Source organism: Macrotis lagotis, chromosome 3 (genome assembly GCF_037893015.1).
Source record: "Macrotis lagotis isolate mMagLag1 chromosome 3, bilby.v1.9.chrom.fasta, whole genome shotgun sequence".
In the NCBI taxonomy this organism is placed as follows: Eukaryota; Metazoa; Chordata; class Mammalia; order Peramelemorphia; family Peramelidae; genus Macrotis; species Macrotis lagotis.
Window position 1 is genome coordinate 56,071,318 of NC_133660.1, and position 852,790 is coordinate 56,924,107.

Here is an 852,790-nt window from a genome sequence, read left to right on the forward strand (position 1 = left end):
TTTGAAATTTGGCTATGACTTGTCTGTAAATTTTTTTCCTGGGATCTCTTTCAGATGGTGAATGATAGATTTCTTTTCTTTTTCTTTTTTTATCCTTTTGTTGTAGAACTACAGGACAATTTTTCTTAGTAATTTCTTGTAATATTGTAACCAGATTCTTTTTCTTGATCATAACTCTCAGGTAATCTGGCAATTTTTATATTGTCTTTCTTTGAATTGTTCTCCAGAGCTATTATTTTTCTAATGAGATATTTCAGATTCTCTTCTATTTTTTCTAGTTTTATTATTTATTGGTTTCTTGAGTCATTTGATTCCACTTAACCATTTCTAGTACTTCAAAAAGATGATGTTCCTAGATGGTTTCCTCATAACTATTAATTATGGGTTAACTTTCATTGCAGCAGTTCATGTTCATTCCCTAGTTTTTCTCCATAGCTGTCCATAACCCATCCTATCTGCTGTATTTTAGCATACAGTCATACAACTGATATTTATTATAGAGAAACTGGGAAGCAAGGCAGAACTCTAACCAGTTTGTGAGAATTGATTGTCAAAATTTCTGTATGATATTTACACTTCAGAAATCAGCAAATGGTATCAATCAGGATTTTATTTATTATTTTATTTTTTAATGTTCCAGTCATTTTATAAATACCTGTAAAACACCCTATAAAATTGTCTCATTTGATCTTTGCATAACCCTTGGAGGCATAATCTTATGCCTATTTTCAGATGAGAAAAATGAAACAAATAATAGTATTGACAAGTCACACTACTAATAGGTATCTGAGACAGGATTTGAACTCAGATCATCCTGACTTTAGGCTAGGGGCTCTAACCATTGAGAAAATAGTGCTCCAGAAATAGTTTATGAAACATAGTTTATGTTTACTACCTCATAGATTGTGTTCTATCCATAGTTTGTATTTACTACATCAATTACAAGGATAGCTACTTGTTTATTCCTGTGATTATTCAACCCAAAATGTTCTTCCAGCATTTGTGCTTCCATAGGTGTGACCTGTTCCACACTCAGTCCTGGAGAAATACAATCAAAAACTCATCATGGATTGATGCCAATGTCTACTTCTGAGGTGGAAGATATTCAAGGAGAAAGAAGAAATCCTTTCTTTCCGTCAGTCTTGGGAGAAGTCCCACCTGTAGCAGAATAGGAGTACCTGGCCCTTGGGCTCCTGTGAGGGGTCCCTGTCCATACCCAGATCTGTAGGGAGGTTACACGTGGGAACAAATTGTGAGTGGATGGAAACTCTGGTTCAGTAGTTGAGGACAATAGTTATAAAAATCCATGTTTTCTTTATACATGTTTTGGGGAAAAGCTTTGCATATTCAGCAAGGATTTTGTTCTCTGACCTCCTTGTCTGTAAGGGGATCAGACTATCCCTTCCCCCCCCCAGACGATTACATGGTTCATTCTCAGCTCATGGACTCCTCTAGTTTCCTTACATTGGTCCTTTCTTTTCCCATAGTAATTGCTCATCACATGAGAATATGCCACAATCTCCTCCCTAGTGGCACAATATGGTGGGAAAAGCCCCTCTGGCCATCGAGAGAGCTTTACTAGGCAAAAGATATGGTCCTGTATGGCTCCTTCCAGCTCCATGGCTTCTCAGTTCCTGGAGGAGATGGTGATTGAGGTTGCTCCTGGCTCAGATGTTATGGCCTCCTCTGCTGGCGGGCCTCTTGCCAGGGGCCAGGCCATTCCAGAAATGACCCAGTCTGATTTGACTGCTCCCTACAATCCTTTCTCCAGTTCCCATCAGGGTCATCCCCACTCTCTTATGGGGCTGAAGGGCTGGTGGAAGCTGCCAGGAGCCTTCTACCTTAGCAGCTCTCTATCCTGCTCTGGGGATGGCCAGATGAAGTGATTTCTACTTTCCTTCTGAGCTGTTTACTTTCTTTCTAAACAAATCTAATTTCATTAATTTTTTGTTTGTTCAGGGCTTTATTGTTTATGTTTACTGCCTAGATTTTGTCCTAATAAATAAATAAAAACAATAGGAAAAATATTATTCTCCCCTTCCCCCAAGAACTGTTATTATTTTAAAAAATATTTTATTAGTTTTTAAATTATATACAATAGTAGTTTCTACCTATCATTTTTTATAAGGTTATGAATTTTACAGTTTTCCCCCCACCCTCCCTTCTCTCCCCCATCACCCCATAGAGGGCAGTCTATAATCTTTACATTGTTTCCATTCTATACATTGATAGAAATTGAATGTGTTGAGAGAGAAATCATATCCTTGAGGAGAAAATAAAATATTAGATATAGGAAAATTATGTTGTACATAAGACACTTTTGAAAAAAAAACTGAAGGAAATAGACTTTTGTTTTTGTTTAAACTCTACAATTCTTTCTCTGGATACAGATGGTATTCTCCATTAGAGGTGCTCTAAAATTGTCCCTTATTATTGCATTGGTGGAGTGGGCAAGTCCATTCAGGTTGATCATCAACCAAAGTGTACAATGTTCTGGTTCTGTTCATCTCGCTCAACATCAGTCCATGCAAGTCTTCTTCTCTGAAATCCCATCCCTCTTGGTTTTCTAATAGAATAATAGTGTTCCATAATGCACATATAACACAATTTATTCAGTCATTCCCCAATTGATGGATATTCACTTGATTTCCAATTCTTTGCCACCACAAACAGAACTGCTATGAATATTTTTGTACAAGTGATGTTTTTACCCTTTTTCATGATCTCTTCAGGGTATAGACCCAGGAGTGTTTTTTTTTAATTGCCCTTTAGGCATAATTCCAAATTGCTCTTCAGAAGGGTTGGATCAGTTCACAGCTCTATTAACAATGCACTAGAGTCTCAAATTTCTCACACCCCTTCCAACATTGAACATTTTCCTTTCTGGTCATATTGGCTACTCTAATAGGTTTGAGGTGGTACCTCATAGATACTGTAATGTGCATTTCTCTAATCAGTAATGATTTAGAGCAATTTTTCATATGACTATGGATAACTTTTATTTCCTCATCTATAAATGATCTTTGCATATCTTTTGAATATTTGTCAATTGGGGAATGGCTTTTTTTAAAATAAATTTCCAAGAACTATTATTATTTATCAGTACACTCCTGAAGGCAGATGACCTTAACACAATATAATGAAGAAATATAATGAATTTGGTAAGTGAATCTCAAGAAAAATTCCAGCAGAAAAAGATTCTTCAATATTTGCAAATAAACCCTAGAAAAAGAATTGGATGTATGGGACTCCGTAGGTACTGGAAGATGATGGAAGCATTGAAACAAACAAAGAATGAATTGAAAATTCTTAGAAGAAAAATAAATAGCTTAGAAAGAAAGTGGAAAATCTTGTCAAAGCAGTGGATATCCTGAAAGCAGAATTCAAAATTTAATAACAACACGAAAGCAAATAGAAATATCAAAGTCAGTAAATGACTCTGCCTTAGTTCTCCTCCATTTGGCTTTGCCCTTGTCCTTTGTAGCACATCTTTGAGTTTGCTTTTCCAATTTGGAACCACACCCATAGATTGGGTCCTCTGAGAGTGGATGGCTGCTTCTCTTTTCAGGATGAACTTTTCTAGTACTTTGGCCACTGACATTTATTGTATGCTCTCCCTTATCCATCAACCAGTTGACATCATTTAGCTTTTCTAAAAGGGATTTACTGAAAAGATATAGCAAGAACAGTTAATATAAAAACAATCTCTTTCAGCATTACTGAGGCACACTTTCCTTTTGTACAAGTTCCTGGGGAAAGTGGAGTCAATTTTAAAAGTACAATGATGAAGCATATGAGTTGAGAACTCATGTGACAAAAAGGTATCTTCCAGTTCCTAGACCGAAGTTTCCTTCAGACTTGGTTGTCTTCTGGGCCCTGAGGAACAGTGGCTTCCTAGTTTAAGACCAACTTTCTACATGTTACTCCCTGTTGTCTCTATGAAATGGCAATATAAATGACCATTCTTTTAAGCTGTTGAAAAACCAGGGTCACCTTCATATCCCAATGAGGTTTAGAGTAGTTCTGTGAAGACTGAGGAGGAGATAATTTTGGGTTTCTGTGATTTTATGTTTCTGTGATCTGAGCTAGCTACCAACATAACAACTTAATGGTGTGTATAAGTGTTAATTCTAGTCAACAGATGCCAGAAGAAATGGATATCATGTCAGTTGACAATTGATTCCTTTAAATGTTAGACGATCCAGATGCTTTTCAATTTATAATGTGAAATTTAAAATGCAACTTTTTCCCAATACTTGATATCTATGTGACTTTGAATAACTAAACATCTTTAAGTTTCATTTTAAATATCTATAAAATACTGATTATTTAATAGGACTTTTGTGGAGATAAAATTAAAAAATAGATGTGAAGATATGTTGTACACTGTAAAGTACTATACAAATATAATAAATATTGTCATAAATTTTTTGTAATATAGAATAAAATTATGCTTAAAGCTGGCCATTTCATGGCATAGTATTTTTTTCTTAGAAAGATATATCATGTTACCTCTTAGGCTCATTCTGAACTTGGATAAATTTCTATTGGTATGAATCATATTCCATTAAATAATCATTTATTTAGAGATTACTTGGAGGCAGGAAGACTGTACTCAGATACCTACTTACTGTGTGAACTTGGCTTATTGATCCATTTACTGTAATCTCACTTAATCTCTGGCTGCCTTAGTTTCCTCATATATAAAATAAGGATAATAACACCTACCTCTTAGGATTATTGTGAGGATAAAATATTATTATCGTCATTATTTGTTTTGTTCTTTTCCACACCAGTATAGCATGATGGCTATTCATTTATCAGCTCTCATTCTTCCTATGTGACCAGTATACCTCATATGCTCCTTGTATGATATCTTTCTTTCTTTTTTTCTGTTTTAAGAGAATATTTTAATTAGAAAACCAATAGTATTGATATATTTTGTTTGGATATCACTTTAACTTCTGAATATTCTTCCTCCTTCCCTATCTTTTAAAAAATTTTTTTAAATATTTATTCTCATTTTGTACAAATAATTTTTTTATACATTAATAAAATATTCTTGTTTAAGAGTAAACAAAATACCCCCTCCCCCCATAAATATAGACTCACTTGAGCAATAAAGTAAAGGGGAGAGAAAAAAAATAAAACTAAAAAAATAATAGTAATAATTGTAGGTATGGCCAGGTGGCGCAATGGACAGAGCACCAGCCCTGGAGCCATGAGCACCCAAGCCCACATCTGGCCCCATACACCCAGCAATCACCCAGCCATGTGACATGCAAGCCACCCAAACCCCACTGCCCTGCAAAAAAAAAAAGACGCAAAATAAAATAAAATAGTAATAATAGTAGGGGTGGCTGGGTGACAGACAGAGCATTGGCCCTTGAGCCAGGACCACCTGGGTCCAAATCTGGCCTCAGACACCCAACGATCACCCTGCTGTGTGGCCCCAGGCAGGCCACCCAGCCCCATTTGGCCTGCATCCCCCCAAAATAATAATCATAAAAAATGTGCTTGAGTCTTTGTTCCAACACCAACATCTCTGTTGCAGGTGGATCACATTCTTTATGATAAGTCCATGGCAAAAGTTACTTCCATATTTTTCCACCATTGCCATTGCTGATCGCAACTCCCTCCTTTCGTATTTCTCCACAACGATGTACTATATTTTCTCTCTCCTTTCACTCTGACTCTGCTGTAGGGTAGTTGAGTGGTGCAGCAGACAGATCCCCGGCTCTGGGAACAAGAAGCCCTGAGCCCCCATACCACCCCTTAGGCCCAGCATCCACCTGGCCCTATGGTTCCAGACAGGACTTCCAATCCCAGCCCCTTGCAAGAAGTAAAAAAGAAAATGTGTTATATCTGACCACTCTCCCTCCCCACCCCGGTCCATCCTCTCCTTCATCACTCACATCACCCCCCTTCCCCCTGTCCCCCCCTCCTTCTTACTCCAGATGCCTATACCCCATTGAGTATATATGCTGTTTCCTCTCCTAACCACCTCTGATGAGAGCGAAGATTCCCTCATTCCCCCCTTGCCTTCCCTCCATATCATTGCAATAGCTCATTGTAATAAAGAAAAATCTTATTATATGAAATATCTTGGCCTACTCCCCCCTCTCCTTTTTCTTTCTCTCATTACATTTCCCTTTTTTTCCTATTGACTCCATTTTTACACATATTTTATCTTCAAATTCAGCTTTCTCCTGTGCTTCAACTATAAAAGCTCCCTCTACCTGCTCTGTTAATTGAGAAGGTTCATATGAGTATTATCAGTGTCATTTTTCTATGCAGTAATATGTGCAGTTCATCATCATTAGGTCCCTCATATTTTCCCCTTCTCCTCCAGTCTCCATGCTTCACCTGAGTTCTGTATCTGAAGATCAAACCTTCTGTTCAGCTCTGGCCATTCCAACAGGAACATTTGAAATTCCCCTGGTTCATTGAAAGTCCATCTTTTTTCCCTGGAAGAGGACATTCAGCTTTGCTGGGTAGTTGATTCTTGGTTGCATTCTAAGCTGTTTTGCCTTCTGGTATATTATATTCCAAGCCCTATGAGCTTTCAATGTTGTTGCTGCTAAGTCCTGTGTGATCCTGACTGCAGCTCCACGATATTTGAACTGTGTCCTTTTGTCTGCTTGTAATATTTTCTCTTTGACTTGGGAATTCTGGAATTTGGCTAAAATATTCCTAGGGGTTGTTTTTTTTGGGATCTCTTTCTCAGGGGGATCAGTGGATTCTCTCCATTTCTATTTTGCCCTCTGCTTCCAGAATATCAGGGCAATTTTCCTGTAGTAATTCTTTGAAAATCATATCAAGGCTCTTTCCATGATCATGACTTTCAGGTATTCCAATAATTTTTAAATTATCTTTCCTAAATCTGTTTTTCATATCAGTTGTTTTTTCAATGAGATGTTTCACATTTTCTTCTAATTTTTCATTTTTTTTGGTTTTGAAGTATTGAGTCCTGGTTTCACATAAATTCATCAATCTCCCTGAGTTCTATTCTTTGTCTGAAGGATTTATTCTCCTCAGAGAGTTTTCTTATCTCTTTTTCCATCTGGCCAACTTTGCTTTTTAAAGCATTCTTCTCCTCAATAACTTTTTGAACTGTTTTATCCATTTGACCTAAGCTGGTTTTTAGCATGCTATTTTCTTCAGCATTTTTTTGGCTTTCCTCGACTAGGCTGCTGACTTCATTTTCATGTTTTTCCTGCATCTCTCTCCTTTCTTTTCCTAGTTTTTCTTCTAACTCCCTCATTTGATTTTCAAAATCTTTTTTGAGCTCTGTCATAGCCTAAGCCCAATTTCTGTTTTTCTTGGAGTCTTTAGATGCAGGAGCTTGTGCTTCCTCATCTTCAGACTGAGTATTTTGGTCCTTCTTGGGCTCATTTGCAAAATATTTCTCAATAGTCTTCTTTTTGTTTCTCTGCTTGCTCATTTTCCCAGCCTGGGCCTGGTTTGGGGTGCTCCCTGAGCTTTTGGGACACTCCCACAAGGGTCTCAGTGTGTGAGGCTCTTTCCTCCCTCCTGGTCTGTGAATGACCATATGCACCCCCTTCTGCCATGGGGCTGAGGTGGAGGGGGCCCCTACTGTTCTATGGGGGGTCCTAGACTGTGATCATGATCTGAATGTGGTCAGAACCCCAGAGTCCTGTTCCAGGGGTAGAGGAAAGAGCACGGCAGTCTCTCTCTCTTCACTCCCCTCCCTAAATTCAATGGGCTCATGAGTTGGGAACTCCTCCTGTTTCCAGGCTCTGCCTGCTTCTGTTTCCTGGAACTTGGCTGTGTTGGCCAGGCTGCTCTGCTTGCTATTTGCCCTGAGGGCTGGGTTTCACGTGCTTGCTCTGGCAGAGGTCCCCCTGCTGTTCCCCCATTTGTGCCCAGTGCTCCCCAGGGCGTAGCTCAGGAAACTCCCCCACTGCTGTGAGCTGCGGCTCCCAGCACTCTGGGGCTGCCTCTGGGAGGCTGAAGTTCTTTTGCTCTGGTGGGCCACCCCTCTGACCCCGGGGAGCAGAGCCTTTCTGCTCTTTTCCAGGTTACCTTGAGTAGGAGAAGTGCCTCATTGGGTCCCTTTGTGGGTTCTGTCTCTAGAAAATTTAGTTAGAGTCCTTAGCTTATAAGTTTTATGAGAGGGCACCTAAGACACTATCCGTTCTTGTCGCCATCTTGGCTTGTATGATATCTTTCATACAATTTTTTGGGTATATAAATTCTCATTGCTAATATGTTTCAGCTTAATTAAGCCCATTATATATCTTTAATTGCTTTTTGGGTCATCCACAGTTTTAATTCTTCATCAATTAATGTTTAGTAATATATATATAGTCATATAGTACCACCACAAGAAAATTGATATGAAGAAGATAGAATTTTACTTAGGAACTCTGATCAACATAATGATGATTCCAGAGATCTCATGATGAATGAAGCATGTTCTGTACTTCCTGTTAGAGAGATGATAGACCTAGAATACAGATTGAAACACTATTTTTGTGGATATGGCCAATGTAGGAATTTGTTTTGCTTTACTATACAAGTATATAAAATATAAAATTTAAAATTTAATTTAAAAAGAAAAGGATGAACTTTTGGATCAGGAAGTAGTTTAGGATCATTAAAGGTACTTCATAATAAAAATTTATTTTGTATGATCTTGTCAAATTCTTCCTTGAATTTCTTTTCATATTTATTTTCTGTAGCAGATGTTTGTGAATAGAGTACAATTAACTTCTTGGTAATTTGTTTGGTTGCTCTCAATCTGAGCCTTAGAATTCAAATTCTACAGTTTTATGGGCATCAGAATTGTGGATGACTTGAGGGCAATAGAGAGAGAGAGAGATACATCGTGGGTCATGCAGGGAGATTGCAGCATGTTAACAATAATGATTTACTTATGAGCATCCTATGTAACAAGCCAAGGCAAACCGGAGAGGTAATTTGAGAGATGAGCTGTTACTCATGCCATGTTAAAAAAACCTGGAAGAAGATCTCCATCACACAGGGTAGATCCCATAGGAAAGGTTTATAAGAGAACATGGAAACCAGGTGCAATCTGAACCCATGGAGGGAGTAGCAACCTTTAGGAGATTATTAATCCCATGAATTTTTTCAGGAAGCTACCTGGTACAATGGAGAGTGCCAGATGTAGAATCAGGATGACTTGAGTTTGAATTCTGCTTCAGTCATTTTCTAGCCCTATTATCTTGGGATAGTGACTTAACTTCTATGTGTCTCAATTTCCTCAACTCCAAAAGGGGAGATGTTAGTGCTTCCCTTTCACCCTTAGTGCGGAGGATCCAGTGAGAAAACAAAAGTAAAGTTTTTGCTTTAAAACACTATATAAATGGTAACTCTCAAGTAATACACCTTTCAGCCTTTTCTTTCCAACCCATATACCTTATGAATTTCTCTGTTTCATTCAGGGCACTGCCATCATTCCATTGACTCATGTTCACCCTGTTGGTTTCATTCTTGACTCATTCTTCCTCACCCCACATATCCAGTAAGTTGCCAGATATTATCATTTTTAAGTTCTACAACATCTCTTATGTGATTTTCCTTCTCTCTACTGATATAGCCACCACCCAAGTTCAGGAAGATGTCTACCCCAAATATGTGAAGACTTCCCCTGTTGGAAGGGGCAGAGTTTGTTCCAACCACCAAGAAAGTGACTGAAGTAGGTACTGTGGAGAAATTAGAGATTGGTCAGACATTTGAAAATGCCAAAGTCATCCTTTATCTTGCTGTTGGACTCTGGAAGAGAGAGTGAAGCTGACAACTTTGTGCATCTCTGCCCACTTAAATCTAATTACTTGAAAGTTAAGACATCATCTCATGATACCATTTGTCTTCTTCAAAATGAAAGACTCATAACTACACCTCTCGCCTGGGCTGTTGAAATTATCTCTTCATTGTTTTCATTGCCTCAGATCTTTCTATCAAAGTGATATTTCTAGAATTTAAGTCTGACCACTCTTTTCCTCAAATTCCAAGGACTCCCTATTACATGAGGATCAAATATAAACTCTGTACAACTCTTTACAATCTGGCTTTAATCTGCCTTTATAATATTATTATTTGGTTTTTGCAAGGCGATGGGGCTAAATGACTTGCCCAAGGTCACCCAGCTAGGTAATTATTAAGTGTCTGAGGCTGGTTTTGAACTCAGGTACTCCTGACTCTAGGACCAGTGCTCTATTCACTGCACCACTTAGCTGCCCCTATAATATTATTTATTATTCATTACTCCCTTTCTTACATTCTATGGTTCAGTCAAACTGGATTTCTTGCTATTCCTCACACACATAACCAACCATCTCTTTTCTTTGTACCTTTGTCCAGGTCTTAGAATACACTTCCACCTCTCCTTTTAAAATCTCTTATTTTCTTTAAAATTGTTCAAAGAACATCTCACGCATGAAGTCTTTCCTAACTCCCCAGCTATCTCTTTCCCTTCCATTGAAATTTACTGTTTCCTGGTTAGAATGTAAACTTCTTAAGGGCAAACTTTTTCATTTTTATATCTCAGGGCCTAGAAGAATGCTTGGTGTATAATAGGTCCCTAATTGATTGGTATCTCAGTTATTTTCATAGTTAAATTTTAGTATGGAAACCCATCCATAAGTTCAAATATATTCTTTTTGAATTATCTGAGATATTGCTATGAACAATTAAAAATAATTATATTACTATGCATGGATGAAAATAGGATGATAGATTTAAGACCATACACCAGAAGAATTGTGTACTATATTATTCTGGCAGTAAACAGCCTAGAATTTACTTTACAAGACCAAAATATTGAATGAAATTAATATATAATTCCATTATTTACTGTAGTGATTCTTCTTTTACTCTCTGTGGCAATAAATCTATGATGTTGTTAGAATTTGGCAGAAGTTTTCTTATTAAGATGTTTGCCATGAGCAACTCTCACTTTTTCACCAGATATTGAAAGTAGGTCAGTTCTAGTCTATTCTGTACATTTTGTCTTACCTTACTCCTTTGCAGATGGACCTCTCCCTTTCTGTCTTTTGTATTGCATGTGTTTTGCCCCTTCTTTCAGACTGCTTTTCCTCCTGTGTTTCTATTTGATGGTGCCATCAAATAGATATAGACCATTTATATAAATTTAAATATTGTTCAAATGAAAGATGCATTCATCCTACCAACCTTGATCGTTAATTGAACTAACCACCTTATTTCAAAGCACAAAACCTTGTCTCTGGGAAACAGTTCTAGGATGTGTCTGCTATTAAGGAATAGGGACCTGTGATTTCCTTGCAATTGGGAATTTCTAAGGAAGGAAACTTCCTTCACCAATGGACATTGGCAGCTTCTCTGCAGCTTAGAGTCTTAGAATGTGCCTTGAACACCTTAGAAGTTAAATGATTTGCCTAAGGTTTCACCACCAGTGTGTGTCAAAGGCAGGATTTGAACCCAAGTCTTACTGGCTTTGAACCCTGCTGTCTATTCACTACATCAAAGGGATGAAAAATTGGCCTGCTGGTGGCTTACAACATTAATGAGTGGGACCCAAATCAGATTAATGTGTAATTGGGAGATGAATCAATATTCAGCCTGCAGGATCCTTATGTGTGTTTTAGTGGTTCCATTTCAATTGGAGTTTGAGATCACTGCACTATATCATGCTGCCTCCTACTCTATATTATTTGATTTAATTTCATTTTTTTCAAATAAATTCTTGATTTAATAATAAGTAAGACTTAATGAGAAATAATAATGGAAAAAAGGGAAAGTGTGTAGAAACATTGTTCTGTAGTCAGAGCTAAAAATTTTCCATCCATGAAAGTCAGGGAACTCAAAGTTATTGTTTTCACTGGCACCATTATTCTGTCAAGTTTATTTTAATGTTTGTTATATCATCACAGTATTAAGAAAGTTATTGTACTGAGGCAGTCTAGAATACTATGTGAGTAATGTGGTTGAATTGAGGTTTAAGGTAAGAAATAAAGGAAGATTTGTCCTAACAGCCCATTCTGTCCAAGAGCTTTAAACTCAACTAAGGACTCACTGCCAGTGTGATTTTGGCCAAGAAAGAAGGAGATGGGGCGGCAGTGGGGAAGGGTTATGTTTAAATGAGAAGGAAAGGAAAGAAAGTTAAGAGAGAAGGGCAGGGGAGATGCTTTGAAGATTAAGGTTAGGAAAGAGCAAGTGAGAAGAGGAAAGAGAATGAAAACTGTCCAAAGTAAAAGTGTTCTGTTTTCCAAGTCATTGCTACCTTCAAACACCAGAAACTAATATAATAATTATTATTTTTTCTTTATAAGAAACATTTATTAATGTTTTTATTTTTATCCCATTGCTATAACTTCCCCAATAATCCTACCAGTACTTAAAAAATTTTTTTTTTGCAAGGAAAAAAGTTCACACAGCTAGGTAATTATTGTCTGAGGTTGCATTTGAACTCAGGGCTGGTGGTCTATCCACTGTGCCACCTAGATGTCCCCTACCACTACTTTAGAACATTCTACTGGGAAGGGAAAAAAGAGAGAGACAGTCAGACAGAGAGAGACAGAGAGAGAGAGAGAGAGAGAGAGAGAGAGAGAGAGAGAGAGAGAGACAGAGAGACAGAGAGACAGAGAGAGACAGAGACAGAGAAAGAGACACACACACACACAGACCAAGACAGAGAGAAACAGAGAGAGACACAGAGAGAGAGACAAAGGCAGAGACAGAGAGACACAGAGAGAGGATAAATGAGGGAGAGGCAAACTTTTAGTATTCTCTGACCAACTCATCCCTTGGAATTTGTATAGAAGAGAGAAGCTTGGTAGGGAGAAGTTGGCATAGGGAGAGGAAAGGAGGTTAAAAACAGCAAACTCACACAGTTTTACTCAGCAACTTTTTTATTTGATGAAGTAGACCCATGGGAGTCCTTGTGTCAGGAAGTATGATAACGACTAAGAATTAAAACAGGTTTATGACCATAAGGTAAATAAGAATTGAACAGAAACAGACAGAAGAAGAAATAGTTTAAAGAGCAAAAGGAAGTTTAGTTTTTGTACCTGAAGTTCAGAAAGGTTTGTCCATGGTCATGCTAAAATAAGTGTCTGAGGTAGGATTTGAACCTAGGCTTTCTGACTCCAGGACCTGGCCCACAATACCATTCTGCTAGGCACATTTTACAAAGAATATTCTATACTCTGGTCAATTTTGGTTCTAAGTTGGTACTTTTGTGTCAGATGTGTTTGTGTTTTGTGTTTTGAATATATACAAGTGCTGTATTTTGTGAAAGTTTTTTTCCCCTGCATTTTTTGATGTAGCCTCATGATATAACCATTACTAGGTCCATCATGGGTATTGGGAGTATTCCCTGTTCGTATCCCCAGGCTTGAAATTGAATGGGGTTCAGTCTTGGGGGAGCCTGCTTCTATTTAGGAGAATTAGCCTTCCTTTTCTCACATTCCTTGGCTCAAGGCTTTGGCTTTTTTGGGGAAAAAGTTGGTTAAAGTTTAGGTTATGGCCTACAACTAGAAGGAAAGAGCAAAAGAGATATGCAATTTGAATCAGGCGTGAGACAGGTAATTTCTTTGTGTATATAAAAGGAATGCTACATGCAGAATATATTTACAGAATTAAATGGGATTAAGTTACTAAATTTGTCCCTGCTGTTACATTTGCCACAAGTCTCATTCTTAACCTCATCAGAACAAAAGTCAGTTAAGCATATTGCTAATTAATTATTTTATATTTCACTTTGGCTATGCACATCCTTACAACTCTCTTGGGTTGGTTTCTTCTTATTGGTGGCTTGCCCTCTGCAAGATCTCATGAGTAAGTTCTTCAGCACCCTTAGACCTCCTCCATCTCCCCATCAGGCCTTTCTAGCACCTCTCTTCAGCTCTAACTTTCTGATAGTGTCCATATACTCTCTAACTTATGTGGTTACCTCAAACTCTGGACTTTTGATTATTCCCTAGATTCAAGAAAGAACAAACACAAAAGGGGTAATCAGGAGTCCTGATGCAAGCTTAACTTTCTGCACTAACTTCTACATAGCTAAAATTGCCATAATACTGGGGAAAAGGACACATTTTTTTATCCTACCTGAAGAGGAGAAAGCTGAACTTCTTTCATCTAATGTAGTTTCCTTCCCTCCCTTCCTCTTGTGGGATGATGCAGGGATCACTACATCATATTAAAATGCCAATGGGACACCCAGTCAGGAAAGGAAGCGGCCAAGCATCCTCTCTGACTGGAAGCACACAAGGAATGTTCTAGGGTGATCATTATCTTGTCTTCTGGTCATAGCTTTCTAGACATTTTCTTGATGTTGTTCTAGGCTCCTTTTTTTCAGCCTTGTTCCACATTCTACAGACTTTCATTCCTTATCTCTTTAATTTTGTCAAGTCAATAAACATTTATTTAGCACTTACTATTGCCAGGCTCTGTGTTATGTATTGAGAATACAAATTCAAACAGAGGGAAAGAAAGTTTCTATCTTCAAGGAGCTTACATTTGAATAAGGTAAGATAAAAGATAAAGGGAAGATGAAAGGGGGAAGGAAGGAGGGAGGAGAGAGCAGGAGAAATGAGAGTACTGACATTGAGGCAGAATAGAGAAGGACTGGAGCATTCTGAGTATGTTTGGATCGAAATGAAGGCATGGTTGGTCTGGGCATCCTCTTAAAATGGAACTTCTCAGTGGGATTGGTCAATCAGAGGGAGGGGCTTGTGGGGGCAGGGGGCATTTCCAATAGGTGGCTTTGTCTGCTGGTCAGAGCAGACCTGTCAGTTTGGTTATTTAGACTGACTCCCTAGTAGGATGGGGAAGCCCACCTTACTCTGCCCAAGAATAGCCATGGTCTAGCTTTGCCAGTGGCCTTATTGGGGTGATACTGTATCCCCAAAGCTATAACCCCACAGCTTTCCCTTCTCAGGAGCAAGTGAGAAGTAGTGATCCAGCTTTGCTGGTAGTTTGGCATCTTCAATAAATGCCAACAACTCTGAGTGGTCTTGCCCAACACAATACCTGGTTTTAGGTATCTGCCATTAAAATAAACATATCATGCATTGAGCATTACTCTGACAAGAGAAAATAGTCCTTGGCCTTAAGGAGCTTGCTTTTGGCTTTGTGCTGACTTATCTTTCCTCCTCATGTTCACCTCTTAGAGCCAGGAATTTCCTTTAAGACTTAACTAGAGTGCCAACTTCTGCAAGAGGTGTCCCCCTCATCTCATTATTTTGTATCTACTTTGAGTATAATCCTTCCCAGGGACATTGCTATGGAGATCTGGTGGAATAGAAAAGCTAGTGTACAGGTATTATCCAGAGTTGTCTTTGGTGGAGACCTCATAGTATGGTAGAACATGCAGATAAGTGAGAAGAGATATAATTAAAGAGTCCATGGTGCGTGGAGTTGCCAGAATCCAACTCACATCTGTCTTCCACCTTTTCCCCGGAGGGCTACCTGGGAAAAATACCAAACATTTTTACCTGTCCAAGCTTAACTTCTGTCAAGCTATTAAGAGGCACCCTGTTTTCTAGAAAGACCAATAAGCAAGCTGTGTCCTGAGTTGGGAAGAACAACAATTCTTTGCTCTCACCCTCTGGCAAAATTATATAATTATTGTATTGCTTTGACCAGATGTTCTCTGAGCTCAGACAAGCAGACAGTCAATAAGTCCTGCTATGAATCAAACTTGTCTCATTGTTGATGTTACCTCTCATTGTCACATCTACAGCTCAATATGTAGCCATTGGTATAAGTACTGTGATTTCTCCCCACTGCCTAGGGTCCCCCCACCAGGGCTGGGGCTCTGGCACATGTATCCTTGCTTGCATGCCATTTACTTCACTTTGAAATTAAGTTTTTGTTTGATTCCTGACCTTCCTGTCTTTGTATGACTCTGGCCATCCACAGGTTAGAGGTCATTCCAGCTGGCTCACACTTAGTCCGCGTGGGAGGAAGACATGTGTGTGTGTGTGTGTGTGTGTGTGTGTGTGTGTGTGTGTGTGTGTATAGGATAGATTCAAACAAATCCTAGCCCTTTGTTTTTCTGATCATTTTATTTACTGTACCTAGATAGCCTGGTTTTTGACCAATATGGCACCAGGGTAGGAATGAAAATCTTTAAGCTTTGTAAAATCTTTCAGACCTTCTGCCCTCCTGGCATAGCCTTCTAAAACTCAGGATCATCTATGCCATGATGAATTATGAGAGGAAGATTTTGTTTACTTTAATTTCCCTTATTTATGAAATTAGTATTATGGTATTTTGGAGCTGGAAGGGACCTCAAGGATCATCCAGTCTAAACCATTTTGCAGAGAAGCAATTAAAATTAAGCTGAATTTTTAAAAACTACTAAAGAAACAATAAAAGGATACTCATTTCACAAGGAGAAATAAACTAAAAACTGATGTGAATCTGTAGACTCAGTGTGTTTTGACCTCTACTGCTTATTTATGATTTCTTATAGCCCAGTTTGCTTTCCTGTTCCTTTGCCTTTCTAAATTTGTGCTGCTAGAATCCTGGGTGATAGGTGGTTTTTTAAAAAAAATCTAAAGTGTAAATAAATAAAAATATCATAAAGTAAGAGAGCACTAAAACATGCCTATTTATTTTTATGTTCATATGGAAAAATCCACTTTAGCCTCCTGGGTAAATATTCATTATCTTAATTGACTTCTGGCTAGTCAAGTCTTGAACAGGATAAAAAATAGTCTGTGGGCTGAAATATACTTGCTGAAAAGTAAATGACTTGAATGAAAGCAATATCTGAAATTCACTCTGAAACTAGAAAATCTAATACAGTAGAAATGTTTTAGTTATGCTGCTTTTTCCAGGAATTATCAATAAAGGAGGGGAAGTCAAGTATTACTTTGAGCAAAGGGGTTCAATAAACAATAAAGTGTAAGAACTGAGAAAGAAATCAGAGCAATATTATATGGCAGCACATATTGGAAAAAGGAAGACAAACTGGGGAGCCAGGAGAGAAATGGCAAGAAACAAAATCTGTCCATTAAAAATGTGTTTAAGAGGCTTATTCTCCCTAGGTGTGCATGCATATAAATGCCATTAGTGTTAATGGAAGTAAAATGCATGACTCAAAGGAAGAATAGGGTGAATTGTGTGTGTTTAAATGAAGTCTAGGAAAAGTCAATTAAGACCCACAAATGGTAGTTTAAGAGGCTGATGAAGTTATAGGTATCTGTAAGAGAGACCCTTAATTTTAATTAATGGAATTGTGAATTTCACTTTTGCTGAAGCAATAATCATAAAAATGGCATGAGGAAAATAAATTTTTAAGAGTTCACATTTGGCTGTCAGAAGCATGGGTTAAAGTTGTGGGGGGTATACTTGAACTTACATGGTAACATTGCATATACTCTCATTACTTCCCCATGAAAGCTTTACTTTATTAACTTTGCAAGTAAATAGACATATTGGCTTCTTGAAGTAGACACTCATCATTAGAAAGGTCATCCAGTTCAACCAGTGACTGAATAGGAATCTCCTGATAGCATCCTATTCAAAGGATCATTTAGCTTCTTCATGAAGACCTCCTTCATTGGGGGTGGGGTAGAGAAAGGATACCTCTTAAGATACCCTATTCCACTTTTGGACATTTATAATCTTTGCTGAGGTGGACCAGAAGAAGTTGAATCACTCACAGAAGAATACTTTAAATTCTGGAAGATGACTTTTACATCACTACTAAATTTACCATTAGACCAAGTGGAGATTAATATCCCTCCCCAACAATCTCCCCCTTCCTTCGAATTATTATTATGGGACATGTTCTACATTTTCCTGTGAGCAGTTCAGTCACTTCATCTGGATGAGATTCAATTTGTCCTTCCCTATAGAGACATATGTGAGATTCAGATTCAATGTCCTTCCTGAAATATGACAACCAGAACTGAACACAATATTCCAGATATGGGATGACAAGGGCTGAAGTTTTAGCAGGATTACCCCTTTTTCTGGATACTGCCTCAGTGCAACCCAAGGTCATATTATGTTTTAGCTGAAATATAGTATTATTTATTCTATATAGAATTTGCAATCCTTTAATCTTCCCTACTCCTAAATCTTTTTCAGATTGTCAAGCCATGATTCCCTCCCCGTTTGAGAATTAGATCTTTAAAAATCTACACCTATCTTTCCACTAAGCAGATGAAAATAATAGAGAAAGCATTTAATTAAATATCTATATTAACAAAAAATTCTGATGTATGGTTATTTACTATAAAGGAATGACTTAGACCCCAAATAAGAAACACATACCTAATTAGAACTACACATACCTAATTAGAACTACTCAAATAGGCAACTAGATGACTTAGTGGATAAAATGTTACAACTGGAGTCAGAAAGATCTGAGTTCAAATCCAGGCTCAGACACTAGCTATGTGAGTTTTGCCTGCCTCAGTTTCCTTGTCTGTAAAAATGGGGATAATTACAGCGCCTGTCTTCAAGGGTTGTTGTGAAGCATCAAATGAGAGAATATTTGTAAAGCATTTTATAAAACTATGCTAGCTGTTATTAATAATTAATTTTAATGACCAATATTATCAATAATTAGTTAATAGTAATTATCCATTGCCTGCTTGCCTCTTTGTTGTGTCTTCTGTCCATGTTCTCCTAAAACTCCACCCAACATCCTGAAGGCTTTTCTCACTTTTTGTCTGGTTTATCCATTTCTGTTACCACTCATTGATATCCTTTTTTTTTGATATTTGATTAGTTTCTTGATGATGTACTTCATTATTTCTTGTCTTTGGAGTTCCTTATTGGTTATCTCTTACAACTTGTTCATACCCACTATTTGTCTTTCCATTGCTTCTATATGGCATTCACCTTTAGTTGGATAACACATTGCAAGTCTTATATAGTAACACCAGGAATATGTGAGCATTGAAAAGATGGACCTTTACTTTCATGTGAATCTTGTGTTCAGTAAAAGAACTTTTCAATCTTGCCAAAAATAACTCAAGTCACTCCCCAACTCTTTTTTATACAGAGTTTCTATTTAGGTGCATGTTGAATCTATTAGGGAATACTAATCTGAGGCTGTCTTGTTTCAGCTAATACAGAGTTTCAAACACATTTGGACCTCCTTTAATAGAGAAGATAGGAAATTAAAATGTCTTCCCTTTATAGCAACATCTGTGAGATTCAGATCTCCATGTTTGACTCTGGTGTGGTTGAAAAAACTTCCATTTATTTTAGAAAGAAAACCTCAGGGTCTGATAGGACATAATTGCTTCTTTCGAGGAAAGGAGATAGACAATTTGTTTAGTGGAAAGAGTTTTATGTTTAGAATTGGAGGACTTCTATCTGAATCTTAATTTTGCTATTACTGCCTATTTGACCTTGGATATCCTATTTTGCTGGTCAGCCTCAGTTTTTCCCGAATGAGAGGGTTGGAGGAGGTGAACCATAGACTCTCCTACCTTTTATTAAGGCTAATAAAATCTGTGAGCTGACAGGAACAGATACTTTTGAAGATAGGACTCAATAGATGATTTACTGGATTGATTATTAATTTGACTTGTGAAAATGATTTTGTCTAGGGAGCCCGCACCTCTTCTTATAGGTTACATTAGCTGGAACCAGAAAACTCATCTATGTAGTCTCCTCATTTAGCACATGAAATAACTCATACATGTAGTTAGTGATAGCCAACATACCTTATATTGGTACACTGTTTATTTGGAAATCTGTTGAAAGGAATTGTGGGATGATGGGAAAAATAATCAATTTGGAGTCAGGAAAACCTGAGTTCATATCTTACTTCAATTATTTACTTGTAGTTGTGTGATGCTGAGCAACTCCTTGAGCCCCTGTTTTCTTAAATATAAGTTGAGTATTAAAATCATCTACTTCACAGGATTATCCTTATAACCTACTCTGGTAATGCATATACAGAACTTGTATGGCATAAGGACTTGTATAGATATGGTTATCATTATGTAAAAAAGAAGAGGATGTGCCAGTACGTATATTTTAGTCACAGATTTGCATAGACTTTTCCTATCATTCTGCTATTTCTGGGTTGGATTTGAATTCAGGTCTTCCTGACTCCAGGGCTGATACTTTATCTACTACACCACCAATCATCAACTAAAGCAGCCTTGAAGATTCCTTGCAACAGATATTTTTCTTAATTTGCACACACACACACACACACACACACACACATGCACTTGATGTCTGTTCTTTCTTTTGAAGAAGACCACAACATCAGGGAGATTATGCCAAGATATGCACATGATTGGATTTGAGTGAGGGGGTGTTGTGCTAAGGTCAGCAGCCTCATCTTCTCCTCCAGTTATCTGGGTTCAGTGGCCAGATATGAATCAGGATGACTGGAGATGGCCCTGGATGCAAGGCAGTCAGGATTAAGTACCCAAGGTCATAGAACTAGTAAGTGTCTGAGGTCACATTTGAATTCAGGTCTTTATGACTTCAGGGACAGAGCTCTATCCATTGCACCATCTAGTAGCTAGATGGCACAGTGGTTAGAGTCCTTCAAATTCAAACTCATACATTTACTAGCTATGAGACCCTAGTCAAGTCACTTAACCCTGATTACCTCCAAAAATAAAAAAAGAATTGAGAAGACTCATTTTCCTGAGTTCAAATTCAGCCTCAAACATTAACTAATTGTGTGATCCTGGGCAAGTCACTTAATCCTATTTTTCTCAGTTTCCTCTTCTGCAAAATGAGTTGGGGAAGGAAGTAGCAAATCAGTAAGTATCTTTGTGAAGAAAATTCCAAAAGGATCGTAAAGAGTTACATACTACTGAAATTAAACACCAACAAAATCACTGACAATGAAGTAATATTAATACTAAACATGCACACTTATTATTATGGGCAATGTATGTACTAGTCTACTTCTGCTAGTGTTGCTTTGCATGACTCCATTTATCTTTCCAACTTTCTTTTCTTCAAATTTATTGTTTCCCACAGAGTCATGATGGGGCAGCTAAGTGGCTCAGTGGATGGAGCATTGGGCCTCAACTCATCTTTATGAGTTCAAATCTGGTCTCAGATCCTTGCTAGCTGTATGACCTTGGGCAAGTCTCTCTCTCTCTTTTAAAGGTTGTTTTTTTTTTTACAAGGCAATGGGTTAAGTGGCTTGCCCAAGGTCACACAACTAGGTAGTTATTAAGTGTCTGAGGCTGGATTTGAACTCAGGTACTCCTGACTCCAGGGTCAGTGCTCTATCCACTGCGCCACCTAGCTGCCCCCCTTTTTTCTGATATTTTTAGGACATAATCCTAGAATCAGGGATCAGAATCTCTTATTCTCTTCTGACCTAATGTCTTACATATCCAACTGTCTTTTGGACATCTTGGATTGTAAGTCTCATCATAGACTCAACACGCCCCAAACAGAAACCATTATTTCTACCACTAGGCCTCCTGCTCCCTGAATCCTCCCCTTCTACCTTTCTGATTATTCTCAAGGGCATTGATATCCTCTTGTTTACCCCATCTTGCAACTCCCCACTCTCTCTCGTTTCAATATATCCAAAGTCAAGGATTGTTAATTTTGCCTTTGCATTATTTCTTAGAAATGCCCTTTTCTCCTCTCAGCCTCATGTCTGAAAAATAGTTTGCTGGTTGGTCGACTTGCTACAAGTCTCTTTTCCTTCCAGTCTATTCTCCATTTAGCCTCTGATGTGATTTTCCTAAAACACAGACTCAACCATTATGGCTCAATAAACTAGCCCTTTCCACCATTCTCATAACTTACTCCCTTCTATGGACTCTACAATTCAATGATACATCTGTCCTAGCTGTCTCCTATACAAGATGCTCATCTCCTTACTCAGCATTTTTACTGGCGGTTCATTGTGGCTGGAATATTCTTCTCTCTGCCTTGGCTACCTTGACTTCCTCCAAGTCTCATTTTAAATCCCACCTTCTGCAAGAATCCTTACTTGTCGTTCTTAATATTAAGGCCTACCCCCTGAGATTGCTTTCATGTTAAGTTGTATCTCCCTTGCTTGTACATGAGACATATGCTTGTTGTTTATCCTGTTAGCCTATAAGGATAAGGACCACTTTTACCTTCCTTTATAATCCCAGCATTTAGCACCTAGGAAATTCTTAATTATTGTTCGTTGACCTGACTTTTCCTCCTAACAACTAGCATTATGCATTCCACATAGGAGGTGATTAATCTGAAATATTAGCTGAATAGGTCAGTGAATATCATGATTGGGCAAACTGGGTCAGTCCCTGTGAAACCATAGTCAGGCAAGGGCAGGGAGGCATAATCTTCAGTCAAAAGATTGTCCAAGGAGTCTATAGGCCAGGATTTCTTAACTTGTGTTCTGTGAACTTTGTTTTTAAAATAATTTGCTATTTGTATTTCAATATAATTGGTCTTATTTATAGTTCTATATAATTGTAGTATTTATATGGTGAAGAGGATAGGGATCTGGATCTAAAGTTAAAGACACTCACTAGCTGTGTGTCACTGGTGAGTCATTTAGCCATTGTCTGCCTCAGTTTCCCCATCTGTAAAATGAGGATTATAATAAGTATATATATTGTTGTTGTGAGGATCTAAATGTTGTACTTTTCAAACCTATGCATACATGTTAGCTATATTTCTATTATTATTATTATATACATTTTTGTTTTATTTTTGCAAGGCAATAGTGACTTGCCCAAGGTCACACAGCTAGATAATTATTAAGTGTTTGAATTTGAACTCAGGTCCTCCTGACTCCAGGGGCAGCACTCTATCTACTGAGTCATCTAACTGCCTTATCACATATATTTAAAAGGATAATTCTGTGAAGGGTCCCATAAACTTTGTCAGTCTGCCAAAGGGATCTAAGACATACAAAAAAAGGTGGAGAAATCCTGCAGTAGGGATTTGTTTAGACAAATTCCTTGAATCATTTATCTCACTTTAGTTTCTCCCATGCATATATCACATTCTAACTTGAATTATAGTTATTTATATAAGTGTTTCATTCTCCCAGACACAGTATCTGGTGCATTGTAGGCATTTAATCAATGTATATTGACTTATCATCCCCAGTGACTTTCTAGACCTAAATACCTTCCCCTGTCTGCTGCTCTCCAATTATAGTGTAAGCTCTCTGAAGTCAGGGACTGTCTAGCTTTCATATTTATATCCTTAGCATTTGGCATTGTTAATGTTAGACACATAATAAGTGCTTAATAAAACTTTTTTTTGTTCTTTCAGTAATAGGGTAGGAATATGGTTGGAAGAGGGATGTGCTGATAAGTAATTAGCAACTGGGTTCTTAGGGGGGGAAAATGTACTTTTAAACTTTTAAGTTTAGCCTACATTTGACATTGAACATTTTCCCTATTATTTTCTTAAGTCTAGACAATCAACATCATCATAAATCAAGCCCTGATTTGTAGAGTGTGCCCATTTCCAAAGTGTGCATAAGTGTTTACACTCAAAATTGAACAATCAGCTCTCACAAGACTCAACAGTCTCCAATGCCATCCTGTGTTGAGACGACTACATTGATACCATTGATCCCATTGAGGGAAGAATGCATCAAAGGATGGAGATCAGGCAAAGAACCAGGGTGGTCTCAGGACCAGTCTCTGACTGGTAATGGGGACGGATTCTGAATTAGAATTCATACAAGCATAAACTAGAAGACCAAGTTGGTTGCTACTGAGTCCAAAGAGCTAAGAAAATAATAATCAATTATTAGGCTATTATTAACTTAAATAGCATTTATGTAGTTCCTATCATATGTGCTAGACACACTATGCAAAACTTTACAAATATTATCTCATTTGATCCTCACAACAATCCTTCCATTTAGGTTCTGTTATTATCCCCATTTTACAGTTGAGGAAAATGAGGCAGAGTTTAAATTATTTATCCAAATAATTACTTGTCCTATCCCCCCCCCCCGAAGAATATGGTTATCACAGGGTTAGAAAGTAAAACTGGATTTGAACTCAATTGAACTTTATTTTTTTTAATTTTTAAATTTAATTTTTTTTTTGCAAGGCAATAGGGTTAAGTGACTCGCTGAAGGTCACACAGCTAAGTAAGCATTAAGTGTCTGAGGTCGGATTTGAACTCAGGTCCTCCTGACTCCAGGGCCGGTGCTCTATCCACTGTGCCACCTAGCTGCTCCTCTATCATGGTTTCTTAATTCATTGATACCGGTCAGGTTTCAGATGGTTCTCTGTGGTCTTTCTTACTATTGGAAAAATGTCCCTTCTATAATTTAAAATGCCTTTAATGATGTTGTCACTAAAAATTTATGAATTTTACTGCTTGAATATTCACTCCTTGTTTATTAACTGGATTGAAAATTTTCTTACAATCTCCTCTATTTTTATTCCCATACAGTGTGTTGCATTAAGTAGGTGTTCAGTATTCTTGTTGAATAGCCACTGAATGAATGAATGAATGTTTAAATGAATATGAACATGGATGGAAAAAATGTATCATGTAACTTTCTTTCCATGTTAAGTATACTTATCCTTCCTCTGCACTTTGGAAAAAAAGTAGAAATTAGTAAGGAGGCTTGATTTTATAGGAAACTGAAGAGGGAGGCTAGAACTAAGAGCTTCCTTGATTTCTTTTCCAGTGAGAGTGACTGCATTTTTGGAAAAGGATATGAGTGAATTCTCTTTGGGGTTGATTTAATAAGAAACTGATCCTAGAGAGTCTCAGAGTTATGCACATTCACTGAGCTCGAAGGCTGAGCTATAGGGTATCAACAACATTATGGTATTAGAACTATACTTGGGACTGTGGACTAGCATATCCTTAGTATTCTAGTAATCTTGCCATCTTAAGCAATGATGAAAATTTTTTATTTTGAGTAATTTTAAGCAGCTCTTTATATACCAGAGTCTAATTTAAATGTGATTTTAAAAACAGAAATACTATCATAAAACTTAACTGGGGTCTCCATTAGGGAAAAGTCATAGGACTAATACTTGAGACAATTGCTTTAGACTTAGAAGTTGATATTTGAACATAAGGGATATGACAGTAATAGGGAGTCATTGGAATTTACCCAAAGTCCCCTAAAGCTTCAATTTTTCTCCATAGCTACTAGTGACTTACTGGCCAAAATGATCTTGATTCACTTTTGTACCTGCTGCAGCTAGAATGTCATTTCCATTCTATTTCTCAATTTAGGAGAAGGAGAAGTTGTAACATCTGAGGGGATAAGACAGAAAATAGAATTGATACATTGGGAAGAATATTTTGTTGTTTTTTTATTGGTGACAAATCTATGCTATGGCTAGTTTTTATAGAGTAGAATTTATGTAACAATGTAAAGGTTTGGGGAAAAACAAGTTTTTTTCTAGTTTTATTGATTTTTTTTAGTAGGTCAGTTGTCACCAATATTATACCTTTTCTTCCTTTGACATCTTTATTATGTGTGTATTATGAGTCGCCCCAAGAGGGGTCTCTTCTATAATTCTTTTCTCTTGTCTCACCTAATCTCCTCTCCTCTTTTCTTTCTCCTCCCTCCCTCATATCTTAATCCTCAGTGTTTGCAGGGGTTATGTTCATAGTAAATGGTATGAGGGGCAGCTAGGGGGTGCAGTGGATACAGCATCGGTCCTGGAGTCAGGAGTACCTGAGTTCAAATCTGACCTCAGACATTTAATAATCACCTAGCTGTGTGGCCTTGGGTAAGCCATTTAACCCCATTGCCTTGCCCAAAAACAAACCAACCCTAAAAAAAGAGAAAATGGTATGAAAGTAAAAATGGCAAATATTGATATATTTTACATTTACACACATATTCCCCATGACTACCAAAAATTTCTTTCACTAGAGATTGATGAATATACATTTTTCTTCATGCTCTTTTTTGATAACAAAGTATTAATTATGATAATATGTACTTTTCCTAACATAGCAACCATGAAATAACCCATAAAATGCAGTTCACAAAATAAAATTGGTAACATGCAAAACATTTTTCTCACTAGTAATTTCCTAGGATTCTGTGACCTTTTGTACTAACATTGTGATAAAGAAGAACAATTATTGATTTCAGGCCCTATTCACTTTTTATATCACATGAAATCTACAGTATCATAAATACTATATGGCAAATAAAGTTCTTAGAAGTAAACCATTTTTAAATCTGAACTTTACCTTCCATTGGGTCCAATGACAGTGTAAAGGCATTGTACTATATATTATATTGCTGTAAACTTCTTTGTCTTGGCAACTCTCTAAAAACTAAGGGAGAAGTCATTGCTGTTGGAATGTTGAGATCTTTATTTTCTCTCTCTTTCATCTCTTTAATTTCTTCCTTGTTTATATTTTATTGAGATTTAACTAGTTCTAAGAAAGTTGAGGTTCCTCACAAGTATATATATTTTTGTTTGTTGCAAGGCAATGAAGTTAAGTGACTTGCCCCAAGATCACACAGCTAGGTGATTATTAGGTATCTGAGGCCATATTTAAACTCAGGTCCTCCTGACTCCAGGGCTGGTACTCTAACCCCTGCTTCTAACCTACCTAACTATTCCTGGAATCAATCTTGAGATCTCAATATCACCTCCAATGCTGTCCTTCATGGCCAGTGGATGGCATTGGAGATTGTGAAAGATGCTAGCTTAAAATAATCTCAGTGACATTTATTTCACGTGTTGTTTGAGATATCTCCAGGATCTGAGAGTATGGGAGCAGAGATGAGTTGATGCTTAAAGCTGAGGCTGCCATCAATGATGGGATCTTGATGTCTCTAGCCAATTGGACAAGCTACCCTAGTAGGACATCAACCTCTTCACAAACTGTAGGCATAGCACTTCTCTCTTTTTTTCTCCTAATGCACAAAGTCACAAATGTGCAAGGTAGCTAACATGATAATGAAAATAAAATGACTAATAAAATCATGCAAATGTTTCAAGTCAAGAAAGTTAAATATGAGAATACTGAGGACTATATATATATATATAGTTACATAGTCCTACTTACATTTACAAAGTGCTTTCATGTTTGTTTTCCCATTTAATTTCTGTAGCACCACTGTGAAATTTCTTTTAGATTTCTTGATTTTGCATGAATACTTATCTACCAACTCTTTCTTGCTTTTTTTACAAGACTCATCCAAAACATCAGAGCCAAGATCAGATTCAGGGTCTATACTAATTATGTAACTGAGCTAATCTCTTAATTTGTTGGTAGACCCAGACTAAGGTCTGTAGAACAGGATTTTTTCCCCTGCTTTGGGAGAGGGAATTTCCTCATAGGAATTTCCCTAAACCAATAAAGTCACAGGTCTAGATCTCCCCTTCATTACCCATTCCTCCCCCTTCCTCAAAGGCTGTAGCCTATAGTCTACTTACCTTGGTCAAAATTGTCTTTTTATCATGGCAGGAAACTCTCTTCTTTCCTTAGGACACAACTCAAGTGCCATCTTTTCCATAAACGTTTTCCTGATTCCCCTAATTGCTAGTGCCTTCTCTCCCTGTCTCAGTTATTCCATACATCTTTAGTTTGTATCTGCTTGTTAAGAATGAAGCTCCTTGGAATCAGGGATTGCTTTGTTCTTTGTGTCTGTATTTATATGCATAGTACCTAAGCATTCTATTTGGCACATAGTAATTGCTTAATAAATATTGAATGATTGATTTGGATGAGCTGCACTTTAATTCTTCAGAGACTGTGGTATTTCTCACCTTGTATTCATATCAAATCTCCAGGTAGGAATTAGAAGATGACCTACCTCCCAGGGTTGTACTAAGAAATATAAATGAGAAAGAATTTATAAAAAAAACTCTTATGTTTTATATGTATGGCAAGTATACAGTAGGCACTATATAAATGTTTATCTCCTTCCTCTTTTGTTTCAGAGTGAAGCTTGAAGCTATTAAATAATGAATACTACAGACAATTCAAATGTAAGAACTTTTTCCATTTTTCCATTAATCAATCTGTTATGTAGTTCTCCAACACAATGTGTCTTGGTATCTATTGGCAGTTGCATTAATTTGATTTGTTTTCATCATTCTTACACTGGGTACCACACATTCCATTTCTGGCTCTACTAATAGTTTTTTCACATGGGTTTGTATGGAGGACTTTATTATTATTGACTAGAGATGTTTTTGACTAGGCAAATGAAAGTCAAAACCAGTGAAAACTCCTTTCAAGGAATCTTCAAAAGTCTAACCCACTTTCATCCAATATGTTGGGAAAGGAATGATTTTTAGCATCAAGCTATGTTTCCCCTCTCTTCTCAGAAAATTATTTCATTTGACAGTAATAGTTGCATGCTGAAGATATACATGATCAATGCTATGAGTGAAAACACCTGGACTCTGAATCCAAAGCTAAAATGATTTAAGTTCATATTATTAAAGACTATAGAGAGTAAAACTAGGAATCATTGGCCTCAAACACTGTCTTTGCATCAAAGATTTATTGAATCCATAAACAAGATGAAATGCATCCAAAGGAATGTGAAATGTAGGATGGTGAAATGACAGGAATCATTCTACAAAAAACTCTCTTCAAGTCCTTCAAATATTTAGAGACATCATGATGGAAAAGTGCATGGAGCACTGGACCTGGAATCAGGAAGAGTTGAGGTGAAATTCATCCTCAGATAAGTGATGTGACTCTGGACAAATCACTATTTGTCTCAGTTTTCTCAACTGTAAAAGGGGGATAATAAACTGCCTAAGGTTGTTGTGAAGAACAAATGATATAATATTTGTAAAGTGCTCAGCCTAGTTCCTGGTTCCATTTAAATGCTTATTCCCTTCCCTTTCCCCCACTTAAAAAATCAGAGCTTCCCTCTTCCAGGCCCAAATGAAAGTCAAGTCTTTCAATATTGTTATGGCATTATTTTTGGTTCCATATGGAAGAAGGGTTAGACTTATTCTGTTTGGTTCCAAATGGTGGAACCAGTAATGATGGGTAGAATTTGCAGAGAAATAGATATCAGTTCATTGTAAATGGAAAATTGCAAACAATGAAAACAATCCATGAATGGGAATACATTACCTCAATAGGTTGTGAGCTCCTGGACCCTGGAGGCCAAGTTGAAACTTGGTAGCCATTGATTGGTGATACTGTCTAAGGCAGTCCTATTCAGGTATTGTTGGAAAACTCAGGTCATGTTCTGTTCTGTTCTACTGAAGGCAAGCCAGCTGTGTCCATTTGCTTCTACAGACATGCAAGGTAGGCAGAAGCAAACAGGAAATTTTTGGGAATGGAGTCAGGATGTCTTTGTGAGATGCTCTTTTCTTAGGGAAGTCTTGTCAGGCAAGGCCCCTTAATCTGGTGAAAATAACTTTTGGAAGAAACCCATAGTGGTCATAGCAGAGGCTGCATTAGAAAAGAACCTTAAATAACTGCAGGTCTAGTACTGTTGATAAAAACAAAACCAAAAAGAACCACCCTGCAAACTCCCGGTAAACTTACCTTACTTCCCTCTCCCTGCAACAGCAAAAGTCTTTTGTTTTGTTTTTAATTGTTTTCAGCCCATTTATCAATTTGAATAAGACTGTAAAGGGGTAGTTCCTTGGATCACACTTAAGTACAAGTCCCAGGAAGGACTTCTTCATTTATCATGGGTCACTTTGGTGGTCTGATGAAGCCTATCTGTGAACCCCCTTCTCTGAAATCAGATTTCTAAATATATAAAACATAAGATTTCAAAGGAAACTCATTATATTGAAATAATGCATTGATATATACAATCTTGATACGGTTTTAAGTTTAAATTGCTTGTATGTGTGTATATAATGTTCTAAACTCATAATGCAGATGCTCTATATATGTATAGGTATGCATAATTACATGTATGTTTTAATTTTTAGAACATATTATTATATCTATTATAGATAATTATTCATAAAAGCACAAAAGCAACAAAAGTTAGAAGGGATTTGATCTTGGATCATAAACTGAAGACATGGTCAAGATAAGAGGCATGGTCTGAGATAAGAAGTGGTGAAAAAGAAAGTCCAGGTTCCATGCTGGTATCAGGAAACCGAAGAAGACTCCAGCTAGACAAAATAAGTAAGTTTAATTTTGTTGCACAGAGAGAATGCACATTCCATTTTCAAACCCAAATCCATGCAAATTCCCATCAACTGAACAAGTCCTTGAGCTACTATTGTCTTTTTTTAATTTAAAATTTTTGCTTTTATAATGAATCAGAAATACATTTTCTTTGCTGTTGAGTTACATTAACGAACAGAAATAATTTTTAAAAATTTTCATTGCATATTTCCATTGGAAACAATTACCATATTTTCCATATAATTTCAAATAGTGTGGATTTAAATAATTTGGTCAATTAATTAATAATTGGGACCTCATTGTAGAGTATTCTTATGGAGGAGACAAGTTAGTCAAAATCAATAAGCATTTATTAAGTTCTTACTAAATGCAAAGCACTATACTGATACTTGGAAGATACAAAGAAAGGTAAAAAATTGTCCCTGCTCTCAAGGAACTCTCAGTTGAATAAGGGAGACAACATGTGAACAACTATGTCCAAACAACAGAGAAATTTGAAATAATCAATAGAGGGAAAGCACTAGTATTAAGGGGGATCGGGAAAAGCTTCCTGAAACAGGTGAATTTTATCTGACTCTTGAAAGACAGGAGGTGCAAAAAAGGGAGAGGTGGCATTCCAGGTGTAGGATACAACCATTGAAAAGGTATAGAATTTCAAGATGGTGTGTTATGTGCAAGCAACAAGACGAGTGTCATTGGATCACAATGTAGGGAGGGCAGCAAGATAAAAGAAGAAGGTTGGAAGGGGACAGAATATGAAAAGTTTAAAAAATTTTTTTTTAACTTTTTTAACTTTAAAATTTTTCATTTTTTCCCAATTACATGCAAAGCTAGTTTTCAACATCCATCCTTTTGTAAAGTTTTGAGTTCCACATTTTTCTAACTTCCCTCCTCCTTCTCCACAACAGTAAAGAAACTGATAAAAGATTGATGATGATGATGATGCAACTTGCCCTTCATTCTTGAAGAACACCATCACCTCAGAAAAATGATTCCAGGACATACATGTGAGGGGATGCTGTGCACCCTTCTCTGGAGCCATCTGAGCCCAGTGGCCAGAAAGGGATCTGGATGACTTCAGATGGCTCAGGGTATGAGGCAATCAGAGTTAAGTGACTTGCCCAAGGTCACATAGCTAGTAAGAGTCAAGTGTCTAAGGTTGAATTTGAACTCAGATCCTCCTGACTTCAGGGCCAGTGCTCTATCTACTGTGCCACCTAGTTGTCCTGATATAGGTTATACATGTACAACCATGTTTAGCATATTTCCATATTAGTCATGTTGTGAAAGAAGATTTAGAACTAAAGGGGAAAAACACTTGAGATAGAAAAAAAATGTTTTAAAATAAGTTTTAAAAATGAACATAGTATATTTTGGTCTGCATTTAGATTCCACAGTTTTTCTCTGAATGTGATGACATTTTCGATCACAAGTCTTAGAATTGTCTTTAATCACTTATCTGTTGAGAGGAACTGGGTTCATCATAGTTAATCGTCACATGATGTTGCTGTTAATGTATACGATGTTTTCCTGGTTTTGTTCAGCATCAGTTCATGCAAAGTCTTTCAGGCCTTATATGGAGAGTTTGAATGGCAAACAGATTCTTCATTTGATCACTGAGTGGAATCCAGTGGATAGAGATCCACTGGAGTTTATTGAATAGGGCTGTGGCAGTCAATGCTTCCTTTTAGGAGGATCAGTCTCACAGCTGAAAGGAGGATGGACTTTTCATGTGTCTCTTGAACCTCCTGTTTGATGCTCAAATTTTCTGTTTAGCTCTGGTCTTTTCATCAGAAATTTTTGGAATTCTTCCATTTCATTAAATTTCCACCTTTTTCCCTGGAAGAGAAGGCTCAGCTTTGCAGGAAAGTAGATTCTTGGCTGCATTCCAAGCTCTCATGCTCTTCGAAATATCTCATTCCAGGCCCTTCGATCCCTTAAAGTTGATGCAGCCAGGTCCTGCTTGATCCTTACTGTGGCTCCTTGATATTTAAATTGTTTCTTTCTGGCTGCTTGCAGGATTTTCTCTTTTATTTGATAGTTCTGCAGTTTGGCCACAACATTCCTTGGTGTTTTCATTTTAGGATCTTTTTCTGGTGGGGATCAATGTATTCTTTCAATAACTACTTTGCCCTCTGATTCCATGATATCAGGGCAGTTTTCCATCACTAGATCCTGTAATATTAAGTCCAGGCTTTTTTTCTCTTCAATGTTTTTCAGGAAGTTCTATAATTTTCAGCTTGCCCCTTCTCGATCTATTCTCCAGGTCAGTGGTTTTGTTGATGAGGTATTTTACATTTGCTTCTATTTTTTCTATTTTTTGATTTTGTTTAACTGACTCTTGCTGTCTCATGGAGTCATTAGTTTCTGTAGACTCCATTCTTTTTTTGGGGGAGGAGTTTTCTTCGTTAAACTTTTGCAACTCCTTTTCTAATTGGTCAATTCTACTTTTGAAAGAGCTTTCCATTTGACCAATTGAGGTTTTGAGAGAATTAATTTCTTTTTGCATTTGCCCATTTGAAGATCTGAGAGATTTATTCTCATTTTGTATTTGTCCAATTGTACTTTCTAAGGTTTTGTTTTCTTGTTGCAAGGTATTAATTGTCTCCCCCAAATTTTCCAGTTGATTTTTAAACTCCCTCCTTATTTCTTCAAGGAGGTCTTTCTGTGCTGAAGACCAGATTATATTCTCCTCAGAGGTTCCAGGTCTCTCTGAGTTAGTGTCTTTCCCTTCCAAGAATTTTTCTATGTATCCACCTTTCTGCTGACCCTTCTTCATTTTGCTAAGACCTGAGTTTTGGAGGGGCTGGTTCACAGGGGCTTGGGATCGCTAAAGGCTTTACTCACTGAGTACAGTTTCTCTGGCTGGCCAGTAGGAGGTGCTGGTTGCTTTCTCTGGAGTGTCTGTGACATTGATTGAGGCCTTCTCCCTTTCCTTGAAGGGAGGAGTTGGAGGTATTGAATTCTTTTGCCTTCAATCAATGGTGGGCTTTATCCTGGCCTGAGGTCATTCCTCAGCTGGGCTGGTTCTTCTGCTCATACACTTGGGCCTGAGGCAGAAGTAGTTTGCATTTGTTTGTTAGGGGAGAAGTCTGAGTTGTAATGGGACTCAGACCAGAGGAGCCCAGGGATGGTGTCCACAGCTCCCCTGCTCCAGAATTCTCCCCCCAGCCCTGTCCGGGATCTCCAGGGGGACAGCTCCAACACCAGCGCCTCTGCTCCCCCGCAGACTCACGCCCCTGTGGTCCAGCCCCACCCCTGATCCAGCAGGTCCGGCTCTCAGGCCCTCAGACTCCCCGTTCCAATTCAGCTGCTAGTCTGGTTGATCGGGGCTGATCCTCCCTCTGGGCCCAGACTCACCCACCAGAATTCAGCCACAGCTCCTGCTGGAGACAAATCCCGAGGTAGATGTTCTTTCTCTTGGCTTTTCTTTCTGGGTTTTTTTGAGTCGGATTTCTTTTAAGAGGTGTGTTTCATGTGATAGATGGGGAAGAGATCGGGAGACTTTAGAACTGTGCCTGTCTTCTCTCTGCCATCTTGGCCGGAAGTCTACTATTGTCTTTAACTCTCTGGAATGGCACATCTGGAGTGCCCCCCCCACTCCATGCCACTCTTCCTTTTATTAATATCAATGGGAATTACAGGATTTACTCCTAATAGATCCAGAAGGTAGGGTCTTTAAGTTGAGAGAATGGGAAGACAACCACTGCCAATTTGTCTGGATGGCACTAGCATCTCTCTCCTGCACTCAATAGGAGAAGCTGGGCTTCCCTGCTGGTGTTTGTAAGCTGGCCCATTGGATTGCTGTCCTGGAAGGAGGGAGGATGAAAGCCAAGTGAGACTTCTTTGTGGTGGCTTTGTGGTATACTTGGAAACTTTTCCCTTTGTGTCTACATTTTTGTCTTCTTGTTTTATGTACTGAGGAATTCTCTGGGAAAAGATAGCACTGAACAATAGTACCCTGATGAATCTGTGAATAGATTACAACAGGATGATTCTAAGCTTTTTCATTCTTCTCTCAAGAATATTGAGGTCAGAAGTCATTTTCTCTCCCTTCATGTAGGTTGACTGTTTTCAAAGACAATAAGGGATATACCATTGGACATTTAGAGACAAAAGAACCTACTTGTTCATTTGTTTAACTAATTCTGGGGGTGGTGGTGATTATGGTGATAGAGGTGGTGTGGGTGATGGTAATATTGCTGATAATTATTCTTCTCTCTTCTTCTTCCTTCTTTTTGGTTTGGGTCCCAGGGGAATATGATCCCAAGGATTGTTCTCTACCTCTAATGCACTCGTTTTGTTGTTGTTGTTGTTGTTTTTACAAGGCAGTGGGGTTAAGTGACTTACTCAAGGCCACATATTTAGGCAATTAAGTGTCTGAGGTCCTATTTGAACTCAGGTCCTCCTGACTCCAGGGCCAGTGCTCTATCCATTGTGCCACCTAGCTTCCCTCTAATGCACTCTTTTTTTTTTTAAGGTTTTTTCAAGGCAAATGGGGTTAAGTGACTTGCCCAAGGCCACACAGCTAGGTAATTATTAAGTGTCTGAGACCAGACTTGAATCCAGGTACTGACTCCAGGGCCAGTGCTTTATCTACTGCGCCACCTAGCCACCCCTCTAATGCACTCATAACAGTTCAGTACATGGTTTATGAATTGCCTGCTTCGTTCTACAAATCCTCAGTAATTTAAATCTGCTTCCCTTTGAATTTCCTTTCCAGTCTCTTGATTGTACTCAAGTAAGTAAGACTGGCACACATTTGGATACTTTATCTGGCTTTTAATACAATGTCTCAGACACAACCAAAAAAACCTAGCTTTAAAGAGAGAACTGTTCTAAAAATCTGACTATCTCTCTCACAGAAAGAGGTGAGGAGACAGCAAAGATGGTGAGGTTACAAGAAACAGGTGAGCTGCTTTACCTTTCCTTCCTTCCATAGGAGGTACCGCTGAAGGAAGAGAGTAGATAAGGCATGTATGTATGTAGGGATTGGATTCTACTTAGAGAGGAGCTTAAAGAAAATCTCCAAACATCATCCATTCTTCCCTGTCACAAGAACCCAGACAGAATGTAGACTGTCCTCTTTGCATATTAATGTTGTAGCATCTGCTGATCCCCTGACCCTACTCCTCTTGTCCCTACAATGATCCCGACTCTGAGAACTTGTCTCTGCTATTCTTGCCTGGAAAGTGGTGGACTGCTTGTGGAGTTCAGTGCGCATTTGGTTCCCAGATACTCAATATTCTTTTTTTTTTTTTTTTTTTTTAGGTTTTTGCAAGGCAAATGGGGTTAAGTGGCTTGCCCAAGGCCACACAGCTAGGTAATTATTAAGTGTCTGAGACCGGATTTGAACCCAGGTACTCCTGGCTCCAAGGCTGATGCTTTATCCACTATGCCACCTAGCTGTCCCCTCAATATTCTTTAAAAATAGTAATTAATTAAAAAAAATTAACAAACAACTCTCTCTCTCTCTGTCTCTCTCTGTCTCTCTGTCTCTCTCTGTCTCTGTCTCTCTCTCTCTCCCGCCCCATCCTTCTCCCACTCTCTCCCACTCCTGTTACTAATTGAAAAGAAAAAGAAATCCTTGTAATATCTATATCTGTATATTATACGCATGCTCAAACAACAAATTCCCACATTGAATGTTTCTGAAATACATACTTCAATCTGTGTCTAGAGTGCATTGGTAGCTAGATAACACAGTGAATAGAGCTCTGGACTTGGAATCAGGAAGACCTGAGGTCAGACACTCATTGTCTGTGTAATCCTGGGCAAGTAAGTTTCCTCAACTGTAAAATAGAAATAATAATAGCACCTAGAGTTGTTTTGGGAAGCCCTTAGCACAATGCTTGGCCTAATACCTGTTTCCTTCCTTGTTCCCCTTGTTCACTTCTCTGTCAGAAGGTAGTAGCATGATTTATCATGTGGAATTGTAGCTAGTTTGGTTTTTGTTTTCTTAAATTACCTTTGATATTCTCACTGACTTGAAGGAGAGGGAATAATCTCAAAACTATTTGGATAAATGCCTGACCTTAGGCAATGTTTGCTTATTTCACCTTTTGGATCCTGATAGAATTGTAAATCTACTTTTCTGGAACCATGATGTTTTTCCTTCTTATCAAATGAGATAATATTTGTAGAGTGCTTAGCACATATTAGGTACTCAATAAATGCTTGTTTGCGCCTTCCGTTTTACCTTTGCCTATCTGCTGTCTACTGATAATCAATTTTGGAAACTGGTAGCAATCTGTTTTCATTCTTTTTTACTTTCTCTCTCTACCCAATTCACTCAGAAAAATATTCCCCTTTCCATCTTGATATTCTTCATATTTGAACTAAGTTCTATTCTTTTCATGAAAGAATTCTTCTGAACCAGTGGTACTGGTCACCCATAATGCTTCTCAGATGCAAAATAGATATTTGTGATGATAATATATTTTGGGATTATCGGGACTTTGAAGTCATCATCATTATCACTATCATGATTGTTTTTCTTATATGAGGCAAGATGGCAGAGTCTAAAAGACTGAAGTTCCAGTTCTGCCTATCAAACTGTGTGAGGGCCTTTATCCTCTCAGTGCCTCCAGATAACCCTCTAAAGCTTTCAGTTAAAGAGTTAAGTGCATTAGTAGAGAGGATTTCTTCTCTGAAAGTTTCTTTTGCCAATGAACACCTTAAGACCAATTAAAAAAATTTATTATGATGTAATAAAATGATGAAATGAACACTAATGTAATAACAAATAAAGTATCCTCCATTGAATAGAAAGAAATATTAAAAGAAAAATCTCTCATTGTAATATGTATTTTTGTTTTAAATTTTGCTTGATTATTTTTCAGTTTACATTTCTTTAGATTTTTCTGTTCAAATAGATTTTAAGCAGTGCAGTCAATGGGGATGGCCTATGTTAGGGAGAATACAGTACTAATTAGTCTAGTAGATCTAACAATGCATAATGTAATATGAAAAGCATTAAGGAATGGTATTAATTTGCTGATGAAAATTCTTGAACTTTGATCAAGGTAATGCCTTGAGCTTACATTGCTGCTACATAGACTGCATGGAAAAAGCAGATTGTCATTTGGGTAGATTCCATTTTTGTTACTTTCTGGTTGACTTTATGTAAAATTATGATGTGGTAGTCAAATTTATCTTTAAAGAGTCCCCTCACCTTTCGTTCGCATCTCAACTCCTCAGTACAGCAGTGCCTTCCTAATGATCTCTTAGCTTCATAGGATCCTCAATTACAATACTGCATCTGCATCTCTTCTTCTCAGAAAGACCCCTATGTTCCTTCCCTTTATTCTCATCAAAACTTACTTGCTCCATATCTCCATTCTCTCTCTTTTTAAGTCTAATGATTCAGACTTTTACCAATGTTCTAACCGGATGCAAGAAGGTTATATTGATTTTCTACTTTCAGGCAACATAGTTTCATTTTAATTGTTCTTTAATGCCTTAATCCATAGAAATTTCACACAATTGGAGGAATCAATTTGGGGGCACATGGATCGGAGAGTACTTCCTATCACATAAACTTTGTCTATGCCAATCTTTGGAAAGAGAGGAGAGGACCCTTCACCCAGGAAACTTAGATTTAGAAATGCCTCAAAGGATAGTAGCAATTATGTCAACTAGGAGTAGAATGAATTGCAACTCATTTTAGGAATATCTGTGGGAATAAGGAAAGGGATGCTCTAAAATATTTTAAAAACATTTTTACTTAAAGTTTTAAGTTTCAATTCTAACTCTTCCTCATACCCTTCCCTGCCCTGACCTCTCCTTTTCTTCCCCCCTTCTCCCTTGGAAGAGGGTCTGAGCCAGTAAGCAGATTTAGGTTATACATATACAATTATGTAAAACCTTTTCCTATTAATCATTTTATACACAGAAGACTCAAATAAAAGAAAAAAAATGGATGAAAGTGAGAAATAGCATGCTTCAGTTTGTATTCAATATCAGTTTTTTTTGGAGGGGGGGCTTTTTGCAAGGCAATGGGGTTAAATGACAAGCCCAAGATTACACAACTAGGTAATTATTAAGTGTCTGAGGCCGGATTTGAACTGACTCCAGGGTTAGGATATCAGTTCTTTCTCTGGAGGTAGATAGTGTACTTTATCATTAGTCCTTTGGTCAATGTATTGCTAAAAGTATCTAAGTCATTCACAGTTCTTCATCAAACGATATTACTGTACAGTGTTTTCTGGTTTTGTTCAATTTACCATGCATCAGTTCATATAAGTCTTTCCAGGTTTTCCTGAAATCATCCTGCCTGTCATTTCTTGTAGCACAATAAGATTTCATTACAATCCTATACCACAACTTGTTTAGTCATTCCCTAACTAATAGGTATCAAAGGGATGCTTTTTATAGTACCTACATTGACCATAGAAGGTGGCATTTACCTTTCACCTGGACTCTGACATGTTTGATTAGATTAATTTATTTAATTATTAATCAATTTAACTATATAATCATTTGTTTAACTGAATCAGCTAACCTGCTTAGGCAATGGGTGACCCTCTAGGGACATAACTATATTATATGAAGTAAAGAATTGAAGTAATTAACATTATTATGATCATTCAGAAACCACAAAATATTGAGAAAATTGTTGTTATTGTTTAGTTGTATCTGACTCTTTACCACCCCATTTGGAGTTTTCTTGCCAATGACACTGAAATTGTTTGCTATTTCCTTCTCTGGATCATAATTCAGATGAGAAAACTGAGGCAAATAAGGTCAAGTGTCTTGCCCAGGTTGGAAGTTTCTGAGTCTGATGAGCTCAAGTCTTCCTGATTTCAGGCTCAGCCATCTATCTACTGTACCATCTATCTGCCCCTGAGAAAATTTACTAAATCTTTAAAGCCTTTATTTAATTAGGCTTGCAAATAGCTATAATTTTGTAAATTATCCATTCACAAGATAATAGATATAGAGCTGGAAGGGACTTGAGAGGTCAAGTCCTTGTTGTTACAAATTAAGAAATTATAGACTACAAAGCTCAAAGTTGAATAGCTAATTAAATGGAAGATCTAGGATTTGAACCTAGGTCCAGCGATCCAAATTCAGCTTTCTTATCACTGTTCCATGAGACTTTCCTGTCTGAAGGGGATATTTCAGCCTACCTCTCAAAACCAATTCTCCTTCATCACTATTCTGCTCTTCACAGATATAATTTATGAGTCTACATTTTCTTCATCCAAATTGGATTCTGGAGATGCAATTGAGAGAGCTATTTCTTTGAAGTTGTTGTTCCCTTTCTACCAGTTCTATTCCCTTTAGAAAACTTTGTCTTTTTTAATAGATGCTACAGTTAGGATAGTTTTTCATCTAATGGTTATGAAATATTATCCCCAATATGGGACACAATTTTCAAAACTAAACTACTGTCATCATCAAGGTTCTTAAATAAGAGATATGTCTGTGTATGAAATGTCCCCACAATAATATTATATTTACCACAGTTTTGGTTTTAGGCCTTGGTTAATCTTGTTTTAAGAGCTAATTGCCTGCAGCAGTTAAATATTAATCATAATAATAGAAATAAAATTTTCTAAATAAAAGTTATTTCTCTAATTTTTATCTAAATGATACAGTTACTTTCTCTTCTAGTATCCATTGATCGTAGATTCCTATTTTTAGAAATCCAAGTCATTCTCTCACTTTTGGTTTTTGGTTGTTTCTCTCATATGATGCCCTAACTATGGGCCTTCCCCATCCCTGGAATTCTTTTTCCTCATTCACTGATCACCTTCTATGTGAAGTCTTTCCTTCTCCCCCCAAGGTCTAGTGCTTTCTCTCTCTCCCTTCTTAACTACCTATATTTGGTTCACTTATCTATTTATTCATTCATCTATTCATCCATCCATTCATTCTCTCATTCATTCATTCATTTATTTATTTTCCATTTCTTCTTTGTGTACTTATATATGCTCACATTGTCACCTCTGATAGAATGCAAGTCACTTGAGAATAAGGACTGTTTCATTCTTGACCTCTGAGCATCTAGTTCAGTGCTACCTTAATAAATGCTTTTTGATTGATTGAAAAAAATAATAAATGGGTAACTTTCTCATGAGTCCATCCCATCTTTCTACTCTATGGTCTTTTTTTCTTTCATTTTTTTCCTTTATACTCATAATATTTTCATGTTCCCCCTTTTTTAAATCACTGCTCCTTGTCCTGACCTTCTTCCTTCTAAGTATCCTTATCTTCCTTCCAGTATCCTTATTTTGATAGAAGTAAGATTTTTAAGACCTTGTCTCTTAGGGGTACATCTGGGAATTGGAGCAGGCAGACACTTGGGCAGAAACTGGGAGTAGCAGAAATAGCAATAGCGCTGGAGCCTGGGCCTCCTTTGGGACAATTGTATGGATAAGTGGGGGGGACTAACTCACCTAATGAGGGTGAACTGGGTGGAAAGAGCAGCTTTGCAGTTTGACTCTTTTATTATCTTTGAATTGCACTGATGGAGATGCATTGGGGTGATATAACTTATTTGGATTAGTTTAATGTGTCTGAGTATCCTAATTTTATGTGACATGGTAGAAAGCACATTTATTCACTCTTTTCCCAAGAGATATTTTAGTAAAGTAGAAATGAATGAATATTTGAGAAAAGGCAGTTTGGTGCTTAAGACATTGTTATTGTTGCAATTTTACTTATGGATTACAACTGCAATCTAAGCAGGATGAAGAACAGTTATCTGTAAGGAGTGGTGCTCAGAAAAGATAAGGTTAAAGTTATTGTTTGAAGGATGAAATGTTTGTTCTGGCATCGTCTCCCTATGAAACATGTATACATCTCACTTTTATTTATCTCAGTTTTCTCATCTGGAAAATAGTCAATAATAGCACCTACCTTTCAGAGTTTCGAAAATTAGATGAGAGGGGGCAGCTAGGTGGCGCAGTGAATAGAGCACCAGCCTTGGAGTCACGAATACCTGGGTTCAAATCCAACCTCAGACACTTAATAATTACCTAGCCGTGTGGCCTTGGGCAAACCACTTAACCCCATTGCCTTGAAAAATCTAAAAAAAAAAATTAGATGAGATAATATTGATATCATTCCTTATCATTGATTCAAGCTGCTAAGATCTTCATGGTTATATGGTTTGACCTCTTCTGGGGTCATGTGCTTCCCTAAAGAGGTCTTACAGATACGTAGGTTTCCCCTTACAAAGGGGATAAGCTCTTTGGAGCTCAATTCCTCTATGAGTCTTTCAACTCTAGTCAGAGACATATATTGTCTAGAATGTAGTAAATACTATATTATCTAGAATATAGTAAATACTACATAAATGCTAGCTATGATTAGATCATCCTCACCTTCATTGCTTCATTGTAGCCATAAGCACACAGAGAGAGCACCAGCTCTATATACTCAGTTGTGCCTGTCTCTCTTGGGACAGGCATTTTCACTAGTTCTTCCCCTTCTTCTTAAATATTCTAGTCTCCCCCCACCTCCCAGGGGAAGAACCAGTGGGAATGCTTCCCTCAGGATGTCTTGTCATACTTAGATCACATTCTATGTTATGCCTGAAATTGATGCCAAATCTGAGACTTATTTTTCTGGCATTGATGATGTCTCTTTTACCTGGCTCATTGATACCACATTAATCAGGTACAATAATACACTCTTGGTGGAACTGTGAACTAATCAGCTGTTCTGGAGAGCAGTTTGGAACTATATCTCCAAAGCTATAAAACTAGGAATACCTTCTGATCCAGCAATACCACAAATAGATATATTTGATCTCTAAAGAGATCAAAGACAAAGGAAAGGGATCCATATATACAAAGATATTTATACCAGCTCTTTTTTTTGTGTAGCATAGAATTAGAAAACAAGGGGGATGCCCTTCTTTTGGAATGACTGATTAAGTTATGGTATGTGAATGTGATAGAATGATATTGTGCTATAACAATTGATGAAGGGGATGATTTCAGAAAAACCTGGGAAGACTTGTATGAAGTCATGAAAAGTGAAGTGAACAGAGCCTAGAGGACAATTTAGACAATAACAATAGTTTGGAAGATTTAGTAACCCTAATCAATACAATGATCCACCACATTTTCAAAGGACTATTTCCAGGTACACAACTGAATGATTCTGAATGCAGATTGTAGAATATTTTTTTCCTCTTCATTTTCTTGCTTTTTTGGGGAGCAGAGGATCATGGCTAATGTGGTTTGGTTTGCATGACGTTACCTAGTTGTAATAGATTTTTTTGTCTTCTCAATTAGTGGGAGAGGGGTAGGTGAGAAAATTCATAATCAAAAATAAAATTGAATTAAAAAAAGAATGCAAGATTCCTGAATGCTCTTGAACAAAATCTTTTGAATGGGGGGAAGGAATGAGACAGGTTGAGTGTGGGGCAGAGAAAGATCACCTTGGGTAAGATTGCAAGTGGGGAGGAAGTAAACTCTAGATTACCTGGTTTCTGTGTTATTAAATAACCTCTTGCTCCTGAAGAGGAAGGGCAGGGACTAGTGCTAGAGGTGATAGCCATGAGAGAAAGAAGCATGCCCTTATGACAAGTCCATCACTGTTGAAAATGGGTCCAGGAGTAGAGGAGATCAACTGGGGTGCTACTGCTAGGTGGAGGGGCAATTCAGTGGTACAGTGGACAGAGTGCCAGGTCTGGCATCTGGAAGACTCACCTTTCTGAGTTCAAATCCAGCATCAGACATTTATGAGCTGTGTGACCATGGGGAAGTCACTTAATCCTGTTTACTTTGGTTTCCTTATTGGTAAAATGAGGTGGAGAAGGAAAAGGCAAACAATTCCAATATCTTTGCCAAGAAAACCATAGAGAGTTGACACAACTGGAAATGAATTGAACAAGCACCACAAGACCTTTGCTAGGTGTAACAAGAGATGTGCCTTGGGATAGAGCTCTTGGCATCCTCAAAATTTTGCTGTGTTAGAGCAAATCTCCAGTTCTTTTGCCCTAGTTATATCTCTGACTAGAGTTGAAAGACTCATAGAGGAATTGAGCTCCAAAGAGCTTACTTACCCCCCTTTGTAAGGGGAAACCTGCATATTTGTAAGGCTTCTTTAGGGAAGCATGTGACCCCCAGAAGAGTTCCAACCATAAAACCATGAAGATCTTAGCAGCTTGAATCAATGGCAGATCAGTGGAGAAATTGTCTTATAGAAAGGAGATCCTAAACCACACAGGGAAATTTTAGGATCATGTAGGAACCAAAGCCAAGATGCAGCAAGGGACAGGGCCAATGTGTGGAGGAGTAAACCTGGATACTTTATTGGTATTATGAGTTATGTAGACTGTATATCTGGGATCAGGGGGAATTCTCCTGTGTGAAGGGGGAATGGTCCATCACCGGACAATGCTCTAAGTGTGGAAGACTATGTAGATCCATGAAGGAGAGTGGTGTAGACTGAATAGAGAGGTACTTAATTCGGCTTAGTGTGCCTCTTCAAAGACTATGGTAATATTTTTGTGCTTTTCCTTCAGGTGGGGCCTCATTCTAGATATTCTCAATAGTGTGGGTATGAACTATTTGCTGATAAGAATTCTTGAATCTTGGGAGTTTCTTGGGGACTTTGGAGAGAGTATGATAATATTTCTGATTGTTTATAAGTTTCTGCATGAGTTGTCTCTGTTTTGTGTTTGTTGTAGAATTAAAAATCTATCCTCACATATGTTTAACATGATTGTACATGTACAACCTATATTTAATTACTTGCTGCCTTGGGGGGGGGGAGGGAAGGGAGGGAGAGAGAGAAAAAAATGGGAACTCAAACTCTTACAAAAATGAATGGTGAAAACTCTCTTTACATGTAATTGAGAAAAATACTATTAACGTAAAAAACCTGCCTTCTTATTTAATGGATCATTAGCCCCAGAGCTTGCATTAGAGCTAAAGTGCTTCTAAAAAGTCCTTATATAAGTAATATTCTGATATTCTCAGGGAAAACCTTAGTCAGGTAAGTTTAGAAAGAGACGTTTCTAAGATAATCTTAGTAGGAATATCTACTGGGGCACCCCACCTCTTGATATGTAGTTCAGTCTAGTTCTTTCACAAAAGGGAAGGAAAATGTCCTGGAAATTTGATTAGCAAATAAAACTAAGGTTTAAGCCTTAGTCATAGCTTCCTGGTGTCCTCAGGCTATGTTGATGTGGTTCCCTAGTTTCCTAATGACATAAAAATTGCTGTCTATATTGAGTTGGGGGCCCTTTAGATTTGGAAGACATACCAAGGTTGAGTGAATCATTACATTTTGCCCTTTTGACCAGGTGTCAGAGGCATATATATAGAGACAAAGAGGTCAATTAAGTCTATCTGATATAAATTTTGTATCCTTTCTATGTTATAGTTAAGTAAACTTTGTTTTGTTAACTATGGAATGACCAATGAGTTTCTCATTTCATTTCAGTATTGACCAGAGTACTACAACATTTGGCATAGCCAGTAGGTATTTTCCATCATAGTTTGTTGAAAGGGAAAGATGCTAATTTATAGGTGATCAGATGGGCAGATATGGCAACATGGCACCTCCCTGTGGCAAGGGCTCTTCTGATTGGATGTAAAAAGTCATCTCAGTGGAGTAGAGATGGTGCCCACTGACATGGAGCTATTAGTGAGAGCTAGAGGAGGTTAAAGAAAATAAAGTGTTTAAAGAAAACAACATGTCGACTACTATCTGGTTACTGTTAACTGTCCTGGGAAAGCTGAATTGCTAGCTGACCAGATGCTACAAGTTAATTGACCCAGCATATTCTGTGGGTAGGAACAGAGTTCTTGGTTTTTAAGCACTACACAAGGAAAGCAGAGGGGCAGCTGTTGTATCTGGTAAGACCATGAGTGAAAGGGCTGGTGCTGATGGGACAGGAAACAAAAGGCAGGAACTGACAGGCTGCAGGTGGGAAGTACAAGCTCTGATCCAGAGGTTTCACCAGAAAAAATAATAATAATAATAATAAATAATAATGATGGTGATGATGATGATAATGATGATGATGATGATGATAGCTAACATTTAGATAATACTTACTATGGGTCAGCCTCTCTGCTAAGTATTTATACTTATCTCATTTGATTCTCACAACAAGGAGGTAATACTGTTATTTCCATTTTACATATGAAGAAACTGAGGCAAACAGGGATTAAATAATTTATACAGTCACCTAGATAGAAAGTATCTGAGGCTGGATTTTAACTCTAGTCCTGGATATTTATCCTGTGTGCATCTAGATACCCTAGGGTTATAAGATATGAGATGGAAACTTGGGAACCAGAGGAAAAAAAAGTAAGGGGACTTATTTTTTTTTTACTACATTCCCCTCACTCCCCCCCCCCCCCAATAATGATTTCTTCCAGAGAAAGTAGAAGATAGATAGACTTTCACCTCTAAGGAACAGGGAAGGTTGCAATAAAAGCCTAAACAGGAAACTGATGATTTACTGAAACAATGACAACTGAGGGTCTGGTCCACTGGAATCAATGTGCAGCTGTAGAAGGGGTCTCAACTAGGAAGTTAATTTTCCAGGACCAATAAAATCAGTTAGAAACTCCAAATGGAGATCATCTTTTGTCCCATTTTAGGTCTCTAAGATGGGAAGTTGTGTCTATATGAACTCAGAAAGATGGAATCCTATTGAAATTAGTAACCTAATGTGCGAGGAATGGGGTGAAATTCCTAAAGGAAATGAGTTTGGTATTTTGGGTCTTTTGGGATCCTTCCCTTTGGCCAGTCTATCTTTAGTTGTGTGTTTTTCCCCATCACATAATTACATAGACATGGACATATTAATGGGTAAAATTTGAACTGGAAAGCAGGATAACAGCAGACGGGTTGAATGCAGCTGTCGGTGCAAGGAGAAGCTCTGGGGATGACAAATGAAGGCATGGGAAGGCAATGACTCCTCCTGGAGGGAGCTTAAGTGAAGTGTAGCATCTGAAACATGGAGTTAATAAGAAGGCAATCTCTAGCTTATGGAGATACTAGTAAAGCTACTATGTACCATGAAATCCAGCCTTGGGACAATTCAGAGCCACCTACTTTTTAAGGCACCTCCAGTGGGGATCCTATCTCTTCTAGATATAAAGGACTGCTAGAAACTGGCAGCCAGACTACTATCCTACTCCCAATGGGCACATTGGGCATTCCAGTTTCCATGGAGGATGAAGGGGTTGAGGGCAGTGTTATAAGGGTAGACCTCTATATCCCATGGAGGGAAGGGATATTATGAGGGAGTTTGTAACTTTATAAGTCACTTCTACCATGACTAATTGTGGTAAAAGGTCAAATGGAAATCCTTGCAATTTCCCAATCTATGGCGAACAATATAGGGGTTTCTGAGATGTGAAAGATATGTCTTCTTAAGGGATATAGATGAAGGAAGCTGGAGTATTTTGCTATCCCAGCCTCCTTTATACCCCTAGATGGCCTATGAGGAAGGAAGATGGTGGGATTACAGGAGGTTGAACATAATGTCATGCCCATTGCTGCAACTGTTTCTGCAGGTAGCTCAGGCCCAGGGTGACTGGTATGGGGGTATCAATCTCGTCAGCACTTTTTAATTTGTTCCTGAGATTGATACTGGTCAGAAGTTTGCTGTCACCTGGGAAGAATTCTATTATCTCTTCATTGTCTCTTCTGAGGTCTACCTAAACTCATGCTGATTTATTTTGGTAGACAGTGACCTAAAAGAGGCTTTCCTCCTTTGTGGAATTGTTCAATTACACCAATGACATAATACTAACCAAGTCAGACAAAGCCATAAAATCCTTGATCAGGTGTTACCCATATGAGGGGAAATCACCTAAGAAAATCCAGGGTCCAGGGGCCGCTAGGTGGCGCAGTGGATAAATCACCAGCCTTGGAGTCAGGAGTACTTGGGTTCAAATCTGGTCTCAACCTCATTTGCCTTTCAAAAACCTAAAAAAAAACAACCAGGGTCCAGTTGACTCAGTAAAGTATTGAATTTTTTGGATCCTTAAGAATACACATTCCCTACTTGAGTATGCTGATAGCCCCAATTTATTGAGTCACCTACAAGTCTATCTCTTTTGAATTGAGCCCAGGATAGGCTACAGCCCTGCAAGACTTGTTCATCTAGCAGTCTCTCCTGGGCCCTTTTGTTTCTTTAAGGTCCATGTTTTTGAAAGACTGAAGAAGTACAGTTTTTGGCAGACACCTATTGGGGGAGGGACTTCTGGAGTTGCAAGGGGAAGGGAATAAGCTTTTTTATACTTCCAGGCACGAGAAATAAAGCATTCTTTATAAATACTAACTCATTTGATCTTCACTACAAACCTGAAGGGTAGATGCTACTATTAGCCTCAATTTACAGTGGAAAACTCTGTGTCGAAGTCATATAGCTAGTAAAGGTTACAAGTAAGATTTGAACTCTAGTCTTCCTTATGCTAGATCCAATGCTTTATCCACTGAGCAACTTTAAAGCAGTCACTTTTGAAAGGCAGCTGTTTGCCTTTCCTTGACCATTGCCCTAGTTATTACTAAACAGATGATGCAGGGCCTACAATCTCCTGTAATCCAGAGTTTCCTATTATTAGTGGGGTGATGCAAGATGGTCCCTCCAACAAGATGGTTAGGACAGCAGAGGCATCTATTGCTAAATGGGAAGGGTACATTTAAGCTCCCACTCATCTAGGTCAGATGTTTATGCATGTCCTTCACAAACAGGATGTGTCTCTTTCAGAGAATGACATTTTCAATGTGGCCTTTGTATCCCAAGTGAACACTTGCCTATGACATCCTGACTCCTGACAAACACTGTTGGGACAAATTTATTGTTATAACTTGAACAGCAAGTATTCTAGTAATGGGGTTCCTCACAAATCCACACAGTGGGCTAAGTTGTGGACAACATGGCTGGATGTGAGATGATACTGTTGGTCAGGTAACATCTTCACCTCCTGCGATTCCTATTCTATGACCATGGGCTTGGCAAGAAGGCATTAAAAAGGCCTGTCCAAGAGGAGTAGAGGAGTAGGGATCTCATAGATCTGGCAGCTGCTTAAAGGCCCCACAGGTCACTAGACCCTGCTCTGCTGATTGGACATTTTTTTTAAAGAAAGATTTTATTTATTTTGAGTTTTACAATTCTTCCCCCCCCCCCCCCATTCTTACTTTGGATATTTCTTTAGGAAGATAGAGGGGACTGAACTCTTAATGAGTACTCTTCCTATGTTCTTTTAAGTAAGCCTCCTTTCATTAACTGTTGAATGACCAATTAGTTTCTCATGTCATTCCAAACTCCTGGTGGCAGGACTAGTCAATGATTTAACCTCAAGATTAAAACCAGAGGTGAGGTTCTGAAACAGGGGTGAGATAATATTGTTATCTTGTCATTTATTCTAACCCTTAGGGTTTGCTGATTCTAACATGCCACAAAGGAATCAAGATCTAAACATTATTAGCTTTTTTTAAAATCATGCAAACGGTTCCACCTTCCTTTCTGAAGAAGGTCTTGACATTGGGGAGGTGAGACCATGACATATGACATGTTCATGAATTGGATTTGAGTGAGTCACCAGCCTCACTTTCTTCTCCAGAATCATCTGGGTCCAGTGACCAGATATGGATCAGAATGACTGGAGTTAACCCTGGATTTGAGGCAATGGGGTTAAACGACTTGCCCGAGGTCACACAGCCAGTTAGTATCAAGGATCTGAGGTCAAATTTGAACTCAGGGACTCATGACTCCAGGGCTGGTCTTTCTATCCACTATACCACCTAGCTGCCCTAATTTACTTGTATTATGTCTTTCTAATTTGTTTTATAGCATATTTTCTGACTAATCTAAGTTAAAGTGGAATAAACAAAAACAGGAAAGATGATAGCTCATCTCAAAGAAAGACTTCTTTTTCCTTTAATACTTATCCCCACAGAAATAATCCACAGGTCTCAGAAAAACTTACTTCCCGTTATCCATTTCTTTTCCCCATTGTTTGAAAATTAGATAGGGATTGAGAATTGTTTCTGCTAAATTGCAGGGTGTTATTTCCTTAATAAAATTCAATAAATTGTCCCCAGACTCTGCTTTTTTTTCCCCTTCCCATGTAATTGTAATTTCTGGGGTCCTCTACTTCCCACTTTCCCTTCCTTCCTAATTTTTATTACATCCCTTTTGTATGGCCAGCTGAATCCATTTACAGATATGGATTTACTGAGGAGCTAAAGTGTTTTTGAGTGGTTGAATTCAGGAGGAAGAACAATGGGGTGGCCAAATCAAGGGAATTTTCTTATGGGGTTGAGTGGAGATGGGAAAAGAGGTGAGGAGGAAAAAGTAGAGAAATAGAAGATGGTTCTCCTTCTCTCCTTTTTGTTGGGAGGGAGAATGCTGCCTCCAGACAAGTCACCAGCTTTCAAGAATTCCTCCTCTAGAGCCTAACGTCCTCCAGATTGCACGCAGCTAAGGAGACGGAGAGATGTCTTTACCAATTCCTCCCTTCTAGGTTCTTTTTTCACTTGCACAAAGTAGTGAATCAGGAAAATACATCAACTCGATAGAGAGCAGCCGGGGATCAGGAGGAAGGCAAGCAGCGTCTCCCACAGAAAGGAGCTGAGAACACAAACTCCCAGGCTTTGCTTCTTTTGGCTGAGGGGTAAACTGACTCCCCGACTCCCAGAAATGTTGGCAGCGGCTCTCGGCATGACGGGGGAAGAAGAAGAGGGGAAAAGGGGGGGAAACGGGAGAAGGGAGAGAAAGAGGGAAAAAGAGAGGGAGAGGGGGAGGATGAAGGAGGGAGAGGAAGAACTAGAGGAAGGGGAGAAAACGGAGAGGAAGGGGAGAGAAACGTCAGGAAGATCTGGAAGTTGAAAGTGAGCCTGCAGAGAGCTGGACCAAGGCTTCGACACGGGCTTTTCCTTGAGGAGAGCATCACCTCGTTTCTTCGCTGTTGATACACAGGTTGTCCCTAGGCTGAGTCTTAGAAGCCAAAGCTCCCGACCTCTTCACCCAGCCCAGTTCCTCCCCTGTCCAGCCCCCGGGGCACCTTCCAAGAAAGTGGGAGAATGGGGAGGGGGGTCTCTTTGGGGCGGGGCTACGCTCTTCACTTCTTCTCCAGTCCGCGGGGCGGTTCGCTATGTTTGCATAGATTATGCTAATGACCCTCAGACCGCCTTCTTGCCATCCCCGGCTCCCGGGAGGTCTCTGACCCGGTGCAGCCGGCAAAGGTGAATAAATTATGCTAATGAAGCAGAGGTTCCGGCGCGGGGGCGTGTGTGGGGGATCCAGGATGGAGAGGCTTTGGGAAGGGGGGGCGTTCGGTGGCTCCAGCGCGCGCGCACACGCACACACACACTCACACACACACCCTCTGAAGGATATTTAAGGCTCACACTCGGGGAGCTGCAGCTACAGTCGGGGAGCAGCTCCTTCACGCGGACGCTCGGTGGTCCTTGGGGGGCCGTCACCCCTTCTTTCTCCATCCGCCCTCCCTCCTTTCGGCGACCCCATCTGCTCTGACTTCTTTCGGCATCGCTCCCCTCCTTCTCCACGTTTTTTCCTCTCCTTTTTCTGCCCGGAGCTGAATCATCGTAGGGAAACCCACAGCCCGGCGTGTGTGGGAGAGACCCCCACAGCCAATTCATAATAAGACCCGGGACCGAGCCCGGCAACAGGTCGGGCGGGCCCCCCACCCCGGCCCGGCGCGGCTCCTCGGGACCCCCCCGGCCGCTCCCGGGACCCCCCGGCCGCTCTCGGACCTGGGGCCCGGGGGACGTGCAGGGGCCGGAGGTCTGCGGGCGCCCCCGGGAGGAGGACGCGGCTGGGCTCGGTGACACGGGGGCCCCTCCAGTCCGCCCTGCCTGCGCCAGGTTCCGCGGGCAAAGTCCGCCCGAACTTTGGCGTGACCCGCCTCCCCTCTTTCTTTGGCTCCCCTCTTTCTCTTCTTTCCCGGTTGCTCGCGGAGGTCGGAGGCCGGAGCCGGCCGAGCCCCCTCCGTCATGCTGGGGAAGGGTCAGGCGGGGAAGGGAGGACGCGCCGGGGCCGAGGAGCCGGGCTGGGCGGCGGGACAGCGCCGCCCCCGGGCCTGGGCGCCCGGCTCGCTGCTGCCGGCCGGCCTCTCCCTGCTCTGTGCCACCGCCTGCCTCTACCTGGGGGTCCGGACCAACCACCTGCAGGCCAGGATCTCGGCCATCGAGGCGGCCAAAGCGGAGCCGGCCTATCCGCTGCTGCCGGCTTCCTGGGACCGACTGGAAGCAATGATGCAAGAAAGGATGGAGCGACTTCTGGCTCAGGTGTGCTGGAAGCCTGGGTGGGGCGGGGGGGGGGGGGGGGCGCCTGCGAGCCTGGGGCATGGCCCGGGTGCCTCCCTAGAGGTAGGAGCTAGTCCGGGAATCTTAGTGCGTGAGGGTCCGGTCTGCGGCCCCAGCTAATGCCAGCGTGGGAGGGAAGTCCGAAAGTGCCCGGGGTGGCTCTTGTCTTTGGAGGGAATCATCCGGACTGAAATGCGTTTCTCGTCTCCCACTGCATGGGACTTATTCCACTCAGGCATGATATCTGTGCATTCCAAGGCCAGTCGAATACAGGAGAGATCTAGGCGTTTAAGATGTCAAGATTTCCTTGAAAAAAGGGAATTTCCTTATGGTTAAATCACAAAATATGCCACATGTTTCTTCAAGAAAACAAACAAACAAACAAACAAACATGGGTGTTGTTTTTAAGGATCCTAGTGCTGGGGAGTTTTATGACTGCAGAAGCCTTTGAGTACATATTTAGGGGGAACAAAAGTTCCAGCTTCTGGCTCCTCTAGTTGAGGGTGGTTTCCCAACATTGTTGGAAGCTTTTCTGGGACTTGGAACTGTTCACTGCAATGGAGAGAGTCTTAGTCCCCATCGCTCTGCAGTTAAACACCTCAAGGTAGTTGACCTTCAGATGGAAAATGTTGCCTGTTTCTTCGTCGTGTGTTTTCAGAGAAGGGCAACATCTTGGTGCATATGCTTGAGGTGGGGGAAGGGGAGAGGACCCATGTTATACAAGTCCAGCAGCCCTGATAACATTTCAATTGTCATTTTCTTTTTTTAGGGCTGGGTTACTGTTACCTCTTGACAGAAGTCCAAGTACAGAAGTTAACTGTTAGTTATGCAGGCTATCAAATAGTGGCAAATCCCTCTTAAGCCCAAAGGGCTGCCAAATAATTCTATTCATAAAAGAACTGTTAAGCTATTGTTAATACCTCTTCTTTCCCTCCACAGAAATCCTATGAGCATTTGGCTAAAGTAAGAATCGCCAGAGAATCACCTCTAGAGTGTAACTGCCCAGCAGGTAAACGATTTAACAATCTTTTCTTCCCATTGGAAGAGAAAAAAAAAACCTCTCTTGTCTGTAAACTATGACTGTAATGTTAATGGTGATCAAGAAATCTGGAATCAGTAGTTTAACAAAATGAATGTCCCAATCAAGAGAATCAAAGCCCCAGGTATGCTATGTGGCATACCTATAGTCACTGTGAGAAAGCAGAGGAGATAAAAATAATCTTCAAGGTAAATATAGGCAATATTCCAATTGGTATGTACCCATGGTGAAAATAAGCATAGGTATTTTTTTTTAGATTCCTTATTTACCATTATTTCCTTCCCAATTTGTTAGAGTCTTACATTTTAGGCCACCTTCCCCCCAGTTTCCACCTACTTTTTGTTGGTGTTAGTGTTGTTCAAAATGTTTTCCTGCCTCTACTCTAAGGTACAATGAAGGACTAGAGGTCTTTATATTTTGTGACTTCCATTAAAAGTCACTGTTTCCAAATGTATGACTAAGAGAAGGTGTTTTAGAGACTGATATCATTCTCCTGTGATTTGCTGACTTTTGGTGTCTGTAACCCTTCTCTTCCCTACACTTCTGTAAGAAGGTAGATTTATCATGTAGAAAGGTAGAAGGAATAATGAAACAAAGGAATAGCAATCTTAAATGAAGTAATAATAGTGTTAATATGCAGTAGACTTCCTAGTCTGTGAAGATATTTTTTGGCTCTCTTAACTATTTCATACACATGAATGTGGCCCTTGGGAAAAATCCTAGTGGAGTCCTACTGATATAAACCATTCATAAGTCCCAGGGGACCTGTTCTTTCACCTTTAAAAAAGACATGCTAATGCATTCATTCATAAGTATTTCTTTCTTCATCAATCATGCAAAATTCAATCTTTCATGCTTTCTAGTCTCCTCGTTGAGACTGATTCCTTGTAGAGAGAGAAAAATCATTTCTTGGATTTTTTCATCTTCTGTGTTTCTCCCTTCTTGTTGACTACTTATTTTGACTTCTAAAAGCTAAAGCTTTTATCATACCTTTTCTGATGTTTAATTCCATTATATTCTAGGGAAAGTGAGGTAAGGCACAGACTTTAGAACTGAAAAATATCATAGGGATTCTAGTCCAGGCTTCTCATTTTTATAAATGAGGGAACTGAAGGGGAGGGAAATTGAGTGACTTGCCAAAGGGCATGCAGGTTGTAAGGAAAAGATGCAGGATCAAAACTAAGTTCAAATCCTTGATGATTTAACATTTTATGATTGGGTTTCTCAAATACTTCATTGACTAGGACAGGTGTGGATCTGTCTTTAAAAATGAAGTCTTTGATTTGGAAGATATGAACATACATATACACTCTATGAAAAGCAAAGAGTTAAGACTGGATCTTTGTCAGCTAATCTTAGTTATTTTATATTGGAGTATACTTCAGAAGTCAGATATTCAAGGAAGGCACTTCCTTAGCACAGGGAGTATTCACAACAAACTCATCAGCCTAGGGATGACTGAAATTCCCGGTGACAGTTGGTATAGGACTTTACTGATCATGCTACTTACAGTTCAGCTTCTTCTGTACTTAGGAGCCATGTGAAAAGTGTGGAACATTCCTGTAAGAATAAATAGTTATATTAATTACATTTTTTGTGCAGTGACAGCATTTTAAAATGAAGGATATAGTTGTACCAATTTCATCTTTGCTTTTACTAAAATTATCCATATTTCTCATGGCTTAATATTGATTGGATATTAAAGCCTGGACATAATTCTAAAGATAAAACCATGTGAAGAAAGATATTCAGTTTTGAGTTTACATTATGTCATCTTGGGGCAGCAAAGGGAACAATTATCTTCCTTAACATGTTAACTGAATAAATGGATTGCCATACTACTTTTGGTAAATGGTCATTTGTTTTCTAGGAACAGGACCTCTGCTTTGTGCTTGCCATTCATTGCCAATTTTCAAAGCCTTGTTTCCTTGCTACCACTAGAGCTCCACATTACATCAGTTTTTACCTGAACATACTGGAGAGACAAACATCTGGAACTTTACATTCCAATACACTGCATCAAACAGGCTTGAACTGTAAAATCAGAATGGGATTTATGGTTTCTCAGTTATTTTTCTGCATTTTTTCCCATTGTGAAGAAACTACAGGTATCTTCAATACAAAGACATTATTTTGAGATGTCTCCAGGAAAATTGGTTATTATTATTAATGTTAATGAGAAGTTGCCTGGACAAAACAATTAGAAAGAGGATATAGTGCTTATCAGATTGTTTGGCTCTAGCCCTCGTTATTATACAATATATAAATATATTTAATATTATATATGTATATTAACTGGGTTATTATATATTGGGCAGTATGATTTGAGTTCCTGACCTTAACCAAATAGTCAAAAAGACAAATCTATGACTGGACAGAAACAGTATTATTTTGTTTGTGTTCACTTGAAATTGTTTTTGAAAGGTTTCAGACTCAGCAGAATTTGTTCTAGAGGGGGCTGAGGCAAATCTGACAGGTCTGCCAGGCTTAATTTACAAACAAAACATAGCAGATCTACAAACATTTATAGAGCCTTCCCCAACTGAGGGGAAGTTATACTAGTTAGAATTTCCTTTTGAAAATATAGATAAAAGTTAGTTCCCTGTGAATGTCAAAATTGATCTCCTATAGGATTTTCCCCCTAATTAGCAGTTCCTTAAGCCCTTTAGGTCAAGAATGAAAGAAACTAGTTAACTAGACACATTTGGAGGTTGGTCATGAAACAACAGTGGTTCCCAAGAACTTTGAGAGGTGTAAATCTGTCCCTCTTTCCAGACACCAAATATGATTTATAAAGAGAAGTAGCTTAAGCATCTGACTTATTTTCTCATTGAGTTTCTTGAGCTCAGGAATAGTTAGTTACCCCCTCCCTCACCCGCCACCAAATGTTGCTTAAAAAAAAAACAAAACCCATACAAACTGAAGCTCTGTTCAGCAGAATGTTTGATTTAGCAGGAGCTGAGCCATGGAAAGGCAGTCAGCTTCCGTGGCTTGGCATCTGCAGAACTTAACCCTCTTAGAAGAGTGCAAATTGGCTTCTTGCTACAGCTGCAAGGATTCCTCTTCTGGACTTTTGCTCAACATTCTCCAATGTCCTGCATGAGGTATGCATTCACCAGGTGCACTGCCAGTAAGGCATTGCTGTGCCAGCTGATAAGGACCTCTGGCATCAGCAGGCTGGGAGCTAGCCAGCTGCTCAAGCACCGTTTGGAGCACAAGTCTTTCTGTGCCTTCCCTGAATATAGCTCCATCATTGGTGTTTTTCCTTGGGTAGAGAAGTTGGGCAGGAGAGGTAGTGTGGTGTAGTGGGTGGGCTGTCAGGAAACCTGGACTTTAGTCTTCATTCTACCAGGAACATTATTAGTCACTGCCACAATTAGCACCATATAATAAGAAATCATTAATAAAATTAAGGATCTGGGTTTGATGACTTTTTTTCCCTCTTCCATCTCAGTGAGTCCTTAGAGGATATTGATTGTTTCTTTTTTATTTTAAAGAAAAATAATTTATGTTTCTGTGGTAGAGTTAATTTAGTTCATCATTAAGAGTAACTTGATTTTTTTAATTTGAAATGAATAGTATAGCAATGATCAGATAATGAGTTACTTTAACCTATTTGTCTACCCCCCTTTTTGTTTTCCAGGGTGGGGTAAGGAAGGGCCAAGATGGACTTGGGAATTCATTGGTATAGGCAACATTTATTCTCTCACCCTTCATTTCAATTCCCTCTCCAAGGCAGCTGGGCAATTTTTCTGCAATTTATAAGCTGTAGGGGTATTGAGAAGTTAAATTATTTGTACAGTGTCATATAGCCAGCAGATGTCATGGATTAGACTTGAACTTAGGTCTTCTTGACTTGAACCCAGCTCTTGTACTCTTTTGGAGGCTAGCTTCCTATCCTCTAGAACTCTCAATTCCTTAATGTAAATAATTTTGGATTCTCCATTATATGTCCATATTCCAGTACTTTCCCCCCATCTCCCCGATAAGAGATACCAATTCAAGTCTCAAGCTTGATTAAATTTAATAAAACATTTATTAAAAGCATCTATTATGTGTACATCAACTCTACTGGGGCCTGATGATACAATACTACAAAATGATTGCATCTTCCCTCAGAAAATTTATATTCTCTAGGACACTGTGAAATTTCTTTCTTTCTTTCTTCCTTTCTTTCACCAAGCCCTGGCTTTCCCATCTGTTATGCCTGTTTCATAAAAACTTAGATGACAACAACAGAAATTGAGATTTTTGACTTAGAGAAGGGTTTTTGTTTTGGGAGAATAGAGTCAGGGATGACCTAATTATGATACCAATATTTATATATTGTTGTTGTTTGTCTTTCACTCTTTTTTTTGTTTGTTTTTGCAAGGCAAATGGGGTTAAGTGACTTGCCCAAGGTCACACAGGTAGGTAATTATTAAGTGTCTGAGACCAGATTTGAACCCAGGTACTCCTGACTTCAGGGCCGGTGCTTTATCCACTGTGCCACCTAGCTGCCCCTTGTCCTTCACTCTTGAAGAAGACCATGACATCAGAGAGGTGACAAGCACATGAATTAGATTTGAGTGAGGGGGAGCTGTGCTAAGTCACCAGCTTCACTTTCTCCTCTGGAGTCATCTGGCCAGATATGAATCAGAAGGACTGGAGAGGACCTGGGATTCGAGATAATCTGGGTTAAATGACTTGCCCAGGGTCACATGGTTAAGAAATGTTACGTGAACAAAGTCAAATTTGAACACAGGTCTTCCTGGACTGGTGCTCTTTCCACTGTGCCACCTAGCTGCCCAACAGATACATATTATGTTGAAGATGATCAAAGGAGAATGGATTTAGATTTGAAAGAAACCTCACAATCTCTTATTTCATAGATGGGGACACTGAAGCCAGGGATGGTGGGTACCTTGCTCAAGGACCTGTAGATAACCAACAAGCATTCAAACACCTATTTCCATATTTGCATGATTTATTCATTTGATAAGCATTTATTCTGTGCCAGATGATATACTAAACCTGAGGCTTCACAGAAAAGCAAAACCCAGCCCCTGCCCTCAGGAAACTTCCAATGGGGAGATAACATGCAAACAAATAGACACAAATAAGATCGAATTCAAAGTCAATGTTCCTCCTAAAGAGCTATTCTATGTCCCCATTGCAGGGTGGTTAGGACAGCACTGGAACTGGGTAGACTCATTTTTCTGAGTTCACATCTGGCATTAAACACTTGTGGTGTGACCTTGGGCAAGTCAATTAACCTCATGTGCCTCAGTTTCCTCATCTGTAAAATGAGTTGGAGAAGGAAATGACAAACCACTCCAGTATCTTTCCCAAAGAAACTCCCAAAGGACTCTTGAAGAGTTGGATGTGATTGAAAAAATGGCCAGGTGTCATGAAATGTCTCCCCTGAGTGGAGTGAATGGTATTTGCATTGATTATAAGCCCTCTCTCTCAGGAACTTGTAGAAGTTTGTTTCCTTGCTTTTCAAAAAAAAAAATTGTAACATAGATAACCATATGCTTGGAGGGTTTAGAGGAAGTCTGGTCAAAGGTAAGAGGATTCACCAGATAACTTTCAAGGAACTTCTAATTCTAGGAAAACTACTATACATAAAGTTAGAATAATTTTATGTGATTGAGGGAACACATCTGAGTGCTTTAGTCCTTTGTGACTAATACTCCAGTCCTTCATTTTAGCATCTAAAAAGACTTAATTTTGAATATGTATGACCTCTCCATCATGTGTGAAGAACTTTTCATTATCTTGCATTGAGTATGTTTTACTTTATCTTATAAAACTTGCACTTCCCATGAACATGGTTTTCTACTTATGCCATACATTTTTTTTAAAAAAACTAGTCACACAAAGAATGGAAAGATTGTGCCCAGTTAAGGGGATATTAATGTTGAGATTTTCAGCTGTGTAATAGCAATGAACAGCCAGAAACAGTTTGTTGAAAGCAAGCAAGGTAAAAATTCTGTAAATATTATTTAAATGACAATCCCAGGCATTCCATCCCTCTTGAAATCTGAATGCCCTAAGAACATTCCTGCTAAATTGTTTCAAACCTAACGAGTGTACCAGTTTTGGCCTAACATTTTCAGCCAGTCCAGTAGTGACAGCTGGCAAAATGCCCTGTCACCCAGGGGAACCGGGACAAATTGCTTTTGAGCAGTCTTTATTTTTCTTAGCTTCTTTTTCCTCTTTTCTGCTTCTTATTAGGAGGCTAGTCCTTGAAACTCTGTTTTCTCTTTGTTATCTTAGTAATTTTGTTATTCCATTAGGTAGGTCTTATTTAAGAGGGGGAAAAACAAAGCTGTTTGAGTTTGTTTTTCTTTCTAGCTCATTTGTAGAGTACCTAGATTTAAAAGGGTTGTTGAGTCATGGGTTGATGACTACATGATGACTGGAAAGCCAACTGTACTGAGATATCATGTTAACAGAATTTGCTCTCTAGATTTTCCAATTAATTTTTGGGATGAATGGAGGGAATCCCCAGCTTCTGCAGGATCTGGAAAAATGAATAACCAACTCTGTTGGAGATATTAGTGAGAAAAATCACCTATAAACAATTGTTTGACTATCTAGAGGAGTATTACCTCCCAAAGAGCAACCCCCAAGGAATAAATATAAAGATAACTTTAATTCCTATTTTCTTTAGTGGAAAAGATCCAAAAATCATTTCAAAGAGGTATTTTTATCTTAACCAACTACTTAAGAAACATGACTTTTGATGGTTGGGGGAATGGGGAAAATGGGAAAACCATAGATGAACTCACTCATTGCTGTGTGCTAGAGCCTAGCAGGTGACCACTGAACAGAGAAATATCACAGAATCTTTTGGGGTGACAAGATGAATTAAGTTCTGCACAGTTGTTTACTTTTTCCTAATATGCAATTTCCCCCCATTTGAATTTTTAAAAATATTATGGCAGAGTGAATTCTTAGAAGAGAATGGTTATTATCATCAGATTTGGTTCAAGAACACGATTTTCTTTAATTGACTTAATTGCCAAGGTTTCTATTGACTTTTTAAAAATATAAAAATATAAAAAAAGAATAGGACAAACAGAAATGTTAATCTCATAAGAATTAAAATAGAATGTTTTGATATTACCTCTGAAAAATGCACATACATATATAACACATATAAATTATGCATATATGCACTTACAATGTACACAATGTACATATACCATGTACATTACAAACATAATCATACACTTATTATATATGTATATGTATATATATATATATATATATATATATATTTAAAATCTGCCTTGTATGAAAGACTTATATCTCTCTATACTTGTACACATTAAAATCATTCAAAGGGCAGGGTTCATTGATGACTACCACCAGGTGGCAGACACCTTCCTTTTCACCAACTTTCTGTTTTGGTCTTTCAACTGGGACCATGAGGCAGAGAACTTTGTTTCTTTCAGAATAGCATAATTTTTTTTTTTCACCACTCTAGTCAAAAAATTCCATTGCCTTCTTAACCTCCAGGATCAAATATAAAATACTCTGAATTTTGTTTGGTTGTTTAAAAAAATCATTATTTATTTTTAGCATTGCTTTGAAATTTTTTCTGTTTTAAATTCTCATCATCTCTCTAGTCTCTCCCTCTATTGTGAAAGCAAGCAATATGATATCAATTAAACATGTAAAATCATGCACATTAGCTGCATCACAAAAAATACCCCCCCCAAAAAAGAAAAAAATATACTTCAATTTGTCCTCAGAGTCTATCAGTTCTTTTTCTGGAGCTGGGTGGCATTTTTCATCATGAGTCTCACAGAATTGTCTTGATTGTATTGATCAGAGTAGCCAGTTGACCATTGTTATTTGCTATTACTATACATAATGATCTCCTGGATCTTCTTACTTCTTTCTATGTCAGTTCATTTAGGTCTTCACACATTTTTCTGAAACCATTCTCTTCCTCATTTCTTATAAGATTCTATTAAAATTATTTATTATAACTTATTCAATTTAGCATCCCCTCAATTTCTAATCCTTTGCCTCTACAAAAAGAATCACTCTAGATATTTTGGTACACATAGGTCCCTTTCCTTTTTCTTTGATCTCTTTTAACAAGTTTGGACAAATATTGCTAGGTCAAAGGATATGCACGTTTTTAGTCCTTTGTCATGGTTCCAAATGGTTGGACTAGAGCATTGTTTTTTCATATCCACTCCACAATGGTATGAGATGATCACAACTAATACTCCTCTTGTTAGTTCCCTTCTAGCTTCTTTATCTTTTTCTGTTCATAGTCCTACCAAATTCTGTCTGAATGCTTTCCATGTAGAGTTAGAAATGAACTAGATAGAGAGGGATTAGGTGGTACATTTCTCCCACCTACTTGCCCATCTTTACATCCTATCTTCTTTTCAAGATTGACATAGGTTGCTTTTGAGATATTATAGTATTCTTCCTCTACTGATCTGCATTTGCTAGCAAAAGATTTCATGAACTTCTGAGACCCAAAGGATTGATCATCTAGTAGCTAATCCTCTGGTGATAAGGGTCACCACACTCAGAAATCTGTTTCTCATATAGCACCGTGATGCTAGGCTTATCCTCTTGGTACCTTCCAGGTTTGACTGAATCCTGTAGAGCTATGAGGCTCAAACAGAATAACTTTTAAGTAGTTTCAAGCTAATTTTGTTAAATTTTCCATTTATTTGGAATCATAGAATATTTTAGCTCAGAAGTGGGAAACCTGATAATTACCCATTATACTTTCTTCATCCTGTAGAGGAAAAAAGGGGACCCAGACTGGTGAAATAATCAGCCCAAGGTCACAAAGCTAAAAAATGACTGAGAATGAACTTAAGCTGAGATGCTGAGGGTTCTTTCTTCTTTGCAACTTTGCTTCATATTTAGAACATTGTTTTTTTTCAGTCTGTTAATTCATAGGGAGAAATTCTAGACTGCCATGAAATAACATATGGGTTCACTTTAACTGGATTTTTTTGCCTGCCTTTAGCATTTACTTTCTCCGTCCTTAGAGTAGTTCTCAATATGTAGACATGCAGACATATTTCTAGCAATCCTTTGCTTTCCATCATTATTTCTTATGAACTCTCCATTTTAACCTTAGAGGACATAAAAGTCAAAGTACATAAACTCTCAGTGTCTGGTACATTTTCTCTCCATCTGCCAACCATTCATCCAAGAGACATTTCTTAAATGCCTACTGTCTGCCAGGTACTACAATAAGCACTGGGAAGACAAAGAAAGGTGATAATAATTACTGCTTTCAAGCAAAATACATTCTAATACAGGAGATAATATGCAAATAACTAGGTAAGTATATATACATAAATATATGAAATATGATATATAAAATGAAAGGTGATCTCATAGAAGGTCATAGCAGTTGGAGTCACTAGGAAAGATATCATGAAGAAGTTGGGATTTGAGTAAAGTCTTGAAGGAAGCTGGGACACCTAATGGGAAAAAGTGGGGAGGGTGACCATTCAATTCATAAGGGACAGCCATTACAAAGAAAAGATTTAGGAGTTGAAGAGTCATTTTTGAGGAATGACAAACAGGATCAGATTACAGAGTATGTAGAAGACTACAGTGAGAATGTGGAAGATTACACTGGTAAGAAGGGATTATTGCCTTGCTAGAGATTATTGAATGATCAAAGAATTTTACTTTAGAAAGGTTTTTAAAATTACATTGCAAGCTTAATATGAGTCAGCTGATGTGGTGCACTCTCCCCCTCTTTCCCCAAAGCAAATGTGTCCTTAGGCTGCATTTCTAGGACTAGATATTCTAGATAGGTATTCTCTAAATTGGTTCCACCATGTCTCAGGTATTGTATTTTGGACAGGGTGACATTTTTAGGGTGGACATTGATAGAAAATATTTTGAGGGGGTGAAGGACCTTAAGATCATACTATGTGAAGACTGACCTTAAAATTCAGCTTAGAAAAGAGACATGATATCATCCTTGATGTGTGTAAAGTATGTTAAGGTCCAGGCTAGTACTTAATTCTTTAAGGCGAAAGTATGAGTTGTGGATGGAAGTTATTGATAAAGGCAGATTTAGACTTGATGTAACAATTAGAGCTGCCCAAAAGAGAACAGGCTACTTATGGAGGTAAAGAGAATCTGGGAAGGTTTTCAAGTCTTGATGTTCACTTGTGAGGGATAGTGAAGAATGGAATATTTATGTAGCTCTGATTTAGATTGGCTGACTTCTGAGGGCCCTTCCCACCTTGAGATTCAGTTATTTTTGTGAACCATGCTAGAGATGATTTTGTGGTTGTTTTAGTCATTTTCAGTTGTCTGCACTCCCTGTGACTCTGTTTGATGTATTTTTATTTTTGGCAAAATACTGGAGTGGGTTTTTTTTTTTTTACCACTCTAGTGGTAGCTCATTTTGCAGATGAAGAAACTGAGGCAAACAAGGTTAAGTGACTTTCTCAAGGTCACAGGGCTAGTAAGTGTCTGAGGCTGTATTTGAATTCATAAGAAGATGAAGCTTCCTGATTCCATGCTCAGTGCTCTGTCCACTAGTTAGTTTTCCCCTTTATTCCTTGGAGGTTCATCATATCACCTCATCCTCCTTCAAAGAGCTGTAATTTAAAAAATGGATCCCAACTAAGCTATTTTCAAATCAATACTGTTCTTTATTTTTATGACAATTTTCAGTTTCTATCTCAGCTTTCTCCTTCAGCTGTTCCCTTATTCTTTAATTCCACTTTCTACATGAGGAAGTTGATTGATATTGCTGCAGTATGACCAATTATGCAGCAATCTGTCGTCACTTTTGGGTGCTTGCTTCTCAGGGCTGATTTTTGTATGGTGGAATGGTGCCATTGGCTCAATCAATAGTAAACACTCTTTTTCTTTACAGTTTACCTGCTGAAACTGTTCTTTCCCTGAAAAGGTACAATCTCTTTGAAAAACTAGGCTGTTGAAAGGAAGTCCACGTTTTCTATTTGTGAAAAATGGTTGAAAGGAAATGCATTCTGAGAAGTGCAAGCAAGCATTGATTTTACATGTCTTTAAAGAGCAAAAAGAAAAATATTTATTTTTTCCTTTTTTCAGATTTTTGGCTAAGGTGAATGAAATACATACAAAGAGGCATGGAAACAATCTAAATACATATTAGAATCAGTCTATAACAAGATGCTTCTGAAGGAGATAGGAAAGAATACCTTTTGATTCCCCTCAGAGTGAACTTGTATTATTATTTGTCTGCTCTTTACTGTAATCACCACTGGTGGTTAGAAGTCCTTTGGCAAAGGTGATGACAGAGATATCTTGAATTTCTGGGTAGGCAACAGAATCATACAGACACCATGACTATGTGGGATATTAACTTGGGTGAAATGTTCATTTTTTCCTTTAGAATGCAGACTACATAGGGGCAGCTAGGTGGTGTAGTGGGTGGAGCACTGGCCCTGGAGTCAGGAGGACCTGAGTTCAAATCTGACCTCAGACACTTAATAATTTCCTAGCTGGGTGATCTTAGGCAAGCCACTTAACCCCATTGCCTTGCAAAAAAAAAGCCAAAAAATACAGACTACATGATACCTATGTACTCAAGAAGAAGGTTCTTTTTATTTTTTTTTATTTTACTAGAATGTATTTAATTCAATAGATTAAAATTTTCATGTTTGATTTCTAAAAATCTTATAGACACAGGAGAGTTCTCCCATTAATGTGAAGATCTATACTGAAATCTTGAAAATTATTACTCAGTCTTGAATGGATGCTTAGTACAGAGCCTAGCACTTTTACTTTATAAATACTTATTAATTATTGGCAAATTGGGGCAGCAAAGTGGTACACTGGGGAGAGTGCCAGGGCCTGGAGTCAGGAAGACTCATCTTCTGGAGTTCAAATTTAAGCTAGAATACTGATTGAGTCACGCATGATCTGGAGAAGGAAATAGCAAAGTACTCCATTATCTCTGCCCCAAAACCCCCAAATGGGGTCGTGAAGAGACAGACATGACTAAAACAAATGAATAACAAATTGACACAAAAAATTTAACAAATGAATAGATTTGGGCATAGAAAGATTATGTCTATGGGGAAACTAGTTTTTTCTAATTCTTTAACAATAATTAATAACACACATTTACATAGTGAAGTGGAATATTGGAATGAATGCCAAATTTGGAGTGAGAAGACCTTGGCTTACATCCTAGGGCTTCTGTTACTAATTACTTGTATGAACCTGAGCAAATTTTATTTTTCCTTGCTCCATTTGTCAGTGGAGAAGATTGGACTAGATGATTTTCAAAGTCCCTTCTAGCCTTAACTCCCATCTATGATGCAAGAAGCATTGAATTCACAACCACCTGAGTGATGGGGCAATGGAGCATTATTTTCCTCCATTTTACAGAGGAGAAAGTAAAAGTTCAACTAAGTTAAGTTGGAGGTTAAATGTTGGAATCAGGACAATGAATTTCTAAATCCTTTTTTTTTCTTTTTCTTTTTTCTTTCCTTTTTTGTTTTTTTGCAAGTCAGTGGGGTTAAATACTTCTCAGTCTCTGGTGCTTTTTGAGCTGCTTTTTTTTTTTGAGAGTACTTTCTGAATGTAGTGTTTGGTTCATATCTGGAATGAAGCTTATGGGGTGCAATTGAAGTCAAATTTTTAGAATAGCCTTAAAAAGTGTATTTATTTTCACTGTTGAAAATATCTAGAATTGAACCAAAATGTATGAACAAGATAATTAAAGAGCTTCCAATGCCCTGTACCTTTTGAATCTTAGCTATTATTTTAAGTGCCACTTCTTAAATATGTTAGTCACTGGCCATTTGTGGGTCAAAATGTCAATCTTACAGAATGAAGCCCTAAATGTTTTGGTCAAATATTCAATTAAGGAATCAGGGCAGTTGCCACAGGACAAAGGAAAGAAGAAAGGATAGAAAGAGAGAAGAGGCAGGGGTTTCCTATCCTCCCACTACAGATGTTCTGAATGACACTTCCTGCAAAATCATTGTTGGCTTTTGGATAACAATGAAATATGAACAAAGTAACTTAGAGAATAAGTGAAGATTCCATTATCAGCTTTTCCTTGTCTGTTGAAGAGTTGGTTTTGGACTAGAGAGTGGTTCTAGATCAGAGCTATCAAACAAATGGTCCATGGTTCACCTATGGCACAACACATTCTCGAGTGTGGCCTGAATCACAGTAAAATATAATTGGAAAATATTTAACAAAATAAAAAATATAAAAATCATAAATAATATTACATTTTAAAACTAAGTCAATATACAACGTGGAGAAATACTTATGTACAATTTAGTGACCCTTGTTTCTATTTTCTATTGATTTCACTGTTCTAGATGATTCAGTACTTTCTTCACATCCTGAGTTTGCTCATATGCTAAAAGTGTTAGTTCCATCACTGTTTATATAATCTATAAATATATTTGACCAAATCCCTATAATCTTAGAGGAAACTGCTCAATTCAAGGAGAGAGCAGCCCACATTCTTCTCTGCCTACTTAAAATAAATAGGCACTTAAGAGGCAAAATCATAATGACTAGAAACAGACACAAACACAGACACAGACACAGACACAGATACACACACACACACAGACAGTATTTGAAGTAGAAGCAATAAAGATTTCCTTATATTTAAAAAAAAGATACTTCACACAATGCATAAACATTTGTTTAATGTTTACAAATATAGTTAGTTAGCATTGTGATGCTCAAAAAGGCTGCTAGGTGGGATAGTGGTTAGAAGGCTGGACTCATTGAGTCAGGAAGATGTGAATTCGAATTCTGCCTCAGACACTTATTAGCTATGTGATGCTGGACAAGTTACTTAACCACTCTCAGATTTAGTTTCTTCAGCCTTAAAATGGTGATGCTAATAAGACTTGACAATATCTTCTTATGTAACAATTATATAACAATGCTGTTTCAAGGATCAAATGAGATAACATATGTAAAGCACTTGGCAAACCTTAAAGCATCATATAACTGCCAGTTATTTATTACAATAAGTTATAATATATATTACATATATTATAAAAGTCTTCTGAAGTTTTAAATTTTAATACCTTAAAATAGTTATATATTTTAATGGAGATTCATTTGCTATATAACGTATATAATTATATTATAAACATACCAAATAATTGTATATGTAATATACTTATATTTATAAATGGATTTATCTACTTTATAACAATATAGTTATATATTCTAAATATATTATGTATTAAATAGCTATATATAATATTTATATTAATAAATAGATTCATATACTATGTAACATAAAGTTATATATTATAAACATATTTATAGGTAAAGCAACTATATATTAGGTATATATATATTATATACATACATAAATATACATATATTTGTATCTTCCTGTCATAGGAATTAAGGAGGTCCTATGTATTTATATATCATGCATGGAAAAAGGTAAAAGATTTAGTTCAAGAGTAGAAAATCACATTTATTGTATCTATATTCTTTGCAGTTCTATACTGGTTGAAGATCTATAGAATGCTTTCTTTACAGTATTCCAATAAGTTAGGTTGTTGTCATGTAGTCATTTTTCAGTTATGTCTGACTATTTTTGACTCCATTTCAGGTTTTCTTGGCAAAGATACTGAAGTAGTTTGCCATTTTCTTCTCCAACTCATTTTACAGATGAGGAAACTGAGGCGAACAGGAATAAGTGATCTGCCCAGGGTCACACAGCCAGTAAATGTCTGTTGCTAGATTTGAATTCAAAACTTTCTGGCTATCCATTGGGCCACTTAGGTACCCTAAGTTAAAACACACAAGTTCAATTCTCTTTTTAGAGCTGAGGAACCTGAAGGTGAGGAAGTTTGGACTTATCCAAAGTCTCACAGCTATTGTCAGAATTACAGTTTAAACCCAGGTCTCCTTCTCACCAACCCTTTTTGTTTCTGTTATATAATACCACCTCTTCGGTGTATTTTATCTCCCCATAAAATTGCAAGGTTGTTTGTGATGAGATATAACAGAAAAGAGCGAAGAAAACTTTCAGAAATAGCTTTCTTAATCTTTCCAAAATATATAATAGAGAGATCCTCATCCTTCATTCTAGAAAGAACAGCTTTTAAAGGGGACAAAGGAGTTGAGAGACAGGAAAGGATTCTTTGTTTTTCTTGTTCTAGTACAGGCTTGATTTATTTGTACTTTCTCCATGCTGACCAGAGCTAAAGATTATCTATTATACATTTAGAAGATTTAGATGAATTTCTAGCTAGGTTGCACAGTGGGTAGAGTGCTGAGCCTAGAGTCAGGAAGAAGTGAGTGTAAATATGCTTCAGATACCAACTCCATGACCCTGGACAAGTCACTTCACCTTTGCCTGCCTCAGTTTCTCTATGTGTAAAATGAGAATAATAATAGCCCCTATTTCTCAGGGTTCTTGTGAGGATCAAATGAAATGTTTGTAAAGTGCTTTGCAAGTCTTAAAATGCTTTGTGAATATAAGCTGTTATTAGCCAACTTTAGCTATTTTGTACAAAGGCCATGTTTTTTGCACTCTTAGAGATCTTTGCAAATATATCATATTTGCAAAGATATAGTTGATTTTTTGGGGCTATTTAGTCCTTAGGCCCCTAAGTCATGTTGGTTGGTGCTATTTAGGGTTGTCATTTGATTTAGCAGCTAGTAAATTGATTGAACCTCAGGGGCATATAATAATTTACCGTCTTCCTGGACAGACCAAAGTAAAGCAATGTCAATGTTTTAAAATAAGACTTACTTTCCTTCCAAGAAAAGACTCATAGAAAGGTGAAAAAAAGCTTTGTATTAGCACCAGTATATGTTCTTCTTAAAAATGCAGTTATAGTGATTGATCTTTCTAATTCCTTTCCCCCCTTTTTTCATTTTCAAAACTCCTATGTAAAATTTTTGTCCAATTTGCATTAAAAAATTTTATTACAATGTAAGATTTCTTTTAGGCTTAGACTGATTTTTTTTAAAGACCTAGCCTGGGTGTTAATGCTAAATGGTATAGCTATATTATATGCCACTGGTATTACTGGCTCCAGAGTCAGTATGACCCCTGATATACTGGCTGTGTGACCCTGTGCAAGTCATTTAAACCTCTTAGTGATAAAAACAAGTCTTTAAGACTTGTTTCAATCAGTCAACTTAACATATAGTTTTAATTTTAATTTTTTTGTGGGACAATGGAGTTAAATGACTTGTTCAAAGTCACACAGTGTGTCTGAGTCCAGATTTGAATTCAGACCCTCTTGACTCCAGGGTGGGTGTTCTATCTACTGAACCACTTAGCTGCCCTCAACTGACATTTATCAAATCCCTTCTGCATGTGACAACTGTTGCCCTAAACACTGGGGATTCCAAGAAAGGCAAAAACTAGTCACTACTTTCAAAGAGCTCTCCATCTAAGGAAATAGTTGCAGAATAGGGGCTAAACTGCATTGGCAGAGAGAGTTTTCTTATCTGGAGTTCCCTATAATAAAATCAAAAGTCTGATAAGAAAAAAATTATATCTAATTTTTATCTCTGATTTTTTTGTTTTTGTTTTTGCAAGGCAATGGGGTTGTTACTTGCCCAAGGTCACACAGCTAGGTAATTATTAAGTGTCTGAGGTCAGATTTGAACTCAGGGCATCCTAACTCCAGGGCCACTGAGCCACCTAGCTTCCCTTATCCTTAATTTTTTAAAAAAAATTGTATTATAAAAATCACCAGTTCAAAGGAGAGGACACTCAAAGAAGGACCACTTTTACACCATCCTTAACAATGGTCAATTCAACTTGTGCTTGAAGTTATTTAGTGATGATGCACTTGAGACCTCTGAAGACAATCCTTTCTACTTTGGAGGATTAACCTTCCATAGACTCTAGGAATACCAGGCCCTTAGGATAGAGACAAACTGCTGTACAATTAGAATTCATCAAGTGTGTACTACTACAATCCTCATGGTAGGTAGACAGATGAAACAAAATGGTCTCTTCCTTCAACAAATTTATATGATTGGAGGAAGCAATGAGTAAACATACAAGTAAATGCTAAGGGTTTTGGGAGATGTCTGTTATTGTATATATTTCAGGAAATTATGACCCTGTGATGAGTCCAACCTTCTCTCTGAAAGGCTGCTATGAATGATCTTGGAAATGAACATTAAATGTGCTACAATGTTAAAATTCCTCATAGGAAGATGTAGCAAGGCATTAAGCTTAATTTTTAATTACATCGGCTTTGTGATTGTGCATGTGCTTTGTGATTGAAAAAAATGCAATTTTTCTTGAATAAATGAGTTTCAAACTCATGCTGAATATTTTCCTTCTGTATACACATCTACATGCAGCTAGAATTTGGGTATATACATTTATGCATATAACAGCATGTTTACACATATACATGAATGTATATACCCAAATAAATGTATATATGCCACAAAAAATTGAATCCATAAATGGAATTTGTTGTTCAAAGAACCCTAGGATAATAGAATTTCAGAGTTTGAAGGTGACACAGAAGTCTTCTAGTCCAAGTCCTATGTAAAAAGGGGTCATCTCTATACCATCTTTGACAATTAATTCAGTTTATGCTTGAAGTCATCTAGTGATGATGCACTTGGTACCTCTGAAGACAGTCCTTTCCAATTCTTGTATTGTTAGGGAATTTTCTGGAATTGAAATATTTCTCTGCACAATTTCTAGTTGTTTTATCACAGTGTCTAAGAAGACCTTGGTTTCATAAAATCTCAAAATAATCTTAAATTAAGGGGTAAAAAAAAAATCCTTTGGTTCATTGTGCTTCTTTGCTGGAGCCTTGGTGAAAATCTCTTGAAATCTTTTTTTAAGGGTTTTTTTTGCAAGGCAAATGGGGTTAAGTGGCTTGCCCAAGGCCACACAGCTAGGTAATTATTAAGTGTCTGAGACCAGATTTGAACCCAGGTACTCCTGACTCCAGGGCCAGTGCTTTATCCACTACGCCACCTAGCCGCCACCTAGCTGCCCTAGGGCAAATCTCTTAAATGAAACTTAGATACAGCTTCAGCCTGGAGGCCTTAAAAGATAATAATAGTACATAGGTAAAGCAATTTTAGAAAAGCTGTTTGATATACAAAATTTAGACCAATCAATCAAAAAAAGCATTCATTGAGAGCCTACTGTATGCAAGATACTACTGTGCTAAGCACTAGGGATACAAAAAGAGGCAAAAGACAGTCTCTACCTTTAAGGTGCTTACAGGCTAATGAAAAACAGTACAAGTATTTATTTCCTTACTACAAAAGAAATGCTTAAGACATGGAAAACTCACAATGGCACATTGACAAATACTTGATATATGAAACAGGATAAAAAAATGAACAGGAGAAGATGGACTATGCATACTGATTGGCCAGAAGCTATGGACCTTGAATGAGTTATTGGGCAGAGAGGATAAACTAGGATGAAAGTTTCCTGGGAGTCTTTAATTCATGGGAGAATATAATAGAAATGAAAAGTGTTTACAAGTCCTCTGACTTTCTCAATTGTCTTCTGTATTTATTTATGGGCTTCTGTGATTTTTGTGTGTGTTGGTTTAATTTTTCACAAAGCTGACATTTCATTATTTTTTTAAAGAAAATTGAGAAATATTTTAATGAACCCTGGTCACAAGAATCATAGCCCCTCTATTGGTTTTTTCCAAATATACTTTGTCTTTGGCAGCTATTTATAGTATATTATATCATATCATACAATATTATGTTATGTTATTTTATTCCATTCTGTTCTCTGCTCCCTGGAAATTGATGTTAAAGCATTTAATCTTTCCCCCCCTTCTACCCCATCATGCCAAAAAAAGTGATGGAGAATGAGACATGTTTTTGAAAATGGCTTGTTACAGAAATTTGTTTTGTTTCCTTATACATATTTGATAAAAAAAAGGTTCAGGTTTTCTTTATTCATTTTTTGGAGGGGATAGCGAAAGGGTAAATAAATAAATGCTCATTAATTGAAAGTAATTTTTTGAAAGGCTTCTAAGCTCTTTCTTCAGGCATACAGCCTTCTTGGTAGACTCTAAATATTACCATCATGCCCCCAAACAACAGCTACATCAAGGACTCCTTGTATGGAACTATCTTCATTTTATCACTTTTGCTTGATCACCAGTTACTAAAGCAAGGTGACACAGGTAACCTAACTGAGGTCCTACTAGCAAGGAGGAGGAAGGAAATCAGGAATAGCTGTCAGGACAATATTGTTATTGGGAAAATTGTCCTACTGGTAACTGGAGTTTCTCCAAAGATGAGGTCCTTCCATCTTTTATACTACATTTGGTAATAATAAGGCTGGACCACCAGGAGGTGTGATGGGGTTAATCTTTGATTAACTGATTCTAATTATTTGACCAACTGAGATTCTCATTGGGAAGCCATGTCTAAGCAAAGTAAATTTTATTTTCACAGTCTGATAATTGCCCTGTAAATTCAAGGCAGGGGAAAATATTTAGGGCTGGGGTGAGGAGGAGTGGGTGGGAATAGGGAAGGGAGAGGGGAAGATTGATATGATTATTACTTGCAAAAAAAGAAAATCAAAGGGCCTTATGAGATATCCTTGTTTGCTTATATGTAGTAAGTATTCTGGTGTCTGAGGTTATGATTCATTCTTGAAACTACTAAACACTTGGTTTCTCTTCATTAGATAAGATTATAGGGATAAAAGGAAAGTATCTGACTTTTTTTTCTGATCCTTTAGTGAAGGATTTTTGTTAGCAACTGTTTTCAATTTCATTAATTCTGTTGCCATGATCTCTGACTCCAATATTCTCTCCTATCTTGGTAGAATTAGTCTTGAAAAAAAGGAAGTAATAGGTACCCTAGGCAAAGCTATAAGACTCAGCCTTATAGTTCACCCAAGAAATTTTTTTAATTCATTCATTAAACTCTTATTTCCCTCCTTGGGTGTATTTCTCTTGTCTTCTGTAGTATGGTGGCAAGAGGAAGTCAGTCTTTATCAATGATTCTCAACCTCACCCAATACTTTGTTTTTCTTTTCTCTAATATACTTATTTAATATTATTTGATTAGAATATCTATTACCCCTTGTCCCAGTTTAGAGCATAGAGGGTCGGGGGATCTTTGACCTCAGTAAATGTTTACTCCGGTGACCAAGAAACTTGAGTAAGAACTTTCTAAACACCTTCACACCTTGGAAGGTCTGAAGTCTTTAGTACTAACCAACATGAATGGATGAAAGGAACTTTATATGACTGGTTTCTTCTTCATGTTATTTGGCAGTATGAGTCCTAGAATAGGTCAGTTAGGAGTCAGTGGTTTTGAGAAGATGCATATTGCAATTTTCTGGGAGACAGGAATAGTGCAGAGATGTTGACCAATGGATATGAGTAGGTATACAAAGGGCATCTCCTCTCCACCCACCTCTTACCAAAATTCCAGTTTAATCAAGGCAAATACTCCAAATGCACAAGATGGAAAACAATAGATGATGAGGTTATCTTGGCTTAATGTGATAGACTTGGAGTAGGGAAATCTTGGGTTTGAATCTTGTCTCTGACACTTACTGGTTGGAGGATCAAGGGCAAGCTCTTAACTGCCCTGGGCTCAGTTCCTTAATTTGTGAAATAAGAGAACAGGAGTTGATGGTTCCTTCTAACTCTAAATGTATGATTTTATAATCCTGTGATTTCTAGGCCAGTCATTCAATAAACACTTATTAAATACTTGCCATGCTAAAAATTGTACTAAACCTTGCAAAGAAAGGCAAAAGACAATTTCCTCCTTCAAGGAAATCACAGTCTAATGGGAGAGATGACATGCAAACAACTATATACAAACAAGCTATATTCAGGATAAATTGACTGATAATCAACAGAGTAGGCATTAGAGAATTGAAAGGGAGAAGGGGACTTGAAGGAAGTCAGGAGGCAGAGATGAGGAAAGAGGTATTTCCAGGCATGGCAGACAGCCAGTAAAAATACCCAGGACAGGATAGAGTGTGTATTGTTTGAGGAACATCAATGAAGAGGTCACTCGATCATAGAGTTCATAAGGAGTTTTTAAGGCTAAAGATTATCACATCGCAGCTAATAAGATTACTGCTTTAATATTTGGAGAAGCATTGAATACCCTCCATTTAACATGCATTTCTATTTAAACAACATTGTCTTCCTGCTTGGTTGGCTTCACCTACATTTCTTGATTGGATGCAGGTCAGGAAAATGACTACTTCTATAATGCCTTTGCTTTTCCTTTTCTTTTCTTTTTTGTACCCTCTCTTCCATTCTCCAATCTCTTTTATCTACTCTCCTCTCTATTTCCTTTCTTTCTTTTTTCAAGAGATACACCCATATATCTATATCTGTGCTTCTTCATTGTTCCTTTGGAGTAGAGAAAGATTGTGATTAAATTTAAAATTCTAAGAAAAGGAAATTAGATTATACTTAAGGAAAAATTTCAATTACAGGCAAATTAGCCAGGGGGAGTTGTAATCCTGCCTTGAAAACCTGTAGGAAACAACTACAATTTACTGATTTCTCTTAAGTGCTCTTTCGGTTTTATGATTGTTCTTGTTTTGAAAAAGTAAACAAGAATTAGCTTGTGAAACCAGAGCTTTCTGTTGTGTAAATTGCTGTATAATATTTGTATTTTGCCCAGAGCTATGTTCATTGTTGTTATTACATATAACCTTTCTTGGGTGTCAATAATTCACTAAACATAATGCAGATCAAAAAACTTACCTTCTGGTGGAGACACTCTAATTCTATAAGTAATTAAAAAAGGATTGAAAAGACTATAATTTTATGTTGGCACAAGCCCTGCTGCTGGGGGAGGCTAAAACTAGTAAATTGAGTTTGGGAGAGCTGAACTTCAGATTATGTAAATTGGGTATCCAATTTAAACCTGATGGAAACATGGTGAGCTGCTTATGGAGGAGGGTAGCGGCACCAGGCTACCTGAAAAGAGATGAATCAGATCAGGTCAGAAATAATATATCAAGTCTAAGTAGTAACTGTATTTTTATATATTCCCAGTGCCGAAATAGAATGCCATAGATTTCACGGTTTGTATATTATATTTGAAGCTGTATTTGTAGACTCTGAGATTCCATTTACCTTTTTTTCACCCATCACCATTGGAGAACTGTCTGATAGAAGACAAATTAAGTTTCTGATCCTGACTCCAGATCGCTAGGTCTGTCCTCTGTACCACCTACCTAACTGTCTTTGTATTTAATTGAAACTTATCAGATACCTTTGGATTTCCTCCATTTTATAAATGGGAGAAAAGGACTCCCAGCAACAGGAGCTGTGAGTTGCCCTATTTGTCACATATGTTCTCTAAATCAAAGCCCACTTTCCCCTAGATTCTATGTATATTTGTGGGAAAGGGTATCATTGATATCTGTGGGGTATGTTTTGTACCAATTGTTCTTGTACCACTTTATTATATACTCTTTTCTAAAGGCTACTAAGGATGATCAACTAAATTGATTCTCAATTGACAATCTTGTGAGAAAGCATAGTGGTTGGGGCTTGACCCAATGGCATTGGAAACATCTCCTGACTCCTCAGGGGCACCTTGACAAAACCCTAAGGGGAGATGTAGCCAAGTTCTGTGGACTTGTGAGAGTGGGAATTATGTTAAGGATCCTTAGAACTTACATGGGCTCTGTGACTATGAAGTTTTCCGAAGTTGGACTCAAAGCCATCCTCATTGGATTGCTGTTGATAATTATTCTCATTTATCTTGAGAGTAGATCCATTAGGCTCTAGGTAGGTATCATGAATGTATATGTTATGTGTTATGTATATGTCATTATTATAGTATGTCAGAAATCATGAAACCACAGTACTTTGATGTGTCAAACTTTGTTTTTTTGTTTCCCAGTAGTTCATGAATACTAATGGATTAAAGTTGGATCAAAGTTTTTGCATGAGGTTTGGAATAATTAATTGAAACCAAATGGTTCAAATGGAGAGCCTTAATGGATGCAACCTAGATTTCATTATAATTGTTGACTAGATAACTACATGTCCAGGACAAAGCAAACTTTTGTAGCTAGAGGGCATATTCATAGAATGAGAAATTAGTAATTGATATTTACGAATGAAAAGTGTTGAACTATTTTTAAGTCTGAAAAAAAGGGCAACAGAACTTTGTTCATAAGCCGTTCCAAAGCTTGCTGTTTTTTCTCTTTTTCCTTAGTTCAACTCAGTCATGTTTTGTTGGAAACATTTCCCTAATTTTCTTTTATTATAAGAAACTTTCTTCCCTTTCCCTCCTCCTTTCCTCATCCCCAGCATCTGGTTCTCTTTTTTTGTGCTATACAGGAAGCAAATTGAATCTTTTCAGTACCAAAGAACCTTCTAATTTGAATCTGATTCTTCAAGTTTTGTTCTGCAGGCTTCATATTAACACTGGTTCCTGTGGTTCTTGCCTATTAGGGGGTCTGGATTTGTATCCATTCACTCACCCCGCAACTTTCCACTATACTATTTGGACAAGATTAAGCATTGGCTTAGTAAAAATTTTATAGCTCTCATACAAAGAGACTATTTCATTGAGAGCTGAGCAAGTTTAAAAAATGCACTTGAAAGAGGAAGATAATTAGAATGAACGTGGATCAACAGTTTTCTCTCTTAAATTATTCTGCCACTGCCATCTTCCAGGGCCTTCACTAAGAGAATTTATAACTGCATTAACAGAAGTACCTTTTCCTATATCTTGGGAAAAGTCAGTATTCTTTTTTTTTTTTTGCAAGGCAAATGGGGTTAAGTGGCTTGCCCAAGGCCACACAGAGCTAGGTAATTAAGTGTCTGAGACTGGATTTGAACCCAGGTACTCCTGACTCCAGGGCCGATGCTGTATCCACTATGCCACCTAGCTGCCCCGTAAAGTCAGTATTCTTTAAAACAATTTTTCCTTTGTTTTGAATTTTTATTGTTTATCTTCTGCTTTTAGATTGTCTTCAATTCTCAATATATTCCTTCCCTTTCCTCCACCCAAAGAGTCATCCCTTATAACAAAGAATAATTAAGAAAAAAGAGAGGCAAAAGCAAAATTAATCAGCTCATGAATAGAGTCTGACAGTATGTTCAGTGTTTCAGTCCTACTGTCCCTATTTCTGGAAAGGATCAACATGCCTGGCAATTCTGCTAAGCACTGGAAATACAAACAGAAAGCAAAAACATTTCCTGCCTTTAAGAATCTTATAGTCTAATAGGGGAGACAACATATCCATCAAGTAGTTCATACCATTGTGATAAATACAAGATAGAAGGTAACCATAGAGAGGAAAATTCCAGCAAGGATGCAAGGTGAGAAGAGTTAGAGGTAGCAGAAAAATTCTTTGGCAAAGGATGATGCTCGAATTGAGTCTTAAAGGAAATCAGAAATTCTAAGAGTTAGAACTTAGGAGGGAAAGGATTCCAAGAATGAAGGGAGAGTCAGTGCAAAGTCATAGAGATAAGTTGGAAGGGAGGGAGGCATATTCTTATAGTTAATAACATTCAGTATCAATTTTTAAATTTTCATTGTCATAGTCATTATGTGTATTTTTTCATGATTGTTTATTAAAATATTTTTTTCAAGCTAGAATGCTTATTAGAATGACCAGCAAATGTTTCATTTTCTTATGAAGTACAACTCCACTACTTTTTGTCTGCTGATGCTTGCTTACCAGTTGGGCTCATCCTTTTCCTCTCTAATTTTCCTACTCCTCACCCCTAACCCCTATCTCCCTAAAACCCAAACCCTAGTGTTCTGGGAAAAATAGATTTTATGTATATATTTAAGTTTTAAAATGGAAAATTGTGATTGATTTTTCCTATTCTTTAAAAAAAATTCCTGTTCTTAAAAGTTTTCAAGTAGATTGATTAGTAATTAAAAGAATATTTTTGGAGGAAACCATTATCGTGTTCCAGAGGTCATAACAAATTGAATCCCAGGTGTATTAGAAAAGGTCAGTTTTCTGGTCATCTAAAAGCACTAACATTTATTTTATTTTATTTATTTTGACTTTTACAATTTTCCCCCCAATCCTACTTCCCTCCCCCCAACCCCTCACAGAAGGCAATTTGCCAGACTTTACATTGTTTCCATGGTATACATTGATCCAAATTGAATGTGATGAGAGAGAAATCATATCCTTAAGGAAGAAACATAAAGTATAAGAGATAGCAAGATCAGACAATAAGATATCAGGGTTTTTTTTCTTAATTAAATGTAATAGTCTTTGGTCTTTGTTCAAATTCCACAATTGTTTCTCTGGATACAGATGGTATTCTCCATTACAGAGAGTCCCAAGTTGTCCCTGATTGTTGCATCGAAGGAATGAGCAAGTCCATCAAGGTTGATCATCGCCCCCATGTTGCTGTTAGGGTGTACAGTGTTTTTCTGGTTCCCTTCATCTCACTCAGCATCAGTTCATGCAAATCCCTCCAGGCTTCCCTGAATTCCCATCCCTACTGGTTTCTAATAGAACAATAGTGTTCCATGACATACATATACCACAGTTTGCTAAGCAATTGCCCAATTGAAGGACAATTTACTTGATTTCCAATTCTTTGCCACCACAAACAGGGCTGCTATGAATATTTTTGTACAAGTGATGTTTTTACTCTTAAAAGCACTAACTTTTTATTAACTTGACTAGTAGAGGATCATTCCTTTTTTGCTAAATTTTAATTTCTTCTGATTGGATCAAATGACACAAAATGTCACAATATAGATTTCTCAGACAAAATTTTTTATATTTAAGCACTTGTTTATCTGGAATCTAAATAAGTGGAAAACTCAAATAACTAGATTTCCCCCTTGGCATTCTACCTTTCTTTTTTTGGGGGGGGGGTTTGCAAGGCAAATGGGGTTAAGTGGCTTGCCCAAGGCCACACAGCTAGGTAATTATTAAGTGCCTGAGACCAGATTTGAACCCAGGTACTCCTGACTCCAAGGCCGGTGCTTTATCCACTACACCACCTAGCAGCCCCTTATTCTACCTTTCTTTTAAGAAAAATAGCACATTAACAAGTTAATGGTTGATTTCAGAGAATAATTTACTTTTGTTCTTAATCTAATCAAACTTTTTTTTTAAAGACTGAGTGAACCCATATCTTCATTGTTGAAAGGGTTTCATCCTCCTGGGTCTCATCCCACTATTGATCAGCATGGAACTTTTTGCATTGTTTCCCCCCTTCTCTTAGGCAATCTGGTGGTCTCTCACTTTGCTCAGCCTAAAGATGCATAGCACACTGCAGTCCAGAATGACCAAGATCTAGAAGTTTGCCAATCTCAGCTTTCTTGGCAGCTGGGAGTACAGGCATGTACCCCAACTCCTGGCAGCTTTTTCCTTTTTTTAAAAATAAAAACACTTTCTAGGATATGGCATCTAGTTAAGACAGATATACCCCAATCTGTTACATTCTCTCCATATCCAGTGCCGAACAAAACAATGATAATTGTTCAGAATAGACACTAAGAGACTACAAAATCCTGAATTACCTTCCCCATAACTAAAGAATTGAATTACTTTTAGTATAGTACATTAGTGCATATCTTATTTCTAGTTCTTAGACAATTGCTCCATTGTAGAATGTTTACCAAGTTATATTGTTTAATCACACTATATTTAATCTTTTCTGTGTAACATAAATAAAGATTTTTCTCTTACTGACTGAGTAAACCAATATATTAATTTTTTTCATTGTATTGTTAGGTAACTAACAATATTTGTTAGTGCTAAATATTTGTTCTGGACTGAAGACCATGTCTGCTTTCTGAGGACCAGTCTAGCTTAGTATGGGGAAGGTCATTGCCAATAGACTGGCCACTTGATAAATTCCTTGATGATGGCTTCATGAAATAAAGGAAAATACAAAATGAACCCTTTATATATCTGTCAGTTATGGTGGCAGAGTGGTAGAAAAGAAGTATAGTAGAATACCAAGAAACGCATATCTATAAGCACTGACTTGGCTATTGGAATTCTAAGTTATAAGATCTTTTTCTACTGAGTGTGGAGGAGTTAATTTATGCGGGATCATGGATTTAGAGTTGGAAGACACCCTAGAGTTGTCTCATCTAATTCCCTCATTTTATTGATGAGGAAGTGAAGCTCAGAGAAATTAAGTGATTTGAATAGTATTTTAACCCAATTCTTTTCTTGAGGGCATTTAAGAATGAAACTTGAAAGAAGATAGCAAACTAATGATGTACATTGAAGATCTGTTAAGATTATTTTAATACACTTTTCTCAACCAATGGCAGTAGACTCACCATATTTAGATTCTAACATCACAGAACCCAGGGTGTTCCATGAAGAAGGGAAAAGTACACTAAGGAGTGGAGGAGGGAAACCTCAGAAGAATAGATAAACTGGTCAAAGTATATATGGAGAAAGTTTGTGCTGTGGAATTTTAAGAGACTGATTTTCCGGGTATGTGAAAAGAAGGAATCCCAAAGTTTTGGAAACAAATTGTGCTTTTTTAAAAAAAATTATTTTTATTAAAGATATTATTTGAGTTTTACAATTTTCCCCCAATCTCATTTCCCTCCCCCCTGAAAGCAATCTGTCAGTCTTTACTTTGTTTCCATGTTGTACAACAAATTGTGTTTTTGCTACTATGTTACTACTTCTTCCCCATAAAAGGACATTAAGAAAGTATCTATAGCTCAAAAGAATTAAGTTGATTATCAATCACATAGATGAAGAATAGCTCTTGTTCAGATGAAGGCAGTTGGATGAACAAGCCCATTAGTTCTCATCTTAAGTATAAAAAGATGAGTCGAGCAAGAGACAAATGAGACGGATCACACTTGGCAGATTATACAGTGCTTTCTTCTTCACAGCTCCCTGAAACATAAGGCTAATTTTAAAAATATCAGTATTTTAGTGATTTTTTTAATGATTGTGAATCATGGAATGCCAGAGTAGCTGAAGAATAGTTTGCTAAAGGGCAATGGAGACATGCATAGTGAGCATGAGTAGGTTTTTGATGTCCTATGGATTAAGAAAAATACAAAGAAGAAATGGCATGAAAAGGTATTTTCAGAGAAATATTTGATTGGAAAAGGACTTGGATCTATCATGAAGTAAGAAAGGACTAAAAGAGTGTGAACCTAAGTGCTCCCCTGGTATCTATATTGTGTCAGGTAAACTCTTTGAGAAAATTGAGAGCTTCTAGAGTTTGTTGAGTAGAGGGGGACATGGTCAGATTTGAAGTTTAGAAAAATCACATTATCAGACAGGAAAGATGCACTGGAGTGAAGGAAAAACTTAAGGCAGATATGCCAAATGGGGAATTATTATAATAGGCTGTGTGAGAAGTTATTCAGGTCTGAACTAGGGTGATGGCTGTCTAAATGGAGAGAATAGGGGCAGATAGAGATATTAGAAAGCAAATGACAAAATTTGGCAACTAATTGAATATATGTAGTGAGTGAAAGTCAGTAATTGAGAATTCCATTCAGGTTGTAAATTGGAATTATTGGAAGGATTGCCTTGATAGTAACAATAAAATTCTATTTCAGACATTTTGAATATGAGGTATCTATCTACAGAGTATCCAGTTCAAGAATGATGTAGGACTGGAAAGAAACTAGAGTTGGAAATAACAATCTAAGGATTTTAGAAGATAGTGAGATTGTGAGACAGGATAGAGGTTTAAGGGGAAATGGTTCAAGACGAGTCTTGAGGGATACCCATAGTTAGTGTGACATGGATGAAGATCTAATGAAAGAGACTGAGGAGATTTCAGAAAATTAGAATATTGTCATGAAATCCAAGGGAGGAAAGAGTATTCAGGGGGAAAAGGGGCTCAACAGTACCAAATGCTATGGAAAGGTCAAAGATGATGAGAATTAAGGCTATTAGATTTAGCAATTAAACTTTCACTAATAATTTTGGAGAATTTCCCAGGGAAATAACTTTTTTTACCTATAAACAATGGCCATAGTTTTGTTATTTATAGTTAGAGAGTTTTCTTGAGCACTGAGAGGATAAGGGACAGACTTGGGGTATGTTGTACACATCAGAGGGGAGAGACACAGTTCTTATTGATTCTGAGGCCAGCTGGTTATCTACTATTGCCCATATCCTCTCCCATATAAATGCTATTATTATTATTATTATTATTATCATTCCTGCTGCTGTTGTCTTAAACAAATAACTCCTGAACCTCTTTCAATATAAAAGGTCTTTTCAAGTACATGATTACAAAACTGAAGAAATTAATTGAAATTTTGCATTTCCTTTTATCACTCAGATTGCCTGTGTTATGTAGTTGCTTTTATTCTTACATATTTCACTAATTCCAGCCTGTGGTTGTAGCTTGAATCTTAAGAGTTAAAAGTTAAGAGTTAAAATTCTCTTTATAGGGTACCACAACTATTTCAGTGAGCCTTTCATTTCCACTTCAATTCCTCCCTCCCTATCTTAAAAGCTTCATTTGTAATAAATATGCTTTCAAATATGTGGATCTGCTTGCATTTTGGAGTTTTAAAAGTTCTAAATTGGATTAAATCTGCAGCCTAACGATAGTTCTCATCACTATTGGGCATGAGCCATGGGATCAATTTCCTGCTCCTTGGTTTAGAGAACACTTTGGTCACCATGGCAATAGACTCACTCTTTAGACCATACTTCCTGCTTAGATGACAGAGTTGAGTGGAAGGATGCTATGTCTATGGTTGCTGCTTTGGACAAAGTAAGGGACAACTTGTGAGCCCCCATGAGGTATTTATGATTTTCCCTAGGTAAGGTGAGGCTGTTTCTCATTATTTGAGCTATATTTTTTTCTATGATATGTCTACTTACCCCTTTGAAATGCTCTTAGAAAATGTGTTAGGCAGCAATAATATATACTGTACTAATGGAAAAAAGAAACAAATTGAAATGAATGCAGCAAATCTTTTCTTCTGTCTCAATAGGATCTCATTTTACCCCAAATCACTGTATCTTGAATTGTAATTACTTAAATTTGATACAACAAATACTGAGTATTTACTATATGTAAGCACTATATGTAATGCTAGGCTCTTTGGCATTAAATTATGAATTAAGGAATAGTCTTTGTCCTCAGGAAGCTTATAATTTAATAAGGGAAGGGCTAAAATTTATTTAATAATAGGATCCTAAAGTTGAAAGACATGCAGTATCAGTATGTATTGCAAATATGCAGCCTGGGGATGACCATTGTTTAACAGTTACTTTAAGGACTTAGCATTTGAAATGATCATCAGTGTTCTGTAGATTTCTCCCCCCACCAAAGCTAATGGATTGCTAGTTTGCAATTATATAGGTATAGGGTCTAGAACAAATGAATAGTTCTTTTGAACAATATTGGTTCAAATCATATTTGTAGGATGTATGGATCACATGTGTAGTATCATTTTTTTTTAAATTTTAGGAAATGGGGTTAAGTGACTTGCCCAAGTGTAGAGGGCCAGCCCCAGGGAGTGATATTCACATATACTTGGTGATCTTCTTCTTCAAAGGTATGCATGGATTATTGCTCATTGTTGGCTCACCAGTGAACCCTGATCTAGGATAATCTGTGGCTCCTGGGGTGGTTGTAAAAGGTTTCTTTGATAGAGAAGCATGCATTCTTCTAAGAACAAATATTGTAAATTTACCCAGGAACTTGTAAAACTGGGTCTCTTTTAACCTGTCATTCCTGAGATAAGTTTTTGCTATAAAAAGTCTGAGTTTCCAAAAATAAAATTGGTATATTTTCACTTCCCAACTTCTTCTGTTTGGTTGTGTTCTCTACCCGACCTGACTCTTATATATTCATGTCCAGATCCACACCAGAGCTATTGTGGGCGATACCCAAAGGTTACACAGCTAGGCAACTATTAAGTGTCTGAGACTGGATTTGAACTCAGGTCCTCCTGACTCCAGGGCTGGTGCTCTATTCACTGTGCCACCCAGCTGCCCCCTTGAAGAATCATTTTTTAAAGGGAATGTTGGCATAGCAATATCTACTTAGAAGAGAGAGACCAGGATTATGAAGGGTCAGTTAATCATGCTATTTGAAGGACAATAGAAGAATGGAAAGGAACTAGAAAAGATTTGATTTCAAATGTAAGAAATCCTTTAATATAGAAGTAGGATCAGAATTCCACATAGCTAAAAATGGAAGAGAACTCAGAGCAGTCACTTAAGAGGAACTCAGATTTTAATTCTATATACATGAGAAATTTCTCAAAATGGGAGTGAACTCAAATGGAAAAAAGACCATTTTATGAAATTATGAGTCTCTCACATCACTGTAGAAGTTTGAAAAGAGGCTAGGGAACTGTCTGCTAAGCTTGCATTTTGCCAAGAGGATGCCTTCAGTATGTTAAAAAGTTGGACTAACTCATCTCCATGATATCTTCCAACTTAGTTTATGATTTTACTGACCTACAGCAGGACTGCCTTCCAAGAAAAACCTTCCAGAAAGGAACACACCATCTCACATTGCCCCTAATTACACTTGGAATTGAATTGGATCTGTCATTTCTATTAATAACTCTTGGTTAGGGAGTAATTGGAGACATTATTATTCAAACTCTTTGGGAAATTTCATGTTGGCATTAAAGAGCACTTGTTTCCGAGTGAAGACAGATTCTCTCTCAAATTATCTGTTTTTTTCTTTAGGCGCCTAACCATGCTCTATCTCTGACTACATTTACTGTTCTTTAAACTGTGGAGCAGGACATTACAAAGACAGTTACTCACTTCTCAGTATTGCTTTGTGACTAGAGACACTAATCTTTTTGTTAGGTCATGATTGATCACCTCAGACTAAACCCTATGAAACCTCGAAGGAAAAGTGGCTTGAGAGGAACTGTTTTTTTCCTTTTCTTTTCTGTTTTTAGTGACAGACAACCATCTATTCAAAGCCTGCTTATTGGTGGAGTTCAAGGAAACTATAGTGAGCCATGAGGAAAGGTTCATGGGGGGTCCTTTTCCAGGAAAATGTACAGATAGTTTTCTCCACTTGAAATCATATAGAATACACAATAGACCCAGCCCTTAGCTTCTAACCACATGACTTTGCAAGGCTCCTTCATGATGGGAACATACACTTTTCATAGACACAGCAGGGGGACATTTACTCATTGGTACTGTTCTTTTCAGTTGCTCTGTTGGTAGTCTGAGAATGCCCTTTTGTAGAGTGAAAAAAGGGCTTTAAGTAAAACATCAGCTTTAATAAAGAGGACTATTGTGCTCTTATGTACCTTCTATGTAAAAACTAATTTAGCATTTGAAATACAATTACAGGAAGGAAAGCAAGCAGTAATTCTGAGATACTTTTATTTGTGGTTTGATTAAACATGGTTGATTGTTTTGACTATACTAACACATAATAAGAACTTTAATAAAGTTAGTTTTGTGCATATTATAAAGATAAACAATGTTAAGTTTGATAAACAAGGTATATATAATATAGCAAACAATGTATCACGCAGCGGGAAACTACTTAAATACTCATTTGGAGGAACTTGATGTATTTTAAGATTCAGATTTTTTCCATGCTTCAGTAAAAGGCAACTATGGTGAATAAAAGCACTGTATCTAAAATCAGAAAGACTGAATTCAAATCCAGCCTCAGATACTTACTAGCTGTTTGACCTTGGGCAAATCATTTAACATCTGCCTACCTCAGTTTTCTTGACTATAAAATGGGGATAATAATAACCCCTGTCTTCCAGAGTTGTGGCAAGGATCAAATGAGATTGAATTTTAAAAGTGCTTTGCAAACCTCAAAAACATCCTAGCTATTATTAGTAAAATTGGTAGTGATTTTTCACATTAATGTACAAAAAGCAGAACATTTCTCTTTAAATATAGGGATAAAGAAAATGGTATTCATATTTTCTTCAAATAATTTTGTAGAGAGCAATTTTCTTCATTTAAGATGATTGCAGTTTTCTTCACTGTTTTAGTATCTTTTCACAATCAGCAAAAATATAACTTCTGAAGTGATTAAAAAGTTTTAAAAGATCATTTTTAATATATTTATGGGTTGGATCAGAAAAATGAGTTATTGCTTAAGAGAATGGTTCTTGATGCAGCAGAATCTTTAGCAGTGAAAATTTGTCAAAAGAATCCATTTTCTATGTCATCTCTTCTGCTACCTTCAAAGTATATAATCTGAAAATTAGAGGTGGAACTTAAATTATTTGCAACAAATAAGTCTTTTTTTAATGTGAAATTCAAAGAACAAAAAACAGGCAAACTTTTGAGTTAGCTGGGTTTGAACATTATGGCATTTTAAGCAAAGGAAGAATGATTTTTATATTGTGAATAAAAAAGAAAGTATGTGAACAAATGGATATGAATAGATTCAGATTTTTATTGTATAGTGTTCTGAAATGAGCACATACCTACTGTTAGAGTTATCTTTGGAGTTCTCTTTTAAGTTTTCTCTATAATCCAGGGGAGAAAAGTTAAGAAACTTCACATCTGTGTCAAATGAGATGAAATAGTTACTTTGGATATTTTCCTCAGCACCTGGTTGTTTTTTTTAAAATTTACTTCAGCAGATAAGAAATAATAGTTCAAATGTTCATGGTCATTGAGTCAAAGAGCATTTATTAAGTGTTTATTGTGTGCCAGATGATATGTTAAGTGTTGGGCTACAAAGAAAGGTGAAAACCACTGTCTTTGTTCTCAAGGATCTCACATTTGAGTGGTGAGTGGGGAGACAATATATTAATAACTATATACATACAAGATAGATACAAAGTCAATGAGTAAGTGGAAAGTAGTCTCAGAGGGGAGATACTGGAAAGGACAGGAACTGATCTGAAAAAGGCTTTTGAAGAAAACTGGGGTCCTCAAAGGAAACCAGGGAAATTTGGAGTTGGAATTGAGAGGAAAGTATTCTAGGCACAGTAGCCAGTGGGACCATGTGGGTGATGGTTGATAGCTCATAAAGTTTCTGGGACCAGGGTGGGGGTTAGAATAAGTATAAGAAGTATAAGAAGGCTAAAAAGGTAGGAAGGACCCAGGCTATGAAGGGATTTTGAATGTTAACCAAGATATTATCAGTCTAGAGCTGGAAGGGAACTCAGTGACCATCTCCTCCAAACCTCTCATTATACAGGTGAGGAAATAGAAGTGCAGGAAAGTTGTTACTTGTTCAGGGTCATATAGGTAAATCAGTGTGTAGTGGGAATGGAATCTGGTTTTCTAAATCCAAAGTCAGTGCTTCCCCCTTCCCCCCTTCCCCCCCCCCTATAAGCAGCTGTAGAGAATAAGGTGTCCATTTATTTATTTTTTTCCTTTTGGAAATCTTTTGGCAAGTTTTCTATAAGCAATGGCACAGAAGTGTCCAGTCTCTCTAAGCAAAAGGAAATCTAATTTTTCAGCACATTTTAAAAAACCTGAAGTTTATTACTTCTCTGAACCTCGGGCTCTACTGTAGATAATCCTTGGCTCGATTGTTCTGGCATTGCATGTATTTTTAATGGTTATAATCCCCATTTCAGAATTTTAGGTTTTGGTCCTAAATTGAGCTATGCTGAAGCCTGAAGCTTTGTTTTTAACCTCCTTTCAGAAGTCAACATTTGGCATTGAAGACTTTTAGAGTCCTCACACTAAACTTGACTTTTCATGCACTTTTTTGTTGTTCAGTCATTTTTTCAGTCCTGCACAACTCTTTTTGACCTCATTTGGGGTTTTCTTGGCAGAAATACTGGAATAGTTTGCCATATCCTTCTCCAGTTCATTTTACAGATAAGGAAATTGAGGTAAATAGAATTTAGTGACTTGCTGAGAGTCATCGGCTACTTAGAGTCTATGGCTAGATTTGAACTCAGGAAGATGAGTCTTTCTTATTTCCAGTCTCAGCACTTGATAGGCTGCACCATTTCATGTGCTAAAAACATACAAAGCCAGCGGTTGGTCAGTCAACAAGTTTATATTAAGCAAAGACAAAAATAGTTCCCACATTTAAGGAACTTGTATAAAACAAATGAAACGTAATCTTAGAGGGGAAAGTGATAGAAGCAGCTAGGAATGGGGGAAGTCTCCTGCAGAAGATAAGATTTAAATTGAATCTTGAAGTAACAGAGGAGACAGAGATGAGGGAGAACATTGCAGGCATGGGGTCCTAGTCAATACAAAGTCATGGAGTCAGGAGATGGAAGGAGGTTTGGGAAGAACAGTAAACAGACCAGTGTAGCTTGATCTGAGGGAGTGAAGAGGTTGTAAAGTGTAGGAAGATTAGAAAGGTAGAAAAAGGGGCCACGTGGCAAAAAACTTTAAATGGCAATTACCTCGAAGTAATAGGGAGTTTCTGGATTTTATTCAGTTGTCATGGTCAAATCTGTGGGTTAGGAAAATAACATCATGCATTGAGTGGAGGATAAATTAGAGTTGGGGAAGAGACAGAAAATATTCTAAGCAATCCTTCACCTGAAATTTAAAGTCTTCCATGATTTTATCTCAAACAGAACTTTTTAGCTTTATTTTCCTTCACATCCTTTATTTTCTTCACACCCTTCTCTGAACATACTTTGAGGTTTTCTGTTTTTATGCCTTCACTTCTACCCTTCCCTTTATTTGAAATTCCTTTTCTCTTTTTATCCTCTTGCTTTCCAGACCAATTCCCACTCATAGCTCATAGGTAACATTATCAAGTGTTGAGGAATGTTAAGGAGTCCCCCAAATTTATCTTTTTGAGTAGCTATATTTTCCAGAAATAATGGACTCAGAGTATGCAGGAAGCCCTGAATGTGTTAAGAATGAAATCTCCCCTGAGCTAACACAATTTATTGTTTGCATCCCAAACTGGATACCCAATGTGGGTCTACACTGGACTGGGAAACTGCTTGTGCTGTTGGGACCCTGGTAGATAAGCAGATCATTCTATCTTCATAGTCCCCAAGGGAAAAGAATGCCTTCCCCTTGCTGCTCCCCTTTGGGAGAGGTTTTGTCTTTTTCCCACCTTTATTCCCCTTTAAGTGTAGATTTGTATTTTCTCTTCCTTCCTTTGTTCTACTATTATAAATGTGCAAACTTTTTGTATGGATTGTGAACCTTTGGACTCCACATGCATGAAATCTCTTGTAATAAACTTAGTTTTCAAATAAGTTTCATGAAGTTGTGATTCCCTGTTGACACAAGAATGCTTCATTTTCTCATATAAGTCTTCTCTTTCTCTTCTGATTTCCCTTCTGTTGTTCTGCCTTGTTTTTTTTAAATTTTTGTTTCTAATTTAATATTTATTTATTCTCATTTTGTACAAATAATTTTTTTATACATTAATAAAATATTCTTGTTTAAGAGTAAACAATATGCCCCTCCCCCCAAAATATAGACTTGTTTGAGTGATAAAGTAAAGGGTAGAGAAAAAATTAAAATTAAAATTAAAAAAATAATAGTAATAATTGCAGTTATGGCCAGGTGGCGCAGTGGACAGAGTACCAGCCCCGGAGCCAGGAGCACCCGAGCCCATATCCAGCCCCGTACACCCAACAAATCACCCAGCTGTGTGGCATGCAAGCAGCCCCAACCCCACTGCCCTGCAAAAACCAAAAAAAAAAAGAAATAAAAAAGACCCAAAATAAAATAAAATAGTAATAATAGTAGGGGCAGCTGGGTGGCAGACAGAGCACTGACCCTTGAGCCAGGAGCACCCAGGTCCAAATCTGGCCTCAGACACCCAACAATCACCTTGCTATGTGGCCCCAAGCAGGCCACCCAGCCCCATTTGCCCTGCACCCCCCCAATAATAATAATAATAATATTAATAATAATAATAAATGTGCTTCAGTCTGTGTTCCAACACCACCAACTCTGTCATGGGTGGATCATATTCTTTATGATAAGTCCATCACAAAAGTTACTTCCATATTTTTCTACCATTGCCATTGCTGATTGCAACTCCCTCCTTTCGTATTTCTCCACTACCATGTACTATATTTTCTCTTTCCTTTCACTTGGTCTCTGCTGTAGGGTAGTTGAGTGGCACAGCAGACAGATCCCTGGCCCTGGGGCCAAGAGGCCCTGAGCCCCCATACCACCCCTTAGGCCCAGCATCCACCTGGCCCTATGATCCCAGACAGGCCATCCAATCCCAGCCCCTTGCAAGAAGTAAAAAAGAAAATGTGTTATATCTGACCACTCTCCCCACATGGTCCACCCTCTCCTTCATTCACATCCCTACCCCTTCCCCCTGTCCTCCTCCCTCCTTCTTACTCTAGATGTCTATACCCCATTGAGTATATATGCTGTTTCTTCTCCTAGCCACCTCTGATGAGAGTGAAGATTCCCTTTTCCCCTTGCCTTTGCCCTTCCATATCATTGCAATAGCTCATTGTAATAAAGAAAAATCTTATTATATGAAACATCTAGGCCTATTCCCCCTCTCCTTTTTCTTTCTCCCATTACATTTCCCTTTTTTCTATTGACTCCATTTTTACACCATATTTTATCTTCAAATTCAGCTTTCTCCTGTACTTCATCTATAAAAGCTCCTTCTACCTGCTCTGTTAATTGAGAAGGTACATATGAGTATTATCAGTGTCATTTTTCTATACAGGAATACATGTTCATCATCATTAAGTCCCTCATATTTTCCCCTTTTCCTCCAATCTCTATGCTTCACCTGCATCCTGTATTTGAAGATCAAACCTTCTATTCAGCTCTGGCCATTCCAACAGGAACATCTGAAATTCCCCTGGTTCATTGAAAGTCCATCTTTTTCCCTGGAAGAGGACATTCAGCCTTGCTGGGTAGTTGATTCTTTTTTGTTTTTTTTTTTTTTAGTTTTTGCAAGGCAATGGGGTTAAGTGGCTTGCCCAAGGCCACACGGCTAGGTAATTAGTAAGTGTCTGAGACCGGATTTGAACCCAGGTACTCCTGACTCCAAGGCCGGTGTTCTATCCACTGCGCCACCTAGCCACCCCTGGGTAGTTGATTCTTGGCTGCATTCTAAGCTCTTTTGCCTTCTGGTATATTATATTCCAAGCCCTATGAGCTTCCAATGTAATTGCTGCTAAGTCCTGTGTGATCCTGACTGCAGCCCCATGATATTTAAATTGTGTCCTTCTGGATGCTTGTAATATTTTCTCTTTGACTTGGGAGTTCTGGAACTTGGCTATAATATTCCTGGGGGTTGGTTTTTTGGGATCTCTTTCTCAGGGGGCTCAGTGGATTCTCTCCATTTCTATTTTGTCCTCTGCTTCTAGGATATCAGGGCAATTTTCCTGTAGTAATTCTTTGAAAATGAGGTCAAGGCTCTTTTCCTGATCTTGACTTTCAGGTATTCCAATAATTTTTAAATTATCTTTCCTAAATTTGTTTTCCATATCAGTTGTTTTTTCAATGAGATGTTTCACAATTTCCTCTAATTTTTTCATTCTTTTGGTTTTTAAGTATTGAGTCCTGATTTCTTGTAAATTCATCAGTCTCCCTGAGTTCTATTCTTTGTCTGAAGGATTTGTTTTCCTCAGAAAGCTTTATTATCTCTTTTTCCATCTGGCCAATTCTTCTTTTTTAAAGCATTCTTCTACTCAATAACTTTTTGAACTGTTTTATCCATTTGACCTAAGCTGGTTTTTAGCATGCTATTTTCTTCAGCATTTTTTTGGATTTCCTTGACTAGGCTGCTGACTTCATTTTCATGTTTTTCCTGTATCTCTCTCCTTTCTTTTCCCAGTTTTCTTCTAACTCCCTCATATGATTTTCAAAGTCTTTTTTGAGCTCTCTCATAGCCTGAGCCCAATTTCTGTTTTTGCTAGGAGTCTTTAGATGCAGGAGATTGTGCTTCCTCATCTTCAGACTGAGTGTTTTGATCCTTCTTGGGCTCACAGGCAAAATATTTCTCGATGTTGTTCCTCTTGTTTCTCCACTTGCTCATTTTCCCAGCCTGAGCCTGTTTTTGGGGTGCTTCCTGAGCTTTTGGGACACTCCCACAAGGATTTCAGAGTGTGAGACTCTGTCCTCCCTCCTGGTCTGTGAATGGCCATAAGCATCCCCCCTCTTCCAGGGGGCTGAGGTGGGGGGGCCCTGCTGTTCTATGAGGGGGCCTAGTCTGCAATCAGGATCTGAATGTGGTCCTAACCCCAGCATCCTGTTCCAAGGGCAGAGCTCTGCAGTCTCTCTTCATTCCCCTCCCTAGGTTCAATGGGCTCATGCCCTTGGGGCTCCTGCTTACCTGCTCTACCCGCTTCTGTTTCCTGGATCTGGACTGCCTTGGCCACACTGCTCGCTGTGTGCCCTGAGGGCCGAGCTTCATGTGCTCGCTCTGGCAGAGGTCCCCCCCCCGTTCCCCCCCCCCAAGTTGTGCCCAGTGCTCTCTGGGGCATAGGTCAGGAAACTCCCCTGCTGCTGTGAGGTACAGCTCCCAGTGCCCTGGGAGGCTGAAGTTCTTTTGTTGTGGCGGGCCACCCCTCTGGTTGGCCGCCCCTCCAACCCTGGGGAGCAGAGCCTTTCTGCTCTTTTCCAGGTTACCTTGAGTAGGAGAACTGTCTCACTGGGTCCCTCTGTGGGTTCTGTCTCTTGAAAACTTAGTTAAGAGTCCTTAGTTTAAGTTTCATGAGAGAGCGCCTAAGAGATAATCCTCTCTTGTCCCCATCTTGGCTCCGCCCCCACCTCCTAAAATTTTTGTTTCTATTGAGCTCTCCATATCAGGGCCATGTCTTTTTACTTATATCTTTCATAGTACCTGTGACAATGATTTAAGAACAATAGATATTCAATAAGTATTTGTTTGATGAAGGAATGAAAAATTTTCTTAGATCTTCAGTGCTGATTAACTTAATAGAGCAAATTAAATATAATAGTGCTAATTTGCAATTATTCTAAATCTCAAAAATGCTATTTGTATCAATTACTCTAAGCTATATTTATGCTCTTCTTGAATTTTGGGCTAAATTAAATGTTCAATTATTAATTTCTAGTTCAAGAAAAAATATGAACATTTGGGCTTATTGCTTGCACAGTTAATTAAGTTTTTACTCAAAATAGAAATTCAGACTTTTTATCTGATCATGGAAATTTTTTTGCTTAGCAATTCATCATATTATTACTAGTATATATTTAACTCTCATTATATAGTAGTTGTTGTATTGAATAACATAAGTAATTACATGGTCCCATCTTCAAGGAGTGTATAGTCTTATGAGGAAAAATGGAATAGGCAAAAATGAAATACTTGGAGACTTAGTTCAGAATCTCCAGATTCTGGGATTTTCTTGGCATGGATGCTCTCTGTAGCAAAACATATTACCATGCATCTGAGTGTTAATAGATAGTGTGTTGCTGTGGCCAAACATATTTTCACTTTGAGATCAGCATTCTGATGATGAACCTTTAGACTAGTTCTAAAGTTACAGCTATTGTGATAGACTTGAGAAATTAAGTTAATTCCCATTCTACATTAAGGGTATTAGTGAAAGAAAAATATAAATACTTTTCTTTAAGAAGTTATGAAATCCTCTCTTGTGTTGATGCAAGGGAGTTGTTTTCAGAAAAAATTAAAGAATACTGTTTTATCTATGATATGTAATATGGATTCTGAACAAGAGGTTTATATGTAATATGAAAATTTGGGATGGGAAGAGAAATAAATAAGGTATTCTGGGCATGTATCTAATGGCATTGTGGGAGTCATGTTTGAAGAAAAAGCAGATGGGTTTTTCCAGAGAGAGAGAGGAAAGACAGCTTTCACAGTTTTGAAGATTAGTAATACAGTAGGACTATATTGGATCTAAAATCTCATTGATTTACATTCATGAAGATCATAAGCCAGCTTTTGATCCTGTGTGATACTTGTCCTTTGATCAAGAATTGTTGTCTAAGTTTAACACCTGCATGAAATTGTTTTCTGGAGAAGAATCTTTAAGGCTATGTTTTGCTCAATCAAGTTAAGTGCTTTTATCTTTTTTTTTTAAATCCACAAGCAATAAAAACAACAGGACTTGTATTAGGTCTGAAATAGGAAATCATTTGAGAAATTCTGTCTTGGTTCCATCAAGGATAACTTTGATTAGTGGATAGATCTTTTCCATTCTAAAATCTTTGAGTTGGCAATTATTGTTGTCCTAATCACTTAAAATTTTTTTTGGGGGGAGAGAAATATTATGTGTTATTTTTCTATTCTTTTGTTACTTTATAAGATGATTTTTCAAAACTCAGTAATTTTTAAGGTCTTTTCCAGTTTTAAATCTATTATCCTATTTAGCTTTTGCCTTTTTGTATTTCCAAAGTTTACTAGAATGTCTAGTACCTAGTAGGCTGTTAATAAGTATTTTTTAATTGCTTGATTGACTGGGAACTTTCAAGACTGTGTTCCATTTAGCACAGATTTCCCTGGTTTATATCTGATTTGATTTGATCAAACTAAACATTCTCCCTAACTTCATCTTTATGAATGTCATGAATCTCTCTGGCAGTCTAGTGAAATGTATGAATTCCTTCTCAGAATCATATTTCTATACAATTTAAGGCAATGCTAAATTTCAACAAAGATTAATGAAAATTCGGATGTATTTTTTTCCCATCCAAATTCATGAAACCCTTGAATTCTTTCCATAGACCCCATTGGAGGTCCATAGATAACAAGTTAAGAACCCCTCTTCTCTATGAAAAATCCTTTCTTCATAGAACACTGAGTACAGATGGGGTGTCAATATCTTAATATGGTTAAACAGATAGTTCTAGAAAAAGTAGCAAATTTATTCAGTTTTCTATCTCTCTTGTCATACTTGTTTCATCCATGAATGGTCTTGGGAAGATATGTCTTAATGAGGTCTTATAGTAGGTTTTATATGAACCTGTTTAAATACAAATGGGCAAATGAAAAAAGAAATAGTTAATAGGGAGTTTCTTTAGAAATATTTTTTTTTGTTAGAAGAGAAAGCACTGACTTAATTTCAAGTTATGACCCAGAGAAGCAAAAACAATTTGAAGAGAAAAACATTGATACATCATGAAAAATTTATGCTTTATAATTTTTAAAAAAATAAATTGAAAGTTGAATGACTTCTTTGAGATGGGAAATCATTTTTTGTTTGTTTTTTGCCTTTATATTCCCTGTGTTTAAGCACAGTGCCTGGCACTATAGCATAGTAAAGTTTGCAAGGTGATTTACAAATATCTCATTCTGCTTTCACAACAACCCTCAGAAGTGATGCTATTATTATCATCCCTATTTTACTGATGAAGAAACTGGGGCAAGCAAAGGTTAAGCAGTTTATCTAGGGTCACTCAAATAGTAAATGTCTGAGCCTGGATTTGAACTCCACAGGGTTTTGACTTCAGGTCCAGTGTTCTGTTCATTGTACCATACTGCTGATTGACTGTGTATATTTGTGGATTATAAGTTCCTTGAGGTCAAGACTTCTTCCTTTTTGTTCTTCTATCCTGAGTGTTTACCACAATGCTTTGACTATAGTAAATGCCGAATACGTGTTTGCTGAAATTAAAATGGTAGGAAAGCAAATTTAAAATGAAGGATATATGTGAATAATCATTCTTTATGCCATAGAACAATATTAAAAATACAGGCAACAACTACCTTGCCCTATTTCAGGTAATTCAGTTGCAGATTCTGCAATTAAAACTGACGCTTGTGATTGGTGCTCTTTTACAGGCTTTACTCATAGAAATGAAATAATTCAATCACTGCCTCTAAATATTTTGGAACTTCTGTTTCTAGGTACAGAAAAGTACACTACTCAAATTCAATTGTCAAAATGTTAAATTCGGGAGATGTTTATTTCATCCTACAACTTTCTCAAATTTCTATGGGTCAACTACTCTGAGATTCTTGACTTAGAAATCTCAGTATAGATCCAACATTTGAAGATTGAAAATTATATTTTTCCCTCTAATTATTAAAAATTATTTAGCATAAGTACAAAATTGCCTACTTTTCCTCTGTTTTAAAATTTTAGTTGAAAGAAGGGCATAAGTTTGAACAATATTTACATTTTTTCAAATTGAGAGCTTTATTGTGAGGACTCCCTGATAAGAAGCTGGATATATTTCTATTCCTCACAATATGCAGAACATTGCTGACAGTCAATAAATATTTAATATAATGAGTAACAGAGCCTGTAGAAATTCGCTCCTCAGAAGAGAAAATTCAAAATGGTAGATTGGATTTTCAGTCTTGTAAAAGTAAAGAGGAAGTCATGTAGTCTCCTGGGCATATAATACAACAGAGGGATAAAACTCCATAAATTAATTCATTTTAAAAAGGGAAAAAATATGCCTTTTAATTGACTGTATTTGAGGTTTATGAGGCCAGAGGCCCAAAGGAAATAATTTAATTTTCAGTAATGTACAGAAGAATTTAGTTCATTGTCATTTTTTGGCATTTTCTCTTTGAGTTTGCTTTAAAAGTTAACATTATTTTAAGATTTTGCTGGCTTCCTATTTAGCCCCATTGTTTACATTTTAGTATTTATTAGAAATCTGAATTCCATTTTTTTCAGTATTTCAATGATAAGAGGTGAAAAAAGAAAAACTGCATTATTTATTCAGTTTGCTACAAATGAATATGCTGGTTCTTTTCCCCCATGAATTTTAGAAACTTGAATAAATAAATTATATTTAGCTAGTATCTATAAAACACTTGAAGACTGCATAGTGTTCATCAACATTATCCCATTCCCCCCCCACCACCACCACCATAGCAACCTTAAGAGACAGGTGCTAATATTATCCCCATTTTCCCTAATGAGGAAACTGAGGCAGGCAGTGGGTTAGTGATTTTCATGGTGCTGTTCAACTGATAAGTTTCTGAAGTTGAATTCTTTTTCTTTCTTCCTCCCTCCTCCCTCCCTCCCTCCCTTCCTCCCTCCCTCCCTCCCTCCCTCCCTTCCTTCCTTCCTTCCTTCCTTCCTTCCTTCCTTCCTTCCTTTCTTCTTATTTTGTACAAATAATGTTTTTTATATATTACTCAAATATTCTTGTTTAAGAGTAAATATAATACCCCCCCAAATACAGACCTGCATGAGCAATAAAGCAAAGGAGAGAAAAAAATTAAAATTAAAATTAAAAAAAATGATAATAGTAGGTATGACCTGGTGACACAGTGGATGGAGTACCAGCCCTGGAGCCAGGAGCACCCGGGTCCAAATCCGGCCTCAGACACCCAACAATCACCCAGCTGTGTGGCCCCAGGCAAGCCACCCAGCCCCATTTGCCCTGCATCCCTAATAATAATAATAATAATAATAATAATAATAATAATAATAATAATGATAATAACATACTTCAGTCTGTGTTCCAACACCTCCAGCTCTGTCATGGGTGGATCACAGAAAACCTACTTCCATATTTTTCCACCATCGCCATTACTGATCATAACTTCCTCTATTTGTACTTCTCCACTACCATATACTATATTTTCTCTCTCCTTTCACTTTGTGCTGTAGGGTAACTGAGTGGCACAGCAGATAGATCCCCAGCCCTGGGGTCAAGATGTTCCAAGTCCACATGCCACCCCTTAGGCCCAGCATCCAGCTGGCCCCATGGCCCTGGACAGACCATCGAATCCCAGCCCCTTGCAAGAAGTAAAAAAGAAAATGTGTTATATCTAACCACTCTCCCTCCCCACCCTGGTCCATCCTCTCCTCCATCACTCACATCCCCCCTTCCCCCTGTCCCCCTTCTCTCCTTCTTACTCTAGATGTCTATAACCTATTGAATATATATGTTGTTTCTTCTCCTAGCCATCTCTGATGAGAGTGAAGATTCTCTCATTCCCCCTTGCCTTCCCCTTCCATATCATTGCAACAGCTCATTGTAACAAAGAAAAATTTTATTATATGAAATATCTTAGCCTATTCCATCTCTCCTTTTTCTTTCTTTCATTACATTTCCCTTTTAGCTATTGACTCCATTTTTACACTATATTATATCTTCAAACTCAACTGTCCCCTGTGCTTCATCTATAAAAGCTCCTTCTATCTACTCTATTAAATGAGAAGGTTCATATGAGTATTATTAGTATCATTTTTCTAAGCAGGAATACATGTAGTTCATCATCATTAAGTCCCTCATATTTTCCCCTTCTCCTCCACTTTCTATGCTTCACCTGAGTCCTGTATTTGAAGATCAAACCTTCTGTTCAGCTCTGGCCATTCCAACAGGAACATTTGAAATTCCCCTGGTTCATTGAAAGTCCATCTTTTTCCCTGGAAGAGGGCGTTCATTTTTGCTTGGTAGTTGATTCTTGGTTGCATTCTGAGCTCTTTTGCCTTCTGGAATATTATATTCCAAGCCCTATGATCTTTTAATGTAGTTACTGCCAAGTCCTTGTGATCCTGACTGCAGCCCCATGATATTTAAATTGTGTCCTTCTGGCTGCTTGTAATATTTTTTCTTTGACTTGGGAGTTCTGGAACTTGGCTATAATATTCCTGGGGGTTGTTTTCTTTTTGGGTTTCTTTCTTGGGGAGATCAGTGCTTTCTTGCCATTTCTATTTTGCCCTCTGCTTCTAGGATATCAGGGCAATTTTCCTATAGGAATTCTTTGAAAATGATGTCAAGGCTCTTTTTCTGATCATGACTTTCAGGTATTCCAATAATTCTTTTGATTATCTTTCCTAGATTATCTTTTCCATATCAGTTGTTTTTTCAATGAGATATTTCACATTTTCTTCTATTTTTCATACTTTTGGTTTTGAAATATTGTGTCCTGATTTCTGGTAAAATCAGCAGCCTCCCTTAGTTCCATTCTATATCTGAAGGATTTGTTTTCCTCAGAGAGCTTTCTTATCTCTTTTTTCATCTGGCAAGTTCTGCCTTTTAAAGAATTCTTTTCCTCAATAACTTTTTTTTAGGTTTTTGCATGGCATATGGGGTTAAGTGGCTTGCCCAAGGCCACACAGCTAGGTAATTATTAAGTGTCTGAGACCAGATTTGAACCCAGGTACTCCTGACTCCAGGGCTGGTGCTTTATCTACTGTGCCACCTAGCCACCCCCCTCAATAACTTTTTGAACTGTTTTGTCCATTTGACCTAAGCTGGTTTTTAACATGTTATTTTCTTCAGCAGTTTTTTTGGATCACCTTGAGTAAGCTGCTGACTTCATTTTCATGTATTTCCTGCATATCTCTTATTTCTTTTCCCAATTTTTCTTCTCTCTCCCTCACTTGATTTTCTAAGTCTTTTTTGAGCTCTGTCATAGCCTGAGCCCAATTTCTGTTTTTTCTTGGAGTCTTTAGATGCAGGAGCTTGTGCTTCCTCATCTTCAGATTGAGTGTTTTGATCCTTGGGATCATAGGCAAAGTATTTCTCAATGGTGTTCCTCTTTTTTCTCTGCTTACTCATTTATCCAGCCTGTGCCTGATTTGGGGGTACTTCCTGAGCTTATTGGGATCCCCCCCCCCCCAAGGATCTCCATGTGTGAGGCTCTGTCTTCCCTCCTGGTCTTGGAATGACCATAAGCGCACCCCTCTGCCATGGGGCTGAGGTGGGGGGGCTGCTGTTCTATGGGGGGGCCTAGACTGCAATCAGGATCTGAATGTTGTCAGAGCCCCAGAGTCCTGTTCCAGGGACAGAGGACAGAGCTTGGCAGTCTCTTTCCACTCCCCTCCCTAGGCTCAGCACTCATGCCCTGGGGGCTCCTGCGTACTGGCTCCTGCTTCCAGTTCCTGGATCTGGGCTGCTATGGAAATGCTGCTCACTGAGTGCCCTGAGGGCTGGGTTTCACGTGCTTGCTCTGGCAGAGGATCCCCCCCCCCCATCTGGGCCACCTCTCCAACCCTGTGGAGAAGTGGTTTCTGCTCTTTTCCAGTCCCTTGGGTTGGAGAACTGCCTCACTGGATCTCTCTTTGGATTCTGTCTCAAAAATTTAGTAAGAGTCCTTAGTTTATAAGTTTTGAGAGAGAGCACCTAAGAGAGGATCCTCTCCTGTCGCCATATTGACTCCGCCCCCTGAAGTTGAATTTGAACTGAGATCTTTCTGATTCTAGATCAGACTCTATTTGCTGTGTCACCAAGGTGCCTCTTCTGAATTAAATGAAAACGATTCTTGGCTCTTGTTTTATAATTCAGGGTGTTACTACTGTAGACAATTAACATTTAAACTAAATAGCTTAGTAGCTTTGCATGATTTTGAATTAAAGGATCATAGATTTATAGTAGGAAGAAATATTTGATGTTATTTAGTTCAAGATCTGTAGTCTGGTGATATGTTAGAAATGAAATTTGAACATTTCTATTATGTTTATACCTTTGCTTGGTTAGGCAATGCTATTTCTATAATTTAAATATAATAAATGATACTGTGTGTATGTGGATATTATAAACACAGAATTAAATATAATATATAGGTACAAACTGAATCTGAAGATAGGTTTTTATAATATTCTGTTTCAGACAGTTAGGCAACTGATATCAGTTTCCATTCATACACCTAAGATTATTTTTATGTTAAATGAAGGTGAAATTTTATATAAAATTGTGGTAGAGGCAATTTTTTTTGTCAGGATAATAGAATTAGTCAAGTTCTCAGGGTTGTATAGAACAAAAGAAAATCCACTGCTGCATTTTCAACTTAAATGAAATTTAGTTCTATTTTGTCATAAACAATTTTGATATTGTAATTTAGGATTTACTACCTTTTTATTGATAAATTAATCTTAAAAAGGATGATATGGTTTTTATTTCCATTCTGATCTCATAAAATTATAATTTGAATTTTATATTTTAAGAAGTTGGATTATTTTCTTCTAGAGGCATTATAATGAACATTTTTTTCACCATTGAAAACCCTTCTCGATTAACGAAGGCCATTATCTCCATTTCATAAGTATAAAAAAATCAAACTAAGTCTCAAAGACTAAGAACTCAGTAGTTTCTAGCAAATTCAACTTTAGATTCTGAGATATTTATTTGCTAAATTATTAGTGTTTTGTTTAGTTTTGAATCACTAAAACATTTCTGATAGTATTAAGGAGTGAAAAACTTTATCCAAACAAATTTAAGAATTTCAATCAGATTCATCTCAGACCTTTAAATTGCTCAGTTATGTGAATGAGAATCCTTGATCTATTTTGCCTGTAATGCTGAATTGAGGGGTCTAATGGGCTCCTTTAGGAAAATGAGACTGCTTGGCAATGAGTATCTTCAATATCTGCCCATCAAAAATCTTGTGGATTTTTCACCTGGTTTTAGAAGATTTAGCTTAGCTTTTTTTAATTTAATTTTTTTCTAATGTGTTTCAAGGTGACTCAAATTCAAGTGATAGAATTTTACTTCATTAATAAATCAGGCTCAACTGTTTGTTGGTATATAATGGCATGGACTTTCTGATAAGCTACAGAGGCCTGAAAATATACAGTTATGAAATTGTGTTTAGTGTTATACTTGTGTTTTTTTGTTGTTTAAAATAAAATAGCTAATTCAATTATAAGGGGAAAAATTTGTAGCCAGAAAAAATTTACTTCCTTTTTTTTAAGGTTTTTGCAAGGCAAATGGGGTTAAGTGGCTTGCCCAAGGCCACACAGCTAGGTAATTATTAAGTGTCTGAGACTGGATATGAACCCAGGTACTCCTGACTCCAGGGCTGGTGCTTTATCCACTGTGCTACCTAGCCACCCCTTACTTCCTTTTTTGAAGGAAATGTTTGAATCCTTTTTAGTAGTAGAGACTTTGAAATCAGAATGCCTGTGCTCTGTTGTGTGGAATTATACTTTGAATATTCTATCGGTCAGTCTTGGAGGGAAATATCCTCTGGGAAAGACCTTAATTTAGAGAGGTCATTGCCAATCATCTTCATTTTTGTCTTGCCATTGGACTTCATGACTGGAGGAGGGAGTGAGGTTCTGCCTCACTGAAATCAAGTTTACTCACAAGTCAAGACCTCACTCTCATGATGTCATTGGTCCTTTTTGAGAATGAGGATGAACAATAGCAACATCAACCAAAATTATTTTTGAACCTAGTTGTACATAGATTTTTTTTTGGTATTCTTTGTTTGGCTATTCAATTTAAACAGTAAAATACAAATTGAGAATATACTATGTGCAAATCAGATTAGAAAACATTTAAAAAGATTCAGAGATAAATAAAATAGTTTCTTTATTCTTTAGGAACTTGTAATTACTACCAGTAAGGAATTCAGAGTTTTAGAAACTGGTTTGTGACCAATAAACAGAGGGCCCAGATTTTAAGAGAGGGAAAAATCAAAGAAAGTAAGAGGTAAAGTCAGTGAGCAGAAAAAACAAGGTACCCAAGAGGAAAGATGATTCTGGAATGAACATTGGAAATTATCTCTGCTATATTATTAAACTTTATTATATTATTTTTAAGATTGTTGACATAGCATTTAACAAATTCATCAAAGATATTAAACTCCTACTGTGTACAGAACTGTTGACTTGTAAGGTAATATATCATTAATGAATCCAACTGAATATGTACAAACTTTATTTTCCTTTGTTAAGGATCTTCATATATCAGTTATTAGGGTCACTTGGGTGGTAGAATGGAAAGGGAAGAGGACATAAACTTAGGAAAGTCTTAGAATCCTGCCTCCAGTTCTTATCAGTGAGGTGGGGAAAATCATTAATTTTTAGTTGCCTTATCTGTAAAATGGGAGTAATAAAATCTTTAGCATTCATTTCACATGAAATAATATAGGTCAAATATGTTTGGAATAACTTAAAATATGCTAAATAAATGTTACCTTGATAACTCTGATGATGATCTCCCCATTCATGTGAATTATAACTCTAGGTGGCTTTATAAATGTCTCTCCAACCCCCCCCCCCCAACCCTATTAAAACTTGCCCTCAACATTACCTGGTGGTCAAATGCCTATGAGCATTTTCAAAATTAGTTAGATTGGTCCTTATGTAGCAATTCAATCTGTCCCCAAGCATGTACTTGAAGACTTCAGAGAGACAGCAAGATGTACTGGAAAGGGCATCACATTTCAACTCAGACACTTTCCAACTGTGTTAGAACTGAGATTGGAGGAGTCTCTTAACTTCTCAGTGTCCCAATTTCCTCTTTGCTTCTAGCATAAGACGATGTCTGAGTTGTGTGTTAAAGGAAGAGAAGGATTCTATGAGGTAGAGGTTAGGAGGGCGTAAATTCCAGGGATGGGAGATGGAGAAGGAGGAATTAGCATTTATATGGTAGCTACTATGTGCCAGTCACTTGAGATAATAAATGATCATTGCAACGACATGGAGTGATATGGATATGGAACAGAGAAAGTCAGTTTGCTTATGATCACTTCTTGAGTAGCCCACAGCAGAAGATGAATATGTGTTTCTTGAATTGAATCAGATGATGTATATTGGCACTAGAGCAGACAGCAAACAAAAAAAAAATCAATGTACTAAGGGGAAACATGAAGAATAGATAGGCAAATGTCTGGCAAAGGATGCCAATGGAGGAAGAACTATTTATTCAGTCAAATAAGCATTAACACCGGGAATGTAAAGAGGTTACCTTGTTGCTCTCAAGGGGCTTTCCATACAACAGAGGGGATATACTATGTCCATATGAAATGAGGTAGGATGATAGAACAAATGAGATAAATAGACTGATTGTGCTAGGAAAATGAGACAATGTGAAGATCACTGTCATCTAGAGGACTATGAGGGAGCTATGATAGGTACCCTATGGAGAATGGGGTACCAGTGATGGGCTTTGAAGGAAGAGAGGAATCAGTAGGCAGGTATGGGAAAAAAGGTTCCATGCATGATAGAGTCAAAAAAGGCAGGATAAACTTGGGAAATAGTGTAGTCTAGCTTAGCCAGAATGGAAGGTGAGTTGGCTCAATTAAGGCTAGAAAGGTAATTTGGAGCTAGGTGGCTGAGTACTAAGGGTTTGACATTTTATCCTTTGGGAATAGGAAGTAGCTTCTTTTTTTGAGTAGGGAAGTGACTTGATCATATCTGTGTATTATTTTGTATATAGGCTTATGTTTGGGGCTCAACTTTTCTTTTTTCATATTTTTAGATTTGTTGTCTCAAATAACTTGGACCATTAATAAACATACCATATATATCTAAATATTCCTGTTCAGCTTATGCCACTTTACTGTATTATGCCATTCTTACCTTTTATTCAAATTTTTTTATTCAAATTTTTATTTACTGTAGGGTCAACTAGATGTCACAATGGATTGAGGACTGGGTTTGGAGTCAGGAAGGTTCACTTTCCTGAGTTCAAATCCAGCCTCAGTCGTGATCCTGGGCAAGTCATTTAACCTTTTTTACTTCAGTTCCTCATATGTAAAATAATCTGGAAAAGGAAATGACAAACTAGTTCAGTATCTTTGCCAAGAAAACCTTAAATAAGGTCACAAAAATAGAATATGATCGAAATGACTGAATAGCAACAAAACTATATTCTGATTGTCTCAGTTCCCTATAGAAAGGTAGACTGATATGGTTAATGGGGAAATAAGATTCATAATCAAGCATGGACAGCTAGTTGGTATGGTTCAAGTCAGAAGTGGTTTTTTTTTTATATTTTCTTTTACTGATAGCAAAGACTATTCACTGCTGATGTGAGCATCTACCAAGACCTTTAACCTATGCTCTGAACACCTTGTGATGTTTCATTTCTTTAACTTTAATAGAGGTTAAGAGATGGGAGGTGGGTGACCATGCTTGGAATAGGCAGGAAGGGAGGGAGTTGAACTAATATAGCCTATATTTGGCCCTAAAACTTGGAGAGCTTTTAATTAAATACTGAGTAATCAGTGGGCCTCTTAGATATTACTAAATCATGGACTTCTCCATCTTAGTGACATGGTTAAAATTGGAAATGTCAAAACTGCTCCAGCATGAGCATGATTCATGGACTTGGTTTGATTTTCATTTCATTTTCTTTACCAAAAAAAGAAAAATGTTACAAATGGTCAGATTAACTTGAAATCATTGTGTATACCTATTATTCTTGCCCATCTGTTGCAAAACATTTACTTTTTGCAAAAAATGTGACATGAGTTGCTATTAAATATTAAAATTGATGGATTTTTTCAGACATCAAAATAAAATAAAGAGGCAGGACTACATAGCCCAAATAACAACTACAGTCACTCAGTAGCTTGAATGACTGTGGTTTAAGATGATGATCTGCGAACCTGGCCATGTTCAAAAGTTGTGATGTTCAAACTGATTGTCCTATAGGGAATGCTTTTTAAATCAGTAGGGCTGAAAAAGTGTTGTTAAATTTCTATGTTATACTATAAATTTGACCTTCAGTAGAGGAAGAAAAAGATTTCCAAAAATTTACACAAATGAGTATATTTTGCCTTTTGATAAAGAAAATAATATATGCTGATGCAATTTAGAAGAAAAAGTGATGATTTATAGACCCCTGGGACCTGTAAGGGACCTCAAGAAATTATTTGATTCATTCCTCTGCTTTCAGTAACAATAACTTATATTTATAGAGACTTTAAGATTTCAAAAACATTTTACATGAATTATCCCATTTGATAGTTCTATGCAGTGCAAATATGATTGCCATCTTGCAGATGGAGAAACTGAGGCACAGATGGATTAAATGGTTCAGTGTCAGACAGGTAACAAGCTAGGATAGAAAATGAGTTTATCCAAGTCCAGGTTTTCTATGACATGATACTGTCTCTCTAGAACTCAATTAGCTAAATAGCTTCCCAAATCTGTCTATAAAAATTTTACAGAGGAGACACTATGAGTTTCCTTGGCAATGCATTCTAATGTCTCTAGTAACTCCAATAACCAGGGAATTTTCCCTGGTGCTTAACCCTAAATTGAGCCTGCTGGCAACTTAAACTGATTTCATTCCTTTTCTCTGGCTAAAGGAAAGACCTTGGTAAGTTCCAATATTGTTATGTTATTTTTTCCAACTTTCTTTTGTCCAGTCTAAGCTATACCTGCTTCTTTAGACTTTATGTCCTTTAAAAATAAGGCATTTTTATTGCTGGCCTCTAGAAAACTATAAGATGTGAGGTCAAATCTGAATTTGTGGAGTATAACAAAAGCCAGGCCAATGTAGATTACAATGAAAGCAAGATAGCAGTACTCTTGTAAAAAAAATCACAGGTAATTTCCAGGCATGATAAAAAGTTTTAGGACATCCTAGTGTGGAACTTTAAAATTTTAACTTCTTCAGCCATCCTCTTTCAAATTTCCTTCCTCTACCTATCACTTGAATGTACCTAGTTGATTGTCCTAATAGAATGTGCTTCTTGATGGTAGGTCCTGTTTTTTTTATCTTTTCCTTGCAATTCCCTTTGCTGTGCTTAGCATCTTGCACATTGTAAGCACTTAATAAATATTTGTTTGAGTCACTGACCCTTGTGATGCTATAAAATCTATGACCATTCTTATGATAGAGCTATTGTGTTTAAGGGGCCCACAAGTCACACTGAGAGTTCAGTCAGTGAGACTATGTTAATATGTCTATCACTTTCAATATTAGATCCAGATTTTCTATCATTGTGGCTGAATCAGCTGTTTTAGAACTATCAGTACATCATCTCTTTAATTTAAGGAGAGCAACTTTGCATGGGGAAATCTACTCTCCTTATATATTAATTATGATATTCTTTGACTTGTACATTTATAGTTATTTTTGGAGGGGGAAAGATAAATTAAGTCATGAATTTAATAAATAAAGTGGGGGAATTATCAAGCATTAAATATACCATTTACCTGTCAAAGTTTTGTGGCTGTTGTTCAGTCCTTTCAGTTGTGTCAAATTCTTTGTGACACTATTTGGGGTTTTCTTGGAAAAAAATACTAGAGGATTTTTCAATTTCCTTCTCTAGCTCAATTTACAGATGAGAAAACTGAGGCAAACAGGGTGAAATGACATGCCTGGGGCCACACAGCTAGTAAGTGTCTGAGGCTGGATTTAAACTCTGGAAGAGGAGTCTTCCTAACTCTAGACCTGTACTCTATCCTCAATTTTCTTTTCCTGAGAAGAGGCTGTATTTAATGGGTGAGAAGGATGTAGGAAATGCAAAGTTAGAAGTCAGAATCATCCTGGTATAAAGGTTTATTCCTCTTTTAGTCCATATTTTTTTTACTCTAAAAAATTCGATAAAAATAGAGAGATTCTGTTTGATAAGATGGAAATGCATCAAATGATCAGGTTACACAGATATTTTTAGTCATTGATGATCAATTAATACACATTTAGTAAGTGCTTATGTGCTAGATTCAAGGAATACCAAAAAAGGTGAAAACAGTCTCTGCTTCCCAGGAGCTTGTATCCTAATGCTAGAGATGCCATTTTTAAAAGAAGGTCGATATAAGATATGCACCAGAGAATGAGTTTCAATCTTAGCTCTGAGTGCTGAAACACATTAAAATTTTTTTTTTTTTGCAAAGCAATGGGATTAAGTTATTTGCCTAAGGTTACACAGCTAAATAAGTATTAAGTGTCTGAGGCCAAGTTTGAACTCAGGTCCTCCTGACTCCAACACCAGTTCTATCCACTGCTCCCCCAGATGCCCTGAAACACATTTTTAATAGAACTAAATAGCTAGGAAAACCTGTCATCAGATTTTTTTGAAGGACAGAATTTAATTCATTCCAACAATTATATACATTTTTTCTTTTTTAAAATAAATTCATTGTTTTTTAGTATCTATTATGATCCCAGCTCTGTAGTCATTACCATGCATGATTCAAAAAAGTTAAAAAAAATCTTTGGTCTTGGAAAGCCTAAGGGAAATCATAAGAGGGTTTAGAATTATCATTAAATATCCAGACAACTAGTAGTTCTTGATGTTGGCTAATTCTGAGAAATGTAACTCCCCTAATTGACTTTATTTTTAGGGCCCTCTGAGTTTGTATTTGTCTAATCAGTCATAGTTGGACACACTGTACATTGACTCCAACATTGTAAAGTTATTTTGGTTCTATTCAAGTACAAAGGACAACAGTGAATGATTTTAAGACATTCCCCTGGGGCAGTTAGGTGACAGAGTGGATAGAGCACTGGTCCTGGAGTCAGGAGGACCTGAGTTCAAATTCAGCCTCAGATTAATTATGCTTTCTTAGCTGTGCAATGTTGGGCAAATCACTTAATTCCATTGCCTTGTAAAAATGAAAAAAATTAAAAGACACTCCCCTACCATTCTGCAAAGTATTTTCAAAATATTTCCATAATTTGAGATCATCTTTGAGAGCAGATTTTGGAAACCAATTCATTTTTATTATAGTGTAATTTCAGAACAGGATAGATACGGTATTTATTAAGTCCTAACTAGGTCACAGGCACAGTATTAAGTCTGGAAATATAAATGCAAAAATAAACCAAAGACAGTCCTTGCATTTAAGAAGACTATATTTTGGTGGTGGAACATATGCCAGAAAAGGAGTTATGAAGCAAAAATGGGACTTCGGGAAAGGGGAAGTACATACATGAAGGCAGGTGGAGTTGCAGTCTCAGGAAAGAACCATGAAGTTATACCAGAGGTATAACAAGAAATTTCTTCTCCCTCGGTAGATTTTTAAAATTTCCTCCAACTGCCCACCTGTTTTACTTCATGGTTGTCTTACGTTGCCCAAATTAAAAAATTAAGACACAAAGAAAGTGGCTTTCTCCTTGTCTCCAACATTAATTAAATGAAAATGATTGACTTTACCATAAAAAACATTGATTGGACCCATTCTGTGTAGGTGAAGAGCACATGGTTTAGGTATTGGGGGTTGGGGAGGTCAAGAAAATGGGAAGCATGTTTCCGAAGGAATACCTACAGGTGAAGATATTAAACTAAGAAAAAAGAATACTGGAAATAGCAGAATAATGATTTTCAAATATTTAAAGGAATGTCATATGGAAGATTTATCTTCCTTGCTCCTAGAGTAGAAGATATAGGGAGTGGAAGATATAGGGAGGAGGCAGATTTCAGTTCCAAAATGAGGAAGAACTTCATGGTTACCAGAGTTGTCCTCAGAATGGTTGCTTAGGAAGGCAGTGACTTTCTCATCTTCCAGAGGAGGTTAGAAGAACATTGTGTTTTGTTTTGAAATAGTTTTTATTTTTTCCAATTACATTGTAATTTTCAACATTCAACAATTACATCATGTTCAACATTCAACAGTTACATAGTTTTCAACATTCTTTTTTTTTAAAATTTTGAGTTCCAAATTTCTCTCTCTCTCTCTCTCTCTCTCTCTCTCTCTCTCTCTCTCTCTCTCTCTCTCTCTCTCTCTCTCTCCATATCCTTTCGCAAGATGGCAAGTAATCTGATATTGCCTATATAAGTGGAATCATGTTAAACATATTTCCACATTAGTCATGTTGTGAAAGAAACAGAACAAAACTCCCCCACAAAAAAGTGAAGATACTGCGCTTTGATCTGCAATTAGACTCTAAAGTTCTTTCTCTGGATGTGGATAGCATTTTCTATCACGGATATTTTGGAATTGTCTTGGATAATTATATTGCTGAGAATAGCTAAATCTATCATAGTTTGTAATTATACAATGTTACTGTTGCTATGTACATTGTTCTACTGGTTCTGTTAACTTCACTCATCATTAGCTTATGTAAGACTTTCCAGGTTTTAGAAGAACATTTATTGAGGATGATGAGATTCTCTTTTCAGGTAGAGATTAGGCAAGGTGAACTTTGGGGTCCTCCAACAATTCTAAGATTTTATAAGCCTATGATTCCTTCAGTACTGATGGGGCAAATAAATGGACATTTTGTTTTGTGTTTCCTTTCCAAATCTACTTTTTGTTTCTTTAAGGATTCTCTATAATCATCAAGATGGTTATAGATGAGTAGCATTAGACACAGAAAAATTCCTTTTCTCTACCCCACAAAGCTTGATTACATAGAGAAGTGTAAACAGAAGTGTATAAACTCTATGTGGGTAGATGGATTTTGGGTTTCCTATCTACAGTTGGAAGGTATTAGAAATGTTTTTGTTGGCATCCCCATTGCCTGGGAAATGATGGAGATAACACAAGTAAATGAAACTTAAACACAACCTTTGGGTCTGGCATCTTACATCAAAATAAAGATAAGAAAAAGAAAAAGGTTATTAGACAGAGGACTAGGATTATAGTCCTTAGGGGTGGCTAGTTGGCACAGTGGATAGAGCACCGGCCCTGGAGTCAGGAGTACTTGAGTTCAAATCTAGCCTCAGACACTTAATAATTACCTAGCTGTGTGGCCTTGGGCAAGCCACTTAACCCCATTGCCTTGCAAAAAAAAAAAAGAATTACAGTCCTCATCAGTAGACTCTTTTTTTTTGTCACCATACTCATGAAAATCTACTTTGGTTGCCTTAAAGACTGGCAAGAGCATATTTAGAACAAAACAGATGAAATGTATAGCATTTGACATTAGAAACAGTAACTGAATTGGTAAAAAAAAAGAATCTTGGAAAGATCATATTGCTTAAAATATGGAGGGAGAAATTTTATCTAAAAACCATGATTGGCTTTTCTCCACTTGAGAAAAATTTAGTTTCTGCTCTTTTTACCTACGTAAAGCTAAACAGTGATCTCACATTTAGAATAAAATATCTTAGGGTAAATCAACAAATGTATTGATCTACTGTGTGTAAGGTACCTTATAAAGTATTGTAGGGATGATAGATTTGCCTCTGAGAATGTACATGAGACCATGTTTTAAACAGTGAAGTACTCATACATACACTCACACATGAGAATAGTCAACTGCTAGCCTTCTTTATAGTGATTTATTTTCCTTCCCTGTACCTCCCTCCCTCATGACTGGACATGAACTCTCCCAGTCCCTTCCTCTTCCATACCTCCCTGGACCTTTAATTTGCTCCTACTCTTGGGTCCACTCCACTGTTTCTTGAGGTTGGGAGGTAGATCCCTCTAATTCCTCCACATTTCACCTTCATATTTCCTAGATGACCAGAGTCTGGTAAGATGAAGGGACCACTGAGGCATCTGTTTTGTACTATGTCCACTATCTACCCTGTTTGTTCTTTTCCCTAATACTAGCTATCTTCATTGCTTCAGTGCCCTTCATATTCCTGGGCATTGCCATCTGACCTGCTGAGAACTCTAAGTACCCTTGAACCTTGTTGTACATGCTTGGCTACTGGTCCTTTATATCTGTCATGGAGCTGAATGTCCCAACATGTGGGTATCTCCTTTACATAATATTTGAGCTCCTTGAGAGCCTGGATTGTCTCATTTTTCTATTTGTATTTCTAGAATTTAGCACAGTAATTCTCAAACGGTACCACCCTTGGTGCAGAGTTGTGTTAGGGACTGGCCAAATTGACCTCTTTCTCTCCATCATTCCCCCTGTGCCCCCCTTCCCCCAGCTTTCATTTATCTCTTGTTCTTTCTAATGTGAGTTCTTTGAAAGCAGGGACTGTCCTTCCTTCTGCCTCAGTTTTGCACAGTGCCTGTTACAAAGGACATAGTAAGTGCTTACTGGCTATTGGCTGATTGATCCATCCGGCCTCTTGGTTACCTATAGGTATAAAAGGATGGGTCTCTTTAGATTGGGGGGATGTTGAAGTCTCCCCTGCTGATGAGATTCATTTCCATAAGGAGGTGAGAAGGGTCATGTCTATGAGATCTAGGGCTACTGTGACCTTGTTGAATTTTCTTCTGCTATGGCTAAGCACAACTCCTTTTTGTTTTGTTTTGTTAGCCATTGAATGACCTCTAAGTATATCATTTCATTCCCATACCATCATCAAAACCGAGCTAACCAGAGTGCTGACTTGAATTAAGCAAAAGTGTTCAGCACATAGTGACTGCTTAATAGAGAGTGCTGGACCTGGACCTGAGTTCAAATCTGAACTCAGACACATACTAGCTGTGTGACCCTGGGCAAGTTCCTTAACCCTGTTTGCATAATTCCTTGTCTGCAAAATGGAGATCATAATAGCGCCCTCCTAACAAGGTTATTATAGGGTTCAAATGAGATTGTTACATAAATCTTTCATCCCCCTCTCCCCTCATTTCACTCAATATCTAATTGTCATTTTTCTTCAGCTTTTTCCTGTCCAATTCCTATTCCTATCTCAAGGTTCAAGTCAGATGTGACTTCCTTAAAAAGAAAAAAAAATCTGATTCTCCTAACTGGAAGAATGCAATATCTCTGAACTTATAGAAATTTATATGTATACATTTGGTGACATTATATGTGTATATTTTGAGACACCCCTGCATGGCAGGGGGTTGAGTGCTATGGAATAAATATTTATATAGCACCGATTATGTGACTGGTATTGTTCTAAACACATTGCCAACATTCTCTTATTCGATTCTCACAAGAACCTTGCAAGATAAATGCTGTTATTTTTCTATATATGTGTGTGTGTGTAAGTGTGCATGCATATAATTTTTAATACACCCTAGAGGATAGAGAACTAGCCTTCTGTACAGGAGAGTGCACGATAAAGAGTTTTTTTTTAAATTTATGCAGCAGTAAGATGAAGAGCATCATTTGCCAAACATGTAGAAGCACTATGACGTTACTTGATGAGAACTCTACATAGGTTGTGAAGGAGAAAGGGGAAGTGTTCAGTATGGCTTAGTATTGCATAGAGAAATGAATCAAGACTAGTGACTTTCCTTACTGGTTTATATGGAATAGTTAATTCATTTTATTGTACTTTGGTATCTCATCTGTGAAATGTAGATGATAATCAAAGGATTATCTAATGTTATAACTGAAAGAGGTCTTAGAGAATCTTTAGTTTAGCCATATTCTTTTAAAAATGAGGGAACAAAGGCCTGATGATTTTCCATAAAGGCCATAGTGTAAGTTAGTAGTAGAATAGGGACTGCAATTGAGCTCTCCTAACTAACCGACCCTTTTCCTGTAATACCAGGCCATTCCTGGAAGAATTAATACTTGATCTAGGACATGGCTTACTACTCTGAATGTACTTACAACAACACTACTACAGTGTACTTTGATAAAATTAAATAATAGGGAATCTGGACTGTAAATCCACATTTTTAAGATTTTATTTTATTTTTAAATTTAAAATATTTTTATTTAAGATTTAGTACTGGGAGATTAGCTATCACCATTGTTAACTGGAGATCATAGAAATTAATTCTGTTTTGATAGGTTTTCAGTGACATTGGCAGATATGTCAAAATCATGGAATCACTCAAAAACTAGGTATATTTTTTGAAGAAAAAATTAATTTATTGATTTATCCAGTCAAAATACAATTCTCTTCTTTGATAGATGCTGGATTGATTCAAAATGAAATTTAAGAATATTTATGGACAAATAAAGAAAACACTCTCTTAACCTCCCCATACCCCCCAAAAGACCTTTATATACCATGCTTGGATTGAGATTTTTTTCCTGTGACTTTATATGAAAAGAACTTGGACAGCTGTAATTCTAGGTTCATAAGACCACCTAATTAATATTTCCGTTATTTCTAATTTTGCCAGCCAAAGATTAACATAAGTTCAACTGAAATTCAGGTGAATTGATTCAAATTTTTCAGCATAAAAGGATATATAACCATGAGCTTAAGAGCAATGTTAATAGTGTTAATTGATACAATTTTATGGTCATTTTATTTTTCTAACTAAATTTATATTTCAAGTTGACCTTGGACTCAGAAAAATCTGGGCACAAATTTTGCCTCATATACATACCAGCCAAATGCTTTAGGTAACTCTCCTGCTAAGACTGGAAATTATACTGCATTGGTGATTCTACTGGAAATTCCCTGCCCTATGAAATTATAGGTTTGTCCCTCTTCTCCAAAGATTTCTATAGATTTAACAAGATTTGAGGGAGTAAAGTTAGTGTATATTGAATTAGGATAATGAGAGATTCCACACATACTTTTCAATGACTCAGCATTGATTTTGTGAGGATGTTACTAATGAAAAGGAAGAGAATTTTGAATGTGAAATGTCATAGCATAACAATTAGTGATAAAGATATTTTTTAGTTATTTTGAATTTCAAACAACATCAATTGTGATTCATTTTCATCCATCAGATATTCTATATTTCTAGCATCTTCTAAGTATAAGGCTCTATAAGGGATACTTTCACTCTGTGTTCTAGCCCAACTGGCCCATTTTGTGATCCTTGTACATACACATCTCCCATTTCTTCACTTAGGCTTTATACTTATACTTCCTTCAGAAGAATACTACCAATATTTTCAGGCCAGATGCTAGATGCTACATGTCTGGTTGATCCTTTGAGTTTTGCCTGCTGAGCTCTTTTACTTTATGATTTTTAGGTGGCTTAATATGTTCATAGAGAATAGTACAGTATTGCAAACGAATAATATAATAGTTGGTTGTAATGAGCACCTTGGGATAAATATATTTTGGTTATGACAGAAAACTTCAGATCTTTTAAAGTTGTCGAGTCATTTCAGGGATAACACTGTTGTTTTTAAAGTTCCTGTCTACTCCTCAAAGATAAACAGAACCCTGGATTTTTAGTAAAACTATGAGGGGACAAATAAATCCTTGGAGGAAGGAGTTTTTGTCAAATTTACAAAGCATTAAAACCTACCGGCTTCTCAACTTTGCACCAAATTGCAAACTGCTGTGGAGTCCAAGTTTGTTTTGGAAGATGGCCCTTCTTATTTCTGAGACTCAAGAAGGGTTTTCCACACTATTCTGAAACAGTATATTAAATTTCTCTTGTAACACTTTGGTACTGTGAGCATCTGTGTTTTTGCTAGTGTGAGTGTTCCCTCCACTAACTCAGATTTCAACCCCTCCCAAACTTAGGAGATGGTTTCATAAGTTGTTATGGCCAATAAAATTTGTTACTTGGTCGTCAACCTTCTGGTGATGAGCCTTTCCAAATTTAGCTCAACTGCTCTTGCAATGACAGACACAGAGCTGGTGCAGAGCCCAGACTCCAAGCCTTTCCAACATGGTAGAATCTGCCAAACCTTGTGCTTCCCTGGCATAAGACTTCAAGAGCCCAGAGTTTTTTCTGTGACATGACAAGACCTTGCATTAGGGCTGTTTTGGAGTTTTCTCTTCTAGTCATCTATGAATAAAGGATAGGGACACATCCTGGAGACAGAATTTCACTGAAATCAGGAACTCTATGATAGGCAAAGCCCCTCTACCAATGTAGATGGGAGTCTCCTCTCAATTTATAATTTTAGAGATTTCTGTAGAATCCTGAGAAATTCAGTGCCTTCCCCAGGGACACATTGCCACTCAAGAGGGTACTTGAACCCATGTCTTCCTTGCTCTAATATTGACTCCATCTATTACATCTCCCCTTAAATATAAATTCAAATTTTAAGGGGACATAGTTTTAACCAAATAGTTTTTAATTATGACCTCAGGTCTGGATAAAATCCCCACAATATATAATTCTCTGTCGGTGAGGGTTTTAGTTAAAAAAAATGGAGAAATTTTTTATTCTTGAAGAAATGATACATGTTTTATCTACATTTAAAATGCCTCAATATCTCACAGAAAGGCTGCCAATTCCTCTGATGGATAATTCCATTTTCATTCCTTATGGACAATAGTTATCACAAGTCTTACAGTTGTATTAGAACTTTTGGAAATGGTTTTTTGATTCTACCACTCAGAGTTAGTTTCCAACACCCAAACAAAGGAGGAATATCCTTGGCAACTGGAGAGCTTGGGATAAGGGATGGCTGTACCAGAGTGGTAACCAAACATTTAAGAAGGAATGAGCAGAGTGAGAACAAAAAAAAGTTAAATTACCTGGAAGTTTTTATTTTGGTATTACCTTTTACATCTCCCAATAAAATGGGAGAACAGCTTTACATCTACCTTTGTTTTGTCACTTATTCTTCTTGTGGGGTTTCTACTATGCTAAAATTTTCAAAGTAAAGTAATTATTGTAGAAAATTGTAGATAGTAGCCATATAGAAGTTGCAGAAAATAAACTGTGCGCTATAGTTTATTTTTTCATTTCTTTTATCTGTTGCCAATTGGTATAGTAGAATTTGATAATCTCAAATCTAAGTGGTGACAATCCATTATTTTAAAAAAATGCTTGAATTAGCAACGGCCCTGGAGTCAGGAGTACCTGAGTTAAAATCCAGCCTCAGACTCTTAATAATTACCCAGCTGTGTGGCCTTGGGCAAACCACTTAACCCCATTGCCTTGCAAAAACGAAAAACAAACAAACAAAAAAGACAAAAACAGAAAAATGCTTGAATTGTCAAATTGCTAATTCTTGAATTGCCAAAAAACATGGTTCCTTAAGATATTTAATTATAGCTGCTAAAGGAATTTATTTAACGTGACTTTTCAAATTATTGATCAAATTTTTACCTTCTTTTGAAACCATTTTTGCTTTTCTCAATTTATATCATTCTTTATAGAGATGGCCACTCTGGTCCACATTCAACTGATTTTTTATTCATATACTTTGGAATTACTCAGTAATTCAGACTGGTGGAATGCTAGTTTGAATTAGCAAAATGTCTTAATGAGAAACTCTTTTCATTTGCTCTAATTTATTGTGAATTGTTAAAAAAGAGGATAGAGAAATGGAAAGAAATGGAATGAAATACAACTTTTTTTCATCGAATTACAAACAAACCATTAAATCAACAACTGGTTTTTTAGGAAGACAATGGACAAGTCACTTACATTTTCCAAACTTGTTTCCTCATCTGGAAACTGAGGCTACTGGACTTGTTTTTCCTTCCATTTCTCATAGCCTGATTTTATGATCGGAAGTTCTTCTTCTTGGATCTGCTGTAATCTGGTATTAGCAATATCTACACATATAATTTGATTGTGCTCTTCTTCTAGAATGTAAAGAATGCCCCCCTCACAGTCTTGTTAATGCCAATTATATGACTAAATGCTTTCTTAATAGAACAAAAATAAACTTGTCCTAGTCAAGGTCAAATGAACAAATCAGTGAATTCTTTGTTGAGTTTTTATTGGTCTATAAATATACATGAGTATTTATGTTTGACTTATTTTTCTCTTAGATTTTAAACTCCTTGAAGTCAGGGACTATGTCTGTGCTTCACTAAGCACCTTAGTCATCACTGTATATGCATCCTCAGTATATATTTATTGAGCGTGTCTTGGCAATTGAATCAGTTATGCTGATTAGATTTTTTAAAATTAAATTTAAAGTTAATTATGACCATGTGTCTATTTGAATTGGCTAGGGTGGCCAAAGTGACCAGACTGACTGTCTCATAGTTCAATTATTCTGGTTGTCTAGACATGGTCATTGACCAACTGACTGAGATGAATGCAATCAGAAGAGTGGATGGGAACTTGCCACCCAATTTGGCTCAGGGGGTGGCAGTCACAGTGCTCAAACACTGATGAAGGCCATTTATCTGTTTCCTTTCCCTCCACCTCTTAAAGCACTCACAGCCCTGCTTGGACTCAGAAAAGTGGTGCAGCTGCCTTCTGAGTCTTTCTTCCCTCCTCCCCTCTCCCTCTTCTACCCTCCCCCCCCCAATCAGCTGTTCACTGGAGAACTGGATTGATGTATGTTTTCTGATGGACAGATGATCCATACAGGGAGTGGGGGAGGAGCTGCTGAGCAGCTGTGGGGTTATTGGAGCTCTGGTTGGGGCTTATATTGGCTTTATTCCATGGCCTGGATGGAGGTAGAGAAAGCTTATCTCCAAGTCAGATAGGAGGGGGGGAGAGATGCTGATAATATTTTCATGGAACAGCCCTGAAATGCTATATCCACAGAGACAAACAGGAGTATAGTAAATACTTTAGTACCTGATACAATGCAACTTTGGTTTATTTATTTGACTGCTAGTAATTTTGTAAGTAGGTTGAGGCTACCATACTGGATGCCTACAGCATTATTGTGTTAACTAAGAAGTGCTCTTCCTTCTGACACCCTTGTCCCATGTGAGGCATTTCACTCAAAATTAAGGACTTTTGGGGCTCATCTGTAAACAAAACAAACTTCTTCCACTGACTTGTACACAGGTGTGTCTGGAGGATGGAAATGAGGTGAGAAATGTTATTCCATGAAAGGGTAACAGGAATTAGTTTTGGACTGTTGGGGAGAAATGAGGAGTGAAAGGTTTCAATCTGGATATAGAGTAGAGAATTAATGGAAAAGACTGTGGAAGGAAAAGTCAGTAAAAGGAGAAGAATGTATAGAGGATAGAAAATAGGTTTACATAAATCCAAGGAATTACAGAACTTTAAGAATTAGGATTACATTATGAATTGAAAGAACATGAGCAAGGCAACTTCTCTGAATTGTCAGATGACTCATCTTTAAAATAGGGATAACAATATCACCTGCCTCAGAGTTGTTTTTGCTTTAGGCAGCCAGGTGGCTCAGTGGGTGAGAAGACTCGTCTTCCTGAGTTCCAAACTACTTACTAGCTATGTGACCCTAGACAAGTCACTTCATCTTGCTTGTCTCAATTTCCTCATCTGTAATATGAACTGGAGAAGGAAATGTCAAAGCACTGTTGGCCAGGAAAACTCCAAATGAGGTCATAAAAAGTCAGACATGACTTTTTTTACTCTCCACAGAAGCTATTTCAAGCCTCACACCTTTTCTTTCCTTATTCCCTCCCTCTCAGCAGATGACATTGCCTTTAACTTTACTGAGAAGGCCAATGCCATGAATTGAGTGTTCTCTCTTTAACTCAAAACCTCCAATTTCTCTTCCTTTTCTCCTCTCCTTCCTGGGGCCAGACCTCTACAAGTGCCCTTAGTTCAATCCCCTCCCATCTTCTTCAGTAGATTGCTCCCCCCCACTACCTGTCTCCTTATCTTGAACCTCTCCCTGTGTCCTCATTCCTTCCCTGCTATCTTCAAACACACCCAAATTTCTCCATCTTTTAAAAAATCTTCTCTAGACTCTAAGAGATTTTCAAGCTATTTTCTTTTCTCTGACATAATTTGGACATAATTTGATTATAAAGGCAGTTGAGTTGGGAAGACCTGAGTTCAAGTGTGACCTTAGACACCTACTACCTCTGTGACTCTGGGCAATTTCCTCAGCTATAATATAGCATCTATCATGTAAGGCTGGTGTGAGGATCAAATGAAAAAGATTCACATATTAGGTGCTTAATAAATTCCTGTTCCCTTCTGTTCATCTCCCCTTGTTGAGAACTGCAAGTTTACATTCCATCATTTTTTTTGGATTCCCCTTTTCTCCTTCTTTAAGTTCTGTTACTGCTTTGTTTTTCAAGCATGCTGCTTAGGACCTTAATTTTGAACTCCATATATAATAGTGTCTGTTGGTTTATATAAACCTTTAGGGAAACCATACTGCAAGCACTGCAGTTAGTGAAACAGCCAAGTAAAAAGTGATAACATTTCCAAAAATACAACATCTCAGAAAATTTTAAACAGGTGATCCAAAGCCTTTCATGTGCAGCATAGCAGAAAATGAAGAGACCATCATAATGATTTTCAAGGCTGCTGCCAGTGAATTAAAGCATAAGTGCCTCACATTGCAGATGCATCAAACCATTTTTTAAACTTTCACTTTGTAAAAGAAATGAAAATTGTTGCCAATGATTGGATTTTCAGGGAAGCAATGTGATGCTCTAGGAGCAGGAAAACTATTTAAATGGGGTGTAATACCTTATCAAAAGAAATAGCAAACATAACACCATTCTCTGAGGGACTCAGACTCAGACTTTTGAAATCTTGTTATATGTATGAAGAATTAGAAAAAATAGATAATTTAAGTACCAGAATGTATTGGCCCTTTATGTGAGTGTTCAACTGTCTTTGAGAGGGGGCCTTCTATTTTTTCTGAGACCTCAAAATGAGGATCTGACATATTCCTCTCTTTCTGCTAAGGGGAGCCCTCATGTAGGAAATGGGTCCTGGTTGCCTTCCCTCTACCTTCCTCCCTACCCTGCTTTCTTCTTGTCCCTGCATATTTTCTCACTCAGCTAGATTTATGGTAAAACATGTGGACTTGAAGAATTTGAGTATACAGAGCATCTATCAACACTCAATCAAAAAAGTATTTATTAAGTGCCTCTTGTCTACCAGGCCCTGTGCTGGGTACTGGGGCTATGAATTCAATAAATGAAACAAACCCCGACTTGGCAAGGAACTTACCTTCAGAAAGAACCTCACCACAACATCAAAGACATGGGGCAATCAACTGAATTTTAAAGACCTTAAGAGAGGATATTCCAAGCTATCCTACTTCAGTATCTTTATAACTCGTGCCAGGAAATTCTTTCTTATATCTAACCTAAGTGTTTCATATTGGTATTTAATCCCATTTTCTTTTGTTCTGTTCTCATTGGAGATGAAGAACAGCTGGTCACTGGAATAACTGATCAAATACTTAGAGAATGTTATTAAATCATCCATCAGTCTTCCCTCACTAGGGCAGGATAATCCCAGTTCCTTTAATCTTTCCCCATAGCTATTACTTTACAATTCTTTAATCATCTTTGTGACTCTTCTCCACTTTAGTAGAGTTATGTTTGTACACTACAAATTGGTTTAGGTTTCAAGATAATGTGGTTTTTTTGAATAAAGAATAACTATCTGGTCCACTTGAGGGGTTTTTTTTGGCAGACTCACAGATGTACCCATAGGCTCCTTTCAGCCAGGAAGACCAAACCAGTTTCTAAATTTTCTTTCCAAGTTCACAAATTGATTTTGTTAACTCATAGAAAAGGCATACATGCTCATAAGATGACTGAGATATGGAGTCTTCACTGTAAGGTGTTTCTCTCCCCATTTTCCCTCCATTCACAATATGAATATTATGTTATTCCATACAGTGAATGAGAATTTCCTAGAACTCTTCATTCTAGAAAGCAGACAATCATTTTGACAGTTGATGGTTAATCTAGAGAAAGGACAATTTTGAAATTTCAGGAATCTCTATCTGATGAAGCTTCTTCCTTTAAAAAAGATATACTTAAATTTTCTTTGTGACCATGAAATTTATAAGTAAATTGTTATTGAATAAAGAACATTCATGGACTTTAGAGGTATGTGCTGGGGAAACTAGGTGGTTTCAATGGATAGATTACTGGCCTGGAGTCAGGAAGACTTGTCTTCCTGAGTTCAAATATGACTCTAAACTCTTTCTACCTGTGTGACTCTGTTTTCCCCGGTTTTCTCATCTGTAAAATGAGCTGGAGAAGGAAATGGAAAACCACTCCAGTATCTTTGCCAAGAAAACCCTAAATGGCATCACTAAGAGTTGGTCACAATTGAAAAATACTGAACTATAACAAGAATTATATGTTAGGTATTCGTGTTGTTTTAACAAATCACTTTATCAGAATAGAAAAGCATTCATCTTTAGTCATATATTTTGGGGCAAAAGCAATGTATACTTTATTTGGTTCATCATTAATTTTAACTTTTGGAATGTCTTAAGAAATGGAGAATCTTTCAAACCTATTATATGACTTCAATTCTATTGGGACTGCTTTGTCAAAGTTTAAATTCAGTCTTATGAGCAGTCATATTGGCTAGTCTCCAAGATTGCAAAATGACCATCCTTTATTGGACTTCTACTTCCCAATCCCTCAACTCCTAGAAAACCTAACAAATTGTGTGTTGAGGGGTACATTTGTTACAGGGAGTGGAGTGGAGTATATATGGATTAAAGATTTTGCTTTAAATTTTTAAAAAAGGCTCTATAAAAAGACAGGGTTGGAAAAGATGGGCTGGAAAGCCTCTTCCAGTTCTTGGTCTATATTCCTATGAACTCTAGGAATGGCAGTCAGATACAACTATCTGCTATACACATGCAGTTCTTGAACTGTCCATATACAGGAAAACTGGTGCATTGGATTATGAGCCTATCAAAGAAAAGTGGTATTCTACTTTAGAAGAATTCAGGACACTGATGTCACAGTTATAGAATGTGCTGTCGAAGAGAGGAAAAGCAAGGCAGATATTAATATTCCAGACTTAGTGCTCTTTGTCCCTGTGCTGATCCCTTCACTGTAGACCAAGGACAATAGATGGGAAGAAAGAAAAGTCTGGATTTGAAATGGTGCCTTTCCATCAAACCTTCATTTTTACTTTGAGTGCCAGAGAAACATATTATAATTGCAATAAAAAAGACTTATGCACATGTCAGGGACTTGTACAGATGAATTAAGGTCATGAAGGTACTTGTCTGGAGTGAGATGAGGGTTACTAGGGTTCCCCCAACTCTACTTCAGCAAAAAATTTTGAATGCTTCCTGTGCTGTAAATTAGAAAATACTTGTTTTTAATTGAGGCCATCTGGAAACTCAAAAGGACTTGGGGACTGGAAGACCATAGAGGTTAAAACTGGTGTATGGGTATGGGGGGGTGAGTGGAATGGATTTGAGCCATGTGGTTCCTTGGCAAAATACTTTCTTGTTAGGTGTATATGTTTCATGGGCTTGGGTTAGTACATGATCTCTTTCCTCTGAAGTTCTCTTAAGTTACTGGACAGGTGATTTCACTTCAGAGAATTCAGAAGTCATGTAGATGACCAGACCACTTTCTTTGATCTATGGATGGCTTAAGCATTTTCAGCAATGACTCTTGTAAAACAATACTACATAAATAAAACAAAATTACAGCCATAAGAACCCTAGTCAGTTTGCATTTGCTTTATTTTCTTAGGGGTGAGGAAAAGAAAATGAAAGTGAAGATACTGATACCATAGAAAACACAAACAATATAGATCACATTTGGGGTAGCTTAGGGGCAATTAGGGGAGAAAGGAGTCTTGACAAAGCAAGAAAGGAAGGACTTCTAAATATCATAAAGATAATTCACTAGATTAGTGGAACTATCCCAGTCATCCCTGATTTCTTTATCAGACTAGTTTTACAAGATTGTGAAACATTGAAACTATTCCACTATCCACCCCCAGTCATCCCATCATCCCCCTCCCCACCTTCCAATTCAGTTCTTTTGATTCTATGGACTTGAACAATGAATGCACTAAATTTTCAATCCTATGCTATTTTGGTTCCTTTTTTTAATTCTCAAAAAAGTTAGCATGCATGATGAAAAAGGAAAAATTTTCCCCAGCAGTATGAAATAAGATTGTTTCAGAATGGAGGCATGGAAAAAAATTTCATCATATATATTTACACACACATATTACATACCTACCTACATATATATGTATATACATATATACATATATATACACACACACACACACACATATCTGTTCACACACATATATGTTTGTAAGCCCCTTGAAGTCAGGGATTATTTTGCTTTTGTCTTTGTATACCTAGCAATTAGTATAGTACCTGACTATTGTTTGTTGATAGATGGTAAGAATTTATTAGCTGTGTAGTATGCAAATGCTAATTTTATTATTGTTTTAATGTGTTAGTTAAATTGCAATATTCTTCCAATATTTTAACTGAATTCTCATTTGGTTTCTTTCATTTTCCTATTCTTGTTTGAGGGAGTTGGCTATTGTCTGGTTTGTGTTCTCTGCTTATGGAAGAAAAAATACATGGGAGGAGCAGTTTCCTGATGTTGCCAGTGAGATACTTCTATCTGTATTTATTCTGGACACAAAAAGAATATTAGATATTTGTCAGCCTTGGTTTCATACAAGCTAATTACTTAAGCATTTTTCTTATTTTATCCTCCACTTCATTTTTATGTACATTTTATGTACATAGTTGTTGGCATGGTTGATTGTACCATTATACTGTGACCCTTGAATGGCAGGTTTTTTTCTTTGTATTTCCAATACTAATCATAGTGACTAGCACATAGTAGTCTCTTAATAAATATTCCTTTATAAAGGTTGCCTAAGGTAAGTTCCAATCAATTAAATCTCTTCATGTATATTTTTAGCAATGGTGATCATAGATTGTACTCAGAAATGAGAACCTCTGTTTATCTTAATTCATAGATGATTTTTTTTTCTTCCTTTCTACTTCATTTATCTGATCATGGAAAGCATAGCCTACCAGGATTATTATCCCTTTTTAAAGAAACATGTCATATCACAAATGTTTTTATGTCCAACTATCTAGTTACCAATAGAAGAGACTGAAGTATTGTTACATGTATCCCAGGATAATGCTTAGCATTTTTAGAGAATCAGTGCATGTCGTAAATTCTGTCTTCCTCACCCGGCTGTTACAGATCATGCTCATTCAGGTTTGCGTTTGCCAAACTGATAGTATAGTTCATCTAGCAGTCTGTTAGACTGATTTCTTTATCAGACTAGTTTTACAAGATTGTGAAACAAAACTGTTTCACCATCCCCAAGGTAATCCATGAAACAGAGTTCCTGGAAATGTTGTCAGTTGTTCTTTTTCTTCTAGAATATTGGTCTCTTTCAGATCATTTAAAAGTATAAATGGAATATTGATAAATCCATGTGAGGATTAAATATATACAAGGAGAAGAATGTTCAGAAGCTATAGACCTCATTTCTTTTTCTTTTTTGGGAGTTTAGATGAGTGATTTTATTAGTAGCAGGAAATATCTGTAAGGAAACTTCCTCTTAGAAGATCCATGATTTTTTCTGCAAATTAGCCTTAGAAAGATGCCTAGAGGGGTAGTTAGGTAACACTGGAGTCAGGAGGACCTGAGTTCAAATTCAGATTCACACATTTAATAATTACCTAGCTGTGGGACCATGGGCAAGTCACTTAATCCCATTGCCTTGCAAAAACTGAAAACAAAATAAAACAAAACAACCCCCCCCCCCACCAAAAAACCCCAACAACAACAAATAAAGAAAGTTGCCTAGGGTATGAAGAGATAAATAACTGGACCAGATTACAAAGTCAGTATATATCAGAGCTGAGAAATTTGAATTCAGATTCTGTGTGAATCGATGTGACCCACTCATTATTAAGATGTATCTAACTCTCTTCTTCTACCAAAAGGGGTTTATAAAAATGACATTTGGAGAATGTTTTAAAAAACAAGAGTACCATTATAAATAAGGAGTTTTTTAGGACCAGTGGAACATTAAGAAGGCACCAATCAAGATCAGTTTTTAAAAAGTAAGGTATTGTTTAGATAAAGCCAAATGTTGAGATACCTTTGCTTGGTTTGGGGGTGAAATTTCTTCTTGTCTTTTTCAACATTAGCAGCATTAAGTGACCAGCACTGTTTTACTCTCTACCTTATACTGAATATGATTTATTCATTTCCGGCAGGGCTAAAAATGGCCATTTGCAGTTGTACTCGTGACTTTTATGGGAGCTTTTAAGATTGAACTGGAGAAGTTACAGGTGTATGGGGAATGCCTTTGGGTTTCATCCAGTTTAGAGTTAATGGTCTCTGCCAGTTTCTGTTGCCTTCAGTGCTTGGCGGATCAGAAACTACAGAAGAGCCCTTGTTAAGAGAAAACACTCCTTAGTAGAGGTCTGTTTTACTTTAGGCAACAAGGTACTCCTGAAGATTCAAATGTAAATCAAATATTTGTAAATCAAATTCTATTTAAAATGCAAAGGAAGAATTTTCCTTTTAAAGGAATATTATGATGTATCATTTTCTGGGTAAAGAGTCCATTTATAAATTGAATAATCATGCTTAATTCATCTTTTTTTCATAATCCAAGTTATTTGTTGAGAATGATTTTTTTTTACTGCATACCTGTATTAAAGTAGACAAAAAGTATTACACCCCAGCTTTTAGGCAATACATTAAAAATAGAACCATTCACTCACTGATTTAGTGAATATTTATCAAGTATCATTATGAGTAAGACAATGGCCTAGGTTCTTTTTTGGGGTAGGGAACAGAGAAGTGAAAGTCTTAATCCGTTCTCTGCATGGAATTTATAATCTAGGTGGGATGATAAGAGATGTGCATATAACTACAATATTAGTTATGAGAGGCAGAATGATCAATGGATAGAGAGGATACCTGGGGTTAGGAAGAACTGAGTTCAAGGACTGCCACCTATACATAGTACCTGAAATAATAGAATTATTGGTAATATTGGTAATATAAGATATATATATGTATATATATATATATATATATATATATATATATATATTGGTAATATAATATGAGGTCCATATAATGTGATTACCAATAATTCTATTATTTCAGGTACTGAAAAGGCAACTTCTATTGACAAATGTCTTCTGCATTGATAGAAGACATTTGTCAATAGAAGTTGCCTTTTCAGTTCAGTCATTTTTAATTGTGTCTGACCTTTGTGATCCCATTTGAGGTTTTCTTGGCAAAGATACTGAAGTGGTTTGCCATTTCCTTATTCATCTCATTTTACAGATGAGTAAACTGAGGCAAACAGAGGGTCACACAGCTAGTAAATGTCTGAGGTAAGATTTGAACTCAGGAAGATGAGTCTTCCTGACTCCAAGTTTGGCACTTAGCTATCCTGGGAGTTACTTTCCCCAGAGATGTAGCAGGTCTGTTCCCATTTTCATAAGACTGTATGTATGAAGTGCCAATAGAGAATAACTCTAATTTGAATACTTAGTGCTATTGATGAAGTCATATTCATTTTACCATATGTTAAGTAGTAAATAAATACTTTTTTAAGACTGAGGAAAAGCAAAGCTTTCTTTATGAGGAAAATAAAACAATGAGTTCAGTTTCGAGAATGTAGTTTTGAGATTGTGAAAACATGGAAAGAAATTTTATTTGAGAGTAACGTTAACATTGAATTCATTGCTTCAGTGGGTTATTGGCAGAACTCCCTTGCTGAAGGGATAGAGTAGGTACCCCTATCCCACTCACATGTTGATGCTTGAAATTCAGTGATTAGAACCTCTCTACTTTGATTAGGTGCTTTGTAACTTGCTAGAATGGAAACAACATTGGGAAAGGTAATACATCAGTCATTTAAAAAAATGAACCTGTGATTTCATTGGTGAAAGTAAGTACCAGTGAATATAATCTCTCTTACTGGTGAAGATTAGCTTTCCTTAGGGGAAGTGTTGGATTTCCCCACTCTGGAACCCTTGTTGAGTCTGTTAGGATAGGAAATCCTTTATTGGAAGGTTGAATTAGATGTATAATAGCATCTCTTTCAGTTCTAAAATTCATGACTCTTGGATTCAGTTTTTGAAACTGACTTTCTATTAATTTTTTGTCATGTTATCATTTTATAAATATCATCAGTCATTTATGACTAAACGTAAGTGAGTTCACCAGTTTTTGTCTTGAGAGTAGGTTTTGATAAGAAGGATAGAGGCATTATGAGACTATTAGATGTAACTACCTGTGGAAAGAGTGTTATAGTGGGAGCACTGCTGGAAAATGCTATTGACTCCATCATTAATCTTGGGACCAGTTTGACTTGTATGGAACATTTAAAAAATTTAAACCAGAGGAAGCTAAGTGGAACAATGGATAGTGGAGAGGCCATGGAGTCAAGAGGACCTGAGTTCATAATCTGGCCTCAGACACTTACTAGCTGTGTAATCTTGGACAAGTCACTTAACTGATTTCTTCCCCACCTCCCCTGCCAATAATCTGAACCTATCTTTACTTTGAACCATCCAGGTGAGATTCTTTTTGAATAAGAAATTCTTTTAGGGAGAAATCTTTCCATTGGTTAAAAAAACTCACAGAATATCAAAGTTCAAATCCCTTCTGAAATTTCTGAAATATGATCTAATTGATCATAGATAATTTGTATAAATGGAACTTTGAAGTCTTTCTGTGGTGAGGACTGTCCTGTTGGCTGAGGCAACTCTGCTCATTTAGACATCTGAGATTGCTAGAAAGATTTTCCTTAGGTGATACTTAAAACATTAATAAGTTGACCCATTCGCATTTGCATCTTAGTAGATGATTCTTAAAGGTAGAACTCCCTTCCAGACCCACTTAATTGGATGAGTCTGCAGTTTCATCAATGGAGGTCCTCCCGCAGCCAGTAGAGATAATATTCCCTCTATGACTTAGTAAACGGCCGTTAGGAGATTTTCTGTAGCCAAAAAATGGAAATGTACTACCCAGGAAATGAGCTTCTTACAACTAAGCCATACTAGCTCATAGACTATAGACATGTAGTTCACTGCCAGTATGTTCTCTTTGGAAAAGTAACATATTGGCTTAACTTTGCAATATAAAAATGATTGATTTCGGATCCTTAATGTGAATGCATTTGAAAAAGGAGGAGGCCCAGAGAGTAAAAAAAAAAGATCTCAAAACAGAGGCTGAAGACATTAAAGATTAACTTTACTTATATCCCAGTTTTGTGAAGGGATTTTGAATTCTTTTAGCTTTTGAATTTATATTTGCTGGTGAAAAGCAGGTCTATTAGCTCAAGTAGGAGAAATATTTGCATTTTTCTGAGTTTATTTCTTTTTTCAAGTTGAATCAATCTTATGCTATTTTGATTTCTTTTTTTTTTCCTTCTTGAAAAAGTTATCTTGCATGATGTGCTTCTTGGCACTGCGCTAAGCACAAAGGAGGACAAAAAGTATCCCTGCTTTAAAAATTCATATTCTAATGAAAAAATATGCAAAAACTATGTGATCTGGGGTGTTGGAGGAATGAAGAGGGACTAAGGATTTATGTAGCTCCTGGCATTGTGTTAAGCATGCCTCCATTTCATTCAATTCTTACCATTATTCTGGAATGTGGGAACTATCTCCATTTTATAGTTGAGGAAACTGAAGTTAAGTGACTTGCCTTGTCTAGTAGGTAAATTTTCTCTGAGGCAGAATTTGAACTCCAGTCTTTCTGACTTCAGGTCTAGCACTCTATCTTATGGTGCTATTGATAAATTAGAGATAACTCTATCCATATTGAGGAGAACCAGGAGAAGGTATTTGACAGAAGCCAGGGAAAACAGGAAGAGAAAAGGAAGAGAAGCATGAGAGAGGGACAGGAAAAAGATCTGGAACTGATAGATGTGTGAGCAACAAAAAGAAGTCTAGTATTGTTGGAGTTGAGTTTAAAAAAATATTTTTCCAAGCTATTTTTCATTTAAGAAAAAAAAGACAAATAGATGCAAACTCCTTGAGAGCAGAGACTGCATTGTTTTTGTATGCTTGTTGTCTGGCATAGTGCCTTGCTCATAGAAGTTGCTTAATAAATTCTTTTTGAATTGAAAAGTCATGGCCCTGCATTGCATTCACCCCCCTCCCCCCTTCCCCGAGTTTGAGAATCAGGGGATTCTAGGCAATCAGCTGACTAGTGGGAGCAGTGATGCTACTCTTAAGGGATTAGTAGGCATAGGAGAAGAATATACTAGATTAGGTCATGGAATTTATTAATAATCACAACTGGTGCTTTCCCCACTAAACCAAAATGTCTTTAGAAATGTTTGTGGTAGCACTGGTAATTGAGAAATTGTTGCTGAGATACACAGGTATTCAGTAGCTGTGAAGGGATGGCAGAATATTTAGTGAGTATTTAGTAGAATAGAATTTTTAAAAAATAAAGCAAATGCTTATATGGACAACGGAAGAGATACAAGGATATTCTCAAGGTCTCTCCGAAGAACTCTGGAATCTGTTGTGATACATGTGAGACACTAGCATAGGACTGCTCATCATGGGGTGTCCATATCAGGAAAGAGATGTACTCTGTGAACAAAGCAAAATTGTAGTAGCTCAAAAGAAATGTGAAGAACATAAATTTAGAGACATCTCCTCTCCAAATGTCATATGGACTATTTATGCCCAACCTGTGGTATGAACCTTCTTAGCTCTCATTGTTCTGATCCACAATTGGATACACTGTACCTTGACCATAACATACTGATGTCATTTTGGTTCTCTTTGAGAAGGAAGAACAACAACCAGCCAACCAGTAAAATATCAAATGCATTAAACCAATGTATTCTCTAGAAATATAAGAGCTAAGGGGTACTTATCATAAAAAGCCATGGTGCTTGGATGCTGAGCTGAGGTCAGGCAACAGTTCGGTCAGTCATCTCATACAATAGCCTCATGAAATGAATCAGTATCTTTATATCCATCACCCACCTTCTTTTATTTTACAGTGAACAGATTTAAAAGTATTTTACAAAGATCACACAGCCAGTATCCTGAGCTTAGTTTTCAATTCTCTTTCTATGGGTTTCATGATTGATCATTCAGATTCTTCTCAAATATATGCAATTGTATGCACATTACAAATATTTGCTGTTTAGTTTGTTCTCCAAGGAAATGGTAAAAATATACCTATACCTATAAATGCTCACATCTCCTGAAAGCTTTTGATTAGTTGTGTCATAATGAATAGAGTTGTAATTTTATATGGCAAGGATTGCAAAAAGATGGCAGGGGGTAGAAGAATGAGAATACAGATTATGAAAAACTTGCAAAAGAAGTTAGTGATAATATGTGACCTGATGGACATAGCACTGTTTCTGAGGACATAGAACTTGACTTTGAACCATGCTTCTGATGAGTAATGTCTATGGGATTTCAGCAAGATATTTAAACTGGTATCATTTCCTTCATCTGTAAAATGGAGGAGTTGGACCAAATGAGTTCTGATGTTCCCTCTAGTTCTAGATCAAAAATACTAGGACTTCTAAATGTTTAAATAATAGTAGAGATCCTATTGGGCAACTAAGTGGCATGGTGGATAGAATGCTAGTCTGATGTTAGGAAGACTCATTTTTCACAAGTTCAAATCTAGCCTCAGACACTTACCAGCTGTGTGACCATGGGCAAGTCATTTGACACTATTTGCCTCAAGTCTCCTCATCTGTAAAATGAACTGGAGAAGGAAATGACAAACTACTCTAGTGTCAATGCCAAGAAAACCCCAAATGGGGTCATGAACAAAAAATTATTCATTGTATTGTCAAGCCTTTATTAACCTTGTCAAATCTTTATTTACCTACTGCTGTATATCAGGAGCTATGGTAAATGTTGAGAATACAAATAAATGCTGTTTTACCCTTTTAAGGAAAAGCCAGTTATACAAATGTAACTTTACCAAAGAAAAAATACATAGACTTTCCTAGGAATCTCTATCAGGTAAAAACTATCCTTTAGAAAGGAAAAGGCAAAGGTGAAGTTTGTGGGGTCTCAAGGAATGGCTTAGTTAATGGTGTTTGCTGGAACTTCCTCTTTTTCTCTTTATTTAGCAATTAGCAATTTTTCATGGTACTTTGAAATTTTAGAAGAGGATCTTGATGGCTATCATCAAACATTCTTGAACTGTTTTTGGAACATTCTTTTCCTGGGGCGGAAGTGCCAGCTGTTCCTCTGTCTTAGTCTAGTTAACACTGTTTCTGTTGATGCTTTTAAGATGGTGTGTACAGTTAATGAGGATCTGAGGCATTGATCCAGTTGCAACTATTTTAAGTGTGCAAAATGAGATGATGATTTAGAATTCATGGCTCCTCATTCTTTGAATGTTCTTGATTGTAGAGTTTGTGGTTTGACTTTTCTCAGTCAGTCAATATACTTTTATTTAAATATTTACTATATGCTAGAAGGAACTCCTAGGGATGTTTGTAATCAAATAATTGAGCGTCTTTAAGAATGGCCAGCTAGGCGGGGCGGCTAGATGGCACAGTGGATAGAGCACCAGTCCTGGAGTCAGGAGTACCTGAGTTCAAATCCAGCCTCAGACACTTAATAATTACCTAGCTGTGTGGCCTTTGGCAAGCCACTTAACCCCATTACCTTGCAAAAACCTAAAAAAATAAAAAGAATGGCCAGCTAGCTTGGTAGCACAGTGGTAAGAAGGACTTGCAAGGTCTGAAATCAGGAAGACTCATCTTCCTGAGTTCAAATCCAGCCTCAGATACTTAGCTGTGTGACTGAAAGCACGTCACTTTAAGTCTGTTTGCCTAAGTTTCCTCATCTGTAAAATGAACTGGAAAAAGAAATGACAAACCACTCCAGTATATTTGCCAAGAAAACCCCAAATGGGATCACGAAGAGTTGGACAGATCTGAAAACAATTCAACAAGAACAGTAGGACAACAAAGGTGAAAAGAACCTAGCTCTACATAAGAAAAAGGAAAACAGAAAACCAATCTAATTTCCCTACATAGCACCTTAGATATTATTTACTTAAACTATTCTCATGGCTTGCCTGATTAAGGGTTTATCTGTGCATTTTGGGATAGCTGTCTAAACAATATAGACCAATAGTCTTTCTATCAAAGCATATATTCCAAAAATGTTTGTTATCTAGATAGCATCCATATTTCTTACCTTATCATTTGGTACACTGAAAAGAGCTTAAGATTTGGAGATAGAGAATCTTTTTTCTTTGCCACTTTGCCATAGAAATCTGTGTGATCTCTCAGGGTCTCAATTTCTTTACCTGAAATGTGTTGTACTAGGTATCCTCTTCATTCTTCTGCCTCTAAATTTGTGACCCTGTGAGCCTAGGCATTATAAGGAAAAAAGAAAATAAGCACTGATTAAGTGCCTACTATATAATTTGATCTTCCGAACAACCCTGAGAAGCACTGTTATTTTATCCAATTTATATTTGAGGCACCTGAGGCAGACAGATGTTAAATAACTTGCCCTGGATCATACAGCTGATAAATTTCTGAGGTCAGTTTTGAACTCAGGTCTTTCTGACTCTAGGCTAGTGCTCTATCCATGCTAACATTGCTTTGCTCCAGGATTCATAATTTGCTTTGACTTCATACATATCTTCCCTTATTTTCTTTTAATTAAATGTCACTGTTTAAGCCAGCTCTCATTTAATTTTTACTTTGCTATTACTTCACATCAGTAGTTCTGATCATGTTATGTTAGAGGCTAAATGGAAAAAAAATAACTGGTGTTGTTATTATGAGGAGAAACTAAATGACTTGGTAGAGCCTGGAGTTAGGAAGATCTGAGTTCAAATCTAGCCTTAGATACTATATGACCCTGAACAAGTCACTTAACTTCTATTTGTCTTAATCCACTGGAGAAGGAAATGACAAAGCACTCCAGTGTCTTTGCCAAAAACATCCTATGTGGTCCATGGGGTCTCAAAGAGCCACACACAACTGACTGACTAAACAAGAACACCATGTATCATAGCATAGGGGAGAAGACATGCCCCAACTCTCCTACTGTTGAGCTATGTGTCCTTTAGACAACTTGCTTCATCTCTCTGGAATTCAATTTTATAATCTGTGAAATTAATAGTTTATAGTGGACATGTTGTCTAAGGTCTCCGGTAGTCCTATCCTTCCTTGCTCCTAGTCTTCTTATACAGAACATGGGAAAGGTTATATTCATTCAAGTATTGGCATTTTCAGTTATTAAAGATATCTCTCTCTTAATTTTATTTGATTAAGGTCAGTTTTGCACAGGTGAACTGGGCAGCTAAAATTGTGTAATAGCCATCTACCACTATGCTTGGAGGACCTTGAAAGACTTAGGTAATCTAATAGTTTGACCTGATATTTTGTAATCGCTACATTTGACTCTTTGGTAGTAGAGGTGGCTAGGGTCTGGAGTCAGGAAGACTCCTCTTCCTGAATTCAAATCTGACTTCAGTACTTCTTAGCTGTGTGACTTTGAGCAAGTCACTTCACTCTATTTGACTCAGTTTTCTCATCTGTAAAATGAACTAGAGAAGGAAATAGTAAACCACTCCAGTATCTTTGCCAAGAAAACCCCACATGGAGTCACAAAGAATCAGCTCAACAGAAAAATGATTGAATACCCCTCTGCCAATGTAGATAAGTCAAAGGATAATTGAATAAAGGGACTATCAAATAAAAAGGACTATTGATTATTGAATAAAAAGGACTACTTTGCTCCTCCATTTTGAACAATTTATTTCATAACTTTACAGTAGTAATAATCTTATATTTCACTGTAAACCTTTGCCTTCTTCAATATATTATATCATTAACTAAACATATAACATTTATCTTGAAGGTAGTGAAAGCTAGTTATAGCACCATCAAAGTTCACTAATTTACAAAATGATACTGATCTCACTGATACACTCTAGCACTATTATTTTTGATTAATATTCATCAAGATCCTCCTCTGAAATCTAATATTCATCTGCCAAGTGAGTCATGCATTGTGTTTGTTTGTTTTTAACCCTGAGTTCTTGATAATCAATTCCTGAAAAGCCCAATTTCTGGGAGAGTTCTAGCAAAACTGGAAAGGTTTTGAGTACGAGTCTAGTGACAGAATATATTTGTTACCCAAGGACTTTTCCAACTAAATATAGAAAGACTCATTTTTATATGATTGGCCACTGGGGGATGACTTTTGAGGGTCATGTAAACCATGAAACTGACAAAAACACAAAATAGTTACCATTCACCTGAGGTTATATTTTGCCAGTGCTCAAGTTAGAAAAGAAGGCAGAGGGTGAAGTAAGTCTTGCAGTTCTTATGCCATCTTGGTACTGTCTATTTTTATCACTGCCCAGTTGACATATCATTGGAGAAATTAAGTATGATCATATTTAACTTCTCATTATAGGTTAAAATAGAAAATATAAAGGAATCTCAACTAACATGGAAAGATGGTTTACATCTTGACCTAGCATAAGTGAAGAATAGAACTGAGTTAGTTTCATCCTATATATTCATTCTGAGGTATCCTTGCTTATCTTTTCTTGCATCACCTTTTCTAGGGATAAGTAATTGGACCACTATTAAGACAATTATAGCTTATACACAACCATCCTGAGAAGCATGACAAGATCCTTTGTCATTCAGATCAAGTCAACCCAATATGATTGGCAGCAATTATGTATAAATGGACACAAGAGAAAATTGGTGATGAAGCCATAGATACACAACTCACATATACAGACACAAACATATATATATATATATATATATATATATATATATATACATACATACACACACAAATACATTTATATCTATCTTTCTATTATACATAATGTGTGGATTGAAATATAAAATTATTAAATATGATTTGGGATCAAGGAATAAAAGAATCCAATGTCTAGCCAACATTATGTAAGTAAAAAAATTAAATTTGTCATATTTTAATAGTATTGTGAATTATTACTAATATTTTAAAACTTACTTTGTAATCAGTATTGTGCAGTCAGCTTATTGGTTGCTTTTTAGAGTAAAATTCATAGTAAATGTAACTAACTACAGATAATTTTGTTCAGAAATCCATTCAGGGCTTAAGAGATGGTAAATAAGGAAACATTGATATAGCTTGTTTATGATGTTCATTGCTGTCATGGAAGATGCCCTATCTAAAATAAAAAAAAATTTCCATTAAGGTGATTTTTCCTTTTTTAATTTTTTTATTTTATATATGATATCATATAGATTGAATTGAATCCTGGAATACTACAAAACCTTTCCTGACACATTTATAGTAATATAAAAATTAGTAGTCTAACCATCTATATCAGGAAAATAAAATGAATGAAAAATGAATATTGCTTAGATTATTATATATAGTTGTATAGGAAGTTGATTAATAACACATATATTTTGCACAAGTACTACAGATGAATAAAGAATTAGGCTTGATATTGAAGATGAAGAATAAATCAGACTGATTTCAATTAGGAAAATTTACAAGTGTAAAATTCTAGGTGATCTCAAATTATTCAGTCCTATGAAAGCATGCTGATTTAACACACTTCTGTTGTGTTATGTGGCTATGGATCACAGAACATCAGAATTAAAATTTTTAAAAGTTCAAAGGGTAATGGAAGCTTATATGCTCCTACAGTTTGGTAAGTTCAATTTGCATGTGGGAAGTGTCATCAAGAACATTACTGAAGACATGTATGACAAAACAAGAGTTTTATAGTATGAGCAATCATGGATGTTTTGTGGGAGTCGTCTCATAAATAAAGTCACAGATATCACAGTGTATTGATTTTATTAGATAGTAAAAAGATAGAAAGCAAAAGGATGTAGTCTGGTCAAGTGGATAGAATTGGAAACCAAAAATATAGACCACAGTAGACCTCTGCAAGGCACTAAATGAACCAGAGGGAGAATTGTGACACATAGTAGATTTCTTTTGGTGGATTTATGAAACATATGGAAAATAATGTCACTGTGAGAATGAGAAGTGGTAATTTTCATTTGCATAGAGACCAACACCAGTGAAATCATGCATCTATTAAAACAAAGAATATCTTAAGAGTTAAATTTGTCACAGGGTAGTCTATAGCTCTGTTCATAGAATGGTTTTGATTTAGCAGACATTTGTTATGCAATTAAATGTAGTAGTAGTATGTCATGATTATATTCAGCCATTCTTTAGGTGTCATGATTAATTTTCATGTTTGGTTTTTGGTTTGAATCTTTACTTTTCAATTTCTTTTGGCAACAAAACCTATAACTGGATCATTTAAGCTCTAATTTCAGTGCTACTGTTATTTTTTTTAAAACAATATTGGCTGTTTGATTAGACTTCTTCCTCTTTTTTAATTGCTTCTATTAAGTTCTCATGGACTGAGGTACTCTGGGTTGGTTTTCTGACATTGGCATTCACACTTTCCTTTCTGAGAATTTAAACAGACCTTCTTTGGCTGTTAGTGTACTTAAAAACACTTTGTACCATTAGGTAAACTTTACAGCATCTTCTGGGCATGTAAATACCTGCACTATGAACTGTGCATGCTTCCTTGAATGCTTAATCAGAATTTGTTAACAAAATGTAACAACTGTTGATTGTCATCAATCAGTAGAGCAATAAATTATAGGAAGTGTTACAAATAAAACTATTTATGGTGCAATAAAGTATTTTATTGTAACATTACATCAGTCTGAAATGGGGCATTAGAGAAATGCAATCTGGGTGTCAAAGTTAAAAATAGGGAGGAGAAAAAAAAACAAATGATGGAAGAAAAAAAGCACTTCCCGGATGCAGAAGATAGGGTCACAAGCAAATGTATCAGATGAAACCAGGATGATCTTATAGCTCTCACTGCTTAGAAATCCTTTTCTCCTCTCCTCTCCTCTCCTCTCCTCTCCTCTCCTCTCCTCTCCTCTCCTCTCCTCTCCTCTCCTCTCCTCTCCTCTCCTCTCCTCTCCTCTCCTCTCCTCTCCTCTCCTCTCCTCTCCTCTCCTCTCCTCTCCTCTCCCCTCCCCTCTCCCTCCCCTTCCCTTCTTATTTTCCTTCCCTTTTCTTCCCTTCCCTTCCCTCCCTCCCTCCCTTCTTTCTTTCTTTCTTTCTTTTTCTTTCTTTCTTTCTTTCTTTCTTTCTTTCTTTCTTTCTTTCTTTCTTTCTTTCTTTCTTTCTTTCTTTCTTTCTTTCTTGAAGAAAGCCACAGTTTTAAAGCTGCTTCATGTTTTCACCAGATGTCTCCCCTGAGACTTCCCCTTACGTATTAAAATGTCTCTTTCACATTTTTGTTCATTCTCACTTCTAAACTCACTACTTCTTTAGCCCTACACTATAAATCACCAGCTAATTGTACCAAATGACATTTAGTTAGGCAACCACTCCAGCAAAGGAAAGGGATTAAAAAAAAGAATGATGTAATCAATATTAAAGAAAACTATTCATAAACTAATGGTAGGGGAGTTGAGGGAGAAAGAGACTCTAGTAACTTTGTCTCAAATCTCACTAAGAAAATGAACTATTCAGAAATCTTGAGCATGCACTCTAATGGACCTTCCTGAGTTTATTTGAATTTGTTTGGATTCTGCTCCCTCAAGGAGGATGGGACTCTCTAGTGAAAGGAAAATTTAGGCACCAATTTGAGATGTTTGTATGTGACAGAAAAACCTTAATAGGATCATTTCTCTTGATTCTAATTGGTTAGAGCTAGGGCACACTCTTGGAGATCAGGCTCAATTCCATTGAAAATTATTATTTAAGTAATTTAAATAACTCTGAAGGAAATTGTCCAAGACTTTTAATTAGCTATCTAAACTTCTACCATTTTCCTGTGAGTGTATTAATTTAAGAAAATAAATGGATTGAGAAAACTTCTTCTGGAACTCTTTTGAGCCATTAATAATCATTATGTTATTATTAGTAAAGCACAATATAGATACATATTTTACTGCAAACCTGCTAGATGATACTGATAGAGAACTGAATGTGGAGTTAGAAAGACCTGAGTTCAAATTTGACTTCAGATGCTAGTACTAGTCACTTAACCTCTCTGGATTCAGTTTCTTCATCTGTAAAATATGGATGATAATAATAACTCATCCCTCCCAGGGAAGTTTTGAGGATAAAATGAGTTTATAAAGTATTTTTCAACCTTAATATGCTATGCAAATGCTATTGTTGTTGTTATTAAAATATCATATTATAGCTGGGTAAAATGACAATATAGTTGAGTAAAACAATACATTTATGACCCCAGGTTAAAACCCCCTGACTTATATGATCTTTTCCAACTTCAAAACTATGATCCAATGATTACACAAGAAAATCATTCTTAATATTTTAAAATAACATTTTGTTCTTTTCTGAATGGTATTATTTAACTTGGTCATCTGTGTTATTCACTAGGCTTTTTTCTAAAGGATTTTTGGCTGTTTCTAAAATTCAGCTTTACCCTCATATTACAAGGACTTACCATTGCTGGGATATTAATAGAATGTGCCAGAAGCTTTGCAAGTTATTCCAAAAGAAGAAAAGATGTTTTGAATAAGAGTTTAATGTTCTTTCAGGAGTATATTTGATCCAAATTGGTGACTGTACTCCAAAGAAGGGAGTGAAAGGTAAACTTATAGACTGGTTTGGGATGGTTGAATGGTTTAGGAATATATTTTTAATGGAACACCATTTTTTTTTTCCTGTGGAAAAATCTCAGATTTTAGAGTCAGAGGGCTTCATTCAATTCTTGGGTTTGCTTCATGCCATCTGTGTGATCTAGGTAAGGCAAAATTCCTTGTCTGTCTTGGATTGGTCCTCCATAAAAATGAGTGGATTGGACACCATCTCTAAGATACCTCCAACCTCTCAGTGTATGATCCTGAGATTAACTTTTATATAAGTTATTATGTATTTGTTAAAATATGCATGTATATATAATGTTTACATGGTCATACCCCATTTTTAGTACCTTATCTAGTCCTTGGCTAATATTTTTTGAGAACATGGACAAATTGATTTGATCAATTTTAGTCAATATTTTCTGGGCACAATGTGGTGAAATAGTGATGGAAAAAACATACTAATAAACCACTTATAATATTTCAGAGCAGAGATCTTCAACCTTTTCTAGAGGGACACATGCTTAGGAACATATGACAACAGAATTTAGAACTAGAAGAGGATCATCTTAGAGATCATATAACATAATCTAATATAAACCTTTAATTTTACAGTTGAGTCCCGAAGAGGTCAAATGATTTTTTTTACCAGGTTGCAGATAATTAGTGGAGGACCTAAGATTTGAATTTTTTTTAACCTTTAAATCTAGAGGAATAATAATATAATTTTAGGAAATAGGGATGCCAATAGAAAGAGCAAGTTCAATTTTAGATATACTAACTTTGAGGTCCTAGTAGAACATTTGGATGGAGATCTCCATTGGGGAGATGGAATTGTATTTCTAGATTTTGGTATTATAGGTTGGATATATTATTTGAAAATTATTGACATATAAATAATCAATGAAATCTTGGGAATGGATGAGAGAATATAAAGGAGAAAGTGTATACAAGAAAGAGGGCAAAGAACAGGAACCTGGGAAATGCCAACATCTGGTTCATGAGAGGAGAAAGAGGAGCTGAAGGAGCAAAGCAGAGAAGGAACAGTTTTGCTGTCCTATGAGGCAAGGGTGAAATATCAGTAAGAAGGGGATAGTGTCAAATGCTTGATAGAGATCAAAAAAGATTAGGACTGAGAAAAAGTCATTGGATGAGGAATCATAAATAATCTTTGAAAGAGTGGTTTCACCACGAGGGACGAGATTTCAGGGAAGCCTGGAGGGATTTGCATGAGCTGATGCTGAGTGAGATGAGCAGAACCAGAAAAACACTGTATACCCTAACAGCAACATGGGGGTGATGTTCAACCTTGAAGGACTCACTCATTCCATCAGTGCAACAATTGGGAACAATTTTGGGCTGTCTGCAAAGGAGATGCCATCTGTATCCAGATAAAGAGCTGTGGAGTTTGAACAAAGTTCAAGGACTATTCCCTTTAATGTAGGAAAAAAAAACAGATAGCTTATGGTCTGATCTTGTTATCTCTTAGACTTTTTGTCTCTTCCTTAAGGATATGATTTCTCTTTCATCACACTCAATTTGGATCAATGTACAACATGGAAACAAAGTAAAGACGGACAGATTGCTTTCCGTGGGGCGGAGGGAAGTAAGATTGGGGGGAAAATTGTAAAACTCTATAAATAATATCTTTAATAAAAAAAAGAAAGAGTGGTTTCAGCTGAGTATTGGGGACAGGAAATTTTTAAAGAAATTTGCTCCTGACAGGGAGAAGACAAAAATGGCAAGGTAGCTTAAAAGAAAGGAAAAGATTTTTTGCTTGTATTTGAACTGGGGAGACCTGCATATATCTACAACAGGATAGGAAGAAAGTAGCAGTTAGGGATGATTTGAAGAAACATGAGGAAGAGCAGATTGACTGATACAGTAAAGTAGGAGGATCTGGCATGAGTAAAAAGGATCTAAGTATTAGTTTTAAAAGCAATAATGGTACCTCTTTTTGTGACAAGAATGAAGAAAGAAGATGGGTGAAGATGCACATTTTAGATGAGAAAGGGAGTCAAGAGAGGAATTGTTACAGGGCAAGAATAGCTAGGGAACTTAAGGGAAGAGGAAAAAATTTGGACTGTGAGAAACTGGAAAAGAGTCAAAAGGAAGTGAATAAAAAGAATTAAGGAGAAAGACAATTTATTTTAAAATTTTGGAATACATGTCTTTCATAAATTGATAAATGGAATATAAAAATATTCTAAAATAGTTTTAGCTTAGAAGGGATTGTAGGTATCATATAATCTATCCCCCTCATTCTGTATGTCTCTTACTCTATGTGACCCTAGCAGACTACAGTAAAACTACCAGATGGAAGTTTCACAGAGGATGTTTCAACTCAATATAAAGTCAATTCTACTTTTTTTGCATCCAGAAATGCAACTGAGGAAGTCAGTTCAGCAGCACTGGCAGCATATGAGTAAAATCTGGATGACCAATTATAACATATCTTCTACAAAGATATGATAGTGATTGTCTCAAAGTGCATATCTGGCTATGTTGTCATTTTACTCAAAACCTTCTAGTGGCATCTGATTATACACCTCTGTGATAAAAAGACAAACTCTTCTGGTTGACTCAAAATCCTTCACAATCTAGCTCCAGACTGCTTTTTCAGATATAAAAGGAATTATCCCTCTTTTGTGGTTCAAACTAACGTATTTGTATTTCTAGATACCTTTCCTGCCAACTCTATGCCTCTTCATAAATTGTCCCACATACCTAAATAATTAGGATACTTGCATAGTGTCTTATATTTCTCATATGGATATATAGACACACTTTTTGGATTGTTCCAAAGAAGGAAAAACTGCATAGCAATATTCTGACTCTGTCAGGATCCTGTGGATAACTCATCACTTTAGCTTCTGAACCCCCACTACTGTGCTTCCATTTACATGAACCCTCTAATCACAATGATGGCACTCTTAGATCCTAAACATTATCATTTTCTTAAAGCAAAAGAAATATTAATAACATCACAGGTATTCCTACATCAAAATACATACAGGAATACTAATTATTTTATAATCCACAAGTAAATCTATATCATACTCTCTCACAAAAGTACTTAGGATCTAGGGGGCAGCTAGGTGGCATAGTGGATAGAGCACCTGCCTTGGAGTCAGGAGTACCTGAGTTCAAATTTGACCTCAGACACTTAATAATTACCTAGCTGTGTGGCCTTGGGCAAGCCACTTAACCCCATTGCTTTGCAAAAACCTAAACAAAAAAACAAACAGAACAAAAAAGTACTTAGGATCTATAGGGGAAAATGTATACCCAGCTACAGAATCCTGGCAGTAAAACACACAAGCAATGAATACCCATGAACTTAGGGTAACTCATAATTTTGGACTTCAATTTTTGATATCAGTGATCCATTTGGGAGGGTCTCCACTACATGAAGCTGCTCCTAAATTTTTCATTGGCAAGTCTTCACTGCTATCCAGCTGTAGAAATTCTCTCCTCTTATCAGACTGAAACATTTACAAGTATTTCCAATTTCCAATCATTCTTTTTTTTATTTTTTATTTTTTTTACAAGGCAGTGGGGTTAAGTAACTTGCCCAAGGTCACACAGCTAGGTAATTATTATTTGAACTCAGGTCCTCCTGACTCCAGGGCCAGTGCTCTATCTACTGCACCACCTAGCCGCCCCTTCTTAAAAGGGCATTGAATAATGATTGCATTTTTAAATTTGGTTAGCAGTTCTTTTTAATTGAGAGATCTGGAAAGTTCAACAGGCTAGATCTCTGGTCTGAACAGCAAAGTCCAGATAGCTAATTATTCAATCACCAGCACACTATGTCATTCAACCAAATTGAAGCAGAGCATGTAATAAACAGCTCAATGTTACCTTCCAAGTAAGGCAAGCAAGTATATATCCTATTTTTTACTAATTTGAGATTCTGGGTCATCATTAGATCTCAGCAGTCACAATTTTTTCCTCCTGCTTTTCTCTCTTCAAACAGAGGAGGCAGCAAAGAGCAATTTCTAACTTTTGAGAAATTTTTTTTTTTTTTTGCTAATGCTTAGATCTCAGTGAAAGGCAATAGCTGCCAACTGTGGCTATCATTCAATAGGCTTCAGTCTCTATTCAGCAACAGTAACTAGTAGCTAAAACCTTGTCACCTTACTGCTCCTGCTGCTGGTTTCTTTAAAAAGCCCCTACAAAGCTGATTTTTATCCTCCTGAAGAATCTTCCTTTCCTATCTCAGACTCAGCCTCAGGCTAGACCTCTATTCCCAAAATGGCTTACACTAGAGCCTAATGGCACTCAGTAATTTACCCCACAGTCTTTGTTTAGTCAGTTTCCAAACAATTATATTTTTTCTTTTCTTTTTTTATTCCAGTTATAAAACAGTTCTTAAAGTAGACCCCCTTCTCATTACTGTCTTTGTAAACTATGCTACTTCATACATACATTTTATCAATTTATAATGAAAGTTTGTTCTTTTTTGGCCTTTTTAAGCATCAAACTGTTCACATACAAATGAGTTATCACCATATATGTTTTACAAGGTTCCTTTACAACAGAATTCTATTTTGAACCGCTCATATTCCATCTGAACACTGTCTTTTTATATTCATATTTCAGTGTTTTTATTACATCAAGTTTCCTTTCCTACTTCATGCAGCAATCATTCTGTTTATCTCTTTTAAAAGGTAGTAACTTAAAAGAACACTTACTTGCATTTTAGAATCTTTAGTTTCTCATGAAGCTTAGTTCAAGTGCCATATCCGACCTTTCCTTCCTGCCTCAGCTGTTTGGACCCCCCACTTTGTAATTACCTTGAATTTACTTTGTATACACTTATTGTAAATGTGTACTATTGCTTTCCCTGATAAAATATTAAGTTTTTTGAGAGTAGAAACTTTTTTTTTTCCTGAGGGGAAGTGAATCCTTAGGGCCTAGCTCAAGTACCGGTCATATACAGTAGGAGCTTAAAAAATGACTGATATTTGAGAAGGCATTCATGCTTCAGACATGGATTACCTTATAACTCAAAGTTCCTCCCAGCTTCATGATTCTCTGCTTTTAAAGATAAGGAAATTGAAGCCTAAAGTGCTTAACTAAGTTGCAGAAGACACAGTTGAGATCACAGAATAATGTCTAGGAGTGACTTCTCTCCATAGTTAAAATTGGAGTGTTGAGGCAAGTAATGGACCGACATAGGTCAGCAGGATGCCAATATCTCCATCAGCATCATCACATTAACTTTGATGAGCATGAAAGTATAACCCATTTAAAAACAGAAGTAGAATGGATTTAACCAGCTAGAGTGAAGAATTTCTTCAGTGCCACAGTGACATTAAACCCTTGTCTACATTAATGAGAAAATTCACACAATTGCTCTCCCATAGAAACAAGACTTCTTTCTAGCTGCCAGTATTTGTTCATATGTAATTCTTCCTGAAGGCAAGCAGTAACTTTCTAAAGATTCTTTCAAGTTATATGTCTGTTTAACTAAATAAGTTCACAAACAATTCTTATATTTAAAATCTCATGATTTACTACTACTCTTATCACCACCACCACTACTATTGCTAATATTTGATATATCTCTTTTAAACTATTAGACTAGAGATCAGCTTTATTACTTCAGAGTACTAGAAAGAGTAGTTTTTTTGGAATGTCTGTAGAATTGGAAAGTTTACTTAAAACAATTAAACTTTTCCATTGAGTAAAGCAGATTTACTTATTTTAAGTTCAGAGTTGACAGTCTCCACTGGGAATATGTCTGGTTTATAACTGTAAAGACCACATGACCTTTAAAAATCTCTTAGGTAACTGAGGAAGTTGGAGACCAAGAATACAAAATAAATATCCTAAATCCTACTGTAGAATTAATTTAAGATTCATGGTGATTATAGACTCATGATATTAAAAAACAAGATGTATTTTGAACTTTAAAAATTATTTTACTAGAATCTTACTATAATGCTTCATGCTAAGAAGATGTTCTTGAGTTTTTGAAGGCTATACCAGTGAAATGGAGCTCTGGTTGGCCCCCCCAAAACTGGAAAGACTACATGTGTAGAGCTGGCAATGCACTGTTTCTGACATCTGATAACCAGCTTGGCTAAATGAAAAAAAAAAGACTTATCTTCATAAGGCTGACCATCAAGTGATGAAACTTTTGTTTTCCTCATGAAGACTTTTTTACTAAGGCAAGGACAGGAGGTAAGGATATGGTCTCTTTCAATGAAAGAATTTCTTACTTGTATGAAATTACTTGTTAATCCAAATAGAATAAATATCAAATTTTTAAATGAGATATATCTTTATCCTCAGAGATTTTAAAAATCATATGTTGAACCTACAATTGAGTCCTCTTAGTAATTATTTCTTTGGGAATGTTAACTAGGGGCCCAGTTTGGATTTTAAGGGACCTGTAAATTTAGGGGGTGGGAAATCTGTGTTTTTACTGATCTCTAACTGAAATTTAGAATTTACTTCAATTTTAAAAGTTGGCAGCAAACATAATTCTGAGATGGGGTCCTTGGGCTTCACCTGATAGCCGAAGTTGGTCTATGACACACAAAAGGGAAATCTGGTCCATCTGCAAGTTTGCCTTTTATATAGGAGGGTCAAATTTATAGTAATATTGGATAAAGAGTCAAAGAGTAAGAACGATTTTGTGGCTTACATTAATAATATTATGAGCATAAAAAAGAGAACAAGAAAGGTATCTTTAAATAATTGGTTTGCTTTTTTTTTTTGTTTCATCTGATTCTCTTGGACCTTTGTGTTTATTTTATGTAGATTCTTCTTGATTCATTGTCTTTTTTCTCTTTTCCAGTAGCAACGGCATCCATGAAGTACCTATGGGGCTTATGATTTTGTGCCGTTGTACAAATTGAGTTAGGATACCTTTCCTATACTCTAAAAGTTTATGATTTATAACATTGTTGCAGCGCTAAATATAAAGGACACATGGGAAGCTGGATAGAATAAATACATATAAGTAAGGTATGAATATTTGGATAAATCCACTTACAAGTATATTTTGATGATGTTTAGTTTGGACATGACTCTGGTCCTCTGCTTGGGATGAAGTTATAGGGGTCTCTTGATTAGAGCAGCCCCCCCCCCTTGTTCTGTGGTCATTATCTTCACTCTTCTGAGGCAGAATCTCTCTATCACATAGACACTGATGCCACAGAGGCTGAACATGCGGTAGCCAACCCACAGATCTAATCCCACTACTGAGCTGGGGATGGAGCTTTGATCTGCCCCATTTATGAACTGGACTAATTGTCTTCTCCTCAGACAGTTTGGGGGCATGCTCCTGGTGATTCACCATATTGGTACTGGACATAGTGTTTTTACTGAGCAACTTAACTCAGAACTCTTGAACTTGAGACTCATCAGCTTTAGCATTAGGGATTACAGGGGTGTACCAGTGTCCCACTTTGTCCAAAACACCCCTAAAATAATGACTTGGTTTTTTAAAAATTTTACTGTATATGATTTCAGTTGTCCCTTTAGCTTCATTTCATGGTATGGAGATATAAAAAATATATTCTGACTAATATTGATCAAATTTTTACATAAATGTTTTATGAAAGGCCAATGTGGCAATGGGTACTAAAATATCACTGAAAATCCTTACAAATACCATGGTGACATTAATTTTATTATAAGTGTTATACTTAGGGGTAAAAGTTGGAGACTATGTTGCTATACACTATGCACTAAATCGATTTCACAACTGTAGCCACCTGTAGGTTCCCTAATAGAAATGTTATGATGTTTTAGTTCATTGTGAAATAAATGTGATTAAATGCATTTGAAAATATGCTACAAGCTGCCACGTTATGCAAGTAAGATTTAGACACAGAATGATTAATGTGGTTTATTTGGATAACAGGATATAAAGAATAAATCCAACAAATACTTCTTCATTATCTGCCATATGCAAAGCTCTGTGTTGGGGGCCATAGGGAATACAAGGAAATATAAGATAGTTTCTGCCCTTTCCAGATCACATACACAAAAACATATAGTCTACTTTCATTCTACTCATAAGACTTTCAGCAAAATTAGAAATACAGAGGCATCATAAAAACCTAACAGTGAAAATGGTGAAATAACATGTTCATGGGGGACAAAGAATGACTTTGTGTGCTATGTCTACAAAGAAAGTAAATTGTTTCCATGTGGAATTTGTATTTAGTTTTCAGGACTTAGATTTAAGCAAATTATTTCTAAGTCTTTCTATTTTTTATCCTATGAATATTGTCCTAAGAATCAGGTTAAATTTTAGCTGAACTCTTAAATGTTATTATGTATAAAGTTTTATTATGTACATATATGAAAAAATCCTATCCAGATTCAATTGTGTACCTGATGTAAAAATGTTATGGCTTTGTATGAAATATTGGTCAAATTAATTCAGTTTTCATTAAACAATGTCATTAAAATTCTGTGGTAAGTTTTTCCTACATTCCATAGGAAAAACAAAGTCATTGTGTGCTTGGTGAATTGCCTTTGTGGATAATCTTTTTTGTCTCATCTTAACTTCTTTTGTTTGTTCAAGTTCTGCTCTGTACAGTCATTTCTGAATGTCTCTGCAGTATGAGATAAAACAAAAATACCTCAAGTGAACTGGATGTCTGCTCAGTCTCAAGGAGTCTTAAGGTTAAGAAATAGAGGTCTACTGAAGAGCCAATCAGTTAATCTTTGAAATGAAATGTAATGAGCCAAATAAAGAAACCACAGTTCAGATAGGTGACATCATACTATAATGTTTCTCAGACAACACAAGATTTCTTATAGTGTGGTTTTGATGAATTCCCGCCCCCCCCAGAATACACAAAGATCCAATTGATTGAGAATTCAAAACAATTAGTGGTTATGACATGGGCCATGAACTCAATTGGGAGGTGGACTTGGGTCAGAAACAGAGCTGTATCTAGGAGCTAGGATATTTTAGCCACCTGGTTTCCAAATTTAAAAAAAAACACCATTATTTATTGAACATCCACAATATGTTAGGCACTTACATAGTAAATTTAATAGAACACAGAACACCACCAGATCTAACTCTTTTTAGGATCATGAAATATCTTGGGATATTTTGGGCAAAGATAAATTTTTTTCTTCTTAGTGGTCATTTTTTCCATTTTTCTGATCTCTAATATTCATTTTATTGAGTGGAATTTCAAAAGATTCATCACTGAATTTTCTGACTATAATTTACAGATTTTCAATATGGCAAGGAAGGTCTTAAGGCAAATGACTGTAGCTATGAGTTTGATTAGCTCCTAGACATTTTTACATGGGCTAGAATATATAGCCATAGAAGATGATTTATACTAAAGATGAGCAACTGTCAATAAAACCAATTAGAATTTCAGGAAGGAATGTTTGCACCTCTCTTTCTTTTTACGATTTTTTTTATTATTATTTGTGCTTGTATAATTCCCCTCTAATACTGTCTGGTGTCAACCTCAGATAGAAAGGGGCCACTAAGTCATAGATAAGGATATTAGGCTGCATATTGGATTTTTTTTGAAGATTAAGATTTATTTTTTCTATTTAATAGTATTTCATTTTTTCACTTAAATGTAAAGATAGTTTTCAACATTCACTTTTTTTTGGGGGGTTTGTAAGGCAAATGGGGTTAAGGAGCTTGCCCAAGGCTACACAGCTAGGTAATTATTAAGTGTCTGAGACCGGATTTGAACCCAGGTACTCCTGACTCCAAGGCTGGTGCTTTATCCACTATGCCACCTAGCCACCCCTGACATTCACTTTAATAAGATTTTGAGTTCCAAATGTTTCTCCCTCCCTCCATAAGACAGCAATCTGATATAGGTTATAAATGTTCAATCATATTAACCATATTCCCACATTAGTCATATTGTAAAAGAAGAATCAGAACAAAAGGGAAAAACTGCAAGAAAGAAAAAACAAAAAAAGGGAAAATAATATGCTTTTGATATGCATTCAGACTCCATAGTTTTTTCTCTGAATTAGCATTTTCCATGATGAGTCTTTTGGAATTGTCTTGAATTATTATATTGTTGACAAGAATTAAATCTATCATAGTTTCTCATCACCCAATGTTGCTGTTATTGTGCATAACATTTTCTGGGTTCTGCTTGCTTTACTCAACATCACTTCATGTAGGTTTTAATGAAATCCATTAGGCTGCATATTGACTTTGAAAACTGCAATATTAACATTTTCTATGTTCTATTGTGTTTTTTATCCATTTGGTTAAATATTTTCCAACAAACATTTTAAACTGTTTCTGGTTGTGGGCCTCAGTATGTCTACTACCTGTGCTCTGTGTGTCTGTGCCTCATACAAATTTCGATATTTTTGTTTTTTGGTGTGGAGCATAATGTATACCCAAGTACTTAAGGAATGGCTTGTGAACTGAAGTGAATTAAGGAGTTGAAATGGGTGGTGCTAGGAAGAATAAGTGACTGGAAATTTCAAAAATTTAAAAAAGTTTGATAAGAACTTCAGCTTATATTCTGGTAAAGGATAACACAGGATCAGGTTCTTTTGGGGTGGTGGTACAAAATGAAGACTAAGGATGAAAAATTCTAATCTATTCCATTAAAAAAACACAAAATTTTCTTTGGTCCAAGGGCAATCATCTGGCACTGGAGTGACTTTTTAAGCCTTATGGCACCTGCTTCATTAGAGAGAACACAGCTGAGCTAAATACACCTAAAGCCTCTATCTTTGCCAACTTTCAAATTAGCTCCTTAATTTAGGCTTTCATTGTTAGGAACTTGCACCTTTACTAGTGACAACTTACAAAAGACTTCAAAAAAAAAACCTGGGAAAGTAGGTAATGCTAGTATTATTATATCCAGAGGAAACTGAGGCCCCTAGAAGTATAATGACTTGCAATGACTCATGAAGAGGAGAAATGGGACTCTACCCAGCTCAAGTTCCTCTAAATCCAGACAGGATTTTTTTTGAATATCCTAGAGAAATTAGGACAATTTCCCTGATTTGACCTGTCTCTTGATTCTACTTAGTCCCAAATCGGAACTGAAGCCGTGTTTGTTGCCCCATTAGTGAATTGTAAGGCAAATTCAATGAAGCAGAAGGGACTTATCATGGGGTGTGGATGTGTTTTGACAAGGAGCCAATTTTTAATAGAATGTTATAAAGAACCATAGTTCTTGGATTTCAAGCTATAAAAGATCTTGGAGGACATCTAGTCCATCGCTATTATCAGTATCTTAATGATAAGGACATTGAGATCTGAGAAGTTAAAGTGAAATTCCTGAAGTCACAAAGATTGTAAAAATCATCTCTTTAGACCTAAACTCAGTATTGTTTGAGAATGGATTTTGTAGGGATCATGATGACTTGATCAGATCAAAGGCTTGAATGAAAGAAAATTGAACCACAGATCAAGAGATTTAGAGTTGATAGTGATCTTGAAAGTTGTCAGGTCCAGGCTGTGGCTAGGTGGCACAGTGGATAGAGCACCTGCCCTGGAGTCAGGAGTACCTGAGTTCAAATCCGGCCTCAGATATTTAATAATTACCTAGCTGTGTGGCCTTGGGCAAGCCACTTAACCTTATTGCCTTGCAAAAAAAAAAAAAAAAGAATTTCAACTTAAGTCTTCATTGATTCTTTTTTTTTTTTTTTAGGTTTTTGCAAGGCAAATGGGGTTAAGTGGCTTGCCCAAGGCCACACAGCTAGGTAATTATTAAGTATCTTCATTGATTCTTGGCCCAACATTCTATCTTTTGTGCTACCTAGGTTTAAGCTAACTTTGCTGGTCTACACTTGAGGCACTGTTTTTTATGATAGATATGAAAACTTTACAACATTTAGATGGGTTATGCTTTCTGTAGCAGCTCCAATGTTTTTTAGTTTTGTGAGGGAGGTGACAGAATAGGGATAATGAGGCATAATGTAGGTTTAAGACAATAACAGCTCAAAAACCCATTCATTTGGTAAGTATACACATATAGTTCTCCCAAGGTCAGGAGACTGGCTGTGATTTCTGGCACGAGAGCTGAGGGAATACAGGCTGTGTAATTTGAATAATAACATGGCAGTATGACAAATTACATCAAAATGCAAAATGGGTGGAGGCAGGATTGAGACAGAAGTCTGATTGTCTTGGCTTTGGATACAGTTGAGAGACTTTGTGGGACTTCTCTTGTTAAATTGGCATGAAGAGAACGTTTGACTCAAAACCTTCCTACCCCAAATTAGCTATTAAGCTGTAGAGTTACACCTTACACTCAAGAAACAGCAATAAATTATGTCCTTTAATTGATATAATTCTATTACATGGTTTGGATATATGATTGGTGATATCACACACTGCAAAAATAATAACCATATTAAAAAAGAACCTGATGTTGGAATAGCATCGTTGTTTGTTCCTCATGCTCCAAAATGACATCATGATGTTAGGGTCAATGTACAGTGTGTCCAGCTGTGGCTGATCAGACTTTAATGTGAGCTCTGAAGGCTCTTACACAGGTTGGGCACAAACAGTTCATATGAACATTTGGAATGGAGATATCTCTAAATTTGTGGATCTCATATTTCTTTTGAGCTACTGAAATTCTGTTTTGTTTATTGAGCATAGTGTCTTCTTTGATTTGGGCACTCCATGTTGCAAGTTCTTGTGCCAGTGTCTCCCTTGTTTCATAACTGAACATATTTAGAGTAGTACTAGCTGTTGCAGTGGCTTCAGTAAGAAGGGATTCCACAAGACATTTTTAAATTTAAAAACTATTATCAGTGGTTAAAATTTATTAATTATGTTGATAAGGAAAAAATTGAGGGAGTATTAATTCCCCAAATGAGAAATGTTTTATAATGATGTTGAAATTATAGAGTTGATTATGATAGGAATTAATGATAGCTAGAAGGAACAGAGAAAATACTGCATTAGAAAAAGGGGGTATATTTAATTGTATTTTCTAATTTTAAAAAAAGTACTGGATTAAAACTAAGAAAATTCAAAAGGATCACCATAGCATGTAATTTTTTTTCCTCTGCATTAGGTCCAACTACCTGAGTATTGGTAGAATGGCATATTTTTTTTACCTTGACTATATAGTGTGATTGTTCTTGCTTCCTTGCTCAACCAACACCATTGATGATCCTGTTGTCATAGGCCTTTTTCTCTTGGGGCCACCACCTGGGACCCCAACTACTACTTCTAGTCTAATTGCTTCTTGTTGGTTTGGGTATTGTCAGGTATATTATGGAGTCTTGAGCTCACTCAGACAGTCATAAAATTCATTTGTAATTAGGCCATTCAGAATTATGTAAGTTTTCTCATAGAAGCCCTATCCCATAGAAGTCTATTTGACCCCAAATGTACCTGAAGCATATTTCTAAACTAAAAATACTGAGAGAATTTAATCACCATGAATATTGTTTTATGGAGGTGATTTAGAATGCCAGAAGCATATCTTCTCAATTCAGGAAGAATGGGGACTTAACCATTTCTTTAATCTGCTAGACAGTGGGATTGGGAATTTCCTTTGATGTAAATCACTCCTGTGGTTTGGACTAGGGACTTGTATGAGAGTTAAGGAATTATGGAGCAGGGTATTTTGCCATTATAAACTTTGCTAGAGGAAGGTAGGTAGCTGGTACAGTGTTACCGAATCTTTCAAGTTCTGAATTTGGAGTCAGGAAGAACTAAGTTCAAATCCCAAATTTCACATTTCCTAGATATGTGACTCTAAGCAAGTCATTTAATCTTTTCTTAACTGCAGTTTCCCCCCTCTATAAAATATCAATAATAATAGCACCTAGCTTACTTTGTTATGAGGATCAAATGAATTAATGCAAAATACTATTAAAATAAACCCTTGGAACACTTCTTTTTTTCTTTTTTTTGCAAGGCAATGGGGTTAAATGACTTGCCCAAGTCACACATCTAAGCATTATCTGAGGTCATATTTGAACTCAGGTCCTCCTGACCCCAGGACCAGAGCTCTAACCACTGTACAACCTAGCTGCCCTGCCTGGAACACTTCTTGTTCCAGATGGCTCCTTGGTCACCTTTCTTTCATGGGTCCCATGGATTGGTTTGTCTGTTTCCCTTTCTCTTTCTTGCTTCTGACAAGGACTTCTCTCCTTCCTTGATCCTCATTGGAATAACCTGAAACCTCTCAAATTCTCATTTGTCCCTAGAGAAAAAAATATTTTCCTTTGGGAGGTGTTTCTAAGGCTTTTTTTTTTTTTTAGTTTTAGTAAGAATAAGGCATCAGATTAGGGCAAGAGTACATCTTCCTACATCTCCTTCCCCTTCTCATTTTTGCTTTGTGGGAAAGGACAGTCATTCACAGGTGGTAAATAGTATTTCTCAGTTCCCAAAGGATTTAAGTAAGATTAATCTTCATTTCATAGAAAAACCAGAATGACACTATTTTGTACTCTCTGGAGATGGGTATAGATAGTCTGGGAAGACAATCAGGGACACAGGGAAATGGGACAATGACTAAGCCTCTTGTCAATCAGAGTTAGGGCTAGGGCAGTTAGAGACAATAGGGAAGTTAAAGTCTTAAGAGAGGAATGACCCAAAATGTTCACCTTTACAAATGTTTCTGTAACAAACAGAAGCCCTCCTCCCTTCCCCTTTTGAGGAAGAAGCAGAGCTGTTGACCAGAAAGGGGGAAATCATAAGCAGAAGCAACATGGAGAGAAAGGAAGTTGCCATGGTCACCATGGTTCCTAGATACTCATTTCTTTCTTATACATTTCTCATGTATATGCTCCAACCTTTTTTTTTTTTTTTTTTTTTTTTACTGATTTAATAACAGTCAAGGGGAGTATTGGTACAGAAGGGAAGGGACCATGTATTTTCAGATGAAATGTAAAAGGAGATTATTATGGTGGTAATACACAGAGGGGCTGCTTCTGAGAACACAGTGGAAAGTTCATATTGTGGCAAAGCTTTGTAAAAATAAAGGAGGCTGCGGTACTGTACAGGATGAGGGGGAGGAATATAAATTAAATAAGATTTGCTAAAGTCTTCAAAAGTGAACCAAAGGAGGTGCTTAAAAGACAGTTTTTTTCTTTTCTAAAACAGTACTGGAAGGTCCTTAAAATGTTTTGGAACTAAAATGTATTGTTTTTGGCTGAACTTTTATGAATATAATAGGGTAATAGACCTGGAAATGTATTATTATATTGAGAAATAGTATCTTACATCTGTATAGCACTTTATACTTTTCAAAGGAATTTAAAATACATTACATCATTTGATACTTTAGCTAACCCTCCAAGGTAGTCAGGATATGTATTATCCCTATTTTACAACTGAGAGAACTGAGATAGGTTAAATGAAGTGTTTGAGGTCACTGAGACTAGAATACAAATCTCTTACCTTTTTGTTCACTGCTCTTTCTATGTCACTTTGATATCTTCGTCCAGAAGGTCTAAGTTAATACCTCATGATATCCCCCTCCCTCTCCCCAAAAGAGAGAATACACACATAGAGTTTCTTGTAGACATAGGAAAGGACAAGATGTTATACAGAGTCACTAGAATCAGTCTTGCATTCTTCATAAAGTTAAGAATGGAAGAACTCAACTGCCGTAAGTTGAGTGGCATGTCCTTTCTAGTAAAAATATGAAATATATGAAGAGTTGGGTATAATACTGTTACCAGAGTCTACTCCCTTCTGCAAAGCATTGGCAACCAGGGGCTTCTGAAGTCCTCTGTCATGTTATGTTGTATTAGAGTTTAAGGGATGATCAAATCTCATTTCCAGAAGAATGTTTCTTTGCAAAACTGAAGTTTGAAAGGAGAAAAAGTAATTGATTCCTTCTCTCTACCAGTCTGTCTCTGGGTGAATTCTGTTCTTTGGCATCTATCCCTTTTTCTAATCTATATTATTGATCCACCTTTTGGGGGGAGAAAAAAAGTGACAGCTTTGACTTTGTTCTTCTTTGACATCAGTTCTTTTCATCTTCACAAATAATCCTTTTGTCCTTTTCATGATTTTGAATTCCCCTGTGTAACATTTTAAAATGATCTTTTAATTGGGCCATTACAATTGACCTTATTGGTCTGGGAAGGATCTTAGTGCACATTCCTCTGGTTCTGGATAATTACATCCTAGCTTTTGACAAGTTGCTTCTGTGCACTTGCCCAAGTCATGAAGGCTTTCTTTTGTTGTCTGTTCTCTATGGAGAGTCCAGTCTTCTCCATTCTGCTGGTGTCTGTCTGATTTGTATCATGTCACAAACTCATGTTTTAGATTTTGTTTTTATATTAGTTTCTATATTTTCTAGTCTTTTGCATTTCTGAGATGTATTAACTTTGAGTTTGTTTTCTCTTGTTGAACCCCATTTTATTTCTAGCCTGCTATGATTTGTTCATAGTACATCAATTCATGAGTTTTTTAAATACATATATACTGGTTCCTTCATTCTTTTCATTACTGTAGTAATTATAGCCTCTCTAATTTAAACAAATATTACCATCCTCCTGGATATCTTCCTTGTAGGTTTTCCTGTTATTATCCTCTCCTCATTCTTTTTCTGCTTATCTGACTATCTTCCTCAGTCTTCTTTGGTTATTTGTCACCCAGATCACTCTTAAAGCTAAGACTCTGTCCTGGACCTTTTTCTTTTCTTTTTGATCTCTTTTTTACTCTTTCTCTCTCTCCCCTCTCTCCCTTTCTCTTCTCTCTCCTTCCTTCTTCCTTCCTTCTTCCTTCCTTCCTTCCTTCCTTCCTTCCTTCCTTCCTTCCTTCCTTCCTTCCTTCCTTCCTTCCTTCCTTCATTCCTTCTTTCTATCTTTTCATCTGTCTGTCTATCTCTAACCTTTCTCTTGAATTTCTACATCAACTGCATTTTAGACATCTCAAACTATGTTATATATATATATTATATATATATCAAAAGTTAACATGTCCAAAACCATAACTCATTATTTTCCCACCCAAATTCTCTCCCAAATCCAATTTCCCCCCCCTACTTTTGAGGGTACCACCATCTTTCCAATTACTCAGGCTCACAAGCTTGGTATAATCCTCACATCCTCACTCTCACTCAGTGTATCCACATGTCCACTTACTGGTGTCAAATCTTGTCATTTTTACCTTTACAGTGTCATGCAGACATGTTACCCTCTATACAGCCACACAAGCATCACCTGAGGCTGGTCCTCATCATCTCATGACTTTACTATGGTCTCCCTGATACAAATCTCTCCCCACTCCAACCCATTCATCTGAGAAGGTGATTCTTCCAAAGGATAAGCCTCAGCATGTTATTCTTCTACTTAAACTCCAGCATTATTGCCTCAAGGATCGACTATAAAATCCTCAGCTTGGTTTATAAAGCCCTTTACAACCTGGTCCCTTTCTACCTTTCTAATCTTATATTTTAATCTCTTCCATGTATTCTATGATCTAGCTACTCTCATTTCCTTGCAGTTCCTCACATATAAGGCCACAACTCCAGATTCTATACCTCTTCATTGGCTATTCCCCTTGCCTGTCTTGCTTTCCCTCCTTATGTCTGTCTTTTTACTTTCCTTGACTTCATTTAAGAATCAACACAAATCCTATCTCTTATAGGAGTCTACTGAAACTTAAACAGAGTTCATAAAAAAATTAGTGGTTGGGATTTAAAAAATAAGTTTAAGGAAATATAATTAATTTAAAACATATTAGAATCAAATATGCCTTTAAATTTCTTTTACAAGTGTCTTCTTTATAAAATATTTTGCTTTATTTGGAAATGGAAAATTTGGAAATTGGAAATAGAATGCTAGAAGAGACAAAGAATCCATTAAATTTATATTTTTCAAGCCTTGGAAAATTTACCCTGTTCCAGATTGATGTCTACCTACTCCCATGCAATTAAAAATGAATATACACATTGTCTTTTGGAATTCCATTTCTGATTTTGTGGTAATTGGTGATGCAATGGATAGAGCACAGACTTAGAAGACCTGAGTTCAAATCCAGTCTCAGAAACTTAGAAGTTGTGTGACCCTGGGTAAGTCACTTAACCCTCTTTGCTTTAATTTCCTCAACTGTAAAATAGGAACAAAAATATCATTTACTTCATGGTGTTGTTATGAGGATCAAATAAAATGATATTTCTAAAAATCACCTATCCTAGTACCTAGCATACAGTAGGTGCTGTATAAAAGTATAAATTCTCTTCCATTTTCCTTTTATCCTTATTGGTGTTGAAATTCTTTTCTGTTACTACCAAGGTCCCTTCCTTCTACTACTTTTATGACTGATCCCATAGGTTTTTATACAATTGAAATCCATAATTAAATGGTTCTTCTGACTTCTATTTGTTAATGGAAAACATTTTAAGCTGAATTATTGCACAATAGCTTTTTTACCCTCAAAATATATTTTAAAGGCCTGCTAAATTCATCTTTTAGTATCACCTATTTTTTAATTACCTGGGTGTATTTTTCCCTTCTGAATGAAAAACCTTATTACCTTGAATGGAAGTCATTCATGAATAAACAAGGGAAGGATTTAGGTTACAAATTTATTAGAAATACATTCTTGAGGAGATTCAATTAAACCTTTCTTTTCACAATAACTTAACTAAATAGTGTTATCCTCAGGTTTGAAAATTCTAAGTAAGTCATTTTAATTTCTTTCGAGTTTCCTTAAGGGAAAAATAGATTTTTTTTAATAGTTCAGATATACCACACTTCATATATATCCCTGCTTAAATGACAATTCTTATTGTGAAGTAAATGAGTTCATTAACTCCATAAGTATCTGAGATATTTATGTACAAATTTTCATTTAAATAATCATTGTAACAGTCAGTGTAACAAAAAAAAAAAAAACCAAACAAAATCCAAACAGATAAAAATAAAGTTCCAATAACAGAACTGGTGAATTTGTTTGATGCCTCTTTCTCTCTTCTGGTCTCTTCCCCCTACCCAAGTATTAATTTACTTGTCTTAGCTGTATCCATTTGTGTAGGATGCCTTCCCTACATGTCCCTCATTTAAGCCTCTGCAAGTTGACTTTTTGCCTGTCTCTTATCTATGAAGGTTTTAGAGATATCTCAAGTATACTCAGGCTAATGTGTTGTACCATAAAAGTCAAATGATGCTGGAGAATAATCAAGAACAGGGACTGGGCCTGTGATTTAATTGATTTAGGAATTCTCTGATGAGGAAATTTCTCTTAGGCCAGTACCTTCTTTGCCATTTCTACTCTTAGCATTCATTAATTGGTTAAGTAACTCAGGGTCCCATATGTATCAGAGGTGGAACTTGAACTCAAGTCTTCCTAACTCCGAGATCATCCATCATTCTTCCATGCCATCCCCCTTAGAAAAATTTGTGAAGTAAGGCAGCTTGATTTATGAAGTAAGGCAGTATTGGATTTAAGATTAGTCACTTAAAAGAAAATAAAAAGAGAGAAACATTTTTCCTTTTAATTCCAAGGCAAAAAACAAACTCTTCTAGGTAATCATGGTGTCACTTAAAGAGTAATCTGGAATATTTCCTCTGTTGGCAAATTGGAGAGGACTTGGAAAAGCTTTCGTAGCTCTCAGAGGAGAGAGACTCTTTCTTTTTTTCTTTTCTGCATGTGTTTACAAAGAGAAGGAATACTATCCTTGCAAGTTCCTGTTTTGCCTTTTTTTTTGCAAGTCCCAATATGCTCAAATTACTGTTTTACTGGTATCCTCCAGAATTCTGATTTTTATGAGGTATTGTCTTATCTATGACTCTCCACACAGAGTCATAAAATAAAGCTACATCTGTTTGAATTGCCTCAGTTGTTAGAATTTTAATATCACCTTTCCGGGCTTCCTTTTCTTCCTGTTATCTTACAGATCTAGCATCAATTTCTGCCTCTAACTCCAAATACTCTCATTTCATGAAATAATGCTCCTCTGGGCAAAATTCCCAACAGTTTTCAAGTGCCTCAGAGTGATCTTGCTGTATTTGAAGAGAGCACTGGTCTTAGAATCAGGGATTCAAGGTCTGCCTCTGATACAGAATGGCTGTGTGACTCTGGCCAAGTCACCTTAACTTTCTTGGTGCCCCAGGGAAAAGGTAACAACTTGCTTCCCCGCTCACCCCCCCCCCCAAATGTTTTCTTCACTTGGGAATCATAGGTCTAGTTCTTGTCCCCATTTTAAATTCACCTGGAACAGAGGAAAGTGCGCTTCCCTCCCGAGCTGAGGCCTGAAGAGAGGTAAATGTTGACAAATTCCTCTTAGCTTAGACTTAGGTGGGAGACTCAAAAACATTTTTTTTCAATAGAAATATTTCCTAAATATCTTTTGGAATCTGTCAGTCTGAATCCTTAAGATATTTCTTCCAACCCCTTTATAGTCTTAAACTAATTATTAGTTTCCATAATGAGCATAATTATAGCTGTTTGTATATATTTATGCTGAAAATTGTGTGTAAACCAAATTTGTGTAAATACAGCAATATTTCACATACTCTTGAAAAACTCACTTTTAAAAGTGCTTCAATTTATACTTTTATAATACAAAGATGCCATTTGAACATGAATAATCACTTCATTGTTTGTCTTTACCTTTTATATAGTGATTTTCCCCTTTTACTTATTTAAGGCAATAGAGTTGAGTGACTTGCCCAAGGTCACACAGCTAGGTAATTATTAAGTGTCTGAGGCTGAATTTGAACTCAGGTCCTCCTGACTCCAGGGTCAGTGCTGTATCCCCTGTGCCAACTACCTGCCCCTAGACTTCAAACATTTGCAGGATTGTCATATATAGGACTTCCATATTGGAGAAAAATTAGAATAGAATTAGTATATTTGTACTTAAATTTAACTCCACTTAGAAACAATTTCCTGATAATTGTAATGATCCAAAAGTAGAGAGTTGCCTTGGAAAGGGGTCATTTTCCCTCACTGGAAGGTAAGTTTTTAATCAAGACTTTTAATGAAGACATTCCTGTTCAGGTCTGGGTTGAACTAGGTGGCTTATGAGATCTCTCCCAATTTGAAATTCTGAGATTTTATAACAAAGTCATTCACAGTTGATCATCATACAATATTGTCATTGCTGTGTACAATGGTGTGGTGATTTGTAGAGTGGAGAATAGAAATCCATGGGAGTTAAGGAGAAAAATGAAGAATTGTTTGAAGGGAGCAGGGTTTTGGGTAGAGAAGACTGTGAATGAAGTACAAAATTTTTGTGGGGAGGAGGGAGGGTGACCCAGACAAATCCATAGATGACAGCAATAAGAATCCATACAAGAGACAGTAAACTTTAAAAGAGGAAAGGATTGTTATTGATTGAGGGTGGTAGACTGATGGTCAGGAAGAGGTTCTAGGGAGCAAGGATTACATTAAGTCCTCCTCTTGGACCTGGATGTCATAGGTGTAAGAGAAGAAGTTTATAGTCTTAGAGAGAGGTCTTCATGGAATGCAAAGAGATAGAAGAATTATAACTGAGAGAAAGAGAACTAGTATCATATATTGAGAACTAGGCAGTACTTGAGAGGTCATCTATTTTAAATTTCCTCTTTTTACAAATGAAGAAACTAAAATCTTGAGAAGAGAAATGACTTGCTTAAAGTCAAACAGCTAGTAAAGGACAGGGTTAGAACTCAGAGTCTCTATCCCTAATGTAATCCCTATTATACCACATAAGTGAAAGTTTCAGAGTATCTAGAAAGGAAAGGGTTAAAGGAAAAACCACGACTGAGTTTACTAGTGGATTGTGAGAGGGACCACTGTTGTAACCAGCATATACTACCTTTCCTGATAATCCCTCCAGCGAATCCTTGGTCTCTTTGAATTTGGGATATGAACTAAGAAGCATATAGAGGAAGAAGTCTCATGCCCTAGTTGGAAGGCTGTCAGGAAAGGGATGCCATAATTATAGGATTCTGGGTGGTGATAACAGGGGAAATGGGTGAGGGAACATGCTAGTCATAGCAGCTGGAAGATTGTGCCCTCCCTTCCATGGCATAACACTCCTTTATCTCTCTTTTCCCCTCACCTCCATGTTGGGGAAGAGCTTTGACCACTCCATGAAAGTTCTAGGTATAGGAAGACACCTAGGGGATTCATGTTATTTGTTGGAAAGCAACTGATCTGTCAAAATAAAATGGAGTGATTAAAAATATTTTAAAGGAAAAATAACCGAGTTATCTTCAAAATATATCTAAAAGAAGTGGTCATTCATTTTTCTCAGCTCCCTTCTGTTTACTCACAAAACCCACCTTTAGTGCACTCCAGAGTCAACTGTCCCAAATTTGCCCCACTTGAGTAACCTTAATTCTAAAGTAATAATTCTCTGTGCTTTGAAATCAAATATAATTTTGGTTGGCAAGGCTTTCAAATCTTAGATCAAGATATGGGATCTACAAATTCTGCATGTACTATTTCTTACTAAAGTTTGGAAACGATTTCACCAAGTTCCTCTGAATAGTCAAGCTTACTTTCTGGTTCATAGAGTATATTTTACCAAATTTTTGTATCTGGCCTATCATCATCATCATCATCATCATAGATACTAAACTGGGCGGGATTGTGGAGGAAACTAAGGTCTATAGAGATTAGGTGATTTGCCAAGATCACAAAGGTAAGCTTCATCTTTTCTTCACATGATTACAGAGTTGAGACAATAAGACCTGAGCACTTTTTCTTGGCTCAGTTGAATACCTTTATTCACTTCTCCATTTTTCTCTCTACATCCCCAAAGTGACCCTTCCAGAATCTCATCACCACTGACTTAGAAATTATTTCAAACTCTATTTATGCTATCAGAAAAGAGACGCAATTGCACTGAAATTATACAATAAATACTCTTGGATTTGAAAAAGAACTAGATTCTGAGAGCAATGTTGCTGTGTAGAAGGGCTAATGTAAATACTTTTGATTTGTTAAATCAATTTTCTAAATACCCGTGTATACAAATACTTTTGGTTTGTCAAATACTTTTGTATTTGTTATGTAAATACTTTTTGTTAATATGTTTGGTTAAATCAGTTTTCTAAATACCCATGAAGGTAAACTTCTAATACTTTGATACTTCCCTTTTTGTTTTTTTTTTTGGGGGGGGTTATTATTAAGTTAACCAACATGACAAATTCTCAGTCTATTGAATTATATTTTATTAGACTTAAGGGTCAACTGGACTTTAAAAATGTAATCTTATTTTTTTAATTGTTGATTTAATATGCTTAAAAAAGACTGGGCAAATAAGGAAAATTACTCAATACCTCTTTCTTAAACTTTTTCTTCTTCATTTTTCTCTGTTTTTATTGAGGGCATCCTAGTCTCAGTCACCCATGTTGGTGGTAACTTGGACTCCTCAATCCTTGTCTCTCTTCCTCCCTCATTATCAGTTACCATATCTTGTCAGTTTTACCTGAATATATTTTTGAACTATATATTATAGACTATTTTCCCCAGTCTGTTATTACCTTCTCTCCACTTAAATGGGTACCATACTAGTTGTGGCCTTTATCACTTCTTTCCTGGATGATTGCAGTAGCCTTCTAATGGATTTTCCTGCTTTCTGGCTTCTCCTTTCTTCAGTCTGTCCTCCACAAAACCACCATGTTAATTAATAAAGTATAGATCTGACCTGGTATCATCTTCATTCCCTCCATGTTGTTTCTAGAACACTAGGCCATGGGTCCAAACCAGATTAAAATAGAATTAGGAAATATTTAAGAAAACAAAAATATGAGAAAACATAATGTTAATATATAGCATAGCCTAAAGTGATCCTTATTATGATTCCTCTAGTTTAACACCTGTTTTTACATAAATACTAATTCTTTTGTCCAATACTCAAAACCTAACACAAAGGCAAATATCTATTTTTGCAGACTTATTTCACTTTATTCCTCCTCACTCTCCTGTTGCTCCAGCCAGAGAGGCCTACTTTAAAATTATGTGAACTTGGCATTCCATCTCTTGCCTCTGTTATTTTGTCTCTTAATCTTGGAATGTATACTTTACTCATCTCTGACTTTAAGGATCTTTAAATTCTTTCAAAACTTACCTCCTATATGAAACTTTGTCATATTTCCCCTCCTAGGGAACCATAAGTGATGGTTTCTCACCATCACTTATCTTACAATTATTTCTTTTTATAAATTATATTCTCCATCCCTCTCTGTCTCTGTCTCTGTCTCTCTCCCTCCCCCTCCCCTCCTTTGCTCACTGAATTGAATTGTGGAATTGAACTGATACAAAACTGTTTTTATCACTTCTCTATGGGACACTTCCCCATAATGCTGGGTGAGCTATGTGTTTTTCCAGCATTGTAGACACACACTGGGATTTATGTGCTTAGAATATTTTTGTCCTTTATGTCTAATTAAATTACTTAATTAAAATTTATTATGATTATTAATTATATATATTTAAATTTAATTTAATAGAATCAATTCTATTTATGTCTAATTCAGAAATCTTGTTGATTTAGGACATATATACCAAGATGTATGAGAGAGATTGACTAAATGGGATTACATATACATTTTACAGTCAACATATCCTAGAATAACTTTGAGAACCCATTTGATGTGAGCTCCACAGCCCAGATATGTATTATGAAAGTGGAGATAAACAGGTTATTTTTGGAAGATCTGTTCATTGACTCCTAGGCTATGGAATTAAAAAATTATACCCTTTCAGTCAAGGAAACCAATCTTGGTTTCGTGCTGAATAAATAAAAGTTTGTTGAGTTCCCTTTAAAAAATAACCCAGTTGTTAGCCTCATTTCCTGTAGACTATGTCTATCTGCCAGCTATTGTTCTAAGCTAAGATTAATGCATCCTAACCAAAGAATCTAAAAGGTTTTTTAGAATTGTAAACTCCCTCAGTGCATAGGCACACACTTTTCTGTGCTCAGTATGCATCGAGCAGGAGGGGAAACTCTCCAGACACAGACATTTGTAATGACTTATATAACCTTTGCTAGCAGAAATTTTGAAAGTTCTGTCCTGCACTGAAAACTGAACAAAACCAGAATAGAACAAGACAGACTCTTTTGAGCATTAGTCCAGTCATACTTTGATGTAAAGGGAATTTGGCCATCTATAAGTGAATTGCAAAGCTTCTCTGTGATATCTGTAGCACAGGTGATATCTGTTAGGGCTGGGAGTTAGTGTCATTGCTAAAGCACAGGACAAATGACCCTTGGGGTCCCCTCAGGTTTTGCCTCATATCATACAGATGCTCTTTCCTCCCATTTAATGTGACTCCAAGAAAGGAATTTTTTATGGATTAGAAAAAAACTTTTAGGATATGTTGTCAGGAAATAAAATGTATACATATAAATATTATAAAACTATTTTTCCCCTAAAGGTTTGGCAAACCAAGTCTTAGCCTCTCCACAGAACCTACAAATAAGTTCTTTACTTAGGATGCATTAAAATGTTTGAATAACATATTCATTCTAAATCTTGGGGAAAGTAGAGATACTGGACACCTCTGAAGAATAAAAAAAAATACAAAGTGATTAATAATTATGGTGAATTCTCTTCTATAAGTGTGCTATTGAAGCTTTTTCAGGATCCTCTAGTTTCCCCCTACATCAAATTGCCTTCAGTTTATTTTGCATTTACTTATATGGCTGCATGGTATAATAGTTAAAACCCCAAAGACCTGGGTTCAGATCTCATCCCTGTAACTTACTGGTAGAATGTCTCTAGGCAAATCACTTCACATCTCAATGCTCTAGAGAAAACTCCTAAGACTTTAAGATTTGATGATAATAGCTATATGGTGCCTACAAAAATGTTAGTTATTTCACTTGATCCTTACAGAAACCCTGGAAGATAGACTCTATTATTATCCCCATTTCCAGATGAAGAAACTGAAGCAGACAAAGTTGCCCAGGATCACGCAGCTTGTAGGTGTTTGAGGCTTGATTTGAACTCAGATGTTCCTAACTCCAGACCCAGTGCTCTATCCACTAAATCATCCAGTTGCCTCAGGGATAATTGATTCTCATTGACTAATTGACTTAGGGCTAGACAGCCATGGTGTATCAGAAACAGAACTTGAACCTATGTCTTCCAGACTCTGAAATCAGCTTTTTCTCTCCAATATGCCATGTTACCTCTACTCATATTGATTCATCCTTGAACTACCCCCAAAATGCATATCCAACATTGGCCATATAAGAAACTGCAATGTTATCTTTTTTATTCTTGATTGTAAATTATTCTTTTAGATATATTAGGAACAGAAGAGATCAAGAACACAATAATAGAATATAGTTTTCCTGTGAAATATATATATATATATATATATATATATATGTGTGTGTATATATGGAATATCTAACCATAAATGGTTCACATTTACAGGATAATGTTCATTTGGTCAAAAAATAGAAGAGAAAAATATTAAATCTATTCCTAGCACAAATTTCTAGTCAGTTTTATGGATTTTTAAATGGTCTGTTACCAAATGTCATTATAATTCACTTATGCTTCTAGGAAATAATACTGCTAAATAGTTCATCTGTATATTTTCATTTTATATCTCAATTTATCTCCCATAATTCAAAGAAGGGAATAAATTTTTACTTTTGGGGGTTTGAATTTACCTTAGAACAATTCATGTTAATAACCATTGCATATACCTATATATCTAATCTCTTTTCAAAGAAATGTATCTGCTAACACCTCTCATATTTTTCTAGCTTAATCTCCTATCAGCTGTTTAGTACAATAAAAATAAAGTCTTCACCATATATTGTCATGTGCTTAGCCTCATCTGCTTTGAGAACAGAAATAGAAACAGGCTTTGTTTAAACATTTGCGGATCAGCACACCAGCCATTGTCTCCTGATCTTGTAGGGTATACTAGAAAGTTTACTAATTCTAAAACTATTTTTCATTCCATATCTAGGTGAATTAGACAGATATTTAATTTATCAATAACATTTTTTTCATTGCACATGAAACTTCTCCATTTTAAGTTTCTAAGGAACCTTTCAGAGTATTGACAGCTAGATCAAAGCTTCTATATGTGTTGAAGATTCAATCTAATTGTCATAATTAGATACCTGTGTAAATTATGCAGATATCTAATCAATTGGTAAGCTAACAACTAGTGACTATAAATTCTGATCTAAATATGAAGAATTTCCTTGCTTTTTTAATCTTTTCCCTTTTGTAAAACAAATGTAATTTCTCCATGAAACAATAAAGAGGGAGAAGGTGTCCTCTTGTAGATTGGAGGAAAATATAGAAAACATATAAATGATTTCATTTTCCTCTGTGCCAAATCTCTCTAACTCTAGGAGGACCAGGATTAGTCAGTGGAATACCATTTCTTCAGTCAAATCATTGACACCTAAACTTGTAAACAGTTCTTGTCAGAGTAGGATTAAGGGTCTTATGGGTCCTAGGCACTTCTGTATAGAAGACAAAGGTGTTGTTATAGGTCTATCTGATATTGCAGCTATACAATTTTTTGAAAAGTTAATTTATGTTACAGTTTTTAATCACACAAAATTCTTCAGATGGTTGAAAAGATCTTTTCTTTAGCCTTTTACTTCCTCTAGACCTGTGCACTAAGCCTTTTTAAAAATACTGTTACCCTAATTCCTGTTCCCATTGCCAAGTGTGTATGGGGCAAGAGGAATGGACCATCTCAGAGCTGACATCATATGAGAACTGTCTCCTTAGATAGAATTTTCATAATATCTGACAGATCTGTTGGCAGGTCCAGGGTACCCAAATAAGGGTGTTCATGACCTTGGGGGCTTCCTGAAGACTGTGTAACAGACAGGTTGCTTAAGTGGCTGCTGAGTTTCTGGGAAGTAATCATTTATCTTGAACTGGCTTTAATCAGATTAAGCAAGACCTTTCAAAGGTTTTGCTAGGGATTGAGGAATGTCTTAGAAGTTGATGTCAATGGTGACATGTTGAAAAGGAGATCTGGATAGAGAAAGATTAAGACATCTAAAAATTATGCAAAAATTATAATTATGAAGATGACAGGAGATTCACAACTCCAATAGACAACTCTTTGCATATAATTTTCAAAAAAGTTTTTATTTATTTTTAAAAGTGTGAAACAGGAGGGCAAATTAGCTGTTTTTTACAGATCTACATTCAAGTTCTGCCTCTGATTCCTATTGGCTGTGTGTTCCTGGGCTGGTAATGTAAACTTTTAGTGCTCCCAGGCAACTTTAAATTGCAAAGATGGCACTAACTTGCATTGTTTTCTATGCCAATGAAATCATCAGTGTGACCCCATTCCATTTTATTTATTCATCTGATTTTTTGTTTGTTTATGAATCGTGTAGAACCATAGATTTAGATCTGGAAGAGACATTAGAGGCCATCTAGAGTCTATGACATAGCATGGTTATAGTGAATGAAGTCTTGGACTAGGGGTCAAGAAGGCTTGAGTTCAAACCCTACCTCACATACCTGTTAGCTCTATGAACTTGGTTATTACTTAACCTTCCTGGCCTCAATTTTTTCATTTGCAAAATGAAGGGATTGGACTTTATGATATCTAGGGGCTACCTAGCACTAACTCTATGATCCTATGATTTCATAATGTACCTAAACCAGCACTTCATTTTACAGATGAAAGAACTGAGGCCAAGAATAGAGAAATTACTTATCTAAGCTCATTAGTAAGTGTTGGAGATATGATACCAAAAATTCTTTAATGAAATCATGATGGACAAGAATCACATGGGATAGAAAGGAATGCGGTGGTTGCCATCAAGGGCAATAGAAGGCATATCTCCATCAGTGAACTGATGACTTCACCAAAGTAGAGGTATCATTATTCACATAAACTAGAGAATTTTTGAACCATTAGACAATAATTAGCCACCTTAATTTAAAGTGATAATAGTTTTCTTCTAGCTGCAGGAGTACCCCAGTTGGTGTGATTATTACTGACTTACCTGCATTCACTTAAGAGAAAAACCATAGATTTGAAAATTAACATTATGAGAAATTTAAGTAAAATGGAGAATAGTGTAGGTAGAAGTGAATTGTGAGGGATATAGGGGTGACTGATAGGATTGGCACAGTTAAGACTGTTCTCAAAATCCTGAGTGTCTCTGTTGCTGTTCACATTGATATTACCTTGTATTACTACAGTTATGCTCCAGGAACACTGCCAACATTTTCAAGGCCCTTCCCCCACCCCAGCTAATTGTTGATCTGATATGGGCTGCTTTGACCAGGCTGTATCACATATACACACAGTGAAGTACAGGAGCAGCTGGCATATTTGTTTCTGCCTTCTTTGTTTGACAACTTCCGAAATCAGCATGGGCACACTGAAACACTTGGCACATTCACCTGAAAGCAATTCAGTCTCTTGGTTAACCCAGTGTGAGAGTAAACAGGATGTTAATCAGGGTCACTTAGGTGTCAAATATCAGGTTAACGGAATTATAATTTATAGACTGAATTTATACAATCCCATCTTCTTGTTTACAGTTTTAAAACCCATTTCCAGATTCTTTACATAAATTAGGTACCTGAGATACTTCTCTGTACAGAGCAATGGAATTAAAAACAAACAGCCTATTTGGCTGAATCAGAGGCCAAGTTTGGTTGATTGGATTGGCCCACTGGGGTAGCAGATGTATCGGATGAGACAGTAGACATAAGGGAGTTGGAGGATTACTATTGGGCTTCTCTTTTCCCACTTATCGCTATCCAAGGCTTTTTCAAATCTGCTTTGCATTTGAAGATGATTAAAATGAATATTTTAATGTTAACCCATTAGCTGGAACCTGGATTTTAGGGAGTTTTAGCCTTTAGAATGTTTATTTCAGGTGGTATAAGAATTAAAGGTGAAAAATCTGGATCCTTTTAGAGCAGTGTGGATGAACAAAAAGAGCAACATCTGGACCAATACACTAACCCCAAATTAATGGAAAAGTGTTATCAGGTGGAGGGAAATGAATTTTTTTTGGAAAAGTACTCCCCCCCCCCCCAGTTGTAGGAGTTTGTTGTTGTTTAAGGTTTCTCTTGGGAGAGTGAGATAAAATGTTCAAAAAGTCACTGGAAAAGATTATCAAGATAATGATACCATTTTGGATTTCCAAGGATCCAGTTTTCCCTCCTGAGAATTCAAAGTGCTTTCCCCAAGATGTTAGTTAATTTATCTTCAAAACATCCCTATGTGGAATACCTTGGAAGCAGGTATAATTCCTCCCTTTTGTAAAGACCAGAGAAATCAGAGGGGTAGGAGAACAGATGCATTTATCTGTGATCCATAAGATGAGAACCACAAAGTAGCTGCCTCTTATATCTTTTCTTCTAAGTCCTTGAAAATACACTATGGACAATAGATCACACATTCTGATGAGTGAGAAAATGACCATTCCAACCTTCTGTTTCTGAAGACCTTTAGCAGTGTTCAAATACCTAGAATAAAATCTAAATTCATTAGATTGGCATTTAGAATGCTCCACAATCTGGATCTGACTTGTCTTTTGAGCCTTATATCCTTCAAATCATCTTATTCCTAAGCGAATTGGAGTATGAGCTGTGTTTTCTGTAACTGTCTTTTTTCTTCCTCCATGCATTCTTTCACACTGTCCCAAATGCCTTTTTCCTCTTGTTAACCCTTAAAATTCTTTCTTCTCTACCAAAGTTGACTTTGCCCATGAACAGGATCATTGCTTCAAGTATTCCTAGAACAAATCATCAGAAACTCTTCTTTGTCCCTATGACATTCTATCTTATTTTGTATTTATTTGTGAGCATATATTTACATATCTATCTATCTATCTATCTATCTATCTTCCTCCTGAGATTATAAGATCCTTGAGAACTGAGGTGACCTCCTTTTAAAAAAATTCTTTCTGTAAAAATAACACCCAAACTTTTCAATGTAATTTGTACTTAGTGTACTTGTTGTTTGAAATGGAAGGGAATATAAACTCTTTTAGGATCCTGGGTTCCTGGGTTCAGCTCTGAAAAGGAATCTGTGAGTTTTGGTCCAATCGACTCCTTTAACAGAGGATAGGCTGAGATTCAGTGATTTGGCTTCTTGAGAGTGATCTTTTGCCTTTTTTTTTTGTTATCCCTGGCACTTTAGCATAAGCCTGGCTCAAGTCATGAAGGAGAGAGAACAAGTGGCAGAGCCAGTATTTGAGCTTAGCTCATCTGATTCTGTATCTGGGATTCTTGCCACTGTAACATGCTAGTTTCTCATTGTAGAGAGGAGGGACCCTGTATCTGTTGAATTGGTTGACATCCGGTTGACTAAAAGCAGCCCTTTTCCTATTTGCCTCAGTTTCCTCATTTGTAAAATGAACCACGGAGAGAAAAGACTAACTATTCTAGTATCTCTGCCAAGAAATGCCCAAATGACCTCATAAAGAGTTAGATGAGACTGAATCGACTTCAAGACAGCAACAAAAGATCCTTTCAAGTTGGAAAGGCTTTCAACATGGAACCAGTGACAGATTGTATGCTTGCTGTCTAAGAACCAGCCTCAGTTTATCAGGGTTCCTCAATAGAAGGCAAAGAATTCTTTCAGTCAAAGCAGCTTTTGAATAGTGTACACTGCAGGATGAAGAAGCTTCCATTTGTGTCAATGGAGGACATGCCCATATGGATGAAACTCTAGTGACTTTGAGAACAAAAGTATTATATGAGGACCACTGCAAAAAAAGTTTTATTTTCATGTCACTAAATGTTGTCTAACTGTTTTAGAACCATAAATGATGGTAAAGACTTTCTGGAAAATTCAATTTGATGAACTACAGAATTAGAATTCATGCTCCTTAAGTCCAGTCAATATGAATTATATTGATTAGTATGTAGAATAATAACATGAATGAAAAAAATATTTATAAAAAAGCCAGCATGTCAGTTTTATTTTGTCATGCTCTTAAATCTTATTTAGATAACTTTTCTGTAAAGAAAACTTAAAAAAAGAGAATCTCTAAAAATATTCACTCTACACCCAAATATTCATTCTACACTGCTTTTTAACTTATAAATCAGATTTGTCAGTGAGAAATCAGTGGAGTTGGGTAGCCAAAACAGTTGGCTCACATTTTCAGAAGAGACTGGGAAAAATCACTGCTCATTAGGCTGACTTTTGGTTAGTTCATGTGTCTTCCTCTTATCTCTTGCTTTGTGGCTGTTCTAAGCAGCTTTCTGACGCAAAGATTCATAACAGCTTAGACCTTAGATACTATCACTACAGGTAATATCACAATTGAATAGAAAAATATCAAGTTATTTCTTTGGTAAAGCTTGTGAAATAAAAATAGATGTTCTATGTCTGCATCCAGACTCAGCTTTATGGGGACACCCCCCCCCCCCGCGCCAAAATCATTGGCTATGAAGTGATTGAGATGAAAAAAAAATGCTCTGGTATCAGCTGGAACAGATATTTCCATGCTCATAATGAACATATTTCCATGTTTATGATGCTAGTGTTGAAATCACAGCAGTTGGGGCTGTCACCATTTTTGTTCTAACAGGGTTAGCAGTATTCTCAGCATGACTTGGAGCAGATCAGAATTATCTAAACTAAAAATATAGAAACAACGGCAAACAACCATTAAGGTGTGACACTCCTATTCAAGACATTCAAGTCCTTACCTGCCAAGTCTCTATCAGTACCCTCAAATTTCCATGGTTCCTTATATTCTTCTAGAATCATAGAATGAGAGCTGGAAAGGACTTAAAAATCCATCTTCCTCATTTTCCTTTGTTACCCTGGGAAGGTCTCTAACCTTCAGTTTCCAAATCTATAAAATGAGATGATATTTGTAAAGTACTTTGCAAACCTTAAAGTTTTCCTTAATTGCTAGTTATTAATATTTAACAGATGAGGAAACTGAGGTCTAAAAAGGTTAAGGAACTTGTTAAAGATCATTCAGTTAATGTCAGAGGTGGAATTTTAACCCACTAGAAAACTGACTGAGGGCTTGTTCTCTCTTCAGTTTGGTGTATAATGTTGTCTCACAAAATACATACTCCTTAACCTAGTATTTTTGGTGTTAGCCTACCTTTCCTCTTACTCACTATAGTGCATTCTCTATTCCAGCTGTGCTTGTCCATGCATTGTAGAAAAAAGCTGAATGCTTTCCGTCTCCTCTCTCCCTTGTCTCTATGAATCTCACCCAGAATGTACTCTGCCTCCTGGAATTTGGAGCTTCTTTGAGCCCCTGTGCCAGTTTCCATGAGAAGTTTTATCTCCTCTCCCCAAAAGGCTTCTTAAAACAACCTGTGTTTGCTCATATGTGTATATTTTATTCATCCAAAAAGACTGTAAAATTGAGGAGCACTGAGGCTGCTTCATTTTTATCATTATATTTCTATTGCCTAACACAATATTTGGCATGCACAGTAAGTGATAAATGTTTATTGATTTGTGCTTGGGGGAAAAACCCAACAAAACAAAACCTAACAGCAACTCACTGTGTGATATGCTTTAGAAGGGAAGGGAGGGAAGTACTTTGGATTTTTGGATAAAGTATTTAAAGAAATAAATAGTGTATGAGTTCAAATATCAAACAACTGACAGAAGCTAGGAAGGAACCTGATCATCTTATAGACAATCTTAATGATTTCAACTAAATAATAATGATAATAACAATAATACCTATTGTTTGTTTAGCAGTGAGATAATAATTATCTCATTGGACTATCTCAGCAACCGGGGGGGGGGGTAATTGCTCCTGTTATCCTCATTTTACAGAGGAGAAAAGTGAGGCTGAAGGGTGCAGATTGTGTCTAAGACAGAATTTGAACTCAAGTCTTCCTGACACAAGGTCTATTATTTTTAATCCACCTCACCATGTAGGTACCCAATCCTATGTGGCCTCTATTTTCCACTCTCATTTTCCCTTGGGTTATATGAGGAAACATATTTTCATTCTTATTGTATACATATGAAGGGAAGTAAGGAAGAGGAATTAAGTATTTTTAACTAGCATTGTCCTATTTTCATTTCAACCTGACCTGATAAAGATGGCATTTTCCATGCCCTCTTTTTTCTTTTTTGTTAAGGCAATGGGATTAAGTGACAAAGTCACACAGGCAATTATTAAGTGTCTAAGGTCAGATTTGAACTCAGGTTCTCCTGACTCCAGAGCCAGTGCTCTATCCACTGTGCCACCTTGCTGTCCCTCTTTCCATGTCTTCTCTTTTTTCTTTCTTAAATTAATTTTATAAAGGTTTTATTTAGAATTTTACAGTTCCCCCCCCCCAATCTTGCTCCCCCCCCCCACAGAAGGCAATTTATTAGTCTTTACATCATTTCCATAGTATGTATTGATCTGAGTTGAATGTGATGAGAGAAATCATATCCTTAAGGAAGAAACATATAGTATGAGATATAGCAGTTACATAATAAGATAACTTTTTTTTAAAATTAAAGGTAATACTCTTTGGTCTTTATTCAAACTCCACAATTCTTTCTCTGGATACAGATGGTATTCTCCATCACAGATATCCCAAAATGGTGCCTGATTGTTGCCCTGTTGGTATGAGCAAGTCCATTAAGGTTGATCATCACTCCCATGTTGCTGTTAGGGTGTACAATGTTCTTTTGGTTCTGCTCATCTTGCTTTTCCATGTCCTTTTGAAAAAGTCTTCCAACCCTGGTTATCATAACTTACTCTAAATATCACAGTGCTGTGGAGGGGGGACAGTTTTAGGTCAGGCAAGACATTACACAATGAGCTAAAAATGTGCCGCATTTACAAGAGAATATTCTTAAACTGGGTTCATGTCCTTCCCACCTTGATTCTTCTCTGGAGGGTAATAGCTCTTTCCATTCTTCCCTTTGAGTTATGGTTTATTTTGGTTAGTGGAGCATATTTTAGTGAGGAGAAAGGCCTGGATGGAATGTTCTGGGAAATATTTCACAGTAACAAATACTCCTTAGGAGAATAGGAATCAGTAGTATTACATATCCTCTCCAGACATATAGACTTCCTTTCCACTTTGAGAGCTTGTTCAACAAGACAATATAAATGATGTTAAAAATGTGGATTACTTTTTTGCATGTTGTTTGGGTGATGATGGCTACGGAATGTGCTGAAATATTGTTGCTTGCCATTTCTGCTGTCCTTCTCACAAGTTAGCCTCATAACGGTTTTGGTTTACGTTTTTTTTTTCTTTTTGCCTGAATAAATGGCAAAAGGATGAGGAAAAATAATTTAAGCAAATCAAAATGGAAACATAGGCCAATTAGGAAGGGTATCCAAATAGGGCAGAGAGAGGGTCATTCTTAGGATAATGGTTTAGAGATGTGAAGAATGTTAGAGCTCTTCTCACACAACTCTTCATTTTACTGTAAAGGAAACAGATCTAAAGAGATAAAGTGATTTGACCAAAGTATAAATAAGAAGAAATAGTGTTGAAATTTGTACTCAGGTCCATGGACAAGTCCAACATTTATTTTTCCTCATGATACCACAGTTGTGTGAAACAGAAGAAATCTGGTAAAACTATAGAATCATTTATTATCAGAGTTGAAAGACTGCTTAGAAGTCATTCTCTATAAATTCTTACCTGAAATACAAATCCTTTCTACCAATTCTACTCTCCACACCCAGGGGGAAAAAGAGATAACCTATTGAAGTTACTTGGTATCATTCTTCTAGCCTCTCTATAATTCACTATTTGATTTTGTTCTCATTTTAGCTGAGAAATTGAGGCTGAGAGAGTTGGAGTGACTTATCCAGAGTAACAGAGCTAGGGAAGTGTCTAGAGTAGGTATCAGAAATAAGATCTGACTTCCTCACTATGTCAGCTCTTTGTTTTATTTTTATTTCCAGCCTAGATAACTTCTCTTGTTTTGATTCTGAATCTTTCTTTGGTTGCTTATATCTCCCTCTGTTTTTTTAAACTGTGATATATTTCTATTTCATTGTTTTTAAATTCAATTTTATATTATTTTCAGTTCAGAATTCTCAATTTCTATTTCTAACTCCCTCTCTCTAGCATGACTTTCTTTGTTGGGTAATGTGACCCATCTTATAGTACTAACATTACTGTTTGGATATCTTTTCACCACCTAAAATTAAGCAAAGTGAGGAAAGGACATTTCCTCTTTCTCCTGTCTCCCCCATCTTTCCCCCAATTTGTTCTGTTGGATTTCCCCTCCTTCTGGCAGCAGAAGTGATGGTTATCTAGTCAAACAATTTCAGCAGAAAGCTCCTTAGTCCTTTTTCTTACATCCATTCCCTCTGCCTCAACATCTTGTTCCTTTTTATCTATAGCAATGTATTCCTCACCATCCTGGAACAGACCTTCTGGGTCTTTAGTTAAGCTACAGTAAAGGATCCTGGCTCACCCCTTTGCTACTGTCTCCATCTCAGATTCCTGGCTTATCTTGGCTTATTGCCAAATTAATCTTCTTGACACTTTATTTTCAATCACTCCTCCAAGCCCTGCCTCTTTTCCTGTTTTCCCCAATGCATGCCTGAGAGCCCTTTCGGCTTTCCTTTACTCTCTTTTGACTCTCTTTATTTGAAAAGACAAAGTAGATCCTGAAAGCGAACCTTCACTAAATTGTAATGTTTAGGAAGAAGAGGCTGACCATTTCTATTTTCCCTTACAAGGTTCAAGCCCAAGCTTGGTATTCCTTTTCCCACTTCATGCTTTTACAGAGACTGCCTCACATGCTTGGAATGCACCTTCTCTTTTGAACTCTAGGTAGCTACTAGAGCTTGGAACTGGTATCAGAAAGAACTGAGTTTAAATTTGTCCTCAGATGCTTACTACCCACCCACATGACTCTGGGCAAGTCACTTAGCTTCTGTCTGCCTCATTTTTCTCAATTATAAAATAGAGGATAATAATAGCCCCTACCTCCCAGGGTTGTTGTGAGCAGTAACTGAAGTAGTATTGTATAATAAGCATTTAGAACATAGTAGGTGATTAATAAATATTTAATCCCTTCCCTATCCTAATCTCTCCCACTTTCTGTATCCTTCAGTAGACTTTTAAGGTGTGCCTCAAGTTTTCCCTATTAAATAAAGCCTTTTCTGATCCTCCCAATTGTATCTGCTCTTTCCTCTTTGTCTTTCCTAAAATTATCTTGAACTTAACCTGTCTGTGTCCATGAAGTAGTATATAAGTTGCTTGAATTCAGAAGTTATTTCATTTTTTGATTTTTAATCCCCAGGGCCAAGCCAGTACTCTGAATTCAGTAGGTTCTTAAAATATTTTTATTACATCAAGTTGAATTAAAAATGCTTCACTTAAAACTAGCAAGGTGACTTACTTGAGAAATGTTGATCACAGCACTAAGTTTTACCTTTTATTTTTTTTATATTGTTGTTGGAAAGCTTTTCTTTTCTCCATAGAATGAAGCATAACTGAAACATTCACCCTTTGAGTTCCTACTTCTTAATTCCTTTGGTGACTGAATGTCTCTTTCCTAAACAATCTGTACTATTAAAGTGTAAACTGAGGTTTAAGTATTGCACAAGAATCTCATTATTGGTGGAGTGAGTGATTAATTGATCAACATATCTGGGTGAGATCAGAACTGGGAGACGAGAATTGTTCCTTTGTCTTTCTATTTTGGAGTGTGTTCCCTGCTCTCTTTAGGAAAAGATCCCTGGATTTTGAGAGAAAGATTTTGGAGGGATGTAGACATATAGAATGACCAACCCTGTCATTGTGAAGCCTAACGGTGGCTCTCATCCAGTGATGAGAATCTTATGTAAAAAGCATAACTTGAACCCTGGGTTAAAAATATAGTGGGGAAGGGCACTTTGCTCCATAGCATCCTTGTTGAGGATCATTCTTCAGATTCAGAGAAGTTTTTGTAGAGGTCAGAATCTCTGAATTGACATTAATTAACTCTGGGCTTTGAACCTCTTTTTCCCCTAGCTATAAATAGTTCTAGCTTCTATAAATGTTCTAGCTTCATGAACTTGTGATAGTTTAAAGATGGATTGAGATTATTTGCTAGAATATGTGCTGTTGTAAAACCTGAGATTGTTGAACTGAAGTGGGTAAGGCATCTTTTTGATGGTAAATTCTCACTGACATGAAATACACTGACTCTTTAAGAACATTAATATGCAATTTAGCACAATACTTTACCCAGGATATTAGATTAATGGTCTTAATAATTTTTAGTTCTTCATCATTCATGAATATAGACATCATAAATAATGGACATGTTCAACATACAGGGATTTGACTTACAATGATCTGCTGTTACAGCACTTTTTTAATTCTACTGATATTGCTTATGTCACTTTTAGAAGGCCAGTTTGGAAGAGATACCCACCCCCAAATACAGTGAAGGTCAACATATTGAGTATATTTACAAAGAGGAGAAAAAAAAAGGAGGCAGCAAAGTCAAAACCCCAGAATCACTCATGGCTATGATGAATCTCTTTCAAAATCTCTGGACTAAAATATGTTATTAGAGTCTTTTTTTAAGAGTAGAGTTGAAATATGCAACTGTCAGTGGATTTGAAGAATTCAGGTAGGAAGTAGGGGATTAGACTTTATCATCTCTAAGATCCCATCTGATTTCCAAAATTCCTGAAAATTTTTTCTCCTTTCCCATAAATCCTAAATTTTATGATCCTCGTGACAGTGTTTTCACTTTCTTGTTTACTGTGGTTGAGAAATTAGAACTATGATGAACATTCTACATAGAATAAGTCATCCCTCTAGCATATTTAACCTGTTTCTTATGCTGTTGAAATGGACAACTAGGTGGAGCAGTGAATAGAATGCTAGGTTTGGAATCAGGAAGACTTTTCTTCCTTGGTTCAAATCTAGCCTCCGAAACTAGCTGTGTGACCCTGAGCATGTCACTTAACCCTCTTTACTTCAGTTTCCTCATCTGTAAAGTGAACTAGAAAAGGAAATGGCAAGCCACTATCCTTTGCCAAGAAAACACCAAATGGGGTCATGAAGAGCTAGACACGACTGAAAACTACCTGAACAATAGCTGTTTAATTGGTTTATATTATCTTTTGAACATTTTATACTCTATAGTGTATGATGACTATGTAACTTATAGTTGATTAAATATGGTGTTCATGGCCAATACTATAAAATATTGTTGTCAGTTTCTTGATTAGGAACTTAATCCTCACCTAAAATATTGTTTCTAAGAGCAAATTAGATTAATGTTAGATCATTTCAATTTATGCAAATTTTCCAGGAAAGTAACTAATCTCAGTGAGAAGACTATGAGTAAACATGGAGAATATTTATTTACAATACAACCATTTTTCAAAAGGGGCCAGTACAAATCATTAGTGTAATTATTTAATTTATAATCAAACAACAATCATTTATTAAACATCTACAGCAGGCATTCTGCTAGTTACTGGCAATACATGATGAAAATTAAACAGTCCGCTATACTGAAGGAGCTTTATTCTACAGAGGGGTTACAATACAAAAGAAATGCAAAGTGATTTCAGGGAATTACTAGCAACTGGATATACAAGAAAAATATAATGAAGGGATTGAGCTGAGCCCCTGAGAAAACTTGGAGTTTCTGAAGGTGGAGTTAAGGAAGGAGAGCATTCCAAGCATGAAAGACAATGCATTCAAGACTTGGAGGTGGAGAGAAGGAAATTGTGTAAAGGGGTCAGCCATTTAACTGGAACATAGATTGTGTAAGAAATCTAACATTTCACAATGTAAAAATTTTAAACCTTTGACACTCTTGAACTCAATGTTCCCATAGTAACATATGCTTAGGTACTGGTGAATATATGACATTAATGGGATTTATTGGTTCACATGAATTAGCAATAAGGACAGTTTCAGTTTAAAATTCATAGGACCCCTCCCACCATGGGGCAGCTAGGTGTTGTAGTGAATAGAACACCAGCCTTGGAGTCAGGAGGACCCGAGTTCAAATCTGGTCTCAGACACTCAAGACCTTGGGCAGTCATTTAACCTTGATTGCCTCATATCCAGGACCATCTGTAGCCATCCTGATTCATATATGATCACTGGACCCAGATGTCTCAGGAGGAAGAAATCCAATCAAATCAAATTCATGTGCTTGTCATGGTATCACTTCTGAGGTCATGATCTTCTTCAAGAAGGACAAACATCATTATAGGCCTCCTAGGAAACTCTTTTTACATTGTTTTTGGAAAGAACAAACCACTTTAAGCACCACTAATAGGGAAAAGGAAGGATTTTTAAAATTTTATAGACTAATTTAATTGTATATCTCTTCTCTTGACTCACCTTGATTAAATGTTACTAATCTTGCATGATGTTTTGACCTTTTTTGGAGTCTCACATTCCTCATCCTTGAAATGAGTTTCAGGACTAGATCATCTCTTAGGATTTAGCACCAAAATCCAGAGGAGTGTAGATTTTGAGCTAAAAGTCACATTAAAGGCCATCAAGTCCAACCTTATATTTTACAGATAAGGAAACTGAGGTCCCAAAGGTGAAATAACTTGCTCCTGGTAATACAGCTAATAAATACCTGAGACAGAATTTGAACAAAGTTCTTTTTGAATCTAGGAACTGTATACCACTTAGTTACCTTAGAATTCTTAATGGTTTAGATGCTTAACCTTCGATATATTTATAGTCTAAGTTGTGTTATGCTTTGTTGACAGAGTATTTAGTTCCACAGAGACTCAGTTCCTAAATAAAATTTGAAAATGTGGCATAAAAAGACTCCCTCCCTCCTCTCTCTTTTTCTTCTCCTTTTTTTCCTTCCTTCTTTCCTTTCTCCCTTCCTTCCTCATAACTTCTGTTTTGTTATCATGATTTCAGGTTTCTGAATGATCCTCAAATTTTGACAAATCTTCACAAGGGTGTGTGTATGTGTGTGTGTGTGTGTGTGTGTGTGTGTGTGTGTGTGTGTGTGTGTTTATAAAAACCCCATGGATGCATTCCAGACATTTGAAGCATTTGTTAAGGATTCAAAGAATAAACCATTCTAATTCTGGCCATGACAGAAGGAGTAATTTTATGTATTTTGGACCATTTTCCTATCACATCTTAAACAATGATTCATTTCTAACATCTTGCACTGTTAAAATGCATGGCCCCAAGGCAGGTAATGATACACATTTAGACTTTTGGCTATTGCTTTCTGATATTCATATCCTTAATGTTCCACATAGTCTTTCAAGTGATTCTTTAGAATTATATATTTTTTTCTAAGACATTTTTGTGTTATTTAATTGGGGAAATTAATCCTAGCTATCAGTGAATTTTATTGACAACAAAAGGGAGCCTCTCTTTACAGTAACGATAAAGTCATTTTAGTTTGTTTTAAAAAAGAATTTAAGTTTGACGTTAAAAAAATCTGCCAAAAAGATAAAATGGAACATACTGTGGTAATTGTCTTTCTCTTGATTAGGTGTTTAATACTAAAGCATATTTTGTGTCTATAGAATCTGGCTTGGTTAATAAAATAAACTTTACTGCTGTAGAGAAGAGAGAAGATAAGTTATTTTTGAAAAGTCTCTTTCTGACCATGGAAAAAGTCTGTTAAGAGCTATTTACTTTTCCAGGACCTTGGTCTTTTTACAAGAGTTAAGCATGGAGAAGGTGACTGTATTCATCTTATCACAATGGAATAAGATAGTATTGATGGTCTTCAAAAAAAAAGCAAACATTTGATAGCAAAGTATAGGAGGGAAATGGTTTTTTTTTTTATAAATCTGTATAATCCAAGAAAAATGAGAAATCTTTTTGTTATGAAGTAGAGGAACTTGTTTATAATGGATTCTTTCTAAGGAAAAATTTTATGTGACAGGTATTAAAATTGATGATACACTAGATCATATGTTTTATTATTGTAATTTTTTTCAGTAGAGACAAGAGGAATAAAACAGATGCATTTCTAGTTATAATTTCAGTCACAGAATGTCACACCCCCTAGAAAAAACTTTACTGCTCTTTTGGTCTAGCCCTTTCATTTTACAGAAGAGCAAACTAAGGCCCTGGGAGTAGCTAAGTGGCTCAGTGGGAAGAGTATTGGGCCTCAACTCAGAAAAATCTGAGTTCAAATGTGACCACAGACAGTTACTAGTTGTATGACCCTGGACACATCACTTTACCCTGATTGTCTCTTCAGTTTCCTTATCTGTAAAACAAACTGGAGAAGGAAATGGCAAATCACTCCAGAATTTTTTCCAAGACCCCAAATGGGGTCATGTCTAACTGAAAAACAACTAACCTACAACAAAACAAGGCCAAGGCCAAATTTGAACTCAGTAAGATGCCTGGCCTGGCACTCTATCCTCTGAACCATCTAACTACCTAAAACAAAAACAATCCTGTGAGGCAGAAATGGGAAGCCTATCATTTAGTGAGGTTGCCTTGTTCAGGGTCATGCATTTGGAAAGCATCTGAGGCAGGGATTCAAACCTAACTTTTCTTGTCTTCTAGTCCATTATTCTATCTCTTACATTAGATGGCTTCTCCTCTCTATTGATGGAGGAATTAATTACTCACATGACAGAAATGAGAGGTACATTGAAATATTTCCAGTGAATATTTTGCAAACTAGCAATAAGACAGAGTTGGAAGATACCTCATAGGTTACCTAGTTAAATCCATACATATTTTCAAGAAGTTTCTTTCAGCATCTAACACAATTGGTAATATAGCTTCCATTTGATAGTCTTCAGTGAGAAGAAACTCATCAGTTTCTACTTTTTTGTCAGCTCTAATTATTTTTTTCTTTTTTTTTATCAAGTCTAAATCTACCTCTATAATTTCTACTCATTGCTTGTGGAACCAAATAGAATGTTTAATGTTCTTATCTACATGGCAACCTTTCAAATGCTTTAAGAAATTTATTAAGTGATCCCCAAGAATTCCTTAACCTTACTATTTCTTTCTTATAGGCCTATAACTTTGGTTTCTAATCCTCCTTCGTCCTTTTCATCTTCCTCTTGTTATGTTTCAGGTTGTGGGTGGTGGTTTGACTAAGAGGGAGTATGTTTCTTAGGAGTATGTGCTACTTACAGTACTTTTGTTAATGCCGATTAAAGATTGCACTTTATGATTTTGACTTGCATACTCATATCGAGCTCAAAGTCCTTTTAGATGAATTGCCTCTTAGCCATACCTTATTTGTTGTATATTTTTGCCCTAGATGTTTTGATCTTGAATTTTGCCTTGGCTAAAAAAAATCATTACTCAGCTTAACTAGGCTGGTCCTCAGACAGCAGACATAGTTCAGTGAGTAAAATATACTTTCATTTCAATTCAGCAAAGTGTAGTAAGCAATCTAACTGTGCCACAAAGATGAAAATGAAATTTTCTCTGCTCTCATCATGATAGGATTTGTTTGCATCACTTTTGAGAAGCATGAGTCACTTTGATAGCATATTAGTAAATATTATTAGTAAATAGTTATGTGATTTATATTAGGAGGCATTAATTTTGGCTAGTAGACTGTAACTAGCACAGTAACAGAAATGGAAATATTATTCATCCTATGATCACTGGATTTTAACCTTGCAGTCATGTTAAATACTATCTTCCCTGAAGTTAAATTTGGTAACAATGAAAACATTTTATTAAATGGTATTCTGTTTTGAATATGAAATATTGATATTTCAAATGTGATTTTTATATAACATACACTATACTTTTATTACTAAATTTATCTTCATAAATATAATTCTTGAGTCAGACATTTATATAGAAGAAGAAAGGGAGAAATAATAATAGTACCTGGCATTTATATAGGACTTTAAGATTTACAAAGTGTTTTACATATATTTTCTCATTTTATTCTCACAACTCATGAGGTAAGTGCTGTTATTATTCCCTTTTAAATTAAAGATGAGGAAAATGAAGTGAATTGAGGTTAAGTGATTTGTGTGGAGTCACACAACTTGCAATTTCTGAGGCGCCATTTGAATGTAGGCTGACTGGAGTTGAAGTCCAGGTCTCTTACCCATCACACCTCATTATACTATACAAAAAGTGAACAGTTGACCATTTTGACTTCCTATGCTTAAAATAATTCGTCGAAGTAGTTTTATTCTGTTCACAAATTGAATGAAATGAACTTTATGTATATGAAGTTTCATATTTTTTAGTATCATGCTTGTTTGTTCCATTATTTTATGTGGAACCCAGTAGGGAATTTATTGAAGATAATTCATGATCTGAGTGTTTGGGATTGTATTTGAGAATTCACATAAAAACCTAGCTGGGGTACATATATTTTTGTACTTCTGTCCAATGTAATTTTTAATTTCCATGCATTCCAAATGATGGGAGATATCTCCTTTTCTTTAGATGGCAAGCTTTTTTTTTTTTAGGATTTTGGAAGGCAAATAGGGTTCATTGGCTTGCCCAAGGCCACACAGCTAGGTAATTATTAAGTGTCTGAGGCTGGATTTGAACTCAGGTACTCCTGACTCGAGGGCTGGTTCTCTATCCACTGTGCCACCTAGCCATCCCGATGGCAAGCTTTTGATGGGAAGTCCAGATTTTATGGACATCCTTAAATGCCACTTTGTATCTAGTTATGGAGGAAGGGAAGATAGAATGGTCAGATTTACTTTCCTCTACATTATGGCAATGGCTTGCCAGAAATCTTAGACTCCCAAAGTGGAGGTAACAATCTCTAATTTGGTTGACCCTAACACCACACATATAATAATATGCATATGTATATGATATATATATATATATATATATATATATATAATATATATATATATATGAACAATTATCAGTGGTTTGCTGCTGAGAGTGCTGGGTCAGGAAGGCATTTTCCTGAGTTCAAATCTGTCTTCAGGCACTTACTATCCATCCCCAAAAGTAAAAAATTTAAAAGTTAAATTAAAAAAAAAGATAAGCCAGGTAGGAATAGGATCCTATCTTTCCAAATTTACCTGTTAAGAAATATCACAGTTACTGCTCTACTAGGACTTAAATAGTCTCTAAACAATTCACTCCTGATAGCTAAGCAAACAAATGTGAGATTACTGTAACCAGAGAATACCAACATCTTTGTTGCCAATTAAAGATTATTGAGATTCCCTTTAAACAAATGTTAAGGGAAAAAACACTATACTAGCTGTGTGACCCTAAGTCATTCACTGAACCCGATTTGCCTAAGTTTCCTTATCTGTAAAATGAATTGGAGGAGGAGGAAGTGACAAACCACTCTAGTATCTTTACCAAAAAACCCCAAATGGGGTCATGAAGAGTCATATATGACACTTCATGTATATGTGAGCTTAATTAGAATAAGGAAATGTCAGTATTGGAAGGGGCATTAAAGTAATATATTCCCAGACCTTCATTCCACAGATAAAATTGCTGCTTTCCTGGCTCACCAATGTCACATAATGGAAGACCTGTGATTTACCTCCAGGGTTTCTCATTCCAAGTACAAGGAGTTATGTACTCATTTGATTCTATTGGAATTATTTCCTTTCCTTCCATTCTGTGGTCTTTTAAAGAGTAGACTTGGAGAAAGAATAGGGTCTCCCTAAATGTAGAATTTAAGGTAATGCCTAGAAGCCTCCAAGGTAGGAGCCAAGCACACTAATGCCACATTTACTTCCTTTGTAGAATACAGGAAAATGAAAAACACATGGAATGACTTGTTGAGTTGATTTTTGTTCTGTACTCTATTCTCATTATGGATTTGTTTTCAGAATCAAACAGTCAATGTGCTTCTTGGTGGATGCTCGTGCACTTGGAAACATCACAGCATGTGGGACCCAGTAAAACATGAATTTCATTTGTTTTCCTTGGCTTCTGTATGTCGTGATCTGTTCAAGATGACAGAGTCTGGGAAACAGTCAATTTTAACATGGCCTCAGGGCTGTCTTGAACTTTGCCTTGGTCAGGAAAGGAAGACTGATATGTTCCATTGTTCTCTGAGGCGTGATGGATAATGTGTTTGTTTTCAATTCAACAATGTTTTCTGGCATACCTAAGATTAGAACAGATAGCTCCTTTACTTTGTGTGAAAACTTGTTCTTGCATTTCTTGGTACCATGTTTGATATCTCTTGTTCTATGAGGTGGGCAGGAATATTAACAGCTAAGCTACTATGAGTGGAATATATTTAACAATTAGGGTTGTTATTCATTCTAATTCAAAACCTTGTGGTTTATTTTGAAAAGAAAACAAACTACTTGTTCTAATCCAGGACTTCTGGATAGGCTGATGGCATTCAATCATCCATCCAATGAATAGTTAACAAATATATACAATATGTGAGATACTATGCTTAGGAATGGTCAGATATAAAGCAAGGTAAGATACAGTTTCTATTCTGAAAGAACATAGAACTTGTAGAGAAGAAATATTGCCTATAATATTGTCAAGTCCCTGAGAAAAAGGACTTTTCTATTATGCTTTTGTGTCCCTAGTGCCTAGGACAATGCCTGGTATATGATATGGTATATGATAAGTGCTTAATAAATGCTTGTGGAATGAGGATGATAAGATGGCCATACTTCCCTTGTGGGAATTTCCTAGGAAGCATCAATCATTCTACCTCCTTTAACTTTTCTAATGTCTGCCACATTTCTACTTTCATCCTTACTATTTTTGCTATCTATATTTAACATGCTCTCTCTTCCTAAGATTTTGAGAAATAAAAAAATAGTTCTTTGAGGTGGAAAAAAAGATGACCTTTGTTGTAGGCAGCACACCTGCAGTCTCATGCTAATTCTCATGATCATATTACCTGCATGGTTGGTGCATCAGTTATATTGATAGAATTGTGTAGGTGCTGAGATGCACACTATCTCCACTAAAGAAATCTAATAAATGATTGTAAATAACCTTTAATTTCTATTTTATGATGCAAAGCATATTTCCAAGAAAAGAACTATCCAAACAAATTAAAAATAATTCTTTATGAAAAACAGTTACATTACATTGATTTGATTTTATTCCAAGTTAATTTTATTTTAAATGATTAAAAAAACAGTTAAGGGGAATTATTTCAGATGAAGGGAGAAGCTTTTAAATGAAGGCAATGGAATGACCTGGGTAAGGAGTAAGTCCTCCCATAGTCTCCCATAGCAGCTGCTCAGTTTTCTTTTTTCCAAGGCAGATTGATTCTTATGGGCTTCAAGTACTCAATCTCTTAAAGAAGGCAAAGGACTGAATAGAGTGAATTTGGAGTTCATGGCCTCAGCTGTTTGAATTTCTTATCCTGGTCAAATATCAAAAATTCTCTTCTCTCTTTTGCATTGTCTTTCAAGGTTTCCCACAAGAATTTGTCTCCTTCTCCTCCCCCTCCTCCCCCATCCCCAACCTGCTTTCCTGGCAAATGAATAATTTATTTCCACTGTGAATTTACTGTGATACCAATTGGGTCCTCAATGTCTATAACCAAAGTAAATAGAGCCAAGGAACAAGGTTTGTGGCTTACTTAAAACATCACTTTCTCTTAATGGTTCTAACAATTTCTCTACTGCTAAGGCAGCAACCTGGAATATATTAGCATCCTTGTAGGAGCATAAATTTAGGAACCTGCCTGCCATCTTGGATGAAGGGAAAAGTCACAATAGACCAAAAAGATGATGGGAAGTATTTTTCTGCCTGTGGCAGTATATTCAAAACCTGTTTCATTTAGGAATTATAGACACTCTCAAGATCTTATTTTGAGCCATCATTTGGGAGGAAAAGCAAACTAGAGCTAGATGCATGTCATACTCTATGGTTCTAAATTGCTGACATGTGGGTTCATATTTTATGCATATTTACTTGATTATCATCAACTGGTTTTACACTACAGTTCTACAGATTAATCAGTACAATAGAGAGATATAGCTTGAGGGGATAGAGATGGGATGACAAAGTTTAGGATTTTAGTGGTTTGCTATTTACTTTTCTTGTTTTCTCTCATTCCTTAAAATCACAGTAAGTTTTTTTTTAAATAAGAACTTTCTTACCAACACCTCTGTTTTATTTTTTTGGTTAACAAACACATTTATTGATATTTTCTAAGTCCAGAATTACCCAGGTCTATGTGGAGTGCCAATACCTCTTTAAAGGTAGTTTAATATCATCTTTGCAAACCTGGTATTTTTATTATTTCCAGAGATCCCACCAACATTATTAATGGACCTTCTTGCTATTCTTCACATAAGATGGTGCATTTCCTAATTCTGGACATTTTTCTCTAGCTATTCCAAATACCTGGAATTGTCCCCTTTATCTTTGTCTCCTGGTTTCCCTGGCTTCCTTCACATCTCTGCTAAAGTTTCACATATAATAAAAATTTCCAGTTCTCAAAACATTTCTCATAAACTTATTCAGGTAACATACATTGATGGATCATTTCCCAGAAACATTAATTAGCACATGTATTTTAGAAGAAAAAGTCAAAGTTTGTTTGTTAGATAGTGCTTCTCAATCCCCTCCTCTCCCTTGCTTAAATCTATGTCATTACTCTATGAAAGGAAGAGAAAGTAAAAAAGAGAAAAGAAAATATTAGGCACTTGGAGCTTTGACCATGAAGACATACTATTTTAGCAGAAGCACTAACTTTTCGTTTTCTAATGTTATTTATAGCAATCCTACAAAATCACAATGAGTTGAGAGTATGAAATTTACCAGACTATAAACTATATGGCTGTTCTTTGATATGTAGGTCTTGGAAAAATCACCTAAATGACCACAGGTCTAAAGACTAGAATATTCCAGGACCAGGTAGATAGGATTTAGGGTTTAAAAAAGGCAGCATGTCAGTATTTGGAGATTATTTTTCAGCATTATGATAGTAAACTAGAGAAGCATATCTCTATGATATGTCTCTACAATAGGAAAGGCAAGGGGTGAGGGATATATAATTTATAATTCTAATTGGATTCATGTACATATTGTTTTCCCCATATAGAATGGAAACTTTTTGAGATATCCTTCCTTCCTTCCTTCCTTCCTTCCTTCCTTCCTTCCTTCCTTCCTTCCTTCCTTCCTTCCTTCCTTCCTTCCTCTCTTAATATCCCCATTGCCTATAGTAGACATTCAAGGCACTTAATAAATGCTTAATGTAGATGAATTGAAGGCTTTACAAGGGGATGCACATACCCAAGCAGATCTTCCAGACTGGGAAAGGTTTTTGGAAACAGTGGTTGGCAAATAGTGATGATGATGATAATGATGTTTTTCCTTTGTTCTTGAAGAAGACCATGACATCAGGGGAGGCAATGCCATGACAAACACATGAACTGTATGTGAGGGAGGGGAATACTGTGCTAAGGTCACCATCTTCACTTTGTCTCTCACAGCCATCTGGGTCCACTAATCATATGTGAATCAGGGTTACTAGAGATGGTCCTGGATTTGAAGGAATGAGGGTTAAGTGACGTGCCCAAGGTCACACAGCTAGTAAGTGTCTGAGTTAGGATTCAAACTCCCATCCTCTTGTGCTCTGCACTACTTAACTGGTCTTGGAAAATGGTGGGTACTTGATAAATGCCTATTAATAACTGATATATTGAGTATAACCCAATGACATCTGTTGTTCATGGACCACCCTAAATAAATTCAAGATTCATCACCTGGAATGGTAGCCCTAGAGTGATAATATCTTTCAGCCATAGTTGGTGGATGGAATTCCTTCCCTCGATACTAGTAAAATTAGAGTTTTTGAAATATGTAAATGGTTAAACCACTCATAATCTTTAAAGCAACAACAGAAAATCATATTCTACTTGAGAGAGGCAGCATTCCATAGTATATAGTCTGGGAAACAGGAAGACCTGGGTTCATTTCTTAACTCTGATATCTATTTGCTTTGTGTCTTTGGGTAGGTCCCTTAATCTCTATGTCCTAGGCAGATATCCTAGACTCTAAGTTGCAGAAAAGGACTAGTCTTGTTAGGAGAGGTATTTTCTATAACCCTGAAATCACAGGTCTAGTCTCTATCTTTGTCTTTAAGTCCTAAATTTTGTTGTTTCCTAGATTTTCATAATAATGCCACCATTGTTCTTATCATAAGCTATAAGCTATTTTCCCAGGAGGAGTGGATGGTTTGCTATGGTCTATCCACAATTTCTTAACCAGTATTTTTTAATCAATGGCATGGATTTATAACAGATGATTAGAATTAGGAGGGGGGCACTTAGCACATTGCCTGAATGATATTAGATGTTTAATAAAGATCTGATGACTTGATTTATGAAAAACTTATTGAATATTGATATTCTTGTCCCAATATTCAATATGACCCCAATAAACAGCAAAGATAATTGAGCCAAACAGGGATAAAATTATGCCTTTAGACCACATTAACACTATCAGATAATTGAAATAGCATTGGAGGATTTATGTATAGAAAGGTACCAAAAGTATAGTGTTTTTTCCCTTAACATTTGTTTTAAAGGGAATCTCAATAATCTTTTTTTCCCTTTTTTTTGCAAGGCAAATGGGGTTAAGTGACTTGCCCAAGGCCACACAGCTAAGTACTTATTAAGTGTCTGAGACCGGATTTGAACCCAGGTACTCCTGACTCCAGGGCCGGCACTTTATCCACTGTGTCACCTAGCCACCCCAATATCAATAATCTTTAATTGGAAACTAAGATGTTGGTATTCCCTTGTTCACAGTAATCTCACATTTGTTTGCTTATCTATCAGGAGTGAATTGTTTAGAAACTATTTAAGTCCTAGTAGAGCAGGAACTGTGATTTCTTAACAGGTGAATTTGGAAAGATAGGATCCTATTCCTACATGGCTTATCTTTTTTTATAATTTAATTTTTAAATTTTTTACTTTTTGGGATGGATAGTATTCTTTATCATAAGCCCATCAGAGGCATTGATTCAACATTTTTTCCCCACAGTTGCTATAGCTAACTGTATTTCCCTCAATCCTATTCTCTCCCCCCATTTATTCTATTCTCTCTCTCTCTGACTACCTTTCCCACAAACTTCCCTCTCTTCTATCATCTATATCACTTTCCCCCATCCCCTTTCCCCCATCCCTTTCCTCTCCTATTTTCCTTTGGGTAAGATAGATTCTATGCCTAATGGAGTGTGTATGTTATTCCCTTTCTAAGTCACTTCCAGTAAGAATAAGGTTCACTCACCTTCCCCCCTTCTACTTAAACTGCAAAAACTTTTTTTAGTCTCTTTTATGTGAAATAACTTTCTACCTATCTCCTTTTCTACCCTTTCTCCCAGTATATTACTTTCTCTCCCAATAATTCTATCTTTTTAAAATATCTTATACCTTCAAATTAAGCTTCCTCCTGTGCCTTGTCTATATATGATCCTTCTAACTGCCCTAATAAATGAAAAAGTTCACATAAGTTATCAGTATCTTCTTCCCATGTAGGAATACATGCAGTTCAATATCATTAAATCACTCATAATTCATCCTTCCTGTCCACCCCTCTCTCTGCTTCACCTGAGTCTTATACTTGAAGATTAAACTTTCTATTCAACTCTGGTTGTTTCATCAGGAAAGTCCCCTATTTCATAGAATGTCTGTCTTTTCCCCTGAAAGGGAATGTTCAGTTTTGCTGGGGAGCTGATTCTTGGTTATAAATCAAGCTCTTTTGGCTGATGGAATATTATATTCCAAGCCCTTTGAGCCCTCAGTGTAGACTCTGCTAAATCCTGTGTAATCCTTACTGCAGCACCACAATATTTGAATTGTTTCTTTCTTGCTGCTTGTAAAATTTTCTCCTTGACTTGGGAGTTATGAAATTTGGCTATAATATTCCTGGAAGTTTTCATTTTGGAATCTCAGGAGGTGAGTAGTGGATTCTTTCAATTTCTATTTTTATCCTCTGCTTTTTGATATCAGGGCAATTTTCCTGGAGAATTTCTTGAAAAATGAAGTTGCCTAGGGGCAGCTAGGTGGTGTAGTGGATAGAGCATGGACCTAGAGTCAGGAGGACCTGAGTTCAAATTTAGCCTCAGACACTTCATAATTACCTAGCTGTGTGATCTTGGGCAAGTCACTTAACCTCATTGCCTTGCAAAGACCAAAGAAAGAAAACTGAAAGATTTTTTTTTTTGGTCATAACTTTCAGCTAATCCAATAATTTTAAAATTATCTCTCCTGGATCTATTTTCCAGGTCAGTTGTTTTTCCAATGAGATATTTTACATTTTCTTCTAGTTTTGATTCTTTTGATTTTGTTTTATTGTTTCTTGATTTCTCACAAAGTCATCAGCTTCCATTAGTTCCATTCTACATTTTAAGGAATTATTTTCTGCAGAGAGCTTTTGTATTTCATTTTCCATCTGACCAATGCTTTTTAAGACAGTCTTCTCCTCATTGGTCTTTTGGATTGCATTTTCTATTTGACCCAAATGTTTTTGAAGATGTTATTTTCTTCAGTATTTTTTTGTATTTCCTTCATGAAACTGCTGACTGGATTTTCATGATTTTCCTGCATCGCTCTCATTTCTCTTCCCAATTTTTCTTCTACCTTCCTTATTTAATTTTCAAACTCTTTTTTGAACTTGTCCATAGCCTAAGACCAATTCATATTTTTCTTGGAAGTCTTGGATTCAGAAACTTTGGCTTTGTTATGTTCTGAGTATTTATTTTGATTCTCTATAGGTCCTAAGTAATTCTATGTTTGGATTTTTCTTCTGTTGTTCACTCCTTTCCCCAGTCTATAACTTGATTTTACCTTTTTGTTATGGTTGGGTCCAGGGTGGAGGGCACCCTGTCCCAAGCTTTTGAGGGTTTTTGCAGCTGTTTTCAGGATACCCCCAGGAACCTCAATTTCTCCAAGGTCTTATTAGAGGTTCTGACTGCTCTCTTGTCTGTACTCTGGTCTGTGGATGATCATAAGCCCTCCCCTCTGCCCTGAGCTGGGAGGAGGATCCTGCTCTTCTGTGGTAGTATGGGGCCCCAGACTGGGCCTTGGATCTGAGAAAGGGGAAAGCCACAGAGTCTTGCCTCAGGGATAGAGGAAAGACATCAATAGCCTCCCTGTACCCTTTTACAGTCTGTGGACTGAGAGTTCTGGAAACAGCTGCCCAATGACTTCCCAGACCTGCTCCTGGGCCCCTGAGAATGGGTCTATGCTGAGGCCTGGCTCTTCTGGGCTCTGTGCTCACTCTGGTTTGGCAGAGTTTTCCCACTGACCTTCCAAGTTGTCCTTGGTAATCCCTGGACTGAAAACCACCACTGCTGCCACAGACCCAGGTGTTGCATGGTCTGTTCCTGGATGCAGGAGCTGGTTTGCTCTGGCAGTCTGGGTTACATTCTTTCTAACCCTGGTGCAACAGACCCTTCCCACAGATCTTCCAATTTGTATTGGACTGGATAATTGTTTCACTCAGTCTTTTTGTGGGTTCTGCTGCTCTAGAATTTGGTTAGTGACATTATTTAAAGGATTTGGAGTGGTTGGGGGAGACCTCAGGCAAGTCCTTGCCTTTACTCAGTCATCTTGGCTCCTAGCTAATCTTTTAGATGAGATAATTCAATGTCTTATTGGTATAGGGATTCTTTCCACCCATGCAGAACCCATGATACTCCTTGTTATTAAGTTTTCAAGTTTGATTTTGAAGTGTTTTCCAGAGTTCCAGAGTTCCAGAGTGACCTTCCAACCCCCAGAAAATTCAGAATCCCATGGCCAACCCAGTGAAGAGCCATTTCATAATTAGTTAGTCTGATTCTGAGGTCATAGATATAGTATTGCTGCTGAGTGTTCTTCAGATTAGTTAGAATGTGAACTTCTTCAGAGCTGGGACTATCTTTTTCAGCTTTTTTTGGTAGCCTTGATCCTTAGTTCATTTGCCCTGGCACATAGTAAGAATTTAATAAATGCTTGTTAACTGACAATTGATTGACTGATCTACCAGAGTATTTGTTTCATTGGCAGAACCTTTGAGAACTGAGGTTCATTTTTATTTCCATGTTACAATGAGGTCTTGGATTAGGGCTTGAGTGGAGATTTTAAGTAAGGTTAATAATGATTTATGTGATGAACTAGGAGTAGATCACAGGCAGCAAGTTAAATGAAATATACTTGAGGATGAATCCTGCTTCAAATACTACCTTTGTGATGGTGGAGAAATCACTTAACTTTCCCCACTTCAGTTTCCTCATCTCTATAATGGGAAGACTAATAGCACTAACCTCATAAGATGATTGTCAGAATGTAAGGTACTTTGCAAATCTTCAAGCACTATATAAATGCTAGTTATAATATTTTTGTAATAAAACTTTAAAGTTTATTTTTGTTACTGCCATGGTTTATTTTCTTCCATTCAATTTCAAAACAAAAACTCAAACCCCTGAAAAAAGAAAAAAGGAACAAATGAGCAGAAAGAGTGAGGGCTTGAATAGGAAGAGTTCCATGTTAGTTTATATAAAGTAATGGAATTTTAGAGCTTGAAGAGGCCAGGCCACGGTGACCTTAGAGGTAAGGGCAATGAGCCCCAAGGATTTTAAATGACTTTGACCCAACACAGGAAGAACTACTGGTAGAATGGGGATTGAACCCAGGTTTTCTCTATGGCATAAATTAGTACATCATCATTGCAAGGTTGGAAACGAGGTGGCTTGATGTCAAACAATACAGAATTCTTGGTAAAAGGAATATTTCACTTGTCCTTTATTTTTTAAAATAGAGGGACAAACAGAAAAGGAATTAAAATATCCATACGCATGTGTATAGATGTGTACATATGTCTGAATGTGAAAATTTGAAACTCTATCTCTTTAGATATAACCTTCCTTTTTTTAAGAAAGAGAGAGAAGAAATAGAGAGACAGAGAGAGATAGATAGAGACAAAGAATAAGAGACAGAGAGACAAAGAATCAAAGACAGAGAGAGAGATAGAAAGACAAGAGTCAGAGAGACAGATACAGAGAGAGACAGAGAGATAGACAGATAGACAGAAAAACAGAGACACACAGAGAGTGTATATGTATGTGGAGGGGGGTGTTGGGTTCTATAGAAATAACTCATTTATTCTGTAAAAGGAGGAACCAGGATCCCACAGACTGAATAAAACAAAAAGCTACATTTGTCATATCGCAAGTAAAGATACCATTAGCAAATAAATATGCCTGTAAATTTCCATATGTGTGAAAACAGTATTTTCAGCAGAGGGAAAGTTATCATGTGTCTGTTATGTGGGTAAACGAGGGATCTCTTGTTAACTAATGAAATTCTGGAGAACACCCTTCCTACAAAGATTTGGACAATCATTTAATCAATAAACATTTATGAAGCAACTACTATGTGTTAGACACTAGGCTTACCAAAAGAGGCAAGATACTTCTTGCCCTCGAGGAGTTTATAATGTAATGGGATAGACAACAGGAAAACAGATTATTTAAAGCAAAATATATACAGGATAAATAGGAAATAATTAACAGGAAAGCATTGGAAATAAGAGGGGTTGGACATTCAGGCTTATCCAGTATGAGTCAGAGAAGAAAGTTTTTTTTTTCCTCTGGAAAATGAACTCAGTGGTTGGCACATGGCAGAGAAAATAAAACTCTGGCCTGTTCAGGAAGCTTTGGAACTTGAAGTCTGTTCAGATGTTATCTTAAGTAGTAATGACCATGACTCTGGAACTAAATATATTTTATGGGAAATATCTATGTATTCCAGACACCAGGAACTGATGTGGTTGACAGGCTTTCTACCTTGGTGTTTAACACTTCATTATATTCTGGACAAAATCCTCTTGCTTGATGCCAGCACAAGCATTTCATTCCAAAAATCAGGAAATGATGAGAAGTGAAAACAAAAAGAGAATGTTTTATGGAAGATAGGAATTCAGCTTACCCTTTCCCAAAAGCAGATTCCCCTAGAGGCATCTTGGATCAGTAGATTTCTAGGACTTTCCATAGAAATTTGGCAACAAAGTAAATGCAAATATTAGTTAAATGCATAACTCAACATTTGCTGGTGAGCAGTATTCCTTGCAAGCTTACCAGGGCCATCTGCTTTGTCATGGAAGTCTATGACCAAGGAAAACCAGTGGATGCTCCTTCTCCAAGTCCGAGGTTCTGAAGTTTGGGGCAGTAATAACATTGCATGCTCCCAACTGCAGATTATAGCTCTTCTTTCTTTGTGTTTCCTTGGCTAACCGGAGAAAGAACCCTGGCAAAAATATGAATAGAGTACAGATTTTTTTAAAGCTCCTGTGAATTTTCAAGGAATGATTCTTCATAAGCACATTGTCTCTGAAATTTTCAACTTGGCCAACCAAAGCTACTCCTCTAGTTTTCCTGTTAAAGAAGCTCCATTAATTCAGTAGTGTAGATGCATATTTTGGCATAAGTAGAATGCCTCATTTGATAAATGTGCTTTAAAGTTGAACACAGATTTTTTAATGAAAAAAAGTAGCATGTAATATATGGCATTTTTTAGCCTTAGGAATGCTAATGTTTCTAAAGATGCTTGAATGAATCTAAGATGCATGTCACAGCCACTGATTTATCAAGGGTATGATAAAATGAACACGACAAAATGTGCAGACCAGTGTAGTTATACCTGGAGTCATAATTATGGCTTATATTTATACTTACATTACTTTTATGTTAATAAAGCATTTTCCAATCTGCTTGAAGGTTTGCAGAGTACCTTACATAATTATTACATAGATAGGTTTCAGGTCGATGATTACCATCCATGTTTTATGGATGAGGAAGCTGAAGATATAAAGGACAAGATACTTGCCTACAGCTAGGAAGCTCTAGTATCAGAGTTCTAATTTTCCAAATAGGGCTTGAAGTAGCAAGTAAGAAAACTCACATGATCAATCGGTCCAATCTCTCGATTTAATGATAAGAAAGCTGATACCCAGGGAAGTTTAGTGACTTTTCCAAAGTTACCTAGGTAGTAATCATTAGTAATTATCCTCTTACTCCTCAGGCAATGTTCTTTCCACTATATTATTCTGACTTTGTAGTTTAGCTCCAATACTTGCTGGTTTCTTCATCTGTAGAATGAACAGATTGTAACAATCTCTTTTTGTTGTTGTGGATCAATTGATCAAGTTGTGTCAAACTCTTCATGACTGTGGATCAACTGTCCATGGGGTTTTCTTGGCAAAGATACTGGAGTGGTTTGCCATTTCCTTCTCTTGTTCATTTTACAGATGAGGAAACTGAGACAAATAAGGTAAAATGACTTGCTCAGGAAGTGTCTGAGACAATCTGAACTCAGGAATACAAGTCTCTCTGATTCTTAGCCTTGTGCTCTACTCACTGTACCACTTAGTTGCTCTGAGATCCTGAGTTCAAATTCCAGTTGACTACTTCATGGCTGTGTAACCTTGGAACAAGTCACTATACTTCTATGGGTTTGAGTTCTAAAATCCAGCTGTAGGACTAAGTGATTTTTTTTTTGGCAAGGCAATGGGGTTAAGTGGCTTGCCCAAGGTCACACAGCTAAGTAATTATTAAGTGTCTAAAGCTGCATTTGAACTCAGGTCCTCTTCTAATCTACTGTGCCACCTGACTGTCCCCCCCCACCAGTGATCTTAAAGTTTCATTTCATTTTTAAATTCTTGATTTGATGACGTTATGTTCTCTTGCTAAGCCTAAAATAAACTTCTCATCTTTTTTCTTTCCTACCTTTGCCTATTTTCAGCAACTCAATAAACATTTATTAAGTGCCTACTAAGGTCTTGTACTATGTTTTGGAGTCACAAAAATCAATTTGATACATTTTCCCAAAGCTTTTGTTGATTGTAAAACAAATTAATTAAACTATCTTTAAATATCTCAATATCTTTTAATATTTTTAAACATCTCAATAAGATGTTTCTTTTTCATTTCATGTGGTTGATTTAGAAATCCATTAAAGAAGATTTTCTTCCATTGGACTTCAAGGAGTCATAATTTCATCAGTATGGGGTATTCCCTTTGTAGATCACAATTCCTCTGTGGGTTGGTAGATTGCCTCTAGAGTTGCTGTAGCCAAAAAAATCATTATTACTTGTGTCCAGTTGGCAAGAAACCTCTGCGAGCTTTGCTAGCCTGAAAACTTGAATGAAAGGCTCACAGGCTATTGTCCAGCCCATACTCAAAGCTTTTCTAGCTTCAAAGTAGCTTAAAAAAATCTGCCACTATAATTTATAGTCTAACTTGGTAGGAACTGCCAGATGGAACTTGTTCTTTGTGACAGTCTTTGAGAAATCCTGGGTCATTTCCACTATGGGAGGAAGTAGCAAAGAAGAATTTTTGCATAGGAAGAATATCTCGTCTTAGTCGAAAAATAAAAATGCTCTCAGTAAATGAGCATTCTTTGGTGCTACTTCCTCAAACTGAACAAAACACCATCTTTTGCACACACCTCCTTTTCCTCCTAATTTGTTATTGTTTGCAAACAGTATAAAGTGAGCATATGCTTTATATAAAGAACAAAAGCAAGTTTATTCTTTTTGTACTTTATGGAAGCAATAGGCTTCCAATTAAAGGAAATTTGGATACAAGCAGCAACCTTGATTTCCTAGCAAATTCACTGAAATGGATTCCCCTCAGGGTAAATCACTTTTTGTACTTGTCCATTTATTTGTTATGAAAAAATATATTTTAAATACTTTTAACCTGCTTCAGTTCTATTCCTTTCCTAAACACTTCTGCTCACACATCAGAAACAAACCAAAATAATCTTTTGCTGTATTATCCCCTTGAATTCCAGGGCTCTTCTTTAAAGAGTCATCCTTTTAGAATATGGCAGAAATTGGCAAAATGCCCTTTCTGATTTACAGAACTTATGTCCAGCCATATCCTATATTATTTGATGATAAAATTTTATAGAAATCGAGTCATTTTGAATGATTCCTTTGTTAACTTAGAAATTGCAGGAAGTAGTCATTTAGAACCATATAGAAAAGAATGAGATTTATTGCTCTAGGAGATACTCACTGATCAATTTGAGATCATTCAATCAGTAAATTTTTAATAAGCCCTTACTATGTTGTGCTCTGGAAATAGAGACAAAGTAAAATTAGTCTCTGCCCTTAAGGAGCTTATCTTATACAAAGATAGATAGGTATATAGGAGTTTAAATACAAGCAAAATGATCCTTGTCCTCAAGAACCTAGCATTCTAATTAAGGAAGACAATAAATACATTAAGGGGAGGCAAAAGGAGGAGTGTGACTGTGAAGAGGTAGAGACTTGGTTCTGGGGCAGATAAAATGGAAGGTTCCTTAGAAGAGTTCTTGGTGTTTCTTGGGGGCAGAACTCAAGGTTTCTGTGATAACAATTTGGATGCTCTGCATAGTTGGACCACAGGTGATGATGGTGGACCACATTTCATTTGTCTATTAAAAAATAGATACAGGGGCGGCTAGGTGGTGCAGTGGATAGAGCACCAGCCTAGGAGTCAGAAGTACCTGAGTTCAAATCCGAACTCAAACACTTAATAATCACCTAGCTGTGTCACCTTGAGCAAGCCACTAAACCCTTGCCTTGCAAAAAAACCTAAAAAAAATAGATACAAAACAAATCCAAGGTAATTTTTTTTGTGAGAAGACCCTCAAAACTGGCAGGATCAGGAAAGATTTCATGTAAACAGGAATGCTTTGTCTAGGCTTTGGAAAAAAAAACCTAATGTGTTTATAAGAACTGCTCATTTACTTTCTAGATGGTCCCACATTTTCCAAACTTGAATTTTCAATGATAATAAAGTTGTTAGTAGAGGATATCCTCAAAGCCTCGAACTAACATGTAGATCATAGTGCGACCATGCACATTCCTGCTCTGTTAGCATTAAAAACTTAGAACATTGACAACATTTATTTCCATGGAGGGCTGAGACCAAAACTGTTCCCACAAATCACCTCCTTCTTATTGTGGAGCTATTTGACAAGAGCTGCAGAACACAATCATTAAAATATGCAAATCTCTTCATAATAGACTGTGATTTTGCAGTCTTTCCACAGGCAAAGCCCCCATTGACTCAGACATGGGGCTCTATGTGATTAAGTTTTAATTGTTGATTGAATAACAAGAAGCACTTTCTAAGGCTCTAACAAAAAAAAAAAACCAAAACAAAAAAAGAGAAACCAGTAACCTTGAAAATCAAGTATCTCTTAATGTGAGCAGAAGCATAATTTTGAAAGAATTCATTACCTTATATCCTCCCAGAGCCTTTAAAATAAATCAAATGGGATATTAAAGAAAAAAAATGTGCATTCTCTATTTTTTTAGGTAAGTTTTGCCTCAGGTGATTTGTTGTAGTATGGTTTTTGAGGATCACAATTTGAAATAAAGGAGCTACATTATTCATTTCTCACTTGGGTGTGGGAAGAGAAGAAATTCATTATCTCTAAGTTCTGATAGTGAGCTCTGAAGTCTAGAGGATATGAAAACTAGAGCAAATGTTTAGGCTCATGAAAACATTTCAGTAGTCTCAGATGACTATGGAGGAACCAGGACGGGACCAGTGTGCATAGTTTAGCCTTACAGGCTTTGAAATCAGCAGCTTTAGGGGAGCTGCCCAAACAGTTGTTGTGCCAGGTGCAAAAGAGGGGGAGGTGGGGAGCAGTTTAGGCAGGTTGTCTGTGATGCCATAGAGGATGTGCTCAGAAGAATCCTGAGGATGTTAATTTAATATCAGGCAGCACAGGTGGTGACTGTCACCTTGGATGGTCATCTTGTCAATAATGGCAGACCTATTTGCTGCCTGCTCAAGAATAACAAGGAAGTGAGTTACATTCTTGTCCTAGGATGGCAAAGACTCAGGGACCTCTTTGTGTTTGAAAGAGGGAAGTGAATATGGAAGCGAAGTCTTGGAACAGAAATTAGTAGAGCCTCCTGCCTTGCTCTCTTCTTCACAAATTTGTGAAGTTTGGTTTAGATTGATAAAAGGAATGCATCTTAGACAAAGAATTCCAGTTATTCTATACTTTTGCTTGTAATGGTCTCCTGGATTTTTAGTCTATAGAACTAAACATACGCACCCAGAAAATGCCACCCATGCCACATTAGACTCTTGTTCTGATCCAGTTAAACCATGTTCAGTAGAATGTGCCTTAACATAAAGATGTTACTTCATTTCAAAGGGAGTTTTTAAGTTGTTTGACTTTGTGGTATATTATCTGACCAGTTGGAACATGTTTGAAGTTGATTTTATCACTGGGGGGGGCGGTCATATTAATTGTGTCAGAACAGAAGAGACAACTGAATAGGTGGGATGAAATAAATTTTCTGTGTTTGATAAATATGTCTGAGTGTCTGTTTCTTTGAAGCAGGCTGATAAGGGAGGATAGAACACCAACTTTGGCTCACATTGGCCATGTTACTCTGAGCAAGTCACTTCAACTCTGGCTGTCTATTTAAAATTAGAAATTAGAGAAAGTGCTGATCTTCCCTGATGGAAGTAAGGTCCTTATCAGGATTTTCCTACATTTATTTAATCACTGGTGTGGCCCAATGTGCTAGGTTTGCACGACAAGTTATTTTCGTCCAAGGGGGTAATTTACAACAATGTGGGACAACTTGAGCTCTCTCCATCTTTCTTTCAAAGATTAGCACATTTTCCCTCATCCCCATCCACTGTATTATTTATAGAGTTAATTTTGATAGCAAGCAATTTGCAATTACTAATGTTTGTTGTAGATGCAGCTACAGAAGCAGATTCTGCTGGTGCCATAATTAAACAATGAATCATATTATCTGGCAAATCAAGCTCTGAAGTTTTAAATTATTCAAAAATGTTTTTGTTGTGAGTTCTGGTACATGCTCATTAGCATGGGGCTGGTCAGCCAGGCTGAATCAATCATGCAAGGAAAATTCATGAACTGCCAGGCTTGTCACCTCCTGTTAACTCACAAGATAAACTTGGCCTGAAACTCATCTTTGCTGGAAAGCATGTGGACAGGACTGGTAGCAGATGGTACCCACTAAATTTTGGCCTATGGATTATTGCTGTGCACAGATGAGGAGCAGGCAGGAATGGGAGACTGAGGTAGAAAGGAGGAGACTTGGTTTAGTGTGAAAGTTTTTGTTGTTCACTGTGACCCCAGGTTTCAAAACAAAACAAAGCAAAAAATCCTAATCCTCTTCAGTGTTTTTGAGTATAGTTGTTACTGACAGTCACTGCATTTAATAACACTGGCAAAAGCACAAGTGAAGAGCCATATGTAGCAGAGGGATTAGAGAAAGTCCCATTAAACTCTCAAGTTGTGTTAGTACACTCTGATGACCTAGAGTCATAAGTTCCATATACATGTGTTAAATAAGGTTGTATCTAATTGGTCTTTTCCTTTTCCTCTCTTGATAATGCACTTCTACCACAGATATATGCAAATGTATAAACACATATGTGTAAAACACACACACATATATATACACACACACACACATACATGTTGTTCCTCCCATTCCACATCTTCATTTCCTTGCTTTTGTACCATATTTGTCTTGATAAAAAGTTTTGAAAGATATTTTATTTTTACAACTTCCTTTACACTTTTTTTTTAGTTTTTTTTTTGTTGGTTTTTTTTGCAAGGCAGACAGGGTTAAGTGGCTTGCCTAAGGCCACACAGCTAGGTAATTATTAAGTGTCAGAGACTGGATTTGAACCCAGGTCCTCCTGACTCCAGGGCTGGTGCTTTATCCACTATGCCACCTAGCCACCCCTCCTTTACACTTTAATTTTATGTTTTGAGACAGCAGTGGAATCTTTTCTAAGTGACAAGACATGCAGACAAAGGGTTAAGATGAATCACTGTATGTCCAGATGTTTGCCGGTAATTGGGGTCTAGAGATTGAGAATCTTCTATTCATTCATCTGTCTCTCTTCCTCCTTCAGCACCTGGGAGTGGGGTTGGGGATATTTTAGTATGGTTGAATCCTGAAGTTTAGCTCCCTAACTGTGATAAAGACATTAATTCTCTGACATAGGGTTGTGGTAGCTACTGTCTAGTCCTTCTTGCTTTGGAGTAAAAATGTGTTAAGACTCAAGCTGAAACTTGAAAGGAAAGGATATTCTAAATGTAAACACCCCCTTTCATTTCTTTTCTGCTTTCTTTCTCTTTCATAAGTCTAAGAAGTCCAAAGCAAAGTCTCTTGGCCTTAAGGAACAAGGATTTACTTTAGGAAGAGCTTTAGGAGTTGAAAACTGGTGTTCCTAACTAGATATTTTATAGTAAATGAAGGTGAAAATCTTAATATTAAATGACTATTCTTGAGAGAACTAGTGGGCCAGCTTCCAGGGACTCACAATTTTCCTCTTTTCTGTCCTATGAAGAAGCTTCCATATTTAAACACACACATGCATATAAACACATATGTCTAACTTTGTTTTTCTAAGAAAAGGGATGGAGATTTCCACATGAAAGTCATATGAATCTGTTAGAATTCAAATACCCTTGTTGTTAGGGAGTGTGCTGTGGGAAGCAGTATGGGAAATCATCTCTACTGGAGAAACCCAAGATTTTTAGGTAGAATTCTGTTTTAAATTGTTTTGGCATATTCAGTTTTGTTTAAATGAAGACTTAGAATCATGGACTTAGGAGGGAACCTTAGAACACAATCTGTCTAGTCCATTCATCTTACACACAAGGAAGGTGAAACTCAGAGAAGGTAAGGCATTTCTTCAAGGTCATGATTATTGACATACTTATTGACAGTGGCAGGATTAGCACCTAGTTCTCTTGTTACATTCAGCTCGCTCTCTCTCTCTCTCTCTCTCTCTCTCTCTCTCTCTCTCATGTTTTTCTATTCTAATACCACCTAGCTCTTGAAAAACATTTTTGTTCCCTGCCCCCCACTATCCCAGTCCCTTTACTATATCCTATGATTTTTCCAAGACATTGCCATAGATCTTCTCTCTTCTCTCTTTTAACACCTGGCTTTTTAAATCATGTTCCATGCTAGTTTGTAACTATCCCCTTCTCTAATCCTAAAGAAGATTCTTTCTCAGCCTTTGCTCCTCTTGCCCTTCAAATCACTAATAATATCTTTATGAAAATATATTCAGTATGACTTTTCAGTTATATTCTAATTCTTATACCCCTTATGATAAGTGACAAACTGCATCTTCATCATAGAGGGTGGTGAAGATATCGTTAATATAAAATATATAATTGAACTCAACCAGTTATAAACCAAAAAGCACTGTTACTATGAACCATCTGTCAGGACATGGACAGTCTATATAAATAGACTCTTTATGTAGAACCAGCCATTTCAATGGAATTATCAAACAAGATCCATATGTGACCTTGGACAAAGTAACAACTTCTCTGGAGCTCAATTTCCTCCTCTGTAAAATGAAAGACTTGGACTAGATGGCCTCCAATGACCTTTCCAGCTCTAAATCTATGAATCTTGGAACCTACATTTTGTAACTATGTCTATTTCATCCTCCACCAAGGTCTTCATTGTTAAATGGAGCTGATTTTTGCTTATTAGAGAAAGGGCCCTATGGCTCAATTGGTCACAGGCAAAGGAGAAGAAAGGGGCAAGACAGGGACACTAAAAGCTATACTAGTGGAGCAAATGCTCTACCATGTCCTACTTAACTGGAAAGTCTTTGCATATGGTCTTAGCAATGGGCATTTTCCATCATCTAAAGACCTCTAAACTCTTCCCCAGTCTTTCTGTATGGTGATTTCTTTTAGTTATAGCAACTTCTAAAGACGCATCTACTGAGGCAGAGAGAGAAATGACTATCTTTGTAGGTGGAAGGAGCACCCAGATGGATGAAATTAGGGAAAATTACTCTGAAGAAATGAGATTTTTAGGTGAAAGGGAAAAATATTATTTTTTTGTTAGGAGTTCAATTCAACTTCATATACCAGAAGAAAAAAAGTTGAATTTTGAAAAGAATGTAATAAAAAAAAGTATGTGTTTTAAATTATAATAACTGCAAGTGTGGTTTCTCATGATTTTCTTATAATGTTACAGAAACATTGTTGGTTTTTCATCAGATACTTGTTAGCTCAAATTTACTGTTTTAGTAAATTGACATTTGTGAAGAACTGTCCTAATAATAGTGACTACTTTCTGCGTGAAATCTCTCAGGTTTTTACCACCTATAAATATGACATTTTTGGGTTAGATGACTTCTGAGGCCCTTTTTATCTCAAAATCCAGAGAATTATGAAAAGGGCACTTTGAAAAAACAAGGATTTGTTTTTGGTGTATTCCACTTGATTTGGTGTAGTACTCTCAAGGATAGTCATTTAGTAGTTAGATGGAAACATTGTTTGTCTAGGACAGTAGTCCTGGAAGCTTCCTTTATATTATTTATTAAGGCAGTGGACCTGGGGTCAAGAAGACCTCAGTTCAAATACAGCCTCAAAACATTGTGTAACTCTGAGCAAGTCACTTATTCTTTGACTGCCTCATCTGTGTAGGTGGGCATATTAATAAGATACTCTGTAAAGTACTTACAAATTCTAAAACATTAGATAGGGGTTAGCTATTATTATTCTTATTCCCTCACTTGGAGAGTTAATTCCATCTTTGTTTTCTCTCTGATACTGCCAGTGGGCTTCCCAATTAATGTCATTTATCATAGTAATCTTCTAAGCTCCTTGTTGAACTATGAATAATAGTGCTTCAATCACTTCATGTAGACAACTGAAGAGTATTGAATAATGACAGCTTTTTATCAATTATAGCCGGTGGGCAGAGCTGAGTCAGGAGTAAACTCCATTTTCTAATTGTCTCTTTGAGCTATTTAATCCCCATAAAGTTAGAAAGTATAAAATTACTTGGTTATGAAAACACTGCACATTTGTGTAGAAGAAAGCTGTCTGGGAGTGATCATATTCTTGGAGTGGTGAGTAAATTGTTTTTAAATTTTTAATTATTGGAATTTCAAAAAAGAGTTGTGTTTATAGGTTTATGGCCATTGGAAACAGCTCCTAGGTGTTTCAAGAAGTTCTAGAAGAGGGAATAGGGAAAACTTAAATGTTATCTATTTTCTCAAGCATAGAAAATCAAAATATCAGAGAATCCTGAATCCCACCTACCATTTAGGAGAACCCACTATAACATTTGGAATTAGTTTGATGTCAGTCAACCTTCACTTCAAATGCCTGTGAGGTTATCCTGGTATACTCAGGCAAAGCAATCAAATAGGCAGGGGTGATCAATCTGGGGCAGGTATGATGTGCTGAGCTTGAAGTCAGGAAGACATCTTTCTGAATTCAAACCTGGTCTCAGATATTTACTAGCTGAGTGACGCTTAATCCTGTTTACCTCAGTTTCCTCATCTGTATATAAGGAAACAGCAAACTACTCCAGTATCTCTGTCAAGAAAATTGCAAATGGAGTCATGAAAAGTTGGACACCACTGAAAATCACTAAGCAACAACAACATCCCAACTGACTTATGATGGATACTCATTAATACTAGGAAGAAAAGCTAGCTATTAATTATATGTATCTTTGAAATTATTGTCCCCATAACTAATAGATCAAGATACAGTAACAGAGGAAATAATACTTTTCTCCCATCAGTTGACAAATGTTTAGCACGCATCTTCTATAGGACATGCACTAAACTAGGTGCTGGGTATACAATGCAAACACTAGAACAATTCCTTTTCACACGGTAGTTTATGCATTCTGTTGAGAGTGGAAACAAGTACATTTGGAAATATATACAGCCTAAAGATAAAATGAAAAAATTCAAATATATACAAAGTATTTGTACTCCAGGAAGTTTTAGAGGACAGTAACAAGCAGTTGGAGCTAGCAGGAAAGATTTCATGTAGGAGATGATGTTTAGAATTGAATCTTAAAGGAAGAGAGGGGCTATTCAAGTATGACAGAGGGGCAAGGCATTGTCATCTTCATCTAGGTAACTAGTAGTCTCTTTCTTAACTTTAGAATTAAATTTGAAATGTTATGTCATTTGCTGTTGCTTATCTCTGGCAAGATGAGTTGAGTACTAAAACAGTATCACAGAAGAATTAGCCAAACTAGTCAATGCTTGAAGCAATGAGTCTTGATAATTAGTGCATTTAAGGGAATTGGAATCGGAAACGCCTAGTGGGGCTAAAAGGGATATTATGGGGATGTCAAGGAAATGAGCAGAAAATATCCATTTCTAACACTGGAGCAGTCACCGACACTCCCAAAACTAGGGCGACATGCTGACCCACCCTGGTACTTGGTCCAATTGTTGAGCCAGCAGTATCTCATTTCAAATCATGCTTAATGGAATTGTCCTTGAATGAGGAAAGACCTGACTTTCAATTCAGTATTAGATGCTGAAAAACTATGTCTTGTGGGCAAATCACTTAACCTCTGTCTGTCTCAGTTTCCCCACTAGTAATTCATCTAACCTTTCCTCCCTCCTCCCTCCCTCCCTCCCTCCCTCCCTCCCTCCCTTCCTTCCTTCCTTCCTTCCTTCCTTCCTTCCTTCCTTCCTTCCTTCCTTCCTTCCTTCCTTCCTATCAAAGAGTCCTACTTGAAGAATAAGACACTTTGAAACAACTTGTTTAAATTCAGGTGGGAACTGAGTCATTCTTTCCCTTCCAAATGAAATGCCTTATGTTTACCTGGTAAAGGAATGACATTTGGGCAGTTACTCCAAGTAAGAATGAGTGCTCTTTTAGATATTGTAGATAGATATTCAAAACCCTGCAGGATATGTGAGTTACCTAATTCATATTTTACTTCCAAGTTCTCAAGTTTTCTTGAGAGCAAGAGAGTTGGTAAACTGCTTATCAAAAAGTGAACTGCAGGATAAAATGATGTGGATTTCAAATTTTGATAGCCATCATGGTTAATGTATAAGCTTCATGTTATCTGTCAGCTTGACCTTTACTACTAGGGGAGTAAATGCAATTTCACTCTTCCATAATGAATAAAACATCAGGAAAAATGTACATTGAATACTTGTTTAATTTCCTCTTCACCTGCATACTCCCTATGAGAAATTATGAAGTGTGGTCTCACTAAATCCTATAGAACACAGAATCAAGCCCTGGATTTTGCCCTCTGGTATTTCTGACTCCTTTGAACTAGAAACTCTGACCTTCCTAGCCAGAGACATGTATTTTCTTTGTTTCAATATTTATTTTATTGACTTGGGTAATGACTAGTGAGTGATTGTATTATTTATTCAATGAAGGTATTTGTTGTTGTTGTCTGTTCATTTTTCAGTTGTGTTGGACTCTTTGTAATCCAGTTTGGGGGTTTCTTGGTTTACTATTTCCTTTCCTAACTCATTTTCAGATAAGGAACTGAGGTAAAGCGGGTTAAAGTGACTTGTCCAGTATCACCAGGTAGTAGGTGTCTGAGGCCAGATTTAAACTTAAGGAGATGACTTAGGAAGTCTTCCTGACTGGTCTATCCACTGCGCCATCCAGATGGATCTAATTAAGTTATATTCAGTATATAAATATAAATTATAGGACATCAAGTTAAGAACAATTAGAAGACACCTAATGAATCTTAGATATTACCAGAAATGACTTGCTTTTGCAAATTGCCATAAACAGTGGGATCAAGCACATCCAGGTTGGTCATGCAACAAGAATGAGCTCTACTGTTACATCAATGTCCCTGAGATATTAAAAGAATCAGGGCAAAGCATTTGGTGCATTGGATGGATCCCAAATGGGCAAATTACAGGAAGTTATGAATGAGAATCCCAGCAACACAATGGTTGCTCTCTGCATCTAAACATAAATAGCATGACTTTCCTATAATAGCATTTGTAATTTTCATTTGTTACCTTTAATAGAAATTAAGCAGTACCTATCATTATGGCATTTTACAAAACACACACACAAAGAGACATAAGACAGTAGAAGAAAGAATGTGAGTAAAAGATTTTGAGTCATTGCTTTTATACCATTTTAAAATGGCCCAAAACCAAACTTCCTTTGAAGGAAAAAATGGATGCCAAGTTGTGGTTATAGTTTGATATAAAATTAATGTATTAGGTGAAAAATTTGTGACTCATCTTTTTTAAATGACATAGGCTGTGTATACAAGCCTCATTAATATCAGAAACTCTAGTAGTTTGGATGATTTCCTAGTTTTATAGGTGTATTAACCTAGAACTAAAAGGGTGGGTCATCCAGTTCAATATTCTCATTTTATACCCTGGAAACTGAGAACTGTTCAACTTAGTCAAAATAATCCAATTTATTATGTAAGAGCATTCATTTTTTTATCTGTAAAAGATTATCAAGCACCCACTAAAATACTATTCTATAAAGAGCCCCAACTTATCATTTGATTGGAAATGTGATATTTTTGTTGACTTCATTGTAAAAAGTTTCTGTTATAGTCATTTTCTTGGGGTCCTTGTGAATTTATAGGATTATAAATTCTAGAGGAAGGGATCTTGGAGCTCAATTACTATTTTACCTCAACATTGTGATATCATTGGCCCTCTTCAAAAATGAAGGACAAATGACAATAGTCCCAACTTCTTTTCACAGTCAGGAAATGGTGAAGGAAATTCCCTAACCTCATAGAGTGAATCATTAGCAGATCTAGGATTTGAACCCAGGTCTTCTGAATCCAAATCTAGTGCTTTTTCAATGGAGGAACAATTTTTGTTCCCAGATTAAACATTTTTTTTCAGTGAATTTTTCCACCTATTTTGCAATGACCGATTGTGAACCTTGAGTGGTGAAATTCCCTTCAATTTTATGTACTCATAATACATTATTATGTCCCTCTACCCCTTCTTAAAGGCTGAAGCTCAGAAACTATAAAACAAAGATGTCAGAAAAAGTTAAACATTGGAAATTTTCCCTAAACCTAAAAGCTTGGCTTAAGTGACAAGGTCAAAGGCAAGTCATGAAACTCATTCTAGAAGCATTAATTTCTTCAGGTTTAACAAAGGCATTTTAGTCATTTGGGAGACTTGTTTCAGACTACGACTGGTGTGGGTCGACTCAGAGATCAAGGAAACTGAGGTCCAGGGTCATTAAGTGACTTTCCAAAAGGTCATACAGATTGCAAGGAGGATTTTTATATGACTTTAGACTGGTTTTAATCAACCTTTTGGTGGACCTCAAAATAGTATATTCTACCAGTGAAGTTAAGAACTAGGAATCTGACTCTGGGGTTCCAGAAATTAAAAAAAATTGATAACTATATTTCAATATAACTCACTTTGTAATCCTCTGCATTTTATTTTATGCATTCATTTGTTTTTAAATTTTATTATTTTCTTTTTATATTGCAAACACAGAATATCCCCTTCCTCCATTCTCCACCCACTTATGCCTCCCCCTCGCTTTAGTAACATAGTGAAACTGTAAAGTAAAATTAATAATAGTGACCACAGCTGAAAGCATACGCAATACCCCATATTTGTAGTCCCTTACCTATATAATTTTAAAAAATTAACATAAATATATTTTTCTCCCTTCAGGCCCCATTCCATTAAAAAAAGAACAGAAAAAGAGATTTATTATAACAAAGATGCATATTCAAGTGAAATAAATACCTTCAATTATTATACAGCATGTATATGGATGTATGTATATACTCCAAACACACATACATACACATATATATTAAACATATACATGTCTCATTTTACATTCTATATTCTAAAATTCATCAGTTCTCTCATAGAGTAGTCATGCTTTAATTGGTTCTCAGAAATCATGGATGGTTATTGTATTGCTCAAAGAACTTTCCAATTTGTTTTTACAGTGTTCTTATTGTTCATGTTATATAAATTATTCATCTGGATCTGCTCATTTCATTCTTTATGAGTTTCTAAAAGTCTCCAAAATTGTTCATTGTTATACTATTAATGTCAGAGTATAAATTATTCTGCTGTTCCTACTTCACTTTGCATCAGTTCATACAAGTTTTTCTCTTTGAAAATTGTATTTTATAAATGTGATGGAATACTATCCTGCTATAAGAAGTGAGGTAGTTAAGTCGGGCATTGGATACGGTCCTGGGTCTGGAGTCTGGAAGACTTATATTCCTGCATTCAAATATGGTCTCAGAGGGGTGGCTAGGTGGTACAGTGTATAGAGCCCTGGAGTCAGGAGTACCTGAGTTCAAATCCGGCCTCAGACACTTAATAATGACCTAGCTGTGTGGCCTTGGGCAAGCCACTTAACCCCATTTGCCTTGCAAAAACCTAAAAAACCCCAAAACAAAACAAATATGGTCTCAGACACTTAATAGCTGGGCGACCCTGGGCAAGTCACTTAACCCTGTTTGCCTCAGTTTCCTTATCTGGAAGGAAGATGGCAAGAATGAAATGGAAAGCCAGTCCAATTTATTTATGAAGAAAAACTCCAAATGGGGTCATGACTGAAACAACTGAAAAACCACAATAACAAAAACGTCATAAGAAATGAGGAGATAGTTTGTGCATTTGAAAATATCAGTTTGTAAAGGAGTCTATAGGCTTTAGCAGACTGTGAAAGGGTTCCATCATAGAAATCTTGGGCTAGAGTTTTATATATATATATATATGTACATATATGTACATACATATATACATATATATATGTATAGTGCTTTTAGAGCTTCCTTTCTGTTTACAAGGATTTGAGCTCCTTAGGTATAGTTTAAATGTTGTTTCCATTGTTATTTATTTCTTAAATAACATGATAAATAATCACTTATATTTGTGCATTGTACACTTATCAATGTCTTTATACAGGTAAAATGGGTGAACTATGAAACCATCATTATCTAGCTATTTTTTCTTATTTTCAAGCAAAGGAAGGAATGTTAGCTTGGTAGGATGCCTTAATGCAAGTGACTTATGTTTGCCTTTGAAATATCTCATAAAGAAACTAGCAAAATAAAGTGCACTATTTGGTTGGTACTTTCTTTTCATCTCTGTTATGAATTTGATAGTATTTCTTTAGTACATGATGCCTGTAATGCTGTAGTCACTTTGCACTAAATCTTGAGACATGTTAAAAGCAGATTGGTTCAGAGGCTGTAATGGGGAACAAGGGAGTTAAGGATGGAGTTCAGGAAGATATCACTGAGTTTTCTTATGACTTTGAAAGGAAAGCTGGCCAAGGAAAATCTGTGGATCTATTCATTCCTCACCTTCACCTAAAGAAATCCCCCCCCCCCCGAAGAGTGTGGCCACCAGTTATAATGAAAATGGTGTCCATGAGATTAATTTATCATTCTCTTAGAGGGAGATTTTGAAGTAGCCACCTCAAACCTGACTAGGGTTGTATTTGTTCTGTTGCTACCTTCTTTGCTTCATCATATAAATGGCACAAGTGAAATCATTTACTGTCTCTGAAACTCTGTTTCCTTATCTGTCAAATGAAGTAGATAAGACCAGATGATCACTAAGGTTCTTTACAATTCTAAAGCTATAATGTTATGGGCTCCCATTCTCTCCAAACATATCATTTAACTGATATTATATCTGTAGGGGCTAGCAAATTATCTCTTTGAACTGAAAGGGCAAGTCATTACAATGAAGTCAACCAAAACTTTTCCTCTCACCGAACTGACTGAATTGTCAGCTTGTTTTGATTCTTACCCGGAAGATAAAAGCATGGTGGCTTGACTTGAAACCCTGTAGTTGAACCATGGATAGTAGAGTGGAAAATCTTTCAGTTTATGGTTACATTAGCATAATGCCCGTTTTTTTCTTGCTTATGAGAAGACATGTATGATGAGATTATTTTATTTTGGGGGGTTATGATACCCTTGCAGAATAATTGCCTAAAAGAATGGCATTGTGGTAGTACATAAGTCAGAAAGGATTTGGCTTCTCTCTTGGTTTGTTTCTTGACCTCACAATGGAGCAATATATTGCTTCAGATTTGCACACATGCTATTTTGAATAGGGCCCTTGAGGGGAAGAGATGAGTTTCTTAAAATGAATTTCATAAAATATGCTTCTGGGTTCATTTCAAGGACTATTTAAATCTCTATAAGATGTCACACAAACTCCCACTGGCTCATTCTTAGAGTAGATCTTCCTCATACATAGCAAAGATAGATATAGTCTTCTTTTAATTTTGATTTTTACTCCACAACATCACACTTGTCAAAACATCTAATAGTATTATTATTGGGTTTTGCCTGAACCTGGGATTTCATTGGCAGCTTCTAAGAGGAAGGATTCTCTTTTCACCATTGCAGGTCAGCACCCTCTCAGTCACTTGGTCTTAGAGATTCTGAGAGGGTTGTCCAGATAGTAAGGATGAGAAGCAGAATGGAAACCAAACTTTCTACTTACCATACCACAAATAAGTATTAAATTTTAAAGCATATGTTGGAAAGAATTCAACAAATGCATATGCCTTCTCCCCAAATTTATTTTGTGGATATATATATATATATATATATATATATATATTTATTTCAGTTGTGTCCAACTCTTTGTGACTACATTTGGGATTTTCTTGGCAAAGATCCTGGAAAGCTTTGTCATTTCCCTCTCTACTCATTTTAAAGAGGAGAAAACTGAGAGAAACAGGGGTTAAGAGAATTGCCCAGGATGACCTGACTCCCAAGAGCCTGAAGCAGGATTTGAACTTAAGATGAGTCTTTCTGACTCTAGGTCTTAGAGCTCTATCCTCTGGGCCACCTAGCTGTCCTTGGATAGACATGCATATACATATTAATATTTTTATTACATACTTTATATTTGTTATCTTATTTATTCTTCACAATAATCTTGTGTTAGATGATATTATTATCATCATCCTCCTTTTACAGACAAGGAAGCAGACTGAAATAGGTTAGATTTGTCCAGTGTTGTACAAATAGGAAAGGTGGGATTTGAACCCAAGTCTTCCAAATTCCAAGCTCAGCATTCTATCTATTGAGTCATCTTGCTGCCTGCTGGATATATGTACAAATTTCCCCTGGCTAATTCATAAACTACTTGAGATTTGTGACTGCTGTGCTTTTGTCTTTGTATTCCTAACACTAGCACATAGGAGGTGCTTAGCTGATGATTCTTGATTATTATTATTATTATTATTATTATTATTATTATTTGTATAATATGATATTTTTCATAATTAAAGTATACTGTGTTTCATGGGAACTTATTAAACATTAAATTACAATTTTGTTGATTCCATGTTTATAAGATAATTTCTCATTGCTAGGCAGCATGGCATAAATGTCTACAGAGCCAGTCTTAGAGTCAAGCCCTATTATTAGAGTTAAGTCTACATTAAAGCCCTATATCATGCCACCCCCCCACACACACACATAGAGGCACACACACATACACACAAATCCACATAGCTGCGGTATTATGGGTGAGCCACATAATTTTGCCATACCTCAGGCAACTCCCTAAAATTAGACACTTATCTGCATTAATGGAGGGAGTTCATACTGGGGAAATCAAAGCCAAACATGGGTTGCCTTCCTCTAATAGAATTTAAGCTTCCTGAGGACAGAGACTGTCTCTAGCCTCAGATGCGTACTTACTGTATGACCCTGGGTATGCAGCTTAACTTCTAATGAGACAACTTATGTAAAATACTTGGCAAACCTTAAAACACTATAATAAATTCTTCTATAATATGATATATTATATCACATGATATAATCATAGTCCTCTACTATAATTTCTATTGTGTAATAATGTCTATAATGTGCTATATTAAATCCTCCCCTACTATAATTTCTATGCCAGATCCTCCTCCCATAATTAAATGACCCTCCTCCAGTATTATTTCTGTAATAACCCTTCCTCCTATAGTGTGATATCCCTCTTTTTAATTTCTATAATAGATGCTCCTCCTGTAATATAATACTCTCCTCCAGTATAATTTCTATAATAGATCTCCTCTTATAATATTATATTCCTATACCATAATTTTTCCCTTCTTCCTTCTAACTTTTTCTCCTCCATTTCTACTTGTATTTACAACTCTTACCCTACTGCCTATCACATATTAAGTTCTTAATCAGTTGTCGCAGCCTTGACTCGCATTAAAACAACATCATCAAAATCTCCCTCCTCATAAAGGTCTTCTACCTGAAGTTTCTATTAATTATCTTATCCACCAAAGAGAATGTCCAAAAGCATAAGAGTAAATCAAGTCTATTTAAATTTTTTTGGTGTTGTGAACCCCCAGTGAAAGAAGCCTCAAGACCCCTCCCTTTTCTCTAATGTTTTTAAATGCATGCAACAAAATCTCTAAGATTACCAAAAAAATCAATTATTTTGAAAAACGGTTAGCAAAGTATTTTTGAAAGGTAAGTTCCTGGAGCCCAGGTGAAGAACTTTTGGACGAAGGGCATCAGCTCTGCTGTTTTCTCCTTACCAGAAGTAAGTTCTGCAGTTCTACTAAGTTTACACTTGGAAAACAAATAAGCAAACAAAAAAGAGCCATGAGCAATCACTTTCAAACTTGTTCCCAGCCCAGGGGCTGCCTTTCATGGTGTTCTTGCCAGAGAGGATCCAACAGAAAGCACAGTTTGACATCATGCACTAGGATGGCAGAGGGTTTTCATGGTGCCAGAAAGCTTTTTCAGAATAAACAGGCTCCACGGCCACTCTGACTTTGGATACAGATGAGTGCAGTGAAAAGCCTATCTAACAAATATTTTGATGTTCAGACCCTAGAAGACATTGGCACCTACTCCGACTGTGCATAATGAACCCAAATAAATGCTTAGAGTCAGTGAATCACCAGAAGGCAGCTTAATCGTTTTTATTTGGGAGCCAAAAACAACAGGGAAAATCAGAATGGGACTGAGCCAAATAGGTTGGAGGCCTTATTCTCTTGAATCTCCAGATAAAATGAAAGCTAGAAAATAGTGGTCATTTGGTAGATGCCAAAAAGGGAAAGAAGGAATGGACAGAACAACAATTAGAATGGCAGCAAGGAACAAATGAGTCACAGCTGTATTTTAAGTCAAAATTTTAAGTTTTCTCAGTTTAGATAGTGAGAGATAGTAGGGGTTGCCAAATGAAATATGTTTGTTGTCTGGGGTAAATAGAATCAATCTGGGATTACAGTCTGTACTTTGTAACATGAACATTTACATGGGGAAGCTAGATGACATAGAAGATAGAGAACTGGGCTTGGAATCCAGAAAACCTGAGTTCAAATTTGACCCCAGCCACTTCCTAGCTGTGTGATCCTGGGCAAGTCATTTAACCCTGTTTGTCTCAGTATTCTCATCTCTAAAATGAATGTGAAAAAGAACCACTCCAAGATTTCTGCCAAGAAAACACCAAATGAGGTTAGAAAGAATTGTACATGACTAAACAACAACATGCACACACATATCAATATTATATTCATGTTAATTCAAAGTAGGGTAATTTGAAGTATGTTAATATGATTTATATTGAAAGGAGTATGGAATAATGCCATTTTTTTGGAAATTTCTCAGTGATATAAAGAGGATGTAATTTAATGTGCTTTTAATTTCTATTCCTGGTGATTTTCTTATGTGAATGGATAATAATGTATTCAATAATTCATTTTAATTAAAAAAACATTTATTTGGACCAAATATTTAGAGCTGGAAGGGATATTGAAGGCCATCAAAAACCAATCCTCTGATTTTACAGGTGAGAAAACTGAGGCCTTTAGAACTTAATTGATACACACAAGGTCACATAGCTAGTTGGTGATATTTAGACCCAGATGAATGGAAAGATTGAGAAGAGAGTCTTGAACAAAAGACAAGAAATTTTGAAATCTTCTACATCCATAGATCATCAAATGATCAATCAAATAGGAGAAACAAAGACAAAATAGGATAGTCCTGTTCTTGTCCTCAAGACATTTATAGCCTATTGGGAAACATAATAGGTATACATTTTACTAGATAACAGCATTTCTTTTAAAATATTCTATAATTCACACTACTCCTAAGGATAGATTGGCTTTCTCTCAGTTTTCCTGGTTATTAGGCAGCCAGACAATTCAGGGGATAGCATTGGGCCTGGAGTAAAGAAGTTCAAGTCTGGTCTCAGTTACTAACTGGGTGACCCTGGGCAAGTCACTTAATTCTGAATGCTTCAGTTTTCACATTTGTAACATGAAACAGAGAAGGAAATATTAAGCCACTCTAGCATTTCTTGCCAAGAAAAATTCCAGATGGGGTCACAAAGATGCTTGAATGACCAAACAACAATATTGGCTTTTTTCCTGCTTAATGATCTTCATTGTCATGGAACATATACATATACATATATATCTGATATACAAACTGTATTCCTTTATGAAGATGCAGTTGAGTAGTGCACAGATGGTTCTTTCAGTATGATGATATATATTTTTTATTTGTAACCTATATCAAGCTTTTATAAGCTACTTGATCAAGGTCTTTGAGATACAGATAAATCAAGGGTACAGATGATCTTGACCTCATTAGTTATCTTGGTATGATCACTTCAGCTACAGAAACCTAGCCATATAAGATACCTTTATGTAATAATGTACATAGAATAAAATTTTGGCTATTCAGACTTACTTCAATAATTCAGATCTAGCTAGAAGAGAAGTTTTTTATTCAGGCATGTTTATTTCTTTGTGATCCCATTTGGTTTTCTTTGCACAAAGATACTGGAGTGGTTTGCCATTTCCTTCTCCAGCTCATTTTATAGATGAAAAAACTGAAACAGACAGGGTTGCCTAGGGTTATCAAGCTCCTCAGTTTTTGAGCTCAGATCTGAACCCACAAAGAGGAGTCCTCCTGACTTCAAGCCCAACACTGTCCACTGTGCCACCTACCTGCCTGGACAGGTTTGCTTAAACTTAGAGACATTTTCATCCTGGTTGAAAGTATTAGCTTAAATAAAGAATTAAGTAATTGAGCATGTTCTAACTGAGACCAGTGAGTACACAGAAGCCCAACAGGGCACAATGGTGGTGTTACTTGAAATAAAGACCTATTAAAACAGGGTCCCTAAGGACTAGTTCAAGGAATGAATGAAACAAGTAAACCCAGGTGTGAATGAATGAATGAAAGAATGAATGAATTGTGAAAATCCATTTTGAATTATAATGTGAACTGGAAATAGAACTTCTAAAAAATATTCTGTTACTTACAATTTTTACCAGTTTACATTGATCCTTCTCTTAGTTATCCTAAATTAGTTAGGTTTTACTGTATTGTATTTGGACCAAAGACCATTCTGACTAAAGTGTTGAAGCAATTTGCTTTCTTACAAGCATCAAATCCCAAATTTCACATTGGCCCTAAGCTGAAATGTCAGGAAATCCCCATGAATTATTTATTTTACTTTTATAATTAAAACTGACTCTTTGGAATACCCTAGTAGAAAAGTAGAACCAGAAATATACCAGATTTGATGACCAGACACAGTTGGCTTCAGTAGGAACCATATTTCTCATAATGAAGCTTGTAGGATAAATTTGGAACGGTTCATGAGCTGTGCCGCTTTCCAGGTGTTCTTGTTCCCAAAGTCAAGGTCTTCCAGTACCTTCCAAAGAAGAAATATTTTATTCAGCAGAAAACACCTTTAGCCATTTAGGCTGTTTGGATTTCAAAATGCTGCTTCACAGATTTCCCAGCATTATTTCCTACTAAGGGGAAAAGATTGATCAACTGCAATTAGTCTCATTTATTTTTCCTCTTCCTTTCTCTTCCATACTCCCCTGGCCCACTCTTCTCTGATCCCTTATCTCCATCCCTTCCCTAGCACATTTTCTTTTAGTTTTAGCTTTAATTTATAGAATGAAACTAGCATTTCCCGAACATAGATCATCCTGCTCAACTTCTTAGGGTAAAGAATACTGGGGAGATGGGAGATTCCCAGCAGGAGGAAAGACAAAGTTATCTATTTATTAGTAAGAGTCATGGGTTACTGAGCTCAAAACTCGATTTAGTTCCGGAGCTGACACGAATGTTTAACAAATCATGAAACTTGCCGAGTCTCAGTCAAATAAACTGACAACAGAAATACATCTAGAAAGGCTTGCTAATTTAATAGATAAGAACCCTTAAATTCTTTCCTCACAATATTTCTTTGATCTCTCCCTTCCTATTGCCAAAACTACTGTTATGTTCGGTCCCTTATCACCTCTGCTCTTGGACTCGTGCACAGATGCAACTTTGTATCAGCTCTTTCTTTATTCCAATAAGTATTATACACAGCTGTTAGAATAATCTTCAAACCATGTTTCCATCAAGCCCTACTCACAAACCTGGAGTGGCTCCCTAATGTAAAATCCAAACAGCCTGACCTTCAGAGCCCCTTGCCAGCTTCCCTTTTTTTCTTCTAAGCAACATCATTTTTTGGTATTCTTTGACACTGCTGCCCTGCTCCAGCCAAGTAAATCTGTTCACCACCTCCTGTTCATGATCTGCTGATTGATTCTCACTTCTGTCTTTGCAGATGGCATTCTTCCCACTTAGAAATGTTTCTTCTTTTCTTAGCTAATTTATATCCTTTTCCTCTTTCAAAATAGCCTCTTTGTCTAATTCCATCCCATAAGCCCTCCTCCTTTACCTTTTGTCTCTTGTACTCTCCTCTGATGACCTTGATGCAGTTTAAATTCATTTGTGGTTTGTTGGTAAATATTCTTTTTTACATAGTTTGAATACCAGCTAGATTGTAAGATGCTTGAGGCCAACAATTCTGATCTTTTTTTATGACTCAGAACTTCTTTGTCTTCACACATTCTCTGCCCCTTACACTCTAATCTCTAGAAATAAATTAATTTCTTTCTTGCCAAGGTTCGTCCTTCTACTTGTACCCTTCACCTCATTTCCTTTGAGCTCAGCCCATCAGTCATTCTTGCATTTTCATTCTCTCTCTCTCTCTCTCTCTCTCTCTCTCTCTCTCTCTCTCTCTCTCTCTCTCTCTCTCTCTCTCTCTCTCTCTCTCTCTCTCTCTCTCTCTCTCTCTCCCTCTCGCTCCCTATAGTCCTCTTCCCAGTTGTCTCCTTATGTGATCAGACTCTCTCATAATAAAAATAATAATACATATAGTAACATAGGGTTTTAGAAATTCTTTCATTATAAATTGATACGGTAAGTAGTGCAAGGACTATTCTCTCAGTTTTACTTAATTTTAAATCACTGAGAAGTGGACTAGCATCTGAAAGTGAGGTCTAAACTCAGCATCCCAACTCCTAACTTACTGTTTTTGCCTTTATTCTACCCTGATTTTCCCTCTACCTTAATCCTCCAAATCCAATCAATGGTCAAAATATTGTGATTCTATCTCACCAATACAATTATGTACATAGTTGTTTGCATGTTGTCTTCTTCATTAGACTGAACTTCTTTCTGTCTTTTGTCTTTCTTTATATTCCCAGCACTTAAGTTGTATTTGGAGCATGATAATAACTTAATATATGGTATTTGCCTGATAACAGGAATCCTTCCCTCCATGATCACTCCAGTGAATCTTTCTGTGGTCACCCTAACTGAATGTGCTCTCTCTCTCTCATTCCTCAGTTTTTCTTAGAGCACTTTGCTTCTGTATGTCTTTGCCATCATCACACTATATTTCGACTTACATTTAGTTCTTCATACCTTTCTTTCCTCACAAGTCCATAAGATTTTTTTTTAGTTTTTTGCAAGGCAATTGGGGTTAAGTGGCTTGCCTAAGGCCACACAGCTAGGTAATTAGTAAGTGTCTGAGGCCAGATTTGAGCTCAGGTACTCCTGACTCCAGGGCCAGTGCTCTATCCACTACATCACCTAGCTGCCCCTGGTGGGTTGTTTGTCTTTCATTTTTTTTCTCTTTTTAGATTTTTTTCAAGGCAATGGGGTTAAGTGGCTTGCCCAAGGCCACATGGCTAGGTAATTAAGTGTCTGAGGTAGGATTTGAACCCAGATACTCCTGACTCCAAGGCCAGTGCTCTATCCACTGCACCACCTAGTCGCCCCATAAGATTTTTAAAAGATGATATTCCCCTTTTCCTCTTGTTGACCTGGGAATTAGCACAGATCCTTGTGCTTGTTAAATATTTAATGAATGTTTGTTCAGTGGAATTGTTGAATGCAAAGAAAAATATGTCCTCATTATTTATCCTCTACACACTCTAGACTCTACTAAGTTAGACCATCTTGTCTCCTTAAATAAATAAATCTCATTAGATCCCTACAAGACCCTGGGAGGTAGGTGCTATTATTATCATCACTTTACAGTTGAGGAAGCTGAGGTGGACAGGGATAAAATGATTTACCCAGAGTCACACAGCTAGGAAGAGTTTTTTGAACTTGGGTATTCCTGACTCCAGTAATCTTCCTGACTTCTATCTACTGGGTCACTCTACTACCTTGTTGCCTATATATATAAGTTGCCAAATTATTTTAAGGAGGGAGTTTTCTTCACATTATTGAAATGACAGACCTATCCAAAAAACCAAACCAAACCAAACAAATCACCATAGTTTTGAAAGTTCAAATCACCACTATTCTAGTCAGGATTTGCATGAAATTGAATTCCATGTTGTTGGCTTGGCAAATGGTGCCTCCAAAAAAAAGATGGACCCAACGTTTCTTTCCATAATCAACTGAAAAATGCCAACAATATTTTACTAGTTCTAAGCACTAGGGTAACAAGGATAAAAATGAATCTGTTTTTCCCCTTAAAGGAAAGACATTTTTTTTCTGAAACCAAACAATATGCACATAGAAAAATCGAGTATAGGATATTTACAAATGCCTATATTTTCAAAATTTCTCATGGAGGAGGACATTAGTTAATTAGGAGAATCAAATTCATTTCCTATAGAAAGTGGCATGTGAGCTAAGCTTTGAAGCAAGCTAGGAATTCTTCAAATTGGAGATGAAGGAGGGAGTGCATCTCAGGAATGGGAGGTGGCCTATGCAAAGTCACAGAGATGAAAGACAGAATGTTTCCTATGGGGAATAGCTGATCCAGTCTTCTTGTTTTCCATGTCAAGAAATTAAGGTCCAATAGGGAGACCAGCAGATCCAGAGTTGTAACAAGTAAGGTTCCATGATTCTAAATATCTCCTATACTTTTCATTATACTCAAATGCTTCATATGACATTAAGCTTTCTATGAAGACTTTTTCCTTTGGATTATTAGTCTGAAGAATCATTACTCATACAGGCCATTTTTAGATTATCCCTTCATTTTCAGAGCTGGCTGATAGGTCATTATCTAGTGATTGGGGTCAATAAATGGGTCATCTATCTCTCCTTGCTGACAACTGACTCATTCAGTGTCATTTGGGTTAACAATAGGCCACTCTTCTAATAATTATTAAATTATTAGAAATGTGCTATGTTTGTACAGATGGACAAAGGTCAAACACAAGGGAAATTGCAGGTGGCAGTCCTCCTGTGAATGACTGAATCAGTAATAAAAGCCAAATCATTCCACCATTTTATTATAATGAATGCCTAAACTGTAATATAAGATTGATAAATTAAAGCACCATTTTTATCCTAATGCTAAATTATATACTGATTTGACTTCCACATTTTTGATAAAGGAAATGCTTTATATTAATCCTTGTAATAATATATATTATTTTTGCATAGTTATAACCAGAGATGGACATCCTTCTCCCTTTACCCCCTAAATTTTACAAATAGGAATTTTTCTTATTTGTAGCAGATTTTTGACTTATTTAGACAACCATTCACAGAAATTAAATAGAATAAATGTTCTTTTCTTCTTCTGTGATCTCAAAATATACACTATTTTTAGAGAACTGTCAGAGAAATGAAATTTCATCTCTTTTTTCCCTCCTAAGTTGATTCTGATTCCAACTTAGAAGGCAGCATAGATTTTAGCTCTGGTCAACCTCTATGGTCTTGTTGATCCAAATCTAAACCAAGAGTCTTGACACCTTTTGTGGTTCTTGAGTTTACATATCATGAGAGAAAATGGTATTATATCAAAGCTACCAACATTTTTCTGCCACTAGCAGATTAAAAACAAAGCACAACAGAATTTGATCTTGAATGTGGAAGCCAAACCAGTGTATAATTTAGCATTAAGATAAAAAATTCTACTTCTCTGGCCTATTTTATACTAATGATTCTATTAGCAAAGGAATTGCCTTGATGTGATTTTGCATAGATTTTTCTATTTGTTTCTCTGTAGATTTTACTTACTCATCTGCTCAATTTCTCTTCTTTAATCACCACAGCCAGCACAATAACATGCCTTCTGTTTTCAGGTGTTCCATCTGGCAGAGTTTGCTCCCTTCCAGAGTGTTCCCTGGTGATGACTTTATTCAAAACCATCTTATCTTCAATAACTCACTGTGGCACACACTTTGCCTTTGTCCAGTTCTGAGTGTGAAATATCCAGATATGTCTAATAAGGCATCGTCCAAAGAGTTTCCACTTTAGGCAGTGCTCTGCCTCATTCAATTAATAAGCATTTATTAATTACTTGTCCTAGTCCGGTGTACTGGATAGACTGTTGCATTTGGAATAATGAAAACTTGGGCTTGAATCCCACATGAGATACTACCTATATGATTCAAAAAAGTAATTTCACCTCTCCGGGTCTCAGTTTCCCCATAAAATGAAGAGGCTGAATCTGATGAATCTATAATCCAATCTAGAGACCATAGAGTCTTCTGAAATAGTTCCTGAACTGAAGGAGCTTATATTCTATTGGAGATATCAACATGTATGTATAGTAATTATGCTATTGTTGTTCATTTTTCAATCTTTCTAACCCCCATTTGGAGTTTTCTTGGCAATAATATTGGAGTTATTTGCCATTTCTGTTTCTAATTCATTTTACAGATGAGGAAACTGAGAAAAACAGGGTTAAGTTACTTGCCCAATGTTACCAAACTAGTAAGTGTCTGATGCTAGATTTTAACTCAGGAAGATGAGTCTTCCTGACTCTAGCTGGTGGAGTTTTATCCATTGCACCACCTGGTTGTCCCCATACATAAATATATGCATATTAAAAAAAAACCCAAGCTTTTTTGTTTGTTTATTTGTTTTGTTTTGGTGGGGAGAGCACTAACAATTGGGAGCATGAGAAAAGGCTTAGTGTAGAATGTAACACATGAGCAGAATTTTGAAGGAAAGAAGGGCTTCTAAGAGGTGGAGATGACTTTGGAATTGAGTTAGACTGGGGGAGCCACTAGAGTTTTTGATCAGACCTATACTAAATTGAGCTTCATATATACATAAAGTTCTAGTCTTGGCTCTTCCAGTTTCCTTTTTAATCTGCTTTATGATTGAGTAGAAGGAAAAATTAGAAGTTCTGCATCACATCATCCAAAATTCTGAATTTAGCCAAGGTAGAGAGGGTCTTAAAAACTTGGGCCACAGTGACAGACTTAGTAGAATCATGGTAGAAAGCTAATGGTATTCTGTCATCTTTATTACATGACCTTCATTAACATTCTTATCCCTTTAGGAAAATAATTAAAAATTAACTATTAATGAATGAGTCTTTTACTAGGTCTACTATGCTTTAACAAAGAAAAAACAGGGGTGGCTAGGTGGCTCAGTGGATAAAGCACCGGCCCTGGAGTCAGGAGTACCTGGGTTCAAATTGGGTCTCAAACACTTAATAATTACCTAGCTGTGTGGCCTTGGGCAAGTCACTTAACCTATCCCCATTTGCCTTGCAAAAACCTAAAACAACAACAACAACACCAAACAAACCCTGCCATCAGATTTACCACTGTTGTCCTTAAAAATATGGAGTTAGATTAAGCAATATGCTTTATCATCATTTTTTCATTGGGCCCTTGTCAATAAATACAGAATTTACATGGGCCCATTGAAGTTCTGTGGATAGTGCTGCAACTAATCTAGGCTGTTTTTATTTATATTTTATTTTATTTACTTTCTCTTGCTCTCTTATTCTCTTTTTTCCTCTTATTTCTCACTTTTTACTATTATGTAAATATTGCTTATCTAGTGAAGGAAGATAGTTTCTAGGACATTCTATTATTGGAAGTCAGGGCTATCATGGAAGTTTCCACACACTCTATGGTTGACACACACACACACACACACACACACACACACACACACACACAAACACACACAGATAAAGTGGAAAAGATATATGGATGTGTCCTTTACAGACAAAGGGCTATTATTGTGCTAGGGAAGGGTCTGTGATATAGAACAATGATGATGTTGTTTGATGATGCTAAATGATGATATTGACCTCATGGAATAGTTTAATTAAGTGTATTTTTCTTGGCTTATTATATGAGATATATGGAGAGGAATGATGGAGGTCAGAAATTTCTGGAAGCTTCTGCTCATTCATCATGGTAGGACTGTTTTTTCATTTGGTGAAGCTGGTTTTGGTCAATACATCTGCCAGTTTTTTGCTCTTAAACAAACAAATTGCAGTGAACTTTAGATGGAACTGGCATTTCTTTTTCTCTTTGTTTTTTTGTTTTGTTTCTTTCTCTCTTTCTATTTCTCTTTGTTCTCTCTTGTTTTCTTCTTCCTTCCTTCCTTCCTTCCTTCCTTCCTTCCTTCCTTCCTTCCTTCCTTCCTTCCTTCCTTCCTTCCTTCCTTCCCTTTTTCTCTCCCCCCCTCTCTCTTTCTTTCTTTAATCAGAATAATGTGATGAAATCTCCTTGATTGCATTTTTGGGGGGAACCATTTAAAAAACTATTGCATTTAAAAGAATTTAGCTGGACAATGCTTTGTCTGTTTTCCCCTGAGACATTAATTGCCTACAGAGGAATAGCTAGGAATTGAAGAACCTCACAGAGAAGTTTTACTGATTGAGACTGACTGAACTCTAAAACAATGGAATAGGTTTTTTTAAAAATTTTTATAAGTTTTTCCTTTTCAGTTGAACGTGCCCAGAATAAAAGGAAGCTCCTTGCCCTTTTAACAGTGTATTTGAACCAATGCATAAAATGAGAAAAAATATATTAGGGCAGCCAGTGAAAAAGTCACATCATTGAGGGCACAATGTGATAGTTTTCTTTTTTTTCCCCTCTTGCTCAACAGGTGGTTTGTTCAGATCTCTGTAATTTTATATAGAGGTATTCAGAAGCTTTAGGGACATAGGCAGTGGTATGCCAGCTATGTCCAAGGCTTTCATACTGTGTGTCCTTCGGTGTCAGGAGCGGCACGGCCCCCCTTAAACTACATGTCCTGCCACAGATTGTTGGCTAAGTGCTTGGTGCCCACTGATGATTCTTTGTACCTCTGGTTGCTCCTGTTTGGCAGAGAAAGACAACTCTGTTGCTACAGACTAAGGTTTTTTTTTCCTAGATCAAGGCTTCTTCATGTGGTCTTCATTCTTAAATATTTTGATTATTATATTTCATTATGATTAGTCTTCTGTATATTTTATGAATTTAAAAATATGTTTTGAGAAAGGAGTCCTTTGGCTTGACAAGACTGTCAAAAGGTTTGCTAACACCAAAAAAGATTAAGACCTCCTTTGGGCTAGAGTTTAGACTTAACCTATATTACCTAAAATCCTAGTAAAAATTCATACAGAATGAGTGTAATTATAGATAAAAAAAAAAACTAGATATGACTGGGGATCTCCTAAGGAGAAACACCCAAGAATATTTGAGCTTTCTCTGCAATTTGCAATTTTAAAGGTGGCCTAGGGGCATTCATTGATAATTTAAGTGACTGCCTCGAGTGTTGTTCAGTCATTTTCAATTGTGTCTGACTCTTTGTGCCCCCATTTGGAATTTCTTTTTCTTTTTTTTTTTTTTTTTTAGTATTTTTTTCTTTTTGCAAGGCAATGGGGCAAAGTGGCTTGCCCAAGGCCACACGGCTAGGTAATTATTAAGTGTCTGAGGTCGGATTTGAACCCAGGTACTCCTGACTCCAAGGCCAGTGCTCTATCCACTGCTCCACCTAGCTGCTATCTAGCCACCCCCTCCCCACCATTTGGAATTTCTTGCCAAGATACTGGAGTGGGTTGCCATTTTCTTCTCCAGCTCATTTTTACACATGAGGAAAGTGAAGCAAATAGGGTTAAGGGACTAGCTCAGGGTCACATAGCTAATAAGTGTTTGAGGCTAGATTTGAACTCAGGAAGATGAGTCTTCCTTACTCCACCTTGCTGCCCTCTGTGTGACCCTATGGGGAATAAAACTGAAGAAAAACTGAATTTCAGAGCTGGATGAGACTCAAGCAGACCATACCTCTCAAAGAATTCTTTTTATGACACACCTGAAAAATGATCATTCAATTTCTACTGGAAGACCATTTATGAGAAGGACTATCCACTATTCTAAGGCAGTTTACACCACCTTTTTTTTTATGGTTCTATTGTTAGGAAAATTTTCTTTATATCAAACCTAAATTAATTGCTTTGCTCCTATCCCTTGCTTCTATTTCTCTCCTCTCTATCTGAATTTTATCAGTTGAGTTGTTTCCTGGTTCTTGTCACCAATGGCACTAAATGATGGGGAAAATGCTACAAGACAAAATAGTAACACTTTTCTTTTTTGATCTGAATCCATGATTTCATTGGCATTGAAAATTTCTGTTATACACTGACAACTCTGCTATACCTTCTAGTCTTCATGGAAAGACCAGGAGCATCGATGGTAAGATGACTGGTCTGTGGTTACAAAACTAGTGTGTTATTAGTAAGATTTGCACCTAAGTTTTCCTTACTGTTATAGTGGGCTAGGTTTCTTTCCTCTGTGTGGAACCACAAATTACTTAGATGAAATTGCAGGATGAATTGTATAAATGATTCAGTATTGCTTTTTGCTCAGAGAACTATACTTGCAGGCAATTTGCTTTTTTTTAGTTTATTTCAATAAATAAAAAATCTATTTTCTCACCATCCTAACTTATTTTCCCTTCCCCTCACCTCTAGGACAAAAAAAGAGAAAAATAAGACCCTTATAATCAATATTTGTAGTCAAGCAAAATAAATGCATCCATCGGTCATGTCCAAAAATTATGTCTCTTTCTGTAGTCCCTGGACTCAAGATAATGTGTTTTATCATCAGTCCTCTGAAATTGTGGTTTATCATTTTGCAGAACACTTTCAAAGAACATCTAGTAAATCTGAGCTAACCTACAACAGTTATATTCCACAAGAAAATCCTTTTATACCTAGTGTCTTTGCCCATGAATATTTTTAAAATTGGGATAACTCTGATCTAATCAAAATTTGGTTCCCAATTTTTTTCTAATTTCTTTAGAGATTTAAAAAAAAAACCCTACCTATAACATTTACTTTCAGCCTCCTTTAGTATTTCTAAGGGTTGCTTTCTGCTCTCTTCACATTCATTCTTAGGTTGTTGTGGGGATGAAGTGAGATAGTATTTGAAAAGTGCTTAATATAGTGCCTAGTTCTATGTAAATGTTCAATAAATGTGTGTTACCTTCTCCTTTCTTCCTGTGTAAAAAGCATAATACATACTTATTGAATCAAGTTGATGATACTCTCTTGAATTATTTTTGTTTTGTTTTAGTTTTTTCAGTTCCAAATTCTCTCCCTTTCTCTTCCCCTCCAATCACTGAAAAGGCAATAAAAACAAAACCCAAGGCACATATGAATAGTCTGGAAGAAAAAAAACTGAAAGAAAAGAAAAAAGGTTTTCATCTGTCTAACTGGAATTTGCTAGCTTGTTTTATCATGAGTTTTTTGAAATTGTAGTAGGTCACTGTGTTGATCATGTTTAAAAAAGGGTTTCAAAGGGTTTGAAACTCTTTCATCATTGGTTCTCCTTACAATATTGCTGTTACTGTGTAGATTGTTCTGGTTCTGCTCCCTTCACTTTGTGTCCACATAGATCTTCTTAGGTTTTTCCGAAACCATTCTCTTCATCATTTCTTACAGCAGACTAGTATTAACATCACGATCATATAACATAGTTTGTTCAGTCATTTCCCAAATGATGGGAATCTTCTCATTTTCCAATTCTTTGCTACCACAAAAGTGCTGCTATAAATATTTTTGTAATATTTTGTACAAATATTTTGTACATATTTTTGATCACTTTGGAATATAGAGTATCATTATCACTTGGTCAAAGGGTATGAAGAGTTTATAGCTTTTTTGCTCATAGTTTCAAATTATTTTCCAGAAAGATTAGATTACCTTCTCTACATTTCTCTAATATACTGTTTAAGGCAGTTAGATTGATAGAGTGTGGGGCCCAAAGTCAGGAAATCTTTATTTTCTGGGTTCAAATTCAACCTCAGATCCTCAGATATGTATTAGCTCTTAATCTTGGGCAAATCATTTAACACGGTTTGTCTCATTTTCCTCATCTGTAACATGAGCTGGAAAAAGCAAGAACAAATCATTCTAATATCTCTGCCAAGAAAACTCCCAATGGGGGAAATCACAAAAACATGACTAAGAACAATACTATATTATTTACTTTTATTTTTAAGAGTGTATTGCAAAGAAGTAGCTACTATAATTAATTATATAGCCTATACAATTATAATTATTACAGTTGTACAGTTAACCATTCATATAATCCATTCATTCTTTTTTTAAGGCAATGGAGTTAAGTGACTTGCCCAAGGTCACACAGCTAGGTAATTATTGTGTCTGAGGCTGGATTTGAATTCAGGTCCTCCTGACTCTAGTGCTCTATTCACTGTGCCACCTAGCTGCCTCTCCATTCATTCTTTTATACTTTTTCATTTGTATTATACTTTATGGTTACAGACAGAAGTATACTAGAGCTAGGTCACATTACCAGCTGCAGAAAATCAGTTGTTATAGTTTTAGTATAAGCATTTTCACTTGAAAAATTGGCAAATGCTAAAATATGGACTTGACTTATTCTTTTGCTGATTGTCTAGACTTAAGAAAGTGGAGAAAATGTTAATCATCAAGGTGATGATTAAAAGTGAAACTTAAAAGGTGTTGTAGGTGTGTACATATTTCCCTCCAGGGAGATAGTTGTTAAATATTTACCAGCACAACCCTGGTTACAGAGCACTTTACATTCTAATTCATGTATACCTAGGTTTGACTCTTTATTTATTGCTCAGATATATATGGTTGTAGCTTCCTAGTAACAGTCAGAGGGAGCTAGATGGTACAGTGTTGGATCTGGAGTCAGGAAGACTAGAGTTTGAATTCTGCCTCAGATACTTAGTAGAGCTGTGAGACCCTTGGCAAGTCAATTAACTCCCATTTGCCTTAGTTTCATTGTCTGTAAAATGGGCATAATAATAACTCCTACATCTTAGGGTTGTTGCAAGAGATATTTATAAGGTACTTTTTCAAATCTTAAAATGTTATGCAAATGCAAGCTATAATTATTATTGACTAGACATAGTCAACCTCTATCTTCTTAAATTGCTTGAGGTTTCCAATTAGACCTGAAGTATTGGATTATTTTGTTTGGATAAGAAAAGATGAAAAGAAAATGCATTTGGAAACTCAGTATGAGTTGATTCTTAAATTGAGATAACTGATTTGATATCAACATAATGTTTATATCTAAGAGGAAGAACCAATGACCAGATTTAAAAGTGCTAATCAATAGGTTCTTGTACTTTGAACCATTAAAGATGCAACACTTGAACCATTTACTTTTGGTAGGCTAAGACATGTGAATTCAAATAGTCTGCTTGATTTTCCCAAAGTATTCTAGTACATAAGGAGGAAAAATCAGGAGGCTGCATGGAGTATTTTGGTTGTTCTCAACCTAGTCCTGGGAGACCAACTTCAAAAGCTAAGTCTTCAAGGCTCATTGCTTTTATCTGGATCAGACAAAGCCCTTTAGAAAGTTCCTTCAGCTTTTTCCTCCACTTGACACTGACGTGAGGTCAGACTGTGTCCCAAAGCACCCCGTCTAAATGGTTTCCTTTATGTATTTCTAATTGGGATTCTTTCTCAGAAGGGTCAATTTAGGACCCATGAGTTGTGTGCTTCCCCATTGACAATTGGCAGCATCAGCTCAATTCTTTCTCTGGAGACATGTAAGACAGCCACTTCAAGTTTGTTCCTACATTCTTTTGACAAATAGCACTAATTTGACAGTGCATCTAATAGATTTTTTTTTATACTGGCATGACTCCAAGAACCATGTTTTTACTCAATTACCTGACTCTTTTTTCTTTCTTTCGTCTTTGTCTTTTGTTGACCATGTTTGAGGTTGTTAAAGAGTGTTTGCTAATCTTCCTGCTTATCATATTTGATATTTAGGTATAAGGATGGTTTTACTCATCTTTGGAACCACCTCTTTAGTTATACTGACAGCAGGTTTAGTAGAGTGAAAATAACAGTGAATTGGGAGTCTGAAGACTGGCTCAAGTCTTGGCCTCATTTAACTTTACTCAGCTTTAGTTTCCTCATCTGTAAAACAGGTTTAGTAGCATGTGCAATCTATCTCATAGGACTGTTGTAAGGATTAAGTGGGATAATGAACAAAAAATTATAGATTTATGGTTGAATGGGTGCTCAAGAAGGGTGACTAGTTGGCATAGTGGATAGGTATTGGGCTTGGAATCAGGTGTGTGTTCTTGAGTTCAGATGTGACCTCAGATAATTACTGACTGTGCGATCCCAGGCAAGTTATTTAAACCTGTTTGCCTCAGTTTCCTCATCTATAAAATGAGCTGGAGGAGGAAATGACAAACCATTCCAGTGTCTTTGCCTAGAAAACCTCACATGAGGTCCTGATGAGTTGGAGTCCAAATGACCAATAATAGGAGTTTTAAAAGATTAATTGAAGTCCCTTAATTTTGCAAATGAGGAAACTGAGGTCCATGGAGGTTGAATGATTTGCCCAGGTTACTAGTTAGGGACCTCACAAGGTGAATTGGAACTGAGATCTTTTTGCTTCAGAGTTTTTAATCTTCAGAAAGTATGTATAATTTTATAAAATATATATGCATATATATATTTTGGCTATCATTATTATCTTTATCATTATTATTATTTCCTTATGACCACAGTTAATTCCATATATATATAATTGATGAATTGTCTATAATTTCTGATTGAACTATGGTCTACATTGAATTAAATCAAGCATGACTTTAGGCTGTGAGGACCATGCAGATAATCTGAGATAGCTGGATGGTTCAGTAGATAATGTTAGCCTAAGGAATTTGGAAGACCTGACTTCAAATTCTGTCTTAGTCACTTGCTATGTGACCCTGACCAAGTCACTTAATTTCTCTTTGCTTGAGCTTCCTAATCTAGACAATAGGGATATCATATTAGGATTACTATGAAGATCAGATGAGATCCCATATGAAAGAACTTTATAAATCTTGAAGAACTATATAAATGCTATTATTATTTATTCCCATCATTTGCTTTTGTGAGCATGAAATATTGAATAATATCCACCTATCCTCCTTGTATTGTGTTTTAATATAAGGTAAATATTGACAAATAATTATGGTATAAACAGTACCCATTGAACTCATTAAGCATTTGTTTAAAATTTCAGTTAGCTGAGTTAAGGATTAAAAATGAGAGGGCAAAGGAATTTCAGATTAATGTTGTATATTAAAAGTTGTCATACACTTAGAAACCAGATTGAATACCTTAAATAAAAGCTTTGATTTAGACATATCAGCCTGTCTGCATAGTTAAGATGAATGGTGCTGTGAATTATCTTCTAAACTGAAAGATTCTTCAGATGTATGCAGTTCTCAAACTTATTTCTGCAATATCCTGTTATTCTTCTTATTGTGCTACATTGTGTGTGTGTGTGTGTGTGTGTGTGTGTGTGTGTGTTTATGTTGCTCTTGAAACAGGAAGGTTTTCTAAAGATTTGAAATTGCCCCCAAACAGCTGAATTCAGTTATTAGAATTGAGGAATTTTATTCTGTCCCATTAGAACCCTGTTGTTTTACAGCCTGGGAAGTAATTTATGACTGTGAAAATGAGAGTGATGAATTGGAAGCTGAAGCATATTCTTTCCTAACTGCCTAAGGGGTAGTGGGGGAGGTCAGACATACTGTAAGCCCGTCTTTCTTTTTTGGGTTCCATCGCTTTCTGGTAGAAGAAGGGCAATGATTGTTTTCTAACAGTGGGAGAAATAGTGCCAAGTGACTCTTATCTTTAAGTAATGTAAAGTTTGATTAGCTTTATGCTCCCCTGGCCAGACTTTCTTAAAATGGGATTATTTAATATTTTGAATATACTTAACACCATAAATATCTTTCCCGCTTTGCCTTTCAATAACTTTGTTGGTATGAGAGCTTCCTTTGTGTCCAGAGAGATCCAGGCATATGGATCCTCTCCTTCCTCTTCTACATTTCCCCTCATTCACCATAATAAGAAGATGCCAAATTTAAATGCCAATGAGGATTGGCCTGATTGACAGTTTGAGAATGGGGAGATTAAGCTGAAATAAATGAAACATTTTCCCAAGTAATTTCATTTTAAATGGAATTTTGATTCTTTTGGGAGACATTACTTTTCATGTTCAACCACTGTTTTAAGTGCTCTCTTATTTAGTTATATTCTCTTAATCTTACCTATTGCCCCCTTAAACATATTCTTCAGCTCATTGTTTCTTTAACACATTCCTAGTATTTTCTAGGGCTGGAACTGATTTGGATATAGAGAACTGCCCCTGGTCTGCAAAGGATTCCCTGAAGCATATCTTTAAGAGGGTGTTGGAAGCACAATTTTCATTGAGAGTATGAACACTTAGCAAATTGGAAAATCCTACAAATGAGGTTATGAGTTATCGTTTTGTTGATTATTTAGACTTAAAGTGATGGAGTAAATGTTAATAATGCAGATTAAACATAAAATTCCATTTCCTCTCCATCTGTCCATCAGATGGAAGTAAAAACAAAGTGGTTGGACTAGGTGGTGTAAGAGAATAGACAGTTCAAGGTTACGATCAGAGATGAAGGAAGAAATGTTATTGGGACTTGTCTCAAGACTGTGACATTTTTATTTGTAAAGGTGTGCATGGAGGATTAGCACTGCTCATCTACCTTTCATGGTTACCTGTGATTCTACTCTCACATGTGGCTCCAAGAAGCTGTATCAATATGCATTGGCCACACCTTGGTAAATCTGGGCTAAACAAGGTTGAGGGGAATTGACAGACCTAAAACCATGGGTGAGTTAGGGGGATGTCTACCCCAAGCATGGGAAGAGTCCCCTTCCACTCCACTATGGAATGGGTGAATGAGAACAATTTGTTTCAATGGCTACAAAGGTAGCTGAAGCAGTCTCTGTGGAGCACTCGGAATATTCTAGTACTAAATCTATGAATTGCCAATTTTAAAACAATTAGAATAGAAATCTAGACTTGATCCTAAAACTTTAGTGAGTATAAATTTATCTTTCTTATTTCATATTCTAGAAACTTTTAAGATCATTAAGATCATTGCTAGGACATAATCAACATTAAGTTCAAACAATCTAGTGAAGTTGTATGGAAGGGCAGCTGAATTAAACAATAATAATGACAATAAATTATCTCACTTGACCTTCACAACAACATTGGGAGGCAGTTACTATTATTCTCTTCATTTTACAGATGAGGAAACTGAGACTGACAGAAGTTATATGACTAGTTCAGGGTCACACAGCCAGTATCTGAGGCAGAATTCAAATTCAAGTCTTCTTGACTCAAAGTCCCATATTTGATCTAAGATGCCATTTAGTTATCTAAAGGTCACAAGACCCAGTATTCAATATATTATCATAGATATATACACATGTACATACAACTCAATATATATTTAATATTATCATATATGGAAGAATAATTGTATGCTGCATCATTTTGTATTTGTGCAAAAGACCCCAGAATGGATATCTCTCTCTCTCTCTCTCTCTCTCTCTCTCTCTCTCTCTATATATATATATATATATATATATATATATATATATATATATATTATAGTTAACTTCTACTAAGGAGAGAAAGATCTCAATATAATAAAATATTTTGGAATGGGAAATGCTAAGTAGTATTAAAATCCATATTATTCTTAGAGACCTTAATCAAATCAGAAACTTTTGAATAATAATTTATTCTTCTATAAGTAATCTAGCTAATTTAGTTTTCCTACTGAAAAAATAATTTATAAAATCTATAGGATGTAAGAACTAGAAGTGAACCAGGGGATCATTTGATTTGTCCTCATTTTACAAATGAGGTAAGTGAAGCAGACAGAGAAATAAAGAGACTCCTTTGGTATAGCAGAAAGAGTTAGTATCTTTGATTTGGAGTTCAGTACCTGAATTTGAATTCCCATTTTGCCATTTACTACTCTGGTAACTTTGAGGAAGGCCCTTCAATTCAGTGTATTGCATTTTGTTCATTTTTTTTGCAAGGCAATAGGATTAAGTGACTTGTCCAAGGTCACACAACTAGGTCATTATTAAGTGTCTGAGGTGGGATTTGAACTCAGGTCCTCCTGACCCCAGGGTCAGTACTCTATCCACTGTGCCACCTAGCTGCCCCCATTTTGTTCATCTTTTAAAAAAAAGTTTGAACGATTGTTGATTTTTTTAAAGGTTTTTTTCTATAGGATTAATTAAGTTCATAAGTTGTTGATGATTCAAATCAATGATCCAAATGTAACTGCTCAAGGAATCCTGATCTCATGAACTCAGACCCAGTGAGAGATCTTTTTACTATCTAGTCATTTCCTTTCTTTGCCTTTGTTGAAATAATGAATTTTCAGTTTGGAGATTTATAAGGTTAGGGACTCATGTGAAGAAAAAAAGACTAAAAGATCATCTAGATTAGGACATTTTAACAATTTTGAGTATGTGTGTGTTTATGTGCCCATTCATTTCATAAATTCCTTTACTGTCTATTAAAGTCCAGGGGCCTTGGAAAAATTTTTATCAGTCATAGCTGAAGGAAATAGCAAATTTCAGTTAAGAATTTAGTGGAAATAAAGTTGTAAATTTTCCCTTGCAAGGTTCACGGAACCCTTGACATCTGCCCTTGAAACCCCTGATCTAGACCAGTTCTCTCATTTCATAGATGGGAAAACTGAGACCCAGGGATGTTAAATGACTTACAAGAGGGATTTATGATTTAGGTTTTCAGTATTTTTTCATAAGAAAACCCCATAGTAAACAAACCAGAAGAATGATTTCCCCTGTTTTTAATTGTTTATTCAGAGGGCAGAATCAATGAGATGATATTTGTATGTAAAAATTCAGTTACATATTTTCTTTATAAGCAGGCATAAATGTTATGTATTCAGGTTTTGCCAGTGAACTGAAAAGATTTTCCCCCCTTCTCCTTGATTAGCCTTCTCTGCAATTTCCTTACCTTATATAACTGTTGATTATTTTTTCCTAATCTCAGTTATTTGTGAAACATGCTGTTCAAATAAATTAGAAAACTGCAAGACCTTTTCACCACATCCATACATTTCTCTGCTCTTCCAGACAGAACTGGTTCTACATACTGTGTAACACCCCTGGGGTTGGTCCCATGTATAAGATCCCATTTTCATGACAGCTTAGAAATTATGACCCTAGCTCTTACTCATCTCAGAAGTACCCTTAGGAGGTATTACTTGATTAACTAGACAGGGAAGGACTGCCAGAGACTTCAGAAACTTAAGAAGTCTAATAGATTCTCTTTTTTGAGAATCACAGTGGGGGCAAGTTAACTATTGGAGGAAAGCACTGCAAGATAGAACCATAAGTGATGGCTAGGACAAACTCAGCATGCCATTGGTGACTTTATTTCCTATTCCACAAAATAATAGGAGTGAATTTGTTTGAAATATTTCAAATTACTGCATACATTAGAGGCTATATGTCATCATCGTTTCCATGTTTATATGGGACAATTTCCTGCAGACTATCAATTCAGACACATTTATTAAATCTAAAAACCCTGAGTGGCCTCCTGATCATCTACCATTCATCTACATTATCATCCATCTAATTGCTCAGAACAGCAAGCTGTTCTTTGCTTTATATTCTCTTTCACCTCTGCCTTTTTATTGACATCTAGACCCCAGAAGTCTAAAGAGTGAGCTGTAAATAAAATACAGTCATGGTTAGGGCCAGATTCTGGAGATGGCCTCAATTCAATATCCATGTAGATGTCTGATTTGCTGTAATCTGTAGACTCATTTATATTAAGCTGCTCCTACACCTTCATGACAGAACATATATTTTCCCAATGGCTTAAAGTCAGACATATGGATCCTGCCAACTTGAGGTTTCTTTTTATTTATATATTGCAAGCTCCCACAGGGCTAAGACTACATTTTCCTTATTTTATATAAAATCATCACCATTCATAGATGAATTCCATGTAGCAGTGGGCTCAAGAAATAATTGTTCATGGGGATTTATTGATAGTGTTTAGAGTTCTCTATATTTTAAGGTCCTAGTATCATTAGTTAGTGCAGAAGCTTTATACCACTTCCATCAACAAAAATAATTCATGCTTTTCTTTAGGGATTTTAAGGTTTATTGACCCAACTCACAGACACTTCGAGTGGGAAGGAGTCTTGCTGACAATCCAGGTATAATAAGATTTGTGACATCTCTGAGTGGTAGTCTTGGAGTATTTGCATGAAGTTATCTAGTGCAAGGGAACTGACTATTTTCCAAGGCAACCAATTCCATTTTTGGAATAGCTCCAATTTATTAGGAAGTTTTTTTAATTAACTGCATCATTACCCTGACATCAAGCCAAAATTTAATTCTATGATACTTCTACCCTTTAGTCTAATTGTTTTGCTATGTGACAGCCTTTGAAAGATTGCTTTTAGATTGCTATCATGTGTTCCCCTAACCCTCCCTTCTCCAGACTAAATATTCCTTATTACTTCAATTGAACCTCATACAACATTATGCCTTACTGATTACCTTTTCTGGAAGTGCATAAGTTTATCAAATACCTTCCTAAAAATATGGTACCTAGAACTGAATATAATATACCAGGATTGGAATAGTACATTTCCCTCATTGCATTATAGAATTTTAATGTAATTAGCACTAAGGGAAAATAAATATGTATTCTCTTATAGATCAATAGTTGGAAGTAACCTCCCTCATTTTTACAGTAGAGAAACTGAAGTCCTGCTAGAATAAATGATTTGCTCATGGTCATACAGGCAGTCTTCTACTTCAAAGCCAATGACTTTTCACTGTGCCAATCTTTACCAACCAAGATATAATCTTTTTTTTTAGTTTTTTTGCAAGGCAATTGGGGTTAAGTGGCTTGCCCAAGGCCACACAGCTAGGTAATTATTAAGTTTCTGAGGCCAGATTTGAACTCAGGTACCACTGACTCCAGGGCCAGTGCTCTATCCACTGCGTCACCGAGCTGCTCCCCACCCCCCCATCTCCTTTTTAGTAATGGGAAATCATTCTTCAGGGTTTCTGTCCTGTAATGCCTCTAGGTAAGAGTCATGATATTTTACAAAGACAGTTGTGTACACCAGCCATTATGATTTCACAACCACAGGTGTCTAATTTTGGTAAAGATCATAATAAGTGACTGGTCATGATTACATTTGTGCATCTGGAAAGTTCTCTGTAGATGCTAATGTTTTAGGAAAAATCTGCACGGGTAATAGGAGACTCCATTTAAGACCACAGTTTTTAACTGCCTTTTAGTTTAATTTATTCAAACTAGAATTTTTTCAGAATAGGGCTTCTGGAGTAAGACTAATGATGGTACATTTCCATTTCCTTATGCTTACTTGGGAAAATAGCAATTAGGATAGTCCATTCTTCCTACCCAGGTCTACCTCTCTACAACAACACCTTCTTTGTCTCTTCACACACACACACACACACACACACACACACACACACACACACACACACACACACACACACAAACAAAATCTGATACTCAGATCCTAGAATTAAAAACCACTCACTTCTCCCAATCAATAATTATTTCACTTTCCATATAGAGGATTGTACCCGTTGCATAGTTCTGAAGTGGTGACATTGAGAACTCTTTTCCCAGTGTAGGACTGCTAGCCCCCTAGTAGACCCTGGGAATATATATAAATGAATACATCCTGTTATGTGAATTGAATCATTTGCTGATAATATCTAATGGCTCAGATGGGAAATATGACCTTCAGGTCAGAGGAATAGGTTGAAAAAGAACAGTCTTGCATTGAGTTCATTATTCTTCTTTAGTAGTTTTTCTAGGTTAGTTTGTTAGTTAGTGAGTTCACAAGAGGACATTTGTATAGATTTGTATAGATTTTTAGGGTTTGGGGGGGGATAAAAATGAAATCTATTGCAAACTGCTTGAATTTTGGTCTTTATTTGACCCTCAGTGACCCCATCTGTAAAATAGGAATAATCAGTCTTGGTAAATGTTTTGAGTTATTTAAAAATAAGAGACAACACACCAGGGAAAGTTCCATTGTATCCAGGTCAACATCAGTCCTCTTCCTACCATATCAGGCCACTGGGTTCAGATGATTCTGGAAGAGATAGTGAGAATGGTGTTTTCACACAGCACCCCCCCCTCTTTAATCCAAATGACATTCATGTCATGACATTGCTTCCTTGATGCCATGGTTTTCTTTGAGGGAAAAAGAGGACAACAACAACAGCAAAATACATAGGATTACAAGAGAAACAAATTATTTTGAAATAAAAACACACACACACATATAAATATATATGTATATACAATTTTTTTTCCTCCTTCCAAATTCATGGACTCCTTGAAACCTTTCTATGGACTCCTTGGGGTCTGTGGACCACAAGTTGAAAATCCCATTATTTTTGGAGATAATTTACCACTCTGCATCAGGATTGTGAAATTTAAATGATATTTATTTAATAGATTTTTGCCTCCTTGGAGGTCTTCCAAGAAGTAGTTACTTATTTTTTATGTTATATCCTTTGGGCTATGGATCCAACCAGTTAACTATAACATTCCCTTTTCAAGTATTAAATTCTTTTATTCTATGAAAGAGAAGGTATGAGATAGTATATTACCAGGAGGAAGAGGAAGGAATAACTATTTGTATAGTGTCTATTTGGGGTAGAAATTGTGCTAAGTGCTTTTTTTTTTTTACAAATATTATCTCATTTAATCCTAACCTTCTGAGAGATCGTAGCAGTTGAGGAAACTGAGACCAAGTGTTTTATTCCAGGTTATACTGCTAAATTGTCTGAGGCTGAATTTGGACACATCTTTCTAACTCCAGCTGTAATCACTGTACCATCAACCATTGTATTAGTCTGGACATTATACCGCTAGCTGCCTCTTACTAATACTAATGCTATTTTAGATTGTTGGAGATGTAGAAGCCATAGATCATCATCATTCCCACAGTTTTGCCTAAGGCTGACCTTAACTAATTATTATTTTTCATAAATTTACCACTCTTCTTCAGAATTGTAAAATTTAAATGATGTCAAACAGCTAGATGGTGCAGAGAATGGAGTGTTGGATTCAAGAAAGCTCTGAGTTCAAATTCAGATTGTCTGATTCTAGACAAGACATTTTACTTCAGATACTTTGAATTCTTCATCTTTAAGATGGGAAGTATAGTAGTACCAAACTCCCAAGATTCTTGGGAATATCAAATAATATTTGTAAAGTACTTTGCAAACTTTAGAGCCCTTATGTTAATACTAGCTACTGTAGTATCATCACATCAGTATTTTATTATTATTATTATTATTATTATTATTATCCTCAGAATCAAGGAGGCATTCAATGAGATTCTAAGTGAGGGAATGGACCATATTTTGAATAGATATTTATACTTAAGGTTGCATATGATTGTATGTTCAGAGTAGCTTGATGCAGTACCAATGTCAGTTAACTTTATGAATACAACCCTTTAAAAAGGAGTCTAGTAAGAGTCCCTACAAGGGGGATCCATTGAATGAGGAAGAGGCAACTTAACTATCCTGACCTCTATTACTCTTCAAGTGGAAAAGTATTTTCTTTCATCTTTCCTTTTGGAGTTGACTATTCAGGGACACCGTTATCTGTGACTGAAAATCTCCTATTCCCCTCTCTATTCAAGGACCCTGCCAGGCAAAGTAAAAACTAAACAAGCTCAAAACCTTGATTACAAATGCCTCTTAAAAGTAAACATTTGAAAACCAGTTTCGCCTTAATTAATTTCCCCGGGCTAGAGCTTAGCCATATGCTTATCCCCAGTGGGTGTGAGTGCCCATGGTGAATGGGGAGAGAAAACTCTGTTTCAGGTGCTGGTGAAGCCCAGGAACATGGGCCAGGGTCCCCTTAGATCAAGAGAATGGGGGGTTGAGCTGACCAATCTTGTGGTAATCTGTAAATGTGTTTGTAATTAGAGAGCCTGCATAAAATTTCTGTTAATCATTTGGGATCTGAAGCAGGTTTTTGAAAAACAAGCTTGAAGCATGTGCCTCAGATTACAAGACTTGAATCTTTAGGAAAGAATTGCCAGCAGGTTTTAGCTAGAGCCCCTTCCATCACAAGCCCTGCCCCAGGCCTGCTTTCTGAGACTTAGATCTAGACCAAGACCCCTCTTTAGTCACTCACAGCATCGCTCATTTATGGCAAAGATTCTTAACCTTGGGGATGGCTTGGGGCTGTAGATGGACTGCAAGGGGGTCTGTTAATGTGGATGGAAAAAAATACATCTTTATTTTCTTTATATTAACTTCTAACTGAAACTTCACATTTCCTTCAGTTATTTATAAGCATTATTCGGAGAAGGAATCTAACATCTTCATCAAACTACCAACTGGATCCACAATACGCAAAAAATGTTTTATACATTTTTCCCCCTCATCCTTGTTTGAATCTCTCATCTCATTTCAAGAGAGAGAAGGCTTCTTTTAAGGTGGTTTCTCTTGCCAGGAATCATTGTTAAAGCATTTTCAAACTCAGTAGATAAACAAGTGCAGTTTTTTGGAGGATGGGGTTGGGGGTACAGGGAGGTACCATTAATGGAAGTAAAATGAAAGGAAATGAGAAAAGGAAACCCCAAGTTCTATTGGACTGTGGAAACCCATTTTTTTATACAGAAGGGAAATTGTTGCTTTGGGATATGGTCTGCATCACTGCTGCCTCTTGACAGGTTCACCATGGAAAGACACAAATTAAATCCTTTCGGTTGCTGTGTTGAAGCTAAAAGTGTTTGACTGCTTCAACCTCTGAATGGTGTTTAAGGAATAAAGGGAAAAGAGCAGGAAGTTCTAATTGGCAAATTACTCCTTGTTATTTAGTTTGGCTTCCAAGCTGGAAATTACAATAATGAGGAGCTTTGGGGAACTTGCCCCTGAGCCGAACCAGGAGGCTTTTTGTTCAATTACTATTTAATGTGAAGATATCCAAGAAACATATTGTAACATTTAAGCCATCACTTTCTATTAAACAAATATTGTAGTGTAATGATTTTTAAATCTCCCTCCCTGGATGCTTTTATGATTCTGAAATGTCTGAGTGAAGTGTAAATTGTGAAGAAGGCTAAAAGGATTTTCTTGTTACCTACTATTTATCAAGACATTATTTACTCAAAGACTGTTTCTCAAAATGTGATTATATGAAAATTCTCTAAATGTGCTGGCTATGGTTATTCTAATCCCAATCATGTGTATATATATATATATATATATATATATATATGTATATGTGTGTGTGTCTATGTATATGTATGTTTGTGTGTATATCCATGTATGTTTGTGAGTGTTTGTGAGTGTGTGTGTGCGTGTGTGTGCGTGTGAAGATTAAAAAAAAAGAAGACACTATGAGTAGACTTCCCATCAAGGTCTTTGTAAGAGTGACTGAAGAATGGTTAAGTTGCTTATTCAATAGAATGACTGGAGCTATTTATGTGATTGCATTAGTCTTATACTAGAGCCTCTGAGAGCATTGAAGCATCATCTCATGAGATAGCAGAGCCTGTGTCTTGGGGGCTATTATGTAACAGAGGATCCATCAATGTAGTTTAGAAGGGAACGTGCTTTAAACTCTAAATCTTGGTGCCACTATAATACTTGGACTTCTCAGAAGTCATAAAGCCAAGAAACCAAAAAATCAGTTTTAAAAATGAAGGATCTTGAGTTGTTGTTGCTCAACTTGTATATTCAAAACTTTCAAGCATTTATTTTATTCAAGATACTGTACACATTATATTAGACATGATTTACACTGACAATTTTTACCAGATTACTGCCATGGGAAGGGGGGAGGGAAGGGAGGGTAATAGAAAAATGTGGAATTCAAGATGCTGTATATAAAAGATTGTCATTTATCTTTATAAAATATTTTAAAAGCCTATTATTTTCCAAGATCTGTCCAGAAAGATTTAATATGGACCATCTTCCTTTTATAGTTCTATTAAAAAATTTTATAGTCAGAGATCTTTCTTTTCCTGTTTATTGGGACTTTCTATATTTACATAACAAAATATCAGTGTTTGGCCAAAGGACTATATGACATCATGATTGCTTGGAACAGATTGGGTAGCAAGGAAGGCTGTGAATTAATTACCACTTTCCCTTTTAAAAATTTAATGTCACACATAGGAACAGTTAATATAATATACTTGGAAATACTAAAGGTTCCTAAGGTACTATTCTTGCCTTGCTCTTAAACATTTATAAAATGGAGACTGTTTATGGGAATGATGGGTCATGTGCTTTCATCTATGTGTCCTTGAAGAGTCAAACTGGTAAATGAAATATTTTGCTGATGAGAGGTGAAAATTTAAGTTCCAGTCTAAATCTGTTTGGCATGTTTGACATGCCCAAAAGGCACAGAATTATAACTTTCTATCATAGTATGGCATTTATTTTCCAGGATCCATATTTGAAAATAACGATAAGCTATCAAGGTGTTTTAAAGTATTAAGTCTTTTTGTATATCACACCTGACACTGTGATTAGAATCATACATTTAGACCTAGAAAGGATCTTGTAGATCATTTGCTCATTTGCCTTTCATTTTGTAGATATGGAAACTAACATCCAACGAAATTCAGTCACAATACAATTTAAAAAATGGTCAGGATTAAATCCAGATCTACATCTACTATGCAATAGTGGACTGACTTAGAGGGGGAAAGTACCTTAGAGGAGAGATAACAAATTATATATATATATACATATATATATATATATATATGTATATATATATATATACATATACACACACACACACACACACACACACACACACACACACACACACACATATATATATATATATATATATGCTTTATAGTTAAGGGACTTGGGTACAAATCCTGCCCATTTGAACCTAACCTTCCTGAATCTCTATTTCCTCATCTGCAAAGTAAGGAGGTTGGGCATTTTCCATTATAACATGAGCAAGAATAGTCTTACTTTCTGATTTGTATCCCTAGTGCATGGCATGATGTTTATCATGTAGTAAAAGTTTAATAAGTACTTCATTCTTCTGTCTATTCATCTTTGTTTCTGTCTATCCATCTATCCATCCATCCATCCATCTGTCCATCCATCCATCTATCCATTCATTAATTCTGAGATATTTTCCAGCTTTCTTTGAGCCTTTGATAAGGCCACTAGAATAAAAATTTGTTAGTTTAAAAAGCTTATTTTTTTACTTCCACAAGGGAATATGTAACAGCATTCTGCCCATCAGAGAACTCTCTATTATGTGTAACTTGCTCTGAAAGGTTTTGACTGTCATACTCTAATTTTTATTTTTTTCCAAATTTATTCAATAGATAGGTCTTTGTTACCTAGGACTTGATTCTACCCCACTCTTTTTCCTTTCTATCTTATTTTCATGGCCTCACAAATTAGGCATATTTTAGACTGGAGTATAGACTGAAAGGTTGGTGGGTGATGGGACTGAAGGAAAGAAAGATTCACTTCAGTGAAGCTTCATTTGATTTGTGGGACCACCCTGTTTTGACTTTGTCTATTTGTACATATTGTGGCAGTAAAAGGAGGATTACACTAACAAGAGTCAAGGGGATTCAGAATGAAGGTGGAATTCCTGCTTTCAACCAAGTTAGAGTCATTGGAGTCTGTGCATAGATGCATTGACATAACAGGATTGATTCATAGTAACAGACTCAAACTTAATTATGAATTTCCTGGTTTCAAAACAGATTGGCATTTTATTGGGAGGAATTTACATAATGGTGAGTTAAAAACTAAAAAAAAAAAGAAATAGGCCCAGTACTTAGTACAAGATAGTCATGTATTAATAAAACGTACTGATTGAAAATTAAAAGAAACAATTCTATTATGTAATGTGAGGTAATATGACATAGCAGTAAGCAATACAATTAGGTAAAACTGAAATGTGTCTCAGAGAACATTATAGTGCTAATAGAATATCCAGTAGCAGAAGCATAACCATTTTGGAAAAGTCAGAAGACGATCCCAATGGACATTGAAGGTTTTGCTCTTTGTACTCAAAGAATACTTTTGGATTCTTTATCTTGAACCAGAACTATTTGATTACCATAATGATGATAAAATTCCCCTTATTTCCTTTCTGTGTTCTGTGAATTTTTGCTGTATTTCTATTCCTTGGACCAAAATTTTTCCACCTTAAGAAGGATCAAACTTCCTGATGGGCAAATACTTTTATGGTGAACCCCTAAAGAAAATACTTCACAAGTTATAAGTGGTGAAAACTTTTATTGTACAAACTAAAAATTAATAATAAAGCAAACCCTAGTATTGAAGATTTATCTACTGAAATTTCCATTTCTGTTATATCTTGGCAAAAAAGTCTCCCTTTTTTAATATATGACTATTGAAAAGGAAAACCCAACCTATTGAATTTGTTCTTCCTCCAACACTTACAGAAATTAAAAAATGGTTAGATTTTTTCCCAAACATGTAACATATTTTTACTTCCAATGACCCAGCTATTGGAAAAAGTAATTATACCTATTTTTAAAGTTTGAAAATAAGGAGTACATATGAAAACTGCTGATAGATTCTTAACTCTAGTGGTTATCCTATATCCCTTTCTAGAATGCTAAACTATTGGCATACAAAACAAAGGAGGCTTGGTTCACCATCCCCATCATTGCATAAAAGGAGCTCATTTTAATGAGTTCTAAATGAATGAATGAATGAATGAATGAATGAATGAATGAAATGAATATTTTACTAATCTAAATGAATATTTTACTGATAGGAAAACCAGGTGCCTCATCAAACTCTATAATTCAGTACATAGTTTCCGATTATTGTTTTCACTGATGTCAAACTCAAATAGAAATGGATCTCTGCAGGTTTCATATTGACTTAGAAAACAACAAATAAACATTATCCATGTTGTGTTGTATTTTTATTGATTTTGTTAAATATTTCTCAATTTCATTTTACTCTGAATGGTTAAACCTATGGACCTTAAACAATTCTTGACATTAGCATTTCTATGAATATCTGATGTAATGCATACAAATGGTGTCTCTAATACTTTAGCTCTCAATTTATTCATATCTTATTATTTGTGATTTTGTTCTTTAAAACTTTTAAATATACTACCAACCTAGGTCAATTGGACTGGTTTGTACAATTCTTTGTTGCTGTTAGAAATTAAGTTATGTTATCATTATTTTAGTTTAGTAAATAACCAGAGACTTCAGAAATAATTCAGGTTTTTTTCCCACCCTCATATGAAAAAGGGATGTTTCCTATTTTCTTTTTTTAAGAGTTAGAGAAAGAATAACTTTCAATATACTGAAATTGAAAAAAGTATATATGTTATTTTTAAAGAAAAGTAGAAACTTCATTGTGTTGAATTTTTAGGAATTTGCATATCAAAGGGTTAACGACTAAGTTAATAGCTATTGTTGTTTCCTCTTTGTTCTGAAAGAGGACCAATGAAATTGGATGGTGTCTTGCAAGTGAATTGTATTTGAGTGAGGAAGAGCTGTACAAAGTCATCAGCTTCACTCTCTCCTCCAGAGTCATCAGAGTCAAGTGGCAATATATAGGTCAGGATTACTGACTATGACCCTAGATATAATGGGAGACCCTGACCTAAATGATATCTTTCTTAGGTTTCAGATTGTCTGAGGAGGCAAAAGATGGTCTAAGATGGCCTTCACAAAAGAATCAATCTGGAAGAGAAAGACCCTCAGATTTTCTGAGCAGAACAAAAATAATTACAATTTATATTCAAGAGAAGAGGTGAACCTTAAGCAAAAATAAAAGTCCTGAAAGACAGGTTATTTTCTATAATATTTCAATGAATAGAAACTGATATTTATGGCTAATAACTATTAGAAGTTCATTGGAACTTTTGGTATTTTTATTGAGTTTGACTAATATTGTTAAGGAAATGCTCTTTATCCTCTAGGAGTCTCAGTTTTTCTCATTTGTTGTATGGAGATTAAAATTCTTATGAGTTGAAATTCTTATGTGAATGCACTTCATAAAACCTTAAAATTTTTATGCCAATGTATGCTGAGTAACTGACATGTTTTATCACTTTCTTTTTTCCTGTCCAAAATATATTGAGATTAAATTAATATATATTCTCATATTCAAAGTTATTACAACTCAGTATAATGCAACATATTCTCTGCCTTCATTGAGATCTCTCACCCTTTTGCCATCCAGTACTTCCACAGGTGATTTTCCCCTGCTCCACTTTTCCAACCTCAACCCAATAGTTGGTCATTTCAACTCTACCCTATTTTCTTCCCTTGAATTTCTTGTCCCTTTGTCCTCTCACTTGTTCATCGTTTTGCCAAACCTCAGTCATAGACTTCTATCATAATTTTCCTCTTCTTCTCCTGTTCATTCATCAGTCATTGAATACTGTTGGAATATGTCTTACATTATCTAGACTCAACTGGAATGTCAAGTTAGAAAGGAAGTCCTCTTTTTTCCATAATTAACTCCCCAGTGTAGCTATCCCAAACATGTTCTTCCATTTTCAAGCCTTCCATGTCTTTTGTTCACCAACCATTCCCAGCTGAAGAATTTGCCTCATAGTTTGATGAGAAAAGTGAAGCCATTTTATGTGAGCTTCCTCTTGTTCCATTGTTTTCATCTCATGCTTCCTTGACATCAACCATATTTCTCTGTCCCTTCAGTTTTTGCTAGTCTTTGTCAAAGTCAACTCTTTTACATATGAGTTAAATTCTCTCATCTCCTGTCTTGTCCAAGAGATCACATAATTAGTCATCTCTCTGTGTTTTTCTGACTTTGAATGTCTATCTGTCTCTGTTTCTCTCTTTCTATCTTGTACTCTCCCTATCTACTGGTCCCTTTTGATGCATTCAAACATGTCCAAGTCTTTCCCATTCTTAAAAACTCTTCACTAAACATTACCATTCTAGCATACCATCATCCTTTATCTCTCCTTTTTTCCCAGCCAAACTTCTTGAAAAGTTATCTATACTTGCTTCCTTCACTTGCTCTCTTCTTACTTCTCATTCCTTTGAAATTAACTTTTGATTTCATTATTTAATAGAAACTGATCTCTTCAAACATTTGAGATCTTTTAATGGATAAATCTGATGGTCGTTTTTGAAGTTTTGATCTTTCTTCCTTATTTCTTGTAGTTGACAGTGTTCTTAACTTTCTCCTTCTCTCTGGATTTTCACAACTTTGTTTTCCTTTGGTTCACTCTTTACCTGTCTGATCACATCTCACCCTTCTTTGCTGAATCATTATCTCTATTATTCTCCCTAAATAAGGATTTCACTAAGATTCTGCCTAGATACTTTTTTCTTATCTTTTTATTTTTTCTTTCTTGTTAACCTCATCAACTTCTGTGGTTTTATTTTCACAGATGATTCAGATCTATATATTGAGTGGTAATCTCTCCACTCAATTTCAATCTCACATTACCAATTGCCTGTTTTTCTATTTCAAACTGGATGCTCCAGAGACATTTCACCTTCAACATGTTCAAAACTGAACTCATTTTATTTTCCCCAAACTCTCCCTTCTTGCAAATTTTCCTCTTCTGCAGTTAGATAGCAACCATCTTTCCATAATCTCCCAAATTCATAAGATTGGAATTATCTTCACCTTGTTTTCTCTCCCCTCACATATCTAATTAAGTGTTAAAACTTGGCTTTTAAAAGTTTTTTTTAACTCTTACAGCATCACTCACTTCTTATACTTTCTCTCCTCACACAAGCTCAGGTTCTTATCATCTCTCACCTGGATTATTGAAAAAGTCTCCCAATTGGTTTTCCTGTCTGAAGTCTCTAACCCTTTAGTCCAGCCTGTAACTACTGCCAAAGTAATTTTCATGAAATGCAGAAATGACTTACTAGACCCTCACTTAATCAACACTAATGGCTTCCTGTTGTCTTTAGAGTAAAATATAAACTCTTCTGTATTGCTGTAAAAATCCTATCCAACCTGGCCATCACCTATCATTCCAGATCACTGAACACTCATCCCCCTACTGCACTCTGATCCAAACTGGTCTTCTCTTCGTTACACATTCCATTCCATCTTCCTTTGCCATGCATTTGGACTGGTCACTTCCCCTGCCTACAATGTGCTCCTTCCTTATTTGCACCTCAGAGTTCTTCCTTTCCTTTAGCATTGATTTCCAGCGCCATCTTTATAATGAAGCCTTTTCTCCAACCACTAATATGCTCTTCAAAACTACCTATTGTATTTTGAATTTATTCACCCTATATATATGCCCTTGTTTCTCCCATTAGAACATAAGTTTCTTATTAGTAAGAATCATTTCATTATTTGTACTTCTATCTCCAGTACCATGAAAAGGGACCTAATAAACACTTGTCAATTAATTGAGGGCTATATAATGACAGAAGAAAATGTGATGCCTCACATCTACTAAGAATTTAAATAATTAAAATTCCAAAATCATTTAGCTGATATGAAGAATTTTAGGTTCTTAAGAGGAATTATGAGTCTTAAAATTATTATAGGAATTACAAATTCTTGAAAGTATTTCTCCTTTGATTTGATCTGAAATAAATAATATTTATATTATAGTAAAAGTTTTTCCTTTGGTAATAAATAAATATATTTGTTTTCCTTAGGAAACCAAATATTAAGATAAGAAAAAGAACATCTCATACAGGAAAGATCTGCAGATGAATTCCTTTCAAGGAACCATGATTTTGCTGGTATTGGTATTTCCTGCCTCACAGTTACATAATTATTTATAATGCTCAAGTTCTGTGTTCTAAGATATGATTAGTTAGATATGAAGCTTAGTTAATTTTCATAGTTGAAGGGAAATTGAAATTTTCATCTTATAAGGGCCAGTTTCACTGCTTCATCCTTAAAAAATATTTTTCAAAATTTCTTTTGAACCTAGATGACTTATAAAATTATATGACTACAAGAGATTCTCTATTGTTTCCCCAACTCTAGAAAGAACTGTAGCTAAGTGATGCTAAAAACTTACTGTAGTTTTTTAAAAATAATAATCCTTTAAGGATCTGTGATTTTTGTCCTTGTGAATTCTTCCTTCCATTCTTTATAACTTGATAGTGTTTAAAATTTGTTGTGACCCAAAAACTGATCCCACCGTGACAATCTTGTTAAATATCTCTATCAATTTGGTTGGTCTTCACAGATGAGAGACTTACTGTCTATCTTTAGGCATAGATTTGAAATGTCTAACTTGATGGAAACTCCCAGAGCTCATATTCTCCAGGCATAGTCTTCAATGATTCATAGTCACTTCCATATGACAGTGTAGGGTTTTACTGGTATTTATTTGTTTACTTAAGGGGAGTAGTTACCACATCTTTGATTTAATGTGTTTCATTTTCTGATGAGTAAAATCTCTTTTCTAAGCTAGATCAGAAACAATTTTGCAATTTATAGATTTATAGTCTCAGAGAGTTGCTTGAAACATTGAAAGATTTTGATCTCTCTTTTAATCTCTCTCTCTCTCTCTTTCTCTTTCCCACTCCCATTTTCCATTTCCCCCTTCCCCTCTTTTTTATTCCTTCCTTCCAAGTTGTTCATTTATGTATGTAAGTGTAAAAAACTAATCACAGAATCTTATAATTAAAAGGAACTAAGAGGTCATTTATTTTCTACCCATCCCTGAAAAAGAAGTTGACTGCTTCTCAAGGCAATCCATTCCTTTTTGGGACAACTCTGTTAATAACCTTATTCTGCCTCTTTTTAGTTTCCCTCCACTGTTCCTTTGGAATTAAGTTAAAAAAGTCAAATTTCTCTTTTATATTACAGATCTTTAAATATTTGAAGGTGACTGCCATGTTCTATCTAGGTCTTCTTCCTTCTCAGTTAAGTTACAATATTTCTTTCAACTTTTGCTAAAATGGTATAATTTCAAGTTCCTTTAATATTGTTGTCACCAATTTCTCCAGCTAAGAAATTTCCTTCCAAAAATATGGTGTCCATTCCTGAACATAATGCTCCAGATGGTGATTAGATCAAAGTACATTAGAATGAACAACTTTTGTTCTGAATATTCTTCTCTTAAACCTAAGATTATTTTAGTTAAAGTTTTTATTTAATTTTGCTTGTTGGTATACTGTGATATACATATTTAGCTTTCAGTCCACTAAAATCCCCAGATCTTCTTTTGTTGTATAGCAATGTGCCCATCATTGTATATTTGTAAAGTTGATTTATTAAATCAAAACTTAGGGTTTTTTTTAATATATCTTTGTTAAATTTCCACCTTATTAGATTCAGGCCATGCTGTAGAGAGGATCCTTTTTCAGGTATGAGTTGGGCTAGATAAATACTGAGATTCCTTCCAACTCTATAAAATTTGAAAATTGAGACAGTTGAGGAGTGGTTAGAGAAGAAGGAATAGAATCATGATAATGCACTCATGGAAGCCAAAATAGTAGAAGGTATCCAGAAAAGGAGGCTATCATCAGTAGAATAAAATACTTCAGTGATTAAAGGGAGAAGGTGGATAAGGGTTTATGTTATGAAGGTCATTATTGATCTTAGAAAATTTCATTGGAATGGTCAGAACAGACATCAGATTTCAGTAAGTTGAGGAGTTAGTAGGTGCCAAGAAAAACATGGTCTTGTTTAGTTGTTTAGTCTTCATGACCCCATTTCTTGACCCAAGGGGTTTTCTTGGCAGAATGGTTGGCCATTTCTTCTCCAGCTCATTTTACATGAGGAAACTGAAGCAAACAGGATTAAATGATTTGACCAGGATCACACAGCTGGGAAATAGTTGCCCATGAGGAAACTATAGAACAGTGGAAAAAGATTCTGGATTTGGAGTTAATTATTGCTTTTGTGACCTTGGACAAGTCCCTGGACCTTGTTTTCCCAACTACAAAAGAGAGGGTGTTGGACAACATGACTTAAGAAATATTCTTCAACTCTAAATCTGTTATCATGTGAATATAGGCAGTAAATGTCAATCACCCTTTTTAGAAGTTTGACAATGGAGGGGCTGGGAGAGATGGGTCATTTTGTTTGTATATTTTTGTTTTTAGTATTACGGGGGAGCCTGAGAAACCTGAGAAAAGGGAGTCAAGAGGGAAACATTGTAAATGGACACTTATTTTGAGAGAGGTCTCTATAGAATTTGGTTTGGAAGTTTAGTGTTAATGTCACTGTCACCCAAACTGGAGGCAGGGAATTGAAAACCTCTTTATTTAAAAACTCACCAGGTCTATCACCATTTAGAATTATTGACTTTGTGGTTTATGATGAAGCCAATTAGTTACTTTTTCTTTCATTAAAAGATGAATCTAATTGAACAATAGGGGAATGTTGGACAATTTCTCTTTTTTTGGTCCTCTGACCTTGCAAATGCTGTCACTGAAGAGAGTGTTGATAACTATCTAGCAGTCAGATATGCTTGGATTTCAAACAATGTACTGCCAAAATAAATTGAGTTATAGATGACTTATTTGCATGTACTGAGTCCCTGGCATAGGTAGGAAAATGGCCTTGCTTCATTAATTCACCCTGCAATGTACTACTCTGTCCTTTGATGTGAATCATATTCTTTCTGTCCAGAGGATCAATTCAATTCTATCCCCTACTCCCTTGAAGCCTGACTCATATCCCATCCGGATGATGCCGATGCATCAGACAGCTACAGCATACAGCCACATCTTAAGAAGATATCACTCCCACTCTCCACTTCCTTGTCCCATGCATTACTCTTGTCATTCTTCCTTTTAGGAGATGGGAAACATGGAAAAAAGATGCTTAGTTGTAATTAGAAGAGTACAGCTATGAAAATATTTGTAAAATTGCTACTAAAGTCTTTTCTTCATTCTTTTATCATTTTTTATACTTTTAAAATCTATGAAAGCAAATTTGATCAGTTGATCAATGTGCTACCTTCATTGTATTCATGTGCATGTTCATTTCAACTGATAAAATCAAGAACGTGTGAAAAAATGTATGGAAAAAGAAAAATCAGCATCAATAAAACTATGAAGAGGGGACCTGAGGCTCAGAGAAATTAAATGACTTATCTACAGTCACACAATGATTAAGTATCAGATGCAGGATTTGAACCTATTTCTCTCCTTACTCCAAGTGCAATTCCCTTTTCTCTACACTCCTCTCCTTAAGAACTTTTATAGCCTCAGGATTTTATGGAAAGATAGTCAAGTTGGAATCAGGAACAAGATGAAAGGAAGACTATTCTTGGATGCAGAGTGATGACAAGAATGCTCATATTACCTAGTATATTTAGGTACATTGTGTGGCACACGTATTTATAATAGATTTGGTTTTACTCAGTGTATCTTCCATTTATTCTAATGAGCTGGCTCAATCAATTAATTTTTAAAATGCATCAAGTCAAAAATTAAATCCATGAATATGATTTGGGGATCAGAAAGTTCAGAACAACTAGAATGAGCCATTTAATCTTACTTAAGCATTATCTAGTTTAAAGGTAAATCTTTTGTCTTTTTGAATAGCCTTGTCATTGAAAAATGATTGAAAAGGGCTTCTACAGACCATGTAGAACATTAGGGAAGGAAGAGAATGAGGAAAGGAGTAAACTTTTACATCACATCTACCATGTACTCACAATAATGCAGAGAAGTACGTGTTATTTTGTACAGTTGAGAAAACTGTGGAAACAGGTTTAAGTGATTTGTGAGAAAATTTTGGGAACTGAGTGAGCTTCTGGACTCAATTCTGGAGTTACTCAATTAGGAATCTAGTTCAATTTTTGTCTAGTGAGAAAACTTTAATCAACTATGAAAATGGTGAGAAAGTTTTATTATGTTGCTTGAACCTAGTCATATGTGGCTGGGAAGCTGGACCACTTCTACCTGCTGTATTAAGACCCTTAAATAAGGACCTAGATTGTGCCGACCAGAAACCCAGTCAGATCTGAAGATTGATACAAGGAATTTTCTTATAGTTATACATCTCAAGCAACCCATATGTTTTATCTGAAAACTGGGCTTGTGCTAGTCAATCAGTTTCTTTTTTCCTTCTTCCTTTGATTGAATACAGACACTTGGGGGGGGAGTGGGACTGATTTCAGGGCATTGCACCTGTTCACTCTCCCCTCCTAATTTGGAAAACCCCTAATCTTTCCTCCAATTAGAAATCAAATGACCTCATTTTGTATCCTGGTTTATGTCCTGTTAATTGTTTTCAGTTAATGCATAAAATTCTGTCTCATTTTATTCAGGGTCCAATGGCAAGTTAAGGAGACCTGGGTCTAATTTGTCATGCAATTGGCATGCTTTGCTTAACACATCGATATTCTTAGAAACTTGAACTTTTGTGTCCCCAATTATTTCAGATTTTATTCATCATACCTGCCCGGAGTCACACAGCCAGTAAGCTTAAGTTGTTGGTTTTGAAGTCAGGTCTTCTTGACTTCAGGCCTGATGCTCTATCAGCTATACCACCAGCTGCCACTAGTTCTATAGTAGAGGACTGAATTGGCTACTGTGTGGGAGTGAATGAAATAAAGAAGATATGTTCCCTGCCTTCAAAGAGATTCTAATCTAGGATGACTTCTGCTCCATGCTATTTTTTAGTGTCACAGTGGAAACCTAGTCTTCTTAGTTCCTCTAAAAGAAATGGCTTTTTTCCCTTGGAGCTATCTCTGGTGAGCAGATTTATGAAAGGCATATAACAGACATTACAATTTATAACAGCTTTCACTATATCTGAAGATTCTTAATGAAGCTTTTTAATCTGAAGCCTTTTAATGTGAAAACAGCAGTTGCCAGGAAAAGATGGAGCTCTGCTCATTTGGCACCCTGTAATAGGTCTCTGGAGAGTGTAACATTTGTGTGCTCACATTTCTAGTGCCCTACTGGTTTCATTTTCTATATATCTATGCCTGGGAATGATTCTTTGAAGGTGTCATTTTTCATCCCCTGCCTCCTCAGTCTCCCTATTCCACTGCATCTTACAATCATAAAGTTAGGCTTTTCTTAAGCAGATTTTCATCATGACCCTTTCAGTTGAGTGACTCGTATACTCATTGTATACATAGCTCCACGGTTTGGTCTTCAGAGTGCCCATAATTTGATCCCAACCTACTCATTCAAACTTCTCATGCTACTCTAAGTCTCATTGGTTTTCTCAGTAACAAATCAATCAATTAATAAGCATTTATTAAGCACCTGTTATACAGTAGGCACTAATGTTGGATGAATATCCTAATACTCATATAAAATTACTTAACTATCATCATCATCTTACCATTACTGGAAATATCCTTCTATCTCTCATCTCTCCATGAAAAAAATAACTCACTATTATATAGTACTTCATAGCAGTATATTTTGTTATAGTAACCTGTGAGGGAAAGAGTAAATCTCTCTCTCTGTCTCTCTCTCTCTCTCTCTCTGTATCTGTCTCTGTCTGTGTCTGTCTCCCTGTCTGTCTCTCTCTCATCACTTCACTTCCATCTCTCCTTGTCTCTCTTTCTCTGTCTCTGTTTCTTCTTCTCTCTTGTTCTCATCAGACCTGTTATTTAATTACAGACAGCTATTTTATCTGCCATCTGACCATCATCCATATATCAGTTTATCTATCCAGCTCTCTCTGTCCATCTATCTATCTATCTATCTATCTATCCATCCTTCTCCTCCTCCTTCTTCTTCTTCTTCTTCTTCTTCTTCTTCTTTTCTTCTTCTTCTTCTTCTTCTTCTTCTTCTTCTTCTTCTTCTTCTCTCTCACACACACATCAGAACTGTTATTTCATTATTGTAGGCAGCTGGCTCCTAGTTAATTGTTCTTACTACCAGATCCTTCTCTATAGCTTACAACCATAGAGATGGTTTAACCTGTGAAATTAAGTGTTTTGCCTAGCATCACCTGGCCAGTATGTCAGAGGTGGGTCTTCTTGATTCCTAGGCCAACTCTCTACCACTCCACACTGCTTCTATTTCCATGTTGAAATTGAAGAAGTAGAGACTCAGAGAAAGGTAAAATAGTTAATAAATGGAAGAATGAGGAACAAAACCTTGTTTTTCTGATTCCCATTGGATCTCTCAAATGTCCCAGTTGGTGATTATTTCTCCACGTGTCCACAGGTGGGGCCTGTTTTAATTTCAGGAGATCAGGAATGGTATTTGATTCTATCTCTTTCTTCAATGTCTAGTCTGCTATGACATACAAGACAAGGGTTTAAGGAAAGCTTCTAGTCTTCTGAGACTAAAGAAGGATGCCTAATCCCCCATGCTGCCTTAGATCTCAACAAAGCTTTGATTCCCAGATTCTTTCATTTCAGCCTCAGAAGAGTGGCATAACAAGACCCTATAAGACGGGGTTAAGAGCTGGCAGATCATGCAAACTTGGATCCAATTCTCTATCACCTGTTAAGATAAAAATCTAGTAGACATGAAAATAGGGTGTGGACATATGGTATGAACACCCTCTGATCTGGGCAGCTGAAAGGATCTCAGTTGACTTCAGCCTTGGGAACAGGGCAGGTTGGGTTGGGTGATATATTAAAGCTTAAAGTCCACAGTATTTTATTTTGAGCCTGAGAAATCAAAGCCAATTTGATTCATTTGGCTCAGGGTCATCATTGATCTCACATGGAACTTTCTAACATTTGGGGTGAGGGTGTGTGTGTGTGTGTGTGTGTGTGATGTCTATGATGTTTTATTCTTTATTGATACTTTTGGGCACTGCTCCTATCCATTATTTTATATGCTATTTATTTGTGTTATATTATATGTACTAGAGAAGAGGTTTCCAACCTTTTAGGCCTTTTGTTCTACCACTGCATCACCCAACAAAAATCCCTCATAGGTCATATTCAGAATTTAATACCCAATCATGAATGCAATGCAACCTACATCACCAAAACCACAATAACAAATGCGATGGGGGGGGGGGCTCCCTTGAATGGGCTGGGAGGGTTTTTAAGGCCTGAGAGTCCCAGGTTGGACACACACCTGTTCTAGAGCTTTACACAAAGTAACTTAGACTAGTGGAAAGTGAAAAAGAAAGAAAGAAAAATGGATAGATAAGCAACAAATAAAAATGTAGTGTTACCTGATCAAATATATTTGTTTCTGCTTCTCACCATTAAAGACAGATACTTATTAAACAACTATGGGGCAACTAGGTGGTGCAGTAACTGGAGGGCTGGGCCTGGAGTCAGGAAGACTGGAGTTCAAATTTGGCTTTAGATACTATCTATGTGACCCATGGCAAGTTATTTAACTTTGCCTCAATTTTCTCATCTGAAAAATGACCTGGAGAAGGAAATGACAAAAAAACTCAATAACTGCTAAGAAAGACCCTAATGGGTGTTACAAAGAATAGGAAAATCCTGAAGAACAACTGAACAGTAACAAAAACAGCTATACCTAAACATAATTCTTTCACCATGCTACTTCCAGTAGAGAAAGTTGCTCAATGCTTGTCTCACTTATTAGTCTACCGGGGTCAGTATTTCAATTAATAGCAAAATATTTCACTTTTTTCCTTTTTCTGTTTTGAAGTGCTTCTTCTAAGGCTGAAATCAGTAGAATACTCCATATGGCCTTTAGGACTCAAAAGGTAAAGATAAAGTGGGTCATATTTTTAACTTTCCAAAGGGAAAACTGTATTTTATGTCTTTTATCAGGAAATGATTCTTTTCCCTTGTGTATTCTCTGCCAGTTCTAATTCTGTTGTTTGTTGATGGTTTTTAAATCTCATTGTTTATAAACAGTTTAATTTCAGAAATCCCCATTTTGTCAACTTGTTGGTATTGTGCTTATAGTATTTCTCACATCATTAATACCCACTCATTGACTCCTCCACCGTGCAGGTGCCTATGTGTATTTGTTTCCTTTTCCTGCTTGGCTATGTTGATAATTAGAGCCAAGATATGGTGGTGTGTACCCTAGACACAGTTCAAAAATCCCTCAAGTAAAGCACAAATTTAACTTTACCCCTTAAAAAAGATTGATCTTGGCATGTGCTCATTGATCGCTTTAAATCTCTCCTTTTAGATTTGTAAATTGATATAATGCAAAAAAATCTTATATGTTTTTTGGAACAAAAGAATATAAGTAATATTAAAATGTTTTTCATTGTGCTGCTTCCTAATCTCTTACCCTCAACAACTTGCTATATGACCAGTGTTATTTTGCCTACCCTAAGTCTTCATTTTGGTAGTTATCTGTATAGCTGTGGAACATTTTAACCTTTACCTTATATTTTATGCATTATTTTCATTTTATTGGGTAGTGTTATCAACTATTACTGGCAATTAAGATTAATACAACCTTGAATATTAAAAGGTTTATAATTCTTGTCAATATGGAAACTGTTTACTGATTCAGATTTATAACTCATCTATAACTTATCAGGAATCTTTATAATTAAGTATGGCCAAAAAGAATTCATTGCCCTGTGGTTAATTTTCTAGTTGACTAGCTTAGCCGTGACCATATGCTAGTCTATTACCATGTTATCCCATTATGACTACCAGAGCTTGAGTTCCATCACATAGACCTTTTAGAACTAGGACCATCTTTAGGTCATGCTGAGGCACCAGATTAGAACTTTCTAATTTTTTTCTATATCTATATTTATACTTCCATATCTATCTGTTATCTATCAGTCATCCATCTATCTATCCATCTACTGCTCATCTATCTAATCTTTCTATATTATGAAGCTTTTCTTTTTTTTCTTGGTGTCATGGATTTCAATGGTGTATCCCAAGAAGAAACTCCCTCTGCCAATGTGAATTGGCAATTGTTCCGTACTTTATAAACTCAGAGAATTGCTAATTATCATTCATGGTTCAGAAAATCTTCTTATTCCATGGAAAAATCTAGAACTTCTTAGGTTTGACAAAGACTGAAAAATGACAAAAGTTTGAGTTTAAACAGTGATTGTGGTAATTGGAAACCAAGCCCAAGTCTTAGCTTTCTACTTGAGTTGAAGTTCTTTAGGTAAATTATCATCATCATTAATAAAAAGGTATAAACATTCATAGGAATATGCCATTTATTAATTCAATTAGATGTATTTAATTCATACCCTTTAGAAATTTAAAAAAATTAAATAAATTATTTTCAAAATTACCAAGCATCAATGTTTCCTTTTTCATTCTCCCATTCAATGGAAAAAAGAAAAGAAGAACCATTGTATCATATTAGCATAGTGAAGCAAAATGAATTCCTACATTGGTTGTGCCCAAACATTTGTTTCTCATTCTATAGATTAGCTCATCAAATGATGGCCTAATCTCTGTGATGAGATGAGTAGCATTCTTTTTCATCAGTTCTCTGAAATAGTTCTTAATAAGTCTTTCACATTGTTTATTTTTACAATATTGTTGTTAAGAAATTGTCTTAATTATGCTCACTTCACTCTGAGTTAATTCATACAAATCTGCCCAGATTTCTCTGAAACATCAGTTTCTTCATCTCACAGCAAAATAAGAATGTAATAAGAATGTAATTATATGATATTCATATTCCATATGTTCATCCATTCTGTTCCCTAACTGATGGGTATCCCCTTAGTTTTCAGTTCTTTGCCACTACAAAAAGAGTGCCAAGTGCTAAAAATGTATCTCTGCCAATGCAGAAATCAGTTCATACACCTACAAAAGCAAGTCAATAGAATTGTTCTATATTGGAGTGTTATAAGTAATAGTAAGTACAAATGGCAATCATTTCTTTTTATCATTCTTCTTCCATACTTAGAGTTTTATAGTCTATCAAAAGAACTCATTATTTGAAAGAATATGGGAAAATGCATTGTATGATAATAAAAGATTATCTCCTTGAAAATATGATGCAGAAGGATACACAATGAAATTCTGCCTCAGAATTTTACAACTTCAGTGTTACCATCTTCATTGTTTCTTTCTTTTTCTTCATTCAATACTTGACTGAGTGTGAGGAAGTTAGAAAGGAAAATGAAAGGAGGCATTGTAGGACAAATGAAAACTCCTCCCTTATGCTATGTTTTTCATATGTAGAGAATTAGATGCAAGTAAATAGAATTCATTGAGGGATGTCTTTAAGTGATATGAGAATAACAGATCATAATTTTATAATGTAGTGAGAATGAGGGCTTCCAGGTGGACAGTCCATATGTTACACTGGTACCGAGGAAATGTTAGAAGATCTACATCAAGAATTCTTAACCTTTTTCTGTGTCATGAATCCCTCTGAGATTCTGGTGAAATCCATCAATCTCTTCTTAGAATATTTTTCAGTACATAAAACAAATTGCATAGAATTACCAAAGAAATCAACTATACTGAAATAATGATGAAAATACTTAAGAGAAACAAACAGTTTCATGGATCCTCAGGTCAGGAACCTAGAGGATGGCTTCCATTAGCACACAGGGTAAATATCCTATGGAAGAGTCATGTGAAGATATGGTCAAGAACTCCCTGGAAAGAGAAAGCATGGATGAGCCAGGAGAAGAATTTAGCAGCCTCTATCCACACTGATAGAATTACTAAGTCCTTGAATAATAAATCTATGGATTGTAAAGGCATAAAACAATTATGTGATGTCAGTTTTCATTTTTAGCATAAACTTTATGATTACAATCACCACTATGAACTTTATTCATTTTTATTGCATTAATAATGCATATATGTATATATTAATATTTACACACCATTTCTCAAAGGTTTTAGTGCAATTTTCTATTATCAAATGCTTGGAACTGAACTAGGTAATTGAATATTACTCATGGATATACATGCACATTTCTCATTTGAGATTTCTATTTACCAGACCATATTCTAGATTGAAAGATTAAAATATATATATTCATCCATATTTTAAACAAAATATTTTCACCCATCATTTTTAATAATATGGATTATGTTGTTGTTGAGTTGTTTAAATTATGTCTGACTCTCTGTGACCCCATTTGGAGTTTTTTTGACAAAGATACTGGAGTGGTTTGTCATTCCTTCTCCAGCTCATTTTATAGATGGGGAGTAGAGGCAAACAGGGTTGTGACTTTTTTTAGATTAGTGGGTGATGTAATAAGCAACCCATTAGAATTTTTTAGTTTTCAGAGTTATATTGAGGTGTGAAAATGAGTGTGTTTATTGGATAGAATGGTTGCCAGAGTGGAGGAGAGCACATCCCTCAGAGTCCAGAATACAGCCAGGCCCCAATTAGTGTGAAGAATGAATCCCATGATGCGGTTACATGAATTCATATTCTTGCCATTTGAAGTTATAATTATATAAAATATGGTAATCAGGTCTATCCCAATGAAAACATACAGTGTGAGTTATAATTATGTAAAATAGTCATTAGTTCTAGCCCAATGGAAATAGGCCATGTGAATATAAATAATGTGACCACTTTACATGATTCATTGTTCACATTGATTGGAACCTAGCTGTCCCTGGATTGCCTCTGGAACATCCTGACTGTAAGCTCTAGTCACTCTAGGGCTCTCGGAGCCTTAGGCAAGTGTCAAAGCTTTCAGTTACACAGCAGTTGCTAGGCTGCCCAGGTTGGGATTTCCTGAGCAGGGAGCTCCTTACCCTGATCAACTAAGACTAGACCAAAAAAAAAAAAAAAAAGATTGAGATGTGGGTTTCATCTGCCCCTCATTATATCTTGATTTCCTGAGAACTGAGGCATAAAAAATGCTATATGGATTGGATCCAGTAGGACTTTGATGATTCCATTTATTATGGGTTTTTTTTGAGAAGTTTAACTCCATAATGCTGATGAAACCATTAAAATGTGTATAAGAAAGTTCTGTCTTTGGGTTCTGAGATATCTCTGATCTTATCAGTGTGGATACTCTTCCTTTGCTGCAGATTCCATATCCTGCCTTTTTGTCCAAGTTCTGTCCAATACCCTCCAAGCTGGCCTCTGCTTCTTATCATATTTGAGAGTTCTCTGGGCTGTCATCACAACCCCCACCTTCATACCATATCTTCTTTGTCTCTGTTTCTCTTTTCTCCATCTTTCTGTCTCTGTCTCTTCCTTTCTCCCCTCCAACCTCCCTTCTCCCCGCCCCCCCCCCAGTCTCCTAGCTGTGATTTTACTGGATCAAAGGGTATGCACAGTTTTATAGCCCTTTGGATATAGTTTTAAATTGCTGAACAGAATGTTTGGATCATTTCACTATTATTCCAAATAGTGTAGTAGTATACCATTTTCCCCAAATCACCTCCAATATTTATGAATTCTTTTTTTAAATCATATTGGCTAATATGATAGGTGTAAAGTGGTACCTCAGAGTTATCTTAATTTGCATTTCTCTGATCAATAGTGATTGAGAGCATTTTTTGTATGATTATAGATAACTGATTTCTTTGATGAAAACTTCCTTTTTATATTCTTTGACCACTTGTCAATTGAGGAATGATTTGTAGTTTGATAAAATTGATTTATTTCTCTCTATGTTTTATCAGAGATTCTTTCTGCAAATTCCCTCCCTCCTATTTTCTGCTTTCCCTCAAATTTTGATTGTATTAGTTTTGTTTGTTCTAAAACCTTTTAATTTCATATAATCAAACAGTCTTCATAAGTTTTGAAATGTTCTCTATTCTGTTTTCTCCTAAATCATTCCCTTTCCATAGATCTTACAGGTAAATTATCTTATGCTCTCCTAATTTATTAATGGCATTACCCTTTAAATTATATACACATTTTGACATTATCTTATTATGCAGTCTGAGATATTGGTCTATACATAGTTTCCAGTTTTCCCAGCAATTTTTGTCAAATGAGTTTTTGTCTCAAAAGCTTGAATCTTTTGTGTTTATCAAATCCTAGGTTACTTTAGTAATTTATTACAATGTATTGTGTACCTAACCTATTTCACTGATCCACCACTCCCCTTCACAAATCCAAGTCATCTTAGGACAATGCCATGCTCAATATTTTTTCTCCATAGTCCCTTGTGACACTTGCATTTCTGATTCTTCAGCTTTCAGTGTTGTTTTTATCTGGGGATATTATATAATTCACTGTCTAAAAGATGAAATCACAAGGAAAATATTCTTATTAAAATGATAAACTTTCAGCAGGAAGATAAGGATCATTAATAGCATTTTATTATTATATTTTCCTGTTTTACAGATGTGAAAATAAATTTAAGTCATATGATCGCTTGGTTTATAGAAATTACTCATTACATATAGTTAAGATGTTTTATATTTTCTATTATCTCTTATAAGTTTATAAACAAGTTTTATATTTTATAATATTTTGTTGTTCAGTTGTTTTTGACTCTCTGACCCCATTTTGGATTTTCTTGCAAAGATGCTGGAGTGATTTGTCATTCTCTTCTCTAGCTCATTTTATAGATGAGGAAACTGAGGTAAAGAGAGTCAGGTGATTTGCTCAGGGTGACACAGCTGATGGAGCATGAAGGTAGTGCAGTGGATAGAGTTTTCAGACCTGGAGTCAGAAAGACATCTCTTCCTCAGTTCTAGTTTGACCTCGTATATTTACTAACTATGTGAACATGGGCAAATCACTTGATCCTATTTACCTTAGTTTCTTCATATGTAGAATGAGATGGAAAAGGAAATGGAAAAACCATTCCAAGATTTTTATCAAGAAAATTCCAAATGAAATCACAAAGAACATAATTGAATAACAATAATAAATATAGTAATATTTTACTATATTTTAAGGGCCTTAAAAATTTGAGTCATAATGATTTTATAAGTCCCTTTTCTATGCACAGGACAGAATTTCTTTTCCCTTTTGTTGTGCAATTTGGTTCTTAACTTTATATTCTTTAGCATGCTTTTAGGTCCTTTCTTTGTTGAACAGCATGCAGGTCTTTAAGTAAACAGTCATTAAATATTTAATTCTTCTGCCCAGAAAGACACTTAATTTGTTAAGGTTTAGCCTTCAAGGTGTTATCCTGAATATCATAAATTTCAATTGAACTTGTTAAACTAAATTAATATTTCAAAGTACTCTTTGAACATCTTCCATAGACACATAAGGACATTTTTAACTCAGTGACCTACTGGCAGTGGCAGAAATGATCTATACTCAGCTATTCTATGGGCTCTCTCTCTCCATGGCAACCTGAGTTTCATCTCCTAGTGAGACCCTTATTATCCATTTGTTGACCATCATTTTGCATCACTTTTTGGAAGAACAGGATAAAAATAACATACTTTTTGACTATATCCAAATCATTCCTATATTTGGATATACAAAGAATCTAGTGTCCCCGCCCCCCCCAATGCAACCCTTCTGGTTGAAAGCAGGTTAGGGCTGCCATTTGTTCTCTATACTTTATATCTAATACAAGCTTTCTTTTTAAAAAATTATAGTACATTCCCTTTAAATACATAACTGTTAAGTTCTTCCCTTGACCCTCAATAAAAGTCATCTTTTGTAACAAGTAAGAATAGGAAAATAAAATATATTTCTCTTTTGGCCCTATCACCTCTTTGCCTGGAGAGGAGATGCAAGCTTCACCATTAGTTGATTGATGATTGTTTTGATCAGAATTCTGAAATTATTTTGGTGATTTCACTTTCTATAATTGTGGTCATTGTGTAAATTGACACCATGTTTCTGCTTACTTTATTTAAAACTAATTCATACAAGCCTTTCTAAGTTTTTCTGAATTATTCCTATTCGTTATTTCTTATGGAACAATAATATTCCATTATCTTCATCTTGTACAAATTATGTAGATATTCCCCCAATAACCCTCAGATTCTCAACATTCTGGAGAAAATATAAGCTAGGGAAAATTTATATATAAGCTACTTTTCTTCCTGGTGAAAACCAGTTGATGATGATGATTAGAACTTTTAGATCCTCCAAAGTCTTTTACCTTTCTTAGTATCCCCAGACTTGGTACATTTCCTAACAAATAGTTGACTGATGATATCAAGAAGAAAAAAGTTGGAGTTTTTTGATTGTGGCGCACATTAAGATTTGCATTTAAGGGGGTGGCTAGGTGGTGCAGTGGATAGATCACCGGCCCTGGAGTCAGGAGTACCTGAGTTCAAATCCGGCCTCAGACACTTAATAATTACCTAGCTGTGTGGCCTTGGGAAAGCCACTTAACCCCCTATTGCCTTGCAAAATAACTTTAAAAAAAGATTTGCGTTTAGCTCAGCCATGGTCTTAATCTGTCAAAAATAATTTATTAAATCCACACCATGTTCCTGGTGCTAGACAAAGTAGACAAAAGACAAAATGATATTATTTCTGCCCTCTATAAGCTTATGTGGAAGATGACATGTGTATGTATATATATATATATATATATATATCTATATCTATCTATCTATCTATCTATCTATCTATCTATCTATCTATCTATCTGGTCAAATATTCAATTGACCAAATGTAGAAACTTTACTGAACAGCAAATAAAAATGAAACAAAATACTGATAGTCATGTATTATAGAAGTATTTCCTTTAGGATGAGTCTGTTGAAGAAGGCTATTTTAATTTCAGTTTCTGCAGAATCTTCCAGTATTATTGTAGAGTAGCAAAAAAATAAACAGCTTTTATCAGAGGACCTCTGTGGAGAATAGTTATTTTGAGTTGCAACTCTAAACTCAGGTCTCCATTATTTAGAGTTGCAACTCAAAATAACTTCTCCCCGGTCACCTGGTATAAAGCCACACATGAACTAGATTACCCCAGATACAGAAATAATTTTTTTAAATCACTGTAGTTATTAACCATTGAATAAAATAAAAAAATTATTTCCCCTAAGACAAAATTATCAGTTTTTCCCCCTTTGACCAGAGAAGATGAAAAAAATTTGACATTAATAAAAATAGCATTTTATTATGTTTTAAAGTTTGTAAATCACTTTTGAAATTAAATCTCACTTGATCTTCACAATAACCCTGGTGCTATTATTATTTCTATTTTATAGATGAGGAAACTGAAGTAGACATGGTTTAAGTGATTTTCCCAGGGTCACACAGCTAGGAAATGTCTGAATCAGGAATTAAGCTCAGAGAAATTTTCAGATAATGCAGATTCAAATTCAATTTTTTGTCTCCTGCTCTAGCATTCTATGCATTGCATCACTAAGTCGCTTTAGTTGAAAATGTTGCTAATAACTTCCAATAGGTTTAGACTTTGATAGAAAGAGGAGCCATTTGAGGAAAGTCTGTGGTCTTAGAAGGAGTTCTAAGCTTGGAACATTCAGTTTACTTTTCTAACAGAAGCTCCAAATGGATTTATCCATTAGAATAATTAGTATGTGCTAGTGGCCTAGAGGCTACAACTATAGGCCTAGAATCAGGCAGACTATCTTAGACACTTACTAGCTGTGTGACCCCTTGCAAGTCACTTTTCTCTGATTACTTCATTTTCCTTACCACAAACCCACTCTAGTATCTGTCAAAAAAAGTTCAAAAGTGGTCACAAAGAGCTGGATATGATTGAAAAACAACTGAACAACAATAATGATTTCACTGAGCAGAAAATTGTATGGTGTGTTATGTGTTTGTTTTCTGTGTGTGTGTGTGTGTGTGTATGTGGTGTATGTATGTGTAGATGGAGATACGCATCCATATATAAAAAATTTTTTTCTTGCTATTGTCCTGCTAATACGTAGTTTAATTTTGGTGAATATAATTTGTTTTTTTTTTTCCTAAGTAGAAACTTTGCCAAAACTTCTGGCTGCAGGTAATTTGCTTATGCCTTTAAATGCAATATATATCTGTTCTTCTTTTGGAAAGTCACTTGCCTTTGACTGGTCCTTGGTATAATCTTACTATCCAATATATCACTGTCTCAGAATGCTCCCTGTCCTGAATGCTCTTTCCAAAGTCACCGGAAGATCTCTTAATTGCCCAGTCCAATGGTATTTTCTCAGGGTTTTTTCTACTTGACCTCTACAGTCTTTGTTAGTATTGCTCATCTTCTTCTCCTGGATATTTTTTCTCACCAGATGTTTTGGTCTCTCCTGGTTCTTTTGCTATCTGTGGAATTCCTTGCTTTGCTATTTCTGAATTCATCATGAAGATCATGCTTGTATCCCACAATGCTATCCCCACAATGCTATCCTGGTCCCTCTTCTTTTCTCTTTGTGCCAGAGGTTCTTAACTTTTTTGGGGGTGTGATGACAGGCTTTGGGTAAAGCCAATGGATACTTCAGAGCAATTTTTGTAAATCCACAAAATAATATGTTGTTCAGTTGTTTTTCAGTTCTATTTTTTGTTCAGTTCTCTTAATGACCCTGTCTGGGGTTTTCTTGGTAAGCATACAGGAATGGTTTGCCATTTCCTTTTTCAGCTCATTGGAGCAAATGGGATTAAGTGACTTGTCCAGGGTCACACAGCTAAAATGTATCTGAGATCAGATTTGAATTCATGAAGAGTCTTCCTGATTCCACTATGCCACCAAGTTGCCTATAAAATAAAATGCATAAAAGGAAACCAATTATATTAAAGCATAATTATAAAAATATTTTAAAAAACAAGCTAATGTACCCCCGATTAAAAACCTTTATTGAAAGCCTGATTTTTTTTTTCACTTATAAGTAGTATGTTTCCCTGGAATAGGAAGAGGAGTTTCTGTTTTGAGACAGAAGAACCTTTGAGGTCTACCTTCTCTTATCTAGTCCAATCCTCCTCATTTTATGGTTGGAGAAAATGAGAACCAGAAAGGTGAAGAGCTTAAGGGAATATTCTTTCCTCTTAACCTGTGTCTCTTAGAATTCTCTGACTTTCCTTCATGACTCATTTGAAATGTCACCTCCTGGAGGAGGCTTTTCCTGGTCCTCTCGCTACCACACTGTTCTTCTGGACTTAGATTCCATAAATTTGGTGTTTCTTAAACATATCTATTTATTTACATGATTCCTTCCCATTAGAATGTAAGCTTTCATTGTAGATAAAGACTGTTTTTACCCTTCTTAGTCTATCTAATGTTCAGCATAAGGTCCAATACACAGTAAATGCTTATTAAATGCTTGCTGTTGGATTTCATGATCCATCCAAGGTCACACAGGGGAACAGTTCATTTTGTGTAAAATTAGCATTTTTATAAGTGGCAGCAGGCCTTATTTTAGTCATTAACTTGCTACTGATAATTGTTTTAAGCATTTGGGGTAGACTGTTTTCAACCTTAGCCTAATAGTGAGCCAGGCATTTAAGGTAATCTGGAATAGTATTTTTAAAAAATACTTACTGGCTAGCTAAGAATAATTGTAAATTATAATGATAATACTTAAAATCAAAACCCCAAATTTCTTTGGGGGGGTGGTCACTATAAAAACATACCTGTTAAATGTCAGCAGAGAGCCTTGTATTTCAAAAATCTCTAGTGTTATTAGAGAATAACAATGGTATTCATTGAAAATGTAGAACTGTAGTTCTGCACAATTTCCAGGATGGGGGATCTGGTTTGCACATTTGTGACAAATCTCTTCCCAGAGCTGCACAACAATTTGTTTCTGTCATCAGGGGGTTAAAGAAGTAGTTTTCTTCCTGTGCTGTTGAGAGTTTTTTTTTTTCCTTAAGAGGTCAAGAAAATACATCAGACAGAGAATACTCACAATTACTCTGGTACTGCTGAAGTAGAATTTTTTTTTTATATACCCCTCTGGTATGGAAGCCTTTTTTCTGTTCTCAGTGTAGAGAAGATTTAAGAGCTTATAGTGTTCTTATGTCCAGTCAAAGCTGTTTGTTTAGTTTTTTTGGGTGCTTCCCCATCAACCAGGTTTAAACTTTTCCCTTCTAGGGTGTTTGGTTCAGAGCTCAGATGAGTTTGGTGGTCTGGCCTAAGCCTTTGTGGACATTTGCCAACTTCACAAAACTGTGACAGAGTTCAGCAGACTTTCACATTCTTGGCAGTTTTCCAGATGCTAGAAAGCTTTGAGATAGAAATAGGAGGAATGCTGCAGATAGGGAAATCCTGTGATAGAGTAATTCACACTATCCTGTCCCTATTTTTTCCCCCTCTTACTCTCTAGTGCTACCAATGTGTCATTTTATATTGAACCTAAAATTCACTCTCCTTGGGTTTGCTCAAGTTGGTTTTCAAAAAGGATAAGTTTCCTACTAACTTTCCTGTTCCATGAGCTCATTGTGTATCAACATCACTTAGCAAAGCCTAGTGTAGGTTGAGGGGAAAATGTTCAGATTCTGTTTACTAATATGAAATTAGCATCTTTATAGGTGGGAGCAGTAAAGTGGTAGGATTGGATTTCATTGTTCATTCAGACATGTCGATTCTTTCAGGGAAAAAGCAGTAATAATGAACTTTTAAAGGGTTGCTGGGAAAGTAGTGATTTGCTGCTAAGTACATGTTTGTAGAAAGTTTGATTTAGTGTGAGGTTATTTCAGTGCTATCATGCACCAAAGGCATATAGAGGCTGAGAGATTGAATCTAGACTTCAGCCTTGTTATTTTGGTCTCTAGGTAGACCATTGAGAATTTTTGAAAAATCTAAATATGAGTGTTACATTTTCTTAGAAATTTCTGCTCAGCAGGCAAGAATGTGAAAGTCATGACATGTTAGGGAAAAAGTAACTCATTGGTTATGAAATCAGATCAATTGCAAATTCTTGATTTTTTTTATTGCATTTGGTCATTTCTATCATAATATAAAGTTCTAAGATCTGTCTACTGCATAGTAATTAGTATAGCAAATTGTACAGTTTTAAATGTAGTATAATAATGATGGTCAGCATGTAGATACCATCTTAAGGCTTGTAAAGTGCTTTACAAATTCATTTGAGTTTCAATAACCTTGAGAAATAAGTGCTATTATTTCCATTACACAGATGAGGAAATTGAAGCAGTCAGAGGTTAAATGATTTGCATAGCTTGTAAGTATCTGAGACTAGATTTGAATTCAGGGCTTATTGACTCCAGATCCAGAGCTGTATACATTGTATTATATAGCAAACTCAAAACTGTAAAGCAGTTACCATATTTTAATGTTATTTTAAAATAATTTCATATAAAATGAACTATGAAATTTTGCATACCCTTTGATCCAGAAATATGACTATTAGTGTTATATCCCAAGGAGATTTCAAAAAATGAGAAAAAACATTTTTATATAAAAGAATTTATAATAGTTCTTTTTTCATGGTGGCAAAGAATTATAGAATGAGGGGATGTCTATCCAGTGGAGAATGGCTGAATAAACTATCATATATGATTGTAATGGAGCACTTTATTATACTATAAAATGAAAAGCAATGGAGCACTTTATTATACTATAAGATGAAAAGCAGGATGATTTCTGAAAAACCTGGAAAATCGTACATGAACTGATACAAAGTAACTGATGAAGAACCAGAACACTGTACACAGTAACAGCAATATTGTACAACGATCAACTGTGAAAGATTTAGCTATTCTAAATAATACAATGGTCCAAGATAATTTCAAGGACTCATGATGAAAAATTTTATCCATTTCAAGAGATAGAACTGATGGAATCTACTTGCAAACTGAAGAATACTATTTTCCTCTTTATTTTTTGTGGGTTTTTGTCTATTTTCTTTCACAACATTACTGATATGAAAATATGTTTTGCATGATTGCACATGCATAATCTATATTTAATTGCTTTTCTTCTCAATGAGAGGGGAAGGGAAGAAGGGAGAGAACTTGGAAATGAAATTTTTTTTAGGTTTTTTTTTCTTTGGCAAGGCAAATGGGGTTAAGTGGCTTGCCCAAGGCCACACAGCTAGGTACTTATTAAGTGTCTGAGACCGGATTTGAACCCAGGTACTCCTGACTCCAGGGCAGGTGCTTTATCCCCTGTGCCACCTAGCCACCCAGGAACTGAAATTTTTAAAATATGAATGCTAAAATTATTCATAAAAAAATTTCATGAGAGAAAAAAATCAAGATGAATAGCTAATGATATTCTATAAAGACAGGAAAGAGAATTTTTAATGCATTGTATGGTGACCTATGCCAAATTGGTATTTAAAAAGGAAGCAGATAACCTGTAACTGCTGAGTGAAAAAGAAAGAGGGCTTTGCCTTACCTGATGGCAGAGAATTAAACAAGTAAACAAACAAAAAATAAATGAGTATTATGTAAGTCATTTGCTTTGGTTTACTTTCTATTCTCCAAATTCAAGTACAGTATGAGAAAATGGATTTGGGGGAGAAAGGTACGTCAACTGTACTTTTCAGGCCATTAAAAGGTTTAGAATGTCATTTACCTTTCATGCAACAGATTATACTCCTTCTACAGAATAGTAAGGGATCTTTAGATTCCTGTGGCAAAATCCTCCTCTTCCTCTTCCTCATTCTTATCATCTCCATCATTTATTGGCCAAGTCTCTAAGAAGTTGCTCCACATTTAACTGTATTACTTTTTGGATAACAGGCAGGTCTGCAATCCAAGTCTTTCCAACCAGAACTTGACCTTATTTTTAAGAACTCACAAACACTTCTATGTAATCTTTGTTTGATCAAATTTATTCACATTGTTCAAATTTTTGATTATTTAGAAGGAAAACAACAGTAGCCAATTTTATTTAAAGATGAATTTATTTAAAAAATAATAGTCATTCAGAGGCCTTTGGACATACATTAAACAAAATGTGTATAACAGGCAAAAATGGACTTGAGTTCTCAGAGGTCATGGAGACCAGTTTGTCTGGTGAGGAGACTAAGTCCAAGTTAAGTGATTTGCTTAAGAAGTGATTTAAGTTTGAGTATAGCACAAAAGAAAGATATTATTGTATTTTGCTTAATACCTACAGTGCTTTGTATCTGTTATTTTATTTGTACTTAATACATATGGCAAGTAGGATTATTTATTATTATGAATTAAAAGGCACACAACTGCTATGAGAATCATAAAGCTCTAGGATGATTTTTATTTTATTATTGTAAAACATTTTTATTTTCAAAATATTACACAATGACTTAACTTTATTTTTATAAAAATTCAAAAGAAGTATATTATTCTCATTCTTCAGAAGAAGAACCTGAGGCACAAATAGTGGAGTTTATTGTCCATGAACTCAGAGATTTCTTTGTAAAGCAACCAGAGATTTCTTTGTAAAGTAGCCAACTTAGAATCACAAAAGACCTAAGTTCAAATTTTGCTGCAGACACTTATTGTCTATGGGCCAGTTTGCTGAGAGTGAGGTGAAACCTCAGAGCTGTTTTAATTTATATTTGTCTTTATTATTAGTGATCTGGAGCAGTATTTCATATTATTGTTAATAGTTCATAAATCTTTTTTTAAGCATTGTTTGTTCATGTCCTTTGACCACATACCTCCTGTGGAATGACTTTGGTTTTAGATAATTTTATTTTTATATTGGCAATCGGACCTTTCTCAGAGATAGATCATACACATTTTCATTCTTGTTCTACTTTATATGATACTATGTTATATTTTGTTTCTGCTGTTCAGTTCTTTTCCAGTTTTATTCAGTTCCTTGTGATTCATTTAGATTTTGTTGGCAAAGATACTGATGTTCTCCAGTTCCTTTTACAGGTGAGGAAACTGAAGCAAATGGGATTAAATGACTTGCCCAGGGTGTCATACTGTTAATGTTTGAGATCAGATTTGAACTTGCCTCTTCTTGAATACAGGTCTAGGGCTCTATTCTTTTTGCCACCTTGATGCCAGATATATTATATACTGTAGTATATAATATCATGCATATTTTAAGATTTGCAAAGTGCTTTACAAATATAATCTTATTTGGACAACCTTGGGAAATAGTGAAGCTGGGAGAGGCTAGTTGATTTATCCAAGGACACACAGCTAGTAAATACCTGAGGCAACATTTAAACTCCAGGCTTCCTAACTCTAAGTGCAATCCTCTATCCACTGTTCTACTTAACTGCCTCTTAGGAGAAGTTTTGTTCAATCGGCATTTATTTTCTCTGCTTTGAAGTAAAATGCCATTGCTCCTTTTTAAAGGAGCCTGATTCAAATGAAACTTTTAATACAGATGTTGGGATATTGTGGAATTAATACAGTTTAGATTAGATAACCTCTCAAATTTTCTCCATCTTGGAGATTTGTAGTTCTATAACTTTAATAGATTTTATGTACTAGATGTGAAGGGCAGTTTTAATGTGAAGCTCAAAATAACCACCCTCTATTGAAATAAAATCACATAGTCAACAAATATTTATTAAATGCTTGTGCGACAAGCACTATGTTAAATGCTGACATTTATTACAATACAGGCAAAATAAGGCTCTGCCCTTAAGGAGTATACATTTTAATGGGTAAGACAACATGTAAGAATTAGGCAAATATATTTCTATCACTGTCTCTATGTATGTATGGAGACAGAGACAGAGAGAAAGAGAGAGAAACAGAGACAGATATAGACACAGTTAGATAGATAGACAGATAGCCACAGAAAAGGGACTCAGGGGTTTGGGGGTCTCAGTGACTGGGAGTATGATGGTGCTCTGGACAGTGATAGATCAGATCAGAAGAGGATAGGGTTTCTTGGTGGAAGGGAGATGAATTCATTTTTGGACACATTGATTTTCAGATACCTATGTGACATCCAGTTTGAAAAATCCAAGATGTAGTTTGGAGATATAGGACTACAGTTTAGGAGAGAAACTAGAATAGGAAATATAGATCTGGGAACTATCTACATAGAGATGATAATTGAACTCAAGGGGACTGATGAGATCAGATATTATTTGCATCTTCAAGATGAAAATAAGCAAAAGAGATTTTTTCCCCAGACTTAGAGAGAAATAAAACAAATAGAAATTGGAGAAAGTGGCCAGAAGATTTGGAAAATGCTGTCAGCTTTAGTCACAAAGTTGGAATAGAGTTTTCTTATAACCTGCTGAAGCTAACACGGTCTATTTTAATGAAGGTTTTCTTTCTGTTTGAAAGGAATAGCCTTTTCAGTGATGCACCAGGGAAGAAAAGAGGCAGAACTTTCATGTTAAGTGGTGAGGGCTTACACTGGACAGATCTCTATTCTGATGTATTCTGTTCTCTTTTATTAAGGCCACATGGGAGATACAGCTTCAAGTTAGCAACACGTCTTTTGGTTTCCTGTTGAATCTCTGGGGAGCTCAGAAAGACTGGAGGAAGGAAATGAGACAATTTATTAGTGATAGAACAGTAAAGCCCAAAGTAGAAGAACTACTCATTATCAAATAATATTTGTAAAGGACTTAGCATAGTAGGTGTATAAAGAATGTCATCTATCCCTAGAAGGAATAGCTGATATTTGGTTAATAGAAGAAAGCAGTAAAAAGTTACATATCAAAAGGAGAATGGACAAAAAAGGGTGTTATACACTTGGTGCCTTGGAGCTCTTTGTAATCCTGAACTATATATATATATATATATATATATATATATATATATATATATATATATATATAATATGTATTTATCATATATGGTATTTTATATTATTTTATTATATTAATTACACTTATCTATGCATATATAATATACAACTGAAGCTCTACATTTGATTATGTTTTATGCATCTATACACATCTATGAATAAAACTTCTGTTTTACCCACATACATATAAACATGTAAATACAACTGAATTTCAAGTTATTTGACTTGCCCAGTACATACATCCACACATAGTTGAAAAAATACATATATATACACACATACACATATGTAAAAGCACATAAATATAAATACACATATTTATAGGTAAGATTTTTGCACACACATACACTGTTTTGCAAATTTGCACACCATATAAATGTCAATTCTTCTGATCATTATTATAATTATAATAATTCTAGTAAGTGTCAGAATCAGAACTCAAACCCACTAACCTCTTTTCATCTGTTTTCTTATCTGAGGAATGGAGATACTTACCCTGATCCTATCACCAAGGTTGTGCTTAGAATTCCCTGAAATAATATGGATGATAATGCTTTAAACCTATTTTTTTTGTAGATTTTGTAGATCAAATGAAATGATAATTATAAAGTTCTCAGCATAGGTTCTTGATAAATGTTTATTTCCTTCCTTATGGATGTATGGTAGCACTCATTCATAATCCCTGTTATTGAGGAGACAAGGCTACTGAATTGTTTGAGTTTTGAGCTGCAGGAGGGCTTAGTATCTGTTCTAAATCTGGCACCAAGATGGCATGTACCATAGAGTGTATACAGGGTGGGGGCACAGGTTGCCTAAAGAGGGACAAATATACCCATGTGGGAAACAGGGCATGTCAAAGATATGCATGTCAAAGGGATAGGTCCCTTGTGTGGTTACATTTCCAGCTTGGATAAGATGGAGATACAATATTTTTTTTTTGGTTTTTCAAGGTAGTAGAGTTAAGTAACTAGCCCAAGGTCACACAGTGACATCATTAAGTGTCTGAGTTTGGATTTGAACTCAGTTCTTCCTGACTCCAGGGTCAATGCTTTATCCACTGTGCCACCTAGCTACCCCTGGAGATGCAATCTTAAAACAAAACAAAAACAAAGGAAAAAACACAAAAGAAAAATAGAATAAATATGATAAAGTACTAGACAAATGTAAAGCATATTATTATTATTATTGTTATTATTTTAAAAGTACCGTAATAGTTTGGAAGTTTTTTGTTTATGTGTATGAAAGTATGAATTGTTAACTTATGTTTAGAATTTGATGGTTGGCTATCAGAAATCAGTATAATGTTTGGTTTCTGCAATCTCGGACCAGTGTGGACATTTTTTTTACCTGAAGCAGGTCAAGAAAAAGATTCCCATTTCCTTCAACACATGTTCTAAATTAAAAAAAAACCCTTTTTGTTTTCATTTAAGATATGAACATTATGAAAACTTGACCCTATATATAAATATAATTTAAATGTGTCATTAAGGCTGAACTTGATCCTTTCCCATTCTAGATTTATTTTAAAAAGAAAGTTAAGCAAAACTAATGACACAAATTTATGGATAAATGAAGTTTTATATAAAAAAATTTATATAAATATAAATATACATAAAATTTTTATTATAAATTGCCAATGGTCTTTTCATCTTCTCAATGATGAATTGAATATTCACACACTTACATTAGAAGAAAAACAGTAACTAGCTTTTGCCCATTTTCAAGTATGTCTTGTTTTCACAAACCACTTGCATGTTTCAGTCATATTGGTGTTCTTTTCTTCAAAGGTTATCACTTTCTATTGGAAATCTCGTAGACTATGTCAAATTGACTTTAGAAAGTTAACATTTTTCTTGAGTGTGTTTTATATGAGCAGAGTCTAATGACTCTGTTATTGATATTGATTATATTCTATTTCTTTTTTTTTAGGTTTTTGCAAGGCAAATGGGGTTAAGTGGCTTGCCCAAGGCCACACAGCTAGGTAATTATTAAGTATCTGAGACCGGATTTGAACCCAGGTACTCCTGACCCTAAGGCCGATACTTTATGCACTACGCCACCTAGCCGCCCCTATATTCTATTTCTTAAATCATAATAGGATTCCTATCCCCTCTACTTCCCTTCACCAAGAGTCAACCCATATGACAGTATTTTTTAAGGGAGAAAAAAGAATTCAACACATTGAAAAAATGTTGAATGTGCCACACTTACAAACCTTCTATCTTCATGAAGGAATAGGTTAAGGATCTCTTCTTATATGTATTCGTTTGAATTCTGTTTGATCTTTATAATTTTGTTAGATTTATTTTTTATTTCTTAGTATCATTGTTCTTTCCATATACATTGCTGTAGTTACTGTGTATATTATTTTCTTGGCTTTGCTCTTTCCATGCTTCTTTGTATTCATGACATACTTCATTTATTACAGCACAGTTCATTACATTCATGTACCACAATTTTTAAAACCATTTTCTAGTTGATGGGCATCTGCTTTGTTACCAATTCTTAGCTATCACAGAAAATGCTGCTAAAAACATTTTGGAGTATAAGGTGATGAGGGTTTTTGTGTGTTTTATTTTGTTTTGTTGACTTCCTTGGCACATCAAGCCAGGGAATTTTTGCTAGATATGTATCACACCATTCCAGTTAGTTGTTATTGAACAAAATTTTCCTTGACTCTTTCTGGGTGAGAGAGCTTACAAAATTTAAATATATAATAAATCATGTAGTTAGACTCACAGAATTTTGATCTGGAAGGGATCTTAGTGATCATATGATCAATCACTTTTATTTTATAGATGAGGACTCTGAGACCCAAAGAGTTCTTCCCATCCTATCTTTTTGTTTTAAAGGTACAAGGGAACAAAAAACATTAAGAGATTATTTGATTTATATAAGGTAATCATATGGTTCAGATTGTTGTTCTATTGGGGTGAAATGTGATTCATGCTATATTTTGGTAAGCAAACATGGGATGACATAACTTTAGTCATTCCCATCTCCCTTCCCACATTATTTGTAGATTGTTGGAAGCTTCTGAGGTAATGAAAATAGTTGTCTTGTTTTAGTGTTGAAGAATAGTGATAAATATCCCTGTTGAACAAGACATATATTTGAACTGATATCCTTCCTTATATCTAGTATTCAGGGTTTCCAGGTTCTCTATGAACCTCTACACTGTTTTAAAATTTTATTTCTCAAGAAAGATGGCTAGGAATGAATAGAATAGTGACTTTATGGAATAGTAAAAAAAAAGATTAACTTGATGAGAGCAGAAAGTTCATGATGAGTGGGAAATTGGATCAGTAGGGTCAGATCAACTTAGCATAATAGAGTTACCTATCTAGAGCTGGATAGGCCACATTCTGGTCTAAGCCACACATTTCATAGATGAGAAAACCAAAGAAGTGAAGTCACACTCAAAGGCACATAGGAAGTGTAAGAGGTGGGATTTGAATCCATCTTCTGACTCCAGGGTCACAGTCTTTTTATTATATCAAAATGAAGAGTCTAAATGTCAGATTGAGAATTTGAGAGTTTTTATCATTTATTTTTTAAAAATTACTTTAAGAAAGTACTTTATATATATATATATATTAATCCATTTAATTTTCTCAACAGTCTTGTGTAGTAGATGCTATTATTATTTGCATTTAAAAGATGAAGAAACTGAGACTAAGAGTAGTTGAGTTACTTGTCAGATATAGCTGGTAAGAAATTTGAATGATTTGAAAAAGGAAAGACATTGGAACAAAATTTCTTCTCTCCCTCAGTTTCAGAAAGGCTGGAAGAGGGAAGTATTTTTGCCTAATGTGATATATTATATCTGTAATAATTTGTAATGAATTTGAGGGAGACTTGTTTTTGAAGGGGTAAGGGCTTATCATTAATAAATCAGAATTTCACATAGTTTTTTTTAAAAAAAAGAAATCAGCTTTTTTCTTCCTCCTTTGTTCATCTATATCCCCTCAGCTTCGTGTATTCTGAAAATGGAATGAAGGGGTGCATGTGTGCATGCTGCATGAGAGTCAACAGAGGATTTTGCTTGACTGTGTCACTTAATGTGAATTCTTCAAACCACTATATTCTGGTAATGGGGATTTTTATAGCATCAGAGTAATTTAGATAGACAACTCTACAGCTTCTGGAAACTGACCATGGGCAATAATTTGAAAGGGAATTGATCCATGATGTTAGAGATGGAAATTATAATATATTTAAGAGAAAAAAACAATACTTTATAATTTAAAATTTGTTCACAATGATTTGATGGGGAGAGTTTTAATGTATTTACATTATTTTTGGCTGGCCCTATCCTTGATAACAAGTTGTAGAGACCTTCCTTTTGTCTTTCTGCTCTCTTAAAACGGGGGAAAGTTTGAATATATGGCATTGTTTTGGCTCACCTTTTCAAAGGTCTTTTTTCCCACCTTTTCTGTTATATGTCATGAAACTATCTCAATGACTTTATTTAATTGATTTCCTTTTTCTTTTTACTTTTTTGGATGGAGAATCACTTTCGTGACACTTTACCACTAAAAGAAAAAAGAGATAAATTGAGGTTCATGAAGTTAAAAATAAACCCAGTTAATCAACTAGTGATTATAGATTAAATGACATTGTTTCAAAACTCACAACAAAGACCAATAGGAAAAGAAAAACTTCCATTTTGTAGATGGAATAGAGTTACACACATGTCAGGTGTTCAAGATAAGGAGAAAACATAAAGAAACAGTCATAGATCTGTCCAAAGAATTAAGATGTCTGACTTCCAAACTGGAGGTCTTTGAAGTTTTTTTTTTAAATAGGGAAAAATGACCACATTAGACTCAAATGATAAAAGGATCAGACAATAAGATTTGTATGCAGGCATGTTTTTGGCCTCAGCTTCTGCTTTCATGTCTCCCACCTCTCTTTTCTCTCCTTCCCCCATCTTTACATACACATGTGCTCTCTCTCTCTTTTTCTCTCTCTCTCTCTCTCTCTCTCTCTCTCACACACACACACACACACACACACACACACACACTTATGTGACCAACGAGATTTTCTGGTGGTGAATCTTTTCAAAGTAGCTAAGGTTGGTTTCTTGCTGACACCGTTTTCTAGACCTAGTCTTATGGAATCCAGCATCACTTCCATACCATAAAGGAATCTCAGGAGAAAAGCTCTAAAGGATGGACTGTTATTACTTACAAATGCACCTGTTCACATGTGAACCTTGGTAAAATTCTTTATGATTGACTTCCAGGAGTCAGGGGTTGGTGCAGTGAATCAAGAGCTGACTTCAAAGTTAGCAGAATCTGGGTTCAAATTCCACCTTTGATACATACTTACTCTTGACCTTGGATCAATCACTTAAACTCTCAGTTCTAAGACTGTAAGTCATAGAGAAAGGTCTGACCTCTACTATGGAAATCATAGCTCTGATAGTAAAAACTCAGCTAAAGGAAACAAAATATTTTAAAAGAATAGATAGGGTATCTTCCATGGAATCATTAAAAGTGTCAGTTTCTTTTTTTAAAGTGACAGTCTAGATAATGTTTTAATGAGTCTCTTATTTATGGAGTAAGATGCTCTGAACTCTTGGTTGTGGATTTCTCCTTGGGGATATAAGAAGGACATTGCAGCAGTAGCTCTAGCAGCTTAGTATATGTTGAATGCCCAAGAGAAGCATTGGGAATCTTAAACTTTGTGGAAGAGACAGCCAGATGTCAGCTTGAAGAGAGGCCTTTGTCTCTTTTCTGCACAGGGCAAGGGAACATTTCATGAAAAAGATAATAAACATATGGGATGAATTACCAGGCAAGGCAATTGGAGAAGAGCATAAATAAGTTCAAGAGATATCTAGATTTCTTTCTGGAGAAAGAGAATTGAATTTCTGGAGAAAGAGACTTTGAGAAAACAGGAGTAGACTTATAAAGCCAAATGATATTTTTTCTTGTTCTGAATATTTTAGTGTTTTAAAAAGCTGAATGTTTTAGGGGATCTTTCCACCCCAACATCAAAACTTCTTAATCCAAAACCTATCTGTCTTAGGTATGCCTCTTCAAATGACTCTTCCAAAGATACAAAAACTAAATTTTTCCCAAGGCCCCTGGCCATCTTCTGTTATAAATCAACAAATTTGTCTGTCTGAGCATACATTAGGAAGGGTTAAATCATCCTAATTAAAATCATCAGTTTGCTTGTAATTGAAAGTGCCCTGGTTTTGAACCTACAAGACCTGTGTTTCATCGATTGAGGGAATTTCTAAGCAAGTTATGATTCATAAAACAATGGATTTACTTTGCTGTAAGAGAGGATAAATATGGTGAAGACAGAAAAATATGGGGAGATTTATATAAATTTATGCAGAGTGAAGTAGAACTTAGAAAAGAATATGTAGAATGATTATGACAATACAAATGACAACAAATTAAAATAATCAAAAAATTAAAAAGATCAAGCATGACTCCCAAGAAGAGATATGGGGAGACACTTCAATCTCAGTCCTTTCTTGAGTTGGGATGCTCTGGGTATGGTACATTGTAGATGTTTTTAGACTTTTTCAATCTATTGATTGGTTTTGCTGATTGTTTCTGTCCTTTTTCCTTTTTTCCTTTAAAAATATTTATTTGAAATGACTCTTTGAGAAGAACAAATAAGAGAGGCTGGAAGAAAAATTCTTCATAAAACTTCCTCTCTTCCCTCCCCTCTCTTCCCTCACCTTCTCCCTCTCTTTCCCATTACTCCTCTGCTCCCAATACGCTTTTAACTCATTAAAGGAATTTCAGAAAAGAATGACAAGTGCTTTATAGTCCTTAGTTTACCTATTCAATTTTTCTCATCATATTTTCTCCATCCTTCAAGTAGATCGGGAAACATGCCTAAATGCTTTTCAGGTTGTCTGATCTTTATGGAGAATTTCTTCCAGAATTGATTAAAAGAAGGTATTTTGATCTTGATCTCCTCTCACAGTTTAAAAACATTTTGAAGTCAGAAAATTTGTTTGTCTCTGTATTGTACTGGCTTTATTGACTTTAGGGATGTTAATTGTTTTGGAAACATCTAGAGAAAATACAGATTAATGGAAGGAAGAAAGGAAGGAAATAATCATTTATCAAGAAGCTGTACTGAGCACTTTATAATTATCATTTCATTTGAAGATAGGTGTTAATATTATCCCCATTTTACAGTTGAGGAAATTGAGGCCAACAGAAGTCAAGTGACATGGCCAGAGTCATGCAAATATTTGAGGTTGTATTTGAGCTTAGATTTTCCTAACTTCAGACTTACCTACCACTTGCCTGCCTCTCAAATATAATTATGGAAGTTTTTGAACTTTCATAGTTATCACTATATGGACTTTGGGATAGTCTTTATCCTTGAAGTCTAATGAATCACTGCAGTGCAGCACACTTTGGAAGTGGTTACCTTTGTGGTTGCAATATATGTAGTATCCTCTCAACTGTTAAGACCAGGTGTCAATATTTGTTTCAGTTTATATTTTTTTTCTTGATTAAAACAGAAATACAAACCATAATATTGAGAGGAGGTTTGGGTATATGCATTATTTTATATTTCAAAAGCACTATGGGAAAACATTCTTAAAAGTCTTCTTGTGATCTGTCTGGATACTTTAATTCAATCTAAAATATCCCTTACCTTTTAGGGACTGAGCCCATAGAGAAACTGATCTGGGATATAGACTGTAAGTGATGCATAATCTTTCATTAATGATGACATAAGGACAGACTAATGGGGAGTAGGGGACCTTTTCTACTATTAAGAGATGATATTTAGTGTCTGTTATTTCATTGCTTATACACTCAGCAAAGTGTTTGCAGAACTTTTCCAGGTCCCTTGAGTAAAGTTCTTGACCGAAAGGAAGTGATATATGTTGGAAATGATCTGAAGCGGTCAAAATTCCTGGTGGGCAGATCAAATCAGGATAAGCCATGAGAACAAAATCAGAAAGTTGAAGGGTGACACTGTATTTGAATATAAGAATGCTAAGGGCAAGTGACACTGGAGTATGGATAGCAGTGGATATCAGAAGTGAAGAATTATAATTGTAAAGAGATACAATGAGTCCCAAAGCATGGGGCCATAAGGTTTTAAAGGGAAAAAATCATGCTTTAGGAGAACACAAAAACTACCCAAATGCAAAAGTATTTTTAATTTTAAACACAATGAAGTTCAAAATTTAAGTTAAAAGTAATCTTTGCATGTTTAGATATGAATGAGCCTGACAGTTTTTTAAATGACCTCCCCCCACATATATCAAGTTGCATTTTTTCATGGGTACTATCATAAGGAATTTTTGGAATTTCCTATTCACCCTTTATATATGATACCATAGCAGATGAAATAAAGGCAGAAACACAGCTTTCATGGAAGTAGGATGTAAAAATTTTGGTACAAATGTCTTATTACATTTTCCTGACATTGATCCTATTGTATTGTAAATATAAGTATAGTATTATTTAAAATATGCTTTCCTTCTGTCTAGACATTCAGACATTTGACTTGGACAATCTGGACAAATATTCACTTTCTTCAAATAACTCAGCATGGTCTTGATTTTAAATTAGAAGAAATGGTAATTTGAAATAGCCTTTTTTATTAAGGAAAGTTAGCAAAATAATTTTTCCTTCATAAAGGAAATGACCAAAAAAAGACTAAAAGAAAACTAAAAAGACTTTTCCTCATGGTTTAGCATTAATTTTCTTTTTTATCTGTTTGCTAATAAATATCCCAAAGAAAGGTTTCATAAGAGAAGAAGCAAGGAAAAAAGAAAAACTCTCTCTCTCTCTCTCTCTCTCTCTCTCTCTCTCTCTCTCTCTCTCTCTCTCTCTCTCTCTCCAATGCCTTGCAGAGAGTAGACACATAATAGGTGTTTATTGACTCAGACATCAATGCCAGTACAAGAATCCAGATGCAAAAAGTCATTTTGTATATTATTCTTCATCTTAGCAGGAGAGTCAGATTTCTTACAAGCCACTGACATGATCTAAACAAGTGATTCACTTTGGTTGTGGGAGGTATTGGAAATGATTGGGAGGGACTAGTGATAGGGTGCTGTGATCTGGGCTGTTGGACAGTCTCTCAGCCAAGACCCAAGAACTAGAGGCCTGAAAGGAAAAGAAATTTAATAGGGGCTAAGGAATATGTTTGCTGATAGCAACTGCAGCCTTGAGTTATGAGGCATTTCCCATCCTGCTTAGAGAGCATAGTCCATCAACAGTATTCTGTAATGTGTGATCTAACATATGATTAGATCAGTAGGGAATGCCTCTTCCATACGGGGAAAGCTGATTATTTCTCTTCGTGTTATGGAAGACTGAAGTGTTTGTTGGTTCATCAGTGTTTCAGTTCTGGCTTGTGGTTCTTATAATGGTTGGTTAAAGGTCACTTCTAAAGTAAAGAACAAGGTTGCCATTTTAATCCTATAGTATGTTTCTAAAATGGTAATTTTTCTCAAAAAACTTCCTCTTTTCAGTTCTCAAAGCTTTCATTCCATAGAATACAATAGTTATTGCCTAGAGTGAAAACCATTAGCTACACCAATGATAATTGTATTATTTTAGAGTAGAATCCTTGGGACAGGGAGATGACTCAATACATAGAATCCTGGCCCTTGAGTCAGGAGGAGCTGAGTTTCAAATCTAACCTCAGATACTTAGTAGCTGTATGACAAATTTGATTGCCTCCAAAAAGAAAGAAAAAGAACAGACGCCCTTATGGATCTAGGCTAAATAGGAAACCCAATGTATAAATATATCTTTTGTCTTCAGTCATTGTAGAGAGAAGCCCTTGGTAAAGATATGCATTTGAGCCAATATTGGAAACCAAATATACATTTAGCTGGAGCTGTGAATCCTGGTATTTCTATAGTATTTTCACCTTTCCTGGAGTATCATTTCCCAATTTGAGTACTATGATGTTGGACCATCGTAGACTGCTCCAGATCATTGTGAGCCCTTGTCTTACCTAGTGCAAACACTTGTCAGTATGACATCAAAATACTCACAAAGCCAGTGTCAGTCCCAGTAATTTAGCACCATGGGGTCTGCTTAAAGGAAAGCAGCACACTATAAATCCAGAAGCTTTTTCAGGATGTACATGATCTTGATGAAGGGCCATAAAAGCACAGACTGGAGCAAAAAGAAAACCTTCAAGCATGCACTAAAAATGCAATGAGGAGCACCTTAGGGAGGCAGAGGCTTCAGCATAGACCCCAGTCCAGCTGTCCCGTCTCAGAGGGGGCTGATGTCCCATCATTGCAAATGAATGGCATTTATAGCTTTAAGAGTGAAATTTGTTGTTTGCTGAAGAGAACATAATTGTGATTAACATGGATCACATGTCAACTACTGCTTTTATCATGGGGGCCAAAAGCGCCGTGTTTGGTAATTTTATAGATTGCTTGATCACTTGAGTAGGTTTTTGACTGGCTCTTTTATGGCTATTCAAGTTCTTAAAAATGAGTGTAAAATCTTCTAACAGACTAAATAAATAATAAGTGTCATATTTTCCCTTTGTAGTATATGCATATATATATACACACACACATATATGTATGTGTATATATTTATTTAACATTTATCATTCATGCACACATAAATAATATATTTATATACACATAGATGTATATACGCTAATGCAAACAGAATACTCCTGTAAAACTGGAAGAATTTGATTATCTGCAAAGATCTGGGGAAATCTCCAATTTAGCTACCCATACAGCATTTTGGCATAGCACTTTGCTTTGGCTAAGTATTGATGACAATGCTAATGTTAGAGAATAGCCTAATCTCAATAATCCAATATTTTAACCCATCCGTCTACTTGGCCACCCATAAAACACACACAATAGACTCTAGGGAACATCCTTCCTTCACTTAAGAGGTTTACTGGGGTGGCTAGAGGTGGCACAATGGATAAAGCACCATCCTTGGAGTCAGGAGTACCTGGGTTCAAATCCGATCTCAGACACTTAATAATTACCTAGTTATGTGGCCTTGGGCAAGCCACTTAACCCCATTGCCTAGCAAAAACCTAAAAAAAAAAAGAGGTTTACTGAATATTTTCCTTTTTTTTTGACATCATTCTTCATAGAATCTGGCTATAATTTCTACATAACCATTATTGTATCTTGCTTCAATTTTTAAACTCTTTCATTGAGAATGAGTCCATCTGTCCTATCAGTCAACACTCATAGTTCTTATTTGGGGGTAGGGGATCCTGATCCTATGGGTGCATAATAAAACATTTAGTATACCCATGAAGAGTCTCCTATTGACTCCTCAGCTTTAAGTTTACTTTCCCTGTTCTAGACTAGAGCCTCTAGAGAATATATAAATGCTTGTGTATACTGTAGGCCTTTTTGGACTTTGACAGGCAATTATGCAATCTTCTTTCCCATAAACAGTCCTTTATAAATATAGCTGGAAGCAAACATAGAGATCATTTTCATTTTGAGAAAACTGAAGCCCCAAGTCATAAAGCTTTGAAATAAGGTGTTTGGGGATCTAAACCCAGGTCCTCTGACTTCCAATTGAGGATTTTTTCCCTTCCACACTATGGTGCACTGATTTTATCAATATAACAATACCATAAAAGGGGTTTTCTTTGCCGAAATATCATCATTCGGGCTCTGATTAAGGACTGTTTGCTTTTCAAAATCTGAAAATAATTTGTTTGGCTTATAATACATGAATGTCCCCAAGCTAAAAGCAAGAAAATTCTAAGCTGCTCTTGCATTGTCTAAATAATCCCTAGGCTACAAGTCTCTGCTTCCAGGCATATTGACTGCACATGTTAGCTGTACTTGAACAGAGTTCACTAGGGAAAACAAGTCACACATAAGTATTCAGTCTTTGTCTATTGCCAGTACTCTTTAACATGTATCATCCTGTCTCCTAGGTAGTACCTCTTTCCTCAGTTACTCTTATCCCTAGAGCTTAGTGAGATGGGGGTCCTTTGTCTCAAAAGCATACCAGAACAATAACTTTCCCAGCATTCTTTTTGGGGGAAAAAACTCTATGAAATGATATGATTTATCTTCTATCAAGGTATCCTCAACTATTTATTCACCTATGTATCTATCCCTAATCTCTCCCTGTGTCTGTCTTTCTCTGCCTCTTCTCTGTCTGTGTCTTTATCTCTGTCTCAAGTTCTTGCTCTCTCAATCCCTCTCTCTTCTCCACATTTAGTATCCTTCTATAGATCACAGGCTTGTTCATCCATGTTGTTAATAGGATCTATAATAATTTCAGAACACAATTCATAAGAAAAGTATCTATAAAGCTGAAAATAATATTAAAGGAAATACATTTTAAATAATTAGGAATGGATAAATATCTAAATGTATAAATAGATAAATATCTAAAAATATAATTGATTAGAAAAAGTACAATTTGATAGGGTTGATATCCTTTTAGATATCCAAATATCCAAATATCTAAAAATCTAGCTAATGAAATAACCCTAGTTTGGATGGGGAGATGTGAATGTTTGAGATTTACATTGTCTATTGAGCTGATATTTTGATTCATGAAACAAAGAGTAGATATTAAGAAATTAATTAAAACTAATTACATTAAAAATTCTTATTAATTTGGATTTGAAAGCAGTGTGGAGTGAATATATAGCCAATTTGTTTTACCTATGTCTAATTATCAGAAAGCTCTGTTATACCTTCTGCTTTGTCTTTTTTTGAAATGGTGCCTTTGTAATTCATCAAATAACTTAAATGAAATCAAGGCTTATTTTGAATTTTTTTAAAAGATAGATTTGCAAACTATCAGCAAGCAGACTGTTCTTGTTAAAATGTACATTTTTCACTGATAAATCTCTAACATCTCCAAAGTTTTCAGACATATGGGATAGAGTATATTGCCAAAATGTAGTGTCTTAATGCTGTGTGATGTAAATGATTTGATGGAGCTGACAGTCAGCTACCAAAAATATGAACCTGATGTCAAACACTAGGTATGAATATGAATCAAGAGAAATCTCACTGAAAGTCATAAAGATAGGTAAAGGGAGTAGATTCCCATGTAACCAAAGAAAAAAATCCCATTTTTTCAGATAGGATATTGCTTGTGATAAACCAAATCATAATTCAAAGAAATAAGCTCCATCCACAGTGAACTGGAATGGGCTGAAGATTACGGTGATGGTATTTAAAAGCTATCTTCTGATAACATTGAAAACCAAGCAAAATTAATGGAAATGAAGGAAGCTAAATTCAAAGATTCTCTTTATGAAACTTCAAGCATTCTGGCATGATCTGAATGCAGACCTTGTTTGCTTACTTGGTCTCAGATAATACCACTTATCCATCATGAGCTTGTGGTTTGGATGGGGTTCTTTTTGTATTTGAATGGAGCTATCAATATTCTTAGAAATGAATTCTTAATGCTTGTTGTTTCAAGAGCAACCCCAGAGACAGCTGTTCTCAGGAAGAATCTTGGAAATTTCATTTGTGTAAAGGCTTTACAATTCCCTATGAGCTAAGCTCGTTGACTGGTGCGCTTAAATCACCTAGAAGTGAATATTATCATTAGGTCAAAAAAAAAAAATAAAACAGGGCAGTTGAAATATCTGCTTCTTTGGTTTTTGAGATTTGCTTTCCACTAAATCCTTAAAAGCTCCAAAGAATTTTGTAGGGACAAAGAAGCATATCAGGAATATTTCTTTTTTTTAAAAAAGCAAATCAAGGATAAAGGGGGAAAAAAGACTAAGATTGTATTTTTATCTGTTTTTAAAAACTTTTTGATAGTGTTTTCTGAAAGATAAAATACAGAGCATGCATTATGGCATAATGAAAATTGCCCTGAATTTCTGCTGGGACATTTCCTGCTGTGAAAGTCTGGGCAGGTGACTTATTATGTTAACCTTTCTAAGCCTCAATTTCCTCATCTGTAAAAATTCACTCCTTAGTATACAGAATTGTTGGGAAGAAAGCACTTTGTTCATCTAAATGGGAGTGAGAAAAGTGTCTTATTTTCAAAATAAAACTGAAATGTTACTACACAGGTCTCTTATTTGTTCTGGAAATTTTTTCTCTGTCCTTGGGCCAACATGAAACACTGTATTTTTCACTTTACTTTCTTAATCCTATGTATATTTTCATGTTGTAGGGTATTCTTAGTTGATCCTAGGATGACTCTTTACCTATATGGAGGTTTGGGGGTTAGGAGTTAAGAAGGGTCTAGGAGTTAGGAAGACCTGAGTTCAAATCTTCCCTCAGTCACTGAACAAGTCACTAAACTTCTTTCAGACTAAAGTTTTTTCACCTATAAAATGGATAAATCTCATCTACCTCTCAGGGTTGCTGGAATGATCAAAAGAGATAACATACAGAATGATTTGCAACCTTTGAAGTGTTCACTCTTATTATTGCTTGATTAGTCAATGCTAGTTTTAATGAGTACTTTTCCCTTTTGCTTATTTAACTCTAAATTCCCAGATAGGGATTTGGAAACACACCCTTGAGAGATAGTAGCAGTGTATTGTAGTGGAAAAAATTCCTGAATTGAAATCAAGAAGATATAATGTTAATCCCAGTTCTTACATTCACTGCATTTGGGCTTTAGGTAAGATGATCAGTCTCTCTGAGTCTCAGTTTACCCATCTCTAAAAATGACCCTCATCTTAGAGGGTTGTTGGTAATGGTTCTGTTATTGTTTAGTCATTTTTCAGTTGTGTCCAACACTTTCTGATCCCATTTGACATTTTCTTGGCAAAGATACTAGAGTGGATTTGTCATTTTCTTTTCCAGTTCTCTTTACAGATGAGGAAACTGAGGCAAGTAGGGTTAAATGACTTGTCTAGGGTCAGTAAGTGTCTTTGAATTTGAACTTGAATCTTCCTGATTCCAGGTCTGGTGTTCTATTCACTGTTGTTTTTTTACAAGATACAATTATTATTCTTGACAGGAGAAAGTTGAGTTTTGGATTAATTATAAAACACTATTGAGGTCTTATCCAAGTAGTTTTCCTTGAACTTCCATTCATCTGGAAGGTGATTGAGCCACTGGCATACTGCTTGGTCTGCTTAGGTGTAATATGTAAGTACAGAATGACTTACAGGGCATCCTTCCCAGGAAAAACTGTCAAAATGGAGTTCAATAGAGTTTCGATGGAAAATCCTCTCAAGGTAGTTGGCTTTATAATCTCTTTGCAAACAGTGTTGCTTATGCCTCCTACTTAGCTAACTATCGTGACTTCCTTACTAGAGAAAGGTAGAATGGAAGAGTGAGGTTTTGCTGTGAAAATAAAGATGGACTAAAACTTGATGGTAACAAATGAATTGGAATAGCATTGGGATGTTCCTCTTACCCCAACCCCTTTCATTGTGACTGGTTAATTTGTTTATGAGTATACATGGTTGACAATAAACCTCTAGGTTTAAGTAGAGAAGGAATCTTTGCTTGTTCCATTTTGGGATCCAGGATCAGATCCACACCCTTGGGATCTAGGGTTAAAATCCTGAATTGACCCTGGTACTTGGAGATCAATCATTTCTGATTTTTAAGGTTTTTTAAGACTTTGAGTGATTGCTGGGTTGACCCAAGGCATGATGGGGAAAGTCAGCAGAACTGTTAATACATTTTGATGAATGACTGAAATTACATTTAATAGTCACAATCAGTCAACCTATAAGCATTTATTAGCTACATACTATGCGTATGGGGAGTGCTGGGAGACAGATTCAAAAAAAACTTTGCCTATTCCCAAGAAGAGAACTTTTTATTTGGGCCAGACAGTGAGAAATGCACAAGCTGTCCCAAAGTCTCAGTGCAGTTTTAAGCAATTCAAACTCACTTATGCTTAGGCATTCTGGTAACTTTTTGCTCTTGGGGTTAGGTATTAGGGAAGGAGTTTTAGCAGTTGGGGATGTTGTGATTCATGTCCAAGGTGATGCTTGAAGGATTCAAGGAATTGTTCAAGAGTAAAGGAAGGTTTGTAGGATATGAGGGGCAGGGAGTGCTTTGTGGAACAGAGAGAAAACCAGTTTGATTGGACCATCAAGTTCATTGCATAGCAAGGTGATAATGAGGATGAAAGGATGGGGTGACAGCAGGTTATAAAGGCCTCAAAAAATTCAACAGAGGATTTGTATTTGATTCTAGAGTAGGGAGTCACTGGACTTTTTGAATAGGAGTTTTTGAATCTGCACTTGAGTTAAAAACATCACTTTAAGATACAGAGGATGAATTGAGATGGAAAGAAACAGGCACAGAAACTAGGTGCTGAGTGTCTGAAAAAAAGTTTGTTTCTGTGAAAGCAAAGAGAAAAAATTTAAAGGAAGAAATGTTGTGGAAGTGAAGATGGTGAGATCTGACAATTGATTATGTAAACTGGTGGAGAAGGAGGAGTTGAAAATAGTACTCAGAGTAGAAGAATAAGGATCTGGATTTTAAGTTGCCTTAAGAAAATCTGTTTTAGTAATGTTTAAGAACTTGCTAATCTTGGTACCCAAATCAATGACTTTCAGAATTCAAAAGCTTCATTAGGAAGTTTTAGAACTTTCCTTAGGTTTTTCATATTCTTACTCCCTCAACTTCCAAGTAATTTCTTCTCTCTCTCTCTCTCTTTCTCTCTCTCTCTCTCTCTCTCTCTCTCTCTCTCTCTCTCTCTCTCTCTCTCCCTTCCTTCCTTCCTTCCTTCCTTCCTTCCTTCTTTCCTTCCTTCCTTCCTTCCTTTTGGTTTTTTCTGAGGCAATGGGATTAAGTGACTTGCCCAAGGTCACACAGCTAGGTAATTATTAAGTGTCTGAGTTTGGATTTGAACTCAGGTTCTCCTTATTCCAGGGCTGGTGCTGTATCTACTATGCCACTTAGCTGTTCCCCAAGTAATTTCTTTTAAAGCTGTGTCTACCTATTATAGCTATGATAGAAGTACAGTGGTCATTCCAGGGCTCAACTCCTCTGCTGATCAGAATGAGATCATGGTCTGGATCAGCTTGCCTTTATTTAAGTAGTTTAGGGTCTCCCACCATAGTGGTGCCAAACACAGTATGGACATGTCAGCTTTAGTGCTTTTGGTGTTCAGAACTTCAGTGATCCCTCCAAGCCTCTCCCATTCCCTAGTATAGAAGTATTAGATTTACAGTCTTCAGGCCTCACAGTCCTTCAGAATACAACCCAACCAGACCAAAATGTAATTAGGAAATATTTAACAAACTAAATAAAAATATAATAAAATATAGATAATTACATTTTAAAGTGAAATCTGTAGCCACAGAGATTCTTATGAATAGTGGGCCCTATTCTATTTGAGAATGACACCACTGCCCTAGTAGCAGGATTACTGCTATGCCTCACCATGCCCTTAGCTTTCTAGTCATTTAAAAACATTGGAATAAACTAAGATTATATTCAATGAGCTATTGTGAGCTGTATTATAACTATCAAATAAGTTAATTATTAGTTGTCTGTGGAATTTCTCCTCAATCTAAACCCAGTGATTGGCATGTAGTAGGAATTTTGTTGTTCAGTTGTTTTTATCCTTGTCTAATTCTTTGTGACCCTATATAAGTTTTTCTTGCTAAAGATGCCAAATCAGCTTGCCATTCCTTCTCCACTTCATTTTACAGATGAGGAAACTGTGGCAAGCAAGGGTTAAGAGTCCTACAGTTAGTACATATCCTTGAGAACAGATTTGAACTGTCTTCTTGACCCCAGGGCTGGCACTCTATCCACTGCCACCTGGATACCCCTATAGAGACTTAATAAATATTTATTGAATAGAATATAATGAAATATTTGCTGATTCTGTCTCTCTCAATGTAATGTAACTGCTTGGGGGGGAGTGGGGGGATGGTGTTGGCTAACTTTTTATTCTCTGTGACTATCACAGTGCCAGCTGCATTTAATGAGTGCTTATTGATTTTGGAAATTAGAAACTGTAGTATAAAGGAAGCACTGGCATGATTAAGTGGTGATAGCAACCAATTAACACACATTTCTACGCAGTGTAAAGCACTAAGGATACAAAGACTCCAGCAGAATAGTCTCTGTCTTCAAAGAGCTTACATTTTGGTCTGTGGGAGAGGGAGGGAGCCATGTACAGGTATAAATAGAAATAGATAAATACAATGCAGTTTCAAGGTGGTTTTGAGGAGTAAGGACTCTAGTAGCTGAGGAAGGTCAGAAAAGTCTTCCTGAATAAGCTAAAGAAAGAATACTCTATAATCTACACTAAGCAAAGATATTGACCTAAGCATGGAAATTTGTTTTCCAATAGATCTTGATATGCTTAAGGCCTGAATTCTTTAAAAACTGAAGAAACTGCATCTCCTGATGCTTTGGTCACAACAAAACCACAGCAAAATGTTTTGTATACCTTTGCCAAGCCTACACTGGTTGTGTAGGGGAAAAAAAAAGGTGTCAGCATTCACTCTGAGGTTATTGCTACACAAAGCTATCTTTGCATGGTTACAGTTGTTGTTGTTTTCCCTTTATTAGTTGTAAACTGCTTACACAAGCCAGTTAACTTTCAGTCCAACTTCAGCCAACTTTTGCACATGTAAGTAAAAATGCCATGAGAGTAGACAGTTTGGTTGCCAAGGACTGTATTTTTCCCCTTAGCTAGCACTCACACACCCCTCATAAATAACTAAGAAGCAATAGCCCAAACTTCAATTTAATCTTTCCCTAAATATATGTTTGAGAATCAGAAATGACTGAGAGAGGAATATACTGTCCTTTCTCTCTTACAGCCCAAGACTGTGAATCACTAAGGATCAGCAGCTCTTAGATCAAGATGAAATGAGGTGCTGTTCCAAAGGAAGCAACTGTGAAAAATGCTCTAAGGAATCAGTTACATGTGATCAGTTCAAAAGAATTGGTCCAGCTCTAGTGATTATATAATTTCTGTTAGAATCTTTGGAAAAACCAATGCCAGTGAGAATCTAGCAGAACACTTGGTTTTCTTTAAGATTATATTTACTAATGTGTTTGTGTATAGTTATAAAAATAGAATCGACCTAGTTTGTTGGTGTTTGTGGTTTTGTTGTTTTTGCTTTTTTTGCCGGATATATAATTTCTATAATGGTATAGGTATAGGTATTATGTTTGTGGACAGAATAGTTTTTAAAGATAGAATCACTCTGGTTTGTTAGTGTTTGTGGGTTTTTTTTTTTTGCCAGATGTCTAGTTCTTGTATTAGTATCAGGTAGAAGTGTCAAATTCAAAATAGAAATGGTAGTCGCTAAACCATTAAGGAACCATGTAGACTGCATATCAATTTTGTTTTTTAAAATGATGTAATCTTTGTTTTGTTGTGTTTTTATTTTTTTGTGTTTTGTTAAATATTTTCTAAGTTGCATTTAATGTGGTTTGGGCTGCAAATGGCTGCAGGTTGTGTTTTTGACACCTCTAATATAGGAAACTACCAGGTGAAAAAATTCTTCAAATTCAAGTTGGTGTCTTCTCTTAAAATCTTAAGAGAATTGTCTGGGAATTTGAGAAGTTAAATAGATTATTCAGCATCAGAAGACTTGAACCCAGGCCTCCCACTCCAAGGTTGGTCCTTTATTCACAATCTCCTTGTTTCCTCTTATTGGACTACCATCAATGATGTAATAGAAGTCAAGTGGAACATGTGGCTTCTCTAAATAGTTTGATATCTGTGACAAACAATGATAGGGCCTGTTTTCCCCTAATGTCCAATCACATCTCTCATGTATTAAAAGGTTAATATGTGCCAGACATTGTACTAATAACTGGAGATGCAAAGAAGGACAAACAACAGTCTCTGCCCTTCAGGATCTCATAGACTAATGTAAAAATTTTATGTAAAACTTAAGGGTGAGAAAGATATTCAACTGTTGTGATAAATGGAAGTGAATCCTTTTTGAATTAGTCAAATTCTCTCAAGATGTAGTGTTCTTTATAAAATTTGTTAAGTATGAATTTTGCCCCAGCATACATACTTTTAAATTATATATACTGAGATGAACATAAGATTAATTTCTATTTTTTTATTGTAAAGATGATTGGCAGACCAATGTATACATTAGAATTCATACTGTATACAATGTATACAGTGTATCCATTTTGGTTTTGGTTACAAGTATTGTGGCAGCTAGTTATGAGGTCAGTAGGACCTGAGTTTAAATCTGTCCTCAGACATCCTTGCTGGGTGACCCTGGACAAGTCATTTTACCCTGTTTGCCTCAGTTTCCTTATCTGTCAGATGAGCTGGAGAAGGGAATGGCAAACTACTCCAGTATCTTTGCAAAGAAAACCCCAATAGAGACCCAAAAAGTTGAACAGGACTGAGAAGATTGGGTATAGGTGAATTTGAAGATTCTGAGGTTCCTTAAGATAGATCACCAAGATTATTTGAAATAAAGGAAGGAAAACTTAAGGTTTTCAGGATATCCCTAAAGAAAAGTCAATTCTTAGAAAGGTGTGTTTTTGGTGACCTTGGTTGTTTTTGTTTTTGTTTTTGTTTTTAGCTGTGATAAAGAGCTATAGTCTTGTAAGGTGTGATTTGTTCCCATGGTGCTTTTGTTCCATTCCCATTGTATATCAGTAGCAATGCTTTTGATGTTGTGGTCACATTTTCCTCTGAGTACTAAATGGAAATCATCTCCTGCTATGACATTAGACAGCTGTAAATATTTTTTGTGATCCCATGCTGGATTTCAACCAACAGCCTCGAGGTGAAAAGCTCCATATCAGTTACTGTTTCCTAGGCCCGTCATCTACTCCCCCAGACCAGCATGTCATTTTAAATAAGTTTTAAGAGCCTGTAGATCTTCCAGCATTAGGCTTGATTCTAATCTAAGGTATAGACCTCTGGCTCTCATGACTGTGTATCTTGGAAAACTCACTATCACACTTGGGCATTCTTGCAGAGCAGCAGCCAGACTTAAAGAAAATAAAAGGTGGTGATATGTGCTGGCCTATTTCAGATTAAGATGGATCCCCTGTGAATCAGGTGTCAAGGAAGTTAGTCTGGTATAGGGCTCTTTTCATCCAAAGAATTATTAATCTGTTAGACATGTGGACTACTACTTAACTACTAGTTAGGAGCAATGTGAAGTACTACTCCCTTGTAAATACATTAAGTTGACTTATGAGAAAAATTCTGAAGAGATTATGTGTTTTTAGACATAATATATTACTTTGGAAAGTACTATTGAATATGTGCTCAATTTGTTTAAATAAAGTTGATTACTTAATGTCCATTTACTCAATTTATTTAGATTTGAACAGAATATATTAAAGACATACTATTCCCTTAGGGTTTTATTCAGACTCATCTAAGGTTCACCTCTGATTTAATAGTTCAATAAACATTTCTTGGATATCTAATATTCATTCATATATACACCCATTTATTCAACAATTAATTTTTTAAAGTACTATTTACAAGATATTCTACTAGGCCTTAGGGCCTTAAAGATTGATACTTATGCAGATCCTCCTCTAAAGGAGTTTATAATGTAATATAACGTAATGCCATGGGAGAAGAAGAAGGAAAAATAGACAAATATTATGATGAAGTAAAATTCTATATCATAAAGGGAGAGATACAGAAAAAAATGTTATAAGAAATCTGAAAAGGAGCATTCTATGGAAGAATTGCCAGGGTAGGCTATCAGTTGATTTTGGGTTAGGTCAGCAAAGAAAAACTCAAAGATGATTCTAAACTTATGATCCTGAGATATTATGTCAATGCTATTTACAAAAAGAGAAAAGTTAGAAGAACTGAGAATTAAATTGATTTTTAGACAAACTGGACTTGAGGTGCTGCAGAACATTAGAGTGGAGGGATTTCTCAGGCAATTAGAAACAATGGTCTGGGATTGCTGGGAAGAGACTGAGAGTGAACAGACAGATTTGGGAACCATATGCATAGAGGTGATAATGGAAATTTTCAGAAATAAACTAGTTCACCAAAGGTAAAAAGGTAAAAAGAAAGAAGGGAAAATTGCTAAAGTTAGAACTTTGGAGGATACTACATTTGAGAACTGTGTGAGGACTAGAAGCCAGTAAAAGAGACAGAGAAGGAAAAATCAGAGGTAGAAGGAGATGAAAATTGACTTCATTTACGTGAAGGGAGAAATATGTATCACCCTGGAGAGGGTTAGGGTTACAGCCTTTCTTGGGTCTTATCTAGAGTCTTGTCCCTTATCCTATTGGAAGTAATCATTTTTTTCCTTTCCACATTCTTTAGTACTTTATAACTCTCTGATAGAAACAGTTAGATGGCGCAATGGATACTGTCAGCCCTGGAGTCAAGACCTGAGTTCAAATATGACCTCAGACATTTACTAGCTACATGAGCCCGAGAAAATCACTTAACCTTTTTGCCTTAGTTAAACAATAGCCTCTCTGATATTTTTATAATATTCTGAATTAGGGGCGGCTAGGTGGTGTAGTGGATAAAGCACCGGCCTTGGAGTCAGGAGTACCTGGGTTCAAATCCAGTCTCAGACACTTAATAATTACATAGCTGTGTGGCCTTGGGCAAGTCACTTAACCCTATTTGGCTTGCAAAAAACCCCTAAAATAATATTCTGAATTATTTCATATAATATTATATATTCGCGTATGTGATGAGATCTTCTTTTAGTCAAGGAGGTAGATTTTTGTCCTTGATCATCAAGGAAGCTTCCATAGAAGTATTATTCATGATGTGAAGTTGACTTAGTGTTTCAGGAAGGCAACAGAGCAAAAGGTCCTGCAGGTCTAGCAAGCTGGAAAAGCTTAGGACTAGCCTAATTCTATTTCCATCATCAGTGAAAGGAAGACCAAAATTTTTTCACCCAAACCAAAGAGCATGAAATGTATCTTTTAACTTTTCTAGGATACTACAAGACTATGGCAGAGGTAGGCTTGGAGATAGAGTTGAAAAAGGAAAAAAATCCCTCACCAGATGGCCTTCTCCATAGCTATGTTCCCCTGCTCTAACACCTATCTTCCTTCAAAATCTTGCTTTGGACCTTCCCAGCCTTTGCTAATCTCTCTTAATTTCCCCCTCTGTTGATTATTTCCTATTTATCCTGGGGTTAGCTTATTTGTACATTTTTTTGTTTGCTGATTGTTTCTTCTATTAGATTGTATACTCTTCAAGTGCAGGAACTGTGTTTAGCTTTTCTTTGTATTCCAGGTGCATTGAAATAATAGGTTCTTAATAAATGCTTATTGATTGATTGGTGGTTTTCCGTTTTAAGAAATTTTACTTGCAGTGTAAGTACCAAAAAAAAGCCATAGTTGTTTCCACACCTTTGAAGAATTTCAGATATTGTTCAAGTACAAGCCCATTTTTCCCTGACCCTAATTAAAGTTCTGAAACCAACACTAATAACACAATACCCATTTTCTTTAATGAGGAGGTCCTTCGATAGGAAAACACACACAGTTGGGTAACACCAAATAGATGAAGAAAAATACTCTCTACTGTAGGATATCTAACTTGGAAAATATTGAGGTATCAACTTTCAAGATAATAGTAAGAGGATTATAAATTATCTGAAAAATAATGAACTATATTATTAACCCCTTAAAAGGAACCAAATGAATACTTGATGCATGTCCATAATATAATGGACATTAGATGATTAACCTATTGAGTTTGTCCATTAAAACATACCTTAAATAGCAATTACCAATGAATATTGACCTGCCCCTCCAACTGAATAAGAGATAGCAAGTAGACTGAGAAATTTGTATGGTGTTTTAAGTGATCCCAAGTTTCCCCCCTTCTTTTGAACAACTATGTTTTTCTGGTGATATTGTGTGACTGTGAATCTTAAAATACCCCAATCCCTGATGAGTTAAAATTACAAGTGACCCAGAGTAGAGAGGCAGGTGTGAGTTGGCTTTAATATATTATCAATTATATATTTGGCACAAACTGTGCCATAAATGATATCATCTAAGAAATATATGATAGCAAAAGGAGGTTGAATACTTATGTACTATGGATCAGGGATAGCAGATGGGCAGCCTGAATGCCTACAAAAATTTAAAAGGCCACAAGAGAGGCCTCTAGTAGGCTCAGGGTAGATTATCTTGGAAGGATTTATGAGGGAGGATATGGGTAAGAATCTTTCAGAATGAATGGGTTGCCATCTGCACTGTTGGAGGGAATAACATTGACGAGAACATGAATCCTGTGAACTATTAAAAATTGAACTAAGGAAAATAAGAAACATCTCAGTAAAAAAATAAATTTCCTAATTCCTAGAACTTCCTTGGGAAGTAGGGAGCTCCCCATCACTGAAACTCTACATAGAAAATGAAGGACCCACTTGTCTAGGGTGCTATAGAGAGATGTTCCTGCTCAGGTATAGAAGCCAGATAGTATAACTGGGAAAAGTTGTGGATTTGAAGTCAGGAAGACCCAAGTTCAAATCTTGCCTCAGATACTAGCTGTGTGACATTGGGTAACCTATTTATCTTCTCACAGATTCAGTTTCTTCATCTTTAAAGTATGGATAGTAATTAGCACTTCCCTCCCATGGCAGTTGTGGGGATCAAATATGATTTGTTTTATTCATTTTATATGTATATATATATATATATATATATATATATGCACACACAAATTACAGTACATTGAAAACTTGCAAACAATATATAAACTAGCTTATAAAAATGATCTTTAGGGGTAACTTCCAATTCAGAGTTTCTATTAGCTTATGAACAATGGGAATTGCCTTTCCAAAAGTGTTTGGGGACCGGATTATTAAGAATCATAGATGCCCTTTTTAAACAGTTGGACTTCAACTACTAAACAGTGAGGATAACTTGATCAATCACTCATATTGACTTCTTTTTTTTAAACAGTGGGGCTAAGTGACTTGCCCAAGGTCACACAGCTAGGTCATTATTAAGCATCTGAGGCCAAATTTGAACTCAGGTTCTCCTGAGTGCTCTATTCCTTGTACCACCTAGCTGTCCCCATATTGACTTCTTAAATAACCTTTTATGTTATCCTTTATCTTTAAGAATTTCTTGTTAAATTTATCTCTTGGTATTCACAGGGAAGTCAAAAAGGATTGAGTTTGCAAGTATAGATTATTTTGCTATTCATTTAAAGCATAAGCTAGGCTTTAGGCAGACTGGCAGTAGGAGGAGATGGGTTTGGGAGTGTTTTGGGGAGGGTTTGGGGAGAACTTTTCTCTTTTCACTCCATTCATTATTCACCTTCATTCCTTTGCCTTCAATTTTAGGCATATTATGAGCATTGGCCTTGATTCACCTTGAGTGATACAGATTCTCTTGTCAAAATATCAATCAATCAATACTTGATGCAAAGATCAAATGATGATTTTTACTGAATGTTACATAATGTTGCCTTACTAACTCATTCATTGCTGCTGGCTAAGAAAATAAGTGTTTGAGTGGCATGTGAAAGGAACATATGTTTTTCCTGGTATTTTGACTGAGGTGTTAGTGTTTGAAACAGAAGCTACAAAACAAGTAGTTTCGTTGCTTTTTGATGGATAGGATATAGGAGTTAATTGCCTTTATAGGAATCCTAGGAAGTAGCAGACTTAGGTTTCAGTACAAGTAAATAGTATTTGGCTCTCTGGTGACCATCCCAAGTGCAAAAGGTGTGTATTTTACATTTCATTTAATGTAAACAGTTTCAGAGCTTTCCTAAGAACTTCTTGAATTTGAAATAAACATAATAAGTTGACTGATGATGGACATCTTCCTCTATGCTACATTAACATGAAAAGGCATTTATCAGAAAAAGTAATTATGTGAAGGTAGAAAGTGTGGAAGAAAAATAAAGCCAACTTGTTAAGGGATCAGTGGAAGAATAAACTCTCAGATTAAACATACTTGAATAAATTATCAAAGGTTTATCATACCAAAAAACTATGGGACAATGTTTCTACACTGAAAACTCAGGAGAATGAGTTTTATTTTTTACTTAGCTTAAAGAAAAAATTTTTAAAAATTAATTTTGAAGTTACAGTGCTTCTCTCACACATGCATGCATGCACATACATACACACAATACACACATGCACACACAAACTGCTCTAAGATGCTTGAGAATTCTCTAAGGACCTTAGAGATAATCTAGGATATGTGTACATATTTATCTATATCTATAATATAGATCTATACATAGATATACATACATACTAGATGTGTGTTACAATGTATATATGCAAATGTATAAAATTTATTTAAACACAAATTTCCTGTCATGTTTTCAATATTTATGACATGGAAGAGAGAGATGGGATGCTAAGTGGTCATTTATTTGACATCTGCTATGTACAGAGCACTGCATTGGGTACTAGGGATATAAGAATGAAAATGGCACAGTCCTTGTCTTCTAGAAGCATACCATCAGAATTTGATAGGTATAAATGTCTTTACCTTGGTTTTAAAAATTAGCTGCCTAAATTCAGGGTGAATGAATTGTGCCTAGGCAGCAATTTTAGTGGATTATAAATATAATATGAACTGTGGTGTTAAATGGCTACCAAAAAAAAAAAAGGCAAATGTTATCTTAAACTCCATGAATAAAAAGCCTGGTAGAAAAAGGAACATCACTGCCCTCTTATAATCATGTTATTTGGGGCACATTTTGGGAAAGACACTGAACAGACTCATATTACCACCTTAGTTCTGGCCTTTATCACCTCTTACTTTATAGTACTGCAATAACCTACCAGTTCACCTCCCTATTTCCATAGCCTCTTGCCTTCAACATATTCTTCTAGGAGCACATTCAGTCATTTCATTTCATCTGAGGTTAGTGGTATTTTAGTGTTATTTTGATTTATATTTTTCTAACCATTGTATATAGTTTTCCTCTCACTGTATTTCTTTGCTTTGTATCAGTTTAAGTTTTTTGGAATTCCTCATATTCAGTTATCATTATATTCCCATACCTCTCATCATATGTCATGATGCTGATTTTTTTCATTTTTAAAAAGAACTATTTTTTTCCAATTACTTGTATAGATAATTTTCAATATTCATTTTTTGATGAGATTTTTGAGTTTGACATTTTTTTCTTCTCTCCCTTCCTCCCCAATATGGCAAGTGATCTGATATAGGTTATTCATGTACATAATGGTACTGATTTCAGTGAATGATTTTATGTGTCCTGATTTTTTTCCATAGATGAGAAAATTATTTTGTAGATGTTAGTTCAAGTTTTGGAATGTAATATATATATATATGTATATATATACACACACATATATATATACCTATAAGAGGAAACTTTGTATATTAAATAGGTATTATATAATATATTTTCAAGGTGCTAAGTTATTCTTAAAAATGTAATGCTATAAGTATCATATATAGAATTAGAATAACATGATAAAAAGGGAACAGTGGATTAAATAACTCATAGATTGCCTCTTGGTTTCTTTGCTGTTATTTGATACATCCTTCAAACTGCTGGAGCTATAATAGAAATTCATATTTTCAAGGAATGTCAAATGGGCTACCCTTGGTAGTGGAGAGGGGGTTGTAGAAGGGTTTGAAACTCAGCATAAATACTTGGATGACTCTATTTGCAAAGGGATAGACAAAGGCAATGAACCTGTGATTTTTTTGTTATTGGAAAATGCAAAGTAAGGAAGCTCCCTCTACCAAAGCACATCAGCAACATTTTTTGCAGTTTATAGGATTCTTAACCTTTTTTGTGTGTGTCATGGATCCCTTTGAAAGTCTCGGGAAATCATGGAGTCATTCTCAGAATCATAATGTTTTTAAATACATTAAATAAACTAGATGTGATTACAAAGGAAACCAATTATATTGAATTAGGATTATCAAAATACTTAAATAAAAGGAGGTTCAGGGAGTCCAGGTTAAGAGCCCCTCTACTGGGCAGCTAGGCATGGAGTCAGGAAGACTTGAATTCAAATTCATCTTTTTCAGTTTGTTTCAGTTTCCCCATCTGTTTAATGGAGATAATAATAGTACCTACCTTCCAGGGTTGTTGTAAAGATCAAATGGGATAGGGGCAGCTAGGTGGTACACTGGTCTTGGATTCGGGAGAATCTGAGTTCAAATCCAGCCTCAGATATTTGAGACTTACCAGCTATGTAATCCTGGGCACGTCACTTAACGCTGATTGCCTTGCTAATAATTTAAAAAAAGATAAAATGAAATAATATTTGTAAATATTAGTACCTGGTATATATTGGGTTTTACATAAATATTAGCTATTGGTACTATTATTGTTGTAATTCTCTAAGACTTAGGGTTGTCCAGAGCAGTACAAGTTAAATGACTTGTCCAAAATCACACAGCCAGAATATGTTAGAGATAAGACTTGAACCCAGAGCCTCCTCCCTTCAAGGAAGATCCCCATCCATTGCACCATTTCACAAGGAAATTTCACAAGGGAAGAACAATTAAGGAAAATGAACTAGTCAGGTTGATGTCTGACAGGTAGGAATATTATAGTTTTGGCTTCCTTAGAGACTCTACAATATCCAAAGAGAATGGAAGATTCCTGAATCTAAAATAAACATTCTGCACATGGCAAGATGAACATGTTTTTATAGTATTTTTTCATAATTTAGAAACATTTTTTGAGGAGAGCTGCAGTTCTTGCTCTGGGTAACCTTAGAGAGGACAGTTGATCCCCTTTGTAGTCACTGAACCAGGATACCTATATGTAAATCCAAACTTGGAGTTTAGAATTCTTTCATTTCCTTGCATCAATTTAAGAAGTTTTGATAATCTTATGGGTCCATGATGCCATATTGACTCCACATATATCTCTTTTAGCTACTTTCCTCAAAGAAAATTTTTCACAGAAAGAGGGAATAATGCCACAGCATGGGTCTTAGCTGCACCATTCCCAAGGGCCTGGGATCTGGCCATGACTCTGACATTTCTTGAAAGTCGTTCCTCCTTCAGTTTCTCAGGACATTTTGTCCAAACACCGGGTGGTTGATAGGCAGGTTTGTATTTGGCCTTTGGCATTACTCAAACCCTGACTTTGTCAATGGTACAACTGCCGAGCAGGGATTCGGCAGAAACAGCAGGTGTCCCATTACTCACTGTCTAATGATCCTTTTCTTGTGTCCTCCTTGTCCCCCTGAACCACATAATGTGGCCTGCTGGGTCACAGGACTATCAGGAAATGTTTTAGGCTTCTGAAAGTGCTTTACACTTTCCTGGACAAAGTCCCAAGGGACTTTCAGCGAGCTCTTTCAAAAGGTATATGAAAGGAGCCTGTTTTGTTGAATAAGCAAGCAGTTTTTCCAGGCCATTATGATTAGGAAGATTCTTTGCTAGGTTGGGAACCCCAGGATTGAGCAGGTATGTATGGGTGATAACTATTTACCAATCATCAAATAATTCTAGCAGTCAAAGGCCCACCTAATTAAAATATAGATTTCAAATTTAAAGCTTTTAAGGGATATACAGGTATCGCTAAGAAATTAAAATCATAGACAGATCCATGGCTGCCAATTAGATTATGGTACATGTGCCTTTCTACATACTAGGTTCTTAATAAATGTTTAGTAATTGACTACTATTTGGACATTTTTAAAGGTTTAATCTAGTAACAACAAATGTCATTATTACAAAATTTTTGGTAGGACTAAATGATCTCCAAACCACATGGAATTAATGGACAGTGTCTTCAAAACCGTATCTAACAGGAAAATAATGTTATTTATTTATTGTGTTCTTTTAATATTCCTTTTTAAAAATAAATTCATTTTACAATAATAACAACAGCAACAACAACATCAATATTAATAATGGCTTCCATTTGTGTTCCTACCTTGTGAAGAAGAGAGCACAAGTTATTACTGCTTTTACTTTGAAGAAACAGAAGTTTTGAGAAATTAAAAGACTTGTCCTACTTTGGTCACAAAATTAATGGATATCTAAAATAGAATTCTAACCCAGGCTGAGTCTTAGGCTTTCCACTGCCCTCATTTATAAAATGAGGGGGACAGAACAAATGAACTTTTTCATATGTTCTCTTTTTTACCTATAGCAACAATGAATTATTTTAAGAATAAAATGGCAAATTTTTTTAAGTTTTGTGGACTTTGAGAACCAAATACATTACCATATGTTTTCATTTACTATGCCTACATTTCTCTTTTTGTATCTAAAAGGGAAGAGGGGGAAATCTTTGGACTTGAGACTTAACATCCTCTTGGCTAATATGTCCATTATGCATTATTCATAGTAAAAAGTCCAAATTTGTTCTGCTACAACTGTTCAGCATTTGATGTGCAACTCTGATAGATAATACACCATAGAACAGAATAAACCAAATTTATCCTTAAAAACATTAGTAGGGGACGGCTAGGTGGCACAGTGGATAGAGCACTGGCCCTGGAGTCAGGAGCACCTGAATTCAAATTCGGTCTCAGACACTTAATAATTACCTAGCTGTGTGGCTTTGGGCAAGCCACTTAACCCCTATTGCCTTGCAAAAAAAATCTAAAAAAAATTAGTAGCACTGGGAGCTGCTTTGGCAATGTATCATGTTCCTTTATATTTTGTATTTTTTCTTTCTTTAAAATGATGTAGCAGATTATGGAACTGGTAATAAGGTTTTGGGTTCACCCTGGTTGTTGCCTTGAAATGTACTTTAGACTGGAGTTCATAATCTTAAGGACAATGAACTTTTAAAAATATTTTGATAATTTTATTTCAATATAATTAATTTCCTTTGTAGCCTATGTATTTTATTTCATTTATTTAAATAATATTCTGAGAAGTGTATGGACTCTACAGGTATTCATCAAGGAAGCAAGAAAATAAGCAGTAAGTGCCTACAAACTGCATGGATCTTAAAAAATATTATTCCATTTGATTCCCACAGTAACCCTGGGAAGTAGCTACTATTATGACCCTCATTTTTAAGTTGTGAAAACTGAAGTTTAAGTGATTTACCCATGATCACGCAGCTAAGTGTGTGTTTCAGGAGAGATTTGAACTCAAGCCTTCCTGATTCCAACATTCTATTCACTCTCATCAAATTACTTTATTCTTCCCCTCACTCTCATTAAGAACCCTGCTTGAGAATATCTATATCCTCTTTATATACTTAAAAATAATTATTTGGTATCTATTTAAGGATTGAGGACTCTTATACTACCATTTTGCTAAGTTTTTATTTAAGATTTTTGCATCTATATTCATCAGGCAGATAGGTCTATAATTTTCTTTCTCTGTTTTAACTCTTCCTGGTTTAGGTATCAGCACCATATTGGTGTCACAGAAAGAGTTAGGCAGAGTTCCATCTTCCCCTACTTTTCCAAAGAGTTTATATAGAATTGGAACCAATTGTTCCTTAAATGTTTGGTAGAATTCACTTGTGAATCCATCAGGCCCTGGAGATTTTTCCCTTAGGGAGTTCAATGATAGCTTGTTGGATTTCTTTTTCTGAGATAGGGTTGTTTAGGTATTTAATCTTCTCTTCATTTAACCTGGGCAACTTATATTTTTGTAAATATTCATCCATTTCACTTAGATTGTCACATTTATTGGCATAGAGTTGGGCAAAATAATTCCAAATTATTACTTTAATTTCATCCTCATTGGTGGTGAGTTCACCTTTTTCAATTATAATACTAGCAATTTTGTTTTCTTCTTTCTTTTTTTTAATCAAATTGATCAGAGGTTTGTCAATTTTATTGGTTTTTTCATAAAACCAAAACTTGGTTTTATTTATTAATTCAATAGATTTTTTGCTTTTAATTTTCTTAATTTCTCCTTTAATTTTTAGAATTTCTAATTTGGTATTTAATTGGGGACTTTTAATTTGTTCTTTCTCTAGTTTTTTTTTAGTTCTATATTTAGTTCATTGATTTCCTCTTTCTCCAATTTATTCATGTAAGCATTTAAAGATATAATATACCCCTTGACAGCCACTTTGAATGAATCCCATAGGTTTTGGTATGTTGTTTCATTATTGTCATTATCTAGGATAAAATAATTAATTCTTTCTATAATTTGTTGTTTGATCCACTAATTCTTTAAAATGAGGTTATTTAGTTTCAAATTAGTTCTGGGTCTATATCTCCCTGGCTCAATATTGCATATGATTTTTATTGCATTATGATCTGAGAAAGCTATATTCATTATTTCTTCCTTTCTGCAGTTGATCATTAGGTTTTTATGCCCTAGTACAGGGTCAATTTTTGTATAGGTGCCATGTACTGCAGAGGAAAAGGTATATTCCTTTCTAGCCCCATTCAGTTTCCTCTATCAGTCTATCATATCTAGTTTTTCTAACAATCTATTTACCTCCTTAACTTCTTTCTTGTTTATTTTATGATTCAATTTATCTAAATATGAGAGCAAGAAGTTGAGGTTTCCCACTAGTAGAGTTTTGCTGTCTATGTCTTCCTGTAGTTCTTTCACCTTCTCCTTTAAGCATATGGATGCTATCCCATTGGGTGCATATATATTTAGTATTGAGACCACTTTATTGTCTATGGTACTTTTTAGGAAGATATAGTTTCCTTCCTTATCTCTTTTAATAATATCTATTTTTGCAACTACTTTGTCTGAGATAAGGATTGCTACCCCTGCTTTTTTCACTTCAGCTGAAGCAAAATATATTTTGCTCCAACCTTTTACCTTTATATGTATCTCTCTGCTTCAAATGAGTTTTTTGTAAGCAGCATATTGTAGGATTCTGGTTTTTAATTCATTCTGCTATTCACTTACATTTTAAGGGAGAGTTGATTCCATTCATATTCAAAGTTATAATTACTAACTCTTTATTGCCCTCCATGCTATCTTCCCTCTGTTTGTATTTTTCCCCTTTTTTTCTTTATCCATATCCCCCAATGTTTTGTTTTTGAATACCACCCCTCTTCAGCATATTTGCCCTCCTATATCCAACCCCTCTCCTTTCTTTCCCTTTCCCTTTTTTCCCCTTTTCCCTTCCCTTCCTTCTGTTAGTTCCCCTTTTTCTCCCCCTCCCCCTTTCCCTTTTTAATATTTGAAAGGTAAGATTTTTTTTAAGTTAACTGAGTATGTGTGTAAGTTAACTTTAAGCCAAGTCTGATGAGAGGAAATTCAGGTGTTTCTCATCTCCTCCCTTCTTACCCTCTATTACCCTAGGTCTTTTGTACCTCTTGATGTAATGAGATTTACCCCATTCAATCCTCTCCCTCCTCCCATCTCCTTCCTGTACCCCTTTGTAAGGAGGAGATATTTTTAAATTATTCTATCTGAGTCATAGAATATTCCATCATTTCTAGCTAAGTATATTCTATCTAATAGAGTTGCAATTCTTGATAGTTAGCTCTTATACTACCAAATCACAGAATAAGAAAAATGCTTTTGCCTAAAGTAAAGCACTATGTGAATTAGAACACTTTGTATAATGATCACAGCAGTGAGAATTGGTAGGTTTAGATGAGCTTGCTGTTATGGTCTATTCTTGAATGTTTCTGGGGGAAAATAGGTTGGAAATCACCTAGATAATGCTCTGCTATGAAATCTATTAGTTTATTCAAAGTGAGAGAGAGACTGGCAGTGCATTATGATTATACCAAGTTGGGCACTGTGCCTAACTGCAGATGGGCTTTGGATATTGGGGAATAAAAACCTGGTGTGCTATTCTGAGGGTGGCCTTGCTCATAGAATAATGCTCTGGCATTACATTCAAAAAATTCAATTAAATATATGAACTGTTTTAGGCTCCCCTGTAGTGTTAAAAGTTAGAGTCTATGATGTGAAAATATATAAGCCACCACCATCTGGGGTCCCCCAAATTATTACCTCTTGGGAGCTGTCAGTGAAAAAAAAGAATATATGTCTGTGGATATGTGTGTGTGTGTGTGTGTGTGTGTGTGTGTGTGAATGTAGATATATCTAAATCTATCCATATTTTTTCTCTGAGTTATGAAAGACTGATTTCTTAAGAAACAATTTCCAAATGATTTCATTGCTGTCTTTGGTGTTTAAACATTCATATTTGACAATTTTAATTCAATGTTGTTAATCAGAAAACAGAATGCTCAGGTTTCATTAAAAATCCAGATTTTACCAGAAGTTATTTTCCACTGTTATTTTCAGATTATCTCCTACTGCTGAAGAAAAGGATGGGAGGGAGGGAGGAACAGTCTCAGAGGGAGGAGGCTGAGCTAACAACTCTCCTAATAAAGATTTTCATGTCTTACTTTTCAGTGATACTCAGCATATTTTGGAAATCTCTTTGGCACTTGCAACTTGACATGCAGATAACTATGATCTATTTCATTTTATTATTGAAGCAATTGTGATGGTAGCATTTTGGTATGACTGAAAATAGCTAAAAAAATAAAAGAAAAGAACTAGTTTGCAGATGTTGAGTTAATGCAAGTTAATCATGAAAAAAACAGGAGCATTGCATGTGTTCTATAGGTTTTCCTTTAAGAAATACTATGCTCTTGGCTTCATCCAACATCTCTCCATTGCCCCCCCAAAAAGAGAAAGAAATAAGTTTTTGAATGACTTTTTATGAATAGTCATTTTAGAGACTAAAATATTTCAATTAACCAATGAGAAATACTAAGGATATCATGATTTGGCCAACAATAGGGAGTTTAGACTTAGGGGCCTATGGCCTTCTTAACACTTGGATTGACTTCTCAGCACGCCACCCAGGAGAGATGAATGTTCCTTTGTTTGGTAGTCCTATTAAATTTTCATGACAGCATCAGAATTTTTAAGACACTTGGGCATCCTTTTAAACGTTTCTTTCAAAAAGAGTTGTGTTAGCCAAGTTGTAGCAGGCCAGCCTATTTCATTCCACGGGAGAGTTACCCTTGTGCAATCCACAATAACTTAGGAGAATTAAATTTGTGTATATTATCCACTGTTTTCATTTCTGAAAACAAAATGCAGACCAATCCATTTAGTTTTAGAACAAAACTTTTCCATAAGATAGGATACAAAAATCAATTTAGTTAATGTCCTTATCTTTTATATCTTCTAAGATAGCTAGTATAGTAATACAAACATAAATGTATATATAAATTTTGGGGGCCAAGGGAGTCAGGGGAAATAAGATCCAAATTTTTAATTTTACTGGTATGGGAAGGTCCTAACAAATTGCTTTCTTTGATATAAATCCATAAGTCTTTTGTAACTTTTAACCTTAGGGTTGGTTGGGAACTGGAGAATAAGGGATTTGTCCAGTGCCACACTGCCAGTAGTATGTTAAAACATGAACCCAAATTTTCTTAACTCCCAAATCCTCTGTGGTCTACAAGAAGTTGTTTTCTCTCATACCCCTCTCTTTCTTCATCTTTCTCTGTAGGATGTGCAAAAAAAATTGACATGTAGACATTGTACTATGCCTTGGCCAAGGTTTCCTTAGACTCGTATTCAGTTTGGAATCCTCTAAGTATTATATAAAGTAGAGAGAAAAACTTGTACCCAGGATAAAAGTTAAAATGAATCAAGATCTATAAAATATCTCCTAAGGGGAAAGAAATTGAATTTAGATAGCAAAGAAAAAAGAAGGTAAAAAAGAAATCTCATGAATTTTTTTATTTTGGATAAATTATATATATGCAAATGTGACTAATTTGTTTAATGGTTATTGTAGGATTATGTACTTTAGGAATTATCTGAGAGTCATTTTGTACCAGTTTATTGAGAACTAAGGTGTAAAGATTCCAAAAATCACTAAGTGATAAGCTAAGCTACCTCTGCTATCATATTTACCATTTTAAGAGGTGTCTGTCTCTTTTTTATATTGTTGTAATTTTAATCATAAATTCAAAGTGCACATGGGTCCTAGAAGAAGTGTCATCCACTCGACTTAGTCCCAGATGGGTACTGTTATAATGTGCAAAGAACCTGGCATGAGCCCAGGAATAAAGGCATTAGAGTCATTCTCTAGGTCTTTTTGCCCTTTTCACAATTTCCTAATTTGCACCTTACATTGCGATCCCCATTTTGCAACACCCCAGGATGTCTCCAATTATTTTAAGAGGTCTGATGAAATTCTGAAAATAGAATCTATTTTAGTTTCAACTTATTAAAAATATGTATAAGATACTTTTTAGGTGGGGATTTGGCAATTAAGCATGTCTTGGGAAATCAAAACAAAAATTGGCATGATAACTCTGAAAGGTTAAATATTTCTACTCTAGAGAGAAAGGACTTGCATTTTGCAGCAACCAGAAAGGGTAGACTTTTTTCTCCCAGATTGAGAACTTGATTCTTTTTTTTTTAATCTCATTTATAGTGATGCTTTTTGTTTTTTTATTGCACTTACATTGATCATATCTAACAGTATGCACAATACTGTACATCTCCATTCTCCTACTTCTCCAATGAAAGAAGGGAGGTTCATTTTTCAACTATTCTCCAGAGCCAAACCTGACCCTTGGATACTAATGAAAATTCTTGATTATATTAAAAGTTGGTGAAAGAATGGCTTCTAGATTCTCTTTAGGATAATGATAAAGTTATTCACCTGTTAAGTTACCCAAATTAAAAAAAAAACTTTGAGATTTGCCACTTGAATCAGAGAAATTACCCATAACTATTGGCTTCAGTCCCTGCTGCTGTGCTCCCTACAAGATTATCAAATTAAAAGCAATTCAGGCAGCTCTACCTAAGTAGTTTTTAGATAGAAATATTTACTAAGGTGGTGCAGTAAGATAAGTTAATACCAAACATCTCCACTAAAGAATGTGATATAGGGTCATGAGAAATGCCATCACTATCTGGATAATGAGAATTCAATCTTTAGAGAGCATGAGTGCAAAGGGAATTCTGCAAGCTCTTTTTTATACTTTTGGGATATGCTCAAGGAGTTCCGCTTAAAATTGTTTTTTGTCCTTGGCTTTCAATGCAGAAGTTGATTCCAGTTACTGATGTTCAGGAGGCAACAGAGGGAGGGGGTGGAGATGTAGTGTTAGGATTTTGATGGGAAGTCTAACATTTTCCAGATCTTTTGACATTCCTCTGACCAAAAAGGGCTTGGGGGCAGGAGGCCAAAACTTGAAGCTGGGGTCTTTCTTTTCTCCAAAAGTAGTTCTTCAGGAGTTTTCTGGCTCTCCACTTGCTGGAAATCCCTAATTCCAGCCAACTCAGTTGTATTTTTTATTGGATCCAAAGGCCATGATGAAATTTCTTGGTCAATTGGAACAGATCTTAAATAATTGCTTTTCATCCAATGACTTTCGAAGATTTTTCATATTTAGCCTAAAGTCTATGACTGAGACTGACTGAGTTATGTTCTCACCTAATTAAGTATCAAGGTTAAAATGATATACTGCACACTTTACATTCTCATTATACACTCATTCAATATATAATGAAAATGCTACATTTAAGCAACTGGAATGGAGAAGACTGTATAGTAACAACTGATCAGTCTACAAAGGTATAGTTTAGTTCTTTTGCTAGCTACACATCTCAGTTGTAGTTTGCTTTAAAGTATAATACTGCTTTATATGATTTAGTTACCTATTGAAACAATTCTGCAACATCCACCACAAATGCTCTCTCTCTAAGCCTATAGACAGATTCTAATTGTCTTCCAATCTGTTTTGGATTGCCATGTAACCAGCAGGAATGAGAACGTGATTTCAAAAGCTCTATAATCAGCTATTGCTCTAGAGACCCAAATCTTGACATATGGGTCCTTATAAAGCAACTTGCTAAAACTGCTGGCCACCCTTGTTGGGCTAGAGGCTTTCTAATAAGCAGTATATAGGATGAACACATACAGAATCAAAGAAAAGCATGGCAGTTGAATATGCTCATATCTTCATTGACTCTACTGTCAAGTACTAAAGAAAGGGAATGAAAAAATAGTTGCCTGATAGAGAACAAAACCCAAACAGAGCCCTTCCTTCCCAAAGTAGTTTTTTTATCCCTTAGAGATTGCTTTCCACTCCATCCTATTCTTGCTCATCCTCTTTCTTGGGAGGCTTTGTAGTTAGTGATAGTGGCTCTATTAGATTGCAAGCAAGCTCCTTAACATCAGGAACTATTTCTTGCCTTTTCCTCTGTATGGCATATAGCTTTGTATCCCTAGCATTTGTACACCATAGGCACTTAATAAATGCTTGTTGACTTACTGACTTGACTCGAGAGATTTAAAACATATATATTTGCAATCTGTTTGTACTTGGGCCACTCACTGAGCCTCATTTTCTTCATCTGTAAAATGAAGAAGACCAAATGGAAGTCCCTTCCAGATAACAGTCTTTGAGTCTATGATACATTCTTTTTCTCTTTCTTAGGAAAGCTGGTTTGGGAATTTTGGTGTATGTTTTGCCTTCTTTAAGAGAGAATGAAATGTAGCATTCAGATCATTGTTAGATCTGGTTAGATCTGCTTTAAGTTTTTACTAATTATATTTACTAGCATAACTAATTACATTTACTAGCATAACCATGAACAAGTGCTCTAAATTCTTTGAAGCCATTTCTTTCCAGATGGGGAAAATAAAATCAGCAAACACTTTCTCATAGACTTTTAGTGGAACTTTAATGAATTAGTATATGAAATGATGACATTTGTAAAATACATTGTTTGCAAAGAACTTTACAAATATTACCTCATTTGATCTTTTTAAAATTTTTTAAAAATTTTTTAATTTAATATTTATTCTCATTTTGTACAAATAATGTTTTTATACATTAATAAAATATTCTTCTTTAAGAGTAAATGAAATGCCCCCTCCCCCCATAAATATAGACTCGCTTGAGCAATAAAGTAAAGGGGAGAGAAAAGAATTAAAATTTAAAAAAATAATAGTAATAATTTTAGGTAGGGCCAGGTGGCACAATGGACGGAGCACCAGCCCTGGAGACATAAGCACCCGAGCCCACATCTGGCCCCATACACCCAACAATCACCCAGCTGTGTGGCATGCAAGCCAACAGAACCCCACTGACCTGAAAAAACCAAAAAAAAAAAAAAGGAAAAAAAGACCCAAAATAAAATAAAATAGTAATAATAGTAGGGGTGGCTGGGTGGGGGACAGAGCATTGGCCTTTGAACCAGGAGCACCTGGGTCCAAATCCAGCCTCAGACACCCAACAATCACACTGCTATGTGGCCCCAGGCAGGCCATCCAGCCCCATTTGCCCTGCACCCCCCCCCAAAATAATAATAATAATAATAATAAATGTGCTTGAGTCTTTCTTCCAACACCAACAACTCTGTCATGGGTGGATCACATTCTTTATGATAAGTCCATCACAAAAGTTACTTCCATATTTTTCCACCGTTGCCATCGCTGATCAAAACTCCCTCCTTTCGTATTTCTCCACTACCATGTACTATATTTTCTCTCTCCTTTCACTCTGATTCTGCTGTAGGGTATCTGAGTGGTGCAGCAGACAGATCCCTGGCTCTGGGGCCAAGAGGCCCTGAGCCCCCATACCACCCCTTAGGCCCAGCATCCACCTGGCTCTATGGTCTTGGACAGGCCTTCCAATCCCAGCCCCTTGCAAGAAGTAAAAAAGAAAATGTGTTATATCTGACCACTCTCCCACCATGGTCCATCCTGTCCTCCATCACTCACATCCCCCCCTTCCACCTGGCCCCTCTCCTTCTTACTCCAGATAGCTATACCCCATTGAGTATATATGCTGTTTCCTCTCCTAACCACTTCTGTTGAGAGTGAAGATTCCCTCATTCCCCCCTGCCTCCCCCTTCCATATCATTGCAATAGCTTATTGTAATAAAGAAAAATCTTATTATATGTAATATCTTGGCCTATTTCCCCTCTCCATTTTCTTTCTCCCATTACATTTCCCTTTTTTCTATTGACTCCATGCTTACACCATATTTTATCTTCAAATTCAGCTTTCTCCTGTGCTTCAACTATAAAAGCTCCCTCTACCTGCTCTATTAACTGAGAAAGTTCATATGAATATTATCAGTGTCATTTTTCTATGCAGGAATATGTGCAGTTCATCATCATTAAGTGCCTCGTATTTTCCCCCTCTCCTCCAATCTCCATGCTTCACCTGAGTCCTGTGTCTGAAGATCGAACCTTCTGTTCAGCTCTGGCCATTCCAACAGGAACATTTGAAATTCTCCTGGTTCATTGAAAGTCCATCTTTTTCCCTGGAAGAGGACATTCAGCCTTGCTGGGTAGTTCATTCTTGGCTGCATTCTAAGCTCTTTTGCCTTCCTGTATATTGTATTCCAAGCCCTACGAGCTTCCAATGTAGCTGCTGCTAAATCCTGTATGATCCTGACTGCAGCTCCACGATATTTGAACTGTGTCCTTCTGGCTGCTTGTAATATTTTCTCTTTGACTTGGGAGTTCTGGAACTTGGCTATAATATTCCTAGGGGTTGGTTTTTTGGGATCTCTTTCTCTGGGGGATCAGTGGATTCTCTCCATTTCTATTTTGCCCTCTGCTTCTAGAATATCAGGGCAATTTTCCTGTAGTAATTCTTTGAAAATGATGTCAAGGCTCTTTTCCTGATCATGACTTTCAGGTATTCCAATAATTTTTAAATTATCTTTTCTAAGTCTTTTTTCCATATCAGTTGTTTTTTTCAATGAGATGTTTCACATTTTCTTCTAATTTTTCATTCTTTTAGTTTTGAAGTATTGAGTCCTGGTTTCACATAAATTCATCAATCTCCCTGAGTTCTCTTCTTTGTCTGAAGGATTTGTTCTCCTCAGAGAGTTTTCTTATCTCTTTTTCCATCTGGCCAATTTTGCTTTTTTAAAGCATTCTTCTCCTCAATAACTTTTTGAACTGTTTTATCCATTTGACCTAAGCTGGTTTTTAGCATGCTATTTTCTTCAGCATTTTTTTGGATTTCCTTGGCTAGGCTGCTGACTTCATTTTCATGTTTTTCCTGCATCTCTCTCCTTTCTTTTCTCAGTTTTTCTTCTAACTCCCTCATATGATTTTCAAAGTCTTTTTTGAGCTCTGTCATAGCCTGAGCCCAATTTCTGTTTTTTCTTGGAGTCTTTAGATGCAGGAGCTTGTGCTTCCTCATCTTCAGACTGCATATTTTGATCCTTCTTGGGCTCATATGCAAAATATTTCCCAATGGTGTTCCTCTTGTTTCTCTGCTTGCTCATTTTCCCAGCCTGAGCCTGGTTTTGGGGTGCTTCCTGAGCTTTTGGGACACTCCCACAAGGGTCTCTGTGTGTGAGGCTCTGTCCTCCCTCCTGGTCTGTGAATGACCATATGTGTCCCCTTCTGCCACGGGGCTGAGGTGGAGGGGGCCCCTGCTGTTCTATTGGGGGTGGCCTAGACTGTGATCAGGATTTGAATGTGGTCAGAGCCCCAGAGTCCTGTTCCAGGGGCAGAGGGCAGAGCTCTGCAGACTCTCTATTCACTCCCCTCCCTAGGTTCAATGGGCTCATGCCCTGGGGGCTCCTGTTTACCTGCTCTGCCTGCTTCTGTTTCCTGGGACTTGGTTGTGCTGGCCATGCTGCTCTCTGTGTGCCCTGAGGGCTGGGCTTCACGTGCTTGCTCTGGCAGAGGTCCCCCCTGCTGTTCTCCCAATTTGTGCTCGGTGCTCCCCAGGGCGGCCATAGCTCAGGACTCCCCCGCTGCTGTGAGCCACAGCTCCCAGCACCCTGGGGCTGCCTCTGGGAGGCTGAAGTTCTTTCACTCTGGTGGGCCATCCCTCTAGTGGGCTGCCCCTCCAACCCTGGGGAGCAGAGCCTTTCTGCTCTTTTCCAGGTTACCTTGAATAGGAGAACTGCCTCATTGGGTCCCTCTGTGGGTTCTGTCTCTCAAAAATTTAGTTAGAGTCCTTAGCTTATAAGTTTTATGAGAGAGCACCTAAGACATGATCCTCTTGGCTCCGCCCCCCTCATTTGATCTTGAAAGCAATCTTGGAATGTGGGTGCTATTATTCCCATTCTGCAGATAAAAACTCAGAAAAGTTATTATTTCCTCAAGACTACATAGCCAGTCAGTAATAAGATGTGTCAGAGTTGTGTGTGTGTGTGTGTGTGTGTGTGTGTGTGTGTTTGACAAATGACAATATATGAAGACTTGTTTATATTGTTATTTTAATTTAAAAAATAAATCTTATTGATCTCTTGTTATCCAAAAAAAAAAAAAAGACTACTGCACAGCTAGTGAATGTTTGAAGTGGAATTTGAAATCATGTCTTCCTGAGTTGCAGGCTCAGTGCTCGATCTACTGAACAGCCTACCAACCTCAAAAGTTGTTTAAAAACTCTTTCAATTCTTAAAAATGTCCTCTAGTATCATGCAAATTTCAAGGTTGATGCTGTGGTTGTTTTTTTAAATTAATTTTTTAATGATTCCAAATATATATTTTCCTAATTACATACAAAGGTGGTTGTCAGCATTTATCCTGACTTCCACATTTTTCTACCATCCTTCCTTCCACCCCTCTCCCTATGACAGTAAATAACCTAATATAGATTGTGCGCATATAATTGTGTTTAATTTATTTCCATATTAATCAAGTTTTGAAAGAAGAATTAGAATTAAAGGGGAAACAACCCAAGAAAGAAATAACAATATAAAAAATATTTTTAAAATGTACTTTGCTCTGCATTCAGAATTTATTATTTTTTTTCTGGCATTTTTCTTCACTGGTCTCAGGATTATACTTGATCCCTGAACTTCTGAGAGGAGCTGAGACCAACATAGTTGATCATCTCACAATGTTGCTATCAGTGTGTACAATGTTATCTTGGTTCTGTTCACTTCATTCGGCATCAGTTCATGCAAGTCTTTCCATGCTTTTCTGAAGTCAGGCCACTCATGGTTTCTTACAGAACAGTAGAGTTTTATAGCATTCATATACCATAGCTTGTTCAGCCATGCCCCAATCAGGCATACCCTCAATTGCCAATTCTTTGCCAATACAATAAGAATTATAAATATTTTTGTACATGTAGGTCTTTCTCCCTTTTTTATGATCTCTTTGGGATATTGACCTAGTAGTAGGTTTTGGTGTTTTTAAGGATTAAAAACAACTTTAATTATATACATATGGTCACAATTTTACCTTAAAAAACTCCTTGGGAAAATGTATGTAAGACCTCTTGTAAGTGTACATCATCTTCGTGTTACTGTTATAGTATCCAATGTCCAGAGAAAACAAGGGTATTTTACAGATTGGCTCTTAATTGGGAAGTTATTCAAAAATACAGGACTCTTCGGTATATAGAAAATAAAATCAGACTCATTTAGGAAGATGGAAAAAGCCTTGGCTTCCACGGTGAGTTGCTTTCTCAGTTCAGACCTTTCTGACTATGCACAATACTCTGACTTAATCCAAACCAATTTTCAAAATGCCTGTAGTAACAGAATCAACAGCTATGTTATAAAACAAAATGGCATTTCTCACAACAGATAAAAAGAAACCTGGTTCAGACTTCTGAAACCATATAAAGATATTTTTTTAAATCACTGTTGATTTGGAGAAATAAATTTATATTATACAACACTATATGTCAGGACAATAGAGCTGAGGATTTGAATATATACACTAAAATGCAATTTTCTCTCCCCCCAAGGGTAAAGCAAATTACATTTACATCATGAAGGTTTATGAATGTATATCTGTACAGCCAAGAAAAGCTTCACTACCAAATTAGCAAAGTTTGTAATAAACATTGAACCAAGATCTGCCATCAAACTATAAACATACACCTAAAAACTATATGCATACAATGCACATATTTATAGGAAGCAAAAAAGCTGTCTGAATATGTCCTCATGCTCCAGTGTCACCTTCACCCAGACCCTCCCGGTCACCCTGACTGGCTGAGCTCCCCCCCCGCAAAATGGCAGCAGCCTCTCCAACCCAGTAGTAGTTTTGCTGGATCAAAAGATAAACACAGTTTTATTGCCCTTTGGACATGATTCCATATTACTCTCCAGAATGGTTGACTCAGTTCACAATTCCACCAACAGTGCATTACTGTCCCTCTTTTCCTACATCCTCTCCAAAATCGATTATTTTCCACTTTTGTCATTTTAGCCATTCTGATAGGGATGAGGTGGTACCTCAGAGTTGTTTTAATTTGCAATTTTCTAATCAGTAATAATTTGGAGCATTTTCCCCCTATGATGATAGATAGTTTTAATTTTTTTCTTCTGAAAATTGCCTGTTCATTTGCCTGTCCTTTGACCATTTATCAATTAGAGAATGACTTGTATTCTTATAAATTTGACTCAGCTCTCTCTATATATTTTAGTAATGTGTTCTTTATCAGAAACAACAGTTGTAAAAATCATTTCCCATCTTTCTGTACTTCTTCTAATTTTAGTTGCAATGGTGATGATGTGGTTGTTAAGAATCATTGTATGTGTTCAAGTCTGTTTTAGCATCACCTGTTAGGAGGAACAGACAACAGCAATAGCAAACAAAAGAAAACAATAAAAGCCCTTTCTTGAGTATAATTCTTCTTGGAAAAAATCTGAGAAAAAAAGGAGATGAAAAGTTGATCAAAGTGTACTCAATTCCTTAGTGCTAGTGTAATTTAGTTAAGCCGTTCTTGAGGTCTTTGGAGTATCTGTGATCTAGCTCAGAAAAAAAATGTTTTCAAAGAACATCCAAAGTCCTCTTTTTCTCTATTTTTTAAAAAAGGGCATCATAGAATCATAGCTTTGGAGAGATAAAAGGAACCTTGAAATCTCCAGTTCCTTTCTTGTACAGATAAATGAGCAGAAATCCAAATTGCAACATATCTTAAAGAATCCTAACTGTAGCATGAGCCAGTAGCCAGATATTGTTTCATTGCGCTCAGGAGGGCAGGGCATATACCTGTAGAATAAATTAATAAAGCAGATATGACTGAAGATTTGAGCAAGGAACAGGTCAAGAAGAAGTCTTGATTAACTCACTGAAGGATGACATTTCCAGGTCAGCCAAATAGAAAAGACGAGAAAACAAACCCCTTCCTCTCCCCCAAACCTTGTTCTATCCTCTCTCCCTCACAGATTTCATCTAGCAGGTTATGGCTAAGGAGCTGAATGAACATCTATCAAAATATCCTTCATGTGATAACTTTTAGTCATTTGGGGGAAGAAAGGGAGGGAGAGGGGAGACTATTCTTGTCAGAGTTACAAATGACCTCCTTACCTTTGCAAATTTTGCTTTCTCCTCTATCTTTACCCTAAGGTACTTGATCTTAGCCCAGCTTTCAACACTGTTGATTATGATATAGCTAGAAAATGCTTGAGGGAGTTTGCTTTTCTGTCTGTTTCCGTTTTAAAATGAATTTCAGTTTTCTCTGTCTGACTGTCATCTGTTTGAATCAATGACTGACCATTGTTCGTGGTTTCACTGAATTGAGACAAGTGTCTTGTAGGTTTGTATCATGGGCTCATGACTACGGAAATAACTTTAGACTGCCTTTAGGTTTGGGCACCATAAAGTATACTGATGGTTGGTGGCTGTCTATCTTGAACTATTTAAACAAAGTGTTATGGATTTAATTATTAAGGGGGAAGAAAGGTGAGAATGGATCTTTTCCCTTAGGGTTATAGAAATCTAGATTTGGAAACTCGATGATGTTTATTTCATCCAATCACTCATATTTATTTCATCCAATCACTCCCTAGAAATTAAGATCTTTCTTGGGATTAAAATTGTTTAAGGGAGGAGAGTTTGTGAACTTTTCCTCTGCATTCTGACATATTTATTTTCAAAAGCTGTTGGCTCAATTTCTTCTGTCCTCAAATCCCAATTCCTAATATCCTATATTTAATCTTGGAAGGGTGGTGGTGGTGGTAGGGAGAAGGACTAATAACTGTCATGAATTGCTGACTGTGGTTGGACTCTTATCAAATAATTGTCATCCCAGGTAGTTTTAAAGATTATGCAAATTCTTGGCCCATTTAACTAACATAAAGCAATTAAGTCCATCAGAAGTCCATGATGAGTGCATACTATTCAATCAATCAGCACATATTTATTAAGTTTCTACTCTAAGCAAGGACTATGCTAGATGATGGAATTATAAACACAAAAAAGAAATTGTTCCTTCACTCAATGAATTTGCATTAGAAATGGGAAGAAACTTTAAATACAGAAAGAACACATGCAAAAGTACAAGAGAAAATTAATTTAAATTAATTTAAATATAGAACAGATGCAAAAAAAGTACAAAATTTTGGGTGAGAGAGCTCCATGAGTTGGGCTTCAGGTGGAAGATGACACTTTTTGAGTCTTAAACCAGGAATTCTAAGGAGTGAAAGTGAGAATGTACAAGAGGCTAAGCAGTCCAAAAGCATGACTATGGGAAATGAAAGTATGTATGAACACATGAGAGAAGGGGTGGGGAAGATATGTTGATGTCAGGTTGTTAGGAATTTTAAATGTCAACAGAGGAATTTATATTTGAGCCTAGAGGCAATAGAGAGCCAGAGGAATTTATTGAATCGGGAGTAAAAGATGGTCAGACTTGCTCTTTAGGAAAATCAGTTTGGCAGCTTTATGGAGGATGCAGTTGAATTGGGAAAGACTTGAATTGGGAGTGGGGACACAACTAAGAGGTTTTTACAGTAGTTCAGGGGAGAGGTGAAAAGGTTTGGAGAAGGGTGGTAACTGAGTGGAAAGAAGAGGAGATTTGTGAGAAGTGCTTTGTAAAAAGAAACATTCAACGGTATATTCCTTAAATTATAAATTAAGATCTCTACCCATAATTCTCCATTGTGTCGGGGTCATTAAGGTCTATCAACTTAAATTCGGAAAATAATGATTTACCATATAAATATTCACTTCCTACACAATTTTTTTGGGGGGGGTAATGTATCCACCACATAAAATAGTCAACCTGTCAGTGTACTCTTTAATGGACTTTAAGTCATCTTGAGGGTTTGACTTTTCCAAGCGAGTTTTGATTTTAATAACCTGACTAAATACAATTTTTTGATTCTTATCTGGACTTTTATAATGTATAAAATAACTTTGGAGTCTCCCTCCCTCATTCCTGCAGGCCACACCCTCCCCCCCTCCCCATTTGTAGAGGCAGCTACCACTCCAGAATACAAGTGTTCTGGCATACTTCTCTGTTTGAGTATTTATAAGCAAGTAATCCAATGGGAACAAAAAGGTTATGGTCAGAGACAGCATGGAATAGTGGCAATATGCTGCATATGGAGTTGGGTATAATTTTGGCAATGATGCAGCCTGGATTTGTGGCTCTCTGCAAATAATGCAGTCTCCTCAAACATCTGTTAATTCATTCGTAAAACACAGGATGCCTTCCTTCTTTGAGGGAAAGTATTTTATAAATCTTAAAGTGTATATAAACTTGAAATGTTTTTGTGGTTGCTATATCTGGAGTCTAAGAACCTAGATTGAAACCCTACTTTTAACCCTTATTGCCTGTTTGACTTTGAGCAAGTTACTTTGCCTTTCTAGGTCTTAGTTTCTTCATCAGACCACTGAAGAAGTTGAACTTAATCTATAATATCCCTTCTTGCTTGATATCTATAATCCTATTATTCTGAAATAACAAGTTAAAAATGACTGTAAATCACTCTATGCAATGTAAAATGACATTTCAGTGTACAATATAAAGATCTCAGTGGTGAGAGCCTATATTGATTTGAGATTGTCATTTAGGTCACTGGCAGTTTTCAGCAAAGGACTGTAATTTGCCCCGGATTTTTAGTTGATATTTGACTGCCATGTTTTTACCAGAGATTTAAGAGATGGTATTGTCATTTAGAGAATGTTATCAGTCATCAGCCTACTTATTTATGAACATTACTGAGATGTTTGCCCAGGTCTTTACTTTTTTTTAAATACTTTTTTGACTTTACCAAAGAGACAGATGAAAAGAAAGCTAAACTTCCTTTAGTGTCCTATTGCAGGGTGAATATTTTATGTAGGGAAGTGTGAGCATATGCCACCAAATTTTTGGCATCTCTCCACTTAACAAAGGCCCAAGACAAATTATTAAGGGGCTGATTCTCTTCTTTACTAGAAAGGAAGCAGTATTCTTCCAGATGTTTCCTGAAGTTTTGAATGAAAAATGGAAAAAATGCAGTTTTTTTCTTAACTTGAGCTAAAGATTGGATTTTCTTTATCTGTAAAGCTGGATTGGATGATTAAAGGATGACCACCTTAATAGCCTTGCCTGGTTAATGGTGCTCCCATCATTAATGGAAATTGTGCATGGAAATCCCCTTGGACCTTTAGGAAAAGTCAGTGCTAAAACTGAGTCACAACATTAGGAAGCCAATGGCCTGTAAATTAGGGACTTGTGCTGTTTGAGCACTACCCCATCTACTTTTTAGCTTTAGAGAGCACTTGAGATTTTACAGAAGGCCTAATCATTTTTAGGCATTCAGAGTACTTTGGCAATGCTAAGTTGGACTCTCCAGTTTCTATGATAGCGAAGGGAACCTTTAAGAGCAGTGGCCGATTCTTTCTTCAAGGCAAAGAAACTCAGGAGTGGAAGGAGGACTTGCTCCTTGCTAAATGTGTATAAAACTACAGCACTAATTTCTGATGCTGATCTTGCCTAGAATCTTGCTTTGGACTTGGTGATGTGCTTAACTTTTAGTTTCTGGATAATTAGGATAATTCTTTGCTATGTACTAAACAACTACTGTCAGTTGTAGGTGCCATGCTATAGAAACCATGTTGACAAATTAGACAGAATCCAGAGGAGAGCAATAAAAAGAAGAAAAGGCTTAAACACATGATCTATGAGGAGTTATTAAAGAACTGAGGGCTTCCAGCCTAGGGGGAAGGCACCTGAGGAAAGATATGATAGCCTTCTGAAAGTACATAAATGCTATAGCCATGAGAGAGACATTTATTTTTTAGTAGGTAGCTAGGAGAGATAAAATAATATCCCTAAAGGGATATTCTGTAGAAATTTATAGATATCCCCTTTTAAGAATTTCAAAGGAGAATATTGTATAATGAAGCTAATGGTTTATATTCTCCTCCCCTTCCTTTGCTCCCTTTTTCCTTGCATTCTTTTTTGAACTTGGGTTTTCCTCAATTGTGAATAGTATTTGTTGTTGTTTCTTCATTTTAAATAAATTCATAACAAAGTGGGAAGACAGAAGGAGATGAAAAAAAACCTTGTCCTTGAGATATATGAACTTAGATCATAGGATTATATATTTGGAATGAGAAAGGACTTTGTGGTCCTCTAGTCCAACCCCTTCATTTTACAGATGAGGAAACTGGGGCCCCAAGGGGTTAAGTGATTTGCTCAGTCAGTCAAGTAAGAAAGGCCAATTAAAACTAGCTTCCATAGCTATTGAGTTGCATTTGCATAATTCAAGAGTAATGTTTTAGTTGATCTCAGTTTCATAATGCTCCCAAAGATGAGAGAGAGAGAATTTGTAAGGTCAGAACTGACTTCTTGAGAAAATTGACTAAGATCAATAAGCTGTAATTGAGTTCAGAAGAAAATTATTATTTTCTCTGTATTACTCCTTCTCACTTTCACCTCAAAGATCACAGATCTATCTGTAGTCTTCCAGAGGAATGATGCCACCCATCTATCTGGTTTTAATCCTTTTCACATCCATTCTATTTAGCTCCAAAATACCTTTCTTATTACAACTGAAATAATAATTTTAATTTATAGATTATGTCATGTTATTACTTTGCTGAAACATCTTCAGTGATTCCCTATTGCTTCCCAAAAAAGCTCAAACTTCTATTCATGGCCGTCCATAAGACAACAGACAACTCATATTACTATCTTCCAGCCCTTTCAGTTAAGGCAATTTGCTCTCTCCTGAACACTTGTTGTTCTCCTCCAATCCATGACATTGCTTAAGGTGTTCATCACCCTCCAATGTGCTATCATTCAATTCTATCATTCAACTCTTTCTCAAGTTGAATTTTTAGCTATTCTTTAAAATCTAATTTGAGTACTCTCCTTCATGAAGTCTTCCCTTGAGCAGCACTGTTAATAAAAATTCTCTTCAGAAATCTATCTTTTCTATCTTTCTTGATGCACTTTTTTAAAGGCTTTTGCAAGGCTATGGGGTTAAGTAGCTTTCCCAAGGCCACACAGCTAGGTAATTATTAAGTGTCTGAGGCCGGATTTGAACTCAGGTACTCCAGGGCCGGTGTTCTATCGACTGTGCCACCTAGCCACCCCTTGGTGCACTTTCTTAATGAGTTTTATCTATGTTTATTTCTTTTCTCCTTATTACTAATTAACTGCTAAATTGTAAGAGAGCAATATTGGGATGGAAAGGAAGTTGAATTGGAGTCAGGATGATGTGGGTTCAAGTTAAGTCTTGGACATCTAATGACTACGTGTTCCTGACAAGTCTCTAAACCTCTCTGAGACTTGAGTCTTCATCTGTAAAAGAGAACTAACAACAGCACCTACTCAAAGAATTGCTGTGAGGCTCAAATGAGATAATGGGTAAAATCTCTTTGCAAACCTTAAGATGCTATGTAACTAGAAGCTACTATGATTTGTGAATTTAGGGACCAAGTCTCTATTTTTCCCAGTGAAGCTTAGCATGGGGATCTGCCTTTAGTAGACATAATTTTGGTTATGTTTATAATATATTTTGTCAATAACAAATGTTGAAAGAACAAATGAAACAGGTTGGACATGGACAGAAAGCACTTGAGCAGTAAAGTAGTTTAGTCACCCACCACACTAGATTGTAGTGTGCCTCAAGACAGACTCTTGTATCTGAGGACCCATGCATGCACTAAGTTTTGGACTCAATAACAAGAAGACTTGGACTGGAATCCTAGTTCAGACACTTACATTAATTCTATGACCCTTAATCACTTAATTAACTTTTTTTGGAACTCAGTTTCCCCATCTGTCTAAGGAGGGGACAGGACTTGGTAACCTCAGAAGTCCTTCCAGCTATCTCTCTACTCTATGATGCCAAGTTTTCTATGTGGGTCTCTATGGATTTAAATGACTCCTTTAGCACATCTGGGCAATGAATGGCTTGGCAGCTAAAAAGATGATTGCAACATTAGCCGTTAAGAAATAAGACAGATGACTAGAAAGGGAGGCATGGAATCATGAAGGTTGGAATATGTGCCATGTGGGTTGTTCTCAGCAGGTTTTTAAAAAGGAAGGAAAAAAACCATGCAGTTTGTGCAAGATGGATTCCTTTTATTCATTTTTCAGATTTCAGGCAGGGTAGAAAAGAGGAAACTACTAGGAGTGGATAGGAAAGGCTAAAAGTGATAAGAATTACAGGGAGAATAGGGCTCCATCTTGCTTGTGTCATAGTTTGGCAGTATGAGGAAGCCTATGACCCCACATTTTCATGAAGAATTTTTCATAAAGTTATTTTTAAATGTGTAAAATACACATAATTACGAAGGAAATAAATTATATTTTAATATAAATAAGTATAAAATATATATTAAAAAGTTTATGGACCGCAAGTTAAGAATCCCTGCTTTTTAGGAAGTAGGACTGCAATGTTGTAACATGTTGAGATATATTTGGGAACAGATTTTAATAATAATTACAAATAATTATCAATGTATTTGAACTATTTTTAAACAACCCAAAGACCCTTACATAGATAATTTCATTTTTCCTCAGAGATATTTTTCTTTGAGATAGATAGTAATGACCCCATCTAAAATGTCTTATTTTTCTCCATTTATATGTAAAAACAAATGACATTTTAAAAGTTTTGAGTTTTAAATTCTATCCATCCTTCCCATTTCCCTGAGATAATAAATAATCTGATAAAGGTTATACATGTGCAATCATAAAATATTTCCATATTGCTTATTTTGTGAAGAAAATTCAAAAGAAAGAAAGAAAAAAAAGTAACATCATATGCTTCAGTCTGTAATCAGAAGTTATTAGTACTTTCTCTTGAGGTGAATTGCATTTTCATCAATTCCTTCAGAATGGTGTTGGATCATTCTGTTGCTGAAAATAGCTAAGTTATTGTTTCCATATACAATGTTCTCTTGGTCCTGCTCATTTCACTTTGCATTAGTTCATGTAAGTCTTTCCACATTTTCCTCAGAGCATCCTGCCTATCATTCTTCATATTATGATAGTATTGTATTACACTCATATATCACATCTTGTGTAGTCATTCCCCAATTGAGGGGCATTCCCTCAATTTATAATTTCACTACTAAAAGCAGGTATAAATATTTTATAAGGGAAATTTTTTTAAAAGGAGACAGAAAAGTAAGCAAAGTATAGAAATATATCAACAAATATTATATGCAGTATTATTTACTCATGAAACTTCCATCTTTTTATAGTAGTGAGAGGATGGTACCTTCTCATATTTCTTCTCTTGACCTATATTTGTTCTTTATAATTTCAAAACAATGAGTTTCAATTATTTTGTGTTCATTATTCTTTCTATTTATATTGTTGTAGTCATGGTGTATCCTGTTTTTTCTGCCTCTCCTTGCCTCATTTTGCATCAGTTCATCATTTGTATCAGTCTTTCCATACTTCTCTGTGTTCATCATATTTGTTGTTTCTTACAACATTACATTAATGTACCACAATTTTTTTACCTATTCCCAATCAGAATTTACCATACTTCTAGCGCTTTATGACTACAAAATATGAGGTTTTTCCTTATATCAAACTAAAATCTTTCCTTCTGAAACTTAGGATCTTACTAATACTGATTTAGAGCTAGAAGGGACTTTAGAGATCATTAAATCTAATCCCTTCATTTAGCTGAGCTTTGAAAGCAGATAGGGATTCTATGAAGCTGAATTGGGAAGGGATTACGTTCCAAGGAATCAACCTATAAGAAAGCAGGGAGATAGGAGATGGGAGAGGGATGTTTTGGTATGAGAAAAAGCAGTCATTATTTCAGTGTCCTAACTTGATGGAGTGGGAAAGAGCACTGATCCCATAATCAAAAAAGCTGAATTTGAATCCTGACCTTGGCATTCTATGAAAATCAATAAATGTTTGTGGAATAAGTGGGTGAATGAGTAGATGCATATTATCTATGTGATCACAGGCAAATTACATGAGTTTCTGTGTCTCAATTTTCTAGTTGGTAAACTGATGATAATAACTCTCAAAGGAGGAAAAAGTACTATATAAATACGATTGCCCTTACTGCAACTTAAATTGAAAATGTCTCATTCCTATGTAAAAGAATTGCCTTAGAGTTGATATTTTAAAAAATTCTTTATAGCTTTTCACTTTTTTAATTTGTAAAAGATTATTAGATATTAGATTATTAGATATTTTCAAATATTTGGGGAAATATTCAAAATTATAGGTATGAATCAGATCTCTTGCAAAGACATTTATACATCTTAATGCCCTGACTTTCATTATTTATTTTTCCCTGCCTGTCTAAAATGATAAATCCCCTGAGTGTACACCATGACCTTAGACTAGATTTTCGCCTTTTAACTAGCATGGTTCTGTTGGCTTCTGTCCTCAGTAAAATTATAATACCACAAATGCTTCAGTGAGTTTGGGAAACCTGTATTATGTCATGAGGAGGACCTTGAATAAAAATCCCAGTAATTCCACCTGTGAGAAAGCAATAATAGAGGGAATTAGTTGCTGAAGTTCAACAGGAGGTTACACTTGGCTGTCAAAGTTACTACATTTGGACCTCTTCCAAGTTTCTGAAGGTACATACAGTGGGCTTTATAGGAACAACTGAAAGATCTATAGGCACCAATAAGTCTTTGAGATGTTGTGTAAAATGGGACTTTCATTCACATCATTTTGGGTATGTTTTTGTTAATTACTATTACATTTTGGTCCTGTTGGTCACTGACTGTTTTTTATTGATTTTCTGGTGAGGTCCTGGTTCTTTGAAGCTGCTATCTCATTTGGGATGCAGTGTCTTGATGTATTCTTTAAACATTTACATACAGTGTGTCTCAAAAGACTTAGTGTCTATTAAAGCTTAGAATTGAACAAAGACTTTTGAGACCCTTTATATTACATTATGAGACTCGCCCTCTTTCTCTCTTTTCTCTTTTTAACTTTGTTTCCTTCCTATTTTCCTCTTGTTCTTTACTGCTCATTCCCTCTTTTCCTCCCTCCTTCTCAAACACCATACAAATATTTTGGCCTCAGCTAGACTATAAGAGCCAATGGCAATCTCATGAGGGAGATATTATTTTCATGTGTGGCCTAATCCTAATACATAAACTGCTCTCTGGGAAGAAATTGGTCACTGAGACAGGGGGAAATTCATTTTGCTGTCAGCTACTTTTTCCTCTGCAAGACAGGACAGAGCAGTGTAGAAAGCATTGTAGGAGTTTGGAGTCTTGGGCCTTTGAGTAAATAGCTGTGTAATTTTGGCCATGAAAGTCTTAACTCCTCCCTGAAGACAATGGTCTAGATGCTTTCTGAGGGACCCTTCAGACCTGACATTCATGATTCCATGGATCATTGTGCTTTCTGGTTACCTGAAATAAGTGAATGATGTCTCCTTCTAGGAGGCCATCCTGGGCATTTAATCCATAATTTTTGTACTTGGACAATTCCTGAATGAAATTTGAAGAGAACTTCTTGTAATTTGTAATGAGTAATTTCAAACAGCAATTGTTCTATCATGAAATGGAAGCATGATATGACAGTTAAGTGACAGTGGATAAAATACTGAATCTGGAGTCAGAACTGAGTTCAAATCATTCCCTAGATATGTAATAGTTGAGAGATTCTGAGGAAGTCACTAAACTTTTCTTAGTATTATTTCTATGACAGTAAAATAAATTTCTATGAACAGAGAATGATCTTCAAGGTACTTCATAGTTCCATGTCTATGCTTTATGATTATTCATCATTATGATTATTCTTCCTTGGGCATTAAATCCACGGAAACTTTATGGAACCATTTGTGTCTAAAGGAAAGTTTTTATCAGTTACCCCAAATGATGAGTCATGCTTGGAGGGGATTTTTCCCCCTGTGGAGATAATGCTTCTCTCCCAAACTGATTTGTATAATGTTCATTATAATTAACTCTGAACAAAACTTTTTGTTTTCTGTGAATCATTTTTTTGTGTGCTGATATATCTAAATTTATTTGATTACTGGATATTTAAAATATTATTATTATTTCAATGAGAAATGAAATGCCGCAGCTGTCACTAACTCCTCTTCTCCATATGACATGTCTATTATGCTGGGGTGGGTCAGCCATCTGATGAACACTTTGAAGGGAATACATTCAGCCAGGGGAAGGGACCTGGTTTTAAATGGCTGGTTTTAAATGGGTTATAGAGAAGATTACTCCAGGACCAATGTGCCTGGCTAGTTATGTGCCATACTTAATCTTACCATATTGTATTTCATCATTGGTTGATGCAGTGAAATGAAAAACCTTTGCATGTAATGAATACTTGAATCCATCATCACAATCATGAAGGCCTTGTCAATCTTGGCTCCAGCTCTAGGTTTACAGATCAGAACTGCTATGAGATGAGGCACCTGGATGTTGATATCCAAGTAACCTTAAAAAAAACAGGAAAACTACCACCAGAAAAAGAGGCTATTGAATATATATCTGTCTTATGTTTCACGGTGTATAATTTTGACTGAATTAATATTCTGGCCTTTGCCAAAAATCACAGCAATAGAACCAATATGGAAAGAACATTTAATCAAGCACATGCATAACACCAATGGAGAACTAATTTTCTGAAATAGACTAATGGCTCATTAGAAGACACTTTCCTTGCTATTATCTGGGTTATTACTTTATTTCCTTTTTCACCTGCTGATCTTCTTCTGATTCAAAAATGTTGGAGAACTAAACAGACAAATACTGCAACAAACTGACAGTGCAGAATAAGGATAGGTATGTTGTTCAAACATGGTGGTGATTTTTCAGAATTCCTTTACATTTTGTTACAAAGCTGCGACAGAAGGGTCATGAATGGGTCTTATTTTTGTTGGGCATGGAAGAGAGTCACAAAGGAGCTTCCTTTTGATTCTACCTAAGCCTCATTGGAAGGTTTGAGATAGAAGCTCTTCCCCTTAACCAAGTACTAACTTTTACTGCATTTCTGAGCTATCACTTTCATTTGGCAAGTGGGAGGAGATGGAGCTAGGTGAGACTAGCATCTCTCATTTGCTGCCCTTCTCTGGTGTGCTTGAGTGTTCTGGTGAAAAACAGCCAGGCTCCTGTTAGCAAACCCTTTCTTCCTTAAAAAGGAAGCCTCCTTGTTCGAAATGTTGAAGGGATGTCAGTATCCTTGTTTATCATCCTTACACACACATATGTCTGAATGATGATAATATATGAATGAAGGATGTTCCATATAAAATAGTTATTGACTCTGAAGTCAAAGGATTTGGGTTTGGATTATACCTCTGATTTATCCCTGTGACCTTGAGCAGTTAGATTTCCTGTCTTTAATTTCCCCTTCAGTAAAATAAGAGACTTGGACTAGCTGAACTATGGGGCTAAGCCTAGCTCTATATCTCTAAATCTATGGTCATTCTTTGTCCATGGAGTGGCCCCAAATCTCCATGATGAAAAGAGGACTTTTTAGTCCAATGTTCTTCCTATCCTTAATTTGGAGGGATGGGCAACATCCCCATCCTCATTTTTTTTCTTACATCCCTCAATTTTATGACCTGATCATGATTAAATAAATATTTATTGAACATCTAACATATGCAAAATAATATGTTAGATATTATGGGGAATTAAAAAAATAGACATGGGCATTGACATCATCATGGTATTTAAAGTTAAGAGGAGAAATTAGATATATAACAAAGTATAATGTCAATATATAAAAAGAAACACCCAAGAGAAGTACTAAGACTTCATGGAGGAGAGAAGGGTGATTTTTATCCAGGTAGATAATAGGATCATATCTGTTATTTAATCAGCAAGAATTTTTAAGTTTTTGTTAGATATTGGGTAGAGTCTTAGGCTACTGGAATACAAAGACAATCCCTCCCAATAATTTCTGTCCTGAGAGATCTTACATGCTGTCATAGATCTGGAGCTAGAAAAGATCTTAGAGACTATTTAGTCTAAGACCCAGAAAGATACAGTAATCTTAGGAATCAGATAGTTTAATAGTAGTTTATGATAAAAAAAAGTTTTAATTAACAGTAGAGTTAAAAAGAGTGTCTCCCCCAAGAATGAGAAGGCATCTTCCACTGAAATGGGTGAATGAGAATTTTTTTGTTGCATTGGCCATGAAGACAGCTGAAGTAGGCATTGTGGAGGATTTAAAGCTTGATCAGACATGGAAGATGCCATGGTCTGATCCTGGGTCAATGTTAATTATTTTTTTTCTGCCATTGGACTTGGATGACACCGAGAAAGAGAATGAGACTAAAGTATGGGCAGCTCTGCCTCACTTAAATCCAATTCATGCATGAGTCAAGACATCACTGGTCCTCTTTGAAAAAGGACAAACAACAGCAACAATAATTAGTAAAAATACAAATTGATTTCTCTACTTCCAGGCAGAGAGTCCACTCACTATAATGTCTGTCAATACACATTCATTAAGTACCTAATATTTGCTAATCATTATGCTAGGTGATTGTCCTTGTCCTTAAGAAGTTCACAGTCTAATAGGGTACACAGATGGGAACAAACAAGTTACATACCATTTGAATGATGGTGCTGATGTTTGTCCTTCATTCTTGGGGAAGACCATGACATCAAGGAGGTGATGCCTTGAAAAGTAAGTATATTGATTTTGAGTGAGGAGGTTGTTGTATTAAGTACAAATTTCACTTTCTTTTCCAGTCTTTTGGATCCAGTGGCCAGATATGAATCAGGATAACTAGAGATGACTTTGGATGTGAGGCAATCAGGGTCAAGTGACTTGCCAAAAAAAACACACAGCTAGTAATTATCAAGTGTCTGAGGCTAGATTTGAACTCATGTCCTCCTGACTCAAGGATTGGTGCTCTTCCTACTACACAGGAAATAACCAGAATTAAAGAAGAATTAGGAAAGACTTTCTGTAAAAGTTGGGATTTGAAGAAAGCCATTAGGAGGTGAGGAGAGAAAACATTCTAGGCATGAAAGGCAGTCAACAAAATGCCCAGAACTGAGAAATGGAGGGTCTTGAAAACAGTCAAGTGGCAGTGTCATTGAGTCAGTGTATGTTTTGGGGAAGTGAGGTGTAAAAAGACTGGAAAAATAGGAGGAGGCTGATTATGAAGGGCTTTGAATGCCAAACAGAGAATTTTGTGTTTGATACTGGAGGAGATGAGAGCCATGAATAGGGGGGTAACAGGATCTGACCTAAGCTTTAGGAAAATCATTTTAGTGACTGAATGGAAAATGAATTGGAATGGAGAGAGACTTGAGACAGGCAGATCTACCAGCAGGCTCTTGCAGTAATTAAGGATTGAGGTAATGAGAGCTTGCTCCAGAGTAGTGGCAGCATCAGAGGAGAGGAAAGCACCTTTTTTTGGGGAGATGTTGCAAGGGGTGAAATCAAAAGACCTTGGCAACATCTTGGATATGAAGAATGAGAGATAGTGAAGAATCCATAGAGAGAAGGCAGCAGCAATAATGAATTTAACCTGGGTGTAGAGACTTATTGACTAAAAAATAAGTCCATGGTATCATTTACAGACTATCATGTATTTGACTGAAAAGATCTATAGAATTTTATCTGGAAAATGCACCTTGGATGGGGGGTGCGGGGGTTGAGGGGTATCTTTGAATGCCTAAATTATTACTTTTAACCTAAACTTTTGAACTTGAATCTCCAATCTATATTAATTCTTGAGATTAAAGAATTCTAAACTTTGTGGGAAACTGTATGACAAATGCTACCAATATTATAATAGTTTAAAATTATAAATTAACTTATTTTATTTTCTGTTCAAAATTCTCTTCTTCAACTCTACCCCTTTTCCTATCCATTGAAAAGGCAAGAAATTCAAAATTCCTTATAAGTATGAAGTTATACAAAACAGATCTTCTCAATTAGCCATGTTTTTAACTATGATGATGATGATGATGATGATGATGATGTAAAGGTTGAAAAATTCAAAACTGTGCAACTAGCCATTGGATTGTTGACGGAGAGACTTAAATTGATATAGGATTAGAAATGATCCCCACCACCTCTTTCTAAGACTGAAAAATATTACAATTATTTTATATTTCTAATTGTTTTATATCCCCACATCCAATCAGTCATTGCTTCAGCTTTGACTCTGAAACATAACTGACTAGAATTTTTATCTTTTTCCATTTCCACCAATGCCTTAATTTGACTATTTTTTCCATATCCACCAAAGCCTTATCTAGACTGAAAGAAGTCTCTTAAAAAGTCTCTCTCTACTTGTAGTTTCTCAATCTGCCAAGTTAATCTCTTTACAATCTACTTTCTTCAAGTCATTCTCTTGGATTTCAGTGTCTGAGTTCCAATAATAAACTGAATCCACATTCAGTAGTGTGGCACTGATGCCTTCAGAAGCATCATTTCAAGTCAACAAACTTTCATTAAGGACTAACAATATTCAAGGCACTGTGCTTGGTTTTGCAATATGAACAAAAAAGAATGAATGCCTGCCCTCAAGGTGTTCAAACCATATTCATGCAAGCCTCCTCTGTGAAGTCTTTCATACCATTTCAACATCTCTTTGAATTCCTGAAGCAATTAGGATCTGAGGCCCATATATTTTCTTGCCTATATCTCTCATTGTCTGTGTTTTTAATGTGTGTGCATTATCACCAGGACTGAAGATTGTGATCTTCTTAAGGGTAGGACTGTGCCCTTCTCTCTTTTGTTTGGTCTTGTACAGTGCCTAAAAATTTATATGGATTGGGGTTCATGATTGATATAGCTCTCTTTTAGAAATCTGGCAACCTAGGGGTACTTAACCTTTCTTGTGGTTATCGAGAGCATAAATACCTTGAATCAGACATCTTGGAGGTAATACTCTTCTTATTAAGAGTTAATTAATTAATTAATTAGTAGTTAAGGAGTCTTACCTGCTCATTTCACGTAGTGAGTGTCTCCTATGTAGTCATCTAGGCCAGTAGAGTAGACAGGACAGAATTGGATGCATTCACACTCAGACATGTGCATTATATTCATATGTGTGCCAACAACTAATAAAGCTCTAATTCCCTCACTTTGGGAGGAAAGGGAAATTGAGCAATCCCCTTTATAACAGGCATATTCTCTTCTAGAGCATGGTTATACCCTTTCAAGAAGACAATTTGACCTCACATGAAGTACCTGGGCCCATTTCAGGCACCTGCCCAGTTGTTCACACTCTGTAAGCTGTATGTGTGCCAGGAAGGCCTGCCAGGAGGCACATGTTATGGCAATGACCCAGGCTAATGGTGCATTGGAAATGGAGGTCATGTTACAGAAACATAAAGTGCTTGCTGGTTGTATGCTCCTATTATTTCATAGTGCTGCCTCCCATTCAAAGTGTGACAATTCCTACTGGCTTTGCAAAGTTTATTTTATCAACTTACATTCTCTAATGCCCCAAGGCTACTTATTTGTCCATTTTTTTAGAACTGCCATATTGCTTTTTTTAAGAAAAATGTTTCTTGTAAACAAGACAGAGTAAATGTCTACCTTGAAGATATTTACTCTGTATCCTGAAGTGGTGACCCTTGATTTCTCACTCTCAAATATGCTGATTTATGTTGGTCAGCTGCAGAGAGCCAAGACTCTCCTTTAACAGGTGGAGACTAGTGTTTTGCTATTTGCCCTTATATAAAGTGCTTACCGGCCTCTGACAAACATCCAAACCTTTCCTAGGTTCTGAGGTTTCCTTGAGGGTTAGAATAAAATTTTCCAGATGGAAGACCCTGTGAAAAATTGTGTATGGTGTATGTTTGTGTGTGTGTATATAAGCATTTCCTTATTATATGAGGTCATAAGAATATTAGCCTGCTGAATGAGGGTATTCTTCAGTTCATGTTAGAAACTAGGCTGTGTGTAATGGACACTAAAGTTTGTGGTGAACATGTCTGAAAGTGTGTTTCACATGCTTTCAAATTTCACTTCTATAGTTTCATTGGAACAGGTCTCCTTGTGGTGTGATGGATATAACAGCAGTAAAGTGCCAAAAATTATTATGTATTCTTATGGGGAAACATTTTATTCATATAAAACTAGTCATAATATTTCTATGTTCTGGGGAATTTGCCTGTCAAGATTAATTTGTGATTTAGCAATACGGAAACAATTGTGTATAGCCTTAAAAAGGCAGTAAAACTTAGTGCAATGGGATTCCTAGTGTTTTTTTTTTTAATGAACAAATGGGGAAAGTTTTACTGGTGAGGCAACAGGGCATTGAATGAAGCTCTGTAGATGGAGTTGGGAAGACCTGGATTTCGGTCCTGATTTCGGTCCTGCTACAGAATTTACTAGAACCTCCCTGAACCTCCATTTTTTCCTTCTGTAAAATTGGAGGCTTAACAATGCCAGTATTACTGGATTATTATGCAAATAAAGAAATATTATGCAAAGTACTTTGAAAACTTAGAAATGCTATTAATAACAGTTATCATCTTTATTATTATCTTCATCATCATTTGGTAGAGAGGTTATCTCACTTTTCCCTTTTGTGAATGAGCTTATTTTGTTCTCTAAGGGGGTCTATATTATCCTGTGGCAACATCTTTACATCAAACAACTCCAAATATATTCTTGCAGAGACTGTCTTCTACTCCTGGAATGTTCTTCCTAACCTCCACCTTACACCTTCATGATCCAATTTGGGGTTTTCTCAGCAAAGATGGAGTGATTTGCCATTGTCTTCTATAGCTCATTTTACAGATGAGGTAGCTGAGGCAGGTAGGGTTAAGTTACTAGATAATTTATTAAACACTTACCATGTGCTAGGTACTGTGGTAAGCAGTAGGGCCATAAATATAAACTTGCAAGCCCTCATGGAGTTTACAATCAAATGAGGGGAAGATAACATTTAAAGGGTAGTTTGAAGCAACTTTGAAGCAGTTTTAGCAACAGCTGGGAAAATGGCAGAGAAGTAATAAGGAGGCTTGTTTCCAGGCAAGGTGAGACAAAAACTCACTTACCAGAGAGCTTTGGTTGCCATGACAAAAGTCTGTGGAAGGATATGAGGATGATAGCTGGATTACAGGCAGAGTGGTCTGGACATGGTCAAGAGATCATGTAGAAATATTGAATTCCTTTTATAGAAACAACATCAATTAGAATAGAGTTCTGTTAGAAACCTCTGGCAAGAGGAATGGACTGAATATGTTTATAGTAAAAAGAGGCAGACTATTATTATGTAATACCAGCCATAAAAAAGAGACAGATAAAAAGCATCCTTAGAAAAGTTATTTTATCATAGATACAGGAGGAGAAACAAAAAAAGTAAAATCTGTTGAACTAGTCTTTGAACATTTCATTGAATTTTCCCATAATAATATTTCTGGGCTTTCTTTCTTTCTTTCTTTCTTTTTTGGTCTGGAAGAAAGAATAATGGTGACAGGCTAGGGAGAAGGGAAAGAACACAACTGCTAAAGAGATTGAGTCCAACTTAATTTGGATACTATTGGGCAGGAAACTCAGTAAATGGGGTAAATATTTTTAAAAAGCTTATTATATAGTGACAGTTAATTTCCTCTTCTTTGCCTTAACCTAAAACTTAACTTGAGTCAACAAAATTACTTAGAACATAAATTACTAAGTAGACATCTTATCACATTCATATATCACTGGAACTTCTCTATAATATACCATTTGCCGTAGATTGAAATTTACTCTAAGTGGATTGGTGTTAGATTGCTTCCAAGGGTTTCAGTTACAGAAATGTTTAAAAGACTTTATGAGGTAGTTTCATCTACAAGATGTTTGTGTGACATAGATGCAAAAGACAATTTTTGAACAGGTCTTTGGAATATGTATAAGTTCATTAAATTAATAAATTACGTGGCCCAGTGGATAGAGTGTCAGGCCTGGAGTTAGGCTCATTTTCTTAAGTTCAAATATGACTTCTGATATCTATTAGCTGTATGACTCTGGGTAAGTCACTTAATCCTGTTTGCCTCAGTTTCCTCATCTGTAAAATGATCTGGAGAAGGAAATGGCAAACCACTTCAGTGTCTTTGTCAAGAAAACTCTAAATGGGGGTAACAAAAAGTCAAACACAACTGAAATTTGTCCCAAATACAAATGCTATAGGAGTTTTGTTTGTTTTTGTTTTTGCAAGGCAATGGGGTTAAGTGACTTGCCCAAGGTCACACAGCTAAGTAATTATAAATTGTCTGAGGCCACCTTTGAACTTAGGTCCTCTTGACACAGGATCAGTGCTCTATCCACCATGCCACCTAGTTGCCTTATGCTATAGGAGTTTAATGAAGTATTTGATTGTCCTCGACTTCTAGGAGTTACACTTATAAGGATAAGAATGAGTATTAGTCCTGTGATTTCATTAGTATAAGGAACTTTTGTATCTCACATGAAAAAATACTTTTTTCTAATATAGGTCAGAACCTTCTGAAACTTAAGGCAATGGTATCAAATTCAGATAGAAATCTCAGCTATCCAACCTTCCATATGTATTTTTTTGTAGACCACATATTGGCTTAGAAAAACCATATATTAACATTATTTGTGTTTTATTGTATGTTTATTTATGTTATTAAGTATTCCCCAATTATATTAAATTTGCTTTAAGTCATGTATGTGACTCTTTGAATCTAGAGCACTGAAAATGAAAGGAATTTGTCCAGAATCACACAGTCAGTATGTATCAGAGGTGGGACTGGAGCTGGTCTTCCTGGCTCTGAGATTGATTGTCTAACCACCAAGACATAGGCACATGATTATAGAGCTGGAATAGAACCACGAGACCATCTGAACCAATTCTCTTACTTTGTAAATGAAGAAATTAGGCCAAGGAGATGAAGTGATTTACCCAAAGTCACATAGGTAGTAAATAAATGGCAGTCAGGTTTTGGATTCTAATTCCATGTATCAAATTTCAGTACCCTGATCACTATACCATGCTGCCTCAGTTTAGTTGGAGGAGATGAGATAGAAAGAGGAAATGTAAATAACTAAATGGAAAATGTAGAATATAATGACCAGATATAAGAAATAGAAAAATAACTGCAGTGGCATTCAGAGGAAGCAGAGATTGCTAGGGACAAATAAAATCAAACATGGCTTCATGGGAAAGTTAAGAAAATTAAGATTTTTTTAAGAAAGATAGGATTTTTAAAAAAAATCAAGCAGTCAAAAGATCTGCTTAAGTTTTTGGGGAGACAAAGAAAGAAACACACCCCTATTCCAATCAGAAAGACAAATATAAATAACCAGATACAAAATACAGAGTAGATGGAAGCTTTTCAGGTCTCTCAGTGTGGGAATTAGGAAAGGGACCAGGAAAGCCCTTCTAGAGAATGCCAGACCTGAGTTAAAGGAAGCCAGTGAACACAGGAGACAGAAGTGAGAATGGTATGAGGCCAGCCACTGCAATACATACATACAAACATTCATAATAAAAAGAATAAGAATTCAAATTTCTACAGATTTTTTCCTCTAATCTACCTTTCTGGTCTTCATATATATTATTCCCTTTCATGAATTCTTTGATTCAACAAAAATGGTCTTTTTGGCATTCCATCTGCCATCCCTATGCCTTCTTCCAGACTGTCACTCATGATGGCAATGAACTTCTTCACCTCTGCCTCATAGAATGAAAAGTGGAAAAGAACAATAATAACATGGCAAAAGGTCCTGGGGTTGGACTGAAGAGAGAAATGAACAAGTATGGTCTGGTAACAGAGAATACAAAAATGATAGTCTACATTGAGGAATAAAGAGAAATATTATTGAAGCTGGGATTCTGAAGAGTATGGGTTTTTATCTGTCTGTTAATGGGGAGCCATTGAAAGACTTGAGCGGAGTCAATAAAAAAATTGATTTTGGAAAATGAAACTGGCAGTAGTGTACATTAGATGTAAGAGAGCTGAGAAGCTGAGGCTATTAGGGGCCATTGTGATACTCCAAAAGTTTAGTAATAATGGCCTAAACTAGAATTTAGGTACTATTAGGAATTGCTTGAAGGAAGAACTGGATTGGGTGAATATTTTGTAGTTCTAGTTTTATAATGAGCAACAATATATTTCTTTCTCTCTTACCTACCCACCCCATTGAGAAAAATGGAAAAACAAAACCCTTATAACAAATAATCATTGACTAAAACAAATTCCCACATTGTCCATGTCCAAAAATCTTTGTCTCATTTTATATCTAATATTCGTTACTTCTCTGCCATGAGGTGGGTACAATGCTTTATTGTCTATCTCCTAGAACCATAGTTCTCACTCACTGTATTGATCAAAGGTCTGTTTTTAGCTCCTGGTTCTGCTCCCCCCACTCTGTATTAGTTTTCTGGAAGAGACATTACAAGAAAATAAAATAGATCAGATATTAATGATGGAAACCAACAAGGTAGGGGAATCAACTATAATGCATATATTTCTTTCAAATCTGAGTTGATTGTTAACAGAAATAGAAAAGTCAGGAGGTAGAACCGACTTTGGGAAGGAAATCGTGAGTTTTGCTATGTTCTCTGAACAAAGGAGGATTCTAACATGTAGAAATTATCATGTACAAATAAATGGACTAGTTGATGAAATTAGAGAAAATCATTTAGGGGCACTTAAAATGTGGATTATTTATTCAACCTCAGATAACAGTATGCTAAGGAACCTAGACTCATTTTGTCTTTCCAAATTCTCAAAGCCAAATTCCCAAGTCATAAGATTGTGGCCTTTTTAAAAGGGAGATGATATTTTAATTGATTTTAGCCCTTAGCATCATGTGTTTTTGTCAATTTGGGGGGGGGGCCCTGATTGGTCCATTTAGTAAGAAAGATGCTTATGTGGGCCAGTATTTAGAGGGTAATAATGCCCCTCATACAGGTTGTTACATGAATACACCTGTCACTTGTACTACTTGATTGTTAACCTACATTTATATTTACTATATGTCTAAAAATAAGAAAGGGCTTCAATATAGTTTTTTAAGTATTGAACGAAGTCACATATGGAAAAGGAATTACATTTGTTCTTTTGGGCCTCAGAGGGCAGAACCAGGAGCAATGGGAGGAAGTTTCAGTGAGACAAATTTTGGCTTGAGATGTGGGAACACTACCTAACAGAAACATTCAGAAGTACAATTGCTTATTTTGGGACATAATTGGTCCCACCTCATTGAAGCAGAGATTATATTTTTTTCTGTTTACATTCCCGTAAATAAGCATAGTGATTGACATATAGCAAGGACTTAAAAATGTTTTTTTTCATTCATTCAAATAAGAATTGAATGAATACTTATTGAAATGTGTGAAAGAATTTTGTTCAGTAAGAACTGAAACAGACAGCCTCTGAGATTCTCTTAGAGTCTGTGATTCTAAAATAAAATTGAAGCTTTCCTTTAAACTTCATAAACTAGATGACTAAATTCTTAAAGATCATGTCCTATAATTTCATAATTAAAAATATCACTGTAAACTTTTATTAAGACCATTTATAAATAGCTTTAAGCACCTATTCTCTTTGTGGTATGTTGTAGGAATATAAAGACACAAGAAAACAATTCCTACCTTCAAAGAGATTGTTTTCTACTGGGTGAAAATAGCACATATCTGCCTGGATAAAGCTCTGGACCTGGAGTGAAAAAGACCCAGTTTAAATCCATCCACAGATTCTTGATACCTTTGTGATCCTGGACATTTAACCCTGTTTAACTCAGTTTATTCATCTATAAAATGAACTAGAGAAAGAAATGGTAAACCACTCCAATATTTTTCTCAAGAAAACTCCAAATAAGGTCCTAAAGAGTAGGACACAGGGGCAGCTAGGTGGCGTAGTGGATAAAGCACCGGCCTTGGAGTCAAGAGTACCTGGGTTAAAATCTGGCCTCAGACACTTAATAATTACCTAGCTGTGTGGCCTTGGACAAGCCAATTAACCCCATTTGCCTTGCAAAAACCTAAAAAAAAAAGGGTAGGACACAACTGAACCAACTGAATAACAGCAAGATAATTTTAGATATGAATTATATACAAAGCAAAATAATTAAGAGAGATAGATAGAATTTTCTTACTTGCCTCATCTGCCCTATTACTCTTAACTTGACCCTCTGATTCTTATAACAAGTATGACCATTATAATATAAAACAAATTCAAACTAAAAATAACAAATTTTCTATCAACATAGTATCAAAAGTATAAGAAATACATAAATGCATGAACTTGTGATTGAATAAAGTACACAACCTTTTATGATCATTCCTTCAAGTTGTTGTCAGTTCTTCTAATTTGTTAGCTAAAAGTCTGAACAGATGATATGAGTGTCAGTAATAGTTTCCAGCAGGTGGGCTGGTGATACTACAGTGCCTCGTGATATGGGAAAGACATACATCCAAAGATCAAGATTTCTCACTATATCCAGACCAATTCCAGTCATCCTGTTCCTATGATATCAGGTCACTGAGTTTAGATGGTTCTGGAAGAGGTAGTGGGAATGTCTTTGCACAACACTCCTTCATTTCAATCAAAAATTATGTCCTTCAAGAATGAAGGACAGCAACAACAACAACAAGAAGGAAGGGATTATTTTATTTCATCTTTGTGTCTACAGTGCCCTATACCTAGTAAGAATATTAATAGCTGATTGTCAAGTGGCATCAAATGAAATTATTCATTAAATTTTGCAGACTTACATCGACTACTTAGTAATTTTCATTCTCTTCTTTCAAGATAATACATATTAAAAAGTAATAATTGTCAGTTTATTGGAAAAATATCTTAAATAATACATTAAGAACCTACCTAAAGAAAACTAGGCAGTTTAACTTTATTTCTTGATATGTGTGGATAATATTCACTTCAATCATATGTGAAAAGTGTGACAGACATTTGATTTTATAGTCATTGATGAAAAAGACTATAACTATTAAACTACTTCTCTCCTTTTTCCTTATCATGATTATTGCCCCATATCCCAGAAAATGAACAAATTATAGTATAATATAATTTGAGGAAGTAAATAAGTGTATTTTACTCCTAATTTCATCTATTTCTGTTGATTTGAAGAATCCTCTCTGTTTTAAAAAAAGATATAACCAAATGCTAATTCTCTATGGCATATCTTAATATCTTATGACAACCTTTTAAGATTGAGTTCAATTATTTTTCTTTTTTTTCTGAAAGTTTTGGAAGGAACTAGCTTTCTTTTGGTCTTTCTGTTTTTTAAACATTTTTATTTAAAGTTTTGAGTTCCAAATTCTGTCCTTCCCTGCTTACTTTTCCTGCCCTTTCTCTGAGATGGGCAGTCAGATGTAGGTTATACATATTAAATTATGTATAAAATTTCCACATTAGTCGTTTTGTGTAAGAAGACTTAAATAAAAGGAAAAAATCAACGAAAATGAAGCACAGCAAGCTTCAGTCTGTATTAGACAATAATCATTTCTCTTGAGGCAGTTATTATACTTAATCATTAGTTCTTTGAGATTGTCTTGGATCATTGTATTGCTGAGAATAGCTAAATCATTCACTGTTCTTCACTGAACAATATTGCTATTACTATATATATATATATATATATATATATATATATATATACATATATATATATGTATAGTGTTTTCCTGATTCTGTTCACTTCACTATACATCAATGTTCATGTAAGTCTTTCCAGGTTTTTCTAAAATTTTGCTGATTGTTATTTCTTATAGCAAAATAATATTCCTTTAAAATCATAGAACACAGCTTATTTAGCTGTTCCCCAGTGGCATCACTTAGATTTCCACTTTTGTTCAAACAGGTGCTTTCTCTCCTTTTTTTTTGAACATCTTTGGCATATAGACGTAGCAGTGTTGCTGCTGGTTCAAAGGGTTTTGCATACTTGGACATAGTTCCAAATTGATCCCCAGAGCACCACTAGTGCATTAGTGTCCCAATTTTCCTAACTCCCCTTCAAATCCAATATTTTCCTTTCTTTTCATATTAGCCAAACTGAAAGGTGCGTGGGGTTTTACTTCAGAGTTGTTTTAATTTGCATTTCTCTAATCAGTAGTGATTTAGAGCATTTTTATATGACTATAGATAGCTTTGATTTCTTCATCTGAAAACTGCTTGGAGCTTTGGGTTTATCATATACTAGAACAGGGCTATCCAAAATGCATCCTGTAGAGTGATTTTATGTGGTCTACTGGTGAGTTTACTAAATGTTTAAGGAAAGAAAACTGCCAGAGCTCTCACTAAAAATGGCAAACCAAGATATATTGCCCATTGTTTCAGTAAAAACTTTTAAAAGTAAGGTTGAGCGGCCCTGTACTAGAATATCATAGTCATACTTAAAAAGATGCTGTTCAGGCACTTTTTTTTAACCATGGTAAATTTTTGTACATCATTTACTATGCTATTGACTTTTTTCATGATTATTTTGCATTACTTTTTTTTCTTTTCCCAAATTTTCTATTACTTCTCCAATTTGCTTTTAAATTTTTTAAAGTTTTTCCAGGAATTTGTTTTGTGCTTGAGATCAAACTACATTGTTCTTTGAGGCTTTGCTTGAAGCCATTTTGACATTATGATTCTCTTCTAAGTTTAGGCCTTGATCCTCCTTGTCACCATAGTACCTTTCTAAAGTTAAATACGTGTTTTTGCTCATTTTTGCAACCTGTTTTATAACAGTGTTTTAATGTGAGAGTTGAACTCTGGTCCTGCACTGTCCTAAGCTTTTTGTGCAGGACTCAGGGTGTTGGTTTTGGCTTTAAGTGGACTTCAGAGCATAGCTATTTGTGAGGCCACCTTGTTGACCTCCCTTTGGTATGGGGTTCAGCTTCTGGCCTGTTCCAGGGGTGGGGTCTTTCTTCTAAATTGCTTTTGAAAGAGTAAGTTTGATGATTGATCCTAGAAGAGAAATCTTGTTGCTCACCCGCTCCAAGGGTGGGACCTTTATACTGGGTTGTTAATGGAAACAGGGTCTCTCTACTGCCTAACCCCAGGGCCAGGCTCTTGTTGTTGATTTGCCCTGGGGAAAGGCTTCATTATTGGTCAGCAATAAGGTCAAGGCCTTTCTGATGGCTTGTACTAAGTTGGGGTCAATGGGGTGGGACCTTTCTGCTCAGACTGCTCACTTGCTTAGGGGGGCAGGCAGTGGAGTACCCCAGGCTTGGAGCCTTGATACAGACCCCCTTGCTGTGAGTCAGGTTGTAGTGACTACTCCTCTTCAACCGTGTTTCCCCTCCTACCCCAGTGAGACAGACCTTTCCTGCCATGTTAGCTGCTTCTTTAATCCTAGATAAATTCTGAGGCAGTTTTCTAGTTGTTTGGAGGGGAATTTGGGAGGGTTTCAGAAGTTACTCCTTCACTCCCCCACCTTGGCATGAGAAATTTCCTTTTTATTTCTTTTCTTCATGATGCATTGATTTTCAGTAACCATTCCCATGACATACTCTATGATCTGACAAAGTAATCCATTTTCTTTACTGGCCACTTTCCCTCCTTTTCCCTACCTCCTGCCACTTCTCTGTTTGTGTCCTCTTTTCTATCCCTTTCACATACCCACATACACCAAAGCCATGATGATATATCACCTCCTGTATCATGGGGTAAAACATTCTAGTGCTATAATAATGAAACACTTTCTGTGTGGGAAAAGAATGATAGAAATAACAACTGTGCCACATCTGACCTCATTAAAGTCAATGAACTGCAACATTGGGTTATTTGTGGTCTTGGACAATTTCTGAAGCAAGTTCTACAATTTTAATACATAAATATAGAAAAATGGCAGCAAGGAGATTTTCTGGCTTGCTAGTCTCTTTTTTTCTGGGAATAAAACTTTATGTAAAACATAAAGCCAACAAAAATTATCCAGTACATTTAATTTTGAAAACTCTTATCATGAATTACAACTTTGTTCCCCACATATTCTCATGGGATGCTCAAATTGTCTAAGCCATAAAATTATTCCTTTTCTGGTCATAAGAAAATCTCATTTCCAAAGCTTCAGTTGACTTCTGAGGACATTTGAAAGGCTTTGTTTAATTCTCACACTTATACTCATAAAGTAGAATAGATATTTGAACTAACTGATGAGAAAACTGGGAGAGTAAAGTGGTGGAAGAAATCTAGTTCTTAACCCTTCTTCATATTTGCAAAACTTCCTTAGGGAGGGCTTTCATTGATTCCAAGGAAGTATTAAAGTCCATCATGTCTTTGAATCTAACTGAAGTGAATGCTATACCAAGTACTATGCCAGACATTATTACCAGAATGTGAAATGATATACTAGGCAAGATATTCCAAACCAGAAGAGTCTCTCATAGTGTCATAGAAGCTCTCTTCAAAAGAGAAAATTGTACCAGTGATAACAACATCCTTAGATTACATGTTCATAATAGTTGAAAAGTTTGTGATCTTGGCAAACCAAAGGGAAATCTTGGCCATTTTGTGGAAATAATCCACAAAATATCCAGTCAAAAATTGGTTAAAAAATCACTGCCTACATTTTTTTGAAGTTGTGGGAGGGTATTATTTAAAGAATACTAACAAAATTATAGAACAATAAAAAATAAAACTTTAATCTTTAACTAAGAAATGTGCTACTTGAAGACAGAATCACTTCCCAACACTGGCAGTAAGAATTCTATATTATAATGTGGATGTTGTTAATGGACGTGTATTAGATATCAATCTTGGAATTGTCACTGAGAAGATAATTGAATGTAGTTAATTTTTAATCTCTTTACCCCTTCATTAACTTCAATAGGCTATGAATTTTTTTCCTCCTTTCAGTACTTATCAAAAATTGTTTCTGTCAAGATAGAGTCTATTTTATGGGTATATTTTGATATTATATGCTACTTATGGTATTTCCAGAAATTTCCACATATATGAGATAGAAAATAGATTTACAAAAAGAGCAGTGTGCAGATAGGATTGACTTCTAAGGGTTTTGTAACTACCACTTTTTGATTTGGTGTTTTTGTGGTTGATCTTAAGATTGAATAAAAACACAAGTTATATATCTACAGTTCTTGATCCAGGGAAAGATGAAGCAAGATATAGTTCCTACTTTCAAATATCATACAATCTAGTAATGTATATAAAGCAAAACTGCAAATAACTTTAAATTATATTAAGATCAATGTTTTGGAGAAAGTTGAACTAGGGAGAATTAGAGAGAGAGTGGATCTCTCAATATATTAGGAAAGGACCTAAGACAAGCTTGGAAGGAAAAAATGTCTTTCAACAGGAAAAGGTAAGAGGTAGACAGTTTCAGGAATGGGAGACAGCATGAACAAGGTCGCAAATGCAGGAGAGGACCGGCCAAGATTGGAGAATTGGAAGGAGTCTGGTTTGGCTGGATCATATAATGCATGAGGCAGATAGTATGCAGTAAGACCTGAAAAGTTAATTGTAACCAGATTCAAGGTTTGTGTGGGTGCCAGGTATAGGAGTTTGTATTTCATCTAGTAAGCCATGGGGAGTCACTGAAAGGTTTTGAGCCGGGGAATAGTGTGGTGAGACTTGTATATTGGGAAGATGACTGTGAAATGATGATTGGAGAGAGACTGGAGACCAGGAGACCATCTGGGAGACTATTACAATAAAAAGAGATTTACTGAGTCTCTGAACTAAGATGGTATCAATGCAAATAGACAAGAGAAGTCATATGTGAAAGATATTGCTGAAGTAGAATGTATGGAATTTGACCACTTATCAAGGTAAGAGAGAAAGAAGACTCACAGAGGACTTTTGGGTTGAGAACCTGTATGACTGGGAAGATGGTGGAGGAATAGAGCCTAAAAGTATGAGAGAGCCTGTGAAGCTTAGTTTTACATGAGTTTTGTGGATTTGAGGTGCTGGCAACTTCAACAATAAAACCAACAGAAAAAAATGCATCAAACATTTGGAAATGCAAAACTTTAAGTTTTATTTAGAATTCATTTTATGAAACTGAGAAAAATACAAGAGAGATGTGACTTCAATTTTTCTGGCTATATTACTCATTTTTTAGATAAATATTATTAGACTAGTTTGTACTGATTGCAGTTCCAAAATTCAGCTGTTACAAGCTTGTTTGCTTCACCAACTTTAATTTGGTTTGATTAATCTTTTTAAAACTAACTTATTGTAGAGATTGAATTTTAAAACATTTTAAAATTCAAAAAAGATATTTAAAACAAATAACCTTAATTTAAATATGGTAACTAGTAACTACAACTACTAAATCCTTTGAGAACAAATTTCCTTCATACCAAAGACACAAGAGGCTTTCTGTTTACTTTTTATAAATAAATAAATAAATATATATATATGTATATATATATATTGTTTCTTTTTACTAATATCATACACCTTTATACCATCATGATTCCATTAAGGTGTGCATGTGTACCTGCAAAGGACAAAAAAATGTCTGTGAACATCTTCTAATTGGCCATGTTTAAGGGTTAGCAGGATGTCAAAGTTGTGAAATGGATAGAGTTTCACTTTGGTTTCCTTAGCCTTCTCCTTATCCAAATAGGAAAAGATCTATTATCACTCAAGCTGATTGTAATTGTAATCAGTCAACCTTAGAAAACTGTGAGGTTTAGGAAATAGCCCAGGACTGAAAGTAAAGAGACCTTGTGTATGCTAATTATGTTCCTACTGGGAATAGTGCCTCTAACTAGCTGAGAGTCTTTGGCAAAGGACTACCTTTCTGGGCTTTTGTTTCCTCTTGCAGTAAGATAAAGTTAAAGCCTTTGAACTGGATTCATCCATTCCTTTGACAAGACAGCTAAGATAAACATTTATCCAAAAGTAATTGGTTGGGTAAACAAAAATAGTCTTTGTCTTCAAGTACTTAACAGGAGTAGTGTCAAATACAAATACAAATATGAGACACTAAACCATATTAACAAACCCTGGGAGTGCATCCTGCATTAGAAATTCACATATTAACACTGTTTTATTGTCATAAATGTTGTAAAAAGTTTTCCCCATTACATGTTAAACTTGAGAGTAATGCTGACCCATTCTGTGGGTCATGTATTTGACATGTATTTAAAAAATAGGAGGGGAAATAAGACATAAAAGCATATTATTCTAAAATAAAACAGAGCAGAAAGTCAGCGTGACAGAGCTATTAATAGAAATTTGACCTTGGAATCAGAGAGACCTTGATTCAAGTCTCACCTCTGATGCAGATAAACTATGTGACTATGGATAGGTCATTTAAGTTCGCAGTGTCCCAAGCAACTCTCTGAGACTAAGCTGCAGAGCAGGTGTTTCCATCCATAAAGTCAGTTTTGGCCATGAAAAGAAAAGAAAACTGAATGATATATTAGAAGAAAAAGTCAGGGATAAGCAACTTGATTGGGGATTTGAGTATAGGAGAAAGGTCAGCGTGAAAGACAGGAGGGAAAGTGGGTTCGAGAGATTGCATAGAGCTTTGTATGCCAAGCTTAAGTAGGAAGGGAAAACCCAATTAGATTTTTGAGTAATGATTAATTAGTCAATTTTTTAGTTAATTTTTGAGATGTGATAAGAAATGTGCATTAGAAAGGTTCATTTGATAGTAGTGTAAAGGATAGATTAGAATTGAGAGACTAGAGAAAACTAGTCTGGACACTAGATGATAATAATAATAATTACTGCAGCTAACATTTATATAGTACTTTAAGGTTTGAAAAGCCCTTTACATAAGTTATCTCATTGATCCTCTCACTAGCCCTGGGAGATAGAATATTTCTATTTTATAGATAAGGAAATTGAGGCTAAAATTGATTAAATGACTTGCCCAGAGTCAAACAGCTAGTAGTAAGTGCCTGAGACAGGATTCAAAGTCAAGCACTCTGCCATTTAACCAAATGATCTCTAGCATCCCTAAAAATTCTAAAAGTCTATGATTCTATAGTGAATTAATTCTTTCCCTCCCTAGCCCTGCTAATTGGGATCTGTAACTTTTGTCAAAGTACAACACCACGGGTCGCTGATTCCTACCCCAGTTCCTTAGTGTGTCCTCTTGCTTAGAATTACTTTGTATTGTTATGTATATATTGATTTTTCCTAATTGTTATATACAATATATCCTCCAAGCTATAAGCTTCTTGAGGGCAGAAATTGTTTTCTTTGTTTCCCTAGCACCAAGACAGCACCTTACATGTAACATCATGTGCTTTCTAAATGGTTATTGAATTATGTGTATTTTTAGCTTTTTATTCCTAATTATAAGATGAAAGTATGTGAACTATTAAAGGAATTTCATGGGATTGCAACTTTATCACTAGAAAGGTACTCAGAGGGAATCAGATCCAATTCTCTCCTTCTACAGATAAAGAGACCAAGAGACATTAAGTATCTTTTTTCATTTCTTTTTTAAAATTTATTCATTTATTTTGAATTTTAAAATTTTTCCCAATCTCGCTTCCCACCCCCCACACCCCACAGAAGGCAGTCTGTTAGTCTTTACATTGTTTCCATGGTATATATTGATCTAATTTGAATGTGATGAGAGAGAAATCATATCCTTAAAGAAAAAAAAATAAAGTATAAGAGATAGCAAAATTGCATAATAACTTTTTTAAAAAGTAAAGGTAATAGTCTTTGGTTCTTCAAATTCCACAATTTTTTCTCTGGATATAAATGGTATTCTCCATCACAGATATCTCAAAATTGCACCTGATTGTTGCATTGATGGAATGAACAAGTCCATTAAGGTTGATCACCACCCCATGTTGCTGTTAGGGTGAACAATGTTCTGCTCATCTCACTCAGCATCAGTCCATGCAAATCCCTCCAGACTTCCCTGAATTCCCATCCCTCCTGGTTTCTAATAGAACAATAGAGTTCCATGACATACATATACCACAGTTTATTAAGCCATTCCCCAATTGAAGGACATTCACTTAATTTCCACTTCTTTGCCACCACAAACAAGGCTGCTATGAATATTTTGGGGCAAGTGATGTTTTTACCCTTTTTCATCATCTCTTCAGGGTACAGACCCAGTAGTGGTATTGCTGGATCAAAGGGTATGCACATTTTTGTTGCCCTTTGGATATAATTCCAAATTGCTCTTCAGAAAGGCTGGATGAGTTCACAGCTCCAACAACAATGCATTAGTGTCCCAGATTTCCCACACTCCTTCCAACATTGATCATTGTCCTTTCTAGTCATATTGACCAGTCTGAGAGGTGTGAGGTGGTACCTTAGAGATGCTTTAATGACATTAAGTACCTTCCCCAGGGCTACCACCCTTTGCTGAGTCAGTTTTCAAAATCAGGTCTTCTGCTCCAAAGTTCTACATTGTACTACACTTAGATTTTCCCTTCTGAGGGTGGGGCATCAGGCAAGAGGTTAATTAATATTCCTTAAATCATACAATGCTTAAGGTCAGCTAGACAAGATTTAAATGCATTTTCAATCTTCTGGTGTGACTGGACCACAGTTCTTTCTGATCCCTAATCTTGGTGGTCCCCAGTTCTACTGGGAAACATGAACCAGGGACAACTATTTGTAGGTAAGGAAGTGAAATGGGGAAAAGATTAAGTGTTCTATGACATATTTCATGCTTTTTTGTTAACATGCTAATATATTATATTTTCCTACCATAACCAGCAGTATTTGATGCCTTGGTTTACATCTTTGTGTCTTTATTTCTTCTACCCATAGAATTAATTTTCCTAATAGAGGAGTATGTTGCTGAAGCTTATCTATTCATTATCAGGAATTTTAAAGAATTTGGTGAAGTTCATAATGATAACACTGCACAGCAGGGCTTTTTTAAAATCAAGAATCATGGACAAGCTTTGAACATTTCAGTTTGAAGTATTTGCTTATAAGGGAGCAGTCATCTGTAATCAATTTCATTGCCACATATGCTTACCTTTCTTAAGGCCAAAATAAAAGAAGTATTGTATTCACTACATAGTAATATAAAATACCATGGAAATTCAGTTAAATTCTGCCCTCTACTTTTTAGAAGGTACCAAATAATTCTGAAAATATTGAATCCCCAGGTTAGCCAAATAGCTATATTTTCCTAGGTAGGTAGAGGTCAAGCTTGGATGGACAGACAAGTAATGGCATTTTCTTTCCCTTCCTGTGCAAAGATGCAGTCAGTATTTGTTAAGTTCCAAGTGCTATGATACAAAGTCAAAAATGAAACTTTTCCTGTCCTCAAATATCTTATATCCTATTGAAGGAGACAATATGGTCACAACATCCTTATGAGGCTGCTGCTATTAGTATCTCTATTTTACAGATGAGGAAACCAAAGCAGACAGATGTTAAATGACTTGTCCAGGATCAAACATCTAATAAGTGTCTGAAGCTAGATTTGTTTTCAGATCTTCCCACTTCAGATCCAGCAACCTATCTACTATGCCACCTAGCGTCTCAAAAGGATGACAGTTTGCAAAAAGTGTGACTGAAAGGACCTATAGAATATTTTAAAATCATATTTTTGTTGCCTTTTAAGAAACTCTTATAAAACACAGATTGCCTGACCAGGTCTTTTGAAGGGTTTGGGAGAATCTGACTGGTCCACTAGTATTTTTGTTTCTGATGATAATATTTCCAGATTGAACCCCTTAGTTCCATATTCATTTGAGTCTCCAGGGTCCTAAGGCCATGTACTACTTGTATCTTAAACGTTTTGGAGTTTGGAAATTGTGAGGCTTAGCAGCTCATTCTTTAAAACCAGGCAGTTCTTTATTTTTCTTGACCTTTTTTTCCCCAAGGGGGAACAAATATTATAAGGGTTAAATTCTCATTGTTGTGGTAATTATATTTTTCTCTTTGTCTGGATTATTACTCAAGGGAACTATTTACAGTGCTTAAGGAAATGGAAACTGATCTGATAAATTGAGAATGATGGCCAACAAGCCAAGAATGTCTCAAGTCTGATACAGACTAACTCAGTGACTTGTTTTAAACAGGTCATTTGCTAGAAAATATATTTTTCCCACATTCTCAATGAAAATGATAAAAATAATATTACTCTATTCTTCCTCTGAATTCCCATATCTTCTTATCCCTACCTTTCTTAATGTAATTTTATATTCTGTCTTGTTTTATACTACACACCAGAACTCCTCTCTAGACTGTAATTTCTATGTTAATAAGGAACATAACCTGATTTTGGTCATATCCATAGTATCTATAAACCACCTTCAGTGGAGGTTTTTGGCTTCTATACTCTATTGCACAACTGATGGTACCTGATTTGCCAACCCAGGGAAGACAATGAAGGAACATAACAATAAAAGAGTATTCTAAGAGAATACCATGTCAATTAGAAGTACCCAGAGGCAAAGGTAGGGATTCTATCAAGGGAGTAGAAAAACTAAGACATTTAGTGAAATTATGGGATATCAATTAGTTGAGGATATGATACCACAAGTGAAATAGAATGCTGTTAATCTTGACATTGATGTTATAAGTTAAGTAAGAAGAAGAAAAAATGGAATTTCAGGAATGATTGAACAAAGGATCTCTTCAGTGAAGCAAATGAAAATGTTGATGAAATTGATTTATTGTGCATCCAAACAAATATAATTTCATAGGTCATATAGGATTTCAGTGTTCATGATGAATATTTGCACAAATAGGATGGAGAGAAAAGCTCTAAATAAGTCAATAAGACCCTGCAAATGAAATGAACATATACTTTAATATTTAGGGCAAAGGGACATAGGAGAGAATAGTGAAAAATGTTAGAAAACATGGTTTGGAAGTAAGAACAGAGAAAAGTTGATATATTACCCTACCTGTATAACTAGGAATTTTTTTCAAGAAGCAAGTAGAGGCAGAGACATGATATATCAAATAACATCACTTTAAAAATGAAATAAATTGTTTTAATAGACAAGAAATGACTAACTATCAATGTGTCATTCATTTTCAAGTCACTGTTAATGCACAATCAAATTGTTAGAGCAAGGATCAAACTTAATAACAAAAGCATTTTATAGCACTTTAATGTTTGCAAAATATTCTTTTATTTGATCCTGACAAAAATCCTGGAAGATATTGTTAGTTGTTATTATTATCATCCCCATTTTATGATGAAGAAACTACAGTGGATAGAGCTTTTGATTTGTTTAGGGTCACCCAGGGTCTGAGGCTGTATTTGACCTCAGATCTTCCTGACTTGAAGTTTGATGGTCTGTTTTCCCTGTGCTACCTACCTCAAAATGAGTAAGTACATAAGGACAAAGTCACCATTTCCTATGGAAATTTAATCAATTATATATACTCATATAAAAATGCTCCAAATCATTGATTAGAGAAATGCAAATTAAAACAATTCTGAGGTATCACCTCACACCTATCATATTGGCCAAGATGAGAAAAAGGGAAAATAATCAATGTTGGAGAGATTATGGGAGGATTGGAGCATTTGTGGAGTTGATTGGGGCTAGTGGAGTTGTGAATGGATCCAACCATTCTGGAGAGCAATATGAAACTATGCCCAAAGGGCAATAAAACTGTCCATTCCCCTTTGCCCCAGGAATTCCAATTCTAGGTCTATATCCAGAAGAAATCATAAAAAATGGTAAAAGTCCCACATGTTCCAAAATATTCATAGCAATTCTTTTTTGTAGTAGCAAAGAATTGGAAATTGAGGGGATGCCCATCTATTGGGGAATGGCTAAACAGTTATGGTTTATGGTACATGAATACTATAGAATATTATTGTTCTATAAGAAAACATAAATGGTTGGACTCTAGAGAATCATGGAATGAGTTACAAGATCTGATGCTGAGTAAAGGGAGCAGAACCAAGAGAACAATATACACATTAAAAACAACATTGTGAGAGGATCATCCTTGATGGAAGCAGCTCCTCTCAGCAGTTCAGAGAGCTAGAACAACCATATTAGACTGACTATGGATAGTGCTGTCCCCATCCAGAGGAGGAAAAACAAAACCAAAAAAAACCCAACCCAAAAAACTTCAGAATCTAATGAAGACTTTATAAAAAAATCTCATATGTACTTCTTTCTCTTAATCCTAATTCCTCATACCAAAAATGACTAATTTGTAAAGATATTTATCAAAAAATAAGTATATGCAATGTTAACCTGACTGTTCACCAAGGAGGGGTGGAGTATGGGAAGGGAGGGTGGAAGGAAATTTTTGTTCCTTAGAAATATACATATGCATACTGGAAAAAAAGGAATTTATTCAATTTATTCAATTGCCACTATGAGACTTAGAAATTGCTCAAGACAGAAGACTCTTGATCTCCTTTCCAAGTGGAGGACAATAATTGCTTAGAATACAAGAAATTTACAAAATCTTAAAATGAAGGATGGATGAATATAACTAGTAATCATTTATTTTTTCAGTGAGAAGCCATGGAGAGAAACAAAAAGTTTATATACAGTTTGGTAAGAGACTCAACTAAGCCAGATAATTCTTAGGGCATTTGAAGATAAAACAGGAAGGACAATGGGAGATTAAAAATAGAAAATGATCTCTAAAAATAACTATCTTTAGCTCTTTTCTCCATCAATGATAGTCAAAACACTACATTTGGACTTATATCACACTCCCCAATATGCTTCATGAGGAAGTAGAAATATCTCTAAAGAAAACAAAGATGGGAAGAGCAGCTGGACAAGGCCAAGGCAACCAATGTTGAGAGAGCTGAGGACTCAAGTCTCAAGATGTCTGAAAAAAGAGGAAAATGCCAAACATTAGAGTAACAAAAATCAAAGATTTTGTTGCCAGAAAAGGATAATTGATGAAATATTAATGTGACACATTCATTAAATGTTTTTGCTACCATAATGGAAGATATCAACATATTGACCAATAGGGAGAAGGATTTCCCAAGGTGATAAGTTCCTATAAATGTGGATGTTTCTGAATAACATTTTGACAATTAAGACATGCCTTCACTATTTTAGAGCTCTGAAATAAGTTTTATAATCACTCCAAATTTTGTGTTTGAATTGTCTACGCAATAAATAACAAAGAAATTGAAGAATGCCTTTTATCCAGACTGTGACAAGGAAGCGATCTCACAGAACTGGTTCATCAGTGCATATATCTTATATAGACATTGTAGAAGATTCGTTGGAGAATGTAGTCAAGAGTCACATAGGATAAAATATGAACAAGGCACATCTGATTTGCTTATGGGATAGAGTATTCATAAAGATGAGCTCACAGTTCCATCAAAGTATCTTCTTGGTAAAGTAGTCTAGGCCTAGACAGCCCTCAAGTTGTTCATTTAACAAATGTTTATTGTTCTCATATAGTACACAAAATACAGTACTGAGTGAGACTACAAAGAAAGTTAAGATAGTTCCTGAAATAGGCATCATGGAGTGCTTAGAGCTTAGTCAGATACTGAAAACTCCAAGGTCATCCACGGTATTCCAGGACATTACCAATCATCTTCTGTTCTGCCAGTGTACTTCAATGACTAAGGAAGAGAGTATGAGACTGATGATTTTGCACAACTCTGCCTCATTTAAATCCAATCCACATGCAAGTCATCATCCATCAATCACTATTTTATCTCATTACCATACCTTGTCATTGATCTTCTTTGAAAATAATGAACAAGCATAATCATTATAACAACTGAGAGACTTCAATAGATACTGAAAATAAAATCATAGAATTAAAATGTAGAGAAAGTTAGAATTTGGAAGATCCAAGAAGTCATTCAGTCCTGCTCCTCACCAATTGAAGGGATATCTTCCATAGCATCTTTGTCTAATAATGGTTATGTATCATTTTATCTCTGCTTAAATAATTCAAATGACAGCAAATCCACTATTCTTGTTATTTTTATATTATATTATAATATAAATTTATATTTAATATTTATATAATATAAAATAATTTATATATTATACCTATTTTGTTATTGGATTTATATTCAATTATGATGTTAGAAATTTCTAGCTTGATGATGGAAAAAATAACTATAAATATATATATAAATTATAAAATAAAATTAAATATATATAAGAACTTCTTTTCATGAGGTATTTCACAATGGGAGACAGATAATTGGTTATTTTGAAAAGATGTGATCCTTCAAACCTGAAAATCTTAATAGATTTGTATTATCTGTGATGTATGCCAGTGACAGCCATCTATTTGTGATACCTAGGTTTTAAAATTTTTGATAAATATTTATGATTCCAGTGTAGTAAGCAGAGAAAAACTTTATAAAATGGAGACAAATTTATTAGTTCAAATAAATTGGAAATAAGTTTAAATTTATGGCAAATATGAATTCTTTGGCAGATCTGTGATTTCATCGATGTGGACACTCTCCTCCATTAATGCATATTGAAATTCAGTTCATTGTGTGAGACTCTTGTTCTTGTCTTCTCATAAAACAAGTTGTTTTATTCTTGAAAAGTGCCATGTAGTTCCTTCAAAGTATCATTTTATAGAAGTGGTCTAAGTAATCATTTGATAGTGGTCTTGATGAGCTTCTCTGAAGTTGTAGCAATCATAGTTGGTAATTAGCATCATTTTATGGAATGCAATATGATTGTGGAAAGAATACCAAACCCTGAGTTCAAATTTACCATTTACCATTTCAAAATTACCATTTACATTCTTAGACAGCACTCAAAATCTTTTTGGACCTCAGTTTCTTCAACTGGAAAATTAGAGTCTTAAAGTCAGTTACAGCTCTTGCTCCAGTTAACTTCTTTTCAAAGTCTCTTTAATTTTTGCAAATAAATGTGCCTCCCCTTCAATTTTATTTATATTTTTCATTTCATTTATTTCTTGAAAGTGCAAAGGAAGATTTGCCCATCCACTTCGGCCCAGGTTAAATTAATACTATTTTAGAAGGAGTGAGTTTTTATGATACTTAAGTATCAAGAAAAGAAGGAGGAGGTTAGAAAGACTGCTCAAAGAATCAAACATTTTCAACCAAGTCACCAAGGGGCACTGACTTTGTTAGGACTTTCATTGGAAAGTGAGATTTTTGCCTAAATGGTTACCTAGAAACAAATCTATCATTGAGACACTTTTGAAATAAAAAGTAATTGAGAGATGTTTTGTTTTTTTATTTCAGGACCTCCTGGGAAACGTGGTAAGAGGGGCAGAAGAGGAGAAGCTGGTAAGCTTGAGTTTTTGGATTTTGTCATGTATGAATTTGATTTCTGTGTGTAGTCATCAAGTTTCATTTAGGCATCCATGTCTTCCTATTATATTCTTTTGCTGTGTTGGTTTAGTAAGTGTTGTCTTATCTTGTGTACATCTAAATTTATTTAGTTTTTGAAATATTTTCTTCTAGGTTGTGTTTTGTGTAAGGCCCCCCCCACACACACACACATAGATTCATTTGTCTATGAATCTGAACCTAATTTCATTGTCATAGGGGAGTCCCATAAGAAAACTCCCTCTGCTAACTATTTTTCTACTTAGTCTTAGAGAGTTGCTGGGAAGCAACAGATTAAGTGATATTCTGAGAGCTAATACTTGAACCCAAGTTTTCTGACTCTGAAGTTGTATGTCTTTCTACTACCCTAGGGAGCCCCTTGAAAATATATATGTGTGTGTGTGTATATATATATATATATATATATATATATATATATATATATATATATATATATATACATATATGAAAATATACATAATACATTTGTATATTTATGAGTAGGGATGCAATACAGATAATCTGGTAAAATGGAGGAATATATTATATTCTAAATATCTATAAATATAGTGTAGTATATTTACATACATGCTTGCATAGTTTTATTTTTTAATATTTATTTTGGTTTTTTGTACATTTTGAATTCTGAATTGTGTCTCTTCCCTCCTTCTCAACCCTTCATTAGAGAAAACCATCATTTGATATGGATGCATCAAGATTTATTTCTATATATCAGTTATTTCTCTGGATGTGGATAGCATTTTCCATCATAAGTTCTTTATACTTGATTTGAATGTTCACAAAATTCAGAAAAGTTTAGTCATGCAAGTTACTCTTGGAACAATATTGCTATTACTGTATACAATGTTCTCTTGATTCCACATGTTTCACTTTGCACTATTTCATGCAAATATTTTGCATGTTTTTCTAAAACCAACCTGGTTGTCATTTCTTATAACACAATTGTAGGATATCACAATCACATACCTTTACTTATTCAGCCATTCTGTAATTGCATATAATTATGTAAAGGAGAAACCTATATAATTATTATAATCATGGTTTGACCAGATCATCAGCACATGATTTTTATTTCTTTGCTGTTATTTCCCTCAAGTTAAGTTCACTTTGTCCAGATCAAGTTCAATATATTATATTCTATTCTTGTGCAATAAGGTTGTGATATAACATGCCCTAGTGTGCAGTTCCGGGTCATGTCCCTAGGGAGTAGTCAGTAAATGTATGCCCTCTGAGTCAATTGTCTCAGAACAAGGAGCATACTTCTCTGAAGGAAACAATGCTGTTTTCCCCAATCTAAATCTTTCTTTTTGTTTTTTTTTTTCTTATTCTATATAGTGAATTTGAAAATATAATTGCCTTAGTCAAATTCTGAAAAGAAAAGGGAGGCCTAGGCTGCTTGCAATATGATTAGACTATTTAATTCACCAGGTTATTTTTGACATCATGTCAACTTTAAAGACTTGGAAGACCTGAATCTGGGATAATCTCGTTGTTTTTAACAGAAAAATAAAGTAGGCCCAGAAAGATCAGGGAATTATTAACCTAATGTCATGGTTTTTTAGTGCCAAAACTGGAAATAGAGCAGTAGTTTCCTGAATCTCAGTCTCAAACACATTCAGTCTCGTCAGTCAAAATGAAGCAAAGGATTAAATGAGTTTCATGAGAAGACTATTTAAAGCATTGTTTTGTCATCCCATTTTACTTAGGCTATTTTCAAAGGGATCAAATTATGTCTTATCAGCTTGTTCCCTTTTGTTTGAAAGATGAAGGGGAAAGCCATTCTAGAAAGGCAAGAAAACATCAGTTCTTTCACAGTAGGTTCCAGAATGCTTAAAAACATCAAATAGCTGAATATCAAGATGTTGGGAGCAATGATATCATCTAAGACAAAATTACAACTGGTTCTATTTGAGACCCGCTTTGTCCTTCCCCAAAACCCCAAACATTATGAGGCATAAAAGCTAATGAAATGTCATTGATTTGGGTATTATAGTTTTATCACTTAATAATAATTGAATAATTAGAGTTGTTTTGCAAGACTTTGGTAGTTTCCTCAAAAATTTTTTATTAATCCACTGAATCAAAATAATTGGAAATGCATACAAATATTACTTCATTCAGTGTGACCTTTGCATAGTATGTTTTTTATAAGTGAGTCCTGGGAGGGGAGAGGGAGTGAGAATGAGGTGATGAAAGGAATGTTTCATGGAGTCAAGTGACCATTAAATTTGTCCTTTTTGGCAAGGGAAGGTAAGATCTAGACTTGAGTATTTTGTCCTAATGCCAAAGTCAAATATTCAGAGTAAAAAAAAGTCCACAATTTTGTAGGCAAGATGAAATTGAATGCCTGAATATGTGTTTAATTGGAACTGAATGAAAATATTATATATATATATATATATATATATATATATATATATATATATATGATATTTCTGAAAATAGATTCTTATATTCAGTATTTTTTGGCATGGCATATGATTTCATGAGAATATATAACTGCTGAACAGAATTGCATATGTGTTTGAAGTCTTTATAGTGCTAATATCTTTACCATAAATAATAGCTGTAGTAGGTTGTTTAGGGGAACAACATCTTTATAAGTGATCTAAAATGTAGATTGCTGATTTGGCCAATATTTTGTAAATTTTGTGAAGTCAACATTGCTTCTCTATTCCTTTATTAAAAAGAATGGAAAACAAATACTTCTTTTTAATCAGATTCCCTTCCCTATCTGAATTCTCCTTAGTACATTGCAATTAATCCTTATTTCCATTATAAAATTCAAGTTCTTGAGATGTGCTATAATCTTGTTTTTGATATTTTACATGCTCATTTCTACATCTGTGTGAACTAATTCTTTCTTTTTTGTCTTCTTTTTCTTCACAGGTCCTCCTGTAAGTACATTTGATACATTTTTACTCTTCCACATTAATCTGGATTGTGACTGTCTAAACATTGTTAGAACATCACTGCGGTTCAACAGATCATATTTCAATTAGAGGAAAGGTGGTGCCATTTTTTTTTAAACAATGACTGCCTCTGGAACATCTGAGCAATTACTTAAATGCATATCATTGGAGAAAATCTTTAAGCACATTTTTTGTTGGAGTAACCTTATAGGTAGTATTTTGGAAGCAAATAATCTGTAAGTATTCTCACAGTTTTTCAGTGCCTTTTTTATTTTTGGAAAGTGTTACTTTTGGTTTGGACTCCATTGCCAATAACTCACAGCCCTGAAATTCCATGTTTTCTTTTCCACAAAAATCTCAAAGCTCATTTCATCTGTTTAAACTAGTATCTGAAATATTTGCATTTGCTGGTCTACCAAATGGAGATAACAATGTGATCTTGAAAATGATATCCCCTGTAGACGCTGTCCAATACTCACTCCTAAGGCAAAACTCCTTTTGAAGTGAGTTGGAGTTTTTCCTGTACAGAAACTACAGAACTGATCCCTCCGAGAGTTTTTCTTGCTTTTTTGTCTTATTTGAGTGGGCTAGATTTGTATAGTTTCCAGCCTGTTTTCCACTCACTGAAGTGGATTATCTTGTCACCTTTAAGTTGGATGTGCTTTTGACTAATATCTGGATATTTGCTGCCTGACCCACTGGGCACTGGATATTTACAGTAGCAACAAGAGTTGGCCTTGAGATACTTTCACGTCCCCAAAAGCTAGTTTGCTCTTGTGCTCACTGAGTACACATTGGCAACTCATCTAACAGGATGCCTTGGTCCAGAGAGAGATGGAGGCTTAGTGAATACTAGTTTTCTTTATTCAGAGGAAATGTTGGCTTCCCAAATATCTTTTGCAGTCTTCCTGGAAAATTCAGAGTTGGAACATAAATCATGAGAATGATTTTTGTTCTGTAACTGATTTTTAGCTTTCCTTTAATGGCAGGCAGATGGTATACTCTGGGTCTGTAAGTGTTTCCTCCTAGGCTTCAACTTTATACCCCTGCAGCTTATACTAGAAACAAACCACTATTGCCCAGAGAGAACTCTGGAGATTCTAGCTTGAACAGAAGGTACAAGGCTTCCTTTCGTGGCCTCCTTTTGTAGCCTAAGTGATCCTTAAATCCTAGTACATTTTCATGGTCACTTACAAGTTTCTAGTATTCAGGTTTGCTTCCCAACACTGCAGACAATTGCTAATCTTGTTTCCTTCAGAGTGACTATTACCCTTGATCCCATGCATAAAGATTTCCATTGTTCATTTTACATAACATTTCTTTATCCATCATAGCCCTTCTGTAACATGACTCAGAGTTATTGCCACATATTTAGACATACCATGGGATTAAATCACATCCCTTAAATCATAGCAAATATATAAAGTAAAGGCTGGATCTACCATGCTTAACATGCAATGTGAGTATCTATCTTAGTCTGACATCTGTGATTTCAAAGAGTTGGGTTGTATTTGCAAATCATATTATTAGCTGAAATCAATAGTTCTTTTATGGCTGGGAGAAAATTCATGCTGCTCATCTAGCAAGATTTAAAAGCAATATTGATTATTCTCTGTTAAAAGAGAGCCTTGCTACAAGGGGTTCAGGCAATAAAATACTACATAAGTGAAGCTATCTTATTCAAAAATAGTGCTTTGACTAGTTTCCTAATTACTTTGTAATTTCTAGTTATAAACTGCCTTGGATGAAGTGTTCAATAACTGAGTTCTAATCCATCACAAAAAAGATGGGAGAGGGAGATTCTGATAATATTTCTTCTTAAAAGTGATTTATTAAGAATGGCAGCTAGTCTCATATATATTATCTCATTCCCCTTCCCCAACTGAAGAAAATAAATGAATTGTATCATCATTATCACCACTATTTCCCAAGACCATCAAACCAACTTACTAAATGTCCATGTGTACTTGGGATCCACAATATAGGCAAGCCAGAGAGGAATAGGATCTTAGAGGCCATCTTTCATATCATAGATAAAGAAAATGAGGACCGGGAAAGTGAAGTGACTTGTCCAAGGTCACACAAGTAAGCTAGGACACAGTACATGACTAATATATACTGGAGATGAGAAGTGTCAGAGACAGCACTATCAGTGCTTGTCAGTGAATAAGTAAATTCTTATTGAGTTCTTTCCACCTTGTAGCAGATGACTTGGATGATTTTCATTCTTAGTAAAGATGCTACAAGTTTTTAACATTAAATGCCATGGGGGGCACCTAGGTGGCGCAGTGGATAGAGCACTGACCCTGAGTCAGGAGTACCTGGGTTCAAATCGGGCCTCAGACACTTAATAATTACCTAGCTGTGTGGCCTTGGGCAAGCCACTTAACTCCACTGCCTTGCAAAAACCTAAAAAAAACCCCAAAAAACAAAAAAAAAATTAAGTGCCACGAATACTTTTTTCCAGGTATGGTTTTTAGAAAGTTCATTTGAGGTATAACTGGCTTCCCCACATTTGTTCTATTCTTGCCTTTCTTTTTAAAAATAATCTAATGCTTTTGTCACAAAACACAAATTGTTTTTTTGCAAATTATAAGATTCTCTCTTCTGAATGGTGATTTTTACTCTCACAAATGTATCACATGGGAGGGAGCTTATGCTGATCAATTTAAGGTTTTTCAATGTTGCTATTGCTGAATTAACCTTTAGAGAAAGATCTCCTCCTTACATCAAGATCCCTTTTAAAGATTTCTTACAGCTTGTGCCAGTATATCCTAGTGTATTGAGAATGATTCCAAAGCATCATGTGAGATGTTCAGTACTCATTCACTTCTCATTTGGGCTGTTGGAGCATGAAGTGAATGCCAAAATCTCATTGGAAGTTTCCTAGGAGGAAAAAGCTTCAGAATGTTCTACCCTTTGTACATGCAAATCATAAGATCAGAGATTTAGAGCTGAGAAGGACCTTTGGGAATCATTTCTAAGCTAAGTTATTCCTTTAACAGGAGAGAGGGACAATTCTTTAACCAGACTGAAGGACAGAGAAGTTGACAACTTGCCCACAGAGCCAGGATTCAAAACTGAATTTTTTGACTCCTTGATATGCTGCTTCATGATGCCAACTCATAGTTTTCACTCAGTTGTTTTAGTCATGTCTGACACTTTGTGACTCCAATTGGGTTTTCTTGGGAAAGATATTACAGAGTTTGCTATTTCCTTCTCCAGCTCATTTTAAAGATAAGAAACTGAGGCAAACAGGGTTAAGTGATTTGTCTGGGGTCACCCAACTAGTAAGTATTTGAGATCATATTTGAATTCAGGAAGATGAACCTTCCTGACTCCAGGACCTGTAATCTATCCATTGTGCCTAAGTTCTAAGTAACTAATTATTACTTGTGAAGATTTCTAACTTGATTCTTCATTGCCTTTTGGAAAAAATACTCTCCAAAAGAGCTGGAAAAAAATTGACACCCTAATACATGATATTAACTCTTGACAGCTTCATATTTTTAGGACAAAAACAAATTTTGGGAATGACAAGACATAATGGATGCAAGTGCAGCTATCATTGTGTGGTATTTAACATTTTTTCCTTTATTCAATTTGAACATTTTTGCATATTGAGATAATTGTTTGTTCATTATAACTCCAAACAGAACTGGTATTGAATCCCACATTTTCATATACTCCTTAGGAAGTCATTCTACTTGCATTTGGGGACCTTTGTGTCTTATAATCCTATTTAATTTGCTTAGCTCAATGCATTTTAAGAAAAGTAAATTGCTATCACAGGGGTCTTAGCAGTTGACCACGAAAAGCAATTTTGTTATATTGTATGTAATTTAGAGTTAGGCAATTATCAGTTTCCCTTTTCTATCTTTCTTTCATACAAATGTAACATACAACAAAATATTATTCCAGAGGATTTGATGTAAGAATTTTGATTGTCTGAACCCCACAAGAATATTTACCAGAATGAGATCTGACAGACCATCATGTTGTCTGATTTCAGAGTTAGTTAAGATATACTTCCTGCTTTTGGAGATATGCAAGCACAATGAGTTTCAATGGAGATAAAAAATAATGGATCAAATTTTTTTCTAAATGCTATCACAACTTCAAAATGGAGCTAGTTTCTCAATAAGCATTGACCTTCTGTATTAATTCTGTAGAGTTAATATTCCCTTGCTCGCATATGTTTGAAAGGAAGTTCTCTACTCATTTTCACAAGTCAGAGGAATAAGCAAGTCCTGGGAGTTTAGCCAGAAAAGAGACAGGAGCCTTGTTGCCACTGATTTTTTGATGCCTATCAGTCTTCTAAGTTACATAGTCATAAGAGACTGACAGCAATAGGATGTTATTGTTGCCAGTGTTGAACATTCTGAGGTGTGAAATATGACTCTTTCGTACAGTCTGTTCTGCCCTATGTACCATCAACAATTGTCAACTAGTTTGAATTGTAGACTCCTGGTGACAGATGTAAGAAACAGACATGATCCAGCTATGGGCATAAAGGTTTTTTTGGTCTATGTGGCAGATGAATTAGGAAGGAAAATTCTCTTTTTCTTTCTCTCTCTCTCTCTCTCTCTCTCTCTCTCTCTCTCTCTCTCTCTCTCTCTCTCTCTCTCTCTCTCTCTCTCTCTCTCTCTCTCCATCTGCCAAGGCTTTAAGTTAAAGAGTTCTGATTACTGTATTTCTCTGAATCAAGAAAAGTTGATTTAAAATTCAGAAGCAGACACTTTCAAGTTTTAAAATTCACTGAATAAAGGTTATAAGCAACCAAGTGGCTCGGTAGCTGGAGCACTGGATTTGGAGTCAGAAAGAAATCTTCCTGAATTCACATTTGTCCTCAGACATACTAGCTGTATGACCCTGGACAAATCATTTAACCCTGCTTACCTCAGTTTCCTCACCTATAAAATGAGCTAGAAATGGCAAATCACTCTGATATCTTTGCAAAGAAACTTTCTTAAGTTAGACATGACAACAAAAGAAGGTTTTGTATTGTTTCTTTTTTCTTTATATTATTTATGATATCCTGCTTTGTCCTATTATCTGATTTTGCTAAGCCTTAAGATCAGAAAAAATTAGATGAGGAAATTGAGAGCCAGGGAGATCATGACATCATCACACAGGAAGTAACTAGCAAATGCAGAAATCAGATCCAAAATTTTTACCTTTAAAACTTTAGTCTCTATGTGATAGAAAATTGTGACCCTCTGAACCATAAACCCTATTAAACCTCATGAAGATTATAGTTATTTTCTGAAGAGTATAGTAGCAAGAGCTCTACAGAGGGAAGGAATATCAGAAGCCAAGTATTTCACTATACAGATAAAATTAATATCCAGAGAAGGAAGTGACTTAGTCAGGTAATAAATAAAGTAGCATTTGAATCCAGATCTTCTAATTATAAAACCAGCTCTTTTCCCATTGTACAGTCACACTCTTTAAAGCAAGGAAGTCTGACTTTAAAACCATGCTCTTAAGTTCTATGTAGAGAAAAGAACCCCCAAGTTCACAAGAAGAGAGAACAACTTTTAAACAATAACAATAATCACTGTTATTTATGTCATTTTTAAGTATTTTGCAAAATGTCTTATATCACCTCATTTAATTAATGCACCTGGTGGTTAGATATTATTATTACACCCATTTTTGGGAAACTGAGGCACAGAGCCCAGATTCATAGAGCGGTATCTAAGTCAGGATTCATACTCAGATCTTTGTGACTCTCAGTCCTGAGCTCTATCCATTGAGTCATCTAGGTCCTGAGTCCTTTCTCAAACAGACAATCTTTCTCCTGATATTTGAGTAGACATAGTGAGGATTTAGTAGTTTAATATTCATTTAATAAAAAAAAACCTTATTGTTGATATCTAATGTCAGATAATTATAGTATGGTAGTGATGATGAAAATTTTTTCTTTGTATATAGAGAGAATATTTTATGAAGTCTGGTTCATAACTTAAGAGCAATGATGTGACAAATGTTTAACATCTAATTCCCTGGTGTAAAAAAAGTAAAAGTAATACACTTTTAAGTTTAATCTGTATCATTAACATTTTCTTCCATTACTTTCTTAAGTCTAGAAATCAACAAAATGTTAAAAATCAAGTCCAATTTCTGTGCTATTCATGTTCTCATAATCATATCTCATGAGTTAGTTTGAGTTAACTAGTAAGTTTTGTTATACAAAGTGCCTTCCTTGTAAAAGACTACCCTTGGCAGAAGGGAAAGGAGATGAAGGAGGAGGAATTTCATTCTTAGTAGGTCTGAATATTCCTGCTTCTTCTGAGCACAGCTTTAGGCACAGTATTGCAGGCTTTTGAAAGACCATTGGATACACTACTCTTCTGTCATCTATATGATGATTTTATAAATTATCAGGTATATAATTATCTAGCACGCACACATACACATATAAGGTTTGGAAAGAACTTTATGAATATTATCTTATCTGATCTTCATAACAAATCTATTATTATCTCTATTTTACAGATGAAATTGAGACAAACAGAGGTGAGATGACTTGCCCAGAGTCGCACTTAGTAAATGAAGCAGAATTTGAACTTGGGCCTTCTAAACTCCAGAGTTAATGTTCTAATCACTGAAGACTTTGGACTTTCAAAAAGGCACCAAAGTTTCTAGATAAATCCAGTCGAGATGGCAAGAGAAAGAAAGAGACTGGGAGCAGGTTGGGGGGAGAAATAGGGGAGGAGATATTAAATTCATGAAATCTGTATGGGTCCTTGGTTAAAAGAGCATAACCACCAGGTGTCACAGAAGAGCTAGGACAGTCACTTTAGGATACTCCCACATTGGCACATTCTCTGGAAATAAAGATAACAAGGAGAGAGTGAACCTAGTGATAAATGACATCCCCATTATCTTTTTTGTATCTTCCATCATGATCATTTTGAAGTGATCCTAGCTGACCTGTCAGTGTAGGAAAGTGCTGGGCTTCGCCACCTGGTTGATAAAATGCAACATGCCTCTGCCACTGCTTAGGTAACATTTGGTCTTATTCTCAGATTAAAATGAAATTTAGAAGTCCAGGAATGAGAATCCTGCATTTTTCCCCATGGGTGGATGGAGACTCCACAGATTCAGATGATGCAACATTGGCATCTCAGGCAAAAAGTTTAAAAGTTAGGATTCTACCCTCCCATACCCTGCCCCACAACAATTCAATTTTCATATGACAGACTCCTGGATTCCATTTGGGAACACCAGTTTTTAAGTATGTGTGCAGCATGTTCCAACTCATTCAGAAACAGGAAATGCCAAGGATCTCTTGTAAGAGAGAGACAGGCATATATACCTACAGGGGCATTGCCAGAGAGATGGAGAGCCCTTTTCTCCATGTAACATTTTTATAACTGGGGAAGTCTTGTGAAATAAACATCAAGGGAAGTCTTGAAAGGGAAAAAAATAGCCCAAAGGGAAATTAAAAAAAAAAGCCACATGCAGACTGGGCAGGGGCTTGTAAGGGATGGGAGGTGGGGGGAAGGGGGCTATTGTTGCTAGGAAGCCAGCTGGCCTGAATTTTGCCCTCTGCCCATGTGGTCTCAGTGATGGCAGTGAAGTTTATGAGTTGAGTACTTTAGGTTACTTGTTTTATATATCAACTAGCAACATTCCTGAAATGTTGAATATAGAGTGATCACCCTGATTGTGTGGTGGATAGATAAGCTCTTATTAAACACCAGCTATGGGCCAGGTAGTAGTAGGAGGTATAAAGACAGGCAAAAGATAATCTCTTTTGCTCTCTGCTCTCAAATTGCTAAGTATAACTGGGTGGATGATAGCCAAAAAGCTCTGTAGAATCCTTGACTTACCACATGTAGTGCTGAAGGTTCAACCCTCTTCTTCTGGTGTCTTTTGTCCTAAGGTTACTTGTCATTTACTTTGTACAATTTGTATATGCCTATTTACTTGTAGTCTCCACCATTAGAATGTAAGCTCCATGGGGGCAAGAACTGTTCTTTACTTTTTCCCTTGTTATTCTCGGTGCTTAACACAGTACTTGAACATAGATAAGGCTTGTTGATTGATGTTCTAGAACTAGTTGTTTCAGACATTCAGTATTTAAAAATACTTCTCTAAACTGGAACCTTAAAACTTTTAGGAGATTGGCTTCATAGGGGAAACATGTATGTTGGGGAGGGAGGGAACAGGAAGGATAAACCAAAGTAAATTATCAAAGTTTTAGGTGATGATTAGTTGAAGAGAAGGTATTTATTTAGGTGTGTGGTGTAAGCAGTAAGTGAAACAAGAACATATTGAAAGAGAGTTGGCTTTCTTCTAGATGAGAGTTACAAGTGGCATGTGGGAACCACTTCCCTAAATAGAACCTTCTCAGTTTCAAAGCCCCTTTCCTGTTTCTTGTGTGAACACCTGTATATCTTTTCTAATATCCAATCTACCCTACAGATGAGGTGTCAAGCCACTCTTCCCCATCCTGCCAATTTGGGCAACATTCTTCGCTGTTCTCCTTTCCTCTACCTGCTTCCTAGATAGAACTGTTTGCCTAAAGGCCATCTGGAGATGTTACAAGAGGCTGTCTCCCACCAGATGTCTCTGCCTGGGGCTTTCTGAGCCTGGTGAGGCTGGTAGAGCATGGGCTTCAGATATTCTCTATACAGCATGCTGCCTGCCATCTGGAAAATGAAGTAAGCCACAGAGAGCCTCCCTGGCTTGGTTATCATAGGCAATGCTGTCTGGTTTGGGTTTTCATGATTCTGAAATGGAAAAATAGATGACTGCAATCCTGGCACAAGCTCTTTGCCTTGTACCAGAGAACTGGAGAAGAATCAAGATTGACCACATCCCTTTGGATTAGCAGGCTCCTATCTTTTCCAAGCATGTTGAGTTTCTCCTAATACATTTTAGAAAGATATACTATTTACTGAATCAGATATGGGAAAATATCACCCTTCTGCCTAGGTTTTGCTTCAGTTCTCTGTCAGTCAACAAGAATTTATTAAGCTAAGTGCCTCTATTAAGCACCAAGGCTATAAAGACATGTTTTCCAAGAACTCATACTTCAATTTATTTACTCATTCAGAGGTGGAGAATTTTTTGAATGTAAAACACTGAAAGACCAGAAGAGAAGTTGGGAGACTATCCCAGGCAGATAGGTGATTTGCAAACCAAAACAATATCAAAGTTTTTTTCCTTAGGTGTTAAATATGTTATTTATCTTTTTGTTTTAGTTTTTTTTGCAAGACAATGGGGTTAAGTGGCTTGTCCAAGGCCACACAGCTAAGTAATTATTAAGTGTCTGAGGCCGGACTTGAAATCAGGTACTCCTGACTCCAAGGCCAGTGCTCTATCCACTATGCCATCTAGCCAACCCCAAATATGTTATTTATCTTGAGAGAGCTATGATTAAATCATTATTAATATATCTGTTAGCAGAAAGATAGGACCTGGAACTGTGACTATTTGACATAGGAAACTCCCTCAACTAATAAAAGTTGACGTGAAATTTATAGTTCTAAAGAATTTTGGGGGGCAGAGAGTAGGGCACTGATAAATTCACACAGCCAGGATGTGTCAGAGTGGAGACTGATTTTGTACAAGCCAAAAATAGCAAATTTGGTTTGTTGACTAGAGGTTTTTGTTGTCTCTGTATAATCTATGTATGTGTGTGCATGTGTGTGTTTACGAGCATCATTTGGAAGCTCCACCTCCTTCCTTCAGGTTTGCCATTTATAAAATCACTACCATACTTGTCATTATTTAAAAGGAAAAATAGAGGACAAATGTTTTAATCAATATGAAAAGATTTCCTGTGAACTTGTTTTTGTAGGAAATTATCATAGCTTGAAGGTCTAAAAGGATGATTGAATTCTAGCTGACACTATATTATAAAGGGCTGATGGGCAGACATTAGATGCAGCTATTGTTCTTATTCAGTGGTTTCTACTTTGATAATTAATAAGAAAGAAGAGTAGAACTAGGGACTTGACCAGAATGACTGCTTACTCCTGTTTGGATCTATGAAGATAGGATTAGCTTCGAGTTTCAAGAGACGGGAGCAGCGAATCCATAAGACTTTCAGTTGCTTACATAGCAAAGTCTCTCATGGTATCTTGAGTCAGTCTGGGCAGGTGTGGCCCTTTCCCCAAGAGGTCTGAGGAAGTATGTGCCAGGCAGAAATAGACAACATTGACTAAAGGGTCCATAGGCAGTAGCCAAAGGAATCACTAATCTGTGTGTGCATTCTTATCTAACTTATTTCTGACTTAATGAGTACACAAGTTTGGTGCATTTGTAAAAGAGTTATTTTTTTAACCAACTACTTTTGATTCCTTCTGAATATAGAATGGATAAACACTCTTGTCTGTGGACCACTTAAAGTCACTGTTGCTTAATCAGAGCTAACTATCTCCTTATTGAACTTTATGGGTGCCATGGTTTGTCTGAGAATCACTATTAGAGCAAACCAAGAGACTATATTATAGCCTGGCATCTGCCCTTGATTTGTATCATTTGTCTGAATGCCAGTAAATTATAACTATGTAAGTTCTTTGTAAGCAGTTGCCTCTCCCTTTCTTGAATTCAACTAGACTTCCTTCAAATGTTCAAAAACATTAAGGATGTTTACTAAGAAATATTATGAATATGATATATTAATACTCCAAAGGAATATTCAAAAGATCATGAACTTAGGGAAAAAAATACTGTGGACATATCAAGAAAATCACTGTGAAAATCACTGACATTCTGAAGGAACTTGATGGAAAGATTTTTGTGACATTTCAAATATAACACAAGTGATTCAAAGATCATGTTATTCTCTCATGAGCAGTTAAAGCATTTAATATTCTTCAGCAATATAGTAATTACATAGAAAGGCTCCATTTCTTTGTTCTTCCAAAGTAGTTATATAAAATTCTTGTGATTATTGGACAACTCCTAGTTCAATTCTGATTCTGTATATTTTATAGTTGACCAGTACTTTATCCAAGGCCTTAGATTCTATTTGAATTAAGTTCTGTATTACAATGAAGGAAATCCATTCCCTTTCTCTAATTACTATATACTTTCATATTGGACAGAATATAAACACCTCAAATTGTTGAGTCCAAATTATTTCTACTTCTTCCAAAATGTCTTCAGTAACAAGCTTCTTCTATCATATTATTAACATCACTTCATATTTTATCTTTTTCCCTCCACCTGCCTTTATCTTTATCCTAAGAACTGTCAACTTAATTAACTTCACGTGAATGACCTAGGTTTTTATTTTTTTCTTTGCTTCTATATCATTGAGTTGCAAATAATTCGGAAGCTAAAAAAATAGTCTACAATTTTAGTCTTGGAAACAGTTTTAGGCCCTAGTTCCTTCTCTATCCTTTCTTCTTATTAGGAAATAAATAATAAATTGTGTCAGTGATGTTATTCTGTAAAGGTACAATCACTCACACAAGCATAGTGGAATCTTAAGCTCAGAATCACTGCTTTAAAGCACAATTTTTGCTTTGTATGTGATCATGTGATGAAAGTCTTTCTGGAAGCTTATGTTAGTTACATCTACACTACAGCACTCTCCTGAGGATAGAATTATACACATCCAGGAGACCTAAACTGCCCAAGTTCCATGGATTTTTATAGGATACATGAAAGACAGAATGCTTTAGTCCCTGCCTGGTGACATAGTTTTATGTTCATATATGTAATTTCATTCAACCATAGTGGACACAATATTCTGTCTCTTGATTTGAATTTGTGGGAATTATTACATCTTGTTTCCTTACAGAAAAAGCATTATTAACAACTATTTGGCACACAATTTCAGGTCTTTTCACTGGTGAAAGTGAGCATTGGAAGACTGAGTTAAAAGAGTTCTTGCAAAATAAAAATACAGCATCTCATGGGTTGATAGACCTTGCCTTACCATTGAAGTCCTTTTAGAAACTTCTAGGAGAGGTTATGCAAAATACAGAATCCCACTGGTTGACAAATGAGCTGATGTATAGACTTTAAGAGACCTACCTTCACCTTTTAGGAAGTCCTATAAAAGTCAATGAGCAGGTTGGGGTTTTTGGAATGATGAACAGTAGTCAAAACAACTACCTGGGTTGACAGAGCAGTAGAAGGGCAGGTCTGGCCAGATGCTCATAGTCATCTCCCCATGTTGAACAAAAATAGCTTTCAATGTATTTGAGTCACTTCTAACACACTGGGCTTCATCACTATAACAAGGAAAAATAAGAGTGGAGGTCCTCTAGTTAGCTTCCTATGATTAAGGAGATGAATTTATAATCTGTAGTTCACGGCTCTGAAGTCTACTATCAGAACTTATAATCATCATCTCTTTGGAATCATATCAAACTGATTAATATTGATTAGAATTAGATAAGGGTTTAATAAAATGAGTCCAATTAATCATCTATCACACATATCACTATTTTTGTTCCCCATTAAAAAAGGAATTATTCATTTTTATATATCTTGAGTTTGATATTACTATTGAAAGGAAAGAACTTAAAAATGCTAACAAGTTTATACTAATTTCAGACTATTTGGACATACATATTTATGGAAAAAATGACAAACTTTTGCATCTAATATAATTTGTAACAAACTCTATGGAAATTATGAGTATTGTTCTTGTCTAAACAAAACTTCAAGGTGAATTAGCCAGCATTTCCACTCATGATTATGAGATTTATAATGAAAAAAAATCAGTCAGTCCTTTCTTAATATCCATTAATTTTTCAGGAGCTAGAGCCTAGGGTCCATCCAATCATTCATTTAGCAAATATTTATTAAGTGTCTGCTATGGCCAAGACAACAAGGTAGTAGTACAATGTGTTTTCAGTAGTAGCATAATCGAAGCCACAGTGTAACTTAATCTACTGCTTTAAACTGTGGTAATCACTAACATGTAACCTACCATGGAAATAAAGACATTAAGGAATCCTCTTGAGCACTTGCTGTGATTTATTGTCTTTTATTCCATGGTCAATAAATTAGATTTCGCAGACACACTAATAGGCATTCCTTCTGGAGAGTTTTGATAACAGTCAAGGGGGTGGTTTATGAAAGGGAGTTTCTTTTAGAACTGAAAATAATGTTTTGTCAAGGACAAATGTATTTTCTCAATACTTTCTTCTTGTTGGTCAGTGAGTAGCACCAACACATGGCCCCATATTGAAATCTAGATGCAGAGTTGCTTAGATGAGGAAAAGAAGGTGTTATAAAAGAGGATCCCCCAAATTTCTATTTATGTCCTATTATTCAATCTAAGAAAAATGTGATGTAATAGAGAGCCATCCTCAAGTTCATAAAGACCTGGGTTTAAGTCCCATGGGGCAAGTCACTTAACTGCTCCCTAAGACTATCTATTGTAAAAGAATCGCTGCCCTGCATTGACAAAAGGAATTTCTTCATCTTGAAGTGCCCTATTATTTCCAGTCATCCTGTTCCATAAATGACTTTTGGACCCAGATGATGCCAGAGGAGGAAGTGAGTCTGGTGAATTTAACTCAAATCCAACTCACTTGCTTGTCATGGCATTACCTCCCTTATGTCATAGTTTTCTTCTAGAACAAAGGACAAAGATCAATCAATCAATCAATCAATCAATCCCAGTAAAGTCATGGTTCTTGTTACTTGTCTTGTCTCCTAATCAATATAAACTAGGTATCACAATGATGCAGCTTGTATTGACAATGTAGGATTTTTTGCTATTCACTTCACAGATTTCTGATTTTGTTGGGATGGTTATTCCTTCTAGCAATGTAATATATATATATATATATATATATATGAAATCCTTGTATGCCTTAGTTGATGATCTTAGAAAGTTTCTTTGCCCCTCAAATTTATCTTTGAATCACAAATTACTCAACCTGCTTGTTCTTAAAGCTGTAACCAAGGAATAACTAATTTTAGCTTAATCTATCAAGGGAATCCTTGTGATATGAATGAAAATGGATATACAAAATACCATCTTGCCTGAACACATAGGTAAATGTAGGCATAGGCTCCAAAAAGTACCAATTTGGATGTTTAATTTTAACCTTTAGTTTTTGCACTTCGGATTTCTTTCCATCCCTTGTACAAATGGCACCTTCATAGAAGATACACTTGTAGTTGATTTGGAACTTAAAGATCAAGGAGGTAGAAATTGCAATTGTTTTGAAAGGAATGGATCCCTCCCAGGGGGGATCCTATGGTCAAATAAAATTTTCCAAGTCTGATCCAGAAATCCTAGAAACACAGAATTTCCAGAAGTGTTAGGGACCTTAGGAAAGTATGTAATCCAATCCTGATATTTTAGAGGGAAGGAAATTGGGACTAGTAGCCAATGGAGAAAGATAAAACAACATGCTATTACAAAAAAAGTAAAATATACCAAAGAATTGAGTAAAGGCACAGCAAAACAGATTACTGATGGGTAGGGTGTGACTGAATAAATAGGTCCATTTCTATGGAGAGAGGGTGTCTTTCTTCAGAAAGTTTCTGGAAAAGGGGGTAAGGAAGAAAACTCAATTCATCAAAGTCATGATGCCACATCTGTTACAAAGATTTATCCGATGAACAAGAGCCAGTTAATTTTTAAGAAGTGACATTTTTCACAGTTTATTGTTTTCTCATCATTGTGGCACAAACCACATCCAAAATGTTTCCTGAGTGACACTGGCATTGATGAATTAGTCATGTGCTTTTTATTTCAGGATGCCAAGGGTTTGGATTTCTTTAAGAGAAGGGAGATGTTCCAAATAAAAGATACCTATCAAGATTTCAGATAACTATAACATTTGTACATTTAACTTTTATAAGTGATTGTCTGATTGGAAAAGAGGGTGATAGAATGAAGTCTATGCATCTTTCTGTAGTCTTCGAATAGATTTTTCTTCACTTTTTTTAACTCTTGGAGATGGGATTAAGACTTTTTTTTTCATTTTGCCACAGAACAAACAACCTGAATTCAAATAAGGGTTATTGTTCAGTATCTACTCTCTAGGCTAAAGGATAAGTATTTTGCAAAGTATCAGAGCCAGACAAATCCCAGCTACCTCATGAAACTTACTCTTAATACAGTCTATTTCTCTTGATTAAAAATAGCATTTCTGCACCAGTTTTTCCAAAGAGCGTTTATATCCCCTTAAAACAGGAAACACCAGTTGTATGGAAAGATAATTTTTAACATTTATTTTTGTAAAAATTTTGAGTTCCAAATTTTTCTCCCTTCTTTTTCCTCCCTCCTCCCTGCTAATAAAGTTGAAGCCTATTGAACAATGTGCTCATATTATATATTACTATTAGATTACATTATACCCAGATGAGTATCCTTCCACCGTCACCAAACTTGTCCAAGTCTTAACATGTAGGCTACTTATGTGCATCCTAGAAAGCATGAAGGGCAAATAATGCTAATAAATAATGTGATTCTATTAATTTCAGGCAGTTGATAGAAAGCACAAACTATTTTAAAAATGTTTATATTTTCATCTTATATATGTGTATTATTCCAACCATGGATCTGAAGTCAAAGGACTTATGATTAGTGAAAACTGATTAGGCAATATGGCGCAAGAGGTGGATTTGAAGTCAAGAAACCCTGGGTTCACGGGGCAGCTAGGCGGTGTAGTGGATAAAGCACCGGCCCTGGAGTCAGGAGTACCTGGGTTCAAATCTGGTCTCAGACACTTAATAATTACCTAGCTGTGTGGCCTTGGGTAAGCCACTTAACCCCCATTTGCCTTGCAAAAAACCTGAAAGAAAAAGAAACCCTGGGTTCAAATCTGGCCTTTTATATTCCCTTGCTTTATGACCATGTGCAAGTTATTTAATTCTCTGAGCATCAGTTTTCTCATCTGTAAAATCAAGGGATTGGACTCAATATCTTCTGAGGTTTCTCTTTTCCATATTTATAATCCAGTGAATTTCTTAAGGAAATCTATATTCCCTTGAATACATTTTGCATACCCATTAATAGCAGTGAAAATCTACCTTCTTTTTCATGATAGATCATGACCTCTGAATTCATTTGTGAATAAAGACAGTTCTACACAATTGCTAAGTTCAAAGTCATGCCTCAGACACATAAAAATTGTGTATGCTTGCCTATCCACATATGAATTAATCCGAAACTTCTGTCCAACTCTGCCTTTAAAACATTGAAGAGACTTCTAAGTTGTCAAAGACTTTTCCGAATTGTTCTTTCTGGAAATTCTTACTGTTTTTCATCCTTTTTTAGTGACAGATAACTTTTCTAATAGATTTCTTTCTTGCCAGTCAGTGTCTTTCCTCTTCTATCTCCTCCCCTCTCCCCTCTCTCCCTCCCTATTGTCTCCCCCCTTCCCCTCTCCTCATCACTTTGACTTTCTTCTTTAATTGGTCTTTAGGGAATGGGCAACCAACAGGACTTCAGGCATAACACATTGGGCTTCTTGCTTCAGAGAAATGCACTTTAATCCAAAGATGTTGTCACCTCAGCTCAGCATCCACTCCTTTCTCCAAAACAATTTTTTAAAGTCATTCATAAAGAACTGCAATATAACCTCAGAAATAGCAACAATTTAGATGTCTCTTTAAAAAACTGCTAAAATACATTCCCCATCTACCTAAATTCAGACTATTTTAATTTTTTGGTATGAAGAAATTGTATTCAGAAAACCTAGGGGGTATAACTTTACAACATCTAATTTAGATACAGTATCACAAACTGCATAATTATCCATTAAAATTAATGAAGATAGTTATTTTCAAAACCAAGAGATTTTGCTAAGGTAGAGAAAAACAGGAGAGTTTAGCCATTTCCCACCCTATCTTCCATATTCACTGCTATAATTAGAAGCTAAATTAAATCAAGTCAACCTGTTATCATTATACATCTCTCTGATGCCTCATTTGATACTCCTACTTAACAGGTTACTTGAAAAGTAATATTTTGTAATTATATCTTTCATGAAGTCTTGTAAAATTTTGACCTACCATAAGGCACCTTATTCCACTAAATGGAAAAGAAAGACATCCATTAATCTCATTGATATGGGTGTTTCCTCTAAAGATACAGAAAGATCCTAACCTATTCACAGCTGTCATGTCTGCTCATCCTGCTTAATTCTGTTTTCAGAGAAATTTTTCAGGGTGAGTCAATGAAATGGTCTAGGACCCTTACTTACATTCTTCTTATATTTCACTTGATACCACTGAACCATTAGGGCTGTCTTTTTGTTAATCCTTTCTAGGTGACTAGTCCACCATCTTTTTTTACTATTATACATTTTAATGACTTTTCCACTCCCTCAAGGACCCCATACTCCCCACAGAGCACAAATTCCTGTGTCAAATTTATCTATCCCAAGTCACTGAATTGCTAGAGGAACTTAATTATAAGATTTGGTTTTGCACCTAAGAGTCCTTACAACAGCTTTAGACACCTCTGTGAGGAGGGTAGGGCAAGTCAAGTCAGCAAACATTTATAAAGCATATATTGTGTGTCAAGAAAGTGTTGGGAATTCAATGAAAAGGAAAACAATCCCTGCCCTTCAGAATCTTACATTTGATCTAGGGAGATGACCTGCAAACAGCTATGTATCAACAAAATGTATATAAGATATATTGAAGATAATCTCAGAGAGAAGGCACCAGCACTGACTTCCAGTTGTTAAAAACTGAAATATATGAAGGATAAAAATCCAAAATTTCAACTAACCTGAACTTAAAGTAACCACTAAATTTCACTAAAACTCATAGTTTAAAAAAACCACAAAACCATCAAATAATATTGGCGTTTCCTTTCCCACCACATACCTTTTGCTGCTTTACTTCCCATTGGTGATGTTTTTAATTCTGGCATTTATATCAGGATTCTAAAGCTCCTATAATTTATTTTTTTGCTTTGTTTTTTTTTTTGCAAGGCAACAGGGTTAAGTGACTTGCCCAAGGTTACACAGCTAGGCAATTATTAAGTGTCTGAGGCTAGATTTGAACTCAAGTCCTCTTAACTCCAGGGCCAGTGCTCTATCCACTGCACCACCTAGTTACCCTTCCTATAATTTCTGTGCCTACTGCTGGAGCTTGCCAAACATATCTGAAGATGATTTTGAAACTCGCTATCCTGCAAAATAGCCCTGCAGTCATGTAGTCCAGAGATATTGGAAAAGAGAATGCCAGTATGGAAATCAATCAGTAGAATAAGAGCCCTGGAAAGAAGGGGAAACAACCACTCAATTTATGACTGGAATAGATGAATACAGTTGGAATTTTTCAATTATGTTTCAGCATCTCTGGCTTGGTCCTCTATTTGACTGTGTTGCTGTCCCCATTTTACAGAATGTAGTATATTCTTTACTTTGCTACCCATAATCTTTCCCCTTTATTTTCTCTCCCCTTATTCCTGAATTTCAGGTGTAGAGAGGTATTGGTGCTCTAATTTATTTTTTCTTCCTCTTCAATACTAAACTAAAAAAAAAATCTAAAAGCCACAATAAAGTACACATTACAGAAAACCAATCATTTTCTATGCTATTTCAATAGAGTAGATTATAAGGAAGGAGTGCATATTATAGGCAGGAAATTATATATTTCATACAATTACTATATAATTTCAGCAATTTAGGAGTTCCCAAGAGTATAAATGTCCTATAATATTACATAGTAATAATGGTTTGTTGGTGACTTTATGCAAGTAATTAATTTTAAAATGTGGGTAAATCAGGTGATTAAAACAATACTCTAAGTACTAACCTAAAAATATTTTAGCATATAATTGGTAAAAGGCGTATTAGTATAGAATCATAGTAATGGACCAGCAAATTTTGCTCAATGCATCTGAAATGTTCCCCTTTGAATGTAATAACAGTGGAATTCATTAGGTAACTTAGTTGTCTGAAAACTATGGAGGGAGCTAGGGAAGTAAATTAGGATTAAAAGCAAAATGGAAATTAGAAATATATAAATCCATTTTTTCAGCAAATATTCATTAATTATCAACAGTCTATATGGATTTGGACAAGGAGTTGAGATAGACACAAAGTAAAATGCAACCTGATCCTTGTCTTCAGAGAGCTTACAGTCTAAATATTAGAAATAAGACTTACATATAGTTATTTCTTAAAAAATGAAACAAACCCACAATAAAGATAGCAAATGTTTTGGGAGATCCAACAGAGGGGCCCAGAAATATCAGAAGTGGGAATTGTACCCAGATCTTCTTGGCTTCAGGCTTTCTATTTTTGACTGTGGTGGCAGGAAGAAATGAAGGAAATAAGCATTTATTAAGAAGTGAAACACCTTATTTTGTACCAGGTCCAATGCTAAGCACTTTATAAATATCTCATTTTCTCCTTAAAATAACCCTGGGAGATTATTTGTGTAAGATTTGAATCCAGTCTCCTAGCTGACTCCTAACTGACTCCAGCTAGGCACAGTAAAATTAAATGGCATAGTCATGTTTTCCCCCATGGTCTCTGTGTTTTAAAATTCAACATCCATATCTAATACTACTTCTCCAAAAAGCATTCCCTACCATCAAGGCAGCTAAATGGCACCATATACACAGAGCACTATGCTTTGCTGGAGCCAAGAAGATTTGAGTTCAGTCCAGCCTCAGATACTTACTATAGTTGTGTGAACCTGGACAAGTTACTCAACCTCTGTTTTGCCTCATTTTCATCAACTGGAAAATGGGGATACCAATACTTATCTCCCAGGGTTGCTGTGAGAGAAAATGAATAACTAAGGCAAAACTTGCACTCAGGTCTTCCTGAATCTAGCTCTAGCACTCTATCCTCTGTTCCATTCCTTGTCCTCAGTGAGTTTGGTGGATCTGGTCTGACTTCACTGTGTGTTTTTTACAAACCAGTGGACATTTATTAAGTGCCTACTATGTGCCAGTCAATGTGATAAGTTCAACAAATAAAAGAGAAAGACAATCCCTCCTCCTTCAAGGAGCTTTCAGTCTAATGGGTGAGTCAACACAGAAAAAGAGGCAAGCATCTGGGAATGGCAACCAGCAGATCCAATACAAAGTGAAGTAAGCTAAAATGTCATTTTCTTCTTTTTAAAAGGAATGAGTTTGGTCTTCTACCCTCCAACACTCCAATTAGAGGGGAGAGGAAACCTGGCAAGAGATATATAAATCAAGACTTAAATTAATGATGATAATTAAATTAGAAGTGATGAAGAGGCATCTTTTTGGAGTGGAAATTAGGCAGAACATCAGATATAGAGTGGAGGTAGACTCAGAGGTCTGTCTTAGCAATGAGCTAATAAAGAAAAGAATGAAAGTCACTGGGATAGCACTGATTTAATTGAAGATTTGACATCGTTCATCTTGACCATTAACCCATTGAAACATGGAAATGACCATATTGCTTCTACCCTTCCTCTCTACTGTCATCAGAATATCCAGTGACATCTTATGAATGGGTTGGGGATGTTAAAAAGTTTCCAAATGTGAAATCTGTTGTTGTACAGACTAACTTTGTCAATTCCTTCACACAAAAGGAATCGAGAGACTCCTACACATATCCAGCATTTTGTTCTTTAACTACTAGAAAGTTTGTCATTAAAGGGACCTTAGAAACCATCAAGCCCGATCTTTCAATTTTACATATTGTGAGAAATGAACTATATCTTATATTTAATAATCAAATACTGAATCCGAACCAATGTTTTCTCCCATGGGAAAATTGATGTCTTTATTGACTAAGATGTGAATGATCTAAGTCACATATTACATCACCTTCATTTTAATATAGCTCACTTCCCATTGTGTGAACCTATCAGAATTGATAAGTACACCTTAGAAAGACCCATTCTTTAAAGGGCATATAAACCTTTAAAGGGCATATAAACCTTTAAGGGTTTTTGGTCTTAGAGAGATGACCAAATGACCATTCTTTTGTTAATGGCCTCATTAATAAATGATTGAATTACCTAGAAATTATGTTTCTCAGAATTCTTTAATTGTCACAACATGAAGAAATTGAAACTGAGAGAAGTGAGCCAATAAATCTAAGGTCATGCAGAACTGGACCTATAATTTAGACTTTCTAATTCTCGAGCCCATGACCTTTACAGTACAATACACTATCAATATATAGAGAGCATTTGGAACAACTAAACCTATAGTTACATTGATATAGGAAATTTTTTTAACAATGAACATTTTCTGCAGCTTTAAGTCTTATACTGTGTAAGACTCAGAGAGATGTGTAGTTAGATTTAAGGTTAAGTGATTAAGAAGTTAAAGATATTTAGCTATGGCCAAAATGAGTTTGAAGGAGATCTTGAACCCTGGTCTATTTGCTCTACCTATATCATGCTGCCTCTCCTTCTTCAAGATTGAAAGATATTTATTTATAATATTTTATTTTTATAATCCTTTAGTTCTTCCTAAAGATGTTAAATGTACAAATACACACCATAACGAGTATGCAAGAATGTTCATAGGGTTTTAAAAATTATATTATATGTTAGACTTCCATGCAAGATTACATATTACATATTACATACTTATTACAGAAGCTAGATTATGATCACATATGTTTTTGTGATTAATGGCAATCCTATTGCTTGTGACTAGGTTTAATAGCTAAGAAGTGGCAAATTCATTCACCTTTTTAAAAGTTCATTAGTCTGGAGTTTGAGGTACAATTTGCAAATCCTCCCCAGTCAATATTATATTATATTTTTTCTTAATTTCTTATTTGATGTTATCAGCATAAAATGAATCTGACTTTTAAGGATGTCTGCCTTTTTTAAATGCCACCAGGAAGGAACACTGTCACTAAGAATTTTATTTTCATGACAAGGTTTTACCTTCAAGGACTTAACTATTTTTTGACAGTTTTATCTTTCTTCATCCAAGATGATGGAACACTTTTTTATTATTCCAGTACATAAGAAGACAATAAATGCTTGCTTGCTTCCTTGCTTGCTCCAAGACCAGTTATCCACTTTGCTTCTTCCCTGCTGATTAAATGATGAATAATCCAGTTCAGTAGATATGTATTAATTTCTCATGATGTATAATTCCAAAATTATGCTGGAGATACAATTAATAAAAAGAAAGACAGTCCCTGTGCTTGCTGAGCTTTATAATCTAAAGGGGAAGGCAACATACAAAAGGTAGCAGGAAAATAGGATGGGAGTGGGAGAGAGAAGGAACCCCAGATTATATTAAATGTGGGTGCATCTTGTTCTGTGAAGTTGAAACCAGGAAGGACAACAGATGCCAATGGAATGCTTAGAAGTATAGTTTCTGCCATCTTTGAAGGAAGGCATCAGGAAGAGTTTGGTACTCCACTTTCTGAGAACGGAGACTGAGAGGAGTAGAGTAGATAGAGATAAGGTAGACCTTTGATTAAAGGCTTGTTAGCAGCATGATAAGAGACCACAAAGGCTAAGTCTGTTACTAAGTATTTATTTAGCACTCCCAGGGTTCTGCACAAAATATTTAGTTGCTCAGGTGGAACTTCATAACCATAAGAGCATTTTAAAGCATTATTCTTTAAAATACATACATGGATACACACACAGACACAGGGACCCATTTTTAGGATTCTGTCTCCCTATAATGATAAAGGTTTCTGTTACTCTTGCATGAAGTGAGTTGAAGAGAAGGGATTTTTCAACTAAACTTTGCTAGATGTTTCATTTATTTAATTATTTATTTGGCGTTTTATATTTATGATGTGAAAATTAAATCAGCTCAAAATGATAGCTAATTTTATTCACAATGCTTAGAGAATTGGATCTAATTAAACAAATTGAGTCATCAACAAGATTTCATTATGCACCTACTGTGTGCCAGACACTCTGATGATCAATGAGGGTACAAAGAAAGGAAAAACAACCCTCCTCTCTCAGTCTGCTCACAGTTCAATGAGGGAGGCAAGCTATGGTCAAATAATATATATGGTATAAGTTGGAAGTAATCTCAGAGGAAAAGAACTAAAATTAAGAAGAATGATTGGGAAAAGCTTCCTGTAGAAGGTAGGATTTTTGGTTTTGAAGGAAGCCAGAGAGGTAAGAAACAGGAAAATAAAAGAGAGAAGTTTCCACGTATGGAAGGTAGCCAGTGAAAATGCCCATATGAACCCTATAGTTCAGTGAAACTCAAATGCTGGCCTTGGACTGGGCAAGTCACTGAAAACTCTGGAGTCCTCACTTTTTCATCTGTAAAATGGCTTTGATAATCTCATATCTTCCTTTCCTCAAACATCTCTGTTTATATCCCTTCAGACATTTCTTCTACCAATGCAGATTTTAGTTTTCATGCCTTAATAGAGAGTCTGATGATTTGCTATGTCCCATATCATTTATTACTGATAGCCAATCCTTTGGAAATAAGACTCCTCAGAATGACAGCTGGGCTTATCCCAAACTCTTTCCGAATTGCTTGTACCCATCAAAAGAAGGAAATAAGCATTTATTAGGCACTTTCTGTATTCCAGACATTGTGCTAGATATTTTACAAATATTATTTTACTTGATTCTCACAACAAACCTGAGGGGTAAATTCCTATTCTTAGCCCCATTTTTTTTTTAGTTTGGAAAACTGGCAAATAGTATTGGAACTGATTTGCCCAGAGTCACATGGATAGTAATTGTCTGAGGTCTTCCTAACTCCAGAGCCAAGATCTGGCTGTAGAGGCAACATAATCTCTCTTTTAAGCAGTCTTTCCTTAACCCCTTATTTATTAGTGCTCCCCCAGTTCAAAAATTACATACATCTTGTTTTTCTGTATTTGTGTAAACCTTGTTTTTTACTTGGTAGAATATGTTTCTTCAGGGCAGGGACTATTTAATATGTGTTATTTTTGTCTCCAGTCACTTACTGGCTCGTAATATGCTTAATATTGTGGGATTGGATTGATTCCAATGTCACCCCCATATCCCAATGTGGCTTTGAGGTACAACTTTAGTGCAGGATTTTTAAAAATGCCATTCACCACCACAACAATTCTGTTCTATGCTATAAAAATAAATTGGCAATAAAAATTGTCTTTGTTTTTAATTCATGTGTTTATTTTTGTTCCTAGTAATTTGAACAGTGTTCTCTTATTTATTTCTCATTGTTTGTTGCATTCTGTCTACAATATAAGTAAAACTGATCCATGAGAAATGCAAAAGAAGGATGCCATACTTAGAAAGGTTAAAATATCCTTTTAGTCAATAGCATCATGTGCATTTTAAGTCTGATTCAATAAGTAAATTTAGGGAGATAGCCTCCAAAATTATAGTCTTGAAAAGAAAAGGAACAAAATTGTTTCTATGACAATGGTTCTCAAACTGTTTGAACTCAAGACCTACTCTTCTTTACACCCTTAAAACTGATTGGGGATCCTTATTCTCCAAAGAGTTTATGTTTATGAGTTCTATATCTATCAATATTTACCATAAGAACTAAATGTCTTAATATTATTATAAAATAATTTTGACTTTGTAACATGATGAAAGTGTCTCGATAAATAAATATATTTATTAGTGCCAATAATCAATAGTTATACAAGGTATCTACTATGAGTCAGCCCCTGGGGATTCAAAGACAAAGAAAAGAGAGTTTCTGCACTTAGAGCACTTAATATTCTATCAAGGGAAACTATTCGTTTATATGAGTGAAACAAAATATATATGAAGTAAACACAAGATAGTTTTTGGAGAAGGAAAATTGACTTCTCTGCTGGTAGGGCTTCTCCAATTTGGAAAGACATGGGCTTATGTAACAGTGGAGGGAACAAGAAAGGTCTCTACCATATTTCCATGTATCCAATTAATTTTGCTCTCCAAATGGAATATTGACCTTTGTTGAAATAAGTGATCCCAGGAAGGGTAAATTCACAATGAAAATTATTTAGCACGGCCTTATTAACTCCTTTAATTTCCTAAAATGTCATCAACATAATACATGTTTCTTTTGCCTCATTCCTTTGTTTCTTCACTTTCTACTCATTTGTCCCATATGATTGCAAACTTCTGTTCATGTTTTAGTTGCCTTTTTTTTAAAATAGATAAATTATGTTAGAAAAGAATAGGGAACAATTTAAGAACATTTTGCTATAAGATCAAAATCTTCACATGCATGATTTTTTCAGTGAAACAACTGAGCAAATAGTAAGTGGCTACTAAATGCCAAGCATGGGGCAGGAGTAGGGGGGTTACAAGAACAATAATGAAATTGTCCCTATGCTCAAAGAGCTTGTGTTCTATTGATACAGCAGTAATGCATGTAACTATAGACAAAATAAACATACGATATTTTTTGTGGTGGAAAGAGCACTAGCAGCTGGGGGATAGAAAAGATCTCATTAGGAGGTATTAGAAGACTTTTGAGGGGAAATGGGGATTCTGAGAGTAAGGAGAGATTACATATTTGGCTTGGAGGACAATATAAGCGAAAACTTGAAGAGATAGATTATTGTATATTGAGGAACAGCAAAAAAGCCAATTTGGCTGAATGAGTGGTGGGAGCCTAAAGTAATGTATAATAAGACTGAAAATGTAAAACCTCAAATATTTCTTTTCCAAAATCTAAATGAAATAAATGAATTATTTTTTTAATTCAAGAATCTACATAAAGGTAGTAATTGTATCATACAGAAATATAACAAGTCTCAAGTAAATTTATTTTTATTTTCTTATACAAGAAATCTGACGAAACCCTATCTTACTCCCTCCATTCCATTCCCTCCATTCTGTCTTGCTCAAATTTGACAAAATAAATCTTATTCAAGCTTGAGGCTCTATGTGCTCATTTTTTACCTAGAATACAACTTACCTTCTTAAAAATTAAGCAGTTACTAATAGCACATCTGACCTTGAAGGACTCATCTATGTTACAGTATATAATTGCACATGAAGCAAGAGTTCTAAGAATTATTAATAACTATCCTGTAGGGTGACACAGTAGGTAGTATAAATTATGAATAATGTTTAATTTCAGTAAAGCATGTATTACTTCAAGACTGGGTTTCTATGTAGCACAGAAAGCATGCTAATGGTTATAAAATCAGAAGAAAATTTAAAAAATTCATATTCACAAATCAGCATTTTTTCTTCTGTTCTTTCTTAAATTTCCAAATTAAGTTATTTTAAAGATTGGTATTTATTTTAAATATTAGGATACAATTTAATTTTAAAGTTCCCTTGATATTAAATAGTGGCATAGACTTAAGTACCCTAGGTCTGCAAGTATCTCCTTGGAATTTCACTTTTTTCGAAATCTATTTGTTTTGGGTTTGGGTGATAGGGAAAACTTTCAGGAATTTTATACAGAGAACCTAAAATCTAAATCTATGCAAGCAATTGGTGATATTTTAACACTGCTTCTATGTAAAAATATTGCTACATAACCTCTTTGAGCCATTTTCATATTTTTTTGTCATGAAAGGTAGAGTAAGATTCAAGTTTCCCAATTTTGAATCAATTGTAAGGTTAGATAGTTGGTCTTGAAGAGTTTAGAGATCCTCAGGTTTCCACTCTCCTCACACTGAGAAAGATGACAAAAGAGCAACATGGTAATTGTTGGACAGGGTATGGATGAACAGGCTCATTAATGCACAGAACAATGAAGTGGTCTCACCAATCAATTAATCAGTCAAATAACCTTTTTAAAGCATTTACTATATGCCAAGCACTTTGCTAATCACTGAATATACAAAAATGGCAAAGAAAACAGTTTCTGTCCTTAACAAGAATACATTCTATAATGAGGAAAATTACATACAAATAAGTAGGTGCATATATGATAGCATAAGCGTAGATGCAAGGTAATCAGAAAGGAGTAGGTATTAACAACTGTGGGGAGGGAGTTTGAGTTTTGAGGGAGAACAATAGGTCTAGTCCTTTAAAGCTATTTTAAATTGAAGATATACTTAAACATCTAACTATAACAGAACTTCAGTTTCTTATAGTCTTCTTTTCAAAAAAGTATTTTGAAATGTTCATATTTATTTAATTAATTTAGAAAATCATGTTAAGAAAACCTTAGGGATTTCACTGACATGGAACTGTAGAGTCAAAAACCACTTATATTAGAAGGTCCCTATTGATGCTGAACCCCTTCTTCCAGTAGGCAGATCCTATGAAAAAGCACAGTATCATTTTGATGCAAGTGATACATCTCTTTTGGATGACTACTCTATATAAATCCAATTACTTTTATACTATTGGAAAAGTTAAGTTTCCAACCTAAGAGTAAGTCTATTCTATTGGAAAAGTAAATTTCCAAACAAAGTTATAGTCTGTCAACCCTGATCCTTTAGAATTTGAGATTCTCTTTGACTCCCACTTTTAAAATTGTCTTACATTTTTCTTAACATGTTGAACACAACCATTGGTAGCAAGAGAAAAAATGGGACTTTGAGAAAAGTGAAATGAAAATTATAACCTTCAGGCCATTGTGGAGGACATAAACAGCATAGGTAAAATAAAGCAAACAGAACCTATTGATATTGATATTAATGATGGGCATTGGTAGTGATACAAAGTAATTGTTCTAGAGAACCAAAAGCATGGGAGCATCACTCATATGTAGCCTCTTCCAACAGCTTGACTCCACAAGTTCCCACTCTAATTTTTAGTCTCTCTTTTTCTGCTGCCTAGAAACATGCCTAAATATTCTCCATTCATAAAAAAGCTTTAACTTGCCCAGATTATTCCCTGAGGCTTTCCTCTTTCTTTCCTTTCAGAGCTAACTCTTAGGGGGAAAAGAGATATCTGCACTTGTTACTTCCCCTTCCTCTCTCCTCATTATTCAACTTTTTGCAATTTGGTTTCTGACTTCAGTCAAAGAAAGCTGTTCTCTCCAAAGTTACCTATAATTGGTCAACTACCAAAAACAATGGCTTTGTCTCATCCTTCTTGACTTTTCTGTTGCATTTGTTGATCATCACTTTTCTGGAAACTCTCCTTGCTCTATTTTTGTAACCCTGCTTCTCCTGGTTTTTCTCCTAGCTTTCTGGGTAATTCCCCAACAAAACAAGTTGCCATCACTTCTCAGTAGTGATCCTACTTTCTTGTATTTTTTTGTTGGATACATTTCTTGCCATCTATGTGTTAGTGTACCCAGTGAGCTCATCTTCTCTCCAGATCTTTGTGCCCAATTCTAGTCTCATTCTTTAGCTTCTGCATGCTTTTTAAACATGAGTAAATTAATGAAAAAGCACTTATTAAGTAATTAACTGTATCTGCAAGACAGTGGGAAAAATACTGGAGATACAAAAATTAAAAAATATAGTTCCTGCCCTAAAGGAACTGACATTATAAGAGGGTAAGACAGTACATAGAGAGGAAACATGACCAGGGAAAATTAGTAGAGATGTTCAAATTCAGGCAACAAGAGACTGATGGTGAGATGGCCTGGATAGAAGAGTGGATGGCAGAAGAAGCTGACACGTGATCTGATGCCTAGGGTCAGCCTGGAAGTATTGTTAGCTGAGTGGGCTAGTTTCCACTCAGTCATCAATCAATGGAGATTTGCCCTAGAGTCCATTGTGGAGGGTCCTAGTCAAATTGGATCAAAACAGCAGCAGGCAAATTGTGATTGGGTCTGGGTGCTTGTAACTCTTGGTTAGTTCCAAGTCCTTTTCTCTGTCTGTGGAATCCTGATGTGTGAACAGCTCTCTACTGAACTTCTTATAGAAATCCTGAAATCACTTTTTCCTCATTGCATTTAGTTAATTCTCAGGTCACTGCTGCTTCTGGGACACTACTACCAATTTGTATATGGGAAGTCCAAATCTTCCAACTTTTCAAAGTTCGGAAGGTCATCCTTTGACCATATTAGGAAGAATACACCAACCAACATTTTTATTTTTCCCAGTATGCAATTTCCTCTCTGGAACTTGTCCAAAACCACAGTGCCATTAAGCTCTTAGAATTTGCCTATAAAATTATTGGGTATATATATATACATATATATATATATATGTATATATACATATATATATGTATTAGTACTTGACTGATATTTCCAATTCTATGTCATATGGGCATCTTAAACTCAACAGTGCTAAAACAATTCATTTTATATTGCCTTAAGAGTTCCCATCTTCTTTTTGTCTTTCATCAAAGGTACTATATCTTTTTGGACAACAACATATATTTTAGAATATGACTTTTTTACTTTTCCCCCTGTCCAGTTTCATATCCAGTTGTTCACCAGGTCTTTTGAGTTTTACCTTCACATTTCTTGCTTCCATCCCCTTCAATCCACTCACACTTCACTCCAATTGAGGCTTTTATCTGAATTTGATAGCCACTTAATTGATCACTTTGTCTCTAGTCCTGGTGTCCAGTCCACTCTTCACAAAGCTGTCAAATTGATAGTCCTTCTCCAACTATGCCAGTCTACGGCTGAAAGTGCTCCAGTCACTCATAATTGCCTCTAGAATAAAATATATCCTCTTCTGTTTGGAGCCCTTTCCAATCTGAATGCCTTCTACATTTCTAGGCTTAGTATACATTCTCCTTAACACACTCTACATTCTGGCCCCAGAGCCCTATTTGCCGGTTCCCCACCTGTGACATTCCATCTCTCATCTCCTTTTTCATACATAGACTTTCGGCTGTGTTTGGAATGCACTCCCTACTCATCTTTGCTTCCTTCAGGCATCAGATTTCATCTGTAGCTTCCTTCACAGCTTAGATGAAGTGCTACTTCCTACCTAGTCTTCTAACCTGATCTCCCCCAGTTGCTAGTGCCCTTATAAATGCACAAATATATATATTTGTATATGTATATATGGATACGCATATGTGTGCATGTATGTATATACACATATATAAATGGACCCACACATAATGCATATGTACACATGTAAATATTTGCATATGTATATACAACTATATCAGACACACATATAACTAAAATGCTTAGAAATAGACACACATATACACATATAACAGATGCAACAAAGCGTCTAACACATACGTATATGTGTATATCATACAATTCACATATGGTTTGTTTATGTACATAATCCATATCCATATACATGGACATACATTTAATGTGTATATAAATAGATACACATGTGTATGTGTGTGAGTGCCTATGTATGTATATATGTATATATATGCATATATAAGAATATACATATATAGAATATATGCATATATAAGAATATATATATACAGTATTATATTTTTTGAGGAAAGGGATTATTTTACTTTTGTCTATGTATCTATAACATTAATCTTATACTTGACACATTCTTATAGATAGGATAAATAATGCTTTTTGAATGAATTAGAACCTCATTTATGTGTGGGGTGGTGGAACCTCATTATTCTCATGCCTCTCTTGATAGATTTTATTTCTTTTCTTCACCTCGGGCATGAATGACTCTGCAATTTCTTCTAATGAGAATTAACTGAATTTAGACTTGCATCTCTATCCATATCTATATCATCTATATCTATGTCTATTTAATCAGCAGCAAAGTTCAAGGGAGTCCCTAGGACTGTAGGAGGGAGACATGAATTGATCTTCTACCAGAGAGGTCACTTGAAGAAGATTTTTTTTGTCTTTGTTTTTTTTATGGTTTAATGGCCCCATTTCTTTTTTTTAATAAAGTTTTTATTTGTTTTGAGTTTTGCAATTTTTTCCCCATTCTTGCTTCCCCCCCCAGAAGGCATTCTGTTAGTCTTTACATTGGTTCCATGTTATACATTTATCTCAGTTGAATATATATTGAATATATATCCTTTTTTTTAGCTTTTGCTAGGCAATGGTGATCAACTTTGATGGGAGTTAAGTGGCTTGCCCAAGGCCACACAGCTAGGTAATTATTAAGTGTCTGAAGCCGGATTTGAACTCAGGTACTCCTGACTCCAGGGCCGGTGCTCTATCTAGTGTGCCACCTAGCTGCCCCTGAATATATATCCTTAAGGAAGAAAAATAAAGAATGAGATAGCAAAATTACATAATAATATAACTTTCCCCCCCCTAATTTGATGGTAATAGTCTTTGGTTTTTGTTCAAAGTCCATAATTGTTTCTCTGGATACAGATGGTATTCTCCATTGCAAATAACCCAAAATTGTCCCTGGTTGTTGAAGTCCATCAAAGTTGATCATCACCCCCATGGTGCTGTTAGGGTGTACAATGTTCTTCTGGTTCTGTTCATCTTGCTCAGCATCAGTTCATGCAAATCCTTTCAGGCTTCCCTGAATTCCCATCCCTCCAGTTTTCTAATAGAACAATAGTGTTCCATGACATACATATACCATTCCCCAATTGAAGGAGATTTACTTAATTTCTAATTTTTTGCTAACACAAATAGGGCTTCTATAAATATTTTTGTACAAGTGATGTTTTTACCCTTTTTCATAATCTCTTCAGGGTATAGACCCAGTAGTGGTATTTCTGGGTCAAAGATTATGCACATTTTTGTTGTCCTTTGGGCATAATCCCAAATTGCTCTCCAGAAAGGTTGGATGAGTTCACAGCTCCACCAACATTGTATTAGTATCCCAGATTTCCTGTATACCTTCCAACATTGATCATTGTCCTTTCTGGTCATACTGGCCAGTCTGAGAGGTATGAGGTGGTATCTCGGAGATGCTTTAATTTGCATTTCTCTAATAAGTAATGATTTGGAGCAATTTTTCATATGAATATTGATTGCTTTGACTTCCTCAGCTGTAAATTGCCTTTGCATATCCTTTGACCATTTGTCAGTTGAGGAATGGCTTGTTTTTTGCAAAATTTTGACTCAGTTCTCTGTATATTTTAGAAATGATTCTTTTGTCAGAAATACTAGTTGCAAAAATTGTTTCCCAATTTACTACATTTCTTTTGATCTTGGTTACAGTGGTTTTATCTGTGCAAAAACTTTTTAATTTAATGTAATCAAAATTATCTAGTTTGTTTTGAGTGATGTTCTCTATCTTTGAAGAAGATATTTTTGAGATAACTGAGTCTAGGTTCTGGTAGTGGGAACTCACTTGAGAGCTTATTCTGAAGCGTTCTCTTCTGGGACAGCTAGGTGGCACAGTGGATAGAGAACTGATCCTGGAATCAGGAGAATTGAGTTCAAATATGGTCTCATAATAATTACTTAGCTGTGTGACCATGGGCAAGTCACTTAACCCCACTGCCTTGCAAAAAAATATCCCCAAGCCCCGAAAACTGAAGTGTTCTTTTTCTTTAAGTAAAGGACAATAAGAGAAAGAAAAGGGGAGAAGGAAGGAAGCATTCATATAGAAAGTACTACGTGGCAAACTATGCTAGCACTTTTTACAAATATCTCCCTTGATCCTATAAAAGGATTATAGGTAGGAAAAGAATCCATAGTGACTGAGAAACATGTCACAGAGCTTGCAATCAATTTCTGGTTACATTCATTCTTTATTCAACTTTTATCTATGAAATATCTTCTACATTTATTGCTATCTTAAAGTGGTAGTATTAAATGATGGTTAAAATTTATATAATGTTTTAATTTTGTACTAGAAGCTTACTTCACAAAAATTCTGTTCCTGGCATAATGACATATGATGAATAATTGATGTTTGATGACTGATGATGAAGTAGATAGTACATATATAATTATCTACATTTTACAAATGAGGAAACCAAGGTTCAGGGATGTCATTAATCATTAGATTATAAACTCCTTGAGCATAGGGATTATCTTTTGCCTCTTTTTGTATCTTCAACACTTAGCATAGTACCTGACTGACACATTATAGGTGCTTGAGAAATATTGATTGATTAAATGATACCCAAATTTGTACAACTGGCAAAGAAGTAAGCCAGAACTGAGACCGATATCATCTGACCATAAGTTCAATGTTTTCTCTATCATATTTCAACATATCCAAGGGTTCCATGGATCTTCCTTTGACATTTTATTTAAATTTTATCACCACAGAAATCTACAACAGTTTATCAAGTTCTGTAAATATGATGATGAGATCAACACATATTGAAGTTAGGAACTATATACCACAAGAAAATAATATATTGCTGAGTTGTGTTAATGTTTGCATTAAAATAGTTAAGTTAAAATGCAAGCAGTTAAAATAGATTTTTTAATTTAAAATATTAAAAAATCATCTGAATGGCAATGATGCAAATTCCCTAGAAATATCAACTACCATGTAGAAAAATTTAATTCCTCTGTCAGAAACCTAAGTTGCTTTGGAGGTGTGGAGAAGACTGTCTTTGCTATCTGAAAACCCCAATTACAAAACAGGCTTGCCTGAAAGGGTTAACAAAAAGAGTTCCTGAATGGGTTAAAGCAACAAAAAATAAGCCAGATGCAATATCTCATGTGTCAGCCCTTAGCTGCATTATGGTTTGTGAACCTCACAAATCTTTCATTTTCTTTTGAACACTCTCTTGTCAATCACCAGCTACTGGCTGATTGCTACTGCCATACTGTTCTGATTACCACCTTTTTTTGATCTGCTTTTCCTACTAGTCCTATTGCTTCACACCAGTCCCTAAGATGCCCTCAGGGCATGACTTCCAACTGTTGACATACAGTAAATCTTCTAGAGCATTCAATATTTTCCACTTCCACGTATTTGTTATTTCAGAGTTCTTATGATTAACTATTTCATTGGACTTGATTAAAGTAAGATTTACTTGTTGGATGGAGAATTGGATGATTTGATGTTTTCCTCCCAGAACATGATTGATCCAGAAGTCTTTCTAAGAATTCAACTTTTTTAAAAAATCACTTAAGTTTTAGTTTATGAAAGTCCTAATTTATAGCTGGTCATCTTGGGCTCATCACAACAGATTTAAAAAGGCACAATTAATTATCCCTGACATTTGATCATTACCCCAACTAGGCTTAGGCAAATTTCCATTCGCAAATGAGAGTAGATGTAAAATATGCAGAAGAGTGCTTTAAGGCAGTTTTGCCCTTTTCTAATGACAGGTTTAAGAACATCAAAGCAGCCCAAAAGCTTAATTTGAAAAACATGACATGATTTTTGCCATTTTTGATGATATTAAAACCAAACTTTCTAAAATCAAATTTGTAACTATTTCCTCATAGTCATTCCATATCAGAGCATCATAGTCTTAGAGCTGTGTGGTAGAGCAGGGTAGAGTTCTAGACTTTGAGTCTAAAAGACCTGGTTTCTAATTCACCCTCAAATACATACTCTCGGTGGGAAATGGGAATAAGGTTAACAGTAATAAACTCTTAGACACCACTTTAAGATTTGCAAAGTGCTTAGCAAGCTATCTCAGTCTTCATGATATCGTTTGAGATAAGTGTTAAACCATGGTTAGTCCATGGTTATAGCCAGTAAGTGTCTGAAGCAAAAGTTGAACTCCAAAGACTGGGTTTTAAGCTCAATCTCTAAACCTCAGTTTCATCGGTTTTATAATTAGGAGATCAGACAGGATGAGACTTTTTCAGCCCTAATCTAACCTTTGGGGCCATCTGATCCAATCTCATTTTACTGATGAGGAACCCAAAGCCCCAGAGAGGTTAAATGATTTAACTGGAGTCACACATATATGACAAATATCTCCAGTCTTATCTCTTTGTTCTTTGAGGCCAGGTCTCTCTCTGGGATCTAATTGCCTAATAAGATGTATCTATTCCTTATCTGCTCCTAAAGTCTTCTGTCCATTCTGAATGTCTTTGGCTCTCCCCACTCCCTGTAACATACCTTACATGTTCTTTTTGCTAACACTTAGATTTTCATTCTGCCTCTTTCTTTGTCTATAAGTCTTCTCAAGTCACAAGCCTTTATCTTTGAGGCTCCTGACTCTTCTTTACTGTCCTTTATGGAATCCCAGAGTTTTCCCACTCTCAGCTGCCATTGTCACTCATTGTTGAACCCTTCTCATCTTATCACCTCTATCATTTGACCAGATGTTTTTTTTTTTTTAATAATGGCCACAAGACTGCAGCTGTTTGTTGCTTGTTTTTTTCTCCTATACATATTTTCTTTTTGGTGAAGCTTTAGATTACATCATATTGGCTGTGAAAGGCAACTCTGAAATCTTGTGCTAGATTTGTAAGGCATGTGCAGGTTTTGGGCCACACTCACATGTTTGTCATGTTTTATGTATAATTACCTCTGGACTGGGCTGGGTTCCCATCCACACCCTGGGACAGAGCCAGATACTGGAGCACCAACAAAGCTTGTAGCAGAAAACTTTACATGTCCTATGTAGCATCAACCCACAGCTGGTTTTAAGTCCCAGTCCTGTCATCATTTGAATATATAATTCACAGTTCAGTTATGTTAGTGTACACCCACATAGACACCCCCACCCCCCCACCAATAAATTATGTAATAATGCATTATATGTACTTTCATAATAATATATAAACATATACTATATAGTATATTTTATAATAAATGTACTATGTATTTTCCCAGAATTAAACACATTCATATTATATAATTTATTATATATATAATATATATATATATTTACTTTTACAGCAGCACATGTATTCAAATTAATTTGTCTTATATAATAGTGCATTATATGGATTTTCACAAATACACACATGGACATGTGCATATAGATACACATATTTACATGCATATATATACACACATGCATGCATACATATATACATATACATACATATACACCACTAGCTGAGTACTTACTGTCTCAGGGAAGTGGATGATAGGGAAGAAGGAATGGAATTTGCAACTCAAAAAAACCAATGTTCTTGGGAGGAACTGGGAAATTCATCAGTGTAATTGGGGGAAAATAAAATAATTTAAATATACATAAAATACTAGGAAAATTTATTTAGTCCAGAAGATGTTGTATGAGAATAATTTTAATTTTTTTTTTAGGTTTTTGCAAGGCAAATGGGGTTAAGCAACTTGCCCAAGGTCACACAGCTAGGTAATTATTAAGGTCAGATTTGAACTCAGGTACTCCTAACTCCAGGGCCAGTGCTCTATCTACTGTACCACCTAGCCAACCCAATATTAATTCTTTTATTAGCAGTAGACATGGACAGTTAGGTGACTCAATGGATAGAGTGCCAGGCTTGGACTCAGGATTACTTGAATTCAAATTTGACATGAAATCCATTCTTAGCTATGTGATCTCAAGTAAGTTACTTAATCTTTTAGCCTCAGTTTCCTCATCTGTAAAATGATACCAAGAATAGTACTTCCTCTTGGGATTGTCATGAGAATCAAATGAGATAACATTTATAACTCACTTTGTCAAACCTTTATAGTGATTTAGAAGTGCTGACTATTTTGATTATGAAGCAGTATCAGGTTGTTGTTTTTTTTTTTTTAATAGAATCATCATGGAACAGCTAGGGGGCATGGTGGATTAGTGGCCTGAGTTCAAATTTGACCTCAGACATCTAATACTTACTTAGCTATGTGACCTTGGGCAAGTCACTTAACCCCATTGCCTTGCAAAAATAAAAACAATAAATAAATAGAATCATTATTTGTTAATGGTCTACAGGGCTGGAGCACAGATTTCCAGCTGTCATGCATATCCAACCTTCAAGAAAAAAAGCTTCTAGGACTTTGATTTTCATATCTCAATTATACCAAAACATGTTCTGAGTACTTGAAAAACATCTAAGACCCCTTTTTGTGTTTGTATTGCCAGTGTCTGTCTACTGCAGTATCTGGCATGTAGTCAATGCTTAATAAATGCTTGTTGATTGATTATTACATTCCAATGTTTGAAACTGCTTCCAGCTATGAGGAAAGCCAAAATATTAAGGAATGCAGAGTGTACTTTGGAAAAAACTTATTGCATCTAACTTGAGACTGAGATCTTTCAAGTTTCAAGTTTCTCCTGACAACCTTCTCACGGAGGATATCAGCCTTAATCTTCGTGCCTAGCCTCTGAGATTATCTTGAATTTATCATGTATACTTCTTGTTCATACAGAGTTGTTTGCATGCTATCACCGCCATTAAAATATGAGGTCCTTACTATGCCCAAAGGGCAACAAAAATGTGCACACCCTTTGACCCAGAAATGCCACTACTGGGTCTATACCCTGAAGAGATGGTGAAAAAGGGTAAAAACATCACTTGTACAAAAATATTCATAGCAGCCCTGTTTGTGGTGGCAAAGAATTGGAAATCAAGTAAATGTCCTTCAATTGGGGAATGGCTTAGCAAACTGTGGTATATGTATGTCATGGAACACCATTGTTCTATTAGAAACCAGGAGGGACGGGATTTCAGGGAAGCCTGGAGGGATTTGCATGAACTGATGCTGAGCGAGATGAGCAGAACCAGAAAAACCCTGTATACCCTAACAGCAACATGGGGGTGATATTCAACCTTGAAGGACTCACTCATTCCATCAGTGCAACAATCGAGAACAATTTTGGGCTGTCTGCAAAGGAGAGTGCCATCTATATCCAGATGAAGAGGTGTGGAGTTTGAACAAAGTTCAAGGACTATTCCCTTTATTTAGAAAAAAACAGATATCTTATTGTCTGATCTTGTTACCTCTTAGACTTCTTGTCACTTCCTTAAGGATATGATTTCTCTTTCATCACACTCAATTTAGATCAATGTAGAACATGGAAATGAAGTAAAGACTGACAGATTACTTTCCATGGGAGGGAGGGAAGTAAGATGGGGGAGGGGGGAATTGTAAAACTCAAATAATATATTTAATAAAAATAAATTAAAAAAATATGAGGTCCTTGAGGGCAATGAATGTTTTTTTTTTGGCTTACATTCTTTGTGTCTCTGATACTCAGCATAATACTGGCACATAGTAGTGGCTTGTTGACTTGACTTTCAAAAGAACTTTTGAAGTTCTTCATTCATGGCAATCCCTGGGATCATAAATTCTCATTTATTTTGAATTTCCCTATTCAAAAGATGAATTCAAATGATAGATGCTGAAAGCACAGCTTTTCAAATGCATAGGGAACACTTTCTTTTCATAAATTAAAAATCAAGATGAGGAATATAGACTTTGATTTCCCAAGGAGGGAAAGATACAGAGTAGTTCAAGCATCATTCACAGTGCCCTTTGCTGCCAATGCCTACTTTAATGACTGTGACATTTCATTATGTAATTCAACCAATTCAGAGATGCCCAGTTAGCTGTCAGATATCACTTAGTTTTAGTCAGTGATGGGCTGTGAGAACCAGGGAAAAAGCATTTTTGTTCACACATTAAAGTACACTTTTGACAGCATTGGCTTGTATATGCCAATATATAAACCCATCACATTGTTCATGGAAAGAGGTCAAGCTTGACATTCTTTGGTGGAGTACCTTTTACTCAAGGAGGCTTTGCCTATTTGATAGTTCTTCTGTTGGCTCTCAGTTATCATGTTTCTGTCATATGATTGGAAAACTATTGTCAGTTCTAGGCATATATGGAGGCATTATACTTATATTTAACTTATATGAATCCAACTTTTCAGCCAATAAAAGGAGTTAAGGGGAGGAATAATAATGTAAAATAATTCAGACACAAGGAAGGAATGGCAGGAGGAGGGCAGAGGGAAGAACCAGGAAAGGACAGCATTTGGGTATCGAACAGGAGGAGATGCAACATTTGTCTATTTGGTCATAGTACTAGGTCTCTTTCTACCCCCCCTAACCCAAAAGATCAAGCTTGAATCTTACATAGAAGATATGGATCCAGCTTTCTGCCTTCCCTTTTCTATATTGTTCCAACAAGTTAGCTGCTCCTCACCTTGGACATCTGTGGAGTGAGGGTAATTTGGATTAAATATAATTTTTACTTTCAAGGTTGTTTTTATGCTCTAAACATTACATAAATTATGATACCACTTGTTTGTCTCAAAACTCTAGATGACAATAGAATTGGAGTTTTGGGGGAATCCTTGAATAATCCTAAACTCAGTTGGTTTATACGTTCTGTTCATTTGTGAAGTCATGATGCCTCACCACTGGACTAGAGCATTGAATTCAATTAACTTCAATAAGCATCTATCTATCACCTATTATGTACACTTGAAAGATATTACTTTAGTCTATTCACTGGAAGTTCAAATACTGAAGCTGAAGCTTAAATATTGTAGTCACATATTAAAAAGAGAGAACTCCTTGGAAAAGACCCTGATGTTGGGAAATACTGCAGAAAAAGGGTAAAGGTGGATGGCAGAGGATGAGATGGATAGATAGTGTCATGGAAACATTGAACATGAGCTAGGACAGATTTGAAGAGATTGAGGAAGATAGAAGGGACTGGCATGCTATAGTTCATGAGGTCAACAAAGAGTTGGTTACAACTGAATGACTGAACAATAACCACTAACTCTGTTCATTGCCCTTTGTTGAGATATATTATTCATACATATTTTCTCATGTAGAGCAGGTAAGGAAGTTCTCATGACTGTCACTTGTGCAAACTAGAAGATGAAATGATGAGTTCATAGGTTCAACTTTGTTAGAACACTGAGCAAAGCAAGAGGGCAGAGTTGATAGGAAAAGCAGACAAATTGTGAGGAACATTAAATTGAAATGTTCATGTTTCATTGTTATAGTAATAATTAGTCACTGAAAACTTTTGAGCAGGGGAATGACCACAGTCAGACCTTTGCTTTTTGGGAAGGTTCTTTTGTTCAGTATATTAAGGGGGGATTGTAGGAAAAGAGACAGGTCAGCCAACAAGAAATTATCCATCATTTACAGTAAACAAACATTTATTAAACACCTTTGATATTCTAGGAACTATTCTAAGCTCTGGAAATACAAAAATACAAGCAAAAACGAAATTCCTACCCTCAAGAATCTTATAGTCTAATGGGTTTTGATACCATAAAAAACTATTGAATGTGTGTTTGTGTGTGTGTGTGTGTGTGTCTGTGTGTGTCTGTGTGTCTGTGTGTCTGTGTGTCTGTGTGTCTGTGACAGAACAGGGTGCAGGGACCTAGAGAAGTCTGGAGCAGTGATAAGAGAAATGAAGAGATAGTTGACCTGGGAGTCCTCCTTAATAAAAGGAGATTCTTGAAGCCATCCAATCAGAGGGAGAAACCTTGAAGGTATGAATTCCAGGGTTGGAGTTATAATATAGAATGAAGAGGTTTTGGGGGAATAATAGAACAACAACACTGGAATGAAGCCTCTGCTAGGAGCTAGAGATATACAGACAAAACAAAATAATCCCTGCCCTCCTGGAGCTTAAATTATAATGGAAGAGAAAATGTGTACATATGTAGGTACATATAAGATAGCTACAAAGCCATTGTGGAAGGGTGAGGACAGGGGGGACTCAGGAAAGGCCTTATGGAGAAGTTGGTTCGGAAGTGGAGTTGAACATGTACTTCCTTTCACATTCAGATGATTTTAAAATCTAGTTATAGTCCGTCAGTCAGTCCAGAAACATTTATTAAGGGCTATGTTCTAGGTTAAGTGCTGAAGATACAAAGACAAAAACTAAGCAGTCTTTGCCTACAAGGAAAATCCATTTGATTTCTTCCAGAAAAAAAGTCAATGCAAATATATATAAAATAAATACAAACTCAATTATTATTGGTAGATTTCAGGAGATCACTAGTTGATCAACCAATTTTTCTGCCTGTATCTCAGTGGAGTGTCTGTATCTGTGACATTAAACACTCAGTTGGAGGTCTACCTGTGTGTCACAACCCTCCTGAGTGTAACACAAAACCAGATTAAAGTGTACTTTATATCTGATTTTAATATGTCATTTAATCAGGATTTGCCTCAGTTTCCTTATCTGTAACATGGGAACAATGATATTACTTAGTTTCTAAGGTTATTGTGAAGACCATCTGCGATAACATTTGTAAAATACTTATTATCTCAGACAAATTGAGACCTGGGAAAGACCTTAACTTAAAAAGGCCAAGGTCTCCCAATGCATCCTGGGCCATTTCCAGTTGTCCTTCTCTGTATCTTGCCACTGGACCCAGGTGGCTCCAGAGAAGTCTTACCTCACTAAAGGTTAATTCACTTGCAAGTCATGATATCAACATCTGGATATCATTGGTCCTCTTTGAGAACAAAGGACAAACAGCATTATGGGACGCCAATGAGATAAAATTTGTAAAATGTTAAGCACAGAGCTTGAAGGTGTATAGTAAGCACATACAAATGTTAGGTGTGTTTTTCCTAAGTCAATATGAAATCCATAGGGATCTTTATGTAAGCTTATTGGTCTTCCATGTCTCTTCGAATTTGATGGCAGAGGAGGTCAGGGCATTCTAATCAGAATATACAGAGCAGAGATTGTGTGTGTGTGTGTGTGTGTGTGTGTGTGTGTGTGTGTGTGTGTGTGTGTGTTGGATTCTGGCAGTTTGATGAAGTGTACTGTCCACTTCTCTAAAGAAACTTTTTAAATGTATAAAATAAGTTATAAAGGATTGCAAAGGAAAGCAATTATACTGAAATAAAGAAGTATTTTTCCCCATCCAAGTTCAGAGATCCCATGAAATCTATCCATGGATCCTTTGGGAGTCTGTGAATCAGAGGTTAAGAAATCCTACCTAGGGTTGCCCTTCTTTGCAGCAGGAATAAGTAGAAATTTCCAAATTGCTTTCTTTGGTCCCTGCCTTCCCCTTTCTGCCCAATCCTGATGTCCCCACCATCAGCAATATTTCTTCTATTTTTCTAACACAGAGAACCCTTTCATTTCATCTCATGCAACCAAACAACTGATTAAAGATCTTTAAGAAAATGATGGATAATCAATACTTGTATTTCTTCAGTGATTGGGCTTTTTGTTTTTTGTTATTTTTTTTGGTGAAAAGCAGTTCAATTATGTTGTTTTTAAAAATGTTAACAGCCTCAAACAAAAATGACACTCAACATGCATTAAGTTGGTTAGAGGTCATAAACCTTATTGACTGTGTTAGAAGTTATGATCCCCTTTCACTGAACTGAAGATATTTCATAAAATTTTTTATAGCCTTTGGCTCAATTCTATTGAATTAAAAAGAGAAAAAAAATGTCCTGAGATACCATAAAAGCCAAAGGCTCAGTGAATCATAAAATGTCCCTCCTTCTCATGTGCTTCTTTGTCATGACATATGATCTGGTCATCTGTGAAGCTGTAGCTCATAACTACACATTTGGTGCTCTGGGCCATGGAGACTTTTCTGTCAAATGACTCATTCATTACAATTTATTGAACCACTTTGTTGTTTCCTTTCTTTCTATTATGATCCAATCACATTTCAGTGAATGCTAATTTTTCAAGTCACTCTGGAACTATGTGAATTAAATTGTAAAATTTGAGATTGAAGTTATCTTGATATGGTATTAAGAATTCAATTGATCTTCAGAGGTAATGCAATTTTACATAATTTGGTACTGTTTTGGAGGTGGAGGTTAGGAGATCCTAATTTTTAATAATAAAAGTAAGTTCAAACTTGGGAGAGAGAGAGAGAGAGAGAGAGAGAGAGAGAGAGAGAGAGAGAGAGAGCTGAGATAATTTGAACTGTCTTCTTTATTTGCAGAGATGGGGGAGCTAATGGTCATGAACATTGTCTACATTTGCAAATGCAGTTGATAGACTGGCTTCTGTTTTCCCTCATCCACATTCTTTTTAAAAATTCTTTTGCTATGTAAAAAATGGACCCTCTAAGTTGAGAAGGCCACAGGGAAGATGAAAATTTGGGGAAAAAGGCGATATTTTTTTTAAAAAATCAATAAGCATCTGAAAAAGTTTGTTCTTTCCTGCTATCAACTTGGTTAGTGAAATAGGAATAAAACAATCTTGTAATTCTTTGTTTTTTTTTCTTCATTTGCAGGGTCAGCCAGGTCCACAGGTAAGAGAGTTCCCTCATAAACATTTGATTCCAATGTAAGATTCCTTAAAGCTGAAATTATCTACAGTTCTTTTCAACTGATTTATTAAAAATAACTTATTTACTGGTAATCATTACACAACATAGTAGAACAAATATTTCCCAGGAGGGAAGCCTGGGGCCCCTTTCAGCCGTTTCAGTTGCATCAGCTGTCTGACCAGATGGTGAGTTTAACAATGTACAACCAAATAAAGCAGGGCTCTTAACTGGTTTGAAACTCTGCCACAGAACTTGAAAGCAAACTAGAATAACTTAGCAAACGTGGAGTGTGAGCTGGTTTGCATTAACTGTTTATTAATCACGTGCTAATAATGTTATGGCAAATCTGTGGAGACTGTTTACTTCAAACCTAGTTGTACTAGTTAACTTTGGATTAATTACACATAGGAGCTCAATCATTTTCTATATTTTTCAATACATTTCTATTGCTAAAGATATGAATTATAATGAAAGAAATGTGAATTCAATAAACAGATTGAGAAAATGTGGCATATCAGAGGAATGTGTGTAAAAGGAAAAACAAAAACAAAAAGAGACTAAATCTTGATCCAATCTTTAAAATATTAGGAATTAGTAGGAAATAGTGACAAATATAAATTCTTATAACTTAATATTATTAAGATATACACATAATTACTGAGCTTGAGGCAGTGCAGCAGAATCCAACCTTGGTATAAGGAGGATGTAGGTTCATGTCCTGTCTCTGCCAGATATTAGGTGTATGACTATGAGCCCATTTAACACATTGTGTTCATCCCAAACTCATTTTTCCTAATTTCTTGATTTCTATTGAAGTCACTGTCCTACTTTCATTTTCCTGGATTCATAATGAATAACTTCTTTTTTTCTAAGTTTTTTTTTGCAAGGCAAATGGGGTTACGTGGCTTGCCCAAGGCCACACAGCTAGGTAATTATTGTCTGAGACCAGATTTGAACCCAGGTACTCCTGACTCCAGGGCTGGTGCTTTATCCACTGTACCACCTAGCCGCCCCAAATATCTTCTTTCAAAGAGGAACTCAATTGGCTCCTCCTACAAGAACTCTGTCTTAATCTCCCCTTTGTTAATATCACTTGCCCTTCCAAAATACTTTTGTTTTGACTTTGTATATGCTTTCCATTTACTTGATGAGGACACATATAGTTTGTTCCCCCAATATAATATAAGCTCCTTGAGGGCAAGCGCTTTCAAGTGTGTGTGTGTATGTGTGTGTGTGTGTGTGTGTGTGTGTGTGTGTGTGTGTGTGTGTCTTGGACCTAGAGCAATATTCAAAATGAAATGGTTTAGTTTCTTTTTTTTCCCAAGAAACTCTTCAGGAATCCTCTCCATATGAGAACAACAACAAGAATTAGTGATCCTTGATGCCTTGGAACCACTATGGTATAATAGGGTTTGTTTTCTTTGCATGCACACAATACCATTCCTACTAAAAATCAATATAACACAAAAATAATAGCAACAATAGTAGTTTTTATATTGTTACAAGATTAAAAACGCTTTAAAAGTATCTCTTGTGATACCTGCAAAAACCCTGAGAAGTAGTGTTATTACTATCTCCATTTTACAGATAAGATGGACTGAGCTTGTGACATGCCTAGGGTCCCACAACTAATTAGAGGCTGAATTTGAGTTCTGATTTGAGGTCCAGTGCTATATCCATTGTACCATCCAACTGCCTCCCTTTTAAAAAGAAGCAAACAGATTACATGACTTCTTCCTGAGTCTGTCAGCAGCATTTGTCAACACTCCAAGTGTAGAGGCACTGTTTCCTATATTTCAGTTTTGTGGCTAGTTACACACACACACACACACACACACACACACACACACACACACACATATATATCAGTATCCATTTTCTAGGATGATGCTATGAGTGGCCATTGTGACCATTTTCTGTAAATATTTGTTGAGGAGAGAATTGGGGGAGCCATGTAAGAATAACACTCCCTTCTGAACTAAACTCAGAAGATGGCTTTTTTGATGTATATTTGTAGTTCCCTGGACTTTGAAGCATTATCAGTTGATTTAGCATTTTAAGTTAATTCAAAGGTTTTGCTCAAGTTAAAAAATTGCAAAAGATAGAACTGTAATTGTCTTTGTTTTGGAGAGTGATTTTGACCCGGACATTGAGCTCACTGAGAAAAGAAAGGGAATGTTCTGGAGGTCATTAGACAATAACTACCAGAATTTTGATTGGGGAGGAGAGGCTAGATATGGATTGAGTGAACCTCACAGAAGGAGAGGTTACTGAGCAAGATGGGAAGTTGGAAATGACAAAAAAACAAGGAGTATTCCAACTCCTCTACCTTTACCATGAATTGATGAGATTGAATGAAAGTACAGCCAGTATTGCAAAGGGCGTCTAGATCATCTATCAGGAGGGAATCAGTTATCAGTGAAAGCCAGAAGGCAGAGGGAGTAGGAAAGGAAAAGGTGGAAGCTAAAAGGAAAATTGTATGGAATAGAGAGCACAGTGTAAGGGATGGGTAGCTTTAGGTACTGGTAGGATTGAGAGAGATGATCATAAGGAACTGGCAGCAGAGGTTAGACAACAGTCAGAAATTCAGAATGACGGGTGTAAAGGATATGACTTGATATGATTTTGTTAATTATTTAAGGATTAACTCAGGTAAGTTATCAACATCCATAGGGGTTTTGATTCAGGGTGCAGTGCTCATAGGACATTAAGTTCTAAATCCTTATGAGCAAAGTTTGAGGTATATTAAACTGAAATTACGAGCATTCCATACATTAGAAATATTTTTTTTTTATATTGGACCCTTCAGAAGTGTAGTTTTTGCTTCATTCTGTTTTCTAGGTTTTCCCTTACCATGATGGTTAACAGTGAATTTCTTCATCATAAGCAGCAACTCATATTTGAATAAAGTTGAATATCTTCTCAGACCTGGAAAACATTGAATGATCCAGAGACAAAAGAATCCCTCTTCCTTCATGTGAAATTTTGATATTGATATTATATTACTATATTTCCAAAATTAAAGACTTCAGTTTCCAAAATTTATATCAAAAAGTTGTTCCTGAATTTTCATTCCATTTAATACTGATGGAATTAATGCTAAAGAAATATATGCTAGAACTAACAAAGCTTTAGAAGTGTCGAGTGATTAATCCTCTTGAACTAGGGAAAGATACTAAAAGAGTAAAATAAATCATGATTAGTATCATAACTTTAAAAGGGTGGTCAAGGAAATATTGGTAATCACTAACCTATAGCTTCTTCTCATCTTTCTCAAATTTTTAAGAATTTACACATGAGGGCATCCTTAATGAAAATATGAGAAAGTAACAGGTAGATTTCTACCAGCTATATCCTCTGGGAGACCATGCCTTAACAATCACACAATTGTTATGGGTTAAAGAGAATACAAAGAACCTAATATACTCTATGTATGTATGTGAGTGACTTGATTCAGTAGAACAAGATGTAGCCTTTAAGATTCTTTTCCAACAATCTGTGATCCATGCATTTGCTAAGATAATAAAATAATCTTTGAAAGATGCACCAATAGAAAACTTTTTGATAAACCTTTAATAGCCAATATTAAGTAATGTATAAAACATGGGGTGTACTAACTACAGATGCATGCCACTATCATGGAGGAAGTCTAGTACAAATTGGAAATAAAAAGCAAGATTTTATATAAATAAGGCCCCTTATTATGATTATTATTAATATAACATAATATCTGAGGTCCCTATTATGGCTGAAATTCCCCAGAAAAAAAGAGTTTAGACTAATAATCCACATAGGAAAAAGCAAGATGATTATAAAAGCCTTTTGTCTAGACTATGGTAGGCAATTGGATGGATTTATTGAACTAGTCCAACAAGAGATAAATTTTGGATAGTCACTACAGATTGACATTGACCTTGGTCTAGGAGTGAGGGGACAGGATGAAAGTGGACTGAATTGTCTTTGAAAAATGGACACATTCTTTTGATAATGATAGGTGGCCCTCTGACACAAAACCCATCTTAAATACCATTTTACTATATGGTTGCAGATCAGTGAATAGCATAATCTCTAAAGAATCAAGATTGCAGACGACTAATTGTCCAATGGGACAATAGATAGAAAGATGAAGGTATAAATCAATTGTAGTCTATCACCAAGGATGATTTGAATAAAAAAGTGGTATAATAAAAAAATGCCAGGCAGAACAATTTGTCAAGTTAGACAATTAAAGTTCTACGTTGCGACTTCCAGTGTGTATCACCTTCAGAATATTGAGTAGACCTTCAGTGGAGATTTTAAGGGAAAGAATCATTTAGGTTGAAGAAGCATGAAAAGATCACAATCTGTACCATTAGAAGGTGTGCCCACATTGAAATCATTGATATGTCAAAATTACAGGTGGTTTTTAGCATGCTCTAAAGTCTCACAAGTTATTGAAAATGTCACATAATTTATATTATCACTGTACATTTTTGTTTTCCAAGTTAAACTTATTTTCCTAGTTCTCTTTAGTTATTAAAAAATTTGTTAGGGGCAATTAGGCGATGCAGTGGATAGAGCATGGCCCTAGAGTCAAGAGGACCTGGGTTCAAATGTGGTCTCTGACACTTAATAATTACCTAGCTCTGTGACCATGGGCAAATTATTTAACCCCATTGCCTTGCAAAAAAAAAAATGATGAATTTAAATAATAGGCTTCTTGACTCAAAAGAACTCCCCTGGTTAGTTATTGTGTAAATCAATGCATACAACCAAGCTAATTTATACCACTACATAATATCTTGCATTGACATTTTACCTTAAGTCAGTTTTTCTGGAGAAAATTTATCAAAAGTACATATTATATTTCATTGTTATACCCATCTGCAAGACTCCCCTACAATAACTGAAAAATTCCACCTATATTTAAAATTGAAACTTGGATTTTTTTTACATTTTACAGGGTTTTTAAACTGTTGAAATGTTTCTGTTATTTGATCAGGTTTCATTTAAAATTTCCTTTTTCTTTTGTTTGGCTCAATAAAAAATTATCTCAGTAATATATACTATGAACACTTTATTCAAGTTTCCCACTGCATAAAATTTACTGCCAGTGTTGACTCCAAATCTGAAGTGTGTTTATTTTTGTTTCATAAGCAGTAGGCCTATTTCTCTCTCTTTTTCTTGAGGGAAGAACTTTTCAAGCTCTATATTTTTATAAAACTCCTATGTTTAGGGTTTTAATAAGTTATTGAATTTCAGTTTATTTGAGACTTCCTTCTCTGTTCCCTCAGTTTTCAGCAGTTCCCAACTTATTTATATGTAAAATAAGTAACTCTTCTTTACTGCTCCTCTTTATCACATCTTATAATATATATTTACATGTACACATAAATGTTTGTGTGTATCTATATTCCTGATATTAAAATTTGGAATGAATTTTCCCATAGAAACATTTTTATGAATGATGGTTAAGTTTTATATGATTCAAATTTATATGATTTTTATATGATTCAAATTCATGCCTCAAATAATAGGAGACAGTAGGGTATAATGGAAAGAGTTTGGTTTTTGAAGTCAGGGGTCCTAACTGTTCATTTTAGTTCTGCTACTTAATGCTAATTTGATTTTAGCCAAGTCATTGCCCCCTTCTTAATCTTGAATTCCTCATTTATAAATTAGGGGACTGGATGAAATAATCTGATCTTTTGTTTGCTTTTGGAGCGATAAGAAAAATGACATAATCAAATCAGACTAGTGAAAAAAGTTGGCTATTTAAAGTTTAATTACTTAATCCAGTAAATCCTTAGGCCTTTATTATAATAAATTTGCACAAGGAGATACATAGAAGAAGGTGCACCAAGGGAAGGCTGAACAGAGCAACTTAAATTCTATTCCCATGTACCCCTAGTCTAGTAGGGTAGTTCGTTGACCTATACCTTCTGGACAGGACAGGGAAAGGCTAGTCAGAATGCTCACTTGACCTTGGGTGTGATAATCTTCAGGAAAGGGTAAGAAAGAGGTTAACAAAGATGATGCACAGAGGTGGTTTTGGCTTGGTCAGTTTTCTTTTATTCCTTCCTTCTCTTCTGGATATGCCTATGATTTTACCATCATCTCTACACTAGGAGTTTAATAGGGAAAAAGAGGTCTTCATTCAGGGTCATCTAGTTGATTTCCCTAATACTTACTCACAGAAATCAGAGATCAGAGAAAATCCCATTGTATAATAATGGTGCCTAGAAGTTATCCTGAAAAGGGAATGCAGGGCAATGTGTTTTAAGGAGAGGATCTATCTAGAACCAATTGGTTAAAGCCATAAACAGTGTTGTTCTTTTGTACTTCTATAGCATGAAAATCATCTTGAAAATTATTTCCTTAAGGATATTCAACACCCATCTCCCTTGTAATTTTGTTTGCAATATTAGTCTCCAGAGCAAACCTTAAAAATAGATGATAAAAAACCTAAATTTAGCCTAACCACTACCAATTGTCCAAATACCATGCAAATTGAGGTTTGATTTTCCCCCCAATATGATTGTTAAAAGGAAAAGGAGACCTGCCTGAGATAGAAAAGTTTAAAAACAGTGTTCTTAGCTAGAGGTTTAGGATGCTTAGAAGATTAATTAAGTGAGAGAGGTGCCCAGTTGAATTTAGCCAGTTCTTGAACATGGGAGTGACATGATTAAAACAGTGTTAAGGTAAATTATTCTGACTGCTATGTTTGGATGAATTGCAGTAGAGATTGGGAACAGGATGATAAGCTAGAAGGATGCTGCCATAAATCTTAAAATCATAGAATTGGAGTGACCTTAGAGATCAGCTTTTCCCCTTGAACTTCAATTGTCATTTTGTTTTAAGTTTATGACCTTTATTTGCATGACTGCTTATAGTGTCTAAAGAAAACCTTTATTTCTCTTTACAAAGACTTGTTAATCTAGTTACATATGTCTTTGAAAAAATAGAAGCCAAAGGTTATTTTATGTAAAGTGAAGATTCTAAGCAGCCCAGTTTGGGGATTTGTGTTCCAAGAGCTAACTAGCTCCTTTTGAGTTTTATGAATTAGAAATTAAAACCTAGAGAGGATGTGACTTTCCCAGCATCACCTAGAAAGTTATTGGCAGAGCTAAGGCTAAATCTAGGTATTCTGATTTTAAGTTGTCTGGACTATATTGGCAATTGTGAAAATGGAGGAATATATTTAAGGTATTGATGGAGAAAAAGTGATTGAAGGAAGAATGAGTAAAGTATAGTGGGAGAAGTGAGGCATTTAGAATGCAGAGAACTGAATAAATGACAGAAAGATATGGGAAAATGAGTAGGTAAAAATCAAAATGAAATGAGTGTTGAAAGAAACTAAAGTATAAAGAACAAGAAGGAAGAGAAAGAGTTTGTATTTTCTTTAAAATGACTGTTTCATAATTCTTTTTTTTTGCAGATTATGAAATCAAATTGGGAAAGATGTTTATTCAGCTGTGTTGAAATTCATTTTATCTGGCAATATTTTATATTGATTTTTATTTTAGGGGAATACATGAAGATAAAATCATTGAAAAGATAGTACCTGGGGTACCTAGGTGGCACAATGGATAAAGCACTGGCCCTGGAGTCCAGAGAACCTGAGCTCAAATCCAGCCTTAGACCCTTAATAATTGTCTAGCTGTATGACCTTGGGCAAGTCACTTAACCCCATTGCCTTAAATAAATAAATTTTTTTAAAACAGAAAAGATAGTAGCTGACATTCATGCTGATGTTTTTATATTATATTTTGTTAAACTGAACAAGAACCTTATTTCTTTCTTCAGGTCAATCCCTATCCCATGGGGCAATGAGCAAAGAATAGTCAGATCTATCTTATGCTTGGCCCCAAAAGTCTAAAAATAGGGGCTAGAGGTAGAAGTTGCAAAGTTGCAGATTCAGATTTGAGATTTACCCGACCCCTGAAAACAAACAAACAAAAAAATACAACCCTTCCCTACAGTGAGAATTGTCCTTTGGTGAAATGGGTTATTTTTTGATGCCTCTATTAAGGGTTTTCTCTCAATAGGAGTCTTCAAGAAGAGAATACATTACTTTCGGTGATGTTATACAGGGGGATACTTGGTCAGGACATAGTTTGATTCTGTGAAAGATACCTTAGCCACATCCTTAGTACTTAGGATAGGTTTGGTAGAATGAACAGAATCTTTAAAATAAAAGTCTGAAAATTAATGATGTTTATTCTTAGAAACATGCTATTACAACCGAGTACTTAAAAAGGGTCTCAGTTGCATGTGTCTGATCACTGTTGGGAGTTATACTGAAAGCGTTATTTACCTGCCAAGTTCAAGTAGTTGCTTTCCCACTTTACAACAATGCTATGACCAGGTCAGTGGGAGAAACAGGCTTGTGAGTTGTGAGCTGTGTTTGGAGCCTTTACTGTAGGAAGTGAAGAATACATTCGTCTACCAATGGGGCATCCATCCTAGATGAAAGAATTGTTCCTGCAGTGTAACAAGTAGATGTTAAGGCCCAAAACAGATTAAGTGCCTATCATGTGCCAAATATTTTGCTTTTAAATTCTGTGCATACAAAGAAACAAATTCTTCCCCTCAAAGAGTACAATGGGCAAACAACTAAATACAAACAAGACCAAATTCATCTAGGGAATAGTAGAGGGCAATCTTGTGCAGGAGTTGAATGGAATGACTTCTGGGGCCCTGTTCAACTCTGAGAATCTATGCAGTTGCTTATTGTATGGGAAAATGTAACTCTTAAATACTGTCTTGTGAACAGTAACTAAACAAAATGTCAGTATTTTTTGTTCCCAAATGTAATGACTTCATAAATATGGTTATGTTACCAAAACCAGGAAGAGCAAAAATGGAGAAAGAATATTGGTGCAAAAACTTTATACCAGGATTAAAGACTGGTTTAATATTAGGATAACTATAAGTAACTATATAAATAACCAAAAAATGATGATATCAATGGATGAAGAAAAATCTTTTGACAAAATGCTCATTCCTATTAAAAATCCTAATTTTTTAAAAGCATAGGAATAAATGGAACTTTTAAAAAGATATATGTCTAAAACTAAGAGCAAGCATTAACTCTAATGAAGATATATATCAGAAGTCTTCCCAATAGTATCAGGGTGAAATTAGGATGTCTATTACCACTTTTTATTATTTTTTTATTTATTCATTATGCTGCCAGAAATGCTAACTTACAGGGTTTATTGTTCATTATACTACTAAAAATGCTAATTTACAGGGATGACCAGAAAAAAGAAAAGTAAAAGAAACAAAACCATCACTCTTCACAAATGATATAACAGTAAACTTAGAACCCTAGGGAGTTAAGAAAGAAAAAAATTATTCAAAGTAATTAAGTTGCTAATTTTAGTGAAGTTGCTAAATATAACTATCTGTATATATATATATGTATATATATATATATATATATATATATGATATAAAGTAAGCCTACACAAACCATTAGCCTTTCTATTTATTACCAACAAAATATATTAGGAAGAGAGAGAACAAAAAATTCCAATTCAAAGAATTGTGGATAGTATAAAATAATTGGGAGTCTACTTGCCAAGACATAATAGGAACTATATGAACACAATTACAAAATCCTTCACATAAATAAAGACAAATCTAAATGATTGAAAAAATATTCATTTTTAGGGTAGAACAAACAATATAATAAAAATGAAAATATAATCTAAATTAATTCACTTATTCAGTGCCATTCCAAAATTCTTCTGGAGGACCAAAAGGTTAAGGGAATCATTGGGGAAAAAAATTGTGAAGGAACGGACCTGTAGAATTAGATCTCAAACTTTATTTCACAATAGTAATCTTCAAAAGAATATGTTACTGGAAAAACATTACAAGTGCAATGAATTGTAAATTTAGTACATAGACATCTAATCCTACTGTTGAGGATTCATTGCTTTTATTTTTATTTTTTTAAGGATATATATATAGTTTGATTTAAAGTTCTTTGGTACATTGCTTAGAGGTGCAAAGAAAAAAACAATAGAAGGAAGAACTCTACCATTAATGGATAATTCTGAATTTCTTTGGCAGAATACCATAGATAGAGTCATCTGAGTTATCTCTAAGTAATCCTTGCAGAAAAGACATGTCCAATATTAACTTGGAGACACAATGAAACAAGTAGCTATACTTATGACCTATACTAAAAGGGAAAAAGCCAGACTACTTTGCCTGGCCCATGGCCTAGTTTACATTTATTGGAATCCAAGCAACTATAAAATATATTTAATAGTTGATGTAGATGCACCACTAGAAAGTGAACTCTTCCAATAGTACCTAATTTGATATAAACCCATTGCTTTATAAAACAAAAATGTAATATTCTTTCCAGGGCTTACTTGCAAAAATAAACTACAGTTTTTGTAGCCAAAAGAAACTTCAGTAGCAGCTATTCAATCGAGGAAAACTGAGCTTCAAAAAGTAAAGTCATTTCTTCTGTATAAATGTGAGAGGTCCCATATTCCCTCTGCCTTATCCCAAATGTTAATATATTGTTGAGCAAAAAGGAAAGGTAGTTTCCATAGGAATTGAAAGTACCTAAGTACTAAGTAACCTGAATGCCATAATTCTGTATTACTCATTGGGAAAAATAATGCAAGTTGGGAAACCACACACAAATACCATCAAGACAATTGTCCATCTAACCATGTGTCTTCCTTCCATGTGTGTTATTTGGAAATGGCTTTTGAAAAAACACTGGAGAGTCTTGAGGAATTTTTTTCTCTCAGTCTTTTCTTCTTTTCTCTATATCATCTCTCTCCTCCCCCAACTTATAAATATGAAACTGTGCTTCTCCTGTCTTGTTAAAAATGATCTGACTATAACAAGATGCCACGTTTGAATGGGTTTTGTAGCATTTTGCTGCCCCATCCTTTTGCATATGTTTTTAATTTTGTCTTAATCTTCTTGTGTATCACTTCAGTGATCCCCATATTTCAGGTTTGCATTCCAATCCAATATCTTACAGATCCCAGTAGGCTCGTTGTGGGGGAAGGGAAGAAAATGCATGCATGATCCAAGAAATTCAAACAACTTTTTTTGTATAGGAAGCTGCTGAGTAGTCTGCATTTTTCTCAGTGGATAATAGACCTGTCACATTAAAGTGGTAATATATTCTATCCTAAATAAATCATGTTAGACTTAACAAAACATTATCATGCTCCAAATATTAATGCATTACACTTTCTCCTTTATATATCAATGAATTTTTCTTTGTCCTGACTCATGAATGTTTGTAATAATCTTAATGTTAATATCTTATTAGTATTATAATAGGTAGCATCAACACATGGCTAACAATGTAGAAAGAATCTATTGTGTTGAAAATACCTTGACTTTTCATTAGGACTTTAAAGGAAATGTATGGCCATAGATGCGGGCATTTCCAACATTCATGTCAACCCATATTTATACATATATCATTTTGCATATTATATATTAAATATACATTTTATGTAGTGAAAATAAATAAAAGTGCATTTGTATGTGGGTTTCTAAGCAAATTACAGAGATCTTCATTTTATGGGTTAGTGGACTGTCTATATTTTGGTCTAGACTTTGGAAAGTGGGAAAAAAGTCATAATAATGCCAATTAAAACTTAAAGGGTATTATGAGTACATTCACCACCCCCAAGCTGGTTTTTAAACCTTTACTGCTACACCATTCTGCAACCCAGAACGTAGAGTTCCATTTAACTACATGACCTTGGACACATCCAGTCTTGGGGCTTTAATTTCCTCATCTGTAAGTGAAGAAGTCAGGTTAAATGATTTTTCTAGTCCTTCCTCATCTCTAATCTTTATCTATACCTGACCAGTTGTACCTAACTCAGATCAGGATAACTTATATAAAGCACTTTGCAAACATTTCAGCCCTTTATAAACTAATGGGATGGTGCCTTCCTAGAATACTGGCAACTAGGGAAGCTCAGGCTGCCAGATCACTTGATCTTGGTAGTTCTGAGCTGCAGTGGAAATGAAAACTCAAAACATCTATTGATTAGGCAATCCACATGTTTCTATGAATGACATTTAGTTTTATTTGCATCTCCTTGAGTTACATTCAGGGTTTACAGAGCAGCAGGACATTTCATCTTCATTTGGTGATAAAAAATAATCATTAGGGGTTTCTTAAAAATAATTCAATCCATGGTCATCATTCTTTGATTATTATAAATGATAATCTCATATATTTGTGTTCCGATTAGTACAAATAACAAATCCCCCTGAAGTAGTAGCATTTTTTTAACTTACCCTGCATATTTACATTGGCCATAATTATAACTTTGAATAGTGGGAATTCAAATACATGTGACCTCTTCAGAGGATTTGTTATTTGTCCTAATCAGAACCCAGGATATCTGAGTACTTTATAGTTCACATAAGTCTTTACATATATTTTCTCATTTGATTCTTGTAATGGTGTTGTAAAATAGTAGTGCTATCACCATTTTGCAGAGGGTGGGCTGGAATTTGAGTCATTGAATCTCTTTGATTTTGGCTATTAATATATAATTAATAATATCCATTAATTCTGTATATGAGGAACAATGAAGTAAGCATAGTTATTCAGTTTGTTGTGTACCAGGAGTACAAGATGAAAACGAAACCCTTAAGAAGCTTACATTTCAACCAGCGGAACAATGTGTACACATATAAATGTATGCCAATAGTTTTAGAGGAAATATAAGGTATTTTGGGTGTGGACATTGACAGTTGAGAGGCATCAGAAAAGGCTGCCTGTAGGAAGTGGTACTAGAACTGAATTTTGGAGGAAACTAAGGATCCCAAGAAGAAGAAGTGAGGATGAGAGTAGTCCTTGGGTAATCCTTGATTTCAGGAAGACCTAGGTTCAAGTTCTGCCTCTGACGAATATAGCCCAGATAAACCTGGACAAGTCACTTAATCTCTCTTATCATCAGTCTCTTCAAATAGCACTGACATTATGAAATGCAGAGAAGATACCTCATGCAAAGTGCTTTGCAAATTTTAAAGTTCTGTTTATATTTATTATTGTCTATTATAATCTAATATTATCTATATCTAATATAACATTACCTAAATTATATTGAAGCTTATTATATTTTGTTATTGTTATTATTTTTATTCATTCATCTATCAGTGTCACTAAGTCTATAAGATGCATATGAGTTCCTGCCCTGTTCAGGGAAGGGAGTTTTGTATTGGGCAGTAGGAAAAAAATCAGATGATTTATAAAACATTCTCCAACTCTAAATCATATCTCCTTAGTATATTTTGTGTATGGCTAGACTTCAGAATTTTGATGTTTTCACCATAATCTTCAATGACATTATATTCTACCTCACTGCTGTTACTTTGGTTAAGTCATGTAACTTCAGTTGCCTCATCTGTAAAATGAGATTGAATTAGGTCCTTACCAACTCTAGATCTGTGATACTAAATTTTCTCAATTGTTTCAAATTAAGTTCCTTGATTTAATTTCACATTCTTTTTTTTTTCTGGGCAATGGAAGGCCTCAATTAGAGATGTCATTGTTTATAAGAGAGATTTTCTGAATCTTTCTAATGTATTTTCAATCAATAAACTAAGAGTTATATAATACAAAGAAATACTGAGCTCCCCCCTTTCAATCCTCTGCTACAAAGTAATCTCTTTTCTTTTGAAGCCCCATAGTATAATGGGGGTGACACCCTGCATACAACTATGTACAAGCAAGCTATATACAAGATAATTAGGACATAATCAATAGGAGGAATTAAGAGAGAACAGGAGAATTTTCTGATAAAAGGTGGAATTTTATTTGGAACTTGAAGGAAGTCAGGAGGCAGGGATTAGAGGGAGAATATCTCAGGCATGGGGAAGAACCAGAAAAAAAATGCTGAGAGTTAAAGAGATGAAATGTTTTGTTCAAGAAATAGCAAGGAGGTTACTAGATTGAAGAGTCTATTGGGGATAGTTAGCTGTAAGGTATAAGAAGACTGAAAATGTAGACTGGAGCTAAGCTTATGAAGGAATCTGGTTACTAAAAAAAGATTTTATATTTGATCCTTAAATTTATAGGAAATGATTGTAATTAATGAAGTTGGAGTGGGTAACCATTATTAAAATGATCAGAAATGGATCTATAGCTTTCCAAAGAAATTTAAGACATTAGGGTTTATTTTATCTTTCAAATGGTTGTATAACTTTCAGGTGCAATCTAAAAAGGACTTAAATGGGCAAAATAGAAAAATAAATATCTGTAATGATTAACAGGAGTTATCATGTCAAGGTTAAGTTTCTGCTTAAGAAGACAGGGAAATTTTTCAAAAAAGTTTTTAAATGATCTCTATTCTATATCATTAAAATTTTTATTTAAAAATTGACTTTTGTAAGGGGTAAATTCAGTTATCTAAAAAATCTGCTTATATGAAATAGCATTTAACCTAATTATTTAAATTAGATATTAGTATGTACATGGATGTATATAATATGTTAGTATGTAATATTAGTGTATTATATATAATATTATGATGATATATAATATTATACTATAGTGTAATAATAATACATAATATATAATTGACTATTTCAATTGTGGGTAGCCTGTGGATATGATTATCAAAGTATGGTTTAACATCTTACTATTTCTGGCTTCATCTGAAAATTTGAGATGTTTGGGGAGAATGAATGTGCATTTTAAAAATTATGCCTCATTTCCCACAATAATTTGAGGTGACACATGAGAATTCATAAATTACATAGGAACTATTGCTCCACAAAAATTATGGTTAGTTCCTCTGACAGTAAAATTGTTATTTTCTACTTGTAATGTCCATGAAGTTTTACCTAAACCAGTGAGTTAGAGGGTGGGAGACAGTAGGTCATACTGGAAAGAGGATCTGGAGTTAGAGCATATGGTTTTAAATACTCTCTCTGCCAATTATTAGCTGGATGACTGGATGGTCATATCATTCCTGGGCCTCAGTTTCTTTCAAATCAGATTTGAAAATGACCTCTAAGGTCCCTTCTGGCTGTAACTCTCTGACCCAACAATATGTGTCAATTTAGCTTTATTCATAATGGAAAATGGATTTTAAAAGATGAAAGCAAATAAGATTAAGATAAAAGCAAATAAGGAGAATTGGAGAGTGCTTAGAATGTCTGTCACTGAATGTATATAAACTCCTGAATGAATTTGAGAAGCCCTCTAGCAGGACTTCTTAACCTTTTTTTTTTGTCAAGGTCCCCTTTGGCAATTTGGTGAAGTCTATGAACTTTTTCTCAGAGTCATATTTTAAAATGTGAAAACACACAAATTTTAGATACAGAGTACATAGATATCAAAATTCTTTTAAAAAAATTCGTGGACTCCTTCAAACCTAGTTTCATGAACTTCATGTTAAAAAAAAAAACCCTGCCCTAGAGTATGGCAGAAAATCAACTTAAGGTTGATGCAATCTGACTGGATTAGGTTCCTTTCCCAGAAGGTGGAGGGTGGCATGTGATCAGGATCCAAAAGGATGTATGAGTTCATTTTTGTAACTTTAGATAACAAATGATGTAATCAATCCTATTTTTTCCTTATTTGGTAAACATATGAACTAGGTTTTTCTTAAATGGATACTTTTTATAAAAGGCTTTGTTCATCTGATTTATAAAAGAAAGCCCTAAAGCTAAGGACCACTGAGAATCACCCTATAGCTAGGAACTATTACAAGACATGATATAAGTCCAGTGAACTAATACTTATTCACTTTATTAGCTGAGAAAGAGCCTCAAGTCTTTATTTGAAGAACACTTGCCCTTGTTTGCTCATAGTTCTTAAGCATTGTTTATTTGGTTTCTCTTGCCCACAATAGATTACAAGTGGCAGGTTAGAATGAAGATGAGTTCTGAACTCACATACCTTGACAGAGACATGGAAAAAAAACATCCAAAGGAGAGAAAAAAATTAAAAAACAGTCTTAGTAACTCAAAAATGTATAGCAAGATAGGCTTGATTTATGTAGGAACATACTAAAGAGCCCCTGTGGACATTACTGTACTATAGTAATTGATTGACATTATGGTGATGCTGAGTCATAAAGGCAATATTGAATGATGTGTGATGATTTTAGAAAGACTTTCGCTGAAATTGTTTAAATTTTAATAAACTACCTTTGGCACATATAAAGAGACAAACTACATTTTCCCAGAACGTTTGCTTGTATAATAGACCTCTTCCATGGTAGCTAGATATTTAATGTACTAATTTAATACTTCTTTTGTGAATCTATCCCAGAATAAGTAGTTGAGGGGAGGGACTATGCTATCTTTCCATCTTGGTACCTGCAGTCCCTCTTACAGCTTATGAAGGGTACTCAATAGATGTCGTCATCATTATCATCAGGTGCAGCTCCTTCTCTATATATTTTACTTCTACTTTGTTTATTTATCTAAACTATATAATTTGCATAGCTTTTTACAAGTATTTAATTATCTTCACAATAATCCTAGGAGGTAGGTGGTATTCTTATCCTCATTTTACAGATAAGGAAACTGAGGCAGAGATTAGGTGTCTTGTCACACTTAAGTAAGTATTAAAGGATGGATTTGAACTCAATTCTTCCTGATTCCAAATCCAGGCCTCTATCCACTTTGCCATCTATCTACCTATTATATTGTATTAAATACTTGGGGTGCTCAAAAAATCAAATAAATCTTTGAATCACATTAAGGAGAACACTCCTAGTAATGCAGATCAAAACCCATCCATGCCTGTCCCCCATATGCAGGTTTTGTCCAGTTATTCCTAATAGTTTGTCTTGTGGGGAAGAGCCTATCTGCCTAACATGTTGGGACCTTTCATCTTATCATCCCAAGCATACCAATGGACCACACAAATTGTGGTCTAGCCATCTGTCCTTCTTGCTAGGTTGACCAACCCTATTTATTATTTTTCACTTATGTATTTCTTAGACAATATCCTTTCCACCAGAAGTAATTCTTTGAGTACAAAGAAACCTTCCCTCATTCCTCTTGATTCGAGTGCTGGTGCCTTCCCTGTTAATTTTTTCCTATTTATTCTGTCTAGAACTTGTTTGTACAAATTTGCTTGTATTTTCTCCAGAGAAAAATGTGAACTTCTCAAAGACCATTCTTTGGTCTTTCTCTGAATCTCCAGAGTTTAGTACAATGTCCTCTGAATCTACAGTTTAGCACACAGTAAGGGGTAAATAAATGTTCTCTGAACATCTGACTAATATGGTACAACCTTCTCACCAACACCAAAACTCCTCCACTCTTCCCCCAAACCCATACATACTTTGATGACCTCAATCTTCTCCCTGAAACAAAAGCCTATCTTTTAAAATTCCTTTATTCTTCTAGTACTGTTGTAAACTTTGTAAGTCATGGAACAGTAGAGTCTCCAAAACACTCAAAATGGGAATCCCTTAAACCAAAGTATGAATAAATTAAATGGTTTTAAATAAATTGTTGCATTTTGAGGCAATAGGATCAGGAAGCTTTCAGAATTGTGGGTAATGGATTGGATACTTGATGTTCTGCATTATGATCTCTATCCCATTATGGAATATTTATAATCCAGTATTAATCCCCATTTTCATGCCACAGTTATATGTAGGTTACTTACTAGAAGAGTTCACAAGTCTCTCCAGTGATAATTGAGGCAGTACATCTGATAACCTATCCAAATATACTCCTCAAATGAATATTCTTCCTTATTTGATTCTCTTTTTCCCCTCTTTGTCTATGTAAAGGATGACCTAATAATCTCATAGGATCAATATTTAGCGTTGGAAGAGACCTTGAAAGTCATCTAGTCCAATCTCCTCACATTCCAGATAAAATAAATTAAATGATTTACCCAAGTCACACAGGTAGTAAGTAGCCAAGTTAGAATTTGAACTCAGGACCAATCTTCTTCCCACTGTTCAAGTTCATTGAAATTTAAGACCAGGTTTCTTTCCTACTTAAACCTGAGATGATCTTGTATATAAAATAATTTCATTGTTATTAATAATGCTAAGGTCCAATCCAATGCTTCATCATAATATAGTGATAAACCTGATTTCTCAAAGATTAGGAAAGCAGAATGTAAACTCCTGATAGGTCCTACTAGATATAAAATGGATGGATATGAAACTTCAAGTACAACCAAACAATTCTGACAGTCTATTGTGCCTTTTGTTTAAGGGCCAGTCTGACAAAGCTGAAGAGTTGCTGTTAAGTTGGCAGCAGACAATGAAACTATAAGAGTCAGCAACTCTCAAAGACTTCTCTCCAAATTTTCAAATGGTTTATGATCTATACTGGTACAAGGAGACCCCATACAAAAAAAAAACCCAATCATTAGAATATTGATGGAGTATAAACAATCATGGCAATACCCAGATTTTGAAATCCATAATAAGATTGAGAAACAATGTAATACAATGGAAATATGGAATTGCTTGGATCAAAACCTTCATACAGCCACTTCCTACCTGTTAATATTACCTTGACCAAATTACTGTAAGATGAAGATGTTAGCCTAGAAGGCCTTTTGATGCTCTTCTGTCTATATATCTATATTGTTATCATTAAAAAGAACTTAATATTACCATATTTGTCTTCATAGTAAGCAAGGAAATTGGGGTGACTATGTACACTTAGCCCCTTCACCCATTCCATTAGTATTGAATCTTCCTTCTCTCTTTTCTCCCAGCCCATTGAATTCCATCTCCTCCTCCCTCCCATCTACTCCTAGGTGAAAATGACCTGTTCTCCTAGACCTCACATAGCATTTTGCACCAATGTAATGAATTTATACTAAATTTTCTATATTATTATTATTATTATTATTATTATTATTATTATTATTATTATTATTATTGGAATGTCAAGTTCCCTACCAAATTAATAACTTCCACAAGAACAAATATATCAGTTTTCTCTAAATTTCAGAATTCCTCCCAGCATGTTCTGTACTCAGGATGCACTTAAGAAATGTTTCTTGAATTGTATTGATTTGACATAAGTATGCCCACTGGACATTTCATATTTGTGCATTTATAAAATCAAATGAGATAATATTTATAAAGTATCACAGTGTCTGACTTGGAGAAGATAATAAATACTTGTTCTTTCCCCTGCCTCCCCATATATCCCATACATGCTAGAAGGTGACATTTAGTATCCCTGTGAGGGAATCAGTGAGAGTGTGTATGTGTGTGTGTGTGTGTGTGTGTGTGTGAGAGAGAGAGAGAGAGAGAGAGAGAGAGAGAGAGAGAGAGAGAATCAATGGGGATTTCTGATGTTTTTAATATGCAGGAAAAAACTATATTCTGATTTTTAGAATCCCTACTAAATTTTTGAATGAAAAATTATAAATATTATTGGACACATTTAGTTATGACTTTTGTTACTATGAACACAAATATGGCTATAGAATCATTAGTTGTTGTGGAAGTTATCGCTATATGGAAGGGACACCTGGTCACTTGTGTGTTTTGCTCCCATATCCCCAGTCCAGTTAGTGGTCTGTTCAAGTTACAATAATATTTTCATTTCTTTTTCTTCTCTCTTTTTTAGGGCCCTCCTGGTCCCAAAGGTGACAAGGTGAGTAAATATATGACATAGGTGATCCTAGCCAAATTAAAAACAAGCCAAGTTATAATAATTTGAATCTAGTTTATCTTGACATACTGTAATTTGAGATTATGAGATAGTAGCACACATATGCTGTGTTAAAAACTATCATCTCATCTTTCCACTTTGCAGGGAGATCAAGGGGATCAGGGCCCTCGGGTAAGCGTTTTCTTTAAGAAAAAAAAATAATATTTCCTCCTACCATGAGTAGAAAATGGCTTAGCACTAAACTAATTAAATAAAAAGTTCCTTGGCTTATTAGTTGCCTATCCTTTGCATGTTTAGAAGCTTCTAGCAAGAATGAATGACTTATCTCTGAGAGACTGCTATGGCAAGCATTTTAAATAAAGGTAGTCTGTGCATAGGGATGGAGCTTGTATGATATTTGTGTATTTTCATCTTACTAGTGGAATGCTTTAGATTAATGAGCCCTGCTCAGTTAGTACCAAAATCATTTTAATTTACAAAGAAACAAACCACTACCACCTTTCCAATTCTATGAAAGTCTATTTAAGAATCATGGCCTTCTGCAGTACAAAGATTGTCAATTATTATTGGCTTGCCTTAAAGTCTAGGTGTTATGAGATGAATATATTGCATACACCATATGAAGAAAAATGCAAATATGTGTTCTGTTTCTTAAACTTCATGCTAAATATAAATAATACTGACTTCTTATTCTAGAGATGTTAAAAGCAGTTAAAAGATAACTCTAGTTTTAGATATATGTGGAAGAAATTGTCAATGGGGTTTCTTTTTTCTTTCTCAAATGTGGTTATTTTAACCATTACAATACAGTGGTGAACATTCCTCTGTAACAGAGGGTAGTGCCAATTCCCCGACTTCACATCTGTGCCTCATTACCCCCATGTTCAGACATACTGTTCTAATGATGTAGTGCCTTGGTTGGGTTACATGCTGCTCCATTTTCTCATGTCACTAGAAGCAAAACCAAGCTTTCAGGGGAAGACAAGGTCATTTTTTAAAAAGAATGGAACAGCAAGTTAAAACCAGGTAGAAAGAAGTAATATGTTTCTGCCATATGCTCTGTGCATTGATGATTACTGAAATGGTTTATGCTGGGGTTGAAGAGTTTTATTGCAAAAGTTTAAAGAGATGCCAGGCTGAGAGGCTTGCAGTCCCATTGATCCTCTCCTTGTATTTCTCAGAATGAATTATGCTGCCTCTTGTTTTCCCCTCCTATTCTTTAACTCTTATGAATGTAAAGTGGTGATCTTGCCTCTGAAAATTCCATTGCTCTTGGCAGTTATCCTTGCTGATGACTATCTGCAGGCTAAATACTCATCTCCCTGAGATAGGTGATTAAATATGAGAGTGATTGTTGTGACTGTGAATAGAATCAGATACCAAACCCCTTCTGATTAGGTTAGATCTACTTTCCTTGTGCCAGGTGATTATTTCACAAGGCACCTCCCTCTTTTCTTTCTTCACACCACATCAAAATCATTCAACCCTCCTGCTCCAGGTAAGGGCAAGACTGCTGGGTCTCTGAATGATTTTCTCTCGCAAGGCAAAACAGAGCTAAGGGGCGGCACAGTGCTTTAGCTGTCATCAGTGTTCATTTTTAGTAAAGGTGTGTTGGCTTTCATCATTCCCAAGCAGTGATGATTGATTAGAAAGTTGAGCCAAGTTTTCAGAATGAAATCTGAAGCCATGTGAAATCTCACCTGGTATCATATAGCATTACCAACTCAAGGCTTGGGTCAGGTTTGTTGAAAGTTTGGCCAGAGTTCATGAACTGTTTTGCTGAGCCCAGACAGCATTTCACAGAGATCTCAGCCAGTTTTCATGCTAATGTAGGCCAACTTTCACAAGACCTTTTAGGTTTCAGGTGGGAAATGGGAAAATATTGACCTTTTCCCTGCCTTGACTTTCATTTTGTAGTGAGGCATGTGGCTTAATTCTCATATTCATGGATGGTTTTGGTAAGGGAGAATCTGGGTTCTTTGGTTGCAGATTTGGAGGAAGCTATGTACCAAATAGAATTGGACTCCTTTTGCACAATGTTCAGTTAGTAAAACCACTAAAGTCCTCCTCCAGTGGTTCCTTGTAGTTTAGTGGTAAACCTGGGTTTGGAAGTTAGTTTCAGCCTATACTCAACCTCTGGCACAGGTCCTGCCAAGGTGACAATATGTCTTCCAACCAAGGACTAGACTAATTATGTTCAGAGAGACTCTTCCCATTTAGCTGGCCCCTAGATGGGTTTTTTTTTATTTGTTTGTTTGTTTGTTTTGCAACAATAGTTCATGAAGACTACTGTAATATTGTAATTAAAAGTGTAATCTGCATCAGTGGAGAGAATAATCATACTGATGAAATCACTGAACTTTAAAATCTTATGTAAGATTAGGAAATGAAGGAAGTTAAAATCCATCCATGTTTTTAAAAATCATATACATATATATATATATATATTGCTTTTAAGAGTCAGAAGATGTAGATGAATTCATAAACAGAAGAAATCAATACCAAAACAGCTAAGATGTCCAATGAAATTTGTGTAACTTATGTAAGCAAAAGAGCCACATCATAAATAAAACATTTTCAGATTTGCAGGCACTTTTATAAAGTTTAGGAAGCCTTCTCTCTCTTTGTATATATTGAAATGCAAGAAACAAATTGTTACTGATCTTTTTTCATTCCAGGCTGGAAGTAGACATGTCTCTCTACTATAATTCAATGTAATTAGGTTACTTAGTTGCTCTGAGAATCTCAGAATTTCAAAACAATGTATGTTCTGAGAATGGGAAGTAGAATGGCTTCAAATTTCAATTCTTCCTGTTTTTTTTTCACTTTAACTTTCACATTTTTTTTTTACTTTTTACCTACCTTTTTTGCAAGGTGTAGTATTTTATTCAGGTTTTACTAGCATTATTTGACACAATGATCTTATGTCCAACACCTCATTCCATTGTCTGGTGACTTTCCCTTGCTGAACTCCAACGTGTTAATACTCTGAATTTCAAGAGCAGCTATAAATGGTTCAGTGGATAGAGATCCTGGAGTCAGGAGGACCTGAGTTCAAATATGGCCTCAAACTTTAATCCTGTTTGCTTCTGTTTACCCATCCTTAAAATGTGCTAAGAAAGTAATAACCACTCCAGGATCTTTACCAAGAAAATCCCAAAGGGATTGAATGAGACATAACTGAAGCAACACAACAATATTCCTTCCATCATCATTCTCCCCTACACTTTTTTCATTAAATATTTCAAAAGAAAGTAGAAGTTCACATGTGAAACAAATCATTGGTCATCCATCCAACCATCATCCATTCATCCATCTATCCATTCATTCAGTCAGTCATTTACATGTAGCATGGTACTAGTTGAAATGGTTATTCCAGTTATGGTTAACAGACATCGAAAAGAAGTTGGGAGTTAAGAGTGTTTTATGAAAAGAATAGTAAGATAACAGTTGTATGAGTTAATGCTATAAAGGTGCTCAAGATAGGGAGTGGTACCATTGAGAAGGACTTTAATGATGTTATTAAACATTATACATAAAGCATCCAATTCCATTTGGTACATCATTTCTTCCACTTTTGACTGGAATAATATAACTTCATGGAAGACAGCATTTGAACTAGGCTTGGGAGAAATGAATGAGCTTTCAGAAAGGATTGCATACAAAAAAGATATAGTAATAGAGGCAGGAAAAATCAGAGTATTACAGCGAGTTATCCAGTTTCTTCATTTATAAAATTATTTTAACTATATGACTCTTAAGGACCCTCCCAAATCTAACTATTATTGTCTGCTACATTGTACTAGAGAAGGGAATAATAAAAGTTAAAACTGGAAAGTTAAGGCAGGTTTGAAGCAGGAAGTTTTGAAAGCCAGACTTGTGAGTTTGAACTTTATTCAATAGTTAATGAGAAGTAAAGGTTATTTGTTGTTGGTCAAAATCTATAATTTCATGAGTGTTGAAAGTTCCTGGTGGGAAAGCCTCATCTGCTGATTCATCAGATTAGCAATTAAGAAGGTTGTCTGAGTCACTGGTAGATTGAATGACTTTGTTGTATCCACACAGCTAGGTTATCAGAGTGTCATTATTGAACCTAAGATGACTGAAGAGTGAGGAGTGAAATAAAACATGACTACAAGTGGTTGGAGTAGATAGGTAAGAGAATAAACAGGTGAGGCAGTCACTTTTCTGAAGTGTGGAGCCCTAGACTAGAAGTTTTAGGAATGAGAAGGTTAAAGCTTCCAGAGTGGTTTCTGGACTTGATGGCAAGGCCTATAAGTGAGATAGTTGAGGGGATGATCGGATGATCATGGAATAGGGAGTGAATGGAGGGGGTTTAGGATTAATCTGAGGTTTCAAGCCTCAGTGACTAATATAATAGTGGAGGCATAAAAGGCCTTTTTAAGATTTATTTTTGATTTAACTTAAGTTATTACAGAAAAATCTCTGCCATTTTTCTTGGATTTCTAAGGAGAGGGAGAGGGACTGGATCTGTGATTTCACTGATTCAAAGAACATGTAGATGAGGAAACCCCCATCACACAAAACTAAGTCCTGGGATCTTTTTCCTTTCTGCTAGATGATCTTATTGACAATATCATGGGTTCAGTTACTATCTCTTTGCAGGTGAAATCTCAGATTTATGTATGTAGCTTTTGACCCTGGTCCTAAAGACACCCACTAGACATATCCCATTGAACTTCCTCTAGACATCTCAAGATCAATAGATTCCAAATAAACCTAATTGTATTTTCCCCAATCCCTTCTCTCTTCCAAACTTCTCTGTCAAGGCCACTAAGATGCTTCTAGTCATTCAGACTTTCAACCTCAGTTCCATCATCTGTTCTCTCACTTTCATGTATCCATCTAGCTGTACTGTTTCACTTCTTGTCATATCTACCATTTTTATCTCATCTATCACCTCTTTCACTCTACTCTTGTGGTCACAACCACGACCTTATTCCAGGCCCCTCTTGCTCTGGATTAACATTGTATTCTTTTAACTAGCTTCTGTACCATAAATCTCTGTTCACCACAATCTATCCTTCAGATTGAATGTTTGCTGATTCCAGCCCTTGTCCTCCAGGATCATATACAAATTTCTTCTATTTAACATTAAAGTCTCTTCATAAATTGGGTCCTTCTCACCTTTCCAAATTAACTTAGTCTTTATTACCTTTCACAAACTCTACAATCCAATTATACTGGTCTACCTGAAGTTTCTTATACAGGACACTCAGTTTCACTTCTCTTTGTATTTGCACTGTTTATTCTCCATTCCTGGAATCTCCTTTCCCTTTACTTTCACCTGGCTTTCTTCAAGACTGAATTCTTACCTTCTAAAGGTGGTTTCTACTGGCCCTGAAGTTGCTGATGCTTTCTCCCTCTCAGATCACCTTCCATCTTCTTTGTTTATAACTTCTATGTCCTTCTATGTGTTTATTATCTTAAACTATTTTTATAAGCAAGGATGATTTTTTTTATCTTTGACTGTACCCTCGGGGTTCAGCAAACTGCCTTGAATACAGTAAGCTCTTATATGTTCATACCTATTTCTCTCATGTTCAGTCATATTCATTTCAGTCACATCCAACTCTTTGGGACCCCATTTGAGGTTTCTTGGCAAAGATCCTGCAGTGGTTTGCCATTTCCTTTTCTAACTTATTTAAAGATGAGGAAACTGAGGCTGAGAGTAGTTAAATGATTTGCTCATCATCAAAGAATCATAAAATCAGATTTAAATCTAGAAGTGGTCACTGAGTCAAAGCTCTTCATTTTACAAATGAAGAAACTGAGGCATAGAGAAGTTATGGGACTTGTCTAGGATCAACCATTAGAGGTGGGTTTTGAACCCAGGTCTTATTGATTTCAAGGCCAGTTCTCTATCAACTACTCCTGTAGTCTCTCTCTATAGATTTCTAGTTATTAAAATTCAGCCAATTATAAGTACGTGTATTTGGGTTTAGCATTACTACTGTAAATATCCATCATATTCTATCCTCATTGGAACACTCTGTTGATAGATGTCAGTATTTGTCTGTTAAGGATATAGATTGATTCATTCTGGCTTTAGAATCAGGTTTCTTCCTGGGAATGTCTTTAGAGGATTTCTATTCCTCCCCAATTCAGTCCTTCAGGCAAACTAAGTCTTCCAAATAACTCTGTAACCTATTTAATGAAAGTGTTGCCTTGCTGACATACATCACTTAAACATTATTTTCCTTTACAATGGCATAGTGGAATAAGGTTATGAATTTATCCTAAAGTAAAGGTTAAATGATCCCTGTTCAAGTATGATGTAGGTCAGGGGACAGGATTATATGACCTCCAGCTCTGAGATTCTTTGAAAGAGATAATTGAGTGGGAAGCAAGAATGTATTCAGCCATCCTATCCTATAGCCCTTATTACCAGAACAAACACAGAAATATGCATTCTCACTGCTGTGATCAAGTTACACTCTCTCTGTAGGACTGAATCTGAGGTAGATCATTCTTGACCCTGCCACCCCTATCCAAGTGGAACTCCTCTAGGACCTTATTACAACACCTACATCACAGTCCTGGGATGTGGATCCTGAGAAGGGCATCATCCTGTATATTTAATATTTGTGATTTCTACTGCAAGAGAGTATGTTGAATGAAGCTGTTTTTCTCTTTCCCAAAGAGCGTGCTATTTTTTTATTCCTGATTTTTTTTGGAGTTTCTTTTATCAAGAAAGAAATTGTAATTACATTTTGTGATCTAAAGAAGAATACTGAATACCAAAAGCAAAAAAAAAATACCTCAAGAAATTTTTTAAAATTAATAATAATTTTTAATCCTATATGATTTTGATGATATAGCTTTTCAATGAAGAAATTTTCTCTACCAATACATGTGAGCATCTTCTTTTCAATTTATACTTTAGTCTTGGGAAAAAACATAGAAAGATGAAGTTCTTTGAAGATAGATTTATACCTGGAAGGGAACTTGGAGGTTTTTGTGTTCAACCCCCATATTTTAGAGATGAAGAAATTGAGGCACAGAGGATAGGTGACTTGCCCAGTGCCACTAAGCTAGTAAATATCTGAGACAAGCTTTGAACTCAATTTTTTATACTCTACCATCTGACTGCCTCAGGTGTCAAAAAAGTGGCAGAACTGAAACCCAGGTTTCAGTGAAACTTGTTCTCTATGCCATGCTGCTTCTCAATTACTTTATAGCTTTTGAAATAATAACCTTGTGAGATCAGTAGTATAAGAATATTGTCATCATTTCAAAGATTAAGCTTTTGAATTTTAGGGAAGTAAAGTGACATGTCAGGGTTACTCAACTTTAACTGAATGTGATGGGAGTTTTAACTGAAATTCTCATTTCCAACTCCAAATTTACTGTAGCGGCAGCATCTTCTATGATGCTTTCTTCATCCTTGACTTATACAAAACACTTGATATCGCTATTATCTAATTCATAGAAATATTTTCTATTATGTCATGTCCTTAGTCCTTGAGAAGCAAAAGGCTGTCCTTTTGTTTTTAATATTAACATATGAATATACCTATTTCCAATGCCCTAGATTAAATTTAAACTTTTTACATTATCAATGCCTTTTAATACTTAATGTTGGATTCAGGAAAGAGACAAGGTCATTTTAAAATGGCAGAGGGAGGGAGTGGCTAGGTTGCACAGTGGATAGAGCACCAGCCCTGAAGTCAGGAGTACTTGAGTTCAAATCCGGCCTCAGACACTTAATAATTACCTAGCCATGTGGCCTTGGGCAAGCCACTTAACCCCATTGCCTTACAAAATAAATAAATAAATAAATAAATAAAATGGCAGAGGGATTTTTAACCAAGTATAGAATTTTACATGAGACTGTATCTTGAGAAGTTACTTGGTCAAAATCACAATCTCCTAAACAACTAGCTACCAGTCTCATACCAAATTACACCCAGCCCTAATCAATCATATTTATTTTTTTAAATCAGATTTAAAGTCATCAGCTAACAGTTTTCCATGAGTTCCAACTCCAGTAGCACCAAGATGCCACCCAGGAGCTGGACTCATCGAGTTTCCTAAAATTCTTTTCTCCTCACAGAGTATTCAAGTAAATTTTTCTAACAGCTGGAGCTATGCAAAACTGATAGCATCTAAAAATGTCTTCAGCAGGAAGGATGAAGTTCCAGAAAAGGAAAGCATTTAGAAGTTTATTATATTATGTTAACCTTTGTTGACTTGAATGATTAAACAGATTCTTTTGCTCTGTTAAAACATTTAGACCTAGATATTAATGTGATTTTCTTATTTACTTAACCCTTGCCTTTCTCCCCTCATGCTTAATGAATTGGCTGACCATTTGGCACTGAATGTATTGACTATGAGAAGAGAAAGGATATCTCACAATGGAAGGAACTCAAGTGAGAGAAAATTATTTTAATTTTTTCCAGATTCAACAAAAGTTGGCATGGAAACAAGAAGTTCATTAGGATTCAAAACAGCTCTTGTTATATTTTAAAATCAGAGCTCTCTTGGCAGTATTTTTCCCTGCACTTCAGACTACTCAGAGTTTTCATGTGAAATGGAACTCAGACATTTTAATGTTTGTCCCATCATGGAGCAATTTTGAGGAAATCTTATTACTTTAAAAAAGTTTTTCCCTTTGAAATCTACAAGGAGAAGATAATAACAGATCTCATACAATAATATGCAATATGGAAATAAGGAACAAAGGGCCAGTGTCTAAGAATCTCACTTTGCTTATCATTTTTTTAGAGGCAGATGGGTGGCAGGGTACAGAGCACCAGACCTGAAGTCAAGCTAGATCTGAGTTGAAATCCAACTTCAGATCCTTATCAGCTGTGTGAACCTGGACAAATCACTTTACTCATTTGCCTCAGTTTCCTGAACTATAAAGTGGGAATGTTAATAGCATCTATCTCACAGGTTTATTCTGAAAATCAAATTAAGATAATACTTGAAAATCTAATGAGATTACATTTGCAAAACACATAGTATATTTTTCCTTCTCATTTACCAATAACAAAATGAAACCATTATCAGAGATCAAATCTTATGCAATAAACGTATCCCTCTAATAGTGTGAAATTTTACATAAGATAAATGAGTATATGAAAGGAGGAAAATTTCGTCACACACTTGCCTTTCACTACCTTTTCATTTAAATTGGGAAGATTGAAATTAAAGTCCTCTTATCAGTGATCATGAACTTAATAAGTTTTAAAAAACCTTGATTTAATTACTATTTTTAGCTATGAAATTCCACTGAGTGATACTAACCAGCTTGTAAAACGCCTGGATTTTCTTTGCATTTTCCCTACATGCAAGGTTCTTCATGTCCAGTTCCATTTTTTAAAGCAAATGGAAAAGTATTGCATTTTCCACATCCACATTCTACCTTAGGTTTCATTGTTTACATTCTTTGCAATAGTATTCTTTTTTATTTTATATATATATATATATATATATATATATATATATATATATATATATATACACACACACATATAGGATATTTGAGATCTGACATATCCTGCTTTTTTCAAACTGAAATGAACCATATTATTTCCTTGAAATTTAATGAATTTGAGGATTTTTGATAACAAAGAAAATTTTATTTTATTTTATTTATTAAAAATTTTATTTTTATTCCTCCTAGTGAAATATAAATGAGTATGCCATTGTGTCCTCAAGTATTTTTTAAATGCATTAGAGGAAGGGTTCTCAAAGTATGGTGTAAATATACAAGATCCTTTCAAGGGGTCCAACAAAGTCAAAACTCTTTTCATAATAATACTCAGACTTTTAAATTTCTAATATGGTAGATATCAATTGATAGAATCCATATAAGTAAAAATTCTTTTAGAGGTCACCCATATTTTTCAATTTTATTTGTTTTTGTGTATTTTTAATATATATAAACTATTTTTTAAATATATTTAAAATTTTTTTGAGTTTCAAATTCCTTCTCTCCTTATTCCTTTTTCTTCTCATTGAGAAAACAATTTGATATAAATTATACATGTGCAGTCATGAAAATATATTTCCATATTAGTCATGTTGCAAAAGAAAACACAGACCAAAAAATCCCCCACAGGAAAAACAAAGAAAGTAAAGAAAAGTATGTTTTGATCTGTATTTAGGCTTCATCTCTGGAAGTGGGTAGTATTTTTCATCATAAGACCTTTGGAATTGTCTTGGATTGTTGTATTGCTGAGAAAAGCAAATTTACTCAAGGTTGAGCATCATATAATACTGTTGTTGCTTCACTTTGCATCAGTTCATTTAAATCTTCCAGTATTTTCTGAAAGTATCCTGCTCATTATTTTTTGTACCACAATGAATCATTCAACTGTTTCTCAATTGATAGGTATCCCTTATTTCCAATTCTTTTTCAACACAAAAAGATCTGCTAAAATATTTTTGTGTGTGTATATATATATATGTATATGCATATATGTAAATATATATATGTGTGTGTGTGTGTGTGTGTGTTTGTGTGTGTATGTTCTTTTCCTTTTAAAATATATCTCTGAATAAAGACCTAGTAGTGGTATCACTGAATAAAATGATATGCAGTTTGATAGCCCTTTGGGTATAGTTTCAAATTGTTTTTCAGAATGGTTGTATCAATTCACAACTCTACCAGCAGTGCACTAGTGATCCAATTTTCTATATCACCTCCAACATTTTTCACTTCCCTTTTCTGTCATATTAATCATTTTGATAATTATAAGGTGCTATCTCAGAGTTTTTTTTCCTAACCAGTAATGATTTAGAGAATTTTTCATCTGACTATAGATAACTTGATTTCTTTGTCTCAAAACAATCTGTTCATATCCCTTGACCATTTTTCGATTGTTCCTTTTTTTGTTTTGTTTTTGCTAGGCAATGGGGTTAAGTGACTTTCCCAAGGTCACACAGGTAATTATTAAGTGTCTGAGGCCAAATTTGAACTCAGGCCCTCCTGACTCCAGGGCTGGCACTCTATCCACTGCACAATCTAACTGCCCCTAATTCTTCCCTATTTTTTAAGAATATAAAGGGGTATTGAGATCAAAAAGGTTGAGAACCATTTCTTTAGAATGGTCTTTGTTAAATCCTATGTTTTGAGACCTAAATCCGTTTCTCTATAAGTAACTTGAGAATTTAAAATTGTACATAAGAGAACTCAGTTTTATTATCTCAGGTTTAAGTGAGTTGACTTTTTCATGTGTTTGTAAATATGGATTCTCCAGATCAAATTGTGTAACATAGAATGAGAACTGGCACTGATGTTTTAAGCAGTAATTGCAATGTTGAAGGTAAAGTAAAGGGTGAGAAAGACTTGGGGTTTATTATTAGTATAAATGTTGATTTATAATATTTTATAAGGAAGGAAAAATAATTCTCATTAGGCAATTATGAAATACTCTAAGTTTGCTATGGGAATAAAAAATAAACTGTATCCTACTGGCTATAATTATCTTATGAATACTGAACACAGAAAATGCACAATTTGAGAGTAACCCACCAAAGTGACAATACAGCTTCTCCCTCTCCTCTCCCAATATCCTTAATATTAAGCATTTGAAATTAATCATCAATGTAGAAATTAGGAGTCACAGCAGAAAAATTTTAATGGCACATTTGAGTTTCAGGAAGGGAATGGTGGGGCAAGTATTTTCCATCTTAGGTGTAATAATAGCTTATACACTGACAGAGAGAGCTCAGGGAGGACAGTAACTGCAGGTTTGATTGAACTTGCCCTTTGGAAAGTAATTTAATGCCAGACAGCAGCATCCTTTCATAAGCATACTTGCATGTTTTCACTAATGGCTCCAGCAGCTCCTTCCAGCAGACATGGATCGTAAATCAAAAGTGACAAACTGAGATTGCTTTGTAGGAAAGGGGATGTCCATTTCTAGGGATGTGGGTCCTAATTCAAATCCAGTTCTTTTAGGAATTACATTAGCAGTTTATGACCAAGGCAGTTTGGAAATTTTGCCTTGGATAAAGTTCTGTAAAAAAATCATGATAATGAAAACTCTTATCTTTCTATAAATTTCCTTTGCCAGCCTCTAGTAATATTTTCTAGTAGTGCTGGTCATGTGGAGTGACTGGATACAATAAACACATATTCTTCTTCTGCAATCACCCAGAAATTGAAAAGCTTGGGGCATTCCAATCTTGTCTCATATGCTTTGGGGTTCAACCAAGATTTATTGACTAGTAACTGAATTCATTATGAGTGAAAATACATAAGAGAGTATACATGTTAATGGGTAGGATTCTAATATAAGGCTCTTAATTGAGAATTCATGTTGTCCAAGAAGAAGATACTCTTCCAGACTGAATAATGATAATTAGGATAATGAGTGATGATGAATAGAATTTATATAATGCTTTATGGTTTGTAAATACTTTCCATAAATATATACTTATATGTATATACATCTATCTATCTATAAATATATATTCTCACTTGATCCTCACAACACTTGATCCTCCCCTGGTTGAGGGTAGTATGAATATTATTAACTCCATTTTACAAATGAGGTAACTGAGGCAAATAAAGATAAGTTACTTGTTCTAGGTCACTTAGCTAGTGAATGTCTGAGGTAGAATATGAACTTTCCTTAACTCTCTACAAGTTCAGGATTCTATTGTCTGAGCCACCAAGCTACTGGATCCCGCACACTCTTTGAGTGATTGGATTCTTGTAGGGAGGTTGATTGGCTCATTGTATGTGTTGGTGGGAAAGGAAGGAAAGCAAAAAATAATGGCCATGGTAGGGCTTTTAGAACCTTTTACTTGTAGTCTGAGGGACTGGACATGAAATATCATCAGGTGAGTAATGGAAGGCATACTGGATTCTTGTTTCTTTCATAGAGTCATATCAGTTTATTCAGTTTGAGGGAACAGACAGTCTAGAAAGGAAAACCTTAAGGAAGACTCAGATTGATAAATAAGGATGCAATCAGTAGAACAAATACACATTTTCTGAGCCTTTCGAGAAGCTTCACACTTCCAGGTGCTTAGTCCATTTGTATGAGCCTTGAAAAATTATGAAATGATCTGCTAGGTCTGCACTCTTAAAGCCAGCTGGGTACTACCTTAGGAGTCTTCTGAAACTGCTGAAATGGAAATTCTTCCACTAATGGAATGAGAAATATGGCACAAGGGATGTGATGGAAAGACATCCATGTCTGAAAACAAAATAAACCCATAGGGAGTTCTTAACTTGGCATCTCTGAATTAGGTTCTTAAAATATTTTGAAAACTGTATGTTGACATAATTGATTTCCTCTATAGTCCTCTTCATTTCATTCTATGCATTTGAAAACATGATTTTGGGAAAGGGATCATGTCACAAGAAACAACTCTACATGGAATAATTTATGTATCAGATCTATGGATAAAAGAATTTAGGATGAAACAAAATATACAGAGCATTATAAAATGTAACAGATAATTATACAAAATTTAAAAGTTTTTGTACTAACCAAAATTAAAAAGGAAAACAGAAAACTGAGGGAAATTTTGCAACAAGTATCTCTGATAAAGGTCTAATTTTTCAAATATCTAGAGAACTGAGTCAAATTTATAAAAAATACAAGTCATTCCCTAATTGATAAATGATCAAAGAATATGGATATACAGCTTTCAAAGAGATCAAAGCTATACACACACACACATATATATATATAGTCATATGAAAAATGTCCTAAATCACTCATAGAGAAATGTAAATTAAAACAACTCTGAGGTGTGTCTTCACATCTATAAGATTAGCTAATATGACAATAAAGAAAAAATAATAAATGTTAGAGAAGGTGTGGGAAAACTGGGGCAATAATGCACTATTGGAAGAGTTGTGAATAGATCCAATCATCCTGGAGAGCACTTTGGAACTATGCCCAAAGGAATATAAGACTATGCATATATACTTTGATTCAGCAATACCATTGCTATGTCTATATCCAAAAGATATTTTTTTAAAAAGGGAAAAGGACCTATTTGTACAAAAAATATTTATAGCAGCTCTTCTTATGATGTCTTAACAATTGGAAATAGAGGAGATGTCCATCAATTGGGGAATGACCAAACAAGCTGTGGTATATGATTGTGATAGAATATTATTGTTCTATAGGAAATGAGTAGCAGGATGATTTTAGAAAAACCTAGAAAGATTTACATGAATTGATGCAAAGTGAAGTGAGCAGAACCAGAAGAACATTTTACACAATAACAATAATATTGTATGATGAAGAACTATTAATGAGTTAACAATTCTCAGGAATGTAATGATCCAAGACAATCCCAAGGGACTCATGATGAAGTATGTTATCTGCCTCCAGAGAAAGAATTGATACTGTCTAAATACAGATGGAAGCATGCTACTTTTTAAACTTTCTTTGTTTCTTATTTGAGTCTTCTTGAACAAAATGACTAATGTGGAATTATTTTGCATGATTGCACATATAAAACCTATATTGGATTGCTTACCATCTGTGGAGAGGAGAGTATAGAGGGACGGAAGGATAGAATTTGGAACTCAAAACTTAAAAATAAAACCAAATGTTAAAAAATTGTTTAAATGTGTAATTGGAGAGAAAATAAAACAGAAAAAAGAACTCTGGCTCTAAATTAGATTCCATTTATAAGACTTAGATAACCAGCATATTTTTACTGTCTTTTTCAACATCTATAAGTTGGATAAATGAAACCTTTTTTTGTTTTTTCCCCCTTAAGAAATAAGAAACACATGCTCTTTACAGTCCATATAGCTTCAGATCTCTCTTCCCCCAACATGCACATACTCACATCCACATATCACACATCCATTCTTAAAGGAGTATTGTGCACATATATATATATATATATATATACATATACATATACATATACATATACATATACATATACATATATATGGCATATTTTAGAGTTGAAATGTGTGCACATATGCAAGTATAATGATGTGCATAATATATGTACATATAATATGTATGTAAACAAGTATCTACAGAAAAAATATATTCTTATTTGAAAAGCACAATCCTTAATTTCTCACATACATAGATCTCTGTTCTTTTCAATAGTTTAGTTTTTATTGATGAAAAGGAGCCTGATACGGTGGATAGAGGACCAATTGTGGAATCAAAAAGACTTGGCTTCTTTTACCTATTGACAAATCACTTAACCTTTCAGTGCTCCAGGCAACTACCTAAGGCTAAAAATTACAGTGTAGAAATATAGTTGTAATAATAGCTAGTATTTATATAGTGATTTGAGGTTTAGAAAACACTTTACAAATATTATTTCATTTTTATCCCCAAAACAAATTATTATCCAAGTTTTTACAGATGAGGAAATTAAGATCAGTAGGGTAACTGTCACACAGTTAAAAAGCATCTGAAGGTAGATTGAAACTTGTCTTTTTGAGTCCTGATTCAAACATTTAAGGTATGCACAGTGCCTGGGTATATAGAAGGTATATGACAAATATTTATTGATTGACTTATTTGGGGGGGGGAAACAGAATCTCTGTATAAAATCCCAAGTCTGTTCCAAAAAGAAGAAAAAAGAAAATCTTATTAAATGTTTGTTAAAACTTGGTTTCAAAATTTATCCTCTTAATAATGCTTATAAGCTTTTGAGTCTCCCTCCTTTTTAAAAAACAATGCCCACTCATATCTTATCTTCTCTACAAATAATTTAGAATTTAATTTTATTAAATGAGTTCTATTTTACTCATTTTGAAAAGTGAAAAATGTTTCCCCATACCCATTTATGCTGTAGTCAGACATTTTCCTGGCTATTCTCACAAGAATCAGGTTCAATTTTTGTAATATAGTGTCCTTCGTTGCATAATGTTTTTAATTGCATAAAATAAAATGTATAGAATTTCAAAGGAAACCAATTGCATTGAAATACAATGATCCAAAAATAAAAACAAAACAAAAAAGAAATCTCAAGTCAAGGATCCAAATGAAGCTAATCTAGTATAGAGTAACTAGAGTTTGCCTTCATGATAGTCTTTGACAGTTTCATCCAAATTTGCTTTGAATTATGAATTCAGACCTGATTTAAAAAAAAAAGGTAACTCCCTTTTTTATAGAGGTCTTTGCTCTCCATAGTTGAAATTAATCTGAGCAAGTCAGCATAGGAGGAAGTGGAAACGGGAATTTACACTTGTGTTAAGGTAGGGACTCTATAAGCATCCTGAGGGTTCAGTGGAAGCTCTTACAAATACCTTTACTGTGTATTCCCAAAGGATGTGAGCTTGTTGTCAGTGTAATGAAATCCAGTAGACTTAGTTGATAAGTTTTAGGAAGCTGGCTAGGGCAAGCAGAGTTTAAGTGATTTGCTTAAGGTCACACATAGGAAGTGATTGATACAAGACTTGGAAGTAGGCCTTTCTGACTCCAATTTCAACACTCTAGCCACCGTATACCTTTCAATGTTCCCTCTTTCTTTTTCCCCTTTTCTAATTTTTTGCCTTACCCTACTTTTTCTATTAATAAAGAAATGTGGGGCAGTGAGAATTTTGTAGCGATCATAAAATCCTTAAAAGAATTTCATTGTCTGCTAGGTTAATCAGAATACAATTCATTCTTGCCGGTAGGCAGGACAGTCACCAAGTTGACAAATAACCACTTGTACTGAATTTTCCATTTTTATTCTTGCTGTTAAAAAAAAAACAAGCAAAGAAAATTAAGCTTGTTTGGCAATGATAATTATGAAGATAAGGAAAATGTGTTATGAAGATTAGTAAACTTCTCTCCTGTGCCAAGTAAGTACCCAGGAACCCTAGCTAGAATTCTTTCTGCTATCACAGAATCTAACATACACATCCATAACAGACTTTGCTTTCAAAAACTGAATTTTAAAATGCATCTTTAGAATGAAGAGTCTATGGAACATGTCCACATCTATCTTCTTCTCTCTACTCACAAAACAACCACCCTAGTTCAGGTTCTCTTCACCTTTTACCTAGACTCTTTTACTAATCTTCTTCCTATTTTTATTTTTTAAAGACTGTGTGTCTCTCTACCCTTGGAGGATGGAAGTACAGAGGCAACTCATAAGACTAATTCCATTCTGACTGGCACAGAACCTTTGGCCTGCTCCATTTCTGATCTCACTCCAGTCCCCTCCTGGGAGTTTAACAGACTCAGTATTAATTTTAGTCCATTGCACCTCATAACTCCTGAGAGCTAGAGATCCACTCAACTTCTCCAGTAGCAAAGATTTCAGAAAACAGTCTTCTAATTGATGTCCTTGCCTCTAGCCTTTCCCCTCTCCAAACTACCCTCCACATAGGTGCCAAATTGGTATTCCTAAAGCACATTTATCAATGTCATTAAGCATCAATAGCTCCTCTACAATTGGGCTTCAAATTATCTTTCCAGACTGAGCTTCCATTACTCCTACTCATTCACTCTACATTCCAACCAAATAGATCTACTTGTCATTACCCAAACACACCATTCTATCTTCTGTCTCTCTACTGTTCCAGGACCCCAAAATACTTTTCCTCCTCCCCTCTGTCTCAAAGAATCCATTGATTCCTTCTAAGCACAACTTAGACACCACCTCCTGCAAGAGATCTTTCCTGACCTCCCCCATCCTGAAAAATCTTGGGTTACGTTATGTATTTTGTATTCTGATGATCTGTATCCACAGGATTGAATCACAGAGTAAGGCATCTTAGAGATGAACTCAGAGGTCATTTAGTCCTACCCTGTCATTTTATAGATAAGAAAAATAAGTTTTATTCCTCAGTACAATGTAAACTCCTTCAAGGAAGCAGTTGTTTTGAGTCTTTATATCCCCAATGCTTAGCCCTGTTTTCTACATACTGTAGTAGGTTTTTAATTAATTATTACTTAATTGAGTTGACTTTTATAAGCCTAGGTAGTATCAATGCATTTTTTCTTTCTTTCCTCATATTTAATGACTTCTCTATCATATTTAGATAATATGTTATGGGAATTAAAGAATAGAATTTTTAAAATTCTTTAGAACAAATAAATCATTTGAAACTACTGGGAGAAATTAATTCCAAGAGATCTACAAGACATTTTCATTTTGTTGGAAGAGACAAAGTAGAGGCTTAAAATTTCACCCCTCACTTTTCCCTTTAAAGCAGAAAGGTCCAACACAATAGAAGCAGAACAGAGTTCATTCCATCACCCACACGAAGTTAAATGTTAATTTTGTAATTCTATACGAATCAGTGGTATTGCTTCCACTCCAGAGTCATGTAGTTCTAATAAAATGTGTCAGACAGGAATGCAGAATATGAGTCCTGTTGTCTGCCTGGGACTTTACATACTAACTGTTATAAGAGCTCTGAGGGTTTTTAAAATGTGTCAAATGAACTGACATATGCCATCGGGACTGTGGGGCTAAGGTTCTGTCCCAATTATTTGTTATGTAAGGGTACATAAAAGCAGAAAGGTGGAGAAATACGTCCTTGGCTATGTCTCTTTATTCTTCTAATGCTCTGATTTTTGAAGCATGTACCCCATTTCATGCATATTTTTGTGTCTTTGAAATGAATCAGAGTTGATATTTGAGTGCGCAGTTGAATAGAAACTTATTATTTATTAGAAACTTATTTTTGAACACCTTCTTATATTTGATCTGAACTCCTTCTTTTCAGTTTTTTAATATTTCATGGGTACCAATGTAATATTTTGCCTGTCTGTCTCTGCTTACAACATGACCTATTCACTTATACTCACATGTGAGTCTACATATGTGCATGCTGCATCTCTCCACTGATTCTCAATTTTCATTCTTCAGACATGATATTTTATGATGCACAGTCATAGAGCATCATGGAAGAAAATATTTTTAGAATTTAGAAAGATTAAAAGATAAAGTAGCTTGGGATCATTCAGAGTACTTCACAGTTTCCCAAATTCTATCTAATCATCTATTTAAATCCTGGCCCAGATCACTGTCTATCTGTAGTGCCTATTAAATATATGTATTATTTGACTCAGTAGGTTGGTACCTAGGCATAGCTAAGAGATCTATAGAATTTTTTCATCCATTTTACTTTCTTCACTTTGGATTTGAGTGAACATGAATCTCATTGAGGAAGAACCATTAGTACCTGATATAATCTGATTAGGGTCATCTATAAAGAGGAAACTCTAGAAGATCTTCCCTTATATCACTATCACTAATAGGCGGGATAGTCATGTCCATGAAATGGCATTTATTATTGCCTTTGGGACAATGGGACCAACTCTCCCAACTCTTTATTTTTCTTCCTTAGGAGAATCTTCAAGACATCCTTTCATTTAGTTCTGATTTTCTTGTAACTTCTGGCTTCATTTAGAGAACATACATGGTTCAATTCCTTTAATCAGATATTGTCCCACTGATCATTGAACAAACATCTCAAAATTAGAGTATCAGCAATTAAATTAATATTTCTAGAAAATCAAACATCTCTCATTTTGCTTCCTTTTCTTTTGCTACTATAATTTCAGAAGCAGGAATGGATCAATATATATATACATATACATATATTCAACAGTATATGTGCCCAACAGTAGCATTCCATTCTGATTTGCCTTCTTACTGACAGTATAAGCATTCAGAAATATTCCTCAAGAATTCTCAAATCCTTACCCCTTGAGATTTTGCACCATATACTTTTGGGTTATTGTCTAAGAATGAGTGATCTACACACAAAATCATGGGACTTCTCTATCAGAGCTTTACATGAATTTTCCATAGTGATTTAGGAAAAGAATGTAGCTTTATGTCCACATGTTTTTGGTTGAGCCCAAATAATTTTCTATTATGCACTTTTCAGTAGACTTTGAGAAACTTCTGTGTCAGGAGGTATTACATATGTTTTCTGTTTTTTCTCTTTCCGGTTGTGTCGTTGAATTAACGGAAATATCTCCCCTCATAAATATTCCCATCAAAGTGGCCCTGTTGGGGGCACTAATGAAAAATGAGTTATTGGGTTGTTTAGATTGTCCTATATAACTGTGCTGGCAAAGCTTTAGAGAAAGAATATATTTGGAGATCAGTAGCCTACTGAAGAGTATTTGAATCCCATATCTTTGTCTCCTCTTGGACACAAAAATAAAATAAAACCTTACTGTCTTTCTTTGAGAGTAGAATAAATATTAACTATGCATTTTGGTGCCAAAGAGTGAAAATTTGGGGAGTAGGAAGAAAGTTAGAAGATAGATTAGATTGTACCTTTTGGAATAAGTAGATTAAAGAGCAAAAAACTCTTGCCTTTAGTAATGTAATCACAGAGATGCAGGGATCTTGGCATTCTGTTGAAACTACATATTCCTTTGGAATGCCTATAGCAAGGACTATTGTAAAGTTGGATTGTATAAAAGTTGGAAAATAATTAGGATAAATGAAAGAAACACAAAGATAATTTTTAACCCTCATGTTGACAATTTCAAATTTCTGCATAATCAAGTTTTATGTTATAAACCAATTTGCTTGTCACATCCCTTGTCTTCTCCTTCCTGACCTGTTGCTAAGCTTGTCATAAGAAGTGAGGTACTTAAAAATTAATAGAAAATCTGGATGTGGAGGTATTGCCTAAAATCTCTGCTACCAGTTAGGCAGGTTAGAGGATCTCTGGAACTTTGGAGCTCTGAGCCCCAGGGGTCTCTGCTGAACAGTGGTCTGCACTGAGTTTTTAAACTTCTGGCAATATACTACCATTACATTGCCCCTCAAAAAGGCAGAAAAGGGGAAGATCACAGCTTCTGTGATGAGCAATGGTACCATTGTACCATTGTACCATTGGGCTCCTAAGTGGCAGCTACATTTCCAACCTGGCTGAGATAGGTTGATCTTGTATCAGGAAAAATAAATACATAATTAAAGACAAATGAAGGATCTGGAACTATTGCTGTTTATTTGAAAAGCTGGACTTATTTTTAAAATTTAGCTTTGCTCAATACTGTTTCTGTGCAGTCATAAACTTCTCCACATATTTCACCAGTCCAAAGACCTGCACAATTTCAATATTAATGTTGGAGTTACAGGTCAAATCATATAGACAGGTTTTGTCTCAGCATGGCCCAGAGTTCAAGACCAAAGAAGATGTTTTTCTTCTTCCTTTTTAATGATTTATAATAGTCTGGATCTCAAAGTATGTAGAACTGGCAGTGATTGGTGAGCAAAATTAAATAGTGGTAAGTTAGAGGTGTATCCTTTGATTTAAAAAAAAAACCCTGACCAAAAACCAAACATATGGGAATCATAGAAAATTGGAGCTTTTGCAGTAGTAGAATTTGGTAGTGATGGGAATATACCAGATGCCACCTGGTTTTAAAAATTAAACTTTAGACTTTGTAGGTAGAGAAAACAGAGACTTATATAGTTAAAAAGCAGATCTTATGAAATACATCTGTCTTTTGTATACCAGATTATTGCTCTTACCCTTAGACATCATGAAAAAAAGCTAATCCCGCCTTAGATAAATTGGGCAGCATATGGTCATTTTTCTGTTCTTGAACATAGAAAAACACTTCTTTTTTCCCTTTTAGTAACATGGATTCTCCCTGAATAAGGAAGGATTCCTTTGCTCTTTGCTGAATTACATTGTCTTTTCTTCACATAGAATTATTTATCCTCATATTTAGAGGTTTGTTTCAGCTTTGTGCAGACCAGTTTTATGACCCGATGTGAGGATTCAGTATGTCCAAGGCAATAATTTGATTTTTTCTCTTTAGGAAGGTTATACTTGAGTTCTGCTTGCATTTTTTTGTTCACTGTTTTTCATTATTCTCTATGGTAGGTTAATCTATCACTCCAATATTTCCAGGACTTGCTGCCTTATATCTCTGAAAGTGGGGAGTGAAATTGAAAGTTGAGGTGGAAGGTTAAAATTAGAATTGTTTAGGAATTTTGGAGAAATTTTTTATGCAAATAAAAAGGGAACTTAAGAAATGAAATATAATAATTAGTATGGCAAATAGATATATTTCACTTTGCAAAAGCTGATGGTGATCAGGAAATTACAACTAAAGGAAAAATATATTCCCTGATAAAGTTGAGATTTTAATTTCTTAGGAGTCAGGAAATTTAGAGTTGAGTTTCCCAAAGAAATAATAACTCTGACATTGGTTACAGTAGATGCATTTATTATATACTTAGGTCATTTATCCTCCATCTATAAAAGAATTGTACTTTGTTCTTCTTTTATTGAAGTCCCTAAGCTGATATGTTGAATATTTGTACTGCACTGTATCTTCTTTTAGTGGAGATACTTGACTGCCACACACTGAGTTCCTGCATGTTGTGGTTTATGTGAGGAGAATTTAACATTCAAATCTTTCATCTTCAAAGAATCTGTAAATGCTAATTATAGAAATAGATAGATAGGGAATTTATTAAAAGTTATGTGCCAAAAGTTGTTTTAAGCACTAAGGATACTAAGTTAACCAAGCAAGACAACCACAATTCTCAGGGAACTTGTATAATGAAGTCAGCATACATACAAGAGAGCTGAAAGAGGTGTGGAAAGGGGAGGCAGGAGAAGAGAGAAACGTGACATAGTTTGGAGCTGATGTCCTGGAAGTGAAGTAGAGACTTTGATCCAGGAGATACAAGGCAAAGGGCACCTACAGGTCTCTCAGAGGTATCTAGGTGAAATTCAAGGATTCTGTGGGGAAGAGGTAAGGATGATGGCCAGATTGAGGTGATGCACTTGTCATTGGTGTTTGGGAAATAAATTCCAGACCTGGGTCCAGGCAAGATCAAGCAAAAGGTCATTTTAAAAATAAAACACAAAATAATAGAAATCAAAATCAAAGTATTGTTGGAAACATCCAAAACTTGTATTTATTATTACCAAAATCTTTCTCCAACTGTGACTAAGCCAATTTCCAAAAGCATCAGCAGTCATAAATCTGTCATCTATCTAGCTGTTCCTTTTAAATACAGGGAAATTGCTGGAGCAAATTTGCATCTCAGAATTGAGCCTATTTTGTGCCTTATAAACTTTCTTAATGCTCCAACTTTTGTGAGAAAGCATTCAGAATTGCTGTAGCAAAATATCGCTTAACCAGTTTGAAACAGAAAGCAGTCAAATGGATACCAACCACCCCAAAAAGCAGAGCTACTCTTTGGAAATTTGCCAGTTGTCATCTCACTTCTGTGGTGCTGATGTCCACTGTAAAACAGTGCTGGTAGACACTTTTTCAAAGACCTGGGGTCAATTCATACTTTTTTGTTCATTCGGAGGCAGGGCAATTGAGCCATCTACCCCCTTGAAACTATCCAAGTATTCAAAGCACCCCTAGCAAATTAACTGGCTTCAGAGTGAAATTAACTTTACTAGCCATACTATGCATGATAATGTGATAACTCAGTACCATGTTTACCTCCTTGATAGTGATTCTCACTAGAATTCAATTTAATAATCATCTAAGAACACTATAATTCATCCTCAATGATAAATTCTGATGAGTTTCCATATTTGAATCTATAACATTTAAATCATTTATATATTGAAAATTGTGTATTTGTGTATATATACATTTGTAAATTGAACATTTTCTGATTTTTTAATTCAGAAAGATAGATTCAATAATATACTAGAGCACAACTAAGTTGTCATAATTGTTCATTTCTTCTCCCTAGCCTTAGGTTGTCTTCTGTTCAATTCCTGCTGTTTAGACTAAAGTTATTTTCTAACTTAAATCCTTTTTGCATTGTATAATAATCCTTCTCCATCTGGTCTTCCTTAGCTTGGAACCATTTCATCAGCTTCTAGGCATATTAATCTTTTGTTATACAGTCCATCATAATTGTCCTTTTGGAATGTACTCTGTAATTGGACAAGAAGAATCATAATACTATCTTATGGGCTATCTCAGTGGGTTTTATGGCTCAGCGTACCACTTTTTCTCTTCCAGTGTAGTTTGGCTTTGTCAACTAGCCAAAAAAAATATAACTAAAGTTTCTTATTTTTTTCCCCACATCTCAATGACATCTACTACCTAACTTTCTATCCATCTAATACATTTATATTTTCCATTTGACAGGTATAGTGTCCATCATAAGTATATTCTTACAACAAGACATATCTCTTGGTTATGTACTAGAATATTCATATTAGAATAAAGAACTATATTTTCTAAACTATATATAAAGTACCATATAATTGAACTTACAATATTTGCTTATACCACTGCCTATGTATTATTACAAAAGGGGTTTTGCAAGGCATTAGCACTAGATATTAGCCAATTCACTTCAACATATTTACAAAGTGCCTACTATGTGCATTTTGTTAAGTACTGAAAATACAGAATAATGTGAAGGTACAATAATATACCCTATCTATTCTCAAGGAGCTTATAATCTAGTAAGAAAAATTATCAAATTAACTTCAGTTATAAATTAATGAATGCACAGGGTCGTTTGAATGAGCTCCTTGAAGGCTAGTACTATTTTTGCCTTTCTTTGGTAACCCTAGCAGTTGTGGAGTGTCTGGCACAGAGTAGGTGCTTAATAACTATTTGTTGACTTGACTTATACTGAATTTTGAGGAAAGGCAGGTTATTAATGGTTATTAGCTTCTCAGCTGGGTAAGTGACTAGAGTACCTGGGGAAATTAAACTATAGCCTGGAAAGAAGATCACCATCATCTGTTGTTACATAGATCTGCTGTGGTCCTTGATCCAATAGGTCTTCAAACCTGCTTTCTCTTTCCTTCTCCAAATCATCCTTCACTCTGCTGTTAAACTTCACTTCCTTATAAATAGAAAGGTCATTCCACGCCTTTACTCTGACCTTATTGCCCACTGAGAAAAGTTCAGTCTGCTTTGCCTAGCATTCATGGTTTTCCAAAATCTGAAGCCAATCAAGCTTTATAATCTTATCTCCTGTTTTTCAGCTGCCTAATCTATTCAACATTTCAGGCAAACTGGAACCATTTTTGTTCCCCATACTTGCCCAATACTTTTCCTTTGAGGCATGGTCGGGGGTGAATGCAGCTGGCACAGGAGATAGAGAACCAGGTCTGGAGTGAGGAAGACTCATTTTATTTTCTTGAGTTCAAATACTTACTGGTGACCCTGGGCAAGGTGCTTAATCTTTTTTGCCTCCGTTTCCTCATATGTAAAATGAACTGCAGCAGGAAATGGTAAACCTCTTCAGTATCTTTGCCAAGAAAGCCACCAAATGGGGCTCCTGAAGAGTTAGACATGACACAATAAACCTTTGCTCAACTTCTCTTTGTCCCTTTTCCTAATAAATTCTATCCATTCTGTAAAGCTCAACTCCAATGCTACCTCTTCAAGAAAACTTTCTCAATTCCTTTATTAGAAATTCTCTTTATTCTCCCATCCCATTCTCATACATTTTCTTTCTTTTTTTTTTTGAGGTTTTTGCAAGGCAAATGGGGTTAAGTGGCTTGCCCAAGGCCACACAGCTAGGTAATTATTAAGTGTCTGAGACCTGATTTGAACCCAGGTACTCCTGACTCCAAGGCCGGTGCTTTATCCACTGCGCCACCTAGCCGCTCCATACATTTTCTTTAAATCTCTTTTATATATTTTCACAAACTACTGTGGGTAATTTTGTTACAGTGTTACTCATGCAGCATCATAACTCACTCCTCTGAGTACCAGGATGAAATCTTATCTTAGCAATTTATATTGCTCAATACTGTGCACATAATGTACACTTAATATTATTTGAGTTGAATTAAAGTCCTCAGACTTGGAACAGACCTTAGAATTCCCCTATTATAACATTATTGTTTTAGATAAGAAAAAAAAAAGATAAGGAAACTGATACTCACAGAGATTCAATGACTCGCTCAAAGTCACACTGGCCAGACTGGAACCTGTTATTATGTGATGGGTAAGATGGTTAGATTTGGAACAAGGAAGTCAGTAGTTTATGACCTACCTTCTGATATGTACTAGGTGCATGACTCTGTATATCTTCTCTGGGCCTCAATTGCTTCATTTATAAAGTAAAGAAGTTGTACCTGGAATTGTGAGGTCTCTACCAGCTCTAAATATATGATCCTATGACTTCCAGTTAAGTGTGCCTTGTTTATTCTTTTTTTTTTTGTCTTGGGTAACCCTTATCTGCTCACTTCTAGAAGAAAAATGTCAGTTTTGATTTTTCTCCTGCTCTTCTTTCTGTCTTTGAAATCAGAATAAAAACCCTATCACTATTACATGAAAGCATACAGATGTTTAAAATAACCTATAAAGGAAAAAGTTTCAGAGTTACACCAGTCTTAAACTTTAAGCTTCATCTTCTGTCCAAATGTACAAGAGACCAATCTGGTTAGTTCTTCCTTTTATCCACACTTAAATTCCTTCTTCTAGATTATTTAGCTGAGTTGATACTGATTTAATTTCTAATCTTTTAAGATTAAGATTATTGAAGCTCTTAGAATACATTGTCTCTTTTGGAACTACTCAGACTTATTTTCCAATTATATGCAAAGGTAGTTTTCATCATTCACTCTTTTACAAGCTTTTGAGTTCCACATTTTCTACCACCTTCCCTTCCCTACCCCCTCCCAGCAGCATTGGTACCTCACAGTTGTTTTAATTTGCATTTCTCTAATCAGTAATGACTTGAAGCATTGTTTTCATACGGCAATAGTTTTAATTTCTTCATCTGAAAACTGCCTGTTCATATTCTTTGATCATTCATCAATTGGAGACTGACTTGTATTCTTATAAATTCGACTCAATTCTCTATATATTTTAGAAATAAATCCTATTTATAGAAATCGTTTCCCATCTTCCTGTATTCTTTCTAATCTTGATTGTGTTGGTTTGTTTGTGCAAATAGTTTTAAATTTAATGTAGTCAAAATTATTCATTATGCAATTGATTATGTTCTCTCTCTTCTTTGTTCATAAACGTCCTCCCATTCCATAGATCCGACAAACAGACTATTCTTTGTCCTCCTAATTGAATTTTTCACCCCTTATGTCTAAATCCTGTATCCATTTTTACCTTATCTTGGTATGGGGTGTGGGATGTGTGTCTGTGTCTAGATTTTTGCTGTACTATTTTCCAGTTTTCCCAACAGTTTTTGTCAAATAATGAGTTCTTATTCCAAAAGCTTTGGGTTTGTCAAACAGTAAGTTACCACAGTCATTAACTGCTGTTTCTTATGTATCTAATCTTTTCCACTAATCCAGTTCTCTATTTCTGAGCCTGTACCAAACAGTTTTCTTATCTGACACTTTATAATATAGTTTTTGATCTGGTACAGCTAGGCCTGCTTCCTTTATATATTTTTTTTCATTAATTCTCTTGATATTCTTGACCTTTTGTGTTCCAAATAAATCTTGTTCTATTTTTTCTAGCTCTGTGAAATAATTTTTTGATTGGTATGGCACTAAGTAATATTCCTAACCATGAGCAGTAGACATTTTTCTAATAATTCACACAAATAGACTTATATGAAAAGTGCTTTGTAATTATGTTCATATAGTGTCTTGTGTGAAAAGTGCTTTGTAATTGTGTTCATTTAGTTTCTGGGTTTGTCTCGATAGTTAGATTCCCAATTATTTTATGTTGTCCATAGTTACTTTAAATGGAATTCCTTTTTCTGTCTTTTGTTATTGGACTTTGTTGGTGAATACAGTAATCTTTACTCAATGGAAATCACTTCTTCTTTCACTGATTCTCCATCCTATAAGGACCTCATTAATCTCTCCCTAGAGGTCTCATTGTCTCTAACTTTTCTCTCCTTGATAAGGCTGTGTGGCTAAGAAAGATTCTTCTCTCTGTATCCATAAAAGTTTTCTCTTCTACATTGACTCAGGCCTTGAATACTCTGGTCTTGGGAAATTCTAACTTACCCAAACCTTTCTACCTTGATTGGTTTTCTTTAACGTAATTGAGTAGGTGGTTCAGACTAGTTCTTCCCCTAGGTAAAGCTTGATTTCTTTACTTCTTACCTTTGGGGCCAAATGACCTAGGATTATGAAAGGACTCTGAAGATGCCACCCCTTTTCTATTCAAAATTAGACCTTTTCCCTATCATATTCCTGTTTCTAATAGTTACTGTTTCAAGTTCCCAGTTAATTAGGATAGAATAATTGAAGGCACACTTTGGGAATAGTGAACATTTCATATCTTTCTAAAGTTCATCTGTCAAGTCTGCCCAATTTATTGTGTTTTTGAATTGAAAACTTATTTTCAGTTGAATGGTCCTAGGAATGCCCTCTTTTTTTTCCTTTAGGTTTTTGCAAGGCAAGTGGGGTTATGTGGCTTGCCCAAGGCCATACATTTAGGTAATTATTAAGTGTCTGAGGTCGGATTTGAACTCAGGTACTCCTGACTCCAGGGCCAGTGCTCTATCTACTGCGTCACCCAGCTGCCCCTAGAATACCCTCTTGTACAGGTTAGTAGTTGAAAAATATCTTACTTATAGATGGTTTGGAGTGGGTGTTCTTTCTATGAGAGGCAATGTGTCACAGTGGATAGAGAATCTTAAAGTCAAGACGTGTATTCAAAACTACACTCTGTCATATCCTGCCTATGTAACTCTAGACAAATCAATTAATAGTTCATTTTCTTCAGTAACTCTCTGAAAGTAGAAATTGCCTAATAGATCCTGATCTGCCTTGGGACAATGAATTTCCACAGTGGCAATTCCTGATGAAAAATGTCCATACCCTCCAAAAAATAAAGTTTCCCCCACAATATAACTTGGTGACAAAGTCTGACTTCTGGTTCTTCTATATAGATATAGCCAAAAAGTCAAAAAAATTCCTATCTGTTATTTAAATAGATTAGATCCATTTTCCACCAAAGTTCTGAGAACTCTGGGTGGAAGTGGCTATGCAAATAATTCCTTCTAATAAGGTCAAAGTCTTTCCATATGAAATATTTGTGTCTATAGAATCTTCGTGAAGCAGGCTGCTGTTGCACCACTGCCCAGTATGACAGGATGTGCCTCTAAAGAACCTTCTTATAGTTTGAGCATTATTGAGATTAAATATATCAAGTGTTTGAACAAGAAAATTTCCTGGAGAAAGTTATTTTATGTCCTTGTGTACCCAGTTTCCTGAAGCATTTAAAACAGTTTTGGGGGGGAGAAAGGGTGTGTGCAAATTGCTTCAATGCACCCACTTATTCTTGTATTCTTTCTACATGTCTTGAAGAAACACATGTATTTTTTTCCACACCCACTCCAAACCATCTGTATACCAGGCAAGTGCTCTGAGACATTAACTTAAATGAATTGTGTCCATTTCATTTATTTGGAAATTATTACAATTAATTATTGTGGACAAGAGTTTTAATTGAATGAGAAAGAGGGTTATTTTCTTTGGGCATAATGGAAAGATCATCAAACATGGAGTCAGTATGCCTTGAGTTCAAGTCCTGACTTAAGCACTTATTAGAAATATGAATTTGGGGTGAGTCACTTGAGGATAATGATATCTGTACAAACACATGAATTTTATGAAAAAAAAGTTCTCTGAAAACTGTGAAACATTTATATAAATGTGAATTATTTAAAATTTTTCTTATTTTACCCTCCTTCTTGGTTGCATTTCTTCTGGGACCTGTAATTAATTCAATATTGCCATTAATAGTGGAGAGGACATGTCAGTCAATTCTGTTATGACTTCATTCACCAACCCTCTGACTTCCCAGACCAAAGCTTTCCTCCCATATTTTCTATCATCACACACTCTCCTAAATGTGCTCCACATCTCACATTTATATTTATGTCTATAGTACTTAACACAGTGTTTGACACCTAGTAAGTGCTTAATAAATCTTTTTATATTCATTCATTGTTATTATTTAAGTTAACCACACTTAAGTGAAACCTTGCTGAATGGATGACAGTGCTATGGCATAGAAAAAACATTATCTACATTAAAAAAGCACAATTTACTAGGTGGCAACATGCCTCAGTATTAGGCAAAATGCCTGGGGTGGGGGGAACAAAACTCTTAATGCTAGCTTTGTAAATCCAAATTTTAAAAGTGACAATATATACCATTATTGGCTCATCCTAAAAGTGGATCCATATGGAACCATTTAACTTGTGAGTGTGTTGAGGATCTCAATATGAGGCTATGCATGAAAATTCTCTAGAGAATTTTTCTCCAGTCCTAATGACCTTCTCACCTCTGAGTCTTCCAGTTGTACCAGTTGGAACAAAAGTAATCCCAAAGTTTTCATTTACCCACTTCTTTCCCCCTCCTCCACCTTTCCCCTAGAATTTGGAATATAATATGACAACACAGTGATTAAGGCAAAAAAAAAACTGCATCATTTTTGTTTCTTCTAAACCCTTCAAAACCCTTTTCTCCTTATATTGATCTGCTCCTAGACTGGGGAGTGGGAAGAGAGGGCAAAGTAGGGTAAATCATATAGTATTGATTATTTCTCCAAGATCCACATTTTTCCATGAAAAATCACATCAAAATTAATATAAGAGAAACTTAAAGGGGTGGGGGGTGGGGGGAAATGGGTAGAATAGCCAAATAAAGAGCATGTATGGGAAGGGAGAGGCTAGCAACTTCAATTTGAACTTATTCCCAATTTCCCCATTCATCTGATGTGGGCAAAGGAGGAGGGATGTGATGCTTTCTTGAAAAATATTCATAGATACTATCCTTGAATATAACTATATATCTAAATACAATGCAGCATGATTTATAGGTATAGAATGAGGTTTTTACTCACTAATTTCCCCTTAGATAGCTGTGGAGAATCACAGACATTCTCTTCCTTGACGTATTTTCCTTTCCTCTCAGTCAGACTTCTAAAGTTATTTTGCCAAAGTTACCCAGTAAGACCTTCAGCATAGTTACAATTATTAAATGTGTAATGTTTCTTAGTAATAAGATTGAGGAATCTGAAGATAGCTTTTCACACAGAAGTTCCCATGATTTAGGATCATAAATGAAAGACATCTTTTCCAACTACCTTTCTACTTTCCATTTCAGATTTTGTCACATTGGAGTCTTTTTTTTTTGTAGAGTTGTAGAAAATGTAGTTACTTCTTACTAGTCATATCCAGATAAGAATGTGAGAAGTGTTTTGTTTATTCATTACCATTTCAAAATACTTGTAAAGTCTATCATGCACATGGCTAAAATATTTTAAAATTTCAATTATTTTTGTTGATAATTCCATTTTAAAATGACATTATGATTTATCACCATTAATTAGGTTTCTGGTCATTCATATGCTTCTTGTTTGTATCTGTTTTTATTCTTTGTCACATAAATATTGTAGTTTACATATAGAGTTCTGACTTTGTGTAATATAGGGCTAATGAGTCACAGATGTAAAGATGCTGGCACATTACCATCTAATAAACTTATATTCCTCAGTAAAACAAAAGCAAATTGTATACATCTGTTTTCCAACTCTCAGCATTTCTATATTTGTGTGCAATCTATGTTTAAAGGGATTTTGTTTGAGGAAGAAAAAAAATGAGAGGAGGATACAGGTCACTCAGAAACCACTGAGTCTTCAAACAGTCTTATCAGAATGGATTTTGGCAAAGCTGATAAAGTTTCCTTTGCTTTGGTTCCACCCAAGCACTACCTCAATAGATGAGAATCAAAGGCAACAGAACAGAAATGTTATCTCTCTCTCTCTCTCTCTCTCTCTCTCTCTCTCTCTCTCTCTCTCTCTCTCTCTCATCTATCTATCTATCTATCTTACTTTTTATCTATCATCTCTCTTTATCAATACATAACTATATATTTATCAAAAGAAAAAATCCTCAATGGGGGGAAAAAACCTAATGAAATAAAGACTATAGGGAACTTTTAGCCTTGTGGGGGCCTCTAAACAACTAGGGAAGGTGAGGGCATAGACATTTGTAGCTTTTTACTATTTGATTCAACATATTTATAAATTGTACTCAATCAAAAAAAATGAAGAATAAGGAAAGAAAATTATTTTACTGAAGAACCTCAATTTTGCAGAGTGAAATGTTGGAAAGGTGGTAAAATTAAGGCAAAAATGTCTCTCATATCTACCCAATTTGGTCTCCTTCGCAATAGTCTGTTATCAGAAAGGAGGAACAAGTACAAGTTCATTGAACTCTGGTTTCTAATATGATTCTTCTTTTCTCATTAATAAGGTTCCAACAGCATTTTGCTCTTTTAAAATACTGGACTTTAGAAAAAGTACATACTATTAAGTAGAGTATAAAGGTCAAGCCCTACCTAGAAATGCTCACAGAATAAATGAGAACTAGTCATTAATATCACTCTGAGTTCCTCAAGCCAAGAGAAAACAGACTATTTGAACTGGGAGTCACTGTGGGATACAAGAGGGATATTTTGAAATGTGTACAACTCATCGGGTCTGTCTTGAGCACTGTTTCTAATCTGACCATGTTCACTGTATGTTACTGTCCATTTAAAAAAAATGAGTGTGTATATGTTCTATGTCTTTGAGTAAATAGAGTTTTACCATCATTTTGTAACAAAGTGCTGGTATTCATTACAGACCCCATAACCCTATAACAGAGAACCTTCTGCATCTAGAACTCTGTAAAATTGTTTGGGAGGGCAGCTATTTACAGAAAACTTAAGTCCTATCAAATGTCACTTTGAAGATGGTTGGGTCTCTCTGATTTCTACTCCAGTTGAAGAGGAGCTTGGTTTTGGTTGACCCCATAATCGATGATGCTAGTCCATATTGGTCATATTGCTTGTTCTGTTTGTCCATTTGTGAAATGTCTGTGTGACGGTTTCTGTCATGTTGTTTTGGTGCCTGCTGTGTCTGTAGGGTCTGCCAGGTTTCCCCACAGTGGCGGCTCTGCACAGTAATCAGATACTCACCGTCAAGGTTTGTGGTTGGAACCTATATCTGCTCAGTCAGGTTCCTCAATCAGCATAAGAGTGGATGGAGACAGTTCACTGGGTTCTTGAAAGTCAGTGACTCCATCTGTTTCTAGGAGTAGAAGCCATCAACATATGTTGCCTCATAGACTCCACTGAGATTTTGTTTCAATTTTTTAAATAAAATTTTCTTAGATAAAGATTTATCTTTAGTTACATATGGGGGGAGGTGATTTTTGAGTGCCCCACATTTTTATTCAGACTTAATTATGTGGGAATGTTCTTATCTTTGTTTCTAACACCCAATTCAGTCATCATTAAAATGGCACCAAGGTTCATGTTAACATTATGCTGGTTGAAAATCCTGGCTGAAAATTGAACTGGTACTTTGTCTTTAGCATCTCTACCTGAAGAAAAGTATTTAAGAGCCTCTGGAGCTGTGAGATAATACTGAATTTAAATTTTTTTTTAAAAAAATTCAAAACTCTTAACATCTGGTCAAAATAACTTTTTTAAAAATGCTACTTGCATTTAAAAACCTAACATTACCTACATGCTCCATAGTGTTATTCTTTTCAGCAAGCAGGCCGGGATTCTAATGTTAGACACAAGCACTGGTTCTTTTTTCTCCTTTTATTAGTTTTGATAAGTCTAATGCTTGTATCTTTATTTCTTTCTTGGGCCTTCTGATGTCTATTCCTCAACTCTTTCACCTCTGAACTTCAACCTTTGACTTCACCTGCCTGATCAGATGGTGTTTCCTAAAATCAATCATGGGTTTCTCTCTGCTGATCAGCAGCTCATTAAACGCCGCCTCATTAAGGTAGTGCTGCTTCTCTCTGAAGTCTGATTCTTCTTTACTTTTAATTATTACTCTGCATGATTGTATCAGTTATCTCCTGGTGGTGGGGAGTATGGTCTTGAAAACATCCCAAAGCAAAATACTTTTAATAAAATCTATAAGTAGAATATTTGTAAAAGTTAAGAAGATAATGTTGCACAATGGAAAGACTGTCTGTGACTTTGGGCAAGTCATTTAATTTCAGTAAATCTCAGTAAAATGAGAGGGTTAGAGTAAAGGAACTCCTAGGTCTTTCCAAGCCTCATATCTAGTATCCTAGGATACTGTGAGTTTGAAAAGAAAAATTAAAAGAAATTGAGAGGTTTACCTTTTTTTTCCTTTCTTTTTTCAAAGTTGACTTATTCTAATTGAATTCAGTAAGGGATGTTTTCAGAACCTTCTGCCTCTAGTAATTAAGAACTCATTCTGAACTAAGCCAAGAATGACTTTATTTTATAAGGAAAGAGCCTTGTGTATGTTATTTATTGATTGCCCAGCTATGAAATGCATCTCTCTAAAGTGCAAGTCCAGCCATTTGTTTTATTGCCACTATCAGGGAAGTTTAAAATAAAAACAAGCTGATGCAGCATTGTTCTTGCAGACTTGTTCTAAAGGAGTGCACAACTTTACTTTCAAGCACAGTGATTATGATGTAGTACTATTCTAGGGAGCTCTCTGGCTTGGCCACTGAGCACCTCTCTATTTTATTGCACATGGTATGAATATTTATGTCCTTCCTGTGGTCCGGCAAGTGGCTAGCAGAGATGCATGTTTTATGTCTCTCCAGGATTCTTTTCACCATTTGGCTATGTGAATCATTTGAACCTAAAGGTAGCTGACAAGGCAATTTTTTTAAAAGAATGATTAAAAGAAAGATATCTCAGAACATGGTCCTGTACAATCATTTGTCTATCTATTCATTTCTCCATATAGGGTGACCAAGGACAAGCTGGCCCTCCTGGACCCCCTGGCCCACCAGGACCCAGAGGGCCCCCTGGGGACACAGGGAAAGATGGTCCCCGTGGGATGCCAGGAGTACCTGTGAGTTTCTGTCTCTTTATGTTTTCTGAATCACAGATTCCCAAATTTTTGTGAGGAATGATTATTTTTAATTTCTCTAAAGCCTTCTGATAATCACTGGGGATCACGTTGTGGGGATAGATGATGGGAAAAAGAATTGATGATGGTGTGTATTGAGAAGCCTCTAGATGGATTCACAGGCCAGCCATAATCCTCTTCTCCATGGTAGCCTCAGAAAGCGTCAGAGAGGGTATAGGCAGAGGTATGGCAACTGATTGGCAGTTCTACCAGGTAAGGTGGAGAATGGAGCTACATGAATCAGTGCTTTCTGTCTCCTACAGTTGGGAATGGACTAGAAGAAATATGTCTAGCGGGCGGCTAGGTGGCGCAGTGGATAAAGTACTGGCCCTGGAGTCAGGAGTACCTGGGTTCAAATCTGGTCTCAGACACTTAATAATTACCTAGCTATGTAGCCTTGGGCAAGCTACTTAACCCCATTTGCCTTGCAAAAAAACTAAAAAAAAATATGTCTATCCAGCAAAGAAAACCAATCAATGAAAAACATAGGTTGTCCCCAAAATCTTAGGGCATTTCAGAGTTATTCTAGCATAAAATTGCACTAAGCCTTTGTGGATACCTATATACTGTGTTATTATTGATAAATAATTTTTAAAACTGATTATATTACAATGAACTGCAACTGAATCAAATGGGAATTTGTTTGCTTTTTTTCTTTGTTATTTATAAATACTATTTCTCATATTGAATGATGCCATTAATTCTTCTATATATTTATATGAGAAATTTACTCTTAGGATATGGTGGGCTAGTCACAGAGATGGTACTGTTAAAATTACTCTACCAGTAGAAGGAAAACTTCTAAAAATCCAATTTCATTTTTTCATTTTTTTGTCTCCAGATGATGCTCCAAATGGGCCATGGTCAAGAAAAGTTTCATTTTTGTCAATTGTATTTTCTTGAGAAGCTTCTGATATAGGGAAGTCATGTGATATTATAGAAAGTAATGGATTTGGAATAAAGTGTCTAGTTTAGGAGCCTGGCCCTGCCACTTACTATTACATGTGACTTTGAGTAAGTTACTTCTCTGGGCCTCAGTTTTTATAGTTATTCAATAAGGTTAGATCAAAAGTCCCTTCTAGCTCTAAATCTAATAAACGCATCTCTTCATGTTTTATCCTCTAGCCTATGTTAGGAATGAAATTCCCTTAAAGAATTATTGTTAAGGAATGAGGATAAGGATGGAAGATGTAGCCATCCTATTTACTATAAGTAATTTGTTTTGACTTTATTACAAGGTTCAATAAATGGGAGAGTTCTTTATGACCTTAAAACAATATATAAGTTGTTATTATTGTAATGGATGTATTAAGAAAGTAACTCCTTATATATTTTGTAAAGCCAAACTGCTATTTGTAAATTCCACAAATTAGATATTTGGTTGTAAGCTCAGACTTAATGTAGCTGAAAAATTATTAAATATTTTTACCCTCAAAAAAAGAAATTTCTTAAAATAAATTTGGAAGTATTTTTTAAAAGGTTGCCTGTATCCAAAGTTATTTGCTTGATGAGTACAATTATTTTGCTCAGTTACCTATTATTTTGTTTTATCATATTAATAATTATGGTAAAGTAATCCTGGATTAGGATTATTGATTTAGAGTTGGAACTAATCTTAAATGTCTTCTCTTTCATCTCCTTCATTTTACAGAGAGGGAAACTAAGGCATAAAAAGATTCAATGAATTATCCAAAACCAATTCTGAATTTATGTACTCTCATTCCAATTTTTGTTCTTTTCCCACTATACCCCATTAATCTAAGCAAAAATTAATCATGATAATGACAATGTCATTGAAGAGTTCTCCATGGCATTTGGGGACTAATCAGTCATTTTTAACCATTATCAATCAGATCTAAATTCTAAGAAATTTTTATGTGGCTCAGTGACAGGCCCTACATAGAAATGAAATTCTTTTTCATGTAATTTTCTACAATCAGAGAACAGTTCTAAAACTTGCCTAAGAATTCTTTCAAAAGTCATATCCTCCACTGCACATGAATACAAATTTGAACCATTTAAGGAGACTTCACATAAGTTTGTCTGAAATTTAGCAAAAACCATTGTCTCAAATTGAGTTCATTGGGCCTTTTTGAACAATTATTAGTGTCTTGAATTTGGAAAAAAAACAAAAGTTGTCCCCATGGGGAGCAGGAAGTCTGCTTCTTCTAAAATACATAGGCTTTGTGATAGATATTCACTATTCAACTGTTTCTTATACTGTGTTGCCAAGTTTGCAGCTGTTTTTCAAATGATAGAGGAGATCAGTCTGACCTCATTGAGTAGAGTATTATTCTAATACATTAGAATTATAATTCATTATTGCCAGGTCTCTCCATTGCAATTCCCTTCTCACCTTAGTAAACAATTATCATTAGTTGTTATGGACAGAAAATTTATCACCTGGAGACCATGAATCTTTCTAAATTTAACTAGGGTAAGTTTGGTTGTTGACTAACAGATCCATATTCTATGATCAGACCATTATGAAAATCCTATCAGCTGAGTGGTAAGGTATTCCAGAGTTTGAATTTTTCTGTAGTCCTGAAGAGAATCCAGGGTCACTTCTTCAACAGATAATATTTCAGCATATCACAAAAGTCTTGTTGCATTCACAAACTTTAATGCATTGCTAGCATTGGATTCCACTGCATTATTGCATGGTCAGTCCTGTCTGACTGAGTTCCCATTTAGTCCATTCACAATTCTTAAACTGATCTTGTATAGAAATAATGTGCCTTATGTTAAATTAAAAGTTGACTACAATATGGCTTTAAAGTAGTTCTCTTAAGTGCATTTTTTTTCTGAACCTTCAGTTAGGGTGTTTTAGAAAGTAATGGAATCAGAAAAAAAAGTTGTATCTTCATGTGGTTGCCACGTGTACATCAGTGATCATTTGCTGTGCTATGCTTCAGTGGTTATTACTGAATAGGAACATGAACTAGATATTTAATACATGCAACACTAATAATATTGATTTTTTAATTCTTTTTTTAAGGGTGAACCAGGAAAACCAGGAGAACAAGGCTTAATGGCAAGTATCTCAGATTTTTCCCCATTCTAAAACTTTATGAAAGGTAGACTATTTCAGAGGGAACTAAATAGGCAGCATTATACTTGTTGTTATAACTTTGCATTAATTCTTCTTCAAACTGATCTTGAAAAGCTTGTGGTTTAAGAGAATGTCATTTGGAGAATGTAAGATGCTTTTTCCTATAAGTGACTATCCTTTGCAATTTTCATTCTTAGATGTATATAATAAATATAATGATATAAAATTTGTCTGTAGGTCAAAAATGGTCTAAAAAAGAAAATTCAATGCATTCAAAATTACCTTATTTTGTGAAATTCAATCAAAAGCAATTACTGTATTTAAGAGACCAAAAAGTTATAGAGCTAGTGTAAACTCTCACAAGGAGCTTATAAATTAAACATAGAAAAAATATAAAATGAAATGAGATAAAATATTTATAAAAATAAAATCAACATGATAGCATGTTACAAAATAAAAAATATATTTTACTTTCTTAGAGAAATAAATATAAATATGCATAAATTCAGAAATACATACATATATATACAAACATACACACATTATGTAGGTATATACTATTTGTAACCACAGCATGTAGCACAGTATCCAGTAGGTGCTTAATAAATGCTTGTTACCTCTTGTGTGTTTATATTATGAAAGTGTTTATATACATACAATATAAACACACACATATATGCATTCAACATACATATATATATATATATATATATATATATATATATATATAGTATATATCTGGAAGTTTTCCTAAAGGGATTATCTAAACAAACCAAAGCACAAGCAGCTTGATAACATTGCAAGATTTTAGCCATTGAATGGAGAAGATTGGTTCAACATTAGCCCCTCTAGTGTTTTTTAAAAAGTTAGAAGTCAATGTGCATCTTCATTCTCATAGAATCAGAGTCCATGTTTTAAAGTCCATGGAATCACCTCTGCTACATATAAAATGTTTGGTTTTCTTGTTTTTGATTTAAGAATAATGATCATAAACATACAAAAATTACTCATGAAATCTTACAGTTCCATATGGGAGCCATTTAAGGGGAGGGGGGCAGTGAAGGATGAGGGGGACAAGAAGAGGAGAGAGGTGGTAAAAGGAATCTGGAGAGGGAAAGAGGAACTGAGAGCAAGAAAGCCAAGAGATATAGACACTCAGGGGAAAGAAACATGCAGAAGGAGCCACAATTTGGTTTCACAGTTTTCTGTTGCAAGATAGATTAAATTCAAGTATGGTTGCCATTTCCTTGAAGAGGTGTGAAATTCCACCACAGGTGTGGATAGCTAGAATTTTTTTTTCTTTTTAAATTCCAGACCTATGATTTAGTTGATTTTGAAAACTCCTTGAAAAAAACTGCCTCCATTTATACAGGTGACAATTTTTTTTCTGTAATTTATAGAATTGTTTGGAGGCAATGAGATGTCAGGTGACTTGTTCAGGGTTTCAAAGCTAGTTCTCTCATAGAAAGGAATTATTATGCCTTGAAATATTTCCATTATTAAAGAGGATTTTGATTTTAAACCTTTTGATTCTTTTGCTGTGGGTTCCTAATGGGTGAAGTAGTTTTTGTTTTTTTGTTTGTAATTTTTTAAATTGCTTCTCTATAAGTTTGCCCTGTAAAACTTATATACTATGAGTATGAAATGTCTATTATAGTTTGAAACAAAAACTCAAAATCAAAATTTAGGGTTTCACATATGTGTTGGATCCTATCTATTGAGGCTCAGAGTAGAAGTGAAAAATAATATCAAGAACAAGAATTTAAAGGTAAAAACCATTTGAACAAGGGCTCTTAAAAATGTTGTATGCCAAGAACCCTTTTGTCAAATTGGTGAAGGCAGTAGGCATTTTTAAATTATTTACTTACTACAGACTTCTGTACTTAGTGCTTAGGATATAAATATAAGCAAAAAAGAAAGACTGTCCATGTACTCGAGAAACTGAAGAGGGTTTAGACCCTCCCCCAAATGGAGATCCTGGGAGGAACTCATCCATGGGAGAAAGAGCCGGCATGGTGGATAAATGTACCAGAGTGAGAAAGCCAGAGGAACAAGTGGATGCTCCAGAGTACTGAGCCTGCAAGGGATTAATGGATGTACTAGTGAGAGTGCAGCTGTCATGATATTGAAGCTTGAAAAGTCAGAAGCACAAGAAGGGGTTCTTATGAACCTCTCAGAATCATATGGTTTTTAAAAATTCATAACTGAAATAAAAGCTAAATTTCAGTTACAGGGTGGTGAAAATAAAGATAATTTCCCCCATCAAATTCACAGATCTCTCGAAATCTATTCACTTTTTGAGTGTCTGGTTAAGCCATTTAAAAACACTTGTTGTAAAAGCTATTTTCTAAAATTGTAGGTGTATACAGATATAGATGAAAGTCGTAAAGGTAGTTATACAAAGAGTTCCAAAAATCTTTATGCAGTTTTAATAACTTAATCTTAAGACTTTAATGACATAACAAATTGCAATTTAAATAGTAAAAGTGAATATTTTTCTTAAGGTTACATAGCAATGATAGTTAAATGGCTATATCTCCAAGGGATAGATGGCATCACAGAATTTCAGCACTAGAACAATTAATAGAATTTATCTCATTCAGGGCTTCTTAACCTGTAAAAATGTAAACTTAAAAAAATCAACAATTTTATTCTAATATAATTAATTTTTCCATGTATGCAATTTTAGAAATTTGAAACCATTATTTGGAAACCTTATAGGCATCAGCAGACTGCCAAAGGTCCAATTTAGTCAATCTTTTCTTGCCCAGAGAAGTGGTATTTTCCCCAAGGTATCAAATGGAAATAATTACACTTGAAAACCTTTACAGTGTTCACAATGCTGTAAGTTTTAGGGCTATATGAGTGTAGGTTTTTGTTGTTGCTGTTGCTATTATTGCCACACTGCCTCATCTCATAGAGATGTATAAACATGGAATTCCAGGTGACTTAAATTCACAAATTGCTGAGTGATTGATGTCCTCTATAGAACATTTTGAGTTATGTTCAAAATGTTCTTTCCTAACTGAAATTCACCTATATTGCCTTGCAGAGTTTCTTAACTGATGAAACCTTCATTATGATACTAGAGTGTAATGCCATTTAATAAGAAAAACTAAACACCTACTTAGAGAAAGTTGTGGCAAACTTCTTAGACCTGAAGTTGGAAAAGATCTGGGTTTGAATCCTAGTCAGATGGGAGAAGAACTAGAAGAGGGATATCTCTTCTTCAGTAAAAAGTGGAGGGTGATAGAGTCTAAAACTAACAGTTTAGTGAGGATTTGAAATGCTTAAAAGTCACTGTATTTGGAATTTTGGTGGTCATTAGTAATGTCAGAACAGTTTTAATAGAGTAACAGGGATAGAATCCCAATTGAAGGGTAGTAAGCAAAGATTACCTATTGAGGAAGAGCATTTTTTTTTCAAGAAATTAAGCCAATATGGGAAAAACGAATGAATGGATATTTAGTTGTATGACATAGGAGAATTAAGGAAGAGCTTTATTTTTTTTTTCTTATTTTTTAGGATTATGGAGTATATTTGGCTATATTTGTAGATAAATGCAAAAGAGTCAAATTGTCCATAAAAAAGATTGAAATGCATGGGAGATGAAAAGTCCTTGAGGAAAAGGCAGAATGGAATGATGATAAGGGAGTTGAACATTTCTGAGAAGTTATTCTGTGAAGGAGGAGAGTGAGGACAGTGATGCTGACATACCTCAAACAATACCTGAGGGATTCCATGGAGGATGGTCTCAGACTTCTCAGGGAGGCAGAAACTAAGTCTTCAACAGTTAGTGGTGAGGAGACAAAAGAAATCACTCAAAATCAAACATCTGGAGAAAGATTTAAGAGGTGATAGCATGGTTAGAGTAGAAAGATTATCAAGCAACAAGGACCCTTTGGTTATGTACTATAAATTTCTAATTGGTAAATTCAGGTCTATTTTTTATTTAATGAATTAATACTCACTTTGTCCTGGAGTAAGAGTGAAAAAATTGAATGGAGGAAGATTACTCAGGAATGAATAGTTGTAGGACAGGAAAAATGGAAGGACAAGGGGTTGTGAGATTTATTATTGTTCAAGTCATTTTTCAGTTGTGTCTGACTTTTCACAACCCCATTTGTGGTTTTCTTGGCAAAGATGGCAGAGTAGTTGCTCATTTTATGGAAGAGGAAACTGAGGCCAACAGGATTAAGTGATTTACCCAAGGTCACATAGCTAGTAAGTGCTTTCTCTCCATTGTTCTACTTTACTGCCTGGTGGTGAGACTAGTTAGGATAAGAGCTAGAGAAACATTAAAGTATCAAACCATAAATTCAAGGCTAGAAGGGAAGCAAGGAAAGCCAGAATGTGGGAAATGGGCTGGAGAATACTTAGCCCCCAGCTAGTTACTTAGTCCTATTCATAATTTTACTGATGCATGAATTTTGCTCATATGGTGCAAGATCTTTTGAACAAAGAAACAAATTTATTAGCAAAAGTAGCACGTTCCACCTTCCTTGAATTTTTACATACTGCCTAGGATATAATATATGAATGACAAGTAGCCTAATCCCAACTCCCTACAATCCCTAGCTGGATATCATTTCAAGTAGAAATGGCATTAAATATAGCTACTCAATTTATTCCTAAATGAATCATGCTACCATCTTGGTGTTCTCTAATGTTCCATCCCTCAAAGGAACAGTCTCAGTGAAGGTGATATGAGGCATGTTCCCACCCCACTCCCCCCAAGTCTCTTTCTTGTTCTTTTTACCTCTCCAGACTCAATTAATTTTCTAATTTGGTCAATGCTAGCTGGAAGGCTTAGCTGAAATGTCTTTGTTCAGAAAATAGTCATTATATAGCTTTTGTGGGGTGGCTAGGTGGCATAGTGGATAAAGCACCGGCCCTGGAGTCAGGAGTACCTGGGTTCAAATCCCATCTCAGACACTTAATAATTACCTAGCTGTGTGGCCTTGGGCAAGTCACTTAACCCTGTTTGCCTTGCAAAAACCTAAAAAAATAAAATAGTCATTATAAGCCTTTCAAATCTATTGCATCTTTACATTTTGAAAGCAAATAAAGTTCCTTTGTTGGCATAGTCATTTACCTCTCATTTCTAATAGTTAGTAATGATGATGATACCTACCCTTCCCACTTCAAGGATTACTGGGAGAATCAGAGGTGATAAATCATGGCAAAGTACTTTTAAAATTCAGAGCACTCAGCACATGTTGGATAGTATTTAAATGTTCTTTCTGGAATCAATTATAGGTGAACATTGATTTACACAACAGATTTATTCATGACAGTTTGTGTGTCAATAGCATTTTTATAATTCAACTTCACTGGCTAAGAATTTAGGCATTGGGGAGTCTTGCCCCTGAAGACCTACATGAAGGAAATAGATGTTGAGAGAAGTCAATAGAAAGTATATACAAAGTATTTATTCATGGGGTTAGGTGGGAACAAGGGAGTGGGCAGCAGGGACTAAACACAAGGGATAAGGTGGGAAAGATCTCCAGAATAGAATGTTTGGTATAGTTAGGAATTCTAAAAGGCAAAGGTAAAGAGAAATTGTGTTCCAGACATTGTGGAAAATTTGTAAAAGGTACAGAGAAAAGAGACAGAATATGCATATGAGAAATAGCAGGTATAGTATATCTGTTTGATCAGAATGTGGAATTCTTGAGATTAGTCTGGAAAGATAAGTGAGAGCCCCACTTTGAAGTTTTTTTTGATTCCTGATGAAGGGGATTTATCCTAAAGGCAATAGGGAGCCATTGAAGCTTCTTGAGCAGGGGGCTGTTATGGTCCGATAATTTAGAAATATGTGTTTGGTCTCCATATTTGAGAGAGGAGAGATAGAGATTGGAGCTAGAGAGACCAGTTAGGAGGTTACTGTAATAGTTCTGGTGAGAGATGACAAGGTCCTAAATGAGGATGGTTCCCATGTTGGTAAAGAGAAGGGGTTTACAGGCCCCCAAATCACTCTGGCTTTAATTTATGAGCCAATAATAGGTCCCAAGCCAAGTCCCACCTGATTGATTAGAGTGCAAAATAAATAGCAATTGTTTCAGCAACAATACATACACACATATACATACACACACATATATATACATACATATATTATATATACATACATATATGTATATATATAACATGTATATAAACTAAAATATTAGAAGAGAAAGAAAAATAATGAAGGTCAATTTTCTCTCTGTGTTACTAGCACATCCTTGTCTTCAGGGACCTCTCTGTTTTATTCCCAAAACTACCAAGTATATTAATATTCTGAAATTCTGTCTCAGGATTTCAGAGGTGTTCCCCGGTCCTTTCATCCTTCCTCCCCCCACCTCACACACACACACCCCCAGCAAAGATTATTATATTGAGCTTGATATGATACTCAATTCATGGAAAGATTTTATTATTTTCTTTTCAAGGCTTCATGAGATACTTTTTCCAATTCAGTTTCCATCCTTCATGTCTTTACTCATATCCATAAGTGTTTTTCAAGGGTCCTGTGATGGGCATATTTCTCAAAAATATTTACTGGCAGTCTACCATGTTTAAAGGAACAAAGATAAAAATAATAATATTATTATATTGCAACAATAGAATACTAACTAGCATTTATGTAGTGCTTAAAAGTTTGCAAAGCATTTTACAAATATTATTTCATTGATCTGCACAACAAGCTTTGGAAGTAGTTGCTTTCATTATCATCACAGAGGAGGAAACTAAGCAAGAAGCGGTTGAGTGACTTTTCCAGCTAGTAAATATCTGAGGTTGAATTCAACTCAGATCTTCTTGACTTGGGCTTGGTGAACTGTGATACCACCTAACTGCCTTTATAACTTAAGTTGAATGCAGAAAGACTAAATGTACATATGTAATGATGAGGACAAGTAGAATGAAATAAGAATGAAGTAAATTTTTTAAAATCTCAATAGAGAAAGATCAGCTTAAGTTGGCAAATGCAGAGAAGGCTTCATAGAGGTGGTTGAAACAGCTGAAAGAGGAGAAGTTGCCCACCTGGAGTATACACCTTTGTATGGAGGGTGGAGGGGGAAAAAGGACAAAAGTAGTCTAGATTTCAGATGTGGGGACTAGTCCATGGTAATGCATCAAAGGAAGGAAAAGGGTACAAAAAATCAAGAAATAGATCAGATTGGTTAGAACATTAGAAAATTAGAGCACTATAAAATAAAGCTAAATAGTAAACATAGAGCTCAATTATGGAAGGCTGAAGACATTATTATTTCATCTTTATAGGGTAATTGGGTGCCAGTTCAAATCCAGCCTCAGACACAGAATAATTACCTATAATTACCTAGCTGTGTGGCCTTGGGCAAGCTACTTAACCCCATTGCCTTGTAAAAAAAAAAACCTAAAAAAATGCATGTGAGTTTATAAAGTTTAGAATCTTGAACTTGAATAAATAGGTTTTCAGCCAGTCAGAGGGAATAGATGTGTCTTAAGAACTAGCCCACAGAATTTAACACCAGACTACAGATGAATATAATGAATTTCTGTACAACTATATTACATCCCTTCCCACTCCTATCCCCATCCTCAGATAACTTGCTGCTATAAACACAGACATTAAGGAACATATATATATATATATATACATATATTAGAGGTTAATATTAATAAAGTCCAAAAAAGTATCTATACATGCTATCTCTTTAGGAATCTAAAGAAGTTGCTCTCTTTGATCTTGGACATATCCCTGGAGGGCTTAAAACAAAACAAAGCAAAACAAAAACAACTAACAAACATAGAGGAGTCATCCATATTTATGTTGACAAAAATTCAACTTAGGGTTCTATATAGGTGAAGTGCCCAATTGTTGCAGCCATTGTCATGTTAAACATATTTGTATGGAAAATGGTTTTCTGGCAAAACAATTACAGTTACAAATGTATCTCTGTCACTTGCCACAATTTCTTCCCTGATTCTCTGACAGCAACACAATTACTTATATCTATAGCTTTTTGTATGTACATATATATGTTATTATAATATATTATATAATGTTACAATAATACAATAATTTCAATAATAAGAATAATAGAATTATGATATATATACAGATATATATGAGTATATGTAAAATTATTTTTGGACACATGCTTTGTATTGGAGCTACTTATCCAGTAGAAGACATCACTTCCTATAATAGGAAACAAAGACAAAGACAAAGAGAGTTGGATTAAGAGGCTTCAAGCAGCTTGACCTCTCATAATAGAGAAGAGAGCCAAATGTAGAACATAGTGTAGCAGCACCCTCTTTGGGAATTACTCCCTCCAGTTCACACTGTCACTCATAGATTAGGTTCTTCAAAGAATGGCAATCCTAGGTTTCAAGGATATTTCTTTCATTCTAAAGTATGTCTAAAGTCTAAAGTCAAAAACTTATATGAGCCCCTATCAGCATACCTTTTTTCCCTAGTCAGCCAGTTGTCACAATTAGCTCAATGTAAAAACATTTACTAAGAGTACATAATGAAGACAGTATCCCACAGATATACACAGTGCTTGTGAGTAGAGTATGCACAAATTTGGAGTTTAATGGTAAGGAATGGTCCACAGGTAGGGTCCACAGGTAGCCAAAGCAACTTAACATTTCTTGTATACAAGGTATTTTTTGTCATTTTACTTCTTAGTAAGCATTTAGTATCTACTATGAGCATCACCCTAAGGACTGAAGAGATAAAGAATGAAACAATACCCTATATGAAAAAAATTCATTATTTTTAAAGCAAAATTATATGATCGTACTAATGTCTTATGCATGTTAGTCACATACCCTGCCTGCTGGGATTCCTTAGCAACCATCCTCATGCATTATTATGTTACACATTGTGGGGACTAAGTTCTCAGTTAATCTGTTTGTCTTCAAAATACATGCTGGCAAAATACTATCAAAGACCTTCCCAATGAGTCTTGTATCATGGTCCAGAACTGAGGTTTAATTTTCCAAATGAGCACAGTGAAAAATAGGAAAATAGCACATTATCTTCTTACTCTCTCAGTCTAATTCAAAGGGTTTTTCTTGTATTCTTAAGTAGTTTCAAGTAAGATTATAGTACTTTCTATTTAAATGGTACTAAAGAAATGAAGATTTAGTAAAGTTGAATGACTTATGCAGAGTAGGAAATGATCCAGGGATGGGGCTTAAACCCAGTTCTTCTGATTCCAAAGCCAAATTATTTTCCATTACTATTATAAAATCTCTATTTCCAGTGTGGTGCTAAAGAGAGAAGCCAAAGATGATTCCATTTTCTGGAAATAAAAGACATTCTTTCTTTTGAAAACATGCTCAGTACCAAGTTGAAATACAGCCAGGTACAATAAACAGGTGATGTGATTCAGGAAAATATTCTAAAGTGGTAAACATTATAGAAAGATAAAGTACTTATTAAACATTTACTTTGTGCCAGTCACTGTTCCACATCTAAAAATATAAATAACAAGCAAGAAGAAAACTAGTCCCTACCTTCAAGAAGCTTATGTTCTAATGGAGGAAGACAACCCATAAACTGAACTGAAAATCAGTGGGAGAGGTTGTTGGGAGTGGAGGGAAGTCAAGAAACCAAGGATCTCAACTAAGTTGTTTTGTTTTTGTTTTTAATTTATTTTTAAATTTCCATTGAGTTCTGGTCTTATTATTACAAATACTTGAAAGTCTTTCCTATTGTCAAATATCCATCTTTTTTCACTCAGAATTATATTTAATTTTTGCTATGTAAATTATTTTTAGGGGCAGCTAGGTGGTGCAGTGGATAGAGCACCAGCCCTGGAGTCAGGAGTACCTGAGTTCAAATTCAGCCTCAAACACTTAATGATTACCTAGCTGTGTGGCCCCAGGCAAGCCACTTAACCCCATTTGCCTTGCAAAAAACTAAAAATAAATAAATAAATAATTTTTAGACACAATCCCAGCTCCTTTACTCTTTGAAATATAATTTACTAAGATGTATAGTCTTTTTGAATAGAAGACACTGGGTTTCATGAAATGCTGACTGTATTTCCATAATATTTAAATTGCTTTTTTTTCTGAGAGTTTTGATTCTTCCTGGAATCTCTTTCAGATGATGAATGGTAGTTATATTTTATTTATACTTTACCCTCCTGATTTAAAACTTCAGTGCAATTTTCCTTAATAGTTTTTCATAATATTGAATTCAGATCCTTTTTTTAATCATAATTTTTAGGTAATCCAACAATTCATGTATTGTTTCCCCCTCAATCTGCTCTCCAGATCAGTTGTTTTTCTACTGAGATGTTTCATATTGTTTTCAAGTTTTTTCTAATTTTATTCTTTCTTGGTGTTTTGCTAATATCATTTGATTCCTCTTGCCCAATTCTAGTTTTCAAGAAGTTATTTTCTTCCTTAAAATTTTCTTAGTTTCCACTTTACTTCAGATTTACTGGTGCTGACAAAAGAATTCCTGGGCTATGACTGTAGTAAAAGATAGATGATTATAATACTAAGCTGCTAAAATATAATAAAACACAACAAAAATAAAAAATTAGTAAACCAAAGAAAATGAATCCAATCATAGATAGCTATTTTGGCATAATTTCCCCACTATTTCAGGTCTAGTGGAGCTGACCAGAAGTGTTCCTGGGCTGTGATTATGGGAAAGGATGGGTTATTATAATAATAAGCTGCTAAAAATGAAACAAAACAAAATAAAAAATAAAAACTAGTAAGCAAAGAAAAACAAATCCAACCATAGATAGCTATTTTGGTATAAAAGAAGATCTGAGTTCATATTCAGAGGAAGATAATGAGTTTAAAAATGAAAAAGTACTCCTAACCCAAATAACAACATCGAATGCTCACAAACCAAAAAAGCGATCTTGGAAGAACTTTAAAAGAACTTTAAAAATCAAATAAGAAAGAATGAGGAAAAATTTGGTGGGGGGGGGAAGCAATCCAAGAAATTAAAAAAAAAGTTAACCAACTGACCTGAGTTAGAAGTGATTATGCCTGGACATAGATACTTCCTCAAAATGGACATTTCAATAGAAATTCTCTCTAATCTGTCTCCCACACAAGTACCACAATAATATTCTTAAGGCTGACCACCTTACTACCTTGATCAAATATAGTAGTATTCTAAGATAAAATGTAAATTCTTCTCTCTATTATTTAAAGTCTTCCACAAATTAGGTTCCATGTGCCTTTCCAAAATTATATTACATTGTGACCTTCCACATACTTGGCATTCCAGGTACACTGGACTGTTAATTGTTTTCGAACTCAGTAACTCATTCCCCATCTCTGAACATTGTCATACAGATTATTTTCCATGATTACTCACTTCCATTTATCAGAATCTTTTTCTTCTTACAAGGTTCAACTCTCTCCATTTTAGTGTCTTTTCTCAGCCCTTCTCTCTCTCTCTCTCTCTCTCTCTCTCTCTCTCTCTCTCTCTCTCTCTCTCTCCAAACAAAAGTTTTAGAATATTGTTTTTTCAAAGTCTTATTTTCACACTCATTCTTTCACACATTGCCATTACAATTAATGAAGAGAGAGAGAGAGAGAGAGAGAGAGAGAGAGAGAGAGAGAGAGAGAGAGAGAGAGAGAGAGAATTCTTTCTAGTTGAGTGTAAGCTCCTTGAGGGTGGGACAGTTCTAATATTTGTCTTTGCATCCTTTGCATAATGCTGTGCTCCTAGAAGGAACTTGGTTGATTTTTTTAAATTAAAATTTGAACAAGTGAAAGGACAGGCATTTAAACTTCTATTAACTTTGATTAAAGGTTGATAAACTGAGTATCATAGCAATAATTCTGAATCCATTTAAACTTTTAATTACATTTATATGTATATTGATATGTACATTTATGTGTGAATTTGAGGTTTGAATTTGAATTAGACAGTAGGATAATTAGATGTAGTCATAATTGGTTGAATAAATGAACTCAGAATAGTTATAAAGTATGTCAACTTAGAAGGAAGTCTTCAGGGATTGTGCTCTCTGTTTTTATCTGTGACTTAGATAAAGACATAAACATCATCCTCATGAAATTTTTACATGACACAAAACTGGAAGTAGTAGGTAACATATCAGATGACAAAGTGGAGATTCAAAAGAGATCTTGATGTGTTAGAACTTTGGACTGAAACTAATATGATGAGACTTGATCATATAGATATAAATGTAAAAGTTTGAAATGAGTACAAAAATTCAAAATCATGAGTTAAAAATATTTGAAAAAATATCTGGAGATTTCAGTCTGTAAGGTCCAGATGGGTCAATAATGGATGACATGGCAGCCTTAACCCCCAAAACTAATATGATTTTAACTACATTAAAAGAGACATAACTTTAAAGATAAAGAAGGTCTCACTGAATTGTAGTACCCTGTTCAGAACACATCTGGCTCTGAGGACCATAATTTGGGAAGGACATTGATAAACTGAAGAGAATCTTTAGAACAGCAATGAAAAAGATGAAGAACCTCCACTCAGTTGCCATGTGATGGTCAGTTGAAGGAACTGTGGACATTTAGCCTGGAAAGGAGAAGAGCAAGATGGATATTTTCTTCAATTATGTGAAGGGTTGTCAGCTGGAAGAGAATAGATTTGGCAAAACCTAGAACAGTGGGCTAAATTCCAAAGAAGTATTTAGACTTACATAAAGAGAAATCAGACTAAAATTGGGACTAGAATTCCCACTATAAAGGGCATCCAAAAGTGGAATTGGGCTGTCTAGCTCAGGAAAGACATGGTTGCACCATATTGGAGGTTTTCAAGAAGACTGATTACTTTTTTTTTTTCAATGTGGGTTGGCTGAGATGACTGTTGATTTCTGAAACTGTGATTCTGTCATATGGTGGTATATATGCATTCACTCCTTTATGTCCACATTAGCACATTTTGTGAAATAATGGTTTTAACGTATCAATTTAGGGAATGCTGGAAAATTAAGTCCATGTGAATATTATGCCATTACATAAAGCAGTTATTCAAGCAAAAGCAAGTGAAAGAAAATAGCAGTCTTGGAAAATCATGACAGGTTTTATGAGACCACTACAGACCAGTTATACTTTAATTGTCCCCAGAAGTCATTTCTTTAAGCTGTGCCATATATTCTGAAGCACCTCTGATAGTAGAATACATTTCCCTATTATACAAGAAAAGCAAGGAATATTGAAGAAATTGTATTCAGTGTGTTTCCATCAAATGTTCTCCTGTCTCAGCAACACACATTAGATTAGATTGAATAAAAAGCCTTTCAGAAAATTAAATTTACTCCATGAATCTGTATGAACCAAAAGAAAAATAGATTTTCATTTTAGTTAGTATAAGAGTGAGTCAGTTGGGACTCTTAGGAAGGGGGCCACTATTTTATTGTGGCTGATCTACAAGTTTTTGTAATTATACCCATTATATAGGCAGGAATAGGTTTTAAGATTGCCTTCTTCTTGTATTCAATAAAATTGAATTCTGGCTCTAATATTTACTCTCTGTTTGAATTTATGTAGGTCTCAGTTTCCTCTTCTATAAAAAAACAGATAACAGTTTCACCCTCCTCCTTACAGAACTATTTTGAATAATACACATTACAAACCATGAAGTGCTACCTTAAATATGACTTATATCACTTTATATTTATTTTATAAATAGCAACCAGAATGATAGGAGAAGACATAGATTTGAATCCTAATACTCTTCTGAATCTCTGAAACTTCCTAGCTCAAAGTCCTTTAACAAGTCACTTGACATTTTATGCTCCAGAGACATCCTTTGTAAATTAAGGCAGTACAATGGAAGAATGTTGAATTTAATCATAAGACCTAATTCTAACACCTAGGTCTGTCAATTTACTACTTGTGTAACCCTGAGCAAATTACTTTTTTCTGATTCTCAATTTTTTCATTTGTAAAATGAGGACATTGGATACAATGATCTCCAGCTCTCCTCTAACTCTAAATTTATAATCCCATGAACTTTAAATTCATTGAATTTTATGATTTACCCAAAGTGTCACAACAGTTTAGTGGAAAAACTGGCATTAGAAAGCAGGTTTTATTTAAAAGACAATAATCTTTTCCAGAATTTTGTCTAGGCATTGAATGTAACTTTCTGTTGCATTTTCACTTAGAAGATTTGGGGTTTTGGTCAGGAGATAGTGAATTTTCAATAATATAGAAAAACAGTTCTTAGCATTCTGCAAATTAAAATAGGAAAAAGTACCTATCCTTTCCTTAAGAGTAATATTTTTTGGTATGAAGTACAGGATATAGGGCTATTAGGACTATATTTTTTAATGTTTCACTAGAGAAATACATTTAATTATGGACACAAGGGAAAGTCTGTTAATTTTTTTCCTTCTGAGTCATTTCCACTTTGGATTCAGAAAACAAGAAACATTCTATTGAATATTTAAAAGGGATGGAATAGATAGGACCTGGATATACATGGTGATGTAAACACTGGGGTCTGGGACCTGTTCTGAAGACAGAATCTGAAGTCTCTGGATCTGTCCTTAATTACCCTGTGGTATTTAGTATTCAATATTCTATCCTGGGTTCTGGTTTTGACAACTGGTGAGAAAAATGTATTATTTCTTTAATTTCCTGAGCTTGCAGAGACCTCCCCTAAAAGAGGCGACACTCATGCTTTCAAGAAACAGTGAGAGATGAATCATGCTTATTTGACATTTTTCCCAAGAAAAGTCAGTACTTCTCTAAATAAATTGAGGTTGGAGCATGGAGAGGAGGAGAAGGGAACAATACACTGGAATGTGTGGTCCATAATTCCAGATGACCAATGATTAGGCATGATATTCAGTTTCCCATCGAGAGGTGCTAGGCTATGTATGTAAAATGAGATACACACTTTTGGACATGGACAATGTAAGAACTTGTTTTGTTTGATTAGTCTTATTGGTTACAAGGATTCTGGGTTTTGTTTTTCCCCAAAGGAGAGGGAAAACTGGAAGAAAAATTTTTTTGCTAATTTCAAAAAAAAATTAAGCCTTTTTCAAAAGATAGAATGGTCCATTTAAGAGAATTTTCATTGATTGTTGTCCAATCCCTGTACAGTTATGGAATATCCAATTACAGTAAAGGTATCTGGTTGTTTTAAGGTGTTTTGTTTTAGTTGTAGCAAAACCTTATTAAAGTAGAGATATTCTAGGGTTGTGGCAGAGTCAGAATCTGAAACTGAATCTAAAAAAAGTCCTCAATGTATTTACAAAATGTAGTCTTTCAATTGAGTTCAGAAATTTGAAAGTTCATCTTTAGGAAAATATGGCCAGATAACAGTTGGGCCAAAAAACCAAACAAACTTCAAAATTTTCATCATCCACTTATTTAGTCAAAAGTAGTACATGGTGAACAAAACAATAAAATCTTAATAGCCATGGTGTTCAGGATAAGGGAAGTGACTGTCTTGCCAGCCTTTAGGTAAAAAGAGTGATGTACTTAGAATCAGGAAGATCTGAATTTGAATCCAGTGTCAGTTACTACCTCTGTGCCTCTGGGCAAGTCACTGAAACTTTCTCAATTTCTCCTCTATAAAATGAGGATAATATCTACTTCAGATAATACCTACATTTGTAGCTTTGTAGTATGGCTCAAACATATATATCTATATCTATCTATCTATCTATCTATCTATCTATCTATATATATATATATATATATATATATATACACACATCATACACACACACACATATATGTATATATGTGTATATATATATATATATATATATATATATAGTACCTTATCAGTTTTAAAGTTCTGAATTTGTACTAGCCATTATTGTTTTAGGGTTTTTTTTCTATTACTGTATCCTAAGAAGACTACAACTAGAATTCTTTGTTGGTTCTGAGTGCCTTTTATAACATAGGAAACCAAGATGTTGTCAGAAGAGGGTTGGTTGAAGAAATGGGATATTTAACACTAAAAAAAAAGAATATCAGAGTAGGGAAAGGGATAATTTTCTTTAAGCGTTTGACGACTTTTCTTATGAAGAAGGAACTTGAATTGTTCTGGTTGACTTGAGAAGGCAAAACTGGGAGCTAAGAGTGGGGGTTGCAAAGAGGTAGACTTAGGTTTCCTAGAGATACACTTGAGCCATCCAGATAGGTTGTCTCAGGAGACAGTGGGTTTTAGAAAAGGTCTTCAATCAAAGGCTGGAAGATATTTGTCAGGTACAGATTTTAAGAAGGTATCATCAGGTACTGATTGCATTAGATAATCTCTGAGGGCCTTTCATCTCAAAAATTCTGTGATCCTGGTTCCAAATTTCTATACATTTGCCTTCTTAATTCTAGAATCCCAAAATGCTTAAACAGAGACACTCAGGAGAACTGACCAAAGCTGTGTGGGATAATGAAAAATGTTTATTAAATGGAGCTAAAGAAAAATGGGTTCTTATCCCTTCTCAGTCTCTTGTTTGGGATTATGGTCAAGTTACTTTAAAAAGTAAGCATTCGGGGGCGGCTAGGTGGCGCAGTGGATAAAACACCGGCCCTGGAGTCAGGAGTACCTGGGTTCAAATCTGGTCTCAGACACTTAATAATGACCTAGCTGTGTGGCCTTGGGCAAGCCACCTAACCCCATTGCCTTGCAAAAAACCTAAAAAAAAAATTCTGTTAAGTTTTGGGGGCAGCTAGGTGGCGTAGTGGATAAAGCACCAGCCTTGGAGTCAGGAGTACCTGGGTTCAAATCTGGTCTCAGACACTTAATAATGACCTAGCTGTGTGGCCTTGGGCAAGCCACTTACCCCCTTTGCCTTGCAAAAACAACAACAACAACAACAACAACAAAAAGTAAGCATTCTGCCTGGTCTTGTTTGCCAGGAACCATACCATATGTTGGGAATAGAAAGAAAAAAATTGAAAAAGCAATCATTGCTTTCAAGGAGTTGACATTCTATTTGTGGAGACAACATGTATGTATGTAAATAAGTATCAACAAAAACAAGTCTATAGTTAATCTCTCAGTTTTCTCATTAGCAAAAGTTTATGAATGTGAACTATGTAATTATTTGCTTTTTTATTTCCTTACTCATTTTGCCATTATAGCCATATTAAGTCCAATAGAGAAAGATTACCAATAATAATATTAATGGAATACTAGAATTTTTAAGTATTGATGGAAGGTACAGGTGAAGGAATTATTTGTTTTTGTTTAATTTTTCCTTTTTTGCCAGAATATCAGTGAAAAGAGAGTTCACAGATCTTTTTGATATAATAGGAGCTGATGCTGATATGGTATCTTACAAAATCTGTCTTTCTCCTGTGAACCTCACAATAAACCTGTGTTTAGGAGGCAAAAATATTATTAGCCCCATTTTGCTGATGAGGAAATTGAACATCAGAGCAACACCCTACTTGGAATAAAATCCCGACGTGAATGCTGATCTTTTGAATATAAACTTAAGAACCTTTTCATCTATCCATAGCTTCTTTATTTTAACTATTTATTACTTCATCATGTTCTGCTCTTTTAAACATGAAATTATTTCAATATGCTCTTATCTTAAACCATTTAATATGGCTTAAAATTTGACTCTTCCTCCTTTTTTGGCTGGGAAATCTGCATCTTATAAAATTTAGCACCTGCATTGTGCCCCAGACATGCCTGTAATAGTGGTTGGATTTGTGTCTTTTAAATTTCCTGGTGCATATAACATGTAAGTGTAATATGAAATTTTATTTGAATACATCTTGAATGATTCTTTCCAAAGTGTAACAAATTTCCACTGCACATTTTAGATTTCTGTTCAATAGTAATGGATCAAATTTATGTCTTTTTTCAGCTTTCTGTGATATTTTTAACTAGAATAACCTTATAATATTTTTTCAATAAACAGGTAGACATAGAAACAGACAAACATAAAATATATGTATAAAATACCCCATTTGTAATATCAGGAGAAAAAGAGGAAGACCTTCTAGTTCATTGGGTGAACATCCTCCTGTGACATATGAGAGTATGTGGACAAGAAGTATATAGGATGGGCAATTATGAATAAATAGTCTCTTCATCATTGAAGAGAAATAGAACTGGACCTTTGATTTCACTGGTGCAGGGAACTCCTACTTAAAGAAAATCCCTTAGCTAGTTCAGATTAGGAACCTCTCTATAGTTCTAGAGAGTTATCCAGAATACTCAGAGGTTAAATGATTTATTCAGCCAGTTAGAAGTAAAAGGAGCAGTTAGGTGATAGAGTGGATAGAGTACCAGCCTTGGAGTCAGGAAGACCTGAGTTCAAATTAGACCTCAGACACTTAATAATTACTTAGCTGTGAAACCTTGGGCTAATCACTTAAGCCCATTACCTTAAAAAAAAAGTGAGAACTGAATCCAGATCTTCCTGGTTCTGAAGCCACCTCTCTATCCATGATGCCATACTTCCTCTATAGAGAACCAACAGCTTCCATTTAACTCACAGAACCAAAATTTGCCTTAGTATTCTAAATTCACAGTATGTATTTCAAAGTTCACAATTCATAAATTCAGTCTCATCTTTAAGGAAGGACAAGTTTATTTTTTAAATCATATCTGATAAATTCCAAAATGTTTTTTCTATACCCTGAGTCCACCTATAGTTTGTATCTTCTTTTGTTGTTATAAGGTCTAAACCCCCAATCCAGACAAAATCTCGTCCAAAAGTTTATGAGCTCACGACTTATGACCTTCCTGAGCTCAGACAGTTGTGTTTTATACCTTCACAGGGGAGGGGATTTAAGTTTTTTTTTCTTTTTTTTCTTTTTTTTTAGATTTTGCAAGGCAATGGGGTTAAGTGGCTTGCCCAAGGCCACATGGCTACGTAATTATTAAGTGTCTGAGACTGGATTTGAACTCAGGTACTCCTGACTCCAAGGCCAGTACTCTATCTACTGTGCCACCCCAGGATTTAAGTTTTTTAAATATCCATGGAGTTCTGGGAATGGAGGGAAGAAAAGGGGAAGGATCCTCTATCATGTATCCCAAAGAGTTATTATATAAGACAGTGTTCTTGTAGAAACCTTATGGAATAAAAAGGGACAAGTATTGTTTTCACTATTTTAAAGAGGAAGATCCTGAGGTTTGAATTCAAATTCAGTACTCATGGTGTATCCAGCTTCCCTACCCACTGTTTGCTAGGTTTTGAGATGAATGGTAGAGGTACCCTCTATGTAAATTGAATACTTATATTCTCTCTATGGTCCTCAATTTCTTTTCAGTAAATACTTATTAAAATATACTTTAATATAGATATTTCAATGTACACCAGTCTTGAATTTCAGAGTATAGTATAGCCCTCCTGTGCCTTTCTAAAGCTCCCTTTTCATAGTCATATAGAAAATTCCAGATGTGCTAGCCTTCAGTTAGACAAAAAAGTGTGTTACATTTATGCTCTTATTTTCAAATAAAATGTTGATTTGGTAGGGACTATACAATCATGTAATGTGAAAGTCCCAGTTTTAATGAATAGTGTATTCTCAAAGTTAGGGTTACCCTGGGAAACTGAACTTCCTGAGTTATATAAATAGTCTCAGTCTGAAACACTGAATTCATGTAATTTTTCATACATGATTTCCTCTCTAAAAAGCATCTTGAGAGGAAAGAAATCTGCTAGAAACCTTTAAAGAAACAGGAAAAGATACAAATGACAAATGTCCAAATTCTGTCTTTATTTATATATCATACCTTGACAAAATCCACTTATCTTGACTTTCCTTAAAATTGGCAGGTATACATTAAGCAAAGCTTTGATGTAAGGCTAAAACAAAGATATTTTTAAATGATTTAATAAGTGGAAAGGATCAAAAATAGGGGCTTCATTTTCAATTACATCCTTGACTAGCTGAATGGTTTTAAGAAATTCCTTTACCTTCCTGATTCTGAGTTACAATTTCTTGAAATGGAATGGCACAAGCTAATCCCTCCCCACCAGCTACTTTTCAGCTAATCAAATTCATGAAAATCGCACATAAAGATGGAGAATGGTTCTTTATTGATAAAGGAGGAGATACAAAAGGAAACATAATAGGAAAAGAGTAGATTATGAAAGAATCAATTCTGATACGTCCATTAGAATGCTCTCTTGGAGGGTGGGGATTGGTTTTGTCTTTCTTTTATCCTCAGCATACATTACAGTTTCCCAAAAGCAACCCATCCAAGTCCATTTTTCCTCTGCAGTTTAGAGCCTGGATCATTTTCTATCACCTGTCATATATGTACTGGGATAACTCAATGAACCATCCATTCAACTTTATAAAATATGTAATCTCCATTGTCTTCATTTTTCCAGTACATTTTTAGTCTTTTGAGTGATCATAAATATCTTTGAAAAGGTGCTATGGTATTTTAGGACTTGATATAATCAGTATCAAATCAGTCATGTGTAACGAATAACATTTGGGCATATCCCCATTGATCTAAAAATTCCCTTTTTATTTGGACCTTCACAGGCATCCTCCATGATGCACATAAATATCTTTAGTGAGCATTTCTCAGTTTATTTTATGCTTGATTCGAAGTTGATAATCCTCAGAGCACTGGCAAAGTTGGATGTGGTCAAATCAATCATGTGCCTTGGATTTAAAAAATACACACATATGCCTTTGAAGCAGCCTTTATAATCAACAAAACAACAGATATATTTGGATCTTTTATTTTTTTACACCTCTGCATCAGTTTGAACTATGGAGATATGGCCTACTAAATAAAATACTCTTCAGAAACAAACTGTCTTTTCTCTCCTTATCATCAATGATATCCTCAAAATAATTTAACAATTATGTTATAATCATATCTATAATAGATCATAATCATATAACATCATATCATATAATTATAGCTATAAATTAGTACTTGCATAAAAATATCATCATTAATATACAACATATTTTATATGAATGTTTTATATGAATCGATATAATGGATTATTAATAAACAATTCAAATGATTGTAACATAAATTATATGAAGAATTATATGAAGTATTGCATAATTGCATCAATTATATAGCTTTGTAATGATATAATCATAACATTAGTTACATAATTATTAACAATTATATGTTATAATAATAGCTAGCAGTGGCCTTTTGCCAGGAGCATGGGGTAATACCATTGTTCATGATCTTTCTCCATTCTTTGTGGTACCACATTTTAAAATTAGCCCCAAGTGGCTTTGAAATTTTTTTAATTTTTATTTTGATATATCTGGTCAAGTTTAACTCAGTAAAGTCATAATAAATATGAACTATTGTTCGCATTTCAGATAACTCTTTAAGGTTTTTAAGGCACTTTGCTCAAAACAGTACTGTTAAAGGACATGGACATTGAGGTTCGTTTAAAAAAATAGTAAGAGGTTGAGTGTTTAAAGGCAAAGAAGAATAAAGTTTAAAACAGTTACTGTAGTTTGGGACTTCCATGCAGCAGTGAAGGGTCAATTTGAAATTCAAGTACATACATGTATGGTGGTCATCATCTATTTTTTACTTCTTCCATCAGCACATAGTAAATAGGAAAGAAGAAAGCAAATGAAAGGAGTGATTTAGGATTATGTAAAGTATATGTAGAACCAGCAGAAAAATTAAGGTATAAGGGACAGTGGTGAAAGACAAATTTTATTGAAATGAGCTATTGTTAGGTTGAACGTGTTAAAGAAAGAAAGTGAAACCATAATGTGGAAGGTGAAACAGAGAAAAATCAAGCTATAGGACATTATTGAGGTCCCCAAAGTATAAAATAATTTGGAGAAGAAAATGGCAAACCACTGAAGTATCTTTGACAACCCCAAATGGGAACATGAAGAATTAGACATAACCGAAAAATGACTGACAACAGTCCCCAAAAATCAGACTTTGGAGGAATGCAGTTGTAGGAAGAGTAGAAGGTCAACAAATAATAGATAGAGAGGGAAATTTCAGAGTTTATAATCTTGGAGATGAATCTGTTTTGAATAATGGTGAGATCTAAAATATGGTAACCATACTTGGGTATAGCTTATGATGAATGTCATAGGGGTTGAGGAAGCTGAGAGGCTACTAGGTGTTAGAAGGTTCCTCAGAGCAGAAACTGAAATCACTAATGATATTCATGGGTTGGGATATAGAAGTAGCCTGGAGGTCAGGTGTTATTCATGAAGGAAGGTGGGAGATCATTCTGAATGGTCAGTAGATAGCAACAGGATTTAAATGTTCCTGTAAATAAAGTATGGGAGTGTTCTTAACTTCCTCATTAGCTAAGGTATTTTTTAATTGATCAGTTTTTAATGTTTACTAGTTTAAAGTTACTATTTGAGACAGCTTTTGAAGAGCAAGAGCTGCATCTGGTCAGCTTGAAGATCAAATAAATTTATAGCTGCAATGATGGGGGAAGGGTTAATCTGCCACTGTGTGAAACACAATATTTTGGAAAAGGAGAAAGATAACTTCTAAAAAGTTGCATGTTACAAATCATAGAGAAATATGCAAGATTAACATATATGCTTTTGTATTTCCCTCCTGTGAATATCCTTGGAAAAAAATGTCTCAAAGCAGTCCCTCTTTCTCTAATTAAAGTCATCCAGAACGCTATCATTGACTTTGTCACTATAAATGACTACCATATTCTATGGGGGAATGTAGGAACATCGCCACTCACCTGTCCAAATACACCATTTCTGAGCATAAATAGTCTTCCTATTTCTTTTTCGGGTTCCCTACATTTCCTTCTACAGCAATAAGGAATCACCCAATTAACTTGCATTTATTAAGAGCTTTCTATGTACCAGATTGTAAATTAAGCATTGGTGGTTCAAAGAAAGTAGAAAACAAAAGGAGTATCTCCACTTAAGGAGTTTACATTTTAATGGAGAAGAAAATGTGTATGGAAATAGACTTGTACAGGATCAATAAAGAGAAGAACCTTAGATTCTTAGAACAAAAAGCATTAGCAACTAAGGGAAAGGAGAACTTTCTAACAGAAGGAAGCAAAAGTATATTTCTCTTTAGTGCTTTTTAATTTTTTTCCCTTGCAAATATGCCAACCAAAATTGTGCAGGAATACTGCAGAAATAATATATAAGATGGCTGTTTTGTTTTGGGAGCACAGTTGCCTTTTAACTGAAGAAAATCTTTAGCTGTCTAAGTAAAATTGATACCATAGATTTGCAGGTATTTGAAGAAACAGATGGACTGGAATAGCAAAGACTTAAGAAAAAAATGGGAGAAATCAAAATCCTACTGTGTATGCCTAATGCTATTTCAGAAAAGAGAAGAAAAGAGCCATTGTGTATTTACAACCAAAAGTTTTCTTTTCCCTTGATGCACAAAACACCAGTTGGATTCAGTCCAGTATAGGAAGGTTTATAGAATGGGACACTTTTAATTGGTCACTTAAGCTTAAATTGGTGATATTATTATGCTAATTGAATTGTTTTCCCTTTTCAGGGACCTCAGGGGCCTCCAGGACAAAAGGTAGAGTATAAACAATAATACTGTGAAAGTAATTATGCTCCTTAGTGCCAAATTGAAACTCTGAGAGGTGAACAGAATTAGCTACTGTAAGCCACTTTGGAGCAGTTAGTTGAGTCTGTCAAGTCTGTTTTCCCAAAATATAACTTCATAATGTATGACAGAAAATTTCTAATTTCTCCCATTATAGGAAATTTAAGCAGTCCAGAGCAGACTGTTTTTAGTCTGTCTTCTGAACTTCTGGGTTAAAAGGTTACTCTAATTTTGTTATTCAAATACTAGTAAAGTCATGAAGCCAAGCTTTTAAAAAAGTGGGATAAAGTCTCAAATTAAAAGGATTATAATTTATTTGGATGCTCTGTTGCCACATGACCCCAAAACTGACCACAAGAAACCATGAAGGTAGGTGTTAGTAATAAAGTGTTGGACTGGCTGTGCACAGGTAGCTTGGGGCTGTCTTTATTTTTCTGTGAGTCTTGGCATAATTTATGTTCACCAGGATCAAATGCTGCAGTTGGATAGAGTGAATCAAGAACCTGAGTGATTACATCATTACACAATGCTAAATACATCAGTAGCTCATTCAACAAATCAGTGAAAGCTCCTTGCCCTCCTCTTACACAAGTACCACTGAATTCCCAATTTTTAAAAAATGCTTTTGAAGGGGTCAGCTAGGTGGTTCAGTGGATAGAGCACTGACCCTGAAGTTAGAAGGACCTGAGTTCAAATCCAATCTCAGACACTTAACAATTACCTAGCTATGTGACTTTGGGCAAGTCACTTAACCCCACTGCCTTGCAAAAAAAAAAAAAAATGTTTTTGAAGTATTGAAAATAATGTTTCATATCTGTTCAAAGAAGTAACTAGGAAAGTTGAATAGAATCACTACTGTTAGAAAAACAAGTCTTCTCTTTTAAAATTCCATATTGCTTCCAGAAATGAAGCTTTTAAAAAACCTTGTCAGCTGTCAAAACACAATCTTTCAGACCAAAGTAAAAAGCTAATGAGTTGTAGGATAATTCATGTCAGAACACCATGTCCTTAACAATAATGTCTCCAATAGGCACAGTGTGAAATTGTAAAGCTACCCTAATCCACCCACTGCCGGGACAAAATTACTTTTTCAGTCTTTAGGAAGTCCATTAATAGCACACACAATATTAACAGTAAAGAGAGGAAGCTACTTTTTATCTCACTCTCCTTCAGAAATCTTCAAATTGTTTGGCAAAAGAAGTCATTTTTAATAAAGTCTTTTTCAATTAAAATAAAACCATCTTAACATTTTACAGAGGCTGAGAAAAAAAATCTGTTTGTTTTCCGGTGCCAGAAAAGGACTGTACATGCTGAATTTAAAACGTGGCTTATCCACAGTCTAGGAAGGATAGTATACTCCAAGAGGGGAAGTGAAAGGAATGTTTAAAGTATTGCATAATGTCTTTATACCTTACTAGATGTCATAGCTTGCACTGGGCAATATTTAATGGCTCTCTTATCTTCCAAGCCATTGCCATTTCAAAACAGAATTTATATTCCTGTCATCTAAATACTGACATCCAATTTTGATCTTTGTAAATTCAAGGAAAAATAGTTACGTGGATATTGACAATTTTAATATCATACAATTATTTGCTTTTTCCTCCACAAATATCATTTAATTTTCATGCTCTTCTTAACTTGTTTCTCTCTTATCTTTTTATTGATACTATTATGGGAAAGAGTTTATTTTTGTTTACCTTTTATTTCATTGAAATTATTAATTGAAATGCAGGCATCTTAAAAGAGTTGCTTTTGTTGTTACATTTTTCTACACTGAGCTGTTGCCAACATTTCCTACAAGCACAGAGAATAGATAAGTGTCACCAGCTGGTGCATTTGGATTTCAATCTAAGCTATGAATTTCTTTTTATTAGGATCACATATTAAATTCAACAGGATTAGTGTGCTTGACTAATAGAGAATAAAAACAGGATTTGATTTTAATTTTCTAGTTTGTAAGGATGCATGAAAAGTATTATTATATGATCTTACATAGTTCAGCAAGTTTAGACATTTCATAAAGTTGGGAAAGAAAACTCACCAAGAAGAAGGAAAAAAAAATGCTCCATTGAGATAATGAATTTGATGCCATATTAGAGCAGCAGTTTTTGCCTTTTTCAATTTATCTCTATGTATCTTTCTGGCAAGTCCCTACAACCTGCCTGCCTCAGTTCCTCAGCTATAAAATGGACTGGAGAAGGAAATGGCAAACTACTCTAGTACCCTTGCCAAGAAAATCCTAAAATGGGTCACAAAGGGTCAAATATGACTCAACAACAGCAACAGCAACTGTGTGATTACTTGTTTTTCCATATAGATGACAATTCATTCATGTCTTCTAATCTTGAGTGATTCTTTTCCTTGAGCTCAAGGCAACCTGAAGACTATTCATTTGTCCCTCACAGTTAGGGCTGACTGACTGGTCCTTCTCTATCCATTTAATGATTCTCTCTCTCTTCTCTCTCTCTCTCTCTCTCTCTCTCCCCCTCTCTCCCCATTTCCTTCTTTCCTTCTTTCTTTCTTTCTTTTTCTTTCTTTCTTTCTTTCTTTCTTTTTCTTTCTTTCTTTCTTTCTTTCTTTCTTTCTTTCTTTCTTTCTTTCCTTCTCATTCTTTTTTTCCATTACTCAGATTCATTGCCAGTCATTTGTTTCAGCTTATTTTTATACACATCATGCCTTTCAGGGGCTTTTTGATCTGCAATTTTGATTCTCCAGAGATCATGGTAGATTTAGAACTATAGGGAATAATGGAAGGAAGGAAGGAGGGAGGGAGGGAGGAAGGAAAGAAGGAAGGAAGGAAGGAAGGAAGGAAGGAAGGAAGGAAGGAAGGAAGGAAGGAAGGAAGGAAGGAAGGATGGGAGAGAGAGAAAGAAAGAAAATGAAAGAAAAGAAAGAGAGAGAAAAAGAAAGAAAAAAGAGAAAGATGGAAAGAAAGAAGGAAAGAAAGAAGTAAGAAAGAAAGAAAAAAGAAAGAGAAACAAAGAAGGAAAGAATCGAATTTGATGATACATAAAATTTAGAATCATAAAAGTTTTATAATAATATAATATAAAAATCATAATAATTTTCCAAATGTAATCCAACCTAATCTACTCCTATTTAATTGTATTTTGTTACTCTTTGGAGTAACTCAAAAAGGGAACTCATGGAAGTAGAATATAATTCTCTGAATGCATTTGAAAAATGCTATTTAGAAGGAATCCCTCTTCCATTTGGATTCAGAGTAACTTTGGCCATTACTTTCCCATGTTTTACTTGAAATTGTTCATATTGTTGAGTGACAGTATCTCTGTGGCATCTCAGAATCTAGAATAATCTTAACATCTACAACAGAGACAACCTATTGGAAGACACATTTTAAGGTTTTATTTTCTTCTATTGCAAAGTTTAAAAATAACAATAAACCAGAATTTTATAACTTAACTTTTTTCCTATGAAAATGGAGTCTGTTTAGAGTCATCAGTGATAACTTGACATTTCTATCCCATATATATATATTTTTTTTTTTATCAAGGAAACCTTTGAGATGTAGAGATGAGAAAGGACACATAAAGTTCAGTAGGTTTTTTGGCAAATATTTAAGGCATCTTATCAATAGTGCTTTCCTTCTAAAAAAATTATTTCACAAAAATATATCTCGATCTTTGGGTGCTTTTAAGTTTGTTTTGCTCCTTGATTAGATTTCCTTCAAAGTTCTTAATCAGCTCCAATTTCTTTGCTTCATTTTCTTAGATTACATTTCTCTGTCCTAAGATATCACAAGGGCTACTGAGATCTTATATTCAAAATGTATAAATTTCATGGTCATTAATTATGAGAATATATATATATATGTATATTCAAATGGCTCTTATCTATTCTCTCCCACAATACATTTCCATCCATTCATGCCAATTCTTCTGTATGAATTTTATCCAGTTTCTTAAAGTTTATCGTGTTAAGAGGCCTTCTTCATTTTCACTCAGCCTCACAGGAGCACCAGTAGAGTGTTCTGGATAGCTACCTGTGATCTCTCACTCTTGTCAATCCAACTTCTCTTCCTTTCATACAAATTCTCTTCTTCTGGATTCTTCATTGATTATATATATATATATATATACATACATACATATATATATATATATATATATATATATATATATATATATATATATCCATTACCTTCTATGTGATCTTAAATTCTTCAGGGACAAGTTCTCAATGCTATATGATAACAATAGTTTCAACCAATTGGAAACTGAATAACCTCATTTTAAAGAATGAGTTGGACCAACAATAGTTTCAATACAGTTGTCTGATGAAAAAAAGAGTGGGGGAGGGGGGAGTTTGTTGTTATTAGAAGCTTGGGGTCCATAAAAGTTGCTTTGCATTTTCCTGAAAGCAATCCAGTCTATCTCCTTTTGGACCTAACTCCTTGACCATGTATGTTGTCTATCTCAGGCTAAAAACAGTGTTCAGAAATCTTGGTAATGGATGTTCTTCATCCATTTGGCCTATGTAGATAGAAGGTTTTTGTGCTTATGCATTGTAATGATTCTTGATATTAGTTAAATTCCCTAGAAATATTGAAAATTAGAGTTAATGTCTTTGTTTTTATTTTCAGTCAATGAAGCAGATTGAACTATTGTATTTACCTTTAGCATTTTCTTATGATTTTTATCTTTTCTTCTAATTTGGTTTTAAATTTTATTCTAAATGAGAAATTGCTAGTTATTTATCTGATTCTGCACAGTCTTATGATTCTGAAATGAGTACAACATTGGTAATTAATCCTTTTCTTGCTGTTAAGATACAGTTTCATTTTGGTGATATTAGTTGGTGTTCATATTCAACCTTCCTGAAAAAAAAAAGTATTCATGTTATACACCCATGCAACTCCCATCTAAGTCACCTACCAGTCTAATCTCCAACATAATTTTAGCTGTCCTTTTTTGATCCCATCTTAAAATGATCCCATTGTATAGATGAGGAATCTGAGGATCAGAGAGAGAAAATCACTTACTCAATGACAAATAGAATGTGAGTGACAAACCCAGTCTATGCTCATAAGTTCATTGATTACAAACCCAGGGGTCTTTTTTAGTATAATAGAATTCCTTCTTTACTTGTCCTTGTCTTATGATTTCACTTATTGGAAGAATGCCAATATGAATACATTTTTGTGTCACTACTAACACATGGATTAATTGCTGAGTGGACTAAGATCTTTCAATCAAGTAACAGTAACTAAATTAATATTTTTAGATGATCTAAAACCTGTTAGATTTTTGAAACTTTCCTATTTACTATGACTCTGTCCCTATTTGGTGAGAAAGGGGTGACACAGAATTAAGCTCCATTTTGTATTTTATTTTCCTTTCTTTGAGGATTTCAGCACCTAGTGGTCACCTTGTTAGAGATAAGCAGCCTTTCTGTGCACTGCGAGGCTAGTATTTACAAAGTATATACAGTGGGTGCTTGGAACTGTAGTAAGTGTTTTATCTAATTTGATTCCCCAGAGAATATGCCCCATTGGCATATCTTTCAACAAGTCAGAGTGACATCTATGTTATGGGGGGACATTGTAACAGGACATTTTAGTAGGACATGATACACAAACATTTACATTCAATATGAAAGAATTTTATTATCTGCATATCAATGAAAGCAATTGTATTTTTCTCATTAGGGTTCTATTGGAGCACCTGGCACTCCAGGGATGGATGGGAAAATGGTGAGTTCCTTTGTTTTCACTCTTTCAGGTTGAGTAAGAAAATATGTTAATCATGATTAACTATAAAAATAATTGATGTATTTTTATGTGTATATATGTTTACATATTTGGACAACAGAAAATGTCCAAAATTATATAGTGAAACTTTTCGAAGAGACTACATAAAAACATAGAAACTCCACTAAGGAGTTTGAAAACTGGTAACAGATATTTGTTGAGATTTAAAGAGTTTTCCTGTTATTTTATGACATGACAAAGCAAAGTCCTTGGCATAAAGTTAGTAGAAGATGATAGATCTACCTCCTTTGGCATTTATGGAGATAAGAAAAATGCCTTCTAAATTTCTTCATGTTTATAGGAAACAGATTCATTTTCTATTTTTTAGGAAATTTGGTTATTCATCTATCTGAATTAGGAAAGTAATTCTTTCTCTTCATTCTTTGATGAGTGAAGTTTGAAATGCATTATTTTGATACAAGATTTTGACAGACTATTTGTATCTCCAGCTCCTGTCATGTCTTAGGTAGCTGCTAATTAATACACTATTAATTCATACCATATTCAGATGAAGAGAAAGTAGAAATTTACTTTCAGATTTAAATAAGGAATAGGGACTGTATCTGTGATTTCATTGGTAGAGGATTCCTCCCATTACAAATTAGCACTTGTTCTGAAACTTAAAAGTCAGTAATTGCCTAGAACCTAAGATATTAAATTACTTGCCCAGGGTCAACCAGTTTGTGTCAAGGGATGGGAACTGAACTTGGGTTTTTCTGTTTTTTTTCTGGTCTGGAGTCTTACAAGCTCCTTGTCAGAAGTTTATATAATTATTGGAGAAAGCTCCACACCCCCCCCCAGCAAAAGAAACCCCAGCAAGCTGAACTAGGGAGCTGTGCTGATTCTGTCTCCCTCAGAGCCCAAATATTTGTCCCCTTATAATTGCATGAACCACTAGCTGGTTCATCATGTCTCCCTTAAGTCTCTGATCCCTCTGGGTTATGTTACAGAAAGTCTCAGCAGATCAAAAAAAATGTAGAATATGCCTACTGCTAAAAAAGGGTCAATTTTTAAATTTTGGTGCCCTTGTTAGTACCCAATCTTCTGAGTAGTTAAAATAAATCCTTTTTGCCTTTCATTTTGACTAATTATTTTTTAAACTTATTCATCTTTTGGGTGAAAATCCATGAAGGGCATTTAATTTCTAATTCATCAGAGATGGGGGGGGAAATATACTTTATTCTCTTTTTTTTGGATAAAATTCTTATAGAATGTTAAATTTCAAATCCATGTGGAATGGAGTTAGACTTCAAAATGTCCCTGTACTTCAAAATATTTTTATATTTAACTCTGTGAGCCTTTTTTATGTATTGCTGAATTTCTCAGCGAAGTAAATGTTCTCCATCAAGGCTAGTGGTAATTTTTGTCAATGCCACAAACTACTTACACACATTGGTAGTTAGTTAACTCTCTATTCCTGTATTTTTCTAGTTAGCTTCTATCCTTTCATAGGTTCAGATAAGCATGAAACATTCACTTTCTGTTTCAGGTATGAATAGGTATAGAAGAATAATTAGCATGGAATTTTTTAAATGTATTATTTTCAGGAAACCGTTAGGAAAAAAATCCTTGAGACAACAATTTTTGGATGCAAAACAGCAGAGATCAAGGCAAGCCTCTATTGAATGGTAGAATCCCAGCTATAGAGCTGGAAGGAAAATTAAAGTTCATCTTGTTCAACATTCATTTTACAGTTAAGGAAACTGAAGCACCTATAGAATAAGTGCTCTCTTGCTCAAGGTCTTTCAGGTAGTTTAGTGGCAGAGCTGGGATTCAAATCCAAATTATTTGTTGTAGAACTACACCATGTTGTCCCTCAAAGCACAAGAGCTTTGCATAATAAGTTGTGATTTTTCTCTTAAATGTAAACATATTGGGAAGCAGCATAGAACTTTAAAGAACCTTTAACCTGAAACTGTTGTTCAAATTTAAAACCCCCATATATGTCCTTATGAAGTTTCTATGTGTTTTCTTTTTATAAAGGAAATATGCAATTTCCTTGCAGATTCCTTCAATTCAAAAGAATGTGTTTGGTTTTCTTGTCCTGGTCGTCAAATTTAAATTGTAGTTCAAGGATCAAAGGGGAAATTCTAAATTTGTGGATGTATGTTTTGATTTTTACCTTCTTTTATGACATTTTTGAGTGATTTTCCTGTACACATTTCCAAAAATGGTGTCAGTACAACTTAATTAGACTTGAACTTATTTTTTTCCCAAGCTCGGTTAAGACTATAAATATCAACAGACTTAAAGCATTTACTCCAAAACTTTTTATACAGAAGGTTTGTTACCTGCATGTATGTTTTTAATTTTGTTGACACCTGCTATGTCATCTCTGGAAAGGGGCCTCACACCCTAGTGAGAGTACTTGGGGGAATGATGGGATAATACCATTTTGAGAGAAGTATGACATGAAAGTTAAGCTATCAGAAGGTAGGCAAGAATAGTATAAGTAGTATAACAGACAGATCATGTCTTAAAAGACAAAACTACTTTGGAAGATACTTCATTTTTTCTGTTATTATCATCATTTCACACCCAAATTTGTTTTCATTCAATAGGAAGAAAGTTCTATTTTTGGTAAATTCGAAACATATCAAATAAAAAAAATAGCACAATAACTTTAATATTTATTTTTCAAAAATATACATTTGCAGCCAACAACAACAATGTAAAACAAAAGGTTTTAAGAAAATCAGAACTTTTTGGAGTAGCCACTCCCAATCTGTCCTGAGTAGACACTCAGAGCATAATTTAGACATGGACTTTTATACTTTTTTTCTATTTTAAATGATGTTAAAAAGCAAACACAAGTTAATTCCACAAATGTCTCTAGAGAGGAAGAACTATACTTCAAAGGGGGTAATTTACTTTTAGCCTTCCCTCTTGGTAGTCTTTTAGTTATTGGGTTTTGTTTACCCAACATCTTTGTGGACAGGACAGCTAGATGGCATGGTGGGTAGAGCACTGTCTAGTGTCAGGAAGATTTGAATTCAATCCAGGCTCAGAGTTATTAGCTGTGTGTAAGTCACTTAACCTCTGTCTACCTTAGCATCATCATCTGGAAAGTAAGGATGAGAATAGCTTCGACTGTAAGATGGAGATAATTATAACCTGCTTCCCTGGATTGTTGTGAGAATAAAGTATGGTAATATTTATAAGACTCTTTTAAAACCTTAAAGCATTATGTTAACTCATAAATAGTATGAATTAGAAAATTTTAGATATTTCTTATTAGTTTTTATAATTAAAATGGAAGGAAATATCTCTACTGAGATCAGAAATGTGGGGTCAGCAGGGTAAACTGAAGAACTATCTAAAACATTTTCATGTGCCCCAGATAGTGAATTATGAAAAAAACCATTTCCAAAGATAGTTACCAAGTTGTGCTCTTAACTCTTTCTTGTTCAACATAACAAAATCACAGAAGCTCTAAATAAAAAGAGACCTCGAAGTCCATCTAGTTCAATTTGTGCATGAATGAGCATCCCAATAAGAGAGTTCATCCAGCCTTTGCTTGAAGACTACCAGCAAGGAGGAACCCACTACTTCCTAAGGCAGACCAATTCAATTTTTGAATAGAATTTTTTTAAATGATATTTTGCTGATATTTATCCAGATAGTTTTATCAATCACTTATAAAAGAAATTAGAAGGTACCCAGGTAGTACAATGGATAGATCCCTGGGTTTGGAGTTTAAAAGACCTGACTTCAAATACAGAAACCCTAGGTGAGTCACTTAACCTTTCTCTGCCTCAATTTCCTCAGTAAAGTAAGGAAAATAACAGCACTTACTTCCCAGTGCTGCTGTGAAAATCAAATGAGATACTATTTATAAAGCATAATGCCTGATACATAACAGATGCCTAATAGATGCCTTTTTCCTCCCCCCTTCCACAATTCTTTGTTATGTCTCTTCTCTTTTTCTTACGTTCCTGTACTGTTCTGAAGTAGTCTAGATTCTGTATCACATGAGGCACTTAACTGTAAATAGTTTTTTACTGATCACTGTTTCAACATTTTTTTTAAATTTTCAAACTCATTAAGAGAAAGAATCATGTTTTTCTCCTACTCCAAATTTATTTCTGCACTCCTGTGTTTGAATGTTTCATCTTCTTCTTCTGAATTTTACCTATGTATCAGTCACATTTTTAAAAACCTTAATTCAGTTGACATATAAAAATCATTTAGCATAATGATCCTTATTAGCATGTGACCCTGATTAACGTAATGACTTGTGGGTACTTGATTAACAAGCACTTTCCTATACAATAACCCCCTAAAGAAATGCCGGAATTACCTTTCCCATTTTGTAGATGAGGGAGCTGAGATGAGAGAGGATGAATGACTTGCCTAAAGTCACACAGATGGTGGAAGAATCAAGATTTGAATCCAAGTATTGAAACCAACAGAATCTTGCAATGACTCTACTTTGGCTCTGTCCAAAATCATACAACTAATAAATACTGAACTAACACTTGAACCTCAGGGTCTTCTGGCTGAAATCTAGTTTGCTTTCTGACACACCCTGTTTGATTTTACAGATATAATTGCAAGCAATGCAAAATAATATCATAAAGTTTAGTGACTAGGATTAGACATGCTTATCAGAATCTGAATCTATAAGGAAAATCACCACTAGTGGCACTTATTTCTGGTTACATTCTGGATGTTCTGGTTGCCAAGCAGTAAGGAGACCAAAGGATAAATAAGAAACTCTGGAACTATATAGATGTGCCACATGAGACTGACTAGCCTTTTGAAGGGCAAGTTAACCAATATTACCCACAATACTACTGCAGACCACAGGAAGGGAAAAGCCCTGGGATCTCCCCCAGCTAAGCCATTGAAAGTTTCTTGGGATTCATTTTTACCTTCCTCATTGGAATCTCTCATGTATCATCCAAACCCTCACAAAAGTTGGGTTGGCTTGACTAGAGTATACCAGCAATAAAAGTAGTATAAAGCATATTTAAAGCCCATTCTGTGAAGAATCTCTTATACTTATCTCTAATGTCCATCCTTTAATTAAGTTGCTCTCCTCCCTGGTTGTGATAAGATAATAAAATATAATAATAATAATAATGATGATAATAATACACCTTAGTTATATAGCATGATGAGAAGGAAAATGGAAATTTTAGTGTACTTCTTGAAGAGTACTTGAGCTGAAAGTGCACTAATTCCTTATTCTGTACATTTTTGCTTTTAAAATTGTGACTTTCTTTTCCTCATGAACTACTCAGAATTATTTGCTATAATTATGATCTCTCTTTGAATCAGACTCAAAAAATGGAAAGAGTAAGGAGGAAAAAAGATTTTCTGAAAATAATAGGCAAGAAGGAGACAAATGAAAGAAAAAAAAGGTCTAAGGAAAATGAGTGTGTACTTGTGTATATATAAGAGATTGCCTGAGGTAAAATAACCTGAGTTGTGAAGAGTGATTAAGAGAAGGAAGAGGAGATGCAAGGACAGAACCAATGCAGAGTATCCTTAAGGGAAAAGAAAGGAAATAGTTGGAAAAAGTTGTTGAGTTAAATACTTCCTTGGTCTATGACAGCTTAATCATAGTCCAAAGTTGCAGGGGAGAGGGAGAATAAAGATAATTAGACTATAGAACTATTAGGGGAAAGGGATAAAAAGTGTGTAGACTGGGTAAAATATTTGGCGACTGAATATAAGGACAAAAGTGATACACATGAACAATTTTATGTATCTAGATCTATATCCCCCCCCCCAATATGTACTTATCTTCTCTGAAGCAAGGATCCATTCTTCCCATATACAGATTGTTTTGTGCTTCTCTAAGGACTAGGAAACACCTTAAGATGATTATCACCATTATTTTTTGCTCCAGCATTACTTTTATAGAATTTGGTGAAGCTGTTGTACCTGAGACACTTGTGCTTAAACCTTTGGCAAATTGCCTGGTTCTAATAGTCTGGGGTCAGATTCCCAAACCCTCTATCATAACTATTGACATCTGCATGTTAAGAACAATTAATATTGGAAATAAACTTAACAGGTTTGACTGTGCCCCTCAAATTCAGTCACTATCAATATGCTCTACCAAATATTAAGGAGGGAAAAACTGCCATCCTTTCTCCTCTTATGTTTCCATATCCAGATACACAACCTATATAAACCTATATAAAGTGGGAATGGGAGGTAGCATATAGAATGAGCAGTAATTCCTCAATCTACAGCCTAGAACTTTGTTCTCTAAGTCAGGTTTCCTAAGATATTACTAATTTTCCCAGCTCCCTCCCCCCCTTTCCATTGCTAAAGCCAGAGATATTTCAAAAAACACCAGGGTTTCAATTTCCTTTTTTATAAACAAAAGAATTGTTTCCCTTTTCCCCTTTTAGGTAAATAAATTTTCTTCCCTTCCATAGTTCATGTTCCATAATTTTTTCCCATGGGAGAATGTACAAAATCTAGAAATGGAAGAAAATGTATTGAGAAGAAAAGAAATGAAGAAGAGGGATAAAGATAGGGATAATGGATTGGCAACTGCTTAAGGACTTCTGATTCCAAAATGAAGGTGTCTCATGGGGTCATCAGGATAAAGGAGAAAGTTCCAAAAAGAAAGATATGATGTAAAAGTACCATATGCTAAAAATTCAAAAAATAAAACTAATTCTTGTTTCCCACTGCCATACTGGAAAACAATTGGGTTAGAAATTATGGCAATGCATACTGGTGTTGAGTGACCTCTTTTCCTGTAGTGCTAAATCTCTATAAGAGGACTATGTGCCTTTCAACTTTTTTGATATTTTTCCCCTTGAAAAATCATTATCTGCACTAGCTGAAATGAGGCTAAGGTGATGTTTTGCATTAGAGTTCTAAAACACATTTAGTCAGAACGAAAGCGGTAAGCCTTTCTTTTTTAAAAGTCAGTCTAAATTATTTTCAGCTTAAATATTCAAATAGTCATTTGGGAGTAATACACTGAGAATAGTATTGGAGTATAAAGTATAGGAGAGGAAGCACCATCAATCTACCTGCATTTAAGATGTCAGCTGCTGTTTTGCTTTATAACTACCTATAGAATTTCCTTATCATTTGGGAGTTTGAAATGTTGTCAGATTTAGGTGGGCAGGAGATGATCCAACAAGACATAAAAACTTTGCTTTTATAGAAAAAAGCTAAACCTTTTCATCTTATTGTTTTTCCTTATGTCCTTCTTATCTGCTTGGGTATATAAGCATATATAGCTATATAATAATGTGTCACTGAAATTGATTTGTGTAGCTTTGGTTCAATAATTGTACTTCTTTGACTTTAGTTTCCTCATCTGTAAAATAAGATTTTGGTCTAAATAATTGCTAAGGTTCCTTTCAGATCTGATATTCTGATATAATATATACATATACATATATATGTATATATATATATTCTCTCGCTCTCACTCTCTCCTTCCTTCCTCGTTAACTCATATTCTTTCTCCTTTCCTTCTTTCATATCTCTCATTTTCCTTTCTTTATCCTTTGCCCCCTTCCTTATTCCATTTCTTTCCTTCTTTCTTTCAACAAAAATTCACTGACCAACTACAATATCTGTTTCATGATATTAAAAAAACGCTTTAGGAAACTCTCATCTCCTTGAAAATCATGGAGCTTTCCCTGGTATTCATATATTTATAGAGAAACCTGTGGTGATACCTAAACAGCCCTTCCTTTTCCTATTTGAAGATCTCAATAGGTAAATTGTCATTCATACAACTCTAACTGTAGTAATTTTTTTGAAAGTTGGAGAAACTTCTATATTGTTACATACTGGCAACTGCTCTGTGCTCCATCAGTTCTTATCCTGTAATATAGTTCCCTTGACAATAACAGATTTGCCATCTCTGTTTCTCAGGTCATACCACAAATGCTAGATAGATCTCTTTCAGGGTTATTCTATTTTGCTCTTATTCCCTTGATCACAATCACCAAAGTGTACTTTCTACAGCTACATCAGTGTGACTTCCCCCCCCCATTATAGAGCTTCAACCTTTAAGCTTAGTGTCATGTCATCTGGTATATAGATAGAAGCATTTTTGTATAAAACATTTACATCAAACTGAGATATTGAATTCTTGGGTCTTATACTGAAACTGAAATAGTAAATGAAATGAAGAAAATCAAGCTTATCTTATAGATTCAGTTCAAAGACACTAATTGAACTTCTACTCTATGGGGGGAAAGCAAAAATGAAAACTAAAGAGTTCTCTCCTTGAGAGAGTTTATAGTCAAGTGTCATAGGCTAGAAGGGATCTTTAACTCTGCCTATTCCACTCCTATGATTTTACAAATGAAGAAAAAGAAGCCCATGGAGGTTGTGACTTGCCAGGTGCATGTAGCTAATAGCTAAAGGAAGGATCTGAATGTAGATCTCTCTAACCCCAAGTCTAGTACCCTAGTCACTATTCCACACTGTCTTTCCTTAGTCTACTAGAGGAAATATGGCAAGTACATAAGTAAATATGATGCAGTGTATAATAGGAGAAAGGAAAGGAGAGGTTAAATTCAGTTCAACAGACAACCATTATGTATTTTGGGCAAGATACTGTGCAAAAGTCCAGGCACTAAAAATTTTAAATGATACAAGTTCTATTCTCAGTGAGATTACAGTCTACTGAGCGAGCCATAGAGGATATATGGATATTGAAAGGGGGTCTAGATAAAGGATGGATGAGAGATAAAAGGATCAGTTAGGAAACTTCCAGTATGCCAGATGAGAAGTAATATGGACCAGAATTAATAGGGAAAATGTGGATGGAAAAATGGAGATAGATTTGAGAGATCTTATTAAATTAGAACAGAACTTGATTGGATGTGGGAAAGAGTGCAGAGTGGTGAAAAGGGAACAAGCATTCATTAAGCAACTAAGCATATGCTAAGGGCTTTACAAATGTTCTCTAACATTGGTAACTAAGTGGTATCATGAGGCAGTCATAATATAATAAATGACTTGTCCAACTGAGAAGTATCTCAGTTTTTTATTGAGAGGGAAAAGAGGGGGGGGAGAGAACTTATAACTCAAATTTAAAAATTTAAAACTATTAAAAATTATATTTATATTTTATTCAAAAATAAATTATTTGAAAATTAAAAAATCAAAAAAGTTTGTTGGAACTGAAGAAGGGACCTTGAATTTCAGGATAAGCTATGTATACTTAATGTCTATGGAGAGTGATCAGAACCTATATAATGTCATAAAGTAGAAAGAGAAGGGCAGCTAGGTGGTGCAGTGGATAGAGCACCAGCCCTGGAGTCAGGAGTACCTGAGTTCAAAACTGGCTCAGACACTTAACAATTACCTAGCTGTGTGGCCTTGGGCAAGCCACTTAACCCCATTTGCCTTGCAAAAAAACTAAAAAAAAGTCGAAAAAGAAATGGAGCAGTGGCTAGAACACAAAGTCTGAACTCAGGAAGACTTCATTCTGTGGTCAAATCTACTCTCAGACAATTGCTAGCTGTGTGACCCTGAGCAAGTCACTTTACCCTGTTTGCCACTGTTTCCTCATTCTCATGAGCTGAAGAAGGAAATGGCAAGATATTCTTGTATCTTTGCCAAGAAAACCCCAAATGGGTTCACAAAGAATCAGATGCCATTGAAATGACTGAACAACAACAGAGAATAAATTTGAAATAAAAAGGTCCGACTTCAAATTCTGTTTTCATTCTTTCTATATATTTTGGTAACTTTTTATCTTTATGTTCTTTGATAATTCATTTAATTTCTCCAAGATTCAGTCTCTTCTTGAAAAAGGCAAAGATTGGACCATATGATTTCTAAGTTTCCTTTCGACTCTAAATTCTAAGAGTATATACATGAATATGTGAATGAACAATTTAACATGGTTGGAAAATGATAACAGTCAGACCACAACCAGACTTTTGTTTTCCATCCTGGTGGCACTATTTCAGAAGGGTCCTTAACAAACTGGAGCACTTCTAGAGAAAGTCAGGTGGCTGCAAATAGTGCCATATGAGGATCAGGTGAAGTCAACAGATGGTGAACCTGGAGCAAAAGACATTCTGGGGGATGGGAACTGGGCAGGAAGAGGTACAATAGTCTTCTTCAAGAATTTGAAGGGCTACCATATAGAAGAAAATGCAAATCTGTCATTATGCTTGTATGCAGAGGACAGAACTAGGAGAACTGATTGGAAGTTTCAGAAAAATGATTCAAAAAAGTTTCAGATATTTTTGACATATACAAGGGAAAACTTCATAACAATGAAGTATTGCCTAAAAGTTGACTGGGATAATTGAATAGGTAGTGGTTTCTCTATTTACTTAGGGAGGCTGCAGAGGTGATTCTTATTATTTCTGCTATTGGTTTTCCTTTCCATTTTATCTGTTTCATGTATTTAAAAACAGTCTGGAGAATCTCTGGGCTTCACCAGAATGTCAAATGAGTTCATGATATTTAAAAAAAGATTTACGAACCTATGGAATAGATACTGGGATCTGTAAAGTTCATGTAAGATGGATTAGAAAAGGAAAAAAAGATCCAAAATAAAAAGAAGTAGCAAATAACTCAAGTTAAATGGTAATGAGAACTTAAGCTAGGGAAATGGCAATGGGAGGGGATGATGGCAAGATAATTACAAGGATTTGGTAAATGTCTTAAATGACCATTTACTAGTTCTATGACCCTGGGCAAATCACTTAACTTCTTTCTGCTCCAATTTCCTCAATTGTTAATTGGGAACAATATTGTGAGAATCAAAGCAGATAATATTTTTAATGTGTTTTGCAGTCTATAAAGCTCTACATAATATGAGCTATTAATATCACATAGATGCTTACTCACAGTGAAAAGAAATAATATATATATACACTCATAACCAAATATATATATATATATATATTACTTTAAGACCTTCATAGGACTTCATATTATATCATATGAACCTCTTGACAACCCTGCAAGTTAAGTATTATTATCCCCATTTTACAAGGGAAAACTTGGGCTCAATGAGGTTAAATCAGGTAGAATCAGAGTTAGTATCCTAACACAGGTCTTCTTGATTGCCATTCACCATGCTGTGCTATTTAATACACTGTGATGATAATATCTACTTGCAGAGTTTTATTTCTAAACCATTTTTTGTAATGTTTGGAGCCCCAAATTAAATGGGAGTATCCTTTCTAGGGTTGGGTAGAATTCAAGGATATATTTAGTGCAAGGTTTGTCATTTTATTTAATTAACAACTTCTCTTTTCATTTGAGGGTGAACCTGGCTTACCTGGAACAGCAGGACAGAATGGAACACCTGGACCTAAGGTTAGTTCAAAGAAAAAGTCATGTATGTTTTCTGTGCACTATAAAAATCTGCATAAAATATCATGTCTTTACCTTTTTGATGTGCTTGATAGCTAAACTTATGTGACCTTCTTTGACTATTAAAACCATGACACTCTAGAACATTTCTCTTTAAGTCAAAAAAATTATTGCCTGTGACCTCCTGATTAATGTTCATTATGCTTCAGCCTGATTTAGAAAACAAATAGGATATAATTAAGTCTCCACCACCACATCAGATATTTTTCCTCCTTTTTACAATTTTATTGAAATATTTTGTATTCCTATTCACTCATTTCCAATTATGTTTCTCTCACTTCTCCAGTCCAGGGAGCCATCCCTTGTAACAAACTGGGGAAAAATAAGCAACTCAACAAAGAAGACAGGGAAGGGATGGCTAGGTGGTGCAGTAGATAGAGCACCAGCCCTGGAGTCAGGAGTACCTGAGTTCAAATCTGACCTCAGACACTTAATAATTACCTAGCTGTGTGGCCTTGGGCAAGCCACTTAACACCATTGCCTTGCAAAAACTAAAAAAAAAAAAAAAAAAAAGACAGGGAGATCCATTTTCTCATCTCTTCCTCAGGGCCAGGCTTGGACATTATAATTTCATAGCACTCAGTTTCAATTGGCTTGTTGTTTTCTTTCCCTTTATGGGTCATTGCTTTCTTTATCTTGATTGCTTCTTATTTTACTAAATATTTCATAGGAATTTTTTTCCATGTCTCCCCATAATCCTTATGGCTTTAAGGTTTTTTCCTTTTTTTTTAAGGGTGGGTCTTCCTCTTTCTTCCAGGCTGGTTTTGACCTGCTCCATCCCAATCTGGGACAGTTTGACCTTCCATAAACAGTCTGGTGACTGACTCCATCCCCAGGGGTTTCTTATATTAATGCAGACATCTTATCACCTTGGTCTACTAAAGCTCAGAATTCCCAAGCTCAGGTGATCCCTAGCATTAGCCTCCCCAGAAACTGGGATTACTCCTCATGGACTGTCAGACCTGACTTATGTTACTAGTACTTATAGCAAAATGATTTTCCATTCTGTATCCCCCTGTATTTAGTTATTCCCTCAATCATTGGGCATCTACTATGGCAGAGATTATTATCTTTAGAAATCCCTGGTTTCCAAGATGACTTTGTTTTCCTGATGGTCAATGAATTTGCATAAATCTGTAAAGTTGCAAGTCATTTTCCTTCAGCTACTTACTCTCTGAGATATATAGTCCAAGTATCATTGTCTTCATTTTATAGATACAAAAGTTGAACTCCCTCTCAGTAATTGAGTTTCAGATCAAACATTCTACTGCTAAGTCTAGTGTTTTTTTCTACTCCTCCATGATGACTTTCTGCAAAATCATAGATCATTTCCATGTTGCCTGAAATTTTCTATTTTTTTTAAAAATTCATTTCCACAGTTTGTTTTTGTTGTAACTCTTAGAAACTTATTTATTCTATAATACAATATTTTCATAGTAGAATGAAGACATAGTCCAATTTAAAAAATTAATATAGATATGGCCAAAGCAGTTAAGTCCTGAGATGGCTTAGGGCTGTAGTTATTACTGACTTCGGGGAAATTTCAAGTTTTCTCTTTCTTGAAAATTAAGGGGTCTATTATGGACAGTTATAGGTCACAATATAATTCAGACAAATTCCAAAAGCAGTTTTGCTTAGTGAACTTCCCTTAAACATAGGATTCTGTTTAATCCCATCACTGGAGTTTTGTGGATCTCCACACACACACACACACACACACACACACACACACACACACACACACATCCATCAGCTGATTTTACAGATCACATCACTGTTGACAGATGCCAAAGACAAACATCAAGTATATAAATGTTTCCTTTGCCCAGAAAGAAAGACAAGTAAATAAGCCTTTGAGACGTCAGCCATCTTCCTGTCTGGTTTTCTCTCTAAAATGCCAAATGATTGGAATTCATGAAGAATTCATGTTCATGGTGCTATTCTAGTGTTGCCTAGCAACCATCTCGATAGGTGTTGGATGATGAGAGTGGCCAGAAATACATGGAGTCAGAGGGTCATTGTTAGCTCCTGAGAATGAAAAGAGAATTGCCACTGAAACTAGGTTATGAGTTTGAAAAAGAGCATGGAAGTTGTCCTAAGCTGTCCTGTCAGCAAGAAGATCTGAGAGCACTGGAGACTTCTACTCAAACTTTTCGCAAAAGCAACTATTTCACAATGCATACAATTTATTTTAAGGTTTTTTTCTCTTTTCTTTTCTTTTCCTCTAAAGTTATAATTGAAACTCTCTTTACACTAGAAATATTCCTGCTTTTTTTACTCTCTGAGCAGAGAAGACTCTAAAAAAATCTCTAGGTTCTTTGACATTCCAGCATCCTCCAGAGGGGACTGAAATAGCCCAGTAAACAATTGATTCAGAATTTACTGTTTTGGTTAGGAGGTGGAGGGAAGCAACCTACAGATAGTGTTGCATTGCTGGGACTATTCCATTCCACTCAAACCATCATGGGGCTTTAAAATCCACACTGCTGTATCTATATCAGGGTTGGAAGTTCAGGATCAAAAATAAGAACAAGTTACTGGGGGAACCTTTGGCCCTGGGATTGACAGGGCCAATCAGAGGTTTTCTAGCAGGCCCTCTGCCACACTATTTATCACTCAGATGTATGCACTTTCTTAATCTTTTGACAATTTATTTCTTTGATATTTTGAATATGATGAGGAGTTGCTAAAAACCCATTGACTTCATTTATGTCACAGTATGAAATCTGCAATCCCCTGCATATGCCAACCTTATTTTAGAGGAAATCTGAAGGTTGCACTAAACAAATTTTTTAATAACAACTTTAAACAAAATGAAAATTACTATTTACAGATACTGCATGAAATTACTATTTACAGATACTGCATGAAATCTAAGATGTAATCCTGCCAATATCCATATGACAGTATATTAAATAGGTTGAACCTTTTCTTAGATCTCAACAATACAGATGCAAAGAATCAAGATGATCCTAGGTTTGAACAGTCTGCCTAGAATCAGTGCTTTTTTTTTTTTTCAGACAGCTTCTATATAGTCAATATCCTGCTTAAATCATTGAATGACAGAATTTTAGGGCAAGGAATAATCTAAAGTCAATCACTGATTTCACTTTACAAATCAGGAAACAGATCCAAAAAGTGTGATCTGTGGTCATACAGTCAGTTAGTGACTGAATCAGAATCAAAAACCCAGGACTCCTACCTTCTACTTCAAACCACACAGCCTTTTCTTTAGTCAATTATCGCATTATGGAAGGCAGAAAGTTCTTTAAAGTTCATTACCCTTAATTTGAAATCAGGAGTCCTTTTGTTGATTTTGAACTTATCTTTTTAAATTCCAGAGTCTCTTTATCCTGGTGTTTTTGAATTTTGTGGATAATTCTTTCTTTATGCCATTCATATACATGACTTATGGGTGGCATCCCCATATATCCCCTCATCTTTTCAGACATTTCTAACCAAATTCACTCATCAACAGGATCTCATTGAACATGTGAATAATGCACCTACGTCTTTTCTTTTTCTCAGGGAGATCCTGGAGAGCAAGGAGAAAAGGTAAGATTGCATTTATCTCTCTTTTCCCCCTAGAATGAAACGTATTTATTAATATAGTGCCTGCTGTGCTAAATACTTTATAAATATTGTCTCATTTGATTCTCACAAGAACACTCTGAGGTAGACACTATTATTACTGCCATCTTACAGTTGAGTGTTGTTAGGTCGTTTCAATCACATCTGGCTCTTCATGATCCCATTTGGGGTTTTCTTGACAAAGATACTAGAATGATTTTTCATTTTCTTCTCCAGCTCATTTTATATATGAGGAAACTGAAGAAAGTAGAGTTAAGTGACTCGCCCAGGGGCACACAGCCTCATGTCTGAAACTGGATTTAATCTCAAATCTTCATCACAATATTCAGTATTCCATGCCAACCTTTTAAAAACTTTCTAAACTCACTAGTCCTGCAAAAATTTGGCTCACTAAAGAAATTTAGTGCAAAAGTAAATAGATTATCCAATAGAAATATGGGTTTCCAAAATGAAGCCTGAAATTTTGCAAATGGAAGACAAGACTAGGTAACAGAATAAGTATTCGTGACTAGTGTTGAGTATATGAAGTAAAGAGAAGGAATGGTTAGAACAGGAGCACTTATCCAGCAGTTCATGAATTTCTTTTTTCTATATTTTGATGAACTTATTTTAATATAATTGGTTTCCTAATCCTATCCAAGTTGAAGGCCTACTCATATAATTTTGAGAAAGGTCCATAGAACTTACTAGACCACCAATGTGTGGGAAGGAGGGAAAAGGGAGGGGGTACAGTGGATAGAGTGCCAGGTTTGAAGTCTTGAAGACTCATCTTCCGGAGACATATACTAGCATATACAAGTCACTGAACCCTTTTTGCCTCAGTTTCCTCATCTGTAAAATGAGCTGGAGAAGAAAATGACTAGTATCTTTGCCATGAAAACCCCAAATGGGTTCACAAAGAGTCAGATATGACTGAAATGACTTTAAAAACAACAAATTAAAAGTAAATCACTGTCAAAACAATTATTGAGTGTCTCTGGCCTAACAGTCATCACAGTCCTCTCCTGACTTGACCTGCATCAACTACATACTCATGGAGCAGTTTGGGAGGTAATTCATTGTGTGGATTGCTCAATAGGAATTGAGGCATTGCTAAATTGATTGTCAGTTGTCAGATAATGATATAAATCAAAGAGCTATTGTCTATAATCTTATTTCTCATTAAAGCATCATACAATGTAAGTTTCAAGTACATTTTTCCTATTTCCTTAAAACTTAAATTGATGAAAAGTTCTTTGAAAATACAGTATCACTGACATTTTATGATCATTTCCTTTGTCCTTATGGTTTCATTCAGCCAAATTAATTAAAATTCTTTATCATTGTGGCTTTGCAAAGAATTTATAAGAGACTTTAATTTGGTATACTATGTACTGGAGAAAGGAATAGAAAAAAAAACACTCAATATTACATTTCTGTATGAGGCATTCAAGATCTTAGCTTATCCTCTTTCTTTTTTCCTTAGGGAGATTCTGGAGAGAGTGGACCCAAAGGTGACATGGGTGAAAAGGTACATTTTTTTGTATTTGAATTTTGAAAACTATGTGTATAGCCAAAAATATTATATATTGGATATGATGTGATACATAAATATGTGAGTTTATGTAGAATTTGTGGAATTATAAAAAGGAAAAAACAAGACTAATAACTCAAATAACTCTCAACTCCTTAAAATGATACATTTCGATGTTTATCATATTAATGTGGTATTGTTGTGTCCAAAGGAAAAAGTAGATTTTCTTATAGAGAGTGACTAAATGGATTTTGATAGGGGAAAATTCCCACCCTTAAATTTGCAAGTGAGATACTTCAATTTTAATTTGGAGACATTTAGAAATCTCTATCCCAGCCTGATTTATTTTGTTTAGTCAAATTAAAAAAAAGATAACATTTCAAAGGAAAATGAAGAGATTGCATACTTTCTTTATACAAACAGAGATAATATCACCTAACTAAATCTTTTGATGTTGGGTTGGAAATTTGCAACAGTATAAACCTGAAATTTACAGTGTTTGGAAAATTGAAAAAAAAGTCAGTTGTCTTTGTCTTTTAATTATATTCTCACTTTCCAGTGATTTCTGATGATAAGAACAATTTGAACACACTACATAGGAGGAGTTAAAAGATAAGGGGGGCTTCAAAAGGGATGGACTAGTTAAGAGACTTAGAACATATATATATATATATATACAACTCTAAGCAGTCCCTTTTATTAAGGCAGTTGGATAAAGGGCAGTGAGATAACTTAGTAGTTAGAGAATGTAATTGGAGTCAAGATCTTTGTCAAAATTTAGTCTCAAGCACACATTAGCTGAGTGACCCAGAGCAAGTTACTTAACCCTATTTGCTTCAGTTTCCTCATTCCCCAAATGAACTAGAGAAGGAAATGGCAAACCACTTCAATATCTTTGAGAATAAAATCTCAAATGGGGTCACAAAGAGTTGCACATGACTAATGACTAAACAGAAACAAAAATTATTGGTCAAAACAAACTATATATGGTAACTGAAGAGCCTGGAGAAAAGTCACATTTAAGCAGATGAAAAGATGACAAGATGACAGAGTTGTAATTTAGGAACTATTGGTCAGATTACTAATGGATGAGCCATAATATAACTTTTACAAAATAAAAGATTTATGTAATGATTCTTTTTCTAATTTTTATTAAAGATATTATTTGAGTTTTACAATTTTCCCCCCATCTTACTTCCCTCCCCCCACCCTCCTATGTAATGATTCTTAAAGCTACTAATAGATAAATGGCATGTGTGGCTGATATTTCTTCATTGTATTTTTTGAATCTCAGTACAGTCATAATCCAGAAATAGAATGTGAATAGAACCATTTTTATTACCAGGCAGATACATATCCCATAGTATTTAATTGGTATTGGCATTAAAATATTTCTGATTAATAAGGTTAATAATATATCTTGAGGTCTCTAGAAACCAGCCACATAAACATGAATACTGTGTTTCCTTTTAGTTTATGTTGGGAAGAAAGAAATAAGCTAAGGTTAAACTTGTGAGGTAGGCAATCTTATTGTTTGAGATTTGTAGATGGCGAGAAGAGGTATGAGAAAGCTGAGTGACTGTCTGAGGTCACAGAACTTGAAAGTAGCAGAGATGGGCTTTGAATTAAAGTCTTTCAGTTCCAAATTAAGAAAACAACTTTTGATGGATTACTCATGTGCATCTGTATAAATACCTATAGATTTATTAAAACTATGAAGTTGTGAAGTGGATTTATGCAAAATATCCAGCACAGTACTTAATGATAGTTTAAAATTAAATTAAACTCAGCCAAAAGAACCAGAAGCAATTTGCATATGTTTAAAATTATAACTTTAGAATACATGCCCAGGATGAATTTTAAAGACAATGATATTTAATTTTCAAACTTAACAAAATAACTCTATATTTTAATAGAACACATTCAGCTTTCTTTAGTATTTTTTCCCACTATAATCTATTTGTTAAAGTTTCCTAATTTTTGAAAATTTTTTTTATTCAAAAGAAAAGGTTCATTATTTTTCATGGAAATGAAAGGAACTAATTTGATATTATTTTTTATTAAAATTTTTAGTAGACAACTGAAATAAAGCTCAGGAAATACATCAGTGAAAAAGGAAATGATTTCAATAAACTGAATAATAGAAATCTATATTGTATAATATGTAATCTGATGTGTAGAGTAACATCCCCATGAATGGTATAATTTGAATGTAATTTTTTAATATATTTTACAAAATACTACTTATGTCATGTAATTTATTTCCAGTCTTTCCATGGCAATTCATTCATCATTTACCAAAGTTTGGGGAATAAAATCAGAAAAAAACAATTCTTATTTTCCATTAGTGTAGTATGTTACATCATTGGCTGATCATTTTAATAGGAATTTTTTTCTTCCCTTTTGATCCAAGTCTGGTTCTTTATATGGTAAAACAATCTTAAGGTTTCCCAGGTTGATCATCCGGAAATCCTGAGAAACCAAAAAAGCACTGGGCAATTGTTCTCTATATCCAGCAGTTAAAGGTATACTTTAGACTGAAGAATGACTTAGCAGAGATCCCTTTTTCTCTAGTGAAAGGGTTTCTATACTGAGACAGATAGTTTGTCCAGCACATTGAATGGTTTTGAAATCACTTATCCTTCCTTTCCCCTTTGACCTTATTATCACTATGATATTCATCATTTTGAAAGTTTCCTTGGTCTTCTGGATCAAAAGGTTTCCATTCACTCACTGTCGTGTTCTGTCTTTCTTCACTTGGAGCTCCCTGTCTCATACTCAAACTCTTATTGAACTTTAGTCCAAAAGCTTCCTCCCTTTGCTCCCTCTGAATCTATGTCCTGCTCTAGTCTGAAAGGACAGTAAAGCAGGAAGAACACAACACTAGCAGAGAGAATCCATGCGTCACCATCTGGCTCCGTCACTGACTGACTCTGACTGAGTAAAGCATTATGGCTGTTCGTAATACAACGAGGAAGATAGGCAACAAACTCAACTTCTTTCTCACTACAAATATGAGAAAGTTGGTTGACAAAGGGGATAGGGAATTGGTCTTGGAGTTGGTAAGACCTGAGTTCAAATTCAGACTCAGACACTTCCTACCAGTCTCTTAAAACATTTCCACCTCAGTTTCTTCCACTGTAAAAAAAAACTGTCCTTTATGGGTTATTGTGAGGATCAAATGATTTAATTATGAAATTGTAAAATACTTAGCACACAGTGTCTAGTCCTTAATAAATGCTTATTTCCTTCCTTCCTCTATGAATGCAGAAAAATATGATTTGGCCCACAGTATAAATAGATCTATGGTAAGATGAAGCATTTTATATGGAGTTTTACTACATACTAATAAGAAAGAATAAAGAGTAAGAGTGGAAAGAACATCAACTTTGGAGATAGAAGACCTGGTTCAAATTCTGCCTTTCTCATTTATTACTGGGGTGACTTTGGGCAAAACATTTAGACTCTCTGGACTTTAGTTTTCTCATCTGTAAAATTAAGAGGTTGGACTTCATGGATCCCTGAACTCCTTGATGATATAAATCATGACAATATGCTAAAAGAAAACATAAAACAGTGTAGGTTAGAAACTATGTTAAGTAAATATGACTTCCTGGGGAAACAGTGTGTTTTTTAAAGTTTGATGGATGATAATAGTTGGCATTTGTCATAATGCTTTCGAGTTTCCAAAGTTCTTTCATTAAGTGTGAAATTGTTTTTAACTTCTGGTCCCTGGGGCCTTTCTATTAGATAAGGTTCAAATATAGAACTATGGGGTTCTAAGTGTAGAAGTGTTCCTCAAGGATGACTGATACTTAGGGCATGCACCATTATCTCTATTTTACAGAGAATTAAAATGAGATTCAGAAAGGATTAATTTGTTGGATGACAGGATCTTCTAAAACATGTAATAATCATTTATATGCTTTCCCCTTATATATTCTATTTGGTGGTCATAGTTTGTAAAAGAACATATTTTTCATATGATAGACTCATGCACATAAATATCAGACATAAACTAGTCTGGATACTTGCATTCCTATATGAACACGTATGTAAATGGCCTCCTAGAGTCACTTATGGAATTATAATAATAGCTAGTATTTATAAAGCAATTTAAAGAATATAAACATTTTACAAATTTTATTTCATTTGATCTTCACAACAATCCTGGGAGGGAGACCCTATTATTATCCTCATTTTATAGATAAGAAAACTGTGGTAAATCATTATATAATTAAGTCACACAGCTACTAAGTGTCTGAGGCAGGATTCCAGCTTTATGACTCCCAAGTGCCACCCTCTATCCTTTGTGACACCTACAAATAGTAGTGAGTACTACAAATTATTATAAAAATGAAAAGAGAAAACAATTATATTCTAACCCAACTCCTAAGAATGATACATGGCATTGTTTGGTATATAATAAGATATGTTATAAACAAACATAGGAAAATATAGATTTTTTAAAATTTTATTTATGATTTTATTTTTCCCCAGTTACATGTAAAAACAGTTTTTCCATATGTTTCTAAAACTTTAAGTTCCAATTTCTATCCCATCCTTCCTCCTCAAGCCCTCCGCCATTGAAAGGCAAGCAATTTGACACAGATTACTTCTATGTAGTCATGTAAAACATTTCTGTTTAGTCATACTGTGCAAGAAAACATAGACCAGGGGAAAAAAGTCTCAAGTAAAATAAAGTTTTAAAAAGGTGTTCTATATATAATCTATATCTATATCTATATCTATATCTATCTATATCATCTCTATCTATATCTATATCTATATATCAATCTGTGTTCAGACACCATTTCTTCTTTCTTTGGGAATGGATAGCTTTTTCATCATAAGTCCTTGAGTTGTCTTAGATCATTCTATTGTTGAGAAGAGCTAAGTCATTCACAGATGATCATTTTTCAATATTTCTGATAATTTGTATACAGTATATTCCTCTTTATATCAGTTTATATAATTCCAGGTTTTTTGAGAGCATCCTGCTCTTCATTTCTTATAGCATAACAGTATTCCATCATAATCACATATCACAATTTATTTAGCTATTTCCCCAGTTGATGGATATCATCTCAAATCCAATTCTTTGCCATCAGAAAAGAACTTCTATAAATATTTTTGTACATATAGATCCTTTTCCTTTTTATTTTTTGTCTCTTTGGGGATACAGACCTAATAGTGGTAATGCTAAATTCAAAGTATGTATGGTCTTACAGCCCCAGGGCATAGTTGCAAATGGTTGAATCTACAGAATGGTTGAATCAGTTTACAACTCCAAAAGGCAGATTTTCTTATAAAGATTGGATGGCTAAACTCCTAGCAGTTCGATTTTCATGAAAGAAATGTCCCCTTACATCTGCATATGAGATAATTCAATTTCAGCATATCATATTTAGAAATCTCTACAGCAGCCAAATTTAGGAGATTGTTGCTGTGACATTCTGATTAATGATCATTATGCTTCATTTGAAGTTAAGCAAATAGAAGTGAGGCTATATTCATTTATACTAAATATAGTCTTGCCATACTTGTCTATCTGTGAATATCTTACCCTGCTGAAACTTTCATTTCTAAGCCAGTTTACTCACTGAGAAACTAAGAGTATATTCAAGGTATATTTACGTTCTGTCTTTGCTATAATCCTGTATTCATTTCCATTTCTGAAGGAAAGAAAATTATAAACACTAAGTATCTTATTTCTACTGCTTCCAGCATTATCCCTTAAAGTGTTTCCCTTGTAAATGCCTGCCTCTCAGTAGTGGCCTGGCCACTTTAGTTATAAACATTCCTTGAGATATCTCAGTTACACATTCTTCAAAGGAAAGGAATAATATCATTCATGCTTGTCTATAAAAATGAGACAGCTCAAAATGCCCTCAATGTTTACCAACCCTTCAGAAAATTGTCTCTTGTTTTTGTTCCACTTTCTGTCTTATGGAAGCTATCTTAAGGAAATCTGGTCCCAAGACTTATCAGGAGATTGTCTGTCATATAAGAGAAGTATTACTAAAAATAACAAAGTTATGGTTAAGACAGCAAATTCTTTTGTTTGTCTGTTGGTTTTTATACAATAATCAATTCAACAAGACACTGGTGCTCATTTACCAAAATGTGAACTCTTAAGGATATAAACCATCAGTTTTCCATCAGGAGCTAGCATTATGTAATGAATCTTACCAAAGTTACCACATTAATTAATTAACAAAATTCAGTGACCTTTGTGGACCTCATCCTTCTTGACCTGTAGGTTACCTACATCCTGTATACTTCCTCCTTACCACAGTCTCATACTTCTAGATCAACAGTCCTTCTCAGTCTTCTTTGCTAAATTATCATTCAGGCTCCATGCCTCTTTCTGTGGGATATATTGCACACCTCTGTCCTGGATTGCCCTGTTAATTCTTTTTCAGTGATCTCAATTATCATGAGTTCAGTAATCATCTAATCTGATGATTTTCAGCTCCATATTCTAAACTGATCTCCTCCAATATCAATTTAACATCTCAAAATATATACCCCATAGGTGTCTGGAATGAGATCTATCCAAAGCATAACTCACTATTTTCACTTTCATCCTAATCCTTCTGACTTCAAAACTATCTTATATTTATTGAGAGATCTAAAATCTTTCCTAGGTTTACAACCCAGCAAACAACTTTAACCCTTTGGATCATAGATCCCCTAGATTTAGAAATAGAAAGGATCATAGAGGCTCTATACTTTCCTGTTGCAGAAGAGTTTCAAGATCCCACAGCTGTTATATTTCTGATTCATAAAGGACTTCCTAACCACAAGTCTGTCACCCTATCTGGCACAAAATGTTACTTTTATTTTTCCTTGTCTCCATATAGACAATCAATTGTGCACACTTGTCAAATCTACTTCTATAATCTAGTTTCCCAACCAATAGTCTAATCATTGTTCTTCCCAGCTCCAGTATTTCCTTCTCCAATCAATCCTCTACATAGTTATCAAATTGATATTTGTAAAATAAGACTCATTCCCTTTCTTTTTGTCTTTGGTATAAAATGCAAACTCCTCTGCCTGGCACTTAAGGTCTCTTACAATTTTATTCAATCCATCTTTCCAGACTGATTTCAAATTTCTCTCCCTCACAAAAGATGCCATCCAGAAGAACTGCTTTATTTAATCTTTTCTAAACACAACAGTATGCATTTTGGTTTTTGTGTTCACCTCCCCAAACCTGAACTGCTCTCCCTCCTCATCCCTGCCTCTTAGGATTTCTGTTTCCCTTTAAGATTCAATTAAGGGGGAGGCCAGGTGGCGCAGTGGATAAAGTACCAGCCCTGGAGTCAGGAGTACCTGGGTTCAAATCCAGTCTCAGACACTTAATAATTACCTACTTGTGTGGGCTTGGGCGAGCCACTTAACCCCATTTGCCTTGCAAAAAAAACCTAAAAAAAAGATTCAATTAAGATACTTTGCCAAAATGTGGGCAAATGATTACCTGCAATATGCCCCCATCTACAGTTTAGTAAACCAATTAATTAAGGAAATTAGGTTAGTCTGGCATGACCTGCTCTTGATGAAGTTATTCACTTTCTTTTTCTCTACTTCTTCCCTTTCTGAAATACTCTCTAACCATCCCTTTAACTATGCATTCTTGAATTTTGCTAGGATTTACAGACAAGTTTAGAGTTTGCCAACCTGATACTCTTCCATTTTTAACATTAGAGTATTTGCCCTGAAGATAGACCCATGGTATGTCTCCTGCTGGCTACATCTTTCAAAAATCACTGATCATCAACAATTACATTCAACAGTTCTTTCAATAGCCTTTTGACTTATGTTCATCAAGGATAGTTAGATACTTTTTAAGTTATTTTTATTATATTCTGACTTCTTTTGTATATCAACTTCCTCTCAGCAATTTTTGTACTGTGGTTTCCTTTGGCTCCTTTGGGGACCATTTCCCCACATACACACTCCAAATTAGGGAGGTGATAAAACATAAGCAAAGTAAGAGATGAGTCAGTTATCATCCCTTCCACACCTAAGAAGTGGTCCTTTCCATTACCTGGTAGCTAGGTAATGCAATTGATAAAATACTAGGCTTGGAGTTAGAAAGACCTGAATTCAAAACCAGCTTCAAATGCTTCCTGGGCAGTCACTTTTTGCCTCAGTTTCCTCATCTGTAAAATTAGCACCTACCTCATAGGGTTATTGTGAAAATCAGATGAGATAATTATCAAGGTTTAGCATAGTGCCTGGCTGCAAAGCACAGTAGGTGCATTATAAATGTTTATTCCTTTCTTTTCTCTTTTTTTTCCACCCTCTTCTTTCCTCCATGTGGTCTAATTTTTTAAGTCATTTTTGTTGCCTTTGGCTTTCCTCATGAGCTTTAGCTCATTCTGGCTCTTTAATAGGTCCATCTCTTTAAACTACTTTTTTTCATTGTCAATGAATTTGTTCTCTTTGAGTATTCACATTTAACCTTAAGTCCTCCCCATACCATTTCTAACTTCCTCTCCCCTCCTTTTGATCACAAATTTTAAGTTGAGCAGTGATCACATTGACTTTTTTGCTTCAGTAGCCATTTCTTTATTGGTCAGTTCCAGAATTGCATTTTCCCCTGGTGGATTCCTTCATCTTTTGAAAGACGAAATTCTCTTTAGGTCAAGCCAAATAGTCATTAGCTGCTCTACTTTTGGCAGAGAGAGAGAGAGAGAGAGAGAGAGAGAGAGAGAGAGAGAGAGAGAGAGAGAGAGGCAGAGAGAGAGGCAGAGAGAGAGGCAGCGCTCCAACATATCTGGAAAATGGAATTCTCCCATTACAACTCTTAGCCAGATTTGTGATCTGTTTCCCATACTTCTGGTCCCTTTCCTCTTTTTGTCTGTAGTACAAGTTGATGACATTATCACTTCTGTTTTTGCTTCCTTTGACCTTCACTCAAAAGTTCCCTTCCATTTTGGTCCAACACTAGCACAGTGTCCAATACAATAATAGTCTCAAGAGAGGCACATTGACTGATTGGCTCCTGATTCCTATATTTGAGTAATATATTCTTAATAAACAGTATTTCTGCCTCTTCCTACTCTACCCTCCAGATCTGCTCCCTATCATTTTCCTTTTGGACAAACTTAAACCTTTCTATACACATGTAAATACACACGTAAAATTTATTTATACCTGCAGCTCTAGTTCACCATATTTGTTCCTTTATGTATTTGTGTACAGCAGGGTAATTGCTCTGAACTGTACCTGACTCAGGCTAGTCCTCTAGTAGTTTAGGTTCAATAATTAAAATAAACTGAGACATTTGTGGGTCATTCAACATTTAGTAAAAGGAGATTGACTTGACCATAGCAGGAGAAGGCTATACAAAAAAGCTAGATGTTGAGGACATCTTGCATTGATTAGGCTGGGGAAGCTCCCTTGCCTGAGTTACCATCATGATCTATCATCTTCAGTTGCCTTTCAGACATATCAAAATAGATGTCCCGGAGACATCTTAAATTCAGTATGTCCAAAGAGAACTCACTGTCTTTCCCTCTAAACCCTCCCCTCTTCTACATTCCTTATTATTGTGAAGGGCAAGGCCATCCTCCCATCCCTCAGGCTTTCAACCTAGGAATCATTCTAACTACCCATATACTAGCTGCAGTAGCCCACAAGTGTGTCTGGCTATTTCAATTCTCTCCCCATTCTAGTCCATTTTCCATTCAGCCACCAATGTAATTTTCCTAAAATCCAGTTCTGATCACCCCTATACTCAATAAACTCCAGGGGCTCCCAGTTACCTCCAGGAACAAATATAAAATGTTCTGTTTAGCTATCAAAACTTTTCATATCCTAGCTCTCACCTACCTTTTCAATCTTCTTGCACTGATCCAGTGACACTGGTCTCCTGGCTTTCCATGAACAAGATGCTTTCTTTGGCTGTTCTCCATATTTAGCATGTTCTTCTTTCTCCATTCCAATCACTGACCTCTATAGCTTCCTTTATGTCCCATCTAAAACCCTTCCTCACCAGAAACCCCTCTGAATACCAGTGCCTTTCCTCTGTTAAGTATTTCCTTTTTAATCCTGCATATAGCTTATTTTATATATATTTGTCTGGATGGTGTCCCCTCTCCCTCCATTAAATTGTAATGAGGATAAGAAGAGGGTAACAACTGTCATCTTCTTTTTGTATCCCCACTGTAAAGGCAGCTAGGTAGTACAGTATATAGAGCACTGGCCTTGGAGTCAGGAGGATGGGAGTTTGAATTCAACCTCAGACGCTTGTCACTTACTAGCTAAGTGACCTTGGGCAAGTCACTTAACCCTGATTGCCTCACATCCAGGGCCATATCCAGTCATCTGATTCATATCTGGCCATTGGACCCAGATGACTCTGGAGGAGAAAGTGAGACTGGTGACTTACAGCACCCCGTCATTCAAATCCAGTTCATGTGCTTATCAATGGCATCACTTCCCTGATGTCATGGTCTTCTTCAAGAATGAAGGACAAACATCATCACATAGGTCTTTAGTAAGTGTCTATTATATTGAATCTAATTAAAGGCATCAGAAAGTACTTGGAAATCTTCATGGCTCACTCAGGTGATAAGGAAATGGATGAGCCAATTAAGACTCAAAGAAAATTTCAATACCTTTTAGGAAGAGTTAGGATATTGCTTCTACCATACAGGAATTCTCACCTGGGGCCAAGAATTTGGATGGGGGAAAAGATCAAATAAATTCTCACCAATTTCACGAACATCTAAATGAAATTTAGCATTTTCCTTCAGTAATGAATTTTCAAAATATATTACAAGGAGTTCATAGGTTTCATCAGACAGCTACTTTTGCTCTTGGAATTTGCCCTTTCCACTTTCTATGGGGCTTTAGAAAATGGGAATCAGATAATCTAAGCGTTAGATGAGACTTCAGAAGTGATTTGGTCCATCCCATAATAGACCATGTCTCATAAGACAGCCAACAAGCTTCTGCTTAAAACCTCCAGTGATGAAACCCAGTAAGTACTCTTACTTTTAGATACCTCTATGGTAACTATTGGGAAGATTTTTCTTATTATGAGCTCCTTGTAACATCCATTTATTTCCTCTACTTCTGCCCACTAGGGCCAAGCAAAACAGGTGTCCTCCATCTTCCATATACCTGTCCTTTTCAAAACTTAAGGAGAACAATTATGTCTTCCCCTAAGATTTTTTTTCTTCCCTCAGCATATATGTTCCTAATTCCTTCAATCAATTTTCCTATAGTATGGTCTCCAGCCTCCCTACCATCATAATTTCTTAGTCTAAACTTTATTTTGTGCTTGTCAATATTCATTCAAACTATAGTATCCAATGTGGACCACAACACTGAGTGCTTGAAATGTATTCTGACTGATGCAGAGGATCTTCATTCTTCTTGATTCATTCAAACTATAGTATCCAATGTGGACCACAACACTGAGTGCTTGAAATGTATTCTGACTGATGCAGAGGATCTTCATTCTTCTTGAGTTCTCAGTTCATGCAGGCTAAGAATTGGTTTCTGTATTACAACTTTTTAAATTTATTATTTTTAATTTATGAAATAAAATAAATATTTCCATAAGTAGTATAATAAAAAGATGATTGCATACCAAAACTATATACTATTTGAATAAAATTATCATGAAAATTTGTTTTTTTCTTTCCCTCCCCACCCTAGAAATAGCTACTATTAGATACAAATAAGTATATAAATTGATACATATATATTTGTAAAATTATTGTATATGTTTGTATATTTGTATATTATTTTTTAAATTATTATTTAATTCTACTTACCATTTCTTTTAATGGATGTTGATGGTGTTGATAGTTATTTTTCTTCATATGTCCTTTATGGTTAAGTTGGGTATTTATAATAGTTAAAATAGCTTAATCATTCAAAGTCATTCCTTAAACAATATTGCTATTTTCTTGGTTCTGCCCATTTCACTCTTAATTATGTCATGTAAGTCTTCTTATGTTTATCTAAGTTCACTGAGCTCATCATTTCTTATGTCACAGTAATATTCCATCATAATTATATATTTTAATTTGTTCAACCATTCCCCAATTTATGAGCATCCCTGAAATTTTTAGTTCTTTGCCACCACAAAGAAAACTGCTATAGATATTTTAGAATTTATAGTATTTTCTCCCCTTTTCCATAAGCATTTTGGGAAATAGTTTTAGTAGTGATATTGCTGGGTCAAAGGGTGCAGGTAGTTTAATAATTCTTTGGACATAATTCCAGATTGCTCTCTGAAATGGTTGGATCACCAACATAATCCTACCAACAGTGAATTAGTGTCCAAATTTTTCCATGTCCCCTCCAATATTTGTCACCTTCCCCTTCAATTATTTTAGCAATTTTGGTAGTTATTAAATGATATCTCAAGGTTGTTTTAATTTGCATTTCTCTAACCAATAATGATTTAAGCATTTTTATATGACTATAAATTGTTTTTATTTCTTCACTGGAAGACTATTAGGCTATTTATCAATTAAGTAATGATGCTTATAGATTTTATAAAGATCTTCATACATTTTAGATATGAGATTTTTATCTAATAAGTTGTCTATAATATCCCCCTCTCCAATTACCTGCTTTCCTTCTGATTTTGGCTATATTTGTTTTATTTGAATAAAGATGTTTTAATTTAAATCAAATTTAAATCAAAATTATCCACTATCTCTAAATTGAAATTACTAAATTGATAAACAAAATCTCTGAATCATAATATATGCCATATGTATGAATTAAAAATACAGAAAAATATGTAGTGTTGTGATATTTTTAGTACAATCTCAAGGTGAAAAAATATGAAAAGATAGGTTCACGTTTGTTATGAAGAAAGGAATCTTTAATGGAGGGGAAAATAACTTTGATGATATACATAGAAAATAAATTGTCCCACATTGGAAAATAATGGCATCTTGATAAAAAAAAAATACATTTGTATTGAATCCTCTGGAGTATAATCAGCCTGAATTAAAAGACACTTGGAATACATTCTATAAGAACCTTGATTGTATATGTATTGAGTCTTCTGGTACCACTATCATTATCACATATGGAATATTTTCTTGTGAATTCTCAATCAGGGTGACCCTGGATCTTCTGCTGCAGGAATTAAGGTAATTATATATCTTTTGAACACAGGCTGTCCCCCAGAGAGTCACAGTCTTTGTTTTAAAGTTTATTTAATTTCTTTCCTTTTCACCTACTGTAGCTATTAGGCATAATATATTTTTTCTGACAAGCCTATAGATGGTGCAGTGAAATAGAGTGGCAGACCTGGCTTCAGGAAGACCAGAGTTCAAATTTGGCCTCAGACACACACTTGCTATGAGACTCTGGGAAAGTCACTGAACCCTTTTGGCCTCAAGTCTTCTAATCTATAAAACAAACCAGAGAGGGAAATGACAAACTAGTATCTTTGCCAAGAAAACTCTAGAAGAGTTAAGAGACAACAGGAAAAACTGATTGAACAACTACTTTTCTGATGCATTATTTTAGGTATGAAAACAAGTATTAGCTCACATTCTCAAGGGTCCAAAGGAAATAAGAGTAATGTCAAATGGAAATCTGTCAGTTGATCTGATAACCCATTCTCCTTGGTTTTCAAAGATACCTGGTTTTGTGGATGCATTGTCTAAGGTAAATTACAGAAGAGTGACACGAGTTATGTACAACATATAATACTTGAGTGCCTTACATTTGTTTAACAAATATATGTGTTAGATTGACTTGAATGTGAGCTAAATCCTGAATATTCCAAAAAAGTAAAATACAGACAAACTAAAGTCAACTTGTTTTCAGAAAATAATTGACAAGACTGTTCCTAGCATCTTGTCATCCAACACCTAGTAGATGTAGATACTAAATAATTGCTCTTTGAATGGAATTGTCCTTTTCTTTTCTTTATCAGGGAGAACCTGGAGAATCTGGCCGTCCAGGGCAAAAGGTAATTTCAAAGATTTCTCTCTCTCTCTCTCTCTCACACACACACACACACACACACACACACACACACACACACACACACACACACTTCTTCTATGACATTCTTTATTTCATCTTCATGCATTTCATCCTTGTCAATTATTGGCTACAATTAAATATTTTCTGAAAGTAAGGACTGCAAAGCAGCATATTTTTTGTTGATGCTTTTGTGTTGTAAATACTATGACATTGACTAAGGCCAAAGGTGGGGGATAAAATAAATTCTTTTGTGGTAAGGAATCGTTTTTTCTGAACCAAAAGTCTGCATATACTCAGCTATCTGAAACTAACAAAGACCAGTTAGGGTGGAATGATAACTATTTAATCTTGCATGCTTAACCACATTTCTTTCTCATCTTCATTTGTTCAGAAGAGATGCATGTTGACAAAGCAATCTCAGTAGAAAGTGATGGGCAGCCCTTTTTAAAAAAATTACACTTTTTTCATCATAGATGCTCTCTTGTTGATGGTATTAAATATAAATTATTTGTAACAGCCTGTGTAGACAATATTATGATATGCAAACCAATTCTGTTAATAAACCCTAGTTTCAATTAAAGACACTAATCAAAGTTATTTTAACCAGTTAATCTATGACAACATTACATTTGTTTATCATTTATGCCTCACTTGGATAATAAATTAAAAGCTATGCTAAGTATGTTTAGATTTATCTGCTCATTTGAGTTTAATGTGCAGGAAACAACTGGCAGTCATTTATCATGTGAGCATCTGGATTTCAATGCCCAATGCAATCAGATTTGAAATAACAGATGTATTGTCACTAGCCAGTAAATGTGAATTCCACATTAGATTAGATCTTGTATAAAATTATGGCTTTGTCCTTGTCTGGTGGCATATGATGTTGTAGAGAGAAAGATGAATCAAAAGATGGAATTTACTTCATTAGTGAAATTGAAATGAGAGAATGCATCATATTGTATTCATCTGGAACCTGGGTGCATAATAAAATGTTGTTCCCACACTCGTGTAGACATTGAGAGGGCCAGTCTTTTGTTTTAAACACTTAAGGATTCAAGTAATTTTTGAAAAGGCCTTTTCATTTGGAGCTCTAACTTTGAATCTATTGCTCTTAAAAGGAGAAAAAAAGCACTAACCCAGTCAGTCCCACTGTAATCAGTGGAAGTTCAAGGTTTCCTTTCTGGAACTTCAGAGCATTTCAAGTATTAGCCTAAGATTCCTCTGATTTCATCCATTGAAGAGTAAATGATAAACTTGAGAACTGAATGTTATGGTCTTGGGGCCACAGCCCTCTAAGAGTGAGAAATACACAAATGGATTTCATCCATGATAGAAATATCAAGTCCCTTAAACTTTACCTGTGTAGGTCATATGTGAATTACTCAATCTAAAATATGAATTAGTAAGCAGATGTGTCTAAAACCACTTTATTTTGTCTATATTTTCTGTTGGTTTCAATGTAAGACTTTTACTTGGAAGAGGTTTTCATTGAGCATTACCAAGATTATTTAGCATTATCTAAACCTGTTTTTAGAAGGCTCATAGTTAACCCCTTTAGATTTCCTTGGACTCCAAAGAAATATTTTAACATTGCATTTAGAAAAGAGGATTGAATTCATTTAATGTTGACCTTAAAGTTAAATAAATATATTCCTTGAAGTTAGCAATCCCCTCCCTCCAGTTTTTCTGCAAATATTTAGGCAAGACAGCACCAGTTTATAACAGTGTGAACACTATCCACTAAAGTCATTGAGAATTGTTTACTTGAATGAGAGAATATTTAGGTTTTAAAGAGTTTATTTATAAATCCAAGGCACTAAATGAGCTGGAGAATGTCTATGGTAATAAACGCCATTTTTCTTCTTGATTTGAAGTTTCTGTAAATTCAATTCCACTTCTGCACAACTTTTTTTCCCTCTGTAGTACAATGATTCCCATGCTTCAGGTGTGCCTGATAGTGGGAAAATTATACTTCCTGCCTTGGGAGAAAAAAATAACTCATTTGAAGTTTGGACTTTCTGAAAGTTTTCATTTCCATTCAGCTTAGTGAAGAACTTTTGTATCTGCAATCTAGTGTAAGATTGTAAGAAGTTGTTTTTAGTTTTGTTTTAGATTTCTCGGTATATGCTTTGCATTAGAGCAGAGATGCTCTAATGCGTATGTGGATCTGGGTTGAGTGTGTGTGTTTCTGTTCCTATGTACCGCATTCTCTTTCATAATACCGCTCCCTACTTTTCCACAAGTATTTTAAATCTGAAACAGGGAAAGGAAATGTTGTAAGTAGTGTTCATTCAAGGAAAATAGTCCCCTTTTTTTGAGCAAGAGAGAAAGTTGAACAGCTGGGCCCAGTGGTTTTTAGTGTTGATGGCTGGTGGCAGCAGGTACCTGGAGTGGGAGGAGAGAACCCTGCTGAGGGAAGTTGGAAAGGATTTCCTGCAAGCAGGCCCTGTTTTTCTTACAGTCATTCAAGTTTTATTCTTCTGGTGCAAAAGGGCCCCATTAGCTTTCCACACGTACCCTAGCTATTAGGATTGCCTTTCAGTCATGACCCAAAGGAATTCCTGAGCACAGGAGTAGGTAAGTAGGAAAAAAGGAGAGCCTCTTTCTGCTAAGAGAAGAAATAACTGATTGAACTACCCAAACTGATGGAGAGAGACTTCATTGTCTTAAAGAGGAGAAAGAGGAACAGAGAGGGTGCAGAACACATCCTCAACAAAGGAGAAAATCCACAGTGAGGGAAATTACATCTGTATCAACCAAATAAATAGATTGAATGAAAAGCAAATTAATAAAAGTCAAGCTATGAAAATCACAGTTGGTCAGTTAGCATAATCAATGACTTATAAATATAAACTTAGAAATTCACATATATCACTCAGTATATGAAGAGAATGCATAAAAGAATCTCATTTCAAACATTATTCCCTTATATTATATTATTTTCCAAAATGTTCTAGACAACTCTATCCTCCCTAAAAATCCAGAGTTGTATTGATTTCATATCAATTTCCTAGAGATGATTGTCCCTCATAAATCACAGAGACGCCTTTTATTTGGGAAAAAATAATGCTACTATTCTAAAGTCAGATAAGGTACATTTTTTTGTAAGTTAAACTCCATTATTCTAAATGTGTCTTCACCTTGCAGTGTGTATAAATATATAGCTATATAAAAACACACACACATAAGTTCTACTTAGTTTTATTAGGTGAATTTTCTAGATTTCTATTTAATATGGTTTCAAAGGAAACCATAGAGAAGAAAAAATATAGTCTTTAGGTCAGGGAAAAAGAATATAAGAACACAATTTTATATGGACAAAATAAGTTCTATGAGAAGTACTTAACTTCCTTGAGGAGAAAAAGAAAGAAAAGCATTTTGTCACTAATGTGAAGTTCATTCTATCAAGAGAAATTAAATTTGACCAGAAGCATTTTTAACAATGAAGCTGAACTGTTGGGAAACACGTCTTAGACTTAAAATATAAGTGTACTTGTCTTTTAAAGTTTTTAGTCAGAATGGTTTTTCTTTTGCATTATGAAAGGAATTTTGAATGAAATCAAAAGAAAATTAGCATGGTTTCTCCCCTTATATTCATCCTTTGGTAAATCATTTCTGAAATTATTATTTTCCAGATCTCTTTTAAATTAAGCAAATTACATATTGTAGAACTTGCAAGGAATGAGTATTGCTCCAGCTGTACCTAGTCCTCCCTTCCTCCCTCTCCTCTCATTCTTTACTTTATGATATACCTGTTACCATGAGAAGGGAATGGGTCTATCTGCACTGGGTTACTATGATGAAACAGTCTAAACTTGTATAAATCAGATATCATTTTTATAATTTTTCTAGCACCAATGTGTATGTTTTTCCCTCCATTTTCATTCTGTTTGATAATATTATCAATGGAATGCAAAGGATTTTCTAAGCAATGTAGTCTCAGTATATCTTGTCACCACACTTAGTGCTTAAAATAATGTAGACAATTCTATGAAAATGAGAAGGTTTAGTGTGACTCCAATGCACTCACCCAGAGTGTACCACTTAATCTCAAACCTGCCTTCACTGAACAGCTGCATGGTACCCACCAAGTAGCTAAGTAGGGTTTCCTAGACTTGAACAATTGTCACAAACATATAGTAGTGTTAAGTATAATTTTAACTACTCACTTATCTCCTCATCATCCAAGAATGCAGAAGTCTTACTCTACTTGAAATCCAGCAAGACTTTTGATATGCATTGTTTTGATGTTAGCGTCTATTCACACAGCCAACTCTTGATGGCATGTTGGTAAGAGGCTATTGGGCTAATAATATGGATATTTGAAACTTTACCTTAAAGTTTCACATTAACCAGTAACTTCAGTCTCCTTTCCTGTACTGTCTGGGAGTGAAAAAGGTAATGGTTTTGAGTTATCTCTTTCCCTCTTCACCTTTTGAGAAGGATGCTAATGATAAGTAAAATAATCCAGAGTTATGTAATTAAACCTCTATTGGTAGGAAAGAAACGATGGAATATGCAGATTGATTAACCAACCCCTGAATCATCAAGAGTTGACTGAACTACACAATCTCATCATCCTTGGAGATAAATAGTGTTTCTGTGTGTATGTATGCAGAAAGGGTATCTATGGTACTTCCAACCACATTTGCCATTTCTCTCTCCAACAATTTGTGCTTCAGTGAATACTGTTCTATAATGTTATGTAATTTTCCTATGTAGGGTGAACCAGGGCTGCCTGGGCTTCCTGGACTTCCGGGGATAAAGGTAAATACTCAATCTGCAGTCATGGTGTAATAGGACTTGAAAATGGAAAAGGTCCCTAAGTGAAGGACAGAAAGAAAAACAAAAAAACAAAACAAGTCAACAACAACAACAAGGTGGTGCTGTCTTTCTGATTCCTTCTTGTGTTTTTAATTGATTTATCTTTTAAAAGTAGAATATCAAACATGGCCTCTGTAGAAATTTATGTTCTCTGGACTTCATATACAGCCTAGCCAAATAGGTATCCCTGAAGGAAAATGCAAATACCACTCCATTTGAAGTCAGCATTTTTTTAAGGTCTAGAATTTCATTTTGACTTCAGATTTTGATTTCAATAAAAAATCTTGTCAGATTTGGGCTAGAAAAAAAGACTTAATCCTAGAATTGATATTTAGACAAATGTATTCACAAAGGGTTTTCTCCCTACAATGTTCACTTACTGTCTATAATCTCCATCAAGAACCTTAGTATTTAAATATTTTTCATAAATATTTTACATACTAGGAAATCATCTCTACATTGAATTTCCATTTATTTGGTCTCTGGGAGAAGTTATTTAAGATTAATTTGAAATTATTTTACTAAGAGGACAGAACTAATATCAGGTCTTTTAGTTGGGAGCTAAGAAGACACCTAGTTTCTCCTTTCTTAAATATAGAATTCATTTGTGCTTTCAGAACTATATTTTATTTTTAGTTCCTTCTTATATCTGTCCTATGGCTAATGCAATAATCCTTGAGAAAAACAATCTCCTTTAAGTAATTCTTAAACTGTTTTTGAACTTTAAGAATCACTTAACAGTTTGTTTTTATATAGGCTAATTGTTCAAAACAGAACATGCATGAAATCATTTAAGATACACCAAATGTATATGTATCTTTCCAAGATATCAAGATTCAATATTCCTTCTGAAATTTATAGGTTTCTCTAAAAGTGGCTATTATTATTATTTTTGGTAGACAGCACACCAATATGACTTTTCCCTAGTGCTTAACTACTCATAGCACTATGGAGAAAGATACAAAGTGCTTTATGATAGTGATGAGAATAGATTTATTATTGATGATTTTCAAATCTCATAGAGTTCATATCAATTTCTATTGTGCATTCTATAAAACATATTTCAGAATCTGGGTGAAAGCTCCTAGGCAGAATGTGCTGCATGAAACAAAATAATTGTAGAATAAATGTCTTAAAGTATTGAGTTACCTGGAGAATATATGATAACCTCATGAATTTCAAATATAAATTACTTTATTATGCTATATAAAATATATAAACAGTAGAATTAAATCAATGTGACTTTCAGCTTTGTCTTCTTGGATAGTGTTCAGAATTCTGATTTGTTTCTCATCTTTTTTTTAGTAGTGCTTGTTATTTTGTCTATTATAGAAGTTTAGCTATTTTCCTCTTTGATTCCTTAGTGGAAGGAAAAAATATTCTTATGACAATAACTTCCTGAACTATCTGAATGTCAAGCAATTATAATCTCCAAATGCATCTTGATATTCAGCAAAGAAAAATGCACAAAAATAACTTACATTTAGGCAATTTAGAATTGAGTTGTGTCAATCTTTAGATTTTCTATGGGTACAGGTAACTTTTGTATATAGATATATGCATACATACATATATAGATAGATAGAAAGATAGATGGATGGATGAATAGATAGATAGAAATACAAAAATATATAGATATACATATAATTAATTTATAAGGTCAGAAATTTGAAAGGAAGTTTTTGAAACTGACATTTAGGGATGGTTAAAAGAAAAGCTGGTAGATTTATGTGAAAGGAATATAAACTGTGTGGTATATTGTGGAAGAACAGAATACTATGACTACATTAACTTCAGCAGCTGCTCAAAAAAACAGCAGGATTTCTAAAAAATTGACAAATAACCACCCTGACAGAGAGCTCAGGCAGTAGGAAAGCTCACTTAAGTGAATTTCATTCTCTTTTTCCTCTATTTTCCTGTCTTAGGTTTGGGGGGTTGTTTTTTTCACAGGATTTAAGGAAAGTACACTTCTCCTGTTCTTTTCCATATAACTGTCAGTTACTAATTTCTATCATTTTATTATAATATCATAAAGTCAAGTTCTTATCATTTTTTAAAATAATTTCATGTACTCTAGGTTCAGACCAATTCAGCGAGCATTTGAACATTGGTGGTCCAGTAACTGTGAAATAATACCATTTCATACTTTCTCAGGTTGGGGAGTGGCTAAGCCTGTTTCCTCTAAGAAAAAAATGTCCTTGTATCCCAATTTCATAGGAATTTGCTGGTTTGCTTGGTAGCCCAAACCAAAATAAGCACTTTTTTTTGATTCCTTCACTTCCCTATTTAGCTTTATCTAGAGAGGCTTCTACTCTTAGTACTTGGAAATACCTATTAGTAACTATATTGTCTTCCTCTACTACAGTTTGCCTTTTCTCTCTATTTCAAGATATAGTAGTTTGGAAGTCATTTAAGTGGTAGATACTAACTCTAAGAAATTAATGGATTTCAACATCTGTAAATGTCAGTTGGGAAGCCTATAACTTATATGGCAGTTTGATGGCTTAGTGGATAGAGTGATGGACCAGGAGTCAAGAAGATCCAAGTTCACATCCTGCTGTGTGAGACTTTGGACAAGTCATTTAACCTTTGCTCAGGAGGCAGCTAGATAGCTCGGTGGATAGAACACTGTTGATATGGTTTCTTTAGGATATGCTTTTTTCCCTTCAGTTTATCATGTTTTTGCCCAAATGTTGCAGGGAGTAATTATGAAATACTACAATAAACCAAAATATATAGAATTGGGCATGTTAGGTAGCTCTCTGGAGAATTTAGGAAAGGAATGGATAAGAGTCCCACAGAATTAGAAAATGTTGGATTGGTTGAACTCTCTCAGAGGGGAGGATATACTCACATCAATGGACTAACAGATTTATTTGAGGATCTGCCAAGTATAGATAGTCTGGATTTCAAGTTTTATGTGATCTCTTTAAGATAAAACCACTATGTCAAAAATTGAGGAATGGGTAGCAGCCAAAAGATTTGCTTCCTCATGTGAGTTTTTGTTTATGATTTGGAAATCCTTCCCGTTGCTATTCAATGTTCCTTCCCCCTTCATTATCCGCTGCTACAGAGAGAGCACAAATACCTTCCATCATTTCCAGGACATAGAGGAAATCAGCTACAGAAGCTTTGTTTCACCACCTGTTGCTGCTGTGGAATGATTGGAAACTTAATGAGTGTCTGATGCCATTCCAGTATGGTATTCAGGAAATGAGTAAAGCATCTAACACAGAAAACTGACTCATCTATGTATCATACTATGGAACAACTAAGAGCAAAAAGTGCAGAAGCATTAGGCACTCATTAGCACTGGGAATGTTACACTTCTATTACTCTTCATCTTTCCACTTATGTCTTGAAAAGCCCTCCTTGCTATGTGGAAGTCATTTGGAATTCGTGCTTCATGCATTCATGGTCCATAGAGTGTCCAAGGTTAAACTAGGTAATGAAATACTTACTTCTCACTGAATTTCCAGGCATTAGTTTAGCTTTCATATTCTTTCAGAATAATGTTGACTGGATAAAGTTGGTCGTTTTCAGCTTTCCAGAAGAGGAAAAAGCCTTTTTTTCCTTTCATTGTTGCAAAAAGAATTCAGAACTTAGAATCAAGATAAGAGCACGAACCATTTATTAAGTGCTTTCTATGTGGCAAGCACTATTTTCGGAACTGGAAACATGAAGACAAAAATGAAACAGATTTAGACCTGACTCCAACTCTCGTTGGGGGGTGTTGGCTAAGTCCCTTGACTTTTCTTTGTTTCAGTTTCTCATCTGCATGTTGGGGAAAATAATACATGTGACATTTTCTTTAATGGATTGAAAGTGTTTTTGCAAATCTAAAAGTGTTAGAAATATGAGATCCAATAAATAATGTTTTCTTTTATCTCCACATTCATTTTGCAAAAGGCAGATACAGTTCTCCCCTTTTCAATATATGTTCCTTTTCCTTTATCCCAGAATGTAGATGAATTCTTGCCCCCCCATCTTTCCTCATTTGGATCTCTTTAACCTTCCAGTTATCAACTCAACTTTCCAAACTTTTTTAACTTGCCAGTTATAAACTCAAAATAAGGGACTTACCCATTGAACTGATGGGTGAATTCAATAGTCTGTCTTTGGAATAGAGAACTCAACTACAATTCCCCATCTTCTCTCCCTGCCCGCTATTCCTTGTCCTATTATTTAAGGTCACATACATGCCCAGGGAGAGGATTGGGGAACATGATGATCTGGGCATCAGCAGTGGCAGTGACAGAATAAGGAGTCTGATTAAGTTGTATGGAAATTATTTCCCCTTCTTTGACAGGAAAAATAGTAGACCTGATATTACCTAAACTCTTGAAAATTTTTTATTGTCATCAAACACTAAGCTGCATAAACTATGAATTATCCACTAATGTGAATTTCCTTAAACAAATATAGCCAAATTTATAATGAAATAATGAAGAGTGAAATGAATAGCACCAAGAGATCATAAGGTACAATAATAGCAATATTGTTTTATTGTTTTAAGAATGACTAACTGCCATTTTGACCCAGCCTACCTATACCAAACTAATTATAAAGGACCTATGAAAGAAGATACTCTCTGCATCCAGAGAAAGAACTGATGAATAGCACTATATATAAAATGGGTTCCCACTTATACACACACATATATAAATACACACACACACACACACACACACAGATATTTAAATCTAATAGCACATCTAAGGTATCAGGGGGAAAGAAAAGAAAAAAATTATATGATAACTTTATATTATTTCTAAATATTTTATTTGTAACATATATTTATATTTAAAAGAAATAGCAAGTTGTACACAATAGATTTGCAGTTTCATGTGCAATCCATTTTTTCTATTCTACCATGTTATGGGAATGTTTGTTTTATTTCTTAAGTTCAGAATAAAATAAATAAAATTTAAAAAATAACCATAGATGACTATTTAATTTAAAATATTAAGAAAGATAAATGGAAGAGGCACATTATTTTACTGGAGATGAAGGAATAAAAGGACTGAAATGTCAAGTATTCTGATAAGTACTGGAGATACAAAATAAGACAGCCTCTGATCTTTATTTATTGGAGATAAATCATCTAAAAATTTTTAAAAGTTATTAAATATTAAAGAAACTATTGTTTCTTTTCTTAACTTTTATTAAAATGACTACTTTTTTTCAAAAATAAAAAAGACTTTGGCCTTTGGATTGAAAAAAATTCTGCATCTAGATCAATTCTAACAGGAGTGTAACAAACATGAGATATGTCTGATTCTGAACTTTTTGCTAGGAAATTATTCCTCACACTGAATCCAAAAGGAGAGAATCCCTTTTCCAGTCAACTAAAACACTGACTCTGCCATTCTTTGGGAATGAGTGATTCTCCATCACTTGTCAGAAATGTTATCTACAAAATCCCCTTACACTGCTATTTCTTTCACATCAGAAAACCAGAACATAGTGAGACTTTCAAAAAAAATGAAACAGGATGTAAAATAACTTCCTAAAAAGAAAACAGTACTCATTAAAAGGCTGGCATTTTGTTTCTGTTATCCATCATTAGCCTCCTTGCCTTGGACAAAGTCAATATAAGCAATTGAGTAATTCGAGAGTCCAATTAGGAAACTCATGCACCCAGAAATGAGAAATCTCACCAACCCTGATGAAAACCTCCAATAAATAAACTAGAACTGCTTTCATGATGTAATCCCATGAAGGAAAGAGCAGAAAACCATATTTTCTAGGTTCAAATAAGCCTTTGCTATGCAATTCATTTTTAACATTGCCACAAAAAAGATGTTTTAATATACAGTTAAACTTGATCCATAGGGAAATAAGCATTTTTTGGACAAATTTCACTCTCATTCTCTGCTGCACCTTCTCCCCCCTTCAATAATTTTACAAATCAATCATTACCTCTGAACTGGCTGCCTAGTGGTTCCTATTACAGCAAATGTTTTTACTGTAATCCTCCAAAGCAGGTATTGTGCTGACTTGAATCCTAATTAGCCTGTAAGGAAGAAGGATACTCCATGGTTCCTGCAATCAATGCCACATCACATTCATCAGAATTATTGTTGATGCTTTTAGCACCCTGGTAAACCAGCACCTCTCCCCCACTTCCAGTTTGCTGTACTATTGTTTTTGGAAAATGAAAATTGGATCTGTTTGGAAGCACTAAAGATCTCGGAAAACACAACCTCTGATTATAGGCTGCTATGTCAGAGGTTCCTTTAGACAGATTAAAAAAGTCATATATTGGGGGCCTTTCACTTTGAATGACTCATAAAATCAAAGTAGTGGTCATAAATGCAAAGTCAGAGAGTTCTCTGAGTGTGAGATCTGCTCATTTAGAACGATATTTCCAATTCATTTTTGCAGGTGGCCAATTCTAAAAGTGTTTGATGAGAACACCTGGTGAGCTGGTTCAGTGTGAAAGTGGGCTTATGGATCCCCAAAGCACTTGGTAGCTGCTTTCATTAACCAGAGGCATTTGCTCCTATTCCTTTAACTTCGCTAATGATCATACAGGGGTTCTTTAACCTTTTATGTGTCCTGGACCTCTTTGGCAACCTAGTGAATGAAGTCCCTGGATCCCTTCTCAGAATAATGTTTTCCAGTTCATAAATAAAGTAGGTCAGAGTACAAAGGAAACTATTTACATATTAGAAAAAAATTTACTTACCTCAGGTTAAGACCTTCTGGATTGCAAAAACAAACAAAAAAGATAATCCTGACTAGATGAACTTTTTTTTGGATAGACCTTGTCCTTTGACAAGTAAATCTAGCAAAGTCAAACTGAAAAACTACACAGTTGCTTCAAGGTCAGCTGGGGGATTACCTCAAGGTCAATCGCAATGAATAGCCTCTTGCTGGTTTTGGCTGTATATGAAGAAAATTAGTCAGTGCCTTATTATAGATTCTCAGAGCTTCATCAAACCTCTAGCAGTTATCCTTAGTTTCTTAAAGGTAATAGGAAGGACACATTCTCTGAATCAGTTCCCAGCTCTCTAATCATCTGTTTGACCTGTATCCCTCAGCTAAAAAAGCCTTGAGACTGCCAGTGACTTCCCAAGATGTTCGTCATGTATAGTCAGTAATTGCCAAGGAAGTCAAGAGAAAACTATTCCTTAGGGATCCTTCCTCCCTCTTCTCCAATTGAACTGGGAGTATAGACTTCAGCTTCTCTCCACTGATCTATTCCCTCTTGAAGTTTGCCTGCCTGACCCTTCTATGTGGGTAGTGCCATTTAAGGTCATAAAAGATAAAGCTTAAATCTTTGCTAAGATGTAGGCCAAGAAAAGAACTATTTTTAAATGATCAAGCTTGAATAGAAGTATCTAATAAGTTGTACAGCTTTTAATCCAGTAACTTTGGACACTCTGGAATGTCTTTTTTTATCCCTTTGGATGGCACAAAGCCAGGATGATTCTTTGAAAAAGGTAGTAATACTTTTTTTTAGGTTTTTGCACGGTAAATAGGGTTAAGTGGCTTGCCCAAGGCCACACAGCTAGGTAATTATTAAGTGCCTGAGGCAGGATTTGAACTCAGGTACTCCTGACTCCAAGGCCGGTGCTCTATTCACCATGCCACCTAGCAACCACTGTAGCAATACTTTTTGAAAAAATAACCTAACCTAGTTACCAAAAGGGCTAAAACTGACATCTTTTGAGGTAGGACTACTGTGGGCTAGGTAAAGTGTCTTCAGTCAGTATGATGAGTCCTTGAGAGCAGGGAAGCTGCCAGATTGCCTGGAAAGGGGGAGTGGGAGAATCAGCCGTAACAGTCAACTAGTATTTATTATACTAGTCAACTACATAATATTATATTACCATACTATTACTATTTAGTTTTCAAAAGGTATTGCTACCTTTTCAAAAAATCACCCTGGTTTTGTGTCATTCAAAGGGAAAAGTGTCCAAAATCACTGGGTTCAAAGCTGTATACTTATTAGTTACTTCTATTCAAGCATGATCATTTAAAAATAGTTCTTTTCTTGCCCTACATCTTAGCATCCATTGTGAGCCCACAAAGAAAAGCAAAAACATACCCTGCTCTAAAGTAATTCACAGTTTTATGGAAAAGATAACATTCCAAAAGCCAAGGAGAGAGAAGCTATAAAAAGATAAATTTCGGGAAGTCTTAGGGAGAAGGCACTAAGATTTAAGAGACCTGGGGAAGGCAAAAGGTAAGAAAAAGAATGGGGAGGAAGGAGGAAAGGAAAGAAAGAGATAAAGAGAACTATATATCTGTATGTGTGTTTCCCTCAAGATAATGCAAAACATATATGTGTGTGTGTGTGTATCTCTACATCTATCTCTATAGAGATAGATGTATTTGCAGATAGAGTTGCTATTCATGTGCCTTAGAGTGATTGCAAAAATCTATGTCTCTTCTCAAAAGGTGATCATGTGAAGAGAGTTCTTTGGTTTACTACAATAGCCTCTTCTTCTCAGAACTTCTCATTGTCCCTCTTCATATCCTAGGCTACCTATAGACCTTTTTCTAAGCATACTATAACTTAAGTTGTACTGGGCTTCCAACATGCTTCCCAAACATTCCTTCTGCCTACTTAGAGTTTTCCTTTAGCTTGCCACTGAGCAGCTCTCCATGCATCCCTTGGTTCCCCAACCTTCACATCTGACCTGAGTCTAAATCAGTGATAGGATTTAGAATAATGGAATATCAGATCTCTTCTCTTCCACTCCACTGATAAAACTTAATAGGAAACCTTAGGAAATGATAAAGGGATAATTCTTCCCACTGTGTAAGAAAGGAATATAGTTGTGCTTGGAGGTGAGACTTTTAAATAGTCAAGAAGTACTTGGGACTTTTGGTTGGCTGGTGAAGTCTTTTGCTTAAATGCTGTCTTCATTTGAGCATTGGCAGGACTTTACAATGGCAGAAGAATTCTTGGAGTTAGTATTTCATTGCTACATAATTATATTTTTAAAACCAATGAGCTACTGAACATTATGAGCTTCTTGAAACTCAACATAGCTCTTCATCCTTAATGTATAGAATTATGCTGACTTGACTAGAAAACACAATCCAAAGACCTAAGTTCTAACATGTTGAGAAGTTCATAGGTAGTATTAGTTTCATACCTTTAAATATATGCCAAAGTGAAATCTGAAATTGAGTCTGAAGACAGCCTTCTTTAGATAGAACCAGGCCAACCTGGGATCATTCCTGCCTCTGACACATGCTGTCTTTATAACCCTGGGCAAATCACTTCTCATCTCAGCAATACCAGGCAATGCTCTTAAAGTTCTAAGTTATAGAGGAGGAGGTTCCTCATAAATACCTCCCTGTCTCAATGAAATCATATATGCAGCTTTTTCTAAAATGCAATAAAATTGATTTCTAGAGATGTTAATGCAAGGTGATCCTATATCTAGCAATCAAACCATAATCCCAAGAGGGTCACAAAGATTCAAGTACAACTGAAATGACTCAACAACAGCAAAAGTCATTTGTTTTACTGAAGTTCATTTGTGGCCAAAAAAAAATTAATCCAAATCATTCAGTGACATCACAGTAAACATCATTAACGTTGTTCTAAATTCCACTTTCTGTGATATTTATTACAGAAAAAAATCTAACTTTGCTATTCTTTTGTCCTCATCCCCTTGTGACCTCTGGCTGACCAGTTAAGATTTGTCTTCTCTCACCCATCCAAATAATGGTGGCCTTAGCCATGCATAACTGATTAAGATTAGACTCTTGGTTTTCATCCAACTATTTATTTTTTATTCCTTTTCACACATCACTGGCAGACCTAATCTGGCTGGATTCCCAATTGACTTTGTTATCCAGGTGCTGGGCACAATAACACAAAACCAAAGCAAAATTGTTATCTGCCACTGATAAGGGTGAAGATAGGAAAGAAGAGGAGAAAAAAGTCAACAGCTTGATTTACATGAAGGGATTATGACAGGAAGGCTAAAGATTGAACATATTGAGAAATTATTTGTATTATTCTTATCTCTGGATAAAGTTCTTCCTTGATGTCACTATTTTCATAACATATTTCTATATTACATTTCTATAACTGCTAAGGGCTTTTTGTCTTCTCCCATCTCTGCCTAGAAATCAAAATTTTACCATTTTAATTATTTTGCAGAAAGTTTGGGTCTATTTCTCCTTTCTACTATAAAGCAGCTATTTAATAATTCAAACTGATTTCCTTTTCCGAGTAATCATTTGTTTGTTTTCCTCCATAGGCATAGCAACCTCTTTCATTCATAGATCCTAAAATCCCAGGTAACTTAGTCCAGCAAGAGTCTGCTTCCTGCCCAAGAAGAGTCCACCAAAGAACATTGTTTTGGAATCACTGTCTCTTGTTTTTCCTGACCCACTGTTTCCCTTCCAACCCCCTCAAAATGTGGCTGCAATATGATGCCCCTCCTACTTCCATCTGTTATTTCTTTCCTGACTGTCAGAGTGATTATACAATCTTGAGTAATCCTGGGAGTTTCAGAAAACATTAGAGATACTTTGCATCATCCTATAGGTCTTAGCTGTAAGAGTGACATATTGGAAGCATCCTCAAGCCAGCAGGCAGAAAAGAGATAAGAATTAGAGTCTATGCTCTGATAGTCTAATTCCAAAGGTGGATCTAATTTTTTAAAATTCCTTCAGGATCTCTTTAAGCATCTTATTTTCTTTCCATTCTATGTGGAAGATCTCAACATCTAGAGGGGTGGGAATGGTGATGAAGCACAGTTTTGACTTACTGGCAGCTAAAAGCCCAAAGGATGGACCCCTGAACTTGGAGTCAAGATACCTTAGTTCAAATCTGGCCACAGATACTTCCTAGCTAATGTGATCCATGACAAATCACTCAGTCATTGCCTGCCTCAGTTTCCTCACCTGAAAATGAGTATAGTCCTAGCAACTACCGTCCAGGGTTGTTGGGAGAATCTAATGAGATAATATCTATAAAGTTCCTGGCATCTAGTATATACTTGCTAAATGTGTATTAACTTGCTACTGAAACAGCAGGAGAGTACCAGATTTAGAGTAAGAAAAGCTAGGTGCAAACCTTGCCTCTATCTCTCACTACCTGTGTGACTTTAGGCAAGATACTTCCCATCTCTGGATCTCAGTTTTCTCATCTATAAAATGAAAGTGTTGTATTAATTGACCTCTGAGGTCCATTAGAGCTTAGAATCAATGATCCTAAGATTCTTTACCACTCTAGGTATCACTTTCCTCATCTGTTAAATAAAGGGTATTGAACTCTAAAGCTATAATCCTATAACCTCACCCTTAATAGATGACTACAGTCATGCAGCATGTATTGACCTCAAAATATAGTGCCAGAGCACTGAAACAAGCCCAAAGAGTCAACTTGTCTGACATCAAGTTCCATGGAGGGGCCAAAATGGAACACTCAGCCCCAACCTCAAACATCTAGGAATATGCAGTGGAGATGGTAACAGCAGGAAGCTCAAACAATTTGAGTTTTGCAACCTCATTTCCCTAGCTTTATAGAGACATTGTTGCATCTCCTTAGAAAAGGGGGGGAAAAAAGCAAATTAACCATCTCTGATGTATCAATGACGACCAAGAACTATTTCAGATTAGATGGAGTGATTCATGTACTCAAGATAGCTCTGTAATCTTTGATCTAATTCTGGAATGGGGATCAGAAGATAATTCTGATTTCTAGTTTTATCATGACTATCCTCAGACAAATGGCTAAAATTCAATTAAATTCAATTTCCTTATCTGTAAAATGGGTATAACCATTATTCTCTACCTAGTTATCACACCAGGAAATTATTGGGATGCTATCTGTGAAGCTATTTGAGACCTCTGAGGGGAAAAAATAAATCCAAATTGATTTTTTCCTGAAGTTAAACTCTCTTTTTTTTTCCTTTGACTAGCTGAAAGTTGAAATAAATATTTATGAGAAGCTGGTAGTGGGTTTGGGTTTGGTTTTTTTTTTTGGATGGAGGGGAATTGGTGAAAAATGTAAACTCTTTCTCATGATGTCATGTTGACAATGAACTAATCATTCTTACAGAAAACTTAAAATGCTGTTTGAAATACTGGGATTGCCAAGCATTTTTATTACCATGAACTCAGAAGATTTCTCTATCAGTTTCTGGTTTCTAATCACTTTATGGTTTATGAGGATTAAAAATTTAGATCCTATAAACTGTTTCTAGTCAGCAATAACACAAGCCCTGAAGTTTTGCATCCCGAGATGGAATGCTTTCTCTTCCTAGTAACATGACCACTAACCAAAATAAATAATGTGTGTTTGTGCATCATTTATTCCTATCCCTTCTCTTTCACTGTTATGCCCTTTCTGGTCCTTCTGTATGCTTTGCACTCTTACTGGTATGCTAACCAATCAGAGAACTTATTTCTCTTTAGAGAGATGAAGTCTGACTTATCTATAAAATGTCAGTATTTTAAAAAAAAAAACTTGTATTTTTTAATTGTTAGCTTGTCATTTAAAGAGACACTGAGATAGTTTTGAGGGAGAGCTTATTTGTTTTTGTGGACAGGAGCATTTTTATTAATCAACAAAGGTTATTCTAACAACCGTAAATTATAAATTTGTGGTTAACATTTTTTTTTGCCTGAAATTTGGATCTCTTCCTTTGTATTTCTGAAGTACTAGAAGTTCAGAACCCTTTTTTTGTTAAACACACCTGAGGAAGTTATCAACTCTGATTCACCTATTCATGGGTAAAGGTGCAGAGAGAGAGAAGAAGTAGAAATGTTCATGAGAAGTCCTCTAAAGCATCATTCCCCTCTTTTTCTAATAAAACAGTGCCAAGGGAAGTAAGTAGGGAATGGTATCTCCAGAGAAAGAATCGACAGATTTGGAATGTAGATCAAAGCATATGTTTTCTTTCCTTTTTTGTTTGGTCATGTTTCACAACATGACTAATGTGGAGATATGTTTTGCATGACTGCACATGTACAATCTACGTAAAATTGCTTTCCTTCTCAGTGTAAGGGGGAATAAAAAAGGATAAGGAGAATTTGGAACTCAACATTTTAAAAATGAATATAAAAATGTTTTTTACAGGTAACTGGGGGAAAATAAAATATTAAATCATTGGAAAATAAAAATGGGGAATAGAACCTTTGGAGACAAGCACTAATGTATAAGACATGTCTATCTTTACATGATTCATTCAAATGTAATAGAAAGGTACTAAAAGAAAAATCCTTAGTCAAATATATTAGATTTTTGCTAGGAAAATAATAAGATACCTCTTAACAAATAGAACAGAAGAGTTAGTGATTTCTCAGTTATCTTTTCTTCCTCTTTTTTCATCTAAATTCTATGAAGATTTTCTCCAAATATGTGTGATGATAAAGGCCCTCCTTGATTAATTTTGTCAGTCAGTTGCTGGATCTCAGTTGGAAATAAGTGGATGATAGAGAAGGATAGTGGGTGGAAAGAATTACATTAAAAGAAAACCAATTTTGTTTTAATTACTTGCTGACAAATGAATAATACTCTGATATGCCCATCTTTTTTTAAGGGAGAGCCAGGTTTCATTGGTCCACAGGGAGAACCAGGGTTACCAGGGTTACCTGGAACAAAGGTAAGTAGACTCTTATTACTTTGACTTCTGTTAGGAGGTTGGGGAAGGTTCCAGAAGGAGGTGTTAAAAAAATGATTCACAGGATAGTGGAATAAACAAGATAATGTCCCTTACCCCTTCCAGTTACATAAATAACTCTGTAATCCAATGGCCAGGAGGAAGGAGTGAATTTTTCAGGCACCTCACTAGCTTTAGTAGAGAATTGTTATAACTCAGCCTCATCATTGTGACTCCTTTAGAATCAGAGGTTAGAAATATTCTTTTCATAGATTCCATAAGCAGCTGGTACCAGAAAGAGAGAGACACTTTGAAGAGCAGAAAGTTTCTTTAATATACCATGATTTGTCCCAGTAGACAGCTCCAAAAAATATACTAAAAGCTTTTATAAAAGCCTGTGTATGCCCACCATATGAAAAATTATTTCACTATTTATCAAGTCAGAATGAATCTCCCTTTTTATCTTTTCAGGACGAAACAAAAACACCCACATGAACTTAAAAGATATGTATCTGAAATTTTAGTTTTGCTTGTGACAGATACAAGTCCTTGATAAATCACAGAATGTAGCATTAAAGCAAACAGCATTCCTTTATTGTTAAACAACTGCATCCTCTTATTCCATGTGTTGAATTCACTGGAAATAAATGATAGTTTCAGAGAGTCAAGTCTATATGGTTATAGACCATCCTTGGAAGAAAGCCTTGAATGCAGGTATCAACCTGAAGATGGAGGACCCCATCCTCTCTGGAGAAGAGCAGACAACCTCTCTTCTCAGTGAAAGTGATATGTGTGCTCTGTCAGAGGCAACCAATTCACTTAGCTTTACATAACAGCTGTAATACAGCCAAAGCTTACATTTTAGGGATGTTCTCATACCCTGAGTCCCTTGGATACGAAGGTGTCCAAGTACATGTAGTAAGCAGTTGGTTTAACCTGGGCAGACTTTAGCAAGTAATCATTTCATTTTCCTCCCTTTTCATTCCCCAACTACCAGACTTCATGGCCCATATCATCCTTTTCCTGGATCCATTAAAAGATATTTCAGATCCAAGGAGCATCAATTTAGAGTTCTAAAGGACCTCAGGAGTTCTGTGGTTCAAACTCTTCATTTTAAAGATGAGGAAACTGAGGCTCAGGAAGGAAGAAGTGATTTCCCAAGTATATTGGGATCCTCCTAAGCAGAGGAAGGAATTGAACCCAATCAGTTTCAAAAATCTAGATCCTAAAGAGGTGTTTGAGGCTATCTCACCCAATCCCTTTATTTTATGAGAGGTCATGAGATAGCCATGGATAAAGCACTGGACCTAGAGCCAGGAAGACCTGAGTTCAAATCTGATCTTCCTAGCTATGTGATCATGGGCAAATCACTTTACTTTCTTTCTGCCTCAATTTCCCCATTTGTATAAATGAGGATAATGATAGTACCTACTGCCTAAAGTGATTATGAGAATACAGTGAGAGAAATGTGTAAAGGGCTTGTAAATGATTAAGTCCTTTTGTCATCATCTTTATTGGCATAGAAACTAAAATTCAGAGAAGCCAAATTATATTCCCTAAAGTCACTTAGATTTGTAAGTAGCAAAGCCAAGATTTGAATACAGGTATACCTCCATTCAACAATTTAGTTCAACAAATACTTATCCTCTGTAGCATGTATTGTTTATTCTGAAAGTATAACTAATTAAGCATTGTCTAGCATTGGTGCTTTGCCTCATCTTTGTATATCTATTCTCACCTACTTGACTATAAGGTCCTAGAAGGCAGTCGTCTATTTTTAAATTTGTGTGGTATTCTTTCTTTGATATGTATCGCAGTATTGACTAAACACATAGTAGGCATTTTGAACATACCAAATTATTAGAGGCATTGTCTGTTCTAACTAAAGAGAGAAAATTAAAGATGGTACAGACAAATCAGACATTTTTTAAAGTCACTTTCTTAAGATCTTTTTTGTTGTTGTTATTGTTATTGTTGGGGAATTAAGAGTACAGAGTTAAGATTTGTAACTTCATGTGTTTTGGAAGCTACTAATTACAAAATGTCCTAAAGACAGATAGTCTGGGGGTGGCTAGGTGGCACGGGGAGGCTAGGTGGCATGGGGCAGCTAGGTGGCACAGTGAATAGAGCAACAGTCTTGGATTCAGGAGTACCTGGGTTCAAATCCGACCTCAGGCACTTAATAATTACCTAGCCATGTGGCCTTGGGCAAGTCACTTAACCCCATTGCCTTGAAAAAACTAAAAAAAAAAGTATGTTCTCCAATTTTCAAAGTAGACTTTGTCTGTACAGTTATGTGGCTTATCCAAATTCACCTAGCCAATATATGTTCCAGTTGGGGTTTACCTGACTTCTAGGTTGGCTTTCTAAGCTTCGCAATAGCATTTAATAATAAAGTTCATGGAAGTTTAAAGTCATCAGGTTCCAATTTAGGCTGGATGGTTTGCTGATGAAGACCATATAGAAACACAAAATACTTTTGTTCTAGTATATTTTGTTCATTTTAGGCAGTTAGGTGGATAAAAAATTGGACTGGATCTCAGAAAGTCCCAAGTTCAAATCCTGTTTCACTTACTATGTGATCCAGGGCAAGTCATTTACCCTGTCTGTCTTAGTTTTCTCCTCTGTAAAATGGGTATCGCCCTTACTTCATGAGATTATTATGAGGTTTAAATAAACTAACACATATAAAAAAACTTTGTAAGACTTACAGTGCTATATAAATGCTAACTAATATTTTTAAATCGTGTATGGATTGTATTGGATTCATAGTGCCACATCACTAAGCTGGTGAGGATATTTTTCTGCTTCAGTCACCTAGACTGATTATCTACTGCCTAAAGTGATAATTTTAACAAGAAATCCATTCTACTGACCAGCAGTTGAAAACGAGATGATAAAATACAAAAAAAAAAAAAACAAATTCCAAATCTTTCCCACGTGTTATATTTCCTTGGAATAAACATTTTCTATAGACAATTATTGGAATAAAATTTTTTGGTGTTTTTTTTAAAGCAGATTCATTTCTTGAACTCTATTCAGTTCCCTCTCTACCCCTCAAACCTATAATGATGAATATTGGCATTTTGTTACTTGTGTATGTTCTGATCTATGACAGGGTGAACGTGGAGAAGCTGGGTCACCTGGGAGAGGTGAGCGAGGTGAACCCGGAGCTCCTGGACCAAAGGTCAGTTGTCTTTGCCCTGTGAAATGTTTCTCATTGGTCTGTAGATATCTACCACTTGCTTCAGACCAGGAATCCAAAATAAAGCTCAATAGGTGTTGAAGGGAACCACTCAAATTCCCAAATAGTTTCTGAAATGTGTGCTTACTGGGTCTTTTCCAAATGGGATTGATTCTTTAATTTCACTTTTCTAATTTGAGCTATTCTATTTACATTCTTATCTTCATTAACCAAGTTCAGTGGGATGGGGACAAAGAGTAGGGAGATGTGTAGCAAAATCTTCACCTGGATATGTTTAAAACTTTTGGGGAAAATACAAAGTCTCTGCTTATTTGTAGTTTGTGAAGGTGAGTAACACCTTGATAATATTAGAGTAAAAAAATTCATTTGACTGTTTGATCTTTATCCTGCTAAACTTTCCTGGCAGCTAATATGGTAACACTTTATTTTAATTGCCCATCCTACTGAAGCAGGAAATAATTTACTCTTTGAAGAAGAGAAAATTTTAGCAACCACTATTAAAACTAATGAGAATTATTCATGTAAATCTTCACCCTTTTTGATGAGAGAATAGCCCTCTGAATCATCATGGAATGGCTGGGTTGGTGGGAAGAGATGAGACCCAGCAAGCATTATAGTTTCCTTATATTTGTGATTATATACTCAATTGGATAGATAACTATCCCTAACGTTGGGGCAGCTATCATTAAAGGCTGTTCACCATTCTGCAGTAATTTAAATAACAACTAATTCTTTTCTCTGTTCTTAACTTCACTTACCATTTTCTCTTTTTCACCATCATACCCTCCTTATAACAGGGGAAACAAGGTGAATCAGGAGCTAGAGGCCCCAAAGGGTCAAAGGTCAGTAATAATGCCTCATGTTTTCAACCAATGCTATACTTATTCTCTCTCTCTCTCTCTCTCTCTCTCTCTCTCTCTCTCTCTCTCTCTCTCTCTCTCTCTCTCTCTCGCTCTCTCTCTCTCCCTTCAAATAAAAGTTTTAGAATTTTGTTTTTTCAAAAAGTCTTATTTTCACACTCATTCTTTCACACATTGCCATTACAATTAATGTTTCCCCATTGTGCCATCTTAACATAACTGGGCTTTGTTTCATTTTATTTGTTTTTTTTTTTCAGAGTGGTTCTGCTTTTCCTTCTAGTTAGGTTCTTTCTAGCCTTTTTTTGACTGAAGTTAAATTTCCATTTTTTTAATGAAATCAAATTGAATTCATTAAACAAAGAAAAATGGTAGGTGCTTTTTCCCTGGGTGAATCATGTATTCATGCACTTCACACATCTTGTTAAATTCTCTTAAAAGTTACTTAAAATACCTTAAATTTCAGTAAGGTGATTGCCAATTTCTTCAGTGAATATTTTGGCAGTTAAAATGTTTCCCCTACAACACAAGCACTACCTTTTGTAACAGATAGATAGATAGATAGATAGATAGATAGATAGATAGATAGATAGATAGATAGATGGATTAAATTCCATGGAGAGACCATTTGATATTGATTGTAACTTGCCATTCATCAAGTTTGTTTACTTACAAAACTGCAAGGGGGAGACAGGATGGGGAGGGGAACAGAAGGCAGAAGGTGGTAGCTCTCCAAAATTCAGTCACTGTGGTCCTTGCTATTAAATATCATGATGTTACAAAGGATCCTGAAGGCCAGGACCTCTCAGTTTCAGGTAGATGAATGACAGTAATACAAATGAAGTCTTTAAAGAAGAAATAATAGACTTATTTTACAAAAGTTTCTGTGAGAAGTTTCTGACTTGCTACACTGAATGAAAAAATATTTATAGATTGCTATAACGTAAATAGAAAAGTATGTATATATGTATAATTATTCTTTATATATTTAAATGATTTATAATCCCAGTAAAGTTCATTTCTTTTACAATGTGAGATGTTCTCTTTTTCATGACTAAATTGTGTATGTCAATTATAAAATATTCCAAGTTTCAATTGCTAACCATTCTTTTCCAAAGAGTGAGAAATTTATTTTTTGCTTTTTTTTCCTTGGACAATAGGGTGATCATGGAGACAAAGGTGACTCTGGAGCTCTGGGACCAAGGGTGAGTGTGCCTGACACTTTAAACTGCTATCTTTTGCCTATATAGGAGGAAGAATTTGAAATATCTACTTGGAATGTTGTGAGATATCTATCTTTATATCTAATATGTATATTTGTGTGTACATTTACATACATAAATATAATGGTAGCACCCCATATATACACATGTGTGTTTGTGAGTTTATATACCTATGTATATTCATAGCAAGGGGTAGCATTCATTGTAACTATTGCTGTCACCACTATTGGCCTATCCTACAACTCCTTTCTCTTTTTTTGATACTAAAGAGAGTAAAGAAGTGTGAGTAGTAATAAATCTAACTTCAAGAAAGGGAGATCTTAAAATTCTCCATCTATTTTTCAGTCTGTTCAGTCTCCACCAATACCCTATGACCATCTGTCAATAATGTCCATTAGGCTGTTACTACAGGAATGAAAATAGACACTAGCCCTTGAAGCTTAGATTTATATGAAATTGGAATTGGAAGAGGTTTAATGAGGTTTAAAGACTGTCAGTCTTAAAACTAGTAGATAAAAGTGAAAAGAGAAGCAGCTTGGTTGAATAAATTTGCACTCAATATTGAAATCAGGAAAACCTGGGTTCAACTCTGCCTTCATACTTTACAAGTTGTGTGACCCTGGGCAAGTTACCTAACCTTTCTGGGCCTTGATTTCTTCATCTGTGCAATAAAAAAGTTGAACTTTGAGATTTCTAAGCTTCATTTCAGCTTGAAGTCTACGAGTCTATGAAAAGGATTTAATAAACACCATTCTCCTTTCTATTCCCTTTTTGTGATTTGTACATCATAGGCAAATTAAATATTTGTGTGATTTAATTAAATAGTATCATTTGCTTTTAAATGGAGCCTTATACCTGTGGGCAATTCAAAAGTTCTTTGCTCTAGGGGTGGCTAGGTGGCGCAGTGGATAGAGCACTGGCCCTGGAGTCAGGAGTACCTGAATTCAAATCTGGACTCAGACACTTAATAATTCAAGCCACTTAAGCCCATTTGCCTTGCAAAAACCTAAAATAAAAAAAAATTCTTTGCTCTAGAAAGAGGCTTTGTCCTCCTCCCATCAAGAGGTTAGAAGCAGGTTGTAAGGTAAAGATGAAGGAAAAAAGGAATGGCTTGGGTAGAGAAAAATCTAGTGCAAATGTTGTCATCTTGTTTTAATTTTTATTCTAATAACTATTAGAAACTCATTGAAAGTTAAATTTCTCTTATCTTACCTTTGTGAAAGTTCATGTTTTCTGCATGCACCTAAAGGAAAGTAGAAGTTACCTAACTGCATGAAAAAATAAAATATATCTATAAATGTTTCTCTTGAAAGGATAGTTATAAAGATATGGGTTTGGGAGCTGATTTGGGGTGGGGGAACACTCAGAAATGGTGAAGGAGGCCTCCTTCTAATTGTACAAGAATGTTGTTGATATATACTTTTCATGAGCAAATTCTTGATGAATTCACAGGGTCCTCCTGGGCAAAAGGGAGATCCAGGAGCAACAGAAATCATAGACTACAATGGCAATATTCATGAAGCCTTGCAGGTAGGTGAACATTTTCCTCTACAAAAAAGAGAAGAATATTTTGATTCAAATTCTTTTAATTTCTTGGCATTTATAAATATTAATTTCTATAGTCAGTCTCAGAGGGAAAGAATCCTTTTCCATTTCCTAAAGCAAATCACTTGATTCTGTCCCTTAGACCTTGCCCCCATGATCTTCACTTACTTCCTCATCATAGCCTCCTTCTCTTTCACCTTTAAATATGCTTAGATCTCTTCATTTTTTAACTGCTTCCTCTTTTAGCTATTGGTCAATCTTTGTCCATTCTTGCTCTGCCAAAAACTTCAAAAATATGGGCTCCATTCACTGTATTTCCTGCACAACCACCACTCTCTACTTAACTCTCTCCTTTATCTATCTTTCATCAATTCCACAGCACTGAAATAGTTATCATGGTCTACTGATGAGTCCCTTCTTGCCTAAGCCATCGAATTTTCTATTTACCTTCCTTGAACTTTCTATGGCATTTCATGATGAGCATCCATTCTTTGACAGCCTTTCTCCCTTCGCTTCTATGTCACTTTCCTTTCTTGATTCTTCTCCAGTTTCTCAAATTAATGCTTCGTCTGCTTTGTCAGTTGCTCTGCATCCTCCTACCCACTAATTCTCTGTTTTGAATCTCTATTCTTCCTTCTTTCCATAGATAGATAGATAGATAGATAGATATAGATATGGATGTATGCAGTTGTTTGCAACTGTAGGCATATACTTCATATATATTATTATACCATTATCCTTTCTATAATATGTAATTATATTTCCTATACATATATGTATATATTTGACCTAAATATATATACATTTGTATTTATATATTCATATACGTACCCTACCTGTGATTTCATCAATAGAGTTCCCTATGAGAAAATTCTTTTATAACTACCCACTCTAAAATCTAGAATGTACTCACTCTAAAATCTATTGTCTTTTTAAAAAGTAAAAAGATTTGCTCAGGGACATGCAATCAGAGACAAAACTAGAACCCCAGTCTTGTTAACAATAAGACCAACCTTCTAGCTTTTTATTTTTGTTTTTGTTTTTTGCTATCTCTCTTATATTTAGCTAAAGAGGCAAACAGATAAAATATTCATAGAGAGAAAGAGTTGGGGAGGGCCAAAGAGGAAAAATATATAGGATAGGAACTGGACATGGGGTTTCATTGGGAGGGAAAATCCCTCTACCAATGCAGATCAGCATCGCTGATACTTAGTCTCAACACTTGGAGGTTAAGTGATTTTTATCTAGAGTTAAAGAGCAAATAGGTATCAAAGGTGGAACTTGAACTCAGATCTTCCTGACTCTGAGACTGGCTGTCTTTCCACTTTGTCACAGTGCCTCATAAAGAGAATGTGTGTGTATACACATTTATAGATATATTCTATATCATATATTAGATTAGGCACTTACATAGATACGCACACACACACACATGATTGCTAGCATACCATAGGACAAAATTAAAAAGTAAGACCCAGACCTCAGTGAGCTTCTCCATGTTTGTGACTTCAATTATCCCTTTTACAAATCTACATATCTTGGCTCAACACTTGCCTCTACTCCAGTAACATTTTTCCAACTGCCTAGAGAACTTCTTTCACTCAGCTACTCTCACTTCAAATGCAAAACATACAACGAACTCATTACCACCATTCTCCCATCATTAAAAATTCAGATCTCCTTTTCTACCTCATTTCTATTAGAAATATTACCATATTATTCTTTTTAGTCTTATGAAATAAAAATCTTGGACTCATCTTTGATTCTTTTCTATCCTACATCCTTCATTTCTTATTCATCACCAAATCCTTTCATTTTTTTTCCTTCAAAGAGTTTCTTGAAGTCCCTCCCCATTTTCCTGGTTCAAACTGATTATTGCAGTTCTGTTACTTGCAAAAATCAGCTGATCTTCTTGCTTCCAGTCCCTTCTCTATTTCTTTCTGACCAACTAATCTACCTAAAAGAGACTTTGAAAATTGAACTTTCCTACTCAAGAAGTCATAATGTCTCACTACTGCATTGTAGCAAACTTTCCTACTTTGTTTTAAGGCCTTCCCATGATTTTCACTAAATCTTTCCAGAAATACTGATTCGTGTACTGCATTTCTACCTTCTTTTCAACATAGAGCCTTCTTTCAAGTCAGATCACTTGCCTTCCTGTCACCCACTATCTCTGTGTATTCCTTCCTCCTCCCTTTCATTTGCATGAAACCTACCCATCCTGCAAAGCTGAATTCAAGTCCTCTCTTTGAGGGTTTTACTTACTCTAGCCCAAACGGACTTCCACTCTTTCTCAGCCCATGGAGTCACCATCATATAATTGAATACTTAAATTGCTCCCTAACTGTTGAATGTATTGATTGTTAGGTCATCTCAAGTAAATTATGTCTCTCTTCTCCACAGAATAGTTCAAAGTCTGTGTAAGCATTTCAAAATTCTTACTATTTGAAGGAAATGTATAACTTTCACAATGACTTTTTCTGCTTTAAGCTTAATGAATTTTTGTCTTGCCCTATTAATTTATTCCTTTCTACATTAGTTTGTGAGCACATGACTTTGCTAATATTACCTGACAAACTGAGAACACTACCTTGAAGATCTTTATTGCTCAAAAAATCAATTTAACCAATATAATCTGTTCCTTAGTTCAGTCTCATTTTCTTTGCTTTTTTTTAACTTTTTTTAGGTCTTTTTCATAAGGCAAATGAAGTTAAGTGGCTTGCCCAAGGCCACACAGCTAGGTAATTATTAAGTGTCTGAGACTGGATTTGAACCCAGGTATTCCTGACTCCAGGGCCTGTGCTTTATCCACTGCGCCACCTAGCCGCCCCTCTTTGCTTTTTTTTTTTTAAAAACCCAATCTTTTTTTGTTCCATATCTGAAAAATGCAAAGGGAAACAAACACATTTAAGGTTGAGACAATGATGCTTTACTATATCAATTTACATATATACTATCAGCATATACTATCAGTATCAGCAATTTAATTTAGGATTCCAAAGAGCAAGGAGATTAAACATTGAGCATTAGCCTTGTTATTATCAAGCTTTTTGATTTCCATATGTATAGCTATAGTGTGTTTGCAGCATAAAATCACTGTATTATTTATTAATTATTGATTGAGAATTATATCTAATCACTGGAATCAGAACTTAGGAATTAGTATTCTTAACACTAGGGCCTTAAAGATGATTTGACTTCTTAAGAGATCTCCCAGTTCAAACTCTGATCATTTCAGGTCTATTACTGCAAAAATCAGCCATTCTGGGGGTAGCTAGATGGCACAGTGGATAGAGCACTGGCCTTGAGTCAGGAGGACCTGAGTTCAAATCCGAGCTCAGGTACATAATAATCACCTAGCTGTGTGACCTTGGACAAGTCACTTAACTCCATTGCCTTGCAAGACCAATTTTTTTTAAAAATCAGCTGATTTTCTTGCTTTCAGTATCTTCTACTCCACTTCTTTCTGACCAAAAAATCTTGCTAAAATATTCCTAAAAGGAAGCTCCATTTCTTGGGGCTACACCTAGACTCATTAACCTGATCACAAACTTACCAATGGACCAAAATGGATGTTGGCTAATCTGTGTTTTCCCTGTGTGTTTGTGCTGGATTTTGAAAAATCCATTTTGCAACTCAACATAATTATGCCAAATAGAAACCCACCCTGCATAGTACTTTTACCTCTATTATAGACCAATCAAAATCTTAGGTTAGCATCACTGAACCTAACTAAAACATCTACTTTTATGCTTCCCTGGCTACTGAGGGGATTGGGATCTCACGTATTAGCCTCTTTTAGCCTTGCTAATGTATGATCATGCTTGGATTTGTGCCTCAGTTTCTCTTCATCACAGATTTTTATCATGACAGAAGGATAAAATCAAAATTCCAGTCCACCTAAATATTATCTGAGTCCTTACATATAAAATAGATGTTTCTCTTATTTCTCATACTTATTGTAACAAATGTTGAAAATGTTCTGTTATGATTTGTTGCTCTTATTTGTATTCCCATCCAGTTAATTTTTCATATTGTATAAAAGGGACTTATGAGTTTATATATAAGATAAGGGTACCTTAGATGAGATAGGAGCAAGATGCCATTGGATCGGAATATAGTTTTAGTTATGCCAGTAATTAGTTATTTGACTTTGCAGATCATTTAATTCTTCTTAGCTTCAGTTCAGCCAACTGTGAAATGATAGGGTAAATTACTCTTACCTTCCTTCCATAGCTCCAAAACTCATTGATTCTCTTCATAGGGCCTAAACTGGTATTGTGTTTGGTGTATAATAAAGTTCAGTAAGGTGGAAGGGGGAAAGGGGTGGGGCTTACATTGACATAATAGTGCTGATTTGTAAATGGGGGCTTCCAAAATTCAGCACAACAGTTAATGCAGAGTTATTAACTTAGGTTAGTATTAGGACTTATTAAGCTCTCAGCTGTAATCCATTTGAGCACTGTTAGCATAGACAGAATTTCTGAAATTTTGAGTTTACTTTTCTGCTCTAAAAATTAATTGTTAGTTTCCTAAAGATACTACCTCAGTTGGGGCAGCTAGTGGTGCAGTGAATAGAGCCCTGGAGTCAGAAGGACCTGAGTTCAAATGCTGCCTCAGGCACTTAATAATTGCTTGGCTGTGTGACCTTGAGCAAGTCACTTAATTACATTGCCTTGACAAAAAAATACTACCTTAGTAATCTCTATTGAGTTGAGCAAGAATAATTAGTTTGAAAACTGAGGCATCAACATAAGTATAATCAACTTATTTGTTGATTTCTGAGTTGCTGTTATTCAGTTATTCTAGTCATATCCAGATCTTCATGATCATATTGGGGTTTAGTTTTTGATTTTTTGTCAAAGATATTAGAGGAGTTTGCTGTTGTTACCTTCTCCAGCCCATTTTCCATGTGAGGAAATTGAAGGAAATAGGGTTAAAATGACTTTCCCAGGGTCACACTGCTAGGAAGTATCTGAGACCAGGTTTGAACTTAGGAGGATAAGTCTTCCTAACTCCAGATCTGGCACTGTATCCACTGTGCCACCTAGTTGCCTTTGACTTCTGAATCTGTTAACTAATTCACAGACTTTATGACATGTACTTTAGAGTCATTTGATCTCTGACTTCATCAGCATAGGGATCCTTTGTTGAATAGAGGGCCTCTATCAATACAAAAGAGCCTTGTTCTGCAACTTTATAGTCTTAGATAGCTTCCTATAGCTCTGAGAGGTTTAATGATTTTCTAGGGGGCACATAGGAAGCATGTTTCAAAGACTTGATCTTAGATCTTTCTGACTCCAAGGGTGATTTTCTATTCACCATGCTCCACTATCTTACATGTACTTATAATCAGAAAATACCATGCAGAAGAATTCAATCAGATCACTAAAGTGTTACTACAGTATCTCAAAGCAATCTAATCAGTTGTAATCTCTGTGCAGATCTATTTATTATTCATTCCCAGTCTCTCCCCTGACCTCCTGACCCACATCATCAACCAACTACCTGTTGGACATTTTGAACTCAGTGTTCCAAGGCATCTCAAACTCATCATGTCTCCTTTCTTCTGAATTTCCATGTTACTGTCAAGGGAACCAACATCTTCCAGTCATTCAGGTTCAATGCATCAATGACCCTAGCTTCTTTCTCTCATCCCACATATCAGTTATATCTCTTCCTATTTGGCTAGAACATAATGTACTTTGCCTTCCTTTCCACTACTCCATTACTACACATAGTTATGTTTTTCATTTGTAGCTATCATAGGGCTTAACAAGGCCAAATAATTTATTATTGATTGGCCAACTTTACTCTTTATGCATAACTAAGTTGGTTCTCAGCAATCTGGACCATACGTCAAGTCTTTCTATCTTGGTAGGTCCATAATTTTCACTTGTCATAGTCTTTGTCAGAGAAGGCATTCAAGCTGAATGAACCTTGACAGAGTCCTAGTCATCCTAGTCAGTCTGTGAAGCAACAGAAGCACAGGATGAGATAGGGAACAGCAAATACTTGTGATGCTTTTATAATGCTAAGTGTCATGGAATCCCATAATATCTAAAGAAGCAAAATTTGTAACAATGCAAAAAAAATGGAGAGATATGTAAGATAAGTAAAAGTGACTTCAACCCATTTCCAGCAATATCTTACATGCACATATAAGACACCATCAAGGACATGTATAACTAGAAAAGGACATGGCACAAGTAAGACTGAGATGGCCAGCCAACATATCCCTCTGGTATTTTAGGAATAGTAAAACATCTAGAAGAAGCTGGATACTTCCTCCACCCATAATTTATGAAAAGATTTTAAAAAGAATTTCAGGATGAGGGTGCATGAATAAATTACACCCATAAGTGAAGACAATATATATCAGTGCCATCACACAACCTTCAAAGGCAAGTACCATAGCAAGTAGAACACTTGGAGTCCAGTCTGAGTTTGAATCTTGCTCATACAATCCCTAGTTGTATGATCATAGGAAAGTTATTTAACATCTCTATGCTTCAGTTTTCTCATCTGTAAAATAGGAATAATAATAGCACCTATGTTACAGAGTTATTGTATCAAGTGAGTCCATCCATGCAGCACTGAGAAAAATTTAAGGCAGCATATAAATGCTGACTTTATTGAATAATGTACAAGATGTGGTATATTTATAAGGCACCACACTGATAATATAAAAATCAAATGATTATACATCATTTCATTCCATAACCTGCACTCCATGAGACATTTGTTTTCATTTTAATTTGCCAGGCAGTTAAGTTTCAAGCAATTAGCAATAAAAAACCCTCTGCTTCCTAACTTAAGCTTTAATATTTCTCATAAACTGTACCTCTTCTTCAGGTGTAAGGCAGAATCAGTGATAGGTAATTTCAATCTGGCATCATTATGGGACACAAGAGACAAAACAGCCTTTAATTCTAAAGGTTTTCATGTGGGTGTTCTTGGGGAATAAATTGCAGAAGAGTCTGACTCAAGCCAATTTATATTTTCTGTAGTTCATGCTTCCCATTTCATTTCATGTCTCACTGGAGAGAACAAGACTTCTTATTCTATCACTACTGAAAGCCGTGGTTTTCAAATTACTACCAGAGTTCAGAGAGAAACCTGCTGGGTTTATGTATCTTCAACTTTACAGGACTAGATACAAAATGTATATTTATTTGCAGGTGTTAGGCTATCACTATGTGGTTGCAAGTGGGCACTTCCAGGTAATGACCATAAAAGCAATCTGGGAAGTTGATTTCAGTGGTAGCCATTTGTCCTGTAAGTTAGCAGGATGAACAGCATATTGTCTTTGCATAAATTTCAAGCCTGTCCAAGATTTTGTGAACTTAAATACATTGCTGTTTTAAAGGCAATCTGTTAGTTATTGCAGTTGTTAAGCATTAGCTTCTATAAGCCTCATTTTCAGATGATCAGCTATAGAATTCATTATGCAACTCATAAAACTGTTTTAAAAAAAGAAAATACCATCATGTTTATGAAAGGTAAGAAAAATAATCTGAAGTTTAGGCAGAGAAAATGATTTGTAAGTGCTACATGTTCATCGGCTTATTTTGTTTAAATATTACTAAAGGCGGCAGATGGACTAAATTATCTCCCCAGTATCCTTACTGTCCTCTGGTTTTGATTCCATGTTTTCTTATTTAAAAGTAATATTTTAAAGGATTGTCACTGAGAAGTCTTTTTTATCTCTCTCTGGTTTTCTAATAGCTTCATTGAAACAAAAAGCAATCATTTAAAATATAGAAACTAAATATTGTACCCCTAGTATCTACAAAACTAGTCCAGACAACTCCTTCCCAGGTAATCTCTTCTAGAATCAATATAGTCCGTACCCTTATTTGCTGGAACGTTGTGTCTGTATGTTGCTTTTTTAAAAAAACCTGATTTCTTAATTATAGTCATTTTCTTTCTTAGAGGTGTATAGATTTAATCACCTGTCATGCTTTTGATTAAGATTAAAATGCACACAATCAATTTTATGGTAGAGATGATGTCACTGGGGTACTTATTAGAGTTATTTAATTAAGTACTGCCTTGATGAGCCAGAGATCTCATCAGTTTTTTGTTCCTTCCAGCAATGTGGATTGCAACCCTCCATTCCCCTCTCAGTCTGCTTGACTTTTGATCATATCCTTCCAGAAATTGTCCACAGAGGTGTCTTCCCAGTGGCCCCAGGGGTTTATTCTATATGCTTTGACATTATCTGATACCAAGGAAGTAGATGGTTAAGCCTCTTTCACTAAATGACTGGCCTATCTCCTGTGCCATAAATTTGGATTGTACCTATAATTTCATTTTATCGGGAACCTATGGTGATGAAGCGTCCTAAATAATGCAGATGATACTTTTCCTGCAATTTATCCAAGGTATCCCCAACAATCTAAGGGAAATTTCAAGTCTTAATAACTTAAATTTATAGTAAGACTTTTATTCTGTATTATTCTTAGAGAGAGATGGCAGAAGGATGGCACAGTCAATAAGTGTGAAAAGCAGGACTTGAACTCAGGTCCTTGTGATTCAAAGTTTGGTTCTCTCTACCTATTCCACCATAACTATTTCTCAGTTAAATGTTGGTGCAAAAGCAAGAAATATATTTAAGGGTTTTTTTTAAAAAATGATATTCATATGTTTCCTGTAATTCTGAGATACAAATATGAAATATGGGTCAGAGGAAGATTTTTTTTTAATGACATTCACAAGTCCTAAAGACAAACACTAGGAAGCAAACTCCAGGTCTCATCAATGGAAGGATTTTTAAAATAATGAGAATCAATAGACTTCAGGGTCCTCTAAGCCAGGGATTTAGAGATGAAGAAATTCAGTTATTCTGATAGCAAGCAGAACCACTAAAGAATTTTCTCCCAAGTGGTTTTCTTCAGAACTTTTGAAATGGAAGCAGACTCAATAAAGCTATTACAGGAAACAATCAATCCTCTTGGAGTTGTGAGGTGCAGGCTTAAATATTCACAGTGAGCCATGCCAACCCACGCTCCCTCCTCAAATAGCATGATTATGTACTCTATCCATATTGTTGTAATCAGTATGTGGCAGCTTTACAGTATTAATTCACACCCTTAATCAAGATACCCAAAAGACCCAAAAGAAGAGAAAATGGGCATGGATGGTAATTATAATACAGCACAATGGAATTCTGTATTTGCAAAATTCTCTAGAAAGAAACTCAGTTAAATGGCAAGTTCTTCAATGCTGATGGTTGTAATAACAAACTTCCATAACACATTTGTATTTTTAAAGGCAAGAAATAATCAATGTTCCTCTGTACCTGTAATACACAGAACTTTCTCATCTTAGACATTTTAGTTATAAACTTGTAATTTTCATCAGTATAGCAACAGCTAGTTAGGGAATGTTTTTTGCCAAAACATATTGACCCCTATTGTTAAAATGAAGGTAAGTGATGTATCCAAGGTCATACACTGTGTGTCAGAGGGATGATCTAATGGCAAGAACTCCTATTCCTTTTTCTCTCTGGACACTGTGCCTCCTCCATACTCCTGTTTGTTTTTCACATTTAAATATTTCCTTGATTTTTGTTTTTGTGTATTCTCTAATGAGAAAGATAACATCTATATGAATGAGTATATAGAAGATATATATTTATATATATATATACATATTTGGTTATAAATCTAAGATCTAAAAGTTTTGTTGTAGTTTTAAGTTATTAAGACATAAAACTGTGTGGAATAAGAAGAAAGATGTAATTTTTAAAAGACTGAAAAGATTATCATTAGGTTGTGAATAGTTTTTAATGCCAAACAAATGACTTTGTATTTGATTCTAGAGGTAATAAGGAGTCAGTGGAATTTATTGAGTTGGAGGGAGGGGCATGAAATGGGTCAGACCTATATTTGAGGAAAATTATTAGCAGCTGTGAGGAGGATTGATTGTAAAGAGAAACTTGAAGTAGATAGACCAAGTGGGGGTCTATTGAAATAATTCAAATGAGAGGTGATGAGAGTCTGACTGGAGTGGTGACTATCATAAATGTGAGAGATGTTATTGGGAAAGAAATTACAAGACTTGGCAACAGGTTGTATATGTGTGAATGAGAGTAAGGAATTGTAGGTGAGACCAAGATTTTGCAAGCCTGGTGGTGATGCCCTCAAAAGTGATAGGGAAACTCAGAAAAGGGAAGGATTTGGGGGAAAAGATGGTGAGTGCTATTTTGGAGATGGTGAGTGTGATATGTCTACTCATCTAGTTTGAAATGTCTTAATAGACAGTTGATGATACAGGTCATACTAGTATTACTCCACATCCTCAGAAGAGTTCATTATTAAACAAAGATAGTAGCATATTTCAGTGTGCCACCTTGGTAACGTTGTCTTTTTTTAATGCATTTTTCCAACAGAGGATTACTACCTTAACTGTCACGGTAATTACATTGCATGCTTTCTTCCAGTTAATAAATATTTCTCTTCTTTGTGGTTGCATGTTGATCATAATGCACTCCTCTAGCATTCTCATTTTCAATATTATATCTGGGTTTTCTCACACTAATAAACTCCTACATCATGCTAGCCTTTGGCTGAATTATATATCTCATGGCAGAAAAAAAAAAGAAGTCTGTCTCTTTTATCTTATAGGATAAAGCATGGTTAAAAACATGGAGATTATATTATGAGATGAAGCTGGTGGAAACATTATCACAGTTATAACCTAAAGTGTTCATAAAAATCTGACAGAGGGGGAGAGAACTTCCGGAATAGTAAATATTTATAGGCTAAGTATCCTAAAAGAATGACTACAGGGCCTAGCAACAAACCTCCATTGCCAAAGAATTCCCATTGCTATTTTGACCTTAAAGTTTGTGTTTATCATTAACATATGAAATTAAAGAGTTCTGCTAACTTAGTGATCTGCTAATGCCTTTAGCATTATTCCAAGCTATGAATCCATTTTTATTATAATCACTGTTTGTGTGTGTAATGTTTGTGCACTAGTTAGTTGTTTTCAGGATCATTTTGGTGCCCTAATCCTGCTCTCATTTTTGACATCAATTTTTCTTTCTTGATTTAGGGACCCCCAGGACCTCCTGGACCACAAGGATTGCAGGGATCAAAGGTTATCTTTTATTTTATTTGTTTTCATTAGCAGTCTATTCAGAAGATGACAGGATTCTTGAGGGTCAGAAGTAGCTTTGGTGGGAAAACAAAGACAGAAACTACTGTGGGGGGGGGTGGGGAAGAAAGAGGTGAGGCTGGGAAGGATATTAGAGAAGAAGCTTGGTAACCAAGTGTAAGAAGTAAGGAAAATAAGGGTTTCACTGAAAGTAAACGAATAGCCATTTTTTGATGGATATTGTATTGAGGGGAAAAGACTGAACAAGAGGGAATTATTGAGAGGAATGAAAGAGTGATAGGCCATAGTATCACATAAAAACAGATTTTTAAAGATAGGATGAAATTTACAGTAATAATAAGAAAGAAGTTATGTCTACCTTTCTTCAGTTTTCTTATTTTTCAAACTGAGAAGTATTAGTGTGTATGTAAATATATGTAATTATATTATAATTAATATGTTATAGATAAAGGTTCCATATTTGTATTACTTATAGGAAAAACATACATTATCATATGTGTGCATACACATACACATATCTATAAATGTGGGTTGTAACCTTCTTATGATTGGAGGAGTAAGGGGGAAGGGAAGAATTATTCCCTTAAAGCAATGTTAAGTTACCCCTGCCTGGTGAAATTTCATCAATGGCCTAAAGTATGAATCATATGTTTAAAAAAGTATCACTTCAACTCTGGATGGACAAGATTCTGGTTCTGTCTCCTTAATTGCCATTGTGATCATTCTAAACACTTCAAAAATATAGTTTTTGTTTATGCATTTAAAAATATTCTACTTGCTAGACTCTCTCATTATAAAGGGCATGTGGGTTTGAAAGCAGATTTGCCATGTGATTCAGTAAATGGCAAGGGCTGTTAGGATGATGTTATGGTAGACTGGAAATGTAAAGATACTTACAGCTGAACACCTTGCATCTATTGGGTGTATAGTTTCAAAAAGATTTCATATCTTGCATTGGAAATAATGAAACAGTTTGATCATACTTAGTAACCACTTCCACTGTGGAGTTCAGCTAAATTGCAATCTATTGTGGTCTCATTCAGTATTTTATTTCTTGGCAAAACAGTACTGTCTGAATTCTTGAACATCAAATTACAATATTCTGGTGAGTGAAGGGTCAATGAATTCATACATGTGGATTACATTTCCCTGTAAACATATGGGGTTAAACATTTAAAAGGGTAAATGCTTATCCAGTCTACAATGACAATATTCAGTGCCATTTAGGCAGTGAGCAAAACTAGGACCTGGACAATTCACCTTGTTTCAGTATTCAATGTCTTTTGTGTTCAACTCTACTTTAATATTACATACTATAATAGAGAAAAAGAACTCCAAAATAAGAAAGCTTTTTTTCCCATATGGATTTCACATGTTCAATTTCCTAAATAAATTCTGGAAAGTTTTATAATTATGATGTAGCCCACAAAACTTGGAGTTTTGTTTTCTTTTATTTTTCAAGCAATGAGAGAAACTTTTGTTTTCATATTCTGGTTTCTTATTCCATCACACCAAATCTTTTTACAAAATACAAACTAGAGCACACTTCTTTGAAAAATGTTCTGTTTAAGGGACAGCTGGGTGGCACAGTGAATAGAGCACCAGCCTTGGAGTCAGAAGGTCCTGAGTTCAAATCCAGACTCAGTCACTTAATTACCTAGCTGTGTGACCTTGAGCAAGTTACTTAACCCCATTGCCTTCCAAGGAAAAAAAGAAAAAATTGTCTTTTGGCAGATCAATCGAGTTGTAAAAATTTCACTCATCCATAGTCATAGATAATTGTTAGAGGATCTGGTCCATAGAATTTAATAGGTGATGTCTTATTATATACATTCAGATATCTATAGCATATCAAAACATCTCCCCTAAAACATAATAAATATATACAGCCTATGAAATTGCTTTTCTTGTAAACACCACTCTGTAATAAATATTATTAGACCTTTCAAGAAATCTATTGGCTTATTGTCTTTCCAAATGAAATATGACCAGATGTCTGTAAATTAAATAAACCTTGGTCTGGTGTCTGTGGCACAAGTTAATATTTTTCAATAGCTTCAATTAAAAAATACATCATTTTACTTGTAGCAGAAAGTAAATCAAGAAATTCTATCATAATGTGAACTGTAAATAGTAGCTCCTTCCTAGAGTGGTATAGGATATTAAATTTACCTAGAAGTAATTTTATAATCAGATGCTCTTTGATTTATTTTTCCTCTAATAATCATAACTCTTAAATCACAACATATTCACACTGGTTTATCATTTTGCAATCAATGTTTAAAACTGTGCCAGTTCTAGGAAAGGCGGTGTCCTGTGATAGCTGCTACTAGGGAGGCTGAAGCTAGTGAATTGTTTGAACTCAGGAGTTCTGAGCTGCATTAGCCTAAGGGCACTGTATTTAACCCCAATATAGTAAGAGATGTCACATTTTCTAAGGTAGGGAGAACTATTCTGGGTAGGAAACAGAGTAAGGCAAAATTCCCATGCCTGTGAATGGCCACTGTATTTCCAGCTTGGGAGAGAGAGAGAGAGAGAGAGAGAGAGAGAGAGAGAGAGAGAGAGAGAGAGAGAGAGAGAGAGAGAGAGAGAGACTTGGTCTCAAAATAAAACTATGCCAATTAAAATATAGCTATAAATTCAATAGGTATTGCTCTTTTATGCTTTGGGAAAATCTCAGTACTTTTTTTGTTCCCACCCTGGGTTACCAAGAGAGAGTACAGAGGATTTTAGAATAAAAAGAATTAACTCAGGCATATAGATTTTTGCTGCAAGGCATAGCCTGACCTGCCTTTAAATTCCCTTGATGGGTTTATTGCAAACATTTAGCCTAGTTCTATTTTCACAATTGTAGCATTGGGTCCTAACTACTATATACAAGCAAAATATACAAGTGACTAATTTCCAAAAACACTCACTTCCCAAGTTAGACATATGCTATGATGTCAGAATTTCTTATTTGGTTCTGATTTGGATCATTCTAATTTATTTCATCTGATGGGTTAGAGTGTGCTGTTAACTTAGTGAAGCAAACAATGAATGGAGACCAGGAAACACTGTTGATTTTTCTTTTTTAACAGGGTGAGCCAGGCTCTCCAGGAACACCAGGAGTTGATGGTGAACAGGTATATCCTAAGTATATCATCTATGTTGCTGTTACATCATTACTTCTATTTTTATTTTAGGGCAAGAGTTTAAGATCCATAAAAATTGGTATATAACTATCACAATTATCCAGATCTTGATATAGCATTCCATTTTTTTCCTCTGATCCAAGGTCTGCCTAATTCATAAGGTTGTTGAGACTAAATTAGGGGTCACAGGTCTTCCTGACTCCAGATTCAATCTATCTATTGTACCACTATTACTACAGGAAATTTCCTCACTGGTAGATCCCTACATAAAGGAAATCACAGGTCTAGATAAAAACAAATCAAAAACTCACAGTATCAATGACCTTCAGGGATAGAGGTGAAGATATGCTAGCATTAAAAAGAAAAGGGGTTATCACTTCAATATGATAGCTTGGCTGTCCTAAAGTCTATACAAGAACCTGTTCCTGTTTGTAATTTATTTATAGATATAGGAAAGTGTTCCTAGTGAACTTACACTAGGATAAGATTTCTGGATACAATTAAGATCAAACTGTTACTTAAACTGTGAAAATATTGATTCATTCTTTCATAATTGTTGATTCATTCATGACAGTTTATTAAAATATAAGCATGTTTCTGGACCAGGTGTCATAAAGCCAGAGAAAGACTAAAGGATAGACTATTTTTGTCCTTCAGTTGTTCATAATCCAGAGAAGGATACAGTAGTTCTGAGGTTTCAGAGGCTATGGTATACCATCTGTGATGCTTCCTAGAAGGAAATGAATGTTCTGGCCACATGCCATCTCTGGTCTGATGAGGACTCAACCAGGGACATTTCATTGATAACAATTCTCTCCCAATGGAAATCACTTCAGTGCTGGTCATCTGAAACTGTGATCTAATGATCCTCTCAGCCTACTGTAAGACAAATTTATTCATTTCTTCTGTTTAAAATTGGATAAAGCCTGAACTGCCCATTTCAAAGGACTGAAAAGAGACTAAAATCAGATAAGAAATGGAAAAAAACATTTAGGAGGAACATTTATGACAAATGTGAACCATTATTAAGTATTTGGGGGCTAGTAAAGTTTTTTAGCAGCAAGATGAATTGATTGTTTCAATGACTAATGTCAACAATATTTACTTGTACTTAAAAAAAAAAAAAACAGCTCGGTGGCACAGTAGATAGAGGGCCAAGCCTAGAGTTAAGAAGACTCATCTTCATAAATTCAAATCTAGCCTGAAATACTTACTAGCTTGTGACTCTGGGCAAGTCACTTAACTCTGTTAACCTTAATTTCTTCATTTGTAAATTGTAAAATTAAATTAAATTAAACTAAAAAATTAAATGTAAATTTAAAAGGACATGGCAAACTGCCAATAAAACCTCAAATGAGGTCATCAAATTTCAGACACAAATGAATATCAACAAGGAAAAACTAGAAGCATGTCTGATCTTTAATTTTGAATTGGTACCCAGTTTTATAAGAGGCAACATGAAGAAGTGGCTATAGAGTGCAATTTACAGCCAGGAACACCAGGTTCCAAGTTCTACATTTGAAATATGCCAACCAGGGACAAGTTAACTAGCATCTTAGCCATCTTAGTGAATCTCTGATGCTATATATAGGTTGCAGAGAATGTGCATTGAGAGAGAGAGGGAGTTTCTTCATCTGAGAGAATACTTCTTCCCCTGAAAATATAGGTCCCTTATCCAGTTTTACAAAAAAAAAAATGTAAGTTATACTGTTGAAATTTAAGCTGAGCACTTTATTTTCCATAAAGAGTAACAATGTCAAGTTTGAATGGTGAAGTCAACTATCAGGGCATATGCTGCCACCATTCAATACCATGTTTTCCATATTTCACTGGAATGAGAAAAGCACTTTTGAGTCTTCCCAGAAATGAGAAAAGCAGTTTTGATGTACTTTGTGCAATTTCTGCAGTGGGAATAATAAAAGCACCATCTAGATGTGTAACCCCAGGCAAGTCACTTCTCTCTGGGTCTCACAGTTTCTTCCCTTGTATAATGAGAGAGGTGGATTAGATGGTCTCTGAGGTCCGTGCCCACACTGACATTCTAGGATTCCATGCCTTTGCAATTTGATTGGGGTCTGGATATGACCATTCAGAATTATAATCATGATAATCATTCCAGCCTTGAGGAAGAAAAAAAGGTCTTTGTTCACCTGCCTGCTGAATAGCAGCTGTTCTGGAAATATGCCTAACCCAAGATCTGAGTAACAGGTGTCCATATGATTTGTTATATGTTTTAGGGTCCGAAAGGCTCAAAAGGAGACATGGGGGATTCAGGTCAGCCAGGTGAAAAGGGAGGAATTGGACTTCCTGGATTACCAGTGAGTATATAGACATAAAGGTTTGGGGAATTGGGGTGTGTGTATGTATGTGTATGAGCATGCATGCATGTGTGTGTGTGATGTGCTGACTTCCAGATCAGGAAATATCAAATCACTTGAAAAGATTATTTGTTAGCTTTAGAATCAGAATGATGAGTCAACATGATTTTTCTGCTGGAAAAAATGGAAGTTGTGATTTAATTACCCAACTCAGCATACTAGACCATAACAATCCATCTGGGTGAGTGAGGTAACTCTGAAGAAATCTTTGGACCAATTCACCAAAATGCTGGAGGTGACCAATCTGGCATCTCCAAGTTCTGTTCCTCTCTGAGGGGAGTTCAAACTATGTTTTCAAAGCACTTTACTATACATTATCTGAACAACTCGCTGTTATAGGTTAGTTATTATCCCCATTTTACAGATGAGAAAACTGAAGTTCAGAGAAATCATAAAAAACTAGTGTCTCAGGTGGAATTTCAAACCAAGTCTGTGCCACACTAACTTTCTATAGAAATACAACTAACTGATCATAAAATACAACCTCTCATCTTTTTCTAAATCATGCTTATTGGAGGAAATCATGAAAAACTTTGCTCAGCCACATTCTTGTTAATTAGGCCCCGTAGAAACTCGACAAATAGATGTCAGAAAGTCAGCTAGAGGCCGAAAATAAATCAGTTTGTTAAAGTATCCAATAATGGGAACAGAAGGGGATGGGAGGAAGAGCATTTTGGTCCCCTATTGTGGGTGTATTAAAACAAACAAAAAATCTTATAGAATGTATATGTACTAATTTGAAGGGAAAGTAGATGTATAATTGAAGTTTATGGAAAGACTTCTTTCCTATTTTTCCTGTGAAATGCTTCTCAAATCAGCAGTGGTAATTTGGATTAAAATCTTTTTTATCAGGGTTTATGGGAGTTTAGGTTTGATGTGAGATTAATAATGAAGTGACTGCCACTGGCCAGATTTTATGGAGGTTTTTATTTTAGTTAAAAAAAAACTTCATTAAGGTCCATCAGGCTCAATATTAAGTGATGGGAATATAAAAAGAGGCAAAAGACAGTCCCTACCCTTAAGAAGCTCACAGTCTAAGCAAACAAATACATATATATATATATATATATATATATATATATATATATATATATATATATATAGAGAGAGATATATATAGAGAGAGAGAGAGAGAGAGAGAGAGAGATAAACAAGCTAAATACAAGATAGGAAATAACTGATGGAGAAAGTCATTAGAATTAAAAGGGGTTGGGAATGTCCTCTTGTAGAAGAAGGGAGTTTAGTTGAGACTTAAAGGAAACCAAGCAAACTACTTGGTGTAGATGAGGAGGCATGAGAGACAGCTAGAGAAAATGTCCAGAGGAGAGAGATGGAGAGGCTTGTTTAAGGGACGAACAGGAAGAAGGTCATTGTTACTGGATTAAAGAGTATGTGGTACATAGTCTTGAAAGGTGTAAGAAGATGCACTAGAAGGCTTTTGCAATTGTCCAAAAGTGACTTAAGGAAGGTCTGCACCAGAGTGATGGCAGTATCAGAAGAGAGGAGTTATATTTGAGGGATGTTGCATAGGTGAAATCACCTTGGTAATAGCAAAGCCTTGGCAATTGATTGGATATGGGGGAGAGGAGTGAGAGATAGTGAGGAGTTGAGTATGACCACTAACTTGTGGTGTGAGAGAGTAGGAGGTGTTGTCCTTGACATTAATAGGGAAGGTAAGAGAGGGGAGGAAAGTTTAGGGGGAAAGATTATGAGGTTCGCTTTGGACATATTTAATTTAAGATGTCTATTGGACAGATATCCAGTTTGAGATGTCTAAAGGGCAGCTGAAGCTACAGGAATGGAGGTCAACAGAGAGGCTAGGGTCAGATGCTTAGATCTGAGAATCATCAGCATAGAGATAGCAATTAAATACACAGAAATGAATGAGAACACCAAGTGAAGTAGGACAGAGAGTAAAGAGGGCACAAGATAAAACCAATGGGACACCAGCTTGAAAGGTGTGATCTGGAAGAAGATCTGGAAAAGAAGATTCCTAATCAAGTTTCTAGTGCAATGGAAGCTGCTTGAGGAAAGGAATTAGTTTGATATTAGTCTTTGTGTCCCCAGGTCCTACTATCCAGTATCAACCACATGTTCCTGTAAGTGAATGTTAAATTGTGAAGATCAGCTTCTAAGCAAAAAGGAAAAAAAGTATGGCAAAGTTTGCAAATATATTTCAATTAATTAGAAAATCTGCAATTTAGAGAATGTTAAAGTAAATTCTGGGGAAGATATAAAAATCAAATCTCTATTGTATTTTTGGATTGATATGTCCCAAGGGAACTTGGAGGTTTTAACAAACTCTTTAAACATAGAGAGAAGGAGATGATACTAATTGTGTGTCGAAATTACATCATTTTGTGATCTTCTAAAATTAGCCCAAGTGGGGTCAGTTACTTGGAGGTAATGGACACTAAAATGAATTTTTCTTCATGTTCTTTGTAGGGTGCCAATGGCATGAAAGGAGAAAAGGGAGATTCGGGTTTGCCCGGTCCTCAGGGGCCTTCTGTAAGTTCTTTGTGGTCATATCCTGTGGTTGTCCATAAAACATGAGAAAACAGGCCTTCCATTTACTGAACCCAGACCTACGCCAGATGGTTTAACAACTGTAGGAACTGCTAATGTCTCGGTGTGTCAAACTGTAAAGGAAATTTCTGTCAGCCTTGTACAATGGGTGTCTCAGGAGAAGAGGTTGGAAGTCATTTTTCAGAAGGCTGTCTAACTCCAAGGAAAAAAATCAGTGGCTTTCCATCACTTTTCATGGGTAGAATTCTGAATGCAGAACATACTTTCAGTTTTCTCTAGAGCCATGTTTTTGCTCATTGAAATATTTGGAAATATAGCAGTAGCTATAGCATTTATGATATTTCTTAATAATTGGTTGCTTCCTTTTCTGAAGCAATTGGTTGGTATTTGATGGAAGGAATCTAAAACAGAAAATTTAATGCATCCTTTTTCTGCAAGACCCTTCTCCCTATTCTAATCATGAAAGCAGTAAACTTTAGGGATTCAGTCTAACTTATTTGAAAGAAATAAACATATTTTATTTTTTAATATGTAGATCATCGGCCCACCAGGCCCACCAGGCCCCCATGGTCCACCAGGTCCAATGGTAAGTCTTCTTTTTCTTCAGCAACTAATGTTTTATTTATGAGTTCTAACTAGAGAGAGCAAAATAAAGTCCCTGAACACATTTGGGCTCATCTTGTTGAACAGAGAGAATCACCAGCTATGTTTGTTTTATCCAATAAAAAACATGTAGAAAAAGCTAAGTTGGTGCTTTGAGCTACAACAACTTAGAATGGTATCCTTCTCTCTCACAAATGTATGACTCAGTGAATAGCTTTGAAGGAAAAGATAACACTTAGATCCGGGGGTCTAATGGAACTAATTCCTAATGCTTTGATATAAACCAATTATTGAAGTTTCAGTGTGAGAATTTCCATCTCTGAAATCAGCAAGGCTACATATTGATGTATTGTTTAATTGATTAGACTTAAGAAAGTGAGGGAGAAGAATTAATAATGCAGATTAACCTTAAAAGTATGTCTTGGGTAAGTTGTTTTTCCAGAGATCCAGTCGTTAAACAATTTACAAGCCTAGCCTTGGGGATCAGCAATTTAACATTAATAAAATCCTGTCCACCGGCTATTATTTCTGAAGGGTTTTGATTTTTGTAACGTAATTGCTTTCTAATGTAAATAAGACTTCATATATAGTGAATTTTTTAACAGTCTTTAGCAAGGCAGGCAATAAAAAAAGTCAAATCTATCCTCACTTTAGCTCAGCAAATAAGATTTTTTTCATTTATATGTATGCACATGCACACACACACACTTATATATATATATATATATATGCATGTATTTGGATAAATACTCATAAACACATAATTCATAGGTGTATTATATAATTATTTTACACATACTTGTATATATTTCTATATCTCTATCTCTATATATATACTGCCCAGGGATGCACAGGTAAATGTTTAACAACTGGGTTTAAAGAAGGATATTCATATGTAAATACATATACATATATATCAAAGTGACCACAGTTTATTATATAATTTATGTGTATAAAAACATACACACAAATATATTTGCAAAATATATTATGTTGTATATATATATATATATATATATATGTATGTATGGGTGTATATCCTATACCTCTATGTCTGTCTTAGACACACACATACACACACACACAAACACACACACATTCAGGGGTGTGCTTGTAAATGCTGAACAACTGGATCTTGGGGGGGATGTGTGTGTGTGTGAATGTAAATATAAACTTATATAATAATGTATTTGTAGTCATACCCATCTATACATATAATATAATAAACTGTGGTCACTTGTTGCAGTATAAAATGCCTGGTGCTTAGTAGGAACTTAATAAATGTTTGATTAAATAAAGAAAAGGTTGGTAAAAATGGTTGAAAGGACCTGAATCATCAACTGAAGCACTGGCTCCAATCACTCCAGCTCATAAATTACCACTTCCATTCTGCAGTGGGTGACACTTTTCTTAGGGCACCACAGTCACTAGCCCATTAAGCTTAGTAATTATGATGTTGGCACTTCATCACTCCCTCTCAAAGCTTTTGAGAAAGGGAAATGAGATGATGTTGTATCCTGTTCATCTATTCTTAGCAATGGCTCTTGTGAAGTACATTCTAGCCAAGTTAAAAGTGGAGACAACTTCTGATAAACTAACAAGCTATTTCCCGAAAAAAAAAATGTTTATCAGTAATCCATCTGAAGTGAACATATTGTTGTAATAAAAATATGTGACACATGTTCATGCAATATTTCATTGCATGATAAATTTTCTTATGATTTTCTATGCAAACATATTTATCCCTCCTATTTCCTAAATTCTTTGAGATTTTATTTAAAAAATCAAAATAGAATTCAAACGGCACAGTATTTTTCAAATGCCTACTGGGTCTCTGGATTTCTTATCAGTTTCTCTACAATGCATTATTTTTAGCCTGATCCATTTACTTGTGAAATCTATCTAGTAAGGGGATAGACTAATTGATGCTGTGATCTGTCATCACTGAGCCATTGCAGACATTTGCCTGCACTCATCCCTCTGCCCAAAATTCTACTTTTTTTTTTCAATGTGCAGAGCTGGACAAGGATTAGTAGTTTCCCTGCAGGGTAAGAGATCTATTAGTAAATACATGAAAGTCCAAGATTCTAGATGTTTTTCTACTCCTGATTTTGCATTCTTTTTTTACATGTTCCACGTCATCCTGACATGACCTTTTGCCTGGCCCAGACTCTTTATTGACAGCATCCCACAGTTTTTAACTTTTGAACAGTTATTTTTATGAATTCTAATCCACTGGAGGATACACATACACCCACAACACACATACACATACATGCACACACACACACACACACAAGATCTTAGTGCAGTTTAAAGTTTTAATAATTTTAAGTTGTAATATCTTAAAATTGCACTAAGACTTTTGGAACAACCTGTATGATGATCTCAAGAGAAAGAGTTAAATCATATGCCAGTTCTTGGCACATGGAAGGTACTCAATAAATTGTTTTTCAGATATTATAACAGTTCAACAGAAATTTAATGAGCCTAATCATGTGCAAGACTTGCTTTCCCCTCCTTTATGTTTTCCTGCTTTTGTTTTTTTATGAGGCAATTCCATCAGCAATGTACCATACCATGCTATAATGAGTTCGTATCCCAAACTACCATACATCTCTTTACCTGCAAAGGAGATCAAGAGCTCCCTGAAGAAGTTCCTAAGTCCTTTTGATTCCTCGTTGTGGTGACTGCTTTACACTAGCTAAAAAATTCTGTTAAGAGATAATGGCAGGGGGCAGCTAGGTGGCGCAGTGGATAGAGCACTGGTCCTGGAGTCAGGAGTAGCTGAGTTCAAATCTAGCCTCAGACACTTAATAATTACCTAGGTGTGGCCTTGGGCAAGCCACTTAACCCCATTTGCCTTGCAAAAACGAGAGAGAGAGAGACAGAGAGAGACAGAGAGAGACAGAGAGAGAGAGAGAGAGAGAGAGAGAGAGAGATGACAGACAGCATCTTTGCCCATTTTCCCTCTTGTTTTTTAGCATAAACAGTTTGTAAGAAAGGTTAGATTTCAGGTATTGTAAGACATGCAGCATCTTCTCATTTGTTGTTGTTGTTGCTGTCTCCATCTTTAGAATGTGAGCTCCTTGAGAGCCAAGGAGTGTCCTACTTTTCTATTTGATTTCCTAGCATATAGCACAGTCATTTTAAAGTAATAATTTCTTAGTAAATGCTTTATTCATGTAAAAGAAAGACCTTTCCAATGTTGGGTATACTCATGAATTTATGGAAGAACATAAGTGAGAATCAAGTGGGTTAAGAAGAAGTGAATTTGCATTGTTACAGGAAAGAATCCATATCAATGAGTTCCTGAATTCACTGAAATATTGAAGTGTGTGTAGGGCACAGTGTTAGGCACTATAGATATCACTAATAAGCCATATCTGTTCTCAAGGAGCTTACATTCTGATGTTCATGCCATTAAACAAGTGCACAAAAATAATTCTCAGACATTACTTTCTTAAATTCTCCTTATTACTCTCTGTACTCAGACACATTTTGCTCCACTGACAAGTGATTTTTCATAATGGGAATCTTATTTTAATGGATAGAGAGTGGAAAAGGTCATCTAAAATCTAATCCAACCCTCTTCCCCTAATTATATCCCTAAAAAAGCATATTGTTGTTGTTATATTTGAGCATTTATTCAATAAGTTGTTTCTTATTACAAATGACAAAGAGTGGTCTAGGTCTTAATCAGAAGTTTCTTCTCTATTTCCAGGGACCCCATGGACTTCCTGGGCCAAAGGTAATCAAATAACTTCCCAATTCCTTTTTGTTAAATTTTTTGTTAATCATTGTGAAGCATGACCGACCTGAGCATGTTTGTCTCTGTCTCATTCATTTGTCAAATACCAGTAATATTCTTTAAGCCTTTAAGCATCCAGATGTTTGAATCTTATGATGCAGAATGACTCACAGCAAATTTAAATGATATCACCCAGAGATGGATTCCTTCTTTTGCATTTCTTCCAATCATCACTCAAGTTTATGGTACCGAGATAATAAAAATCAACCCATCATACAGTGAGCTGATGAAAGTTTCAGATTAATCCAGGTGTTGCTTTGTAACTCTGCTATTTTTAGAACCAATTTAGCTAACATTTTAAAAATCAGTGGGTGTTATTAATTTGCACTTCCTGAAGTTTATGTAAGCTTACCAATCTAGAGCTAAGAAGGCTTCAGAATCATCTAATTCAACCCCTTCCTTTTACAGATGAAGATACTGAGATCCTGAAAGTTTAAGTAACTAGTCCAAGAGCATATAAATAATGTATTTGAATCTAGGTTCTCTGTCTCCAAATCAAACATTCATTCCACCACACCATGAATGTGATATTATCAGACTTTGAAATTTCCATTTAATTTTTAGAATCTGCCATTTCCAAATTACAGAGCATTTATGGTTTACATATTTGATTTATATTCATTAAGATGCAGAGTATAACCAAACATAGCTCCCTATAAACTCTGAAGAGGAGTAAAAGATCATCCACTGGCAAGAGAGAGAGAGAGAGAGAGAGGGAGAGGGAGAGAGAGAGAGAGAGGGGGAGAGAGAGAGAGAGAGAGAGAGAGAGAGAGAGAGAGAGAGAGAGAGAGAGAGAGAGAGAGAGATCCAAGCAAACCAGAAAAATTTGGCGAAACTTTTGCAATATCGTGTCAAAAATCCTTGTAATAACCTTGCCTACAAGGTGGCTTCTTTTGAGAATGGGAGCCTATTACTTCCTTTTGCTTCATCCAGTTAATACAAAAGAAGAGTAGGTTTGGGAAAATTCTTTCCCTCTTTGGACTAGAAAATTGATAATGATGTTTATATTCAGCAACTAAAGAAATATTTATCTATGTACTGTGTTTGAAATACTGTGCTAGACTCCAAGGAAGAATAAAAAAGCACATTTCTTGCCCTTAATAAGTTTACAATCTAACTGGGGAGAAAAGACATACATACACACACACACATACACACACACATATATGTATATACATATACATATAAACATCTTGTCATTAATAGTTATAACATATATATGTACATACAGTAGGAAGGAAAAAAACAAGAATTTATAAAGCACCTAATCTATGCCAGGAACTTCACAAATATTATCTCATTGCCTCTTCACCACAATCCTAGGAGGTAGATACTATTTCTTATTATCCCCATTTTGTTGTTGTTCAATCATTTTTCAGTCATGTCCAACTCTTCATGAACCCTTCTGGAGTTTTCTTTGTCAAAGATAAAGGGATTGTTTGTCATTTCTTTCTCCAGCTTATTTCATAGATGAGGAAACTGAGGCTTATAGCATTAACCAACTTGTTTAGAGTCACATTGCTAAGGAGTATCATGAGTATCAGGTCTTCCCAACTTGAGATCTAGCTTTCTATCCACTGAGTCACCTAGCTGCCCTAATTTTACAGTTTAAAAAACTAATTCAGATAGAGGTTGAGTGACTTGTTAACAAGTGTTTGAAGCTGTATTTGAACTCAGGTCTTCCAGACTCTAGACCGAGTAGTATAACCATGGTAACCATCTAGCTACCTTATGTATAACTTTTAAAAAAATGCCTGGAAACTCCAAGAAAGAAGAGGTAATTTATAGGTAGAGGGAACCTAAAAAAGCCTTAACAGACAAGGATGGGAAAGATTTCTGCAAGAGAATAGAGAGCAAGGGAAGAAAGCTGAGGAGGACATTCCAGGTAGAAGACAGACTTAGGGTTTGGTGTGTATTAAAGTTTGGCTAGAATACAGAGTATGAGCAAGGGCAAGATAAGGAGAGAAGGGCAATGTAAGATAATGTGGAGAGAGTGATGTCACTTGGGTAGAGGCCTTGGACTTAACCTGGCAGCCAGTAGGGCTGGAGGAGAAGAGTGATAACTTGTACATGGGGAAAATCTGACATGGATTTGAAGGACAGAGTAGGGGAGAAAGGCTAGAGACAGGGAGACTTGTTAAAGAAGAGTAGAGGGAAGAAAATAAGCATTTATTAAGTGTACCTGGCTCTAGAAACCTCTCATTGATTCTCACAACAACCCTGTGAGATAATGCTGGCTAGTATTATCCCCATTTACAGTTGAGGACACTAAAGAGAGATTAAGTGACTTGCCTAGGGTCATAAAGCTAATTCAGTCTGAGGATGAAGTTGAACTCAGATTTTCCTGACTCCAGGTCCAGCTCTCTGCCCATATTGTGTAAGAACTGATGGGACACAACACCCATTTCCTTCTCCAGCTCATTTTACAGATGAGGAAACTGAATCAAACAGGATTAAGTGATTTCTCCAGTCACATATAAGATGGGAGAAAAGTATTAAGGACCTGTTCCTTTGCAGTGGGAAAATAGCTCTCCTTGGCTGCTCCCCGCCAATCTCTTGTTTCAACCTGCAGTAAAACAGGACTTACCATTGTCTAACCAGCATCCAGGGGAAAAGAGATGAACAATGGGCAGAAGTTGAAAAGAGGAATATTTAGCCTCAATACAAGAAAAAAACTTGCCAACAATTACAACTGCCCCAAAGCAAACTGTAGGAGTTAGGTGGCACACTGGATAGAATGCCAGGCCCAGAGTCAGGAAGACTTATCTTAATGAGTTCAAATCTGGCTTCAAACACTGACTAGCTGTGTGACCTTGAGCAAATCACTTTAATACTCCTTGCCTCGGTTCCTCATCTGTAAACTGAATTGAAAAAGGAAATGACAAACCACTCTAGTATATGGCAAGAAACCTCAAATGAGGTCATGAGAGTCAGACAAAATTTAAGTGATTGAACAACAACCAAAAAAAGCAGGATGAACCTCTTTAGGAGATAGTGGATTTCCCTTCACTAAAAATCCTAGGTCTTCTTTTGGGGGAATGTCATAGAAAATTTCAGAGTTGGATTAGAAAACTTCAAATTCTGTGATTCTTTGATAATTTTTCATTATACCAGTGACTTATACAGGATAACCAAAGACCTTAATACAGTTTTCTTATTAAAGATTTAGTTATAAAATGTTAAGTTAGATAATTGATTATCAATTCATTGTTTTTAATTTCTTAAAAGATTTGTATTAAATATTAAATTAAAGCCATTATATTAAACCTTTAGCTTTATAGTTATTACAACTGCATTATGACTTTTAGGACACATTTTAAGCTAGCAATTTATTCCTCCTTTATTCTAATATTAGCCTTTTTTTTTTTACCTATGGGATAGCAGAGACCAGAAACAAGGATTCTGGTTATTTAGGTTCTACCATCCTAATTCAGCTGCAAAAGAAGGCATTTTTATATCTCTGATAAACTTTGATGAAGAAAGACTTCCTAAATGGTCTTATTTCAAAAGATCAGTCATGGTCCTCTCTGGGTGAACATAAATACTTAAAGGTTTAAAGTATCCATCCTTAAGACTCTCCTGCATATTACAGTTTGCCGTTCCAGCAGAATGGGCTTTTGTTACAAAAACTTCCCCAACACAAACCCTTTGGTTTCTACCAGTGCATTTTGCCACAGCTGTGGGATACAAATATTTCATTTCCAGATGTGAGCAAAGTAGAGGAACATAATCCCACCCTTAAGTTAATTCATTCAGGAGGGTTTTTTTCTTCTATCAAGATGATGTCAGCAATTCCAGTTTCTTTTATTCTATCATACAATTTCAATTATCTAATAATCTTTCTCCCTCCCCCACCCCCACCCCCATAAATAACTGTATTGAATTGATAAAAGATCATTCTAGCTTGCCTCTGCTGTTACTTAAAACTGAAATTTGCAGTCATTTCTGAGACTCTCTTCTGTCCCAGCTTTAAACACCCATAATAGCAACCAAAATTAGCATTTACTTTTGCATTTAGGGTGAACCAGGGTTAAATGGTCTTAAAGGATTGAAGGGTGAACCAGGTCAAAAGGGTGACAGAGGACCCCTTGGTCTTCCAGTAAGTAAAGAAAACTATTCAATTTTTAGTGCAAATCTCAAACTTGTCTTTCTATTTTTAACCAATAACTCTGGTTTACTCAGGAGCACTTGAATGTTGTCAATATTCCTGTTGTTGAAACATCATCTTTGGAGCAGAGCTCAGTTTCATTCAGTTTTCCCCAGAGTCTGCATTTTTGTCACTTTTGCCACCTCATTCAGTTGCATACGTGCCAACTCTCCCCATATGCAAGTGAAAGTGCCCCCCCATCCCTTTGAAAGCCAACACATTCATTATTTCACATAGTTCCTCCAAAAATATCATACTTCAGTGTAGATTTAAAGATTCCTGGAAGTTCTTTTTCTCCCCTAGTGCCATACTTTGTAACTGCCTAGCGTTGGCAGGTATGCAGTTGGTCATGGTGTGAGGACAATGCTGTGTGGTTCCCTACATTAATCCTATGTCTTCTGAATGTTTCATGTTGTTTGTTTTGCACATATCATTCCAGAAGCTGGTGGTAGATATTGAAGAGGAGGATTTTTTAAAATAAGTTTTCAAAACAATGCAAGTTAGATTCATCTTCCTTCTCCACCTTCATATTAACCTTTAGTACTACCATGGGGCGGGGGAAGGAGGAAAAAAAAGGGAACTAGATCTAAGTTTCAATCACATTTGAAAAAATTAAGTTATTTCCAATTTAGGATTATATTGAAAATAAAAATCTAAATAATAACGAAGCAAAAAGCCCATTATTAGTTGAGTGATTTTTAAAAATCTCTTCCAGGGGCAGCTAGGTAGTGCAGTGGATAGAGCACCAGCATATAATTACCTAGCTGTGTGGCCTTGGGCAAGCCACTTAACCCCATTGCCTTGCAAAAAAAAAAAAATCTAAAAAAAAATCTCTTCCAAAAGAGCTATATTGGTCACCAGTTAGGTTTAAAATATCTTTGTCCCTGGAAAATTTCTGCCAGTCTTCCCCAAACTTGTCAATATTCCAGGTGATGACAAGCTATGAGGAAAGAGAATCCATAGGTCTAAAAAGAACACAAATGGCTTAGATTTTAATTTTTTAAATTAAATTCCAAAATGATTCCTTTCAATTAATCTTAAGTTCAAATTCTGGGTTTACATGATTTGCCTAATTACTGCTCTGTAGCAGTTACTCAAATGACTTGCCTGCTAAAAAAGAGATTGTTCCTTATCATCACTATTGGAAAAGTAGGATTCTCCATCTGTATTTTTTCTAGAAACAGATAGCTATATATGTATATAGGTTCCATCAGTTGTACTGCTTGCAATAGGAATCAGATTTCTTCCCCCTCCCCCCCCCCAGTTTTGTCTTAGTCAAAGTCTTTGTCTTAGTCTTAGATGGGAATATAAATTAGTTCACCTGTGACCTAGCCAAGAAACCTCAAAGCCAGTGCCTTATCTTTCTTAAATACTCAATCACATCAGCAATATGAGTAAAAATAGCATATAGTAATATTTTAACCTTTAAAAATCTATCATCCATGTCAAGTTAAAAATAGTGCTTACAGTCATGCCTGAAGTAAGCATTGGAAATCTGTCAGGTACTCAGAGTTTAAATTCTACCCAATTGATCCCATACTGAATGTTCCTTGCAGTAATCAAGGATCAAAGAAAACGTGCATTTTTAAAAGGACAAATAGAAATTGAAATAATTATCATTTGATCTCTGATATGTATATTATTTAGGGATAATTTTGATTTTGATGATTTACTTATTTAGCTATTTTGTTTGTTAAATGTACTCTGTTCAAAGTAGTCCCTCTAGTGGTACATGAAATGAACATTTGATGGTCTAATAGTACACCCATGTGAGACTTTAGTCTGACCAAATCTACCAAGAATCATGTAAGCCCCCTTCCAACAAAAGCCAAACTTTGTAACCCCACCAGAAAAAGAGGAAGGGGTGGGGAGGCGAGGGGTGAGGGTAAGGGATACAGTTTAGCCAAGAGTTTTGCGTTTTGTGAAGCCTTTAGCAGGCTGATGAAGCCTATGGACTTCTCAGAAAACAATTTCTTAAATAATTGAAGGAAATGCTAAATTTCAGTTAGACATTAGTGAAAATAAAAATATATTTTTTCCCATCCGAGTTCTCTTTTTAAATTTTATTTTCAATTCATGGAATAAAAGAAGCATTTCTATAACTGCAGTTAAAAGATTGTACATGAAACTGCAAATCCACTATATACCACTTGCTTTTCCTTTCAAATATTCAACAAAATTATCATGTAAGTTTTTTCTTTTTTTTCTTTTCTCTCTTCCTTTCCACATTAGACTCAAACAGGCAAATTTTCAGTCTCTAACATGTAAAAATGGATTTTCTTCCCCTTCATGTTTTTGAAATACTGTAACGAATGACTCTCTAAATGAAGCTTTTGGGGGCAGCTAGGTGGTACAATGGTTAGAGCACTAGTCCTGAGTTCAAATCTGGTCTCTGATACTTAGCAGCTATGTGGCCCTGGGCAAGTCACTTAATACTGATTGCCCCCCCCCAAAAAAAAGAAAAAAATGAAACTTTTCTAAGAATTGAGCCAATTTTTTTCTCTTCATAATCTATAAAGAAATGAATATTTTATGAATTTTTTAATCCCTATAAAAATCACCTGTTATGGTCCAAATGGCATCTAGATAGAACTTCATGGTCATTATGGTAGATTTTTTACTCTATAAAACTCATTAGACTGATTTTTAAATAAGGATTTGTGGGCTAGAAATGTCATGAAAATGTCAGGATCTGGGGGACATTTATTGTTGTGTGTGTTGTTGTTTTTTTAACTAACAAGTTGTAGCACTGTGGTAGTCAATTCAGAACTCTATAGCTATAGATTATGTTGTTTGAATTGTTATATTTGTTCATCAGTTCTACTTACTAATTTCATGTTCTTGTCATCCGTGTTACACCCACCAACCATGTTCCAACCTAACCATACAGGGAGCCTCTGGCTTAGACGGCAAGCCAGGATCCCGGGTGAGTCCCTTGTCTTCCTCCGCATGCTTTCCTCATGAGTTTGTGGTGCTCTATGACATATCTCTTGGTTCAGTTTCCTTGAATAAAATGATAATGTTCTTAGTGCTAAATGGAAGAGGGAAGCAAACAGTGGTGGATATGAACCCCAGAACTACCAAAAGACTTATCTCTAGGGCTGAAACTTAGGTCCAAATTCTGTTGACTCTACAGATGGGCAGGTATTGTTCATGTCCCCCCAAAAACTCAACTCTGTTGTGTCAACCTCACATTCCATGTAATTTCATGTGCCCATTCCTCCAGTGGCACTAAAGAAGATTTGGTTCTGGTCTTTGTTTTTACTTACCATTCACTCTCTATTATTTACATTTCAAATCTACAAATACATATATACATATATATACATATGTATGTATTATATGTATACTTCCTTCTGAGTACTAGATAATCCTTATGTAAGCACATCTGCTCTTTTAAATCTGCTCTTTAAAATATTCTTTTAAATTGTAGCTTTGCCTCCTGTCTTGGATGCGTAAAAGCACCCTTCCCTCCATTTCTTAGATTTCACCGGTGTTTTGAGATTGGCTTTTGAAGCTAAAGGAAGTACCAGTTGAGACTGAGTGTTCACAAAAATATTGAAATAGATTTTTAAAGACTAGTTTTTAAATCCAGATTGCCTTTTCATCAATTTTGCCAGTATGCAAGCCTCAAAGGAAAGAAACAGTAAGAAAGATTCTAAAATACTTCCTGAAACTCCATATATTTAAAAATAAACCTTGCAACTCACTTGGATGGTAGAGATGGTAGGGACAGAAATCAAACAGTCCCAGACTTTATGGAGCTTACGTTCTATTGGCAACCTAAACAGTGTACCTGGAGGTAGAAATTATATCAGAAGCACCCAGTAGCATTTCTAGAAACCAAAAGGGAAATTATATATATATATATATGAAAGACCAATCTCTGTTATTCTTTAAAAACAAAGCAAAACAATCTCCCTTTAGTTTGTCATTCTTTTCACTGAGACTTATTCACATAACTCCTACTTCTTTTAGTGGTTATTTTACCGCTAAAATGAGAAGGGAGAAGGAATCCTGCCAGCAAGTTGTCCAAGCTGCCTGCCACTGCCAACAGGATAACCATAGGGATTGGAGCCAGGGGAATAAATTCCTTCTCTCCACCCTGTCCTCTTTCTCCTCCTCTTTCCCCTTCTCCATCCACCCCACTTCCTCAAAAGATCCTCTGAAGACTTGGTCTAAGCAGGGAAATTTTGTTAACAATCACACTTCACTTGACTTTCAACAAATAAGGTTGTTCAACTCTCTTCCAACTGTTCTGGCCAAGTCTTCAGAAAGACTCCAGCTGCTGCTGACAACCAAAGCAGCCCACTAGAGGAAAATAATGTGTGTGGGGTCAGGGAAGTCTGATATTTCTGCCTTAAAAATAGAGGATGAGAGAAGAGTGACATATGAAAACAGAAGACATGTGAATAAATATGGTCAGCTGAGTTTTTTTACCCTTATTGGACTCTACCATTCATCCCTAAAACAAGAACCTCTGAAAAGTAGTTCATCTAAAGAAATAAAGTTCAGGGAAAAAAGATGAAGAGCATCAAAATATTTCCAAGGTTTCCTAAGGCAACATTTAATTACTCAACTTCTACTGCTTTTTAGCAGCATTTGAATAATGTTTCTGTTACATTTTCTCTTCTTGTTTCCTTTTTTTAGGGTACAGATGGTCCCGTTGGACCCCATGGACCTGCAGGTCCTAAAGGTGAAAGAGTAAGTTTCTCTTATGTTCCTGAAATTATTCAAATGGACCTATGAAATGAAGAAAGTTCTTTGGTCAAGGTTTCAAAACAAAGGACAAAGGGGGGGCTTCCATTTTTTTTCTCCCCAGGAGAATGGATGTAGCTATTCAATATCAGTAAAAGATAAATAGGGTCCTAAGTTCTCTTCTGTGAAAAAAGGGGGAGGTGAGAACCTCATCCTAGAAGGTGACTAAAAAGAGCACTTAACACAGAAATTTAGGAAAATACACAGCTGTGCAACCATAAGGAAGATGTTTTCATGTGGCATTAGGCCAGAGAGCTTTAGTCAGTGGGGGCTGAAATCTCCAGGATTTGAAAGGCAAACTTTCATAAAAGCTACTGTTTTCATTCAGAGGAGAAAACCATGGTTTTCTACCTCCCTACCCCTTAGTGAAGAAGATCAAAGAACACAAATCATCATGACCACCCCCACCACCAACAGAAATGAATCTTTTTCCATTTTATCTCTCAAAAAAACCTTTGCCTTCTCTGGTCATAAGGAAACAATTTCAGAGTTTTAAGAAGGCAAAACTTTTCCCTAACCTCTAGTTTGAAGAGACTCTCTTGTGAACCAATAGTAAAATTTACCACAACAGCAATAGAAGTTTAGTAATTAAATGTTGCCTCTCTCCCTCTTCCTTTTGTACATTAAAGACCTCTTTGATTGTCCAGTGAATAAAAATAAAAGATAAATTATAATAGTATTTACATAGAGCTTTAACTTTTGCAAAGAACTTTATATACACACACACACACACATACACACACACACACACACACACACACACACACACACACACACATGCTAAATCTATATAAGGTAATTTGGGGAGGATGTATTAGGAGTTGGGGAATCAAGAAAAGGCTCAGATTGGGCCTCCCCACCTCCAGCCCTCTTTAACTGAGGCTCCTTGAGAGCAAAGATTATCTTTTGCCTTTCTTTGTCTCTTAATACAACAAATAGTGTATTTAATAAATACTAGTGGACTGATTGGCCAGCTGGCAGGTCCAAGATGGCTTGAGGTAGATAGATGACACAATGAGGTAGATAGAATAAAGGCCAAGAGTCAGAAACTAGAGTTCCAATCTAGTCTCTGGGGCAGGTCACTTAACTTATTTTTTGTCTCAATTTCCTCATCTGTAAAATGGGCATAATGCCATCATCTACTTTGCAGAATCATTATGAGGATCAAATCCCTTAATATTTAACAGGGAGCTGGTTACCTAGTAGGTGTTCAATATTTACTTATTCCCTCCATTCCTTCTCCAGAGTGGTGCATTATTGAGGTCTTGAGATCTTTGCAAAAAATGTATCTTTTTCCTATGAGGTGCAGTTAAAATCTTATCTACAATATGATCTGTGAATTCTACAGGTAAAAGAGACAGTATTTATCTAAATTTAAAATAAACATTTTAATATTTAAACAGAGCTAACTTCAAGGTTTCCCACAGAATTGGGCTCACTTCAGTGTGTTGTGAAGAAAGGCAGCAACTATTTCTAGAAATAGATCAGTAAATCTCCTAAGTTCTTTTGGTGACATGTCCTGAGGCTAGAGTAGGGGAGCTGGATTTAACCATTTGGCAAATCAGCTGTTACTTCCGATGGCTCCTGATGTGTCACAAGGGTATCGGGTCTCCTTGCTGGAGCAGAAAGAATCAAGAGATCAGCTAGAGGAGCCAAGAGGGCCATTGATGACATAGTTGGAGCCAAATGGAGCATCATCAGTGTAAAAGCTACATTGGAGTGTTCATTCAGAATTTTTGAGCATTGGGCAAAAAACCCAATATCAGGGCTCTGGAAGTTCCCCTCATCAGGACACTGGGGCATTGTGGTCATTCATCTGGTATGGTGTTTCTTCAGCTCAGTTGCCTTTTTCTTAAACATATATATATATATACACATATATATATATATACACATACATACATACATACATATACATATGTATATGTATATATGGTTGTAGAGAATGATATTCAAGCACATTAGAAAACCCCAGAAAAATTAAGCCAGTTTAAATGAAATTGGGCTTTTAGGCAGGCAGATTTTCATGAATATTAGTTTTCTGGCTTATTCTCTGTCACAAGGTGCTTGATTCTTATGGTATTGAAAATACTGGACAGTTGTGATGAAAATCCTGAAGTTGGTGGTTTAAAAAAGAAAAACTTCCTTATCTTATAAAGATACCTAGGCAATTTGAAGGAGCACTGGATCTGGAGTCAGGGAGACCTCCTCTCTGTCTCTGTCTATCTGTTTGTCTGTTTCTCTCTCTCTCTCTCTCTCTCTCTCTCTCTCTCTCTCTCTCACACACACACACACACACACACACACACACACAAAATCTTGCTCTCTCTCAGATTGTCTTTATCTAAGACTGAAAGTCAATCATTCTGCTTCAATATCTGAGAAATAAATAAAGGATACAATAATGTCTAGAGGACTTCCATGTGGGAACTTCCTCTTAATAGATAAATCCTAGGGAGTTAATTGATGTTAAGTGACTTTTCCTGGGTTGTACATCTAAGATTTGAACCCAGGATATTCTGACAAGGTTCAAAGAACAACATTCTAACTACTAAGTACATATTTTTAATACGTTAGCATCAATACATACAAATGAGTATCTTCTTTTGATGGAGCCATGTAATAAACTGATACTACCATTGTTACACAGTTACAGATTCCTCTTTTAGAACTAGATTCTGAATCTTCTGACTAAATAATCAAGAGACCCAATCAACCAAAAATCTTTTATAAAAAGTCTACTATAAACATGGCACTGTGCTGAGCATTTTAACAATCATTATCTCACCTGATCCTTATAACAACCCTAGAGGTTATTATAATTGAATGTAAAATGCTATTCTTATTCCCATTTTGCAGACAAAGAGAGATTTACACTGCTCTGGGTCACACAGCTAGTAAGAGACTGAGACTCTAGGTCCAATATTCTATCCATTGTACCACCTGCACTGTGCATAATTACTGGGATTACAAAGACATTACAAACAATACACACCTTCCAAGACCTTATATTCTAATATATACCTTTAGAAAACTAAAAAAAAAAGGTTAAATTTTTGCCCCTGGTCAAATACTAGTTAATGACAATCATATCTCATTTTGGCCAGAAATGGTCTATATTACTCAGTGTGACCTCTCATTTTAGTTACTAGATTTTGGGACTGCTTCTCAAAAAATCAAATCCATCCTCTTAATATGAAAATGTGCCCTTTTTGAAATTATTCAAAGAAAAGCACCTCAAGGATATGAAGATAGTTCCAAAGGAGTGGGTCCATAAATGTGAGAAACAGTGGTGGCACCTTTGGACCAAGGGTAGATCCTCTCATGGGAGAAAGCTTGAAGGCCATACTCATGTAGATGTATGAACTCTGGCATATTTAATTTCAAGTCTATCACCTTAGATATATTGCTATACTTTAGCCATGAAGAACTTCATCCAGTCAGAAAGACTGAAATGGAGATCAAGGTGAAGAAAAAAGGGACTCTACAGGAAAAATGACTGCCTAATCACGAGCATGTCTTAGACTCAAAGATTTCAAAGCAACTTTAAAAGGCCAGAATGAGAGGGAAATGCAATCTATATTTCATTCCAGAGACATTATCTGGTAACTCTTAATATTCTGCTATGAATTGATTTCCACACAGTAGCTTGTCAGAATTGAGGCTGTACCTCCCCAAAAGCTACCTGATTAGATGTTGGTTTCACAGCCAAAGTCTTCATACCATGCCTAATCATAACTGACAAAGTTTAATTTAGCAAAACAGAATCAGAAGGAAGTGGTATTTGAAACAGAGCTACCCTCTGTTTCCCTAATCATAGCCTTGTCATTCTGCTCAACTAATCTTTAAATTCTTTCCTATACATTAGTCTTCTCATAGGTTGCCTGAAGGTGATTGCCTTATTTTCAAAAGCAAAATGGAGAAATAGATCTACAAAGATTTTGACTTCTGACCATACCTTAACTATAGGAAGCATGCTATAAGAGGATGGAGATCTGACTTCTGAGTCCAGAAGACTATAGGGTTTAAGATCTACAACCCCAGTCAATTTTCTACTACTGTCAACTCCTCAGTAAATGCTGATCTGAACTAGTGAAGGGAGTTTTCTCACTGGAAATTCCCTAGACCAATGAAATCACAAATTTTCTTTCCGCCCTTCACACCCACCCACCCACAAAAAAAGAAATCCATACCATAGAATCAGTACAAGTCTTGCTTTAGGTTCTAGGTAACTCAGTGGTTAGAGTGTTATGAAATCAAATACAGCTTCAGACACTCAATAGTTGCATGATCTTGGGAAAGTCACATGACCTTTGCCTGCCTCAGTTTCCTCATCTGCTAAATGGAGATCCTAATAGCACCTTCTTGTGAAGATCAAATGAGATATTTATTAAGTACATTGCAACCCTTAAAGGGCTATATAACTATACCTATTATTATTAGTAAATATAATGAGCAATTGCTAGTAGAAAAAATTACTAGTAAAAAACTAGTAATGTGCTAATCATCAATTAATAATCATAATCAGTAATTATTAGTAGTATTAGCTATGAGTTGGTAATAGCTGTTGGACTTAACCAAGATTCTAAATTACAAATAAGATTCCTAGCATGTGCTCATAGAAGGTATCCTCTGCATTAATGGGATCACAGGTCAAGATCTTTCCAAAACAAGAGAAAACCTTGAACAACAACTAACTAGGGAGATTAATAGTTCTTCAATGTTCTTCAAAGGAGAAGCAGCAAATTGACACCACCACAGTTAAGTCTTATAGAAGATATCAGAACATCTCATCCTTGTATTTATAATAAAGTAACAAATGGGAATTTGGGGAGGTGGGGCAGGAGTCCATACTATAACAAATGAAATTCAATAATAATATTTTAAACAAAAAAAACTCTTTGACAAACCTAATTGGAGTTGTCTACTATAGGACCTTCACCTGTGAATTTAGTAAATCATGTTCATGCTAAAACTGACTGACTGAAATCATTTCTCTGGAATTTTGATAGAAGGATATGAGTAAATTTTAAATAGAAAATTAAGGATAGGCTATTACAAAAAGAAAATGTGCATATATGTGTTTGAATGTTTTTGCTGTTTTATATTTTTATTTTAGGGTGAAAAGGGAGCTGTCGGAGAGCCTGGACCCAGGGGGCCTTATGGTTTGCCTGTGAGTTGACTGTAACTTTCTTAAATTCATACATTAATAAAATGTCACTTATTTTCCCAATCATTTCCTTGAGCAGCAGAATAATCATTCAAGGAAAGCATAAAATAGTCATCTGAGATATAACCATAATTATGCCTGTTTCTTTCAATAATACCATTATTCTTTCTTACATACATGCATACACATACACATAGACGCACACACACACACACACAAAGAGAATGCAAAACATGATAGATTATCATCACTGGAACAAACCAGGGTAATATCTAATCACTAGATTCAAATTCAAGTTGTTTCTAATTCTTCACTTGTAGCATTTGATTTGACTAGGTGTCCATCATTAAAAGTTTGGTGAATACAAATTTGATACAGAAATTCTACCAAGAAATTAAAATCTAACAGTCTTACTACTTAGTTTATCATCTTAGCTGTAAAAGAGATTGGTATTGAATAACATTAAACATGTTATTCAATATATTATACATAAAGTACTGTTAAAAATTAGCTTATCCAAAATTGTTGAGTCTCCATTTCTGACATGTACCAGAGTACTAGACATCAGCATTCCGAGTTCTCACAGCTCCTATAGGTTTTAATCTACAGGCCCTGAGGAATTTACTGGCTCACAGATCTAGGTCTTCAATGTTTCACTCAAAATGTGCAGAAAAATTATCGTTAGAATAGTAATTGGTCCTGGGAAAGTTAATCTATCTTTTCATTTCTTTTCTGAAAATTCTCAGGCACAGGGAAATAAAATTATGATGCAAACAACAAAATTCATATAATTTATAACTGATTCAAAAGCATTTTGTTCAAATTATTGACATAATATAAACATAAAATATTGCCCAAAAGATCATTTTTCTAGTTGCTTTATATAGTTGATTATATAGTTGATATCCCTTCTTTTTCTTTTTTTAATCAAAAATCAAACAAAAAAACTTAAACAATGACCATAAAACATTCTGAATTTGAAATGAATCACCAAGTGATTGGTAGAATCATAGTAGATTTCATGTTAAAATTGAAGGGAACACTGAACTTAACAGGGGAAGTACATTGTTTTAATAAGATATACCTTAAACTATAAGAAAGGATGGATTAATCATCATTGGGCAGTCAGGTGGTGATTTCTTTGACTAGCATTTATCTACAAAATATGCTTAAAAGGAGCATTTTAAAAAACTTTCCTCGTGTCCTTTTCATTTACAGAGAGACCAGAAGTGTATATCTTGAAAAAAATTGCTGTAACATTTAGCAATGAAACATGCATCACTTCCTTCACTATGAAAGAGTGAGAATCTTACTAATTTGGAGGCAGCTAGAGAGTACAATAAACAGAGGAATACAAATTCTGCCTCCCAAAATTTGAGCTATGTGACTCAGATCTGCTTCCATTTTCTATAAGAAAGGGGCTAAGAAAAGCACCTACCTCCTAGGATTATTGTGAAGATTAAATGCAAACTTTACAAAATTTTAAAAATTATATATGCTATCTGTTATTATTATTATTCCATGTTAAAGATATACAGAAGCATTAGAAAAGCCCATATGCTCAGAATTTACACGGCTTTAAAATGACTGATGTTTTTCCCTGTAAAATCAAAAGGTCACAGTTGATTTGATCTCTGAACATCATAAAAATGCAGTCAACTCATGGAGCTCGAATAAGAAAGTCTGTAACATTTGTAGAAAGTATGAACCATCATCTTTCACTTGACTAGTAGAAGAAACATGTGTGACTCAACTAAAAAGTCCAACTTCTGTACTTCCAATGTAATTATTTTGATTACTTGTGTTTTCACATGCTAGCACAACCATCCTGAATAGGATGTGTCCTGAATAGGGAAACAATAGCCTAAGCTTAAGGAACAATAATGTAGCTCATATGGTTCTTTGGCAGGGGAAGGATGGAGAACCTGGTCTTGATGTAAGTAAAACTTACAGTAAGCATATTCTTGTAGTAACAGATACTAGTGTGGTTTGTGACTATAACAGCATGGATATTGCTTATTTATTTACCATTCACTGAGCATACTAGAAATTTAGAGAGTAGTGTGAAATGTATTATGTGTTTGTATGTGATGGATATAGGATAAGGATACAGTTAGAGGGGAGAAAGTTAACATAAGGATAGTAAACAGTAACATTTTAAAATTACTTTCCCAAATAGAAATGGTATCATAGAAAATCTGAATTTTAAAGACTTGAATTTAGCTCTCAGACCTACCACTTAATAATGCCAGTGAAATCTGGTCTAATTACTTAACCTATATGAGTCCCTAGTTTCTTAATGTGAAAATGAGGGGGTTGGATTAGAAGACCCCTAAAGTTCCCCCCAACTTTTCATCTATGATCCAGTGATTTAAAACAAGTGTTCAGTACACAGTAGCTGCCTAATAAGAACTGATCAAGTTGAATTATATTGGAATGAGAGAAAGCTTACTTATGATTTTCCTGGTGGAGTCATAGCAAGTATTATAAAAGAATGCACAAAATACAGGCACTTCACATGTGGTAATTCCAAGTTGTTGATATAGTTTCTGTCACAATTATTAATGTCATTATTAATTGTAATTAACATTATTAACAATAATAGCTGACACATATGTTGTTTTAAGGTTTACAAAACTTTATATACATTATCTCAAGAATTCTTCAGTTTCTTCTTCATTCAAGTTTAACCTAAGTTGTATACTACCCCTAGTTTATGTCTCATAAACTGTTATCCATGAATGTATCCAGAGCATTATATAACCTGTAAGCATTTATTAAACACTTACTATATGTTCTAGAAACTGGGAATACAAAAACAAAAATGAAAGAGTCTGGCCCTCAAAGAGCCTACATTTAATTAAATACATTATTGGAGACAGATTATGAAGGACAAGTCAAGAAGTTGTTAGAATTGATTGAAAAGCATCATGCAAGAAGCTAAAGGGAATTTTGAGAAATTAAGGAAATTGATAAGATTTGTATAAATAGTTTATCCAATTGCTCTTTTGTAAAATAAACTGTAAACCTTAAACCCCATAGTCGTGTTAGCTATTATTACTGTCATTGTTGTTATTGCTGATTTGATCTTTGAAGTTATTTGGGTTACCCTTGACTTTTTCTATGTCTGTTGAACAAACAATAAATCTGAATATTTTTCCCAACTTGGTTTTGGTTGTCATTCTTTTTTTCTTTCAGGGTTTTCCTGGACCTCGGGGAGAGAAGGGTGACTTAGGAGAAAAAGGAGAAAAGGTGACCTTGAAGTTGCTGGCATTTGCTTCATTTTGTTTTATCCTATTCTATCAATTCCTTCTTGTTTTCCTAGCCCTATCTCATTTGCTAAATCTTTTTCTCATCCTGGGTGCCAAAAATAAGTAGACACCAAAACCTATAGGGTCAAAGCTCAGAGGGAGACCCCAGAAGCCTGTGCAACCAAATGTTTTTAATACTGTCTCTGATGAAGGATGAATTTTTAACCTCTATTGTCCTCATCAGATTATATTTTCCCCAGGCTTTGCTGTGAGACTTAATGAAGGCTAATGATACTGACTGGGTCATTGAACAGAGTTAAATTTTACCTTCCATTGATGGTTTCTGGCATGGACTTCATCTTCAGGACATTAAACCCCTGTGCATGAAAAAGAAGAAGCCTACTAGAGTTCTTAATTGTTTTACCCTACATTACAAAATTAGTTTGTTAGATTAGAAACTAGGCTCTCCCATTTTCTGAAGTTTAAATGAAAAAGTAGTTTTTAAGTGAGAAACCTTAACTGTTTCATAGTTGATCTGATCAGGTATATGACTGATAATCACAATCAGGCTTTAGAAATTCAAAGAGTAGAGAGAAGCTTTCATGACTGTAATGTATAGCACAAATGTAGAATCAGACCAGTAAACTGTAAAAATCTTCCATATTTATACTGCAAAGAAGATGTAGGACTGTTTGTTATCTATTTTTTCTTTTTCTGGCAGTACTGTTTCAGTTACAGTATCAAATCACTGTGGTTTAAACTGTAGTTGTGGGTGTAGCAGTCCACTGTATCTTACTCAATGGGTCAAAGTCACTAAGTGCCACCTGTTCACATGGCACATTGGCCTTGGTGACAGTTTGTGTGTGTGTGTGTGTGTGTGTGTGTGTGTGTGTGTGTGTGTATGAACATCACTGGATTTCAGAAAGTAATAAATTAAAACCAAAAAAGACAAAAAAATAAATGTCAGAGAATTTTAATGGATTCTTTCTCCCTCTTCCATCTATCCTATCATTGTATTAGGTATGTACTAGAATCAAAAAGTTAACTTGGCTATAAATGTAGATGTCTAGTTTAATTTTCAACTGTTCACCATAGTGAAAGAATAGCTAATAAAATATAATGTTCAATCTTCTAACTTAAAATAAACATAAAAATAGTTGGTATTTATATAACTCTTTAAGGATTACAGAGCATTTTACATATTTCTCACTCTTGGAGCCTCATAACAATTATTTTTTAAAAATAAAAATTTATTTTTTAAAACTGTAAATGCTGTTCAAAAGGTCATGAGATAAAGTGGCCTTGGAGTCAAAAAGGCTCTGGTTCAAGACCTGAGTCTAATATGTACTAAGTTAACTAATGTCAAGTCAGTGAACTTTCCAATGCCTCCAGCAACTGTGTAAGATAAGTTACCTTCACATTACACATTGCTATTAAATAACTTTGAGTTCTTGTTTTCAAATTACTCCATAGGACTGAACCAAGGTAACAAGGGTAATTGCAACAGGATCTTAATTAATCTCAGCAAGAAGAGAACATTTTAATATGTATTATAAAAATGACTCCTAATCTCCTATAACATGTATTTAATTGTTTTACAACTTTTTATTTTTTCACCTTTACAGTACAACTGCCTATTTGTACTAATGGAGAGATTTTCCACACTAGGAAGTTCTCCAAATTAATGAAATTATAATCTTTATGTATAGATTTATTGGAGGGGGGGAGAGAGGGAATCAGGCCAAAAGCCAGAAAGATTCCTCTTCTTGAGTTGAAATCTGATCTCAAACACTTACAGTCAGTTTACCTTCTTTGCCTCAGTTTCCTAATCTTTAAAATCAGCTAGAGAAGGAAATGTTAAACTACTCCAGTATTTTTTGCAAAGAAAACCCCTAATGGGGTCATGAAGAGTTGGACACAACTGAACAATAACAGGACAGTCTTTGAATATTTTAGAATTTCTAGGACTAGAATAGCAATTTTTACCAATGGGAGAATTGCAGGCTAAACCTGAATACCTTTTTTGTGTGCATCAACCCCTTGGCATAGCAAATGGAACCTAGCAATGGCAAGCATGTACTCTACCTGCAGACACAAATATTTTGAGCTCCACAAGAAGACATTCCATCACAATAATTGTGCAGGTTAAGAGTGACAATGATGCCTCTTTTCCCTGAACCTGAATCATTCCAGGGGCTTATTGTCTGATTTGATTCACAAACTCTTTCCCTACTGGCACTCACTGAACAACCTTGAGCTCTAGGTCTGTGTTCAATCTCCTTGAATTATCAATATAACATAAATTGAAATCTACAAAATTCACCCCCATGACATCAGGTCAGAGTCATATATGACACAGGGAAAACTAATCATGACTCGGGAGGTGAACTGTGGAACCCAAAATCAGTTCTTTTGCCAGGATAGGGATAGGGACTGAAACAGCAATTTCAGGGTTATAGAGATCTCTCTGCCAGAGCAGGTTGGCACCAGTGCAGGTCTGCAACCTATAGTCTTGTAACACACACATACACACACACACACACACACACACACACACACACACACATCCTTAGAATCAGGAAAAATCTTCATGAGGTCAAATCCGGACTCAGACGCTTACCAGTTATATGACCCTGGGCAAGTCACTTTACCTTCTTTGCCTCAGTTTCCTTATCTATAAAAGGAGCTGAAGAAGAAATGACAAACTACTGCAGTATCTTTGCCACAAAAATTCCAAATGGGATCATAAATATTCATGACTGAAAAATGACTGAACAAATAATCTTAGATAGTTACTTAAAGTGCTGAGAGGTCAGGGTCATACAGATAGTGTTTCAGAGATAGAATTTGAACCCAGGTTTTCCTGACTCTCCATTTACTTTTCTCTACTGAAAAGGAAAAAAGAAAAGAAAAAACTTATCTGCTAAAGGACAAGCATTGTCTTAAAACATTATGCACATTAAACTTACTTGATCTGCTTTCCTAATGACCTAGCCTGTGACTCCTGTCTTTGTTCACAGCCAACTGACTCTTACAGAATTTCTCATCTCTCCCCATCATTAAAGTGAGATACATATTTGAAGCCTTTTGAGGAATACTTTTTGGCACCCAGGAAGCAGATGAGGAACTTTCCATTCATCCTATGGCAGAATTAATACAAACATTTGGATGTTTCTCTTATAATACTTTGTGGTCCCTGTGTGTATGCTCTTTCTTTGATGAGTGATTATTTGCTTCAACATTTAAGCTTAATTTCATTATATAGTCTGAATGCAAAATGAATGCACTAATCTAAATGTGGAATTCATTACATTTTCTATTCTCCTTTAAATACTGATTTGCCTTATAAACTATTTTTAAAGTGTTTAAAACTGCATATAAAATATCCATGTGTTTTTGCCTTGGTGAAAATTGTTTATTGTCTGTATTCCCCTATCCAGAGGTGCATTCTTTCCTTTTCCTCTTTTTGCTGCCTTTCCTGAAAATTCCTCCATACAAACAATCCTTCTTGCAATTAAATTTCCTACCACCTCTACCTTGACAGCTGATACTAATTTCCTATGGCTACTATCCCACCTCACAGTCATCCTGACTCCTTCATTTTATTAGTATTAGTATCACTGAGTCCACTTTGCTTTTCCTATTTTAAACAGAACTGTTGCTTTTGCTAAATTGAGAGTAAGCCAGAAACTCATTTACCACTGTGATCATCTGGCAAGAGATCAATGGGGAAATAAACTAAAGAAAAAAATCCCTGAGACTTAGAAATATTCCTGAATTTTTAACAGTTCTTCAGGAAAATAAATAAATAAACAAAAAGAAAGCATTTTCAGTGACTTGTTTCAGTGACCCATTCATAAAAGCTATACCAACTTTTGGAAAAAGGATTCCATTGTTAATGGACTCTGTGACTAAATATCCATATGTTTTAAGATATTGAACAATTTTTAGATGGCCTTATAAAATGGTACCAACAGTTGGGAAACAAAGCCAAAACATCTGGCATCGTTTCTAAAAGTTAGAGGCTGTGAGCATTCTTTCTAGTATCCCTAGATTAGCACTACCTCATTCTGGAGCTGCAAGGTTAAAAATGTCCTTGGCCACAAGTGAAACAAGTTCAACAAAGGAGGCAGCTTCCCTGGGAACTTCATTTTCCACAATTAGTCAGCCCTTCTGGGACCCAGTCTGCAGTCTTACACCTCACAAGATTGACTGCCTCTTCATTATTGTTTATGTTAGCCCAGCTAGGCTATGTGTCACTGAAACATCTCATCCTTGAGGATGCTATGGATGGAGAAAACATCAGCCATTGTCCTTCTGGTTTGTCTGCAGTTCTCCCCTTCAAGATTTCTGGAATATCTCAAATCCCATCCTACACCCCGATGCCCAGGACTCATCTGGGCAGGTGGTGTTGGTCTGCTCTTACATTGGATTTTCCACACATCCCAACCAGAACAGAGTGGTAAATGTCTGTTCAGGCTTCTGTTGGCTAAAACTGTCCTTTGAACCAATATTTTTTTACCACCCTCACCCCGCCCAAAATGAAATCTCTGTTTTTATCCAAACTATTGTATCCACAGGGGGAAAAGGGAAAGAAAGGCAAAAAGGGGCCCAAAGGGGAGAAAGGAGAACAGGGTGCCCCTGGATTAGATGCACCTTGCCCGTTGGTATGTCTCATTCATAGAAATCTGTCCTGATGTCTAGCATAAAATAAGACATAGAATGGGAGAGGAGCAAACTGGAAGTATCTTGCTATAGTCACCTATTAGAGATGTGAAATAGCCCTAGGAACCTGCTTTTATCATAAGATATTCTCTTCTCAAGTCTAGTTCCTTTATTATATTAATCCTAAAGAACTGGTTTTAAAATGGACACCCCCCCCCAAACATACAGGTAAGTTTGAAAGAGAAAAACAGCAGATTTAAACTGGCATTTCACTCTGATGCTTAAATAAAGGGAAGTCATTTAAACTCACCCCTCCAGGGGGCTGTGCCCAGAATTCATTCCCATCCACCAACCATGGAAAGCTACTCCAGAATTGCTCCTCTCCTGGTCTTTTGATGACAAACTCTTGTTTTCTTCAACAGCGACAGTGTTAAAAACATTTCTTTTGTCAGTAATATTACAAGTTAATCTTCACCAAACAGGGTTTCCGTGGAGTTAAGGGGGAAAAAGGGGAGCCGGGTCAGCCTGGCCTGGATGGGCTGGATGCCCCTTGCCAATTGGTACAGTATTTCTCTTTCCTACCAACCCTGCATGTGGTTCCTTTGTGTGATCACACATCAGTCTCTGGCAATGTAAAGCAAGTCTTTCTGAAGCAAGCTTTACATGTTCCACATATTTACATGCATGTGCATGGATCTTTTGGTTCCTCCAGAGACAAATGCAAGATGGAGAGAGCCAGTGTGGGTTTCGAAGGTTTTTTGTCTTTGTTTTTACTCTATCAGTGAATGTGAATTAACTCCCTGGTCTTTTGCTTATACTTAACTTGACCATATATCTGTGTCCTTTGAAACATTACTTTTTAATAATTTATATAATTTAATTTTTAAAAGAAGAAAAATAAATCTTTGTCTTGATCAGTAAATTTCTGTCTTCCAGGGAACAAGAGCAAACTGCTAAAGTTGAGCTTTAGAAGTCTACTTTCAATTTACTTTTTAAAGTGAAATGAAAGGCTATTGGTTCTCAAGGAAGAGATAAACCACTTGAAGACCATCTCTACCCAAGAACTTCATGATTTGTCTTGCTTTCTCCCCTTAGATAAATCCATGTCTCTAGTTTACCAGTGACTTCATCAATTTTCAGTCTTCTACATCTCACTTCAAATTTTTGGGTTTCACTGAACTCCTGCCTCCCTATTTAAAAGAATCTTCTTTATATAGATAGGTACTTAGGGTCAGGAAGGATCTAAGTCTAAATCTTGCCTCAGTCAATTATTAGTGGTAGGATCCCAATTAAGTCACTAAACTTTTCTCTATCTTTGGTGGCTCATATATAAAATGAGGAGGTTGAACTAAGTCTATCTAAGATCTAAGTCTATAATTCCAATTTCCCAATAATAGCAAACAATCTCATATGATTTAAGAAAAAAGGCAAAAGATTTTTAATTTAAAAAAATCAGCCTGCAGTTTGCAAAGAAAGCTTCTTCTGGTATAATCTTAGTTTTAAAGATCTAGAAAATGTTTGCTCACACTATCTCTTTCCCGACTAAACTTCTCAGTCTAGTCTTTAATATTAAATTAGTTCTAGGACCAATGACATAGAATTTGCTAAACATCTTCTTGTCGATATGGCTCATGAAAATGGCAGGCCCAGGCAGAGACTTTTCATGCACAACCACCTAAGCTCAATCTTACAGGAATATAGCACCTTAAACCTCCCAAGACCTGGGAAAACTCCATATAATAAATCTATATGGACATAGATTATAGAGAGATATAGAGAGATATAGAGAGATAGAGATAGAGACAGATGATAGAGATAGAGATAGAGATAGAGATAGAGATAGAGATAGAGATAGAGATAGATAATCCCAGCACTCTCCATTTTGACCCCAAATTTCTACTTTTCCCTCATTGGTGCATCACACACACACACACACACACACACACACACACACACACACACACACCCTGTCCATGTCAGGAATTTCTGATTTCCAGGCTTCTCATAGTTTATCTAAACAAAGATGTTCATTTTCCTATACTGCTGGTCCATTGAAGGAAGATCTAGTGTAAGCAGATTCTCTTGGTCAAAGCAGCTCAAAATGGGAAAAAATCTCCCCTTCCACCCTTCCAAGACCCCTCCCCCACTTGAGACTTTGTATGTAACTGTATTCCTCCTAATATTTTTCTCTCCCTAGTTCTAAGAACTAGGTAGGTCCATTCTTGCTTCCTAGGCTTGGCTGAGCTAATCCTATTGATGGACCTGAAGACCAATAGAAGCTGGTGCTCTTTTATTCATAACCCATATCACTCAAGGGTGATAAATCTGGGGCATCCTCTGGACACAGCCCTTCTTGGGGCAGAGATGACAGACTACTGTTGTTAGCATTATTACATATTCAAAGTAATAATGAAATAGCAATATAGTCTCTCTTCCCCCCAAAATTGGCAAGGTCATTTCATCATCCTTCTAAAGATGATAATGGTCTGCAACCCCAATACCTTGCTCTCTTTTTTACCTAACATTTCCAATTTAATGGTCACTCCTTTTAGAACTTACCTGACAAAGTCATAGCACTTCCTTACTCTCTGTTAACATAAACACAAGTTCCTCTTTATACTAAAATTCTTCTGTTGATCCTTTTCCTGGTACCAATCTGGCAATATGAAGGAAAATTTTTTTCAAAATATCTAAAGAAATTTTTAAAGAATTTTGGTTTTTGTGTTATTTCTTGTTATTTCTGCTTTTAAAAGAAGAGTATTTCCTGAAGTCTTTTATTTTATAATTAGGTTGGAGACTATATCTGGTCTACATGTTATTTTATGACTTGTTAGCTAAGCACATTTCTGTAACATGAACATTCTTAAGATTAGATTTTTCAGAATAGAATAGATTGTCAGTTTAGAGAATTGCAGTAAAAAGTATCTAGCCTTACTTTTGTTTGCCTTGGATCCATGATTATCTTTCATGGGGAAAACACAAGCATGCTTTCATAATATACCAATTGTTATGGTATTGGTAATATCATTTCTATCTGAAGTAGAATAGGATTTCTAATAGAAGAAAAATTTCCTTCACATTAAAAGTTTGATGATTTCTCAGTCCAATTTAACACATAAGAAAACTAGTTGATATATATAATTTATTAATTTCTAATAGAAGAAATGCTGTCCAATATAGCTAATGTGTATAAACAGTGGTGTGTGCTAAGAAATGTTTATCACTGGCTTTCTGAGGAAGAATGCCTTTACTTTTATGATAGATCTGCATTATTTAAATTTTCTTCATCACTTTCTCATTTAAAATTAATAAAACAATCAATTAAAATCTGCTTTTTAGCACTTGCCAATTTCTAATACTTAAATGCTTAACACTCTCCCAAGCCAAATTCAAACTCGTTCCAGCATACCTCTGTATAGATAAGTAATGGTTGCAAACCATTACTGTGACTGACAATATGAAAAAAGAAAAATTAAAACGAAAAGAAGTATGATCTTAAGAGTGCAATGTAAGCTTCAGATAAAAATGATAAGGCATTGATCATTTATCACATAAAAACTATTCTGATCAGATAGGGTTTAGTATAGATAAACTGGAATCTTATTAAAGATAATGAAAAAATAAGTACATTCAAATTTTGGCTGCTCTTGATATTTAAAGATGTGGCTTTGAGAAACCATATTATAATTTGTCAATTTCTTAGTATGCTTTTCAAAATTGTTATGTTTTTAGTTCATTTTGTCTGTTAATTCCTTTTCTAGATGAAATTTGAATTTCCTTTTCCTGAATTGAAATGTTATATGCTACTTTAAGAAACCCTAGTAATAAAATAAAGGCAAAATTATAAAATCAAACTTTAGGGTTAGAGAATCCATTTTTAAGCCTTTGAACATAAGTTGTCTCTCCTTTTGGGATATTAAGTAATTTTTTTTGTTCTCCTTGGAACAGGGGCCGGATGGATTACCGATGCCTGGGTGTTGGCAAAAGGTGAGATCAAAGGAGTATTTCTATTAAGATGCACTCTCCCTTTGCTTTGATGTGGACTAAAGCTTTCATGACCTTTTCATACATTTTAAATAAACCTTTGAAAAAGTCAAATCGTGAACAAATATAAAGTTGAATCTCTTCTGGAGAGATTCTTTCCTGGAGATATAAAACAATGATTCCTACCAATTATGTTCATTAGGAACTCCCCTTTCTGAATTTGACTTGGTCATGGAAAAGGGTAGTCCATCTTAATAGTAACTGTTTGGCTCTCCCACAACAATCCTCTGACTAAAATATTCCCAACTCCTGTCCTTTTATATATATTTAACCACAATGAGTAAAACATTGCTTGGATTAATGACTTGGTTTGAAAATGGTAGAATTGTAAAGATGGTAGAATTTACTTTGGCAGCAGATGGCAAAACTGGAACTCCAGAGCCAATCTTTCTAGCACTATTAATTAAACAGACACTGATTTTTGTCTACACATTAAAAGACAAGGTGCTGGTATATAATGGAACAAAAATGGCACTTGATAAATATTTCCATTTGAAAACTGATGGTATAATTTACTTTATCTGCAAGCACTGTTTAATTAAGGGGCATATAGGTGGCAAAGTGAATAGAGTGCTTGGGCATGGAATTAGGCAGACTTAAGTCCAAATGTGGCCATAGACACGTATTAGCTCTGTGACCCTGGGCAAGTCACTTAATACTGCTTGTTTCCATTTCCTCATCTGTAAAATAAACTGGGGGGGGGAGAAAATGGCAAGCCACTCTAGTATCTGCCAAGAAAACCTCCAGTTGTAAAAGTTGGACTTCACACAACAGCAACGACTCTTTAGTTATAATATACATCACCAACTAAAACCACTCTGAGTCATTTTGGAGGAAGGTCTTTGACTAGGCTTCTTATGTTTCTAGAACTTTGGGGTAGGTTGATGGTAAAGTGGTAGAGTGCTGAACCTAGAGTCAGGAAGAACTAACTTCATACTCAGTCTCAAATTCATACTAGCTCTGTCAATCCAAGATCCTGAGCAAGACAATTAGTCCCAGTTTTCTTATCTTTAAAATGATAATAATAGCAACTATCTCCGGGGTTATTCTGAGGATCAAATGAGATGTCTTTTAAATACTTTGCAAGCTCTACAATTCAAAATGCAGCTTTTTGCCCTCAATCACCATCAGGTGGGCAAACTGCTCCAATAAATATACTGTGATTGGCTAGATGAACAAAGAAAATATGCAAAACAGCTTGGACTTTTTAACTTTTAAGTTAATCTTTCATTTCAGATTTAGGTCCTAGCCTAAGTCAAGAGTTTACATACAAACATTAAAAGTTTGATGATTTCTCAGTCCAATTTAACAAATAAGAAAACTAGTTGATAAGTAAAATATCTACTAAATTTCTAATAGATGGAATGCTATCCAATGTAGCTAATGTGTATAAACAGTGGTGTGCTAAGAAATGTTTACCACTGGCTCTCTGAGGAAGAATACCTTTACACTTATGATAGATTTGCATTATTTAAATTTTCTCTATCACTTTCTTGTTTAAAATTAATTAATAAAATAATCCAAAAATCTGCTTTTGTTCTGAGAAAATTTGCCTTTGTTCTGAGACCTTGCACTTTCTTGTCTTTAAAGGTGTATCTCTGAAAACTCAGAGTAGATGTAAGCCTAGGAAAGATTCTTTTTTTCATTTTAAGTGTCTAGCAGTGTTGGCATTTTTTACAAAAAATAATTCTCCTAAATTCTTTGTAGAATTAATGTGGGTAGTATTGTAAAACATAAACCCAGAATAAAAACACTTATTAAGCCATCTAATAAAATGTCAATGATTTCAGTTTCCTCATCTGTAAAATGGGGGATAATAACAGGGTTGTAATGAGGACAAAATGAGATTAACATATGGAAAACAATATAAATATGAGTTTCTGTTTATTATATTTGTTGCTGTTGTTCAGTCGTTTCAATTGTGTTTGATGTTTTTGTGATCTCATCTCCTTCACCAGCTCATTTTACATTTGAGGAAGCTGAGGTAAACTAAATTAAGTGATTTGCCCAGGGTCACAGATGGTAAGTGCCTGAGGCCAGATGTGAACTCAATAAGAGGAATCTTCCTGACTTTAGATCTTTAGATCATTTAGAAAATGATTCATCATTTTCTTGAGAGGTAGTAACAGATAGAGAATGGAGAGCTGATGTTAGAGTAAGGAAACTCCACCTCTAACATTCTACCTGTGTGACCCTTGGCAAATCACTTGACTTTTCATTGCCTTAGGCAGCTGCTCATTTGGTAGGAAAAATTTTCTCAACACAAGTTCCTTAATCAGAAGTCTAAACTAAAAAAGAAAAATCAGAAACAAACAAACAAAAACCCTCCCTACCTGAACCAGCATCACAGGACTATAAATCACTGTGATGGATTAGACAAGTCTCTTTGGTCAGGGCCTCTTCCAACAGTAATTTGCTCATTCATTTGTTCAGTCCATCAAAACACATGTATTGAACTGCACATGGACTACACGAGGCCCCGAGCTCATTCAATGAACTTGATCTTTGTTCAAATTACTTTTGTGTCTAAGTGAAATGATCCCAGGAGATGAGTTATAGTGAATTGGGACTAAAGTAGCTACCCTGGAATGGGCAATCAAATGGCTGTATTTTGTTCCTGAGAGGGGACTAGTGGATAGAGAAAGATCTTTCTTCTGCCAGCCATGATGGGATGGTGATAGCTGAAGATTTTAGGATGCTTTGAGAAGATTTAAAAACTTAGAACAACAGAACCATTTACAAAAGCTTTCCTTATAACATATTTGCAGAGTAAATAGTATGTGTTAATTGTATTAGCCCCATTTAAAAAAAAAATGAGGAACCTGAGATGAGTGAGGAAATCCTCTAAACTAAAAAGGGTCAGAGCCAGAGTATGAACCTGTCAACTAACTCCAAGTTGAGCACCACTACATTTTTTGAGGAATTTTCTTTTTTTCTGAAAATTACATCTCAGTTGTGAATTTATGTGAGCTTGGGGAAAAGGGAAGTTTCTTGGAAACATTTTCTTATAGTGAGTTTAATATGTTTAAAATATTATTGATTTCCATCTAAAGTATGTGAATACAACTTTCTCATATATTTGATGATATTGGAGGTTGGGGATTGACGGGGAGGGATCCAGACCTGTGATTTCTATATGAGGAACTTCCAGTGTGCAATTTTTCTCCCCCAATTTTATTGGCAACTCATTTGTAATTTGATTTCCTTGAGAGTTGCCTGGGGACACTGAGGGGATAAATAAATTAGTTACCCTGGATTACATAGCTAGTACAAGTTGGTTATATAATTTATTAAATAATTAACATTTACTGGATGCTGGAAATACAAATGCAAAATGAGGAAGGAGACAAAGAGATAGAGAGAGAGGGAGAGGGAGAGAGAGAGTTACTGTTCTCCAACAGCTTACATTCTAACAAGGGTTATAGTAGAATGGTGTCAGTCACATATATTGGAGAGTAGTATCAGTCAGATCAATGTGTTCTAGACAGTCTGCCAAGTACTGAGGATCTAAAGGAAGTTAAGAAAAAGTACTCTGCCCTCAGGAAACTCCTGATCTAATGGAAAGACAATATGCAAATAGCTATAACCATACAGGTTTATATATTAGTCTATTGGTGGTACTCATTGATAAATTAGTGGTACTCTCAGAAGAAAGGCACTAATTTTGAAGGGGAACAGAAAAGGTCTCTTGTAGTAAACAGGATTTGAACCAAGAACCAAGAAACTAGGGAAGCCTACAGGTGGAGATGAGGAGAGGGAGGCATGAGGAGCTCTAGGCAGTCAGAAGTTGCCATTGTGAATGAAACCATACAACAAGAAATCATCACATCCTTTTAAACAGATCAAAGGATCATAGATTCCAAACTCAAAGGGATCTTACAGGGGATGCAGTCAAACCATCATATTTTACAGATGAAGAGATTGAGATGTAGATATTGACTGACTTTCTCAACATCAGAGTTTCTAAGTGGCTGAGATAGGGTCAAAGTCAAGTCTTCTTATCTACAAATTCAGTACTTTCCTGTTATATCTTAGTTATACTATCTATGTGATTCCAATTACTCCATAAATCAGAGGTTAAAAGCTGTTTTAATTACAAATAACTCAATAGTAAAAAGGAAATAAAAAGTCATACACATAAGACAGATATTTTCATAGTTCCCTAGAAGGCTAGACTAGCATAATAAAGGCCTGGACACATAGAACATATCCAATGATTTTGTTTTTAAATCAGAAATAAAATCTCATTAATGATCATTTTGTTGTTATTCAGTCTTTCCAATCATGTCTGATTCCTTGGGACCCCATTTAGGGTGTTCTTAATCTGGATACCAGAATTATTTTAGCATTTTCTTCTCCAGTTCCTTTTACAGATGAGGAAACTGAGGCAAAATCTTATAGCTAGCAGGTATCTGGAGCCAAATTTGAACTCAAGTCTTCCTGAACTCAAGCCCCATATTCTATATATAATCTAGCTGCCTAATATTGAGCTCTCTTAAAGAGGAAGCTTCCTTTAGAAGTAATCCAGTTGGGGATTAATTGATAAATAATAGTCTCTTTTTTCTCAGTTGTTGCTTTGTTCACCAAGTTTTCCAAGGCTTAATTTCCAGACTACTAATATTACTTATTGTTTTTGTTTGTTTCCCTGCAGTGATGAATCTAACCTTACAAGCATGAAGTTGTACATATAATGCTCTACATTTTGTATTTATAGTTGAAAAATGAAATATAGATTTTACAAGTCTGAGATATGTTTACATGTAGCTGCTTCTACCTGTTTGAATTGGGTCCATGTGTACATCTTTTCTTCACTTCCATCTGAAGTTAGGCAGTATAGGAAACCATGTGAAGAGAAACGTGAAAACACAGAGATTGGGAGTTCTTTGGTATGTAGCCATGTGGAAATAGCAGAGATAGAGAGCAATCATGCCTGCCATGATTCTCCCTTCCATTGGACTCCCATGGAAATAAGTTCCATGAACTAGTAGTTTACATGAAATTGTGACCAAATATGGACTAAAAACTATGAAATGTATGATACTGACTGATTGTATGTAGAGCTGAATGTCTTCTCATCCACATCCACCTCGGCCACCACCATTGACCCTACGCCTCCCTTACCTGTTGAGATAAACTAAAAGAGCATGAAGTGTGTGCCCACCCTGCTTGTCCGATGCTAACCCTCTGCTTGCTGACACCTTTGATCCCAGTCCTGAACTTTGTTCCTTTTGTCGTTCCCAAGGGGGTCACACCGTGGCTTATTGCCAAAAAGAGATAAGTCTGTGGAGCAAGAACACACAAAAGGTCTTGTATTTTGAGGGAGCTGCAGTCCTGACTGCAGAGCAACAGCTTCCAGTTTTGTGGAGTTCCATGGTCTACCTTGGCTGATACACAAGGTGCCAGGCCTGTTGTCCACCAACGGTTTTCTCTGTACCGCTCCTAGCAGTGAAGATGTGCAAGGCGGACAAGTTCAACATCGTGCCCTGTCTCTTGGGTGACCGAGTTGGAAAGAGGTTACAAAAGCAGACACCCAGAGGAGAACAAAAATGTTTTTAATTTAAAATATCTTTAAAAAACAAATTTCACAATTGAAAACATGGGTGGTTTGGAAAGATGCTGGAGATGTCCAGAGGTTCTTCTGTGGTAGGAGATATTTGAAACAACAGACCTTCTCTTTGAGGAATGAGACAACTGATGGTCACCATGTTGCATAATAGGGTTGCTAAAGAAATGACAGGCCTTGATGAGGAGAAGTCAAAAATCACATATTCTCCTATGAGTAAAGTAGTCAAGTTCATCTGGATAGTCCATTCCGCAACATGATTGGACAGTGTATTTTTTGAGAAACAATCCATGTTGATCCTTTTCTTCAGGGTTTTGGAAACTGACAATATTTTCATTTCTTTGAGGTTTTTTTGGATTTTTTTTTCTTTTGGCCACCTCCTTTTCCTTGTACCTTGCTCCCCTCCCAAGTATTTGTTTATTTGTTTCCATTTTCTTTTACATTTGTTGTGACCAATTTTTAAATGCTGGAAGTTCTTCAAATCACATGATCTTATTTCTAAAAACATTACTTTTTTAAAAAAACTTTTGAGTATTCTCATACTCAAAAGAAGACATTTCTCTCCTCTCCAGCACTGTGACACAGTTGGCCCGTAGTGACTGTCCTATTGAGGATGACTGGAAAGAGCCAAAGAAGAAGAGAGGCTCAGACTCCTGATTTTGTTAACTTTTCAGCATTTTCATAATTTCAGTGCTTTCACGTTGGCTTTCTTTCATATGGTAAATATATATTATGTAAGGTCGCTCCCTGCCTGAAACGGCTCCAGGCACCTCTAACTGTGCAGAATTGCTTTCTATTCCTCATGGTTCTGTTTAGTTCTAAGTTTTGTCTATATTCAGATTCTTCTATAATTACGGTTACGTACCTGACTGAATGTTTGTCTTATCCACAGACCAAATCTGAGCTATCAGAAAGATGTCAGAGACAGAGCCGCTCTCTCATAAGTGGAGCATCTGTTTCCACCTATTTGTCCCAAAACCCCTAACCATCTCAGGCTGTCGATTTCTTGGACGCTTTGAAAGGGAAATGCTTTCCTGGCTATTCAAAATGGAAAGGTTACCTCAAAAACAAGTCTCAGTGGAGGAAGGTCTATAGTTCTGAGCTATGCTGTAATTCCAATCCCCTCCTGAGTGTGAGTCCTTTCAAAGGGAAGTTCCCGTTCCATGCACGCCTTTTCAATAACCAAAAGGAAAAACAGATGATCTCCATCTCACTTTTTATTCAGTTGCCAGCATTTCAGAGGGGATCCATGATCTCTCTTTTGTAATATGTAGCAGAATGATCAATCATACCCAATGTCCTCTTCTTTTTTTTCTTTTTCCCCCCATCCCTTTTATTCTTCAATGACTTCTTTCCAGAGTGAGCAAGGCAGAGTAATCAAACCACTGGATTGATTCATCTGTGTGGTAACATTTTCAGTAACATTCCACCCCAGAGACCTGTCCAACATTCTTGAGAGTCTTTAGGGAGCACCTCTACTCTTCTGTGCTATGACTTAGGTTAGGATGGAGGGGACTTGGGTGAATGGGGCAAAGAGGTCCTTCTTTGTCTGAAGTAATTTGTCTTAAGTTCGTGTTGAGCAGAGTCCTAAAGAGGCTAGAGCTCTGGAGTTGTTAAGAAAATAGCTGGAAGAATAAGAATTTGGCAGGTAGATTTCATCCTTGTTATTTTTTCTTTCTTTCTTTTCCTTTTGAGAAATGAATGGAGATGAATTTAGAGTTCTCTTTAGAGTTTGTATAGATACACAAAGAAACTTTTCTTGATCTTTTTCTCTTTTGGAGTGGCCTTCATTACAGTTGTTTGTTTTGTTTTGTTTTGTTTTGTTTTTCAGTTTTTAATTTTTAAGGGGTTGTTCCAGCATATCTGTATATACAGTTTTTTGACTGATTTGACAATGCTGGTTTTGATTCAATGAACAAAGAAAACTGTGAACCTGATTTCTGTGTACTTGGGAATATGACCAAAGGTACTTCTCAGCCCAGAGAAAACATCTAGTATTATAGGCACCCAGGGAACACCTCAAATTCTCATCCAAAACTTTTCTTCCAATCTTAAATGTAGAAAGCTTCTCTGTCTTACAACAAAAGATGTAGTTATCCATTTCATTGACCGGAGAAGTTCTATTAACATGAGGGTCTCTTTGAATGATGTGCAGTGTGATCTAATAGATTAGTCATGTCTTTGGATACTAATTTTGGAAAGATGCCTATTTTCATTGTAGATCTTTTTTGTACATGATAGTGATACTGGGTAGAGGGGTAGAATATATATATATGAAGTTCTAAATATGAAAATCAAGCATTTAAAAAGAGAGGATCCTTTGAAAACACAGAACTGGTTGTTTTATCTTTAAAACTATTTTGAATTTGTTTGAGTGATAATATGTTATTTTTCTTGGAAAGGCAGAGAGAGAGAGAGAGGAATTAAGCTCCACCAAGGGCCTTGTTTTGTCTGTTTGGCAGCCTTCTTCAACTAACTTGAGGGTGGGAGAGGAGGGAACTCCTTTTAAACTGGAAGACTTTCAGTGATGGGGATTCAATGACCAGCCATCCCAGCTGCCACAAATGTTTAGGTAGAATATGTATCCTCTCATTTAAGTGTCTCAGAGTTTATCTTATTTCTTATTTTTAAAAGTCATTTATCAGCTTTCAAACTCACCCCAATCAAAAACAATAATTGTCTAAAGGGGCCAAATTGACATGTACTACCTACAGTTGAACACAGAACACAAATATGAATGCATTCTCTTTGTTTTTCATTTATCTTAGTCTCAATCTAACTTGAGAAAATATTTTCTCCTCCCCCCCCCTTTTTCTTTGGCTAATGTTTATGGAAAAATAAATCTATGACAGAGGCTGCTGGCACTATACACAAACTTCCTTTCTTTTTTTGCATTCTTTTGGATGAATTTCTCATCAGTATATAATGTTCTCATAAGACAGGGAGTACCTATATATCTGGCTTTTTATACATGTTCTTTGATAATAGCAAAAGTGTATGTATAAAGGCAAGTTTGGAAAATAGTCAAATCAGCATGCCTGCAACTATGAAAATATTACATATAGCATTTTGAAATGTCTGATCCCCTTCTAACTCATATCTTGCTGATGTAGCATGGAAGATTAAAATTCTCTTTTTTGTAGTTATCAAAAGTGTGGCCCTATTCAGAAATGGGTTATGTTTTTGTTCTTCTACTTGGATATCTTCCAATAAATGAAAACATCATGGTGGGCAAAGAGATACCAGTTTTTGAAGCTCCATTAGCTCTAGTGGTTGGTGATCAAATTGTTTCTTTGGTTTTTTATCAGTAAGTCTTCAAGATAATCTAGGAGAGAGTCTTTTGATCTCTTTAGAATCTTACTTCATTTTTCATTTTTTTAAAACTATTAACTTTGGTACCTCTAGAAACTTGGTTCTTTATAGGAACCCATGCTTAGAATTAAGTATGAACTGAATTAATGATGTGATGTGTGCTGCAATTAAAATTGTACATTTAGGGTTTTATTCTGTACAAGCTTTTACTACAAATCCTGCTAACTTATTAGGAAAATAGGTTACTAAGCCCTTCCTACCATTTCCCAAGCATTGGCTTGATCATCTGGATCCACTGATATCCACAGTTATGGAATCATCCCCAATTTTAATTTCTGGTGGAGTTTGTGCTAATTCACTATAGAACAAATAGTATGAAAAATAAAGCCCCTTTTAATGTAGTTTTTTTAAAGTTAATCAGATTGTTGATTAATAAAATTATCCTTACTTGGTAAACAGGGGTACCTTACTGAACATAGAAGTTTTATTTCATCATTTATTGATGTTTAACCAAAAATTATCAGAATTTCTCATAATGAATTTGGTACTTGCACACATCTCAGAAATATTATTGAATTAGATTCATGGAGGTTGTTTTACATATTTTAACACTTTTATGGATATACTTTTTATTATTGTACATGTTTGGGAAAATAAAATACTGTGCAACTTATTAACATTTGTAAAAGATGTATCTGACCATCTTTTTCCTTTGTAAAATATATTTTTATTTGTATTTTTTACTTTTTTAAGTTCATCAATGTGTGCAGTTATTTTTGTATTACAAAAAAACAAGTGTCTAATTAATACATGACAGCAGAAAAATGCAAAAATATTTTGGCAAGCTTATGGCTGAAAACCTTCTTTGGGCCAGTCTCATATCATTGATTATACTAAGAATATGTTGTGTCTTATCACTGTAAATATGGCACAAATCTGGATTTCCCAGTTATGTAAATAATATAAAGTTGCATTTTGATGACTTATTTTATCTTCATTGTAACCTTAATGTCTGACTTTGCTGAATCAGGAAGAAAAAGGAGCATGAGTTTGATTTTTGGTTTGAAAATACTGCTTTGGTTTTCCATTTTCCATTTGTTTTATTTGAGTTTTTTAACTTGTCTAGGGGCTCCCTAGTTTGTGAGAAGTTGATCTTCAGAATTATTTTTACACTATTTATGACTTATTTTCATAATGTAAAAAGTGTGTAATTATTAAAATATTAATCCAAAAATTGTCAAATCTTGGCCTGATTTCTTAGATGAAAACAAAATCTGTAATGAAGGGTAATCCACTCTTTCAATTAAAGCAGGAATTCACAAAATGTGGACTGGAAACCCTACAGGTTCCCAGAGACTTTCAATCCACAAGATTGAAATTATTTTCATAATAATACTAAGTAAGCCATTCCCCTCCTGAAAAAGATACCCATAGATCCCAACATCTGGACGTCTCTAAATCCAATTCACTTGCATGTCATAGCATCATGATGACATGGCCCCTGATGACATATGACCCTCTCTGAAAACAAAGGACAAACAGCAACAACAAGGTATTCAGTGAAGAATGGGGGTGGTTGGGGTAGCTAGGTGGTGGTGCAGCCCTGGAGTCAGGAGGACTTGAATTCAAATCTGACCTTAGACACTTAATAATTACCTATCTGTGTGACCTTGGGCAAGTCACTAAAAAAAACACAAAACAGAATGGGGTTGAGGGTAGAACTTTTATAGTCTGGGATAGGAAGTAGACTCAAGTGTTGTAACATATTCATAAGCACACAAACTAAATTTAATACTAAAAATTAATCCCTGGTTATTTTATTTTCTCTTTGTGTCCTCACAATATCATAATGTTATTAATGCAATGAAAGTTACTCAAATAGTTTACATTTCTAAGCTATTATGAGGTTTACAAGTCAATCAATCAAAAAAGTATTTGCTATGTGCAAAGTACTTGGAGATAAAAAAAAATGAGTTTTTACTCTCAAGGATCCTATATTATAATACAAGAGGTAACATTAATAAATTAGCACACATAAAATAATTTCAGAGTAGATGAAAGGGAGCCTTAGATGAAATGGTACTTGTTCCAGGGAGGACCAAGAAGGGCATCCCTAAAAGGAGGTGGTGTTTGAAATGAATGTTAGGGAAAATCAGCAATGGTTAAATATTTGGAGGGAAAATATTTTAGGCATGGGAACAGCCAATTCAAAAACATGATGGTAGATAAAGTATCATATGTAAAAATGGTAAGTGAGCCAGAATATTTCAGTCTTTAGAGTACATGGGAGGCAAGAAAATTGGAGAGGGTGGAAAGAGATTCAGTTGCAAAAAACTTAAGATATTAAGCAAAGAACTTTATATTTTATCCTGTAGGTAACAGGAAACTACTGGAATTTATTAGTTTAAGAGGCTGATATGGATAGACTTGGAAAACTTACTCTATGCTGAGAGAACAAATGGAGTGCATTATAATAGTAACAAGTAATAGTGATGAGGACCTGAACTAGGGTGGTGACCATTTGAGTGATGAGAAGAGGATGGATGTAAGAGATATTCTTGAGAAGGAAATGACAAGATCTATCATGTGATTGAATATGTGGGTGAGGAAAAAAGACTTGAGCTTGTGAGCCTTGGTAACAAAAAAAAAGTGGTGATACCATCCACAGTAAAAGGTAAGTTCAGTAGAAGCTTAGAATTTGGGGGAAAAGGTAATAGAGCTCTCTTTTGTCCATGCTGTATTTGAGATATCTATCCTCAAGGAGCTCATATTATATTAAGGTAATATTCTAAGCTGGACCTGACTCGGACCCTGGTAGTTTAGGTTTGCTACTGGAACAAAGTGAATTACTTCTAAGGCATTCAATAGTTTAACAAAAAAGAGATTTACTTAGCCATAGCAAGAGATATAACATTGAAGAAACCTTGAATTGATTGAATTGCTCATCATGATCCACCAGCCAAGCATCAATGAAAGACCTTGGAAATCCTTGTGGCTGTTTTGGTACTTGGGCAATAAGGAGAAAGGGCAACTAACCAGGTAGTGCAGTGGATAGAGCCCTGGGCTTGGAATCACATCTTTATGTGCTAGGTCACCAATACTTAATAGCTATGTGATCCTGGGTAAGTCACTAAAGCCTGTTTGCCTCAGTTCAATACCTATAAAATGAACTAGAGGAGGAAATGGCAAACCACTTCAGTATCTTTGCCAAAAAAAAGTCCCAAAAAAGATTTTGAAGAGTTAACATGACTGAAATAACTAAACAACAACAAAAATTGAGCGATATCAACAATCTGAACTTATCTTCCTCTAAGCTAACCAAATCTCAAGAATACTCCAAATAATTTTAAAGGAAAAACTATCCTAACTTGCCTGGGAGTTAGGGTTTACATTTTCTACCATAGGGAGAACATTTATTTAAAATAAAGACAAAGTAAATTATATGTATATCTCCTCACATCAATCCTTGTGAGATGAGTAGTATAAATAATGCTACTTCCATTTTACAGATGAGAAAACCAAGAGAAGTCAAACAAATAGTAAGTAGTAGAGGCTGGATTTGAGAACTCTTATACAGTGGTTATATAAACAACTGGATATTGGAAAATGCAATGTGATGCTGATATCAGAGACTCTTAATGAAATTCACATTGTTATACCACTGACTGATTAATCATAAGGGAGATGAGACATTCTTTAAGCAAAAGGTGGGAGCTATGACTTCAAGTCCATTCAATATTACAAGTTCCAAAACCATTCATACAGGATTCATTGCCAAACTTTCTTTCATCAAAGCCACAGTTCTTGAGCTGTGTTTTGTTCATTCTTTTAATCTTTAGTTATATATTCAAGGGACTGGGAAGACTCAACAAAAGGTATTTCCATTGAGAATAGCATGCACTCAGTCTGCCTATCTCATAACTGCATACCTCAGACAGCTTTGGCTCTGCTCATACCCATTAGACTAAGATTGGGACTTGATCTGCTGGTTCTCAAGTTGATACAAGTCAACCTTGGGATACAGACAAATTTAGTAAATGTATAATCCTAGAATCCTGGGAAGACCCTGACTGTACTAGGTAATTTAAAATGATGGTTGATGGGGCAGCTAGGTGGCGCAGTGGATAAAGCACTGGCCCTGGAGTCAGGAGTACCTGGGTTCAAATCTGGTCTCAGACACTTAATAATTACCTAGCTGTGTGGCCTTGGGCGGGCCACTTAACCCCATTTGCCTTGCAAAAACCTAAAAAAAAAAAATGATGGTTGATGAATTTCAGCTCTAAATCCCCACATTTAACTACAAACATTGAACTTGACTGGGGTTAATTAGACATAATAGGATCACTTTTGATAAGTCAATAAGTTCACCAACACACTAACCTTATGAAGGCACTGTGATAGATGCTAAGGATTCAGAGATTAAAAAGAAAACCATCTTTTCCCTTGCAGAAATTGGGGGGGGGGGGACACACATATATGTATAAAAATAGAAATTTATACAAAACAAATGCAAAGTAATCTCATGGAAGTACCAGTAACTGGAGGGGACAAGAAAAGCCTCATGTGAGAGATGGCACTTGAGTTCGGCTTTGAAAGGAACTAGATAAGAGGTGAGGGTAAGAAGGAAGTGAATTCTAGTCAAAGGCATGGTGACAGAAAATGGATGGTTTTTGTATTTTTTTTTAAAAAAATGTTAAGTAGGTCATTTTGATTGAAACTTGCATTAGAGAGTATGTAATATATGTAATCAACCTACAAAGCGCCAGATTGTAATGTACTTATAGAGGCAACTAGGTGGAACAGTGAATAGAGTACTGATCTTGGAGTTAGAAGGACAGGAGTTCAAATCCATCCTTAGATATTTGACACTAACTGTGTGACCTTGGGCAAGTCACCTAACTGACTCACAATAGGGATGCAGTAGCATCCAGCCTAAGCAATCTTCTGTAGATTTGAGCTTTGTTGGGAGTCAATGTATATACTGATAAAGCCACCCCCCAAAAAACATGGTGAGGGATAGAGTGCTGGGGGCTTAAGGGATTAAGGATTAGACTTCTCTGCTCTTAACTGTTCTTGCCTTGTTTGGGTATCCCTCGTAGACTAGAGAATCACACAGGGAGAGATTAAAAATAAGAAGGGAAAGGATGATGATGGTGGAAGCAAACAACCAGAGGAAACATGAAAAGAAGTAGAGTGGTTAGCTTTGAAGAGAAAAAGGACTACCCCTTCCCTGAGAGTTGGGTAAAGAGAGAATTGCAATATGATATTGAAAGATTTGAGATAGGAGATGAGAGCAGGAGAGGCTAGAGAGTTCAGGGGAATGGGTTTATTTTCCTTGTGAATTTCAATCCAGAAACTGAATTGTCTTCCTTGACATAAGTTTCCTGTGACTAAAAGAAAGTAAACAAAAATGGGATGACCCATTGGTCAGAGATGTTGCAGAAGGAATCCATGTTTGGGGAAATAAATGGAAAAGAGAGCCTATAAAACCCCTAACTCCAAAAGTTCATTATCTTATTTATGACAGACTTCATGGTATCTTAAGACCTTTTCCTTACTCTTTCTTTTTTCTTTTATCCTTTTCTTATTTTTGGTTATGATTAAAAGTCTCATATCTGCTGAGGAAACATCTAATGAGGGGATATGGAAGGAGAAAAATTGAACATCAAATGAATATGCCTGTGGTTTTTTTCCTTGTAATCTAGTACTTCCCCTAGATTTAGGGTTGACAAATCTGAGTGTCAGATGTACATGCTAGGAGAAAACTCTATCAACTCTAATCTCTACTATGCTTTGCTGGGTGTAAGCACAGGAGATTCCACAATACAGAGATTGTGAGTCCTTGTTTGGCAACCCAGTGTTTACCCAGCCCTCTACTTATGCAGAGAAACTCCAGTAGCTCAGCTGCCTATGAGTCAAAAACACCATCCTGAGCATCCTTGACCTTAGAGTCCTTTATTGTTGCTCACTCCATACAACATGCACTTCTAGACTTCAAGGCAGATTTAGATCTGTAAAACATCTTCGAGACCTTTTACTGTAGCCTCCTCATTTTATCAATGAAGAAACTGAAGAACAGAAAGGTAAAGGGTCTTTTCTGAGATCACATAGGTAATAAGTAGCAGAGCCAGGATTTGAACTCAGGTCTGATATCTCCAAGGTCAGTGTGCAGAGGTGGAATCAGGGAAGAGATCAGGGGTAAGGGAGAGAAGATTTGCAACCAGGTGACAAACCCCAAGACCATATATATTCTATGATGCTCTTGCAAGTTAAGAATCTCCATTGGGGCAGTTAAGTGGCGCAGTGGATAGAACACCGGCCCTGGAGTCAGGAGTACCTGAGTTCAAATCCAGTCTCAGACACTTAATAATTGCCTAGTTGTATGGCCTTGGGCAAGCCACTTAACCCCATTGCCTTGCAAACCCCCCCCCCAAAAAAAAAAGAATCTCCATAGCAAACTGCTAAGGTTTTCCCAGATTCTACTCTAATTTGTTCCCACTTTCACCTCCTAGGGCACATCTTTATTGGCTGTATCTGTATCTCCCAAGCCAAATTCAAACATATACTCATAGTAACAGTAGCTAACATTTATATAGTATTTATTATGCTAAACACTTTATAATTATTATCTCATCTGAACCTCTCAACAATTTTGGAAGATAATTATTACTCCCATTTCACAGATGAGATAACTGAGTGAGTTACTTGTGATCACAAAGCTAGTAAGCTTGAGATGGATTTGTATTCAGAATTCTGTGTGACTTGTCTGTCTGTCTGTCTCCATCTCTCTGTCTCTTTCTTTCTCTCTCTGTCTCTTTCTCTCTCTCTGTCTCTCTCTCTCTCTCTGTCTCTCTCAAAGCAGTAGGAATATAGCTACATAACTGAATCAACACAACTTCAAGGGGATTTTATCATACTGAGAGGAGGCAACATTTTCAGAGTTGGTAAATACTATAGTATATATATACAAAATAAATTTAAAGATTTTTTGAGGGTGAGGAGACACAACTAATAATCTGGAAAAGTCTCTTGAAAGAATCAGCATATATTGAGCCCCTACTATGTGTCAGATGCTGTGCTGTGTAGGGGGTACATTTTAAAAGTTCCTGATCTCAAGGAGCTAATGGGAAAGAGGTAACATTAATACTAGGTCTTGAAGTATCTGGGGGTTCCCAGAGTCAGAGGTGAGGAGACAGAGCATTTCAGACATGGGGGACAAACACTACAAAGGCCTTAAGGCAGCAGATAGATCACTGTGTGTGGGTTCAGTTCAGGTGAGTTGTAGAGAACATAAAGGACTGTCATTTATTTATAAGTTAAATCTATAAGGTTTTTCATAAATGCATTATACGAAGTCAGTTTAGATTAATGTCAGATTATTGATCAAACTACTTAGAGGGTTCACAATGTTTTGAGAAGGGAGATTCACATACCATCAAGATAACCAATAAATCTTAAATAGGAAAGTCATGAAGCAAAAGATCAAAGTAATTGCAATAATTAGCATCAATATTAACTAGTATCAAGTCTCCTTGTATCGTAATTACCCATTCTCAATGTACCTTTGATCAGCATATTTTGAGTCCCTTCTCTTAGAGGATAGACTTCATTCTCAGGATAGCTCTAAAGGGAACTCTGCATCTCTGTTTCCAAATCTGGAAGTTCCTAGATAATTCATCTAGTGATACAATTTAGTACAATTACTTAAATTTTGTTCTTCTCTCTTAAAATTTTAGAGAATTTCAGTTTCTGTGCCATTTGCTTTTTTCTATCCTTACCTAAATTCTGTACCTGATATAACAATCTTTTAAAAAGTTATGAGGGTACAACCAAAACTGAACTCTTCTGCCTTTTAAAATGATCAGATACTTTAAAAATGGGAAAATAATTTCACTTTCTTTACTGCTATCAACAATAATTTTACATTTAGAATCTTTAATCCAATTCTTAGAACTTATTACTAAAGCCTAATCAAACCTAAATTTCCATTATAGATAAATTTGGAAGTCAATCATATGTAAGCATGTAGTTCTTAAAGAAAATAGCCTAACTTGTTGCTTTTTTTCAAATTTTACTTGTCCATTTAATAGAAAATTTTTATATTACATCTTTGTCTTATTATTTGCCTAATCATTTCCCCTCTAGGAGCATATCTACCCTATATTATAGATTGATAAGAAATTTGGGTTAATATTGTGAGATATTTACACATACATCCTATTATAGTAACTCAGAGATGTTCCAGTGTTGTTATTATTTAATAGATCTGATATTGCATTTACAAAACTTCCACTATTCACCCACCCTGATTACATAAAATTGTTATATAAAGAAAAGAAGGGACATAGTTACAACAATGTCTTATATCAGAACAAGGGAAAGATCCCTTAACTCTGTTTGATTCCAGGCTTGAGTCGTATCTGACAGCCAAACATGTAGTCACAGGGTGTCAAAAGCAAGGTTCAGGATTACTCAGATGGGACCTTTTCAAAAAGGAAATAGAGCAATAGAAAAAGAGTCAAGAGAATCCTACCTTAGGTCATCCTCCAAACTTTTTCCAGGCTTGGGCATTCATTTGTAGCATTTCTCTATCTGCAACACATACCAGTTTCTACTACTGCCTTTATGACAATTCAGACAACCATCTCTATAATCAAATTCAAAACAACGGTAAACTATAGATCCAGGAATTTTTGCCTCTAATAGCAAAATTTCACTAACTACAGTTTAGGGCTTAGAATATCTTTCTGGATGTTTCCCTAACTGTCAACATTTCATTTATTCTTTACTTATACTTTAAAACTAACTATACTCTGGGACTTTAGAATACAGCAAATATCTGAGAGTTAGTTAATATGTTGAAGCTACAGCATCAAATCACCCTATACTTTCATAATACTCAAAATTTTTCAAATGAAAACTTACTACTATAGTAAACATTTTTATTATATGTTTTATAAAAATACATCTCATTAAATATTTAACAACTTTCAAATACCTATTTTTCATCACATCATTTTAAAAGCTCAATTTCTACGCAACAGCATCCAGACTAAAAAGTTGTTTTGTCTACAAATGTAACAACATTTCTGTTACAATGATCCCTCAAACTTCATAATGTAAGAGAATCTGGAAACACAATAATAACATAAAGAATATCATGTATTTATGTAATTTATTTAAGATTACTTGCTGTCTTGGGGAGGAGGGAGAAAAAATTGTAAATCAAAATCTTACAAAAATTAATGTTGAAATCTAATTGTTACATGTATCTGGAAAAAATACCAAATAAAAAAGAATATTAAGTATTTTAACATGAAACAAAACTTCAGATGACATTTCCAAATTATCTCATATAAAAACTATCAATCTTATTACAGTTGGCAATTTGACCCCACTTTAGAGTTATCAGGTATAATAAAATTACATTAGTTAAAGAAATAAAATAATGTGGTACTTAGTATATTCCAGTCACCTGCATTGTTTTGATCTTCACAACAATCCTGGGAAGTGAGCACCAGTTTTATTTTTCTCTTTGCAGATCAGAAAACTGAGGAAATAAAGATAAGTTGTCTACAACCAGAATGTAATTCATTCCCTTTGTGTGTCTTTCTTTCCCTTTGTTCCTCTCTTTCTCTCAGACAACTATCTCTATAAGCAAAATTCAAAACAATAGTAAATTACAGTTCCATTAATATTTATTTCAATGACAAAATTTCACAAGTCAGAACTTAGGGTTTGACTATCTTTCCTTTTGTTTCCCTAACAGTCAACTTCATTTATTATTTACTTATATATTAAAACTCTCTGTCCCTCTATTTCTATCTCTCTCCATCTCTCTGTTCTTCTCTCTGTCCATCTCTGTGTGCCTCCATCTTTCTTTGCCTCTATCTCCTTGTTTCTGTTTGTATGTGTCTTTCCATATGCACATGTATAAATATTCCCACATGTGTAAACATGTGTGTGAATGGCTTATATGACCAGGCATATATTTGTGTGTGTGTTTGTATGTTTATGTGTGCATGTGTTGATAATATACATATTTATCCATGTCCAAATATATGAGAGGGCAGATGGGTGGAGCAGTAACAGACCTAGAGTCAGAAAGATTCATCTTCCTAAATTAAAATCCAGCCTCAGACATTTACTAGCTGTGTGACCTTGAGCAAGTCACTTAATCCTGTTTACCTCAGTGTCCTCATCTGAGCTGAATTTCAAACTCTCTTATTCCACACCAGAACTCTTACCACTGTACCATGCAGGACTCTTCTCTGCATTAATTTTCCTATTTTAATACTTCAAGGATCCATTAGTAAAATCTAGAGAGATAGGTTTCCACCTTTCCTTGTTTTATTTACATAGTCTGTGGATAGCTATGGTCAAAAAACTTCTTCCTTGACCAGCAATCATAGTTAGCATCTATACAGCACTTTAAGACTTTCAAAGAACTACATATATTTTATTGCACTGGATCCTTATAACAACCTGTGGGGTATTATTATCCCTATTTTACAGATGAAGAAATTGAGGCAGAGAAAGGATAAATGCTATTGTCTTCATATTTTCTTTGCCATTTTATTTTCCTTGGCCATACTATCACAGTCATAATCACTATTCTTTCAATAGTTGTGTCTCCCCTGGCCCCTGATTTTTCTGGTTTCTTATTCATTAGTTTCCCCTGCTATTTGCTGTACAATGGACATCTTGTTTAACAATGAATTCATAGATGGACAATTGGGTCACCCAAAAGTCAAAGAATCAACTCAAATTCCCCATTATGTAGTTAATGGCAGGACACTTTATAAAGCTAATGTAAAGATTCATTTGTCTTCTTCACTGTACAATTTCTCAGGCAATACTTTGTTAGGATGGTACAAGCAGCAAACATCAATATACAGGGATAAAGATTTTTAAAGAGATTTTTAAAAAACATTAAGAAATAAGCTAGAAAGTACCTTTTGGGTTTAGAGTTATTTTTAAGCTTACTTAAACGGACTCTGATGTTGACTTGGGGCATGGAGTTCTCAAAAGCTCTCCCTCAGTAGAATATAATCATAGGCAGGTCTTAACTGAATGGTAGTCTTCTGTATAGAGCTGGCAATAGTTCTTATATTTGTTCATCCAAGGACTAGCTTAGTTAAATCAAAAATGTTCAACATATTTGGTTGGAGGTGGCTAAATTTCTTTTGCCACAGTAATTAAAGAAGACTATGAAGGTTTAGCAGGGATAGGATCTAGCTATACTGACAATAGTAATACCAAAAGATTAAAACTGGGGCTCCTTTTTGTTTGTATGATGTAGAACAGAGGATCTTCTCTTTGGTTACCTTTATTGAAAAAGCTTTGAAAAGTTTTATTGAAAAAAGCAATTGAGCAACAAAAATGTGCATACCCTTTGACCCAGCAATACCACTACTGGGTCTCTACCCTGAAGAGATGATTGAAAAGGGTAAAAACATCACTTGTACAAAAATATTTATAGAAGCCCTGTTTGTGGTGGCAAAGAATTAGAAATCAAGTAAATGTCCTTCAATTGGGGATTGGCTTAGCAAACTGTGGTATATGTATGTCATGGAACACTATTGTTCTTTTAGAAACCAGAAGGGACAGGATTTCAGGGAATCCTGTAGGGATTTGCATGAACTGATGCTGAGTGAGATGAGCAGAACCAGAAAAACACTGTACACCCTAACAGCAACATGGGAGTGATGTTCAACCTTGGAGGACTTGCTCATTCCATCAGTGCAACAATCGGGAACAATTTTGGGCTGTCTGCAAAGGAGAGTGACATCTGTATCCAGATGAGGAGCTGTGGAGTTTGAACAAAGTGCAAGGACTATTCCCTTTAATTTAGGAAAAAACAGATATCTTATTGTCTGATCTTGTTACCTCTTAGACTTCTCTTCTCTTCTTTAAGGACATGATTTCTCTCTCATCACACCCAACTTGGATCAAGGTACAACATGGAAACAAAGTAAAGACTGATAGAGTGCTTTCCGTGGCAGGGGAGGGAAGCAAGATTGGGGGGATTGTAAAACTCAAATAATATCTTTAATAAAAATAAATTTAAAAAAAAAAGAAAAAAGTAATTGAAAAAAGTTTTTCGTTATGAGCATTCTCTGAGTCTACCTTTGTAAAGAGCTTCAATATATCTTATTTCATTTTCTAAAGAAAGGTAGGGCAGTTTCATTTCCATTTAGCAAACTTAGGACACTGAGGATTAGAAGTTGAACAATGTTCCTATGGTGACAAAGCTAGTTGATATCGAGGTCTGTGTATACTGTTTGAGGCGGGGCTCTTCAGCAGAGATGAAGTAGCCAGACACAGGACGTGAGTGGAACTCGGTCAACAGGTGGGGCTGGGACGATAATTCCCTTTATATCCTTCAGTGATTGACAGCCAGGAGGTGGATCAGAACCTATTCATAGATGAGGAATATTCTAGCCCAATATGATTGACAAAGTTTGTGGTTATGTATTAGAGACAATCAGTAAGGAAGGACTCAAGCTAAGGTAGTAGGTGATATGGGGGTAGAGAAACAATGAATAAGATGGACAAAATGGAAACCAAAGCAGAGCAAATTAAAAAACAAGTAGTCATATGGGACAGACATAGGAGGGACAATTTAAGGAGTCCTGAGGCTAAGGGAAGAGAAGTGCAAGGCAGGTGGTATCCAAAAATTCCTTTAACAAAGTTCTATCATAAAGATAAGTTCTTTGAAAGTCTAGAGAGACATCTATGACTTGAAGGAGATGAATTGTCTCAACTCTAAAAAGAAATCTTCAGAATGAGAGAGAAACTGAATATCATTTGGAGAAATATGGTTCCTCATAGTAACAACAATGTTCTACATGAATAGAATCTGCAGATTAATGGTGGGAGAAATACAGAGGTTCATGTAGGCACTTTGAATAGGGACTCAGAGTAAGGTAATGAGGAAGCTTGAGCTCATCTCTCAGCTCATCCCTCCACCTTTTCAAATCCCTAAGAGAAAGATATGGTTGAAAGAGACTGGAACTGAGATAAGCTTAAGGACAGTGAAGATTTAATTCCCTTATTCCTTCTTCTAACTGAAGTCAGACAATATTTCTACAAGATTTCTTTATGGGTTTCTTTAATTTCTCCAAGATTTCTTTATGCTGTTACTAATTCCTGGTTTTTCTGTGATATAATTGCTTTGTGATCTGTGATTAATGGTCATTGTGATCAAGGCCTGCAATTGAATGAGGAAAGACTGAAAAAGAGAGGAAGACAGGGATCTGATCCCTCATCTAACATATCTAGGATTTTCTTTTGTTTAATTTTGGCTGGGTAAATCTATGTTAAAATCATGATAGAGAACTACATATATCTTTACTATTAATAACTTTTGATAACTTCCAAAGAAGAATTTAAACTAGATCTGCATTTTCATTTTGTTCCCCAAGCCAAAAATAATGCAAGCTGGCTAGCGATGGTGATCCAGTAAGGGAGATGGGTATGTGGTAAATGAGTCCCATTGTCTTCTTCCCCCCATTATTTTCTCCTGAAACATGCTCTATGGAACAAGAGTCCTGACTAAAAAGTAGTTCCCCAAAATGGGATGAGAAAGGTGTAATCTGGAAATTCTGAATATCAAGCAATTCTCCCTTTCATTTTTCTACCTTAAACCTCCAAACCTTGACAGACAGTGACACCTAGTGGTCAGATGTACCTCCTAACTGACAGAGATGAAGAGACTACATGGAGATCCTTCAGTTTCTATCATTTGTTGATTCCAAAAAGTATTAGGCTGAAAATCATAGTATCTCAGAGGCCAAGCCATACTACCCAAGAATCCCTCCCACAATACTGCTAACAGGTCATTTAGTCTCTGTCGGGGAGGGGGGAACTCCACTATCTCTGAAACCATCTCATTCCACTTTTAGAGAACTCTATGATTTATATCAAATGTAAATTTTCCCCTCTGCAATATTTATTCAATGCATGTAGCTGTTCTCTCCTGGAAGAACAATATCAAACCCAAAGACACTAAAGTAAGTGTCTCCCATGAATGTTTTAAAAGCATATAGTATTCTGTGACAGATGTGACCTACAAAGTATTCACATCAAACAAAAACCACTAATGGTGCTCATCAGTGTCATGAAAGAAATTATCTACCAAGTCCAAATAGAAAGATTATCTCTGATAGCAAGATTCTTCTGTTACCCCTGTCTACAAAAGATATGCTCAGATTGTCTACGGTCCCTGATTGTTTCAAGACTTCTTCAATGGAACACTGTGTCATATAGTACAAATAACTAGATGTGGCATCAGAGGATCTAGGTTGAAAAACCTGAAAGTAGTCATCTTACTCATTTCCTGTGTACAAGATCAATCACTTAAGTACTCTGAACCTTACTTCCCTCATAGGTAAAATAAAGGAGTTTGACTTTAATAATTGCCCAACTATGCCCAAACTGATTCTATGAATGAAGCATTTAATCAGTCATTCAAAAGACATTAGACTAATCATTCACATTTGGAAAGCAAAATGCATGGAAAATATTTTCCTAGATTATAAGATGTAGTTATATAAACAGTTTTTTTTTTGCATTACACAGGATAAACAGACAGATGGATGGATAGATGGATGGATGAATAAGGAGAGAGAAAGAAATGAGAGAAGATATCATGAAAAGACACTTACATATAGGCACTAAGACTGGCTAAAATTAGAAGGAAGAAAGTAGATAAATGGAATTTTGGGAAACTGCCCATCACTTTTAGTGATACCCACCTGCTCCTGAAAAAATCAATTTTTAAAAAACATTATTATTTTAGAGATATATAGTTACAAGGCACAAATCACAATCTCTGAAGATTTAAAATTTTAGGTGACTCAAAGGATAATGGAAAAATGGAAAATGTATCTTAAACATAAGTAGCAAAAAAAGTTATAAAAGCTACAATTCAGTAGGCACATAATCAGCAAGATGAGGGAGTCATATTCCAAGGATTAGGGGTAACAGATGGTTAACCCAAGTATTTCTCTGATCCCTGTGAAGGTCAAAAGTAGTAGAATAAGACCTTTGGCATTTTGAGGAGCCTTCTCTATGGATGATTTATGGAAGAATAATATGGACTGTGAAGCTATGTGGATAGGATGAGATCTGCAGCACTGGAAGGAGAACGGATGTTTATGAAATCATGGATCCCTTCAAATATATGTTGAGAAAAGGTCAACTAGAGATACAAAGTCTTTCTGATCCAGAATCACAGGATGTTCAAGCTGGAGGGATTATAGAAATCATATTTTTCAACCCCACCCCTAAGCTCCATCATTTTAAAGGAAAGGACACTAAGACCCAGGAAGGTAAAATACCTTCATTAAAGTCACACAGGGAGTAGGCAGGAAGCATTACAGATAGAATTTTAATCCAGATCCTGGAACTCCAGAGACAATACTATTTGTACTTAAACTAAGCTATGGATGAGGAAACAAGCTACAAACTATTTTCACCATTCAAAACAAGATTTCTCTAATTCAGGCAAATTAAAGTGTGATTTGGAATTGTTCTGTTGTTCAGTTGTTTCAGTTATGTCTGACTCTTCATGATATGGGGCTTTCATGACAAAGATAATGGAATGATTTTCCATCTTCTTCTCCAACTCATTTTACAGATGAAGAAACTAGGGCAAACAGGATTAAATGACTTGCCCAGGGTTATACAACTAGGAAGAATCTGAGGTTATCTTTAAACTCCTTATTCCAGGCCCTGTCTCTATCTTCTGTACCACTTAGCTACTTCATTTTGTGAACGATAAATTCTTTTTCCTAGCTAACTGAACATCACTTCCCCACACACCTCCACCTCCCCCAAAATAAGCAGGAATAGGGGTCGCTAGGTGGCATAGTAGATAAAGCACTGGCCTTGGAGTCAGGAATACCTGGGTTCAAATCCGGCCTCAGACACTTAATAATTACCTAGCTGTGTGGCCTTGGGCAAGCCACTTAACCCCATCTTCCTTGAAAAAACCTAAAAAATAATAAGCAGGAATATTCTAAGCTGTCAACGATAATTTTTTTGAATTTATCTAATAATCTTTGCATAAATATTAGTTGTGTTTATTTCAGGAAATAGAATTCTGATTCCTATCTACAATAAGCACATGCTTAACAATTGCCCTTAAGTAACTATCTGAAGTATCTTTCATCCTCCACTCAGAAGTCAGGATGGGTCAGAGTTCATGTTCAGTCAGTAGAAGGATTGGCTAGACAGGTCATGGTCAGGCCTAGGAACTACATTGATTCAACCTAGATGTGGCAGGTGATTAGGAAACATCTCAGCAGATGACAATAGAAGAAAATCTAGGGAAATGTACAGTTGAAGGCAAAGAGGTAGAACAATTGAATGTGTCACTGTTGATGTCTCAAGGTGAATGGAACAAAACATCAGGAAAGTCAGGTCAAGGCATCAGAGAAGCTCAACAGAAGCAGCAACTATGACATAGCAACAGGATTCCAATGGCTGGGGGGGGGGGTGGCACTAAGAGCATCATGACAAGTGTCTGCTCCCCGGGGAGTTGACCCAGAAATTAAAACTGGGACAAACTGGGACTTGGACACAAAGAACAAGGAACAAGAAGCCAGTCAATAAAACTATGAACTAGGCAACTCTGGTCACAATAGGCAACACAAAAACTAAATATAAGAGCTATGATACAAAGTTGAACTTCCATGAGCAATGAGGTTGCTAATGGTGGGCCACCAAGCTATGGATATTGAAGTCCATTTCCCCTGTCTTGAGGCTGTATTAGTTAGTTATAGAGCCTAAGATGGAGCTGATTTCCCAGGTGGGATAATGCATGACCTGAATTTGACCAGATTGACCAGGTTGACCAGATTTCAACCAGAATTTATTGTCATACCATGTCAGTGCTAGGGATAAGTAAAGCAGTCCCTGCCCTGAAGGAGCTTACATTCTGATAGATAAAAATCAAACATGTACATATTGTAAACTTAAACCAAATGTATATAAGGAAGTTTTGGTGGGAGAGTCCCGTGTGATAGAAATAGAAAGACAATGGTGAAATAGATTCCCAGCTACTTGACAAAATAAAGGAATCTTCCAGCAGTCTGGAAGAAACTAGGTTTAGACCACTACCATACACCACATAGACATAAGCATCAAATGGAAACACACCCTAGATATAAAAAGTCATATCATAAACTAATTAGAGGAACAAGGAAGAAGAATGAGGGAAGAGTTCATGACCAAAGAAGGAATTGAAAAGATCACAAAAGAAAAAATGGACAGTTTTGATTTATAAAATCAAGAAATTTTTGCATAAATACAACCAATGCAGCAAAAATTATGAGGAAATCAGAAAAGTGGAGGGAAATCTTTGTAACAAATTTCTCTGGAAAAAAAAGAGAGAGTAGGGGCAGCTAGGTGGTACAGTGGATAGATAGTGGTGGTACAGTGGATAATACCTCTAGTCCAATACCCCCCTCAAAAAGGAGAAAAAGGGTCCTATATGTATGAATTGATAGCAGTTCCTGTAGTAGTAAAGATTTGGAAATTAAGAAGATGCCCATCATTTGAAAGAATGGAGCATTAATTAAAAGCTTACTATTAATTAAGTAATTATTGGGGATACAAATAGAAAGAGTTAGTGCTTCCCAGTTCCTATATCTAATGGGGGTGGCTCAACAAACTGACATATAAATTGTGCTGTAAGAAATCGAGGGGATGGCTAGGTGGCTCAGTGGATAGAGCACCAACCCTGGAGTCAGGAGTACACTAAATAATGTGTGACCTTGGGCAAGCCACTTAACCCTTCTGCCTTGCAAAATCTTAAAAAACAAAACAACACTTAACTCCATTTGCCTTGCAAAATAAAAAGAAACTTAAAAAAAAAGAAATGGAGGAAATAACTTCAGAAAAACCTGGGAAGATTGTATAAATTTGTATGAACAGAATGAAATACCAAAATAATAAGTTGTAAAAGACCTAAGAATGATAATCAGCATAATGATGCACCATGATTCCAAAGTATTCATAAAAAAACAATGTTATTCACTTCTTGGAAGAGAGATGAGGGACTAATATACAGAAGTAAATGCCCTTCTTCAAACCTGGCCAATATAAGAATGAATTTTAGGTGACAATGCTTATTTATAATGATTTGGGGTTTCCCCTATCCCCATTCTGAGGTGAAAGGGAAAACTTCATAATTTAAAAAAAGTATTAACACTGCATTTGGGTTTTTCCCCCCCACTGAAATATTCCCTACCCTCAAGAAGTATCTATCATGGGAGACATGAGCATATAATAGGGTGCTCTGATCCTACTCTCTCAGAACATGGTCTGTTACCATTTTCCTTTCTTCAGTGTTCTCTGATACCTAGAAGGGGTTGGGAAATCTCTCTTCTCTGCCTCTGGCTTGGCCCCATTCATTGTTTCCCCATTTAAGGGGAGCAATGACTAATATCTTTGTTCTATTTAATCATTTGCTATCAGATTATCCCTTTTACGAAGGGATATTTACTTCAAAGATGTAACAAGCACAAATATACTAACATTTTCCCCATACCTCCTCAAACCTCCCCAATCTTTGGGGTAGGAAAGAGGAGTAGACTCACAATTTAGCTCAGTTTCTCATTACAGTTACCTCATTGCAGATAAATATAAATAGAGGGTAGAAACAAATAGACATAGAAAGATCAGATAGACAGATCTCTTAGCAAACACTCATTAGTTGTTCTAGGATATATGATTGACTGGAGTTATCTGACAGTTCTAGGACTCAGTGACTGATAGGGAGATTCATCCTCAGCCATCATCTATCAAGACAAAAACAGGACTGTTTTCCATAACCCCAACCAGAGGTTGTCAGAGATGGATTGAGGTTGTTAGAGCTGGACTGAGGTTGTTTGTTAGTCATTGGCTGAGGTGGAAGTGTGAGGGTGCTGCCCAAGTGAGCAGTCCAAGCTAATCAACCAGCCAAGACAGTTACAGCACCCTGCCCTCTTTATACCAAGACCAGCTCTAAGCAGGATAATATAAGTGAACAAAGAGATTATTAACACCTCCCTCAGGGTCATGAGACTCCATCTTCCTGGTTGAATTTACAAACAGATCATGTTGTTGGCACTAGGTAAATGTTAACTAAAATAATATCTTCACATGTTATGGCAGCACTTGGAGGCAATGCTCATGATCTCCTGACAATATATTGTGTAGCAGTTATGTCCTGGTGACTCTAGGAGGACTTTGATCCTCTTCCCTTCTTGTGTCACTTTTTAAAAATAAATTTCCTAGGAAAAGAAGAAATTTCTCCTTCCCAGAATCCTCTTTACTCCACTGATGAAAGCTTCTGTATTAGCAGTGACAATAAACTAGCATTTTACATCTTTTATCTCATTTACTCCTCCCAGAAACTCTGTAGGCAAGTGCTATGATTGTCCTCATTTTACTGAGGAGGAAGTTAAGGCAAATAAAGTTTAAGTGACTTGCCCAGGGTCACACAGCTGGACAAGTATCTGAGGCAGAATTTGAACTTGGCTTCTTAATCTCAAGTTCAAAACTGTGCTGTTTAGCTACTTCTTGCAATAGGAAAAAGAAGGGGTGAAGGGACATGAAATGAAAGGAAGGATGGTAATGGAGATAAGAAGAAAAAGCCCAATATCTGAGATTTGGGTGACTGGAAGAAAGATAAGGCAACCAACAGAAATAGAAAAATTAATATTAACAAGTATTCATGAAGAGCTTACTATGTGCTGTTAGGGATAGAAAGGGGAAAAAAATCCAAACAACAGTCTCTGTTCTTAATAAAGAGCAAAGTCTAATTAATCTAATTAGTTGATAAAGGGCAAAGTCAAATTTAATAAAAGAGGGTCAGAATTTCAGGGGCAGATGATGAAAATTTTATCTTATTAAAAAAAAGAAAGTTTTCAAAATCTGTACCAACATCATAGATTGAAAGTGACTTGTGTTTTTTTTTTTTAATTTTCTTTGTATCTCTAGCATGTAATTATTTTTTTAAACTTTTTTTCAGGGCAGTTTTACACTTAAAAATATTGTTACAATAGAACTGGTGCTTGATTGGTTCACTTATATCAGTTCTATCACATAAATAGACAGGTTAATAGGTGGAGAGAGGGAGGGAGACAAGTAGACAGAGAGAAAAAGGGAAGGGGAGGGAGAGAGAAAGAGAGAGACCTCATATGACCTCAGCAAGTCACTTAAAACCTCCCTAGGACATTTATCAATCTCACAACAAAGTGTGCCACAAGGGGTTGGATTAGACATTCTCTGAGATCCCTTTCAACTTTAAATCTAGATATAATGATTTTAGTAGCCAAGGGACATCATGGAAGAGAAAAAGAAAAAAAGAAAAAAGCTATCTTTGTAGGGGAATAGTTCTTCCTCATCTTCTAGCAGGGCAGGGGCAGCCAGTGTGAGATTTGTGGAGGATCTTCAAGGAAGTCAAGAAACAACACTAGGTGAGGCTGGTTTACATCAACTGGGGATTTGGGACATAGTATAGGAGTTGAGTAATTGCATTCATATAAGATTTCAATGAGAATGACAGAGGGGACAAGTATGATTATGAATCTGGGAAGTTTACATCAGATTAAAGGATGAATTGAGAGAGGTATTCTCTCCCAATCAAACTTCTGAACAAATTTGTCTATTTATTGTTTCCATTTTCTCACCTCCCATTCATGTTTCTCAACCCCTTGTTATCTAGCTATCTGACCAAATTTATTCACCTGAAAGTCACCAATGATCTATTTTATTTTATTTTATTTTAGGTTTTTTCCAAGGCAAATGGGGTTAAGTGGCTTGCCCAAGGTCACATAGCTAGATAATTATTAAGTGTCTTTGATTTGAACCCAGGTACTCCTGACTCCAGGGCCAGTGCTTTATCCACTTCACCACCTAGCCGCCCCTCCAATGTTCTATTTTAAATCCATTGTTGTTGGTTTTCCCTCAGATCTATTCTTGATTCCTCTGCAGTCTCTGAAACTGCAAAGTACTCTTCCCCACCTTTTCTAGGTCCTCTCTCCTCTTACTACTCTTCAGTCTCCTTGGCAAAGTCATCTATATCCTTTCTTCCATCCCTTTCTTCAGTTGTACCCTCTCTTTTCCTCTCCTGTCTCATCCTTTCCTGAGGGTATGTCATCTCAGTTCAGATGACTTCCAGATTTATGTATCCAGTCTGGTATCTATAGCTGCCTGCTCAACACCTCTACCCTAACACTATCTCTAACAACATATTCAATAAAGAGCTCATTCTTTTCCTTGAAAGACCTTCCCTTCTTCCTAACTTCCCAATTTCTGTTGAGGACATCAATATTTTCCAGTCACTTCTAATCATTCTGGTTCACAACCTAGATATCAACCACAATTCTCCACTTTCACTCAGCCCCTATTATCAATCAATTGCCAAATATTGTTAATTCTTCCATCATAATAGCTTCTATACATATCCTTTTCTCTACAGTTCCTCTACATTTCCATAAAACTATCCTCATTTTGGACCTCATTTGGATCTCATTTGAGCCTCTTCTGTGAATATTGCATATTCTAATTTGTCTTCTTGACTCAGACGTTTTCAATCTATCCACCAGATTACTGCCAAACTGACATTTTCACTTGTGTTTTAAAAATCTTAGTGGCTCTTGTATTTAAGATACAAAACAAACAATTTTGTCTGACATGTTAAGCCCTTCCTTCACCATCTGGCTCTAGATGGCCTTTCTAGGCTTATTATTTTTGACACCTCTTCATGCCCTCTCAAATTCAGTCAAACTAGCCCACATGTTCCCTACACACGAAATCTTACCTTCTATCTCCAGACACACGCCTAAAAGCCCTCCTTCTTTACCTCTGACTCTCAGAACCCCTAGATTCTTCAAAATTCACCACAAATGCTACTTCTTTCAAGAGTACAGTTACAGCCTTTAGCCTATAGTTGCTGTTTTTCACTTACAAAGCTTCATCTCCCTTAACTTTTAACCTGTGATTCTTAGAACCTCTTGAATTTTGTAAGACTCAACTCAAGCACCACCTCCAAAGAAGACGCTTTCCCCAGCTATTGGAGCCTTCTCCTCTAAAGTTACATTCCATCCCTGTGTATTTGTATTGTATGCCTCAATTGATGAATATCTATGTATATTTATGTTCATATTTATATAGATGAGTATATTTATATTTTACTTATATATTCATGTGAATATTTATGTAGATGTATATGTATATTTATGGATGTGTAGACGTCTATGTATATTTGTATATTTATGTATTGTAGATATCTATCTATCTATATATTTATGTATATATTTGTATATTTATGCATATATTTATGGATGTGTAGATGTCTCTGTATTTTTATGTATATATTTATGTAGAGGTAGATGTCTATGTATATTTGTGTATATGTTGATGTTTATGTGTAAATATCTATATTTTTAAATATCTATCTAAATATTTGTGTATATATTTATGTAGATATAGATATCTATGTATATTTATGTATGTGTAGATTTCCACCTATATTTGTGTATAGATTTACATAGAGTTAGATTCTTTGTATATTTGTGTATATGTTTGAATAGAGGTATATGTCTATGTATATTATTTATGCAGATATAGATATCTATAATATATCTATATGTAGATTTCCATATATTGGTATATATTTATGTAGATGTAGATACCTCTCCTATTAGAAATTATGTTCCTTGAAGGTAGAGATTTTTCATTTTTATCTTTCTATCCTACGAGCTTAGACCAGTGTCTGACACACAATAAGGACTTAATGACTACTCCTTGATTGATTAATTGATTGATAAATTGGCTCAGTCCCCTGGTAAGTGGCACATGTGGCCATACCTACCAGTGGCTGGCACATAATAGGTACTCAATAAGTGTTTGATTAACTTGTTGAATTACATATCTTCAGGGAACCTTGAATATATGCTAGACACTAAAGGAAGCGAGAGAGAGGATGAGAGTCACAGGGAGACACTCCCTTAAAAAAGCAGTGGAATATCAGACATAGACATATGCACCTACCAGGGCTCAGAACCTGGGACTTGTTTTCAAAATTCTGAGATTTCAAATACTAGGTTCAGCTTTGAAGCTTTCTCAATATTAACTCTGTCACTTGTGCCCCCTTGCCCAGTAATCCCTTGGAAACATCAGAATTTGACTCAGTTACCAAGCACACCAGCCCCAAACTGGCCATCAGTTCTCAGTTCCCTCCTCCCACAGTAAATTCCTTTAAACACAGTGGATGGGAGGTCCTAGATGGGGTGCATAGTGTGTGATGCTAGAAGAGTCTACAGTTCTTCAGCACTTGATAGTCAGGATCTTGGGGAGGGAAGGGAGGAGAGACCCAATGAGCAGATCATCTTAAGAACCTGAGTCTTGGCCAATATGACCAGAAAAGATAATGATCAATGTTGGGAAGGATGTGGGAAATCTGGGACACTAATGCATTGTTGGTGGAGCTGTGAACTCATCCAACTTTTCTGGAGAGGAATCTGGAATTATGACCAAAAGGCAATAAAAATATGCATACCCTTTGACTCAGCAATATCACTACTGGGTCTATACCCTGCAGAGATCATGAAAAGGTAAAAACATCACTTGTACAAAAATATTCATAGCAGCCTTGTTTGTGGTGGCAAAGAATTGGAAACTGAGTGAATGTCCATCAACTGGGGGATGAATGGCTGAACAAATTGTGGCATATGTATGTTATGGAACACCATTGTTCTATTAGAAACCAAGAGGTATGGGATTTCAGAGAAGCTTGGAAGGATTTGCATGAACTGATGCTGAGCAAGATGAGTAGAACCAGAAGAACATTGTACACCCTAACAGCAATATGGGAGTGATGATCAATCTTAATGGACTTGCTCATTCCATCAGTGCAACAGTCAGGGACACTTTGTGGGTATCTGCGATGGAGAATACCATCTGCATCTAGAGAAAGAAGTGTAGAGCTGTTGGGGTTTTTTGTTTTGTTTTTAGGGGGTTTTTTTGCAAGGTAATGGGGTTAAGTGACTTGCCCAAGGCCACACAGCTAGGTAATTATTAAGTGTCTGAGGTCGCATTTGAACTCAGGTACTCCTGACTCCAGGGCTGGTGCTCTATCCACTGTGCCGCCTAGCCTCCCCAGAAGTATGGAGTTGTCTTAACTCTCAGGATAATAACCATTAAAAAGAACTTGTATTACTAAGCCATGGTAAGATTTTCCTCAAAGGATTACTGTGAAGTAGGGAAAAGAATGAACATCATTCTCACTCTATAACTGAGGAAGTATGGTCTAGAATCTATGAGAAGGGACCATATGGATAATCAACATCAAAGCCTGATCTCAAACTCAGGATCCCTGACTTTGCGTCTTCTATCCTCTTTCTATTACAACAGGATGCCTCAGGAAGAAGGAAACCCATAAATGATAAGTGGCCATTCATTGAAAAGGTGATGCCATTGACTCACTTGAACTTTGAACGGTTTTTCTAGCAGTGATTAGATCTATTCCAAGTCAACAACAATAACAGTACAAATTCTCAACATTCTCTTTTTTTTCCCTTGAAGTTCATGGCTTGAAGTTGCAAAGGCAACCAACCAGGTTTACATTTCTTACTATTTAAAGGTAACTGGTGCTTATGGAGATTATCCTGTCTCCTCACCTAATTCAATGCACTCAGGCTACTGTGGCATGATTGTTGAAACCTTAAAGGGCTATATTTTCAAACATAAATGTAAGATTAGAAATATAGTAATAATGAATGCTCCCTATCACTAATTATAAAAGATAAATCAAAGCAACCCTGATGTTTCACTTCACACTTTGAAAAATAACAAAAACAATAAATATGGAAATGGTCAATATTGGAAGAGTTGTGGGAAGATAGGTACACTACTGCATTGTTGGTGGAACTGTAAACAGTACAACCATTTCATAAAACAAATTGAAATTATTCAAATCAAGTAAATAAAATATTTATACTCTCTGACCCAGAAATTCTATTACTAGTGTTGTATCTTGTTAAGTAAAAAGTCCCCACGTACACCTAAATATTTGTAGTGGCACTTTTTGTGACAGCAAAGTTAATAGCCATTGACCAGAAGTCGCTAATCAAATTATGATCCATGAATGTTATAATGCATATTCCTGTACTATAAGAAATGACAAATATTATGAAAATAGAAAAGTATGGAAATATCTACATGTAGTGAAGCAAAGTGAAGAAAGCAGAACCAAGAAACTGACTACAGCAATGTAAACAAATGACACACACACAAAAATCAAAAGTGAATGCTGCAAACTTATAAAGAAAAAGCAAGGCTCAAAAGAAGAAATAAGAGAAAACACCCCTTTACAAAAGTGGAAGGTCCACAAGAGTTACACATGACATATATTTTCAGACTTTTTGATGTACTGATCAATTATGCTAATTTTTTCCTTTTTGTTTTAAAAAACTATAATATGAGTTGACTCCTTGGGAGGGGGAGGGATGCTGGGCAAAATTTATGTAAAAAACAAAAGACTCAATAAAAATGTATTTTTAGAAAGAAGAAAAATATGAGCAGAAGAGAAATGCAACAAAGGATAAAACCTTCGTTTTTCTTTTTGAAGGGCTACAGCTTAGCTAATAAACGGTCTATGCATTTTGCAATGCTTTGCATAGAAATAATTTATGATAGATGCATAAATCTGATTAACGAGAAGAATAGTCTAACAGAGAGACAATGGGCTATGACACTTGCTAGTTCAAAAAATACTCAGTACCTAAGAAACTGCTTCTCTAGAAAATAACCACAAAGCTTAGATCCTCATGATAGAATGAACTTCAGGTCTTCTTTAGATCTTCATCTCATTGATATAGTTACAGATCACAGTTCACTTCCCCCCTTCTAATCCTGTGCAACCTTTTTCTGTGTCTTGCCAAGTCTTCTACTTTATTTTGAGTTTTGGACCCCTTTGGCAATTGAATGAAGTCTATGAATTCATTCTGAGAATAATATTTTTAAATAATAATAATAATAGGTAATATTTATAAAGTGCCTACTATGTGCTAATCACTATATCAAGCACTTTACAAATATTATGATTTTTGAGTTTCACAAAACTTTAGTTATTAGCACCATTTTACAAATGAGGTAACTGAGGCAAATAGAGGTTAAGTGACAGCATCTAAGACTGGATTTGAACTTAGTCTTCCTGACTTCAAGTTTAGTGTTTATGCCACCATGAAATACAAAGGTTACAAAGGAAATCAATTATATCAGTTAACAATCTATTTTAAAAATCAAATTCATGACACGTTAAGAGGTTTTATAACTAAGAGAAAGGTAAGTTCTCTAAGGGACATGCACCTGATTAATTATTAGAATTCTTTAAGTTGGATAAAAAGAAAATGAGTGGAGGTAATTTATTTCGACTTTCAGAAAGTCCTAGAAAATTTTCCACAGAAAAGCTATAAAACAAAAAACCTGGCTCATCATCCTAGAATTGTGAAAAGAGGAAAATATTCTATTTTGAACTGACTTAGAAAAAGAAATGAAAGCATAATGACTACTCTTTCTGTAAAAACAGCAAGGTCCCTAGGGATCAGTGCACAAACTACTCATATTGAATAGTTTTATAAACAATTTAGTCCCCGTTGAAGTCCTTACCAATGCCTTATCCTATCATGGACCCTGACTTTTCTGCTTAGCACAATCTCTAGGTAGTCCTACCAAGTCAAGTCAACAAGCATTTTTTAAGCTCCTACTATGTGTTGGACATTATGCTAAATATTGGAAGTACAGATTCAAACAATAATTATAGCAATTATTATTATTGTTGCTTGTATTTGTATATTTATATAAATAATATAATTATTTAGCTTATAATAGTACTCTATAAATGTCAGTGATAAATGCTAATGCTAATAATTATTTATAAGTAAATAACTGCTAATTATAATAATAATCACATTATGCTAATAATGAGGTAATATTTGTAAAGTGTTTAGCAAAGAATCTGGCACTTAATAGATACAATATAAATCCTAATAATAATTTGTATCAGCATTTCCATAGAACCTACTATGTGCTTAACACTTCACAAATAAGATCTCATTTGATCCTTACAACAACCCTGGGGACTAAATTATTATTCACAGTTAAAAGTTGAGGGAAATAAGGAAAACAAAAAAATGCTTAAGATCATGCAGCAAGTTAATATCTGAGGCCAGATATGAACTCATATCTTCCTGTCTTCAGACCCAGTGCCCTATCCCCTGTGCCACCAATTATATGCAAGGAACTTATATCCTAATGGGAGAAGATAACATATAAAATGAATTGAAAAGGGGAGAGAGGTAGATTGAGGCATAAAACAGCTAAATGACTCTCCCAAATATGAACAAATAAGCCCCCCCAAAACCCTCAGTGACCTCATTCTCAAAAGTCAATTTCAAGCTAATTCACCTTTTTCTGAGATTAATTCAATTTATTACAGAAAATTACAGGTTCAGATCTAGGAGATATTTCAGGGACTCTCAAATTCAATCCTTCTATTTTACAAATGAGTAAACTGAGTCCAGAAGAAGTTGCAAACTACATACAGAAAGGGAATTATACACTGAAATATATACAGCTTGTAAGAGATGCACCTGGAAATCTGAAGTTCCTAATTAATAGATAAGTTGATGGAATCAAATTTCCCCTTAGATGCTCAATTAGTTATGTGACCTTTGTCAGGTTTTCCATGGACTTGATGGCCTCTAAGGTAACTTTCATCTCTAAATGTATGACCTTGTGGTACTGCTCTTTTAAAGAGAAAATGGGCAAATCAGAAAGGACACCTGTTGAAATTATATGAGGTAGCAGAAAAGAAGTGGTTGAATTTTTCCATAAGGGAATTATACTTTTTACAAAATTATATAGAGCAAAGGAAGCATAAACAAGATCAATTTTCATACTGACCATTGCAATCCCCATTATGACATCTGTTGAAGAATTTTTCTGCCTTCCAAAGAGAAGTAATGGACTATAAACTATAAACCATAAAGCATGTTCAAATATGACAACCATTTTAATTTGCTTTACTTCTTTGTTATAAGGAGAGGGTTCTCTTGGGGTCAAGGATAGGGAGAGAAAAAAATTAAAGCAGTGGAAAAAGACACCAATAAAATATTTTCATTAAAAAAAAGAGATGTGTAAGGTAATGCATGATATAATGAAATAGAAAGAGGACTAAACCTAGAGATGGAGAGTATGGATTCAGATTTCTTCCTTGACACTTGTTACCTGTATGACCATAGGCAAGTCAGTTCACTATGTTTCCTGTTCAGCAAAATGATCTCTGAATAATCTTCAAGCTCAAAAATTCCATGACCCTTAGTCAAAGTCAAAACATCAGAATCAGATCCAGTGCTCTCCTCACTTACCTACTAAGTAACACTGGACAAATAACTTAGCCTCTCTAGGCCTTGAGCTTCTCCATCCAATGCCTTAGTGAAGATCAAATGAAATAAAGTATGGGGAATCGTTTGTAATTGTAAGGTGCTATGCAAATATGTTACTATTGGTGTATTTTTTCTACCTGGTTACCAAAAAATAAAAATAGAAAACTGTGTCTAAGCAGGAAAAGAGTTTCTGACTATGAACCATAACTAAGTTATCTTTGTACCCTGTCCTCTACCAGCCCCAAAAGACATGTCCTTGCATATTGCCTTTCATAAAGTAGACACTTAATTGTTTATTGAATAAACAAATGAATGAATGGATTTCTATTCAGTACAGAATTCTAAAGCAAAAAATATTCTTCTGTATACATTGCCAATAGAGGGCAGACTTTGAATGCTCAAAAAGAGTTTTGTCCTGAAATGCCCTTGCAACTGGATTTAGCTTCTCCATGAGCTCACTCATAATAAAGAACTACAGATATTACCTGTGACCTTAAGTCTTTCTTGTCAGCATGCAAATGTAGTTCCCTTCATCTGCAAAATTATTAAATTTTTTGTGTGTATCTTGCTACAAGAAATCCTGTATTCTAAACCATATCTTGCTATTTTTTGGAAGAGTCAATCAAAAAGACCAAAACAAAACAACAAAACCCTCTCCATATAAAGACCCAGATGAATCCATTTCTAAAAACAAGTTTAGAATGGTTCTTCTACTTAAACATCTCCACTTTTCTAAACTCAATCTAAGGGTGCATTCCATAAAGAGAGGTTTTAATTGTTTCCCATAATAAAAAATCCAAAGTAATCTGCCTATCTGTAAACTGTCAGAAGTTACTTATCCAAGTGCAAGAGAAACCTTGATTCTAGGTTTTATGACACAATGGAAGTAGCTTAAGTTAAAAATAATTTTCTTGAGTTGAAAAATAGTGCAAAATTAATTGTTAATTTTTAGAAAGGCATAAATGAATTGACAATGACATTTAAAAGTAAATTAATAATAAAAAGTATAAAGGATTGTTTTAAAAGAAGTGGGATCATTTTGAAATACTTGAGCCACCATCTTTTCATTTAGAAATGACTTTCTAAATTCTTTTCACTGAGGAACAGCAAAGATGACAGAGTAGAAGGAAGCAGTACAGCTAACTTTCTTCCACAATTTTTCTAACAAAGACCTAAAAAGAGTATTAGACTAATTTGTGAACAGGAACTTCAACAAAAATTCAATGAGTAATTCCTTCAACTCTGGTCAGCAATATATATACATATATTTCATATATATATGTAGACAGAAAAATAGATAGATAGATAGATAGATAGATAGATAGATAGATAGATAGATAGATAGATGATAGATAGATAGATAGATAGCAATATACTGGGGACAATATATAGATAGACCAATAGCTGTGTACTAGAGTAACAAGCAGTCTTAAATACAGCAGAGATTGATTTTGATGCTTTCAGAGACCAGAATTAGGAGCCAACTGGAAGTTTTGTTCATCATATCCAGAGCTAAATTATAGATCCTACATGGGCCGAGAAGGTAACTTGCCCCTAAGAATGGAGAACCTGTGATTGCATCATGGCAAGGAATAGTATAGGCAAGGAGTTACCCATAGTATTATACTGGTCAAGGAACAATAACAAAGGCAACTTATTTCTATGACTATAAGTCTAGAGTAAGGTCTCAGATACACTTTCTAACCTGGTCAAAAGACTGTAGCTGAGTGACTTGGACAAAAACCTAGGACTAATGGAGAACAGTTCTTTTGTGAACCTGTAAAGCCCTCCAGCTACCTTTCAGAGTCTGGAGTCAACAGCAATCTAAGGAACTCCAGTCAGGGACAAATCTATAATTGTGTTACCCAGACCTATACAAGGGTTAAAAGTTTGTAAAACCAAGAGTAGGGAGATAGCAGTCTTTGTCTTAAATCAGACTACAAGTTTAAGGGTAACTGGCCAGAGCTTCCTCTGAGATCTTCAAAGAATATGGTATTCGATACCTAAAGAAAGTAATATTGGAACCTCAGAAAATGAAAACCAGATAAGGCCAATGCATTCCATCCAGAAGTGCACAGAGTCTATTCTTAATATTAGATTCCAATTCAGGAAGTAAGGCTGGAAGAATAAGGGAAAAAAAAGACTACCACCAATAAAAGCTTTTACGGCAACAGGGACACTCAAGAAACAAACCTAGAAAAAAGGAAATGACCCCAAATTTCTACAAATAAAGCCTCAAAGGAAAATTCAGCCAAAATAAAAGCTCAATTTAAATTCCTGGAAGGAATGAAGTGAGAGTTTTTAAATGATTTTATAAATGAAATGAAGAATTTATAAATGAAAATGAAGAATGAAATGGAATAAAAATTAAAACTGAGGAAAGATTTGGAAGGAAAATTAATAGCTTAGTTCAAGAGATATAAAATCTTAACCAAAGAACAAATGCCTTAAAAATCAGAATGGCCCAAATAGAAGTTAATGACCCTAAGAGCAACAAGAAATATCTTTTTTTTCCCAGTTGGCGGCAATCAGAGCCAACTATGGTCAGAGGTTGCATTTTGAACTCAGATCCTTCTGATTCCGGGACTATGTATTCACTACAATACTTAGCTGGCCTTGGAAACAAGAAATATTAAGCAAAATCAAAAGTCTAGAAAAACAGAAAAAAAAAAAATGCAAGGTACTTCCTATTGCCAGCAGCCAAAAAGAAAGTTCAAGTCCCTAGGAGTTACCATCAGGATCACACAAAATTTAGCATATGCCACTCTAAAGGAGTAGAGAAGGGCTTGGAATTTGATACTACAAAAGGTAAAAGATATAAGCTTACACCAATAATAATTTATCCAGCAAAATGATATAGTCCTACAGGGAAAAAATGGAATCTCATCTCCAAATCCAATGCCCTTTTCCTGTTCTCTCCCTCCTACCTGACATTATAAATCTACTTTTTTGATACCTTTTCCTCCTAGGAAAGCATGGTTTAATGAGTACAACATGTGACTTGAAGTCAAGAAGAGCTGGGTTTAAATTTTGCTACTTGTGTGTACCTGGACAAGTCTCTTGACTTCTCTGTGCCTTGAATTCTTCATCTGTGAAAAGTAGAAAATTCTCCTCAAAGTACTCTAAGATTCCTTACCCTTCTAAGTTCATGATCCTATAAAAATATTCTCTTGACAATTTGCCAAATGCGTAGCACTGTTTATTTAAAAATGAGCTGTTCTTTGCATGCAGCATTTAAAATTAATTCTTAAATCTATAGATTAGTTCATCACTGAAAGCACTACTTGGAGGCCAATGGGTTCCTTAATTTGTCGGGAGAAATTTGGTACAGTTCTGGGACTGTGAGGTAGCTGAAATCAGAGGGATTAAAATAATGACTGTGTCTAGAAGCAGGAAGCATCTGGTAGCGCTATCTGAATTTATAAAAATTATATATGACAGGTGTTGCTAAAGCAGCAAATTTTGTTATGCATTCTCTCCTAATTACTTCCTGTGTGTCTCTAAGTACAAAATAAGGTTAATATCTATATCTACCTTGCAAAATGAGATGATGAAGGGAGAACAGGAGAGGTGTGGTAATTGTGGTAACAGAGCAGTCAAGTACCTTGGCAATAACATTAAATGAATAACCCACCTAGAATACTATGTCTGATATGTGTGATTCGAATAGTCACCTTAATGACATATATCTTCTTTTCAATTATCCACTGTTGTGAAACACAGATAATGTAAACTCAGGTAATACAAACCCTTTTCCCTCACTCCCTCCAAAGTTCTTCTAGCAAATAGTTTTCCAAATCTGAGAAGCAGCTTATGTAATAATAAGAAAATTGTACAAGCTCCATCTGGAGCATCATAGGAAAGAATTCTACTTCTGATTTTGCTGATTTCAGTAACTTTGTGACCTTGGGTGAGTCACTTCACTTTTATAAACATTAATGATTGCCTTCAGTTGTAGGAGATTGGACTAGATAATTTCTAAGATCTCAATCAGTACTAGGATTCTATTATTTGAATTTTATAACTTTTAGATTATTCCTTTACCAAACATTTATATATTAACCTAAAGGAGCAAAAAAATGAAATTAACAAAGAGTTAAAATAAAAAATTAAATTTAAAATAAATTAAATAAACAAAAATTGAAATGGTTAAAAGCCCAGAGAAAGAGAATCAGATAATTAACCTAATTGGAATTTTTTCTAAAATAAAACAAACTGAAAAAGGTCTTAGTCTTTTCTTTGAGTAGAATGCATGAGGCTCTAGAACATAGTCTTTGAGACATATACTTTGGTCTCTCCAAAGGTTTTTTGCTTGTTTTGTTTGAATTTTTCATTTTACTTTGAAATTCTTTGTGTAGTCTAACTTAATTGAAGGGGTCAATTAAATAACTTTCAGCTAAGTGCTACTGTAGCCTTATCATGATGTACATAGTTATTTTAATTCTGGAGGAAGATGAATGGTATACACAGCACTGTGAGCATACAGTGTACCCCACACACATTGGAATATACAGAGACCCAGTTCCTGAACTGTCCCTGGAATTGAAGGAAGGATGAATGTTGGGATAAAGGAAAGTAAAACCTTTTGGAAGAAATTTCACAGTGGGGATAGACCATCCTGAAAACAAAATGAAGAAAGTCAATCTGAGTGATTGTACTGAGGTGGGGAGGAGGGGAATATGAGGAAAGAAGAGAGGGGCAGGGACAGAACTTCAAGGAAATGGTGATAGAAGTAAAGGCAGGTAAAGGGCATTTCTTAAAGTATTGCTTTTTCCAAAAAAATAAAAAGAACACCAAAGTCACTAACATCAACTACATTGTTTGCCTTTAGCCCAGAAGTTCTTAACCATTTTGTGGATGACTTTACAAGCCTAGTGAAGTCTATTTCCTTCTCAGAATAATACATGCAATAAATATACAGGGCTATAAAAGAAACCAATTATATTTGTTATAACGTTATCAAATATTTAAAATCAATAATAATCAAGTTCACAGACCTCAGGTTAAGAATTCCTGATATCAATTGGTCTAAAAGAGTAGCCAAAGTCAAAAAACCCATCCCTCAATTTCACTTGGTGATGACATCCACTCCCAAAAGTTTAACTATCATCTCTATGCTAAAGATTCTCATATCTACTTACCCAGCCCTAGACTCTCTGTGGACCTCAGTCTCACATCTCCAACTGCTATCTCAAACAGGCTGTCCTGTAGAAATCTTAAGCTCAACATGTCCAAAACTGAACTAATTGTCTTCCCCCACCTCTAAATCTTGCCTGCTTCCAATCTTCCCTATTGAGATTTGAGGTGATACCTTTAATTTTTCTCTCTCTCATACCTCTTGAATACCACCCCCCCCTTCTCTTCCTTCTGACACTGGCCCTTACCACTTCACACCTGGATTATTGAAATAACTTGCTGTTGGATGGGCTTGCCTCCAGCCTGTTCCCACTCTAGTCTTTTCTCTATTCAGTTGCCAAAATGATCTTCCTAAAGCACAGATCAATAAACTCTAAGGGATCCTTATTACTTCAAATACCAAATCTTGTTTGACATTCAAAGTCCCCCCCAAGTCATGATATATTCCCCTTATCCTACATTTTCAGTCATCTTACAGTTTTTACGCCACCATGTTTTCATCAACCCAGTGACTGTGATTTCCACGTTATTCCTCAAACTCTATCTCCTAAGTCCAGACATTTTTGCTGACTGTCCTCCTTGCATGGAATGTTTTCCCTCTTCAACTTCAAATCTTGGCTACCATAGCTCCCTTCAAGTTCCTGGTAAAAGTCTCACCTTCCACAGGAAGTTTTTCATGATTTTTCTTAACTTTAGAGTCTTCCATCTGTTTTTTAATGCATATTTTATATATATAGATATAGATAGATAGATAGATAGATAGATAGATAGATAGATAGATAGATAGATAGATAGATATCTTGGTTGTATATAGTTGTTTATATATAGTCTATATATAATTGTTGTGAGTTCCTCCAGGTCAGGGTTTATTTTTCACCTGTATTTGTTTCCCTAGGGCTTAGTTCTGTGCTGGCCCACAAACATTCTTGGAAAATATATATTGACTGACTAACTGACTGGTCAATTGGCTTGAGTATGAGCTTTTACAAATAGAGGCTAGTTCTTCAGGAAACAAATATATATATATATATATAAAACCTATCATCTGGTTTATATTCACAAGTCTTTCTAGCTTCCTCATTTCTCACCTGGTTTCATTACTTTGGAATTTCTTTATCTTTTTCATATCCTAGGGTGATTGGAAGGATAGGCATGCCCCTCCCTCCTACTATAACATATATGTAAAATAGAATGAAATTTATTTGAGTTGAATGTGGCACATCCAGCGGACAGTTGGCAATATAATAAAAATAATTTCCATTACTTATATAGTATTTTAAAGTTTGCAACATAATTTACATACATTATCTCACCAAATCCTCAAGACTTTGTTGAGAAGTAGGTGCTATTATTATTTCCATTTAACAGATAAGGTAATCAAGGCTTAGAGTGGCAAAGTGAGTTTTAAAAGTCTCATAATAAGTGTACCAGGAGGGATCTGGGTGTGCTAGAACCATCTCAAAGCTGATTATTAAATTTTCAGTGTGCACATTTGCACCTTGGAAACTGACAAATGCTACAAATCAAGTCTTGATTTACTGTTCTGTTAATATTCTAGACTTTAAAAAGTGAAGGAGAAAATGTTTACAGTCAAATCAAACTTAAGAGAGTATCAAGAGAGCTAGTTGTTGAACATTTATCAACACATCTCTGGGTGGTGTTCAAACTCGGACTTCCTGACTCTAAGTCCCTCATTCGAACCACAGTGCAGTCACTTAGTTGCATATTGCAGAGCTAAACTTTAGTAGAAAAATGAGGGCTGGAGTTATAGATTTAGGAATCACCTATGGAGGGATAGTTCAGGCCAAAGATTAGCACTAGATATGTAAATCTGCAAGTCATCTGCATAGAGTGGGCAATAGGTACCCCCTAGCTTGACTTTTAGCTAAGCAAACATTCTAAAATATATTCATCAAAGGAAAAGAGAAAGATACAAAATCTGTGTCCAGAATCTACAATATTAGGCCTAATTTTAATACTCGGGAATATTTTCTGCAGAAGGAAAGATGAGATTTAAAACAGTAATAAAAGTGGAAGATTTCAAAATACGTATTTCCTCAATTTTTTCCTCAATGGAAAAAAATCAGTATCTCAGTTTTTTCCTCTTGGGAAAACAAATGAACATATTACAACTGAATACCCAATAAATTTCCTTGAGATAACCAAAGAAATAATTCCCACAACGTACATAGTCTCCTTGGGCTCCTGGCTGACTTGTGCAGCTCTGAGTCACAGTTGGAAACATTCCTGAAAAGTTTCTTCCTCTTAAACACTGCCATACTGAGGAACTAACTGCCAGAGACTAGAAACTCCCAACAGAGACCCTGGCTAGAGCATCCTTTGGAGAAATCAGGGAGGGCTACATCCCATTTCTAGAGTAAGAAATCTAAAGGGAGAACACCCTTCTCTGCTAAATGTGCATCCACAAGCATATGCATACATACAGAGAACAAATGTAGAGCATTAATCAGGAACAGTTCTTCAGCCTTAACCTTAAAAGTAATAGTTTTAAATCTGTCAGCTTTGAGGTTAAGCTAACACTCTGATGCCCAGATGAAAGCTGGCAATTAGTTCCTTTGGAGGGAGGATTATTCCCACCACCACACTTACTGTGGAATTTGAGGAAATGGGAGAGTTGTTGAAATAGATGATCCTATCAGCTTCATATTTTATGTACTACAGGATTTGGTGAGAAACTGCATGTCCTGCACCTGCACCTGTCTAAACAGTATGCATCGTCCCCCTGAGTTGTGTCATATCAGAACTCCCATGACTCATAGAATGACTGGGTACCAAACTTGGGGGGTGGTTTTATGAGATAACAAACATGCAGGACTTTGAGTTCTCTGGAAGAATGATGTCCTATAAATCCATGATGTTATATGATAACTACTGTCTCCAAAAGTGGTTCAATGCTATCTGATGACAGAGGCAGGTCCTCCATAACTCTAAGATCAAAGATCATCTGAAAAGTTCAAATTCTGGCCAGTAGACAGAAGCACCAAGTTGAATCTGTGCTATTCAGCTACTTTTTGGTCACCACTAGAAGTTACTTATCGCATCCACCCCACTAGTCTATTCTGTACCTCTTGACCAGAGAAATTCAATTCAATCTAACAGACATTTATTAAGCACTTCATGTGTTCTGAGCATTGTGTAAAGCCCTGAGGAGGATGATATAAATTTATAATAGGCTCAGTCCTTGACTTCATAGAGCAGAAACTGAAGTGTCAAATGCTGAAGAGAAGATGAAAACAACAGAAGTCAATTGGATTTGGTCACTACAAGCCATCTGTAACCTTTCAGTGTAGTGTTTGCAGGAACCAGATAGCAAGGAGTTAAGAGGAGATAGTGAGAAAGTTTGAAGTAATGGTTAAAGAGAGAGAGTGACTAGAAAGATACGGGGCTCTAGCATGGACTGTGCCTAAAGGGATCCTTTTCAGTCTTCCCTGTCTCCTCAGAAGCATACAAGGGTTGGGTATGGGGAGAGGGTTATGTGGAATTACAGATTGCTTCCACGGTCCCCCCAAGACTTCTACTCCATTCTAAAGAAGTCCTGAGATCTGGAATAAGTATGTTCTTCATTTCCTACCAAAAATTATTTCAGAACTTCATCAACACAAAACTGACTTTCTACCTCAATAGAAGTAGAGTTACCAGCCTAAAAGTTAACCTGAATTCATATTAAAATGCTAAATCCTAGGACTGAGGGGCAAAGAATTGTTCACAAAACTTCCATTTAAAAGGGACTCTCAGGCCAGCCAAATCTTCATTTTTCCATAAGCTGCATTCTTTTAGGCTGGATTCCATCATGTCTCTGCACCAGTACTTACTTCCTTTCCTCATTCTCCTTCATCTTTTCAACTTCCGTGTGTGTGTGTGTGTGTGTGTGTGTGTGTGTGTGTGTGTGGTCCTCCCCCATTAGACTGTAAGCTCCATGATGGCAGAAACTATCTTCCATTTTCATATTTGTATCCTTGGCACTTAGAACTGTTTGGTGCATAGTAGACTCAATAAATGTTTTTATCTATTAGCAGGGTTTTTTTTTTTTTTCATAAACTATCCTGATTCTGACTGGAATTTCTAGGGCAACCTAGAGATCTTTGAAATTTTTCTAATATTAATTCTCCCAAGTACCTCTTCTCCTCTTAGCTCTTGACAAAGAGATTGGGGCCTGTGAAAGTGAAATGTTCTATATGTTACTTAATATAGTCACTATGTAGGTCATTTTTATTTCTTGTTGTTCAGTTGCTTTTCAGTCATGTCTGATTCTTCATAACCCCAATTTGGGGTTTTCTTGACAGAGATAATAGAGTAGTTTGGCATTTCCTTCTCCAGTTCATTTTACAAATGAGGAAACTGAGGCAACAGAGTTAAGAGTCTTATCTGGGGCAGCTAGGTGGCACAGTGGATAGAGCACCAGTTCTGGAGTCAGGAGTACCTGAATTCAAATCTAGCCTCAGACATTTAATTGCCTAGCTGTGTGACCTTGGGCAAGTCACTTAACCCCGCTTCCTTAAATAAATTAAAAAAGAAAGAAAGAGAGACTTATCCAAGCTCAACACAACATATAGTTAGAAAGCATCTGAAGTCAGATTTGAACTCAGGAAGATGAGTCTTCTTGACTCCAAGCACAGGATTTTATCTATTATGCCAGCTAGCTGTCCCTCACTTTTACTTTGCTGTGGGCTTTTTGGTGTTTGCTTTTTTGGTAGAAGGGTGGATTCAGTTTTGAGGGAGGGAAATAGCATTTTGGGAAATAACTAAAATATAATAGAAAAATAAAAATCATCAAATCATAGATAATAATATTACTTTGTCCTCACATCCAGGATATGCTTCCCCACTCCAATTAGAGAAGTAGGGGGACACTCTTTAACTCCATGAAATCAGGGTCAGACTTAGAGGGTTAAAAAAAAGATGAGAAAAGTTGGCCTGGTGTAACAGAAAACACTAAATTAGGATCTCAATTTAAATGCCACCTTGGACAGCTCACTTCCATCCTCTAGAACTCAGTTTCCTTATCTATAAAAGGAGTGAATTGGTCTATGACTTATGGCTGTAAACCTATTGTTCTTGTTGAGCTTGTTCCTATAAACTTTACTATTTACTTGAGGAATCTCATAACTGAAAAACAAAACAAGTTATCACACCCAGCATTTGTTCCAGATGATACACAGGTCCTGGGTGGGGTTGAGTAGGTTAGGGTAGGGCAGTAGAAGATATTATGTAGAAAATTAAAGCCCACATTCAATCTTAAATATAATGAAAGACTCAAGGACATACAGTTTATTTTAATCTTCATTTTTTTCATTGAAAAGTCAGTTCAACATAACATATTGAACAGTGAATAGATAAGCAAGTGTTGCTGTGAACCTTCAAATCAAACTCATATTGAACAGTAAACTAGATATCTGATGGAGTTCTAGATTCTAATAACTTTTTATCCAGGCATACTCAGGAGTGGTTCACCTGGTTCAGCCTGTCCATTATTGAGAAATCTCTGACCCTTGGGTCAGGGCTTACATTCCAAATACAATCAATAGGGTCAGGACAAAAAAATGAGCAAATATCAGCTATTCGGGAAGATCACTCCAGCATAAAAATTTGACTCATAAAAATACATTGAATTATTATTCCTACATAACCAGTCTTTTTTTATTTTTACTTTTTTCAGGAAACAAATATATTGACCTACTGACCTAGCCCCACTTTAGTTTAATGAATATATGTTCATTTCATACAAAAGGGCAAAGATTCCTTAAAAGAGGATGAATATTATAAAGTATATTAAGACTAGTATTTTGAAATTAATGCAGTCAGGGAGCTTCTGAATTCCAGTGCCTTGTACCCTAAATTTGTTTATAGATTTTATTTATTTTGAGTTTTACAATTTTTCCCCTAATCTTCTTTCCCTCCCCCACCCCCACCCCCCAGAAGGTAATTTGCCAGTCTTTACATTGTTTCCATAGTATACATTGATCCAAATTAAATGTGATGAAAGAGAAATCATATCCTTAAGGAAGAAACAAAGTGTAAGAACTAGCAATATCAGACAATAAGATATCAGGTTTTTTCCCTAAATTAAAGGTAAAGATCCTTGGTCTGTGTTCAAACTCCACAGTTCTTTCTCTGGATACAGATGGTATTCTCCATTGCAGAGAGCCCCAAATTGTCCCTGATTGTTGCACTGATGGAATGAGCGAGTCCTTCAAGATTGATCATCACCTCCCATGTTGCTGTTAGGATGCACAGTGTTTTTATGGTTCTGCTCATCTTGCTCAGCATCAGTTCATGCAAATCCTTCCAGGCTTCCCTGAATTCCCATCCCTCCTGATTTCTAATAGAACAATAGTGTTCCATGCTTGTCCCCTAAATTAATTGGACCTAAATAAATCATAGCCATAGAGCAAGAGGAGACTCAGAAGCCATGGAATCCAATCTCTACATTTTCCAGGTATGGAAATGAGGGTCAGAGTTATGAAATGATTTGTCCAAGGTCACACAAACAATAAATGCCAAAAAAAAAATGATTTGAACCCAAGGCCTGGGTTTAGAATTTTTAGAATCAATACATGCTAAGGATGTAATAAAAAAAAAAAGAAGAAAATCTTAGTGTTTTGTTGTACTTCATCCTATACTAGGCACCATACAAAGAGAATAAAAGAGATTGCATTTTTTTAAAGTTTTTTTGCTAGGCAATGGGGTTAAGTGACTTACCCAAGGCCACACAGCTAGGTAATCATTAAGTGTCTGAGTTCACATTTGAACTCAGGTACTCCTGACTCCAGGGCTGGTGCTCTATCCACTGCACCACCTAGCCGCCCTGAGCTTGCATTTTTTAAAGCAATTTAAGAGTTATAAAGAACTTAACAGATATTACTTCATTTTATCCTCAAGTATACCCCAGGAGGTAGGAGCCATGATTATCCCTATTTCGCAGATGAGACAACTAAGGCAGACAGAAATAAAATGACTTGCCCAGAGTCACACAGCTAGCCTCCTTAAATTCAAAAGTAAAATATACACGTTGTCCATACAAACAGCAGAACAAAAGTGTTAAATAGATAAAGACACTGATTATTAAACAATCACTAAAGCAATGCTCCGTGATAGAGTAGACATAATATATGAGTTGTAATTGGAAGCCCTGAGATTAAATCCCAACTCAGCCCCACACTGGCTATTTGTTCTGGAGAAATCATGTGTAAAATGAGTGTGGAAAATAATCACACTGTCTACTTCCCATGGGTGATGTGTATAACCTCAGCTAATGCTATATGTATATATATATATATATATATATATATATATATATATATATATATACATATATACATATATATACACATACATATATATGTATAGATATAGAGATGATAGAGATAGAGATAGAGATAGAGATAGAGATAGAGATAGAGATATAGATATAGATATAGATATAGATAGGTGTATGTGTATGTGTGTGTATATATGTGTATGTGTGTGTATGTGTGTGTATGCATATGTGAATGTATGTTTGTATAACCATATCTGATGATACACAGGTCCTGTTGGATGTGTGAATGTATACCTGTCCATTTTTATATGTGTTGCACATTGGATGTATATTTGTATGTGTACATACCTATAGAAGAGCTACCTTTTGATTAAATTCAATAAACGTTTATTAAGTACCCAGAACACTCTTTACATATTGAGAATAATAAAGCCCAAGATGAGCCAATGCCTTATCCTGTGGGGACTTGAAGATCTACCTAGTTCCCAGATGAGGACATACAAAATAACACACAGATAGAGTCCAAGAGTCAGTACTCCCTGGAGGATCAGGGAAGGTGGCACCTGAGTTATACTTTGAAAGCAGCTAGGAATTTTGAGAAGGGAAGGTTAGAAGAGATTGCATTCCAGACTTATGCGACAGCTTGTGCTAAAGGAAGCAAGAGGAGGCTAGCATGACAGGGATGGAAATCAGAGAGCAGTTTGGCTGGAAAGGAGAATCTGTGAGAGATAGCCAAAGGAAATAAGACCAGAAAAGCAGGTGTAATCAAGATTGCTTTGTATTTTTTCTCTAAGTGGCAGCAGAGAGTCATTATTTGCACAGGGGGTGACATATGTGCTTTAAGAATATCAGTTCATGGAGTAATCAGGAGTGGATAAAGCACCAACCCTGAAGTCGGGTGGACTTGAATTCAAATTCAAGCTCACATACTTGATACTTAATAGCTGTGTGACCTTGAGCAAGTCAGTTAACCCCATTGTCTCACAAAAAAAATATCAATTAGGGGTTCAGCTAGGTGACTGGAGTCAGGAGGATCTGAGTCCAAATCCGATCTCAGACACATAATAATTGCCTAGCTGTGTGACCTTGGGCAAGTCACTTAACCCCACTGCCTTGTAAAAACTAAAAAAAACTAAAAAATCTCAATTTAGTAGCTATTCTTACAATATGGATTGGAAAAGGGTAGCAGGAAAACCAATTAGGCCATAGCTGATGAAGATCTGAAGGAAGTAAACAAGCATTTTTTTCATCACCTACTCTATAAATCTTAATTTTACAAATATTTCTTTACATTATTATCTTACAAACATCTTATTTGATCCTCAAGAGAACCCTGATGCTATTATTCCCCAACTGAGGAAACTAAGGCAGACAGAGGTTAAATGAGTTTCCCAAGGTCACATAGTTAGCAAGTGGCTTCCTAACTCCAGGTCTGCACTCAATCTACTGTGCTGCTTTGCTGTGATAGTTAATGACTGCATGGAAAGAAAGGGAGAGATTTAAAAAGTTTTATGTCAAAGGATATGCAAAGGCAATTTACAGACAAGGAAATCAAAGCTTTTCACAGTCATAGGAAACATTGCTCTAAATCATTCCTGCTTAGAGAAATGCAAATTAAAGCAGCTCTGGAGGTACCATCTCACACCTATCAGATGGGCCAATATGACCAGAAAGGACAATGTTCAATGTTGACAGGGATGTGGGAAATCTGGGGTATCAATGCTTTCTTGGTGGAGCTGTGAAGTGATCCAAACTTGCTGGAGAACAATTTGGAATTATGCCCAAGGGCAATAAAAATGTGCATACTCTTATCCAGCACTACTGGGTCTATACCCTGAAAAGATCATGCAAAGGGGTAAAAACATCGCTTGTATAAAAATATTCCTAGCAGCCCTGTTTGTGGTGGCAAAGAATTGGAAATTGAGTGAATGGCCATCAATTGGGGAATGGCTGAACAAACTGTGGTATATGTATGTCATGGAACACTATTGTTCTATGAGAAACCAAGAGGTATGGGATTTCAAGAAGCATAGAAAGACTTGCATGAACTGATGTTGAGCAAGTTGAGCAGAACCAGAAGAACATTGTACACCATAACAGCAATATGGGGGTGATGATCAACCTTAATGGACTTGCTCATTCCATCAATGTAATGATAAGTGACAACTTTAGAGCACCTCTGATGGAGAATACCATCTGTACTCAGAGAAAGAACTGTGGTATTTAAACAAAGACCAAAGTTTATTACCTTCAACTGCATAATTTTGCTATCTCTAATATTTTGTTTTCTCCTCAAGGATATGATTTCTCTCCTAACACATTCAATTTCAATCAATGTATAGCATGAAAACAATATAAAGATTATCAGACTGCCTTCTGTGGTGGGGTGGGGGGGATCGGGGAGGGAAGGGAGGGTGGAGGAAAAATTGTAAAATTCAAAACCTTACAGAAAATGATAGGTAGAAACTACTATTGTATATAATTAGGAAAAAATAAAATATTAATTAAAAAATTTTTAAAGTCTTTATGGAAGTAGAACGATGTTGTTCAGTCATGTCTACTTCTTTGAGACTCCATTTGGGGTTTTCTTGGTAGAAATACTGGTGTGACTTGCCATTTTCTTCTCCTACTAATTTTAACAGTTGGGGAAACTAAGGCAAACCAGCAAGTTAAGTGGCTTGCCTAGAGTCACACAATTAGTAAGGTCAGATTTGAACTCAGGTCTTCCTGACTCTTGTGCCAGCCACCACATAGCTGCCTCTAAAATGGAGGGAGGAGTGTTATAATGTCTATGTAAAATGTTTGAACAGGAACCTGATCAACTTAGAAAGGTTAACTGTGAAGATTTTATACAACCTCTTCAATCATCCACCAACAAATATATGGAGAACTCTTCAATACTACAACAAAAATCCTTATCTTTTAACTCTCTTCAGATAAGAGGGGAATGGCTGACCTGGGACCAATTCCAAACTGGAGAGAAGGGTCAATTCTCAGAGAAGCCCCTTAAGGGCCCCAGCAGCTTCACTGGTTGGGAAAAAGGGAGTAGCATAGCAATCCGGAGGAGAGTCATGGTAGCAAACCCAGGAGAATCAGATGCACAATTGAGAGGGGATTTGAGTGTGGATCATAATCTAATTCCTTTTGGGAATTGGGGGAAATTGTATTTAGGTGGAATAAAAGCAATATTAATGTTCTTAGCTAGACAAGAAGTATTTGTTAATTTTTCAATTATTGTCTTTAATCCATTCACCTCTTGAAAGCCTTTTTATCCTCCACCTCTTTTTCCATCTTTCACAGGGATTTTGCAAGGAGTCAGGAGTGGGCTTTAAAGAAAATTATCATTTCTTACTATTTCTAGACTGCACACAATCTAGAAGCCCTCCCTTCTTTGTTACTGCTCAGTTGTTCACTAAATGTGAAATTAGACAATAAGGTAGAGCAATAGACTTCTATATTCTCTGTCCCATTGCATTCTCCAACCATAAATGAGAATAAGTGGAAATGAAATGTACAGAGAACTGAATTGACAAATTTACCTACATGAGCTCATGTGATCCCAACAACAATCCTGTGAAGGTAGACATCCGCTCTTTTTTATAGATAAAGAAACTGAGGCTTGGACAAATTATTTGTACACAGGTAGGTATAGTTCTCAAGCGTCAGAATATGGATTCAGCCCCTGATTTCAAGTTGTGATTGCAAATTCAAATTATCTTTGTTACAGGGGAAGGGGAGGAGTGGAAAGAAGGGACGTCAGAAAAGAGAGGAAAAATCTACAGAAGAGAGAGTGAGAGAAGATAAAAATGAAGAGATATAGGGAGTAGTAGGAAATCCATAGGGAAGTAGAAATATCAATAAATATAAGGTGGGGAGCTGGGGAGCTGGGGAGCTGGGGAGGTGGGGAGGTGGGGAGGTGGGGAGGTGGGGAGGTGGGGAGCTGGGGAGCTGGGGAGCTGGGGAGCTGGGGAGGTGGGGAGGTGGGGAGGTGGGGAGGTGGGGAGGGGAGGTGGGGAGGTGGGGAGGTGGGGAGGGCTGGGGGTGGAGATGGCGAATTAACTGCAAGCCAGGTTACTAGCCAAGCAATTGGTGGCACCAGGAGGAGGAGGAGGAGGAGAAGGAGGGGTTTGGCAAAGGGCAAAACCAGGGCAAGACATAAAAGGAAGATCCACTAACTGGCTAATGCCTTCGCTAATCTTCAACAGAGGGCAGTTTAGAGACTTAACAGCAGCCAATACCAAAGGAAGGTAAGTGTTGGCAACTGGGTCTGGCTCCAAGCGCTGGAGCTGGAAAGTGCCCAGAGCCCCTCGGCCGCTGTGGTGCCAGTGCTGGGACCTTGCGAAGGGCCGCTGGATCACTTCGCAGAGAAGCGCTTTGGGGCCCCAGCAGCCTCAGCAACATGAGTGAGCTGTACAGCAAAGCCCAGACCATCCTGCTCCGAAAAAAATACATCGGGTGAGCGGCTGGGCGCAGACTAACTTTGGGCTTGGGGGTGGGGGTGGGGGCGGGATTGGAGCGACAGCGGGAGGCAGGGTTGGAGAGGGGCGTGTTAGACGCCCGAAAGCAGGCAAAGACCTGCTGTGCCAGGGTGGTCGATCCTTGACCCTCCGTAGCCTCTGTGCGCCCGAGGGTGGAAAGACAGGTTAGGAGAGGGGGCCGGGGCCAGTCCCAAGCAGAGCCCCCGGGGAGCCAGGGATGCTGCCCACCTGCACGTATGTTAATGCCTTGGCGCGCCGGGCAGCGCGGGGATTGGTGGGGACGAGTAGAAAGAAGGGGCGCCGGCAAAGAAAGTTAGGGAAACTAGACAGGAGCAGAGAGAAGAAAGGAGAGAGAGAGAGAGAAGAAGCAAGAAAGTGAAGCGGGGCAGGGGAGCCAGGTGGTCAGGGAGGGAGACGAGGAGCACACACACACACACACACACACACACACACACACACACACACACACACTCTCCACCTAGATCTCCAAGTCAGTCCCAGACCCAGGAACAGCATCCCTTCTCCCGCTCCCACACCTCCTCCAGGGGCACCCAAGGGCTCCCCGAGCCGGGGTTGCCCTGGGCACCTACCTCTGCGGGTAGCCGACAGGAATCGTGCGAGAGAGCCCCGAAGAAATGAACCACTCCCAGCCCTCCCTTCCAGAAAACTTTCTTCTCGGGACTCTGGAGGCCAGGGGGCACCCACGTGGGACCCGCCAGGCCGTCCCTGGTCCCTCAGAGGTCTCCTGGACCCAGAGCGGTCTCCGCCTTTACTGGGGACCTTTCCATGTCCCATCCCTGACGCCCTCATTTAACTGGCACAAGTAGGTGCCTTGTTGCCTGACTAGCTGTCCCCTCCCCCACTTCTGTCCCTTGCCCAGTCAGCCCTAGGACAAGAATAAGTGCCATAAGACCGAGTGGCCCGACCAAAGCAGACCGCGGGGTGGGGGACAAGGCCTTGGGAGCGCCAGCGAGTCCTAGCTGGAAGGCCTCCTCTTCTGCTCCCACTATCCCGAATTGTATAGTCTTCCACAAACACGTTGGCTTGCCGCTGACTGTGAGCTCCTTGAGGGCAGGGATTCTTTCATTTCTGTATTTCTGTAATTGCTCTTAGCACATAGTAAGGGTGCTTAATAAATGCCTGTTGATTGATATGACTGGCACCAGGGAGCTAGAGGGATTCTGTACTACTCTAAGACTAGGGCAAGTAGCATGCTAATGGAGGATCTACTCAGAGTGTTCTCTAATTTTCTTCTCAGAGAAAGAAATATTCAGGCTACTGAAGCAAAAGGAGTGGTTGCCAAAGCCAACCAAATGGAAGCTTTGTCCTCTGAGAACTAAGCACCAGTTTTGTTGTTTTGTTGGGTTTTTGTTAGGTTTTTTTTTCTGGAAGAGAAAACTCACATGGTTGTGGAAGCAAATAAGCAAAAGGAAATTTAAATTTTATGAGTGGTTTTCTAATACTTCATACTCAAGGTTCCTAGGTGACAAGTGAATTTGATTTCACTTTTAATAAGTGCTTACTATGCATTAGATGCTAGGATAGAAAGACCAAACAATCATTCTCTGTCCACCAGGATTCTAAGAAGAAAAGACTATAGAATTTCTAACTGAATGTGGCCTTAGAAATCATCTGTCATTTTACAAATGAGGAAACTGAGGCCTTCAAAAAATCACCCACTAAGGCAGACTTAAGACACAAATCTCATTCCTCAACGCAACCCAGTAGGTTTTCCTTTCTAACCCTGCATTCATTATAGCACAACAGTTAATCATATAAGAAAAATTTAGGGACCACCTTAATCCAAATAAGCTACTAGATCTTGCTAGTAGCCTCCCTACTGTTTCATTTGCTTCTATTCCCTCCTTATCACAACATTCTTAGACTATATGTATATTTACACATGTATATAAATTTATATTTCTCCCATCCACATCCATAAAAGTGTGTAGTAGCTGATGTCAAAGCCAGAAAGGAGCTGTGTTCAACTGTACTGAGGTCCTGGCATCTGACCCTGCAGAAATCACTTCATCACAATAATCTAGCAGCTTTTTATGGCTTGAGTTGCAGAGAAGTGCAATCAAAGGTTCACTGTCAACCCTTCATAGATTTTACATTTGCTTTGATGGTGTTTAGATGTACAGTCCCACCTATCCTATCTACCCTATCTACCCTATATCCATTTTTTGAGGCAGTTAAATGACTTACCCAGGCTCATACAGCTAGTGTCTGAGGCAGGATGTGATCCCAAGTGCTCTATTCACGAAACCAAGCTGCCACTGTAAATGTTTTAAGGAAAGGTTACATGATTAAGAAAAATTTACAAGCAGTTAATACAATGGGAATCAATTTTAGAGTTATTCATAATAGGCAGAGTGCTATGGTGGATAACAAGCTGGTTTTGTTTTTGGGAAATTGTGGGTTTGAGTCCTACCTCTTATACACAACTATGACCCTGGGCATGTCATATAACCAGTCAGCAAGCATTTATTAAGTACCTTGAATGTGGCAGGTACAACCCTAAGTAAGCACTAGGCTTACACAGAAAGACTGTCCCCAAGGAGTTCACAGCTTAGCAGGGGAGACAAACAACAAACAACTGTGTACAAGCAGATGGGCACCAGCATCAAGATGGATCCCAGATGATATCCCAGGATTTTCTTAAGGATTGATACATAGGGTTTTAAAAAATATTTTATTTATTTTTCTAAATACATGCAAAGATAGGTTTCAACAATAATTTTTGGTAAGGTTTTAAGTTTCACATTTTTCTCCCCCCTCCTTTCCCTTCCCCTCCCCTTGACAGAAAGCAATCTAATAAAGGTTATACATTTGTAATTATGTTAAATGTATATCCATATTAATCATATTGTGAAAGAAGAATCAAAACAAAAAAAACATGAGAGGGGGGGAAAAAAGCATAATGCATAAAACAAATTTCAAAAACTGAAAATAGTAAGCTTTGGTCTGTATTCAGACTACATAATTCTTTCTCAGGGTTTGGATGGTATTATCCATCATAAGTCCCTTAGAATTCTCTTTTGATTATTGTACTGCTGAGATGAGCAAGACCATCATAGCTGATCATCACACAATGTTGCTGTTAGGGTGTACAATATTCTTCTGGTTCTGCTTATTTCACTCAGCATCAGTTCATGCAAATATTTCCAGATTTTTCTGATTTCTTACAGAACAATAATACTCCATCACAATCATAAACCACAATTGTTCAGTCATTTCCCAATTGATGGGCATCCCCTCAATTTCCAATTCTTTACCACTCTGAGAAGAGGTACTATAAATATTTCTGTAATTGTGGGTTTTTTAACCCTTTTTTTGTGTCTCTGGGACACAGACCCAGTTGTGGTATTGCTGGAATAAAGGGTATGCACAGTTTTATAGAGAAGTTTATTTTTAAATATTCATAGATATTCTGTATTTCTAAATAGAAATATTGAACTTTCATACTTAAATTCTCTCTGGAAGAACTTTCGTCATTGTCAGGCAGGTGGCACAGAGGACAGTGCTGGAGACAGGAAGATTCATCCTCCTGGATCCAAATCTGGCACTTTAGCTGTGAGCCCATGAGCAAGCCAATTAATCCCATTTTGCCTCATGTTCCTCATCTGGAAAATGAGCAGGAAAAGGAAATGGCAAAGCACCCCAGTACCTTTGCCAAGAAAATCCCAAATGGAGTCAGAAAGAGTTGAACATGACTGAAATGATTAAACTATAAATTATTAAGATTACATTCTAGAAACTCTGTATCCAGTGGAATACTAAAATGTGGTTTCCTTTTGTTTTTTTTTTTTTAATGCTCACAATAAGAAACTAGGCCAGGTTTGTTTGTTTGTTTGTTTCAATGCTCACAGTAAGAGACTAGATCAGGGTACAGAAAAATAAAGACATTATTCTTTCAGAATGTTCTTTTGAGAATTCAGTACCTCTCATCATTTGTGAAAATATTCTGCATGATACCAACAAGCACACAGATCTACACTTCAAACATTTATGCCTGTGTGATTTAGGCAGATTATTAACTTCTCTCTCAACCTCAGTTTCCTCCTCTGTAAAATGAGGGGATTAGACTAAACAACTCTATGGTCCCTTCCAGCTCAAAAAAAAAAATCTATGATCCTATGACCTCAAGAGGCAAAGTAGAACAATCTCCCCATTTTTGGAGGCAAAAACCAAGGCCCAGAAAGTTTTAAGTGTCTTGCCTAATTTTATATAAACAGAATCAGAAGCAGAGCTTGCACCCCCACCCCCACTCCCCATGTCTGACCCCGGAGCCCGGGCTGTTTCCATTTTACTGCACAGCCTTCAAGTATGATTAAGCTCTTAAAGATACAGTTGTAATTTCTTTACATGGTATGTTTTATGACTGAGCTTTCCCCTACCAAAAGGGTCAAATATTTTGCCATTATTTTATTGAAAAACCATTAGAATTATCACAGAATTTGACTGGCATTCATGGGAACATAAAAATCATAAGACTTAGAATTTGAAGGGGTTACTGAGATCATAGGCCTAGAACTTTGAAGGGACCTCAAAATATAGTCTAACCTCTTCATTTTTATAGACAAGGAAACTGAGCCCCAGAAAGGGGCTTCTGACTTCAAAACATTATACATGCCTATATATATGCCTCTATTCAAACTGTCCAAGGGAGGAAATAAGAACAATGACAAGAAGAGCCCTTGATATTTGGGAATAAAATATTAGATGAGATAAAGAGCACCCAAATGGGGGCAGCTAGGTGGTGTAGTGCACTGGCCCTGAAGTCAGGAGGACCTGAGTTCAAATCTAGCCTTAGATGCTTAATACCGATCTAGCTGTGTGACCTTAGGCAAGTCACTTTAGCCCCATTGCCTTGCAAAAACAAATTTTAAAAAAAGAGGTGAAAGAATACCAAAATGTTATGAATATCAGTAGCTACTACCCAAGCCTTGCCTTAGAAGATAAAATGTTGCATCTAGAGTCAAGATGTCCTCCATTCAAGTACTATTGTACTAGAAGGTCATGATGATCAACCAGACTTCAAAAAATCCTGGAAAGACTTGCATGAACTGATGCTGACTGAAGGGAACGGAACCAAAAGAACATTGTACCTATCAACGACAACATTGTATGATGATCAACTATCTTGCTCTTCTCAGCAATACAATAAGCAGAGACCATTCTAAAGAACGTGTGATGGGAGCAGCTAGGTGGCGTAGTGGATAGAGCACTGGCCCTGGAGTCAGAATGACCTGAGTTCAAATTCAGCCTCAGACACTTAATAATTACCTAGCTGGTGACCTTGGGCAAGTTACTTAATCCCATTGCCTTGCAAAAACCAAAAACAAATAAAAAAAAAAAAGAACTTGTGATGGAAAATATGATCTACATCAAGAAAAGGAATTATGGAGCCCGAATATAGACCAAAGCACACCATTTTCAATTTTAAAAATTGGTATTATATTCTATGTTTTTTTCTTCTTAATGGGTTTTTCTTTTTGCTCCAATTCTTCTTTCATAATATGATTAACATGGAAATATATTTAATATAGTTATACATGTATAATCTTTATTAGATTATTCTCTATCTAGGGAAAGAGCAAGGGAAGGAAGAGAGGGAGAAAAATGTAGAATTCAAAACCTTACCCCCCCCAAAAAAATGAAATCATATATATATATATATACAGTAGGAAAAATAAATAAATTTATTTTTTAAAAAAGTCCTTCATTCCTATTCTGTCTCTAATGTTCACTACCTGATCAGACAATTCACTTAATCTCCATGGAATATGGTTTACTCATCTATAAAATGTGGCCATTGGATTTAGTAACTTCTTAGGGGCTCCTTCCTGCTATATATTTGTGATCTTACATGATTGTGCCTCAGTTTCCCCATCTATCAAATGAAGATGTTGAATTTGATGGTCTGAGGTCCATTTCAACTCTGTCCATATGTATTTATAAGGTTTTTTTTTTTAATTTAGTGCTCTTCCTTAAGGTTATGGCACAGCTGCTTGATCTGAGCCTTTCCTGAAAAGTTTAGGGATACACTGTTAAGCTATAGGTTTGACTCTGTCCTTACAAACCTTTTCCAGTTTTGATATCTCCCACTCTATGATTCTGAGTAATGGTAACCAAACCAAGATTGCTTTTCTGTGATGATTTTTAGGCCATCCTGTAAAGTTTTCTTCGCCAAGGACCCCCTCAAGATAATTCGGGCTCAGGGGCAATACATGTTTGATGAAAATGGGGAACAATACCTGGACTGCATCAATAATGTCGCTCATGGTGAGTGCAGGGGGATACATTTTGTGTCCAGGGCAGATTTATTGGAGCTAATCTATGGGACTGAAGGCTAATCAGTGGCACTGACTATGAAAGACAGGCCAAAGTTTGAAGACTGGAAAGAACCACATTTCTTCTGGGTTTGGTGCTTCCCTTCATTTACCAGGCATTTGGAATTGTAATGAGTTTCTTGGGCTTTTTGTTTCCTAAACTCCAGTGGGACACAGTCACCCAGAAGTGATCAAGGCTGCTGTGAAACAGATGGAGCTGCTAAATACAAATTCTCGATTCCTCCATGACAGCATTGTTGATTATGCCAAGCGCCTTTCCGAAACTCTGCCAGAGAAACTATCTGTTTGTTATTTTACTAATTCAGGGTATGTTTTCTTTTCATCCTGATTTCTTCTCTTCCCTTCTCATTTTATTTCTTTCATAAATAGATCCATATATTACTGAAAGTGACCATAGATTATTTCCTAAAAGTATATGGAACATCTGAGAAGATGCTCAAATAGTTTGAGAACAGTCTAGGCTATTAATTTTGAGGATTCTCTGGTTCATGATTTCTTCAAGTCATTCCAGAATGAACTGTTTATTAAACCATAACCATTTTTCCCCTTTGTAAAGAATTTCAAGACATCTTTAGGATCTGAATTATGGTTGTGAAATATTCTTGGCTTCTTGAGTGAAATCTCATGAAATAATTGTGGAGCCATATGCTGATGGAGAGGCTTAAGGTCCTTCTTGTGAGTTCATAATGTCCTCCTTATCTCTGATACCAGGATCTCTAACCATGTGACTCTTCAAAGAGTTTTTTGTTGTACTTTTATTTATTTTTTTTGTTGTGTTCCAAGTATACGCTCTAATAGCAAAACACTGGCCCTGATGATAGGAGATAACATTAGCTCTTCTTAGTTTAGGGACAGCTTAGGTGATGCAGTGACCTAGAGTGCCAACCTAAAGTCAGGAAGACATCTTCCTAAATTCAAATCTGGTTTCAGATCACTTAATCCTGTTTTACCTCATTTTCCTCATCTTTAAAATGAACTGAGAAGGAAAGGAAAACCAAAATTATCTTTGCCAAGAAAATCTCAAATGGGGTCACAAAGAGTTGGATACAACTGAATAGCTCCTTTAATGTATCTTTAGATTCTATAAAGGTAAAGCAAGTAGAGAGCAATTATTATCACCTCCTTTCCATAAGAAAATGTATTTACCCGACACAACTTACTCTTCACAATAGCAACTGGGAACAGAATTTGTACTTCCCACTGTTGTAACCATATTTAACAAAGACCTCTTATTGTCCTAAATGTTAGCTTCACTGCTGTGGGAGAGTGAAGCTAATGCTTAAAAGGGACCAACAGTATTCCTTTTCTTAAATATGTCTGTCTCCATATCAATGCCAAGTCAAAATTACCCGAAATGTATGAGGCAGCATGGCATAGTAGATAATAGCTGGGTTCAAGTCATATCTTAAACATCTACCTTTAAATCCATCATCTCATGGTCTTTTGATAAGAGCTAGAAAGTCCTGCCTCTGACATTCTGAATTTTGATTCTTGGCAAGTTTCCTGACTTGCTCTGAGGTAACTTTCTGAGGCTATCTGTTCCCAGCAGTTGTTAACCTACATTGGAAGAGAGGGAGAGAGGGAGAGAGGGAGAGAGGGAGAGAGGGAGAGAGGGAGAGAGGAAGGGAAGGAGGGAGGGAGGGAAGAAGGAGGGAAAGAGGGAAGGAAGGGAGGAGAGTAGGAGAAAGAAATGACTGACTCACAGCATCTACAGCTGAGAGGACCAATGCATATTTTTGTGTACATTATCATTTTAATTGGAATTATAGCTCATTGTTGCTTTTCTTAGCTGAGAAGAATTAAAATAGGTGTGAGATTTATATGGAGGACCCACAAAGGGATGATGGAATAGAACTAATGCTTTGTATTATGAACTGTCCATGTTTATGGAATATTCATGTTTAGCATCAAGACATATTTGCTTCTAGCATTTTCTTTTTTAATTGACTTAGTCCTTTCTTTCTGCAAACATTTTAGCAAAAAATTATGTAAATGAGTATATTAAAAAGGACTATATTTCACCTACAGCCCTTGATGTCTCTCTTTCCAGATCTGAAGCCAATGATCTTGCCTTACGCCTGGCTCGGCAATACAGAGATCACCAGGATGTGATCACACTTGACCAGTAAGTCTGCAACAAAATAATTATGAATGAAACCAGTTGGTTTTTTCTATACTGTTTTGAGTTAGAATAAAAGACAAGGCCACATTAATTTTACTATTTCTCAATTGACATCTAAGTATACTAAGTGAAGGGTGGATATAGGATTTAATGTTTTCTGTTTTTTATTATTTGAGGACTTGCAGGACCAGCATCACTATATAACCTGACAACCTTACTCAAATTGTAAGCTACTATATAATCCATTTCAAAGAAAAAGTTTTAAAGAAACAATATATGTGTGTACATGTGAATGTAGAGGTATAAACAGAAAAGGGAATACACAATTATATAAAATATTTGCAGTACATTTTTCTACATTTTCTCATGTAGATATAAACATTCTACTTTATCTACCAATAGCATTCTAATTTTTCCACCTGATATAAAACCATGCTCTCCTACTCCCCAACAAAAGTTAAGCAGAGGACACAATTGGCAATTTGCCTTCCAGAGGTTTATTCATAACTAACTATTCTTTGTAATTTAAACATACTTAGCAACTGCTAAACTCCAAGTAATAACTGTATAACTCTGTCTCATATCCTGAGTAACTGTACAGAAAAATGAGATTGAGATAATCACCTACATGATCAGTCAGCTCATCCAAATTATTGATAAAAAGGAGCAATATTTTTAGATTTAAGATCCTGAAATTCCACCGAGTTCTTGTCTCTTAAATCACAAATCCCTGACTGAGAGAACATTTATATGGAAAAATTATGTTTTATACAAGTCAGATTTGTGGAACAGAGAAATATAGCCAATGCATTTGTAGGATTCTAAAGCATACACCAATTTAGATCAATAATTAGAGAAAATATCAAAATGCATTCAATACCTTTCTCACCAATCCTTAACTATTACAAAACCCTGACTCTTTTAATGTTTACTTCTCCCTTGGCTTAAATAGATTTCATCTTATTTGCTTACTTTTGAAATAAGAATCTTCAAACACTTTACTGTGTTGTCTGTATAATAAAGTCAGTATAGCATCAAAAGCCTTGGATCAATGTCCCTCTTGACTTTGATCTATTTTAATGCGACACTTTCCTCCTCACACTCTGCATTTTCTTATTCTTACATCTTTTTCTTCCTTGACTAGAAGTGAAAAACCAAAGATCACAGACACTTAGTTCCTTAACCTGTTCTGAATCTTAATTCTTTTGAAGATACTTCCTACATCCCTGCATATGTATATAATGTATATATGAATAATATGTATATGTATAATGAATGGCTTTATATAGATATGCAATTGCATATGTGTGTGTGTATGTGTGTGTATAATCTTGACAACCTTAGTTAAGATCATTATTCTTTCCTCTCTATTAAAAAAATCATTTCTCTAAGAGCTTTCAGTTACAGAATATAAACTTTAGTGTTAAAGTGTCTTTAAATAGATTTTTTTTAAATGGTATCTGTTGTGGTGTGGGGGAGTCTCCTTCTGGGCAAGTACAGGGCACCATTGTCATAGGGGAAGATGGAAAGAACAGCTAGCTCATCCCCTCCCCGGACCACTCTTTTCAGAACTGAAAGGCTTAGCTTTTTAAAATACCCTTTCCCACATAGGTTTGGCTAATCTTTTGTCAGTCAATGGACACCTGACTTTCTAAATGTATCAAAGAAATTATCTCACATCATAAACACTTCAGGTTATAAATGTATGTGTGTATACATATATGTAATATAGTTTACTATATAATATAATTATATTATAACATACAATAATATTACATATTATGTAATATAGTTTATCTGCTCATTACTTTCTATGATTACATCAGTGGGGGAGAGACTATATATTAATATATAAAAATTAATTTCTACATGTGATTTAAAGACTCAACAAGGCGAGGTAGGAAATCTCAAAACAAAATAATTTATGTTCACTTAAACCTACTATTTCATCAGCAAAAAATATTTGTTTTTAAATTGAAAGTATCATCTTAAAAGTCTCATCTTTCCTTTTCACATATATGCATGTATATATGTTTGCCTGCATATATGTAAAGAGGCCAATGGAAAATATTGCCAACTTGACTTTGTTAAACAGGGTGTGCTTGCTAGAATTGAATGCTATTTTCTTCATTTCTTCTTAATTATAGAATAATATTAATTTTAAGGCATTAGAGGAAAGCATCCCTAAGAGCTGTATTACTCTTCTTTTCAGTGCTTACCATGGTCATGTTTCTTCCTTGATCGAAATTAGTCCATATAAATTTCGAAAGGGCAAAGATGACAAGAAAGAATTTGTACATATAGTAAGTATACATATATTAATTTCACCTACCTTGGGAAATAGGATTGCCATCTTCACTGAGATTAATTTCTAGGAATGGCTACTATTACTGTACCTTTGAATCTTGTTTACAATTATCTTTGACCAGTGTGTACGACCGTGTTACTGTCTTTAAGCTTGAGTTGCTTTATCACAACCTAATACAAAATGATGTAGTCAAGTTTTAAAAACAATTGCGACCCTATAATTTTCAGTTTTCTTAAAAATATAATAACTATGAATTTGATTCCTTTCTGTGTTCTCAAAAGAAAAATTGTGCATTTTCCTATCATTTTCAGCTTTGAAAGTTTGATAGTTAAAGCATTCATCAGTTGGCTAAAGTGAACAATAACTCTTCTCTTTCCTCCTTATCTCCCTCCCCAACATAGTCAATAGTATGTTACAACTTTCAGTTTATCTGGCTCTTCAAAATCCCATTTGGGGTTTTCTTCAAAGATATTGGAATGATCTATCATTATCTTCTTCTACTCATTTTACAGATGAGAAAACTGAGAGTGACTGGTTCAGGATCATAAAGCTAACAAGTGTCTGAGGTCAAATTTGAATCAGGAAGATGAGTCTTCCTGACTCCAGGTTCAGCTCTCTATCCTGGTGTCCCGGTGTCATTAGCTACCAAGAGATAGAGGACATGGATGAAAATCTTGTCTCTGATGCTCACTAACTATATCAATTTATGCTATTAAAACCCCTGGGACTCATTTTTTTCATATATGAATCAGAGTTTAGACTAGGTGACCTAGAGTTTCTTTCAGCTCTGAATTTTAGATTTCTATCATCTGAAACTTAAATAGGTTAAATAGCCTGTACAGTTCTAGAACTATGATTTTATACAAGCTGAACTTTCATACTAAATTTTCAATGTAGAAAATCTATCTTTTGGCTGCTTTCAGGCACCAAGCCCAGATATCTACCGAGGAAAATATAGGGAAGACCACCCAGATCCAGCTGGTGCATATGCAGATGAGGTGAAGAAAATTATCGAAGAAGCCCAGAAAAGGGGACGGAAGGTTTGTATTTACCTCTATAGACATAATTTAGCATCTTTCACAAATTAATTTTAAAGGGAACTTGGAATTGGGAAGCAAAAAATAACTGAAGCAAATTTTATGGGCTTAAATTTTTATTATTCTTTTATGGTATTCTTTTCATTGGTACAAACTACAAAAGGGTGGGGGAGGGGAGGGGCAGTGGGGACTGAGGTTCATCTGCAAGAAGAATGAAGAACTTGATTTGGGATTTCATCAGTGTTGGGGATTCCTATATGACCACTGCCCTCTCCCTGTTGCAGAATGAGATCATGCTTTGGGGGGGGGGGGGGCAAAGTGTTAGACAAATACCACTTCTTGTCCAGTAATCCATTTCCATTTTACCAAAAAGAGTGAAATTGAAATGGATTACTGGACAGGAAGTGGTATTTGTCTAACACTCCAGTAGGAAATGGCAACAAGGGCTCATGTTGATCTGAGTAGAAGACATAGTGATATCTGGGTTCCAGGGCCAAGCTAGGTTTTGAACAAAGACTTCAGGGTATTCTTAGAATTGGCTCAGCTTTTGGAAACTAGGGAAGATCTGGACCCAGTCAGATCTTCTACAATGTCTGAAGAAGAAGCCTGTTAATGTAAACCCACCTTTTAAAGTTTAAACAAGTCCCTAATAGTCAAAAACAGAGCATTAGTTAGCCGTTTTTTCATTTCAATCAAGTTCAGTTTAATGAAACTATTGAAACTACTTTGGGGTTTTAAAAAGCATAAAATTTCGAATCTTCATAATACAGTGAAGACAGTGCTGAACTTGGAATATGAGAGATGTGGATTCAAATCCTGATGGTGATCGTTGACAGTTGTGTGACTCTGAGTTAACCCCACATCTCAGAATATAAGGGAATTCCACAGGATTACCTATTGTATCATAGAGCAGTGCTAAGGAAATCACAAACAGGAGGTCATCAGTCATCTTAAATTATTAATTTGGAATTTGTGACCTGTGTTTTAAAATTATTTTGATTAACTATTTCAATAGAGTCGATTTCTTTGGTAATCCTTTATATCTTGTTTCATTATACATAAAATAAATTATCCTGAAAATGGGTCCACAGGCTTTAACAGACTGCCAATGGGGTCCAGGACACAAAAGTTATCAATTCTCCACCTAGTGTTCTTAACATTTGGGCTTTTTAAAAAAAATTATACTTGGGGCAGCTAGGTGGCGCCATGGATCAAGCAGCAGCCCTAGAGTCAGGAGGACCTGAGTTCAAATTTTACCTCAGAAACTTAATAATGACCTAGCTGTGTGACCTTGGGCAAGTCACTTAACCCCATTGCCTTGTAAAAGAAATTATACTTATTACTAACAGAAAGTCTTCTCACCTTCTTCTTTTTCTTTCTCCTGCATCTTCCTTCCTCTCTTTCCCTACTCCCCTTCTAACATGTTTTCTTTTGGGTATTGGCACTGTATACCAGCAGCAGAAAATAATTGTTGCCTAAGAAGTGAAAGCTCTTGGAAGCTTCCAGCTTTTTGACTATAAAGAGTCCCTTCATATGTAATGCCCCTTTCTTTAAGGTGCACATTTCTGATCAACAGTGCTTCCAGGAAGATTGTGATCTCTATTTCATGGCAACTGTTAGTGGCAAGAGAAGGATGCCTAAGTTATATGGGAGGCAGTAAATAAAATAAGATTGACACCCTACTCAAAGGGTGCCAAGCTGACAGAGGAAGCCAGACCTAAGTTGAAGGTTTCAAGGATATGAGATCTACAGACTTTGTTCTTTGTTCTGAAAGAATCATTTTCTTATTTACATCTTTAGTCACTGGAAACACTCCACCTGGTGGTATACTCTCTGAAAACCCTTGAACTAATGTGAGAAAAACCAAGAAAGCCTTTTGCTAAGTGGTATAGTAGCACCAAGCCCAGTATTTAGAGCTAGGAAGTCCTGAGTTCAATTCCTAGACTCAACTACTGACTAACCATCTCTCTTAGCAAGTCTCCTTAACATTTCCCAAAATTAATTTCCTCATGTATAAAATGGGAGTGATAGTAATAATATCTATTTCTTGGGGGGGGGGGTTATTGTAATGATCAAATGTAAAATACTTTGCAAACCTTAAGGTATAAATATTAGCCATAATTACTATCATTTAAGAGGCAGTATGGCATAATGAATAAAGATATGGCCTTGGAACGAAGAAGATATGAGCTCAAGTCTGTTCTCTGTTCATTTCTGACTTTGGGCAAGTAAGTCACTTAACCTCTGTTTTCTAGAATAAACTCTTTAGGATTATAAATTGTAGAGAAGATGTCAATCTGCAGTGACTGTTTCGACATCTGAAAATTTTCTTTACCCACACAATAGCAAGCCCAATCGTTGTCATCATCATCATCATCCTGGCTCTGTAGAGAGAAGGCAATTCTTACTTTCATGGATTGGCATAATTAATGCTGCATATTTTTTCGGACTCAAATGAATTGTAATAATGCTTCTGTGTAAAAATCAAATTTGTAAATATCAAAGGCTCCCTCTTTTTTTTTCTATGCCTGTGGTTGATGATGCAATACTTTAGACTGCACTGAATTGGTGACCCATGCCTCACACCTTGTGCTTGATGGACTCCTAATAAGAGCTTTTCTATGGAATCATTGTATGGCTTCTTTGCCCTGCCTACAGTGCCTTTTTTTCTTTTCTAGCACATTCTTGAAATTAACTGATTTGTAAAGGAAACCCATTCTGGTCACTGGGTGTACAAAGAGGAGACAAAAAGCTTCATAGACTCTGACTTCATCTCCTTTCATGTAGATTGCTGCCTTTATTGCTGAGTCCATGCAGAGCTGTGGAGGCCAAGTCATTCCACCAGCAGGTTACTTCCAGAAAGTGGCAGAGTACGTACTAGGTTTGGGGCACACTGAGCATTGTGACAGCTACCAACCAGATACTGCTTTTACCCATTTTGATCTTCTTTACTCTTCTAATATTGTAATAGATTTACATGTAAATTTGATGCAATTTGGTTTAAATGAAATTGTAGTCTATTTAGTAAGTTTACACTTAGTTGCATCCTCACATTTTAGTATAGAAATCAAATTACTGTTTTGCAAAGCAATTGGGAAAATTATCTCCTTTTTTGATACCATGGGCACCTTTATAGAGTCTCAAGACTATCATATTTTTCTGTTTTTCATCATGTCCCTTTGCTTTTCAGATATGTCCACAAAGCTGGGGCTGTATTTATAGCTGATGAAGTTCAAGTTGGTTTTGGTCGAATTGGAGAACATTTTTGGAGCTTCCAAATGCATGGGGAAGACTTTGTGCCAGATATTGTTACCATGGGCAAACCGATGGGAAATGGACACCCACTATCCTGTGTAGTGACAACCCAAGAAATTGCAGAAGCCTTCAGTGCTTCTGGAATGGAATATTTTAACACGGTAAATTTTATTTCCAGACAGTTTTAATAAAGAGGAAAGTGATAGGTGCTCCTTTGTTTTCTCCAGACATGGAAAAGGTAACTTAACAATTCTATCAAATAAATTTCTTACTTCAATATGCACTTATTGTCAGTGATTTTGAGGAAATCATTTCCTTCGTGAAGCTTAATGTATCTCATCTGTAAAATGAGGGAGGTTGAACCAAATGACCTCTGAGGTGGGTCCCTTTCAGCCCTATATCTAGAATTCTAGAATCCTAAGTGCTTAGTGTATGAAAGATGTTCTGGGTTTTAGGGATTCAAACATGAAACAGTATACATAATTGCTTCTCTTTAGGAGTTTACAATTGAATAGATTGGAAATAATTCAGTTCTTCCCTTCCCCCCCCAAAAAAGCCCTTTAGTGGGAATTATGAAGAGGAGAATAGGTGTGAAGGAGAACTCCCCCCCAAAAAAAACATCTGAGTTACAAAGAGTTTATTTCCAGTAGATTAGGAAAAGCAGGAAGAAATAGAACAGTACAGGTAAGAACTCAAAGACTAGAATGGAACAATAACATAAAAGAAAAAGAGTTAGTTCTAGAATCCCAGCCAAAGTCTAATCAGAGCAAGTTAGGCACCATTTGTCCCAACTCAGCTAGCACTCTCCTAAGTCTTATACTTTTTTTTCAACTATTTTGTCATGTTTCCATACACTTATAAATAGTTGAGTTGTTAAACCATCAACATAGCTGCATTTCATTTATGGATGACACAATCTTTGCATGTGTTTCATATCACATATAAATTCATATATCATCTATGAAAGCCTTTAGATTAAGAGGCACCATTTAAAAAATAACCTAAGGATATAAGGCTTCTGCTATAACAGTTGCTGAACTTTTGTCTAGGGAGAGTTTGTTTCTTTGAAGATTTATCTCAAATAACTTTTAACTGAGACTTGAAAAGTTGTTCTTGTGGAGCATAGCATAAAAGAATTTGGTATAGCTCAGATTCAAATCTATTGAAATTCAAATCTCACAAAACTATTGGTGAGGGGCCAGAAGATGACATTTTAGAATTAGCTTGTTGGCTTTGCCTGAAATTGCCTTACATCAAACAGTGAGTCAGTGAGCAAAACTTAATAAATAATATTTATACTAATCTTTGACATCCAGTGTTTGATTGTAAGTAAAAAAATGCCCTTCAGATTTAATTTTTTGAGCTGAAGAATTTGAGCAGGATTCCTGGTGGATGAAGGGAGACCAGTTATCCAACTGCTGGGTTTTGTCTTTCATCTTTGTCTGTAGTATGGAGGAAATCCAGTGTCCTGTGCTGTTGGCTTGGCCGTCCTGGATGTAATTGAAAAGGAAGATCTCCAAGGAAATGCTACACGGGTTGGAAATTACCTAATTGAGTTATTGAATAAGCAAAAAGCAAAACATCCATTAATAGGGGATATCAGGTATGTTCATAGAGAAGGAATCATGTGACATGATAATATTTTGACCTGAGAAGTATGTTTCTAACTCAGTACTCAAAGGTGTAAAAATAATTGGTGTTTCCCTCCATTTTACATTCTGTCTTGTAGGTACATGGTTATTTGAATGCTGTTCCCTCCATTAGAAAATAAGTTCATGAAAACAAACTGATTTTTGTCTTTCTTTGGACTTAGTACTTAGTAGCTGTACTTAATACATAGTAGCTGATGATGTTATTTTAAATAACAAGAAAAATTAAGTGAGAATCATCTACTAGGCAGCTAGGTGAGACAGTTGATAGAATGCTAGGTCTGGAGTCAGGAAAAAAACCTGAGTTCAAAACCTGCCACTTATTAATTGTATGACCTTGGACATGTAACTTAACTTCCCCTAATCTTCAATTTCACATCTGTAAAAATAAGGCTAATAATAACAAATAACTCCCAATTTCTTTGAGGTTAAAATGAGCTGATATATGTACAGTGCTTCATAAACCTTATCATTATTATCATCAATATTACTACTACTACTACTACTACTACTACTACTACTACTACTACTACTACTACTACAACTATAGTCCTAAGAAGCTAAAGAAAGTTAGGGATTATCGTCTTTAGAGAGGCAATATGGCAATGGGAATAGAGAACTGACCAAGAAGATCTAGGTTCAAGTTTGTTCTCTGATATTTACTGACATGATTCCAGGCAAGTCACTTAATCTCTGAGTAGTCAAAAGACTTAGAAAAGAGATGAAGACTTTTCTCATTCATTAGCCAAGTAGGAAAACAAATCTTATTTTGAAAAATAATATTGTTTTTAAAAATAATTAGTAGCTTCTTACTGTGGTTTTGGTTCCTTAAATTAGCCTGAATCTGCAATCACTAGAAGGTCAATGACTACTAAGTGAAGCTTAAACACAAGCAATGAGGATAATGTTGCTTTTGGGGGGGGATGAGGCTTTCTCCCCTGATGGAATGAATATCAATTCCTCCTCCATCTTTCCTAGGGGCATTGGCTTATTTATTGGAATTGACTTGGTGAAGGACCAACAGAAAAGAACCCCAGCCACTGCAGAAGCACAACATATCATCTACAAGTAAATACACCTTTTATTTCTGTGCCTAGTTTGGCAAATCAGTTATTTGCCAATCCAGCCATGTCATATGGAGTTTGAGAATTCTCTGCCTCTCTTTCATCCAGGAAAAGGGCAATTAATCATCTGCTGTGTGGGTGGTAGTGTTTGAATGTGAGGGAGAGAAAAGGGGATGAGAGTAGTACATTTGTGTATCTGTTACCCTCCTAGAGGGGCTCTTTATGTTTTGCATTATTATTCTGAACTTTTGACATATATTTACATCTATATGCATTTTTCTCTTAAATAGGATGAAAGAACAGAGAATACTTATCAGTGCTGATGGTCCCCATAGGAATGTTCTTAAATTAAAACCACCAATGTGCTTCACAAAGGAAAATGCTAAATTCATGGTGGAACAACTGGATAAAATTCTAACGGGTTAGTTTTGCAACTCCCTAAGCTGTTCTTCTTTTTCATTTTCCTCTAATCTAATCTGTCCAAAATCCATCAGTCTCTTACTGTCTATGCCCAGAGCTTTTGACAGAAATGCCTATGCAACTTTAGATTCAGAATTGAGGGATAAGAAAAAAGAAGACAAGAAATCTGGTAGAAAGTAGTGCCACTCTAAAAAAAGAAAATGACTATTATTTGCTTTTTAAAATTTATATGTCCCTTTATAGGGCGAGGAAAGGTTTAACTTGTGATTTCCTTAATATAGGAAAATGTCATAGTAAAAGCCTCTTCTGATGAATATCAGCACCTTTGTATATGAGGACTTAACTGAATGCCTAATTCACTATGTTCTAAAGCCTCCCAAATATATCCCTAGCATGAGGTTATTACAAGCTCATACATTTCAGTCTCATAAAATATATGTATTCCCATTTGATACAAATAATTTAAGCTTTCAGAGTTCTAAAACTTCCAACTAAAGTCATTTCACTGATTGAAGCTTTATTTTCAAAATGATGTCTGATCTTTTTCATTCAGTTTTAAGGAAGGGCCAGAGATATGTGACAGTTTATCAGTTATTTCTCTCCTTAATATCTACCCATAGTTCATAGGATCACAGATTTAAAGTTAGAAGGAATTTTAAAGGTGATAAAGTTTAACCTCCTCATTTTACAGATGAGGAAACAGATTTTGCAGAATATAAGAATTTAGAGTATTATGTAAATAAATTAAAACCAGTAAATCATCCAAAAATATCATTTGAATACTACCTTAGTGTCTTTCTCCACTAAATTTTTATTGAAAATAATCACCATCATAAATTTTAAAAAAATTTTAAATCATCACCATCATAACAATAGCAACAAGAAAAACAAAGCAAATTCTTGGACAGAAATCTCAGATCTAAAGCCAAAAGGAATGTCAGAGGCTGCCATCTATCCCGACTCCCTCATCTTACATATGAGGAAGTTGAGATGCAGAGAAGGAAAACCTTATTTATGCAGTAAGTGGCAAAAGTAAGAAATCCTCTGCCTTTTGAGTTCATAGTCTTTCTTTGGTATTTTGCCACCTCCTCAATAAGCAGAGAATTAGCTTTCCTACCACTTACTGATTTTCTCTGTGATCACAAATGATTAGAGAGAGTAATGGAAGAAAATGACTATCAATGAATGCAAACCCATTCACAATGAAGTCAGTAATGTCAGTATAAAGGGCATGGTCTCACCAAGAGGATGAACATTTTTCAAGTCCATGTTGCAAAATACTACAACAAAAAGGGAAAGATATTAGCTAGAAAGACTAGTCCTACCCCAGATTAGTAAACTAAAACCCAGAAATGGAAAGTGACATTGTAGCATCAGAGATTTGGTACTAGAAATGGGCTTTAGAGGTCAATAAGTCATTTAGAGGTCAAGAGGTAATTTTATATGTGAGTCAACTGAGTTCTAGAGACTCGTACAGAATCAGGGCAAGATTTGAATTCAGGACCATTACTAAACTACTATTCTACACCAGTATCAATCTATCTCATAATAAACATAGATATTCAATCAACATTCCCAACAAAACAATCATCTGAATTTATCTTCATCATTGCAGTTCAAATATATTATATGTCTGTTTATTTCAAGCACTATGATAAGCACTACGAATGCAAAGTTGAAATAAGATATATTTTCTGTCTTTTAGAAATTGCAATTTAATGAAGTGGAGATAACACTTGGAAATAACTATGATAAAAGATAGATTATAACAAATGTAACAGGATAAGTCCAGAGAGTTTTGAGAAGATTGAAGGAGAGAAAGACCTCTTTTAGCCAGGGAAATGAAGATAGGTTTCAAGGAGAGTAGTCCCTGAATTAGGTTTTGAAGCTAGGCAAAGATTTTTATAGATGGAGATATCTATTTCATGTCCTGGGGAAGACTGTAAGCAAATGAATAGAGATAAGAGAATAACAGGCTAAGAACAAGGCATTATGAATAAGTTAGATTGGTAGTGATCTCAGCTACATTTGAATCACTACTCCCCTTTTAAGCATTTTCCCCTTAATTATTAGTTTCCTGAAGAAAACAATTAGGCTTTCTTTTTCTCTCACTTTTCAGGACATTCTCCACAGTCTAAATTACTGATTGGAGAAAAATCCAGGACACTGCTCTCCCTTGGTTAGAGGGGAAACCTCATTAGCGCTTGACAACATTTCTCTTTTCCTCGAACATCTCAGCCAAAGCCTTCCTAGTCTCAGCAGAAAGTAGTAAAGGTTTGGTAATTGATCTAATTCTGTTATATTTTCCTTTGTGTAGTTTTAGAAGAAGCCACAGGAACCAAGACTGAAGTAAGCTACAACTTTCCTTTATTTTTTTTTAAATGGGAGTGGAGGGTGATGAGGGATTAAAACTTTCTGCAGTGACCAAGTCTCCTTTGCAAGGTTGGCAGTTTTGTAGACATATATAAAATATTTTCCAAATTAAAGAACTAGAAAGGATCATTCTATTTCTCCCCTTGAATAAATCAAGAACATCTTAAACTAAGCTATCTAGAGTTCCTTTTTAGTGAGGAGTAAAAGGGATTCTCATATTTCATCAGAAGAATTCCTTCTGTTGGGGAAGGACTCCCATAGGACACTAACAGAGAGGGACTTCCACACAGGCCATAAAGTGTTCATTTTCTGAAACTTTGGCTTGGATTTAAATTTGGTCCAATCAGCATAGTCAGTGCTTAGCCATTATTTATATTCTCTTAGACCTATTAAAATTGGGGATTTAAACTTCTTGGGATCAAATGGAATTTGCCTAAAGAAAAACCATTAGGTTTTTCCAAAAATCACTCTCAAGTTTGTTTCAGATATATTGTCTCACATTCATTTATACACATGCATCTAGGCATACAATGTTTCCCATAAATTGAAATGAAATATCTGTGAAAGAGGAGGAAAATGGACTTGGAGCCTTGAACCCAGACTTATACTCCCATTTCTAGTGAAAAATAGCTATAGAAGGAACCAGAGAAGAGGTTCAATTCTTGTCAATTATACTGAGTAAATCTACTCACGGAAATTTGTTTAACTTTGAATAATTCATTGGCATTTACTTGGGCTTATGTTGCAGAGACTTAATGAGGCAGGCTCGGACAGTGTCAGTGATAGCACCATTCAAGTGGGTGAAAACATCAATAAAAAGAGAAATGGATTGTATGCAGAAAAACATACAATACCTGGGAAAAGGATCCGGACATAAAGACTGGAGGCTGCCGACAAATGGAACGGATGGATTTAAAGAGAAAGAAAGAAGTACCCAATAGTTTTCTTGAGTGACTGTTCATTCTATTTGGATTTGTGAATAACCTCATCAACAAACCATGAGCAAAAACCAACAGCTAATCAAAACACCTGTTCTAGGAAATCCCTACTTGACCTTTGTGAATCAGTGCTATGTATAATTTAAATATGTAAAATCAATGTTGAATAAGTCCCATGTGTACTGTTTGAATTTTCATGATTAATATTAGAAGCAAAACACAGTAAGCTTCTCAGATTTGAAGCTTAAGGGATCTAAATAAACTCTAGCTTTTATAATTTAATATGTAAATGTATGTCTATGTATAAGTTGCAATAAAATCACACATCCTAATTTTACATATTTTATATATATATACACACACACATATATATACACTTACATACATGCCAAAAATTAACTAGGGGTGAGTAATATATCCAAAGTCTGGGTGGGAAAGTAATAAAAAAGGTAAAATTGTAAAGGAATCATTACTAAGGAAAAGACCAGCAGATTATAGATATCAGTTTTGAATCTGACACTTTCATTTTATAGCTGAGAAAGCAAAGTGATTTGTCTAAGAACACATAGGTAGTAAGTAGCTGAACCAGAATTTGAACCCAGATGCCCAGACTCCAAAACCTCTTTGACTATTCCAAGCTGCTCCTATTTAAATTAAGGACTCCACAGGGCCATGTTCAAGCTATTCCATAGAAAAAAGACAGTTTACTGGGAACCATTTGACCTAAACGTTCTTTAGTAAAGACTTCCCTTTCATAATACAATAAATATTTCAGCATTGGGGTTGAACCAGTCACTTGATAGGATCCAAAGGTGTTTTCTGAGAAAAGTAGTACTTGACTTGCTGGTACTCCTAAATTACACACCTGTGAAATATATTCTTTTATTTAATACATTTTTGTTTATTTCATTAAACATTTTCCATGTAAATTTTTTTAACAGTCACTTTTTATTTACACCTTTATTTTATTTTTTCTATTGACATGCAAAGATAGTTTACAGCATTCATTTTTTGCAAGCTTTTGAGTTTCACACTTTCACTTTTTCTCCCTCCCAAGATATCAGTTATACCTGTGCAATCATGTTTAACATAGTTCCATGTTATTCATGAGTATTCATTTCATAAAATTTTGAGCTTCTAATTCTCTCCCACCTTTTCTCCTGCCCTTTCCTTACCCCTTGAGAATATGTGTGAAGTCATGTAAAACAAATTCCTATATTAGCAATATTCCAAAAGAATACACACCCCAAGAGGGATAAAAGTAAAAAAAATACTTCAAACTTCATTCAGTTTTCATCAGTTCTCTCTGGGGGTGAATAGCATTTTTCATTATGGATCTTTTGTAATTATCTTGGACAATTGTCTAAATCAGAGTAGCTAAGTCCACAATCAGATAAATTCTTGAAACAGGGTCAAATTCAACCATTGACCTTTTCCAACAACAACAAAAAGAACCCATCACTAACTTCCTTTGCATGTCATATATATGCAAAGACATATGACACATCTCAACTTCTCAGTGCTGATGGATCCACATTGATTAATGACAGGGACATTATCCTAGAGAGATAGGCTGAACACTTCCACAGTGTTTTGTTTTTTTTTAGGTTTTTGCAAGGCAATGAATGGGGTTTAAGTGGCTTGCCCAAGGCCACACAGCTAGGTAATTATTAAGTGTCTGAGGTCAGATTTGAACTCAGGTACTCCTGACTCCAGGGCTGGTGCTCTATCCACTGTGCAACCTAGCTACCCCCCATAGTGTTCTTAACAGATCATCAATCAATGCAGAAGCCATTGACTGTTTTTATCTCAAGTTGAAGTCCATGGGTCCCTAGTTGAAGTTCCAACTTGAAAGGAGCCTAATGGCATTCAAAGAGAAGTTGAATGCCATTAGGCTCCTTTCAAGTGGCAAAGCACATGGTCTGATTCTATTACAACTGAGATTTACAAGGTGGGGGATCTGTTGCTCATCCAAAATCTGACTAAAATTTTCCAGGTATTATGTCATGAAGAGATTATCACCCCCAAGAATTCAAGGATGCTTCCATCATCCATCTTTATAAAGGGAAAGGGAATACCTTTATAGAGGTATTCTATACCTCTATAGGTGACAATCACTTTCTGTTATTGCTGGTACGATTCTCACCAGAGTCCTCATTAGGCTGATCCTTCACCTGAAAGATGATCACCACCCTGAGAGCCAATGTGGCTTCAGAAAGGGTAGCATTGATAATGGTGTTTGCTGCCCAACAACTAAAGGAAAAATGCCAGAAACAGAACAGAGATCTGTATATATTTGTAGCTCTGACCAAGGCCTTTGATACTGTTGGCCATGAGGGTTTAATGGAAAATTATGTCAAAATTTGGTTGCCCAGAGAAGTTCATCAGTATTGTATATCAATCTCATTATGTGTGCCCAGCTTTTAGATAGTGGATGATGCTCTCGAGATTTCCCAGTCACCAGTGAAGTAAAACAAGGATATGTCCTTGCTCCCATACTTTTTCACATGATGTTTTCAGTCATGTTATCAAATGTCTCAAGGTCAGCTACAACACTGATGGCAAATTCTACAGCCTGAAAAGGCAACAAGTCAAAAGCAAAATGGAGTGAGTGTTGGTGCATGATCTTCTGTTTGCAGATGATTGTGCCCTCAATGCAGCCTCTGAAGCTGAGATGCAACAAATCTGGATCAATTCTCTGCTGTTTGTGCTAATTTTGGTCTAACAATTAACATCAAAAAAAAACAACAGGTGCTCCATCAGCCAGCACCACACCATCCAGTGTAGAACCATCAGTTACAGAAAATGGAGAAGTTTTGAGTACTATGGACAAGTTCACTTACCCTGGAAGTGCACTTTCCAGGAGATACACATTGACAGTGAGGTTGACACATTGCCAGAGCTAGCTCTGTATTTGGGAGGCTCTAAAAGAAAGTATGGGAGAGAAAAGGTATTAGACATTATGCTGACCTCATTCCTGCCATGCAGCCTTAACAGGAAACTGAATTGCTTCCAATTAAATTGTTTTAGGAAGATTCTGAAGATCACCTGGCAGGAAAAGATACTAGATGCTGAGGTCATTTCTCAAGCTAAACTGCCTGGCATTCCATCTTTACTACATGGAATAACTATGATGGGCTGGACATGTTGTTAGAATGTCAGAAGTACACTTTCCAAACAAATTATTTTATGGAGCATTCACACAGGGTCAGAAGGGGACTGTGAACTCATCCAATCTTTCTGGAAAGCAATCAGGAATTATGCACAAAGGGCAACAAAAATGTGCATATCCTTTAATCCAGCAATACCACTACTGGGTCTATACCCTGAAGAGATGATGAAAAAGGGTAAAAACATCATTTGTACAAAAATATTCATAGCAGACTTATTTTTGGTGGCAAAGAAACAGAAATTAAGTAAATGTCCTTCAATTGGGGAATGGCTTAACAAACTATGGTATATGTATGTCATGGAATACTAATGTTCTATTAGAAGCCAGGAGGGATGCGATGAATTCAGGGAAGCCCAGAAATTTGCATGGACTGATGCTGATAGAGATGAGAAGAACCATTATGCACCCTAGCAGCAACATGAGGGTGATGACCAACTTTGATGGACTTTCTCATTCCATTAGTGCAACAATCTGGCACAATACTATATTTTTCTTCCTTAAGGATATGATTTCTCTCTCATCACATTCAACTTAGATCAATGTATACCATGAAAAAAATGTAAAGACTAACAGACTGTTTTCTGTGGGAGGTGGGGGGAGGGAAGCAAGATTAGGAGAAACCAAAAAAACATTGTACATCCTAACAGCAACATAGGGGTGATGATCAACCTTGATGGACTTGCTCATTCCTTCAGTACAACAACCAGGGACAGCTTTGGGCTATCTTCAATGGAGAATACCATCTGTATCCAGAGAAAGAATGGTAGAGTTTGAACAAAAACCAAAGATAGGGGCGGCTAGGTGGCGTAGTGGATAAAGCACCAGCCCTGGAGTTAGGAGTACCTGGGTTCAAATCTGGTCTCAGACACTTAATAATTACCTAGCTGTGTGGCCTTGGGCAAGCCACTTAACCCCATTTGCCTTGCCAAAAACCTAAAAAAAAAAACAAAGACTATTACCTTCAATTTAGGGGGAAAAACCATTATTTTATTATGTAATTTTGCGATCTCTTATACTTTATTTTTCTTCCTTAAGGATATGATTTTTTTCTTATCACATTCAACTGAGATAAATGTATACCATAGAAACAATGTAAAGACTAACAGAATGCCTTCTGTGGGGGTGGGGGTGGGGGAGGGAAGCAAGAATGGGGGTGAATTGTAAAACTCAAAATTAATCAAATCTTTATAAAGGAAAAAAGGGGGTCAGAAGAAGTGATATGAGACATCCTGAAGGTCTCATTGAAGAGCTTTAGAATTGATAACAAGTGGGAGACACTGGCATAGGACCATTCAGCATGGTGTGCCCTCATCAGTGAGGGCAGTTGCACTCTAGGAGGAAAGCAGAACTGAAGCAGCTCAAAGGAAATGTGACATCTATAAATTCAGAGCACCCACCCCAGGTTTTCACATGGACTATTTGTGCCCAACCTGTGGCAGAGTATTCCAAGCTTGTATTGGTCTGATCAGCCACAGTCTGACATGCTGTAATTTGTCTCAAATGTGATGATGTCATTTTGGTCTCAGTTTAGTGAAAACCAGAATATCTGGAAACATGGGGGATTTAATAAAACATCTGGGACACAATAAAGAAGAATTGAAGAGCAGAAAAGTAGGAGATATATTTGCAAATCAATATATACCCTAGTTATTCTCCTCTCTCCTCCCCACCAGTTATTAATCCTCCTAATTTCCTGCATGCTGATAAAAAAATAACAAGAGAGAGTGAAGGCATGCTATGCTAAGGACATCATGAAACAACAATGTAATTGCACCTCCACTGATAGACAAGTGATACAATGGTAAATTTATTACATTAAGATAAAGGATGTCTTTTTGGTTTGAGGGGAGTTTTTTTTAATAAAACAATGGGGTTAAGTGACTTGTCTAAGGTAACACAGCTACTTAAGTATTATGCGTCTGAGGTTGGATTTGAACTCAGGTTCTCCTAACTCCAGAGTCAGTGAAGAGAAAGTATATCTTAATCATCATTCCTAATGACTTGCTCTCTGAATTCAGATATGTTATTTAAACTTTGGACCTTGATTTCTCCTGCAAAAAGGAAAGTTTGCATTTGTCCCATCATTCACACTTTATAGCAAGGTAAGGTCAAAATGAGTGCATGCCTTAGACATAAAGGGTGACACCATAAATAAGGAATAGTCTATTTGTCAGATTTATGGAGAAGGGAATAATTCATAACCAAATAAGAGAATTGCCAAATATAAAAAAATTTTGCTATGAAACAAAACCAATGCAACAACATTAGAAGGAAGGCAGAAAGCTTGGAAATATTCTTTGTAGGAAGATACTCCATAAAGGCCTCATTTCTCAAATATATAAGAACTGAGTCAAATTTACAAAAATACAAGTCATTCCCCAATTGATAAATAGTCAAAAGATAGGAACAGGAAGTTTTCAGATGAAGAAATCAAAGCTAGCTATAGTCATATAAAAAATGCTCAATCACTTAATTAGAGAAATGCAAATTAAAACAACTCTGAGTTACCACCTCACACCTGTCAGATTGACTGTAACTAAAAAGGAAGATGATAAATGTGAAGGATGATGTGGGAAAATTGGAACTCTTTTTGTATTGTCAGTGGAGTTGTGAATTGATCCAATCATTCTGGAAAGCGATTTGGAACTATGACCAAAGTAATAAAACTGTGCAGACCCTGCTTTCTATACAGCAATATCACTGCTAGGTCTTTATCTGAAAGAGATCTTAAATATTTATCCCCCACATGGGATAAAATATTTATAGTAGCACTTTTCATGGTGACAAAGAATTGATAATGATCCTTGTCCTTTCTTCTTGAAGAGGACCAAGACATCGGGGAGCTGATGCCATGACAAGTACATAAATTGGATTTGAGTGAGGGAGGACTGTGCTAAGTCACCAGCCTCACTTTCTCCTCCAGAGTCATCTGGATCCAAATGACAAGATATGAATCAGGATATCTGGAGATGGCCCTGGATTCAAGGTAATCAGGGTTAAGTGACTTACCCAAGACCACATGGCTAGTAAGTACCCAGTGTCTGAGGCTGGATTTGAACTTCAGTCCTCCTGACTCCAAGGCCAGTGTTATTCACTGTGCCACCTAGTAGCCCCGATAAAGAATTAGAAATTGAGGGAATGTCCATCAATTGGGGAATGGTTAAAATTAAGGTATGTGGGGGGCAGAGCCAAGATGGCGGTGTGAAGGCAGCATTTCCCAGAAACTCATTCCCCAATAAACTGCAAAAGCTGTCAAATGATGACTCTAGCCAAAGTTAAGAGGGGAAAAACCCACAGAAAGACTGAATCTTATGCTTTACCAGTCCAAGATAACTTAGAAGTTCAACAGGAAAGGTGTGTTTCACCAGGACCAGGGGCTGGAAAAAGCCCCAGCCACAACTCAGCACAGTCCAGCGCAGCCCAGCCCAGCGCAGCCCAGCTCAAGGATCACTGGGAACAGCTTGAAGAGGTGGTAAGAGAACTCTGCTGCACCAGAATGAGTGTGGAGTGAGGAGCACCAACCTCAGAGCAGCCCTGCAGCAAGAACGTGCAGCAGGAATCTGGGGAAACCAGCCTGAACCTCCAGAGCACAGCTCGCAGACAGTAAGGGGGGTCAGGGGAGACTGCAGAAATCTCGCTGCTCTCCCTGGGTCAAGACTCTGCTGTTTGCCCACACTCAGATGCAGATTGCAGTTTAGCCTTCCATACTACAATAGCAGGGACCCACCTCAGAGCTCCAGGGCAGAGAGGAATGCCTGTGGTCATCTATATATCAAAGCACAGGCAAGAGAACATAAGAACTTGGAGGAAAGAAGGTCCCAATGGGTATCCCAAAAAAAACCCAAAGCAGGTATCCCAATTATACTCAAAAGCTCAGGAAGCACCCCCAAACCAGGCACAGGCTGGAGAAATGAGTAAACAGAGAAAAAAGAGGAACACCATTGAGAAATTCTTTGTCTATGATCCCAAGAAGGATCAAAATACTCAATCTGAAGATGAAGAAGAATATAATATTCCAGAAGACAAAAGAGCTTGGAATGCAACTGATAATCAACTACTCAGCAAAACTGAGCATCCTCTTCCGGGGGAAAGATGGACTTTCAATGAACCAGGAGAATTTCAATTGTCTCTGTTGAAACAACCAGAGCTGTATCTAAAGACTCCAAGAAAAATGAAAGTTGGGCTCAGGCTATGACAGAGCTCGAAAAAGGTTTTGAAAATCAAGTAAGGGAGATAGAAGAAAAATTGGGAAAAGAAATGAGAGAGGTGCAGGAAAAACATGAAAAAGAAGTCAGTAGCTTAGTCAAGGAGATCCAAAAAAAAATTCTGAAGAAAATAACATGTTAAAAACCAGCTTAGGCCAAATGGATAAAACAGTTCAAAAAGTTAATGAGGTGAAGAATGCTTTAAAAAGAAGAATTTGCCAGATAGGAAAGGAGATAAGAAAGCTCTCTGAGGAAAACAAATCCCTCAGATGTAGAATGGAGCTAAAGGAAGCTGGTGACTTTATGAGAAATCAAGACACAATACTTCAACACCAAAAGAATGAAAAATTAGAAGAAAATGTGACACATCTCATTAAAAAAAATAACTGATCTGGAAAACAGATTCAGGAAAGATAATTTCAAAATTATTGGGATACAGGGCAGCTAGGTGGTTCAGTGGATAGAGCACTGACCCTGGAGTCAGGAGTACCTGAGTTCAAATCCGGCTTCAGACATTTAATAATTACTTAGCTGTGTGGCCTTGGGCAAGCCACTTAACCCCATTGTCTTGCAAAAAACAAAGAAAAAAAATTATTGAAATACCTGAAAGTCATGATCAGGAAAAGAGTCTTGACCTCATTTTTAAAGAAATCCTACAGGAAAATTGCCCTGATATCATAGAAGCAGAAGGCAAAATATAAATTGAGAGAATGTACCTGTCTCCTCCAGAAAGAGATCCAAAAAAAAACAACCCCCAAGAATATTATAGCCAAGTTCCAGAACTCCCAAGTCAAAGAGAAAATATTACAAGCAGCCAGAAGGACACAAATATTGTGGAGCTGCAGTCAGAATCACATAGGACTTAGCAGCAGCTACATTAAGGGCTCATAGGGCTTGGAATATAATATTCCAGAAGACAAAAGAGCTTGGAATGCAACTGATAATCAACTACCCAGCAAAACTGAACATCCTCTTCCAGGGGAAAAGATGGACTTTCAATGAACCAGGAGAATTTCAAATGTTCCTGTTGAAACAACCAGAGCTGAACAGAAAGTCTAACCTTCAAATACAGGATTCAGGTGAAGCATAGAGAGTGGAGGAGAAGGGTAAAATATGAGGGACTTAATGATGATGAACTGCATGCATGTATTCCTGCATAGAAGAATGATACTGATAATACTCATATAAAACTTCTCATTTAATAGAGCGGGTAGAAGGAGCTTACATAAATGAAGCACAGGAGAGAGTTTAATTTGAAAATATGTTATAAAAATGGAGTCAATGACTAAAAGGGAAACACACTGGGAGTAAGAGAAAAGAGAGGTGGGATAGGCTAAGATATTTCATATAAACATATATATGTATATATACATATATATATATAATATATATATATATATATATATATATTTACAATGAGCTTTTGCAATGATATGGAAGAGGGAAAGGTGAGGGGAACTGAGGGAACCTTCACTCTCATCAAAAATGGCTCAGGGAGGAAACAGCATACACACTCAATAGGGTATAGATATCTAGAGTAAAAAGGAGAGAAGGGAGAAAGGGGGAAGGGGAGGATGTTGGTGATAGAGGAGAGGGTAGATCATAGGAGAGAATAGTCAGATATAGCACATATTCGTTTTTTATTTTTTGCAAGGGACTGGGATTGGGTGGCCTGTCTGGGACCACCTCTTGGTCCCAAGGCCAGTGATCAGTCTGCTGCACCACTGAGCTACCCAACAACACATTTTAGAAAAGGGACAAAGTGAAAGGAGAGAGAAAATATAATATATGGTAGTAGAGAAGAATGGATAGGAGGAATTACAGCAATAGCGCAAAAATATGGAAGTAACTTTTTATGATGGACTTATAAAGAATGTGATCCACCTGAGACAGAGCTGATGGTATCAATGCTCAGACTGAAACACATTTTTTTCTCTTTCCTTTCCTTTATTTCTCATGAGGATCTATATTTGGGGGGGGGGGGGGAAGGGGGTATTATATTTGCTCTTAAACAAGAGTATTTTAGTAATGCATTAAAAAAATCACTTGTACAAAAATATTCATAGCAGCTCTGTTTGTGGTGGCAAAGAATTAGAAATTAAGTAAATGTCCTTCAATTAGGGAATAGCTTAACAAAATGTAGTATATGTGATGGAACACTATTGTTCTATTAGAAGCCAGGAGGGATAGAATGAATTCAGGGAAGCCCAGAAAGATTTGCATAGACTAATGCTGATCAAGATGAGCAGAACCATTGTACACCCTAGCAGCAGCATGATGACCAACCTTTGGGTGATGACCAACCTTGATGGACTTGCTCATTCCATTAGTGCAACAATCTGGCACAATACTATATTTTTCTTCCTTAAGGATATGATTTCTCTCTCATCACATTCAACTTAGATCAATGTATACCATGGAAAAAATGTAAAGACTAACAGACTGCCTTGTGTGGAAGGTGGGGGCGGGGGATGCAAGATTAGGAGGAAAATTGTAAAAAATTCAAAAGAATAATAAAAAAAGAAATTAAGGTATGTGAATGTGATGGAGTACTATTGTTCCTTAAGAAATCATCAGCACCTGGACTTTAGAAAAGTCTGGAGAGACTTGTACAAACTGATACAAATTAAAATGAACAGAAACAGGAAAACATGTACATAAAATCAGCAACATTGTGTGATGATCAATAATGAATGACTTAGCTCTTTTCAGCAACATAATGATCCAAGATAATTTGCAATGAACTCATAATAGAAAAAGCTATATACATCAACAGATAAAGAATTGATGAAATCACAATGCAGATCAAAGCATACTTTTTCCACTTTAATTTTTTCATAGGTTTTTTTCTTTTGGTCTGTTTCTTTTTTGCTGTGACAAATATGTTTTACCTAATTGTACATATAAAACCTACATCAAATTGCTTATCATTTTAGAAGGGGGGAGAAAAGGAGAAAAAAATCGTATCTCAAAATCTTGTAAAAATGAATGTTAAAAAGTGATTTTACATATATTTTGGGGGGAAAGAAAGAGAAAGAGTTACCTAGGGCAGCAAGAAGTTAAATATGCAATCTGGAGTCATTCAACTAGTACATTTCAGAAGTAGAACTTGAGTTCAGATCTACAAGGCTATGCTTCCATCCACTACACCAGACTCTTTTTCAAATGCAAGCATTTGAAAAATATACCCTCCCTATGGAATTATGTATAATTATGTATAATATGACTGTGTATGTACAACTTATATCAGATTACTTGCTATCTTGGGGAGGGAGGAAGAAAGGGAGGGAAGAAGAAAAATTTGAAACTAAAATTTTTTACAAAAATAAATGTTGAAAATCATCTTTACATGTAATTTAAGAATAATGTTAAGACAAATATTCCTGTCAGTTGGGAATTTTTTTTAAAAAATCAGTCCTTATAGTTAATAATGACTTCTTCATTAAAATTTTCATTGCTGTACAGAAAGATGAATATTAACAGATCATATTAAAATTCCAAAGATATATTTTATACTATAATATCATCTATGAGTTTGACAAAGTATAATGCATATTCAAAGTCTAATCTCTCCATTTTCAATGTGAATTTTTTATTTTCTTCTTTCTCCTTTTAGTTATTTAAGATACATTTGCGAAATGTAAAGGGCCAAGGCTATTAACAGTGTTGTTAATATTAACAGTGTTGCTAATTTTCTAGCTATCTCCGATTACATAAATTAAAATTATTTCATTTTTTAATTAATTTATTTATTTTTTCACATTACTACAATAGTCTTGTTGTAAGAGTAAACATAATCCCCTTCACTCCCCCCAAAATAGAGAAACCTCAAGAAAAATAAAGTGAGGGGAAAAAATCTGCTTCAGTCTGTATTCAGATATCATCAGCTCTGTATTTGGGATGGATTGTATTCTTTATCATAAGTCCATAAGAGAAGTTACTTCAATAATTTTTCCCATAGTTGCTATTGCTATCTGTATTTCCTTCTTTCCTATTCCTCCTCGTGTTTATTTATTCTAGTCTCTTTCTCCTTTCACCCTGGCCCTCCTCAAATGTGTCTTGTATCTGACTACCCTTTCCCATGATCTTCCCTCTATTCTATCACCCACACCCTACTTCCTCTCCCCCTGTCCCCTTTCTCCCATCCCTTTCTTCTCTTTTTATTCCTCTACAGTAAGAGAGATTTCTGGCAACTAGATGGTGCAGTGGATAAAGCACTGGCTTTGGCGTCAGGAGGACAGGAGTTTGAATCCAGCCTCAGACATTTACTAGCTGGGTGATCTTTGATAAGTTACTCAACCCTGATTACCTTGAATCTTCATATCTGATCACTGGATCCACATGACTCTGGAGGAAAAAGTAAGGCTAGTGACCTGGCAAAGTCGTTCAAAAGCTTTTTCTTGCCTCTTTTGTGTAAAATATCTTAGCCCATTCTACTTCTCCTTTCTCTTTCTTCCAGTACATTCCTTTCTTGCCCATTAACTCCATCTTTCAGGTCCCTTTTGTGCTTTGTTTATATAAGCTCCTCCTAACTGCCTTAATAAATGAGAAGATTCATATGAGTTATCAATATCATCTTCCCATACAAGAAAACAAGCAGTTCAACATCATTAAATACCTCATAATTTAACCTCTTTGCTTCACCTGAGTCCTGTACTTGAAGATCAAACTTGCTGTTCAGCTCTGGTTGCTTCAACAGGAAAATTTGAAAGTCCCCTATTTCATTGAATGTCCATCTTTTCCCCTGAAAGAGGATGTTCAGTTTTTCTGGGTAGCTGTTTCTCAGTTGTAATCCAAGTTCTTTTGCCTTCCAGAATATCATATTCCAAGCCCCATGAGCCCTTAATATAGACTCTGCTAAAACCTGTATAACCCTGACTGTAATGCCATGATATTTGAATTGTTTCTTTCTGGCTGCTTATAGTATTTTTCTCTTTGACTTGGGAGATCTGGAATTTGACTATAATATTCCTGGAAGTTGGGGGGGGAGGGATTTTAAGGAAGGGATTAGTGGATTCCCTCAATTTCTATTTTACACTCTGCTTCTAGGATATCAGGATAATGTTGCTAGATTATTTCTTGAAAAATTAAGTCTAGGTGCTTTTCCTGGTCATGAATTTCAGGTAACCCAATAATTTTTAAGTTATCTCTTCTGGATCTGTTTTCCAGGTCAGTTGTTTTTCCAATGAGATAGTTAACATTTTCTTCTAGTTTTTTATTCTTTTGTTTTGTTTTATTGTTCTTGATTTCTTACAAAGTCATCAGCTTCCTTTAGCTCCATTTTACATTTGAAGGAATTATTTTTAATCTCTGTTTCTATCTGGTTTCCTTTTTCCATCTGCTTTTTTAAGGCATTATTCTCACTGACCTTTTGGACTGCTTTTTCCACTGGATATAAACTGGTTTTTAAGATATTATTTTCTTCAGTATTTTTTGTAATTTCTTCACCAAGTTGCTGACTTGGTTTTCATGATTTTCCTGCATTGCTCTCATTTCTCTACCCAATTTTTCCTCTACTTCCCTTACTTGATTTTCAAACTCTTTTTTTACCTCTTCCATAGCCTGAGACCATTTCACATTTTTCTTAAAACAGAAGCTTTGACTTTGTCATCTTCTGAGTGTATATTTCGATTCTCCATGGGACCAAAGTAATTGTCTTTGGTCAGATTATTTTTCTTCTCTTTACTTATTTTGCCAGTCTATGATGATTTTTAACTCTTTGTTAAAATGGGGCTCTGTTTCCAGGATGGAGGAAACACATTCTCAAGCTTTTGAGGGTCTTTGCAGCACCCTCCCCCCCCATGGGTCTCAATTCCTTCAAGGTCTTATGAAATTGCTCTATTGCTCTCCTGGTCTATGCTCTGATCTGTGGATGCCCACAAGCACTCCTCTCTGCCCTAGAACTGTGAGGAGGGTCCCTGCACCTCTATGGTAGTATGGGACCCCAGACTGCAATCTGGATCTGAGGATGGGCAAAGCAATAGAGACCTGATTCAGGGAGAGTGGAGAGACTTCTGCAATTTCCCCCCACCCCCTCCCCCTTACCATGCATGGACTGAGCTCTCTGGAGGAAGCTACTGGGTGGTTCCACAGGCCTGCTTCTGGGTCCTGGAGTGGGGCTGCAGTGATGCCTGCACTGGCCTGGGCTCTGCTCTCACTCTGGTGCAGAAAAGTTTTCCCACTGCTTCCAAGTTGTCCTTGTCGATCCTTGGACTGAGAGGTCTGGAAACCAAATCACTGCCACAGATCCAGGCACAATCACAGGCTGTTCCTGGATGGCTGGAGCCAGTTTGCTCCAGCAGTTGGAGCAGCTGAGGCTGCTCTGTGGCTCTTTCCAACCCTGGTTCAAATACAGTCTCAGACACTTAATAATTGCCTAGCTGTGTAAACTTGGGCAAATCACTTAATCCCATTGCCTTGCAAAAGAAAAAAAAAAGAATTTGGTTAAAGTCGTAATTTAAAGGCATTTGGAGTGGTCTGGGGAAAAGCTTCTGAGATTTCCTGCCTTCACTCCACCATCTTGACTCAACCCTTAAAAATCATTATTATTTTCAGTGTGGAAATATTCCTTTTCTTTTTTGTTCAGTCATCAGGGAAAATATATATATATATTTCCTTTAGGAAATCAAATTCTTCCTCCAGTGTCTCATTCTGCTATGAAAGTGACCCCAGAGTCCTCAATTTTTCAGCAGTGGAGTTCAAGGAAGAAGGGATATGCTTGTAAATGTTTACCAACAAGCTCTATGGGGTGGAGGTGGGGGGGGAGTATACTCACAGCACTTTTGCAAATTTAATCTATATTATTAACATTTCTGTGTTTTCTTACTTAAACAAACAGAAAAACAAATCAGGCCCTGATTTGTAGCATTTGTCAATTTCTGATCTGCCAGTTTTGTAATTGTTCATTTTTGTTGTTCAATTGTTTCAATCATGTCTGACTCTTTGTGATCTCATTTGGGATTTTCTTGCTAGAGATACTGGAGTGACTTGCCATTTCCTTCTCCAACCCATTTTATAGATGAGGAAACTGAGGCAAATAGGGTTAAGTGATTTGTCAAGAGTCACCAAGGCAGTAAATGAATGAAGTCCGATTTGAACTCAGGTCTTCCTGACTCCAGGTCTGGCATGTTATCCACTGTACCATCTAGTTAACCCATTGCAAAATTTTAACCATAGACTCTCATGAATCAGTATAAGCTGGTTCTAGGACACCCCTGGCTCAAGCTCTAGTTGTTCTGCCAATATGGCTTGGTAACAGATGAAATGTATTAGCTTAAACTAGCATAGCTTATCATAGAAAAACAAGTCCTGAGTAGGTTACTCCTTGAGGATGAAATTATTATAACCATGATGACCATTGAAACAAAGGAATATATTAAATGATTCTCCATCCTATGAGATTTTCATTTCCACTTCTTCAGGAGGATGGAAAAATGAAGGAAAATGGAGCAGTAAAAATCACATACTTTTTAGAGTATCAACAAATTTCCATTTGAAATTTGCTGGTGTACCAAATGTGGAATTCTTGTTCAATAAGTACTAAATGGACACAACATAGGAGGAGTGGAATAATTTCAATCTTGATGTTCTTACTATAAATGACTTATCTATCAATCTATATAATATATATGAATGTATATATCTCTCCATATATGTTTGTGTAGATGGACATATATACATGTAAAGAGAGATATAAATCATAGATTTATAGAGGTCATTTTTTAAAACCTCTTCATTGTATTCCTGGTAGAAGATTTAATATGTGACTTTGTAATTATTACTTTAGGGAAGCTAAATGGTAGAGTGGATAGAGTGCTGGGCCTAAAGTCAAGAAAACCTAAGTTCAAATCTAGCCTCAGATGTTTACTAGCTCTGTGACCCTAAGCAAGTCACATAACCCTATTTGTCTCAGTTTGCTTATCTGTAAAATGAACTGAAGAAAAAAAATTACAAACCATTTCCAATATCTCTACCAAGAAACCCAAAGTGGAGTCACAAAGAGTTAGACATGATGAAAGAAATGACCAAGCAACAATAATTAAGCAACTCAAGTTATTCTTTTGTCTTGGTTTAACAGTCAAGGATGGAAAAGAGAACGTGGGGAGATTGGCATACTGATATAGGTTAATATAACTCTTAAGCACATCTTACCTTGTTGAGCAACAAGAGGATCATAAGCATACATCTGCTCTTTTGTAATTAAGAAAAAGTAAAGTTTTTTTTTAATATTTTTGAGTGCATTTGCAGTGAACACTTAAGACTTTACCTACAGATTTTTCAGGGTGGCCAAAAATTTCTTTTTGTGATTTGACCTTTGATTGTTCATCTGGTAAAAGACCAGAACAAAACCACCTCATACACAACAGACTGTACTCAGCAGATAAAATCAGCTTCATGGCCAGGACAGGGACAATTGCCAAGTGGAGCTCACCTTGTGCTCAAGTTGTTTTTAATTGTAAAGTCAATTTCCTGGGGAAATATTTGTATACTTATTTATCTCTGTTCTATACAAGTTGTATTCCCATATTCCAGTGCATCCAAGATAAATAAATGCTTATCAATTGATTGGGATCTCAAAAATATTGATGTATATTCTTATCTGTGGTACATATAAGGAAGACATATGTACTAATCCTTAAATATCATTGACTTAAAGGGGACATTTTTAAAGAAGAGTCTTTTTATACTATTGGTGGAAAATTGAGTATGTAAATATTCTATTATCACTTGAAGATATGCTTACAATTTTTCCTTATTTCTAAGATTTTTTGTTACAAGTTTTTTTTTTTTAGTTTTTGCAAGGCAAATGGGGTTAAGTGGCTTGTCCAAGGCCACACAGCTAGGTAATTATTAAGTGTCTGAGGTCGGATTTGAACTCAGGTACTCCTGACTCCAGGTCCAGAGCTCTATCCACTGTGCAACCTAGCCACCCCAACAACTTTTCTTATTTCTTGATAGGTTGGTCCAGGGTTATTGAGACCCAAAATTAAATATCTTCATAGCAGAACCCAAGGTTCCCCTGATGAGGAAGGAGAACATTCAAGTTCAGATTCTGAATCTGTCACTTTAGGCAAGCTATCCTTTTCTGATAGAGCAGATAGCACATCTCCAATGCTTTCCAATCAATCAACAAGCATTCTTTAAGCACCACCACCCCCCATGTGGCAGGTACAGTAAAATCTATATCACTCTGGTTCTCATTGAGTGGCCAACAATAGGTTCCAATCCAAGCCCAATTTGGTCTTTGTTTGGCCCTTGAGTTCTTAGAGTGAATATAAATAGCAATTGCTTCTGTTTTGGCCAAGAATCCAGAGGTTCTTCCTCTTCCAGATTTTTTTTACTTGTACTCTTTGCCTCATTTCTTACCTAGATTTAATAATTGAACACAAATACAATGAAACAATCCCTATACTCACAAAATGGAATCAAACATGCAAAGTTCTAGGCTAGCATATGTCTTGTATATGTAGGTGTAAGGTCAGTGACCCTGGGAAATTCTCTCAAACTTGAGGTTGCAGAATTACTTTTGGTCTGCTGTGACATAGATAAAGATAAAACACTTAACCTTTTGTATTTCTAAACCTATAAATTGAAAAACAGTAGGTGATATGGTAGAGGGAATTTCCTTACTAGGAGTTCCCTAAAACAATTAAATCACCATTCTGGAACCCAACCTCCCTCAAAAAAAAAATAAAAAAGTGATCTGTGAACTAAGTGAATTATCAAGTCAGAGAACAATGTCCAGAGATTAAGTCACAGAGGAAAAAAGAGTCCTATGAGCTGTACCAGGTTTTCTGTTAGAATTGTTGATACACTAATTCAATGCCAAGGCAATCACTCACCTAGATGCTTATCTTATTTAGACTGATGAGTGATATACCATATTCTAACCCGGAAGAAACTACCACTTCTCTGGGAAATATTTTTGACATTCAAATGAGAATGGCCTGGCATGACACTGCATACCAATGAGGAATCATGGCTTTGCTCCCAAGGGAGCCTCTATGAAGATGTTTGATGAGTGTGCTAGCAAAAGAAAAATTCTGCATGAGTGAACATTATTTCTGCTGTGAGAAAAACTATTCTTCTTGTTCATTCCATGTCAATATTACCAGAATGAGTGATCATAGAGGTTACCCTTCAAGAAAATACATGAGCAAAGGTCTGCATGGGGCTTTCACATAGTTCTCTTGAGAACCAGTATTTCTGAATATTAAATCTTCATTTGTCACAATAACTTGGCAGAAATTTCACTGATTAGGAAAATGAAGAATCATCACAAAAAACACTTTTAGACGATGGGGATATGACCACAGATTTGATGGCATTCAATGTCATTGAGGAAAGAAGACCTCAGAAGAAATGGACTACATCATGGTGATTGGTTGTTTCTTGTCCTTCATTATCGAAGAAGACTAAAATAACATCACTATGTTTCAGACAAATTACAGTATGTCTAATTGTGGCTGATCAGACCAATACAAGCTTGGAATGCTCTACTTCAGGTTGGCTACAAATAGTCCATGTGAACACCTGGTGTGGGTTCTCTAAACTTACAGATAGCACATTCCCTTTGAACTGCTTCAATTCTGTCTTGCTCATAAAGTGCAGCCCCTCTCTGATGAGGGCACACCATTCTGGGCAGTCCTGTGCCAGTGTTTCCCAAGCTGTACAGTCAATTCTAAAGCTCTTCAATAAGAACTTCAGGGTGTCTCAGTATCACTTCTTCTGATCCCCTTGTGAGCACTTACCCTGTGTGAGTTCTCCATAAAATAATTATTTTGGTAAGCATACTTCTGGCATTCTAACAAAGTGTCCAGTTCATCATAGTTACTCTCTGTAGTAATGTTGGAATGCTGGCCAGACCTCAGGGTCTGGTATCTTCTCCTGCCAAGTGATCTTCAGAATCCTCCTAAGACAATTTAAATGGAAGTGATTCAGTTTCCTGGCATGGCACTGGTAGACTGTCCAGGTTTCACAGGCCTATAACAATGAGGTCATCATAACAGCTCTGTAGACTTTCAGTTTGGTAGTCTGTTTAATACCTCTTCTCTCCCATACTTTCTTTTGGAGCCTCCCAAATACTGAGTAGTTCTGGCAATGAGAGTGTCAATCTCACTGTCAATGTATACTTCCTTGGAAAGGACACTGCCAAGGTAAGTGAACTTGTCCACAGTACTCAAAACTTCTCCATTTGCTGTAACTAATGGTTCCACATATGGATGGTGGTGCTGGCTGATGGAGAACCTGTGTTTTCTTTTTTTAATTTTATTTATTTATGGCTATGGGGTTAAATTGTTCAAGGTCATATAGATAGGCAATTATGAAGTGTCTGAGGCTGGATTTGAACTCAGGTCCTCCTGGTTCCAGGGCTGGTGCTCTATCCACTGAGCCACCTAGCTGCTCAGCACTTGTATTTTCTTGGTGTATTTTCTTGTTAACCAAAATTACCACAGATAGCAGAAAATCAGTCCATACTTTGTTGCATCTCAGCTTCAGAGGCTGCACTGAGGCACAATCATCTGCAAACAGAAAATCATGCACCAACACTCCCTCCACTATGGTCTTGGCTTGTGGTTTTTTCAAGTTGAAGAATTTGCCATCAAAGCAGTAGCTGACCTTGAGGCCATGTTCATCCTCAGTGATGGTGTTTGATAGCATAACTGAAAATATCATGCTAAAAAACACATGGGAGCAAGGACACATCCTTGTTTTTCTCCATTGGTGACTAGGAAATCTCTAGAGCATCATCCACTATCCAGACACCAAGTATGCATGCCATCATGAAAAAAAAAAAAACTCTATGTAACCAAAACCCTCATGACTGAAAGCATCAAAGGTTTTGGTCAAATCTACAAATGCTATATACAGACCTCTGCTCTGTTCCTGGCATTTTTCCTGGGGTTGTCAGGCAGCAAACACCATTTGACTGTTCCTCTATCCTTTCTGAAGCCACACTGGCTCTCAGGGTGATGACCATCATCCAGTTGAAGGATCAGCCTATTGAGAAGGACTCTGGCAAGAATCTTACCAGCAATTACTAAAAGAGAAATGCCCTCTGTGATTGCCACAGGACAATCTGTTCCCTTTACTTTTATAAAGATAGATAATGGAGGTATCTTTGAATTCTTGGGGAATAACCTTTTCATGCCATATAGCCAGGAAAATTTCAGTCAGTTTTTGGCTGAGCAATGGACCCCTCACATTGTAGATATCAGCTGGAATATAATCAACACCAAGTGCTATGCCACTTGAAAAGAGTCTAATGGTTTCAAAACCTCTTCTTCAGTTGGAACTTCAGCGAGGGACTGATTGACTTCAACTTGAGGTAAAAATAGTTAATGGCTTCTGTGGTGATTGATGATGGTTTTTTAAGAACCCTATGGGGGCAACCAGGTGACACAGTGAATAGAGTGTCAGCCCTGGGGTCAGGAGAACCTGAGTCAAATTCAGCCTCAGACACTTAATAATTACCTAGCTATGTGACCTTGGGCAAGTCACTTAACTCCATTCCCATGCCAAAAAAAAAACCCCACTATGGAAGTGTTGGCTCAGTTTGCCCTCCAAGTTAGCAACAAACTGTTCCCACTCAGAGAGACACTCTAATCTCTTGACTTTAATTCTTTGAGCATTCATTTTGCATTTGGGCTTTCACTTTGGTTGAATGTGAATATTTAGCTTAAAGAGGATGAGTCTGTGATCAGTCCAACACTCTGCACCACACATTGCCTTTACCATTGTTACATCCTGTCTGTCTTTTCTCCTTACAATCACATAGTCAAATAGATGACAATGTTTGTTATGAGGATGCATCTAGGAAGTTTTATTGCATTTAGGTAAACAGAAGACAGTGTTTGTGATGAGAAGATCATGAGATGCACAAGTCTTCAGCAGTAGGTAACCACTGATATTGCTGTTTCCAGCTCCATTCTTCCCAAGGACTCCCTGCCACTTCTGGTAAACTGAGCCTACTCTAGCATTAAAGTCACACAGAATTATAAGCTTATCTTCTTTTGGTAAATTGATGATAAGGGTCTCCAGGTCTTCATAAAATTTTTCTTTAACTTCATCAGTGTTCAGCATGGTGGGTACATAGGCACTAATGATGGTGTCATGATGTTTTCCTGGAAGTTGGCAATTTCATCATTATGAGCCTGTCATTAACTCCTTTTACTAAACATTCAAGAATGTTGACTAGAATAGTTTTGATTGTAAAACCTACCCCAGCTCCACAGAGTTCCCTTTCACTGCACCAATCCAGAAAAACATGTATCCAGTTCCAACTTCAGTGAGCTGGCCTTCATTTGCCAGCCTTGTTTCACTCAGGGCTGCTATTTGGATACCATACCTGCTGAGTTCTCTTGGAACAAAAATTGTTTATCTTTCAGGTCTATTGAATCTTGTATTGTTTATGAGTATGCACACGTCCCATTCACCAATGGTGAATGGAATCTTCTTTGAAGACATTTTTGTAGTTTTTTTGTGTCTTGGCCACACTGTGGGATTCCCCACTGGCCAAGGCAATCAGGCTAGGGTTGGGTGAACAGACAATTTTTAGGGCACCTTTTCTAGCCCCTCCTTCACATCAGGAGGTGAGCAGTATGTTCCTTGAGAGGGCTGCTGAATCTCAGTACTGCTTTCAGTAGGGAAATGACCTTATCGCCTGCGTTGCCTGGGTGGAGGGTTGTGACTACAGCTCCCAGTATATCCTCACCTGATTCCTCATCACTTGCCTGTCACAACAGGATTGTGAGGAATGGTATGAATGATGTCTTTTGTTTCATGCATAAATCTGAGCTGCACAAAGTCAACCACCTCACTCTTTCTTCCGAAGTCATCATGATCCAGCATAGCAAAACAGTCAACAAATTTGTAATGACTCTAGATGTAGTGGATGACCTTGTTTTCCTCAATGTCTAACAAAGCTCTAAGTGTTCCACAGAAGCTGGGTCCATGGCTGTTGGAACAAATTGTTCTCTTTCACCCATTCCACAGTGGAAAATTTCACATCCTTGGGGCAGATACCCCCCATTACTCACCAATGAATTTGAGATTTCCTCATTACCCTCAAGCTAGTTTAGCCTGCCTGCCAAAATGGCTTACTGGGGTGTGGCTGTTATGCATGCTACTTCTTGGAGCCACAGGTGAGACTTAGGTGACTCAAGTGGACATCAAAGGTGAAAGGAGCCTTGAAGAGGGCTCCGCAGCCTTCACAGCAAGGTGTTCTTCTTCCTTGGAAAAACCCACCCCCTATATCATGAAGGTGTGATAGAAAGATCTAACATTTTTTCTCAACTAATAAATAATTGGTATTGTTATAACACTTCAAATTAATCAATAAACATTTAATGGGTTTGTGTGACAGGTGCAATGCTGAACAACTAAGGATGAAAAAAAAGGCAAAAATAGTCACTGCCCTTGAATTTTTATTCTAATGGAGAAGAAAATATATTTATCTAAGATACATACAGAATAAATGAAATATGACCTTAGAAGAAAAGACACTAGCCACTAGAGTCAACCAGGAAAGTCTTTCTTTTCAAGTTTTATGAAGTACTTTCCATGATCTGTTATATCCTCCCAGCATGAAATCTATGATCTCATTACAAGAAATATTATCTCAATATAGCTTCACAGTAATCCACTAAGGATTATCATCTATTTTACAATTGAGGAACCTGAGATTCTGAGGTGTTAAGTGACAAATGTTAATGGTCACAAATCTAGTTAAGTGGAAAGTCAAGATTCAAGTCCAAGTCTGTTCTGATTGCCAGTGCAGTATTCTTTCCAGTGTTCTTTCTGCATTTTAAAGCAATAACAAATCTTTTACAATGCTAGTCTCTGGAAATAAGACTCACACTTACCTTCTGGGATTCAGGTTATAAGGAGAGAGATGCCAGCTAGTGTGTACATGAGGCCACATCTGGATACAAATTATAAATGAATTCATACATAATAAAATGCTCAGATAATGGTAATGATGATTATGATATTAAAGATAGTAGTGGTGATGATGATGATGATGGTGATGAAGGTGATGATGATGAAGATAAGAATGAGCATGATAGCAAAGCAGCATGACATGATGAACACAGAACTAGCTTTGGAGGTAGGAACCCAAGGTTCAAGTCTTTCCCTTGATATTTACTGGCTGTGAACCCTTGAGGGAAGTAGAGACAGTATGGTGGAGAAAACCCAGGAAGTTGCATGAGTTCTACCCAAGTTTCCCTTGAAATAACATTAAGTCAAGCCTCTGAATAAATTCTGGAGGAAAAAAACACACAAAAAGATGGAGTGAAATAATTGTTCAATTTAAGATAACTTAGAAGAATTTCAGGAACTGTCAGACTTCCACAAAAGGGTAGTATAGTCTAGCTTAATCACAATACAACTGATCAACACAGACAACAACTAATGCCCTGAAGTCCTGGCTCCGCAGGCCAGGGACACAATAAGCCAGCTGTGAGACCTTATTCCAAGAATAAAAGGCAAACTGCCAGCCCTAGAACCACCATCACAACAGGTCCACCAAAGCAGTGGACAAACTACCTGGCAGGACCTGGCACAGAAAGTCAGTGAACAGGCCCCTGACCTACTCTATTACTTTAGTAATAGGGAAAATCAAACTACTAACTCAGAAGAGAACAACAATATTAAGACACCTACATGTGAAGCATCAAAGTGGGAAATGAATTGGTCTCAAGACCAAAAAGTCCTCTTTGAAGAGCTCAAAAAGGAATTAAAAATCAAAAAGGAGAGTTAGAAGAAAAACTAGGAAAAAATAAGCGTAACTCAAGAAGATCAAGAAAAAAGTCAACAGCTTGGGAAAAGAAAACAACTAAAAAAGTACAATGGACTATATGGAAAAAGAGGTCCAAAAACTAATTGAGGAAAATAATTTCTCAAAAATTAGAGTCATAGAACATATAGTATATACTCCTAATAATTCTTTGAAAAATCAAAAATCAAACAAGATAAAAAGGATAAAAAAATAGAAAAGAATGTAAAGTATGTCATTAGTAAAAACAACTGACCTAGAAAATAGATCCAAGAGAGATAATTTAAGAATTATTATATTAAATCTATGATCAAAAAAAGAGGCTGGATAGCATCTTTCAAAAGATTATCAAGGAAAACTGCCTTGATGTCCTAGTACCAGAAGGTAAAATAGTTACTGAAAGAATCTACCAGTCACCTCCTGAAAAACATCCCAAAATGAAAACTACAAGTAATATGATCAAAAAGTAAAATTGACCAATTGGAAAAGTAAAACAACTTATTTAAAAGTAAAATTAACCAACTAAGTAAACACAAAAGCTAACTGAAGATAATAAAACCCTAAAAATTAGAATTGGACAAATGAAAATGAATGACTCTATGAAACAGCAAAATTCCATCAAACAAAACCAAAAGGATGAATAATATTTTTAAAAATATCAAGTATCCCTTAGGAAAAATTACTAACATGGAAAATAGAAGCAGGAGAGATAATTTACAAATTATTAGTCTACCTGAATAACATGATCAGGAAAAAACCTGAATAATACCTTGCAGGAAATTATCATGGAAAACTGCCCTATTATCCTAGAACAAGAAGATAAAATAGTCTTGAAAGAATTTATCAATCACCCACAGAAAGAGATCCCAAGGATGTTGTAGCCAAATTTTAGAATTCTCAACTAAAGGAGAAAATACTGCAAACAGCCAAAAAAAGAAGCAATTTAAATACCAGCAAGCCAACAGTCAAGGTTACACAAGATTTATCATCTTCAACATTAAAGGACAAGAGGACCTGGAATATGATATTCCAGAGGGCCAAGAATCAACTACCCTGCAAAATTCAGCATATTCTTTCAGGAAAAAAGATGAATTTTCATCAAAATAGAGGACTTTTAAACTTAAAAAGACCAGAACTGAACAGAAAATTTAATCTTCAGATACAAAACTAAAGAGATGCATAAAAAATGGAAAGGAAAAAAATGTCAGTCAATAAGACTAAGGAAAAAAGACTAAATGGGAAAATAATACCTATAACTTTTGAGAATAGTATTTCTCTTATGACAATTGAAAGGAATGTAATTAAGCAGAGGGTGTTTCTATTGGGACAACTAAAGGAAGGATTCTCAGATAGAGAGTGTGGGCATACTAATTAATTATTGTGTGATGGTGTTTATGGCTCTTGAGAATTGTACTTCTATCAAGACTGGTATAAAACAATTAAGACTTGAAAAACCTGAAAGAGGAAGGTAGAGACATTAGAGAATAATTAGCACCATATGAAGAGGTACAAAGAATCTAATTATAAAGAAGGAAAATAGGGAGAATATAATACAGAGTAAATATTACTCCCAACAGATTTGGATCAAAGAGGAAATGATATACATTCCCAATTGGATTTAGAAATTTATCCTACCCTACAGGGAAGTAGGAGAGAACAGGAGAAAGGGCAATATCAAGCAGGCAGCAATCAAAAGGAAAATATTGATAGGAGAGATAAGAGGAAAGATGTAGGGGAAAGAAAAAGTTTTTGCACACACAAAACCAATGCAACCTATAAAACTTTATTAGTAGGGGACCTCAACCTCCTCCTTTCAGAACTAGATAAATCTAATCACAAGAAAGAAGTTAAGGAGATGAAAAGAATTTTAGAAAAGTTAGATATGAAAGAGCTCTGAAGAAACCTAAATGGAGATAAAAAAAAAAGAATATACTTTTCCTCAGTGGCACATAACACCTACACAAAAATTTATCACAATCTATGCAAAAAGGCATATTTAATGCAACAAAAATTGCATTAACAAAGGGTCATTGACAGAGAATGCATTGGAATATTATTGTGTGATAAGAAAGGATGAACAGGCAGATTTCAGAAAAAGCTAGAACAACTTATATAAACTGATGCTGAGTTAAATGGGCATAATCAGGAGAATAATGTGCATAGTAACAGCAACATGGTGTGATTATCAACTATGATTGACTTGACTCTTCTCAGTGACATAATGATACAAGGCAATTCCAAAAGACTTGTGATGCAAAATGCTTACCATATCCAGAGAAAGAATTGCTGCTGGTTATTCTCTTGGTTTTTTCATTTTGTTCTGTTTTCTTCTTTCACAACATGACTGATATAGAAATATCTTTTACATTATCGTACATTCATAAATTATCAGATTTCTTGTCATCTTGAAGGGGGGGGAAGAAAGGGGAAAGAAAGAGGGAGGAAAATTTGGAACTCCGAATCTTTCAAAAATGAATGTTGAAAACTATCTTTACTTATAATTGGAAAAAATTAAATACTATTTAAAAGGAAAAAAGTAAAGTTGTTTAACCTCTTAATACTCTCAAGTAATTCACTAAAACTTAAAAGTTGATTGCAGAAAAAATGGAAATCTTTATTGGTAGAGGCAGGGTTTCTTCACTGGGAATTAAAAGGTCTAATTAAACTAATTTGAGATGACATTTATAAAACTATCTATGCACATTATCACATTTGACTCTCACAAGAACCCTAAGGCACTGAGTATAAATACCATTGTCCCCATTTTTAGAACTCCCAAGTAACTGTTTTTCCCCTGAATCTATCCTCCAAAGTTTACATGTTTTGCATCTTTACTCTCTCCTCCAGGCATCTATCAGTTCCTAGAGGAATCTTTTTTAATGTATGAGGCAAAAAAACTAAAATAAAAATCTCCATTTAAAAATATTGAGGTCAAATGTCCAAGACAGCAAATGCCAGAAGCTGTTAAAATGCTGTAGAACCAGTTCTTCTAATGAATTGGCTTCTAAGGGCTAGCAAGGCAAAGAGGGAGGAAGTGCAATGCATCAATTACTGGCAGACCTCAATATATTGAGCAAAAAATTTATGCAGGTAACTCTGGAAATCACTTTAAAGGTCAGGGCTGATATAAATATTCAAAGGAAGGAGATGGTATGAGTACCATAAAGATATAATGATTCTTTTTTATAAGCCTAACTTGACTATAATGATATATTGCTCATTGTGTATACTGACAATGTTATCCCAACACTAATTCTTTAGGTTTCTTTCTTTTTTTTTCTTTTAATTGTTCAGTGACCCTGAAATGCATTGCTAGCCTTGAGATCTTCTTTGTCTTATTTCTTAGGAAGGAAAAAAAACATAGTAGCCAAGCATGATTTGAGGCAGAAACATGAGGAAAGTAATGAAAGATATGTTATTAGAGATCACCAAATCAAATTTAGAGCTAGAATGGATCACTTAAACCAATCTTCCCCCACTTTCATTCTGTATATGAAGAAATTGAGTTCTAGAGAGAATAGGTGATTTGGCCAGAATCAGAGTAACTGTCCTGACTCCAAGTAAAACTCATTATTTGGTAATAATAACATTTATAGAGAAATTTAAGGTTTCCAAGGCATTTTCTAAAGTTCTTATTTATCTTTATAACATCTCCAGGTGGTATTATTCTCATTTTACAGATGAGGAAACAGACTATATTTACAAGGTCACCCAACCCAACAGTGCAATATTTTTTTATTCCCATAGTATCATTGTTCAGTCATTTTTCAGTCATTTCTGACTCTTCATGATGCCATTTGTTGTTTTCTTGGCAAAGATATTGGAGTGGTTTACCATTTCCTTCTCCAGATCATTTTACAGATGAAGAAAGTGAAACAAACAGGGTTAAATGACCTGCCTAGGGTCACATAGCTGGTAAGTATACAACTTAGGAAGTCAAAAAGATTCCAGACTAGGCATTATATCCACTGCATTATTTAGCCATCCTAAATGGTCATATCCAAAATTATATGTCTCATGCTATATCTTGAATTCATCATCTCTCTTTCAAGAGCATAGTAGCATAGGTTCCCTGAAATCAAGATCAATTTTTGCTTTGATTAGAGTTCTTAAGTCTTTCAAAGTCTTTTCAGTATTGTTATTGTGTAGATTATTCTGGTTCTGCTCACTCATCTCTGCATTAGTTCACACAGGTTGTCTCAGGTTTCTCTGATGTAATTCCATTCTTAAACCATGTTAACAATTCTATTTCCTTCATATTATCATATTTTATTCAGTCATTTTCCAATTAATGGGTACCCACTTATCTCTGACTCTTTAAAACTTTTAAAGAAAAAAAGATATTCTCTCTCTTATATGTAAATATGTATAATATACATATAGTTTACATATTGATCCTTTTCTTTCATCTCTTCAAGAGAGGTATCGGCCTATATAGGCCTAGTGGTCAATGGACATATACAGCTTAGTGATTTTTGAGGGAATGGTTTCAAATGCTTTTATAATTATGTATATTTTCTATAAGGATTTTGTTTATCTTTTTTTAATGAAAGGGATAGGCATGATACAGAAGTAAGGGCAAGTCCTCCTCTTCTTCTCCCACTCCACTAAAAAAATGAAAATAAAACAAAAGACCAGAAGAAATCATAGACAAGTAGGAAAATTTTGAAAGTCACATGTTAACTTTTTTGTATACTTAAAAAGCAAGGTCTAATTAATAGAAATTCATTTCATAAGCAATCCTCTTTCCTGTTTTATGTTATATGCTCTACCTCTGCTATATAATTATGTATGACCCTCAACATGACAAGTGTCTGAGGCAACTCTATGAGACTGTAGATTGCAGAGAAGCCCCAAAAAGAATGTGGCACAAGATGAATCATATTGATAGTGAGGAGAGGGGGAAACAAGGGGTAATCAGAAACATGACAATGTTTCCAAATTCAGAAGAGACCTGTGAGATCACATCACTAATATTTACTGAATCCACTATGTGGTGGTCAGGTTCCATGCCTTTTGACATAATATTTTTTGAGAAATAAATGAAATGGGGGGCAGAGCCAATATGGTGACAAGAAGGGTTCGAGTCTTAGGCACACTCTGATAAAATTTGAAACTAAGGACTCTAAATAAACTTTCAAGAGACAGAACCCACAAAGGGACCCAGTGAGGCAGTTCTCTTACTCAAGGTAACCTGGAAAAGAGCAGAAAGGCTCTGCTCCCCCGGGGTTGGAGGGGCAGCCTGCCAGAGGGGTGGCCCACCAGAGCAAAAGAACTTCAGCCTCCTGGAGGCAGCCCCAGGGCGCTGGGAGCCCAAGCTCACAGCAGTAGGGGAATCTCCTGAGCTGCACCCCAGGGAGTACCGGCACAAAGTGGAGGAACAGCAGGGGACCTCTGCCAGAGCGAGCACGAGGAGCCCAACCCTCAGGGTACACAACCAGCAGCTTGGTCTTTCTGCAGCCCAGATCTGGAAACAGAAGCAGGCTGAGCCAGTAAGCAGGAGCCCCCAGGGCATGAGCCCATTGAGCTGAGGGAGAGGAGTGAAAAGAGAGAGACTGCAGAGCTCTGTCCTCTGCCTCTGGAACAGGACTCTGGGGTTCTGACCACATTCAGATCCTGATCGCAGTCTAGGCCCCCCCATAGAACAACAGGGCCACCCCACCTCAGCCCGTAGCAGAGGGGGGTGCTTATGGTCATTCACAGACCAGGAGAGAAGACAGAACCTCACACACTGAAACCCTTGTGGGACTGTCCCAAAAGCTCAGGAAGCGCCCCAAAACCCAGGCCCAGGCTGGGAAAATGAGCAAGCAGAGAAATAATAGGAAGACTATTGAGAAATATTTTGCAAATGAGGACAAGAAGGATCAAAATACTCAGTCTGAAGATGAAGAAGTACAAGCTCCTGCATCTAAATACTCCAAGAAAAACAGAAATTGGTCTCAGGCTATGACAGAGCTCAAAAAAGACTTTGAGGGAGCTGGAAGAAAAACTGGGAAAAGAAAGGAGAGAGATGCAGGAAAAACATGAAAATGAAGTCAGCAGCTTAGTCAAGGAAATCCAAAAACATGCTGAAGAAAATAGCATGCTAAAAACCAGCTTAGGTCAAATGGATAAAACAGTTCAAAAAGTTATTGAGGAGAAGAATGCCTTAAAAAGCAAAATTGGCCAGATGGAAAAAGAGATAAGAAAACTCTCTGAGGAGAACAAATCCTTCAGACAAAGAATAGAATTCAGGGAGATTGATGAATTTACCATAAATCAGGAATCAATACTTCAAAACCAAAGAAATGAAAAATTAGAAGAAAATGTGAAATATCTCATTGACAAAACAACTGATATGGAAAACAGACTTAGGAAAGATAATTTAAAAATTATTGGAATACCTGAAAGTCATGATCAGGAAAAAAGCCTTGACATCATTTTCAAAGAATTACTACAGGAAAATTGTCCTGATATTCTAGAAGTAGAGGGCAAAATAGAAATGGAGAGAATCCACCAATCCCCCCGAGAAAGAAATCCCAAAAAACCAACCCCTAGGAATATTATAGCCAAGTTCCAGAACTCCCAAATCAAAGAGAAAATATTACAAGCAGCCAGAAGGACACAGTTCAAATATCGTGGAGCTGCAGTCAGGATCACACAGGACTTAGCAGCAACTACATTGGAAGCTCATAGGGCTTGGAATACAATATACCGGAAGGCAAAAGAACTTAGAATGCAGCCAAGAATGAACTACCCAGCAAGGCTGAATGTCCTCTTCCAGGGAAAAAGATGGACTTTCAATGAACCAGGGGAATTTCAAATGTTCCTTTTGGAATGGCCAGAGCTGAACAGAAGGTTTGATCTTCAAATATAGGACTCAGGTGAAGCATGGAGATTGGAGGAGAGGGGGAAAATATGAGGGACTTAATGATGATGAACTGCATGTATTCCTGCATAGAAAAATGACACTGATAATACTCATATGAATGTTCTCAGTTAATAGAGCAGGTAGAGGGAGCTTTTATAGTTGAAGCACAGGAGAAAGCTGAATTTGAAGATAAAATATGGTGTAAAAATGGAGTCAACAGAAAAAAAAGGGAAATGTAATGGGAGAAAGAAAAAGGAGAGGGGAATAGGCCAAGATATTTCATATAATAAGATTTTTTTTTATTACAATGAGCTATTGCAATGATATGGAAGGGGAGGCAAGGGGGAATGAGGGAACCTTTGCTCTCATCAGAGGTGGCTAGGAGAGGAAACAGCATATATACTCAGTGGGGTATAGTCATCTGGAGTAAGAAGGAGGGGGGAGCAGGGGGGGATGTGAATAAAGGAGGAGAGGATGGACCATGGGGGGAGAGTGGTCAGATATAACACATTTTCTTTTTTACTTCTTGCAAGGGGCTGGGATTGGAAGGCCTGCCCAGGACCATGGGGCCAGGTGGATTCTGGGTCTAAGGGGTGGTATGGGGGCTCAGGGCTTCTTGGCCCCAAGACCAGGGATCTGTCTGCTGCACCACTCAGTGACCCTACAGCAGAGTCAGAGTGAAAGGAGAGAGAAATATATAGTACATGGTAGTGGAGAAATAAGAAAGGAGGGAGTTGTGATCAGCAATGGCAATGCTGGAAAAATATGGAAGTAACTTTTGCAATGGACTTACCATAAAGAATGCGATCTACCCATGACAGAGTTGTTGGTGTTGGAACAAAGACTGAAGCACATTTTTTATTATTATTATTATTATTTGGGGGAGGGTGCAGGGCAAATGGGGCTGGGTGGCCTGCCTGGGGCCACATAGCAAGGTGATCTTTGGGTGTCTGAGGCCGGATTTGGACCCGGGTGCTCCTGGCTCAAGGGCCAATGCTCTGTCTGCCACCCAGCCACCCCTACTATTATTACTATTTTATTTATTTTGGGTCTTTTTTTTTCTTCTTCTTGGTTTTTGCAGGGCAGTGGGGATCAGGTGGCTTGCATGTCACACGGCTGGGTGATTGTTGGGTCCATGGGGCTTGATGTGGGCTCGGGTGCTCATGGCTCCAGGGCTGGTGCTTCGTCCATTGCACCACCTGGCCATACCTACAATTATTACTATTTTTTTTATTTTAATTTTTTTTCTCTCCCCTTTACTTTATCACCCAAGCAAGTCTATATACATGGGGGGAGGGGTATTTTGTTTACTTGTAAGCAAGAATATTTTATTAATGTAAAAAAAATTTGTACAAAATGAGACTTAAAAAAAGAAAAGAAAAGAAAAAAAGAAAAAAGAGAGAAGTAAATGAATTGAAACTAATAGATTGCTGGCTCTGAAGTAGGGGAAAATAGGTTCCAATTCCACGTTTGATATTTATTTAATTGGGTAGCTTTGGTCAAGTCACTTAATTTCCCTGGGTTTCACTTTCCTGATTTATAAAATGAGGTGATTGAACAGAGTTATAATGTCATGAGATTTTAAGTTCCTTGAGAGCAGGAATTGTCTACTGCCAATTTTTGTATCTTTAGTGCTTTGAACTAGTCTAGCACATAGTAGGCACTTAAATGTTTACTGATTGATTTTTAGGAAGGAAGCCAAGTTTAGGTAAAGTCGAACATCATCTTCTAGGTAATTTGTGCTTCACTCATGAAATAGCAACAGAGCCTGGAGTTATCAAGTTCTAAACAGTGATTTATTTGGTGGTGATAATATCCATAAAAATCAAAGGTGGGAGTCTGACTTGAAGGGAGGAAGATTGCAGGAAGCACATAACAGGTCTTAAGATCCTTGAAAGGGATTTCAGGGTGGAAAAGCTTGAAAATCATGGTATTTCTTTAGTCATACTCTCTTGCTCATACACTAGATCATGTCCTAGCAATAGATAGCTAAGTTACCATTACATTCCAATTTACACTCTCAAAATGACCATTGGAAACATTTTCTTTCTTGAATTCCAATTTTTCATTCTTTCATTTTTACTTGCAGTTCCAAACTCTAGATAATTCTATAGATGCATGTCTTTAAGATAGTAATTTTCTATAGTAAGTTCGTTAACTTTCATCCCATTTAAGAGTTTTATATGACTACCTCAAAGCAGCCAGGGCATATTTCACCAATCTCTTTTAATTGAAGAGTGTTTTTTTGTGTGTATACAAATATACATGCCCATACATGTATGCATATATGTAGATATTCATATGCCTGGGTATAGATATATATACTTCTATAAATATATATATATTCATATGACAGCAAAATATTTATAAAACTATTTCTTTTGTGTCTTATAAACCATTCTTTATTTTGAAACTCATAAATTAAACTCCTTCATTGAGATCTCAGATGTATATACCATTTTAAAAACAATTCTTATAATAATAATAACACATATTATGATATGTTTTGAGATTTTGTGCTATAATAATAATACATCAGGTTTTAGAAAATAAGATCACTCCCAAATGAATATACTTGAAAGAGTCAAGGACCTGAAAGAGTCAAGGAGAGAATTTTGAGGTGGGAGAAGTAGGGTGAGGAAGAGAGTGACAATAGGCCTGCCTCTTGTCAAGGAGTGAAAAGAAAGTAGATCTAGAAGTAAGAAGAGCTGAGTTCTAGTCTCATCAGTGCTACCTATGACCCATGTATTGTAGGCAAATCCCTAAGGAGCTTTCATAGAACCGGTTTTAGGAGTCCTAGTCATCTGGTCCAACTGGACTCTCCTCTACAAGTCAAGTCAAGGTAAGTCAACAAGAATTTTAAAAGTGCCTACTGTGTGCTGGTCTGTGATAAGCACTGGGGACACAAGAACAGAGCATGTCAAAAAAAGTTTGTTCTCAATGAATTCATAGTCTAAGAGGGGAAACACTATGCAAACAGCTGTGATCAAACGCAAATATCCAGAGGATAAACTGAGGAGAGTCTAAGAGAGAAGACATTAACCAGTATCAAGGGGGATTGGGAAAGATTTCCTGTAGAAGGTTGGCTGTTACCTGGGAGATGAAGGAAGCCAGGTTATCCAAGAAACAGAGAACGATAGAGACACGTAAGGGTTGAGTTTGTGATAATGCGACCAGGAGATAGAATGTCAGGGAAGAAAAACTGCAAGAGTGTCACTGGATTTCATGGAAAGAGGGGAAAGTGTAAAAGATAGGAAGGTGTCAATAAAGCACTACCTAATTATTACCAATAGGAACTTGTTCTCCTTTTGCACATCTCAGATATTAGGAAGTTTTTTCCTTAGTCAAACCTAAGGTGGCTCTGCATTATCTACCCATAGATCCTACTCAACCCAATAACTTTGCTCTCTAGAACTAAACAAAACAAGCAGGTCTAATCCCTTCCTCCCCACCTCCTGGCCATCCCTTCAAATTCTTTTGGGGTTTTTTTGAAAGGCCATGGGGTTAAGTGACTTGCCCAAGGTCACACAGCTAGGTAAATATGTGTATGAGTCTGATTTTGAACTCAGGTCCTCCTGACTTCAGATCTAGTGCTCTATCCACTGCATCACCTAAGTCTTCCCTAAGTCTTCTTTTTTTCCAGGTTTACCATCCCAAATTATTTTTATAATTTAATATTTATTTATTCTCATTTTGTACAAATAATGTTTTTTTTCTACATCAATAAAATATTCTTGTTTAAGAGTAAACAAAATATCCCCTCCCCCACCAAAAAATATAGACTCGCTTGAGCGATGAAGTAAAGGGGAGAGAAAAAAATTTAAAATAAAATGAAAAAATAATAATAATAATTGTAGGTATGGCCAGCTTGCCCAGTGGATGGAGCACCAGCCCTGGAGCCAGGAGCACCCAAGCCCATATCCAGCCCCGTACACCCAACAATCACCCAGCCGTATGACATGCAAGCCACCCCAACCCCACTGCCCTGCAAAAACCAAAAAAAAAAAAAAGAAAAAAAAGACCTAAAATAAAATAAAATAAAATAGTAATGATAATAGGGGCAGCTATGTGGCAGACAGAGTACTGGCCCTTGAGCCAGGAGCACCCAGGTCCAAATCCAGCCTCAGACAACCAACAATTACCCCACTATGTGGCCGCAGGCAGGCCACCCAGTCCCATTGGCCCTGCACCCCCCTCCCAAAAATAATAATAATTAAAAATGTGCTTCAGGCTATGTTCCAACACCACCAACTCTGTTGTGAGTGGATCACATTCTTTATGATAAGTCCATCAGAAAAATTACTTCCCTATTTTTCCACTGTTGCCTTTGCTGATCGCAACTCCCTCCTTTCGTTATTTCTCCACTACCATGTACTATATTTTCTCTCTCCTTTCACTCTGACTCTGCTGTAGGGTAGCTGAGTGGTGTAGCAGACAGATCCCTGGTCCTGGGGCCAAGAGGCCCTGAGCCCCGCTACCATCCCTTAGGCCCAGCATCCACCTGACTCTATGGTCAGGGACAGGCCATCCAATCCCAGTGCCTTGCAAGAAGTAAAAAAGAAAATGTGTTATATCTGACCACTCTCCCCTTGGTCCATCCTCTCCTCCTTCATTCACATCCCCACCCCTTCCTCCTGTCCCCCCCTTCCTTCTTACTCCAGATGCCTGTACCCCATTGAGTACATATGCTGTTTCCTCTCCTGGCCACCTCTGATGACAGCAAAGATTCCCTCATTCCCCTTTACCTTACCCACTTCCATATCATTGCAATAGCTCATTGTAATAAAAAAAAAACAGGAACATTTGAAATTCCCCTGGTTCACTGAAAGTCCATCTTTTTCCCTGGAAGAGGACATTCAGTTTTGCTGGGTAGTTGATTCTCAGTTGCATTCTAAGCTCTTTTGCCTTCCGGTATATTACATTCCAAGCCCTACGAGCTTTTAATGTAGTTGCTGCTAAGTCCTGTGAGATCCTGACTGCAGCTCCATGGTATTTGAATTGTGTCCTTCTGGCTGCTTGTAATATTTTCTCTTTGACTTGGGAGTTCAGAAACTTGGCTATAATATTCCTAGGGGTTGGTTTTTTGGGATCTCTTTCTCAGGGGGATCAGTGGATTCTCTCCATTTCTATTTTGTCCTCTGCTTCTAGGATATCAGGGCAATTTTCCTGTAGTAATTCTTTGAAAATGATGTCAAGGCTCTTTTCCTGATCATGACTTTCAGGTATTCCAATATTTTTAAAATTATCTTTCCTAAATCTGTTTTCCATATCAGCTGTTTTTTCAATGAGATGTTTCACATTTTGTTCTAATTTTTCATTCTTTTGGTTTTGAAGTATTGAGTCCTGATTTCTCATAAATTCAGCAATCTCCTTGAGTTCTGTTCTTTGTCTGAAGGATTTGTTCTCCTCAGAGTTTTCTTATCTCTTTTTCCATCTAGCCAATTCTGCTTTTTAAAGCATTCTTCTCCTCAATAACTTTTTGAACTGTTTTATCCATTTGACCTAAGCTGGTTTTTAGCATGCTATTTTCTTTAGCATGTTTTTGGATTTCCTTGACTAAGCTGACTTCATTTTCATGTTTTTCCTGCATCTCTCTTATTTCTTGTCCCAGTTTTTCTTCTAACTCCCTCATTTGATTTTCAAAGTCTTTTTTGAGTTCTGTCATAGCCTGAGCCCAATTTCTGTTTTTCTTGGAGTCTTTAGATGCAGGAGCTTGTGCTTCCTCATCTTCATACTGGGTATTTTGATCCTTCTTGGGCTCATTTGCAAAATCTTCCTCTTGTTTCTCTACTTGCTTATTTTCCCAGCCTTAGCCTGTTTTGGGGGATGCCTCCTGAGCTTTTGGGACACTCCCACAAGGGTCTCAGTGTGTGAGGCTCTGTCCTCCCTCCTGGTCTGTGAATGACCATATGCGCCCTCCTCTGCCACGGGGTTGAGGTGGAGGGGGCCCTGCTGTTCTATGGGGAGCCTAGACTGCGATCAGGATCTGAATGTGGTCAGAACCCCAGAGTCCTGTTCCAGGGGCAGAGGGCAGAGCTCTGCAGTCTCTCTCTCTTCACTCCCCTCTATAGGTTCAATGGGCTCATGCTCTGGGGGCTCCTGCTTACTGGCTCCACCTGTTCTGTTTCCTGGATGTGGACTGCCTTGGCCTTGCTACTCACTGTGTGCCCTGAGGGCTGGGCTTCATCTGCTCACTCAGGCAGAGGTCCCCTGCTGTTCCCCCAACTTGTACCCAGTGCTCCCTGGGGCAAAAGTCAGGAAACTCTCCTGCTGCTGTTGAGCCCTGGCTCCCAGCGCCCTGAGGCTACCTCCAGGAGGCTGAAGTTCTTTGGATATGGCGGGCCACCCCTCTGGTGGGCCACCCCTCCAACCCCGGGGAGCAGAGCCTTTCTGCTCTTTTCCAGGTTACCTTGAGTAGGAGAACTGCTTCACTGGGTCCCTCTGTAGGTTCTGTCTCTTGAAAATTTAGTTAGAGTCCTTAGTTTGTAAGTTTTATGAGAGAGCGCCTAAGAGAGGATCCTCTCTTGTCGCCATCTTGGCTCTGCCCCCATCCCAAATTCTTTCAATTAATCTTTGTATAGCAAGGTATATTTTTTACTTCAGTTTTATTGATATGTTTGTTTTTTACATTACAAACATTTACAGATAACCCTTACTTTCTGAGAGGTCTCTTGTAACAATGTAAGCAGTTAAGTAAGACTAACAACATATGACCAAATCTGAAAATATATGCAATATTCCACATCCATAGCATCCCTTCTCAACTGGCATTGTTCTTTTTGTATGAACAGTAATCAGTTTTCATTGTCTTCCACCTCCTGAGTCTTTGAAAAAGAAAAGAAAAAAACAAATTTTTATAACAAATATGCAAAGTTCAAAACAAATTTCCTGTATACAAATCGTCATCTAATTCTCAATACACTTGGATGTCTTTTGTTTTTTAGTTTTTGCAAGGCAATGGGGTTAAGTGGCTTGCCTAAGGTCACACAACTAGGTAATTATTAAGTGTCTGAGGCTGGATTTAACTCAGGTACTCCTGACTCCAGGGCTGGTACTCTATCCACTGAGCCACCTAGCTGCCCCTTAGATGTCTTTTTACAAAGATCTTCTAGATAGGTATCATTCTGTACCCTAAAAGTATGCAAAGTATGTTTCATCATCAGTCCTTAGGGAATCACAGATGGTCATTATATCAATCATACAACACTCTTGGAGTTTTCAAAGCTGCTTGTCTTTACAATGTTGTTATTATTTGTTTCTTTCCTGGTTTAGTTCTTTTCATTCTTCATCAATTTATAAACCTGTCTTTAAAAAAATTTTTATTTTTATTTTTAATTTATATTTTTATTTATTTACACATTACTAAAATAAGAGTAAGAGTAAAGCTGACAACCTGAAAAGCCAGGTACAGGACTAAGGTGAAGCATGGAGAGGGTGGATGAGAACGGTAAATTATGAGGGATTTTATGATGATGAACTGCATGTATTCTTGCATGGGAAGATGATACTTATAATACTCATATGAACCTTCTCATTTATTTGTTGTAAGAGTTGTGAGAGTAAACATAATCTCCCGTCCCCCCACAAAGATAAAAATCTTCACAAGAAATAAAATGAAAGAGAGAAAAAAATGTGCCTCAGCCTGTGTTCCGATACCATCAGCTCTGTCTCTGGGGTGGATCACATTCTTTATCATAAGTCCATCAGAAATAATGATGAATTACATGTATTCCTGTATATAAAAATGATACTGATAATACTCATATGAACCTTCTCATTTAATAGAGCAGGTAGAAGGAGCTTTTATAGATGAAGCACAGGAGAAAACTGAATTTTAAGATATATTATGGTGTAAAAATGGAGTCAATAGATAAAAGGGAAATGTAATGGGAGAAAGAAAAAGGAAAGGAGGAATAGGCTAAGATATTTCATATAATAAGATTTTTCTTTATTACAATGAGCTATTGCAATGATATGGAAGTGGGGAAGGTGAGGAGAAATGAGAGAATCTTTGCCCTCATCAGAGGTGGCTAAGGAGAGGAAACAGCATATATACTCAATGGGGTATAGACATCTGGAGTAAGAAGGAGAGAAGGGCAACAGGGGGAAGGGGGGAATGTGAGTGATGGAGGAGAGGATGGACCATGGTGAGAGAGTGGTCAAATATAACACATTTTCTTTTTTACTTCTTGTAAAGGACTGGGATTGAAGGGCCTGTCTGGGACCATAGGGCTGGGTGGATGCTGGGTAAGGGGTGGTATGCGGGTTTGGGGCCTCTTGGCTCCAGGGCTGGGGATCTCTCTGCTGTGCCACTCAGCTACCCTACAGCAGAGACAGAGTGAAAGGAGAGAAAAAATATAGTTTATGGTAGCAGAGAAGTATGAATGGAGGAAGTTGCGATCAGCAATGGCAACAGTGGAAATATATGGAAGTAACTTTTGTGATGTACTTATCTTAAAGAATGTGATCCACCTGCAACAGAGCTGGTGGTATTGGAACACAGACTGAAGCACATTTTTTATTATTATCATTTTCTGGGGGGTGTTGCAGAGCAAATGGGACTGGGTGGCCTGTCTGGGGCCACACAGCTGGGCGATTGTTGGGTGTCTGAGGCTGGATTTGGACCTGGGTACTCCTGGCTCAAGGGCCAGTGATCTGTCTGCCATCCAGCAGCCCCTACTATTATTATTATTATTATTACTATTTTATTTTACTTTGGGTCTTTTTTGTTTGTTTTTTTGGTTTTTGTAGCAATGGAGTTGGGGTGGCTTACATGGGGTCACACAGCTGGGTGATTGTTGGGTGTCTGGGGCCGGATTTGGGCTCAGGTTCTCTTGTATCCAGGGCTGGTGCTCCATCCACTGCACCACCTGGCCATACCTAAAATTATTATTGTTGTTGTTATTATTATTATTATTTTAATTTTAATTTTTTCTCTCCCCTTTATTGCTTATGTGGGTCTATATTTTCTTGGGGGAGGGGGCATTATGTTTACTCTTAAACAAGAATTTTTTAGTAATATATTAAAAAACATTAGTTGTACAAAATAAGAATAAATAAATAAATATGTTTTAAAAAAATAAGTCCATCAGAGAAGTTACTTCCATATTTTTCCAGTTGCTGTTGCTGATTTTAATTCCCTCCATCCATTCCTCCCTATTACCATTTATTATATTTTCTCTCTCCTTTCATTCTGTCCCTCTTCAAAAATGTGCTGTGGGGGCAGCTGAGTGGTGCAGTGGACAGAACACCAGCCCAGGGGCCAAGAGGCCCTAAACCTACATCCCACTCTAGAGACCCAGTAACCACCTAGCTCCACAGTCCTGGACAGGCCATCCAATCCCACCACCTTACAAAAAGTAAAAAAGAAAATGTGTTATATCTAACTATCCTCTCCCATGATCTACCCTCTCCTCTATCACCTACATCCCCCCCCTTCCTTCCCTATTCCCTTTCTCCCATTCCCTTTCTCTCTTTTTTCTTCTAGATTTCTATACCCTATTAAGTATGTATGTTGTTTTCTCTCTGAGCCATTTCTGATGAGAATGAAGGGTACCTCATCCCCCCCTCACCTCCCCCATTCCATACCATTGCAAAAGCTATTTCTTGACTTGTTTACATGAAATATCTTACCCCCTTCTACCCCTCCTTTCCTTTCAGTACATTTCTTTTTCACCTGTTGATTCCGTTTTTATAACATATTATACCTTCAAATTCAGCTCCCTCCTGTGCCTTGTCTATATATGCCCCTTCTACCTGCTCTAATAAATGAGAAGGTTCACATGAGTATTATCACTATCATCTTCCCATGCAGGAATACATGCAATTCATCATCATAAAATCCCTCATAACTTATCCTTCTTGTCTATCCTCTCAATGCTTCACCTTAGTCCTGTACCTGGCTCTTCAGCTCTGGTTGTTTCAACAGGAAAATTTAAAATTCCCCTGTTTCATTGAAAGTCCATCTTTTCCCCTGGAAGAAGATGTTCAGTTTTGCTGAGTAGTTGATTCTCAGTTGCATTCCAAGCTCTTTTGCTTTCTGGAATATCATATTCCAAGCCCTACAATCCCTTAATGTAGATGTTGCTAAATACTATGTGATCCTGACTGTAGTGCCACCATATTTGAATTGTTTTGTTCTGACTAATATTTTCTTTTGGGGGGGGGCGGTGTTGCAAGGCAAAAAGGGTTAAGTGGCTTGCCCAAGGCCACACGGCTAGGTAATTATTAAGTGTCTGAGACTGGATGTGAACCCAGGTACTCCTGACTCCAGGGCCGGTGCTTTATCCACTATGCTACCTAGCTGCCCCTTCTGACTAATATTTTCTCTTTGACTTGAGGGCTCTGGAACTTGACTATAATATTCCTGGGTTTGGGTTTTTTTTTTTCTTTTGGATCTCTTTCAAGAAGAGATCGGTGGATTCTCTCAATTTCTATCTTACCCTCTGCTTCTAGGACATCAGGGCAATTTTCCTGTAGAAATTCTTTTAAAATGAAATCAAGGCTCTTTTCCTGATCATGATTTTTCAGGTAGCCCAATAATTTTTAAATTGTCTCTTCTGGATCTGTTCTCTAAGTCAGTTGTTTTTTTCAATGAAATATTTCACATTTTCTTCTAGTTTTTTTCATTCTTTTGATATTGGTTTATTATTCCTCGCAAAGTCATTGGTTTCCTTTAGCGCCATTCCACATTTGTTGAATTAGTTTTCCTCAGAGAGCTTTCTTATCTCCTTTTCCATCTGGCCAATTCTTCTTTTTAAGGCATTTTTCCCCCTCATTAACTTTTTTGAACTGCTCTTTCTATTTGACTCAAACTGGTTTTTAGCATGTTGCTTTCTTGGATTTCCTTCACCAAGCTGCTGACTTGGTTTTCATGATTTTCTTGCATCTCTCTCATTTCTCTTGTCAGTTTTTCCTCTATCTCTCTTACTTGATTTTCAAAATCTTTTTTTTTTGAGCTCTGTCATAGCCTGAATCCAATTCCTATTTTTCTTGGGTGCTTTGGTTACAGAAGCTTGGACTTTCTTATCTTCTACGTGTGTGTTTTGATCCTCCAAGGTTACCAAAGTAATTATCCATGGTCAGGTTCCTTTTTTTCTGTTTACTCATTTCCCCAGCTTATGCCCTGGTTTGGGGTACTTCCCAATCTTTTGAGTATTACTGGGACAACTCCACAGGGACCTCAGTTCCTTCAAGGTCTTAAGAGAGGATCTGACTGCTCTCCTGGGTTGTGCTCTGGTCTGTGGATAACCACAAGCCCTCCCCTCTGCTTTGGAGCTGTGAGGAGGGTCCTGCTCTATGGCAATGGGGGCCCCCAGACTGCGACCAGGGTCTGAATATGGGCAAAGCTCCAAAGTCTTGTCCCAAGGACAGAGGAGAGATCTCAACAGTCCCCCTCTACCCCCTTACCTTTGGTGGGTTGAATACACTGGGAGAAGCTGTGAGGTGGTGGCGGGGGGGCTCCCTGCTGGGCAGCTCTGTGGGCCTGCTTCCATTTCCTGAGATCTGGGCTGTGCTGAGTCCACAGCTGAGCCAAGGAGGGCTACATTGGCCTGGGCTTCATGCTCACTCTGGCAGAGGTTTCCCTACTGATCTTCCAAGTTGTGCTTGGTACTCCCTGTATGCTGTGTGATCCTGATTGTAAGGATCACACAGCATACAGGTCAGGAAACTGCTTCTTCTGCCAGAAGCCAGAACTCCCAGGGACCCAGATGCCCTGCAGGATGTTCCCAGAGGGCTGGAACTCCTTCCCTCTGGCATGGTGATCCCAGCTGCTCTACCACCCCTTCCAACCTCAGGGAACAGAGATTTCCCATGGTTTTCAGGTTACCTTGGGCTGGAGAATTGCCTCATTGGATTTTTCTGTGGGTTCTGTCTCTCTAAAATTTAGTTAGAGTCATAATTTTAAGGTTTTTGAAATATTTTGGAGAGAGCTCCTAGGAAAGGCTGTTCTCATGCCACCATCTTGGCTCCACCCCACATTATAATTTATAAACCTTTTAAAAATTGTTCATTTTTATAATATCAGTATCATAGTACAAATTATTTCCCCTGAATTTTTTTACTTTACATTGTCTCAGTTTATGTTTTTCTATGTATCTGAAATCACATTTCCTCATTTTTTAATAGCACAATAGTATTCCAACACATTCATTTACATTTATTCAATCATTTCTCAAATGATGAACATCTCTTTCATTTACTCCCTGATACTTTGACTATGTTCTCAAAAGTATAGTCTGGCAAGACTACCATGCTAAAATGCTACCCCCAGAACTGAGAAAAACACAAATCAACATTATCTCTTCCCTTGGTCTGGACATTATGCCTCTGCCAATGCCAAGATCACGGTGGGGCTTTTGGATACCATGACATGCTATTGATCACGTTGAGCTCATAATATACTAACACTACCAGATGTTTTACTAATGAGCTGTTTTCTTAATCATGGATATTCCATCCTGTACTTGTCCATATGATTATTTGTATGCAAGTATATAAACTAAATACAAAACCAATTTTTTTTCCTATTATAATGAATACATTTTGTATTCTAACATCCAATGTGCTAACTATTTCTTCCAGATCTGTGTTCTCTATCCTTCACCTTGATGGATCCTTGCTATTTGATGAGTCTCTGCCAGGAACCATCATGTCTTGAGGAACCCCAGTCAGAATTCTCTTCCCACTCATTTTTTTTCCAGCTCACTCTTTGGTTGACTCTACCTCCACATCAGCTGCTTTGCCCTCACATGGATACCCCTCTGCCAGCTCTCCCTTTCATCTGACTTCAGATATTTGCTAGCTATTTCACCCTGAGCAAGTCACTTAACCCCATTTGCCTCAATTTTCTCATCTGTAAAAATAAACTAGATTTTTTGATATCTTTACCAAGAAAACCCCAAATAGGGTCACAAAGAGGCAGACAAGACCCAAACAACTGAACATCAGAACTGGAAAATATATAAGGGGACATCTAGTCTATTTCTTATTTTATATGAAGTAATTAAGAATTGAGGATTTTAAATCACTTTTCCAAGGTCATCTAGACAGTGAGGGTCACTTCAATTGCATTTCTAATAGTAACTGAGTAGAGCACCATATTAAAGACCCTTATTACTATGATCTAATTTTTTATCCCAAGATTACACTTGCCATTTGAATTGCATAATAACGCTTACAGAATGGAATATACTATATACTCCTGGGGTTAGGATGGAGTGGAGTATCTGCCAATTTTCCCAGAGGAAGACCAGTTTCCATCTTATTTTAGACATATATCTTATAGTCTTAGGTATCTGAGAGGTTGAGCTTTTAAGTGACTTGCCTCTGTCCTCATGGACAGTGTTTTGTCAGAGGCAGGTTTGTAACTCAGGTCTTTTGAATTCCAAGACCAACTCTTCCAAATACTGGATGGTCTTTTGATTCTATATCACTTGATTCTTCTCCCTTAGAGACAAGAACTGATTTTATCTTGTTTACCTATATCTATTTCTTAAATTTGTCATGATAATTTTCGAGTTCTAACCCAGTCCTTGGAAATACTACCACCCACCCAATTGATTGACATGAAGAAATTGAGTGAACATTTTGTATTTTGTTCAGAAGCTGCTTAATCAAGCTGAGTATTTTTTGAAAGAGACAGAAAGGTAAGAATACGATATTTAAGTGACCATGTGCATGATGAGCATGGGAAAAAGACCTAGAGAACTCAAAATAAATATGTTCCTGATAATTATCTTACATAAGGTGAACAAGATAGTGTTGTTAATGTTATCTTAATGTTCAGTGTTAGCTTGAAAATGCCTAAATTATGTCACATCATGTTTTTTCAAGTCCACAGAGATGACAGTACATATTTTCTTTTTCTTCCAAAAGAAAGCAAATTTAAAAAACATAGAAAAGCATAATTTTAAAAGTACTATAATTTGCAAGGGAATAGGGTAGCCATAAGCCATGGCAGAATATATTCAATCTTCTTTTCAATTCAATTCTTCTTTCAGTGATCCAATAACTTTTTCAAGTGGATATAAAAAGAAATGTTAGCTAAAACTTAAGAGAAAAATAATGTAGTTCTATTTCCCAACAAATCTATATGGTCACTTTTCTGTTTGCTCATAGAGCTTTTGAAGAATGGCTTCAAAGTAGTGGGTAAGATTTCCTTAGGTCACAAAGATACCTTATTGAATAAGCACAAAAAGAAACTGTGTTGGAACAACAGAGGTAAGGTGAAAAAATCACTGTTCAATTTCAGAATGCTCTTGTATTTGATTTGGTTGGAAGGACCTCATAAAGTAGTTAAGAGATTACAACTATGGCAGTTGGTCCTCCATGTCCTCTTCAGGTGCTTCTAGTCTCATCACAGAAAATGTCTCAAACTCCTTGGGAAAACAGAGTAAAATCAGTGTCAAAGAAGACTCCCAGTGGAGTAATGTAAGAGAGTAGGAACCGAAGCAACTTAATCACACAATTATGACTCTGAATTTTAGGGACTGTATCAAGTATTGTTTCAACTGATGTATATTTTAAGGGTTTAGCTTAGGACTGTGATTGCCACTCTTCTATAACTTGATCCAGGTTGAAATCCATTTACTTCTCATTCTTCCTTATTGGGGAAGCCTTAATTGAGTCCATAAACAGAGTATCAAGATGCTATCTTCTTCCCCAAAATGTGATACATTCTTAAATAAATGCCCTATTCCTAATTTGTTCTATTTTCTCCTCTCTTTAACTTAAATCCAACCATTCCCAATATCCCACCTCAAATGTTCTTTCTCTAGGAAATATTCCTTAATCCTCCCTATCAGCAAAGAAAATCTTAATCAGATTTCCCATGATCCATTATTTTGCTATTATCAATCAATAAATAAATATGGTTTTGTTATTTTATTTTACAATAACATGAAAAGACACCTTTCAACCCTCATCTTTTGGGGTTTTTTTTTTTGCAAGGCAAATGGGGTTAAGTGGCTTGCCCAAGGCCACACAGCTAGGTAATTATTAAGTGTCTGAGGTCAAATTTGAACTCAGGTACTTCTGACTCCAGGGTGGGTGCTCTATCCACTGCACCATCTAGCCTCCCCTCAACCCTCATCTTTTTGGAAACTTTTAAGTTCCACATTTTTCTCCTTCTCTCCTTCCTTCCTTTCCCTCCCTCCTCCCCATTATAGTGAGTAATATGTTATGTTAAATGTATAATCATGTTTAATATATTTCTATATTAATCAGGTTGTGAAGGAAGAATCAGAACTTAAAGAAAAAACATAAGAAAAAGAAAAAACATAAACAAATTCTAAAAAGTGAAAATAATATGCTTTCATCTCTATGCAGATTCCATTGTATTTTCTCTGGATGTGGATTGTATTATCTGTCACAAATCTTTTAAATTTTTCCTTACTTACTGAACTACTAAGAGGAACTAAATTCAACACAATTGATCTCCTGGTTCTGCTCACTTCACTCGCCATCAGTTCATTCAAGTCTTTCCAGACTTTTCTGAAATCTAACAATTCATGATTTCTTAGAGAACAATAGAACTCCATAACATTCATATACCATAACTTCTTCAGTCATTTGATCTCTTTGGGATTCAGACCTAGTGGTGGTATTGCTAGATCAAAGGGTATGCACAGGTTTATAGCCCTTTGGGCATAGTGCCAAATTGCTCTCCAAAAAGGCTAGATCAATTAATTTACAACTCCACCAACAGTACATCAAGGTTCCACTTTTCCCCTATCCCTTCTGACATTGATCATTTTCTTTTTTGTCACATTAGCCAATCCAATAGGTGTGAGGTGGTACCTCAGAGTTGTTTTAATTTGCATTTCTCTAATCAATAATGATTTAGAGTACTTTTTCATATTATTATAGATAGCTTTAATTTTATCTGAAAACTTCCTGTTCATAACCTTTGATCATTAATCAATTGGGAAAAATTACTCATATTCTTAAATATTTGACTTAGTTCTCTATATATTTTAGAAATGAGTCCACTAACAAAAATAATAGCTGTGAAAATTGTTGTTTTCCAGCTTTCTGTATTTCTTTTCATATTAGTTGTATTGGTTTTATTTGTGCAAAAATTTTTTTAATTTAAGGTAATCAAAATTATCCATTTTGCATTTTGTAATGTTCTCTATCTCTTCTTTAGGTATAAATTCCTCCCCTCTCTATAGACCTTAGATCTGACATATAAACTATGCCTAGGTCTCCTAATTGGCTTATGATATCTTTTATGTCTAAATCCTGTATTCATTTCAAACTTATCTTAATATAGTATGTGAAATATGGATCTGGTCTAATTTCTACCATACTATTTTCTAGTTTTTCCAGCAGTTTTTTTCAAATAGCAAGTTCTTATTACAGTAGCTGGAGTTTGGGGGTTTATCAAATTATTTATTACTGCTTGTTTTGTACCTAATTTATTTCACTGATCCACCACTCTGTTTATTAGCTAGTACCCAATAGTGTTGATGGCAGCAACTTTATAATATAGTTTTAGATCTAGTATGGTAGTCCACCTTCCTTTGCATTTTTCATTAATTTCCTTGATATTCTTGACCTTTCCACCAAATGAATCTTACTATTTTTTTCTAGCTCTGTGAAATAAATTTGGGGTATTTTGATATGGCATTGAATAAGTAATTTAATTTAGATAGAATTGTCAATTTTATATTGGTTCAGCCTTCTCATGAACAATTGACATTTTTCCCAATTATTTAGATTTGATTTTATTTGTGTGAAGAGTATTTTGTAATTGTGTTCATATAGCTTCTGGATTTGTCCTGACGGTAGACTTCTAAGCATTTTATATGACCTAGAGTAAATTTAAATGGAATTTTTTCTCTTTCTAACTTTTTGGGTTTGATGGTAATATATAGAAATGCTGATGATTTACATGAATTGATTTTATATCCTACAACATTCCTAAAGTTGCTAATTGTTTCAAGTAGTTTTTAGTTGATTTTCTAGGATTTCCTAAGTATACCATCATATCATCCCTTTTTTGTCTTAATTTTTTTATATCATCCTATCAAAATCATTTTAAGTCCACATCCTCTAAGAATATTACTTCTAATACAGATAAAGTTCTCAAGAGTTACAGATCTCATCTTCTTGTGTAGAAATATAACCAGTTTAATATTATTGAATAACATTCTTTTTCTTTCTCCCTTTTCCTTTTTTATGTATCTCTTGAGTCTCATGTAAGAAGATCACATTTTTTGGTTCAGCTCCAGTTTTTTCATCAGGAAATTTGAAAGTCACCAATTTTGTTGAATGTTCATCTTTTCCACTGAAAGACTATGCTTAGTTTTGCTTAGTCCAATTGTCTTTGCCTTCTGGAATATTATATTCCAGGTCTTTTGACCCTTTAATATATGCTGCCAAAAACTGGATAATACAGTCTGTGACTCTTTGGTATTTGAATTGTTTCTTTCTGACTGCTTACAGTATTTTTTCCCCTTGATCTGATAATTCTAGAATTTGACTAAGTTATTCCTTGGAGTTCTCATTTTGGGATCTCTTTCAGGAGATGATCAATGAATCCTTTCAATGATTTGTTTACCCTCTGGTTCTAGGGTATCAGGATATCAGATTTCTTGAAAGATGTTTTCCATGCTCTTTTTATTTATCATGGCTTTCGTGTAGTCTAATAATTCTTTTTTAGCTTGTTTTTGGTTTTTGTGAGGCAATGGGGTAAAGTGATTTGCTCAGGGTCATACAGTTTGCAAGTATCAAGTGTCTGAGGGCAGATTGGAAATCAGTTCATCCTGACTAGGACTGGTGCTCTATCTACTGTACCACCTAGCTGCTCCCAATAATTCTTAAATTATCTCTTATGGATCTATTTTCCGGGTCATTTGTTTTTCCAATGAGATATTTCACATTTTTCTTCTATTTTTTCATTTTTATTTTGCTTTACTGACTTACTGTCTCATAGAGAAATTAGCTTTCATTTGCCCAATTGTAGTTTTTGAGGAATTATTTTCTTCTGTTAGATTTTGAATCTCCTTTTTCATTTGACCAACTGTATTTTTAGGTTTTTTGCAAGGCAAATGGGGGTTAGGTGGCTTGCCCAAGGCCACACAGCTAGGTAATTATTAAGTGTCTGAGAATGTATTTGAACCCAGGTACTCCTAACTCCAGGGCCGGTGCTTTATCTACTATGCCACCTAGCTGCCCTGACCAACTGTATTTTTAAAGGAGCTATTAGTTTCAGTGGATTTTTTTCCCATTTGGTCAAACTATTTTTAAAAGAACTATTTTTTCTTTATATTTGTCCAATTGTATTTTTAATGGAATTGTATTCTTCAGTCAAGTTTTGTGCTTCCTTTTTCAAGATATTGAATTTCTCTTGCATTCCCTTTCCCAATTTTTCTATTTGATATTTAAAATACTTTTTGAGCCCTTCCAAGAAGTCTTTTTTGAACAGGAGACCAATTTATATTCCCCTCTAGGACTTCACAAGTAGGACTTTCTCTACCATCCTCTTCTGAAACAGTGTTGTGATCTTTTCTGTGGCTGAGAGCCTGCAGTTGTCCTCCTCTGCTCCCCTACCTGTACTGGTCTCTGCTCCTTGTACTGAACCATGCTCCCCCTCCACCTGAGTGAGACAGACGCTTCCTTCTAAGGAATCTTATGCTGTAAAATGCTCCAATACGTCTTTTTGTGGGTTCTTTTGTTCTAGAATACATTTAGAGGCTCGAGTAAATGTTTCTTCAGGAAACTGAAGAGAGAATAGGGAAGTCAATCAGTCAAAAAATATTTATTATACACCTATTATTTATGAGGCATTATACTAAGCCTAGGGGTATAAAATAAACAAAAGACATTTCCTGCCCTGGAGGAGTTCACAGTCTAACCAAGGAAACAGAATTCAAAACCTATTTACAAATAAGCTATAGAAAATATAAACTGGAGGTAATCAAGAGAGGGAAGGCAAAGATCAAGGTCAGGGTTTTTGTCTCATCTAAACTCCACTTAGTTTTTGTTTCATAAATGTTTGTTGTATGAATGAATGACTAAAACAAACTACACAGCAAAAAGCAAAAGCAAAGATGACCCTGACCAATCTGCTTGCTAATAGCACTTAAAAGAGTCATTTTCCTGAACCTAGCCCATAGTCAAAAAGGTTTTTAGTAAGAGTCAGGAGATTTTTTGTACTCTGGTTTCCTCACCTGAGAAATAATGATACCAAGAATAAAAGAAGAACCCCAAATTTCCAACAGCACAGAGAATCCCAGTAATAGAGATGTCTGAGACACATCAGTGAGTTGTTCACAAGACTAGTGAGTATCAGAGATGGGATTTAAATCTGTCTTCTTTTCAGGTACAATACTATTTGCCTGCTGCTTCTATCACTGGGGCAGTTAGGCAGCTGGGCTTGGAATCAGAAGACTCAGCTTGATGAGTTCAAATTGAACCTTAGACACTTGCTATCTGGGTGACTCTGGGCAGGTCAATTAATCCTGTTTGCCTCAAATCCTCATTTGTAAAATGAGCTGGAGAAGGAAATGACAAATGCTCTAGTATCTTTGCCAAGAAAACCCCAAATTGGGATCACAAAGAGTCAGACATGCCTGAAGCAACTCAACAACTCTCATCACTATGCGGAAATGTGCCCATGAAATGCTTTAACAATTTTGATCTGAAGGAACTGTTTAGTACTTTCAGCAGATAAACTTAATGTTCTAAAAACACTGTACAGTGTGCACTAGAGAGTCACTCTCTTTTCCATCCAAGGAAAAATCAAAGGAAAGACTTAAACCATTAATAGCATGAGATACAATTTTCTGAGGTAGCCAGGGGAAAAAATTTCTATTCTAAAGAACACAATCTTTTATGAACATTTTTACGGATGTGTGGTGATAGGTCTGATGAGAATAGGACCACAGTCAAATGAGCTTGATTATTAAAAATAAATAAATAAAATGTTTGCCCCGCAGGGACTTCTAGAAATTGTTTATTTGAGTGTGCTGATTGACATGGCTTCTAGAAAGGGATTACTGACATTCAGTAGTAAAGAGATGAGGATTAACCCTGAAAGCTACTCAGCCAGTTAGAGCTTGAAAAGGGGGGGGGGGGGGGGGGGTGAGAGAGTTAGAGCAGAAAATTACCTTGATTTATTCCAAGCACTTAAGTACTGAAAATATTTGCTAATAATGGGCAATGAGAAGAAACAGAGAGGTATAGAAAAAAGGGTTCTTTTGAGAATTTTCTGGAGGGCCATTGAATTCTCAGAAAAACAAATCATTTAGCTATGTCAAGGTAGCTCAGAGTATATGTAAAATAAAATTTGGTTACTGTTTCCCTTAGGGTTACTGTGTATCTAAAGGCAATAGTAAACAATTTCATAGGACAATTAGTCATCTTACTTTTCCGGGCTTGTGATCATCCTTACCATTGTTATAGCAAAAGGTCAGTTAGGAACACTCTCCTCTGGTTCCTTTCAGAATCTTTATGTTTCTCTGAGTCATAGATTATCAGGAATCCCTTTGTTCTGGGGTTCATGAAGGTACTTGCTTAATAATTTTATATCTGTGTGTAACATTATTTGTTTTTAAATGCATTGTATTTTGTACAATTAAAAACAGTCTGAGAAATCCATGGGCTTCAACAACATAGTTGAACAGGCAACAGTTGAAGTCAACCTGCCCAAAGGGGTTTAAGAGCATAAATGAAATATAATAATAGCTACCAAGCACATAGTTCTTTAAGGTTTGCAAAAGTGCCTCACAACAACCCCAGAGTAAGATATTGTTGTTATTATTATCCCCATTTTACCAATAAAGAAATTGAGACAGATTTACCCAAGATCACATAGCTAGTTGGAGTTTTGGACTCCTATTTTTTTTTAGGTTTTTCTGAAAGGCAAATGGGGTTAAGTGGCTTGCCCAAGGCCACACAGCTAGGCAATTATTAAGTGTCCGAGACTGGATCTGAACCCAGGTACTCCTGACTCCAGGGCCAGTGCTTTAGCCACTGTACCACCTAGCCACCCCTGGACTCCTTTTTTCATGAGTCCAACACTCTCTCCACTGCATCATCTAATTGCCTTTGCCTAAACAAAAATTCTTTCCTATGAAGTTTTAGACTTGCTATATTTTGCCCTAATCAGACTATATATGGAATATTGTGCTCAATCCTAAGCATGCCATTTTAAAAAGGATATTAATAAACTGAAAAGCCTCCAAAGAAAATGACCTGAATTATAAAAGACCTCAAAATCATGCTTTATGAAAATCAGCTGAAGGAATAAGGTATATTTAATCCAAACAAGAAAAGATTTGTATAATACATAAAACCATTACCACCAGGTTGAGCATCACCTGGTCCTCAAGAAATTCTTTGATTCTTGGTAATTCATGAAACAGATAAAAATAAAAAAATAGCATTAATCTTCTGCAGTCTCCTGCTTTTACAATGATAAAGATAAAATGGTGGAAAATGCAGCAGGGAATATCAAGTTCAAATCCATTAGACCTTCTAAACTAATTTGATTTTATTTAATGCCTCATAAGGACAGTTGGTAGTATCAGACCTGGAGTTCACATCTAGCCTCAAATACTTCCTATCTGTGTGACTCTGGGTAAGTCATTGAACTCTTCCTCAGTTTTCTTAACTATAGAGAATGGTAGAGAATGAAATGGAAAACCATTCCAGTATCTCTGCCAGGAAAACCCCAAATGAGGTGATGAAGAATTGGACCTAACTGAAATGACCAAACAACAGCAACAAATGCTCAATGAGCTGTTATAGTTTCAGAAGAAATGAACCACAGGAGAGAATGAAGAGAAATGGGGGAGTTTTTTCAGAATTGCTGAGTAGCAATTTAGAACATTTTTTCATTTGGCTATAAGATAGTTTTGATTACTTCATTTGAAAACTATTTATATAATTTGATAATTTATCAATTCTTTTTTAATTTTATTAGTTCTCTATACGCTTGGGAAATGAAGTCTTTATCAGAGAAACTTGCCTCAAAATTTTTCAGTTATGATTGCTAACTGTACTTCCTTCCATTCTATTTTTCCTCTGTTCATTCTTTCTCCTTTCATCTTGTCCCTCCTAAAAAATGGTGTTTTTGACAATCCCTTCCTCAAATCTTCTCTCTCTTCTATCACTCCCTTCTCTTCTTACTTTCTTATATGTTGATAGATTTCTAATTGAATGTATATTTGAGATAATTCTGATGACAATAAGATTCACTCAGTCCCCTTCACCTCCCCCTTCCCTTCAATTGTAAAAGCTTTTTCTTGCCTCTTTTATGTAAGATAATTTACCCCATTCTATTTCTCCCTTACTCTTTCTCCCAGTACAATCCTCTCACCACTTAATTTTGGTTTTTTTAGGTCTCAACCCCTCATATTCAACTCACATTTGTTCCCTCTGTCTCTATATACTCCTCCTAATTGTCTCAATAATGAAAAAGTTCTTATGAATTACTAGTTTCATCTTCCCATGTAGGAATGTAAATAGTTTAACTTAATAAATCCCTTATGACTCCCCTTTCCCATTTACCTTTTTATGCTTCTCTTGAGTCTGGTATTTAAAAGTCAAACCTCCTATTCAGCTTTGGTAAGTCCATTCATTGAATATCCCTTTTTACATCTGAAGACTTATATTCATTTTTGCTACATAGATGATTCTTGGTTTGTGATCCTAGTCCCTTCACCTTCTGGAATATCATATTCCAAGCCCTCTGATACTTTTAATGTAAAAGCTGCTAAATTTTATGCTATATTTGAATTATTTCATTCTTGGCCGCTTTCAATATTTTCTCCTTGACTTGGGAGCTCTGGAATTTGGCTATAATATTCCTAGAAATTTCTACTTTGGGATCTCTTTCAGGAGGTGATTGATGGATTCTTTCAATTTCAACTTTACCCTCTGGTTCTAGTATATAATGGCAGTTTTACTTGATAATTTCTTGAAGGATAATTAATAGACTTTTTATGATTATGGCTTTCAGATAGTCTAATAATTTTTAAATTCTCACTCCTGGATTTATTTTCTAGGTCAGTTGTTTTTCTAGTGAGATAATTTACATTGTCTTCTATTTGTTCAAACTTTTGGTTTTGTTTTATTGCTTCTTGATTTCTCTAAAAGTCATTAGCTTCCATTTGCTCAATTCTAATTTTTAAGAAATTATTTTCTTCAGTGAACTTTTGTACCTTCTTTTCCATTTGACCGATTCTGTTTTTTAAGGAGCTTTTTTCTTTATTGAGTTTTTGTGCCTCTTTTCCCATTTGACCAATTCTGTTTTTCAAGGCATTCTTCTCATTAGATTTTTATACCTCTTTATTTGGCCTCTGTTTTTTAAGGTATTGTTTTCTTCAGCATTTTGTATGTGCTTCTCCTTCATCAAGCTGTTAATTTCTTTTTCATGAATTTCTTGCATCACTTTCATTTCTCTTTACAATTTTTCCTCTTCCTCTCTTACTTTCCAAAAATTCTTTTTTGAGCTCTTCCATGATCTGAAATCAATTCATATTTTTCTTGAAGGCTTTGGATGTAGAGTTTTGGTTTTGTTATCTTCTTTTGAAAGTGTGTTTTGATCTTCTTCTCACCATAGTAACTTTTTATAGTCAGAATTTTTTTTTACTGCTCATTTTCCCAGTCTATTTCTTGATTTTTAACTCTTTGTTAAAATAGGGTTCTACTTTCCAGGTGGAAAGTGCACTGTCCCAAACACTGAGCAACCCTGGAACTGTGAGAAGGCTCCCCACTCCTCTATGGTCACAAGCTCTGGTGTGCTAGTGCTTTTCCTCACCCTGGGATGCCACCCAGGACTGTGATCTGGACCTGGTATGGGGAAAGAAACAGCATCCTGCCTCAGTGCTAGCAAAGAGACTCCGGTAATCTCCTTCTGACCAATCATTCAATGCCCTTACCATCTGTGGCCTGAGGGCATGGAAACAGCTGGTGCCACTACTGATCCAGTGACTCCAGAGTGGTTTGTTGGGGCCAGGGCTGTGCTGGCATGGCCTGAATTGGATCGTGCTCCACTCTCACTCAGTTACCACAGATCTCTCCTACTAATCTTCTCAGTTATCTTTTCCTGGAAAAATATTTCAGGAATTTCCAGGAATTGTTTTATGGCATTATCTAAAGATATTAGGTGGAGTTTGGGGAGAACTCGGGCGAGTTGTTGCCTTTTCTCCTCCATTTTGCCTCCACCCTACAAAGGTTAGCAATCTGATATAGATTATACATGTGCAAGCATGCAAAATATATTTCCATGTTAGTCACATTGTGAAAGAAAACAGACAAAAAAAAACAAGAAAAAAAAAGGAAAAGTATACTTCAATCTCTACTCAGACTCCCATTAATTCTTTCTCTGGAGATGGATAGCATTTTTCATCATAAGTCAAAAGGAGCTCTTAAAATTTAAAAAAAATGGCAATATGGGAAAGAATGAGGAGCACTTTTATTCAAAGCTGTTATGCCCTTGTGATGCTTCTTTCTATCTGCTATCTACTAAGCCTCATTTCTTCTAGGTAAATCATCTTTGTTGATCATGTCTATTTTCCACTGTCAGCTTCAGCTGACATTCCCTACCCCAATCTCTTTTTCTTCAGGCTAAACATCTCAGTTCCTTCCCATTATACTATTGTTTCAAATACATTGATCTTTTGGATTGTCACACTCTGGGAATTTTACACCCTCCAAACATCCTTACTAAACTTTAAAATTGAAAACTGAAAAATGGAAGAAATACACTACTGAAGCATTCAGAAGAATTATTACATCCCTTATTATGAATGTTATTCAAAAAAAATACAGCCTGATATCACATTTCCCTTTCTCAGTAGCCACATCAGATTGTACAGTTCTAGGCTGTGTTGCTTTTCAAATTTCCTCTCCCTCCTTACTGACAATTTCTTTTTTTTAGGGTTTTTTTTTTTTTGCAAGGCAAATGGGGTTAAGTAGCTTGCCCAATGCCACACAGCTAGGTAATTATTAAGTGTCTGAGACTGGATTTGAACCCAGGTACTCCTGACTCCAGGGCCAGTGTTTATCCACTGCGCCACCTAGCTGCCCCCCTGACAATTTCTTTAAAATAATTAAGGATAATCAAATACAAGAAAGGTCAGTGTGGTATAGGAAAATGGAACTGTTTTTGGAGAACCTTGTTTTAAATCTTGACTCAGTTATTGATCATCCTCCATTTTTGAAGAGGTCCAATATTATCATGGGGTCATGCTTTGCTTTGATTCATGTATGAGCTGGGTTTAAGTGAATTCACATGTACACACACACACACACACACATACACACACACACACAATACTAAGGAAGAAGTTAAGGGCTATCAAACAAATCTGTCAATTATGAGCCACAGAAGTTAGAAATACTTATTTTCCTTTATAAATACTTCAGAATTATATCTCAGAAACCACAAGTATGCTATCTCTCTTCAACTGATTTCATACTGAATTAAACATTATCACAGACAATATCTAAATAGAGGAAGGGAAAGGGAAGCAATTTTACTTAAAAGAGACTAATATTTAAAGTTTTGTCTCAGATAATCCCCCTTCCTGCTATTATTCTTCCCTGGTTTCTCAGGACTACAGGAACCTATCAGAGGAAAATGTAGATTACATTTTTTTATGGGACATATATATATATATATATATATATATATATATATATATATGTATATATATTTATATTATATATATTATTTATATTATATATATATATTATTTATATTATATATTATATATATATTTATAGTTTATATCTGTTGCCTGTGTTGCTATGTTAAGCATTTTAAATAAGTGTTGTTTTATGTTCTAACACTATATTGATTTTATCATTTTTTAGCTCTTTAATATAATTAAATGTACTAACTACCTACATTATACTGAGACATTATATAGATATAGTATTGATATAGACAGAACATTCTTTCCTTATAGGAATACATTAACAGAAAATGAGATTATTAAAACACACGTGTGGGGCGGCTAGGTGGCGCAGTGTATAGAGGCCCCAGAGTCAGGAGTACCTGAGTTCAAATCTGGCCTCAGACACTTAATAATTACCTAGTCGTGTGGCTTTGGGCAAGCCACTTAACCCCACTGCCTTGCAAAAAAAAAAAAAACTTAAAAAAAACCCCACAGATGCACACACACAATTCACCTTTACAGATTTGACAAGATAGCCCATCAATAGTATGAACAATATGCATAGAAACAGACCAGGCAGACTTCCTTTTAAACTGTTCTGAACTCTCTTTCTTGGGAAGAGAGGCAAAAATTTATTGACCATCTGTGTTTTTAATATTGAAAAATATCTTTTATATCTTCATTTATCTTTTCCAGTCATTTAATGTGATTTCTTTTAATTTTCTTCTACTATACCTCAAATGTCTCTGTGTCTTCATTCAGCTCTTCCTTATTTCCATTCTCCTCCTAGGCTCTATCCCATTCACTTCACTCATTCTCTTTCTTTCTGTCAGTCTGTTTCTCTCTCTCACTCTTCTAGCTTTCCCTCCATGTATTTCTCTTTCTCTTTCCACCCATCTTTCTCTGTGTCGTTCCCCCTCTCCCTTCTCTTTTTTTTAATATATATGTGTGTGCATATATGCATATATATATATATATATATATATATAATAGCTTTATTTTTGTGTTTAAAGACCTGAAGTATTTGCCTAGCAATGGAATTTCTACATAAAATAGCCTGGACATTTTAGTCACTGAATAAAATTTGCAATTCTAATCTGCTTTCTTTTGTAAAACTTTATTTTTATTTATTTATTAAAGATTTTGCTTATTTTTAGTTTTACAATTTTCCCCCTATTCTTGTTTGCCCCCCACCCCCACAGAAGGCAATTTGCCAGCCTTTACATTGTTTCCATGGCATTTGTTGATCCAAATTGAATGTGATGAGAGAGAAATCATATCCTTAAGGAAGAAACATAAAGTATAAGAGATAACAAGATCAGACAATAAGATATCAGGTTTTTTTTTCCTAAATTAAAGTTAATAGTCCTTGGTCTCTGTTCAAACTCCACAGTTCTTTCTCTGGATACACGTGGTATTCTCCATTGTAGACAGCCCCAAATTGTCCCTGATTGTTGCACGGATGGAACTAGTGAGATCATCGCCCCCATGTTGCTGTTAGGGTGTACAGTGTTTTTCTGGTTCTGCTCATCTCACTCAGCATCAGTTCATGCAAATCCCTCCAGGCTTCCTGAATTCCCATCCCCTCTGGTTCCTAATAGAACAATAGTGTTCCATGACATACATATACCAGTTTGCTAAGCCATTCCCCAACTGAAGGACATTTACTTGCTTTCCAATTCTTTGCCACCACAAACAGGGCTGCTATGAATATTTTTGTACAAGTGATGTTTTTACCCTTTTTCATCATCTCTTCAGGGTATAGATACAGTAGTAGTATTGCTGGATCAAATCTCCCCTTTTTAACTTTCCTATTTCCTGTTCTCTCTCTTTGTTTTTTTTTTTTTTGTTAAGAAACCAATGTTTATTTTCTATCCGCATTTTTCCAACACTATTAGAGCATCTGGGTAAAACTTAGGACCACTCTGTGGTAGTTCCTACCCATTCAGTGACCTGAGCAGTAGGAGCTGCAGACCAGTCCTCAGTAGCCAGCTGAGCACTCCAATCTTCAGTAGGGAACTGCTGAATGGGCACAGATGGCACCTGGATGCCCTCAGACCAATCAGCCACCTTTGGCTGAGCAGCAGTGAATTCTGGGGCAGGTGCAGTCCATTCACCCTGAAATTCCTCCTTTGTCACTGCCTTCTCAGCTGCGGCCTGCTCTTCCTTTTCAATCTCCTCTGGATCTCTGTAGAAGTAAAGATCAGGCATGACCTCCCATGGGTGCTCACGGGAGATTGTACCACACATCCACAGTACTTCTCGGGCCAGCATCCACTACATCAGACCCACTGAGTGAGCTCCCTTATTGTTAAATGGAATGGCAATGTCCACATAGCGAAGTGGGGAATCTGTGTTGCACAGTGCAGTGGTTGGAAGGTTAACATATGATGCTTCAGTCAAAGGCTGATGATCTGCATGAGAATCAGTGACCACCAAGAGGCGAGGCTCCCTGAAAGCTGCCTGGATCTGGTTAGTGAAGGTGCCCCGGGGTGAAGCGTCCAGCAATAGGTGTGGTGCCAGTGGAAGCAGCAAATTTCAGAACAGCTCTCTGGCCAGTGTTCCTGGATGAGATGACACTAACATCAGCTGGATTTTCAATGGCAACAATGGCACGAGCTGCCAGCAGAAGCTTTTCCCAAGTTCTCTTCAAATTAATGATATAGATGCTGTCACTCTTCCTTTTGTAGATATACTGTTCCATCTGGAAGTCCAAATTGGTGCCACCCAAATGGGTGCCCGCAGCGAGGAATTTGAGGACATCCTCCTCCTTCATCTGCAAGACATCCAGGGCTCCAGACATTGTGAAAGTTTCCCTTGAAAGTTACGACGGAAACCGTGAACATCATATGGACCCCTCTTCTGGGCAGCGCGGAAAAGGTGTTCTCTCTTTTCTTAGCTCAAATACCACCCAACTCAAAAAGTCATCTTTGGAAGTCATATGATGCTCTAAACTCTTTGCTTTGATCTTCTTGCACACTTATTACATGCTATAAAGCAGTTAAGTGGCATAATAGTTAAAGTCCTAGGACCGAAGTCAAGAAGACCTGGATTCAGATCCTACCTCAGATACATCCTAGTTGTGTGAACCTGGACAAGTCAGACTCAGTTTCCTCAACTATAAAGTGAGTAGCATAATTCAATGACCTCATAGGGTGGTTGTAAGTATATATCATATATATATATATATATTATGTATACATACAATTATTAATGAGAATAAGACATTATGCTTATTATTAAGGCATTAGTCATGCTATATGAGGGGTTTGATTATGTCTCTTTGATAGGTAACCAGGACAAAAGTACTTCCTATGAGCCTACTGACAAAATTTTGAGCATGACTGAGTAATGACTACTGTAGATTGAAGTCTTGTCCTCAGACTTGGCTCTTAAGGGGACCAGAAGAATCTGGGGAGAGGACCCACAAGGATCATAACTGAGTCAAGGATCAATAAACATTTATTTAACACCTATTATGTACCAAACACTTTGCTGAATGTTGGAGAAACAAAGAAAGGCGAACTCACAAGCTAAAAAAAGAAGACAACAGTCAAACAAATAATTACAAACAAGTTATGGAGAGGATAAGTAGGAAACAAGGAATGGAAAGAAGACACTAGAATTAAAAAGGATTGGAAGAAGCTTCCCACAGAATAACTGAGAAATTGAAGAGAGATGAGCATGAGAACCAAGAGACTGCTCAATAGAAATAAAGCAATTTCCTCTTCTGGGATCATTCTGCATGTGGCTCCTTTCTTAGTTCTAGACTCTATGCATGCTGTGCTCTCTCATTTCTCTTAGTTCTCTGTTCCTTGAGGAAGTCCTATAGTATTCAAGGGTTTGATGTAATGAATACATTATCCACAAATATAAGCATCTGGAGGACTTCACTATCTCTAGGAAAATCCAAAAGAGGGGCGGCTAGGTGGCACAGTGAATAGAGCACTGGCCTTGGAGTCAGGAGTACCTGGGTTCAAATCTGGTCTCAGACACCTAATAATTACCTAGCTGTGTGGCCTTGGGCAAGCCACTTAACCCCATTTGCCCTGCAAAAACCTAAAAAAATCCAAAAGAATTCTTTCTATAAACTCTTCCTTAGAGACTGATAATACTAGCTTGGGTGGGGGGGACCCTAGTAAAGGAAGATGGAAGTTCCGTACATCTGCTAATAGCTCCCTTCTTCATTATTCCCTTTCCAGACTCCCTCCTCCTCCTGGAGATCCACTACCATTCTGCCACTGTCCCCTGCTTCTGGAAGGAGTCATACCTCCTTCTTGTTGAGGTCATCTTCTTCTTCTCTGTTTTGTTGTTTCCCAGTTTGTGGTCTTCTTCACAAGAAATGGTAACAACCTGAAAATATTTTTGCTAAGAAGAAATTATAACTGGAGTTCTAGTGAATGGGGAGAATAGATGCCAGGGGTATAGTCTTTTCTGGTTGTTGTACCACAATGCTTCAAGAGTAAATTTTCTATCTACCCATGTCTCCCACCTCTATACTAAGTGGCTAAAGAAAGACCCCTCCCCCTTGTGCTCACTGATTAGACCTCTTTATTCCACTGTGAAATGAAGTTAAGCAGAAACTACTTCTTTCTTCTTCAGCACCTGAGAGGTGTGCTTCCATTTATATCCCCATTTCCAGGAGGGCTCAAGAGACACTCCTATTTCTCCACTAGCAAGAGACACTGCCCCATTTTCCTCTAGGGCAATTGAGTCAAGTCAAGATTTTGAAGCCAGAAAGACCTGCATTCAAGACTCACCTCTTGCCTAACACAAGCTTTATGTGTAACCCTAGAGCAGTAATGTAACGTGCTAAATAAGCAGAAGATTTTAGTTACATTATAGCTATTCAAAAATATTTACTGCATATATATATATATACATATATATATATATATATATATATTGCTGGTGAGAATAACACATTGTGTATTAACTTAGAATTAAAATTTCTGTAAATTAGAATAACACATACTATTATTAAAGTTTTAGTTATATTATGTTGGGGCCTTGATTATGAATAGAAGGGAAAACTTTCTAATAATTAAAAATTTCAAAAAGTAGAATGGGCTGATAATTAGTTTACCATTACTGGAAACTGAATGAATGCCTGTTAGGAAGGCTGTAGCAAAGATACCTTGAGGTCCCTTCCAATTTAAAACATCCAGGATAAAGTCTTTCCTGGACATATGGCAATGATTTACTTTCTGATTCAAATAACTCAACTATAGTTGTACTTTGAACTGGTTTTCCATGTGACTGTGGGTTTATTGTGCATGTGTACTGGGAATATTACATATAGAGGTCAGGAGAGGAGGACATGAAGCCAGACCTAGTATAATTATTTAAGAGTGCTATCTCTTTCCAGGTGGAAGATAGCATGTTGCTATTGTTCAGCCATGTCCAACTCTTTGTGACCCCAATTTGAGATTTCTTGGCAAAGATACTGGGGTAGTTTGCCATATCTCTTTCCAGCTTATTTTACAGATGAGGGCACTGAGGCACACTTAAGTGTGTAGGTAGCAAAAGTCTGAGGCCAGATTTGAACTCAGGAAGATGAGTCTTCCTGCCTCTAGGCCCAGAACTTCTCTATGCCACCTAGTTGCCCCAGAAGATAGCATAAGTCCAATAGAAAAAGCACTGGCCCTGGAGTAAGAGGACCTGAATTCAAATCCTACCTTTAATAATAGCTATCTGGATGAATTGAACTTACATATTCTGCCTGATCCTTTGTTTTCTAGATGGCATATTGAGCGGATTGAATTAGATCAATAATGTCAAATTTATATAAAAATAGGAACCATTAAGTTTAAGGATAAGGATCCCTGTGAGTCACATGTCGACTTAGTTTTAAAGTATAATTTATTTTTACCTATCTTGTTAAATATTTTCCACTTCATTTTAATCTGGTTTAGCTGTACTTAAGAGTGTTGTGTGTTGCTTGACAATGTATTTGATAGCTTTGGATTAGATGACCTCTGCAGTCTTTTTCCTCTTGAGAGCTATGATCCCATGACCTTGCATTCTGCTGAGCAACTGGTTCAATGCCCAGTCTCTCAGGACAATGTCCAGCAGTTCCTCCAGGGCACTGGTGAGCATGTGCCCCTGAAGGACACACATATTTATTAGCTCGGCCTGGCACCTTATTTGTTGTACCACCGAGCTGCTTCTGCACACCTCCCAACTATTTCTGTGATCTTTTATGACTTTCTTACTCTTTTTTTTATTTTGAAACAAAGAAAAATAAAAATAATTCAGACGTACAGGAACTGGAGTGCGTGGGAGGAGGTAGGAAAATCCTCCCTGAAATATGGTAATAAAGGCAAGTTTTTCAGTCAGGTGACTGTCTTTCAATGCCACTATGGATAAGAGAGTATGTATGGGGTCTCATTCATCTTGTTTGAATCTCTTAAGTTCATAGGATGTGCTTAATAAATACTTGTTAATTTGCCAATTAATTGACCTGCTCTATCTTTCATCCCTTTCCTATTTTCACCACTTTACTGTCAGACATCTGAGCCAGGTTTACCACAAGTTAGCAAAGATGCAAGTATGACTTTTTCATCTGAGTTCTTGACATGATCTGGATGCTGTGCTAAGTATCTGACCTGCATAAGCATTTTAGAAGAAGGTTCTTTCTGTCTTCACAACTGAAGATTGCCCTCTAGCACTTGTTGGCTCTCTGTCTCAACCACAGAGTCTCTAGACAGAATGTTAACTCTTTTGTTTGTAAAGCAATGGGGTTAAGTGACTTGTCCAAGGTCACACAGCTAAGTAGGTACTAAATGTCTGAAGTGGGATTTAAACTCAGGTCCTCCTGATTCCAGGGCCAGTGCTCTATCCACTGTGCCACCTAGTTGCCCTCCAGAACCTTAATTCTTAGTTAAAGCCTTGTTCACCCTCTGTAGGAGGTGGCATTAGAGAGGCATTGTGGGAGCAGTGGAAAAAAAAGATGAACCTGCAATACTAGATTCTCATTCTCAGAGAGTTAATGACTATTTATTAAGCACCACCTATATGAACTCCAAGGATACAAAGAAAAGCAAAAACAGGGTCTCTGCCCTCAAAGAGTTCATATTATAATATAGAGAGAACACCCAAATAGTTTGCACAAACAAGATATAGGCAGGGTAAAGGGATGGCAGTCTTAGAGGGAAAGACACTAGCATTAATAGGAAGTCAGGAAGATTCATCATTGTCGGTTCAAATTCAGCCTCAGACCCTTACTAGCTGTGTGACACTGGGCAAGCCATTTCCCCTATTTGTCTCCATATCCTCATCTGTTAAAATAAAAGAATTGAGCCAAAGAAGGAAATGGTAAACCATTCTAGCATGGGGTCACAAAGAGATGGACTCCACTGAAATGAATGAACAACAAGCAACAACATTAAGGCAGAGAGGAAAGACATTAAGAAAGGGTTCTTATATGAGGTGGGATTTAAGCTGAGTCTTCAAGGAAGCCAAGAGGAAGATGTGAGGAAGAAGAGTATTCCAAGCATAAGGGCCAGCCAATAAGAAAGAACAGTCAGAAGATGAAGGTCAGTGCTCTTGGATCACATAGTACATGAGAACAGCAAGTCGAGTTTGCCTAAAATGGTCAAAGGAGGTCTAGTTCTGTAGGGTCTATAAGTAATGTTTATCATCCCAGGTTTGCTTGGGGATAAAGTTTACATGTTCTCAGAATATTCTTCTATTTGAGTTTCCTCTCTCACACCCTCACACGTATTACCTGCCCTTAGCAAGCATCCAGCTGTTCTTCCATGAAACCTTGGACATTTGACTATATCCAGTTGGCTGGACCCTGGGCTTATCTTCAGTCTTTCCTAAAAAAGTATTGACACCCATGGTGAGAAAAGGCGAAATTTGTTTAATATTTTGCTTGCTAGGTGACGCCTGAAATGAGACCAGATCCATCTGCCAGAGCCAATGTGACATCACAGGGAGGTGGGATGAAGTCACACCACTGATAAACCCTCAGAAACAATTCTGGATTCAAGGTATGCTCTCTTTAATCTATTTCCTTTCACCTCTAAAACCAGGTCTATTTACCTACTCCACTTTTATATTGCTGCCACCCCTCCCCCCCACATCATTCACTCATTCTGTCAGCATTGATTAGGCCTCTCCTGTATGCAAAGCCCTGTGCTTTGGTGTGAAGGGAGATAAAGAGATAAATGAGACTCCAACCTCAAGAAGTTTAATGAAGAAACAGTTTTCTCCTGGATTTCTATTATCTGGATTTCCTATAAAGCAGGACACTGGTTTTTACTTCTTTCTATTCAGAATAAACCTATTACCCATCTTTAGGTTCTTTGTGGGTTTTTATTGTAAATAACTACATGAAAAGATGCGATATGGTTCTGCTAACTTCTTGGACCAAGAAAGACTTGGATTCAAGTTTCTCCTCTGACTCATAGTGGTTGTATGATTCTGGGCAAGTCATTTAACTTCTGAGTAGTCTAGACAAGAGGTAGTTAACTGGTTCAGAGGATGGAGCACCAAGTCTGGAGTCAGGAAGACCTGATTTCAAATCTAGCTTCAGACACTTATTAGTTGTGTGACATGGGGAAAGTCACTAAACCTCTGTTGCCTTAATTCACTGAAGAAGGAAATGCCAAAATCCAGTCTTGCCATACTGTTTCACTTCTCCCCTTTTTTTTCTTTGTTATAGAGGATGGCTCTTTGTTTTGTGTTGTAAGAGGCATTATATTGAGATCAATTAATAAATAAGTATTAATAATGCTATATTTGCCAGGCTCTGAACTAAACATTAGGAATTTTTCTAAAGAGCAAAAATTGTCTCTGCACTCAAAGAATTTATATTCTGGCAATGGAGAGAATGTGTAAATATATGATACCTATGGGGAGATGAAAGTAATTTTGAAGGAAAGGGTGAAAGCTGCTGGGGAAATGGAGAAAGGCCTCCTGCTGGAGGTGATATTTGAGCTGAGACTTGAAGGAAACCAGGGACATGAAAGTGATACCAACATAAAATAATGAAAGACTTTTTTTAAAAAATTAAACATTAGAAGCCAAATGAGAAAGTTACAAAATGATGCGAAATCTTAAAGCTTTACAAAAAATGTAAGAGAAGCAATGGCTTTCATCTCTCATTTCTCCTTGTTTGACAACTCATTCTTGGCTAGTTGTCTTTTCACAGTCAGCAGCTTCAATGTTGTCTGGACTGACTTACTAGGCCCCTTGACAAGGGAGAGTTGGGTTGGCCAGGCTCTTAGGATTAGTCCCTACTTAAATCTGCTTCCTAGTTTGCTTTGTGAGTATGACTGAAGTAGACCTTTCTCTAACTATAATCACATAACTGTAGGCTTAGAAACAGAAAGTCGTCTTAAGAAAGGATCAGAAAGTTTAAGCTACTAACCCAGGGTGACACAGCTAATAAGTGTCAGAAGCAATAATTGACTCAGAGTCTAACACTATGGGCTATTTACCAGCAGTTTTCAATGTTTTTGGTCTCAGGATCCCTTTGAACTCTGAAAAATTATTGAATGTCTCACTCCTCCCTATCAATAATATTTATTTATATAATTTATTTTGTATATTTATCATATCAAAATTATTAATAATATTTTGTTAATTATTTAATGATTCTTTGTTAATTATTTATTGCATATTATTTTGATAAAAATTAATATTGCCATATTTAAGTGCTATTATTATGAAAAATAGTTTTATTTTCAAAGACCCTCTGAAAAGGTGGCAGGATCTCTCAGTGGTTCCTGGACCACATTTTGAGAACCTCTGTACTATGTGTTATATTGTCTCCCCTATGCTCATTTGCCATTTTGGTTAGATCCTTTATGATCACTGGATGATTTTATGGATCCAATATTTGAAAATTCCACAATTTTGAAGACTTGTATAAACTGATGATGAATGAAATGAGAACTAGAAGAATAATTTATACAATAATAACACTAAAAAGAAATGATTTTGAAAACTATAAAATTCTGATCAATGCCACAACCATGTATACTTTCAGAGGGCCAAGACTGAAGCATGCTATCTGCATGTTATAGGAAGTAGATTCTGAGCACAGAATTAGATGTATATTTTTCATAGTCAACAAGGAAATTTTTTGCTTGCCTATGTATATTTTGTTACAAGGAATTTGGTTTTTTACACTCCACTCCACTCCAGATTTCTGTTTATTTTTTTTTCAATAGGGATACTTGCCCTTGGTCCTTTAGTTGAGAATGCCTCTATAGGACTCCACAAATTCTTGCTCTGAATTATAGGCTGTCCTTGTAGTTATCTCCTCTCTCCTTCTGAGAAGGCCTTTATGACTCCTATATTGAATCAAAGCTCTCAATCATGCCACATTATAGCTCAGAGTCCCATAATAATTCCCTAGAGGCAAATATATGACTTGGGCTATATCACAATTACCTTATTCTCACAGACCTACATTCCAGAAAAATGAAACCCTACTCCTGGGAGAATATCATGCACATGTAAGACAAAAGGTATCCATGGGAAAGAAGATTCAATCAAGCCTTAACTGCCCACCCCTGCCTTCCCACAAGGCAGCCCAAGACAGAAGCACCCAGACAATTAATCACTCACTGAGAAAAACCCCCAAGGGAAAGGCACACAAGGAAGTTGTACCACTGCCCAACCCAAGATTCTAATTTGGATCAAATCCTCTTTCTAATTAACAGATAAATCTGCCCAATGGCAACAGCACTATACCTAATCAGACCATCTAATAACATTAACAGATTTTTTTTCTACTACATCATCAAATTCTAGTATCCTAGTCTAGAGAGGCAGGACCTCAGAGATCATCTAGTCCAGTCATGTCAACCTCAAATAGAAATAGCCGGAGACACTTAACCTTAGATATGAATTCCTACAGGTTGCAAATTGACTTAGAAAACTACATGTATTTTAATTTATTTTGTTATGTTTGTTTGTTATAGCTGCTCTAATGCAACCTTCACATTTTACAGATGAGGAAACCAAGGGTCATAGATGTCTTTAGAGCCTATCTAGTTCAACCCCTTCATTTTATAAAGATAGGAAATTCAGGAAGAGAAAGAATATAATTTCTCCAAGGTCTAACAATTGGTAAATGCTCTCAATTATTCAATCCCAGGTCCACTGACTGCAAATACAGGATGATTTTTTTTAAACTAAATCATAAAATCTGTAGCTTGGATAAATGGCCTGAAATCATTAGTTATTCCTATTCTTGAGCTGAAGTTTGCCTCCTTTAATTCTTATTCTAGACTAACTCTAGCTCCCCTAGAAACAAAGATAAGAGGCTGAAATGAAACACTCACAATTCATCCAAGAGAGACCACCCAAAAGGAGGTTTCCTTAGCAGAGAAGGAGAAGAATATCAGAGGAAGAGAAGGAATGTTCATCCAGGATAAAGAATTGATTCAACTGAACATTGCTTGGACAGTCTTGTTCATGTTGCTGATGTGTAGCCTAAAACCTCAGGGAAGAGTGTGTCCTGTACTCAGGGGACAAAGAAGCTACATCAATGGCCCAAGCCAATCAAATCTCAGGGACATTTCAGGTGCTTTTTCATGGAAATCTAGCCAAATGTGCATGAAGGAGGGGGAAAGTTAGGACATTGCTCCTATTTCTGATAGCTGATGCACATATCATTGTTGGCATTACAGTTGGCCCTTTCCAAGTTCATGTTACTTACTCTATTGCTAGTTTATCTTTCAGAAAGGAATTGCTTCTCAGAAGCATATATAGACATACATGTGTAGGCATGTGGATATATGTATGTGTATGTGAATATGTGCATCTAGTATATATGTATATGTATCTTACATTTATGTGTATACTTATGTATATAGTTACACATTTATAGATATAATATATATCTCTAATATTCATTCATATGGACATATATATGTACAATATACCAAACATTTAGAATAGATATACATACATATATTCATATATAAAATAGACACATATAATATGCCCAAATAGTCATATTGTATATAATAAATGACATAATATACTATTATAAAATTTAAAACTGCACTAAGACTTTGGGGGCTCTCTGTATCATTCAGTGTTGGCAAAGGGGAAAATTATTTCAGCACACAATTACAAGATCTTGAAAAAAGTTGCTTTATCACAACTATTCCCCAGCAAAAGATTTTTTTCCCCTTTACTATTCTTAAGAAGAGAGAAAGTGACCCTATGTCCTTTCCATGCTCTTGGTTGGCTGCACCTTATTGAAATCAGTAGGAAGCTTATAAATAATTATATATTTAAGCTACAAATGTAGCTTATAAATAATTATACATAGGAAGTGTTCTTTAATAATAACTATCTCTGAGTGGTAATTAGAATAGCATTTACATAGACACACATAGAAAGCGAAATATGTTATACTTAAATCCGAACTTACTCCCCTAGAAACCATGAGTCTTCAATCATATAGTATAATCCATGAATACAAATATACAAACAAACAAACATACATATACTTCATGGTTTCAGCTTGAAAAATTCAATCTGTATAGCAAGTAAGTCATAAACCTTAACTTTATTCAATTATTTTTGTTATCCAACTCTACAATCTCCTTTTATGGGATCCTATGTCATTACCATTCTATTTTTCTGTGCTTTAATAACATCACAAAGATAACAGCAACACTGTAAAAAACAAATAACCATAAGAATCAAAGATAATTCCATAGGACCAATGATGAGTATCCATCTCCTGAGAGAGAAGTGATGGAAACAATATGCAGAATGAGGGATATATTTTTGGACGTGGCCAACATAACAATTTGTTTTACTTAATTATGCCCACTATTATGAGAATTTTTTCCTATCTCATTATGGGATATGGGTATGAGAAAAGAAGAGAAAAGGAATGCTTTTTAATTTAAAAATGTGACATAAAAAAACTGACATTTATTGGTGTTTTACAGTTTATAAAGTAATATATACATATTACACATCTATATATGAACATGTTTGCAAGTATAACTTGTGTGTTCATATCTATAAATATATTAATATGCTGTGAATTTATGCAATACTTATCTATACATATATGTATTCATATAAACATATGATTAATATAGCAATATTATATACAAAATAACATAAAATCATAGTAATATAATATAAGCTATTAAAGTTTAAAACTGCACTAATGCTTTTGAGAGTTTTTTTCTTTGCAAGGCAATGGGGGTTAAGTGGCTTGCCCAAGGCTACACGGCTAGGTAATTATTAAGTGTCAGAGTCTGGATTTGAACTCAGGTACTTCTGACTCCAGGGCTGGTGCTCTATCCACTGTACCACCTAGCCGCCCCTGCACTAATGCTTTTGAGTTGAGATAACTATACCTAGATATGGGTATATATCTATGTGTATGAGTCTCATAGCAGCCTAATGAAGCAAGCACAATATATATATAGATATATATATATATATATATATAATTATTATCCCTTTGCATATGAAGAAGCAGGTCCATAAGACTTGCCTGTGGTCACATAGCAAGAAAAGAAAATGTCAGAGGTAAGATTTGAACTGCAGTTTTTATGGCTCCAAATCCACTCTATTCATAATGCCAGGCTGCACTTGAACCTAGAATTGATACCCCAGACTAGATATTAGGGGGAAAGGATGTTCATTGTTATACTCTACACTCTCAATCTCCAATAGTATCTAACATGGGCTCTTTGATAATGTCTGACCAAGAGATAATGAATAAAGAAATGGATGAAAGGCTAAGTGGATAAATGATGGCCCAAATCTTGGTTACTGTAACAATATAGATTCCAGTGTCATAATACTACCTCAGGGATTTGCCTACTTGACTTTCCATTTGAGATGGAGCAGGATAGAGAGAGGAACCAATGTCTTGGGAAAACCAGAGGTAGAAGACTCTCTAGGAATGAGAAGAAAGATAATGGAAACTTAGAATATATATATGTACATACATATATACATATATATAGATATATGAATTAAATCTTGTTTAAAAAAGATAAAACAAAGCATTTTTAATGGAACTCCAAAATTTTGAACAATAATTGGCACAACCAAATCCTAATAGGTTAAAACAACCTTGAGAGTCCCTTGGAGCTTGCTGCAACATAATTTGGCTTGTAGATGACAGAGGGCAAAGGTGTATTGCACTGTTGATAAAGGGCCAGCACATATTGCAACAGACCACTCCTGTCCTGCCTAACAAGGGTTGCCTCACTGTTACATAAACAAACGTAGTTTCAGACCAGCAAACAGCTGGTGGCTCCTAGACCTAGCCACACTATTTCAGCCACCATCGCCTCTGCCAGAACATTCATGACAGTGTCCTTCTATGCTCATCATTTGTTCCTTTCTTATAAAATTGTCTTTCAAAGCAAAAACATGGTTTTGCTCAAGGATGCCATTGATGAAGGGTCAGAAAAGACAAAGCTAGAAAACTGAGTTGTGGAGTTATTGATATGTGGGTTGCCTGAATCAAATGACCTTGGTGGAATGAGATGAGATGGGACATCTTGCCCTAGTGTACCGTCCAGAGTTGATCCAATGCATGGGCAAGCTGAATCACCATAGAATAGAAATTATTATACAAGAATCCTTGATGGAGCCTAGGCCAGGATGGAATCACCTGCTCTTCAATCTACATTTCTTTCTTCAGGAAGTTGGAAGGCACCATAGGGAAGAACACTAGACCTAGGATTGGGAAGGCAAGCTCAAATCCAGCCTCAGACACTTATTAGCTATGAACTAAGCAAGTCATTCAACCCTATCTGCCCTATGAAATAGGGTTCATAAATGCACCTACCTCACAAGATGTTCTAAGGACTTATAGTTTTACACACTTGCTATTATCTAAAAGGAGATTGTCCTCAAAGGTAGAAATTCCCCAGTGTCATTACAGTTTTGTTCACTGATTTAAACAAAATAGTAATTTTAGTTGCCCCAACTTAAAATAAGACAGTGGGGGATAGCTAGATAGTGCAGTGGATAGAACACTGGTCCTGGAGTCAGGAGGACCTGAGTTCAAATCTAACCTCAGATGCTAGCTATATGATCTTGGGCAAGTCATTTAATCCCATCGACTTGCAAAAACAATAAATAAAATAAGACAGTGAAATGTGTCACATTGATGTCCTTTCACTTGCTCACAATACTGTTGTGTCATAAGGACTCACAGAGGCCTAAAGACAGGGAGAGAGACTGGAATGGCTCGTGGATGGAGCAGTCAGAACACACCCAACATTTATTGATTAATTTTGTTTTCTAACATATACATGGTTTGTGGTACCCCCAAATAACAATACATAGTAACAACTAAGATATGAATGTCTGATAAACACAATAGATATAAAAATAATGAAGAGTGAAATATTGTAAGACTTACCAAATGTGAAACAGACACAAAATGGGAGCACATGAGATTGGAAAAATGGTATTAATAAACTTGCTCAATGCAGGTTTGTCAAGGGAAGGCAGGAGGAAGAGGAGGGAGGGAGAAAAATGTGAAACTCAGAATCTTACCAAAAAATGAATATTGAAAATTTTTTAAAAAAGGAAAGAAAGAAATGGCGCAGATTAAAGACCTTTAAGTGGCTGCAGCTCTTCCAGCCTGGGCAAGATAGAGAGATATATTCTCCAAAATATATCTCAATTGAATCTCACAACAGTCACTGAGATAGGTGTTATTATTATCTCCATTTTTACAGATAAGGAAACAGATTGCAAGAGGACAAGTGATTTGCCTAGGGTCACATAGCTAATAAGTGTATGGGGCTGGATTTGAACTCAGGTCTTCCTGACTCCGGGTGTAGCATGCTAATCCACTGGACTACCCATCTGCCCTTTGAGAAAAAGTTATCAAAGTTGCATATTTTGAAAGAGAAGTCTTAACTTAATAGTTTGTAGCTAGATCAGCTATTGTTCTTGGGGGACAGAAAGTCTAGGAATGTCTGATGTCCCAGCCTTACTTCCTAATATAAATCCTTGGAGATCCAATTCCTCCCTTCCAGATTTATCCCACCTTAGTCCCTGAAAGGTTACCTTATGAAGAGACAGTAAGTGATGAATTTTTGAAATGAGCACCATGACATTAAGAGGTACAAAATACCTATGGTAATAGAAGGGAAGAAGGGAGCAGATGAGAAACATCTGAATCTTCTTCTCATCAGACTTGGCTTAAAGTCAACCTGCACATACTCAGTTAACTTATAAAACATCTAACCTTTCAATTATTAAAAGGGGAAAAGGGGAGGGGAGGATGGAGAAAGGGAAGGGGAGTAGGGGGAAAAGGGGGAGCTAACAAAAGTAGGGGAAGGGAAAAGGAAAAAAGGGAAAGGGGAAAGAAAGGGGAGGGGTGATATAGGAGGGCAAACACACTGAAGGGGGTGGTATTCAGAAACAAAATACCAGGGAATATGGATAATGGGGGGAAAGGGGGAAAATACAAACAGAGGGAAGATAGCATGGAGGGCAATAAAGAATTAGTAATCATAACTTTGAATGTGAATGGGATGAACTCTCTCTTAAAATGTAAGCAAATAGCAGAGCGGATGAAAAACCAAAATCCTACAATATGCTGCTTACAAGAAACTTATTTGAAGCAGAGAGATACATATAGAGTAAAGGTAAAAGGTTGGAGCAAAATATATTTTGCTTCAGCTCAAGTAAAAAAAGCAGGGGTAGCAATCCTTATCTCAGACAAAGCAGCAGCAAAAATAGCATTAAAAGAGATAAAGAAACTTTATCCTCCTAAAAGGTACCATAGACAATAAACTTATTTCAATACTGAATATATATGCACCCAGTGGGACAGCATCCAAATTCTTAGAGGAGAAGCTGAAAGAACTACAGGAAGACATAGACAGCAAAACTCTACTAGTGGGAGACCTCAACCTCCTGCTCTCAGATCTAGATAAATCAAATCATAAAATAAACAAAAAAGAAATTAAGGAGGTAAATAGATTGTTAGAAAAATTGGATATGGTAGACCTGTGGAGGAAAGTGAATGGGGATAGAAAGGCATATATCTTTTTCTCTGCAGTACATGGAACTTATACAAAAATTGATCATGTACTAGGACATAAAAACCTAAGGATCAACTGCAGAAAGGCAGAAATAGTGAATACATCTTTCTCAAATCATATTGCAATAAAAGTCATATGCAATATTGGGCCAAGGAGATATAGACCCAGAACAAACTGGAAACTGAATAACCTCATGTTAAAAATGAGTGGACCAAAAAACAAATTACAGAAAGAATTAACAATTTTATGCTAGATAATGATAATAATGAAACAACATACCAAAACCTATGGGATTCATTCAAAGCAGCTCTCAGGGGATATATTATAGCTCTAAATGCTTACATGAATAAATTGGAGAAAGAGGAAATCAATGAACTAAACATGCAACTAAAAAAATGAGAGAAAGAACAAATCAAAAATCCCCAATTAAATACCAAATTAGAAATTCTAAAAATTAAAGAAATTAATAAAAGCAAAAGCAAAAAAAACTATTAAATTAATAAATAAAACCAAAAGCTGGTATTATGAAAAAAACCAATAAAATTGATAAACCTCTGGTCAATTTGATTAAAAAAAAGAAAGAAGAAAACCAAATTGTTAGTATCATAAATGAAAAAGGTGAACTCACCACCAATGAGGAGGAAATTAAAGTAATAATTTGAAATTATTTTGGCCCAATTCTATGCCAATAAATTTGATAATCTAAGTGAAATGGAAGAATATTTACAAAAATATAAGTTGCCCAGGTTAAATGAAGAAGAGATTAAATACGTAAACAACCCTATCTCAGAAAAAGAAATTCAGCAAGCCATTATTGAACTCCCTAAAAAAAAATCTCCAGGGCCTGATGTATTCACAAGTGAATTATACCAAACCTTTAAGAAACAATTGGTTCCAATTCTAAATAAACTCTTTGGGAAAATAGGGAAACTCTGCCTAACTCTTTCTTTGAAACCAATATGATGCTGTTACCTAAACCAGGAAGAGTTAAAACAGAGAAAGAAAATTATAAACCTATCTCCCTGATGAATATAGATGCAAAAATCTTAAATAAAAGCTTAGCAAAACAATTATAACAAGTTATCACTAGGATAATACATTATGATCAAGTAGGATTTATTCCAGGAATACAGGGTTGGTTCACTATTAGGAAAACTGTTAGTATACTCAATTATATCAACAACAAACCTATCAGAAATTATATGACCATATCAACAGATGCTGAAAAAGCTTTTGACAAAATACAGCATCCATTCCTACTAAAAACACTAGAGAGTGTAGGTATAAATGGACTGTTCCTTAGAATAATTAGCAGTATCTATCTGAAACCATCAACAAGCATTATATTCAATGGGGAGAGGCTAGAGGCATTCCCAGTAAGATCAGGGGTGAAACAAGGGTGCCCATTATCACCACTACTATTCAATATTGTATTAGAAATGTTAGCTTCAGCAATTAGAGAAGAAAAAAGAAATTGAAGGAATTAGAATTGGAAAGGAAGAGACAAAACTCTCACTCTTTGCAGATGACATGATGGTCTACCTAGAGAATCCCAAGAAATCATCCAAAAAAACTCCTGGAAACAATTAGCAATTTTAGCAAAGTTGCAGGTTATAAAATAAACCCTCATAAATCCTCAACTTTTCTATATATGTCTAGCAAGATACAGCAGGAAGAGCTAGAAAGAGAAATCCCATTCAAAGTATCCTCAGACAATATAAAATACCTGGAAGTCTATTTGCCAAGACAGACTCAGAAACTTTTTGAAAACAATTATAAAACACTTCTCACACAAATTAAATCAGATTTAAATAACTGGGCAAATATCAACTGCTCGTGGGTAGGTAGAGCTAATATAATAAAAATGACAATTCTACCAATCAAAATTCCAAAAAATTATTTTAATGAGTTAGAAAAAAATTGTAAGTAAATTCATATGGAGAAATAAAAAGTCAAGAATTTCCAGGAGCTTAATGAAAAAACAGTACAAAAGAAGGTGCCTTAGCCCTACCTGATCTAAAATTATATTATAAAGCATCAGTCATCAAAACTGTTTGGTATTGGCTAAGAAATAGAGTGGTGGACCAGTGAAATAGACTAGGTGCAAAAGCAGGAAACAATTATAGTAATCTACTATTTGATAAACCCAAAGAGTCCTGCCATTGGGATAAAAATTCTCTCTTTGATAAAAACTGCTGGGATAATTGGAAGTTAGTATGGAAGAAACTTAGATTAGACCAACACCTCACACGCTTTACTAAGATAAGATCCAAATGGTTACAGGATTTAAACATAAAAAACAATACTATAAGCAAATGAGAAGATCAAGGACTAGTTTACCTGTCAGATGTATGGAAAGGGGAGCAGTTTATTTCCAATTAGATGATTTTGATTACATTAAATTAAAAAGCTTTTGCACAGATAAAACCACTGTAACCAGATCAAAGAAATGTAGTAAATTGGGAAACAATCTTTACAACTCATGATTCTGACAAAGAATTCATTTGTAAAATATACAGAGAACTAAGTCATATTTTTAAGACAAAAAGCCATTCCCCAATTGACAAATGGTCAAAGGATATGCAAAGGCAATTTACAGATGAGGAGATCAAAGAAATCCATAGTCATATGAAAAAATGCTCTAAATCATTAATTATTAGAGAAATGTAAATTAAGGCTTCTCTGAGGTACCACCTCACACCTCTCAGATTGGCCAATTTGACCAGAAAGGATAATGATCATTGTTGGAAGGGTTGCCTGAAATCTGGGACACTATTACAATGTTGGTGGAGCTGTGAACTCATCCAACCTTTCTGGAGATCTATTTGGAACTATGCCCAAAGGCAACAAAAATGTGCATACCCTTTGACCCAGCAATACCATTACTGGGTCTCTATACCCTGAAGAGATGATGAAAAGGGGTAAAAACATCACTTGTACAAAAATATTTATAACAGCCCTGTTTGTGGTGGCAAAGAATTGGAATTCAAGTAAATGTCCTTCAATTGGGGAATGGCTTAGCAAACTGTGGTATATATGTATGTCATGGAACACTATTGTTCTATTAGAAACCAGGAGGGATGGGATTTCAGGGAAGCCTGGAGGGATTTGCATGAACTGACGCTGAGTGAGATGAGCAGAACCAGAAAAACACTGTGCATCCTAACAGCAACATGGGAGTGATGATCAACCTTGAAGGACTCATTCATTCCATCAGTGCAACAATCGGGAACAATTTGGGGCTGTCTGCAAAGGAGAGTGGAGTTTGAACAAAGTTCAAGGACTATTCCCTTTAATTTAGGAAAAAACAGATATCTTATTGTCTGATCTTGTTACCACTTAGACTTCTTGTCTCTTATTTAAGGATATGATTTCTCTCTCATCACACTTAATTTGGATCAAGGTACAACATGGAAACAAAGTAAAGACTGACAGATTGCTTTCCATTGCGGGGGGGAGGGAAGTAAGATTGCGGGGGGGGGGGGAAGTAAGATTGGGGGGGAAATTGTAAAACTTAAATAATATCTTTAATAACAATAAATTAAAAAAAAGAAATGAGCACCATGAAAAGTTCTGTGTGATTTGCAAGACTCCAAGAAAGGCTTCCCTCTGTCCCTAAATATCTTCTTAACTGTCCTATCTTTCTGCTAGCTTCATTACTTTGAGGTAAGACTTTTTCTTAGAGATCATTTATCTTAATTGAGAGATGTAATGTTAATGCCAAAAGGAGAATGAAATGAAAGGATGGATGGGTGAAAGGAGGGAATCCAGGATGAAGTTTCAAGGAGGGGAGGAGGAAGAAGGAAGCCTGGGCAGCACCATGTGGATACTGGTATTGACAAAGAAGAAATACTGAAAGGAGAGAATGACAGTGAAATAGGGGATGGGATGGGGGAAGAGCTGGAGTATGAGGACCAAACACCAACTTTAATGACCCTACACAGACTACCCTGTGGAATACTGATCTACCCAGGAGCAATGAATCATGTGGACACCAGCATTCAACAATGGCTTTATCCTCTCCCCACCCCAATTCCTCCACCAAATTTTTTTTTCCTCTTGTCAATTTGTTCCCCTGAGAATTTTGTAAAAACCCACTCCCTGAAATTTATGTGTGCAACCTCCAGGGGAGTATCTTCCCTCTTCTCGCCCCCCAACTCCAAACCAGTACTAGTAAGACTCTACATGACTGTAATCAGTCTCACTTCTCTTAGATCTTAGAGTTTCAGAGATGTCCTCCCCCCATCACTCCTATTCCTTATATGTAAGCCTTTACTGTTCCTTCTCATTGTTATACCCATATTTTATCTAGCCTTCTTCAGGATAACTATTCTGATCATTTCAATTTTTCTTGCTTTCTGTCCCCAGGAAAGCAAGGTTTCATTGGCACATTCTTCCCAGTAACTATAACCTTTTCCTTTTCCCTTGTGATCGCACTACTACTGTCTACCACATACCTCTCTCTCAACTATTTTTCTGGATTTTATGTTCTCCAGAAACCCACCATTTTGAAAGATTAAATCAACTCTGTTGCCCACCCACCCCCACTCCTTTACAAACCATCTTTTTCTGTGCTATCTCACCACCCTCTCCCATTAGATTGTAAGTTCCATGAGGGCAAGGATTGTCTTTTGTCTTTTCTTTGTATCCCAAACACTTGGCATGGTGTCTGGCATATTATAGGTTCTTAATAAATACTTGTTGGCTATTAACTATCTGATTGTCAGTGGTAGCCCTGTGTTATCTGTGTTAAAAGACTTTTCAAATGGAGTTTTTAAGTATTATGGCCTGTTTATTCTCTTCTGAATTCTGAAACCTCATCTGACTCAAGTTCTTTCTGTTGATTTGTTTTTGCTATTTATTATATTTATTTAAATTTTATTAAATATTATTTAAATTTTTTCAATTTCAATTTAATTTTTTAATTTTAAATTTTAAATATTATTTAAATATTTATTTTAGTTTTTCTAATTACTTGTAAAGACAAATTTTTAATTTTGAGTTCCAAAATCTCTTCCTCCTTCACTTTTCCCTGCCTCTAGACAGTAAGCAATTTGATTTAAATTATATACCTGAAATCATATAAAACATATTTCCATATTAGTCTTATTGTGAAATAAGAAACTGACCAAAAGAAAAAAAACCATGAAAAAATAAAGTGAAAATAGTAAACTTCAGTATGTGTTCAGACAACATCAAATCTTTCTCTGGATGTGCAATTTTCCTCATATGACTTTTGGAATTGCTTGGAATTGTTGGGAATAGCTAAGTTATTCAAAGTTGATCTTTGGATAACATTGCAATTACTTCTCCTGGTTCTGTTTACTGTACTTTGCATCAGTTTATATAGATTTTTCCAAATTTTTCTGAAATATGCCTGCTCTTCATTTCTTATAGCATATTAGTATTCCATTGCATTCATATACCTCAACTTGTTTAGCTATTCCTTAATTGATGGAAATTTGCTCATATTCCAATTCTTGGCCACCACAAAGAACTGCTATTGTACATGTGGATCCTTTTCCCTTTATTCTGATCTCTTTGGGATACAGAACTAATGGTGACATTACTGGATTGAAAGGTGTGCACAGTTTTGTAGCCAGCCCTTTAGACATAGTTCCAAATTGCTCTCCAGAATGGTTGGATCAGTTCACTACTCCACCAACATTTGTGTCCCAATTTTCCCACATCACCTCCATCATTTCTTATTTTTCCCATTCTATCAAAATAGTCAATCTGAGAGGTGTGAGGTAAAAACAGCATCAGTTGTTTTAATTTGCATTTTTCTAATCAATAGTGATTCAGACATTTTTATCTGACTATAGATAGATAGCTTTGATATCTTCATCTGAAAATTGACTGTTCATCTTTGATCATTTATCAGTTGAAGAATAACTTATATGCTTATACAGTTGGTTCAGTTCTCTATATATTTGAGAAATGAGACCTTTATCAGAAATACTGCCTATAAAATTGTTTCCCAGCTTTCTGCTTTCCTTCTAATCTTGCTTGCATTGATTATCTATGTATAAAGCTTTTTTAAAAAATTTAAAATAATCAGAATTATCCATTTTTTATTTTGTCTTCTCTCTCATTCATATAGTCTATATTGCTTAACATTTTTGAGGGCCTTTAACTTTAATGGGACCTTCATCACAGGAAAGCAAGGTTTCATTGGCACATTCTTCCCAGTAACTATAACCTTTTCCTTTTCCCTTGTGATCGCACTACTACTGTCTACCACATACCTCTCTCTCTCTAAAATCACATGATTTTCTTTCATACTTGACTGAAAAAATAGAGGCTGCATCTTGCAAACTGCTTCATTTCTGCCATCCCACCTTTTTGTCCTTCTTTGTTCTAGTCTTTAAGGAAAAAAGTAGCTCTCTACCTACACTAACCCCTATATTTGGGTTCTCTTCTCTGTCTCTGTCTCTCTGTCTCTCTCTGTTCATCTCTTTCTCTCTGTCTCTGTCTGTCTCTGTCTGTCTCTCTCATCTCTCTATCTCTGTCTCTCTCTGTCTCTCTGTGTCTGTCTCTCTGTGTCTCTCTCTCTCTCTCTCTCTCTCTCTCTCTCTCTCTCTCTCTCTCTCTTTCCCTCTCTTTCTCTGTCTCAGTCTTTCTTCTAAATACCTATGAAAAATCCATGCCTTTCTTATCCTCAGGAAACAGAGTTTGGATTGGAGAACTGAACTTGGTCCTTGGATACTTTCAGGAAAGCATGTGATTCTGTGCTGGAAAATGTATTCCTTTGAGATGATGCAATAAACTTTAGGTGATCCTTTCATCTCCCCCTCCCCATGAAGGCTGAGGGGAGTTGCTGTGATCAAAGAAGCATCCCAATGAATCTATCACTAAGCCAGGAACAACTCACAGTTAACTTTAAAAAGAAGAGACTACACCCTCTAGTTGACTTTGTCTTTTTCTCTGTATTTCTCTATCACTCTTACTTCTGGCTGATTCTCTGTCTCTGTGTGTCTCTATAACTGTCTGTCTCTAACTTCCTTTAACTCAATATGTGGCAAGAAGCTCTCTTCCTATGTTTCCCAGGAGAGGAACAAAAAAGGGATCATAAGATAAACTGCAAACACACTGCAATAAATGTATTTGTGTTGATTTAGAGAAGCCTGACAAGGAAAACTGATTACACAAAAACACTCAAAATAGTGACTATATCTGACAGTGTATATTATGATTTTATTGGTAGAGGAAGCTCCAGATGAAGAAGAAACTCCCTTGACCAATGTTGGCCAGTTCCTTTGCCTTAGAGATTAAGTGACTTGTCCAGGGTGACACAGATAGAATGTGTTAGAGGCAGGATTTGGGCACAGGGCTGCTTGACTTTGAAGCCAATTCTCTATCCATTTTACCATACTGCCTCTCTTAAATCATACTAGAGGTATTCAAAACCTGAAATAAGCACAGATATCATTTTTCTTCTTTATTGTCCTCCCTTTCTCTCTCATTCTCGCCTTTTCTTCCCTCCCCATCTCTTTTACTCTTTTCCTTCTTTCATCCTTCCCTCCCTCTCTCCTCTTCCTTTCCACCTTCCCTTTCTTTCTCTTTCCTTCCTATCCTTCCTCCCTCTGTCCCTTTTTTCCCCTCTGCTTTCTCTCTCCCTTCCTCTTTTTCTTCCTCCCTTCCTGTTCTTCTTTTCTCTATATTTTCTCTCCCTTCACTTCTTTTCCTCCTCTCCCTTTATTATCTCTTGGATCTTATTAGAGGTATGAACAGCTTAAAAAAGGAATGGCAATTTTTTCTTCCTCCTTTACTATCTAAGATATACTGCTACTGTTTCTCAATTTTTTTTCTAAATTTCTTTACATCATTATAAGATTCTTGGTCAAAATATTCCCCTCGGCCCCAGCCAAATATTGACAGTTAAATTGTCATTGCCCTTCTGTTTCAGATTGGATATTCACATCTACATCTCCTCAAGAAAATTAAATCCCATGTAAACCCCTGATGGTAGTATCACTGCTAACACACCAGTAGCCTGCCTCAACACACACTCGAGGCATGCCACATTCTTCTTAGCAACCAGCCCAAGAGGTGCCCAATAAGGGATGATATTCTCAGTGAGAATAAACTGTGTAAATGATTTATCTATAACAAATGAAAATATCAAAGGAATATTTTTCCTTTTCCTGTAAATTATCAAGTCTCCATCAAATTTTTTCCAAGTTTTGTTCCTCACATAGAATTTCTAATCAATGTAATTAAAACTACCATAAAATGACTAGGTTCTTTTTTCATTTCTTTATTTTCTTCCTCCAGAACAAAATTTTAAAAACCCAATCATTTAATTCTTGGGCTTTACTGAGGCTATTTTTTTCTATCTAGGGAGTTGGTCTTTAATATCTCTAAACATCTAAAACATCACTACTCACCAGTTATTTGGAGACTCTGGATGTAGTGTTCATACTTGATTTTTGATACTTTAAAAGTTTTATGAAACAATTTGATAGTCTCCCTTGTGTGTAGAAAGGTGATATGATCATCAGCAATGGTTTTCACTTCTCAATTAAAAGGAAACTAGAAGGGGCTCAATGACAGTAGTCATTGCATAGTAGAGAAAATAACCTAGGCAGGTATACTCTACTGACTTAACAAGGCTAAGGCAGAATTATGTTTCACATGACCTCATCTGTATAATGGACATTGTATTTCTTGCTTTCTTAAGGGATGAGGAAGGAAGTGGAGGGAATGAGAGAAAATGGAAATGAGAATAAAATTGAATTTAAAAAAACAAACAAACAAGCAGCCTGATCTACTATGGCAAAACCTTACTTATATGACTTTTTTTCACATTTGTGTCTTTGGGTTTATCTTTCATCTACCAAAGAGTTAATTCTCACTAGTGTCACTGATACTGGGACAAGAACAGAATACCTTGATCCTTATTCCCCAAGAGAGACAGGACATGGTCAGGGAATATGAGTTGGAGGAGATATAGGAGATCAAGAAGTAGACCCGAGCACTGAGTTGGGATATCTTGGTTCTAATTTCAGTTTGGCCACTAACTGGCTGTTTGCATTTGGTCATATTCTTTCAACATTTTGATTCTTAAATGAGGAGTGAGAAACTATTAAAAATAAAAGTTCAGTGATGAAAAGCCAAATAATTATTCCAGTAAGGAAGAAAATAGGGAGCTGTTTTGAGGGAGGGAAAGTACATACAAAAAGGGAAATTGCAAACTAACATATTTTTAAAAAACAAAGAAGCGGCAGCTAGGTGGTGCAGTGGATAGTTCTCTGGGTACTGGAGTCAGGAGTACCTGAGTTCAAATCCAGCCTGAGACACTTAATAATTTACCTAGCTGTGTGGCCTTGGGCAAGTCACTTAACCCCATTTGCCTTGCAAAAACCTAAAAAAAAAAATAACAAAGAAGAGCAAGAAAATAGGTAATTGATTAATATACTGGATGATAGCTTCAGGATTATGGATTGTGAAGAATTTTGGGGGATACTTTATCTCATTTGGTCATCACATCAACTTCCATACCATAGGTAATACAAAGATTATTATCCACAGTATTTGCATAGTTGCACAATATGGTAAATATCACAAGTCTTTCAGAACTAGATCTTGTGATTACTTTTTTTTCCTTTTCTATGCTAACATCTCTCATCCAAAAATATCTCAAAAAGTTGTAGCAGTGAACAGAATCTAGTAGAATAGAATTTAATTAGATGATATTTAGAGCCCTTTGGTTTTAAAAGAATCACCTGGACAAGTTCAGAATGAGAGAGACATGCCTAGATAAGAATATGAGCAATTGCACTAGAAAAAAAAAAAGACACTCAGAAAAGCCTAAGAATTGAATAATTGAGTTTTGTTTTATTTTGTCTTGGAAGAGGAAAGTAAGGCACCCAAAGGGTAACAAAAATGAGCATACCCTTTGATGCAGCAATACCACTACTGGGTCTATATCATGAAGAGATGATGAAAAAGGGTAAAAACATCACTTGTACAAAAATATTTATAGCAGTCCTGTTTGTGGTGGCAAAGAATTGGAAATCAAGTAAATGTCCTTCAGTTGGGGAATGGCTTAGTAAACTGTGGTATATGTATGTCATGGAACACTATTGTTCTATTGGAAACCAGGGGGGCCTTCCGGCCAAGATGGCAGAGAGAAGACAGGTACAGTTCTAAAGTCTCCTGATCTTTCCCCATCTATCATATGAAACAAACCTCTTAACAGAAATCTGACCCACAAAACCCAGAAAGAAAAGCCAGGAGAAAGAACATCTCCCTCAGGATTTGTCTCCGGAAGCTGCATTGGCCAAATTCAGGTGGGTGAGTCTGGGCTCAGAGGGAGGATCAGCCCTGGATCAACCAGGATTAGCAGTTGAATTGGAGCTGGGAGTCTGAGGGCCCAAGAGCCAGACCTGCTGGATCAGCAGTGGGGCTAGATGGCAGGGGCTTGAGGCAACTAGGGAGCAGAGGCACTGGTGTTGGTACTGTCCCTCTGGAGCTTGCCAACAGAGCTGGGGAGAGAGTTCCAGTGCAGGAGAGCTGCGGACACCATCCCTGGGCTCCTCTGGTCTGAGGACCTTTGATTCCACACCTCCATTACAGCTGAGGCCTCTTACCAGAACAATTGCAGACAACTTCTGCCTCAGGCACAGGTGTGTGTGAGCAGAAGAACCAGACCAGCTGACAATAGGGAGAGGAAAGACCGCACCCCAGAGTAAAGCCCACCATAGATTGAAGGCAAAAGAATTCAATAGCTCCAACTCCTCCAACACAAAGGGAGAAGGCCTCAATCAAGGTCACAGACACTCCAGAGAAATCAACCAGCACCTCCTACTGGCCAGCCAGAGAAATTGCATTCAGTGAGTAAAGCTTCTAGTGATCCCAAGCCCCTGTGAACCAGCCCCTCCCCAACTCAAGGTCTTAGCAAAATGAAGAAGGGTCAGCAGAAAGGTGGAGCCATAGAAAAATTCTTGGAAGGAAAAGACCCTAACTCAGAAAGACCTAGAACCTTTGAGGAGAATATGATCTGGTCTTTCAGCACAGAAAGACTTCCTTGAAGAAATAAGGAAGGAGATTAAAAATCAACTGGAAAATTTGGGAGAGACAATTAATACCTTGCAACAAGAAAACAAATCCTTAGAAAATACAATTGGACAAATGCAAAAGGAGAATAAATCTCTCAGATCCTCAATTGAAAAATACAAAATGAGAATAATTCTCTCAGATCCTCAATTGGGCAAATACAAAAAGAAAATAATTCTCTCAAAACCTCAATTGGTCAAATGGAAAGCTCTTTCAAAAGTAGAATTGACCAATTGGAAAAGGAGTTGCAAAAGGTTAATGAAAAAAACTCCTCCCTAAAAAAAGAAAAGAATGAAGTCTGCAGAAACTAATGACTCCATGAGACAGCAAGAGCCACTTAAACAAAATCAAAAAATAGAAAAAAATAGAAGAAAATGTAATATACCTCATCAGCAAAACCACTGACCTTGAAAATAGATCGAGGAGGGGCAACCTGAAAATTATTGGACTTCCTGAAAACATTGAAGAGAAAAAAAGCCTGGACATAATATTACAAGGATCTAGTGATGGAAAACTGCCCTGATATCATGGAACCAGAGGAAAAAGAAGTTATTGAAAGAATACATCTTTCCCCTCCAGAAAAAGATCCTAAAATGAAAACACCAAGGAATGTTGTGGCCAAATTCCAGAACTATCAGATAAAAGAGAAAATCCTGCAAGCAGCCAGGAAGAAACAATTTAAATATCAAGGAGCCACAGTAAGGATTACACAGGATCTGGCTGCATCAACATTAAGGGATTGAAGGGCCTGGAACAAGATATTTCAAAGAGTGCAAGGGAGCTTGGAATGCAGCCAAGAATACACTATCCCGCAAAGCTGATCCTCCACTTCCAAGGAAAAAGATGGACATTTAATGAAATGGAAGAATTCCAAAAATTCCTGATGAAAAGACCAGAGCTAAATAGAAAATTTGGACATCAAACAGGAGGTTCAAGAGACACATGATGAAGGTATAAAAAAAAAAGGGGAGGGTGGTAAAAGGAAAAAAACTGCTATGCAATAAGTTGAAAACAGCTATATCCCAGCATGGGGAAAAAGATTCTGATGAATCTTGAGAACTGTAACTCTAACAGAGAGAATATACCTAACTAGAAATGATGGACATTCATGATCTATCCATGAGACTGCTATCTAATGGAATGTAACTGGCTTTAACCCCACTTGGGAGAAAGACTCTAATAACTCTCAAAAATTTAACTCTGTTAGATAGAATGTACTTAGGTAGAAGTGACAGATCCTCAGAATTTTCTATGACTCAGATAGAATGATCTAAAAAACACTACCTCCTTAAAAAGGGGGACAGGAAAGAGATGGGAGGAGGGAGGGGATTGAATGGGGTAAATCTCATTACACTAAGAGGTACAAAATACCTATGGTAATAAAGGGGAAGAAGGGAGGAGAGGAGAAACACCTGAATCTTCTTCTCATCAGACTTGGCTTAAAGTCAACCTACAATACTTAACTAACTTATAAAAACATATAACCTTTCAAGTATTAAAAGGGGAGAGGGGGTGGAGAAAGGGAGTGGGAGCGGGGAAAAGGGGGAACTAACAAAAGGAAGGGAAGGGAAAAGGGAAAAAGGGAAAGAGGAAAGAGAGGGGAGGGGTGATATATAAGAAAGGGAAGGGGTAGGGGTGATATAGGAGGGCAAACACACTGAAGGGGGTGGTATTCAGAAACAAAACATTGGGAATATGGATAAGGGGGTGAAGGGGGAAAAATACAAACAGAAGGAAGATAGCATGAAGGGCAATAAAGAATTAGTAATCATAACTTTGAATGTGAATGGCATGAACTCTTCCTTAAAACATAAGCATATAGCGGAGTGGATTAAAAGCCAGAATCCTACAATATGCTGCTTACAAGAAACTCATTTGAAGCAGAGAGATACAAAGAGAGTAAAGGTAAAAGGTTGGAGCAAAATATATTTTGCTTCAGCTCAAGTAAAAAAAAGCAGGGGCAGGGGTGGGTAGGTGGCTCAGTGGATAAAGCACCAGCCCTGGAGTCAGGAGTACCTGGGTTCAAATCCGGAATCACACACTTAATAATTACCTAGCTGTGTGGCTTTGGGCAAGCCACTTAACTCCATTTGCCTTGCAAAATCATAAAAAAAAGCAGGGGTAGCAATCCTTATCTCAGACAAAGCAGCAGCAAAAATAGATAGCATTAAAAGAGATAAAGAAACTTTATCCTCCTAAAAGGTACCATAGACAATAAACTTATTTCAATACTGAATATATATGCAGCCAGTGGACAGCATCCAGATTCTTAGAGGAGAAGCTGAAAGAACTACAGGAAGACATAGACAGCAAAAACTGCTAGTGGGAGACCTCAACCTCCTGCTCTCAGATCTAGATAAATCGAATCATAAAATAAACAAGAAAGAAGCTAAGGAGGTAAATAGACTGTTAGAAAAACTAGATATGGTAGACTTATAGAGGAAATTGAATGGGGATAGAAAGGAATATCTTTTTTTCTCTGCAGTACATGGAACTTATACAAAAAATTGACCATGTACTAGGACAAAAAACCTAATGATCAACTGCAGAAAGGCAGAAATAGTGAATACATCTTTCTCAGATCACAATGCAATAAAAGTTACATGCAATATTGGGCCAAGGAGATATAGGCCCAGAAAAAAGTGGAAATTGAATAACCTTATTTTAAAGAATGAGTGGACGAAAAAATAAATTATAGAAAGAATTAACCGTTTTATGCTAGATAATGATAATAATGAAACAACGTACCAAAACCTATGGGATTCATTCAAAGCAACTCTCAGGGGATATATTATAGCTTTAAATGCTTACATGAAAAAATTGGAGAAAGAGGAAATAAATGAACTAAACATACAACTAAAAAAATGAGAGAAAGAACAAATCAAAAATCCCCAATTAGATACCAAATTAGAAATTCTAAAAATTAAAGGAGAAATGAATAAAATCGAAAGCAAAAAAAATATATTGAATTAATAAATAACCAAAAGTTGGTATTATGAAAAAAACAATAAAATTGATAAACTTCTGGTCAACTTGATTAAAAAAAGAAAGAAGAAAACCAAATTGCTAGTATCATAAATGAAAAAGGTGAACTCACCACCAATGAGGAGGAAATTAAAGTAATAATTTGAAATTATTTTGCCCAACTCTATGCCAGTAATTTTGATAATCTAAGTAAAATGGATGAATATTTATAAAAATATAAATTGCCCAGGTTAAATGAAGAAGAGATTAAATACCTAAACAATCCTAACCCTATCTCAGAAAAAGAAATTCAACAAGCCATTATTGAACTCCCTAAGAAAAAAATCTCCAGGGCCTGATGGATTCATAACTGAATTCTGCCAAACATTTGAGGAACAATTGGTTCCAATTCTATACAAACTCTTTGGAAAAATAGGGAAAGATGGAACTCTGCCTAACTCTTTCTATGAAACCAATATGGTGCTGTTACCTAAAACAGGAGGAGTTAAAACACAGAAAGAAAATTGTAGACCTATCTCCCTGATGAATATAGATGCAAAAATCTTAAATAAAATCTTAGCAAAATTATTACAACAAGTTATCACTAGGATAATGCATTATGACCAAGTAGGATTTATCCCAGGAATGCAGGGTTGGTTCAATATTAGGGAAAATGTTATTATAATCAATTATATCAACAACAAACCTATCAGAAATTATATGACCATATCAACAAATGCTGAAAAAGCTTTTGACAAAATACAGCATCCATTCCTACTAAAAACACTAGAGAGTGTAGGACTAAATGGACTGTTCCTTAGAATAATTAGCAGTATCTATCTGAAACCATCAACAAGCATTATATTCAATGGGGAGAGGCTAGAGGCATTCCTAATAAGATCAGGGGTGAAACAAGGGTGCCCATTATCACCACTACTATTCAATATTGTATTAGAAATGTTAGCTTCAGCAATTAGAGAAGAAAAAGAAATTGAAGGAATTAGAATTGGGAAGGAAGAGATAAAACTCACTCTTTGCAGGTGACATGATGGTCTTCCTAGAGAATCCCAAGAAATCATCCAAAAAACTACTGGAAACAATTAGTAATTTTAGCAAAGTTGCCGGTTATAAAATAAACCCTCATAAATCCTCAACTTTTTTATATGTGTCTAGCAAGATACAGCAGGAAGAGCTAGAAAGAGAAATCCCATTCAAAGTATCCTCAGACAATATAAAATACCTGGAAGTCTATTTGCCAAGACAGACTCAGAAACTTTTTGAAAACAATTATAAAACACTTCTCACACAAATTAAATCAGATTTAAATAACTGGGCAAATATCAATTGCTCATGGATAGGTAGAGCTAATATAATAAAAATGACAATTTTACCAAAACTAAACCACCTGTTTACTTCCCTACCAATCAAAATTCCAAAAAATTACTTTAATGGGTTAGAAAAAAAATTGTAAATAAATTCATATGGAGAAATAAAAAGTCAAGAATTTCCAGGAAATTAATGGGAAAAAAGTGCAAAAGAAGGTGGCTTAGCCCTACCTGATCTAAAATTATATTATAAAGCATCAGTCATCAAAACTGTTTGGTATTGGCTAAGAAATAGAGTGGTGGACCAGTGGAATAGACTAGGTGCAAAAGCAGGAGACAATTATAGTAATCTGCTGTTTGATAAACCCAAAGAGTCCAGCTATTGGGATAAAAACTCTCTCTTTGATAAAAACTGCTGGGAAAATTGGAAGTTAGTATGGAAGAAACTTAGATTAGACCAACACCTAACACCCTTTACCAAGATAAGATCCAAATGGTTACAGGACATAGACATAAAAAACAATACTATAAGCAAATTAGAAGATCAAGGACTAGTTTACCTGTCAGATCTATGGAAAGGGGAGCAGTTTATGAGTAAGGAAGAGTTGGAGAACATCACCAAAAACCAATTAGATGTTTTGAATTACATTAAATTAAAAAGCTTTTGTACAGATAAAGCCACTGTAACCAAGATCAAAAGAAATGTAGTAAATTGGGAAACAATCTTTACAACTAATGATTCTGACAAAGGATTCATTTGTAAAATATACAGAGAACTGAGTCATATTTTTAAGACAAAAAGCCATTCCCCAACTGACAAATGGTCAAAGGATATGCAAAGGCAATTTACAGATGAGGACATCAAAGCAATCCATAGCCATATGAAAAAAATGCTCTAAATCATTAATTATTAGAGAAATGCAAATTAAAACTTCTCTGAGGTACTACTTCACACCTCTCAGACTGGCCAATATGACCAAAAAGGGTAATGATCATTGTTGGAATGGTTGTGGGAAATCTGGGACACTATTACGCTGTTGGTGGAGCTGTGAACTCATCCAACCTTTCTTTTGTTTATTTTTTTTTGATGGGTGAACCTTAGCTTCTTTTATTTTTTAATTGATATTTTATTTTTCAAAATACATGTTATTAAAGTTTTTCAACATTCATCCATATATACATATATATATATGTATATATATATATATATGTATGTATATTTTTATATTTTTAGGTTATAAAATTTCCTTCTACCCTCCTTCCCACCCCCTCCCCTCAGCAGCAGTCAGGTTAATATTGTACATATACATTTATGTTAAATATGTTTACAGATTAGTCATTTTTTGGTATGAGGAATTAGGATTAAGGGAAAGAAATATACAAGAGATTTTTTTTTAAAGTGAATGTAGTGTTTATCAGATTTTGAAAGATTTTTTGTTTTATTTTATTTTATTTTGTTTTTCTTCCTCTGGATGGGGATAGCATTGTCCAGAGCTAGTCTAATAGGATTGTCCTAGGTCTCTGAACTGCTCAGAGCAGCTATAACCAACAAGACTGATCATCTCACAATGTTGTTATTAATGTGTACAGTGTTCTCTTGGTTCTACTCCCTCCACTCACCATCAGATCCTGTAATTCATCCCATGCTTCTCTAGAGTCCAATCATTTATGGTTTCTTATAATACAATAGCATTCCATATTATTCAGACATTTAACCTCTTTACTTAACCTTTCTAGACTCCCCAAGACTACAGGTGGCAAAGAAAGTATCAAATCATCTTGGTAGGTGACATTTCCCCCTCTGAAATTGTCTATAGTAAGGAAATAAGAGGTCTAGCTCCTTTCCCTTTATAATTTTTTGGGGGGATTCCAAGAGTTCAATTTAATCAGGCCTTCTTTGTGGATGACAAGAAGAAGGTATAGAAAAATTAAACAAACCATTTACAGCAAATAAGTGATTAGTAACACGATGGAGGAACTTATTCAGTGAGAGTTCCTGAATTCATCTTAATCCACATTCACAGAATTTTTCCCAAGTTTTTTTAAAATTTATTTTTATTCTCATTTTGTACACATTTTTTTTACATTAATAACATATTCTTGTTTACAAGTAAACAAAATACCCCTCTCCCCCATGAATATAGATAGACTTGCTTGGGAAAAAAAGTAAAGGGGAGAGAAAAAAATTAAAATAAAAAAAATAATAGTAATAATTGTAGGTATGGCCAGGTGGTAAAATGGACGAAGCACCAGCCCTGGAGCCACGAGCACCCGAGCCCACATCAAGCCGTGTGGACCCAACAATCACGCAACCATGTGACATGCAAGCCACCTGATCCCCACTGCCCTGCAAAAACCAAAAAGAAGAAAAAAAAAGACCCAAAATAAATAAAATAGTAATAATAGTAGGGGTGGCTGGGTGGCAGACACAGCACTGGCCCTTGAGCCAGTAGCACCCGGGTCCAAATCCGGCCTCAGACACCCAAAGATCACCCTGCTATGTGGCCCTAGGCAGGCCACCCAGCCCCATTTGCCCTGCACCCTCCCCCAAATAATAATAATAATAAAAAATGTGCTTCAGTCTTTGTTCCAACACCAACAACTCTGTCATGGGTAGATCGCATTCTTTATGGTAAGTCCATTGCAAAAGTTACTTCCATATTTTTCCAGCGTTGCCATTGCTGATCGCAACTCCTTCCTTTCTTATTTCTCCACTACCATGTACTATATTTTCTCTCTCCTTGCACTCTGACTCTGCTGTAGGGTCACTGAGTGGTGCAGCAGACAGATCCCTGGTCTTGGGGCCAAGAAGCCCTGAGCCCCCATACCATCCCTTAGACCCAGAATCCACCTGGCCCCATGGTCCTGGGCAGGCCTTCCAATCCCAGCCCCTTGCAAGAAGTAAAAAAGAAAATGTGTTATATCTGACCACTCTCCCCCCATGGTCCATCCTCTCCTCCTTTATTCACATCCCCCCCTGCTCCCCCCCTCCTTACTCCAGATGACTATACCCCACTGAGTATATATGCTGTTTCCTCTCCTAGCCACCTCTGATGAGAGCAAAGGTTCCCTCATTCCCCCTTGCCTCCCCCTTCCATATCATTGTAATAGCTCATTGTAATAAAAAAAATCTTATTATATGAAATATCTTGGCCTATTCCCCTCTCCTTTTTCTTTCTCCCATTACATTTCCCTTTTTTTTCTGTTGACTCCATTTTTACACCATATTTTATATTCAAATTCAGCTTTCTCCTGTGCTTCAACTATAAAAGCTCCCTCTACCTGCTCTATTAACTGAGAACGTTCATATAAGTATTATCAGTGTCATTTTTCTATGCAGGAATACATGCAGTTCATCATCATTAAGTCCCTCATATTTCCTCCCTCTCCTCCAATCTTCATGCTTCACCTGAGTCCTATATCTGAAGATCAAACCTTCTGTTCAGCTCTGGCCATTCCAAAAGGGACATTTGAAATTCCCCTGGTTCATTGAAAGTCCATCTTTTTCCCCTGGAAGAGGACATTCAGCCTTGCTGGGTAGTTCATTCTTGGCTGCATTCTAAGCTCTTTTGCCTTCTGGTATATTGTATTCCAAGCCCTATGAGCTTCCAATGTAGTTGCTGCTAAGTCCTGTGTGATCCTGACTGCAGCTCCACGATATTTGAACTGTGTCCTTCTGGCTGCTTGTAATATTTTCTCTTTGATTTGGGAGTTCTGGAACTTGGCTATGATATTCCTAGGGGTTGGTGTTTTGGGATCTCTTTCTCTAGGGGATTGGTAGATTCTCTCCATTTCTATTTTGCCCTCTGCTTCCAGGATATCAGGGCAATTTTCCTGTAGTAATTCTTTGAAAATGATGTCAAGGCTCTTTTCCTGATCATGACTTTCAGGTATTCCAATAATTTTTAAATTATCTTTCCTAAGTCTGCTTTCCATATCAGTTGTTTTGTCAATGAGATATTTCACATTTTCTTCTAATTTTTCATTTCTTTGGTTTTGAAGTATTGATTCCTGATTTATGGTAAATTCATCAATCTCCCTGAATTCTATTCTTTGTCTGAAGGATTTGTTCTCCTCAGAGAGTTTGCTTATCTCTTTTTCCATCTGGCCAATTTTGCTTTTTAAGCCATTCTTCTCCTCAATAACTTTTTGAACTGTTTTATCCATTTGACCTAAGCTGGTTTTTAGCATGCTATTTTCTTCAGCATGTTTTTGGATTTCCTTGACTAAGCTGCTGACTTCATTTTCACATTTTTCCTGCATCTCTCTCCTTTCTTTTCCCAGTTTTTCCTCCAACTCCCTCATTTGATTTTCAAAGTCTTTTTTGAGCTTTGTCATAGCCTGAGCCCAATTTCTGTTTTTCTTGGAGTCTTTAGATGCAGGAGCTTGTGCTTCCTCATCTTCAGACTGAGTATTTTGATCCTTCTTGGTCTCATTTGCAAAATATTTCTCAATAATCTTCCTCTTATTTCTCTGCTTGCTCATTTTCCCAGCCTGGACCTGGTTTTGGGGTGCTTCCTGAGCTTTTGGGACACTCCCACAAGGGTCTGAGTGTGTGAGGCTCTGTCCTCCCTCCTGGTCTGTGAATGACCATAAGTACCCCCCTCTGCCATGGGGCCGAGGTGGGGGGGGCCCTGTTGTTCTATGCGGGGGGCCTAGACTGAGATCAGGATCTGAATGTGGTCAGAGCCCCAGAGTCCTGTTCCAGGGGCAGAGGACAGAGCTCTGCAGTCTTTCTTCACTCCCCTCCCTCAGCTCAATGGGCTCATGCCCTGGGGGCTCCTGCTTACCTGCTCCGCCTGCTTCTGGGCTGCTGCTGTGTGCCCTGAGGGCTGGGCTCCCTCCACATGCTTGCTCTGGCAGAGGTCCCCCGCTGTTCCCCCACTTTGTGCTTTGTGCTCCCCGGGGTGCAGCTCAGGAGACTCCCCTGCTGCTGTGAGCCACGGCTCCCAGTGCCCTGGGGCTGCCTCCTGGAGGCTGAAGTTCTTTCGCTCTGGCGGGCCATCCCTCTGGGCAGGCCACCCCTCTGACCCAGGGAGCAGAGCCTTTCTGCTCTTTTCCAGGTTACCTTGAATAGGAGAACTGCCTCAATGGATCCCTTTGTGGGTTCTGTCTCTCGAAAATTTAGTTAGAGTCCTTAGCTTATGAGTTTTATCAGAGATCATCCAACCTTTCTGAAGAGAAATTTGGAACTATGCTCAAAGGGCAACAAAAATGAGCATACCCTTTGACCCAGCAATACCACTACTGGGTCTCTATACCCTGAAGAGATGATGAAAAAGGGTAAAAACATCATTTGTACAAAAATATTTATAGCAGCCCTGTTCGTGGTGGCAAAGAATTGGAATTCAAGTAAATGTCCTTCAATTGGGGAATGGCTTGACAAACTGTGGTATATGTATGTCATGGAACTACTATTGTTCTATTAGAAACCAGGAGGGATGGGAATTCAGGGAAGCCTGGAGGGATTTGCATGAGCTGATGCTGAGTGAGATGAGCAGAACCAGAAAAGCACTGTATACCCTAATAGCAACATGGGAGTGATGTTCAACTTTGAAGGGCTCGCTCATTCCATCAGTGCAACAAGTAGGAACAATTTTGGGCTGTCTGCAAAGGAGAGTGCCATCTGTAACCAGATAAAGAGCCGTGGAGTTTGAACAAAGTTCAAGGACTATTCCCTCTAATTAAAAAAAAAAAACAGATATCTTATTGCCGGATCTTGTTATTTCTTAAAACTTTTTGTCTTGGGGTGGCTAGGTGGCTCAGTGGATAGAGTACCAGCCCTGGAATCAGGAGTACCTTAGTTCAAATCCGGTCTCAGACACTTAATAATTACCTAGCTGTGTGGTCTTGGACAAGCTACTTAACCCCATTTGCCTTGCAAAAACCTAAAAAAAAACTTTTTGTCTCTTCCTTAAGGATATGATTTCTCTTTCATCACACTCAGTTTGCATCAATGTACAACATGGAAACAAAGTAAAGATTGTCAGATTGCTTTCAGTTGGGGTGGGGGAAGGAAGTAAGATGGGGGGGGAATTGTAAAACTCAAATAATATCTTTAATAAAAATAAATTTAAAAAAAATAGAAACCAGAAGGGATGGGAATTTGGGGAAGCCTGGAGGGATTTGCATGAACCGATGCTGAGTGAGATGAGCAGAACCAGAAAAACACTGTGCATCCTAACAGCAACATTGGGGTGATGATCAACCTGGATGGACTTGCTCGCTCCATCAGTGCAACAATCAGGGACAATTTGGGGCTGTCTGTGATGGAGATTACCACCTGTATCCAGATAAAGAACTGTGGAGTTTGAAAAAAGACCAAGGACTATTACCTTTAATTTAGGGGGAAAAAAAACTGATATCTTATTGTCTGATCTTGCTATCTCTTATACTTTATGTTTCTTCCTTAAAGATAGGATTTCTCTCTCATCACAGTCAATTTAGATCAATGTATACCATGGAAACAATGTAAAGATTGGCAAATTGCCTTCTGTGGGGGTGGGGGGGAGGGAAGTTAGATTAGGGGAAAAATTGTAAAACTCAAAATAAATAAAATCTTAAAAAAAGAAAAAAAGGAGAAAGTAAGGAAAAAAGAAAAGAGGAATGATTATTTTGTTGTAGTTTTAATTAAATTAAATAGAAATCCTATTTGAGGAATGAAACTTGTATTATAGCTGTACTAATATTCCTGTTGCTACTTCGTGACCTCATTTTGGTATTTTCTTGGCAGAGTGGTCTGCCATTCCTTCCCCAGATCATTTTATGGATGAGGAAACTGAGGCAAATAGGGCTGGATAGTACAATGAGTAGAGTGTCAATCCTGAAGTCAGGAGGATCTGAGTTCAAATCTGAATCAGATATTTACTAGTTGTGTGACCTTGGGCAAGATACTTAACTCTGATTGCCTTGTATCCAGGGCTATCTCCAGTCATTCTGATTTGAGACTGGTGTCTGGCACCCTCACTTAAATCCAATTCACATGCCCATCACGGCATCATCTCCCTGAGGTAGGAATCTTTTTCAAGAACGAAGGACAAACATCATCACTGCTGCAGAAGATTCTAAACTGATAATGGGGGAGGGGGGTAGAAGAGAGAAGGTGAGTACAGCAGTGTAAGGTTGATAAACTAATTTCATTAGCAAATCACCCACATATTTTCAAGGGTACTCCAAGAATTCTAAGGGAGAACTGTAGCTTTCTTTTTGATCTGAAACTCATGAGAGAGAGTGGAAATTAAAATAAGGATCCATAGAGCTTACTTGGACTAGGTGTCTATGAATATGTGAAATTTGTAAAGTACTTAGTACAATGCTTCCTTCCTTCCTTCCTTGGCATATAAGTACTAAGAAATGCTCGTTGATTTATTGATAGTGTTTCAAAGACAAAGTTATATAAGATTATTTATATATATAAATATATATATACATTTATATACATATATACATCAAATGTTATTTAAAAATATGTCTTCTTTAATGAGTATGTAACTAGCTTAATGTCAGACAGTAAGAATAAATGAGCCTTCTCTGGAAAGAAAAAATAGCGCAACTCCTCCGTTTACAAGCAATAGAAATAACACAACTTTTTTTATTAAATTATCTTAAAAAGACTACAAATATCATAGTTTGTTGGGTAACGTTAAGTTTTTGGGGCATCTTAACGATAATTTGCTGCAAAAAAAAGATGGTATCAGGAGGCTGTGTAAACATAGTAAAATTACAGAATACAGATAAATTCATTTAGGGAAAAAATAGAGGACATAAAGTTAGAGCTGGAAGGAATGTTATAAACCATTTAGTCCAACCCCCCACATTTAATAGATGAGAAAAGTGAGACAAAGAAAAGTTTAAATGATTTGGAAAAGATTGCTTAAGGAATAAGTGGTAGAGTTGGGATGGAATCTCAGTTTCTAATTCCAAATACCTTCCTCCTAGGTGCTCTCTTCTTTCTCTCTCTTTGTCTCTCTTACTGTCTCACTCCTACTTTTCTCTTTATATAGATATACAAATTTAGATAACCCAAAGTATAGTTATAATACATTAATCTACCACTTATGACCAAGTAATGAAATTTAAGGATCTCTGTTCCATAAATATATTACTTCTAACAAAAAACAACAAAAAAATGTTAAGTATCACAGGATGGATTACTGCAAATGAAATGGAAATTAGTATCCTATCTTTAAAGCATCTAGTACTTGAATAGATCACTCAGCCTGGAGTCAAGAACTCTTCTCCCTAGGTCAAATCCAGCCTCAGATACTGGCTAGCTGTATGACCCTGGGCAAGTCATTTAATCCTACTTGCCTCAGTTTCCTCATCTGTAAAATGAATGGAGAAGGCAATGGCAAACCACTTCAGTATCTTTTGCCAAGAAACCCCAAATAGGGTCATGAAGACAAATAAATGAACAACAATAATCCCATCTTTGTATAAAACTAATACTTTTGCACAAAGGATGATCTATGTGGTTGGGGGCTCTTAACTGTGAGAAAGACAAAACAGGGTTCTGAAAAGAACAAGAAAATGACCTGAGGGAGAGAAGGATTTTTTTCTATATGAAAATATTCATTTTAATATCTCCAGAATCCAACATTTCATTGATGTATATATATATATATATATATATATATATATATATATATATACTCTTTTCATCAGTAGATAACAACCCTGCTATAGAGAAAATGATTTATAATTGTTATTTCATTTATATAGAGAACTCCCAGAGGACAGAAATCCCTTTATCAATATAGGTTGGCATCTACTATGTAAAGTTGTTGTTGTTTGACCTTTGTTCTCAAGGAGGACCATGGCATCAGAAATGTGATTTGCAAGTGAATTGGATTTGAGTGATGGGTGCTGTGCAAAATCAAGAAAATTAATAACCCAGTGTTAAATTTTGATTAGACTAGCTACTCGAGAAGTGTTAGGTCCCTGCCAGCTAGCTTATCCTTACCCAGGCAAGTAAGGGGCCGGAGACAAGGATGGAAAGTTCTCCAAGATCTCCATGATCTCCTAGATCTCCGTTTATTAGACCAAATACAAGTGCTTCAGTATCCTCCCCAATCCCTGGTCCACTCCCACTCCTGTGACACTCTACAATCAACCAGTAAAATAAGGCTCTGGTACTCGAGTACACCAGGTAATGAAAGTTTACAGTAGTCCCACATACAACAGTCCCTTACAATCCAGCAGTGATTCACTGGAACATTGCCCATCTATAAATGGGAATAAGAACTGCACCTATCTTAAAGCTTCTGTGAAGACCCACTGAAATAAAATATAATGCTTATAATTTTACTGTATATGAGAAAGCATACTCTTTGTTTTGTTCTGTAGTAAACCCAGAGTTAAGTTCAAAATAGATCAGATGTTGTTAATAAGAACGTTACTGAGAGATGGCATAATGAAATGAAGAACAGGTTACTCTACTCTTAGTCAAATTATTTTACCCATAGGAACATCCAAATTGCCACATACTTATATGGGAGATTTGTATTCTATCCAAGTCCAATTAACACCTGTGGTCTATCAACTTGATAGTAGTCAAAATTAACTTCATTCTATTTTACATTTATTTGCTCTACTTTAAAATTTTTAATGCTTTTTCTTTTTTTCCAATGATTGTTTTAAGCTTTTGAGCTCCACAATTTTCTATCTCCTTCCTTTCCCTCTCCCCTCCCAATGACAGCAAGTAATCTGACACAGGTTATATTTGTACAATCATGTTACACATATTTCCATATTAGTCATGTTATGAAAGAAGAACAAAAGGGAAAGAAACTTAAGAAAGAAAAAACATAAAACCAATTTTAAGAAGTGAAAATAGTATGTTTTGGTCTGCATTCAGACTCCATAGTTTTTCCTCTAGAAGTGGATGGCATTTTCAATCACAAATCTTTTAGAATTGTCCTTGAACATTGAACTTCTGAGAAGAGCTAACTCCATCATAATTTATTATCACATAATGTAGCTGTTACTGTTACAATGTTTTCCTGATTCTGCTCACATCACTCAGTATGAGTTTATTTATTTTTTTATTTATTGAAGACAATAGAGTTAAGTCACTTGCCCAAGGTCACACAGATAAGCAATTATTAAGTGTCTGAGGATGGATTTGAACTCAGGTCCTCCTGACTCCAATCCACTGCACCATCTAGCCACCCCTCCACATTAGTTTAAGCAAATCTTTCCAGGCTTTTCTGAAGTCTGCCAACTCATAATTTCTTATTTATTAAAAAATTTAATTGAAATTTTTAAATAATTTTTCCCAAACAGAATAGATTTTAAACTGATTAGATTTCATTTGAGCTATTATGCATTCATTTATCAGGCAGTAAGACTACAAGGAGATATCAACTATATGGAGTAGAAAAGAAAATTCTTTTATCATGTCATTCCTATATATAGCTTATATTCCTTGAACCTACCTACCCTGGCTTCTAGCTGCCTAAAGAATTTAGTTCAAAATTCATTTGTCTGATATTCAAATATCTCCTACAAATTGACCGTCTGAGCTATCTCTTCTGGATCCAAAGTATGAATTATACACTGTTACTGAGTCAGACTGACTACTTAATATCTCATTCACCATACTAAGTAAGGTCTTAGTAATATCATCAAGGAGCCTGACCCAAAGAATATGGAGTTGATCAACTATCCCAAGGCCTAGACCCTACTCCAAGGCACATATATGATATATCTAGAGACTCACGCACTATATAGATACGTGCATTTTTATAGCACATGTTTATGTGTATGTATGTATGTATATGGCAATATGACATCCATGTATAGGTTTCAACAGAGTATCCCTGCAGGATTTGGGGATGAGGTCAGAAAATGTCACCTCTGAAATTCAAACTGATAACAATCAGCATAAAAGCACTCCATCTCCTATCTGTCCCCCATGTCTGGAAAAGAGTAAAGAGTTGTGGTAGCTGTAATATCCTTTTCTTCCTTGAAAGTTGGATTAATTTTTCCTTAAAAATTATTGAGCTGTGGGGCAGCTAGGTGGCGCAGTGGATAAAGCACCAGCCCTGGAGTCAGGAGTACCTGGGTTCAAATCTGGTCTCAGACACTTAATAATTACCTAGCTGTGTGGCCTTGGGCAAGCCACTTAACCCCATTTGCCTTGCAAAACCTAAAAAAAAACAATTTTTGAGCTGGGACAGCTAGGTGGTGCAGTGGATAGAGCACTGGCCTTGGAGTCAGGAATACCTGATTTCAAATCCAGCCTCAGATACTTAATAATAACCTAGCCATGTGGCCTGGGGTAAGCCACTTAACCCCATTGCCTTGAAAAATTAAAAAAAGAAAATAAACAATAAAAAAAAAAAGAAATGAAAAATATTGAGCCAGTCCTTAAGTCTTGTTTGACTCAAGGGACTAGAGGTTCAAACTGTTGAATTTTCCTCCTAATAGCCTGAACACAAAGCAACCACAAAGAACTTCTAGAGTTTTTTTGATGTTTGACTGTTGGATCAAGATGGATAGATAAATTCAAGTAAAGAAACCTCTTAGCTGAAGATTTCAAGGTGTCCTCAGTGCCTGTCTATCCATGTTGAATGTCTTCCTTCTTCTGATGTTACAAAGTTAACCTTTATGTTGTTTTTATTAATGGTTGAATCACCTATGAGTGTCTCATTTTCTTCTTGGGTCAAACCTAAAGTAGGTGAACTAGTAGTTTCATTGACTGCCTTAGAAAGAGTTATGATGTTGGTTCTCTGCAAATATTTACACAATTGCAGAAGTTATTTTTGATCCCACCGAAGCAAACACAGCATGTTTTACTTAAAGACTCGACCAAGGTTGTCTTTAAAAGGGAAGAGTAACCCCTAGCTTATACGTGCCAGTTTAGCTGTTTTCCACCCAACAGTAGTAATACAAAAGATCATAGTGAAGATTGAGGAAATTCATTTATCCAAGTAAAACAACAAACTAAAATCAAAGCAGTTATATAGCTAAAAATATAGCAAAGAATAATAAAAAAAAAAGGAGGTGAGTTTGGAAGATGGGAGAAAAAAATTTGCAGTCAAATTTCTCTGATAAAGGTCTCATTTCTCAAATATTTAGAGAACTGAGTCAAATTTATAAAAAAAAAAATGACAGCCATTCCCCAGTTAACAAATGCTCAAATGATATGAACAGGTAATTTTTAAATCAAAGCAATCAACAGTCACATAAAAAAGTTCTGAATCACCAAAGTTTAGAGAAATACAAATTAAAAGAAGTCTGAGATACCACCTCACCTCTATCAGAATGGCTAATATGACAGAAGAGGAAAATGACAACTTCTGGAAGGGATATAGAAAACTAATGCATTGTTAGGGGAGTAATGAATTAGTTCAATTATTCTAGAGAACAATCTGGAACTAAACCCAAAGGGCAAGAAAACTGTACATACCCTTTGATCTGGATATACCACCACTAGGTCTGTATCCAAAAGATATCAAAGAAAAGGGGAAAGCACCTATTTATATAAAAATAAATATAGTAGTTATTTTTTTGTGGTGGCAAAGATTTGGATATCCAGGCTATGCCCATCAATTGAGGCAAATAAGTTGTGGTATTTGATTGTGAGAGAATATTATTGTGTTATAAAAAAAGTCAGGCTGTCCCTAAGAAACAATGTTAAATCAAACCTCTAAATGGATTCTGGAGGGACAGAACCCACAAAAAATCCGAATGGAACAATTTTTCAACTTAAGATGTCTCGGAAGGACTTCAGGAAGGGTCTGTCTCACCAGGGAGCAGGGAGGGAGGGTGTGGCCTGGCTGAGGCCAAGCAAGGGCAGGCCAGCAGAAGGCTAAGTTGCATCAATGACCTAGACCCTTAGGATCCAGTTTAGCAAGTCAGCTGTGAGGACCCCAGCCTCAGCACAGAAGGCTCAACCAGGCTGGGCAACTCCAGGAGGCAAGCTGCAAGGACCCAGCATGGAAAGTCAGAGAGCAGATTCTTGGCCTCCAAGCAAGCAGCTTCAGATAGTGCCCCCTCTACCCCGGGAACAAAGCTCAACTTCAAAATCTACCAAATAGTTAAAAAAGAAGAAAAATAGAAAAAAAAACCCATGACCATTGGAAGCCACAATGTTGACAAAGAAGATCAAACTACTAACTCAGAAGAGGACTGTAGAAAAAAGTCTAAATGTGAAGCCTCAAGGGGGAATGTGACTTGGTCTCAAGCCCAAAAAGTCCTCTTGGAAGAGTTCAAAAAGAATTTTAAAATCAAATAAGAGGGAGAAGAAAAACTGGAAAAAGAAATTAGAGATATGCAGAAGAAAGTCAACATCTTGGAAAAGGAAGCAGAAAAAAATGACTGAAGAAAACAACTCCTTAAAATATTTAACTGTTAAATGGAAAAAGAAATTTTCTTTTTCTTTTTTTTGGAAATCACTCTTTAAAAAATAGTCAGTCTTCTCTGACCATGGCCCAGCCAAGGCTGCTGTTCTTTTCTCTCAATCTCTCTCTCTCTCTCTCTCTCTCTCTCTCTCTCTCTCTCTCTCTCTCTCTCTCTCTCTCTCTCCCTAGCCCTTCCTATGTTTTATAACCCTTTTAATAAAATTTTTGTTTTATTTCCACCCATACTTTCCCAGTTATAACTCCAAGACTAGCCTCTGCAGGATGCCAACCAGCTGTGCCAGTCAATCATTCCATGGACCCTGCCTCATTGAAGACCTCACTGAAATACATTCATCTCCAAATGGACTCTGAAAGCACCAGAAGATTCTGGTCCTTAATGATGGGGGAATGATGGAGGGGAAGATGAAGAGAACTTGAATGTAACAAAAAGAATTTGGGTGGAGATGTAAATTGACCTGAAATAGAGAATTATTATTGTTACAGAAAAAATTGTAATCTTGAGTGGGGGGACCCTCCCCATTCTTAAAGTACCATTGTTTAATGTAAAATTTTTATCCTGATCTCCATTGACTTTACCCTCTACCTAATTCTGGGTCCAGTATAGGGGAAGGGAGTTTACCTTTTGCCCTCTGGATCAGAGGCAAGACATAAAAACCTGGGTTGGACCCTGATTCAGTCTTCTCTGACCATGACCCAGCCAAGGCTACTTGGCTGTTCTTTTATCTCTCTCTCTCTCTCTCCCTAGCCCTTCCTATGTCTTATAATGTTTTAAATAAATTTTTGTTTTATTTCCACCAAAAAAATAGTATTGGCCAAATGGAAAAAGGAGGTACAAATGCTAACTGAAGAAAATAATTTCTTAAAAATTAGAATTGGCTAAATGGAAGTTAATGAGTCTGTAAGACATCAAGAATCAGTCAAACAAAATGAAAAAAGGAAATGTAAAATACCTAATTGGAAAAACAACTGACTTACAAAACAGATCCAGGAAAGATGATTTAAGAATTATTAGACTTCTTGAAAACCTTGATCTTAAAAAGGTCCTGGATAATAACTTTCAAGAAATTATCAAGGAGGAGGCAGTAAGGTGGCACAGTGGATAGAGCACCAGCCCTGGAGTCAGGAGGACCTGAATTCAAATCCGGCCTCAGACACCTAATAATTACCTAGCTGTGTGACCTTGGGTGAGTCACCTAACCCCCATTAACTTGCAAAAAAAAGAAAAAGAAATTATCAAGGAAAACTGCCCTGATATCCTAGAACCAGAGGATGAAATAGACAATAAAGAAATCCACGATCATCTCCTAAGAGAGATCCCAAAATGAAAACTTCAAGGAATACTGACAACCAAATTCAAGAATTATCAGGTCAAGAAGAAAGTATTGCAGGCAGATTCAATTCAAATATCAAGAATTACAAGGGCAGCTAGGTGGCTCAGTGGATAAAGCACTGGCCCTGGAGTCAGGAGTACCTGGGTTCAAAATTAGTCTCAGACACTTAATAATTACCTAGCTGTGTTGTGGCCTTGGGCAAGCCACTTAGCAGCTTCAACATTAAAGGTTTGAAGGACCTGGAAAATGATATTCCAAAGGGCAAAGATGCTTGGTTTACAACCTAGAATCAACTACCCAGCAAAATTGAGCATATGCTTTCATGGGAAAAGATAAATATTCAATGAATTAAGAGACTTTCCTGATGAAAAGACCAGAGTTGAACAGAAAATTTGATCTTCAAATAAAAGACTCAAGAAACACAGAAAAAGGGAAAAAAGGGGGAAAAAATCGTGTTATTCAATAAGATTAACTGTTTACATCCCTACATGGGAAAATGATACTTATATCAGGTAGGATTTATAACAGGAATGCAAGACTGGTTCAATATTAGGAAATCAGCTCATTTGACCATATCAATAACAAAACTAACAGAAATCATAATTATCTCAATAGATGCTCAAAAAGCTTTGGACAAAATACAGCACCCATTTCTTAAAAACACAAGACAGCATAGAAATAAATGGATTTTTCTTAAAAATAATAAATAGCATTTATTTAAAACCACCAGCAAGCATTATATGTATTGGGGTAAGCTAGAAGCAGTCCTAATAAGATCAGAGGTGAAACAAGGATGTTGATTATCACCATTATTGCTCAATATTGTACTAGAAATGTTAGCTTTAATAATAAGAGAAGAAAAAAGACATGGATGGAATTAGAAAGGCAATTAAAAGAAAACTCTCATTCTTTGTGTATGATATAAAGACATACTTAGGGAATCCCAGAGAATCAACAAAAATATTACTTGAAACAACAATTTGAGCAAAGTTGCAGGATATAAAATAAATCCACATAAATCATCAGCATTTCTATATATTACCAATATTAACAACAAAGTTCAGCAGAAAGAGATAGAAAGAAAAATTTCATTTAAAATCCCATTTGAGAGTCTATCTGCCAAGACAAATCCGGGATATATATATGAACACAATTACAAAATACTTTTCATACAAATAGATTCATATTGGGGTGCTAGGTGGCGTAGTGGATAAAGCACCGGCCCTGGAGTCAGGAGTACCTGGGTTCAAATCTGGTCTCAGACACTTATTAATTACCTAGCTGTGTGGCCTTGGCCAAGCCACTTAACCCTGTTTGCCTTGCAAAAAAACTAAAAAAAAGGAAAGGAAAGAGAAAATATAGTACTTGGTAGTGGAGAAATATGAAAGGAGGGAGTTAACAATCAACAATGGCAATGGTGGAAAAATATGGAAGTAACTTTTGCCATGGACTTATCATAAAGAATGTGATCCACCCATGACAGAGTTGTTGGTGTTGGAACAAAGACTGAAGCACATTTTTTATTATTATTACTTTGGGCGGGGGGGTATAGGGCAAATGAGGCTGGGTGGCCTGCCTGGGGCCGCATAGCAGGGTGATCGTTGGGTGTCTGAGGCCAGATTTGGACTGGGGTGCTCCTGGCTCAAGGGCCGATGCTCTGTCTGCCACCCAGCCACCCCTACTATTATTACTATTTTATTTTATTTTGGGTCTTTTTTTTGTTTTTTTTGGTTTTTTTGCAGGGCATTGGGGCTGGGGTGGCTTGCATGTCACATGGCTGGGTGATTGTTGGGTGTATGAGACCAGATATGGGCTCAGGTGTTCCTGGCTCTAGGGCTAGTACTGCGTCCATTGCACCACCTGGCCATACCTACAATTATTACTATTATTTTTTTAATTTTAATTTTTTTCTCTCCCCTTTATCACTCAAGCGAGTCTATATTTTTGGGGGGAGGGGGTATTTTGTTTACTCTTAAACATGAATATTTTATTAATTTATAAAAATTATTTGTACAAAATGAGAATAAATAAATATTCAATATTTTAAAAAAGAGTTTACATGGATTATTTGTATTCAATTGTGGAGAATTCCAAGCCTGTATTAGTCTGGACACATCAGCTTCAAAATAGTGATATTGTTTTGATCTTCAATAACAAAGGACAAGAGCCAACCAATGGATACTTCCTTTTTTGATACCTTCTCATCTACTTTAAGTTTCTCAACTATAAATTTCTTGAAGAAGTCTTTTGTCTTTTCTGTGTTCCCAGAACTTGGCATATTTAAAAATGTTTTATTTATTGAGGCAATTCTAATCTAACCTTTCCAAAACTCTTCCACCAAGGATCTGCCCCACATATCAGAGAGCTTACCCACTGGTTTTTTAATATTTTGTAGATATTGGTGCAGCACTCAGGTGGCTCTTCTGTTATCCTTTTATCTTGCTCTACAGCTATTATACCTCATTTTCTATTGATATACATTTTCTTTTGGGGGAATATATGCTTAATGTTGATATTGGTTTGCTGTCTGTGGTTCTTTTCAAAATAATATGCCTTCCTTGTTTATCTCTTCTATTTTTAATAGCATGCTTACAAATTCCTGCTTTTATTGTTCCAGTTCCTTATTTTAATTATATCTTTGCTTTTAAGCTTGTTTCTTATGGATGCAAAACAGTCTTGTACTATTCTAATTTCCTTATCTTTATATTGATATCTTTCTTCTGGTTGGAGGCAGAATTTGTTGTCTTTGGAATTGTTAAGGTACTATGTGACTTGGAGTTCACAGCTAGAATTTTTTTTTTGAAGGTAATCTGTGGATTCTTTCCAGCAGCACATTATTTTCAGAACTTCTGGGCAATTTTCTTATTCTTGGAAATAAAAAAAAGAAAGAAAAAATGTATAAGCAATTTGCTAAATATTTTACAAACATTATTTTATTTGATTTTAACAAAAACCTTAGGAATTAGGTGTTATTCCCATCTTAGAATGGAGGAAACTGAGGCAGAGGTAAAGTGACTAGTCCAGGGTTATAAAACTAACAAACATTTGAATTCACATCTTCCTGACTCTTATAGCACCATCTAGCTTCATTATCCTGTTCAGGTTTTAACTTGTATTCTTCTGGGAGACTTATAATCCTAAATCTCTTTTCTTCAAGATCAATATGTTTGTCTTTTAGAGATGATGTTTTCTTTTAAATGTATTGGACATTTGTTTTCATCCAGATTGTTCTTTACTTGTGTGAATTTACTTTCTCAATCCATTGTTTTTCATTTCTTTGGTGAGGTTCACTTTCATTTATCCAAGCTTTTTTCTATTCTGCTAATTATTTCTGCTATAGCAGCTTTAGTTTCTGTTTTCACAATTTTTATTTTCACTTTAATCACTCAGGAACATCTTGTTGTGGTTCCATGCTCTTTTGAGAATCCACAGAGTTCTCTGCTGTTGATTTATCATTTTTTTCATCTTGCAATATTTATTCATATATACCTATACTCATTCATGTGATCCAGAATCTGCTTCCCTTTTGTTAATAATAGCTTCCTTGTTTTGTTCAAAGTCTTTAAATGATATCTTTTTAAATGAGTTTTCTTCCTCCTAAGATCTTTGACAATTTCTCTGTTTTCCTTCTGTTCTGTTGCTGACTTTCTGACTCCTTTCCCGTTGGTGGTAATTTCCCTAGAGGCTGGATCTTAAAGTTGTCTCAACCTCTTTCCACACTGAACAATTCATTTTTCACAGGTCTCTGAGTTTTCATCAAGTGAGTTCTTTGAGGCAAGAATGGGCCCCCAGTTACTCCCTTTTTTTAAGGTTTTTTGAAAGGCAATGGGCTTAAGTGGCTTGCCCAAGGCCACACAGCTAGGTAATTATTAAGTGTCTGAGGCTCTATTTGAACTCAGGTACTCCTGACTCCAGGGCCGGTGCTCTATCCATTGTACCACCTAGCTGCCCCCAGCTACTCCCTTTTGAATCAGGTCTGGCACACACTCTAGCACCTGCCCTCTGTTCTTCATTTCTCTGATGGTACCATTGTTGCAGAATGCTGAATTATTTTTGTTTAATTTACATATCTTTAAAAGCTTTAAAGTCACTTCACCTTCAACAATTGAGTAATATTATTTCACAAAATATTGAAAACCTGTGAAAGGGAAAATGAATCTGAAGAAAACTTGTCATGAAACTTACCTGTCACACTCTATCTAGTACAGAGATAAAATCATAAAGAGTACAGTAAAAACACTTTAAAAGTAAATTGTCTGCAAATATTTCTATGGTAATCTGGTCTTATTAATGCAATATTTGTTATTCTATATGAAAACAAATAAAACTCAAGATAATGAAGTTGGGAAATATACAAAAAAATTCATATTGAAGGTGAACATTTTTATGGATAAATAAAAAGTAGAATTAAAAATTTCAGGTGGGGGCGGCTAGGTGGCGTAGTGGATAAAGCACCGGCCTTGGAGTCAGGAGTACCTGGGTTCAAATCCGGTCTCAGACACTTAATAATTACCTAGCTGTGTGGCCTCGGGCAAGCCACTTAACTCCATTTGCCTTGCAAAAACCTAAAAAAAAAAAAAAAAAAATTCAGGTGACCCATAAAAAGGAGTGGGGAGTTGTAAGCCTCAGGGTCAGAATCTTTGCCATTGGTGACCCATGAAATCAATGAAAATCTAAAATGGCTCTCAATGAAAATATAAAATGGCTCTCAATGTGTGAAAAGGGTGGCACCTGTGCAGCAAGATGGCAGCAAAATTATAGAGAGGAAGGATTAATCATTAGAGTTAGAAGAGTTTGTTTAAATGTGGATGGATGTTCTACAAATGTGCTGTCCTTTCTGTTAGAGAAACTGAAGCAACATCCTCACCCCAAGTGAAATCTGAAGACAAGAACTGTAGCTCAATGGAAGGATGGCTCCCACATTCTCTGAAGAGATGGAAGAGTTGGTTAAATTGTTCAACAAAGAATGAGCACCATGGTTCCAAGGAACTTTGGTCATTTTTGCATTGAAGCTTATCAAAGGGGTCCACCGTGAGGACTGCTGATGCTTACATGCCAGTATTCATTGTAAAGAATGAGGAAGTATGGAAATATTACAATGAACTTACAAACTCATCCACACCAAGTACTAAATAACTTCAGTGTGAAGACAGGCAGAGGATAGATTGGCAAAACAAAAAAAAATGGAAAAGTTGGTTTGGGATTAAGAAATGAAAAAGGCAAATCTTATAAATTATTCCACAGCCTTATGCTTGCACATGATATATATATATATATATATATATATATATATATATATATAGATATATAGATATATATATAGATATATATATTCTTATATATTTTAATGTGGCATGCAAGAAACACCTTCAAAAAAAAGATTATATTGTGGTCTAGTTATAGGTTGGAAGTACTCTCCATCATATTGAATATAGTGTGTAGGTAAACTTAGAGGATCAAAATTAAAGTTCATCAATGATATCAAAATATTAGCAAACTAGAAGTGAAGCAGAGATTAAAGACACAAAAAGACTAGAAAGCAAAACATGAAAGCTAAAAAAAATTGGAGCATTTGGATTGAAATCATTTGCATCTGTGAATTTAATGTCCAACCCTTCTCCTCCTAGATCTTCAGTTTCAATGTTCTTTTGGCAAGTTTATAATACTGAATAAGCAAAAACAAAGAATACTTTTCTATCAAGAAGCAAGGTTAGTTTCCCTTACTCTCCTTTTCTTACTTTTCCTCTTGGCCTGTCATTTGTGCTCACCTACACATCCTTTTGGACCCATGTTTACCATCTGTAGATGCACACAGGAGGGAGCTAGAAGTGTGTGCATGGACTTTGAGAAAATAGTGCTGCCAAGAAAATTGTTGCTTTCCTCTCATCCCTCTGAAAGTTGGAAATCCTTGCTTTGTTCTTGCTCTATCCAAAAGTGCTTTATGGGAATGTAGATGCTATTCAGCTTCATCTGAACAAGTTCTAAAAACCAGGAAGATTATTCCTCTTTCAGAGGGCAATATTTTATTTTACTTGAATGATTTCTTGAAATCTCAGCTATTTAATCTATTGATGACTATACTTAGAATGATAATTAGCTGCTTGTTTTGTTTTTATTACTAAAGGATATTTTGTGCATTTTAGATTGAACGTGCAAACTTGCATTCTTTTGACCAGTCCTTAATGAATTTATAGATTATGTCCTAAAAGAATGAGGCATGATGAACTTTAGTTTCCAGTAGTACACAAAATGTATTTGCTTTTGAGCATTATCAATTTAGCATCATTTACTGAATAAAGGATTAGGAAAGAACATGTCTCAAATACAAGTAAAATTTTCCATGACCAGAGTGTTAACTTCTTTTCAAACATATCTATCTGAAGCACGCTTCCTCATCAGGGGGTTAAAACCAGATAATTCCTAAAGTTCCTTGCTTCCAACACTAAAAAATCCTTAAATATGCTACTTACAATATGTATAGAAGAAATTTTATGTATAGCAGTCAGAAGACCTGGGTTTGAATGCCAGCCCTGTCACATCCAACATTAAATATATAGAACCAATATTTGCCATAAAGCCTTCATAGTTTTTCCTTAAAAAGTATTGAAATGGGGGAAAGCTAGGTGGCACAGTGGATAGAACACTGGCCCTGGAGTCAGGAGGACCAGATGCTTAATAGTTGCCTATCTGTGTGACCTTGAGCAAGTCATTCTTAACCTCATTGCCTTAAATAAATAACTTTTTAAAAAAAAATATTGAAATGATTCTTGTTTGCTCAGACCATTGATGTAACTTCTTGGAGATCTAAGTATAAAAGAGAGCCCAGAAGAAGATAGATTTGGCTTTCCCTCAGGCTTAACTGTCATTTCACTGTGGCCAACAGAGAGGGAGGGAAACTATGCAAATGAATCAGTGCTATCTCTTTGCATGTTTCCTTTGCAGGCTATATTTAAATGAATATTTTATTGTTAAATGATCAACAAGTATCTTGCTTCATCTATTTCCCAACCTGAAGCTCCAGACCAGCCTGAATCAGGCCCAGTCTTTATTTTGGCGCTAGTTAGTAGGATGGGATCAGAAAGAGCTCGTGTTCCTGTGGAGAATGGTTAAAAATAGGAAGTAGAGCCTTTTTGGAAAGACTGGCATGACTTGGCTGCCAGAGATGAGTTTTCTCATTGTGATTAGGAAGGATTAGTCCAGTGAATCCACGGACAAAAATAACTTCAGGAGTAGCATTCCCTAGTTATTTATTGTTAGTAGCTATAGAAAGGCTAAACTGGCAAAATAAGGAAAATAAAATTAAACTGTCCCTGAACATTTATTAAAGGTGAGAGAAACATCATATTGAATCAACTCCCTTACAAAACTTTCTGTGGATGATGATGTCTGGTGATTTACATTAGATAATTGGGAATTTGTCAATGCAGTAAAGCAGGTAGCACAGGGCCCTGCTCCTGGTGTGATGAAATGGGAAAGTCAACCTGCATAATGTTTTCTTCATCTTTCTTTCTTTCTTTCTTTCTTTCTTTCTTTCTTTCTTTCTTTCTTTCTTTCTTTCTTTCTTTCTTTCTTTTTCTCTCTCTCTCTCTCTCTCTCTCTCTCTCTCTCTCTCTCTCTCTCTTCCTTCCTTTCCTTCCTTCTTTCTTTTTATTTTTTGCAAGGCAATTGGAATTAAGTGACTTGCCCAGGGTCACACAGCTGGTAAGTGTCAATGTCTGAGGCTGGATTTGAATCCAGGTTCTCCTGTCTCCAGGATGGTGCTCTGTCTCCTGTACTACCTCATTGCCCTGTCTTTTTCTTTATCTTGTACCTTAGATTAGTAAGGAGCAGCTCAGTTTTGCTCAGGGATGAATATATTATACCTTCACCCTCCTTCCCCAGGATCTAAATATGTCCTTTCTTAACACTGTTAAGTAAAGATTTCTCAGAGAAGCCTCATTGTCTGAGGGCATTTATGCACACCATTAGTAATCAATCAATAGAAGTGCCTACTATGCTAGGCACTGACTCAAGCCCTATATAAAGTTAAAAGACAATCCTGCTACCACTGCATGTAGTTGGAAAAACAAATAGATTAAATGCTTAAATTTTTTTTAAAAATTTAAAAAAATGCATTAAAATTTAATATTAAATTGTCATTGTATAACAAGTGTTATCACAAAAGGAATTAATATTGTACAAAAAAAAGGTTTTTAAGTTAATCAATTTTATTATTACTTAAAAAAAAGACAGTCCCTGCCTTCCAAGACTTCCAATGTGATGGGGGAAGACAGTAAACAAAATATTCAAGTAGCCAATTACAGGATAAATAGGAAATCACTGATAGAGAAGGTACTAGAATTAAAAGGGGTTGGGTAGAGCTTCCTGTAAAAAATGGGATTTTAGTTGGGACTTAAAGTAAATCAGGGAAATCTGAATGTGGAGATGAGAAGGGAGAATTTTCCAGGATGGGAGTCAGTCAGAGAAAATTCCTAGAATTGAGAAATGCAGCATTTTGTTCATGAAACAGCCAGGGGGCCAGTGCCACTGGATTGAAGAGCAAGTGGCAAGGAAGGTTACCCAGGAAGACTGGAAAGGTATGAGGAGCTAGGCTTCATAACCTTTGAATTGTGCCTTTGATTCTGGAGGATGATAAGGAGCCACTAGAGTCTACTGAGTGGGGGAGTGACATGGTCAGACCTGCACTTTATTAAAATCATTTTAGCAGTTGACTGGAGGATGAATTGGAGGGGGAAGAGACATGAGCAAGCAGATCCACCAGCAGGCCAATAGTCTAAGCTACATGGAGGACATATTGTTGACTGCACCAGATGAGGTCCCAATGGCAGAGTTATCCTCAACTTATGGGGGCCCAGAAGTACAAGGAATCCACTCTGTTCAGTTTGCTTTAGGGCAATACAGTGGATATATATAGCTAGAGCACCCAATGATTCTGGAGAGAGTGTTGAACAAGCTACTTCCCTAGTATACAAAGGAAGCCCAGAGGCTCATTGGACTCTTCAATTTAGAGAATGTATATTTCCCTGCCTTGAAGTGATAAGTTCCAAAATAGGTCATAACCTCGAAAGACCAAAAGCAAGCCTTTTGTTCCTGATCTCATATGATTAGGTCAATATTATTTAGATTTCTACCCATTAAGATAAGTTAATTGGAATTTTTAGTAGGTGCACAGAAGTGGTCAGACTAAATGACCATTAGGCTCCATGGTCCCCAAAGTAGGCACTCAATATGCATCATCTGAAAAGCAGTTGCTTGTTAACTGGACTCTAGTAGCTGCTCAAAGAAAAACTCATCCAAGTTGCTTCTTATGGACTGGGTTCCTCAAGATGGGCCTCTAACAAGATGGATAGAGCTTAGGAAGAGATCATCAGTCCCATTCCCAACACACACCCTCATCTGCTAGCCCAGAGGAGTCCTCTGATATGGCCAAACCAAATTAAAAATTTTAACAAAGTAAGTAAAAATACAATTGTACATGGATAAGGTTAATGTGTGGTTTTCTAAGTCAATTTTTGGTCACAGCAATCCTTATGTAGCGTTCTCCATTTCCATTTGAGTTTGAAATCACTATGAATCCAGGCTCCTGAGAACTATAACTTTGCTTGTTTACCCACAATTAGAAACATATACAGCCAGAATTTGGCAGGCATTAATTCAGTTACAGGGAGGAAATGGGGTCTTGGCAAATCTTCCCAGTAAATAGAGTTGCAAGGGACATGGTTGCTGTATAAGAACTTTAAGAGGTGTGTTACAGATTTCTGGGTGGTGACTATGGTTCTGGTTGAGTGGTCTCAACCACAGAGTTGATTTTGGGACCTGGAAAGAACAGAACTGGGCAATTCTTAGCATTCCCCTTTGGAGTCAGGATGATTAGAAGGATTTCTTCCATCCCATACAGCCAGTTTCTTCTTTTTTTTTTTTAATTTTTTTTCAAGGCAATGGGGTTAAGTGGCTTGGCCAAGGCCACACAACTAGGTAATTATTAAGTGTCTGAGGCCGGATTTGAACTCAGGTACTCCTGACTCCAAGGCCGGTGCTCTATCCGCTGCGCCACCTAGCCACCCCCAGCCAGAGTTTCTTAACTTTTTTTTTATATCATGGACCTGTTTAGCAGTTTATCATACTTTGGCAGAATTCATCAGAATAATACTTATAACATTAAATAAACTATATGGAGCATTATAAAGGAAAATAATTATATTAAAATGGCTATATTTTAGGAGAAACTTTCATAGGTCCCAGATTAAGAATCTCTTCTTACCTTCAAACAGTTTTTGTACATAGTTTTTGCTGATGTTCTGAACCTTTGTTATTCAGAACACAGCTCCAGATGACTTTTCTTTTCCTTCTTTAATCATTCCCTGCTAGGGTCATTCAGATCTTGAGGTTTCTGTCCCTTCAGGAAAGCCTCAATAAATTCCAAATAGTCAGAGGAAACAACCTAGTCCTCTGCAGTTAGCAAGTCTTCTTCAGACAACATACTTAGGGAATCAAGGGTGTAGTGTTGGGAGATACCTCACTCATGATATGAGGAAGGTGCAATGGCCTCTACAATTGCAGTGAATATATATTTACCTGGAAAGATGGGGGATCCTTAGATTTAGTGCCAATCTAGAGTTGCTTAAGGAAAGTGAGGGAAGAGTTCTAAAGCCTCTAAAGGCCTAAGAGATTTGTTAATACTTTCCATTCATGGGGTTCTCAGGGAGAGCTATGTCCTAGTCAATTGGGGAAAAATTGAGGAAGTAGTGCTGCCTGGCTCAAGTCCTGCAGAATGTGCTGAACTCTTAGCCCCTGAAGACAGATGGCTCTTGATGACCTGTGATGGAGAGCTGTGGCTGGCTCCATCTACTCCTCCACACTGCTTCACTGGAGACCCAATGTGAACTGCAGAGAATTGGCATTACCCAATACAGAGGCCAGATGGATGGCACGGGGAAGCAAAGCTTTGGAATTCAGTTATCATTATTCTCCATCTTCAGTAGCTTCTTTGGGATGCTAAGCTTTGTCAATTTATTTTAACATCAATTCAAAGACTGCTCTGAGTCTGTTTCTTCTCCCATTAATTAAAGATACTTATTTTCCTTACAGGATGCTGAGATCAGCAATTTATATAATTGTTCCTGTTCCATGAATGGACATCTGGGGGTGCAATGGATAGAACACTGGATCTAGAATCAGAAAGGTCTTACTAGCTGTGTGACTGGGCAAGTCATTTAACCTCTATTTGTCTCAGTTCCTCATCTGTAAAATGGGAACACACTGGAGAAGTGCCTTTGCTATGTGCCATAAACAAAGTCCATGAGATGAGATCAAGTCAGACACAACTAAATGACTGAACAAGAACAATTCCACTAATATTCCAGTGGGGATGCTGACCCTCTACAATGTCCTCCTCTAATGGCTCCACGTGGTGAAATGAGGATCCTGGGTTCTAAACTTCTACTAGTAAGCACAAGCTCTGGCAGACTGTCCCACCCAACTGGATAGTGTTAAAAAATGGTCCTAGTGAGAAGACTGCCTTTTCAAGGAACAACTTGGTTTAAGCATGCTAAGTCTCATCACCAGTAGACAGGCTAAAAGGTGATGAATTCTTTGGTCTTAGTAACCCATATTCAAATACTTTAATAAGTCTGGCTGCTAAATTAAATTTTAAGTTAATCTTCCATTGCTAAATGATAGGGAACAATTTTATATATATATATATATATATATATATATAATTTTATATATATTTATATATAATTTATATATGTTTATATATAATATATTATATATATATTTATATATAAATATAATTTTTATATATATATATATATATATATATATATATATATAACTTTAAGGTTTGCAAAGCAAAATATTTAATTTAAGCCTCAGAACACTCCAATAAGATAGGTGTTATACTATCCCCATTTGACAGATGAGAAAACTAAGGAAGACAGTAGCTAAATCACTCATTCATGGTCACAGAATTAATAAGAGCCTAAAATAGGATTCAGACCCAGTTCTTGGGTACTCTTAATTCTAGCACCCTTAAGTGACTATGCCTAAATCTACTCCAGGAAATGGGAGGAAATTTGTGGGAGAGATACTCTATAAGTTCTTTTCATGGATGCTCTCTATTTTATACAACGCATTGATAGCAATATAAAAAGTGATTTTTAACCCAAAAGGAGATATGGTAGATAGGAGATGTTGTCTGAACCTGTACTATTTTATCATAAATAAGTCTAGCATCCTTGAACTCATCTGAAAATTATTTAGATTTGTGATTGCTACTACTTACTTTCTGTTTATTCACTGGCAGTCTAGAAAATTCTTCTGTATGTTTTTTTCCCTTTCCTATTCTGACTACAAAAAAAAGAGAATCAAAGGAAAATGATAATAAAGCCAATTTTTGAATAATATGGAAAGGACAGAAATAACACAGGATTGTCTCCCTTTATATCATAAGGTGTTCAGCCTTTTAACTCTTTTGGGCTGCATTGTCCAACAAAGGCTTATTAAGGGCTGCATATAGAATTTAATATATATTTATGACTACAATGTAACACAAATTACTAATGAGTATAATAATAAAATATAATAATGTCACATGCATGGCTTTGAAGGCAATATGGGTTGGACACTCTGGCCTTCCCCCACCTTTCCCTACCTACTACACTTTCAGTTTTTAGAACAGGCTGGATAAAACTAAAACAAAAAAGAAAGGGTTTCTTTTGAAACTTTAAAACTTTTTGCCCCAAGTTAATTTATTTTAAACATACCATATAAAATTGTAAGATAATGAGATTCTTTAATTTTATCTTGTGTCTTCAGAGGTACCAGAAAATATAACACCAGATTTAGAGTCATATTTGAATTCAAATCCCTACTTTGGACAAAAAAAACTATCTAAAGCATCAATAAAACCTCTTATTCCAAGGGATAAGACTAGTACCCTTTCCAGGTCTTAAAATCTTGTTAATACCTTTGACTATTGATAAGATGTCTTAGAACATTGAATTTAGGAGTGAGGCAGTCTGTGATCTAGTTCTGAGTCTGCTATTAACCAGAAAAATTTGACCTTGAATTTATCATTTAAACTCTTTGTTTCCTCATTTGTAGAACAAATGGGTTAGATTAGATTATTTATCTCTCTCTACTCCCTTCCTGGTTTAACCTTCATTTATCAAACATTGCCTTGTGTGAGATAAGAAGTTCTGGTACTCAAATAACAAGTATATGTTAAACATCCTTTACTGCTGGGAGCTGAGCACTCTGCCCAAAGAAATATAAATTTTGATCAAGAAACCTGGCAAGATATCTTGGGGTTTATAGGCCTCAAATCACTGTGTGGGTCATTGATAGGCCAACTATAGGTCAAGTTCAACTTGGTCATTGTTAGGGTCCTGATTGATTCTGAGTGAATGTAAATAGCAGTTGTTTCTGTTTAGGTCAGAAACCCTGAGGGTCTTCCCCTCTTAGCGAGATTTTTTTTTTGTCTAGGTAAAAGAGATCATTCTTTGTTTCATTTTTTGGAATCTAATCTAATCACTGAATGTTGCCTCAATCAAATTGAGACCAGTTAAAGATTTTAGCTTAAAAAGGTCAAAAGGTCTCTGGTTACATCCAAGGCCATATACAATTACATCTAGCCTAATGAATCCAGATGGCTCCAGGGGAGAAAGAGAGGTTAGTGATTTTTGCAGTCTTCCTCACTTAAATCCAAGTCACTTGCATATCATGGCATCATATTCCTGATGTCATAGTCCTCTTCAAGAACAAAGTATTAGGGGGCAGCTAGGTACCATAGCAGATAGAGCACTAGCCCTGGAGTCAGAAGGATCTGAGATCAAATTGGACCTCAGGCCTCAGTCACTTAATAATTATCTAGCTGTGAGACCTTGGGCAAGTCACTTAACTCCATTGCCTTAAATAAATTTAAAAAATAAAAAAAAATAAAAAAAACAAAGGGTTGCCAGGAAATGTAGCTGAAGGTTTCAGTTGAACCCAAAACTGTACCACCATAAAAACATCTTTAAACCTCATTTTAAAATTGCTTCAGTTGGTTCCCTCTTCATCACTGTGACTTTAATTCTAGTAATAGAATTTTCTAGAAGACAAATTATTTGTTCTTATCCCAAGAAAATGGTCATTCAAGAGGCCCCAGATTTACTGGAAAGCCAAACTCAGAGTTATAAATGAAGTTTTCTAGAATTCTCAATATCAATGAAATCAAATGTTGAGACAAAAAAAAACAGTGACTTGAAGGTCAAAGGAAATCCAAATAATTCCAGCAATAGATCCACATGACCTTTTTAGCGAAAAAGTTTTTTAAAAGTTTTTATACATAAGTATAGTGATGAAAATTACCATGCCAGTTGGGTCTAACCCACTGATCAAACTAGAAATCACAAGTGTCATTGATGCTGAAGAAATTGGTGGTGCCATCTTAAAGATGAGAGAGTTTTGGAAAGTGAAAAACTCAAAGCTCAGGATTGCTTGAGGACAGGTTGAATAACAAAGATCTAGATGGAGGGAAAGACAAAGGAAAAAAACAGCCCTAAGAGCAGTTTGGGCTTAGACTGGGCTGGCTGGCCCGAGTGATTCCAGATAGTTCTCCAGTGGCCAAGGCTAGGAGAATATGGTTCTAGCTTAGAGAGAGAAAGGAATACCTTGCTTAAATGCAATTCCATTGTGGGTTGGACAAGTGCTTAGAGAGCGGTTTAGCACCTGGCTCCAGGTATTCTCCAATATGAATGTTACCAGGCGCCCTTCATGGAACACGGATGGCATTTTACACACTCTTTCCTGTCCCAAATGTCATGACTTTCAAGTCCAACATGGCTATTTTCTGTGTCTTGCTTCATCAAGAGCAGGCTTTGACCAATTAATTGTAAGAAAAAAAATTTAAGTGGTCCATTCCTATATGGATTTCCAATCAATATGTGCAGGTACTAGCGACACAATGACAGAAATTAAATTATATGACCCATTACTATAAAAAAACTAGGCTGTCCCACTTCATTTCTTTCATTAATTCAACAAATTTGGCAGTGCTACAAAGGTATAAATAAAATCTGACACAAAACCACTAAAAATAGTATCAAATAGCACATACAAACTCTGTATTAAGCTGCATTGGGATACTGGAAGTCAGATTTCTGTTCAGTTCTGGGACCTGGCATGACTAAAGCAACAAACCACTCTGAGATTGCTTCCTCAACTATGAAATGGGGAATAAGGTTTAAACTATCTATCTCACAGAATTGTTGGCAGTTTGCAATTAAAAAAATAAGAGAGCACTGTCTAACTATTATCATTAAACACTATATATACAAATCAGTAAGCAAATTCTGATCTGTGGACATTTCCAAAACAGAGAAGATGATTTTTTTTGTCTTAATAGTCAACAGTCCAAGAATCCAAGTCTTCCTACCTAACCTCTTTCTAAAGTACAGAAAATTCAAAGGAAGCATCAAATACGAAAAGACACACACCATCATAGCCCTGGTAGAGATATTTAGAATACAACACATACACTCTTAACAACAATGGAAAATTTTTTTTAATTTTTATTTATGGCAATGGGGTTAAGTGACTTGCTCAAGGTCACACAGCTAGGTAATTATTAAGTGTCTGAGGTCACATTTGAACTCAGGTCCATCCTGACTCCAGGGCCAGCACTCTATCCACTGTGCCATCAAACTTCCCCCGATTCATAATCTTTAATATTTAAAAGAACTACTGTGGTGAAATCAGACAAAAATTCACAAAAAGGATCCTTACTTTACTCTCTCAAAGTATTATAGAAGTCCATACTGGTAACTAATTATTCACTTACATATAAAAAAATCTAACAAAAAGTTACATATAGTGACTTTTGGTTTAAAAAGCCTAAGCAAAACTTTCCTTAGTCCCAAACCCCAACTTAAGAATCAAAAATTCCACATTTACTAAATACTATAAACAAATTTCCCTGCAGCTGGAACAAGGATAAGCATTTATTTTAAGATATAAAGCTTTTAAGTAGTTTGATTTGGAAACCTTTAACGTGTAAATTGCACCACCTGCTGGTATTTCCTAAGACGTGGTCATTGGTTATTTCCAAGAGCAAGGTTAGAGGAAGGGATTCTGGTTAGGCAGTAGAATGGGTCAGAAAATTCCAGGCTCTCCAAATTTCTCCCTGGAAAAAAAAGAACATCAGAGCAACAGAAACAGAGAAGCACTCAGGAAAGACCCTACATCCAGGGGTCTTATTTTCCTGATTCTTCCCAAGGGCAGTCTTCCCAAGGGCAACCACTTCCAGGCAGACTCCTGAATCAAAATTAGCAGCCCCGGGGGCAGCTGGGTCTTTCATCTCTTGCACAGTAGTCTAGAGGAACACTGTCCAGTGACACCAGGCTCAGCTGTGCTGACCAAATGTGGTCAGGGTGATGGCTGTGAGGGAGAAGCAAACTCACCAGTGAGTGCAGTAACAGAGGAGTGGGGACCCAGTTGACTGAGCACTTTCAGGAGAGTGGGGTGCCTGGTTTCAATTCCAGGGCAGAGGAGACAACTGAAGTTTGTAGCCACAAGGGTACTGCAAAATACCGGTTTGGGGGACGGTTGGAGGCCCTACCAGTGACTTGGGGGTGGAGGAGCACCTGAGGTAGGTCCCCTAGACAAAGCACAGAAAATATCAATAAGAACTGAGATCTGGGGCACCATTCCCATACCCTGAGGCTAGAACCAATTACAAATAAACTGCTAAAAATAAAAGAAAAATAAAAGTGAGTAAGCAAAAGAGTAAGAACTGACCCACAGACAACTACAATGGGGAAAGAGAAGGTCTGGGTTCATATTCAGTGGGAGACCATGAAATTTTAAAAAGTCACTTCATTAGATGAACAAACTGTGGTCTATGTATGTGATGGAACACTATTCTATCAGAAATCAAGGATGGGACTTCAGAAAATCCTCTAAAGACTTGCAAGAACTGATGCTGAGTGGGCAGAACCAGAACATTGGATACCCGAACAGCAATAATATGGGATGATCCAATCATTATTGTATACTTCAGCAGTACAATAATGAAAGACAATTTTAAGGTTTTGTGATAGAAATATTGATTCTTCTATCATATGTTCAATTTCGATCTATGTTTAGCTAGCATGGTTACAAATGAAAAGCCTATATCAGATTCTTTCTGGGGGGTGGGGTGGGAAGGAAGGGAGAAAAATTACAAAACTCAAAACTCTGCAAAGAGAAATGATTGGTAAAAACTACCCTTGTGTGTAGTTGGAAAAAATAAATATTTTTTTTAAATGACTTCTTACTTGAAGAGAAACATCAAATGATCACAAATTCAAAAAGAATTCTTGGAAGAATTGAAATAGGAGGGACTGAAAAAAATTAGGAAAATAAATAAAAGCAACCCAAGAAAATCAAGAAAATTATGAGATGGCAACCTGAGGCAGAAAATTATGAATGCTGAAAATTTATAATCAGAAACAAATTCTGTAATCTTTAATGCTGTTAAATCTTATCAAAGGTGGAAGGCTCTTTGCTCTTGAGATGTAAATTGACTCCTATTGTCTCATTGTTAAATGTAAAATTTTTATCCTGTCTCTCATTCCCAACCCCCCAGCTACAATCAGGATCACCCAAGACTTCACAATTTCTATGTTAAAAGATAATAGGTGTTAGAACATATATTTTGAAGAACAAAAAGAACTGGGGTCGTGACCAAAACTAATTTACCCAGTAAGTTGAGGATAATCCTGAATTACAAAAAAAAAAAGTATATTCGACGAACTGAGACTTGCAGATATTTATGACAAAAACTCAAAATAAGAAAATTCAATGTAAATATAAGGTAAACATTAAAGACTAATTATAAGGGACTTAAAAAGATCAAACTTTGCTTCTTATGTGAAAATATTATCTTAAGAGTGTATCAGTTGATTGGTTTGAAAGAAACTGAGCTGAGTACGATGAGTAGGGAGAGATAAAAAATGATCAATTATCTCATACAAGTATGGAGTAAAAGGAAGAGTTGATATAGAAGTAGGGAGGGAACCTTACTCTCATGGAACTGGATTAAAGAGGGAACAACATATTCATCTAGAAAGGGTAAAAAGAGTTTTCTAAATCTATAAAGGAAATAAGATGAGAATATTATATATGTATAATAAAATAAAGATAGATAAAGGAGGGACTTTTAGAAGAACATGAAGATTAAGAATTAGGAGGGTGGGGGCAACTAAGTGGTACAATGAATTAGAGCACTGACTTTCTTTCTAAGCTAGACACCATGCTATGCAGCCTATGCCTGTTGGAGCAATATGACCTAAATTCCCCTGTGGCTGAACTCACTAAGTCTAAGCCTAGCCAACCCTTTATGGCTGTTTTCCTTTCTCTCTTTCTCTTAAGCACTCTCACCTAGATCATTATTATTCAGCCTGTTCTCAAGCAGGTTATTGTCTCTCCAGGAAAAAATTAAAACTTTACACTCTTGTAAAATAAAAAAAATCCCGAGCTTTTCTATCTCCAGGGCTAGTCTATGAGTTTTCACTTTCAAATAACTCTCATCTTTATGAGGCACTACCAATTTTCCATCCTCAGAGGGAAATACACAACTAGAAATTATAACTTTGAATGTGAATGGGATAAATTTAGTAGTTATAAATACAAAGGGATAGCAGAATGGATTAAAAATCTGAATTCAACAGTGCTACTTAAAAAAACAATTAAAATGAGAGATAGGAAGGAATTTAAAAAAAAGGGCTGAAGAAGAATTTATTATGTTTAACCTGATACATAAAAAAGCAGAGTAACAATCATGATCTCAAAGTTAAAGCTAAAAGTAGATTTAATTAAATAAGATAAACTTTTAAATAAGAGATAAAAGACATAGAGGGAAACTACACCATATGTATTCAATATTATTCAATATTGTTTTAGAAATATTAGCAAAACAAAAGGAGAAAAAGACACAAGGAATCAGACTGGGAAATGAAGTAATAAACTATCTCTTTTTATAGACAATAGGTTGATGTATTTGAAAATTCTACATATTCAACTAAAAAATTAATTGAAACAATTTTAGGAATAGTAGGATACATAATAAACCCCATTAGTATTTTCAATACATCAAGAAACTTCTGACTTAAAAAAAAAAAAAGATTGAAGACAGGTCTGAAGATCAGAGAAAGCTTCCTTGGGGGGGAGAAAGCTTCCTTGGGGGGAGAAAGCACCTATATTAGGTGTTGAAGGAAGAAAAGGCTTTTCATTTTTTAAAAGTGATTAATTTGTGCTTGGTCCTTAGTCCTGAGACTTCTAAGAGGAGTCACATTGATAGGGTGGGGAAATCATTAAGACTGGATCAACAAAAACTTTGTTCAATAAAAAACTTTTGTGACTGTGGGCCAGTCACTTCCTTTTTCAAAAAAAAGAAAAAAGAAACTTCTGCAAAGAGATACATAGCAGACAGCATAAAATAACTGAGTATGCATGCCAAAACTGACCCAGGAACTACATGAACACAAATATAAAACACTCTTTATTCAAGTAAAGTCAAACTTAAATAATTGGAAAATATCAATTATTCATAGGTAGGCTAATAGAAATGACTTTATCTAACAAATCTATTTCATGCCATTCCAATTCATCTGGAAGAACAAAAGATCACAAATTTCAAAGAAACTAATGAAAACAATTATAAAGAGGTTCAACAGTAGACTCAAAATTATAAGGTCATAAATATCAAAACTATCTTGTACTGGCTAAAAAATAAAAAAGTAGACCAGTGGAACAGAGGAGACATAAAATACACAAATGAAATACTACTAAATTATAAGAAATGATGAGATTTTAGATGTTGATTTTAGGAAAATATGGAAAAACTTGGACCTATGAAGTAAGATGTTATTCAACTCCAGAAAAAGAACTCATAGATATATAGCATGGTTTTATTTATATATATACATATATATATGTATGTATATAATACATATTATTCACTTATTATACATGGATGAGTGTATTATATATGTGTATATGTATTCATGTTCAATTGTAGCCTTCTCAAAGACAGGATTGGAAAAGAGAAAAAAATTAAAATAAAAAATGTATAGTAGAAAACAAAAGAAAACAGAAGGAAGAAAGAAAAATTAAGTTGGGTAGCTTTGGATACTATTGTATAGACTACTATGTATTTACTATAAAAACTATTACATAGTTCATTGTATTTAAAATTAAAATAAATGACTTTTTTTAAGAGTAAGGTTACTAAAGACTTAAAAAATTCTGATCAATACAAGTACAGTTCTAGAGGGATGATGGAAAATGACAATCCACTTCTTGACACAAAATGAGATGTACATTTTCAGATATAACCAAAGTAGTAATGTTTTGCTTTTTTTTTTTTTTTTGCAGTTTTATAAGGCAATTTTTTTCTTGCTGATGTTGCAAGGGATAGAAGAGTTCTAATAGGGTTAGAAAGGTCAAACAGACCAAAAGGAAATAGAATCAGAGACAAAGAAAACTCCTGAGAGTTACATGTTGAATTCTTTATGTAAGAGGAAAAATAAACCATACATTGTATTTGTAAGTTTCAGCCTTTTTTTTTGTTCTATTTCATGGAATTTTATCTAGTGTTAAGTTCAGAATAAATTGTGAAAGATTAGATGGTACTCAGACTAAAATAACTTTTGAAAACAAATGCCTATTATCTTTATTTTATATTTTTTCAAAGGCTTTAGGATTTTTTAGGTATTGGTAAAAATACTCTTCTGTATATCATACTATGTTTAATAATTGTTGTTCAGCCATTTTTTTCAGTCATGTTCAACTCTTCATGATCCCATTTGGGGTTTTCTTGGTAAAGATATTGCAGTGGCTTGTCATTTCCTTCTCTAGCTCATTTTACAGAGAAGGAAAGCAAGGTAAACAGTTAAGTGACTTGCCCAAGTGTCCAAGGCTGGATTTAAACTCACCAAGATGAGCTTTCCTGACTCTGGAGCTGGCATTCTATCCACTGTGCCACCAAAAGTAATAATATTTATATAGTACTTACCATGTACTAGGCAGAGTGCTAAGCACTTTACAATAATTATCTCATTATTTGATTTTGGAATTACGAAACATCACAGAATTTTTAAGTATTGGTATGAATTCTTTTCAATCTATGGCATTCTACAATTTTTAATAAGGTTCCAGGTATCCATTGTATAGTGGGTAAAGGCTTGGATTGTTGGAGAAACTAGGGTTCAAATCATCACAGGAACATGGATCTAAAGGAGATTAGAGATCATTTAAGGTCCTTATTTTACTGTTTAAGAAATTAGGCTTAAGAGAACCAACCCACAAAGGTATTAGTAGCAGAACAAAGATTCAAACTCTGGTTTTCTGAATTCAAATGTATGGCTCTTTCCACTCTATATAGTTTCTATTAGATAAACTCCAAACAAGCCAAGCTTCAGGAGTGCCATTTCCTCTTCAAAATGAGGGGCTTGGCTCTTAGCTTGTTAGTCTTATGAGAGCAAGCATTGTCAGTTTGCCAGTCCTTGAACTAGATACTCTCTAAAGTCTAAACTATCTTCTAGTGTAGTTCCCAAGATCTACAGCTTAAGGGGTAGAAGTCTATTGTACGTTTTTAAAGGTCATTCCCAAATGATAAATGATCAGGATATGAATGGATGAAGAAATTAAAGTTACCTATAGTCATATGAAAAAATGTTCTAATTCATTATTGATTAGAGAAATGCAAATTAAAACAACTCTGAGGTGCTACTTCATACCTAGCAGATTGGCCAATAACAAAAAGAAAAGTTCAGTGTTGGAAAGGATATAGGAAAATTGAGACACTAATGCACTGTTGGAGTTGTGATTTGATCCAACCATTCTGGAGACCAATTTGGAACAATACTCAAAGGGCAATAAAACTCTTTGATCTAGCAATTCCACTACCAGGTCTCTATCCAAAGAGATAACAATAGCAGCTCTTTTTGTAGGGGCAAAGAATTGGAAATTGTAGGGATGCCCATCAATTGGGGAATGGCTGAACAAATTATGGTATATGAATGTGATGGAGTATTACTGTTCTGTAAAAATCATGCAGGACTTCAGAAAAGCCCAGTTAGACCTGCATGAACTGATGCTGAGGTGAAGTGAGGAGAACCAGAACACTTACGGCAACATCACACAATGATCTAAGATGGACTTAGCTCTCCTCAGCAGTACAATAATGAAAGATGATTCTAAAGAATTTGTGATGGAAAAAGCCATTCACATCCACAGAATGAACTTTGAAGTTTGAATGCTCACCAAAGCTTATGGTTTTCAATTTTTTAAAATTTGTTTTATGGGTTTCTTCTTTTTGTTTTGATTTTTCTTTCACATGTTTAATATGGAAATGTTTGACATAGCTGTACATAGCCTATAATTAATTGTTCTCTGTTGGGGGAGGAAGTAGGAAAGGTTGGGAGAAAAAATGTGAAACTCAAACCATACGAAAAAGATGGTTGAAAACTATCTTTGCATGTAGTTGGGAAAATAAATAAATTTAAGGGGTAAAAAAAGATACTAGGCTAAAAAGAGTAAAGGCAAAAAAGGGAAACCCATGGTAGGGCAAGAAAACCCAGTAGGCCTAATGAAATACAGCTATGAGAAAGATGAGGGAGAGACCCAATGGGAGTAGTAGAGAAGTGCCTGTCCATTTCCAAAATATGACAACAGTTGAAAATGGTCAGGGAAGCTGGTGAGTAATCCGATAATCTGAAGTTGGTGAATTGCTTGAGTTCAGAACTTCAGAAATGCTAAATTTGGATAGTTAGCCCTTGAGAATAGAGGGCCACTGGGTTGCCTAAGGAGTAAAGCAGTTCAGGTCAGGAAAACAGACATAAAAGAAAGGAAGGAAAAGACAAATTCTATAATGCTGTAGCTATTAAGGTAAGTACCTATTCAATCAGCTAAAATATTATTTTCAGATAACACACACATAACAAGTAGTTCAATAGAAAAATGATTTATTTTGGCTCTTTTCACACATCTTATTGTTTGTTTGGGGAACACAGTCTCACATAAAAATCACAGAAAGTCACTCATTTAAAAAGCTACACTTAAAATAATAAAGGGTCAAGGCAAAGCTGATCCCCTGGATAAAGTTATCAGCCTGGAGGCTCCAGCTCCCTGAAGTGACTGGTGCACATCTTCATCAGAGGTGCCCTTTCCTGAAAAGGTGAAATTGGCATGTAGGACATAATGAAATATTTTATTCAGTACTTTCATTATACAAAAAAAAAAGTTTCTCTCAAAAATAGGGAGAAAAAAACAGAGGGAAGATATATAGAAAAACAATGGTGTCAATTACTCTAATTATTATAATTATTTCAACAATGGGAACCAAGAGTTTTTTTTCAAAAAAAAAAGGGACTAAACCTTTTGCATTTTTACACCAGACCTTCCCTTTTTGTCATTCTGAGTCACAGACAATCCACAGTTCCAAGTCTTGTCCTGGAGGGCAGATTGGCCTTTGAAAAGTCATTAAAAGGAACAAATCCAGTTATTGTTATGTCTTCACAAAAAGGAACTCTAACCCAAGAGATAGCCCCTGTAGAAACAAAAAGAGTGAAAGCAAGAATTAAATCATTTCATTCCAAATCTTTCATACTCTCATTTAAATGAAACTCTGTTTTCATACATATCTTTTGACCTTCACAGTAATCCTGTAAGGCAGGTGCTCTCATGGTACTCCTTTTAGGTACTCCTAATTTTTAGGTATTCCTAATCTTAGTTACTAGAAAAAAATGTTTAATCAAATTTTCCAAAGTAATAAATTAGTGTAGAAAAGAGACAAAGATAAAAGCAGAGGGAAAAGAAAATTCCTTAAAAGTTTAGATGTCAGAATATAGTTCCCTGCAGAAGAAGATATACACTATTCCCACAATTAGATTTGGGGTTTCTAGAACTTTTGGAAAAGAGTATGATGGAGGGCGGCTAGGTGGCCTAGTGGATAAAGCAACGGCCCTGGAGTCAGGAGTACCTGAGTTCAAATCCCGTCTCAGACACTTAATAATTACCTAGCTGTGTGGCCTTGGGCAAGCCACTTAACCCCATTGCCTGACAAAAACCTAAAAAAAAAAAAAAAAAAAAAAGTGGGGAGGGAAGGAGAAATATAGCTTGAATGGTCCATAGTGGGGTCCTTTCAACTATAAATTCCACCAAACTAGAAAGTTTATGAGCACTGTGCTCATTTGGCTTAAAATACCAGCCAGCAAGTTCTTTTGTATAACCCAGAGCATAATGAATAGGACTTACAAAAAAGGAATATAAAAAAGGGTTAACTTCCCACACACTTCTTATACCCCCCCCACCCCATAACTATGTCTCTCTCCCCTTCCCTACACCCATCAACATACTATCCTAATTATTGTATCCTAATTACTACATTAGTAAATAAGTGCATAGAATAAATTGTTACTCTATGAGAAACAGGAGGAATGGAGGCAGGATTTCAAGTACTGCCGAATTTTCAAACCCTGAAAGTATGCCCTTTTCACTTTCAATGCTTGAGCCAAGAGTTAGCCCAAGAGGTGGGGAATGAAAAGAGAGACATAAATAGACGGTTTGGGGAGATACAGGTAAACTAAACTAATAATTCCCCAAAGTTAAAAGTCAGAGTTGTAGAGGTTAAGTCCTTTTCTATTTCATATTTTACTTTGTAAAAGGAGGGACTCAAAAATAAGAGCAGGAGGGAAGACTAAATACAGATTTATGGGCTACCTTCAAATATGAAAAACTATCTACTTTTATTTTGCAATAGTGTACTAGCTGATTTCAAAATTCTGGGAAGGGAGGGAAGGAAAAAAAAGGGGGGGGATGATTTTGTTTCTGAGACCCTTAGATTCTCACCTTAAATAAGATGTCCAAGCTCTCTTCTCAAGTATATAATGCTTTCCAATATATTTTCATCCCTCTATGCCTACCTATTTTCCAGACTATGAGATACAGGAGCAGAACAAGTTAGCCTATCTTCAAGAAAGTGTGTGGTGCTCTTATTGGCCCTATACTTCAAGAAAGGAAAAACAAAACAAAACAAAAAAACCCTACACATAATCTGAATGAACACTACCATTTACTTTTTTTTTTTTTTTTAGGTTTTTGCAAGGCAAATGGGGTTAAGTGGCTTGCCCAAGGCACCACAGTTAGGTAATTATTAAAGTGTCTGAGACAGAATTTGACCCCAGGTACTCCTGACTCCAGGGCTGGTGCTTTATTCACTGTGCCACCTAGCCACTCCTACCATTTACTTTTTAAAATTTTCTCTTATGTTTTTCTTTCCTTTCTCATGGTTTTTCTTTCCTTTCCCTTAATCCTAATTCCTCATACCAAAATAATGAATCTGTTAACATGTTAAACACAAGTGTGCATGTACAATATTCACTTGTTTGCCTCTGGGGTGGGAGGAGAGTGTCAGAAGGGAAGGTGGAAGAAAATTACATAACTTCAAAAAATATGCGTATGCGGGGCAACTAGGTGGCATGCTGGAGAGCACTGGTCCTGCAGTCAGGAGGACCTGAGTTCAAATATAGCCTCAAGACAATAATAACTACCTAGCTGTGTAGTCCTGGGCAAGTCACTTAACCTCACTGCCTTGCAAAAACCAAAAATTAAAAAAATATACATATGCATGCAGATGAATGTTGAAATACTTTCATGACATATAACTGAAAAATAAAATATCGATTTAAAAAATAATTATCTCCAAAAGAGCAATAAAAGGTAACAGGAGACATGAGGTGTCTGTAAAACAAGGTCAAGTACTACACCAGAGAAGACATATAAAAGATAACAACCAAACTAACCAGAAAAGAAGGGAGAGCCAGGTAGTAAGGTGAAAGTATAAGTGGCTGGCAGTTGGCATTCTTTGTTTGAATTCATGAAATTTGAAGATAACCACAGGCATGAATGCCCCCAGCTGACTACTATAAGCTCTTCAATGAAACTATGGAAGGACATGAAAGAGATAGGCAGGATGGCCTGACAGTTGTTTTCTGCATTATTGGACAGAGCAACTGCATTTATCAGGTCACAGACTCACTAAAGTAGCACTGCTAGACTTTCTGCTCTGGGTTGCCATTTTTAATGTCAAGACCCATCTCTGGAATTCTCTACTTAACTTCCTCCCCAGGAACAATGGGTTAAGTGAGGGGGTTCAGATTCTAGAATGAGCCCATCTCCTGACTAGTCTAGTCACAAGTCACCTCCCCTCTCTGGTTTCAATTTTCTCAAATATAAAAGAATTTTAATTAGAATGAGCTTTAAGGTCCTTTCCAGTTCCAAAAAAAATTTTATGCTATGTTTTGTACATTATTCAACTTTACATTGCAATAGAAACAAACACCATGAACCAGAATATTTAATGACTTACGGCAGTTTCATTCTCATGAACACTCGTGCCATGAAGAAACTCAGGAGGACACTGACGAAACCAATGAATAGAAGAAGAAATCTATTGAGTTTGGGAATATTTGGTGCATTGGATCGGTCTAGGATTATGAAACCTAAACCTCCCATTGTAAACAGGAAACTGGATGCAAGTCCTTCCATAATATATTGTCCATTCACTCTGCAAAAGAAAGAATAATTTCCTGCACACAACATAAACATGAAAATTTCCCATATTTGAGACTAACTTTCATAACCAGGATTCTTAAATGTATTCCCAAGTTGCTGTATTAGATGAATTTGTCAAATTGCTCAGTCTACTATCTAGAATAATTACTTTTAATCCTTTATTTAATTTCTTTGTCATTCTTTCCATAGGAAAAAAATATACATTTTTTTGTTTTGACTCATTTCCTAGAGAATGCCAGTCTGTCCTCTTTAGAAACTCTTAGATCAGGCATAAAACATTTTCACAAGTTCAAATACATATTATCAATGGTAAATGAATTTCAAACTTGAGATATTTTCTTGTATGATAGTAAGAAATTTTCATTTTTAAAGGGGGAAATCTTTTAAGGGAATATTACAAATTTAGAGCAATACTCAGTACTTGAATGTAATTCATCACACTGAGAACACTTCATAACTGATTTTAAATCCTACAAACCTAAAGAAACCATTTTTATTAATCACATATACTATATTGCATTCATTTTGGATAGCTACCTTTCCTTAAAGAAGGTGGATCTTTCTTAAACAAGTGACAATAGAAAGCATAATTTCTCTAAGACAGAGGTTCTTAGCCTGTTATATGTCACAGACATCTTTTTGGAAAAATCTTAAGGTATAAAATAAAATAAGATGGAAATTACAAATAAAATCAATTATATTAAAATGCCAAAACCTAAACTGTCAAAGAAATTCACAGAATCCAGATTAAGAACTCCTGCTATAAGAAATAAAATCAGAAATCAGGGGCCCAGCAAAATAGTAGAATGGATTATTTTCTCTAATCCTCACAACCCTCTCAAGCCTCTCCAAAACAGAAATTATATAACAATAACAAAACAATTTCTGTTCTCTCCATGGTCAAGAACATGTAGAACCCCCAAAACACCATGACCTACTACCTAACTTGACACTCATTCAGCTACCCAATCCATGAGCTGACAATTAAGGGCTTAACCTTTCCTTTCCGGGTCATGGAGATCTAAGCTCCAAAATGCAAAAAATATGCAAGGCCTCAATAGCCACCTGAGGAACTATTACATGCTGCAGCTGAGGAGCAGAGGAAAAAGGGCAGCACACATGTTGGGACATCTTGTTCAAAACCTTCCTTCTACTTCTTCAGGGATTCAAGTTCCAAATTATGAAAATCTACCCAGGCTATAATGGCACCAGGATAGCAAAATTTGGGACCATCATCAGATCAGAGAACTTGATGATGATGGATATCTGTCCTTCACTCTCAAAGAAGACCACTGCCATCAGGGAGGTGATGCTGTGACAAGCACATGACTTGGATTTGATGAGGAGGTGCTGTGCTTACTCACTATCCTCACTTTCTCCTCCAGAGTCAGTTTGGTCCAGGGGCCAAAATAGTAATCAAGATGCCTGGAAATAGCCCAAGTGGGCAGTTAGAAGTACAGTGGATAGAGTACTGGCCTTGGAGTCAGGGGACAAGAATTCAAATCTAGCCTCAAGACAATTGACGCTAACTAGCTGTTTGACATTGGTCAATAAGTCACTAAACCTAGCCTGCCTCATATCCAGGGTCATCCATTCAGAGAACTTAGGGACAAAGAGAACAGGACCTGACACCAAATGGGTGGGTGGATAGGGCCCTAAGAGAAAGAACTCAGTCCTCCCAAGTCTTGAACCAGAGACTTAAGCTGGTGAACTTATCCACCAAAGGAGGATGCTTAGATGCTTTTGAAATATAGCCTTAGAGAAAAAAAATAACCCCAGTCACTTTAAAAAAGAGAATTAAGGGCAGCTATAGGAGTCCTGCCCTAAGGAAATTTTATTGCATTTAAGAATAAGTACACATCGTTCTTTCTCCCTCCCCCCCAACCCCCCCCCCCCCAGTTACTTTAACAAAATAACTTCTACCTATATGCCAGAAAAGCCACTGGTCTCTGATGTCCATGTTCATCTGTCATAGATCCAACACTAGGAGGTTCCACAATGACATCATAAATTATTCCTATGTGGAAAATAACAGTGAAAATTAGACAGGATCAAGAAGGTTATAGCTTTTATTTATTTCTGTCAATGAAAAAACTTTATAAGAACCAGTTTACTTAAGATATGGCCCCTTTAATTTTTTTTGTTCAGAATTTTAGAAAACTTTTTAAGATAATGAGTCTTTTTAGTATTGTTGCAAATACTAAATATCAAAGAAAGTCTCCAATATTTTTCCAAAGGAAAATACAAATTTATGACCTGAATTGAGCAAAAAAGAAAACATCCTCCAAAACCGTTTATAATTCCCCCCATAAAAAATATATATATATATATATATATATATATTTATATACACACAAACACATATATATGTCAAATTTAAAATCAAATGAAATATTTTAATGTATTTAATTTTAAGATCTAGCATTTTCAAAAATTTAGAAACCAATTTTGTGCCCAATAGTGGAAATGGTTACACTATTTGCATTAAATTAACATTATATAAACATGCCCTAACATTTTATTGTACCATGAAGAATGAATATTCTTCAGAATATAAAGAAAAACAAAGGAAGGCCTAATTGAACACATAAGGTTCTGAAATAAATAAAAATATAAAACGACTACAATAATGTCAATTAAGACAACATCACAAGGCAGCAGAATCAAACTGATTCTGGACAAATTCAGATCAAATTAAATGACTATCAAAATATATGAAGTTAAAACATTTTCACGAAGAAATGGTTAACTAAAAAAAGTTGATATAGAAGCACCTTCAAGTGCCAGATGTACTAAGTGCTGGGGTTACTAAGAAAGTCAAGAGACAGTCCTTATTCTTAAGGAATTCATAATTCAAGGGAGGGAGACAATATATAAACAATGCAAACAAAATAAACAGGACAAACTGGGTGGTCTTAACAGTAATAGACACATTCACATTGAGTTTATTATGTCTGTAATGTCCAAAAGGTAAATGAAGATATGGGTCTTCAATTTTGGCTAAGTAGAACAGAATTATTAAAGACAGATGACACTTGAAATCATGGGAGCTGCTGAGATCAAGAGAGAAAGTATTTAGAAAGAAGAAGAACCTCAATTAGAAGATATGACCTAGACAGAGATCCATTAAGCAAGAGAGAGAAGAAAACAGTCATACAGGTGAAGAACCAGGATGGAGTAGTACCAGGGGAACAGGGAGAAAAACTAAGTATAAAGGAGAAAAGGCTGTCAGTGTCAAAGACTGTAGAGAGGCAAAAAAAACCGATAAGGATTGAGAACAGGCAACACTAGACCTGGCAATTAAAGAGATCATTGCAAAGTTAAAAAGTTACACTTGCCATGTCAATGACTATTTTAGCTATTTTTTTTTTGCTTCCATTGATCATTTTCCTGATATTTTACTTTATTACTTGGAGAATACATGGTCTCATGTCAGTAATCTCTTCACCAATGAAAATCACCACTGATCTATGCCTTTTATGGTGGTGGTGTTCCTGTTCATTTGTTCAGTCTTTTTTGGTTGTTTTTGTTTTTATTTTTGAAAGGCAATGGGGTTAAGTGGTTTACCCAAGGCCACACAGCTAGGTAATTATTAAGTGTATGAGACCTCATTTGAACTCAGGTATTCCTGACTCCAGAACCGGTGCTCTATCCACTGCGCCACCTAGCCGCCCCCCAGTCTTGACTCCGTGACCCATGGGACCAAAGCAGGTCAGGCCCTTCTATCTCCCACCATGTCCAACTGTTCACTGTTTCCATGTCACTCTTGTTCATGTCAACTTCTACCTTCAATCTTTTCCAATATCTGGATTTTTCCCCATTTTTCCATTATGTAGTCAAAATAGTCAAGCCTCAGTTTTAGCATCTGTCCTTCCAATTAGCTGTGTGAATTAAATCTTTAAGTATAGAATGATTTGATCTCCTTGCTGTCCAAGGACTTTCCAAAGTCTTCTCCAGCACCACAACTTGATGTAAATTCTGTGTCTGGCAGCCTTTTAAAAAAAAATATAATCCAAAAAAACCATAGTTTATACTTGGCATAATTCTCATTCATATTTTTTCTGATCATGAGTGGCATCTTTTCTTTTTGTCTCAGGAGTACCAGCATAGCAGGGAAGGTCTATCTCACTGGGGTGGGACATTAAGACATCTTTTTGCTTAATCTTTTGTGAGTAGGAATAGTTTCATTTCTTGTATTCATATTCCCAGCCCCTAGCAGAGTATCAGGCAAATAGCAATCTCATGGGCTAACTGAGGGAGATCTGAGGGAGTGACTGATATAACAAAACAAGATCATCACCTTATGTTTTTAAAGTCTTGTTTAAAAAAAATAGGTTTGGGGCAGCTAGGTGGCGTAGTGGATAAAGCACCAGCCTTGGAGTCAGGAGTACCTGGGTTCAAATCCGGTCTCAGACACTTAAATATTACCTAGCTGTGTGGCCTTGGGCAAGTCACTTAACCCCATTTGCCTTGCAAAAAAAAAATAGGTTTGAAGCACTGAGATAATCTATGTCTAGATTTCTTTTCTTCATGACTACAGACAAAAAGAACTTTTTCTACAGAACTACCCCTCTCCTCATACCTCCCTTTGGTCTTTAATGACACTATATCCTCAATTCCCTGTTTTTAGGAGAGGAGGAACTGAAGACTTTCCTCCTTCCAACAAATCTGGAAACTGAAATGGACCAAATTAAACACCAGGAATTGATTACAAACTTACTTTGCACATTTTTTTGGTTAGTGAGGTATAAAGACTATTGGGGGGGGAGATAAGAAAATGTTTTATTATGTATTTTGATTTAGGTTCTATACAATTTAAACAATCAGAAAAAATTATACTTGGCTTCCAATCAATTAAATAATTAAATTAACATTAATACTACCCAGGAATAAATCTAATATTTAAATTGAACAATATTTAACTCCTTCATTTGAGAAATATTCTTCAGTAAATGATCTTGGCCCTCAAAGAACAAACTCATTATCCTTCCCAAGTCAGTTGTACTTCCTAACTTGTCTGTCTCTGCAAAGGGTCTAACATTCTCCCATTCATCCAATCACATTCAATAAATATGTAGGAAGCACCTTCCGTGTGCAAGATACCAAAGAGAAAAGATGAATAAAATAAGTTCACAACCTAATAGGGAAGACAAGTTGTGAAGATGGTGGTAGTGGCAGTGAAGACACATGTGCTGATAAATCTGCGGTCTTATCCTCATCTATCATATTTGGTAGCAACACAAAGAGTAGTGGATTTGATGTCAGAGGTTGCAGTTGTTCAGTCATTTCAGTGAAGCTCAACACTTCATAATCACATTTGGGGTTTTCTTGGCAAAAATACTAGAGTGGTTTGCTACTTACTTCTCTAGTTCATTTTAGGAAAACTGAGGCACATAGGTCCAGGGTCACACAACCAGTGGCTGAGGACAAATTTGAACACAGGAAGATTAGTCTTCCCTACTCCAAATTTAGCATTTTAAAGTCAGAGGACCAGCATTCAAATCTCTATTATATTTCTTACTACGTGTATGATCCTGAACTTGCCCTTAGTCTGGTATCTGCAAAATGAGGAATTAACATCCTTTTCCAGCTAGACCCTATGAAATCTACAGGCAATTTTTTCCATCGATGAAGATCATAATTCACTCACTCAAGATGAAAAATAACTATAACACAGAATTACAATGTGACAGGAGGCAGCTAGGTGGCATTGGTCTGGTATCAGGAAGATCTGAGTTCAAGCCCAGCCTCGGACACTTACTAGCTCCGTGACCCTGGGCAAACCTCTATTTGTCTCAGTTTCTCATTTTACAAAATGGAAACATGATGGAGAAAAATGTAGCATACTCCAGTATCTTTGTGAAGAAAAAGTCTATGTGGTTTCCCCTCACCCAAATCTACTTCGTGTACTTGTCATGGCATCATCTCCCCTGACAATTATGGTCTTTCTTGAGAATGAAGGATAAACATAAGGCCAAGCCTCAACTTGGATAATCCCTATCATCTATTGCCTTTGCTTCTACATACATACTACTAAACAAAAGTGGAGAAAAATAACAAAATTATGCTGGTGAGATCCAATAAAAATTTATATTGTGTTGGGGCAGTTAGTGGCACAGTAGATAAAGCACTGGCCCTGGAGTCAGGATGACCTGAGTTCAAATCCGACCTCAGGTTAATGATCACCTAGTTGTGTGACCTTGGGCAAGTCATTTAACCCTACTGCCTAGCAAAAACAACGAAAATCTACATGTGCAACCTTAACTGAGGCCTCACTGCTGCAAGGCAATTTACCTCTTCTATAATTCCTTAATCAATTCAACATCTCCCCACAACAGTTCTACAAACCTTTTCAATCTTTCTTAATTCTTTGGCTTCTTCTTTCTCTCTCCCCTTGCTGCATAATTTACTAAAAAAATTAAGACCCCCACTTCTTTCCTGTCCCTCTGGCACTATCTCTTCCTTCACCAATTTCAAATAAAGAGGTAGCCCATCTTGACAAAGCTGCTCACAAACTATCCTGTTTCATCCTAACTTCACCAACAGAATTAGATTGCCTTCTCTATCATTCCCATTCTCACCTAATGCTCAACATCTTTTCTGACTGTTTCCCTATAGTCTACAAACATGACCATGTCTCCACCATCCTCAAAATAAATCTTCTCTTGATACACCCAACTCTGCTAGCTAGTGTTCCACATCTCTCCAGTCCTTTGGAGCTTAATTTCTGGCAAGGACTCTCGAGGATAAGAGCCTCTACTTCCTCTACTCTCACTCTCAATTCTCTATAGTCTGGCTTCTGATATCATAATTTAACCAAAACTGCTCTCTCCAAAGCCAATAATTTTTAATTAAATGCCAAATCAAATAGCCCTGTTTCAATCCTCATTCTTTTGGCAACCTCTGACACCTATTAGCTTTAAAATTCTCCTCTCTAGATTTTTATGGTACCACTCTCCTTCTCCTACTTGTGTGATCGTTCCTTCTCAATCTCCTCATTCAGGTCTAGTCACACAGAATTCTGTCCTGGGCCATCTATTCTTCTCTTTCTACATTAACTTCCTTGGTAATCTCATCAACTCCTATGGATGTGATTATCTGTCTCTATGCTGATTATTTTTTTTTATTAGTTTTTGCAAGGCAATGGAGTAAAGTGACTTGCCCAAGGCCACACAACTAGGTAATTATTAAGTGTCTGAGGCCAGATTTCAACTCAGGTACTCCTGACTTCAGGGCTGGTGCTCTATCCACTGCACCACCTAGCCGCCCCTATGTTGATGATTCTAAACCTACTTATCCAATCGTAATCTTCAGAGACTTCTAGCATCATCTCCAACTATCTTTTAGCCTCCTTTAATTACATGTCCAGCAGAAATGTTAAATTCAACACATTCAAAACCAAACTCATCCCCCTACCCTCTTTCCAAACTTCCCTATTACTGCCAAGAGTACCTACTACCAATGCTCCCAGGCACCCAGGCTCAAAACCAAATCATTCTTGATTTTTCTCTTTCTCTCACCCCCTATATCCAATCTGTTGACAAAGGCAACTGATTTCACCTTTGCAAAGATATTTCAATTATATTCCCTTCTCTCTTTTGCTAATCTATCACCTTGGTGTAGACCCTCATCTCCCTGACACTGGGACTATTTAATGGCCACTATGCCTGACACTCCAGTTTCTCCCTATTCTAGTCTGCCACCTACTCAGTTACAAAGTGATTTTCCAAATGTCTGTCATCTCCCGGGGCAGCTAGGTGGCGCAGTGGATAGAGCACCGGCCCTGGAGTCAGGAGGACCTGAGTTCAAATCTGGTCTCAGACACATAATAATTGCCTAGCTGTATGACCCTGAGCAAGTCACTTAACCCCACTGCCTTGTAAAAACTAAAAACAAAAAAACACATCATCTCCCTACTCAAGAAACTCAGTGGCTCTCTATCACCATTAGGATCAAAATAAACTTAATTTGGCATCCACAGTTAAATAACCTGCTCTTCCCACACATACCTTTCCATTCTTCTTAGACCCACCATGGTATTGTTTGTCCTTCATTTTCAAAGAGGACCAATGACATCACAAGGTGATGCCTCAACTTGCTTATGAATTGGAATTAAGTGACACAGAGCTACACAAAGTCATCATCAGTCTCATTCTCTCTTCAACAGCAGGACAAAAGTCAGGATGAATTTTTTTTAGGAACAAAAATAATTTATTTATGTATTGCTGGAGGTGAAGCAGAAGCTAAAGGAGAAAGAAATGAATGGATTAGCAGTAGTAAAGACTGCCAGGACTTTTGATTAGATAACCATGGCTCTTTGATGTCTGCCCAACTTCTCCAAAGTACTTGCTTCATCTGCCTTCCTGATCAAAGAAATAAACTGTTTCATTCGTTGAAGCCGAGTGGTGAAGCGAGGGAATCTTCATTTGCTGTTGGTAGCCCCTAAGTCACAGTTACCAACAACTCTGCTGAGATGGTTTCATCATAGTGTGGCTGCTGCCTCAGCTCCTTGGAGCCACAGATGACAACTGGATGACAGGTAAACACCAAAGGTGGATGAGCAGCTCTGAAAAGGGCTTGGCAAGCTCTCCCATCAGAGAAGCTCGGTTCTCCCTGCAGACTCCATACCCCCTCCCCACCATGTACTTCTTGATCCTGTGATACTGGTCTCCTTGCTATTTCTCAAACTAAATACTTCATCTCTCAACTGATCTCAGTTTTTTCTAGTTGACCCGTATTCCCAGGAGGCTTTCCCTCCTCATCTCTACTTACTGGCTTCCAGCTAAAATGCCACCTTAGAAGAAGTAAAGTCTAAAGTTCCAGGAGACAGGTTAAGAATCTGGATTGAAGGTCTAATGCAAGAGGCATTGGAACTTCTGGACCAGGGTGGTAAAGAGGGGAATGATGTTAGAAACTATTTAAAGGAAGAGTTGACAGCGTTAGGAATTAGAGAAAAAAATCAAAAACAATTCTCTTCAAAACTGGAGTACTTGGAAGAATAAAACACTAGCAGACAAATGGAAAGGTAAGGGTTAACAGGATGAATAGGGTTTGTTGAGGGTAAGGTAAGGAGAGAATGAATTTGGTTTAAGCATTCTTGAAGTTCCATTTGAACATTCACAAGGCATTCATGTGTTCAATGGACGGCTGGAAAGATTGGGAATAAAGTCTAGGAGCATCAATCAGGTCTGAAGATATAAACCTAACCATCACCCCCAGAGAGGAGATAACTAAAGTCATATCCTACGTAAAAATTATTGATGTGAAGAAAGAATAGTGATAAGGACAGATCCTTGAGTGATACCTGTTTAAAATGGGAAGATAATGACTCAAGAATTCAGAGCAGGAGTCGTGATGGGATCTGAACCCAGTTACTCCTGACTCCAGGGCCGGTGCTTTATCCACCTAGCCACCCCTTGAACTCACTAATCTTCAGTTTCTTCACAGTTAATAAGAATGTTGTACTGAATGAAAAATAAAGTTTGCTTTAGACAGCAAATTCTGTAATTTGTAATTCTATAAGCTATTACTTGTAAATATAGGAAATTAATTTTAGGAATCTCATTCACCTGAATACTGCTTCTAATATGTGCCAAATAACTAAACACTTCTTACTGTCAGTATTCCAGAATTTTTCTCACAATTCACTGTCATCAATATTTAGAACCCGTATAAATGCAGATTCTCTAGACAAAAGGATATCAGCTACTGAAAAGAGCATTGGTGAACTTGGAGGCCCAAGTTCTAATCTCAGCTCTATCACACCAGCTAGCGGCTTGATTTTTAGGGTAGGGAGAGAATCTCAGAAAGGGATGGAAGATATTTATTCTAAACTCTACCTAAAAAAAAAATCCCTTGGGGTGCTCTATCTGGCCCTGGAGTCAGGATTTTCTAAAACAGCACTAAAAGGGATTCTCGAGAGAATAGAGTAAAACGACACGATCCCGGTCCGAGTCTTGGACACGGTCCCTGTCTATACAACCCGAGGCATCTCCTCACATTTTCGGCTTTCTTATTATGGTTCTTCTAAACTAAATTTATCCAAACTGAAAATCAAGCTTGGGCAGATTTTAAAGTTTTGAGGACTAAAGGAAAGCGCCACTCCAAGGGGGTGCATCGTTTGGTTGCCAGCTCATCGCTGGCAAAGGACCCGCCCTTCACCACTCGCTGCGCTGCTGTGCCCGGGGCTGGGGCGAGTTTGTTCCGTCAATGACGAGGCTGGAAATCATTTTCTCACCGTTTCCCTACTTTCTGGCAAAACAACCCTTTTCCAAGTGCCCAGCCCTGCGCGCTTCCAGGCCGCTTCTCACCCAAAGCGGCTTGAGAGGGCGCGGGAGGCGCAGACGCGCGTGGGAGCTCCCGGGCCCCCCGCGTACCCCCGCCGCCGGGACGGGCTGCCACGACCCCCAGCCCCGGCCCCGCGGCGTTACCTCCGGTGATGAGGAAGTAAGACACCACCACCAGGGCGTACACCGTCATGGCGGACGGCATGTGGGCCCAGGGCGGCTTCTTCAGCTTCAGGTTGGGGCACTCGAGGACCACGAAGGGCACCCGGTAGAGCGTCTCCATGTCGGCGGCCACCCGCGACTGCCCCAGGCCCCCGGCACCGCGCTGCAGGCGCCGCCGCCGCCGCGGCCCCGGAAGCAGAACCCCATCGGGAGCCTCCTCCGGAGGTCACGGCCAGGTCCTGAAAGCGGAGAGAAAGCCTGAGGAAGGACGCGCGGGCGCCGGAGCCGCCAACCCCAGCGGGCCTGGAAAATCAGGCGTCATTGTGTCGGGTGGGTCGCAGCGGCGGAAGGTTGGGAGAGCGGCCGCTCTTTAACGCACACCCGAAGGGCCGGGTTTCACCGTCCAGGATCCGCGCCGGTCTCCACGTGGCGGAGGCGGAGCCGGCCGAGCCCCTCCCTCCCGGCCGCAGAGCTGGGCGGGCGCTGCGTCGTGGAGCCCCCGGATTGGACGAGCGCGGCTCGGGGTCGCGGGGCCGCCCGGAACCGAACCGGAAGTTGCGCGGCGGGCGCGGTGGCCTCGGGTCGGGGGAGCCGTGGCGCTGCGGGCCACCCTGCAGCGAGGGAGCCCCGCTCCCCACGCGGCTTTTCGGCCCACGCTGGCATCGCCCTTGACTGGCCGCCGCCGGGAACCGGCTCTTCGTATCCTCCCAGCATCGGGGGCGCCCCCGGGGCCTCCCCCTCTACATGGCTCTGGAGCCCCTGCCCGAAGCCCCGGGGATGCCAGAGCGAAGATGCTTTTTCTTTACTTTCGTGTCCTTTTTTGTTGTCTGTTTTCTTCCACCGCGGGACTTAAATAGAATGCATGCCGCGTGTCCTGTATATTCTGTGTCAAATTGCCTGCCTTCTCTGTAAGAGCGAGGGGGGTTGGGAAATCAAAATTTGAAAAAAATGTTAAAATTGTTTCACATGCAATTAGGGAAAAAGTAAAAGGAAACAATAATCTTGGGGGCAGCTAGGTGGATAGAGCACCGATCCTGGAGTCAGGGGGACTTGAGTTCAAATTCGGCCTCAGACACTTATAATTAACCTAGCTGCGTGGCCTTGGGCAAGCCACTTAACCCCATTACCTTGCAAAAAAAACTAAATAATAATAATCTAAGTGATGGGGAATTAGCCATCTTTTGAAGTAGCCCCTTCCATTTTCTGACAGGCTCTGAAGACTAACAATAGTTTTGTTTTCTTTAGGCTTTTTTGTCATGGAAATAGAAATGAACATTAAACAAACTGCAAAGAAAAGTTTACTCCCATCACCTCAAGAAATTGTTTTTCTCCAATTTGTATGAAGTCTATGCACTTTGATATACGTATTACCTATAGTTTGTAATTACCATATATATATATATATATAAAACATATATACGCACACGTGTATTTACTGAACTCAAGAATTAGGGCATTTAGGTAGGCAGTGTATAAAGCAAAAATAGAAATATTGGGATTAGAACCCAGAAGACCTGAGTTCAAATTCACACAAGACACTTACTAGCTGTGTGAACCTGGGCAAGGCAATTCACACAGGTTTGCTTCAGTTTCCTCATCTTTAAAATGAGCTTTAGGAGAAATAGCAAACTACTTCAGTACTTAAGCCAAGAAAATTCCAAATGAGGTCAAGCACTGAACATGACTAACATCTGAACAACAAAAAATGATAAAAATAATTGTCCTCTGATATCCAAAAGGAACCCACCGTCCAAGTGATTGGCATGACTTGGATGGATGCTTGCACAGCATACATCCTCACTTGCCATGCCAGAAACATTCCACCCCATTGCCTGATTTGATAGGAAATAGGGCTATTGGTGATAGGCACCTCAGTGTTCTAGCCACACTGCACAAAGCACCAGGAAATGAAACCTAGTGATAAAGTGGCAACAACTTGGTTACTCCAAACCTGTATGTATCCTTAAATTCAAAATGAGAATGAGGCAGTTAGTAGGAAATTAACAACTTACTTTTAAATTTTACCCTAATATTAATGAGTTGACTTATGTTGGGAGCCAGGGTCTCTAAGCTGTTTGATACAGTCTCGGCAAGAAGACTCAAGGCAGTCACACTGCCTAATGGAACAACATTTCCTTCAATATATATAGGGATTCCATGTATACCCATATTTATAGGTCTATAATTGATGGCAAAACTTACTCATCCTAATAGTGGAATGACTATAAAGGAAGGCTCTCAGAGAAATTTCCTTGAATAAAATAGAGTGTGAACTCTGTCCAAATTTAACAGGACTGCCTCTCCCTGAGACATACAAAAGGCTTCAACATTATGAAATCTTCGGAAGATACAGCACTGGGAGTTCCAGGGAGACATCAGAATATATACAGGGAAACCAGATACAAGATGGGTCAGATAGAATTCCAGGGAAATAACAGCTTTTCCCCCCTTACCATACACAGGAATATATGCTAAAGATTGTGAGAGAATAGTTAGTATAGGTAACCAATATGTGAACTCTAACAGCCTTAGTTTATTGGGAAAGAATAAAAAGTCATAGAAACCGTAGCATCTACCAACAAGGGCTGAAAGGAAAATTGGTTATTGAAGGAATCAACGGACCGAGGGACAAACATAACTACCCTCGATATAGGGTGTCAAGGGAGTATATCGAAAAACATTACATATGCGGTACAAAAACATAGAAGCATTCCATTAAGCAAATTATATCAAAGATTATTATAAGGAAAGTTCTGTTTAATTAATAACTTTACTATGCAGCAACAAACTAGGTAACAGGCAGGTTGAGGTCATCAAGGTCTGAGCAGGGACAAGAAAATTAACTACATGATTGATAGTCACACTTGTAACCACTACATGATCAAACTTGTAGCCATATGAACTATATGATTAATGATGAAAATTGTTCACTTTTGTAACCAAGGAAATGATTTTAGTTTGCTTGTTTCACATGATTCTGAAGCTATAAAAATAAATCCAAGTAGCTGACAGTCAACCTGCTCCTGCCTATACCCACTTGTTGACTCAACTCATTTCGCAGACTCTATCCCTCCTGTCAGGTTCCAAGGACCCAGCAGAGACTGGACCCCCACAGACCTAATATTCAGACCTATCCTGCAAATATAACTAGAGATAATTGTTTTGTGCATTCAATAGAAGTCTACAGCCTAAAAAAAGGAATTTCAGCTAAGGGATCATGGTATAGTAGAAAGATTACTAGGTTGGGAGTTAAAGGTCTAGGGTTTAATATAAATTAACAGTTTCATGAATAAAGTATGGATGTTTGATATCAATTGTATTGAATCAACCATATCACTGTAGGAACTTTTTTCAATAAAAAGAACAATATTGAACCATGCTATTCTTAGAAAACAATATTCAATGAGGAAAAATAAAACTCCATGTAGTGTTGCATAAGCAGCCAGAAGGGATTGTGGAAAAAAATAAAAATTATGAACATTGTATATGTTGAGGCCTGTCATCTTGAAACTTGAAACTCCCTAAAAGCAAGAATGAAGCCATGTGTATTTTCTAACTACTGGCTAATTAAAAAAAAAAACCCTCTAGGAAGAAAAGAGCTTTATAGTATCTATTTGTTTTTTCTTCAGCTCAACAAAACTTTATTTTCTGCAAACTATGCTTGGTATTGTGCCAGATATTGGGGAGTCAAAGGAAGAAAACTCCCTGCCCTCAAGGCACTTGATTTCTAAACATGTAAACACATCTGAAAGTTAATACAAAGTAATTTCAAGTGGGACAGGATGGCAAGAAGAAGGTCCCTGAGTTAGGCTGGGAATAAGCTTGGATTTCCATAAGGCTGAGGCCAGGCTTGAGTGCTTTTAAATGGGAGACTACCCTGTGAAGAAACAAAAGGTGGGAAGCAGGATGCCAGGTTGACCTTTCCTCCGTTGTCCTCCATGTTGGAAACCTTCCTCATCGATGCCTCTGGAGTCTCTGAAGGGTCCCACTTTCTACAAAAAGCATTTCCCATCTTTAATCTTCATGCCGCTTCTCTAAGATTGTCCCCTATCTGTCTTGTAGATAACTCATCTGCATAGAGTTGTGGGCATACTTTCAATAGACTGGGAGCTCCTTGATAGCTTGATAGTCCTTTGTTTATATCCCCAACATTTACCACATTTAATTCTTGTGGACTTAGACAAATTATAGAGCCATTTAGCCTAGAATGCAAAAGAATGTAATGGGAATAACAATATGAAGTATGAAAATAATACAAAAGCATGAGAGCTTATTGGTGGTCACAAGGCATGTGACACTTACTAGCTGGGTGACCTTGGGCAAGTCACTTAACCCCTTAACCCTTGCATTTCAGGAAATCTCCAGGCCTGTTTTATCTGAGACTGGTGACTTAGCACGGCACCCCCCACTCAAATCCAATTCACATGCTTGTCATGGCATCCCTTCCCTGATGTCATGGTCATACTTGAGAATGAAAGACAACAACTTAAAGAGGCACTGCTGGAGAAATAACTCCTTCCCTTGAATTATATTTCAGTCTTTTTTAAATGCACAGTTGTAATCACCTGATTTCAAAGAAATTTTGAGTTTTGGATTATTTTTTCTAGCTATAAATAATTCCTTTCATTACAATAGCCTCTCCTGTTACAAGGAAACAAAGACTATGCATCTTTTCCCCTTCCACAGACCCTAGCATTTGGTTTTAGGAAGAACATTTAACTATATCTGGTTCTCAAAGACATGCCGTAACTTAGTCCTTAACTGAGTCTTGTTAGGGTCATTGTAGAGGTCACCCTTGCCTAAAAATATTAACTATTCTTGTTGGGACCTTATAGGATATGGAATCTAATGCGACCTGAAGTGAGAATCCCTCTAGATAACAAAATAAATTGTTTAATTGCCTTCAGTTCCAGGGAACTAAGTAAGCCATTCTATTTGGGAGTAGTTGTAATGGTTAGGCCTTTCAACTCTGTAAACAAGTCAATTTGTTTATTTTAATTCATCGAAGCGCTTACCAACTTCCTTTTCTCTCCTTGTTTCTTCCCATTTTATGGTTCTATTATGAAAGGTTTGTGGATGAACTGCATGTTTTTGCCCATTTTTTTCAGATAATGAAACAGGTAGCTTTATTTGTAGACGGAAAAGAAAATGCTGAGCAATCAAGAATCCCTGAAAGAGCAAACTAGCATCCGGTCATGTTTCACTATTTAGGTGCCTTACTAAAGTAATGTTGTTTCCATAATCGCACTAATTAGCCCAGAACGTTTCCCCTCCCGGTTAAATCACCCGGTGGCGATTTAAGTGGAATTTCCTTCGTGATTTTTCCGTCTTTTTCTCCCGTCTCCAATGAAAACTATTCCCTGGGACCGGCTCATTCCATCCTAAGCCCCTGCTCCAGGGCCTTCCATTCCTTTCAAGTCCGGGGCTGATGGAAAAGCAGACACGGAGCCACGGGAGCAGGCGGGTGCACGGGGGCCGTCCCTGCGAGGAGCCCCACGGCCTCCGTGGGCACAGGCTCGCTCACTGAGCGCCCGCCCCGCGGCCTGGCTCGGGGGCCCGCGGCCCTCAGCGCCCCCTGCCGGTTCTGCGCGCGCCGGGGCTGGGGGCGGGGCTGGGGGCGGGGCTGGGTGTCCGGCGGGCGCCCCGCCCCCGACGCCTTCCGATCTCCCGCTCCCTCGGGGGGCGCGGCCGGCACATGCGCGCTCCCGGGCTCGAGGCGGCCGCGGAGGCCAGGGGCACGCGCAGTGGGGCCCGGCCGGCTGCCCCGCGGGGGCCCGGGTGTGCGGGGCGCTCGGGGCGTCGCCCGGCGCGGTTCTGCGCAGTTGCAGCGGTGCCCCCGGGCCGAGCCCCGCGTGCGGCGCTAGTTAGCGTCGGGTGCTCGGTTTGGTGCAGCGTTCACGCGATTGTGGGGCTTTCCCGGCCGCGTGCAGACGCGCCATCTCTGATCACCGCACACCACGTCCGGCAACCACGGGCAGCCGGGCCCGCCGGGCAAGGGGCGCCAGGGCTGCCCCCGGGCCGGGCTCTGGGCAGCCAGAGGAGCGCTGGGCCCAGCCCGGCCGTAGCACGCGCAGCACAATTAGCTCTCGGCCCCAAGCTTCACGCAAGCAGGATTTGGGCTGTTGTTTGCGCTGGACGGAATCGGGGCCTGGGTTCAAATCCGGCCGTGGCTGCTTTCTTAGCCCGGGGACCTTCCTTGGGTCTTAAGCTTTCTTCATCTGTAAAATGAGGTTGAGCCGGCTGGCCTTCAGGATCCATCTATAGTGATGAGCCCTTGATGCAATTTAAAGCCTACGATCTCTTAAGAAGACTACCGGACAAAGGAGACGGGTCCCCCAAAGAGGACAGTCTGTAAAAGAATGGGCCGCTAGAGCACCCTGGAGTCAGGAGTACCTGGGCTCAAATCCGGCCTCAGACACTCAATAATAATGACCTAGCTGTGTGGCCTTGGGCCTTGCAAAAAAGAAAAAAACACCCAAATAAATAAAATGAAAGAAAAACCAAAACCAAAAATGACCCAGAAGAGTCTCTGCCCCCAGGATACAAGTTAAAATTGGGGGGCCTATGCAAAAAGAAAAAAAAAGGAAAAGAAATCCCAAGATTCATTTGCTTCTCTAGATATAAAGGTGGTTTGGGTGGGTGCAGAATTATTGTTTGTCATTTGACCCGATACAAGACCATGAGCTGTCAACATGATTCTGTCCGATTTTTAAAATGAAAAAAAAATCCAGTGGTTTTGAAATGACAATGGATCCTTTAAGGGACTGATTTATCCATATTTGCAGACATTGAAGAGTATGTTTTATATAAACTGAATAAAAATATCTAACTTTTTAAGAATGTTGTAAAATATTTCCATATGTATATTTATATCAAAGTACTTTTCTCAAGTTTGGTTGAAAGGAAATACCCAGCGCATTAAAGCCCATCAAAGTGGATGGTTCCAGTTGTGGTTTTCAAATGCCCAAACATGCCTCTGCCTAGAACTAATCAAATACAGCTTGGCATATTTGGCAACTTGAAAAAAAATTTTTCCCTTTATTTGAAGAGATGAAAAAAAATCGTACTGTGTAAAGAATAATATAGGAGGATAAAATTTCAGTTACCCTTTTCAAGGGGCTGTTTTCAGCATTATCACTTTTCTTTAATCATTCAAAATGGGATGCACCATCTTGATGTATTTTGCTTCTCAGGCCAGGAAACCCCTAAAATGCTTTGAAGAAGCCACAAAGACGCAACTTTCTTAAGAGGACACCAAAGACTCAGATTCTCCAAGCAGGGGGAAAAAGGTCCATTTTATAAATGTCATATTAGCATGTACACTGGGGACTGAAACCACCCTTCACTGGGAAAAATTTTTTTTTGCTTACGTATTGATTTCAGCCATGTTTATAAATGCAACATTTTTTTTGCCACAGGGATGGGACCACAAATCCCTGCTTACCAGTGATCCTTTCTACCTGCTCAAAGGGACAGCTAAAGTTTCACAGAGGATGATCAGGTTTAACATAAAAGTTAGCACCCAAGAGAAGTAAAAAGACTTAAAATCATATTAAAATCTGTGATTTTCAGGGCAGCCAGGTGGTGCAGTGGATAGAGCACCAGCCCTGGAGTCAGGAGTATCTGAGTTCAAATCTGACCTCAGATACTTAATAATTACCTAGCTGTGTGGCCTTGGGCAATCCTAAAAAACAAAAAAATTTTTTTTTAGATTTTTGCAAGGTAATGGGGTTAAGTGGCTTGCCCAAGGCCACACAGCTAGGTAATTATTAAGTGTCTTGAGATGGATTTGAACTCAGATACTCCAGACTCCAGGGCTGGTGCTCTATCCACTGCGCCACCTAGCCACCCTTGTAATTTTCTTAATATGCATCAAGGTATCACCTTGGTTTCCAGGTGAAGAAACTCACTCTACTGATGCTGATCAGCATTTTTTTTTTGCAACTTAAAGGTCTCAGAAAATCACTATTGTTGAATTAATCATTTTTCAGTCATATTGAACTCTTCATTATTATATTTGGGGTTTTCCTGGCAAAGATAATGGAGTAGTTTTTCATTTCCTCCTGTTCATTTTACAGATGAGGAGATAAAAGTTAAGTGACTTGCCCAAGGTCACACAGCTAGTAAGTATCTGAGACCAGATTTAAACTCAGGAAGTTGTGTTAGGATTCCTGACTCCAGGCCTGGCACTGTTCCTAGAGAATTGAGAGAACAGTAAAAAATTGAGGGACTAACCCAGGATCATACTCCTGATAGTGTCAAAAGGCAGGACTGACCCAGACTGCCCAGAACAACATCCACATGATGTTGCTTCATTATTTTGTCTCTATGCTGTGAATCTGAACTTGACTTTTCCTAGTAGCACAGTTACAACTTTTTTTTTTATTCATTTGTTGCACAATATATTCTAGTCTCCTTTTTTCCTGTATATGTGATTGTATTCCAATGTCTTCTAAACAGTAAATTGTGGGCTGAAAAGCTTTCAAGGTAATTCCCTTCTGACCAGTTATTCCAATTCCTTACTGTCTGTGAGTGACTGCTAGAAGCAGCCACTGTCTGTTGATTGAGTTGCTCCCAAGGTGCCAAAGACCTTTCCTGCTGAACTGCACTCGTCTTGGGCTGGAAAATTTTCACTCCTTTTTGGGGTTCTGCTGCTCTAGAATGTTTAGTCATTATTCAAAGGGATTTGGTGGAGGAATTTGCCTTTACCTAACTACTGGCCCAGAGTTCTGGAAGCCACTGGTATCCTAGTTGACCTTATCATAGGAGTCATATTGTTCAGATAATTGTTGAACTTTGCCCTTTGGACGGCTTAGCTTTTTAGCAATTGGCTCCTATTTCTCAGAGTGATATTGAATGAGTCAAATAAGGCATCTAGAGGGCCCATTGGAGAGAGTGCTGGACCTGGAGTCACAATGAGTTGAATTCAAATCCTATCTCAGCCTCTAGCTATGGACTAGCAGATCACTGTCAGGCCTAGGTTTCCTCATCTGCAAATTGGGAAAAATAGTACCAGCCCATGGGGTTGTTGAAAGGATCAAATGAGATAATTATTGTAAAGCACTTAGCACAGTGCTTTGTACAAGGTAGGTGCTATATAAATGCTAGCTAGCTAGCAGTAGTAGTAGTACCAGTGAGAACAGTGGTGGTGGTGATAGCAGTGATGGTGGGAATGGTGGTGGTAGTTGTAGTGGCAGTAGTACCAGGCTATAAAAAGGATCATGACTCTCAGGGGATCTTCAATGGATTGACTTTAATTAAATGAAATGGTGTATTAATATTACAAAGTAAGCATGGTAACTACTCTATAAATTCATATTTGTAATCAGTATTTTTTTATTAATGTGCCATAGGCTCCAGAGAATGTTCCTGAAAAAAATAAATAAGATATAGAAACTCAGCCAGGTATGCCACATTAATCTTACCCATGGGTGCTTTTCAATGAGATTTTATTCAATAGTCATGATTTAATTTTAAGCTGAATACTCCTTAGGATTTTCTGACCTTTTTGCAATGGAAGATACAAGAAGGGAGCTGATATCTAGAATCCTACATCTTGATTTAGGCATCACCTCAAATTTGTTATGCCTAATTGAATCTTGTCATTTCTATAAGCTATGGAACTGGTAGACCCTCTGTTTGAAGCCAGATATATGATTGAACAAAATAATGGCATCTAAAATATTATATAACTCATGAGAGTCATTTCTAAGAGTAAAAATGAAAAATGATATCCCTTGGTTGGATGGGTTAATAAAATGTTCATATATAATAATATTGCACCATAATGCTAGGACCCAGGGTTTTCCCACTTTAATTCAACAAGTTTATATTTAGACCCGCTATGAGCCAGGCCTGACAATGGACATGCCAAAAATAAGTGATTAAAAAAACCCAACCCAAACATTTCTTCTTTAAGCTCACATCCTGCTGGAAAACAGAACCCAAAACAAACAAGTAGATATGATAATGAGGAGACAGGAACTTCCCACCACCAGATTAGGAAAAGCTCCCCTTAAAGGACAGTACCTAAGCTGAACCCTGAAAAAAGAACCCAAGAGAAGAAAATAATGGAGTGCATCTCAGGCAAGGGTTTCCAGCATTCCAGTGAATGGGGGGGGGGGGAGAATAATAATTGCTGGTGTTTGATAAACTGCTATTAAGTTTGCAAAGCACTTTACCTTATCACTCCTGAATCCCACAATACTGTAAGGCAGGCACACCATGTATTATCATCATCTTCATTTCACAGATGAGGAAACTAAGATTAAAGAGTTTAAGTGACAGCCAGGGCTGCCCAGCTACCAAGTGTCAGAGGTGACATTCAAAGTCAGAGCTTCCTCACTCCAAGTCTTGTGCCCTAGCCATTATGCACCATTTTTGAGGAGTTCTGGGACAATAATACACCATTATTGTTGGAACTGCCAATCAGTTCACTCCTAGGGCAGGTATGCCCCACTAGCTGAACAGGGTACCCCCTGAGGGAGCTGGGATCCTCATATGCCAAGTGAGTCAAGCCACCACCAACACCATCTCAGCCACCATCCCTCTCAGCTCATGATGGAAAACAGATGGGGACCCTGAATTCAAGACCCTTGGGAAGAAGAGACCAGACTTGCTTCTAGCCCAGGTCCCTCAACCCTCATCAAAAGAAGAAATCAATGTGGGAAAGGAGTCTTTCTCATCACCATCAACATCAATTGATCAACTTCCAGCAGATAGAATCCCAGACAACCAGTCCTCCCTCTCATGCCAAACAACTGCTACATTCAGGGCAGGGAAGCCAATTTAGCTGAGGGAAAGATAGGAGAAAGTTGTGTTAAGTCAAAACCATCTTAACAACATCCCCTCAGGCTTTTATGGGGACAGACCAGGACCCTGAACCCTGGGCCTGAGAAGTCAAGTGGAGATGTTGATTGGTCACTGTTGCTACAGAAAACCCCAAAAAAGAATATTCTTGCCACCCTTGCTCTTGGCACTGTCATCCAACATCAGACTGGTATGATTTGGTCAGTGGAGAGGGTATTAACAATGATTGCTATGGCACCCTAAGGACCATGGAACTTTTTCATCCGACTTGTAGCTAAAATCTCCCGTGTTGTCTCTGATGTAAGTTCCTGTATCCCCAGAACTTTATATATAATAAGAGCTTAATAAATGTTTCACTCATTCATTAATTCTAGAATTGGAAAGGAAGGGAATGACATGATTGGAACTTGTGCTTTAGGCAGTGATGTGGAAGACAGATTGGAGAAAGACAGGACACAGGGAAACAGGCTACTTGGAGAGGTTATTATAATAATGCAGAAGAGAGATAACAAAATTTGTTCTAAAGTGAAATGCAGTACTAATTTAGACTGTAGCTGTAACAGATTGAGTTACTTTTTCTACCTTCTTTCCTTACCTCCCCCTTTCCTGTGACAGCAAGTATTCTGACGTTATTCATCTACAATCATATTACACGTATTTCCACATTGGTCAAGCTGTGAAAGAAGAATCAGAACAAAAGGGGAAAAAACCATGAAGGAAAAAGAAGTTTTTAAGTGAAAATATGCTTTGGTCTGCATTCACAACTCCAGTTCTTTCTCTAAATGTAAATGGCATTTTCCATCTCGTCTTTTAAAATTTTGTCTGATCACTGGACTGCTGAGAACTATGGTTGGTTTTTTTATTACTATGTACCATGATCTCCTAGTTCTGCTCACTTCACTCAGCATTAGTCCATAAATCTTTAGATTTTTCTGCAATCTGCCTGCTCACTTCTTATAGCTATATCATACTCCATCATGTTCACATACACAACTTGTTCAGCCATTCTCCAATTGATAGGCATCCCATTTCCAATTCTTTGCCACTACAAAGAGCTGCTATATTTGTGTACATGGGGATCTTTTTTCCTTTATGATCTCTTTAGGATATAGACCTAGTACTGATATTGCCATATCAAAGGGTATGCAGTTCATCACCCTTTGGATACAGTTCTAAATCACTCTCCAGAATGGTTGGATGTCCCAGTTTTCCCAACCCCAAACCTTATCATTTTATCAGTCAATCTGATAGATTTCATGTGGAACCAAAGAGTGAATTTTCATTTCTCTTGACATTTTTCATGACTATAGATGTCTCTAATTTCTTCAGGGTCTGATTAGTTTTAAGTTGCTTTTACATTTTACATTTACAGAATTATCGCCACAAGAGGTATTTAAAACAAAAAGGTAAAATATAAAATGTACATGAATCCCACATCTAGAACATTATCTAAAATATTTTAAGAATTCTACTTTCTCTCCCTTTTGCCTCCTATCCCACTGGAAAAAAAAAACCTGGAGCAGCTAGGTGGCGCAGTGGATAAAGCACGGGCCCTGGAGTCAGGAGTACCTGGGTTCAAATCTGGTCTCAGACACTTAATAATTACCTAGCTGTGTGGCCTTGGGCAAGCCACTTAACCCCATTTCCCTAGCAAATAACCTAAAAACCCCCCCCAAAAAAACCCAATTCCTTGTATGCTATATTAAGTAGGCATTGGCCTTATGCCAAAAAAATCTTTCTGCAAGTCATTTAAACCCCTTACTGCTCTAGGCAGCTAAAATTAGGTTGCAAATGTGCCAAGTGTTTTCTCATCAGGGATTTCTCTTTATTAAAAGTCTCAATCCTTAGGATTTCACTAATAAAAGGAATTAGTTTGGACATATTCAAGAAAAATTACTGACTCCTTTTGCTGAATGAGTCAATTGACAGGTAACTAAAAATATCTAGATTCTATTGGCAATTATTGAACTCTCCTAATTTGCCTCTGACAGACAAATCAAGATGAAGGGTGGCCTGTGGTGACATGAGCGAATAGCAAATTCATGCATACAAACTGGGGACAAGAAACTTTGGATAGTCACACGTAAGAGGACACAAGGGGGTTGCCTTAAATTGTAGAAACTTTTCTTGGTTAAGCTCCTCATCCCCAGTAGTTGACTTAAAAACATCCATGGCTAAAACCACATTAGCCTTTTTTCTTCATGGCAAGGAGGTTGCTGAGACCCATTTCCTAATGACAATCCATTTGCCTTCTTTGCATCCCAATGCTCACCAGAGCCTAATACATAAAAGTTATGGTGAGAGAGTCTACACATGAATTCCTATCACAACAACCTCATTTCTTAAAATTTGGGTACCAGAGGCTATTAAAAAAGACTTGAGACTTAACTTAAAATTTATATTTTAGATATAAGAGAGGCAAGCCACTTTAACCCCATTGTCTTGCAAAAACTTAAAAAAAAATTAGAAATACAAAATAGCCCAGATAAACACATTTTAATTTTCTTTATTATTCAAAAACTATCCTTTTTATTTACTCTTTTGACTCTGTGCTTGTGCCTTCAACACCTTCACAACAATTTTCTGCTCCTCAATCAGGAAAGCACGCTTGATCCTAGATTTAAAAAAAAAAATGCAAAAATATTTTTAAAAATCAAATCTCAACTCAAAAATCTACCAATTAAAGTAATCAATAAACATTAAGCACCCACCCCATAACAGAAATTGTGCTAGAACAAGGGATAAGGGAAAAAACACCCCCAAATTAACTTTTAACACTTGAATTAAACCAATCATTAAACTCAAGGCTAATATTTTCTCCACCTGTAAAAGAAACTGGGGTCCATAAATTTTTCATTTCACTTGAAACTTTAAAATTATTCCTGGGGCAGGTCCCTAGGTTTCATTAAGACTGCCAAAGGAGTCCAAGATACAAAAAAGGTTAAGAACCCTTATCCTTGGGGAAACAGTCACCAAAGCATGCTAGGTAATTATCACAAGTAAAATTAAGCTTTTAAAAGCTATTTCACATGGATGCCTGTTTTCTCTCTAAACTCTACCATATAAAGGTAGACAAGATAATTTTAAATTTCTCTTCTCATTTTATAGGTGAAAAATTGATGCCTAGAGGTTAATTTAAATTCAAGCTGACTCCAAATTCAGTCTTTTTCCATCATACCAAGAATCTGTTAGTTCCAAGATTTATCTAAGGCTTTGGTCTTTAAAGCAAAGAATATTTAAGTTCCAAAGCAAATCCAATAATTTTCAAATGATACAATATCCAAAAGACAGTCACAGGATGCCAATCTCTAGAAAAGTTTGCTACTTGTAAGAATTGTAATCAACTGGCAAGGAAAGACAGGGAAGCTAATTCTCATTCCATGGTTCAAAAAAAGGAAAGCCATTAGAACCTCTATCAAAACCAAAGTGTTCCATTACAACATTACAAATATTTTAAGGGGCCTCTAAAGAAATTTGTTTTTCAAACACTTCAAAGACAAGTACAATTATTTCAATCAACTAAGGTTTCTAATGGGTAACTGGTAAAATTAAAGCCCAGAAACCTGGGCCAAGGTCAGATATGCAAGAAGTTGGTGAAGAGCTTCTCAGAAACTGTCCTCCAAAAAGAAAAAGCTGCATTGGGTGGTTATGCACAAAGGCCACAGGCCTGTCCATTACAAAACATGCCAACAATTTACCCAATGATTCAACCAGGCTACAAACATCAGTTTGGGAGTAAAAGGAATTACGTCTAAATCCTATTCTCTACTAAAGCTTAAGTGAGACACTAAACCTCACTGGGCCATAAGATTATTTTTGTTAAGTTGCTCAGCAGTTGTGTTGAACTCTGTCCATGGAGTGGTTTGCCAAAATGTGTGCCCACTTTGTAGATGAGGAACTGAGGCAAATAGGATTAAGTGGTTTGTTCATAGTCATGGGGCTAATAAGTATCGGAAGTCATATTGGAATCATCCTAACTCCAGACCCAGTTCTATCCAATATCACTTAGCTGCCCTGGTCCTTAGTTTTTTACCTCTGTAAAATGAGGTAGTTGGGATTCAGATTTCTCTCAGCTAGGAAAATTCAACCATATAAAAGAAGAAAGGATTTTGGTGACTTCCAAGTGATAGCTCATGGAGACAAGTCTTTTTAGTCAGAATCTTAACAACTAGGCACAAAAGGAATATGAATCCCAAGGCCTCATCTCCATTATATAACAGGACATGAGTAACGTGTTAAGAAGAGAAAGAATACCAAAGAGCTAACATGAATTAAATCTGGAAACTCTGAAGACAAACTATGAAGTGATTTAAATGCCATACTGTTAAGTTTGTTGTTCATCAAGGAGGGGAAAGACAAGATTCTAGAGCAGAGTAAAAGGAACAGTTCTGTGCTTCAGAAAGATTTGTGCAGCTGCAGAAAAACTAAAATTCAGAGAGTCCATGTATAGATAGAGGTGGATTCCCATCCCTCCCAACCCCCAGCCTACATACTTTAGAGCAGGGGTGATGAAGAACCAGAGTTTAGGGATGGAAAAATTGATTATAGCAGCCACTTTTATAGAGACCTGACAAGATATTGAGGGGGTTTTAAGACCCTGGAAGATAATTTCTACAATACACACAACTTCAATTGTGGTCTTTTTATCAACCTAGATACTAATGGCTAACACAAATAAATGAGATTACTTGTTGAGTATTCTTAACATTTTCTATAATCCCCAGTTGTCCTTTCTCTGCCTATTTTAAAAGATGGTTTTAGAAGTCATTTACCTGTCACGGACACATTTAGCACACATGGAGCCACCATAAGCCCTGCTGACGTGCTTTTTTGTCTTTGATAGCCTCATAAGAACTTTAGGCCTTACTGCCCGAACCTGCATTAAAAAAAAAAGTATGACAGCTTTTTATTAAAATATGCTCTTTAAAAATTTTAGATGGCGATTTTTAAATATTTGTACAATTATGCCATCACATAAAACTAACAAGTGTCAGATTACTCTCTTAACAAAATTTCCTTTCCACAGCTTTACAACTCTTGGATGCCAAGTCACTGGAGAAATTCATTTTTAAATAAGAGTACATATTAATTACACTTCCATTATTATATGACAGCAGTGCTAGGGATGGGAAGGCAAGAAACAAAACCCCTCTACACTCAACAGAATTTACATTCTATTAGAATACTAATAAAAAAAAAAGTAAATTCTATTCATGGTAGACTGATTAGGAAGAGTTCCAAAATTATAAAAAAACCCAACCAGAAAAGTTAATGGGGGGGGGGGGGGGGGGAAGGACACTTTAACTTACACCTCGAAGTCTTCCTGGGCACACACCACAGGCTGATTTTGGTGCTTTTCCAACTTTCTTGGTATAAAGGTAAACAATCCTGTTACCTGGAGTTCGTGACCTATGCCAAAAAGAGAAAAAATTTAGTAAAGAAATTTCAAGAAGTTGTGATAATATTTATAATAAATTAAAAACAAATACTTACAGTCGAGTTTTGTTGGAAGCTGTATTGTAGGACAACCTACGCCGGTATGTCAGGCGCTGAACCATTTTTAATTTCTAAACAAAAATAGTATTCAATGTCAAATGCTTAGATCATGATAAAAAAAAAATTGAGTTTCAAATGTTCTCCCTGAGGCGCAATATACCCTTCAACTTTTATCCTGTGAAGTCATGCAAAACACACTTCCATTTTCTGTTTTAACATTTAATTTTTAAAAAACAAATCTGTTACTTTTCATCTATCACTATGTCACAACAAAAAGTCAACTTATGGCTGATAAGCTATAGTAAAACTGTTATGTTTAGGAACTGTATCAGGACTTTGAAGATCACAGACTGGCACACCTGGCTTTCAAACACAAGTCCTAAAATCTAAACCCAGTACTAGTCAACTCCTACTTTTTTTTTTATTTTGCAAGGCAATGGGGTTAAGTGGCTTGCCCAAGGACACACAGCTAGGTCATTATTAAGTGTCAGAGACTGGATTTGAACCCAGGGACTCCTGACTCCAGCCACTATGCCACCTAGCTGCCCCCCCAGTACTATTCTATCAGATAAACCAGAGAAAAGAAATCTTGATTAAGTTTATTGAATTAGAATCCTTATTTTAACTCAGATTCAGGCAATGTGGGCTCCTCCGCAACCTGCAGGGCCCGAGGGGCTTCACCTCTCTGGGAAGGCCTCCGTGGATAACCAGGCCCTTCCTCTTGGATGCTAAATGTACTTTGATTAAAACCTGTAAAAGGCCAAAAAGTTCCTTTTCTGCTTTTTTTTTAACGTGCGCGAACCCAAACTTTAGCTTTTGCTCCGCAACTGAAGTTTTCGGATGCAACAGACCTGCCCGAGACCAGGCAAGTTTGGAGGATGCCTTGGGCTTTCCTCAGGACCCGACGCCAGCCCTCTCCCCTCCGCCCCACGCACCGAGCGCCCAATGCCGGGCCCTCAGAGTTCTCCGGGATGACCCGCACGGCCACGCCGCGCAGCGGGGCCTCCCCGCCGGCCAAGGCTCTTTCGGATCCCAAGGGGTCCGGCCCCGGGGCGCGGGCCGAGGCGTCGTAGGCGGCTTCCTCCCACTCCCCACCGGAGACGCCGGGGCTCTGAAGCCAAACAGAGAAGGCCGTTCGCGCTCCGAGTCGCCGCCCGGGCTCGTCGGCGTCTCGACCTCCGGGGAGTCCCATTCTAAGCGACCCCAACCTCTACCGCCAGCCGGATGGCGGCGGATTCTGAAGGGCGAGTAAAGCAGAGAAGAGAAAAGCCGCCATACCTGGTCGGGTTCGCCGCCGGAAGAAGGAAGAGAAAGTGCGTCCGAGTTCAGAGGTCAAATAGTGACTTCACAGGATCTTCCTCGCTTGGCGCAAGAACGGATGTGCGTAAAGGGGGTGGGGCTAATCCGGGCGCAGCCATGTTGTACGGCATCTGCCGACTTCCTGATTAACTTGAAACATAGAGAAGCGGATCCGTGCTCTTCCAAGAGCTCAGCCAGCTCTTGTGATAACCACAGTCATGAAATGTGCTCCGAGGACCCGAGTTCAAGTTCTGCCTCAGGAACTTGCCCCCTGGGTGACGCTGGAAAAGCCCCTCAACCTTTGTGGGCTTCGGTTTCCTCATCTGCAAAATGGAAAGGTTGGACGAGCCCCGCCCCTCCTGTGCCCCTTTGTCAGTCTGTGTCCCATTCTCAGAATTATGTGGGGTTTTAAAAATACATAAAATAAAGCATGCAGAATCACAGAGAAAATCAATTATAATTACATTCAGTTATCAAAGTATTTCCTTTAAGAAAAATTTATGGATTCCAGAAACAGATAATTGCTGGGGTTCATTTCAACACTAAAGTTCTGTGAAAATGAATTTGGACCCAACTTGCAGCAATCATGGAGAAGGTTGGAGAAAGAAAATTGGTGGGGGGGTAGAAATCCCATGAAGAACAGATGTGGGGGGCCAGTTAGGTGGACCAGCCCTGGAGTCAGGACCTGAGTTCAAATCCCACCTGAGACTCTTTATAATTGCCTAGCTGTGTGACCTTGGGCAAGCCACTTAACCCCGTTGCCTTAAATAAAATTAAAGAACAGGTGTAACTGAACCTCTCTAGCACTGGCATCATAAGATTTTTCCCCTTTAAGAGCTTAAAAATTGAGTCCTTTTACCAATAAAGAAACTGAGGAGTAGGGAGGCTAAATGATATGTCCAAGATTCTACAGTTAGTGTTTGAAGCAAAACTTGAACCCAAGACTCCAGACCGCTAAACTAGTTCTGTTTTCCTCTTTATAACTTATTGTACTTACTTTGACAGCCTTTTTTTGTTATGTTTTTTATGTTTTGTGGTTTTTTTAGATATGTGTAAATTACATATGACCTGTAATCATAGGTATGACCCTATCACATCCACAAATTACAGGCAGCTAAGGTGCTCTGGAGTCAGAAGACTTACCTTTCTGAGTTCAAATCTGGCCCCAGAGTTTTATCTACTCTACTATCTAACTGCCTAGATACACAATTTCCATATTTGGAGAAAAAATAGCAAAAGATAAGAAAAACTTTCTTATCCTTACTTCCCATTTTTATCAAAATAATGATAATACAGCTATACACCAATTAGAGTTCACTACAAATATTTCTATTTTCTTCCCACTGTTATAGCCAGGTCAAGACTGTGCCCAAGGAAAAGTGAAACGCTGAGAGCCGAAGGCACAACCCTGCTGGAATATTTGTCCAAAAAGGTGGACACAAGTGAGAAGCACCCAGATCTGAGGCATCATCTTTATCTGAGCACTGGCTCATATGCAGCGATGTCATGGACTAAAATGGATCAAACCCGACGTCATTCAACTAATTAACCAAGTGAAAGAGTTTGGGAAACTCAGAAAATTAATTGGGGCCAGATTGGGCTCCAGGGATTATGCAAGAAGTGAGGTTTGCTTAAGGAATACTGAGAACAACATTGTCTTCAAGTCCAGCTTGACCAGAATGGGTGAACATCAGTTGGCTCTGACAGCCAAAACTGTGCCTGGGTTCAATGACAATTTTTTAATGATGATGCAATTCAATTCCAACAAACATTTTTTTTTAGGTTTTTTTGTAAGACAATGGGGTTAAGTGGCTTGCCCAAGGCCAAACAGCTAGGTAATTATTAAGTGCATGAGACTGGATTTGAACTCAAATACTCCTGACTCCCAACAAACATTTTTAAAGTAGCAACTATTTGGATGAAGTGATACAAAAACAGTAACAATTCTGCCCTCCTGAAGTTTACATTCTATTGGGGGGCTACAATCTAGGGAAAAATAAAAAATGACAAAATTATTTTGAGACCCAGAGAGTGACAATAGCCCAAGGAAAACAGAAAAAGTCTTTTCTGGGAAATGGGATCAACCCAGGAAGACCTGAATTCAAATTTGGCCTCAGACACTTACTAGCTCAGTTTTCCCAGCTGTAAAATGAGCTTTAGAATGAAATGGCAAACTACTTCAGTATCTTTGTCAAAAAAACAAAAACAAAAAACCCCAAAAGGGGTTACAAAGAATCTAACACAACTGAAAGACAACATATAATTCTATAAGATGAGAATGGAGGGCATCTCAACATGGTGCATCATTTGAGCAAAGAAAGGGAGGAGAAGAAATGTTATATATGAAGAACAGTGAGAAGACAGGTTTGACTGGGATGGAAGATGTGTGAGGAGGAGTAACATGAAATAAGACAAGAAAGGTCAATGAGAGGCAAATTTAAATCCTACATCAAGAGTTTTGTATATTGGGGTGACTTGGTGACACAGTGGATAGAGCACCGGCCCTGGAGTCAGGAGGACCTGAGTTCAAATTTGATCTCAGACACATAATAATTACCTTGGGCAAGTCACTTAAACCCATTGCCTTGCAAAAACAAAAACAAAAAAAAAAAACCAAGAATTTTGTATATTATCCTGGGATGATAGAGAGCTATTAAAGATTTTTGATTTATGTGACAAGATAATATTTGTGTTTTAGAAATATTAATTTGCCAGCTGATAGCATCATACTATCACTTATGCCTACTTTTGAATACAAGTGAATGTGGACATTGTGAATAAAAACAAAATCTGGTATTGTTCAATTCAAGAAATACTTTCTATGAGCAGAGAATAATTCTAGGAGTACAATGGGCAGAATATAATCCTGGGAGAACAAGGCACCTTTCCTAATGGAATTTATAATCTATTTCAATAATGGAATTTGTATTCTAGTTTGATAAACATGCAAATTATAATAATTCAAAATATATTATGATGCATACATAACAGAAAGTCAAGGAAGTTGATGTCTCCAGATATGAAACAAGTACTAAACTAAATCAATGGCAAGGTTATTGTCTAATGGTTTCATTCAAAGTTTCAAACTATGGAGAAGGAAATATAATTGATGGTTTATTTATTGAAATATAACTACTGAGGGTTATTAACTCTTTTTTAATTTTTATTTAATATTCTCATTTTGTACAAATAATGTTTTTATACATTAATAAAATATTCTTTTTTAAATATAGACAAATATAGACTCGCTTGAGTGATAAAGGAGAGAGAAAAAAATTAAAATAAAAAAATAGTACTAATTGTAGGTATGGCCAGGTGGCGCAATGGACGGAGCACCAGCCCTGGAGCCATGAACACCTGAGCCCATATCCAGCCCCGTAGACCCAACAATCACCCAGCCATGTGACATACAAGCCACTCGAACCCCACTGCCCTGCAAAAACCAAAAAAAAGAAAAGACCTAAAATAAAATAAAATAGTAATAATAGTAGGGGTGGCTGGGTGGCAGATAGAGCATTGGCCCTTGAGCCAGGAGCATCCAGGTCCCAATCTGGGCTCAGACACCCAATGATCACCCTGCTATGCGGCCCCCGGCAGGCCACCATTTGCCCTGCACCCCCTCCAAATAATAATAATAATAAAAAATGTGCTTCAGTCTTTGTTCCAGCACCTACAACTCTGTCGTGGGTGGATCACATTCTTTAGGAAAAGTCCATCACAAAAGTTATTTCCATATTTTTCCACCTTTGCCATTGCTGATCATAACTCCCTCCTTTTGTATTTCTCCACTACCATGTACTATATTTTCTCTCTCCTTTCACTCTGACTCTGCTGTAGGGTAGCTGAGTGGCACAGCAGACAGATCCCTGTTCCTGGGGCCAAGAAGCCCTGAGCCCCCATACCACCCCTTAGGCCCAGCATCCATCTGGCCCTATGGTCCCAGACAGGCCATCCAATCCCAGCCCCTTGCAAGAAGTAAAAAGGAAAATGTGTTATATCTGACCACTCTCCCCCCATGGTCCATCCTCTCCTCCTTCATTCACATCCTCCCCTTCCCCCTGCTCCCCCCTCCTTCTTACTCCAGATGCCTATACCCCATTGAGTATATATGCTGTTTCCTCTCCTAGCCACCTCTGATGAGAGCGAAGATTCCCTCATTCCCCCTTGCCTTCCCCCTTCCATACATTGCAATAGCTCATTGTAATAAAGAAAAATCTTATTATATGAGATATCTTGGCCTATTACCCTCTCCTTTTTTTTTCTCCCATTACATTTCCCTTTTTTCTATTGACTCCATTTTTACACCATATTTTATCTTCAAATTCAGCTTTCTCCTGTGCTTCAACTATAAAAGCTCCCTCTACCTGCTCTATTAACTGAAAAGGTTCATATGAGTATTATCAGTGTCATTTTTCTATGCAGGAATACACATAGTTCATTATCATTAAGTCCCTCATAATTTCCCCTTCTCCAATCTCTATGCTTCACCTGAGTCCTGTATCTGAAGATCAAACCTTCTGTTCAGCTCTAGCCATTCCAAAAGGAATATTTGAAATTCCTCTGGTTCATTGAAAGTCCATCTTTTTCCCTGGAAGAGGACATTCAGTTTGGCTGGGTAGTTGCGTCTCGGTTGCATTCTAAGCTCTTTTGCCTTCCGGTATATTATATTCCAAGCCGTAGGAGCTTCCAATGTAGTTGCTGCTAAGTCCTGTGTGATCCTGACTGCAGCTCCACTATATTTGAATTGTGTCCTTCTGGCTGCTTGTAATATTTTCTCTTTGACTTGGGAGTTCTGGAATTTGGCTATAATATTCCTAGGGGTTGGATTTTTGGGATCTCTTTCTCAAGGGGAATCGGTGGATTCTCTCCATTTCTATTTTGCCCTCTGCTTCTAGGATATCAGGGCAATTTTTCTGTAGTAATTCTTTGAAAATGATGTCAAGGCTCTCTTCCTGATCATGACTTTCAGGTATTCCAATAATTTTTAAATTATCTTTCCTAAGTCTGTTTTCCATATCAGTTGTTTTTTCAATGAGATGTTTCACATTTTCTTCTAATTTTTCATTTTTTTTTTTGGTTTTGAAGTATTGATTCCTGGTTTCTCATAAATTCAGCAATCTCCCTGAGTTCTATTCTTTGTCTGAAGGATTTGTTCTTCTCAGAGAGCTTTCTTATCTCTTTTTCCATCTGGCCAATTTTGCTTTTTAAAGCATTCTTCTCCTCAATAACTTTTTGAACTGTTTTATCCATTTGACCTAAGCTGGTTTTTAGCATGCTATTTTCTTCAGCATTTTTTTGGATTTCCTTGACTAGGCTGCTGACTTCATTTTCATGTTTTTCCTGCATCTCTCTCTTTTCTTTTCCCAGTTTTTCCTTCTAACTCCCTCATTTGATTTTCAAAGTCTTTTTTGAGCTCTGTCATAGCCTGAGCCCAATTTCTGTTTTTCTTGGAGTCTTTAGATGCAGGAGCTTGTGCTTCCTCATCTTCAGACTGAGTATTTTGATCCTTCTTGGGCTTATATGCAAAATATTTCTCAATGGTGTTCCTCTTTTTTCTCTGCTTGCTCATTTTCCCAGACTAAGCCTGTTTTGGGGGTGCTTCCTGAGCTTTTGAGTATTAGTGGGACACCCCCACCAGGATCTCCATGTGTGAGGCTCTGTCCTCCCTACTGGTCTCTGAATGACCATATGTGCCCCCCTCTGCCATGGGGCTGAGGTGGGGGGGCCTGCTGTTCTATGTGGGGGCCTAGACTGCGATCAGGATCTGAATGTGGTCAGAGCCCCAGAGTCCTGTTCCAGAGGCAGAGGACAGAGCTCGGCAGTCTCTCTCTCTCTTCAGTCCCCTCCCTCAGCTCAGTGGGCTCATGTCCTGTAGGCTCCTGCTTACCGGCTCTGCCTGCTTCTGCTGTGTGCCCTGAGGGCTGGGCTTCAAGTGCTCGCTCTGGCCGAGGTCCCTTGTTATTCCCCCAATTTGTGTCCAGTTCTCCCCAGGGCGTAGCTCAGGAAACTCTCCCAGCACCCTGGGGCTGCCTCCGGGAGGCTGAAGTTCTGCTCTGGCGTGCCACCCCTCTGGCGGGCTGCCCCTCCGACCCCAGGGAGCAGAGCCTTTCTGCTCTTTTCCAGGTTACCTTGAGTAGGAGAACTGCCTCACTGGGTCCCTCTGTGGGTTCTGTCTCTTGAAAATTTATTTAGTGCCTAAGACAGGATCATTCTTGTCACCATCTTGACTCCGCCCACTCGGTTATTAACTCTTATCAAAGGATTTTTTGGGGGGGTAAAGCAGTGAGATTAAGTGACTTGCCCAAGACCATACAACTAGGTAATTATTAAGTGTCTGAGGGTGGATTTGAACTCAGGTACTCCTGACTCTAAGGTTGGTGCTCTATCCACTGTGACACCTAGCCGCCCCTCATCAGAGGATTTTAAAAAAGAAACTTTGGAATCAAAAGCAAAAAAAAATTTGTTTCCTTATAATATAACAACAGACTCAAAGAAGGAGTTAGGGGCTCTAATATTTGTTATTTTTAAAGGTCACCAAACTGGTCTTCCAAAATTGTGTTCTACAGAACACTGGTATTCTGGGTTATGGAAATAGGGATTCTTTAAGAAAATTCTTATGTTAACTAGAATTTAATAATGTTGTAATTAAGGAATAGAAAAAGGCTTGGGTTTCTGTTCCCTGAGATGTGTGTAAGGGGCATTCTAGATGGAGTACTTGAGAAGGAACCTCCAGATCTGGGCAACAGATCATGAAGGCAACAGAAAAACAGAGGGTAGATGCATTGGCCAAAGAGAGAGAGACACATACACACAATCTAGTACAGAGAGTAGGAGAAACAGGAGACACCCACAGAGATTTGCATTTCCTCCTACCTGGAGAGTTTAGCCACCATTACTTCTGTCATCTTTGCTTTGTAGATGTTGGTCTTGAAACTTTTTTTCAAAATGTCACAACCCCATAAGAAAGAGCATTACAATCCTATTATTTTATTTTACATCTAGCCACAAGTTAAGTAAAGTTATCATCCATATCAACTGTGGGACGTGTCTTTCCTCAGCTCCTCCTACTATTGAGTTCATTTCCTTCTATCCCTTATTTGAAACGGCACAGAGCCATGGATGGGGCACTGGACCTGGTGTCAGAAAAACCTGGGTTCAAGTTCTACTTCAGGCAATTAACTAGCTGGGCAGCCTTGGCCACTTTACTTCTTTGTGCCTCAGTTTCCTCAGCTGTAAAATTAGGAAGTTGGATTCAATGACATTCTAAATCTGCTGGGCTTTTCCTTCCCACCTACTTGCTTACCTAATTCCTCACTAGGTGGCACCATGGATAGGATGTCCAGCCTGGACTCAGGAACACTCATTTTCCTGAGTTCAAATGTGACTTCACACCCACTAGCTGTGGGATTCTGGGCAAACTTCAGACACTTACTAGTCGAGTGACCCCAGACAAATCACTTATCCCTGTTTTCCTCCATTGAACCACTTCTGTATATTTACCAAAAAAGCCCCAACAGGGACGTAGGGTCAAACACAACTGAAAAACTACTGAACAACAAATCACTTGATAAAAAGGTTGAAGAGAAACTGAAAGACTAGAAGAACAATTTATTCCAATAACTAAGAGAACAATTGTATAAAAGAAAAAGACTGTTAAAACCAAAAACTCTGGAAAACTAAAAACTCTGATCACTGAAATGACTAAGCCAAGATTCCAGAAGATTGATGATGAAACACTCTCCCCTTCCCCACCATCTCCCAACAGAGAGGACATAGCTTCACCGAGGTGAGTCAGACTTATACATAGACATAATATATTTATGGACATGACCAGTAAGAGAATTTGTTTTGCTTGGTTATGAATTTGTTCCAAAGGGGTGGGTTTTCCTTGTAAACATTTTTTTTGTTTTGTTTTGGGGTTTTTTTTTTGCAAGGCAATGGGGTTGTGACTTGCCTAAGGTCACATAGCTAGGTGTGTCTGACATAAAATTTGAACTCAGGTCCTCCAGGGCCAGTATTCTATTCACTGAGCCACCTCACTGCCCCCCTTTTTTAAATTGTTAATGGAGGTGAGGAAGAGGAGATAGGAGGGAGTAAAAATAAAAACTCATTAGTTGAAAAAAGTTGAATTGGGGGGGGAGGGGAGAAGACTAGTATCTTTTCATCTCCTCTCTTCCCCTCTCATACCCATATCTTCACTGGGCAATTAAACTGACTCAACCAGTGACTCTCTTTACATAGCTTTTAATGTTTCTCATATTCATATCTTCATTTTAACTAATGGGGTAATACATTCTAGCATTTGTCTTCCTTGCCTTGCACTGCCTTGATAAACCTATTCTTAAAATGTGTTTGTTGCTACATTTTTAGAGAGAGGAAGAGTGACAAGATGTTTATTTTTTTCTTTTTTTCTTTTAGGTCTTTTCTTTTTTGCAAGGCAAACGGGGTTAAGTGGCTTGCCCAAGGCCACATAGCTAGGTAATTATTAAGTGTCTGAGACCAGATTTGAACCCAGGTACTCCTGACTCCAGGTCCAGTGCTTTATCCACTGCACCACCTAGCCGCCCCAACAGGATATTTTCAAAAAGAAAGTTGAACTATGTTAACAAATGGTTAAAACTGAATGTTTGAATGGGTTAATTGACTGTTGCACCATCCTCCAGTGGAAGTATAGAAACTCAACTCTGCAGGTGTCTAGTGACTGTTCAACCAGTGATCATTAGCTGATGTGATACCCATCCTTGAATCCAGAGCGTGTCTCCAGATATAGACTACTCTATGTGAGAATGTGAGCTATAACAGTCAGAGGAAAAGAGAGATTATCAGTTTGATTAACAGAGTACCCTTCTTCCATCTTTCTGTTTTACCTGAGAAGTATTCTTGAAAGCCTACATGGGTAGTATGCTCTGTTTCTCTGTGAACCTTTCAAATTTTTTATTTATTGTCTCTTTTCATTTAAATTGGTGTAGGGAACTCCTAAGTAAGGGAACTTCTCCCAATTCAAATCAACAATTATTCTGCAATTTAATAGCTTTAGAGAGTTACCTGGGATTCTGAGAAGTTAAATGATTTATTGAGAGTTACATAATCTGTGATTATTAGAAGTTGTTCTTGAATGGAAGTACCCTTAACTATTGAACCAGCTCTATTCTCTGCTAAACAGACTGTCACTCACTATAACCCCTCACCTATTATATCCATTTACCTCAATGAAGGTTGCAGCTAGATGGTGCAATGAATGGATCTGGAGTCAGGAAAATCTATGTTCAAATCTGGCCTCAGATACTTAATAGTTGTGTGATGCTGGATAAGTCACTTAAGTTGTTTTCTTCATCTATAAAATGAGCTGGAGAAGGAAAGGACAAACCACTCCAATATCTTTGGCAAACAAACCTTAAATGGGGTCATGAAGAGTCAGACATGACTAAATGATACAATAAAAACCTCAATGAAGCTTTCCCCTAGAAATGACATTAAAGGAAAAGTTATGATTTCTACTTCAGTGAGAAAAATTATTTCAAATTATTTCAATTCATTTTAAAATATTTCCCAATTGCATGTAAAAAATTTTTGACATTCATTATAAAAAATTTTGAGTTCCAAATTTTCTTCTTTCCTCCTGCTCCTTCCACCTCCTTGAGAAGGAAAGCAATTTGATATCAATTATACATGTGAAGTCATGCAAAACATATTTCCATATTAACCATGTTACAAGAAAAAACCCAAACAAAAGAAAAAAGCAAAAGAAAATTTTAAAGTATGCTTCAATCTGCATTCAGTGTTCATCGGTTCTCTGGAAGTGAATGGCATTTTTCGTCATGGGTCCGTTGAAATTGTCTTGGATTACTGTTTTGTTGAGAATAGTTGAGTCATTCACATTGATCATCATACAAGATTTCTGTTACTGCATACAATATTCCCCTGGTTCTGTTCACTTCCCTTGCATGAGTTCATATAAGTTTTCCCAGGTTTTTCTGAAGCATCCAGTTAGTTATTTCTTTTAGCACAATCGTGATCCATCACAATCATCCACTACAATTTGTTCAGCCATTCCCCAATTGATGGACTTCCCCTTGATTTCAAATTCTTTGAGTAATGTCTGTTTAACAGCAAAAGTACTTTGTAGCAAGGGGAACAATATTTTTTATAGACTGCTTCTTCATATAGAAAGCTCATAACATCATGTTGGTCTTGAAACTTTTCTTTCAAAATGTCACAACCCCATAAGAAAGAGAATTAAAATCCTATTATTTTAATTTACATCTAGCCACAAGATAAGTAAAGTTATCATTGAAATTCTAATTAAATGGGATGATTGACTAAGGTAGGACATCAAAGAAGAAAAGTGAATATGATAAGTCGAAGTCTTATTAATTAGTCTGCGTGGAAGAAATTCCAGGGACGTCAAGCTGAGGCTGCTGCAAGGAGAAAAAAAGCAGACAAGAAAACCCTGGTTTCTTTGAAGTTAGGAACTGAGATAGTGATGGAGGTAATTGTGTCTGACTGGATCCTGTAATGAAGAGCTGTAAATCAGACCCAGGAATAGGGGAAAGATTCAAGTAACGAATATGGCTGGCCCCCCCTGCTGTGAAGAAACAGAATGCAGAGCTCACTAATTGACCCACTCTATTTCCCAGTAGCTCTCTGTTATTATTTATTAATTTTTAATTTCTGAATTATTTACGTCCTGGGAAATTACTTTTGACAGCCTGTTAGGCACACCAAAGTTAATGGAGGATGAAAGGATGGGTACCAGAATTAGCAGGAATGTAGTCACAGGCTACTGGACTTAATGATTTTGGATAGGAAAATTGATTTCACACAGTGTGTCACTTTATACTACTTTAGGGATACACCAGCTATTTGATTAATTGAGGAATAATCAACTCAAAGTATATTTGAAATGGAAATGACTCACAGTGCTTGGCTGTTTATTTTTTTCCCCTTTTGTAGAGAACTAGATTCTCTTGAAGTTGCTGATTAAAAGCAGGTAGAGTCACAGGTATGCACATTGGGGTCATGAAGAGGTGGACAAGACTGAATCATACCATTATATATGTTATTGGGACTGACTGATGAGGGGCACTCTACCTAAGATCAACCCACATGAATGCTTGTGGAAACTCTCTCTGGAAACGCATGATGATATGGAATGGCGGGGAGGTCTTGACCCCGATTCAGAGTATACTCAGATTTTCTGTCACTGTTTCCTTCCCACATACTTTAGACTTTACTTTCTCTTTCTCTCAGTCTCTCTATCTCTCCATTGGGAAGGATGTTTATAGCTATCATGTTAAGTTGAAGCCACTCGCTCCAAGAACCAAATTATAGAGGGAGAAGTATCCCTGGAACTTTGGTTTTTTGCTATACCTTTTAAGTAAATATGCCTTCGTAAAAAATTAAGTGGTATTAATTGGCAAATAATATTGGGGAAATAATATTGGTGAATTGAGACTATCAAGTCAATAGTATTGAAAAGCCCTATTATCCCCAGTAGCCACACTATGGGTACCTAACCTACTAGTGCACCTGTGGACTGAGAGAGCAAGGCTAGAACGTACTTACCATCACTTCATACACAATGAAAGATAATAAAATATTATATGATAAATACATATGAGAGATGCAAGTGAAGTGCCATGTGGAGAACTGGTCAAAAGCATATATACAAATTTATTTATATTCTTGTGGAATAAAAGATTTGAAAGTAAATGATGATGACAATGATGATGATGATAACATTTAAATACTATGTGCTTATTTAAGTCTCATAGCAACCATAGGATGTAATAGTTATTATTATCTTCACTTTACAGATTAGAAAATGAAGGTAAACAGAACTTAAATCATTTACCCAGGGTCACACACTTAGTAAGTAGCTGTGACCACATTTGAATTCAAGCCTTCTGGACTTTAAGCCTAGGACTCTATCCCCTGTGCTATCTAACTGCCCCTTCATGTGCTTGCCATGGCATCACCTCCCTGATGGCATGTTTCTCTTTGAGAATGAAGGACAGATATCTTTTCAAATATATATATTTATAAGCACATGAATTGGATTTGAGTGCAGGGGGCTGTGCTAAGTCACCAGTCTCACTTCTCCTCTGGAGCTTTCTGGGTCCAAAGGCCAGATAGGAATCAGGACAATCCTGGATGCGAGACAATCAGGGTTAAGTGACTTGCCCAGGGTCACACAGCTAGTAAGTAGCAAGCAGCAGGTAAGTGGCAATCTGAGGTCAGATTTGAACACCTGTCCTGACTCCAAGGCCAATGCTCTCACCACTCAGCTACTTAGCAGCGCCTAATTAGATGCCGATTAACTGGGGAATAACCAACCATGTAACATGGTGTATGAATGATGCTGTAAGAAATAATGAATATGATTAATACAAGAAACAAGAAAACTTCAGGAAACTGGCACAGTGGGAAATAATTATTCTGCTATTCATTTGATTCAGTCATGACTGTCTTTTTTATTTTGGTCTTTTTAAAACTCATTTTTGTATTTTATTTTTTCAATTACATGTATAAATAGTTTTCAATTTTATTTTTAAATATTTTTGATTTCCAAATTTTTTTCCTTCCTTTTCTTCTCCCCGCCAAGGCAGTGGATAATCTGATATAGGTTATAAATATACATTCATGTTAATACATATTTCCATATAAATCATGTAGTGAAATAAGAATCAGAACAAAAGAGAAAAAATAATGGGAAAGGAAAAACAAAACAAATTTTTTAAAAAAGTGAAAATAGTATGCCTTGGGATACATTCAGACTCCATAGTTCTTTCTCTATATGTCAATGGTATTTTCCATCACAAGTCTTTTGGAATTAATTGTCTGTGATCACTGTTGAGAAGAGCTAAGTCTATTATAGTTGTCCATCATACAATGTTGCTGTTAATGTATACAATATGCTCCTGGACCTGCTCATATCACTCAACATATGTCTTTCCAAGGTTTTTCTGCAATCTGCCTGCTCATGATAGAAAAAATAGTATTCCATCACATTCATATACCATAACTTGTTCAGCCATTCCTCAATTGATGGGCATTTTCTCAATTTCCAATTCTTTATCACTATGAAAAGAATTGCTATAAATATTTTTGTACACATGGGTCTTTTTGGGGGGCTCTCTTTGGGATACAGAACTAGTAGTGGTATTGCTGGATCAAAGGGTATGTACAGTTTTATAGCCTTTTGGGCATAGTTACAGGTTGCTTTCCAGATTGGCTGGTATCTAAAAAGAAAGACCTTTCCTACTCCATTGAGTCTGAAACCCATTGACTCTCATATTTCCATCTCCTATGCAGATAATCTCCCTCAACTTGATCAGGGATGAGGCAGTCAAATGATGAGTTCCCTTGGAATTTACTAGGGTGGCAAAAGCCTTATGGTTGTCAGGGGGAGAAATAAAGTCAGATAAGGAGCAATTAGTTCATTTTTTTTATTGGTACATCATCTAGATGGATTATTTTACTTAGACATTATGCCAGATTAGTGTAGAGACTGATTACCCAATGCATGCATGTGTGAGGGCAGGAGTTAAGATGAAACCTGGAAGAGGAGAGCTCTTCTTCCTTCCTGCTTCAGGAGGAATTTTTTTTGTTTCAAACCCTGTCCTGGTCTTCCTTAAGAGAGAGAGGGAAAAAGACTTGGAGAAACTGAAGATATGTAGGTAAGCTAAAGCATCATCATGTTCCTTAATTCCAACTTGCCTCCATAGAAACTGTGTTTCCAAATCTTTGCTCCCACAAAAATATAAATATATTTGTACATACACTTTGGACCAGTTCTCCACATGACACTTCTCTTACCTCTCTCATATGTACTTAATATATTATTTTGATTATCTCTCATTGTGTATATAATGATGATAAGTAGATTCCAGTTTTGTTCTCTTGGTCCACAAAGAGAACAAATAGAAATAAGAGAAGTTATATAGATTAGACTAGACCAGACCTCTATAGAGTGAATAAGTTCTCCCACTGAGTTAGAAATATTTGCTCAACAGAATTAGAGGGTCGCATCTCAAAAGAAGAAATTCCCCAATAGCCTATTTAAAGGCTTATTTCCTTCCCTCTATAGTTCCATTCACCTTCACTGAGACTTTCCTTAAATTGATTATATTATTGTGTAATACATTAATAATTATTAATTATGTAATAATTATCAATATATTATTGATCTTTAAAATGTTTTTGATTGAAGTTTTTTAAAAGAGTAAATGACCATCTCAAATAAAGGACTGCTAGGTGGTGCAGTGGATAGCATGCAGGAAGACCTGAATTCAAATCTAACTTCAGACACCATTTCTCTGTCCAGACATTATCAAGTGCAGACACTATACGTGTGTTTTGTTGGTACTCTGATTAGTCATTTGGCAATAAATTTTGAGTTCATTTGTTTACGTAGGCATTTACTTCCTGACCAAAGATGCCCATTTGTATATTTACAAAATACTTAATTATAATTTACATTATCATTTATTTTAAGTATTAATATTTATAATATAATTTACTTGTATTTAATTATATATTAATATTATCATTTTATAATTTGATACATACATTATGTATTGTAGTGAATGTACTAAATGCCATCTGACTGATGATCTTAACTGGGTTTATTTTGGGGATAGGGCTTATATTATGATCATCCTGAAAAAATCATGGTAGGATTTATTTTCAGATACTAGATGTGTGACCCTGAACAAGTCCCTTGTTTGCCTCAGTTTTCTTATCTGAATTGGAAAAGGAAATGGCAAACTAATTCATTATCTTTGACAAGAAAACCCCAATTGGACTTAGGAAGAATCATGCATGACTGAAACAAATAAATTACAAAAATCTCAAATAAATTCAGCATTTATTTTTTTTTAAATTTATGTTCAGTTATCAAGTATTAATTTTTTTCCTCCTTTTTATCTATCCTTTCCCCTTTCCCCCCATTGGACAAAGAAAAACTAAAATCTTTGCAACAAGTAAGTGTGGTCAAGAAGAATTAAGTCCTATAATGACACTTTGGGGTGTCCTTTTTATCAGTTGGTTGATAATATTTTTCAAAAATCTGTCTACTGGAGTTGTGGTGTTCAAGTTCATTGGAATCCAAAGGCCTTTTAATATTGCTCTACACAAAGTTAAAAGTTATACTATAAAGTTCCATCTTCTTTCTCTATTCTGCATCAGGTCATATTCCTCTTGTCAGGTTTCTCTGAAATGATCTCATCATTTTATACAGTACAATATTACTCCATTATTTTCATATGTCATTTGATGGGCTCCCCCATGGTTTTCTGACTTTCAACACTAAGAGTCTATCATTGTGCAAGGTTAAGGGAAAAAGGTAAAAAACACTTTGTTTCAAACCTCAAGACAGAGAGGAAAGGGAGGAGAATGAGGAGAGGAAGAAGGGGAAAGAGGAGGAGAGAAAGCACTCGTCAACAGGGAATCACAATTTCTCAAAACTTATGAGACGTTTATTATAAGAGAAACGAAGATTTGTGTGGAACCCAGAGTTCACAGTCTATACAGAAGTTTGCTTTTTGATAACAGCAAGACAAAGGAAGGAGGGAATAACAGGAATCTCCACCTAAAGGGGCATGACAAAGGAGGGAAAAGGCACAGTAAAGATGGACACCCCCCCCAAAAAAAGAGAGGAGCAAGGTGATTGAAAAAGTCATTCTCTGAAGATAGGATGGTCTGCCTAACTACAAGGGTTCCAGCCTAGAGCAGTCTGATGCCTGTTTTTATTCCAGCCTGTTCTGGGTCCAGTGTTTATGGAAAATATGACAACTTAAAAAGACAAGTTTAAGGGAACCCCTTAAGAGTTCTTAACAGACTTGAGGCATGGAAATGGGAGATGGGAGATTGGGTGTGGAGAACTGCAAGTAGGCCAGGCTCAGTAATATGTTTGATCTTTTATTCATTTAACAGAATAACAGATTTCCACACCTTAAAAAATCCTTTTAAAAGGAAACCAGTATTACACATTAAGTGATTTGCAAATTTATCCCCCCTCCAAATCCCCAGTGTTTTTGTTTTTAAAATTACAATTATGTGTTTAAGTAATAAATCCTTTAAACATTCAATTCTTACTCAAATAGCTGAATACACATGTTGCCCTAAATCATAGAATTGATTCTGCTTGTGTCAGTATTAAATAAAAGGTTTCATTTTCAGAGAAGCACAGGCGCAATTAAGCCCACAACTCTAGTAACCAATAATTAACTTCCTATCCTTAAAGCTATATACTTCACAACCAAGTTTTCATTAATCAAAGGATAACAAAACTTTTTAATTTCATAATTTTTTTTAATTAAGTAAATGCCTTCCCAGTTTATAAAATAATCCTTCTTCCTTTAATAGGGGTTTTGCCGAGACTAGCTAAAATAGTGTCAGTCATAAAAAAGGAACTTTTTACCATTGTCTGCAAAATTCAGGCTGTTTTTTAAAAAAATCAGCTTGATAGCGTCAAGAACAGCTTTAGTCTGCAACTTCTGAGAGTTAAAATGACTCCTTCATTTTACTTCTTCCCCATTGGCCCCAGGTTATGAGACCCAGAGCAACTGGGTCCATGTCCTTGGTCTTATTATTATTTTTTTAATGGTTTGTTTTCATTCTGGGTGCAGGGAGTATAGTGTTGGATTCAGAGGGAGAGGCCACCCTGGGGATCTGGGAGTGTGAAAATCTAGGACAGATTTGCAACCGGGTCACAATGGCACCCTGAGGGGATCCAGTATATCAGAGGCCAGCACTGTAGATTTTGGACTAAAGACTATTGCTATGAAGACACTGAACTCATTGTCAATCTAATCCCTCCTCCTTCCCTGACATGGCCCAGGGGAGATTATGAGATATTGGGGGAAATGTTTGCATGTTTATTCTCGCTATATATTTGAAGAAAATATCCCTTTGTAAAATCATCATTGATGTTATATGGTTAAATGGAACAAGAGTGCTAGTCACTGAGCCCCTTAAAAAAGGGGGAGAAGGAACATGGGTGTCTGAGCAGGTGACAGAAAAAATATCTACCAGTGCCTTTAGGGTAAAAAGAACTCTGTGGGAGAAAATGTAACAGACCTGACCTCCTCTGAGAATGGGGCCCGAACAACCAAACTACACTTGAAAAAAAGTATTTCTTAAGCAGATTGAAGAAGATCTTGGATTGTTTCTTTCAAAGGCTGAGGAGTTGCTAGTCTAATGTAGAATTACCCACTTTATATAGAGATGTAGATGCCTTATATATCAGCCTATAAATTTACTGGCCAATGGGTGATTTCTCCAACTGGGTTTTCTTTTTTTCCTACTAAATTATTCTTTGAGAGTTTTCCATTATTTGAACAAAGGGAAGAAATTGAACATGTGATTTAAAATGAGGAGGAATTAAACTTGTACTGAAAAGCCAAATGAGCCAAGTCAGGCAGCCGGCATATGGAACAGAGGAATACTTCAGAGAGACTGGATTGACCTGACAATGAAGAAGAAAGGTTGATCTCATCAGTATGTTGCACATCCAGCAAGTTCTGAGGAGTAAAAAGAAGCTAGGATGCCACAGAAAAAAAGACCAAATTGGTGCCAGAATTCTTAAAGCTAAAATGAGGCGCCTGGAATTGAATTTCACTGGGAAAAGGCAGAGCTGAATGGGATGTGGAAAATAATTTCTAAGAAATCTCACCTTTTAAACCTATTAAAGACAACCAGGTGTCTTCTTGAATAAGATATATTCTCTAGGTATTGTTTCACACCAAGTCAAGTTTGTAATCCATAGCACATTGGAAATGTTACAGAATAATCCTGTTTAATTAGAACCCAATTTACCAAAACCATCAATTGACTCAAATTATTTCCTGCAGTTGCCTTTCTTTGAGGAAGAAGCAAATCATAGTAAAATTCTTTAATGGGAATTTGGTTTTTAACTCCAACAAGCACACACACCCATCAGAGGAATTGTAAGGCAGGTCCTGAGGTCTGTATATATTCAGCCAAATCATCTATGCCTTTGTCACTGGTTCTACACAATAGACCATCTTTTTCAGAATCTTAACTCTGAGGGAAGGCTAGAGTCAATCAACTCTCCACCACCAAAAAAAGAAAAAAAAAGATAAAATTAAGTTAGTCTGTTGTACTTTCTAACATGAGAATAATTTATTTTAGAAATATAAAATATATTTCAAAACAGTATATCAAAGGTTGAGATTAAGTAGTTTTCTATAACCCTTAGTTAACTAGGAATTCAATTTAAGATCATTCCATTTTTGTTCTGGTTTCTGAAACAAAGAAACAGTAAACTTAATTTAATTTTCTTCCCCCAACAGATTTAAGCATGAGAGAAAAGGGAAAGAAAATTGTTGAACCAAGCTTAAAAGTAATAAGATATAAATTTGAAGCTTCATGAGGGCAAGCACTATTGTTTCCTGATACTAATTAGAATCTGTACAGGCAATCATCTATGTATGTGTGATAAATACCTAATGATGAGATGCTGATTGTGGTGGAACAATATAGACAATATAGACAGTGAATCAGGATCCAGCAAATTGATGGAGAAGTAAGACTGAGTGGAGGAATATGTAGGATCATAGAATCAGGCATATAGACCTAGAACGTATCTCAAAGGAGATCTAGTCTGACCCTGCCATTTTACAGAACAGAAAACTGAAACTTAGATGTAAAATGACTTTTCCAAGGTCATATAGATAGTAAGTTCCCCTGGCAAATCCTCTGACCTCAGAACCAATGCCCAATAAAATGTAAATAAATGCTCAGTAAAATCAATGCTACAGTAAAAGTTGTACCTATTTTTTTAAAAAATAAATGCTCATATTTTTAATATAACATTCTTTTTTAATGATCCATACTTATTTGTTACAATTAAGTTACTTGTGTCATACTGAATGTTCAAAGTCTCTGGTGAATGGCAAAAAAGTGTAAAAATACAAATGAACACAAAGTAGTTAAATACAAGGGAGTTCTTGAAGAAGAAGACGGTGCCTAAATTATAAGGAATAGAAGGGCTCCACAGGGAGAGGCAGTCATGGCAGATGCAGAGACGTTGGAGATGGGCTGGAGCCTTACGTGTGTGGCAGAGCAGAGGCTGGGGTGGCTGGATTGAAGAGTGCAGAAAGAACAGTGACGTCCAATGAGGCGGGAGGATAGTCTGGGATCAGGTGTTGTCCGGCTCTTAAGACTAAACATGGTTTATCTTCCTGGCACTAGAGAACCACTGACAGACAATGTTTCCCAGTTTCACTTACTTCAATGGCATCATTCAGTGGTGTGCTCCAGACACTTGCCACTTACTAGCTGTGTGACCTTGGGCAAGTCACTTAACCCTGATTGCCTCGCAACCAGGACCATCTCCAGTCATCCTGATCCACGTCTGGTCACTAAACCCAGATGGCTCTGGAGGAGAAAGTGAGACTGGTGACTTAACACAGCCCCCTGTTTCACTCAAATCCAATTCACAGGCTTGTCATGGAATCGCCTCCCTGATGCCATGTCTCCTTTGAGAACAAAGGACAAAAACATCATGAAATTTTCAGATGCCAGGGGATGGGGAAGGTTAGAGCCATAATTTCCAAACTTTTTTTAAGGTACACAATTTTGGTGTATCTAGGCCTTATCCCAACTCTGAATAGATCAATATAGTATGCTCCTTCTGTATAATTTAGACATATGCAGCAAATTACTTTTTTTGGAATATGAAAACTTATTTTATGCAGGAGGCAATGGGGTTAAGTGACTTACTCAAGGTCACATAGCTAATAAGTATCAAATATCTGAGACTGAATTTGAACTCAGATACTCCTAAATTCAGGACTAGTATGCTATCTACTGCACCACCTATCTGCTCATGAAAATTTTAACTAGACATGATGGTATATACCTGTAATCCTTGTCACCAGGGAAGCTGTTGGATCACTTGATCTTGGGAGTTCAGAGCTCTAAGCTAAGTCAATCACGCGTCTGCACTAAGTCCAACACCAATATGGTGGAAAGTCAGATACGGAGGGATCAACTATACTTGAACAGAAATTGAGCAGGGTGAGGATTCTATGTTATTCAGAGAGTCTATGAACAGCATCTTTATTCCAGACTGGCAAGAAAATGAGATGAAGTCTTGGAAAAGCAAGAAAACAGGAAAGAAGGCTTTTTTAAATAAATGTTTCTTTTTATTAATCAATCAGTAAGACTTTATTAAACATCTAACCACGAAGCAATAAACTATACATATATATGAAAAAATACATAAGTGTATATTATATGCATAGGTATATGCATTTAGACACATATAAATACATACCCACACACACCCCCACATACATTTATATGTACAAGTTTAACAAATATACCCTGCCCACAAGAACTTAGCACTATTAAAGAAAAAAACATGTACCTACCTAAGTAAATATCAAGCCTACAGAGTTGTAGCAGTCAGAACAAACCTTTGTTATATGACATTTAAAAAGTTCAAGAGACATAATTCCTGAATACTTAATAATTCTATTAATAATGCTGGCATTTTATTAATAAAAGGATGGTCATTTTACTGTCTCTCTCTTGGATCAAAGACAATTCATGGCAGTAGAATCACAGTCTTTGGAAAAAGGAAGGCCCCCAATAATAGAAATCAATTCTGATTAGTTAACAAATAATGAGAGAATGGATACTATAATGAGAAGTGGGCTAATTCCAATGAGAATCTTGAGGTAATAATAACCCAGTCATGGTGGAAAAGATTTACAAAAAACAAACAAAAAAGATTTACCAATATTCCTATTCATCTGACAAAAAATGATAATTTATATTTTCCTAGACTTCCCTTAGTAAAGGAATCCTAAATTTACCTAAATTTAAATTTTTTTGCTGTCTTTGATTAGATCTTAGTTTTCCTGACAGGGTAAATCTTTGACCAAGATTTCCCACATCCATTGATTTCTGAAAGAGAAAGTAGAAAAGGGGGGAAAACTTAGTCCTAATTCAATAATTAGTTGGTGGTGTTGTTTATCCTTCATTCTCGAAGAAGACCATGACATCAGGGAAGTGATGCCATGAAAAGCACTTGAATTGGATTTGAGCGAGGGGGGAACTGTGCAGAGAGTTACTTTCTCCTCCAGAATCATCTGGGTCCAGTGATCAACAGGAGAAGGCCATGGAGGTAAGGCAATTGGATATAAGTGACTTGCCCAGGGTCACACACAGTATATGTCAAGTGTCTGGGTCTGAATTTGAACCCAGGTCCTCCTGACTCCAGAGTTGGTGCTCTGTCCACTGCACCACTCAACTGTCCCCAAATTAGCAATTAATATATGAAAGAAATAAATGAAATACTTCAAAAAACTCATTTCTCTTAGGAGTTGGCACTGGAGTTGAGCTTTGAAGGAATCTAAAGAAGGAATCTAAAAGACCTTAAGGGCTGAAGAGATTCCATTTGAAGGTATGGGAGAAAGGTTGAAGTGGACTCAGATGGAGCACTCTGAGTATTTCTTTAGAGGAGTAGGTTTGTTTCACTGCAAGATGAATAGATGGATAGATAGATAGATCCATAGATAGTTAGAAAATCTGACTGCTTATGGGGGAATCAGATCTATCTCTTTATTCTAATTAGTACTTGTACACAAATGAAGTTATGACAGTAGAGATACAGCAAGTAAATTATTTTTTTCTGATCTTAGGATTAATTCTTTCCCAGTATACTATTATTGCTTCTTGCAATATGCTATTTTTGCCACTTGTTTCCTGGGGGTGGGGTGGAAAGAAACATTATTTTTCCCCATTATTTCCTTTCATAATAATATGGAGCAGCTGGCACTCCCCCTGAAAAATTTGATAAAATAGATTTCTTACTCTTCAGATATCTATATTTAATGTGGACTGTGGCAGGGCTATTCTATTACCTACTAGTGTAATTTTATAGAACCCCCACATTTTGTTAGTGTAGGCATTTCCCTCATTTTAAAAAAATATTTTGTTTTTTCAACTACAGACAACAGTAGTTTTCTTCAACTTTTTTTTTTGCAAGGTTTTGAGTTTTATATTTTTTCCCTCCCTTCCTCCCTTCCTTCCCTCTCTTCCCCTGACAGAAAGTAATCTGATAACCATGTGAAGCGTAGATCCATATTGATCATATTGTGAGAGAAGAATCAGATCCAAATGGAAAAAGGAAAACATTAGAGAGAGAAAAATGACAAAATTCATAAGAATTGAAGATAACAAACTTCCTCATGAGACTTTAAGAAGTGTGATTCTTGTCCTTACTTTTTTGGTGTAAAGATCACCATGTTTACCCAATGCCTTAGTGTTCATCTGAAGAAAAATCCTGAACTCTGAGACCCAGGTAGTCTCATGAATGCACAGATAAGGACACTTTCCTTAATACAAGAGACTTTGAAAGAGAGTACTGGGGGGGGGGGGGGGGGGTGAGTCTGAAGCAAGGGAAGACGGAGGTAGCAGAAACAAAAAGAAATGACCATAGACAGAAGTGCTAGCTAGCTGTTCCTGAAATGGAACTTCTAGACATTAGGACTGTCAGTTATCATGGCATCCCATCTCCCAGCTGTCAGCACTGGCGCTAGAGGATTAGTCACTGACATCATAGTTGCTGGGAAACGGTAGCCACAGTATTCTGATGTCATACGTAGATAACTAGTTGGTTGAGAGTCAGAGAGAAAATACAAGCAATAGAGTAACAGAATATTGGCCCGAATAGATTCTGTGAACCCGAATGTAGTATTTAGGGGTGCCACATTTGTAAATTCTTCTATTTTATGCTTTATTTATTTAATTTGCAAGTCTTTCCTAGAGGAAGAAGAAAGTATTGGTGATCTAGCAAAAGGGGATGACTGGTATCAGCAGAAGGGGGGGCTGGGTAAAGATCGAAGAATGGTAAAAAGAGGCAGGGATCAAGTCATAAAACTGTGAATTGAGAGACTTGATCACAGCAGAATAAGACAAGAATGTAATTAGCTTAGCCTGGGTTTAATGTGAGAAGACTTAAAAATTAAATAAATAAAGCATAAAATAGAAGAATTTACAAGCGTGGCACTCTTAAAATATTACATTCGGTAGTAAGATTAACTATACTACTTGCTTGTTCATTCTTTTATTTTCTCTATCTAGAGAGAGGATTTAATCTCAGAGTTTGGTTCAGGATTGAAACTACAGGTGGCAATTAAATGACTCCAGTTTTTAAGGTACAAGCAATGCAAAAGTAGGGAGTTCAAATGACTACCATGGTATCAAGCTTTTTAATCAATGATAATTTTACCTAATTCTTTTTATAGTAAGTCAATAAGCATTTATTCAATGCTTTCTATTTGCTTATAACTGTGCTAAGTGTTGGAGAAACAATGAAAAGGAAAAACACAGGCTTTGCTCTCAAGAAATTCCTAGTCAAATGGTCACACAATTGCCTAAAAGTGAGACATTTAAACTTCTCATTATGTACATTTGTCATTGATTACAAAGAAATATTTGATTCAGTAAGATGGCACAGTCGATAGAGTGTCACTCAAGGAGGCAGGGAGATTTGAGTTCAAATGTGATCTCATATACTTCCTAACTGTGGGACCCTGGGCAAATCACTTACCTCTCTATTTTCTCAGTTTTCTCATATGTAAAATGAGCTGGAGAATGAAATGGTAAACTACTCCAGTATTTTAGCCATTAAAACCCCAAATAGTCACAAAGAGTCTGTCACAACAGGAATGACTCAACAATAACAAATTTGATTCTATATGAACTAATGATGTCTTGTTGGAAAAGAGCCTTTATGATCACAGGGTTCTTTGATAGATAAAAGCCCTGAGACAATTTGGTTTACTGATCCTCTGATATTACCAAGAGAGATCTAAAATTGGGAGATGTATGCTTCCCAAAGCTGCCCATTACTGATAAGAAAGACCTTTTATGTAAAGAACAAGTAAAAGACGGAATTTCCACTGACAAGGAAATCTTTCTGAAACATTGAAAGTATTTAAAAAAAAGCTGGATAGACTCTACTGTAAGTAAGAGAATTAGCAGGTTCCAGAATAAATTGGGAAAAAGAGAAAGACCTAGAATGCAGGGAAGATTCCAGGAGTTTCTATAATGTTAAATTCCTTCTTGACAGAGAAATATATCTTTTAACACTCATATTCATATTCTTCTTCAGAAACTGTATGTTTACAAATCATAGAATGCTACAATTTACTTTTTAAATTATATTTTATTTTAATATTTATTTCTAAAATTTTTGAAATCTAAATTCTCTCTCTCCTTATTGAGAAGGAAAGCAATATATCAATTGTATATGAGTAGTTATGCAAAATATTTTGGTCATGTTGCAAAAAAGAAAAAGGAAAGAAAAATAAAATGAAAAAGTATTCTTCAATCTGCATTCAGACTTCATCAGTCCTCTGAAGGTGTATAGCATTTTTCATCACGTATCAGTCCTTTGAAATTGTCTTAGATCATTGTATTGATTAGAGTAACTAATGTTGATCATTATTACAATATTGCTATTACTATGTAACAATGTTCTCATTTAGCTCACTTCACTTTGCATCAATTCATTTAAGTTTTCAGCATCCTGCTCATCATTTCTTATAGCACAATAGTATTCCATCACAACCATATATCACATCTGTTTTGTCATTTCCCAATTGATGGACATTCTCTCAATTTTCATTTCTTTGCCATCATAAAAAAAGCTGCTATAAATATTTTTGTATATCTAAGTCCTTTTCCTTTTTATTTGTCCTTTTTGGATACAGATCTCATTGAGGTATTGCTGGGTCAGAGGTCAAAGAGTTTTATAGCACTTTGGCATAAATCCAAATTGTTCCCCAGAATGACCAGTTCAGTAGCAGAATGCTATTGTTACCAATTATTAAAGATTTAGACATTGAAGACAGAAGATTTCAGGCCACTGAAAAAGTGAAGGAATTCTCAGCTCTTTGGGATGTTAAAATTGCTCAGGATTTTATTATGGCAAAATATTGTTACAGAGTACATTGGTTAAAAGAATTAAGAAAAGCAATAAGCACCCTGAGGACAGGCAGGTGAAGGGAGAGAGGAAGAGAGAGAGGAGAGAGAGAGAGAGAGAGAGAGAGAGAGGAGAGAGAGAGAGAGAGAGAGAGAGAGAGGAAGAGGGAGAGGGAGAGGGAGAGGGAGAGGGAGAGGGAGAGGGAGAGGGAGAGGGAGAGGGAGACAGGAAAGGAGAGGAGAGGAGAAAGAGGGAAGAGGGGAGAGAGAGAGACAGAGAGAGAGAGAAGAAGAGGAGAGAGAGGAGAGGAGAGAGAGAGAGAGGAGAGAGAGAGAGAGAGAATGAGAGAGAGAGAATGAGAGAGAGAGAGAGAGAGAGAGAGAGTGTGAGAGAGAGAGAGAGACAGAGAGACAGAGAGAGAGACTGAGAGACTGAGAGAGAGAAAGGGCAGCCGTGGATTAAGGAAGAGCAAGAGAAAGCCCCATCCTTCCTTCTGGATGGGAGACTGAAAGAAGTAAGAGAGCTCCAAGGGGTGACACTTCCTATTAAATACCTCTCTATGTAGGCTGGACAGAGGATGTCGCTTGGGGAGAGGTCTTACACCTTGGACCAGGCATCTTCTAATGACAAGCTACATACTGGTCCCTCCTGTCCCAGGTGCTCCAAGTTCAACACATTATTTCTTGCCATGCCATTGTCCAGGCCAAAGTTAAATGAAAGGGAAAATGGGGATAAATGCAGAAAACAGGGGAGGCAGGATCTCATAATTCTCTACATTTCCCTGCATCACTATGATTTCTGGAGAATTGAAATGGCAGACATCCAAAGTAACAGAGAAATGCATAGTGAAGATTGGTAGGTTTCATTCAGCATGTTATCAAGAAATCAAGTGAAAAATATTATCAAAGAAATGTTTGACAGAAAAGGGGAAGGTCTAAGTCAGATAATAATGGTAAAGAGTAACAAATAGACATCCTGAAAAAAAATATTAATTAGTTAATCAAAGACCTAAAGAGGCGGACCTTCCATGGTCTTCAAGCTCATCAGTGGAGGGTTTATAAGAAGCCATGAACAAGAATTGGATAAAATACTATGAAAGGATTTTGAGGCAATAGAGTGCTGGGCCTTACTCAGGAAAACATGAATATAAACCTAAATTTAGACACTTATTGTGTGATTTAACTTTGTTTAAGTTATTTAACCTCTCTCTGCCTTAGATTCCTCAACTATAAAATGGGGACAATAGTACCTACCTTCTAGTAGTAGTTGGTGAGATAATCAAAGGAGAGGATATTTGTAAAGTGCTTGGCAGGGTTCCTAGCACAAGAAGGTGCTTATAAATGCTTTGTTTGCTTCCTTCTTTGTGACTTACACTGTAGTAGTATGGTATTTATGTTTAGTATAAGCACTAACCTTGTAATAATGAACTAAATTAACTCTCAGACTTAATTGACAGGTTATGCCTTTCCCTAACTATGATAAATAACCAATAATTGCCTGTAATTATTTAAATTTGGGTCACTTCTATAGCAATTAGGTGAGAGCCCAGAAGAACTACTCCAGCTTCAAAGTCATTTGTGGTTCTCCATCTACCCAAAGACATAACTTAAGAAGCCCCAATAATGTGCTTAGTCATTTTTCCTCTAATCATGCTAAGGAGTTTTACTCTTTTCCTATAAATTAACAGCATAGTAAGAGTAAAACATTGCTTGGATGGTGCAGGGACCATTCAAATGAGGGTGCGTGTATATATGATCAGGGAACACATATAGGTACAAAAACATAGGGATGAAAGGGAACTAATACTTCTGATGCAGCAGGATCAAAAATGTCTTCTGATCTCTCTGGGTTTGCTCTCTCCTGGACTTCCTCTCCTGGGCTAGGAGGTAGGCATTGCATCATATATCTCTGCTGCCCTCCACCTTTGACTAGCTGCTTAGTCTCTCTCTGCTCTCCAATGGCCATATCACTCTCCTGGAGGAGTGCACCTTCAAAACCTGTTTCTAGGTTTCATCTTTTTTTTTCAAGACTTCCTGCAGCCCCTTTCAACTCTTCTATACTTTTACCTGATAAAGGCAGTCTAACAGGCTAATTGGTCTTTAGTCAAAGATAGGCAGCACCTATCAAATAAAAGTAAGGCAGAAAGCCTCCAGGCTAAGATTAAATCTTTTCTTCTTGACTCTTATGCATGAGAAAGAAATCATGGTTCTCTGTTCCAGGTGATAAACTAATTTAGAGTTAGCAGTTCCCAAGATCCTCTATGACTTCACACACAGATGAATTAGACTCAGAGCAAGAATAAATATTAGTGA

The 852,790-nt window shown here is 36.1% G+C and overlaps 4 protein-coding genes across 5 annotated transcripts; 2 read left to right on the forward strand and 2 right to left on the reverse strand.

Moving 5' to 3' along the window:
• Window positions 1-50,961: 50,961 nt before the first annotated feature.
• Window positions 50,962-602,518, forward strand: COL25A1 (collagen type XXV alpha 1 chain). The gene is made up of 38 exons (XM_074228733.1): window positions 50,962-51,255; window positions 52,213-52,282; window positions 354,762-354,806; window positions 357,759-357,766; window positions 400,457-400,474; window positions 420,062-420,088; window positions 420,251-420,277; window positions 452,860-452,919; window positions 454,687-454,794; window positions 457,850-457,885; window positions 481,302-481,328; window positions 487,030-487,074; window positions 498,361-498,414; window positions 502,000-502,026; window positions 503,528-503,572; window positions 516,679-516,711; window positions 517,506-517,541; window positions 522,284-522,328; window positions 535,909-535,971; window positions 539,087-539,155; window positions 539,971-540,015; window positions 541,191-541,235; window positions 542,706-542,783; window positions 553,195-553,218; window positions 553,863-553,907; window positions 557,006-557,050; window positions 559,297-559,377; window positions 561,883-561,945; window positions 562,499-562,549; window positions 566,291-566,317; window positions 570,396-570,476; window positions 573,415-573,450; window positions 575,175-575,228; window positions 580,402-580,455; window positions 583,651-583,704; window positions 588,284-588,370; window positions 592,317-592,355; window positions 597,655-602,518. The coding sequence occupies exons 1-38, from the start codon at window positions 50,962-50,964 to the stop codon at window positions 597,688-597,690; spliced, it is 2,082 nt and encodes a 693-aa protein (XP_074084834.1). The 3' UTR covers window positions 597,691-602,518.
• A 43,795-nt stretch (window positions 602,519-646,313) lies between these two features.
• Window positions 646,314-668,952, forward strand: ETNPPL (ethanolamine-phosphate phospho-lyase). 2 transcript variants are annotated; one of them, XM_074228734.1, is made up of 13 exons: window positions 646,314-646,394; window positions 652,795-652,913; window positions 653,128-653,287; window positions 655,032-655,106; window positions 657,316-657,406; window positions 658,335-658,451; window positions 661,236-661,318; window positions 661,639-661,864; window positions 663,152-663,306; window positions 664,331-664,420; window positions 664,707-664,837; window positions 667,154-667,185; window positions 667,958-668,952. In XM_074228734.1, the coding sequence occupies exons 1-13, from the start codon at window positions 646,330-646,332 to the stop codon at window positions 668,084-668,086; spliced, it is 1,473 nt and encodes a 490-aa protein (XP_074084835.1). In that variant the 5' UTR covers window positions 646,314-646,329; the 3' UTR covers window positions 668,087-668,952. The 2 variants fall into 2 exon arrangements, with proteins under 2 accessions (XP_074084835.1, XP_074084836.1); XM_074228735.1 differs by lacking the exon at window positions 646,314-646,394 and adding an exon at window positions 646,401-646,602 and having other exon boundaries at window positions 667,958-668,950.
• A 124,880-nt stretch (window positions 668,953-793,832) lies between these two features.
• On the reverse strand, window positions 793,833-808,099 carry OSTC (oligosaccharyltransferase complex non-catalytic subunit). Its single transcript, XM_074228736.1, has 4 exons — window positions 807,890-808,099; window positions 799,383-799,476; window positions 797,254-797,451; window positions 793,833-794,433 (listed from the first exon to the last, which is right to left on the reverse strand). The coding sequence occupies exons 1-4, from the start codon at window positions 808,026-808,028 to the stop codon at window positions 794,415-794,417; spliced, it is 450 nt and encodes a 149-aa protein (XP_074084837.1). The 5' UTR covers window positions 808,029-808,099; the 3' UTR covers window positions 793,833-794,414.
• Window positions 808,100-821,197: 13,098 nt separating this feature from the next.
• On the reverse strand, window positions 821,198-825,547 carry RPL34 (ribosomal protein L34). Its single transcript, XM_074228737.1, has 5 exons — window positions 825,491-825,547; window positions 824,210-824,283; window positions 824,026-824,125; window positions 823,489-823,592; window positions 821,198-821,330 (listed from the first exon to the last, which is right to left on the reverse strand). The coding sequence occupies exons 2-5, from the start codon at window positions 824,272-824,274 to the stop codon at window positions 821,246-821,248; spliced, it is 354 nt and encodes a 117-aa protein (XP_074084838.1). The 5' UTR covers window positions 824,275-824,283; window positions 825,491-825,547; the 3' UTR covers window positions 821,198-821,245.
• Window positions 825,548-852,790: the final 27,243 nt, after the last annotated feature.

What these genes read in the sequence shown, in the direction of transcription:
- ETNPPL (XM_074228734.1), top strand. Translation starts at nt 646,330, where the DNA reads ATGCCTTCGCTAATCTTCAACAGAGGGCAGTTTAGAGACTTAACAGCA. An exon ending in GCAGCCAATACCAAAGGAAG is followed by an intron (nt 646,395 to 652,794) that starts GTAAGTGTTGGC and finishes GATGATTTTTAG; the next exon opens with GCCATCCTGTAAAGTTTTCT. An exon ending in GATGTGATCACACTTGACCA is followed by an intron (nt 655,107 to 657,315) that starts GTAAGTCTGCAA and finishes TCTTCTTTTCAG; the next exon opens with TGCTTACCATGGTCATGTTT.
- COL25A1 (XM_074228733.1), top strand. Translation starts at nt 50,962, where the DNA reads ATGCTGGGGAAGGGTCAGGCGGGGAAGGGAGGACGCGCCGGGGCCGAG. An exon ending in AAGGGGATCAGGGCCCTCGG is followed by an intron (nt 420,278 to 452,859) that starts GTAAGCGTTTTC and finishes CTGTGTCTGTAG; the next exon opens with GGTCTGCCAGGTTTCCCCAC. An exon ending in CAGGAGAACAAGGCTTAATG is followed by an intron (nt 457,886 to 481,301) that starts GCAAGTATCTCA and finishes TTCCCTTTTCAG; the next exon opens with GGACCTCAGGGGCCTCCAGG.
- OSTC (XM_074228736.1), bottom strand. Translation starts at nt 808,028, where the DNA reads ATGGAGACGCTCTACCGGGTGCCCTTCGTGGTCCTCGAGTGCCCCAAC. An exon ending in TTACTTCCTCATCACCGGAG is followed by an intron (nt 799,477 to 807,889) that starts GTAACGCCGCGG and finishes TTTTCCACATAG; the next exon opens with GAATAATTTATGATGTCATT. An exon ending in GTGGCTTTTCTGGCATATAG is followed by an intron (nt 797,452 to 799,382) that starts GTAGAAGTTATT and finishes TTTCTTTTGCAG; the next exon opens with AGTGAATGGACAATATATTA.
- RPL34 (XM_074228737.1), bottom strand. Translation starts at nt 824,274, where the DNA reads ATGGTTCAGCGCCTGACATACCGGCGTAGGTTGTCCTACAATACAGCT. An exon ending in GCTTCCAACAAAACTCGACT is followed by an intron (nt 824,126 to 824,209) that starts GTAAGTATTTGT and finishes TTTTTGGCATAG; the next exon opens with GTCACGAACTCCAGGTAACA. An exon ending in GCCCAGGAAGACTTCGAGGT is followed by an intron (nt 823,593 to 824,025) that starts GTAAGTTAAAGT and finishes TTTTTAATGCAG; the next exon opens with GTTCGGGCAGTAAGGCCTAA.